This window comes from Cetorhinus maximus, chromosome 17, assembly GCF_964194155.1.
Source record: "Cetorhinus maximus chromosome 17, sCetMax3.hap1.1, whole genome shotgun sequence".
Classification (NCBI taxonomy): Eukaryota; Metazoa; Chordata; class Chondrichthyes; order Lamniformes; family Cetorhinidae; genus Cetorhinus; species Cetorhinus maximus.
Genome location: NC_135895.1, coordinates 68,690,453 through 69,840,293, shown reverse-complemented (window position 1 = coordinate 69,840,293; position 1,149,841 = coordinate 68,690,453). Strand labels below are relative to the sequence as shown.

The following is a 1,149,841-nucleotide window of genomic DNA, read 5'->3' as shown; positions in this document are numbered from 1 at the left end:
GCATGCAACAAGAGGGAGAGGTCGCAGACCGGTGGAGGAATGCCCCAAAGTCAAAGTCAGCAGAGCCATCCAGCTGGCCACTGAGGATTTGGACTGGTCCTGTACTGCCGGTGAGGTCAGCAGTGCTTTACCAAGAGATGGTCCAGCAGTGCAATATCCATCAGACAACCATGCTATGAGTTGTGTGTCCTGTTCCAAAGGCCACTGCCATGCACTAATTATCTCTCATTGCTTTCGCAGGCACATCTGCCAAACAGCCGACGGAGTTCATGACCCAGGGCCTCCAATCAAGCCCCGAAGAAACCTCTGAAGATGAATCTGGAGGCACCCTTCCTGAGGTCCCATCACAGTGCTCACCCACACCCTCCACAAGCGCAGAGAGACACACCTTGGTGGGACCTAGCTTTAGAATAGCCTGGGATCACAATCTGGTGAGCACATCGCACCATCCAATCCACAGCAGGTGGAGACAGGGACTTCCCAGGTTTCTGGCACTTGGAGAACTGCTGGATGCCAGAACGTTGCTGAGCCTGAGTCAGATGACGAACCTCTGGACTCGGTCATGTCACATTTGCTGGAGCTGCAAAGGTAGTTTCAGAAACATCAGGAAGGGATGTCCGCTATGCTCCTCAGATTGTAAGGCACAATAGGAGAGTCCATCCGCCTTCACCCTGAGTTGATAATGCCAGTATGCCAACGCACCGAGGTCAACACTGGTAGGATGGCGACTGCCATGTAGACCTTGGACCAGGACATTGGTCCTGCACTGCTGCATGGGCTCAACTACATCACTGATGCTATAGTCGGCCTCTAATAATGTGTTTGCAAGTGGGGTGCCGGGCAGCTCGATCTCATTCCAGCTATCTCTGCTCCTCAAGAATTCAGCCTCGGGCCCCTGGGCACCTATAGGGAGGAGGATCAGCAGGTGAACACTCCGGGCCCATTCATCCAGGTGACTCCGAGAGTGTCCAGCCCATCCAACTCCTCTCTTTCTGTGACCTCAGCAGCTCCAGCTCCACAGGTCGAGGAGGGTGCCACTGCCACACAGCACGACCGCGAAAGAAGGCCGGGCCCCACCAAGCCTCAACCCTCCAGAGGATGCCCGCCGAGGTCATCACAGACAGGGCGTCGCAGTCAGCAGGTTGCCTCCACCGCTGCCATGGATGTCCGGGGAGCACCAAGATGTAGCGGCAGGGTTAGGAAGTTTAGTTGCACAGCTTGGGCATGGGTGTTAATCACTTCTCCATAATGTTCACTATTGTCAATAAACTCCCATAAGACGTAGGAGCAGATGTAGGCCATTTGGCCCATTCAGTCTGCTCTGCCATTCAACGAGATCATGGCTGATCTGATAATCCTCAACTCCACTCTCCCATCTTTTCCCCATAACCCTTGATCCCCTTACTGATTAAAAATCTGTCTATTTCAGCTTTCAATATACCTAATAATCCAGCCTCTACAACCCTCTGCGATAAAGAATTCCACAGATTCACTATCCTCAGAGAAGAAATTCCTCCTCATCTCTGTCTTAAATGGGTAACCCTTTGTTCTGAGATTTTGCCCTCTGGTCCCAGACACTCCCACAAGGGGAAACAACCTCTCAGCATCTACCCTGTCAAGCCCCCTAAGAATCTTATATGTTTCAATAAGGTCACCTCTCATTCTTCTAAACCCCAATGAGTACAGGCTCAACCTACTCATAAGAAAATCCCTCCATAGCCAGGATGAACCTAGTGAACTTTCTCTGGATTGCGTCCAATGCCAGTATATCTTTCCTTAGATAAGGGGACCTAAACTGTTCATAGTATTCTTGGTATGGTCTAACTAGTGCCTTGTTGTTAGCAAAGGCCACATTCCATTTGCTTTCCCTACTACCTGCCGAACTTGAATGCTAGCTTTTTGGGATTCATGCACGAGGACCCCCAAATCCCTCTGCTGCAGCTGTCTTCAGTCTTTCTCTATTTAAGTAATATTCAGCTCCTCTATTCCTGCCAAAGTGCATAACTTCACATTTTCTCACATATTCCATCTGCCAAGCTTTTGCCCACTCACTTAACCCATCTATATCCCTCTGTAGACACTGTCATCCTCACTACTTGCCTTCCCATCTATTTTTATGTAATCCGCAAACTTGGCAATAGTACATTCATTTCCCCCATCCAAGTCATTAATATATATTAATATATATATTGTAAATAATTGTGGCCCCAGCACTGATCCCTGTGACACACCACTAGTTACAGGTTGCCATCCTGAAAATGCCCCCCTTATCCCAACTCTGTTTTCTATCAGTTAGCTAAACCTCTATTCATGCTAATATACTACCCCCAACATCATGGGCTGTTATTAAATAGCCTTATGTGTGGTACCTTATCGAGTGCCTTTTAGAAATCCAAATATATAACATCTTCTGATTCTCCTTTATCTATCCTGCTTGTTACCTCCTCCAAGAACTCTAATAAATTTGTCAGGCATGATTTCCCCTTCATGAAGCCATGCTGCTTCTGCTTGATTAGATTATGTATTTCTAAATGCTCTGCTATTACATCCTTCATAATAGACTCCAACATTTTCCCAATGACAGATGTTAAGCTAACTGGCCTATAGTTACCCATTTTTTGTCTCCCTCCCTTTTTTGAAAAAGGGTGTTACATTGGCATTTTTCCAGTCTTTGGGACTTTTCCAGAATCTAAGGATTCTTGGAAGACTACTACCAGTGCATCTGCTATCTCTGCAGCTACTTCCTTTAATATCCTAGGATGCAACCCATCAGGTCCAGGGGATTTATCAGCCTTTAGCCCCATCAGTTTCCCTAGTACATTTTCTCGGGTGATAGTTATTATATTTATTTCCTCCCCCCCCCCTCCCTTTTGCCTCTTGGTTATTTAGTATTTTTGGAGTGCTATTAGTGTCTTCTACCATGAAGACTGATGCAAAGTATTTATTCAACTCCCCTGCTATTTCCTGGTTCCCCATTATTATTTCCCCAGCCTCATTCTCTAACGGGCCTATATTAACTTTGGCCTCGCTCTTCTATCTATCTATGTATACAAGGAGCTCTTATATTACATGCTAGTTTACCCTCAAAGTTTATTTTCTCCCTTTTTATTATATTTTTGGTCATCTTTTGTTGGATTTTAAAACGTTCCCAATCCTCTGGATTACCACTAATATTTGCCACATTGTATGTTTTTTCTTTCAATTTGATACTATCCTTAACTTCCTTGGTTAATCATGGTTGGTTTATCCCCTTCCTGGAATCATTCTTCCTCACTGGGATATATCTTTGTTGTGAGTCATGAACTATTTTCTTAAATGTCTGCCATTGTTCATCAACTCTCTTTTCTGCTAAACTCCTTTTCCAGTCCATTCCAGCCAACTCTACCCTCATTCCTTTATAATTACCCTTATATAGGTTTAGCACAGTTGTTTCCAATCCAAGTTTCTCTCACTCAAACGGAATGCTAAATTCTATCATGTTATGGTCACTGTTTATTAGGGGATCTTTTACTCTTAGATCATTTATTAAACCTGTCTCACTACACATTACCAGATCCAAAATAGCCTGATCTCTGGTTGGATCCACAACATATTGTTCAGGGAAACTGTCCTGAGTACACTCTATGAATTTCTTGCTCGTTGCTACCTCTGCTAGTTTGATTTTTTTCAATCTACACGAAGATTAAAGTCACCCATGATTAATATACTACCGTTTTTTACATGCCCTCATTATCTCCTGATTTATTCTCTGTCCTACAGCATAGCTACTGTTAGGGGGCCTGTAGACTTCTCCCACCAGTGGTGTCTTCCCCTTGTTATTTCTCACCTCTACCCTTATGGATTCTACATCTTCTGATCCAAGGTCATTTCTTGCTATCGTACTTATTCCATCTTGTACTAACAAGGCTACCCCACCACCCTTTCCTTCCTGTCTGTCCTTTTTAAAAGTCACATATCCCTGACTGTTTAGTTCCCAGCTTTGATGATCTTGTAACCATGTCTCCGTAATGGCTATAAGATCATATCCATTAACCTCTATTTGTGCCGTTAATTCATTTATTTTGTTCTGAATTTAAGTAAAGAGCCATTAATTTTGCCTTTTTACCATTCTCCACCCCCACCCCCCACCACCTCTTGACCCTATTTGCTGATTTATTTTTATGTTTGTAGACTCTTGTCCCTTCCTTTCACACTCTGGGTATCATTGCCTAAATATCTGCCCTGCAATACTGCCATACTGCCATATCCTTTTGCTTTGTAAACCTACGTATCCCCTCTCCAGAACCCTCCCCTTGTCTATTTAGTTTAAAGCCCTCTCTAGAACCATAGAACACTACAGCACAGAAAACAGACCATTCGGCCCTTCTAGTCCTGTGCCAAAATATTATTCCGCTAGTCCCATTGACCTGCACCTAGTCCATAACCCTCCAGACCTCTCCCATCCATGTATCTATCTAATTTATTCTTAAAACTTAAGAGTGAGCCCGCATTTACCACGTCAGATGGTAGCTCGTTCCACACTCTCACCACTCTCTGAGTGAAGAAGTTCCCCCTAATGTTCCCCCTAAACCTTTCCCCTTTCACCCTAAAGCCATGTCCTCTCGTGTTTATTTCTCCTAATCTAAGTGGAAAGAGCCTACTCGCATTTACTCTGTCTATACCCCTCACAATTTTGTAAACTTCTATCAAATCTCCCCTCATTCTTCTACACTCCAAGGAATAAAGTCCTAACCTGTTTAATCTTTCCCTGTAACTCAACTCTTTAAGACCCGGCAACATCCTAGTAAATCTTCTCTGCACTCTCTCAATCTTACTGATATCCTTCCTGCAGTTAGGCGACCAGAACTGCACAGAATACTCTAAAGTTGGCCTCACCAATGTCTTATACAACCTCACCATAACATCCCAACTCCTATACTCAATACTTTGATTTATGAAGGCCAGTATGCCAAAAGCCTTCTTTACAACCTTGTCTACCTGTGACGCCACTTTCAGGGAATTATGTATCTGAACTCCCAGATCCCTTTGTTCCTCCGCACTCCTCAGTGCTCTTCCATTTACTGTGTATGTCCTACCTTGGTTTGACCTTCCAAAATGTAACACCTCACACTTTTCCACATTAAATTCCATCTGCCATTTTCTGGCCCATTTTTCCAATTGGTCCAGATCTCTCTGCTGAAAGCCTTCCTCGCTGTCCACAACGCCTCCAATCTTAGTGCCATCAGCAAACCTGCTGATCCAATTCACCACATTATCATCCAAATCATTGATATAGACAACAAACAACAATGGTCCCAGTACAGATCCCTGAGGCACACCTCCAGTCTGAGAAGCAATCATCCACTACCACTCTCTGTCTTCTCCTACACAGCCAATTTCGAATCCAGTTTACAACCTCTCCATGGATACCAAGTGTCTGAACCTTCTGAACTAACCTCCCATGTGGGACCTTGTCAAAGGCCTTACTAAAGTCCATGTAGACAACATCCACAGCCTTTCCTTCATCTACTTTCTTGGTAACCTCCTCGAAAAACTCTAGAAGGTTCGTTAAACACGACCTACCACGCACAAAGCCATGCTGACTATCCTTAATCAGCCCTTGGCTGTCCAAATAATTATATATCCGATCACTCAGAACACCTTCCAATAATTTACCTACTACTGACGTCAGGCTCACTGGCCTGTAATTACCTGGTTTACTTTTGGAGCCTTTTTTAAACAACGGAACAACATGAGCTACCCTCCAATCCTCTGGCACCTCATCCATGGCTAAGAACATTTTAAATATTTCTGCCAGGGCCCCTGCAATTTCTACACTAGTCTCCCTCAAGGTCCGAGGGAATATCATGTCAGGCCCGGGGGATTTATCTACCTTTATTCGCTGTAAGGCAGCAAGCACCTCCTCTTTAATCTCTATATGTTCCATGAAACTACTGCTTGTTTCCCTTCCTTCCTTATACACTATGCCAGTTTCCTGAGTAAATACTGATGCAAAAAAACTGTTTAAGATCTCCCCCATCTCGTGAGGCTCCACACATAGACGACCACTCTGATCTTCAAGGGGACCAATTGTGTCCCTTACTATCCTTTTACTCTTAATATACTTGTAGAAACCCTTCGGGTTTACCTTCACATTATCTGCCTCATGTCTTCTTTTTGCCTTCCTGATTTCCTTTTTTAGTATTTTCTTACATTTTCTATACTCTACAAGTACCTCATTTGCTTCTTGTTGCCTATACCTGCTATACACCTCTCTCTTAACCAGATCGCCAATATCCCTTGAAAACCAAGGTTCCCTAAGCCTGTTAACTTTGCCTTTAATCCTGACAGGAACATGCAAACTCTGCACTCTCAAAATTTCGCCTTAGAATGCCTTCCACTTACTGAACACATCCTTGCCAGAAAACAACTCATGCCAATCCACTCTTCCTAGATCCTTTCTCATTTCCACAAAGTTGGCCTTTTTCCAATTTAGAATCTCAACTCGAGGACCAGACCTATCGTTATCCATAATTAGCTTAAAACTAATGACATTGTGGTCACTGGACCCAAAATGTTTGCCTACACATACTTCTGTCACCTGACCTGTCTGGTTCCCTAATAGGAGATCGAGTATTGCATCCTCTCTCGTTGGTACCTCTATATATTGATTTAGAAAACTTTCCTGAACGCATTTGACAAACTCCAAGCCAGCCAGCCCTTTTACAGTATGGGAGTCCCAGTCAATATGTGGAAAGTTAAAATCTCCTATCACAACTTTCTGTTTCTTACATCGGTCTGCTATCTCTCTACAGATTTGCTCCTCCAATTCTCTCTGACTATTGGGCGGTCAATAATACAACCCTATTAGTGTGGTCACACCTTTCCCATTCCTCAGCTCCACCCATATGGCCTCTGTAGATGAGCCCTCCGGGCTGTCCTGCTTATGCACAGCTGTGATATTTTCCCTGACTAGTAATGCCACTCCTCCCCCTCTATCATGTCTGAAACAACGGAACCCCGGAATATTGAGCTGCCAGTCCTGCCCCACCTGCAACCAAGTCTCACTAATAGCAATAATGTCGTAATCCCACATGCCAATCCGCGCCCTAAGCTCATCTGCCTTTCCGACAATACTCCTTGCATTGAAATAGATGCACCTGAGAACATTTCTATCACGTACGGACCCTTGGTTTCTGTCTATACATCCATTCCTCGCTTGACCTTTATCCTCCTCCACCTCACTATCTGCTCTAACACTCTGGTTCCCCTCCCCCTGCAAATCTAGTTTAAACGCCCCGGAGCAGCACTAGCAAACCTACCCGCAAGGATGTTAGTCCCCCTCCAGTTCAGGTGCAAACCGTCCTGTCGAAACAGGTCCCACCTTCCCTGGAACAGAGCCCAATTGTCAAGAAATATGAAGCCCTCCCTCCTGCACCATCTCCTTAGCCACGTTTTTAGCTGCATTATCCTCCTATTTCTAGCCTCACTAGCACGTGGCACGGGTAGCACTCCTGAGATCGTAACCCTGGAGGTCCTGTCGTTCAACTTTGCACCTAACTCCCTAAACTCTCTTTGCAGGACCTCCTCCTTCCTATCCACATCATTGGTCCCTACATGGACCACGGCATCTGGCTGCTCACCCTCCATCCTGAGAATACTGAGAACTCAATCCGAGATATCGCTGACCCTGGCACCAGGGAGGCAACAGACCATCCGGGATTCTTGATCTCTCCCACAGAACCTCCTATCTGTCCCCCTAACTATCGAATCCCCTATCACTACTCTCCTCTTTTCCCTCCCTCCTTTCTGAGCTGAGGGTCCAGCCTCGGTGCCAGAGACGCGACCACTACAACTTGTCCCTGGTAGGTCATCCCCACCAACAGTATCCAAAACGGTATACCTATTGTTGATGGGAACGGCCACAGGTGTGCTCTGCTCTTTCTGTCTATTCCCCTTCCCTCTCCTGACATTCACCCAGCTGCCAGCCTCCTGACTTTTAGGGGTGACTGTCTCCCTGAAACTCCTGTCTATTACTGCCTCTGCCTCCCGTATGATCCGAAGTTCATCCAGCTCCAGCTCCAGTTCCCTAACTCGGCTTCTCAGGAGCTGCAGCTGGATGCACATTTTGCAGCTGTAGTCATCAGGGACAATTGTGCTGTCCATGACTTCCCACATGCTGCAGCCCTAGTTATTCGATTCACCAGGACACTGCTCCCAGAACAGTTCAAGTGAAGCCTGTCCCACCGGAACAGCTCCCTTCTACCCCAGTACTGGTGCCAGTGCCCATGAACTGAAAGCCATTCTTCCCACACCAATCTTTGAGCCATGAATTTAACTCCTTGACTTTGTTTACCCTATGCCAGTTTGCCTGTGGCTCAGGTAGCAATCCTGGGGTTATTACCTTGGAGGTTCTGCTTTTTAATTTAGCCCCTGACTGTTCAAAATCTTACAGCAGAACCTCCTTTCTAGTCCTATCAATGTCGTTGGTACTAATGTGGATGACAACAACTGGAGCTCTCCCCTCCCACTCCAAGTTCCTCTCCAGCCCTGATTAGATGTCCTTAACCCTGGGCACCGGGCAGGCAACACAGCCTTTGGGACTCATGCTGTTGGCTGCAGAGAACAGTATCTATCCCTCTAATTATACTGTCCCCTACCAATACTACGTTCCTATTTCCTCCCCCAACTTGAATGGCTCCCGGCACCATGGTGCCATGGTCGGTTTGCTCATCCTCCCTGCAGTCCCTGCTCTCATCCACACAGCTTGCAAAAACCTCATAACTGTTAGAAAATTGCAGGGGCTGAGGCTCCTCGAACGCTACCCTCATGGGTCCCCATACCTTCTTCACCTGCAGTCACACCCTCCTGTCCCTGATCACAGACCAAATTTGAATTACCTAATCTGAGGGGTGTGACCACCTCCTGGAGCAAAGTGTCCAGGTAACTATCCCCCCCCTCCCTGATGTGGTGCAATGTCTGCAGCTCAGACTCCAGCTGCTCAACTCGATCCAAAGTTCCTCAAGATGTGAACACTTACTGCAGATCTGTTTTTCAAGCTTTTCAAGTCGTAGTTCACATTCCAGTGTCATTCCATCATACAAAGTAATGGTGATAAGATCAACACGTCATTTGTGCAAGGAATAACACACAGGCTCACGGTGATAGTAAATAGTATCTGGAAGACTCCTTATAGTCAGATGTTTACAATATTCAAACTCTGACCGCCTTGGTGTCCAGCAGCCCCCACATGCTGCAGCAATAACACATCACCCGTCCTGCCATCACTATTGTATTTTATTTAATTTATTAATTAATTACTCTAGTATCCCTGCTCTTTACACTTTATTGTAATTTTTCTTACATCAGTATTGATCATATACTTAAACTATTTTTAAGAAAGAGAAAATTAAGACTAGAGACCTAAACACAAACTATAGACCTTAATTTTAAGATTAGAAATACTCACCAATCCAGCTCACTAATCAGCTGCTCTCCCTGCCTTTTTTAAATGAATTTTCCCCGCTCTTTGTTCAAAATGAAGCCTGCACACTCACTCTGCTCATTTTTAAGTAAAGTCTGCACACACATCTCATTTTTAAGTGAAGTCTGCACACACTCCCCACTCTTTGTTTTAAAATTCTCTCAAGGGAGACATTCTCCTAAGAATATCTCCCTGCCTATGGCTCCTTATTCTGATGAGCAGTGTCCTTGTCACTCAGATGTGAAACCTTTCTGCATAACATAAAGGCAAGTGAAACAAAAACAAAAAATGCTGGAAAAGCTCAGCAGGTCTGATAGCATCTGTGGAGAGAAAGACAGAGTTAATGTTTCGAGTCCGTATGACTCTTCTTCGGAGCTGAAGGGAAGTAGAAATGTGGTGAAATAAATACTGTTTAAGGAGGGTGGGACAGGTGAAGCTGGATAGAGAGCCAGTGATAGGTGGAGGCAAAGGAGAGATTGCAAAAGATGTCATTAACACCCCTCTGACCTTTTGTTTATGGTGGTGGTGCTGGCTAAAGGAGGTGCTAATGGTGATATTAAGAGTAGAAAGCAGAATGTCTCAGTCCAGGGCCTCTTTCCTCTGCTCTGTGGAGCCTTCAGACCAAAGTGATGGTCCGGCCTCTCACTCCTTGGGAACATTACTGATGCCTGCACCTCGACATTGCTCATCATTGCTGCCAGAACATAGTGGGCAGGCATGATGGAGTTCCGTCATTCTCCCGGTGTTCTCTGAGCACCTTTTAAGGAGAGGCTGGTCCCCATCTCTTCAGCATCTGTGACCATTGATGCTGTGCTCCTGAAGGGCTCAGGTGCTGAAGGTGGACAAAGGATCAGATGCTTCTAAAGTTTCATGGCTGTGTCTCTATGATATGACCCTGATCACAGAGTGCAAGCGATCTGCCTTCGGAGTCAGACATTCTCAGAGGCTATGTAAAGATTTATGGAGGGTTCTCACTGCATGTTTTCATCATCGTCCTGCAATTGAGCGACTATTAGGGCCTCCATTGCATCTCCATGACAGGAGCATTCTCACGGGGTATTCGTGCTGACTTAAGCCAGACTGGAGTCAAACGTTCACAGATGCAATGTGAGGATCCATGGGGTCACCTCACTGCATATCGTCATCATCCTGCACAAATCTAGCAGCTATGTGGGCCTCCTGAGCGCACCTGCCTCGTCTAACCAGTGCGAGGATCTCCTCACCCTCATCTCTGTTGGCGCCCTCATCAGAGGCCCATCTCCTCAGCCAGCTCACCTCTCCGTTGGAGTGCCAGGTTGTAAAGGGCTCAGCAGACAACGATGATGCGTGACACCCTTTGCTGACTGTATTGCAGGGCTCCACTAGACCGGTCCAAGTACTAGAGCTTCATCTTCAGCATCCCGATGGTCTGCTTCATCAAGTTGTGAGCTGCAGCAGGAGCCTCATTCTCCTGTTGCTCTGCTACAGTCTTGAGGCCGCTGCGCGGGCGTCATCAGCCACAGCCTCTGCGGGTAGCCCTTGACCCCGAGAAGCCATCCCTGCAGCCTCTGTGGACCCTGGAAGACTCCAGGGTCTGTGACCGCCTGAGGATGTCGGTGTCATGCACACTTCCTGGAAACTGGCGCACGCCTGCAGGATGTGTTTCTGGTGGTTGCACATTCAGCAAATAGAAGCCCTTGTGGTTGATGTAGTCACCGTATGTTGCGACAGAGATCTGAGCACCTCATGAGTGCAGTCGATTGCACCCTCCACCTGTGGGAAACCTGAGAGCATGTAGTAGGACTGATGGAAGAATAACCCAGGTGTCTGATGGAACTGTCCCTTCTGAAAGTTGAGAGAGATGGGGAAATGAGTTTGGTAGCGGAATCATATTGAAAGTGGCGGAAGGTTATGTAGTGAATGTAAAGTCTGATGAGGTGGAAGATGTGGGCAAAGAAGACATTTTGTTCTTGATAAACCTGTCTCAGTGGCATTACTTGTTTTGAAAAATACAGTTTTCTGAAAAGATTATCTTATGAATGTGACATGGCTATTCTGTTCAGCCTTCATTCCACCCCAAGTTGAAATGGTTCTCATTTTTTGTTTTAATGTTTCTTGGTTGAAAGAACATAAGAACAAGCAGTATGAACAAGGATTATTTGTGTTTAAAAATAGGGAAGTCTTGCTAAAACTTTACAAGGCACTAGTTAGACCACACCGAGAATACTGTGAACAGTTATAAGTTATAACAGTGATAAGTCCCCTTATCTAAGGAAAGATATACTGGCATTGGATGCAGTCCAGAGAAGGTTCACTAGGTTGATCCCGGGTATGGAGGGATTTTCTTATAAGGAGAGGTTGAGCAGGTTGGGCCTGTACTCATTGGAGTTTAGAAGAATGAGAGGCGAGCTTATTGAAACATGTAAGATTCTTAGGGGGCTTGACAGGGTAGATGCTGAGAGGTTGTTTCCCCTTGTGGGAGAGTCTAGGACCAGAGGGCATAATCTCAGAGTAAGGTGTCGCCCATTTAAGACAGAGGTGAGGAGGAATTTCTTAGAGGGTAGTGAATCTGTGGAATTCTTTACTGCAGAGAGCTGTAGAAGCTGGGTCGTTAAGTATATTCAAGGCTGAGATAGACAGATTTTTAATCAGTAAGGGAATTGAGGGTTATGGGGAAAAGGCAGGAAAGTGAAGTTGAGGATTATCAGATCAGCCATGATCTCATTGATTGGCGGAGCACTCTCTATGGGCCGAATGGCTTATGTCTGCTTCTACGTCTTATTTTCTCATTGCAGAAGTAGGCCATTCGCCCCTCGAACCTGCTCTGCCATTTAATAAGATCATGGCTGATCTGATAATAACCTCAAATCTGCATCCCACCTAACCCCGATAAGTTATCAGCCCCTTGCTTACCAAGAATCTATCTACCTCTGTCTTAAAAGTATTCAAAGACCCTGCTTCCACCACCTTTTCAGGAAGAGTCCCAAAGACGCATGACCCTCTGAGAGAAAAAAAATTGTTTTATCTCCGTTTTAAATGGGCAGCCCCTTATTATTTTTAAACAGTGACCCCTAGTTCTAGATTCTCCCATGAGAGGAAACATCCTCTCCACATCCACCCTGTCAAGACCCCTCAGAGGATCTTATTTGCTTCAATCAAATCACCTCTTACCCTTCTGAACTCCAGCGGATACAAGTCTAGGCTGTCCAACCTTTCCTCATAAGACAAACCCACCCATTCCCATGCCAGGTATTAGTCTGGTAACCCTTCTCTGAACTGCTTCCAATGCATTTTCATCCTTCCTTAAATAAGGTGACCAATACTGTACAAAGTACTCCAGATATGGTCTGACTAGTGCTCTGTATAACTGAAGCATAACTTCCCTACTTTTGTATTCAAATCCCTTTGCAATAGATGATAACACTCTCTATTAGCTTTCCTAATTATTTACTGTACCTGTACCTTTTCAATTTATGCACTAAAACACCCAAGTCCCTCTGCAACCTCTCACCATTTAGATAACATGCTTCTCTTTTATTCTTCCTGCCAAAATGCACAATTTCACATTTTCCCACATTATACTCCATTTGCCAAATCTTTGCCCACTCACTTAACATATCTATATCTTTTTGTATCCTCCTCATGTTCTCTTCACAACTTACTTTCCTGCCTATCTTTGTGTCACCAGCAAATCTGGCAACCATCCCTTCATTCAAGTCAATTTACTCAGTAACACTTACTTTTCTGCTGATTGTAATTTTCCTGAGTTCCTCCCTCCCTTCCATTTCCTGATTTATAGCTGCTTCTGGGATGTTTGTATCCTCTATAGTGAAGACTAATGCAAAATACTGTTCAATTAATCTGCCATTTCCTTGTTTTCCATGATCAATTCTCAAGACTCGCTTTCTATAGGACCAACGGTCACTTTAACTCTTTTAAAAAAATATTTATAGAAACTCTTACTATCTGTTTTTATATTTCTGGCTAGCTTTCTCTCGTACTCTAATTTTTCCCTCCTTATTAAGCTTTTAGTCATCCTTTGCTGTTCCTTATATTCTGTCCAATCTTCTGGCCTTCCACCTGCCTTTGCACAATTATATACTTTTTCTTTAAGTTTGATACTATCTTTTACCTTTCTAGTTAACCACAGATGGTGTGTCTGTCCCTTGGACTTTTTCTTTCTTGTTGGAATGTATCTATTCTGTGTATTCTGAAATATCCCCTTAAATGTTTGCCACTGCATCTCTACTGACCTATCCTTTTACCTGATTTGCCAATTCACTTTAGCCAGCTCTGCTTTCGTGCCCTCATAATTGCCCTTATTTAAGTTTAAAATCATAGTATCAGACCTACTCCTCTCTCCCTTAAACTGAATGTAAAATTCAATCATATTATGATTACTGCTACCTAGGAGTGCCTTCACTATGAAGTAATTAATTAATCCCATCTCAAACTGAAGGATTAATTCAGACCTGGACTTTATAGAGAAGGGACAATGGGTGGAATTTTCTGTCCCCGCTGGTGTCAGGCATCATGGCGGGGTGAGCGGACAACATGGTGGGACGGCCAAAAAACTGCTTCCTGACGCCATGAAACCAGTTTGTGATCGTCTGCTCCACCTGTCAATGATGGGCTACCTTTCCCTCCGCCACACGTCGGGAATGTCACCTTAATACATCTGGATCTAATTATAAGCCCTGTTTGCTGGAATCATCCCCCCACGTCAAAATTACTGTCCATATCAGCGGGAAAACATGCCGGCCCAGAACACATCTTGACAAGTGCGACTTGCAGAATTTGGGACTTACCTTTAGGGCCTTGCTCACATCACGGACATCTAAGGAACAGAAGGTGCTGCAGCCCTATGGCTACCATACCCTGGAGGAATATGTGCATCACATGCTGGGTGGATTCTGATGGACATAGCTCCGCCACGAAGCAGCTCACAGAAGGTGGAAGGTCACTGTTGATGTCTGGTGTCATGCGTCGAGACATCAGTCTCTTGGCCATGGGCTGCTATGAATGATTGTCAAGGGGTGGAGAGGAAGGTGTACTGGAGGGGGGTGGGAGAGGAAGGTGTACCAGAAGGTGGGAGAGGAAGGTGTACTGAGGAGGGGGGGTGGGAGAGGAAGATCTAGGTTTGACTGGGAGAGGAAGGTGTATCGGGGTGGGGGGTGAAGTTGGGAGGGGGGAGCAATGGTGTCGGGGGATGTGAGGTTGGGAGAAAGGTGTTGGGGGAGGTGAGGTTCGGATGGCGGGAATGAAGGTGTCAGGGGTGAGGTTGGGAGGGGATAAGGAGTAGGGGGAGGAGGGTCAGGGGGAGATTGTGGCAACTGAGGAAGTAGGTGTAAGGAAGAGGAAGGTGTGAGGGAAGGAGTTTGGAGGGGGAAAGAAATTTGAGGGGAGGATGGAGTTCAGGGGGGAAGGAGTAAGGGGATGCCCAAGTGAGCATGCAAAGGAGGGGTCTGTGGAGCGAAATGAGAGTGGGGGTGTAGGAGGGAACAGTGAGAATGAGAGAGGCAGAATGAGCCAGTAGGGTAGGAGGGTGATAGTGCAACGGTAGCGGTAGAAGAGATGGTGGGGGTGGTTTGTGAGGACGTGGAGGCAGACATGAACCCTTGGGGTGGGAAGGAGGTGGTTGTGGAGGTCAATATGGATGGGGGTGGGATTCTCAGGACGATAGGGATTATGCATGTCTACCTGGTCATCCCAGAAAGAAGACGGTTCTGGCTGGTAGGTGATGGTGGGAAGGTGGAAGGTGTTGCTGGGTGGGGGGTCAACAGTGTTGGGGGAAAGGACGTGGGTGACTTGGGGAGGGGAAAGCACGGGGGAGCTGAAGAGAGCGTGAGAGGAGGACCCCAGGACAGGCAGTCAGCAACACCTAGAGGATCTAGTCTATCCAGAGGATCTAGCATCCAGTCTATAATCAAGTAGGAGTAAGGGTAAAATAAAAGCAAGGGTCCTTAGTCTATTTAGTTAAGATATGTCTTGGGAGCTCAGTCCCATGATTTGCACATCCTGCGCTATGTGGGAAATCCTAGACGATCCTGGCAGTCTGGATGACCATGTGTGCAAGAGGTGCCTCCAACTGGAGCAACTCGAGCTCCGGGTTTTGGAGCTTGAGCGGCAGCTGGTTGCACTACGGTGCAGTCACAAGGCTGAGAGGGTCATGGATTGCACGTTTCAGGACGTGGTCACAACGCAGCTTAAGGAATTGCAAGCAGAGAGTGAATGGGTGACCACCAGACAGAAGAAGGGGACAAGGCAGGTAGTGAGGGAATCCCCTGAGTGCATCTTGCTTGCAAACTGTTTTTCAGCCTTGGAAAACGGTGAGAGTGACAGTTCCTCTGTGGAGGCCAACCAGAGCCAAGGCCATGGCACTGTGGGTGGTCCAGACGCTTGGGGGTGGGGGTGGGGGTGGAGGAAGAAGTGTGGAAGGGCAATAGTGGTAGGGGATTCATTAGTGAGGGGAGCAGACAGGCGCTTCTGCAGCTGTAGACATGACTCCAGGATGGTATGTTGCCTCCCGGGTGCCAGGGTCAAGGATGTCACAGAACGGCTGCAGGGTATTCTGAAGGGAGAGAATGAGCAGCCTGAGGTCATGGTCTATGTTGGGACCAATGACATAGGAAGAAAGAGAAATGAGGTCCTGCAAGCAGTCTTTAGGGAGTTAGGCAGGAAATTGAAAAGCAGGACTTCAAAGGTAGTAATCTCCGGATTACTGCCGGTGTCACACAATAGTGAGTATAGGAACAGAGGGATAGAGCAGATGAATGCATGGCTGAAGAGATGGTACAGGAGGGAGGGCTTTAGATTCCTAGGGCATTAGAACGGTTTCTGGGGGACGTGGGGCCTGTACAAGTTGGATGGGTTACATCTGAACAGGAACAGGACCAATATCCTCATGGGTAGGTTTGCTAATGCTGTTGGGGCAGATTTAAACTAAATTGGCAGGGGGATGGGATCCTGAAAAGTAGTTCAAAGGGGAGAGAAGCTGAGATGGAATTAGAAGTTAAAATGCTAGTAAGTGAGTCTGGAAGGCAGAGGAAACATAGGCTAGATAAGAAAGAAGTGAGTTTAGCAAGGCTAAATGGAATATATTTTAATGCAAGGAGCCTGAGGAATAAGATAGGTGAGCTGAGGGCACAGATAGGCATGTGGGAGTATGATATCATAGCTATGACTGAGACTTGGCTAAAAGGGCAGGATTGGCAGCTCAACATTCCTGGTTATAGGGTATTCAGACGAGATGGAGAGGGGGATAGAAGAGGACAGGGGAGGGGTCACAATATTGATCAAGGAATCAGTTATAGCAGTGAGGAGGAATGATATCTTGGAAGGATCATCAAATGAGGCCATATGGTAGAAGTAAAAAACACAAAAGGGCAAACAAGCTGTTGGGTGTGTACTATAGGCCCCCAAACAGTCAGGGAGAGATTAGAGGATGAAATATGTAATCAAGTTTCAGAGAAGTGTAATAATAATAAGGCCGTAATAGTCGGGGATTTTAACTACCTAAATATTAACTGGGATAGTTTTAGTGTGCAAGGTAGGGAGGGAGCAAAATTCTTAAGTTGCATCCAGGAGAACTTTTTTAGCCTGTACGTAGAAAGCCCAACAAGGGAGAGGCAGTTAATGTTTCAAGCTCGTATGTTCCTTTCTGCAGATGCTGCCAGACCTGCTGAGTTTTTCCAGGTATTTTTGTTCTTGTTTTGGATTTCCAGCATCTGCAGTTTTTTGCTTTTATATAAGGGAGGGGCAGTTCTGGATCTAATATTTGGAAATGAGCCTGGGCAGGTGGAAGGCGTATCAGTAGGGAAGCATTTTGGAGATAGTGACCATAACTCAGTTAGATTTAGGATAGTTATGGAAAAGGATAAGGTTGGGCTGGGAATACAAGTTCTAAACTAGGGAAAGGCTAATTTTACTAAGATGAGATACGATTTGGGCCAAGTGGACTGGGAGCAGCTATTTGCAGATAAAACTGTGTCAGAGCAGTGGGAGGCATTCAAGGAGGAAATAGTGGGAGTACAGGGCAAATATGTTCCCGTAAAGACAAAGTGGGGGACCAAGTCCAGAGAACCCTGGATGTCAAGGGACATAAATGTTAGGATTAAGAATAAAAAAGAAGCTTATGGCAGATACCGAGGGCTCAATACAGCAGAGTCCTAGAGGAGCATAAAAAGTGCAGGGGGAACTTAAAAAGGAAATTAGGAAAGCTAAGAGAGTGTATGAGAAAGCATTGGTGGGTAGAATAAAGGAAAACCCAAAGGGTTTTTAAAAATATATAAAGAGCAAAAGACTAACTAGGGAAAAGAATAGGGCCAATTAGGGACCATAGAGGTATTTGTATGTGGACCCGGAAGACGTTGGTACAGTCCTCAATGAATACTTTGCGTCGGTCTTCACTATGGAAAAGGACGAAGCAGGTGTAGACATCAGGGTGGAGGACTGTGAAATATTAGAGGAAATGAACGTAGAGAGGAGGTACTAGCTGGTTTAGCAGCTTTAAAAGTAGATAAATCCGTAGGCTTGGATGAGATGTATCCCAGGCTGTGAGGGAGCCAAGGGAAGAGATATCAGGGGCCGTGACAGTAATTTTCAAATCCTCTCTGGCCACAGGTGAGGTGCCAGAGGACTGGAGGACTGCTAACGTTGTCCCATTGTTAAAAAAAGGGAGGAAGGGATCGACCAGGAAACTACAGGCCAGTCAGTCTAACCTCAGTGGTGGGGAAGTTACTAGAAAGAATTCTGAGGGACAGAATATATCTGCACTTGGAGGGACAGGGATTAATCAGGGATAGTCAGCATGGATTTGTTAAGGGAAGGTCGTGTTTGACAAATTTGATCGAATTTTTTGAGAAGGTAACCAGGAGTGTTGATGAGGTTAATGCATTTGATGTGGTCTATATGGACTTTAGCAAGGCTTTTCATAAGGCCCCTAATGGCAGACTGGTCAAGAAAGTAAGAGCCCATGGGATCCAAGGCAAAGTGGCATGTTGGATCCAAAATTGGCTGAGATTGAAGCAGAGGGTGATGGTAGAGGGATGTTTCTGTGACTGGAAAGTCTGTTTCCAGTGGAGTTCCTCAGGGTTTGGTGCTGGGGCCCTTGCGGTTTATGGTGTACATAAATGATTTGGACTTAAGTGTAAGGCGTATGATCAAGAAGTTCATGGATGACACGAAAATTGGTAGGGTGGTAAATAATGAGGAGGATAGCCGTAAACTGCAGGAGGATATCAATGGACTGGCCAGGTGGGCAGAGTAGTGGCAAATGGAATTCAACCCAGAAAAATGTGAGGTAATGCATTTGGGGAGGACTGACAAGGCAAGGGATTACATTATGAATGGTAGGACCCTGGAAAGTACTGAAGATCAGAGGGACCTTAGTGTGCATATCCATAGATCCCTCAAGGTAGCAGGGCAGGTAGATAAGCAGGGAGGTTATGCTGGTTAGGCCACAACTGAGTACTGCGTGCAGTTCTGGTCACCACATTATAGGAAGGATGTGATTGCACTGGAGAGGGTGCAGAGGAGATTTACCAGGATGCTGCCTGGGCTGGAGGGTCTGAGCTATGAGGAAAGATTGAGCTGGGATTGTCTTCCTTGGAGCAGTGAAGGCAGAGAGGGGACCCTGATAGAGGTGTGTAAGATTATGAGGGACATAGATAGGGTGGATAGGAAGACACTTTTTCCATTAGTAGAGGGGTCAATAACCAGATTTAAGGTAAGAGGTACAAGGCTAGAAGGGGGGTTGAGAATTTTTTCACCCAGAGGGTGGTGGGAATCGAGAACTCACTGCCTGAAAGTGTGGTTGAATCAGAAACTCTGGTAACATTTAAGAAGTATTTAGATATTCACGCATTGCCATAGTCTCCAGTGCTGGAAAATGGGATTAGTGTAGTCAGATCTTTGTTGACCGGTGTGGACATGATGTGCCGAATGGCCTCCTGTGTAATAAACATTTGAGTCTACATACTTTACAACAACCAACTTGTAAAATCGAAAGTGAAAGCAGCCTTGTGTTGGGTGGGCACAGGTGCTGCATGGAAGTGTGATGAATGGGTGAGTGGAGATGCAGGTCAGCTCAGATGGGCAACTGAAAGAGAAGCATAGCAGGCAGCATTGAAAATGCTCGGGGCATTGTGATGAGTGATGGGGGAAGGCTCCGCATACGTGGGAGAGTGTACAAGGCTCCAACAGGCCCTGCCCCGCACCCCGCCCACCCCCCCCACAGACGCACACACACATACACACACCTTCAGAATCACACGTGGGCCAGCTGCATGCAGCTGAACTGCCAGTGTTGGTGGCAGGGTGGATGCAGGAGGACTCACGAAGCCTGTCAATGAAGCTGAAACACACCTTTACACATTCAGTGAAAGTGAATATATTGTCAGATTATAAAGTGACAAAATATATACACCCGTGCAATCAATTGTGATCAGAAATTCTTAACTTTTCTGGGCCTATCACTTCTAGGTGCTGCCCTGACATCTGCAGCAGGGGTGGAGACAGCCAGTGCAATGGTTGGCCCTCTTGCCTCTGATGACTTCAGCATGCATCCTCTGGAGTGCCGAGGCCTTGGGGGGCCTGGCTTGCTTTAGCTGTCCTCCTGTGGGCCAGTTGCTCCCTCTGCAGTGACAGAGGACGAGGTTGAGGGTTCACAGACAAAGGGGACTCAGAGGAAGAGGACAGCCTCTGAGATTCCTGAGTTGATGATCCAGGAGTGTCCTGCTGCCATTCCTCCTCCCTTTGGGTGCCCAAGAGCCCCAACCTGACTCCTTGAGGGAAAGGAGCAAATGGAGGGACGTCAAGGTGCCCCGTTTCCCCTTCATGTTGCCACTGCAGGAACTCATCCATGGCGTGTAGGAGTGTAGGTTTGCATGCATCTCCACATTCTGCTGGACTAGGATTTCCATGGCGTCAGCTATCCTTCCCATAGAGACCTCCTTGCATGCACATGTGGGAACACTTCATTAGAGAGCAGGCAGACGCACTCCTTCAACTTGCATGCCACTCTGGAGAACTTCCAACAGCTCTGCGTGATGTTCCCCCGCCTTCTACTGACTGTCCATGATGAGTCCAGAGGCTTGTCATCTGACTCGGACCTCACAGATGCCTTGTCCCCAGCAGTCCTCCAAGTGCCAGGGAGCTCGGTTGAACCTGCCTCATCCTGCTGCTCATCCTGCATGTCCGTGTGGTGACCACCAGATTGTGAACCCAAGCCTGCTCTAGATCGAGGATCCACCAAGGTGTTTGTCTCTGAGCTGCTGGAGGGTGTGGGTAAGCGCTGTGATGGTTCTTCCAGGCTGCTTGGTTCCAGCTCTTCAATGGAGGAGGTGTCCTCTCCACTGGAGGTGAGGACCTGGATGGAGCTGAGGGACAGGCTGGCTGAGGGTGTCAGTCGCTTGGCAGAGCTCCCTGTGAACCAAAGTGGAGAGAATTAGTGCATGGCAGCAGAGTTAAAAGCAGGAGAGAGAGATTATGTGGTGTAGGATCCTCACATGAGTGTTCACTGCCGACTTCACCATCACCACAGGCATGGCCCACGACCTCACCAGTCACCTCAAAGTGAGTGAGGGGCCTAATGTGGGCCACTCCACCCCTAGCCTGGGACCTCTCCCTGCTGTTGTGAGCAAACTTCTCCTGCATGAAAACAGATGGAGAGAGTGTGAGCAGGACACATGGCAGTGTGTGGAATATTTGTGTGGTGAGTGGAGCCGTGGATGGGATGAGGACGCAAGCTCGAGAGGATATGAGCCTGATGGAGATGTGAGGGTGTGTGAGAGTTAATGGTGTTGTCCCTTGAGGTGTGAGATCCTTATGGATGTGTGATGGGTTTGTGAGTGAAAGTTGAGAGTGATAAGAAGAGTGACTTCCCCTGGCGGAGTGGATGAGACCATTTATCCTGTTCCTGCAGCACTGGATGGCTGTTGTGTTTTGCAGGACTTTGGCACTGACCACTGCTGCACCGCCTCCCATGCTGGATTGGTGACCTTGCTTGCTGGCCTTCGCCAAGAGTGGGGGTAGAGGACATCGCGGTGGGCCTCTGCTGCGTCCAATAGGCACATCAAGAGAGGTGTCGATAAATTTGGGGGCAGCGTGTTTCCTCCCTTTGGCAACCATCAGTTCCCAGCAGCTTCCTATCCCTTGAAGAGTGCTAGCTCTTTTCATGGGCTGCCTTTAAATATGGCACCCGGTTTACTGAAGGACTGAGGTGACAACGGGACGGGTGAATCAGAGGATGCCCCGCTAGTGACTTGCCGTGTTTCCTGGGAATGCATAATTAATATGGCACGAAAACCTACCATTGCGGCCAGTGGGTGAAACGTCCTTTTTCCTGCCCATTTAGTGCAAATCTGGGGCGATTCCACCCAATGTTTCAAACAACATGGTCTTGTTTGATGTGGAGGATGGTCTTTAAACAGTAATGAAGAACCTACTTATGTCTGGTCCATCTAAGTGCAGTTAAGCAGAAATATTAATAAAAATGTCAAATGAAGCATTACATTTACTTATTTAAACCATGTAATCTTAAACAGCATTTGCTATTAATAAAATTAAAGCGCACTAAGAAAAATGAACTTTTGATCTTAGACTATTTGTAATTAATTTTAATATTTTGCTAAGTGCTAATTCTACAGAATGGAGCCCTTTTCCAATTTGCTTAGGCAGTCCATTGCTTCTTAAAACACTTCTGGATTTGGTATGGGCCAGGTGCAGGAAGAAAGCCCTTCTATGTTTTATCCCCAGCCCCAATAGGCCTCTCCTCGATTCACCAATGTGACCCTTTCTACTTCCCATGCATGTGAACTGTGAATTTGAGTTTGTTTTACTCTGTGGACTTCTTACCACTAGCATGTTAGAGTCAATGTTTTCAATATGTTTGTTAAGGTGAATTTAAATAGCTTCCAAGAAGTGAAAGAATGATGTGCCAACTCACAATGATGGCTGCCTCATCAACTTAATCCAGTGTGGGTCACATGGTGGTTTAGAGTTAGGATGTTAACTCTACATGTTGACTCTTCAGTAGATTAATCATTTTAAATCATTAAATCATTTTAAAGAAAGTCTCTCCAAATAAGGACTCAGTCTGCATTTTGATGTTTATAATTGTCTCCAATTTTTCTATTTGTTTCTAAGAACTGAAGCTTGCCACAAGCAATCAAACTAACTGCACTTTTAAGTCAAGAAGTACACCACACTCCATGTTTAAAAGATAATTAAGTATTGTTGAAAAATTAGACATGCTGTCGAAGCTTTTCATCTTGCAAGAATACCAATAGTAAAGTGGACAACAATTTATACTGCATGAGAAGAGAGTGCTGATCAGTTGGCAAGTGTACTGATTGGTAGAGGCATTGTGATGGAGAATGCACCAGGCAACAGTTAACTGCCAAGCTTTAGTTCAAATTCAAACCAGGCAGGGCCACTCTGATTAGAAAAGGCATTGCAATGGGGATTGAACCAGGGAATGGCTATCCCCCAAACTTGTTTAGTTGAAAAAGGCGCAGTGTAAAAATGAAACAGAACAGTTTAAAACAATGGCTTATAGTTTTGAATTGCTTTCCCCTATAATTGCCTAGTGGCATATTTTCATTGTAATGTTAAAGACACTGTGCCACTTAACTATCCAGCAAGACTTGTATAATGGGAACACTATTTTAAAATACAGTCTACAACAATGTGTAAGTTCTTCAGATAAGCACATATCCATCAAGCAGGTAAAGTGCACATTCTACTAAAATAAAGATAAGACCAGGAAAACTTCTTCTCATTAACTGATGGTACAAGGACTTGGGGACACATTTAAGATTTTGGACAAGAGATGCAGGGGGAATGTGAGGAAGAACATTTTTACACAGCGTTTGGTAATGACCTGGAACCCGCTGCCCACGAGGGTGGTGGAAGTGGAAACAATCAATGACTTCAAAAGGAAAGTGAATGGACACGAAGGGGATAAATGGCCTTCTTCTGTGCAGTAAATGACTGAAATTTCCCACAAAAGAAATCCAGATTGATACCCTGGAGCATTGAAGCAAATCAAAAAACACTTTTCCTCTTATTTCACTGATTCTTGAGCATATTTCTCACATTTCTTTCCAAGTCCACAACCTTGAGAAATGGTGAGTCACTCGGTCAATTTAAAAAAAACTAAAACTGGTGCACATAAACCACCTCACAGGTGTGTACAGCAGATGTTGCATTAAGTAACTGGCTTAAAAACCAGAGTTTGAAGCAGGTCGCTCCATGCACCGGCCAACCTCCCCCACCCTGCCACTCCCCAAAGAAAATCTCTTTGATAGGGCAACATTGCCTCTTAAATAGTTATAGGTACTGGTTTTGCTTATAGATAATTTTATTAAGATATTCATTTGTATACAACATGTCTTTTAAATTTCTGCCACAAATATTAGTTTGATCTTACGTAATAGCTTTATTTTGTCATTTAAAAAAGTTCTAATCCTTCATGTGGATTTCCCAGCACTGAATGTGGATTACAGTTGACATGGGTGAGATCATGCTGATTTATCAGGGGATTAGGTTCCTGTGTGACAGCCTTAGAGATTATTTAAAAGGGTAAACAAGGTATGATTGACTTTGTAACTCATGAGCAATGAAGGGTGCAGGAACGAGAGTAATTGAAGACCAGATCTAAAATAATTTTGGGACAAGGAATCATGTTACAGGTAGCCAAAGCTGCAAAGTCACTGCAGTGTGAGGGGCCAAAACATTATTGCACTTATGTATGATCTGTAGTAAAATGCAAATACTTTTATGCCACTTCAAATGGGTGAATTTAGTCTTAAGTGGGTAGAAAGATTAGTTTTCACTTTGTTTTCCTTCTATTACCATCAAGACTGTGGACCAATACATTTGTATAAAATTACCAAAGTGACCTCAGCTTTTCATAATTTCAGTCTTTATGCAGTTAGTTTATGTAATACAAGATAAAGTCCATACGAACAACAGAACATGACCTTGTTGGATTGTGTACATAATAGGCAGGGAGGCTTCATTAAGGTGGTAAGGTTTCACTACCCATGAGCTAAGGATCTGAAAAGTTTCTGTTGAACACCTATGAAGACAAGGTGATTCAGTTCCAGTCATTCAAAGCAGTTAACAAGAGTTCAGGATCCCATTCTTCCTTAGTATTTCCTCTCAAATTTAGATTCTAAGCACAATTTTCAATTTACAAAAATGAAACTAGGATCAGGTTCATCTCAAATTCCAACTATTTGATATAATGAAACAGAAATGAGACACGCATAAACAGTTTATGTAAGCTTGCAACAGACCAAGTGAATTTCTGGATGGTTCCACCGACCTCCACCTTCACCTCCACCACCACAGGTTTATTTACTTAGCAGTCAAGATCCCAAAGGCCTAGCAACCTACCCACTAGTCTCTCAATTTCAAGAAGTGACCAGGATCAATTGCTTATCTCTGCTGAACTGACCGATTGTGGGTGAAGATGAGAAGATCTTAAAATTTGTGACAAGGGATCATTTGTGGGCATTTTTGGGTCTAACTTGCTAATTGTGTCCATGGAGGAACCCCAGGCCATGATCTAACATGCTGAATTTGATTTGTATTGTAGTTCGGGTTAAACAATTGAACATATGCTAGTTCCAAAGACGGATGTTGTAAATCACAAACTTTAATGAGGTTTTACATCAATTGTAATATTATAAACACATCAGTTACTACATGTATATTGACACCACCACCCCTTTGTAAATCACACTGTGCCAGTTACAGAAAGTGTGTTCACTTCCAATTGATAAATATTTATGTAGATAAATAGTTAATTTCCAAATACTTCTAAAGGGGGAAAGGGCAGGATCCTTTATATATATCTTATACTGTTGAAAAAGATATGTCAAAGCTTTTCATCTTGCACTTAGTTTAATTGTTGTCTTCCCACTATATTGGTATTCTTGAGAAGTGTCCTGAAGAGTGCAAGATGAAAAGCTTCATGTCTTTTTTCAGCAACACTCAGTTCTGTACTACCAAACGACTATACATTTTATAAATGTGACTTTGTTTTTTTTTTCCATAATACCCTATCAAGATACTGTAGAGTTGAGGAATGATGCTCAATTTTAAGAGCAACATACAAAACTTTAACGTGAAGTGAGTATGTGTCTGTCTAGACACTTCAATAATTTACATTTTTATAAAACTTTGTCTTTCAGCATGAATGGTTTTGGGGTTACAAACTACTTTTATACTCAGCTAATACATAGATATGCTTTAATAGTGCTCAATTGTTCATTTGGTGGAATTTTTTCTAAGGAATCAGAAAAGGCCATTTGGACCAAACCAGCATACCTTTCATTCTTGGATCAATCCCACCTATCTGCCTGTTCATTGTCACTCAATTATTCTTTCCCCAAGAAGGCATCCAATTGTCTCAAAACCATTTATACAATCCAGTTCAATGCCTTTTTCCAATAACTTGTGTAACAATAACTTACTAAGCCCTTATAACATCTTTCACATAGTGGTAGGTTCAGAGGTATTTGACAGGGGCAAATATGAACCTGACAAATCGTGAAAAAATTAGGGCTTAATAAATGTGGATGGCAGAGTTTTGAATGAGTTGTAGTTTATGTAGGATGGAGCTGCAAGGGCTGGCAAAAAAAAGTTTGGGGATAATTGCATGGCTAAGGGATTCAGTAGTGGAATACTTGGGAGTGCTGAATGGTCGTGCTATTAACCTTCTGATACATTAAACCTAGGTGCTAAAATTGCTCTGAATTGGCAGATAAATTATTTTTTATTCCTACCAGAGCAATCACATCATTTCCTCAAGTGGGATCCCATCCAGCACCTGTATTTTTGTTTTCCTTTTGTTCATATGTACAGCGCTATGCTTGGCAACAAAATACACAAGCAGTGTCAGTTTTCATATTTAGGCCAATGACCACACCTGCCACTATCTCCCCCCACCCCCCCGCAGGATCCCCCAAACCCTACTTTTCAGCTATCGTGACTGACTTAAGTATTGATTGTATCTCTAGTGCTTGAATTTGAGATTGCAGCTTGATCCCTGCCTCTGCTCCCCACCATTGGAAACCAAATCTTAGCCTACATTGATCCTTGGCTATGGATATACTCACTAAATTCCTGTAGATACAAATCTGCAGTATCTCACATAGTTGACAATACGGAGGCTAGAAATGCACAGGTGGTAGGTATTTGGAACAGAGTATGGGTGGTGAAACAAGAAACCTTAATACGTTTTACTCACTAAACAGGTTCTTGTTGGCAAGTGAGATTAAAAGCTCATACAAGTTAGTAGAGTTTGTCTCAATGGACTGAACATCTGCCTGAAACTCTATTACAATATTACTAACTTGATGTTTTAAAACCATTGAATATTGTGGATAGTTGACAGTAAGAACTATTTTCTAGACCAAAAAAGTCAGAACTCAACTCTCATGTATTGCTAGAGATTTCCCCTTGCAGTCAGATTTAAAATCATTAAATAGCATACTTCGAATGACTGTCATGCAATACAAACTACACAAATGTATTTAAATGGCCGAGTTTCAAAAATAGAATAGAAATATTAGGTAGGGTTCACAAAAAGAACATCCAGCCAATTATTGCCCGATTAGACTACTCTCACTCAAGGTGAGCAATGGTGGTGTTGACAAGTGTTAAAACACGGCAGTCACTCAACATTTTGGAGGTGATGGCGTAGCGGTATTGTCGCTGAGCTAGTAATACAGAGATAAAAGCAAAATACTGCGGCTGCTGAAAATCTGAAACAAAAATAAAAATTGCTGGAAAAATTCAGCAGGTTTGACAGCATCTGTGGACAGGAAGACAGAGTTAACATTTCGAGTCTGTATGACTCTTCATCAGAACTAAAGAGAAATAGAAATGTGGTGAAATATAAACTGTTTAAAGGGGATGGGACAGGTGGAGCTGGATAGAGGGCCAGTGATTGGTGGAGGCAAAGGTGAGATTGCCAAAGATGTCATAAACAAAAGGTGAAAGGGGTGTTGACAGTGGTGATATTAGTTAAAGGATGTGCTAATGGTGACATTAAGGGTAGAAAGGAGGATGAGCAAGTGACAGATGGGCCCTGGTGGGGATGGGGTGGGGTGAAGGGATCGAAATAGGCTAAAAGGTGGAGATAAAACAATGGATGGAAATATATTTTAAAAATAATAATGGAAATGTCAGAAAAGTATATATAATTATTAGAAAAAAGGTGATCAAAAATGGGGTGAGGATGGGAGGACAGAGTTCATGATCTGAAGTTGTTGAACTCAATGTTAAGTCCAGAAGGCTGTAAAGTGCCTACTTGGAAGATGAGATGCTGTTCCTCCAGTTTGCGTTGAGCTTCACTGGAACATTACAGTAGGCCAAGGACGTTTTAATTTGCATTTCACGTGTCACACTTAAATAATTTTCCTCCCTCTTCCATCTGCTTCTGGAACATGGTGCCTGGCTGACCACAAATTGTTTTCCAAGGCCAGGTAAAGGGCATTATGAGCTGAAGTAGCATATTTAGCCAAGGAAGCAGATCTCCCATTTCATAGAAGTTCCAGAGTTGATGTAAACATTTCATATTCTTATCTTGTCTATTGTCAAAAGCAGAGAGTTCTCTTGGTATCCCGGTCAACATTCTTTCCTTGGTGAAGATTAATTGCTGCTTTTGCTGTGTAGGAAACACATGCACCAACAGCAAATTGTTTCAACTGAACCATTTTTGGACACTTGGAAGTTGTCCAGAGCACCACATAAATGCAAGCTTTGAGACTAAATTTTGTGGTATGACTTTTGGTTTAAATATTTTAGTGGAATTTTTCCTGCATGATTCTATTTCAGTCTGACCATCCATTCCCTATCCACCCCCTTTTCTTTAAGCGTTCCAATCTTTCAAGATTGCATAAAAAAGGAAGGGTTGGGGGACAGGACATTTCTTGGGACCTCCATACAGTTGATCATAGACTTACCCAAAAATGCTAACCCACTTATTTCAGCTGCTAACAATGTGAAATTGCAGGGAATACACAGTTTCCTACCCTGGACACTTTGCTCATCTAATCATCCTGTAGTTTTTCATAGGAACATAGGACTTAGGAGCAGACCATTCAGCCCTCTGCTCTGCCTTTCAATGAGATCATGGCTGATACAGTTGTGGTCTCAACTCCACTTTGCCATCTGCCTCCTTAAATCTTGATTCCCTTGTCTATCAATTAAGTTTAATCTTCCATTAAGTCATATTTCCAACTTAACTACATTATGGAATGTCATCCTTTTATCACAACTGGCATTATTAAGCAGTCTAAAACTGTATTGTAAACCCTGAGTGAGCTAAACAAGTTTTAAAGCATAGCCCAAAAATGAGTGGTTATGGGAAAGCTCATTTAGCTTGAAGATTGACAGTGAACCTTTTCTTACCAACTCCCAGCTTGTTCCTGCCAAATGTGTAGTATGAAATACAGTATTGTACAACCAGCACAAGATCATTGCTAAATATCTGAAATGATGCCAGGTTAATATGTTAGTAAATCCAGAGACTAAATTAAACTTAACATTTACTTCATAATTGAATGTTTTGCACTGTACTATTCAAGTGCATAAGACCAATAGATTTTAGATTAATATAGAATTCTGCTAGATTTGTTCTGCAAACAACTGGTTGTTTTTGTTGCCAGATTGAAATGATGTGATTAAATTTTGAGAAAACTGTAGGTTTTCTCCTTATTCTATTGTGCACATTTTCTGACAAAAATATAAAAGCCAACATTATGAAGTTTATAGTGCTGCAAAATGCTAATCTCTTTCAATGTTAATATATCTTACCATAATACTGGCTAAATGGTTGACAGTGCAAGGATAGGGCAGATAAATTCAGAGTTTAAAAATCAGCTACTTACTATCTCCATTTATTGAATTTACTGATGGTGTGTTGAGGAAAAACAAATGGCAGTCATGAAATATTTAGGTTCCCTATTTCAACCTTTTTATCCAAGCATCAACCTTACCTTTCCCTAATTTAAACAATGGCAGATGATCTGTACCTGATCCACAAGTGGAAGTTGAGGATTGTTCTGCTTCAGCTACTGCATGGAAACTCCATAGTTGTTCAGGGAAACTCAACCACTATTCACACCCACCATATTTGAAAAAAAACCTAAACTCACAGGTACAAACCTGCTCCTTGACTTAATTTAGTGCAGAAATAAAACATGCAATTATGAAATTCCAGTCCACCTTTGGTTCCAATTGTTTTCGTAAACATAATGGATAGGAAATTGGTATGCATTTCACCAATTCTTCAAGTATAAAACAAGTGCAACATACATCAAAATACCATGCCTGATCTGTGGCAGCAGCATTGCTAATTCATTTCTTGTCGGCTAATTTGTACTGGATTCATGTGACCACAGATGCTTTGCACCTGAGAATTTAGATGCAGTTATGAATTCCACCCTAGGAACAAGGGCAATTGAAAGAAACTCACATTTCAGTTCTGGGTATTTAGGTGTGTGAGGACAGGTCAACTGAAGAAATCAATGGACAGGCTTAAAAGATCACAGGTACAGATGTATTGGTTATATTAACTCATTTATGCCCAAATTGCTGCAATTTATCTGTTTGACTCCATATTAAGTCATTATCTGGGTATAATCAAGAAGAAAGTCCAGGAATTGTAATTGGATAAAGACACATCCAAATCAGCATTAGAAAATGTGTTTGGCATGACCACCTTAACAGAGATCATGCTAAGGTACCATGCTATTGCAAAAGAAAAAACACCTGGGGTCTTATTTTCCAAATAACCTTTAGTCAGGGGCAGGCACAGGGAGGGAGTCTTAGTAAGTTTTATCCTCTTTTGATCCAAAGGTTAGTCCTTAAAAATACTTGTAATCCACAATAACGCTAGAGCCAATCTGGCTAAGGTCTGATAAGAACATTCACAATCTTAATTAAAATCCTATTTTTCTGGCTTTGTCTAACATCTAAATAATACACAAAGGACACAAAGCCCATGAGGTCAAGAGTTCAAATATTTATTTTTCTAGGTCATCTATTGTTTTAGGAATGTTAGCTACATAGCTTGTAACAAAATTGATTCTCACTCGGGTGCTCTTCAGTCCTTCACTTTCATCCTAATACAATTTTACATTCAAAAAACCCTCAAGTTCAACAAGCATTTACAGAGTAGTACAATAAGTTATAGCAGAGGCAAACATTAAAAGCTCTTTCAAGGAAAATTCTATGCATGTCCCACTCTGGTGCCTCAAGTCTAGTTATAAGCTTTTAGTTTAATGCTTCCAAACAATATCTGATTTTGTTTTTCTTATATAGTATATTCATCCAAGTATAAAAATTGTTATAAAAAGGTGATCATAAAACATTTAATCCAAAACAAAAATGCATTAATTGGCAGGCTGGTCAGCATATCCATGACTTGTTTAAACACTTGCCACTTCTTTAAAGAACAGGAAAGGGAAGAAAGATAATCCTGCCTCTTTGCTTCCCAGGCCCCTTTCCTCCATCTCAAATTTACCATGTTATTTCATAACTATGTTGCACTTCTTCAAACCAGATAACTCATGATGAAACAATGTGCAAAGGCTGCAAAACAAAACTCTGGGGAAGCTCTGAAAATACATATTTCCTATTATCCAAATTTTGAAATCAAAACTTTCTGCACACCAGGTTTGCACGTAACCAAAAAAACCCACTAGGAATACACAAACACCTACATCCTGGGACAATAGTATTTACAGCTGAAGGTAATTATCATAAGCAAACCCAAAGGTTTCTTGTTACCATTAAAACCCAGACTTCATGCGTTAAATTGTTCTCGATAGCTACAGCCCAACCATAAACATCCAAAGTTATCATTCTCTCCCCACCCACCCGCTCCCCCCAAACAGATACAACACAAATTACAGCACTAAACTTGTTAAGCTGCAAAGAAAAAGCTAAAGTTTATAAACTGGACATATTTGTTTTGGTGTATGGGCTCCATTCATTGGTTTCTGGGTTGTACACTTCCACATTGTTCAGAAACTCATTGCCATCGAAGCCTCCCACAGCATAAAGCAGCCCATTCACTGCAGCAACCCCTGCATTACTCCTTGCTGATGTCATGCTGCCCATCATCTTCCACTCATTTTTGGCCGGATCAAACATCTCAACGCAGCCGAGTGCACGGGTTCCATCAAAACCTCCCACAGCAAAAATTTTTCCTGCAAAATTAATTGCATTAATACAATACTAGCAAAGTAGATAATAGTAAGATTGAGAGAGTGCAGAGAAGATTTACTAGGATGTTGCCGGGTCTTAGGGAGTTGAGTTACAGGGAAAGATTAAACAGGTTAGGTCTTTATTCCTTGGAGCGTAGAAGAATGAGGGGAGATTTGATACAAGTTTACAAAATTATGAAGGGTATAGATAGAGTAAATGCGAGTAGGCTCTTTCCACTTAGATTAGGAGAGATAAACACGAGAGGACATGGCTTTAGGGTGAAAGGGGAAAGGTTTAGGGGGAACATTAGGGGGAAACTTCTTCACTCAGAGAATGGTGAGAGTGTGGAACGAGCTACCATCTGACGTGGTAAATGCGGGCTCACTCTTAAGTTTTAAGAATAAATTGGATAGATACATGGATGGGAGAGGTCTGGAGGGTTATGGACTAGGTGCAGGTCAATGGGACTAGCGGAATAATATTTCGGCACAGACTAGAAGGGCTGAATGGCCTGTTTTCTGTGCTGTAGTGTTCTATGGTTCTATGTAGAATTGGTTAAGCCACAGTTAGAATGTTAATTCTAGTTTTGGGCACCCTTTATTATAACAGTAAGATTGAGAGGTTTAAATTGTAGCTTAGATAGGAGAAATTAGAAAGATGGCTTTTTACCTGCAAAAAACCTCGAGATGAGATCCAAGCTCTTCAAAGTTACCAGGGGTTTTGATGCTTTGGTAGGTTAATTTTAAAAATTGAGTTTAAAAAGTTTCTGTTAACCAAAAGGTATTAAAGAACATGGGTATATGGAGTTAGGTCACAGATCAGCCATCATCTCACTGAATAGTGGAAAGAGCCAAAGAATTAAATGGTCTATCCCTGTTCTCATGTTCCATTAAAAGTAAATTGGGAAAAGCTTTTTACACTGGTGAACTGTGAAACCAAAGGATCCTACTACCGAAAGAAAGAGAGAAGCTAGCAGTCTTTGTGCAGGGTGTTGCTAGGATACTGAATGGCCTATCCAAACATAATAGTGGCTGAGTCAAAGTAGCTTTTAAAAAGGAAAATTGATTAAGAAGAAACTTTATTTTGGAGTCTCTATAGGGAAAAGGCCAAAGGAAATAGGTCAACAGATAGCTTTGAAAGCTGGTGCTGACATAGACCAAATTGGCAACTTATTTTATGCTACGAGATGTTAAGTCTTTACTTCATTATTGCAGTTCAAAACTCAATTTTGATATAGTAATGCCACCAATAAAGCACCCTACCTAATTGTCAAGTTACTTGATTTTTCTTCAATACTACCCCCATCTCTTTTCCTCCCTCTCCATTCCCATTAAAATATCAATCTTTATGTTGACATGCTGATAAATATCAATTTCCAGATGCCAAAATGTATCTGCTCTTACCATCATAGACAGCTACCCCTGCTCCACGGCGAGCCATATTCATGGGTGAAACCAGAGTCCAGGTGTTGCTTTCAGGATGATAGCGCTCCACAGTGTTCAGACAGTTCCAGGACTCTGCACCTCCAGCCACATACAGGTAACCATCTAGTCCACATACAGCAGCTTGATGTCTGCCTAATATTCAAACAACATTTGTAATTAATATCTTTTTTGCACAGCAAAGATTTGCAAGGTAAAGATATCCATATTTTGTAATGGGATTGAGTGCTAAAATATTCTAATGTTAACATTGTTCATTTACTGAAACTCTTGTATATAAAATACACAATTCAAAAGATCTCGTAATGTTTTGCAGGTAAATTCCAGACCAAAATGCTCTCTTATATAATGTTCAAGGCACAGCCATGCACTTGTTACAGAATTGACATACGTGTAATTAGAGGAGCACAATTTGTCCAGGTTTTTGAAACTGGGTCAAAGGCATCACAGTTTTTCAACCCTTTTTGTCCATATGGATCTGATCCACCAACAATATACAGCTTTCCATTCAGGGAACAGACACCTGCCAACCAATCAGAATTCAGTTACTCGCCACTTTTATCAGTAAGTCGGCCATTATATTAATTAAGGTTACTAAACACTTGCCTGCATTACAACGATTGGTTCGGAGTTCTGGCACAGAAGTCCAATCATCGGTACTTGGATTATAAGTCTCACCACAGCAAAGTTCATCCGAGTGGCCATTGGACCCACCAGTTACATATAGCTGACCCTGCAAGATAATGACAAAACACATTAATCTAAGCAAAAAAAAAAAATCTGGTAAATTTCAAGCATTTGGAAAGATGGATCTAAAAAAAAATAATCAGGAGTAATGTCTGAGAATTGCTTAGATGTGTACAGCTATTAAACTAGACAGATTAAAACTAATGCTAGAAAGCATAACATAAGATAACTCTTCCACGATAAATTTTTTTAATGTAGTTTTATATTACTTAAAACTAGATATTCTATCAATTATCATAAAAAGGCTGTAATCTCTTAGGAGGGTTTTTAAAGAAATTTCCAAGAATGATTTTGTTCTGTTCATTTACCATCAACACAGCCATCTGAAACCGTGCACGTGGTGTTCTCATTGGAGCAATGAAAATCCATCCATCAGTATCAGGATCATAACACTCTACAGTTCTTAAGCATTCTTCACGATTGTAGCCACCTAAATCAACCAAAATGAATCTTGATAAATTTCAGATATAAAAAGGTCACAGGAAATAATGCCAAAGTACAAACAAGATTATAATGGTTGAACGATTAGAAGTCAGCCACCAGTTGAGCAGCATAGGAGAATGAAAAACAAAAATAGAACATGGAAAATATTAGAGCTATTTCATTAACTTTTCTTCAAAATGATGGGAAATGTTCTGGTAACATTAAGAGTGGTCACTGTTGGCAATGCAACTTTAGTTTAATCCTACCCAATATCTAAAAACAGCCCTTTTGTCAGAGCGGGAGAGAAACGGCTTCCCAAAAGTGGCTAGAGCACCACTGAGATATAACTACAAAATGTGTATTAGCAAGCCAAACTCCTAACAAAAGAGAAAAGTAGCACAAAACCATTCTCAGTTATGATTTATTTCACATCATCCTCCCCTCAATTGTGGGATTACAAGAGAACCAGTTATCACAACAAGATGGGACAGGTATACACAGATCTAAATTTATGCAAAGAAAGTAAAACTCAGATTGGGCAGCAGTAGTTGGTCTTAATGTACCTAGGTAGATAAACAGCTTAAAACAGGAATTCTTGTTGCTACTGTATTTCACCCAACAAGTGTACTGAAGACTAGATTCAAATTGGATGCAACAGCCCCTGCAAGTCAAACAGCTCATTTTTTAAAATATATTTGTTCCTGGGATGTGAGCATCACTGGCAATGCCAGCATTTGTTGCCCATTCATAATTGCCCTTGAGAAGGTGGCATGAACCACCTTCTTGAAGCGCCCCACTTTATGTGATGTAGGTACACCTAAAGGTGCTGTTAGGAAGGGAGTTTCAGGTTTTTAACCCAGCAGCAATGAAGGAACAGCAATATAATTCCAAGTCAGGATGGTGTGCAGCTTGGAGGGGAACTTGCAGGTGGAGTTCACACGTCTGCTGCTCTTGCCCTTCAAGGTGGTAGAGACTGAAAGTTTGGACAGTGCTGTGGAGGAAGCATTGGCAAGTTGCTGCTGTGCATCTTTTATAATCTTTAGAATGATCGGCCCAAACAGAGTTGGTGTGTTTAGTGGACCGCTTTGGTGCCTTCGGAGACGGCGTGTTTGGCCAGTCCCCCTGGCAGCATGAGGCAAACTTGTGCAGCTTTTAAACAGTATACACTGCCACCACTGTGCATCAGTGGTGGTGGGAGTGAATGGTTAAGGTAGTGGATGAAGTGCCAATTAAGCAGGTGCTTTGTCCTGGATGGTGTCGAGATTGCTGTTGCAGGTGCACTCAGAGGCAAGTGGAAATTAAACACAAGAAAAGGAGGCGGCTATTTGGTCCACTGAGCTGCTGCACTATTCAATAGGATCATGGCTGATCTATTGTGGCCTTAACTCAAAACTTTCCTGCCTGGCCTCCAAAGCCCTCAGCTTTTTTGTAGATCAGGCATTTGTCTAATTCAGCCTTGAACAGATTCAATGACCCAGTCTCCATTGCCCTCCATGGAAGAGAATTCCAAGGACTAATGACCTTCAGAAGAAATTACTCCTAATCATGGAAGTCCCCTAATTTTTAAACATTTCCTCCCAATTCTAGATTCCCACAAGAGAAACATCCTCTAAGAATCTACCCTGTAAAGCTCCCTCAGCATCTTACATGTTTCAATAAGATCACCTCATTTCTTCTAAACTCCAATCAGTATAGGCCCAACCTGCTCAACCTTTCCTTAAGGTAATCCCTTCATCCCAGGAATCAGTCTAATGAACCTTCTCTGAACTGCTTCCAATGCAAATATATCCCTCCTCAAGAAAGGAGACCAAAACTATACACAATATTCTAGGTGTGGTTGCAGTTGTAGGAAGACTTCCTGATTTTATATTCCATCCCCTTTGCAATAAAAGCCAATAATTCATTTGCCTTACTAATCACTTGCTGTACTTGCATGCTAACTTTGTGATTCATGGACAAGAACATCCAAATCCCTTTGTACTGCAGCATTCTGCAGTCTCTCTTCATTTAAATATGCTGCTTTTCTGTTCTTCTCACCAAAGTGGACGACTTCACATTTTCTCAGGTTATACTCCATTTGGCAATTTTTTTGCCTACTCACTTAACCCTCTACAGGCTTAATCCCTTTACAGGCTCATTTTATCCTCCTCACAACTTGCTGTCCTACCTTTATATCAGCAGCAAATTTGGCTACAATACAATCGGTCCCTTCATCCAAGTCCGTTAATACTTGTAATTGGCTGAGGCCCCAGCACTGATCCTTGTGACACTCCATTAGTTACCGTTTCCAAGTTGAAAATAACCCATTTATCCTGTTTCCTGTTAGTTAGCCAATCCTCTATTCAGGCTAATAAATCACTCCAAATATCATCATAAGCTCTTATCTTGCGTAGCAAATTTTTGCGGTACCTTACAGAATATCTTGTGGAAATCCAAATATGCTACATCTACTAGTTCCCCTTTATCCAACCCATTTGCTACAGTTTGTTAAACACTATTTCCCTTTCACAAATCCATGTTGACTCTGCCTGATTATATCATGATTTTTCTAAATATCCTGCTACTTCCTCCTTAATAATGGATTCTAGCATTTTCCCAATGATAGATGTTAGGTTGACTGGCCTATAGTTTCCTGCTTTGTCCCCCTCTTTTCTTGAATAGGGATGTTACATTCACAATTTTCCAATCTGCTGGGACCTTACCAGAGTTTTGGAAAATGACAACCAATTCATCCACTATCTCTACAGCTACTTCCTTTAAGATCCTAGAATGCAGGCCATCAGGTCTAGGGGACTGGTCAGTCTTTGATCCCATTAGCTTTCCCAGTACTTTTTCCTCTAGTGATAGTGATCAAGCTTCCCCCCCACCATCCTATTGCCTCTTGAATTCCTACTATTCTTGGGATTTTTTTTATTTGTGTCTTTTACTGTGAAGACATATGCAGAATACTTGTTTAAAGTCTCTGCCATCTCCGGGTTTCCCATTAATTCCTCAGTCTCATTTTCCAAGGGGCCGAATGTTTACTTTAGCTACTCTTTTCCTTTTTATATACTTGAAGAAGCATTTATTGTTTTTATATTTTTTGCTAGTTTTCTTTCATATTCCTCTTATTCTCCCTCTTAAGTCATTTTTTTTTGGTTTCTAAATATTTCCCAATCCCTGGCTTACCATTAATCTTCACAGCATTGTACTTTTTTCCCCCCCCTCCCCAAAATTAATACCATTCTTAACTTAAATAAAGGCAATTACAAGGGTTAAACACTTTCAGACGAATCCCACTCCTGACTTGTGTCTGTCTTATAGATGGTGGACAGGCTTTGGGAAGTCAAGAGGCAAGTTACTTGCTGCAGAATTCCCGGCCTCTGGCCCGCTCTTGTAGCCACAGTATTTATGTGGATGATCCAGTTCGTCCAGTTCATTTTCTGGTCAATGGTAATCCCCAGAATGTTGATGGTGGGGATTCAGTGATGTGATAGCATTGATGGTTAGGCAGGGAGATTTAGATTTTCCTTTGTTGGGAGAGAGTGTCATTGGCTGATAAGGGCTGGTAATATTTACGCCGCACAAGGGCCAGGCAAAGTCTGAACGTTATCCAGGTCTTGCTGCATATGGGTACAGATCGTTTCAGTATCTGCATAGTTGCGAACAATACATAACACTATATCATCTTTCATCCCTACTTCTTACCTTAGGATGGAGGAAAGATCATTGATAAAGCAACTGAACTAGTTGGACCTTGCTCACTATCCAGAGGAATTTCTGCAGTGTTCTGGACTGAGATGTTTGGTCTCCAACAACCACAACTATCTTCCTTTGTGCTAGATATGACTGATTTAAGTTCAAATACAAAGAATGACCAACTACTTGGGTAAGAGGCACTAAAAGATCACTGACAATCTAGCATAACTGCCACTTTTAGATGAATACATGTACAAAAAAGAAATGGGGAAACCACCCCAAGACAAAATGTCAATTAACTATAAAAGGAGCAATTCTTTTTTGGAATACTTTAATTTGGACTCACCAGCAACAATGAGTTTGCCATTCAGCTCTGCTGTTCCTAGACCAGAGCGTGCATACTGCATTGGGGGCAAGAGTTTGTCATCTTCATCTTCAGCCTGAACCTCAAAACTTATACTCTTGATCAGACATGGAGTGCCGACGGGTGAACTGTGGGGGCTATTGCGACCATGAAGAAAGATGACACACAGCACACCATTTAAAACAGCCAAACACAGATATGTAGTGCCTGAAGAGCAAAGCAGTGATTCATTAGCAAGTGAGCATCTATTTGTACATAAATATATGCTACCCCAGTCTTGCCTCCAATATGGTGGTTCAAACCTTGCTGATAAAAAGGAAAGCTTGGATAGGGAGGACAAGTTCCCATTATTTGCTCCCCCCTCAGCTAGATGTACAACACTTTAAGAAATTAAGAGCAGAACTGCTTACTTTCAGAGCAAAAACTTCATTTAATTTCTTCTCCCTTAAAACTGGTTAACAGTTTTCAATGTAAGATTGCTGTAGTTATATAACTTACATGACGTTTTCTCTGAAGCAATGATTTTCCACTCATCTTTGTTTGTTTGCACTTGAGTACACAGATTTCCAGAAGAGCTGCTATGTATCTGCCGGTGGCTGTTCTCCCGCGGAGATTTCTTCTGCAAAATCAAATGGGCAGCTAGAAAACCTAGCTAGGCTGCAGCTGCATTCACCTTCTATCTTCACCATATTCCTACTTGATGCCCAAGTTACTACATCATCTACAAGAAATCTGACTGCTATCAACTCCCAACTTCCAAAACAGCCTCCTATTCACTTTCCTCAAACCTACTTTTATTGAATTGGTCACTAATTAATAAACACCTTTGCCAATATATAATTAAGCAGACAGATGTGAATGGTGCTCAATCAACAGAAGTACCACAACTAAGCACCCCAAATCTCAATACAAGCAGACAAACACTGGCCAGTCGATGCAAGCATGTAGGCAAATAGCACTAAATGCAATTTATACACAAAATCTCCACCGAATCACTACACACAAAACTATTAATGTCCTAGTTGGACCCTACAAATCATACTGTCCAGGATGGTGCCAACTGAAGGTTTAGCATCTCCCCAAAAGCAGAAGGAAATTTCCCAACATACATCTCAGACAATTCTAGAAGCAACTTTAAGAATAGCTCTAGCCAAAGTTCGACAGGTTATTTGTCCCACCTTCCTTGCTATGGAAGGATGTACAGCCAGGGTGAGAAAACCAATACAGGGATTCTACAAAACATTTGATGCACATCTTTGTAGTGTCTCAACCCAACCACTAAATCCCAAGTTCTTTGGCTTAACATACACTATGCAAGACAAACAGCTCAAAAACTGTGCGTTGCACTGGCTATGCAAGCAAAATGAGAATTCTGTGCTAGTCTAATTAGTGGGAATTGAATGTACCATCCCAACTAATTTTTATATGTGCACCCTTTAATATTCAGTACCTGTACAAACTGAATGTGGTCATCATCAATGCCAAACACTTCAGCCTGTCCATCTAGTACGTTCCCATCAAGCAGTTTGTGATCAGCAGAGTAGTACAAGGTTTGAACCTGCAAAACAGTAACAAACACCCATGTGGCTACTGTTTCCATAGCAACAAGTTAGTTCACACAAGCTCTTGGTTATTTTTAGTCCCTTAGTGCTGGAAGGTCTCTGCTTTCTTGAAGAGGACTGAAGTTGGCTGACAGAAAATTAAGTCATTTGCACGATGGTAGAAAGTCATTCTAAGTAAATGGGTGATCGGATCTTTGCACACTCAGCTGCTCTGGATACCTGAGGCAGAGGAAATCCACCAACAAAATGAGGCAGGAACATTCTTTCACACTGCAGAGATTTCACTGATGCTGCTAGAGAGAAATGTGCAAGAAATACAGGAATTGTGTAACACAAATCATGATCTGAAGACAACCATTTCCTTGTATAATATACACAAGTGATTACAAATATTTGGCCTTTGAAGGTGAACAAATATTCACTGGGTAATTTTTGGTTTGTTTCTCTTCTTCCAGGTCTTGGAAACTAGATTTGGAATGGGGAGAAAAAGAGAAGGGGAAAGTGTAAAGAGCTAGTGTGCTACAGCATATTATGCAAGAGGCAGCATAAGTATACAAGGGAGAAAAGTACAGAAGGATACTATTGATAGCGTGAGATGAAACAAGGTGGGATGAAGCAAGGTGGAAGGAGGCTCATGTGGAGCAGACATGTGGGCCAAAGGACCTGTTTTGGTGCTGTAAAATTCCATGTAACTGGCTGCCAACCAGATATAAATATTTCCCACATCATAGTGCTACTGGCCCAAGTAATCACATGGAAATTTAACATGACCTGTCTAAATAACCGTTTAAGAAATCATCTAGTGAATACACTTCACAGCCTTTGCAATAAAGGATTGCAATTAGAAAACAGAGACTTACCTGAGGAAAGATTCCCAGTCACCTTATCTGCTATTTTATTTAAGCCTGCTTTCTGCCCTTTAGAAAATGGCAACATTTTCTACAATAAATCAAAAGTTTTACCACAAACTACCCCAACAGCAATAAGCAATTTTAGTCAGATTCTGCCACAATGTCATAACATATTAATATAAGTAACCTTAATAATCCTGCAAAGGAGCAAACACCATTAAATCAACTCTTGCCCAAAGCAAAATTCTGCAGACTTTAGGGAAAGGCCGCTGCTTCCTTATGAGTCACTACCCTCGCAGCATCTTCCATTTTCTTCAGGCTTGAAGTATCCTACTTTTGTTAGATTAAACCTAAGGAAATAAAAATCAATTGGGAGGGAGAGAAATTAGAATATTGTACTTACTCATATGGATTAGCTGTGGAAGGAAGCAATTAAACATAAAGTACCTTTTCTCCCTTTCTCTAAAGCTTTTTTTTCCTACACTGCAAAACAAATGCTTCAAAACAAAGAGATTTTCACAAATAAGGCAACAGAGCAGAAAAAAAAGACTAGACAATTTATACTGCTCACCTTCACACCCCCACTTTCTCAGCTTAGGGGCACCTACAGTAAAATTTAAATTCTTTAGGATCATAGTTTATCAATCACACTGTAATAGGTGCAAACCTCCGCATAATCACAAACATCACTTGTTTTTTGTTGTACTAACCTCTTCCATCAGTTCTTCCAGGTTTTTTCCATTCTCCCAGACACTACGTTGCACCCAGTTGATTACCTTTGTGTAAACTTTACCATTGCTTGGCAAGGAGATATTTTCCTCCAATATCACCTCTAACTGAAATGAAATAGATTCAATGAAAGTGGTGTCTAAGTTTTAATTACACACATGCAGTTAGCACAAAGTTAAAATTGAACAAAATTCCAAATATTATTGCTAAAAAGAATATTCTTACCTACCATCAAGGTGATTTAATAGGAAGCATAACAAACACCAATCAAACTGTGCTTGGAAAATAGCAAGTTCAACCTAACCCAAATCTAAAAGGACTGTTAGCATATTAGACCAATCAATAAAAGTGCTCAATTTCTACTTTGTTTACCTTTAGCCGTGGAAGTTTTAGAAATTCATCTTGTTCTGAAATCTCTAGCAGGTTTTCCTGAATGCAACTGTCAATCTGACCCAACAGCCGAGTGTCTCCCATCTGGCTGGCAAAATTTCGATAAGAAATACAATTTTGGACATCCATCCTGGATAGTATATAATCACCGCAAACCTAACAAGGTTACATTAGAACAAGTTAGCACTTTAACTATTGTAACAATTCAATGAGGTGAGGGGGCAGTGGCACAGTAAAAGCAAGGAGGCACCAAACATAAAATACTGCCACATATGAAAGAAAACCAAGGACATAAAAAAAACGCAACACAGAACGGGTACAAATACACTGCCATTCAGAGCTACACAAAAGCACCAAGTGCACATATACAATTACTTTCTCAATGTAAAGTTGTTTCTGGTATATATTAAAATTGTCAGTATAGTTGAAAAGCTATGTAATTAATCTAACTGCTAAGCACACTGAAGCCAGGAACAATGAAAACACTGATCTGGTTAAATTAACTTGCGTTAGTTTAACTTCTCAGCAGTTGCAGTGAAATTTCACTTGAGTATAATGAGGTAATATTTAATACAAAAAAGGTTGAGGGAAAATGAACACTTTTCATCCACCTACCAATATCGAAGTATGAGCTCTACAGAGCTCTTATGTTTCCATCAAAGCAATACTCTCTGGTTTAGTGTAAACACAATACAATTTTAATAGACTGTTAAGTCTGTCTCACTACAGATACCAGTGTGACTCCAAACACCGGTTACACATAGGTTGATCTATTGACAAAATCAAGATATTTGCACCCAACCAGAGATGAGGGAGGAAGATGGATTGAATCCAATTTCAAAAATGTCAAATTATAATGTAATTCTGTTAAGCCACTTTCAGGGGAAAAATAATTGACTAAAGCAAAAAAGTTTGTAACTCGTCAACAATTTCATTTTGACAAAGCCACAACCATCCTTCCCCAACACAAAAAAAAAGTATCTGGCGAATTACCATTTATGCACAGACACACACCTGTCGCACTCGATCCATCTTCAGTTTTTTGGCAGCTGAATACACATCTTTTACCAGTTCTTTATCTGCTTTAAGCCTGCAAAGTAAACAAATTAATTTTTAAAATAACTCAAGTTATTAATAAGTCCACTGAAGTCCCTAAACAAAAGTTCATTCTGAATATAATAAAGAGATATTCTCATCTAACTTGACAAAGAAAAGAGGGAAGAAATAAAAAGGAGTAAAAATGTAGAAACATTAGAGAAGTGTCAATTCAATGACTAATAGTGAAATAAGCATGTGGGGGTGGGGCAGGGGGTGCAGTGGAGTAGATGAGGTTTTAAAAGAAAAGGATTGCATACAAAGATATATTACTTTATTGGAAATGGAAGATAAATTCTATATCAAAACAACAATTTAAACTTCAAAACCATGAAAAATATTTTGCCAAATTAAAGCAGGCAAAAAGATGAACTCAGTCTAGCTATACAAAGAGGCCTGTAAATCAAATGATACAAGTTAAGTGGATCACTATATACTAATAACCTTTCACTAGTGCACTGTGGATTAACAAGCAAAACAAAAGACTCAACCAAAAATGGCTACTTGTGAAATTTCATTATCGTGAAGAGCAAAAAATCCTTTACTAGGGCAATTTCTAACCAGATAACTGATCTAGATAAAGGGCCCCAAACAGCAGCAATTTCTAATTTCAAACGGTGGCTAGTTACGCTGCTGAACACAGTGCAGTCTCGCAAGAATCTACCCTGCAAACAGGGTTTCCAAAGAGTGCAAAAAATAATTCAAATCACTTTTTCCACATTGCAGAAATAACCCACTTGCATACCTTTTCATTTTATTCTTGGAGCCAGGTTTGCATTAAAAACTGGAATTACAAAGAGTTTTCCAAGTGTCATATTTTTGAAGATGATCTTAAGTGTTTATGACGACAGCCCTATTATGAACAATAACTAAAATGTAATTTCACATAGACACCACTTACTGTGCAGTGTAGGCATAGTTCATCAAGATTTCAACTGCAGCTGGGTTCAAGTCATCAAATTTCACATGAGAAAACCCATGGGGATCACTATCATTGTTGAAAATTTCAAATAGGTAAGGACTGCAGCAAGCAAGAACAGCTCTATGAGCCAGCATCTCATGTCCACAGACCTTAAATTAAATGAGAAAAAAGTTCCAAAGCACTTGAGTTAATGATTTCAAAGACATCCCATTCAATAGTGCACATTTTTTCAGAATGTAAATGACTAACTTGGTTACAAGAATGGTTGCAATGATCATTTGATATTTAGAACTACAGATTTATGAGCTATTACAAACCAACTCCCTAAACTGTAATCCCATCAGCAAACAGCACAGAATGATCAATTTAGACTCCAAAAATGTAAACCGTCTTCTTCCCACCCCTCCACCCCCAATCATATAGATCAGGAAGAGTTCAGATTCAATCCCTAACATGGTCTATCATAACAGTATGCACACAATTGTTCTCAAGTTGGGTTGGGGCAAATTTAGAAAATTTTAGCTTACTATCCAATGCATGTACGGACATAGGGGCATGTGTGGGCATTGGTAAGACAGGATCAGGCCATCTTGCTAAATTCAACTGTCTAGATTCCAGACAAGAAGTCACTTGAAGTACCAAAACAAGGAGCCAATCCCTTGATTGGAAAAGTTAAATGAAAAATGATAATGGGAGAGAAAAGCCAGTACTAAATTTATACTACTAGAAGGGAACTCTAATTTTGTTAAATAGATTATATTTGAACCATTCATTTGCAAAATATTTTATAAATGGACTCAACTATAGTTATTCAAAGTTCAAAATTCAACAATTTAGGAATACCTGGAGTTTGACATCACAGAACTGCCCACTTTTTCGCAGAGCATTGAGTTTGGCCACAGATGACTCAATGAAATTCTCATCTTCAAAAACTAAATAGCCGTTAGGAATCATTTTCTTCCTCTGTGGGCAAAGGAACCTGTTAAAATAAATGCAAAATCAAATTGTTTTAACATCTTATTTTTACAGTTTAAGACAAAAAACAGAAGCAGGTGCATGGAGAGAACAGAGCACAAAACAGAAATACTTAAGCATTCATGGTTAAATAGGGGTGTTCTGGAACCTTAAGTTATGTATGAGCTGATTATTTGAGTGTTGTGGGGAAAATCATGGAGTACAATGTTATCTGCATAATCTGCAGAACATCTGCATAATTTCACAAAATTGTTCGATAGGCTCCACAGATTTGACTGTTCATTTCTAAATGTGTACCTCTTACTCAGTACTGAGAACCCAAGGGGATAGATACTGCAAGAAATAAATCCTGCATCACCAGAATACTGAATAGTCAAATCGATGAAAAAGCTACTTTATACAACTAAGGAACAGGGGAAGGCTATTTAGCTCCTTGAGCCTGTTCCGCCACCATTCAACCAGATCATGGTTGATCTGAAATCCATCTCCATGTAGCTGCATTTGCCCCACATTCTTTAACACCTTTGGTTAACAAAAATTTCAGAATTAAAATTTATCAATAGACCTAGTATCAATTGCAATTTGCAGATGAACATTCCAAACCTCTGCCATTCTGTGTGTAGAAGTGTTTCTAATTTCAACCAGAGGACCAGCACTATTTTTTTTTTGAGCTATGCCAAGTCCTCAGCTTCCCAACCAGAGAGAAATTATTTCCCCTGTCTAATCTTTTCCAAAAGCAATTTAAATTTAGATCAAATCCCAGCCCGACCACCAATCCCTTCCTCTAGCCCCCAGCAAAGTCTCTTTCAATCTTCATCTCCGACACTTCCCTTCCTTGACCCCTCTGTCTCCATTTCTGGTGATAGACGGTCTAACAATATTCATTACAAGCCCACTGACTCCAACAGCTACCTTGACCACAGCTCCTCACACCCTACTTCCTGTGAGGAATCCATCCCATTCTCCCAGTTCCTCTACCTCCATTGCAGTTGTTCCAATGACTGCTTTGTGGAACACCTTCGCTCAGTCCGCAAGCATGGCCCAGACCTTCCGGATGCTTGCCATTTCAACACACCATCTTGCTCTCATGCCCAACACAAACTGGAAGAACAGCACCTCATCTTCTGATTAGGCATGTTACAGCCTTCTAGAGTTAACATTTGAGTTCAACAACTTCAGACCATGAACTCTCGCCTCCATATTTATGCCTTTTTAAAATCCAATTTTTTTTTTTAAAAATTCCGCCGCCCCCACCCCCATAAACACAACAGGGCCTTCTGCCACTGGTCTTCATGTTTTGCTTTTAGAGCACTGACCCTTGTTTTGCTATTAATACATTCTATCTTACCTTTATGCCACTATCAGCACTTTCTTCAGTCTTTAACACTACCATTAACACTCCCTTTGTCCATGATATCTTTGTCAAATTTCTCCTTAGCTCCCACCTATTCCTACCTATTTTGCCCCTCTTAAACAGTATAAAATCCATCACATTTCTATTTCTCTTTAGCTCTGAAGAGTCAAATAGGCTTGGAACAGCAGAACGGTTTCTCTCTCCACAGATGCTACCAGACCTGCTGAGCTTCTCCCAGCATTTTCTGTTTTTATTTCAGATTTCCAACATCCGCAGTATTTTGCTTCTAGCTTTCAACCTCCACTACTTACAACTTTTTAACCATTTAGAAAGCAACCTGGTTCTATTCATTTTAAGTCCAAAGTGGATGACCTCATATTTGCCTACACTGTAATCCATTTGCCACAGTTTCACCTATTCATTTAATGTATCAATATCCCTTTGCAGTTTTATGCTTCTATCAGCACTGCTTGCAATGCTGCCCATCTTTGTGTCATCAGCAAATTTGTGGTTTTCTATCCCATTGCTTAAGTCATTAATAAATATGATGAATAGTTGAGGCTGCAACACAGACCCTTGCAAGACACTTATTATGCCCATTATCTCTACTCTCATTCTCCTGCCATTCAGCCAATTTCCTAACCAGGTCAACAATTTGCCTCCCATTTCACGAGCTTCACCTTGAGCTAACAGTCTTATGATGGACTTTATCAAATGCCTTCTGGAAGTCCGTATAAATAACACCCACAGAAATTCCCTTCTTCACTATAGTTACTGAACTAAAAAGAATTGTTAGAAAAGAAAGTACCAATTTTGCACTAAAGTACTTTTTTCACTCTAGAAAAAGCTCTAGGAAACTGAAGGACTAAAGTCAAAAAACACACATATAATTAACATAAATTCAGTAAATTGGTATTAACTGTACAATGATCACACCAATTACAAATGTAAAAGAATGAAAGGCATTTCAATTGCATTCACTATCAACTTTGCTTTCACAAGCACATTTTGTGCATACAGGAACATGACATATTGTATACAATGGTTTTAAAACTTACTTAATACTGCTGTACTTCAGAAAAATATTGAAATGAAATTTCAAAAGGTGAAGGCACTTGATGAGTTTTTGGGCACTCTGGATCCAGTTTTTAAGCAAATTCTGAAAAAGACAACTGGCGATGTAGGCAGGTAATGACGAGTCCAGTAACAATAAGCCTCAAATGGTGCTGACAAAAAAGTCAGGCTCGTAGCCAATGAAAAGGAGTCCCAAAATACACCAAGGCTATAGACATGTATTTCGATTGTGATGTTCTTGCATATTATCCTAGAGGAAAAATACAGAATGGAGGTTACACAAAACACCGGCAAGTAGGTAACATCCACTATATATGCTGTTTTTTCCCTCTCCCCCTCCCCCTACTCAGCCCCCATCTCCAATTCTTCTCTCCAGTTCTGCACTAAATTTGATGCTTGTAAGTATTTGTACCTAGCTAGCTGAGTGGCTCTGGATATATTCCCAATATCATACCATCTTCCCTCCTACACTCCCAACCCAACACACAAATAATGAACACTGTATAAATGATGTTAAACACAGCATTAAGATTAGGAAGTTAAAAAGTAAGGCCGCTGCTGGAAAATATACTACGGCTCCATTCTGGTATAAGGTTTTGCCTGAGTCACTGAACCTTACTTAACAAACAAGTTCAAAAATAAATTAGTCCCATCTGCGCAATAACAGAGCATTTCAATATAGTTGAATTTCAAAATTTTCCTGACCACAGGTTTTACAGTAGGATGTTCAATTACATAGACAGGTATAACATTACAGAAACATAAAGTAAGAAATAGGAGGGGCCAGCCTGCTCTACCATTCAGTAAGCTCATGGCTGATCAGATTGTGGCCTCAACTCCACTTTCCAGCCTGCCCCCATAACCCTCATCTCTCTTGTAGATCAAAAATCTGTCTAACTCAGCCTTGAATATATTCAATGACCAAGGCTCCACGGAAAAGGATTCCAAAGACTAACAACCCTCTAAGAAATTCCTCATCATCTCCGCCTAAAATGGAAGACCCTTTACTTGAAACGTTGCCCCCTAGCTCTAGATTTCCCAACGAAGGAAAACATTCTCAAGTTTACCCCATTAAGCCCAATCACTCAGAATCTTGTGTTTAGCACGATCACCTCTCATTCTTCTAAACTCTAATGAGTATGGACCCAACCTGCTCAATTCCAAAAACTTTGAGAATAAACTACTTAGGGGAGGTGCTAGAAGCGGGCAAGTACATTGCTAAAACATGCAGAGCAGATTAAAGCCACAGTTCTGGTCTACAGACTTAACTCATAGTTGTTTTGGCAACATTAAAGATACAACTGTATACAAATTCAAGATTTAGAAGTAGAACAAAAAGAGCCAGGGTTTCTCCACGCTACTGCTATCCAGCACCTACCTCAAAAATACTGAGATCAGGCAAGCTAAGGACTGAGTGAATTTATCATAACTGAAATTGCATCTATAAGCTCTCAAAGTGCAAGTCTACCTAGATAAGTAAAGTATATCCAAATTGGTGCTCCACTCTAATTTTAAGCTCCGAGGCCCAAGGTAGGCCCTGTACTTGAGGTTGTGGGGGGAAGGCGACAAGAACCTATATTTACCAATTTAAGTAAGAAACAGCAACATTTAACTTGGTAACTTCAAGCAGAAGTTCAACACCAAAGGACAGTTTAGTTTCAACAGCAGTCTTGCTGCATCCTACTGCAAATACAACAGGTTTGCGCCACATCCACTAATCTCTTACAAGACTAGCCATTTTTCAATTTAAAACACCAGTCTGGTCAGTGAATCTATTTCTATGTAAAAATGTGATACCAGAGTTTGCACAATTCCCAAATGAACTTAACGGGTTAGTGGCATAAAATAATATTGTCTACAAGTCTGATTGGTTCCTGGAATGGGGTTTAAAAAACCAATACTGGAGACCCTCGAATCTCAAAATAGTAAATCAGAAGTATACCAGCAAGGCAACTGCGACATTCACATGTTCTGATGAGTGGTCATAGTCTTGATGTCATTAACTCTTTCAATCTCAACAAATGCTGCCTGGCCTGAGTTTCCAGTATTTTGGTTTTATTTGATTAAATGCATCTGCAGTATTTTGTTTGCTCTTATATGCAAAATGGCCCAGTTACAGTTTCAAGTTTAAATTTTCAATAACAAAAGGAATGGATTCTGCACAAATACAGAATTAAATTCAGGTGATTCTAAAATTTAATTTGCAGTTCTCACAAGAAACCTTAAATCTTGCTTGCACGTTCTAGACACCTTGTGCTTTGGTGCTTTATCCTGGCTGACTCAACCACTTAATGCATTGCCTGTCCATAAGAAATCAGCAACAGTTCAATGAGCAGAAACATTGCATCAAGGCTTCTATACACCAATGGATATAAACACAAGCCAAAATTTCTACCTAATTTTACAAACTAGCCTAATGAATTAAGCAAATACATCTAACAGTTTAAGTAAACCACATTCGAAAAACCTACCCTTTAGGGCAGAAAGCTGTGTTCATCACCAGAGGAAACATTGGTCAAACAAATCTTCAAAAAAAAAAAATTACTGCATATCTCAATGGACGTTCATTTACTTTCAAGGATGCCACAAATGCAAATGACAAAATAAACAGATGTCCTATGGCATCACTACAACATGGCCTGACCGACAGATAAATTCATATAAATGTCAACTTGTTTTGTTTTTAAAATGATTATACATCCCCATTTTCAATAGATTCAGCAGCCCTTTCTTTCCTCAGGTCAATATGAAGATTCCCAGTTTCTTAAGTTCCAAGGTGTAGAGTTACTGTTAAAATCAGAAGGACTCAAGTTAACAGAAAAGTCAACATGGTTTCATACCTAGCTTGTAATTTCAGTCAGGTCAGGTCAGGTTTTTCTCCTGCCAAAAACAGGGACTGCTTTGGTAAGAGTGTGCCTCCAGATAATTATGAACTAAATAGCTAATGCAAATCACTTGTCATACTTTAGCACCAGAGAGACTGTCAGGGGCAATACTTAAATTAAAAATTCAGACCATTTAGCATTTATTGGTATAAAAGATATATACTATCTGTGCTCAAGTTAAACTTGGGCAAATTTTAGCTCTATTGTGAAACTGACATTATGGTCTTTGCTGCCACTGGAAAATTTAAAAATGTAAACTTAGAAAAAGCAAATATAAGCTGCCAGTCCTATAATCTTGGAATCTAATATTTCATTAATAGAATACATGATGTGAGCATGTTATTTCGTATAACCCTAACCTTGCAACAGGTTGCTACTCCCACTTAAGCAGTAATATTCAAACGGCCAAGTTTTAATCTCTACTAATTTCCGGCAACTGGATGAAAGTAACTCACTGGCTAAAGTTGTAATCTAATGCTATGGAGGCAGCAGATCATGGCAATCCAACCAATAGATTAAGTAACACGCAAAAATAATTTTTTTTTCTCTCATTTGGGGAAAATAACATCCTGTAACCTTATGAAGTCAAAGCTTAATGATGTGGCCTTATCTTGATGCACAAATAAAAGCAACGAGGAGGATTAATGTGCTGACTAAGGCAAATAGCTGAAACAATGGTACAATAAACAGAAGGCGTGTAATTCCACTGGATCTCTCTGAATACTCCCTCCTCTAGCCCTACAACTCTCATTTCTGTGTTCCTTTCATTCTGGCCTATCGAGCTTTCCTGATTTTAATCACTGTACCGATAGTAGCTTTGTCTCCAGCCATCAAGGACTTAAAGCTCAAAATTCCCCCTAAACCTTCCTGCCTTTACTTCTTTCCTCCTTTAACATGCTCCTTGAAACCCACTTCTGTCCAAGCTTTTGATAATTTGCCATATATTATGTAGTTTGGTGTCAATTTTTGTGTTCGCCAATGCTCCTGTGAAATGCCACGGGACCATTACTTTATTAAAGGTGCTGTGTAAATGCAGTTCCTGTTGAAGTGGCAAGAATCCTATTTAAAAATACTAATTGAAAGAGCTATAAATGCCTCTTATTGGGATGTGAAGGTTAAGATCAATCAATACAAATTTCGATCATGTTTATTAAAAAAAAAATCACCCCTAATATCTTGTGAGAGATATTAAGTTCAGGAGGTAAAAGCACGGCTAAAGTTGACAAATGAGAATTTGGATGGTGTGTCTCTAGCTTGAGAGTTTTAGTCATCATTTCTTGAAGAAATTGAATCAAACTTACACTGAGTACCTGATGCAATTTAGTGCATCATGAAAAGGGGTCCATGCAGAAAGAACATTTCAGAATAAGTGTTCACATTCCACATAATATATGCCCAAAAATAAAGTTATTGGACAGGGAGGCAATGAAAAGTCAGAACAGAAGCCAGTCATACTTCCAAGAGCAGCACTTAAATCAAGTGCCATCTTAGTCATTACTTGAAGCCATCATAATCAGAACACAGAAAGGAATGGGTTAATCAAGGAGGAGCCAGAATTGTAAGGGTTTCATTGAACAAACAGATAAACAATGTAGTGGATGTGGCATATTTGAATTTTTAGAAACATTATCCAGAAGAGCTATGCCCATACAAAAGGTAAAGCACCCAGAAACCAGGCTGGCTAAAAGAACAAGGGCAGAATACAAGTGAACAGGTAGTTGGCAAATTTAGATACTAAGCTAATAGTAAGATACTAAGCTTTGCCCAGGTGAGCAAAACTTCTTGATCTCCTTTTACATGTAAGTGATTTGCATATGGTCATAGAGGAAACCTGCATACTCATGATGTGGTGTGCCTACATTACATGGAAAGCAGCTCACCACCATCTTCTCAAAGGCAGTTATGGATAAACTATAAATGCTGGCATAAACTGCGACACCCACATCCGTGAAAGAATAAATAAAAATATCAAAATTTGATCAGGGTAAAATAGGAGACAAGAAAAATTACAAGGAAGAGTACAGGTTAGGGGAGTAAGATGCAGCAAAGACAATTCAAAAAGATATAAAATGAAGAGGGGAAGAAAGCAAAAACTTAAAGCAGAGAAGGGAATTCTGGGATGGAAGTGTAAAAGAACCATAAAAGGCAATAAGATTGTACAAATGCAGGCATTTTTATTAAAAATTTCTCAGTAAGCGAATTGGTGAATGCCATTCCTCTCCATCTTTCAGGAAAAACATTTGAAATAATTTATATATCTACACGAATTAGACCCAGAACTCCACACACATCACATCTACATGCACACAGCCATGCTGATTTCACAGGCACGATTCACATGCATCTCCAGACCTTATTTCAGGAAAAAAGACAACTGGACAATTTTTAAAAGTTTCTAAAACAGGATGGGGGCGATGGGCAAAGAGGGGAAATGAGGTGTAGCTCATCTTTGATTAATGCTGTAAAGGCTATGATCTTTATATTGAAGCAGACTAAATTCTTCCATTCCCACTCAGGTATGGATTAAGGATAGCAGCATATTGATAGTGAGTCTTCAGGACAGTATCTATGATATCCAAGGTCAAAGAATGATTCTGGTCACATACCAATGCCTGGTTTGTTAAAAACAACTGTTAACTTGTCCATAATCTCCAATTTTGGTAGGTAACTGACTACCAGTGAATTTTTTAAATACATGGGGTTGGGTCCAATGACAAGTCCCATAGCTATGTTCATTAACGGTATAAATTGTTGTTTGTGATTTAGCTCAGCTATCTCTTTTTAATGCCTTTTATGTTTTACACATTAGCCATGGATCATGGTAGCACTGCTACTTAAGTCTGAAAGTAGGTATAAATTATGCTCCAAAGGCTTCAGCACATAATCCAGGCTGATACATTCAATGTAGTGCTACAATGTAGTGTAGGGAATGTTGCACTCTCTTTTGGAGACCCAGTCTGCCCATACAGGTGGAGATACTTCAAAAATACTTTATTGGCTGTAAAGAACTTTGGAATGTTCAAATATATATAAAATCAAGTCTTTTGTTCTTGAATTTTAATCAATTCTCAAAATAAAAACATCTTAAATTGATTTTCTCTGAATTTATCCAAGCTTTTTGCATTCAATTTCTTCCCAATGTATTGTTAAAAAAAACTGGAAATAAGCCCAGGTCTTCAAATTTGAAATAAACTGAAATAATATTTATACAGAAGACAGACACAGGTAATCGGTACAAAGCGTTGGTTGGGCCACTATTGTAATACTGTGCACAGCTCTGGTTATTCTAACGTGGAGAAGATGCTGCAACTATAGTGAAGCTGCAATAAAATATATCATAATAGGAATACTCAAAACTAGGATCGTATCCACTGGAAAAGACAAGGTTACAGCTGGAGAAGGCAGAGTTCAAAGAGCGAGGTCAACAATGAGAGATTTAAACCAGAATAAATTATTTGGGGAAATCAGATAGTTCTCACGTAGCTCCAAAACAAGCATGATGGGACAAGTGATCTGACTGTTATCCGCGCTAAAATTTCTACAATTCTATCATGTTATGCTACTTCTATAACTTAAGTGATTGTTTGCAGTGGGAGAGCCAAAGAAGGAGAAAATTAAAACATAAAGAAGTTTGACACCTGCAAATACTAGCTAAAGTGTACTGTGCTGTCATACTTCCTTGTGCCACTTAGACCATAAAACCATTTAGATATGAAGAGGAGCTTCTACACAAATTAGGAGCTGTAAAATTAAAAAACCAATATCTAACAATCATTTTCAATTTCAGAAGACACAAGAATGCAGACAGCATTAAAAAAAACCATAAAAAACATACCTTGGAAAGCACATTATACGTGTTCACTAGCCACTAAATGATGCTCACTATTTTGAGAAATGTACTCGATCTCAAGCAGGTTCTAGAATTCACTAGAAACTTAACTGCTGCTAGAGTAATTTACAAGTCTGCCAGCAATCCTCCAACTGCAATTCAGCAAGGATGATTTTCTGAACAAATTTGTTAGCTAAATATTTTCTGTTTCACTGAAAATTTATTAGTCACTTTACTGATTAAACAGAAATTGAAAAGATAGATCACATGGAACACCTGGATATTCCAGCTGTTACTCATTAAAAAATCTTACCACTAATTTTAACACTGCCTGCAAATTATTTCAAGAATGTACAGGTTATAAATTGATTAAAATTGTTCGAGACAAAATACATTGTATAACAAAATATTTCGAGCAAACGGGATGTGGCACGATGAAAACAAGCTACATTTTTCTTATTCCTCCTCAAAGGTGCCCGAATGCCAACTTCCATGACCGGCTGAACAGTAATTTATGCAGTCGCGCCACACTCCAACCACACACCCCCCCACCCGCCAACCAAAACCCAAAAAAAATCTCAGTGAGTGTGCAAGTTCCTATCCAAAAGCTGACGACAAGGTCCTAATGTTTTCGTCTGTCTCAACTCTGACCACAGGATTTCGAGAGTCCATATCCTCCTCCGTACCGGACCTAATCTAAACTAACCACAGTTCTGATGAAAGGGCAGCGACCTGCAATGTTAACTTCCACAAGCTGCTGCCATACATGCCGAGTATTTCCAGCATCCACATTTATTTCGCTTTTGTAAATGCAGTTCACTGTTTCGCCTTCCTGATTCTGATCTTCATATTGGCTCATTCTCTTTTTCTTACCACCAACCCCCGCTCTGCCACCCCAACCGGGTAAACCATCGCTGCTCCTCGGTCCCTAAGCTAACTCAGGGTTTGCAGCCTCAGCTTCTCACTTCCACCAAAATCATCGGATTCAAGTCTCGACTTTTCCCACCTCCCGCTAAACCTGTAATCACGCATGCCGCCACCATCCTGCAAGGGCCCAGCAGCCTTCCCTTCGCTTTTACTTCACCTCCGACCTCCCCAGAGCCCCTCCGATCCTCAATAAAATAAAATCTCCCTCACCGCAAGGTTTGTAACCGCCCTCGTTATGGAAATGGACCGTGAGACCAGCCGGACCCAGCGGCGGCAACCCCACTCACGATTCCATTAGACATGCGATGCCATGTGCGACATCAGCTCCCATTAAGGCTGTACTAGCCAAAACGGAATCAAGTCAGCGAGGGACGAGAAAAGGAGGATGGGTGGATGAACAGAGGGGGGAAAGCGGTCAGATTCCCCGGTTGAACCCGCCGTCGGGATCATTTCCCCGGGGATGGGGGAAAAGAAAGAGAGAATTAAAAAAGAGAAAGCGCGCTACGTGGCCGTACCGCAACCTGGCCAGGGTTCGGGCTCATTTCCTTCTGCTAGCCGTTCTTTGGTGACGGGCGGCCCTCCGTTAACACCCGCCTGCCGCCGACACCGTCCCGGGGTACCCGCACCGCGACCGTTAACGTCTAAAAATATTAGAAGAGAATCAATTCGTCCTGTTATTGGTCCGCGGTTCAACCAAACTTTAACTGGCTCAGAACACGAGCCCGTCCCCACCACCTCTCTTTCCCCCCACCCCTTCCGATTGGCTGTACTGCTCGCTCACAATAACCCTCATTGATCAGTCGCCTTGTCAATCACTGTCGCCACGCGGCAGCGCAACTGCAAGGTTAGGTTGTCACTGGCCCCAGCGTCTTCGCGCCTCAACAAAGAAAAGCCAAAATTAAATACCGTAAGCAGTGAGATAAATTCTCCGGTTTGTATTTTTAACTACCTTTCTAGGAAGAAAACGGACGATATAAATCATATTTGATAAAGTCAATGTTCCGTTTGCACTGCTGAACGTCCTCGCCGCGGTAAATAACCGAAATGATTGCGAACATCAACCCAACCGCACAGCTTCCAAGCCACCTCTGTAAGTGCTGACTCCACGCGTCCAGATAAAATACTGACGTGATACTGGGTTGTTGCGTACACTGCGCATGTGCCTGAACTGAGTCGGCTTTCAGAGAACCGGACTTGCGCGTTAGGGACGACGGGGGTGGCCGCGAAACGGGTTCCAGCACCGCAGTAAACAGTGGGAACCCTGGTAACAGTGCAGTGATTGGAACGCTATGCTCAACCTTTCTTCACACGCGGCTACTCCTCACACTGGTTATCAAAATCTTCAGGGGCTCAAGGAAGTGATCTTCCTGCACACAGTCCTGTTTCCGGTAATCGTCGCGAGTACACACAACCTGCCCCGGTGATGACCTTCGAGTATGAGAATACCGGCTTCACTTGGATGCTTTGTTCGCCAGTGGGTACTACAGTTGTGAGGTGAAAGCAGAAAATGCTGTAAACAGTTAGCAGGTTAGGCAGCCTCTGGCGAAAGAACCAAGAGTTTACATGACCTTCCTTCAGAACTGGAGATGGATGGATATATCTTGTAGCAAAATATTGAAGCTCTGGAGTGGATTTTTTTCAAAGATTTTAGACCTGTATTGCTCAAGGTTTACACACAATGCCAAGCCTGACAGTTAATCGAAAGCAAGTTAATTCACTAGTTCGCAAACATTTTTTTAATAACCAGCTCGAAGAAAAACTCTCATGCATGCCCCCTGAGGATACTGATACTAATAATCCAGTAAAGTATTGTTTCTCTTCATTTGTTATAACCTTGCTTTGTAGCATCACTCTCTTTTCCTCTCTCAACTCCGTTTCCATTATGTCTTCAACACCTTTCCCTACCACATGTGTTCTCACTGATCTTTCATGTCAGTTACCCTCCTGCTTGGGTTGTAGACATAAATGATTAAATATTACATGGAATGCACATCACAGAAACAGGCTACTGGGATCAACCAGTGATTATGCTCCACGTGTGCCTCCTTCCACCCCTCTTCATCTAAATTCATTAGCATAACTTTCCAATCGTTTCTAGCTCAAGTGTTTACCTAGCTTTCCCTTATATGTGTCTATGCTATTCACTTCAATGACAGAATATTGCAGTGAGTTACACATTCTAACTACTTTCTGGATAAGGAAGTTTCTTCTGATCAAATACATTTCTCCTGAATTCTCTATTGGACTCATAGATGGCTGTCTTACATTTATGGCCGCTAGTTTGCTCACAAGTGAAAACATTTTCTCAAAGTCTAGACTATCAAATGCTTTCATAATCTAAAAGACCTCTCATCAGGTCACCCGGAGCCTTTTCTAGAGAAAAGAGCCCCAGTCTGTTAGTCTGACAGGGACAGGTGCACTAACTTTGATAGTCCCTGAAATGGTTGCATTGTAGGCAGAATTCTAACTTGGTAAAGCTTGCTTATTTTAATGATTTCAGCATCTAGCCGGTGCTAAGTGTGTTGTTAATTGGCTGGACAGATCAGCACAGTCATTATCATGAGTGGTGAGCATCACTCTTAAAGGAGAGTTGCATTGTGGCTGGAACAAGTCCTGGCATCATAAGTGACTGTCCTGCAAAACTTTGAAGAATGGCACAGCATGAGTGAGTGGGCTCTAATGTCTTCAGATGCTGCACTGGAGGCCTTGGTAGAGAAGGTGGAAAGGAGGAGAGTGTTCTGTATCCACACAGATCAGGAGGCTCTCAGAAGTCAGTGGGATCAAATGCCATGGAAGTCAATGCCAGGACCTGGATGCAGTGTTGCAAGAAGTTCAATAACCTCACACAAGTGATCAAGATCAGTGATGCATCTTCAGATGCCATATCCTACCAACTCCACTACTAGCCTCAAATGCTGCTCAATTCACCACAGCTCCATACTTACCTACCAAAAATTAGGACTCAAACTTGATATTCATATGCTCCACCTCACACAGTTAGCACTACTGCAAACTTCACATCTATATCTCTCAGTTTGCACACCGACAGCCATGATCAACCATGACAGTCACATCAGCCAAACAGATTACACAACACTCATTTACACACTTTCCTCTCTCTTGCACGACAAGCTGGCACACAACTGGAAGCAGCAGGAATTAATTGGAGTGGAACTGGTGCACCTGCATTTCTTAACTCCATGGAGGAGACAGTGCTGGACATTATTGAGATGACCATTGCTGAGGCCATGGGCAAAGATGAAAGTAACCACATACCTAATCCTCCCTCTCACAGCCTACATCTCACCCTCATCCCACACTCTCTTCTGAGTTACAAGCTACAGATGGTGTAAGCATGAACCTCTTATTTTCCCCTGCCTCCCCACTTTACCCTGGTGTTTTTTCCCCATTCTCATACCCAAGAAGTTCAACATGGCCAGGCAGTGGAGGAACAGCAAGAAGACAGAGACAATAAAGAGACATCACTCAATTTCACACTTGCAGACCCCAGCACAAATATACTGTGCACAGCTTGGAGGATAGCATAAAGGTGGGATCTGCAAGAGATGAGACTGGGCAGGGGACATGGATAGCACAGATGCCAGCTTGCTGGAGGATGAGGTCGCACACAAGTTCTGTTGCAGAGGACTCAGATAGGCACTTTGATGAACAGGCTTCGGAAAACAAAATGCTTGGTACATTGGGAAGCCTGTGGTCAATATCAAGGAGCATGGAGGAGTTCAGCACCAGTTTGGCACAGGGCTTTGCATGGAGCTTGGAGCCTGTTCTTTCCAGCATGGAAGTGGTGGCCAACTCCAATTCCACATTTGTTGTCCCAACCATGATGTAGCGTCTGATGGCCGTGTCTCAGCTTCTATTGCAGCACATGTAGAAGCCACTGAATGAGTGATGCTGTGGAAGCTTAGAGTGCTGTTGTGCCAGATCTGCTTCTTGCCATGCAAACTCAGATAACTGTCATCATGATTGTGGATTACCATGTGCAAAGGAGCTTGCAGGGTGTCATCTGTCCTCAAAAGAGATCACTAGGATCGTTGAGGTTCTGCCTTGAAGGAGTGGCAGTGACTCCATGGAACACGAACATTCTGTCTTCTTTCAGGATGGCAGCATTCATGCTCCCACCATGGCCACTCCATCAGTGCCTTTGCTGGTACCTGTCAGTCAGCCAGCCCAGGCTGCTGCCACCCAGCCCAGGCTGCTGCCACCCATGGTTCAGTGGACAGCCAGGCCTTCTCGGCCCAGAGCTACTCAAGGTCATCCTTCAAGGTCATCTGCAGTCTCCTCATTTAAAAGTCAGCAGCTTTTAACCAGCTGTGTTGCAGCCACTGTGGTAGCACTGCATGGGAACATTAGGACAGGCTAAGGTACAAGGAAGACAGGTACAAAGGAAATATACAAGGGTGATTAGTTGATTTTTGTATGCAATATGGCATAATTTCATTTCTAAATTTGGTTTAGAATGATTATTCTGAGGCAGCTTTTATTTTTGCATTGTGGCCAACACTGTGATGATCAGTGACGGAGGAAAGGTAAACTGTGGAATTGTTGGTGAATAGGGAATTAGGAACATAGGAGCAGGAGGAGGCCATTCAGCTCATCAAGCCTGCTCCGCCATTCAATACAATCATTACTGATCATCCACTTCAATGCCTTTTTCTCACACCATCCCCATATCCCTTTACGTCATTGGCATTTACAAACCTGTCAATTTCTACTTTAGACATACTCAATGACTGAGCTTCCGCAGCCCACTGGCATAGATAATTCCAAAGATTCACAACCCTCTGTGTAAAAAATAATTCTCCTCATCTCAGTCATAAGTGGCTTCCCCCTTATTTTGGATTTGTGCCCCCTGGTTCTAGACTCCCCAACCAGGGGAAACACCTTACCTGCATCTACCCTGTTTATCCCTTTAAGTATTCTGTAGGTATCAATTATTCTCATTCTTCGAAACTCTAGAGAATAGAGGCCCAGTTTCCCCAATCTCTCTTCATAGGACAGTGCTGCCATCCCAGGAACAAGCCTGGTGAACCTTTGTTGCACTCCCTCTATGGCAATAATATCCTTCCTAAGGGAACCAAACTGCACAGAGTACTCTGGGTGTGGTCTAACCAAAGTTCTATACAATTGAAGCAAGACTTTGTTACTCCTGTACTCAAATCCTCTTGCGATAAAAGCCAACGTAGCTTTCCTAATTGCCTGCTGCACCTGCATGTTAGCCTTCAGCGACTTTTGTGGTTACTTGGATGAGTTCTTCACGTTGAGCTCCAAAATGGTCTCTTCTACATTGGAGAGACCAAACGCAGACTGGGTGACCGCTTTGCGGAACACCTTCGGTCTGTCCGCAAGCATGACCCAGACCTCCCTGTCGCTTGCCATTTCAACACACCACGCTGTTCTCATGCCCACATGTCCGTCCTTGGCCTGCTGCAATGTTCCAGTGAAGCTCAACGCAAACTGGAGGAACAGCACATCTTCCGATTAGGCACTTTACAGCCTTCCAGACTTAACATTGAGTTTAACAACTTCAGATCATGAACTCTCTCCTCCATCCCCACCCACTTTCCGATCCCCTTTTTTCTAATAATTATTTTTTTTAATAAATTTTTCTTTTCCCACCTATTTCTATTATTATTTTTAAATTTATTTCCATCCATTGTTTTATCTCCACCTTTTAGCCTATTTCGATCCCTTCCCCCCACCCCACCCCCACTAGGGCCATCGTCAGCTGCTCATCCTGCTTTCTATCCTTAATGTCACCATTAGCACATCCTTTAGCTAATATCACCACCGTCAACAGCCCTTTGTCCTTTTGTCTATGACATCTTTGGCAATCTCTCCTTTGCCTCCACCTATCACTGGTCCTCTATCCAGCTCCACCTGTCCCACCCCCTTTAAACAGCTTATATTTCACCTCATTTCTATTTCTCTTTAGTTCTGATGAAGAGTCATACAGACTCGAAACGTTAACTCTGTCTTCCTCTCCACAAATGCTGTCAGACCTGCTGAGTTTTTCCAGCTATTTTTGTTTTTGTTCCAAAATGGCATCGTTGGCTTGAAATCAGCATTGCAGTCTGATTAACGTCATGATCTGTCTATTCTGCATACTTCCTGTAGATGTTCACTCCCTACACCCTCCCCAATATGTCATTCAGTGCTCTACACCCCACAAGCCGAGAACACCATTTTGGAGCCCCAGGGCTCTTGTAATGCTAAAAAAAAAATCAGAGGCAAAGATTCCCAACTTCTCATCCATAACCCCTTAGCTCTGGTATCACTATTTTAAATCTTTTTTGCGCTTTCTTCTGTGCCTCTATAACCTATTTGTAAAATGGAAATCAGAACTGTGCACAGCATTCTCAAGTGGTGTACTGAACACACTGATTCCTCTGCTGCTGAGTCATCTAGAAGGTAACTGATAACAATTGACCAGTGTGCAATGAGATTGAATAAATATCTTGCACTTTTGATTGATTAGCTTTAACAGCTGGGGACAAGTTTGAGCCAGCTTTACTTGCTCAGTGATTTCTATTGTTGGTTGCCTCCCTCAGAAAATTGTCTAAGATTGGTGGAATCTGTAGCATAATGAAGTGTACATGGCCTGAGAAGCTAATGCAGCTAATGCGACACATGGCCCTTTCTTTTTCTGTACTTTATTATGTTGCCAGTTTCAGGTGTGCCTTAGATATTCCCTCGGTATAGCAGTGCTGCTTATTTCTGTAAGTGTTGTGACTCATACTGCTGAATAAATAATTACATGACGGCATAATGCTAGGTTTAACTATAGGACACCTTCCCCCACACCCATTTCCCCTTTACAATCTGTAGAGGACTCTGTCTTTTGCCTGTGCACTTCTTCGATCTTTCAATAAGGTACACTGAGAAACACTAATGAGACAAACACAGAAATGAATCATCAAGCAGCTTTAATTGTTGGACAGCAAACGAACATACAGAGTAACAACTGTAAACAAACCTTGCTCACTTCACTCAATTTTAACTTCTCTCCTTGAGGAATGAGAAAACAAAATATACAGTTTGTGAGCCTGGAAACTTATTTTTGCTATTGCATACTTTTCTATATTGCTTCTAACTGTAATAATTTGCTTCCTACATCTTCACTCCCAGCTGCAAACCCAAGTCTGCACCTCACTGTCTCTTGTTTAAAATCTGATTATCCATGTGTTGCTTTATCCTTTTTCTCCCTGTCCTTCCCCATGTGGGAAACTGTCCCTCTGACATCTTTCCAGTTCACTGATTCACCACTCAGCTTGTCAATTAAGCCAGCTGCCACTAATCCTACTGCCACCCCCCCCCTCCCCCCTGCCACCCCCACCCCGCCCCCCCGCCACTTGTCACCTGTCAGTCTCAAAATGTATAGAGACTTTACTGGTTTAATGAGTTTGGTATGATTTAGTTATCATTGCCTCAGTTTGAAGTAGACTGTGAGCCATAACATTTGACAAATGGGCTTGCTTAACTTTTAGTAGATATCTTCACTGCTGAGCACACTCACAAATAAAACTATTCTAAACCATAACAATAGATAATCTCAAGATGTTAAAGATAGTATTAGATTAAAAGAAGGGGATTACAATGTTGCAAAAAATAGTCGCAAGTCTGAGAATTAGTAGTGTTTTAGAAACCAGCTAAGGGCCACCAAAAAGCTGATAAAAAGTGAAAAAATAAAGTATGCGTAAACTAGCCAGAAATCTAAAAACAGATTGTAGGAGCTTTTAAAAGTATATAAAAAGGAAGACAGTAGCTAAAGTTGGTCCCTTAAAAGAAGAGACAGGAGAAATTATCATGGGGAATGAGGAAATAGCAGAGGCATTGGACAAATATTTTGCATCTGTGAACTGGAAATATGTCAGAGGGATAGAGGATTGGTTAATGGATAGAAAGCAGAGAGAGGGCATAAACAGGGTTTTTTCAAGTTGGCAGGCAGTGAGTAGTGGAGTGCCATAAGGATTGGTGCTGGGGCCTCAGCTATTTACAATCTATGTTAATGACTTAGATGAAGAGACAGAGGGTAGTTTATCGAAGTTTGCTGACGATACCAAGCTAGATGGGATGGTAAGCTGCGGGGAGGACACAGAGAGGCTGCAAAGAGACATGGACAGGTTGAGTGAATGGGCAACAAGATGGCAGATGGAATAAGTGTACGGAAGTACGAAGTTATTCACTTTGGTTGTAAGAATAGAAAAGCAGAATTTTTTTAAAAGGTGTGAAACATATATGTGGATGTTCAGAGGGACTTGGGTATGCTTGTACAAGGAATGCAGAAAGTTAGCATGAAGGTGCAGCAAGCAATTAGGAAGGCAAGTAGCATGTTGGCCTTTATTGCAAGAGGATTAGAGTACAGAAATAGAGAAGTCTTGCTACAATTGTACAAGGTTTTAGTGAGACCACATCTGGAATAGTGTGTGCAGCTTTGGTCTCCACATTTAAGAAAGGATATACTTGTATTGGAGGTGGTACAACGAAGGTTCATTAAATTGGTCTCTGGAATGAAGGGGTTGCCCTATGATGAGAGGCTGAGTAAATTGGGCTTATATTCTCAGGACTCAGGAGTTTAGAAGAATGAGAGGCGATGTCATTGAAACCTACAAAACTTTGAAGGAACTTGGTTGGGTAGACACTGAAAGATTGTTTCTGCTGGTCAGGGAGCCTAAAACGCGTGGGGCGGGGGCACAGCCTCAGGATAATGGACCAATCATTTAGGACTGAGATGAGGAGAAATTACTTCACTCAAAGGGCTGCGAATCTTTGGAATTCTCTACTGCAGAGGATTGTGGATGCTCTATTGTTGAATACATTTAAGGCTGGGATAGACAGATTTTTGGTCTCTCAGAATTATGGGATATGGGGAGTGGTAGGAAAATGGAGTTGAAGCCCTAGATCAGCCATGATTTTATTAAATGGAGGAGCAGGCTTGATGGGCCATATGGTCTACTCTTGCTTCTGTTTCTTGTGTTCTCAGGAGAGGTCACTTCTCTGACTTCTTTGGTGGGGGAATGGTGCATGTTATTGAGAGGAGGGAATAGAATCTTAAGATACAAAAGGAAGCCATTCGGTTTGTAATGCCTGTACCAACTCTTTGAAAGAGCTATCTGATTTGGATCCACACCCCAGCTTTTTCCCCATCAGTATTTAGCACATTGCCGAATTTTTTTTATTACCCAGGAACTTCAAAATTCTACTCCCTATCCCTATGTATCATTTATATAGAACCAGAAAAGCATTTGTCTTAATACCACTCCTGGGGACCCCACTGCATACAGCTCTCCATTCAGAAAAACATCCATTCTCCACTGCTCTCTGCCTTCTGTCCCTTAGCTATTATGTACCCAAGTTTACCACTGTCCCTATTTTCTGAATATGTCTGTTATGTAGTACTTTATCAAATTCCTTTTCAAAGTCCATGCATAACATCTACTGTTCTACTTTCATCAACCTTCTCTATTACTTCATCAAGGAACTTACTAAGATTAGTCAGACACAATTTGTCTTTAACAAATCCATGCTGGCTGTCTTTACTAACTCAGGCTTCTTAAAGTGAAACTTAATTTTGTTTTTCACAATGGTCTTTGGTCTCTAGTTTGATCCCCAAGTTTATCCCTCTCCTATCTTTTGAACAGGTCCTTAACATTCACAATCCTCCAGTCCTCTGGCACCACTCCCATATCCACAGAGTTTTGAAAGATTGTATTCAGATCTTCTGCTATCTCCACCCTTGCTTCTCTCAGCAAACTAGGATGCATCCCAACTGAATTAGAGGACTTGTTAACTTTGAGTGATGCCGACCTATTTAGCACCTCCTTTCTATGCAATTTTATTCTATCCAATATCTCTTTTCCCTCTCTTCCACTGCAGCATTAACTTTATCCTCTTCTTTTGTGAAGACAGTTGTATGTACTTTTTGAAACTTAGTTATGCCCTCATTTCCACAAGACAATTTCTTGTTTTGTCCTAAATATGCCCCTCCATTCTGTTAACTATTCTTTTATTTTGTATATATTTATAAAGGATTTTACGTTGCCTTTAAATCTTTTCTCATACTTTCTCTTTGCCTTCTTACATACTTTTTCAATTTTCCCTTTACTTTCTTGATCCTGCCTGTTTTCTACTGTACTCTGTACCTGACATTTGTCAAAGATATCCTTTTTCTGTTTTATTTTAATCTCCAGGGAGCTCAAGCTTTGATGCTCCATCTTTCCCCCTTATGGGAATATGCTTGGTTTGTACCAGACTATCCCCACCTTGAGGACCTGTTATCGCTTATTTGCTGTTTAGCTGTCCAATCTTTGTTTCTAGTCCACCTGTGTTAGATCCCTTCTCTAATCATAGAAAGTGGCTATGTTCCAATTGGGCATTTTCATATTTAATCTTTACCTTCTCCCTTTCCCTAACTACTTTAACCTAATTATATTATGATCACTATTACCTAGATGTTCTACTGAAACACACTTCACCTGCCCTACATAGATCCCTAGGACTAGATTATGGAATAGCTGCCATAAAAATCTACAAAAAGATCGAGGGCGGGTAATGCATTTAAAAAATAATGTTAAGGATATTTGGACATTCTTGACGTTTCATTGAATTCTCACATATATGAGAGTATAATTTGCCCCGTGTAATGATTTAACAGACTTCCTGTACAGGCTTTAATGAAGCTTGCTGTTATAGTCACACAGCAATTTTCATGTCACCTACAGGCCTTATTAACTTACTTCAAGGAAGCTTTCAGCTTTCTTAAGTCACAAAGGAAAAGTCACCTTGTTATAATTTAAATCGTTTATATTTATTTGGAAAAAGATGGATTTTTTTCAGGGTTCCATCAAATTTTGTGGGAATGTTTTTCAATTGGAATTATGAAATCTTGACTGACATCTGTACGGCAATATTTACATCTCAGGTATTCTTTATCAATTAACAGAATTTGGAAGCAACAGCAGTTCACATTGTTAGTAAGAGATATCACAGGTTAACTACTAAAATAGTCTCACTGTTAATGTATTTTCTATGAAATCTTAAAGTGGTAGTAGATAGATAACTAACTATTTGAACTGCTCTAGATCATCTCAGTACAACTTATAATTAGGCTGGACTTACCCACCAGGACCGCTAGCCCATTCTAGCCCCTAAAGGTGCCCTCCCACTGGACAAACGCCACTCACCCATTGGCCTTATCCACTGTAATTGATCTTCCTCTGGATTCACCCAGTGTGCCGACTCTCCACCATCTGTGGTCACAGTCTCTATGGCTGTTTTTTCTGGCTCCTTCCCATTCATTAATTGAAAATTCATAAACTAGATCCCATGGAATTGGTTTCTTCTTGTCCATCAGTTTGATCTGTTTGGCTTTGTGATTGGTGGATTTGCAGTTTATCAACCAGTAGTAGTGCAGAGAACAATTCCCAAGCCTTTAAACATGAAAATCAGTACAGGAAAAACAAGCAACTTTGGGATAGAAGCAAAATTAAACTTTTCAAATTTGCTAATAAAATGTAAGTTTTCAATAGGTTTCCCACACAGGTGCATGGATCACTTATTTAGCTAGATTTTACTTTTGTAATTCAAGTTGTTGTTACGATCTCAAGCTTTGAATTTAAACAAATTACCCCTTTTCTTAATTTTGTGGTGCCATTTTTCCATAAAGGGAAGCAGTAATTACCAATATTCTATTCAAGACAGGTGTCCTCAGATGACCTCGGAGTACTAATTAATATGTGGTCTCTCCAGATGACTGAAAATTTTTGTGACCAGTGAACACCACAAGACATATATGATTGTCACATCTGGCTTTGGGATATTATTATAATGCTTTTATTCGTATCAGTTTCAGCTGTTCAATCCTCCCACTATCCATAGCATTTTCTAGATGGAGAAGCACTGTTTACTGCCCTGATTTTGCCCAATCCCGTCCGTCATTGGTTGGTTTAAATAGACTACTTCTTACAGTCCTCCTTTCTCTTTCATTTTCTTTACAGTTGCTCAGCACTGCATAATAGTTGGAAGCGGGATGCTCACAGGTCACAGATGAATAGCAGATTGACAAAGAAGCAGTAGGAGAAATAATGAGGGGGACAGACAGGAATGAGTGCAGAGATGAGAAACACCATGGAATATAGATGGCTGTAAGTCAACATTTCATGAATACCGAGATTTTATTTACTTAATATGGAAAAAGAATGAATGTTGCAATGAAGTACTATCAATATACTTTTTTTATTATTAAGAAACCAAGCTGAAGATTTAACTCCACAATGCAAGATACCACCTAGTATGAAAAGACCAAGAGAGAAAATGTTGTAAATCTGGCATCTGTGGTTAGAGCACACCAAGTTTGGGTTTTGAAAGCCTGAAGGTTGCATAAGGAAATACAGAGGGCCTTAACAAATCTCAGGGTTCTGAAATCCTGGGAAAGGATGAGTTGGATTACAAATCTGCAGTTAATTTTAATTTCAACATAGTGGTAATATAGGGAACAGGAAGGTTGTGTGGGGTAGTTTCTTTGCAGCTTGAAGATACGAGAAAAAAGGTTCAGAAGAATAATGACTGATAATGCATAATATTACCGTATATATACAATAGGCAAAGGTTACAAAGGTTGTGATCAAGAAAAAGAGAGGTTGATGGTTTATTTTGAATAAAGAGAAAATTCAGAATTAATAAAATTACCAAACACATATTTTACATATATGAATTGATACATGCATATTAAATTAATATCATCAGCTGTAAATAGATGTCTCAAACATGTTAGATAACATACCTTAACTATGTAAAGAAAGCAACAATATTATTAACACATCATGAAATGTTTTTGACATCTGAAAGTAACATTTAGTATATTGAAAGAAAAATAATAGCGCAGGAGCAGTATTAAAATCATACCAAAACTGATCTAATTGAAATTAAATTATAAGATAAAAGCAAAATACTGCGGATGCTGGAAATCTGAAACAAGAACAGAAAATGCTGTAAAACCTCAGCAGATCTAACAGCATCTGCTGAGAGAGAAAAAACAGTTAACGGGGAGAATTTTTTCCCTGTCAGGGGGGCGGAGCGGGTGCGGGTGGGCGGGCAGCTGATCGCTGCCTGCTATCAGCTGCGTGCCACCATTTTACGTGGGCAGGCCAATTAAAGTCCACCCAGTGTGATGCGCACCCGAAAGCGCTGAGTGCTCCCTGTGCGGGCAGGGGGAGGAGGGAGAGTTGGGGCCTGAGCTCTTTCGCACATGCGCGTGAAAGAGCGCAGAAACGTCCCTGAGGCACGGAGCTGCCTCAGGAAGATTACTTTGATTATGAAAAATTTAAATGAAGAAAAAAAAATTTCAGACATGTCCCCTCATGTGACAGTGTCACATGATCTGGGACATGTCAAAGAATTTTAATTAAAAATTTTATTTTTACCGTGGATGAGGTTTCATGATGCAAAGGCTGCCTGGGCTCTTCGCCTGCTCACCAACCTTAAGGTTGGGCGGGCAGTCTAGACAATTAGTTTAACGAGCTGTTAAATGGCCTTAATAGGCCTTTGACAGTTCGGCAGGCGCGCAGCTGAACTGAAGATTGGAACGGTGCTTGGTGACGCTGGGACGTATGACCAACGTCACCACACGTCATTTTATGTGTCGGCGAGTAGGGCCCGCCCCCGCACGCCGACCAGAAGATTCAGGCCAACGTTTCGAGCTCCGAAGAAGAGTTATAAGGACTCTCCACAGACGCTGTTAGACCTGCTGGCCAGAATTTTTCCGTCGGTGAGTTGGGGGCAGGGCCCGCTCGCTGACGCGAAAACGACACGGGATGACGTCGGGAGGAACCCCCAATGTCATCCCGGTCCATTTAAATATTGAGGAAGGCGGGCGGACAGTGAAATCAGCTGTCTGCCCGCTGGCCTGTTGAGGCCATTGACAGGATAATTAAGCTCATTAAATGCCCTGCCACGGGCGGGATGAGGTTTCATGTCCGTTTTTAAAATGTTTAATAAACTTTATGCCCTTTTTGTTAACATATCCCATCTCGTGTGACATCGTCACATGAGGGGGACATGTTAATAAATTTTTTATTTGTCTATTCCTGATGTTTAAAAAACTTTCAGTGATATCCCTGAGACAGCACTTAGTCTCAGGGAGATGTGCGCTCTTTCGCGCGCATGCGCGAAAAAGCGCACTTTGACAGTTGGGGAATCCCTCCCTCCCACACAGGAAGCGCGTAGCGCTTCCCGCTGGGTGGGCCTTAATTGGCCCGCCCACTTAAAATGGCGGCGTGGCCCACTTCGGCGGTGGGGGTCGGCTGCCCGCCCGCCGCCGAGCCAGTAGGACCTGCCTGCCCACCAAGGGCAAAATTCTGCCCGCTGAGTTTTTCCAGCATTTTCTGTTTTTGTTTGAAATTAAATTATACAACAGTTAGAAAGATAATTATTTTATAAAAATGAGAGGAATGTTTGCATTATATATACACTAAAACACCATTATGCATAAAATCATAGAACACAATTTATAAAATAATTAAAATTATAAAAAATACAAATTTTGTGCTCTTTACATTTATAAATTTTTCCCGTACTTCCTTCTCTCATACTGAACATGCTACACTTGCTATCGTTTAAAGGACACAGGCATCATTCCCAAGCAGCCATAATTCACCTGTGCACCTAGGTAGATCAGACTTCTTCAATGGTGTCAAGAGCATATTCCAGAAGAATCTAAAGAAGTGAATAAGTTATTTAACTGAGGGGCCTGTGCAGGTCCTTCTCCACTCGCTGAACTCACTCAGTGACACGTGGTGCTAATCATCAACAAGGACAACAACAGCCTGCGCCGTATAAAGAGATCATGAAGTACTTACAGGTTTGTTAGTGCTTTGTCACCTCAGGCTGCTGGTTGACTTCTGGTTGTTTATGCGTTTTATCACTGTGGAAAGTCAATTTGTCTGCACATGACAAGGTTTTGCTGGTGTTGCATTGTTTTCAGTTGCCTCATAAATAGTTTGACTGCAGTCATAGGTAATCTCATAGGCGACTGTCTGGGCTGGGGGTAAAGGGGAAGCAGGAAGGAATGCATCAGAGAAGAGAATCCGTTGCGACAAGACAGAGGGGAAGAAGGGCATTGCACAGGTGACCATGCCCACAATGTGTATTTGTTAGCTTAATTTAGAAGTAATGGGCTGGATTTTGCAGTACAGTAGCGATGTTGGAGAGGCCCCGTAACCTCTAGGGTGGGACACTTTTGTGTGCTAATCTGAAAATTGCAGTGGGATACTTCAAGCGCCAATTGAGAACCAGTGCAAATTTGGGCTAATTGTCCACTAATTATGAATTAATTACACTTTTATATTTTACACTTGTATTTTCAAGCATAAGGGGCCTCCTCTCAATTCATGAATACTTAATGAAGAGGCTCACACCAATTTAAAAGTTAAAATGGATTGATTTTCTGATTAATCTTGTTTAAAAAGCAAAATCTATGACTTTTTAAGCATGACTTATCAGAGATTTTAAATATCACTTTTAAAAATTATTTATACAATAGTATTGCATTTTAAAAAACTAATTTTGAAAAAATGTTGAAATTTTTAAATTTGTAAAGATATGTTTAAAATTTTAACTTTGTAAAATTAATTATTTCCACTAAAATTGTGATTTTCCAAAGCCTATTTGTGATGCACTGACTGTAAGCCACGCCATTTTTGCCCAGGCTAGCCTATCCTGCTGAACCTCGCTGCTGTCTACGCCAGGAGGGAATCCTCCCTCAAGGCAGCCAAAATTCTCACCACGGGGATTATGGTAGGCTTGTGCAGAGATTTATTCGATGTCAGTGGCGAGTGCCACCACTGCGCTGCTGACCAAAAAATCCAGGCCATTGTCTCAATTGCCTTTGCTTCACCAAGGAGTCTGTCACTGAGCTAGGTCACCTGTTGCCACCACAACTTGAACTTCGCATCAGGGCATGGACAACATTACATGTGGCTGCCAAAATCACTGGGGCCCTTAACCTTTATGCCATATGGTCCTTTCAAGCTGAAGAAGATGACATCGGCGACATGTCCCTGTTCTGGTTACATTGTGTTCATATTGCATTCTCCCCATAACCAGCCTGGCAATTCTATAAATTACAAGGAATTCCACTCCCTCAATGTACAACAGGTAGTGCATCATGCAGGTCTGTGCATCCTATCCTGGTAGCACTCATAATTGTTTTCATCCTGTACCAGTTCTCAATGCAGCCTTTATTCCAACCAAACTGGAGGGGGTCAATTTGGAGACCCCCTGCTTGGCAACAAAGATATTCCCTCCAGACATGCCTTATCATCCCTGTCAGGAATCAGGGCAGAGCTACAGAACAGGCTTACAACAAGGCCGTCTCACTACCTAAAATATCAAGAAAACAATCATTATGCTCAAACAACACCCTACTCCTCAACCCCCACCTACGGCACCTCCCCATGCAAACGCAAAAGATGCAACACCTGCCCCTTCACTTCCTCTCTCCTCACCGTCCAAGGGCCCAAATACTCCTTTCAAGTGAAGCAGCCTTTCACTTGCATTTCCCCCAACTTAGTCTACTGCATTCGTTGCTCCCAATGCGGTATCCTCTACATTGGAGAGACCAAACGCAAACTGGGCGACCGCTTTGCAGGACACCTGCGTGCGGTCTGTCCGCAAGAAAGACCCGAACCTCCCTGTCGTTTGCCATTTTAACACTCCACCCTGCTCTCTTGCCCACATGTCTGTCCTTGGCTTGCTGCATTGTTCCAGTGAAGCCCAATGCAAACTGGAGGAACAGCACCTCATCTTCCGACTAGGCACTTTACAGCCTTGCGGATTGAATATTGAATTCAACAACTTTAGATCTTGAACTCCCTCCTCCATCCCCACCCCCTTTCCGTTTCTTCCCCCTCCCTTTTGTTTTTTCCAATAATTTATATAGATTTTTCTTTTCCCACCTATTTCCATTATTTTTAAGTCCATACCTTTTATGCCCTGTTAGTCTTTCCACCCCACCCCCACTAGAGCTGTACCTTGTGTGTCCTGCCATCCATTTTTAATTAGCACATTCGTTTAGATAATATCACCACCTTCAACAACTCTTCGATCTTTTGTCTGTGACATCTTTTGATTATCTGCTCCTATCACTGCTTGCTTGTCCCTACAACCACCCCACCCACTTCTCTCCCCCCCACCTTAAACCAGCTTATATTTCACCCCTCTCCTAATATTACTCAGTTCTGTTGAAGGGTCATGAGGACTCGAAATGTCAACTTTTTTCTTCTCTGCCGACGCTGCCAGACCTGCTGAGTTTTTCCAGGTAATTCTGTTTTTGTTTCTACTGCCTGGTCTGTTCTGGAGGAGCTGAGCATTACACCTCTATAGAGGTATCCAGATTTATGGTTGTCTGCTGTATGCTACACAACATTTCCATCATGAAAGGCCACCCTGGGGAACAAGAGCTGCAGTAGGAGCTGTAGATGAAGCAAAAAGAGCAGGAGAAGCACAGACTGCTAGGGCCCCAGCTATCAGAACTCCTAGAGACTAGCTCATCAAAGAGTGCTTCACTCAAGCCATCCCTCCAATTCTCAATACATCAATTGTCCCACAATCCTGAACACCATTCTTACTACTGCTATTCATTGCTTTCCTTCAGTTTAGCTTTATGTGTCTTGCCCTCACTTCACCACAAATATGAACAGTATCATCAAATTCTGAACAAAAAAAATTCTGTCAAGCAACTTAATTACATCTCTAGCTAACAGTTAACACAAATAATTAAGAATCACTCTTGCCAGCTCTTAGTGTCTGCTGTGTTGTCCTTTCCCTGTTCTACGCCCCTGCAAAGTGCTTTCTCCAATGGCTGCAGCTTGGGAGATGGAAGGCTGCTGAGTTTCAATTGAGGATACTTCAGATAGCCATGGAGGAGACCTCTGGCAGCTCTGGACCAAGAGAGCCTAGCTGCAGACTGCATCACTTGGGCATGGGTCGAGGCAGTCTGGCCCAGCACGCTCTGTGATACTGACAAGGGGACTAACAGAGTGGCTGATGGGGGAGCAGGCTGCTGTCATTGAGAGGACAGAAGTGTCTCCCACGGAGCCAAGGCCGCTCTCCTGGGATGACACTTGCTCACCCCAATGGCTCTGCACAAGAACAGGGCTGCTGTGACACATGAAAGCCCAGGTCAAAATTGGCCTCGCAGAGCCAAAGTAGAGGTCGACTGAACTACAGCTGTTGAAGCTATCAGAGCTGTCAGCAGAGCTCCATCGTGACGGGCAGCACTGTCGTGTTTTTGAGCTGAAAGCTTGGCTCATTTTCGTCAGAATGGTCTCCATGCCCAGCACCAAACCCTCACAAGTCGGAGCTGAACTTTTCCATGTCCTGAACAATTGCACGCAAGCTTGCTGCCAGCCTTCCCAGTGCAGTTAGTATTTCCTGGCATATGATCATCAACTTTCTTTGGTAGGCTAGGTCCTGTGAAGTGTGCACCTGAGTTTTCTGCAGCAGAGCTACTATGTAATCTTACCCTCCAACAAGCTGGTACCTGTGGTATTCCATTGCTCTAGCACTTGCACACCTACGCTTGATGATTCACCACATGAAGACTCCTCTTCTAGCCTAGCCTCTTAAGTTATACCTGGTGACAATATCTGAGCTGATGCTTGTGAAAGTGAGACTTAGTGACGCTGCATCATTGGGAAGGCTGTCCTCATCTCCACATCTGTAACACCTAAAATGAAAGAGGGAGCCTGGGTTATCTTAAAGTAAGACAAAGCCCTGCATGATGTCTCCTCCAGGGTTCCCATTTGCCACAGCCATGGCCCTACCCCTGACTATGATGGCCATCATGTTTTATTTGTGGGGAGAAGGTGTAGAGATGGGCTGGACCTTCTCTGAAGGCGGCCTCCTCTCTCAAGTTCCATGTGACTAATTCCTGCAAGAAAGGAGAGAGTGTGTCAGTGAGCCTTGAGAATTTGTCTGTCATTGTAGATGGCTGCTGTGCTGTGTGTAAAATGTGGGTTATGGGAAAGTGAGATTTGAAATAGTAGTGAGTGTGAAAGTGTGAGGAGAAGGAAGGATAGTAGAGTGATTGTAGGATAGTGAAGGCTGGATGGCAGTATTGAGAGTAGTGAGACTAGGTAATGGAGGTATGAACGGAGTAAGCAAAACAACAACAACTTATATTTTTATAACCCTTTAATGTAATGAAACAGGACATTTCACAGGAGCATTAACAAGCAAAATTTGACACTGAGACACATAAGGAGCTATTTGGATAGATGACTTAAAGCTTGATTAAAGAGGTAAAGGAGCATCTTAAAGGACGAGAGGAGAATGGTTTTCCAGAGCTTAGGACCTTGGCAGTTGATGGCATGGCCACAAATGGTGAAGTGATTAAAATAGGGGATGTTCAAAAGGGACAGAATTAGAGGAATTATTAGGAATGCATATATTTCAGAAGGTTGTGGGGCTGGGGGCGATTGCAAAGAAAGAGAGGAGTGAGGGCCCAGTGGGGTTTGAAAACAAGGATAAGGATTTTAAAATTGCGTATTGCTTAATCAAAACCCAATTTAGGTCAGCGAGGGTGAGGGTAAATGGAACTTGCTGCAAGTTAAGATGAGGGCTACTGAGCTTTGCAGGAGTAGCTTAAGGAGGGTGGAATATGGGAGGCTGGTCAGGTGTGCATTGCAATAGTCAAGTCTAAAGGTAACAAACGCATGGTTAAGGGTTTCAGCAGCAGATGAACTGAGGCAGGGCAGAGTCAGGCACAGTTACAGAGGTGGAAGATGGCAGTCTTAGTGATGGAGCGAATATGTGATCAGAAGGCCACCTCAAATATGACACCAAGATTGTGAACCATCTAGTCAGCCTCAGCAGTTCCCAGGGACAGGTGCCATGGCAACTGAATTTGTAGTGGAAGCGAAGACAATGGCCTTGGTCTTCCCCAGTTTTTAATTGGAGGAAATTTCTGCTGATCCCGTACTGGATGTTGAACACCGGTCTGACAATTTAGAGACAATGGAGGGGTCACGAGAGTTGGTGGTGAGGTTGAGCTGGGTGTCATCAGCATAGATATGAAAACTAACGCCATGGCCTGAATTTCACTCTTGGCGTGTGTGCCAATTCAGTGGGAGCGGAAACGGATGTGGAATCCGTTCCTGGTCGCGGTTGCGTTGCAAATGCGATTTCAAGCTGGATGGCCAGTTAAGGTCTGCCCAGTGTGAAACGTGCCCTCTCAATGGTCGGGAGGGGTCGGGCTGGGGCGGGAGCCTGTCGGGTGCCGGGTCCAATGGTGACCCGTAGAGTGCTTTAAAACCAGCAGAGGCAGCTCCCTGAAGGCTGCCAGGGGAGAATCTCTGGAGTCTGTCCAGGAGATTGGAACAGTGGCCTCACTTGCAGGGGTTAGGGTGAAGAGAGAGCTTTAGAGGACATTTGGTCAGTGGGCTAGGGGGAAAGGAGAGAAGCAGCAGAGACAGCTGATCGGATGGCCTCAAACTAAATGTTAAAGAAATTCATGAGCTCCTTGCACTTGCTGTTGGAAGTGAGGGTGGAAGAGACAGGGGTCAGGGGAGTGGAATGGTTTACAAAAATAGTTTGCAGAAGGAAAAAGAAGCCATGAACTATATTTGCATTCTAGAATGATCCCGGAGTAGTGAGCAGTTTTGGCAAAAAAGAGCTGGATTGGCCTGCTGGTGAATGTCTAAAACTTTGGACGACTACTTCTTTTGTATGGCTTTAGGAGCAAAAGCTGTCATCACAGTTTTAATGTCAAGTTCCCTAACCAACCCAATATCCTGCTGGAGAGCAAGTGTACCTCCAGGAGAAGAAGAAGACCTTGGATTTAAGGGAGTGATGATGAGGCTCTTACTGGGAGAATGGCCAGATGAGAGAGAGCAATGGTTTTAATGGGACAAGAGTATCAAAGGTGGAGGTAAGGGTGTGGTTGAGTGAATCAGTAGCTGCAGAAATAGAATATGGGTTGATTAGGAAGAGCCAACATGGATTTCTAAAGAGGAAATCGTGTTTAACTAACTTGCTGGAGCTTTTTGAAGAGGTAACAGAGAGGGTAATGCTGTTGATGTGGTGTACCTGGACTTTCAAAAGGCACTCGATACAGTGCCACACAACGGACTTGTGAGAAAAGTTATAGCTCATGGAATAGGGACAGTAGCAATGTGGATACAGAATTGGCTGAGTAATAGGAAACAGAGAGTAATGGTCAATGGATATTTTTCTGGCTGGAGGAAGGTTTGTAGTGGAGTTCCCCAGGGGTTGCTCCCTCTCCACCCTATCCCCAAACTCACATTGTTGTCTCTTATCTCCCATTGAGACCCTTGTTTTTCCTGATATATATTAGTGATCTAGGTTTTGGTGTGCTGGGTACAATTTCAAAGTTTGTGGATGATACAAAACTTGGAAGCACTGTAAACTGTGAGAAAGGCAGTGTACAACTTCAAAAGGACATAGGCAAGTTGGTAGAGTGAGCAGATACGTGGCAGATGAAGTTCAATGCGGAGAAGTATGAGGTGATGCATTCTGGTAGGAAGAATGTGGAGAGACAATATAAATAAGGGGTACATTTCTTAAGGGTGTGCAGGAGCAGAGGGACCTGCGTACATATGTGCATTGATCATTGAAGGTGGCAAGACAGGTGGAGAGAGCAGTTAATAAAGCATATTGTATCCTGGGCTTTATTAATAGGGGCATAGAGTACAAGAGCAAGGAGGTTATGCTGAGCTTATATACGACACTAGTTAGACCTCAGCTAGAGTATTGTGTACAGTACTGGGCATCACACTATAGGAAGGATGTGAACGCATTGGAGAGAGTGCAGAAGAGGTTTACAAGAATGGCCCCAGGGATGAGAAACTTGAGTTATGAAGATAGATTGGAGAGGTTGGGACTGTTCTCCTTGGAGAGGAGAAGGCTAAGAAGAGATTTGATAGAGGAGCTGGATAGAATAGATAGGGAGAAACTGTTCCCACTTGTAAAAAGATCAAGAACGAGAGGGCATAGATTTAAACTGATTTGCAAAAGAAACAAATGTGATGTGAGGAAAACCTTTTTCACACCGGGTGGTTTGAGTCTGGAATGCAACACCTGGAAGTGTGGTGGAGGCAGGTTCAATCAAGGCATTCAAGAGGGCATTAGATGATTATTTGGATAGAAACAATGTGCAAGGGTATGAGGAAAAGGCAGGAGAATAGCACTAAGCCATAAAGCTCATTTTGAGAGCTGGTGCAGACATGATGGGCTGAATGGCCTCCTTCTGCACAGTAACACTTTTGTGATTCTGTGAATGGAGGGCCAAAAGTTAACTGTTGAGAATTTGAAAATATGGTTGTAAGTCAGTTGGGAGACAGCTTTTTCCGGGGCGGACACAGTCAGTAGAGTTGGAAAGGGGAAGGGAATGTGGGCAGAGATAGCCTTAACTGTGATTGACATGTTGAGAATAATGAGGTTATAGAAGATAGCAAAGTTAAGAGTGTGGCTGTGATAAAGGGTTATGAATTCATATGGAGTGTGAAATTAAAGGAGGCTAAGAGGGCAGTGAGCTCATAGGAGAGAGAACAGGATGAATTGGAGTATTTTTATTTTACCATTCTTGGAGAGCCACCGAACTTTTCACAGTATTACAGCCATGTTTTTGGAGCGAAGATCCTGGAATCAACCTGTCCACTGCTTCAGCCAATGTCTTCCAAACACAAACTGTAGATGTTTCAACCATTTGTCTCTTTAGAAGATTTCCTTGTTGTTTGTAACCAAGTGCACCTTCCCTTTAAGAGGTGCTGACTGCCTTTTTAGTGGTGTCAGAAAGGCCCAATATATGGCCCCCAAGCAGATGTGCAGCCAGTGAATAGTGGTTAAGGTAATGCTGACTCATAATCAATAGGCAGCATTTCTACACATGATCGAATTTTGACGGCCAATGTCCAGCAGGTAATCTAATCATGGAGGACATTACCTTCCTGCATTCATGTTAGCTCATCTATGGGAGAGCTGTGCCTAACTGATACATGTGTGACACTTCCCATATTTACAGTCATTTTATGCCAATCGCTGTGTAGGCCTGTTGTAAGCTCATTATGAAATTGGAGGTGCACTGGTAATGCATGGGCAGCATGTCCATAATCACAGGGTCTCAATATGCCAACATTGTGATGAATTGCTATGATGATACTGAATTTATTTTGCCAATTTATTTTAATTTATTGCTAAATTTATTTTGGTGGCCAAAGATCAGGAGCACGGGACTGAAATGCAACCAGAAATTGAGGAACAGCATCTGCAAATAGTGGAAGGAAGGCTGCAACCTCTCCAAGTGCACATGAAATACGGACTCCTCCAGGCCACAACCACATTTCTAAGCTAAAAGCAAAATCTGCAGATGCTGGAAATGTGAAATAAAGACAGAAAGTGCTGGAAAAGCTCAGCAGATCTGGCAGCATCTGTGGAGAGAGAAACAGAGTTAATGTTCCGAGTCCGTATGACCACAGACTCAAAACGTTAACTCTGTCTCTCTCGTCACAGATGCTGCCAGACCTGCTGAGCTTTTCCAGCATTTTCTGCTTTTATTTCACATTTCTAAGCTTGTGTTTACATTTTAAGTCTCAACAACGCACTCAAATGGGAAATCATAGTAGAATCACATCAACGTTGAAATTTTTAGGAAGGGAGGAAAATTTTTATCTAATAAATATGCAACCCCAAAATGATGTATCTGTGACAAAATTTCAAAAGTGCCTCAGTTTCAGACAGGGCAGCACTAGATCAGATTTTGGTATGTGCACAAAAGGTCCAGCAAGTATTTGATATTCAGTAGCCATGTAACTGGAAAATTTCTCTCCCATTCACCTGATGAATACTTTCCCTTAAAGAGAAAAAAAATGCTAATGACATCTTGAAAGAGCTAGTAATGTCTAATTGTCAGTGTATTTTAAATCCTAAATCGGACAATAAGGATAAAATACTTTTTCCCCTGTGACTATTTTCTCCTTGAGCAACTGACATTAATCTGAAAGATTGTTTGGACACGATAGGCAAGGTTTCGGAATCTGTGGGATTATTAGTGACATTGATGGGAACAGCAAACACTCCCTGAGAAATGGTACTTTGCCAACAACTTTCAGAAAGTTCTGTGGAATGAATCTCCCAAACTTTAAAAGTTTGGTAGCTTTAAAAAATAATTTAATCTGATCACAATTCATTTGTCACTCTGGCAATTTATGTCTATGGGAGATTTGCTTATGGATAGCCTTTAACAGCAGACGGATTAATCACAATGGTGTCTAAGCTATCAGGTAAATAAAATATATGTAATTAACTAGGTGATACAGTTGGTTGGACATTGATCTTCCAGCTATGGATGTAGGTTTCAATCAGGCCAGCTGATTAAATGAAAGTTCCCTTTGTTATTAATAAGGATCCCATGTGGCGGGGGTTGGGGTGGTCTCAATACATTGCCCTGTGTGCCCACAACACAAACTTGCCTATAATTCAATGCTAATTGTCACTAAATATTGGCAATCTCACCTATTGGTTTGTACAGAAAATAGAAAAATGACGCATTTGTGCAGGAGATTAGATATAAATATAGAATTAAGCAGGGTGTTAGAGCCACAAACTCCTAAGTGTAGATCTCACTAGTTAGCTAGTGGCAACAACAAAATAAACCTACTGGATTCACTAAGGTCAGCAACACAAGAACCATCTGTGAGGAGCCAGGAAGATTAGCATCCCACTAAACCCAACAAATACAATGACAGCTTGAGTTTGGGGAAAGAGGATGGGAGGCTTTTCTCTGCATCTATGTTCACCATACCTGATCCTGGAGCCATTGATGCAGAAAGTGGATGAGCCAATCCCTGATTGTTAAGCAAAAACCTTCACACAAAAATGTTTAAACAAAAGACTACATTATTTCTATGGATTTATAATGACAGCTGACATAGGGCAGAATCGTTGGTGTCGGGTGTCATGGCAGGCCAAGGGGAACAATATGGCAAGAAGGCCAAAAATCGGTTTCATGATGTTGTGAAACCAGTTTTCAATCATCCGCTCTACCTGTCAATGGTGGGCCACATCTGTCGCCGCCGCACGTCGTTAATTTCAATATTTAGCATTTCATTATAAGCCTCGTTCGCCGGAATGATCCCTCCATGTCAGATGTACCGCCCTTGTTGGCGTGACTTTAGAATGGCGTGCTTCATGACTACCCTCAAAAGGCATCCACCTGGCGACCTGAACTTTATAGGGAACTCAGAGGTTAGTGCACACAGCCTTGTGTAGTGCTCAGAAGCATCGCCCATAGGATATCAAGGAAGAGGCGTTGCTCATTCGTGGGGACACAGGCAAGTCGGCTTTTTCCAGGCTGGCTTTCAGTGCAGTGCTGGGGTATGGGCTCCAGAACAGTTCAGGCTGGTTGGGGGCAATCCAGCACAGACTGAAGGAAGTACTCAAGCACATGCCGGGGGTGTGGCAGGGAGTGGTGAGGGAAGCGGCCACGCACTTGGATAAGCTTGTCAAAAGTGAGCATTCTTTTGCAGCTGAGACGTTCAGCTGCAGCTCCATTAACATGCTTGGAGTTGGGTCTCTGAAGCTTTTCTGCCCACTCAAGCAGTGCAAAAGCATGAAAGTGCCAACAAATGCTCCAGAACTTTCCACTCCTATGGCACAGACTGCAAATTAATGGGCGTTTTAGGGGGCAGCAGAGCAATTGGCTGACTGGGCAAGTTGTAGAATCTCCTTGCTAAAGGTAGCCATGGTGTAGTCAATGGCTCACAGCCCCTTGCAATGTCTTTATTAAGGTTTGGACCAATATCCATCATGGTTCAAGCTAACAGTGCAGCCTTGTAGTACAGGTTAGGTGAATGCCTGCACCTGAGCTGAGAGCAAGCATGCAGTCCAGTGGCCGAAGCTACTGCTAATCGGTCAAGTGGAGTGAGGCGGAGGGGGTGGGGTTTCGGACCGCCAATGAGCGCACTACACACTGGCCATCCAGGAGGTGGCCAGCACTCTCCTGCATGCGTGAAGGGGCCTTCAGACTTAACCAAGAGAGATTCTTAGGACACCTATGCTAAGCCCCATGTCTCTCTCTTTGATCCTGCAGGATCATGGAGCCTGGTGATTTGGTGGTATGTCTCATTGCTTACAGGGAGCAGAGAAGAAGAAGAAGAGAACGGCTGAGGCGCCTGGCTCGGCAAAGGGAGGAGCATCTCCCTCAAGATGAAGGGGCGGCAGGGCCTGCTGTACATGCAGCTGAAGATCCACAGCGAGCTGTCGCTCTTTGGTGCTTTGCTAGATCCAGGGTCTATAGACGGCAGTTGTCATCCTTGCAGATGACTGAGAAGAAGTGTTGCAGAAGACTGCGCATGTCTAGGGAACTATGCCACCTGCTGCAGGATTTAGTGCCTCAGGATATGAGGGGCATCCACTGCCAGTGGCCGTGAAAATGACCGCGGCGCTCAATTTTTACACAAGTGGCTCCTTCCAGGGCTCCACAGGTAAGTTGTGTGGGATCTTGCAAGCCTCCACGCACAAATGTATTCAGGAGGTTATGGACGCCATCTTCACGAAGACACAGAACTTTGTGCATTTCGCCCAGGGATCAGGAAAGCCAGAAGCAAGAGTGCTGGGAATTATGCAGATCTCTGGATTTCCACAGGCGCAGGGTGCTATTGACTGTACTCATGTGGCGCTTAAATCTCTGTGGCAACAAGCAGTCAACTATGTCAAACGCAATGGCTTCCACTTGCTGAATGTTCAGCTGATGTGTGACCAAACACATTCTACAGATCTCCGCACGATTCCCAGGGAGCATCCATGACTCCTACATCCTTAGCAGGTCTCAAATCCTTGACATCTTCCAGGATCCAGAGAGGCTGCAAGGTTCGCTCCTTGGGGACAAGGACTACTCACAGAGCTCGTGGCTGATGACACCCATGCGGCAACCTCAGACTGCAGCAGAGCGATGGTATAATGAGGCCCATGCCGCGACCCGGACTTTTGGTGGAGCAAACTATAGGCATTTTGAAAATGAGGTTCTGGTGCCTGAACATACCGGTAGAGCACTGCAGTACAACCCACTGAGGGTGTCGCTCATCATCGCTGCTTGCTGTGCGCTCCACAACCTGGCGTTGCAATAGGGAGAGGACCTAGCTGAGGAGGAGTTAGAAGAGCTACACACCTCCTCTAATGACGAGAATGCTGACGGGGATGATGATGATGATGAGGTCCTCGAAGGCGAGGTTACCGGTGAATTGGCCATTGCACTGGCCAAGCGAGGCAGGCGCGCTCGGGAGGCCCTCACAGCTGCAAGATTCATGGAGGATGATGACAAGATGCAGTGAGGACAATCCTGACCCCCTCGTCTTGCATCTGAGAACATTTTATTCCTGTGTGGCTGATGGCAGCGCACATACCCTCAGTGCTCAGGCTCATGTCATGGAGATGCAGTGGAGGCCCTGATAGTCACTAGATTCCAGGAGGATGATGACGACATGCAGTGAGGACACGCCATAGATCTTCACATAACCTCTGTGAATGTTTGACTCCTGTCTGGCTGTGGGCAGCTTGCTTGCGTTCTGTGATCAGGGTCATATCATGGAGGCGCAGCTGTGAAACTTTAAATGCACCTGATCCTTTGTCAGCCTTCAGCACCTGACCCCTTCAGGAGCAGAGAGTCACTGGTCACAGATGGGCGTGCCAGTCCCACCTCAAAGTGCAGAGAGCACACCGGGAGAATGACAGAACTCGGATGCCTGCCCATGACATTCTGGCAGCAGTGACAAACACCATTGAGGTGCAGGCATCACTAATGTGTCTAGTGAGTGTGAAGCTGGACCATCGTTTTGGTCAGAAAGTTATACACTGCACAGGAAGAGGCCCTGGACTGAGAAACCTGCCTTTACCTTGTGCAGGAACCAAAGTTTTACATCTGAGTGACAGGAACACTGCTTATCATAACAAGGAGCCGTAGGCAAGGAAACATTCATGGGAGTTTATTTACAATAGTGAACATTAAATACAAGTGATTAACACCCATGCCCAAGCTGTGCAATACATCTTCTTAACTTTCCTAACCCTGCTGCTACATCTTGGTGCTCCCCCAACATCCACAGCAGAGCTGGAGAAAGCCTGCTGACTGCTACTCTCTGTATGTGATGACCTCGGTGGGTGTCTTCTGGAGGGCCGAGACCTGGAGGGCACTGGCCTGCTTTGGGTGTCCTGCGGTGGGCCAGCTGCATTCTCCTTGGCCTGTTGAGCTGGAGCTGTGAGGTTCACAGGAAGGAAGAGGGGATTTGGATTGGCTGGACATTCCCGGAGTCACCTGGGTAGATGGCCCTGGGGTGTCAATCTGCTGGTCCTCCTCGCTATGGGTGCCCAACAGCCCCTGGCTGACTCCTTGAGGAGAATGGGTGGCTGGAGTGAGATTGAGCTGCCCCGCACTCTTCTCGCGTTGACACTGTTGGAGGCTAACTACGGTGTCAGCGATGGAGTTCAGCCCATGCAGCAGTGCAGGACCGATGTCCTGGACCAAGGTCTCCATGGTGGCCTCCATCCTACCAGTGTTGACCTCGGTGCGTTGGCATTCCAGCGCTATAAGCTCAGACTGAAGGCGGACGGACTCCTGCATTGTGCCTTGCAATCTGAAGAGTGCAGCGGACATCCCTTCCTGATGTTCCCGAGCTTACCTTTGCAGCTCCAGCAACTGAGGTATGACCAAGTCCACAGGCTCCTCCTCTGATTCGGACTCAGCAGATTTCTGGCCTCCAGTGGTCTTCTGAGTGCCGGAAACCTGGGAAGTCCTTGCCTCCACCTGCTGTGGATCAGACCAGTGCGATGTGCTCACCAGCTCGTGACTCTGAGGCGACTTTAGAACTAGGCGCACTGCAGAAACTCACCAAGGCTCCTTAGATAATATCTTCTAAACCCATGGCTATTACCATCTAGAAGGACAAGGGCAGCAGGTACATGGGAACACCACCACCTGGAAGTTCCCCTCTAACCCTTCAGTGTTGCTGGATCAAATCCTGGAACTCCCTCCCTAACAGCACAGTGGGTGTACCTACACCACATGGACTCCAACAGTTCAAGAAGTCAGTTCACCACCACCTTCTCAAGGGCAATTTGGGATGGGCAATAAATGCTGGCCTAGCCAGCGGAGCCCACATCCCCTGAATAAATAAAAAAAAGGTGTGTGTCTCTGTGCTGGCGGAAGGTGTGGGTGAGTGCTGTGATGCATCTTCAAATAAGGTGTCATCAGATTCTTCTTCCGAGGTGTCTTTGGTGCTTGAGTCAAGGTCCTGGCTCATGGGCCCCCTCGGCTGCTTCCCAGGGGACTGCGGAACAGAGGAACTCACTCATAGCATGGTTGTCTGATGGATGTTGCACTGCTGGATCCTCACGTGGTTGAGCACCACCAACCTTACCAGTGGCGGTCCAGATCGTCGCTGGCCAGCTGGTTGACCCTACTTTCAGAGTCTGTGAGGACCTGATGTCGGGCATTCCTCCACCAGTCTGCGATCTCTCCCTTTTGTTGTGTGCCAGCTTGCCCTACATGAAGACAGATTAAGAGAGTATAACCAGGAAGCTGGCCAGGCCAGATGAGAAGAATGCCTGGCATGTGTGGGTGGTGAGTGGTGCCATGGATAGGATGTGGACATGATCTGTAAGGCAGATGAAGGTGTGTGTGAGAGAGTGAATGGTGTTGTCCCGTGAGTTCCCCTGGCGCAACGGAGGAGATCATCATCCTGTTTTGGCACTGGGTGCTGTCCTCTTTTTGCAGGGCATTGGCTGACCACTGCTGCCACCAATCTCATGTTGGATTGGTGACCTTGCTTGCTGGTCTTCGCCAAAGTGGGGGTAGAGTACTTCACGGCATTCCTCCACTGCACCCAGTAGATGCCCGAGGAAAGCATTGCTAAATTTGGGGACAGCAAGTTTTCTCCCTTTGGCAGCCATGACTTTACAGCAGCTTTCGATCCCTTAGAGAGTGTTAGCTCTATGCAAGGATACCCTTTAAATATGGTGTATGGATTATAGAAGGCCTGAGGTGACAGCGAAGCGGGCGATCCGGAGTGTTTCCCATGCATGCATTAATAATTACTCGGGATGCACCGGGAATGGGACAATATGGCACGAAAACCCGCCATTGCGGCCGGCAGGTAAAATGATTATTTTCATGCGCACCACCGCACTTAGTGCAAGTCTGCAACAATTCCACCCATAAGGTGCATTGATTAAAGCATCCAACTATATTGATTAAAGCAAAATAGATATTGGTGGCACCAGCTGCCCCAAGTGGTGGGATATCGGTTTAAGCCAAAAACTAGTCTTAGCTCTGCTGTCAGGGAAATATATGGAGCTGCATAGGAAATGAAGGGGGAAAAACAGTACGGCAAGATAGCCAGCCAGACACTGCTAGCCACAATCGTCTCAAGTTGTCGATATGCAGTGATATTCCGACTTTTGCTTTAACGATTCGCCGGTGTAGAAGAAGCAAGTGAGATATTTTTTATTTCTCCATTCTGGCCTTTTGAAACATAGATATTAATACAATAATGTAAAATCTCTAAATGCTGAACAAAATTGTTAGTCAGCTATACATGGAATCTAAAAAGGTTCAATAAGGGAAAATAGAGGAAGTAAACCTGTTGAAGTATCTATTTTCATTTGTTTCTATTCCGTTAGCTTCTATGATATTCTATGACGTTGCCATATTTACTTGTCGCTACTTCGAGACCTGAAGGAGCACCACAATATCTTTATTCATTTGTTGATCATTGTTGTTGTGTTCATTCCAGTATTTTCTCAACCACTGTAACCTTGACTACTGTTGTCCTTGATTTATTAAATCTCCAGAGGATTCTTTGTATGCATTTAATGACTCTCCGCAGACTTGCCCTAGCAGTGTTTTTAAATTCCCTTAATCCTCTTTAGTGTGTTCTCATTATCCTTCCGTAAATGCTACCTGTATATTAGCTGTGCAGACAAATGACATATGTATGACTGCATCTGTTTGTTTCACACAGCACCCACGCTGCCTTGAGTGACTCAGTGCATTGATTTCAATAGAAATTGACCTTGCTTCAGAGGACAAAACAGAACAGCACAATGACTAGCCTTTTGCATCATTATTTTCCCTATCAAGCCATCAAGCTGACCAAAACAGTTGACCCTATTCTAAGAGGTGTGACCCTCTTCTTGAACAAAGTGTCCACGTATTTCTCCTCCTCCCTTATGTCGCGCAGTGTCTGCAGTTCTGCTTCCAGGTCAATAATCCTGATCCGGAATTCCTCTAGCTGCTTACACTTTCTGCAAATGTGTTTGCCCTGGGTCGCTGTCATGTCCAAAAGCCCCCATATTCCACAGCTGTATCATAACATCTGTTCTTCCATTGTTGCCTATGTAATTTAGTTGATTTAATTTAATTACTACTTAATTAACTTAGAATAATTCCTATCTATTCTAGAATTCACTGTGCTTATCAAATGGCAGCACCACCTATAACTAAAAGATATACTTTTCTTAATTAAGGTTTGTGTTTTTTAAATTCATTCATAGGATGTGAGCGTCGCTGGCTAGGCCAGCATTTATTGCCCATCCCTAATTGCCCTTGAGAAGGTGGTGGTGAGCTGCTTTTGTGAACTGCTGCAGTCTGTGTGGTGTAGGTACAGCCACAGTGCTGTTTGGAAGGGAGTTCCAGGATTTTGACCCAGCGACAATGAAGGAACAGCAATATATTTCCAAGTCAGGATGGTGTGTGGCTTGGAGGGGAACTTCCAGGTGCTCCCACCTGTCTGTTGCCCTTGTCTTTTTAGATTTAAGTGGTTGTGGGTTTGGAAGGTGCTGTCTAAGGAGGCTTGGTGAGTTCCTAGAGTGCATTTTATAAATGGAACACACTACTGCCATTGTGCGTCAGTGGTGGAAGCAGTGAGTATTTATGGATGGGGTGCCAGTCAAGCGGGCTGCTTTGTCCTGAATGGTGTCAAGCTTCTTAAGTGTTGTTGGAGCTGCACTCTTCCAGGCAAGTGGGGAGTATTCCATCACACTCCTGACTTGTGCCTTGTAGATGATGGACAGGCTTTGGGGAGTCAGGAGCTGAGTTACTCACCGCAGTTATGTTTCTGGTCAATGGTAACCCCCAGGATGTTGATAGTGGGGGTTTTAGTCATGGTAATGCCATTGAATGTCAAGAGGCGATGGTTAGATTTTCTCTTGTTGAAGATGGTCATTGCCTTGCAGTTGTGTAGGATCAACAGGGCTGAGTTTGCCATTGTCGTTTCTGGTGCCTAATTAAATGCCGGGTGGTCCGTCTGGTTTCGTTCCTTTCAGACTTCATATTAGTTTGATTCAACAGAGTGGCTTCCTAGGCCATTTCAGAGGGCATTTAAGAGTCAACCATGTTGTTGTGGGTCTGGAGTCACATGTAGGCCAGACCAGGTAAGGATGGCAGATTTCCTTCCCTAAAAGAAAATTGAACCAGTTGGGTTTTTACAACAATCAACAATGGTTTCATGGCCATCATCAGACTTCTAGTTCTTGATTTTTTTTTTTATTGAACCCAGGTTCCCAGAGCATTACCCTGGGCCTCTGAATTATTAGCCCAGTGACAATACCATTACGCCACCACCTCCCTCAGCAGTGAGGGACAGGAGGATGTGATCATGAGTGAGGCAGGTAAAGGGATCGAGCAGATATTAGTGGAGGAGCTCAGGCTTTGCAATCGTCAAACAGGGTTGAGGTGCTCGCAACCTGTGTGGACAAAAGTGAGGTCTGCAAGGTGGATGAGAAGACTGGCCATGGCACCATGGTACAGGAAACTGCTCAGGCAGGGGGAGCAAAAAGGAATGTATGGGTAGTAGGGGACACTTATAGTGAGGGGGATTGACACTGTTCTCTGCAACAAAGGGTGAGAATCCAGAGGACTGTATTGCCTGCCCAGTGCCAGGGTTCGGGACGTTTGCTCAGGGCTGGAGAGGAACTTACAGTGGGATTGGGAGGATTCAGTTGTTGTGGTACATGTGGTACCAATGTTATACCAACGACATAGGCAGGACAAGGAAAGAGATTCTGCATAGTCAGTATGAAGACCTAGGCACCAAATTAAGAAGCAGAACCTCAAAGGTAATAACAGAAAATGCTGGAAAAACTCAGCAAGTCTGGCAGCATCTGTGGAAAGAGAAACAGAGATAACGGTTCGAGTCCATATGACCCTTCTTCAGAGCTGAAGAGAACTGGAAATGTGATGAAATTTATACTGTTTAAGGTGGGGTGGAGCAGGTGGAGCTGGATAGAAGGCCAGCGATAGGTGGGGACAAAGGAGGGATTGACAAAGATGTCATGAACTAAAGGACAAAGGGAGTATTAATGGTAGTGGTTAGTCCTAAAAAAGGTGCTGATAGTGGCATAAAGGTAAGGAAGCAGAATGTGATAATAGCAGAACAAGGTTAGCATTGTGTTAAAGAACAATATGGAACAAGTAACAGATGGCACTGTAGGGAATGGGGTGGCGGAGGGGGCGGTGGTGGGGGAAAAAAGGATAGAAAATGGGATAGAAGGCAGGATAAAAAGGGGGATAAAACCATAGATAAATGAATAAAAATAAAAATAAATTCCTCGTCTGGACCCGGAAAAATTTATCAATTCTACTTCCAATTTCTGTCCCTCTATCACCCTTACATGGTCCATCTCCTACACTTCCCTTCCTTTCCTTGATCTTTCTGTCTCCATTTGTGGTGATAGACTGTCCACCAATATTCATTACAAGCTGATTCAAATTTCACCATCTGCCAAGGTGGGATTCAAACCCAGGTCTCCAGAGCATGGCCCTGGGTCTCTGGATTACTAGTTCAGCAACAATACCATTAAGCCATTGCCTCCGAAATGTTGAGTGAATGCCACTTTTTAACACTTGTCATCAACGCCATCACTCACCTTGAGTGAGAGTAGACTAATCGGGCAATAATTGGCTGGATGTTCTGCTTTTTGTGAACGCCACCTAATGGGCAGAATTTTGCCCTTGGTGGGCATGTGGGCCCCACTGGCTTGGCGGCAGGCGGACAGCTGACCCTAGCCATCGAAACGGGATCCGCCGCCATTTTGAGTGGGTGGGCCAATTAAGGCCCGCCCAGTGGCCTGCCCGATAGCGCTTCCTGTACCGGGGGCGTCAAGGGAATCCTCAGCTGTCAAAGTGCGCTCGAAAGAGCACACTGCTCCCTGAGACAAAGTGCTGTCTCAGGGAGATTACTGACAGTCCAAAAAACTTTAAAAATAGAAAAATTAAAAAATGATTAACATGTCCCCCTCATGTGACAATGTCACACGAGATGGGACATGTTAATAAATATCACATAAAATGTATTAAAGTTTTTAAAAACGGACATGAAACCTCATCCCGCCAGTGGATGAGGTTTCATGTATTATCAGAAGCCCGCTGGGGCTCCTGGCCTGCCCGCCAGCCTTAAGGTTGGACAGGCAGGTCTTTAATTATCTTAATTCCTCTGTCAATGGCCTCAATTGGCCATTGACAGGTCAGCGGGCGGACAGCTGATTTCGCTGTCCGCCCGCCTTCCTAAAAATTTACAAGGACCGGGATGACGTCGGGGGTTCCTCCTGACGTCATCCCGTATCATTTTCCCGTCGGCGAGCGGGCCCCACCCCCAAATCGCCGATGGGAAAATTCAGGCCAATGTTTCTATTTTTGAAACTCGGCCATTTATGTACATTAAAGAAGGGAGGGAGGCAGAAAAAAGGAAACTATATGCCAGTTAGCTTGACATCTGTCCTTGGGAAGGTGTTAAAGTCGATCGTTAAGGAGTTTATAGCTGGGCACTTAGAGAAACTCAAGGTAATTGGGAAATGTCAGCATGGTTTTGTGAAAGGGGAATCATGTTTAACCAATTTATTTGCGTTGTTTGAAGGAGTTGTGGATAAAGAGGAGCTTGTAGATGTACTGTACTTGGATTTCCAGGGGGCATTTGATAAGGTGCCACATCAAAAGTTATTGCGGAAAATAAAAAGTCACAGTGCAGTGGGTAACATATTAGTATGGATAGAAAATTGGCTGGCTGGCAGAAAACAGAGAATGCATGAATGGGTCTTTTTTGATTGGCAGAATGTGACAAGTGGAGTCTTGCATGAGTATGTGCTGGGGCCTCAGCTTTTTACAATTTAAATCAATGACTTGGATGAGGGGAGTGAAATCATGGTAGCTAAATTTGCAGATGGCACAAAGATAGGTAGGAAAGTATATTGTGAAGAGGACATAAGGAGGTTGCAGACAGATATAGATAAATTGAGTGAGTGGGCAAAAATCTGGCAGATGGAATATAATAGTGGAAAATGTGAAGTTGTTCACTTTAGCAGGAAGATTAAAAAGCAGAGTATTACTTAAATAAAAAATGGCTGCAGAATTCTGAGGTGCTGAGGGATCTAGGTGTTCTGGTGCATGAGTCACAGCAAGTTAGTATGTAGGTATAGCAAGTAATTATGGAGGCTAATGGAATGCTATCCTTTATTACGAGAGGAATTGAACATAAAAGTAAGGATGTTACGCTTCAGTTGTACAGGGCATTGGTGGGATCACATCTGAAATACTGTGTGCAGTTTTGGTCTCCTTATTTAAGGAAGGATGTAAATGCTTTGGAGGTGGTTCAGGGGAGGTTTACCAGATTGGTGCCTGGAATGAACGGGCTGTCTTATGAGGAAAGGTTAGATAGACTGGGCTTGTTTCCACTGGAGTTTAGAAGAGTGAGGGGCGACTTGATTGCAGTATATAAGATCCTGAACGGTCTCGACAAAGTGGGCATGGAAGAGGATGTTTCATCTTGTGGGTGAGTCTAGAGCTAGGGGACGCTGTTATAAAATTAGGGGTCACCCTTTTAGAATGGAAGTGAGGCGAAATATTTTCTCTCAGAGGGTTGTGCAACTTTGGAACCCTGTGCCTCAGAAGACAGTGGAGGTGGGGGCCACTGAATATTTTTAAGGCGGCGGTAGGTAGATTCTTGTTAGGTAAGGTTATCAGCGGGAGATAGGAATGTGGAATTTGAAACACAAACAGATCAGCCATGATCTTATTGAATGGTGGAGCGGGTTTGAAGGGCTGAATGGCCTACCTCCGCTCCTATTTCATATGTTTGTATAGGTTATGGAGAGAAAAGCCAGACAGGGTTCCTGTTCATTGAGCTTTGATGAAAAATGTATATGTGTGAACATTCGTTGAAGACAGGAGCAACTATCCGACCACTTGTAGTGAAATAGCCTGCTAATAGCCACTTTCAATGCTGAGCATGGAGAATGGCCACATGGCCAGAATCTGGAGGCACCCATGGCATAACACCCTGGTATGAATTCTTCCTAGAAAAGAAAGATCAAAAAATGGCAAGTAAAAAGAATTGTGATGGCAACTTTTGTTTTCTGGTTGTAGCCTCCTTTCGCTGAAGATCGGTTCAGACTAATGATGCAAAAGCAGCTGCAAGTATCAGCAAACCAAGCGGTCAACTAGGCCACAACAGCAAAGAACTGGGTAGTAGGGCTGGCAACAGGCATTTACATTTGCAAATAGTGGTATTACACTACCAGTCATTCAGTGGGAAAGAAGACTGCCTGATGTGGTAGTCGATGCCGCAGGAGACACTCGTGGCACTTCAGTTACCTTGCTGCTGAAGTTGAAGACAGCACTGGTGGAAGTGAGTCAATGACTGAGGAACCAGCTATCATATGGAAATTTACTTATCCACTATGGTTTTATTTTCATTGTTGCCCATAATTTTAAAGCTTGAAACAACTTTTTTGAAAAAATTCTATGAGGAGAGGTTGTGCTTGAAGTTCCTTTTGCTGATGCACAATTATGTACAAAAATCACATGAAAGAATTTTAGAAGTTCATCTGTGAAATAATTTTTAGGTTTAATATCCTCCGTGCTTTTTTAAAAATATAATTCTTAACATCTTTCTGCTTGCATAATTTCAGCAGAGTCAGCTGCCAATTTACTCTGATAGGTATCCATTAATCAGTGTGATAAGCTCCCTTGGATGTAAAAGATACAGTAGGTAAATGTACTGTTTGGTGTGTTACTGAGTCTACAGACCAGGAGTCTCAGGTTTTTCCCTGGTCTTGTGAGTTAGCTGATTTCAGCTGATGTGGTGGTAGAAACCTTAGCATCTTGGAGCTAAAATGGAAATAATATGAACCATTCTTAATCACGGTCAGGCGATTCCTGTTGAGAAGTGTGTGTGTGTAGATCAACTTTGTGATGCCTCTGTTGGTGCAATAGCTATTGATACTGCCTGGGATTAGATTTCAAAATGGTCCCTTGAGAGGATATTGAGAACCTTTTGTGTGGAACTGTACCTGCGTGTGACCCATTCCTTCAGGAGAGGGGAGAACCCTGGAAGAAGAATATTAAGGGATGAATTTTTAATGTGAAATAAAGTTTATAGGACACTCTGACTGAGAATATGGGATAACAGCTGTTGGCAGACCTTTGCCAGTCCTGATGGATAAGCAAACAAGATACTTGAAAAAATAGCCTAAGTGAGTCACCCGCCTACTTGCCCTTCCCTCCATGTGAAACCCCTGTTCACTGAGAATCTGTGATTCATCTTACTTGAACTTGTTGGCACAAGTAATCATGTCAAGGTACACAAGGGGCTAAATTGGATAGCCCTGAAAACTGGTATGGGGATCACAATGCGTGATAAACCAACACAAATTCAGTGAATTCCTGGCAGCATGCCAACTTGCCTTATTTCTATGATTTCTGCATACAATGTTCATTGCCTATACAAACCAACAGAAGGCTGAGAATCATAATTTCCTAGCACCACTTAAAGCCAGTGCTTCGACCTGGCATACACCTCTTAAAGGGGAGGTGCAATGTGGCAGGAGTAGATTCTGGTGGTCATAGAGGAAGTGAATCAGATCTGGAAAACTGAAAAGAATGACACAACAAAGGAAAGAGCAGGTTTCAAGATTTTCAGGCCCTGGAGCCTTGGTGAAGGAGGTGGAAAATAGGAGAGGTATCATAAACCCTCAGGAATCCAGGAGCGTGAGCAGATAGCCTTGGAGCTCAATGCCAGGGGTCAAGCTCCAAGGACCTGGATACAGTATCACAAGAAGTTAATTGTCCTCACATGAATGGTCAAGGTCAGTGATTGCAACTTCAAATACCATATCACTGTCTGCATTACTAGCCTCAGACATTGTTCAAATCTCCACCACTCACCTGCCAACAATCCCTATCAATCCGGACATGAATTTAACAGTCATATGCTTCACCTCACCCTCACACACTTAAGGACGGTATTTTGCGGAGGCGACAGGAGTCACGCCTGCCACTGGACAGCTGGCGAGAGCCCGGGTCGGCTCCTTTCAAGAAGGCCTGCCAAATAAAATGTCAATCAAGCACTTAACTGGGCAGCAATGGGCCTTCCCCAGGATCAAGGACCCCCCAGTAGCTGCCGACAAATCAGGGCAGCTACGCATTGCTTGGTAGTGCTAGTGGGAGCGGTGGCTGCTACTGGCAATGCATCCATCCAAGGCCTAGGATTGCTGAGGGACCCAGGTCACAGGTTAGGCGATGGCTGGATGGGGGTCATGGAGGAGGTGCGGGGTTGGCTCTCAGTTGGCCCCCCTTCCCGGTGCCGGATACCTTGGTCAGGCACTGAGTGCCCAAGAACGCAGTATTCCTCTAGAAACTTGCTTTTTGGGCTTCCGTATGGAAAGTCCAGCCCTTGCTGGGGGAATACCAGCAGTGGCGAGTTGATGCCATTAATTGCCCACTTTAAGGCTTCATTTGGTGGTGGGGGAAGGCTGTCTACAAGCCTTCTTGCCTCACACTTAATCAGGGCTGAGGTGGAAAACAGGCAGAGTCCCCACTTGTCACCCTGCTGCCCAATTCAATGCCCCTGCCCCTAACTCCTTGGGGGAGGGCATTAAATCCTGCCCTTAGTTTCACACTCACATCTCACAGTTCACACACACTGTCAGCTATTCAACAATGACAGCCACATCAACCATACAGATTGTATGACACCCACTGATACACTCCCCTGACTCTTGCAAAATCACAATTTGAGGAAACAGGAGCTAACTGGAGGGAATCAGGGCTGATTGCATGTCCTAGCCCCCATGGAGGAAATGGTGCTGATCATTGTTGGAGCAGCCATGACTGACGCCATGGTCAGCAGCGGAGCTGAAACCATCAAAGTTGACAGTATCCTCAGACCTAATCCTCCTTCTCACATCCCACTTTCATCTCATCCCACACTCTCCTCTGATTTACAAGCTGCAAATGGTGTAACTATGCATCTCTTGCTTGCCCCACCCCATCATGACAGCAGAACCTTACCCTTTGCCTTTCTCCTTTAAGACATCCAAGAAGTATAATGTGCCCAGGAAGTGAGGGAACACCCAGAAGATTGTCACTGACTATATGACTCCACTGTCACTTGATTTCACACACATAGCTACCAGCTCAGATACCGACAATGTGTGTATCTTAGAGGATAGATTAGAGGTGGGATTTGAAAGTGATGAGAGGTCAAGCATGAGTGAGCTGCAGTCAGGGCAGGGGATAATGCACGTGCCAGCTTACCAGAGGGCAAATTTGCACATGGGTTCTGCTGGAGAGGACTTAGATGAGCACTTCAGTAGGACAGCCGACAGAAGAACACTGATGAATATGTGTAACAAAATGCTTGGTGCATTGGGAATCTTACCAGGAAATCTGTTGTCAGTATCAAGGAACATGGAGAAGTGCAACGCCAATTTTACACAGCTGCTGAATTCATGTTGGGTGGCTGCTATTTACACTGCAATGGAAGCTTAGACTGCTGTCACACAAGGTCAACTTGCCATCATGCAAGCTCACACTGCCATCATCATAGCTGTGAATTTTAGTGTGCAAACAGATTTGCAGGATGTCATAGCAGTACAACAATTAGTCCTCAGCAGATTACTAGGATTGCTGAGGTGTGCCCCAAGAGAATGGCAGTGGTTCCATGGAGCACAAAGCTGCTATCCTCTTACAAGAATATGGGTCCTTCCATCCCTGCCAGTCCACCAATACCCTTGCTGTTGCTTGTCAGACAGCCAGTTCAGACTGTTGCTGCCCATGCCCAAATAATCTGGTACGCAGCTGGCTTTTGGGCCCAGAGTTGCTCAAGATCAACCTTCAGGGCCATCTGCAATCTCCTCCATTGAAAGGCTGATGGATGTCTTGATCTACCTGCTCTACTTAACTTTCGGCAGGCGTTCACTGCGCACAGCATAGATGTCATTTTAAACCTCTAAAGTGCATTGGAGTGTCAAGAAAACAGGTGCTATTAAGCCCAATTTCTTGCCCATTATATTTTCAAAGGACTTCAATGAAGTGTTGAGGGAGTACTACATTGTGTGGAAACACCATTTTTTAGATGAAACTTTAATTCAAGGCCCCGTTTGCCTTCTCGTTTGGGCATGTAAGATCCTACAGCACTATTTGAAGAAGAGCAGGGGAGTTCTTTTTGTGTCCTGGCCATCATTTTCTCTGCAACCCACCCCTAAAACTGATGTCTACTCATTTATTTAATTGATGTTTGTGGGGCCGTGCTGTGCACAAATCCCAGCTCTTGCGTTTCCTACTGTACAGAAATGACGATGCTTCAAAAAATACTCCATTGCCTAGAAAGTGCTTCAGGATGTAGATTGTATATTAATATAGAATTATAATTCATATATTAAAACAATAAATTGCAGTAAAACTTACAGCTTTGGAATGCAGAAGTACAATAAATGCACGTTTAACAGATTGTAATTTTTCCTATACTTTCAACTTAATTTAGTTTTATTTGCATCTCTCAGAAATAATGTTAAAGGAGACCAAGGGATAGTGAAAGTAATCCTATCATTTCATTCAAAAGAAAATAAGCTGCACACACATCAATAAACAACAAAGAGACATCGTAATAAAGATTTGGGGAGGAAGGGAAGAGAGGCACATGAAGGGCTCAACTTCAACAGATGGATGAAAATAAATTATTTGTTCTGGTTTAAGAGTGCCAGGGTCCTAAGGGCAGACATTGACTGAAAGGAAAGAAGTTTGCACTAAATGCATGTTAAAAGGTCACTGTCTTAAATGGTTGCTTCCTGTCTGGCTTTTGGGTTGTAAAATTTGAGTAAGCTGCCCAGAGATTTCAGAAATATAAATTATACACTAAAATGTTTCACAATTTGAAACAAAAGTTTGTGCTGTGTTCACTTGTGAGGTACCTTCATAAGGTGGGGGACATTCTAACTTAAATTTTCTGAGTCCAGCCCAGCAGATTACCTCACCTTAAAATCAAACTCATAGGGCAGAATTTTATGGCTGACGCGCGGGTGGCGGAGCCCACATGTCAACGCTTAAAATGTCGCGCTCTGACGTCGTGCGAGCGTCCCGACGTCAGTACGCGGCATCGCGATATTTAGGTGGGCAGGCGCTATGAAGTGTGACGCACGCCTGCCATTAATTAAAGGCCTTGTTAAGGCCCTTAACTCGGCAATTGAAGCCGATTTTGAGGAGCCCGTGCTATCTTCACCTCAGCGCACGGGCCCAACAGGCAGGCGGGTAACTGATTTTTTAACAAACCTCATCCACGGGCGGGATATGTGGGCTCAGAGGGGTTGTTCATGTTTTTTCTGAAGTACTTAATGCAGAAAGTGTTTTAAACTTGCCTGTGTGATTGTTAGCATTTTCAGATCGATTTCCAATCGCTTTATCTCTACTTTGAAGCTTCAGCTCAGCAGTCTGCAGACAGTAATCTTTATCGGGCCTGCAGCTTTCCAGAGGCCTCCATTTAGCCTGGGTATGGGTTCTGACATCTCCACTGGAGGCAGCTCCTCTGAGGAGGAAGGGAGGGATAGAATAAGGAGGAGGCCAGGAGTGGACAATCAGCCTCCAGGGGAGCCACTTTTGGGAGGCCAGGCGCAGGCACAAGGGGTGCAGGGCCAAGAGGTTGTCCAAGGTGGAAGGGGCCGCAGAAGATGCCACTATCCTACTGCCAGGGTATACAGATGGCGAAGCAGCTACCTCAATATGACTGAGGTGCAGTGCCGAAGGAGGTTCCGTCTGTCAAGGGAGACAGTCAACTATAGCTGTCAGATGATTGGCCCTGAGATCTCCCCTATCTGTGTGGGCGGACACCTCATGCCAGCGGCTCTGAAGGTCACAGTTACCCTCCACTTCTGTGCATCTGGCTCCTTCCAGGGCTTAGTGGGTGATCTTTGTGGTGTCTCCCAATCAGCTGTCCACACTTGTGTCAAACAGGTTACAGACGCTCTGTTCAGGTGTGCATTGACCTTCATCCACTTCCGCTGCGACCAGGCAAGTCAGACACAGCGAGCCAGAGGCTTCGTGGCCATTGCTGGCTTCTCCCACGTCCAGGGTGCAATAGACTGCACACATGTGGCCATCAAGGCGCCAGCAGGTGAGCCCGGTGCCTTTGTCAACAGGAAGGGCTTCCACTCCATGAACGTGCAGATAGTGTGTGATCACAGGATGCTGATTCTACAAGTCTGTGCAAGGTACCCAGCTCCCACGACGCCTACATCCTCAGACACTCCCAGGTGCCAGCGCTCTTCAGTGCTCTGGCTCGGCTGGCTGGTTGGCTGGTGGGTGACCAGGGCTATTCCCTCAGAAGGTGGCTCATGACGCCTCTCCGCCATCCAAGAACGGAAGCTGAGGAGTGCTACAATAGGAGCCACGGCACCACAAGGGCTGTGGTGGAGAGAGCCATCGGTCTTCTCAAGATGCGTTTCCGTTGCCTGGACCACTCGGGGCGCACTCCAGTACCCCCCAGATCGCGTCTCTGTGATAGTGGTAGCATGCTGCGCTCTTTTGCGCTGCACAATCTTGCACTGGAAAGGGGGTATGCAGTTGATGATGAAGACCTTGACGCAGTGGATGAGGCTGCACATGATGAATCCAGCAGTGGCTCAGAGGATGAGGAAGCACAGGGCAATGATGAGGGGCAGCACGCCGACCCACTACTACACCAAGGAGGCAGGGACACCCGGGACACTTTAATCCAATGAACCTTCAGCTAGCTCCTTACACATGGATCAGCAGAACCAGCATTGCCTGGCGCTTCCACACATGGCACTTAGGTTTACATCTTCCACCTCATCAGCTACAGCTAAGGGCTTAGTACAAAAACATCAATGTCCACTCAAACACTCATGAGATGTCTGTGAAACATACAAATGCAGCACAAGGGAAACACCCTCAACCATGGTCACAAATGTGGACTTTATTCCCACCAAAATAAAACACAAACGTCACTCAGAAATGATATCTTCCCTAATCTAGGGCCAACACAAAATCACCAGTGACAAACCCGTGGAGTGCCTAATGTGCCTTATGCTTATGTTTGCGGGTGCTACGTCTAAGTGCCACCCCATCGCTTGTGAGACAGCCTGCTGACTCTGCTGTCCTGTTGGCATCTATGACCTTGGCGGGCGTCCTCTGGCCCGTGGAGCCTGTGATGGCCCCAGCAGGGAGGGAGTGGCCAGTTCCAGAACTGGCACCTCCCCAGTTGTCGCAGCTTCAACGGATGCAACGGTCACTGGCAGAGCGGCGGAGGAGCTGCTGCCCTCATCCAGTGCACCCTGAGAGGAGCTCACAGCGACGACAGGCAGCTGCTGCACTGACGTGAGGTCACATTGGACCTCCCTGCTCACCGCAGATGGATGGGCACCGAGCAGTGAAACTTGGTGCCTAGAACATCTCCCACATTGTTAGGCCATGGGGATAGTGGTCACAAATGGGATAAGGCGACTTTGGAACGTGTTAGAGACGCGCATCCTCAAGGGGCCGAGGGACCTTTGTGTATGACCCACACGTCTGACTGTATTAGTCTGTGAATGAGTAGTGTTGCTGCATTAACGATTGCAGCAATCATCAGTGCTTTAGATGGTGGGGAGACAGAGTGGATAGGACTGTGGCCCTCAAATACCTGGCCGCTGCACCCAGCCTCGCTGACACCTGCCAACCTGGCCGCCTGCCTCCTCCCCAGCTCCATGGCCTGCTCCTCATACGCGGTGAGGTGCTGCAGCACGCCATGCCCACCACCAGTCCGCTGCCGCTCCCGCATATTGCTCTCAGTTTTTGCTTGCAGAACAGAGCAGAGCATTTATTGGGGCTGATCGCTCATGTACTCTCCATGTGCACGCCGCACCCCAACCACAGTGGCCCATCTGAGGCCTCCAGTGGCTCCTGTCCACACTACTGGTGATCAGTCCCCAGAAGATAGTATGGCTGCTCCCAACCCCCTCCCCCAACGGACACCTTGGACACATTCGGCGTCTATCACGGGTCTTAGTGCCCATGGCAAGGAGGCGCAACTAGGTGCGGCGCCAAGGCCAGCAGATGGCTCTTGGCCACAACACCTTGAGGCTCCCCTTCCACCATCTCATCACCATCAATATGACATGTGTTGGAGTTCTGAGTATCTGTCTAGCTGCCTCCCCTGCAGGTTGCCTCCAGACTACTCAAATGTGACAAACACCAACATATTCTGCGGGGAGAACCCATCTTCTCCTCAAACACTAAAGCTGATGTAAGCATGGTCACTATCTGTTTGTCCACCCAGCGTGTGCCAAATGCCCAATGCAGTAATGACACTAAGATGCGGGGTGTGGGGGGTGGAGGGGGTGGGGGGTGGGAGGGGGGGGCCTCAAAGGCTAAGGCTACCTGCTGGCTAAAATGGCCAAGGCTCTGACATGGTACTCACCCTTCCAGAGCGCAGCAAATCATTGAAGTGCTTGCGGCACTGCTTTCCGGTGCGCCGCACAGCATCTTGAGAGCTTACAGCCTCCGCCACCTCCTGCCATGCCTGCCTGGTGACGTGGGGGGCCCTCCTCCTCCAATTCTCCGGAAACAAGACATCCTGATGGTTGGACACCTCTTTGAGGAGGACAGCAAGGCAGGCACAATGGCCCCCCCACTGGCCTACCCTGCAACCTGCCCCCCTCCTCCTCCTCTGCCCTCACTTCTTGTGCTGCCCGGTGACTGGCCATGGTGAACAGCCTAAAGGAGGCTGCCTGGCCGCTCTTTATACAGACTGCCGGTTTCCCATTGGAACCGACAGTCTGAACACGCCCGCCGCCGATTCAATTTTCCCGATGAACACTGGAGTCGCAACCCTGTAAAATGGCGGCGCGACCTGTTTCGGCGGCGGTGATTGGCTGCCCGCCCGCCGCCGAGTCGGTTGGGCCCGCCCGCCCATCAAGGGCAAAATTCAGCCCATTATTAAATTTTTTAATTAATTACTTTCTAAAATTCATTTGCGGCAATACCAAAGAGAATATCATTATGCAAACCAAGAACCCATTTCCTGTTTTCTTTAGCTCTGAAGAAGGGTCATTCAGACTCAAAACGTTAACTGTTTCTCCTTCCACAGATGCTGTCAGACCTGCTGAGTTTTTCCAGCATTTTCTGCTTTCATTCCTGTTCTCCCTGTTTGATTTTCAACTTGTCAAACATTCGCAATCTAATTATACATATTCACAAGAAGTGTTTGACAACTCTTTTTTTATTTATGGTGTGGTGGGATGGATGGGGGGAATGGGAGAGAAGAAAGTTTGAAGTGCCATATACTATTTTCATATCAGTGATACCTGTTTTCACTGCATCCACAGAATCATAGATGATTGTGTGTTAGCAAACAAAACAAGATTCACCAAATGTTTCTGTACAAAGAAGGTGCCCCTTTAAAGAATAGTTTATGATTCAGTTCTCAAGTTGTGAACTTTGGGAATAAATTGAGTGCAGTGAATCTGGAGTCAGAGCATTCAAAGGCAAATTTCTAATTCAACTAATAAATGCTGAAACTTTGTATTGAAGCAGAAAAGAGGTAATCAGCAGTCTACTCAGAACCAGAAAATTGATCTAGATATGATGAGGAAATTGATGGGCTGAGTGGCCTATTCTCATTCTTACAGATCTCTTGTACAAGAAGAGAAAATGAGAAAGAATGGAAGGGGAGGGGAATTTTAACTGCTGGGGCCTATTTCTCACCTGAAAAATGGATTAAGAGCAGAGGAAAACCTGAACATCCATTTGTGGGCCTGATTCAATTTTTGGGCGGGTCTTATGGATGAAGGGTCATCACAACCTGAAACGTTAACTCTGTTTCTCCACAGATGCTGTCTGACCTGTTGAGCATTTCCAGCATTTTCTGTTTTTATTTGCTTCAGACATCCCACCCAAAACAGATGAGAGGCGGTTTAAACATCCAGATCAGTGTCGTACATTGTAGGATCCTGATTGCAACTTGCATGGAAAATTGGCAAAGTCTATGAAGCGCTTGCTTATCCCAGTTTTCCCAGGTTTCAAGCTCTCTAACCTGGGGTCCTTACAGAGACTTCTGGGGCCACTCTGTAAAGGTATGCTTTTGCCTTTATCTTAAAGATTTTTGTGGGGCCAGAAGACTCACTTAGGTTTTGTCCGGCCCCACAAATACTTTCAGCCTGCTGTTGGCCTAACTTTGTCTCCCCTACCCAAGGATCTGTGACCTGTCCCCACACCCTACTCCCTCATCAAACTACCCCACAGCTTCCCCCCCCCAGCCCTAACAAGCTTTACCTGCCAGCCTGCTCAATGCAGAATCTGCTCAGATTTCCATTGCACCAGACAGGTGAGTTTCAGCAGAGTGCCTGTTTGGGGTCTGCAGCTTGTCAGTAAAATTTAAACAGGGCCCAAACCTGAAATTGGTTCCAACCTCCTGACCGTAGCCTTATGTAATTGCCTCGGGCGCACTGCCGATGTGTCTGTTTTAGGTCTGACTTGAGAATTTCCCCATATACCTTTACGCATATCTTAATTACTAAACATCTCCAAACATTGTATCCACATCAAATTGTGAGATTTTAGAGTATGCCAGGAATTCCTGTTATGTGGTTAAAATTGGTAACAGGTGCTAGGGTAAATTTGAACTTAGACTGCTTGGCATAAGCAGGGCAGTGGTGACCTGCAAATGGCTTAATTGGTCCATTTATGCAGGCACTCTGGTAGTCACCCTCTTGAAAACGAACCTCTGTTGGATCTGCCTGTTTCAGGTGGTATGCCCTTTCAACATGAAGATTGAGAATGTATGCTGTAAGTAGGAGCCCCATTACAGTGTTGATGGAGAACTGGGCAGAGCATGCGTTATGCAGCTCTGGCCAGCTCTACCAGTTGGCATTGCAGAAGAATGTGGGTCCATGAGAATACTGTGGGTCAATGCTGCCTCAGGTTCCTACCATTCTAGGATCAATCCCACCGAAACCATCTCCAAACTGACCTTTCTGCCAGTTATTCCACTGAATTGAGTTGGCGAGTTACAGTGGGATTCCTGTTTCGGGGTTGTGGCCATTCATCAGAACACAAGTAGTTGATGGATGGAAGTAATTGCCTGATCACCAGTAATGAAGCCCAGCCCCCAAAACAGACCAGGCCTCTCATCAGCAGGGTTCAGTGACTGGTCAACACACTCTGCCAGTCGGTCACCCAATAGTTAAAATCAAACCCCCATCCCCAAGGCTAGGGCATTAAATTATACCCTGAACCAAGCACGTAACAAATAATGACATTTGTTGAAATAATGCAAGCCCTTTATACAATCTTTACCAATTAAACAACTGAATATTACATTTCACAATTGGACAGCAGTTTTAGTTACCACTCAATCTAGCATTATGCAGTCACCAGAGTAACCAGATTTTATTGAAACACCAGATTATTCAGTTTCCTTTGTAGTTGCCAAAATAAGACAATTCCAATTATTTTTCTATAATTCATCATCCTGAGAAATTAGATTACAAAAATGAATCTGGTTATTATATAGGATGACGGTCTACTTGAAAGTTAGGAATCAAGTAACTTAAAATTTTTTTTAAAAATGCAATGTATACCAAATGTAAAGAGCAATTGGGGTAATTTTAACTTTGACACTGGTGTAAAACAAGCAATACCAAATTAGTTGCCCTTTACACACTGCCCAATTTTCGCTCTCGTTGACTTAAATGAAAAGGAAAATCAACAATGGTGCATGAAAAATAACTATTTCTATCTCATTGGTTTTACTCCATCACCCCAAAGTTAAAATTAACCGGGTTGTCTTTGTTTTTATTCTTTCACGGGATGTGGCATCGCTGGCCAGCCCAGCATTTATAGTCCATCCTTAATTGCCCTTGAGAAGGTGGTGGTGAGTCATCTTCTTGAACTGCTGCAGTCCATGTAGTACAGATACACCCACAGTGCTGTTAGGGAGGGAATTGGAGTATTCTCTGAAGGTGTTGCACAATTCCTCCAGCATTGACATGAATTGTCTAGGTGAATGTAGTTTGCACTAATACCACTGCCATCATTGGTTAAACCTCGTAGATTTCCGAACTTGGAAATCTAAACCCGGAATTTCTTGTGGAGCATAATTGGCAAGTTATGCTGAAATTTACACCTGAAGTTGTGTCCATTTTGCCATCAGCAATTTATACCTGAATTACCTGAGCTCTTAATTTGACTACATGGAATGTAAAAATCAGTGTAAGTAAACAGAATAATTGAAACTTAACCAGCGAGAGCCCAAGAAAACTTGAATGAAGCTCAATAAAATGATGAACATTCTTTAAATAGAGGCTGGGGAGTGTAAGGTAAGTGGCAGACGAATTTCTCTCTTTAAATTTTCCTTAAATTTAATAGCCCAGATTTTGTGATCAGTGGCAAGGCAAAGGTGCTCATTGCTGACCTTGAAGAAAGCAGTCCACCAAGATCAAGCAATCTTTGTGGCCCTTCCCTTTCCCAATGGCAATTTAAATCTGGCGTCAAGTCAGGGGGATTTTCTGCATGCAGCAGTGGTGATGCCAGCAAGCAGGGTAAACTGCCAATCACATTGAAGTATTCTCACAGATATTAAACCAGGAAGTTAAAGGCACTTCAAATTTTCAGATAGCAAAATGATTTCTGGTTGGATTAAGATAGAAGTTAAAATATATAAACAAATGTTTTAAAATATATTATTTTAAAGCTATATGGAATTTCTTACTTTAATAGAGATACACTGTAACCTCTCCAGTTCGGAAATACCAGCTGGACAGAAATGTTTTGAGGAGACTCAAGCATCATTTTAGTCCAGTATTTTGGGAGCGAAAACAGGGGAGATACAGTATTTGGATAAGTAAGCCAATTTTTTATTAAGCTTTATAATGTTTTGTCATTGTTTTATGTTTCAGGTAAATATCTACAGTGTTTTCCGGTTCACACGCTTGTTGTTAGGCATTCTAATGTTCTCTATAATCCAGAAAATTTTCCAAGCATTTTGTTCTGGAGGTTACAGTGTATCTGAGATTCAACAAATATAAAATTAGCTTTTAGGGCCAAAGAAAGCGGTTAGGAGTAATTGTGAAGTTAGTACTCCGCTAAAAACCCAGTTACACCTCATTCAACAGCTTTTAACTTTTGAAAGGGTTCCTACAGTGGTGCTAGCAGTATAAGAGTGCAAGTTCTGATCAATTTACTGATTGCTTAGGGATTGCACTCTTGGGGAGGGGAACCTCAAAGAAGAATATAATCACGGACAGCAACTTCTGGATCTCCATATTACTCTGTGCATGTGTGGACACCCAAAGTTGCTATCAGTTTCAGTGGCAATGACAGTGAATGCTCAAGAGTTTTGCCATCATTACCACCACAAAATCTGGGCCATTAATTCCTCAGTCCATAGAGACTCCATAATCTCATTTTTTTCCTCCCCACAAATGAATGGCACAAGCAGTTTTGTGAAATGTCCTGCATGCCCTTCTCAGTGGGATAGAGGGAAGTGCACCCGTCTCTTGAGCTTCACTACATTGCAATCGGTAACAGACTTACACAGAGTGAGATAGCACTTGGACCATGGCTTTAAACGCAAATGAAGTCTGAAAGGCTCTACAGTACTGTTGATAACTCACTGGGATCCCACCTCTGATGATGAGAGTCACGACTGCACTCTGGATCATTGAGCATGTGTGTACCTCAAAGAGAAATCTACTTACTAGCCTCAGAAGGGCAACTCCAAAGTTTGTCAGTGGTTCCTGATACTGTTCACCAAGATCATTTCTATTCTTCTTTCTCTTGCTTGAAATGGGTTTTAGGAAACTGATGTGAGTACTATCTACACTGAGCGCACCACCATTATCTAGGTGGCACGGTTCAGAGTTTATTCCTGTCTTCCCAAATTAAACTAATTCTTTAAAACCTTTAATCTAAACTTCATGGCTTACCAACCTCAAAGCAGATAGGTACTTACCATGACCTTGGGTCAGACACTTGCTCAGTATAATCTTTTCTGCACACTTTGAACATATCCTCCTTAGGCATTAGCACTAGACCACAAAAATCTTTTGATCATGTTTGCATTCAGACCTTACACGAGAAGAATGATTTAGGATCTTTTTTTTGCAATTGTGCAAACTTGTGGATAAACTCAACTCCCTGACTCGTATTCATTTCACTGATGACCCTCTTAGTGTCATACTGCAACATATCCACTTTTGCGACAGCTCTTGGCTAGTCCAGAGAGCCTTCAGCTGCTATCTTAAAGGCCCTCTGTTATCCCTTTACAGTTCCCTTGATAGGACTCTGACACCACCAATCCTCATTGCTGTGCCTGCTGTTCAGCCCAAAGGCCTATTACAACCATGACATTGGACCAGGTTTGCAATTTCCAAGGATCAGCCTTCCCTAATGCCACTGAGGGCATAGCAATGCCGCAGGATGGCACTGTACTGACTCTTCAGAAATACAATTTTAAGACTCATTTGCTTTCTTAAGTGGTACCTAAATGTGGCACTGGCAAATATTAATACCAACATTTAAAAAAATTAATTCACAAGATGTGGGCATCACTGGCAAGCCCAATATGTATTGCCAATCCTTAATTACGCTTGATAAGGTGGTGGTGAACTGCCTTCTTGACAGCTGAGTGGCTTGCCAGGCCATTTCAGAGAGCAGTTAAGAATCCACTTCTGTGGATCTGGGGTCAGATATAGACCGGACAAGATAAGGACAGCAAATTTCCTACCATATGGGACATTAGTGAATCAGATGGATTTGTATAACAATCCAGTAGTTCTATGGTGACCATTAATGATAGCAGGTTTTTAATTCCAGATTAATTTAATAACTGAATTTAACTTCCCAGCTGCCGTGATGGCATTTAAACTCATGTCATTTTAACTCATGATAAAGGCTGTACTGCCCAAATCAGTAAACAGAGGGACACGCTGGTTTATCTGGCTGTCAGTGCTTTTGTCTTTTTTGAAGGGGTAAATTGTAATTGAAATAATTAGAAAAAACCACCAAGGTCAATAAAATATCAGCATTTTTCATTTTTAAAGTCAATTTTACCCACTGTCTCTATTATTGACAAAAACACAGAAAGGAAGGGAATGATGCAAATATTTCGATAAGTTGCTGTTTTTGACCAAATAAAGAAATATATTGGATGAAAAGACTGATTTTCCTCAGAAGGACCTGTCATTGAGCATTAGTCTCTGTTCTTAGTGGTATTAATATCAAAAAGAACCACACGTCATTGGAGCAGTCTAGCAAGTTAGCCTAATCTAGTCTATTCCCAGCAGCAGTGACATGCCTCTGCTGTCATGGCACAAACGTCATTTGAGGATTCAACCCGTGAACCACAAAACCGAGCTCCTTAAATAATTGACAGGAAGCTGCATCTGCAGATATTATAACACATTCAAAATTTTCCATAAAAATATGAAAATATAATCACTTCCCTTCTTCTATATTTTCTTTATAATGACATCACAGTGAAGCAAGTAATACTCATTATTATTAGAACAGTGCATTAAATTCCTATCACTAAGCAAAAATGTGCTGGCTGCATATTCATGTCATGCATCATGAAAAATGTAATATCCTCCATCACCCTTCCCTGAGCTTCCTTGAGACAGAAGATTGATTGCCTTAATCACTTTATGAACCAAAGACTTCCTTTTTCAAAATGAATGAAGATCATAATTTGTACTATTCCAACTGCTAGCATGTAGGCCAACACTTTACTGTTCTAGTGCTTAGAAGATGTTGCCCTAGAGATCAGAAACAAAACTGGTGACAAAACATCCAATATGGCAGATATTGTGTGGTGTCCACATCCTGAGCCGCAAGTGCGCTGTCTGCCACATAAGTATAATTTTCAAACGTACCCAGGACCCATGTCTGACACATGCTTTAGGCAATATGCAAATAAAGGGCTAATACCCATTTGATGCCATCTACAATGAATTGGTTTGCCAATAGCAGGGCTAGCTGCAGGCCGCCAACAAAAAGGTAGATTTCTAAAAAGTGCTTGATAAATTTTTCTTCTCTATTTATTCATTCATGGGATGTGGGCATTACTGACAAGGCCAGCATTTATTGCCTATCTTGAGAGGGTAGTAGTGAGCCGCCTTCATGAATTGCTGCAGTTCATCTGATGAAGATACTCTCACAGTGCTTTTAGATTGGGAGTTTCAGGATTTTGACTCAGTGACAGTGACTTTCCAAGTCAGGATGATGTGCAACATGGAGGGGAATTGGAGGTAATGATGTTCCCAGGCACCTGCTACCCTTGTCCTTCTAGGTGGTAGAGGTCACAGGTTTGTGGGGGGGTGCTGTTGAAGAAATCTTGGCGAGTTGCTGCAGTGCATCTTGTACATGGTACTCATTGCTGCTACTGTGTGTCAGTGGTGGAGGGAGTGAATGTTTAAGGTAGTGGACGGTGTCAAGCTTCCTGAGTGTTGTTGGAGCTGCATTCACCCAGAAAAATGGAGAGTTTTTCATCTGACTCCTTACTTATACCTTGCAGAACTGCAGAACTTAACTTTGTGTATAGTGTGCTGTTTTCACTGTTGAATGTGCATGCAATCCTGTAATATAAGAAAAAAAGACTTGCATTTATATCGTACCTTTCACAACTGCTTGACATTTCAAAGTGCTTTGCAGCTGATGAAGACCTTCTGCAGTTTAGTCACTGTTATAATGTAGAAAATGCGGCTGCCATTTCACGCAAAAAAAGCTCCAACAAACAGCAATATGTTAATGGCCAAATAATCTGTTTTGTGATGTTGATTGAGGGATAAATATTGGCCAGGTTACCGGAGATAACTTAAAACAAAAACAGAAATACCTGGAAAAACTCAGCAGGTCTGGCAGCATCGGCGGAGAAGAACAAAGTTGATTTTTCAAGTCCTCATGACCCTTCAACAGAACTAAGTAAAAGTAGGAGAGGGGTGAAATATAAGCTGGTTTAAGGTGGGGGGAGAAGTGGGGGTGGGGGGAGGGGGGTGGGGGGTTGTCGGGACAAGCAAGCAGTGATAGGAGCAGATAACCAAAAGATGTCACAGACAAAAGAACAAAGAGGAGTTGAAGGTGATGATATTATCTAAAAGAATGTGCTAATTAAGAATGGATAGCAGGATGCGCAAGGTACAGATAGCTCTAGGGGTGGGGTGAAATAAGACTAAAAGGGCATAAAAGGTATAGATTTAAAAATAATGGAAATAGGTGGGAAAAGAAAAATCTATATAAATTATTGGAAAAAACAAAAGGGAGGGGGAAGAAACGGAAAGGGGGTGGGGATGGAGGAGTGAGTTCAAGAACTTTCTTCCCCCTCCCTTTTGTTTTTTCCAATAATTTATATAGATTTTTCTTTTCCCACCTATTTTCATTATTTTTAAATCTATACCTTTTATGCCCTTTTAGTCTTATTTCACCCCACCCCCACTAGAGCTATATGTACCTTGCGTGTCCTGCTATCCATTCTTAATTAGCACATTCTTTTAGATAATATCACCACCTCCAACACCTCTTTGTTCTTTTGTCTGTGACATCTTTTGGTTATCTGCTCCTATCACTGCTTGCTTGTCCCTACAACCACCACCCCCTCTGCCCCACTTCTCCCCTCTCCTATTTTTACTTAGTTCTGTTGAAGGGTCATGAGGACTCGAAACGTCAACTTTGTTCTTCTCCGCCGATGCTGCCAGACCTGCTGAGTTTTTCCAGGTATTTCTGTTTTTGTTTTGGATTTCCAGCATCCACAGTTTTTTGTTTTTATACCGTTGATAACTTCCCTGCTCTTCTTCAGAATAGTGTCTTGGGATTTTTTTTACCTATATCTGAGAAAGCAGATGGAGCCTCATTTTGATGTCTCATTTGAAAGATGGTGGAGCATTCCCTCAGTACAGCACTGGAATGTCAGCCTTGATTTTTGTGCTGAAGCCCTGGAGTGGGACTTGAACCTGGAACCTTGTGACTCAGAGGAAAGAATGCTACCAACTGACCCATAGGGCAGGATTTCCCATGGGCTTTGTGGGACCAAATTGGAGTCCTGAGCCCACACTTGCTGGGAACCAGACCGTGGACAGCTGTTTTCCTGGAGACGCTGTCCTAATTGGCCACCTTTGCACTCGGCTTTTTGTTAAGAATGGCAGGTGGGGCTCCCAATACTGCTAGCCCAATCACAAGGCTGGCAGCTGCAGAGCCTCGGCAAGCTCAGTGGGAGAGGTGAATGCTGCTGAGGCAGGTAGGGAACCTCGAGGATGTCTCAGAATGGAGGTGCCCTCAAAGCATAGAATTAAATTATAAATTTAGAGGACCCAAGAAGCAGGCCCCTTGGAGTGGAGGGGAAACACCTCCAGAGCAGTGTTTTGGCTGGCCTTTGCTGCCAGTGGCCTCCTCTTTGAGGGATGGAGCCTGTGGTTCTGATGGTCCCCCGATGGCCTTCCACACAGTATGAGCTATATTGCTCCTAATTGGGCCAATAATTATTTAAATTGGCTGCACGCCTCTGTTAAGTGGGCAGCTAATCCACACCCTGGCTGACCACTGGGAGACATTCCCAGTGGCGAAATTGTGGGCTGAATTTTATGCTGATCGGTGGATGTGCGCCCAAACCAATCGGGCGTGAAATCACGTGGGATGGCGTCAGGCGAGCATCCCTACATCATCCTGCGCTCGTGCGATACTTCGGTCGGCGGGCGCGCGCAAAAGTCGGAAGCGCTCCCGCCAACAATTAAGAGGGTAATTAAGCCCAGTTGGCGCAATTGTCTATCATTTTACGTTGCCCGTCCAACCTTACAGTTGGCAGACTGGCGAATCAGCCAGGCAGCCTTTGCATTTTTCAACAAACCTCATCCGCAGGCGGGATGAGATTTCCGTGATGAAATGAAATATAAATAAATTTCTGCGGACAGAATTTTCATTAACTAAATTTTCAGGTGACTGATTATGATGCATGGACACTTTTTTCAGCATTTGAAACCTTTATTTTTGCTGTTTCAAGTCTTCAGCTCCCTGAGGCAGCTCTTTGCCTTCAGGGAGCTTTCTGTCAGCACTGGCCCTTGCCCGCATTGACGTCATCGCCCATGCTCTTTCCGCCCCCACTCCGGCAGCGCTGAGCTTCTCAGCACGCGTTTCCTGCTGGCTGACTGTTAATTGGCCAGCCAGCGTAAAATCACGGTCGGGGGCCGATCGTAGTCAGCGGTTCATTTCCCGGCTGACCCCGAGCTCGCCAATCGTGCCCGCCCACTGAGCTGAATATTCAGGCTTGTATCATGGAGCCGTCTCAGTGCCCGCCTCCAAACCAGCCACCCCAGGGCCAGAAAAATTCTGCCCACTGTGTCAGTAGCTTCACCAAAATGCCACTGCATTTTCAAGTATACCTGGAACTGCACTCAGCATGCTCTTTTATTCTCTTTATTGAACCAGGATTGGTTGCCTGGCTTGATGATAATGGGAGAGTGAGGGATATGACAGGTGTTGGGGTAACCGATTGTGGTGGAATACAATTCTGCTGCTGCTGATGGATCAAGCCGCCTCATTGATGCCTTGCTAAATCTGACCTGAATCTATCCCAGTTAGCATGGTGTTGTACCATATAATACAATGGAGGGTGTCTACAAGGATTGTGTGGTGGTTATTCCCGCCAGTACTCTCATGGACAGATGCATCTGTCACAAGGAGATAGGTGAAGGTGAGGTCAAGTAGGATTTTCCCTCTTGTTGGCTCTTTCACCACCTAACGCAAGCCCCGTCTGGCAGCTGTGAGGGGGCAAGGGGGTATGTGGGGTATGAGCAGGCATGGAGAGGGTGTGCGGTAATGAGGGGGCATGGGGAGGACATGAGGAATATGGGGGTATGAGGTGGCATGATAGTGGGGACATGGGTTATGAGGAGGCATGAAGAGGGCCTGGGGAGTGGTTGGGTGATGAGGGTTTGGGGGCCTGACAATAAACCTAAACATAGGCTGATGTCCCAGTAAACAGAGGTGGGTGTTCTAGCCTCCCGGCATGGCCATTTTCCCACCATCTTTGCCACTTCAGACCTGCCTCCGGAGGTGACGGGCACAACTCGATCTCACCCTGCCTTGCCAGAAAGAAAATATTGTGAGTGGGGGCTCTTTTGAAGAACATGGCTCTGCTGCTTTGGGAAGTTTCCCAACTCAAACTTCTTGCCTTGTCCATGAAATTCCAGTCTCACCAATGGCCTTATTGCAGCTTGGAAACCATTAGAAGCAAGCAGTTTAAGCAAAGTACCTTGAAAAGTAGTGCCAAGTGTTGTAGTCATTAATCAAATGAATACACAAGTGATCAGTTAAAATAAATGAAAGAGAAAAGCTTTGATAAGTTATTTTTAGCCTTATTGAATTAATCATTCAAAATGGTTAGTGGCTATATAAAGGACTGACGAACTATTGTCTAAAGAAGAAGTTGTATTTATATACTGCCTATCATGATCTCAGGATGCCCTAAAGTCAATCAGGTATAAAGGCTTGGTATGCATTGCACTCATTTTAAAGAGGTAAAATAGGCACACAATGATTAGCAGTGGGATGGCTCACACCTGATCTATATGGGTTTTCAGGCCACTGCTAAATTCGCTTGGTCCATTTGTAAGCCATGTCCATTGACAACCTAAAACAGGCATTAGGCTTCTTGCATATGTTAATGAGAGGCCCAGTGCTCATTTAAAGATTGGGCTGGGAAATTATTTTTTATTCTTCAGTAGTTGCAACAAGTTAAATTTTATTAACAATTTAGAAAAAAAATGTAGAGGGCAGGATTGCTCCCCTTGACTCCAAAGTATTCTGATCGTTCCCCTCTTTGCAAATATATGAAATATGCCTTTAATCTCTGCAATAATGCTGGAGCCATTTGAGACTGCCTCCTCTAGATTAAACCTGAGCATCATTAAAATATCATCATAAAATATTTATAACACAGGGAAATTGCTCATTTAGAAGATTTAGTACTGGTAATCGACGTTGTATACAAATTCTATATCACTTATTCCTACAATTGTACAAAGTAAAAAACTGCATGAAGATAGATCAAAATTAAATTTTGATTTAGACTGCATTTGTCCATAGGTTAGTCATTTCCTTTTCAAATAGTTTCATAAGATGATGGAACATAACAAATAAGAAACCTCTGGATGTACACACAAGTCAAATGTACCTTCAGACAATTAAAAATAAAGCTCCTGCTGCTTTATAATGAATTTTGCTAGTGCACCAGTGATTTTGGAAATGTGTTAGCATTAATTGCAAAGAAAATGCGTGAGTAATTCAGACTAAATGTACGGTCCTTGTCTACACCAGGTCTGCTTTTGTGCATAACTTATCCTTGAATTGTATTTCATTTAGCTCTATGTGGGACAATAAATGCTACAGCCAGAGCCATGACTCACCCTGTGTTAATGAGACATTAATGACATGGCATAGGTACATTTTAAAATGATTTATGCTATCTGAAATTTGGAAAGATTATACTGCAATTAGCAAAAGTGATCAAATCTGAACAGAGCTTGAAGTTTTGTATTGCTTAGAATGATTTTGCTTTTTTAAAGGCTGAGGATTGAATCTGAATAAATTTGCTTATTTTTATACTTGTTCTCTCGATGCTAGTGACACTGGCAAGGTCACATTTATTGACCATCTCTACCTGTTGTTAGAATAGAACCTCAGTTGAACCATTTACTAGTAGCACTTTTTAGCTAGGCAGAATAGAACATAGTGGAGTGCATTCTTGCATTCCCAATAATGTCACTGAACCAATAGAATGATCTGGAAGAATGATTGAAAAACTATTAAAGAGAAGTTGGTCTATGTTAATCCTAGCCAATCTGCAATAGGACTGTTCATAGGTGTAGATGAGAGAGAGATCACAGCACTCATGACTTGTTTGGACTTCTCCACTGTCCAAGCCAGGGCATGGATACCCTCTGGAATCTCCACCAGATCTTCAGGCACTTCATGCTGTATGTCCAACATCTGCCACCTCTCGAATGACTCTAAAGACATGTCATCAGCCTGGGACTCAGCATGGGCTTGGCTTCTCACACTCCTCTGAGTGCCAGTGCTCCTCACCTGTCACAGCCTCCAAAAGCTGGTCAAGCGCATATGTGGTGCTCATACCAGGCTGCGAATCCAGGTCTAATTGCGAGTGCACACAACCGAGGTGAAAGAATATACACTGTTGCAGTGGGGATGATGATGTATCTCTCCTCCTCTTCAGAGGTGGATCAGTGTCTCCCAGAGACACTGGCAGTACTTTGCACCTGTGATTGACCTGCAAGAGAGAACAGAATGTTCAGCACTTCTCATCCCACCAGGCAGGAGCCCACAGAGTCACCTGTATCTCACATTGATGTCTACACGTTGGAGGACATATCAACACCAACACTCTTTCTTGCCTGAGGCCTCCTTCGTATCCGGTGAGAAGGCTACTCACCCTCCTGCGACTGCACTCTAGCCGCACCAGCTGCAATAGAGCCATGATACCCTGCCAACTCTAGAGCCTCCTCCTCCATGAGTGTCAGGATGGCAATGATTGGGACCCCACTCTGGCATTCTGGGCCCTTTTCTCCTGCAGGAACAGGGAATAATAATGTTAGTGTCTGCACTACAGCAAACACAATGCCTAATCACCTTTCACACTTGCTGCTGCGTCTGTGGTCAACAGCATGCATGTGGCATTGGGCCATTCTGGAGTGACCTTATGAGGGTTGGCAGTGAAGCTCCTGTCCCCTGATAGAGCTTCAGCCATTCCTTTCCATGAGATGCTGCAGGCTCCACCCATTTCCACAGATATAGTGGACCCTTCCTCCCCAACATCCCCACTCTTACACATCCATTTGCACCTCCCCAAAAGGAACCGAGGTGTGGTAATCACCCTGGTGGATTAGTGAAGGTCGTTGACGCGGCTGTGACACTGCAGCCAGTTCTCCAGATGACCCTGTGCTGTTGACCACCCCTGCCACCTCCGTCCAGGCTTGCTTGATTACAGGGGGCGATCTTCTCCTTCTGCCCCTCTCAAAGAGGACCTCCTAGCTTTCCCAAGCGGCCTGGCGGAGAACATGCAGGGGGTCATCACTGAACTGTGGGGTCACCCGGGATCTTCCTTCTGCCATTCAACAAACGCTTTTCCACTCCGGTGTCCTTGCAAGGATGCGGGAGGGGACAATAGTTCCTGGATGCTGGGATAGGGTGGTCTGGAATCTTTTGGGGGATTCAATGTTTGCTGGGTGCTATGAGAGAAGGGGTGGTGGGGGGGTGGTGGGGTGGGGGTGGTGGTGGTGGCCAGCAGTTGCTGGATGCTGGGGATGAAGTGGTTGTTGGTTCCCGGATCTTTTTGGAGTTGGATGGTTGCTGTATGCTGGGGCTGTCCATGGTTCCTGGATGCTGGTGGGCTTGAGGGGATGCTGGTGGGAGGCCAGTGGTTGCTAGATGCTGGGGGTGGTCAATGGTTCCTGGATTTTGTAGGAGTACGATGGTTCCTGAATGCTGTGGGGATTGGGGGGGGGGCGTGGTGGAGCTTGATGGTTCCTGAACACTGGAATTGGGGGGTGTTGCAGTTTGTCAGGGTTAATGATTGTTGGATGCTGGGGGCTCGATTGTCGCTGGATGCTGGGTTCCTGGATCTTGTGGGAATTTGATGGTTGCTACATGCTGGTGAGTGTGTGGGGAGATGGGGGTTGATGATTGCTGGATGCATGTGGGTGGTAGATGGGTGCTGGAGGCTGCCGACGGTTCCTGGATGCTGAGGGGTGTGAGGCTGATGGTTGCATGGTTTCTGGATGCTGGGGGACAGGGTGGTCGGTGGTTCATGGTGCTGTTAGGGTCAATGGTTGCTGGATGCTGTGGGGTGTTTGATTGTTGCTGCATGCAGGGGCTGGTTGATGGTTGCTGAATGCTTATGGGGGGTGCAGTTGATAACTCCTGGAATCTTGCAAGCCTTGGTCTTCGCAGGCTGGTTGCAGGTCAGATCGCTAAGACAAAGATGGTTTGCGTCAGGACTCAGGTGCTGGGGGCTCTTTAAACATGGCGCCAGCACTTCTTTCCATGCCAGGTGATGACATGACCACTGCCTCAAAGCTCACCTCTAGCCACTGAGATCACAATGCGAATGGGGGTCAGAGCGGGAGAGCCTTCATCACCTGCTTCCAGTTCCACCTTTACTTTCCTGCTGTGTCCTGAAAAATCCTGGCCATAAATGCACTCTCTGTCACTCACAGATATGTTTACATTTTTCTCTCCACAATGTTGATTCTGGACTCACTTCATTCATAGTCTGACAGTGCTAGCTAGATAAATGGTACATTATTGGTTTTCCAGGATCTAAGTGGGAGGAATTCACTATTTTACCTCAAATTACGTAACCATGAAGACAAATGCCAAACATAATTTTTACACAAAAGACTCATAGCTCTCAGATATTCTTATTCAATGCTATGATTGCAGCCACAAATATTTCTCATTGAGGAGTAGCCACAGACATGTCCCTGGAATTGATTGCAGTGGGTAGCTAGTTATTTTTAAGTGCAACATAATAATTGATATCAGCACAACTTCTTGTTTCACACAGTAAGTGATGCATAAGGACCACTTGGGCAGGCTTCTGGAGTTATAGTGTGCACTGCTTTTTAAAATCATCAGGTTTCTTATATGATACAAATAAAAACATAATTACAATGTAGTATAAAATGGCCATTTTCATTTACAGTTATCAATGACTTAGATGAGGAAACCGACACAAAGCTGATAGGAAAACAAGGTCTGAGGCAGATGCAATGAAGCTGCAAAGGGATGTACAATGGTTAAATTATTGAGTGTTATGACCGATGCAGTTGGTAAAGCGGAGTTATTTAAAAATCCCAGAGGGAAACTTTAAACAACTGTCATAACCTATAATTTTCAGTGTTATGTTTGAGATGCGACTCTAAATTCAGGAATCAGACCATCAGTTCTTGAGGTTTTACATTAAACTAATTGAAACATTTTATGAATTTACACAGGTTAAAAATATATATACACATGGCTACAAATTACTACTGTCATAACTTTTAACAAATTCCCAAACTAATCTCCATTAAGGCAACAGCAACCCATAGACTTAACCAAACACCAGGCAAAGCATTTTCATCTTACAAATTCAAAATGAAGTTCTTTTCACTGTGGAGCGAGTTGGAGGCTTACAGCTGCCTTTTGATCTTACATTGCCTCTACTCTGCACACCTGAAAACTACTGAAGTTATACCTACCACCACTGATTGAATTCAAATTCTCATTGTTTCACCAGCCTCTTTGAACTTTACCTTTTAACAATGAAACTCCATTCATTGTACCAAATTTTATTAGTAATATAAACATATTGCTTGGTAGCTGTTAGAAAGGCATCAAGTTTTCACCCCACTTCTAGAATGATCTATTCAAAAAATGCAAATACACTCTACCTCTCTGTTTACATCTCAAACTAGTACATATCAAAGTACCCAGACTAGCTGATTTTAATCTAATTAAGACACACCCACAGACTAAATCTCTATTTTAAAAGAAAAATATTTTCCAAAATATTATATACATTAATAGCTTCATGACATTGGGCAAGAAGGTGACAAAACGCAGTATAATGTGGGGAAGCATGAAGTTATGCACTCTAGTAGGAAGAATGGAAAAGCAGAATATTTTTTAGAAGGCGAGAGGCTAGTAAATGTTTGTATTCAGCAGATTTTGGGTGTCCTTTTACACAAATAACAGTAAGTTAACATTTAGGTGTAGCAAACAGTTAGGGAGCCAAATGGTTAGCCTTTATTACAAGGGAGTTGGCATATAATAGTAAGGAACTCCTGCTGCAATTAAATAGGACCAGGTGTGAGACTACACCTGGGCCTGAATTTTATCTTTGGCAGGCGCGTGCCAGTCAATGTGAAATGCGTGCTGAAAACCTCAGCACTGCTGGGGTGGGGGCGGGATGAGGGCGGGTGATGACGTCACTGCTGGCGCGGATGAGCGCTGCACGAGAGCTCCCTGAAGATAGACAGCTGCCTCAGGGAGCTGCAGACATTCAAACGTTGAAATAAAGATTTAAAAAGCTGCAAAAAAAATGTCCATGCATTACAATCAAACACCTGAAAATACACCTCATAAAAATGCTGTCCACAGATATTTTTTTTTTATTTTACACGGAGATTTCAACCCGCCCTTGGATGAGATTTGATGAAAAATGTAAAGGCTGCCTGGCCGGTTTGCCTGTCCACCAACCCTAATGTTGGACGGACCATGACAAGCCAGAGACAATTGCTTAATGGGCTTAATTGCCCTCTTAATTGTCCGACTTTTGCACGCACACTACAAGCAAAATATCACGCGAGTGCACAATGACGTTGGGCACGCGCCCGCCCGTGGGATTTAAATTCTGTCCCTGGAGTATTGAACACAGTTTTAGTCTATTTACATAAGGAAGGATATTCTTGCCTTGGAGGAGGTGCAACAAAACCTAATTAGATTCCTGGGATGAGAGAACTGAATTATGATGAGAGATTAAAAGAATGGGCCTATACACTCTAGAGTTTAGAAGAATGAGAGATGATCTGTTGAAATGTGTAAAATTATTAGAGGACTTGACAGAGTAGATGCTTAGAGGTCATGCAGTCATATATGGCACAGAAGGAGGCCATTCAGCCCAGTGAGTCCATGCCGGCTTCCCACAGAACAATCCGGTCAGTCCCACTCCCATGCTTGGCCCCCATAGTCCTGCAAGTTTATTTCCATATTTCCTTCAAGTGTGCTGTACAATGTGCCTGCATGCCATTGTAATGTAAAAGTGCTCAGCAGAGCAAGGGTTAATGTGGAACTGGAGACTAGCCCCGCCCATGGTATGATGTATAGAGTCACAGGGTAATAGACTCAGAGAGAACAGTCTAGAGAGAACACACTGGAACCAGCCTGCATAGAGATAATACCACCATGCATGACAGTAACCTTGGATCTGTAAATAGTTAAATATTAACAATAAATGGTTCATGTTTAAATATAAGTCTCAGGTTCTCATCATTGAGACACCTAAAGAACCTATATTACAATAAAGTGCTCATCCAATTTCCTTTTGAAATTATTGATTTCACCACCCTCGTGGGCAGCAAGTTCCAAGCCATTATTACTTGCTGGTTAAAAAAGTTCTTCCTCCAATTCCCCTGCACCTCTTGCCCAAAATCTTAACGCTGTGTCCCCAGGTCCTTGTAACATCAGCTAATGGGAAGAGTTTTTCCTTGTCTACATTATCTAAGCCTGTCATAATCTTGTACACCTCTAGAAATACCTCCCTTCAATCTTCTTTGTTCCAAGGAGAACAACCTCAGCTTTTCCAACCTAACCTTGTAACTGAACCCCCCCCACCCCCTGTTGTTTCCCTTGGCTGGAGAATCTAAAACCAGGGATCATAATCTAAAGATAAGGGGTTAGTTATTTAGCACTGAGATGAAGAAGAATTTCTTCACTCAGAGGGTTGTGAACCTTTAGAATCCTCCACACCAGAGGCCTGTGGATACTCAGTCATTGAATTTTATCTATAGAATTTTTGGACAGTAAGGGAATCAAGGGACATTGAGATAAGTGGAAAAGTGAAGTTGACTTAGAAGTTCAGCCAGTATGTTATTGAATGGCGGAACAGGTTCGAGGAGCCATATGACCTACTCTTGCTCCTATTTCTTATATTCTTATGTTAAAGAAAAAATAAGTAATGATTCACACCTCAATGCATATGATGAATTACTTATGGAAATTGGTGGCTGTTGTTATGCAAAGGTGAAAACCATTTTGCACACAGTAAAATGGCTGAAACAGCAATAAAATGATGATGAGTTCATGTGGTTTTGGTGATAGTGTTAAATATTGGAATTTTGATCTTCTTTCAATAGTGTCATGGGATTTTAAGATCCACACAAACCAATAGAACAGATATATGGGGCCTCAGTTGAACACCTCACTTCTGGCAATTTTTTAATTCACTGATAGGATGTGGGTGTCACTGGCTAGGCCAGCATTTATTGCCCATCTCTAATTGCCCTTGAGAAGGTGGTGGTGAGCTGCCTTCTTGATCTGCTGCAATCCATGTGATGTAGGTACCCCCACAGTGCTGTTAGGGGGGGAGTTGCAGGATTTTGACCCAGTGACAGTGAAGGAATGGCAATATGTTTCCAAGTCAGGTTGGTGTGTGGCTTGGAGAGGAACTTACAGGTGGTGGTATTCCCATGCTTCTGCTGCCCTTGTCTTTCTAGATAGTAGTGGTTGTAGGTTTGGAAGGTGCTGTCTAAGGAGCCTTGGTGAGTTCCTGCTGTGCACCTTGGAGATGGTACATACTGCTGCCACTGTTTGTTGATGGTGGAGGGAGCAAATGTTTGTGAATGAGGTGCCAATCAAATGGGCTGCTTTGTCCTGGATGGTGTTGAGCTTCTTGAGTGTTGTTGAAGCTGCACTCATCCAGACAAGTGGAGAGTATTCCATCACACTCCTGACTTGTGCCTTGCAGATGGTGGACAGGTTTTGGGGAGTCTCGAGGTGATTTACTTGCCACAGGATTCCTAACCCCTGACTTGCTCTTGTAGCCACAGTATTTATATGGCTAGTCCAGTTCAGTTTCTGGTCAATGGTAACCCCCAGGGGTTGATAATGGGGGATTCAGCTATGATAATGCCACTGATGGGATGGTAATTGGTTGGGATGGATTTGCTCTGCTTTTTGTGTACAGGACATACCTGGGCAATTTCCATACTACCAGGTAGATGCCAGTTTTATAGCTGGACTGAAACAGCTTGGCCGGGGGCGCAGCAAGTTCTGGAGCACCAGTCTTCAGTACTATTGCCGGAATATTGTCAGCCTTTGCAGTATCCAGTGTCTTCATCCGTTTCTTGATATCATGCGGAGTGAATCGAATTGGCAGATGACTGGCATCTGTGATGCCCTCCAGAGGAGGCCAAGATCCACTCAGCACTTCTGACTGAAGATTGTAGCAAATGCTGCAGCCTTACGTTTTGCAATGATGTGCAGACCACATCATTGAGGAAGGGGATATTTGTGGAGCCTCCTCCTCCAGTGATTTGTATAATTGTCCACCACCATTCACGACTGGAGGTGGCAGGACTGCAGAGCTTAGATCTGATCTGTTGGTTGTGGGATTGCATTCCCTCAGTATTGCACTGGTGTGGCAACCTAGATTATATAGACACAGTGCTGGAATAGAACTTGAACCTATAACGTTCCTGCTCAGAGGCTAGCAGAAAAGCTCAGCTTTGTAAAACTTTGATAAGAACTACTTTGTTGATCCCTTTGATTTCATAATGACAATAAAAATGACTGCAATTAGAACTGCAGAGATTATGTCACTATGGGGAGGATTTTTCCCTTGTAGGGCAGGACGGGTGGGGGTGGTCAGGAAGCCGACAGCCACTTGTGATTTCACGCTGTCGGGCCAATTAAGGCCCACTGAGCGTGAAACGCGAGCAGTAGCGTTCAGTGCTGCCTGTGTTGTGGGGTGTTGGGAAAGGAGGGAGAGCGCAAACTTCGCGCATGAGCATGGGTGCACGCTTGAAAATCTCCCTGAGGCACAGAGCTGCCTCAGGGAGATGGACGTTTTTCAAAATAATAAGTAAAGATTTTTAAAATGTTATAAAACATGCCCCCTCATGTGACTCTGTCACATGAGCAGGGACATGTTATTAATTAAATTTTAAAATTTTGATTTTATTTTTATTTGCTGTTGGAAACCTCACCCTGCCCGTGGATGAGGTTTTCTAATAGATGCAAAGGCTGCTTGGCCTTTTCACCTGCCCGCCAAGTGTAAGGTTGGACAGGCAGTGAGAAATTTCTCTCAATTAACTTTTTAATGGCCTGAATAGGCCTTTAAATTGTCAGCTGCTGACTCTGGGGTGTGCCTGCTGACCGAAATATTGCACGAGTGCGCAATGACGTCGGGGCGCTCTGCAGATAAAATGTGCAGATAAAATGAAAAATTCCAAAAGCTGAAATCTGTAATCAAAATAGAAAAGGGGCCATTTTCTGACTTTGCACCCATGGCAGAAATTCCATCTCAGTGTCCAGTGTGTGCTCCTGATGGGTGACCTCCCTGCCAGTAGCAAAAAAAAAATCAGAAAATTACCCCTAACATTATGAAAATTATGAAAAATAAAGAAAGATTAGAAAGAAAGAAAAAGAAAGACTTGTATTTTCATTTTCACCGTTCACAACCTCAGGATGTTCCAAAGTGCTTTATACCCAATGAAGCACTTTTGAACTACAGTGACTTTTGTAATGTAGGAAACACTACAACCAATTTGCGCACAGCACGATTGTGGGTGGAATTTTCCCAGATTTGCACTAATTGCGGTTGCAAGCGGGTAAAACAAAGATTTACCCGCCAGCTGTGTTGGTGGGTTTTCACGCCATATCATCCCACACCCGCCTCATTATTTATGCATTCCCGGAAACACGTTGTTTCCATGGCGGCTAGGCTCTCATTTGCCCTCACCCCGCGTTGCATCACACCAGCTGCCATGTTTAAAAGGCAGCTGCCAGCACACCGCTCATCGCTACCAGCTCACCATTGCTGCCCGGGAGATATGGCCAGCAAAGGAAAAAAGACTGCAGCTTCCACGTTTAATGAGGGTCCCAAGAGCTGGATGCTGTGGAGGCCCGCCGGGATCTCCTGTACACCAGCTCTGGCTGCAGGATGGGCAGCAATGTGACCAATCTGGCTTGGGAGGTCAGTGCCAATGCCTTTCAGAAGAGAACAGCAAGAGGATGAATGATCTCCACAGTTCCGCCAGGGTAAGTCGCTCTTTTCATCACTCTCAACTCACACACTCACGAACCCATCACACATCTACAGGGCTCTCAGCTACTGCCAGTTCAAGGGACCATTCACTCTCTCACATACACCTTCATTGTCCTCAGCCCGTCCATGGGACCACTCCACGTGATATCAAGAAATGGCTGAAGGCACTGGGTACTGCAAAGGCTATGGGCCCTGACAATATTCCGGCAATAGTACTGAAGACTTGTGCTCCAGAACTTGTCGTGCCCAACTCACTCACCACCTTGATTTGGAAATATATCGCCGTTCCTTCACTGTTAATGGGTCAAAATCCTGCAACTCCCTCCCTAACAGCACTGTGGGTGTACCTACACTACATGAACTGCAGCAGTTCAAGAAGGCAGCTCACCACCACCTTCTCAAGGCAACTAGAGATGGACAATAAATGCTGGCCCAGCCAGCAAAGCCCATGTCCCACGAATGAATAAAAAAAAACTCACCACCCACACATGCCAGGCACATGTATCACCTGGCCTGGCAGGTGTCCTGCTTACACTTTCTCCATCTCTATCCATGCAGGACAAGCTGGCACACAACAAGAGAGAGAGGTCACAGACCGATGGCGGAATGCCCGAAATCAGGGTCCTCATGGACTTTGAAAACAGAGCCATCCAGCTGGCCAGCCACGATCTGAACTGATCCTGTGCTGACGGTGAGGTTGCGCTGCTCTACCAAGTGAGGATTCAGCAGTGCAACGTCCAGCAGACAACCATGCTGTAAGTAATGTGTCCTCTTCCACAGGTCACTGCCATGCACTAATTATCTCCTCTTGCTTTCGCTAGCACATCTTGCCAAACAACTGAGAGAGTCCATGACCCAGGGCCTCCAATCAAGCCCCAAAGAAACCTCCGAAGGGGAATCTGAAGGAACTCTCCCTGAAGACCCATCACAGCGCTCACTCACACCCTCCACCAGCGCAGAGACACACGCCTCGGTGGGACCGAGCTCTAGAATAGGCATGGGATCACATACTGGTGAGCACATCGCACTTTCTGATCCACAGCAGGCGGCAGCAGGGATTTCCCAGGTCCCCAGCATTTGAAGGGCTGGAGCTGCAAAGGCAAGCTAGGGAACATCAGGAAGAGATGTCCGCTGCACTCAGATTGCAAGGCACGATGGAAGAGTCCGACCGTTTTCAGGCTGAGGAGATAGCGCGGGCATTGCAAAGCATCGAAATCAACACTAGCAGGATGGCGGCCGCGATGGAAACTTTGGTCCAGGACGTCACTTCTGCACTGCTGCACGGGCTTAACTCCATTGCTGATGCCATAGTTGGCCTCTAACAGTGTGTATGCGAGAGGAGTGCCAGGCAGCTCGATCTCACTCCAGCTACCCCTTCACCTCATAGGGTCAGCCAGCAGCCCTCGGGCACCCATAGGGAGGCGGATCAACATGTGCACACTGCAGGGTCATCCACCCAGGTGACTCCAGGAGTGACCGGCCCATCCAAATCCCCTCTTTGTGACCTCCATAGCCCCAGCTTCACAGGCTGAGAAGGATGCCACTGCCACACAGCAGGACTCTGAAAGCAGGCCGGGGCCTACCACGTCTCAGCCTTCCAGAGGACGCCCGCCAAAGTCATCAGAGACAGGGCGTTGCAGTCAGCAGGCTACCTCCACCTCCGCTGTGGATGTCCAGGGAGCACCAAGATGTAGCGGCAGGGTTAAAGCAGTTAAGGAGAATTAGTTGCACAGCCTGGGCACGGGATTTGGTCACTTGTACGTACTGTTCACCATTGTCAATAAACTCCTAAGAATATCTCCCTGCCTGTGACTCCTCGTTATGATGAGCAGTGTTCTTGTCACTCGGATGTGAAACCTTTCAGCACAAGATAAAAGGCAGCTGTCTCAGTCCAGGGCCACTTCCATGTGTTCTGTGCAGCCTTCAAACCATAATGATGGTCCGGCCTCACACTCCCTGGAAACATTACTGATGCCTCGGCGGTGTTTGTGATTGCTGCTAGAATATAGTGGGCAGGCGCCACGTAGTTCTTGCATTCTCTCTGTGTGCTCTCAGGACATTTAAGGTGGGGCTGGCCCCCATGACACCAGCGTCTGCGACCATTGATGCTGTGCACCAACTCCTAAAGGGCTCAGGTGGTGAAGGTGGACACAGCATCGGATGCGTCTAAAGTTTCATGGCTGTGTCTGTATGAGATGGCCCTGTTCATGGAGCACGTAAGTGAGCTGCCCTCGGCTAGACAGGAGTAAGACATTCTCAGAGGCTATGTGAAGATTCATGGAGTGTCCTCACTTCACGTCATCATCATCCTCCTGCGATCAAGTGACTATTAGGGCCTCCACTGTGTCTCCATGACAGGAGCATTCTCACAGAGGTTTTTGGCACTGCAATAAGCCAGACTGGAGTCAAACGTTCACAACTGCAATGTGAGGATCTATGGGGACACCTCGCTGAATGTCGTCATCATCCTCCACAAACTTGGCAGCTATGAGGGCCTCCCGAGCATGCTTGCCTTGTCTAGCCAGTGCGATAGCCTCATCCCTATCATCGTCACCACCGAGGACCTCCTCACCCTCATCCCCGCTGCCGTCCTCCTCATCAGAGGAGACCTCCAGCTCCTCCATCTCCTCCTCAACTAGCTCGTCTCCCCGTTGGAGCGCCAGGTTGTAAAGGGCGAGCAGACGACGATGATGTGTGACACCCTCTATGGACTAAATTGCAGGGCACCGCCAGACCAGTCCAGGAACTGGAACCACATCTTCAGCATCCCGATGGTCTGCTCCACCAAATTGCAAGCTGCAGCATGAGCTTCATTATACCGTCGCTCTGCTGCAGTCTGAGGCCGCATCATGGGTGTCATTAGCCACGGCCTTGGCGTGTAGCCCTTGTCCCTGAGGAGCTACCCCTGCAGCCTGTATGGACCTTGGAAGCCTGCAGGGATCTGCGAGCGACTGAGGTTGTAGGCGTCATGCACACTCCCTGGAAACCGTACGCATACCTGCAGGATGTGCTTCTGGTGGTCGCATACCAGCTACACGTTCAGTGAGTGGAACCCCTTGCGTAGTCCACCGTGTGTAGTGACAGAGACCTGAACGCCACATGGGTGCAGTCGATTGCACCCTGCACCTGTGGAAATCCCGAGATCTGGGCGAATCCAAGGATGCAAGGGCCATTGGATTCGCCCAGATCCCGGGATTCCCACAAGTGCAGGGTGCGAAGATAATGAGAAAGTCTTCACACACAAAGCCATAAATGAAATTGGGGAATTTCAACAAAAAGAGGAACAAATATGTTTTCTGGGTGAGGTTAAAGACCCCAAATATACAGTCTGGAATGCAGATGTTTGTGTCAATAGACATATCACTAATTTCAAACTGGATACAGGAGCAAGCGTAACGGTCTTATCAGACAAAGAACTGTGGCTACTAACACAATGCTTGAAGCCAAATGAAATCCAGTTATATGGCTCAGGAGGGATCACACTACAGGTCAAGGGTACATTGCAGGCAGCGCTCCAGTACAAGCGAAAACATACTGGAAACATTATATGTTCTTCGCCATCAAGAATTCCCTCTTGTAAGCTGAAACGCTTGTGTAGACCTCAACCTCATCAAGACAGCTGGAATGTCAATCAACAGACCTCCAAGGGTGACATTAAAACTGAGCCCCTCAAACTATCCAACTGCACTGAAGATCTGGATTGGAACTTGAACATATCCAATGACCCAGCCTTCGCTTCTCTCAGGGGAAGGGAATTCCACAGAATGGATATGCAGAGTAATGGTTTGCGGCAGGTATTTGGGAAGGCTAAGTACTCAACAGAAGCAAAATTAAAGGTGACATGTTGGGTGACAGGAGGGGAGGAGACAAGAGAGAAGGGCCTGAGAGGGGTAAGAGAAAAAAAGGAGATAGAAATAATTAGCTCAGGTCTGAGCAGCAGCCAAATGAGCATGCAAATAGACACAATTTAGGTTCTGGTTAGGAACAGAGTACTGGTACACTCAGTACCCAAACATTCAACGAAATGTTACAAAATCTGACAAACTGTCAGCCCACAGGTGCAAAACTTCACTAAACAGTAACATACACCACAAAACAAGGTGCATAACCGAAGTTGTCCTTTTTGTGTGTCTCCCTGTACAGGTAAAAGTGCCAATTTCTCCTCTGTCTGATTTCCCTGATGATCTATTATGTAAAGGCATTAACATCTCATTTCTACTGAGTCTCCAATGGTTTAGTGACTAAACATATGATCATGTCTAATCCTTTGCTGATGAATATTTCATTTGCTATATGAGCATTCTTAAAAGATGGTCATCCCATGCAATTATTTTTGCAGTAGTCAGCAAGAACCCAAGATACTCAAAAGGAAAATAATAAACACCTTCAGAACAGATAATTTTGAAAAACAGCAGAACCCCTGTTCCTATGAAGAACTGATGGTGTATCAATAAAGAGTGGTGGTGCCTTATCTTAGGTGAGAGCTATTTTCATAAATTACATCATTGTATAAATAACTTGCCCTTTCACCTTTAACTTTATGGTTCTGTAAATTCAGGGATAGCTGGTAAAATGCTAACTCTTGGGAATTGACTGATTGAAACATCATTTGTGCCCTGTGTTAAGCTTGCGTTGAAATTCCAATGTGCCCTATTTTTAGCACTTGATTAACATATCCAGGTCAAATTCCTTATGAACTGTTTTAATTAACTAAACCATTAATCTGGTTATCAAAAATTGTATTAAATTCCCAAGTACCCTATCTTAACAAAGTTGTTGATAAAATAATGCAAACATAATGTTGATGCTGGTGTGTTATTCAGTGCCCTGAATAATACCTTAATGAAAAATTCCAACCTTGAGTGTCATCTTGGCCCATTGATAGCATCTCTTCCTCTTAGTCATAAATGTGCCATGTTCAAGTAGGATTCAGACTGGAGCACATGATCTCAGCTGATATGTTGATGCAGTACTGAGGGAGCAGATGCTGCATTGCTAGAGGTGCTGTCCTTTGCATGAGATATTAAGCCGAGTCTCGATCTTCCCACTCAGGTGGACTTAAAAGGTCCCACTGCATTATTTGAAGAAGAGTAGGAAGTTCTCCCATGGAGTAAATTTTACGTGGATGGGATTACCCACTGTAAAGACCGTTGGCACCGCGCCAATCAGAAAGCTGCTGCTGACAGCATAATATGCTAGGGGTGGCGTTAATTACTTAATAGTAGGACCTCCAACCCCCAGGGACAGGAAGCCCTACCCATGCCAGAACACAGTGGCGATCACTGTTGGGACTACATGGAGTCCCGAGCAGATGTCTTCCGGACTTAAGCTAAGTTCGGGAATTTTGGGTGGGCATATTTTCATGACCCCAGCAAGAGGGGGAAGGGGTATGGGGCTGGTTGTGTTAGAGAGGCCAGGAAGGAGGCACAAAGTAGAGCTTCCACCTTGAGGGGTTGCCCCTAAAGGAGGTATCCCCTTTGCACCTGCCTTTAGCCCAAGCTGTCAAAGCTGCTTGGCTGGCCCCTTCCTTCTGCGTTCCCCAGTCAAAGTAATTTAGTGGTGAAGGCAGATTGAGGCCCTTAAGTAGCTGCTTATTGCCTACCAGGGGCCTCAGTAGGCCTGAGGCAGGAGGGTTGCCTGATGCTTCATCCACCCCCCCTGTGATAATAACCCTGACTGGTCGGGGGTGGGCAGGAAAGCAGTAGGCTGGCCACCCACTTTATTTTCCATGCCTCCCTGCGTTCAGAGACACTGCCAAGGGTGTGGTGGGGGCAGGGCATAAAATTCACTCCTGTATTCTGTCCAACATATGAAAGGGGACAATAGGGAGAGAGGGCAGTGGCTGGGATCAGGAAAGTGGTAGCGGCAATCAGGTGGCCAGTCAAGGTCATGATCGGGGTAGGGATACTCCTGCTCCATATTTAGGTAAATATATCTTGAGCAGTAGGAAACCGAACTAAAGTATATGGTTGGCGCAGAAGGACCCTTGAGATAATGACTCTCACTTTGCTGATCATGGCTGTTAAGTCTCATGATTTTACAGTGATATACAAAAATGTGAGGCATACAACTTGATAAACCTCATTTTACTGTTAAATTCAGAATAAAAAAATACTTTTTAAAAATGTTAATTAAAATATAACTAAATTAGATTTAGCTACTCTGTCCAGGTTTGAACTGTGTGGAGGTAGGTGATCAAAACCAGGCTTGTGATAACAATACTACAATTGGTTATAATGCCCTGGGTTAGGGAAATGAAAATAAAGGCCAGAGCCCCTGCTCCTAATCATGATACAGCATACTGCTATAAGTGGGGGACAGCTGAGGACGTTGTAATATCCTGCACAGTCAGAAAGGCAGCTGGCATTCACTGCTAAGGGTCATTCAGGGAGGAGGTATCAGAGGCCAAATAGTTCCGCTAGAACCGTGGACCTGCAGTGAGAGAGGCAATGGCTTCAAGGTAGGGAGCAGGGAGATAACAGAAGAAAGCTACAGAGAAAAACCGATTTAAAAGAAAATAAATTCCACAAATGGCAGATAAGGGAATTCAAATCTAAGCAGTCCCAAGCACTCTGGAGGCAGTATGGCTAGGGAATGATTCATCACACCAATAAACACAATGTGAAGAAAATTGCTGCCTCTGCATATCCAATCTATTCTATTTAGAGAACTCATCATCTGACATAATACTGAACCATTCTGGCAAAATCCATTTCCTGGTCTGGATAATGGATACAATGGCTTAAAATAAAACAAACAAGGCAACAGGTATCCTGTTAATGTTTATTTACACAGAGAGAGCGGTATTTACTTGAGGCCACAAAGGGAGCAGGGTTCATGGGGAGGATTTCTGGACTGGGAATACTGCATTAAGGGTTTCCCGGACATCCTGCAAGATTAAATTACGGGATGTTGTTTGCATATTTTCATTAGCTTTCCCACCTGACAGCTAGTCTGAATGACAGAATGGCTACCTCGTGTGGACAAGCAGCCGAACGTAGGTGACAGGTAAGTCGTTGGGGGGTGATTGGAGATTGTAGGGAATTTGGAGAATGGGGCAGGGGTGGGCTAAAGAGATCATGAGAGGCAATTGCAGGTCACAGATCAGAGGGAGGGGTGACAGAGGGAAGCCTGTCAGGCCTGGAGGAAACACTTACTCCTCCTGGCCCACAAGTAATGGTGTAAATGCAATTAACTTATAGATTGGACTCTTCTTGCCTCCTTTTACCTGTTGTCATTGCTGAACCCTGGGGAAACCCAGCTGACATTAGTTAAAATGCAGGAATGCCTCCTTAAAATATTTCAGTGATGGACCCTACTGCTGAGATTGGCCTGCCCCGACACCCCTCTGTTAAAACTGGAGGAGGGTGGGTTGGAATTGGGGTGAGGTTTGGTTTGAAATTTAACTAAGTTTTACTTCCCATCTGACCTAAACTCACCTATTCCTAGGGTTAAAACTACTGTCAGCAGACAGTGTGCTAATAAATTCAAGCAAGCACACTGGGGGAATTCTGAAGCAAGTGGGTGTGCTGTTATGGGAAACTGGAAAAAGGAAGTCTTACTCAGAGCAAGCAAATTCAAATTTATTTGTTAATGTTTCCAAACCAATCTCGGATGAGCTTCTAGTGAAAATTTCACTTCAGTAATCAATTTATTCAGAAGCCTTGAAATCAGCCAAACCCCTTTACAACACTCCTTTTAGACTTTTGCAAACTGAAACAAGTATAGACATTACCAAACACGAGCATAATCAAAGCAACAGCAAAAAGAAATCAACCAGTAACAAACCTGCTGCTGTTCAGTTGTGCAAGATTAAGAAAGGGTATTCGCTGGAGCATTGAGCTCCAAAATGGCATAGCTGGCACCAAGCCACAGTTGCACACTGATTGATGTCATGATGTGCTTGTTTCTAAGAGCTCAACCTCTAAAAATGACTAATAAAAATAATTCCATAAAGCAAGCCACATGGGAATCTAGGTGACTTCCTTGAACTTTTGTGCTCTACTTTTTGCCTTGAATTTAATCCTAGAACCAGAAAATTCTGCCCCCAAGTTGAAAGTATGTCTGCTAAGGAGTAACTGTCTGAGTGATCAATATGGCTGCTATTGCGATTCATCCCAAATGTGTGTGCGTGTGTCACTGAAGGCATTTTGGAGCTCTTGTTGCACTCATAACACCCAAAGACATGGTTCAATTTTTCTTCCAGGGATCCTGACTTTTACAAGGGATAAAAAGCAGGTCCCAAACCCAGAATTACTGGCAGTGAGACATGCTCAGCAACTTTACCACAAGCGGTCTCCTAATTGGTTGCCTATGGGTTCGCTGTCCAATTAAGGAAGGCAGGCATGCTTCTGATGCCGCTGGCCAAATCAGAGGGCTGACAGCTCTGAAGCCTCAGCAATGCCAAGTGGTCACCGCTGAGGAATGCAGGAGACCTTGGGAGGTAGGCCAGGTAAGCAAAAAAGAAAATTTTAAAATCACCATGCGGAGTAACAGAGGGCAAGCTCCTCCGTGGAGGTTATTGGGCCTGTGGGTTCTGCCTTCCCTTCCCGCGGACCCTTCTTTAGCCCAGGAGACCTTCCTTCCTGGGCTGCTGCTGAGAGGCTGTCTCCATTTAGATGGTGGCATTCCCACAGACTGGGGGTTCTCGCCACTATCGGCAAAATGCCAATAGCAACATAAGTTGGCCCTTTACAAAAATAAATCGGCTGCCTGATTCCTTAGGGCAAGCCTCTCTGCATCCAGTCCTGCCTTGATAAAATGCACCGCCAGCAGGATTTTTTTTATTTGTTCATGGGATGTGGGTGTCACTGGCTAAGCCAACAGTTATTATCCCTAATTGCCCTTGAGAAGGTGGAGGTGAGCTGCCTTCTTGAACTGCTACAGTCCATGTGGTGTAGGTACACGCACAGTGCTATTAGGGAGGGAGTTCCAGGATTGCGACCCAGCGACAGTGAAGGAATGGTGATATATTTCCAAGTCAGGATGGTGAGTGGCTTGGAGGGAAACTTCCAGGTGGTGGTGTTCCCATATGTCTGCTGTCCTTGTCCTTCTAGATGGTGGTGGTTGTGGGTTTGGAAGGTGCTGTCTAAGGAGCCTTGTTGAGTTCCTGCAGTGCATCTTATCCATGGTGCACACTGGGTGGATGTTTTCCGTGCCCATTGGCGGCGGTGTGAGCGGACAATATGGCAAGAAGCCAGCCAAAAATCAGTTTCACAATATCGTGAAACCAGTTTGCAATTGTCTGCTCTGCCCATCAGTGGCGGGCCGCGTTTTACGCCATTGGATGTCGGAAACTTAATTATAATACGTCTGCATAACATTATAAACCCAGCTCGCCAGAATCACCCCACCACGTCAAATTTACCACCCACGGCAGCGGGAAAACACTCTGACGCACAACATGTCTTGACAAGTGTGACCTGCAGAAGTTGGGACTTACGTCAGGGCCTTGCTCACATCATGGGCATCTGAGGAGCAGAAGATGCTGAAGCCTGACAGCAACAGGACCCTGGAGGAATGTCCATCACATGCTGGGTGGATTCTAATGGACATGGCTCTGCCGCGAAGCAGCTCACAGAAGGTGGAAAGTCACCGTTGAGGTTCTGCTCAGTGTCTTGGCCATGGTCTGCAACCATGAGGGGGTGGAGAAGAAGGTCCAGCTGTATTTGGGAGAGGAAGATGTACCAAGGGGTGGGAGAGGAAGGTCTAGGTTCGACTGGGAGAGGAAGATGTGTCAGGGGAGGGGGGAAAACAAAGGTATCGGGAGATGAGGTTGGGAGGGAGGGTGTAACGGGGGAGCATACGGCAACTGGGGATGTAGGTGTAAGGGGGCGGGATGGTGTAAGGGAAGGAGTTTGGAGGGGGAAGGAGTCCGGAGAGGGGAAGGAGTTCGGGGGAAGAAGGAGTCCGGAGAGGGGAAGGAGTTCCTGGGGGGAAGGAGTCCGGAGGGGGGGATGTATAGGTGAACATGCAAGGGAGGGGTCTGTGGAGTCGATGAATGCATCCTGAGGAGCGAGCTGAAGGTGGGCGTGGTCGGAGGGAATGGTGAGAATGACCAAGGGCAGAGTGAGGCAGTAGGATGGGAGGGTGAGGGTGTGACAGTATCAATAGAGGGGATGGCGATTGATGCTGGTGACTCGGAAGTAGACACGGACCCTGGGCGTGAGAAGGAGGAGGTCGGGGAGGTTATTGTGGATGGGGGTGGGATTTTCGGGAAGGTAGGAAGTGCACGTTCATCTGGACATCCCTGAAAAAAAGGGTTGTGACTGGTAGGTGATGGTGGGGAGGTGGCCAGGGTGTCAACTGTGATGGGGGAAAGGAAATGGGTGACTGGGGGAGGGGAAAGGACGGGGGCCTGAAGTAAAACTATACCACTACCATGCTTGTTAAGTCAAAAGTGAAATGAGACTCGTTGTGGGCGAGAACAGGTGCTGCATGGGAGTGTGATCAGTGTGAGGCGAAGATACAGGTCAGCTCAGATGGACAACTGAAAGTGAACCCCAGCAGGCAGCATTGAAAATGCTCAGGACAGTGAGATGAGTGTGATGTGGGAAGGATCCGCATGCATAAGAGAGTGCTTGCACAAAGCTCTGCCACATACACACTTCTCCCTCCAGAATCACTCATGGTCCGACTGTGTGGGGGGAGGGATGGGCTACAGGCGGCTGACTCATGATGGCTGTAAATGAAGCTGAAGCACACCACTACACATTATTCAATGAAAGTGAACATATTTTCAGATTGTAAAGTGACAAAATGTGTTCAGCCATGCAACGAACTGTGATCAGAATTTCTTAACTTTTCAACGTCTTAGACTTTTCAGTTATGCCCTGACATCCGCAGCAGGGGTGGAGACAGCCTGTGCAATGGTTGGCCCTGTGGCCTCTGATGACTTTGGCATGGGTCCTCTGGAGAGCCAAAGCCATAGGGGTCCCAGCTTGCTTTGGTTGTCCTCCTGTGAGCCAATTGCTCCCTCTGTGGTGACAGAGGATGAGGTTGAGGGGGTTACAGGCAAAGGAGACTCAGAGGGAGAGGACAGCCTCTGAGATTCCTGAGTGGTGTCCAGCTGTCGCTCCTCTTCCCATCGGGTGCCTGAGGGCCTCAGCCTGACTCCTTGAGAGGAAGGAGCACCTCGAGGGATGTCAAGGTGCCCCTTTTCCCTCTTGCATTGCCACTGCAGGAACTCACCCATGGCTACCACGATGGAGTGCAGGTCTGCATTCATCTCTGCCTTCTGCTGGACCAGGGTCTCCATGGCGTCCGCCATCCTTCTAATGGAGACCTTCATATGCGCACATGTGGGCACCACTTCATCAGAGAGCAGGCGGACGCACTCCTCTGACTTGGGGTGCCACTCTGTTGTGGGCTTCTAGTAGCTCTGCGTGATGTTCCCCCGCCTTCTGCTGACTCTTCACGATGAGTTCGAAGTTTGAATCCAGAGGCCCGTCACCTGATTCAGATCTCGCAGATGCCTCTTTTCCAGCAGTCCTCAGAGTGCCAGGGAGCTCAGCTGAACTTGCCTCCTCCTGCTGTGAACATAGGTCCATGTGGTGACCACGCGATTACGAACCCGAGCCTGCTCTAGATCTAGGTTCCATCGAGGTGTGTGTTTCTGCGCTGGTGACGGGTGTGCATAAGCACTGTGACAGCTCTTCTCCTCACAACATTAAGAATTATTTAGATGAGCACTTGAAACGCCATGGCATTCAGGGCTACGGACCTAGTACTGGAAAATGGGATTAGAATAGATAGGTGCTTGATGGCTGGCACAGACATGATGGACCGAAGGGCCTGTTTCTGTGCTGTATAACTCTATGACTATAACTCTATGACTCTTCCAGGCTGCTTATTTCCAGCTCTTCAATGGGGGAGGCGGCCTCTTGGTTGGAGATAAGGACGTGGATGGAGCTGAGAGAACTGGCCGGCTAGGCAGAGCTCCCCGTGAACCAAAGTAGAGACAATTAGTGCATGGCAGCAGAGTGAGCACTTGTTTGCATTGAGAGAGGGATGATGTGGTGCAGGATCCTCACGTGGGTGTGTGCTGCTGACCTCACCATTGCTGCAGGCACGGTCTACATCCTCACCAGTCAGCGCGATGGCATGCTTCTCAAAGCGAGTGAGGGGCCTAATGTGGGCCATTCCACCCCCGGTCTGGGACCTCTCCCTGCTGCTTTGAGCCAGCTTCTCCTGCAAAAAAAGGTATGGAGAGAGTGTGAGCCGGACACAAGGCACTGTATGGAATGTTTATGTGGTGAGCAGAGCCATGGATGGGATGAGGATGCGAGCTCCAGAGGGTATGAGCCTGATGGAGATGGAGGGTGTTTGAGAGTGATGCTGCCGCTTGAGATGTGAGATGCTTGTGGGTGTGCGATGGGTTTGTGAGTGTGTGAGTTGAGAGTGACGAGAAGAGTGACTTACCTTGGCGGAACGGATGAGATCATTCATCCTCTTGCGGCACTGGATGGCTGTCTTCTTTTGCAGGGCATTGGTGCTGACCACCGTTGCCATCGCCTCCCATGCCAGATTGGTGACCTTCCTTGCTGGTCTTCGCCCAGAGTGGGGGTAGAAGATATCACGGCAAGTCTCCACAGTGTCCAAAAGGCACTCGAGGGTTGCATCTTAAACCAGAAGCTGCAGCCTCCTTACCTTTTGGGGCCATGTCTCCTTTGCAGCAGTCCTGGGCCGGAAGCACTGAGAGGTGTGTGCATGGCTGCACTTCAAATATGGTGCCCGGCGTGATGAAGTGGCGAGGTGATGGCGTGGTGGGCAAATGAGAGCCTGTCCGCCATTGAAACGGCGTGTTTCCTGGGAATGCATGATTAATGAGGCAGCTAGCAAAGCAGCCATTGCGGCCAGCAGTTAAAACTGGGACGATTCCGCCCACTGCTGCCACTGTGCACCGGTGGTGGATGGAGTGAATGTTTGTGGATGGGATGCCAATCAAGTGGGCTGCTTTGTCCTGGATGGTGTCAAGCTTCTTGAGTGTTGTTGGAGCTGCACTAATCTAGGCCAGTGGAGAGTATTCCATCACACTCCTGACTTGTGCCTTGTAGATGGTGGACAATCTTTGGGGAGTCAGGAGGTGAGTTACTCGCCGCAGGGTTCCTAGCTTCTGACCTGCTCTTGTAGCCACAGTATTTATATGGCTAGTCCAGTTCAGTTTCTGGTCAATGGTAACCCCCAGGATGTTAATAATGGGGGATTCAGTGATGGTAATGTCATTGAATGTCAAAGGGCTCTGGTTAGATTCTCCCTTGTTGGAGATGGTCATTGCCTGGCAATTGTGTGGCATGAATGTTACTTGCAAATTGTCAGCCCGAGCTTGAATATTGTCCAGGCCTTGCTGCATTTGAACATGGGTGCTTCAGTATCTGCTATTCTGTGTGGCCTCAGTTATTAGATATATTACTCGGTAAGTCAGGACACTATGGGCTGGATGTTCACACCATATTGGCAGAAATTGATCAGAAATGGGGTAGTGAGGCCTACCACTATGTCCTTGCCTCTGTTGTTACTGCCAGGAGTCTTGCTACTCCTCTCCCCTGCCTCCAGCAGGAACGTTTGCCGACTGCCCCTTGACTACCTTCTTACTTAAATAATGACAGGGCTGTGGGATCCTGGGACCAGGCCCAAATCCCTGCTTCACATTTTTACTACCCCAACTCCAGGAATCTCCATGAGAGGGATGGCAGTAGACACTCTGATCATCCAACTCTTTGAAGTTTTGGAGGGAGAGGACCTGGCAATAGCTACCTCTTACACTCTTCAGCCTCTCTATCTTGTCTGATAGGCCAATAGCTCATTTGGTCTCTTCCCATAATTCTGCAAGGCTCTTTTCTTCTCTTTACATCTTCCTGTTCCTCTTAAAGGTGCTGCAATGCTACCTGATTTCCCTCAACATGGTGATGGGCTCCCTCTGTGTTGTCTGGGATCCATTGGGTGCCCGCCTTACATAGTTAGTGAACTCCCCAATCCAGAAAAAGGGATCAAGATCACTGCAGTGTTTACCTCTGTTAGCAACCCTGGCCTGGCAGCAAGTTTAGCCTTACAGATATATAAACAACAGAGACACATTCCATTGTTTAGGGTAGTTAATAGGTGTAGAAAATATAAACAAGGTGTACATTCTTAAGAAATTATTAGAACTCTAATGAAGGGTCATATCCAAAACATTAACCAACTTTTCCTTTCAAACGCTGATTGACCAGTTCTGTACTTCCAGCATTTTTCACTTTTATTTAAGATTTCCAGCATTTTTGGCTTTTCTCGTTCTCTGTACGTTATTGATGCAACACAAGAAAACTGTTCTCCTGTAGTGCTCTTCAGGGTTCTACTAATTTATCCATGTAATCGTAAATGTTTGCAGCTAATTGCAATATAGATGGCCTTTCTGTCCTTTACTCTGGAAAACTGAGAGAGAATCAAGTTGAGTGAAAGAAGATGAGGTCTTTTCCGATTGAAACAGACTTCCATTACTGCCTGGTCATCTCAAATTCCATATTTTCAACTCTGAGAAGTCTGTGCGTAATAATATCACAATAAGGAAACCTCATGGCACACTCTTGCCTTCCTCTAAACAAACCTTTGTCACAAGGTTACATGTCTCTTGACTCTACCCGCCGTGATTACCAGAAGATTTAATCAATCCCTAGCTGGGCTACTTGACAGAGCATTTCATTGAGGCATTTGTAGAGGAGAAACATAAGATACAAAAATAGCTAAAAGAGCATTAAGTGCTGCAATAATACTGCAGGAGTCCTGACTAACCTGGTTAAATTCATAGTGGAATAAATCTGATAAAGACTTGTCCAACCTGCAGAGATCTTAAGAGAATTAAACCCCCAACCCTATTATTATATTAATATGAAAATTCAGTTCTCTGGCTATGGGATTCATATGGGATTCATTAGACCATAATCAATGCAGTCTGTAAGAATGTTATTGTGATCTGGCATCAGCACCTGAACAACTTTCTGAATGAATCAATTCTTCCTGCAGCATATATGCATGAATGACCGAAACAAATATAGCAGGTCAATGACAAAAAGGCAGCGACATTTGGATTGATTTTAATTTCTGTCCAGAAATGCAGCAAAGCGAGCAGCATTAGGCAGGCTCAACCAATGTTAAGGGCTGGGCCTTATTAACATACTATTTGCAACCAGGATGTCGGCAGGAAGATCAGCCTGGTCGCTAAAATCAGGTGGCAAGAGACTGCCACTGGGATTCAGAGGAGCAGTCCTTCACACAAGATAAGTGGACCGGGGCTTGACAAGAGATGGAATTTGGGGGTGTTGAAACCTGGGAGAGAAAAGGCTAAAGATTTCCTTGTGGGGCCACAAATACAATTTTTAAAAATCTTACCTTGCTGGATCTTTTCTAGCCCTGGCTGCTGTTCCCGCAGGGAATCCATTCCTGCTTCCTTGCTCTGGCCTCAGGTTAAAGTAGCAGTTTGGGACCTGCTATATTATTGGAGCTTGATTTGCATAATAAAGGAGGACCTCGACACTGCAATCAGCCAGACCAGGGTGAGAAAGGAGTCGTCAAGTCCCTGCAATATTTTAATTGCCCCCTCACCTGGACCAGGATGGAGGGCGGTGCAGGGGTGGGGAAAGTTAAAATCAAGATTATTGTTTCAGTTCTTTTTCAGCTTGTTCCATTTCCATAAACGATTTAGGCTTGAATGTAGGAGGGTTGATCAGTAAGTTCGCAGATGACACGAAAATTGGTGGGTTGATAAATAGTGAGGAGGATAGCCTTAGATTACAGGGGGATATGGACGGGCTGATCAGTGGCAAATGGAATTTAATCCAGATAAGTGTGAAATGATGCATTTGGACAGGACAAACAAGGCACGGGAATACACGGTGAATGGTAGGACCCTGGAAGTACCGAGGATCAGAGGGACCTTGGTATGCATGTCCACTGGTCCCGTAAGGTAGCGGGACATGTAGATAAAGTGGTTAAGAAGGCATATGGGATACTTGCCTTTATTAGCCGAGGCATAGGATATAAGGGCAGGGAGGTTATGGCGGAACTGTATAAAACGCTAGTTAGGCCACAGCTAGAGTATTGCGTGCAGTTCTGGAATCTGCATTCTAGGAAGGGTGTGATTTCACTAGAGAGAGTGCAGTGGAGATTTACCAGGATGTTGCCTGGGCTGGAGAGTTTAGCTATGAGGAGAGATTGGATAGACTGGGGTTAAATTCCCTGGAGCAGAGGAGATTGAGGGGGGACATGATTGAGGTATATAAAATTATGAGGGGCATAAATAGGGTAGACAGGAAGGAACTTTTCCCCTTGGTGGAGGGATCAATAACCAGGGGGCATAGATTTAAGGTAAGGGACAGAAGGTTTATAGGGGATATGAGGAAGAATTTTTTCACCCACAGGGTGGTGGGAATCTGGAACTCACTGCCTGAAAGGGTGGTAGAGGCAGAAACCCTCATAACATTGAAGAAGTATTTGGATGTGCACTTTCGATGCTATGGCATACAAGGCTATGAGCCTAGTGCTGGAAAATGGGATTAGAATAGTTAGGTACTTGTTTGACCGGCGCAGAAGCGATGGGCCTTTTTCTGTGCTGCAGACCTCTATGACTCTATGACTTGTACTAATTATTGCTATTAGTATTTACATTAAACAGTGACTACATTTTGGAAGAACTGTGAAGTGCTTTGGGAAATCCTGAGGCTGTGAAATATGCTACATAAATGCAAATTCTTTCTTCTATGCAATGATAAAATATTTTACAGTGATAACTTGCATTTAGTGACTTGCATTATTGGCTGGAGCAGAAGCTCATCTCACTGCAATTTATTCCTTCCTTCACCTTGTGATTAAATGTTGCACTACATGACTTCAGAAAGATCAGAAGCAATGTTGGATACTTTAAATTTAGGAATCTATGATAAAGATGTGCCTTCAAGGACATTTACAGTCTTGTGTCTTGCTAAATGTCCTTATGTTAGAGCTAAGCAAAGAGACTCATGGGCAGCATTCTAGCATTTTCGCAATAATGTGGTTTATGTGGTGCTTAAAGAATGTTGTCACTATTCCAAAATTCCTGTATCCTGTTACAGGCAGCACAGAATTTTACTATGTACCTGAAGAACAGAGCAAGAACAATCAAAGTAAAATGAATCTATACCAATGAATGGTGTTAATAGCTTTTGGCTTCACCCTAGCTTTAGCCTGGCAATGCACATAAGGCTACCCTACTGTCACAAATATGATGCAGTGGCACCGGTTCCTCTTGCAGCTGTCAAAAAAGTGATCAGCAGCATGCTTATACTGGAATGAGTGAGTCTGAGCATGAGTAAGATCAGGGACAAGCCTTACCTTAGATGGGCCTTATGACCAAATGAGCATTTCAATTTGTTCATAGCTGTGAAGGAAGCCTGAACATGCAGATTCATCATGGTGCTATAAATCCCAAAGACATGATCAAGATTTTACTGATAAGTACTTTTGTTGCATTATCAGGAGTTTATATTTACATGTATGTTCTATGCATTTTGATTACACAGTGCTTGTGGAAGAGCCAATTCATTAAGATGTCTTGAGTATGCATAGAAACCATGCAAGTTTAAGGGCTGAAGCAATTTGTTTTAAGTATGTAACAGTGTTTGGATAAGGAGAACTTGTTTGTTTGCAGTCTTCTTAGTTGGGGTTGTTATACTTGCCTGCCTACCGGTTGGTCCCTATTGATTGGTTGATTTCTTCTTTTGGGAGGTGATTTAGGTGTTTAGGATAGGGGGAAGAGCAGGGAAGGTTTTTTTTAGAAAGAGTAAATCTCCAAAAATAGGCCTCTGATCTTTGAGATTTCTCCAGCTCCAGGTAGGGGCTGAATATCGCATGGATTAAACTGACTCAGTGTGCTCTAGTGACATCTGCTATATGAAGAACTGCACTTTACCAGAATGGGGAGGATTAAAATCTACATTAATGCAGAGAGAGCTATGTCAGCTAAATATTGGCGGAGGGGGGGTTGCGGGGTGAGGACCTTGGTCTTCAGTGAGTAGGGCCAGAAAATATTGAGATGGGTTCTCCAGAATTGCGAGGGTGAGTATGTTCCTTGTGGGTATCACAGCCTGATTACAGCGTGCTGTGGTCAGTTCTGTTAGCTACAGTACCAAATGGACCCCTGCTATCAAAAAAGTAGCAACTCTGTTGTGCATTTCCTGCCATGTTACCAGGCATTAAACGGTTCCTTAGTAAAATTAAGCCCTTCTCATGATCTTGTGAGAGGACTCTGATGCTTAAGGATTTTTCGCAGGTGGCTACGTCCTCGGAGAAACCACTTTTTACTCGCACAAATATAAATAATTGCTTTCGGTGTTAGAGACTTATTTAACTTCTGGAGGCATCACTTTAAATTTAAAAATTCAGGAAAATTTGTTACCAATTGTTAAATCCTTCGTTTGGTTGGCTGACACCAACCCAATTCCTGCATCCTTACATCGAGTTAGAATTAAAATGAAACCAGTTACTACTCTGCACCTTCCAGCATTTTCTTTCAATTGCAACTCAGGGAGCCGGGTCAGGATCGGGTTGCTGACTCTGACTGCTGATCAAGAATTGACTAGAGAGAACAGCTTCACTGCTGCTTTTTTCAAATTGAGTTCAGCCCCTGACCACTTCCCATAAAACAGTACTCATCACTTTTAAATATGTAAGTATGCTAGTATTGTTAAAGGCACAGCACACATTAAACAACTAACTGGAGGAGGAAGCTGCACAAGTATCCATATCCTCAATGATGGGGGAGCCCAGCACATCAGTGCAAAAGACATGGCTGAAGCATCTGCAGCCATCATCAGCCAGAAATGCTGAGTGGATGATCCATCTCTGCTCCCTCCTGAGGTCCCCAGCATTACAGATGCCAGTCTTCAGCCAATTTGATTCACTCCACATGATATCAAGAATGGCTGAAGGCACTGGATACTGCAAAGACAAAGGGTCCTGACAACATTCCAGTAATAGCACTGAAGACTTGTGCTCCAGAACTAACTGCGCCCCTGCTGTTTCAGTACAGCAACAACGTTGGCATCTACTCGGTAATGGAGAAAATTGCCTAGGTATGTCCTGTCAACAAAAGCAGGACAAATCCAATCCAGCCATTCCCATCCTATCAGACTACTCTCTATCATTAGCAAAGTGATGGGAAGTGTCTTTGACAGTGCTATCAAGCAGCACTTACTCAGCAGTAACCTGTTCACTGACACTCAGTTTGGGTTTCACCAGGGCCACTCAATTCCTGACTTCATTAAAGCCTTGGCCCAAACATGGACAAAAGAACTGAGCTCCAGATGTGAGGTGAACAGAGGTGAGGTGAGATTGACTGTCCTTGACACGAAGGCAGCATGGCATCAAGGAGCCCTAGCAAAACTGAAGTCAATGGGAATCAGGGGGAAAACTTTCTGCTGTTTGGAATCCTACTTAGCACAAAGGAAGATGGTTAGAGATTAAATAAACCGCAAATGAGGTTTATAAACCAGCTGTGAACCTATATTGGGTTTCTGTTTGAAAAATATAGCTACACAGGATTTTTATACCAAATATCTTGAGTTTTAAGCATTTGTCTCCTGATTTATGAGACAATCGGGTTAGCCTTTCTGCATTTCAATAACCAATATGTTTTTAATTCTGAAGTTGTTAACTGAAAGTTGGATCATGCTGCTCCAGTGGATAAACATAACTTTGGCTGGAATAAAACAGTAGTTAGGCCCAGATTTAAGAACAATCCTAGTAACAAATCCACTCCATGTGTTGATTTCCCAGCATTTATTTAAATTGGACAAAATCCCTGGTATAGATAAAGAGCAATTTGTTTATTCAAAGCACATTGGCAAAGACCTGAAAGGAAGGATCTCCCAATAAATCGATGATTATTGGACTTTCTAGGTTTTTCCATTGAAAAGCATGTGAGTTAGAAGCATCATATTTCAATTATCTCTGAAATTAAAATGTGACAACGAAAAGTTAATTGAAACATAGAAACTAGGAGCAGGAGTAGGCCATTTGGTCCTTCGAGCCTGCTTCACCGTTCAATATGATCATGGCTGATCCTCTATCTCAATGCCATATTCCCGCTTTCTCTCCATACTCCTTGATGCCCCTAATATCCAAAAATTTACCAATTTCTTTCTTGAAAATAGTCAGTGACCCGGCCTCCACAGCCTTCTGTGGTAGAGAATTCCACAGGTTGACCACCCTCTGAATGGAGAAATCTTTCTTCATCTCAATCCTAAATGGCTTGCCTTGTATCTTGAGACAGTGGCCCCTGGTTGTAGACTCCCCAACAAGGGGAAACATCCTCCCTGCATCTAGCCTGTCTAGCCCTGTTAGAATGTTATACGTTTCAAACAGATCCCCTCCCATTCTTCTAAACCCTAGTGAGTACAGGCCCAGTCGAACCAATCTTTCCTCATAAGACAGTCCTGCCAGTCCCAGTATCAGCCTAGTGAACCTTCGCTGCACTCCCTCTATGGCAAGTATACCCTTTCTTAGGAAGGGGGACCAAAACTGCATGCAATACTCCAGTTGTGGTCTCACCAAGGCTCTGTATAACTGCAGTAAGGCATCTGTACTTCTGAACTCAAATCCTCTTGCAATCAAGGCCAACATATCATTTGCCTTCCTAATTGCTTGCTGCACCTGCCTGTTTACTTTCATTGACTGGTGTACAAGGACATCCAGATCCCTTTGTACATCCACATTTCCCAATAACATTCTGCCTTTCTATTTTTCACACCGAAGCAAATAACTTCATATTTATGCATGTTACACTGCATCTGCTATGTGTTTGCCCACACACACAACTTGAGGCCTCCTTGCATCCTCCACACAACTCACAACCCCGCCCAGTTTTGTGTCATCAGCAAACTTGGAAATATTGCATTTGGTTCCCTCATCCAAGTCATTTATATATATTGTGAATAGCTGGGGCCCAAGCACTGGTCCCTGTGGTACACCACTAGTCACCGCCTGCCACCCGGAAAAGACCCATTTATTCCCACTCTCTGTTTCCGGTCTGTCAACCAATTCTCAATCCATGCCAGTATATTACCCCCAGTCCCATGTGCTTTAGTTTTGCCCACTAGCCTCTTACATGGGACCTTATCAAAAATTATAAATGAGAGCAGTTTTTCACAAAAACATAGTCCTCAAAATTGTTCTTATTAGGAACCATATAAGACCATAAGACATAGGAGTGGATGGAATTTACTTTAGTTTTCTCTGAATTGATTTTACTTTTATGTTGTAGGGGAGAGGAAGAGTATGGATTTCAATTAGTTATTTCATTTGAAGACAACTTATAGTCATCCATCAAATTCTAATTTCATCCTATTTACCTTTCCTTGAATTCCCAACTACCTGAGTGAGTTTAGAGTATACCTGCATTTTTGAGATTCCAGCAAATTTCAGTAAATATTAAACACAGCTTTTTAGAATGCTCAGAACACTGTGTCCCAGAACATTTTTATTGCTTTCTGATGTGATCTTTGCCTAAGCATGTGCATGTGATGGAGTTGTGAATGATTGTGACCAGCCTGTGTTATTATTAAATGTTTGAAGCAGGAAACAACTCTTGAGGCCCCAGGAACTAATGATTTCAAATTCACTTCCTTGTGCAAGCAAAACATAGAAAATCAAATGATTACAAAGTATGCCTCATGTTGATATAAAATATTTTTTCTAAAAATGGACTTCAGTTTTGCAGAAAGTAAACTTATCAATTTTTTGAAAAGTTAATAAGGATAATCTGCAGTAAAGCTTGTTTAAAATTTGAAATTTCTTCTCAAATAAGCATTGTAATGTTTGTAAATGAGTACTCTAATGTATTCATGTATATTCTTCCACCTACTATTTTAATGACAAGAGTAACTAAATTAAAGTAACCAGGATAGGCTAAAGATGACCTGGACTTTTTGGGTAGTAAAGGTGAATTTTCATTGTAGGGGGTCAGAATTTGCAGTGCAAATCAGATACTTTAGTTACACATCTAAAATATGGAACTGCAGTGAATTCAAAGTAAAAAGGATGCAAGCAATAGGGCAATGAGGAAAAAATCTGATTATCCAAATACTGCTATTTAAAACAAAAACAGAATTACCTGGAAAAACTCAGCAGGGCTGGCAGCATCGGTGGAGAAGAAAAAAGTTGACGTTTCGAGTCCTCATGACCCTTCAACAGAACTGAGTAATATTAGGAAAGGGGTGAAATATAAGCTGGTTTAAGGTGGGGGGGGGGGAGGGAGAGAGAGAGAAGTTGGGGGGGGGTGTGGTTGTAGGGATAAGCAAGCAGTGATAGGAGCAGATAATCAAAAGATGTCACAGACAAAAGAACAAAGAGGTGTTGAAGGTGGTGATATTATCTAAACGAATTTGCTAATTAAGAATGGATGGCAGGACACACAAGGTACAGCTCTAGTGGGGGTGGGGTGGAAAGACTAACAGGGCATAAAAGGTATAGATTTAAAAATAATGGAAATAGGTGGGAAAAGAAAAATCTATATAAATTATTGGAAAAAACAAAAGGAAGGGGGAAGAAACGGAAAGGGGGTGGGGATGGAGGAGGGAGTTCAAAATCTAAAGTTGTTGAATTCAATATTCAGTCCGGAAGGCTATAAAGTGCCTAGTTGGAAGATGAGGTGCTGTTCCTCCAGTTTGCGTTGGACTTCACTGGAACAATGCAGCAAGCCAAGGACAGACATATGGGCAAGAGAGCAAGGTGGAGTGTTAAAATGGCAAGCGACAGAGAGGTTTGGGTCTTTCTTGCGGACAGACCGCAGGTGTTCTGCAAAGCGGTCGCCCAGTTTGCGTTTGGTCTCTCCAATGTAGAGGAGACCGCATTGGGAGCAACGAATGCAGTAGACTAAGTTGGGGGAAATGCAAGTGAAATGCTGCTTCACTTGAAAGGAGTATTTGGGCCCTTGGACGGTGAGGAGAGAGGAAGTGAAGGGGCAGGTGTTGCATCTTTTGCGTTTGCATGGGGAGGTGCCATAGGTGGGGGTTGAGGAGTAGGGGGTGATAGAGGAGTGGACCAGGGTGTCCCGGAAGGAACGATCCCTACGGAATGCCGCCGGGGGGGTGAAGGGAAGATGTGTTTGGTGGTGGCATCATGCTGGAGTTGGCGGAAATGGCGGAGGATGATCCTTTGAATGCGGAGGCTGGTGGGGTGATAAGTGAGGACAAGGGGGACCCTATCATGTTTCTGGGAGGGAGGAGAAGGTGTGAGAGTGGATGCGTGGGAGATGGGCCGGACACGGTTGAGGGCCCTGTCAACGACCGTGGGTGGAAAACCTCGGTTAAGGAAGAAGGAGGAAATGTCAGAGGAACTGTTTTTGAAGGTAGCATCATCAGAACAGATGCGACGGAGGCGAAGGAACTGAGAGAATGGGATGGAGTCCTTACAGGAAGCGGGGTGTGAGGAGCTGTAGTCGAGGTAGCTGTGGGAGTCGGTAGGCTTGTAATGGATATTGGTGGACAGTCTATGACCAGAAATTGAGACAGAGAGGTCAAGGAAGGGAAGGGAAGTGTCAGAGATGGACCATGTGAAAATGATGGAGGGGTGGAGATTGGAAGCAAAATTAATAAATTTTTCCAGGTCCCGACGAGAGCATGAAGCAGCACGGAAGTAATATGAACTGCTGCCATATGAACACACTGGACCTCTCCCTCCAGCAGCACCGCCGCACCCTTTTTCTCTCCTACTGCTATTTAAGCCTGAATTGTAACTATTTAACTAAAAGTTGCAGAAGAATGTAAGTTACTCATATGACTTCCCAAACCAGGTTCATAGCCTTTATATTTCCATTAAATTTCTTTGTGACATCAGCTCTGTTTAAAGTGATCAGAAAAAAATTTCACCAGCTGCTACGAAAGGTTTCTGTGCACTTGGCTTTCAGCAATTTCAGATGACAAATTCACAGATACCTTAACATGGGGTTCACTGTGCGCATCCCCATCTATGTCATTATGATGAAGGCAGCATTAGGAGGAAGAGGAAATGAGAGAGACATCGTGGATTAGACTGCATTAAAGGGGAAGAGCAACTAGGAGGTAACTTTTCTTTAAAGCCTACAAATCACACCATTCCATTAATGATGTCTTACAAGAGGTCTGACTCCATTGTCACTGCTGCCTCTTATAGCAACAGCAGGATTTGGTTCCTGCTCTCCGATACTCCAACAGCTACCCCCCACTCCCAAGCCATGTGTTCCAATTTTTCAGATGGCTTTGGAAATATCTTTTTAGACCCCTCAACCCATTATAACTTTGGCATGGTAATTAGACTTGCACAGTCTACAGCATCTTATTTAAATTGATTGTGTATGTATGGCTGGGTACCTTAGATTCTGTCTCAAGTAGCTACTTTCCACATTTGTTGTCTGTTGGACTGACTGAGTATGCATAATATTCTAAATTTTGTACTCCTCCAGAAAATGTATTGTTGTAAGGGTTTGTTCAGTAGGTCTCGCAAAGAGGTTCAGAGGCTTGTAAGGTTGAACAATAGTGTTTATTGGTAACACAACTATATACATATGTACAGAATATAGCCCAGACTAGAAACTAACTTCATGCAACTTCTACTCGAGTCTTTCCATACAACTCTGTCTCCTGTCTACTGTCAAGTGGCTCTCTGGATCATACTGTGGGCGGCACTGTTCTCCAATCCCACATTAACCCTTGCTATGCTTATACTTATACTACATCCCCCCAAAGTCTTTACCCAACACATTTACAGTACAGCCTTTCTTTACGAGCTACCCTTTCTCCACCCTCTCCGCACCCCCCCCACTCCCCCCAAGCCTCTGACTTTATAAATTCAAATGGTCTGGAGGCTTGACCGTTCTTCCAGATCTTGTTCTGGTCACATTTAGAGGAATGGTAGGCTCTGTTGCTTTGGGCAAGCTTTGTTGGCTTGGAGTTGAAATCGAAGTATTCTGTGTTTCTGGCACTTGGTTGTCTCTATCTCATTTGCGTTTTGCGCTACTTGGAGTTGAACTTCTCTCATCAACAACCCATCTGCTTTGTTTGGGCACCATAGGCTTGTCCTATTGCTTCTGGAGGGAGTGTTCACTCCATTCCTTCATGGTATGAACACGAGTTTTCTTTCCACGGAGTCTGCCGTGATCTTTCTGGGAGATGACAATGTAACCCCATTCAGTTTGAATGTTCCTCATCCATGAGCTCAACCTGCAGTTTGGCTTTCACCGCCACACTATGTTCTGTCCTGTGCCCTTGTGCCTCACTTAAGTGTGCTCTACTCTCGTGATGGCCGCTGCTGTCCTGCTCCAGGATCACCTTGCTGTGGTGACCTTTTGCTGGGAATTGGAGTTTTGTTGCCATGGTGTTCCCAGGTTGTGTAACAGCAACTGTTGGAACCTGAGGTTGGGGCTCATCATTCTGTTGCTGGTCATTTTAAAACCATAAGACATAGGAGCAGAAGTCGGCTTTCGGCCCACTGAGTCTGCTCTGCTATTCAATGAGATCATGGCTGATCTGATAATCCTCAATTCCACTTTCCTGTCTTTTCCCCTTGATTCCTTTACTGATTAAAATTCTGTCTATCTCAGCCTTGAATATACTTAACGACCCAGCCTCTACAGTCCTCTGTGGTAAAGAATTTCACAAAATGACTACCCTCTGAGAGAAGAAATTCCTCCTCATCTCTGTCTTAAATGGGTGACCACTTACTCTGAGATTATGCCCTCTGGTCCTAGACTCTCCCACAAGGGGTAACAACCTTTCAGCATCTACCCTGTCAAGCCCCCTAAGAATCTTATATGGTTCAATAAGGTCGCTTCTCATTCTTCTGAGTACAGGCCCAACCTACTCAACCTCTCCTCATAAGAAAACCCCTCCATACCCAGGATCAAACTAGTGAACCTTCTCTGGACTGCCTCCGATGCCAGCATATCTTTCCTTAGATAAGGGGACCAATACTGTTCACAGTATTCGCAGTGTGGTCTAACTAGTGCCTTGTATAGTTTTAGCCAGACTTTCCTATTTTTATACCCCATTTCCTTTGAAATAAAGGCCAACATTCCATTTGCCTTCCCTATTACCTGCTGAACTTGTGCATGAATCCCAAAAAGCTAACATACGAGAACCCCCAAATCCCTCTGTGGTGCAGCTTTCTGCAGTCTTTCTCCATTTAAATAATATTCAGCTCCTCTATTCTTCCTGGCAAAATGCATAACTTCACATTTTCGCACATTATATTCCATCTGCCAAGTTTATGCCCACTCACTTAACCTGTCTATATTCCTCTGTAGACCGTTCGTGTCATCCTCACCACTCGCCTTCCCACAGATTTTTGTCTCATCCGCAAACTTGGCATTCATTCATTTCCCTCATCCAAGTCATTATTATATATTCTAAATAATTGTGGGCCCCAGCACTGATCCCTGTGGCACTCCACAGGTTACAAGTTGCTATCCTGAAAATGCCCCCCTTATCCCAACTCTCTGCCTTCTATTAGTTAGCCAATCCTCTATCCATGCTAATATACTACCCCCAACACCAAGTAACCTTATGTGGGGTACCTTATCAAACGCCTTTTGGAAATCCAAATATATTACATCTACTGATTTGCTTTTATCTATCCTGCTTGGTACCTCCTCAAAGAATTCTAATAAATTTGTCAGACATGATTTCCCCTTCATGAAGCCATGCTGATTCTGATTGATTAGATTATGTATTTCTAAATGCTCTGCTATTACATCCTTTATAATACACTCTAACATTTTCCCAATATCAGATGTTAGGCCCATAGTTACCCGGTTTTTGTCTCCCTCCCTTTTTGAATAAGGGTGTTACATTGGCAATTTTCCAATCCTCTGGGACTTCTCCAGAATCTAAGGATTCTTGGAAGATTACTACCAGTACATCCACTATCTCTGTAGCTACTTCCTTTGATACCCTAGGATGCAACCCATCAGGTCCAGGGGACTTATTGGCCTTTAGCCCCATTAGTTTCCCTAGTACATTTTCTCTAGTGATAGTTATTGTATTTATTTCCTCCCCCTACTTTTGACCTGTGATTATTTAGTATTTTTGGAATCTGTTAGTGTCTTCTATCGTGAAGACTGCTGCAAAGTATTCATTCAACTCTTCTGCCATTTCCTGGTTCCCCATTATTATTTCCCCAGCCACATTCCCTAAGGGGCCAATGTTCACTTTGGCCTCTCTCTTCCTTATATATTTAAAGAAGGTCTTGCTGTCCATTTTTATATTATTTGCTAGTTTACCCTCAAATTTTATTTTCTCCCTCTTTATTTTTTTTTAGTCACCTTTTGTTGGTTCTTAAAACTTTCCCAATCCTCTGGCTTGCCACTAATCTTTGCCACATTGTATGTTTTTTTTTTCAATTTGATATTATCCATTGTATGTTTTTTCTTTCAATTTGATACTATCCTTAACTTCCTTGGTTAACCATTATTGGTTTATCCCCTTCCTAGAATCCTTCTTCCTCACTGGGATATATCTTTGCTGTGAGTCATGAACTATTTTCTTTCATTGTTCATCAACCTTCTTGACTACTAAACTCCTCTCCCAGTCCACTCCAGCCAACTCTGCCCTCATTCCTTTGTAACTACCCTTATTTAAGTATAGCACAGTTGTTTCCGACCCAAGTTTCTCACTCTCACATTGAATGCTAAATTCTACAATGTTATGGTCACTGTTTCCTATGTGATCTTTTACTCCGAGATCGTTTATTAAATCTACCTCATTACACATTACTAAATCCAAATTAGCCTGATCCCTGGTTGGATCCACAATATATTGTTCTAGGAAACTGTCCCGAATACACCCTATGAATTCTTGCTCATGGCTACCTCTGCTAGTTTGATTTTCCCAATCGTCATGAAGATTAAAGTCACCCATGATTCAGGTACGGCCATTTTTACATGCCCCCATTATCTCCTGATTTATTCTCTGACCTACAGTATAGCTACTGTCAGGGGGCCTATGAACTACTCCCACCAATGTCTTTATCCCCTTGTTATTTCTTACCTCCACCCATATGGATTCTACATCTTCCGATTCAAGATCATTTCTTGCTATCGTACTTATTTCATCTCTTACTAACCACCCTTTCCTTCCTGCCTGACCTCTGGAAAAGTCACATGCCCCTGAATATTTAGTTCCCAGCTTTAATCTCCTTGTAACGATGGGCAGAATCTTCTGTTCAGCGTGGGGGGGCAGGCCCCACACATCGACGTGTAAAATGACATGCGGTGATGTCGGGTGTGCGTCCCGACGTCATCCCACATCATTCTGATCTTTCGTTCAGCGGGCACACACTGGAGTTGGCTGCGCGTCCGCTGAACTGTCAAAGGTTAGTAAAGTAATTAACCAATCTGACAGGGCTGCCCGTCCAACCTTAAGGTTGGCGGGCAGGCGAAGAGCCCAGGCGACCTTTGCATTCTTCATGAAACCTCATCCACGGGCAGGATGAGGTTTCATGAAGGGTTTATTACATTAATAAATTTTTTTTAAACATTTCATAAATGCTGTCACATGAGGGGACATGTGTAAATGATTTTCAACTTTCTTTATTTAAAACTTTAAAGCTGAAGTTTATCTTCCTGAGGCAGCTCCGTGCCTCAGGGAGATTTCTGCGCTCTTTCGAGCGCACCCACAGAAGAGCACAGGCCCTGACTTTCCCTCTTCCCCCCACCCGCACAGGTAGCATTTGAGCGCATAAAAAGGTGGTGCACAACCAATTGTGGGTGGTGATCAGCTTCGTGCCCGCCTGCGCCGGCTCCCAACTGGCCCGCCCGACGGGGAGAAAATTCTCTCCCATGTCTCCGTAATGGCTGTAAGATCATACACATTAACTTCTATTTGTGCCGTTAATTCATTTATTTTGTTCCAAACGCTACGTGCATTTAAATAAAGAACCATTAACTTTGCTTTTTTTATCATTTTTTCCGTCTTTGACCCACATGCTGCAGCAGAAACACACCTGTCCTGCCATCACTATCATATTTTATTTAATTTATTAATTAATTACTCTAGTATCCTTGCTCGTTACACTTGAAGAACCCCCTGCTCTTTACACTTTATTGTAATTAATTTTTTTACACCAGCATTGCCCCTGTGTTGTTTTATCCGCTCCACCGCTGTCACGCTGTTTTATCTGCTCCCTCCTCTCGCGCTGTTTTATCTGCTCCCAACTCTCGCACTGTTTTATCTGCTCTGCCGGTCTTGCGCTGTTTTATCTGCTCTGCCGGTCTTGCGCTGTTTTATCTGCTCCGCTGGTCTCACGCTGTTTCAATGTGTATCTTACACTGAAACTGTGGTGGTATTTATCTGAAGGTTTGGCTGGTCTGACCAAAGAGGAGCTTCTGCCATCAGCAAGGGACATGGACAAACCGGCTCTGCAAAGAGTGTAGACAATTCAGAGCTGAAGTCCCAGTTTAGACTCACAGAATCGCAGTGCAGAAGAGGCCCTCCGGCCCATCGAGTTTGCACCTCTCTTCACTCTCTTCACTGGTGGACCTCTTGGGAACTTGTAGCTCCATGTAGTTAACGACAGAGGTTGTTTTGACATCTTCTGCCATTTTGAGGAGGTTAAGGGCAGCACATGCATCCCTGCTTAAGAGAGAAAAGGCTTGGTTTTCGATGATGTACAAAATGTTGAATACTTGCTTGTCGCCATACCGGAGTGGTTCTAGGATCATAACTATGACTGGAAGTCGGATCCTCCAGGGCAATAGAATGGTGTGTCTGTTGTTCATAGCTAAAGGTCTTTCAGCTTGTCTGAGAAGACCGTCACACAGGCTCCCATGTCTAATTTGAAATTGGTGAGGTGACCATTTACGAAGATGTCAGCATTCCGAAAGGAGAATCTGAGATTCTTGATATCAGCCAAGAAACATGGTTGGGCCATTTCCTGGTGTGGTATCTCAATCTCGACACAGGCTGGACTAACAAATGGACTGCTCTGACTGATTCATGGTCTGAAGACTTTTAAAGGCTAGTTCATCCTTAGAACTGAATTTTTGCTCACCCTTGCTAGGTCCTTTGACTCTGTAATCAATGGGAATTCACAATGGACCTCCAAATGCTCTGGTGGTGTCCTTTAGCTGTTCAGTGGATTTTTGTTCCACACTTCAGTCTCCACATCTGCAATGTAGCTTCTTTTTAGGCAATCTTCTGCTGTGTATTCAGTTCAGGTGCATTTCAGTCAGGTCAGGATGCCGTTCCTTTAGTTTTTCAGATTCTGGGGTCCTTCACCAGCTTCTTCAGTTCTGGGTTCGTTCATTAGCTGCCACCATGTTGTAAGGGCTTGTTCAAAAAGGTCTCACGAAGAGGTTCAGAGGTTTGAAAGGTTGAACAGTAGTGTTTATTGGTAACAGATAATTATACACAAATGTACAAAGCATATAGCCCAGACTAGGAGCTAACTTCATGCTGACTTCTACTCAAGTCACTCCATTCAGCTGTGTCTCCTGTCTACTGTCATGTGTTTTTCTACATCATACTGTGGGTGGTACTGTTCTGCAGTTCCACGTTAACCCTTGCTGTACTGAACACCCTTATACTACATAACAAAAACAAAAATATCTGGAAAAATTCAGCAGGCCTGGCAGCATCTGCGGAGAGGAGCACAGTTAACGTTTCGAGTCCGAATGACCCTTCAACAGAACTAAGTAAAAATAGAAGAGAGGTGAAATATAAGCTGGTTTAAGGCGGTGGGGGGGGGGGTGACAAGTAGAGCTGGATAGAGGGCCAGTGATAGGTGGAGATAACCAAAAGATGTCGCAGACAAAAGGGCAAAGAGGTGTTGAAGGTGGTGATATTATCTAAGGAATGTGCTAATTAAGGGTAGAAGCAGGACAAGCAAGGTACAGATAGCCCTAGTGGGGGTGGGTTGGGGTGAAGGAATCATAAAAGACTAAAAGGTAGAGATAAAACAATGGATGGAAATACATTTAAAAATAATGGAAGTAGGTGGGAACATTCCTTAGATAATTGTAGTAATTTCTATAATTTTAAAAAAGAATCCCCTCTTTGCCTTCTCTGTTCCAGTGGAGGTATGTAGTAACAGTAACTCATAACCATAGTTCTTATCCCTGGCATTATCCTTGTGAATCAGCCCTACGCTATCTATGGCTTTAATGCCCTTTTTCTATAAAGAGGCACCAATGTACCGATTGTACCACATAATATTTAGAATTTTTGGAGCAGTTCAGTAGGTTCTTGCACTTTCCCTTTAAATCTCCTTTTGAAGAATCTGCTGAAATTGATTAGCAATGGAAAACAATACTTGCACAGGCTGTAACTGCAAATTAATTTAAACCGCCCTTTCAGGTCAGTTGTAAAGATGTATTAATTTTTGTAATTTGCATCAAGAATAAAAATAAGAAACAAAACACCTCTCTGGTATTGCCATGGTGGACTGAAGTACTATATTTAAGTATTAGTGATTGTCAAGGTCATTGCTGGTATGAAGTATCATGGCAACAGAAAAATGTTTGATTATATTAAAGAGTCAGTTGTAACTGTGAAAGTGATGGATTTTAATAGCAGTCACAATATTTTTCCACAGCAATTAATTCCTCTTGATTTGATGTGTAAGCTGTTACAGAGAGGTCACTTCAAGGACTACTTATCACATGTGTGTTGGGTGGTGACCTTTGTGTTTTTCCAGTAGTTTATCACAAGCTTGAAACAGGTTTAGGAATTTCACACGTAAACTGTTTTAGATAGATTACGAAGTAGGTCAGTTTGGCAGTACAGCAGATTTACAACTAACAGTGATCCAATGAGTGTCATTGGAATTCATTGGGTCAATGCAATTTGACTTGGGTTCAAGCTCTTAATTGAGTACTAAGCTTTAACAAATCCATCTTCTGTTCTACCATTTGTTAAATTGCCTTGCGTCATATACAAAATGCAGAAATTCAGGCACCTAATCTACATTTCAGGCCCTCATGCTAAACCTTCCCAGAAGCAACGGGACTCCTGCACCTGCATTCAGATCCAAGATCCAGTTCCTAACAACACTGTTTATTAACCCTTGAGAACTGCTTTGCCTGGTAACCATTTTGGCTTCGGAATACATTACTTTTCTATGCTTAAGCTGAGAGCACTATCTCTATCTTTCGGGAAGGATATATATGTTTATAAATCGAATATTACTAAACCTTCAGTTCTTTAAATAAGCTAAAAGTGAAAAATTTGTTATTAATTTTCTGTGCAGGATAAATGGGAGATGTTAAACCAGCTTTCACGATAAATTACGTTTTTAATGTCAGAAATTTTGTTCTATGCATATGAAAACTTGCAATAAAGTATACAACATAATTTTGTATTCTGTTTGGAATTCTTTGGTTTTTAAAAAATGACTGTCTTGCCTTCAGGTTTAATCATTGATTTGTTACATGGATTCACTAAATTATAGCCACTGATTTAGAGTACCAGTATAAACAGGATTAATGTACCAAATCTGAGGAAGCAAACCACTGTTGGGGATTTTTTTTTATTATTTGCTCAGTATTAAAATTGGAAGAATAAATTTTATTAATATAAAATGTCATTCCCTCAGATTTTTATGGAATGCGCCATTATTTATTCTGTTCAATATTTTTGAAAATGTTATTACAATACATTAATTTGTGGTTTTCTGCCATTTTTAAGTGGAACTTTTGAATGGATTTCTTATTAAATGTGATTCTATGACTAAGCCAAATATTCTGTTTTTTCTTAATCCTATTATATATGAAGTGAGTTTGGTTTTTGTCACTCTGATTCCTTTGGGCAGGATTTTCCCTTCGTCAGACGGGTGCGGCTAGGAAAAACTCCGCCACCTGTGATCGGCCCCTGACTGTGAATTCACGCTGCCCAGCCAATGAACAACCAGCCAGCGTGAAGTGCGCGCTGCAATGTTCAGCGCTGCTGGGGTGGGGGCGGGAGGACGGCGAGCGCGCAAGTCTACGCGTACACACGGGAGCGCCGCTGAAAGCTCCCTGAGGGCACAGAGCTGCCTCAGGGAGCTGAAGAATTGGAGGAACAAAAATAAAGATTTAAAAGATGATATAAGCATGTCCCCACATGTGACTCAGCCACATGAAGAGGGACATGTTTGAAATAAAGTTGAAAATTTTTTTCTGCTTTTTTATTTGCTGTTGGAAATCTCATCCCACCTGTGGATGAGGTTTCGTAAAAAATGCGAAGGCCACCTGGCCTATTCACCCACCCACCAACCGAATGGTTGAGTGGGCAGCAGAAAATGGCAGTTAATTGAAACTTTAATGGGCTTACTAGCCCTCTTAATTGTTGGAGGGCGCGCTGCCGACTCTTGTACCGCCCTTCGACCGAAAGATTGAGAGAGTGTACGATGATGTCGGGCTGCTCGCCTGACACCATCGCGCGTGGTTTTATGCCCGATCGGGTCAGGCATGCACCCGTTTGTGGGATGTATAATCCTGCCCTTTGCTTCTAAAGGGCCATCTAATGTTGTGCCTTTGCAACATCTCCTGAAGGTACCATGACCTTCTTGATCTGTAAGGCTATGTTCTATACAGGGCAGCACATTTAAATAATTGGGGTGCTTATCAAGTAAGATTTTTAAATTGTTCCATAGAAGCACAGAATTGTTTGTCAACTTATATAGATATATTTTCACTTTGGCACATTCAGCACGGTGTTCATCTGGTGGAACTGCATGAGCTGAGTGCATGTGGTAGTGGTGTGTTACAGTTCCCTCAGGGAGTCCGAGTTGCTGTGACAACATATACTTTTATATGCATGTTGTAGTCTGGGACTATGAATAGTGATGGTAGAGGCTCCAACATTCTTTCCATTGCATGGTGGATCAGGAATCTTTGCTGCTCTTACCGCCTCCCATTGGGGTTTGTTGGAAGGATTTGCAGGTTGATACTCAGCCTGTTAGGCCATGTTATGAACACATCTTCCTTGGCCATCAAGTCCTGGGGTGGAACTCAAACCCAGAGCTTCTGGCTCAGAAGCAGGGATACCACTAACGCCTCAAGACCTCTTGGTTCTGCATATCAAGCAATTAATTTTAATGGATGGAAAATTGTGGGGTGCGGAGCTTTGTGCTAAAGATAGAAATGCAAGGTCCAACTAAACATATTTTACATTTGTATGGCAATGCTAATGTTATGTCGTTATTGGCACATATAGCAGTTTCACTAAGGTGCATGGGGAAGAACTGCTTCCATTTTAGGGTGTGTTCTACAGATACAAAAAGGAAAGTTTAGGATAATTGTACATAATGCAATTATAACCTTATAGTTTTCTTCACAAAAACATAGGAGTCCATTTTAGCCAACTCTTACTGTTGGAGGCAGGGTACAGGGACTTTGGAATTGATTGATTCAACTTACTATCCTGTTCCACAAGTAATAAAACCATAAAGTAGAATTCTACACTCCCTTAGGATGGGTTGGCATTCCCCCAATCGAATTGGCTGGCAAGCAGGGTCATAAAATTGGGTGTATTGCGATGGGCACTTTCCTGCCTGCCCCCAACTCCACTGCAATTTTATGCACAGTGACAAGGCATAGGGTGGCCCACCAGCCTTGAGCCAATTGAGGCCCTTAAATGGTCGACTAATGGCCACATAAGGACCTTTTCTCAATTCTGCAATTTTTCCCATGGTGGACAGAGGCTGGCGCCAAGTCTGAAGCCCGCTAGATCTCACACCATGGTCTATTGGCAGGCTGTGAACCCATCAAAGGCCCCCTGGCCTGTGCAACCTAGCCCTCACCCACCTCAGTCCCCTTGCTGGGGCCTCCTAGCCAGGCCAGTGCTGCTGTGACTAGAGACCATCGGCCATTTGATTGGCTGACAGTGCTTGAAGATGAGACTTCCTCCCCAGATGGGGGCAGAAGCCTCACCCTGAGCCAATTAGTGCACGGACGAGGGTTAAATGGCTGTGGGGCAACCAGCCAAACCATGGTCGTTTTTGCTGGGGGTGGTGGCAGGAATCCTGGTGTAACGTAAAATCCTACCTATTGTATAGTACAGCATAGAAGGAGACCATTCGGTCTATCAGGGCTGTACTTCTGCAGATCACCATTTTTATTGTTGGTTTCATTTGTGATTGAGGTGCCTGGAGCAAGCAGGTAGAAGCTTCATGAATACATGCAAATCAGGGTCTTATGATGTAATTAGAACTTCAGTGCTATTTTAACTGAGCTGGACTGAAGACCATTCCTGTCCCACCCTGTCTTGCCCTGCTGAGTAAAATCTTACAGGATTGTCTTCAGGGACTGACTGATTAGAAGCACTATTTAAGGGGGTCCTCAGCTGCAGATATTCAGATGATAAAGATCTAGGTGTTATCATGTGGAATGAATTCCCATTGATCATTGAGTTTGGGAATTACTTGCTTCTGTTAATTTTTTTTTGCCTTATTCACCCTGATTTCATTCACACCTGATCATGGATGCAATTTTTGAGTGGGTTTTTGACTGCTTGGGACAGGAGCCCATGGCTGGGGTTCGGTTGCCTTTTTGACAGCATTAGTTTGCAGGCCTTCAAGTTAAAAGCTTTGCTTTAACAGGAGCGCCATGTGAAGTTTCCTATCTCCCCCCACTACTGGGACACACTCAGCACCGTACAAACTGATGACAGTCTCACCTCTTGATGATGCACCTTCTGGTTGACTACAAGCATCACCAACTGCTACTTGGTAACTAATCAAGTGGTGAAGTTTCAGGTTTCAACCTTCCACTGAAAATCTGGACAACCCTCAACTGCTTGAAGATAGGCCAGTGAAGATGTGGCTATTTGCTCCACAAGTGGAACATGAAGAACAGCTCAAATTGTGACTGTGGCTATCCAAGTCAGACCATTGCTCATATGCTGAACACCTGAGAGATCCATTCCTGGTGGCATCACAACCATTCACACTGTATCAGAAGACAGCAGATGAGAACTGTGGGCAGTGGTGGGGTGGAGGAGTGGGGTGGTTGGGGGCTGCTTGTAAAAGGCTATACTCAGCCCAGAGGGTCTATAGGCAAAGAGTCACTTTACTAGATGTGACTCTGGAGCAGTGCATCACAGAATCACAGAATTTTAACAGCACAAAAGGATGCCATTCGGCCTATCATGTCTGCATTGGCTCTCCAAATGATCATTATGACCCAGTGCCATTGCCCTGCCTTTTCCCTGTACCCCTGCACCATGGGCAGAATTTTACGGCCCCGTTTCGGCGGGGACGGGGCCGGGGCCGTAAAATGCGGCGAGCCGTTATAAATCCCACTGACGACAGCAGGAACGTAAAATCCTGTTGTTGTAAAATTCTGCTCCTTGTTTCTATTCAAATAATTATTTAATTCTCTCTTGAATGCCTCGAATGAACCTGCCTCCACCACACTTCCAGGCAATGCATTCCAGACCCAAACCACTCGTTGTGTGATAAAGTTTTTTCTCACATCACATTTGCTTCTTTTGCAAACCACTTTAAATCTGTGCCCTCTCGTTCTTGATCCTTTTACGAGCAGGAACTGCTTCTCCCTATCTACCCTGTCCAGCCCCCTCATGATTTTGAACGTCTCTATCAAATCTCCTCTTAGCCTTCTTCTCTCCAATGTTATGTCACAGCCAATGGTAAAGGCTGAGTCATTCAAATCCCAGAGGGAAACTTGAAGCAACTGTCATAACCCATTTTTGCAGTTTGTATGTTTCAAGATGCAGGCTTTGAATTCAGTAGTAATAAGATGACTGAGTCGTAAGAGGGTTTTTATAAAACTAAATTAAACATTTATTAATACAAGAAAGATTGTAAGCACATACATAAGTTTACAAAATTACTACTATAATAACTACAAAAATCCCCTAATTAATCTGACTGTCAGCTGGATCCCTGATAAGGCAACAGTAAAACACATAGGGCAGAATTTTTGGGCCCGACCCAATCTCAGGCGGGCGCGGAGCCGATCCCTGCCAGCGACGTCCGGTGGGAAGCGCTATGCGCTCCCTGTGCGGGCGGGGGGGTGATTCCCCCGCGCACATGCATAAAAGAGCGCACATCTCCCTGAGGCTAAGTGCAGCCTCAGGGAGATCGCCTGGACTTTGAGGAATATTAAAAATAGAAAAAAATCCCTTACATGTTCCCCTCATGTGACACTGTCACATGAGTTGGGACATGTTCAGAATTTACAGAATAACTTTATTAAAATTTTTAAATCCCTGCACGAAACCTCATCCCACTGGTGGATGAGGTTTCATGTTTTCTCTATTTGCCACCAGGGCTCCTGGACGATCCGTCAACCTTAAGGTTGGACGGGCAGGTCCCTTAATTGGTTAAATGATCCTGTCAATAGCCTCAATTGGCCATTGACAGTTCGATGGGCCAGCAGCTGATTTTGCTGCGTCCCCGCCTTCCTGAAAATTTAAATGGGGCGGGATGATGTCGGGGGTTCCACCCGACGTCATCCCGCGTCATTTTACACGTCGGCAAGCGGGCCCCGCCCCCTGCTCGCCGACGGCAAAATTCTGCCCATAGATTTAAATGGACCCCTGGCAAAGCACACCCTGGACAGTCGCATTCAAAATGAGTCTCTTTCAGCTTTGGGTTCTTGCAGACAGATTTGAGGCTTACAAGCTGGAGGCTTTAGATCTTAGAATCCCTCCTTTTACCAACAGTTTTCTCTTCCTTCGTACACATTTTGCTCTTTGAATGCAAATTCTCATTGTCACTAGGTTTTTTTTAACTTTAAAACCTTCTAACAATAAAACCCTTCCATAATACCCACTTTACTAGTAAGCTTCAAACAAAAAAACGCATTGGGCGGCGTTTTCACAGAACTGCACTAAGTGCGATAGCGGGTGGGTAAAATGGAGTCCTACCTGCCGATAAAAATGGTGGGATTTCACGCTATATCGTCCCAAGCCCGCCTCATTATTTATCCATTCCCGTGAAACATGCCATTTCCATGGCGAGTGGGCTCTCATTCACCCACCTGCCATCACCCCGCTGTTGCATCACGCCAGACGCCATATTTAAAAGGCAGCCGCCAGCAAAGTGCTCATCACCACCAGCTCAACACTGCTGCCTGGGAGACATGACTAGCAAAGGAAATAAGACTGCAGCACCCCACTTCAATGGGTCCCTCAAGCGACTGCTGGATGCCATGGAGGCCCTCTGGGATGCAGGATGCTCCCCGCTCCGGTCGCAGGCTGGGCAGCAAAGTCACCAACCTGGCTTGGGAGGCGGTGGCAGCAGTGGTCAGGGCAAATGCCCTGCAGAGGAGGACAGCTACCCAGTGCCACAAAAGCATGAATGATCTCCTCTGTTCCACCAGGGTAAGTCACTCTTTTCATCACTCCCAACTCACATACTCACAAACCCAGCACACATCCAACAGGACCCTCACTCACTGCCAGTGCAAGGGACATTACCATTCACTCTTTCACACACACCGTCATTGTCCTCATCCTGAACATGGAACCACTCACCACCCATACAGGCCAGGCATACTTATCATCTGGCCTGGCAGGCATACTTATCATCCGGCCCGGCAGGCATCCTGATACTCTCTCCCCGTCTATATCCATGCAGGACAAACTGGCACACAACAGCCTCCCTCGAAAGGCCGCAGACTGGTGGAGGGATGCTGGAGATCAAGGTTCTGACAGAATTCAAAAACAGAGCCATCCAGATGGCCGGCGATGACTGGGACTGGTCCTGTGTTGACGGTGAGGCCGACGCTGCTCTATCAAGTAAGGATCAAGCAGTGCAACATCCATCAGACAACCATGCCATGAGTAATGTGTCCTCTTTCACAGGCCACTGCCATGTATTGATTATTTCCCCTTGCTTTCGCGGGCACATCTGCCAAACAGCCGAGTCCATTACCAGGGGCCTCCAATCAAGCCCTGAAGAAACCTTTGAGGAGGAATCTGAAGGCATCCTCCCTGAAGTCCCATCACAGCACTCACCCACACTCTCCACCAGCGCAGATACATTTACCTTCGTGGGAACTAGCTTTAGAGTAGCCTTGGGATCACAATCTGGTGAGCACATCACACTTTCTGATCCACAGCAGGCAGAGGCAGGGACTTCCCAGGTCCTCAGCCCTCTGACGACTGCTGGAGGCCAGACGTTGCTGAGTCTGAGTCAGATGACAAGCATCTGGATTCAGTCATGTCACAGTTGCTGGAGCTGCAAAGACAAGCTCGGGAACATTAGGAAGGGATGTCTGCTGCACTCCTCAGATTGCAAGGCACGATGGAGGAGTCCGTCCGTCTTCAGGCTGAGGTGATAGCGCCGACATTGCAACACAATGAGGTCGACACTAGCAGGATGGCGGCTACCATGGAGATCTTGGTCCAGGATGTCACTCCTGCATTGCTGTGCGGGCTTAACTCCATCGCTAGTGCCATAGTTGGCCTCCAATAGTGTGTAATCAAGAGGGGTGCTGGGCAGCTTGATCTCACTCCAGCTACCCCTTCTGCTCATGGAGCCAACCAGGGGCCCTCGGGCAACCATAGGAATAGGGAGGAGCATCAACAGGTGCACACTCCGGGGCCATCCACCCAGGTGACTCTGGGGGTGACCGGCCCATCTGAATCCCCTCTTCCTGGGACCTTCGCAGCTCCAGTTTCACAGGCCGAGGAGGGTGCCACTGCCACACAGCAGGACCCTGAAAGCAGGCCGGGGCCCACCAAGTCTTAGCCCTCTAGAGCCCGCCAAAGTCATCACTGGCATCACAGCCAGCAGGCTGCCGACACCGCTGCTGTGGATGTCCGGGTAGCGGCAGGGTTAGGAAAGTTAGGTAATAGTAGTTGCACAGTCTGGGCATGGGTGCTGATCACCTTATACATACTGTTCACTAGTGTCAGTAAGCTCTGAAGAATGTCTCCCTGCCTATGGCTCCTTGTTCTGATGAGCAGTGTTCTTGTTAATCAGATGTGAAACCTTTCTGCACAAGATAAAAGGCAGTTGTCTCAGTCCAGGGCCTCTTCCCTGTCCTTGTGCAGCCTTCAGACCACAGTAATGGTCCATCCTCACACTCACTGGAAACTTTACTGATACCCGCACCTTAGCGGTGCTGGTCATTGCTGCCAGAATGTGGTGGACAGGTGCCACAGAGTGTTCTCATTCTCTCTGTGTGTCTCAGCATCTTTAAAGTGGGGCTGGCCTCCCTCACACCAGCGTCTGCGACCAGTGATGTTGTGCACCAACTCCTGAAGAGCTGAGGTGCTGAAGGCGGACACAGCATCAGATGCGTCTAAAGTTTCACAGCTGCGTCTCTGAGATGGCCCTGATCATGGAGTGCAGGCGAGCTGCCCTCGGCCAGACAGGAGTCAGACATTCTCAGAGGCTATGTGAAGATCTATGGAGTGTCCTCACTGCATGTCTCCATCATCCTCCTGCAATCGAGCCATTGGCCCTTGTATCCTGGCTGTCCCGGTCCCGGGCGAAATGCACAAAGTTGTGTGCCATGGAGAAGATGGCATCCATGACCTCATGGATGCATTTGTGGGTGGCTTATTGGGAAATCCCACAGAGGCCACCTGTGAAGCCCTGAGAGGAGCCACTGGCATAGAAATTGAACACCACAGTCACTTTGACAGCCACTGGCAGTGGATGCCCCTTGGTGCCAAGTCCTGCAGTAAGTAGCAGATGTGAACCACCAGGCCCCTAGACGTGTGCAGTCATTAGCGACACTGGTTCTCAGGCATCTGCAGGAATGGCAGGTGGTGCCTATCGACCCTGGGTGTCGCTAGGTGCCGACCAGCCACGGCTCACTGTCGCTCCTGGGCAGCGTGTGCGGGAGCAGCTGCTGCCCCTTCTTCATGAGGTTGCTGTTCCTACCTTTGCACAGCCAGGAGCCTCAGTCACTCTCTCCTCCATCTCCTATGGTCTCTGTAGGCCATCAGGCATACAGCTAGGTCACCAGGATCCATGATCCTGACGTGGTCCTCCTGCGGTATGAAAGAGAAAGAGAGACGTGGTTATCATGGCTGCACTTAGCACATTTCCTGGCCCTGTGTGACCGCCCCTTAATGCTTCCCGGAGAGTGCTGGTCACCCCTTGGATGGCCAGAGATGAGTGCACTGCATGGCTGCCCTGTCCACCAGCGACATGGGGGACACTGGTCCAAACCAGGATACTGAGATTGCAAGGGGCTGTGAGCACCTCCAGCAGTGACTGCTATATGGCCAGTGTAGGAGGAGATTGTACAATGCGTGCAGTCCAATTGCTCCTTGGTCAATAAAGTGATGGTGGACTCGAAGCCTGTACCGTGGGGTGGGGGGTGAGGTATGGAGCACTTGGCGGCCCTTTGGTGCCTCTGCATTGCTTGCATGAGCGGGCAGGCTAGGAGCCCGACCCCAATCATATCACTGTATCTGTGCCTGATCTGTCTCATTTGCAGAGGCATGGTCAGTTTATACAGTGTGGCTACTTCCCTTGCTTACCCTGCCCTCTGCCTCAATTGCCTGTGCACGAGATACGGCGCCAGGGCAGCACTTGACCGTCCCCGCCCCCAACCAGCAGCAGTTGCCTCCGAGGCTGGTGAGCACTTGCCCCCAGACAACCCCACCTCCTCAGCAATCATCTCTGAGGTTGGCAAGCACTTGCCCCTGGACACCCCCCACCCCTCAGCAGTCGCCGAGGCTGGCCAGCACTTGCCCCTGGACACTCCCCACCCCTCAGCAGTCGCCTGTGAGGCTGGCTAGCACTTGCCTCTGGACCCACCCCCCCTCAAAAGTCGCCTCCCAGGCCAGACGTCACTTTCCCCCACCCCTTGGCGACCCTGAGGCCTGTAAACAATAGGCGAGCTGTGGAGAACGCTGCTGTTCACTCACCTCAGTTCCCCCAAAGCTAAGACTGCCAAGTGCATGTCGCCTGCGTGCTGTTGTGAAACACATCAGCATGCTTTCCCGCCAATGTGGACGGATGATACAGCGGGGTTCCAAAAGCCTGGTGGGATGGCCTTTTAATTATATGCTGATGTATTACAATTGGGTCCCCACTGACCAATGGTGGGAAATGTGGCCTGCCATTGGCGGGCTGAGCGAAAGATCACGACCTGCCTTCATGCCCTTGTGAAGCAGGTTGCACCATATTTTTCACGCACACCACCTATCATACCCGCTGCCAGTGGGCTTGGAAAATTCCACCTATTTTTACTGAGCTTCACCTGGTTAGGTGTAATATTTCACTCACTTTTTTGAATGGCCTATTTAAAAACGCAGGTTGCCCTTTTTACACCTCACCTTCTATTTCCCTATGTTTATCTAATTACCATTTCAAACCTACTTCTCCTCTATACATCAAAGCCTCCAGACCAGCTGGCTTTAATTCAATTAAGACACACACACACACACACAGACACCAGTAAACTCTATTTTAAAATAATTTCCAATGACATTATAGACATTATTGTATTTTCTTAACACCAAGGAGAACAGTCCCAACCTCTGCAATCTATCATCATAACTGAAGTTTCTCATCCCTGGAACTATTTTGAAAGCCACTCCTGCATTCTCTCCAAATGTGTTCATATCCTTCCTATAATGTGGTGCCAAGAACTGTACACAATATCCAGCTGAGGTCTAACGAGTGCCTTATATAAATTCAGCATAACCTCCTTGCTCTTGTACTCTATGCCCCTCTTAATAAAGCTTAGGATACTATGTGCTTTATTAATGGCTCTCTCCACCCGTCCTGCCACCTTCAGTGATCAATGCAAATATATGCTCAGGTCTTTCTGCTCCTGCACCCCCTTCAAAATTTCACCCCTTATTTTATATTGTCTGTCCATGTTTTTCCTACCAAAATGCATTACCTCACATTTATCCACATTGAACTTCATCTGCCGCTTATCTGCCCACCCCACCAACTTGTATATGTCCTTTTGAAGTTCTACATTGTCTTTCTCACAGTTTACAATGCTTCCAAGTTTCATATCATCCGCATACTTTGAAATTGTCCCCTACACACCGAGATCTTGATCATTAATATATATCAGGAAAAGCAAGGATCCCAGTACTGACCCCTGGGGAACTCCACTTCCTTCAGCCCGAAAAATATCCATTGACCATTACTGCTTCCTATTTTTCAGCCAATTTTGTATCCACATTGCTACTGTCCCTTTTATTCCATGAGCAATAACTTTTCTCACAAGTCTGTTGTGTGGCACTGTATCAAATGCCTTTTGAAAGTCCATGTACGCCACATGAACAGCAATACCCCCATTTCTGCTACCTATTCAAAAAACTCCAGCAAGTTAGTTAAACAAGATTTCCCCTTTAGAAACCCATGCTGACTCTTCCTTATCAACCCATATTTTTCCATGTGACTACTAATTCTATCCCGAATAATTGTTTCTAGAATCTTGCCCACCACTGAAGTTATTGCGGGGCTTAACCTTGCAACCTTTTTGAACAAGGGCATAATGTGTAAAATTCTCCAGTCCTCTGGCACCTCCCCTGAGCCTAGGGAAGACTGAAAAATTATGGCTAAGGGCTGAGTTTGACCAGATAAGCTTTCGCTGACTGCTGCAGTTTCCAGCAAAAGGACCTGGTCCCTGCTAACCCAGGTGAAACATGCTTGCCCATGACTGTTAATCACCAATGCCCTTAACGTTTTGTTCCCTCAGGCTTCATCCAGGCAGTTACAGGGGGCATCACCTGCATCTTCCTGTGACCAGGACCTCAATGCAAGTTTCAGAACACTGTGTACTCTCTTACATCTCTTTTGTGCAGAAACTCCTCTCACAGAGCATTGTACCAGAAAGGAGTGCAACCTGCCTTTATGAGATATATTACCACATTAAGCAGGCTTCTGGAGGCCTTCATTTACTCCCAATGTGATCTGGTGGGAAACCTGCCAATGAAATGAGCCACAGAAGTTAAAACAGTCTGGGCCAGAAATATAGCCCCATCTGGAAAATACTCTATATTAAAATTGATTCCATAGTCTACTTTTAGTTTTAAAAAAATGCCCCTCCCTCGGACCCTGATCACAACTGTCATATCCCCTTTCAAGTCACAATGATTGAATTGAGTTACATTTTAATGGTTAGATCTGTAGTTTCTTAGCACCCCTCCCCAAATTGATTTGGTGTACTGTGCACGATTATCAGTGACTTGTTTTCCTGACATTGACACGGACTGGATGAATAATTCTGAGTCCATTTTCTTATATTTAAAACATGATTTAGAGCTTGCCCGACATCATAGTGCATCATTTTACACTTGAGCAGATTGGGTGCGCGTCTGACCGCTCAGCGCAAATTTCTGCCCAGTGTGTTACTGGTGGAGGGATTGAATGTTGAAGGTGATGGGTGGGGTGTCAATCAAGCAGGCTGCTTTGTCCTGGATGGTGTCAAGCTTCTTGAGTGTTGTTAGAGCTGCACTCATCCAGGCCAGTGGAGAGTATTCCATCAAATTCTTGACTTGTGCCCTGTAGATGGTGGACAGACTTTGGGGAGTCAGAAGCTGAGTTACTTGCCAAAGAATCCCCAGCCTTTAATCTGTTATTGTAGCCACAGTACTTATGTCGCTGGTCTAGTTCAGGTTCTGGCCAATTTTAACCCCAAGGATGTTAATTAGGGGGATCCAGCAATGGTAATGTCATTGAATGTCAAGGGGGATGTTGGTTGGACTCTCTCATGTTGGAGATGGTCATTGCCTGGCACCTGTGTGACGTGAATGTTACTTGCCCCTTATCAACCCAAGCCTGAATATTGTTCAGATCATGCTGCATATAGACATGAACTGCTTCAGTATCTGAGGAATTGCAAACGGTGCTAATCATTGTGCAATCATCAGCAAACATTACCACTTCTAACTTTATGGTGAGGCAGGTGGTTGATGAAGCGCTGAAGATGGTTGGGCCTAGGATGCTACCCTGAGGAACTCCTGCAGTAATGCCCTGGGACTGAGATGATTGACCTCGAACAACTACAACCATCTTCCTTTGCGCTAGGTATGACTCCAACCAATGGACAGTTTACCCCTGATTCCCATTGACTCCAGTTTTGCTAGGGGTCCTTGATGCCACACTCAGTCGAATACTGCCTTGATGTCAGGCGCAGTGACTCTTACCTCACCTCTTGGGTTCAGCTGTTCTTTCCATGTTTGGGCCAAGGTCACAATGAGGTCAGGAGCTGAGTGGCCCTAGTGGAACCCAAACTGAGCATCAGTGAGCAGGCTATTGCTGAGTGAATGCCACTTGATAGCACTGTTGTCGACACCTTCCATCACTTTGCTGGTGATTGAGGGTAGAATTGGCTGAGGTGTTGCCATGGAGAAAGTGAGAAGCCAAACAAGTACCTAACTATTCTAACCTCATCTTCCAGCACTAGGTCCATAGCCATGTATGCCATGGCATCGCAAGTGCACATCCAAATACTTCTTCAATGTTATGAGGGTTTCTGCCTCTACCACCCTTTCAGGCAATGAGTTCCAGATTCCCACCACCCTCTGGGTTAAAAAATTCTTCCTCACATCCCCTCTAAACCTCCTGCCCCTTACCTTAAATCTATGCCCCCTGGTTATTGATCCCTCCACCAAGGGGAAAAGTTCCTTCCTGTCTACCCTATCTATGCCCCTCATAATTTCATACACCTCAAGCATGTCCCCCCCTCATCCTCCTCTGCTCCAGGGAATATAACCTCAGTCTATCCAATCTCTCCTCATAACTAAAACTCTCCAGCCCAGGCAACATCCTGGTAAATCTCCACTGCACCCTCTCTAGTGCAATCACATCCTTCCTATAATGCGGATTCCAGAACTGCGCGCAATACTCTAGCTGTGGCCTAACCAGCATTTTATACAGCTCCAGCATAACCTCCCTGCTCTTATATTCTATGCCTCAGCTAATAAAGGCAAGTATCCCACTAGTTGGAGTCATACCTAGTACAAAGGGAGATGGCTGTGGTTGTTGGATATCAATTATCTCAGCTCCAAGACATCACTGCAGGCGTTCCTCAGGGTTGTGTCCTAGGCCCAACCATCTTCTGCTGCTCCATCAATGCCCTTCCTCCATCATAAGGTCAGAAGTGGGGTTGTTCGCTGATTATTGCACAATGTTCAGCACCATTCTCAGCTCTGCAGATACTGAAGAAGTCCGTGTTCATATGCAGCAAGACCTGAACAATATTAAGGTTTGGGCTGATAATTGGTAAGTAACATTCGTACCACACAAATGTCAGACAATGACTATCTCCAGCAAGAGAGAATCTAACTATTTCTCCTTGACATTCAATGGCACTACCATCGCTGAATCCTCCACAATCAACATCCAGGGGCTTATCTTTGACCAGAAACTGAATTGGACCAACCATATAAATACTATGACTACAAGAGCAGATCAGAGGCTGGGAATTCTGTGGAGAGTAAATCACCTCCTGACTCTCCAATGTTTGTCCATCAACTACAAGGCACAATTCGGGAGTGCGATGGAACACTCTCCACTTGCCTGAATGAGTGCAGCTCCAACAACACTCAAGAAGCCCGACACCATCCAGGACAAAGCAGTCCACTTGATTGGCACCCGATCCACCATCTTAGACATCCTCTCCCTCCACCACAGACCCACCTTGGCAGTAGTGTATTCCATCCAAAAGATGCACTGCAGCAAATCACCAGGGTTCCTTTGACAGCACTTTCCAAGTGTGTGGCATCGACCACCTAGAAGGACTAGGTCAGCAGATGCATGGGAACACCACCACTTGTAAGTTCCCCTCCAAGCCACATACCAGCCGGAATTTTACGACCCTGTTGTGGCGGGGACGAGATTGTAAAATATTGCAAGCCATTCTAAACTCCACTGACTTCGGCGGGAAAGCAAAATCTCGCTGCCATATAAGTCCGCCCATTATCCTTACTTGGAACTACATCGCCGTTCCTTCACTGTCACAGGGTCAAAATTCTGGAACTCCCTGCCTAACAGCACTGTGGTTGTACCTATGCCATATAGCCTGCAGCAGGTGGCTCAAAACCATCTTCTCAAGGGTAATTAGGGATGGGTGATAAATGCTAGCCTAGCCAGCAAAACCCAGATCCCGTGAATGAATAACTTTTAAAAAAGTTGATTTTCATACTTTGATTAGGCCCCAGCTGTCATGTTCCAAATGGATGAACTGAGATAAAATGATCTCCTGCTGGGTCATGGTTCATTTGACTGCAGTAGCCTTCACTCAAACAATTATTTGTCATGTTTAAGCCTGAATTCTTGACGTGTAATCTAAGCTGACACTTTTGTTCTAAGCGAATGCTGCATATTTTATGAGCAGAATTTTGCCCTCGGTTGGCGGGCGGGCCCCACCGGTTCGGCGGTGGGCGGGCAGCCGAACTCCGCCGCCGAAACGGGGCCCGCCGCCATTTTGAGTGGGCAGGCCAATTAAGGCCCGCCCAGTGGTCTGCCTAACAGGAAGCGCTATGCACTTCCTGTGCGGGGGGTGGAGGGGATTCCCCATCTGTCAAAGTGCACTCTTTCACGCACACGCGCGAAAGAGCACACATCTCCCTGAGACTAAGTGCTGTCTCAGGGAGATTACTGCCAGTGTCAAAAATATTGAAAATATAAAAATATAAAAATTATTAACATGTCCCCCTCATGTGACAATGTCACACGAGATGGGAAATGTTAATAAAAAGGGCATAAACTTTATTCAAGTTTTTAAAAACGGACATGACACCTCATCCCGCCAGTGGATGAGGTTTCATGTATTTTCAGAAGTCTGCTGGAGCTCCTGGCCTGCCCGCCAGCCTTAAGGTTGGACGGGCAGGGTCTTTAATTATCTTAATGTCCCTGTCAATGGCCTCAACTGGCCATTGACAGGTCGGTGCGTGGACAGTTTATTTGGCTGTCCACCCGCCTTGCTAAAAATTTAAAGGGACTGGGATGGCGTCGGGGGTTTCTCCCGACGTCATCCCGCGTCATTTTCCCGTTGGCGAGTGGGCCCTGCCCCCAAATCGCCAATGGGAAAATTCTGGCCAAATGTCTCTATAGTAAATAGTGAGTGCCATTGAAAATTACTCCTTTTACTATGAAACAGATTGGAATGTCCTGAGGTTGTCAAAGGCACTATATAAATTTAGTCTTCTTTGCATTGAATGTCAGGAACCTATTTGACTGTGAAGAGCATTGTTATGGCACAGCGGATAGTAAGTGCTGAGCTGTTCAAATCCCAGAGGGAAACTTGAAACAACTGTCACAACTATTTTACAATTTGTGTTTAATTAGAGATGCATGCCTTGAATTCAATAGTAATAAGACCACCGAGTCTATAGGTTTCTTAAAAAACTAAATTAAGCCTTTATTAATAAAAAAAGATTTTAAGCACATACATAAGTTTACAAATTACTACTATGATAACTCCTAGCTCCCCTAGTTAATCTCACCCCCAGTTACACCTCCGTTAAGGCAACAGTAAAACACATAGATTTAAACAGAGCCAGGCAAAGCACACATCCTGAACAGTCGAATTCGAAGTGAGTTTTTCCCAGCTTCAGTTCCTTGTAGACAGCAGCTTGAGGCTTAGATGCTGGAGGTTTTTCACACTTGTGTTAGATCTTAAAATGACTGCCCTTACACACAGCCTTCTCTCCTTTATACATATTTTCCCCTTTGAATGCAAATCCCTATTGTTTCACTATGGGCAGGATTTCTCCCTAAGTGGGCAGGCACGTGCCCAACCCAGTCGAGCGCAAAATGATGCATGGGCAGGATGAGGTTTCATGTAGGTTTTAAAAAATGTAATTAAAGTTTTTGTAAAAATTATGGACATGTCCCAACTCATGTGACAGTGTCACATGAGGGGACATGTCAGGGAATTTTTTGTTTTATATTTTTAATATTTTTGACAGTAGAGGCGATCTCCCTGAGGCAGCACCTAGCCTCAGGGAGATCAGTGTGCTCTTTCTTGCGCATGTGCAAGAGAGCACACTCTCAGGTTTAGGGATTCCACCCCCCCCGCCCCCCCCCCCCCCGCTCGCACAGGGAGCACATAGCTCTTCCGTGTGGACGTCACACTGGGCGGGCTTTAATTGGCCCGTCCACGTAAATGGCGCCACGCCCCAATTGGGGGCGCCAATCGGAGGCGCGCCTGTGCGTGCCCGCACTTCAACTTTGCCCCGGATGGGGGGAAAATCCTGCCCACTGTTTTCTAATTTCTTCTGGCTAGGTGTAACTTTTCACCCCCTCTTTTGAATTCAAGCTACTCTGGTTTATTTAAAAATGCAAATGTTTTGTTTACATCTCACATTCTAAAACTTCACCCATGTTTACTTATTTAGCATTTCAGACCTAGCTTCTCTTCTTACATCAAAGCAATCAGTTCAGCTGCCTTTAATTCAATTAAGTCCCACACTCACATAGACACACCCATAGACACAGACCCCACTATTACTCTACTTTACAATAAATTCCAATAACATTATAAAAATTATATCTTCCTGACAGAAATCAAAGCTCAGACAATTCTGTTTTCACCCAATTCCTACACATTCATGGGGAGGTGATAGCGTAGTGGTATTGTCGCTGGGCTAGTGCTCTGGAGTCTCAGGTTCGAACCTTGCAATGGCAGATGGTAGAATTTGAATTCAATAAAAATCTAGAATTAAAAGTCTAATGCTGACCATGGAACCATTGTTGATTGTTGTTAAAAACCCACCTGGTTCACTAATGCCCTTTAGGGAAGGAAATCTGTCATTTCTCTCCTGGTCTACATGTGACTCCAGACCCACAGCAATGTGGTTGAGTCGGAAATGGCCTAGCAAGCCACTCAGTTGCAACAAACTGCTCCAAAGGCACAAAAAAGGAATGAAACCGAACAGACCACCCGGTATCGACCTAGGCATCAGATCAAACATAGGCAAGGAAACCTCCTGCTGATTACCACGTACTGCCCTCCCTCAGCTGATGAGTCAGCGCTCCTCCATGTTGAACGCCACTTGGAGGAAGCACTGAGGGTGGGTACAGAACGTACTCTGGGTGGAAGACTTTAACATCCATCACCAAGAGTGGCTCGGTAGCACCATTACTAACCGAGCTGGCAGAATCCTAAAGGACATAGCTACTAGACTGTGTCTGCAGCAGGTGGTGAGGGACCAATAAGAGGGAAAAAAGATGCTTGACTTCATCCTCACCATCCTGCCTGCTGCAGATGCATCTGTCCATGACAGTATTGGTAAGAGTGACCACCCCACAGCTATTGTGGAGATGAAGTCCTGCCTTCACATTGAGAATACCCTCCATTGCCATGCTAAATTTGAACAGATCTAGTAACTCAAGACTGGGCATCCATGAGGCACTGTGGATCAACAAAAGCAGAATTGTACTCGAACACAATCTGTAACCTCATGGCTCAGCATATTCCCCACTCCACCATTACCATCAAGCCAGGGGATCAATCCTGGTTCAATGAAGAGTTCAGGAGGGCATGTCAGGAGCAGCACCAGGCATGCCTAAAAATGAGGTGTCAACCTGGTGAAGCTATAACACAGGGCTACAGCAAGTGATAGACAGGGCTAAGAGATCTCACAGCCAACGTATCAGATCTAAGCGCTGCAGTCCTGCCACATCCAGTCATGAATGGTGGTGGATAATTAAACAACTCACTGGAGGAGAGGCTCCACAAATATCCCCCATCCTCAATGATGGAGGAGCCCAGCACATCAGTGCAAAAGATAAGGCTGAAGCATTTGCTACAATCTTCAGTCAGAAGTGCCGAGTAGATGATCCATCTCGGCCTCCTCCGGCGGCTCCCAGCATCACAGATGCCAGTCATCTGCCAATTCGATTCACTCCGCATGATATCAAGAAACGGATGAAGACACTGGATACTGCAAAGGCTGACAATATTCCGGCAATAGTACTGAAGACTGGTGCTCCAGAACTTGCTGCGCCCCCGGCCAAGCTGTTTCAGTCCAGCTATAAAACTGGCATCTACCTGGCAGTATGGAAAATTGCCCAGGTATGTCCTGTACACAAAAAGCAGAGCAAATCCATCCCAGCCAATTACCATCCCATCAGTGGCATTACCATAGCTGAATCCCCCATTATCAACATCCTGCGGTTACCATTGACCAGAAACTGAACTGGGCTAGCCATATAAATACTGTGGTTACAAGAGCAGGTCAGAGGCTAGGAATCGTGCGACAAGTAACTCACCTCCTGACTCCCCAAAGCCTGTCCACCATCTACAAGGCACAAGTCAGGAGTGCGATAGAATACTCTCCATTTGCCTGGATGAGTGCAGCTCCCACAACTCTCAAGAAGCTCAACACCGTCCAGGACAAAGCAGCCCGCTTGATTGACGCCACATCCACAAACATTCACTCTCTCCACCACCGACGCACAGTAGCAGCAGTGTGTACCATCTACAAGATGCACTGCAGGAATTCACCAAGGCTCCTTCGACAGCATCATCCAGGCTCATGACCACTACCATCTAAAAGGACAAGAGCTGCAGATAGATGGGAATACGACCAACTGGAAGTTCCCCATCAAGTCACTCACCATCCTGACTTGGAAATATATCGTCATTCCTTCACTGTCGCGGGGTCAAAATCCTGGAACTCCCTTCCTAACAGCACTTGGATGTACTTACACCACATGGACTGTAGCGGTTCAAGAAGGCAGTTCACTACCATGTCCTTAAGGGCAACTAGGGATGGGCAATAAATGCTGGTCCAGCCAGTGAAGCCCACATCCTATGAATAAATAATAAAAAAAAATTCTCCAGCAATTTTATTGGGAATCAATCAGGAATAGAAACCCACACATTTTTCACCACAAGTGTCCAACTGTTGCCTTGACAGAGATCAACTAATTCAACGCAGACTCGTAATCATGAAGCCTTGAACAGTCTAGTCTCTATGACTTAGAGATACATGTTATAGTCCCTTGCCCTCTGGGCCATGGACAAAATGATATTCTTTAATATGAATGATCTGTACTAGAACTTATATTATGTTCTCCTACTAATATTGACTTGTGCCATGTGTTCAATTATATTATTTAACTTTTGCTCTGTATGTAGATTGGTACATACTTTATGTTCTGATTAATTAGTGCTGCATATTTAGATTGCCTTTTTGTTTGTTTAATTGATTTGCTCTGTGTCTACAACTGATTTGATCTCTTTGCTTAGATCAGCTTGTACTTTGCACTGAACTGATAAACTCGCACAGTGAGATTGTAGGATAGAGTACACAAATTGCAATCTACATTGGTGTGGTAGAAATGCTTCTTTGAGGCTGAATTTCTATTTGTTTTGCAATTCACTTACCACACCCACGCTCAGCACCATCACTGGGTAAAACATGAAAGATAACCCAGCCTAGCTTGATCAGCTTGGACTTCAATGAGCATTGTGTACGTGTATCCTATTGTAAATCTCCTAACATTCTGCTAGTAAACTGAAGAGGAGGATGTGTCTGACGGGTTCGGTTGGGGGAGGGGGAGGCAAGTCTACATAGAGAGTAGAAACTAATAGAGAAACTAGTTGAGAGCTGGGTTGGATGCTAGATTGAAGTTTGGATAGGTAAATAGCAAGGCTGAGTGTTGGAATGGCCAGATGATTTACAAAAGATAAAAAAATTAAGTTAGAAGAAAGTTAAGTCTGGTAGTAGACTGCAGTGGATTGCTGGTTCCTTGAGAAGAGTCCAACACTTGAAGGCTCTGACACCTGTACATTAGTGTCATGTAAATGAAATTGCTGGCTTGTGCAGGTTATTATTTTGCCATATTATTCCATACTATTCCAAAAAACAAATGATAATCTACAATGAGAATTCACAATATAAACAAAATCTCTCTGTGAGCCATGGAGAGTGTCATGGTGGCAATATTTCTGAAAGTCCCTTTTTTCTGCAATGTAATTGAGATTTTTTGGTGGATTGTAATTGGAAGAAAATTAGAACAGGTATGAACAGGTATGATGAGGGGGCTGGACAGAGTAGATAGGGAGAAACTGTTCCTGCTCGTAAAAGGATCTAGAACAAGAGCACACAGATTTAAAGTGTTTTGCAAAAGAAGCAAATGCAATGTGAGAAAAAACTTTTTCACACAGTGAGTGATTCAGGTCTGGAATGCACTGCCCGGAAGTGTGGTGGAGCCAGGTTCAATTGAGGCATTCAAGAGGGCAATAGATGATTATTTAAATAGAAACAATGTGCAGGGCTATGGGAAAAAGGCAGGAGGATGGCATTGAGTCATAATGTTCATTCGGAGAGCTGGTGCAGACACGATGGGCCGAATGACCTCCTTCTGCACTGTAACAATTCTGTGATTCTATGAAGGTTTTATGAAATATGGTTGACCAATAACAGAAGTAGAAAATAATTAAAATAAATTACTGAAAGGAAACCACAATACTGTAGAAAATATGTCCATAGAAGTTTACAGCACAGAAGAAGACCACTTAGATCATTGTGACTGTCAGCTTTTTGCTGGAACAATCCTAAATAAATTCCAATGCTCTGTTATCTTGCAATATCTATGCATGTTTATCTATGTCAAATACTTATCCATTTAACCCTTAAAAGATGAATTGGTCTCCACCTCAACCATTCCATGTGCTATAACTAGCTGCATAAAGAAATTTCTCCTAACTCATTTCATGACAATTTGAAATGAATGACCTCTGTCTTTCTAAATAGAGGAAGCATTTTTTTTCTATTCACCATATCAAAACCTTTCATAATTTTAAAAATCTCAATGGAATATTCCTTTAGCCTTTCTGCACCAGTTAATCTCAGTATCTCAAGTTTCTCCTTGTAACTAAAGTTTCCCATCCCGCGTATCCTGGTGAATCTATGCTCTATGCTCTCTATGGCTATAATGTTCCTGTATAGAGTCTTTGTTCATCAACAATCTTCAGTCCTTTTCCATTGTGTAGACCCTCATTTGTTATTTTCCCTCCAAATTATATTACTTCATATTTATCGATGTTAAATTGTATTTATCACCAATCTGCCAATTCCACTAATTGTTTGCCAAACTTCGTGCTATCATGTTTTCCCAAGCCCAAAGTATTTTTTTATCATGGGAATAAAAGTTGTCCCTTGGGACATAACACTTCCAGCACAATCCAGACAGCACCCATTAACCTTCACCATTTCTTCCTGTCCAGCAACCAATTTTTTATCCATTCTATTACATTCCCTTTTGTATTGCAAACCTGAATATTTGTAACAAGCCTTGTGTGAGACATCTTACTGAATATCTTCTGAAAATCCATATGCAATGTCTACTGCATTCCCTGTCTCAACTCAAACAGCCACTTTTTCAAAAGCCTCTTTTCAATTCGACACAATTTGCCATTAATAGCAAGTTTTGGTTAGCCTGGGTTAACCCATGAATCTCTAAATGCTTACTAGTTTTATCTTGAATAATTGGCAGAATTTTACGTCTCACGGGCGGGCACGTGCCTGACCCAATCGGGCGTAAAATCACGCGAGATGATGTTGGGTGAATGTCCCGATGTCGTTGCGCACTTGTGCAATATTTTGCTTGGTGGGCGCACGCAAAAGTCGAAAGCGCACCACCTGACAGTTAAATGGGCAATTAAGCCCTTAACGACGTAATTGCGATTTTTCGTGGCCCATACAACCTTATGGTTGGCGGACGGGCGAATCAGCTAGGCAGCCTTTACATTTTTCATGAAATCTCATCCAAGGTGGGATGAAATCTCTGATAGGAAATAAAATAAAATGAAATATCTGGGGACAGCATTTTTATGAGGTATGCTTTCAGGTGCTTGATTGTGAGGCATGGAAATTTAGTGCTTCATTTTATTATTTGCAGGTCTGCAGCTCCCTGAGGCAGAGAGCTCTCTCGAAGCACTCACCGGTGCCCTTGGTGACGTCGTCGCCCACCCTCTTCCCGCCCCGACCCCGGCAGCGCTGAGCTTTTCACCGCATGTTTCACGCTGGCTGGCCGTTAATTGGTTGGGGGACCCGTTTCCCAGCTGATTCCAGGCCCACAGAGTGCATGTGCCCGACAAGGGGAAAATTCAGGCCTATGCGTTTGAAGCGACAATCCACAACTGACATTATAGTTTTACATGGAACTGTAGGTGGGCTATTTTTCCCTGGATATTTTAGGTGTTACAGAGCCTACAAGGTGGCTAAAATGTGATTTTAAGCTGCAACGCTTGGTTAGCCTGCCTTTAGCGCAACAAGTGTAAGTGTTCGCTAGAAACATCCACCCTGAGGATGATTAAGGTTCTGATGACCAATTAAATTGGCTCCTAACACTCATTAAAGAGGCTGCACAACATATTTCAGGGTAGTGTTGCAATTACCGACCTCTCCCAACAGTGATCAGCTGAACAGGAGTACAGAAATCATTGGTGACGATTGTGAGCGCTACCTAAGTGTACGCTCAGCTTTCACTGTTCACTTGTTGCTGGAGGTGACTGACTCCATTGTGTTTGAAGGAGACTTTTGATACACATCAGACTTTTTGGGACACTTTATCAAGACTTCACCAACACTCTATCAACATTTATTCTGAAAATTCTCTGACCTAAAAAAAAATGACTGTGGTGCTATAATACCTTTTGGAGACTTTATAGGAGTCACCAAGAGAATGAGAGTAAAAACAAAAAACTACTGCGGATGCTGGAAATCCAAAACAAAAACAGAATTACCTGGAAAAACTCAGCAGGTCTGGCAGCATCGGCGGAGAAGAAAAGAGTTGACGTTTCGAGTCCTCATGACCCTTCAGCAGAATGAGAGTGTTTGGTTATGGCACTTTGCTAGGCACATCCCCCACCCTTAGCCTGCAGGAGGAATAGTAGAAGAACATGAGACCAAGCAGGGCAGCACATGGCGCAATAGTGTAAAATGCATGGCTCTAATGGCAACAAAAATCAGGAGAGGTGTTTAAAGAGTGACCAAACCAATATCAGTTCTTTTACACTACCATCCAAAGTCAAAATTACTTCCTTGGTATTTGATTATAAAAATTATAAATGTAACCAGGTTCATATAAGTTGAAATCCTGCAGCTACTTGTGAGCTTGACAGTTTGACCAGAATTTAAATGTCAAGCAGACTTGTCCACATCCATCCCTAAATACTCAGAACAAATGTGACTGTACATGTTGAGCAGATTGGAACCTTTGTCAATATAACTGAGTTTCTTACCATAGTAAGGCAGGATCTTTGGATCATTTGTTCCTAAATGATGAAGTCACTGTCGAGAAATGTATGTTACTTTTTTTTGCATTAACCACTATTGGATTTCAAAACATTGATTATTCTTCTCTTGGACCAGGATGGAATATGACCCTTCTGACATATAGACAAATATGAATAATCGCTATACTTGCAATTTGATGAAATGGAAAAAAATGTGTAGATTTGAGCAGGGAAATTGGACTGACTGAACTGCTCTGCGGGGAGCTGGCATGGGTTCAATGGGTAGAATGGCCACCTTCTGTTCTGTAAATAGCTACGACTCTATAAAATTGCTGCTTTTATTTTTCATTTTGAGTTTCCACAATAAAATATTTTAATTCCACCCAGCTTTGAAGGGCCTTAAAGAAAATGTTTCACAGGAGAGTAAGGTGATAGAGTTCAAACTTGTTATTCACTGCTTTTGTTACTTGACCCTCACGCCTGTCCTTGGAGTTAATAAGTAAATGGTTATTGTATAATCCTGATAGTGCTGGTCTGGATCTGTACTGTTAAATGGTTCTGGATGTGGCAGTCTGCATGTTTCCCACACTGACCCTGGAAAGGAGCTCCAACCATCAGCACACTGTGTGGGAAATCGACTCCTGATTTTAAAAAAAGCTACTTTTTTTATCACTAAACCAGAAACACCCTGAGTTTGTTTTTTCTGGTTTAACAGTGGAGAATTGCTTAAAGTTTTTGAATAGAGCTGAGTTGCTGAATACAAGTGTTACTGCAATTCACTGAAGGTTCAAATTACTTCACAGGAAGGTAGCAATTGGCTTTTAATACGGCTGGCTCGCTGCTATTTAATAAAATGTGGCATTTGTTGTACAATTCCCTGTTGTGCAACCTTGGTCAGGATTTTCTGTTCGCCGGGTGGGCGCGGCGGGCGGGCCCAGGAGCGACCCGGAAAGGGTCCACCACCCGTGATCAGCCCCCGACTGCAAATTCATGCTGGCTGGCCAATCAACGGCCAACCAGTATGAAGCATGCGCTACAACGTTCCGCGCTGCCGGGGTGGGGGTGGGAGGAGGGCGAGCGCAGGAGTCTGCGCATGTGCGCAGGAGAACACCCTGAAAGCTCCCTGAGGGCACAGAGCTGCCTCAGGGAGCTGAAGAATTGGAGGAATAAAAGAAAATATTTAAAAGATGATATAAACATATCCCCACATGTGACTCAGCCACATGAAGAGGGACATGTTTGAAATAAAGTTGAAAATTTTTTCCTGCTTTCTTTCATTTGCCATTGGAAACCTTGTCCCGCTCGTGGATGAGGTTTCGTAAAAAATTCAAAGGCTGCCTGGCCTATTCGCCCACCCGCCAACCAAACAGTTGAGCGGGCAGCGATAAATGCAAATTAACTACTTGCTTAAGGGCCTTAGTAGGCCTCTTGATTGTTGGAGGGTGCGCTGCCGACTCTCGCGCCTGCCCGCTGACTGAAAGATCGCGAGAGTGCGCGATGACACTGGGACGCTCGCCCAACGTCATTGGGCACTATTTTACTCCAATCAGGTCGGCTGCCCGTCTGCCCGCTGCACGTAAAATTCTGCCCCTTGATATCCTACCCTTTGTTTCACTTTTTCTGGCTTATTGAGTAGCACTCCCCCTCTGATTCAGAAGGTTCTGGGTGTAAGACCCTCTCCAGGATTTGAGAACAAACATCAATGCTGACACTCCAGTGCAGTGAGGGAACACTGCACTGTTGGAAGTGTCATCTTTCGAAGGTGATGTTAAAACCAAGGCTCTGTCCACCCCCTTAGGAGAATGTAAAATCTCCCAGGCAATAATTTGAAAAAGATCAGCTGAGTTATTCCGTGTGTCCTGGCTAATAGTTATCCCTCAATCAACTTCTCAAAAATCAGATTATCTGGTCATTATCACATTGCTGTTAGTGGGAGCCTGCTGTGTGCAAATTGACTGTCATGTTTCCTACATTGCAACAGTGACTACGCTTCAAAAGTACTCCATTGGCTGTAAAGTGCTCTAGGACATCCTGCAGTTATGAAAGGCACACTTTTTTCATGGTTTAATTTAAATTCTGTTGCAGTTTCTCATGGTTAATAGTTTTCTTCTATGGGCTGAATCTTACCTGTGTCGGGCGGGCTGGGTGGGAGTGGGCGTGGATGGGCACGGAGCTGATCGCCGCCCGCGATTAGCTCCGTGCCGCCATTTTACGCGGGTGGGCCAATTAAGGCCTGCCCAGCGTGAATCGCGACTCCCGAGAACAGCGGGAAGGGGTGGGTGGCGGAGGGAGTCCAATGACTGCTGGGTCTAATGGCGACCCGACGGCCTGTTTAAAAACGGCAGAGGCAGCCTTCCAAAGGCTGCCAATGATGGCGCACAGAAGGATGTCCGAGAGTGCTCTCAGAGAGCAGGCTAGGCAGGAGGGCAGGTTGGCGGCGCTGTGTGCCCGGAGATTTTTAGATGAGTGCCTCGCTGCCCTCCTCGAGGAGATGGCAGCACAGCATGACATCATAGTGCCAAGGAGGTGGCAGAAGGGGTCAGCTCCCATGCTGTGGTGTGACACACCTGGGTACTGTGCCGCAAGCGATCGGGAAGGGTGAGTACCGTGTTGGCATGGCTCACTTAGCACAGCAGTTAGGTTGGCCCCCGCCCCGGCCTTCCCACAACTTGGAATTTTGTTATTGCATTCATTCATTCATTCACGGCATGTGGCCTTCGCTGGATGGGCCAGTATTTATTGCCCATGCCTAGTTGCCCCTGAGTGGATGGTGCTGAGCTGCCTTGTCTGTCTGCTGCATTTGGTACATGTACACCCACAGTACTGTTTTGGAGGCGAGCTCCAGGATCTGGTCCTAGGCGCAGTGCTGGAACGCCAAAACATTTCAAAGTGAGAATGCTGACTGACTTGGAGGGGAACTTCCAGGTGGCGGGGTAGCCATCCATCTGCTGCCCTTGTCCTTCTAGGTGATAGTGCTCCTTGGTTTGGAAGGTCTTACAGTGTGAGTGGCAATTATGATGGAGGCAGCATCTGGGCAAGGGGGTCAGCCCTGTCTGCTTGGAGTGAGTATATGGCGGCTCCAGGGTCACGAATCGGATGAGCCCTGCAATGTTTCACTCAGGTGGGGGTAGCAAGGCTGCAATGGCAATGCAGGTACAGGGTGGACTAATCAATGCTCCTCTCTCCTTTTCAGGAGAAGACCGCGCACAATAATGCTGAACGGATGTGGACTGGCGGAGGGCAAGCCCACCTACTCACTCACCAGGTACGAGCAGGAGGCTCTCGAGCTGGAGAGGTGTCATGTGCCCAGGCCTACCGGCAGCGGTGAGGTTGGGGTGTCAGTGGGAGGTAAGAATGCCCTGCACTTAGGTCACAATGTCTGTCAGTGTAAACATTTCACTGTTGAATGTATATTGAATTCAGCATCCGGCATGGGATCCCCATTGATAATGGAAGGAGGAGCGCATCCTGATCCGGGGGGCCAGGCAAGCAGATCAACAGTGTAATGACTTCTACTAATCAAATGTCCTTGTTCTTCCTTTCAGCCTCACTGGAGCACGCCCAGACTCAGGAGGCAGAGGGACCGCCACTGACCCCTGAGGGCCCTGAAGATATAAACGTACCAGTGTCACACCCTCTCAGCCAGGCAGGCACCAGCGCAGATACCAGCACCTCGGTGGGGATAAGATCGTTGGCTAGTGTCCCGGGGCCCAGTGGTGAGGGCACCTCACAGTCACCTGAGGCACAGGCGGAGACAGAGAGTGCCCTTGGTGCCGGCAGTCGGAGGACTGCTGGGCTCCTCTCAGGGCACTCCAGATGAGGGCAGCAGCTACTCCGTCCCTCTGCCAGTGACCGTGGCATCTGATGAGGCTGGAGCGACTGGAGATGCCAGCCGTACCACTGGCCGCCCCCTCCCAGGTGGGGCCAGTACAGGTTCCACAGGCCAGACAATGCCTGCCAATGGCGTCAAGGGCAACAGTACAGCAGAGTGAGCAGGCTGTCTCCAATGCCAGTGCCAGCGAGGGGGGAGCACCTAGACGTAGCACCCACAAACGTAAGCGTAAATCACCTTAGTCACAACATGGGTGTATCACTCGTGGTTTTCTTTTGTCCTTGTTTTAGCTGCTTCTCATTCAGTGTGCAGCTTAGCACCTTTAAATGCACTTTCATTTCTGTTTTGTCGCATGCAATCATTAATTGTTTTAGTTCACAACAAGCCTCTGGGTGCTTCTTTACTTCTGCAGGTGGACGGGAACCCATGATGTTATGAGTGACTTGTTTGTCATTGAGCTTTATTGACAAGGCGCATAGTTAATGTTACTAACCAGGCAAATGTTGCCCTCAGGTATCGAGTATGGAGTCTGCAGCCCTGGCATATATTGGAGGTTCATCTGTGGTGGGCTAGCTGAAGGATCATTGGATCAAAGCCTCCCGGGTGTCCCTGCCTCCCTGGAGGTTGCCTGGGTCAGCGTCTATCCCCTCAGCGTTCTCCTGAGCGTGCTCATCCTCGGATTCATTACTGGACTCAACGTCTGCAGCCAGAGCAGCTGCGTCTACATCTTCTTCCTCCACTGTGTCCCCTCTTTCCAGTGCCAGATTGTGGAGAGCGCAGCATGCAACCACTATCAGTGACACACAATCTGGGGGGCATTGCAGTGCACCCCCCGAATGGTCCAGACATCGGAAGCGCACCTTGAGAAGGCCGATGGTCCCCTCTACCATGGCCTTTGTGGAGGCGTGGCTACTATTGCACTGCTACTCGGCCTCTGTTCTTGGATGGTGGAGGGCCATCATGAGTCACCTTTTGAGGGGCGAGCCCTTGTCACCCAGCAGCCATCCAGCCAGCTGTGCTGGAGCACTGATGAGCCTCGGCACCTAGGAGTGTCTCAAGATGTAGGATTCATGGGAGCTGCCTGGGTACCTTGCACAGACTTGCAGAATCTGCATCCTATGACACATTATCTGCACATTCATGGAGTGGAAGCCCTTCCTATTGATGAAGACACCCGGCTGACCCGCTGGGACCTCGATGGCCACATGTGTGCAGTCAATTGCACCCGTCCAGGGAGGTGTCCCAGCAATGGCTGCGAAACCTCTGGCTCGCTCCGCCTGGCTAGCCTCGTCCGTGCGGTAGTGAATGAAAGTCAATACACGTCTGAACAGAGCATCTGTCACCAGTTTGACACAACTGTGGACCGCTGATTGGGAGATTCTGTAAAGATCACCCACTGAACCCTGGAAAGAACCGGAGGCGTAGAAGTTGAGGGCAGCTGTGACCTTCAATGCCACTGGCATGGGGTGTCCACCCACACAGTTGGAGCGGACCTCAGGGCCTATCAACTGACAGATGGAGGTCACTGTCTCCCTTGAGAGATGGACCCTCCTTCGGCACTGCACCTCAGACATATTGAGATAGCTGCTTCGCCACCTGTACACCCTGGCAGCGGGATAGTGGCATCTTCTGTGGCCCCTTCCGCCTTGCACTTCCTGTTGGCCCTCCACCCCTTGTGCCTGTGCCTGTCCTCCAAAGGTAGCCCCTGGAGGCTGAATATGGACTCCTGGCCTCCTCCCCCTTCTGGCCCTCTCTTCCTCCTCAGAGGTGGTGCCTCAGTGGAGAGCACAGCCCCCATTCCCAGGATAAGGGAAGGCTGCCTGAAACCTGCAAGGCCCCAAGAATTATGTTTCCTCCAGAGTCCTGGCCTGTTATTCCTGTAAAAGCAGCTCTGAAGAGATTTGAAGTTCCCCTGTTCACACAAGCAAGTAGCAGTAAGTTTCTAAAGTAAATGACTAACAACTCGCATTCGTCAGCCCACTCACCCCTCTTATCCCATCCATGGAGGAGGTTTTTAAAAATGTGGCCTACCTGCCTGCCCGTTACGCCCGTGTGACGCTCTGAAAGTTGCACGGGCTGTGAAAAATCGCTGCGTATTACTGCCTCAAGGGCCTTAAGTGGCCTGTTAATTAATGGCGGCCGCACCTCGGAACTCATAGCTCGCCGCCCACCAAAATATCGTGATGGCGCGAGGTGACGTCGGGATGCACACCTGATGTCACCGCACGTTGTTTTATGTGTCGGCGTGTCGGGCCCGCCCCCGCAAGCCAATGTCAAAATTCTGCCCTATAGTTTATTTATTTCAATTGACTGCATTTTCATTGCTCTTCAACACAATTCTCCTTTGAAGGTATTTGCTACTCAATCATTTTATGATCTGACTATTTGGTGCACCTCTGTGGTCAAAGATTGCTGGTGGGAAAACAGGAGTGAACCCCAAGGGATGGATCAAAGCTTAAGTTTTAATGACCTTTTGATGAATTTTGTGCTTATCCAGGTGTAGGATCTCAGTGTTGGCGAATAGAATACTTTCCATTTTAGGTACCAGAGTCAGCATCAAGCATTTGCAAACGAGTTACTGCACAGGCACACTGAGCAAATCTCTTTGCACTTTTCAGAAGAGCACCCTCTGCAACTGCCCATTGCTCGGCTGCATCCACACATGGGGATGGATTTTCGGGTCATCAGGCAGGTGTGGCGGGCGGGCCTGGGAGCGGCTGGGAAATGGTCCGCCTCCCGCAATCGGACCTCGATTGAGATTTCATGCTGGCTGGCCAATTAACAGTCAGCCAATGTGAAATGCACGCTGAAAGGCTCAGCGCTGCCGGGGTGGTGGCGGGAGGAAGGCGAGCACTGAAGCCTGCGCAGGCGAAGGGGGGAGCGCAGAGAGCTGCTTCAGGGAGATGAAGAATTTTAAAATCAGAAGTAAAGATTTGGAAAGTCCAAAAAACAATATCCCCACATAGGACTCACTCACATGAACATATACATAGGGCAGAATTTTGCCCTTGGTGGGCGGAGGCGGTTGAGAAGCCAACTGCTGCCCACGATCCACAGCGACCACGATTTCACGCTGTGCGGGCCAATTAAGGCCCACACAGCATGATAAACGAGCGGCAGCGCTGAGCACTGCCCATGCGGGTGGTGGGAGGGGGGCAAGCAGGCCTAGCATGCACTTCGCGTTTGTGCATGAAAGAGCGCTGAATAATCTCCCTGAGGCACAGAGCTGCCTCAGGGAGATGAAGAATATATTGAAAAAGTTATTAAAGAACAGAAAAATTTAATGAAACATGTTCCCTCATGTGACTCTTTAATAATTTTTTCAATATATTCTTCATACTCTGTCACATGAGCAGGGAGATGTTTTTAAGTAAAAATTAAAGTTTTTATTTCATTTGTATTTGGTTTTGGAAACCTCATCCCGCCCATGGATGAGGTTTCCAAAAAAATGCAAAGCCACTTGGCCTTTTATCTGCCCGCCAACCATTAGGTTGAACAGGCAGTGAAAAATTAAACACAATTGATAACTTAATGGCCTTAACAGGCTTTTTAATTGTCAGCTGGCGCGCTGCTGGCTCCGGCGCGTACCTGCCGACTGAACTATCGCGCAACTGCACGTTGACGTCAGCACACTAAGCTAACGTCATCGCACGTTATTTCACGCTCAGTCAGGTGGGGCGTGTGCCCACCCGCCAAGCTAAAAATCCTGCCCATAATAAAAATTATGTCAAAACATTTTTTTTAACTAATGTCGGAAACCTCATTCCGCCCTTGGATGAGGTTTCCTCAATAATGCAAAGGCCACCTGGCCGACTTGCCCACCCTTCAACTGTAAGGTTGGACGGGTAGTGAAAAATCTCTCTCAATTAATACTTTAATGGCCTTAAAAGGCCTCTTAATTGTCTGCGGGCATGCTGCCGACTCTCGCACCCACATGCCGACCGAAATATTGCGCGCTGTTTTAAGCCCGATCAGGTCGGGCGCACGCTCGCCTGCAGGACATAAAATTCTGATCATGGAAAACCTGCATCCTACACGTGGTCCACTCAGCAGCCCAATTTTTCAAAGAGCTTCTGAATGGCTATTAGTTATGCTAACGAGGAGCCTAGCACCTATTTTGGTGGCTGCCCTAAACACCTGAAGATTGTCCAGGGCCATTATGGCATCATCCTTAGGGCTGTTAGACATAGGCCTGCAAAATTGATGTTTTTTGTCCTCACCTTCCATCCAGAAAATGGGCAAAAGAATTCCCAATTTGTACCACTCTGCGTTAGATTTGAATCCTGAGGCAAAAGGTCCATATCTAAAGCTTGAGTTCTTAAATGAGTTTTTTTTTGCTGGTGAGAGTAATTGAAAATCAATAGCATTTATAATGAACATTGTAAGACATTGTAGCAAAGTGAGGTCCAGGCGATAGTGCTGCCAACTCTGGTAGGACATATTCCTGGGGATATCATCACATGCCCCTCCCACCGCCCTGCTCCCATGCTGCTATCACTGTTGCCCCAGACTCCCATCCACAAGGAACATTGCCTTCCAACGTCAATTGTTTACCCGGTTGCATGATTCTTGACTGTTAAAATCTCCTTTCCCCCCGATTCCAAGATTTTTATACTAATTAAAGTGTTAAAGTAAATGGGAAAAAACACTTATTTTAATGCCCTCATGATTTTTCTCTGAAGTTGCTGGATGCACAGTCCAGAAGATTAATGTTTAATCCCTGGAGACTCCAGGAGAGTCCTGGAGGGTTGACAACCTTAGCAGGTATGGTGGGATTGGGTGAAGGCTGGGTGGAAAATGAGAAACTAGTATTTTTGACTTTGAATGGTAAGTTTACACATTTGAAATTTCCAGACAGTGACTCAAAAATTTATGTTGATTGCAAACATGCATTAATTTCTCCAAGAATGTCATTAGTGCTTTTGCCTTCAGTCGGCAATGGATTCATGACTGATTCAGGACCTGCAAGGTTTTATTTTTCCCCTCACTTCTGAAAAGTAATTCCTTGTTAACAGTGCAGATTGCCAATGAGAAGCTTGACCAAGAATTGACAAAGCAATTCAAGGCAATCAAATTTATGTGATGGGCAACTCCAACATGTAACATGTTGTTTGGAAGTATAGAGCATAAGCATATGGTAATGATAACCATAGATCTGAAAGAATGCAGTGTAACACGTAGCTTACCAATGGGACTACCCCTTTCAGCAGCAGAAGCTTGAACTCAATTTGGATAATTTAAAACAAGCCTGGAAAGACAGAAGAAGTTGGTTAACAAAACCATGTTGACATGGCTCTGAATTTTCTTGTGTTTGGGACAAATTCTGCCTCGGGTTTATTTTCATTTCTGCTCCACCCTTCCATCAGCCCACCTTTGGTTCTGCTGGTGGTCAACTTGAAATGCTACCATTCAAAGCAAGCAATCAACTTTTGGTTTTAAGCTCCCTTCTATATGTCAAAGGGAGCTGACAAGAAAGTAGAGTTAAGGCCGCAACAAATCAGCCATGATCTTATTGAATGACGGAGCAAGCTTGAAGGTTGGATGGCCTATTTCTTATAACCTTTAGGTGAATGGCCTGGTCCTAGACATCTACTTACACTACCCTTGATTCAGCTTTCAGCAAACCAGTCACAGGGATGATTCCAGGGTTGCTACCCATATGGACCTCTGACTTTTTGAGTGAGCTGTCCAGCAATCTCTAAAATGCAGGCAACAGGCATCTGGACTGAATTTTCGGACGTTGCTGAGGTCCAGAAAAAAGATGGACAGGCTCAAAAATACTGGTGCCAGCCAGCATCCTTGTTTTGTGATGGCCTTCCTGGCACCAGCCATGTTCACAAAGGTAAGGGGATGGCTGGACAGCGATCTCGCCCAATCTCCAATTAAAGGCAATTAAGTTGCTTGAAGAGCTCCTTTGGTGCCCTTGTTGCTGAACAGGTGGCTGGAAGAATGGGCATCTAGGGCTTGGACAGTGCAGGGGCCAGGACCGTCCAGGCATCACGGGGACAGGAGCAGAGAACAAGGCTACCAAGAACAACTGGGCAACCAGCTGAGCACAAGGAAGGCAGCAGCTGGCAGTGGGGAAATTACTTAGGGATTTTGGGCCTAGTGGCAACATCCTCTGCAGGAATGGCACAGTCCCAGGCATCAGGAGGGCAGAAGAGGGCGATGAAGGACAGAATATCATGGAGGCCATACCCTCCGTGTAGAATCTAGTATTGAAGAAAGAGCTACCAAGACCAAGTGCCACAGGTGATTATGACTCTCCAGGCAGATGGTCACAGACATTTGTGCCCTCACTACTCACCTTGCCCTGCTTGTTGCCATCAAAGTCACCTGTGGCCTTGAACAACTTCACCTCTGGTTCCTTCCACGGATCAACTGTGGACATTGGTGGCATACTACAAATGGCAGCACACTACTGTATCTCATAGGTCACTGATTCTGCCTTTGCCAGAGCTAGACAGTACATTCATTTCACGATAGACGAGGGTTATGCAAGACCAGAGGGCAGTGTGTTTTGCTCCATCGCTGGATTTCCCCAGATGCAGGACATTGTCAATTGCACCCATTAAGGTACCCAGTGACAGCACTCATCAATGTATTCAGCAACAGCCCTCGCAGATTCATCAAGAGAAAGGGCTTCCATACCCTTAGTGTTCAGCTGGTCTGCGATAACAAGGGGCAGAATTTTCTCATTGGCGTGCGGGGACGGGCCCTGCACACCGACGTGTAAAATGATGCGCAGCGACGTCGGGCGTGCATTCCAACGTCACCGCGTGTCATTCCGATCTTTCATTCGGCGGGCGCGCACCAGAGTCAGCTGTGCATCTGTCGAACTGTCAAAGGCCTGTTAAGGCCATTAATAAACCAATTAACCAAATTGACAGTGCTGCCCGTCCAACCTTAAGGTTGGTGGGCAGGCAAAGAGCCCAGGTGGCCTTTGCATTTTTCATGAAACTTCATCCACAGGCGGGATGAGGTTTCATGAAGGGTTTATTAAATTAATAAATATTTTAAAAACATTTGATAAACATATCCCAGGTCAGAGGGGACATGTGTAAATGATTTTTAACTTTCTTTATTTTGAAGTTTCAAATTCAACTTAATCTCCCTGAGGCACGGAGCTGTCTCTTCCTCTTCCTCCTCCCCCCACCTGCACAGATAGCGCTGAGCGCTACCAGGCGCGCGTCACGCTGGGCGGGCCTTAATTGGCCCACCCACTTAAAATGGTGGCACGCAGCCGATTGCGGCAGATGATCGGCTCCGCCCGCGCCTGCTCCCAACCAGCTCACCCGACAGGCAGGAGATTCTGCCCGACGGCTTCCTTCGTGTGTGCTCATTTTCATTGGCTGCTGTCATGACTCCCACTGGATTGCTGCAATTTTCACTAAACTACATGGATGGACCTTAGAGGGCAAGAGATATCCATGAAGAGATGGCTACTCGTACCTTTATGAGAGCCTGAGACAGAGACACAGAGGCGATATAATGAAAGTCTTCTGCTCATTAGCACAACAGTTGAGCAGGCCATAAGACTTCTCAAGATGTGATTCCAATGCCTGCACTGGTCTAGTATCATCCTCTAATACCTTCCTGCAAGCATCTCAATCTATCTGGTGGCCTACTGCACTATCCACAACACAGATCTCCAGAGAGGAGTGGGCCTTGAGGACAATGGAACCCTGAAATGAATTAGCTCCTTGAAGGAAGAGGTGGAGCAGAAATGGCAGAACAGGAAAGTGGCTGGGCACAGTATGAAGCATGAAGGTCTCATCAGGATGCCATGAATATCAGGGACCATTTATTTAGGAACACATCAACTGAGTCCCTCTAACCCAGGATGAAGGATATGTGATGCAAGTCACTCTGAGTTGCCTGTGCTAACACTTGTATTGAAGACACAGCCTGGAACAAAACTCTTATTAGCACTGAAGGATGCACATCTTCCCAGAGCTTTTGCCCTCAAAGTGTATGAAACCTTGATCTTCCTCACTACCTCATACTACTTATTTTGTTATGCCAGCAGTAGTGGAATCTCAGACGTGTGCCTTGAAGTGTCGTTATTTATAAAATGATTTAAAAAGGGAAACGATGCACAGAGACAGTAAGAAGACACCAGAGTGACCCGCTCAGTGCTCCACACGACGCAGTGTCGTCCGTACTCAGCTGCTCCTACATGGTGCTCCCGCTGTGTCCTTGGAGGAAGTGGAGGCAGCCTGCTCAATTGTCTCTGTCTGCAGCTGAGATACATGTGGCAGTCATCCTCGATGTGGAGGTGCCCATGGGGGAATCTCCAGAGACTGCTGAACCTGCATTATTGTAGCAGTGGCCTCTGTTACTTGGCCCTGCTGCACAGAGGCTCCCACAGTCAGAGGAGCCAAGGAGGCTGAGAATAAAAAGTGCCCCATGGGAGGTGGCACCCTCAACTGCCTCTGTCACATCCTGAGCCCTTGGCAGACACTGGATAGCTGGAGGAGAACACAAGCTGGGACGCAACAGGCACCCACTCGAAATATTTTTGGATAGGGTGACATCCACTGCATTCTCCTATTGAGCACTCCACCCTCTGTAATCGCCAGGGCCGATTTCTTCTTCACCAGCATCCTGGTGATCTCCATCGTTCAGTCTTCCACTGATGTTATCCTCTGGAAGTATGGTATCCAGTGACTATTTCCGCCCTATCCCAGGCAGTTTATTTTCATTCATTCATGGGATGATGGCGTTGTCATGATGATAGCTGATTGTGGTTGTGGACTCTAGTATTAGATACTATATTGTACTCTGTACTATATAAGTGATCACCTGACCTGGGGGCTGAAGGTCAGATACCACATGTTGGAGCCTGCCTTGATAGAGTTCAGATACTGCAGATGTGTTCATGTTAGGAAAATGTGTTATCAATAAAGTTAGCTCAATTACAATGTCGAAGGCCTGTGTGCATCATTAGAAAAAGAAACAAGAAACAAGACATGGTGTCAGAAGTAAAATAAATGCAACAATGGAATTTCTGAAACTACTGACAGAGCTCAGTTTGGAGGGCAATCTTGCCGAAAACTGGAGGAGGTTCCGGCAGTGATTCGAGCTGTACCTTACAGCGACGGGCAGTGATAAAAAAGACCCTTAGGTACAGTCTTCCATCTTTCTTCACGTAGCAGGGAAAGAAGCCCTATAAATCTATAACACATTCATGTTTGAAAGTGAAGAGAAATGAAATGACTTGAAAGAAATAACGGAAAAATTCAAAGCCTACTGCAGCCCTAAGAAAAACATTACATATGAAAGATACTGATTTTTTACATGCACGCAAGGCAGTGACAACATTAGTCAGGACGTAACTGAGCTGAGAAAATGAGCTAAATGGTGTGAATTGGAGAGCTTGAAGAATCACACATCCGAGATAGAATAATTTGCGGGATTGCAAATGACTCCCTGAGATAACGGCTTTTGAGAGAAGCTTATCTTACGCTGGAGAAAGCAATAAATACCTGCAGAGTGGCAGAGACAACAAAATGCCAGATTAAACAGATGACTGAAAATGATAAGCTGCACACAGTCAAACTGTTAGATGCAGTTAAACAGAAACAGCCCCAGAAAAGAACAAATAGATAGCCTGAATGTAAAAAGAACAAAATTGCTATTAAAACATTTAAATGCAGCCGATGAAGAACCATTTACCATGTAGTTGTCCAGCCTATGGAAAGCAGTGTAAGAACTGTGATAAACTAAATCACTTCACTAAGATGTGTAAATTGAAGAAAGCGCTATACAATTGCAGATGATAACACAGACACTGAAACTGAACTTTTCGTTGGTGCAACAACAACAAATTCCAAAGAAGACAGATGGAAGGTTGATTTAAAAATTGCCAACATGATGGTGAATTTCAAGCTTGATGCAGGTGCACAAGCAAATGTCATTCCCATAAGCCTGTATGATAAGATACGCTAACAAAAACAGCTAACTAAAACAAAAGTGAAGCTGTCTACTCATACAGGTGAAAAAATTGCTGTAGAAGGCAAGTGTGCACTTAAAGTGAACTACAAAAAATGGTCTCAAGCACTTCCATTCCTGGTGGTGAAAACTGATGCAGAACCCACTTTTGGAATCAAAGTTTGTGAAAATCAGAAGCTAATCAAGAGACTAATGACTGTCACCACTGATGACATCCCGAGCGAGTATAAAGATGTGTTCCAGGGATTGGCTGCCTAAAAGGAGAACACACCATCAAGACTGATGAAACTGTGACACCCAAAATACACCCGCCCAGGAACATATCAGTAATGCTGAGAGACCGACTGAAGACAGAGTTGGGCAGAATGGAGAAACTTCACATCATCAAGAACCGACAAAGTGGGTTAATCCAATTGTAATTGTAGAAAAATCAAATGGGAATCTGCAAGTCTGTCTGGATCCCAGAGACCTAAGCCAGGCAGTACAAAGAAAGCATTTCCAGCTGTCCACAGTAGAAGAGTTCACATGTAACCTCGCTGATGCAGTCGCTGATTCAGTCTTGGATGCGAGTTCAGGCTTCTGGCAGGTCAAGCTGGATGAATGCAGTTCCTATCGCTGTACCTTCAACAAACCATATGAGTGATGCAAATTTTTACGCTTACCTTTTGGTATTAATTCAGCTGCGGAGGTGTTCCATAGAACAGTGGAGCAGCTGTTTGAAGGGTTAGAGGGTGTGCAAACCTATATCGACGATGTGCTGGCCTGGGGAGCCTCACAAGAAGAACACAGCCACAGACTGAGGCAGGTGCTGGCCAGCGCTAGAGAAAGGAACCTCAAATTGAAGAAGGAAAAGTGCAAAATAGGTCTTCATGAAACCAAGTACTTGGGACGTGCTAACAAGTGAGGGACTGAAGTTGGACTAGAGTAAGGTTGAAGCAGTTGTGAACATGCTACCCCCAGAATGTAAGAAAGACTTTTTGGAATGGTGACCTATCTTGGAAAATTCATTCCAAGTGTGTCAGATCTGACAGCACCTCTCAGAGAACTTCTACAAAATGATGTGGAATGGCACTGGGAACAAAGTCACTAGGAAACTTTGACCAGCCTGAAGAGAACACTGACCCAGGCACCAGTGTTAAAGTATTATGATGTCAGTCAGCCGGTCAAGATCTCAGTGGACAGTTCAAAGATTGGCCTGGGAGATGACCTCTTGCGAATTGAGGCACCAGTGGCATACACTTCAAAGGCAGTGACTGAAACACAGCAGCGGTATGCCCAAATAGAGAAAGAAATGCTTGCAATTGTGTTTGGCCTAGAACACTTCCACCAGTTTGTCTATGGCAAAGACATGGAGGTAGAGGCTGATCATAAGCCTTTGGAAGATATACTTAAAAAGCCCCTGAACTGTGCACAACCAAGAATCCAAAGATTAGTAATGCATCTGCAGAAATACCAGGTCAGAGTTAAAAACAAACTGGGCAAGGAAATGTACATCGCAGACACTCTGTCATGTGCATATCTACCCATCATGGAGGAAGAGGATAAAGTAATGGAAGAATAGGTTCACATGCTGACAAAGAACTTACCTATGGCTGCAATCAAACTGGATGAGATCGGGGAAGCGACCAAGAACAACACCACTCTGAGAAAACTGCAGCAGATTGTGCGAACTGAGTGGCTCACACATCGGAGTGGAGCCCCTTCTGTTGTACAAGAGTACTGGAACTTTTGTGAGGAACTTCATGGAGCAGGAGGAATACTTTTCAAAGGAGAGAAGATCATAATTCCTACAACACTGAGGAAAGAAATACTGCAGCACATACATGTACTTCACCTCGGCTTAGAACCATGCAGGAGAAGAGCTCGAGATGTAATATATTGGCCTGTAACGGGAGCACAAATCAGGGAAATGGTGAATGTGTGTGCAGTGTGCCAAAAGTCCAGTAAATCACAACAAAAAGAACCACTTCAGCCACACAGTGTTCATGAGAGGCCCTGGCAGAAAATTGGAGTGGACGTGTTCACATTTGACAACAGTGAGTACCTACTAGCAGTAGATTATTACTCAAAGTGTTTTGAGTCTGTGCTGCTGAGAAATGATAGTAAGAACATCACTGTAATAATTCATTTAAAATCACTTTTTGCTCGCCCCAGCATACCTGAAGTGCTCATCTCAGATAATGGTCCACAATTCTCAGGCACTGAGTTTCGCAAATTTGCACAGGACTGGGAGTTTTGCCACACTACGTCAAGTCCCAAATATCCACAATCCAATGGAATGGTGGAACGTACCATGCAGACCTTAAAACACCTGCTGAAGAAGGCAAAGGCGGACGGAAGTTACCCCTACCTGGCTCTGCTGGATTCCAGGAATATTCCATTAGAGGGCATTGGATCATCTCCAGCACAGCTCCTGAAGGGGAGAAGACTAAGAACTAAGCTTCTAACTGCGCCCCAACTGTTATTTCCACTGCCAGTGGACCTGCTCAAACTGAGAGAGCAGAAGCATAAACAGGGGAGGTGGTGCCACAGTGGTATTGTCACTGGACTAGTATTCCAGAGACCCAGGGTAATGTCCTGGGGACCTGGGTTCAAATCCCACCATGGCAGATGGTGAAATTTGAATTCAATAAAAAAATCTGGAATTATAACAATGAGCATAAAACCATCAACTACAATGTCGATGGCCTGTGTGTGTCATTAAAAAAGAAACATGAAACAAGACAGGCATCACTGGCGAGGCCAGCATTGATTGACAATCCCTAATTGCCCTTGGGAAGTTGGTGGTGAGCTGCCTTCCTGAACCACTGCAGTCCATGTGGTGTAGGTACACCCACAGTGCAATTAGGGAGGGAGTTCCAGGATTTTGACCCAGCGACAGTGAAGGAACGGTGATATATTTCCGAATCAGGATGGTATGTGGCTCGGAGAAGAACTTCCAGGTGGTGGTGTTCCCATGTGTCTGCTGCCCTTGTACTTCGAGATGATAGTGACCATGGGTTTGGAATGTGCTGTCTAAAGAGCCTTGGAGAGTTCCTGCACTGCATCTTGTATATGGTACACACTGCTGCCACTGTGCGTCAGTGAATGTTTGTGGATAGGGTGCCAATCAAGTAGGCTTTATCCTGAATGGTGTCAAGCTTCTCGAATGTTGTTGGAGCTACACTCATCCAGGCAAATAGAGAGTATTCCATCAAACTCCTGACCTGTGCCTTGTAGATTGTGGACGAGCTTTGAGGAGTCAGGAGGTGAGTTACTCCCTGCAGGATTCCTAGCCTCTGACCTGCTCTTGTAGCCACAGTATTTATATGGCTAATCCCGTTCAGTTTCTGGTCAATGGTAACCCCCAGGATGTGGATAGTGGGGGATTCAGTGATTGCCATTGAATGTCAAGGGCGATGGTTGGACTTTCTCTTTTTGGAGATGGTCATTACCTGACACTTGTGTAGCGTGAATGTTACTTGCCACTTGTCAGCCCAAGCATGTATACTGTCCAGGTCTTGCTGCATTTGGACATGTATCTGAGGAGTTGCGAACATCCCCGCTTCTGACCATATGATGGAAGGAAGGAAGGTCATTGATGAAACAGTTAAAGATGGTTGGACCTAGGACACTACCCTCAGGAACTCCTGCAGTAATGCCCTGGAACTGAGATGATTGACCTCCAACAATCACAACCTCCTTCCTTTGTGCTCAGTATGACTCTAACCAGCAGAGAGTTTTCCCCCTGATTCCCATGTTGCTAGGGCCCCTTGATGCCACGCTCTGTCAAATGCTACCTTGATGTCAAGGGTAGCCACTCTCATCTCAGGAGTTCAGCTCTTTTGTCCATGTTTGAAACAAGGATTTAATGAGGTCAGGAGCTGAGTGATCCTGGTGGAACCCAAACTTAGGGTCAGTGAGCAGGTTATTGCTAAGCAAGTGGCACTTGATGACCCCCTTCCAAGACTTCACTGATGATGATCCCTTCCATATGGGAAGGTAATTGACCAGGTTGGATTTGTCCTGCTTTTTATGTACAGGACATACTTGGGCAATTTTCCACATAGGCTGGCAGTTGCCAGTGTTGCAGCTGTACCAGAACAGCTTGGCTAGGGACACAGCATGTTCTGGACCAGTCTTCAGCTGGAATACTGCCTTCTGCTGTTTCTTGATATCACATGGGGTGAATCTAATTTGCTAAACACTCTGTGATGCTGGGGACCTTCAGAGGAGGCTGAGATGGATCATCCACTGATATGCTTGGCTTCCCCCATCATTGAGGATGGGGATCCTCCTGTAGTTGCTTAATTGCCCACCACCATTCATGGCTGGATGGGGCAGGACTACAGAGGCTAGACCTGATCTGTTGGTTGTGGAATTGCTTAGCTTCTGAATTGCTTGCCTCTTATGCTGTTTGGCACACAAGTAGTCCCATGTTGTAGCTTCAACAGGTTGACACCTTATTTTTAGGTATGCCCATGTTGGACTTCCAGGGCAACTCCCTCCCAACTGTATATCACTGTGCTGCCACTTCTGCAGGACAGGACATTCCATTTGAGTCAAGAAACTGTGTCAGGCTGTTGTTTCACTAGCCTGTGAGGCAGCTCTCCCAATCTTGGCACATGCAGAGGGCATTGCTATGGTATGGTAGTTACATAAACCAGGTAAGGATGGCAGATTTCCTTAGTGAGCCAAATACTTTTTAACTTATATTTATTGAATTTTGCTGTGGTGGGATTTGAACTCAGGTCCCCAGAGCATTACCCTGGGTCTTACTAGTCCAGTGATAATACCACTACGCCACCACCTTCCCCAAGAACGAAAGGGAGTGAGATACAGTAAGTCTCTGTTTTACGTTGTTTCACTTTAACGTTGGTCATTTAATAGGGCCTGTTCTTGTTTAGTGTTGGGAGTTTTGTTTTAAAGTCGTTTTGCACCGATCTGACGCAGGGCCATGTGACTTGATCGGTGTTATTTTGGAGCTGCCTCTGCTGCTCCCCAACCCACCCTCTTGCTGCTGACCCTCCAGACTTGCAGCCTCTCCTGCTCCCCAACCCACCCTCTCACTGTTGACCCCCTGAGCTCGCAGCCTCTGTCACTCCCTAACACACCCTCTCTTGCTGCTGATCTTCCAGGCTCTTAAACTTCCTGTAAGTCGAAGCTGTTCCTCCAGCCTCTCACCACTCATCTCCAGAGCCCTCGCCAACGCGAATATTTAGGAGAGGGAAGCGAGGACCAGAGAGAGCCGGAGATTCGATGAGAGGAAGGATTGGTCAGGGAGAGAGTCAAGTCATGGCAGAAGCCGTGAGCTTGGAGGGTTGGCAGTTAGAGGGAGGGCTAGGGAGTGGGATGTGTGGCAAGTGGGAGTTCGGGAAGCCTGATTGGCAGCAACCAGGATCAGCAGCAAATGGTAAATAAGAAGTTACCATATTTCTTTTATATTTTTACATGTATTTTATTTTAAAAGTTATTTCATTTACAAATGTAAGAATTTAGCAATGCAAAATATTTCAACTTACAGGCTAGAATGTTTTAATGTTTATTTTCTGATGAGAAAGGTCCTACAGATCCTAACTACAGCTTTTTCATTGGCTTTAATGGGAAAATCGGATACACTTAAAGTCCTTTAATTTCAAATTGCACTTCTCAGAAACGCAGCTACAACTTTAAGTGAGGATTTACTGTAAGGCACTGCTGTCCTCTAGGGCGAATGGCATCTGCCCCTTTCTGTTAGAAGCTGTATGTTTCAGTGCTAGCAGGTCCTCAGCAGCACTATGACATTCTGAGGGGCGAGTAAATGGCCTGGGCACAAACCCCTCCCATGTTCAGGAACAGCATGCACCATGAGGCTCCTCAGCCGCTGTGTCTGCTGGAGGGTGAATAACTAGATGCCTGTCCTGAGGGTTGGCGTTGCACTCACCTTGCCAGAACTTATAAGGTCATTGAACCTTTTGTGGCATTGAATCCAGGTTTCTCTTAAAGCACTTCTGCCACAGATGATGGCAGCTGTCTCATCCTAGGCCTGTTTAGTTTGGGTGATTGACCTCCTTCTTCTCCCTCATGGCATCAAGCATCACTTCAAAGTTGAGTTCCAAGAACCAAGGGGATGCCCTGCCACAGGATCCAAGCCTCTGGCTTTCCATCAACATCGCTGGATACTGCAGGCCAGTCCAAGGCTCACAGGAATGCCTCTGCTTGTTTCCTTAAGATTCACACAACAGCCACAGTACTGGCTGCCATGGGGATTTTAAATCGAGCCCGCATTTCCTCTGGCCCATTTCCATTCCCACCCCATGGCCTCTAATTGGCCATTGAATCCAAATCCAGTCAAATTAAGGGGTTGCCCCTGTAAAAATAGTGAGTTTCATTTCTCCCCCACTGGGACAGGTTCAAGACCCAGAATGTGTCCCAACATTTATTTCCTGCCCCCAGTGCGAAAATTTAGCCCTAGTTACTTCGACATTTCTTGATGTGAAAGGGAATACCTGTTCTCTGAGCTGAAATTATGATCATGACTGGAACTTGTATATATTCCATGTGGTATTAGATCATAGAATCTAGAATGGAGAATGAAGGCCATTTGGCCTGTTGAGTCCATGCTGACTCTTAGCAAAAGAAACTCAGATGACGCTAATCAGAATTAACAAATGTTTGAGTTTGCACCTCTGGCTGGTTTCCCACAGTTGCAGGATGTCATTGATCGCACATTTGTGGCAATCTGCCTGTCCCCAGATCAAAGGAGTAGGACCGATTAGGGACCTAAAAGGGAATTTACACATGGATGAAGGGGCCACGGCTGAGGTATTAAATGAATACTTTGCATCCGTCTTTACCAAGGAGGTAGATTCTACCCAGGCCATGGTGATAGACGGGGAAATTCTGTCATTAGAGGGTTCAAAATTGATAAGGAGGAAGTGTTGAATAGACTGCCTGTACTTAAAGTTGACAAGGCACCAGGAATGGCTGAGATGCATCCAAGGATATTGAAGGAAGTGAGAGTAGAAGTTATAGTGGGGCACTAGCCATAATCTTTCATTCTTCCCTACACTCGGGGGTGGTGCCAGAGGATTGGAGAATTGCGAACATTATGCCCTTGTTCAAAAAAGGTTGAAAGATAAACCCAGCAATTACAGACCAGTCAATTTAACTCCAGAAGTGGGCAAGATTCCAGAAACATAATTCGGAATAGAATTAGTAGTCACATGGAAAAATATGGGTTGATAAGGAAGAGCCAGCGTGGATTTCTAAAGGGGAAATCATGTTTAACTAACTTGCTGGAGTTTTTTGAAGAGGTCAATGAGGGTAATGCTGTTGATGTGGTGTACATGGACTTTGAAAAGGCATTTAACAGTGCCACACAACCGACTTGTGAGAAAAGTTATTGCCCATGGAATAAAAGAGACAGTAGCAATGTGGATACAAAATTGGCAGAAAAATGGGAAGCAGAGGGTAATGGTCAATGGATGTTTTTTGGACTGGAGGAAGGATTGTAATGGAGTTCCCCAGGAGTCGTAATTGGGATCCTTGCTTTTCCTGATATATATTAATGATCTAGATCTTGGTGTGCAGGGAACAATTTCAAAGTTTGCAGATGATACGAAGCTTGGGAGTGTTGTGAACTGTGAGGAGGATGGTGTGGAACTTCAAGAGGACATAGATAAGTTGGTGGAGCCGGCAGATAGGTGGCAGACGAAGTTCAATGCAGAGAAGTGTGGGGTGATGTATTTTGGTAGGAAGAACATTGACAGACAATATAAAATAAGGGGTGGAATTTTGAAGGGGGTGCAGGAGCAGAAAGACTTGGGTGTACATGTGCATAAATCATTGAAGGTGGCAAGACAGCTGGAGAGAGCAGTTAATAAAGCAAAAGTATCCTGGGCTTTATTAATAGGGGCATAAAGTACAAGAGCAGGGAGGTTTTGTTGAATTTATATAAGACCCTCATTAGACCTCAGCTGGAATATAGCGTACAGTTCTGGGCGTCACACGATAGGAAGGATGTGAAGATATTGGAGAGAGTACAGAAGAGCTTTACAAGAATGGCCACAGGGATGAGAAACGTCAGCTATGAGGATAGATTGGAGAAGTTGGGACTGCTTTCCTTGGAGAGGAGAAGGCTGAGAGGAGACTTGATAGAAGTTTTCAAAATCATGAGGGTGCTGGACAGAGTAGATAAGGAGAAGCTGTTCCCAATCGTAAAAGGATCAAGAACGAGAGGGCACAGATTTAAAGTGATTTGCAAAAGAAGCAAATGTGATGTGAGAAAAAACTTTTTCACACAATGAGTGGTTTGGGTCTGGAATGCACTGCCTGGAAGTGTGGTGGAGGCAGGTTCAATGGAGGCATTCAAGAGGGCATTAGATGATTATTTGAATAGAAACAAGGTGCAAGGGTATGGGGAAAAGGTAGGGCAATGGCTCTAGGTCATAATGTTCATTTGGAGAGCCGGTGCAGACATGATGGGGTGAATGGCCTCCTTCTGTGCCATTAAGATTCTGTGATTTTGAATCAGGAATTTTTGGAAACAAAACCAATGTGGAGCAACCAGAAGAAAATGTTTATACTGGTGTGTGCCACATTCCCAGACGCTGCGCTGATGCTTTCAATCTGCAGCAGTCAAAGCTTCCTGACTTCTTTGGACCTGCAAACAGACTTAAGGAGTGGATGCTAGGGATAGAGAATGCCTCCTTCAAACTTGGTGATGACACTCATGAGAAACCCAACCAATGAAAGTCCAGAGTGGTAAAATGAAAGCCATATGACAACCAGATGTGAGATTGAGCAAGTGATCAGCATGCTCAAGGCGCCTGGACAGATCTGGACTTGCCCCCCTGTACTCACCAGCCAAATTCTCCAGGATGACCATGGTGTGCTGCATTCTTCCACAGCATTGTGTAGCAATGGGGATTGGAGTTGCAGGAGGAACAAAGCACTGAGCACCCATCTGTAGAAGAATCCAAAGACGAGGAGGACGGTGAGGAAGAGAAAGATTGTGACTCCAATGAAGCAATAGCTACTTACTTTGTTGCCTGGATGGCAGCGATTCCCTTATAGCTGTCAGGCTGAGTTCATTAGCACCACTGGACTCATGTAATAATCACATCCAACAGCCATTCTCTCTCCGCTTCAATCCACTGGCCCAAAGCAGACCTGTAACCAACCATCTACACATTGCATCTTTTCCCATTGGTCCTCATCAATTTGTTCCTTCCCATTCATCAACAAGCAACTGAAAAGGCGACTTTCCATCCAGCAACCAAGAATGGTCAGGATAGGAAATTGATGAAAAGTATTGAATTTATTAAATTTTATACGATTCTGCTAAACCATGGAACTTAACAATGCCAGACACCCATGTGCATATTCTTGTACAGCTACAAAGCTTTCCTCTTTTTTTTACATGGTGTAACCCCCTGTGACTTGAAATGAGGAAGAGGCAGGCTGTTCAGATTCCTGCATTGACTGCTGAGATGCCCTTGGCTGAATACCTCTTAATCTTGGAGCCCCTGAGGTGCCTGAAAAAGACTGCTCCAATTGACCTGTGTAGGGGCAGATTCAGCCATCAGGAAATGATGTAGGACATTGGGTACTAACTGACTTGGGGAACAATGTGCGGGGGAAAAAAGAAAATCTTGTATTTATATTGTGCTTCTCATGACCACAGGATGTCTCAAAGCACTTTACAGCCAACAAAGTACTTTGGAAATGTAGCCACTATTGTAATGTAAGAAATGCGACAGCCAATTTGCAGACAGCACGTTCCCACAAACAGCAATGTGACAATAACCAGATAATCTGTTTTCCGTAATGTTGGTTGAGAGATAAATATTGGACAGGGCACAGGGGATAACTCCCCTTCTCTTTTTTGAAATAGTGCCATTGGATCTTTTACATCCATCACTCATTACTGCACAGGAGCCTTGATTTTTGTGCTCAAGCCCTGGAGTGGGAACCCAGAACTTTGTGACTCGGAGCTGAGAATGCTACCAACTGAGCCATTGCTAACACAGAGAAGAGGAATGCTCTAAGTGTTTAAGTGGAGTTCTCATGTATTTATTCATTGTCATCCTTCTTCTGGGCGTGCAATAAGATTTTTCTCTCCCTACATCCTGCAGGTACGTAGGGAACAATTATGGTGTTCGCAACTCCATCCCAGCTGGGATCAGATAACTTAGCATGGATTGGAAATCAGACCTTCCTGGTCTGCGTAGCTCTGTGCAATGTTGGTCAGTACTTTACCTCATAGTCACTGGGGGTGCCCAAATATCCCCACTTAAGCAAAGCCCATGACTCACTTTTGAATTATCCTCCAGATTACTTCAGGAAAATTAGTCATACCACAAACCAAGTTGAAAAGCTTGCTTGTGTCTCAACTGTTTACACTGCATAGCATTAAAAAAAAAACCCAGATTATGGGCAGAATTTTGCCCTCGGATGGCGGGCGGGCCCCACCAGCTCGGCGGTGGGCGGACAGCCGACCCCCACCACCGAAATGGGGCCCGCCGCCATTTTGAGTGGGTGGGCCAATTAAGGCCCGCTCCACGGCCTGCCCGACAGGAAGCGCTATGCGCTCCCTGTGCGGGGGGTGGAGGGATTCCCCAACTGTCAAAGTGTGCTCTTTCGCGCATGCGCGCAAAAGAGCACACTGCTCCCTGAGACTAAGTGCTGTCTCAGGAAGATTACTGACAGGTAAGAAAAGTCAAAAAATAGAAAAATTTAAAAATTATTAACATGTCCTCCTCATGTGACAATGTCACACGAGATGGGACACGTTAATAAAAAGGACATAAACTTTATTAGACTTTTTAAAAACAGACATGAAACCTCAACCCGCCAGTGGATGAGGTTTCATGTTTTTTCTATTCCCCGCTGGGTCTCCTGGCCTGCCCGCCAGCCTTAAGTTTGGACGGGCAGGTCTTTAATTATCTTAATTAGCCTGTCAATGGCCTCAATTGGCCATTGACAGGTCGGCAGGTGGACAGCTGATTTCGCTGTCCGCCCGCCTTCCTAAAAATTTAAAGGGACTGGGATGACGTCAGGGGTTCCTCCTGACGTCATCCTGCATCATTTTCCCGTTGGCGAATGGGCCCCGCCCCCAAATTGCCAACGGGAAAATTCAGGCCCATGTCTCCTCTCAAAACTTTTCTTATTTTTCAGTTAAAGTAAATTTAACTCTGTGAGAATGTGTTCATTATTTAGAACCTTAAGTCGCAGTTGCTTTCCCTTAACTCCCCCCAGCTCATTCATAGCCTTTTATCAGTGAAGAGGAAGTAACTAGGAAGCATGTAAGCAAAACCTTAATCAAATTCAAAGATGTAAATAAAGTGTAAATTTATCTCTTAAAAGTTGGCAGATACCATACAAAAAATTTTAAGACATATTTCCTGTACTACGTCACAGTTAAGCTCTTACACATTTTCTTACTGACTCTAAAATGGCACCATAGAAAAAATGGTTGTTCATTTTAAAAATCCGAGTGTCAGGCACAAGGTAACATTGTGTCAGTAGCATTTTTGCACTCAATATTTTGGTGAAAAAGATCAGGATTTTATTTCTGGAATTCTGAGTACTGTGGGCTGAGAACATTCCCACAGCAAAACAATTTCCTGTTTAAGGTCTAAACACAAGCTTAAGACATAATAATATTGGTAAACAGGTACATGCATTAATCATCGCCAAGGCCTGCTTTCAAAAAACTTTTATAAACCAACGGGAGAGTTCTTGAATCCTTCTTCAGAATGTTACCGGAAAATATTTTCATCAAATTTTGTTTCCCTTCACCCCTGACGTTTCCTGTGTCACACATCTTTTGTGGACACACTGGAGAGTGAGGGTAGACACAACTATATGAAAAGGACCGACAGGAAAGGAAAATACTGGTCCAACCAGCCTATGCTCACACGCCTTTGGTGGGCAAACTGGAAATCTGGGGGTAGATTTTCAACAAGTTCGGGCATATAAGTGATATTGTGGAATGGCTGACTGTTATGCATATCACCCAATTTTCATGTCCAATAATTTTTATAAGGGACAGTCAATCCCTGGCATCAGTTTTTGCCCAGTGGGCAAGTTGAAAATTTAGTCATAGTCATAGAGTCATAGAGGTCTACAGCACAGAAAAAGGCCCCTCTTCGGCCCATCGAGTCTGCACCGGTCAAACAAGTACCTAACTATTCTAATCCCATTTTCCAGAGCTAGGCCCATAGCCTTGTATGCCATGGCATGTGCAAGTGCACATCCAAATACTTCTTCAATATTATGAGGGTTTCTGCCCTCTACCACCCTTTCAGGCAGTGAGTTCCAGATTCCCACCACCCTCTGGGTGAAAAAATTCTTCCTCACATCCCCTTAAACCTCCTGCCCCTTACCTTAAATCTATGCCCTCTGGTTATTGATCCCTCTGCCAAGGGGAAAAGTTCCTTCCTGTCTACCCTATCTATGCCCCTCGTAATTTTGTACACCTCAATAATGTCCTCTTCTCCAGGGAAATTAACCCCAGTCTATCCAATGTCTCCTCATAACTAAAACTCTCCAGCCCAGGCAACATCCTGGTACATCTCCTCTGTACTCTCTCTAGTGCAATCATATCCTTCCTATAATGCGGATTCTAGAACTGCACACAATATCCTAGCTGTGGCCTAACCAGCATTTTATAGTTCCAGCGTAACCTCCTTGCTTTTATATTCTATGCCTCAGCTAATAAAGGCAAGTATCCCATATGCCTTCTCAACCACTTTATCCACTTGTCCCGCTACCTTAAGGGACCGGTGGACATGCACACCAAGGTCCCTCTGATCCTCGGTACTTCCCAGGGTCCTACCATTCACCGTGTATTCCCGTGCCTTGTTTGTCCTGCACAGGTGCATCACCTCATGCTTATCTGGATTAAATTCCATTTGCCACTGATCAGCCCATCTGACCAGCCCGTCTACATTCTCCTGTAATCCTCCTCACTATTTACCACCCCACCAATTTTCGTGTCATCCGCGAACTTACTGATCAACCCTCCTACATTCAAGTCTAAATCATTTATATATACCACAAACAGCAAAGGACCCAACACCGATCCCTGTGGAACCCCAAAGGACACAGGCATCCAGTCACAAAAACACCCCTCGACCATCACCCCCTGCTTCCTGCCACTCAGCCAATTCTGGATCCAATTTGCCAAATTGCCTTGGATCCCACAGGCTCTTACCTTCATTATCAATCTCCCATGCAGGATCTTATCTAAAGCCTTGCTGAAGTTCAAGTAGACTACTTCAAATGCATTGCCATCATCTACACACCTGGTCACCTCTTCGAAAAATTCAATCAAATTGGTCAGACATGACCTCCCCTTAACAAAACCATGCTGACTGTCCTTGATTAATCCCTGCCTCTCCAAGTGTAGATTAATTCTGTCCCTCAGAATTGCTTCCAATAGTTTCCCCACCCACTGAGGTTAGACTGACTGGTCTGTAGTTGCCTGGTTTATCCCTTCCTCCCTTCTTGAATAACGGTACCACGTTGGCTGTCCTGCAGTCCTCTGGCACCTCTCCTGTGGCCAGAGATATTGAAAATTATTGCCAGCGCCCCTGCTATCTCCTCCCTTGCCTCACTCAACAGCCTGGGATACATTTCATCCAGGCCTAGAGATTTATCTACTTTTAAGCCTGCCAGACCACTTAGAACCTCCTCCCTTTCTATGTTAATTTCTTTAATTATATCACAGTCCTTCTGCCTGATTTCCATATCCACGTCGTCCCTCTCACTTGTGAACACAGACACAAAGTATTCATTTAGAACCCTACCTACGCCTTCCGGCTCCACATACAAATTACCACTGTGGTCCTTAATGGGTCCTACTCTTTCCCTCGTTATCTTTTTACTCTTAGGCCAGGATCTTTAGGGCGGGGGGCTGGGCCCGCTGCGGAATGATGTCGGGCGGAACTCCTGACGTCACCATGCGTCATTTCAATTTTCAGGTTGGCGGGGGCGCAGCCGAATCAGGTGTGCGCCCACCGACCTGTCAACGGCCTATTAAGGCCATTTAAAAACTAATTGAAATAATTAATGGACCTGCCCGCCCAAACTTAAGGTTGGCAGGCAGACTGGGAGCCCTGGCGGGCTTCAGATAAAGCATGAAACCTCACCACAGGCGGGATGAGGTTTCATGAAGGTTTTTAAAAATTTAATAAATATTTGATTAAAAGTGATGGACATGTCCCAATTCATGTGACAGTGTCACATGAGGGGACATGTCAGGGAAATTTTATTTTTGCCCCTCACCATTTTTAAATTTGGCGCTGATCTCCCTGAGGCAGCACTTAGCCTTAGGGAGATGAGTGTGCTCTTCCACACGCATGCGCGAAAGAGCGCACTCTCTGCTGAGGGATTTCCCCCCCTCCCCCTGCCCGCACAGGGAGCGCACAGCACTTCCTGGTGGATGTCACGCTGGGCGGGCCTTAATTGGCCCACCCACGTAAAATGGCAGTGCGCCCCCAATTGGGGGTGCCGATCGGAGGCGTGCCCACATGTGCCCACTCCTGAACTTCCCCCTCAACAGGGGGAAAATTCTTTCCTTAGTGTACTTGTAAAATAACTTTGGATTTTCCTATATTTTACCTGCCAATGTTTTTTCATGCCCCCTTTTTGCTCTCCTAATTTCCTTTTTAAGTTGCCCCCTACACATTCTATACACCTCTAAGGTTTCCACTGTTTTGAGCCCAAAGTATCTGCCATAAAGCCTCTCTTTTTCTTATTATCCAATCCTGTATATTCTTCGACATCCAGGGTTCCCTGGATTTGTTGGTCCCACCCTTTGTCTCTACTGGAATATGTTGGCCCTGTACTCTCCCTATTTCCTTCTTGAATAAGACCTACTGCTCTGATGCAGATTTACCTAAAAGTAGCTGCTCCCATACCACTCTGGCCAAATCATATCCGATCTTATTAAAATCGGCCTTCCTCCAATTTAGAACTCTGATTTCTGGCCCATCCTTGTCCTTTTCCATAGCAATCTTGAATCTAATGGAGTTATGACCAATATCTGCAAAATGCTCCCCCACTGATACCTCTACCACTTGCCCGGCTTCATTCCCTAAAATTAAGTCCAGGACCACCCCCTCTCTTGTAGGATTTCTACATACTGGCTTAAAAAGCTCTCCTGGATGCATTTTAAGAATTCCGCTCCCTCTAAACCTATCACATTATGACTAACCCAGTTAATGTTGGGGAAGTTGAAATCCCCCACTATTACTACCCTATTATTTTTATTCTTTTCTGAAATTTTCCTACATATCTGCTCTTCTATTTCTCTGTGACTGTTTGGGGGCCTCTTGTACACGCCCAGCAATGTGATTGATCCTTTTTTGTTTTTCAGTTCTACTTCATTCTATGGCTTCATTTGAGGAGCCTTCTAAGATGTCATCCTCCTTACTGCTGTAATCAATTCCTTGATCAATATTGCAACACCCCCTCCTCTTTTACCTCCTTCCCTGTGTCACCTGAAGACCCTATATCCTGGAATACTAAGCTGCCAATCCTGCCCATCTCGCAACCATGTCTCTGTGACAGCAATGACATCATACTTCCATGTGTTAATTTGTGCACTCAACTCATCTGCCTTATTTGTCAGACTCCTTGCATTAAAATAAATACCATCCAACCTTGCCAAATTCCCTTGTGCCTTAACTGGCCTATAATTTCTATGTCTTCCAGACTCATTTGCTGTCTCTTCTAATTTTGGCTGTGCATCTCCCCCTGCTGGACCTCCTCTCAGGATTCTACCTCCCTGCCAAGTTAGTTTAAACCCTCCTCAACAGCACTAGCAAACCTCCCTGCAAGGATGTTGGTTCCATTCCGGTTCAGGTGCAACCTGTCCGCCTTGTGCAGGTCTCACCGCCCCCAGAAACGGTCCCAATGTCCCAGAAATCTAAAGCCCTCCCTCCTGCACCATCTCCCCAGCCACGCATTCATCTGGACTAACCTCCTATTCCTATACTCATTAGCACGTGGCACTGGAAATAATCCAGAGATTACTACCTTTGAGGTCCTGTTTCTTAATCTGTTTCCAAGCTTCCTAAATTCTGCTTGCAGAACCTCATCCCTCTTTCTACCTATGCTGTTGCTACCAATGTGTACCATGATCTCTGTCTGTTTGCCCTCTCCCTTTAGAATGCCCTGCAGCCGTTCAGTGACATCCTTGACCCTGGCACCAGGGAGGCCACATACCATCCTGGAGTCACATCTACGGCCGCAGAAACGCCTGTCTGTTCCCCTTACTATTGAGTCTCCTACCACTATTGCTCTTCCCCTCTTTTTTCTCCCTACCCCTGTACAGCTGAGCCACTCACAGTGCCATGAGCGTGGCTGCACTCCCCAGAGGAACCTTCACTTCACCGTTTTCCAACACAGACAAATGGTTCTCAAGCGAGATGCACCCTGGGGATTTCCTGACTACCTGCCTGACACCTTTCTTCTGACTGATGGCCACCCATTCCCTCCCTGTCTGCACTTCCGTAAGCTGTGGGGTGACCACGTCTAAAAACGTGCTATCCACGAAACTCTCAGCCTCGCGGATGCACCTCAGTGCCTCCAGCTGCCGCTCAAGCTCCGAAACTCGGAGCTCTTGATTGCTAACATCTGCTCAAGAAGCTCTTACACTGATAACAAGACTGAACAGTATGGGTGAGACATTCCAACACTACGTTGAGCCCCAGTGGGCCACAGTACCATTCCAACACTCCTGTTCATATCCTTATCATCCGTTCCCTTTCACATTAACTCACTGTGATGCTGCACAGCTGTAATAATGGCAGGAAAGGGTAAATAATTTGTTGTAGCAAGTTATAGGCCTTATAAATATCCATTGAGGAAATTGAAGAATCAGACAATATTCCAGGTTCTGATATCCACCCAATGCAGGTAAGGATTAGTTTATATGGGATGTTGTATCCCTTTCCCCAAGACAGTGTGGGATCATACAGGAAGAATGACTACTTGGGTGAGGTACTGGAAGTCTGCTACTGCTTCTGGAAAGATACCCCAGCAAGGTGTCAAGTCAGGAGACAGAATAAAAGTGGGACAAAAAGAATGAAGATTTCTAATTATCTCTGAAAAATAGTATTAGTTATACAGCAGCTGCTGTCACATATGCAATCATAATATCACAACGAATAGACATCAACATTCAATAAATAATCTTATTATGAACGCAAGACAACTTCACCAGTTCCCTTTGTGCAGGCAATCAGTTTTGAAAGTGAAAGACTGAACTAATTAAACACTTCTGAAATATTGCTGTGTTGTCATGACATTGCTGTGCAGTACAGAGTGGTGTCCCTGATACCAATTGTAATGGAAATAATGCCTTTGAAAATCTTACTGTCCTTTTATAGGAGCCAGTTCTTGAGTCAACACTTCTGTACAGCCAAGAAATAACACTACTCAGTAAATTGATATGATAGCATGATAAAGTGTCAGCACTCTTGCCTCTGAACTGGAAGATGGTGGATTCAAGCCTCAGACCTGAGTTTGAGCACACAATCCAAGCTGATACTTCAGTGCAGTACCGAGGAAGTGTAGCATTTTTTAAATGAGACATTAAGTTAAGGCCTGGTCTACCCTTTTAGTTGGGTATAAAAGATCCCATGGCACTGTTTCTAAGAAGAGCAGGAAAGTATTCCACATCATCTTGACCAATATTTATCACTCAACCATCACTAAGAGGGCCAAATTACACAGACACTATCGCATTGTTGCTTGTGGGACCTTACTGGGTGCAACTTGGCTGCTGCAATTCCTACATTGAAGTGATTGCACTTCAAAAATATTTCATTGACTGTGAAACACTTTGGAACATCCCGTGGATATTACAGATAGTATAAAAATGCAAGTCTTGTTTGAATACAGCAGAGACACATACATTAGGAAAGAACTATCTGAGCTTTCTAAGGACCGATGTGTCAAGTAAATAATTTACCGAGTAGAAATATGGGGAAGGTGACTTTTTTTTGGTTACTATGTATTAACAACATTGTGACAATATTAGAAATATTTCTTCAGATTATTGTCTCTAAGATACAACTTTGTTAGAATTAGTGATCAAATAAAATCAGTTGCAATGTTTACAGTGTCGTTGATACAAACGACTTACATAGAAACATACATAGAAAATAGGAGCAGTAGGCCATTTGGCCCTTCGAGCCTGCTCCGCCATTTATTATGATCATGGCTGATCATCCAACTCAATAGCCTGCTCCCGCTTTCTCCCCATATCCTTGGATCCCTTTCACCCCAAGAGCTATATCTAACTCCTTCTTGAAAACATGCAATGTTTTGGCCTCAACTACTTTCTGTGGTAGCAAATTTCACAAGCTCACCACTCTCTGGGTGAAGAAATTTCTCCTCATCTCAGTCCTAAATGGTCTATCCCGTATCCTCAGACTGTGACCCCTGGTTCTGGAGCCCCCACCATCGGGAATGTCCTTCCTGCATCTACTCTGTCTAGTCCTGTTAGAATTTTGTAGGTTTCTATGAGATCCCCCTCATTCTTCTGAACTCCAGCAAATATAATCCTAACTGACTCAATCTCTCCTCATATGTCAGTCCCGCCATCCCAGGAATCAGTCTGGTAAACCTTCGCTGCACTCCCTCTATAGCAAGAACATCCTTCCCCAGATGAGGAGATCAAAACTGCGCACAATATTCCAGGTGTGGTCTCACCAAGGCCCTGTATAATTTCAGCAAGACATCCCTGCTCCTGTACTCGAAACCTCTGGCTATGAAGGCCAACATAACGTTTGTCTTCTTTACCGCCTGCTGCACCTGCAAGCTTACCTTCAGTGACTGGTGTACGAGGACACCCAGGTATCGTTGCACATTCCCCTCTCTCAATTTATAGCCATTCAGATAATAATCTGCCTTCCTGTTTTTGCTACCAAAGTGGATAACCTCACATTTATCCACATGATACTGCATCTGCCATGCATTTGCCCACTCACTCAGCTTGTTCAAATCCTCTGCATCCTCCTCACAGCTCACCCTCCCACTCAGCTTTGTGTCATCTGCAAATTTGGAGATATTACATTTAGTTCCCTCATCTAAATCATTAATATATATTGTGAATAGCTGGGGTCCCAGCACTGATCCCTGCGGTACCCCCTAGTCACTGCCTGCCATTCGGAAAAAGACCCATTTATTCCTACTCTTTGTTTCCTGCCTGCCAACCAGTTTTCTATCCATCTCAATACATTACCCCTAATCCCATGCGCTTTAATTTTACACACCAATCTCTTGTGTGGGACTTTGTCGAAAGCCTTCCGAAAGTCCAAATAAACCACATCTACTGGCTCCCCCTCATCAACTCTACTAGTTACATCCTCAAAAAATTACAGTAGATTTGTCAAGCATGATTTCCCTTTCATAAATCCATGCTGACTCTGTCCGATTCTACCACTGTTTTCCAAGTGCTCAGCTATTAAATCTTTTATAATGGACTCTAGAATTTTCCCCACTACTGATGTCAGGCTGACTGGTCTATAATTCCCTGTTTTCTCCCTACCTCCCTTTTTAAATAGTGGGGTTACATTAGCTACCCTCCAATCTGTAGGAAGTGCTCCAGAGTCTATAGAATCTCGGAAGATGACCACCAATGCATCCACTATTTCTAGGGCCACTTCCTTAAGTACTTTGGGATGTAGATTATCAGGCCCTGGGGATTTATCGGCCTTCAATCCCATCAATTTCCCCAACACCATTTCCCTACTAATACTAATTTCTTTCAGTTCCTCCATCTCACTAAACCCTGTGTTCCCCAACATTTCTGGTATGTCATTTGTGTCCTCCTTTGTGAAGACAGAACCAAAGTATGTATTTAGTTGGGCAGCCACTTCTTTGTTCCCCATTATAAGTTCCCCTGTTTCTGACTGTAAGGGACCTACATTTGTCTTCACCACTCTTTTTTTCATCACATACCTATAGAAACTTTTACAGTCAGTTTTTATGTTCCCCGCAAGCTTACTCTCGTACTCTATTTTCCCCTTCTTAATCAATCCCTTGGTCTTCCTTTGCTGAATTCTAAACTGCTCCCAATCCTCAGGTCTGTTGTTTTTTCTGGCCAATTTGTATGCCTCTTCCTTGGATCTAATACTATCTCTAATTTCCCTTGTAAGCCATGGTTTGACCACTTTTCCTGTTTTACTTTTGCGCCAGACAGGAATAAACAATTGTTGCAGTTCACCCATGTGCTCTTTGAATGTTTGCCATTGCCTATCTACATCATCCCTTTAAGTAACGTTTCCCAATCCATCATAGCCAACTTGTGCCCCATAGCATCGTAGTTTCCTTTATTAAGATTCAGGACCCTAGTCTCAGAATCAACTACGTCACTCTCCATCTTGATGAAGAATTCTATCTTTTGGTCGCTCATCCCCAAGGGGCCTCGCACAACTAGATTGCCAATTATTCCTTTCTCATTAGACAATACCCAGTCTAGGATGACCTGTTCTCTAGCTGGTTCCTCAACGTATTGGTCCAGAAAAGCATCCTGTATACACTGCAGGAATTCCTCCTCTACGGTATTGTTACATTTGATTACACAATGCTGCAGTACTGAAAGGGCTCTTGTCAAAGTCACAAATTACCATCCTACATGACTGTGACCATGGTAAACTATCCACCTTTATCCTTATTGGCCAGTTTGCAGCCTTTGACCAGAATTGACCACACCATTTTCCTCCAATGTCTCCCCACTAACAACCAGCTGAGTGGAACTGCACTCACCTGGTTCCATTTTTATCTAGCCAGTCAAAGCCAGAGAATCACCTGCAATGGCTTCCATTCCCTCTCCTGCACCATTATCTCTGGAGTCACCTAATTTTTCCTATTTCTTATCTACCCGCTGCACCTTAGTGTCATCATCTGAAAACACATGTATGCTGAATTGTCAGATTGCTTGACTGACATTCAGTGCTAGATAAGCAGAAATTTCCTCCAGTTAAATATTGGGAAGACTGAAACCATTGTCTTCTGTTCCTGATCCAAACTCTGTTCCTTAAACACCTACTCCTCTCCCTGGCAACTGTCTGGGACTGAACCAGTCTTGGTGTCATATTTGACCCTGAGATAAACTTCTGACCTCATTTCCATGGCATCACCAAAATCATCTATCTCCACTTTTGTAATATTCCCTGAACTCACCTCAGCTCATCTGTTGCTGAAACCCTCATTCATACCTTGAGACTGGATTGTTCCGATGCGCACCTGACCAGCCTCCCATTTTTCACCTTCCGTAAACTTAAGTTCATCCAGAAATTTGTTGTCTGTACCCTAACTCGCACCAAGTTCCATTCACCCATCATCTTTGTGTTCCCCGATCTACATTGGTTTCTGGTTGAACAATGACTTAGGGTGATATCGTCCCAGATTTTCACTCAATGCGGTCTCGGTGGGTAACACAATGTTTTACACACCGGCCGCAATGGCGGCTTTTCACGCTGTATCGCCCCAAACCCGGCACGTTAATTGTGCATCCCCGGGAAACATGCTGTTTCCATATTGGGTGGGGTCTCTTTTGCTACCCTGCACCCCCCCCCACGCCATCACCTTGCCACTTCATCATGCTGGGTGCCATTTTTAAAGTGCAGCTGTGCTCGCACCTCTCAATGCTTCCAGTCCACGATTGCTGCATGGAAGACATGGCCCCGAAAGGCGAGAAGACTGCAGGCCCCAGGTTCAGTGATGCGTCCCTCAAGTGCTTTTTGGAAGCAGTGGAGGCCCGCCGTGATGCCCTCTTCCCCCACTCTGGCCGCAGGATGGGCAGCAGCATCGCTAATCTGGCTTGGGAGGCAGTGGCAGTGGTGGTCAGCACCAATTCCCTGCAAAAGAGGACAGCCACCCAGTGCTGAAAGAGGATGAATGATCTCCTCCGTTCCGCCAGGGTAACTCACTCCTCTCATCATTCTCAACTCAAACACTCACAAACCCATCACACATCCTCAGGGCCCTCACACTGTCAGTTAAAGGGAGATCACCATTCACTCTCTCACACTCACCTTCAATCTCCTCATCCCATCCATGGGACCACTCACCACTTAAACATGCCAGGCATACTTATCATCTGGCCTGACAGGAATCCTGTTTACACTCTCTCCATCTCTATTCAGGCAGGACAAGCTGGAACACAACTAGAGGAAGAGGTCACAGACTATTGGAGGAATGCCTGAAATCAAGGTCCTCATGGACTTTGAAAACAGAGCCATCCAGCTGGCCAGCGAGGATCAGGACCGGTCCTGTTTTGACAGTGAGGTCTGCGGTGCTGTACCAGGTGAGGATCCAGTGGTGCAACATCCATCAGACAACCATGCTGTGCGTGATGTGTCCTGTTTCACAGGCCACTGCCATGCTCTAATTATCTCTCATTGCTTTCGGAGGCACATCTGGAAAACTGCCAAGAAAGCCCTCAACCCAGGGCCTCCAATCAAGTCCCAAGGGAAACTCAGAAGATGAATCCGCTGAAACTATATCTGGAGACTAGTCACAATGCTCATCCACACCTTCGGGCGTACCTCAGTTGCTGTAGCTGCAAAGGCAAGCTCGGAAACATCAGGATGGATGTTCGCTGCACTCCTCAGATTGCAAGGCAAGATGGAGGAATCCATACACCTTCAGGCTGAGGTGATAGCGCCGGCATGCCAATGCACCAAGGTCAACACTGGTAGGATGGCGGCCACCATGGAGACCTTGGTCCAGGATGTCGCTCCTGCACTGCCAAACGGTCTGAACTCCATTGCTGATGTCATAGTTGGCTTCCAACAGTATGTACGCTAGAGGGATGCAGGGCAGCTCGATCCCACTTGAGCTACCTCTCCTCCTTAAGGAGTCAGCCAAGGGCCGTAGAGAGGAGGATCAGTAGGTATACCCACTGGGGCTATCCGTCCTGGTGACTCCGTGAGTGTCCGACCCATCCAAATTCCCCCCTTCCTCTGACCTCAGCAGCTCCAACTCTACAGCTCAAGGAGGGTGCTACTGCCATACAGCAGGACCCCGAAAGCAGGCCGGGGCCTTCCAGGTCTCAGCCCTGCAGAGGACGCCCACCAAGGTCATCACAGACAGGGTGTAGCAGCCAGTAGGCTGCCTTCTCCTCTGCTGTGGATGGCTGGAGAGCACCAAGACAGGTAAGCAGGGTTAGGAAGGTTAAGAAGATGTAACTCTTTTGAGTCAACCAAATAAACAAAATTAACAAAATCAGGGACAAAGTAAAGTACTACTCCCCAGCAGGGAATTGAACCCCAGTCTCTCACATGACAGGTGGGAATGCTAACCACTATACCAACAAAGATGGCATTGTGCATCCTGGGCATGGGTATTAATCACTTGTACATAATGTTCACTATTGTAAATAAACTCCCAAGCATGTCTCCCTGCCTATGGCTCCTTGTTCTAATGAGCATTGTTCGTGTCACTCAGATTTGAAACCTTTCTGCACAAGATAAAGTCAGGTGCCTCAGTGCAGGGCCTCTTCCATGTGCTTTGTGCAGCCTTCAAACCAAAGTGATGGCCTGGCCTCAACATCCCTGGAAACATTAATGATGCCTGCACTTCAATGGAGCTTGTCATTGCTGCCAGAATGTCATGGGCAGGCATCACAGAGTTCCATCATTCTCTCTGAGTGCTCTCAGCACCTTTAAGGTGGGGCTGGCCCCCATTTCTTCAGCATATGTGACCAGTGATGCTGTGCTCCTGGAGGGTTCGGGTGCTCAAGGCGGACAAAGGATCAGATGCTTTTAAAGTTTCGTGGCTCCGTCTCTATGATATGATCCTGATAACAGAGCACAAGCGAGCTGCTCTCGGCCAGACAGGAGTCAGACATTCTCAGAGGCTATGTGAAGATTTATGGAGTGTCCTCACTACATGTTGTTGTCATCATCCTCCTGCAATTGAGCGACTGTTAGGGCCTCTGCTGCATCTACATGACAGGAGCATTTTTACAGAGGGTATGTGTGCTGCCATAAACCAGACTGGAGTCAAACGTTCACAGATGCAATGTGAGGATCTATGGTGTCTCCTCACTACATGTCATCATCATCCTCCACAAATCTTGCAGCTGTGATGGCCTCCCAAGTGTGCCTGCCTTGTCTAGTCAGTGCGAGGGCCTCATTGCTGTCATTATTACCATCAGGGACCTCCTCAGCCTCATCGCTGTCGACGTCTTCCTCATCAGAGGGGACCACCATCTCATGCAGCTCCTCTTCAACCAGCTCATCTCCCTGTTGCAGCGCCAGGTTGTAAAGGGCGCAGTAGGCGACAACGATGTGTGACACCCTCTGCGGACTATATTGCATGGCTCCACCAGACCAGTCCAGGCATCGGAACCTCATTCTCAGCTTCCTGATGGTTTGCTGCACCAAGTTGCGAGTTGCAGCATGAGCTTCGTTATACCTTTACTCTGCTGCAGTCTGAGGCCACTGCATGGGTGTCATCAGCCACATCCTCTGAGGGAAGCCCTTGTGTCCTAGGAGCCAACCCTGCAGCTCCTGCGGACCCTGAAAGATATCAGGGATCTGTGACCGATTGAGAATGTACGAGTCATGCACACTCCCTAGAAACCGTGTGCAGACCTGCAGGATGCGTTTCTGGTGCTTGACCCCAGCTGCACTTTCAGCGAATAGAAGCCTTTGTAGTTGACATAGTTGACCCCTTGTTGCAACAGAGATCTGAGTGTCACGTTAGTGCAGTCGATGGCACCCTGCTCCTGTGGGAATCCCGAGATCTGGGCAAATTGAATTGCTCTTGCATCATGTTTCTCTTGTACCGGGCGAAATACACAAAGTTGTGTGCCCTCACAAAGATGGCATCCGTGACCTCATAGATGCATTTGTGGGTGGTGGCTTGCAATGTCCCACAGAGAACACCTATGGAGCCCTGAAAGAAGCCACTGGTGTAGAAATTGAGCGCCGTGGTCACTTTGACGGCCACTGGCAGTGGATGCAGTCCATGTCCCCGTGGTGCCAAATCATGCAGTAACTGGCAGATGTGACTGAACAGTTCCCTAGACGTGCGCAGTCTTCAGCGACACTGGTTCTCGGTCACCTGCAGGAATGAAAGGCAGCATCTATAAACTCTGGGTCTAGCTAGGTGCCATCCAACGACGGCTCGCCATGGCCCTTCAGCAGCGTGTATGAGAGCCCGAGCCACCCCTTCCTGAAGGTGCTATTCCTCCCTCTGTGCAGCCAGGCACCTCCGTCGCTCTCTTCTCCATCATCTCCCCTCTCTGTATGCCATGAGGCACGCAGCTAGTTCACCAGGCTCCATGTTCCTGATGTACTCCTCCTGCAGGATGAAAGAGAGAAACGTGGGTTAGCTTGGGTATACAAAGAACCTCTCTTGGTTAAGTCTGAAGGCCCCTTAATGCATCCTGGCGAGCCCCCACCCCCAAGTCACCTCGAACGCATGGCAGCCCCCATGCCTCCAACACGCCTCAACCTTGAAGTCCATGAGGCAACTTGGGCGAGCGCTGTGCAATGTTATTGTGTACTCATCTCTGAGTTCCCCTCAAAGTGCAGCCCGCTAAATGCACGCCTTATATATGCTGTTGTGAAACACACGCCGACGTGGGCAGACGATCCAGCAGGGAGGGATGATTCTGGTGGGCTGGCCTTATAATGATATGCAGATGTATTACAATGAGGTTCCCAACATCCCATTGCGGGAAACACGTCCCGCCATCAACAGGCTGAGCGGACGATTGAAAACTGGTTTAACGACGTTGTGAAGCCGATTTTTGGCCTTCTCACCACATTACCCGCTCATGCCGCCGAGCACACCTGACGTCAGTGGGCACTGATGATTCTGCCCTAGATATTGATATTTTCATCTTTGTTTTCAAATCTTCCCTTGGCCTAGCCCCTCCCTATCTCTGTAAACTCCTTTGGCCCTGCAACACTCCAAGATATCTCTGCTCCTCCAATTCTGACCTCTTGCGCTTTCTCAATTTTAATCGCTCTGACAATTGTGGCTGTGCCTCTAGCTGCTGAGGCCCATAAGTTGTGAAATTCCCTCCATAAACCTCTCCACCTCTCTACCTCACTTTTGTCCTTTAAGAGGCTCCTTAAAACCCACTTCTTTGACCAAGCATTTGGTCATCTTCCCTAATATCTCCTATGCGTTTTTTGTGTACAATTTTATTCGATAACATTAATGTGAAACACCTTGGGACATTTTACTACGTTAATGATGCTACAAAAATGCTGTAATTATTGTTATTTTGTTATTATTGTTATTATTGTTGTTGCAAAGAATGACATTGCAGCCCTAATTCCCCAAGCTGTGTTCCTCCTGACTGCAGCTTCCTACTCCCCACCCCTCTGAAAAGGCAGGATTACTGAATTTACCCTATCAGGCCCAGCCAATGACTTTATTGTGATGTCTGTTTGTTCTCATTTATTTTAGACTATCAGAAGTGGGAATTCAGGCATTCCAAATGCCTTTGAATATCCGTACCAAGGTTTGTGACTGTCCTCCAGTTTTAACACTTTGGGTACCTGTCCTCTTCTGCAGATATATCGATAACCACATAGAAGTTAGATCCTGTGCTTCTTTGCTGTAGGCTAGTACACAGAATCACAGAGCCAACCTCAGGAATGTTTCTTCAAACAATAAGATATGAGTACATTTCTCTCAAGTGTCTTTTGAAGGTTTACAGCCAAGCAGAACTTTGTCACTTGCTAACACCCATGTTGTCCTGCTGGCTTGATGATCTGTCACAATTCTTGTGGAATTCCAGAATTTAGTTCTATCCTTCCATCTAGTGTCAGGGCTGCCAGAATTTATTTTTTTTAAAAAGGGGGGAAAATCATTTTTAAGTAAAACAGCGATGTTGATGAAGTTCATTTAAACCACATGTTGAAAGAACATTCGGGCCTTTGAATGTTTATCAATTTTGATTATCAACTGGGGGAGGTGCTGTCTAAGGAGCCTTGGTGAGTTCCTGCAGTGCATCTTGTACATGGTACACACTGCTGCTACTGTGCATCGGTGGTGGAGGGAGTGAATGTTTGTGAAAGGGGTGCCAATCAAGCGGGCTACTTTGCCCTGGATGGTGTCAAACATCTTGACTGTTGTTGGAACTGCACTCATCCAGGCAAATGGAGAGTATTCCATCACACTCCTGACTTGTGCCTTGTAGATGGTGGACAGGCTTTGAGGAGTCAGAAGGTGGGTTACTCTTCGCAGAATTCCTAGCCTCTGACCTGCTCTTGTAGCCACAGTATTTATATAGCTAGTCCTGTTCAGTTTCTGGTCAATGGTAACCCCCAGTATGCTGATAGTGGGGATTCAGTGATGGTAATGTCATTGACCGTCAAGGGGCGATGGCGAGATTCTCTCTTGTTGGAGATGATCATTGTCTGGCACTAGTGTGGTGCGAATGTTACTTGCCACTTGTTAGCCCAAGTCTGGATATTGTCCAGGTCTTGCTGCATTTGGACATGGACTGCTCAGTATCTGAGGAGTCGTGAATGCTGCTGAACATTGTGCAACATTCAGCGAACATTCCCACTTCTGACCTTATGAGGGAAGGAAGGTCATTGATGAAGCAGCTGAAGGTGGTTGGGCTGAGGACACTACCCTGAGGAACTCCTGCAGTAGTGTCTTGGAACTGAGATGATTGACTTCCAACAACTATAAACATCTTCCTTTGTGCTGGGTATGACTCCAACCAATGAAGAGTTTTCCCCCTGATTCCCACTGACTCCAGTTTTGCTAGGGCTCCTTATTGCCACACTCGGTCAAATGCGGCCTTGATGTCAAGGACAGTCACTCTCACCTCACCTCGGAGGTTCAGCTCTTTTGTCCATGTTTGAACCAAGGCTATAATAAGCTGAGTGGCCCTGACGGAACCAAAACTGGGCATCAGTGAGTAGGTATTACTAAGCAAGTGCCGCTTGACAGCATTGTTGTTGACCCCTTCCGTTACTTTACTGATAATGGAGAGTAGACTGATGGGGCAGTAATTGGCCAGGTTGCATTTGTCCTGCTTTTTGTGTACAGGACAAACCTGGGCAATTTTCCACATAGCTGGGTAGATGCCAGTGTTGTAGCTGTACTGGAACAGCTTGGCCAGGGGCGTGGCAAGTTCTGGAGCACAAGTCTTCAGTACTATTGCCGGAATATTGTCAGACCCATAGCCTTTGCAGTACCTAGTGCCTTCAGCTGTTTCTTGATATCATGTGGAGTGAATTGAATTGGCTGAAGATTGGCATCTGTGATGCTGGGGACCTCCAGAGGAGGCCAAGATGGATCATCCACTTGGCACCTATATGGCTGAAGATTGTTGCAAATGATTCAGCCTTATCTTTTGTACTGATGTGCTGGGTTCCCCCATCTTTGAGGATAGGGGATATTTGTGGAGCCTCCTCCTCCAGTGAGTTTAATTGTCCACCACCTTTCATGACTGGATATGGCAGGACTGCAGTGCTTAGATCTGATTCGTTGATTGTGCGATTGCTTAGCTCTGTCTATCGCTTGCTGCTTATGCTGTTTGGCACACAAGTAGTCCTATGTTATAGCTTCACTAGGTTGACACCTCATTTTTAGACATGCCTGGTGCTGCTCCTGACATGCCCTCCTGAACTCTTCATTGAACCAGGGTTGATCCCCTGGCTTGATGGTAATGGTAGAGTGGGGGATATGCCAGGTCATGAGGTTACAGATTGTGTTCGAGTACAATTCTGCTGCTGCTGACCCACAGTGCCTCATGGATGTCAAGTCCTGAGTTGCTAGATCTGTTCAAAGTCTATCCCATTTAGCACAGTGGTAATGCCACACAACACGATGGAGGGTATTCTCAATATGAAGGCGGGATTTCAACTTCACAATGACTGTGCGGTGGTTACTCCTACCGATACTGTCATGGACAGGTGCATCTGCAGCAGACAGTTTGGTGAGGGTGTTGTCAAGTATGTTTTTCCCTCTTGTTGGTTCCCTCACCACCTGCTCTGTCCTTTAGGACTCAGCTAGCTCGGTCAGTAGTGGTGCTACCGAGCCACTCTTGGTGATGGACATTGAAGTCCCCCACCCAGAGTACATTCTGCGCCCTTGCCACCCTCAGTGCTTCCTCCAAGTTGTGTTTAACATGGAAGATACTGATTCATCAGCTGAGGGAGGGCGGTATGTGATAATTAGAAGGAAGTTTCCTTGCCTATGTTTGACCTGACTCCATGGAGTCTGGAGTCGACGTTGAGGACTCCCAGGGCAACTCCCTCCCGACTGTATACCACTGTGCCACCACCTCTGCTGGGTCTGTCCTGGTGGTGAGACAGGACATACCCTGGGATGGTGATTATGGTGTCTGGGACTTTATCTGTAAGATATGATTCAGTGAGTATGATTATGTCAGGCTGTTGCTTGACTAGTCTGTGAGACAGCTCTCCCAATTTTGGCAATAGGTGTTAGTAAGGAAGACTTTGCAGGGATCGACAGGGCTGAGTTTGTCATTGTTGTTTCCGATTGTCAATTCCTTTTTTGCGGCTTTGTAGCGGTTTGATACAACTGAGTTGCTTGCTAGGCTACTCCAGAGGGCAGTTAAGAGTCAACCACATTGCTGTGGGTCTGGAGTCACATGTAGGCCAGACCAGGATTTCCTTCCCATGTGTATTTCTTTTATTCAGTTACATGTTGTTGTGGTCACTTTGACAAATGGACCACAGGAGTCTCAGGTACAGGTCACGATCGTTTATTCGAGCAATTGCAAGGGGAGCACCATCTCAATACAGCTTGAGACAGTACTCTGATAAACTACAAGTATTCAACATATTTATTCATTATTGGTCACGTACAAGAACAGTTTCCAGAAATTCGATCTCGTCAACATATAGGTTTACATTACAAGACATCTCTGGTAACAAGTACATCCCTATTTGTTTTCATCCAGGCAGAGACCTTACCATTTATTCTTCCCCTATCTGTTGAAGAGCACACTTAATCTTAGTTGTTATTGCCATCCTCTGACTACAGTCTGGCTCCAAGGACTTTCTGTTGTTTGCAGGCCCTTAAGGCTGTGCAAGGTTCATCTGGTAACCTTTAACTGCCAATGTGCTTAGAGATTTTAAGTATTTCATTCCCTTTCAATAAGTTGTTTCTGTACCCCTATATCCCCTATATTCCCCCTAATAATTACTGTATCCCTTTATTTCCCCCTAACAGTCCCCTCTTTTGGCCCTTGGCTTAGCCCAAGGTAGCCAACTACAGTAGTGTTGTCCATTCCCCCCCCCACCCCCCTTTTACATACCGCCACCCATTGATACTGGCCAGGATTCCAGTTTTGGCATGTAAAGGGTACAGGTACTGGTCAAACCATCTGTATCATCTGGTCCTTTAATCCGAACCTCTGGCTTACCAGATTCCTGCTCCACCTACTAAAACTCCCCCAACGTCACCTTTTTTGTGACCTCTGGGTGCGGTATATCAATATTAACTATAGTATGACTAGGGCATGAGAGATAATCCGAATCCAGGGGTGTATCTGTACGTTCGAGCCCCAATTCCACAGATCCTCCCACCAGGTGGAAGCATCTATTTGTTCAAAATCTGTCTTTAAGGCTCTAACCTGTTGCTGCAGTGTATAGTAAGTTTTGTATATCTGCTGAGCCTGTCCCCGAATCGTGGTGAGATGTTCTGGTAATAGGGGAACTTCATAGGAGAACTGGTTCAAATACTGTGTCAGGTTATCCTTAAGGCTTTCCTTGACCTGAATAGTGGTCGTTCCTCTCTTGTATATTTTGACCAGTTCCACTTTCCCTACCCTTGCTGGCGCCTATGGGTGTAGGCACACTGAATGATTATGGATGGGGCATATCCGGTTGTTCCCGTATTGGATCTTCTGCTGCCACGTGGTAATACAATATCTCCCATTCCCTGTATATACAACATGGGTCGGTTCTTTTGCAGCCCATATAGTTTCCATTGTACAGTTTGCTGCTGCTTTAAATCCACACTTCGCTTCTTCCGTCTCATATATTGGATGTGCACATACTACTGCGGTAGTCTCTACACTACACCCCTCTAATGTGGTGCTAACTATATTTCCTTCTATGTCTACTGCATATGGTGGAATGTCATGATACCTAATATAGTAATTCTCCCGTATAACCCCAATATTTTCTACTCTATATAATGTCCTGCCGGGTGTTGACATAGGTATAACAGGTATTACTAATACAATGCCTTTTAGCATATTACTATTCACTATACATTCAACATTCATTCTATATATGCGTGTTAAACCTCTGAGCTGGCAACCGGTCAAGTCATGATCCTCGTGTCGTGAAAGATTAAATAAATGTTCATTAGTTACCCATAAAGGAACTACCCCTTCATTAATCTGTCTTAAATTCTCTTGGGCTTGTTCCAATGCCCAAGATCCATAGGTGCTGCAAACATCATTTCTGCTTGCTTCGTCTGAAATATTTTTCCCTATTTCAATTAGTTTATTGATAGTGCCCGCATGACTTTCGAGCACATTCGCCAGGCTTTGAATTAACTGTGTCACGTCCTGGTCTGTATCTAATTGTGTATCCTGGATCCCCTGTCCCCGCCCTAAAATCTCCTTAAGCTTAAAGCTCAGGGTACGGACCTTCTGATCTACAGTTGCTAAGTCGATGGAATTAACTATTGATGTCCCTGTATTGAATAATGTGCAGCGTCATTTATCAGCCTGCACTTAACTTGGTTCCTTCCCAAGCCTGATCGCATCCCACCATTGAACTGAGATGCTTCAGTCATTAGCTGGCCCATTAGAGCCGTATATAGTGCTCGAATACGGGTTGAGCACCACCGGGGCGGGGCAATTCCGGATATGTTCAAGACTACGAGTACCAGCTCGTGGTGTACATTATAATACAAAACTTCTGATTAACCAGTACCAAACCATTCGTCGATCCTGGGCGCATAGTCAGACAAGGTGGGTCAGTCGGTGTGGTTTGAGGGTCTTCAATTATCTCTACTCAGACTGTGGAAGTAGATGTGGAAGGTGGCTGGATAGTGGCGGACCTCCCACGCCCGATCTGAAGCAAACCCTTACTACAATTTGAAAGCACTTGTTCTCCTACTGTTACATTTATCATTCCCTGTTACGTTCACATTCGGCACTGTCCGTGCTGTACCAAAGTTCCTCCTGCGATGCGGGATGAGTAGTGATGATCCCCGACCTTGTTGCCGGTACTGATACGCCCACGACCAGGATCGTAGATCTGTGGAGACATTAACATTGGCTCTCGTTCTCCGGGTTACCACTTGGTCAATTGTCACGTATCTTTAACTGTGTGTAATGCCTCCATATACTTCCCATTCTCATATCTACATGTGCGCATGTATCACCTGTCATAATTACCTCTTATGATCCATGCCTGTTCGCTCCGAGCTCACCTTGACCATCACCTTATTCCCCACTTGGTCCATTATTGATCCATCTTTGGATTTGTCTGTTTCCATATCCTTAATCACCTGTCGGTCTCTGACTTCCTTCCTTAACTCATGCAATTGCTTACTTATTTCCCTCACATAGTCTCACGTCCTTCGTTTTAGTGGCCCTACATCTCCCACTCCTACTATGATTCCCTCGGGTAACTGTATTGCTCTCCTTGTCATTATTTCCAATGGGGTGAACCCGGCGGTCCTGCCTGGGGTAGCCCCTAAGGTGCATTAGAGTATTGGGCTGTTTCCTGTCTCTTGAATTGCTTTTGTGATTGGTGTATTTTTTAAGTTCTGTTCATACTTTCCACCATCCCCGAGCTCTGTGGCTGGTAGGGAATGTGGAATTCCTGTTTATATTTAAATTTATACATTTCTTTAATGACTCTTCCTGTGAAATGAGTTCCCTGATCTGAATCCATCTGGATAGGCCCCCTCCACTCCTTCCAGTCTACTGTCTCCTGCTGCTGTCCCACAACAGACCTCAATTCCTTTAAACTGCCGACACAATTCTACAATACACCTTCTTATCCTACCTTTCAATGGCTCAGTATCTTTACTTCCAGTGACGGTTCTCTCTGGGAGCCACTTAACTCTGTCTGTCATCATAGTGTTAATCCTGTGGCCTTACTTTTTGTACCTCGCAGGCAAATTAATACAATCAGTAATACATCTATTTAGCCTTTTTCCAGCTTTCCCTTTACCTGTATCCATCTTGTGGTAAATTGTTGTTAAGTATTATTTCTCCTTACATTTCAATTTCTGAACTACAGATTCCGCATAGTTTTAGCTCTAAGTTTTTTTCCCCTGACCATGATCATCCTAAGATTCTCTTGATTTCAGTTTCTCTATTGTCTTGATCGTTTATAATGTTTCCTTGCTCTTTAGGCCGTACTAACTATTCCATGTCAATGAGGATCTCTGTCTCTAGATCCTTGCTATCCCCCCCTGTGTATTTCCAATGTCTCAGCTGATGGCCAGATTATCAAATTCACTTCCCATAAAAAAGTTTGTATATTGTGTCCTCTTTCCCTAACTCTTTCTCTTACTTGCCTCATAACATTTTACACATGCAACAGCTTTTGCCTGGAGAGACTTTAAAATAAATAAAATATTCTCATAACAGTTTTAAAAACAGAAATCAGGCATTGACATGTTTTGCTTCATTATCTTCTTCTCAAACAACATTTTATTGTCTCAAAAGTAACCCACTAAATTGTGTCTGACCAGCTTCTTTTAAAATTATCCCAGATTCATTAACTCGGCCAAAAATTGGATTTCTGCCAAACTTTGTCAAGGTCTTGAGCTTAGCTTCATACTTTGGGAACAGACTTTACAAATACAAAAGCTTGCAGCATTTGAATTAGTGCCAATTGTTGTCAAGCCTTTTAAAATGAAAATTCCTTTTGAGAAATTATCAGGAACCAAACCTCAATTTTAAACTTTGTAAGAAATGTAATTTATACTATCAAAATTAAAACAACCTCTTTCTTATGTGTATTGATTTCTATCCAAGTTATAATTCCCGTATGTTTATCGACACATTCTTTACCTTAGATAGCATCCTAGTGATTCAAAAGTAACCTAAACTACACTGCACTTTACACCTCATGCCTTGTCCCAACTTCAAATAACAGTGCTGTTGGGATGCAGATTTCCTTTCATATTTAATTCATCTCTTCAAAAGAAACCCCTTTTTATCCATTGGAACCACTTAGACTGTGTGTTTATACCTTTTGGTTTTCCTAGAATCCCTTGAACTTCAGGTAATTTTTCCCCTCAGAATTTTAGAATACTAACTGGTATGAGTTAATGTAACTCGTATGTATCAATCCCAATCAGCTTGGAAGCTGGTGATACTAGTCTGCAAGGGGGTGGTACAAAAGTTGGTTCATCTAACCCTGTTTAACGACTTAAAACGCTCATATTCTAAATGAAACTTCAAATAGCAGTGGGGGAAATAAAGGGATATTGAAGGCTCCACCAATCGGGACAATCAAACTGACGAGAGCTCACATTTCCCCTCCTACTGCCTGTCAGTGCTTATTAACGCCCCTAAGGGTACGCCCCTTTTCTTTCTTTCTATCTCTCTCTCTCTCTCTCTCTCTTCAACACAAGCAGCTCGTGTAGCGGACCTTTCGGGTCCCAATCATCCTTCCACATTTTCAGGAAAATCTCATCATCCCGCACGGGATACGGTTGTCCTGAAAACTGTACATACGTCTCCCACTTCCGCTCTGCATAGTCCATTACGGACTCACCCTTCTTCTGTACTACGGACGTTATACACCACCAATTCGTCTCTCCCTCCCCCAAGGCTTCCTTAACTACCTCCTCAAAGTCCCTGTGCAAGGCTGTCTCATTCTCCCGATCTGGGACGTCCCCAGGTTTCGCCCAGTCTTCACTCCTAAACTGTAGGGGTAATCTTCCCCAAATATCCCCTGGGCACTTTGCTTTCACCAGTACGTGGGTATCAAGAGGGTGCATTGCATGGAAATCTTGCATTTCCTGCAATTTGGTCCAAAAATCTGGGTTGTTATGCCGAGTTTTAAGTCTCGGCAATTCTTTAAGCAAAACCTGCTTTTCCCCCGGGCTGAATGATACGTGCTTAACCTTCTCTATAACCCTCTCAAATTCCTCATCCTCTTCCCATTCCTCAACCCCCTTTCTCCCTTCAGGTTTTATTTCGCCTTTCCTGACTTTACTTTTCCTAACTGTTATTGCCATAGGGGCCATGGGATTCAATGGGCACAGTGGGGCGGTTGGTTCATATGAGGGCGGACCTGCCTCAGCTCCTTCATAGGTTTCTCCTTCGGAGCTTTCCCCCTCCTAATTAGTGTCACTGCAGGCTGCTGCCGCCACTGTTCTGATCTGTCCCGGATGTGACTTTGTTTCTCTCTCTCTAATCGACCGGAATTTAGTATTAATCCGTCTGCACAACTGTAGGTACAGTGTGATAATAACCATCATCTCTTTCTTTTCCTTACCCTTTTTTTTGCTCTAACCACCACTGTTTTTGTTCTCCGGGGGTTCCCTGTGGGTTCCACCCCTCCTTCTGCATTTTAGTGATTATTTTTGACTGTTGTTCCGCGATGAACCTCGTAATGAAGTCCGTGGTCTCCCAGTCGAGTTCCATAGCGCTATTTTGTTTCCCTGACGGCATTCTGTTCCTGTTTTCCGTCTATCTCTGTGCGGTACGTTCGCACGGTCCTAACAACTTAATTATCTGAGGTACGTACGGTTTCACTGGGACCTGGCCTCCCTGCGCAGCTTTGGCTAAGGTTATATCTCAAACCGTAACCGGCCAGCACAGCTCCGCCCTCCTCTTACTGGGTCCTGTCCTCCCTGCGCGGCTTCGGCTAAGGTTATATTTCAAACCGTAACCTGCCTGTACGGCTCCGCCCTCCTCTTAACTGGGGTCTGGCCTTCCTGCGCAGGTTTGGTTATGGTTATATTTCAAACCGTAACCTGCCAGCACAGCTCTGCCTTCTATCTCTGGTAATGGTCCAGCCCTCCCTGCACGGCTTTGGCACCGCTAGCCCGCCTGCACGGCTCCGCCTCTTACCCCTGGCGCTCCTATCTCCTGTCCTGAGTCCTCCTCCTGATTCTTTGATACTTGACTGGACCGTTCTCGGGCAGACTTACTGCACTAACTACGGGTGGTAAATGAATATGCTCACCAACTTTGCAGAGCCGTCCCGAGGATCCGATCCAAGTATCCTGCCGACTATGGCAAATTGTTGTGGTCACTTTGACAAACGGACCACAGGAGTCTCAGGTACAGGTCACGATCGTTTATTCGAGCAATTGCAAAGGGAGCACCATCTCAATACAGCTTGAGACAACACTCTGCTAAACTATAAGTATTCAACATATTTATACATTATTGGTCACGTACAAGAACAGTTTCCAGATTCCGATCTCGTCAACATATAGGTTTACATTACAAGACATCTCTGGTAACAAGTACATCCCTATTTGTTTTCACCCAGGCTGAGACCTTACCATCTGTTCTTCCCCTATCTGCTGAAGAGCACACTTAATCTTAGTTATTGCCATCCTCTGACTACAGTCCAACTTCAAGGTCTTTCTGTTGTTTGCAAGTCCAAGGCTGTGCAAGGTTCATCTGGTAACCTTTAACTGCCAATGTGCTTGGAGATTTTAAGTAATTCATTCCCTTTCAATAAGTTCTTACTGTACCCCTATATTCCCTCTAATAATTACTGTTTCCTTTTATTTCCCCCTAACACGTGTACAATGATAATATTAACTTAAGGCTGCATTTGTAGCCAATGCCGTGCTTGTGCAGTTCTAATGTTTTACTCTGTTACGCCATTGCGAGTGACAGAGTAGGCAGCGCCCTAACCTGTACAGGTTTAGAAGTATTTTTGTAACAGTGGAAGAAAATTCTCTTAAAGGGGAGCCCTATTTACTGCCATCTTTTCCTTGGAGACAGTAAAAAATTATTTTGAAAAAATTTAATTTTAGGAAGACTGAAACATTTGTGAGGGTGTTGAATTACATTAGCCAGATATTTACAACTTGTGTGAAGCAACATAAATGGCTATAGCTTTAACTGGTGCTGCACCTTGATTCATGGAACTGTACGTAGAAAACAATCTAGTACACTTGCAGATTAACATAATGAATAAGGTGATAGAATGAATTTCGACCATGGGAAATAATGTCTGAGGAACATATCAGGGCGCAGCTGAATGACATCATTGCATATGTGCGCATGCGTGGACCAGTGCACATGCATAGATGGATGTCGGTGACCATCTTGCATGGCCATCTTGCGGTGGCAGGAGACACAGTGTTGGCTTAATTGTCTAGATTTGTAGCCCACACACAGTGTAGGAGGAAGGTAGTCCCAATACAAACATTGTATTGGAGAGATCAGTTCTCTAATGATTCAGCCAATGTGCTGAGAGCAGTGGTTACTTTGTGCTGTTTTTTGTGAATGATTAAGATCCCCATGCAGCTGGTTATTAGCCAATCAAATGGCAGTTATTTAAAACATTAGTCCCACCACCAAAATGTGTGCTAAGGGCCTGAAGACAGAAAAACGGAGTAACAAATAAAAAGGATAAAAAGACAAAATATAGATGCTGGAAATCTGAAATAAAAATAAATCAATACAGATTTGTAATGTGCAACATTAAAGTTAGAAATAGAGATTGAAGAGCGAAGGAGAAAATAACAGTGGAATAAAGGGCAGAATTCTCCCATCCAGCCTGCATTGGGTTTCGTGGCAGGCGGGAGCGGAGAATTTAGCAGGAGGCCAAAAACCGGAAACCAGCCAGCGTAAAAATAGTTTACGATTCTCCCATTGGCAGGTTAATGGTGGGTCGGATATCCTGCTGAGCAGTGGCTTAAAAGCCATTTGCCATTTCATGAATGGAATCACATGCCACCTTCCAATCTTGCGCAATGCCAGCAGGAAATCATGTTGATCTGAATCTTGTTTGAAAAAGGGTAGCATGCACAGGTGGGACCTCAAGTCGCTTGGGATTTCAAGGCGAATGCAACACAAATAACCTACCTTCCAAAGTGCTGCGATAAAAGCAAAATACTGCGTATGATGGAAATCTGAAAGAAAAACAGAAAGTGCTGGAAAAACTCAGCAGGCCTGACAGCAACTGTGGAGAGAAAAACAGAGTTGACATTTCAAGTCCTTACGACCTAAGGGTCATACGGACTCAAGACGTCAACTCTGTTTTTCTCTCCACAGATGCTGTCGGACCTGCTGAGTTTTTCCATCACTTTCTGTTTTTCTTCCATAGTGCTCTGATTCCAGCGGAATGCCACACTGCTGGGGCTGTAGGGTTGGTCTGCTCCCAGTGTTTGCCTCCGTAGTCGCAAGGACACCATTGTGCAGCAGTACTGAGGCAGGGCTCAACTTTCAGACACTGACCAGTATTGCGACCGGGGGTGGGGTGCAGGGGTGGTCTGCTCCCAGTGGGTGCCACTGTTGTCCAGGAGGACAGCACTGTGTAGCATTATCCATACAGGGCTAAGCATTCAAAAACCAGCATTTCAACTGGGACAGGGGTGGGGGTGTGTGGTGGGGCTCGGGGGTGGTGAAGTAGGGTCACATGGGGCGCAATGGGAAAGGAAGGCTTTGCAAGGGGTTTGGGGGGATGGGGAAGGGTGAACACACGGGGGTGATGGGGAAGGAAGACTTTGCAAGAGGTTGGTGGGGAAGGGGACATGATGGAAGACAGAGGGGCAGGAAGGCTTTGCAAGGAGATGGAGGAGGAGGGTGAATGATGGGAGGCAAAGCGTAGACCGAGGGGTGGGAAGTAGGAGCCCAACAAGGGTACATAAAGTGCTGACAAACAAGGGAGTGAAAGGGATACCACATGTATGAATGGGAGGGGATGCATGTAAACTCTCAAATAAAAAGGGGGGTTTGTTTGTTAGTGTGCCATAAGAGGGATGGGTCGCATGCAGACTTATAAGGTGGGGGAGGTTGGAAGGGAGACAGTGTAGTCTTCAGTCATGAGGGCAAGGGGGAACTCTGTGAAAGTCAAAGTCCTTGGTCTGGGGCTTGCAGTCAGGAATCAGAGAGCAGGGACCCTCCTGGGGCTCTGTGGAAGGCAGTCAGAGAGTAGAGACACTGCTGGGCTCTGTGGAAACCAGTCAAAGAGTAGAGATGCTCCTGGGGCTCTGTGGACCTCACAGTCAACAGTCAGAGAGTTGAGACAGTAATGGGGTGAAGCGGGCCATGCTGTAAGAGTGTTCATTGGAAGCACGATGTACTCCTGTTCCAGGGAGGAGCAAGTGTGCTCAATAGGAATAAAGCCCAGCTTGGTGTGCAGGGCTGTCTCACAGTCACTGTCCATAGGGTTGTCTGTTGCTGCACTGGTCTGCATATAATATGGTGATGGTAATGGGAGGCATCTGCAGTCTTAGGGGAACACATAATAAAGAGTTGGGGGGTGGGGTATGTGAAGCTTTCCTGGGAGGGTTTACCTTGGTAGGTGACCGTGCACACAGCCTCTAGATGGGGAGGATAGAGGTCCATATGGGGCATGGGTGCTTCAGTAGTTATGGGCTCTGGGGAGGAAGGTAGGAATGTCCACCATAACAACTATGGGATCCAGTAATATTCACAGAATCACACGGTGCAGAAGAGGCCCTTCGGCCCATCGAGTCTGCACCGACATGTGAGAAATATTGGGGGAGGCTGGAGAATTGCAGGAGGGAACTCAACCTTCATATCATGAGGTTTCAGGTAGATTTCTGGGACACGGACAGTGAGAGGGGGAGCATCGAAGCTCATTTCAAAGTAGTAGTGCAGAATCACCATCTTGCTCTACTGGAGTTATAAGTTGATAGTAGAAGCAAATCAGATCGGGAGGGGTCAGAAGCTGTGTGGGAGGTGTGCACTGCTGGAGTCAGGGGCCCTTTCTGGGGGTGCTTTCTAACTTGTTGGTGCTGCAAGAGTGAACTGGAGTCTTATTAGTAAGAAAGGATGAAGACCCCCTTGTGAAGAAAGCCATTGGAAGCCAATGCCTTTATCAGCGCAGCAACAGTGATATGCAGAAGTCAGTGCGTTAACATCACGTTCGCTGCATATCAGCATTAACACATTGGAATGTAAAATTTGGGAATGCAGGTAATCAGAAAGGAGGTACAGGCGCAGCATATATGGCATTCCATTAGTGGAGGCCATTCACGTGCTCTCCAGAATTGGCATTCCTAACGGGCCAGAGGGTAAGCAGTCATTAATCATAAGCAACTTTTTGTTAATTAGGATGCCATTTCAGAGATTGGAGCACTAAGCCAAGTTAGGTAGTGCTTGTCATTCAAACCTTCTCATAGCAATGAGTGATTCAGATGTTATGTTTCTGCAATGGCATCTTGATCACCTCAGTGTAGGTGGTACCAGCTCAAAGACAAGGCAGCAACAGCAACAATGCAAGTAGGGCAGAAACCACTATAGACCAATACAGTTGCTACAGGTAACATTGTGAGCTTCAATATCTTGACCCGTTACTCATTAATGCCTTCAATGTTTCATTTCAGAGAGAAGGTAAAAGCAAAAATTGATCTAGGGCTCAATGCTGCCTTTTTGAGGGTCCTAATGTAATGGAGAAGGCAAAGGAGAGAGAGGCAACGCAAAGCGCAGCTCCGCCAGAAGGCCCTGCCTGATGTCCAGGGTCACGGGGAACCAGAGCAAGAACAAGGGGGTCAGGAGGAGAGACCCAGACAATGGAGGTGAATCACCAGACCAAGGGTATACCGAAGAAGACTTTCCTATTTACAAATGACTTAGAGACAATGCTGGGCACATACGTGCTTGTCACAAACTACAGTAATTCACATCTGCCACATTCTTTGTGAAGACCTGACACCCCGTGGATTTGGAGGCTATCCCCTGCCAGTGGCTTTAAAGGTGACCGCCGTGCTTAATTTCTTTGTCTGTGGGGCGTTCCAGATTGCCACAGGGGACCTGTGCGGTATCTCGCAGTCCGCAACACAAGATGTATAAAGGAGGTTGCAGATGCTATTACAGCAAGGCACATCACTATGTCAGGTTTGTTCTGGAAGAAGATAGCCAAGCTGCAAGATTCGACAGCTTCGCAGCTATCTCAGGCTTCCCAAGAGTGCAGGGTGCAATAGACTGCATCCATGTGGCTTTAACGGCTCCATGGCAGCAACCCCTAATGTTTATAAACTGCAAAGGCTACCATTCCATGAAAGTACAACTGGTGTGTGATCATCGGAGGCACATAATGCACGTTTGTACCAGGTACGCTGGGAGGTTGTCATGACTTATACATTCTGAGTCACTCCCAGGTGCCTGAGATTTTTGAAGGGCCTGAACATCTGCAGGGATGGCTGCTTGGGGATAAAGGGTACCCACTGAAATGCTGGCTGATGACATGAGTGTGTCGCCCTCGGAGTCGTTCCGAGGAGAGGTACAATGCTGCTCACAGCTCCAAATGCTCCCTTATAGAGCAGACCATTGGGATTCTGAAGATGCACTTCAGATGTTTGAACCGCTCAGGTGGCGCACTACAGTACACTCCCATAGAGTTTCCTGCATCATTGCTGTGTGTTGTGTCCTTCACTACCTCGCACTGCAAAGAGGTGATCCCCTGCCAGAGGGTGAAATGGAGGAGGATGAGAGCTCTTCGGAGGGCGAAGAACAGGAGGCCCAGAAACCTCAAGAGAGTGGTAAGGGTCAGTTTGAAGGCGACAACAGCTCTGAAATCTGGGTGCCCTAGTGCATGAATCATAAAAGGTTAATAAGCACGTACAGCAGGTAATTAGGAAAGCTAATAGAATGTTATCATTTATTGTGAAGGCAATTGATTCCAAAAGTAGGGAGGTTATGTTTCAGTTGTACAGGACATCGGTGAGACCACATCTGGAGTATTGTGTGTAGTACTGGTCTCCTTATTTAAAGAAAGATGTAAATGCATTAGAAGCAGCTCAGAGAAGGTTTACTAGACCAATACCAAGAATGGGCGGGTTGTCTTATGAGGAAAGGCTGGACAGGTTAGGCTTGTATCCATTGAAATTTAGAAGAGTAAGAGGCGACTTAATTGAAACTTTTAAGATCTGAGGGGTCTTTACAGAGTGGATGTACTCAGAGTGTTTCCTCTTGTAGGAGAATCTAGAACTAGGGGTCACTGTTTAAAAATAAGGGGTTGCTCATTTAAGACAGAGATGAGGAGAATTTTTTTCTCTCAGAGGGTAATGAGCCTTTGGAACTCTCTTCCTCAAAAGGCAGTGGGAGCAGAGTCTTTGAATATTTTTAAGGCAGAGCTAGATAGATCCTTGATTAACAAGGGGGTGAAAGGTTATTGAGGATAGGCAGGAATGTGGGGTTGAGGTTACATTCAGATCAGGCATGATCTTATTGAATGGTGCATTAGGCTTGAGGGGCTGAGTGGCCTACTCCTGCTCCTAGTGCGTATGTTCGCATGCGCCTGTGACACTTTAATCACTACCAGATTCCAGGAGGAGTAAAATGAAGGCAAGGGGAGATGGCCACAATCCCTTTGGCCCTCAATGCCATTCCCTTTCATCTCAAGGGATTTCGAACCAATTGAATTGAGAACGAGTCCAGCATTGACATTTACACCTCCTGGCTTCATGATTCACCAGGCCATGACCTCTACCAAGGTCCGCGGTGCCCTCGCTCTGGGAAGTGAGAGTCTACTCAACAATGAGAGAGATGCGAGAAATGACTTGAAGCAGTCCTCACCACATAATTAAAAATCTACAGTGGACAATGAGATAAGGATATGGCTAGAGATCTCATCCTCCAGTCCATGTCTTCTCCTTTGCCACTTAGGAGACACAACTGCCGCTAGTCAATCAAGGCTAATGAGCTACCCTCACACAATGGTCTTCCATGAGGAAGAAAGGTTAGAAGTGCATAAATCACACACTTCTACTAAAAATTTTAAATACATCTCGCTGACATTACACAAGGGTGCAGAGACTACCTGCAGTGAGATTGACATCACATGAATGTGAATCTCACAGAGAGAAACTATCACTGAGTGGGAGGATGGATAAACCTCAAATGTACATAATCACAACGCCTTAAGTTGACCAAGCCATTCACATAAACGTCAAATGTTTTTATGAAAGTGCAATATTTTTACAGTGGTAATACACAGGGGCATGCATCTTTCCTAACCTCAGGTCCATGCTTTCTTATCACATGTCTTTCTTTCATCTTCACTCAGGGCAAACTTTCCCACAACAGAAAGGAAAGAGCACAGACCGGAGGGAGGGGGTGCGGGGGGCACGGCCGATTGCCCTCAGTGAGTTCAAGGAGTCTGCAGCCGAAAAGTGATTTTAAAATTTCTTAATTTTCCTAACCATAACATCACACCTGGGTGCAGCCTCGACCTCAGCAGCAGAGGTGGAGGCAGCCTGCTGACTGCTACATCCCGATGTCTGCAATGACCTTGGAGGATGTACTCAGGTGGACCAAGGCCTGGAGGGCTCCGGCCTTATAAGGGTCTCGTGCTTAGGGCCAGGTGCACCCTCCTCAGCCTGAGCAGTTGGAGTGTATGGGATCACAGACAGAGGGGACTCTGAGTGGCTGGACGCTTATTCTCCCTGTGGATGCTCAAGGGCCCCAACCTGACTCCTTGAGGAGAAGGTGCACCTGGGGGAAGGTCATGGTGCCTCATTCCCTTGTGGCCCACATCTTGATGTTGTCACCAGGGTATATGGCCAGGGAGTCCGGGGCCAAGTGCAAATCTGGCAAAACCTTCTGGACAAAGGTTTCCATGGTGACCTCGAGGCGCTCGCATGTCGGAGTCATGACATCAGGCAGAACACGGATTGATTCCTCCAACCTTCACTCTAGTTTACTGAGTGACTGCCGAAACTCTGCCTGATGTCCCGCGGGGCTGTCCCTGCCTGCGATTGTTGTGGGGCATGTCAGTAGTGAGCCCGAGCCTAATCTGGAGCCATGCCCCACCAAGGTGTGTGCCTCTGTGCTGGTGGAAGATGTGGGTGAGGGCTGTGATGGTTCTTCCTTAGCTTCCTCTTCGGACGTGGTCTGGGGGCTGGGACTTATGGTGGTCAGCCCCTCGATCTGCTGGTGCTGTTAAGATAGAGAATAGAGTTTTACTTGATGAGCATGAGGAATATAAGACTGCATGTCATTCACTGTGATTGTCACAATATGATGAATTGATGGAGGTGTGATCTGTATTAGGTTGCTTGGACCTCCCAATCTCCCCTTCCCCACAGAAGCGATCCCTGTCTTCCCCAGCGATCTCGGCTGCAGTCTCCTTGAACTCACTGAGGGCAATCAGCTGTGCCCCCCGCACCCCCTCCCCTGGTCTGTGCTCTTTGTGGGAAAGTTTGCCCTGAATGAAGATGAAAGAAAGACATGTGGTAAGAAAGCATGGGCCTGAGGTTGGGAAAGATGCATGCCCCTGTGCGTGGTGAGCCCTCCCCAGCAGGTCTGAGGATAATAGATGGGATGGTGGTGATGTGAAAGTTTCCATGAGATCCCTGAAGAGAGTAGCCCTTTGAGTACATGATGCCATGATGAGAGTTTGATATTGAAGGGAGCTGAAGGATGACTTACCCTGGCGGAGTGGATGAGATCATTCATCTTCTTCCTGCACTGGATCCCATTTTGGACGTGGGTGCCAGCCGTGCTGACCTCCTTTGCGATGGCCTTTCAGGCTGGAGAGGTGAGGCTGGTGTGCCTCCTGGAACCGTCGCTGGGATGCAAGTCATCCCTATGCACCCGCACTCCTCTGAACAAGGCCTCGAGGAGCTGGTGGGTGCTGCCTTCTTCTTTTGGCTTGCAGCCTTCTTCTTCTGGGTGGAAAACATCTATGTGCGTGTCCTGGAGACAAATGGGCTGGAGAGAGTGAGATGTGTGTGCTCTGGTGGTGTTTAAATATGACGCCCGCACATTTGACCCCACCAGGTAACGGCGAAGTGAAAGAATCAGCTCCTGACCCACCACATGATTAGGAAGGGATATTCGCCTGTGCATAATTAATGAACTTCCAAGTGTGGAATCTGGCGCTATTTCCTGCCATTCTGAGCTTGGTGATACACGCTGTGAAATCTGCCCACCACCACACTTAGTTTCAAAAACGGAAAATTCAGCCCAAAGTGTCAGCAAGGTACACAGAGGTAAAAATGTTACGTTTATGCAAAATTGTATTTTAAATCTTTAGATCTGTCATTGAAAATTAATTTTACAGTAATAAAACCATTCCTGATATTTCAATGGCTCCCAAAATTGTAACATCTTTGGGTATTTGTGTAGCGCCATAATGTGTACTTTCTAACTGCTAGTTCATCAACATCAGCATAAACATATGAGTTGAGGTTAGAGAATCGGAATGGGAAGTGTTTTTGCAGGATTCCTTCCTGATTCGTGCAGCACATAATGATTTCCCATCTGTTTAGGATGTGCAGTGGGCAGAAAAGGGAAGCTCCATGTTTGGGTGCAGCTTTTAAAGGGCCAGTTCCTTTTTTCCCTAATATTAAAAATGTTCTTTCCTCCAACAGTGACAAACCCAACGAGAGGAGATGCAATTCTAGACCTAGTCTTGGGGAACGAAGAAGGGCAAGTGGGTGAAGTGACTGTTGGCGACCATATCGGGGACAGTGATCACAATTCAGTTAGATTTAGCATTACCATGCAAAAGGACAGAGATAAGGCAGGAGTAAAAGTCTTGAACTGGGGGAAGGCAAATTTTGCAGAAATGAGAAGGGACTTGGCTGAGGTGGACTGGACAGCACTGCTGGAGGATAAAACAGTGGAAAACCAGTGGGAAGCACTAAAAAGCGAGATCCTAATTGTACAAAGTAGACATGTCCCCTACAAAAATAAGAGTGGTACTGCCAAATCTAGACCTCCCTGGTTGTCTTGAGGAATACAGGGGAAGATCAAACAGCAAAAGAAAGTGTACGATAGGCACAAAGAACTAAGCAATGCAGATAGCCTAGACGATAGGAAGTGCATGGACGAAGTAAAAAAGGAAATAAGGAAGTCAAAGAGAGGGCATGAAAAAAGATTAGCGAGTAAAGTTAAAGATAACCCAAAGATGTTTTACCAATACATTAATGCTAAAAGGTTAGTTAAGGAAAAAGTGGGACCTATCAGAGATGAAGATGGAAACTTGTGTGTAGATGCAGAGGCTGTGGAAAGGGTTTTGAATGAATATTTTGTCTCCGTGTTTACAAAGGAAAGGGAGGATGTAGAGATAGTAGCCTAGGAGGAACACTGTGAGATATTGGACGGGATAGTCTTAAAGAGAGAGGAAGTACTCAAAAGGTTGAAATCCTTGAAAGTTGATAAGTCACCAGGGCCAGATGGATTGTTTCTGAGGCTGCTGAAGGAAGTCAGGGAGGAGATAGCAGATGCTCTGAGGATGATTTTCCAACCTTCACTAGATACAGGGGAAATACCGGAGGACTGGAGAAATGCAAACGTAGTTCCATTGTTTAAAAAGGGATCAAAGGAAATGCCAAACAGTTATAGGCCAGTTAGTCTTACATCGGTGGTGAGCAAATTAGTAGAATCGACCCTGAGAGATAGGATTAACTGTCATGTGGAAAGGCATGGACTAGTCAGGGATGGTCAGCATGGATTTGTTAAAGGAAGGTCTTGCCTCACAAATTTGATTGAATTGTTTGAGGAAGTGACAAGAAGGGTTGATGAAGGTAGTGCAGTGGATGTTGTGTACATGGATTTTAGCAAGGCATTTGACAAGGTCCCACATGGCAGATTGGTCAGGAAAGTAAAAGCCCATGGGATTCAGGGTAATGTGGCAAACTGGATAAAAGGTTGGCTTTGTATCAGGAAACAAAGGGTAATGGTCGATGGATGCCCTTGCAAATGGAAAGTTGTCTCAAGCGGTGTTCCACAGGGCTCGGTGTTGGGACCCTTGTTGTTTGTGTTATATATTAACGATTTGTACGTGTACGTGGGGGGCACGATTGGGAAATTTGCAGATGACACAAAGATTGGCCGAGTAGTGGATAGTGTAGAGGATAGCCATAATCTCCAAAACGATATAGATGGGTTGGTGGAGTGGGCGGTTAAGTGGCAGATGAGTTTTAACATAGAGAAGTGTGAGGCCATACATTTAGGGAGGTCAAACAGTTACAGGGATTACAAAATAAATGGGAATATACTAAGAGGGGTAGATGAAGTGAGAGATCTTGGCGTACAAGTACACAGGTCCCTGAAGGCAGCAGTTCAAGCAGACAAGGTTGTAAAGAAGGCATATGGAATGCTCTCCTTCATTGGCAGAGGTATAGAATATAAAAGTAAGGATATAATGTTGGAATTGTATAAAACACTGGTGAGGCCACAACTGGAGTATTGTGTGCAGTTCTGGTCACCACATTACAGGAAGGACGTAATAGCTCTGGAGAGAGTGCAGAGGAGGTTTACAAGAATGTTGGCAGGGTTAGAAAAGTGTAGCTACGAGGAGAGATTGGATAGGTTGGGGTTATTTTCCTTAGAACAAAGAAAGCTGAGAGGTGACTTGATTGAGGTGTACAAAATTATGAGGGGAATAGATAGAGTGGACAGGATAAAATTGTTTCCCTTGATGGAGAATTCTAGAACCAGGGGACATAGATTCAAGATAAGTGGCAGAAGGTGTAGGGGGGACATGAAGAAGAACTTTTTTACGCAGAGGGTAGTGGGTGTCTGGAATTCGCTGCCCAAGTTGGTGGTAGAGGCAGAAACTTTAAACTCTTTTAAAAAGTACCTGGATCTGCACCTAAAATGCTGTAAGCTGCAGGGCTATGGGCCGGGTGCAGGAAGGTGGGATTAGAAAGGGCACCTAGGTGTCCTCGGGCTGGCATGGACAAGATGGGCCAAATGGCCTCCTTCTGTGCTGTAACTTTTCTATGGTTCTAATACTTTTTTGTTTCTGTTTGTTATTTCTTTTTTTGCACTTAAATTATTTTTGTATTCATTTATTTTTTGCATTTTTTTCTAAATGAAGTCAGGAATGTAGATGTTGAAGCGTTAAGGCTACACCTATAAACTGGACAGCAGCACTATGAAAATCTCAGAAAAAAATAAATTTCCGCCTTGTAGTGGAGGGTCCATCTATTTCAAATTTTTGAAGGACCTTGATTTAGACAGCCAATAATCTTGCTGGAAACAGGTATGGGACTAATCTATATATTTATATAAGAGTTATAAGACACGTTTGAGACACAGATGTCAGTTCATGTTTATCAGTGCTGTCATCTTTAATTCCTCAACCCACTCATAAATAATGGGTGGTACAGGTTAGAAGGCAACCATTTCCAGCATGACTTAAAGGGAGTGTCACCTTGCTGTAATTTAAATCACTGCAAAGGCTTGAGAATTTGTTTGGGTTTTTAGCAAGCTACTTAATTTTAAAATGCAACCTTCTGAAATATTAAGAGGATGGTAGTGACATACTCAAAATGGGATTCCTTCCAGCAATTGCATTCTAGCTAGAGGAAGGGGAGCAGCAACAACAGGCAGAAAAAGCACATGGAGCTCCAGCCGTAAGAAGGCCAATTAAAAGGTGAGCTTACATGTATACTTACCCTCCCAACTGGATACAGGTCCAAGAAAACATACCTTCAGTGCCCTGAGGCGCAGTACAGAAGGTGACTGCATTTCTGGGCCACTGTAAAACAGCTGAGTCACCTCCAGCAACAAGACCTGTAGTACTACATTGCCTGTTGCAGTCAAAACAACGAAAGCCCTGAACATCTTTGACTCTGCCTCATACCAGGCTGCATTATGGGATATTGGCAACATCAGCCTACAGTTCATGCTGACATTAAACAGGTGTCTGATGTGCTGCATATTTCCAGCATTTTCTGTTCATTTTTCAACGCATAACCACTGCTGCCATTTTTTGAACAGCTGCTGGTAATGATTCTGATATTTTCATTTACACCTCCTCTAGACCCATCTTTTGTTTTCCTTACTTGTCCATTACCAATGCCTTGCACTATTACCCCTTTTGTCATTTAATCTCTCCTGCTTTCCACCTTAGATTTTGCCTTTTTCTCCTTGGGGGGGCACCCCCCTTTTCCCTGTTTTTGTGATTGCTTAAAACCTGCAGATCTGTAACATTTTCTGGTCCTGATGAAGGGTCACCAAGCATAATGGTTAACTCTGTTTCTTTCTCTACAGATGCCTGACCTGCTGAATATTTCCAGTATTTCTGTTTGTATTATTAATATCGTGCATGAAACAGCAAACACTTTCATAATGTTCCCATGGACAATTGAGAATAATAAAGGCTCTTAGTGATTGTGCAAGCTTTCTCCCATCCAGAGTGCCAATGACTAAATCCACGATAGCCCAACAGCTCCTGCAGATATGCCTGCTACTTTCATGTATCGTAAGGGCTCCTACTCCAAGACTGGTGTGTAGCATCACTAGAGCATCATGCTCATATGCAGCTTATTTCCTGACAGCTTTCATGATGCTTTTATATTGTGGCAGTCCTCCATTTCCCTCTCAACTCTTTGCCCCTGCACAATGAGCGAGAGGCTACCTGCTTGGGGACATGGGCCATCCCATGAGTCCTTGCAGGAACCTGCACTCAGCAGCTGAACTACACCAATATCAGGTCCACTGGTGAACTAGAGCCCTCACCAAGCAGATTATTGGAGTCCCTAAGCAGGTCTGGTGGCTTCCTGCAATGCAGCCCAGAAAGAGTATCCTATTATGATTGTGTTTTTCTACATTTAGTTCATAGCTTTGCTCTGCAGCAGGGACAACAAGTAGAGCCAGCAATGGAGGAGGCGCATCAGCAAGATGAATAAGATGAACCTGGTGACACTGAGGATGGCAAAGAAATAGGAATGTACTGATACCAACCTGAACCCAGAGCTCTTTGGTAACAGCTCATTGAAGAATTCTTCAGCTGAACAACCTTTCCTCCTGCATTACCTGTCATGTCCAATTACAGTGCTCTGATTGTCATCAATCTTCTGCTGCCTCAGTAAGCATTATTCACTCACAATCACTGAAAATTCTATCTCCCCTTTCAGAGCTGCAGGCTGACTTTAAGAAGTGGGAGTCCTTTGAATTTGCCACCCTTCTAAATGCAGATCTGCCTACAGTTGGTGCTGGAGCTTGCTGGAGGGCAAACTCAGGACCTAGCTCTGCTGAAGATGTGTGACTGCTAAAATTGATAAAGCCTCCAACCACATCATCAGGTGGGTGGAACCTGCTCGATCTCCTTTCCACACCAAAATGCAACTTTGGTGCATGTGCAGAATGGGCAGTAGTTGATTTTCCTTTGCATTGAAGAATAACCACCAACCATATTTGGCACAACTTCCTGGCACTGACTGAAGACAATTGATTCTGTGTCCTCTGGTCAAAAGAGATTCAGTTGCACGCTCTATGCTCTTTGCAACAAGGAGACCTGTGGTAAATTTTTGCTGTAAAGATTACACTGCCAAGGATAGTCAAGTTCACTAGCCTTTGCTTCCTTCAAGATTGACGTAAAGCACCATCTGCAGTATTAGATAACTTTCTACCCACATGTGTGTAGTACAGGTTAATAAGAATAAGAAGGAGAACGAGGCATAATATTTGACCCTGGGCGGTGCAGAGGAAGTGCAAAGCCATGCTTCCTTCAAAGAATTCAAGGTCCTGTAAACTTTGAGTCCTCACTTAGTTTGTATCTGTTTCCTTCTATTAAATGGGAGAGTCTTGTTATGTTATGACAGCAAGACTATATAAACTGTCTCTTTTAATTTAAGGTAAAACAGAATGCCTTGGAATAAGGGGATGCTGTGAAGTACTGAATTCTGCCCAGCAGTTTGGCAACGGGAGAGGGGTTTCTGACATTAGGAGGACTGCTGAAGCCCAGAAATCTGTTGAATCTGAGACAGATGAGGAGGCTATGTACTTGGTAATACCTCAGTTGCTGAAGCTGCAAAGGTAAGCTCGAGAACATCAGGAAAGGATGTCTGCTGCACTCCTCAGATTGCAAGGCACGATGGAGGAGTCCATCAGCCTTCAGTCTGAGATGATAGCACCAGCATGCCAATGCACTGAGGTCAACGCTGGTATGATGGCGGCCGCCATGGAGATCTTAGTTCAGGAGATCGGTCGTCCACTGCTGTGTGGGCTGAACTCCATCACTGACATCATAGTTGGCTTCTAACAGTGTCAACCTGAGAGGGGTGAGGGGCAGCCCAATCTCACTCCAGTTTCCCCTTCTCCTCAAGGAGTCAGCCAGGGGCCGATGGGCACCCATAGGGACGAGGACCAACAGCTCTCCACCCCGGAGCCATCCACCCAGGTGACTCTGGGAATGTCTGGCCGATCAAAATCCCCCCTTCCTGCGGGTCGCAGGGATCCTGCAGCTCCAGCTCAATAGGCCGAGGGGGTGCAGTTGGTCCACAGTTACCCAAAGCAAGCTGGACTCCTCCAGGTCTCGGCCCTCCAGAGGACGCCCGCCAAGGCAGGTGTCTCAGCCCAGGGCCTCATCGCTGTGCAGTGTGTAACCATCAGACCAAAGTGATGGTCCGTCTTCACACTCACTGGACACATTAGTTATGCCTGCAGCTCGATGGTGCTTGTCATCGCCGACAGAACGTCGTGGGCAGGCATCACAGAGTTCCATCATTCTCTCTGCGTGCTCTCAGTAACTTTAAGGTGGGGCTAGCCCCCCATCTCTTCTGCATCTGTGGCCGGTGACGATGTGATCCTGAAGTGGTCAGGTGCTGAAGGTTGACAAAGGATCAGATGCATTTAAAGTTTCACGGCTCCATCTCCATAATTTGACCCTGATCGCAAAGCACAAGCGAGTTGCCTCAGCCAGTTAGGAGGCTATATGAAGATCTATGGAGTGTCCTCACTGCATGTCATCATCATCCTCCTGGAATCTAGCGACTATTAGGGCCTCCACTGTGCCTCTGTGACATGAGCCTGAACATTGAGGGTATGTGCGCTGCCATCAGCCACACAAGAGTCAAACGTTCACTGTCCTCACTGCATCTCCTCAGCATCCTCCATGAATCTTCCAGCTATGAGGGCCTCCTGAACGCTCCTACCTTGACTGGCCAGTGGGATGGCCTCATTGCTGGCAATCTCGCCTTCGGCTGAGGAGTGTGCAGCAAGCCACGATGATGTGCGACATCCTTGTTGGACTGTATTGCATCACTCTACTGGACCTGTCGAGATACCGGAACCTCATTTTCCAAATGCCTATTGTTTGCCCCACCAAAGTCTGGTCGCAGCACGAGCATCGTTATACTGTCGCTCTGCTGCAGTCTGAGGCCACCACATGGGCGTCATTAGCCATGTTCTCTGTGGGTAGCCCTTGTCCCCAAGGAGTGAACCTTACAGCCTCTCTGGACCCTGGAAGGTGTCAGGGATCTGAGACCTGCTAACGATATAGGAGTCGCAGATACTTCCTGGGAATCGTGCGCAGGCCTGTAGGATGCATTTGTGGTGGTCGCACACCAGCTGAGCATTCAGCAAATGAAAACCATTGTGGTTAACGTAGTTGACTGCTTGTTGCCACAGAGATCTAAGCGCCACATGAGTGCAGTCGATGGTACCCTACACCTGTGGGAAATCAGAGATCTGCACAAATCCCAGCTCTCTTGCTTCCTGGTTTTCCTAATCCTGGGCGAAATGCATAAAGTTCTGTGCTTTCACGAAGATGGCATACGTGACCTCCTGGATACACTTGTGTGAGAAGGCTTGCAAGATTCTGCACAGGTCACCTGTGGGACCCTGGAAGGAGCCACTGGTGTAAAAATTGAGCCCCGCGGCCGCTTTCATGGCCACTGACATTGGATGCTCTCCATGTTCGTGCGGCGCCAACCTGCAGCAGGTGGCATATGTGATTGACCAGTTCTCTGGGCATGCACAGTCTTCGGCAACGCTGGTTCTCAGTCATCTACAGGAGTGACAAGCACTGTCTATAGACCGTGGATCTAGTGAGGCACCTATGACTGATGGTTCGCTGTGGATCTTCAGCTGTGTCCACAGCAGGCCCTGCTACCCCTTCATCTTGAGGTAGGTGCTCCCCCGTTTGCCGAGCCAGGTGACTCCGCTACTCTCTTCTTCTCTGGCCTCTGTAAGTCTTGAGGCATACGACTAAATCACCAGGGTCCATGATCCTGATGTTCTCCTCCTGCATGATCAAAGAGAGAGCTGCATGGGTTAGCATAAGTGACCTAAAAAGTTCTCTTAGTTAAGTCTGAAGGCCTCTTCACACATGCAGGAAAGTGCTGGCCACCACTTGGATGTCCATTGTGTAGTGCACTCATTGGCTGTCCAAAACCCCACCCACCTCTGCCCCACTCCATTGGACCACTTGGCCATTGCACTGCATGCTGTGCTCTCAGATCAGGCACAGGCATTCTCCTAAACCGCACTGCAAGACAAAGTTAGCTTGAAACATGATGGATATACTGGCCCAAATCTTAATAAAGACATTGCAAAGGGCTATGAACGCATCCACCACTGACAGTGCCATGGCCACCTTTTACAAGGGGATTCTACAACTTGCCCAGTCGGCCAATTGCTCTGCTGCCCCGTGAAAAGCACATTAATTTGCAGTCTACGCCCGAGGGGGTGAAAGGTTCTGGAGCATTTGGTGGGACTTTCATTCTTTTGCGTTGCTTGAATGGGGCAGAAAAGCTTCAGAGGCCCAACTCTTTTAAGCATGTCAATGGAGCTGCAGCTGAACAGTCTCAGCTGTGGAAGAATGCTCACTTTTGACAAGCTTTTCCAAGTGTGTGGCCTCTTCCCTCACCCACTCGCCCACCCCACCCGGCATGTGCTTGAGTACTTCCTTTATCTGCTGCATTGCCCTTCACAACCCCCCTGTCCAGCCTGATCCACACAGGAGTCCTTGCCCTGGCACCGCACTGAAAGCCAGCTGGGAAAAAGTGACTTGCCGGTGCCCCCCGCGAATGCGCAGCGCCTGTTCCTTGATGTCCTACGGGCGATGCTCGTGAGTGCTGCGCAAGGTTGTGTGCACTTACCTCCGAGTTGTCCTTGAAGTTCACCTCTCCAGGTGCATGCCTTTTAAAGACAGTCGTGAAACTCACCGTTCTGAAGTCACCTCAATGTGAGCAGTAAATTTGACGTGGGGGTTGATTCCGGTGAGCAGGGCTTATAATGAGATGCTAAAGCATTGAAATTAGGTTACCAATGTGCAGAGGCGAGAAACGTGGCCTGCCATTGACAGGTGGAGCAGACGATCGCAAACTGGTTTCACGACAGCGTGAAATCGATTTTTGGCCTTCTTGCCATATTGTCGTCCCCCCATGCTTGCCATGACGTCGACGCCAACGGGGTCAGAAAATTCCGGCCTTTGTGTAAAATTACACTGGAAGATTCACCTTGGCAAAGCAGGGCAAAGGTATTTTTTTTATTCATGGGATGTGGGCATCATTGGCTAGGCTAGCATTTATTGCCCATCCCTAATTGCTCTTGAGAAGGTGGTGGTGAGCTACCTTCTTAAACTGCTGCAGTCCATGTGGTGTAGGTACACTCACAGCTGTGTTAGAGAGGGGGCTCTAGGATTTTGACTCAGCGACAGTGAAGGAACGGTGACATATTTCCAAGTCAGGATGGTGAGTGGCTTGGAAGGGAACTTCCAGGTGGCGGTGTTCTCATGAGTCTGCTGCCCTTGTCCTTCTAGATGGTAGTAGTCGTGGGTTTGGAAGATGCTGTCTAAGGACCCTTGGTCAGTTCCTGTAGTGCATCTTGTGCATGGTATACACTGCTGCCACTGTGCGTCGGTAACGAGGGAGTAAATGTTTGTGGGTGGCATGCCAATTAAGCAGGCTACTTTGTCCTGGATAGTGTCAAGCTTCTTGAGTGCTATTGGAGTTGCACTCATCCAGGCAAGTGGAGAGTATTACATCACACTCCTGACTTGTGCCTTGTAGCTGGTGGACAGGTTTTGGGGAGTCAGGAGATGAGTACTTGCCACAGGATTCCTAGCCTCTGACCTGCTCTTATAGCCACAGTATTTATGTGACTAGCCCAGTTCAGTTTCTGGTCAATGGTAACCCAGGATGTTGATAGTTGGGGTTCAGCAATGGTAACGCCCTTGAATAGAAACATAGAAACTAGGAGCAGGAGTAGGCCATTCGGCCCTTCGAGCCTGCTCCGCCATTCATTATGATCATGGCTGATCATCCAACTCAATAGCCTGCTCCCGCTTTCTCCCCATACCCTTTGATCTCTTTCGCTCCAAGAGCTATGTCTAACTCCTTCTTGAAAGCATACAATGTTTTGGTCTCAACTACTTTCTGTCAATGAAATGAATGTCAAGGGGCGATGGTTAGATTCTCTCTTGGTTGGAGATGGTCATTGCCTGGCACTTGTGTGGCAAGCATATTACTTGCCGCTTGTCAGCCCAAGCCTGGATATTGTCCAGGTCTTGCTGCATTTGGACTTGGACTGCTTCAGTTTCTGAGGAGTTGCAAATGGTGCTGAACATTGTGCAATCATCAGCAAACATCCCCACTTCTGACCTTAAGATGGAATGAAGGTCATTGATGAAGCAGCTGAAGATGGGCCGAGGACACTACCCTGATGAAATCCTGCAGTGATGTCCTGGGACGACTGAGATGATTGACCTCCAACAACCACAACCATCTCCCTTTGTGCTCGGTATGACTCCAACCAGTGTAGAGTTTTCCCCCTGATTCCCATTGACTCCTGTTTTGCTAGGGGTCCTTGATGCCACACTTGGTTAAACGCTACCTTAATGTCAAGGGCAATCACTCTCACCTCACCTCTTGGGTTCAGCTTTTTAGTCCATGTTTGAACCAAGCTGTAATGAGGTTAGGAGCTGAGTGGCCCTGGCAGAACCCAAACTTAGCGTCAGTAAGTAAGTTATTGCTAAGCAAGCCCCGCTTGTTAGCACTGTTGATGACACCTTCCATCACTTTACTGATGACCTAGAGTGGACTGATGGGTGGTAATTGGCCTGGTTGAATTTGTCCTCCTTTTTGTGTGCAGGACATACCTGGGCAATTTTGCACATTGCTGGGTAGATGCCAGTGTTGTCGCAATACTGGAACAGCCTGGCTCAGGGCATGGCAAGTTCTGGAGCACAAGTCTTCAGTACTTTTGCTGGAATATTGTTAGGGCCCATAGCCTTTGCAGTATCCAGTGCCTTCAGCCTGTTAACACCAGGAGAAGTTGGACTTTGAACTTAAGACTGAGAGTGCAGTATAATGTATTAAAATGGCATGGGGTTTTCCATTGTGTTAAGAAGTTAAACGGGCGATACCTTTTCTCTAATTTAGTGTGCTAGTTGCATACTAAGTAGTGTTTAGTTGATGTTGATTTTTTTTGGTTTGTCACGGTAAAAGCCTTAAAACTTGAAATCTTGTGTGATCTTTTGAGTCGGTCACTAGAAACTTATATCTCTTTTGAAAAGTTAGGGGTCTCTACAAGGATCATAACAGTACATATACAGTGACGGACCTGTGCCTAACCTGTGTCCATCCTATGTATCAGTAAATAACCAGTGTCATGAAGCCAGGTTTCATTACAAGTAATTTAAGTGTGAAACTTAGAATCACAGAATTGTTGCAGTGCAGAAGGAGGCCATTTGGCCCATTGTGTCTGCACTCTTTAAAGATGTCAGCAAAGATGTTTAATTATAAGTTTTAGCCTGCATTCCATGTGCTGCTGGAAATTGCATAGTGAGCAATGGAAGAGCAGTAGGGTTTTATGAGGGCTAGGCATGGACTGGCAATAATTCTGGAACAGATTGACAGGTATCTCAACCTTTGTGTTTGCTTTGTGATATACATGCCTGGGCTATCTATTTGGAAATGGTTTCATTTGGCAGTCTTACCTTGGCTGATTTCCTTAAGATGTACCAGGCCTCCTTCTACATCTATTGTCAGGTTACACAGGTAGTGTACGCCGCACACCTGGCCTGGCAGGATGCTGTTCTATGCCCTGCAAGGTGGTATGTTAGTGCTCTGTAGTTACAAATGGGGCTGTTTTCTTTGCAATTACCTCATCTCACAGCAAGACCCCTTTGCTAGCTATCCAGCAGGGAGTTTCAGTACTCCACTGCTTTATCACTTGCCCACACTTGCAGGTTCTTCCTTGACCCTTGTTTTAATTGTTAACCACTTTTTTTTCCCCCAGCTACTTCTTTACTCTGTAAAAAGACTGAAAATTAACTTTCAAAATTTGTACATCTTTTGGAAAAGCTAAAATCAAACTGATACCCAGATGTGCCCAATTACTTTCAATTGGCCATCTCACTTCAATACTGGTATGCAGCTTTTTAAGGCCTGAATGGTTTGTCAGATTTCCTGCTCCACTCCCTCTTTGGGGAGCCTTCTAATTCAATTAGCTTGGGAGCTTGCTTTGAATATAAAATGAGGGCCAACCCTGAAAGATCCAGCAGCCTGTAACCTCAACATCGGGATCAGAAAATATACTGGAGGTGCATGAGCTGAAACTTGCAGGATCAGTCATCTTCGGGAGGCAAAAATTTGGTCCAAGGAGCAAACAGAATCACTGGCCTGTTCCAAGTTAGCTGGTCTCACCTGGGCTAGCAGTAGAAGAATTACTATTGGATTTACTGCCTGCGTTAGGGAAAATGGAAAACATTCAAATCAGGTTCACATTCCAGATCACTATCCAGTTACTATTCCTGGAATGTGCATATCCCTGCACATATTAAGGATAACATGATTTAGGGTTGGCACCACCTGTGACCAGATTATCCATCTGCACTCACAATTCAGATTGATACATGGAGAATAGTTAGTGCTAGTGGAACTATATACTATTATGAGCTAGTGTCTTCAGGAGAGGAGTAGATGTAATTGGAGAAGGAAAGGGGAGACAAACACATTTGTTTTTCTCCAACTTCTCCAGTTCATGAACCCTAGCACAATCAGTAGACTCACTCAACTGAAGCAATGAAGTGTTCACCCTGGTTTGGCATTTATATATAGTGTGTTCTGCAAAAGTTACATCGCACAATTTTTATGGCTTCTTTATTATGACTTATTCATGCCTCAGTGATAAGCATCCAGTTGATCCCTGGTATATTTTCATGTAGTTTGACAAATTAAATGCTTTTCAGAGCGTAAGAAGAATAAAAACACGTAGTCATCAATGCCTCCATGCCATTGCTGCCCTAGTTTTGGCTGAAAAGTGTTTATTATTCAACCTACAACAATATGCACTCAAATCCTGGCACGCTGCTCATCCAACTGATGTAGGTTTTGTTAAACTCTTTGATGCTGTGTGTTTCTAACACAATCATGCGTCGTACTCATTGTATTCAGTGAATGGAACTGTCACATCCTGTAATAAACGCTTGTATGGATCAGTTCTACTGAATTAAATGAAACAAGGCACTTGGGATTATGGCAAATTACAGTTGGCAGACTGACAATCACAGAAAACCAACAACAAATTCTGGACAAAATTGCCAGTTTCAACTGGTTTAGAATTGCAGCATAAAAGGTATTTGATGTATTTCTACAGGATGGGGTTGAGGGAAGGATTAGCCAAACCAATTGCACTAATATATTGCTGGACCGCAATGAAAGGACTTTGTAAATTCAAAGATCGGTCATTGGTAAACACATTATGGATCATGTGGGGCTTTGTTTAAAATGAGTCATTCCCTTTCCAGGATGATCTGGGTATTGTTTCTCAACATTCTCAACAGCATCATTAAATGTTTTAGACTGCAGTTGCAGTGCAGTCAATCACTGCACAATTGACAAACTAGAATTATAATGCAGACTGTATTAATGAATTTTGAATTGGCACCAAGGTGCAGCAAAAATAAGCTCCTGAGCAGCTGAGTTTTAATGGCAGGAGAGCGCAGACTGAACATAAATGGTTCACTCAATGTTTTAAAGTTCCCTGGAGGTTCAGCAGACAGTCTGGGAAATTTTGAAGCAGGCTTTACACCACACTGGAGTTTACAGCAGTGTGAACTCAATGCTCAAAACATTTGGCTCCATTGTGCGGTTGGTGCCAAAACTACAGAAGCCTGCAACTTTAAGGATGTTGGCTGCGCTGCTTCGAGCCCATTCTGACACAACTCTCACTGTGTGCCCTGAGTGTAAAGGTGCAAATGTGAGCATGCCATGTGTGCATCAGTAGCTCTTAGAGTGGGCAGATTGTGACATCAAACAGTGTCTAATCCTGATTTGCCACCTGATCTTTTATTTTGGACCTTGCAGATCCTGTTAAAGCTCTCGATTAATCAATCCTAGCTGAACATCGATTCAGCTGCACAAGGGACACGGAAATCCCCCTGAGATTCCTTTAAATATTGTTAGCCGGTGTCCCTTGGGCAGGTGCTTTTGACTTTCTATTGCAGCTGCAGAGTGAGTGGAAATACTGTGTTGACTGTTATTGGGGAGTTTGGAAAAGGTTTTGGCTTTACAAGGGAGTTTTGCTGGAATTTGACAAGAAGGTCAGAGGAGTCATGAGGCCTGTTAGGAAAAAGTCTGCTTGCTGAAATGGGAGCTATAGTTCTTCTTTGTAGTGTAATGAGTTAAGAAAATAATTACAGTAATGAGTGTTACAGACCATGATGTAACAGTGACATCAGCAGTCATGTACTAAAGACTCTGTACAGCAAATGAATGAAATAGTCAGCACTCAGAAGAGATGTGCCTACTTAGTAGCCTGTCATGTATATAATGTACATGGTGTTAATAAAATAACTACCTGAGTCAGACTATGGTCTCTCTAGATACAAATGAGAAGCATGACCACAGGATTTGGGAGGTCCTCAAAGCCCTACAAGAGGCAGGTCTCACCTTAAATGAGAAAGGTGAATTTGCAAAAACCACTATCTAATTTCTGGGGCACATCATTCAAAAACAGGGTATCATGGTAGACCCTCAAAAAACGAAAACCATCAGTGACTTTCCACAAACAAAATGTACCACTGATGTCCAGAGGTTCCTTGGAATGGTCAATCAGGTGGGCAAATTTATTCTGAACTAGTTACTATTATGGAACCTTTAAGAGATCTTCTACAAAAGGGCCAACCGTGGTTCTGGGGCCTAGAACAAACCAATGCATTTCAATCTATCAAGGAAAGGCTGGTATCTTTAGATGTGATGGCACATTACAATCCAACAAAAGTAGTGGCTGCTGATGCATCCTTGGAGCTGTACTAATTCAAGTCCAGAAGAATGGCAACAAAAATCCTGTGAACTTTGCCTCCAGAGCGTTGACAGAAACTGTGCAATGCTATACAATCATAGAAAAGGAAACATTGGCAGTGACGTGGGCTGTAGAGAGACTCTCCAGCTACCTGATGGGCTTACCTTTCCAAATTGAGACTGACCATAAACCACTAATTACTCTCTAGAATTCCACAGAGATTGTCAAAATGCCCCTACGCATTCAAAGGTTCAGGCTTCAGTTGATGCGTTACCAGTACACAGCTGTGTATCTCCCAGGAAAGTCACAGACCATAGCCGATGCACTATCCAGAGCTATGGTGGACCATGCTGTTACCCAGCACTTCATGATTGTTTGAGGTGGAAGCATTCTCATCAACCATAATGAACTTATTGCCAGTCTCAACCAGAAAGCTGCAAGACATCTGAGGAGCACAGAAGGAAGTCATGGAATGTGCCCAAGCCTGACAACCCTGCCAAGAAGGTTGGTCCAAACACAGTCCTGCTGATCAGTTCCTCCGCAAATATCATGAACCCAGGCATCTAAAAACAGTAAATGATCTCCTGGTTTAACAACGACTGCATCAATTCCCAAGTTGATGCAGGAACAGATCCTTCATCAGCCCCAAGGAGGCTATCTGAGGATTGCAAAGTGCAGAGCGCATGCACTGCAATCTGTCTGTGGCCGGGCGTTACACAGGCTATCCAAAATTTTGTTTTCTCCTGCCACACTTGCAAAATTAATAGACAGCCACCCGTAGAACCTCTAGTACCATCCTGCTTCCCAGACAGACCTTGGCAGACACGGGGCCTCGACTTCTTCATTTTTCAGGGCAAACCATACATCATTGCTGTTGACTATTACTCCAGGTGGTTGAAAGCGGCTAGACTCCATACCACTACAGCTGAGTCTGTGATCAGGGCGCTGCAGACCGTGTTCTACAGATATGGGTTTCCAGACGAAATTGTCTCAGATAACAGGCCACAATATGTTAATGACCACTTTAGAAAATTTACCGATGGCAATGTGGTGATTCATGCCATCAGTTCTCTCCACCTACAAGCCAATGGAAAGGCTGAAAGAGCAGCAAGAACCATCTAGACCTTAATGACCAAGAATTCTAACTGGAATTCAGCCACACCTTTAGCTAATGGTTTCCCATCAGTGGATCTGCTCATGGGCTGACGGCTGAAGACAAAAGTCCCTCTGCTGCCAAGGAGCCTCCAACCTAATGTTATGCCAGCTGACCACAAGAGGGTAAAGAACATAGAAACTAGCATCCGTGAGAACTGGTACTTTCAGATGCAACAGAAGAACTCTGATTTCATTGGTGCCCAAGAGAACACAGGCCTTCGATTACCACATGGTGTGGGATGGAGGCCCTGAGGATACTTTGAGCAGCTTGTGAGATGCTGAACCACCAAATAACCCAGCTCAAGGCCACCTATCCCACTCAGTAGTCACAACAACGTGGTCAGGGACAGTTGTGAAGGCACCACAAAGACTTAACCTCTGACTGATGGACTTTTGTGGGAGAAGGTGGTAGAACAAATGCAATGTAAATAATTTAAAGCAAATGTGATGTAAAATAGTTTTAAAAATAGTTAACATCGTTATTAAAGAAGTTACATAGAAACATAGAAACTAGGAGCAGGAGTAGGCCATTCAGCCCTTCGAGCCTGCTCCGCCATTCATTATGATCATGGCTGATCATCCAACTCAATCGCCTGTTCCCGCTTTCTCCCCATACCCTTTGATCCCTTTCGCCCGAAGAGCTATATCTAACTCTTTCTTGAAAGCATACAATGTTTTGGTCTCAACTACTTTCTGTGGTAACAAATTCCACAGGCTCACCACTCTCTGGGTGAAGAAATGTCTCCTCATCTCAGTGAATAGTATACTTGGGGGGAGATGTCATGTAATGGGTTAATAGAATAGTTATAGTAATGAGTGATGTAGACCATGATGTAACAGTGACATCAGCAGTCATGTGCTAGAGACTATACAGCAGATAGAATAGTCAGCACACAGGAGAGATGTGCCTACTTAGTAGCCCACCATGTATATAGTGTACATAATGTAAATAAACCAGTTTGAAGTAACTGCCTGAGTCAGACTACAGTCTTCCTAGGCAAGATAGGCCACACAACCAGTATATGAAATACTTTTGGGCTACAACATAACTTGGAGATGAAGCAGAGGCAACAGAGAGGGAAAGCTTTGCACAAAGGGAGGATGAAGAAGAGGAGGAGGATGAGGAGGAGGAAGAAGAGGTGGAAGACATGGGGAGGGATCTGGAACCTTTTTGTCCATGGCTGGCTACTCAGACACCAATTCCCCTGAAATTATCCCCACAATCACTATTGCTTCACAATTTCCATCCTTCCATTCTTCGGCTATGGATCATCACGGTATCCATTTGGACAAAACCCTCACATAAAAGATGACATTAAAAAAAATCCATAACATACTAAACTGAGCTATTCACCCTTGTGAATTTCCTTAGTGCATTCCCTTTCTCCTCCTCATCCTCCTCTTATTCTTCATCCTCCCTTCGTGCATAGCTTTCCCTTTCTATTGCCTCTCCATCTCCAAGTTATGTTGCAGCCCAAGAGTATTTAATATACAGGTGCCATTGCCTGGCCTACTTCTCCTAAGTAGTTCTACCACAATGGCTGCAACATAGCAGGTGGAAGGATGCTGACTTTGCTTGGGGAAGATGGCAGAGGGTCTTCTCACAGTTATGGGTTTTGGGGTCCCGGCTATAGACTGCACTGCCTTGGCATGGGCAACAGCAGTCTGGGCTGATTGGCTGATAGGCAACGACAAGAACACTGGCAGAGCAGTAGTAATGGAAGAATGAATGCTGTCATCCTGAGAGAGGACAGCAGATTTGTGCTCCACAGAGCTGCTTCCATTCCCCCAGGGCAGTGCCTCAGCAATTTTCATAATCAATTGGAGAGCAGATTGCTGGGCTGCCTGCAAGAACCTGTAAGCACTTACATATGCAGATTCTGACTCCATATTATCCTTTAAGGTATGGAAAGCGCCAGTATCTGAGTGTCAGATCAATTAACAGTGCTTCTTCATCACAGGTCGGAGTTGTTCTCGCCCTTCACAGTGAGGCTGTACTATGGGCAGGTAAAAAATCTTGGTTTTCCGAAAGCAAAAATGCAGAGTGGTTGGAGTAAGGGAAATGGGGGTAGAGGTCCATGGTCACACCTTCTTCAGCTTGAACTTCATGCTAGATAAAGAGATAAGGGTAAAGTGGGATTTGAGAAAAGGCATAGGCAGGAACATACCTTGATGCAAAGGCCTTAGTTAAAACCGGCCTCATGAAGTGGAGAGACGTCTTCTGCAAAGGCAGGTATGCCTGTCCTCTGCCAGTTCTCTGCTGTTCCCTTCAGTGATTTGTGACATTCCCTTGCAAGAGAGGGGGAAGAATGTCGCAATGTGTTTGGGGTGATTTGCACGCCATAGATGAATAGTTAGGAAGTGTGGAAACTATGAGAGGTGGGTATGAGGCTGGTGGTATTGGTAATTGTGTAAGAGGTTGAATGTAAGTCCTGAGTGCTGATGGGTGAGTAATGGGGCTGTGTGTATTGAGCAGTGTGAGAGTTTGGTAGTGTGTTGGGTAGGAAAATGGCATTTGAATATGCATTCACAGATCGTGACCACCTGTATGTGGTTATTTCTGAGGCACTGCAGCTAGACCATTGGATTAGACTCTGGCAATTGACCTCCCTGTTCACGTGCTCCCATTCCCTTCACATTTCGTACTGGGCTGTATGTTACAATCATCTTGATGATCAGACAGCACAGAGTTTTTGTGCTGCCTGTCTCAATGGGACCAGGGAAAAGATTATCATGCGTCATGCACCTTGCTCCCAATCTTGGGCCTAATCAGACTTTTTCCCCGAAATGGTATAAGTAGACCCCTTGGAGCAGACTTTATTGTGGTCAGGCAATCGGGACCAATACCTGACTCCAAAGTTATACTCTCACTTTGTACAGTGATGTATACCCAATGTATGCACTAGAGTTCAAGACAAGCACGCACACATCAGTATAGAGTTGGAGGCATGATCCATTTGAGTGCAAAGCTAGGAAGTAAGGACTTCAAAAGTTTTTTTTGTATATGAATTTCTCTTTCTGGCACAGTAAATGTAAGGTTCTGATTAGTTTTAGCTGGAAATTTCCAAATACCTGCAGACTTCAGACAATAGACGAACCTGGAGACAAACGTAGTCCCACAACACTCTACTTACTCCCACAGCCCAGTGCTCAATATATTTTATTTAATTTAAAACTGTGCATTGGACTTATCCCTACAGCTTAGAGATAACTGTGTGAGATGGTGGCAGATGAACAGACTCAGATGGCATTCCTTTATCCACTATTTTAATGGGGATCATTACCCATTATGTTTACCCATTTTATGTTAATAGCTCCATTAAAGTAAGGGCAAAGGCATGCAAAGTGGAAAGAAACTGGAGGGAAAATATATATAAAAATAAAGTTAGACTGGTATTTGGGTGCAAAACAATACACAAGCAGGGCTGAAATTCATCAGGCTGCAGCAAAATTTCAAAATAGCCTGAATGAGCAACATTTCTAGAATTTGTGGGGGTTGTGCATCCAACCACATGCTAAAAATAACAGAATAATAACAGCAAAATAGCTTTCCCGAGTGAATCCTGTTGTGGCAATTACTGCCTCAGCGGTTGTGGAACCTGGTACAGGAAATTTTTTAATCAAGTTTTGTTCGGCCCACTCCCAACCCAAAAACCTCCTCACATTCCTCAAGAAAATTTCCATATCTTTCTGCCAACTGCATTTCCAGAACTTGCATTGCCTGGCCAACAGAAAAATAAGCTCCTTCCTTTGAAATCCAGACAAGTTAGAAAAAACAAGCTTCCGAGACAGAACTCTGGTCTGCCAATGCAGACGGTCAGGCTTGATTACCATGTGAGTTTACACCACCTGAAAGAGTTCCGCTAGATGGATCCCCAAGCAGAACTACTCTGTGTTAGCAAAAGGAAAACAATCAAAATGGAGTCTTCATGATTAGAATCATAGGCTGTGAAATTCATCCCTGTAATGCTACCTTTGCTGACACTGAAGAAGCCCAAAACTGAAAAAATGTCCACTAGAATGCCTCTCGCATGTCCCACATTGTGCATCCTGATTGTAAGGGAAATACCACACGTGTGTGCTGGAAGCTTGCAGAGTGGGACGATTGTGATGTCAAATAGCTTTGATGGTGATTTGATGAACAATTTGCTATTTTGGACTGCACTGGTCCTGTTAACACTCTTGCTTAATCATTCCCAACATGCATTCAGCTGAACTTAAGGGACCACCCACTATCTATTTAAAGGGCTAACCATGCAACCTTTAATGAGTTACTTTTGATTTTCTTTTGCTGGTTCATAGTTAGTGAAAGTACTGCATTGAGTTTTTTATTCATTCGTGGGATGTGTGCGTCACTGGCTAGGCAAGCATTTATTGTCCATCCTAATTGCCCTGTTCAGGGGGCATTTAAAAGTAAACCACATTGCTGTGGGCCTGGAGTCACATGTAGGCTAGACCAGGTAAGGACAGTGGATTTCTTTTCCTAAAGGACATTAGTGAACCAGATGGGTTTTTACAACAATCGGCAATGGTTTCATGGGACTTTTGATTCCACATTTTTTTTTACTGAATTCAAATTTCACCATCTGCCATGGCAAGATTCAAACCTGGGTCCCCAGAGCATTACCCCAGGTCTATGGATTACTAGTGTGGTGACAATACCACTATGCCACTGCTGGAGGAGCTTTGGAAACTTTTTGGATTTACAAGGAAGTGATGCTGAATTTTGATGAGGAGGTCAGAGGCCTGGAAGGCCTGTCAGGAGAAAGCTTACTTCAAGTAATGAGAGATGGAGTTGCAGTCCCTCTTGGACTTGCAAATGGAGCACATGTAACTGGAAACATGAAAATGGAAGCAGTATGCAGAGGGAGGAGGAGAGGGAATCTTACTAAAACGCCCTACCCTACGCCCTAGAGTGAAGCAGGAGGAGCCACCACATGAATTTGCCAGGATTCCCAATGCTGTAGGATGCTGTCAACTGCATGCATTTGGCTCTGCGGGCCTCACATATTAACAGGAAATGGACTGTAACTGCAAGGGTTGTCACTCCATGAATGAGCACTTGGAGTGCACCATGCCCAGTTGGTTCTGTTGGTGAATGTCTGCTACCCTGGCAGCAGTTATGATGCATTCATCCTGCGTCAGTCAGCCATACTCGCCATCTTTGAGCCACCATGAAAAACCAAAGGCTAGCTGCTGGGTGAAAAGGGATATTCACTATATATCTGTCTCTTGACTCCTCCCCAACACCTAAACAACCAGGGACAGTGTGTTCAATGAGAGCCATCCATCCACCAGTAATGTCATGGAGCAAACCATTGGTGTCCTGACATAGTGGTTCCATTGTCTGGACCACTCAAGGAGGGCCCTCCAGTACTTGCTGGAGTTTGTCTCCAAGTTCTAGGTGAGCTGTTGCGTGCTCTATAACCTGACTCTCGAGGGTGCAGCCCTTGCCATCATAACTTCGGCTGTCATCTTGGGAAGAGGAGGAGGGGGAGGAAGTGTGGAAGGATCCAGGACACTTGCATTGCGGACATGCTGCCTGCGAAGGGCAGGAATTTTGTCTTCCAGGCGGATATCAGGAGTCAAGAATTTTCCAGACCTCGTGATCGCGTCTTGGTTGTGGAGGTGCCCGCACCCCCGTTTTCATGCTGGGTAGGCAGGTTCACGATGGAGACAGACCCTCCAACTCTGAAGGTTCTTAGGAATTGGAAATAGGCTCAGCTGCAGAGGAGGGCAAATTGTGTTGCAGCCCCGATATAAAGGCCTGTCTCTGACGCCATTACCACCCCATCAGTCTACACTTGATCATCAGTAAAGTAATGAAAGGGGTCATCAACAGTGCTATCAAGCGGGACTTGCTGAACAATAAACTGCTCACTGTTGCCCAGTTTGGGTTCTGCCAGGGTCACTCAGCTCCTGACCTCATTATAGCCTTGGTTCAAACATGGACTAAAAAGCTGAAATTCTGAGGTGAGGTGAGAGTGATTGCCCTTGACATCAAGGCTGCATTTGACTGAGTGTGGAATCAAGGAGCCCTAGCACAACTAGAGCCAGTGGGAATTGGGGGAAAACTCTCCACTGGTTGGAATCATACCTGCACAAAGGAAGATGGTTGTGGTTGCTGGAGGTCAGTCATCTCAGCTCCAGGACATCGCTGCAGGAGTTCCTCAGGGTAGTGTCCTTGGCCCAACCATCATCAGCTACTTCATCAATGACCTTCCATCATAAGGTCAGAAGTGGGACTATTCGCTGATGATGCACAATGTTCAGCACCATTCGCAACCCCTCAGATACTGAGCAGTCCATGTCCAAATGCAGCAAGACCTAGGTAATATCCAGGTTTGGGCTGACAAGTGGCAAGTAACATTTGCACCACACAAGTATCAGGCAATGAGCATCTCCAACAAGTCTGCCCTCCAACAACATTCAAAACTTCCTGCTGAGGACATGCTTTTGAAGTCCTTCACTCCAGCAACAGCTAGGAACAATGAAAATGGGGTCTGAAAACTTTTTCCACTATCTTTTCTCCAAACTCGTATGTGAGACACACCCTGCCCCTTTCTTGTGCAGACGGAAAGACGCAAAGCCAGAAATGGTGACAGGACGTCTGCATCCGGCTCTCATTCTGCCCAGAGGCATGAGAATCTTGTCCTCAGACTCTGTTTCCTCTAAGATCTTATCCTCTTATCACTGTTACTCCATAATGCCCTACCTTTCAATCCATCTGCTACATAACACCATAGCGCCCTTTAGACCAAAATCTGAAATAAAAGCCTCCGCCAAAATAAAATTCCATAGCAACATGTCGAGTAATATGTATAAAGCTGAACTATTCATCCCTGTGAATTCTCTTAGTGCCTGTCTTGCAGATGCTCTTCTCTTTCCTATGCAGTGCTACCCCAGTGGCTGGTGCCAGGTTGCTGACTTTCAGTGGGGAAGCTCTGGGCTTAAAAGGCTCCCATTCCCTCTGTTTTATGTACTTCTGGCTGTTATGGAAATTCTCTCTCCCTCTTTCAAACTACATCACGGAGGTCCCCAGTACCGCATCAGTAAACCTGGGAGCCCTCTTTCTGTTCCCTTGCGCCATTTCTTGCCCTCTACTCCCCAGCAAAGCCTTCCTCAGACTGTTCAAGCAGGCCAGAAAGGGAATGGGAGCAGGTGGTCAGTGAGGTCAATTCCTGGAGTCTGACCCCAAGGACCCAGCACCAGCTGTGAAGAAGAAGTTCAATGAGTATGAGTGGCTTTCCCCTAGAGAGAGGCATGCTGGCTTTAAGAAGTGTAAGCTGGCTGTGCATTGAGCTAGGCATGCACGCATCAGGACCCTCTGCTGAGTATGCAATCTGCCAGCAGCACGTTTTGCACTGAGCTGCATGCTGCAATCATGTTAGTGAGCAAGTTGCAGCAAGTTCGCGTGTTACTTGCCTCAACGGGAACAGAGGCAGGAATATCATGTATTGAAATCCCCACATCCAATTTTGAGCCTAATCCAATATGTTTTCCCCATATTTTCTGCTGGTTGATTAGGAGGTACTGACAGTTTTAGTGAGGAAACCTATGATCAGACCCATAGCTGCTGCCCATTAACCATGATCTGTTGTGCTTCAGTGGTTAAACACAAGGGCCTTTGTATTTTGGAAAGCCTTTAGTGGACCAAACACGATAAATGTCAGTCATTTTAGAATGCCCAATTTCTTATAGTGAGAGTATAAACTGTAACCCCAACAGTCCAGAAATCTATTGTTTGGAAACGCCTGTTGTCTGGAAATTTTTTGAGCAGCCCCTCAATGTCAGTATAGTATTTTGAAGCAGAAACATGGAAAACATAGTATTTAGATAAGTAAAACAATTTTTATTAATGCTTTAAATGTTTTATAAGTTTTATGTTTCAAGTAAATATTTATATATACAGCATTTTCCGGTTCACACTCTTGTGGTTAGGTAGTCTAACGTGATTTAATAATCCAGAAAATTCCGAAATCCAGAAATGACTTGGTGCCAAGCATTCCAGGACTGGAGAGGTTACAGTCTGCTTTGTTTTTCCCTCATAATTAAAATTGGTTTCACCCTGAAGGCAATTTGCAAGTTTGGAAGCCCAGCAGCGAGTAATAGACTTAAATCCCATACATGTAATAAGATGACTGTTTCCCATTGTACCTCTTCCCTCTCACTCTCTCCCATAGGGCAGAATTTTATGTATGACGTACAGGTGGCAGAACCCGCATGTCAGCGCTTAAAATGTCGCGCGCTGACATCGGGCGAGCGTCCCAACGTCACCGTGTGCCATCGCGATCTTTAGCTGGGCGGGTGCGCGATGAAGCGCAACACGCACCCACCATTAGTTAAAAGCCTTGTTAAGGCCCTTAACTCGGCAATCAACGGCGATTTTGAGGTGCCCGTGCGATCTTTGGCTCGGCAAACGGGCGCAACAGGCAGGCGGGTAAGTGACTTTTTAATAAAACTCATCCACAGGCGTGATATGTGGGCTCAGAGGGGTTGTTAATGTTTTATGTGAAGTATTTATTGCAGAAAGTGTTTTAAACTTGCCTGTGTGATTGGTAGCAGTTCAGATCGATTTCCAACAGCTTTCTCTGTACTTTGAAGCTTCAGCTCAGCAGTCTGCAGACAGTAATCTTTATCGGGCCTGCAGCTTTCCAGAGGCCTCCATTTAGCCTGGGGGTATGGGTTCTGACATCTCCACTGGAGGCAGCTCCTCTGAGGTGGAAGGGAGGACTAGAATAAGGAGGAGGCCAGGAGTGGACAATCAACCTCCAGGGGAGCCACCTTTGGGAGGCCAGGCGCAGGCACAAGGGCGCAGGGTCAAGAGGTTGTTCAAGGTGGAAGGGGCCACAGAAGACGCCACTATCCTGCTGACAGGGTATACAGGCAGCGAAGCAGCTACCTCAATATGACTGAGGTGCAGTGCCGAAGGAGGCTCCGACTGTCAAGGGAAACAGTCAACTACATCTGTCAGATGATTGGCCCTGAGATATCTCCTAACTGTGTGGGCGGACACCCCATGCCAGCGGCTCTGAAGGTCACAGTTGCCCTCCACTTCTATGCCTCTGGCTCCTTCCAGGGCTCAGTGAGTGATCTTTTTGGCGTCTCCCAATCAGCTGTCCACACTTGTGTCAAGCAGGTTACATACCCTCTGTTCAGATGTGCATTGACCTTCATCCACTTCCGCTGCGACCAGGCAAGCCAGACACAGCGAGCCAGAGGCTTCGCGGCCATTGCTGGCTTCCCTTGTGTCCAGGGTGCAATAGACTGCACACATGTGGCCATCAAGGTGCCAGCAGGTGAGCCCGGTGCATTCGTCAATAGGAAGGGCTTCCGCTCCATGAACGTGCAGATAGTGTGTGATCACAGGATGCAGATTCTGCAAGTCTGTGCAAGGTACCCAGGCAGCTCCCACGACGCCTACATCCTCAGACACTCCCAAGTGCCGGCGATCTTCAGTGCTCCAGCTTGGCTCGATGGTTGGCTGCTGGGTGACAAGGGCCATCCCCTCAGAAGGTGGCTCATGACGCCATCCACTATCCAAGAACAGAAGCTGAGGAGCGCTACAATAGGAGCCACAGCACCACAAGGGCTGTGGTGGAGAGAGCCATCGGTCTTCTCAAGATGCACTTCCGATGCCTGGAACGCTCAGGGGGCGCACTCCAGTGGCCCCCAGATCGCGTCTCTGTGATATTGGTAGCATGCTGCGCTCTGCACAATCTTGCGCAGGAAAGGGGGATGCAGTTGACGATGAAGACCTTGACGCAGTGGATGCTGCTGCACATGATGAATCCAGCAGTGGCTCAGAGGATGAGGAAGCACAGGGCAATGATGAGGGGCAGCACGCCGACCCGCAACTACACCAAGGAGGCAGGGACACCCGGGACACTTTAATCCAACGAACCTTCAGCTAGCTCCACACACATGGATCTGCAGGACCAGCATTGCCTGGCGCTTCCACACATGGCACTTAGGTTTACATCTTCCACCTCATCAGCTGCAACTAAGGGCTTAGTACATAAACATCAATGTCCACTCAAACACTCATGATATGTCTGTGAAATGGACAAATGTAGCACAAAGGAAACACCCTCAGCCATGGTCACAAATGTGGATTTTATTGTCACCAAAAACATGAACGTACGTTGCTCTGACATTGAGAATCAAAAATTCCCTAATCTAGGGCCAACACAAAATCACCAGTGACAAACCCGCAGTGTGCCTAAGGTGCCTTATGCTTATGTTTGCGGGTGCTATGTCTAGGTGCTGCCCCGTCGCTCGGAGTGGCTTGTGAGATAGCCTGCTGACTCTGCTGTCCTGTTGGCCTCGATGACCTTGGTGGACGTCCTCTGGCCCGTGGAGCCTGTGCTGGCCCCACTTGGGAGATGGTGGCCAGTTCCAGAACTGGCACCTTCCTAGTTGTCACAGCCTCAACTGATGCAACGGTCACTGGCAGAGGGGCGGAGGAGCTGCTGCCCCCATCTGGAGCGTCCTGAGAGGAGTTCGCAGCGACGACAGGCAGCTGCTGCGCCGATGTGAGGTCACATTGGACCTCCCTACTCACTGCAGATGGACGGGCACCGAGCTGGGACACTTGGTGCCTAGAACATTTCCCACATTGCCAATGACCACCTGTGGCCATTAGTGCTGTGAGGGCTTGCAGGTCAGAGCGTAACCCAATCAGATGATTCTCAATCTGTTGGAAGCCCCTCTCCATGAGAGTCGCCAATCTCTCAATGGAGGAAGCCTGAAGCTCTGTCCTGAGGTTCATGCCATCACTGACACTCTACCTGGATTCCTCCACCACAGAGACCAAGTGAAGCACACCCACATGCAACCCTGCCAGATGCTCCCCCGCACCCGGCCGCTTGTCCTGCAGCTGCTGCATGACGGACATCTCCAGAGGCACATCATCACTGCCGGACTCAACATGTGCCTGGTCCCCTGCAGTCCTCCGGCTGCTGGCGCCATCTGCACTCTCTGTCTGTGCCATCTCCTCCAGCGATTGTGAAGTGCCCTCTCCACTGTGCCCCGGGACACTAGCCAGTGTTATAATCCCCACCGATGTGGTAGTCACTGCGCTGGTGCCTGGCTCGCTGAAATGATGTGATGCAAGTTGCAAGTTTCGCCCCTCAGGCGTGGAGAGGGGGGCTCTGGACTTCGTGCTGGTGGCCATGTGGTGGTGATGCTGAAATTAACAACAAGGACAGTGCATCAGTAAGCGTTCAGTCAGTAACACCATTCATCCCTTTCCCCCCGCCCCAGGCTCATAATTCGCTCAACCTTCAAGAACCTAAGGAGACCAACATTGGTGGGTGGTAAATAGTCAAGAGGAGGCCCAAACATTACACGCGCATACAGATGTGGTCAGATGGCCTAAGGAATGCCACATGGAATGTTATGTGGATAAGTGTGCGGTTATGCACTTGGGCAAGACAAACAAGGTACGGGAATACACGAGAAATGGTAGGACTGTGGAAAGTAAGGACGATTACAGGGACCTTGCTGGGCAGAGCTGTTAAGGTAGCAGATCAGGAACATAAGGCGTTTAACAAGGTAAAAACCAAACTTGCCTTTATTAGCCGAGGAATAGAATGTAGGAAAAGGGAGGTCATGTTGCAAGTGCAGAAAATGCTGTCGAGGCCACCGCTACACTTCTGCGTTCAGTTGTGACCTGTGCTTCATGGGAGGGATGGCATTGGAGTGGGGAGAGTGCAGAGGTTCCTGACCAGGATGCATGCTGGCCTGGAGACATTGGAGTGATAAGGAAATATTGCATACACTTGCGACATTTGCCGTGGAGCACAGGAGATTGACAGGTCACATGATTGACCTTCATACCATTATGAGGGGCGCAGACCGGGTGGACAGGAGGCAACATTTCCCCTTGGCGCAGGGATGACTAACGTGGTGGCATTTATTTAAGTTGAGTGTCATGAGGCTGACAGGTGAGGTGCTGAGGACCTTTTGGACAGAGTAATGTGGGACGCACTGGCTGAAAGGGTGGTGGAGGTACAAACCCTCCTAAGATGCTATAAGTGTTTGGATGTGCAGCAGCGCTGCCATGGCATGTTAGGCCATGAGGATAGTGGTCAGAAATGGGATAAGGCAACTTTGGAAGGTGCTAGAGACGCACATCCTCAAGGGGCCGAGGGACCTTCGTGTATGACCCTGTGAATGAGCAGTGTTGCTGCATTAACAATTGCAGCAATCATCAGTGCTTTGGATGGTGGGGAGACAGAGTGGTTGGGACTGTGGGCCTCAAATACCTGGCCGCTGTACCCCAGCCTCACCAACACCTGCCGGCCTGGCCGCTTGCCTCCTCCCCAGCTTCAAGGCCTGCTCCTCATAAGTGGTGAGGTGCTGCAGCACACCGTGCCTACCACCAGTCCGCAGACGCTCCCGGCTATTGTTCTCTGTTTTTGCCTGCAGAACAGAGAAGAGCATTTATTGGGGCTGATCGCTCATGTACTCTGCACGCGCACACCGCACCCCAACCACAGTGGCCCATCTGAGGCCTCCAGCGGCTCCTGTCCACACTACTGGTGATCAGTCACCAGAAGACAGTACGGCTGCACCCAATCTCCTCCACAAATGGCCACCTTGGACACATTCGGCGTCCATCACTTTGAATAACACACGGGCCTTAGTGTCCATGGCAAGGAGGCGTAACTAGGTGTGGCACTGAAGCTAGCAGATGGCTCTCTGCCATGACACCTTGAGGCTCCCCTTCCACCATCTCATCACCATCAATAAGACATGTGTTGGAGTTCTGAGTATGTGTCTAGCTGCCTCCCCTGCAGGTTGCCCCAAGACTACTCAAATGCGACAAACACCAACATATGCTGCGGGGAGAACCCATCTTCTCCTCAACCACTAAGTCTGATGTAAGCATGGTCACTATCTGTTTGCCCATCCAGCGTGTGCCAAATGCCCAATGCAATAACGACACTAAGATGCGGCGGGGGTGGGGGGAGTGCCTCAAAGGCTAAGGCTCCCTGCTGGGTTAAATGGCCAAGGCTCTGACATGGTACTCACCCTTCCAGAGCGCAGCAAATCATTGAAGCGCTTGCGGCACTGGGTCCCTGTGCGCCACACAGCATCTTGAGAGCTGACAACTTCCACCACCTCCTGCCAGGCCTGCATGGTTACGTGGGGGACTTCCTCCTCCCATCCTCGGGAAACAAGACCTCCCAACATTCTGCAACCTCTTCGAGGAGGGCAGCAAGGCAGGCATCAGAGAACCGAAAGGCACACTGGCCCCCCCCGCTGGCCTACCCTGCAGCCTGCCCCCCCTCCTCCTCTGCCCTGCCCTCCTCTGGAGCCTGTTGTGAAGACCCCCTGCACCGGTCGCTGGCCATGGTGAACAGCCTAAAGGAGGCTGCCTGGCCTTTCTTTATCGAGACTGCCGGTTCCCCATTGGAACTGGCGGTCTGTACATGCCCGCCGCACATTTGAAATTCCCGCTGTACATGGGAGTCTGCAACGCACTGGGCAGGCCTTAATTGGCCCGCCCGCGCAAAATGGCAGCGTAGCCCATTTCACCAGCAGAGATCGGCAATATGTCCGCCGCCGATTGGGTTGGGCCCGCCTGCCCGACAAACATAAAATTCTGCCTATAACTTGCTGACACTTACCTCAATATTTTATACTCTGTTACCTTTTCTGGTGCATGGGGAATGAAGGATAAACCTTGGCTAAAAGCCTTAAAATCACCATGGAAATGCAAGCTCTATGCTACATTTTCACATGCACCCATATTTTTCCCCTCCTCTAATCTTCCTTTTCTACTGCTTGCCTTGCCCTCATCTCCTGAAGGCACTAAATTATGCAGCGAAATTTTACTGCGGTATTAATGGACAACTTTGGTAGTTTATACAAGCTCCGTTCTTCATGTGTTCAACAACTTCAGTTCAAAGTATTTGTGGATATTGTGGTTTGGCTGTTGTAGCACTTGAAGCCAATTTGGGTGTCAGCTGTGACTCACTTGGCAGCACTCTCATCTTTGAATGTCCTGGGTTTGAGTCCCACTCCAGGGCCAGGATTTTATGGCCCTTCCTGCCCTGCGGGATATTACAGTCCTGCCAAACTGAATGGAGATTTAAATGGCTCGCCACATCCGCTGGGGCGGTGGGCGGTGGGGGGGGGGGGGGTGGTGGTGGTGGCGGGGGGCCGGAGAGAGACACGCTGTGGTGGAGCCATAAAATCCTGACCCAGGGCTTGAGCACAAATATCTAGGCTGCCACTCCAGCTCTGTCCTGAGGGATTTCTGCTGCATTGTTGGAGTTGTGTCTTTCGGATGAGACATTAAACTGAAGCTGACTGCTCAGGTGGATGTAAAAGATCTCATGGCACTTTTTCAAAGAAGGGAAGGGGAGTTATCTCCAGTACCCTGGCCAATATTTATCCCTCAATCAACATCACACGAACAAATTATCTGGCCATTATCACTTTGCTGTTTGTGGAAATTTGCCGTGTGCTACATTACAACAGTGACTACGCTTCAAAAGCACTTCATTGCCTGTAAAACACTTTGAGACATGCAGTGGACATGAAAAATCTTATATAAATGGAAGTCTTTTTTTCTTTTAAATTAGGCCTCTAAAGACTCAGAGGGAGTAATTTCAAGGTAATCCACATGGGGTGATGGAATTGGGGTCAACCTGTTTTACACCTTTCCCAATTTCCCTTTCTGTTGAAGTCAGTAGTGAGGAACAATGAGTGGGTTGTAAAACCAGCAGCCAACCAGATCTTTCTGGTCTGTCTGGATAAGATGATTGTGCGCCCAAAAAGGGATAGGCATTGGGCAGAATTTTCCTGTTGGCGTGTGGGGTTGGCCCCGCACGTCATTGTGTAAAATGATGAGTGGTGACATCGGGTGAGCGTCCCAACGTCACCCTGCGCCGTCGCAATATTTCGTTGGGCGGGTACGCGATGATCTCCGATGCGTTCCCGCCATTAATTAACAGGCCACTTAAGGCCCTTGACTCACCAACCAATGGCAAGTTTTCGGCGACCGTGCGATCTTCGGGTTGGCTCACAGGCGCAACAGACAGGCCAGTAGGACACGTTTGTATAAACCTCATCCACGGGCGGGATAAGAGGGCTCAGTGGGATCGCGAGTGTGCTCTGTCAAATATTGATTTTTCAAAGTTACTGATACTTACCTGTGTGATCTGCAATACTTCAAAACGCATACCAGCTGCTTGGACTGGACTCACAACCTTTAGGTCAGCGCTCTGTAGTGAGGAATCGTTTCTGGGCCTGCAGGTTTCAGGAAGCCTTCCCTTAGCCTAGGAATGGAAGCTGAACTCTCCACTAGAGGCACCTTCTCTGTGGAGGAAGGGAGGGCGAGAAGGGGGAGGAGGCCAGGAGTGCACATTCAGCCTCCAAGATGCCACCTTTGGGAGGACAGGCGCAGGCACAAGGGGTGCAGGGCCAAGAGGTAGTCCAACGCGGAAGGGGCAGCAGAAGACGCCACTATCTTGCTGCCATGATATAGAGGCGGCGAAGCAGCTACCTCAATATGTCTGAGGTGCAGTGCCGAAGGAGGCTCCATCTCTCAAGGGAGACAATCAACTATATCAGTCAGATGATTGGGCCTGAGATCTCCCCTAACTGTGTGGGTGGACACCCCATGCCAGTGGCTCTAAAGGTCACAGCTGCCCTCAACTTCTATGCCTCTGGCTCCTTCCAGGTGTCGGTGGGTGATCTTTGCGATGTTTCCCAATCAGCTGTCCACACTTGTGTCAAACAGGTCACAGATGCTTTGTTCAGGTGTGCACTGATCTTCATCCACTACCATTGGGACCAGGCAAGCCAGACACAGCGAGCCAGAGGCTTCGCGGCCATTGCTGGCTTCCCCCGCATCCAGGGTGCAATAGACTGCACACATGTGGCCATCAAGGCGCCAGCAGGTGAGCCCGGTGCCTTCGTCAACAGGAAGGGCTTCCACTCCATGAATGTGCAGATAGTGTGTGATCACAGGATGCTGATTCTACAAGTCTGTGCAAGGTACCCAGGCAGCTCCCACGACGCCTACATCCACAGACACTCCCAGGTGCCGAGGCTCCTCAGTGCTCCAGCCCGGCATGATGATTGGTTCCTGGGTGACAAGGGCTATCCCCTCAGAAGGGGGCTCATGGCGCCTCTCCACCATCCAAGAACAGAAGCCGAGCAGCGGTATAACAAGAGCCATGGCTCCACAAGGGCTGTGGTGGGGAGAACCATCGGTCTTCTCAAGATGTGCTTCCGATGCCTGGACCGCTCAGGGGGTGCACTCCAGTACCCCCCAGATCGTGTGCCGCTGATAGTGGTTGCATGCTGCACTCTCCACAATCTTGCCCTGAAAAGGGGGGACGCTGTGGACGACGAAGATGTAGATGCAGTGGCTGTGGCCGCACACGATGAGTCCAGCAGTGAGTCCGAGGGTGAGTACGCAAGAGAAATGCTGAGGGGGTAGACACTGACCCGGGCAAACTCCAGGGAGGCAGGGTCACCCGGGAGGCTTTAATCCAATGAATCTTCAGCTAGCGCACCACATATGGACCTCCCGGACAAGCCTGGGCTGCAGTCTCCATACTCGATACCTAAGTGCAAAATCTGCCTGGATAGGAACATTAACTAAGGGCCTTGTTAATAAAGCCGAATGTCCCACAAATCACTCATAACATTATTGGTAACCATCCACCTGCAGAAGAAAAGAGGCACCCTCAGCCATGGAGACATGTCTGAATTTAATATTACAACCAAATGAACTTATGAAAACAAAATGACAAAGGTGTTAAAAATCACACCAACTCATAAAGACCTCATTGTGGGCCAACACAAAAGCACCAATGATAAACCCGTGGTGTGCCTAAGGTGCCTTATGTTTATATTTTCGGGTGCTACGTCTTGGTGCTGCCCCCTCGCTGGGAGTGGCATCTGAAACAGCCTGTTGACTCTGCTGTCCTGTTGGCATCGATGACCTTGGCAGCCGTCCTCTGGCCCGTGGAGCCTGTGCTGGCCCCGCCTGGGAGGCAGCTGCCAGTTCCACAGCTGGCATCTCCCCAGTCGTCGTAGCCTCACCGGATGAAACGGTCACTGGCAGAGAGGCGGAAGAGCTGCCGGCCTCATCCGGAGCGCCCTGAGAGGAGCCCGCAGAGACAACAGGCAGTTGCTGCGCCGACGTGAGGTCGCTTTGGACCTCCCTGCTCACCATAGATGGATGGGCACCGAGCTGGGAAACTTGGTGCCCAGACCATCTCCCACACTGGTACTGACCAGCTGAGATCAATGCCGATGTGAGGGCTTGCTGGTCCGAGCGCATCCCCAGGAAACCCTGATTGGTCTCCTGGAGGAGCCTCTCCATGACAGTCGCCATTCTCTCCATGGAGGACGCATGGTGCTTGGCCATGAGGCTCATTGCATCGGCGACAGTCTGCATAGACTCCACCACGGACACCAAGCCAAGCATTGCCTCATGTATCTCCACCAGATGCTCCCGCACACCCAGCCGCATTTCCTGCGTTTGCTGCATCTCAGACGACTCCAGAGGCAGATCATCAGCCACCGACTGAGCATGTGCCTGGTTCCCTGCAGACCTCTGACTGCTGGCGCCCTGGACACTCTCTGTCTCTGCCAGCTGCTCCAGCAGCTGTGAAGTGCCCTCACGGCTGTGCCCTGTGACACTAGCTGATATTCTAATTCCTACTGAGGTGCTAGTATCTGCACTGGTGTCTGCCTGGCAGAGATGGTGTGACGCTGGTGAGTCCGTGACTTCAGGGCCTTCAGGTATGAGGGGAGGCCTCTGCTGCTCCTCCTCCTGGCTCTGCTCCGCCGATGCTGAAAGGAAGAACAAGGACATTGGATCAGTTAATGTGGAGACAATGACAATGTGCATCTCTGTCCCCCGGATCATTATGCACTCATCCTTCCATAAGCAATGGTCAACCCATGTTGCAAACTTCAATCACTGAACATTCAGCACTGCCATAGTTGTTGGGAGAACAATAGTGATCTCACTGCTGCTGGGCAAACATACCTGCCCGTGGCATCCCAGCCTCACCGACACCGGTGGACCTGGGTGCATCATGCCTCTCCAAATCTAGGGCCTCCTGCTCAAAGCGACTGAGAATCGCCTACTGGGCTGGCCCTCTGCCAGTCTTCACCTGCTTGGTGGCATTATGTGCATTCTTCTTCTGAAAAGAAGAGAAGAGCATTGATTAGCGCTAATTATACCTGGATTCTCTTCGTGGACGACCCATCCCAACCAGAGTGCGACATTGCAGGGCTCCAGTGCCTCCTCACCCTGCTGCTGCCGAACACTCACACAAAGATGCTCGGCCTGTCCCACCCCCCCCACCCAACCCCCTTGGCCAAATGTTGCCTACACCACATTAGACACCACATGGTCTAACCTTCCATAGCAAGGAGGCGCAAGCACGTGGAGCGCAGAGGACAGCAGATCGATCGGTGCCACGTCACCTTGAAGCTCCCCTCCCAGCATGGCATCACCCTGACTTTGACATCTCCTGGAGTTCCAGCACTGCGCCTCGGTGCAGCTCCTCCAGGTTGCCCCCAAAACAGTAATGTGAATCTCAGTGTACCACTTGCTGCGGGTGCAGATCACCACCCTCTCACGGTGACCTCGGCATGGGCAGTATCTGCTGGCCCACCCAACGAAGGACACATGCCGTCAATGATTCAATGCAGTCACTACACTCAGACTTGCTGGGTGGGGTGGGGGGGGGGGGGGGGGGGGGCGGGCGGTATAGCCTACCTACTGGGTTAAGTGACCAATGCCAACCTGGTATTCACCCTTCCTGAGCACAACAGGTCATTGAAGCGCTTCAACACTGAATCCAAGTGCGCCGCACCACGTTGTGGGAGCTCACCAACTCCGCCACCTCCTCCCAGGCACGTTTGGTCATGTGGGGGAGCCTCCTCCTCCCGTCCTGGGGTGCGAGAACCTCCCGTCATGCTGCCACCTCCTTGAGACGGGCAGCAAGACAATTGTCAGAAAAACTGAGGGGCACAGTGCCTCCCTGCCCTACCCTCCTGCCTGGCCTGCTCACCAGCAGCAACTGGGCAGCCCTTCCACTGGCCATGATTCACAGCCCTTGAAAGGCTGCAGCAGCTTTTCAAAACTGGCGGCTGGGTCGCCATTGGACCCAGCGGTCATTGCAGTCCCGCCGCTGCCCACTCACTCCCGCTGTCCTCGGGAGCTGCGCTTCACACTGGGCCTTAATTGGCCCACCCGCGTAAAATGGCGGCACGGACCCGATTGCGGGCGGTGATTATGTCTGTGCCCCCCCCCGCGCCCGCTCCTGCACTGCCTGCCGGACAGGCAGAAAATTCTGTCCATTATTATTTAATTTAGTCAAAAAAATTTCAACCAGTACAGAATTAATATTTTATATTATTAATTTGTGGGAATGTTAACATTTTACTCCTTGTGTTAGGGTTTCTCTAACGACAGTTTAGTACCACACTGACCTCTACTGGATGTATATACTGTGTATTTGTGAAAATACCACAAGCAACCTCTCTAACTGTGCTACTGACATTCAGCTGGCACTTTGAGCAATGACTCCCTCTTCTTGGCCAATGCAGATTGGGGGAGGTGATGGCATAGTGGTATTGTCACTAGACTAGTAATTCAGAGACCCAGGGTAATGCTCTGGGAACCAGGTTTCAAATCCCATCACGGCAGATGGTGAAATTTGATTTCAATAAAAATTTGGTGATGACCATGGAACCATTGTCAATTGTTGTAAAAACCCATCTGGTTCACTAATGCCCTTTAGGGAAGGAAATCAGTCATCCATACCTAGTCTAGCCTACATGTGACTCCAGACCCACAGCAATGTGATTGACTCTTAAATGACCTCTGAAATGGCTGAGCAAGCCACCTAGTTGTAACAAACCGCTACAAAGTCATAAAAAAGAATGAAACCAGACAGACCACCCAGCATTGACCTAGGCACTGGAAATGATAATGGCAATCTCAGCCCTGTTACTAACATCTGGGGGCTAGTGCCAAAATTGGGAGAGCTGTCTCATAGATTAGCCAAGCAACAGCCTGACATTATCATCCTCACGGAATCATACCTTATAGATAATGTCCCAGACACCACCATCTACCATCACTAGGTATGTCCTGTCCCACCTGCAGGACAGACCCAGCAGAGGTGGCGGCACAGTGGTATACAGGGAGGGAGTTGCCCTGGGAGTCCTCAACATTGACTCTGGACCCCATGAAGTCTCATGGCATCAGGTCAAACATGGGCAGGGAAACCTCCTGCTGATTACCACATACCCACCCTCCCTCAGCTGATGAATCAGTACTCCTCTGTGTTGAGCACCACTTGGAGGAAGCACTGAGGGTATCCAAGGTGCAAAATGTATTCTGGGTGGGGGACTTCAATGTCCATCACCAAGAGTGGCTCGGTAGCATCACTACTGACTGAGCTAGCCAGGTCCTAAAGGACATAGCTGCTAGACTGGGTCTGTGGCAAGTGGTGAGGGAACCAACAAGGGGGAAAAACTTACTTGACCTCATCCTCACCAAGCTGTCACAGGTGCATCTGTCCATGTATCGGTAGGAGTGACCACCGCAGTCATTGTGGAGATGAAGTCCTGCCTTCACATTGAGGATACCCTCCACTGTGTTGTGTGGCACTACCACCATGCTAACTGGGATAGATTTTGAACAGATCTAGCAACTCAAGACTGGGCATCCATGAGGCACTGTGGGTCACCAGCAGCAGCAGAATTGTACTCGAGCATAATCTGTAACGTCATGGCCTAGCATATCCCCCACTCTGCCATTACCATCAAGCCAGGGGATCAACTGAGGAGAGCAGGAGGGCATGACAGGAGCAGCACCAGGCATACCTAAAAATGAGGTGTCAACCTGATGAAACTATAACACAGGACTACTTGCATGCCAAACAGCATAAGCAACAAGTGATAGACAGAGCTAAGCGATTCCACAACCAACGGATCAGATCTAAGCTCTGCAGTCCTGCCACATCAAGTCATGAATGGTGGCGGACAATTAAACAACTCACTGCAGGAGGAGGCTCCACAAGTATCCCCATCCTCGATGATGGAGGAGCCCAGCACATCAGTGCAATAAATAAAGCTGAAGCATTTGTTACAATCTTCAGCCGGAAATGCCGAGTAGATGATCCATCTCAGCCTCCTCTGGAGGTCCCCAGCGTCACAGATACCAGTCTTCAGCCAATTCAATTCACTCCATGTGATATCAAGAAATGGCTGAAGGCATTGGATGCTGCAAAGGCTATGGACCCTGACAGTATTCCAGCACAATGTACTGAAGACCTGTATTCCAGAACTTGCCGCACCCCTAGCCAAGCTGTTCCAGTACAGCTTCAATGCTGGCATCTACCCGGCTATGTGGAAAATTATCCAGGTATGTCCTGTACACAAAAAGCAGGACAAATCCATCCTGGTCAATTACCGCCCCATCAGTCTATTCTCGATCATCAATAAAGGAAGGGGTCATCAACAGTGTTATCAAGCGGCACTTGCTTAGCAATAACCTACGCACTAATGCCCAGTTTGGGTTCTGCCAGGGCCACTCAGCTCCTGATCTCATCACAGCCATGGTTCAAACATGGACAAAACAGCTGAACTGCCGAGGTGAGGTGAGAGTGACTGCCCTTGACATCAAGGCAGCACTTGACAGAGTGTGGCATCAAGAAGCCCCAGCAAAACTGGAGTCAATGGGAATAGTGTGTTTGACACTATCTTCCCTTGTGAAATGAGGCCTAATGGCAGTGGCAAGTTCTTCAAATTTTTATGCTCTTTTACAATGATTAAAATAGATTATCACAAAATGAGGCAGTGCATAGTGGTATTGTCACTGGACTAGTTATTCTAGAGACCCAGGGTAATGCTCTGTGGACCCATATTCAAATCCCACCAAGGCAGATGGTGAAATTTGAATCCAATAAAAATCTAGAATTAAAAGTCCAATGATGACCATTGTCAATTGTTGTAGAAAACCCATCTAGTTCACTAATGTCCTTTAGGGAAGGAATTCTGCTGTCCTTTCTTGGTCTGGTCTACATGTGACTCCAAACCCACAGCAATGTGATTGACTCTTAAATGTCCCCTGAACAAGGGCAATTAAGGATAGGCAATAAATGCTGGTTTAGCCAGCGACACTCACATCCCATGAACAAATAAATTTAAAAAAATAAACATTCGGATGTTGTTAGCACTGAATTACGAAAATCCCCATCCACATTTATGGATCTGTGTCTCGTAAGAGAAAGCCAATATGCCCCTGTTTAAGCGCTAAGATAAAAGCAAAAACTGCGGATGCTGGAAATCCAAAACAAAAACAAAAATAAAAATACCTGGAAAAACTCAGGAGGTCTGACATCATCTGCAGAGAGGAACACAGTTAATGTTTTGAGTCCGTATGACTCTTCAACAGAATTAAGGAAAAATAGAAGAGAGGTGAAATATAAGCTGGTTTAGGGGGTGGGGGGGGAGAACAGGTAGAGCTGGATAGAGGGCCAGTGATAGGTGGAGATTGCCAAAAGATGTCATAGACAAAAGGACGAAGAGGTGTTGACGGTGGTGATATTAGCTAAGAAATGTGCTAATAGGTGACATTAAGGGTAGAAAGCAGGACGAGCAAGGTACAGCCTGAGTGGGGGTGGGGTGGGAGGAAGGGATCGAAATAGGATAAAAGGTAGAGATAGAACAATGGATGGAAATACATTAAAAAATAATGGAAGTAGGTGGGAAAAGAAAAATATGTATAAATTATTGGAAAAAAGGGGGATCGGAAAGAGGGTAGGGATGGAGGAGAGAATTCATGATCTAAGGTTGTTGAACTCAATATTTAGTTCGGAAGGCTGTAAAGTGCCTAGTCAGAAGATGAGCTACTCTTCCTCCAGTTTGCGTTGAGCTTCACTGGAACAATGCAGCAGGCCAAGGACGGACAAGTGGGCATGAGAGCAGGGTGGTGTGTTGAAATGGCAAGCGACAGGGAGGTCTGGGTCATGCTTACGGACAGACCGAAGGTGTTTCGCAAAGCGGTCACCCAGTCTGCATTTGGTCTCTCCAATGTAGAGGAAACCGCATTGGAAGCAGCGAATGCAGTAGACTAAATTGAGGGAAGTGCAAGTGAAATGTTGCTTCACTTGAAAGGAGTGTTTGGGCCCTTGGACGGTGAGGAGGGGGGAAGTAAAGAGGCAGGTGTTGCACCTTCTGCGGTTGCATGGGAAGATGCCATGGGAGGGGGTTGAGGTGTAGGGGGTGATGGAGGAGTGGACCAGGGCGTTCCAGAGGGAACGATCCCTGCGGAATGCCACCGGGAGGGTGAAGGGAAGATGTGTTTGGTGGTGGCATCATGCTGGAAATGGCGGAGGATGATCCTTTGAATGCGGAGGCTGGTGGGGTGATAAGTGAGGACATGGGGGACCCTATCATGGTTCTAGGAGGGAGAGGAAGGTGTGAGGGCGGATGCGCGGGAGATGGGCTGGACACGGTTGAGGGCCCTGTCAACCACCGTGGGTGGAAAACCTCGGTTAAGGAAGAAGGAAGACATGTCAGACGAACTGTTTTTGAAAGTGGCATCATCAGAATAGATGCAACGGAGGCAAAGGAACTTAGAGAATGGGATGGAGTCCTTACAGGAAGCGGGGTGTGAGGAGCTGTAGTCAAGGTAGCTATGGGAGTCGGTAGACTTATAATGAATATTGGTGGACAGTCTATCACCAGAAATTGAGACAGAGAGGTCAAGGAAGGGAAGGGAAGTGTCAGAGATGAACCATGTGAAAATGATGGAGTGGTGGGAATTGGAAGCACCCTCCCAACAATGGCAAAATTCAGCCCCTAATTTCTGTCCTCTGCTGGCATCTATGTGTATTACATCACTCTGTGGGACATCAATTTGATGACTTAAATAAGAATGCACTGTTCAGAGAAATGCCACCCAGGTCTAATATTTCTTTGGACCTGTACCAGAGAGCTATTTTTGAAATTAGGCATTAAACCTGAATGCTCTTGCTTGATAGAATAATGTGTAAGAGGTAGATCTATGCAAGGTTGAAAACTTGCTTATATTTTTTTTTACAGCTCTTTAAATTTAACTTTAGCGCTCAGATCAGTTGTGGTCATAACTTTAAAATTTCAGAGTCTGCACATTACAGCACTGCCGCTACTGTCAACCCTGACTGGCAGAAGGACTGGAGGTGATTTATTAATTTCTGCTGGAGACATACACAAAAATAGAACCATAGGATCAAAGCAGAACCACAAAGGAGACCATTTGGTCCATCATGTCTGTGGTATCTCTTTTCTTAGGATTACAAAACTAATCTCACTGCCCTGCTCCTTCTCCATAATCTCCTATTTATCTCTACTTCTAATATTTATCCAATATTTACCTAAAAGTTGCAATGATCTCTACTTCAATATTCCCTGTGGCAGAACATTCCATGTTCTAACAAACCTCTGTGTAAAGAAATTTCCCTTAATCTCTCTCCCTACTGTCCGATAGACAATTTTAAAGCGATTACCCCCCGACTCTCCAATTAAAGGAATTAGTCTTTCCCTTTTTAATATATCAACCCCCTTCATAGTTTTTAAAAGCTTTATTAAATCTCCCCAACCTTCTCTACTCCTGTGAATATAGTCCCAGTATTTCAATACTCACCACACAACTACTTTTTCCATTTTAGCGAGGGAGTGCTGTACTGTCAGAGATACTGAGACATTAAACCAAGGCCCCATCTGCCTGCTCAAGTGGACGTTAAAGATTCCATGGCACTACTTCAAAGTAGAGCAGGGGAATTATCCCCAAGGACCTAACCGATACTTATCCCTCAATCAACATCACAAAAACAGATTATATGGTCATTATCATATTGGTGTTTGTGGGTGTTTGCTGTGTGCTAATTGTCTGTTGTGTTTTCTACATTACAACAGTGACTAGTGTCATGGCTAATTTCTAAAATTTTAAGAACTGGACAAAAACCTTTGTTAAATGGCTGAAGCTATGTCTGCCTGTGACCCTCGAACAATGCCAGTAAATATGGTAGTTTTGCAGAAGCTGACACCTAAAGTGACCCTAATGACCCCTGTGGACTGCAGAGACCATATTTAAAGGAAATTATACAAAATCCATCTACATTTCATAAGCCAGGCCTGGTCAATCAGAGCCAATTCATCTGCTAGGACAAAGAGCCTCCTTTAAGACTTAATATTTGGAACATTAACAATCTCAGGGACCCAGACAAAAAGATACACACCCTTTGTCAAAGCCAGAGTATCGAGGTGGGAGTTTGTGACATGAACCCCTAGCTGGGGAAACCAGTAGTATTGCCTTGCAGAGCTACAAAACTCAGTCTGTCATTTTTCCATCTACCAAGCAGCAGCAGTACAAAAAAGGGGGTCTGTCCAGGTTTAAATGCCTGGCCCCATCTACACTGTTTTAATTGGAACTTCTGTACCATCGCCTACAAAACTGATTCATCTCTGCGTGCCTATCTCATTGTGGAAGTCAACTTTACTGGAAAAATCAATTATCCAACATCAGTTCAGCCTGCGGACATCTGTGAAGGAATACACCATTGTGCTTTGATTCTGCACTCTGGGTACACGTGAAACAATAATTCTTTTCGCCGTGGTCTTTGCCCTGTAAATCTTTCTTTCTTTATCCCTCTTTATTGTATGAGTGCACAGGGGGCTACATAATGTACCCTTCCCACATTTTGAGTGTGTGCAAATTAACTAACCCTCTAAGTTCATCCTATCTTGAGTTTGCTGTAGGGTAATTTATAGAAAATTGGATCACACCAAGGCTGAGGTGTTGGGAAACACACCACTGCTTATAAAGGGGGAAGCAAATCAAAACACCTTTCCGTTTATGGATGGGTGATGAGAGAAGAAATCAGGGCTGTTTAAATTAACCCCTCTCCTGTCCATAACACTAGACTTTAATGGTGCTTCATTAGTCGTAAAGTACTTTGAGACATCTGATGGTCATGAAAATCTATAAATGCAAGTCTTCTTTTTCTTTTCATTCCTGGTGTCATTCTGGTGAATCTGTGCAGGATATCTGTGGCTTCAATGTCCTTCCAATAATGGGATTCCCATTAATGAATGTGTTATATAACTTTATCAATACTTTTTCACTCTTGTACTCTGTGTTCCTATTTATAAAGCCCAAAATTCCAATGGCATATTTTGTGGCTTTAGTAACATACACACATACACTAAGTCCAGAAAATTAAATATTAGAGCAACTTGGTCACTCTCCATTGCTTGTTTTTTCTTCCTAAAATATATCACTTCACACATCCACATTAAATTGCATCTGCTATCTGGCTGCTCCTTCTGCTAGCATACAGTATTTCTGCCTCCCACAGTCTTTTATCGTTTTCCTCACTGTTTGTCAAGATTGGTACTTTTGTGTTATTGGCAAATTTCAAGCCTGTGCTTCCTATATCCAAGACCAATTCATTTACATTTACAGAATGGATCCAAGACTGACCCTGGGGCATACCATTCCATCCTTTTCCAGTCACTGCGACACTCATTAACCCTAACTTGCTTTTCTGCCCATCAACTTTTGATCCATACTGCTGTATTTCCAATTATACCATTTTCCTGATTTTTTCTAGTAAGCCCCTGGTGTGACAGCTTACTAAGTGGCTTATGGAAAAGCTATTGCTACTGCATTCCTTTTAAGCAATTGGGCACTTCTTCACAAAAATTCCAGGAAATACATCAAACAGGGCTTTTTTTTAACAAGTCTGTGCTGCCTGTCCTTGATTAAGGCATGCATTTCTAAAAGCTGAATAATTCTTTACTGAATTGAGGAAGTTAGTTGTAGGAAAAGAAGTTAGCAACTTTCCACTTAAGGGTAATGAAGTTGTAAAATAATGGGCAGAATTTTGCCATCGGCAAGCAGGGGGCAGGGCCCGTTCGCCGATGTGTAAAATGACGCGGGATGACGTTGGGCAGAACTCCCCATTTAACTGCCCCATTTAAATTTTCAGGAAGGCGGGGGTGTAGCAAAATCAGCGGTGGGTCCGCCGACTTGTCAATGGCCAAAAACTGAAGGACCTGCCCATCCAACCTTAAGGTTGGTGGGGAGGCCAGGAGCCCCGGCAGCAAATAGAGAAAACATGAAACCTCATCCACAGGCGGGATGAGGTTTCATGCAGGGTTTTAAAATTTTTAATAAAGTTATTCTGTAAATTATGAACATGTCCCAACTCATGTGACATTGTCACATGAGGGGGACATGTAAGGGATTTTTTTTCTCTATTTTTAATATTGTTCAAAGTTCAGGCAATCTCCCTGAGGCTAAGTGCAGCCTCAGGGAGATGTGCGCTCTTTCGTGCTCATGTGTGGAAGAGCGCACTCTCGCTTTTAGGGAATCCCCCCGCCCGCACAGGGAGCGCATAGCGCTTCCTGCCGGATGTCACGCTGGTCGGGCCTTAATTGGCCCACCCACGTAAAATGGCGGTGCGGCCCGCTTCGCTGGCAGGGATCGGCTCCCCACCCGCTGGAGATTGGGTCGGGCCCACCCGTCTGACAGGCAGAAAATTCTGCCCAATGTATCAGCTAAGACTACCGAGATACTAGATAGATAGATTCAAGAGGCAATTCGATGCACAGGTTGAGGGATGTGGTGAGAAGTGCACAAGTGGAGTTGCAGTTAATCAAAATGAGACAGGCTTATTGGGCCATTGGACTTTTCCTTTTACAAATAATTTATATACTCTAATGTAGCAATTAAATTGAAAATGATACTAATATGCCTTTATTTTACTTCAACCCATTTTATTATATTGGGGATAATATTCAACTGTGGTGGGGACAGAAAACTGTTGCCTGATTTTTCTTTCACTTTCAGTTTTGACCCTTGCACCATCAGGGTATTGGATAAAGAAGTGCCACGCATCATGAAAGACTACAAGGAAATATCATGGCAGCAGATAGGCTGGTTACCTTGACTGCAAAGGAGCCCTATGGTTTAAGAAGATGGGATTCAACATTGCAGCCATCTCTCAACACAGATTGTGCACTATGTTCTCGTCAAGGTTTCATTCCTTGGCCCCAAACAGATGATCTTTCCAAGCTCCCTTAAATTTGCTGCTCATTTATTCAATCTGCCTGCCATCTTTGTTGCCCAGGATGCTTGCATTCTTTTGCTGCTGCAGTTGTCCCTTTATTCAACAGTAGGTTTCATATTCTGTTGCTACATCAAGTTCTCTTCATCTCCTTCAGATATTTTCAGTCTGGCCCTTCTCCCTGATAGCTAACCAACCACTGCCTTGTTTAAATTAACAAACTCGCTATCATGGTGGCCACAACTAAAGGAGGATGGAAGTCCTGCTCTTCCCATTTCCAACAGCAGTATTGGAGTTTTGGGTGTACAGTGTTTAAAGAAATGAGGCCCTGTTATTAATGTGATTGGAGCTTCTAAGCAGGGTCATGGAATTGCCTGAGAGAAAACCTGGAAGTCAAGTCAGCGTATCCGAATCTCCAATTTCAACTTGATTGAAGCAATACATTTTGACTTATGGTTTCGTTCTTCAAGCTCTACAGCTGACATGGTATGTACCCAAATAATGCAATCACAGACCTATTTAAAGGGCCAGTATAGAAATGGAGTTTAGAGGAGTTGTTTAGGATGGATACACAGAGCGCAAGACAGCATCCAAATTTTGTGATGCAACCCTGGAATTACTGTAGGGTGCAGTCAGGAGAGGAGGGACATAATTTTCCCCAGCAATGGGAGGAAAGAAGCACGTGCCTCTCATCAGGAAGCTGTGGTTGGAGATAACTGAAGAGGTGAGCAGCAGGAATATTATACTCTGGTCTTGGATGCAGTGTAGAAAGTGTTTTTTTAATGACTTAATCAGGCCAGGAAAAGTGAGCACGTTGCTATTTAAACTATATCCTATCATTGAGGCACCCTCCCTTCAGCCAAGCATACTCCATTACATCATTCTTCACACCCACTTAACTTTCAGCAGCACCCAATCTTCTCTTTCTATAGACCTTATCAGAGAACGTGCTCCAAACTTCTCTGATGCAGCACTGAAGGAGCTTGACAGCAGAAGAGAAGCCCTCTATCCACAGGAACCACCAAGAGGCCCTCCAGACAGAGACACTGGGAGTAGATAGCCATCGCTATCAATGCCAGCAATCTAGCCATGAGGCTCTGGATGTAGAGCAGGAAGGTTAATGAACTCACACCAGGTCAAGGTTAGTAAATGCATCTTCAAATCCCTGCAAATTAGCCACCGGCCTCAGGCACTGTCCTATCCACCACACTCCACATGATATACTGGCAAGCCTACTGGAAGTGATGGCCAATTCTGCAAGGAAATTTCCAGATCCAACCATGATGCAGCATCTGATTGTTGATATCTTAGCTTCCATTGCAGCACAAGCAGAATTAATTCAATGCCTGAGTGCTGCAGTGGAATCTCAGACTGAGGTCATGTAAGCATAGCTGTTTGCATGTGCGCAAAGACTGCTTCCATCATAACCACAGATACCAGTGCTCACAGGGGCTTTCAGGGTGTCACAGGGTCCAGCAATCTGTCCTCCAACTCACTGCCAGGATAGCTGAGGTGCTATCCAAGGGAGTGGCAGTAGCTCCATGGAGCACAAATCTGCTGTCCTCTCTTGGGCTGACAACATTTGTACTCACACCACTATCACTCTGCTAGTACTCTTGCTGTTACCTGTCAGCCGCCATTCCAGACTGCTTCCAACCAGATGGTGCAGTTAGAAGCCGAGCCTTCTAGAACCAGAGCCGCTTGACTATCCCAGTGTCATAGCCACTGTGGTAACACTTTGTAGGAGCATTAGGACAGGCAAAGGCACTGGCAAGACACATGATAAGGAAATGTACAAGGATGAATAATTAAATTTTGTTTGGAATATTAGATGGTTTGGATAGTAAAGTTGGTTTCAAATGGTTATTTTGTGGTGGCTGTTAGTTCAGGATTGTGGCCAAGAGGATGTTGAGATAGCTGTGGAAGAGGAAAGGTTAGGCATGTAACTGCTGTAGAATGGAGAATTAGGGTTGTGTTCACCGCTGTCTCTCCCAATCTTCTCCACCCTCGGCTCCGACAACAGGTGTGAGAAGGTCATGGACTTCTTTATCACTAAAATTGAGAGTTTCTGCCATTCCCTCTTTTCCCATTTTAGCCCATTTTGCAAAACGTGTTCTAACTTCATCCAAGGTTCCTCCTGCCCTAGCCCTGTTCTTGCATGGTTCTCTGCTTTCTCTCCTATCTTCCATCATTCCCTCTCCAAGGACATCTGTGCTCCACCTTCCCCGTCAACCATTTTGTCTCCTTTCCTTTGCATGTGTTGGTCTTAAACTTGTTTTTCTCGTTTTTTGCTTTTAGATGGTAGCTGCTCATTATTCTGCCATTCAGACCTCCTCTGGACCCATGTTTTGTTTCTTTACTTGTTGCATTACTACTCCCTTTGGCTCTGCCCATCAACTATTTTATCATTTAATATCTCCCATCTTCAGCCCTATCACAGATCTTCCCTTTTGTTTTTTTTCACCTTCCCTTCAAAGCTATTATATTTCTAACTATTCCCAGTTCTGATAAAAGGTCATGATCTGAAATGTTAACTCTGTTACTCTCTTTGCAGCTGCTGCCAGACCTGCTGAGTATTTCCAACATTTTCTGTTTTTATTTGACCAGGAGGGAAATGCATTGGTTGCCTCCTCCCTTCCTGCTGTTCCTCCTATTCCTCATCCTCCACTTCAGCTGCTTGTTGTATCCCTGGTGGCAAGGGCTGTGCCTTCATAATGCCAAGGTTGTGCAGGATATAGCACAATGAATCCTGACACATGCTCCAGAGAGTACTCCAGAGCTGTTTAGGCAGCAGAAGCATTCCTTGAACACCCAATGGTCTATTCGTTGATGTTTCATGCAGCAGCATGGTTCCCATTATATGCATTCTGCCCACGTGTGGTTAGGTTGTGCACTGGAGTTATGAGCCAGGTGGTCAGCAGATATCCCATACTGCCCAGCAGCTACCCTCTGGTTTGAGAGTGGCTCAAGTACTGATAGAACTGCAAAGGATCGCCAAATAAAAGCATCATGATTGCTGCAGGGATGCCAGGCATTTACCTCCATAATGTGCTGAGCATGGCTTCACTGCAACTGCACCTTCAGGAAGTGGATTTTTGTGGTTATGGTACATCTCTGTATTTAGATGTGCCCCCACCCCCCAATGCAGTCAAGGATACCCTTGCATCATGGAAAAGCTTGTTAACCTGGCAAAACCATGTGCACACTTATCCTGCATCTCTCTGGCCAGAGAAAACACAATGAACTCCACCCTCCTGGCCTAAAGAGCGTCTGTCACCTCACTGATGCAACAGTGGAAGGAAAATTGGGAGATGTTACAAATGTTGCTTGCTCCAGCCTGGAAATATCCCAATGTGAAGAAATTTATAATCATGGAGCCATGGTCACCTTAAGTGCCATTGGCAGTATCATCCTTGCTCTGCTCTGAAACAGATCTGCCTGCAGTTGGTGGCAGATTTCACTGAATACTTCTTTCATAAAATGGAGATGTCACACACACTGTTCCTCACTGAAGTTGAGGTAAGTAAAATGCTCCCTGAAGACCCTGGCTGGATATGGCCTCCTGCTGAGAGCCTTCTTCCCCTCCATCTGTCAGCAGCTTGGCCTCCTCTGTGTTGCCTCTGCTCAATCACCTTTCCATGCTGTCGGCCAAGGGGGATGGTCAGTACAACACTGATGACTGGGAGCAAGTGCTCGGACCAGAACCCTTAAAGTGAGAACCATATACAACACCATTCCCTTTAAACAGCACTAAAAATTTTATGAACTTAGACAAAGCCAGTAGAAACCAATCAGCAACTAACCTGAAAGTACTGTCTTCTCGTACAGTATAAAGTTGTTGCTTCCCCTGATATTGGTATTCTTGCGATGGTCCTGATGAGTGCAAGACGAAAATCTTCAACAAAATGTCTTTTTTCAGCAATACTCAAAATCTGAAAGTAGTTGTTGACCCCTTTAAATTAGTGGGTGGGATTCTTCCTGCTTGATCACATGTTCAACTGTGCATGTTTAAAATGGGGCATTAGCTGGAGTGGCAAGGTCAAAAATGGCAGCGTCAAATTAGTGTTGCATGCTTACTGATATCACAATCTGCTTACCCTGCATACTTTCGGTGCATGCTCCTAACGCCCTCATCAAAATGACATCTGGCGCGGGAAGCACTGAAAGTGTGCATGCGCAGTTCAAATGCTATTTTGTTACCAAAATGGCACCCATAGTGCCAAAATAAAGGTCTCTCTGGAGACAAATTTTGCATCCCTGGAATCGATGTCTTAGCCTGAAAGCATCATGACAGCTCCTGGGTATCTGTCATTCCTCTACATGAACCTCTTCTTGTGGTTGCAAATCAGCTGCACATTGATGGACTAACATCCCATGCAGTTGTTGAAAACTCCTGAGTGCTGTGGTGGTGCTCAGATGGATGGATAGATGTGCAATTGATGGCACCCTGTACTGGTATGATGTCAGCCAGAGAAGTGAATCTGAGTGCTCGCTCATTCTAGCCATTGTAATCACAAGTGAAATTTACATACCTCCCAGCCTTGGCAAGCAGTCCATATGTCATCATGTATAGTTGAAATGAGATCCTCGATACGTCTTCAGTATTGCCCTAGAAGGGACCAGTGGCAAAGGAATTGAAGGCAGTAAGAGATTTTCACAGTCATTGGATATGTGTGCCCACCAGGTCCAACAGGTAGCATTCTTCTTCAGAAACATGCAGATGCCTGAGATCACCTGACTGACAACCTCAGCCTATTGAAGCACTGGTTTTCCAAGAAGTAAAGGAAGCCGAGCCAATGTCTGTGGATAGTGTCTCATGTGTCCTCAGCTTCTCTCCTGTGCACCACCCTCCTATGTACCTCCCTCCTTTGCACATCTGTTCTGTGCAGCTGCTGCTCCCACCACAGCATGACATTGTTATCATGTCTTCCTTTTTTGATGAACTGTCAAAACATCTAAGGTGTCAACCATCTGGCTGGTGCCTGTTTGAAGGCCTCCAGCTCTCCAATATCTGTTTGTGACAAAAACTCATTGCTAAATGTTCATCAGATGGAATTGACAATGCAGCTCTAAGAACCGAGCATTTATTACGTTCGGTCTATCTGAAGTTGATAGATTCCCATGAATTGCTCCTATAGCTTGCCTCCTTTTTACTGGTCAGTTTCTTGAGCCCAAGGGAACTCATGCTGAAGGTATTAAATCTGAGGGAAAATCACACACCTGTGAAAAGGCCATCATCCAGTCATCAGCTTAAATGGTGCCTTCGTTGCACACCCTCCTGCACTAATGATTGTGTTGACTCCAGTGAGCAGGTTGCTTGCACGCAGCCAAAGGTGTCTCAGTGAAATCCAGAAGTCAGGGCATTGGAGCCAGTGGCAGTTGTGATTTTAATTCTGCCAAATTTAACCACCCACCAGCTTGCAACTCAGCCATTCTTTCCTGTTAAAATTATCCCCATTCAGTGATTGTTCTGTAATCCTATTAAATTCACCACTGGGCCTCTATAAATGATTTACAGGAACTCTCCACTCTAGTGTTTCCCTGCCATTAAATTGATGGGCGGGTTTCTTGTACTTTAAAGAAAAAAGGGTAAGAAAGAACTGCTAAGGTTGAAATTCAGATATAAAAACAGAAAATACTGGATTTACACAGCACCTAATAGGAGAAAAACCATGCTGACATGGTGTACATAGATCCTTTGTCTGAATTTGGTCAGCTGAAAGAACTCTGTCTGAAACTTTAGTCTATCATTTGCGTTACAGATGCTGTTCTGTATTTTCAGCATTTTCCACAGTTATTGCTTTGCACTTAACCTTATCTTAAAAGACAGTGGGCTTTTCTTGCTTTAATACTCATCCAATTTCTAGTCCCAGGAAGTAATTTCTGCAAGTAAACAGTTTGCTCTTGGAATTGAAATTGCTCGGAATTAGGAATTTACTCTTGAATTAATTTCACATTGGATACTGAATAGTTGTTTATACCAAATCTAATCATTTTTCAGCAGAAAAACAAGTAGACAACACTGTACATTTTATATGCTAAATCAAACAACACTCAAATAGATTTTATAAAATTAGACTCTTCATTGAAAACCCTCATCTACCCCAAGTACATGATTGTAGGCTAAAGTTTAATCTTTCATTGCACGAGTGGGTTAAACCTCCTCTGAGGAACATAAACTAAAAATATAACTAGACAGCAATATTTCTTTTTCAAATATTTTGAGCACTAACAGTAGCTTGTCCTTTATATTTCTCCATTTCTATTTTCTAACACTGGTTGATTTTCCCAAGGTGTCACTCATGGGTGGTTTTGGGCAGGATTATGATGTTCAGCTGCTAAACTGGCACATCCCTATAATGCCGATTGTTCAGTCATCCTCTGTGGGAAAAATTATTAAAATAGGTGCATGCTGAAGTCAATTGAACATTGTAGCCTTTGGAAGATTATCTAGGTTACCAAATGCTTGGGTTCAGCATTATTATAATGGAGCAGGTCAGGTGGCCAAGTGTTCTCCCTTTTCCTGTCAGCTTACCTTTCCCATTATAGGATGTGCTGGAATGGTGGCCAAAGAGTGCTGTAGGCTTAGAAAACAAAAAGGAAAAGTGGAACTTCACTCTGTGCCTTATCAAGTGCAAAGGGAATGATGAAAGATCAAAAATAATCTACCTCATCAGACAGAGTAAGAATTAGGGGTGGCAAAACATGTTGATGTATACTCTGGTATTGTTTGGAATTTACTGTTTTTTCTATTAACTTGTGTTGATTCAACCTAATAACTAATGCAAAATCCATATTGTGTCATTGCTACCATACATTTATTCTATTACTGCTTAATGAATGAGCTTGTTAGTTAAAGCCCAAGCCAAAGTCTAAGGTAATTTTACTCAACTCTCTTTTGAAGATAGGAAAGATCCTACGAGGGCAGGTGATTAAAATCAATAATTCAGAATGAAGTCAACATAGTCAAATACTTCTCGGTTTGAGTTCTGGACACATTACAAATCTACTTACCTAGGTGGGTAGGTGAAAGCACTCTATGGGAGGACTCAGGGAGTAATGACTAACCTATGAAAAATGATCATAATGAACCCGAGCCCTGTGGTTTTGGTTGTTCAGTGTTACGAATATACATCAAATCAAGCAAGATTTCCTTTTTTTAGAATACTAGATGCAACATTAAGCAGAGATTTAAAAAAAGAACTGAACATGCTCCTGAGTGAAGAGGTTACTTTCAGTTATGAAAGTAAATTGAGATTGTGATGAGTTATGGATAATCTCTGTCGCCTGGAGTTTACTTGATTGTTACAGAATGTCAGATACTAATTTCCTTGCTTTTCCTGTATAGGCCAGCACTTTTCCCTCTTTTTGTTACCTCTCACAGAAGACAACTTTGCTAATGGGTTGGTGGACAGCGTGCAAAGTTGTATCGTTAGATAGATGGGATGAGGTTCAGGATTCTGATGGTCTTTACTTGACCTTCTTGTATGTTCATAAAACATGAAACTTAAGGTTAGGTATTGTATACAGAAAGTGTTTTTTGCTGGCTCCTTGAAGCTCCATGAAGTTGTGGGAGATGAAGGGAGAAGGGGAGGGATCGGTGCTACATAGACTATAGAACACTTCTACAAATGCATTATATCACCCTCCTCCCTTGTTGGATCCTTGGTCACTAATTTAGTTGGACTAATGGATCCAGGTTGCACTCTTGTTTTGAGGTGACCAAGTTGGCACCATAGACATAGCAGATCAGTAGACGGTTCTTAAGTAGAACACATTCTATTTATTTACAAAGGAACTCAGCAACTACACTTGTGTACTTACAACTAAAACCCTGTCTCTACATTGCATACTCTTACTCTAGACTACTCACTGCTGACTACTGACTACAGACTACTAAGGTAGCCTGTGCTACTCTGTATTGGATAATAAGATCATGTGATCTTCTATTATAACATTCTTCTTAAAGGTATATTACACATCAGATTACCACATTCCTCCCCCTTTACTCAGAAATATATTTTACAGTTACAATTACAATTTTTCTCAAAATATTGAATTATTTACACAGATAAGTAATTTACAAATTCAGGCTTTCTGGGGGTTTCCTTATGCGTGTAGAATATCTCAGCTCTACAGCTTCAGGTGTTTTGTCAGGAACCTACTTTCCTGGTGTTGTCTGAACACCAGGTTCTTCGGTGGGTATCGGCAAATCTGTTTCCTCAACTCTTGCAGGTACAGCCGATCCTTCAAACGCATCTGTACTCAGTTGAGTTCTCTCAACAGGAGATGTTGACTCAGTCGTGAACACGGGAGGAATCATTTCCCGACACTTTGTTTCTCTTGTCCTTATATGATCTATATATCTCCGTATAATTCGGTCTTCTACTTTCACGTGGTAAGAAAGAGGTCCAGTGACTGCACTTATTTCACCTGATAACCACTTAGGTCTTTCACCAAAATATTTCACATATACCCTCCCTCCTACAGTAAACTTTCTGTCACGACTATGCCAACTATGTACAATTTTCTGACTTCCCTGACTCGTTTCCATCTTCCTCCTTAAATTTGGTGTTAATAAGCTCAGTCTCATTTTGAGATGGTGATTCATCAACAATTCTGCAGGTGTGACACCTGTTGTCGTGTGAGGGTGGTTCTATAATGGAAAAGAAAACGTGCTAACTTGGTCACTATGGAGTCTTCCGTTAATTTCTTCCTACCATTTTTGAATGTTTGAACTGCCCGCTCGGCCAATCCATTCGAAGTAGTGTAGTATGGTGAAGTTTTTACATGAGTAATACCACTGAGGCTGATAAACCGTTGAAACTCAGCACTCGTAAATGCTGTGCCGTTGTCTGATGCGACCACTTCTGGCAGTCCGTTGATGGCAAAACTTTGACGTAGCTTGTCAGTTGTAGCAGAAGATGTTGGTAACTTTACCTCATATATGTCCATCCATTTTGAGTGAGCATCAACAATAAGGAAAAACATTGTTCCCATAAAAGGTCCCACATAGTCAATATGCAATCACACTCATGGCCTCCCTGGCCATGCACAGGGGTGTAACAGAGCTGCTGGAGGTAACTTGCCCTTGCTAATGCTGCATACAACTTTTCACTAAGCTCTCTATTTCTCCATCCATTCCAGGCCACCACAGATAGCTGCGTGCTATGGTTTTCATTCGGGCAATACCTGGATGTGCACTCAGTTAACAAAGGCTTTCGTCCTTTTGGAGGAACAATCATTCTAGTTTCTCACAATAAGATACCATCCTGGCTGGTTATCTCATATCTTCTGTGAAAATACGGTTTCATTTGTCAGATTCCTGATCTTGTGACCAATTGTGAAGAACTTGTTCTCGTACTTTGGATAAGACTGGGTCTTGACTTGTCCAGTCTCTAATCTGTCTAGCACATACTAAATGAATCTGATGATTCTAAAAAGTTCAATAATAAAACGAGTTCTTGAGGAACTGGAATATCCTCATTGTTTTTTTTCAAAGGCATCAGCATGTGCAATCTGATTTCCAGGCCTGAGGATGAAAGGAGACTCATATGCTGCCAGAATCAACACCCATCTCTGCATTCTTGCTGAGGCTATGAGTGATATAGTCTTGTTCTCACTGAACAATCCTAGCAAAGGCTTGTGGTCCGATACAATAGTAAAATGACAACCGTGTATGTACTGGTGAAATTTCATGACACCAAAGATGATTGACAAGCCTTCTTTTTCTATCTGTGAGTATCCCTTTTCCACTATATTGAGCGTTCTTGACACATACCCAATAGGTCGTTCTGAGTCATCGTCCATTCGATGGGAGATCACTGTTCCCACTCCATAAGGAGATGCGTCACATGTCAGAACTAACTCTTTTCTTTGGTCAAAATGTACTAATAGGGTGGATGAATGCAACAGCTGTTTCACTTTTGTGAAAGCTTCTTTCTGTGGTGTTTGCCAAGACCAACGTTGGTCTTTCTTGAGTAGGTAATACAGGGGTACCAGTTATGTCGACAAATTAGGCAAGAAGCACCCATAGTAATTAATCATCCCCAAGAATGATTTTAGCTTGGAGGTGTTCCTTGGTGCTGGTGCCTCTCTAATGGCTCTCACTTTTTCTTCAACCGGTTGGAGGCCCTGTGCACCTATCCTGTGACCTAAATAGACTATCTCTTTCGCTTGGATTGTGCACTTTTCTCTTTTTAAACGCACTCCCACCCGTGAAAGCGCTTCAAAACTTCCTCCAAGTTTGCCAAATGCTCATTTTCCATGAGTCCTGTCACTAGAATGTCATCTAAATAAACTACAACATGAGGCAATCCCTGTAGTAAATTTTCCATTGTCTCTGGAATATGGCGCATGCAGAGGATACACCAAAAGGCAAGTAAGTATATTGGTATAACCCTTTGTGTCTATTAATTGTGACAAATTTCTGTGAGGCCTTCTTTAACTCCAATTGTTGATAAGCATGGCTCAAATCAAACTTCGTGTAGGTGGTTCCACCTGCCAACTTAGCATAGAAGTTTTCAGTTTTTAGTATAAAGTGTTCAACTTAGCCACTTTATTGACAGTCAGTTTGTAGTCTCCACAAATTCGAACACTTTGGTCAGGCTTAAATACAGGGACTATTGTTGCTGCCCATTCTGAGAACTGCACAGGTCGTATCACTCCCGGTTTCTCTAATCTATCCAATTTGGCGTCTACCTTTTCCCATATTACGTAAGGTACTGTTCCTGCCTTCATAAATTGGGGGTAGAGTCTGGATCAACATGAATTTTTGCTTGTAGCCTTTGGATCTTCCCAGGTTCACCTTGGAAAACAAGTGTATTTTTGTAGTAGCTCAGGTAACTCAGTGGCTCTCAGCTAGAAGACCTCAGTCCAATCCAATTTAATTTCTTTCAGCCAGTTTCATCCAAGGAGACTTGGCCCCTCACCTGCTACCACCATCAAGGGTAATTTCACTGATTGACTTCCGTACTGTACAGTAACCCTGCTTATGTCTTTGATTTTGATGTCTTCTCCCTTGTAAGTTTTCAATTTAGCATCTGTTTGTTCCAAATTTAATTTACATTCCCCATGATTCAGATATTTAAAAGTATGCCCACCTATGGCCGTAGAGGAAGTTCCTGCATCCACCTCCATTCGGATACATCTATTATTCACCCTCACGGTTACATAGATTGGTCCTGTTTTTACTACCTTTTAAATTATACAAGGAATAAATATCAGAATCCGTTACTTCAGGCTCTTCTATGTTATGAATCTCATGGGGCTTTTTCTTTTGAAAATCTGCCTGATTCTATCCTTGCATTGTCAGTAAAAACATTTTATTTTTTTAAAACTTCAATTCATTACAAGGTTGTCTGCTTCCACCTCTGTTACCATTATTCCATGTTTTCGCTGCAAAGTCATTTCTTTTTAATTTGTCTTTTTATTTGTAAGCTGTGGCTGCTTCCTGCTTCTCATCAGAGCTGTACATTTTCACACCCTTTTTGGTTGGGGCTCCCCGCCTAACGTGGAGGACGGTGCCATTTTGCGCTTCCTGTATGGCTTTCGAGTCCCTCACTGCATCTTGCATAACCTCCTGCGCCTTCTGAAAATCCAAATTTATTTCATACAGTAATCGCTTCTGAATCGAATCTTCATTTATACTGCAGACCAAACGATCTCTAAGCATTTCATTTATAGATGTACCAAACTCGTAATATCCTGTTAACTGTTTTAGACTTGTTATACAACAAGCAACTGTTTCCCCTGGGGCTCTATTTCTTGAGTTAAATTTGAACCATTGCGTCGTTACCGAGGACTTGGGCTGGTAATGATTCTTCACAAGGTTCACTAAATCATCAAAACTTTTTGAATCCGGGGCACTGGGTGCCATTAAACTTTGGATCAATCCATGTCTTACTCCCACACGTGGATAAGAGGATCACGTGTCTCTTCTCCTCCCCCGCAATGTCATTAGCTTGGAAAAAGAACATGATGAGACCAATTGTCCACTGTTGGGTCGAAAGGATCAACTCTTCCAAACTGTGGCATGCTTCAAGGGGACTGCTTCAATGATTAGGACGGAAATTCTACTTACAATTACGGTGCGAGGTGCGGTCCGATTTCGGTTCACTTGATTTCCTTCCTTGCTTTTTTTGTTTGTTTTTCTCGTCCTTCCTTGCATTTTCTTGCTTTTTTCAACTCATTACCAGTTTGTTAAATCCTTGGTCACTAGTTTATTTGGACTAATGGATCCAGGTTGCATGCTTGTTTCGAGTTGACCAGGTTGGTACCATAGACATAGCAGATCAGTAGACGGTTCTTATGTAGAACACATTCTATTTATTTACAAAGGAACTCAGCAGCTACACTTGTGTACTTACAACTAAAATCCTGTTTCTACATTACAGTCTCTTACTCTATACTACTCACAACTGACTACTGATTACGGACAACGAAGGTAGCCCGCGCCACTCTGTCATTGGATAATAAGATTATGTGATCTTCTATTATAACATTCTTCTTAAAGGTATATTACACATAAGATTACCATACCCCTGCACCTCAATACCTCCCGTGATCCCATTTTAAGGAGTTCCAGGAAGTCCAGTGAAAACATATGGTCTTAACAATTTAATGAGAACCAGCTGAGTGATACTGGTTAATGTGCAGGTCTCTCCATAACTAGTAAGATTGTGAGGCAATGTTTTTTTTAAATAGTGTGGTCCATTGAGAGTCCAATCATTGCAAAATTTTTGGGATAGTGGTGGTATTTTCCTATGTATTTAATATCTTGCATTCAGAGTTGCCTTAACAGAAAATACTTTGCACATGGGGACAAACATACCTCAAATACAAACTTGCGTGAAATGTTCTGGCTAGCATGGAGTGAAATGGTGGCTCTGTTAAGGCTGGATTCTAAAACCTGGGCTCTTTGAGCCTGTAATATTTCACCTGAATTTGTTTTTTATTCAGCTTCAGTTGAATCTGGAGTTCAACACAAATTCCCATTGCTCTAATGGCTATAAACTTCAAAGCCCTTTGACTTCTTCAAATTAAAGGACTTGCAGACTTTGTAGAATCTGCTGAGTTTGCTTTTACTGCCCTCCTTTATTCTCATTTGAGGACCAGAAATTGGAGTTTGTTCTGTGGTATGTTTCCAACAAAACACAAGTTCAGAGCACTATGTGGGAACCAAAGCAGTCTTCTCTTCTTCTTGCTCGTAAATTTAATTCTGTTGACTTGTTTGGGAGATTTTTCAATGTAGATTTTAGCAGCTGTTCCACACCCTCAGGAGCATCACACAGATCCCACTGTGGAACTTCTCGAAAGAACTTCACAATTTGCGAAATAGCTTTAACAGCAATGGAATTTTCTTTAATGCCCTTCCTTCTGCACTGTTCCCTCTCCCCCTCCCCACATATTACACATTAAATCATTTCAAATGTTAACTCTAATGCTAACTGAGATGGCAGATGGAAGATGTTTGGATCATGTAAGAAATCAATTCATAAACTGTTTCTCAATTTTTCTTTTTAAATTATTACTTTTTAATTTTGCAATGTCAGATTCAAACTGGGAGCAGATCCAGATGTTTGGGAATAGAGAGAATATGTTAGAAAACCTTTATGGTCTAATAAAACTAAAAAGCTAGGGGGAAGGATTCATCTCAACAAGGTAGCCATTAATTGCCCACTCTTTTGCTCTACCCATTTTCAGTTCCAGTTCCACCAGGGTGCAGCCACCCTAATTATAGTTTTGGTGCAGTGATTGGCCTTCATATGTTTTTCTATAGAAGTTGCAATGTCCCAGAAATATGTATTTTCACCAAAAGTTTGAATTTAAATATGATCCAGTTATTTTTAACATCTTGTCAGGAAACATGAAGTGGCGTTCCACAGGGATCGGTGTTGGGTCCCTTGCTGTTTGTGATATACATAAATGATTTAGACTTGAATGTACGAGGGTTGATCAGTAAGTTCACGGATGACACGAAAATTGGAGGAGCATTAAATAGTGAGGAGGATATAGATAGGCTGGTCAGATGGGCTGACCAGTGGCAAATGGAATTTAATCCAGATAAGTGTGAGGTGATGCACTTGGGCAAGACAAACAAGGCACGGGAATACATGATGAATGGTAGGACCCTGGGAAGTACCAAGGATCAGAGGGACCTTGGTGTGCATGTCCACTGGTCCCTTAAGGTAGCGGTAAGGTGGCTAAGAAGGCATATGTGGTACTTGCCTTTATTAGCCGAGGCATAGAATATAAGAGGAGGGAGGTTATGCTCGAACTGTATAAAACGCTGGTTAGGTCACAGCTAGAGTATTACGTGCAGTTCTGGAACCCGCATTATAGAAAGGATGTGATTGCACAAGAGAGAGTGCAGAGGAGATTTACCAGGATGTTGCCAGGGCTGGAGAGTTTTAGTTGTGAGGAGAGATTGGATAGACTGGGGTTATCTTCCTTGGAGCAGAGGAGATTGAGGGGGGACATGATTGAGGTGTATAAGATTATAAGGGGCATAGATAGGGTAGACAGGAAGGAACTTTTCACCTTGGTGGAGGGATCAATAACCAGGGGGCATAGATTTAAGGTAAGGGGCAGGAGGTTTAGAGGGGATATGAGGAAGAATTTTTTTCACCCAGAGGGTGGTGGGAATCTGGAACTCACTGCCTGAAAGGGTGGTAGAGGCAGAAACCCTCATAACATTGAAGAAGTATTTGGATGTGCACTTGCAATGCCATGGCATACAATGCTATGGGCCTAGTGCTAAAAAATGGGATTCGAATAGTTAAGTAGTTGTTTGACCGGCGCAGACTCGATGGACCAAAGGGCCTTTATCTGTGCTATAGACTTCAATGATTCTATGAAAGTCCTAAATCATTTGATTTGTTTATACATGCCACTGATCTCTGTTAGTTTTGCAGGGATGAAAGTAATGAAAGCAGGGGCACAACTGTTCATTACAGAATCAGAATCATAAGATCACAACGAATAGGATCAGGAGTAGGCCATTTGACCCCTCTAGCCTGCTCCTTCATTCAAGTAGATCATGGCTACTCTGATTATGGCCTTAACTCCATTTTCCTGTTTGTCTCCATAATCCTTGACTCCCTGGTAGATCAAATATCTCCCCAGCTCAACTATCACTATTCCCTGTCCCATTTGTTCCCCAGTAAAGTCCTCAACTTTCATCCTTCAAGACCAAGGGGTACATACTTGTTTATACATGGCACACAACTGGTTTAGACATCCATCACCAGATCGATTTGAGCACATCAAGCTCTGCTGCATCACTTTATCCTCTTTCAAAATGATCCATTACACTATGATCATCATGAAGGCAAAGGTTCTGGGAGAATGCAGAATAAGTGGGGTTAAAGAAGAGTAACAGAATGTAGTTGGTGAAAATTGGCTTGGCATTTCCCTACATTACAATGCTGGCTATAATTGGCTGGGAAGCACTTTGGGCTGCCCCGAGGCAGTGCAAGGTGTTAATTAAATGCAAGTTCTCCATTTCTTCTTCCAGTGCAAAAAAAATGTTAAACTAATGTGATTCTTTAATGTAACATAAGGAAGAATCATGGACTTGGTAAATTCCATTGAAGATAAATTAACTTTAAAGATATCCATTTCAGAGGTTTTCTCATTGTTATGTCAAATATATGAAAAGTTGGGAAGTCTTGCTACAACTGTCCAGTGCATTGGTAAAACCACAACTAGAGTACTGTGTACAATTTAGATCCCCTTACTTAAGGAGGAATATACTTGCATTGGAAGCAGTTCAGAAAAGGATAACAAAAGGCTGATTCCTGGGAATGAAGGTGTTGTCTTATAAGGAAGAGTTGAGCAGATTGGGCTTATGCTCACTGGAGTTAGAAGAATGAGAAGTGGTCTTATTGAAACATATATGACTCTGAGGGGGCTTGACAGGGTAGATGCTGAGAAGATGTTTCCCCCCTTGGGGGAATCTAGAATTAGGGTGCACAGTTTAAAAATAAGAGGTTTCCCATTTCAGACAAAGATGAGGAGAAGTTTCTTCTCTGATAGGGTCATTGGTCTTTGGAATTCTCTTCCACAGATAGCAGAGGAGGTTGGGTCATTGAACATATTCAAGACTGAGTTAGACTGAGGCCGGAATTTTCTGCCCCCGATGGCGTTGGGCATCATGATGGCTGTTAGCAGACAATATGGCGAGAAGGCCAAAAATTGGTTTAATGGCATCGCGAAACCAGTTTGTGATTGTCCACTCCACCCATCAATGGCAGGCTACATTTCCTGTCTTCCAAAGTCGGGAATCTAATTTCAGTGCAGTTGCATCTCATCATCTTGCCTGCTCGCTGGAATCATCCCTCCACATCAAATCTACCACCCACATTGGCAGGAAAACAGGCTGGGCCAAAACACGTCTTGACAAGTGTGCGTGTAGAAGTCAAGACTTGATGTTAGTGCCTTACTCATGTGGTGGACATCTGAGGAGCAGAAGATGCTGCAGCCCTACAAATACCGGACCCTGGAGGAACACATGCATCACATGCTGGGCGGATTCTCATGGACATGACTACGCCGCAAAGCAGCCCACAGAAGGTGTGAGGTCTCCGTTGATATCTGGGGTCTGCTTTGGGACATCGGGGTTTTAGGCTATGGGCTGCTACGGATAATTGTCAGGGATGGGGGGTGGGTAGAGGAAGATCCAGCTGTGAGTGGGAGAGGAAGATGTACCGGGAGTGAGGGGAGAGGGGAGGTTTAGGTTTGACTGGGAGAGGACGGTGTACAGGGGTGGGGGTTGGGGGGGAGGGTGTGAGTTTGGGGCAGGGGAATGAAGGTGTCGGGAGGGTTGAGTTTGGAAGGGGAGGAAGGAGTATGGTGGGCAGGAGGGTGTAAAGGGGAGAATGTGACAACTGGGTCGATAGATTTAAGTGGGTAGAAAGGTGTAAGGGAAGGGGTCCATGAGGGATGGTGTTCGGAGAGGGGAAGGAGTTCGGAGGGGGGAAGAACTTTGGGAGAGGAAGGAGTTTGGAGGGGGGAAGGAGTCCAGGGGAGGAAGGAGTTTGAGGGGGAGAAAGAAGTCTGGGTGGAGGAGGGAATAAGGGTGGAGGAAGGAGCAAGAGGGGGGTGATGTCTAGGTGAACATGCAAGGGAGGGGTCTGTAGAGGCAATGACTGTCTCATGGGGAGTGAACTGAAGGTGAGGGTGGTAGGAGGGAATGGTGAGTATGAGAGGGGACAGAGGGAGCCAGAGGGATGGGAGGGTGAGTCAGTAGCGGTTGAAGGGATGGCGAGGGTGGTTGGTGGGGGCTCGGAAGCAGACATGGACCCTGGATGTGGGAAGGAGGAGGTCAGGGAGGTCAATGTGGATGAGGGTGAACTTCTCGGGAAGGTAGGGAACGTACACATTCACCTGGACATCATGGAGAGAAAAGGGTTCTGGTTGGTAGGTGACAGTGGGGTAGTGGAAGGTGATGCCAGGGGGTTCAACAGCGATGGGGGAAACATCATGGGTGACTGGCGGAGGGGAAAAGGACAGGGGAGCTGATCAAAAACTTGACTATGACCATGGTTTTCAAATCTAAAGTGAGCGGAGCCTTGTGTTGGAAGGACACAGGTGCTGCATGAAAGTGCGATCAGTGGGTGGGCGGAGATGCAGGTCAGCTCAGATGGACAACTGACAGAAAAACCCATCAGGCAGCAGGACATTAAGATGAATGTGATGGAGGAAGACTCCGCGTGCATGGGAGAATGCTTGTACGAGGCTCTGAAAGACCCTGCCGCACACACACACTTCTCCCTTCAGAATCACTCATGGTCTGGCTGCATGCTAGTAGGGGGAAATGCAGGGGAGGACTCGCGAAGCCTGTAAATGAAGCTAAAAGACACCATTACACATTACTCAGTGAAAGTGAAATATATTTTCAGATTATAAGGTGACAAAATGTGTTCACCTGTGCAACCACATGCGCTCAGAAATTCTTAGCTTTTCTAGGCCTACCACTTCTTCTAGATGCTGCCCTGACATCCGCAGTAAGGGTGGAGACACCCTGTGCAATGGTTGGCCCTGATGCCTCTGATGACTTTGGCATGGGTCCTCTGGAGAGCCGAGGCCTTGAGGGCCCCAACTTGCCTTGGCTGGCCTCCTGAGCGCCAGTTGCTCCCTCTCTGGTGACAGAGGATGAGGTTGAGGGGGTCACAGGCAAAGGAGACTCAGAGGGAGAGGACAGCCTCTGAGATTCCTGAGTGGATGACCCAGGAGTGTCCAGCTGCCGCTCCCCTGCCGCCGAGCCCTCGAGGACCCAAGCCTGACTCCTTGAGGGGAAGGGGCACCTGGAGGGACGTTGAGGTGCTTTGTTTCCCTCTTGTGTTGCCACTGCAGGAACTCACCCATGGTTACTGCTATGGAGTGCAGGTCTGTGTGCACCTCCCTGTTCTGCTGGACCAAGGTCTCCATGGCGTCCGCCATCCTCCCTATGGAAACCTCAATGCGCGTACATGTGGGCATGACTTCATCAGAGAGCAGACAGTCTCATTCCTCTGTCTCACGTGCCACTTTGTTGAGGGCTTCCAACAGCTCTGCATGATTTTCCCCCACCTTCTGCTGACTCTCCAGGATGAGTTGGAAGGCCGAATCCAGAGGCTCGTCATCTGACTCGGACCTCACAGATGCCTCTTCCCCAGCTGTCCTCCGAGTACCGGGGAGTTCGGCTGAACCTGACTCCTCCTGCTGTGGACACGTGTCCGTGTGGTGACCACTAGATTGTGAACTTCAGCCTGCTCTAGATTGAAGTCCAACCGAGATGTGTGTCTCTGTGCTGGTGAAGGGTGTGGGTAAGCGCTGTGATAGTTTTTCCAGGCTGCTTATTTCTAGCTCTTCAATGGAGGAGGTGTCCTCTTGGCTGGAGGTGAGGACCTGGATGGAGCTGAGGGACTGGCTGTCTGAGGGTGTCAGTCGTTTGGCAGAGCTCCCTGTGAACCAAAATAGAGATAATTAGTGCATGGCAGCAGAGTGAGAACACTCACAGTTGCATTGAGGGAGGGATGATGTGTTGCAGGATTCTCATGTGGGTGTTCACCGCCGAAATCACCGTTGCTACAGGCACGGTCCACGTCCTCACCAGTCAGTACGATGGCACGCTCCTCAAAGTGAGTGAGGGGTTTAATGTGGGCCACTCCACCCCCAGGCTGGAACCTCTCCCTGCTGTTGTGAGCCAGCTTCTCCTGCATGAAAACAGATGGAAAGAGTCTGAGCAGGACACAAGGTACTGTGTGGAATGTTTGTGTGGTAAGTAGAGTCATGGGTGGGATGTGAACACAAGTTCCAGAGGTTATGAACATGATGGAGATGTGAGAATGTGTGTGAGAGTTAGTGGTGTTGTCCCTTCAGTGTGAGATTCCTGTGGATGTGTGACGGGTTTGGGAATTTGTGAGTTGAGAGTGATGAGAAGAGTGACTTATCTTGGGGGAACGGATGAGACCATTCATCCTCTTCCTGCACTGGATGGCTGTCTTCTTTTCCAGGACGTTGTCACTGACCACGGCTGCCATCGCCATCCATGCTGGATTGGTGACCTTGCTTGTTGGTCTTTGCCCAGAGCCGAGGTAGAGGACTTCGCGGTGAGCCTCCACAGTGTCCAGTAGGTGCTTGAGGGAGGTGTCGCTGAATTTGGTGCAGCATGTTTCCTCCCTTTGGTAGCCCATCAATTCCCAACAGCTTCCTATCCCTTGAAGGGTGCTAACTCTGTTCCGGGGCGGCCTTGAAATCTGGCGCCTGGTTTATTGAAGGCCTGAGGTGAAGGTGGGGTGGGCGAATCAGAGGCCACCTCACCCGCATTTCCCGGGAATGCATTATTAATGAGGCAGGATGCACCTGGACGGGGACCATACAATGCAAAAAGCCACCATTGAGGCTCGCGGATAAAATATCCTTTTTCCCTCTCGCTACTTCACTTTGTGCAAATCTGAGATGTTTTCCCCCTCAGTGTTCCCCTCCTGACTCTCACTTTAGCCAATACTGTAAATGTTTCCTACTTCTCAGACACTGTACCCCTGTTCTACCAACCTGACATCATTACTCCTCGCCTCAAAACCAAACTCCTCTGACCTCACTACTATCTGATCTCTGAACTCCCTTTCTAAGGTTCCATATCTGCACCTAGCTCTCCTGCAATGCCTTTTGTATCCATCTTATTAGGTTTCCACCCCTCCCAGAACACTGAAGCAATCTAATCAAAGTTGTGAATGGCATTCTATATGATTATTTCTATAGTGCATTTTTCCTCTTCAACCTCTCTGCAGCCTTTGACACAGTTGATCACTCCATTATCTCTGCTCCATTGTCCAGCTAGGTGGGAACACAGAGATAAAAACAAAAAACTACTGTGGATGCTGGAAATCCAAAACAAAAGGTGGGAACACTCTTATCAGTTCCACTCTGACCTACCCAGTTATAGTCACAGCAGCTCTAACAATAGCTTCTTTTCCCATCCCACACTATTTCCAAAAATCTATCTTTGAGACCATCTACATCCTTATCTATATCATGTTAATCCCTTATTGATACAAGCAGCTCATAAAACATACCATGATGTTTTACTGCCAACGTGGTATAACACTTGCAAAGAATAGTCAACATATGGCAGAATATCCCATTGCATTTGTTTAGCACTCATGTCTCTGAGGGCACAGTGCATTCAAATTATGCTTAATTTGTTATAAATTCAATTTGTGCAAAGTCAGATTATTTTAGAATTTAAGATCCATTCAAGCTTTAGCACTAGTGCCAGTTAAGTTTATGCCCAAGTTAACCCAGATAATGACCATCATTTTCCTACATACCACATAAACTTCCCTCTGTTTGGCCTATATTTTCTGTTACTTTTCCATCGTATTTCCCTGTATAGAAGAAAGAAATGCACATTTACATTGTGCCTTTCTTAACCTCAGGCTGTCCCAAAGTGCTTTGTAGCCATTTAAGAACTTTTGAAGTATAGTCACTGCAGTAACATAGGAAGCATGACAACGGTTGGGATTTTATGCTCCTGTTTGTGGCAGGCATCACGGCAGGCAGGAACGGAAAATATTGCAAGAAGGCCAAAAATCAGTTATACGACATTGTACAACCAGGTCGCGATTATGAGCTCCAGCTGTCAATGGTGGGCCGCATTTCCCACTGCGGAACTTCGGGAAGGTCGCTTCAATATTTTTGCATGTCATTATAAGGTCTCCTCACTGGAATCATCTTCTCGAGCTGCATCATCGGGGCACGTCGGCATGCAATTAGAATGACGTGTTTCACAACAGGATATAAGTGATGTGCATCTGGCGAGCTGAACTTCATTCCTCACTTTGAGATTAGTTCGCCTACCTTGCATCACTCACAGCAATCAGCGCCAGCCTTCGCACTTCGCTTTCAGGGGGTTGTCACGGGCCTACCGGACCAGTGGTAAGGTGGGGGTGGCTTTTCATGGGCTGCAAGGCCAGGCCTACACTGGGAAAGGGGGGAAAGTGGCCTCACACAGGAGAAGGGGCTGCAGGGCTAGGGCTGTACTGGGGGTTACGAGTGGGGAAGGCTGCACTCAGCCACAAGACTGGGGGAGGGTGCGGGTGGATGGAGAAAGCTGAACAGTGTAAGTGGCCTCAAGATGGGGAGGGGTGAGGCCCACATGGGCCATAGGCACATCTACTTCAAAATGTTCAAGGACTAACAAATGGACATGTACCAGAAGCACAAAGGAATCAGAGAATACAGGGGGTGGATGGGGAGATGTGTGAGGGAGGGAAACCTGAACACGCTTCTCTGAGACGATGGGAGGCATTTCCATACTCACACAGGGAGGCTACAAGCTGGTCTTGCAGTAAGAGTTCTGCACCACCATCTTCCAACCTGCAGCGATGGTGCAGCGCTAAATTAAAATGAGAAGCTCTGTTGCTGAGGGCTCTGCAGGAGGATTGGAGGGAAGCTGCATGTACTGGGGGTACGCTGATTACATTGGCATGCAATTGAACTGTGCATTCCCAAATTAGGAGAGAGGTACAGCTAAGACATGTTAGGAACCTTTCAGTGACAATGCAGGGAATCAGGAAAGTGAAGCAATGATGTCCATTCATGCGAGACTAATACCACAAAGCGGCATTGATTGATCTTCTTGTTTTAACCCCTTGTTTGTGGCGTGGAAATTGCCCAGAGCGATAACGAACTCCAGAGCAATTGAGCGGATGGACAAGCTCCAGAAGCCTGTTAGAAAGTTGGTGCTGGATCTTTCACTGAAGAGAAGCCTCTGGTCCCCCTCCAATAATCTCATTTCCTGAATAAACATTTACCCTCATGTTTATTCCCAAGAGTGTAGTATTAGAGTGCAGTGAATGAGGCTCCCAGCGCCTGAGCTGAAAGCAGCACTTCCAAGCATCTGGCCGCAGCAATATCAAAATGGATGGCCATGTTTTGGGGGGTGGGGGAGAACCTTGACATGCATACTGCACTGGCCATCATTTCAGGGGTGAGTATTCTCCCACATGGGAATAAAGCCCTTGAACCCACAATCACAGACGAGTCATTGACAGAAAGAGGACCTTTGGAGACTAATGTTGACACTTGTCTGTTTCTCATTGATACTGCAGAGAGGAGACGATCAAGAGGATGGAGGCTGGATTTATCGCTGCCTGCATTACCGCTTATAGACAGGAGAGAAGAAGGAGAAGATTGCAACGGAGGCACCTGTATCGTCAAAGGGAGGAGCAATACCCTCATGATCAAGGTCAAGCAGGGCCTCTGGACACAGGGGATGAGGCTCACAGACACATCATTCATAGGTGGCTCACAAGACCCAGCGTCTACAGAACTCACATGTCTTATCTGCTGATAAGCGAGAATGAGTGTCGCCAACGGCTCTGCATGTCCGGGGATCTGATAACTCACATTGCCACATTCTTCAGGAATTGGCACCATGGGGACTGGGAGGGCATCCTTTGCCGATGGCACTGAAATTAATGGCTGTTCTACACCAATGGCTCCTTCCAGGGCTCCACTGGGGACCTCTGTGTGATTTCTCAAATGTCTACGCACAAATGCATTCATGAGGTCACAGACGCCCTTTTTGCCAAGCCCCCCACAATTACATCAACTTCAATGGAGATCAAGCAAGCCAGAGCACTGAGCTTTGCTGAGATTGCCGGATTCCCACAGGTGCAGGGTACCATCGACTGCACTCATGTGGCTATAAAAGCTCTCTGGCAACAGGCACTGCAATGCATAAATCAGAAAGGCTACCACTCGCTCAATGTACAGCTGGCCTGTGACCACAAGAAACTGATCGTGCAGGTTTGCGCCAGATACCCAGGAAGTGTCCATGACTTACAAATGTTGAGTACATCACAGATTCCAGACATCTTTGAGGGACCATACAGGTACCAGGGCTGGATCCTCGGTGACAAAGGGTACCCGCAAAGGAAGTGCTGATGACGTTTGTTTGGCAGCCTCAGATTCCTGCAGAGAGAAGGTACAATGAGACTCATGCCGCTAGCTGAACATTGGTGGAGCATACCATTGGGATCCTAAAGATGTGATTCCAATGCCTGGACAGATCTGGCGGAGTACTCCAGTACAATCCACAGAGGGTTTTGCATAAAAACAGACAGAGGGAGTGTGAGCAAAACGCATGCCAGGGCAGACGATAAGAATGTCTGGCATGAGTGGATGGTGAGGGGAACCATGGGTGGAATGAAGACGCGAACTCCAGAGCAGATGAGCCCAGGTGATGTGAGGGTATGTGAGTGGTGATGTCCCTTGAGCTGGCAGTGAGTGAGGTGCCAGTTAATGTGTGATGGGTTTGTAAGTGTTGTCAGGAAAATATAATAATTTTCACAATGTTGTAAGGTAGGAATAGTGTGTGTGTGACCTAACTGAATGAAAGACAGCTAGTCTGAAGGCTTTGATGTGTCAGAAGCGAAGCTAGGTTTGAAATGCTAAATAGGTAAACATGGGTGAAGTTGTAGAATGTGAGGTGTAAAGGGAAAATTTGCATTTTTAGATAAACCAGAGTAATTTGAATTTCAAAAGAGGTGGTGAAATATTACACTTAGCCAGAAGAAGCCAAAAATTGTGGTTATTTTTCCCAAAGCTTAATGATAAAATTGGTACTATGAAAGATTTTTATTATTAGAAAAGTAAAGTGGAAAAGACATATTTACACCAAAAAGGGAAAAACCTGTATAAAGGTTGTGTGTAAAAGAAGGAATTCTAAGATCTAACAAATGTGAAAAACCTCCAGCCTCTAAGCTGTTTACATGAACTGAAGTGAAGAAAACTCACTTTGAATTCAACTGTTCTGGGTATCGTGTTACTCTGCCTGGGTCTTTTAAAATCTATATGTTTTGCTGTTGCCTTAATGGAGGTGTAACTGGGAGTTGGATTAATTAGGAGTTATCATAGTAGCAATTTGTAAACCTATGTATGTGCTTAAAATCATTTTTTAATTAATAAAGTTTTAATTTAGTTTTGTAACTAAATTTGTAACTTGGTCTTTTACTACTGAATTCAAGGCATGCATCTTGAAATAAATACAAATTGTAAAATAGTTGCGGCAATTGTTTCAAGTTTCCATCTGGGATTTGAACAGCTCAGCATTTATCAGCCGCTATGCCATTACAGTGTTTGAGTTCAGAGCGATGAGATGGTTGACTTACCCTGGTGGAACGGATGAGATTATCTATCCACTTCTTGCACTGGGTGGCCAATCTCTTCTGGACTGTGTTGTCAGTAACTACTGCTGCTAGCGTTTCCCAAGCTGGATTGGTCACCTTGCTGGACCTTCTGTGGCCAGAGCAGGGGTAGAGGACATTGTGGCGGGCCTCGACTGCATCCAGCATGCACTCCAGTGAGGCGTCACTGAAATTGGGGGCTGATGTTTCCTTGGGTTTAGGAGCCATGTCATCAGTGGAGCAGTCGTCCACCAGTCTCCAACTTCTTCCTCTTGTTTGTATGCCAGCTTGTCCTGCATGAATACAGATGGGGAGACTATAAGTGGGATGCCTGCTAGGCCAGGCGATAAGTATGCCTGGCATGTGTGGGTGGTGAGTGGTCCCATGGATGGGCTGAGGACAATGAAAGTGTGAATGAGAGAGTGAATGTTGATGTCCCTTGAACTGGCAATGAGTGAGACCCCTGTGGATGTGTGATGGGTTTGTGAGTGTGTGAGCTGAGAGTGATGGGAAGAGTGACTTACCCTGGCAGAACGGAGAAGATCATTCAACCTCTTTTGGCACTGGGTGGCTGTCCTCTTTTGCAGGGCATTGGCATTGACCACCGCTGCCACCACCTCCCAAGCTGGATTGGTGATGTTGCTGCCCCTTCTGCAGCCAGAACCGGGGCAGAGGGCATTATGATGGCCCTCCACTGCGTCCAAAAGGTACTTGAGTGACACATCATTAAACCAGGGAGGGGGTGGGGGGTGCGGCTGCAGTGTTCTTGCCTTTTGGGGCCATGTCTTCTTTGCACGAGTCCTTGTCTGGAAGCACTGAGAGGTGTTCATGTGGCTACACTTTAAATATGGTGCCCGGTTTGATGAAACAGAGAGGTGATGGCATGGCAGGCAAATAAGAGCCCGCCGCCATCAAAATGGTGTTTTTCCCGGGAATGCATTATTAATATAAAAACAAAAAACTGCGGATGCTGGAAATCCAAAACAAAAACAGAAACAGAAATACCTGGAAAAACTCAGCAGATCTGGCAGCATCGGCGGAGAAGAGCACAGTTGACGTTTCGAGTCCTCATGACCCTTTAACAGAACTGTTGAAGGGTCATGAGGACTCAAAACGTCAACTGTGCTCTTCTCTGCCGATGCTGCCAGACCTGCTGAGTTTTTCAATGCATTATTAATGCTGTGGGATTGGGACGATACGACATGAAAAGCTGCCATTGTGGCCGGCAGGTAATATGTCCTTTTTCCCACTCGCTCCCGCACTTAGAGCAAATGTGGGACGATTCTGCCCGATATCTTCAATAGTACAGCTGCCCCCAGTATAAAGTCTCTGGAGTGAAACTTGAATCCACAACCTTCTGACTCAGAGGTGGGGATGCTATTATATGGATACAAGTGTGAATAAAAGAAGCAATTTTGAAACAATTATTTGTTTTGATATCAGGTTTGTATATTTTTGATTGATCTGTGGGAATTGTTTTACCCTTAGCCTGCAGTTTTATATTTATACCTTGCGTTCTCTTACATTTTGCTTCTCTTCTCAGGCTATTCACTGGACAGTATCTGTTTGGGTAGCTGTTGTTTTCCTTCATCCTTTTGTCTGCTTCCCCACCACCCACCACCCCACCCCCCAACTTTTTATTCCTAGTTCTTTGTCTTTTTAAGTATCTTTGTGACCCTTTGCTTACTTTTACTCTCCACTACTCTGTTCTTCTTCATTCTTTACTTTCACTTTTCTCTTACTCAGTCCAGGGCTCTATTGCTCAGGCTCCAAACAATAGATGAGCACCAGCAAAATGACTGACATCTGCTGAGATCCTCAGAGCTTCTCCATGATTCTTTGCACTTTCTCCAGCCATTCTTGTGGGTATTTTGTTTAGTTCTCTAACGTATGGGAAAATGCATGGAAGAGTGTTTACAGAAAATCTATCCAACAGCTGTTTTATACTGAAGTATCCCATTGAGTGCAGGAATCCCTGCAGAGAGAAGAGCACTGGAATGCATGTGCTGAGAGACAATTACAATGCTTCATAAAATGTCCCCTTTCCATCACAGCGTGTAATAATGCCTGTAACTGGATCAACAATGGCAACGTCAGGCAGGATTTTCCCCTCGTCGGACGGGCGCAGCGGGCAAGCCCTAGAGCAGCCGCGAAATGGTCCACTGCCCAATTAATGGCCAGCCAGCATGAAACATGCGCTGAGAGCCTCAGCGTTGCCAGGTTAGGGGTGGGAGGAGGGTGAGTGCTAAAGTCTGTGCGTGCGTGGGGGTACGCTCACTGAAAGCTCCCTGAAGGCACAGAGCTGCCTCAGGGAGCTGAAGATTTTTTAAATGAGAAAAGAAGAATCTACAATTAATATAAACTTGTCCCCCCACATATGACTCAGTCACATGAAGAGCGACATGTTAAAACTGAGTTTAAAAAAATTAATTTTTTTTGTTCATTGTTGGAAACCTCATCCTGCCCGTGGATGAGGTTTCACTAAAAATGCAAAGGCCGCCTGGTCTATTCGCCCGCCCGCCAACCGTAAGGTTAAACAGGCAGCGAAAAATTCTGCTTAATTAGCTGCTTAAGGGCCTTAGTAGGCCTCATAATTGTCGGCAGGCATGCTGCTGATTCTCGTGCATGCCCGCCGACTGAAATATTGTGTGAGTCCATGACGACGCCAGGTCGCTCGCCCAATGTCATCCTGCGCTATTTCATGCCCGGGCGTGTTGGGCACACAACCACACGCCGAGCTGAGAATCCTGGCCATCAAGAACGATGCAGTGTCGGGAATATAAACCAAGTCGAAAGATAGAGAAAAATTTGCCTTGAGGCAAAATGAAGTAACAGTCATCCCTTTAAATTTATGCAGAAAAGTAACATTTCAGCTTTCAGATGGAAATAATGACCAGCTCATTTAAACACCTGGATTAATGGCTGATCTAAATTTACTTCACTGTCAAGATGGATCACAAAATTGTTCCCCAGACAGTTCTCTTGATAATGGCATCCATATTCAACCATTAAAGAAAAAAGTCACCTATCTGTTAAAATTGAACTGTGAAAAAAAATGTTGAAAAAGGATTTAGAAGATAAGACAGTCTGGAGGGAGGAGAGGCTATTGTCCAGTCACCTTTGATCCCTTCAGAGTATGTATATTCTATTATGAGCTTCCCTTTCAGATCACCAGTTGATTCTCAACTTCTAAGAACACACAAACATACAAATTAGGAACAGGTGTAGGCCCTTAAGCCATTCGGCCTATTGAGCCTGCTTCGCCATTTGATAAGACCATGGCTGATCTCATTGTGGCCTCCACTTTCCTGTCTACTCCCTTCACCCTTTGACTCCCTTGTAAGTCAAGAATCTAGATAACTCAGCCTTAAACATATTCAATAACCCTGCCTCTACTGCTCTCTAGGGAAGAGAATTCCATAGACGAACGACCCTCTGAAAGAAAAAAAAATTCTCCTCATCTCCATCTTAAATTGGAGACCCTTTATTTTCAAAGCGTGTCCCCTAGTTCTAGTCTCTTTTATAAGGGGAAACATATTCTCAGCATCCACCCTGTCATGTCCCCTTAGGATCTTATATGTTTCAATAAGATCACCTCTCATTCTTTTAAACTCCAATGGATACAGGCCCAACCGGTCTAACCTTTCCTCATAAGACAACCCCTTCATCCCAGGAATCAGTCAAGAGAACCTTCCCTGCATTACTTCTAATATAATTATATCTTTCATTAAATGAGGAGACAAAAACAATACACAGTACTTCAGATACAGTCTCACCAATGCCCCATACAACTGTAGCAAAATTTCCTTACTTTTATATTCAATTCCCCTTGCAATAAATAACAACATCCCATTTACCTTCCTAATCACTTGCTGTACCTGCATTTTTGCGATTCTAGCTTTTTGTGATTCATTTACCAGAATATCCAGATCTCTTTGTAATGCAGAGCTCTGCAGTCCCTCTCCATTTAAATAATATGCTGATTTCCCATTCTACCTGCTAAGGTGGACAAATTCACATTTTCCCACATTCTACTCCATCTGCCAAATTTTTGCCTATTCACTTCACCTATCTATATCCCTTAATGTCCTCATCACAACTTACTCTCCTGCCTATCTTTGTGTCATAGCAAATTTAGCAACCATATATTTTGTCCATTCATCCAAGTCATTGAAATAGATTGTAAATAGTTGAGGCTCCAGCACTGATCCTGTGGCACTACACCTGCCTTCTTTATTGTATTTTAGTTAACAAATTAATTTGAGTATTGCTGAAAAAGGAACATGTACAAGCTTTTCGCCTTGCACTCATAGAAAATAAGAGCCATTCATTATGATCATGGATAATCATCCAACTCAATAGCCTGCTCCCGCTTTCTCCCCATATCCTTTGACCCATTTCGCCCCAAGAGCTATATCTAACTCCTTCTTGAAAACATACAATGTTTTGGCCTCAACTACTTTCTGTGGTAGCAAATTCTACAGGCTCACCACTCTCTGGGTGAAGGAATTTCTCCTCATCTCAGTCCTAAATGGTCTACCCCGTATCCTCAGACTGTGACCCCTGGTTCTGGACTCCCCCACCATCAGAACATCCTTCCTGCATCTACCCTGTCTAGTCCTGTTAGAATATTGTAGGTTTCTATGAGCTCCCCCCTCATTCTTCTGAACTCCAGCGAATATAATCCTAACCGACTCAACCTCTCCTCATATGTCAATCCTGCCACCCCAGGAATCAGTCTGGTAAACCTTCGCTGCACTCCCTCTATAGCAAGAACATCCTTCCTCAGATAAGGAGACCAAAACTGCACACAATATTCCAGGTGTGGTCTCACCAAGGCCCTGTATAATTGCAGCAAGACATCCCTGCTCCTGTACTCGAATCCTCTCGCTATGAAGGCCAACATACCATTGCTGCTACACCTGCATGCTTACCTTCAGTGACTGGTGTACGAGGACACCCAGGTCTCATTGTACATTCCCCTCTCTCAATTTATAGCCATTCAGATAATAATCTGCCTTCCTGTTTTTGCTACCAAAGTGGATAACCTCACATTTATCCACATGATACTGCATCTGCCATGCATTTGCCCACTCACTCAGCTTGTCCAAATCACACCGAAGCATCCTCTGCATCCTCCTCACAGCTCACCCTCCCACCCAGCTTTGTGTCATCTGCAAATTTGGAGATATTACATTTAGTTCCCTCATCTAAATCATTAATATATATTGTGAATAGCTGGGGTCCCAGCACCGATCCCTGCGGTACCCCACTAGTCACTGCCTGCCATTCCGATAAAGATCTGTTTATTCCTACTCTTCGTTTCCCATCTGCCAACCAGTTTTCTATCCATCTCAATACACTACCCCCAATCCCATGCGCTTTCATGCGCTTTAATTTTACACACTAATTTCTTGTGTGGGACTTTGTCGAAAACCTTCTGAAAGTCCAAATAAACCACATCCACTGGCTCCCCATCATCAATTCCACTAGTCACATCCTCGAAAAATTCCAGTAGATTTGTCAAGCATGATTTCCTTTTTGTAAATCCATGCTGACTCTGTCCGATTCTGCCACTGTTTTCCAAGTGCTCAGCTATTAAATCTTTTATAATGGACTCTAGGGGCAGAATTTTGCCCTTGGTGGGCGACCCCCGCCCGAAACCGGGCCCGCTGCCATTTTGAGTGGGTGGACCAATTAAGGCCTGCCCAGCGGCCTGCCCGACAGGAAGTGCTATGCGCTTCCTGTGCGGGGGGGAGGGAATCCCCAGCTGTAAAAGTGCGCTCTTTCACGCATGCGCATGAAAGAGCACACTGCTCCCTGAGACTAAGTGCTGTCTCAGGGAGATTACTGACAGTCCGAAAAACTTTAAATATAGACAAATTTAAAAAATTATTAACACGTTCCCCTCATGTGACAATGTCACACGAGATGGGACATGTTAATAAATATCACATAAAATGTATTAAAGTTTTTCAAAACGGACATGAAACCTCATCCCGCCAGTGGATGAGGTTCCATGTATTATCAGAAGCCCGCTGTGTCTCCTGGCCTGCCCGCCAGCCTTAAGATTTGACGGGCAGGATCTTTAATTATCTTAATTACACTGTCAATGGCCTCAATTGGCCATTGACAGGTCGGTGGGCGGACAGCTGATTTCGCTGTCCGCCCACTTTCCTAAAAATTTAAAGGGACAGGAATGACGTCGGGGGTTCCTCCCGATGTCATCCCACGTCATTTTCCCATCGGCGAGCGGGCCCCGCCCCCAAATCGCCGACGGGAAAATTCAGGCCTAGAATTCACTCATCAGGACACTCTACAAGAATACCAATATAAGGGGAAAACAACAATTTATACTCTGTGTGAAGAGAGTGCTGATTGGTTGGCAAGTGGTGTTACCATGGAGAATGCACCAGTGATGGTAACTGCCAAGCATTGTTTGAAATTTAAACCAGGCAGCTTGACCCTGATTGGTCAAGGAATTACCCTGCGGAATGAGTCAGCAAATGGCTGTCACTTATTTTGTTTAGCTGAAACAGGCGCAATGTGTAAACATGCAGCTGCTGATCTATGTGATAAGCACTGCCTCTGTGAATCACAGATGTGCAAGCTAGAACCCATCCCCATTATCCCCCCATGCCCCCCCAATGCCAGAGGCCAGGTTTGGGGATGGGATGTCTAGATTCAGGCCTCTATGGCATTTAGAAGAAGTGGTAGGCCTAAAAAAGTTAAGAAATTCTAATCACAAGTGGTTGCATGGGTGAACACATTTTGTCACTTTATAATCTGAAAATACATTCACTTTCACTGAATAATGTGTAATGTTGTAATTCAGCTTCATTGACAGGCTTCACGAGTCCTCTCCCTTCATTCCCCCAACACCAGCAGTTCAGCTGTCCGCAGCTGGACCACGAGTGACACTGGAGGGAGAAGTATATATGTGGCAGGACCTTTTGGAGTCTCATGCAAGCACCCTCCCAAGCATGAGGAGCCTTCATCCATCACACCCATCAGTGTCCTGAGAATTTTCAATGCTGCCTGCTGGTGTCCTCTTTCAGTTGTCCATCTGAGCTGACCTGCATCTCTGTCCTCCCACTGATTGCACTCCCATGCAGCATCTGTGCCTGTCCAACAAGAGGCTCTGCTCGATTTTGATTTGAAAACCATCGTCACAGCCAAGTTTTTGATCAGTTGCCCTGTCCTTTCCCCTCCCCCAGTCAACCATGTCCTCTGCTCCATCACTGTAGACCCCCCTGGCATCACCTTCCACCTCCCCACCATCACCAATCAGCCCAAACCCTTGTCATTCCAGGATGTCCAGGTAATATTCGCATTCCCTACCTTCCTGAAAGTCCCATCCCCATCCACATTGACCTCCTCGAGCTCCTTCCCACAACCAGGGGCAGTGCCTGCCTCTGAGCATCCACCAATCACCACCCCTACTACTGTTACTGATACATCCTCACCCTCCCACCCTACTGGCTCCCTCTGCCCCCTCTCACTTTCACAATTTTTTCCTACCATGCCTACCCTCAGTTTATTCCCCTGGAGGCAGTCATTGACTGCACAGACCCCTCCCTTGCACATTCATCTGGACATCCCCCCCTTACTCCCTTCTCCACCCTTACTCCTTCCTCCCCCCCGGACTCCTTCCCCTCTCCGAACTCCCTCCTCCCACTGGACACCTTCCCCCATCCGAACTCCCTCTCTTACACCTTCCCCCATCTTACACCTACCTCCCCACTTGCAGCATTGTCCCCGTTACACCCTCCTCCCCCGTACTCCCTCCTCGCCCTAACACCTTCGACCCCTCTCCCAACCTAATTCCCCGACAACTTTGTTTCCCCCCACCCAGTTCACCTTCCTCTCCCACTCACAGTTAGCCCTTCCTCTTCTCGCCACTTGCTGATCATCCTTAGCAGTCCTTGGGTAAGACCGTGATGTTCCAAAGCAGGCCCTAAGCATCAATGGAGACCTCCAACCTTTCAAGAGCTGCTTTGCAGCGGAGCCATGTGCATGAGGATCCACCCAACATATGATCCATGTGTTTTTTCAAGGTCCAGTAGCTGTAGAGTTCTAGCATCTTCTCGGATGTCCATGATCTGAGCAAGGCCCTAAAAGTAAGTCCCAACTTCTGCACGTCACACTTGTCAAGACGTGTTCTGGGCCAGCGGGTTTTCCTGCCAGCGCAATGGTAAATCGGGCGTGGGGGAACGATTCCAGTCAGGCCTTACTCTGCATCCCATTAGTGGGATGCAAATTGTGTTCACGCCGGCCTCCAGCGGGATTCGCGTTCTGCCATGGTGGACACCATCGGATGATTTCACGCTAGTGTGAAACCAATTTCTCTCCTTACGCAGAATTCAACCCCCGGCTACCATGACACGCACTACCAACAGGACAGGACGATATCATCCCTGGTGTTTATACACTTACAAGTTTTTATTTAAAGAGACAAACATTACAGATCATGCATCTCTAATCCAATAACCACAGTTTCAACCCATTAAAGATTTGAGCACAGACGAATCCCCAGTTAATGCCCATCACCTGAATACAATTAAACATCCAATTAATATGCAATTAACAAACGATTCTATGGCACTGTTGAAAGAAGAGCAGCGAGTGTTTTGGTAAATATTAATCCCTGAATCAATATCACTAAAACAAGTGATCTAGTCACTACCAAACACATCTATTCCCTCTCAGCATTTTGAAGAGACTGTTCCCTCCCCGACACTCTGACCCAATCACCCCCAACACCCCTTCCCCTTCCCAATCCCCTATTCAGTCTGCAAACATGACATTGAGCTTCCAGTCCCTTGCTGTTTTAATTCTCTGCTGCACTCCCATTCTGACCTCTATGTCCTTGGTCTCCTGCACTGTGACAGTTACAACACTTCAAGAATTTTCCGGCCCTGTTGGTGGCAGGCGTCATGGTGAGCGTGAGCGGACAATATGGCGAGAAGGCCAAAAATTGGTTTTACGCTGTCCAACATTAGGAACTTAATTTTAATGCACTTGCATCTCATCATTGTGCCCACACGCTGAAATCATATCCCCACATCAAATTTACTTCTCACGTTGGCGTGACTTCAGAACGGCATGATTTACAACTGCTTTTAAAAGGCGTGCACCTGGCGAGCTGAACTTTGAGGGGAGCTTGGAGGTGAGTGCACACAACCTTGTGCAGCACTTGCGAGGATCGGTTGTAGGACATCAAGGAAGCGGCGCCATGCATTTGGGGGGTCACAGACAAGTCGCTTTTTCCTGGCTGGCTTTCAGTGCAGTGCTTGGGCAAAAGCTCCAGAGCGGGCAGGGCCAGGTGGCTAGAGGTGTGCAATGCAGCACAGAGTGAAGGAAGTACACGAGCAGATGGAGGGGCTGAGTGCAGGGGGAGGAGGGAGGTTGGAGGGGGAGGGAAGCTTCGAAAGACTTGTCAAAAGTGAACATTCTTCTGCAGCTGAGACCATTCAGCTGTAGCTCCATTGACATGCTTGGAGTCGCCCTCTGAAGCTTTTCTGCCCACTCAAGCAATACAAAAGCATGAATGTGCCACCAAATGCTCCAGAACTTTTCACCCTTTGGGCGCAGGCTGCAAATTAATATGTGTTTTAGGGGGCAGCAGAACAATGGGACGATGGGGCAAGTTGTAGAATTCCCTTGCAAAAGGTGGCCATGTCACTGATGGAGGCGCTCACAGCCCCTTGCAATGTTCTTATTAAGGTTTGGACTGGTATCCATCATGGCTCAAGCTAACAATGCAGCCTTGCAGTGTGGGTTAGGGGAATGCCTGTGCCTGAGCTGAGAGCATAGCATGCAGCCTAGTGGCCGAAACTGCCACTAATCGGTCAAGTGGAGTGAGGCAGAGGTGCATGGGGTTTTGGACAGCCAATGGGCATACTACATAATGGCCATCCAAGTGAAGGCCAGACTCTCTGGCAAACATGAAGGGGCCTTGAGACTTAACCAAGAGAGGTCCTCAGGACACATATGCTCACCCACACGTCTCTCTCTTTGATCCTACAGGAGGAGAACATCAGGATAATGGAGCCTGGTGATTTAGTGGTATGCCTCATGGCTCACAGTGAGCAGAGAAGAAGAAGAAGAGTGCGACAGAGGTGCCTAGCTCACCAATGGGAGGAGCACCACCCTCAAGATGAAGGTGCAGCAGAGCTTCTTGTGCGCCTAGCTGAAGATTCACAACAAGCCGTCGCTCTTAGGCACCTCACTAGACCCAGGGACTATAGACTGCGCTTGTCATTCCTGCAGATGACAGAACCAGTGTCGCCGATGACTGCGCATGTCTAGGGAACTGGTCAGTCACATATGCCACCTGCTGCAGGATTTGGTGCCACGGGGACATGGAGGACATCCACTGCCAGTGGCTGTGAAAGTGACTGCGGTGCTCAATGTTTACACCAGTGGCTACTTCCAGGGCTCCACAGATGACCTGTGCGGGATCACGCAAGCCTCCTTGCACAAGTGCATCCAGGAGGTTACGGGTGCCATATTAACGAAGGCACACAACTTTGTGCATTTCGCCTGGGATCAGGAAAGCCAGGAAGCAAGAGCGCTGGGATTTGCGGTGATCTCTGGATTTCCACAGGTGCAGGGTGCCATTGACTGCACTCATGTGACGCTTAGATCTCCATGGCAAAAAGCAGTCAACTACGTCAACTGCAAGGGCTTCCACTCACTGAATGTTCAGCTGGTCTGCAACCACTACAAACACGTCCTACAGGTCTGCGTACGATTCCCAGGGAGCGTCCATGATTCCTACATCCTTAGCAGGCATCAGATCCCTGACATCTTCCAGGGCCCACAGAGCTGCAGGGTTGGCTCCTCGGGGATAAGGGCTACCCACAGAGGACGTGGCTGATGATGTCCGTGCGGTGGCCTCAGACTGCAGCAGAGAGATGGTACAACGAGGCTCATGCTTCAAGCCGGTCTTTGGTGGAGCAAAGGATAGGCATATTAGAAATGAAGTCCCAGTGCAATACAGCCCCCAGAGGGTGTTGCGCATCATCATAGCTTGCTGTGTGCTACACTACCTGGTGCTGGAATGACGGGGGAGGACCTAGCTTAGGAGGAGGTGGAAGATCTACATGTGTCCTCCAATGGGGAAGACATCAAAAGGATGAGGGTGATGAGGTCCTCAAAGGCGAGGATGCTGACGATGAGGCCATCGCACTGGCCAGATGAGGCAGGCATGCCCGTTTGTCCCTAAAACAAGATTTGTGGAGGATGATGAGATGCGGTGAGGACAGTCCTGACGGCCTCTGACTTGTATCTGTGAACGTTTGACTCCTGTGCGGCTGATGGCAGCGCACATACCCACAGTGCTCAGGCTCATGTCATGAAGATGCAGCAGAGGCCCTGCTAGTTGCTAGATTCCAGGAGGATGATGACGACATGCAATGAGGACACTCCATAGATCATCACATTGCCTTTGTGAACGTCTGATTCTTGTCCGACTGAGGGCAGCTCGCTTGCGCTCTGCGATGAGGGTCATATCATAGAAACACAGCTGTGAAACTTTCAGTGCACCTGATTCTTTGTCAGCCTTCAGCATCTAATCCCTTCAGGACCATAATGTCACCGGTCAAAGAGACTGAAGACATGGAGTGGGGGCAGCCCCAACTCAAAGATGCTGAGAACGCACAGAGAGAATGATGGACTTCTGTAACACCTGCCCACGACATTCTAGCAGCAATGACAAGCCATCAAGATGTAGGAATCACTGCTGTGTTCGGAGAACATGAAGCCAGACCATCACTTTGATCTGAAGGTTACACACTGCACATGGAATAGGCTCTGCACTGAGACACCTGCCTTTATCTCGTGCAGAAACCAAGGTTTCACATCAGAGTGACACGAACACTGCTCATCATAACAAAGAGCCATAGACAAAGAGACATTTGTGGGAGTTTATTTACAACAGTGAACATTGAGTACGTGATTAACACCTGTGCCCATGTGGTGCAACTACATCTTCTCAACCTTTCTAACCCTGCCGCTACATCTTGGTGCCCCCCCATCATCCACAGCAGAGGCGGAGCCAGCCTGCTGACTGCTATGCCCTGTCTGTGATGACTTTGGCGGCATCCTCTGGAGGGCCGAAACCTGGAGGACCCCGGCCTGCTTTGGCTATCCTGCTGTGGGTCAGGTGCACTCTCCTCTGCCTGTGGAGCTGGAGATGATGGGGCCACAGGAAAAGGGGATTTAGATCTGCCAAACATCCCCAGAGTCACCTGGGTGAATGGTCGGTGGTGTCCAGCTGCTGGCCCTCCTCCCTCTGGGTGCCCAACGGCCCCTGCCTGATTCCTTGAAGAGAAGGGAAAGTTGGAGTGCGACTGAGCTGCTCTGCACCCCTCTTTTGTTGACACTGTTTGAGGCCAACTATGGCTTCAGCGATGGAGTTCAGCCCATGCAGCAGTGCAGGACTGATGTCCTGGACCAAGGTCTCCATGGCGGCCACCATCCTGCTAGCATTGACCTCGATGTGTTGGCATGCTGGCATTATTACCTCAGGCTGAGTACGACTCCTCCATCATCCCTTGAAATCTGAGGAATGCAGTGGATATCCTTTCCTGATGTTTCCGTGATTGTCTTTGCAGCTCCAACAACTGATTGAGGACAGAGTCGAGAGGCTCTTTATCTGACTTGGACTCAACAGAATCCTGGCCTCCAGCAGTCCTCTGAGTACCAGTGACCTTGGATGTCCCTGTCTCTGCCTGCTGTGGAGCAGATAATGTGCTATGCTCACCAGATTGTTATCCTAAGGCTGCTGTACTTCTAGGTCCCACCGAAACGTGTGTCGCTGCACTGGTGGAGGGTGTGGGTGAGCACCGTAATGGGTCTTCAATGGTGCTGCCCCCAGAGTCTTCGTCCAAGGTGCTTTGGTCACTGAGGTTGGGGCCAAGGTTGCCTGAGAGCGACATGGCAGTGTGTCTAGGAGAGAAAGTGGAGATTATTAGTGCTTGGCAGCCACATTACACACAGAACAGTGGACTCAGAGTCACGTTGCGAGAGGGGTGATATGGTGCGGAATCCACACGTGGACGCTTGCCACTGACCTCACCGTCGCTGCAGGAATGGTCCACGTCCTCTCCATATCCCCAGACAACTCCAATGCATGACTCCCAAATGGAGTGTGGACCTTGATGTCCGGAACCTCTCCTGTTGATTGTGCATGATCTTGTCCTGCATAAAGGCAAATGGAGAGATTGTGAGCAAGGCGAATGCCAGGCTAAATGAGAATGATACCAGGCATTTGTGTGTGCTGAGTGGAGTCATGGACGGGAGGAGGAGGGGACCTCCAGAGGAGATGAGGCCATTTGGAGATGTGAGGGCGCGTGTGAGAGTGAGTGGCGATGTCCCTTGATCTGGCAGTGAGTGAATGCCAGTGAATGTGTGATGGGCTTGTGAGCGTGTGAGTTGAGAGTGATGAGATGGTTGACTTACCCTGGCGGCATGGATGAGATTGTTCATCATTTTTCTGCACTGGATGGCTGACCTCTTGTGTGCAGCATTGGCACTAACCACCTCTGCCACCAGCTCCCAAGCTGGAGTGGTGAGACTGATGGGCCTCCTGCAGCCAGAGGAGGGTACAGGACATGGCGGCAGGCCTCCATGGCGTTCAAAAGGTGTCCCAGGGATGTATCACTGAATCAGGGGGATGCACTCTTTTTGGCTTTTGGGCTCATGTCTTCACCGGAGCAGCCCTGGACTGCAAGCATTGAGAACTGTGTAGTTTAATTATGGCGTCTGAAGTGAGGAAGCGGCGAGGCAATAGCATGGCAGGAAAATTGGAGGCCGGCTTCCATCGATCTGATGTGTTTCCCTTGACTGCATAATTTATGAGGCAAGTAGGGGATGATACGACGCGAAAATCCACCATTGCAGCCGGTGGGTAAAACGTCTTTTTTTCGCGTCCTCTATCTCAATTAGTGCAAATCTGGAATGATTTTGCTCTTCAAAAGTACCTCATCAATTGAAAAGCCCTTTGGGATATCCCGAGGTAATAAAAGATGCTATGTAAATTCAAGTTCTATCTTCCTTCATTAAAGGAGTTGAGCATCATTTCAGTTGTTGATCTGTGATAGGATTGGATGTGGAAGTATGTATCCAAGTGGAGCTTTGCATTTTGAAGTGTTGCTGATATTTAGGGCTAGAAATTTTGCGGTTTTTGGGCGAGGCGATCATGATTTGCAACCTGCCTGTACCTGTTGCTGTGGAGGTAGACAGTCCACAAATTTTGTGCTCATTTACCTGATTCTCACATTGGCCTGAACGTAGCTTGCATGCTGGCCACCTGAGCACTTAACAGAGGGCTAAGCACTGTGTGCTGATAGCACATGGTGTAGCCAGCCTCCTCTTCTTAAACAAAAACAAAATTACCTGGAAAAACTCAGCAGGTCTGGCAGCATCAGCGGAGAAGAAAAGAGTTGATGTTTCGAGTCCTCACGGCCCTTCAACAGAACTGAGTATAGTTAGGAGAGGGGTGAAATATAAGCTGGTTTAAGGTGGGGAGGGAGAGAGAAGTTGAGTGGGGTGGGTGGTTGTAGGGACAAGCAAGCAGTGATAGGAGCAGATAATCAAAAGTTGTCACAGACAAAAGGATCAAAGAGGTGTTGAAGGTGGTGATATTATCTAAGAAAATGTGCTAATTAAGAATGGATGGCAGGACACTCAAGGTACAGCTCTAGTGGGGGTGGGGTGGAAAGACTGACAAGGTATTAGTTGTAGATTTAAAAATAATGGAAATAGGTGGGAAAAGAAAAATCTATATAAATTATTGAAAAAAACAAAAGGGAGGGGGAAGAAACAGGGTGGGGATGGGGGTTGGGAGTTTAAGATCTAAAGTTGTTGAATTCAATATTCAGCCCGGAAGACTGTAAAGTGCCTAGTCGGAAGATGAGGTGCTGTTCCTCCAGTTTGCGTTGGGCTTCACTGGAACAATGCAGCAAGCCAAGGACAGACACATGGGCAAGAGAGCAAGGTGGAGTGTTAAAATGGCAAGCGACAGGGAGGTTTGGGTCTTTCTTGCGGACAGACCGCAGGTGTTCTGCAAAGCGGTAGCCCAGTTTGCGTTTGGTCTCTCCAATGTAGAGGAGACCCCATTGGGAACAACGAATGCAGTAGACTAAGTTAGGGGAAATGCAAGTGAAATGCTGCTTCACTTGAAAGGAATGTTTGGGCCCTTGGACGGTGAGGAGAGAGGAAGTGAAGGGGCAGGTGTTGCATTTTCTGCGTGGGCATGGGGAGGTGCCATAGGTGGGGGTTGAGGAGTAGGGGGTGATGGAGGAGTGGACCAGGGTGTCCCAGAGGGAACGATCCCTACGGAATGCCGCCAGGGGAGGTGAAGGGAAGATGTGTTTGGTGGTGGCATCATGCTGGAGTTGGCGGAAATGGCGGAGAATGATCCATTGAATGCGGAGGCTGGTGGGGTGACAAGTGAGGACAAGGGGGACCCTATCATGTTTCTGGGAGGGAGGAGAAGGCGTGAGGGCAGATGCGCGGGAGATGGGCCGGACACGGTTGAGGGCCCTGTCAACGACCGTGGGTGGAAAACCTCGGTTAAGGAAGAAGGAGGACATGTCAGAAGAGGAACTGTTTTTGAAGGTAGCATCATCAGAACAGATGCGACGGAGGCAAAGGAACTGAGAGAATGGGATGGAGTCCTTACAGGAAGCGGGGTGTGAGGAGCTGTAGTCGAGGTAGCTGTGGGAGTCGGTAGGCTTGTAATGGATATTGGTAAACAGTCTATGACCAGAAATTGAGACAGAGAGGTCAAGGAAGGGAAGGGAAGTGTCAGAGATGGACCATGTGAAAATGATGGAGGGGTGGAGATTGGAAGCAAAATTAATAAATTTAATAATATTCTCCCTCCACCTGGACCCCTCCCTCTGGATTCTTACCTTCTCTTGATCTTTTCGTTGAGAACTGTCGGCGTGACATTAGCTGTCTCAATTTCTCTGCTCCTCTCACCCATTCTAATCTGTCTCTCTCTGAACTTACTGCACTCCGTTCTCTCAGGTCCAACCCCAACATTGTCATCAAACCCGCTGACAAGGGTGGTGCTGTTGTTGTCTGGCGCACTGACCTCTACCTCGCGGAGGCTGAGCGTCAACTCGCAGACACTTCCTCCTACCTCTCCCTGGACCATGACCCCACCACTGAACATCAAGCCATTGTTTCCAGGACTGTCACTGACCTCATCTCCTCTGGAGATCTTCCTCCCACAGCTTCCAACCTGATAGTCGCCCAACCTCGGACGGCCCGCTTCTCCCTCCTACCCAAAATCGACAAACAGAACTGTCCCGGCAGACCGATCGTGTCAGCCTGTTCCTGCCCCACGGAACTCATTTCTCGTTATCTTGACTCCCTTCTCTGTCCCCTTGTCCAGTCCCTTCCCACCTACATCCGTGATTCCTCTGACACCTTACGTCACATCAACAATTTCCAGTTCCCTGGCCCCAACCGCTTCCTCTTCACCATGGACGTCCAATCCCTCTACACCTCCATCCCCCACCAGAATGGTCTGAGGGCCCTTAGCTTCTTCCTTGAACAGAGGCCCGAACAATCCCCATCCACCACTACTCTCCTCCGTCTGGCTGAACTTGTTCTCACGCTGAACAATTTCTCCTTTAACTCCTCTCACTTCCTCCAAATAAAAGGTGTGGCTATGGGTACCCGCATGGGCCCCAGCTATGCCTGTCTCTTTATGGGGTGTGTGGAACATTCCTTGTTCCAGTCCTACTCCGGCCCCCTCCCACAACTCTTTCTCCGGTACGTCGATGATTACTTCGGTGCGGCTTCATGCTCTCGTCGGGACCTGGAAAAATTTATTAATTTTGCTTCCAATCTCCACCCCTCCATCATTTTCACATGGTCCATCTCTGACACTTCCCTTCCCTTCCTTGACCTCTCTGTCTCAATTTCTGGTCATAGACTGTTTACCAATATCCATTACAAGCCTACCGACTCCCACAGCTACCTCGACTACAGCTCCTCACACCCCGCTTCCTGTAAGGACTCCATCCCATTCTCTCAGTTCCTTCGCCTCTGTCGCATCTGTTCTGATGACGCTACCTTCAAAAACAGTTCCTCTGACATGTCCTCCTTCTTCCTTAACCGAGGTTTTCCACCCACGGTCGTTGACAGGGCCCTCAACCTTGTCTGGCCCATCTCCCGCGCATCTGCCCTCACGCCTTCTCCTCCCTCCCAGAACCATGATAGGGTTCCCCTTGTCCTCACTTATCACCCCACCAGCCTCCGCATTCAAAGGATCATCCTCCGCCATTTCCGCCAACTCCAGCATGATGCCACCACCAAACACATCTTCCCTTCACCCCCCCGGCGGCATTCCGTAGGGATCGTTCCTTCCGGGACACCCTGGTCCACTCCTCCATCACCCCCTACTCCTCAACCCCCACCTATGGCACCTCCCCATGCCCACGCAGAAGATGCAACTTCACTTCACTTCACTTTCTCTCTCCTCACCGTCCAAGGGCCCAAATACTCCTTTCAAGTGAAGCAGCATTTCACTTCCATTCCCCTAACTTAGTCTACTGCATTCGTTGCTCCCAATGCGGTCTCCTCTACATTGGAGAGACCAAACGCAAACTGGGCCACCGCTTTGCAGAACACCTGCGGTCTGTCCGCAAGAAAGACCCAAACCTCCCTGTCGCTTGCCATTTTAACACTCCACCCTGCTTTCTTGCCCACATGTGTGTCCTTGGCTTGCTGCATTGTTCCAGTGAAGCCCAACGCAAACTGGAGGAACAGCACCTCATCTTCCTAGACTAGGCACTTTACAGCCTTCCAGGCTGAATATTGAATTCAACAACTTTAGATCTTAAACTCCCAACCCCCATCCCCACCCTGTTTCTTCCCCCTCCCTTTTGTTTTTTTCAATAATTTATATAGATTTTTCTTTTCCCACCTATTTCCATTATTTTTAAATCTACAACTAATACCTTGTCAGTCTTTCCACCCCACCCCCACTAGAGCTGTACCTTGAGTGTCCTGCCATCCATTCTTAATTAGCACATTTTCTTAGATAATATCACCACCTTCAACACCTCTTTGATCCTTTTGTCTGTGACATCTTTTGATTATCTGCTCCTATCACTGCTTGCTTGTCCCTACAACCACCCACCCCCCTCAACTTCTCTCTCCCCCCCCACCTTAAACCAGCTTATATTTCACCCCTCTCCTAATTATACTCAGTTCTGTTGAAGGGTCATGAGGACTCAAAACGTCAACTCTTTTCTTCTCCGCTGATGCTGCCAGACCTGCTGAGTTTTTCCAGGTAATTTTGTTTTTGTTTTGGATTTCCAGCATCCGCAGTAGTTTTTTGTTTTTATCTCCTCTTCTTAAATACTGTCTGTCCCTTTTCAAGGGGTACCACACTGAATGATTGAAGACGGTTGCTGAATGCTAATATATTCAGAATGGATTCGAAGTAAGTGACAAGGGAGGTCAATTCCTGATTCTGGACCCGAGGACCTGGTAGCAGCACTATAAGAAATCTAATGACCTCACGTGGGTGTTCAAGGTCAGTGGATGCATCTTCACATGACTTCTCCTACCCACCACATCACCAGCATCTTATGCTGCTCATTGCACCACACCTCCATCACTCACCCAGCAACAAGCCCTGGCATTCAGAACTCATACTTGACATCCAGATACTCCACTTCCTCTCACACACATTCCAATGATGCCAACCTCACTCCTGGCTCCCGCTGCTTCTGCATACTGCAGCTGGTTAGCTGTGGCAGGCTCATAGTCCAAACACGGTGTAAAACAATCCATCAACATTCTTCCCTCTCCTTTACAGGACAAGGTGGCACACAATGGAAGGAAGCAGAGCAGAACTGGGGCGGGAGGGTCAAGGACTACTACACTGCCTGAGGAAATTATCTTCCCCATCATGCTGCCAGTTGTAACAGAGACTGTGCCGTCCACTGAGAACATTGAGGATGGTGGTATGTTTGTGTCTTAAGCCCCTTCTCAATGTTAGCTCAACCTTATCCTGAATCTGGTACGTTAAGCAAGCTGCTGGTGCTGTCACCATGGACCTCTTATTTTCAACCCACCCCCTTCCCTCATCCCAACCTTCCCCTTCTGATTTCCTGCTTTCAGACACCCAAGATCTTTTGCTGCCCAGCTACAGCACATCCAAAAGGAGGAGAGAGAGCAATAGTATAGCACTGATGAAGAGGTCCCATCACTTGATCTGACACTTGCAGCCATTGTGCATGTGAATCACTGGGCACAAGTGGGCTGCAGCCAAGCCAGGGAAAAAGGATAGTTTGTGTACCAGCGAGGTCACAAACATGTTCTCCTGCAGGCGACTCAGATGGGCTTCAATGGAGTGGACTAAGATAAACTAATGATGATGCACACCAAGATGCTGGGTGCAATGGCTGCTTGAGAGGAGTTGTCCCTGCAAGGATGCAGCAACATTCCCTACCAATTCCAGGAACTCACCACAACACTTCCAAAAACACTACAGCGTGCTTTCACACACTTCATAATACCAGCAGTTATTCTAGACCTGAAATTTAGATGCCAGGCCCTTTAAAGAATGATGGTGCTGGGCTCATGGCGAGTGACAAGTTTGCAAATAGAGCATTCAATCAGTCAGTTGGTGTCATGGCAGCACCAGTTCTGTGGCTTCAGGGTTGCTCTTTGCAATATATGGCACCGTGTGGGCCCCACTGGAAGTGGAGGTGCACAATGCCTCACTTGGAGAACCTTCCGTTTCTATAGTGCTGGCTCCAATGCTATGGATCCAATAATGTTTAAATCTGCCTTTCTGCAAGAAAGCTCAAATGCAATCAGTCCTTTGTAATGTTTTATTGAGGATGCCTGTTGTTGTTCAAAAATAAAGAGTTCATATAAGCTTGAAATATAGTGGTTGATTCTTTCCACTGATCATTGAGACAGCATTGTGAGGACACAAATTTAAACTAAACACAAAAATAATCAAATTTGTGGCCAAACGAATTTCTTTATAAAGAGGGACTTAGCTGGATGAGTGCAGCTCCCACACACTGGAGAAGCTTGACACCGTCCAGGACAAAGCAGCCCACTTGATTGGCACCACATCCACACTCACTCCCTTCACCACTGACGCACAGTAGCAGCAGTGTATATGATCTACAAGATGCACTGCAGGAATTCACCAAGGCTCATTAGGCAGCACCTACCAAACCCATGACCACTACCACCTAGAAGGACAAGGGCAGCAGATAGATGGGAATACCGCCACTTGGAAGCTCCCCTCCAGGTCACTCACCATCCTGACTTGGAAATATATCGCCATTCTTTCACTGTCACTGAGTCAAAATCCTAGAACTTTCTTCCTGGCAGCATTGTGGGTCTACTTACATCACATGGACTGCAGCGGTTCAAGAAGGCAGCTCACCACCACCTTCTCAAGGGCAACAGGGATGGGCAATAAATGCTGGCACAGCCAGCGAAGCCCACATCACATGAATGAATAAAAGAAATTAAAGGAGAGTCCATAGATTGCTTTGGAAAAGAAAAATTGTTACATGAAAAAAAGAGTAAGACCTGCATTTAAAGGTGTAAGGTGCAGATAATAGAATGCAGTAAGTCTAAATGGTTTGTGTGGAGAAAAGCACCAGCACAGATTTGATGGTCTGGATGGTCTCTTGCTGTGCTGTAACATTCTATAATTCTGTGAACTATTGATGTGAGACAGGTGCCTGCCATAGACAATGCATAGTTAGCAGAATGTTTCTAAGCTGCAGACCAAACCTGTTCTGATTGGCACCAATTTGCAGCAATACCAATACTATTTTTAATGCATTTTTTCATGTATGTACAAAGATCTTCTTTTATGGAAACTCATTTTTAAGGTTTGGGAGAGCAGCAGCAAAGACACTATAACTAATTTTAGAAGTTTCCATGTGGCTCAACAGGCTGAGTAAGCACTGAATTGGAGACGGGTTCTTGGAGGGGTCTCGCATCAGATGACCCTTGCCCTCACTGCATGCGCTTCCCGCAACTTTGTGGGCATAAAGTGTAAAAACTTAAACATGCATGAAAAAGACTAACTAACAGAGCATACTATGAAACACCTCACTCCAGCAAAATCTGACCCTTTATTTTATTATACAATAATAGTGTGAATATAACAGTACCCAACTTGGCATATGTTACCACTAGGGGGAGTCATATTTCTTCAAATATTCTTCATGGCAACATATACTTGAATCCAATATGCTAGGTAATTTGAAATGAACATTAACAGTCAGTACTTTACAGGGAGGACTAAAGACCCAAATCTTTATCAAAAAAAATCAAACTATTCCCATTTTTTCACGATAAACAACTATTATTTTCAGGACATTCCAGCAGGATATGCCATGGGCGAGGACTTACTCTGAAAGTGACCATCAAAATTCATTTTGCTGTGGCGTAGAGGGAAACCTACAATAGTCTGAATTCTACTTTTCTCCTGCCAACCCTAACACACCCAAGTTTAAATTTAAACATTGTAGAGACAGGGTTATGCCAACCTTTGGGTTCCTCCTATATTATCATTTAATTTATAAATGGAGGTGTGCACAATGAAGTGTTTTTGGAAAACACTCTAAAAATATACAACAGTATTTCTTAAAGTTAGATTCAATAAAAACAATTAGGCCTGGATTTTGCAGTGGTGATGATAGCGACAAAACTGACAGCATTTGCTGATTACTCCATTGAAATTGATGGCAGCATCTGGAGTCTGCACATACACACATTAATGCAGAAATCCAGAAATTGCTATCAGTAATTCTACGCTAACCCAGCGGGCGCATTGTTGAGATCCCCGTAGAAATCTATGAACTGACTTTTATACTATTAGTCTTGCTGTAAAAATCCTTGACAAAGTTACACCTTGTTGAATAAAGTGTAATTGGGTTTTAATAGCATATTAACTTCTCAATTACAGCTAACCGTCCTCACTGGTCCTGAAAGGCTTATTTTATATTTGTGGGATGTCAAATTTATTGTGATAAAAAATTCAAACATTTTTAATTTTTTATAATTTATTTATTCTGACTTTATCCTCTATCTTAATCCAATCATAAATAATTTATTTTGCTATCTGAAATTAAAACTAAAGGGATTTAACTTCCTGCTTTCCCATCTATGTGAATACTTCAATGTGATTGGCTGCTTACCCTGCTTGCTGACATAATTGTTGCTGCATGCCTGCAGATTGCCTTCACATGGTGCCAGATTTAAACTGCCATCAGCAAAGAAGAACTTCCCACCACAGAGATCACTAGGTCTTCGTGGGCAGCTTTCTTTGTGGTCAGTGAGCAGCGCTGTTGCAAAATCCAGGTCTTAGCTTATTTACATAATAACACAATTTCTAAAACCCATTCTTCTCAACTGACCTAGTTTAACTGGGATGTTAACATGAAATAGTATTTGGTGAGAAAATATGCAGTGAAACAAGAAAAAAATCCTTGTAAATATAAATATCACACTTTTCACACAGAAAGTGCTTAACAGCCAGTGAGTTACTTTGAAGTCCAATATTATAGGCAAACCCAGCAGCTAAGTTGTCCACTACAAGGTCAGTAGACAGCAGTGAGATGAATGACCATTTACACTACAATCAAGATTGTAGTGTAAATGCATTTGAAGTTTCCCAGGCTGGGAAAATTCACTGATCCATTGGTTTAATAGAAAACTGTACTCTCGACCTAGGTGTCAACCCAAAATTCCATCTTTTCAGCAAATTGCAGGTTGAGATGGATCCTGGAACACCTTGTGATACGATGTTTACACTGGCAAAATTTTGATGGAGAATTGAACAATTACCATTTTGAATGGTACCTGCGTGTATGTTTCATACTCTGAACAGGCACCTCATTGGGGATGTTTGAGTGGGATGAATTCCAGAAAAACCTTTGCCTGAATAGTCCATTCAGTTCGAAGTAATTTGGTGCTTTGGTAGAGTTTAGAATTAACATATGGCATTAAATTAATTATTCTCTTTTTATCATAGACTAATACAACAAGCTTCCTTGAAAGTTAACAGGGAATATTTGAACATATCAATTAACTATACATTTAAGTAGTTTATGCGTAAATAACTGTTCATGCAGTAAAATGTGACTTAGTTCCTTATCTGAATGTTCAGTTACTCTAAAACCACAGAAATAACTTTTAATGGAAGAAAAAAGGAAACAAAGAATGTTGCTTTCCACCTCAAATCTGGAATTTGAATTTTCCGTTTATCTTTTCTTCAAAGGTGACTGCACACTTTAATAACAACCCTGCTGTGAAACGATAGCTTTCGGTCTCTACAAAAGTGTCACCGATCTTCAAAATGCCCTTGAAAATGTTATTCTATGAGAAAGGCAACCGAGATAATTGAATAACCGACTAATTTCAGATAATTCAACAGGTCTAGGGAAAGCGGTTGCACAGTGGAGTTGGAGCAAGTTTAACCCGGTTACTCCTATTTTTTCTTGTGTTTCTGTTAAGTAGAAGCTCATTTTTCTGCCTCATCAATTACCGAGTGCTAATCTGTTTTCTTGTAATTACTTTGGTTCTGTAACTAGTGATGTAATTAAATGTCGGTTCCCAGCACAATTCCATCAACTTTAATCACAAACATACTTGTAATTACCAAGCTCGCTTTAGAAAAAAATAAACTTAAAAAAGTGCTGAGCTCGCGGTGCATTTTCCATTGATCCCTAGAGTCAAAAGTACTAAGGGCTGACCTTTAAACTTAACACTCACCCCAAAGGGGGCCCCTAAAATCCTAATGACTCCATAGCAATGTGCTCCAATCGGCACACAGCACTCTCCAGGGTATCATCTTGCCTGCTTGAGGAGAGGAAAGAGGCTGACCGGAGCCGTGAAGTTGCAGTCTGAGCCAAATTCTCCAACAGCCAGGCTGCTTCAGAGAGTTGGGGAAATTAAGCAGCCCAACTTTATGACAGAGGAAAACGAAATCGAGAGAGGAGGAGATCTGGCTATCTGCAGCTTTGACTAACCTCTGTCTGTCTGGCTGCCTGCCTTTGGAGACCAGAACCAGACGAGATACAAGTTTTGATTCTCAGATCAAAGTTATTTTGAAACTGCTTTTTCCTTTTTTTAAATGCATCGTTTAGCTTTAGACGTCTTTTGATTTTTGAAGGTGTCTTTTTTTAAGTTGTGCCGTTCTTATTTAAAATGACTGTGCTAATGAACTTTAAATGGTTATTTAAAATCTGCACAGCGTGCCTGGTCCTGCTCTCGCAGTCGACAGCTCAAGATGCTGCTGAGACCGAGGAGAAGGCGGAGGACATCCCGGAGGGAGCCTCTACCCTGGCCTTTGTGTTTGATGTGACTGGGTCCATGTATGATGATTTAGTTCAAGTTATTGAAGGAGCTTCAAAGATTTTAGAAACATCCCTAAGTCGACCCAAGAAGCCTCTATATAACTTTGCTCTTGTGCCCTTTCACGACCCAGGTAAGACCATGAACCGATTTCATTGTAGTAATGTTTTGGGCACACTTTTTGTTTCGGTTATTCACGCGGCCCTTGTCTGAAACACGTCCACGTTGTTATTAACTTCTTTTGCATTGTCAGCTGTTTTCAATATTGCATGAATTGGGAGCTGTTTTCCCGATATTTCCCGATACATCTGTCATTTTATTTGCAAAATTTAAATGAACAAGGATGAGCACAGAACCAGTTCCACTAATTGTTTGCTTGCACTCTTCCTGGGATTAAATCTGAACTATCCTGCTGTTTTGAGAGTATCTCTATTGGTCTAACGGTGGCTTTTCTGAATGTCAGACTGTTAGGACAGAAAACAGACACTGGGACAAATTAAATACTACATCTCTACAGGGTGAAATCAGCAGTATGTGGTGAGCACTAAATAGAACCAGCCAACTGCAGAGGAAATCGGATCCATGTAATTCCCTGTACACTAGGAAATATAGAAGGGTAAATTATACTTAGCAGAGAATAATACCGAGGTGGTCTGGCTCCTGACTGAATGAAAGTTACGGGACGAGACTAGATTCCACTTTGAACAAAAAGCCGGAGGATGTCTGTTTGTAAAATTAATAGCCTGCTGAGAAGTCACATCCTCAAGTCGCACATTTGGAAGCCATCGCGTCCCTATGATACAGGTAGTCTGTCGTTAATGGGAGGAAAAGGGCCATCCTCCCATCTTTTGCTGTAAAGAGGAATTTTAACCCATTGATGAACATGATCATGTGTATTCGAATAGCAATACATACTGGCAGATCACCATGAATTGGAGAGCTTGATCTATGGCCGTAGAGGTGACAAACACCATAGCATGACAGGAAAACTATTAAGGAAGTAAGTATGACATAGGAAGTGTATGCTATACTTTTAATAAATCAAATATAGATGAGATTATTGATAAAGTTACAAGACAGAAGCACAGTCAACAACAATAACTAACTTACATTTATCAAACTGGCTAACTAAGTTTTTTTTAAAAGTTTTTCAAGAGCAAATCACGATCCATTTATCTGCATCACGTGAAGCTAGTGATTGTTACTGTCTAAAGCTCCTTTCATACAATTGTTTACTAAACATGTTAGGCAGCAATCACTGGCTTTACTTGAGGATACCAGTAACACAATATACTGACTTGGATGCAACTTCTATCGATGAAGTGGAAAAGTAGTTTTGGTTGGTAAATTAAGTCACATTGTTGCTTTTGAATTCCTCTTGAATATATTTACAATGTCATTAGACACAGCCACCAGAGCAAACCTTCTGCCAAAGTAGACAAATTGCCAAATTAATTTACTAGGATAGGAAAGCTCTCAGTTTAAAAATGTAGTGATGCAGTAAAGCATCTAAATCCTCCGCTGGTATATTTTACCCCAGTAGAAGATACTACTTTTTGACACTGAAACAACTGTTTTGTGCAAGTTTGATACAAATTCTGGAATTCATTCCTATTGTTATGCATAATGCCCTGGGCCATTGTGTTCAGCAGAATTACAGCCTTGTAACTCCTTCCAGGAAACTGTTCCAATGCAGATTGTAAACATTGCAACTCTAACTTTTTTTATTCACATTTGGAATGCAAGCATCGCTAGTAAGGTCAGCATTTGTTGCCCATCCAGAATTGCCCTTGAGAAAGTAGTGGTGAGCTGCCTTCTTGAACCATATTGTATCAGAGGACTACCAGATAACTAATGTAATTCCTATACAGAGGTGGTGTCACTGGCTAGGCCAGCATTTGTTGTCAATCCCTAACTGCCCTTGAGAAGGTGGTGGTGAGCTGTCTTCTTATGAACACACGAACAAGGAGCAGAAATAGGCCATTCAGCCCCTTGAGCCTGCTCCACCATTCAATAAGATCATGGCTGACCTGTTTGTGTTTCAAATTCCACTTTCCCACCTACTCCCAATAACCTTAGATTCTTGTTAGGTAAGGGAATTTATCAACCTCTGCCTTAAAAATATTCAATGATCCTGCCTTCACCGCCTTCTGAGGCAGCGAATTCCAAAGTTGCACAACCCTCTGACAGAAAAAAAATCTCATCTCTTGAACCACTGAAGTCCCTGTGGCGTAGGTACACCCACAGTGCTGCTAGGGAGGGAATTCCAAGATTTTGACTCAGCAACAGTGAATGAACGGTAATGGTGCGTAGCTTGGAGGCGAACTTGCAGATGGTGGTGTTACAATGCATCTGCTGCCATTTTCCTTCCAGGTGAATCATGGATTCTGGTCACCAGGTTATAAAAAGGGTATAGGTGTACTAGAAAGGGTGCAGAGAAGATTTATAAGGATGATACAAGAAAAAAGACTGAGGGGTCTTCGAAATTGAAAGATGTTGATAGAGTGGATACAGAGAGAACTTATGGGGTGGGAAGAGCATAACTAGATGCCATCAATATAAGATAGTCAGCAAGAAATCCAATAGAGAATTCAGAAGAAGCTTTTTACCCAAGTGGTGAGAATGTGGAACTCCCACAGAGAACGGTTGAAGCGAATAGAGGCATTTTGGGGCAAGCACATGTGGAAAAGGGAATAGAGGATTACGATGATAGATTTAGATGAGGGAAGATAGGAGGAGGCTCAACTGGAACATAAATGTTGCATGGACTGGTTGCACCGAGTGGCCTGTTTCTGTGCTGTATATCCTATGTAACAGCTGTAGTCTATGTGGTATGCATACATCCACAGTGCTGTTAGGGAGTTCTAGGATTTTGACTTAACATCAGTGAAGGAATGGCAATATAATGCAAAGTCTGGATGGCATGTAGCTTGGTGGGGAAGTTGCAGGTCATGGTGTTCGCTAGCATCTGCTGCCCTTGTCCTTTTAAGTGGTAGAGGTCATGGGTTTGGAAGGTGCTTTCAAAGGAGGCTTGACAAGTTGCTGCAGTGCATCTTGTATTTTGTAAATTTTTTTCATATTCATTCATGGGATGTGGGTGTCACTGGCTAGGCCAGTACTTATTGCCCATCCTAATGGCCCTTGAGAAGGTAGTGGTGAGCTGCCTTCTTGAACCACTGCAGTCCATGTGGTCTAGGTACACCTACAGTGCTGTTAGGGAGGGAGTTCCAGGATTTTGACCCAGCAACAGTGAAGGAACGGTGATATATTTCCAAGTCAGGATGGTGAATGACTTGGAGGGGAACTTCCAGGTGATGGCGTTTCCATTTATCTGCTGCCCTCGTCCTTCTAGATGGTAGTGGTCATGGGTTTGGAAGGTGCTGTCGAAGGAGTCTTGGTGAATTCCTGCAGTGCATCATGTAGATGGTACACATTGCTGCTACTGTGCATTGGTGGTGGAGGGAGTGAATGTTTGTGCATGTCGTACCAATCAGCTGGACTCTTTCATGTTCCTTGGCAGTGACAGGAAGCTGCCTGTGCACCAAGTATCTCAGTGTTCATGTTCATCAGTATTCTGTTGTATGTCACTCTGTTGAAGCTGTCATCTGAGTCCTCTGTTGCAGAACTCATCTATAACCTCGCCCTCCACAGAACTGGCACATGTGCCATTCTTTCCCTTGGCTGCAAGCAATGCCATCACTGTGGACTCTGGGTTGTAATTGGTGGGGGCACTTGTGGGGAGTTGAAACCCAGTGGATCTGGTTCTTACCCCAATTGTGGCTCCTCCATCAGAGTCACACTGAAGAGTAGCCCACAAAGTATTAAATATCATGTTGAGGAAAACTCTTATACTGAATGATTACTTCCTTCCAGTATTGCAAAGGAAGATCTCAGCAAATGCAACTTGCAAACAGAAATAACCCAAGTAAAAACAATAACTTAGACATAAATGAGATGAAAATCCTGGGGATGGAAAATTTGCCCTAGCCCAGAATCAGTACTGCACAACCAGCACAAACCCAATCACATTGATGCAACTAGAAATCAAGATAATCATAAAATAGGCATGATGGCAGCACTTTTGACAGCTGTCTTACTAGTTGGGAGTGGGTGGGAGGAGGTGGGAGGGGGTGGTGTGGGTGGGGTTGGTGGTGTGGGTGGGGTTGGTGGTGTGGGTGGGGTTGGTGGTGTGGGTGGGGTTGGTGGTGTGGGTGGGGTTGGTGGTGTGGGTGGGGGGGGTGGGGGTGGGGGGGTGGGGGTGGGGGCGGTGGTGTTGGGGCTGTTCTGGTGGTGAAAGTACAGGGATTATATTAAATATAGGCATTAATCTGTTGGCATATCCATCTTTTCAAACAGGGCCCTTACTCTCCTCCCTAAATGATAGATTTAAAATGAAGCCCAGTGTTGGGTAAGGGACATTTGCTTCTTTCACTGGTAGCCCAGATTCTCCGTTATGAGGTCACCGCTCCTCTGACTTCATTCTGGTCATGTACCCAAATCATGTCAACTATTGCCTTCATGAAGTTCTGCTCATCAGTTTCTGGTTCAAAAGGACTCTAACCTTTTTTGTAGCACCACTATCCGATACCTGGGGAGATTTAATCATTATTGCTCTCATTATTAACTCATTGTAGAGCATTGAATGAAGAAAGTTGTTTTATAGTAATGTAGTGCTTTATTGTCTAATAAAGGTAACACATCTATTGGTGGTACAGTAGTCTGAAGTTCCTATACTTTTATTTGTTAGGGAGGGAGTGTAGTGTGCAGGGGTCACACTGCTCAGGATGCTGGCAATATTCTATTGATCTCAGCTTTCCTCTGAAGTAATGACATGATTTCTTTTGAATATTTTAATTAACCATAGCCCACAAAGGACCATAGGCATCTTTGTAGCTGGAAGGACACCACTCTACATCAAGCATGGGGCAAGGCAAGGAAGTAGGCCTCCATGAATTACCACAACCGGTATGGGGAGCTGGAATGAATTTGTGCTGTTGACATCATTCTGCATCTCACCAACCCCCTCTCAGAATTAAGCTCATAAGATGTACTAGAAAGCAAGATTTTTGGTAAATGTGCCACCTAGAACGTGACTGAGTTATGTAGGAAGCCCCGGGCTCAATTTTTATTCTTGTGTGAAGATAGATGGTCTCAGTCAGGGTAGTAATTAGCACAATTGGCCTCAGCACATCTAGACTATGGAGAGGGGCAAATAAACCAGGGTTTCATTTCTTAATTAAAAAAACAGAAAATACTGGAAATAATCAGGAGGTCAGACAGCATCTGTCATGGAGAGAAACAGAGTTAATGTTCTGGGTTGATGACCCTTCAGCATCTGCTATATTTTGCTTTTGAATTTTAAAGTGCCACTGCTGAATTTAGTAGAATATTTTCTTGCATATTAACAGAGTAAGAGTAAAGCACTTCCATTTCCTAGCAGATGAGTTTAAAGCACGAGCTCAATCACTCAGGTTCTGCTGATGCTTTTAAGATTCATTTTCCAGTATTCCTTCCCTGCCTGATGGGTTGCCTGCTGATTCCTAAAAGCATGACACCATCCAGCTGTCCATACTTTGTGAGGCAAGGCAATGGATCTCAACAGGTTAATCCCGGTTTACCAGAAGTAAACTTAATCCTGCCCTCGCCAACGTTCGCATGTGCAAATTTAAGGTTTCTAGCAGGAGTTACTGGGCAGTGATATGGCAAAAATAGATACCAATATTAGGTTTAAAAGTCAGTAAATTGTAGGTGCCAGCCTTGGCTCAGTAGCAGTACTCTGGTCTGATTTCAGGTCCCACCTTGAGATTTGAGTTTTAGGATGACACTTCTGTGCAACACCAATGGAGTGCAGCTCTGTCTTTCAGATGAAATGTTTTTTGGATAGTGCCATGGGATCCTTTTATGCCAACTTAAGAGGGGGGCTCGGTTTAACAACCAACATTAAATGTCAGGAAGTGTTTTTTCCTTCCAGAGAGTAATGGTTCTCTGGAACAGCTGCTGTCTTTTATGGTCAACACTGATTCACTGAATTCCTTTAAACGAGAGCTGGACTCATTTCTGGCTTGGGTGACCATCATCTCTCCTAAAAAGGTAAGTCTGCAGCAATTCAGGGCCAGGGTGATCTCATGGCCCAGTTTTGATCACCATAGTTGGGTTTGAGAGGAACCACCCAGATTTTATTCCCCCAAATTGGCCTAGGATTTTTAATCTGGGTTTTTGCCTCTCCCAGGAGATCACATGGTTTAAGATAGGATGGAGAGTTGTATATATTATGAAACAATATTGTGATACACAAACTACTATAAGCTATGGATATATGAACAATGATGGACAGATAATGGCCCTCTGGTCCATCCATCCACATAATCATGATACCTTCGGTGGAATTTTCCAGTCCTGCCAGCGGCGGGCATCGGGGCAGGTGGAACTGGAAAATTTGGAGTTGAACCAAAAGTCAGCTTCCAGCTGGCGTAAAAATGGGTTGGAATTGTCTGCTTCTGACTTCCATGGTGGGTTGGGTAGCCTGCCTTACCATGTCGGAAGCGGTAGTTGCTTGCTTTTGCATGTCATGAATGCTCATTAAAAACCCAGCTCACTAGAATCATGACCCCCCCACCACCCACAAAACCGTTGGCGGCTAATTAGACTGGAGTGAATCACGACCAGACTTCACTGACTGAGGTTGATAGTGCCTGGCTGTACTCATCCAGATCCAACCCCACTTTGTGAAAGCACTGTCACACCTGGGGCGTTTGTGGGGTAGTGGTGTTGGGGTGGATGGCATTCAGCTTCCAGTGTTCTTAAGGCTTTGCGACAGCTTCAAGGGAGGATCTGGGGATGAAATGTCTGGAGTGAGGGCACCCCAAAGACTTCACAATAACTCCCTAGCTTGATGATGGAAGGTGATCATTGCAGGGTTACGTCCAATCATGTCTTTGTTCAATTTCCCCGTAGAGATGAGGAGGTGTGCAGAATGGAGGTAGCAGGCAACACTGCCTTTTTCATGGCTCTCATGCAACAGAGGAGGAGAAGAAGGGCCTGTCAGTGTCAGGCAGGGCAAAGGGAAGAGCCTTGCCCTGATAAACAGGTCACTGGGGCTCCATGAAGACCCAGAAGCTGAGGCAGAGACAAATTCCATGGAGGTGCTTGGCATGACAGTGTACCAAAGACACCTCTCATACATGCAGTTGAATGGGAGACAGTACTGTAGAGCCTTCACTTGTCAAGAGATGTGGTTGCTCACATCTGCCACATTCTTCTGGAGGATCTGACATTGCACAGCCTGGGAGGCTATGCATTGCCAGTGGTTCTAAAGGTGACCATCGCACTCAACCTTTTTGAGAGTGGTTCATTCCAGGGCCCGGCTGGGCAACTCTGGAATATCACAATCCTCCTCTCAAATGCATCCGGGAGGTTCCTGATGCCCTATTTAGTAAGACACATGATTATGTCTCGTTCTCCCTGGATGAAGCCAACCAGGCTGCCAGACCAGTGGGATTTGCAGCAATATCCAGCTTCCCAAGGCGGAGAATGCAATAGACTGCACACATGTGGCTTTAAGAGCTTGCTGGCAGCAGACACTACAATTTATCAATAAAACAAGTTTCCACTCTCTCAATGTGCAGCTGATCCAGTTGATCTGTAACCACCAAAAGCAGATTATGCAGGTCTGTGCGAGATACCCTGGGAGCTCGCATGACTCTTGCATCTTGACTCACTCACAGGTACCACAGATCTTTGAGGGCCCTCAGAGCATTCAGGGTGGGCTTATCAGTGACAGAAGCTCCCCCAAAAGTCATGGCTAATGACGCATGTTTGGTGGCCACAAAATGCTTCAGAGGAGTGGTACAATGCAGCTCATTCTGCCTTGATTGAGCAAACCATTGGCATAGTTAAGGTGTGCTTCCGATATCTGGACTGGTTGGGTGGTGCTCTCCAGTATTGTCCTCAGAGGGTGTCCTGCATCGTCATGGTTTGCTGCGCTCTACACAACTTGGTGCTCCAAAGTGGGGATGAGTTACCAGATGGAGATGGAGCAGCTGCGGTTCTCCTCCGATGAGGATGTCGCGAGGGATAAGTTCAATGAGGGTGAAGATATTGAGGCCCCAGAGGAAGAGGTATAGCATAGGCCAGACGTGCCCACAAGATCCTTATAGCCACAAGGTCCCAGGACAATGAAAACAACTAGCCCATACGAGCTTCTTTCACCTGTGCCCTCCGTGCAGGCTCGACATTAACACCTTTGTTATCCCCAGCATCTCAATGAAGGACATTAATCTCAGAATGAATAGTCACAATCTTGTGATGATGATGGCCTCATCCTTGGAAGGTCAGACAGCCTCTGGAGCATGTGACTGTTCTGTTATGGGATAAGAACTCCACTAGTGCGCACTGTGAAGAAATTAGACATGGTGCAGTCTTTTCAAACGTTGTGTCAACATTTCACTGCCTATAGCAGCCTTCAAGAGGTGGTCTTCCAATGTACCTGCTGCCCTTGTCCTTCTAGATGGTAGTGATCGTGGGTTTGGAAGGTGCTGCCTAAGGAGCCTTGGTGAATTTCTGCAGTGCACCTTGTAGATGGCACACACTGCAGCACTGTAAACCTCAGTGCACTCATGGCAGTATCCCTGAAGTGTTACAAGGTTACAAGAGGATATTCATCAATCCCTGGTTCTCGCATGAATGTTTGAGGACCGATCTGGATCCGGACTGCAGCATTTCTCCACAGGCCATCCCTCATGCAAGAATAATGTTCTGGCCTCATCCTCATCCTGAGTCCCCAGCATGAGATTGTTCTTTAGGATGCAGTGCTCTGTCACACTCCGTTATGGATGCAAGACTGCAAGTCAGGTCAAGTTTCTGTGCACAGAGAGCTTCAGCAGCACCATGTCCTAGGCCCAACCATCTTCAGCTGCTTCATCAATGACCTCCCATCATAAGGTCAGAAGTGGGGATGTTTGCTGATGATTGCACAATGTTCAGCACCATCCACGCCTCCTCAGATACTGAAGCAGTCCATGTGCAAATGCATCAAGACCTGGACAATATCCAGGCTTGGGCTGACAAGTGGCAAGTAACAGTTATGCCACACAAGTGCCAGGCAATGACCATCTCCAACAAGAGGGAAACTAACCATTGCCTCTTGACATTCAATGGCATTACCATTGCTAAATTCCCCCCACTATCAACATCCTGGGGGGTTACCATTGACCAGAAATTGAACTGGACCAGCCAGATAAATACTGTGGCTACAAGAGCAGGTCAGAGGCTAGGAATCCTGCAGCGATTAACTCACTTCCTGACTCCCCAAAGCCTGACCACTATCTACAAGGCACAAGTCAGGAGTGTGATGGAATACTCCCCACTTGCCTGAATGAGTTCAGCTCCAACAACACTCAAGAGGCTTGACATCATCCAAGACAAAGCAGCCTACTTGATTGACACCCCTTCCACAAACATTCGCTCCCTCGACCACCGACGAACAGTGGCAGCAGTGTGTGCCATCTACAAGGTGCACTGCAGAAACTCACCAAGGCTCCTTAGGCATCACCTTCCAAACCCACGGTCACTACCATCTAGAAGGACAAGGGCAGCAGATACATGGGAAGACCACCACCTGGAAGTTCTGCTCCCAGCCATTCACCATTCTGCCTTGGAAACATATTGCCATTTCTTCACTGTCGCTGGATCAAAATCCTGGGTCTCCCTCCCTAACAGCACTGTGGGTGTGCCTCCACCACTCGGACTGCAGTGATTGAAGAAGGAAGCTCACCACCACCTTCTTAAGGGAAATTAGGGACAGGCAATAAATGCTGGCCTCTCCAGCAAAGCTCACATCCCGTAAATGAATAAAAATAAACTGTCTGATCATTGACAAGCACTCATGACCCAGCCTTCATACGGAGCTTTCCAAGTTCACCTCCAGAATTGTCTTGGTTTCTGTAGCCCAGAAAATGTTGACGCTGCATTTAAGCATTACTTGGTAACTTAGTTGATAATAAAGAGCACACATCAGATGTTGTGGAGCTTCACTCTGATCCCATTTGAGGCCTCCACATTTTCATTCCAGCAGTTTCAGATATACACAAGGAAACCTGAGACACTGATGGCACTGTCACAATCAGAAAACCATGTCAATTGCCCTTTGGAGAGCTAGCTCAAGGGATTATGTTAAGGCATGCTAGCCGGACCTTCAGGTCCAAAGCAGCATCCTTCCATTTAATAGTATGGCATCTGGGGCCTAGACACACACCTCTGATCTTTCATTGTTGTGGCCGTCCAGCAGACATTTAAGGTCTCGCCATGTTCTAGCTAGGTCCATAGATCTGCAACATGCCGGTGGAAAGTGGTAACTGCTATAAGGGTAATGTTTAGTTGTCCATGCAGTCGCGATGTCATGCTACAGGCTGCCATGAGTGCCTAAGATCCCCAACTGTTACTTGAAATGTAACCCACACTTAAGCCTGACGGACATTACATGGAAGCCATTGAAAGATGCATCGACTTAGATTGACTCCAATGCGGGTCGCCGTTGAAACCTATAAAATCCACTGGTTCAGTCTTCAGTGCAGCAGCATCGGGAGGAGATGCCAAACTGCAAAATCTATATTCATGAGGCCATATGATACGATCCTCTGACGCAAGTCTAAGATATGCATTGCCCAAGCACCATGTTGTTAGAGCAACAGGCTTTGCTATTGTCACTGGTGTGGACATAAGGGCGACTCACTGTACTGAGGTTGTGCGAGACACCATAGACCTGAGACACACGAGGGGAGATAAGTGAGGAGTGGGGGGTGGGGGGGTGGGGAGGTGAAGGGGCTCCTGGAGAGGAGATTGAGGTGCCCCGTCCCCTCCCGCATAGCCACTGATGCATCCCACTCATAGTTATAGTGATGGTATGCAGGTCCTCGCACATATCCAGCACAAATTGCTGGACCAAGGTCTCCATGGCGATTGCCACTCATTGCGCTGGCATGTCGGTGCCATGACGTCAGACAGAATGTAGACGGACTCCTGCATCCTTTCTTCTAATCTGGTAATGCCCTTTGAGAATCCTGCCTGCTGTTTGCCTGCCTGTCTTTGGAGTTCCAAAATCTCTCTAAGGGCCGATTCCAGAGGCCCGTCATTGGAATTGGACTCAGCAGGAGCTCCGAATGTTGGTGACCTTGGCTATCACTGCCTCTGCCTGCTGTGGACCCGAATCTGTGCTGTGCTCACTAGATGGTGACCCCAAGCCTGCTCTAAAACTAGGTCACACCGAGGTGTGTGTCTGGCTGTGGAGAGTGCAGTTGAACACAGTGACAGCTCCACATTCAATGGGTCCTCAGGATCCTCATCTGAGGTGGCCTGGGGGCTGGGGCTGATGGGTTGACTGGCAGTGTGTCTCCTCCTTTTCTTGCTGGTGGCTGTAATTGGAAGAAGGGATAGTTAGTGATTGGCTAGATAGTCACTCAGTTTTGGCGGGTGAGCAAAGACTTGTGGATGGGGCCTCACTAGCTTGTTGGGAGATGCCAATCTCACCTTCAGCGCAGGAATGGTCTCTGACCTCACCAGCTAGCTCTGCCGTTTGCTCTTCAAAGAGGATGAATTGCCTAAGCTCCAAAATCCCCCTCTGGTCTGGGATCTCTCTCTCCTGTTGTGGGTGATCTTTTCCTACATAAAGACAGATGGACAGACTGTGAGCAGGACGGATGCCAAAATATATGATAAGCAAGCCTCCCTGCTGTGTGTGCTGAATGGACCTATGTAAGGGCCGAAGGTGCAACTTGTGCAGGATGTGACAAGAGATGAAGAGGCAAAAATGTGTGAGAGAATCAATGATGATGTCCCTTGCGCTGGTAGTGTATGAGATCCTTGTGAATTGTAATCCTATGAATACCTGATGGCCTTGAGAGTGAGAGTTGAGATTGAGGAGAATGTTGACTTATCCTGGTGGAGCGGATGAGGTCATTCATCCTCTTCCCACACTGGATAGCTGGACCGCACTGGCCCTCTTCTGAGGATCGCAGTCGCTGACCATGCTGGCGACCCTCTGCCAAACCTTGGTAGTGAGGTTGGTGGACCTCTGGCTCCCACCACTGGGTTGTAGTATCTTCCTCCAATCTTTGACTGCCTGGAGGAGTGTCGCCAGTGCCTTGTTACTGAACTTAGCGGCACAGCGCTTGTCTCTTCTCTGGGCCATTCTGGTGCTTGCCACGACAAGTCCCGGGCTGCAGAGAGTGAATGTGTGCGTGGATTCTGTTTAAATATGGTGTCCAGAAATACCAGCCAATGAGGTAATGGCAGGACGAATCCCAGCCCATCCCCTACGAGAGATGATGTGCTGTTCATTCATGTATACACAGGTGAAAAGCGGATGGTTAGGCGCTGAAACCCACGCTGCCTTTCCTGCCTGCCAACGCACTTAGTCTCCAGAGAGGAAAATTCTACTCCTTGCTCCAGCGCAAAAGTTCAGTTCTAGATTTGCCAATATTTAAAATCTGCTTGAGGTCAATATTTAAAAAAATAAACATTATATCTATGGGCAGCAGTCCCTCTTGCCTTTTGATGCACTCTGTGCAAGTTAAAATTAAATACATTTTTTGGGCGGACGAGGGAGTAAGATAATCTTCAGAGTGCTGTATTTTTCCAAATTTTATATAAAATACTGTCATTGAAGTTTCCTGAGTGGGAAAACAACATTTGTTAGATAAGGGTTAAAATTTTGTTTCCACTGTTCCAACAAATACTCCTAGATTCAGGTCCAATACATTAGAAACAGGGTAACTCTCCCTCCACTCTGTCAGCAATAATGAACAGAGTTAAAGTAGAATCAGAGCTGTGGAACAGCCTGTAGTCCAACTTTTCCCTCTACCCTCCCCCATAATTGAAAAGGTTCACATTAGAAATGTTGAAAGGTCCTGAAATGGGAAGTAGACAAAAGCAGACATATTAGTAATCCCTGTGTGTATATATATAAAAAAAATCATTACACCCTGCAGAATCTCTTAGATCATGAGCAACAGCTGTATTATTTTATTCTTTAGTGTGTTCCTTTAATTTAGTCCATGGAACAATAATAGACCTATCTTAGAAATATAGCACACAGTGGCAAAGAACTAACAAGAAGAAACATCTGTCTCGAGTTCTACTATCAATTTTAGAATGTAGATCTTAACAAATAACAGTGTCTGCAATGTGTAACATTTAAACCTGTGGTTTCAAAAAAAATCAGGATGAAAGGCTGTTGTACATTTTTAGGAATTACGAAGCACTCCAGAAATGGATATTTTGTGTGGGTAAAATACTGTTCCAGTATACACAGTCCTGATCATACTATGAATAGTGTAACTGATGGAAGAGTTTTAAATAACTGGACCAAGTATATACATTTTGGCATGGGACCAAGTCACATGCAGCTTGTCACCAAGTCAATGACAATGCAACTATATATCCTACTAAAGGTAATCCATGTGCAACTTCTGAGAGTTGGATTGTGTGTAAATTGCATTTAACACTGAATAGCCACACACCCCTACATTGAAACGCTTATTCTGTTCACACCTAAATGTCAGCATTTTTAGCCAGTAGAACTTTAGGCAATGATTTGTATATGTACTTGTTTGTATCTACAGTGATACCTAATTATATTGATAAATGTAGTCAAAGCTGTTGTGTAAATATTGAATTATTTTACATCTCCCTGGGTCTCGTTGCTTTAATATTGGGCCAGTTTTCATTGTAACATTGGTGAGGAGGTTGGGTAGAAAAATAGGTTTGAAATTTGTCCATTTACTTTGCAAACTTTAATTTGAATTTAGTGAAGAAAAATTGGAGAGTTGCATTCAACCATTTGCAGCTCTTAATGTTGCATGAATTCACAGGAACGGGAGAAGGCCATTCAGCACCTCCTTTTTGTTCCACCATTCAATTAGTTGATTTTGTTCCTCAACTCTTTGCCTTGATGCTCTTAGCTGACAATAATTATAAATTTGAGTTTTAAAAATTTGAACTGACCCAACATCCACAATCTCTTGGGAACAGGTTCCAGATGTCCAGTACCCTTTGTACTTCATGATTTAATTGAGATTATGTCCCTTTATTCAGGGCTTCCCCCACCAGAAGAAATAATTTCTCTGTATCTACTTTTTCAAAAATTTTACCATTTTAAATTCCATGGTTAGAACTTAACTTAAGATAATATAAGGCAAGTTTATGCAATCTGTCCTCATAATTTAACCTTTTAAGACCTGGCATCATTCTAATAAATCTGTGCTGCACCTTTCCCAGGTCAATATATCTTTTCTGATATTAATTGATATGCATTGACTGATATGCATTGATATCAACGCCCATCCAGGACCCTCCACCCTTTTCTGCCCCTCTGACTCTATCCCTTCTTCTAACCCCAGTCCTTGCTGTGTATTCACCATTCTGTCTGACTTTCCCCTGTCTGATGCTGGTTGTTTTGTACTCAGCAAAGGACTCGGTTTCATACCCTTATGGCCTCGCCTCAATGAATTTCAGACTTGGCACGATGTTGAACTCTTCTTCCGTCACTTTTGTCTCCTGGCTCAATTCTTTGGGCAGGAGTTTCCCCCCCCCTCCGTTAAACAGATTCTTTCACCTGCCTCCAATATTGTCCCTCCACCTGGACCCCTCCCTCTGGCCTCTTACCTGCTCTTGATCTTTTCATTGAGAACTGTTGGCGTGACATTGGCTGCCTCAATTTCTCTGCTCTTCTCAGCTACTCTAACCTGTCTCCTTCTGAACTTGCTGCATTCTGTTCTCTTAGGTCCAATCCTGACTTTGTTATCAAACCTGCCGAAAACAGTGGTGCTGTTGTTGTCTGGCATACTGACCTCTACCTCACAGAGGCTGAGTGCCAACTCTCAGGCACTTCCTCCTACCTCTCTCTGGACCATGACCCCACCACTGAACTTCAAGCCATTGTTTTCAGGACTGTCACTGACCTCATCTCCTCTGGAGATCTTCCTTCCACAGCTTCCAACCTTAGCCTCCTAATCCCACACAGCCGGCTTCCACCTCCTTCTTAAAATTCATAAATAGGACTGTTCCAGTAGACCCATCATGTCAGCCTGTTCCTACTCCACGGAACTCATTTCGTCCTATCTTGACTCCATTCTCTCACGCCCTGTCCAGTGTCTTCCCACCAACATTCGCGATTCCCCTGATGCCCTATGTCATATCAGCAATTTCCAGTCTCCTGGCGCTAGTCGCCTCCATTTCACCATGGACATACAATCCTTCTATACCTCCATCCCCCACCAGGATGGTCTGAGGGCTCTCTGCTTCTTCCTTGAACAGAGGCCTGAACAATCCCCATCCACCACCATTCTCCTCCATTTGGCTGGACTTGTTCTCCCACTGAACAATTTCTTCTTAAATTTGTGTCACTTCCTCCAAATAAAAGGCTATGGGCACCCGCATGGGTCCCATTTATGCCTGTCTCTTTATGGGGTATATAGAACATTCCTTGTTCCAGTCCTACTCGGGCCCCCTCCCACAACTCTTTCTCTGGTACATCGATGATTGTTTCGGTACCGCTTCATGCTCTCGTCTGGACCTGGAAAAATTTATCAATTTTGCTTCCAATTTTCACCCCTCTATTACCTTCACATGGTCCATCTCTGACACTTCCCTTCCCCCCCCCCCTTGACCTCTCTGTCTCTATTTCTGGTGATAGACTGTCCACCAATATAGATTACAAGCTCACTGACTCCCACAGCCACCACAACTACAGCTCTTCACACCCTGCTCCTCAAAGGATTCCATCTAATTCTCTCAGTTCCTTTGCCTCCGTCACATCTGTTCTGACGATGCCACTTTCCAAAATTGTGCTTCTGAGATGTCTTCCTTCTTCCTTAACCGAGGTTTCCTATCCACGGTGGTTGACAGGGCCCTCAACCGTGTCTGACCCATCTCACTAGCCTCTGCCCTCACACCTTCCCCTCCTTCCCAGAACCATGATAGGGTCCCCCTTGTCCTCACTTTTCACCCCACCAATCTCCACATTCAAAGGATCCTCTGCCATTTCCGTCAACTCCAGCATGATGTCACCACCAAACACATCTTCCTCTTACCACCCCCATCAGAATTCTGTAGGGACTGTTTCCTCCATGACACCCTGGTCTACTCCTCCATCACTCCCAACACCTCATCCCCTTCCCATGGCACCTTCCCGTGCAATCGCAGAAGGTGCAACACCTGCCCCTTCACTTCCTCCCTCCTCACTGTCCAAGGGCCCAAACACTCCTTTCAGGTGAAGAGTGCTTCACTTGCACTTCCTTCAATTTGGTCTATTGTATTTGCTGCTCTCAATGTGGTCACCTCTACACTGGGGAGACCAAACGCAGACTGGGTGACCGCTTTGCGGAATACCTTCGGTCTGTCCGCAAGCATGACCAGGTGTTCCTGTCACTTGCCATTTCAATACACCATCCTGTTCTCATGCCCACATGTCCATCCTTGGCCTGCTGCAATGTTCCAGTGAAGCCCAACGCAAACTGGAGGAACAGCACCTCATCTTCCAATTAGGGACTTTATAGCCTTCCAGACTTAACATTGAGTTCAACAACTTCAGACTATGAACTCTTTCCTCTCACCCCTTTTTAATTCCCCTTTTAAAAAAATGTATTTTTTATTTTTTATCCATTTATTTTCATTTTTAGTCATTTTATTCATTGTTTTATCCCCTTTTTAATCCACTTTTTACCCCTTTCCCCCAGCCATTGCCCCCTCCCCCCCCCACCCACCCCCAAAAGGGCCATCTGTTACTTGTTCCATGTTCTTTCACAGAGTGCTTCTCCTTGTTCTGCTATTAACACATTCTGCTTTCTTACCTTTATATCACTATCAGCATCTCCTTCAGCCCTTACCACTACTATTAACACTTCCTTTGTTTTTTTGTCCATGACATCTTTGTCAATCTCTCCTTAGCCCTCACCTATTGCTGGCCTTCTATCCAGCTTCACCTGCTCCACCCCCCCAAACTGTATAAATTTCATCACGTTTCTACTTCTCTTTAGCTCTCAAGGAGGGTCTTACAGGTTTGAAATTTTACTCTGTTTCTCTCTCCACAGATGCTATCAGACCTGCTGAATTTTTCCAGCATTTTCTGTTTTTATTTCAGATTTCCAACATTTGCAGTATTTTGCTTTTTTCTTTTCTGAAGTTCAGTGTCCAAAATTGAACATGATACTCCAGATAGAAGCTGACCAGGGCTTTGTACAACTGAAGCATAACTTCCTCACCTTTTGAATTCTAGCCCCTTTTGAGGTGAAGGCTAATGTTCCATTAGACTTTTTGATTACTTTTGTACCTGTGCACTAGCTTTTAGTGATATTTGTACATGGACACCGAAATCACTTTGCTCGTGCACAGCTTCTAGTTGCCTTTCTTGCATCCAAAGTGGATGGCTTCACACTTGCCCAAACTGAACTCCCTCTGCCATAGTTTTTCCTACTCACTTAGTCTGTCCATGTCACTTTGCAACTTATTGTACCTACTTTTCCTCACATTCCAATTCAGGCTTGTCATCACAACATTTTGTCAACTCTTTTGGTTGAGGATGGTGCCTATACACACCATCCTTCCACATTTCACACAGGTCGTCAGTGTTTTTGAATCAATGTCTGCTTGTCTGCATGCAAAGAAAAGAATCAGCAGTGTCCCGTCCAGCTCCCACCCCTTAATTTTTTAAGGGATTGAATCTTGCTTTGTTTGGGAATCTTTGCGATAGTATTGTAAGATTAGTAATTTCCATTCATAAGAGTTCCCTCCCCAGACCACCAGAAGTAGCTAGTAGAAGCTGGCAGCTTTGGTGCAGCATTGGGGTGAAAGATACTATAGTGAATAGGGGAGGGAGACAAATACCAGCACCATGGTGGACAGGAGGAGGAGAGTAACTGATTTGAGGAAGAAGGGAACTGAGTGTGGCTCTTCAGGGGACTGTTGGAGGTTACTCAAAGCCAAGTGTCCAAAACATTTTCAGTTGTTATTATTCTGAGTTTGGGTGAAGCAGGAATGGAGTATTTGACTCCTGATTGCCCTCAGAAATGGTCAAACTGCTACAGGAGAAAAAAGCACTGTGGGTGTATCACTATCTTCTGAAGGACAAACTAGAGGAAATCTTCAGATATTTTGCCACAATCCTCTGCTATGCAAGTTGTTGAATACAACTTTTGACAAACCTGTGTCACACTGCACTTTCTTCTGTAATCATATTTTCATTGATGACTTTGAGTCACCTACTTTTTCAAAGTTATTGGTCAATTTTTTACCAGTTCTGTAGGTTGGCACCTGTAGGTTCATGGAGTGGGGAGACAGAGAAATAGAGAAAACAAAATGTCTTAAATGCATAGTAGCATTTGAATTTTTGCTCCTATTATTCTTACCCTTTTTTGCACTTTGTCCAGACGTTAAATTATACAGAATTATAGGCAGTCCAACAGGAAAGAGCCCTTACTAGTCCTACTAATCCTACTATTAAACATTTTAAGATGGAGTGTGTTTCACACACATTTGTAATGGAGCCAAAGTAGACTCCCAACGAGGGGTATGAGCCTGGTACTTCCTTAAACAACATACAGTGTATAGCTAAGTGGGACTGACTCTAATTGTACAATACAGAGCTAATGTCTGATAATATTCCAAGATCATAGGCCTGTCCAATTGGATAAGTTAAAATAGCAGCTTAGGAATGTCTGGCAAATCAGTACAGCTTCTTAAAGGCTGAAATGTAAAATGTGTTTTATATATCCAGTTTTGTGTGTGATAAAAATAACTAAAGCTCTCCAGACCTAGACAGATAGCCTGTTCATTTGCAGTGACAGAAGCAGATGGGCACTTTGTTGGCCCAAACTATCGCACTCTGGAATAATACCATTTTAAATTAGTAGTGTGTGAGCAGGAAGACATTCCAATATTCATGCCTAGATTTCTGCATACTTGAGTGCTTTAACTGAGCTCGGCTCAAGTATTTCAAGAGACCCCAAGAGTTGCTGAATCATTTCCTGAGCATTTCAATATGGTGAGCTAGCAACCAAGTCTACAACAAGTTGTTTACAATAAGTAAAGATGTATGTATAAAACTGTAAGCTGTTTTCTATTGTGCATGGCAATGATTAATTGAGTGACTCAAGGAAACAGGGTTTATCTCATTAAATCAATAAGGGCAGAATTTTACGTCTCACGGGTGGGTGCACAGCCGACCCGATCAGGTGTAAAATAGCGCAAGAAGACGTTGGGCGAGCATCCTGATGCCATCCCGCATGCGTGTAATCTTCAGGTCGGCGGGTGCACGCACGCGGGATTCAGAGCCCGTCTGCCATCAATTAAGAGGCCATTTAAGGGCATTAAAGACCCAATTTAATCTGATTTTATGTTGTCCGTGCAATTTTGTGCTCGTCGCACGGGCAAAAAGGGCAGCCCACATTTTGCAAAACCTTATCCAAGAATGGGATAAAAAGGTTCAGCAGCATTGCCAGTGTGTGTAGTGAGGAGTTTAGGAGATAGTTTGCTGCCGGTTGCTTATTTGAACTTGACAGCTTCATCTCTGTTCTGAACTTCATTCTTAGCATTTCTAGGCTTCACTTCAGGACTCGTTGGTGTCTCCATGGCCCCTGGAGGACTTTCATCATGTGGACCCTTCCAGGTATCAGGCAGCCTTCTGTAAACCTGGTAATGAACATTGTGGTCTCCACTGATGGCACCTCCTCTCAAGAGGAAGTGGACAGGAGGTCTTGTGTCCCAATGCATCTCCCAGAGGAGCGACCTGTGGGAGGCGCAGGCACAAGGGGCGCAGGGCCAGCAGGTAGTCCAAGGTGGAAGGGACCACAGAAGATGCCACCATCCTGCTGCCAGGGTTTACAGGCGGCAATGCAGCTACTTCAATATATCTGGGATGCAATACCGAAGGAGCCTCTGCCTCTCCAGGAAGACTGTGACCTCCATTTGTCAGATGATTGGGCCTGAAATCACCTCCAACTGTGGGTGGAAACCCAATGCTAGTGGCTCTGAAGGTCGCAGTGGCCCTCAACTTCTATGTCCCTGGATCTTTCCAGGGATCAGTGTGGGAACTTTGTGGAGTGGCCCAATCAGCTGCCCACAGTTGCGTCAAGCTGGTGACAAAAGGTCTGTTCAGACCGGTTCCCCCACATCCAGGGTGCAATCAATTGCACACATGTGGCCATCAAGGTGCCAGAGGGTCAACAGGAAGGGGTTCCACTCCATGAATGTCCAGATAGTTTGTGACCACAATTCAGATTCTGCCAGTCTGTGCAAGGTACCCTGGCAGCTCCTATGACACTTATATTCTCAGACCACCGAGGTGCTGAGGCTATTCAGTGCTCCAGCCTGACTGGATGGATGATTGCTGGGAGACAAGGGCTATCCGTTGAAAAGGTGGCTTATGACGTCTCTCTGCCAGCCAAGAATAGAGGCAGAGCAGCGTTATAATAGGAGTTATGCCTCCACAAGGGCGGTGATACAGAGGACCATTCTTCTTCTGAAGATGCACTTTCTATGCCTGGACCATTCGGTGGGGGGGTGGGGGTGGTGGCGGCGGCGGCGCAGAAAGCAATGCGCTCCCCCCCTCCCCCCCCCCCCCGCCCCAGAGCGGGTGTCACTGATAGTGGTTGCATGCTGCAACCACAATCTGGCACAGGCAAGGGGGGACCCACTGGAGGAAAAGAATCTTGGTGCAATTCCACAGGCCAAAGGCTGAATCTAATAGTGACTGAGAAGATGAGCATGGTGAGGAGAACACTGAGGGCGTGGAGGCAGACTTCTGGATCCTTCAGGGAAGCAGGGACACAAGGGACGCCTTGATCCAACGCTCCTTCAGCTAGGTTGCCAAAGATCTGCTTCGACCTCATGCCAGGGCTGCAGCCTCCATCCCGGATGTCTGAAATGATCCTTTAATTTGAACCCAAAGTCCACTCAGTGCCTGTGCAATAAAGTATAGAGCTACTCTCGTCCAGCATTACATACTGGCATACCCCGCACCAAAAAAATCAAAAGGTGAAGCATATCAGGCCATTATGACAAAAACAAAATTTATCTCATTTTGATAATCCAAAAGAATTAACTTAACCTTCTCTGGTCTTCATTTCCAGACCACAAAACATAAACAAAACATTATACAACAGAAGATCACTTGTGAGCTGTCCCTTTTGTGCTCATAGTGCCTTAAACTTATGTTTGCGAGTGCTACGTGCTTCGTCTTGGTGACCGCCCTCCCCCCCCCCCCACCATTGCTGGCAGCAGCATTGGAGGCACCCTGCTGATTCTGGTGTCCTGTTGGCCTTGATGACCTTGGTGGTTGTCCTCTAGCCAGTGGAGCCTGTGCTGTACCGGCCTGGGAGGGAGCAGCCAGTGCCACGGCTGGCATCTCCCCAGTCATTGCAGCCTCATCAGATGCCACCGTCACTAGCGGAGGGGTGGAGGAGCTACTGCCATCATACAGAGCGTCCTAAGAGGAGCCTGCAGAGACAACAAGCAGCTCGTGTGCCAACATGAGGTCACTGGACCTACATGCTCACCATTGATGGATGGGCACCTAGCTGGGATACTGGGTGTCCAGGTCTGACTATGTCATTGCCTATTTGAGGGCTCACATGTCCGAGTGCAACCCCAGGAATCCATGATTCTGTTCTGAAGCTGCCTCTCCATGAGGGTCGCCACTCTGTCAATGGAGGAGGCAGTGCGCTTGGCCATGAGGGTCAATGCAGTGTCCATGCTCTGCATGGACTCCTCCACCAACAGAGACCATGGCACGCATATCCTCGTGGATCTCTGCCTGATCCTCCCACATAACATGCTGGACATCTAGCATCTGCGTGGTGCCCCTCCAGCTCCAAGGCACCCTGTTCAAATCAGGATAGGATTAGGAAGTTAGGGGGGCCTCCGCCTATCCGTGACCTATCAATGTTGTTATGGGTTGTCTTCTGTTGAAAGGACGGAGGAGCATGGATTAGTCTACTGTCTACCTGCAGCGCCATTGCAGCCTGGCCAGCCCCACCTGAGGAGCACCTTGCAGGGCACATCCGAGTCATGGCCCTTGAGCCGCAAGGCACTCAGTCCAACCAGCCAGGGCTCACCCCCTTGGCCAGCTCTGGCGTCATTGACAGTTGGCACTCAGGCTCTTACGCTCCTGAGCACCATGAGGTGGACAGCTAGACCTTAACATTTCAATACACTGATCCATGCCAACATGGTAATCACCCTTGCTGAGCACAGCAGGTCATTAAACCTTTTGCAGCACTGCACCTATGTGTGCCATGCAACATCGTGGCTGCTGACCTGCGCTGCCAACTCCTCCCAAGCTTTTTTTGTTAAGTGCAGTGGCCTCCACTTTCCATCTCTGGGGACAAGGATGTCCCACCTGGCAGCCACCTCCTCCAGGGGGTCTGCAAGACACTCATCCGAATACCAGGGGGCGCCGAGTGCCCACCCGACCTGCCCTCCCGCCTGGTGTCTCCAGCTGCACATGATGCCATAACTTTAGTGTTTGCAACACAGTAGATACGTTCTTCCCTGACAGCCTTCAAGGTGCAGTCTGTGCCGTTTTTAAACTGGCCACTGGGTCGCCATTGGAACTGGTGGCCGACAGACCCCCACCTCCGCCCCCGTCCAGCCCTCCCTGACCATTGGGAGGACTTAATTGGCCAGCCAGCGTGAAATTGCAGTTGGCAGGCCTATTTCCCGACCGGTCGCAGGCCCGTCGATCGTGCCCGCCCACCAAGGGTAAAATTCAGGCCTAAGTGGTGATGCAATGTGTCTTTTAAGGTACAATAGTATGATAGTGATTATAAATATATAGCTCAAAGTGAGTACTTAATACCCTGGAAAAGCATCTACTGTCAACCAATGATAAAATAAAAAGTAACCTACTTGTTTTAAGGGGAAACATGAATTCCCAATGGCAGAAATGTAATATGTGCAAATAAAGATGTAATGGATGAGAACTTGGCAATGGTTGCACCCATTTTTGGCCATTGCGAGTGCCCTTAGAGCTCCAGAATGCTATCCACGGTATGTGCACACCCTTTTGAGGTGAATCATGCTGGATGTCATATTAGTGAGGGGGTTATTGGTGCATGTGAACTGCATGTAGATGTATACAGAGTAGACAGATCAACTTGCAATGCTGATTTAGCACCAGTGATATACTATATTGGAGTTCAATGCTCCAACTGACCTCCTCTCCTAACTTCGCACAGCTGAACACACATTCAGTAGCAGGGAGGATCTCCCCACTTGAGCTATTTAAAGGAAGCATCAACCACTTTCAGGTTAGTTGTTGGTGGATTTTTTTCTGGCTGTTGCTTCAATTCTACAGTGTTTGATGCTTTCTATAATTGTTTCAATTTGCAAAATCCACCAGCCAATGGTGTAGCAGTTGCTGGAGTAGTTTTTTTTTACTTCAGGGCATGCCAGTTGCTCCCAGACATGGATGAGCTAGTAGGCATTCTCCTTGGAATTCAGCATGACCTACAGAATGAACAAACGACATGTAGAGCAGACAAGCTGCTGGAAGAGAGGGAGAAGGAGGAGGAAGGGAAAGGAGGGCTATCAGTAGGAGACCATATTCTCCCAGGGTATTCAGGGAGAAATTCTACTACTTGAACCTAAGTGAAGAACAATGTGTGAGACGTCTGTGCTGAAATCTGCCACCTGCTTCAGCCATAACTTCAGCCTCCAAGCAGGGCATTGCTAGTGGCTGAGAAGATGACTTTGGTGATGAACTTCCATATATCTGGCTCCTTCCAAGCTGGAATTGAATTTGTAATATCTCAGTTTGTTGTCCACCGTTGCATATTTAAGATCTTGGAGGCCCTCTACGTAATGAAAGTTAACTGTATTTCATTCTCTTTTGCCAGACAGCAGCAGGTGGAGCAAGCACACATGGCTTTACTAGGATTGTAGGCTTCCTCATGGTGGAGAGTGCCATGGATTGCACCCTCATTGCTTTGAGCACACTGCATGTCAACTCGGCCCAATGTGTGAACTGAAAGGAATTCACTCTGTCACTGTTCAGCTGGTTTATGATCATAAGCAGTGAAGCATGCAGGATCACGCAGGTCAATGTCTGGTATCCTGGCAGCAGAAATGATGCCTTTATTCTGTTGCAGTCCGTTGTACTAACTGTATTTGAACCATCATGGCAAACCAATAGGTGGCTTCTGGGTGACGAGGGCTATCCTCTGACCACATGGCTGATGACTCTGGTGCTGGACCCATGCACATGTATGCAGATGCATACAATGAAAGCCATGCTATCACAAAAATGTGATTGAGCAGACTGTTGCCACACTGAAAGAGTACTGGACCATTCTGGAGAAGAAGGATGTGAAGATTGATGGTGGTCTGCTGCAAATCATACAATCTCACCATCATAAGGGGATAGCTGTTCAGTGAGCATTTGGGATGGAGCAACATGAGGAGGAGGAAAGAAGGAGGCAACCTTTCTAGCTGGGTTGTCTGAAGAACTCATCTGATTGTGATACCAGTAACCTCAACCCCAATTCCCCATTCACCAATAGTTCTCCAGCTTTTCTCTTTGACAGTGACCATTACAGTGTCCACTTGGGAACAATGTAAAAATAAAAGTCACCACAAAATTCTAAACCAAATTTATCAGTAAAATTATGCCATATTGCATACAAAAGTGAATCACTCTTGTCCATTCCCTTAGTGGCTGTCTTCCTGCTTTAGTCTGCCCTAGTGCTTCTATGCAGTGCTACCCCAGTGGCTTCTGCAGGCCTGCTGGGGCTTTCAATGGAGGAGACTGCATTATGAATCTGCTTCCAGAGCTCCGCCTGCCTTGTATGTTGTACAGCCTTTTCTAAAGCTAAATCATCATTAGTTTGTAAGAAGTCTGATAGCTCCTCATCAAGCATGCCGACAACTATATGGTCATGGATTAACTCTTGTTTTAAGCCTCTGTAGCCACAACAACCGGCTTGTCCTAAAGGTCAGTGATAAATGAATCGATGGATTCACCCGGCCTCTGGCTTATATGGTTGAATCTCACTCGCTTGATTACCAGGTTTTTCTTATGGCTGAAATAGGTATCAAACACCCTCAGAACCTCCTGTAGGATGCCGAGGTCTCCTTGACTCCTTGCTTCACCAGGACATTGTCTGCTATAGGTCCGATAGCATACAGAAGACTACTGACCTGGTGTTTTTATGCCTTCTCCTGTAAGCCCGAAGCTGTTTGGTACCTTTCAAACTGGCGCCTCCAAAGCTCCTATCATTGTCCTTGCTGCAGGTCCTCGATGTTTTTGAAGTGCTGTGGAATGTGTAGTAACTTGATCAATTGATGCAGACATCTTCACCAGTTCACTTTCTGCCTCCTAGTCTTGTTTTCTCTTTCTTCTTCTTTGTGAAGTCAAGCTTCCACATCTAAAGCGATGTTCCTAGGTTTTCTCCTATGGGTTTGAAATCCATGGCTCATTTATTTTAACCTGTTGCCTCCACCGCTGCCACCATGGTTTTGATTGATGTCCTATGCTTCACATTGGTTTTGGGTTCAACGAGGTTCCTCTTGCACTTTGAGTGACTTGGATATGTGCTGTATTCAGTTTTTCCTAAAATTATTTATTTATAACTAAGACCGCATGGTAAGAAACATTACTCTCTACATGGACTGTTCTGTGACCTCTTTTGAAGTCCCTTGGTCATCTGCTCTGATGTCATGCTTACATCATCACTAACATCATTGCCTAATTAACATAAACATTAACCCTTTACTCTACATCTCCCAGTGCCATTCAACCTTCCCTATCCACTCTTTCCCCTCTTCTCCACTTTCTGCCCTTCCTATCCTTTTCCTTTTCACATCTCTCTTCTCTTTCACCTTCTGATTGTTAGGGAAGGAAAGAGTTAAAGAAGTTCAATTGCTAATTATTAGGTAGTTAAACGAAATATCCATTTGGCTGTATAAAAGGAATAATAGCTGAGACTAGTGCTGTCTGTGGAGAGTTTTATGACAAGAAATAAAACTCTGAAGTAGTCTGTCTTGGTTTTGGTCTTCATTTCTAAACAACTATTGCAACTTAACAGTGGTAGCAGAGAATGGTTGCTGCTTGTAAGTAATAGATTGGAAATTAAGCTTTCTTCTGACAACAGACTGTATTTGGAGTTAACTTTAAGAGCAGTGTGATTTGGGGGAAAAAAGGAGAATGGTTGAATCAAAATGTTGAGTTTTGGGGTATGATTACCCACTTTTGTTTTCTGAGAGTGAACCCCATGTGCAATGGAAGAATGAAGTAACTATATGGGCATGGGTTATGTCCTTGCTGAAGAGAAAACAAGGGATGGCCTTGGTGCTTTCATTACCATACAAAAGCAAAATAAGATGCAAAGTATTTTTGGAGTTGGAGCCTGAGCATTTGAACACTGATGAAGGTTTGGAAATGTTATTAGATATTATGGATAAGATCTATCAGAAGGATGATTTATTAAGTGCTTACGAAGCATGGTCCGATTTTGACAAATTTAGAAAATTGGAAGAAAGTTCCATAGAAGAATAAATATTAGAATTAGTAGACTATATGCAAGAGTGCAAAAGTTCTGTCTAGAAATTCCCCAAGCGGTGCTGGCGTCCAAGATACCAGACTGTGTCAAAGTATTGAATATGGACAGGCTTCTAGTTCTAATGGGAGTTAAGTTTGCGGAAAGACACACACAGCTAGAACAGATGTCAGAAGCTCTTTTTAAAAAAAAAAAAATTCCTCGGAAAACATTCCTTTCCGGCAGTGTTCGTGGCGCAAATGAGCCAATTGGCGGTAAGACAGAAAATGGAGGGCACAATGTCAATGGGATGGCGAGATTTTTTAGAAAAAGGATGCAGGTGTCCGTACAAAAGGAGATTTGTAACTAGAAACAATGAGGACAGAAACACCTTGGACAATTATGGGGGGAGAAAAGAATTAGGGATTTACGACAAAAGAATGAACACCAGAAATGCCCAGGGTGTGACCAATTGGTGTTTCAGATGCATTCAAAATACCATTATGCAATGAACTGTCCTAAACAATATAAGGTGTTTGAAATTAAACATGAGACAGGAGACTCAGAAGATGGAGATATTGACCAAAGAGAGGGCATTGTATTAATTACAAGAAGTTTCAGCCTGGTGATGAAATGTGTTGGTGGCAGAATCCTTCAACTATGTGGCGCTAGATAGCAGATGCACATCTACAGTCCGTGGAATAGACTGGTTAAAAAGCTACCTGGACTCCTTAAATGACAAGGACCTGAATATGGTTAAAGAATTTGAGTTCCACCAGTTTTAGATTTGGAGATGATAATACCCTGAAATCTTTAAAAAGGGTAGTGATTCCCTGTAAGATAGCTGGAGTCAATCATTTCAGCAGCACAGATGTAATGTCTAGTGAAATACCATTACTGTTGAGCAGACCATCGATGAAGAAAGTGCAGATGAAGCTGGAAATGGAAAATGACAAGGCCATTGTATTTGGAAAACCTGTGGATTTACAATTTGTGCAATCTGGATACTACTGTATTCCTTTAATGAAACCTAACTTTTCTACTAAGGAGATTAAAGAAGTGTTATTAGTGTATTAGGAATTTGGAAGACAAAAAGCAAATTGTGTTAAAATTGCATCGGAAGTTTGCCCACCCTTCTTAGTAAAGATTAAAAATTTTGCTAAGGGATGGAGAGGACGCTAAACTTAGAGGAGATAAGTGACAGATGTGATATATGTAAGAAATACAGAAGGACACTGTCATCGCCGATAGTGCATCTACCTTTAGTGAGGAATTTCAATGAAGTTGTGGTGATGGATTTAAAGGTGTGGGATAAAGAAAATAATTTTTTTGTTCTACATTTCGTAGATTTGGCAACAAGGTTAACCAGTTAAAAATCATATACAATAAAGGAAAGAAAATAATTGTGGATCAGGTAATGGAATAGTGAATAGGGACTGGATTGGGATCACCAACTAAATTTCTCACTGATAATGGCGGGGGGAATTTGCTAACGACGAGTTTCAGGATATGTGCAAAAACATGAATATAATAGTTATGCATACAGCAGCAGAAAACCATTTTAATAAGGAAGGAATCACGTGGTGATAGATGAGATGCTTCATAAAATATTGGCAGATAGACTAAGCTGTAAATTAACATCATCTCTAGCATGGGCTGTCATTGCCAAGAATTTACTGCAGATGGTTGGGGGCTATAGTCCATATCAGTTGGTTTTTGGTAGAAACCCAAAAATTCCTTCAGTCCTGAGTGATCATCCCCCAGCTTGGGAGGGAACTACAATTAGCTCTACCTTTTCTGAGCATTTAAATGCACTACACGTGGGTAGAAGAGCGTTCCTTAAAGCCGAAGTTTCAGAAAGAATCCGGCGAGCTCTAAGACACAATGTATGACCATCTGAAACTATTTTCAATCAGGGAGGCATGGTATACTATAAAATAGAAGGACTTACCAAGTGGAAAGGCCTGGGAAAGATTATACATAAAGATGGTAAAACAGTCATTTTACAACATGGGAATCAGACTATTTGGGTACGCTCACCAAGGTTAGCTGGCACGGATTACAAATTTGCAGGTTTGGAAAGTGTTGTAGGAAGTGATGAGGAACCATGTACTTCTCATACCCATATGTTGCATGATTGTGAGGACCAGGTAGCTGAAGTTGACAGGGTAACTGAAGATGGAGACAGTAATTTGGATGAAGAAAATGAGGTAATTTGTCCCAGAGGACAACTGCCGAAAGCTGGCACTAAATTACGTACTTGCCAGAAGGGACCAGTCAATGGCAGGAAGCGACAATTCTAGGTAGAGCAGGGAAAGTCACTAGAAAATGTAAAAACTGGTTAAATGTACGAGTTAAATGTACGAGATAAAGGACAAGAGGTTAGGCCTATGGATTGGGAACATGAAACACAAAAATGAAAGGCTTAGGAAAGCAGTAGGAGTTCAGATAGTGGGTCTGGGAATGAACATCTCTCTAGGAAGAGATCGTGAACTGTTGAAAGAACATCTATAAGTGGAAGAGGGAGATCAAACAGTAACGGTCTGGAGCATGATCGAGGGCGTAGCTTATCAAGGTCAAGGAATATGGCACAGACTGGTAATGCTACAAGGAGCAGAAGCCCATGTGATCGAGAAGTGTTAGTAGCTTTAAACAAATTAAACGATAAATTAATAAAGGATGCCAAATAGCAAGAACTACATAGTTGGAAAAAATTTGGGGTATATACAGAGGTGCCAGATAGGTTAAAACCAGCTCTGTCTCATAGATGGATAAGCTCAGAAAAGGTGCTTCCTGATGGGACTTTTAAAACTAAAGCCAGGCTAATGGCATAAGGGTTTGAAGAAAGGTTGGGTTACTGGGATATAAGTAGATTCACCTATGGCAGGGCAAGTTAGGCTGGAGATCTTTTGAGCTCTATTAGCTACAAATGCTTGGGAATGTAAGACCCATTGATATTAAAGCTGCTTTTTTGCAGGGACACCAACTTTAAAGGGAAATTTCTCTCTGCCCACCAAAAGGAGCGCCAAATGCAGAAGGGACTCTCTGGAAGCTAAATAAATGTGTATAAGGTTTAAATGGTGCCTCTAGAGTTTGGTATTTCTCAGTGAGGTCAGTTTTGTTAAAGCTGGGCTGCCTTCAGTTGGAAGCAGACCTGGCAATCATTTATTGGCACCGTGGAAGGAAACTTGCAGGTATATTTATGTTGCATGTAGATAATTTTTTGTGGGGTGGTAGTAGCAAATTTGAAACTGTTGCCATTAATGGGCTCAGAATGGAGTTTAAAATTGGAAGTCAGGATTCTGGTGCGTTTAAGTATAATGGATTGGAAAGCAGACAGAGCAGATCACACGTCCTTTTACATCAGCAATCCTATTTAGAGAATGTCAATCCCGCTGCAATTTAGTTGTGGTAGGGTGGTAGGTACAGTGGCTTCTGAAACAGAAAAAGAGGAACTAGGAAGCTTGGGCAACTCAGTTGGCTAGGCAAACAAACAAAGCCAGACATCAGTTTTGACATTTTGGAATTGAGCACTAAAACGAACGGTCCTAAAGCTGAAGAAATCATTTGGGCAAACAAAACATTGACAAAATTAAAAATGGAGCAGTGTGTTTTGAAATTCACATCTTTGGGTGATGTTAGAAAAATGAAACTGATTGTGTTCAGTGGTGCATCTTATGCAAATCTATGTGATGGGTTTTTGAGTGCAGGAGGATTTATAATATTTCTCGTGGGTGGGAAAGCAAACGCTGCCCTTTTGGCACAGGAATATAAAGATACGAAGAGTTGTGAAAATTACGTTAGCAGCAAAGACTCTTGCCTTTGTTGAGGTGGTAGGTATGGCATTCTTTATATCAAAGAAACTGACAGAAATTTTAAATGGAAAAGGGTATTCAGGAATGGTACCTATCGAATGTCTTATAGATAACAAGTCACTTTGGGGAAAATGTTCACTCTACAAAGTGCGTTAATGAATTGACATTGCGAGAATAAGGAGATTGCCAAGATCAAATGGACTGATAGCAGCTACCAATTATCTGACTGTTTCACCAAAAGAGGAGCGAGCTCCAAGAAGTTACTAGAGATCCTCCAAAGAGGGACGTCTTTTTCTTTTAAGAAAAAATACTTTTATGTGGACATATGTGTATACATGTTCTTATTTAAGGAGGGGGATAAAGTCAATTTATTGAATGAAAAATATATATTGACGTTTGTTATTACCATTTTTTGTGTGATTATATACATTTCAGGGTTACTTTTTAAGAAAAGGAACCTATTAGGGAAGGAAACAGTTAAAGTTCAATTGCTAATTAAGTTGTTTAACTAAGTATCCATTTGGTTGAATAAAAGGGATAACAGCTGAGACTAGTGCTGTCTGTGGAGAGTTTTATGATAAGCAATGAAACCCTGTCTTGGTTTCGTCTTCATTTCTAAACAATTATTGAAACTTAACACTGATGTCCTCTCCCTCCACCTCTTATCTCCCCACAGTGTGAAGAAATCCATTTTGGCCCAGTGCCACCCACCCCTTCATTGTCCATAAGTGTTCCAGCTGCTTCTCAGACTGGTCTTCCTTGCACTTTCCTCATCCTGTCCCCTCCTCATTCCTGCAACCTGCCTCTCCCCTTCACTTCCTACCTGCCCTTGACTCCTGCTTTTTCTGCCTAGATTCACTTCCAAATGCCTTTTAATATGCTTATCCTAAATTCTGGACCCAATCTTGATTACCTATGTGCTTATATTAATTATAGTACCGTGGGGTATGTGCTACGTTAAAACATCTACAGTTCTTGTTGCTCCTGTAGATGGCGCAGTGATAAGCATTTCCAATGATAAAGGCAAAATAGCTACTATTTTTTTGTGAGAAGTACATCACTCCATGATTGTACAATGAGTCCCACAAAACACCTGAAATGTCTTTCGATTGCTATTTTTTTTTCAGTAACCAGAATTTCTAACATCCAAAGTAAGGCCTTAACAAGACAATTGCATATGTTATTTTACGATAACATAATTAAACTGGTCCACTAGATTGTCTTTTGTCTGTTTCAATGCTTTCATTAACTTGAAGGCCTTCAGGTTTTTTTTCGCAAAAGCTCAGTCATGGAATAAATAATTTGGTCTTGGTGTAATATTATGAGCTGAATTTTTGTTGCTCAGTTTGAGATTTGCTGTACATATTTCCCAGGATTTATCAGTGCCGTTCTGTCAGCTATACTGAGGAATGTTTCTCTTTCTAAACCTGCATTCTGCTCAAGTTTATCAAAATTATTTGAAGAAAAGTTAAGCGGCAAATTTCTAAAGCTTTACCGAGGTAAACTACATATTGAACATTTTTAAAAACGTGTCCAATAGAGAAATAATGCTCTGTACATTTAATGTGGCCTTCGTATGTTTTATAAATCTCAGGATGTAAAAAAGGAGACTGGTGACAAGGAAAGAGAAGGGATGAGTGAAATAGGTGTGAGGGGAGAAAAAATTTGATTTCTTTTGTGTAATGTTCCTTCAATTTAAGAAAAAATCCCCAGTTAAATATTGAAGCCTGCTAATGAACTCACCTGTGTTGTATTGGTGATTAGCAAAGGTAATACCTTCTACCTGTTGCTGGAAACTCTTTGTTCCAGAATCTGTGTGGTAGCAAGGGGAGGGAAAGAGAAAGAAAGTTGAACTCTGAAAACAAATGGAGCCTTTTTGAGGGGAAAAGGGGGAGGAGAAAAATAAGTTGAGAGTGAAGGGTCCTGTGGCCTCTTCACTTGCCCTTTGGCAAGTGAATGGGGTCATATATAGGGAAGGATAAAGAGGTTGAGTAGTAAGTTCAAAGGGAAAGGAGTGGGGTTATTGATGCAAGTGAAGGTGCGATAGATAGAAGTGTAGGGGTAGTATTGGGAGTGAAGATGTGGTAGGAAGAGGTGGAGGGGTACTGTTGGGAGTGATGGTGTGGTAGGGAGAGATAGGGAGATGTTGAGTGCATTAAGGTCTGGGAAAGCCTGACTAATCGGTAGAGGGAGAGATACACATTTTCCCTACAAGCCCCCACCCCAAGTGTAGCCTGCAGTTATTAGTGGCTCCTTTCCCTGGTTCACAATCAACCTTTCGTTCATAAATGGAAAAGACGGAGAGAAACAAAAGAAGAGTTAATGGGCAAAACATAGAATAGAGAGAAACAGAATCGGAGCAAGAGAGGCAGTAACATGCAGAGATGGGTAAGAGACCATATTCTCTGTCATACTGTGCGGAGTGCCATAGCAGACTGAATGGCCTACATAAAAAGTCTACATCAAAATGCTAGAAAATGAATTAAAAATGTCAATCAACATTTTATGGGGACAATGTTTTCAGATCCCTTAGAAAATAGAAAAATCCTGCATTCATTTTACATAAACCTCAGTTTGCTGTGGAATCTGTTCAGAAGTAAAAAAGCAATTCTATCATCTTCTGACCCTCAGACAGTGGGCGGAACCTTGTGGAGGCAACGGGGTCTTGGCTGCCGGCTGGAGAGCCAGGAAGACCCCTGCTTGATCTCTTTTTGGGAAGGTTGTTACATCTTGTGCCATGTGGGCACTTAACAGGCCAGTGGTGGACATTCCTCCAGGATCAAGGATCCCAAGGACAGAAACTCTTCTGTACTCTGCAGTGCCACCGGGGAGATGGTGGCAGTCGTTGGCTACATGCCTTGGATTGAGGAGGGCACAGGGAGCGGGATCTTATTGGGCTGCGATGTCACATGGGAGAGAGGTTTGATGGGGGGTCACCAGCAAGGGCAGGGGGTTGACTCTCAGCAGGCACCCCTCTTTTCCATTTCCAGGTCCCTCAATCAGGCACTGTGCCTTTGAATGAGGGGCCTTCCTCCCCCTAGGAGCCTGCAAACAAACATGCCAGGGTTTGCTTGTTGTGCTCTCCAGATGAGAACCCCTTGTTATTACCAGCAGTGGTGGAATGAGGCACTCAAGTGGGCATTAATTGCCCACTTAAGAGCCTCAATTGGCAGCGGGGCAGGAAGGCCATCCACAGGCCTTCTTGCCCTGGACTTAATCAGAGTGGAGGTGGGAAGGCAGTAGAATTCCCACCCACCACCTTCCCACCCGATTTAAATGCATCCCTGTCACCAAACTCACCATGGCTGAGGGCACAAGATTCTGCCTAATATTTCAGGACAACGATTAAGAACAATTCAGCAATATAAATGCTGCATTAATGAGACCATGTTATTTCTATATAACTTGTTGCATTACTGGAGCACAGTCAACCACAGATACAGAGTAATTACTCTGTCAACTGAACTCCTTAGTGTAAAGCAGCTGAGCAGCACTAAAATCAGGACATTATTAATGAAAAAAGATGTGGGTATTTTGAGTTCAGTCTGGGTACAGCTACTGCTTTTATTGAAATAAATTGGGGGGAACTGGTGTCATATTTGCAATCTGACTCTGCAGGGTTCAGCAGTGCAATGGGAATAGAGATCTCCAACAGCAAAAAGCTGAGAGTAATGCCTAGAGTTCACTTTCCCAGAACAGGATGAAAAATACTATAAAGTAAGCGCCTTAATGCATGAACTTACTGAGCAGCAGTGGCCTGTCACTGCAGGATCTGTAATTCAGAAATGCCTGAGTGTTGTGTGTGCCTCACACATCCATACCTTGCCCCACTGCCTGCTGATGTATGTAAACCCTAAAATAATCACAATGCTTATTTCACTCTCCCTCTTCAGCACCAGTAGGTTTTTTTAAAAATTCTTTCATGGGATCTGGGCCTCGCTAGTCAGGTCAGCATTTGTTGTCCATCTCTAATTGCCCTTGAACTGAGTAGCTTGCTAGGCCATTTCATAGGGCAGTTAAGAGTCACCAGGTAAGAATGTTGGATTTCCTCCCCTGAAGGACATTATTGAACTAGATAGGTTTTTATAACAGTCAATAATTTCATGGTCACCATTACTGAGACTAGCTTTTAATTCCAGATTTCTTAATAATCAATTTAATTTATTAGTTTAATTGTTAGGATTTAAATCCATGTCCCAAGGGTTTTAGCCTGTGCCTTTGGATCACTAACTAGCAACATCACCACTACGCCACTGTCTCCCCACATTGTGCAAGGATAGTTTTGATAATTTCAGGTATGTTGAATATCTAACATTTCTCACCTATGTGAAAAATGAGCATGGCCATTGTGAAAATATCTTTTGGGCAAGATAGATTTTTTTTTACCTTCGCTGGTTATTTGTTTGTATCAACGGAAACCAAGGGGTTCCAAAATTGATAATACATCAAAGTTTTCAGGGCAAGTTTTCCTCAAACATGGCAAAGCATTCATATTCAGAGAAGATACTAGATGGGATTTGTTGTTTTTCACTTGTTCATGGGATGTATCCCTGGGAAGGCCAATATTCATCGTCCATCCCAAATTGTCCTTGAGAAGGGGTAGTGAATTGCTGCAGTCTAGGTTTTACCGATACACTCACAGTGCATTTAGAGAGGGAGTTCCAGGATTTTGACCCAGTGACAATGAAGGAATGGTAATATAGTTCCAAGTTAGGATGGTGTGTGACTTGGAGGGGAACTTACAGGTATTGGTGTTCTTGTGGATCTGTTGCCCTTGCCCTTCCAGGTGATAGAGGTCGCAGGTTTTGAAGCTGCTGTCAAAGGAGCCTTGGTGAGTTCCTGCAGGGCATCTTGTAGATATACACTGTGGCCACTGTTTGTCAGTGGAGGAAGGATTGAATATTTAAGGTGACTGATGAGGTGCTGGTTAAATGGCTGCTTTGTCTTGGATGGTGTTGAGCTTCATCAGCTGTTAGAGCTGCATTCATCCAGGCAATTGGAGACTATTTCATTGCACTCCTGACTTGCACCTCATTGATGGTGGATAGACTTTGGGGAGTCAGTAGGTGACCTACTTACCACAGAATTCCCAGCCTCTGAACTGCTCTTGTAGCCACAGTATTTATATGCTTGGTCCAGTTTAGCTTCTAGTAACCCACAGGATGTTGATGGTGGGGGGGATTCCACAATGGTAATGTGGAAACACGTTCTTGGAGACTTATTAGTCAAACAAAACAAACTTTGTTTACACAAGAGCTTCTGTGGCTGCTTGTATCTTGCCAGCCCCTCATACAACCATTTCCTAGAAGACTCCTCCCCTAGAATTTAATCCCCCACACTAGCTGCACATTGGTTGAACAAATTACCTGACTCCTGCTAAGTCGAACTGATCTTAAAGCGACAGTCATCACATCCCTCCCCCCTTAACTCTTCTGTACATCTTTTCAGTTAACAATTACTTTATACAATTAACCCAAGAATTTCTTGAGTTCCAGACATAATTACATATTTCATTAGACTGGACTTCAATTACACAACACATACAATAGACCCCATAGTTATAAATTAAGCCTTTGAGGTGATTTTCAAATTTGCGTCGAGTGGCGTAGTTTGACGGATTATGAGGCTTCTACTGGATTGATATTTTCCAGGACTGTACTAACGGGTACCTCCTTTGGTACAGACAATTCATAATCATTAGCTTCCACAGGGATGACCTTGACATTTATTAGAGGCCGACCAGAATCTTTGGTGCACACAGGTTAACCAACACTCGCTGGTAACATTGACTGTGGGAGTGTTTCTCTACCCCTCAAGTGGTCAATGTGCTTCCGAACAATCCGTCCCTCTATCCCTTCTTGATAGGAAAGAGGTTCCATCTCAGACTACCCTTCTGGGAATCCACCTAGGACCACCAACGAAGTTTTTCACATACACATTTTCATTACTTGAACTTCCTAGCTCTACTGTGAGAATCATGACTTGTCTCCTGGTTGTACTGACTTGACTCTACCCTCCCCTGCAAATTTGGAAACACAAGACCTAACCTCGTCCTGAGACGACATTTCACTAACAGTTCAGCAGGAAGACCACCTGTTATTGCGTTGGGGTGGTACGGTAACTCAGCAGGAAATGTGAGACTCTTGTTGCTAAAGATCTACCTGATAGTCTTTTCATGCCAGATTTAAAAGTTTGGACGGTTCTCTCTGCTAAGCCGTTCGGTAGGTAGGTAAGCTGGGCGGTAGGGCGCTGTCTTTGTGTTTTATATCATTTGAGAATGGTGATGTTTTGAAACTCCTTGCTCATGAACACTGCCCCAAAGCCATATGGAGAGGCATCACATGTCAGTATTAGTTCCTTCGATGGGTCGAAGTGTACAAGTTGGCTTGAAGACTGCAGCAATTGCTTCAACTTGTTGAAAGCTGTTTCCTGAGGAATTCCCCAAGACCAGCAGTGGTACGTTAGTGGGGTGTGTAAGGGGGTCAGCACAGTGGATAGATTTGGGAAAAACCGGCCATAATAATTGACAATTCCTAGAAATGATTCAAGTTCAGACACGTTCATGGGGGAAGGTGCTTCTTTTATGGCCCTGACTTTCTCCTTGACAGGGTGTAACCCTTGAACATTGATCCTGTGTCCCAGGTAAGTCACCTCCTTGGGTTGAAAAGTGCACTTTTCTTTCTTGAGGCAAACTCCAGCCTCCTGAAATCTTTTTAACACCCCTTCTAAATTTGCCAGATGTTCAGCCTTAGTGGTCCCAGTGATGAGTACATCATTGAGGTATATCACAACCTATGGCAACCCCTGTAGTAGGCTCTCCATTGTGTGTTGGAATATTGCACATGCTGACAAGACACCAAAAGGCAGGTGCCTGTACTGAAAAAGCCCTTTGTGGGTGTTTTATTGTGACATATCCTCGGGAATCATCACCAACTCGAGTTGTTGGTAGGTGTGACTCGTGTCCAGCTTGGTATATTACTGGTTCCCAGCCAGTCTTGCATAAAGATCTTTTATTCGTGGAAGAGGATACTTGTCCAGCTTTACGGCCTGATTGATGGTTTGTTTGTATTCATCGCAAATGCGGATAGTCTTGTCGGGCTTCAAGACGGGGGCAATGGGTGCAGCCCACTCCGAAAACTGAACCAGCTGGATAATACCTAGTTCTTCTAACCTCTAGAGAAAGCCTCCACTTTCTCGCTCATGGTACCAGTTTAGCTCTGAAAAATCAGTGTGATTTCCAGATCCATGTAAATTTTGACTTCTAAGCCTTTAATTTTGTTTAACTTGTCCCGGAAGACACTATCATATTTTCTTAACAATTCTGCAACCCCCCTGTCTTCACCTGGAAAATGTCAGCCCAATTTAACTTTATTTTCTTGAGCCAGTCATGGCCCAGAAAGCTTGGCCCTTCAACCATTACTACTATGATAGGTAGCTGGGCAGCCTGCTGTCCATAGATTACAGGCACAATGGTGGCACTCCTCACCTTTCCTTCTTCTCCGGCGTATGTTTTCAGCTTGGCTGAAGTGCTCGCTAAATTTAAAGGCTGGGGACCCCCACTCAAATACTGGAATGTGTGCTCACCCATCACAGTGACTGATGCACCTGTATCTGCTTCCATCTTTAAAGGCTTCCCATTGACAGTGTTACGTTGATTGGGTCTGGCTTAACAACCTTGAGGCTGAAAAGAGAGAAAATGTCAGACTTACTGGTACTGGGGTCTTCTACACTGTCTACTTGTAACATCTTGTTGGTTTGGCTATTCAGCTGCCTGGACCAAGCCCTGCATTGTCTCCTCGGGTATCCTTTTTTTCCCAAAATAATGGCACTCAGCCTCCTTAAATCAACAAGATTCAGGAGTGTGGTTACTCCCACATAGATAATATTGGACCTTAGGAATCACTGCTTCCGCTGTATCTTTTCGATCTGTAGCTTACTGGAACTGCTCTTCCTTTTTCCAGTGGTTTTGGCCGATTTGGCACCACAGCTGGCTGCCGGCTCCCGCTCTAATTAGTGCCACTTTGCACACCCTGCAGTTCCAATGCATCTGCCTCAGCGCTTTCCATAGCGAGTGCAATCTCCATCGCGCATTTGAAATCTTTATCAACTTCTGCTAACAACCGACATTGAATGGCATCATTACACACACCACAAACTAATTGTTCCTGCAGCATATCACTTAGGATTGTTCCAAAATTGCAATGCTTTGATAATTGTTTGAGTTTTGCAATGTACGTCACATTCAATTTCCTCGGGGCTCACTCGTGAATTAAACCTAAAACGTTGCATTATGACTGAAGGTTTCGGTTGGAAATGACCCTTAAGTAGATCCACTAACTCACTGAATGATTTGAAGTCCAATGCGCTTGGAGCAGTAAGGCTGCCGATCAGACTATAAGTCTGGCTTCTACAAACGCTTAGGAGGAGCGCCTTACGCTTCCCCTTGTCCCTTATTTCATTCATCTGAATGTAGAATCCAAGGCACTCGAAGTATTGACCCTATTCCTCTGCAGAGGAGTCGAATGGGTCTATCCAGCCGAAAAGAGGCATCTCAGTGAGTAATATAATTTCCTATTCACAGTCGTCGATTAAACACGATACACTCAGATGCAGGCAGGAGATGCAGGCCACGGTAGTTTTTCTTTGTCGCCGAATAGGGAAACAGGCTCTGGGAGGCTTCTTAGTCAAACAAAATGAACTTTATTTACACGAGAGCTTCTGTGGTTGCTTGTGACTAGTCAGCCCCTCATACAACCATTTCCTAGGAAACTCCTCTTTTAGAATTTAGTCCCCCATGCTAGCTACACTTTGGTTGAATAAATCACGTGATCCCCTGCTAAGTCAAACTAATCTTAGTGAATCATCACAGGTAATGTTAATGAATATCAAGGGGAGATGGTTAGATTCTCCCTTGTTGGAGATGGCCATTGCTTGGCACTTGTCATTCGCGCCACACATCAACCCCATGCTGAATGTTGCTGTGGCTTGTCACATGCTGGCGTGAACTGCTTCAGTATCTAAGGAGCTATGAATGATACTGAACATTGTGCAATCATCAGCAAACATCCCCACTTCTGATCTTAAGATGGAGATAAGATTATTGATGAAGCAGCTGAAGATGGTTGGGCCGAGAACACTACCATGAGGAGCTCCTGCCGCGATGTCCTGGGGCTGAGGTAATTGACCTCCAACAACTACAACCATCTTCCTTTGTGCTAGGTATAACTCTGGCCAGTGGAGCATTTTCACCCTGATTCCCCTTTAATTCAATTTTACCAGGGTTCACACTCGTTCAAATGCTGCCTTGACGAGGACAGTCACTTTCACCTCGCTACTGGAATTCAGCTGTTTTATTCATGTTAGCACCAGGGTTGTCATGAGATCTGGAGCCAAACGGTTGATTGGAATAGAAACTCTTTTTCTCTCAAAGCGCAAAACCCTGCAAGAATACCAATGGCTCAAAATATCACTCCCACCTTTTTAATTCAGTTCTATGAACTGATATATTGGTGGTCAGTTTGTTTTTTGTTTTCAATATTTTACATAGTTTTGTGGTAGTAGTTTCAAAGCTCCTTTTAATGTATATCATATATTCTGGTCACTATAGCTGTTGTTTGGGGATTAGTGCTGCAGCTGCTGGAATGTTTTATGTGTAACAACAGAAAATGTTTATTAAAGGCATCTGAAGAGAATTAATCAAATTCTGGAAGACTGGTTCTTCAAATGTTGACTGGACATTACTGGACTAGGCTTTACCCACATTTTACTTAAGCTATATAAAAAATACACATACTATGAAACTTCAAAGAATTTATATAGCTTATTTTGACTAACAAAATGTAAAATATTCACATGATATTATGAGGATTTTAAACATTAAGGTATTGAGAAAAAATAATAAAAGATTAAACACTTCCAAACTCTCCTTTTCTTAGCATGTGTCACTTTTTTAAGAAATGTAGCACCCAGGAAACACCTCAGCATCAGCAACAACTTCCATCAGTCTAGTGCTCCTCAAATCTGAAAAGATATCTAAGTGTTTTTAGGATGGTAAGAAACAATGGATATCAACTGAAGAATTTTAAAATTAAATTGAAGGAAGTCAGAGTAGGAAAGAAAAGTCCAATTCAAGAGAAGAATTTATAGATGGCTTTTTGCTGGTAAAGAAATAGAGGGACTGACAAAGGGGTTTAGGGAGGGAATTCAGGGTCATACAGTGGCTGAGGGGCAGTGATCAATGGTGGAGCAGAGGAAGGGGAATAAGGAGTAAACCAGTGTTGTGGGACAGAGGGTGTGCGTGGACGTATAATGAGTCATGGAGTAGCAAAGCTATTGGTGGACTAGAAAATGATTCTTAAGTCGATGTTTGCACTAGAGACAAGGGCCATATTTTCGTGTCAGAGGCAAGAATCTGAACTGGGTCTAATCACGCTGTAGCGATCCTGCCTCTGTCTCAAGACTGCGGGCAGGTAGGATTTTTTGGATTAGGCAGTTGGGTTGTCATCAAGAGCCCGTAAAACATCATGAGTAAACAAGCAGACTTCAGAACTGCTACCTCAAAAGATGTCTAGACTGAGTAATGGGAAAAGATGAAACACTTAAACTTGGTTATCATACTAGGCTACCTTTTGAACAGTATGTAATGTATGCTACTTTTTATCATTTAGCTGAACTTTAAAAAAAAATTCATCTGAAGACTTCATCACATTTCTAATATTGGTCATTTACTTGACAGCTTGCCAGTTGGCAGAAGTAACAACCTGGCGAATCCATTGTTTAAGGGCTGTTATGTCTTCCAATCATAGCACTGTCATAACTCGCCTTACAGAACACAGATACAACTCATGCTACATCATTTAATGATGAATTGTAAAGGAGGAAAAACCATTTTACTTAGCTTTTCCTACGCCCACTCCATAGTTCACACCACCATGCAAAATGCAACAGCTGCTAAAATCCAGCTGCTTCTGTGAATATTAAAAAATTTAGCTAGGGTGGGCTTTCAATGAGCCCGCAACACTGTCAGTTGCCTCCTTCATAAAAGCCATGGGTTCCAGGATCTCATGAAAATGGCTGAAGGTGGGAAGGGTGATGGGAATACCAGGTGTGCTGCTTAGCAGCAGTTTTGTTCAGTCTCATCTTGGTTTGGTCCTAATCAGGATCATAAATGGAGACGTTGCGCTGGATTTTCATCTCCTTTGCTCTCTATGTGCCTGACTGCAAAATCTGTTATCTCATTAAAGTCAGATTGAGAAAGAACAAAATCAGAAAATGCTGGAAATGACAACTGGCTTGGCAGCATCTGTGGAGAGAAGAGCAGAGTAAACATTTTAGGTTAATGATCTCTCATTGGAATTAGGAGAACTTTTCTCAGCATTCCTTCTCAACTTAATGCAGAGGGAGCAGCAGCTTTGGGAATTGTAAGCAGCTGGAAATTCCCTAGACTTTTTGATGAGTAAGTGGAGCTGACAGATCTGAGGCATGGGAGGAATTGTTTTAAAGGCAATCGGAGCATGAAAACCCAGAGAAGAATGGTGCAGGCTGTCAGATGGGAGCTGGAAAAAGTAGTCAGTACAACCTCCATCATCCCAAGAACTGCCATAGAATGCAGGAGAAGGTTGATGATCTTGCAAATATATTCAAAGTAAGTCTAGGCTATGGTGCAATACACGTTCTCTACCACTCATACAACTTCACCCATCACATTACCTATCATGACACTGACCAGTAGTACCTGAGGCTGTAACCAGCATACTTGGACCTCAAAGTGGGTGCAGATCTCACTGCCTGTGGATAATGTTAATGAGCTCATTTCCTCAAAATCCCCTCAATGCTTTGACGGGAAGGAACTAAGTTGTCGAACTTGGTTCAGTAGTAGCACTTTTGTCTTTAAGTTAGGAGGGTGTGGCTTCAAAACCTGCTTTAGATTGTGAGCACAAAACATAGGCTAACACTTCAGTGCAACATTGAGGGAGTTCTGCACTGTTGCAGGTGCCATGTTTTGGATTAGTTGGTGAACTAATATTCTATCTGAGCTTGAAAGTGGATGTAAAGAACAGGTAATGTGGTGTTCTAGCCAATAATTATTCTTCCATCAACATCAGTTTAAAAACAGATTATCTGGTTATTATTTTATTGCTTTTAGTGGGAACTTGCTGGGCTAAAAATTGGCTTAATCCATTTCTTTAGATGCAGGGTTTGCAATTTATGACTTGTCTGGGTTGGTTCCATGCAGGTGTACAGCATGTAGATTGATACTGCCACCTCATTACCATAATTATAACCCAGGGCTTTTGCCGTGCTGATGGCTGCCTCTGTGTCCTGCAGCCTAATGCTGTTTGCACGTCATCTAGCCAGCCTTCTGCTCTTTAAGGTGGTCTGTCCCTCCTTAAGGAAAGCTGCACTGAATGATATTGCTGAAATTTAAAATATGGCAATGGAACACCAGGGCAGAGATAGAGTTCCAGCATGATGAATGTAGTGCTGGAGTCATAAGTGGTTGAGGTGGGAAGGAGAAGGAACACCGTGGTTCTGTGGGAGGCTGGGAGACCCTCGAGGACCACCTTCACAAGGGAATGGGAGAGGTAGATAGAGAGGTGAGTTCCTGGTAACTGGCCCTAAGGAATTGGCAGCAATGCCACAAGATATCTCACGTTCTTGCGCAGGTGGTGAAAGTCAGTGAAAGCTTCTTCACAGGACATCTACCCACCACACCGTAATCTCTCATGCTGCTCAATGCACCTCATCCCCATTACTCATCCATTGGCTCCTCTGACGCTCAGGACTTAAATGTACCATCCAGATACCCAACCTTACCCTCCCATACTCACTAATGTTGCCAGCCTCATACTCTCATCTCTCTACATACAATGGCAGACACATCATACAAACTCAGTGCAACACAATTTGACATTCTGCTCTTTCTCTTGCAATATATGGTGGCATGCAATAGGAGGGAGTCATTAAAAACCCAATTGAACACGATTTTACATTTTTGTAAAATGGGCAAGCAGGCAGCCCACATTTTGCAAAACCTCATCCAAGGGCGGGATAAAAAGGGTCAGCAACATTGCCAGTGTGAGTAGTGAAGAGTTTAGGAGTTAGTTTGCTGCTGGTTGCTTATTTGAACTTGGAAGCTTCATCTGTGTTCTGAGCTTCATTCTTAGCATTTCTAGGCTTCATTCCAGGGCTCAATGGTGTCTCCAAGGCCCCCGGAGGATTTTGACCATGTGGACCCTTCCAGGTATCCGACAGCCTTCTGTTACCTTGGTAATGGGGATTGTGGTCTCTGCTGTTGGCACCTCCTCTGAGGAGGAAGAGGGGGACAGAAGGGAGAGGAGGCCAAGTGTCCCAATACAGCTTCCAGGGGAGGGACCTGTGGGAGGAGAGGCGCAGGCATAAGGGGCATAGGGCCAGCAGGTAGTCCAAGGCAGAAGGTGCTGCAGAAAATGCCACTATCCTGCTGCCAGGGTTTACAGGCAGTGATACAACTACTTCAATATGTCCAAGGCGCCATGCCCACGGAGGTTCCGCCTCTCCAGGGAGACCATGACCTCCATTTGTCAGATAATCAGGCCTGAGATCAGCTCCGACTGTAGGTGGACATCCCATGCCAGTGGCTCTGAAGGTCACGGTGGTCCTCAACTTCTATGCCTTCGGATCTTTCTAGGGGTCAGTGAGGGATCTTTGTGGAGTGTCCCAATCAGCTGTTCACAGTTGTGTCAAGCTGGTGGCAGAAGCTCTCTTCAGGTAGATAGTGACATTTATTCATTTCTGTACGAATGAGGCCAGCCAGTCTGAGTGAGCCAAAGGCTTTGCAGTGCTTGCTGGGTTCCCCTACATCCAGGGTGCAATCGGCTGCACACATGTGGCCATCAAGATGCCAGCGGGTCAGCCAGGTGCTTTCATCAACAGGAAGTGATTCCACTCAATTAACGTCCAGATAGTGCGTGACCACAGGATGCAGATTCTGCAACTGTGTGCAAGGTACCCTGGCAGCACCTATGACACGTACACCCTGAGACACTCCCAGGTGCCGAGGCTCTTCAATGCTCCAACCCGGCCGGATGGATGGCTGCTGGGTGTCAAGGGCTATCCGTTAAAAAGGTGGCTTATGACGCCTCTCCACCACCCAAGAACAGAGGCAGAGCAGCGTTACATTACGAGTCATGGCTCCACAAGGACGGTGATAGAGGGCACCGTAGGTCTTCTGAAGATGCGCTTCTGATGCCTGGACATTTCAGGGGGAGCACTACAATAGCCCTAGAGTGGGTGCCGCTGAAAGTGGTTGCTTGCTGCACTCTCCATAATCTGGCACTAGCAATGGTGACCCACTGGGGGAAGAGGATCTTGACGCAGCTGCACAGAGCAGAGGATGAACCCAGTGGTGAGTCAGAAGAGAAGCACGGTGAGGGCATGGAGGCAGACCTCTCTATCCTTCAGGGAGGCAGGGACACCAGGGATGCTTTGACCCAACGCTCCTTCAGCTAGGCTGCCAAAGACCTGCTTCGACCTCATGCGAGGGCAGCAGCCTCCAACCCCATTGTTTGAAATGACCCTTTCAATTGAACCCAAAGTCCACTCAGTGCCTGTGTAATAAAGTTTAGAGCCACTCACATCCAGCATTAGATACTGGCCTATCCTGCACCAAAAAAATAAAAAGGTGAAGCATATTCAGGCCATTACGACAAAACAAAATTTATCTCACTTTGACAATCCAAACAAATTAACATAACCTTCTCTGGTCTTCATTCCCATATCAGTAAACATAAACAAAACATTACAGAACAGAAGATCACCCGTGATCAGTCCCTCTAGTGCTCATGGTGCCTTAAACTTAGTTTGCGAGTGCCATGTCTTGGTGCCTCCCTCTCTGGCAGCAGCATTGGAGGCAGCCTGCTGATTCTGGTGTCTTGTTGGCCTTGATGACCTTGGCGGTCATCCTCTAGCCAGTGGAGCCTGTGCCGGCCCCGCCTGGGAGGGAGCAGCCAGTGCCACGGGTGGCTTCTCCCCTGTCATTGCGGCCTCATCAGATGCCACGGTCACAGGCAAAGGGGTGGTGGAGCTGCTGCCATCATCCAGAGCGCCCTCAGAGGAGCTTGCAGAGACAACAGGCAGCTCATGCGCCAACTTGAGGTTGCTCTGGACCTCCCTGCTCACCATTGATGGACAGGCACCTAGCTGGGACACTGAGTGCCTCATCCAGCTCCCACACTGGCTGAGGTCAGTGCCTGTGTGAGGGCTTGCAGCAACCCCAGGAACCTCTGATTCTGTCCCTGGAGCTGCCTCTCCATAAGAGTCGCCACTCTCTCAATGTAGGAGGCAGTGCACTCCACCATGAGGGTCAACATAGTGCTTATGTTCCGCATGGACTCCTCCACAACTGAGACTATTGCACGTATACCCTCATGGATCTTCACCAGATCCTCCTGCACATCACGCTGGACATCCAGCATCTGCTGCCTAATGGACGATTCCAGAGGTTCATCATCTGCCTTTGACTCAGCATCGTCCTGGTCTCCAGTAGTCCTCTGGCTGTTGGCGCCCTGGGCATTCTCTGCCTCCTCCCGCTCCTCAAGCGAGTGTGAAGTGCCCTCACCGCTGTGCTCCTACATTCTAGCTGAAGATCTAATGCCCACCAAGGTGCTGGTATCTGTGCAGGTGCATGGTTTAGAAAGCGGGTGTGACACAGGTACATGTGAAGCCAAGTGGTCCTCTGGCATCAAGGGTGACTCTTCAGGGTGCGATTGAGTGCATGCTGTTGAATCTAAGGAAGAACAACGATATATCATTAGTTTAAGTCTACACGCTGTCACTGTGCATGCCAGGCACCCTGGTGAGACAATGGAGATCTGCATTATGGTGCCCTCATCTTTCAATGATCAATGGGGAATCCAGTTTTGAGGCTCTCATCAGTGATGAGACTGCACAAGAATGTTTGCACCATCTGAAACATTTACCTCTGTGCACTGCACTCTTACCTTCGTCTGACATCCTAGCCTCTCTGCGGCCGGCTGACCGAGGTGCGTGGCGCCTCTCCAGCTCCAAGGGGTCCTGCTCAAATCTGGTTAGTATTAGGAGGTTTGGGGGGCATCCGCCTGACTGCAACCTCTCAATGTTGTCATGGGTCATCTTCTCCTAAAAGGACAGAGGATCATGGATTAGTCCACTCTCTACCTGTAGCACCATTTCAGCCTAGCCAACCCCACCTGAGGAACACCTTGCAGGACACATCCGAGTCATGGCCCTTGAGCTAAAAGACACTCGATGCAGGCAACCAGGGCTCACCCCTTTGGCCAGCTCCAGGGTCATTGACAGTTGGTACCCACACCCCCCTTGTCACGGGAGGATGGCCGGACCTTAGCATTTCACCACACTGATCCATGTCAACATGGTACTCACCCTTGCTGAGCGCAGCAGGTCGTTAAACCTTTCGTGCCACTGCACCCATGTATGCCACATGACATCATGGCTGCTGACCTGGGCTGCCACCTCCTCCTGAACTCTTTTTTTTGTCAGGTGTGGTGGCCTCCTCCTTACATCTCTGGGGATGAGGGTGTCCCTCCTGACAGCCATCTCCTCCAGGCACTTTGCCCCACCCCCCCAGACAAGTGCCTGCCAGACCTGCCCTCCTGCCTGGCATCTCCAGCCGCATTTGAGGCCATGGCTTCGGCCTTCAGAACACAGAAGATATGTTCTTCCCTGGCAGCCTTCAAGGAGGTGCCTGTGCCATTTTGTTATTGGACCTAGCGGCCGACAGGTCACTACCGTCGCCCGACCCTTCCTGACCACTGAGAAGGCACGTTTCACACTGGGCAGGCCTTAATTGGCCATCCAGCATGAAATCACGGTCGGGGGCCCACTGCAGGCTGTGGTCCGTTTCTCGAGCGGTCCTGGATCGCATGCACCCGCCAAGGGTAAAATTCAGGCCGTAGTTATGAATTCATTTCTGTGTCTCCTTTCAACTTTTGGGAATTGATTGATGGTGGAAAAGTAAAGTTCTGTCTAATGAAGACTTGGCAGAAGCTTTAGAAAATAAAGGATTTTATGAAAGTATAAGTGCGGTGGTGGGGCGGGCGGGGGTGGAGAGAGGGTTTGTGGTGGGGGTGGCTGGACAGCAAGGGAGTTGGGTGTGCAGAGTGACCGGATGAAGTGATAATTATTAATGAGTCATCTTTTATTTATTGCAAGTTCTAAAGCTTGTGCTTTCCTTGTTCTGGCAGTTGGCCATTTGCTGTCCTGTTCCACTTCCACTCCTTTTGCACCCTCCATGCACTGTGGGAATGTATAATTAAAGCTATCTTGGTCTGTAGATCCTGTTGAGTGAAGTGCATGTTAGGAAAGATTGTTGATGTCTGACCTTAAGAACCTCCAATCTAGATTTTACCATGTGTTTATTCTCTTCTTCATAACTGTAAAGCAAAGGTATTTCAATTGAGAGACCCATGTTTAGAAAGTGCCAAGTGTTACTCTGCTTAGAGTAAAAGTTGCATCAGAAATCCTGACTCAAGCCCCAAAGCAATGAAAAAAGTGGCTTTGGAGGCAAAGAAACACCACCCTGCAGTAGCAGTGCACAATGGCCTGCTCATTGCAGTATTTCTTCTAACTAAACCATCCTAATTTGACATAATTCTTCTCTGTTTAGGATTACCTCTGTTGTAAGGGTGTCTGAGTTGCTACTATTAATGATAGAGTTGATCTGCAGACACTTCTTGAGTGGAAACATTAAGCTGATTTACAATACACTCAACAGCAACTACACCTGAGCTTTCAACTCCAACTCTCTACACTGACTGCTGAGGTAGCCTGTGCTACTGTCCTATTAGTTACTGCAGATCATGTGATCTTTCTTAAGTGTTACTCTTAAAGGTACATTACACTAAATAAGACCATAATTACTACATTCCTCCCCCTTTAACTCGGCTATATATATTATATTTACCAGTACATATTTTTAAGACAACATAATATTTACACTGGGTAAGGAATTTGCAAGTTCAGTCTTTCAGGTAGTTTTCTGGTATGTGTGGAACGTCGCAGCTCCACAACTTCAGATTATTTGTCAGGATCCTCCTTTTTCAGAGTTGCCTGAACATCAGGTGCTTTGGTGGGCACTTGCAGTTCTGTATCCTCAACTCTTACAGGAACATCAGACATGTCTGTTCTGGGTTGAGTATTCTCAACAGGAAACGCAGACCCGGTCATGATCACTGGTGGAACCAAATCTTGGTGATTTGTCTTTCTCTTCCTTAAATGGTCCACATGTTTACGGAAGATCTGGCCTTCCACCTCCGTGTGGTAAGATAGAGGTCCAGCCACTGCACTTATTTCACCCGGTAACCATTTTGGTCCTTCCTCAAAGTTTTTCACGGATACCTGCACTCTAATGGTAAATTTCCTCTCACGACTATGCCTAACATGTACTAGTTTTCTGGCTTCCCTGACCCCTTTCCACCTTCCCCTCTAAATATTAAGCTCAATCTCGTCCTGAGATGGAGTTTCAACAATAACTCCACAGGTGTGACACCTGTTGTTGTGTGAGGGGTAGCCCTGCATTGAAAAAGAAAGCATGCTAGCTTGGTTGCTATGGAATCGCCAGTTAGCTTTTTCATGCCTGCCTTGAACATTTGAACTATTCTTTCAGCCAGTCCATTTGAGGAAGGGCAGTATGGTGCAGTTTTAACATGAGTAACACGGTTGAGGCTGATAAACCATTCGAAACTCAGCACTTGTATATGCCATGCCATTATCGGAAATGACTACTTCTGAATGGCAAAATTCTGACGTAGTTTCTAAATTGTCACGGCTGATGTTGGTGACTTCACCTTATATATGTCCAACCATTTTGAACAGATATTGACAGTGAGCAGAAACATTGACTACGTTGGACCTTTCCTAGGAACAATGTGTACTCAGGGCCTACCTGGTCATTCCCATGGACGTAATGGAGCTGTTGCTGGCAACTTCTGCAGTTGCTGACATTGCACACAGCGCTTTACTAAACTCTCCATTTCTCCATCCAAACCCAGGCCACCATAGATAACTGTGTGCTATGGTCTTCATTTGGGAAATTCTTGGATGGGCACTGTGTAGTTCAATTAAAAGTGGCTCCCTTCTCTTTGGAGGAACTATCACTCATGCCCCCCCACAATAAGATGCCACCCTAGCTGGTTATTTCATGTCCTCTGTTGAAGTATGTTTTCATTTCATCAGGTACGGGCTTCTGTGACCAACCATGCAGCATTTGTTCTCATATTTGAGATAGGATTGGGTCCCAACTTGTCCAGTCTCTGATCTGTCGAACACATACCAGCGAGGAATCTAAGAAATTTAACAGTAAAACAAGTTCCTGTGGAACTGGGACGCGCTCATCATTTTCTTGTAAAGGCAAATGACTAAGGGTGCTGATGTTTGCGATTTGATTGCCAGACCTATGCACGAAAGTGTATTCGTATGCTGCCAGAATTAAAGCCCATCGTTGTATCCTTGCTGAGGCTATGGGTGGTATAAACTTGTCCTCACTAAACAATCCTAGCAATGGTTTGTGGTATGAAACAATTGTAAAATGGCGGCTGTGTATGTATTGATGAAATGCCTTGATACCAAAGATGATGGATAGGCCGCCTTGTTCTATCTGTGAGTACCCATTTTCTGCTGTGGTGAGCTTACTTGATAGGTAACCTATTGGCTGTTCCGTGCCATCATCCATCCTATGAGAGAGCACTGCTCCCAATCCTTAGAGAGATGCGTCACATGTCAGCAACAATTCTTTCGTCTGGTTGTAATGCAATAATAGGTTGGACGCCTTTATGAAAGCTTCTTTCTGGGGTGCCTCCCAAGGCCAGCATTGGTTCTTTTTGGGTACAGAATGCAGGGGGGCCAACACTGTAGACAAATAGGGTAAGAACTGCCCATAATAGTTGATGATTCCTAGGAATGATTTCAGCTCTGAGGCGTTCTTTGGCGCAGGTGCCTCTCTTATGATTCTCACTTTCCCCTCAACCAGATGGAGGCCCTGTAAATCTACCCGGTTCCCCAAATAAATTACCTCCCTCACTTGGAATGTGCATTTTTCTTTTTTTAAACGCACTCCAACTTGTAAGAAACATTTTAAGACTTCTTCTAAATTTGCCAAATGCTCTTTTTCAGTGAACCGTGTCATCAATACATCGTCTAAATAGACTACAACCAGGGGCAGCCCCTGCAGCAAGCTTTCCATTGTTCTCTGAAAGATGGCACAAGCTGAGGAGATACTGAAAGGCAAACATATATATTGGTACATCCCTTTGTGGGTATTAATTGTGACAAATTACCAGGAGGCTTTATCTAACTCAAGCTGTTGATAAGTATGACTTATGTCAGGCTTTGTGTATGTTGTCCCTCCTGCCAGCTTGGCATACAGGTCTTCGATTTTTGGATTGGGGTGCCTTCTAGCTTAGCTACTTTATTAACCATTAGTTTGTAGTCTCCACAAATTTGAACGCTTTGGTCAGGTTTAAGGACGGGGTCTATGGGTGCTGCCCATTCTGAGAACTGCACAAGTTGTATAACGCCCAGTTTCTCTAGCCTGCTCAGTTCAGTGTCGACTTTTTTTTCGCAGCTCGTATGGCAGCGGTCTCGCCTTCATGATGCGAGGGCTTGCATCTGGATCCACATGAATCTTTGCCTGCAGGCCCTGCATTTTCCCAAGTTCTTCCTTGAAGATGGTGAAGTACTTTTGAAGTAGCTCTGGTAGTTTATTTGCTCTCAGCCCATTCTAACTTAATCTCCTTTAACCAATTTTGCCTCAGGAGGCTTGGCCCTTCACCTGCTACCACCATCAAGGGCAGCTTCGCCGATTGGCTTTCGTAATGCTTATGCCTTTTAATTGAATGTCTTCACCTGTATATGTTTTGAGTTTGGAAGTTGTTTCTCCTAAACATAATTGATCGTCATTATGCAGATATCTGAAGGTGCGTTCCCCAATTACTGTAGTAGAAGTCGCCCACTTCCATTCTTACAGGATTGCCATTTATTTTCACTAACAAAATGTTGGTTCTGTCTTTCCAACTTTCAGATTAAACAATGAGTAAATGTCTGAATTTGTTTTGTTTCAGGCTTTTCTACATTGTAGATTTCATTGGGCGACTTCTTTTGTTTACAAGTCTGCTTGAATCTTTCCTTGCACTGCCTCATTATATGTCCATTTCTGTGACAATAATAGCAATTGATTTTTTAAACTGCCAATCACTAAAAGACTGCTTGTTTCCACCTCTTAAAATTATTCTTCGATTTCTCTGCTAAGTTATCTTCCTTTATTCTTCAGCTAGTGGGGGCTGTTTCCCACTTCTCTGCAGAGTCTTGTATTTTTGTGCCCTTTTCAGCTGGGGTTTCCCGTCTGATGTCGAGGACACTGACATTTTGCGCACCTTGTGTTGCTTTTGAATCTCTTACTGTGCTTTCCATGGCCAGTGCTATCTCTAGCACCTTCTTGAAATCCAGATTTACTTCAGACAATAATCTTTTCTGAATAGTGTCCTCATTTCACACCACACACTAAACGATCTCTGAGCACGTTGTTTGGAGTCGTACCGAACTGACAGGGCAGGATTTTTCCCTTGGTAGGGGTGGGTGGGGCCAGTTGGGAAGCCAACCACTGCCCACGATCGGCTCCACATCACGATTTTACGCGGGCGGGCCAATTAAGGCCCACCAAGCGTGGAACGCGAGCGGCAGCGCCGAGCGCTGCCTGTGTGGGCAAGGGGAGGAGGGCGAGCAGGCCTGTGTGCAATTCACGCATGCACGAGAAAGAGTGCTTTAATCTCCCTGAGGCACGGAGCTGTTTCAGGGAGATGAAGCATTGTTGAAAAAAAAATAAAGGAAATAAAAATGTCATAAAACATGTCCCCTCATGTTGCTCTCACATGAGCAGGGACATGTTTTTAATTCAAGTGTTAAATTTAAATTTTATTTGTATTTGATTTTGGAAACCTCATCCTGCCTGTTGATGAGGATTCCTAAAAAATGTAAAGGCCGCTTGCCGTTTTCACCTGCCCGTCAACCATTAGATTGAATGGGCAGTGAAAAATTGAGTACAATTGTTAACTTAATGGCCTTAATAGGCCTTTTAATTGTTGGCGGGTATACTTTAGGCTCTGGCGCATGCCCGCCGACCTAACTATCACGAGAGTGCGTGTTGACGTTGGCACACTTGGCTGATGTCAACACGCTTTATTTCACACTCCGACGTGTCGGGCGTGCTCCCGCACACCAAGCGTAATTTTTTGCCCACAGTGTTCTGTTAGCTGCTTCAAATTTGCCACATAGCAGGAAATTGTCTCGCTTGGGGCTCTATTTCGCGAATTAAACCTGAATCTCTGCATCGTTGCTGAGGGCTTTGGTTGAAAATGACCCTTCACGAGTTCCACCAATTCATTGAAGTTTTTCAAGTCTGAGGCACTGGGTGTCATCAAACTTTGAATCAGACTGTAGGTTTTGCTCCCACAAGAACTCAAGAGGATCGCTCGCCTCTTCTATTACCCTGTAATCTCGCTGGCTTGAAAAAAGAATGTGAGGTATTCTGTGCAATGAGACCAATCGTCTAGCTGGTTCAAAAGGATCAATTCTCCCAAATTGTGGCATTTTTAGAGGGGATTACTTCTTCAATTCTAATGGAGCTTGCTACTTTCAATCACTGGGCGAGGTATAGTGCCGTTTTCTTTTTAACTTGATTTCTTCTGTTCAGTTCTGTTTTACCCTCATCCCCAGTTTGTTGTAAGGGTGGCCGAGTTGTTACTATTGATGATAGAGTTGATCTGCAGACACTTCTGGGGGAAAACATTGAGGGCAGGTTTTTCCGGTCGGCAAGCGGGGGCAGGGCCCACTCGCCGACGTGTAAAATGATGCGGGGATATGTCAGGCGTGCGTCCTGACTTCACCCCATGTCATTTAGATTTCCAGTTTGGCGGGTGTGCAGCCGATTCGGGACGAAGTTTCATGAGGGTATTTAAATTTTTAAGAAAGGTTTCAATAAAACTTAAGGACATGTCCCAACTCATGTGACAGAATCACATGAGGGGACATGGCAGGGAAAAATTTTAAACATGTTTATTAAATGTTTTAAATCAGAGCCGATCTCCCTGAGGCAGCAATTTGCCTCAGGGAGATCTGTGCGCTCCTTCGTGCGCATGTGCAAAAGAGCACACTCCCAGCCTAGGGAATCCTTAATTGGCCCGCCCACTTAAAATAGCTGAGCCCCCCCAACCGGAGGTAGTGATTGGAAGGCCGTCCACTGGTGCCCGCTCCCGCACTTTCCCCCCTCCGACCAGGGGAAAATGTTGCCCTAAGTTTATTTACAATATGCTCAGCAGCAACTACACATGTGCTTTCAACTCCAAGGTCGGCGAGTGGCGGCTGGGCCCGCTTGGTGACGTGTAAAATGACACGGGGTGACGTCGGGCGTGCGTCCCAACGTCACCCTGCGTCATTTAGATTTTCAGTTCGGCCTATTAAGGCCATTAAAAAACTAATTGACCTAATTGATGGACCTGCCCGTCCAACCTTAAGGTTGGCGGGCAGGTGACAAGCCCAGGTGGCCTTCAGAAAAACCATGAAACCTCATCCACGGTGGGATGAGGTTTCATGAGGGTATTAAAATTTTTATAATGTTTAAATAAAAGAAATTGACATGTCCCAGCTCATGTCCCCTCACGTGACACTGTCACATGTCAGGAATATCTTTTACTGCCTTTGATGAACTTTTGAACCTTGAGCTGATCTCCCTGAGGCAGCACTTTGCCTCAGGGAGATGAGTGCACTCTTTCATTCGCATGCGCAAAAGAGCGCACTCCCGGCTCAGGAAATCCCCCCTCCTGCACAGGGACCACACAGCGCTTTCCGGCGGGCGTCATGCTGGGCGGGCCTCAATTGGCCCGCCCATGTAAAATGGCGCCGTGCCCCCGACTGGGGGCAGCGATCGGGAACCTGCCTGCTTGCGCCCGCTCCCCACAACCTCCCCGACGGGGAAAAATGCTGCCCCAACTCTCTCTACACTGACTGCTGAGGTAGCTTGCACTACTCTCCTATTGGTTACTACAGATCATGTGATCTCCCTTAACAAGTATTATTCTTAAAGGTACATTACACACTAAAGCCATAATTACTACAACCTTTAATTTAATGAAGTGGGCGAAGGGAAGCAATCCAGTCTCGGGGTTTAGATTATGCTGATAAACAAGTGGAACTTCACTCTTGTGGTTTATGATATTATTGTAAAGTTATGTGCTCTGCACATAGTTTTAGATTAACAAATAAATTATTGAGTGCCTGCCTTTCTGTTACAACAGTTTACATTTTTATCCTGTTCTTAATCCATTAAATATTGCAAGGCATTTTGCATGGAAGAACTCTAAGCAATTGTAAGAGAGTTGGGAAAATGACTGAGGGCTCATATTAGTTTTTGAGCAGAATGTTAAATGCAGGAAGATAAGAAGCAAGGTGGAAATATCTATGAAAGCAGTTCCAGAAAGAAAGTCTGAGATGTTTGAAAGCTCTGCCATTGGTTAGAGTACAATTGGCAATATCTCCATCATGTCTGAACAATGGAGAGTTAAAGGTTACCTTGAAATAAAGTTGGCATTAGTGTGCACTCCTGTGTATGTGAATCAGCAAGTATTACAATTATCTTGATTACGCCTTAATACTGTAAATAATACAATGTGACGGTTCCATAAATCTTGAGGATCTTCAGATGACGCAAGCCTTGAACGACACTTCTGAAATTTTATATAAAACCCTTGATAAGATTATTTTCTTCCAATCAATCAACACTGCCCCCACCCCACCCCCCATCCCAGAGTTATCCTTGATGTAATTTGCTGAGCAATATCCATAATCCTGTACATGATTCTTGCATGTTACAAAATAACTTTTCTTTGGAGGAAAAAAAGTAGTTTGCAGTAAAAATATCATACTTCCCTTCATTGTCCAATCAAATTTGTTTTGATCCAATATGAAAGAGGCTGACTTGTGGAGTAAGGCCTCACTAGATTGGAGTCCAAGTCGGGGATACACTTGTGCTGAGCAAAGCTCCCTAGAAGTAAAACTTTATTGAATTTGCAAGTGTCAGAAACAGAGATTGTTCCACTCCCTGGTGCAAGCAACCCTCCCCTTCGATATGAAAATTACCAAAATGAAGTAAAAAGAAAAAATAATGAACACATCAAATTACTATAAGACGTGAAAATTTATCTTTGGCTTTGGGTTTGTATGGAACTGCTGCTTACACAAACTTCATACATAGATCAAAGTGCTATCTGATTAAAGAATAATCATAATTTTGGCTTTTGTGAGTTTGATAGAATCCTATAATTATCATTCTCTGCAATCATTCATCCATTCATTTTTTAAAAAATTACAAGCCATCAATTTAAAGGCAAGTCTAATCACTAACACAATGTAGGACATCTTTTAATGTAAACAATGCAGCTTAAAATGTTTAATTTATATTTTATAAGGTGTTTAGAATCATAGAATTGGTACACCACAGAAGGAGCCATTTGGCCTGTTGAGTCTGTGTCTGCTCTCAACAGAACAATTTTGCTTGTCTCACTCCTCAGCCCTTTCCCTGTAGCCCTGCAAATTTATTTTTCCATCTTATTTTTCTTATCCAATTACCTATTGAAAGCCACAATTAAATCTGCCTCCACAACTCTTTCAGTGTTTTCCAGATCGTAATCATTTGCTGTGCAAAACAGTTTTCCTCATGTTGCCTTTGGCTCTTTTGTTAACACCTTAAATCTGTGTCCTCTGGTTCTCCTCCCTTTCTGCCAATGGGAACAGTTTCCCTCTATCTACTCTGTCTAGACTGCTCCTGATTTTGTACATCTCTGTAAAATCTCCTCTGAACCTTCTCTAGGAAGAACAATCCCATCTTCTCCAATCTATCTACTTAACCGGAGTCCCTCATCCTTCGACCCATTCTCGTAAATCATTTACAATTTACAAGCATTTACAAGCTTCACATTCTTCCTGAAGTGTGGTGCCCAGAACTGGACACGATGGCCTGGATTTTCATCCTCGACGACACAGGTAGGGGGAGTTGGGAAAATTCCCAGTTTGGCCCGCCGGCCTCTGGAGAAAGAGCCTGCAAAGGCAGGATTTTCATTCCCGGAGGGTGCAGGCTGGAGTCTGGCCAGCCAGCCCAGGAAGAAGTGCACAGGCAGCCACAGGGCCTGCTGGGTACAGAGACTAGCTATTTAAAAGGCCTGTCTCAGTGCTGTGGGATTTGTCCTCATTTAAATAAAACCACAAAGGCCCACCATCCCCCACCTCTTATACCACCTTCACCTTCCAAACACTCCCCATGCCCCATCCATGCCACCTCATGCCCCCAACCCATCTCCATGACCCCCCATGTCCCCTATGCCTCTCTACCCATGCCTTATGTCCCCTTTAGCCCCCATGCTAAGTTCTGCCCTTCCCCCCACCCCTATGGCCCCTCATGCCCCTTATGCCAAGCTATGCCACTTGCATGCCCATTGACCTCACTGCCCCCGACACTGTACATTTTCCAGAACCAAGGGACCCTATAGTGTATAGTGGTTCATGTAATAAAAAACCTTTGAGAAAAAGCGATTTATTGATAAATATCTCCTATGTTTGGAATAAAAAGTCTGCACAACAAGCTAATAAGTGTCAATCATCCAGGCCCTTTGAAGTCTCCAAAACCACAAATCACAAACTCTTGAAACCACCTAACTTGTGCAAACAAACATTGTCAAATTGACTACAGAGATTAGAAAGCCTGAGCTATCAATCAATGTTTTCTGTGGGGAGCAGCTGTTCTCGTGTTCTAGTAGCTGTCTGGGCTCTCAGCCAAGCTTTGAGCTTAGCTTTTAAAAGGTCCCCTCATGCAGATTAGAGTTCACAACTCCTCTGAGGGGCTGTGAACCATGACTCTTGACTCCATGAAAATTGCGGAGGAGTAGGACAAGCCTATCTCCACAACTGAGCCAGGTCGGGAGTGCGGGATGTGGGAACCTGCCTGCACCCTATAAAGACACTCCAGAAAATCGCACAGTCTCGGAATGGGGTTGGTTATCCTGGAACTGGGACCCACTCGACATTTTTAAACGGCTCCCAAGTCAACCTGACTCGGTGAAAATCCAGGCCAATATGTAGTTGAAGGTGAATCAGTGTTTATAAAGGTTCATCATAAGTTACTTGCTTTTGTACTCTATTCCTCTATTTATAAAGCTCAGGATCCCATGTACCTCTGTAACCACTTTCTCAACCTGCCCTGCCACCTTCAACAATTTGTACACTTATATCCCAGGTCTCTCTGTTCCTGCATCCTCTTTAGAATTGTGCCCTTTAGTTTATAGTATCTCTTTATATACTTCCCACCAAAATGTATGATTTCACACTTCTGTGCATTAAATTGCATCGGTCATGTGTCCGTCCATTCCACCAGCCTGCCTATGTCCTCTTGAGGACTATCACTATCCTCCTCACAGTTCACAATATTTCCAAGTTTTGTGTTATCTGTAAGTGTTGAAATTGTGCTCAGTACACCCAAGTCTTAAGTCATATCAAGAAGAGCAATGGCCCTGGAATGGACCCCTCGTGAACCACACTATATTCCTTCCTCTAGTCCAAAAAACATTAATTTGCTATGACTCCGTTTCCTGTCACTCAGCCAACTTTGTATCCATGCTGCTAATGTCATTTTTATTCCATAGGCTTCAACTTTCCAGACAGACCTATTATATGGCCCTTCACCAAATGCTTTTTAGAAGTCCATACACATCACATCAACCACATTAACCTCATCAACCACTTCTATAACTTCAGCAAAAAAAATCAAGTTAGTAAAGTACAATTAGCCTTGGCTTTCCTTAATTAATCCACACGTGTCCTGTTAATTTTGTGATGTAACATTTGCAATTCTCCAGTCTTCTGGAATCGAACATTTATTGATTGGAAAACGTGGCTGGTACCTCAATATCCACCTTTTACTTCCCTCAGCATCCTCATATGCATTCCATTAACCCTGGTGACTTATCAACTTTAAGTAATACCAACCCTTCTCCATTTTATCAATATTTAGTTGATCTAGTACATGAACTCCTCCTGTTTCACTATGTCTTTGGTAGCATCCTCTACCTTGGTTAAAAGGGATGCAAAGTGCTCTCATTTAGACATGTGAAGAGTGGCCACAATTGGCACTTTAATTGGCTACCCATCGCTGTCGGGTGGATGGCTATCACCCCCACCAAAGCCAACTTCTTGATAATAGGGCGGAGGCAGGAACATGTCAATGTATCAAGCTTGCTGGCTGGTAGTGCAAAATTGCCAGCATGCCCACCTTCAAATACATCTCCACTGTGGAATGAAAATCCAGCCCCATGTAACCAGGGGCAGAATTTTTTGCTCGGTGGGTGGGCACACGCCCGAGCCACTCAAGTGTGAAATGACATGCACTGACGTCGGCCGAGCGTCCTGATGCCAACGTGCACTCTTGCGATATTTCACTGGAAGGACACACGCCCGCCATTAATTAAGACACCAGTTAAGGCCCTTGACACACCAATTGTCTCCGGGTTCATATAGCTCATGTGAATTTTCAGCTGCCACATGGGCAAAACGGGCAGGGGGCAGGCTACAATTAGCAAAAGCTCATCCACGGGCGGGATAAGAAGGGTCAGCAGAATTGTCAATATGACTAATGAGGAGTTTTGGAGATCGTGTGCTGTTGGTTGGTTTTGTGAACTGGACAGCTGCATCTTGGTTCAGTGCTGCATCTTGGTTCAGTGCTGCATTCTGAGCATTTCTAGGCTTCATTTCAGGACTCATTGATGTCTTCCAGGCCCCCGGAGGATTCTGACACTGTGAGTCCTTTCAGGCATCAGACACCCTTCCATGACCCTGGTAAAGGGAATTGTGGTCTCTGCTGGTAGCACCTCCTCTGAGGAGGAAGAGAGGGGCAGAAGGGAAAGGAGGCCAGGTGTCCCTATTCAGCTTCCAGGAGAGTGACCAGCGGGAGGAGATGAGCAGGTACAAGGGGGTCAGGGCTAGCAGGAAGTACAAGGCAGAAGAGGCCACAGAAGACTGCACTATCCCGCTGCCAGGGTTTACAGGTAGTGATGCAGCTACCTCAATATGTCCGAGGTGCAGTGCCGAAGGAGGATCCATCTCTCAAGGGAGACAGTGACCTCCATTTGTCAGAGAATTGGGCCAGAGATCAGCTCCAACTGTATGGGTGGACACCCCATGCCATGGCTCTGAAGGTCATAGTGGCCCTCAACTTCTATGCCCCTGAATCTTTCCAGGGGTCAGTGGGGGGATCTTTGTGGAGTCTCCCAATCAGATGTCCATAGTTGTGTCAAACTGGTGACAGATGCTCTGTTCAGGTGTGCATTGACTTTCATTCATTACCATACGGATGAGGTCAGCCAGGCTGAGCGAGCCAGAGGCTTCGCCAATTGCTGGGTTCCCCCCGTGTCCAGGGTGCAATCGATTGCACACGTGGCTATCAAGGCACCAGCGGGTGAGCCGAGAGCCTTCATCAACAGGAAGGGATTCCACTCCATGAACGTGCAGATAGTGTGTGATCACTAGATGCAGATTCAGCAAGTCTATACAAGGTATCCTGGCAGCTCCCATGACTCTTACATCCTGAGACACTCCCAAGTGCTGAGGCTCTTCAGTGCTCCAGCCCGACTGGATGGATGGCTGCTGGGTGACAAGGGCTATCTCCTGAGGCTCCTGACGCCTCTCTGCCACCCAAGAACAGAGGCCGAGCAGTGGTACAACAGGAGCCAAGCCTCCACAAGGGCGGTGGTAGAGAGAAACATAGGCCATTTCAAGATGCACTTCCGATACCTGGACTGTTCGGGGGCGCACTGCAATACCCCCAGATCGTGTGTCATTGATGGTGGTTGCATGCTACACTCTGCACAATCTGGCACTGGCAAGGAGGGACCCACTGGAGGAAGAGGATGTTGATGCAGCTGTGCAGGCAACAGATGATGAGTCCATTAGTGAGGACAAGCACGGTGAGGAGAATGCTGAGGGCATAGACGCTGATCTGGGCAACCTCCAGGGAGATTGGGGACACCCAAGTCGCTTTGATCCAATGCTCATTCTGCTAGCCCACCAAATAAGAACCACCACCACGTGCCAGGGCTGCAGACTCCATACTCGGTCCCAGAGAGGACCATTTCCAGTTTCAGGAGACACACATCCATCATTACGTAATGGCTTACCCTGCGCCTACAGAACAAATGAAACGTACGGAGGCCAATAGCACAAATAAAGTTTCATTTAATTGTGCATATGAAACGTAGCTGAAATAAACATTAACAGATGTTGTTTAACACACCATTAAAAAAAGTTAAAGCAAAATAAGGGAACAAAATATCACCCGTGATAAGGCCGTCTTGTGCTTAAGGTGCTTTACGTTTACGTTTCCGGGTGCTACATCTAGGTGCTCCCCCCTCGCTGGCACAGGCATTGGAGACAGCCTGCTGACTCTGTTGTCTTGTTGGCCTTGATGACCTTGGCGGGCGTCCTCTGGCCCGTGGAGCCTGTGAAGGCTCCGCCTGGGAGAGAGAGGCCAGCTGGCATCTCCCCAGTTGCCGCAGCCTCATCAGATGCCACGGTCACTGGCAGAGGGGTGGAAGAGCTGCTGTCATCATCCAGAGCGGCCTGAGAAGAGCCTGCAGAGATGACGGGCAGCTCGTGCACCAACGTGAGGTTGCTTTGGACCTCCCTGCTCACCATTGATGGACAGGCACCTAGCTGGGATAGTGGGTGCCCAATCCATCTCCCACATGGATACTGACCAGCTGAGGTCATTGCCGGTATGTAGGTTTGCGGTCCAAGTGCATCCCCAGAGACCCCTGATTGTGTCCCTGGAGTAGCCTCTCCATGAGAGTCACCACTCTCTCCATGGAGAAGGCATTGTGCTCAGCCATGAGGGTCAACGCAGTGGTCATGCTTCGCAGGGACTCCTTCCAAATGGACACCATGGCACGCATTGCCTCATGTATCTCTGCCAGATCCTCCCGGACCCCACTGGCCGTCCAGCATCTGTTGCCTAATGGACGCCTCCAGAGGCCCATCATCAGCCATCGACTGAGCATTGTCCTGGCCCCCAGAAGTCCTCTGACTGCCGGCGCCCTGGGCACTCTCTGCCTCCGCCTGCATCTCAAGTGTGTGTGAAGTGCCCTCACCAATGTGCACCGAGATACTAGACGGCGATCTTATGCCCACCAAGGTGCTGGTATCTGCGCTGGTGCCTGCTTGACAGAGTGGGTGTGACGCAGATGCGTGATGAGCATGGTGGTCCTCCGGGGTCAGGGGTGGTCCTTCAGTCTCCTCATTGCGACCACCTGCCTGGTGAGCCTAAAAAGGAGAAGAAGGACATGTCATTAGTTTAAGTCATCACACTGTCACTGTGCATGCCTGGCACCCTGGTGAGACAACAGATATCTGCATCATGGTGCCCTCGTCTTTCGATTATCAATGGGGACTCCAGTTTCGAGGCTCACATCAAATAACCGACATTCTCACCTCAGTACACTGCCCTCTTACCTTCCTCTGGAACCTCAACCTCACCGCGGCCGGTTGACCGAGGTACATGCCACCTCTCGAGCTCCAGGGCTTCCTGCTCATAGCATGTTAGGATTAGGAGGTGTGGGGGTCCCCCACCAGTCCGCAACCTCTCAACATTGTTATGGGATGTCTTCTCCTGAAAGAATAGAGGAGCATTGATTAGTCCACTCTCTACCTGCATCCCCATTGCAGCCTGGCCAACCCCACCTGAGGAACACCCCGCAGGGCTCAGCTGATTCGTGGCCCTTGAGCCGCAAGGCACTCAATCCAAGCAGCCAGGGCTCACCCCCTTGGCCAGCTCCAGCATCATTAATGGTTGCCCCTCACACTCCAACAACCCTCAGGTCCACGAGGGTATGGCCAGCCCTTAACTGTTCTGCACACTGACCCATGCCAACATGGTACTCGTCCTTTCCAGTTGCAGCAGATCATTGAAGCACTTCTGGCACTGCACCCATGTGTGCCTCACCACTTTGAGTCTGCTCATCCTGGATGCTACCTCCTCCCAGGCCTTTTTGGTGAGGTGCGGGAGCCTCCTCCTTCTGTCTCTGGGTACAAGGGTTTCTCTCCTGGCTGCCACTTCCTCCAGGAGGGCAGCGAGGCTCTCATCGGAGAAACGCAGGGCCAATGGCCCCGCCAACCTGCCCTCCCGCCTGCCATGTCCAACCGCACTGGAACCCATCGAGACTTCAGCGTCCTTCCATGGCAGCCTTCCAGGGGCTGTCTGGGCCGCTTTTGAATCAGCCACCGGATCGCCATTGGACCCGGCGGACATCATGCCCCCTCCCTGGCCCGCCCCTTCTTGGTGCTTCCCCAGCCGCCTTTCACGTTGGGCAGGCCTTAATTGGCCCGCTAGCGTGAAATCGCAGTGCAGTGCCAATTGTGGGTGGCGGTCGGCTTTCCGACCACCCCCGCCCGCTACCGCTGAGCCCGCCCGCCAAGGGAAAATTCTGCCTCAGGAAATATTAATATCCAGTCCTGCCCTTTTTTTTTTGAGCCAGATCTCTCATTGCTGCAACATCATATTCCCATGTGGCTATCTGTACCTACAACCAAGATTTGGGCCGCTGTCATTTGGCTTTGATTTATATGTGCATGTCTCTATTAACAATTGGAATTGAACTTCCCTTACAAACTGATTAATCTCGTGTTAACTGGTCTTATTTGTGTTGCTGTTGCAGGCCGCATATCAATCACTAAAAGGTGCCCCACGGGTGTAAGGCCATAGAAAAGCAAACCAAGCACTAGGATAGAATTGAAAAGCAGCAAAATTATGCTAAACCTAAATCATTAGACCACACTTGGAGTACTATGTGCAGTTCTGGTCACCAAATTATTAAAAGTTTATGGAGGCACTGGAGAGGATGCAGAGAAGATTTACAATGATAATACCAGAAATGTGTGGGTTTACATATCAGGAAGAGATTGACAGGCTGGGACTCTTCTCTCTTGAAAAAAGAAGACTGAGGGGTGATCTAATAGAGATCTTTAAAGTTAGAAACAAAATTGATTGATAAGAGGAAACATTTGCTGTTTTATTTATGTAGAAGACATAACTAGAAGACATCAATATCAGAGAGTCACCAAGATATTCAATAGGGAATTCAAAAGAAACTTTGTTTACCCAAAGGGTGGTGAGAATGTGGAACTTGCTACCACAGCGATTGGTTGAAGCGAACAGTATAGATGCATTTAAGGGGGAAAGGTTACAATGGTAGATTTAGTTGAGAATAGAGGTAAGGAGGCTCAAGAGAAGCAGAGACATCTGCACTCTATGGGTTGAATAGCCTGTTTCTGTACCACATATACTATGTAATCCGAAGTAATTCATTCTCTTATTCTGTGAGAGAAGGATAGCAGGGTCTCCAAGCCTTTAATTCAGTATGTTCAGGGAATTGGCCTTAGCTGTCAGTCATAATGTTCACCATTTGACAGGAAGCAAATCTGATCATTAATCAATCTCATAAGTTTAAAAAGCCTTTTATTGGCCATATAGGTGAAACTGAAAGTGTTACAGAAAATAGTGCAGCAAGTGTGTTTTTTTCTCCCACTTCCCACATCAGCCATGATGACGTGGACTCGCTAAACAAAAAAAAATTGCTCAAATGTGCCAGATTACTTGGAGCAATCGTGCTCAGTGGGTTGACACTGTTCAAACTCATTTAACTTGGGACACATAATCATGACCCCACTCAGTTTGGTTACCATGTAACAGTAGCAAAGCTTCAAAGTCAGAAATAAAATCATTGAACACCAGCCAAAGAAAGCATTAGAGTACAGTAGGCAAGAAATATCTAATTTATTATGAAGAATAATGCATTCAGTGAGGTTAAAGTAGTCTAAATTGTGGAGTTTTGCTGATACTCCTAAAGTGACCAGAAATGAATTGCTGAATTTCTGTCATGTATCTCTCTGACAACTTTATGTTTTCCTTTAAGTATTATGTGTGCATCTATCTGTTCTCTTAGTTATTAAACATATATTTCAACACATCATGACAACTAAAAATGTGTGGGCCTGAATTTTACGTCGCCTGTGCGGGCACCCGGCACTCCTGACGTCACATGAAATAGGGTGTGATGATATCAGGATGGGGGTTCCCGCGTCATCACTCGCATTGCGATATTACGTTGGGTGTACGTGCCAAATAATGGCAGCCTGCCCGACTTCAATCAAAGGCCAAATTGAATCAATTAAAGGGGCAATGCACTGCAATTTTGAGAGCCCTGAGCATTTTTGCGGTTGGTGCATGGGAAAAACAGGCAGGTGGGGATCGCACATTTTATACTTTCTACATTCAGGACGGGATATGAGGCTCAGGAGGAATGAAGGAGTGCGGAGGGAGGAGTGCACATGTTATTTGAAAGTCTGAGCAGTCTGTTTCATCAGTGAATCATCCTGCTCATTTCTTATGTAAGTTAGGAGGCTTAAATCCTTATACAGGCTTTTACAGCCACATCATCAAAAAGGTAGAACCTCTGCAAAGCAGAAGGTGAAAAATGGGCATTGTCACTTTAGTGGAGGCACTTCCTCGGATGAGGGGGAGAGGGCAAGAAGGGAGAGGAGGCCAGTTGGAGACGTCATCACAGAATCTGCCAGTAAGACCAATCAGCTCAACCTGAAGAGGTCAAAAGCCAGCAAGACTTGCAAGGGGCTGGATGAGGCGCCAATACCCTGCTGAAAGAGTCTACAGAGTTAGATCCAACTACCTTGAGATGTAGTGCAGAAGAAGGATCCGCCTCTCAAGGGAGACAGTAACCTCAATCTGAGAGATGATAGGGCTTGAGATCACATCCAACTGTGTAAGTGGGCACCCAATGCCAGTGGCACTGAAAGTGAATGTTGCCCTTAATTTTTATGCTTCAGGTTCCTTCCAGGGTCCTGTTGGTGATCTGTGTGGTGTGTCACAATCCACAGCTTCGTAAAGCTTGTGATGGATGTGCTCTTCAGAGGGGTCAACACCTTCATATATTTCAAAACAGACGAGGGTAACCAGGCAGAGCTGAAAGAGGATTTGCAGCTATTGCAGGCTTCCCGAAGATTCAGGATTGATTGCACCCATGTGGTGATCAAGGCACCTGCTTGAAAGCCGGGGGCCTTTGAATTGTAAGAGATTCCATTCACTCAGCATCCAGCTAGTGTGCGATCACCAGCAGCAGATCCTCCAGATTTGTGCAAGTTATCCTCAGAGTTGCCATGATTTGTATATTCTCTGTCACTCCCATGCTTTTCATAGCCCTTGCACACTTGGTTTGTTGGTTGGTGGTGGATAAAGGATATCTTCTGAAAAGGTGGCTGATGACATCAGTCAGACAGCCAAGAATGCTCATGGAGGAGAGGTACAACAGAGACCATGCTTCCATGGCGGCCATAATTGAGAGGGCAATAGGCCTATTGGAAATGAGGTTCTGTTGCCTGGAACAGTCTGGAGGATATCTTCAATGTCCTCTGGAATGCATGTCACTCATTGCGCAGGGCACAGCACACAACCACAATCTGGCTCTCTGTCAGGAAGATCAGGTGGATGGTGAATACTGTGATGTGCTTCCACAATCCGTTGAGGAAGATTCCAGCACATACTCTGAGGAAGAACCTGCTCAGCTACAGGATCATGATGATGACCCAGCAATGAGGCAGTTTTGGGAGCCAAGGAGATCAGGGACGCTTTGATTCAAAGGAGCTTCCAGTAGGCTCCAAAGACAATGCTGCAATCATTGGAAAGATACAGTTAGATTATTGCTCAGAGCTCATAAAGCTCTCCTGATAGCCTCTTTCTCTTGTGCCTCCTCCTGAAATAAACGATCATGCCTAGTCGCTGTTTAGCTTTGAGTTAAAGACTTCCTATCTTACTGACATAGAAAGCCAGTAGACATAGAAGGACATGTGACATGAGGTTACATTGATGTGTGACAACAAAATAAAACATGAAACAAGTAACAATGATAAATATCTCATCTGTGTGATAGCGGTTGTGTGTTTATAGTGATTTCATGAACTGCTATGAGTTCTAAATGTTGGTGTTTCCCCCGTTGCCGGCAGCTATATCGGAGACAGGCTGCTGCCTCAGATGTCCCTTTGGTCTGGATGACTTTGGCGGCCAACCTCTGGGCGCTGGTGTTTGTGAGGGCCCTGACTGGGCAGGAGAATCCTGCACAATGCTAAGGACACTCCTCAGTTGTCACGGTTTCCTCAGGCACAACAATCACTGGCAGAGGGGCGGAAGAGCTGCTGTCATTATTGGGAGTGCTCTGAAAGGAGCCCTCGATACATGGAGCTGCAGGTCATCCACCAGCTTGTACCTCTGTGCTCACCATAGATGGAGGAGCAGCTAGCAGAGTCACTAGGTGAGTCATCCATCTTTCACATTGGCAATGCCCTGCTGAGGTCACTGCCAGTGCGTGGGATCGCAGGTCTGAACGCAACCCCAGAAACCCTTGAATGTCCACTTCACTCTTACCCTCCTCCGAAAACCCAGCCTCTCCATGACCAGTGGATCTTGCTTCACACTCACATGCAAGGTCCTCCTCCATCAGAGTCAGCACTGCAAGATTTGGCACTGCCCCACCAAAACGCTTCACTCTAGAGCAGTGTGTTTCCTCTCTCCCATGAGGACAAGAGCGCATTCATGAGTCCCTCCTCGATATGTCAAAAGATTACATCCTCCTCCCCAGTATTGCTGGTTTAAATGCCCAGCACATTGCACGACCTCCCCCTTCCAGACATGTCTGCCATCCTGTCTAGTCCCAGGCAGCCTTTTAGGACACAGAAAGATGTGCCAGTTTCGGCTCGCGGCTTTACACCCTTAAGCCCCACCAAATGCAAACCCACACTCAAACATTCCTTTGAGGTGAAAAGGAGCTTTCTTACTCACTCTTGAATAGTAGAGAAGGTCAGTCACCCTCTTGTAGCACTATACCCAGGGCCTTCGTATGACCCCCTGGCTGCTGACTTGAGCTGCCGCCTCGGTCTAAACTTTCTTGGTCAGATGTGGAGACCTCGTCTTGCTGTCGCGTAGCATCAGTATCTCCCGGTGATCACTCACTGCCTGGATGAGTGCCTGCAGGCAGTCATCAGACAAGCGAGAGGTTGCTTGGTTGCGGGCATTTCCAAGCCTTCTTCCATGGCTTGCAGCTCTAGATGACATTGCCCTATTCCTTGGTCACATTCTCCTGTCTTTCAATCTTGAAGAAAAATTTAAATTTCAAGTTCAAGATCCGCAGCACCCTCTCGCAGAATTTCACAGGACTAACTTCACTTCTTTCTTGTGCTTTTAAACTGCAGCTGGCGCAATTGAGGTGCCCGCTGGTTCCCCCATCCCCTTACTCCCCTTACAGCAGCACTGGACCTCTCAGAAAGTGGGTTTTGTGCTGGCCATCTGTTAATTGGCCAGCTAGCATGTGATTGCTATTGACTGCTGGTCTCGGGTGGGAGCGGAGTTCACATCCGCTTCCAGGCCCGCTGATTGTGTGCACACGCCGAAAGAAGAGTTCACGCCATGAATTTGTTATGATGTGATTCGCTGTTAATGCACTTTCAGGTCCCCAGGGGGACTGATGAAGCACAGTACTATAAAAAGACTGACCACAACAATCTTGTGGTAAATAATTTTGATTTCCATTGTGACTGTATAATTTCTGTAAGCATTAACGGACAGCAAGGCATAAATTACAGAACTGATAACTGGAATTGAATTTGTCAGCTAGCAAAAATTTGGAGAGAAGGGGGGAAAAAGAGAGACTATAATGATTTGCAAGATGAATCCCATCTAAATTAACATTGATGGAGACAAGGTAATGCTGTAAAGCCCTGAAATTGAGTTTTTGTTGGGTTTTCTTACTCTTGAAAGAAAACAATTAGTTTCACTGCCAGGATCTATATCTGAATCATGTGTGTCGAAGAAAATTGAAGCACAATGGAACCTCAGTTATCCCTCCAAGTGAAGGAGGCCCCCTCGTCTACCAGTGGACAATGGAACTTGGTGGGCAATCTAATCAATCCAAATCTCCATTCAACAAGTGTTTCTAATGAACTTTAAAAACTGCTTGGTTTTATTCTATTTCATCTTTTATTGAAATGAATTTTGACGAGCCCAACGTTTAGCTAAAATTCTGCTAAATAGCGCAGAGTTCAGATAATTCAGGCTCGTTCCATGGTACAATAATTCTGAGCTCAGGTAGATTTTGGGAAAGTTCAAGATCAACTTGATTGTGATGCCCCTTAGTGAATATCAAACAGGCTATTCGGCATCAAGGCTCACACTTATAACGTAGCTAACTGGGCAGAGGACAGAGGTGCCAACCCCTGGGTAACTATACCTGAGCAAGAAGTCTTCTTTATAAGACAATAATAAAGGCGATTGGAGGCAAAAAATAATGAAATGTAATTTCCCAATTGAAACTATTAAAACTGATGAAGAAACTTTGCAAGAAAATCATTTCAATGAACAATATGAAGGAAGCCAAAAGAAGTTTCCTTTATGTTTCATATGATGACCTCCCTTCACTTTTTGTAAAGAACAGTAAAATAAATTTACTCATGTTCCTAGTCTACCTCCATTCTAATGTGTTCTTAGGCCAATGCTTACTCAAATGAGCTCGTTGAGTTACTTGTACATATTCTGATAAGATAAACATTGTGTTCTGAGTTTGCAGATCTTGGTTAGGGCAGTAGAAGGCATGCAAGCATTTTTTGTTAACTTATTGGGATAGAGAAGGGAGAAGTTGTTCTTGATTACTCTTGAGGAGACAGGGTGATGACAGAATTGATTCAGTTGTGATATCTTGCACAGTCTTAAGAGCCTACTGCCACTCACTATTCTGGTCCACAAGGTGCTGGGCAGGGGTTGAGTGCAGTTTGTGGAACTGTGCTTTAATGAGAAGGTTAATATCCTCAGAAGTAGACTGAGTATATGTTTGCAGGTGATATCGAGCTAGCAGGGAAAGTAAGCTGTGAGGAGGTTGCAAAGGAATATAGACAGGTTAAGGGAATGAGCAAGAAAGTGGCAGATGGAATATAAAATGGAGAAATGTGAAGTTATCCAATTTGGTCAGAAACAAAGAAATGTAGACTATTTCTTAAAATCTGCGAGACTGGGAAATTTTGGTATTCAGAGGGACCTGGATGCACCTGTGCATGAATCACAAAGTTAACATGCAGGTACAGCAAGGGATTGGAGTATAAGAATAAAATCTTACTGCAATTCTGTAAAACCTCGGTTAGGCAATACCTGAAGTACTGTGTAGAATTTAGTTTCCTTACCTAACAAAGGATGTACTTGCCTTAAAGGGAATGCAATAAAGGTTCACTGGATTGATTCTGGGGTTGAGGGGATCCCCTTATGAGGAGAGATTAAGTAGAATAGGCTTATATTCCCTAGCGTTTAGAAAGAATGAGGAGTAATCTCATTGAAACATATAAAATTCTTAATGGACTTGAGAGGTTACATGCTGGGAGGATGTTCCCTTGGCTGGGGAGTCCAGCACTAAAGGTCATAGCCTCAGAATAAGGGGCTGGCTATTTAGGACTGAAACTTGAAGAAATTATTTTCACTCAAAGGGTTGTGCATCTTGGGCATTCTCTACCCCAGAGATGTGAATGCTCAGTTGTTAAATATATACAAAATGGAGATAGATAGATAGATGTTTGGATTCTGCCAAAATCAAAGGTTATGGGGATTGGGCAGGAAAGGTGAAGCTGAAGTTGGTGAAACAGGCTGAAATGGCTGAATAGCCTACTCATACTCCTATTTCTTATATTTATATGTAACAAAGGGAACAACACCCAACTACTGAGGGATTTGAAGCTACCATTTTGTGATAACATTCTTCTGCCAAACAGCTGTTTTCTATACAAATTTCTGTGAGCGTGATTTACACTGAGAAATGCAGCAATTTCCTCTGGATATCTTGTACAAACATATTACTAATGTCTCGAGTGTTTTTTTTCTGTAAATGAGAATACTTTGCTGACGAACTCATTATTGACACTGTGCAAAACATATTTATTGCAACAGACTGTCTGTCTGCCTACCACTCTCTTTGCAACAAGGACCTCTAGCCTTGAATCTTTGTCAACATTTTGTCAGATTTCTATCTTATGAGCCAGAATTTCCTGGTTACATAGTGACCTTTGGATATGAAATTCATTGAAAGGGACAGCACAGAATTTGAGAAATTTTGCAATAGTTTGCCATGGCCTGTCTACTACAAAACTCTGCCATCTTGATTGCTGGGGGATAAGTCTCTCTACTATCGATTCAATGCTTTTCCACAGTTTATCAAAATGTTATTTAATACAAGTCTCTATTTACCCCCATCTCTCCCAAAAGTACTATTTGGTGCTAGGGTATAGTTCCACAGATGCTAGCAGCTCTAGTGTACCATGTCCAAGTGTCTAGTTTTCATGGGTGAGTCTGAATAGGCTATTTGATCTTGAGTAGCCATACACGCACATGCGCGCGCACACACAAATATCTTACAGATAGTGAGCAGACTCTCTGGAGAGTGAAACAATGGATGGAAATAAATTTTTAAAATAATAATAGAAATAGGTGGGAAAAGAAAAAAAATATATTAAAAAAATATAATAATTATTAGAAAAAAGGGGATCAAAAAGGGGGTGAGGATGGAGGAGGGAGTTCATGATCTGAAGTTGTTGAACTCAATGTTGAGTCTGGAAGGCTGTAAAGTGCCTAATCGGAAGATGAGGTGCTGATCCTCCAGTTTGCGTTGAGCTTCACTGGAACATTGCAACAGGCCAAGGACGGACATGTGGGCATGAAAGCAGGGTGGTGTGTTGAAATGGCAAGCGACAAGAAGGCCTGGGTCATGCTTGCAGACATAACCGAAGGTGTTCTGCAAAGCGGTCACCCAGTCTGCGTTTGGTCACTCCAACGCATCCCAATGCGGTCTCCTCTACACTGGAGAGACCAAACGCAGACTGGGTGACCGCCTTGCGGAACACCTTCGGTCTGTCCGCAGGCATGACCCAGACCTTCCTGTCGCTTGCCATTTCAACACACCACCCTGCTCTCATGCCCACATGTCCGTCCTTGGCCTGCTGCAATGTTCCAGTGAAGCTCAACGCAACTGGAGGAACAGCACCTCACCTTCCGATTAGGCACTTTACAACCTTCCGGACTTAACATTGAGTTCAACAACTTCAGATCATGAGCTCCCTTATTCATCCTCATCCCCTTTTTGATTCCCTTTTTTCTAATAATTATTTTTTTATATATGTATATTTTTCTTTTCCCACCTATTTCTATTATTATTTTTAAAAATTATTTCCATCCATTGTTTCATCTCCACCTTTTTAGTCTATTTCAATCCCTTCCCCCCCCCACCCCATCCCCACTAGGGCTATCTGTCACTTGCTCATCCTGCTTTCTACCCTTAATGTCACCATTAGCACATCCTTTAGCTAACATCACCACCGTCAACACCCCTTTGTCTTTTGTTTATGACATCTTTGGCAATCTCTCCTCTGCCTCCACCTATCACTGGCTCTCTATCCAGCTCCACCTGTCCCACCCCCCTTAAATAGCTTATATTTCACCACATTTCTATTCCTCTTCAGTTCTGATGAAGAGTCATACGGACTCAGAATGTTAACTCTGTCTTCCTCTCCACAGATGCTGTCAGACCTGCTGAGTTTTTCCAGCAATTTTTGTTTTTGTTTCAGATTCCCAGCATCCGTAGTATTTTGCTTTTATCAGAGTAGGAATTAAGCCTGGGATAGGGTGGGGAAGGAGAGCAGGGAGGGACAAGCTTGCACAGTGGTGCTGGCATGTCACCCAGGCCATTTTAAGTTGTCTCCTGACCAAACCCGACAAGAATCACTCCCTGGTTAGCGGGCAGGAGTGCACTTCCTAGTGGTAGGAGGCCTGAACCAAGCGCCTCTGGAAATGGTCCCTAGCTCTTGGGCAAGAGTGTGGGGGGAATGATGGGATGATGTTGGGAGGTGATCGTGGTCATGTGAGGGCAGAGAAGTCTGGGGAAGTGGAGGCCAAATGTTTCCTTGTAGGGCCTTGGAAGAACATGCCTGTTCCTCCTTGACTACAAGGAAACACTTGGTTGTGCACGACTTGCTTGGCTGTGGAGAATGCTTCACAAACGTTCCAAAACCTGAGACTTATAAAGTTTTAACCCTCTGAGCACCCTCTTCTCATTGGGGGTTGGGGGCTAAAATTGGGGCTTAAGTCACCTGAGAGGCTTTGGGTCAGTGTTTTAAAAGCTCTCCTAAGTGCTGTAAATTAAATGAAATCTACAGCCATTTTTTACACACTTTTTTATCATGCAAGATGATAAGCTCTCTAATGCAACCAGGTTTCAGTATGCACAGATATATATCACTGCTGGGCCCTGGGTTTACTACTAGGCATCTTTTTGAAGATTGAGGGACTGAAAATACACCATTTGATATTGATGTGCAAATATTCAGAGGGCAGAATTTTGCCCTTGATGGGCGGGCGGGCAGTCGATCATCGCTGCCGAAACGGGCCCCGCCGCCATTTTGAGTGGGCGGGCCAATTAAGGCCCGCCCAGCTGGCTGCCCAACAGGAAGCACTATGCGCTTCCTGTGCAGGGGGTGGGGAGGGATTCCCCAATTGTCACAGTGTGCTCTTTCACGCATGCACACGAAAGAGCGCACTGCTCCCTGAGACTAAGTGCTGTCTCAGGGAGATCACTGACAGCGTTTTAAATATCAAAAATAGAAAAATAAAAAAATTATTAACATGTCCCCCTCATGTGACAATATCACATGAGATGGGACATGTTAATAAATATCACTAAAACTAAACTTTTTAAAAACAGACATGAAACCTCATCCCGCTGGTGGATGAGGTTTCATGTTTTTTCAGAAGCCCGCTGGGGCTCCTAGCCTGCCCGCCAGCCTAAAGGTTGGACAGGCAGGGCCTTTAATTGTTTTAATTACCCTGTCAATGGCCTCAATTGGCTGATTTCACTGTCTGCCCGCCTTCCTGAATATTTAAATGGACTGGGATGATGTCCGTGGTTCCCCCCACGTCATCCCGCATCATTTTCGTGTTGGCGAGCGGGCCCCGCACTCAACTTGCCGACAGAAAAATTCAGGCCAGAATGTTTATCTGAAATTGCACTCTCTACTCTTTTAAGGAAGGCATTAATCAATTGGTTTTAAACTGGTTAATGCCTCTGCTAGAAAAGCAAACAGAAGAATTTCAGAAAAATTATTTAATTATTTGTATGTTAATATTTTATGCCTTAATTTTAGGGCCTTGTCAATTACTGCATTGCCGATTTGCAGTTGCTCTTTGACTTGGTAGTGGTTCTTATTTAGTTAATGAATGGCTGCACCTTCACACTTGGTTAATGGCTAGAAGCCATCATTGTCACGTAGGGAGAAAATACACATAACACAAAGAGGAAATATCCAAGTTCAGCTATTTTATACTATTTATTTCTTTTTACACCTTGAGGAGGTCCATTTAATTACAAAAGTCAAGATTAACCCCCTTATGTTTCACCATGGCTAATGAGCCACTTGAGTTTCCAAGCCCTAGAGGCCTGGCTGGCTGCTACAAATGCATTTACTTTCCCTTGGTTTTTCCTCTTTGTATTTTGATTTGGAAAGAGCTGTTCTTAGTGCCGTTGCCTCTTAATAGATAAATTCTAAATCAACATTAAGAGCTGCCCATGTTAGCGACTTGCAATGTTATATGAAAATAAATGCGAAGATGAAATTCAACATTTCATGTTTTCCTTGAGGTCCCATGATGTGTACCAATGTGTTTCACAAAAACCAAAAAAGTTAGATACCTCTGCTGTATACTACAAACCTGATATTCTCTACTCTTTCATCATAGCTCATCTCCCTTATATTTAGCACCGGTCTTACTGATCTTCTTGTAAAATGGTTGCAGATATCAAAAACAGAGGAATTCTTCATTTTAGAAGAAAAGCAGTGAAGTTCTGTCTGTAACTATTGTCATGCATTCTATATATTTTAAGGATCTGAAATCTCTCCTCTTCATGATGCAGAGGATTTTTAAAAAATAGGCAATTACTGATCAAAATTCTACACAGCATCTTCATACATTCCAATTGTTCCTTAGAAAGCCACTTCAAGTAGATTTACTTGTAACACATTACCAATTTGGTGTAAGAATAAACCTGAACTTAACCTGGAAATGAAACCATGGTACATTATTATACAAGAGTTTAATTGTAATATATTATTTAACGTAATAATTTATTTTGGCTGCTGTTTTAATACCAGCAGTTTAAAATAGTGGACAGGGAGGTGAGACAGAAACATGGGAAAGAATTTTCCCCCCATTAGGGTTGGGGGGAAATGCAGGAGCAGGCGTGGGCAGGTGTGCCTCCGATTGGCACCCCCGATTGGGGGCGCACCGCCATTTTATGTGGACGGGCCAAGACCCACCCAGCGTGACGTCCACCAGGAAGTGTGTGCGGGCGGGGGTGGGGGGGGGAATTCCCTCAGCCGAGAGTGCGCTCTCTCGCACATGCGCATGAAAGAGCGCACACATCTCCCTGAGGCTAAGTGCTGCCTCAGGGAGATCGGTTCCAAATGTCAAAATGGTAAAGGTACAGAAACAAAATTTCCCTGACATGTCCCTTCATGTGACACTGTCACATGAGTTGGGACATGTCCATCACTTTAAATCAAACATTTATTAGAATTTTAAAAACCCTCATGAAACTTCATCCCACCCGTGGATGAGGTTTCAAGCTTTTTCTGAAGCCCGCCAGGGCTCCCGGCCTGCTCGCCAACCCTAAGGCTGGACGGGCAGGTCCATTAATGAGGTTAATGACTTTGTCAATGGCTTCAATAGGCCGTTGACAGGATGGCGGGCGCACAGCAGATTTGGCTGAGCCCCCGCCAACCTGAAAATTGAAATGACGCAGGGTGATGTCGGGAGTTCTGCCCAACATCATCCCACGTCATTTTACGTGTCGGCGAGCGGGCCCCACCCACCGGCTCCCTGACCTAAAGATCCTGTCCATGGAATTATAGAATGGTTATAGCACAGAAGGAGGCTATTTGTGTCATATCTGTGCTAAGTGTAGCTCACCTAGTCCCAGTCCCCTGCCTTTTTCACCATGGAGTTTCAATTATTTTCTCTTCCGATAGTTTTCCAATTCTGTGTGAATCTGCCTCCATTACGCTCTCAGGCAGTGAATTCCCGATCCTAACCATTCAGTACCTGAAAGTGCTTTTCTTCATAGTATTGTTGCTTCCTTTGCCAATCCCTTAAATTGGCATCCTCTGGATCATGTTAAGAATTTGTATAAAATATCACACAGCAAAAATTTCAGCCTGTGAATATTTTTTTTGATAAAAGCCAATACTTTTATCATTCAGCACTAAATTATTGTCACCTTCAATTTATGTATGTCAATAAAGTATAATTTAAAGAAATGCTTGAAATTAATTTTTTGCTTGGAATAACAATGGCAGAAGTTTAAAAAAATTACGCTTTTAAATTTTTATGGAAGATTCTGTAAAGCCTTTAAAGTATATACTTAAATCCAGTTTGTCAAGGCAGGACAAAAATACAGAATAAGGTTTGTATTTTATATTTGTATTTTCAGTAATTGGTCTGAAGCAGGTGTGTGAGCTGCTGATCCCACCTTCACCCACTATTTTTCCAGGGGCTGAATTTTCCTCCCGTCGGCGGGGGCGGGCGGGAGCGAGCATGAACCCAATCGGCGTCCCCGATCGGCTGCGCGCCGCCATTTCACGTGGGTGGGCCAGTTAAGGCCCACCCAGCGTGACACTCGCCCGGGAGCGCTGAGTGGTCCTTGTGCGGGCAGGGGGGATTCCCTGAGTCCGGGCCTGTGCTCTTTTGCGCGCATGCGCGTGAAAGAGAGCAGAAATCTCCCTTGAAGCACAGAGGTGCCTCAGGGAATTTTGTTTAAGGCTCAAACGTTTAAATAAAGAGTTGAACATATTTTAAGACATGTCCCCTCATGTGACAATGTACTATGAGCTGGGACATGTCAAGGAACATTAATTTAAAAATTTATTTAATTTATAAACACTTCATGAAACCTCATCCCGCCTGTGGATAAGGTTCCATGAAAAATGCAAAGGCCGCTTGGGCTGTGCGCCCGCCGAACTGAAAATCTAAATGATGCGCGGTGAGGTCGGGTCCCCTGTCCGATGTCACCCCGTGTCATTTTATGTGTCAGCGAGCAGGCCCCGCCCCCACTCACCGATGGGAAAATTCTCCCCCAGGTCAATCCATTAAGCAGCTGCATTTTAGAAAATTCTGCTGAAGATTAATGGAACCCACAGAAACTTAGATAGCATCTGCTGCTCCTTTGTGGCTTTACCATCTGAGCTCTTGACCCACCCTCTGTAGAGTGCACTCGTTGAGACTTTGTAGCTATTGCTACCAAACAGCCCTTGCCTTGAAGTTTCCAAATAGCCTATTTTAACTGTGATCAAAGCCACATTGACTCAGGGATCCCACACACTGCAATGTCACAGTCTGCTTCTCATTGGAGAAGTGAGAGCACTGTAGATAAATTGTATCTTAATCTTGATTCTATTCTGAGAAAACAAAACTGAGTATGCTAGTCATCTGCTGTTAATTAGTATTTTGTGAAGAAAAGGAATTGTACTGCAGTGAATAAACATGCTGATTACCTCTAGAACTATGAAAACTTTCAACTCTTTTTAGCACATGCCCAACAGTACAAGCTTAGTACCAGTATGGACAGATCAGAGATGCTAGGAATATTCTGAAATCAGTATTTGTCTGGGCAAATCAGGCAGGAGTAGAATGAACGATCTCTTTATCTTTTTGACCAATAGAACAGATACAAAATGAAATTGTTTTTCAGACCTAGGGCGGAATCGTTCCAGATTTGCACATTTTATCTGCTGGCCGCAATGGCGGCTTTTCACGCCGTGTTGTCCCAATCCTGCCTCATTAATCATGCATTCCTGGGAAACACGCTGTTACGCTGGCGGGCGGCCACCGATCTGCCTGCCACGCCGTCACCTCTCTGCTTCCTCACACCGGGCGCCAGATTTAAAGTGCAGCCGCTCACACACCTTTCAGTGCTTCCAGCCCAGGACTGCTGCACAGAAGGCATGGCCCCAAAAGCATGAAGACTGCAGCCCCCGATTCAGTGATGCATCCCTGGGATGCCTTCTGGACATTGTTGGAACCCGCCGCGATGTCCTCTACCCCTGCTCTGGCTGCAGGAGACCCATCAGTGTCACCACTACGGCTTGGGAGGCGGTGGAAGATGTGGTCAGTGTCAACGCTGCACAGAAGAGTTGTGCCATCCAGTGCAGAAAGAGGATGAATGATCTCATCCGTGCTGCCAGGGTAAGGTGACCATCTCATCACTCTAAACTCTCACACTCACAAGGCCATTACACATTCACTGGCATCTCACTCACTGCCAGCTCAAGGGACATCACCACTCACTCTCTCACACATATCCTCACATCTCCATCTGGCCTGGAGAATGCCTTCTAAGCCCTCACCCTCTTGAGGCTACTTGCACAGATCAACATGTGTCCCCACACATACCCTGGGATATACCCTTCCCCAGTAATGCTCTAGCCCTGCGGCCTCCCCTTGCCTTATGCTACTTATCCCCCTTCTCCAAGCAAACCATAGCCCTGCAGCCATTGAAAAGCCACCCCCGCCTCACGGCTAGCCTTGTAAGTAGAGACTTGTCCATGAGCCCCCATAAAGGTGATGTGGTGCTGCCTGCGAAGCCTAGTGCTGTTGACCATGAGTGTTGCCCGAAGCAAGGTGGGCAAACAAACCTCCAAGTCCCGAGTGAAATGCAGCTCACCAAGTGCACGTTGCTTATGTTCAGTTGTGAAATACATTGAAGTGCAATCATGCCGACGTGCTTGGATGATCCAGAGTGGGGATAGATGATTCTGGTGAGCAGGGCTTATAATGATATGCAGATGTATTAAAATGAAGTTCCCGATGTGCAGCGGCGGGAAATGCAGCCTGCCATTGACGAGCACAGTGGATGATTGCAAAATAGTTTCACAACATTGTGAAACCAAGTTTTGGCCTCCCTGCCATATTGTCTGCTTGTGTCTGCCATGAAGTCGGATGCCTACGGGCATGGAAAATTCCGCCCCTTGTGTTGGATCCGAACTGCTGCTGATTAGAAAATGCTCTTAAAGATGGTTTAGATATTAAGGTAGCATGACCAGCTATTTCGTACAGAGATTGCTATTTTGCTGGATATGAGGTTCACTATAATGAGTATTACAATAGTTGTTTAACCCACACATTCTTGGAATTTCCCTTGGAATATAAATACTTTTAACTGTGATCACTAGCCACTAGCCAATTAAAATAAGTGTTAAAACACAATCTCAATAAAAATTATTGGGCCAGATTTTACTCAAAATAATGGTGAGTTTAATGGTGTCACTATTATATTTGCGCAAATGGTACAGCAACTTCTGGTGAGAGGAGATGCACGGTTATATGTATTTATCCAAAAGTTAACATCTGAGTTGTGCCATTGCAGCATTACTTTGCAAAAATGACCTCTTGTTGTTTACCTCACCATTGAAATTAATTGAATGGTGTGAAGTTTTGTATTTGCATGGTCAATATGAACTAAACTAGCCACAGAAAGTTAAGTCTTGTTATTTTCAAGTCTAAGTTGTTTTCTTGCGCTATGCCTTGGGGTTGAGGATGATTTGCTTTCACTTCAGTTTGATGAGATCTGAGATGGCTGAAAAGTCCAATGCGCGATCTGCAGACTCTGCCACATGCGGTGCTTGAAGGGTCAGATAGATGAGTTGTTTGAAGGTTTGTGCGCTCTCTCCACTTCTGCATGTTCCCAATGAAGACTCTCAATGTGTTTGGTGCCTCCCCAAATGAGCATTTTGGTTGGCCACAGGCCAGGAACTCCCATGAGTTGGTGGGGTTGTTTGACCTCTTCAGGAATGCTTTAACAACATCCCAAAAGTGTTTCCTCTGTCCTCCTGGGAGTCTCCTGCCGCGACCAAGTTCTGAGTAGAGCAGTTGCTTCTGGAATCTGGTGTCAGGCATATGAACGACTATGCCCTGTCCAGAGATGGTTTTGAGTGATCAATGCCCAGTGTTGGTTTAGGAGAGGATGCTGCTGTTGGACCCCTTTCTTGCCACCAGATTTGGAGGACCTTACAAAGACACCGCTGGTGGCACTTCTGCAGTGCTTTGAGTTGCCTACTGTAGGTTGCCCAGTTTTCCGAAGCGTAAAGGAGCACAAAGATCACTGCTGTTCAGTAAACCATGACCTTAGCCTCGAGTTTGAGATCTTGGTCCTCAAATACTCTTTCCCTCAGTTGGCCAAAGGCTGAGCTGGCAATTTGGAGGCAATGATGAATTTAGTTTTCTTCCTGTATCCAGTTTGACACTGAATTTGCACGTCCTAATTTACGCTTCCTTCTCCGTCTTTGTGCTGTTAATTTCACAATCCTTCAATCAGATTGGTTAAGGATAAACACAGTTGCTTGCCTGATTCACTCAGGTCCCAGTTGCCATGTTCCCCTCACTGAGGTGTTATCAGCTCACATTTTCAGCAACTTGCCACACAAAACATTTAAAAACCCAAGGGCAAGTCTAAGTGCTGCCAGATACTGTTGGATGCCCCACTACAGCAAAATCCAGGCCACTGTGGTAGAGTTTACAACTTGTTGCCTGAGTGTTAAAATGACATTGTGAAAAGAGCCGGGGCAGATTCAATGCGCCACCAAATGGCTGCTTCCTATGCTGTACTATTCTATAATTATGTGGGTTGTCCACCGCAGAAACATCTGATTTTCATTTTCGTTGATTTTAATAGAAATTATATAATGGGGCAGCAAATCCACTATCAGGTTTATGGCCCAGCAGCAAGTTCTAAATCTACCCCACTCTTGCCTTGGCTGAACTACACTGGGTCCTCATGGGTCAATAATTCCATTGCTGTTAATTGGTTAAAATGAATAATGTACTCTCCCTTTAAACTAAACCAGTGTCTGTGGGAGTCTTAACTGTTTCTCTGTGGACCGCTTTGAGGGATCATGGCCAAATTCATACTTACTCCTGTATAAATCTTAGAGTGTAAAAAGCTATTAGATTGAGTGCTGCATTATACCCTTAAAATCTTCTTAGATTAATAGTTCAAATGTTATTTACCATATCACAGTTTCTAACTTCAAAGATACAAGTTTATCAATGTGCATAATCTGTTGAAGGACTGAGCTTGATAGGCCACATGCTTTTCTTTTTCTAGATTTGCTTGTGTAAAATTATGTTCAGTTTTCTCATACACAATAATGATCTTTGTCCTGCGTTGGGTCAGAGGTCAGCAAACTTATGCTTCTCCATATGCTATCAAATTTTCCACTAAAATGACTGTTAGATTGAATTCTAATTTCATTGCGGGGCAAATCACTGCCGATTTGAGGAAAGAAAATTGTTCGGAGGAATTGCAATCTGATTTTCCACATTGATATTAAATGCAAATGACTTAATGCTTTCATGGTGCATTGATGTTAATAATGCCATCAAGTTGCATGGTATATAGGGTTACCAACTCTGGTTAAAGGTAACCAATAGCTGCTGTGCAAGAAATTCAGAGAATGGTGAGGCCAACCACAAGCAGGTGAGGAAAGGAAACGGAGGGCAGAATTTTGCCAGTGGCGCACTGTTTCCGATGGTGAAACCGGATGTGTGCGCCACTTCCTCTCTCATGCTTTTTCCCGTGCAATTAAATTAAAATTTAAAGTGCTGGCAGCGCGCACAGGAAACACGTATGATACCGTGGCAGGATTGTTTTTCAGTGGTGAAACCTGCTGTCAGCTGACAATGCTGCAATTACAAGTGGCCTATAAAAGAATTGGTTTGGGCATAGTGGTATTGTCACTGGACCCATACTCCAGAGACCCAATGTAATTCTCTGGAGACTTGGTTTCAATTCCCACCATGACAGATGGGGAAATTTGAATTCAATAAAAAATCTGGAATTAAAAGTCTAATGATGACCATGAAATAGTTGTTGATTGTCATAATCTGGGTCCTTTCCTTTCCTTTAGGGAAGGAAATCTGCTGTCCTTACCTGGTTTGGCCTACATGTGACTTCAGACCCACAGCAATGTGGTTGACTCTTAAATGCCCTCTGAGATGGCTATCAAGCCACTCAGTTCTCGAGGGCAATTAGGGATGGGCAATAAATGCTGGCTCAGCCAATGATGTCCACATCCTGTGAACAAATGATAAAAAAACTTGCAATTTCAGGTTTGCTCTGCATCACGGCCAAAACCTGCCTGCCCAGCTCCATTAACTGGGCATCAATATAAGTCTTACTGAGAGCACAAAGGTGGCATAAATGTTTTTTCAAATTTAAATTTCACTTATAAATATTTCACATTACATTGGTTTCACTTTATTATGTCTGCATCATCGTCATTTGCTGAGACTAGGTTAGTCAGACAGCTAAATATACTGGTATGCCTCATGGTTGGCTTGCATTAATGGTTACAGAGGAATTAGGGACATTTCTTTATTATGGAAGAAACAATGAATTTTTTTGTTCATTTTTTATTGAATGTTCATGTTAGTGCCCATTGTTGTACTCACCACTCTGTGGGACATAGCTGGACTTGCAGGCTCTGCTGGCTGCTCCTTCTGTGCATTGTAAAATACATTTTCTGAGATCACTCCCTCTGGGGATAATTGAAATGTTGTGGGTAAACTCAAAGCCTTTTAAGGACTCTGATGGCCAACAGCCTGAAATGGACCCACATTTGGACAGCACTGACACCGCCCCTTATGCCCCTTATTTTCTTACCTTGACTGGCTGTGCCCACCACACCTAGACACTAGGCACTTCCCACTTCACTCCTTCATGTCCCTGACCACATCCTCTGCTGTCTTTTGGATTCCTCTTCCACTCCTCCATGCCCTGAACCCCGCCCCTGTCCTCTTTTGGATCCCTCTTCCACTCCTCCATGCCCCCGACCTCATTCCACACTCCCCTGACCTCACTCCACACACCCTCACCCACTGATTCACCCCAGCCGGTCCTGAGCCTCTATGCAAGTTGCCGTTCTCCTGTAGCCCTCCCTTGTGTGGTAGAGCTCAACAAGGAAAACCACTGATCGCAGACACAACTGCACAAAGCTGCCTGGTTCTCACCACCATTTAACAAACATGAACCAGATACGATGAGATTCTTATGTGCTATTGACTTTATCTTGAGGGTAGGACTTCATTAAAAAAAATGTTTTACACAAACAAGTATTCATGGCATGCAAATGCATTACAAGTATGAACCTGCCACAGGATGGCATGAGGCACGACACATCACAAACCTGCCACTGACTTAATCTCTTCATCTCAAACTGCCATCAGGAAATTGAAAATTTGCATCCCACTTAATTCAGTCACGCCGCATGCCACATTTCCCCCTCTGTGGGCTCCAGAAAATTCTCCCCAGAGGGTGGGGAAGAGGAGAAACAGAAGGTGAGAGAGGGAATCGTATGGGAAGACCAGAAGTGGAATCATGTTTCTAAATGACTGCCTGGGTTCAGACTCAATAAAGGAAAGTTTTCATAGAATTATAGTACAGGAAGAGGCCATTCAGTTCCCAGTCCTCATGCCAGTGCTGGCAGTCTTAGCTACTTCTGATGAAACAGTGCAAAGCTTTTCCTTTATTCTTCGCCTTTGGTGATACATATTGCAAGGAAAACTGGGTGGAGGGGGCACACTTAATATATGATATTAAACTAGCTAACAGGGTTTCAACTCTGGTTGAATGTATTCCTGGAGGTTTCATCACAAGACCTCTTTACCTTCTACCCAATCAAATAGCCTTTTCTCCCATCTCCAATATTTTATAACAAATAAAGATACTCAAAGAAAATTAAAAGGGACACATTTTTTAAGGTTCTACATTAAATTTTCTCCTGGCTGCTTGTAGCGATTAATCTATAATTCCTGAAGATTCAAGGGTAATCCTGTTACCCTTGTTTGGCAATCCTACCAGAGAAGAGGTTGAAAGACATTTGATGGTGAAACTCATCAATCATAAATATGCTTTGTTGATTGGGGCCCTGAGTAATGTTTAAGTTGTTTGGCCAAGTACACCATCTTGAAGAGGGTAAAGGCTGTTACCAAGTGAAACAGCTCCACAATGTACGGAAAAAAACGCCTTCCCCTTTTTTCTCTAAGAGTCAAAGCATAAACAGACAGATCAACAACTTAGCTATCAATGGACAGATGAACAATTCTTGTTGACAAATGTATCTATAAAACAGGAAACATCTTATGGGTCCTTTCCTGTCCAGTATGTTGAATATTGATAAGCCATTGAGCATCCAAAGTAAAGGAGGATCAAAACAGCCTTGTGAAAATGCAATCAAAAATGAGTACAGAATAAATGTTGAAATTCCATTGTATATTTGCAGCATATTGAAGAACAAAAGCAGTTGAAGATAGTCTCAAAATCAAAGTATACAAAATAACATGATTCAATCATCTAGATTGATTGTCAGTATATTTTAGTTCTTTCAGTTCACTCCATATAATTATGGACGTAGGGACAGAATAAAAGAAAATAACATTAATGAAATGTGCAGTACGTGGAAGAGAAAATTAGGCAATGCTTCAGATGAGTACATTAACCAAGACATTAATTGCTTTTCTCTTTTTAGATGTTAATGGGCCACTGTGCCTTTCCTGCATTTTTGTTTTATTATTTCTATTCATAATCAAAGTAAATATTGTTAAATTTTCCAGGAATAAAAATGAAAATGTTGGAAATGGACAGTTGGTTGAAAGAGGAACTATAAGTTAATATTTTGCATGCAGCCCTTTACTTGCAATTGATCTGATTACGAACAGCTGAATCATTTTTTCTGCCTCTCTCTGATGCTATTTGACCTGTGTTGAATTTCCAGTATTTTCTGCTTTTAGCCCCTGGATTTATTTATTTAAATCTCTGATACATTTTCTTGGTTTTTTATGCTTTTTGACAATACTGGCTCTGTGACCTCATACAAAAAACAACCTAAAGCAATCTGGATTTATCACCCAAATTAGACTGACTGCTTCCTGTGAGATAACTAATAATCCACTGGAGACACTATTAAGTAGTTCACGTCACGTCTATTATTGAGGTTCTGGTAGTGTGCCTTCAGCTAAATCCATGGATTTCCTGTATGCTAGCTCTATTAGCATCAGATTTTTAAAGGAAATTGTGTTTTTATGACTGTGTAGAGTCAGTTCTTGAATCTCATCTTACAACCAAAATTATTTGCAGCATGAGTGAATGAGGTTCTATAAAATTTCTGCTGAAGATGTGAGATAACCCCTGGGGACTCCAAAAATGCTGCAATTTCCATATTTGTAACTTGGAGAAAACTGTCAATAGTTTGTTAATAATTGGAGAATGATGGGATATTACATAAAATGTGCAGCTCAGGAGCAGACTATTCACCCCAACACAGTCACCCTCTCAGCTGACTTTTTCTAACCTTATCAGCAAAACCTTGGATTACTTTCTCCCTTGTGTTTATCTAGCTCCCCCTTGAAAATATTTATGCTATTTGCCTTAACAACTACTTGTAGCAATTTCACTTTCTAACCGTTCTCTCTCTTTGGGCAAAGAAGTTTCTCTTGAATTTCCTATTGAATTTATTAGTGGTGTCATTTTTTTGTGGATGATTTCTGGTTTCTGTATGTATCATAGTTCTAGATTGTGGTGTAGGACTTCAAACCTGTTATTCATTATTTATGTGAGTCGAGTGTTTGATCTTCACTTGAATTCTAGCTTCAAATGATCCATTTGATCTACCTAGGGATGTTTCTCTACATAGTAGAGAAGAGAGATGGCTGAAAAACTGAGACAAACAGTGTTACCAAAACTGTTGAACCTTTAGTTTTAATTGAGTGTTTTTTATTTTATGTATGAGTGAGAACCCTGTCCCCTAAAAGTATTTCCTTGCATTATCAAAACTGGATACTAAGAGGAAAGTGAACAACACTGAATCCCCAAACAAAAAACACTGGAAATACTCAATCAGGTCAGACAGCATCTGCCTAAAGAAGCCAAATTAATGTTTCAGTTAATGAACCATTCCTCATAAATGCAAGCTATTACAAATGAACAGCATTTCTCTTTCTCACAAAAACAGGAAATGCTGGAAAAACTCAGCAGGTCTAACAGCATCTGTGGAGAAAACAGAGTTAACATTTTGAGTCCATATGACTCTTCTTCAGAGCTCTGAAGAAGATTCATACGGACTTGAAACGTTGGCTGTGTTTTTCTCTCCACAGATGCTGTTTGACCTGCTGAGTTTTTCCAGCATTTTCTGTTTTTGTTTCAGATTTCCAGCATTCGTAGTTTTTTGCTTTTAGCTTTTCTCTCTCTTTCTCTGGAATGAATTCCTTTGCTAGTTATATATATCAGAGACTGCCCTGTTGGTACCTTCAATTCCATTGTGGCATCCTATACCCTGGGGAATCTCTGGAGTTCCTGGCTCTGTTCCTGTGCTGCGTGGGGGCGATACCAGGATGAATTTAGCTGCTCCATGAAATGGGGCATTTATCACCTGGTGACTTGATGCCCCAACAGCTTTCTGGTTAATGTTAAACAGGTGTCCTACATCAACCTGAAAGTTCCAGGGTCATAAAATTTGAATACTGTGAATGCTTTGTCATAGACAGGGCAGTGAAGCGGGTCTGCAAATCTTCATGATGACATTAGTAGAAGTTCCCAGTGGTATCCTTCAGGAGGTGCAACCATTGGACGCACGGTTATTCAGAGAGGTCTTTGTAGGACTAGTGTGGCTTATACTCACATTGGGGAGGGTAATACCTGGTGGGCTGCTCTTCTCTGCCAAGCCCCCTGTGATTCCTGGCCTGGATACGCTGCTACTGTGACTCCTCCTCCATTATGCTGGCTTAGAGTGGTGTTTCCAATGGGAAACCACCCTCTCTCTGAAGTTGACCTTAAGGTTGGTCTGGTTGTGGTAGTTATCAGAGGCCAGTGAGGGGGTGGGTGTGGCTGGAGGAGATTGTTCCCAAAAAATTGTTGCTGGGAAAAGAGGAAAGTTTTGCAGAAAAATGAAGGCCAGGGGTGGAATTTAATGCTCGCAGTGGTCGGCCCATCCTCCTACTGGTGGAAACCCCACAGTGGCTATTCTGGACTCCTGACACAGTTTGACGCCAATCCGGCATCAGGGTCCTTGTCGTGGTCAAGGGGATTTTCCCACCTCTGAGAGCTGTCAGCCAGTCGGAAACCGGCAGCTCTCCAGTACCAACAGCCACACCGGGAGCAGTGGCCACAGCTAGCACTACAGCAGGTCGCTGGAGCCTGGAGTGAAGGTAAGTAGGGCAGCCTCACCAAGGCCAGTCAGGGAGGCCCCAGCAAGGGGCTTAGTTCTAAGGACAGGAGCGGGTCTGCACCCATGGGCGACCTTCCCTTTAGCAGGTATCTCTGTTGGACATGGGCTGCCCAATTAGGAGGGACTCCCTCACCAGGCTACAGCCACACTCGCCAGGGTTTACCTGATGTGTCGCCATGTGGCATGGCACCTGTCCAGTGCTGGTTGAATACTTAATTGGCTTCTGGGTGGGAAGGCCATCCTCGACCCTTCCAGCCCTGGACTTAATTGGTGGGTGAGTTGGGAAGGCAGCAGGGTCTTCACCCAGCACATTCCCACCTAATTATTTTAGATCCTCCTGCCTTCGGGGGGAGAGCATTAAGTTCTGTGCCAGGTGTCAGTGATTTAAAAAATGTGACGGAAGAGGGTTAACAAGTTTTCTCAAAAGCCTGAAATCAGTAAGTGACGTTGGAGCTTTCACCAACTTTTCACCTGTACTTTCCTGAAGTGCTAAATACTGGTAGACCATTTTCTTTTTGGTTGTAAGGTTAAATTGGTTGCAGGGGTGGTGTAAACCTAAGGAAGCTCCTGTATTTAAACAGTGAAGTAATTAGCCATAGACCACAAGCATCTCTGTCTGTCACAGAGAGACAAATGGTAAATATAGCTTGAGGGGCACCACTCCACATCAAGCATGGGGTAAGGCAAGGAGAAAGCTCTCCATGAACTATCACAGCCAGTACAAGGATTGAACCCATGCAATTGACATCATTCTGCACCACAGTCTGGCCAAATGAGCTAACACATTTAAACAGGAGAGCTATGCAAGTGACCTTTGATAGATGCAAGATGTGCATTATCAAAAAGATTAAAGAAATTTGTGCTTAGTAAAATTATAGTGCTTAAGAGGCTTAATGTACTCAAATGGGAATTTATTTGATCTCTTCAATGCAATAATGGTGTGACAACATCATAATCACCGAAGACAGTGAGGAAATTCGGGGACTATATTTTTGTTGAATACTAATGGCTGAAATTTTTCTTTAACTCGTTGCTATTATTATTCCATCAGTTTTGAACTCCTTTTCCTCTATATATCATTCCCCAAAACTCTGACCTCACTGAATTCTAAAGTTCTAATAATGCTGACTGCATGTATAGACAGTCCCTAAAAGGCGCACAAAATCCTTCCTCTTGTGGAGAAGTGACGCTACACTCAAATAGTCCAAAAGTCTGACCGAATTGGATGTGGGGATGTGAGGGTTGTGGGGTGTGCGCTTTTGAGATGAATATCACTGCTCCACATGTTTTCATCATAAGTGTATGTTAAATATAATTTAAAGATTATCATTATAACTATTCCAATATTAATAAACACTGGCCATTTTTAACAACATGAAAACTTTAAAGTAAGTGCTATAATTTCAACAGACTAGAATGTCAGACAGAACCTTTTGCAGAGACCTTTTTGAAAAATATTTTAGACATATGTTGATTTTCAAAATTAAAGGACTTGTGGGTTGGAGTCTGTTTGAAATAGCATAGAGAATTATGAACATATGCTTGACGTGTAGAACATTGAACGGAGATGAAAATTGTACATGAAAAATCTGCAAACTGTAATGGAAGTGCGAACTGTTATTACAGTGAGTTAAAAATAAAACATTTTAATCCAGTGCAGCTGCCATCACAATAGCGACCAAAACAGGACTCTTCTGAGATCTCCTTTTGGGAAGAATTAGCAATCAATGAGGGAGAGGGTTGTATATAACATACAATGCTCCAATCAAGGGATTCCATCTGTAACACAACCTGAAAACATGCTGTAAAATAACTTTACTTATTCAATGTAAACAATACTATTAGAAAGCTTTTTCATGAATTGTAAATTCCCAAAATAAATTTTCTTTAAACAGCAAGTGAATTTCGAAACAGTAAGCACACATTGTACTAAATTCAAGCATGTAAGAGCCTTCTCATTTCAGTAAATGTGACCAACTGCAGTTGAGTGATTTAGGACTAACAGTTCGTCTGGGCCTTCATTCCAACCTAGAGGTACGAGGCCAGCCCATTCCAATAATCTAGGCAAGCTGCTGGTGCTTGTTAGGCCTCCACAGTCAGCTCGTGGATCAAAGACAAGTCCTGTAGGTCAGGGTTGTAGTTGCAGTAGGTGGGGAGGTCGGTTGTGATCACCCTTGCCCCTCCCTGTTCCACAGCAATGTTTACCGATAGAGTTTTCAAACTAACTTGCATTTCTTTGGAACTGGGGCTACTGAAGATTTCCATGCAGAGTTGTCCTGGCACCTGCTCATCTGATTGGCAAGGAATTTCAGTGGTGGGACCTAAAATACATGCAAGAGGCCCAACGCTTTGTTTAGGTGGCTGCCAGGAATATCAAAGCTGCCATTTCAATACGGCATGTCCACAATGTAGGTGTAGGTCAGCTGTAAGACATTGTGGCCTTAGATTGGTTCTTTTTGCCCCAGATTTCTGTCTGGAAAACAAATGTGACCAACACCAATTTCTATTCCATGCAAAGCTTGCTAATTGGAGCACCCAATAGTGCACTCGGGTAATAAATGACCACTTCTTCTCTGAACCTGATTGCAATTTGTGTTGAACATTGAGCTCAAATTGCCTCATTCAGACACCAAAGTTAGGCACAAATGGATCTGGACAAAATCACCAATTTATTAATTTTGCCAATCACCACTGAACAGAAGTTTAATAATGGTTAAGTTACACATTCCTGGGGCAGAATTTTTCGCTCGCCGGGTGGGTGTGCAGATGTCCCGACCTGAATGAGCATAAAATGATGCGCGATGGCGACGGGCGAGTGTCCAGATGTCATTGTGCATTCGCGCGATATTTCGGTCGGTGGGCACGCGCAGGAGTTGGCAGCGGCCTGAAGACAATTAAAAGGCCTATTAAGGCTATTAACAATCCAGTTGATTTAAATTTTTCACTGCCCATCCAACCTAACGGTTGGCGGGAAGGCGATAAGGCCAGGCGGCCTTTGCATTTTTTGCCAAACCTCATCCACGGGCAGGATGAAGTTTCGATCCGTCATTAAAAATAAAGTAAAATTTTCATACTTTTTTCTAACATGTCCCTGCTCATGTGACAGAGTGAGGGGACATGTTTTTAACATCTTACAATGCTTTATTTCTCATTTTCAAAACTGTACACCTCCCTGAAACAGCTCTGTGCATCAGGGAGCTTTTCCAGCGCACACCCGCACACATGCGCAAAGTTTACGTTCGCTATGCTCCCCCTCTCCCCCTCCACACAGGCAGTGCTGAGTGCTGCAGCAGCTGGGTGGGCCTTAATTAGCATGCCAGCGTGAAATTGCGGTCTGGCCCCGATCGCGGTCGGCGGTTAGCTTCCCGACCGCTTCCCCCACCAAGCCTGCCCGACAAGGGCAAAAATCTGCCCCTGGCCATGCAAAATTTTGGTTGACTAGTTATGTGATGACATAGGATGATTTGATTCTCCAACTGAACCAAATTTCTGATCTCAGCCATGCCCCCATGCAGATACTGTCATGGGTCTACATTTTAGACATATTAACCACATAAATAAGGCATAATAGCAATGACTAGTGATTCATTTCTGACTTCACTAAAAAATGATGAAGGTTGATTATATTGTACATGGCAGAAGGCTGGATTACCTTTTCTGTAAAACACATGGTGAAGTGAGAACCTCAATTTAGTAATAGGCAGCTCAGAATATTTTTTTTTGAAAAATACATTTTATTCATAAAATATCTGGAAGAATATTACAAAACATTTCTGAATCGCCATCACAAAAAGTGCAATCAGATTCAACTTTTACACATGGATCATGAGGTGCTTCAATACAATCAATGAATATTACAGTCATTTCAATATGGTCATTACAGACAGTCAGACAGTGCAAAGGTATTGGAGTTATTGACATTCATCATGTTGTACTCTGAGGTGCTTCAATACAATTATAATACATTTAGTATTCAGTACATACATTCATTGTGAGCCATACAGCCCGAGGGGTCTATACCTTTTCCAGCCCCTCGGTGCACTATGGCAGAAAGGTCTTAGACAGTGACCTTTCCCCATTGCGCCTTTGCGGCAGCTGCCCCAAGCTTTAGTGCGCCCCTCAGCGCGTAGTCCTGAACCTTGGAATGTGCCAGTCTGCAACACTCGGTTGGGGACAACGCTTTGCGCTGGAAGACCAACAAGTTTCGGGCAGACCAAAGAGCGTCTTTCACCGAGTTGATGATCCTCCAGCTGCAGTTGATGTTTGTCTCGGTGTGTGTCCCTGGGAACAGCCTGTAGAGCACAGAGTCCTGTGTCACAGAACTGCTCGGGATGAACCTCAACAGAAACCACTGCATCTCTCTCCAGACCTTCTTTGCAAAGGCACAATTCACAAGGAGGTGAACAACGGTCTCATCCCCACCACAGCCACCTCGAGGGCAATGTGCAGAGGGGGTGAGACTCCTGGCGTGTTGGAAGGATCTGAAGGGGAGGGCCTTTCTCACCACCAGCCAAGCTACATCGTGGTGCTTGTTGGAAAGTTCTGGTGATGAGGCATTCTGCCAAATGACTTTGACAGTCTGCCTGGGGAACCATCCCACAGGATCCACCCTCTCCTTTTCCCACAGGGTCTCTAAGATAGGCAGCTCAGAATATTGTTCATTCCGAGTGTAGTCTTCAATTAAAATATTAGTTTGGAATTCTGCCTGAATCTTCAATCTGTAGCCAAGTGCATCAAACTTCTACGTCAAAGTGTCAGACATAATTTTGGCTGATGACTTACTTAGAAAATTCCAGTAGTACACAATCTAAAGAAAGTGTTTATGAAGAAACATGGTGTCCTGTTTTGTGCAACTATTTAAAAACTAGAGAAACAATTAAGCTGAACCCTACATTAACATGCTAGGTTGAGAATGGCCAAAACTCCAATGAAGATTGCTTGGATTTTTTTTTAATATAATGGAATGATTTGAGGCAACTGCAGACAGGAAAGATGAAAATTATATTTTTTTCCATTTTTCTTCCACCGCTGTTTCGTCTAAGATCACTGTAGGCCAAGATTCAAATCTAGAGTTTACCTCATCTGTATGTTTTGGTGCTATATCATCATTAACTATCTCCTGTACCTCTATAGAGTTATACAGAGATCTGGAGATATCATATTGACAATTATAGTATATTACTCAATATTAGTGGCTTAACACCATATCCCATCTCTGGTGAAGGGGCATGTCTCTCAGTGCAGGGCACTATCAGGGTGAAAAGAGTTGTGCAGGAGGCGAAATAAATATGGAAACAGTGGTTAATTGATGCTAAGCTTCGGTTTAATTACACAAAGGAAAAGAGGTAATATTTTTTGAAAAAATACATTTATTGTAGTTTAATGAGTCTCAAATTCACAACATAGTTATGGATGAAAAGTCCTTGCAGTACATCATCCTTCACCCACCCAGAAAGATTCTATAATCCTTCTATTTGGGCATCTAATTGTTTCTTGAGATTTCAAGGTTTTCACCTCAGCTATGCTACCTTGAAGTCTATTGCATTGATCACTCTTTGTATGAAGAATTTCCCTTGCCTTACTCTTGCTATTTAATTTGAAATACTATTCTAGGTTTGCTTTTTTTCTCTCCCTTAACTGTGTTATGTACCTCTCAAATGCCTCCTCCCCTCTCCTAGAGAACAAGCCTCAACTTTTCCTCAGAATTCAGACCTTAGACACTAGACCATGCTGTCCAACATTTGAATGTTTTTCACATATGATGGCTACTGGTAGTTACTTCAAACTGGTTTATTAACACTGGGCTGAATTTTCCCCCCGTTGGGGAGGGTTCTGCGAGGGCGGGCACGAACCTGATCTGCGCCCCCGGACGGGGATGCGCTGCGATTTTACGTCGGCGGGCCAATTAAGGCCCGCCCAGCATGACGCTCGCCTGGAAGGGTTGAGCGCTCCCTGTGCGGGCGGAGGGGGCCTCACTGAGTCGTTCCCTGCGCTCTCTCCCGCATGTGCGCAAAAGACCGCAGAGATCTCCTTGAGGCACGAAGGTGCCTCAGGGAGGTCAGTTTGACATGTGTAAATTTAAATAAAGGGAAATAAAAACTTTTAAAACATGTCCACTCATGTGACACTGTCACATGAGCTGGGACATGTGAAAGAATTATTTTTAAAATTTTTATTGACTTTTAAAACACTTCATGAAACCTCATCCCGCCCGTGGATGAGGTTTCATGAAAAATGCGAAGGCTGCCTGGCCTCTTCGCCTGCCCGCCAACCTTAAGGTTGGACGGACAGCTCAGCTAACTGAATTAATTACTATTTAAATGGCCTTAATAGGCCTTTGACAGTTTGGCGGGCATGCAGCCGACTCGGCTGAACTGAACTGAAAATCCAAATGACGCGTGATGATGTCGGGACGCCCGCCTCACGTCACCGCGCATCATTTTACACGCCGGCGAGTGGGCCCTGCCTCCACCCCCGCTCACCAACTAGAGAAATCAGCCCTATATATGATAGATGTACCATGTCTCTCATGAATACAGACTGTTCCTTCCTCCCGAGTGTCTAGCACATGAATGCTGATGTCACTGTTGCATCATGGTCTATATCAAACATTACCATAACTATTCTGTTAACCCATTACATTACAAGAATGTTCCAGACTCCTCAGCAGCCTTTCCATTTTCTTTATAAACTCTTAAACTTGGGGTGCTTTCCGGGCTTTCAAAGCACCACACCACCAGACAAAAAAGGGGTGTGGTAGGAAATCTGATTTTTGTTTCCCATTTAATATGGAGAACCCAGTCTCGGGGCGGGGGGGTGGTGGGTGTACGTTTTGTACATTAGGCATTCCTGACCCGTAGAAAGGCCAGAGGAAAATGGCATGGAGTCAGGAATGTGGAGGAAAATCGATTTCCTTCAAAAATAAATAAGTTTGGGCATTTATGCTCTGAAATGCACCTTTGAACCCTGAGAAAAATTCAGCCCATTGGGTTGAACTTTCACTGGTGAGTCCCAATCCAGCTTTCAGAGGGGAATACTGGTCAGGAATCGATACATGCTGGCATTGGGACCCAGAGGGTGAATTTTTGAGGAGACAGCCAATTAAGTGTCTGTCTAATTGAGGATGGAAGACTGGCTCCTGAGGCTGGAAGGTCAATAGAAAAATTTCAGTCAGCCACAGAATATTGGCACAATAGGGTCATTAATTGCCTGAATGGGCTGCCTGCCATTTGTGCGCAGGTAGTCATCACCCACCATCCCCCAGCTTCAAACTTTCCCCAACCAAATGGGCTGGAGGTGAGAACATGTTGCCAACTGGCAAATCGCTCTCCAATGCCAATTTCCTGACCATCCCCCCTCCTTCTGACATAATTCAAAAATTCTGCCCATTGTTTTTGTTTAGGTTATCTCTATGGAGGAAAGAGGGAATTAAAATTAATAAAGTTGATTTATGATGTTTGCCTTGGTATTGTTTATGACCAAGTGCAGTGAGTAGAGAGAACTAGTTGTTTATTCAGGATGAGTGCTTGGACTGATGCTGATTTTTGACTCGGGTCAAAAGGCTCAAATGACAAAGTGGCACATGAGCTCAATGAGAATAGCTTCTCAAACAGGGTTGAGTGCTATAGACCCAAACATAGACCACCAGGATAATGGATGCTTTGAATGTGCCACAGCTGAAGTGGGTTTTTAGGATGTGGACAATTACTAGAATACTACAGCAACTGGAGAAATTAGACAGAGCAACCCCAAATGAAGGGAACATAAAAAAACAAATAAAAAGAATGAGCTTCCTGATGGTTTCCTCTTAGAACACTGAGAATGTGCATACATTTGCTTGTAGTATTTCCAAAATGGCTTCACACATGTGAAGAGCAGACAAAATCTGACAAATTGACAAATTATATAATGTCGTTTTTTTAGTCCTGCATCAGTAGTTAAGTCAAAACACAGATATGGTTCCATTCAGCATAATTTTGTTTTGTTTAACACTTGTCTTGGTATTATTTATAACCGAGTACACTGGTCATAAGTAGTCATGAGGCTGAAGACTGACTCATGAAATTTTCTAAAACTTGAACTGAACATCCTTTCAATTTGATTAATGATCTAATAATTATAATCATCCGTACTGGTCCAAAAAAGCACCAGTCCTGATGTTTGAAAGTGATTTTCTGAAAGCAGCAGGTGTTCTGCCTCCAGTGCCAGAAGCTGTGGGGCAAACCCTCATTCAGAGGGCAGCGGGAGCCAGGCTGCATTTTATGGAAGGCAACCAATTAAATGTCTGTTCTTTCAAAGATAGCTGCCCGCCCAATCAGAAGGAACAGTGGCCACTGCTGGCACTGTACCTGAGGAAGGTGGGCATGTGCCCTCACAACCAAGTAAATGGGGTGTGGGGATGCCTGGACAAGTCAGGCAGGCCTGGATAAAGGGGGCGACAATTCACTGATAGCAGGTGGCTCCGTTGTCTCCAGGCAGTAGGCTGTTTGCCATCCTTTCTGCTGCTGGCAAAATGGCATGATGGCAGGAAGGTATCAGGCAACCCTCCTGTCTCCGAACCCATCCCCAAAGGGCCCATGAAATTTAGCCTGAAATGTTGCAGATGTTAAATGGCATCTACTGACACAATGTGAAAGATCTTAACTGGGAGTAGGTTTTGAGCAGGCAGGAGGGGAATGGTGGGGAAGAGAGAGGGTAAGTGTCAGACCAGCCTGAAACCATTAGTTTAAGGCCCAAGTTATTTTGCATTGTATCCCACTGACCAGTTGCTCATCTGAAATGGGTAGGAAGAGGCGAGCTCTGGATAGATCACTGGCACTTAGGTAAGTTGTGAGGGATTGGAGGGAGAAATTGAGGCCAGTTTATAGGTGGACAGGGGGAAACTCAGGGAAACAGACTTCCCTTGAGGGGCCAGTGGCACTCTTACTTATTGTCTGGCCACATTACCTATTTTACTTACCTTGGGCTTTCTTTCCTTCCCCCTTCAAGTTTTACTGCACACGGAACCTGCAGGGCTGGGTGTCCCATTCAGTAGCCCAGATGAGTTGATGGTGGGCAGGAATTGAGCAGGTAGTAAGTCTTTGCACAGTTATTGAAACTATGTGCCCAGTCAGCTTACATTTAAGGCTCCCCCCCAGTGCATCACTCCCAACCCAGCTGGCGTGATGAACAGCAAAGTTTTATTAGTGAGTCCTTTCAGACAGTAAAATTACTACTTTGGAAAGAATTTTGCAGTCAATTGTAAGAAGCTTAGTAGTGATTTACACTGTTATCCTTTGCTGAAATCCGGACTGGAGTGGAGATCACATCGGATATGCAAGGTATAAAGTTGCCTTTTCTTTTACAGACTGACCCATGTGTGTGGAATTTTACACAAGGCTGAAGAATGCAGGCCGTGTGTTCTCTACTGAGTACTGTAATTCAATCACTCTGACAAATTATCTCTTCCAAAACCCAGGGTGTCTTTGTTCAATGAAACTAGCTAATAAAATTGCAAACACGAACACTTCAATTTCCTGTCAAGTCCATTGCCTGCTTAGTGTGAAACATGATGCACTCGCTCTCTGCTGGACAGGAGTGAGCCAAGGGGTCAGACAGCTTGTTGATGTAGATGGATGTGGCTGTGGAAAAACGATAATGTTTGTTACTCCCTGACCCATACACTGTGCTATGAAACAGCCAACATCAGTTGGGTTTGGTGAAGTGTGCTGTTCTAGAGTTGAGGAATGGAGGCCTTGGAGAGTTTGAGAACATCAGAAAACTCATTTTCCGGGGCCGTTCCAGATTTTGTACATGGAAAACTTATCTGTAAAGTCATTTTGTGGCTTTGTGTAGGAGATATTAATGCTCAGTGTTCAGTACTGACATTATAGGATTGAATTACCCGTTGGCCACAATGGTGGCTTTTCACGCCGGATCGTCCCAAACCCGCTGCATTAATTATGCATTCCGGGAAACACGCCATTTCCATGGCGGGCTGGTTCTTATTTGCTCGCCATTCCATCATCTTGCTGCTTCATCATGCTGGGCGCCACATTTAAAGTGTAGCCGCGCGCACACCTCTCAGTGCTTCCAGCCCATGACTGCTGCAAAGAAGACATGGCCCTGAAAGGCAAAAAGATTGCAGCCCCCAGGTTCAGTGACAAGTCCCTCAACCGCAGTGGAGGCTCGCCATGATGTCCTCCACCCCCGCTCTGGCCGCAGGATGGGCAGCAACCTCACTAATCCAGCATGGGAGGCATTGGCAGTGGTGGTCAGCGTCAACGCCCTTCAAAAGAGGACAGCCACCTAGTGCCTGAGGATGAATGATCTCCTTCGTTCTGCCAGGGTAATTCTCTCTTCTCATCACCCTCAACTCTCTCACTCACAAACCCATCACACATCCACAGGGATCTCACTCACTGCCAGTTCAAGGGACATACCATTCACCCTCTCACACACACCTTCATTGCCCTCATTCTATCCATAGGACCACCCACCACCCACACATGCCAGGTGTACTTATCACCTGGCCTGGCAGGTGTCCTGCTTACACTCTCTCCATCTCTATTCATGTAGTACAAGCTGGCAGACAACAAGAGGGAGAGGTCGCTTACCGGTGGAGGAATGCCTGAAATCAAGGACCCCATGGACTTTGAAAACAGAGCCATCCAGCTGGCTGGCGATGCTCTGGACCGGTCCTGTGCTGACGGTGAGGTCAGCAGTGCTCTACCAAGTGAGGATCCAGCAGTGCAACATCCATCAGACAACCATGCTGTGAGTGATGTGTCCTGTTTCACAGGCCCAACTGCCGAACAGCCAATGGAGTCCATGACCCAGGGCTTTCAATCAAGCCCCGAAGAAACCTCTGAAGAGGAATCTGAAGGCACCCTCCTGGAAGTCCCATCACAGCACTCACCCACACCCTCCACCAGCGCAGAGACACACACTTCGGTGGGACTTAACTTTAGAATTTGGGACCACAATCTGATGAGCACATTGCACTTCCTGATCCACAGCAGGCGAGGCAGGGACTTCCCAGGTCCCTGGCACTCGGAGGACTGTTGGAGACCAGAAATTTGCTGAGTCTGAGTCAGATGACGAGCCTCTGGACTCAGTCATGTCACAGTTGCTGGAGCTGCAAAGACAAGCTCGGGAACATCAGGAAGGGATGCCCACTGCACTCATCAGCTTGCAAGGCATAATGGAGGAGTCCGTCTGCCTTCAGGCTGAGGTTATAGCGCTGACATGCCAATGCACTGAGGTCAACACTGGTAGGATGGCGGCCTTGGTCCAGGTCTGCTGCGTGGTTGAACTCCATCGCTGGTGCTATAGTTGTCCTCCAACAGTGTGTACATGAGAGGGATGCGGGGCACCTCGATCTCACTCCAGCTACCCCTTCTCCTCAAGGAGTCATCTAGGGGCCCTTGGGCACCCAGAGGGAGGAGGATCAGCAGCTGCACACCCTGGGGCCATCCACCCAAGTGACTCTTCGAGTGTCCAGTCCATCTGAATCCCCTCTTCCTGTGACCCCAGCAGCTCCAGCTCCACAGGTTGAGGAGGGTGCCACTGCCACACAGCAGGACCCCAAAAGCAGGCCGGGGTCCTCCAGAGGATGCCCATCAAGGTCAGCAGGCTGCCTCCACCTCCACTGTGCGTGTCCAGGGAGAACCAAGATGTAGTGGCAGGGTTAGGAAGGTTAAAGAAGATGTAGTTACAGCCTGGGCATGGGTGTTAATCGCTTGTTCATAATATTATCTATTGTCAATAAACGCCCAAAAATGTCTCCCTGCCTATGGTTCCTTGTTCTGATGAGCAGTGTTCATGTCACTCAGATGTGAAACTTTTCTGCACTAGATAAAGGCAGGTGTCTCAGTCCAGCACCTCTTCCCTGTGCAGCCTTCAGACCAAAGTGATGGTCCAGCCTCACACTCCCTGGACGCATTACTAGTGCCTGCACCTCGGTGGTGCTTGTCGTTGCTGCTAGAATGTCGTGGGCAGGTATCACAGGGTTCTCTCATTCTCTCTGTATGCTCTCAGCACCTTTGAGGTGGGGCTGACCCCCATCTCTTCAGCATCTGTGACCTGTGACGCTGTGCTCCTGAAGGGGTCAGGTACTGAAGTTGAACAAAGGATCAGATGCTTCTAAAGTCCCATGTCTGCATCTCTCTGATATGACCCTGAGCACAAGTGAGCTGCCCCTGGCCAAACAGGAGTCAGACATTCACAGAGGCTATGTGCAGATGTATGGAATGTCCTCACTCCATGTCATCACCATACTCCTGCAATCGAGCGACCATTAGGGCCTCCACTGCGTCTCCATTACAGGAGCATTATCATGAAGGGTATGTGCGCTGCCATAAGCCAGACTGGAGTCAAATGTTGATAGATGCAATGTGAGGATCTTATGATGTCTCCTCATGGCATATCATCATCATCCTCCACAAACCTAGCAGCTATGAGGGCCTCCTGAGCGCTCCTGCTTCGTCTGGCCGGTATGAAGGCCTTATCACCATCATCCATCATCGTTGCCTTTGAGGACCTCCTCACCTTCATCACCATCGACATTCTCCTCATCCGAGGAGACCTCCAGCTCCTGCATCTCCTCCTCAGCCAGCTCCTCTCCCCGTTGCAGCACCAGGTTGTAAAGGGAGCAGCAGGCGACGACGATGCATGACACCCTCTGTGGACTTCATTGCAGGGCTCCACTAGACTGGTCCAGCCACTGAAACCTCATTTTCAGCATCCCAATGGTTTGCTGCACTAAGTTGCGAGTTGCAGCATGAGCCTCATTATAGTGTCGCTCTGCTGCAGTCTGAGGCCGCCGCACGGTGTCATCAGCCATGGCCTCTGCGGGAAGCACTTGCCCCGAGGAGCCAACCCTGCAGTTTCTGTGGACCCTGGAAGACTCTAGGGATCTGTGACCAACTGGAAATCGTGCGCACACCTGCAGGATGTGTTTCTGGTGGTTGCACACCAGCTGCACATTCAGCGAATGGAAGCTCTTGGGGTTGACGTAGTTGACCGCGTGTTGCAATAGAGACTGAGCACCATGTGAGTGCAGTCGATGGCACCCTGCGCCTGTGGGAAACCCGAGATCTGGGCAAATCCAATCGATCTTGCATTCTGGCTATCCTGGTCCTGGGCGAAATGCACAAAGTTGTGTGCCCTCGTGAAATGGCATCTGTGACCTCACGGATGTATTTGTGGGTGGAGGCTTGTGATATCCCACAGAGGTCACCTATGGAGCTCTGAAAGCAGCCACTGGCATAGAAATTGAGCATCGCTGTCACTTTCATGGTCACTGGCAGTGGATGCCCTTCATGTCCCCGTGGCGCCAAATCCTGCAGTAGCTGGCAGATGTGACTGACCAGTTCCCTAGACACACGCAGTCTTCAGTGACACTGGTTCTTGGTCATCTGCAGGAATGAAAGGCAGTATCATCTATAGACCCTGAGTCTAGCTAGGTGGCGACCAGTGCCGGCTCACTGTGGATCTTCGGTGGCAGGTGCGGAGCCCCAGCCATCCCCTTCTTCCAGAGGGTGCTGCTCCTCCCTCTGCGCAGCCAGGGGCCTCAGCCGTTCTCTTCTCCATTGTCTTCACTCTCTGTAGGCCATGAGGCTTACAGCTACTTCACCAGGCTCCATGATCCTGATGTTGCACTCCTGCAAGATGAAAGAGCTAGACATCTGGGTTAGCATGGGTGTACTAAAAACCTTTCTTGGTTAAGTCTGAAGGCCCCTTAATGCATCTCGGAGAGTGCTGGCCACCACTTGGATGGTCAGAGAAATGTGCGCTGCATGGTTGCCTGAAACCCCACCTTCTTCCACCCCACCTCGCCTGACCGATTGGCGGCAGCTTTGCCCATTGGACTGCATGCTGTGCCCTCAGCTCAGGTGCAGTCATTCTCCTAACCCGCACTGCAAGGCTGCACTGTTAGCTTGAACCATTGGGGTGACAGGTCCAAACCGGAATGCTGACATTGCAAGGGGCTGTGAGCACCTCCACCAGTGACTGCTCCACGGCCAGCTTTAGCAAGGAGATTGTACAATGTGCCCAGTCGTCCAACTGTTCTGCAGCCACTAAAACGCTCATTAGTTTGCAGTCTGTGCCCCAGGGGTGAAAAGCTCTGGAGCACTTGGTGGCACTTTGATGAGTCTGCATTGCTCGAGTGGGCAGATAAGCTAGCGGCCCAATTCCAATCATATCAATGTGGCTGTGCCTGAACTGTCTCATCTGTAGAGGAACAGTCATTTTATACAAGGTTTCCCTAATGCTTCCCTCGTCCACCACTTCCGCACACCTCGCGTATGCTTGTGTGCTATCTTCAACTGCAGGGCAACTTTTGATCCCTCCCCCCCCGCCCCAGTCACCTCAACCGTAGTGCAGCCTTCCCCCCACCAACCCCAAAGTCACCTCAACCACAGGCCAGCCTTTGCCCCCGTCAACGCGCCTCAACCTTGAAGTCCAACAGGCGTCTCTCGCGAGTGCTCCACAACGTTACTGTGCACTCACCTCAAAGTGAGCCCGCCAAGCACATGCCTTTTATATGCTGTTGTGAAACACGTCAGCATGCAATCACGCTGACGTGGGTGGACTATCCATCGGGCGCTGGGGGAGGAGGGATGGATGAGTCTGGCAGGCTAGCCTTAAAATGATATGCTGATGTATTACAATGAGGTTCCTGATGTCCGATAGTAGGAAACGTGGCCTGCCTTCGACGGGCTGAGCAGATGATTGCAAACTGGTTTCAGTGACGTTGTGAAACTGAGTTTTGGCCATATTGTCCACTCATGCTGCCGAACACGCCCGACACCAGTGGACACAGACAATTCCGCTCATAATGTTTGTTATCTGGAATTATGGTCAAATATTGAGAGTATATTTGAAGTTGATCTCATTCCTTTTTTATTTCCATATCATCATACAGCTAATTAGTTATATAACATACAGGAATTCATGTTGTATGAAAGTACTGCATATGTTGATTTATTTGTCATTGGTATTAATCCATTCATTTTTAATCTTTACAGCCTTTCTAGGAGGCAAAAGAAAACTAGTAACAGCCTTCAAACAGCCTAAATTCATGCTGAAATGTAGATAAATTGGGGTTTCATTCAAGGATGGAATGAATAATCTTTGCTCACACGGATCAAAATGGTTATCTCTGATTTTATGTAAATTTTAAACTGTTATATATATTTTTTTCTTACAGAGGTTGGCCCAGTCACCATTACGACAGATCCAAAGAAATTTCAATATGAACTCAGGGAACTATATGTACAGGTAAGATAAAAATTACTAAACCTTGACAACAATCAACATTTGAATTTAATTTGAACTGCATCCCTGGGTGTGGCAAGTAGTGTTAAATTTTTTTAAGTCATAATTTTTTATAGAGATTGGTACCATAGCATAAAAAGAAAATCACATGAAGGAGATACAGACTGGGTGACTGCTTTGTGGAACACCTCTGCTCAGTCCGCAAGCATGACGCCGACCTTCCAGTTGCTTGCCATTTTAATTCACTACCTTCCTCCCATGTTCACATCTCTATCCTAAGACTGATGCAATGTTCCAGTGAAGCCCAGTGCAAGCTGGACAAACAGCACCTCATCTTCTGATTAGGCACTTTGTAGACTTCTGGACTCAACATTGAGTTCAACAACTTCAGAACATGAGCTCTGTCCTCCATTTCATCTTGCTAAGTGTCAGACTGTATTGTCATGGACAGAATTTATGTGTTCCTTTTTATTGCCCATGATCAATATGTTTGTATATAAAAGGTGTGTTTTTTTACCCTCAGAGTAATTGTCCCAATTTAAATAATCCCAGCAGCAAGCCTTTGAGACTCTTTTAAAGAAAGGTTATTTATTATCACACGCTTGCCTTACATGTTTAAAATGTGAAATCTCACTCACTCAACTCATATGCACGCACTCACACACAAACAAAGCTTAAGTACAGATGAAGTAAAACAATAAAATTACAATTTATGCTTGTCTCAGTCTTTTTCGTGGCAGACCTATAATTTCTTAGACGAGTTGATGCTTTAGTTGAAGCAAACGTTTTGTAAAGCAGATGATTCTCAGTAAGCTGCGAGGCTTTTTATAATCAAATTTACAGGAGGTTGGCTCTCAACTGAACTCGAAGTTGGAACAGGTTGGGGAGTCCTTCTCCCACTTTCAAGGCACTGCTGTTTATTATCTTGGCCACTTAAATGACTCACAGCTGATTCTATGGCTTTATTGACTGAAAGTTCAGAATATACTGGAACATGACAGTGTCTTGCTTTCATGTTTTGCTTTCAGATACAGCTGTCCATTTATTCTGCCATTCACACTTACTCTGGACCAATGTTTTGTTTCTTTACTGCAACCATTACCACTCCCTTTGTCTTCTGTTCCATGAAATCTTTGTTATTCAATCTCTCTGCCCACTAACCTATCCCTGACCTTCCCTTTTGTTCTACTTCACCCTAACCCCTTTCTCAACAGCATAAAACTCATCACATTTTTATCTTTCCTCATTCCAAAGAAGAGTCATATTGGACTTCAAACACTGGGCTCAATTTTGCCGTCGGTGAGCAGGGAGCTCACCGACATGCAAAATGACGCGGGATGATGTCGGGGGAAACCCCTGATGTCATCCCGCCCCATTTAAATTTTCAGTAAGGCGGGCCCGCAGAAAAATCAGCTTCGGGCCCGCTGATCTGTCAATGGCCAATTGAGGCCATTGACAGGATCATTAAAACAATTAAAGGACCTGCCCGTCCAACCTTAAGGTTGGCGGGCAGGCCAGGAGCTCCAGCGGGGAATAGAAAAAACATGAAACCTCATCCACCGGCGGGATGAGGTTTCATGTAGGGATTTAAAAAGTTGAATAAAGTTTTAATGAAATTTATTAACATGTCCCATCTCGTGTGACATTGTCACATGAGGGGGACATGTTAAGGATTTTTTTTTCTATTTTTAATGTGTACAGCTGTCAGTGATCTCCGTGAGGCAGCACATAGCCTCAGGGAGATGTGCGCTCTTTCGTGCGCATGCGTGGGGGAATTCCCCCTCCCTGCTCGCACAGGAAGCACATAGCACTTCCCGCCGGGCGTCATGCTGGTCGGGCCTTAATTGGCCTGCCCACTTAAAATGGCGGTGGGGCCCGCTTCTCTGGCGGGGATCGGCTCCCCGCCTGCCTGGGAATGGGTCGGGCCCGCCCGCCCGGTAGGCAGAAAATTCTGTCCATTAACTCTGTTTTTCTCTCTACAGATGCTGTCAGACCCACTGAGTTCTTTCCTGTGCTTCTATTGCTATTATGAAGGAGACAGATGTTCTGTTTGGTAAATGTGTGCTCTGTTTGGTACATTATGAAATAGGATTCCATAAGGCTGAATTTTACATCCTGTGGGTGGGCGCACGCCCGACCTGATCAGGCATAAAATTGGGGGAGAAGATGTCAGGCGAGCGTCCCGACGTCATTGCACACTCACATGATATTTCACTTGACGGGCGCGTGCAAAAGTTGGAAGCACGCCCACTGACAATTGAGGAGGCAATTAAGCCCATTAACAGCGCAATTGTCTCCAATTTTTCATGGCCCGTCCAACCTTACGATTGTGGATGGGTGTATCAGCCAGGCGGACTTTGCATTTTTCATCAAACCTCAGAGATGGATGAGATTTCCATTATCAAATAAAGCAAAATAAAAACAAATTATCTGTGGTCAGCTTTTCATCAGTTATATTTTCAGGTGATTGATTGTGATGCATGGATATTTTTCTCCGGCTTTTGCAATCTTCATTTGATGATTTTCAGGCCTGCAGCTCCCTGAGGCAGCTATCTGCCTTCAGGGAGCTTTCTCTCAGCGCTCACCCGTACCCATGATGACGTCTTTGCCCGCCCTCTTCCCGCCCCCACCCCGGCAGCACTGAGCATTTCGTTAATTGGCCAGCCAGCATGAAATCGCGGTTGGGGGCTGATCACTGTTGGCGGTCCGTTTCCCGACTGCTCTCAGGCCTGCCGATCAGACGTGCCCGCCAAAGGTAAAATTCAGGCCCTGATACACTTTAACTGGGTTAATTGGAACTGGGGAAGAGCATAAAAAATAATCTATCATTTCTACTCCTATTCTCTGACTTACCGCCTCTGAAGTATGTCAATATCGGGCGAGGGCTGGACTAGGTTCAACTGTGATGGTCCTTGTGAAATAGGAATACTGACTATCCAGGTTCACAGGTGAAGTCCGGGATCTTCCGGCCGTGTTGCGGGCGGGACCCACCGCAGGTGAGGCGGCACTCCAGCCAGAAGTCCATTGGCTTGCGGTGGGAGCGGAAGGTCCTGGCAGTGGGCAGATGCCGAAAATCCCACCCGAAGAGTGGCCTAGTACTTTACAGTTGCCTTCTGCAGAACCGTAGCTCAGCTTAGAGCAGGACGAGAACAGAAAATCAAGGGGAAGATTTGCAGCTGACAAAATGACCACCATGTTTGTTGTTTTCCATCGGACTGTTTCATAGGACAGAGAAAGAGATTTTCTAGTTTCAGGACGCACACATCACTGGGGTACAAGAAACCTTTGCTCATAATTACTCAATTTTAAATCTTTGTGTGATTAGACCAATTAGACCAGCTTTACTTATCGTTCCTTATCTCTTGCTGTCAAAATAATGCTGGCATATTAAAGTGAAAATTGAAGCCCTTAGCTCTGAAATTCCCTCCTTAAACCTCTGCCTCTCTGTATTCCTTACTTCTTTTAAGACCCTCTTAAAACCTGACTCTTTGAACAAATTTTTATTCACTATCTCTAACATCTCATCTTTTGGCTTGGTGTCAATTTTAGTCTCATTGTGCCTCCATGAAGTGGCAATGGGCATTTTTCTTCACCAAAGGTGCTATATAAATGCAGTTGTTGTAGGGTTTGTTGCTGCCAGGAGGTGGGCAGCTGGAAGCAGGCATGTTTAAGGAATGAACTAGGGTTTTTTGGAGGGAACGATTCCTCCAATAAGAGGGAAGGGGAACATCAGAACAGAAGTGTTCACAATTTAACCCTTTTTAGCCCTGGTAATGTTTTGGTAAATCTAAGGCCAATATAACCTTCCTGGTGAGTAGTGTGCAGAACTAAACACAATATTCTGGATGGAGTCTGATTGATTTGAGAGGAAGATTTATTTGGCAGTGTGAACATGTTGTAGGTAGTGGAAATGCCTGAAGATGGTGCAGAGACTGGTGGGATGTAAGGGGGTGAGAGAGGGGTGAGGACATATGGACTCAAAATGGAATAGATCTGATCATGGCTTTTGTTGACCACTGCAGAGGGGAATTCTGAGGAAAAAGGAGCACATTTCAGAAGCTCTGGCATGGAAGGTAGAATCATCAAAGTAAATGTATGTTTTGTTCTCTTACAAGTATACAATAATTGTTGTACATACCATTCACTTAATTTACAAATCCAAATGTTGTGTAGCTACATGTTTTTACATGTCTTGGTTGTTCTTGAGTCCTTAGTTTTTTTTTGAACTATTTGGGCAGCTTTTGCTAATTTTCTAGGTCAGTATATATATATAGACGCTACCAGATGGGCCATTTTGGCCTGGAGTTGTAGTGGTTAAGACACTTGTTTCACACACCATAATTATGATTTTGAGTTCTAACAAAAATAGACTTCAAGCCTTCTAACACTGCATGTGATCTGTTATATGGGCTAGTCCACTACTAAGACAAGAGCGTAGGTATGGATTGCTACTTCCTGTGGTGATCACAGAAGCCTATTCATTCGTGAAACAGCACTGTTAGCAGTAAAGAAGATCTCAGCCTGGTTTCCCGATGAGAGGAAGATTGATGGCAGTATGGAGCTAAAAGTGGGAAGAAAAAATAAAAGATGCCATTATTTAAAAAAAATGCAGTTTTCATTTCTTTCTAACTTAACAAGAGCTTGAATAGATAGTTTTGTGCTAAAACAGCAGGAAGAAATTAACCAGTAAATGTAGGACTGATCTATAAGCACACATATACTAGTCAGCTTTCCCCTCCTCCATACGGTACACTTCTCTGCCAAGGATGAATGAGGACACAAGTGAATACATTCTTTCCATGTAATTGGAGTTACCTTCATAATTTTCTGTCTGTCTGCAGTCTTCCCTATAAACTCTTCCTGTGAAAGTCAAATACTGCATTTTTGTGTAGGCCTCTGTGATTAAGGAGGGCAATCCAGCAAGCCTCTCACTGTCACATTCCTAATGATGTTAGAACTGCAGGAAATGTTACTTCTTAAAGGGGGAGTAGATGTTGGAATGATTTTCAGCTAGTGCTTGAGGGCTTGTTTCTTATTTTGTTCTTGCCAAATACTGTTACTAATGGGGAAGAGGACAATTTGCAGCCAGCATTCCATTCATTTTGATATAGTTATCTTGATTCCAGATGTGCCCTTCTGTTGAGCCTAAAAGCCATGTTGTATATCAATTTATACGTTATTAGTAAAAATATATTATATATACAGTCTTATACTGGCTCTGAAACACTATTCAAAGAGGAAATACCCATTACCAAATAACTAACTAGATTTTCTTAAATATGTTCTACATTTTATTTAAACTGTTATGTATTGTTGTATTAGAACGCAAATGAAAGTTATAATGTATACATCAGAATTAATGTTTTTTTAAATAAATAACAAAAACACTTCCTCCCCCAAAGAGTGATTAATACCTCTGGGTAGAGTCTTAGAAACAAAAAACTTTGAGATATTTTAAATGGGGTGTCTTATTTGGCTTTTCTCTCATATAGGATTGTAATCTGGAATAACATTAGTTAATATTACTTAAGGCAAACTTCATCATGTACAAACCACTTCAAAGATGCAGTCAATGAAGAAACATTTAAAACATTTGTTTTAAGAAAATAAAATGTTCACATGGTTTATCTTATCAGGGATGCAAATTCTGTCTGAAATGTCTGCTCCTCCAGCATACAGTATTCAAGTTTAAAATACGAAGCCAAGCAATAACCCTCATATAGCAGATCCTCAAAAATTAAATGAAGCAAGTGATTGAAAGTAGCAAGATTTGTAGATGTTTACAATATAGATAAGATCAGGACATGCACGACTGTAAAAACAGCTTGGGACCAAAAATTCATTTTCGTTCCAGCAGAACCCTGAGAACTTTGAGAATCTGCCAGTGTAGCCACAAACTTGTGAGAACGTCTTCAAAATCTGCTTCTCCAGTAATATTGTCAATTAAGGTTGGTGGCCACAGCCTTTTTTTCATTATTATATTGAATTCTACACAAAATGACTGATTGGTAAGCTGCCCTCAACTAGTTGTTTTAAAACAAGAGTAATAGAAACAAATGCTGTCTGAGACAGACCAATAATTGTACCCTTACTAACTCAAACTCTTAGGGCAGGATTTCCCCCCACCGTTGGGGGCGAATTTGAAGGGCGGGCACGCACAGGCACGTTTCCGATCGGCACCCCTGATTGGGGGCGTGGTGCCATTTTACATGGGCGGGCCAATTAACGCCTGCTCAGTGCGATGTCCGCACGGAAGCTCTATGCGCTCCCTGTGTGGGCGGGGGGAACCCCAAAATCGAGAGTGCGCTCTTTCGTGCATGCGCATGAAAGAGTGCACTCATCTCCCTGAGGCTAAGTGCTGCCTCAGGGAGATCAGATGTTCTGTGACAAATATTAGAAAAAAAAAAATTCCTGACATGTCCCCTCATGTGACACTGTCACATGAGTTGGGACATGTCCATAATTTTTACAAAAACTTTATTAAAATTTTTAAAAACCTACATGAAACCTCATCCCGCCCATGGATGAGGTTTCAAGCTTTTTCTAATTTCTGCCGGGGCTCCTGGCCTGCCCGCCAACCTTAAGGTTGGATGGGCAGGTCCATTAATTAGTTTAATTACTCTGTCAATGGCCTCAATTGGCCATTGACAGGTCGGCGGGCGCGTAACTGACTTTGCTGCACCCCCGCCTACCGGAAAATTTAAATGGAGCGCAGTGACATCGGGAGTTCTGCCCGACGTCACCACGCGTCATTTTACACGTCAGTGAGAGGGCCCCGCCCCCCACTCACCGACGGGAAAATCATGCTCTTAAGACTATTTTTCCAATGCAGAAGTATATACTTACTATTTAATTGAAACTGTTTTAGTTATGGGTTGTCTGAATCTGGGATCTTCAAGAACAAGGAGCCAAAAGGAGGACAAAAATGATCAGTAACTATCTCAGTTATGAAGGGTGATGGCTTGTGGAACTTGAGTTCTCAGCTGGGGAAAAAGTCCTGATATGATTATTAAATATGATAAGAGCATTTCATTTTATATAAAATGTAGTATTGAGGAATTTCATGAATTCTATAATCTTTAAGGACACTTACTTATTGTCAAGCTTTGAAAATAGTACATATGGTGGGGGTGCCGAGAGATACAGCAATTTGTATTTATGTAGTGTCTTTAATGTAATAAAACATCCCCAAGGCATTTCACAGGAGCATGATAAAGCAAATATGGCAACAAACCATTAAGGGGATGTTAGAGAGATAAACAAAAACTTGACCAAAATGTTAGGTTTTAGAAGTGTCGTAGTGGAAAGGAAGGTAAAGAGATGGAAAGGCTGGAGTTCCAGAGCTTAGAGTCTTGAGTGTTGAAGGCACAGCCACCAATGATGGAGCAATTAAAATTGGACATGTTCAAGAGGCCAGAATTAGAATGCACAGACATCCCAGAGAGTGTGGAGAAGGAGGGGATTACAAAGTCGGAACGAGGGAGGCCAGATGGATCAACATAATTCTCATAAATTTCATTACAGGTTAGGGGGATTTGGATCCCCATCTAATTGAAGAGGTTAGTGACTGAGACGGATGTTGGTTAGAAATATTATAATTCTGCTAGAAGAGGAAGTAGCGATTGTTGTGATAGTTTTTCCTTTGAACCACCCAGCAGTCAGAGAATAGAGATTCTCTAATTCTTTAATCGCCTTTTCCATTGTTATTTGAAGCAAAGGTATATGGAACAGGATGCCTAAAAAAAAACCCAACAAAACAAGCACCTTTGCTATGAAATATGCAATAAAGGACACACATTTTTGGAAGGCATAATTTCTTGATGGCACAAGAGCTTTAACGAAGTCTAGCCTTTGGCTTTGATTTTGTGTTGATGGCATTCCAAATGACAAAAGTAAAGGAACCAGAAGAGTCAAAAATCTGACAAGAAGTATATTTTTAAACTTAGTGATATCTATCTATCCCATTCGAATGTGACATTACTACATGATCTTTCATCAAAAATCGTTGGGTGGAATCATGCCAGGTTCGCACTAAGTGTGGTAGCGGGTGTGAAAGAAGATGTTTTAACCACCAGTCGCAAAGGCAGATTTTAGCACTGTGTCATCCACTTTCCATTTCATAAATTATGCAGTCATGGGGAAACACGTTGGATCGCTGGCAGCCGGCCTCCGATTTGCCTGTCACGCCATTACATCAGGGTCCTCATCAAAGGTGCTCTTGGCACTGGAGTCGGGGTCAAGGTTGCCTAAGGGCAACGTGTCAGATATGCCTAGAAGAAGTGATGGAGATTATTAGTGCTTGGCAGCCACGTTACATACAGGGCAGAATTATCCCCTCGGCGGGAGGGGATGTTCAGGAGCAGGCATGTGCAGGCGTGCCTCTGATTGGCGCCCCCGATCGGGGGCATGCCGCCATTTTACATCATCACTTCCTCACTCTTTGCTATGTGCACACTTCTCAATGTCCTGCAGCCCAGGACTGCTCCGGTGAAGACATGGCCACAAGAACCAAGAAGAGTGCAGCCCCCCAATTCAGTGACACATCCCTGGGATGCCTTTTGGACACCGTGGAGGCCTGCCACAATGTCCCCTACCACTGTTCTGGCCTCAGGAGGCCTATTAGTCTCAGTACTCCAGCTTGGGAGATGGTGGCAAAGGTGGTCAGGGCCAAAGTAAAAGGCAGCCCCTTAAAGGAAACTGCGAAAACAAAGACAAAATTTAAAGGAAACTTGCAAACATTAAACCAAAATGTTATTGACAGGGTCAGTAAAATACCCCAGTCCCCGCATTGCCCATCGAGCACAGAAGGCCTTGACAAAGCCAGCAGACACCGTGTGTTCCCTCTCCAGCGACACCCGGCTGTGAACATAGCTGTGGAATAGGGCAGACAGTTGGGTGGGATGACCCCCTTGATCACCCGCTGCCTGGACCTGTTAATGGCCAGCTTGACCAGGTCTAGGAGCAGGTTCACGAGGGGGTCCTCCTCCTTCCCAATCCCCCTCTGCACCAGGTGCTCATAGATCAGAAACGTGGGACTGAAGTACAAACAAAACAACAGTAAAAGGTTTTTTAAATAACTGAAAAGGGAGTGCAGCCTATAACACCCTATATAGACATAGTCCATGGACTCCACAAGGCCACAAAAGATGGAAGTATCTTGGGAGTGCGTGAACCAACATAACCTATGGTTGTATGGGGCTGCTGCATGCAACACCCTCCACCCCAGGTTCCTGATGGAAAGTGGGAGGAGATCCCCATAGAGGGCTCCCATCAAGGAGGTGTAACTCTTGTAGAGTTAAAACAATTAACTAAATTAACAAAAACAAGGGATAAATCAAGCACAGCCCCTAAGTCAGGTCAGCTGTAAAATCAAGGAAAAACTTTAAAGAAAACTTACAAATATCAAACCAAAATGCGATTAAAGGGGTCAACAAAACACCACAGTCCCCGCGGTGCCCACCGGGCACGGAAGTCCTCGATGGTGCTGGCAGACACCGCGTGCTCCCTCTCCAGGCACACCCAGCCGCGAACGTAGCCGCGGAAGAGGGACAAACAATCGGGCGGGATTCCCCCCTCGATCGCCCGCTGCCTGGACCTGTTAATGGCCAACCTGGCCAGGCCCAGGAGCAGGTTCACGAGGAGGTCCTCCTCCTTCCCGACCCCCTTCCGCACCGGGTGTCCATAGATCAGGAGCGTGGGACTGAAGTGCAAACAAAACAGTAACAAAAGGTTTTTTAAATAACTAAAAAGGGAGTGCAGCCTACCACACCCTATATAATCAAGGAGGTGTATCTCTTTCAGAGTTAAAACAATAAACTAAATTAACAATAACAAGGGAGAAATCAAGCACAGCCCCTAAGTCAGGTCAGCTGTAAAACCAAGGAAAAACTTTAAAGGAACCTTACAAACATCAAACTAAGATGTGATTAAAGGGGCCAACAAAACACCCCAGTCCCCGCGGTGCCCACCGGGCGCAGAAGGCCTCGATGGTGCCGACAGACACCGCGTGCTCCCTTTCCAGGGACACCCGGCTGCGAACGTAGCCGCGGAAGAGGGACAAACAATCGGGCGGGACTCCCCCCTCGATCGCCCGCTGCCTGGACCTGTTAATGGCCAACCTGGCCAGGCCCAGGAGCAGGTTCACAAGGAGGTCCTCCTCCTTCCCGACCCCCTTCTGCACTGGGTGTCCGTAGATCAGGAGCGTGGGACTGAAGTGCAAACAAAACAATAACAAAAGGTTTTTTAAATAACTAAAAAGGGAGTGCAGCCTAAGACACGCTATATATGCATGGTCCATGGAATCCACAAGACCGCAAAAAGGGCAAGTGCCCTGGGAGTCCGTGAACCTAAACATCCTTCTATTATAGGGGACTGCTGCATGCAACACCCTCCAACCCAGGTCCCTGATAGAAAGCGGGAGGACACCTCTGTAGAGGGCCTCCCATTGGGGGCCTCCGCCGCCGGACGGCAACAAGGCACGCCAGGGCGTGTCCGGGCGGCGGACGAGGGCGAGAAAATGGAAGGTGTGCAGCAGCAGTCCGTATAGAAAACCCCTCCGCGCCGTGCCAAATGACACGGAGGGCATGTCCTCGAGGCGGCTCACATTATTGCGGGGCACCGGCACCCAAGGGAGGGTTCGGGGCTTGGGGCCAATGTGAAATTCCGTCCGAACAGGGGAACGTTCAGACAGAAGACCACCGTGCACCTGGGCCACCTCGAGACCTAAAATGACATCGGGTCCGAACACGACCGTCCTTAGGTCTTGGATGGCATCAGCTGCGACCTGGACACTCACTGACGCGCGATCAAGGAGGTGTAACTCTTTTCGAGTCAAAACTAAATTAACAATAACAAGGGATAAATCAAGCACAGCCCCTAATTCAGGTCAGCTGTAAAACCAAGGACAAAGTTTAAAGGAAACTTACAAACATTAAACCAAAATGTGATTAAAGGGGTCAACAAAACACCCCAGTCCCCGCGGCGCCCACCGGGCATGGAAGTCCTCGATGGTGCCGGCAAACACTGCGTGCTCCCTCTCCAGGGACACCCGGCCGCTAACGTAGCCGCGGAAGAGGGACAAACAATCGGGCGGGACTCCCCCCTCGATCGCCTGCTGCCTGGACCTGTTAATGGCCAACCTGGCCAGGCCCAGGAGCAGGTTCACGAGGAGGTCCTCCTCCTTCCCGACCCCCTTCCGCACCGGGTGTCCGTAGATCAGGAGTGTGGGACTGAAGTGCAAACAAAACAGCAACAGAAGGTTTTTTAAATAACTAAAAAGGGAGTGCAGCCTATAACACCCTATATAAACGTGGTCCACGGACTCCACAAGACCACAAAAAGAGCAGGTGTCTTGGGAGTCCGTGAACCTAAACATCCTCCTATTGTAGGGGACTGCTGCATGCAACACCCTCCAACCCAGGCCCCCGATAGAAAGCGGGAGAACACCTCCGTAGAGGGCCTCCCATCGGGGGCCTCCACCGCCGGACAGCAACAAGGCACGCCAGGGCGTGTCCGGGCGGCGGACGAGGGCGAGAAAATGGAAGGTGTGCAGCAGCAGTCCGTACAGAAAACCCCTCCGCGCCGTGCCAAATGGCACGGAGGTCATGTCCTCGAGGCGGCTCATATTATTGCGGGGCACCGGCACCCGAGGGAGGGTTCGGGGCTTGGGGCCAATGTGGAATTCCGTCCGAACAGGGGAACGTTCAGCTGGAAGATCACCGCGCACCTGGGCCACCTCGAGACCTAAAATGACATCGGGTCCGAGCACGACCGTCCTTAGGTCTTGGATGGAATCGGCTGCGACCTGGACACTCACTGACGCGCGATCAAGGAGGTGCAGCTCTTGTAGAGTCAAAACAATTAACTAAATTAACAATAACAAGGGAGAAATCAAGCACAGCCCCTAAGTCAGGTCAGCTGTAAAATCAAGGAAAAAACTTTAAAGGAACCTTACAAACATCAAATCAAGATGTGATTAAAGGGGTCAACAAATCACCCCAGTCCCCGCGGTGCCCACCGGGCACGGAAGGCCTCAATGGTGCCAGCAGACACCGCGTGCTCCCTCTCCAGGGACACCCGGCCGCGAACGTAGCCGCGGAAGAGGGACAAACAATCGGGCGAGACTCCCCCCTCGATCGCCCGCTGCCTGGACTTGTTAATGGCCAACCTGGCCAAGCCCAGGAGCAGGTTCACGAGGAGGTCCTCCTCCTTCCCGACACCCTTCCGCACCGGGTGTCCGTAGATCAGGAGCGTGGGACTGAAGTGCAACCAAAACAGTAACAAAAGGTTTTTTAAATAACTAAAAAGAGAGTGCAACCTACAACACCCTATATACACGTGGCCCACGGACTCCACAAGACCGCAAAAGAGCAGGGGTCTTGGGAGTCCATGAACCTACACATTTTACGATTATAGGGGACTGCTGCATGCAACACCCTCCAACCCAGGTCCCCGATAGAAAGAGGGAGAACACCTCCGTAGAGGGCCTCCCATCGGGGGCCTCCGCCGCCGGACGGCAACAAGGCACGCCAGGGCGTGTCCGGGCGACGGACCAGGGCGAGTAAATGGAAGGTGTGCAGCAGCAGTCCGTACAGAAAACTCCTCCGCACCGTGCCAAATGGCACGGAGGGCATGTCCCCGAGGCGGCTCATATTATTGCGGGGCACCGGCACCTGAGGGAGGGTTCAGGGCTTGGGGCCAATGTGGAATTCTGTCCGAACAGGGGAACGTTCAGCCGGAAGATCACCGCGTACCTGGGCCACCTCGAGACCTAAAATGACATCGGGTCCGAGCACGACCGTCCTTAGGTCTTGGATGGCATCGGCTGTGACCTGGACACTCACTGACGCGCGATCAAGGAGGTGTAACTCTTTTGAGTCAAAACAATAAACTAAATGAGCAAAAAGAACAAGGGAGAAAACAAGCACAGCCCCTAAGTCAGGTCAGCTGTAAAATCAAGGAAAAACTGTAAAGGAACCTTACAAACATCAAACTAAGATGTGATTAAAGGGGTCAACAAAACACCCCAGACCCCGCGGTGCCCACCGAGCACGGAAGGCCTCGATGGTGCCGGCAGACACCGCGTGCTCCCTTTCCAGGGACATCCGGCCGCGAACGTAGCCGCGGAAGAGGGACAAACAATCGGGCGGGACTCCCCCGTCGATCGCCCGCTGCCTGGACCTGTTGATGGCCAACTTGGCCAGGCCCAGGAGCAGGTTCACGAGGAGGTCCTCCTCCTTCCCGACCCCCTTCCGCACCGGGTGTCCGTAGATCAGGAGCGTGGGACTGAAGTGCAACCAAAACAGTAACAAAAGATTTTTTAAATAACTAAAAAGGGAGTGCAGCCTAAGACACCCTATATACACGTGGTCCACGGACTCCACAAGACCGCAAAAAGGGCAGGTGTCTCGGGAGTCCGTGAACCTACACATTTTACGATTATAGGGGACTGCTGCATGCAACACCCTCCAACCCAGGTCCCCGATAGAAAGAGGGAGAACACCTCCGTAGAGGGCCTCCCATCGGGGGCCTCCGCCGCCGGACGGCAACAAGGCACGCCAGGGCGTGTCCGGGCGACGGACCAGGGCGAGTAAATGGAAGGTGTGCAGCAGCAGTCCGTACAGAAAACTCCTCTGCACCGTGCCAAATGGCACGGAGGGCATGTCCCCGAGGCGGCTCATATTATTGCGGGGCACCGGCACCTGAGGGAGGGTTCAGGGCTTGGGGCCAATGTGGAATTCTGTCCGAACAGGGGAACGTTCAGCCGGAAGATCACCGCGTACCTGGGCCACCTCGAGACCTAAAATGACATCGGGTCCGAGCACGACCGTCCTTAGGTCTTGGATGGCATCGGCTGTGACCTGGACACTCACTGACGCGCGATCAAGGAGGTGTAGTTGCACAGCATGGGCATGGGTATAAATCACTTGTACATAATGTTTACTAGTGTAAATAAACTCCCAAGAATGTCTCCTTGTCTCGGGCTCATTGTTATTCATGTCACTCAGATGCGAAACCTTGGTCCCTGCACAAAATAAAGGCAGGCACCTCAGTGCAGGGCCTCTTCTGTGTACAGAGTGTAACCTTTAGAGCAAAGTGATGGTCTGGCTTCACGCTCACTGGACACATCAGTGATGCCTGCACCTCGATGGTGCTTGTCATTGCTGCCAGAATTTTGTGGGCAGGCATCACATAGAAATGTAAACACAAATTGGACAGGAATGGGTCATTCGGCCCTTCGAGCCTGTTCCACCATTCAATATGATCATGGCTGATCCTTTATCTCAAGGCTCTCTCATACCCATTGATGCTTTTAGAGTCTAGAAATCTGTCTATTTTCTTCTTAAATATACCCAGTGACTGAGCCTCCCGGGCCTTCTGTAGTACAGAATTCCAGAGGTTCACCACCCTCTGAGTGAAGGGCCTGAATTTTTTGGTCGTTGGGCGTGTGCGATCGGTGAACCCGGGAGCGTCTGGAAAACTGACCCCCAACTGCGATCGGCCCCCTAACCGCAACTTCACATGGAATGGCCAGCCAGCATGAAACACTCGCTGAAAAGCTCGGCGCTGCCGGGTTGGGGGTGGGGCTGGGAAGAGGGCAGGCGACAACGTCACAGTGGGCACGGGTGAATGGTGCGAGACAGCTGCCTCAGGGAGCTGCAGACATGCAAATAATGAAATGAAGCTGTAAAATATTACAAAAAAATGTCCATGCATCACAATCAAGCACCCGAAAGCACACCTCATAAAAATGCTATCCCCAGATATTTATTTTAATTTTATTTCCTAATGGAGATTTCTTCCCGCCCTTGGATAAGGTTTGATGAAAAATGTAAAGGCCATCTTGCCAATTCACCTATCTGCCAACCGCAAGGTTAGATTGGCCACGAAACATTGCAGACAATCGCGTCATTAATGGGCTTAATTGCCTGCTTAATTGTTGGCGGGTGCACTTCCAACATTTGCACGGACCCGCCGAGCAAAGTTTTGTACAAGTGCATTGGGATGCTCACCTGACATCATCTCGTGCAATATTATGTCCAATTGGATCGGGCACACGCCCGCCCGCGGGATGTAAAACTCTGCCCAAGAAGTTTCTCCTTGGCTTACCCTGTACCCTGAGACTGTGACTCCTCGTTCTAGAGCCCCCCAGGCATCATGGCCAGGATTTTTCCTATGGTGAACGGGCTGGGCGGGGGCAGGTGCGGAGCTGATTGCCGCCCCCGATCGGCTCCGCTCCGCCATTTTATAGCGTAATGCGTGGCCAGTAGTGCTTAGCGCTGTGCAGGCAGATGGAGGAGGGAGAGTTGGATCCAATGCTCTTTCGTGCATGCGCGCAAAGGAGCACAGCAATCTCCCTGAGGCATGGAGCTGCCTCAGGGAGGTTGAATGTATAATAAAACCATGACAGAAATGATTTTAAAATTTATTAAACTTGTCACCTCATGTGACTGTGTCACATGAGTGGGGACATGTTTGCAAATTTATGACGATTTATTTATTTAATCAAAGCTTAGGAAACCTCATCCCACCCCGGATAAGGTTTCCTGAAAAACGCAAAGGTTGCTTGGGCTCTTCGCCTGCCCACCAACCTGAAGGTTGGACGGGCAGCGTTCTTAACTGCTTTAATTAATTTCTTAATGGTCTTAATAGGCCGTTGGCAAGTCGGCTGCACACCTGCCAAATGAAATATCATGATGGTGCACAATGACATCAGGATGCACGCCCGACGTCATCGCACGTCATTTTACACGTCAGCGTGTCAGGCCTGCGCCCTCATGCCGGCCAGAAGATTCTGCCCCATCTCAAACTCCAGTCAGTCTAGCCCTGTCAGAATTTTATATGTTTCAATGAGATCCCCTCTCATTCTTCTAAACTCCAGTGAATACAGGCCTAATTGACCCAATCTCTCCTCATATGACAATCCTAAAATCCCAGGATTCAGTCTGGTGAACCTTGGCTACGCTTCCTCTATGGCAAGTGTATCCTTTCTTAGGTAGGGAGATGAAAACTGCACACAATACTCCAGGTGTGGTCTCGCCAAGGCCCTGTACAACTGCAGTAAGACACCCTTGCCCCTTTACTCAAGTCCTCTCGCAGTGAAAGTCAACATACCATTTGCCTTCTTAACTGCTTGCTGCACCTGCATGCTTGCTTTCAGTGATTGGTGTACAAGGACACCCAGGTCCCTTTGTACATCAACTTTTCCCAATCTATCACCATTTAAATAATACTCTGCCATTTTGTTTGTCCTACTGAAGTAGATAACTTCACATGTGTCCACGTTAACTGCCATGTATTTGCCCACTCACTCAACTTGCCTAAATTGCCTTGAAGCCTCTTAACATCCTCCTCACCATTCACATTCCCACCAAATTTCATGTTGTCAGCAAACTTGGAAATTACATTTGGTTCCCTCATCCAAATCATTTATATGTATTTTGAATAACTGGGGCCCAACCACTGATCCCTGCAGTACCCCTCCGGTCACTGTCGGCCACTCCAAAAAAGGCCCATTTATTCCTACTCTCTGGTTCCTCTCTGCTAACTAATTCTCAATCCATGCCAGCATATTACCCCCAATTCCACGTGCTTTAATTTTGCCCACTAGCCTCTTATGTGGGACCTTATCAAAAGCCTTCTTGAAATCCAAATACACCACATCCACTGGTTCTCCCTTATCTATTCTACTAGATACATACTCAAAAAACTCCAGTAGGTTTGTCAGACATGATTTCCCTTTCATAAATCCATGTTGACTTTGCATAATCCCCCACTGATATTTTCTAAGTGTCCTGTTATCGCATCCTTTATAATAGACCCTAGCATTTTCCCAACTACTGATGTTAGGCTAACTGGTCTGTAATTCCCTGTTTTTTCCCTCCCTCCTTTTTTAAATAGTGGGGTTACATTTGCCACCCTCCAACCTGCTGGGACTGTTCCAGAATCTACACAATTTTGGAAGATGATAACCAATGCGTTGACTATTTCCATGGCCTTCTCCTTTAGTACCATGGGATCTAGATTATCAAGCCATGGGGATTTATTAGCTTTCAGTCCCATTAACTTACCCAGCACTATTTTTTTAGTAATACTAATTTTCTTCAATTCCTCCTTCTCACTAGAAACTTGGTTCCCTAGCAATTCTGGGAAGTTATTTGTATCTTCCTCCGTGAAGACAGAATTAAAATAGTTGTTTAATTGCTCCGCCATTTCCTTGTTCTCTATTATAAGTTCTACTGTTTCAGACTGTAAGGGACCTACATTTGCCTTCACTAATCTTTTTCCTTTTACATACTTATAGAAGCTTTTATGTCTGCTTTTATATTCCTTGCAAGTTTACTCTCATACTCTATTTTTCCCCTCTTAATCAATCTCACACAGAGTTCTGTCATTCTCTCTGTGATCTGAGCACTGGCCCCCCCATCTCTTCAGCATCTCTATCTGGTGACGGTATGGTCTTGGAGGGGACAGGTGCTGAAAGCTGACAAAGGATCAGGTCCACTTAACGTTTCATGGCTCCATCTCCATGATATGACCCTGATCACAGAGAACAAGTGGGTTGCCTTCAGCCAGACAGGAGTCAGACAATCACAGAGGCTATGTGAAGATCTATGGTGTATCCTCACAGCATGTTGTCATCATCCTCCTGGAATCTTGTTACTCTTAGGGCCTCCACTGCATCTCCATGACATGAGCCTGAGCACTGAGGGTATGTGTGTTGCCATCAGCCACACAAGAGTCAAACGTTCGCAGGTGCAAGGTGAGGATGTCAGGACTGTCCTCACTGCATCTCGTCATCATCCTCCAGAAATCTCACGGCTATTAGGGCTTCAAGATCATGCCTGCCTTGTCTGGCCAGTGTGATGGCCTCATTGCTGGTGGCATTCTCGTTTTTGAGGACCTCATCACCGTCATCCCTTTGACATCCTCCTCATCGGAGGAGATGTGCAGATCTTCCATCTCCACTCACCGTTGCAGTGTCAGGTTGCATAGCACGCAGCAAGCTACGATGATGTGCAATGTCCTCTGTAATTGCAGTGCTCCACCAGACCTGTCGAGGCACCAGAACCTCATTTTCAACATGCCTGTTATTTGCTCCATCAAAGCCTGGGTTGCGGTATCAGCCTCATTATGCCGTCGCTCTGCTGCAGTCTGAGGCCACCGCACAGGCATCATCAGCCATGTCCTCTGTGAGTAGCCCTTATCCCCGAGGAGCCAACCCTGCTGCCTCTGTGTACCCTGGAAGATGTCTGGGATCTGTTACCTGCTGAGGATGTAGGAAGCATGGGCGCTCCCTGGGAATCGTGCACAGACTTGTAGGATGTGTTTGTGGTGGTTGCAGACAAGCTGAACATTCAGCGAGTGGAAGTCCTTGCAGTTGATGTAGTTGACTGCTTGTTGCCATGGAGATCTAAGCACCACGTGAGTGCAGTCGATGGCACCCTGCACCTGTGGAAATCCAGAGATCTGTACAAATCCCACTATCTTGCTTCCTGGCTTTCTTGATCCCAGGCGCCATGCACAAAGTTCTGTGTCTTTGGGAAGATGGCATCCATGACCTTGTAAGTGGAGGCTTGTGAGATCCCGCACAGATCACCTGTGGAGCCCTGGAGGAGCCATGGTCACTTTCATGACCACTGACAATGGATGCCTTCCGTGTTCCCGTCACACCAAATTATGCATCAAGTGGCATATGTGACTGACCAGTTCCCTAGACATGCGCAGTCATCGGTGACACTGGTTCTCAGTCATCTGCAAGAATGATAAGCACCATCTATAGACCCTGTGTCTAGCGAGGCACCTACGAGTGACAATTCACTGTGGATCTTCAGCTGCACCTTCATCTTGATGGTGGTGTTCCTCCCATTGGTGAGCCATGTGCCACCATCACACTCTTCTGCTTCTTCTCTGCTCCCTGTAAGCCATGAGGCATACTGCTAAATCACCAGACTCCATGATCCTGATGTTCTCCTCCAGCAGGATCAAAGAGAGACACGCATGGGTTAGCATATTTGTCCTAAGGACCTTTCTTGATTAAGTCTGAAGGCACATTCATGCATCCCAGAGAGTGTTGGCCACCACTTGGGTGGCCAGAGTTTAGTGCACTTCATGGCTGTCTGAAACCCTGCCCACCTCCACCCCACCCCACTTGACCAATTGGCGATAGCTTTGGCCACTGGACTGCATGCTGTGCTCTCAGCTCAGGCACAGGCATTCTCCTAACCCGCACTGCAAGGTTACATTGTTAGCTTGAACCATGATGGTTACTGGTCCAAACCTTAATAAAGACATTGCAAGGGGCTGGGAGCACCTCCACTGCTGACTGCTCCATGGCCACCTTTCACAAGGGAATTCCACAACTTGCCCAGTCATCCAATTGTTTTGCTGCGCCCCGAAAATAATTTGCAGTCTGCATCCAAGGGGTGAAAAGCTCTGGAGCATTTGGTGGCACATTCATGCTCTTGTGTTGCTTGGGTGGGCTGAAATGCTTCAGAGGCCCATCTCCTAGCAAGTCAATGAGAGCTGCTGCTGAACTGTCTCAGCTGTGGAAGATTGCTCACTTTTGACAAGCTTTTCCAAGTGTGTGGCCACTTCCCTCATCTTCCACCCCCCATCCTGCTCACCCCAACCCCACCCCTGTGGCATGTGCCTATGTACTTCCTTCAGTCTGTGTTGCCTTGCATCCCCCCACCACCCCAGCCCGCACTGGAACCCTTGCCCCGGCACTGCACTGAAAGCCAGCCAGCAGAAAGTGACTTGCCTGTGCCCCATCCAATGGGCAGAATTTTACGGTCCCGTTTAGGCGGAGGATGGGGCCGTAAAATGCGGCAGGACATTCTAAACTTCATTGGCTTTGGCGGGAACGTAAAATCCCGCTGCCGTAAAATTTCACCCAGTGCACGGTGCTTCTTCCTTGATGTCCGACGGGCGATCCCCATGAGTGCTGCGCAAGGTTGTGTGCACTCATCTCCGAGTTCCCCTCAAAATTCAGCTCACCAGGTGCATGCCTTTTAAAGGCAGTCATGAATGGCGTTATTCTGAAGTCATGCTGACGTGGGTGGTAAATTTAACATGGGGGGATTCTTCCTGCATGAGGGCACAATAATGAGATGCAAATGCATTAACATTATGTTCCCAACATTGGATGGCTGTAAATGCAGCCTGCCATTGACGGATGGAGTGAACGATTGCAAACTGGTTTCACGATGGCGTAAAACCAATTTTTGGCCTTCTCGCCATATCATCGACTCATGCCAGCTGCCACCAACGGGAGCAGAAAATTCTGGTCTACTCTGAATGGCATAGCTAACACCCAGAGTATGAAACTAAGCCTTACTGTTCCCATGTTCATTCCCTTGTTTGTGAGGAGTTGGCTGACCTGAGATAGGGTGGCTTTAGTGCCAGTTAGATTATGGAGGCAAAAATCAACCAGGATTCCTTCTCCTGATCAATGTCCAGTGATCCTTGTTAGAAATGCATGTGTTATAGACTTTGGGAGGTAATTGGATCCAGCTTAGTTCTATTGCCTCTCTATCCAGTTAAGTAGACAGTTGGCACACTGCAATGGCTCATGCATGAAGAATGACTGTTTGAGAAAGGGGTAAAGGTTGTCAGATGAGCTGGAGGTAGACCCAAGCAAGAGTTGACACCTTCATAGAAAGAAGGCAGAAATTAGGCATGGGATCTTTTTCCTAAATTAACAAGTCTAAAAATAAATTAAAAAAAACACTGGAAACATTGAACAGATCTGACAGCATCTGTGGAGAGACAAAGAGAGTTAATGTTTCAGGAAAATGATCTTTCGTTTAAACCCTGAAAGGTAATTGACCTGAAAGGTTAACCCTGTTTTTCTCTTCACCGGTGGATGCTGACCAGTTGCATATTTCCAGCATTTTTTGTTTTTATTTCAGATTTCCAGCAGCCACAGTATTTTTCTTTTCCAACAATAATTAAGTCAGCTTCGCTGATCCTTGTAGAAAGCTGGAGTTGGTAGTGTTGACATAAGATCTTTTTTTATTGATTCAAAACAGGGTGGTGGTGACTGCCCAGAAATGAGCATCGCTGCAATCAAAATTGCCTTGGAAATTTCTCTTCCTGGATCTTTCATCTACGTCTTCACAGATGCACGATCGAAGGACTACAGGCTCACTCATGATGTTTTGCAGCTTATCCAGCAGAAACAATCTCAGGTGAGTCATGAATAAAATACACACAGGTCTTGGGCATCATAGTAAATTTTAAGAAAGTTTAAGAGATAATAAAACATAAAAAATTTACTTCATATATTTTGCACATTCTTGCTTATCACTCTTTAAACATTAAATTCCGAATAACACAAACTAACTACTTAAATCTTCAGCATAACAAAGCTATATTCAGCTCTTGAGGTGAGTGCATTTTGACATTCTACTAATTGGTCAAGGTAATTTTATTTATCAACTGTATGCATCTAGAAGTTCTAATTTTGCTTCTCTGCTTCATAATATAAGAAATTCTAACACTGTTTGGAGTCTTTCCCAGAGCACAGCTAGCTAGACTCTCATGTATATAAACAGTGTAGCATAGTAACTTAGTAATGTTTTGGCCAGGAAAGGACTATTGGTCTATCTAGTCTATTTTTCCATTTCCTGACTCTAATTATGACTCTGAAACTAATATTCTGTTACCTAACAGGGAACCATACAGTCCTTTTTTGAAAGCTTTTCTTATTTTTTCATAGGACATGGGTGTCGCTAGCTAGGTCAGCATTTTTATTGCCCATGCTTAATTGCCCTTTAGAAGGTGGTGGTGAGCCGCCGCCTTGAATTGCTGCAGTCCATATGGTGTAGGTACACCCACAGATCTGTTAGGGAGGGAGTTCCAGGATTTTGACCCAGCAACAGTGATAACTGCTATAACTTTCTGTCCCATCACCTCCACAGGTATCCTGTTCTGCAATTTGATCATCCTCTTTAGAAACCTTAACTTAAAAATAAAGTGTCCCATACTCTTCAAATCCTGCAGAACTGCAGACAGAAGAACTTCTCTGGATAAAAAAAAATCAGATGGTGAAATTCTTTTCTTCACTAATATTGGTGAAATTTTTGAGACACCTTACCCTTCCAGGATAACCTAAGGTAGACTGGGCACTTTTCAGGACTGAAAATGGCAGTCTTATGCCCATTCATTAGTTTGCACAATATACAGTGAGCAATGATCTGACCAAGATAGCCATTATCACGCAGGATGGCTTTGATGCGCTCTATTTCCGCATCAAGCTTGCATGGTGAGCTGTATTGAACTTATGAACTCAGCAACTCATGCTGTTGAGTTCAGCTTTAATGGAACCATGCATGCCCAAATAGATGGTGTTACCATGGGATCACCTCTAGATCCAACTGTCACTAACATCTTTGTTGGTTTCCACGAGCATTTCATGCATCTTCATTGGAGTGACACCTAACCTCCTACCCCTTGCATATTTCCGATACATAGATGATAGGTTTGCTCTATTTGAATCCGCAGCTGCATGTAAGAACTTCCTTACACACCTTAATGAGTTCCATCCTGCGTTCGAATTCACCTTTGAAATGGAGCAGTCAAATAAGCTCTCTTTCCTTGACATAGTAGTTGAGAAATCTGCCAATAGGTTCTCTGTCTACCACAGGCCTACCTTCACTGGTCAATATATTGTTGGGATTCCGATAGTTCCACGGGCTGTAAGATTGACCTTATCAGTAACTATGTAAATTGGGCCCAAGCTATTTGCTTACCATGCAAGCTTGATGCTGAAATAGAGCGCATCAAAGCCATCCTGTGGGATAATGGCTACCCTGATCAGATCATTGCTCGCTGTATATCACACAAACTCATGAATGGGCCTAAGGCTGACATTTTTGGTTCTGAAAAGTGCCCGGTATACCTCAGATTATCCTGGAAGGGCAAGGTGCCTCAAAAATTTGAACAACAGGTGAAGCTAGCCATTTCACACTATTACTATGCAGTAGCAACATGAGTGGCATTCTCCACTAACCGGATGCTGCTGCCAAGTCAAAAAGAGATTCTGCCTATCACACAAATGAGTAATTGACTTTAGTGCCGGTGTGATGCCAGGTACTTAGACCTTATGTCCCAATGACTGAGGGATATCAGCCTCTGATATTTGTTTTTGATTACCTTACAATTATTCATCTTATAGGCTTATCTATCAAATTACTGTCTGGCTTAATAGCTGAGAAACAAGATAATTTGGCATTCTTTGCTTTTCCATTTGTCTGAGTGAACCAGTGGAGAGTTGAGTTTGTTTACTCAGAGAGATTTTAGTCGTTCTGAGGAAGCAGAAGTGGTTAATGCAAAGACTGGAAATCTGTACTATTGAGGTACATCAGTTAAAACATTCAGACAGTGTTGAAATACAGAATTGTACTGTAAATTCAAAGTCTGTCTGCCAAGAAATGTTATACTCGGACCTAAGGCAAGATTTCTGAAGATAATCATATATAAAAGTAATTGAGTTATCTCTGCCTATTCACTGGCTAAACCTTGAGCTCACTATGCTGGTGGAGGAGGTTATTAGCAAAGCCTGGGGTAATATGTTTTGTTGCCACCTCAGCTGAAGTTCAGACCCAAGAGGATGGGAAATATATTTATTTTAAAATTAGAACTGAAGGAACTGTAATGCTGTAGTGGGACTGATTTGGAAGTGATCTGCACAGGAGAATTCTGCTGAGCTAGTTTATATAATTATCTGGAACTCATTGAACAAATCAAATTCCCCTAGTAATTTAAAAAAAATGTTTTCAGAAGTTGTCAGCCAGATGATTTGGTTGGCCATCCCACCATGGAATAAATAATAACCTTGTCTGCTTTCTGTGTGCCTCTTATGCATTGGCAAACTAATCCAGAAAATGTCTAAGGACCCACACATTACTCACTGAATAGATTGCTATGTTCCTATATGTATATGGAGGCAACAGCAAAGGCCCTTGTCAGTTTGGTGCTCATGCAGCCTTGGCCTATCAAGCATCACCACTTATTCATGACTATGATATAATTGTATTAGCTGGTGGTTGTAAATAGTAGAATTCGCCTCAAGTTAAAATGAAATTCAAGCATTAGACATTGCCCAGAATCTTCGGGTCGGTGTGCGGGGGTGGGCCCCGCTCACCGATGTGTAAAATGATGCGCGGTGATGTCAGGCGTGTGTCCCAATGTCACCGCGCGTCATTCAGATCCAGTTCGGCAGGCGCGCACCGGAGTTGGCTGCGTGCCCGCCAAACTGTCAAAGGCCTAATAAGGCCATTTAAATATCAATTTAAATAATTAACAAAGCTGCCCATCCAAGCTTAAGGTTGTTGGGCAAGCGAAGAGCCCAGGCGGCCTTCGCATTTATCATGAAACCTCATCCACAGGCAGGATGAGGTTTCACGAAGGTTTTTAAACTTCAATAAACATTTTTAATAAAATTCATAGACATGTCCCAGCTCATGTGACACTGTTACATGAGGGGACATGTTTTAAAAATATTTTTCTTTCTTTATTTACATTTAAAAAAATCAAACTCATCTCCCTGAGACAGCTCTGTGCCTCAGGGAGATTTCTGTGCTCTTTCACGCGCATGCGCGAAAGAGAGCAGGCCCCGACTCAGCCTCCTCCTCCCCGCCCGCACAGGGAGTGCTCAGCACTTTCAGATGCGCTTCACGCTGGGCGGGCCGCGGGCCTTAATTGGCCCGCCCACGTAAAATGGCGGGCCGCGATTGGCTCCGCGCCCGCTCCTACCCAGCTTCCGTACGGGGAGAAAACTTTCCCCATGGAAACATAATTGAAAATGCATATATGGTTTTTTTTTAAAAAAAAAATCACCTTGACCCCCTCCCAGTTTCCATACAGGTTCTACACTATCGCATAATCTCAGCATGGAGAGTGGTTGTGTGTATTATTTGTCTCTACCCCTTGTGCAGGAGGAAGGTCAAGCAAGGTTCCCATTACTGGACGGAATTTTACAGCTCCATCGCAGTGGCGGCAGGGCCAGGGGCAGAAAATGCGGCAAGCTGTTCAAAAGTGCATTGACTTTGGCAGGACTAGAATATCCCATCAGCGGAAGGGGCCATGAATTCTGCCCTGAGTTTCTATCTGAGAACCTTGGTGGAGAATATTCAAGTTTGAATGCTGATTTTAATTTAACTGTGAAGGCACCCCATGATAGCATTGCTTGTTGGCACTCATTATCCACACTCAGATATAAAGGACTGATCAATGATCATGGTCCTAGAGGGTTACTGGTGCCTCTCAAACCATAATATTGGGATGAGTCACTGCCTGCTGGAAAGGAGGACTAAAGGAAGAAGATCAAGGAAAGTTTGGGAGATGGAGGTAATTCCTATCTTTCAGAGGCTTTGGGAAGAATCTTCTGGCCCAGCCCTGCATGCCGACGCGGAAAATGGCGCGCGGTGATGTTGGGCGTGCGTCCCGACGTCACCGCACGTCATTCCAATCTTTAGTTCGGCAGGCGCGCACCGGAGTCGGCTGCACGCCCGCTGAACTGTCAAAGGCCTGCTAAGGCCATTAATAAACTAATTAAAGTGATTGTCAGGGTTGCCTGTCCAACCTTAAGGCTGGAGGGCAGGCACAGAGCCCAGGCGGCCTTCACATTTTTCATCCACGGGCGGGATGAGGTCTCATGAAGTGTTTATTAATTAATTAAAATTTTTCATGAAAATTCATAAGCATGTACGAGCTCATGTGACACTGTCACATGAGGGGACATGTCTGAATAGTCTTTTTGTCATCTTTATAACTGAACTCAATCTCCCTGAGGCAGCTCCGTGACTCTCCGACTCTCCCTCTTCCCCCACCCACACATGTAACACAGCGCTTCCGGGCGTGCATCACACTGGGCAGCCTTAATTGGCCTGTCCATGCAAAATGGCAGCCCGTAGCCGATCACAGGTGGCCATCGGCTCCACGCCCACCCACTCCCAACCAGCCTACCCGACAGGAGAAAATTCACCCCTTTGATTCCTTTTTATAACTGTTTTATATTTTTATGTGTCAAAAGTATTATGAGAAATTTTAGAACCTAACATCAGGATTGTAGAAATAAATTTTGAAACATAAGGATATTCATAGTAAAAGCCAAAAACACTGACCTATTGAATCAGCCTTTTAACCTTTCATAGTAATAAATCACCTGACATGGCTGTTTTATCTCCAATAGCAGTGATGGAAATGTTTGGAGTTAATACAAAACAACTTACATGTATTCAGATTTGCATTTTTTCCCCTTTTCCATAGGTTGTATTTGTGCTAACTGGAGACTGTGGCGATCGGAGCCATGTTGGTTATAAAGTATATGAGGAAATTGCTTCCACAAGTTCTGGCCAGGTTTTCCACCTTGACAAGAAACAAGTGAATGAGGTAAAGTAGGAAGTAAACGTACTTAATGTCTGTTAGGGTTAAGTGCCACTTCAGTCAAGGAAGATAGCTTTTGAGAGAATATTTTCAAGATCAATAGATTAACTATAATCAACATTTATGACCATATATTTATATAAAACAGCCATTCTAACTGGTTTTCCTCTACCTTCCCATCCTTGCTATGTTGAAATCAAGCCTCTTCTATTCTAACTTATTTTTCTCTTATCCTCCTACCTACAGATTTTTAAAGCTCAAGTTTGTATCACGTAATCATTATTTGATTTGCCTTGCCTCTCTCTTAGTCTTTTCATGACTGGCAGCATTCAACAATACTGTCTATTCGCTTTCATAATAAAGAAATCTTTTAAGAAAGAATTGTGTGTTTAACAACACATTGGCCAGAAATTTCCCCCCATCGGGGGGGTTGTGCGGGGGCATGTGGGGGCAGGTGTGAAACCAATTGGCACCCCAAATTGGGTCCGTGCTGCCATTTTACATGGGCAGGCCAATTAAGGCCTGCCCATCGTGACATGTGCCTGGAAGTGCTGAGCGCTCCCTGTGTGGGTGGGGGGGGAGGATTTCCTGAGTCAGGGCCTGCGCTGTTGCGTGCATGTGCATGAAAGAGTGCAGAAATCTCCCTGAGGCATGGAGATGCCTCAGGGAGATTTATTTAAGTTATGGAAATTTGAGTAAAAGTGGGAAAAAAATTTAAGGACATGTCCCTTCATGTGAAACTGTCACATGAGCTGGGACATGTCCATTATTTATTTCAAAATTTTTTATTTAAATAATAAACTCTTCACGAAACCTCATCCCGCCCGTGGATGAGTTTTCATGATAAATACGAAGGCTGCCTGGGCTCTTCGCCTGCCCGCCAACCTTAAGGTTGGACGTGTAGCTCAGTTAATTACATTAGTTATTTTTTAACAGGCCTTAATAGGCCTTTGACAGTTCCGTGGTTGGGCAGAGATGCAGGTCAGCTTGGATGGGCAACTGAAAGCAATCCCCAACAGGCAGCATTGAAAATGCTCAGGACATTGAGATGAGTGTGACATGGGAAGGATCTGCATGTAGCACCTGATCTCACCCATTACAACCCTCATTTCAATTTTGATTTAGACACATAGAAACATAGAAAATAGGAGCAGGAGTAGGTCATTTGGCCCTTCGAGTCTGCTCTGTCATTCAATATGATCATGGCTGATCCTCTATCTCAACACCATACTCCTGCACTCTCCCCATACCCCTTGATGCCTTTAGAATACAGAAATCTATCTACTTCCTTCTTAAATAAATTCAGTGACTTGGCCTCCACAGCCTTCTATGGGTAAAGAATTCCATAGGTTCACCACCCTCTGGGTGAAGACGTTTCTCCTCATCTCAGTCCTAAATGGTCTACCTCATATCCGGAGACTGTGACCCCTTGTTCTAGACACCCCAGCCAGAGGAAACATCATCCCTGCATCCAGTCTGTCCAGCCCTGTCAGAATTTTATACGTTTCAATGAGATCCCCTCTTATTCTTCTGAACTCCAGTTTAGCCTAGTCGGCCCAACTTCTCCTTATATGACAATCCTGCCATCCCAGGAATCAGTCTGGTGAACCTTGGCTGCACTCCCTCTATAGCAAGTACATCCTTTCTTAGGTAGGGAGACCAAACCTGCACGCAATACTCCAGGTGTGGTCTCACCAAGGCCCTGTACAGCTGCAGTAAGACATCCTTGCTCCTGTATTCAAGCCCTCTTGCAATGAAGGCCAACTACCATTTGCCTTAACTGCTTGCTGCACCTGTATGCTTGCTTTCAATGATTGGTATGCAAGGACACCCAGGTCCCTTTGTAGATTAACTTTTCCGAATCTGTCACCATTTAAATAATACTCTGCCATTCTGTTTTTCCTACCGAAGTGGATAACTTCACACTTATCCATGTTATACTGCACCTGCCATGTATTTGCTCACTCACTCAAGCTCTCTAAATTGCCTTAAAGCCTCTTAACACCCTCCCCATCGCTCACATTCTCACCAACTTTTGTGTCATCAGCAAACTTGGAAATATTACATTTACTTCACTCATCCAAATCATTGATATACATTGTGAATACCTGGGGCCCAAGCACTGGTCCCTGCAGTACTCCACTAGTCACTGTCTGGCACTCCTAAAAAGAACCATTTATTCCTACTCTCTGTTTCCTGTTTGCTAACCAATTCTCAATCCATACCAATATATTAACCCCAATCCCATGTGCTTTAATTTTGCCTACTAACCTCTTGTGTGGGACTTTATCAAAAACTTTCTGAAAATCCAATACACCACATCCGCTGGTTCTCCCTTATCCATTCTGCTAGTTACTTCCCCAAAGAACTCCAGTACATTTGTAAAACATGATTTCCCTTTCATAAATCCATGTTGACTTTGTCTAATTCCATTGATATTTTCTAAGTGCCCTGTTATCACATCCTTTAAAATAGATTCTAGCATTTTCCCTACTACTGATTTTAGGCTAACCAGTTTGTAATTTGCTATTTTCTCCCTCCCTCCTTTTTGATTTATCAAGCATGGTCCTGCTATTTTTTTTTTTTGCTGCGCGCTGGCATCCTTTCTACCCACCCCCACCCCCAGTGACCCATTTCCTTTCCCCCATCACTGTCGACCCCCCCTGACATCACCTTCCACCTCCCCTCCGTGACCTACCAGCCACAACCCTTTTCTTTCAGGGATGCCCAGGTGAATGTTCATGTTCTCTTCCTTTCCAAAAATCCCACCCCCATCTACAGTAACCTCCCCGATCTCCTCCTTCCCACCCCCAGGGTCCGTTTCTGCCCCCGAGTCCCCACCAAACCACCCCCGCTGTCCCTTCTACCGATACCAATTCATCTTCACCCTCCCAGCCTACTGCCTCAATCTGCCCTTGGTCATTCTCACCATTCCCTCGTACCACACCCATCCTCCGTTCGCTCCTGAGGAGGCAGTCATGGAGTCATCTGAGGCCTCCCTTGCATGTGTACTTGGACATCCACCCCTCTGGACTCCTTCCCCAGTTGGAATTCCTTCCGTTCCTTGAGGATAATATATTAGAATGAATGGAGGATTGGTTAACGGACAGGAAGGAGAGAGTAGGGATAAATGTGGCATTTTCAAGTTGGCAGGGTATAACCAATGAGTGCTACATGATTAATGCTGCGGCCTCGGCTATTTACAATCTATTGTAATGACTTAGATGAAGAGACAGAGAAATGATGTTTCCAACTTAGCTGATGATACAAAGCCGGTGAGCATGTAAGCTGTGGGGAGGATGCAAATAGATTTAGACAGATTAAGTGAGCGGGCAACAAGTCTATTTAAGGCTGCGATAGATAGATTTTTGATCTCTCAGAATTAAGGGATATAGAGAGCAGGTGAGAAAGTGGTGTTAAGGCAGAGGATCAGCCATGATCGCATTGAATGGCTGAGCAGGCTCAAGGAGCCGTATTGTCTACTCCTGCTGCTATTTCTTATGTTTTCATACTTTAATTTGATTTGTTAAGGAGGCATACAGTTTGCTTGCCTTGTTCACACATGTGCTGTTTGGATCTCTAAATTCCAGCAACTTCTGGTACAAAAGGGCATAGAAATTTAATGGGCAGGGACAGTACTTTCTGGCCCAATCTTTATCCCCTCCATTCAAGTAACAGTGTTATAGATTGAACTGATAGAGCCTCTTTCCTATGGTTTTCCCGATATATTGAACTTGTTCATATATTAAACAGTTTTTCCTGTTGCTGCAGAAACTGGAGACTGTTCTGTTCTTTATGATTTTATTCTCTACAGTTCTGTATCAGTAGACATTAAAACGTTACACTCTAGGGGGTGTCTTGAATTATTGCACAGATGTGTATAATATGCTGCAGTGTATGTAAGTTCAATACTTATTGACACACACAGACTTGTTCTTAAGGTTCTGTAAAAGAATGGAAAGGTCACTGAACAAAACCTTTGGGAACAAATGTTGGTATGATTGATACAATCTTTAATTGAAGAAATGTGTTGAATAAATCCAGAAAAAACATTATTCTTTCAATATTAGTGGTTTACTTTTTGTGATAAAGAATGTCGCTTTGGTTAGTTTGGCAGAAGTATTGAGACTGAGGTATGACGTATACTTTATCAAAGTACCCTGAAGCACAAATGTACTGCTTATCACGTTAAGACACTTTATACATTTTCAATTACAGCCACATTTTCTCTTCTGGCAAAGTGAGTGGAAACAGAAGAATAAATGTAATCAAAAACTTGGAAGTAATTAACATGAGATCATATGAAAATATTCAGGTATTATTTACAAAACAATGGGCATTAGCAAGTGTCAAAAATGTAGCAGAGATATAATGGTTTAAGAATCTTGCCTGTCCCTCAAGAATAGGCTGCACCCCTGAAAGTTATATTCTGCCTTTTAAAAAATAATGTTTTTCTTTAGCATAGTCAAGTTCATAATTTTTTATACATTCTCTTTTTATCCTATTTGTTCCACTTCTGTGAGGTGCGCAGATTACTGAAAGTATAGTGGTCACAGTATGATATGGTCCTTTGTTTCATCTCTATTTCAGATTTACAGAGAAATAGTTCACAACTGATTGCAGGAAAAGTTTACGCCTACCATATTATACTCATTAATTCCACAATTGTTCCCTTTAACTATGAGCTTCAAAGTAGTTTCCAAATCCCAGCTAGGCCAAGTTGGAGCAATTTGGATTTAGTTGGACATTTCCCAAGTTTCCACAGTTCAGATCAATCTTGACTCTAGGCACCACCCCTCACCATTCAAGATAAATATATGATGGATTTTGTCAAAATTAACAAGCTTACATTCCTTACAAACCTGGTCACATCATTAAGAAATGCATATTCTGAAACTGAGATTTGGATTAGGTACAGATTTCCTCCAGTTCAGTGTCTATGACTGCAGGTCAGAAAGACCTTCTGGCTTTACCACGGTCTGTGCACATCACTTTCATACAGAGATGCAGCCATATATAAAGAGCAGACAACATCAGGAGAAATTCCAGGGTTTGGAACTGTGGGCAGGGAAGGGGGTCAAATGCATGCAAAAAAAAAGTTGCAGGATGGAGAACATGTTGCTGTGATTTGCCCTCCACAATTTTGGCATATACGCTTTAATACAATAGTGTGTAATTTGATACAAAGTCAGCAAGGAGTCTGAAACTTTAATATAAAAAATAGTTTTAAGTTGAAGGGTCAATTGCTTACAATATTAAGCAGGATATCAGGATCACACAATCCTGATACTGGTTTATCATATATATGAACAGGACTGGTTAATGATGGACAATGTCATTTGTTAAGTTGGTTGAGTTTGATATAATTAGCTATATAATTTGGCACAAATTTAGCATAGTGTTGTTCCCAAGGGGTCAGTGCTAGGACCATTGCATTTCTTGATATAAAATAATGGCTTATACTTGGGTGTAAAGGGAACAATTTCAAAATTTGCAGATGACAAACTTGAACTGTGAGGAGAATAGTTATAGACTTTAAGAGGACATAGGCAGACTGGTGGTATAGGTGGAGAATTGCAGGTGAAAATTAATGCAGAGAAATATGAAGTGATAAATTTTGGTAGGAAAAATAAAGAGAGGCAATATAAACTAAAGGGTACAATTGTGAAAAGGGTGCAGGAACAGAAAGACCTAGGGGTAGGTACGTGTGCACAAATCATTGAAGTTGGCAGGACAGGTTGAGAAAGTGGCCAAAAAGACATATGGGAACCTGGGCTTTGTAAATTGATGCATAGAGTACAAAAGCAAGGAAGTTATGATGAACCTTTACAAAACAATAGTTTTGCCTCATCTAGAATATTGTGTCCAATTCTGAGCATTGCACTTTAGGAATGGTGGGAAGGCTTAAGAGATGGTGCATAAAAGTATTAATAAATACTTAATTACGAGGATAAATTGGAGAAGCTGGGGCTGTGCTCCTTGGAGAAGAGATGGGTAAGGAAAGATTTGATTGAGGTGTTCTAAACCCTGAGGTGTCTAGATAGAGTAATTAGGAGTAACTGTTCCTGTTGGTAGGGGGGTATAAAGAACTGGAAGATACGGATTTAAGATGATTGGCTAAAGAATCATCGTTGACAAGAGAAAGCATATTTGTTATAGCGAATGGTTAGTATCTGGAATGCACTGCCTGAGAATGTGGTGGAAGCAAACACAATTGTGGCTTTCAAAAGGTTATTGAATAAGCACAAGAAGATAAATAATGTGCACAGGGTCACAGGGAAAGGGTGCAGGAGTGAAACTAGCTGAATTACTCCTACAGAGGGATGGCACGGACTAGATCGGCCAAACAGCCTCCTGCTATGTTGGAACCATTCTATGATTCTATATTAAGGCTGTAGAAAGTACATTCAAATTGAGTAAAAGTTGACTTTTTATAGTTCTGGACAAAGCTTGCTGTGTTGGTTACTGTATTGTATCAAACTGGAATTGCATGCATTTAACCACCATTTCTGTTTATACAATGTCACTTTAGTGAAACTTTTGACTAAATTTCCTTGATTAAGTTTGAAGAAATACGAAGGGTGTTAGAAAATAGTGAGAACTGAATGGAGTAGAAGATGGAAGCCCTTCTCATTCACTTTGCTTTGTTGAAGGAATGTGAAGGAAGGGTGGGTGAAAGAAATCTTGTATTGGCATTGCTTGGGGACACCAGACGGAATTTGATTGAACTTTCTGGAGCAGGCATGAGGGCTGGGGGTTCAGGAGAATTGGGCAGAAGTACCCACATCGGATTCCTGGAATCTGGAAAATTGTCCCTGATTAAGTTGGGGACATGAAGCCCGATGGGGGAACTCCGCTCACCCCAGCAGCGGGATGTTAATCAGGCTCATTAATGAGCTAGTTGGCACCAATTATCCCTTAGCCCACCTCAATTAAGTGGTGGCTCATGGATTAAATGGGAGTTATATGGCTCTCCTGCACTTCGTGGACCACCCAGCAATGCCTGTCAGGTTTTCCTATGACCTGTTAGAATTGATCATTAAGGAGGTTATAGCTGGGCACTTAGAAGAGCTCAAGGCAATAGGGAAGAGTCCGCATGGTTTTGTCAAAGGAAAATCATGTTTAACCAATTTATTGGAGTTTTTTGAAGGAGTAATATGCGCAGTGGATAAAGGGGAGCCTGTGGATGTACTGTACTTGGATTTCCAGAAGGCATTTGATAAGGTGCCACATCAAAGATTATTACGGAAAATAAAAGTACATGGTGTAGTGGGTAACATATTAGCATGAATAGAAGATTGTCTATCTGGCAGAAAGCAGAGAATATGCATAAATGGGTCTTTTTCTGATGGACAGGATGTGACGAGTGGAGTCCCACTGGGGTCTGTACTGAGGCCTCAACTTTTTATGATTTACAATTACTTAGATGAGCGGAGTGAAGACATGGTAGCTAAATTTGCAGATGACACAAAAATAGGTAGGGAAGTATGTTTTAAAGAGGATATGAGGTTGCAGATAGATATATACAATTTGAGTGAGTGGGTAAAGATCTGGCAAATGGAATTTAATGTGGGAAAATGTGAAGTTGTTCACTTTGGCAGGAAGAACAAAAAAGCAAAGTATTACTTAAATGGAGAACGGCAACATGATTCTGAGATGCATAGGGATCTAGGTGTTCTAGTACATGAGTCATAAAAAGTTAGTTTGCAGGTACAGCAAGTAATTAAGAAGGCTAATGGAATGCTATCCTTTATTACGAGAGGGATTGAACATAAAAGTAAGAATGTTATGCTTCAGTTATACAGGGCATTGGTGAGACCGTACCTCGAATACTGTATGCAGTTTTGGCCTCCTTATTTAAGGAAGGATATATATGCATTGGAGGTGGTTCAAAGGAGGTTTACTGGATTGATACCTGGAATGTCTTATGAGGAAAGGTTGGACACACCGGGCTTGTTTCCACTGGAGTTTAGAAAAGTGAGGGGTGATTTGATTGAAGTATACAAGATCCTGAAAGGCCTTGATAAGGTGGACATTGAAAGGATGTTTCCTCTTGTGGGTGAGCCCAGAACCAGGGGCACTGTTTTAAAATTAGGGCTCACCCTTTTAGGACAGAGATGAGGAGAAATTTTTTCAAAGTTGTGCAACTTTGGAATTCTCTGCCTCAGAAGGTGGTGGAGGCGGAGTCACAGAATCACAGAGTGCAGAAGAGGCACTTCGGCCCATCGAGTCTGCACCGACATGTGAGAAAAACCTGACTTACCTATCTAATCCCAATTACTAACACTTGGCCCATAGCCTTGAATGTTATGACATGCCAAGTGCTCATCCAGGTACTTTTTACAGGATGTGAGGCAACCCGCCTCCACCACCCTCCCAGGCAGCGCGTTCCAGACCGTCACCATCCTCTGGGTAAAAAAGTTTTTCCTCACATCTCCCCTAAACCTCCTGTCCCGCACCTTGAACTTGTGCCCCCTCGTGACTGACCCTTCAACTATGGGGAACAGCTGCTCCCTATCCACCCTGTCCATGCCCCTTATAATCTTGTACACCTCGATCAGGTTGCCTCTCAGTCTTCTCTGCTCCAACGAAAACAACCCAAGTCTATCCAACCCCTCTTCATAATTTATATGTTTCATCCCAGGCAACATCCTGGTGAATCTCCTCTGCACCCCCTCCAGTGCAATCACATCCTTTCTATAATGTGCCGACCAGAACTGCACACAGTACTCCAGCTGTGGCTTCACCAAGGTTCTATACAACTCCAACATGACCTCCCTACTTTTGTAATCTATGCCTCGATTGATAAAGCCAAGTGTCCCATATGCCTTTTTCACCACCCAACTAACAGGCCCCTCCATCTTCAGAAATCTATGGACACACACGCCAAGGTCCCTTTGTTCCCCAGAACTTCCTAGTGCCATGCCATCCATTGAATATTTCCTTGTCAAATTACTCCTTCCAAAGTGTATCACCTCACACTTTTCAGGGTTAAATTCCATCTGCCACTTATCTGCCCATTTGACCATCCCATCTATATCTTCCTGTAGCCCATGACACTCAACCTCACTGTTAACCACCCGGCTAATCTTCGTGTCATCCGCAAATTTACTAATCCTAACCCCCCATAGTCATCTATGTCGTTTATACAAACGACGAATAATAGGGGACCCAGCACAGATCCCTGTGGTATGCCACTGGACACTGGCTTCCAGTCACTAAAGCATCCTTCTGTCATCACCCTCTGTCTCCTTCAACTAAGCCAATTTTGAATCCACCTTATCAAATTATCCTGAATCCCATGTGCATTTGCCTTCTTTATAAGTCCCCCATGTGGAACCTTGTCAAAGGCTTTGCTGAAATCCATATAAACTACATCAACTGCACTATCCTCATCTACACACCTGGTCACCTCCTTAAAAAATTCAATCAAATTTGTTAGGGTCATTGAATATTTTTAAGGCAGAAGTAGATAGATTCTTGTTAGGCAAGTGAATCAAAGGTTATTGGGGTTAGATGGGAATGTGGAAATCGAAACACAAGATGATCAGCCATGACCTTATTGAATGGCGGAGCAGGCTTGAGGGGCTAAATGGTCTGCTCCTGTTCCTATTTCTTATGTTCTTAGGGGGGATGGAGGGCAGGTGCCTTGTCAGGCACTCAGTGCCGGATAGAGGGACCCACATCAGGAAGGGGGTGCTGCTGAAAGCCACTCCCCTACCCTTGCCTCCCACCTCCCTACCCCCCCCTCTTTTGCTAACCCCTCCCTGTGACCCCCATCCCGCACTAACTCACCTTTGGTTTGGTGTCCCTCGATGGGCCTTTGGTGGCTGCATTACCGGTAGTTGCTGCCACTTCAGGCCGCACAAACAGCAACAAGGAGCTGCCAGCTTCTTATTGGCCAGCAGTTCTCAGGTGTGATTTCCGCGCCTGGGTCCCTCAATCCCACGGAAGGCCCAACGGTGATGAGTTAAGTGCCTGATGGTCACTTAATTCTGTCAGGTCTTCCCCATGGAACTGACAGAGGTTCCCCAATAGTTTTCTAACTGATGGAGGGACCATTAAATCTTGCCCACTGTCTTGTGACATGCACACTAGTTATTAGTTGTGCTATAACCATCCAATCATACTCAATTTACAGACTAGAAATATACAATGATATTACTTCTTTGGTATGGCATCAGACAGGTATGAAACATGTTTATTGTATTATAAAGAAAGAAAGACTTGCATTTATATAGTGCCTTTCATGACCCCTGCATGCCCCCAAGTGCTTTACAGCCAATGTAGTGCTTTAAAAGTGTAGCCACTTCCACAATGTAGGAAACACGGCAGCCAATTTGCACACAGCAAATGGTTAAAAATGCTTTCCTAGCTGCCACAAACAGCAATGTGACCATAAACAGATAATATGTTTTTGTGATTTTTTTTTTGAGGGTTAAATAATGGCTGGGATACTGGGCATAACTCTCCTGCTCTTCTTTGCAGTAGTGTCATGGGATCTTTTCCATTCATCTGACAGGATAGAAAGGGGCTTAACATCTCAATCAAAAGATGACACCTCCAACAGTGTCAGCTTTGATTTATTGCGATCAAGTTCTGGAATGGAATTTGAACCCACCACCTTCTGGCTCAGGGGCAAGACTGCTGCCAACTGAGCCATGGCTGACATTAACTACATTACCATGAGTCAAATACCATACTATTATGGCTATTAAAAGATTTTAAAATTGTTTTCAAAATCTTACATCAGATATAGGAGTTCTGGGGGCACCTTATGGGAAACCTCCAGTGATTTTTCCATTAAGTCACATTCAGCTGCTTATAACGTCAAATACATTGCTGACCAGTGAGCACTTTGTTCGTTGTTTGCATTAGTTACACTGAGATGAGCACAGCAAGTGTTAGAAAATGTTTTTCAGCATGGGTTAATGAGCTCTTTATTACCTATTGATAAGTAGATCAGTTACACCAAATAGTAATTTGGTTCATTTGTTCAGAACTTTGAATGTAACTACTATATATAATTGACTGATATGCTTCAAGCAATGACTAGATAATTGGTTTAGATTCAAGATAAATATACCCTAAGTAGCTAAACTGTGGCCTGCTGCCCTAGGAAATATGGAATACAGCACTGCGCTTCTAGGCGTCTAATAAAGGTCAGCTGCTCAACCAGTTTGCCAAATCGAATGTGCGTGATTTGTATAATAATTTTGAATGTTAGCTGAACCTTAGGAATGTAAGTGTTCTCTTTACAAATACTTGCGGCTGTGTCATTTCTGTGAGGTTTTGCCAATTGTCTTTAATTTAGTTCTTAGTTCTTCCAGAACACAAATAAAGCAACAGCAAGAATATACTTTTAGAAGGATTAGTTTTAAGCTCTGAACAATTATAGTAACCATGCCGTAGCAACTGAAGTTCAAGGAGATGAAAAGCAACATTTTGCCATGTTTTGTTTCATGATTAGCATACTTGTCTTTAATTTCCTTTTACTGATGCTGAACTCCACTTGAAAAGCTCATTTAATGGAGTCAGGGATAATTGAGGATGTGAAGAGTTCCCATTGTTTGAAGTCCTGGGAAAGACTAAGTTGGAGTAGGTGCTGTAATGATAAAAACTCCTTGTTATGTGAACAGGATATTAATCTCCTATGCACTTTTTCAGGTGCATTTCTCCAACCTACTGAAAGGTAGATTGATAGATACTTTAGTGAGGCTGACACCAAATATAAATCTAGAAGCAGATTTCTTTCTCATATGAATGAACAAAATGATTATAATATATATCTTATTTTGTAACATAACTTGTAACATATAAAATTAATGAAGCACTCTACTGTGTCCTTGTTGGTGGGAAAAATATACCTTTTCTGATTGTCTCCAAATCTGGTCCCCATTCAGCTAAGGCAGAATACTCCCACCCCCTGTGTCTGTCGCTCTTATTAGGTCTTCTAGATCACAGGTTTTCAACTGGGGCTCTGTGGCCCACGAGAGATCCATCAGCAGGTTTCATGGGATTCACTTTGTTCCTGTGGCTTCTCCCAACACCGTCAATCTAGTCCTTGGATTAGCTCAGCCCTTATTGACTGTGAATTGTTAGTCAGCACCATACCACTCATGTGGCTTGCATGACCTCTCACCTATCTCATCTCGCTCATGAGCAGAAGTTGATTTACAAAGTTCAAAATGGAAGCTAAACTGTCGACAATATCTTAATACATTTGTCACTCTTGTACCCAATCATAAAATGTTATTTTATGAATGTGTGATATTTGATTTATACATTATTTCCCAAAGCTTCTCCCCTAACCCACCATATCTCTGGACGGCATGAGCCGACCATTTTATTTAAATTATCAGCACATGCTGGGAAGTTTCAATAAAGAGAGGGCTCCAGATATTGGACACATTGAGAGCTCCAGACATCAGAAATTGAGAGGACTCCAGGTGTGAATGCTCCAATGAATGCAGCACTGCTACTGCTGCTGCACTGAAAGTATTGGTCCCATCTAGTACAACCTACTTGTGTGAAGTTGAATTTTCAGCAATGGCATAGATTAAAATACAATACCGAGTTGTAATGAAAATTGAGCATGACCTGCGTTTGTGTTCATTGAAGATGCTTCCGCATTTCGCCAAAATTTTTGTTCATCATCAGCAATAAGTTTCAGATTAGGTAAGTCAAAAATAATAATAAATATATGTTCAATTGTACAAATAATTTTTATACAAAAGAACTTTGTTACAGAGGGATCTGTGGAATTTTTATAACACGGGAGGGGGCTACAGAAGCAAAAGGATTAAGAATGGTGGTGGCGAGGCAGCACAAACAGACTGAAGGAAATACTCAAGCAGAAGTGTGAAGTGATGAAATTTGGGAGGACTAATACAGCAAGGGAATACACAATGAATGGTAGGACCCTAGAAAGTACAGAGGATCAGAGGGACCTTGGTGTATATGTCCATAGGTCCCTGAAGGCAGCAGCACAGATGGATAAGGCATATGGGATACTTGCCTTTATTAGCCAAAGCATAGAATATAAGAGCAGGGAGGTTATGTTGGAGCTGTATAAAACACTAGTTAGGCCGCAACTGGATTACTTGTGTGCAGTTTTGGTCGCCAAACTATAGGAAGGATGTGATTGCACTGGAGAGGGTGCAGAGGAGATTCACCAGGATGTTGCCAGGGCTGGAGCGTTTCAGCTATGAAGAGAGACTGGATAGGCTGGGGTTGTTTTACTTAGAGCAGAGAAGGCTGAGGGGGGACTGTTGTATAGAGGTATACAAAATTATGAGGGGCATGGATAGGGTAGATAGGAAGAAACATTTCCCCTTAGCAGAGGTGTCGATAACCAGGGGGCATAGATTTAAGGTAAGGGGCAGGAGGTTTAGAGGGAATTTCAGGAAAAATCTTTTCACCCAGAGGGTGGTTGGAGCTGGAACACACTATCTGAGGGGGTGATAGAGGCAGGAACCCACATAACATTTAAGAAGTATACAGATGAGCACTTGAAACGTGATAGCATACAGGGCTATGGACCAAGTGTTGGAAAATGGGATTAGAATAGATAGGTGCTTGGTGGCCGGCATGGACACGATGGGCCGAAGGGCCTGTTTCTGTGCTGTATAACTCTGACTTTATGACACATGCCGGGGGCAGGATGGGGGAGTTGATGGGGGTGGAGGGGATGAGGGAAGCGGCCCAGCACTTGGAAAAGCTTGTCAAAAGTGAGCATTCTTCTGCAACTGAGACCATTCAGCTGCTAGGAGATGGGCCTCTGAAGCTTTTCTGCCCCACTCAAGCAACGCAAAAACATGAAAATGCCACCAAATGCTCAAGAACCTTTCACCCCTCAGGCGCAGACTGCAAATTCATGTACATTTTAGGGGGCAGCAAAGCAATTTGCTGACTGGGCAAGTTGTAGAATCCCCTTGCGAAAGGTGGCCATGACGCAGTGACTGGTGGAGGTGCTCACAGCCCCTTGTGATGTCTTTATTAAGGTGTGGACCAGTATCCATTATGGTTCAAGCTAGCAGGGTAGCCTTGCAGTGCAGGTTCGGAAAATGCCTGCGTCTGAGCTGAGACCACAGCATGCCGCCAATTGGTCAAGTGGAGTGGGACAGAAGTGGGTGGGGTTTTGGACAGCCAATGACCGCACTATATACTGACTATCCACGTGGTGGTCAACGCTTTCCTGCATGCATGAAGGGGCCTTCAGACTTAACCAAGAGAGGCTCTTAGTACACCCATACTAACCCACATGTCTCTCTTTGATCCTGCAGGAGGAGAACACCAGGATAATGGATCCTGGTAACCTAGTGGTAATCCTCATGGCTTACAGGGAGCAGAGAAGAAGAGGAGAGCGGTGGAGGCACCTGGCTTGGCAAAGGGAGGAGCACCTCCCGCAAGATGAAGGGGCGGGAGGGCCTGTTGCACACTCAGCTGAAGATCCACAGTGATCTGTCACTCCTAGGTGCCTCACTAGACCCAGGGTCAATATACGGCACTGTCATTCCTACAGATGACTGAGAACCAGTGTTACCAAAGACTGCGCATGTCTAGGGAGCTGCTTGGTCACACATGCCACCTGCCACAGGATTTAACGCCACGGGGACATGAAGGGCATCCACTGCCAGTGGACACGAAGGTAACTGTGGCACTCAATTTTTTCTCCAGTGGCTCCTTCCAGGGCTCCACAGGTGACCTATGTGGGATCTTGCAAGCCGCCATGCAGAAGTATATCCAGGAGGTCACGGACGCCACCGTCGCGAATGCATACAACTTTGTGCATTTCGCCCGGGAAAAGGAAAGCCAGGAAGCAAGAGCGCTGGGATTTGAGCAGTTCTCAGGTCTTACACAGGTGCAGGGTGCCATTGACTGCATTCACGTGGTGCTTAGGTCTCCATTGGCAACAAGCAGTCAACTTTGTCAACTGCAAGGACTTCTACTCGTTCAGTTGGTGTGCGACCACCACAAACACATCCTGCAGGTCTGCACACAATTCCCAGGGAGCATCCACAACTCCTACATCTTTAGCTGGTCTTAGATCCCTGACATCTTCCAGGGTCCAGAGAGGCTGAAGGGTTGGCTCCTTGGTGACAAGGGTTACCCACAGAGGATGTGGCTGATGATGCCCGTGCGGCAGTCACAGACTGCAGCAGTGCAACTGTACAACAAGGCTCATGCCTTGACCCAGACTTTGGTGGAGCAAATGATAGGCATTATGAAAATGAGGTTCCGGCGCCTCAACAGATCTGGTGGAGCACTGCAACACAATCCCACAAGGTGTCTTGCATCATTGTCTCTTGCTGCACACTCCACAAGCTGGCGCTGCAAAGGGGGGAGGACCCGGCTGAGGAGGAGATGGAGGAGTTATACGTATCCTCCGATGAGAAGGACATTGAAAGATATGACAATGATGAGGTCCTCGGAGGTGAGAATGCCAGTAATGAGGCCATCACACTGGCCAGGCATGCTTGGGAAGCTGTCAGCCACAAGATTCATGGAGGAAGATGACAAGATGTGGTGAGGACAGTCAAGACATCCTCACCGTGAACGTTTGACTCCTGTGTAGCTGATAGCAGCGCACATACCCTCAGTGCTCAAGCTCATGTCATGGAGATGTCACGGAGGCCTTAATAGTCACTAGATTCCAAGAGGATGATGACGACATGCAGTGAGGACACTCCATTGACCTTCACATTGCCTCTGTGAATGTCTGACTCCTGTCTGGCTGAGGGAAGCTCACTTACTCTCTGTGATCAGGATCATGTCATAGAGACGGAGCCGCAAAACTTTAAATGCAAGTAATCCTTTGTCAGCTTTCAGCACCTGACCCCTTCAGGAGCACAATGTCACCAGTCACGGATGCTGACGAGATGGGGAGCCAGCCCCACCTCAGAGGTGCTGATAGCACACAGAGAGAATGACAGAACTCTGTGATGCCTGCCCGTGACATTCTGGCAGCAATGACCAGAACCACTGAGGTACAAGCATCGGTAATGTGTCCAGTGAGTGTGAAGCCAGACCATCACTTTGGTCTGAAGGTTACACACCGCAGGGAAGAGGACCTGGACTGAGATACCTGTCTTTATCTTTTGCAGGAACCAAGCTTTCACATTTGAGTGACATGAACACTGCTCATCATAACCAGGAGCCATAGGCAAGGAGACATTCTTGGGAGTTTATTTACAATAGTGAACATTGTGTACAAGTGATTAACACTGTGCCCAGGTTCTGCAACTACATCATCTTAACCTTCCTAAACCTGCCACTACGTCTTGGTGCTCCCCTGACATCCACAGTGGGGGTGGAGGAAGCCTGCTAACTGCAACATCCTGTCTGTGATGACCTTGACGGCGTTCTCTGGAGGGCCGAAATCTGGAGGGCCCTGGTCTGCTTTCGGGCTCCTGCTGTGTGGCAGTGGCATCCCCCTCAGCCTGTGGATCTGGAGCTGCTGGTGCAACAGGAAAAGGAGATTCGGATGGGCTGGAGTCACCTGGATGGATGGTCCCGGGGTGTGTACCTGCTGATCCTCCTCCCTATGGGTGCCCGAGGACCCTTGCTGGCTCCTTGAGGAGATGGGGAAGCTGGAGTAAGATTGACCTGCCCCACACCCCTCTCATGTTGACACTGCTAGATGCCAACTATGCCGTCAGTGATGGAGTTTAGCTTGCGCAACAATGCAGGACCGATGTCCTGGACCAAGGTCTACATGGCGGCTGCCATCCAACCATCGTTGACTGTGGTGCGTTGGCATGTAGGCGCTATCACCTTGGACTGAAGGCGGATGGACCCCCTGCCTCCACTTGCTGTGGATCAGACAGTGCTATCAAGGCGCCAGCAGGTGAGCCCGATGCCTTCGTCAACAGGAAGGGCTTCCACTCCATGAACGTGCAGATAATGTGTGATCACAGGATGCAGATTCTACAAGTCTGTGCAAGGTACCCAGGCAGCTCCCACAACGCCTATATCCTCAGACACTCCCAGGTGCTGGGGCTCTTCAGTGCTCCAGCCTGGCTTGATGGCTGGCTGCTGGGTGACAAGGGCTATCCCTTCAGAAGGTGGCTCATGAGGCCTCTCCGCCATCCAGTCTCAGAAGCTGAGCAGCGGTATAATATAGGAGCCACACCTCCACAAGGGCTATGGTGGAGAGAACCATCGGTCTTCTCAAGATGCACTTCCGATGCCTGGACTGCTCAGGGGGCGCATAGATTGTGTAGCCCCTAGATCGTGTGTCGCTGATAGTGGTTGCATGCTGCGCTCTCCACAATCTTGTGCTGGAAAGGGGGGACACAGTGGACGATGAAGACGTCGATACAGTGTCTGCGGCTGCACACGATGAGTCCAGCAGTGATTCTGAGGATGAGGAAGCACAGGAGAATGCTGACGGGCTAGACGCTGACCCGGGACTACACCAAGGAGGCAGGGACACCTAACGAACCTTCAGATAGCTCCACACAAATGGATCAGCAGGACCAGCCTTGCCTGGCACATCCATACTCGGCACCTAAGTGCTAAATCTGCCAGGTCATCAGCTGCAACTAAGGGCTTTGGACATAAACTTGAATGTCCAAACAAACACTCATGACATTTCTCTTAAACATACACATGCAGCACAAACGAACCACCCTCAGCCATGGTTACACATCTGATTTTTATTTTAAACATCAGATGTTCTCACAAATCCAAAACAAAACAAGCAGAAAAAAATTATAAGGGCCTAATTTCGGGCCAACACAAAAGCACCAGTGAGAAATGCGTGGTGTGCCTAAGGTGCCTTATGCTTACAGGTGCTACGTCTTAGTACTGCCCCATCGCTCGGAGTGGCATCTGAGACAGCCTGCTGATTCTGCTGTCCTGTTGGCCCCGATGACTTTGGCGGTCGTCCTCTGGCCTGTGGAGCCTGTGCTGGCCCCGCCTGGGAGGGATCTGCCAGTTCCACAGCTGGCATCTCCCCAGTCATTGCAGCCTCACCAGATGAAGCGGTCACTGGGAGAGAGGTGGAGCAGCTGGTGCCCTCATCCGGAGCGCCATGAGAGGAGCCCGCAGATACGACAGGCAGCTGCTCCGCCGACATAAGGTCGCCCCGGACCTCCCTGCTCACTGTGGATGGATGGGCAACGAGCTGGGAAGCCCACACCATCTCCCACATTGGCAGTGAGAAGCTGTGGCCACTGGCGCTGTGAGAGCTTCCAGATCCAAGCGTAACCCCAGGAGAATCTGACTGTTCTCCTGGTGGAGCCTCTCGACGAGAGACGCCACTCTCTCCATGGAGGAAGCATGATGCTCTGCCATGAGGCTCATTGCATCAGTGATGCTCTGCGTGGACTCCTCCACCACGGACACCAAGCGAAGCACAGCCTCATGTATCACTCCCAGATGCTCCCGCACACCCGGCTGCATTTCCTGCAACTGCTGCTTCATGGACGACTCCAGAGGCACATCATCAGGCACCAACTGAGCATGTGCCTGGTCCCCTGCAATCCTCCGACTGCTGGCACCATTGGCACCCTCTGTCTCTGCCAGCTCCTCCAGCGAATGTGAAGTGCCCTCTCCACTGTGCCCCGGGACACTAGCCGATGTTCCAGTGCCCACTGAGGTGCTAGTATCTGCGCTGGTGCCTATTTGTAAGGATAAAACAAGTTACAAAAGCTATCTTATACTTTAATGTTCACAGTAAATACACAGTCCATGTAAAGATGATATATATATTATAATTATAATAATATAACATATATAATAAACATATAAAAAGCACTCTGTGGTCAGACACACCATACTTTGAAACCAAGTGGAAAGATACCACCTCAACTAGATGTTATGGATTTCTCCTAAATTTACCCCCCCACCCCCCCCCGCCTCCCCTCCCAGACGCTTGTCATACCATGAGCCAACCAGTCTCATTGCACTCCATCTTTCACAGGTGTTTCTAATCCCCACTCTCCAAGATCTCACTTTGGAGTCTTCTCCCAAACTGGCGCATTCTCCCAGATTCTCGTCAGCAAGGGTTCACGTCTAGGGTTTTGAGCTGTCCTTCCGATCTTCCACTCCCATGGGTCACTACATGCATTCAAGCTGTCTTCCATGTACTCTCTCTCACCAACTCAGCATTAACAGTACACCACTGCATCACATGCCCATAGCAAAAAGTTAGACCTTCAGCCGTCTCTTTGGACCTTCTTGCCTCTTGCTAGCTATTCTCGCTTTAAATCTGCTTTCTGCAGTTTTTGTCTCTTTAAATCTGAAGCTTGGAGCCTTTCTCTCTGCCCTTCACTCTTAACTTCACTTAACTGCACCTTTTCCAGGTTCCTGTCCTTCCTTTGACTAGAAAGTCTACTTGGGACTTTCCCCTTTTCCATTCTCTGGATTTTTGCGGTTTTCCCTTAAATTGGGACTGGATATCTGCCCCTCTTGTTCCAGTCTCTCTTTGGCAGCTACTTTCAAATGACTTTAGCTTGGACCTGGCTATCTGTCCCTTCTGTTTTGCAGCAGTTTTCAAGCTGAACTCAAAACTGCTGTTTCTTTAGTTTTTCTGTGTGTGTCTTTGGGAGGGACCTGCCTCTCTGGACCCTTTTTGCTAGGCAACTGCCCAATTCTTCCACCCTTTGTTTACCTTAGCTGCAACAGTCATAAAAACCTCAATAGAAATGCAAACACCTTTTAAAAGTGAAGCTAAAACTCAATTTGACCTTTTCCTAAGACACAGATATAGAGATATAAGTTAAACTTAAACATTAAAGCTCAATCTTAACACTCAAAAAAATACAAATATAGCTTATTTAAACTGTCTCTATTTCCTAACAAAGGAAGCAGGTATTTGGGTGCAAATGTCATTGGGTAGAATTTTTAGTTTGGTGTGCCTGACCCGCTTGAGCATAAAATAGCATGTGATAGCCCAACGTCATTCCACGCTCGTGCGATATTTCGGTCAGCGGGCGAGCGCATAAGTCAGAAGCGCGCCTGCCAACAATTAAGAGGGCAATTAAGCCCTTTAAAGTTCCAATTGTCCCCAATTTTTTGTACTCCAACCAACCTTATGACTGGCAAATGGGCGAATCTGCCAGGCAGACTTTGCATTTTTAATGAAACCTCATCCAAGGGCAGGATGAGGTTTCCATTTTTAAATTTAAAAAAATGTATGGGCAGAATTTTCAACATGTATCAGGTAACTGATTCTGATGTGTGGACATTTTTTTCCAGATTTTAAAATTTTTATTTATTAGTTTAAGGTTCTTCAGCTCCCTGAGGCAACTCCCTGCCTTCAGGGAGCTTTCATTCCACACTCCCCTGCAACTGCGTTTACGTCAATGCCTGCCCTCCTCCCACACCACACCTGGCAGCGCTGAGCATTTCAGCGCGCGTTTTACGCTAGCTGGCTGTTAATTGGCCAGCCAGTGTGAAATCACAGTCGGGGGCTGATCGTGGGTGGTGGTCCGTTCCCCGACCTCTCCTGGGCCCACACACTGACCTAAAAGTCCTCCCATTGCTTTCTTCCATGTTGTGGCCGTGAGGCATCTGGCCCTTCCAGTGCATCAAGATATTGAGAAGAGGGCTCCTCAAGCAAGGGAAGTGGAAAGCTGTGCAGGTGGCATACTTATGGTCCAAGTGTTTTTAAGCTGGGGGTCGGATCCTTGTTATTCAGGGATGGTGACGTGAAGCTGATGCCCTCTTCATGGAATTGAAAGAGGAGCATCATAACAACTGGGAGATGCTACTTAATTGCTTCACCAGATCGATGCAGGAACCGATCGTTTCAACGAACAGACCCATAACCTCATCCAGCATCTCAGTTGTCTCATTCCTCACCATGGTGTAGAACATAGCCCAGCTCCTGCCAAGAATATCTTCGTCATCACCTGATGCAGAGGGCAGCCGTACTTGTTGATTTTGTATGTTCCACCCATGTGCAGCAGTTTAGGAAAGGTCTCCAGGTGGGATTTCATTGTTGGTGTCATGAACATAATGAACTGAACGTCGTTTGCTTGCAGACCAGCATGCACCACGGCCCCATTCTGCTGAATCTTTTCCAGAGTATCACGGCGTGCATTCATGCAGTCATCACCTGCTTTGAACTTTGTCCTTACATTCCTGATGTCACTCAGAGGTACAGCTTTATTCAATGTAAGATGAATATAATCCTTTAGCTACCTGTTCCGGCCTGTTGCTTGACCAATTCTTCTACCGTCTGCATTTCACTCCGATTGAGCTGTTACCTCCTAGCATAAGAAGTGTAAGCATTCCTGATCCAGGCCATGACCGGAATGTGCAACATGGTACGAAGTGACACACAGCCTTGGTCATACTGAATTTCAAAGTCATGATGGTTTTGCAGCCCCTGGTGAGGTACCTGGCAAAAAAAAGAAATGGAAAATCAGTGACAATCCAGAGATTAAAATCAATGATGTTCTGCTTTCAAGTTTAGGCCCAAATTCCTTGAATCCTCAGTGGACCCTCATTCCTAGTTGTGCATATGTCAATGGTTCCATCATAGACATCAGCACCTCAGAAAGACTGCAAATAGATCAAAAGAGAAGCATCAAATGAATAAAAATGGTGCAGAATGGTCAATATATGCTCCAGAAGTGGAATAGAAATGGACTATAGTGGAGGAAAATTAACTCTTGACTGTGATACACAGTAAAGTTTGTAATCCAGAAGTACTTGTTCAGGGGATGGACAGTGGTGGAAGCATCATTTACAAATGGTCACCAGATGTAACATTAAAATAATAAATGTGACTGAACTATACCCATTATTAAAGACAAAGGAACTTGATGGCGAAGAGACGATCAGGGAGGGATGAAGCAGAGCGATGGATAGGCATGGATTCAGATCCACAGCAAAGGAGCCATACCAATCCCAGAGCCATGAAACCTCTTGCACATAACAAGTTCTGATTTTTAATTAAGCATAATAATCAGTAGATAAATAAATAGTAGATGTATGCGCAAATACTCATATCTGAAACAATTTCCCAGTTTAAAGACGAGTTTGAAATCTTCAATGACTCCCTGGTGGAACCTCCAGCTTGAAAGTTTCAAAAATTGTGCTGCTGAATATCTGGTGAGGCACCATGCAAATGCTACACATACCTCTTGTCTGCCATCTGTGTTCTGCACATATGCACACTGTTTCTGGCATCAGTGCAAAGCAGAAGGGTCCCTGCTGATGTTGTAATTGATCAGAAAAACTGCATGCATATACAGATGCAATATGTGGCATTTGTCCATGCACAAATGTGCACCTGTATAGAAGTGACTTCCAACCTGTTGTTAGGAATTACAGTGGTCGTTAAAAAGGTACTTAGACTTGAAATGTACAAAGAGCTTAATTTTCTGTTTATATGTATATGTATATCTATCATTCAAATACAGCAACTTCGTGCCACTCAATGCAATTCAATGGTGAGCCAGACACTGTGACCTGAATTTTGCAAAGCCGGAAAGGCTCCATGCCTTAGGAAAAATGACGCAGGAACCCTGATTCCGGGAATCTTGTCCCCAAACTTGGTACCCACTAGGGGGGAAATGGCGGCAGGTTGTAATTTGCACATCTGTGGTTCAAGGAGGCAGTTGCCTTCAAACAGATGCAATTTTTGTTGCTGGGATTTGCAAAGCATGACTTGTTGGCTTATACTTTTGAGGATAAGGTCTAAAGCTGCCAGAGTTACTTGGAGAGGTATGGTACCCTTTTGGAGAAGTCCAAGTACCCCTTTTGGAGGTCAGGTGCCTTTTGGGATTGTTAAAATTAGGCACAAAATTTTATTCAAAAGTTGATAAGGTCAGTGGAACTGTTAAGCTGTCAAGTCAATTAAATTCTCAAGCTGTTTAAATTTTTGAAAAAAAAGCCTGCTGTGACTGTATTTACAATTTCAAGACATGTTTGTTGGTATAAACCTGCGGGTTATCTCATTGATGGATTTGTGCTGTTTGCCTGCAACCTATCATTATCACAGTGGTGGTGAGGACGGGGGTAGGGGTGGCTGTAAATTCACAATTTGGTTGACAGCTACATGTGATTATAAAGGGATTAGCTGTCTTTGATGTTGGGCTATGAATACAAATGTTTGTTTTCTTTCGGGATTAAGTACTTGAAGGGAATGTTTATTTTTTATAAGGGATTAAGTACCTGAAGGGAATGTTTGTTTTTGTAAGGGATTAAGTGTTTAAGGAATTTAAATGTGTTGAATGGATTTTTATGAATGAATGTTTTTAAATAGTGAAGTCTGCAATAGACACTTAGAACTTTATTTTATTTGATCTCAGCATGGCTCTTGAGGTCTGCCCATGGTGGATACTGGGTAAGTTGGCATAGAGGGCATAAGGGAAAAGAGTGGTGGGTGGGGATCATGGGTTTTCATGAGTTGACACTATAGGGGTATAGGGGCTATGAAAGGTCATGAGGATGAGAGGGCCCCATGGGTTGGCATGAGTTGGCACTGTTGGCATAGGGACCATAAAGGGCTATGAGGATGAGTGGGGGATCATGGGTTGGCACGAATTGGCATTATTGCCATAAGGGTATAAAGGGCTGTGGGAGTGGGTAGAGGAGCATTGGTTGGCATGAGTTGGCACTATGTTGCCATAGGGACTATAAAGAGCCATGGGGATAAGTATCAGTTCATGGGTTGGCATGAGTCGGTACTAAGTTGGAATAGGAGCTATAAAGTGCCACGAGTGTGGGTAGAGGGGCATAGGTTGGCATGGAGGGTATGAGGGGCCTTGGGGATGGGTAGATGGGCATAGATTGGGATGGAGGACAAAAGAGGCTGGGTGGCATGAGGAGGCATGGTGAGTGTATTGAGGAGGTGTGAAGGGTGAGGGCTACAGGGATTATTTTTTGTTTTATTGTTTTTATTGTAACTGTGACAAAGTCCCAGAGCACTGAGGCGGGACTTTTAACCAGTCCGCCTTGGCACCCAGCCCTTCTGGCTGCCTCCATGCTGTTTTCGGGGGTGGTAGGCCTGAATGTAGTTAGCAACCACCCCCCCTCCGCTACAGAAAAGAAAATCCTAAGATTTAGGGCACTTTCTCCTGAGTTGGGTTTGCAGAGTTGGGAATTTTACCGACTCTGTGCTTCCGACTCAGGAACAAAAATTCGTCCTTAAGATGCTGTTTTTGCAAAACTAACCACAGAGTGGCACATCTCAGACAACAACATTTGGATTTCCACCTTTAACCCTGCACTTGCCCCTTGCCTAAGTTGCTGTAGAATTTGCGCATAAATAGCAGCGAGCGCCATTTGCCTCACCATTATTTTGAAAGCAAATTTTGGCCTACTATTATTTATTGTTTTACAAATGAGTTTGGCAGCTTTTTCATCTGAGGTAGAAGGTTGTGGTTTCAAGCTGCATGACAGCCAAACAAATAATCTTGAATGACTTCTGCGGTGTATTGAGGGGAGTACCATGTTTTTGGAAGTGCCATCTTTTGAATGGGATATTATACTGAGACACTGTCTCACTGTTCAGATAGCTGTAAACTATATCATGGCACTATTTGGAGAAGTTCAGGGAATTCTCTTGGTGTCATGGCCAATATTCATCTCTACACCAGTGCACCATCAAAAATTCATTCTCTGGTTATTCATTCATTGATTTGTTGTTTATGGGATCTTGCTGTATGCAATTTGTCTACTGTGTTTGCTTACATAACAATGGTGACTGTAATGGATTGTAAAGTGTTTCATGATGTTCTGAGGATGAGGCATTTTGCAAAGGCACGTTTTTCTCTTTTAATCAAACATGTAAGTTTCAGTCTTGCCAGCAATAATCAGTCATTTTTTACCCTCATTGTCCAACAAATGAACAGAACGTTTTGAGTGATGGTGAGTCAAGGTAAGTTGAGGTTTTAAACCTTTCAAAACTTAGGTTTCATCTTATAGTTAGGCACCTATGTGTTGCATAGCCAGTGGGTCGCCTCAAGTTGTACAAACTTTACATTTGGCCTAATTATTTATTCGAGCCTGCACTTTGCCACAGAAGCTAAATTCCTTTTAGATTTGACAACTGATTTAGTTTGCTGAAAATTATGGCCTAATTTAGTGTCTTATAAGATCATTCAAGACACTTTTCTGCAGGCTATGGGCATCTCATTGACACATTTGATGAATGTTTTCACAGTTTTGGTAATTATGGTAATTTGTGTTCTAGATTCCAAGTTAATTACTGCAAGACGTTTTGCAACCAGCAACGTATTACTAAACTAGGAATGCAACATTTGGGGGAAACATGAAGGATAAATTTGACTTGCCCATGCCAGATAATCAAAAGCAAACTAACAATTTAATTTGGTTAAAATGGGAAATTACTGTTTTGATTTTCTTAAGTATTTTAATAGTTAGTACATGACTCATATTATTACTTTCTCAGAAAGAAAACATGTCAGCAGAGCTCGACAAACATCACATTACATAAAAAATAACCAAAACCAGGTGATTCCAACAACCAAACTAAAAGAGGCTTAATAGACAATTCTGCCTTCATCAAGAAGGACATTTTCTTCTTAAACAAATTATTCATTTTAATGGTTGTTATATTAACCACTTATGTACCATTTACAAAAGTACACATTTAATGCATTGATTTATGGCATAAATATTCTGTGAGAATAACCCACATAGACAACGTTAATAATGGTCTGTTTGTTTTCATGGCTGTACTGAGAAGCTCAGTACAAAAATGTTTGAATTAGAGGAGGCTGCAGCAGTTGGGATATTGCAATGTTCCATTTGAAAATGCATTTATAAGCTTTTCTGTCAGGCTCTGTCTAAATCAAACTTAATTTTAAAAGTGTCCCCATTAAATTGTACTTGCTGTGCCAGTTGTGTTTGGAGGTAGTGCTGTGATCGATGACTTCAATGTTTAGCGGTGATATAACATTAGATGAAACAACAGGAGCTGCAATTGATGTGAGGCAGCGTACAGTATCTCAGAGCACACATCGAGTATCCTTCAAAAATGTGTTCGCCTGAGAGTATTTAATGCTGCATTAGAAGCCATTTTAGAGGTGCAACAATTGAATATATTCAGATGTTATAGCACAGCCAATGGTAAATGCTGAGCTGCTCAAATCCCAAATGGAGACTTGAAACAACTGCTTTGCAAGTTGTATATCTATTTCAAGATGTATGCCTTGAATTCAGTAGTAATAAGTTTACTGAGTCTTAGAGTGTTCTTACAAAACTAAATTAAACATTTACTAGTAAAAGAAATAATTTTGAGCACATACATAGGTCTACAAATTATTGTTATGATAATTCCTAAATCCCCTCGTTAATATGACTCCCAGTTACACCTCCGTTAAGGCAACAGTGAAACATAGGGCAGAATTTTACCTCCTTCGGTCAGCAGGCGCATGGGAGAGTCAGCAGTGTATATGCCGACAATTAAGAGGCCTATTAATGCCATTAAAATTTCAATTAACTGCCATTTTTCACTGCCCATCCAACCTTACAGTTGGCGGGCGGGTGAATCGGCCAGGTGGCCTTTGGATTTTTTAGGAAACCTCATCCACGGGAGGGATGAGGTTTCTGCATTTCAGCTCAATTTCCCCCTCGGCGATTTGGGGGCGGGGCCCACTCGCTGAGGGGAAAATGACGCGGGATGACATTGAGAGGAACCGCCGACGTCATCCCTGTTCATTTAAACCTTCAGGAAGGCAGGCGGACAGCGAAATCAGCTGTTTGCCCGCCGACCTGTCAATGGCCAATTAAGGCCATTGACAGGATAATTAACATTGTTAAAGACCGTGCCCGGCCAAGCTTAAGGCTGGCGGGCCGGCCAGGAGCCCCAGCGGGCTCCAAATTATTCATGAAACTTCATCCACTGGCAGGATGAAGTTTCATGTCCGTTTTTTAAAAATTTAATAAACTTTATTGTGTTTCTTATTAACATGTCGCATCTCGTGTGACATTGTCACATGAGGGGGACATGTTAATAATTTTAATATTTCTCTATTTTTTGACTTTTCTTACCTGTCAGTAAACTCCCTGAGACAGCACTTTACCTCAGGTAGCAGTGTGCTCTTTTGCGTGCATGCGTGAAAGAGCGCATTTTGACAGTTGGGGATTCCCTCCCCCCCGCACCGGAAGCACATAGTGCTTCCTGTTGGGCAGGCCGCTGGGCAGGCCTTAATTGGCCCGCCCACTCAAAATGGCTGCAGGCCCAGTTTTGGCGGCGGGGGTTGGCTGCCCGCCCGTCGCTGAGCCGGTGGGGCCTGCACGCCCACCAAGGGCAAAATTCTGCCCATTAATTTTTTTTTAATTAAAATGTTTTAACATTTTTATTATGTTTATTTTCATGTGAGTGAGTCCAATGTGGGGACATCTTTTTCTGACTTTCAAAAGCTTTATTTCTGATTTTAAAATTCGTCAGCTTCCTGCCTTCAGGGGGCTTTCAGTGCACGCTCCCCTGCGCATGCGCAGACTTTTGTGCCCATACTCCTCCCACCCCCCACCCCGGCAGCGCTGAGCTTCTCAGCACATCTTTCACGCTGGCTGCCCGTTAATTAGCCAGCCAGCATGAAATCGCGACTGGGGGCCAGTCGCAGGTGGCGGACTGTTTCACAGTCGGTCTCGGGCCCACCCACATCGCGCACCCAATGACCCAAAATCCTGTCCATAGATTTTAAAAGACCCAAGCAAAGTAACACAATACCCTGAAAAGTCAAATTCAAAGTGAGCTTTCTTAACTTCAGTTCCTGCAGACAGCAATTTGGGCACAGAGAGAGGCTGGAGGCTTTTCACACTTGTTAGATCTTAGAATTCCTTCTCTTACACACAACCTTCTCTCCTTTATACACATTTTCCCCTTTGAATGCAAAATCCCATTGTTTCACCATGTCTTTGGACTTCACTTCTCTAATAATAAAAATCTATCATAGTACTAATTTTACCAGTCATCTTTGGAAAGAATAAACACACTGTTTCTTAACTTCTTCTGGCTAGGTGTAACACTTCACCCTCTCTTTTGAATTCAAGCTACTCTGTTGTATTTAAAAATACAAATGTTGCCTTTACATCTCACATTCTAAAGCTTCACCCATGTTTACCTATTTAGCATTTCAAATGTAGCTTCTCTTCTTACATCAAAGCCTTCAAACTAGTTGTCTTTAATTCAATTAAGTCCCTCCCTCCCCCCCCCTCCACCCCCACACACACACACACCCAGACTCATAGACAGAAACCCCACTATTACTCTACTTTACAATAAATTCCAATAACATTATGAAAATTATATCTTCCTGACATCAGATAAGATGCCAGTTGTAGAGGAAGATTGATCAATCATCCAGTTTTACAGAATTGCTCTGCTTCCTGCAACAACTGCCTTGTTTGCTGCACTGAGAATTTATTGCTGTTGGCATCCCTAATGGAATTGTTTGGCTAAACCTTGCCAACTGTAATATAAAATGACAGGCCAAAGTGTAAGGGGATCTCCTCCAGTCTCAATTCTGTGCATCTCCTGCCTGGTAAATGCACTTCCTGCCTGGTAAATGCATCTCCTCCTGCCTGGTAGCCCTGCTGTTGAGGTTTGCTGGCCTTTTCCACCATTCCCACTCCCCCCATCACCTGTTTAACATTATTTTCATGGTCAAGCCTCACCTTGCACTGAGTGAATTTCTGTGGTTAGCTCCCACAGTCATATAGATTAAGACAGCTTGCATCCTGCACCTGAGCCAAATTCTCCCATTGGTCTCTTCTCCCGGCACCTCAATGGAATTCCTGTAATCTAGGGAGGCTTTCCACCACCTAGTCCAAAATTGGGATTTGCTTTGGGAAGGGAGCCCTAAAATACTTATTCTGATAATAGAATCAGAACTTGAGTAACAACAAATTCACCCCCACTGTCCCTGCTGCCATGCATAAAATTCACTTTTTCTGGTCAGAACTTTCTTGAACAAACTTTCTCTTAGTTAGTTTTGGCTTCACTCCTAGGCCTTCTTGCACTGATCCCAAGACCATGGTAAGGTCATAAGACCATAAGAAATAGTAGCTGGGTTTTTTGTGAGACAGGACATATACAGCAGAGCTTTGAACAGTGTGTAGTTTATGGAGGATGGGTGGCTAGTAAGCTGAGCATTACTCATGTCTGAAAGTGACAAAGACATTCATAAGGGTTGCAGCAGCAGAGGGATTGCAGTCAGTGCAGATGTAAGCAACCTTGCTGAGGTGGTAGTGAATAGGATGAACAGGATTCAAAGGTTACAAACAGTTGGCCAATGTACAGTTGAAGCAAGTTATGGCTTGTCCAAGATCTAATATCAGATAAAAGCAGTTTGACAACACAGAAGCATTTCAGGGGTTATGAGATGTGGTGGAGGGGTAAACCTGCTATTACAAATTCTGCTGTAGGTATTCTCTTGGTCTTAGCATCAGCACGTTCATTTCAGACAGGAGTTTACTACTACTAGCCAATATCAAGTCCTACAATAACCTGACCCAGGCATTGCAACAGTAAAAATTGTATATTACATGACCTGAAATCTATAATCTCACACATGGGAGTGGCAGACTGATTAACACTTCAGCAGAGCGAGGACAAATGTGATTTATTTTGTCTTACAGTTAGCAAAGGAACAGATTAAAAGTTATAGTAAACCTCCCTTTATTTTGACTTCAGTAAATCTCAGTAGTGTAGAAAACAACAAATTCACCCCCGCTGTCCTTGCTGACATGCATAAAATTCACTTTTTCTGGTCAGAACTTTCTTGAACAAACTTTCTCTTAGTTAGTTTTGGCTTCACTCCTAGGCCTTCTTGCACTGATTCCAAGACCATGGTAAGGTCATAAGATCATAAGAAATAGAAGCAGGAGTCAGCCATTTGGCCCATCAAGCCTGCTCTGTCATTCAATAATTTCTCAGCTGATCTGATTATGGCCTTAACTGCACTTTTCTGCTGCTCAACATAATCCTCAATTCCCTTGTAGATCAAAAATCTGTCTAATTTAGCCTTGAATGTATTCAGTGACCCAGCCTCCACTGCTCTCTGTGGAAAAGAATTCCTAAGACTAACGACCCTCTGGGAGAAGAAATTCCACCTCATCTCTGCCTTAAGTGGGAGACCCCTTATCTTTAAACTGCATCCCCAGTTCTAGATTCCCCCACGAGAGGAAACATCCTGTTAGCTTATGCTCTGTCAAGCCTGCTCAGATTCTTATATGTTTCAGTAAAATCACCTCTCATTCTTCTAAACCTCAATGAATAAAGGCCCAACCTGTTCAGTGTTCCTCATGAGGCAGCCCCTTCATCCAAGGAATCAGCTGAGTGAACCTTCTCTGCTTCCAATGCACATATATTCTTCCTTAAGTAAGGAGACTAAAACAGTACACAGACTCCAGGTGCAGTCTCACCAATGCCCTGTACAGTTATAGCAAAACTTCCTTACTTTTATACTCCATCCTCCCTGCAATAAATGCCAACATTGCATTTACCCTCCTAATTGCTTGCAGTACCCACATGCTAACTTTTTGTGATTAATGTACAAGGACACCGAGATTCCTTTGTACTACAGCATTCTGCAATATCTCTCCAGTTAAACAATATTCTGCTTTCCTATTCTTCCTGCCAAAGTTGACCAACCTTACATTTTCCCACCTTATACTCCATCTGCCAATTTTTTGCACACTCACTTCCCTATCTATATCCCTTAGCAGACTCTCTGTATCCTCCTCATAACTTGCTTTCCTACCTATCTTTGTATTATATGCAAATATGGCTACAATACTGTTGGTCCCTTCATCCAAGTCATTAAAATAGATCGTAAATAACTGAGGCCCCAGCACTCATACCTGTGACACTCCACTAGTTACAACCCAAAAATGGCCTATTTATCCTGACTCACACTAATATATCACCCTCAACACCATGAGCTCTTTTCTTCTGCAGTAACCTTTTATGTGGCACCTTACCAAATGCCTTTTGGAAATGTGAATACTACATCTATTGGTTCCCTTTGCTCACCCTGCTTGTTACATCCTCAAAAAACTTTAATACATTTGTCAACATAATTTCCCTTTCACAAAACCATATTTACTCTGCCTGTTTGTATTATGATTTTCTAAATGTCCTGCTACTACCTCTTTAACAATGGATTCTAGCATTTTCCCAATGACAGTTCCTTCCTTATATACTTGTGGAAGCTTTTACTGCCTGTTTTCATATTTCTTGGTAGTTTCTCTCATACTCTAATTTCCCCCTCTTTAGCTTCTTTTTGAGTCATCCTTTGCCAGTTTCTAAAATTTTCTCAAACTTCTGGCCTACCACAGATCTTTGCAGCATTTTTCATCTTTTCTTTCAATTTGTTGCCATCCTTAACTTCCTTAGTTAGCCACAATGCTGCATCCATCTCATAGTCTTTCTTCTCAATGGAATACATTTTTGTTGAGAGTTCTGAAATTTCTCCTTAAATGTCTGCTACTGCTTCTCTACCATCTTAACTATTAGCCTATTTTCTCAGTTCACTTTAGCCAACTTTGTCTTCCTATCCTTGTAATTGCCTTTATTTAAGTTTAAGACATTAGTTTCAGACTCAAATTTCTCACCTTCAAACTGAATATTAAATTCTATAGTGTTTTGATTACTCTTACCTAGAGGATCCTTTACTATGAGGTCATTTATTCATCCAATCTCATTGCCCCACATTACGAGAAATTATCTGAAATAGACTGCTCACTGGTTAGTTCCAGAATGTATTGTTTTAAGAAACTCTCCCAAATACACTCCATGAACTCCAGGCTACCTTTGTCAATTTGATTCATTAAATCTAAAAGGAATGAAACTGGATGGACCACTTGGCATCGACCTAGGCACTGGAAGCGACAATGGTAAACCTAGCCCTGTCGACCCTACAAAGTCCTCCTTACTAACATCTGGGGGCTAGTGCCAAAATTGAGAGAGCTGCCCCACAGATTAGTCAAGCAACAGAGTGACATAGTCATACTCATGGAATTATATCTTACAGCCAATATCTTGACCCACCAACAGGACAGACCCACTGGAGGTGGCGGCATTTGAGTACACAGTTGGGTGGGAGTTGCCCTGGGAGTTCTCAACGTTGACTCTGGACTCCATGAAGTCTCATGGCATCAGGGAAGGAAACCTGCTGGTTACCACCTACCATCTCCCCCCAGCTGATGAATCTCTACTTCTCCGTGTTGAACACCACTTGGAGGAAGTACTGAGGGTGGCAAGGGCACAGAATGTTCTCTGATATCAAGAAACGGCTGAAGGACTGAAGCTGAAAGACTGGATACTGCAAAGGGTATGGGCCCTGACAATATTCCGGCAATAGTACTGAAGACATTTGCTCCAGAACTTGCCGCGCTCCTAGCCAAGCTATTCCAGTGCAGCTACAACACTGGCATCTACCCGGCGATGTGGAATATTGGTCCTGTACACAAAAAGCAGGACAAATCCAACCCGGCCAATTACTGCCCCATCAGTCTACTCTCAATCATCAGTAAAGAATGGAAGGGGTCATCAACAGTGCCATCAAGCGGCACTTGCTTAGCAATAACCTGCTCACTGACGCTCAATTTGGGTTCCTCCAGAGCCACTCAGCTCCTGACCGCATTACAACCATGGTTCAAACGTGGACATTAGAGCTGAATTCCTGAGGTAAGGTGAGAGTGACTGCTCTTGACATCAAGGCAGCATTTGACCGAGTGTGGCATCAAGGAGCCCTAGCAAAACTGGAGTCAATGGGAATCAGGGAGAAAACTCTCCACTGGTTGGAGTCGTACCTAGCACAAAGGAAGATGGTTGTTGGAGATCAGTCATCTCACGACATCACTGCAGGAGTTCCTCAGGGTAGTGTCCTAGGCCCAACCATCCTCAGCTGCTTCATCAATGACCTTCCATCATAAAGTCAGAAGTGGGGATGTTCACTGATGATCACACAATGTTCAGCACCATTCACAACTCCTTAGACACTGAAACAGTCCATGTCCAAATGCTGCAAGCCCTGGACAATATCCAGGCTTGGGCTAATAAGTGGCAAATAACATTCAAGCCACACATGTGTCAGGTAATGACTATCTCCAACAAGAGAGAATCCAACCATCGCCCCTTGATGTTCAATAGCATTATCATCACTGAATCCCACACTATCAACATCCTGGGGGTTACCATTGACCAGAAACTGAACTGGACTAGCCATATAAATACTATAGCTACAAGAGCAGGTCAGAGGCTAGGAATCATGTGATGAGTAACTCCCCAAAGCCTGTCCACCATCTACAAGGCACAAGTCAGGAGTGTAATGGAATACTCCCCACTTGCCTGGATGAGTGCAGCTCCCACAATACTGAAGAAGCTGGATACTGCCCAGGACAAAGCAGTCCGCTTGATTGGCACCACATCGGCAAACATTCTCTCCCTCCACCACCGATGCACAGTAGCAGCAGTGTGTACCATCTACAAGATGTATTGCAGGAATTGACCAAGGCTCCTTAGACAGCACTTTCCAAACCCACGACTGCTACCACCTAGAAGGACAAGGGTAACAGATAGATGGGAACACCACCACCTGGAAGTTCCCCTGCAAGTCACTCACCATCCTGACTTGGAAAAATATCGCCATTCCTTCGCTGTCGCTGGGTCGAAATCCTAGAACTCCCTTCCTAACAGCACTGTGGATGTACCTACACCACATGGACTGTAGCGGTTCAAGAAGGCAGCTCACCACCTTCTCAAGGGCAGTTGGGAATGGGCAGTAAATGCTGGCCTACCCAGCGGCACCCATATCCCATGAACAAATAATAAAGGAGTGGATCAGATCAGGTAAGATCAGATCAGATCCAAAATTTGATTTTTTATTCTGAACTGTTTGGCTCTGATTTTAAATAGATCCGCTTGGTGGTAGTGCACCAAATACTGCAGAGCACAACTTATTGCTACATATCCTGAGGGTCTTCACTAGGACAGCCCAGGAGCCAATGTATAATATGAAAAATTAGGTTCTCTGGCAGTTATAGGACCCCATTGGTACCAGCCGCAGAGTGTGTACTGTGTGCGCTCTGCACATTGGTAATCAGCATTGATCAGCCAAACCAGCTGTCCTTAAAGGGACCACTGCAGGCTGCTCAGAAAGCAGGTCAAGAAAGGTGTTTTATTTGAAGACCTTTTTGAGGCCAAGAGCAATATGACCCCCCGTGCCCTAACAAAATTATTCCAAAGAGTTGCCAATCACTCTGTGGAATGTTTCCCTCCACCCCACCTGATTGACATCAGAGTCTGGCTTGACTCTGGAGAGGAACCCCTAGATTTCCCATCCCCCACCAGTTTAGTGCTCGCAGCTTGCCAGCATTAAACTGATATAGTAAATAAGGAGAAACTGTTTTCAGAGGCAAAAGGGGTAACCAGAGGACACATATTTAAGGTGATTCAAAGAAATGTTTTTTACACAAATTGTTTTGCTGTGGAATGCACTGACTGAAAGATTGGTGGAAGCAGATTCAATGTCACTTCCAAAAGAGAATTGGCTAAATACTTGAAAAAGAGTAATGGGGAAAGAGGAGGGCAGTGGGACTAATTTATAGCTCTTTCAAATAGCATGATGAGCTAAATAGTCGCCTTCTGTGCTGTATCATTCTATTATTCTATGATCAGACTTCGTGAATAGAAATGTGAGGAGCAGATTCAGTTTTTGAACTGTCTTTGCCAAAACTGACTTCATACCTGCCTGTATATAAGAAAATTTATTGCAGGATATTGCAAAATGTCAAAGGGAATCATAAAATGTGTGTAATCTCCACCCTCAGCATTTTCTGAACAATCTTTAAAAATCTAAAATGTTAAAATCTAAAATGTAAATGTTAAAATGCACATTTCTATTTTAGGAATATAAAGAGCTCAGACTAAATTAAAGAACAATAACTACCATATGCTGTACTGGAGTCAGACTTAAGACATGTCACCTGGAATCTCAGGCTTGACTGTCATGTAGTTTAGGCTATCACTGGGGAAAGAGCTTACTAGACTGACTAGATTGTCTGTGGAAAGAAGAAAAAGCTGGCTGGGTATCACCTCTCTTACCCATCAAATGTACTTCATGTCAAAACAACATGAAAATGTTGTGGGCAAATAGCTGGTAAACTGCTCTGATTGAGGATGACATGAATGCAGACAGGAGGAAAATGAGGGAAATGAAAGAGGAATTAGACAGTTTGGTAAAACCTCTGATTGACTCCTACTTAGGCCACTTTGCTAGCAGAACCATTTAATGGATAGAAAATGCTTAGCCCAGACAGTCTGACACAAAAAATCTGACTTGTTAAGTTGCTATTGATTTTAGATAAACTTCTAAATAAATCTACCTGAACATCCAGGTGGAAGACTATTAGCCTATTGCCCTTTTGTCACTTGAAGGTGAGTTCAAATCTGCTCTGAATAGCAAAATAAAATTCCCTCAGTGAGGATTATAAACAAAGTGAGTTTAAGAAACCTGAAATTAAGGCTCAATCCACACAGTTCCGTCAGCATAATGCTGTCCATAAATTGTGAATCACTCTGAGAGGACAGGCAGTTTGCATTAGTTTACAATGGCGCAATAAGAGGTGTTTTTTTCTGAGGCTGGGGGGAACAGAAAGAACTTTACTTTGCATGGATCTGTGCTATATCTGACCTGTGAGAGAAATGCACAAAGTGCACTATCATTCCTCATCTTGAGGAGGAACATGAAATATTATAGACAATACTCTGTGTGTGTGTTTTCATGAGTTGTGCTTACAGTTTGATACCTGAAGTAATATTCCTCAGCTTGTTCCCCATAATAGCATGTTAATCTATAAAATCCGTAGATTGTTGGTCTTGCTGATCTTTTAACTCTACATTGATTAGTGGCAGACCCAACACTAGTATTACCTTTAACACATCACTTCCATAATCAATTAATTAAATGATGGCATTCAAAAATTATAGTACTTAAAACTATGGTATCCATCACTAGAATGCAGAAATACTCTATGAATTATGTTTGAAAGACTATGAAAAAGCTGGCAAATACTCAAAGGGAGATTCATGCAGATTACATGTAGAAATGTTTGAATGTAACCTGTACTGTCCTAAGACAAGTGTTACTGCAGCTAGTAATAAAATCCATATGATATCAAAAGTCTTTTGAAGACTCTTATCCAAAATCTGATCCTGTCCATCTTGTGACTATGGGAAAATGAGTGAATTTCAGAAAGTGTTATAATACTCTATTCTTTAAGGAGTAGTAGTGAGGAATTCAGCTCACTAAGTCAGATGTATGTGTTAAATTCACCATGGTTAATTTACTGAGCTATGTTGCTCAAGGTAAAATTGAAAGAAGAATAACAGGTTTGACATGACTTCTTTTGCTTGAGAAGTGGTGTCCTGTATAAAGAAGGTCACAAGCAGTGCCATTAAACATCACATTAACTATGTCATTTTTTGAGTTTGATGACTACCAGGTAGAAAATTTCACAGGCTAAAGCGAAATTTATATGAACTATGTTACAGCCACAGCTGATGTTAATTGCTGTGAAAACCAAATCCCAGAGGGCAACTTGGCTTATGGGCCATAGCCATTTTTTTGTATTCTGAAAACGAGAATATGATGTACCGATCTCGGTAGTAAGAGACCCAGTAACACTTCTGGGATTTTAAAAAAATTAACAGTAAAAGTTTTGTTAACCAGAATAAAAGAAAACTTAAGCACACAAGATTACAGGTACACAATTGAGGTTAGCCTTCTAAAAAATTTCCCCAAAAACTCTCTACTAGGTCAAATCCACAAATAAACACCTTCCAGGCAACACCCCCTTATAGATGTCTACTATGAAATCCAATAATATTACATAAGGCAAACTGCTGTAGTTTCAGTAAAGGTGTGCCAAATGACCTTTACCTGCTTTCACTCTGCAGTGGAATCCACTTCAGAATAAAACTGCTTGTTGCAGCCCAGGACTTTTCTGGCTTGACTGGATGGTTGATTCAAACTGCATTCTCTCCTAACTCAGAGCTTCAGCTATAGCTCAAATAGCTCCAGCTATTCTTAGCCATCTCTCTATAGCTTCAGCTCAACAGCAACTCTAAAATACCTTTTTCCCCTTTCATCTCATTTCCATTGCTCTCACACCTCTTTGAAACTCAAGCCCTTCCAAATATATGCTTTTGGATCAATAAAATATAATACCCCACTACTGTTTACCTATGGAACCCCTGCAAGACGCAAACATGTTTCTCGTTACCTCTGACTTCCCTTTGATATTCAGACAGCCTCTCAACTTATCTAAAAATGCAAATGTTAGATCCAAACTATTTACTTGTACCTCAAAGTTAACGCCTCTATCCCTTTTCAAACCCCCCAGACAACCTGTCTCCTATCAAACTCTGTCCAGCTTAATTAAATTACACACAACACCCCCCCCACACACACACACACCCTTCTTTACAGAATAACACAATATTTCCCAAAATATTTTTTAAAACATCCATTCTCACAGCTGCCATCTTTCAGATTTTAAAAGCAGTGACTAGTTAATAATTCCTAGGTAATAGTACATTATGAAATTGTTACTTTGTATTGACATTCAGATTTCATAAGTGTTAAATGATCCCATTAATGGTTTTAGTGGAGAAAGCTGTCGTGAGTACAAAAGAGGCTAAAGTTTAAATTTTAATCCCCCTACTCATCAAGAAATGAAAAATTGCCCTGGTCGCTATGTGTAACCATGTCTTATGTGTTAATGTTTTGTTAATTGTATTGTTAAGATTGAGGATAAACAGGTGGAGGGTATTGATTGATTAAGTATCTTGAGCACATATAAAAAGGCCTTGATGAGTCCGTGTTCCTTGTTTACATAGCTTGTACATGGCTTCAGCTGCTTTTTGACTATTTTAGAGCGCTGCTCCTCAACTTTTGGTTGAACTTCAGCCCCATGCTCATGATCTTTGGACCTGGCCAAGGTGGCCATAAATATGTTCAGGCAGCGGGATGTTGAGGAGGTTGTTTGACTCGACTGTCTGCCTCTCTTCTGTGGTTACATCCTTGCCTAGGTGTCCTTGGAGAGGGAGCATACGGTGTCCACTGGTACGCTCGAGGCCTTCCGCGACCGGTGGGCGCCACAAGGACTGGAGTGCATCATCAGCACCCCCAAAATATTATTTTAATTTAATATTGATAAGTTTCCATTGAAGTTTTTGTTTTTGGTTACAGTGCCCCGTTAAATGGCTGTCAATTTGTAAATTTGTTAATTAGTTAACTTGTTCTATTTGTATATTCAAAAGAGTGCAAAAAGGGACTGTGCAGCCTTGAGGAGTTTGAGTTCCATGTTTATATAGGTTGTGTGATGTTGCAGCCCCTTTTCCACTATTTAAGCAGGCTGCTCCTCAAGTTTTGCTTGGACCTCAGCACCGCGCTCCTGATCTTTAGCTACCCGGTGCGGAAGGTGGTTAAAGGGGAAGGTGGGTGGATCAGAGGACTTACTAGTTAGCTTGCTCCTGGACTTGGCCGAGGTGGCCATAAACAGGTCCAGGCAGATTGAGAGTGTCATTGGACCTAATTGTCTGCCTCTCTTCTGTGGTTATATCCGTGCCCAGGTGTTCTTGGAGACGGAGCACCCAGTGTCCACCAGTATACTTGAGGCTTTCCATGGCTGGTGGTCCCTGCAGGGGCTGGAGTGCCCCATCAGCCCATGGAACGTTATTTTAATTTAATATGATAAGTTTCTTTTACTACAGTATCCCTTTAAGCGGTGGTTCATTAGTTAATTGTTTATTTGATACTCAAAAGAATATAAAAGGGGTCTGCTAGGACACTGTGTGGTTGGTAGGTAGGAGTGGGGAGGAATGGGGGTGGGTGGATTAAACGTGGCCAGGGAAAGTGCAGTAGATCAGGAATTTGAGGAGATTTGTTAGTGATGTTCAAAATCATGAGAGGCCAAGACAGAGTAGATGGAGAGAAACTGTTCCCATTGGCAGAAGAGTCAAAAACCAGAGGACACTGATTTGAGGTGATTGGAAAAAGAATCAAAGGGGACCTGGAATAATGTTTTTTATGCAGCGTGTGGCTAGGAACTAGAATACACCGCTTGAGAGTATGATGGAAGTATATTCAATCATGGCTTTAAAAATTGGTTAATTATCTGAAGAAAAATAATTGCAGGGCTATGAAGAATAAACTTTAACTGAGACTGTTTTCTTTACAAGGTAATAAAAATTATAAAATGGGAGAAAAATTTAGCATGAACTGCTCTTGTACTCCTAATTTTAGAGAATGATTGGTAGCAGTCTGGGGAAGAGGTCTTGCAAACAGATGGTATATTTGTGAATAGATCCAATCATCTTCAACAGACATGTCATCCATTAATGAGAGGTTGTCTAGGAACCCTTCCCAGCTTTCTGTCAGTTGTGTTCTAAAGACAATGGACCAAAAAATAACTTCAAAAGTCACCCGTACAATATTTAACAGGGATTTACTTTGGAGCAACGAATTTGACTTATTGTTTAATGAGGAATCTGCCTAGTGAGAAGGGGTATAGGAACTGTACATAATTGTCAGTTCCTCTGGGCTGGATGTATCAAGTGCCTGGCATTCCAACGCAAAGTGATAAGCATTACCAATTGGTTCTTCAGTACTAGTTAAATTCCAGTGGGGTTAATTGCCACTGTCTTTGCCAAGCGGGAAAGGAGTGGTCGGGCCCTGAAAATCATTGTGCTGTACTCACTACCCTATAATCCCACTCCCCCGATCTGCCTTGCGTCTTTTCCAGAAGGCCCTGTGGATAGAGCAGCCAGAGCAGCCACTTGTATAAGGCATTCATTTCATTTAGACATGTAAATCGGGATCCTATGACATACACAGGACCTAATGGCCTGAATTTTACCTTTGGCGGGTGGCCTGGGACTGGCCGGGAAACGGACCACTGACCGCGATCAAGTTCACGCTGGCCGACCAATTAGCGGCCAGCCGACGTGAATCACGCGCTAAAAAGCTCAGCGCCATAATGTTGGACAGGCCACAAAAAATCGGAGACAATTGTGCCGTTAGTGGGCTTAATTGCCCTCTTAATTGTCGGCGGGCACGCTTCTGAAATTTGCGTGCATCCGCCGAGCAAAATTTCACACGATGACGCCGGGATGCTCACCTGACATCATCTCGCGCGATTATACGCCCGATGTAATTTCTGCCCAATGCAATTTTCAGGTGCCAATGGGTGAAGTGTGCACCGTGTATGCTCTGCTATTGTTACTCAGCATCGAGCAGCCATTGATGCATCTATGCTTCTCCTGGCCTTACAACAATATTCTGACTTGATGCTTTTGTAAATGAAGTTTACTGTTTCTAACAAAAAACATGTCCAGTACACCAAGTTTATTACAGAGTTGAAATTTTAAAGGGATGGAGGCAATCTGTCAGGCACAATAGGAATACCTACCAGAAGTCATTGTTTTGGATAACGGTACTGCTTTCACCAGTGCTGCTTTCACTAGCTCGTTCTGCTAACCCATTGGATGAGGGATGATATAGTGCTGTTTTAATATGTTTAATCTCATTTAAGCTCATGAATCTCTGAAATTCCATGTTAGTGAAGGCAGCACCATTACTCAAAACAATGACTTCTGGTAGACCATGTAAACAATGTTTTAACATTGGCACAACTTTTCAATAGTTGCACACCTGTCGGTGAACTAACTTCATACACATTCATTCATTTAGAATGTGCGTTGATGATCAATAAAAACATGGTACCTAAAAATGGACCTACATAGTCTATATGTAGTCTAACCCAGAGTCGACCAGGCCATTCCCACGGATGCATTGAAGCTGAAGTAGGCAACTTATGCTGGAGACAGTGTTTCATCATTTTTTCTTTATCACTGTCTACACTTGGCCACCGGACAAGCTTCGCACAAGCACCTTCATCTTCAAAATACCTGGATGCGCATGGTGAAGCTCTGTCAAAAGTGGTTCTCTTCCTTGCAAAGGGACAATGACTCTTGCTCCCCACAACAAGATTCCATCCTGACAACTTAATTCAGTTTTACGGGCATATAATGGTTTTATTTCTTCAGAGACTGATGCATTTGACCATCCTTGCAATGCCTGTTCTTGGACTTCTGATAAAATTAGATCCCTGTTTGTACCCAATTCTTACCTGCTTCACACAGACCGGTGATGAATCCAGTAAATTCAACACAAATGAAACTTCTTGTGGCACTGGAACATGTATAATGCTATCTGGCAATGGAAGATGACTGAGGGCATCTGCATTTGCTATATGCATGCCCAGACAGTGCATAAAAGTGTACTCATATGCCGACAAAATCAAAGCCCATCGTTGAATTCTAACAGGGGCTATCGGCGGAATTGCTTTATCTTCATTAAATAAACCCATTAGTGGCTTGTGATCTGACAGTATGGTGAAATGTCGACTGTGCAGATACTGGTGGAATTTTTTTACTCCAAATATTCCGTATAAACCTTTTTCAAGTTGTGAGTAACCCATCTCGGCTGCAGAGAGGGTTCTGGAGACATAGCCTATTGGCCTTTTGGAACTATCTTCCATCCTGTGTGACAACACAGCTCCCACAACATATGGAGATGCATCACAGGTTAATATTAATTCTTTTGATGGGTCATAATCTACTAACAGACATGATGAGTGTAATAACTTCTTGACTTTTATGAAAGCTTTTTCTTGTTGCGCCTTCCATGACCATCTATGGTTCATCTTTAATAATAAATGTAAAGGGGCTAACACTGGAGACAAATTTGGCAAGAAGCGACCATAATAATTTATCATGCCCAAAAGAGACTTGAGTTCAGTGACGCTGGTAGGAGAGGGCACCTCCTTGATTGCCCTGACTCTCTCCTCTACTGGATGCAACTCTCGGGCATCCACTCGATAACCCAAATAAGTGACTTCAGTCGCTTGGAAAGTACTTGGGAAGAAGAACTTCTCTTTCTTCAATCGTACACCAGCTTCCAAAAACCTTCTTAAAACCTCTTCTATGTTGGCCAGATGTTCGGCTTCCATTGATTCTGTGATCAGGATGTCATCCGGGTACACTACAACTCAGGGAAGTTGTAACTTCCACACAATCTTGTAACATGTCATTGAGAGTATCTCCGAAGTCGCAGAGCTCAGTCAACTGTTTATCTTTGTGATGTACATTGTGATTGACTCACCCAGGGCTGTTACTCTCGAGTTGAACTTAAATCTTTGCATCATCACCGATGGCTTAGGCTGAAAATGTGTCTTCACGAGGTCCACTTGCTTGTTAAAAGATTTGGAATTGGGCACATTCAGGGCTGTCAGACTACGGATGAGGTTATATGTCTTGCTGCCCCAGACACTTAGAAGAATTGCCATCTGCTTCTCCTCTGCTGTTATTTCATTCGCCACAAAATAGAAACCTAGGCGCTCCATGTACTGGCTCCAGTCTTCCATGGACGAGTCATACGGATCAATTCTGCCAAAGAGTAGCATGACTGGTGAGTATACTTTTCTTGTTTTCCTTAAAAATTGATATACTCACATTCAGGAGGAGAGGTGCAGCACGGAGCCATTTATCCTTGTCACCAATTGTAATAAACTTGGTGCCGAACAGTTTTCTTGTTAGAAAAAGTAAACTTTATTTACAGAGCTCCTGAGGAAGCTACATGCTTGAGCCAGGTCCACGACTAGAAAGCTCCACCCCTAAGATTACCTGCGCTTAGAGCTGATTCATCAGTACAATCATGTGATCCCTAAAACAGTATGAAAGGTTTTACTCTGGAATCTGAAATTAAAAGCCTAATGATGACCTCAAAACCATTGTCAATTGTCGTAAAAACCCATCTGGTTCACTAGTGCCCTTTAGGGAAGGAAATCTGCCAACCTTATCTGGTATGGCCTACGTGTGACGCCAGACCCACAACAATGTGGTTGACTCTTAAACTGCCCTCTGAAATGGCCTAGCAACTCAGTTCCCAAGGGCAATTAGGGATGGGCAATAAATGCTGGCCTAGCCAGCAATGCCCCCATCCCATAAACGAATATATTAGAAAAACTACAAACTCCTTACTCAATTCCATAGTGAAGCTGTCAGATGTTGCCGACTCTAACTCCCACCATCAGCAGCAGCCTGTGATACCTGGTTCAGCATCACAGCTCACCAAGCAGTTACAAATAAGTCCTCGTCATCAAAGTTGCTCGGGTTTCTCGCTGAGGACATCGGATGAGCAGCATGATTGATCAATCCATTGTCGAGCAATAATGAAAATTGACTCCGATGTTTTTATAAATGAGATGCTGCATGACAGCCATCTGCAACTACACTCATTCTGTAGAGTACCTGGTAATAGAACTGCAGTTTCTTCCACTACCAATTCAGATGAAACCCTAGTAACTAGATCACTTACTGGAGTTAGCAGCTGCTGACCCATTGATGTTTATTATGCATGTTACTGACGTCCCTTATGTCTACGTGATGCTTGGTTTAAATGTTTTTATGACTGAATTTTTTTTAGTCATTCATGGAATGTGTGTGTCGGTGGCTAGACCAGCATTTATTGCCCATCCCTAATTGCTCTTGAGAAGGTGGTGTTGAGTGCTATATGCAATGTGGTTTTCTCACCTTCTCCAGAGTGAATCAATTTATGACACACAACTGAGATGGGAATAGATTAGTAGAAGAAGGTGAAAGGGTGACCATTTGGATCCATTTAAGTTGCCCTGGCTCTCCTGTACAAATTGAGCTAATTGTCCCACTGGGTTATGAATTTTCTTTTTAAAAAATCAGAGGTCACAGCCAGCCCTTAATTCTAATGTGTGTTCTGGTTGATCTGTAGTTTACCAGCACAAACAGTCCTGCACTCATATACCATGCCACAGATGTTGAATGGTTTGAAAGCAATTTCTAGTAGATGCAGAACTATTTCTTCTCATTTGAAACACACAAAAGAAATTATAAGAGAGTTTTAAAAAATGTAGCAAAATCCATTTGGTAATTTAAGAGTCTGAGTAAATGGTGGTGAGTTTTGAGGTTAGCGAAGTTTACATGATGATGGAGGGCATATGCTCAATTTTGGCAGTGATACTGGGTTACTGATGATGATTTTCAATTCATAACAGAGAGCGGAACAGATATTAAATTTCGTGTTATAATCATGTTGAGTTGAAATGTCACATAACATTGTTTAATGGGCTTTTCAAAATGCTCAGTTGGAATTGGCATGCCATTTGTAACCAAATCACCGTTACTACAGTGAACAGAGCTTTAAATGAAGGCTTGTTCAATTTTGTTGAATGTAATTCATAGCAGATATAATTCAAGCTGGGGTTTGAAGTATATTCATGGAACAGCAGACTAAAGTCAGACTAGTTAAAAGTATATGTCTGGGCTGAATTTAACAAAATTTAAGTCTGCTTATTGACACAGTAGCTGAAATTCCTTGAGACGTGATACTGACAGTTACATAAGGATGTAACTGCGCCCTTCAGTGGTGGGGTTTGCAGAATCAGTGGATGAGCTGTTAATTAGCAAGAGGGAGGCAGGTGCACTGTCACTAAGGGCACATCTCTATGTCCACTTGTCATGGGTTTGGAGTGCACAGACTCTCCAAATCCTAACCATGTCCTCCTTGGCCCCTGATCAAAAGGGTCAATCTTGAAAAATTTCAGAAAGTGTCCTTTGGCTTTATTGGGGGCTTTAATTTGAAAACAAAAAAATGGCTAATAAGAGTCATGGCTCAGAATTAGTGACAGCATTGCAAAGGAATATAATTGACTGTGAAGCACTTTTGGACATCCTGAGGTTATGAAAGGGACTATACAAATGCAAATTCTTTTTCTCTTAATATTTCTTATTGCAATATTAAGATCACACAATCATCAAATCATTTTGTTCCTTCACAGAACTGTTTGTCAAATGCTGTCAGCTATCTATAATTCCTACAAATCAATCCTTAACCTGGTGTTCAGCTGGTGAAGTGTAAATGGACATCCCAGCAGTCACTCCGTACTCATTTTTGCCTTGAATCTTTTCCAACTGATGCTTGTGTCACAGATATTTTTCAACAAGAAGCCAAACTAACTCAGCCCCTCCCTTCATCAGTGGGTCAATGTTATGACCAGGTGAGAAGGAGTAAACAAAATAAAAACAGAATTACCTGGAAAAACTCAGCAAGTCTGGCAGCATCGGCGGAGAAGAAATCAGTCAACGTTTCGAGCCCTCATGGCCCTTCAGCAGAACTGAAGCATAGTTTCAACAAGGGAGAAATATAAATTGGTTTAAGGTGGGTGGGGGGGAAGAGACACATTGAGGGTGTGGTGTGAGCAGATAATCAAAAGATGTCAGAGAGAAAAGGGTCAAAGAGGTGTTGAAGGTGGTGGTCTTTGTCTGAGAAAAGTGCTAATTAAGAATGCAAGACAGGCTTTTTAGCACTTTTCTCAGACAAAGACCACCACCTTCAACACCTCTTTGACCCTTTTGTCTCTGACATCTTTTGATTATCTGCTCACACCACACCCTCAATGTGTCTCTTCCCCCCCACCCACCTTAAACCAATTTATATTTCTCCCTTGTTGAAACTATGCTTCAGTTCTGCTGAAGGGCCATGAGGGCTCGAAACGTTGACTGATTTCTTCTCCGCCGATGCTGCCAGACTTGCTGAGTTTTTCCAGGTAATTCTGTTTTTATTTTGTTTTGGATTTCCAGCATCCGCAGTAGCTTTTAGCTTTTTGTTTTTATCTGAGAAGGAGTAAACTGGCTTCCCTTTTATTCAGCCTACTCGGTTGGTCACAACAAAGGTTTAAGTTTCTTTTTCACGAGGATATACAGTTTCCGAATCCAAATGTATTTAACTAATTATGCAGTGAGTAATAAGGCGCCATCAAACAAGGTTTTCTTGAGCTAAAGAATTAGCAAATTTATTCACCACTAAACCCGAGAAAAAAAAAATAAAGCACAATGCCACACGCACACAGGTATCAGAAATAAGGGAAGTTAGTGTCCAATAAAAATTGTTAAAAGGTTGAGTGTCCTTTGCTGGTCCTTGAGGCGTTGATTGTTAAACATTGCGGCCAATTTAGGTTAGCTGGTTTCATGGATGTGGTCAGATGTAGAAGATGTTGCAATTATTATGAGATCTCAGTTCGCTGGTGACACATACTTTTTCCAAAAGAGAGAGAGGGAGAGAGTGCAGCTTTTCAGCTTGTTTCCTCTACTGAAAACTTCCTTGACACTACCTGTATCACTTGCAATCTCTGCAGTGGCTGTAAGCTGACCTGTTTTACTTCACCCATTGCGTATTTCCGAGGGGCTTTGGGTGGGCCTGTCTGTGGCAGCCATTGTTTCAATATCCAGCACTTCATCTTTTAATTTCTCTTCCTAAGACAGTGACGAGTTTCAATGGATCTTTGAATTATGGGGAATGTCCCTCTCTTCACACTACCATGAGAGCATCTTGTTTGTTTTTTCACCTTCATCTTGGAAGGTAGCCTTGTATTTTTAAGTCGTATGTTCTGTCTCATTTCAAATTGAAAAAATTCCAGCTAGTTGAAAGTTTGAAAATCATATTTTCAAAATTAAAGGGGTATAGCCTCAGGACAGTCAATCTTTTGGACAAGACCTTAAACTGAGCTGCATCTGCCCTCTTTGCTTGAATTGGCTGCTACCTTTGCTACAAAACAACAGCAATTACATTTCAAAAGTAACTAATTGGGTGTAAAGTGCTCTGTGGAATCCTGAGATTATGAAATGTGCTTCTAAATGCAAGTTCATCTTTTTTTCACTAAAGCTGACTCCATGCATGCTCAGGTTGGATTCCCCTCAATCCGTCATCTGATGCATTGACTTATTTGTGGTTTCCCTCCCAGTCTCCTGGGTTGAACCTCATTTACACGGTAGTCTCCAGTAGGATCCCTGCCACCATGAGGGGACCCAGCACATTCAGGGGATAGAGATTCAAAGTGGTTATAAAGGTGTCATCATCACTGATACATGAAGTAGGGGAAACAGTTATTCCTTATTCATTCTGTCAAAACTCTTCAGTTTTAAAAATCTCTATTTAATTTCTTCAGCCTTCTCTGCTGTATCCTGGCATTAACCTGGTGTATCTGTAGTCTTTTTTTGGCTTTAATGTCCGTTCTCTAATGAGGTAACCAGAACTCCACATTCTTGTGGTGCAGCCCATATTTTGTATAAATTTATCTTTATTTTTATATTCTATGCTATTATTTATAAAAATACAATGTTCTATTGGCCTTTTAAAGTCATTATCTACCTGCATTTACACTGTTAGGGAATTAATGTTGGGAATTTTATTGGGGCTTTTCCTGCTCCATTTCTCTAGCTTCAACACAATTCAGTAGGAGCCCTAAACAAAAACAAAAATACCTGGAAAAACTCAGCAGGTCCAACAGATCTGCAGAGAGGAACACAGTTAACGTTTTGAGTCCGTATGACTCTTCAACAGAACGTTCTGTTGAAGAGTCATACAGACTCGAAACGTTAACTGTGTTCCTCTCCACAGATGCTGTTGGACCTGCTGAGTTTTTCCAGGTATTTTTGTTTTTGTTTTGGATTTCCAGCATCCGCAGTTTTTTGCTTTTATCAGTAGAAGCCTTGTTTACTTGTGTAAATGGGAATTCCCCTGACATTACGGAGGTGGAGCGGGACAAGTTCCAAGGAAATATTTGATGAATGTTTTTTTAACTCTTTGGTCTTTCTGTTCATCCACATCCTTCAATGTCTTTCTATTGAGTTTACACTCCCATTGCTCATAATTTAATCTAGGAAGGAATACCTCAAACTTACATTAAATTCCACCTGTCCTTTGCCTTACAATTTCAATATTACATTAGCATATTTGTTTTCCTATACCCAAGTCCAAATTATCTCTGTAACAAGAACACCAATAAGCCCAGCATTGATCATTGTCCAGTTCATGCAACACCGATTTACTGTAACTGTGGTTCCTGTCTATTTAGCAACTTATATAGCATATACCTGAATTTTTCTAGCAGACCTTCTGTGAGAAATCTTTAATGCCTTCTGATATTCCATATACTTTACACTTATTGCAATAGCATTACCCAATTAGTTGCTTGTTTAAAAATAAATTCAATTAAACTCGTCAAGCATGACTTACCTTTATCAAACATATGCTGTAGATTTGGTGTGAACCACATAATGTAAAATGTATGAAATTTTTCCCATTATAATTAAAACTTGAAATATAATTATATTGAAAATCTTTAAGATGCACCGCTGTGTCAATATTACAAATGTGTATTGATATACAAGGGCCAGAATTTTACGGAGCTTGAGTGGGCGCATGCCTGACCCGAACTCGCATGAAATCGCATGAGAAGGCATCAGGTGTGCATCCTGACATCATGGCGCCCTGGCGCGTCATTAATCGGTGGGTGTGCATGGGAGTCGGAAGTATGCCCACCAACAATTAAAAGGGCAACTAAGCCCAATAAACATGCAAAGGTCCCGAATTTTATGTGGCCCATGCACTTTTACACTTGGCACATGGACCAACCAGCCAGGCGGCGTTCATGTTTTTTCACTATTCTTGATCCAGGGCAGGATGAAAGGCCCGAATTTTTTTTTGTGGTTTGATGATTTATGAGTATTGCTGTCAGTTGTTCGTTGTATCATTAAAGATAATTTGGGATATTTTTTGTGTGCTGATATCCCTCCAACAACTCTGCAGCTTCCTGAGGCATCTTTACAGCAGTTGTCAGCCTTCAGGGAGCTCACCCGCAACCCCACATATCTCAGCGTCAGTACATAGAATTAGCCACAGCCCTACCAAGTACTGTATTTATTTTTATGTTGCCAGTTTTCTGATGTCATGAAGCTGAGAAAGACTAACACTTTTATGTGGTTAGTGACCATGTTAAATACAAAACCATCTTGGAATTCCACAATTATCTCCCAGTTCTGGGAGACTATGTTTTTTTTTTAACTATGACAAAATAACAGTGAAAATATTATTTTGGACACAGAGAAATTGCTGATCTAGTCTTTGAAATTCAGTCTGCCAGGCTGCACTGGAAATCATCAGGAATGGAAACAGGAATTTGATATCAGCAAGTAAGATGAGTTGCAGTGTGAAATCTCAACATACGTCCTGAGAATTTACAAATTTAACTGTATATGGTGTTGTGCAAATATGCTGCCAAAACAGTACAGTTATGTAAATGAAATAAGTTCTAGAAACAGAGAAGGTACTGGTTTCTGAGCACAACTGAATGATAAGAAATCACTTACATCTCTGTTCTACATATGGTTAAAATAATCACAACACAAAGTTCAATAATTTTTCTTTGTTTTTTTTTCAATACCTTTAGTGTATTGATTAATAACTAGGCCAAATTATCATGCTCTCATCTAGATCTGAAAAAATTCATCAATTTGCTTCCAATTTTCACACCTCCCTCACCTTAACATGGTCCATCTCCAACACTTCCCTTTCCTTCCTTGACTTTTCTGTCTCCATTTCAGGGAATAGACTGTCTGCTAATATTCATTACAAGCCCACCAACTCCCACAGCTACCTCAATTACACCTCCTTGCAACCTGCTTCCTGTAAGAACTCTGTCCCATTCTTCCAGTTTCTCCGCTTCCGTTGCATCTGTTCTGATTTTGCTACCTTCCAAAATGGTGCTTCTGACACGTCTTCCTTTTTCCTGAGCCGAGGCCTGCCCCCCACTGTGATTGACAAGGTCCCAAACCATGTCCGACCCAACTCCTGCACTTCTGCCCTTACCCCTTCCCCTCCTTCCCAGAACTATGATAGGGTTCCCCTTGTCCTCACTTATCACCCCACCAGCCTTCGCATTCGAAGAATTATGCTCCGCGTTTCTGCCAACTCCAGCATGCTCCTCTGAGCATGACTCAACATTGAGTTCAACAATTTCAGATCATGAACTCTGACCTCCATTTTGATATAATTTTTTCCCCAAACCCTTCCCCCCACCCCACAGGGCCAGCCTGCAACTCGTTCTTACGTTTTGCTTTCAGAGAGTGCTGACCCTTGTTCTAATATTAACACATTCTGCTATCTGACCTTTATGCCACTATAAGCACCTGCCTTATGGAGGAATCGTCCCAGATTTTCACCAAGTGTGGTAGCGGATGAGAAAAAGAACGTTTTAACCGCCGGCTACAGTGGCAGCTTTTCACACCATATCATCCCAATCCCGTCTCATTAATCATGCATTGCCAGAAAACATGCTGTTTCGCATGCGGGCAGCCTCTTATTTGCCTCCCACATCGTTTCCTCACGCCGGGCGCCATATTTAAAGTGCAGCCGCACACACACCTCTGTGCTTCCAGCCCAAGACTGCTGCACAGAAGACATGGCCCCGAAAGGCAAGAAGACTGCAGCCCCCTGATTCAGTGATGCGTCCCTTGAACGCCTTTGGACACTGTGGAGGTCCGCTGTTCTCGGGCAGCAGAAGTGGCAGCAATATCATCAATCCGGCTTGGGAGGCAGTGGCAGCGGTGGTCAGTGCCAACACCCTGCAAAAGAGGATAGCCACCCAGTGCAGCAAGAGGATGAATGATCTCCATTCTGCCAGGGTAAGTCACTCTTCTCATCACTCTCAACTCACACACTGACAAACCCATCACACACCCACAGGGATCTCACTCACTGTCAGTTCAAGAGACATCACCATTCACTCTCTCACACACACCTTCATTATCCTCATCCCATCCATGGCACCACTCACCACCCACACATGTCAGGTGTATTTATAATCTGGCCTGGCAGGCATTCTGCTTACACCGTCTCTATCGGTATTCACGCAGGACAAGCTGGCACACAACAAAAGGGAGCGGTCACAGACTGGTGGAGGAATGCCTGAAATCAAGGTCATACGGACCGTGGAAATAGAGTTATCCAGCTGGCTGGCAAAGATCAGGACCTTTCCTCAGCCAACTCCTCTCCCCATTGCAGTGCCAGGTTGTGAAGGGCGTAGCAGGTGACGGTGATGTGTGACACCCTCTGCAGACTGTATTGTAGGGCTCCACCAGACCGGTCCAGGCACTGGAACCTCATTTTCGACATTCCGATGGTTTGTTCTGTCAAGATGTGAGTTGCAGCATGAGCCTCGTTGTATCTTCACTCTGCTGTACTTTGAGGACGCCTCACAGGTTTCATCAGCCATGTTCTCTGCGAATAGCTCTTGTCCTCGATGAGCCAATCCTGCAGCCACTGTGGACTCTGGAAGACATCAGGGACCTGAGACCTACTGAGAACATAGGAGTCATGGACACTCCCTAGGAACCATGCGCAAATCTGCAGAATGCATTTCTGGTGGTTGCTCATCAGCTGAATATTCAGTGAGTGGAAGCCCTTGCGGTTGACATAGTTTACCGTTTGTTATAACAGAGATCAGAGGCTTTCGATATCCCACAGAGATCACCTGGGGAGCCCTGAAAGGACACACTGGCAGAGAAATTTTGCACCGTGGTCACTTCCACGGCCACTGGCAGTTGATGCCCCCCATGTCCCTGTGGTGCCAAACCCTGCAGCAGGTGGCAGATGTGACTGACCAGTTCCCTGGACATGCGCAGTCTTCTGCAGCACTGGTTCTTGGTCATTTGCAGGAATGACAAGTACCATCTATAGACCTTGGGTCTAGCTAGGCACCGACCAGCGATGGCTCACTGTGGCTCTTCAGCGGCATGCGCTGGAACCCCAGCTGCCCCTTCTTCCTGAGGCTGCTGTTCCTCCCTCTGCCTGGCCAGGTACCTCCGTCACTGTCTTCTCCCTCGTCTCTGCGCTCTGCAAGCCATAAGGCATACAGCTAGATCATCAGGCTCCATGCTCCTGATGAACTCCTCCTGCAGGATGAAAGACAGAGACACGTTGGCTAGCATGGTTGTACTAAGAACCTCTCTTTGTTAAGTCTGAAGGCCTCTTAACATGTCCCAGACAGTGCTGGCCACCACTTGGATGGCCAGAGTTTAGTGCGCTGCATGGCTGCCTGAGACCCCACCCACCTCCACCCCACTCCACCTGACCGATTGGTGGTAGCTTTGCCCATTGGACTGCATGCTATGCTCTGAACTCAGGTGTAGGCATTCTTCTAACCCACACTGTAAAGCTGCATTGTTAGCTTAAACCATGGGGGACACTCGTCCAAACCTGAATGATGACATTGCAAGGGGCTGTGAGCACCTCCACCAGTGACTGCTCCATGGCCAGCTTTTGCAAGGAGATTGTACAACGTGCCCAGTTGTCCAATGGTTCTGCAGTCCACTAAAATGCTCATTAGTGCCCGAGTGGTGAAAAGCTCTGGAGCATTTGATGGGACTTTCAGGCCTCTGCATTGCTTGAGTGGGCAGATAAGCTAGAGGTCCGACTCCAAGCATGTCAATGTGGCTGCGTCTGAACTGTGTCAGCTGCGGAGGAATGGTCACTTTATACAAGGATTCCCTAATGCATGGCCACTTCCTGCACCCCCACACCACGCACATGCCTGTGCACTACCATCAACCACAGTGCAGCACTTGCACCCCCAATATGCCTCAACCGCTGTGCAGCCCTTCCCCCAGCCCACACACACAGCAGATAAAATGCGACTTGTCCCATGCCCTCACCTGAATGCACGGTGCCTCAACTTTGAAGCCCAACAGGCGACCCTCGCGAGTACTGTGCAACGTTACTGTGTACTCACCTCCAAGTTCCCCTTGAAGTGCAGCTTGCCAAATGCACGCCTTATATAGACTGTTGTGAAACACGTTGACGTGCAATCACACCAACATGCTTGGATTATCCAACGTGGGGGGACAATTCCGGCGAGCTGGGCTTATAATGACATGCAGATTTATCACTATGAAGTTCCCGACATGTGGCGACGGGAAATGCGGCCAGCCATTGACGGGCGGAGTAGATGGCTGCAAACTGGTTTCACGACATCGTGAAACTGATTTTTGGCCTTCACACCATATTGTCTGCTCACGCCCGCCATGACGCCTGACGTCTGCAGGCACAGAAAATTCCGCAGTCTTTAACACAATCACAACCACTCCCTTTGTCTTGTATCAATGACATCTTTGCGAAATACCTCCTGAGCTTCCACCTATCCCTGACCTACTATTTTGCTCCACCTACTCCACCCCCTCTTTTTAACCGTATAAAACCCATTACATTTCTACCTCTCTTCAGCTCTGAAGAAGAGTCATACGTACTTGAAACATTAACTTTGTTTCCCTGCCAGACCTGGCGAATTTTTCCAGCATTTTCTGATTTTATTTCAGATTTCCAGCATCTGCATTATTTTGCTTCTATCCACATAATCTGTAGTTGCTCTGAAATGAACATTCTCACTGTCTCCTGGATTTTTCGTGCAGAATTTCAAAATTTTAACTGCTTAAGGACTAAATTGTGCTGCACCTGAGTGTATGATTTCACGGAATTTAATGTGGGATGTTGCAAATTGCTTAAATCACTTGTTCTATTAATAATAAAAAAGGACTCACACTTATATCCTGCTTTTCATGACCTCAGTATACTTTACAGCTGTGAAGTACTTTTGAAGTGTAGTCATTATAGTCAGAAAAATGCAGCAGCCAATTTGCATGCAGCAAACTCTCACAGACTGCAGTGTGATAATGACCAGATAACTTGTTTTAGTGATGATGGTTGAGGGATAACTGTTGATCAGAATACTGGGAAGAAATTGCTTGCTCTTCTTTAAATATGAATTCTTTTATGTCCAGATGAGAAAATAGATGAACTCTATACCTCTGACAGTGCAGCACTTCCTCTGTACTGCACTGAGGTGTGCCTTAGATTTAGTGCTCAAGGCTCTGAAATGGAGTTTGAGCTCACTATCTCCTGACCCAGAAATTAAAGTCATGGCTAACACTGATGGGTGTTGCAATCTACAATACTGTGGGCTGAGACTGACTGTTGTGAATCCCTTTGATGAAACAGTAATACAGAATGGAATCTTGTGGAGGCAATGGGGTTAGCAGCTGGCTGCAGAGCTGGTGAGAGACTGGCATTGCCTCCTTTGGGGAAAGTCCACCAAACCATATACCAATCAGGCATTTGCCAGACCAGCGGCGGGCCTTTTCCTGAGATTAGGACCCCAGGGGCAGGAGCCCCATCTGCTGGGAGGTGCCTGTCAATCAGAGGCCGGCTGCTCCTTTGCTCAGCAGTGTCACTAAGGAGACAGTGGCTGTTGCTGCAACAACAGCCATTGTAGGCTCAGGATTATGGAGCAACCCAGGCCAGAGGCAAGTAATAGCAGGAGGAGTTTTGCAGAGTGGGGGTTGCAGGGTAGGTGAGTGTAGAGGTTGGGGGTTGGGGGTGGGGGGGGGTGGGGTGCGGGCACGTAGGCAGCAAGGGCAAGACAATGTCTCTCAGCGGGCCCTCCACCCTTCCCAATGTTAAGTCCCTTGAGCAGTCACTTGAGTGCCTTTGAAGGAGTGACCCCCTACCCCACCCTAGGAGACAATGAGCACAGGTACACTTGTCATTAGGTTTGCCAACTCTGGCTGGTCATATTCCAGGAGATGTAGATGGAAGTGATGTCACGGAAAGACTTACTTTATGAAGCTGGAGCTATTTCTCAATGAAGACCCACATTCCTAAAAAAATGGAGCCATGGACAGAGAGATAAGTAACTTAGCTGCCCTGTGCAGTTTGCTTGATGTTCACTGAAGGATTTTTCAGTGAAATTAGGATTATTTTAAAGTAAGAATTCTTTTAAAAGATGAAAAGAATTTAGCAGATCATAGCTGGCACGTGATTTTGCCTTATTTTGTTTAGTTGCCTGGTGATTCAGTGTCACTCTCTGAGCTGGGACCAGTGGATTGCAGACAGAGGCTCCTGCCTGCCTTCCTCATTGGGAGCATCAGCTGCAACTCAGCAGCAGCGCCCAGCCGTGGAATTGCAGTGCAACTTACTCTTAGCCGCTGCCTAGCAAGGGATGAGCCAGCACTGCTCGGTATCATAGATCTGGTTTTCTCCCTACCACAACAATCTGTCAGTCGGTGCTGCTGGGATGGGGCAGAAGCTGCACTGATTCCTTCCCAGTGTCCACTCCCATATCTGGCAGGGAGGCAGCTGCCTGCGCGTGCTCCATTCCTGGGACAATGGCCTCTCGCCCAGCGCCTTCTTCCTGCGGATGTGCCAATTTCCCCCGCAAACTCTCATCGCACTCACCCCAGGGGCAGCTGCTGTGCCTCTGAGCCTCCTATTGAGCAAACCAGCAGCCAGAGAACTACGGTTGTCATTTTGTTACTCTGAGTCACTTCTGCAGCTACTCTTCTGCAGCTTGTTCACTGTGCCCGCCAAGGGATTCTGGGACGTGGTGGTTCACAGTTTGCACCAGAACATTTACTTGGTCCAATAAGGCAGCTAGGAGGAGTTCCTTCTGACTGAGAGGCAAACTGGGTAGGAAAAAATAGGCAATGACATTCATGAGTGCAATATGCTTGTGCAACCCAGGTCAGTGCTGGTTTACACCTTATGTCATCACCCTGCCATATATGCCATCAGATCACCATTCTACAGTGAACCATGAACTTCTGTGTACAAATTATTGTACATATTAATTTACTTGCTTAAAATAATGTTTTAAAGTTCCCCCCGGATTGCTTTCAATAACCATTTGGAGATTGATACCAATTCCAGGACACTCCTAGCCTTTCCGGGAAGGTTGGCAACCCTACTTATCATGTTCCCTGCATGGCAACAGGCCTGCCCCAGCTAGGTTAATACTAGCAGCACCAGGATAATGCTCTTAAGTAGTTATTAATTGTCCACTTAAGGACCTCAGTTGACAATGGGGTGGGAATTCTGACCATTGGCCTTCCCACCACGGACTTAATCGGGATGGAGGTGGAGGGTGGAGGGGTCCCCACCTGCCACCTCCCGCCCGATTAAATGCCCTCCCTGCCTCCAAACACAGCAGCAGAGAGAGCTGAAGATCCTGCCTACAATCTTTAACATTTTGGAAATAGTCATTATATATCCAGGAACAAATGATCAAATTTTGTCACATTCTGATTTGTTATTAAGCAAGGTACTTGATAAGGCAATTTATATCCATTTAAAAAAAAATTCTCTCAACTTTTTTTTCTCTTTGTAGCCTCTAATTGATCTTCCTTTAAAGAGAGAGCCACTAAAGAAGTTAGTGTTGGACAGCATTGTTTTATTTCTTCCCCAGTAAATCCCACTTTCTGTTGAAATGTTAATCTCAATTTCTCTTATCTTTTCATTGCAGGTCTTGAAATGGGTAAAAGAAGCAGTCCAGGCATCCAAAGTCCACCTGCTTTCCACAGATCATGTCACCCAAGCTGTAAACATCTGGCAAATCCCCTTTGATCCAAGTCTAAAAGAGGTCACAGTGTCTCTTAGTGGTCCTGCCCCCTTTATTGAAATTCGTGATCCTACAGGTATGGTTTTCAAGCGTTAAAGAGATTGTTGAAAAGGTAATGATATATAGTGACTGGTAAATCCTGGCAATTACTGATTGTATTTCTTTTGTCACAAGATATTGATATTCCTTTGTGAACATCATCGCCAATGAGAGAGACAGCACACTGAAGCTGAAATATGGACAACAAAGTTAAAGTGTTTGTCATTGTTTTTCTTGTTCTCTCTCTTTTCTTTCTCTATCTCTTTCTTACTCGTTTTGAAATTACCTATCAATCCACTCAGTTGTAAAAATCAATTCATGATGTCACCACAAGGATTAGGGTGTCTTGGGGCAGCTGTGATAGGCAGTGAATACATGCAGTCTTTTCACCTAAATCACAATAACAGTTTTAGAAATGCCCCTAATTCAGGCGTTCATGGATATTTTTGTTGTTCACACTTATATTACGTCAATCTCTCTGAAGGCTGATCAAGTAAACCTTTATTTAGACGATACATAATACTTATAAACAAATAAAATTGACAATCAAGAAATGTCATGCCCCACAGCATGATGGCTGAACCATCATAGCTAAACACTTCCTCTTTGCAGCCCACCCCACAAAAACAACTCCCCCACCTCATGCTTTCCCCCCCCACCACCACCACCCTGCCCTCACAGTCATCTAATCTTCTGGGAGAGGCAAATAAGCAGAAAGAGCCCAAAGTCAATAAGAGGGAAAGTACTCTGTATAATACCTCCACAACCCTCCCAGTCAATAAAAACAAGCCCAGGAAATCACATGAAACACTTTAGTTTAAAGATATTTGCTTTCTTTATGATCTCTGCAGGCAGGAACTAATCCAGCTCCCTCTTGAGGTATGCAGTGAGTCAGTACCCATCACACAAGACAGCAATATTCATAGGCTCATGACTCCAGTCTATTCGTACTCTTTCAGCTTAATCCATAGGAACACCATCGGTAACGTATCTCTAAACTGAACCACACCCATTTACTACAATGTTTTGCTGCTGGATTGGAACAAATTTCTAATCCAGCATTTCAAATTTCTACTGATACCACAAGTTTCCACCTCATGAAGTATCCTAATATGAGATGCCTCATCAAAGGCTTTTTGGTAGTCCAGGAAGACTATCTTAAGCTCATGTCCCCATGTCCTCTTCAATCTGTTAAATTGGAATAATATGTCAATAGGGATGCTATTCCCCCAAACTTTTAATTACTTTATAGACATCTATCAGGTCATCTCTAAAACTACGCTGCTCTCAAATAAATAGACCAAGGTCCTTGAGCCTATTTGAGTAGCTGAAATTTGTTAAACTAGGAATCATCCTTGTAAACTACTCTGGATTTTATCCCAGGCAACTGGGGGGGAACCAAAACCAGGCACAGTACTCAAGAGCAGTCCTGCTTGCTGCCAAAATGGTCTTGTTTGATTTTCACTGAGTGGTTCTTTTAATACAATTGAACATCTTGTTATCTTTCGCTAAAGCTCTGCATTGGATATGAATCTTCAGTGACCTATGCGCAATAACACCATGATCTTTTTCTTTCTCAATTTCTATCAGCATTCTTCCCTGCAAATGATATGTGTATTCCCACCAACATGCACGCCATTGCATTTATCCAAATGGTAAACATCATTTAGCAGTGTGTGACCCACTCCCCTAGAACTTCTAAACATTTTTGGATTTGATTAAAATAAAAACAGAAAGTGCTGGAAAAATTCAGCAGTCTGGCAGCATTTGTGAGGAGAGAAACAGAATTAACTTTTTGAGTCCAATATCACTCTTCTTCAAAACTGGATTTGATTGCACTCCTCTACTGTCTTAACCAATGTACAGGTTTTGGTGACATCTCTAAACTACTTACCATACTTCCAGTACTGGCTGTCATGGTTTCTAATAAAAACAGTGAAGAGTAGTGGGCTTAGTATCAATCCCTGGGGGACACCATCAGTAACGTATCTCCAAGCTGAACCACACCTATTAAATACAATGTTTTGCTGCTGGATTGGAACAAAGCCCTAATCCAGCATTTCAAATTTCTCCTGATTTCTACTAAGTTTCTAAAAATTCCAATTAAGTTTCCTTCTTGTCAAGTATCCTAATATGAGCTACCTTATCAAAGGTTTTCTGGTAGTCCAGGTAGACAACATTAACCAAATTTCCTTCAAGCACTAACTCTTGGCTCCCTCTAAGAACTCTATCAAATCTGTTGGCATGACCTATTTCTTTGGAAGCCATGTTGTGAATTTCAAATGGACCCATCTCTTTCCCAGTGATCATAAGTGATATCTTTTATAATTCTTTCTAGCATCTTCCTAATGACGGATGTCAGGCTGATAGACTTGTAGCTCTCTAGATCTGAATGTTTTGCCCGTTGTTTTGAAAATAGGAACTACATGAGCTATCTTCCGATCAAAGAGAACTAATCCTGACACTATTGAAAGACTGAAGATAATAGGCAAGGGCTCAACTGAGCAAATTATTAACTGCTTTATTTCACAATTAGCGAATATTACTAAATTTACTGAATTTAATCAATACAAATAATATAAAATAATGAAAATGCTATGCTTCCCCATGTCAGCATTCGCCAGTCTCTTCTAACCTACAACCTTGATTTGTCCAGCACCCTCTGTCATTTTAACACTTTCCACTTTTCTGGACCTGACCATCTGCTTTCACCCCCAATATCCAGTCCCTCTATTCCCCACTAGGACAACCTGGGGGCCTTCTGCTTCTTCCTTGAATGGAGTCCCACCCGGTCCTCATCCACCACCTCCCTCAATGCCTGGCTGAACTCATTCTTACATTTAACTCCACTCACTTCTTCCAAATAAAAAGGGTTGCTTTGGGAGCCCAAATGGGTTCTAGGTATGCCTGCCTTTTCATGGGATATTTGAAACATTCTTTACTCCAGTTCTAAACAGGTCCCCTCCCTCCCCTATTTTTTCTAAAATATTGGTGACGGTAATGATGCCACTTCCTGCTCTTGCCCCAAACTGGAAAATTTAATCAGCCTTGCTTCCAATTTTCACCCCTCTTTTGACTTTACATGGCCCATCCTTTGACTCTTCCATCCCTTCCTTAGCTTTATCTCCATTCTGGGGATAGACTGTCAACCAATGTCTGTCATACGCTCACGGAATCCCACAACTATCTTGATTACAGTTCCTCGAAGGATTTTAGCCTCTTCTCTAGGTCATTCTGTCCCAGTCAGATTGTTTCTGACAAAGCCACTTTCCAAACCAGTGCTTCTGCTATGTCTTCCTTTTTTCTCAAATGAGGATTCCCCTCCACTGTAGTTGGCAGGGCTCTCAACCATATCCACCCCATTTCCCATATTTCTGCCCTTATCTCTTCCCCTCCCTCCTTCCCAGAATCATGATAAGGTTCCCCTTGTCTTCACCTTCCACCCACCAGCCTCCACAATCAACAGATCATCTTCTGCCGTTTCTTCCAAACCCTGCGAAAAACCTCCACCAATCACATCTTCCCTTTCCTCTCTCTTTCAGCATTCTGAAGGGACTGTTCCCTCTGTGACAGCCTGGTCCACTCTTCAATCACCTCAAACACCTCATCCCCTTCCCACGCATATGCGCAAGATGCAATCCCTGTCCTTTCACCTCCTCCCTTCCCAACTTCCAGGGCTCCAAACAGTACTTCCAGATGAAACAGGATATACTTGTACTTTCAATTTAGTGTACTGTATTTGCTGCTCATGAAGTGGCTTCCTCAACACTGGGGAGACAAAATACAGATTGGATGATCACTTTGTTGAAAACCTCTGTTCAGTCTGTGAGTGTGACCCTGACCTTCTAGTCTCTTGTGTGTTTAATTCTCCATCCTCCTCCCACTCTGACCTCTCTGCCCCCTGCCTCCTACACTGTTCCAATGAAGTTCAATGTAAACTCGAGGAATAGCACCTCATCTTTTGATTAGGCATTTACAACCTGCTGGTCTCAACATCAAGTTCAACAATTTCAGATCAACTTTTTCAGACAGCAGATGTTGGTAACGATTCAGCTGTTTACAGCTCCTCTGGACCTATTTTTTTTCTCTACTTATTTCATTACTGTAGAGACCTCTGTAGAGACCGATGATTTTGAAAAAGAAATTTGAACTTCCAGTTAATAACTGAAAGGATAACACAACAAGAAATTTATATTTAAGACTTTTACTGTTGCAAAAGACCAACAGATCTATTGACTAAACATTATCTTTGTAGGCAACTTATATTTTAAACCATAAAATAGAACTTTCACCTTTTTGCTTACAGCACAACCAAAGAAACACACTTCACAGATGTATTTTACACTGTCCTTTAAGTAGACATTCAATTCACCTGGAACCAATCCAAAATGATTCTTAGTTCCTGTGGGCTTACTTCTCTTCATTTCCTTGCCTAGTAACTTTTAATCTCAGAACTGTCCTTCATAGCAAAGTTTTTCCCTGGGGATTCTTCTTCTAGTGCAGGCTAGATGAACCTTCCAGCTTCATTCTAACTCCTCACAAATTTGGTCTTTCTAATTCAAATGTGAGCTGCTGTCTGCATTCCTGAATGGTAAACCACAGTGTCTCACTGCCTATGGCTGTTCTCCCTCTCCTGGATCCTGGCAGACTACCCAACTTGCCTGTGATATTTTAGGAAAGCCTGCAACCCAATATCCCAATGGCTTCCTCTGCACCCTTACCCTCTCAAAGCCCATCACCATGGAAATGTGAATTACATGGGCCTTGTAACCAGTTAGAAATGCTGATTAACTATTCTTTAGACCCCCAACTATTATGAAATAAAATGGACAGTTTAAAGCACAACTCACAGCCTTTAATGGGCTTGATTGTTTTGCACTTTTCTTCTCGTGTCACCATCACATTTTTATCTCTCATTATTCACGAACAAAAGGAATAGAGATTTCAATAGATGTGAGGTGTTTATTGATTGCTAGGATAGCCAAACAGCAGCAAAGCTAGCAAGCTATGTTAACCATCTTTCATCTTGGTAGCAAGGGTCGGATCAAGTGACAATGTTTCTTCATCAGTGCTGTGGTGTTGCTCTCGCCCTTCCTCCTGGGACTGCTGTGGCTGAGAAGCTGGCAGTCCTTGGGTGTCTGAACGCATAAAATCAGAAGTGAAGGATTGGGCGAGAGAAGAGGTGTAGGGGAGTGGTGTGCGGGGAAAAGCAAGAGATCCATCATGACACCAGCAGCAGCTTTCACTTCATTCCAGATAGTAGGTGGAATTTGAGAAAGGCTAAAAGGCAGGAACATACCATCATCCTCAATGTTTTCCGAGACACTGGATGTAATGGGCTCTGTCGCAGCTGGCCTGATGATGTGGAGCACCATCTCCTCTGTAGGGCTTAGCTGATGTAGGCCTGCCCCTCCTTCACCTGTTCTCCTCTGCTCCCTTCTATTGTGTGCGAGCCTGTCCTATAAGAGAGTGGATAGAATATCACTGTTTGTGTAGCACTATGTTTAGGTGCTGTGCCTGCCATAGCTAAATAGCTGGAGGCTTAAGGAGGCAGTGAGAGGTGGGTGTGAGGTTGGCAGCATTGGAAGGTGTGTGAAGGTGCAGTGGTATATCAGGATGTTAGACCTTAGTCTGGACTCTAGGGACTTTTGCTGGGTGAGTGATTGGGGATATGGTGCATTCAAACACTGTGAGAGAGGGTGGTGTGGTGAGTAAGAGATATCATGTGAAGATGCGTTCACTAACCTTGACTGCACACGTGAGGCCATTGCACATTTTTCAACAATGCATTCTCTGGGCTCTGGCTGCTTTATCCTCAGAGGTGGAGTCTTGTGGCTCCTCCCTTGCCTGCAGCCTTAACCTTGGATGGTGATGACCTGTAGAGGAGAACAAAAAAAAATCAGATTAAGAATCATCACAATTTGAATCCTCACATTTTACCTCATCCATCTTAAGTGCCATATGCCACTAGCAGAATGGTTGCCTCTTCCTCCTTACTCCTGGCCAATCCAGCCTCGCCCTGTGCCTCTGATCATGCTATCTCCTTGCTAGAGATCTTCATTGCCACCTCTTCAACTGCTGTGAGGAGCCTCAGGTCAGGTACTCGTCCTCCTGTGCATCTTTTCTCATGGCATTTGTGGGTCGTCTTGTCCTGCATGATGAAGTGCAGAGTTAGTGACATGTCAAGTGACACCTAACCCCCTTGTCTGCACACATTCCCAACACACGTACTGACCTCTCATTTACATATTGCATCCAAGCGCACACAAAAAGCAAACTTTGAGACGTTTTGGCCTCAATAGCCATGTGAGTCGGAGGCTGATCAGTCATTCTGGCATAGCTGCCCACATGCATATATTGATGACTACACAAGTTGAAGATGTAACACTGGCACTTACCCTCGGGGACCAGAGCCGGTCATTGAGTCACTTCTTGCACTGCAGCCAGATTTGGTGGGTGACCCTGCTTTTACTCACCTCCTCTGCTACCTCCGCCCAGGCCGCCTTGGCCTGGCAGAGGGCCTTCTTATGCCATCTTCAGGAAAGAGCACCTCCCAACTTTCCCTGATGGCCTGGAGGAAAACTTTCCCTGATGCATTGATGCACAGCCTCCCTGTCTGAACAGGAGGCTCCTTAATGGGCTGCAATTTGATGTAGCGTTGTCAGCTGATGGCAAGTTTCACCAATGAAAAGCTACCCCCACCGCTAAATTGCATGCACGTTGCCTGCACTTGGAATTTTCGCTATAATCGCTTAGGAAAAGGCAAAAAAGAGAAAAAGCGGAAGTGCCGCTCATTTCTGGCTACACTGTCGGGAATTACACGCTGTTGACAAAATCCTGGTCACTGCAACCACTCTAGTACAACAATAAACAAAGAAGATAAGTTCCTTAAATTCCTTTAACTTCAGTCGGATTATGGTTGGTTGACAGGTGAAGCATATTCAGTGCTCATGAAGTTGCTGTTGGCATGAGGCCTGAAGCATTCTGGGGTCCAGGATTCACTCAGATGCCATCAGCAAGATTTCAAGCTGAGCTAGTCAGCAAATGTTGGATGGGGGGAGGAAGATGATCCCAGGGCAGGGGCCTGAGGCAAGACTGCAGTGTGCACTAGCATTTTCTGGGCCCAGGAGGGAATACTTCTGCTCCTCATGGTCACACAAGAAAAAAACTACAGCCATATCCTGGGCCATTTTCTTAGGACCCTCCTGCATTCCTTCTAAGTAAATTTTTGTTTCCCTCAACAGTGGCCTTCGGCAGCTCAAAATCTGCTCTTCCCCCACTGGTCAGCTATCACTCCATGCTGGTTTCAGGTGGGAGACTGATAGCACCGACACAGATGATGCCTGGGGGTTAAAATCTCACAGTGCTCATGTTACAGAGGTCTGGACATTTCGCTTTCTGCCTGCTGCCTGTTGCACAACTCCCACCAGGAGTTCCAATTTGTGCTTATGAGTTCAGAACAGATTTTGTGAAGTTGTCATATTTTGCCCTTTGCTTGGACTGTGGTTATGTTATGTGTCCTGTACTGCCACAGCAGTTTTTTCATATACAGTGTTAATGATAATTAAATGTATATTATTAACTACCTCTTCTTGCTAGTCTTAAACATGTAGACCTAGAAGCTGGATGTGTAAAATGGGCATCTAACGGCCCAATATTCTGTGCCTGTTGTCTTATTGGCAAAGGCTTCACCTTAAATGCATGGGCCACTGTAGTCCACCGTTCACCTCCCTCCCAGTTGCCTCACCCTGCTTCCCAGACTCTCCTTATAATCTCAGTCAGTGCCTGAGCTCCTGGGACTAGTGTCTGCAACTTGCTAATAATAAGGCAGAGAGACTGGCTCATTAGGTACATGCAGCATGCACTCCTTTGAAGTCGTGCCCAAATTCAAGTGCAATTCAATTGCTAGGCCATAGCACCTAGATACTGTTTTAACTTTTTGCAACTAACACTTGAAACTTAGGTCTATTTTAAATTAAGGAAATTAATTACTCAACCACTTAATTTCAGATTTAAGATGAAACCTAGTTCTCTACCTCTGTTTTCCTTAGTGACTGCTATACATTTGGCTGGTGAAATTTGTACTTCTCCTAAATGGAGTAGGTATTACATCTTGAAAATGGTATCTGTGGGAACTGTCTGACAGTCCTGATAGTTTTGTGATGGACTTCTCATCGAAGAAGTGACAAGATAAAATACCAGCCTTGGCTAACCTTCAAATTCAAGAGCCCATGGTGACCTAACTGATCCTGGGCCTTTGTTTGAATTTTGAGAGCCAGAATAATGCTGGCCTCACTTAGCTGGCCCCAGTTTTAACTCTGTGCAAGTGGATGGGTTTTTAGATGAGTTAAAATCTCACCCATTGAATGTACTAACCAAGCAGAACTTCTCGAGATTGGTAGTAAACATGGTGAATTTTAAAAATATAACTATTCTTAACTTTATTTTTACTAAAAGCTTGGCATTTTCTTGGAAATTTTCAGGAGAATTTTGTTCATAGTTTCAATGCAATTTAACAGCAGTGGCAGGTTATCATTGATTAAATATTTTTCTTTTCTTTTGGCTTGTAGGAAAGTTGATTAAGAAAGGATCTGGTCTTAATGAGCTTTTACACATTGCAAACTCTGCCAGGGTGGTTAATGTAAAAGATCCAGAACCAGGACTGTGGACCATTAAGGTAAATATTTATGAAAATAAAATGTATAAAGTTCTCTGAAGGCACACAAAATTCTACAGGATCCTACAAATCGCCTTCCCACCCTAACTTCAACAAGGGACCAGCAGAATCTCCCAAGGAAATAAGGGAGCACAAAGATATGCCAGGGCTCTGTTGCTTCTGTGAGTTTCTGTGTGGCCTTATAATGAGTGGAACTTCCATCAGCCCCTTACTAGGCAAATAACGGGCTAGGTGTGGGCACTGTCTAAGATAGGAATTTCTTGGTCTGACCCTGGATGGGGACTTGACATATAAGTGATGGCCAGTATGCCTCTTCTTTCTTTTATAATGACAAGTGGGGTCCTGGATTGTCCCCACTTTGCCCAGGGATTGGTATTGGAGGACACTGGCAGCTGTATCCAAGTGCAGTATAGCTGTGTTCTCTGCTGTGAAGCAGTTTCATTGTTATGGGAAAATATGGGATTTGCATTTAAAGGTGTAACATCATCAAAGTTAACTTTATGTGCCAAACAGAATATGATGTTGATAAGAAGTCTGGATTTATGGGAGGGTTTAATGTTAATTACTGGTGAATCAGGTATATATAATCTGAAGCAGACTGCATTAATTTTGCCCACATAAAGTTTGAATACACAAACTTGTGCATGCATGGTCACAGTGTTTCTCTTATAAGCATTTTATGTCATCTGTTTCCTTCTGTAGTCTGGTGTAGTTTGTTCCTGGGATCAAGTGTGGGGACACTCTGGGGCTAATTTTCCTGGAGAGATTTTCTGGCTCACCAGTTTATCTCCTATGGGGTGGAATGGAAAATTGTGTGGTCAGACTTTCTACTGCCTGCTCACCCTATCCTCCCCGAAGTGACACAGGGTCTCAAGCCTCCAAAATGCCATAGCAACCCTGGAGCCTACAATTCAATTTGCCATAAAACTCCTAGACCCCAGGAATTCCATGTGCTGCAGCAGTGCTAGACCCCAGGAATTTCATGTATCATAACACTGTTGGGCCTTGGAAGTGCTGTATGGTATAGTAATGTTGGATCCCTGCAGCCCATCTGCAGTATCTGTGCTGGATCTAAGAAACACTGTGCAATAGTTATGCAGGGCTCTAGGACTGTCACAAGTTCATGGCATACTATGGCAGGCAGGAAGGAACCGTGGAGTTAAAATCTACCCCATAAAGCCACATCTGTCCCAACCTGTCAGCAGCTCTGCATGAGCAAGATGGTGCATGAGGAACAGCTTTAAATTTGCATTTGTGTGCATAGTTAGAATATGTTGTCATTCCGGTATAGCTGCCAGTCACCCTGCTGTACAACCAGGCACATGGCTGAACACTCAATATTGTAGTGCTTGGAAAAGGTTCTATAATGTAAGTGGGTTATTATTTTTGAAAATAAAGTATTTCTTGTTTAAAAGCTTATTGACCCATTGTTCTTTATCCCGATTTAGTAGTGAGCAGATAATTATGATTACAAAATATTCACTCAGCAGAGTTGAGTTGAAGTTATGCTGTTATGAAAAATAGAGCACATGATTTCCTGAAACAAAGTAACAGATAGCATGGTGCTAATTCATTGTTGAAACCAGAATGTTAAGCTCTCCTTGTATTGCTCTGGCGCCTTTGGCTTCCAATGCGAGTGCCAAGCAGCCAACAGAAAATCCAAAGTAAGCTTGCTAGCTAAGCTAAAGCTAGTCGTTAAGAAGACCCATCTTTGTCTAGGTCATTCCAGACCTCAGACTTTGTCAATTTGGCTAGTTTACTTTCGTTTTGCTATCTCTGTGAGCAAGAACTGCATCATGGGAAATTATAATGCATTAAAAGAAAAACAGCTTTTTCTTTGTAAAAGAGCAGATTTCAATCTGAGAGGCCTGCGGATACTATTGCTACACATTTTTTTGCTGCAATGTTTGGCTTTCCACAACTGGATTACTCATGGAAGTTAGCTGTCAAAACTTGACGCTCTCATTCCCATTTTATAGCTTTGTGGTGATGATTTGTCCAAGGGCAAGTCCTCTGCTCATTTCCCCACACATCACAGTCCTGTGCTTTCCCCTTCACTTGTTCGTTAGAGTCTCCCATTTTCAAATTTAGTGAGCAATGAACAATAAGACTGGGGAAATGAATACATGAGGTGCTTAAAGGAAAGCCAGGTCCTGCTCCCGGAGGGTTTTCTGCCTTTAAGAAGCCGTTGTCCCTCAATGTTCTAGCTCTTCCACCATCATCGCCGAAAATTCGCTGTTTCCACCGTTGGCCATGGCTTGTAATCCTGAGCATGGGACCCTTACTTGGGCCTAGGGTGACTACAAGAGCAAGGGCAATCACCCCTTGAGATCTCAAATGACCCTGCTACCTTAAATTTTATAGCCACAGGAAATTAAAAACTGCTCTAACGTCCCAGTACTATAGTTGAAAATGTTGACCTCTGTATTTAATTGGAGGTCACTATATTGAACATGTAATTCAGATTTAAATTCTCCAGCGCCTGGTGAAAATCTACAGCTTTTGACATTTTCCATTAGTATAATTAGAAAATATAAAGCAAACACCATTAACTTACCTCCATTTTAATTTAAATGGAATATGATCTATGGTACATGTGATAATGCAGCATCATTTACTTCAAATTCATGTACTTGAGAAATCACTTCTGCACTTCTTACGTATAGGTGAGATTTAAAAAAGCCCTTTCTCCCAGTGAGTTGCACTTCAATGACCTAACACAGTCTCTAAAAGGTGTTACCTAGGAAATGTACAAGGGTAGATAGTTTTGCTATACCCTATATCTTTTTGCTCTTTTGCTGCTTTATTGTTACTTTTTTCTTCACCCCCTCCCCCATAACCATAGTTACCTCCTTGAAGTTTGTAATTAATTACTCTTTGAGGCCAGTCAAATAACAAGACACAGGCAATTAGGCACATTATGAGTGTGGAGAGATAATAAGGCCCTCCTGTAAAGGCAGAGGAAGACAGTCATAATGATAAGATGTGCTAGTATGCTCTGCTGAGAAGCATGTGGTTATTGTAGTTTTGCTCAACTGTGCTGCAAGGCATTTGCCATTTGGCGATGAAAGGGTTGCGACTGCACATTTTCAGTGGAGGATGTAGTTGGTGCCACTCTGCCTGGAAAGATTAAGTGTGGGCCAGCATGTAATTACATACAGTATTGAGGTGACCCACTGTGGTGTAAGGACGTCTTATAAAAACCATTGTAACTTTTCAGTACACAAAAATGGCACTCGTGAATGGTCAGGAAAACCAACCATATAAGTAGGTTTATGACAGAAAGTAGTTAAAAATGCTGAAGTGAATGTTCTGAATCGAATGGCCTCCAGGTGAGCAGGGCATTGAAAAACATGTCGCTTCCATTGCAAAAATAAATGGGGTGAAATTGATCGCGCCAACAATGCAAAATGGCTTTGTAGCAAATTGGCAGCCAAGTTTTCACCAGGTCATGTTTATTTTCAGTTGACTTGAAAAATATTGCCAAGATTTTTAATTTCAAACCAAAGAAAAGTGACAGAGACTAGGAAACAAGTCTATCGTTCTGTAAACCTTCGTGGAAAGAAGATCGGGCGTGGTGAAATATCGGTTGTCAATTCACTGTGAGCCTGTTTTGCACCACTGGCATAGACCAGTTTCACCCCTAATGGCATTATAATGTCTAAAACAACTCCACATACAAGAAATTCTGTTTTACTCAGGCTGCAATGTTTTGAATCACTGAATAATTGTGGGGCAGGTGCAGTATATGGATAAGACGTCTCTACAGCACAGAATCATTGGCCAGATTTTTCCCGTCGGCGATTTGGGGGCGGGGCCCGCTCGCCAACGGGAAAATGATGCGGAATGACATCGGGAAGAACCCCCCGACATCATCCCGGTCCCTTTAAATTTTTAGGAAGACGGGTGGACAGCGAAATCAGCTGTCCGCCCGTCAACCTGTCAATGGCCAATTAAGGCCATTGACAGGCTAATTAAGATCATTAAAGACCTGCCAGTCCAACCTTAAGGTTGGTGGGCAGGCCAGGAGCTCCAGCGGGCTCCTGAGAATAGATGAAACCTCATCCACTGGCGGGATGAGGTTTCATGTCCGTTTTTAAAAAGTGTATTAAAGTTTATGTTGTTTTTATTAACATGTCCCATCTCGTGTGACATTCTCACATGAGGGGGACATGTTAATAATATTTTTATTTTTCTATTTTTTTAACTTTTGTGCACTGTCACTAATCTCCCTGAGACAGCATTTGGGCTCAGGGAGCAGTGAGCTGGGGGATTCCCTTCCCCCTAACTGGAAAAGAAGCGCATAGCGCTTCCTGTCGGGAAGGCTGCTGGGCGGGCCTTAATTAGCTCACCCACTTAAAATGCCAGCGGGTCCTGTTTCAGCGGCGGGGGTCGGCTGTCCACCCGCCGCCGAGCCAGTGGGGCCCGCACGCTGACCAAGGGCAAAATTCTGCCAATTGTGTGCTCACTGATACATAGGGTGGAATCATCTTCCCCCGCCAGAAGCGAGTAAGGAAATGGGAGGGCCTGAAGATTTGGTGGATTGGTGTTGGGACTGATATACAATGCCTTCCTATCTCCACAGGAAGTAGGTTCTGGATGGGAAGGCCCATGGTCGACCTTCCTGCCCGGCCTCCGCTTGAGACCCTTAAGTGGCCAATTAATGACCAAGTAAGGCACTCTTCCCAGTTCCAGTGCAACTTTCTCAGCTCCAGGTGGCCTGCTGATATGTGGCCTGCACAACTGGTTAAACTGACTGTGCAGGCTGCGTGTCAGCTGGAGTGGGTGGTAGGGGGGTGGGGAGGAGAATGAGGATGTGGGGATGGCCTGATCCACACTAATCGTACTGTACATGATCAAGGGTGTGGATATGTGGCAAGGGTGTGGCCACTGACAGCTACCCACCTGCCCCACATCCCCTGTGACTGCTGCTCTGAGGACCCTCTCCTCCCTTCCCCACCACTTATCTTTCTCCTGGGATTCTGGGGGGGTGCTGTTCTGGCAGCAGCCAAACCCTCCTCCATGACGCTGTCAATCACAACAGCTCCTGAACCCTGATTATCCAACTGTACTTGGCGGGCGGAACGTCCGCCTCCAAGGACTTGTTTCTGGAGGAAGGCCCACTGATGTCCCTGAATCTGCATGATTGGCATAAGATCTGTCAGGCCTAAGAAGAGGCAGCACTGGTCTCTTGTCACTCATGTTATTGTGATGAAAATGGTGGATTGGTCTTCTGAATGTCCTCAACTCCCCCCAAGATTAAGAATCTCCTTTGAAATGCTATATATTTGCAAATAATAGCAACACACTTTGTAAATGAGACATGCACATGGGAATAAGTGACACACAATAAAGTTCACTGGGAAGATTTTAACATAACTTGCGAGGCAGTTACAGATGAGATACAATCTGCCTTCTACATTGAGATTTACTTCTCTCTTTTAAGACCAAGTTAAGCTATTGAAGTTTATTAGTTTATCTGTTTTTTGTTCCCTTCCCAGATTATTTTTTTTAATGAGGATGTGAAATTCCTCCCCGTTCTCTTCCACTATAGACCTTTTCAAATCATAGTCAAAGGGTGACTATGGAATCAACAGCCAGATATTCATCAATGCCCTATTTTCTGCCAGCCACTAGGGGGCACATGACAATACCTGTGATGCCCTTCTATTAAAACGCCTGTTAAAATGTTAACTTATGACAGATGTCATTAATCTAGATTTCTTGCTTTAAAATTTTATAAGTCCAAGCATTTAATTAAAAATAGGATATATTGTATTTTGACCTGCCATTTAGCTACTTAATTTATGCTTAGAATATAGCTACGCAATACTTCTTTCAACAATAATGCAGACTCAAAATCCCACCAATTGATTCCCCAAAAACTATATCAAAGAGCTGTAAAAGCAAAATACTGTGGATGCTGGAAATCTGAAATTAAAACACAAAATGCTGGAAAAACCCAGCAGGTCTGGCAGCATCTGTGGAGAGAGAAACAGAGTTAATGGACAGAACTTTATGGTCCTGCTGTGGCGGGGGCGGGGCTGTAAAATGCGACGAACCGTTCAAAACTCCATTGATTTCAGCGGGACCATAAAATCCTGCCTAATGTTTCGAGTCCGGATGACACTTCATCACAGCCCCTCTTCAAACAGTGTACCTTGGGTGTACCATTCATTCCCACCTATTCCTTCACAATACATTAAAAATTGAAAGTACTAAATACCATATATACCTTTGACAGCAATCATAATGATGCCAACTTCTGTCTTGCCAGGCACAGGAGTTATAGTGGAAATTAAATTGGTGGAGTTTCAAAAAAAAATCAAATGAGTTAATTTGTAAGCGTAGTGACATCCTACCTTATTTATGGTGAATGGAAATACAAAATAGATTGGTGAACAATGGTTGAGAAAATGGTGGAATATGTTGTAAAGCCAAAGATCAATTGATGTAGCACATACTTCAGGACGTGCCAAGCCACAGCAGGGGGTCAAGCCAGTATGGACTCATTTTTCACAGCTGCACTGAAAGTCCTCATTACTGAAAATCCTTTTCACTTACAAACTGTACCTTACATGCTGTGAGAAATTGTCTCTATGTAGTAACCATTGACAGTCCAGCCAATTAGACAGAATAAAATAAATGAACTGTATGATTTACAGTGCTGCCAAACTGTCCATTACAACATTGTAGAAACATTAACAGATTGTTTACAGATGTAGGAAGGCTAGTTAGTGTTTTGCAAGCCACAGATTCTAGTGAGAACAAATCAACATTGCACGAAGATCAGCTCCAATGGTTTCCAATTAAAACTTATTTAGAAAAATCAGGGGACTGTAGTATATAATTACAATACTTTGAAACCTGAGTTTGATAGACTCGAACAGATAGATAGTTATAGCAAACTGGCCCCTAAGTGTACCGGATGCATAGTTTGCCCCAAGTCTTTCAGAGGAGTGTGTCTAAAATCTCCCAGATTATAGGTTATATATTGAAAGCTTACACATGTGACATTACCACAGATGATTACAGTCCCTTTTTTCTGATCTTAAATAGATAGAATTGGGAATTACTAAATTATTAAAATTGCTGATAAAGAGATAGGCTGTCAAAGCTTTTCACCTTGCCCTCATCAGAACAGATGCAAAAATGCCAAATTTCAAAGGATGCAACAATTTATACTGCATGGGAAAAGGGTGCTAATTGGTTGGCAAGTCGACTCTGGTCAAGGCATTGCCATGGAGAATGCACCAGGGAACTATTGTCCCCTATGCTTTTGCTTAATTCAAAAAAGGTGCAATGCTTGGATAAGTTCCTTTTGCCTACAGAGGACAGGTCCCTGCATATGAATAAATGTAGTTTCTAGCAAGCGTAAATGAGCCATGTTGTGAGCTTGAATGATTTAAGCTCCCTTTGAAATTTGGCATTCTTGTGTGTGTCCTGATGAGTGCAAGCCCCTTTTTTTCAGCAATGCTTCAGTTCTGTACTACCAAGCGACAGTCTTTAAAATCTTGTCCTTTTTATATATTTTTCCATGATGTATGCTCCACAGAAAGAAGTTGGCTCTTTTTAGTAATGTGAAGCCATCATCATGTTTGACAGCCACCATCACATTTACCAACAGAACAGGAAAAATGAGCATGTGAAAATATATACAAAAACATTTCTTTATTATCAAACACTAAATACAAGTATTACATAGAAATTATAGCACGTAAATAAGACACTCAGCCCAACTGACCTGTGCTGGTGTTCATGCTACACATGAACCTCATCTCACCCAAAAACATACCCCTCTATTTCTTTTTCCCCTCATGTAATTATCTATCTAGCCCTTAAATGCACTTATGCTATTTGCCTCAACTTCTCCATGTGGTAGCAATTTCCATATTCTAATCACTGTCTGGGTAAAGAAGCTTCTTCTGAATTCCTTGCTAGATTTATTAGTGACTTTCTTATATTTATGACCCCCAGTTTTGGATGCCCCAACAACACTAGCATTTTCTCCATCTCTATCCTATCAATTCCCTTCACAATTTTAAAGACTTCTATCAGGCCACCCTCAACCTTCTCTTTTTTAGGGAAAAGAGTCCCAACCTGTTCAGTCTTTCCAGGTGGCTATAACCTCTCAATTCTGGTATCATCCTGTAGATCATTTTGTACTGTCTCCAATGCCTCTATATCATTTTTGTAATATGGAGACCAGAACTGTGCACAGTACTCCAAATGTGGTCTAACCAAGGTTTTATAAAAATTTAACAAAACTTTTCCGATTTTCAATTTTATTGTTCTAGAAATGAGCCCCAGTGCTTTGTTTGCATTTTTATGGCCTTGTTAACCTGAGCATGTTCATCAGTTCTTTAGTATTGAACAATAAGTATTAAGAATGAGAAGTTACTTCTCAGAATTTAATTGAGGCTTGAGAATTCTGGAGCAGTGGGGTGAGTCTTTTTAATTTATATTTTCTGCCCACATGCCCTAAACAGATCCAGAATTAAAATCAGGGCTTCAGAGTGAAACTTGAGAACTGTGAGAGAACATTTACATCAGTAGCTTGTTTAGGGAATATATATGGCAGTACTTTTTCCCAAACTATTTCCCAATGTGACCCCGTAACACTTGAAAATTAGCGTGACCCCAGACGACAACAAAAACAGCAAATAAAGCAAGATAGTAACATTCAGTATATAATTATTAAAGTTTGTGAATTATAGATCAACAAATAATACATCATTATAAATATGAAAATCTGTATTTTTAAAGTACTTTGTAAATATTGTGCTTTGTTAATATTGTATGTACTCGTGTAGGTTTCAGCCAAGTTCTCCATATTCCCCAGTGAAAGAAGGCTCAGTGGAGCCCCTCTCACCGCCATCCCCCACACTATAATCAGCCCCTCTCCCCATCACACACAGTAATCATCCCTCTTCCCCCGAGGTGCTCAGTGTAATCAGCTTGTCTCCTCCTTTACCCACACACACAAATAATCAGCCCCTCTTCCACCCACCCTTTGCCCCATCTCTGCTGCCCCAGTGGAGAGTTCAGCTCCCATTCCCAGGCTAAGGGAAGGCTTCCTGAAACCTGCAGGCTCAAAAAAGATTCCTCATTGCAGAGTGCTGACCTGAAGGTTGAGAGTCCAGACCAGGCAGCTGGTATGCATTTTGAAGTATTGCAGATCGTACAGGCAAGTATCAGCAACTTTGAAAAATCAATATTTGACAGAGTACACTTGCGACCCCACTGAACCCTCTTATCCTGCCCGCGGATGAGGTTAATACAAATGTGTCCTACCTGCCTGCCCGTTGTGCCCGTGCGCCAACCCAAAGATCGCACGGGCGCCGAAAATTCACCGTCGATTGACGCTTCAAGGGCCTTAAGTGGCTGGTTAATTAATGGCGGACGCGCATCAGAGGTCAATGCGCGCCGGCCCAACGAAATATTGCGATGGTGCGTGGTGACATTGGAAACTGGCCCTACATCACCGTATGTCATTTTATGCGCGGACATGCGGGGCCCGCCCCGCACGCCAACAGGAAAATTCTGCCCATAGTAAAGTTTGAAGCCGCCACTCACCTTCCTGGCTCAGCTGCACAACTTCCCTGTTTCTCCTGCACCTGTACCAAGTCACTGCACAATCATCCCAGGCCCACTTGGCACTTGCCACCAAAAGCCCGCCCCTTTGCTGTTTGCAGCATCAATCCAGTGTGTCTAGGACTGTTCCACCAGAGTCTCCTTTCCACAGTCGCCATTGCTGCCTCAGAGGAGGGAGAGGTCACAACCACAAATATTACCTCTGCAACCACATCGGAGTTCACAATCCACAGCTTGGGAACCCTGGCACAGAGACTAGAATGGAATAGACTGACATATTACCACTTTATCAAATCGCTTAAATATGTCCCAAAACACTTCATGGGGGAGGCGGTGGCGTAGTGGTATTGTCATTGGACTAGTAATCCAGAGACACAGGATAACGCTCTGGGGACCTGGGTTTGAATCCAGCCGTAGCAGATGGTGAAATTTGAATTCAAGTCTAATGACGACCATTTTTGATTGTCATAAAATCCCATCTGGTTCACTAATGTCCTTTAGGGAAGGAAATCTGCTGCCTTTACCTGGTCTGGCCTACATGTGACTCCAGACCCACAGCAATGTGGTTGACTCTTAACTGCCCTCTGAAATGGCCTAGTGAGCCACTAAAGAGACTAAAAGGAATGGAACCAGACAGACCATCTAGGCACTGGAAACGACAACAGCAAATTCAGCCCTGTTGACTTTGCAAAGTCCTCCTTACTAACATCTGGGGTCTAGTGCCTGACATAGTCATACTCATGGAAACATATCTTACAGACAATGTCCTAGACACCACCATCACCATCCCTGGATATGTCCTGACAGACCCAGCAGAGGTGGCGGTACATTTGGGAGGGAGTTGCCCTGAGAGTCCTCAACATCCACTCCAGACCCCATGAAGTCTCTTGGCATCAGGTCAAACAAGGAAACCTCCTACTGATTACCACGTACCACTTCCCCTCAGCTGATGAATCAGTGCTCCTCAATGTTAAACACCACTTGGAAGAAGCACTGAGGGTGGCAAGGACACAGAATGTACTCTGGATGGAGGACTTCAATGTCCAGCACCAAGAGCAGCTCAGTAGCACCACTACTGACTGAGCTGATCATGTCCTAAAGGACATAGCTGCTAGACTGGGTCTGCGGGCAGGTGGTGATGGAACCAACGAGAGGGAAAAACATACTTGACCTCATCCTCACCATACTGCCTGCCTCAGATGCAGTTGTCCATGACAGTTTAGGTAAGAGTGACCACCGCACAGTCCTTGTGGAGACTAAGTCCTGTCTTCACATTGAGGTTACCCTCCATCCTTTGTGGCATCTTCTGTGACATTGCCTGTCTCCTACCCTATTTCACTCGTCTACTGCTGAAACTCTTGTCCATGTCCTTGTTCCCTCTCGAGTCAAGTACTCCAATGCTCACATAGCTGACCGACTCCCTTGCCACCTCCATAAATTTGAGATCATCCAAAACTCTAATATCCATACCCTAGCTGGCACTAAGTCCCATTCACCGATAACCTGTGCTTGATCGCCTATGTTTGCACCCTGTCTGCAATTCTTCAATCTTAAAATTCTCATCCTTTTAAATTCCCCCATGATCTCACCTCTCCCTACCTCTGTGACCTTGTTCAGCCCTAGAAACTCCCAAGATCTCTACAGACTCCTGCAGTTCTCATCTCTGGTGCATCCTATTTTCAAGTCTTCACCATTGGAAGTGATGCTATAAGTTGCCTAAACTCTAACCTCTGGAATTTTCTCCCTAAATCATTCTCTCCCCCTTTAAGGCACACTCTGCCCATTAATACCTGAAAATTGTGTTGGTATTTTCCACTCCCACCAGCAGCGCTAATCGTGGCAGGCGGGGAAGCAGGATTTGGCAGAAGGCCAAAAACCAGTTTCCCGATGTCAGGAAATCAGTTTGGAATTCTGTTCTCCCAACTTTCATGGCAGCTCAAAGGCAGGTTGAGTGTCCCATGGAGCGATGTTGGGAATCCTATTTGCATCTCATGAATGCTCATTAAAAGCCCAGCGCACAGGAATCTTGTTCCCACCCCCAAATTTAGTGCCCCACTGGTGGGAATTTAGAACGTTCTGTTTCACAACTGTACGTAAGTGGTGTATACCTGGTGAAGTAGACTTCTTTCTGGACTTTCAGGTCAGTAGATGTTGCTTTCGTCTTCCTTTCACACCATCACTGAGAGATATCAGCTGCCTGTCACAGACACTGCTGGGAACAGTGGAGGGTGAGACTAGCCAGGACTGTGGTGAGGGGGGGGCAGTCAGGAAGCAGAGTGGAAGAATAAACGGCTATCTAGGTGCCATTCAAATATGGTGTCCAGACCTTGGACCCTATGAGATGACGGCAGGATGGGTCACTTCCTGCCCACCAATCCACGAGCTTCGACATGCTCCTCGTGGCTGCATAATTAATAAGCTGAACAGCGCAAGACCTCACGTGTTCAGTCGTCCTGGAATTCAGCAGTAGTCACTCTAACTTTCGATTCCACCACCAGACTTAGGGCAGAATTTTGCCTTTGGCATGCGGGCTTAGCGGGGGTGGTCGGGAAGTCGACCACCGCCCGCGATCGGCACCGCACTATGATTTCACGCTGGTAGGCCAATTAAGGCCTGCCCAGCATGGAACGCAAGCGGTAGCGCTCAGCGCCACCTGTGTGAGGGGGGTAGGCGGGCGAGCGGGCCGAGCGTGAACTTCGTGCATGTGTGCGAGTGAGCGCTTCATAATCTCCCAGAGGCACGGAGCTGCCTCAGGGAGATGAAGCGCTGTTTAAAAAAAAAATAAAGTATATAAAAATGTCATAAAACATGTCCCCTCATGTGACTCTGTCACACGAGCAGGGACATGTTTTTAATTCAAGTGTAAATTTTTTATTTGATTTTTATTTGCTTTAGGAAACCTCATCCTGTCCGTGGATGAAATTTCCTAAAAAGTGCAAAGGCCGCTTGGCCTTTTCACCTGCCCGCCAACTGTTAGGTTGGATGGGCAGCGTAAATTTGATTTCAATTACCTTTTTAATGGCCTTAACAAGCCTTTTAATTGTCGGCACACGCCTGCTGAACGAAATATCGCGGGATTGCGCAATGAGATCGGGACACATCATTTTACACCTGGCCGGGTCGGGCATGCACCCACCTGCTGAGCTTAGTATTCTGCCCTTAGTCTCCAGAACAGAAAATTCCGCCCTTGGTATGGATTCAATCAGCATACGGCCCCAATTTAAATATTAAAATTGGGCTTTCTCTATTTTGCGCATTGCACTGGTTGCCCATTTCAAGATCTGCTCAAAAATTGAGACAGGCGGGCCTCAGAGATAATGGGAAGAATTTTACGAGTCAGCGAGCGGGGGCGGGACCCGCTCGCCGACACGTAAAATGACGCACGGTGACATCGGGGGGGAACTCCCAACGGCACCGCGCCCCATTTAAATTTTCAGGAAGGCAGGAGCACAGCAAAATCAGCTGCGCGCCGGCTGACTTGTCAACGGCCAATTGAGGCCATTGACAGGGTCACTTAAGTAATTAAAGGACCTACCCGTCCAACATTAGGTTGACGGGCAGGCCAGGAGCCCCGGCAGGAACTAGAAAAAACATGAAACCTCATCCACGGGCGGGATGAGGTTTCATGTAGGCTTTAAAAAAATTTAAATAAAGGTTTTGTGAAAATTATGGACATGTTCCAACTCACATGAGGGGACATGTAAGGGAAATTTTATTTTTCTATTTTTGTCTTTTTCACATTTAGAGCTGATCTCCCTGAGGCAGCGCTTAGCCTCAAGGAGATGAGTGCACTCTTTCGTGCGCATGCGCGAAAGAGCGCACTCTTGATTTTGGGATTCCTTCTCCCGCCTGCACAGGGAGCGCATAGCGCTTCTGTGCGGACGTGATGCTGGGCGGGTGTTAATTGGCCCGCCCACGTAAAATGGCGGCACGCCTCCGATCGGGGCGCCGATCAGAAGCCCGCCCGTATGCGCCCGCCCATCAACCTCCCCCCTGAAGGGGGGAAAATTCAGCCCAATGGATGGGTGAATTTTTTTTTTTTGCAATTTTATGTCTGCATACTGGTGCATTTTTCTATGTAACTAGGACGTTATGCTGATGGAAACTGCCTCTACCAATTTATATTCAAAATTTTTAAAAGGTTGCTATGAAACCATCAGGCTCAGTCATTCACAAATTCATTGATTTTCTCTCAGTGGGGATGAAATTCCACTGCTAGTAATTTTAGAGAACAGGTTAACACACTTGCATCAACTATCCTAATTTTCTTAGGATTTAATGACTCACTAATTAAATAGTCTTCTCAAAAATAACATATTTCAAACTGCACGTTGTTACAATTTTGATCATGGCTTACTAATTACAGAGAAGACTAGGCATTTTCATATTTTCTGCTCGAAGAATTTTACTCTACCTCCATCTTAAAAACATGTGTATCTTCATACTATAACTTGGAACTATTAAACTACTTTGGAAAAATTATTTCCTATTGGAGCAATTCCAATTCTAAACGTTTCCTGTGGGAAAATATTTACCTGCTCTTTCTCTGCATCAGGAGTCAGATGTAACAAATGAATTTCTTATGAATTTTCTCAGCAATGAACAAGGAGCAGCCAAAAAAAACCTTGTTCCTCTGACATGTTTTTATTTGAAAGTTTTACTGAGGGATTTTGAACATTTTGGTAGGCATAGTGATCCTCATAACTAGTTTCTTGTCCCTGGAATCATCATGGCATATGGCTTTAATAAAATTTCTATAATTGTATGACATAAACTGCACATGATGCTCTAACTGTGGTCTAATCATTGAAATGTACCAGTTTTTTATAACTTCTTTGCTCATATATTATTTGTCTCCATTTCTGAAATCTAAAATGCTTTCAGACTTTTTATGGCTTTATCTATCCGCACTTAAAGTGAATTATGTATTTGAATTATGATCTTGGTGAAAGTGATTTCCACAATGATATTGGTGCTCATATTGGTTCAGGTCCTAAACATTGCCATACTAGAGGCTAATATTGGTAAAGATGCAACTTTGGTATTTACAGTACTAGTACTATAGAACCATAGAACAGTTAAGCTGCAGAAAGAGGCCATTCAGCCCATTGTGTCTGCACCAGTCAAAAAAGAGGAAAAAAAAGAAACTAGCCCCTCACTTTAATCCCACTTTTCAGCATCTGATCCATAGCCTTGCAAGTTATAGCACTTCAGGTGCAGATCCAAGTACCTATTAAATGAGTTGAGTGTTTCAGCCTCAACCACCAATTTAGACTGAACTCCAGAAGCCCACCTCCCTCTGGGTGAAAAGGTTTTTCTTCACGTCCCCTCCAATCGTTCTACCTATCACCTTAAATCTATGCCCCCTAGTAATGACCCCTCAGCTAAGGGAAACAGGTCTTTCCTGTCTAGCCTGACTAGGCCCCTCAGGGTTTTGTACACCTCAATTATATCACCCCTCAGCCTCTTCTGTTCTAAGAAAACAACCCTAGCTTATCCAATCTTTCCTCAGAGCTGCAATTTTCAAGCCCTGGAAACATTCTTGTAAATCTCCTCTGTACTCTCTCCAGAGCAATTATGCCCTTCCTATAATGTGATGATCAGAACTGTACACAAAATTCCAGCTGTGGCCTAACCAGCATTTTATACAGTTCCAACATTATATCCCTGCTTTTATTTTCAACACCTTGTCCAATAAAGAAAGCATTTCATATGCTTTCTTTATCACCTCACCCACCTGCCCTCTCATCTTCAGGGACCTGTGGACATGCGCTCCAAGGTCTCTCACTTCCTCAACCCCTCGCAATATCCTCCTATTTATTGAGTATTCCTTGCTTTGTTTGCCCTCCCCAAATGCATTACCTTACACTTTTCTGGATTGAATTCTATTTGCCACTTTTCTGCCCACTCATCCAAACCATTGACATAATTCTGGAGACAACAGCTATCCTCTTCACTATCAACTACATGGCCAATTTTTGTATCATCTACAAATTTCCCAATCATGCGTCCCACATTCAAGTCCGAATCATTAATATATATGACAAACAGCAAGGACCCCAATACTGAGCCCTGTGGAAAGTAACTGGAAACCGCTTTCCATTCGCAAAACCATCCATCAACCTTTGTTTCCTGTCACTGAGCCAATTTTGGATCCAACTCACCACCTTCCCCTGTATCCCACAAGATCACACTTTTCTGACCAGCCTGTCATGTGGGACCTTGTCAAATGCCTTACTAAAATCCATGTATATAACATCCAATGCACTACCCTCATCAATCCTCCTTGTTACTTCCTCAAAAAATTTGATTAAGTTAGTAAGACACGATCTTCCCTTAACAAAACCATGCTGACTACCTCCGATCAATTTGTTCCTTCCTAAGTGACAGTTTATCCTGTCTCTCAGAATTGATTCCAATAATTTGCCTACCACTGAAGTCAGACTGACTGGTCTATAATTTTCTGGCCTATCCCTCTCATCCCTTTAAAATAATGGTACAGTGTTTGCAAACCTCCAGTCCTGTGGTACCTCGCCTGAATCTAGTGAGGATACAATCTATCCGGCCCTAGTGATTTATCCACTTTCGAGGATGTCAGTTCCTCCAGCACTTCCTCTCTCATTATGCTTATTGTATCCTTCTCTTTAATTAGAACGTCTGCATTATCCCACTCCTTAGTGAAGACAGAGATAAAATACTCATTGAGAATGCTGCCCACATCTTCAGCATCAATGTATAAGTTACCATGTACATCTCTGACAGACCCTACCCTTTCCTTAGATATTCCAATGCTCTTAATGTACTGGTAAAATATCTTTGGGTTTTCTTTGATCTTACCTGCCAATATTTTTTGTATCCTCTCTTTGTTTTCCTAATTTCCTTTTTTACTTCATCCCTGTACTTTCTATACTCCTCTAGGCTTTCTACCATGTTAAGCTTCTTGTGACTGCCTTAAGCTTTCTTTTCCTGCTTTATCTTACCCTGTATGCTTCTGGATAACCAGGGAGCTCTAGATTTAGCAACACCACCCTTTTTCTTTGTGGGGACATGTCTACACCGTGCCCGGAGAATCTCGCTTTTGAATGTCTCACACTGATTTGAAACAGTTTTCTCTTCTAGTAGTTGTATCCAGTCCACTTTTGCCAGTTCATCTCTCAGCTTTGTAAAATTTGTCTTGCCCCCCATTTATAACTCTTACTCCTGTTCTATCTTTGTCCTTTTCCACAATGATTCTTAATCTAACTGTATTATGGTCGGTCACTATCTCCAAAATGGTCCCCCACTGCTACTTTGTCCGCTTGTCCAGCATCATTTCCTGAGACTAAATCTAGAATGGCGCCCCCTCTCATTGGGCTTGTTACGTGCTGGCTGAAAAAGTTCCCTTGAATGCAATTCAAGAATTTTGTGCCCTCTGTGCCCTTTACACTGTTCATATCCCAGTTGATATTAGGGTAGTTGAAGTCCCCAGCTATTACTGCCCTATTGATTTGCACTCAGAAATTTACCTACATATTTGCTCTTCTAACTCCCTTCTACTATTTGGGGATCTATAGTACACTCTTAGCAGTGTGGCTGCCCCTTTTTTTATTTCTGAGCTTAACCCAGATGGCCTCATTTGATACTTCATTTAGTGTATCATTCCTCCTCACAGCTGCAATTGATTCTTCAACCACATTATGCTACACCCCCACCTTTTTTTATCCCCCTCTCTATCCTGCCTGAAAATTCTATATCCAAGGATATTGAGCTGCCATTTTTGCCCCTTTTTCAGCCAAGTTTACGTTATAGTGATGATATCATGTTACCATGTGTCTATCTGTTCCCTCAGCTCATTGGCTTTATTTACTATGTTCCTTGCATTTACATACATACCTTTTAACACTGCCAAATTCCTGTGTTGTACACTTTCTAAGCAAAGCTTCTTCTGTCTTTCAGACTCACTCACTAATTCTCCATCCATTGTTCCCTGCTCTGAATTTGCCTTCAGATTCCCAACCCCCTGCCAATCTAGTTTAAATCCCCCCACCCCACTGTCCACCACACCCCCAACAGCATTAGCAAATCTCCCTGCAAGGATGCTCTATCCAGTCCTGTTCAGGTGTAGACCACCCAGCTTGTACAGATCCCACCTTCCCCAAAACCGGCCCCAATGCCTCAGAAATCTGATGCCCTCCCTCCTTCACCAGCTTTCCAGTCACGTGTTTAATTGCTCAATTCTCCTATTTCTATAGTCACTAGCACAAAGGACCAGGAGTAATCCTGAGATTACTGCTTTAGAGGTCTTGCTTTTCCATCTCCTTCCTCGGTCCCTGAAATCTGCTTTCAGGACCTCAGCCCCTTTCCTACCTACATCATTGGTACCAACAACTAGGTACCTAAATGGGCCATGACCTCTGGCTAATCACCCTCCCCCAGAAGACTAGTTTAATATAGGTAACAGGCTGATTTTTCAATTAGAAGAAGATGATTTAGTGCTATTCACAATCTCAGGATGCCCCAAACCACTTCAAAGCTAAAATGAATTACCTTGTTGAAATATGGTCATTGTTCTTTTGTATGCCTAAATAGCATCCAACTTGCCCAAATCATGTCCCACAACAGCAAATTAATTAAATGATTAGTTAATATCTTTCTGGTGGTGTTGGTTGAGAGACTCACGTTAGTTAGGGTGCCCTTCATACAGTGTCGTTAGATCCTTTAAGTTCACCTAGACAGGTCACAGTTTAATGCCTTGCTTGAGAAACAGCACCTTCAACAGTGCAGCAGAGGTGTCAGCTGTGGCTCAGTTCATAGCACCCTCGCCTTTGAATCAGAGGGTTGTGGGTTCATGTCCCACTCCCGGAAACCAAGAACTGTGATTGTACTCGAAAGAGTTGCAATCTGTGACTGTTGATAACTCGAAAGAGTTTCAACAGTGCAGCGGAGGTGTCAGCTGTGGCTCAGTTCATAGCACCCTCGCCTTTGAATCAGAGGGTTGTGGGTTCATGTCCCACTCCCGGAAACCAAGAACTGTGATTGTACTCGAAAGAGTTGCAATCTGTGACTGTTGATAACTCGAAAAAGTTTCAACAGTGCAGCACTTCCTCAATACTTCACTGAACAGTCAATCTAGATACGGAGGGGAAGATTGGGCCCTATGGCACTTGAGGGCAAAAAGTAGGAGTATGGTGTGCAGATTTAAGGGTATCTTCCATGCTCCTTCCCCACCCCTACCACTCCATTCCATGAGTGTCGTAGCTGCCTAAATGGCAGCCAGCAACTTTCAAGTGCCTAAAACATCTATTAGGCCCCTTGATTATGCCACTGCTGGCTCCACAGCAATATTCCAAAAAGTCAGTGTTCACAATCCCCCCTGCCTGCACCACCCCACCGCTCCACTACTACTAATATAGGAACTAATATAAAATATAGGAACTACCTGTGGCAGGCTGTGTTCAACGCAGCTGTCCTTCAGTAGATCCTGACTAATTACCCTCTACAGTTTGCTGTTATACAGATCAGGCCTGAGGCCCAATTTCCAATGAGCTGCAGGCCTTCATTTTCAGGCATTTATTGCAGGCATGATGGCCACTTTGCACTGGTTTCTAGTGCAAGACCAATTTCTCAACTTTTATGCTTAAATCTGTGTTGGTGGCTTCAACTTACAACCCTATTCATGATAGAATGCAGTATAATGGCACTAAAACTCCTCAAGCTACAGTCAGGATATAGATAAGTGTTGTCTCGGTGTTGCACCAGTTTATGACCATTTGAACTGAACCAGCATTTGTACTTTGACCTAACTGGATCAGGTTCTCGTAGGTAGGGACAACTGAGCAGAAACCGCTTCAAATATTAAATCAAAGGAAACCCTGCTTAGTTGGGCAGACAGAATCTGAGTGGCTGGAGCTAATCAAGTACAGCTCAATCCTGATAAGTGCAAAACTAGTTTACCAAGATATGTTGTGCTTGGGCCACAATTGCTGTAGATAAAAATAATTTTTCAAGTTTTGACCATAGCCCATTCAATCATTCTTTCAACAACTCAATCTAATTAAACACAGAAGGTGCAAATGTCATCGCCAAAGGCCTAGCACGTTTGTCCCAAATTGAATTTGGGATGTCACTAACATTCAAGAACTCTAATTTGCATAAATTCATGAAGCTCCTGACTGCTTTAGGTTGTCATCGCATCAGCCTGCAAAACCCTTCAGATTCAAATCAGAAATGGCTGAGGTTCTGAGTGGGTCCAAACGCCAGGCAGTATCTGCCAGGCAGGTAGCATTTGAAACAACCCGAGAATCATTTGTGATTAGTAATAACTATTTTTATTTTAATATTTTCAGAAGTATAGAACTAGTCTCTAATAAAGTGCTATGAATGCCTGCACCTTTAACCCAGTAGCCTTTGCAGTTTGTACAGTTGTGTTCTAGTAGGATATTTCTGTGGAGGGGCAGGGGAAACAACATCACAGTCCAGTCTTATTTGACGCCCATAAGTATGTGCTTCCCAGCAAGAGGAAACTGGCTGATTGTGTTCTCCCCACCTAACTTGGGATACTGACATCAATTCTAACACTTCACTTCCACCCTGACTCAGACCAGCTAATTCAGTATAGAGTGAGGATTGAAATTAGGACTTTTATGGTCTCTATGGCTTAGTTCCAAGCTGTTCAACACATTTACTGGACACAAGCATGAAGAAGCAATATAACTGCAGTTGATGTAACTCTCAGAAATGCTGCATTTGCAACGGTGTAACCAAGGGCATTGTATAACACTGCAACTTTGTTGCTGTTAGCGCTCTGGAACATACAGCAGCAGTGGTGAGATAATAATTTGCTGAACAAAAAGCCCTTCAATTTAGGATCTTTCACATTGCAAATTGATGTGTAACAGCTAGAAATCTTTGGTCCTATATAGTTGTCAACAGCAGTAATTACATAAAATAATTAAATATAATGATTCCTTTAAGATTACAGACAACCATTGCATGTAGGATCACTTTTAACTAGATGCTTGGCATGTTTTGATTGAACCGATTTGTGAGGATATGTGAGTAGGCACCTCTTTTAATAAACCAGTAGGAGGATAGTGGCACAAATTGGGCGAGACAGATCATTTCATTTAATTCCCTTTACCAATATGGAGCTTTTACAACATTGTATACTCTGAATAATACAACTTTTTAGCTGTCAACATATAAAATGATGAAACTACTTCATAGCAAACTATTGGGGCAATGGCATATGGATAAAATGAATATTTTCCGCTTGACTCTTCTTCAGACTCTTTTCCAATCTGTTTTACTTGCCACAAATTGTTACGCCAGATTCAACCTGGTACAATTAAGTGGCACTTCACAAAGATAAGTACAACAGGTTTTAAAAGATACCCAATGGAAATGACAATTACTAGCTGGAACAGGCCCAGGTATTGGAAGGAAAGGAGGAAATGGGTGTAAGAACAGAATGAACTTGCAACAAATTATTTGCCAAGCGCTGCAGACACATACAAGATAGGAGCAGGAGTAGACCGCTCAACCCCTCAAACCTGCTCTGCCATTCAATAAGATCAGGGCTGATCTGATTGTAACCTCAACTCCACATTTCCGCCTACCACTGGTAACATTTCACCCCCTTGCTTATCAAGAATCTATTTAGCTCTGCCTTAAAAGTATTCAAAGACTCTGTTTCCACCGCCTTTTGAGGAATAGTGCTCCAAACATTCACAAACCTCTGAGGGAAAAAAATTCTCCTCATCTCTGACTTAAATGTGTGACCTCTTATTTTTAAACAGTGATGCCTAGTTCTAGATTCTCCCACAAGAGGAAACATCTCTCCACATGCACCCTGTCAAGATCCCTTAGAATCTTATATGTTTCAATCAAGTCACCTCTTACTCTTCTAAACTCCAGCGGGTACAAGCCTAGGCTGTCCAACCTTTTCTCATAAGCCAACCCACCCATTCCAAGTATTAGTCTAGTTAACCTTCTCTGAATGTTTCCAATGCATTTACATTCTTCCTTAAATAAGGAGACCAATACTGTACACAGTACTCCAGATGTGGTCTCACCAATACCCTGTATAACTGAAGCATAACCTCCCTAATTTTGTATTCAGCTCTCCTCACAATAAACAATAACATTCTATTAGCTTTCCTAATTACTTGCTGTATCTGCACACTAGCCTTTTGCGATTCATGCACTAGGAGACCCAGGTCTCTGCATCTCAGAGCTCTGCAGTCTCTCACCATTTAGATAATATGCTTTTTAAAAATTTTTCCTGCCAAGATGGACAATTTCACATTTTCCCACAATTTACTCCATTTGCAAGATCTTTGCCCGCTCACTTAACCTAGCTATATCCCTTTGTATCCTCCTTATGCCCTCATCCCCATTTACTTTCCTACCTATCTTTGTGTCATCAGCAAATTTAGCAACCATATCTTTGGCCCCTTCATGCAAGTTATTTATATAAATTGCGGAAGTTGAGGCCCCAGCACTGATCCCTGTGGCACACAACTCGTTACATCTTGCCAATCAGAAAATTACCTATTTATGCCTTCTCTATTTCCGGGGTGAAAAACCCAGTATATAGGATGCTTCTATTCTTGCAGCAATGAAATACCCTGCAATTTTATACTCTTTAAACTTTGGGAACCAAAATCCTTGAAAGTTGCTGTTTTGTAGCATTTCTGAAGATGCCCAACTTTGTAATGGCATTGGGCCAAATATTAAATTTGTGTTGTGATTTAATTTTGCAACAAATTACATTCATGCAATTAGCTGTTCATTTCATAAATACAGTGAAATCTGATTAACAATAAAAGAGAGTGTAGGGAAATATCCGTTCTGGACCCTCTATTAGATTTGCCCTTCAGCCCAATAGGAGGAGCTTATTTACCCAACCTGTCTCTACTTGGCATCTTCACCTGTGTTGGTTGTTCATAACCAAATTCAAATAAAACTAAAGAGCAGTCTCTTCTTTCACAGGGTAACTGTGTCAGCCTTTTGGAGTAATTTTAAACTAATCCACCCAGCAGGGAACTGACTCGGTCTGATTGGCCACCTGTTTTATACTATAAATGGGATTCTGCTTGGCTGATGCCTGAATTTGTAGCTACCGGGTATCTGAAACTAATGGGTACAGTATCAATGTGTACTGATATAATAAGCCCCAATCTCCAACAATTGGGACTTTTGTTTAGGAAGACATTTTGGTATAAGCTAGTGTCTTACCAGACATGCAGTACAGTATTGTTGGAATGTGCTGCCCTGGTTTTAATATATGACCTAGATCTTTGTGTGCTTTATTTCCTCTAGACAGCAAGTGCTGGAAGACATTCAGTTCGAATCACAGGACTCAGTACCATTGACTTTCGAGCTGGATTTTCCCGAAAACCAACAATGAATTTTAGAAAGATTAATAACAGGCCTGTACAAGGTCAGTTTGTAACAAATCTGTTTTAATCTTACTGCAGTGAGGGTGAGTTTTCATAATTATACACAATAAGGCTACAGGCACTGCAGATGGCAAATATTGTTTGATGTTGGATTTATGATGTGACTAAGCAAATATTCAGACTTATAAGTGTCAATTTGTTAATAATGTTTTTAGTCAAAGTCCATTGTTTAAAGTTGGGATCCACCTCCCAAATGGATGAAAAAATTAGAGGCATAAGTGATTGCATTTTTTTGTTTTATTTAATATTTATTTATTTACCATATTTCAGTACTGTAGGTTTTTATAAAAAAGATGCACCTGACTGCGGAGGTAATTTATTATTGCAATATTAGTGTTTGTTTTGACATCAGAGTGAATTGAAGACTTACAAATATAACCTGCACAGGAAACCTAGAATTTTCCTTGACTCGTACCAGACAAAAGGCTAAATCATTTGTACTATAATTTCATTTAATTTCAAATGGTGACATTTTCCTACTGTGTTTTAACTTTGACACGTTTTATTTTATTTTTGTTAACCTTATGTGCTCCATATTGTTTGCATTTACAGGTATACCAACATATTTACTATTGAATACAACTGGACTCATCCCACCTGCTAGAGTGGATCGAGTGGAACTCCTTGGCATCTCGGGTGTTGCACTGAAAACTATTCCTGTGAAGTATTACCCTGACCGCAAGCCTTACAGCATCCTCAATGTAACTGAGTTTATTCCACCTGATGAAGCATTTTTTTTGAAGGTAACTGGCTATGACACAGAAGATTACCTCTTCCAGCGAGTATCTGGTGTGTCCTACTCCAACATTGTCCCAGGTAAGATATGGCGAATACCTGCTGTAAAGCAGCGTAAAATGCATTAATGCCATAAACAGTTTTTACCATTTTTCTGCTTCACTTTGGTGAGTTTACACTGTATGATATTAGTAATGGGCTTATTACTGCATCCATGAATACCCTCGCTACTATTTTAACGAATGGGTTAATATCTTAGATAAAGAATTTCATTCAAATGAGTGGATGTTTGTTATGAGTACCACAGAAAGCAATTTCAATCCTCATTCATTATTTAGGAGTTTTGGTATGGTGGGGGTGGGGTGATGGGAAGGGCAGGGGTGAGTATCTCCTCTACTAAAGACATCATTTTCCAAACACTGCATCCGAATGGAAATTGTTCACTTAATCTTCCATTTAATAAGCATCAGCAGTGATGCTGACCATGGCCCAATCTATTGCTTCATGTCCATGTACACAAACAGTGATAGTAATTAGGAGCAGGGATATAGGCAGACTTTCCCCTTCCCCAGTCTGGTACCACTGAGGTCACTTATAGTGCCTCTCTATTGATGATATAATGTCTTCAAACAGAACAGAATCAGAAGTAGGTCTCTCTTATCCTTTCTGGCTCAATTCACCAATGATTTTATCAACTGAGCCTTCAGGGGGTCTACATTTCACATTTTTAAAAAATATGTTTTGCATCAGTTAAATCAGTTGCAGTATTCTAATCCTTTGAAGTTTGTTGGAAGTAATCTTTGCTGAAAGCATTAAATGCTAGATTGATTAAATGCTTCATGTCCTAACAAATATTTCCAATTTACATTCAAAGAACAGTTTGCACTCCCATATGCACTTATTTAGTAAAAGGAAAAAAAATCCCACTTGAAGAACATGTCAGTGGCACAGGAAATTCCACGTGACTAATGTAGTGTGGCAACATCATTACAGCTAGTGATGGATCAGTGCAAATAATCTTCTTGTAGCAGAACTGGCATTCCAGTATTCAACTGTGAGCACAACGCTACTTCACAGCTCCAGCTGCATCAATGGAAAACAGTCAAATCCACAAATGGTGTTTTTCAGTCAAGAAGACTGCTGGGTGGCATTTCTTTTGTGTACTCAGATTACCTGTGCTTCACTAGGGGCAATTTTAATTCCCTCTGCCTGAGGGAAACAAGGTGGTTCTGGAGTTAATGTTCAAGTGGTCAATTATCATTACACCCCCAATTATGTCAGACCTTTTGCTAGACGTGAGCCTAAGTCATTCGTAACTCCTGCTGCTAAGGTGAGGTTTGGTGTTTCCACTGCTCCCTACCTTGCCAGATTACTGCCTATAGTTAAAATTGAGGCTTACATTTCACAACAGACCTCCTCTTGTTTTCACTAGAAAGGCGGTTTGTTCTATTGTCTGTTCTAACAATATTTAGATTGATAGTAGCACAGGCCCACAGAAGTCTCAGTCCATGCAAAACACAAGCACAGTTGTCAAACAAAAAGAAAATTTACAGCAGGCCCATCAATGTTTGAAAGTAAAAAGAAAAGTTGATATTTCACGTAGACACTTTCCATTGGGAATATACCTTTTCTGGATTGGCCAGATAGACTTTCTCACCTAGCTCAGAGCTATTCTGATAAAAAGTCTCTGCTTGACAAGCCAATCTGTCATTTATGTATTTACAGATTTTAATTTCAGATGTAGAATTTTTCAAAATCTTTCTTATGTGTGCACGATTCATTATTGTTCAATTTTTAGCACATCTTCCTGCCCGACAAACAGGGAAAACTCGGAGCAGGATAATTTTATTACCAATAATTGCAACTGGGCCTATGTACAGGCCCATGCATATTTTCATTGGTGTAAAATGGGGGGATACAGCTTTTGGATCAAGCTGATCATAAGAGAATAATCAGGGCAGAACTACAGCAACAAACTCTCAGTGAAGTTTGTTGTCCATGCCTTGAAAATTATTTTTCTTGTGCATCAGCCTAAATTAAATGCAATTGTTAGCAGAAAATTCCTTCTGTTTTCTACAAATAGCATCTACTTATATCATGCATTTCAATGATTATTCCGTTTAATCCTCCCATGTGTTACCCTCCATTTTTAATATTTCGCACATTAATGTTGTGTAACTACTTATAATTGCAGCATGTGTTGTGTCCCAGTGTTTTGAACTTGCCCCTTGTGGACCAGGATCCAGAACATTATTTGCAACTGAAAACCAACTGAATGTGTGCTTCATTGTCCAAATGCACATGCTTCCGGATCACATTTGTTACTTTCATTTGCAGGTTGTGGACCAGCCCAAAGAGTAAGGTCTGTGCTGGCCAGCATTCAAAAAATTAATTACTAGCCCTTGCCTGAAAAATAGCGGTTATTTATGCCTGCCTGTGGTGCCATTTTTCCCCTGGAGTGAATGATTTGAGATTGGTTTTGTCTGCCTCCAATGATTAGTATACCAAATGGGTGTTTGAAATAGTTTTGTAACATTAAAAAAGTGTGTAAACATTTGGGTGATGTTGTAATGTACACAATTATCACTTTACAAGATTCTCCAGGAGCCTGTAGCCAAGAAGCAGTGGCCGGAGATTTGCAATTTACTTCGGTAGATCTAGTACAGCCAATAAAGTCACTAAGAAAATCCATTGACCACTCTTAAACGAGTTAATTTAAAAAAGGCACAATGCTTAAATTTTTTCATTAGGTGCTCCGAAGGTCACAATGCCGGCACAGACACCAGGATACTACCTGCAGATGGGCTACATCATGTGTACAGTGGACAGCCTCATCCCCTTCACATTGCGTTTCAGCAGAGCTGGCACAAAACTTGGAACAGATCAGTTTTTCAAGTATGTATATTTTATTCATTATCTCTCTTGTTACATACCATGGTAAGGATTCTGTCTTTTAACCATTAAAGCTTGCAGCAACACTACAGATTATAACATGCATTCTTTGGAGTACATTCAGGGAGTGGAAAACTTTTTACTAACTGAAGTTCACATGGGAAAGTCAATGTTCAGATTTCCCCCTTCCCCACTATTAGTGTTGCTTTTTAATCTTGCTACAAATATAGCCATTAGGTCCTCAAAATATTTGAATCAAGGGCCTTTGACTTGAATAGGACCAGTAGCATTTTGGGTTGAACTGGATGGCATGTGAGATCAGATGATTACACACATACTGAATGCCACATTAGTTAGATTCATAGGCTCGGTAGTATCTCCCTACATGATTGGCTGGAAAGGGCGAGTCAGGGTCAAAGAGTTAAAGATGGGGAATGCCCCCACAATGTCACGCATGGGCCAACTGCCTTTGTTATAGTTGTAGATATGAGTCTTTCCCAGCATTCCTTGTGAGCCAAGAGGCACTGGTGTCCAGTTTTGTATTTTGAACCCATAAAAAACAGATTGAGGCTGCATAAATCCATTACACTCGTACCTTCACATCTAGTGGAGATAGACTCAACCTCTTTAATGTGGATTGCGTTCAAGAGAGAAATGAAAGAATTGGGTGCTATCTCACTGAGCCATCCCATTTCCCAAACGATTTTAAATGCAATACTTCAATAAATATGTATAGATTTAAGCACATTTAGATAATCTTTGCTAAGTACTATCCGTCATGAAAACATAATACCTTTAATGTCCTTAATCTTTCCATCCATATAAATTAGAATCCACTACCCATATTCATGGCCATCCATTTGACCATGCCGACTCCTGTGGCCTTGCCACTCCCATCAGATCACTGACAGATAAGGCCATTTCTAATCACTTCCCTGTATCATTTTCCACACATCACCACCCCCACCCCCCGTTTCCACATCCTAACCCTATCACATTCTGTACCTGTCCTGTGAAAGCTGTCCCCTGATTCTCAACTTTGGTCCTCCGCTCGCTACAACATTTCTGCAGTTACTGATTTGCTTAATTGCACCCTCACTTCCACCTTTGATGCCCTTGTCCTCAATAAAACAGTTACTTGCTCCCATCCTAACCATTCCTCTGCTACACCCCTCATTTCTGTGCCCTTAAGTCCAAGGGATGCAGACTTGAATGGTTATGGCAAACAACTGGTTTGACTATTCACCGCCAGAGCTGGCTGAACCACATAAAGCAATACCAGATCCTGGTTCCGTTTGCTAAAACTACCCATTATTCCAGGATCAACCTGGAGTGCAAAGATAACCCCTAGCTTCTTTTCATTACTACAAACTGACTTTTTAAATCTCTTCCACCTCACCTCCAATAATAAGTGCAGGAAACTCATGGGGCTGCATCTTCCGTACGGCGAGTGGGGAGGGGCCCGCTCGCTGACACGTAAAATGACACGGGGTGACGTCAGGTGGGCCCGCCGACCTGCCAACAGCCTATTAAGGCCATTAAAAAAGTAATTGAAATCATTAATGGATCGGCCCATCCAACCTTAAGGTTGGCGGGCAGGCCGGGAACCCTGGCGGGCTTCTGAAAAAATAGGAAACCTCATCCTCGGGCAGGATGAGGTTTCATGAGAGATTTAAAAATTTCAGAATATTTTAAAATAAAAGTTATGGACATGTCCCAACTCACGTGACAGTGTCACATGAGGGGACATGGCAGCAAAATTTTTTTCTCATCTTTATTTAATGTTTCAAACCTGAGCCGATCTCCCTGAGGCAGCACTTTGCCTCAGGGAGATCTGTGCACTCCTTCACGCGCATGTGCGAAAGAGTGCACTCCCGGCATAGGGAATTCCCCCCGCCTGCACAGGGAGCGCATAGCACTTCCTGGTGGATGTCACACTGGGTGGGCCTTAATTGGCCCGCCCATGTAAAATGGCGCTGCTCCCCTGACCGGGGGCACCGATCGGGAACCTGCCTGCCCGCGCCCGCTCCCGCACATCCCCCAACCCCGACAGAGAGAAAATGTTGCCCATGGAGTTGTTTGTCAATAAAATCGAGATCATCCACTTAGTTGCCCCCACCCTTTCCCTCCCTTCCATTAGCCTGTCTGGCCAAACTTCCTCTAAATCTCTTCCTTGCCTTAGCCCTGAGCTCACATCTTTTTCTAGTTTCTGTCTATCTCCCCACATGCCCCTCATCTTGCCCATGAAATCCACCACCTGCTCCATTGATCTATTCTCACTGAACTGCTGACCACTTAACTTCCTTTTCTGGACCCTCTGTTAGCTGGCAATTTTAACAGTTCTCTCTCTTCAGGTACTGTCCTTCTCTTGTTTAAGTCTGTTTTTATCACCCTTCTCCCCAAAAAACCAACTCCTGATCCCACTATCCTTGCAAACTACAGCCCCATCGCCAACCTTCCTTTCCCCTCCAAAGCCCTTGAAATTCTTTTTGCCTCCAAAATCTGTGCCCATCTTTCCTGGAACTTCATGTTTGAGTCCCTCCAATCCTGTCCTTGCCACATCACCAAAACAACTCTTAACAAAGTCACAAATTACATTATATGTAACTGTGATAAAGCTGATCCATCCCTCCTCATCTGTTTTGAACTGTCTGCACCCTTTGACAAGGTTGACGACATCATCCTCTTCCAAAACCTTTCCACTCTAGTTCAGCTGGGTGGAACTGCACTCACCTGACTCCATTCTTATTTATCTAATTGTAGCCAGAGCATCACTTTCAATAGTTTCTCTTCCCACTCTTGCACTGTTACCTCTGGTGTCCCCCATGGATCTGTCCTTGGCCACCTCCTATTTCTCACCTACTTGCAGTCCCTCAGCGACATCGCCTGAAAACAGAGCATCAGTTTTCACATGAGTACTGACAACTCATTTCAAACTCACCAACCACTCTCTTGACTCCTCCATAGTTTGACATCCTGCACTGCAAGTGCCAAAATTTCTTCCAATTAAAAATTGGGAAGACCAAAGCCAAAGTCTTCAGTCCTGGTGCAAACTCCATTCCCTAGTTACTCACTCCATCCGTCCCCAGGGAACTGCCTGAAGCAGAACCAAAAGTTTTCAACCTTGGTGCCATATTTGTCCCCAAATTGAGTTTTCCATTGCATATCCATGGCGTCACTAAGGCTGTCTATTTCCATCTCTGTGCACCGCCTGGCTTCACCTGTGCCTCAGCTGATCTGTTGCCGAAACCCTCATTCATGTCTTTGTTACCTCTAGACTTGTCTATTCCAATGCACACCTGACTGGCTTTCCTCATTCTACCCTCTGTACACTTGAGGTCATCCAAAACTCTTCTGCCTATGTCCTCACTCATACTGTCCCATTCACCTATCTATCACCGCTGTGCTCACTGACCTATATTGGCTCCTGGTAAAGCAACACCTCAAATTTAAAATTTTCAACCTTATTTTCAAATCTCTCTATATCCTCAATCTTCCCTATCTCCAGTCCCACAACTCTCTGAGATATCTGTGCTCATTTAACTCTGGCCTGTTGAGCATCCCTGATTTTAACTGTTCCATGGTGCCTGTGCCAAGCTTCAACTGCATATGCCTTAAACTCTGGAAGTTTTTCCTTAAATCTCTCTGTCTCGCTACCTCTCTTATCTCCTTTAAGACCATCCTTAAAACCTAATTTTTTGACCAATCTTTTGACCATCTGCCCTAATATTGACTTTTGTGGCTTGGTGTCAAATTTTGCTTTATAATGAGCCTGTGAAGCACCTTGGGATGTTTTATTAGATTAAAGGCACCAAATAAAAATGAATTGTTGTGGTTAATTATTGCAGTTCTATTAGGTTAAAACGTTTTTTCTTCTCTTTCAAACAGATTCTCGTTGGTGAAATTGTGTATTTTGTTATAATCCATCTGAGTTTACCTCTGTTTTTCTCTTGAAGGGAATCTGCCACTGCAAGTTTGGAGATCCCTCGTGTTTCTGCAGTACATGAAGGGCTTTATGAATGCATAGCAATTAGTAGTGCCGGCACTGGGCGTGCCCAAACCTTCTTGGATGTGTCAGGTCAGAACCCTTTCATACATGTCTCAGTTGTTCATTTTGTTAAGGTTCTGCTTTATTTGAACAAAATAAAATGCAATGTTGTACATGGTTTCAGTACCTGGAAATGAATACAAAATAGCTTATTGTCTATTTTGATATTTTTGGGACCAACGTCAGAGTGGCCTTCATCACTTTCACCAAGTGACACCTAGTAATGGACAACTTCCATTTGCATAGTGCATTTAACATAGTAAAACACAAGGTGCTAAACAAGAATGATACTTTTTGATACTTTTTGACATTTTTGATACTTTTGACACCATGCATTAGAAGAAACAATCAGGAAAGATGACCAAAAGCTTGATCAAAGAGAGAGGTTTTTATGAACATCTTAAAGGAGGAGAGAGACATCGAGAGGTTTAGGGAGGGAATTCCAGATCTTAGAAACATAGAAAATAGCAGCAGGAGAAGGCCATTTGAGACTGCTCCGCCATTCAATATGATCATGGCTGACCCTTTATCTCAACGCCGTACTCCTGCACTCTCCCCATGTCCTTGAGGCCTTTAGAGTCCAGAAATCTATCTATTTCCTTCTTAAATATATTCAGTGAATTGGCCTCCACAGCCTTCTGTAGTAGAGAATTCCATAGGTTCACGATCCTCTGAGTGAAGAAGTTTCCCCTCATCTCAGTCCTAAATGGCCTACCCCGTATCCTGAGACTGTGACCCCTTGTTCTAGACCCCTCAGCCAGAGAAAACATCATCTCTGCATTCAGTCTGTCCAGCCCTGTCAGGATTTTATACATTTCAATGAGATCCCCTCACATTCTTCTAAACTCCAGTAAATACAGGCCTAGTTGACCCTATCTCTTCTCATGTGACAATCCTGTCATCCCAGGAATCAGTCTGGTGATCCTTCACTGCAGTCCCTCTGTGGCAAGTATGTCCTTTCTTAGGTAGGGAGATCGAAACTGCACGTAATACTCCAGGTGTGGTCTCACCAAGGCCATGGTATATATAATAAGACATCCTTGCACCTGTACTCAAGTCCTCTTGCAATGAAGGCCAACATACCATTTGCCTTCTTAACTGCTTGCTACACCTGCATGCTTGCTTTCAGTGGTGTACAAGGACTCCCAGGTCCCTTTGTACATCAACATTTCTCAATCCATCACATTTATATGATACTCTGCCATTCTGTTTTTCCTACTCAAGTGGATAATTTCACACTTATCCACGTTATATTGCATCTGCCATGTATTTGCCCACTCATTCAACCTGCCTAAATCGCCTTGAAACCTTATAACACCCTTCTCATTGCACACATTCCCACCAAGTTTCATGTCATCAGCAAACTTGGAAATATTACATTTGGTTCCCTCATCCAAATCATTGATATATATTGTGAATAGCTGGGGCCCAAGCACTGATCCCTGTGGTACTCCATGACTCACTGTCTGCAACTCTGAAAAAGACCCATTTATCCCTACTCCCTGTTTCCTGTTTGCTAACCAATTCTCAATCCATGCCAATATATTACCCCCAATCCCATGTGCTTTAATTTTACACACTAACCTCTTATGTGGGACTTTATCAAAAGATTTCTGAAAATCCAAAAACACCACATCCACTGGTTCTCCCTTATCTATTCTACTAATTATGTCCTCAAAAATATCCAGTAGGTTTGTCAAACATGATTTCCCTTTCATAAATCCATGTTGACTTTGTCTAATCCTGTTGATATTTTCTAAAGTACCCTGTTATCACATCCTTTATAATAGACTCTAGCATTTTCCCTACTTCTGAGGTTAGGCTAACTGCTCTTTAATTCGTTGTTATCTCTCTCCCTCAATTTTTAAATAGTGGGGTTACATTTGCCACCCTCCACTCTGCAGGGACTGTTCTTAGGGCCAAAACAGGGATGCGCAAGTGGATGGAAGGGGTCATCGCAGTGCTATTAAGCAACACTTGCTCAGCAATGACCTGATCACTGACGCTCAGTTTGGGTTTCGTCAGGGTCACTCAGCTCCTACCTCATTACAGCCATGGTTAAAACATGGACAAAAGAGCTGAACCCCGCAGGTGAGGTGAGAGTGATTGCCCTTGACATCAAGGCAGCATATGACCGAGTATGGCATCAAGCAGCTGGACTAAAACTGGAGCCTATGGGAATCAGGGGTAAACTCTCTGCTGGATGGAGTCATACCTAGCACAAAGGAAGATGGTTGTGGTTGTTGGAGGTCAATCATCTCAGACCCAGCACATCACTGCAGGAGTTCCTCAGTGTAGAGTCCGAGGCCCAACCATCTTCAGCTGCTTCATCAATGACCTTCCTTCCATCATAAGGTCAGAAGTGGGGATGTTCACTGATGATTGCACAATGCTCAGCACCATTCACGACTCGTCAGATACTGAAGCAGTCCATGTCCAATGCAGCAGGACCTGGACAATATCCATGCATGTCTGACAAGTGGCAAGTAACAATTGCGCAACATGAGTGCCAGGCAATGACTACCTCCAACAAGAGAGAATCTAACTATTGCTCCTTGACATTCAATGGCATTACCATCACTGAATCCCACACTATCAACAACCTGGGCGTTACCATTAACCAGAAACTGAACTGGGCTAGCATTTAAATACTGTGGCTACAAGAGCAGGTCAGAGGCTACGAACCCTGTGTTGAGTAACTCACCTCCTGACTCCCCAAAGCCTGTCCACCATCTACAAGGCACAAGTCAAGAGTGTGATAGAATATTCTCCACTTGCTTGGATGTGTGCAGCTCCAACAGCACTTAAGCTTGACAACATCCAGGGCAAAGTAGCCTGCTTGATTGGCACCCCATCCACAAACATCCACCACCGATGCACAGTGCCAGCAGTGTGTACCATCTACAAGATGCACTGCAGGTACTCACCAAGCCTCCTTGGACAGCATCTTTCAAACCCATGACCACTACCATCTAGAAGGACAAGGGCAGCAGACACATGGGAACACCATTACCTGGAAGTTCCCCTTCAAGCCACTCACCATCCTGATTTGGAAATATATTGCCGTTCCTTCACTGTTGCTGGGTCCTGGAACACCCTCCCTACCAGCTGTGCGGGTGTGGGTTCAGGAAGGCAGCTTATCACCACCTTCTCAAGGGCAACTATGGTTGGGCAATAAATGCTGGCCTAGCCAGTGCCGCCCACATCCCATGAACAAATTTTTAAAAAGGCCAGGACTGGAGGACCGCAAAGATCTCGGGAGGATTGTAGGGCTGGAGGAGGCTACAAAGATAGGGAGTGGAAAGGCCATGAAGGGATTTGAAAACAAGGATGGGAATTTTAAAATTGTGATATTGTCAGATGGGGAGCCAGTAAAGGAGGCAAGGACAGGGAATGATAGGTGAATGGGATTTAGAGCAAAATAGGATATAGGCAGTGGAGTTTTGGATGAATACCAGTTTACGTAGGGTGGGAGACAGGAGGCTGGCCAAGAAAGTAGTTGAATAGTCAAGTCTAGGTTTCAGCACAGATGAGTTGAAGGAAAGTTAGAGTTGAGCAATGTTATGGAGATGGAATAGGCAGTCGTAGTGATGTACGGATATGTAATTGAAAACTCAACTCAGAGTCAAACACAATACCAAGGTTGTAAATGGTCTTATTCAGCTTAAGCCAGTTACCAGAGATGGGAGTCATAGAGTCATAGTCATAGAGTTCTACAGCACGTAAAAAGGCCCTTCAGCCCATCGAGTCTGTGCTGGTCAAACAACTACCTAACTATTCTAATCCCATTTTCCAGCACTAGGCCCATAGCCTCATATGCCATGGTATCGCAAGTGCACATCCAAATACTTCTTCAATGTTATGAGGGTTTCTGCCTCTACCACCCTTTCAGGCAGTGAGTTCTAGATTCCCACCACCCTCTAGATGAAAAAATTCTTCCTCACATCCCTCTAAACCTCCTGCCCCTTACCTTAAAGCTATCCCCCTGGTTACTGATCCCTCCACCAAGGGGAAAAGTTCCTTCCTATCCACCCTATCTATGCCCCTCATAATTTTATACACCTCAATCATGTCCCCCCTCAATCTCCTCTGCTCCAGGGAAAATAACCCCAGTCTATCCAATCTCTCCTCATAACTAAAACTCCCCAACCCAGGCAACATCCTGGTATATCTCCTCTGTCCTCTCTCTAGTGCAATCACATCCTTCCTATAATGCGGATCCCAGAACTGCACACAATACTCTAGCTGTGGCTTAACCAGCGTTTTATACAGTTCCAGCATAACCTCCCTGTTCTTATATTCTATGCTTCAGCTAATAAAGGCAAGTATCCCATATGTCTTCCTAACCACCTTATCTACCTGTCCCGCCACCTTAAGGGATCGGTGGACATGCACACCAAGGTCCCCCTAATCCTCGGTACTTCCCAGGGTCCGACCTTTCATCGTGTATTCCCGTGCCTTGTTTGTCCTCCCCAAGTGCATCACCTCACACTTATCCTGATTAAATTCCATTTGCCACTGATCAGCCCATCTGACCAGCCTGTCTATATACTCTTGTAATCTAAGACTATCCTCCTCTCTATTTACCACTCCACCAGTGGCAGGCAGAAGACAGAGTTTGTGGCGGGATCAAAGACAATGGCTTCAGCCTTTCCAGTATTGAATTGGAAGAAATCTCTGTCTAATATTAGATGTCAGACAAGCAGTGTGACAATTCAGAGACAGTTGAGGAGTTCAAGCAGGTGCTGGTGAAATAGAGCTGACTGCCATCATAACGTGCAGAATCTGATTTTATGTTTTCAGATGACATCACTGAAGGGTAACATGTTGATGATAAAATAGAAGGGAGCCAAGAATAGATCCTTGGGTAACTTTAAAATGGGAATAGAAGCCATAGCAGCTTATTCTCTGGCTATGGTTTGAAGGTAAAAATGGAACCAAACTAGTTCCACCTAGCTGGATGATGTAGAAGAGGCTTTGGGGTGATGGCGTGGTTAACTATGTTAAAAGCTGCAGACAGGTCAAGCAGGATGAAGACTGATGTTTGTAACTGTGACTGTGATAAACTAAGGTCATTTTTGACTTTAACAAGGGTTGATTCAGTATCACAGTCAGAAACATGATTGGAGAGATTCAAACATTTTGTGAGAACGATGGGCACGGATTTTGGAAACAACAAGTTCAAGGATATTTGAAAGAAAAGGGAGGTTGGAAATGGGGTGGTAGTTTGCAGGTACAGAGGAGTAAATAATAGGTATTTTGAGGAGGGGTGAATGACAGCAGATTTGAAGGGAGGGGGTCACAGTATTTGAGGAAATTGGGCACCATTAACCATATCAGTTAACATGAGGCCCAATACAGAAGTTGAGTCATAAGCAATTCGGTTAGGATTGAGGAAGCAGGTGCTGGGTCTCATGAACAATGTAAGTTCAAAGAGACCATTGCAGGCGATGGGATGGAATCTGAAGAAAGCCATGGGGTGGGTCTTCCGGTTGGCGAGCGGGGGTGGGGCCCGCTCACCAACGCGTAAAATGACGTGGGATGATGTCAGGCGGAACTCCCGACGTCACCCCACATCATTTCCATTTTCAGGTCGGCAGGGGCACAGCCGAATCAACTGTGAGCCCGTTGACCTGTCAACAGATTATTGAGGCCATTTAAAAAGTACTTAACATAATTAATGGACCTGCCCGCCATCCCTAAGGTTGGACGGGCAGGCCAGGAGCCCTGGTGGGCTTAAGAAAAAGCATGAAACCTCATCCACAGGCGGGATGAGGTTTCACGAGGGATTTTAAATATTTAATAAGGGTTTCACTAAAAGTGATGGACATGTCCCAACTCATGTGACAGTGTCACATGAGGGGACATGTCAGGGAAATTTTGATATCATCTCTTTAACATTTTTAAATTTGGAGCCGATCTCCCTGAGGCAGCACTTAGCCTCAGGGAGATCAGTGTGCTCTTTCACGCACATGCGCAAATAAGCGCACTCTCGGCTGAGGGAATCCCCTCCCACCTACATAGGGAGCGCATAGCACGCCTGCTTGCGCCCACTCCTGCACTTCCCCCACCGAGTTCTGAACAGGGAAGCTGCCATGGTTTTCCTGCCAAGTGAAGTCAGTTTAACGGGTGTCAGGAGGTCAGAGGTTTAATAAATCCCAAATTACCACTGGGGGAACTTGTAAAGCTTGCCTTCTTCCTGGACTGCAGTTAAATGGAAGCTAAAAGATCAGCTCCATTGGTCAAGCAAGTTTATGCAAGTTTAAAATTATGTTCACAGCTTAAAATCAGCAGTAGCTGACTGAAAGAAGTCTGGAGGGAGAATTAACTGTTCATATACATTTATAAATGTAGAAGTGATTGGAGGGAGAATTAACTGTTCATATACATTTATAAATGTAGAAGTGATTGGAGGGAGAATTAACTGTTCATATACATTTATAAATGTAGAAGTGATTGGAGGATTAGATTGCATTTCTACCAATTGTTGCTTCCAACTGTGGCTCTACTCCAATCCACTTAACCGGTACTGTTGATATGACAGCTCACCAGCCTAAATTGTCTTTGGTCCCTAATGATTTTGAGCATTAGCATTCAAGAAGGCTTTTGATAAGGTCCCAGACAAGAGGCTAGTGGGCAAAATTAAAGCACATGGGATTGGAGGTAATATGCTCGCACAGATTGAGAATTGTTTGACAGACCGGAAACAAAGAATGGGAATAAATAGGCCTTTTTCTGGGTGGCAGTCAGTGATTAGCGGTGTACTGCAGGGGTCAGTGCTTGGGCCCCAACTATTCACGATATATATAAATGACTTGGATGAGGGAACCAAATGCAATATTTTCAAGTTTGCTGGCAACACAAAACTGTTGCGAGCTTGTGAGTTGTGAGTTGTGAGGAGGATGCAAGGAGGCTTCAGGGCGATTTAGACAAGTTGTGTGTGTGAGCAGACACATGGCAGATGCAGTATAGAGTGGATGAATGTGAATTATATGCTTCAGTGTGAAAAACAGAAAGGCAGAGTATTATTTAAATGGTGATATATTGGGAAATGTGGATGTACAAAATGATCTGGGTGTCCTTGTACACCAGTCAATGAAAGTAAATAGGCAGGTGCAGCAAGCAATTAGGAAGGCAAATGGTATGTTGGCCTTCATTGCAAGAGTTCAGAAGGAGGGGTGTCTTACTCCAGTCATACAGGGCCTTGGCGAAACCACACCTGGAGTATTTTGTGCAGTTTTGGTCTCCCTACCTAAGAAAGGATATATTTTCCATAGAGGGAGTGCAGCGAAGGTTCACTAGGCTGATACCGGGGATGGCAGGACTGTCGTATGAGGAGGGAATGGTTCGACTGGACCTGTATTCACTAGCGTTTAGAAGAATGAGAGGGGATCTGATTGAAACATATAAAATTTTAACAGGGCTATACAGACTGGATGCAGGGAGGATGTTTCCCCTGGTTGGGGAGTCTAGAACCAGGGCCACAGTCTCAGGATATGGGACAGGCCATTTAGGACTGAGATGAGGAAAAATTTCTTCATCAGATCGGGAATCTTGATATCTCAGGCGTGACTTCCTCAGCTGGCATTTACATAGCAGAGGTGCCTATATGGGATGGCTTTTTGCTATGCTTTATTTGTATGCCAAAACTTAGGAATGTTACTCAAATATCTTCACTAAAGAATAAAATAATACACACGAAGGAATAGTGTTTTTTGTTTCCATCTTGAAACAGCGACACCTGTTTTTAAGATCCAGATTGGTGCTGCTATGCCAGTTTGATGTGAGCTTTGGATGAAAAAACTGGACTGGTGCACCGTGATCAAGTCAAATATTCCAAATCATGTAATCAGGTATTCATGTCTGTTGATTAGGAATAGCCATCGCATCAGATCATTAAAACACACATGTGTGGTTGTAATACCTAGAAATGTCAAACATTTCATCTTCATTTTTGCATTTCTATTTTTGGAGAGGCTTAAAAATCTGAGGGAAACCTATTTAAAAAAAGCTGTTTGGAATCAAGCCGGAACTTAGGCAAACTGACCCATAACCAGCTTTATTTAATTTATCAAAACCTTGATGCTCTGCTCAATTGATGCATTTTACATACTCATGTAAACCTCATCCCACAAAATGTCAGACTGAGCCGAATACAGAAGTTTCCAGATGTGCTGGGTGTGGTTGTCCCTGGGCTGTGGTGTACTGGAGTGCTGTTTTGGGCTGCATTAGAGTGTTTAAGTTGGAACTTGGTGAGAGAGGGAGTTCTGTGAAGAGGGAAAGAAGGATCCTTTCATTTTCTACCTTTCCTCAGTAAGAAGAGCAGCGACCTTGGTAAGTAGGACCTGGTGAGTATTTCTTCTGTTCTTAATATTCTCTAAACTAAAGGAAGGAAAATTAAAAGGAGTAATTTAAGGGTAAGTCATGGCAAGGCAGCTCGGTCAAGTGGAATGCTCCTCCTGTGCGATGTGGGAAATCAGGGACACTTTGAGTATCCAGGATTACCATGTGTGCAGGGCATGTCTCCAGCTGCAGCTACTCGAAATCCATGTTTCGGAGCCAGAGCTGCAGCTGGAGTCACTGTGGAGCATCCCCAAGGATGAGATCTTTGTGGAAAGCATGTACAGTGAGTTGGTCATACTGCAGGTAAAGATAGCACAGGCAGAAAGGGAATGGGTGACTGCCAGACAGAGGAAAAGCACTAGGCAGGTGCAGGAGATCCTCGGGTCCATCTCCCTCTCTAGCAGATTTTCCATTTTGGATACAGCTGAGGGAGATGGTTGCTCAGGGGAATGCAGCAAGAATCACAGAATCTTAGAATCTCTCAGTGCAGAAGAGACCCTTTGGCCCATCGAATCTGCACCGACACATGAGGAGCACCTGACCTACCTACCTAATCCTATTTACCAGCACTTGGCCCATAGCCTTGAATGTTATGACGTGCCAAGTGCTCATCCAGGTACTTTTTAAAGGATGTGAAGCAAGCCGCCTCCACCACCCTCCCAGGCAGCACATTCCAGACTGTCACCACCCTCTGGGTAAAAGTTTTTCCTCACATCGCCCCTAAACCTCCTGCCCCTCACCTTGAACTTATGTCCCTTTGTGACTGATCCTTCAACTAGGGGGAACAGCTGCATCCACCCTATCCACCCTGTCAATGCCCCTCATAATCTTGTACACCTCGATCAGGTCGTCCCTCAGTCTTCTCTGCTCCAATGAAAACAACCCAAGTCTATCCAACCTCTCTTCATAACTTAAATGTTTCATCCCAGGCAACATCCTGGTGAATCTCCTCTGCACCCCCTCCAGTGCAATCACATCCTTCCTATAATGTGGCGACCAGAACTGCACACAGTACTCCAGCTGTGGACTCACCAAGATTCTATACAACTTCAACATGACCTCCCTACTTTTGTAATCTATGCCTCAATTGATAAAGGCAAGTGTCCCATATGCCTTTTTCACCACCCCACTAACATGCCCCTTTGCCTTCAGAGATCTATGGACACACACGCCAAGGTCCCTTTGTTCCTCAGAACTTCCTAGTGTCATGCCATTCATTGAACACTCCCTTGTCAAAATACTCCTTCCAAAGTGTATCACCTCACACTTTTCAGGGTTAAATTCCACTTATCTGCCCATTTGACCATCCCATCTATATCTTCCTGTAGCCCAAGACACTCAACCTCACTGTTAACCATCCGGCCAATCTTTGTGTCATCCGCAAACTTACTAATCCTACCCCCCACATAGTCATCTATGCCGTTTATATAAATGACAAATAATAGGGGACTGAGCACAGATCCCTGTGGTACACCACTGGACACTGGCTTCCGGTCACTAAAGCATCCTTCTGTCATCACCCTCTGTCTCCTACACCTAAGCCAATTTTGAATCCACCTTATCAAATTACCTTGTATCCCATGTGCATTTGCCTTCCTTATAAGTCTCCCATGTGGGACCTTGGCAAAGGCTTTGCTGAAATCCATATAAACTACATCAACTGCATTACCCTCATCTACACACCTGGTCACCTCCTCAAAAAATTCAATCAAATTTGTTAGGCATGACCTCCCTCCGACAAAACCATGCTGACTATCCCTGATCAAACCTTGCCTCTCCAAGTGGAGATAGATTCTCTCCTTCAGAATTTTCTCCAATAGTTTCCCTACCACTGATGTGAGACTCACTGGCCTGTAGTTCCCTGGCCTATCTCTACAACCCTTCTTAAATAACGGAACCACATTAGCTGTTCACCAGTCCTCTGGCACCTCACCCATGGCCAGAGAGGAATTAAAAATTTGGGTCAGAGCCCCTGTGATCTTCTCCCTTGCCTCCCTCAGCAGTCTGGGACACAAATCATCTGTCCACTTTTAAGCCTGCCAACACCTCCAATACCTTGTCACTCCCTATATCAATTTGCTTAAGAACCTCGCAGTCTCTCTCCCCGAGTTCCATACCTACATCCTCATTCTCTTTGGTGAAGACAGATGTGAAGTACTCATTCAATACTCTAGCGATATCCTCTGGCTCCACCCATAGATTGCCCCCTTGATCCCTTATGGGCCCTACTCTTTCCCTGGTTATCCTCTTCCCATTGATATACTTATAGAATATCTTGGGATTTTCCCTACTTTTACCAGCCAGAGCTTTCTCATATCCCCTCTTTGCTCTCCTAATTGCTTTCTTAAGCTCCACCCTGCACTTTCTGTACTCCACTAATGCCTCTGCTGATTTGCTTCCCTTGTATCTGCTAAAAGCCTCTTTTCCTTCTCATCATAACCTAAATATCTCTGGTCATCTATGGTTCTCTGGGCTTGTTACTCCTTCCTATCACCCTAGAGGAAACATGTTGAGCCTGTACCCTCTCCATTTCCTTTTTGAACGCCCTCCCACTGCTCCTCTGTAGATTTCCCCACTAGTAACTGTTCCGAGTCTACCTTGGCCATATCCTGCCTTATTTTACTAAAATCCACTATTCCCCAATCCACACGTGACACGGATCAAGGATGTTACTGAATGGTTGCAAGACATTCTGACGGGGGAGGGTGAACAGCCAGAAGTCATGATCCATATTGGTACCAACGACATAGGTAAAAAGAGGGATGAGGTCCTGAAAGCAGAGTATACAGAAGTGGAAATAAATTAAAACACAGGACCTCAAAGGTAGTAATCTCAGGATTACGCCCAGTGCCATGTGCTAGCGAGATCAGGAATAGGAGAATTGACTAGATGAATGCGTAGCTGGAGAGATGGTGTAGGAGGGAGGGACTTAGATTCCTGAGGCATTGGGACCGTTATTGGGGAAGATGGCACCTGTACAAGCTGGACAGGTTATACCCCAGCAGGATCAGGACCAATATCCTCGCAAGGGTATTTGCTAGTACTGTGGGGGAGGGTTTAAACTAGACTGACATGGGGATCGGAACCTGAGGGGGGAGACACGAGAGGAATGAAAGATAGAAAATTAGAAAGCAAAAGTGGAAGGCAGAGGAAAGAAGAGCTAGCAGCAAATAGGACCAAAGTACAAGAAAAGATGTGCAAAAATATTAAAAAGACAAGTCTAAAGGCACTGTATCTGAATGCACGGAGCATTTGCAGTAAGGTAGATGAATTAACAGCGCAAATATATGTAAACGGGTACGCTTTGATTACGATTACAGAGACATGGCTGCAGGGTAACCAAGGTTGAGAACTGAATATCCAAGGGTGCTCGATATTTAGGAAGGACAGGCAAGAAAGGAAAAGAAGGTGGCATAGCGTTGTTAGTTAAAGATGAAATCAGTGCAACAGTTAGAGTGGCTATTGGGTCAGAAAACCTAGATGTAGAATCAGTCTGGGTGGAGCTAAGAAGCAACAAAGCACGGAAAACATTAGTGGGAGTTGTCTATAGGCCTCTAAACAGTAGTGATAAGGTAAGGGATGGCATTAAACAGGAAATTAGAGATGTGTGTAATAAGGGTGCAACAGTAATCAAGGGTGACTTAAATCTACAGATAGACTCGACAACCAAATTAGCAATAATACTGTGGCAAATGAATTCCTGGAGTGTGTACTGGAATGGTTTTTTTTAGACCAGTGTGTCGAGGAACTGACAAGAGAATAGGCTATCCTAGATTTGGTATTGTGCAATGAAAAGGGATTAATTAATAATCTTGTTGTGTGGGGTCCTTTAGGGAACAGTGACCATAACATGATAGAATTCTTCATTAGGATGGAAAGTAAAGTAGTTTGATCTTAAACTAGGGTCCTAAATCTAAACAAAGGAAACTACGAAGGTATGAGGCGTGAGTTGGCTAAGATATATTGGGGAACTTCATTAAAGGGCATGATGGTGGATAGACAATGGCTAATATTTAAGGAACGAATGTATGCATTGCTACAGTTATACTTTCCTTTTTGGCACAAAAACACAACAGGAAAAGTGGCCCAACCTTGGTTAACAAAAAAAATTTAGGATAGTATTAGATCCAAAGAGGAGTCATGTAAAGTTGCTAGAAAAAATAGCAAGCCTGAGGATTGGGAGAAGTTTAGAGATCAGCAAAGGAGGACTAAGAGATTGATTAAGAAGGGATAAATAGAGCACGAGAGTAGATTTGCAAGGAACATAAAAGAGGACTGTAAAAGCTTCTATAAGAATGTAAAAAGAAAAAGATTAGTGAGGACAAGTGAAGGTCCCTTACAGTCCAGAACGGGGGAATTTATAATAGAGAACAGGGAAATGGCAGTGCAATTAAACAAGTACTTTAATTTGGCCTTCACAGAGAAGGACAAAAATAACTTCCCAGAAATGCTAGGGAACCAAGAGTCTAGTGAGAAGGAGGAATTGAAGGAAATTAGTATTACTAAAATAATAGTGCTGGAGAAATTAATGGAACTGAAAGCTGATAAATCCCCAGGGCCTGATAATCTACATCCCAGGGTACTAAAGGAAGTGGCCATGGAAATAGTGGATGCATTGGTTGTCATCTTCCAAAATTCTGTAAATTCTGGAACAGTCCCGCAGATTGGAGGGTGGCAAATGTAACCCCACTATTTGAAAGAGGACGGAGGGAGAAAACAGGGAATTACAAACCGGAGAGCCTAACATCGGTAGTCGGGAGAGTGCAAGAGTCTGTTATAAAGGATGCGATAACAGGACACTGTTAAAAGGACACTGTTACAAAGGAACCTGGGTGTCCTTGTACACCAATCACTGAAAGCAAGCATGCAGGTGCAGCAAGCAGTTAATGCAGGTATGTTGGCCTTCGTGGCGAGAGGACTTGAGTACAGGAACAAGGATGTCTTACTGTAGCTGTGCAGGGCCTTGGTGAGACCACATCTGGAGTATTGTGTGCAGTTTTCATCTCCTTACCTAGGAAAGGATATACTTGCCATAGAGGGAGTGCAGCGAAGGTTCACCAGACTGATTCCTGGAGTGGCAGGATGGTCGTATGAGGAGAGGTTGGGCTGACTAGACCTGTATTCACTGGAGTTTAGAAGAATGACAGGGAATCTCATTGAAACGTATAACATTCTGACAGGGATGGACAGGCTGGATGCAGGGATGACTTTTCCTCTGGCTGGAGGGGGTCTAGAATAAGGGGTCACAGTCTCAGGATAAGGGATAGGCCATTTAGGGCTGAGTTAAGGAGAAACTTCTTCACTCAAAAGGTGGTGAACCTGTGAAATCCTCTACCACAGAATGCTGTAGAAGCCAAGTCATTGAATATATTTATGAAGGAAATATATAGATTTCTGGGGTCTGAAAGCATCAAGAGGTATGGGGAGAGAGCAGGAATATGATATTGAGATAGAGGATCAGCCATGATCATATTGAATGACGGAGCAGGCTTGAAGGGCCGAATGATCTTCTTCTGCTCCTGCTTTCTATGTTTCTAAGTTTCTATGAACTCAAAGTTGTCCCGAAGTAGTAAATCTATTTTGAATAATGCTGAATGAAAGTATAAAATTTTACTGTAAATGAAACAACAGCATAATGCTAACACTACTGTCTTCCCTAATATTCAGACCCACTCAGTGTAGACATTCATAAAAATGTTGTTTGACAATTCATTTTGCATTGACTGCATTACGATCTAACTTCAGAGTTAAGAATGACTTGTTATAACTAACTTTCAATTAGAAAAGAGCCTGTTGTGTATCTGTATGGGGTTCTGGATAAGGGCCATCCATCTGCCTGGTGGTTGATTCATACGCTCGTCTAATCTGCTCATAAATCAAAAATGCCTAAACTTAATTTACTAAATTACCTCAGTTAACTTCATGTAAGCCACATATGGATTATGTTTTGTGGTGATTTCATCGCAATCTTCAGGCATTCCCAAACACTGTTGGAGATTCCTTGAGGAGGAGAAGGTCATGATAATTGACATAAAAGATGCAATTAAAATGTTGCAGTTGATTCAGTTAAAATTAAATCATCTTTGGTAAGGGAACCAGTTCAATTTTTCAAATGAGTATTTAGAGATAGTTTTGTTCCCACTTCCCTGAGGTTGTCTCTCCTGAAGTTGTCACTCAAACGTATTTTATTCAGTGTAAATTCTATATTTTAAATGTTAGTTATACATAAGTTTGGATTCTTTCCCATTTTACATTTGCTGATCCTCACTATCATGCTTCTTCCTTAAGCTGAAATATTGGGATGGGCTGCTAAGTATATGTACGTTTCAAAGTCTCGAGCAACTTGTTCTAATTGGAGGACAGAAAGCATGTGTTTTTGCAGCATTGGGAAATTCTACCAGTTTCTCTTCTCTCTAAAGAAACTCTTCACTGCCTCATATAATGTACATCACAGTGGGCTGGTGCTTGGATTTTTATGAGCAAATTTACACACATGGGGGTTTTTGGGGTTAGGAGATGCAGCTTCAATCGTAGCTGAATCACAAAACATTAGTATGCAGGTACAGCAAGTGATTAGGAAGGCAAATAGAACGTGTCGTTTATTGCAAGGAAAATGGAATATAAAAGTAAGCAAGTTTTACTGCAGCTGTAAAGGGCCTTGCTGAGACCATATCTGGAGTACTGTGCATGGTTTTGGTCTCCTTATTTGAAAAAGGATATAACTGCGTTAGAAGCAGTTCAGAGAAGGTCCATTCGACTCATTCTTGGGATGACGGGCTTATCTTATGATGAAAGATTGAACAGCTTGGGCCTATACCCATTGGAGTTTAGAAGAGTGAGAGGTGATCCTATTGAAACATCTAAGATCTTGAGGAGACTCGATACTGGGAGAATGTTTCCTCTTGTGGGGAAGGTTAGAGCTAGGGGACACAGTTTAAGAATAAGAGTTCCCTTTTTTAAAATGGAGAAATTTTTTCCCTCACAAGGTCATTAGTCTGGAATTCTCTTCCCCAGAAAGCAGTGAAGGCTGAGTCATTGAATTTATCTAAGGCTGAGTTAAATACATTTTGATAGACAATGGAGTCAAGGGTTATAGAGGGGTAAACAGGAAAGTGGAGTTGAGCCCACAACCACATCAGCTATGTTCTTATTGAATGGCGGAGCAGGCTCAACGTGTTGAATGGCCTGCTCCTCCTAAGTCCTTTGTTCCTATGAATGATAGGTGGGCGGTTACAATTGGCCAGGTTACTACTTTGCCTCAAGCCACCCGAATCCCATCATCAACAAATTTTTCCCAGGCTTCTGGACAGTCGGCTAAACCGTGTATTCAAAACTGACAGGATTTTACATTAGGTCTGTTAATGAAAGTCTGAAGTCATCAATCAGATTCCCAATGGATTTTTTTCCTGCTAGGCAAAACCAAGTCAGGGCTTGCCGACTAGCAGAAAAGGCCACAAAAGATAAATTTTTTGGGGTAGGAAGAGCAGGAGTACTTCGCTGGGCCCAACAAGGAAGGCCGAGGTTTCTCCAGTCCTCCCCATCACCACCCCACACCATTCTCTACCATGAGCCATGGACGTTTAAGATGGAGATGAGGAGAAATGTTTTCTCTCAGAGGGTTGCTAGTCTGTGGAATTCTCTTCCCCAGAAAGCAGTGGAGGGTGGGCCATTGAAGTTATTCATGGCTGAGTTAGATAGATTTTTGATGGACAAGAGAGTCAAAGGTTATGGGGGGGGGCAGACAGGAAAGTGGAGTTGAGACCACAGCCAGATCAGCCATGATCTTATTGAATAGCGGAGCAGGCTGGAAGGGCCGAATGGCCTGCTCCTGCTCCAAAGTTGCAGTTACCTCAGTACCAGCAGGTGACTAATTTTCCATTTTCTGAAAGCTAACAGTCGCTTCCTGCCTGTAACTGGGTTGGAAACGTACTGACGGCATGATGGTAAAGCCTGACAGTTATAATCGCTGTGACCTCATATTGCTGTGAGTGAATGGGAATCTAATTGAAACCAGTGACGCTGAATCAGTTACTATTTTAGATAGCCTAATAACATCAGTAAAAACATACCAACTTTAAAATTTACTTGCTAAGAGTATGTAGGTTTTCATGGGATTTCTGGTTGAAACTTCAGTCTTCCCACACTGAAACTCAGGCCTTGTTAATGGCTTTTAACATGAGTATATTTAATTCCCCTCAACACTTTTGTTTACTGATAAATTAATGCATCAGGATTCAGTATGAAATAAAAGACCTTTTGAGAGAAGATTATACATATTTGTAAAGTTATTTCTTCCTTTTCGGTCAGATACAATTGGCTTGATCTTAGTCACTGGGATGAACCGGCTCCTAGGTAAACACCAGTTGGATAGACAGAAATAAAGCTCTTTCTAAGTATGCAAGAACACTTTTTAAACTTGATTCAGTATGAACTATGGTTGAGACATCGCAACAGTTTGTAAATGTATTTTCAGACTTGCACAGTAAGTAAAGGTAGTTAAGTCCAGTGCCATCTTTGTTTTGTCATTCTGCTTTGATTCATAATTAAGTGATAGTCAACTCTTCAATCATTCTTTTAGGTAAGAAAAATAAAACTCTTTCGACTATAAATCTTTCTGATTTGCTGATTCTGTCAAACTATGTAAATTATCCATGGGCGCCAGAATGTTTAAGAGAAGTATATCCACTGCTGGGATTTAGCACTCGATTAATAAGGAAAATTGGTCTTTCATTACAGTGCCAGGAACATTCCTGCTGGTCCAATAAATTTATGAAACGAAAGCTAAAATATTTAAAACTTAAGCCGTTGGTTTTCTGTTTACACACGAGAAGTTGGAATAGACTACTGAAAAATATCTGATTCATAGGAATAAATCATAGTTCTACCATAGATATGTTGCTCGATCATTTGAAGAATTAAAAATCTACACCTTAAGAGGCAAAAGATTTCATAAACAGTACAAAAAAAACATAAAGTAAACAAAAAAACATATGTTTTATGAATGTATATGTCCTCCAGGGTACTAGTGTAATAATACATTTAAACATGTAGATGATTGGCACTAACCTATGGCAATTGTTCAACATTTAGCTTGATTGCTATGTTGCAGAATACCTATTCTTTGGGGTGTTTAAATTTTACTCATGTTGGCCAGGATTTTCATCCTTGAAGCATGTAGGGGAAATCGGGAAAATTGCCAGCTCAGCCCACCCATCCACCCCTGGAGAAAGTGCCTGCAAACGCATGATTTTCTTTGCTGGGGGCCAACTGTGGGCTGGAGCCAGGTCAGACAGCAGCCACAGGGGCTGCCAAATGTGAAGATGTTTAAAAGGCCTGCATTGGCGCCGTGGAACTTTGTCCCAGTGCAAAAAAAAAACAAAGGCCCTCCAGCCCTCACCCCTCATACCCTCTTCATCCTCCAACACTCCCCATGCCCCAACCATGCTGCCTCATGCCCTCCATCCATCCCCTGTGTCCCCTCATGCCCCCTATGCCAAGCTCTGCCCTTCCACCCACCCCCTCAGGTCCCTCATGCCTCCTCTGCCAAGCTCTGCTCTTCCACTAACCCCGTATGTCTCCTTATGCCTCCTATGGCAAGCCCTGGCACTTTATGCCCATTGGCCCACTGTACACTTTCAAGTACCAATGAATAATATAGCATATAGTGATATATGTAAAAAAAAGCTTTGAAAAAATGTAATCCATTGATAACTTTCTCCTATGCTTGAAAATTAAAGTCTGGACCAAGTTAATAAAGGTGTCAATAATCCAGCCCCTTTGAAGTTTCAAAAACCACAAACCCTTGAAACCACTTAACTTTTGTCAACAAACATGCACACGAAGGTTCACAGCTCCTGTAAGGGGCCATGAACCAAGACTCTTTAAAAATCTGGCCCGGCTCCACAAAAATTGCACCAGAGTAGGACATACCTATCCGTGCAATGGGGCCGGCCAGGTTGGAGTGCTGGATGTGGGCTTCTGACAGCAACAAGCCTGCACTGTTTAAAGGCACTCCTGAAAATTAGGCAGCTCGGAAATGGGGTTGAGAATCCTGGAATTGGGACCTGCCTGCCATTTTTAAAGGGCTTCCGAGTCAACCTGACTCGGTGAAAATTCAGGCTGTTATGTCAGGCAAGCCTTAATTCAATTCACCAGATGATTCATGTGGTTAAATAAAGGTTTGGAACAGTAGAGGTTCTCTGTATGTGGCAATTTTTTTGCTCTGCTCAGAATACTTCCATATGCAATGAATTTGGACTACTAGTGGAATGAAAGTACCAATGTAAGAGTTTCAACTCTTTAAATTATATTCGAGTAAAAGTATCACGTATTGTGCACATATTCCAACTGTCAGATTTTCAGCCATTTTGCCAGTATTTCATAAGAAAATAAATCAGCTTGTTTTCACTATCTTTAGTGATTGTTCATATTAACCAATCAGATAATATGGAAGTTGGACATGAGTCTGTTCAAAACAGATAATAAGGTAGGAATGGAGCCAATAGACATTACTTTCTCCAGTTATTTAAGAGCACAAAATTGAGACAGAATGTTTTAAAATTAACTGTTGGTTCCTGAGAGCCCTCTCAGGAGTGTGGCCATTTAGGTTTTTCTTTCCTCAAAGGAATTCTATACTGCAAATAAGCTACCAAAATGAAACTTTAAAAAACATAATTATGATATTTACTGCCCACTGTCTCGAAGTTCTTATGAGGAAATAGTAATGTTCAGTTAGAAACATTCAGAATCAGAATTGCACGTTCGGTTAAACGTGGATCCCTTTAATCTCTTTTCCAGACTCTATCTAGTGGTATATGTGTGTATGTTGTGTCTTAAGTGAACAATGCAGTTTTCAGTACACTATATCCCTCCCCTTCTTAGTAAATGAGAGGCATGATATGTGTCAATGGTTTGTTTCAAAAGTGTAAACATAAATTTAAGCATAGCTTGAACATTCAGCTTTACCAGCAACACTATTTTGTAACATAATCACTTAAATATGGTTGACGTTTTCTCTCACGAATAGGTTATTGTCTGACATCAGGTATGGTTTCATTTAACTTATGTTCTTTACCTGAGATATCAACGTTGGAATCTGATTCAATGCTTATAAGTGGTGTTTTCAGTGCTTTGAGGAATTACACAATCTGTGTGATGATTTGCGCACCATGCTTAGCAATGATCGTTGATCATTTTGGTTGGTCACAACAAATGGATGGATGCCAGAGGGCATTGTTTGCATTCCAATGTGACCATCACATTTCACAAGTATTTTATTGCCTGGCTTTAGAGATGTAGCTTTGAAATTCATGTTTCACTCTGCATTTACTTTCATTCTATCCTTCTGTTCTCGATCGTGTTCACGTACATGTTGATCATTAGCTCAGTGGGGTAACTCAGGAAGATAAGATGTGCAATGACAATTGTAGATGGAGGCTTTCCAGCAATTGAGTGAGAAGTCGCTCTATAATTGCAAAGAAAACAATACAACTCTTTCGGACTCCAATGGCTCTGGCAGCTTTCTGTCTTTCTTGAGTGCTTTTCAGCTATAGAGACAATCTTCGATTATTTGTGTTTTGATTTCCTTTTCGACATGATCAACATCACCAAAATCACATTTCGCTGCTAGTTGCCTCCATTGCGTGCAATATTGGTCAATTGTCTTATTTGCTTCTTGCTTAGAGCATTGAAAGACAGTTGTTTCTTATATTGTATTTTTCTTGGACATGAATTAGGCGGTTAGTGCATTTTTGCTGAGTCATAGTCATTTTGTTCAGGCGCAAATGTCTCAAAAATATCTTGCAATTCTTCACCCCCAATATTGAAGAAGTAAGGCCTTTTGTCTTTTACCATTGCACCTTTGAAACGTCGCAGTCACTTTTGCCAATGTGAGAATAGAAATGATGGCTCCAAATGCACATCAAAAGGTGGTAGATTGGGTATAGACATATTGACCAGCGTGTGATCAAGGATCCAGCATCAAGTTCCTTTCTCTGTAATGATCTGAGGTGTTTTTTATTGATTGGGTGGTTACTTTTTGCGAGATCAGTGTGTGTATACACTGTGCAGGCTTCCCTGTTGCTTATCCCAACCCGGAGTGCCTCCTGTGTGTGTCAAACACAGCCTCAAAACATGCCTAAATCTCCAACTTAAAATGCTGTGCTGTCTGCAGAAAGTAGACAAACGCCTTGCAAATGTTTCATACCTGTAAGCAATGTTTCTTATTTTTCACCATCACTGCTGCCAAAGTTAAGTTCTTAGGAAGAAACAGTAATATTCAGTAAGAAGTATTCAGAATCAGAACTGCACGTGCTGGGAAACATGGATTCCTTTAATCCCTTTCCAGACTCCATCTAGTGGTACAGGTGTGCATGTAGCCTTAAGTGGACAAAATGCACAATGTAATTTTCAATACACTACACCTACCTGCCCAATTTCTGCCAGATAGGTAGAGTTAAAATTACCCCCTGGTACAGCTCAGTACTTTCTGCTAGAAAGCTCATATACATGCGGGTCAGGTGAGAATAGGATTAGGCTCAGTTGTGATGTCCCCCATAGTGATCTGCTTACTGACTCTTGCTGCCTGATCTGAATCATTAGGAAGGGTAACTGGTAAGATGATTGGAGACCTGGCAATACCATGGAAATAACTTGTCTCTATTGGGGAGATAAATAGAAAGAGAGCAGTAAAATCCAATGTTGACAGGGACCAAAATTGTTGGGAGTGGATTGAGTGCCAGTTATACTCCCCATCTGATTTTGTTTTCCACTCTATGGCCAATCTGCTACTGTCCGTTTTGTAATCCCTGTCAGTAGTGAATTTCAAAACCAGTACCTTAATATAAAAATTATAACAAGCTTTAAAAATGTTATCACATGTTTTAATTCAGAAAATCTGATTGCATCCTTCAATTGTGGAACATGTAAAAAGATATAATAAGGGTAGCATATTCATAACATGTTCTTTGTATATTTTGAGGCAGGTTATTTCGGAGAAAACATTTACACCATTGCTTCAAATGGTAGCCTTGCCAGCCATTTGAATTGAGAGCAAAGGGACAGAATATCAGTTATTCTTTCACATCTCATAGTTTACCTTTTTTCTCTCTTTAAATTCACAGAACCTCCCCCAACGATTCAAGTGCCCAACAACATCACTGTTATTCCTGGTGAGAGAGCCATATTGACCTGCTTGACACTGAGCACAGTACGCTACAACCTCACTTGGCAGAAAAATGGTGCTGATCGAAGATTGGCAGAAAGGCACAGGGTTCAAGTAATGAGAAACTTATCTCTGGAGATCAAGAATGTACGACTGACTGATGCTGGGCAATATAATTGCATTGCTACAAATGAAGGGGGTGCCACGCTTGCTTCAGTGTTCCTGATAGTGCAAGGTAAGCTGTACAGTTGCATGGCTGCAAAATATAGATCATTAACCAAAGTTTGCATTGTGGGACAATTGTATTGCCTTCTTTGAAAAATAATCAGCCATTGAGTTTCGCCCTCAGCATTTTAGCGTAAAAGTGATTAATAAATTTTACCAAAAAAATTCTCAAATTTCAATTCACCACTATTTGAATGAATCACAAATTATTGAGCATGCCAAAAGATACATTTAGGTGTGTAAAGCTATGCAAACCTCTTTCACTAGGAATGTGACAATATACTGTTAAATCAAAGAAAGAAAGATTCAGCACAAAAGGAGGCCATTCAGCCCACTGTGACTGTGCCAATTCTTTGGTAGAAATATTCAACTAGTTCCACTCCATGCGAATTCAGGAAAAGGCCATTTAGCTTATTTTTTTGGCACATTAAGGCTTTGCTACATTTGTTTTCAACACCATGTTTCATTTTAATTTAACCAAAATATTTTTCCGTTAACTACCATTTCAGGTAGATTATTCCTGGTATGTATCACTTTTTGAGTAAGTTACAAGTATTTTACAAGAGAGCACATGTTTCAGAAGAGTCTTTTAACTCCAGGTAGAACACATTTAAAAGATGGTGTTGTACATTATCTTCATCTTCATAGTAATCCTTAAAAAGACAGTTATTCCCTTTTTATTTTTATACTGAAATTCTGAAGAAAAACATCCAAAGGCTAAATGAAGGAACACTGAACCATGATGGATAACTTTTGATTATGTTTCTCGACACATTCTTGGGCAAACTGAAAAATGTAAATGTTTTTACAGGACTGACAGATGGTTTCAGAGTGGAGGGCACACCTTGCTCTTTTTCAGCTTGGATTGATCATAAAGATTAGGGAACGCTTCTTTTGCCACATGTGATAGTGAGACCCCTTTATATAGTAAACCTTTGTTGTGTGTTGCTTATCTCTTGGATACCAGAATACCCTATTTTTGCAAACAGCTGTCAGGATGGCCTAAAGACAGTTAATTGCCACTCACTGAAGGTTCAATCATAGTCATTAAATCTCCTTTGATGTGAGATCACTAACAGGAAACAGAAAGATGTTTAATGTTGGGAGGTCATCTTAGAGGTAGGGTTAAATAAATATAATTTAATATTTTAACAAGGCTACAAAAGAAAGAGAGGATTTTCATTATTATAAAGAATGAGGCAATACCTATATATTTAAAATAAGACAAAATGCATCTATAAATTTTCCTGAATGTTTATTTTTAACATAGAATCAGATATGACACCAATATATAAATTTCATAGATAAGCACTTTTTAATTACTCTCATTTCACCAGCTATGAACATAGGGGTGTACAGGAATTTTAAAAATTCTGTAGTCCAGCTGGCTAGTTCCAAATTTTCATTCCCCCTCTCCATAACCATTTAAACGTAGATTGATTTTCCTAACCATTTATCTGTTTTTCCCATTTCTCTACCTTTGAGTTTGAGGGTCTCTTAGATCTGTACTAAATACATCCATCCACAAATGGAGGATAGAATGATGAGTTTGCAGATTCCTTTATGACATGATGTGATCTCAGCTGACAGAAAACTCACTCAAATCTTTTGTTGAGGAGAAGCAGGGAGGCTGGAAAGGAGCAGTATTGCGGAAAGATAAAGTCTTAGGCTATGCATTTCTGCCATCCCCTGCAAAGCTCCTGATAAAGTAAATAACATAGCTCGAGCAAAAAAGGGGACATTTTTATTTAATCCCTAATATTGTGGGTTTGTACTCCTTGCTGTCTCTGCCCTTGTGGGCATAAGAAATAGAAGCAGGCCATTCAGCCCTTTAAGCCTGCTCAACCATTCAATACATTCATTGGCAGATCATTGTTACAACCAGCATTATATATACATCCTTTCAAAGTCCCATGCAACTGGCCCATGCCAAACCCTATTAGCTGCCTGCATGTCAGTGAGTGCGTTTAAAAATCTTTGTCCTTGTCGTCACTACAAACTGGCACTGCCTTACCCGAGCTACCTTGTTTAGCCATCAGTCTCTACACCCAACCTTCATTCTGCTGATACTGGGGTATTGCATGTTCCTTGTTCCAATTACTCCATGACTATTTGTTTCATCACTGAGTCTCTCTCTTTCTCATCGAATGCCTTTTGACTTGCAAACTCCTTCCCCACTTTCAAATGCCTTCTGAAAAGCCCTTCTTTATGAGTATGTCTTCAATTCACTCAATACAAAATCTTTCTGTTTTTCTTTGTGGGTGCTTACCTTTTCCATCTTGTTGAGTGTTCTGAGATGCTTCATTACATGAGGAGTTCTACATAGGAGCAGGTTGTTGTTGTTGTTGTAAAGCCCTTTAATTGTTTGTCCAACTTTTGTCATTCAACATTCCCTTTAACTTCTTCTGCTACATTTTCCCAGACTCTCTCCATTTCATCCTCAGTCCTGGTATTCAATGGAAATAATATTTAAGAGAGATATCTCACTGTTAATTTAATTAACAGTACACATTTTCCACCATCACCCGAAGCTAAATTGTCCCTCCTTTGCATTAAATTCATTGGAGAATGGCTGCCAATATGGAACCTTTTAGGTTAATGCTTTTGAGCAAACCTAGAATAAGGTCATATCACTTTTCATTTTTACCTTCCCAACACATTTAAGTAATAGAAATGGTCTTCAATTAACTAACTGCTCAATGTGTAAGTAAATTGAGCAAAATCCCAGTCTCTTAAGTTCAAATCAGGTAATTTTAGACCTGTTCTCCCAAAGAAGTATATTTGTTATGTTTCTGGCTGTGTTATAGATGTTTTACAAAAACAGAATTACCTGGAAAAACTCAGCAGGTCTGGCAGCATCGACGGAGAAGAAAAGAGTTGACGTTTCGAGTCCTCACGACCCTTCAGTCAGTTCTGCTGAAGGGTCATGAGGACTCGAAACGTCAACTCTTTTCTTCTCCGTCGATGCTGCCAGACCTGCTGAGTTTTTCCAGGTAATTCTGTTTCTGTTTTGGATTTCCAGCATCCGCAGTAGTTTTTTGTTTTTATAGATGTTTTAATTGGGTATTCATATCCCCAAATTAATTATTCAACAGTTTGGTCTGAATAGGTGTTTCATTGCCAGATAGGGAAGAGGGAGTAATTTTGAAATAGCAGCTAATGAACTGGAACAGCAAAGAATTTTGAGGAGGCAAGCACTGAAAGAATAGGCAGAAGATTGTACAAAGTATGAATGTGACCAGGCCAAGCACATACAGTAGCATGAGAGAAGGTAATCGAAAAGATTATTAAACTACAATGGATTTTTGGTCCTTTTAGCAAGAGTTATTCCAGAGTAGAAATACCTACTAGTATGTACTGTTGTTAGTAGTTACAAAATAAATTCAAGTTTTTAAAGAATATCTACGAGCACATGGTTGTAAAAAGACAGACCTGCTCTTAAAATTGTACAGTGTCCAATTTACGTTAGCTTTTCATCCACTTCTAAGTTCTCATGAGCCTTAGTGCTGTTTTTTCAAAATTTCCTCCAACAACTACAGTCCTTTAGGGAAGGAAATCTGTCGTCCTTATCTGGTCTGACCTACATGTGACTCTAGACCCACAGCAATGTGATTGACTCTTAAATGCCCTCTGAAATGGCCTAGCAAGCCATCAGCTCTATCAAACTGCTACAAAGTCACAATAAAGGAATGAAATTGGATGGACTACCCGGCATCGTCCTAGGCACCAGAAACGACAATGGCAAACTCAGCTCTGTCAACCCTGCAAAATCCTCCTTACTAACATCTGTGGGCTAGTGCCAAAATTGGGAGAGCTGTCTCACAGACTAGTCAAGCAACAGCCTGACAGAATTATATTTTATAGATAATGTCCCAGATACCACCATCACCATCCCTGGGTATGTCCTGTCCCACTGGCAGGATAGACCCAGCAGAGGTGGCAGCACAGTGGTATACAGTTGGAAGGGAGTTGCCCTGGGAGTCCTCCACATTGACTCTGGACCCCATGAAGTTTCTTGGCATCAGCTCAAACATGGGCAAGGAAACCTCCTGCTGATTACCACGTAATGCCTTTCCTCAGCTGATGAATCAGTGCTCCTCCATTTGAACACCATTTGGAGGAAGCACTGAGGGTGGCAAGGGCGCAGAATGTACTCTGGGCGGGGGACTTCAATGTCCATTACCAAGAGTGGCTTGGTAGCGCCACTACTGGCCGAGCCCTACAGGACATAGCTGCTAGACTGGGTCTGTGGCAGGTGGTGAGGGAACCAACAAGAGGGAAAAACATATTTGACCTCATCCTCACCAATCCGCCTGCCGCAGATGCATCTACCCATGACAGCATCGGTAGGAGTGACCACCGCACAGTCGTTCTGGAAGCGAAGTCCTGCCTTCACACTGAGAATAACCTCCATCATGTTTTGTGACACTACCACTGTGCTAAATGGGATAGATTTCGAACAGATCTAGCAACTCTAGACTGGGCATCCATGAGGCGTTGTGAGCCATCAGCAGTAGCAGAAGTGTACTCAAACACAATCTGTAACCTCATATCCCCCACTCTACCATTGCCACCAAGCCAGGGGATCAACCCTGGTTCAATGAAGAGTACAGGAGGGCATGCCAGGAGCAGCACCAGGCATACCTAAAAATGAGGTGTCAGCCTGGTGAAGCTATAACACAGGACTACTTGCATGCTAAACAACATAAGCAGCAAGTGATAGACAGAGCTAAGTGATTCAACAGATCAGATCTAAGCTCTGCAGTCCTGCCACATCCAGTTGTGAATGGTGGTGGACAATTAAAAAACTTACTGGAGGTGGAGGCTCCACAAATATCCCCATCCTCATTGATAGGTGAGCCCAGCACATCAGTGCCAAAGATAAGGCTGAAGCATTCACAACAATCTTCAGCCAGAAGTGCCAAGTGCATGATCCATCTTGGCCTTCTCCGGAGGTCCCCAGCATCACAGATGCCAGTCTTCAGCCAATTCGATTTACTCCATGTGATGTCAAGAAACGACTGAAGGCACTGGATACTGCAAAGGCTATAGGGCCTGACAATATTCCAGCAATAGGATTGAAGACTTGTGCTCCAGAACTTGTCGCGCCCCTAGCTAAGCTGTTCCAGTACAGCTACAACACTGGTATCTACCCGGCTATGTGGAAAATTGTCCAGGTGTGTCCTGTACACAAAAAGCAGGACAAATCCAACCCAGCCAGTTACCGCCCCATCAGTCTACTGTCGATCATCAGTAAAATAATGGAAGGGGTCATCAACAGTGCTATCAAGTGGCACTTGCTTAGCAATAATCTGCTCACTGGCACCCAGCTTAGGTTCTGCCAGGGCCATTAAGCTCCTGACCTCATTACAGCCATGGTTCAAGCATAGACAAAAGAGCTGAACTCCTGAGGTGAGGTGAGAGTGACTGCCCTTGACATCAAGGCAACATTTGACCAAATGTGGCATCAAGGACCCCAGCAAAACTAGAATCAATGGGAATCAGGGGGAAAGCTCTCTGCTGCTTGGAGTCATATCTAGCACAAAGGAAGATGGTTGTGGTTATTGGAGGTCAGTCATCTCAGCTCCAGGACATCACTGCAGAAGTTCCTTAGGGTAGTGTCTTTGGCCCAACCATCTTCAGCTGCTTCATCAATGACCTTCTTTCCATCATAAGGTCAGAAGTGGGGATGTTCGCTGATGATTGTACTATTTGCGACTCCTCAGATATTGAAGCAGTCCATGTCCAAATGCAGCAAGACCTGGACAATATCCAGGCTTGGGCTGACAAACGGCAAATAACATTTGCGTCATACAAGTGCCAGGTAATGACCATCTCTAATAAGGGAGAATTCAATCATCGCCCCTTGATGTTCAATGGCATTACCATCACTGAATCCTCCACTATCAAAATCCTGGGGGTTACCAGTGACCAGAAATTGAACTGAACTAGCCATATAAATACTGTGGCTACAAGAGCAGGTCAAAGGCTAGGAATCGTGCGACGAGTAACTCACCTCCTGACTCCCCAAAGCCTGTCTACCATGTACAAGGCACAAGTCAGGAGTGTGATGGAATGCTCCCCACTTGCCTGGATGTTCACTCACCACTACCCGGCACTCACATCTGCAGACACAGCTGCACATATATTGTTGTGTTAGATGATCAGTACATTGGGAAACTCCTATTCCTAAAACAAGTTGATGACACCGCTAAACTATGTAAATACTTGATTGGCTATAATGTTGAATACTTTGTTGGAAGCATTGCCATCATAGCATGTCATGAGATTATAAGAAATGGGAGCAGGAATAGGCCATACAGCCCATTGAACCTGCTCCACCATTCAATAAGTTCATGGCTGATCTGATTTTAACCTCAACTTCATTTTCCTGCCTGCTCCCCATAACCTTTGACTCCTTTGTAGATCAAAAACCTATCTAACTCAAACTTGAATATATTCAATGACTCAGCCTCCACTGCTCACTGGGGGAGAGAATTCCAAACACTAAGGACCCTTTGAGAGAAGAAATTCCTCCTCATCCCTGTCTTAAATGAGAGGCCCCTTATTTTTAAACTCTGTCCCCTAGTTTTAGCTTTCCCCATTCTCTCAGCATCTATCATGGTAAGCCTCCTCAGTATCTTATATGCATCAATAACATCTTCTTTCTTCTAAACTCCAATGAGTATAGGCCCAACCTGCCTAACCATTCCTCAAGACAACCCCTTCATTCCAGGAATCAGCCTAGTGAACCTTCTCTGAACTACTTCCAATGCAAGTATATGTCTCCTTAACTAAGGAAACCAAAACAGTACACAATACTCTAAATGCAACCTCACCAATGCCCTGTACAGTTGTTGCAAGACTTCCCTACATTTATACAGCATCCTCCTTGCAATAAAGGCCAACATTCCATTTGCCTTTTTAGTTGCTTGCTGTACCTGAATGTTGACTTTTTTTTATCACATAGAAGAACATCTAGATCCCTCTGTACTGCAGCGGTCTGCAGTCTCTCTCCATTTAAATAATATTCTGCTTTTCTATTCTTCCCGTCAAAGTAGACAACCCCACACTTTCCCACATAATACTCCACCTGCCAAATGTTTGCCCACTCACTTCGCTTATCTATATCTCTTTGCAGACTCTTTGGGCGGAATCTTCCCCTCTGGAGTCTTAGTTACAGAAGCGGAAGTCTGAGTGATTTTTGCTAGGGAGCGGGATGGCTGACCGTGCATGATCTTGTGCTGGTCAGCTCACTACCTATGTATCCGTGTGGAGAATCTCGTGGCAGGGGTGGGCAGGAAGTCACTGTCCCTGCCGTTACCTCACGGGTCGAAGACCTGGGTGCTATATTTAAAGGGCACCCGGACAGCCTGCACTATCCCTTTCACCTTTGCCGGGCCACTGTTCCACCCATTCCTGCTAACCCTTCATCCCTTCCTCGGTCATCCTCCACGCAACTTGCACTGCCACCATCTGATCTCAAGCATAGGCTGGCATTTACAGACCCTCCCTAAAGAGGATAATGCAGCGACAATTCACTGTTAATCATGGAGAAGTCTACCTCGCTAGGTGCAGTCGTAAAAGTGAACATTCTAATTTCTCATTGGTGGGTAACTCAATTTGGTGGGAGAAGTTAATTCCAATGAGGTAGCCTTTTAATGAGCATGCATGACATGCTAATACATGCTAAAGGTCTTCTTGTTCATCGAGTAGCTCAACCCGCCTTTAACCACCTGTAAAGTTCCGAGAACAGAATTCCTAAAGTTCATCCCACCATCGGGAAACTGATTTTTGGCCTCAAGCTAAATTAAGGCTCGCCAAGCTTCTGCTGCTGGCGGGACCGGAAGATTTTGCCCTTTGTATCCTCCTCACAACTTGCTTTCCTACCTATCTTTATATCACCAGCGAATTTGGCTGTGATACAGTCGATCCCTTAATCCAAGTCATGAATATAGATTGTAAATAGTTGAGGCCCCAGCACTCCACTAGTTACCATTTGCCAACCCTAAAATGATCCATTTATCCTGCCTCTCTTTCCTGTTAGTTAGCCAATCCTCAATCCATGCTAATATATCATCCTCAATGCCATGAGCTCTTTTCTTGTCCAGAAAATAAAAACTCATGGTGTAGGGGTGTAACATGGGGGTAACATGCATGGATAGAAGATTGGCTAGCTAACAGGAAACAAGGGTAGGCATAAATCGGTCTTTATCTGGTTGGCAGGATATAACAAATAGTGTGCCACAGGGATAAGTGCTGGGGCCTCAACTTTTTACAATTTATATAAATGACTTGGATGAAGGGACTGAAGGAATGGTAGCTAAATTTGCTGATGAATCAAAGATAGGTAGGAAAGTAAGCTGTGAAGAGGACATAAGGAGGCTACAAAGGGACAAAGATATGTTAAGTGAGTGAGCAAAGATCTGGCAAATGGAGTATAATGTGGGCAAATGTAAAATTGTCCATTTTGACAGGTAGAATAAAAAAGAAGCAAATTATCTTAATGGTGAGAGATTGCGGAGTTCTGAGATTCAGGGGAATCTAGGTGTCCTAGTGCATGAATCGCAAAAGGCTAATATGCAGGTACGGCAAGTAATGAGGAAAGTTAATAGGATGTTAATGTTTGTTGCAAGGGGAATTGAATATAAAAGTAGAGAGATTATGCTTCAGTTGTACAGGACACTAGTGAGACCACATCTGGCGTACTGTGTACAGTATTGGGCTCCTTGTTTAAGGAAAAATGTAAATGTGTTAGAAGCAGTTCAGAGAAGGATTAGACTAATACCAGGAATGGGCGGGTTGTCATATGAGGAAAAGTTAGACAGGCTAGGCTTGTATCCACTGGAGTTTAGAAGAGGTGACTTGATTGAAACCTTTAAGACCCTGAAGGGTCTTGACAGGGCGGATGTAGAGACAATGTTTCGGGTAGTGAGTCTTTGGAGCTCTCTTCCTCAAAAGGCGGTGGAAGCAGAGTCTTTGAATATTTTTAAGGCAACGTTAGATAGATCCTTGACAAGGGAGTGAAAGGTTATCAGGGGTAGGCGGGAGATTACAATCAGATCAGCCATGATCTTATTGAATGGTGGAGCAGGCTCGAGGGGTCAAGTGGCCTACTCCTGTTCCTAGTTCGTATGTTCGTATGTAACTTTTTATGTGGCCCCTTATGGAATGCCTTTTGGAAATCCAAAAACATTACATCTACTGATACCCCTTTATCTTCACTGCTTGTTACATCCTCAACGAACTTTAATAAATTTGTCAAACACAATTTTCCTTTCACAAAACCACATTGACTCTGATTGTATTATGATTTTCTAAATATCCTGCTACTTCCTCCTTAGTAATGAATTCTAGCATTTTCCAGATGTCAGATGTTAGGCCAACTGGCCTATAGTTTCCTATTTTCTGTCTTCCTCTTTTCTTAAATAGTGGTGTTACATTTGTGGTTCTCCAATTCGCTGAGACCTTTCCAGATTCTAGGGAATTTTAGGGAACATTCTCTGCAAGAAGAAGGCATTGCGGAATGATCAGCCTCCAGCATATTGTGATTGGTTATGCCCACCAAAATGCCAACATGTTTGCATTATTTGAGATTGTTCCTATTATAGACTAAGGACAATCTACTACATCCAACATTACATATCCTGAGCAATTACTGCAGGCCCAGTTCCATGCACCTAGCTGGGTAGGGACTATTATGTTCCACAGCATTCTCTTCCATCTGTAATCATCTTATCAGGAATTTTGTAAGCTTTTCAAACATTTACTTTGCTTAGTACTCTGTGTTTTTCAGCAGTTTTAATGTAAGCCAAAACAAAAACAATATTGGGGTGGTATGCCAATGTAATGAATAGTTGTTTTCTGTATTTATTAAAGAATATTACTCTAAGGTTTCTTTGCTAATCATATGGCTAGTGTTAGCATGATGAATCATGCATTAGTACAAACATGTTTTATTGTGTAACAAATATGTGGAATGAGGACATATAAATGAACATTCCATTGTTCTGCATTCCATTCCCTGACATTAAGGTGATATTATCAGACACTTGACTAATCTTTTGACATCTCCAAAATAAGGTTTTCCATGGGGAGAATTTTTTCCCCATCAGACGGGCCAGGCGTGAGCGGGCGTGCAGCCGATCGCCGCCCGTGATTGGATGCGTACTGCCATTTTATGTGGGCGGGCCTTAATTGGCCCGCCCAGCATGATGCGCACCCGGAAGCGCTCAGCACTACCTGTGCGGGCAGGGGGAGGAGGGAGAGTCGGGGCCTGTGCTCTTTCGCGCATGCGTGCAAAAGAGCGTGGAAATGTCCCTGAGGCTGCCTCAGGGAGATTAATTTCATTCTCTAAAATTGGAAGAAAGAAAAATAAAATTACTCAGATATGTCCCCTCGTGACATTGTCGCATGAGCTGGGACATGTTTATGTATTTTATGTATTTAAAATTTTTAAATTTAATTTATAAACCCTTCATGAAACCTCATCCCGCCCGTGGGTGAGGTTTCATGCGAAATGCAAAGGTTGCCTGGGCTCTTTGTCTGCCCCCCCAACCTTAATTAGATTATTAACGGCCTTAACAGGCCTTTGACAGTTCAGCGGGTGTGCAGCTGACTCCTGTGCACTCCTGTGAACTGAAGATCGGAATGACATCCAGTGATGGGACACACGCTGCCACACGCCGAATGGAAGATTCTGGCCTATGTGTATGCACCTCCAAATTTTTGATGGGTTGTCCAATAATAACTTAAGCATTTGGGAAACTCTTGTAATTGAAGGCAAGCTGAAAATATAAATTTACATATTCTGAGATTTGTTGATTAATTTTATGTGTACACAAGATAATTTCTAATTATAAATATTGGCCATGAAGGATTCCAATTACATATCATGTTTCTGTAATTCTTCTGATGTCATAATGTTCTGACTAGAATTTTAGCTTATCATTAATTAAGTGAAAGCAACGGTGAAAGCTACAAAAGGTATGGAGAGCAGATTATGTGACTGAAAATTATAATTTGACATATACTAGTTGAGATTAATGTTATTGCTTGCTATTATTATCCAAATCTGAATAACTAACAAACACTTGTAATTTTCCAAAGCAGGAACCAGACAAGCTCATTGCAAAATAGTTGAGTAACTTTATGATGCTCTGGAAAGTTCCAAGTGGTAGTTGTGAAAATGTCACTTATGCCAGGGGTATAGTGCCAAATTTTAAGGTGCAGGAGCTCTAAGAAAATGTGTTGGCCATATCATTTCTAAATCTACTGTTACATTGTTTTCCTATCTGTTAATTATTTGAGTCTCCTAACATCAGTAAAACTGTGCTTTTTAAGTAAAAAATATTAATGCCGGTAGGCCTTTTATTTCGAGTCATGCGTTATCTTGAATCATTAGTCTTTAGCATAGCTAGAATTTCATTATGCAACAGTTTAATTATTTAATTCAAACCTATTAAAAACATGAATTACAGAAAGCTTTACTTACTTCTGATTGGGGGATGGTATATAGAGGGACCACTGCTTTTCTTGATTTATATTCATAACCGCAACCTGGGTGTACAGGGCACCATTTCAAAATTTGAAGATGGTGCAAGACTTGGAAGTATTGTGAACTGTTAGGAGGATAGCGATAGACTTCAAGAGGATATAGATAGGCTGGTGGAATGGGCAGACATGTGGCAGATGAAATTTAATGTAGAGAAGTGTGAAGTGATACATTTTGGTCAGAAGAATGAGGAGAGGTGACATAAAATAAAGAGTACAATTCTAAAGGAAATGCAGGAGGCAGAGGGACCTGGGTCTATATGTGCATAAACATTGACGGTGGCAGGGTAGGTTGAGAAAACAGTTAATAAATTATACTGAATCTGAGGTTTTATAAGTAGGGGCACAAAGTACAAATGGAAGTAAGTTATGAACCTTCATAAAACACTGGTTTGGTCTCAGTGGGACGGACATAGAGGTTTTAGAAAAGGTGCAGAAAATACTTATGAGAATGGTTCCGAAGATGAGAGATTTCAGTTGTGTGGAGAGATTGGTGAAGCTGGAGCTGTTCTCGTTGGAGAAGAGAAGGTTGAGAGATTTGTTAGATGTGCTCAAAATCATGAGGGATCTGGATAGAGTAAATGGGGAGAAACAGTTCCCATCAGCAGAAGGTCAAGAACCCTAAGGTGATTAACGAAAGAACCAGAGGCAACATGAGGAAAAACTTCTTTATCCAACAAATGGTTTGGATTGGAATGCACCGCCTGTGCATGTGGTGGAGACAGATTCAACTGCGGTTTTCAAAAGGCAATTGGATAATTATCTGAAGAGAAAAAGTTTTACAGGGCTACAGGGAAAAAGTGGAGTGGGACTAGCTGAGTCGCTGTAGCAGAGAACTGACACAACAACAATGTGCTGATTGCCTCCTTCTGTGCTGTAATCATTCTATGATTCTAGTATAGATACATTCAAGGAAGTTGATAAACACATGAGCCAGGATTTTCTTGTCGGCGAGCGGGAGGCGGGGCCCGCTCGCTGACGCGTAAAATGACATGCAGTGATGTCGGGCGGAACTCCCTACGTCACCACGCCGCATTTAAATTTTCAGGTGGGCGGGAGCTCAGCAAAATCAGCTGTGCGCCCGCCGACCTGTCAATGGCCAATTGAAGCCATTGACAGAGTCATTTAAGTAATTAATGGACCTGCCTGTCCAACCTTAAGGTTTTTTTTTTAAGGAATTTTTTTTTTTCTATTTCTAATATTTTTTACAGTAGAGTCGATCTCCCTGAGGCAGCACTTTGCCGAAATGCGCGAAAGAGCGCACTCTTGGGTTTAGGGATTCCCGCCGCCCGCACGGAGCGCACAGTGCTTCCGTGCGGACGTCACGCTGGGCGGGCCTTAATTGGCCCGTCCACATAAAATGGTGGCGCGCCCCTGATTGGGAGCGCCAATCGGAACACAAATCTGCGTGCCCGCTCTTCAACTTCCTCCCCCCGATGGGGTGTATATCCTGGCCATGAGGAAGAAAGAAGCTGGAGGTTACCCCGATAGTGTGATCAAGAAATGTGGGAGGAGGTGGAACATAAACATCAACAAACAGGCCAAATGGCCTGTTTCTGTGCTGTAAATTCCATGTAAAGCTGCCAGCAAGGAACCTCTTAATCTCCCAGGCTCCGGATTCACAGCCACACCGTGAGCTCCGGATATTCTGGTCAATCCGGACAATCCGGCCTAAACTCAAACTCCAGGAACACGTGGCCAAATTTGCCTTTGTGCCAATGTAAATACACAGGTAGAATTCGCTCAACGTGGTCCCCGCACCAGCCGCCTCTGCGTCACGCATCACGCAACCGCACGTGGTTGCGAGAGGATTTCCCTCCAGTTCTGATTGTTGGCATAAATAAGCCAAGTCCCCCTGCATGTGTTACTCCTGGAAACAAGTAGCTTCAATTTGGAGGCAGTGAGGATTAAAATCAACACCAATCTTACAGTTTGAAAATCCAGTCAGACAATTAATGGAATGGATTCCAATGGGATCTGTGGAAAGAAAATCAAATGGGGCATATAACGGATGGTAAATCAGCAAAGGAGAGTTTAACCATCTAGTGGTGAATACTGAAACCTTTAAATAGGAGGTGCTGGAGCAGTGCACCGGTGCGCTCTGGCAGCACTACACCCTGGGGGAGGATGAGGGATGGGATTTGATAGGGGAGGGGGAGAATGGGGCATGGAAGGTGGAAGAGAAAGAATGTGGGATAGGAGAGGAATAAGGCAGGAGGAGGAATGGAGTAGGGGAAGGATTTGGAGGGAGGTGAAGAAGTATGGAGGATTTTAAGGGAGGAAAGGAGAGTGGGGAAGAGTGGGAGTGGAGGGGAGAAATGGCCAGGGGTGAGGAAGGAAGCGGGTGAATTCTGAAACATTGCCCCAGGTTACTGGGTTGAGGAGCTTGGAGCAGCCTCTGGGAGGGTGCATTTAAATACAGGCCACGAATCCTGCAGTGAGGAGCTAGGGCTGAGGAACCAAGCAAGAGCCCCTGGTGAATCCTCAGATAATAGGCTTCACCAGTTACTGAATAAACAAAGTACAAGCAGACTGGTGCAAAGTAATGTTCCCCTTAGAGCTAACTTCCCCCTTTAATAACACCAGAGCCAGCACCTAAAAAAACGCAAGCACAAAATAGATGCTGCAATTCTGAATATTTTTAGAAAACAGAAAATGATGCAAACACTCAGCAGGTCTCCAATGATCTGTGCACAGAGAAACAGAGAGCTTCAGGTTCATGACCTTTCCTAAGTACAGTACTGGAAAATGTTTAAGAGATGCAACAGTTAACAGCATGTCAATGCCAGGCTAAGTTGAGCTTTTAAAAACGTGCTGAATGGAAATATCTCAGTATTAAATTGACCGAAAAAAGTTTCAGGAATGGACTTAGGCGCCTGAACAAATCTCCAGAACTGCCTGATCTTGGCCATGTAGTCAGTCAGTCATGGATCACTCACTCAGCGATCAGACAAATGTAGAACATGGAACTCAAAGATAGCTTTAAATTAAAGAGAGCTATAATAATGAGAGGTGATTCCCACTCCCCCCGTACACAGGTGAATGCAGTTTATCCACCTTAATAACGGACTCAGAACCCAGGGGCAGGATTTTACATCCCGCGGGCGCGCGCCCGACCTGATCGAGCATAAAATGGTGCAGAATGACATTGGGACATGGGGCATTTTTTTCAGATTTTATAAAACTTTATTTTTGAATTTAAAATTGTTCAGCCCCCTGAAGCAGTTCTCTGCCTTCAGGGAGCTTTCAGTGCACACTCCCTCGGGCATGCACAGGCTTTTGCGCTTGTGCTCCTCCCACCCCCACCCTGGCAGTGCTGAGCCTTTCAGCGCGCCTTTCATGCTGGCTGGCCGTTAATTGACCAGCATGAAAGGCGCTGGCTGGCCGCTAATTGACCAGCCAGCGTGAAATCATGGTCAGGGTCCGATCGTGGGCAGTGGACCAGCTGCTCCCGAAACCCACCCACTGCGCCGGCCCGCCACCCTGAAAATCCTGCCTCATGAAATAAAGTGGTAAATCCTTGTTGTTGCAAAGCCTTACCCGAGCAAGCTTTTCCTGTTAATCACACATTGCTTTGATGGTGGTGTTAGGAGGGAAAATGAAACAGTTCCATTGAACTGTTGTTATTCTTTCTGTCATTAAATGGACTAGTAAGTTACATTTTAAATAAGAAAACCAAAATGCTTCCAATTAAAGTTGTCCATGAACTTCCTGAATTTGAAACACTGAAAAGTGAGGAGTAAGGTTCATTTTCTTTGCCCTGCTCGACTGACACAGCCCCTGTGAAACTTTTTCGCCAATCAGGACGCTCACAAAAACTTTTTCTAGCCAATCCCAGAGCACATGTAACTTTCGTACCAGAGTATAAAATTGGCAGGGGAAAGAATGTGCAAAAAATATAAGGACACTGGTTTAGACATTAGTTTAAGTAGCTGAATCCTCCTCCCACCACCTTCAAGACATATACAAATTGTTTTATACTTGGCACCATAGTCTATATGTTTTCTTTGGTAATTAAGGTTTCCATAATTGCTTTAAAAATGTAAATTGCATTCAGGTCCCTGATCAGTGACATTTGTACTCCTAATGCTCGTTTTGGATGGTTATACATTCTAATTGTTGTAGCTTTTACACCCGTTTGGATATTGCTCAATTAACACATTACTGCTGCGCTGAAACCGCCCCCCCAAACCTCTCCCCACCCACCAACCTCACCAGCAGCAGTGCAGCAATGAGTGAAATTGACCTGACAGACCAGCTTCAAAAAATCTGAACTCTTTAAGTTCCAATTATTTTTAAGCCGGTCTGTCAGGTCCTAAGCTCTGGCTGCTCAACATGGATGACGAGAACTCTGTTTAAAACACCGTGTCTGGGCCCCTGTAGCCCCTGGGCCCCAGTGTTTGGAACTGTCTGTACCTGTCTCTCTGGGCCTTGGTCAGAGGCGCCAGAGAAGTGCTCCAGTGTGCTTCGACAGCACTACACCCCTGACCTGTGTTACCCTGAAGGTGGTAAGTTTGGCTCTGGTTGTTGCCCATGATATCTGGGTAATATATGTGCTAATACCTCACCGGTGGCCTTTGTGATGTTTTATGTAAAATTATGATATTTGGGTACTAAAACCTGCTACATATCTCGCTTTAAAAATTCACAGATTGCCTGCTGCGTCAATGCGGTTATCCTCATTATGTGTTGTCTGAAGGACATTTGCGGTTGCTTTGTTTTATTTATTAATTTGCAATTACAATTGGGTGCTCCTGTGGACCCATTGTTTTTTGAGGAGACTTTTGAGGTGAGAGTGTATAATGGAAGTGGTAAGGTGGAATATACTTCCATTCTGAACTAGTGGCCTTGGGCAGGCTTTTACCTTTAGGGGGTGGGAAACAAGATTGTTTCTGGGGGAAACTGTCATTCATTGTGATTTTCATTGGGATGTCTCTTTAATTGGCATGGAGTCAGGCTCACCATTTAGTTGAGGAAGGTGTGGACACTCAAAGCTGAAGAGTCAATCAAAGGCCTTCCAGCTTGAAGGAGCTGTAAGCTCCATTGGACGGTAAATAAGGGAGTGGGTCCTTCAAGATGGAAGCGCTCTCTCTCCAGCTTCTTTAAATTTAAACTAAAAAATGGATTGTGCAGCCTGGCCAGAGCTGAGTGGGATGGAGGCGAATAACCTCTCTACAGGGTGACATTTGGCTGCTCCTGCACCCAAGCAGAGAGGGCTTCTGGGCCTGCCTGGCATTCTAACCTGCTGCCAGGCATCTGAACTGGCCTTTGCTTCCTGCAGAAACCTTGTATTCAAATGCAAAAGCCAGTTCACCTCCTTTTATCGGCCTTTAAACGCCTTTTAACGAGCTGCGCTGGCTACCTGCCACATGCAGGCGGGCAGTCCTGCAGCCTCTCCATCCCGCCTTCACGAAAATGGCCCAGAGGAAGTTTGGAGCCGGGGGAACTGGCACACCAACTGGCGGGGCTATTTTTAACTTTGCAGTTGTGGCAGGTGCGGGGCTGAAAACCCAGCCCCTTGTTTCAGGCAACAATGTCCTGGGCAAGATTTTCCTGTGGGCTTCAAGACCCAGCCATCAGGGATCAGAAGCCTGCGCTGCGTGGGAAACAGGCACCCACCTGTGATCATAAGACCATAAGAAATAGGAGCAGAAGTACATCATTCAGCCCTGAGAGCCTGCTCTGCCATTTAATAAGATCATGACTGATCTGATTGTGGCTTTAATTCCACTTTGCTGTCTGCACTCCATACCCTTGACTCCCTTGATTTTGCTGAATTGAGCAATTAGTGGCCAGAGAGTGGGTTCACCATCCAATTAAGGATGGTAACTCTTTCGAGTTATCAACAGTCACAGATTGTAAAAACTGGGCAGTTAACCAGAGGCCCTCTATCCTGAAAGCAGCAATACGATGCTATGGTGGAAGGTGCCTTGCCTCCACCTTCTTCTAAATTTTCAAAGCTAAAATTTTAAAAAAGCTTTTGCAGTCAAGAAACCACTTGGGGGAGGGGGTTGGGGAGAGAGGGGGACCCTTCCACAGAGCAACCTGCAGCTGCTGCTATACCCAGGTAGGCGGGGAAGGCCTTTAGGACTGCCTGGAATGCTGCTGCTGGGAGACCACCTCCAGGTAGCTGTACTTTCCCCCGTGGCCTGTGGGGATTTGGAAAATAATTGGAAAATACCAGTTGGCCTCCAAAAAAAGACTTAGTAGGCCATTAATTAGTCCAATTGGCAACCCACTGTTTTGGGCTGGTAGCCCTGCTGTTCCCCTGCCTCACCCCCATCCCGCCTACAGGAAAATGGCCCAGGGGCCGGATGGAGCCTTAACTGGCACAATGGCTGGTGACTATTTTTAGAACCTGCCCACTTTTGTGCCTGCTCCCGGCAAGAGCTAAAAATCCTGCCCTGGAGCTGTGTTAGCCAGGAGTGAAACTCTTACCTGGGGAGTTGGAGCCATTTTGGATGTATTCTTAGTATACTCCTAATTAAAGAAATATGCTTATGAAGGTCCAGAATTGCTGGACCAGGTTTAAATATTTTTGTAACTGAATTTGTAACCTAATACTTGTATAGTGGGATATGAGAGTATGGTGGTTATGTTCTGGACTAGTAATCTAGAGAATGTAAATTCAATTTAACAAAACCACTGGCTTTTTTAGACAACCTGAAGCTCAGGTTTATAATATTTGCGTGCTTTTCTGTGAATTGATCTATCTTATTTGAACCTTCTATTTCTGCATGATTTTCTAAATTATTTTATTCTATGTAACTGGTATTGTTGTGCTTTAAATCAGAACCTCCGAGAGTTACCGTGTACCCCAAGAACCAGACGTTCACTGAAAGGAAAGAAGTGCGAATCAGCTGCTCTGTCACAGGCTACCCCCAACCACAGGTAGTCTGGACTCACAATGATATGTTCCTAATGGGAGCAAGCAGGTACAGACTGTTGCAATATTTCATTTTACAATTATTCAAGATTTTATTATGACTCACATCAGTTCTTTAAATAATCCATAAAGCAACGTGGGTGATCATCAGCTGGTAAATGTGCTGCTTGCTGTAGAGTTCAACCAAATGCAATCTCTGTTGAAGTGCCAATTGAGGTGTTAGAGGGAGAATGTTTAGCTAGGGTTTTTATTTCTTGTGATCCATGCTGAGAAGTGAAGGTGCAGTTGTCAGGGGATAATATGTTCAGGACTGGATGTCATATATCTCCTCACCAAATAGATTGTTGGGATCATGCCTAAACTGATACAGCAGAGATGGTCATTTGATGAGTCAGCTGGGAGCTGAGCCAGTGAAAAGTGGGGAAACATTGGAGAAACAATGAGCAACGTGGTGGGTATAGGTTTTATTTGTTTCTGGACATGTGTATACCTGAAAGGGAACTTTGCTGTAAGTGAGAGTAAAATACTACGGATGCTGGAAATCTGAAATAAAAACAAAAAATGCTGGAAAAGCTCAGCAGGTCTGGCAGCACCTGTGGAGATAGAAACAGAGTTAACGTTTCGAGTCCGTATGACTTCTTCAGAGATGAAGAAGAGTCATCTGGACTTGAGACGTTAACTCTGTTTCTCTCTCCACAGATGCTGCCAGACCTGCTGAGTTTTTCCAGCATTTTTTGTTTTGGTTTGCTATAAGTGAGCCTCACTTATTAACTAGGATTGTTAACTAAGATAAATCTATGGTTTGGATTTTATTGGTACCCCAATAGAAATTCTCAGGTGGTCCACCAGGATCAGTTTCGTAACATGATCCTGTTGTCTCCCGCTTCACACATGTCACTTGTTAACAAAATGTTAAGTACTTATTCTGAAATGAATCCCAGATTTTAACTAATTAGCTTTTGTATATTCACATATGCATGCCTCTTGATTCATTCATTTCAGCTGCTAAACAACTTTAGAGTGGGTAGTCTGTGTTGACATCTCTACCTAGGTTCTTTACCACATTGATACCACTGACAAGAAGCAGACATCCTCTGAGAAGAGCTCTACATCTAATGCTACATCAGTGCATCTGCTCCACTATTTAGCAGCTCAAGAATGAAGACAGGCTCAACAGATGGGTGTATTTGTAGGCAAATTATTTTCATTGAAAGTTTAGTTTGTGACACATTAGAAGGTAAATACATATCTTTCTTAATGTTCTGAACTGAAGTCACACTTTCATAAACAACTGTTACATCTTTCCATGGCTAAGTTAGATGCCTTGAATGGAAATAAGCCATAAAGACTTACAGTCTCCCAAGTTCAATCCATGCAAATTCAACTTTAGCGTGTTACAACTGGTGGTTACTGGACTTGAGAGGAAGGAAATAATAATTCATCAACATTCATGCACCTGATTGAATCCAGCAACCACTGCTAGAAAATCCATATGGATGTTGGGAAGAAAACAGCATTAGGCTCAGCTCCAAAATTCAAAAGGCAGCCAACACTCTGTATCTAGGATTAACTTGAAGAATAGACCCTTGGGAGAGCTTAAGAGGTCAACTGGCATCTGTGGAACTGTATTGCTGTAGCTGGAGACAAGGAGGACAAAAAATAGAAACAGAAACAGTTGTTAGTGAATGTATTCTGGCATGATGAGAGGAAACTGTAGTTTAACACTCCTGGAACCCTAATGTCTCCTACTAGGGACGGCTGTTGTGCTAGTTCTGTGCTCTAGCAGCCTCTAGTGGTAGAGGTCAGGGATTGAAATACTTCTTAGTTTGTAAGATGGATGCACACACTAATTTTCAACCTTAAAAGTAGTTTGCTTTCTGTTCTTGGCTATTCAGGAGACCAATACAGTGTGCAGAATTATATTCAACCACACACTGAACTCTATTGACATTGATAATATTTGAAAAAAGCAAGTTCAAAAATGAAATACTCCGAGCTTCATGTCTCATACAAGCACCTCCATGGCTGGAGCCTGCATATCGAACAAATTGCACGTGAAGCTAAGAAGGGAATTTTATGGAGCCCACAAGAGCAGGAAACATGGTGTGTGGGGTGACTTAATTATGCAGGATGGGAAATTTCGATTTCCTGAAGGCAGGTTGAGGTGCAGCGATAAATAAGTCAGCGGTGTGTCTTTGCTATGTCAAAAGTTACACCAGCCTGTGGTGGGTCGGTACTTGTAATACATTTGCATTCCATGAATGCTCATTAACTTGAAACAGTTTTCAGTAAAGTCCTACCCTCAGGATAAGGTCAGTGGTGTACAAGAATCTCGTGGCACCTGGTTCATAATTGTTTAAAGGTGGCGTGCACCTGTTGGCTTTGTGCAGTTGTGTGTAAGGTTTTCCTTGTTTAATTCTATGGCACAAGGAAGGGGAGCAGGAGATTAAACTCTTGCATGGAGGCTTGGGACTGGCAAGGTTGAGTCTCTGGCAAGGGAGTTGGTGTGGTGTGGGGTTGGGGAGTGGAGGAGTGGAGAAGGGGTCCGGGGCGGTTGGGGTCAGGGATTGGTAAGAAAATGAAGGGCCTAGAGGGCGGTGTCAATTGTGCGTTCATCTCAGGGTACATACAGGAATTTGAGTTCATTTACAACATTTCAATTATCCCCGCTGGAGTGATCTCGGACAATGTCCTTTACAATACATAGAAGGGAGGGCCAACTGAGCCTGCAAGTTCAGCCAAGCCCCACAGTGTGGTGAGTACAACACTGAACATTAATATGAACATTCACTAAATAATGAACAAAAAACACAATATTGTTTCTTCCATAATGAAGGAAATGCTCCTAATTCCCCTGCAACCAAAAATGTGTGCTAATTATGAGGCATGCCAGTACATTTAGGTCTCTGACTAAGCTGCTGTCAAGTAATAACGATGATGCACACATGAATAAGTAAAACTAATGTAATGTGAATTATTTACAAGCAAAAGTTAATTCTGAAAAACACCCGTGTCCCCTTTGTGTTCTCAAATCTTCTGTTAATGACAATGTAGTTGAGCAAGAAAGTTATGGCCGTGATGTAGAACCTCCCTGTTTGACCAGGAGTCTCTTTAATAGGCCACCCATAGATACAACACTGGCCGGGATTTTCCGGTCCCGCCCATGGTGGGAATGGAAAATTTGGAGACCCAGCCAAAAGTCCAATGACTTTCAGGGGGACTGGAAAATCCCGGTCGTGGTGGGACCGGAAAATCCCACCCATTGTCGTCTGATGGTGGGTTTCACCGATGAAAAGCTTCCCCAGCTGCTAAATCGAATGTGTTTTGCATGCACACCACTGGCACTTAGAATTTTAATTATGATCTCGTGGGAAAAGGCAAAAAGGAGAAAACAGGCGTAGAGGGGATGTGAGGAAAAACTTTTTTACCCTGAGGTGGTGACGGTCTGGAATGCACTGCCTGGGAGGGTGGTGGAGGCGGGTTGCCTCACATCCTTTAAAAAGTACCTGGCTGAGCACTTGGCACATCATGACATTCAAGGCTATGGGCCAAGTGCTGGTAAATGGGATTAGGTAGGTAGGTCAGATGTTTCTCACATGTCGGTGCAGACTCGCTGGGCCGAAGGACCTCTTCTGCACTGTGATTCTGTGGTGCACAGTTCCGGTCATGATGTAGGGAATGACATTCTGCTGAGAAAATCCAGGCCAACATTTCACAATGTGTTCCATGTGATTTAGCGAATAACATCATTTATAGGAGCAGACATTTTCTTTTGCACATCCTGTCCAATTTGAAGCAATTGCCAGTCCAAATTTTTGGTTCTGCTTTAGTTCTCTAGCAGTCATTTTTTGTCTTCTTAGCTTTGCATAGTGTATTTTCTCCCAGGTTTTCATTCTTCCCCTCACCCCTACCCCAAAAAATGAAAATTCTCTTATGTTGGCTTCTTGTCACGAGCTAAACTTCATTTGCACAGTAAGTCTCTTCGAAATCAGACATGTTGACATAATCCAGGTATGAGATTCTTGCTGCATTATCTGTCTTTTAGAAATCATAATTGTGTAAATTTTATTTGTGTAAGTATTTGAGCTTATTTTCTTGGATGAATGGTGTTCTTTCTTTAAATGTGCTGTATTTGTGCTGGAAGCATTTTTATGATTGCTAATTACTGCAATATTTTCTAGATTATGGTTAAATACTCTGCACATAACCCATCAGTTGAACATTTTGGTTCTCTCTGATGCTGGATTAATGGATTTTACCCAGTGCAGTATGAAGAGAGCTGAACAAAATCAGAAAAAGAACCACCTAGGAGCTTGTTCAAAAGCAGTGTGGACAGACTGGCAGCAATTAGCCAGAGCCTTTTGGTTTGTGGTTGAGGAAGACAAGGAAAGGGGAGGAAGAAAATATACTTAAAAATAAGGGGCACCCGGTAATGGACCACATATAGGGCATGAATTCAGCTGTGGGTCAAACAGGATGATTCAGCCTGAGACAGTGGCTAAGGAGGGAGGAGGAATTGATGACAAAAACATTAAACACTTATAGAATTATTGCAGTGGTAAAGGAAATGGTAAATATTGTAAATCAAGGAAATCTGATTAACCTTTATTTCCATTTATTTGTGTATGCTTAAAAACAAATTGTAATTAGAACTGCTCATGTGGAAATTGAATTTGTGCTGTGAGGATATCCATTGACTAATTGTGAAATCCACAAAATAGAATAACAATACTGTGTTGTTATCAGAGGCAATAATATAAGAACCTAATAAAAGGAGCAGGAGTAGACCTCTTGAGCTGGCTCCATCATTGACTAAGATAACTGCTGATCCTTGACCTCAACTCCACTTTCCCAACTGACCCCCATATTCCTTGATTTCCTTGGAGTCCAAATGATGTGAGGTGGCCGGATGACTTGGAAATCCAAACTACAGCACGTGAACCTGTAATCTGATCCTCAACACCTAGGCAACTCCATTCTATTCTATTCTGTTCCATTTCTTATTTGCTAGCTTTCCCTGTATGAATTTTGTGGACCCAGAGGCTGTTCTTAACCTCATTAATTATAAACCCTAAATCAGAAACCTGGGCCTGAATTTTCAGGTTGGCGGGGGGTGGGGCGCGGGCGGGCGCAGACCCGATTGCCGCCCGCGATCGGGTCCGGACTGCCATTTTACGCGGGCGGGCCAATTAAGGCCCACCCAGCGTATTTCTCAACTCCCAAGGATAGCGGGCGGGCAGCGGCAGGCGTGGACAGGCCGCCGGGTCCAATGGCAACCCGGCAACCTGTTTAAATGAAGGTCTGGCAGCCTCCTGTAGGCTGCTCACAATGGCAAATGCAAGGCCACAGCAGAGGGCCTCTGGTGAGCAGGCCAGTCCGGAGGGTAGACCAGCGGGACAGGCCAGGCCGGAGGGTAGGGTGAGGGGGCAGGCCAGGCCGGTGGGTAGGGCGGGGGGCCAGTGTGCCCCTCGTTTTTCGGATGACTGCCTTGCGGAGGTAGCAGCACGGCAGGAGGTGCTGGTCTGCTAGGATGGGAGGAGGAGGCTAGGTTGGACGGGCAGGCCGGGAGCCCTGGTGGGCTTAAGAAAAAGCATGAAAACTCATCCACGGGCGAGATGAGGTTTCATGAGGGTTTTTAAATTTTTAATGAAGATTTCACTAAAAGTGATGGACATGTCCCAACTCATGTGACAGTGTCATATGAGGGGACGTGTCAGGGAAATTTTGTTTTTGTCTCTAACATTTTTAAATTTGGAGCCGATCTCCCTGAGGCAGCACTTAGCCTCAGGGAGACGAGTGCGCTCTTTCACGCACATGCGCGAAAAAGCGCATTCTCGGCTGAGGGAATTCCCCCCCCCCCACCGCACAAGGAGCGCATAGCGCTTCCTGGCAGACATCACGCTGGGCGGGCCTTAATTGGCCTGCCCACGTAAAATGGCTTCGCGCCCCCGATTGGGGTCGCCGATCAGAGGCGTGGCCGCTCCTGATCTTCCCCCCTCACGGGGGTGGTGGGGGTGGGGGGGGGATTTTTCCCTTGAAATATAAACAAGTTAATAAGAACATAGATTTCAACAGTTGAGTAGCCTCCTAGTTTCTGCAGTTTCATCCTATGCAAACCATGAAGATGAGATTCTTTGCATCACAGTTAGTAAAGGCCCCGCCCATTTTGGTGCTAAACCATGCAGACCAGAGAAGCACCAAGTTTAACATTTAGCTTGCGCTGAGGTAACTAATTCTAGCTGGGGCAGAAACACGGGTTGAACAATTAAACACTACCTCCTTAGGGCTTTGGAGGGGGAAATGAGCCAATGGTGCTAGTCATGATTCATCACCATGTGGTAAAGCATATATATGAATGAGAATATCAGGTAATAACAGAATCAAAGTCAGCCATAATGATACACACCAACCCCACCCTTACCTCCACTCCCAAGGTGAATTAGCCTCTGATGTTCAATATCCAGGATAACAGATGAATAATGGCCACTTGAACCAGATGGTATTGAACACCACCAATGGAACCATGCCACAGTTTGCATTAGTACCTTCAGAAGATGAAAATAGAGAATTAAAAATGTTTATAATGGTCTGTTCACTGGTTTATGGAAAAATATTTGGTTATTTATAGTTGGTCTATATTTTAAGTTTACAACTTTCAATAGTAAAACATGTCACATTCTAACAAATATATGTCTAAGGTGTCTTACTGTGCTTTGTGTTTTAAAGGCATATGCTAAGTAAAGGTGGCAGTCTAATTATTAGACATGCTTCCCAGAAGGATTCTGGAGTTTATTCCTGCCTGGCCAGTAACCCTGCAGGGACAGACAGAGAAGCATCCATTCTCACCTACATAGGTTAGTGTAAAACTCCTTTTGTTTCTCTGTGTAACAGTCTAAAGAACTAAAGGGTAACTCTGAACCTACACTCCCCGCGTGTAGCCATGTTTGAATGGATAATGGATCAAAAAATTGGTTCTCGTGTGCTGTAGATCCAACTTGGATGCAGGTTCCTGCTGAGGGCGACACTCCATTGGGAATGCAGAATTTACTATTATCTGTAAGATTACAGATGGACTAGCATGTGTTGCAGGCTTCCATGCAAATTAAAGGTTCTAATTGTTCCATATAATGAAATACAAGAGACTTAGGTCATCATTAGCAAAATTACCAAACTTCATTAAAACCCAGCACTGACTCTGGGCTTGAGAAATAATATGGGAGTTCCTACTAAAAGTTTTGCATGCCTGGAAAAACCAATAAGACAGAAGCTATTGGCTTGAATTTGATGGAAACTTGCACCATAGTAATGATACATTAACCATGTGCACCAGGCACATGGTTAATGTATCATTAATTGTAAAAGTTCCAGGAAATAATGAAGTAAGTGTCATTAGTGGCATTGTCCCATAATTTACCAGGACATTAGCACCATTGAGGCAATACCCTTGCCTAAGTTGAGAGAAGTTTATTTTCAGCACTCGCCTCCATTAATTGCAGTCAATCACAATCACCAATTTATTGGATTAATGCCATAGGTACTTAGACTAAAAATAATGGTTGCATTACCTGGTATTGATGTGATTTATGACTCTCACCTGTGCGAGGCCAACAAAGAGCCCATTAAAGTTGCAGAGCTTCACTCCAGAAGACTGGAAGTTGTTTTGTGTTTTATATTATCATGTTCTTTGTTGAGGTGGGTGGGTGGGTGGGGGGAGCCTAGGTCTCACCCATTCCACTGTAAAATTGTGGTGAGGTTGGGCCGGTCAATGGTAAGGCCATTCGAAGAATTTTACAGCCATGCCCCCTGGCTCACCTCGAGAGGAGCACTCACCCTTGGAGTCCCCTGCAACTGGCAGCAGCCTTGCTGATGTGAACCTCATCCAATAATGCATGCAGGCCTTGGTCCCCAAAATTCTGCATTCATTTCTTCATATCCTTTTATGTGAGATCTCTGTAGAAACAATGTTATGCAGACACTGGAAAATACTGTTTGCTGCATTTTAAACTTTTATAGTTAATTTATGTTAATTCAAGATGTTGCAGTTCATTTATCTGCGTGCCAAGCCTCAATCTGACTTTATGGCATCTGTTCTCAGCTGCCGTGTGCTGATCTGCTGGGTAAGCCATTAGCTGCACCATGAACAAGATCCTCACTTCATCATTGAACTATTAAACTCATTGTGCCAGAGCCAGATTGGTAAATTTCAACATAAATGTAATGCCAGATGAACAGAGTGTGTTCAATTAACGGTGCAAGTTACACCTCATGCTGTTCCAGGAAATTCCAGCCCAATATTGTTGCAAATGTCATACTGGAAAATTATACTTGTCTCTGCAGACATCTGAACCATTTCCTCTTCCGAGAGAAGTCACTCAGTCTGCCCAAACACAATAGGTGAAATTTGGTAATTCTCTCCTCTAGCATCATTCATTACAGTGCAAATTCTGATGCATGTATGCTGAAAACTGGTTAGCTTTATGCAGAGGTTGAGAAAATAGATTCATAAGGGATTCAGGTGTGTCCCATAAACCAGGAATGTGTCATACACAATCAGAATGATACTTGAACAATTTAATCATTTACCATGAGATATTTACTGCCTGGCATAGCTGGAATTTTTTTTCTTTATAATGTAAAAGTATGCACTATTTCACAAACGTTGGTAGCACTTTCCTGATGTTGATTATGTGATTGTGAAAATCAAGTTATAGATGTACCAGGTATATTATTTTTATTTTATTTAGCAAATGCAAATCTCCAAAGCCAAGCGATGCCTGCTCATTTGCTGAGTTTAATGTTCTTAGTCTGCCACTTAGTCTGTAGCGCGTTCAGTCCTTGGTAAAGTGCAGCAGCATCTCTCCACAAATGCATTGGGATTTCTCCTGAGGCTCCAGCAGTGGAGATTGGCTGCACAGGAGCTTTGGCCTGTCATGAACCTGTTTAGCAAGGACCACTCTCACTGTGGTAGTTCAAAGCCTGCCGTCCGCCAGATGAGGTTTGTCACAAGGAATTTGTTCGTGACTTCTCGTGTTTCCCATTCCTTGACCCAAGGATAGCTGTTGGTAGATCTTGCTTAGGGAGGCTGCTAGATATGGGGTGCCGAGATGACATATTATAGCAAAGCATGATTGAATCACATGACTCACTATGCAGATTCAAGCTTTTATTTTACTGAATAAGTAACTAGAATATCCTGTGTAAGAAAGAGCTAGATTTCTGGTAACAGCAGACTTTGAGCGCATGGTCGGCAGAGCATTCAGGAGGCCCTCTCAATGACACCAGTAAATGCCCAACCAGGTTTCATTATCATTCTGTCAACAAGATATTCATGCAGTTTGAGCGTCTTGGTGGTTGGATGAGGCTCTGAAAGGAGTATGGCTGCACCTTTCTAACCAGACAAAAGTCATATTCACACCTTAATTTTTTGAACTGTCCATGAACAGCCTGCAGTGGTCTTTCTAAGGAATGCTGGTTGGACTAGTCAACACCAAAGTTCCAATATTTGGATTGTGTGTTGACCTGTTCCATCATTGGTACCTCAAAATTGCGATTAGTGTCCTATTGATTTACATGGGCTAAAGATGTGGAGAAAAACAAAGGGAAAAAAGCACAAAAAATGGTGGGAATGCAGAAAGGAGCAATCAAGATCTGAAAAAATTAAGATAGGACAACATTTGAATTTGAATAAAGAATCCCCACTTAATTTTTATGAGCTGGGTTTTACAGGGCACTCCCACCCCACCCAGACCGTTGACAACTGCTGGAATGCAGGCCGTCCCCACCTGCAATGGAGCCCAGGTAAGTCTAGAGTCGGGGTTTTGATGAGGTAGGGTGAGAGGGGAGGGAGGATAGGGGAAGAGGGGAGGCTGGGTTTACAAGGCTAGTAGGGAGGATTAAAGGGGAGGATGACCTCGGTCGGGGGGAAATGCTTCCAATGGGCCCAGAGGACCTGCAAAGGAAGTTGATGCCCTCCCCCTCCCCCCACCCCTACTACCTTGTCTGGCACTAGCCCGCACAGCTAAAGCTGCTGGCTTCCTGCCTGGCATGGGTCTTCCCCCACACCCACCTCCCCCACCCCCTCCCCCATCGCCGGGGGGTAAAATACCAGAGTCAGCGGGATGTGGCCTATAAGTGGCCATTAATTTCCCACTTAAGGACCTCAATAGGCCCAAAGGCAGCAGGTCACCCAACACCTTCCCGCCCCCTCCATTAAATTCCAGGCAGATTGGAGGCAGGCAGGAAACAGTGGCAAAGCCACCTGCTGGATCTTACATGCCCCCTCACCTTCAAATCCCTGGCAGGGGTGCGTAAAATCTAACCCTATTTTTGCCTTTCAGATGCTAGTAGGCTTGTCGCGTATTTCTGGTTTTTACTTCAGGCTTCCAGTATTCATAACTTTTTTAGACAAACAAAATTTTCAACAATTCTTTGTTTTATATCATGTTTTTCGTTTTATTTTCAAGATGTCAAAAACTGTCGCCAAAAGTATTAAGCCCTGTAATGGGGAAAATTCAATTCTGGGTTTTTGTTTCTCATTTCAGATTTAAAGTTAGTTTGTGTATTTTTAATTTAAAAATAACTAAATCAGTGCAAATACTTATTCATGCTGAGATTCAATTAAATTAGCTTATGGAATGCCAGCAGACAGGAATGGCAATGAAATTATGCAATGGTCTTGTCCTTGTACTGTTTTGTTCAAGTCAAGAATGAGTACAGATTTATGCCGCATAAACAATTTAACACTGGGGGAAAAAGGCATGATTTTCATTTTATATTCTGAAAGATGTTCATGTAGGCGTTGTAATTTGTCATTTTTCTTCTCCTCAGAGGCTCCAAAGGTCACTGTTGTCCGAAAGGAAATCCTTATTGGCCTCGGTGACACTTCAGTTCTGGAATGCAAAACCACTGGTGTTCCAGAGCCAGAGGTCAAATGGTTCAAAGGTGAGAGAAACAGCTGGATTAGCTGGATTGAATTTCCTATGGAATTCTGCACTTCAGAGAAACTAGATAGAAGTGCGTATTTGAGAGCTTCTTGCACTGCTGGTACAAATGTCATTATAAGTCAGGAAATAGCATGTGGTAATTGTTTATCCATCTGTAAATGAGAGCTTTGGGAATTTAGAAGATTTTCAAGTACTTTCAGTGATGTGTACTTTACTCCAGACTTGTTGTTCATGCTTTTGATTTAATTTGATAGACACTTATGGCATTAAATCAAAGGCCCTGTGCAATATCAGCCTGTTGGATCAGTCGTTGTTATAAAGAACAGTCCTTGCATGCACAGATGCACATGGTTAGCAGAGTATATTTTAAAGCTTGCAATTTAGTTGATTTTACTCAGTAAAATAATCTTCCTTTTCCCATTTCTACTCACTCATCCTGGAGCCCTGGCAGGGCGTTGTTTCATCAACTCATCCACCTATACTGCCACAAGTCTGTCATCAACTATTTTAGCAGTATACCAACAGGATTCCTACCTTAAAGTGTGCTGAACCTGGTACAAATTGCACAATGTTCTTTTCTTCCACTCTTCATTTCCATGTGCTGATTTTCTGCTGGCCCAGCTGCGACCTCCCAAAAGTATTCACTAAACTGAAAGCGATTAACTGCGATCGGCTCCCCTTTGCTTCGTCTAATACCATTCAGTCTGCTCAGCTATTACTTTAACTGAATAAATACTGAACTTACTTTGCATTTTTAAATTTTGCTTGCAACACCAGTACAGGCCAGTGTGACTATCAGTGAGTTACAAGGACAAGTCATGTGCGCAACGTAAAAAAATGTATTCCATTGTTCCTACAATTACTCCATCACAATATGGGAATTATATCATTTGGCTTTTGACGACAAGGTTAACTGTTATATTCCTGCGCGATTTCAAACAGATTTGTAATAAGAAATTGATCAGGGGGCTATTTCACTAGCACCCTTTTGATTGCTGTCACTTCTTGGATTCTCAACTCAGATATGAATCAACATATTCAAATTGCAATCAAACATTGGCCTAAATCTTCGCAGAGTTGTGCAGACTCTGCCATGTATCCAAAATGGCGCTAGGAATCCAGTTCTGGAAGTCGCACCCCCATTTCTGACAGATCCTCTTTTTTATAGGTTGGGGAATGGGGGTGGGAAACCATGGGGGAAACCTGAACTCAGCAGAACCATAGACCCCATTTTCGCTGGAGCAAGAGCCTTATCCTGCAGTGTGTGAATTACAAATTTTTAGAGTAGATATAAATCTTGTGAAGGGCAAATAAGGGCTGAGATTTTCCGTGCCCGCTGGTGTTGGGCGTGTTCGGTGGCAGGAGTGGACAATACGGCAAGAAGGCCAAAAATCGGTTTCACGACATTGTGAAACCAGTTTGTGATTGTCTACTCCGCCTGCTGATGGCAGGTCAGATTTCCCGCCATCGGACGTCAGGAACCCCCTTGTAATACATCCGCATATCATTATAAAGCTAGCCCGCCAGACTTATCCCCCCTCCTGCTGGATCACCTGTCCACAATCACGCCGATGTGTTTCACAACACCATATAAAAGATGTGCACTTTGCGGGCTGCACTTTGAGGGGAACTCGGAGGTGAGTATGCAGTAATGTTGTGGAGCGCTCACCCGGGTCACCTGTTGAACTTCAAGGTTGAGGCGCATTGGTGGGGGCAAAGGGGCAAGGGCTGCCTTGTCATTGAGGGACATTGGGGGAGGAGGGTTGCCTGCTGGTTGAGGTGCCTTGGGGGGGTGGGAGGTGTGGTGGTGGGGGGCGGCCCTGCGGTTGTAGGTAGTGCACAAAAACATGCAGGGTTGGGCGGTGAACGAGGGAAGTAGCCACACATCAGGGAAACCTTGTATAAAGTGACCATTCCTCTGCAGCTGAGACAGTTCAGGTGCAGCCACATTGATGTGATTGGAGCCTAGCTTCTCTGCCCACTCAAGCAACGCAGAGGCATCAAAGTGCCACCAAGTGCTTGAGAGCTTTTCACTCCTCGGGCACAGGCTGCAAACTAATGAGCATTTTAGTGGACTGCAGAACAATTGGATGACTGGACACATTGTACAGTCTCCTCGCTAAAGCTGGCCATGGAGCAGTCACTGGTGGAGGTGTTCATAGCTCCTTGCAATGTGAGCATTCCAGTTCGGACCAGTCTTCCCCATGGTTCAAGCTAACAGTGCAGCCTTGCAGTGCATGTTAGGAGAATACCTGTGCCTGAGCTGAGAGCACAGCATGCAGTGCAGTGGGCAAAGCTGTAGCCAATCGGTCAGGTGGAGTGGGGCAGAGGTAGGTGGGTCTTCGGACTGCCATGCAGGATACTGATCTCTGGCCATCCAAGTGGTGCCAACACTTTCCGGGATGCGTTAAGGGGCCTTCAGACTACCTGCTGATCCTCCTCCCTGAGAGTGCCTGATGGCCCCTGGCTGATTCTTTGAGGAAAAGGGGTAGCTGGAGTGAGATCGAACTTTCCTGCACCCCTCTCGCATGCACAGTGTTGGAGGCCAACTATGGAGTCAGCGATGGAGTTCAGTCCACGCAGTAGTGCAGGAGCAACATCCTGGACCAAGGTCTCCATGGAGGCCGCCATTCTACCAGTGTTGATCTCGGTACGATGACATACCAGTGCTATCACTTCAGCCTGAAGGCAGACGGACTATTCCATCATGCCTTGTAACCTGAGGAGTGCAGCAGACATCCTTTCCCGATGTTCCCGATCTTGCCTTTGCAGCTCCAGTAACTGTGACATGATCGAGTCCAGAGGCTCATTATCTGACTCAGACTCTGCAAATTTCTAGCCTCCAGCAGTCCTCTGAGCGCTGGACACCTGGGAAGTCCCTGCCTCCGCCTGCTGCGGATCAAACGTTGCAATGTGCTCACCAGATTGTGATCCCGAGGCTACTGTAAAAGCAGGTCCCAGTGAGGTGTGTGTCTCTGCGCAGGTGGAAGGTGTGGGTGAGTGCTGTGATGGCACTTCGAGGAGGGGGCCTCCAGATTCCTTTTCAGAGGCTCCTTCGGGGCTTGATTGGAGGCCCTGGGTCGCGAACTCCATCAGCTGTTTCCCAGATGTGCCTGTGGAAGAAGGGGAGATAATTAATGCATGGCAATGGCCTGTGAAACAGGACACCACTCACAGCATGGTTGTCTGATGGATGTTGCACTGCTGGATCCTCACTTGGTAGAGCGCCGCCGACCTCACCGTCAGCACAGGAACAGTCCAGATCCTTGCCAGCCAGCTGGATGGCTCTATTTCCAAAGTCCGTGAGGACCTTGATTTCAGGCATTCCGCCACCGGTCTGCGACCTCTCCCTCTTGTCTGCCAGCTTGTCCTGCATGAATAGAGATGGAGAGAGTGTAAGCAGGACGCCTGCCAGGTCAGTTAATAAGTATGCCTGGCATGTGTGGGTGGTGAGTGGCCCCATGGACGGGATGAGGACAATGAAGGCCTGTGTGAGAGAGTGAATGGTGATGTCCCTTGAACCAGCAGGGAATATGGGCCATGGGCGATGCGTGGTGGGTTTCTGAATGTGAGAGTTGAGAGTCATGAGAAGAGTGACTTACCCTGGCGGAATGGAGGAGATCATTCATCCTCTTGCAGCACTGGGTGGCTGTCCTCTTTTGCAGGGCGTTGGCGCTGACCACTGCTGCCACCGCCTCCCAAACCAGATTAGTGAGGTTGCTGCCAATCTTGCAGCCAGAGCAGGGGTAGAGGATATCACAGTGAGCCTCCATTGCTTGCGGGATGTGCTATTGAACCTGAGGTCTGCAGTCTTTTTGCCTTTCAGAGCCAAGTCTTTACAGCAGTCGTGGGCTGAAAGCGCTGAGAGGTGTGTGCGCGGCTAATCTTTAAATATGGCATCTGGCGTGCTGAAGCAGTGAGGCAGTAGCATGGCGGCCAAATGAGAGCCTGCCAACCATGGAAGCAGCATGTTTCCCAGGAATGCATAACTAATGTGGCGAGTTTGGGACGATATAGCATGAAAAGCCGCCATTGCGGCTGGTGGGTGAAATGTTGTTTTACCTGCCCACTACCTCACTTAGTGCAAACCTGGGATGATTCCACCCAAGATCTGTGGAACTGTCAAGCAGTTAAGTTATTTAAATAGCTTATCCTTTAGAAATTGGAACAAAACATCCTGCTTGGGCCTGTGTGTTTGAAAAAAATGGGTGATTGTGTTTCAATAACTGTTTGTTGACATAAACCTTAGTGCTATCCTTGTAACATTATTACTGCTTGACTGCTTCCACAGCCTATCATCACAGTAAGGGGATGTAAGTTCACAGTTTGAATGACAGCTCTAAGAGGTTATCAAAAAATTAGCAGTCTTTGATGTGGGGTTATGAATACAAATGTTTGTTTCTATAAAGGATTAGGTCGTTTAAATGTATTGAATGGGCTTTCATTAATGAGAGTTTTTTATATAGTCAAGTCTGTAATAGATATTTAAAACTTTATTTCTTTTCAGCATGAGGTCTGATGATGGTGGATGCTGGGTTAGTTGGCATGAAGGGTGTAAGGGCAAAGGGTAGTGGGTGAGGGAAATAGGTTGGTATGAGTTACACCGTGAGCATATGGGCTATAAGGGACCATGGGTATGTGTGGTGGAGCATGGGTTGGCATGAGTTGGCACTAAGTTGGCATAGGGGCCATGGAGGTTGTTGGGGGTTTATATGTTGGCATGAGTTAGCATTAAGTTGGTATAGGAGCTATAAAGGGCCATGAGGATGGGCTGGGGGTCATGATTTGACATGAGTGGCACGTATAGGCATGTAGATTGGGTGAAGGGGTGAGGGGTGAGACCTAGAGGACCTAATCTTTAACAATTGGAATAAAGTCCCTAAAACTGAGGTAGGCCTTTTGAACAGCGTGCACAACACACCCTGTGGCTGCCTACGATCTGCGTCTGGGGATGGTGGTCCCAACTCTATCCCGCACCCAGCCCCCAGAACAAGGATCCCGCCATTTAGGGCACTTTTCGCCAAGGTGGGTGCGGCAATCGAGGTGATTTACCAACTGTGCCCTACTCAGGAGCAAAAATCCAGGCCATTGTATTTTCAGCCCACCAACATAGCAATGCTGCACACCAGAACATTCACGTGATCCTGCCTAATGTAGCTATCACGGTAGGATTGGATGTCAAGTTTAAAAAGGCTCTTTAGACATGTGCAAGCACCACAGGATGCCTGATTAAATTCCTGAAGTTGGTGACTTTTTCCCCCTAAACTTGCTTTCCTCATCAGCAGCTTTACTTGGTTGCTGGGTGCAGTGTTAAAATGGCAAGCGACAGGGAGGTTTGGGTCTTTCTTGCGGACAGACCGCAGGTGTTCTGCAAAGCGGTTGCCCAGTTTGGAGAGACCAAACGTAAACTGGGCGACTGCTTTGCAGAACACCTGCGGTCTGTCCGCAAGAAAGACCCAAACCTCCCTGTCGCTTGCCACTTTAACACTCCACCCTGCTCTCTTGCCCACATGTTTGTCTTTGGCTTGCTGCATTGTTCCAGTGAAGCCCAACGCAAACTGGAGGAACAGCACCTCGTCTTCCGACTAGACACTTAACAGCCTTCCGGACTGAATATTGAATTCAACAACTTTAGATCTTGAACTCCCTCCTCCATCCCCACCCCCTTTCCGTTTCTTCCCCCTCCCATTTGTTTTTTCCAATAATTTATATAGATTTTTCTTTTCCCACCTATTTCCATTATTTTTAAATCTATACCTTTAATGCCCTGTTAGTCTTTCCACCCCACCCCCACTAGAGCTGTACCTTGAGTGTCCTGCCATCCATTCTTAATTAGCACATTCGTTTAGATAATATCACACCTTCAACACCTCTTTGTTCCTTTGTCTGTGACATCTTTTGATTATCTGCTCCTATCACTGCTTGCTTGTCCCTACAACCACCACCCCCCCAACTTCTCTCCCCCCACCCCCCCACCTTAAACCAGCTTATATTTCAAACCTCTCCTAATATTACTCAGTTCTGTTGAAGGGTCATGAGGACTCGAAACGTCAACTCTTTTCTTCTCTGCCGATGCTGCCAGACCTGCTGAGTTTTTCCAGGTAATTCTGTTTTTGTTTTGGATTTCCAGCATCCGCAGTTTTTTGTTTTTATCTTTGTATGAGAAGCTAATGGTTTCCAATTTTGCACTGTATGTATGTTTGCTACCTGCCCACAGTCCCCTTGGTGGGAAGGGTCACATGCCTTGGGTGATAGATGCAACAGCTGTTGTTGATGGAATTAATGCAGATGATATAACCTGGGGAGTATGAGTTGTGTTTGTCCAGTTAAATTGAAAACTACACTTATGATAGACTAGAGAAGGAGGGATTGTTCTGCTTAGAGCAGAGAAGGTTAAGAGGAGATTTGGTAGAAGTGTTTAAAATCATGAAGTGTTTAGTAGTGTAATTAAAGGTAAATTGTTTCCAATGGTTGAATGGTTGATAATCAGAGAGCACATATTTAAGGCAATCGGCAAAAGAACTAGAAGCAACAAGATGAAAAGCTGCTTTATGCAACGAGTGATGAGGATTTGGAATGCATTGCCTGACAGGCTGTTTGGTACAGATTCAATATTAGTTTTCAAACAGGAATTGGATAAATACTTAAAGGAAGAAAACACTGCAGGGATATGGAGAAAGAGAGGGGAATGGATAATTGGATTGGTCTTTGAAAGAGCTTGTGCAGACTTAATGGGCTGATTGGCCTCCTTCTATGCTGTACTATTCTGTGATTTCCCCACAAGACTCAAAATGCATCGACACCTACATAGATATTTATAGCATTTTGACGAGAATTGAATAAATTTGACTCCTCGTACTGAAATGAAAGGGAATTGCAAGACATCATATTCTGTCTTTAGGGTGGTAGTCAACTACTTGAACCATTCATTAGCTTCATAAACAGCTTAGTTAAACAAAATTGGAAGAAAATGTACTGGTATTTCCAGAGACTGTTTTTCACTGATATAAATTTATTATTCAGTATAATATGAAAATATAATTATTTGTTCAAATAATTGAGCAAACCATGGGCTAGATTTTCAATTGCTGGTGCAGGCAGGATTTGAAAATCACGTTCTCGGAGGGTGGCACTGGATCACCACCTCCAGGATAGTTTGCAATTTTCAAAAGATCTGCAGATAGGTGAGAACGGGAAACCAGAAGTGTCACCAATCAACGGCCCCTTAAACTGCTTAACAAGCTTGTTAAGGGGACTGTCTGAAACAGAATGGAATCTTCAATCATTTTTCTGGACAAAGCCAAGCAGTCTGGTACATGTTAATGCACAGCTGTCGGCATTGCTGGGGGAGGGTGCTGCGGGGAAAGGGGGGAAGAAGTTCATTTCTATCTTTGTTTTTCTTTTGTGAAATTTGCGCTATCCCTCAACTTGGCACCCATGGCCACCTTGCATCGACTTTATCCTCCTGGCTTTCATGAGCTCCCTCCTTGGCAAGGCTGCAGCACCCCACAACATGGCTGCCTTTGCCATTGCCGCTGGAGCTAGACAGGCAGCTCCTGCCTTCTGGAGGTGCTTGGTGCCACTAATTAGGCACTGAGCTCAACTCTTGCCCAATTAGGGCATTTATATTTTAAAACGTCACGGAAGTGTCAGGACCTGGAATTTATCTGGTTGTCAGGTTCCTCACCCTGCTTTGAAAATCCAACCACAACTACTCTGCAGGCCAGGCAGCATCTGTGGCGAGAAACAGAGTTAAGGTTTTAGGTTGATCTTCCTTTTCCAGATGTAATAAGACCTGTTACACTTGTATGAGAATGAGCTATTTTTTAAAAGGGAAAATGTTGATGGTTAAATTTTCATTGAGTGACCATTCAACAAATTTGGAACTGGTTGCACAAAATTTGTGTTATTGACACACGGGTTCTTGACTAATCACAAAGTGGACTGTACAATCAACATACTTACAGTCTTGCTGGCATTTCTATCTGAAAGTTTCCACCAGTCTGAATTTGAGAAAATAAATCTTTTCTCAGCTGGATTTATGAGTACAAAGCGGGTAAAGTGTCTGTGTTATGCCAAGATGGGAGGTTAGTGGGAAAATCTACAGAAAACAGATGCTTAGGGTATACTTAAAAACTAATGGTGGAAACTCTTGTGTTTTTTGAAACATGACCTGGTTGTATATCAACTTTAAAGCTTGAATGGAGTAAAAGAGAAAACAGTATGTTTATGGTAACAGGTTTGAATCTTCTGAGTTGTAGAGATGCAATGCTGATGAAAGGCCCAAACTATGTTTTATTTCATCATTGGAGTTTGGATTTTATGTGCTACTTTGGGAGTTGTTACATAGGAACTTAGGAATGTACAGGACTGGAGCAGATCATTCTGGTCTATCTGATTGCTGCCAGAGTTTAAAATCAAAATATGTCATTCACCAGCAATGTCCCTTGATTGATTTTTTCATCAAATACCTATTCAACTCAACTTTAACATTATATCTGCTCCATCGACTCGCCTTCCTTCTTCTGAGCTTTCAGTCTATGCCCCTCCCTCCCTTGTTCGTGTTCTGCCAACCATGGTAATAAGTTTCCTCAGTGATTGTCCTTAAGGATGTTGAATATGTCAGTACAAACTTTAGTCTTTAGTGTTAACAGACTTGGCTTTTGTGGTCTCCTCTTGCAGCTCAGCTTTCTCATGCCTGATATCAGATGCACTGATTCCGGTGCCATGGTGACCAGACTGCACACTATATTGCAAATGGGGATGGACCAATGTCCTCTGTGGAACCAGGATCATAATTTCTAATTTGTATTCTGTTTCATGTGCTGTGCAACCTACTCCCTTTTTGCTGCGCTATACTGCTGCTGCACATTGCATGATTAACGTCAATGATTTATACACTGATATCCTTAAATCAATTCCATTTGCTGTTTTTCAGTACATGATGAGCTTTCTCTTCATTGTTTACAAATCCTCCATACCTTGGTATCATCAACAAAATTCTGTTCCCAAAGCAAAATAAAACATACACAAGATGCCATACAACCAAAGTTCCAGGAATGATCCCTGGAGGACTCTGCAAGCAGCTTACTGCCACAGTGACATAGCTCCTTTAATGTAGTCAATTGCCAATAACACTTAAATAACTGCCAACCTGTTCTATGTTTTTCTACCTTTTGGACCAACCTCCTGTGTGATACTATATCATAAGACTTGTCACTGCCATTAGCTGAATGAACAAAGACACAAGAATAGTCAGAAATATTACAAATGCAGCCAAACTATTCCAGTGCGGAAATTGTTACCAAATTCGTCAGTCCTAACAAAAATGGCGGATGGAATGCGCAAGGACATCTCCTTTTGTTACATCAAAGATATTATGGGCAGAATTTTATGAGTTGGCGAGCGGGGGCGGGGCCCGCTCGCCGATGTGTAAAATGACCCCCGACGTCACCGCACCCAATTTAAATTTTCAGGTGGGCGGGAGCGCAGCAAAATCAGCTGCACGCCCACCGACCTGTCAATGGCCAATTGAGGCCATTGACAGGATCAATTAAGTAATTAAAAGGACCTGCCTATCCAAACGTAAGGTTGGCGGGCAGGCCAGGAGCCCCGGCGGGAACTAGAAAAAGCATGAAACCTCATCCACGGGCGGGATGAGGTTTCATGTAGGCTTTTAAAAATTTTAATAAAGATTTTGTAAAAATTATGGACATGTCCCAACTCATGTGATATTGTCACATGAGGGGACATGTAAGGGAAATTTTATTTTTCTATTTTTTATCTTTTTTACATGTACAGCCGATCACCCTGAGGCTGTACTTAGCCTCAGGGAGATGAGTGCGCTCTTTCATGCGCATGTGCGAATGAGTGCACTTTCGATTTTGGGAATTCCCCCCTGCCCGCACAGGGAGTGCACAGCACTTCTGTGTGGACGGCACACTGGGCGGGCCTTAATTAGCCCGCCCACGTAAAATGGCGCTGCGCCTCGACTGGGGGCGCCGATCGGAAGCGCGCCCGTACGCGCCTGCCCTTCAGCTTCCCCCACGACGGGGGGAATATTCAGCCCTATGGGTGGGAGCAATTTCAGAACAATATCTTTATTTAAACCTTTTAACTTGTACCTCTCCCCCTACCCCACTTTTAAGCACTGCCCCTTTTTATGTCCTACTGACCTCCAGAATTATTTCCAGATGAGTGGGCAGACAGGTGAAGTTCTGCTATAATTTTAACAACCAGCCATTAGGAACGGCCAGGGGTTAATGATTGATCTACTAACTATCCCTCAGTCACTGTTGCTCCCTTGACTTTGAAGACATTGATTCCCATTGTGTTGAAAACTGTGGGTCTGAACTTGCCTCCAACCCATCATGATGCATTAGGTTAATGCTTTTGTGCACTGTTGCACTGCACCATGTGGTTGCCTCTGTATAAGCATCTTTTATGTCCAATAAAACTACCCAGGAACAGCTTGATTGGAAAACACACTCAGCAGCCTCGTATCGGCCCCTCTCTGCAACATTACATTACTGGCTCCTGTCAGTAGCCCATCAAAAGTACATAACCATTTCATTAGCATAACATCACATTCCCTGTGATTAAGATTTTTTGGTTTGCAAAGCAGCAATTTGCTGCAATTATCTACTACTATTTTTCATAAATTTGGGGATTTTCATTATGATTTGTAAGCATTTTTGAAAATTATTTTATGAATGTTCTTGTGAAAAATATGACAATTATGTATCTGCTCTAAACAGTGGCAGTCTTTTCAGATCTGGTTGCCAGCTAGAAGAAAGCAGGCAAATGTTGGCCTAACTTTTATTGCCCAAATGTTGCATTCATCTGTCCACGGAGATCCAACAAATGCTAGTGCTGGATTCCTGCAGCTTGAGCTTACTGCAAGGATGGACCAGCATGCTGCTAACTCTCCATTAACTCCCAGTGTTGTTTAACTAGTGGGTAACTATACAACAAATTGATTTTAATTGTTCCTTGAGATAAGAAGCTCCTCACTGTTGTCCAGGTAAGGACATGCAAAATGCTAATGATACAATTGTGTAAAAGGTTGAAAATAGTGGGTGATATTTCTCTGCCTGTTACATATTTACTTGTTTCTGTTTTTTTGACATGCATTTTCTATGACTTTAGGTGACCTTGAGCTGAGTCCTTCCAATTTTCTGAGCATTGATACTCATCAAGGTATTCTGAAGATTCAGGGAACCCAGGATCTGGATGCAGGAGACTATACCTGTGTGGCCATAAATGATGCAGGAAGAGCATCTGGTCAGGTCACATTGGATGTTGGTTGTAGGTTCCTATAACAAATTCATTATTTACTTTAATTGAGGTTTTGGTGCTGCCATACAGCTTGTAACTTTGTTTTCTTCCTCATTCTACTTTCACCTGTACTGATTAAATTTTCAAAGGTTATTTCCTGACAGCTATTGTTTCCACCCATTACCCAAGAATCAGTTTCCCATAGCTGCTTGCAAAGGACTCCTATGATATTCAAAGCAGTATACGCGATTTTTGTGTAAGCAATGAAGGAATAAATCCTGAAATTTTGCAAAAAGTCCACATTCCCAAAGAATATTTCTCCACGATATTTCTGCACAGAACTTTTACAGTTTTTGAAAATATTGCCTAATGTAAAAAAAATCACAACTTAACTTCTGGAAGAAAGCAACTCTGAGAGTAAATTAGATTTTACAACTACCACAGTTTTACAAGTTAAATTGCATGTTGGGATTAAGGATATCTAGAGCATTTACATGAAAAAATGTGCTGTAAATGTTGCTGTTAACAAATTAACATTTGATTGAATGAAGAAAAATGAGCATGTTTACATTCACCATTTTCAAAATTGAGGCTTTAAAATTTCTAGAGAGGGCAGAACGGCTGATTTCCAAATTGGAGTGGACCCTAGTTATGCTGGAATTGGCTATGCTGAATTGGGGTAGTCCCTGGTTATGCCAGAACTTGAGTAGTTAACATTATAGCAGCAGGCCAGGTTAGCAGCTAAAAGTCACAACTGGACTCCAGATCTCTTAACCTGCTAATGAACAAAGCCACAGTGGAGTTACCAGGTGCAAAAGGAGATACAAGAATGAGAAAAGATCACATGGCTCGCCAAAGCTTATCCTTCCCAATACACCATTCGTCTTCATTAGCACATCCTGAGTATTTATATTAAACTGTGAACATTTGTCACGCCTCTGTCTCATCATGAACAATACCAAGTGAGATTCACCAGTATTTCCCTACAAGCACAAGATGAAACAATGTCAATTTTATTGAAAAACATTCTTGCATTGCTTACATGTGATATCATCATAACAAAAGTTACATTTATCTCTTCTGACTAGTCCACATATGCGGAGAAAGAATGTGCATGAAATTATTATGACACAACGATGGTAAGGGCTGAGTTGTTCAAATCCCAGAGAGAAACTCAAAACAACTGTCATAATCCATTTTTGCAATTTGTATGTTTCGAGATGCAGGCTTAGAATTCAATCGTAATAAGACTACCAAGTCTCAAGAGGTTTTTTATAAAACTAAATTAAACATTTACTAATACAAGAAAAACTGCAAGCACATACATATGTCTACAAAATTGCTACTATAATAACTACAAAAATCCCCTAATTAATCCAACTCTCAGCTACATCCCCACTAAGGCAACAGTAAAACTCATTGATTTTAAAATTACCCCAGGCAGAGCACATTTGACCGTACGAATTCAAAATGAAGTTCCTTGCAGACACAGTTCAAGGCATGCAAGCTGGTCAGATCTTAAGTGCCTCTGCCCTACACACACAAACTCTTTTCTGTTTATATCTAGCTTTTCCTTTGAAGGTAATTTTTCCATTATATTACTAGGTTTTTAATTTACTTCCCCTAACAATAATATTCTTTCATCCCACTAATTTTATTAGTAATATAAACACATTGCTTGGCGTCTCCCAGCTAGGTGCAAGATTTTACTCCCACTCTTGAATGCTTTATTCAACAAATGCAAATGTACATTTAACCTTTTTAACTTCCCTACTGTTTACCTAATTGCCATTTCAAACCTACTTCTTTCTATACATCAAAGCACCCAGACTAGTTGGCTTTAATCCAATTAAGACACACACACATACACACAAGCATAGACAGACACCGTTAAACTCTATTTTTAAAAAAAATTTCAATATAGCATTATAAACATTAATCTCTTAATGACAAAATACTTTTATCAGGACAACAATGCCCCTCCAATTATACTATTAATTCTTTCATTATGTATGTAAACAGACCCGCACTAACAAAGCTTAACTAGTTTACTTGTTTCATCTTTTTCCACAGCATCTCCTGTTTTCTCACAATCCCCGCTGGATATTTCAGTGGATATTGGTTCAAACCTGACTCTACCTTGCCAGGCTCAGGGCTACCCCAAACCACGAATCAGATGGCGGCGGTTGGATGGGGAGTCCATCTTCTCAAGACACACAGGAGTCAGTTCGGTGACTCAGTTGAGAACAGGAAGTCTTTTCTTTCATAGTAAGTCACTTGAAGCTGTTGCATGTTATCTCCAAATATTCCCTACACGATTAAATCTGTCCTTATAAACTGAAGAACCATACATAAGTGAAATGCTGAATGGATATGCAACTTACTCTAACAAGCTTTAAGGGCTGGATTTTACCGTCAGCGAGCGGGGGCGGGGCTGCATCACTGTGCCCGATTTAAATTTTCTGGTAGGTGCGGGGGGGCGCAGCAAAATCAGCTGCGTGCCCGCCGACCTGTCAATGGCGAATTGAGGCCATTGATAAAGCAATTAAAGTAATTAGTGGACCTGCCCGTCCAACCTTAAGGTTGGCGGGCAAGCTAGGAGCCCCGGCAGGAACTAGAAAAAACATGAAACCTCATCCATGGGCAGGATGAGGTTTCATGTAGGGTTTTAAAAATTTTAACAAAGTTTTTTTGGAAATTATGAACATGTCCCAACTCATGTAACATTGTCACATGAGGGGACATGTTAGGGAAATTTTATTTTTCTATTTTGAGCTTTTACACATTTAGAGCCAATCTCCTTGAGGCAACACTTAGCCTCAGGGAGATGAGTGCGCTCTTTCGTGCGCATGCGCGAAGGAGCGCACTCTTGATTTTAGGAATCCCACCCCGCTCGCACAAGGAGTGCATAGCGCTTCCCTGTGGACGTCATGCTGGGCGGGCCTTAATTGGCCCACCCATGTAAAATGGCATCGCGCCTCTGATTGGGGGTGCCGATCAGAAGCGCGCCTGCATGCGCCCGCCCATTAACTTCCTCCACCAACAGGGGGGAAAATTCAACCCTAAGGGTGAAATTCTTCTCAATTTTAGGGGAAAGGCAACATACATACAAATAGGATTATCTATTTTCTACATGCACTGATGATTTTGCTAGAATTATCAGCTGTAAGAAAACCCCACTTACTGTTACAAGCATCCTTTTATACCATACTTATCTTGAGTCTTGGTTGAAGTTCCATAAGAATCAATGGAGGTCCAAGCCTAAATATAATGAACCCTCAAGACTTACTAGGTCAGAATTAAATGCAGTGACCTGAGTAGGTCCTAGGTTTCTTCTGTGTTCTTCCCTTTTTATATTCTCAAATTATATTCAGGCCCCAAGAATTAGTAATAATGTTGCTTAATTGTACTTTCTTTCATTTCATACTTTCCTGCACTTATTTGATTACTTCTAAACTAGTAATATTTTTAATTGTGAAAGCAAAATTATTATCCAAATATTGTATTAAACTGAAGAGTTTGTCAATTTGAACAACAAACCTATTGTACTATCATTCTATTCTTTGTTTTATGGCTGCTAATTTTAACAGCCATAAACTATTCAATGTGACTCTACCCAGCAGCTGGAATCCTAACTGATAATGTAATTTCAGGAAGTCACAGCGTCAATGAATTTAGTACTGGCTGTGACTTCCAGCAGATCGTGCAATGTTGTGCAAGTCAAGCTCTTAAGATAGCCCATCTTGTTTATATGCCTAAAAAATTCTGTCATAGAATTATATTCTAATATTTCATAATAAAGAGAGGGCACTAGTAAAATTATGGTTTGAATTTTCTTGGCCATGTGGTGGCAGGCTTGAAGACATAGGAACATAAGAGCAGGAGTAGGCAATTCACCCCCTCGGAATGGCCTGTTCTGCCATTCAACTAGATCATGGTCGATCATCTACCTCAGCATCTAGAAAATTTAGAAATCTATTGATCCCTGCAATCAATGGCTGAGCTTCCATATTCTTCTAGGGTAGAGGATTCCAAAGATTCACTAACCTCTGAGAGAAGAAATTCCTCCTCATCTCAGTCCTAAATGGCTTGCCCCTTATTCTGAGACTGTGTCCCCTGGTTCTAGAATCCCCAGCCAAGAGGAACATTCTCTCGGCATCTACCCTGTCTAGCCCCTTAAGAATTTTGTAAGTTTCAAAATGAAATCACCTCTCATTCTTCTAAACTTGAGGGCCAGAATTTTTAGCTCGGTGTGCGGGCACGTGCCCGACACGCCCGAGTGTGAAATTAAGCATATTGACATTGGCCGAGCGTGCCGATGTCGATGCGCACTCTGGCGATATTTCGGTAGGCAGATGAAGATGGAGGCCCTCCCGCCATTAATTGAGTGGCCAGTTAAGGCCCTTGGGACACCAACTGTCTCAAACTTTACGTAACCTGTGCGATTTTCAGCCGTCGCATGGGCTAAGTGGGCAGGCGGGCAGGCCACAATTTCAAAAACCTCATCCATGGGTAGGTTAGGTGGGGTCAGTGAGCTTGCAAATGCAAGTAGTTTGTAGTTTAGAATATAACTTGCTGCTGGTTGCTTGTGTGAACAGGACATCTTCATTTCGCTTCAGAGCTGCATTGATAGAAATACGAGACTTCAGTTCAGGACTCAGTGTTGTTTTCCAGGCCCCCGGAGGATTCACGCCGCATGGGGTCTTCCATGTATCAGGCACTGGCATTGGAGACAGCCTACTCATTCTGCTGTCCTGTTGGACTTGATGACTTTGGCAGGCTTCCTCTGGCCCATGGAGCCTGTGCTGGCCCCACCTGGGAGGGAGCAGCCAGTGCCACAGCTGGCATCACCCCAGTTGCCGCAGTCTCATCGGATGCCATGGTCTCTGGGAGAGGGGCGGAGGAGCTGCTGCCATCACCGGAGCGCCCTGAGAGGAGCCCGCAGAGACGACAGGCAGTACGTGCGCCAACGTGGTGCCGCTCTGGACCCCCCTGTTCACCATTGATTCATGGGCACCTAGCTGGGATACTGGGTGCCCAATCTATCTCCCACACTGACACTGACCACCTGAGGTCATTGCTGGTGTGAGGGCTTGCAGGCCTGAGCACTTCCCAGCAACCCCTGATTCAGCTCCAGGAGGAGCCTCTCCATGAGAGTTGCCACTCTCCATGGAGGAGGCATTGCGCTCGGCCATGAGGGTCAACGCATTGCTCACACTCCACAAGGACTCCTCCACTACGGAGACCATGGCATGCATTCCTCATGTATCTCCGTTAGATCCTCCTGCACACCCTGCTGGATGTCCAGCATCTGCTGCCTCATGGATGATTCCAGAGGCCCATCATCAACCATCGACTGAGCATTGTCCAGGTCCCCAGCTGTCCTCCGACTGCCGCCACCCTGGGCACACTCTGCCTCCGCCTGCACCTCAAGCGAGTGTGAAGTGCTCTCACCAATGTGCACCGAGATAATAGCCGGCGATCTAATGCCCACCGAGGTGCTGGTGCCTACTTGAGAGAGCGGGTGTGACGCAGGTGCATGTTGAGCATGGTGGTCCTCGGGTCAGGGGTGGGCCTTCAGACTCCTCATCCCGAAGGGCTGGTGGTGAGCCTAAAAGGAAGAACAAGGACATGTCATTAGTTTAAGTCGTCACACTGTTACTGTCATGAGGCAGAGATATGCATCAGGGTGCCCTCGTCTTTCCATTATCAATGGGGATTCCAGGTTCGAGGCTCACATCAATATAGAGACAACAGTGGAATGGTTGCAATAACTGACATTTTCACCTCAGTACACTGCACCCTTACCTCCCTGTGGCACCCCAACCTCACCGCAACTGCTTGACCTAGGCGCATGGCACCTCTCCAGCTCCAGGGCCTCCTGCTCTTAAAGAGTGAGGATTAGTAAGTGGGGTAGTCCCCTGCCAGCACATGACCTCTCTGCACTGTTATGGGATGTTTTTTCCTGAAAGGATAGAGGAGCATTGATTAGTCCACTCTCTACCTACATCGCCATTGCAGCCTGGCCAACCCCACCTGAGGAATACCTCGCAGGGCTCAGCCAATTCGTGATGCTGGAGCCGCAAGACACTCATTCCAAGCAGCTAGGGCTCACCCCCTTGGCCAGATGCTGCCTCATTGACATTTGCCACTCACACTCGCCTCAGGTCCATGGGGGGATGGGCAGCTCTTATCTGCTCTGCAAAGCGATCCATGCCAACACGGTACTCACCCTTCCCGATCGCAGGAGATCGTTGAAGCACTTCTGGCACTGAACCCATTTGCACCTCACCACATCAAGGCCGCTGACCCTGGATGCCACCTCCTCCAAGGCCTTTTTGGTGAGGTGGGGGGGCTTCCTCCTCCCGTCCCTGGGGACAAGGGTTTCTTTCCGCGCTGCCACCTCCTCCAGGAGGGCAGCAAGGCACTCATTGGAGAAACGCAGGGCTGAATGCCCCACTGGCCTGCCCTCCTGCCTGCCTTGTCCACCCGCAATGCTCTCCGTCACGACTTCCACATCCTTCAGTGGCAACATTCCAAGTGCTGCCGAGGCCGCATTTGAATTGGCCGTCGGGTCGCCATTGGACCCAGTGGACATTGAGCACCTGTCCCTTCGCACTCATTCTGCAGCTGCGTCTTACACTGGATAGGCGTTATTTGGCCCGCCCGCATAAAGCCATGGTGCGCAGCCGATCACAGGCGGCAGTTGGCTTCCTGACCGCCCGCGTCCACCCCCACTGATCCCGCACGCCAAGGGCAAAACTCTGCCCTAGAAAATACAGGCCCAGTCTCTTCAATCTCTCCTGATAGGACTGTCCCGCCATCCCAAGAATTAGTCTGGTGAACCTCGGCTCTTATGGCAAGTATATCCTTCTTAGGTAAGGGGAGCAAAACTGTACACAGGGCATGGGAGTTCTGCATTGGGATGGCTCCCCGATGCATTCCTGTTACAGGACAGCAGACGTGGAGGCGGCCAATTGGGAGGTCACCTTTGGGGAGATTACACTGCTGGTCTTGCTCCTGGACCGTGATCTCCCATTCAGTCATGTCCTCGGGATCCTGAAGCTTATAGCAAAATCCAGCTCAGAGTGTCAGAACGATAAACGTTAGGAGTAAATTTTGTTCTTGCCTCCATTTATATAAATTAGTGGAATTGAGTTCATTAGTAACATGCGAACCTTATTGTTTCAGATCTTTGGGTGGATGATGAAGGCACATACGTGTGTGAGGCTGAAAACCAGTTTGGAAAGGTTCAGGCTCAAGCCACAGTGACAGTCACAGGACTAGGTAAGTGTTCAAATAGCGGTAAAAACTAATTGCTGGCTAGGTCAGAGGTTACATCTTATAAAAGGTAGGTCAAACATTAGACAAAATAAAAATGGTCAATGTGGTCCCCATCTGATTTTCAGTCACCTAAGGATGTTGAAGAGGAACGTTTTGGATATTTTTACCTAATGGCCTTCAGTTTTTATGTCCAGAATTTTCATGTCGGTATGCAGGGGTGGGCCCCTCAATCCAACGCCATAAATGACATGCAATGACGACGGGCGTGCCTCCCAATGTCACCACGGGCGTGCCTCCCGACGTCATCGCGCGTCATTCAGATCTTTTGTTCTGTGGGTGCGTGCCGGAGGCGGCTCTGCTGAACTGTCAAAGGCCTGTTAAGGCCAATAAAAAACCAATTAACGTAATTATCAATTCTGCCCATCCAACCTTAAGGTTGGCGGGCAGGTGAAGAGCCCACGCAGCCTTTGCATTTTTCAGGAAACCTCATCCATGGGCAGGAAGAGGTTTCCTGAAGGTTTTATTAAATAAATAAATAATTTATTCACATTTCATAAACATGTCCCAGCTAATGTGACACTGTCACATGAGAGGACATGTCTAAATAATTTTTACCTTTATTTAAATATTTCAATATGAACTTAATCTCCCTGACGCAACTCTGTACCTCAAAGAGATTTCTGCACTCTTTTGCGCACATAAGCGAACGAGCGCAGGTTCCGACTCTCCCTCTCCTTCCGCCACCCCCCCCCCCCCCCCCACCCGCACAGGTAGCGCTGAGCGCTACTGGCTGTGCGTCACTCTGGGCGGGCCTTAATAGGCCCGCCCACATAAAATGGCGGCACAGAGCCAATTGACCCGCCCACCAGGGAGAAAATTCTCTCCTATGTTTTTTTTTGCTTTTCTTGAAAGATTACGTGATTATTGTTGGGTAGGCATGTCTATTTATGATGCTTCACACATGATGACGGTGTGGACAGGCTTGATGAACCAGATGGTCTTTTCTGTATGTTCATATGTTTGTAAATAAAAATCAGCTAAAAACTGTACATTAAATGGTGTCTCTCTCTGCTATCAGATCTTAATAAGCAAGAATACAAATTTCCAGTGAGGTACAGAGATTTGCTATGCAAGCACAAGAAGATATTCAAGGTTGCCTGATAATGATACATATGTAATTACCTTTTTTTAAGAAAAGGTTGAGTGATCCCAAGGGTGGGATTTTCCAGCCCCGTCCACTGCAGGGATCATTAGGTCCCACCGAAAGTCAATGGACCTTTGGCTGGGCCACCAAATCTCCTGCGGCAGGTCCCGCCACGACGGTCCTGGAAAATCCCAACCTTAGTAATTGTAGGAAAAAGGAAATACTGAAGGAGGTAAGGATTTTCCCTCCTCCAGCAATTTTGTCCCTTCATTGCCTTCATTCACACTTGGAATTCCCTCTCTAAACCCCTTTGCCTATCCAACCTCCTTCCTACTTTAAGACCCTCCTTAAAACTCAGCTCTGACCAAGCTTTTGGTCTCCTAAGTCCTTTAGCTTAGCACCCATTCTTTGCTCATGCCTCATTAAAACGCCTTGGGACATTTTTCTATGCTAAAGATGCTGTTTAATTGTATGTTGTACCATTCTTTTCAAATTTGATAATGCTGTTTATATGGGCTTTACTATCCAGTTTGTCTCAATTACAAAAAAAGGTGTTCCTGTGTTAGTGCAAAATTTAAAAAAACTCCTTTTGTATTTAAATTGCATTGATAGAGTTATAAACATGATAAAATTCAAAAATATACATATATGTATATGTAACTGATTAAAAACAACTCCCGTGTATCCCATGTGCACCAATGTCAATATTCACACTGCTGCCACTCCAAATTTAATTTGCTTGGCCCACTTTCGTACATAACACGCCTGATTGTTCTAATATAGATATACACAAATATCTTGAGTTCATCTTTTAAACATATTTAGACTGCCAACTGTGATACTGTTGAATTCACAACAGAAGATCAGTGAATCACTCTAAGTGAAGCTCTGCATTTCCTATTGGCATCACAATGATTCTGAATCAATCCAAACACATCGTTAGTCTACTATTGTTAAGCAAACACATGTTATGTCAGACTTCATGATTCGAAGTTTTTCCAACTTCGCTTTTTTACATGTCAAATACAAGACTGACATTTAGTTTACATATACACATTATACAGGTTGGGTGCATCTGTGTTTACTGTTTTTTCTTAACTTTGCAAAAATTTAACAGATCCTTATGAGAGTATAAAGACCTGTTAAATGCATTTGAATCCAACCAAATAAGAACTTGCATTCAGTCCCTTACATGCTTTTCTTTAGCTGGTTAGAGTTAAGATAAGAATTGGAAAGGTCTAAACAAGAGACTTTTCACATCCTTGTAGGATTGGGTGATTAAGCGTAAAGATAAGATGACACATTCTTTCTCCATGAGAGTCACCACATGGGTTAAACAAGTGCCTATACATCTGATTAGAGGTGTGGACTGTGCTTTCTGTTTTTACACTGTAACTGCCCTCAAATTGATACATTCTGGTTATCTTGTCGAAAAGTGTAATGCAACTCTTCAAAAGCAAAATTCCTGCAACACCAGGAATTTTTAGTTTGGAAGCCTCTTTCAAGTAAACAAATTGGATGGTTAGTCTGATCCAATATGGGAATAGACTGTAACATTGTCAAAACCAGCTCAGTGACATTAATTTTTACATGAGCCATTTCATTTTTTTAATGTAGTGAAGTCCACCACGGTGCTGAATACTCCTGCCCTAAGTCACTTCTATGATATATCACTTTGTTTAAATCCTTAACTGTGATCCATTAAACACAAAACTAACTCTGCATTACAAGTCTTTTTTTCCAGCAGAACATAGTGCAGTGACTCATCTGGATCACATTATGAGATTGTGTTTTTAGCCAAGACAAATCCAAAAGGTTCTTGATTGGTAAGGGGATCAAAGGTTACGGGGAGAAGGCAGGAGAATGGGGTTGAGAAACTTATCAGCCATGATTGAATGGCGGAGCAGACTCAATGGGCCGAATGGCCTAATTTCTGCTCCTATGTCTTATGGTCTTATAGGTGGGAAGGTACAAATACTGGAATTATAACTTGTCTTAACTAACTAGATAATCCATTTATTGTTCAAATTAGTGACTAATAAAAGGTTTTTAAAAAGAAGTTTCACAAACAAACTAAGCACAGAATCTGATATGTTATCTCTCTGGATTATCTTTGATACATGACAGTAATAAACATATCAGGAGCGGAAGTGGGTGAATGGGAAAATCCGTGCAATATTTCAGTAACATGGGGCAGAATTTTGCCCTTGATGGGCGGGCGGGCAGCCGATCACAGCTGCCGAAATGGGTCCTGCCACCATTTTAAGTGGGTGAGCCAATTAAGGCCTGCCCAGCGGGCCGCCCAACGGGAAGTGCTATGTGCTTCCTGTGCAAGGGGGGAGGGATTCCCCAACTGTCAGAGTGCGCTGTTTTGCGCATGCGCACAAAAGAGCGCACATCTCCCTGAGACTAAGTGCTGTCTCAGGGAGATCGGTGAAAGGTTTGTAAACTTCAAAAATAGAAAAATAAAAAAATTATTAACATGTCCCCCTCATGTGACAATGTTACACAAGATGGGACATATTAATAAAAAACACAGAAGCTTTATTAAACTTTTTAAAAACAGACATGAAACCTCATCCCGCCGGCGGATGAGGTTTCATGTTTTTTCAGAAGCCTGCTAGGGCTCCTGGCCCATCCACCAACCTTTAGGTTGGACGGGCAGGGCCTTTAATTGGTTTAATTATCCTGCCAATGGCCTCAATTGGCCATTGACTGTTCAGCGGATGGACAGCTGAGTTCGCTGTCCGCCCGCCTTCCTGAATAGTTAAATGAGGCAGGATGATGTCGGGGGTTCCTCCCGATGTCATCCCGTGTCAGTGATCGGGCCCCGCCCCCAGCTCACCGATGGAAAAATTCTGCCCATGGAGACTGATCCACAGCTGGGATCCCCAGTGACAGACTAAATCAAGTCAGGCAGAAAAAACCCAACAAATTCACATGTGATTACTGCTGATGTGAACGGGTTCTTATTCTTTTAATTGGATCTGGCAAATGTTAGTGAGACAAAGACCAGGGCCTGAAGGAAAAGCTAGATTACAGACCTGGAACCAAAAATCAACACTACATGATACAGGGCTTTTTAATATGATGTGTGCATATAGAATAGAACTGGATGGATTTAAAATGGAACAAACTCCATTTTTATTGTTCCATCAATTGTTTCTCAAATAAGGAGACAAAGGTTTAATATCATAAGAAATAGGAGCAGGAGTAGGCCATTCAGCCCCTTGAGCTTGCTCTGTCATTAAATAAGGTCATGGCTAACCTGATTGTGGCCTGAACTCCACTTTCCAACCTGCACACCCCCCCACACACCACCACCACCCCCCCATAACCCGTGAATCACTTGTAGATAAAGCATCTGTCTAACCAAGCTTCGAATATATTCAATGACCCAGCCTCCACTGCTCTCTGTGGAAGAAAATTCTAAAGATTAATGACCCTTTGAAAGAAGAAATTCCTCTTCATCTCCATCTTAAATGGGAGGCCCCTTAACTTTAAACTGTACTGCCTAGTTCTAGACTCCCCAAGAGGAAAGATCCCCTCAGCATCTACCCTGTCAAGCCCTTTAGAATATTATATGTTACAGTAAGATCTAAACTCCAATGATTATAATAGGCCCAACCTGCTTAACCTTTCTTCATAAGACAACCCTTTCATCCCAGGAATCAGCCAATGAACCTTCTCTGAACTGCTTCCAACGCAAGTATATCCTTCTTTAATTAAGGAGACCAAAACTGTACACAGTACTACAGGTGCAGTCTCACCAATGACTTGTATAGTTGTAGCTGGACTTTCCTGAGCATAGGATATTTCAAATTAACTATTTCAAGTTGATAATTTAATTAAAAGTTATAACCAAAAATAAGTGGTTTTCCTAGAATGGACAGAGTGAAGTATAATACAGTCAACAGAAGCTCTGCTGCAGAGGCTAAATTTTTACTGTAGACTTTTTTTTGCAATAATGTGGCTGGACCATATCAAGGTCCCAAAAAGTCTCATAACTGCTCACTATTCCAGGATAATCCCAGAAAGAAAATATAACTCCTGGCTTCTTTTATTCACTATCAATGTACTCCATAAAATTCTCCACATTCACCCCTAACAACAAGTGCAAATGATTCATAAACTCCTTTGTTCCCAAGATAGAGAACATCTGTTCTAATACTTCCTTGATTTGTTTTGCCTATCAAGCCACACATTTTTTACGCCCCATTTCCTAGTCCTAAAGTCCATTTCCCTCTAGTGTTTTTCCCATCTCACGCACATCCTCTTTGACTTCATCTCATGCGTTTTCAACGCTATTCCCACTGTTGACCACCCACCTTCTCTAACTTAGCTGATATTATAAATATGATATTATAAATGATTCCTCCCTGACAAGCACTGTCCCTTTTTATAGTTATCTTCATGCTCTTCTTCAAAAAAAACACCCTCACCCCTCCATTCTTACAAACTAGCACACTCTCCCAATCTTCCTTGCATCTTCAAGATCCTTGAACATACAAACATACAAAATTAACAGCGGGAAAAGACCATCTTCCATCATGGCCCTAAGCCACGATTACCTGACCACCATGGCTAAACAATCCCGTCCTTCCCTGACCTCCTCCTTTCTGCCCCAGCCACCCAACCTCACACCCACCCCTGCAACCATGTAATCTCCTGGAAGAGGCAAAAAATGCAGAGAAAATACTCAAGGTCAGCAAGGGAAAAAATACTCTGTAAAATTCCTCTCTGATCCCCTCAGGTGATTAATACCAGTCCAGGAGATCACATGGACCAAGTGTTACCTATAAAGGCACTTACCTTCCCTATAAAACAGTCTCTATCCCAGTCAGGAACCAGTTCAGCTCCCTCTTGAAGGCAGAGTCAGCACTCACAATACCAGCTGCCTATGTATTCCAGGAGCTCATAATTCTCTGGAGAAAAAATAGCTGCCTAACATCCTGGTCATTCCTACTCTTTCATAGTTTAGACTCATACCACTTGGTCCTCCTCAATCTGTCAAACTGGAATAATTTATTAAAGGGACACAATCCATCCCTTTAATTATTTCTAGATATCTATCAGGTCACCTTTAAATCTTCACTGCTCTAAATTAAATAGTCCAAAGTTCTTGAGACTGTCTGAATAGTGAGATTCTTTAAGCTAGGCATCATTCTTGCAGCTCTCCTCTGAACCTTTTCCATGGCCCCAAATCATCCTCAATGGGGGCGGGGGGGACCAAAACTGGGTGTAGTAATCTAGATGCAATCTAATCAGTGACCTGTATAGTGTCAAAATGGTTTCTTTTGATTTATACTTAATGGTTCCATTAATTCAACCCAACATCTTGTTATCTTGAGCTACAGTTTCTCTACATTGTTCATGAAAATTCAGTGGCCCCCTCCTTTTTCCCAGTCATCAAAAACAGCATTTTCATAATCACTCTAGCATCTTCCCAGTATTGTATGTCCTGCTGATAGGTCTGTAATTCCCTGACCCTAATTTTCTCCTTTTTTGAAAATAGGAACTGCATGAGTTAGCTTCCAGTCTAAAGGAATTATCCCTGACTCTATTAAGCTATTTAATATGCAGGAAAGAGCACTATCCAACTCTTTAATCATCCTTGGATGGGTATTATCTAAGCCTGGAGCCCTCCCAAATTTGAGCTTTCCCAATTTATCCAAGATAACATTGCTGTCTATTTAATATTCATAATCCTATTCAATCCTTAATATCTGGAACATAAATGTTATCTACAAGATGTCCCCTTACAGATCCATGCCTATTTCTTCTGCAACAACCTATTTGAATTGGTCCAATTCGGTTTCTCCCTTTCCCAGTGCAGCAAAGTAATCCTAACCAAAGTAATAAATGACCTCACTGTGACTGTGATTACATCACTACATCCTTCTTTGCCCTCCTTTGATATGATTGATTATACTATTTTCTAATACCTCTTCTCCACTGTCCAGCTTAATTGGACTGTTTTCACTCTTGCCATCTAAATGTTGCCAAAGTTTCTCTAACTTGCCCTTCTTGTCCTCCACCATAATTTTGCAAACACCCAAGGTTCTATTCTTGGCTCCCTCATTCTCATTTTTGTTTCTTCTTAGTGACATCATCCACAGACACCTTGTTTGTGTATACCAATGGTGTGCATTTTCACCATCTCTGTGCTATCATATTGCTTGTTCAATATACAGTCTTGAAAGAGCTATAATTTCCTCGTTCTAAACTTTGGAAACCAAAGCCATCATCTTTGGCCTTTGCCACAACTTCGTATGCTCAGTACTGACTCCTCTCCCTCCATGACCATTTTTTCATTCTGAACCAGACTGTTTACAGAGTCAGCACACTAGTCAAACCCAAAATGAGCTTCAAAACCCATATCACAAAGACCTTTCACCTGCATAACATTGTCTGGTTCCACTTCTACTTCAACTGAAACTTTCATCCATACACTTCCTACCTTCAGACTTGACCTATGTCTTAGGTAGCCTCTTAATCTTCACCCTACGCAACTCATCCAAAGCTCTGCTGCTAGTATTCTATCCTGTTTGCCCATTATCCCTAACACCTGGTCTCCAAATATCCTGCATCTCTCCCCCAAAAAGCTGTTGAGACTAGATCAATAGAAAACTTAGTGAGGTAGATAGGTTTTTGTTAGGTAAGGCTATTAAGGCATATGGAGCAAAGGCAGGTAAATACAGTTGAGCTACAGATCAGCCATAACGTAACTGACTTGCAGAACAGGCCTGAAGGGTTGAATGGCTTACTCCTGTTCTTATGTTCCCTCAGTGGCTTCATTATTTCCTTTCTATGTAACCTCCTCCAGCATTATAACTATCACGGCTAAACCCTGAACTCTACATTCCTTTAATTCTGGCCTCTTGTACAACTCCTCCTTTTATCTCACAATTGGCTTTCAGTCGCCTAGCCCCATGGTCTGTAATTTGTTCTCTAAACCTTTCTGTCTTTCCATCTCCTTCCCTCCTTTTAAGACCTTCTTTAAAATGCATCTCTTTGACCAATCCTTTGTTTACCCTCGTCACAAGATAAGATCACACGGAGTTAGGGGTAATATATTAGCTTGGATAGAGGATTGGCTAACCAACAGAAAGCAGAGAGTCGGGATAAATGTGTCTTTTTCTGGATGGCAAGCTTTAACTTGTGGGGTGCCACAGGGTTCGGTCCTTGGGCCTCAACTATTTACAATCTATATTAATGACTTGGATTCAGGGATAGAAGGTACTATAGCTAAATTTGCAGATGACACCAAAATAGGTGGGAAAGTAAGTTGAAATGAAGAAATAAGAAATTTACAAATGGATATGGACAGGCTAGGTGAATGGGCCAAAATTTGGCGGAAGGAGTTTAACGTGGATAAGTGTGAGGTTATCCATTTTGGTCGGAAGAATAAAAAGGCGACTTATTATTTAAATGGAGAGAAACTTCAGAATGCTTCAGTGCAGAGGGATCTGGGTGTCCTCGTGCATGAATTACTGAAAGCTAGTAGGCAGGTACAGCAGGCAATAAGGAAGGCAAATGGAATTTTGGCATTTATTGCTAAAGGAATAGAGTATAAAAATAGGGAAGTGTTGTTGCAACTGTACAAGGCATTGGTGAGACCGCACCTGTGCACAGTTTTGGTCCCCTTACTTGAGGAAGGATGTAGTTGCACTGGAGGTGGTTCAGAGGAGGTTCACTAGATTGATTCCAGAGATGCAGGGCTTGTTTTATGAGGAGAGATTGAGCAGTTTAGGCCTTTATTCGCTAGTTTAGAAGGATGAGAGGAGATCTAATTGAGGTATATAAGATGCTAAAGGGGATAGACAAAGTAGATGTGGAGTGGATGTTTCCCCTTCTGGGGCATTCTAGAATGAAAGGACGTAGTTTTAGGCTAAGGAGTGGTAGATTTAAACCAGAGATGAGGAGGAATTACTTTTCTCAAAGGGTCGTGAATCTGTGGAATTCACTACCGCAGAGTGCAGTCGATGCTGGGACGCTGAATAAATTTAAGGAGGAGATAGACAGATTTTTAATTAGTAATGGGTTGAAAGGAGAGGGCGGGAAATTGGAGTTGAGGCCAAAATGAGATCAACTATGATCGTAATGAATGGCGGGGCAGGCTCGAGGGGCTGAATTGCCTACTCCTGCTCCTAGTTCTTATGTTCTTATATTACCTCTTTCCGGCTCAGCGCCTCATTTTCCTTATGGCTCGGAGCATTTATTGCATTAAAACTGCTAAATAAATGTGAGCCCATTGTTGCTGACACAGTAAATCAAATACAGCAGATTTAATTTGCTTCATCTCCTTAATTCACACATACCTGCATATAGCCTCCAGACGTCTAATACCAGTTTACTCCTCACTCGCCACACCTCCACACCACCACTACCAGATGCTTATCCTTCACTTCGTCTTGTTCTCTAGAATGCTTTCCCCAAACACCTTAAATACACCACCTCACTCCCTGCTTTTAAATACCTTCTCAAAATCTTTTGAACATGTTTTCAGTCTCTCCTAAACTTTCTGCCCAATTGATTTCCATATGTTTTCCACCACCCTGGAATATAAGATCTTGATTTTTTTTTTAACCTGAGGACACATGAGAAATGTAAATTATTGCAGCTGGCAGCTGTATTACATCTTAGGACACCAAATCATTATTTAACTTCAATGTCCTTTCACCTTCATAAATTTTAACATGTTCTATCAAAGCAAAGCCTTTGAGATTTTCTGATGCAACATGAAACTACTGCTTGGCTGGAATTATCCTCTGCAATTCTGCTTGAAATCAGATTATGGCAGAGAATGCTGCCAAATCTGGACGTTGAGGCCAAATTGCCCCAACTGGGATTTCCCTCCTTCCACCTTCACTGGGACCACCACTAGTTGCCGCATTCCTGCAAATAACAAGGAAACAATGACAATGGACTGAATTTTCACGGGAATAGAAAGGCTTAGCCAAAATGGTGCTGAGGCCCTGATTCCGAAAGTCCCGCCCCCGAACCCAACACCTACCATTTTCACCAGAGGCGGAACACAGGTGGCCTGTAGTTTGCACATCCATGGTTCACGTAAGCAGCTGCACATTGTAAACTGCAGCTGCCTTCAAACAGTTATAATTTTTGTTAGTGGGATGTCCAAAACATGACTTGTGCATTTTAGACCTTTGAGGAAAAGGTCTAAATCTGCCGGATTTATTTGGAGAGGTAGGGTACCCCTTTGGAAAAGGTAAGGTTCCCTTTGGGATTGTTAAGAGTAGACATGAATGTGCATACAAAGTGAATAGCTCTGTGGAACTGTCAAGCTTTCTAGGCATTTAAACTTAAATCTCCTGCCCTTAAAAAAGTATGCAGCTTAAAAAAAAATCTGCCCTTCCAATTTCATTCTATGGTCGGAATTTTTTGACTCTGTTGGCATCGGGCATCATGATGGGCAGGAGAGGAACATTATGGCGAGAAGGCCAAAAATGGCTTTCACCCCGTTGTGAAACCAGTTTGCGAGTGTCTGCTCCACTTGTAAATGGCGGGGCACATTTTCTGCAGCCGCGCTTGGGAACTGAACTTCATTGCTTTAACATCTCATTATAAGCTCTGCTTGCCAGAATCATTTCCCCCCCATGTCAAATTTACTACCCACTTCAGAGCGGCTTGCTTCAAGACTGCCTTTAAAAGGCATGCACCAGTCGACCTGAACTTCAAGGGACTCGGAGGTGAGTGCATACAACCTTGCGCAGCACTCGCAACATCATCCATAGGACATCAAAGAAGAGGTACAGGCAAGTCGCTTTTTCCCCGCTGGTTTTCAGTGCAGTGCCAGGGCAAGGGCTCTAGTGTGGGTCAGGCCAGAGAGGTGGGGGAGGGAGGGGGCAAGATAGCACAGACTGAAGGAAGTGCTCAAGCACATGCCAGGAGTGGTGGGGCGAGGTGGGTTGGGGTGGGTGGAGGGGGTTGAGGGAAGTGGCTACGCACTTGGAAAAACTTGTCAAAAGTGAGCATTCATCCGCAGCTGAGACCTTTCAGCCAGCACTCTTCTGCATGTGTGAAGGTGCCTTCTGACTTAACCAAGAGAGGTCCATAGAACACCTATGCTAATCACACGTCTCTCTCTTTGATCCTGCAGGAGGAGAACATCAGGATCATGGAGCCTGGTGATCTCATAGTATGCCTGATGACTTACAGGGAGCAGAGAGGAAGAAGAGAACGGCGGAGATGCCTGGCTCGGCAAAGGGAGGAACACCTCCCTCAAGATGAAGGACTGGCAGGGCCTGTTGCACACACAGCTGAAGATCCACAGTGAGCTGTCGCTCATAGGCATCTCGCTAGACCCAGGGTCTATAGACAGCACCTGTCATTCCTGTAGATGACTGAGAACCAGTGTCACCGAAGACTGCGCATGTTTAGGGAACTGGTCGCTTACATATGCCACCTGCTGCAGGATTTGGTGCCACGTGAGCATGGAGGGCATCCACTGCCAGTGGCCGTGACAGTGACAGTGGTGCTCAGTTTTTACGCCAGCGGCTTCTTCCAGGGCTCTGCAGGTGACCTGTGCCGGATCTCACAAGCCTCCACACAAGTGTATCCAGGAAGCCACGGGCGCATCTTTGCAAAGGCACAGAACTTTGTGCTTTTCGCCCGCGATCAGGAAAGCCAGGAAGCAAGAGTGCTGGGATTTGCGCAGATCTCAGGTTGTCCACAGGTGCGGGGTGCCATTGAATGCACTCACGTGCTGCTTAGATCTCCATGGCAACAAGCAGTCAACTATGTCAACCACAAGGGCTTCCACATGCTGAATGTTCAACTGGGTGTGCGACCATCACAAATGCATCTTGCAGGTCTGTGCATGATTCCCAAAGAGCGTCTGTGACTCCTACATCCTTAGTAGGTCTCAGATTCCTGACATCTTCCAGGGTCCACAGAGGCTGCAGGATTGGCTCCTCGGGGACAAGGGCTACCCACAGAGGACGTGGCTGATGATGTCTGTGCCGTGGCCTCAGACTGCAGCAGAGCGACGGTATAACGAGGCTCATGCCGCGACCTGGACTTTGGTGGAGCAAGCGATAAGCATTTTGAAAATGAGGTTCCGGTGCCTCGACATGTCCGGTGGAGCACTGCAATACAGTCCACTGAGGATGCCGTGCATCATCGTTGCTTGCTGCATGCTCCACAAGCTGACGTGGCAACAGGGGAAGAATCTGCCTGAGGAGGAGATGGAGGAGCTGCATGTCTCCTCTGATGAGGAGGACATCAAAGGGGATGATAGTGATGAGGCCCTGGAAGGTGAGGGTGCTGGTGATGAGGCCATCACAGTGGCCAGACGAGGCTAGCGCACTCCAGAGACCCTCATAGCTGCAACATTTGTGGAGAATGATGAGATGCAGTGAGGACAGCCCTGACATCCTCACCTTGCATCTGTGAATGTTTGACTCCTGTGCGGCTGATGGCAGCGCACAAACCCTCAGTGCTCAGACTCATGTCATGGAGACGCAGTGGAGGCCCTAATAGTCACTAGATTCCAGGAGGATGATGACGACATGCAGTGAGGACACTCCATAGATCTTCATATTGCCTCTGTGAATGTCTGACTCCTGTCTGGTTGAGGGCAGTTCGCTTGTGCTCTGTGATCAGGGTCATATCATGGAGACACAGCCATGAAACTTTAGATGCGCCCGATCCTTTGTCAGCATTTAGCACCTGACCCTTTGAGGAGCATCGCATCACTGGTCACAGATGTTGAAGAGACCTGGGGAGGTTGGGGGGTGGGGGGGTTCAGCCCCACCTCAAAGATGCTGAGAGCACACAGAGTTCTGTCTGCCCACGACATTCTGGCAGCAATGACAAGCACCATTGAGGTGCAGGCATCAGTAATGTGTCCAGTGAGTGTGAAGCTGGACCGTCACTTTGGCCTGAAGGCTACACACTGCACAGGGAAGAGGCCCTGAACTGAGACACCTGTCATTATCTTGTGCAGGAATCAAGGTTTCACATTTTCGTGACATGAACACTGCTCATCAGAACAGGGAGCCATAGGCAGGGAGACATTCTTGGGAGTTTATTTACAATAGTGAACATTATGTACAAGTGATTAACATCCGTGTCCAGGCGGTCCAACTATACCTTCTTAACTTTCTTAATCCTGCTGCTGCATCTTGGTTTTCCCCTGACATCCACAGCAGAGGTGAAGCAGCCTGCTGACTGCTACGCCCTGTCTGTGATGACCGTGGCAGGCATCCTCTGGAGGGCTGAGACCTGGAGGGCCCCAGCCTGCTTTCGGGGTGCTTCTGTGTCCCAGTGGCACCTTCGTCGGCCTATGGAGTTGAAGCTGCTTGGATTACAGGAAGGAGAGATTTGGATGGGCCAGACACTCCTGGAGTCACCTGGGTGGATGGGCCTGGAGCACACACCTGCGGATCCTCCTCTCTATCGGTCCCCGAAGGTCCCTGGCTGGCTTCTTGAGGAGAAGATGGAGCTGGAGTGAAATCGAGCTGCCATCCACCCCTCTTGTGTTGACACTGCTGGTGGCCAACTATGGCGTCAGCGATGGAGTTCAGCCTGCGCAGCAGTGCAGTACCGATATCTTGGACCAAGGTCTCCATGGAGGCCTCCATCCTGCCAGTGTTGACCTTGGTGCATTGGCATGCCGATGCTATCATCACAGACTGAAGACAGACGGTCTCCTCCATTGTGCCTTGCAATCTGAGGACTGTAGCAGACATCCCTTCCTGATGTTCCTGAGCTTGCCTTTGCAGCTCCAGCAACTGAAGTATGAGTGAGTCCAGAGATGACTCATCTGACTTAGACTCAGCAGATTTCTGGCCTCCATCAGTCCTCTGAGCTAGAATTCTGATAAGTTCCTGTCTCTGCCTGCAGTGGATCAGACAGGGCGATGTGCTCACCAGATTGTGACCCCGAGGCTACTCTAGAACTAGGTCCCACCGAGGGTGAGTGCTGTGATGGGACATCAGTTTGGATGTCATCAGATTCTTCTTCCGAGGTGTCTTCGGGGCTTGAGTGGATGACCTGGGTCATGACATCCTCAACTGCTCCGCAGATGTGTTTGTGAAAGCAAGGAGATAAAATTACTGCATGCCAGGGGACTGCAGAACAGGGAACTCACTCACAACATGGTTGTCTGATTGATGTTGCACTGCTGGATCCTCACTTGGTTGAGCACCGCCGACCTCACTGTCAACACAGGAACAGTCCAGATCATCATGGGCCAGTTGGATGACTCTATTCTCAAAGTCTGTGAAGACCATGATGTCGGGCATTCCTCCACCAGTCTGTGGCCTCTTCCTTTTGTTGTGTGCCAGCTTGTCCTACATGAATACAGATGGAGAGGGTGTAAGCAGGATACCTGCCAGGCCAGATGAGAAGATGCCTGGCATGTGTAGGTGGTGAGTGGTGTTATGGACGGGATGAGGACATGATCTGCAGTGCAGATGAAGGCGTGTGTGTGAGAGTGAATGGTGATGTCCCTTGAACTGGCAGTGAGTGAGATCCCTGTGGATGTGTGATGGGTTTGTGAGTGTGTGAGTTGAGAGTGATGAGAAGAGTGACTTACCCTTGTGGAATGGAGAAGATCATTCATCCTCTTTCGGCACTCGGTGGCTGTTCTCTTTTCCAGGGCGTTGGCGCTGACCACTGCTACCTCTGCCTCCCACGCTGGATTGGTGACCTTGCTTGCTGGTCTTCACCCAGAACTGGGGTAGAGGGTTTCATGATTAGCCTCCACTGGGTCCAGTAGGCACCCGAGGGAGACATCAGTAAATTTGGGGGCAATATCCTTCCTCCCTGTGGCAGCCATGACTTTGCAGCAGCTTCCGATGCCTTAGAGAGTGCTAGCTCTGTGCAGGGCGCCTTTCAAATATGGCGCTTGGATTACTGAAGGTCTGAGGTGACAGTGCAGTGGGATGGGCAACTCAGAGGCCGCCCTACTAGCGATCCAGCACGTTTCCCAGAATGCATTATTAATGAGGGCAATGAACCTTTGCTGGAATTGCGCATATGTAAACATCAGGTGAGCATTATGTTCGACATGACATCCTCCACAGTCAACTAGTGTCCTCTGCCTACACTGTCTAGATTCACACATAAAGAATGACTACTTAGTTCCTGTAGAACTGTAACCCAGAAGGAATATAGATAAAAAAGATAGAACACTTTTAAAAAAAATTATAGATAGTTTTGGATTATAATTCAGTGATGTGGTCAGATGAGCTGATTTTAAAATCATCAAACTTTTAAGCTCTTAAAAACAGATTTCTCAAAACAATGTTTAGGTTATTTTGGTAAACCTCTATGAGACAAACATAGAACAGCTAAAAGAAGTGACACAATTCACTCAGTTACATAAATATAAATATGCCATGATCCATGAGTCAGAATAATCTGTGTAATATTGACTACAGATACCGAGCACAAACATCTCACACTTAAAATTAAAGCTTTGCAATTTCAATTTCTTATTTCAAATTTAGTCTAACTGAGTAAGTGCAAAGAATTAGAGGACGCTGCAGCTTCCAAGCTAAGGATTCCTGTCAAGCGATGATGTGTTTAATAAGCCATTTTTGGATTGTTTCAAAAGTTTTTTGCATGTAATGTTTGCAACTTTTGGAACTGTTGCTAAAGCATCTTGATAATAAAAACTATGTTCACTGACATATTTGCTATTAAGGCCCTACCATTGTTTAAGGACAATATGACTTCTCCCTTAGGTGCAGTTAAATAGCAGCATGGTAGTCACAGATTGAAACGTCAGTCCTGGGACTTAGTGAAAGGACTTGCTCATTGGAATGTTTCCCTTGAGTGCCATACTTATGGAAGTAGGACTAGTGGAAAATCTCCGTTAAATGTTCTCAGTTAAAGCACCCCTAGGAGGGGATTCCTAAAGGATGGCGTGTGCAGACATCCAGGGGAAAGAGCTTCTGGCTATATTTCAAGTGCAGGTTTGAAACAACAACAAAAAAAGAATTATTGTGACTTGGCCAGTTTTAAATGAGAGTAAGGATAAAACTTTAGTGGCCATCACCATTTAAAGTACCTAACATATCAGATAGGGTTGAAGGTTTTTGTTACCTGACCATGATAAACCATTGTCATAACTTTTCATGTTTTTTTCCATGACATTTTTTATATTTTACATGACATGTTCCTTGTTAATAATGATAGCTGGGATGAATAGACCCAAATATCTCTATAGCACAAGATACCATTTGGGATGGAGTACAATTCCCAGCCTCAACTGATATTCAAACTTGGCTATCTTCCTGATTACCAGTTCTTAGTCCAGGAAACTCAGTGAAGCTTTCTGCAGGAAGCAGAGATCTGCCCCTTGTCCAAAAGAAAAGACCACCCACGTTGTCACAGAGAGCACCATTGTATTTGAGGGACGAACAGATAGCATAAATAATGAAAAATAGATAGGATGGTGTGTTTCTGTCATTTGCATATTTGCTCATTTCCATATCGTATGTCTGACCTTACATGCCTGTTTTTTCTGTTAGAAAATCCCAGAAATTGGGGCAGCAAGCAGAGAGCAGGAAGATCAGTTTTCAATGTATGTTCTTCTACATTTTCCTGGGGTTAGCATAACTCCAATGGAAACCATAGCCTAATCTGATTTGTCAAGTATGATATGACTTATTGTAGTAGTTAAATGTTGCATGCACAGTTGTCATCAGTAGTTTGGTAAAGTGCAATAGTGTACATCAGGTGGCATTGTGCGTCATTGCCTGGTATGGCATGAGGAAATATAAAAGAGAGAATGACATTTGTATCTACTAAACAGAATTAAAAGTGCTTCCTGTACTGCAGACAAAGCTTTGTGCACATGCAGAATGTGTATGTGTATATGGCACTTTAACTTGCCACTATAAATCTGGTTGGTTTTAATAGATACTCTGCATTCAAAACCTCTCCTTCTTTCATAATCTCTATTTCTTGAAAAGACTCGATAGTAATTGCAAATAAAATTAAAGGAAAAATTAGAAAATATGATTTTAAGTAGAATGTGGAATTCTGTGCCACAAACTATCGTTGAAGCAGAATTGACAAATTATTTTGAAATTGAATGTGATAATTGCATGAAAAAGTGGAATATTAAAGGAAAAAGGAGAGTGTGCAAGAGAGTGGGATTACGTTAGGTGGATCAAAGGGAGAAACACACTGGCATAGACTTGAAGGGCTGAATAGTTTGTTTCTGTGCTGTAATGATCTGCAATTCTACAGCACTAAACACAAGAGGGGAAGTTGGGGAAACCAACAAAAGCACTCTCAAATCAAGAGTACAAAGCAGTATTTTCATAAAAGTAAACATTAGTCTATAAAATGAAATGGAAACAGTGTACTTGCATAGTATTTCAACTTTCACATGGCAACGCTGTCTAAAGATTCTGGAAGTGAACCAATTTAATGCATATTCTCTCTCTCTATTCTCTCCCTAGAGGCGGTTGAGGCAGACAAAGCACATGCTTCCGTCTCTTTCTGTAGCTTATTTTTTCCTGGAACAGGTCGCTAGCCTGTAACCAGAGGCTAGAGCTTGAAGGGCGCTATTCTGCATCAAGCATAGCTGACCAGGAGTCTCTCTCACTCTTACCGCCTACCATAAGCGTATTGGAAGGATTTGCAGGTTGATAATCAACCTGTTCAACCAAGCTATGAACTTTTATTATAGTAGGGCTCTTTACTGTAACCACTATTAAACAATTGTTTGAGCTTTCCAGAGCCTTTTGCTCTGCTGATGTGAATATACAAGTTATCATTACATAGTTTAGTCAGTTAGGTTTTTTTCCCCCCACAGTTACGCCACTGATTGGAATCAGACCAGCAGTTGTCAACATCATTGAGGGACAACCACTCACTTTACCATGCGTATTATTGGCTGGAAATCCACTCCCAGAAAGGCGTTGGATAAAAAATAATTTCAAGGTGAGTAAAGGAGAAAAATACAGTTGTTAAATGGGGAAATGGTCATTACCCTGTTGTCTTTAAGATGAGCTTGGGGCTTGAATGTAATTCATTAGTGGAAATGTATTGAAAAAAACAGTGAAGGTTGTCCCACTAGCTGCGACAGTAGACTATTGAACTCCCAACTAGGGGACTCGAGACTAGGAAATTTGGAGACTAGGGGAGTCTTTTCGCTCTTGGCGGGATATCTAACAGGAAATGGAGAGTTTCCTGTTGGCTCAGCTGAAAACTGGCATGATGGCATTCTTGAAGATTTAAAATTGAAATATCCTACGTTCCTAATTGAAGAGGGTTGTGTGGAGGCACAGAGTCATCACGTAGCATCATGACCATGGACCCACTGGTCTTGCATAAAACTTGACCTTTCTGACACAAAACTCAGGAACTGTACATATATAAGACTGATAGGAATTGAACCATATCAAGATCCTATCAATGTGAAGCATGGCTTTAGAAATTATTTTAACATAATTATTTTAATGTCAAGCAGAGCAATTTAGGTTCAAGTACTTAACTTTTTAAAATAGGAGGAGAAGTTGGATAGGCTACGTAAGCATATTTTATAAATGAAAGCAGAGCACAAAAGCAAAGAAGTAATGCCATATTTAAAAAAATCTTTGTTAGGCTGCTATTAAAATTGTGTGTCCAGTTTTTAGAAGCCTTTTTTACGAAAAAGTCTTGGAGAAAGTACAAAATAAGTTCACTGGATGATACTAGGGTTGAGAATGTTAGTTATGGTGAGAAAGTGGGATTATTTTTATTACAGCAGAGAAGGCCAAAAAGAAACTTGATAGAGGTGATGGGTATTGATAAGGTAACTGAGGTAAAACTATTTCCATTGGTCAGTGATTTGGTATATAGCAAGCATAAATGTAAGATCATCAATATAAGTATGATGGAAGAGAGAGGTTAGATCATTTGTTTTCATGCAGAGTTTTTAGGATATGCAGTGCTATAAAAGAAACATTTGTGGAAGCAGGATTCAAAATCTCTTTGAAAAGGGAAGTGGATAAATATTTGAAAAATATAAGATTAAAAAGGTATGGGATAAGTACAGGGGGTGGGACTAAGTGGATACCTCTTTCATAGGTGTAAGCCGCTTAATGATCATTTTTGCTGTAAAATCCCATAATTCTGTGGTGGGTTTTGCTGAAACAAGTGGCCAGTAATTTTTACTGGGCCACATCAAAAGCAGTATAGGTTTTGAACAAAGGAAAATGGCACACTTACCTTTTGGCAACATACTGTTGTATTTGATACATTGATAAGCCTGTGTGTTCTTTAATTTCAAACATCTTTGCTACAATGTTTGTTCTCTAATGCGTTTAGTGAGGAATCCTGTCATCTGGTGGTACCTTGATGCACTAAAGATTTCAAGCCTGAACAGGGGTGACAGAAGCAAATATATTCCTTCCCTCAATACTGCTATCCATAAACCAATGAGCAAACATTCATACTCTGGAAAATGGAAGAGAAACAAAGAACTGTGATAAAGTCAGCAAGGAAAATAAAACTTATTGTTTCCACACTTATACGATTCTAGATGTCCAGTGTTGGCACTAGATCAGGCACTGATAACATGTGATACCAAGCAAGATTATTAGTATTTTATTCAAATTATATATGCTATTGTTTGTTTTAAAATAATACCACACTTTGAGAGCATCATCATATTTTGGGGGTTAAAGGCAGCTTAATTGGTACATATCCATCTCCAGGCTTCAGGCAATTTAGTGGGTAGAAACTACTGTAACATAGGGCAGAATTTTCTGGCTTGCGGGGGGCAGAGCGGGTGTGGGCTGGCGCAGACCCCCAATCGCTGCTCGTGATTGGGTCCGCGCTGCCCAGCATACTTCACAACTCCCATGCATAACGGGAGTGGGCGGGCGGCGGCGGGTGAGATCAGCCCACTGGGTCCAATGGTGACCCAGCAGGCGGTATAAAGGAAAGCCTGGCAGCCCTGGAAAGGCTGCTCGCAATGGCTGGACGAAGGGCTCTGCAGAGAGACAAGGTGACGCAAGTCCAGAGGGAAGGCCATCGGGGGGCCAGTGTGTCCCTCGTTTTGCGGATGACTGCCTTGCTGCCCTCCTCGAGGAGGTGGCAGCACGGCAGGAGGTGCTGGTTCCCCAGGACAGGAGCAGGAGGCTCCCTGACATGACGAAACGTGCCTGGGAGGAGGTGGCGGAGGTGGTGAGCTCCTATGACGTGGTGCGGTGCACCTGGATCCAGTGTCGCAAGTGCTTCAATGACTTGTTGCGCTCTGGAAGGGTGAGGACAATGTTGGTATTGGTCACCTAACCCAGCAGGTTGGCTTTCCCCCCTGCTGCCCCCCACCCCTCAAGTCTGAGTGTAGTAACTGTATTGAATCATTGACGGCATATGTCCTTTGCTGGGTGGGCCAGCAGATATTGCCCATGCCGAGGTCAGCCCGAGAGGGTGGTGAAGAGATATGTTCTGCGCCCGAAGCATGTGGTACACTGAGACCCATGGGCAACCTGGAGGAGCTGCATCTAGGCGCTGTGCTTGAACTGTAGGACATGTCCAAGTCAGGCTGATGAGATGCTGGGAAGGGGGCTTCAAGGTGGCGTGGCAATGAACCATCTGCTACCCTCTGCGCTCCATGTGCTTGTGCCTCCTTGCTATAGAAGGATATACCATGCGGTGCCAATTGTGATCTAGGCAGCATGTGGCTGGTCGGGGTGGGGGGGCAGGGTGGAGGGGTGGGGGGATGGCGGGGGGTGTTGGGGAACAGACCTAGCACCTTTGTGTGAGTGTTCAGCAGCAGTGGGGTGAGGAGCCCTGATACGCCTCATTCTGGTTGGGGTGGGCCGTGCGCAAAGAGAGTCCATGTACAATTTGCACAGCCCTTGTGGTGCCATGGCTCCTATTGTACCGCTGCTCAGCTTCTGTTCTTGGATGGCGGAGAGGCGTCATGAGCCACCTTCTGAGGGGATAGCCCTTGTCACCCACCAGTTATCCATCCAGCCAGGCTGGAGCACTGAAGAGCCCTGGCACTTGGGAGTGTCTGAGGATGTAGGCGTTGTGGGAGCTGCCTGTATCTTGCACAGACTTGTAGAATCTGCATCCTGTGATCACACACTATCTGCACGTTCATGGAGTGGAAGCTCTTCCTGTTGACGAAGGCACCAGGCTCACCTGCTGGCGCCTTGATGGCCACATGTGTGCAACCTATTGCACCCTGGACGCGGGGGAAGCCAGCAATGACCGCAAAGCCTCTGGCTCGCTGTGTCTGGCTTGCCTGGTCCCAACGGAAGTGGATGAAAGTCAATGCACGCCTGAACAGAGCGTCAGAGTGTGGACAGCTGATTGGAAGACACCGCAAAGATCACCCACTGACCCCTGGAAGGAGCCAGAGGCATAGAAGTTGAGGGCAGCTGTGACCTTCAGAGCCACTGGCATGGGGTGTCCGCCCACACAGTTAGCGGAGATCTCAGGCCCAATCATCTGACAGATATAGTTGACTGTCTCCCTTGAGAGACAGAGCCTCCTTCGGCACTGCACCTCAGTCATATTGAGGTAGCTGCTTCGCCACCTGCATACCCTGACAGCAGGATAGTGGTGTTTTCTGCAGCCCCTTCCGCCTTGGACTCCCTCTTGACCCTGCGCCCCTTGTGCCTACGCCTGACCTCCCAAAGGTGGCTCCCCTGGAGGCTGATTGTGCACTCCTGGCCTCCTCCCCCTTCTAGCCCTCCCTCCCTCCTCAGAGGAGTTGCCTCTAGTGGACAGTTCAACTCCCATTCCCAGGCTAAGGGAAGGCTTCCTGAAACCTGCAGGCCCAAAAAAGATTCCTGACTGCAGAGTGCTGACCTGAAGGTTAAGAGTCCAGACAAAGCAGCTGGTATGTGTTCTGAAGTACTGCAGATCACACAGGCAAGTTTCAAAAACTTAGAAAAATCAATACTTGACAGAGCACACTCGGGACCCCACTGACCCCTCTTATCCCACCCATGGATGAGGTTTATACAAATGTGTCCTACCCGCCTGCCTCTTGTGCCCGTGCGCTGACCCAAAGATTGCACGGGCACCGAAAAATCGGCACCGATTGGTGGGTCAAGGGCCTGAAGTGACCCATCAATTAATGGCAGGCGTGCGCCGGACATCATGGCACACCCGCCCAACGAAATATTGCGATGGCGCACGGTGACATCGGGACACTCGCCCGATGTCACCGCGTGTCATTTTACGCAAGGATATGCGGGGCCCGCCCCCACACGCCAACGGGAAAATTCTGCCCATAGTGTGTACTAATTTAGCTACACTTTTAATTTCATTGAAATACACTGAAGTAAAATGACATACGCTATAAAATGTAATAATCCCAAAATATTTGGAAAGCCTCTCCCTTCTAAGGCTACCTTATTCCACAAAGTTGTGAGGATGTAGTCCATGAAGTCTCTACCATAGCTAGACATGCTAGTCAGGGTTCAGTGAACAGGAGATAAGCACCTTAATGGGGGGACTGTACTTGCCAGATGTTCCACCTCCCAGACTAAGCACTCTGCTACTCACGAGAATAATTAAAGGGTATGTGTCACTGTACAAAGACATTATGAGAAAAGCTTAACTTCTGGAGCACCCCACTCCAAAAATTCCACTGCAGAGCAGCAATGTATCCAATATAGCAGTCAGTGATTGCAGCAAACACTGTAGATTGATATTCCTCCCTTTTCTAACCTTTCCCTTTCCCACCCACAATACATCTTTGAAACATACCAGACTTGAACATACCTAAAACCAGCCGAATTTTTGGGATCAGATATTTTGATTGGCCTATTCTTGACCCAAGCAGCAACCTTTTAACATCCTTTTTTTTATTGGCAATCCTCTTCTTAGATGTCTGCCACTAAAAAACCAGGAAAATTCATATGCTTCCACCTGTATAAGGCAGGAAATTCCTCCGCACACCTGGGATGACTCTAGAAATACACTTCAAATGCAGAGCAGATGGAAACCTGGCTAAGTGGGTCTCTACTTCAATTTCCTTTGGCAATATTCCAGAAACAGACAAAATATGGCACAATAGTCAATGGCTAATTAGGCAGCATGGTGGGTTACTGCCCTGTCTTTTCACTTTGGGAATGTGGATTTAAATCTAAGCACACCAACAGGATAAAACTGCTCCACTCCTGAGGATCCTGTCGGAAGCTAGTTTGGATAGTCTCAAGCCATGATGATCAGACAGCACAAAAGTTTCCTTGTTTTTCCTTCGAGGTGAAGACTACCATGTTAATCAGCTGTTGTTTTCGGTAGGGTTCCTGTGGGTATGATTGGCATCCCATCCACAAACATTCACTCCCTCCACTACCGACGCACTGTAGCAGCAGTGTATACCATCCACAAGATGCACTACAGGAACTCGCCAAGGATCCTAAGACAGTACCTTCCAAACCCACGATCATTACCATCTAGAAGGACAAGGGTAGCAAATGTATGAGAATACCACCAACTGGAAGTTCCGCTCCAAGCCATTCACCATCCTGACTTGGAAATATATCGCCCGCTGTTCCTTCACTGTCGCTGGGTCCAAATCCTGGAACACCCTAACAGCACTGTGGGTGTACCTACACCAAATGGATTGCAGCGGTTCAAGAAGGCAGCTCACCACCACCTTCTCATGGGCAATTAGGGATGGACAATAAATGCTGGCCTACACAGCGATGCCCACATCCCATGAATGAATTTTAAAAATGTAAACAGAAAGATGATGATCATGATTTGTGTGTGAATTAGATTATAGTGAGGGAGAGTTGTGTGTTGTCAGCCTTCCTCTTTTGTCTTAACCTATCTTGGTCCAGTGGCAAGATGAGTCTAGACAACTGGAGATAGATCCCGATGCAGTGGGTGACCAGAACACTCTAGGCATTCTACAACATGGTGCTGACCCACCTTCAAGATTGTTGGACCTTAGATTGGTCTCATCTGCCAGTCCGCTGGAATCAGTCTTCGAGTGCCAGGGTAGAAAAATCCCTGCGTCGTTGAGGGTAGGAGATCCCATGGCTATCCTCACTTGGTTCGGCCCACCTGTAGAAGCGGGTACCAGGGTGTGGCTGCTGTCGCATGCTAGCAACTACTTGGAGCCAAGGCTGAGAACTGGGTGAAGGTGAAGACCCAGGGTGAATCACTCCAAAGAATGCAGTGTGCCCGACTGTGGGAGTTGCTACCTCTGCCTTACATCCCTTACACCCCAAACACTAAAATAGCTACTATTTGGCACACACCAGCAGCACTCAGCGGTCATAATAATGTATTGGGAATTGTCTAGCTCATGTTGGTGGAACATGGTTGAGAATGGAAATAGTATATTTCTGGGATGGAGTAGATGGGGATCTTACACTGTGTCAGGTTGGGCAAAGTCTGACTCCAGAGTACATAATGTTGTTATGAAATGAATGAAGTAGGAAAAAAAGGTTTGATTTTATAACATTGACATTCTGTTAAAATATACATTTAATGGAAAAGGAAAATTGCTACTTTCGTGGCTCCAGATGGAATCAGCCATTACACCATTTGTTTGTGTATAGATACAGTTGAATCTTTTAAAGATGATGCAATGATTACCACCCACTTCCCCTCCCCACCTTAAAAGTTGCTTAATGAGGGAAGGCGTGTGTAAATATGACTGGAGACAGGATTTAAATTTCCAAAGAAAAAGACAAGAAGGGAAAGATTAGAAATCTGAAATCGAAAGCCGAAAAAACTGGCAATTCACAGCTGTTGGTCAGCATCTAAAGGTAAAAGCGGGCTGGCGATTAACATCCCTGAGACATCATGATTATCAGGGGTTCCAAAAGAGGAAGCTTGACATTTCAGAAAGGGCAGAAAATTGAACCAGAGGCAGATGCTGAAGAAAGAGAAATTTGTATGGGAATGATGTTTGGCAAATTCATACTTAAATACAAGAAGGGAGAAGAACATTGATGAAAATGCTTCCAATGAAAAAGTTATTCCCAAAACTCTAACCTTTCTCCTTAGTTTCTGTGCACGATCAATATTTTATGGTAGATTTAAACTTCTGTACCTATTTCCCTCTTCTGAATTAAAAGTCTGCTGTCTTACCATTAAAACTACCAGCCTCTGAAAGCATGAGCTGGTTAAATATCATTGCTAAAAAGTTCACCACCTCTCCCCTAGGTGATATCAGATGGGTATGTGACCATACGTAGAGATGGAAGTCTTCATATTGAAAGGATTCGCCTACGCGATGGTGGGAAGTACACATGTGTGGCCAGTAATGTGGCTGGAACGAAGAACAGAACGACTACTGTGAATATATTTGGTGAGTGCTATTCAACTGCTTCTCTCAGGAGATTACATGATGACAGTGGGAAGGAACATTGAAGTCTCAATGCTTTGTTTCATGTCGTGACTGTTTAGCACTGGCTCAATAGACCAGTCAGTTTTTTCCTGTCTGTCTGTATGTATGCTTTAAAACTACTGATTGACTTTGTACTGTACTGCATAGTTGTTACCTGTTAAAGAAAATGATGCAAAATTATTTGCATTATTTATAAATACTTGTGCAATGTATTAAGTTTACCAGATGTGTCATCAAGGGCAACAATAGAAAATTATGTTGTGTGTTTCAGGAACATTTTTTTGGCTTTATTCTTTTATAACTTTCCTTTTGCTAATTATATATCGATAATACAGTAAACCTTTTTTATGCCTTTACTTTCCGCTATCATATTTGCACAAAGAATGGAAAATAGGAAAAGCAGTAAGCTATTTAGCCCTTCAGTCCTGTTCTGCCATTCAGTTAGATTGAGGATGATCTGTACCTCAATTCCATTTACCCACCCCAGCTCCATATCCCTTGATACCTTTACCTAACAAAACTCTATTTCAGTTGTGAAGTTTTCAATTGACCCAGCACCTAAATCCTTTTGGAGAAGTGAGTTTTAGATTTTCACTGTCCTTTTTTGTGAAAAATGCACATTGAGTTCACTCGTAAATGACTTAGTTTCAATTATAAGATTATATCCTCTTGTTCTGTGTTGTAAGGCCATTTATAGCATTATACTCTCTCTGTCTGGGCGTAAACATTTAATATGCTGACTTCATCCTTATATAAAGGAAAACTATGGCTTATAGCTTTGACACGACACAGATGTAAGTTTGTAATTCTTTGCAAGTGTCGTTTTCCTTGAAGTTAATGCATTTTGTTGATGTAGGTCCACCATTTACTCCCTATTCCAGGACCCTTCATAAGGCCTTTTGACATTGACAATACAATTAGCATCAGAGAACAAGTTGGTCTCTTTTACATTATCTTTATGCTTATATTTCATTCATGACAATTTGTGCGAGAGCTAGCTGAAACAACTATGCTCTCATCTGCCAAACCATAATCTCCACTGCTTGAACCCATGAGGTTAATGATATTTAAGAAAGAAAGAATTCGCATTTATATAGCACCCCTTACATCCTTAAGATGTTGCAAAGCATTTGCTAGTCAATGAAGTACCTTTGAAGTGTAGCCGCTGCTGCAATGTAGGGAGAAGTGCCAGTTATTTTGCTCAGAAACAGAAAGGTGACAAATGACCAGGTTAGTTTTGGTGGTGTTGGGCATGACACCATGAAAACTCCCCAGCTTTGCTTTAAACAATGCTGTGAAATCTTTTGTGTCCACCTGAACAGGCAATTGACCCTTGGTTTAATGCCTCATCTGAAAGATGGCACCTCTGACATTGTAGCACTCTATAAGGCTCTTGAATGGGCTTGAATTATTAATCAACTGATTCAGAGGTAGGATGCAACCACTGAGTCAAGGTTATTTACTTACATTTCCACTGCTGGCACCCTCTGGTACCTGATATTTAGATGAAATGTTGTATGGAAACTAATAACCGCCCCTGGCCAATATTTATTCCCAAAACAACTCTACCAAATCAAATAATTTAGTCCTTCAATTCAGTATCCTTTCTAGTTAGTGCACTTGCAGTGCATTAATTAGCTCCACAAATTCTCTCTGATGACTTGACTTCAAATACACTTTATTGGCTGTCAAAAGCTTGGGGCTATTTTTTAAAAATTCATATGTGGGATGATCTCATCACCAGCAAGGCTGATATTTTCCCAATGCCAGTTGCCCTTAAGAAGGTGGTGCTTATCTGTCTTCTTGAACCGCTACTGTCTGTGTGGTGGAGGTACTGTTGTGTAGGGAGTTCCAGGATTCTGACCCAGCATCAATAAAGAAACAACTGTGTCCAAGCCAGGATATGAAGGGCAGCCTGTGGGTGATGATGTTTCCACACACCTGCTGTTGGTGATGCAGGTTGTGGATTTGGGAGGTACCTTTGAAGGCAATAGAACATTGTAGTGATTGGAAAGACATGTAGAGTAGGAGAGAGATCTAATGGCAATAGTACATCAGCAAATTTTGTCCATACAAATAACAATAGTAAAAAAATAAAATTAAAGGCTCTTTATCTAAAAATGAGAAACATTCGCAATAAGATAGATGAGCTAGTGCCATGAATAGAGATAAATGGGGAAGAATTTTTAGGTCGGACCTAATCGGATGCGAAATCGTTAGGCAACTGTCCTGAAGTCATTCTGCGTTCGCGTGATATTTCGGTCGGCGGTGACCGCACAAAAGTTGGAAGCGAACCTGCCAACAATTAAGGTCATTAAAGTTATAATTGTCTCCGATTTTTCGTGGTCTGTCCAACCTTACGGTTGGCTGATGGGCGAATCGGCCAGGCGGACTTTGCATTTTCTACGAAACAAAGGCGGGATGCGGTTTCCATTATTAAATTAAAAAAATAAAAATATAAGGGCAGCATTTTTATCACATATATGTTCAGGTGACTGATTGTGATGCTTGGACATTTTTTTCCCTTATTTTACAAACATTATTTAACTGTTTTCAAGTCTTCAGCTCCCTGAGGCAGCTCTCTGCCTTCAGGGAGCCTTCATTCAGTGCTCGCTCGCACGCGCACTAATGTCAGCACCCGCCCCCTTCTCACCCTCACCCCGGCAGCGCTGAGCATTTCAGCGCACGCTTCACACTGGCTGGCTGTTAATTGTCCAGCTAGCAAGCGATCGCAGTTATCAGTCCATTCCCTGGCCAATCACGGACCTGCCGATCGTGCCCGATTGTTCTTCCCATGATGTAGATCTAATTGTCATTACAGATAGATGGGGCCGGATTTTCACTGGCGAGGTGAGAATGTTGAGTCAGGAAATTTCCCAACTTGGCAGACCCATCTTCATATAAAGGGTCCCTGCACATAGGGCAGAATTTTCCCGTCGGCGATTTGGTGGCGGGGCCCGCTCGCCAACGGGAAAATGATGCCCCCGACGTCATCCCGGTCCATTTAAATATTGAGGAAGGCGGGTGGACAGCGAAATCAGCTGTCCACCCGCCGACCTGTCAATGGCCAATTAAGGCCATTTACAGGATAATTAAGATAATTAAAGACCCTGCCCGTCCAACCTTAAGGTTGACGGGCAGGCCAGGAGCCCCAGTGGGCTTCTGATAATACATGAAACCTCATCCACTGGCGGAATGAGGTTTCATGTCCGTTTTTAAAAACTTCAATAAAGCTTATGTGCTTCTTATTAACATGTCCCATCTCATGTGATATTGTCACATGAGGGGGACATTTAATAATTTTTCTATTTTTCAAGTTTTTGACACTGTCAATAATCTCCCTGAGACAGCACTTAGTCTCAGGGAGCAGTGTGCTCTTTCGCATGCATGCACGAAAGAGCGCACTTTGACAGATGGGGAATCCCCCCACCCACCAGCACAGGAAGCGCATAGCATTTCCTGTCGGGCAGGCCGCTGGGCGGGCCTTAATTGGCCCGCCCACTCAAAATGGCGGCGGGCCCCACTTCGGCAGCGGAGTTTGGCTGCCCACCCACCGCCGAGCCGGTTGGGCCCAACCGCCCATCAAGAGAAAAATTTTGGCCATAGTATTTTTACTCTGGGGTGGGGGGTGCAGGGGTGGGAGTGAGATGAAGGCAGGCCCACCGTCTCCTGAGGCAGGCCAGAGACTGCAGTGGATCTTGGGGGTTGGCCAGGCTCGACTTCCCACTTCTGTTTACTGGGACCTCGGTGCAGTTTTAATAATGAATTTTAGACCTTCAAACCCTCACCCTCTCACCCCCTAATTCACTCTCCATATCCGCTTCATGCCCCCTCAGATCTCCATGCCACCTCCCTGCCCACCTCAGGTCCTCATGCCACCCAATATCCCTTCAGATTCCCCATGCCATCCCATGACTCCACCATGCCCCCTCAATTCATCCTACATAGCCACTCACCCAGTGTCCAATATGGGCAGACCTCAGGATGTTTTTGAAATGAAGTTTAAAAAAAAATAAACTTCTAACAATCTAATCTCATTCAAACACATCATACTGAAAAAAACTCCTTCTAAAACGCTATTCCAAAAAATTTAAATCCTCTCAAGTGCTCAATCTGTTGTTAAAAACAAACATCTATTTCACTCACCACATCAAAGACAGCTAACCCCTTAATAACCTCTTAAAACTATCAATTAAAATATCAAAACACCCCCCTTCTGAGGTAAGTGGTTGTGGACCTTTTGAAACTCAACCAAATAGTGGGAAAAGGGCTCTATTGTTATATCAAGACTTATACAATGTTGGTGAATGCAGTGGTCAACTTATCTTGGCAGGACAGAGCCCTTCATCACTGCAGTGAATATATCTAACCCATCTATTTACAGAATCTAGCTATCGAAACAGCTTTTTTTGTATTTTAAAGTCTGTCAGTGGAGGAATTCCAGGGCAAGGTGACTTTATTTTCTCATTCCCCTCTTGGGAATGGGATTCCTCCATGGTTCACATCCCCTCTGAAAGTCGATGAACCATGTATACTTGCCGAAGGGGTCGACTCCACAAAAATTGTGTGTGGGAGCTTGGACTACCCACCTCCTGCACCACCCCCCACCCCCCCGCATTGCAGCCAGCAAGCGCAGGAGTGCTGCATGTGGGAAAGCAAAAATAGCTGGAAACAGCAATGGTACAGGAATTCTGGAATCTGGGGGCCCACCTGCCATTTTAAAGGGCTCCCAAGCTGGCCTGACACAGTGAAAATCCAGGCCATGGTTACAAGTTGACTAAGGTTGAGAAACAGATATTGCAGGGTACATAACATTTTGAAAATAAAGACTGAGTAGGAAATGAGGAGGACTAGCCCTGATCATAAAGGATGACATTAGGACAGTAGCGTGAAAGAATCTTGACGCAGAAGATCAGCAAGTAGAATCAGTACGGATAGAGATCAGGGATAATAAGGTCAGAAAATGCTGCGAGGGGCAGTTTGTAAGCCACCTAAAAGTAGTTATGCCATTGGAGAGAGCTTTAAGCACAAAATAATTGGAGCTTGTAACAAATGCAATGTAATAAATGTGGGTGGGCTTTAATCTACATATAGGTTGGAGCCATCAGACTGTCAAAGGTCGTCTGAAAGATGAGACCATAGAATGTTTTAGTGACAGTTCTCCAGAACAATAAATTGTGGAACCAACTACGGATAAAACTCTTAGATATAGTATTAAGCGCCGCCCGCAATTGGGCTCTGACCATGATTTCACTTTGGCTGGCCAATTAACAGCCAGATAGCATGAAATGTGCACTGAAAGGTTCAGCGCTGCTGGGGTGGGGGGGCGAGCAGCACGAGCACTGAAGTCTGCGCATGCGTGGGGCAGCACGCACTGAAAGCTCCCTGAAGGCACAGAGCTGCCTCAGGGAGCTGAATAATTTTAAAATGAAAAATAAAGATTTCACAAATTATATAAACATGTCCCCACATGTGACTCAGTCACATGAAGAGGGGCATGTTAAAAATTAAGTTAAAAATGTTTTATTGTTTTTTTAATTTACTGTTGGAAACCTCATCCCACCTGTAAAAAATGCAAAGGCCACCTGGCCTATTTGTCCACCCGCCAACCATAAGGTTGGACGGGCAGTGAAAAATAGCTTTCAATTACTTGCTTAAGGGCCTTAATAGGCCTCTTAATTGTCAGTGGGTGCACAGCCGACTCTCGCGCACACCCGCCAACTGAAATATCGCGCTGGTGCACGATGACATCGGGACGCTTGCCTGACGTCATCACGCACTATTTTACTCCCGATTGGGTCTGGCGCGCAGCCGCCCATGGGACGAAAAATTCTACCCCAGGAGTCGGGGTTAATCCCAACAGGCAATCCTGCCTCTGAGCTGACTTCATGCCTTGGAAAACAGGATAGCCTCTAGTCAGGCCAACCACCTTTGCTGGACATGGAAGCAAAAGTGAAGGAGAATCAATGCCATAGTGACTAGTTTAAAAGGCCCATCTCCGTTCCTAGAAACATTGGCCAGGTTCTTCAACGATATCAGCTTATCCACATAAAGTTAAAGCACCCCCACCCCCCCCCCCAGCCCTCACCAGTATCCATTTTATAACCAGAACCTACAAGCCCTATAATAATATTTGAAAGTTGTTGAAAAGCTCATAAATCTGTCAAAATAAACAAGCATCCCTTGAATAGGCACTTGAAAACTATTACCCTCTTCAAAATCTCATAACTCTTGTCAAAATAAATAAACATCACTTGAATAGACATTTAAAACAATTAGTCTCTTCAGAATCTCATAAATATGTCAAAATAAACAAACATCCCTTGAACAGATGCATAAAAACTATTAGCACCTTCAGAATCTCATAAATCTGCCAAGATAAACATCACATGAAGAAGCACCAAAACTGTCAAGGCAATCAAACTCACATTCCCCAAGGCAGCTGAATAAATATACCCTGCACTTCAGAACCTATTAATACTTTTGAAGGAAGCAAAAGCTCAAAGACCTGTCAAGGTTTACAAATAACCAGACAGATGGCTGGGCTGAACTGCACTCAATGAATGAATGGAATTGGAAAAATTTAAACAATTAGCTATTAAACTCATACTGGGCTACACTTTCAATATTGTACAATGCGCTACAGTAAAGTCCTGCTATTCACGGGGCTTATGTTCCCTTGAAAACTTGCAAACAGCGAAATCGTGACTGATGAACATGCTTTTCAATGAGAGTCAATTAGATAGGTTCCAGCAATGCAAGGGCAGCTTTGGTTTGTGCAGTTACTGTGCAGCAAATTATGGTACAGTACCTGTATACAACAGACAAATGGAGCCTCTGAGACATGTATTAAAAGTTTTCAATTAAATCCTCATTTAAGAAAAAAAGGAATCACCTCAAAACTGGCGGACAAAATTGGTGAATATTTCAAAATTGAACAGAGCAGTTATTGCAGCTCAGGACCAAGAGATTCAAACATTTCCAGGTTATTCTCTCAATTCGGCTGCACTTCAGCTGCAACCATTCCAGTCACTGCTTCACGCCCCTGTCAGAAAGGTGCTGAAAAAAAGAGAATTAAACATCCACAGCCAGGACTAATGGAAGGAATCCACTTCCAGAGACTTTGACACCATCTCCCCGTTAAAACATACCGAGGTCTCTGCTCCGTCATGCTGCCATCTCTTTGGGGAAAGAGGAGAGAGGGGAAAGAAAACGCTCATGCGATGGGTGATGTGGTGTACAAAGGTTTAAGCACAGGTAAGCGAATACCTGAACAAGGAAGCCGCAAAAGGCAGGACTTTACTGAATAGCATTTTATCCAGTAGATGATTTATTCTCATGCATCATTAGATTTTTCCACATTTACAATGACCTTTCACAGCCTGACAGTTGTAAGAAGTAACAACCTGGCAACCACATTATTTAATGGCCAGGTACATTTTCTAATCACAGCACTGTCACCACTCACCTTACTGAACACAGATACAACTCTGGCTACAGCATTTAATAATGAATCATAAAGGAGGCAATACCATTTTTACTCACCTTTTATATTTTTTTCACCTCCAATCCATAGTTTATACCGCTGCTCTGCATAAGTTATTTCAGTAGGCTCCCAGATCATGGTTGTCTCCATGAAAATTCCGGAAGTTCTAAAATGCCCACTTCTACAAATGCCGTTATAAATAGGAACGTAATAAGTTCATTACCAGCCCACTTTCCCATGCTGCTGAATGGCCAGAGGCGGGGTTTCCACATTTGCTGCTTGATGGCCATTGTTTTCCTGACCCCGACTCCATTGTGGAAACACAAAATCCCGGTCATTGTGTCTGCCTTCACAGTAGAAGAGACAAATTGCATACCAATAATAGAGAGTAACCAAGGGGCTAATAAGAGTGAGGAACTTGAGGTAATTAATATCAGCAGAGAAAAAGTGTTGGAGAAACAAGGGACAAATCCCCACAACCTAATGGCCTAAATCCAAGGGCCATAAATGAGCTAGCTGCACAGATAGTGAATGTGCTGGTGATTATTTTCCAAAATTCTCTAGAATCTGGAACAGTCCCAGCAGAATGGAAGTTAACAAATGTAACACTGCTATTCAAGAAAGGAGGGAGAGAAAACACAGAACTACAAGACATTTAGCCTGAAATTATTGTCAGGTAATTGTTGGAATCCATTATTAAAGAACTCTTAACAATGTGTTTAGAAAATCATAGCATGGTCAGACAAAATCAACATGGTTTTAGAACAAAGAACAAAGAAAAGTACAGCACAGGAACAGGCCCTTCGGCCCTCCAAGCCTGCGCCGATCATATTGCCCGTCAACTAAAACATTTTGCACTTCCGGGGTCCGTATCCCTCTATTCCCATCCTATTCATGTACTTGTCAAGCTGCCTCTTAAACACCACTATCGTACCTGCTTCCACCACCTCCTCTGGCAGCAAATTCCAGACACTCACTACCCTCTGCATAAAAAACTTGCCCCGCACATCTCCTCTAAAGTTTTCTCCTCTCACCTTAAATCTATGTCCCCTAGTAATTGACTCTTCCACCCTGGGAAAAAGCTTCTGACTATCTACTCTGTCCATGCCACTCATAATTTTGTAAACTTTATCAAGTCACCCCTCAATTTCCGTTGCTCTAGTGAGAACAATCCGAGTTTCTCCAACCTCTCCTCATAGCTAATAACCTCCAGACCAGGCAGCATCCTGGTAAACCTCCTCTGCACCCTCTCCAACGCCTCCATATCCTTCTGGTAATGTGGCGACCAGAATTGCACACAATATTCCAAGTGTGGCCTAACCAAGGTTCTATACAGCTGCAGCATGACTTCCTAGCTTTTATACTCAATACCCCTACCAATGAAGGCAAGCATGCCTTTTTTACAAAAGGGAAATCATGTTTAACAATTGTATTGGGAGTTTTTTGAGGATGTAACTAGTAAGGTAGATAAAGGGGAACTGGTAGATGTAATATCCTTGGCTTTCTAAAAGGCCACACAAAAGGCCATAAGGTGCCACACAAAAGTTTCATACAAAAGATGGAATTGGGGGTAATATATTAGCATGGGTAGATGATTGGTTAGTGGCCGGAAGCAACAGGGGAATAAATGGGGCATTTTGAAGTTGGCAGGCTGTGAGTGCTGCACGAGTCAATGCTGGGACCTCAGCTATTTAAATGGCTTTGACGAAGAAACCTAGAGTAACTTATCTAAGTTTGCTGATGATAACAAAGCTAAGTGGGAATGTAAGCTGTAAGGAGAATACAACAAAGCTGCAAAGAGATATAGGGAAGAATTTTCCCCCCATCAGGGGGGATATTAAGGAGTGGGTACGTACGGGCACACCTCCAATCGACATCCTAGATCAGGGGCGCGCCACCATTTTACATGGGCGGGCTAATTAAAGTTATGCAGGAAGTGCAAAAGAGCTCACTCATCTCCCTGAGGCTAAGTGCTGCCTCAGGGAGATCAGTGCCAAATTTAAAAATGGTACATGTAGAGAAATTAAATTTCCCTGACATGTCCCCTCATGTGACACTGTCACATGAGTTGGGACATGTCCATCACTTTTAAGTAAACTTTTATTAAATTTTAAAAAAACCGACGTGAAACCTCATCCCACCCGTGGAAGAGGTTTCATGCTTTTTCTGAAGCCCGCCAGGGATCCCGGCCTGCCCGCCAACCAAGTCCATTAACTAGTCTAATTACTTCTTAAATGACCTCAATTGGCCGTTGACAGGTCGGCGGGCGCACAGCTGATTTGGCTGCGCCTCCGCTGACCTGAAAATTGAAATGACGTGGAGTGATGTCGGGAGTTCCGCCCAATGTCATCCCGTGTCATTTTACGCATCGGCGAGTGGGCCCTGCCCCTCCGCTCACCGACCACCGACCTCAATATCCTGCCCATAGCCAAGCTGAAGACAAGTGGCAGATGGAGTCAAATATGGGGAAGTATGAGGTTATTCACTTTAGTAGTAGGAACAGAAAAGCAGAATATTTTTTAAAAGGTGTAAAAACATGTAACTGTTTATGTTCTGAGAGACTTGGGTAGACTTGTACAAGGAACACAAAGTTCACATGCAGGTACAGCAAGCAATTCAGAAGGTAAATGGCATAAATGCTTTTATTGCAAGGGGATTTGATAACAAGAATAAAGACGCCTTGCTACAATTGTACAATTAAAGAAGGACATACTTGGAGATGGTACTGTGGTTGTTCACTAGATTGGCTGCAGGGATGAGAAGATGAGTAAATTAAGCCTATACTCTCTGGAGTTTAGAAGAATGAGAGGTGATCATTTTGAAACATACAAGACTCTGAAGGGGTTTGACAGGGTAGATACTAAGAGGTTGTTTTCTCTGTCTGGGGAATCTAGAAAAGGGGAGCAAAGTCTCAGGATAAGGGGCCAAACATTTAGGACTGAGATGAGTAGAAATTACTTCACTCAAAGAGTTGTGAATCTTTGGAATTCTCTATCCCAGAAGGTTGTTAATGCACCATTGAATATATTTAAGTATGAGATAGACAGATCTTTGGTCTCTCTTAGGGAATCAAGGGATGTAGGGAATGGGTAGGAAAGTGAAGTTCCTGCTGAAGATTAGCCACGATTGTATTGAATGGCGGAGCAGGCTAGATGGGCCATATGGTCTACTGCTGTTCTTATTTCTTATGTTCTTAAGCTTTGGTGAGTTACTGCAGTGAATCTTGTAGATACTACAATGTTTGCAGCCATGGTACACATGATGAAGAGAATGGATGTTCAAATCAATGGATGGGATGTTAATCAATTGAACTGCTTTGTCCCGGATAGTTTCAAAGGTTATTGGAGCTGCATCTACCCAGACAAGTGGAAAGTGTTTTATCATACTCATGATGTACATTATAGATGGTGGCCCACTTACTGCAGAATATCCGACCACTTGGCCTGTTCCTGCAGCCACAGCATTTATGCAACTGATCTAGTTCAGTTTCTGGTCAATGGTGGCCATCTAGATTGAATGTCAAGCAAAGATGATTATGCTCTCTTTTTAAAGATGGTCATTCCCTGATACTTGTGTGGCATGAAAGTTATTTGTCACCTAACAGCCCAAGCCTGGATGTTTTCCACGTTTTGCTTCATGCAGGGATGCACAGATTCATATCTGTGGAATTGTGCATGGTTTTGATTACTGTGCAAGTCATACCTTATAATGGAGGTCATTGCCAAAGAAGATGAAAATGGGTAGGTAAAGGTCACTGCCCTGAGGAACTCCTGTGGCATTGTTCTGGACCCTCCAACGATCACCCACAACCCTATTTCTTTGTGCTGGGTATGGCTGCAGCCACAGATCCCCATTATCTTTAGTTTTACTAGGGCTCCTTGGTGTCATGCTCTTGTTTTGTCCCTATTAACAATTCAAGGGAGAATGTACTATTAACAAACACCCTTCTTATTTCAGCTCATCTGCTATTGAAACTCTCATGTATTCATTTGTTACCTCTAGATTGGACTATTCCATTGCTCTCGTGGCTGGCCTCCCATCTTCCACCTTCATAGACTCGAAGTCATCCAAAACTCTGCTGCCTATATCCTAACTTGCACCAAGCCCTCATCCATCACCCCTGTGGTTTCTGACCTACAATGGCTCCCAGTCCAGCAGTGCCTCGATTTTAAAATTCTCACCCTTGTTTTCAAATCCCTCCATGGCATCACCTTTCCCTATCATGGTAACATCCTCCAGCCCTACAAACTTTGTGCTCCTCCAATTCTGGCCTCTTGTGCATCCCAGATTTTAATTGTTCCATCATTAGTGGTTGTGCCTTCAGGCAATTAGGCCCATAGTTCTCTATAAGCCTCTCTGCCTTTCTACTTCCCTGCCTTTCTTTCTTTCAAGATGCTCTTTAAAACCTATCTTTTTGACCAATCACTCCTAATGTCTCCTTATGTAGCTTGGTGTCAAATTTTGTTTGATAAGTCTCCTGCAAGGTGTCTTGGGATGTTTGACTATGTTAAAGATCCAATATAAATGCAAGTCATGGTTATTGGTCAGTACTTAAGTAAATCTATATGGAATAATATGGATGAGAAAATTTAATAACCTGGTTCCATTATTTATATCATGTGTTGTGGTGTTCAAAATGCCAGCATAATTATTGTTTAGTGGTTATTTTATTATCAACATAAAATTTAAAAACAGGTTATTAGGAATGAATAGCAGATATATCCATACTCCAGTCCTGCAAAAATCACATATCCAAATATTAATGATGCACTTTGTCTCTTTCAGTTCTCCCCACCATCCAACATGGACCTCAAGTATTCAGTACCATTGAGGGAGTCCCAGTAAAGCTACCTTGCAAAGCACATGGTGTTCCCAAACCTTCTATAGTCTGGTCTAAGGTACTCAGCTATTTTATAAACAGATAATCTGCTTCCAAAAATTCCAGGAAAATAATTTCAACCCTTTTGGCCTAAAGTGGCCTCTTAAAGTGGCTTGAAGTGCCATCAACTGGAAGTTGGAGAAGGATAATGACAGTCTATTGTTATCCTGTTTGTGTTTAGCCACATATATCATAGCCAATTGGTGTATCAATATTGTAATTAGTCATTCCCTATTGATATGCTAATTATGTCATTATTTATTCCCTACAATTAAATTTAAGCTGAACCATCATGTCCACCAAATTTGTCACACATTGTCACTAATGTCATGTTGGAATACAGTAGATTCATTACAATGTATTTGATAAACTCAAATTTCCAGCATTTTTATTCCCATTTCTTATCTACATGTGGTAGTGTCCTTATTAAAATATTCCCAAATGAAACACAAACTATCTGGTATAAAACTTTAGCAAGAGGTTTGGGAAATATAATTGTGTTGCAGATTTCCACATGGTCCCAAGAGATACAGCAGAATTCAGACTTAACATTGATAAGTGTAAATCACATTTTGGCTGACCTCAGTAACATGTAAGATGAACCATTTTAACATAGTGTGTGTCATATCAATGCATTGCAATGTAACATTACCTCAAGATGTAAATAATGTTAAAATGCCTTTAATGTTGTGTATACATGTACCAAATGAAAATTTTAATTGTCACTCCTACTTTGCAAGGCTAAAAAGTGACATTATGACATTAATGTAGTGATTATTTTCCTCACAGAACAAAAATTACTTATCAGTAATATTTCTACAAGTTGTTTACCTTTTGTGGTGTTATGGAGATTTTGATTTGATAGCTGATCTGTAGAGTTGGAAGCTCATATATTTTTATATATATATATATATATATATATATATAGGTAGATATATACAATATAGATATCATAGGGATAGAACAATAATTGATAGCAAATAGGAAAACAAACTTCAAACTTTCTAAAACTCTGCATCTGTGAGGATGAACTTAAGCAAAGAGCAGAATGTTACAATAGAGTCTTATTGATAATCAGTGAAATACACTGCAAATTAAAATACAACACAATAAATGCTCTGTAAGTCATTCCTTTGTATTTAAAGGGTATAAAATATATATTGGACAAGGTATTGGAAGTTGCCAGTGTTCATGGAACCAAAACGCAGTAGGTGTTAATGTTTTCAAAAATAAATTTAATTGGCCCACCCAGTGTCTTCAGGGAGCTATTGTCTTATCTTAAACTCGTTTAGGAACAGTGCATAAAATGTTTGCGCTTCACCAAGGGAAATTTGCCATCTGTGTGCATTGCAGCCTCAGCCCAGGGCAAGGATGGCTTTGCCAGCGGCTTGAAGGTGTCCTTGGCCATAAACCTTTGCACGTCAGGCACATTCCAGGCTGGAGCAGGTGATATTTGGAACATTTTCTGGTTCGCCATTCATTGCTACATCAGAGAAGTAAGTTATTAGGCTCTTTAAACGAAGTAAGTTGAATACATTTCATTCTCACTTGCTAGAGAGAATTATGTGAAGTGAGCACGCAGCTTTACCAGGATTGCAGGCTTCCAGTGGTGCATGCTGCTATTGGCTGTACACACATCACTTTGCAGGTGCCCCATGTAAATTATAAGATATACCCCAACTGGAAGAGATTTCATTTCCTCAATATGCAACTGGTGTGTGACCAAACTCAGCACATCATGCAGGACAATGCAGGTATCTTGGCAGCAGTCAAGATGCCTTGATTATGTGACAGTCCACTTGTATCATCTGCTGACGACTGATTCATGACTCAGGTGCACAACCAATGTACATGTGGACAGCATGCATATAATGAAAGGCATGCTGCTGCACAAAGTACCAGCAAGCAATCCAATGCTTAAGCATTGCTTTTGCTACCTGGGCTGTTCTAGAGGAGCCTAGCAATACTCAGCAGAGCACCTGTCAAAGCTACTGATTTCAATAGGGGAGAGCACAGACAACCTTGGAGGATGACCTCCAGCAGCTCTGACCTGGAAAGCCTGGCTTTGGCCTGCACTACCTTGAAATGGGTAGCAGAAATCAGGGCTGGCTGGCTGACAGGCAATTGGTAGAGTGGAAGTGGTAGGCAGATGAATGCCTTAATCCTGAGAGACTACAGCAGGTTTGTGCTCTACGAAGCCACTGCAACTTTCATGGGCAAGACGGCAGAAATTTTAGCTAGGTGTTGGGTGATCAATTTCTGTACTGCTGTGACACCCTGCAAGTCCCTTTCACATTGGTATCCACAGCTATGATGGCATCAGTATGGACTTGTGTGACAGCAGGTTGAGCTTTCATGACTTTGGTCTGAGCTTTCACTGCAGCAGCTGAACATTGGGTGATTTCCACTTGTGTTTCAATGGAAGATGAGACACGGCCATCTGATGTTGCCGCATCACGGTTCATTCCAAATATGTGCTAATGGAGTTGTCCAGCACTTGCACTCTGGAAAGGATGGATTCCAACCTCTGCACAAAGTCCTGTGTCAAGTTGGTGATGGACATCATAATGCTCCCTGACGGTGACCACAGAGGTCCTGCCGGTCTTCCTAATGCACCAAGCATTTCCTTGTGCATATCCATCAGCCTTTTTCTGTAGGCTAACCCTTGGAAGTTCTTATCTAATTCCTCTGCAACAGAATTGTGAGTGACTTTGCCCTCTGGGGAACTGGCACTTGAGCTGTCTTTGTCCTTTGCCCTGCCTGGAGGCCACCTGTGTCTTGTGTCTCACCATGTGCAGATCCTGCCTTTAAGCTACCCTCTAAAGTACATGTAGTATCTGAGCTATAGCTGAGTGACTGAGATTGACTCTGTTTCTTCATTATCAGTGTCTTCCTGCTCTACACTGGCTGCATGCTTCACATAAATGAGTAGGCAGTGTTTGCATGATGCCTCTATGAGAAGCAATGGGTGCAGTTTAAATGGGCATCATGATCTCCGCAATTGTTTTCGGGCCTTATCGAATTTCATGTCCTTTATGCATACCCCAACTTTTTAACTCCTTGGCGACCAAATAAAATATAACAATTGGAAATGGTTGCAGGTCCTTAGTAAAGTGTAGATGCAGTGCCACTTCTGTTGCTCATTATATTAGATTACTTGGGTTTTACAGAGCAATGACAAAGTTAACAACAAATACAGTCTGTCTGAATGTGCTAAAACTGTGGGTCATTGGGATTTGAAGAACACAGAAAGTTGTCCATTTCACTGTTTCGAGTGTGTTCAGTTTAATGTTTAATATTTAATAACACAGAGACTTTGTTGATAGTTTACATTGTTCACAAAATATAAAGGAATGAACTTACTAGGAAGCTATTGCATCAATGTGTCTCCAAATAGCTCGTTGGAGTTTACATTATTAAAACTAAAATGCACCATTTTCAACTTTGTTCATACCAACGGGAAGAATACAAAATCAGGGGATGTAGTATGTGTTGGATTTTCAAAAAATATTCAATAAGGTGCCACACAAGAGGTTATTACACAAAATTAGGAGGGATGGGATGGGCTCTTCGCCTCAGCTATTTTTAATCTACGTTAATGACTTAAATGAGAGAACTGAGAAAACTACCCAAGTTTGCTGATAATAAAAAGTCAGTTGGGAATGTAAGCTGTGAAGAGGACACAAAGAGGCTGGAGAGAGATATAGACAAGTTGTGAGTGGGCAAGAACTTGGCAGATGGGATACAATGCAGCAAAGTGTGAAGTCATCTACTTGGTAGGAAAATAAAAAAGCAGAATACTTTTTGAATGGTGAGAGTCAAGAAATGTTTGCATCCAGAGGGCCCTGCGTGTCCTTTGTACAATCATAGAAAGTTAACATGCATGTACAGCAAGCTCTTGGGAAGGCAAATGATATATTAGCTTTTGTTACAAAGGGATTGGAATATAAAAGTAAAGAAGTCTTACTACAGTCATACAGTGCATTGGTGAGGTCCTACTGAGAGAACTGTGTGAAGTTTTGGTCTCCTTATCTAAGAAAGGTCATACTTAACCTAGAGAGAGTGCACCAAAATTCACAAGACTAGTTCCTGGGATGAGGGGATTGTCCTATAAGGAGAGATTGAGTGGAATCTACAAGAAGGAGAGGTGAGCTAATTGAAACACACAAAATTTTAAAGAGTCAGTCTCAAAATAAGAGGTTGGCCATTTCGGACTGGGATGAGAAATTTCTTCACTCCAAGGGTTCTGGGTTAGAAGCCTCTACCTTGAGAGCTGTGAATGCTAATATATTCAAGACAGAGGTCAATAGAATCTTCAGCACCAAGGGAATTAAAGGATAAGGAAATAGTGTGGGAAGGTGGAGTTGAGGTAAAAGATCAGCCATGATCATTTTCAATGGTGGAGCAGACTCAAAGGGCCTAATAGCCTACTCCTGCTTCTATTTCTTACATCCTTGCTAACCAAACAGTCATCTCTGTGCAATTAGGCTAATTTGGAGGTGGAACTCCGAGTGCTACCAGTTCAAAAGTCAAGGTTTGTGTTGTTTAAGCAGCAAAACAGTTGGTTCTTGATGGAGGAAATCACAGGTTTCAGAATTGAATTCATTTGTCAATTGAACTTGCTTTCAACAAGTTGCAGTGGAAACAAATATCTCTCCTCATGTGCATTGTGTCGTTTCTCTGAAGCTGCAAAGAAATCCTTAGGCCCTGTCTTGCTCACCCACTTGGACCATAGTGTTAACTAAATATATTAAAAAAAATAAGATCTTTATATCAGAATAAAATTAACAAAATTTAAACAGAAGAGTATATTTCAACTGAATCATGTTAAATACAGTGAATGACATATATAAGACATTGACCTCAATAATAGCGACCAAAATACAAACTGAATGATGAGTCTTGATAAGGTTCATAAGTTCCAAAACTGACATCTTGCAATTTCTGCCATGCTTAATAACAACTTGACTTAAATTCTTGTCACAAAGATTTTATGAATCTGCTAAAAGATATTCTGTAAATTGTAGAATTTTCTACAGATCATTTTAAAGTGAAGTTGGTCAACAAGTTTAATTTCACTCATGACTAATGACTACACTATAGAGTTTTTAGTAACATAAGATGCTGCCTAGTAATGATTATGAATTGTCCATATTTTTGAAAGTTGTTGAGAAGAAGCAAGTTAATCCTCTTTGTAAATAATTTCTATTTTCTTTTACAGAATGGTGAACTCATTAGTCAACATAAGGGGAAAATCAACACAGATTCAAATGGTAGTTTATTAATATCTTCACCAACTGGTGAAGAAACTGGGGAATTTGTGTGTACAGCAACAAATGCAGCAGGCTACGCCTCACGCAAAGTTCAACTGACAGTTTATGGTATGAGTTCATATTCAATCTTAATTTAGTACAAGAAGAAAATATAATATTGTTTATAGATCACACTCTGGCTTGAAGAAGGTGTGTTCAAGTCTTAATAATAAGATGCGTTCAGGGTCGATATTTTGATTCATGGCAAACAATGTAATTTTTCTCCATATGCTTAAAGGATATGAAAGCTGTTTTTTTATTTATATTTAACAGACGAGGCCATATAGTGCTGTTACGCATTCTCAATTTTTACATATATTTTCTTGCAAATTGTGCTGATGAGTGCAAGACAAAAAGCTTTGACAAAATATGTCCCCTTTTTCAGCAATACATATATTTTTGTTATTCTGGCACATCCCTGCACATCAGTTGGCTCTGCACTCATCCAGAGCTCGGCAACAACTGACATGATAGTGAGACAATTACTTTCTGTCACTGTCCAACCTACAGGCTTTGAATAGGGCTGGCCACAACACAGTTGTACTTTTCCCATATTGTTCATGTTGACAATGGTAATGCTAACGCCACAACATTTTAAATTAGCAGTATCGGTGGTAAAATGTAAATATTGGTGATTCTTATACCAATAAAATCAAGACAGAAGTGCAGTTCTGTTAAAGAATATTGAATTTTTCTACTATTTCATACCAAACAGATTACCGTTGCTGAAAAGTTGAGGCCCTCTTGACCTGTGATATGCAGTCATGTCACCTTTCTTCTTCGTGATTTCAGAATAGTAATCAATAGGAATTCCTGCTCAATGGTTTGCACTTTAAGTTATTGGAGACATGACAAATCAACCAGAGTAGAATCCTCACAAACACGTTAATTATTTAACGCAGAATACTGGATTTGATCAAACAGTAATTGGTTCAGGGCAGTATATCCCAAGATTCAAAATCATTTCTGATGCTAAAAAATGTTTGAATTTTACCAATAATTTGAAAGAAGCCAGATAAATAACACAGAAATTTGAAATTTAGGGCTAGATTTTCATCTCAGAGGCAGGAATCAGGAGGCAGGATTAATCCCGCATTATGATCTTGCCTCTGTCGTCAGGCTGCCAGGAAAGAAGATTTTCCAGCAGCCATGGCTCTAATCGGCCTGGAGACAAACCGCATGAGGTGGGTACAGAAGCAGGATGATTCTCGAGCGGGCAGGTTAAAAGACTGCCCCCATTCCCAAAAACAATCAGCCCAATTCTTCCAAGGGAAGAAGTGCCAAAGGTTGAGCTGCAGCGGGGAGGCCTCACAATTTATAGAATTTTAAACCTTGTGATCAATGTAGACTTCCCCTCACCACCTAACTCCATCACCCTCCTCACTCCCTCACCCCCTCATGCCCTCACTTCACCTCCCTGAACCTTACCCCCTCACACTTTATCCCCTTTATGAACAGAACACTCAAGTCCTATTATAACAGTTGGAAGCCATTGATTAGCCCATAAAACTACCCATATATATATATATATATATATATATATCTATATACATAGGCTCTTCAAACCAGCTATGTATCCAGGGTCAAACATTTGGAAAATGATTAAGCAACTGGATTACAGCCAGGAACCCATAAAACTCCCCAAGTAAACAAACAGTCTCAGCAGATGTCTGAGGTGAAGACATAAAAATAATGGGAGAAGATTAAACATTTACGATTGTTATCATTCTACGCTACCCTTTCAATAGTGTGAAATATACTTTACCTTTTTATCTATTAGATGAACATTTTTTACTCATCTGAAGCCTTTTTCACATTTACAATGTTGAACTTTTACTTGACAGCTTGCCAGATGGCAGAAGGTTACTGGCAAACACATTGTTTAATGTTAGTTGCATCTTCCAAAACAGCACTGCCATGAGTCACCTTAATGAACACATACAACTCATTTAATGATGAACTGTAAAGGAGGCAAAATCTTTTTATTTAACTTCTAAACTCTTCCCACCCCCAATCCATGGTTCATGCCTCCATGTAGCTGGAATAAAACCTGACAGCTGCTAAAGTCTTGTCACTCCCCTGAAAATTAAAAATCTTACCTAGGGTGGGCTCTTAATGAGCTCACAATGAGGTTAAGTGGGTTAGTAATAGGCATAGGTCTGGTTTCTGCTTGCACCCTTTCCTGCACTGCACAAAATGATGCAAGGCAGAAACGGAGGCGTGATTTCCAGCCACGCAGCTTGGCAGCCATTCTTTTTGCCATCCGTCTCTGTTTAGTCCCATTTCATGGCAGCAATATCTGGCCGTTAGCATTTTTAAAAAACACCTATTCTCAGTAGTGCGTCTTTTTAAATTACTCATCCACTTCATTTAATCTAAACAGAAAAGGGAATTATTAACAAATAAATAAGTGATTAGATTTCTAAAGTGTACTGCTTTCTCTTTGTCCAGTTTGCTGTTAAATGCCTCCTTAATACACGTTAAGCATAAAATGGAAGCAAGTAATCAGGAAACTCTCTGTGTTCTGATTAAAAGCTTACATTTTGCTTAAAGTCAATGATTAATTTTCCATGCAATTATCTGAAGTCAGGTCCAGATGATTTGTGTCCCAGACTGCTGAGGGAGGCAAAGGAGGAGATCGCAGGGGCTCTGACCCAAATTTTTAATTTCTCTCTGGCCACGGGGAAGTGCCAGAGGACTGCAGAACAGCTAATGTAGTTCCGTTATTTAAGAAGGGTTGTAGAGATAAGCCAGGGAACTACAGACCAGTGAGTCACACGTCAGTGGTAGGGAAACTATTGGTGAAAATTCTGAAGGAGAGAATCTATCTCCACTTGGAGAGGCAAGGTTTGATCAGGGATAGTCAGCATAGCTTTGTCAGAGGGAAGTCATGCCTAACAAATTTGATTGAATTTTTTGAGGAGGTGACCAGGTGTGTAGATGAGGGTAGCGCAGTCGATGTAGTTTATATGGATTTCAGCAAAGCCTTTGACAAGGTCCCACATGGGAGACTTATAAAGAAGGCAAATGCACATGGGATACAGGGTAATTTGATAAGGTGGATTCAAAATTGGCTTAGTTGTAGGAGACAGAGGGTGATGACAGATGGATGCTTTAGTGACTGGAAGCCAGTGTCCAGTGGTGTACCACAGGGATCTATTATTCGTCATTTATATAAACGGCATAGATGACTATGTGGGGGGTAGGATTAGTAAGTTTGAGGATGACACAAAGATTGGCCGGGTGGTTAACAGTGAAGTTGAGTGTCTTGGGCTATAGGAAGATATAGATGGGATGGTCAAATGGGCAGATAAGTGGCAGATGGAATTTAACCCTGAAAAGTGTGAGGTGATACACTTTGGAAGGAGTAATTTGACAAGGAAGTATTCAATGAACGGCATGACACTAGGAAGTTCTGAGGAACAAAGGGACCTTAGCGTGTGTGTCCATAGATCACTGAAGGTGGAGGGGCCAGTTAGTGGATTGGTGAAAAAGGCATATGGGACACTTGCCTTTATCAATTGAGGCATAGATTACAGAAGTAGGGAGATCATGTTGGAGTTGTATAGAACCTTGGTGAAGCAACAGCTAGAGTACTGTGTGCAGTTCTGGTCACTACATTATAGAAAGGATGTGATTGCACTGGAGGTAGTGCAGAGGAGACTCACCAGGATGTTGCCTGGGAAGAAACATTTAAGTCATGAAGAGAGGTTGGATAGACTTGGGTTGTTTTCGTTGGAGCAGAGAAGACTGAGGGGTGACCTGATCGAAGTGTACAAGATTATGAGGGGCATGGACAGGGTGGATAGGGAGCAGCTGTTCCCCTTAGTTGAAGGGTCATTCACGAGGGGACATAAGTTCAAGGTGAGGGGCAGGAGGTTTAGGGGCGATGTGAGGAAAAACTTTTTTACCCAGAGGGTGGTGACGGTCTGGAATGCGCTGCCTGGCAGGGTGGTGGAGGCGGGTTGCCTCACATCCTTTAAAAAGTACCTGGATGGGCACTTGGCACATCATAACATTCAAGGCTATGGGCCAAGTGCTGGTAAATGGGATTAAGTAGGTAGGTCAGGTGTCTCTCATGTGCCGGTGCAGACTTGATGGGCTGAAGGGCCTCTTCTGTACTGTGTTAATCTGTGATTCTGGATGCATACTGTATATTTGTTTCTTAAAGGAATTGTTTCTGGAGCTCTTAACTTACTTTGAATAGAAATGTCAAAAATGGGCTTAGCCCATGTTTTCAGGTGGCTCTATTTTATTAGTTCAGGGGTATCACTGGCAAGGTCACTGTTTATTGCCCATCCCTGATTGCTCTTGAGAAAGTGGCGATGAGAGATCTTCTTGAACAGTTGTGGTCCATGTGGTGTAGATACACCCACAGTGCTGTTAGAGAGGGAGTTCCAGAATTCTGACCCAGCGACAGTGAAGGAACAGTGGTAGAGTTCCAAGTCAGGATGCTGTGTGATTGGAGGGGAATCTGCAGGTGGTGGTGTCCCCAAGTGCTTGCTTCCCTTGTCCTTCTAGGCTGTAGAGGTCATGGGTTTGGAAGGTGCTATTCCAGAAGCCTTGGCAGGTTGCTGCAGTCCATCTTTTAGGTGGTACACACTGCTGTCACTGTCCATTGATGGTAGTAGGAGTGAATGATTGGAGTGCCGATCAAGTGGGATGTTTTGACTAGGCTGATGATGAGCTTCTTGAATGATTTTGAAATTGTGAAAGGAGGCAGCCTCCCGAAGGAAGATCTGGGCAGCCCAGCACACTATTTCACTGTTTAAATATTCCCCCCACCCTTCCTGCAGCCCTATTACAAATGGTTGTCAGCTGCCATGTAAAGGTGGGGCGGGGGGGAGGGGGTGGTGTGATTCCACATCCATGAGGACGGTCTGGAAACTGTGACCACTGTTAAGTAGCAAGATTTTAAAAGTGCTGAGAGAGTGACTCCATCTTGAGGCACCATCTCACTCACTTGCCTGCACCTTACTCACAAAACCATAGCTAACATCCTTCTCTAATGCTGTCTTGAAACTTCATCCAAGTACACAGCCCTTGCCAGTACGTGTAAATTATCTTACGAGAGTGAGAGGAGTGGCAGGAGATGAAGCCAGGCCCAGGAGTGGACCTGTGGGAGAGTGAGAGGGGCGGTGGGAGATGAAATCAGGCCCAGGGGTGGACCTGTGGGAGTGCGAGAGAGGCAGTGGGAGATGAAATCAGGCCCGGGGAAGAGCGAGAGGAGCGGTGGGAGGAGTCAGGAACTAGAGCTTCAAATTCAACAAAAAACTATGTAAGGAGTGACATCACAAGACAGCAGGTGAGTATAGCAGTTTTATTTTTGCTCATAAAACTAGAGAGGTGTGCCAAACTCAAAGCTAACAATCTGTAACTTACTATTGTTTATTACATCAATAAACTCATTAAACATTTTTATTTAAGTCTTTAATAATACATAAGTTTATTTCTGTTAAGTTTAGATAGTGGTCTAATCAATAAGGGCAGGCAGGGCATCTCAGTTCTATAGAAAGCTCATCCCGTTCCATGTGAGAACTCCAAGACCCTTCTCATGTCCAGGACAATCACACATGTAAGAAGTGTTCTTAGTTGGGGGAGCTCGGATTCCAGGCTTCAGAGCTTGAGCCGCAGCTAGAGTTGCTGCATTGCATCCATAAGGCTAAGAGCTACATGGGTAATATGTATCAGGATGTGGCCACTCTGCAAGCTTTGGGAGTTCTGGAGGAGGGTAATCGATGACCGCCAGTCAAGGAGGACCGGACAGGTAGTGCCGGGGTCCCCTGAGTGCATACTGTTCTCAACAGGTATTCAGTTCTGAATACTGGTGATGCTGCCTCTGGGGAGTACAGCCAGAACAATCCATGGCACCACAGTTGCCTCAGCTGTACAGGGGGCAGGGGGAAGATTGGGAAAACAAAGGTGAGCAGAAATTCTATAGTTAAGGGAGCAGGTATGTGTTTTTGTGGCCAAAGACGTAATTCCAGGATGGCATGTTGCCTCCTAGGTGCCACAGTCAAGAATGTCATCGAGTGGCTGCAGAGAATTCTGAATGGGAAGGATGAACAACTGGAAGTCCCATATCGGTAGCAAATTGTAGAGAGAGGGATAAGATGCTGCAAGCAGATTTTAGGGAGCTCGGAAACAGACCAGCAAGCAGGACCTTGCTCTCCCACAGGTCCCAAAAATTGTAATCTCTTGGTTACTCCCGGTGCCACATACCAGTGCCTATAGAATTAGGACGATGGAGCAGTTGAATGCGCAATTGAAGAGATGATGCATGAGGACAGGCTTTAGATTCCTGGGACATTGGGACAGTCTGGGGGAGCTGGGCTCTGTACAGGCTAGATGGGTCGTACCTAAATAGAACCAGAGCTGATCTCCTTGCAGCATGGTTGCTCATGCTGTAGGGGAGGGTTTAAGCTAACTTTGCAGGGGGTTGGGAACCAGGGTGTAGCATTAGGGATAATAAACAAGGTTGACAAAGTTTAGGGAGAGACTGATAGTACTAGAGTAAGAAAGAGTAATTTATTAAGTGGGGACAGACCAAGAGGTAATGCAATAAGATCTAAATTAACTTTACAGCATATGTATTAAAGGGTGGTAAATATGGCTGGTGAGCTTAAGGTGCAAATAGAAACATGAGAATATGATGTTGTGGCGATAACAGTGACCATGTTCAAAAAGTGCAGTACCGGCTACTAATTATTCCTGGATACAAGGTGTTCAGGAAAGATAGGGAAGGAAAGAAAGGAGGATGGATGGCTATAATGGTTAAAGAAAATATTATTGTTCTAGAGATAGAGGTTGTCTTGGAGGAGTCAAGGACTGAACCTATTTCGTTGGACTTAAGAGTCAATAGAGGCACCATAACACTACTGGACGTTTCTATAGGTCATCAACTAGTGGAAAAGATACAGCTGAGCAAATTTGCAGGGAAATTACAGAGTGGTGCAAAAGCTATACAGTACTGATAATGGGGAACTTTATCTTAAGAGACTGGGATAGTAATAGTGTAAAGGGCATAGTGGGAGAAGAGTCTCTGAAGTGTGTTCAAGAGAATTTTCTTGATCAATATGTTCCCATCACAACAAAGAAGGGTGAATTACTGGAACTAATTCTTAGGAATGAGGTTGGTCAAATGGATCAGTCAAGAAACTTTTAGGAAAAAAATGTATCATAAAGTTTAGGTTCATCATGGGAAATAACAAGCAGTGATCTAATGTGATAGTGCTAGATTGAAGGAGAACCAGTTTGAGTGGCGTGAGAGCAGATCTGTCCTAGCTAAATTGGAGTCCAAGATTGGCAAAACTGTAACCAAACAATGGACTGTCTTTAAAGAGGAGATACTTTGGGTGTACATTCTCACAAGGGGAAAGGTAGGGCAAGCAAAGCCTGAGCTCTCTGGATGATGAAAGAGATGGAGAGTAAGATGAAGCAGGAAAAGGGGGTTTGTGACAGATGTCAGGTTGATAATACAAGGGAGAACCAGGCTGAATATAGGAAGTTCCAAGGGGAAGTGAAAAAGGAAATCAGAGATGCAATGAAAGTATGAGAAGAGACTGGCAGCTAGCAAAAATGGGAATCCAAGTCTTTAAGCACATGAAGAATAACAGGATAGTAAGAGAAGGGGTAAGGCCAAAGGAACCAAAAAGGGGACCTATGCATGGAGACAAGAGGGCATGGCTGAGGTACTAAATTAATACTTTGTGTCTGTATTTACCAAGGAAGAAGATGCTGCTGGAGTCATAGTGAATGAGGAGGTGGTTGTGATATTGCATGAGCTAAAAATTGATAAAGAGGAAGTATCAGAAAGGTTGGCTGCAGTTAAAATTGATGTCACTAGGACCAGATGGGATGTATCCAAGAATGCTAAGGGAAGTAGGGGAAGAAATTGTAGAGGTACTGGCCATACTCTTTCAATCCTCCTTAGATACAGGGGTGGTGTCAGGGGAGTGGAGAATTGTCAATGCTAGACCCTTATTCAAAAAAGAGTGTAAAGATAATGCCGGCAACTATGTACCAATCAGTTTAACTTCAGCGATGGGAAAGATTTTAGAAATTACAAAATTAACAGTCACTTGGACAAATGTGGATTAATTAAGGAAAACCAGCACAGATTTGTTAAGGGAAAATTGTGTATAACTAACTTGGTTGAGTTTTTTCATAAGGTAACAGAGATGGTTGATGAGAGTAACGTGGTTGATGTCATGTATACGGATAATGACTTTTGATAAAGTGCCGCTGAATAGACTTACTTGTCAGCAAAGTTAAAACCTATCGAATAAAAGAAACAGTGACAGCATAGATACAAAGTTGGCTAGGTGACAGAAAACATTGTAGTGATGAATGGTTGTTTTTGGGCTGGAGGAAGGTATGCAGTGGGTTTCCCAGGGCTCGGTACTAGGATGACTGCTTTTTTTGGACTACGTTAATGGCCTAGACTTGGGTGTACAGAGCACAATTTCAGGGTTTGCAGATGATACAAAACTTGGGAATTATTGTGAACTGCAAGAAGGATAACGATAGGCTCGAAGAAGACAAACAGGCTGGTGAAATGGGAAGACACACAGATGAAACTTAATGCAGAGAAGTGTGAAGTGATACATTTTGATTAGAAGAATGCAGAGAGGCAATATGAAATAAAGGTTACAATTCTAAAAGGGGTGCAGCTCCAGAGACCTGGGGGTATATGTGTTCACAAATCATTAATGGTAGCAGGGCCAGTTGAGAAATGGCTGAGAGGAGATTTGATAGAAGTGTTAAAAATCATGAAGGATCTGGACAGAGTAGGTAGAGAGAAACTGCTCCCATTGGTGAAGAGATCAAGTACCAGAGGACACCGATTTAAACTGATTGGTTAAAAAAAGACAACAACATGAGGAAAACCTTTTTTTATGGAGCGAGTGATTAGGATCTGGAATGCGGTATCTGAGAGTGTAGTCAAGGCAGCTGCACATGGGGCTCTCAAAATGGAATTGGATAAGCATACTTATCAAATTTTCTGGGCTATGGTGGGGAAAGGGTTGGGAGTAAGACTAGCTGAGTTGTCCTGGCAAGAGCCAGAGCGGACACAACAGTTCGAATCGCCTCTTTCTGCATTGTAACCATTCAAAAAAAATCAAAACTGCAGCAACACTAAAGATTAAGAAAGATAACTAAACGTGAGTTTCATTGTTTTTAAAAGAATCATCTCACAACTCTCCAAACTGCAATTAAGACCTCAAGAGGCATCAGATTTCCTTAAATGTTATTCTGCCAAAAACATGCAACTTTCATTCACATGTTTATTGAATGACCATATCGAGTGGAATATACAAAATATCTTTAGTAATGTAAAGAAAGAAAATAATAGGTTAATTTCATGTTTTGTGATGAAATGGCTTTTTTCTTTGTGTTAAATTTTACTGTTGAACTTTTGTAAATAATGATATATTCCATTTTAATCCATACCAAATTTCTCTTATATTTGGATCCAGCTTAGTCTTGAATTGCAATTTACAATTAATGGAACTGGTAAAGGGAGTTCTGCTTTTCAATCAGTATAATGCTTGAAAAAGTAATGTATTGATGTAAATTACGTTTTATCTGCATCTCAATTCAAGTGGTTTGTAGAAGTTATTCAAACTGATTTTAAATTCTAGTTAAACCAAGAGTCATTACTGAGTCTAGAGGAGGATCTGAGGGAGGAAGCTCGAAGGAAATATCAGTGATAGAAGGAGAGGACGTCACGTTGCCTTGTGAAGTACGAAGCTTTCCACCTCCCATTATCAACTGGGCCAAAAATATGCAACTAATCTCTCCTTTTTCACCAAGGTAACTCAAGTTTGAACACTGATTCCTCATATTTTAGTATTGTGCACATCGCATGCTACTGTAGGATAATACCAGCGCAGAAATCGTGAACAGATCTATTGCACCAATAAAGGCAGTTTTCACACTCTTTCTTGAGCATAAAAGCCTTATTGCTGAGCTGATTTTAAATCTTTGTCTTGTTGGTAGATTCACATAAGTTCCATTTTCCATTGCCCAGCCATATTTTCACATCATGGCTCACACTCCATAGGATTGGAACCATACTTTATATCTCTCAAATGAAAAGAATCATTATTTTTATTGTGACAACTTACAAAAAAACCCTACAAAGCAGGGAAATGTAGTTCTGTGACAAATCGTTAGCAGTGAGCTTTTGTGGTAATATTTACGTAATTATGCTTGCTTTGCTTTGCACAGCTTGAAGATTGTTATAGGAAGCATGTTGGTTAGACAAGAAAAATTGTTCTTCACACAAATCATTAAAAGTGCACTTAAATATTAATGTGAAGCACATCTTCAACAGTTTGCAAGGTAACAGCAGGAGTCTAAAAATAATAAGCACTGAAAACAAGCGACAATTAGGTTTTTTTATTAATATATTCTATTTCCTTGGCTTTTTCTTTGGGTAAACCACTTGCTGTCTCATCAATTTGAACATTCTCTTGCTTCTAAAATTCTGCCTGACTAAAATAATCTTTTATAGAATCTAACAGTTTTGTACTTTTAAAGGGGTGCAGGGGAGGGGTTTGGGACGACAGTCCACCCATTAACTTACCATAATTGGCATATCTTTGGGATTTCTTTCTCCCTCCCTTTTTTTGATTTATTGTGCTCAATTATCTTTTATTTTTCAATTGTTAGGCAGTGCCATGACCAGAATGTTGACCTATTTTTTTTCTGTAGATACTGAACAATATGGTATTTGTTTCCAACATTTTCTTATTGTGCTTTTGCAATTAATTTGTGGCTTTAAAATAACCCATCACTTTACATTCAAATTGTAAACTATTCACTTAATTATATGCATTTGTTTCCAAAATGATGTAAGTTTATTTTTCTATTTCAAACAAAGGTATTTAGAATGTGGTTAATTGATCTCCACACATAAATGCAATAAAGTGAAAATAAAGTTAAAGGAAACAGAATAAAGATATCCTAGAGAGAGTTCTATCTTTACCAGGAGGAGATGACCTCAGAACTTTGATTGCCTTCTTCATTCCTCTGATTGGGACTGTGAACTTATCCGTAGCTACCTTCAGTGATATTCTCTGTTGGCTTGAGGATCAGGACTGCCATGGGCTTTCCTGCTCCTCAAGATGGAGCACAGTCATGGAGCTAACAGCCCAATTAGCTGCTGAAACTTGCCCAAACAGGCCAGGTGACTTTGAATGCAGGAGTGACTGCCACATTTGCCTCTTGTAATTAGATGATTGGTTTATTGAAAAATCATCATGGCAGTAGGTGCCAAATTGTGATGGCAAGACAAATAAAACAAGTAATCATAATTCATAACATAGCTATAGACAATCATTAAAATTAAAATAAAGATAATTTCAGGATTGCACATTATGAACATTTCAGTGGCCTTGACATCAAGACAGCATTTAATCAAGTGTGGCATCAGGGCTCCCTGGCAAAACTGGAGTCAATGGGAATCGGGGGTAAAACTCTCCACTGGTTAGAGTCATACCTATAACAAAGGAAGATGGTTGTGGATGTTGGAGGTCAATCATCTCAGTTCCAGGACATCACTGCAGGAGTCCCTCAGGGTAGTGTCCTAGGCCCAGCCATCTTCAGTTGCTTTGTCAATGACCTTCCTCCCATCATAAGAAGTGGGGATGTTCGCTGATGATTGCACAATGCTCAGCACCAGTCGGAACTCCTCAGATACTGAAGCAGTCCATGTCCAAATGCAGCAAAACCTGGACAATATCCAGGCTTGGGCTGATAAGTAGCAAATAACATTTGCGCCACACAAGTGCTAGGTAATGACCATTTCCAACAAGAAAGAATCTAACCATTGCCCCTTGATGTTCAATGGTATTACCATCGCTGAATCCCCCACTATCAACATCCTGGGGTTACCATTGACCAGAAACTGAACTGGACTAGCCATATAAATACTGTGGCTACAAGAGCAGGTCAGAGGCTAGGAATCCTGTGCCGAGTAACTCACCTCCTGACTCCCCAAAGCCTGTCCACTGTCTTCAAGGCACAGGTCAGGAGTGTGATGGAATACTCTCCACAGGCCTGGATGAGTGCAGCTCCAACAACACTCAAGAAGCTTGACCGTCCAGGACAAAGCAGCCCATTTGATTGGCACCCTATCTACAAACATGCACTCCCCCCAACACCACGCACCGTAGCAGCAGTGTGTACCATTTACAAGATGCACTGCAGGAACTCACCAAGGCTCCTTAGACAGCACCTTCCAAACACATGACGTCTACCATCGAGAAGGGCAAGGGCAGGAAACAGATGGGAATACCACCACCTGCAAGTTCCCCTCCAAGCCACTCACCATCCTGACTTGGAACTATATTGCCATTCCTTCACTGTTGCTAGGTCAAAATCCTGGAACTCCCTCACCAAAAGAATTGTGGGTATACCTACACCACATAGACTGCAGCAATTCAAGAAGGCAGCTCACTACCGCCTTCTCAAGGGCAATTAGGGATGGGCAATAAATGGTGGCCGAGCCAGCGATGCTCAGATCCTATGAATGAATGTTTTTAAAATTACATATGTTGCAAAATGCAGGATTCTTTAATTTACAGAATAAAAATGAAAGGTCATTAATTGTCATTAATTTATCCTGCTTGGTATCTTGAAACAGTTAGAATTTTATTCCAGTCATCTACTTTATCAACAGCCTTTATAGATGAATCATGGAATTTTTTTACACAGGAAGAACACTAATCTAAGCAAAACTGCAATCACTACGCTTCAACTATTCATTCATTGTTATATATTCTGATGAGTTACACCAAAGGCTCACCAACCTGAAACCTCAACTCTGTTTTTTCTCTTCATAAATGCCTCCAGACCTGCTGAGAATTTCCAGCATTTTCATTTTTTATTTCAGATTTCCAGCATACATAGAACTTTGCTCTTGTGTTATATATTGCTTTGTGTGAATCTACATTTCAAACATTTTTCTCTTGATTTGAGAATTATGTGCTATACCACTAGAGCTACTAGACTCACAGTAGACTTCACAGTAAACTAATTTCAATTATTGTTTACCAGGACAAAGTACTGTGGATGCTGCAAATTAGGGGGAAAAAACAGTGGCAGGGAGAGGTAGTGTGGGTGGGGGACAGGGGGAGGGGAAAACAAGAGGAAAGGTCTGGGATAATGTGTAAAGCAGGTGAGATTACATGACAAATGGGATTATGGTGCAAAGCAAAAGGGGATAATAAGGCGGACAGGTAAATAAACAAATGATGGGGCTAGAGGAGGTGCAAATTGACAGCAGAATCATTACAAGCATCTGCTGTTTGAAAAAGTAGGAACAGTGGTTATGATCTGAAATTGTTGGACTCAATGAAGTGTCATTATTGCTTATATTGTTATCTTAAATCTGAAAGCACGATAAAGTTTTACTGTACGCTTTAAAATGTTAGTGCTTGTTACTTGTTGGTGATTTTTAATTCAAAATGTATTTTATATTTCAGACACACTCAACTTTCCTCTGGCTCAATGAAAATAATTGAAACCAGACTGTCCGATAGTGGACTCTACCTATGTGTTGCCACAAATATTGCTGGGAATGTTACTCTGTATACTAAACTGAGTGTGCACGGTATGTTTCCATTTGGGTGCAGATCAATGACAGTGTCAGTTCTTCCTTTGGTGTCAAAGGTCAGAGACTCTTGGGGTGAATTTCCTGTGGACCAAGAATCACTGTTTAAACACCACGAGCTCAATAAGCCTGAATGTTTTTGTGAATTTGAGCAATGTAGTTGCTCACAGTGGAGTTCCATAAGCTTACACTCTCTCCAGAAAAAGAAACACATTCAATCAGCCCTTGATAAATAGCTTACAAATATCACACACAGCAATTCTAGGCATGGGCAGGGCCAGGCTTCTCTTGGTCTAATTTAAGAATGCAGATTGTTTCAAAGTTGTAACATCTATTTGTTTGTGCCTTGTTCTAGGTTGTATTGAGGTGTGCACTCCAGTCTCATTTCTGTCATTAATTAATCCAGTTGAATATCTTGAAACAGGGGAGGCGATAGTGTAGTGATATTGTTTCTAGACCAGTAATCCAGAGACCCAGGGTAATGCTCTGGGGACCCAGGTTCGAATCCACCACGGCAGATGGTTGACTCTTAGGGCAGAATTTTCTGCCTGTTGACCGGGTGGGCCGGACCCAATCTCCAGCGGACGGGGAGCTGATCCCCGCTGGAGAAGCGGGCCCCGCCGCCATTTTACAGCGTGACATCTGGCAGGAAGCGCTATGCGCTTCCTGTGCGGGCGGGGGTGGGATTCCCCAAAAGCAAGAGTGTGCTCTTTCGCACATGTGCACGAAAGAGCGCACATCTCCCTGAGGCAAAGTGCTGCCTCAAGGAGATCGCTTACGCTTTTAAAAATATGAAAATTAGAAAAACAAATTCCCTAATATGACAATCTCACATGAGATGGGACATGTTCATAATTTACATAATAAGTTTATTAAGCTTTTTAAAACCCTACATGAAACCTTATCCCACCAGTGGATGAGGTTTCATGTTTTTTCTATTGCCCGCCGGGGCTCCTAGCCTGCCCGCCAACTGTAAGATTGGACGGGCAGGTCCTTTAATTGTATAATTGATCCTGTCAATGGCCTCAATTGGCCATTGACAGGTTGGCGGGCCTGCAGCTGATGTTGCTGTGCCCCGCCTTCCTGAAAATTTAAATGGGCCAGGATGACATCGGGGGTTCTGCCCGACGTCATCTCGCATCATTTTATGCGTTGGCAAGTGGGCCCTGCCCCCTGCTCGCCAACGGCAAAATTCTGCCCTTAAAAATGCCCTCTGAAATGGCCTAGCAAGCCACTCAGTTGTAACAAACCGCTACAAAGTGACAAGAAAGGAATGAAACCAGACAGACCACCTGGCGTCGACCTAGGCACTGGAAACGACAATGGCAATCTCAGCCCTGTCAACCCTGCAAAGTCCTCCTTACTAACATCTGGGGGTAAGTGCCAAAATTGGGAGAGCTGTCCCACAGACTAGTAAAGCAACAGCCTGACATAGTCATCCTCACAGAACCATATCTTACACATAATGTTCCAGACACCACCATCACCATCCTGTCTCACTGGCACAGTGGTATACAGTTGGGAGGGAGTCCTCAACATTGACTCCGAATCCCATGAGGTCTCATGGCATCAGATCAAACATGGGCAAGGAAACAACCTGCTGATTACCACATATCGCCCTCCCTCAGCTGATGAATCAGTGCTCCTCCATGTTGAACACCACTTGGAGGAAGCATTGAGGGTGGCAAGGACACAGAATATACTCTGGGTGGGGGACTTCAATGTCCACTGCTGAGTGACTCGGTAGCACCACTACTGACCGAGCTGGCCAAGTCCTAAATGATATAGCTGCTATGAGTCTGCGGCAGGTGGTGAGGGAACCAACAAGAGGGAAAAACACACTTGACCTCATCCTCGCCAACCTGCCTGCCGCAGATGCATCTGTCCATGACAGTATTGGTAGGAATGACCACCGCACAATTGTTGTGGAGACGAAGTTCTGCCTTCACACTGAGGATACCCTCCTTGCTAAATGGGATAGATTGCGAACAGACCTGGTAACTCAAGACTTGGCATCCATGAGGCACTGTGGGCCACCAGCAGCAGCAGAATTGTACTTGAACACAATCTGTAACCTCATGGCCCAGCACGTCCCCCACCCTACCATTACCATCAAGCCAGGGGATCAACCCTGGTTCAATGAAGAGTGCAGGAGGGCATGACAGGAGCAGCACCAGGTATACCTAAAAATGAGGTGTCAACCTGGTGAAGCTACAACACAGGACTACTTGCGTGCCAAACAGCATAAGCAGCAAGTGATAGACAGAGCTAAGCGCTCCCACAACCAAGGGATCAGATCTAAGCTCTGCAGTCCTGCCATATCCAGTCGTGAATGGTGGTGGACAATTAAACAACACACTGGAGGAGGAGGCTCAACAAATATCCCCATCCTCAATGATGCACATCAGTGCAAAAGATAAGATTCAATTTTCCCTTGACATTCAATGGCATCAACATCACTGAATCCCCCACTATCAACATCCTGGGGTTACCATTGACCAGAAACAGAACTGAAATAGCCGTATAAATTTGTGGCTACAAGAGCAGGTCAGAGGCTAGGAATCCTGTGCAACATTCTTCAGCCAGAAGTGCTGAGTGGATGATCCATCTTGGCCTTCTCCAGAGGTCCCCAGCATCACAGATGCCAGTCTTCAGGCAATTCGATTCACTCCACGTGATATTAAGAAACAGCTGAAGGCACTGGATACTGCAAAGGCTATGGGCTCTGACAATATTCTGGCAATAGTACTGAAGACTTGTGCTCCGGAACTTGTCACGCCCCTAGCCAAGCTGTTCCAGTACAACTACAACACTGGCATCTACCTGGCTATGTGGAAAATTTCCCAGGTATGTCCTGTACACAAAAAGGACAAATCCAACCCAGCCAATTACCGCTGCATCAGTCTACCCTTGATCATCAGTACAGTAAGGGAAGGGGTCATCAACAGTGCTATCAAGCAGCAGCTGCTTAGCAATAACCTGCTCACTGATGCTCAGTTTGGGTTTCACCAGGGCTACTCAGCTCCTGACCTCATTACAGCCTTGGTTCAAATGTGGACAAAAGAGCTAAACTCCTGAGGTGAGGTGTGAGTGACTGCCCTTGACATCAAGGCTGCATTTGACCGAATGTGGCATCAAGGAGCCCTAGCAAAACTGGAGTCAATGGGAATCAGGGGAAAACTCTCCGCTGGTTGTAGTCATACCTAGCACAAAGGAAGATGTTGCAGTTGTTGGAGGTCAGTCATCTCATCTCCAGGACATCACTGCAGGAGTTCCTCAGAGTAGTGTCCTGGGCCCAACCATCTTCAGCTGCTTCATCAATGACCTTCATCATAAGGTCAGAAGTGAGGATGTTCGCTGATGATTGCACAATGTTCAGCACCATTCGCGACTCCTCAGATACTGGAGCAGTCCATGTCCAATTGCAGCAAGACCTGGCCACTATCCAGGCTTGGGCTGACAAGTGGCAAGTAACATTCGCACCACCCCAGTGTCAGGCAATGACCATCTCCAACAAGAGAGAACCTAATCATTGCCCCCTGATGTTCAATGGCAGTAGCACCACTGAATCCCCCACTATCAACATCCTGGGGTTACCATTGACCAGAAACTGAACTGGACTAGCCATATAAATACTGTGGTTACAAAAGCAGGTCAGAGGCTGGGAATCCTGCGACGAGTGACTCACCTCCTGAATTCCCAAAGCCTGTCCACTATCTACAAGGCACAAGTCAGAAGTGTGATGGAATACTCCCCACTTGCCTGGATGAGTGCAGCTCCCACAACACTCAAGAAGCTTGATACCATCCAGGACAAAGCATTCCACTTGATTGGCACCACATCCACAAATGTTCACTCCCTCCACCACCGACACACAGTAGCAGCAGTGCGTACCATGCAAGATGCACTGCAGGAATTCACCAAGGCTCCTTAGACAGCACCTTCCAAACCCATGACCGCTACCATCTAGAAGGACAAGGACAGCAGATAGATGGGAACACCACCAACTGTAAATTATCCTCAAAGTCACTCACCATCCTGGCTTGGAAATATATCACTGTTCCTTCACTGTCGCTGGGTCAAAATCCTGGAACTCCCTTCCTGACAACACTGTGGGTGCACCTACACCGTATGGACTGCAGCGGTTCAAGAAGACAGCTCACCACTACCTTCTCAAGGGCAACTAGGTATGGGCAATAAATGTTGGCCCAGCCAGCGAAGCCCACATCCCATGAATGAATAAAAAAAAATCTAATAATTTGATTACAATCATCTGTAGCCTTTACAGATGGATTAAGGGGTCAAATAATTTACAAAGTAGGAACACTAACACTTATTAAACAAAAATGCAAGAACATTTTAGGATAGGATGATGCAGATTTAGGATGTTTAAATTAGCATCCACATTGTTGAAAGGCTTTTGGTAACACTATTTTCAATATTTTCAGTACTGCAATGCTCTTAACTCAGACCTTCATAGAGCATAACGGGAGGCCTTCATTGTGCCTGTGCTGGCTCTTTGAAAGGGTTAACCAATTATTCCTATTCCCCTACTCTCCACTCATACCCATGTTTTTTTTTTCCTTTCCAATTATACACCCAATTCACTTTTGAAAATTTCTATTGAATCTGCTTCTGGACAGTGCCCTATCAGCCATACCGACTGACCTTCTACCCCAGCTTGTAAGAAGGAGCCTTTTTAAATGAGAAATTGCTACTTGAGGCATAACAGTTAGAATTAGAATTTTTAAAGGCACTAAGAACAGCAAAATCTGCATGGTGTAGCTGAATTTTTTACACACACAGTCAAAATGGATGTCCTGCTGAACCCACTGGCAATGATTTAGCTTCCTGACATTGTTGAGCTCCATATGCCTCTAAGATTGTTCACCTAATGATATGAACACATGTGGGGGGAAGGCCTGATGGAAAATCATCCCTGGCTGGTGTCACAGACCTAATATCAGGTAGCTCAGTGGTGGCAGAGGCCTGGAAACAAGATGGCTGGCTGCTGTTTTGGCTATAGGATATGCAATACTGGGGCACTGAGCAGGAAAATAATTACAGAAAGAGGCAAAAGATTGTTAAACATCTCTTTCTCACTGATTTATTTTTTGGATTCTGAAGGTGTGCTAAAATGTCCTGGAAATGTGCTGAAGTTCATAAGATCATGCATTCGACCAGAAAGCCTTACTTGGGCCACCCCTACCAGAAGAAGCCACATAGTATGACATAAATGGTCAACCATTGGCCAGGGGGTAGGGGTGGTGGGTGTGGGGGGTGAGCAGGGTGGCCCACATGCCAAGCTCCTGTTTCTTGGAAACAATATTCACCAACCTATTTTCTTTAAAACTATCCCTTATCTTTATTGGTTCAGGTACCATTCCCAACTAAGCATGTTTGCAGCTTTTCTCTTGACCTGCTGCAGAGCAGCTGCCCAATTTCAACCACGGTGTGTTCTAGTGTGTCAACACTTCATAAAGAGCCTGTAACTAATAGTTATGTGAATATACATCCAGGATGCCATGTTTCACTACTGCACTGCAGTTATGTGCCGAGTAACAACATGTCAGTTTATCAGTCCACCAGTTGCATGGAGAGCAGCAGGAAATACACTCGATAAACCTTCAACATTTTGAGTATAAAGTGCTCAATTTTAGATTCTAATCTAATCCTATTTCTAATTTATGGGATTGGGCATGAAATTGCACGAGATGACATCAGGCAAGTGTCCTGACTTCATCCCACGCTCACGCGATATTTCGGTTGGCGGGCACGCACAAAATTTGGAAGCACGCCCACCAACAATTAAGAGGGCAATTAAACCCATTAATGGCGCAATTGTCTGTCATTTTATGTATCCCGTCCAATGTTATGGTTGGCGGACGGGCGAATTGGCCAGGGGCCTTTACATTTTTCATCAAACCTCATCCAAGGGTGGGATGAGGTTTCTGTTATTAAACAAAATAAAAATAGAAATCTATGGACAGCATTTTTATAATCATTATGTTCAGGTGCCTGATTGTGATGCTTGGACATTTTTTTCCTGGTTTTAAAACTTTATTTCCTGGGTTTCGGGTCTTCGGCTCCCTGAGACAGCTCTCCGCCTTCAGGGACCTTTCTGTCAGCGCTTGCCTGTGCCCGTGTTAACTTCATCGCCTGCCCTCCTCTCACCCCCACCCTGGCAGCACTGAGCTTTTCAGTGTGCGCTTCACGCTGGCTGGCCATTAATTGGCCAGCCAGCGCGAAATCGCGGTTGGGGGCCAATCACAGTCGGCGGTTGCCCGCCGAGCTGAAAATTCAGACCCTATTCTCTGGGTTCTAAACCTCTGGGTTACAGGCTATCATTATAACCCCTATTGTACTGTACTCCTGTAAAAAGGACATTTTAGTACGCCACAAAGTATTACAATTTTCACAGCATGCATTGCAATTTTAAAAATGTTGATAACTCAACATTCCTATATTTTTTAAAAATCTTTTTAAATTACTCATTTCCTCCTTAATGCCTGAATATAATGCTGCCAGGCTAATGTGAAAAACCACCTAACACTAATGGAGGAAAGTGAGCCCATGAATATTTATTACATGAAGCACTGAATAAAACTGCTTTTACAGCCCACGAGACCCAGCTAGTACTGCTGAAAATACTGTTGTTGCACAACCAGATGCAACCTCAATACAAAGTTGTTAGGATAAAAGCAAAATATTGTAGATGCTGGAAGTCTGAAACAAAAACAAAAATAGCTGGAAAAACTCAGCAGGTCTGACAGCATCTGTGGAGAGGAATACAGAGTTAACTTTTCGAGTCTGTATGACTTCTCATCAGAACTAAAGAGGAATAAAAATTAGGTGAAATATAAGCTATTTAAGGGGTGTGGGACTGGTGGAGCCTGATAGAGGGCCAGTGATAGGTGGAGGCAAAGGAGAGATTGCCAAAGATGTCATAAACAAAAGGTCAAAGGGGTGTTGACGGTGGTGATATTAGCTAAAGGATGTGCTAATAGTGACATTAAGGGTAGAAAGCAGGATGAGCAAGTGACAGATGGCCCTAGTGGGGGTGGGGTGGGGGGAAGGGATCGAAATAGGTTAAAAGGTGGAGATAAAACAATGGATGGAAATAAATTTTAAAATAATAATAGAAATAGGTGGGAAAAGAAAAATATATTTTAAAAAATAATAATTATTAGAAAAAAGGGGATCGAAAAGTGGGTGAGGATGGAGGAGAGAGTTCATGATCTGAAGTTGGGACTGTTCCCTCCGGGACACCCTGGTCCACTCCTCCATCACTCCCTATACCTCAACCCCCTCCCACGACGCCTTCCCATGGAACCACAGAAGGTGCAACACCTGCCCCTTTACTTCCCCCCTCTGTCCAAGGGTTCAAGCATTCCTTTCAAGTGAAGCAGCACTTCACTCAATTTCTTCCAAACCCACGCCCACTACCTTCTAGAAGGACAAGGGCAGCAGATGCATGGGAACACCACCACCTGGAAGTTCCACTCCAAGCCATGCATCATCCTGACTTGGAAATGTATCGTTGTTCCTTCACTGTCACTGGGTCAAAACCCTGAAAATCCCTCCCTAACAGCACTGTGGCTGTACCTACACTACATGGACTGCAGCGGTTCAAGAAGGCAGCTGACCACCACCTTCTCAAGGGCATTTAGGGATGGGCAATAAATGCTGGCCTAGCCAGCGATGCCCACAACCCATTAATGAATATAAAAAAAAGTCTGGTATATTTTACATTCCACTTCCAGCCAGCTGCCATGTTCTTAATTCCTGGAAGTAATACATTTGATTTACAGAGAACTAAAAACTGAAGGCGGAGTTTTATGGCCCAGTCGAGGTGGGGGCGGGAACAGAAAATGCAGTGAACTGTTCAAAAGTCCATTGACTTCGGCAGGACCAGAAGATCCTGCCGGCGGGAGGGGCTGTAAAATTCTGCCCTGAGGAACCAATGGCACAAGCATTTCTGTCGTACAATGCACTAGCAGTTTAAAGCAGCTCCAGGTATTGCAATGTTTGATGGTTCAGACTGACATAGGCAGAACAAGTTGCTGTGGATGCATGCAGGATTACTCCTGTAAATTTAATATATAAACTGAGAACTCTCTGCTCAGTAAAGACATGGTTATGACATTATCACTTGGTTGATACAGAATATATTCTTCAAGAATGCCAGGTTTTTTTTATTAACAGAACGATGCCATACAGCCCCAACAATCCTGTAACTTTTAAAGAAATCACCACCACCCTATATATCTCAATATATCCTCCAATCCCTTCTCTTTTCAGAAGCACCATAAACTTCGAATCTACTAATACTGACCACATCAGAACCTTCCCTGGTTACATATTACACACGTCTTTAGGTGAAAAAGTTGCACCTAACATCCTTTCTTCCACCTTAATTTTTAACCCTGTTATTTTTTTCTTTCAAAGGCCCTCTGCTAAAATGCAATTGAGCTAAAATTGTAAGGTACAAAATGAAATCCAAATCAGTGCAGCTCTGCTCCCTGACTAGTAGCTCTTGAAAATTATGTTTTTTTAGATTTTCACCTTTTGACCTATAGTACCCTAAATTAGTCTCAGTGAGATTACAAAGGTTATCCCCACAGGAAAAAACAACCCAGGCAACGGGAAGGGCCAAGAGGGTCAGGCTTTTGACAGTAAATGTCTGACAGGAACACCATGTGTGCCATCTAAATATGTAACATGCCACAGATGTGATTCACATGAGTTTTACTAGGGGGAATCATAAAAATGAAAAAATAAATTCCATTTGCCATTACATACCAATATCATGATATAGCCAGCCCCATTTTATTTTCCTGGAAAACAAATCTTGTAAAATTCTGCTATAAATAAATTCATGATACTTGCTAATGAATATCCATTGGATTTTCATGGTAAGATTGTGGCTGGAGTTGTTCACAGAAAAAACAATTGTAGCCTCCTGAGATGTATATTTTCAGCAATTCTTCAATTGATTTAAAATAGATTTATATAAAATTGTACAAAGAACATTTTCAATGCTGAAACATTACAGAGATTATTGAAAACAGTTTACTTTCAAGGAGAATAATGTACAGGAATTATATTCATTTTGTAGACTGTTTGTTCCATACCATCCTATTTTTGGTGTTGCCTGTATATTGTAGTTTAGCATTCTTGACTAAATTTTAAAGATTATAGACTGGATTTTGCAGTTAATTACAAAGGAACAAAACTCTATTGGTGGGGACTTGTGGAGGGGCTGAGTATCACTGGCAGCAACTTCCAGATTCGCACATTTAATCATGAATCTGCGCATGCTGGACATTGCAGAATTTACTCTGTAATAACAGCCTTACTTTTATTCCTTTTGCAAAATCCGGGCTACATATATTTTCACTCATTCACTAATAGCTGCTCCATGTAAACCAAGACCCTCATTATAACAAACTCGGATAGAACAGACTTTCCATCATTGTATATTGTTTATACTGCCGGGAGGTAGTACAAACCTTAAGGAAGAGGCAAGAGGTGCTTGAAGGAGAAGCTGCCAGAGAAATAGAGAAAGATACCAAGGTGTGATTTAGTGTTAAGGGCCACAGCATCTCTTGTGTTGGTTTAAGCAGAGCAGGTGGTGGAACGTATAGCCAGATGCAATGGCATGGGAGGGAGAATGGTTGGTGGGGGCAAGGGGCTCCTGGTAAAAGGCAAGATGTCATCACCTGTGAGCAAAATTTGAGCCAAAGTCAGGATGTCAATACAATCTTTTACAATAAGGTTATCAATGGCTGTTAATACAATGGCCCAGATCTTCCGGCCTTTGGATCATTGGAGACCGGATGTACCCCCCCCACCCCCCATGATGCGCTATGAAACCCCTTGGAAGTCCCAATGCACTGACTCCATGGAAATTGCCTGGCAATTTTGAACTTTCAATGGGTAATTCTCCTGTTCCCCGGGGCCCTCCAAAAAGTCTCCAGCTCTGAGTTAGAGTCGGAAACTTCGGACAGTTCCGACTTACTAACCTGGATAACCAGGAACTGTTAGACAGAAAATCCTAGTCTGACTCCTGTGTAACTATACAACTGATTCCCCCCCTCAAGTCACTCACACTGCCCCTCTTGATGTCCCCCCTCAACCTCTGACCCCCCGACTCCCCCCACAGCCCCCCAACTACCCTCCTGACTCAACCTGACTAGCTCCCACCGCCCAACTACCTCTGAACCCCCAACTCCCCCCTGATCTCCCTGACTAGCTCCCATCACTCAACTGCCCCCACTGAGCTCCCTACTACCCCTGACCTGACCCGACCTGACTAGCCCCCACCACCTGAGTCCCCCTCCGGACCGCCTGAATTCCACCCCCCCGATCCCCTAACTCCTCTCCGACCCAACCTCAGCACCCTACCCAGCTATCACCTTTACTCTGCTGTCACCCCACTCACTTACCGTCCTACCCCTTTACCCACCCTACCCACTTACTGCACCCACCCTACCCCCTTGCCCACTTACTTTCTCTCCATAGCTTTCCAAAGTGGCATTTGGACATTTAACCTCTTTACTTACCAGAATACATCAGCTAATGCCTTAAAAAGGGGGCGTGGCTTCTGTGCGGTTTCCATTTGCTGATGTCTTCGAGGTTTCCTGTATTTTTTTGGAAGATTTGGGCCAGTGTCATTGCAAGAGTACAGTCCTGGCACAACTATAACCAGTCCTTCTCTGCCTATCTGATGGGGTGAGCATTATTTTGTATTGAAATTGAAATTGTGTTTGCCATGAGTAAAACTAAACTTAGGTAAAGCTTTGCAGCAGTGTAAAATAAGCATCGAGTGAATTCATTTATTAATGGCTATGAACTTTAAATTATATATTACCGATGTGGGTAACTAACTAACAAATCAGATAGCACAAGATAGCAAGCAATCTCAGCTTTAGGTCTAATGTGCTTAGTATTTGGAGTTGACGTTAATGTGTTGCACTGAAAGAAATTCTACCATAAATCTCATATTGATTACTATTCTTTAGTTCCTCCACAAATTCAGCCTGGACCCCGTATTATGAAAGTCCAAGCAGGTCACAGGATTGACATCCCCTGCAATGCACGGGGAGTGCCGACTCCCACTATAACCTGGTATAAAGGAAGTAACAACATTCTGCCTGATGAAAAACAGTACAGTGTGGGTGCTGAAGGAACGCTGACTATTAAGAGGGCCCAACCCACCAATGATGGAGTTTATAAGTGTGTTGCCAAAAATGTGGCCGGCCAGCATGAAGTAAATACAACTGTACAGGTTCACGGTAGGTGTTGATAGAGACATAAATAAAAATCTATTTTTGACAATGTGTTGAAGGAATGAATGACCGGTCTCTAATGTGTAGTGTGTGTTTGTGAAACATTGATATTCACTGACATGCTAAAGTCACATTTTAATGGTTTGACGCCTCTGCATCCTTAACCAGCATTCTCAAATATAATAATATTTATAAGTGTAAGTAAAGATGGTAATCAGGAGTCTTCTTGACTAAACCAGGCAATGTCAACAAAACTATACTATAAATGGATCATAAGTATATGTAATGATCACATTTTGTAATTTTAAACATAGAATTTTTACAACTCAGAAGGAGGCCATCTATTTAGGCGCTCTAGTCCTACCAGCTTCCTGTGTGGTGAAAAAAGACAATTCCGTTTACAGGTCCCTTCATTTTTGGTATTGATCTTCAATTTATGCCCTCTCAATAACAACACACCAACCACCTGAAATAGTCTTCTGTGATATAATATTCAGGAATTGTGCTTAATGGGGTTTCAAATCAAATCCAAATAATTACGATCAAGATTATTGTCTTCAGTTCAACAAGTTACATTTAAATTGTACCTCTTAATATAAAGAAAAACATTTCAAAGTACTTCATGCAGGCATAATCAGATAAGAATGGATGCAGAGCATGAGTGAGAATATTAGGACCGGCTATCAAAAGCTGAGTCAAAGCAATGGGCTTTAAGGATAATCTTCAAAGAAAAAACAGGAGGTGTCAGGGTGGAGTGTTTTAAGAAAGGAATTTCAGAGCATGGGGCCTTGACGGTGCCAATAGATGCAGAAAAGGTCACACTTGGAGGAATGGAAGGTTGAGGAGGAGGTTGTAAAATTGGAGGAGTGCAGAAAAAGGCAAAAACAATAAAGGGTTTAAGTATGAGGTTGAGAATTCTAAATTGAGATATTGGGAGAACATGTAACCAGTGTAGCTCAGCAAGGAGAGAAGTGATGAGTGAGTGGTATCTGACATGATATAGGATACAGGCAGCAGAATTTTGGATGAGCTGCAGTTTATGGAGAGTGGAAAATGGAGGGCCAGGAGCGGAGTGGAATAAATAGCTCTGGAGGTGCCAAAGGCATGGATAAGAGCTTCAGAAGCAATGGGATGATGCAAGAACAGAGGCAGAGATTGTTCTTAAGCTGGACGTGAGCAGTCTTTGTGATGGAAGCTCAGTTTGGGGTCAGATAGATTGCCGAGGTTGCAAACCATCTGGTTCAACCCAACAATAATGGAATGGATGAAATCAATGACAAGGAAACAGAATTTGCGGTGAGGTCCAAGATAAATGCTTTGGTCTTCCCAATGTTTAACTGGGGAAAGTAGCATCTCTTTCACAATTGGATGCCTGACAAGTTGTCTAACAGCCCAGAGGTAGTAAAAGAGTTAATAGAGATAGAGGAGAGTTAGAACTAGGTGGTGTCTTTGACAATGTGGAAGTTGACCCCATATCTCCAGCTGATGCTACAAGAAAGTAGGTGGAAAGGGGACAGCTAAAGATAGATTCACTAGGGATTCATGAAGTAACATTGTGGGTGGTGGGGTAGATTGGGGATAGAAAGCTGGAGTTGCTCTGGATACAATTGAATAAATAAGAGTGGAACAAATCAAGGACAGTTCGATTTAGATGGACAGTGGAGGAGGGGGATTAAAGGATGATGGTGTGGTCAGGAAAAATGGACATGGGTTTGGGAGGTGACAATATATTCAAGAGCTCTGGAAAGAAAAAGGTGTTTGGAGATAAGGTTGCAGTGTTCAAAAACACAGGCAAAGGATGGGCTTTTTTTGAGGGGCGGGAAGGAATATCTGAAGAGATGGAACCATTTACAATGTCAACTATGTTATGGACAAGAAGGGGGTTAATTTAAACAGCACTGATTTCTCCTTTCACCACCCTATGTAAACAGAAAGGTGTTTTGATTTGTTTCCCTCTTTATAAGTGGTGGTGTATTTCCCGACCCCTTGACTTTTGGTGTGATCCAGTTTTCTATTAATAATCCCACAGCAAACTTGAGATAGGATTTGTGCAAAGGATTAGTTTATTTGTACGCACACAAAATGTGAAAAAAGGGTTTGCAATCAGATAGCAATGACAGGGACATAGAAAAGAAAAATTTACAATATAGAGACCACAGAGAAAAGAAATATGGTTTCAAGTGGGTTTCAGAGTCCAAAATCAAAGTTCAGTTAGGTATTCCTTCATGGAAGTTGGTGGGTTAAAAACTGAATGCTGGATAATTCACTTTCCTGGTGGTGTTGACTTCATATGATGAGGTAGGCATGCAGAGATCAGTCTTGTAGGTGATGGTACAGAATTTCCAGTAGAAGCAGTGTCGATGGGGGTCAGGTATTCCATCTGGGCAGAGCTCCATGTCTTTGAAGCTACTAATTGGATGGTAAACTGCAGACTGACCTATGCAGTTCAGCAAGGCAATATTACTTGTTCCACAAGCCAAAGGCCCATGTCACATGACTCCCACCTCTCCACCAAGTCTTTGACAAAAGATGGGTATCCATCATCTGGATTCCAAAGACTGTTAAATGTCTTAGCCATTAGGAATTGAAAAGAAGGTTGCGGAGTCTATGTCTTAGCAGACGATAGACGATCCATTTCCTCCTGGCCAGCTTGCGTTATTAAATGCAGAAGGCCTTTGAATAGCTCTTTGAAGTTGGGCTGTACAGTCCATGGGTGGTTGTTAGTGGCTGTTCAGAGATAACGTGGTGCGAGTTTTCCCAAAAGTGCTAAGTAGATCCTTTCAGTTCGGGGGTTACAGGCAGACATAGGTTCGGCCATTTTAAAGATCTTTGTTCAGTTGTAACATTTAGAAATAGCAATGAACATATTCATATATATTTTATAAAAATATACAGTGTGAAGTCTAGGAAGGGAAGTTGGGTGCTCAACAGTGGGAATATGATTAAGAGAGCAGAAGATGGACCTCATGGACAAGATGAACTCAGAGTTTATGAGAAGTGAAAAGAAAGAAATTACAGGAAGACCAAGTTCTGGGTTCCAGCAGGGTGGAGCAATGGGGGAAAGATTTGATTATGTGCAAAAGTAAGTGTGGGGGAAGTAGCAGCATAAGTTGCCTGTGGTCTTAGTGATAAAGAAGTCCATGAGTTCCTTACACTTATTGTTGGAGACGAGGGAGCAAGGGAGAGGATACATTTGGTAGAGGGAAAAAAGGGCGGGGTTATTTTTGCATTCCAGATTGTTCTAAAAGTAGTGGGTGATTTTACAAGAGGGTCAGGCTCAATAATGTTTGATGTGGTGATGGATGGATAAACCAGTTGTGGGTCAGACAAGCTCAAGTCCATGCCTATTTCACTTAATGGCTTTAGTGGATTATTGATATTCTATTATATTTACAGAACCTCCTACTGTTGAAGACCCAGGACCTCCATACAATAATCCTTTCCAAGAGAGAGTGGCAAACCAGCGTATAGCATTCCCCTGTCCAGCTAAAGGTAAGTCTGGAAAGTACATGTATATTGCACTTGATAATCCTTTGGGCCATACTATGTATTGTATTTTGGTTATACACTGGTAGATAGTTTGTGCTAAATTTCACATTTCCCAATACCCAGAGTGTTAGAGAGTATACCTCATGGATAATGGAAGTTCGATGATAATTACCCAAGCTTTGACTTTACACATATAGTTCAGTGGTCCTAGCAATAGGCATGAAGACAGTACTGCAAAAATAACCAAAGAAATATTGGGCGGTATTTAATGGAGATGACAGGGGTCTCGCCCGCCGCTGGAGAGCTGGCGAGAGCCCCACCTTACTTCCTGTGGGAAAGGCCCTCATAAATTGTCAACCAGGCACTTAACAGGACAGTCCTGGGCCTTTCCAGCGATCAAGCACCCTGAGGGCGGAAATCCTGCCCCCATCCCCAAGAGCTGCCGGCCAATCAAAGGCCAGCTGCTGTGCATTGCTGGGCAGTGCTGCCAGGATGGCAGTGGCTGCTGCTGGATTACATGAGTAATGGCGGGGTGGAGATCGCGAGGGAGGAGTGGGGGGGGGGTCCCTCCCTGCCAGATGCTGGGTCCCGCAATCAGGCTCTGAGTGCCTTTGAACAAGGAGACCCCCCTCACCCCTCCTCCTGGGAGCATGCAAGCAACCCTGACAGGATTTGATTTTTGGGCTTCCCGCATAGCGAGTCCACCACCCACTGCTGGGTGAATATCAGCGGCAGTAGGATGTGGCCTTTATGTGGGCATTAATTGCCCACTTAAGAGCTTCAGTTGGTGGTGGCGTGGAAAGGCTGTCCACGGGCCTTACCGACACAAACTTAATCAGGGCAGAGATGGGAAGGCGGCGGGCCAATTAAATGCCCTCCGCCCCTACAAAATTAGCTTCGGGGGAGGGCATTAAATTCCACCCGTGGTTTTCTTTTATTCACTAAAAATAAGTGATTAAATATAACTATTACAAAGGTATATAAAAGAAACATTAGTGGGCTGTGCAATAAGTTGACAGCTTGCACAAGTTTACTCAAAAAAAGTTGAGTGAACATTTGAAATTGTAAATAATTATATTGTGTATAATTCAAGTTTCACCGTATATCTGGGGTGATGGCATGTGCAGTTTTTATATTGTTTCAAGTTATACCCTGGGATATGTTTTGTACTGTGTCTTGTATTGCACTCTGAGAAATGACATGAATAATGTTTCATATTATGACCTTGGATATACTATATACTACATTTCATATTCTATCATGGTATCTGTCATGTACACTATTTCATATAATACCTTGAGACATGTTAAAACTCATTATTTGGTTGAAATCATGGAGAATAGTATGTAATATAATTCTTGAGTAACATGATTGGTTAATTGCCCTGGAAGAATATTGGGAATTTTTCTTAGGGGTACAGGTTGTTAGCTCAGTTTCAAGTATTTTTTTTCTAAAGGAAGCATGGTTCATAAATGTCCTAACAACATCATACTTCACCAGCTACTGGACCAGTGGAGATCAGTAATTCAGGCAAAACTATAGCTTTTAATGGGCTGCAATCTGTGGTCCCTGAACATACACTGACCATTTAACTATCAGCTCAAAAATATTTCAAAGAATTGACAGCAATAACTGCAGCTGATCTTTAACAGATGTGTTTCACATCTGCTGTGGGACCATCCTTACCAGCATGGGGGACACCACACAAATCAGCTTGTGAATGAACTTTATATGTAAACAAAATCAAACATTTTTAAAAAATTGACTCATGGTTCAGTTACGCTAAGCAGTGATATCAGCTTTTACCAAATGAATAATTGATTAATAGAACTAAGATCTAGCCATTCCTATAAACAAACAGTATTGAGAAAAACTCTTTGTCAGGCACGATTTCAAACCTAGTTTAGTCTCAGCTTGATTATTGCTTCCAGTTCTGAGCGCCACACTTTAGGAAAGATGTGAAGGCATTGGAGAGAGTACAGAAAAGATTCACGAGAATGGGATGAAGAGCTTAAGTTATGAAGATAGATTGGAGAAGTTAGGATTGTTTTCCTTGGAGAAAAGAATGCTGAGAGGAGATTCGATGGAGGTATTCAGAATCTTGAGGAGTCTGGACTGAGTAGATGGGGAGAAACTGTTCCCACTTATGAAAGGATCAAGAACGAGAGGGCTTAGATTTAAAGTAATTTGTAAAAGAAGCAAAAGCAACATGAGAAAAAATGTTTTCCTGCAGTGAGTGGTTAAGGTCTGCAATGCACTGCCTGAGGGTGTGGTAGAGGTAGGTTCAATCAAGGCATTCAAAAGGAAATTAGACTGTTATTTGAAAAGGAAAAATGTTCAGAGTTATGGAGTTGGAAGAATGGCACTAAGTTACACATTCGGAGGACTGATGCAGAGACGATGGGCTGAATGGCCTCCTTCAGAGCTGTAACAATTCTGTGATTCTGTGAAATCTCCTGTCATTTGTAAGACAGTGGTAGTTACAAGATTGTAACACCTAGCTGTGATAGGGTGCTGCCTTTTCAAAGGAATCAAAGAGGTACTCCACTGATCATAATCTACCTATGAAAATTCCAGCATCCATAATGCCCTGCCCTCCTAACTGAAGGAGAACACATAGAGCAATAAGGTTACCGTGACTCAACATTCTTTGCCTATTTATTTCCTGAGTATTGGTGTTTTGCTTACTGTGTTGGATGCAATGTCAATTGTGGTCAGCATCAATCCTGCAGTGGATTCAGAGCCAATGATGGTGCTAGGCAAATTGTGTGTGAATCCATTTGCTCATTTTGACACTGGCCAATCCCAGTCACCATGTTACCTCATCACCTGGAGGAATCCTGGAGTATGCAACCAGGAATTCGCAGGAGCCAGAAGGTACCCAATGAATTGAAGCTTTTACAAAGGCAAGGTTGGAAGGATATAACAAGGTAAAAATTGATTAAAAATTCTGTAAATGAATGTTTGATCTAAACAATAATTTTAAATATATTAGGTGTTCAAAAAAATTAATCTTTGAGCATATTAACCAGTTGAAATATAGCGAGGAATGCAATATAGTGCTGATACCAGAGTGCAAAAGTAAACTTACCAAGAAAATTCAGGAAATAGGGACAATATCTATATAACTATAAGCCCACTTTGTTAAATGTCTTCCCTGCTAAACTCACACTGGGGCCAAAATCGTCCCAGATTTGCACAAAGTGCAGTAGCGGGCAGGAAAAAAGTTGTTTTGCCCACCAGCCGCAAAGGCGGATTTTACACCGTATCGTCCCATTGCCGGTGTGTCCCGCCTCATTAATAGGGCATTCATGGGAAACACTCCAGATCACTGGCAGTCAGGATAGGATTTGCCTGCCCCGCCATGACCTCAGTGCTTCCTCACTCTGCTGCCATATTTGAAGTGCACCAGATCCCATGCCTACTTCCTGGCTACAGACCAGAACTGCTCCAGGTGACAGATGGCCCTGAAAGCAAAGAAGACAGCAGCCTCCAAATTTAGTGATGCCTCTCAAGGGCATCTGCTGGATGCAGTGGAAGGCCGCAGCGATGTCCTCTACCCCTGCTCTGGCCGCAGGAGGTCCACCAGAGTCACCAATCTAGCATGGGAGGCGGTGGCAGCAGCAGTCAACACCACCGGAGCATAAAGGAGGTCAGCCGCCCACTGCAGGAAGAGGATGAATGCTCTCATTCGTTCAGCCAGGGTAAGTCAACCATATCATCACTCTCAACTCACACGCTCACAAACCCATCACGCATCCACAGAGATCTCACACCTCAACGGACAACACCACTAACTCTCACATACACCCTCACATCTCCATCGGGCTCATATCCTCTGGTGCTCACATCCTTATCCCATCCATGGCTCCATTCGCTTTGAGGAGTGTGCCAACGCGCTGACTGGTGAGGACGTGGACCCTGCCTGTGGCGACGGTGAGGTCAGTGGCGAACATCTAGGTAAGGATCCTGCATCACATCATCCCTCTCTCAACACAACTGTGAGTGCTCTCTCTCCTGTTTTTGACACTGCTGCCAGGCACTAATTAGCTCTACTTTGGTTCACAGGGAGGTCTGCCAAGTAACCAATGCCCTCTGCCAGCTAGTCCCTCAGCTCCACCCAGGTCCTTATCTCCAGCCAAGCGGACACCTCCTCCATTGAAGAAATGGAAATAAGCAGCCTGGATGACTCGTCACAGTGCCTACACACACCCTCCACTAGAGACACATACCTCGGTGGGACCTGGATCTAGAGCAGGCTCGGGTTCACAATCTGGTGGTCTCCGCACAGAAACCTATCCACAGCATGAGGAGGCAGGTACAGTCAAGCTCCCTGGCACTCAGGGGACTTCTGGGGAAGAGATATCTGTGAGGTCCAAGTCAGAAGACAAGCCTCTGGAATCGGCCTTCCAACTCATCATGGAGAGTCAGCAGAAAGCGGGGGAACATCACACAGACCTGTTGGAAGCCTTCAACCGAGTGGCATGCGAGTCAGATGAGTGCATCCTTCTGCCCTCTGTTGACCTGGTGCCCACATGTGCACACATGGAGGTCTCCATGGGAAAGATGGTGGATGCCAGGGAGATGCACACAGACCTGCACTCCATCGCGGTAGCCGTGGGTGAGTTTCTGCAGTGACAACACGAGAGGGAAATGGGGCACCTCGACATCCCTCTAGTGCCCCTTTCCCTCACGGAGTCAGGCTGGGGCCCTGGGACACCCAAAGGGAGGAGGAACGGCAGCTTGACACCCCTGAGTCATCCACTCAGAAATCTAAGAGGCTGTCTGCTTCCTCTGTGTCCCCTTTGCCTGTGACACCCTCAATCTCGTCCTCTGTCACCGCAGAGGGAGCAGTTGGCCCAGAGGAGGACAGCCAAAGCAAGTCGGGACCTCAGGCCTCAGCTCTCCAGACATCGAAGACATTCAGCACATCTAAGTCATCAGAGGCAACAGGGCCAACCATTGCACTGGGTGTCTCCACCCCTGCTGCAGATGTCAGGGCAGCACCTAGAAGAAGTGGTAGGCCTAGAAAAGTTAGGAAATTCTGATCACAACTTGTTGTACTGGTGAACACATTTTGTCATTTTATAATCTGAAAATATATTCACTTTCACCGAATAATGTGTAATGTTGTCTTTCAGCTGAATTGACAGGCCTCCTGAGTTGCTCCCACTGTATCCCCCCCTCCTCACTAGCAGTTTAGCTGCAGGCACTTGACCATGAGTGATTCTGGAGGGAGAAGTGTGTGTGCGGCAGGGCCTTTCAGAGCCTTGTGGAAGCACACTCCCATGCACATGTAACCTTCCTCCATCACACTCATCTCAATGTCCTGAACATTTTCAATGCTGCTTGCTGGGGTTCTCTTTCAGTTGTCCATTTGAGCTGACCTGAATCTCCACCTACCCACTGATCGTACTCCCATGCAGCTCCGCTTACTTTCGATTTCAACAACGATGTTCGAAGTCAAGTTTTTGATCAGCTCCTCCATCCTTTCCCCTTCCCCAGTCACTCATGTCCTTTCCCCTCATTACTGTTGACCCCCCCGGCATCACCTTCCACCTCTCCACTGTCACCTACCAACCCAAACTTTTGTCTTTCCAGGATGTCCAGGTGAACATGTATGGTCCCTAACTTCCTGAGATTCCAACTCCGATCCACATTGACCTCCCCGACTTCCTCTTTCCCACTCCCAGGGTCCATGTATGCCTCCTAGTCCCCACCAAGCACCCTCACCATCCCTTCCACCGCTACCAACTTACCCTCCCATCCTGCTGGCTCCCTTTGCCCCCTCTCACACTCGCCATTCCTTCCTACCACACCCACCCTTGGTTCGCACCCCAGGAGGCAGTCATTGACTCCACAAACCCCTCCCTTGCATGTTCACCTGGACATCCCCCCCCCCCTTATCCCTCTTCCCCCCTTACCTCCTCCTCCCTCTCAGACATCTTCCTCCCCCTTGACACTTACCTCCGCACCTGACACATCTTGCCCCTCCCCTTCCCAGACACCAACCCCCTCTGAATTCCTTCCCCCCTCCGAACTCCTTTCTCCCTCCGAACTCCTTTCTCCCTCCGAACTCCTTTCTCCCTCCGAACTCCTTCCCCCGTGAACTCCTTCCCCCCTTGGAATTCCTCTACCCCTCTGAACTCCTTCCCCCTTCTGAACCCCTCCCTTATGCCCACCTTCCACTTTACACCTACCTCCCCCCTTATACCTACCTCCCCCCTTATACCTACCTCCCCCATGCCACATTCTCCCCATTACACCCTCCTTCTCCTGTATTCCCTCATCCCCCAACACCTTAATTCCCCCCACAACAACCTCACCTCACTGGTACACTTTCGTCCCGCAGTCACATCTAGACCTTCCTCTCCCGCTCGCAGACCCCCTCCTCCCACCATCCCAGTACACCTTCCTGTCCCACTCACAGCTGGACCTTCCTCTCCCCACCCCTCCTCACCTATCCCTCCAACCGCGCCCCCCCCCCCCCCCCCCCCCCCCCCCCCAGCCGATCATCTGTAGCAGCCCATGGCCAAGACTGTGAGGTTCGAAGGACACCGAGCTATCAACGGAGACCTCTCACCTTCCATGAGCTGCTTCGTGTCGGAGCCATGTCCATGAGAATCCACCCAGCATGCGATGCACTTGTTCCTCCAGGGTCCGGTAGCTGTAGGGCTCCAGGATCTTCTGCTTTTCGGGTGGTCCGCAATCTGAGCAAAGCCCTAACAGCAAGTCCCAACTCCTTCCACATCACACTTGTTCTGACGGGTTATGGGAAGACGTGTTTTTCCACCGGCATAGCAGTAAATCTGGCATGGGGGACCGATTCCAGTCAGGCCTTACATTGCTTCCCATTAGCAGGATACAAATCAGGTTCACGCCGGCCTCCAGCAGGGTTGGTGTTCTGCCCTGGTGGACTCCATTGGATGATCCCGCTGTGCGAAAAACCCTATTTTTGGCTTTCTCACCATATTGTGACCCCCCCCGGCCTGACGCCACCAGGGCCTGGGACTGCCCATCACCCAATTTCCACTTTCAATAAGCCTCCAGTTCCAATCTCATTGCTCTTACATCCCTCTGCCAAGAAATCACCTCAACCCCATCAGTGACTAATATCACAAATGTGTACTGAACTGCGTCACACCCTGAATGCATATGTTTAGTAGTGGCCTGTAATTTGTAATGTACCTTGACGCTAGAAATGCTGATCTTGTACAGTCCTATTAAAAGCCTAATGTGGTTAGATAACAATTTTTAGAATTTGGAGATAATCAAAGTATAACAATTGAAATATTTGAAGTTGAAATCCTGCTCTCTTTTGGCCATCACAATACACTTTAAAATCTTGCTATAATTATCATGAAAGATGTTTGACCACCTTACCAATAGCCTGTAAAAAAAAAAATTGTAAAATTCCCTCCATGAAAAACCTTTGTGGGACAGGGAGTCGCTGCATCACATTGGCATTAATGTTTCCTTCTCTCCAGTACCAGCTTGATGTAACATCAGATGCAATTGCACAGTGCAGGCATCATCAATTTGCCCATAATGATTATTCCAGGATAACTACCAAGCTTTCTTTAAATTTGTGCTCTTGGCAATTTAATTCACAAGAATTTTTAAAGAAAGTTTTTTTAATCAAGCAAGTTATAATTTTCTATTATTAGGTATCCCAAAACCTGTAATTAAGTGGCTACGTAATGGAAGAGAGTTGACTGGGAGCGAGCCAGATGTTTCCATTTTGGATGATGGGACCCTGCTTATTGATACTGTTTCACCACATGACAATGGAGAGTATGTCTGTGTGGCAGTCAATGAGGCTGGAACAACAGAAAGAAAATATCAGCTCAAGGTCCATGGTAGGTATCTGTAAGATTACAAACCATTATAAACAAAATGTTAACCTTATCCAACCCAAAGAGTCTAAAACCTTACTTGTAAAGAACACAGATTTCTTTTAAAAATTCATAATTGTTATGGGTGTTTAACTGAAACCCATTTAGTTTTACTTTACTTTCCATCCAACTCATCCTTTCTAGTCTTTAACACAACTTTAAAATCTTATGGCATGAAATTCAATCTCATAGCGTCGAATCTAACGGTGCTATAAAGGCCTACCCCTGGGTTTTGTAAGAGCAGGCTACACCAGTGGCCACAATCTTCATGGCCCACGTGGTATTCTTCAGGGATATGGGTGCATGCAGCTGTATCCTCTGTGTGTGCCCAAACATGTTGAATTAGTCCTATGTTGACATCACACAGCTCAACTGGCTGATGTGCTACCAGGATTCAAAATTTGGACGCAGGTTCTGACACTCAGTAATGGTGGCCATGAAACCATTGTTGATTGTCGTAAAAACCCATCTGGTTCAGTAATGCCCTTTAAGGAAGGATTTCCTTCAGGAAAGGAAATTTGCTGTCCTTACTTGGGCTGGCTTACATGTGACTCCAGGCCCGCAACAATGTGGTTGACTCTTAATGCCTTGCAAGCCACTCAGTTGTATCAAACTGCTACAGAAATGTTGTAAAGGAATGAAACCAGCCATGCCACCTGGCATTGACCTAGTCACCAGAAACGACAATGGCACACCCAGTCCTGTCGACCCTGTGAAGTCCTCTTTGTTAACATCTTGGGGCTTGTGTTAAAAATGGGAGAGCTGTCCCACAGACTAGTCTTGCAATAGCCTGACATAGTCATACACTCGAATCATACCTTACAGACAATGTCCCAGACACACCATCATCGTCCCTGGGTATGTCCTGTTCTGCTGGCAGGATAGACCCATTAGAGGTGGCAGCACAGTGGTATACAATCAGGAGGGCGTTGCCCTGGGAGTTCTCAACATTGACTCTGGACACCATGAAATTTCATGGCCTCAGGTCAAACATGGGCAAAGAAACCTCCTGCTGATTACCACCAATGTCTCTCTCAGCTGATAAATCAGTACTCCTCCATGTTGAACACCAATTAGAACTAGCACTGAGGGTGGCAAGGGCATAGAAGGTACTCTGGGTGGGGGACTTCAATATCCATCACCAACAGTGGATCAGTAGTACTACTACTGACTCAGCTGGCTGAGTCCTAAAGGACATAGCTGGTAGACTGGGTCTATGGCAATTGATGAAAAACCTACTTGACCTCATACTCACCATCTACCTGTCACAGATGCATCTGTCCATGACAGTATTGGTAGGACTGACCACCATACAGTCCCTGTGAAAAAGAAATCCCGCCTTCTCATTGAGGATACCCTTCATCGTATTGTATGTCACTACCACTGTGCTAAATGGGATAAATATCAAACAGATCTAGCAACTCAAAACTGGGATTCCATGAAGTGCTGTGGGCCATCAGCAGCAGAGAATTGTATTCAACCACAATATGTATCCACATGGCCCAGCATATCCCCACTCGACCACTAACATCAAGCCAGAGGATCAACCCTAGTTCAAAGAAGAGTGCAGGAGGGCATGCCAGGAGCAGCGCCAGGAGCAGCACCAGGAATACCTAAAAATGAGGTGTCGACCTGGTGAAGTTACAACACAGGACTACTTGCATGTCAAATGGTGGAAGGAACATAGGAACACAGGAGTAGGCCTTTCAGCCCATTGAGCCTGCTCTACCATTCAATATGACCATGGCTGATCATCCACTTCAATGCCTTTTTCCCCACACTATCCCCATATCCCTTTATGTCATTGGCATTTAGAAATCTGTCAATCTCTACTTTAAGCAAAACCAATGACTGACCTCCCACAGACCTCTGGGGTAGAAAATTCCAAAGATTCACAACCCTCTGAGTAAAAAAAAAATTCCTCATCTCATTCCTAAGTGGCTTCCCTCTTATTTTGAAATTATGTCCCCTAGTTCTAGACTCCCCAACCAGGGGAAACATCTTACCTGCATCTACCCTGTCTATCCCTTTTAAGTATTTTGTAGGTTTCAGTGAGATCACCTCTCATTCTTTGAAATTCTAGAGAATGCAGGCCCAGTTTCCCCAATCTCTCTTGATAGGACAGTTCCACCATCCCAGGAACAACTCTGGTGAACCTTTACAAAAACAGAATTACCTGGAAAAACTCAGCAGGTCTGGCAGCATCGGTGGAGAAGAAATCAGTTGACGTTTCGAGTCCTCACGACCCTTCGGCAGAACTGAGTATAGTTAAGAGAGAGGTGAAATATAAGCTGCTTGGAAGGCTGTAAAGTGCCTAGTCGGAAGATGAGGTGCTGTTCCTCCAGTTTGCGTTGGGCTTCACTGGAACAATGCAGCAAGCCAAGGACAGACATGTGGGCAAGAGAACAGGGTGGAGTGTTAAAATGGCAAGCGACAGGGAGGTTTGGGTCTTTCTTGCGGACAGACCGCAGGTGTTCTGCAAAGCGGTGGCCCAGTTTGCATTTGGTCTCTCCAATGTAGAGGAGACCGCATTGGGAGCAACGAATGCAGTAGACTAAGTTAGGGGAAATGCAAGTGAAATGCTGCTTCACTTGAAAGGAGTGTTTGGGCCCTTGGACGGTGAGGAGAGAGGAAGTGAAGGGGCAGGTGTTGCATCTTCTGCGTGGGCATGGGGAGGTGCCATAGGTGGGGGTTGAGGAGTAGGGGGTGATGGAGGAGTGGACCAGGGTGTCCCGGAGGGAACGATCCCTACGGAATGCCGCCGGGGGGGTGAAGGGAAGATGTGTTTGGTGGTGGCATCATGCTGGAGTTGACGGAAATGGTGGAGGATGATCCTTTGAATGCGGAGGCTGGTGGGGTGATAAGTGAGGACAAGGGGGACCCTATCATGTTTCTGGGAAGGAGGAGAAGGCGTGAGGGCGGATGCGCGGGATATGGGCCGGACACGGTTGAGGGCCCTGTCAACGACCGTGGGTGGAAAACCTCGGTTAAGGAAGAAGGAGGACATGTCAGAGGAGCTGTTTTTGAAGGTAGCGTCATCAGAACAGATGCGACGGAGGCGAAGGAACTGAGAGAATGGGATGGAGTCCTTACAGGAAGCGGGGTGTGAGGAGCTGTAGTCGAGGTAGCTGTGGGAGTCGGTAGGCTTGTAATGGATATTGGTGGACAGTCTATCATCAGAAATTGAGCCTGAGAGGTCAAGGAAGGGAAGAGAAGTGTCAGAGACGGACCATGTGAAAATGATGGAGGGGTGGAGATTGGAAGCAAAATTAATAAATTTTTCCAGGTCCCGATGAGAGCATGAAGCAGCACCGAAGTAATCATCGATGTACCGGAGAAAGAGTTGTGGGAGGGGGCCGGAGTAGGACTGGAACAAGGAATGTTCCACATACCCCATAAAGAGACAGGCATAGCTGGGGCCCATGCGGGTACCCGTAGCCACACCTTTTATTTGGAGGAAGTGAGAGGAGTTAAAGGAGAAATTGTTCAGTGTGAGAACAAGTTCAGCCAGACGGAGGAGAGTAGTGGTGGATGGGGATTGTTCGGGCCTCTGTTCAAGGAAGAAGCTAAGGGCCCTCAGACCATCCTGGTGGGGGATGGAGGTGTAGAGGGATTGGACATCCATGGTGAAGAGGAAGCGGTTGGGGCCAGGGAACTGGAAATTGTTGATGTGACGTAAGGTGTCAGAGGAATCACGGATGTAGGTGGGAAGGGACTGGACAAGGGGAGAGAGAAGGGAGTCAAGATAACGAGAAATGAGTTCCGTGGGGCAGGAACAGGCTGACACGATCAGTCTGCCAGGACAGTTCTGTTTGTGGATTTTGGGTAGGAGGTAGAAGCGGGCCGTCCGAGGTTGGGCGACTGTCAAGTTGGAAGCTGTGGGAGGAAGATCTCCAGAGGAGATGAGGTCAGTGACAGTCCTGGAAACAATGGCTTAATGTTCTGTGGTGGGGTCATGGTCCAGGGAGAGGTAGGAGGAAGTGTCTGCGAGTTGACGCTCAGCCTCCGCGAGGTAGAGGTCAGTGCGCCAGACAACAACAGTACCACCCTTGTCAGTGGGTTTGATGACAATGTTGGGGTTGGACCTGAGAGAACGGAGTGCAGTAAGTTCAGAGAGAGACAGATTAGAATGGGTGAGAGGAGCAGAGAAATTGAGACGGCTAATGTCACACCGACAGTTCTCAATGAAAAGATCAAGAGAAGGTAAGAATCCAGAGGGAGGGGTCCAGGTGGAGGGAGAATATTGGAGGTGGGTAAAAGGATCCGTTGAACGGGGAGAGGACTCCTGCCCAAAGAAGTGAGCACGGAGACGAAGACGGCGGAAGAAGAGTTCAGCATCATGCCGAGCCCGAAGTTCATTGAGATGAGGGCGTAAGGGTATGAAGCTAAATCCTTTGCTGAGCACTGAACGTTCAGCATCGGAGAGGGGAAGGTCAGGGGGTATAGTGAATACGCGGCTGGGGCTGGGATTGGAAGATGGGGTGGGGACGGAGGGACAAGCAGGGGTGGAGGGTCCCAGATGGGTGTTGGTGTCGATGAGTTGTTGGAGCTTGCGTTCCTTAGCACTTGAGAGAAAGAGAAAAAGTTTCTTGTTGAGGCGACAGACTTGTTGAGCTTATATTTCACCTCTCTCCTAACTATACTCAGTTCTGCCGAAGGGTCGTGAGGACTCGAAACGTCAACTGATTTCTTCTCCACCGATGCTGCCAGACCTGCTGAGTTTTTCCAGGTAATTCTGTTTTTGTTTTGGATTTCCAGCATCCGCAGTAGCTTTTAGCTTTTTGTTTTTATCTCTGGTGAACCTTTGTTGCACGCCCTCTATGGCAATAATATCCTCTAAGGGAAGGGGATCAAAGCTGCACACAATACTCTAGGCGCAGTCTAACCAAGGCTCTATACAATTGAAGTAAGACTTTGCTACTCCTGTACTCAAACCTCTTGCGATAAAGGCCAACACACCATTAGTTTTCCTAATTTCCCTGCTGCACCTGCATGTTATCCTTCAGGGACATATTGACGAGGATACCCAGGTTCTTTTGTACATCTACACCTTCTAATCTCTTACCATTTAAGAAATACTCTGCGCATCTGTTCCTCCTCCAAAGTGGATAAGCTCACATATTTCCACATTATATTCCATCTGCCATGTTCTTGCCCACTCACTAAGTCTGTCCAAACCTTGTTGAAGCCAATTTCATCTTCCTCACAACACACATGCCCACCCAGCTTTGTGTCATCCGCGAACTGGGAAATGTTACATTTGGTCCCCACATCCAAATCATTGATATATATTGTGAACAGCTGGGGCCTGAGTACTGATCCCTGTGGTACCCCACTAGCACAGGAAGCAGTATGCAATAGACAGAGCTAAGCAATCCCATAACCAATTGACCTGATCTGCACTCTGTAGTCCAGTCGTGAATGGTGATGGACAATCAAACAACTAACAGGAGGAGGAGGTTCCACAAATATCCCCATCCTCAAAGAAGGAGGATCTCAGCACATCAGTGCAAAAGACAAGGCTGAAGCATTTGCGACCATCTGCAGCCAGAGGCACCGAGTGGATGATCCATCGGCCTCCACCTAAGGTCTCCAACATCACAGATGCCAATCTTTAGCCAATTTGATTCACTCCACATGATATCAAGAAGCAGCTGAAGGCACTGAATACTGCAAAGGCTACGGGGCCTGACAACATTCCGGCAAAAGTACTGAAGACTTGTGCTCTAGAACTAGCTGTACCCCAGTATGGTACAACACTGGTATCTACCAGTGTGGAAAATTGCCCAGGTATGTCCTGTACACAAAGAGCAGGACAAATCTAACCCGGCCAATTACCGTCCCATCAGTTTACTCTCAATCATCAGCAAAGTGATGGAAGACAGTGCTATCAAATGGCACTTACTTAGCAATAACCAGCTCACCGTTGCTCAGCTTGAGTTCCACCAGGGGTACTCAGCTCCTGACCTCATTACAACCTTGGTGCAAAAATAGAGAAAAGAGTTGAACTCCAGGGGTGAGGTGAGAGCGACTGCCCTTGACATCAAGGCAACATTTGACCAAGTGTGGCATCAGGGAGCCCTAGCAAAACTGAACTCAATGGCAATCAGGGGAAAACTCTCCATTGATTGGAGTCATACCGAGCACAAAGGAAGATGGTTGTGGTTGTCAAAGGTCAATCATCTCAATCCAAGGATATCACTGCAGGAGCTCCTCAGGATAGTGTCCTAGGCCCAACCATCTTCAGTTGCATCATCAATGATTTTTTTCTCCATCATAAGGTCAGAAGTGGAGATGTTCGCTGATGATTGCACAATGTTCAGCACCATTCGCAATTCCTCAGGTACTGAAGCAGTCCATGTCCAAATGCAGCAAGACCTGGACAATATCGAGGCTTGGGCTGATAAAACGGCAAGTAACATTCGTGCCACACAAGTGTCAGGTAATGACCATCCCCAACAAGAGAAAATCTAACCATCTCTCCTTGACATTCAGCCGCATTACCATAGCTGAATCCCAAACTATCAACATCCTGGGGGTTACCATTGACCAGAACCTGAACTGGACCAGCCATATAAGCACTATGACTACAAGAGCAGGTCAGGGGCTGGGAATTCTGTTGGGAATTCCTAACTACAGGAAGGATATCAGTAAGATTGAAAGAGTGCAGAGAAGATTTACTAGGATGTTGCCGGGTCTTAAGGAGTTGAGTTACAGGGAAAGATTAAACAGGTTAGGACTTTATTCCTTGGAGCGTAGAAGGATGAGGGGAGATTTGATAGAGGTTTACAAAATTATGAGGGGTATAGACAGAGTAAGTGCGAGTAGGCTCTTTCCACAGATTAGGAGAGATAAACACGAGAGGACATGGCTTTAGGGTGAAAGGGGAAAGGTTTAGGGGGAACATTATGGGGAACTTCTTCACTCAGAGAGTGGTGAGAGTGTGGAACGAGCTGCCATCTGACGTAAATGCGGGCTCTTAAGTTTTAAGAATAAATTGGATAGATACATGGATGGGAGAGGTCTGGAGGGTTATGGACTGGGTGCAGGTCAATAGGATTAGCGGAATAATATTTCGGCACAGACTAGAAGGGCTGAATGGCCTGTTTTCTGTGCTGTAGTGTTCTATGGTTCTATGGGAGTAATTCACCTCTTGACTCCCCGAAGCCTGCCCACCATCTACAAGGCTCAAGGAGTGTGATGGAAACTCTCCACTTGCCTGGATTATTGCAGCACAACACTCAAGAAGCTCAACATGATCCAGGACAAAGCAGCCAACTTGATTGGCACCCCATCCAGCACCTTAAACTTTTACTCCCTCCACCACCACTCAAAGTGGCAGCAGTGTGTATCATCTACAAGGTGCACTGCAGGAACTCACCTAAGCTCCTTCGACAGCTCCTTGCTAACCCACATCCTCTATCACCTAGAAGGATAAGGGCAACAAATGCATGGGAACACCACCATATGTAAGTTCCCCTCCAAGCCATACACCACCCTGACTTGAAACTTCACTGTTGCTGGGTCAAAATCCTGGAACTCCCTTCCTAACAACACTGTGGCTGTTCCAACAACACATGGATTGCAGCAATTCAAATAGGCCGCTCACCACCACCTTCTCAAGAGTAATTCAGGATGGGCAATAAATGCTGGCCTAGCTGGCACCCACACCCCGTGAAAGAATGAAAGAAAAGTTGGAGCCAGGTTCCTCCATACTCCTTGACACTGACAGGAGGCAGTCTGGCAGGTCAACCAATGCACCCTGCATCTTGGTGTGTATGTCCATTGAAAGCTTCCCTGTATGCTTCCCCATTGAAGTCCTCCTCTGGGTTTTCTGCAGCAGTATTCGTCTGCCATGTTGCCCTCTTTTAAGCTGGCAAGCGAATCACTCTTTACCTTTAACCTGGTTGCAGCCCATTCATGCCTGGTGACTCACCCTGAGCTGATCCCAACTCTATTCTAGTCTTCAAGGTAGGTGCAATTCCAGTGTCTGAGCTGGTGGCTATGTCATATCAAGTGATGGGGCCTCTTTGTCACTTCTGTCCTGTTGCTCTATTTTCTCCTCCCTGGGAATCCCACAGCTGGGGAGGTGGCAGTTATTGGGTGTCTAAAAGCAGGAACTCAAAAGGGGAAGGTTAGTGTTTTGTTAGTGTAAAATGGGTGGTGGTGTGGGAAGCACGAAGTCCATGTTCACACCATCAGCAGCTTGCTTATCATGCCAGATAGCTAGATGAGGATGAGCTAAGGTTTGAGAAGGGGCATAACGAAGGAAGATGCCATCATCTTCACTGTTCTCAATGATATCGGATGCTGCAGTCCCTGTGGCAGCTGACATCATGATGCTGATAGAGAGCCATCTGAAATACGGAACACCTGTGTGGTTGAGTGGATTCACAAAGAAGCAATATAAAGCCTTTGAAAGTGTTCAGAAAAGGGCTTGCAAAGCATTCTTGGCCCTAATTACCATAGTTACTCAGATGCTTTACACGATCTGGAGACACTCGAGAAGAGGCATGATCAACTCTGCCGTTCTTTTGCGAGATTCGCTGCTGAACTCCAAACTTCACTAATTGTTACCCGCAGAGAAATATCACAGTGGTTACCAGTTATGGAACTCAAAACTAACTGAACTAAGATATAAAACAACAAGATTTAAGAACAGTCCAATTCCCTATCTCATACACACGATAAACAAATTCTAATGTCTGTTAATCTTTGAACCCTGATAACGTAAAGATCCTAATTAATGATCAGTATGTTATTTTACTCTTCTTTCTATCATTTTTGTATTTTTATATTTTACTTGGAATGATTGATTGTAAAACTTATCTCAATTTGGCCCTTGGACGTGACAGGAGTTCATTTTTAATTAAATAAACCAAGGAAATATTAGGTCAGGTGACCAAAAACTTAGTCAAAGAGATTTTTTAAAATTCATTCACGGGATGTGGGCTTCGCTGGCAGGGACAGCATATATTGCCCATTCCTAGTTGCCCTTAAGAAGGTAGCGGTGAGCTGCCTTCTTGAACCGCTGCAGTCCATGTGGTGTAGGTACACCCACAATGCTGTTAGAAAGGGAGTTCCAGGATTTTGACCCAGCAACAGTGAAGGAATGGTGATATATTTCCAAGTCAGGATGGTGAGTTACTTGGAGGGGAACCTCCAGGTGGTGGTGTTCCCGCCTATCTGCTGCCCTTGACTTCTAGGTGGTAGTGGTCAAGGGTTTGGAAGGTGCTGTCTAAGGAGCCTTGGTGAATTCCTGCAATGCATCTTGTAGATAGTTCACACTGCTTGCCTCTGTGCGTCGGTGGTGGAGGGAGTAAATGTTTCTGGATGTGGTGCCAATCAAGTGAGCTGTTTTGTCCAGGATGGTGTCCACCTTCTTGAGTGTTGTGGGAGTTTCACTCATCCAGGCAAGTGGGGAGTATTCCATCACACCCCTGACTTGTGCCTTGTAGATGGTAGACAGGCTTTGGGGAGTCAGGAGGTGAGTTACTCGTCGCATGATTCCTAGCCTCTGACCTGCTCTTGTAACCACAGTATTTATATGGCTAGCCCAGTTCAGTTTCTGGTCAATGGTAACCCCCAGGATGTTGATAATGGGGGATTCAGTGATGGTAATACCATTGAACATCAAAGGGCGATTGTTGGATTCTCTCCTGTTCAAGATGGCCATTGCCTGACACTTGTGTGGCACGAATGTTACTTGTCACTTGTCAGCCCAAGCCTGGATATTGACCAGTTTTTGCTGCATTTGGACATGGACTACTTCAGTATCTGAGGAGTCGTGAATGGTGCTAAACATTGTGCAATCATCAGTGAACATCCCCACTTCTGAGCTTATGATGGAAGGAGGGTTATTGATGAAGCAGCTGAAGATGGTTGGGCCTAGGGCACTACCCTGAGGAACTCCTGCAGTGATGTCCTGGAGCTGAGATGACTGACCTCCAACAACCACAACCACCTTCCTTTGTGCTAGGTTTTAAGAAGTGAATTAAAGGAGGAAAGTGAGGTGGGGAGGCAGAAATGTGTAGGGAGGGAATCCAGAGCTTGAGGCCGAGGCAACTGAAGACATGGCCACCAATGCTGGAACAATTATAATTGGGAATGCGCAAGGATTGTGAGTTTGGAAAAGGCTACAGAGATAGGGAGGGGCAAGACCATGGAGGGATTTGAAAACAAGGATGAGAATTTTAAAATCAAGATGTTGCTTGACTGGGATCCAATGAAGATCAGCAAGTACAGGGATGATAGGGGAAATTAATTACTACAAGTTAAGACATGGACAGCAGCATTTTTGATGACCTCAAGTTTATGGAGGGTAGGACATGGAAGACCAGTCATGAATGCATTGGGATAGTCAAGTCAGTAAGTAACGAAGGCTTGGATGAGGGTTTCAGCAACAGATCAGCTGAGACAGGGGTGAAGTTAAATGATGTCACAGAGATGGATAAAGGTGGTCTTAGAGATGGCACAAATATGAGGTCAGAGGCTCCACAGGACCAAATATGACAACAAGACTGTGAACAGACTGGCTTAATTTCAGGCTGTAGCCAGGGAGAGCGATGGAGTCAGTAAATATAAAGTCTCCTGAGTAGACCTCAGGAAATGCAGGCATACTTGTTCCATGCCAGCTCTGCTCTCCTTTGCTCCTTCTATTTTGAGTTATCTTGTTCTGCAAGAGAGAGGTCATGTAGCACTTGTGAAACAAGAACAGAAATACCTGGAAAAACTCAGCAGGTCTGGCAGCATCGGCGGAGAAGAACAAAGTTGACATTTCGAGTCCTCATGACCCTTCAACAGCACTTGTGTTTGGGTGATGTGCCTGCCATTGTTGAATGGAGGCAACGAGAGGTGGGTATGTGGATGGCAGCATTGGCAGGTGTATAGGGGTGAGGTGAAGTATCTGGGTATTAGGTGTCAGCCCTGAATGCCTGGGACTGTGCTGAGTGAGTATGGAAATGTGGTTCATTGAGCAGCATGAGAGGCTTGTGTCATGAGAAGATTCATTCACTGATGTTGACTATCTGCGTGAGACTTCTTGTGGCACTGTTGCTAGGCATTCAGATCCAGACTGCAGGAGTTGACCTTCTCCACCCCTTAGTGAGGGCGATCATTTAGGGTCTCCTGGCCCCCAGCAGGACTATGATAGCTCTCCTCCTGCTCACCTGCTGCACCACTGTCCCCACTACTGCATCCAGCAGCCTGGATCTCTCTGACTGTCCTGGTGTTCAGTTTGCAAGAATTCCCATTGCAGGAATCTTATTGTACAACTTCCCTTTAAGAGACTGCCTGCACCACGTGGTCTGCAGCCCAGACCTTCTGTCGCTGCCAGTTCTATGTGCAGAGCTCACTGGCAGCTTTGAGGAGGAGAGATCAGTGTTGGATGCCTACCATAGAGCCAAAATCATTCACATTAGCTGGGTAGATGAATTTTGTGTCTTATCCTCCTGTATGCTGGCCCCTGTGTGCAAATATTGGGGCAGATAAATTGGCTCAGTGGTAGTTCTCTTGCTTCTAAGTCAGAGTTATGGGTTCAAATGCTAAACATCTTGGACACAGAATTTAAGGAATACGACACTGTCAGAGGTGTTATCTTTCAGACAAAGCGTTAAACCAAAGCCCAATCTGCCTGTTTAGATGGATCTAAAAGATCCCATGACACTGTTTGAGGAAGAGCAAGGGAGTTCTCCCAGTATCTTGACCATATTTATCCTTCAACCAATATTAGTAAAGCAAATCATAAGTTCATTTATCTCACTGCTATTTTTGGGATGTGTGCGTGAAAACTTGCTGCCAAGTTTACAAAAGACATTTAATTGGCCATGAAGCACTTTGAAATATCCTGAGGGTATGAAGAGCAAATTTGCTCTTTCCTTACTTGTTTAATTTGCTTCTTCTCCCTCTTGGTTCCCACTGTACATCCTGGAAGCAGAAGCAACTTCCCAAAAAAGAATTTTAATTGACTGAAAAAGGCTAATTTTCCAGCCAAACAAATGCTTTAAAAATTACAACTGTGAGTGCCAAACTATGACATATATGAATAAATCAGAGCAGGAAGAAGCTTTGCAAGCATTGAAAGGCTTTGTTTGCTTATTACAGTTTAACTGTAATATAACTTGGTACAGTACCATTATAATATATTCTAAATAATAAATATTAATTCAATGTAACAAATTTGCTTCAGCTTTAGCAAGCACTGTTACTGAGAAATTTTGCACAACTTGCTGATAAGCGATATTTAGTTACATAATTATGTATAAGATGTTTTGAAATTTGTTCACATTTTACCAAGAAGAGTGTTCTTAATTTGTGCAATTTGTTTCTTTTTCCAGTTCCTCCTGAAATCAGGGATAATGAAAAGCCAGCCAACATATCAGTGGTCTTGAACCAACTCATCAGCCTCTTCTGTGATGTGTCTGGTCACCCTGTTCCCATCATCTCTTGGTACAAAGATGGAATACTTGTATGTGCTGTCAATCCTTATTGTTGTGGGAAGATTAGAGGATTGTCAAAATATTTAAAACATAAAGGCAATTCTAAGCATTCTAAGCATGTCGAGCACTCTAAGGAAATTAGGATTCCTGTATTAAAATTAGAATTATAGTGCAATAGATAATATTGCCCACTGTTATGATCCAAGCTGATTTTACTACTGGATAAGTCAAATCCCAGAGTGAAACCTGGCTTGATAGATCCTAACTTTTTATTTGAAACCATAGAGGAAAGTTACTGAACAAATTTACAGGAGTCTGCTAGTGAACTTTTAACAAAAGGAATAAAATATTTATTAAACAAGAAAAAATTAACTACATTACACCAGATAAAAAGATTGGAAAGATCTCAGTACAAACACAAGAATATGATTTAAATATTTACTATTCCTTCACCCCATCTTTACAGACACATCAAAATTCAGAAAAATAAAACAATTTACCATATCTATTTTATACACTAATTTTCAGGTTAAGTATGCAGTGCATGTGGATTAACAGGCAAACTGTGGTCAGATGCAACACACTCCAAAGTAAATGACAGATGCAACCCAAGTAATTTCTATGGATTTCTCAACAACCCACCCAGACGCTTGCTACACTGTGAGTCAATTGGTCTCACTGAAACTCTGTCTTTTTCACAAGGATTTCCAATCTCCTTGTTTGGAGAACATGCCTTGGAATTTTCTCCAAATGTCGCTCCTACTTGGACGGCTTCAACCAGGATCCATCTCCAGGGTTTCAGTCTCGCCTTCCGACGAGATTCCTTTCGCCTGGATCTCTGAGTACACTCGAGCTTCATCTTCTGAGCACACTGTCAGATCTTTGGCCATGCCAAGCAGAACATCACTGCTCCAAAAGGCCTGCAGTAAGGAGTCACTAACCTTCAGCCACCTCCACGGATCTACAGGCTTCTCTTGAGCCCACTTTGCTTCAAGTCTGTTCCCCACAGCTCTCTCTCTTTAATTCAGAGCCTATTTTTCTGCTCCTTTCTCTCAACTTTTCTTAACAGGATCTGTTTCTGATCTCTATCCTTGTCCCTTACATGCGACTGTCTTCTGAGACCTCTTTCTTGAACCTTCTTCTGAGACCTCTTTCTTGAACCTTCTTCTGGGACCTCTTTCTGTTCGTTCTCTGGTTTGGGATCTTTTTCTTGGTTTGGGACCTTCTCCCTGTCCCCCTCCCGAGTCCTGCTCCTGGGACACCTTCCCTCGAATGATGCTCCAGCTCCAGGTCACATGACCTGCAGTTTTGCACCGTTTCATTCCTTTGCCTCATTTTCTTCTGTGCATTTGTGCAGGGCTGGTTCCTGATCTAAAGATGTACAGAAACGAACTGCGTGTGTGCACAGGGCCGGTTCCCGGCCCAAAAGCATAAAAGGCACAAATTACGCATGTGCGGTCGTCCTCCAGCCGACGCATGTGCAGAAGGCCCAAGCTCCAACCTCTGAATCACAAACTCAATTTAAGGTAACCCTTTTTTTGAGTGTCATCACATCACCACCACCTTCTCAAAGGAAACTGGGGATTGGCAATAATTGCTGGCAATAATTTCATGCACCCCTGCTCAGGTGTGTTTTTGGCAGGTTGCACGTAAAATAGGACGGTTGTCCAGCCCACCACTTTCCTGCTTACCCCCATAATACGTAGGGTGAGCGGCCGGGCAGCGAAATGTACAATGTATACAGGTTGGTACTGAGACATCTACAATTCCTATAACCTCAAACAATATTTAGAGCTAGATATGAGTGAATTGTTCACCTTGCATAGACTAGCTTAAGGTTAGAAGTACCATGTGCCAGAAACTGTGCAGAATAGATATATATGCGGCTTAAAAATTATTTCAAGGTAATGTCGCCTGAAAAAATATCTAAATATCAAACTCTTCATGGTAAAATACCTTTACAAAATAATGTGTCCACCAGGTTGGGGGCAGCAGCGTTGTACAGATATTGAATGCAGGAAAAACACTAAAAGTGTACAAGGCTGCGACTGGTGACACAGGGAAATACACTTGTCGGACAATCAACATTGCTGGAACTGCAGAGAAGAACTTCAATGTGGAAGTGCTAGGTGAGCTGATTTAAAACAAAATAAAATAATAGTTATTGAACCTCTCTCTGTCTACAACCAGCATTATATATTATATAATTCAGATGCTTTTTCAATACACATACTCCATCTGAACTGATGATGAGCGATTTTATTTTTCAAATTGTGCTGCGCAAAACTTTACATATTTTCATTCATGGAACAATTTAAAAACTGTATAGGGTATGTTATTGATCACATGACACTTGTAAATGCATGCTTTGAGGGCTTTATACAGTTGCACAGTTCTACACATTTACAGTCTCAGCTCATTTTTTAATGAGGTGCTTAAATTATGCCAAGGATATCTTATTGGAGAACTAGGTTGAAGCAACTGAGGGAGGTTACAAGTGGTCAATGCTCTTTTGGTCTATAAAAGCACAATTTTACACTATCTCTATTTTTTAATTCCTCCATCAATTTTAATATTCTGTATTGTAACCCTCGACTCCTTGGTCACTCCTCAACATTTGCCCCTCTGTTTCAATAAAGCCATTGATAATGGTAAATACATTGCACTTCCTCCCTACTCTAATTCTTCCTTTCGGAGGACTCAAAAACTGTTGAACCTCCCTCAGATGTCCCATCCTCCTACAATCTGTCAAATGTTAAGACCCTTAACTTCATCATACTTAATCACATGCTTGATTTTTTTTTCATCTTTTGCTCTACCTTTTTCAACTTCAGCAATGTCCTGTTGTGCCCCTTCACTTAGGTTTCTCTAATTACATTTTAAAAACTAACCATCTCTCAGGCGCTTTGTTCAAACCATTTAAATGCATTCTGCTTTGTTGTTTCTTCATTTTTCCTTCCTTCCCAAGTCCCTCCCAGTATAATGGGTGCTGGCAGTGCAAGTGAAGTCTCGGTGATTCTGAATCGGGAAACAACGCTGGAGTGCAAGGTCAAAGGCATTCCCTTTCCTAACATTCAGTGGTACAAAGACAACAGGTAAGCATCTTTTCTTGCCATGGCCACAAGCAGCACCCAGAGGGTCTTTAATCCCAGTTGTCTTACTGCTGGTCCAAAACCATACACATATCAAATCCTAAGACTTACTTCATCAGTCTCGCCTGGTAAGAAAAATTGAACTTCCTTTCTCCTGTTGGCTGAAAATTTTCAGAAATAAATGATCACGTTTGTGAGGGCAAGAATAATAAAATAAAACTGAATAACATTTACCAGGTATTGGCTTTGGCTTTAGAATTGGCAGCAAAGCTTTTCTAGAGTTAATTTTGCATAGTAGTCCATCTGTTCACAACAGTGTTTGAAAGAAGGGAGTTGTTATCAAAGCAATATGTATAATTGGGCACCGTATAAAATGTACCACTACTCGTTGCACTTCCATTGAAAGAAAGTGTTAATTGACACTTCATAAGTATTTTTCAGTAGCTGAATTCTAGAGATGTTACAGGTCAAATTTTGTGATTCCCTTTGGTAAATAGAACCAATAGTCTGGATTTTACAATTTTCAGCAGGGTGGGGGAGGCGGAATGGAAAGTGAGTGGTCCGCTCACTACCACCCCTGCAGCCTCAGCATGGTGAATTAAGTGTCGTATGAGAAATTAGTGGCCACCCAATGAGAAGATAGCCAATTAGCAATGTGAAGTTGGGCTCCGTGTCCAATCGGTCTTCTAAGCCGAGAAATCAGGCAGGAGAGGGGTTATGCCATGAACAGTATGTTGGTCACAGCCACCAATTTAATGGCTCCCTTCCCTCTCAATCTCTCGTTTTTTCCTATGGTAGGCTCAAAACAGTGAATAAATGTAGTAATAAAATGTACAAACCCTGCTACCTTCACCAGCAGACTCTGCTGCTACATGCAGACATAATCCCATTGGCAGGTTTTCTGCTCTTGTACGTGCCTCCTCATACCTGCTGTAAAGCACTTCCAAACTTTTTCCCATACGATGCCCAAAACATGCAGTGGGCAATGAAAAGTTGCATACAATTGCTCCTTTAACAAGTTCAATAGTTTATTAATTGGTTATTTCAAAATGGTGAGTGGGCTTCTGATTTCTATGCCCACTCGCCTTTCATAATTTCAGGAATGGAGTGACAATGTCGGATTTCCAACCTGACATCATCATGCCATATTTTACATACCTGGGGGTGGTGGAGTGGGGGGATGGTGTGGGAGGGGTGGTGTGGGAGGGGTGAGGGGTGGTGAGGGGAAGGGGTGCAGCCCACCCAATTTGCGACCATAAAATCCAGCCCAGTAAGATTAACTAATGAACCCAAATCTTTCCCTATCCCAGTCAGGAAAACAATTACTTAAAATTTCAAATCTTTATGTAGGTTCAGATATTGAATCAAACAGCTGTCAGAACAAAATGCAATTTTCCTTAATTATATACATAAAAGTTGTATGAAGATTTATGGATTTCAAAGCAAACAATCTGAGCAAGGAAGAGCAAATTTAGTTGAGAGAACTACTTTAAAAATACAACCATCAAAACAGTTACTTGGTAAGCTCGGTCATGACTTTAACTGTTAATCGGAGGTGATCTACATGGATTAGTGAGTGACAACTGTATCACTGTGCTGAGTCAAAAAAATCCAGTGTTAGAACTTCACATTCGCTGCCTTTGAAGGACCAGCCAAACAACTTTTGAGGTGTTTATGTGCTCCTTCGGCACTTCCTCATATTTGCTGCAGGGCTGCCATAAAAGCTAGGGCTGTAATTTGTAGCAGTGCTGCAGTTTAAATGGAGTACAATGTTAGCAGATATGTCACATGGTGGACATCAGTTTTATCTTTGGTAGGTCCCTTTGTCCTCCATCTGGTAGAGGCCATATATATTATCAAATTAAGATTTGTCTTCAGTTTGCACTAAATGCAATAATAATGAAAAAAATGCGTCATTTGCACAACAGGCTTCTGTTCCCAGATGGTACTAACATGGAGGTAAAAAACAGAGGGCAGTTATTATGCATAAAGAGTGCACGTCTAGCTGACCAGGGTCACTACCAGTGCAGTGTGGTGAATGCTGCAGGAAAACGATTCAAAGAATTCAAGCTCAATGTCTATGGTAAGTACAGCTTTTCTCAGATGGAGAACAGGTGGTTGCTCCTGATTCAAGTTACAGCATCTTGTGTTTTACTTAAAATCTGGGGATTTTCTGTCATTTATTTACATTTTTTTGTTGACTGATCTGCAAAGTTGACATTATCAAATTTCTGTGCAACTGTTACACTCTCAGAAGTAGGTCACAAGAGTGTGGGAACTGAAATCCAGCTATCTAGCTGGATATTTCAAATCTAAAGTGCCAAATTAAGTCGGCAAAATGTTGTCTTTATGTTATCATTTCATAACCTGCTCTGCTCTATGAGCTTTGAAGGAAACCTGGCACAACTATTTGCACCAGCTATCTCCTTGTAATATTTCTCGTAATTAATCAGATGATGCGCTGTTTCAGAAAGAAAAAAAGCACTGTGACATACAGCCCACTGTGTATATTTTGCTGCCAAGATTGTTCTATGTTTAATTAACCGTCTCGTCTGAGGCCGCAAAGACTCAAGCCAGGACGGGGCAGTAAATGGTGCACTGACATTTTCAACATGCTACTGCCTCACTTTTGCCTAAAGGAGAGGGGGATGGCAGATGAAAATTGGTCGCATTAGGAGGTAAAGTACAAACCCTGCAGGGTGAAAGGGTAGGGATTCACTGGCATGAATATAAAAACATTGAGAACCACATTAAAGGGGTGGTCAGAGCAGCAAAGAGAGATCTTGGAAAATGCATAGCAGTTGAGGCTAAACATAAGGGTAAAAAATTTCTTTCAGTAACACATCAGTAAGAATGCAGCTAGAGGAATAGTGGCAATCATAAAAGATGCTAACAGGCTTAAAGCTGGCATTGAACACAACACACAAAATGTAAATTATTGTAAATTATTACCATTTCTGATTTTTTTGCAAAGGAGGATGTAAGCAACATACAATCTTCCCAAACAGGGGTACCTCAGTAAAATCAATTACTTTGATGTAAATCAGATAGTAACCTTAGAAAGACTAAAATGACTCGTACAAATAAATTTACAGAGCGAGATGGTATTTAGTACCAAATGCTAAGGCAGACTAGTGAGATTTGTGAAACACCGATGATCATTATGAGGAGTCAATGGACACTGCGAAGATTGACACAGGTACAAATATTCAAAAATGAGGAAAGAAAAGACATAGGCAACTGCAGTTGGTTGTATATACATTCCACGTAAAATAATAGAATTGATTACTAGGAGTACATTTGAACGTTACCTGTTCTATAGTCAGCAGAAGATCCTGCCTGACTAGCTCCTTGACTGCTTTGAGGAAATGTCAACACAAGGGGATTGCAGAAAACTCCATGGAGTGCTGTACCTTTAATTAAAAAAGCTATTAGTTAAACTAAAAGCTGTGCAATTTCAATGTGAATGTTGGGAACAGATGCAAAATTGGCAAAAGATAGAACTCATTAGAGAAGTTGGGTTAGAGTGGGGAAGGTATGAGAGAATTAAGATTCAGACTAGTAAATAATAGGCCAGGATTTTTTGGTTGGTGAGGTTTCCCAGCCCACCACCCAAAGAGTCAGTAAAGAACTCATATCCACCAATACTGGCTGCCCTGCAGCCATTTAATGCTTCAAGGATTGGCTGGAGTGGAGCTTCTGCCCCTCATTGGAGAGGAAGTCCCACCTCAGAGAGCTGTCAGCCAATCAGATTGGCCAGGAGCTGTCTGGTCCCAGCAGCGGCAGAAGCTGCAGTGGCCAGGACTGGGACTACCAACTGCCCCAGAGTCTAAATTGCTGAGTTACAATATAAAACATGCTGACTGACAAAAACAAAATTCATTAGATCATTGTGCTCCTCGGATATCCGAGCTACCCTATCGAAGCTTGAAACTTAATGTTTTAACTAGAATACTGTGCCCAGCTATTGTCTAACCATGTTTTAATAGTGTTTTCCTTTCTCACTGAGGTTTGGATACTCTAAATTGGACAATCAAGCAAATTTGTTGTTGTACGTAAATTGAATGAACAAAGGATGTGATCTCTGTCTGCCAGGGTGGAAATGACAATGGGATGCATTCCTCTGCATCCCCAAACACATTCCTGTTTATTTGATTTCCTACCAGAGCAGAAGACTGCTGTTCAATACATCTGCCTAAACATAGGAAAGTGTGGTGAAATAATATGCAAGCAATAGAAATATGTCATCTAATGTATCTTCCATCGTTTCTCTAAAGCAGCACTGGATACCAGGGACTCATTATAATCCGTGGCATCTAACTCTTCACAGACAGGGAGAAGAGAGTTTAAGGACAGAATTTTCTGCCGGGCGGGCGGGCTCGACCCAATCTCCGGCGGGCGGGAAGCTGATCCCTGACGGAGAAGCGGGCCGTGCTGCCATTTTACGTGGACGGGCCAATTAAGGCCCGCCCAGCGTGACATCCGCCGGGAAGCGCTATGCGCTTCCTGTGCGGGAGGGGATTTCCCTAAAAGCGAGAGTGTGCTCTTTTGCACATGTACACGAAAGAGCACACATCTCCCTGAGGCTAAGTGTAGCCTCAGGGAGATTGCTTCCACATTGAAAAATATTAAAAATACAAAAAAAAAATCTCTAACATGCCCCCCTCATGTGACAATGTCACATGAGAGGGACATGTTCATAATTTACATAATAACTTTATTAAGATTTTTAAAACCTTACATGAAACTTCATCCCGCCGCTGGATGAGGATTCATGTTTTCTCTATTTGCTGCCGGGGCTCCTGGCGTGCCTGCCAACCTTAAGGTTGGACGGGCAGGTCCTTTGATTGTTTAAATGAACCTGTCAATGGCCTCAATTGGCCATTGACAGGTTGGTGGGCCCGCAGCTGATTTTGCTGCGTCCCTACCTTCCTAAAAATTTAAATGGGGCGGGATTATGTCGGGGGTTCCGCCTGACATCATCCTGCGTCATTTTACGCGTCGGCGAGTGGGCCCCGCCCCCTGCTCGCCGACGGCAAAATTCAGCCTTAAATGTCAGGAAGCCTACAATTGATTGCAAGGGCTGCAGCATGAAAATATATATTTAAAATGAAAATACGATGCCAAGGGGGTGGGTGGGGGGGGTGGTTGAGAATCTTTTTTTACATAGCAAGTTATTATGATCTGGAATGCACTGCCTGAAAAGAGTGGTGAAGCAAATTCAGTAGCAACTTTCAGAAGAGATTTGGATATATACTTAAAAATGAAACATTTACATGGCTATGAAAAAGAGCAAGGAATTAGGACTAATTGCTGTTTCCACAACTGACACAACATGATGGGCAGAATGGTCTCCTTCTATGCTGCAAGATTCTATGGCCAGGATTTTCCGCTCCCATTGGCAGCAGGTGTCATGGTGGGTGGGATGGCAAATATCGCGAGAAGGCCAAAAATTAGTTTTACAGCATCGTAAAACCAGTTTGCGATTGTGCGCTGCAGCCTTCAATAGCGGGCCATGTTTCCTGCCACAATACATTGGGAACGTCATTTCAATATACTTGCGTCTCATTTTAAGGACTCCTTGCCAGAATCATGCCCCCAACTCTGGATCATCAGGGCACATCAGCGTGCAATTAGAACGACATGTTTCACAACGGGATATAAGCGACATGCACCTGGTGACCTGCACTTTGCTCATGACTTCAAGGTTCTTCCGCCTGTCTTGTATCATGCAGCACTCATGGTAATCAGTGCCAGGCTTCGCAGGCAGCACCACATCACTTTCAGGGGGGTGTCAGAGGCAAGTCTTTACCTACCAGACCAGCGGTAAGGCAGGGATGGCTTTTAATGGGCTGCAGGGTTAGGGCTGTACTGGGGAATGGGGGGAACTGACCTCAGGCATCCGAAGGGGCTGCAGGGTTAGGGCTGTACTGGGGAAGGGGCTGCAGGGTTAGGGCTGTACTGGGGAAGGGGCTGCAAGGCTAGGGCTCTTCTGGGGGGTACGAGTGGGGAAAGTTTCACTCAGACACGTGACTGGGGGGATGGTGCGGGGATGTTAATGTTATCAGAGCCAGGATGGGGGAGGGTATGTTACAGAATGACATAAGCCACTTGGGTCCAGAATGGGAGGAACGCCGATTGAGGAAGCGCTTCAGTTTATATTGTTGAGCTTGCAAAGACTGTCCTTGTTCCAGTCCAGGGAGGGGGAGGGCATGTCAGTCCAATCTCAGTCATGCCCAGCATGTTGTGCGCAGGGTGTTGTCATAACATCACACACCTCAATCAATGGGGTTTCTGGCATCATACTGGGTCGCAGGTGGTACATTCAGTCAGGGGAGGCATCTTCAGCTGACGGATGGGGAAAAGGCATTGTGGGGGTATCCAAGGGTGTGTGTGGGTGTGGGCATGTATATGCTTAACTGTGCAAGTGGCTTCAAGATGGGGAGGGGTGAAGTCCACAAGGGGCATAGGCACATCCACCTCAAAATGTTCCGGGGCTAACAAACGGATATTCATCACAAACACGATGGGATCAAGAAATACAGGGAGAGAATTGAGAGGTCTCGGAGGAAGGGAGGAAGGGAGGAAGGGAAACCTGAGCATGAAGCTCCTGCAGGACAATGGGAGGGGTTTCCATACTCACACAGGGAGGGTCCAAGCTGGTCTGGCAGTGAGAACTCAGCACCACCATCTGAGTGATAGTGCAGTACAAAATTAAGATGAGGAGAAGTTCTGCTGGTTTTGGCTCTGCAGGCAGATTGGAGGACAGGTGCATGCACTGGGAGGGGGCAATTAAAGGGACATCCATTGAACTGTACATTCACAAATGAGAGAGGCACAGCTGAGACATATTAGGAACCTTTTGATGACAATGCAGGGAATCAGGAAAGTGAAGCAATGATGCACATTCATGCAAGACTAATCCCACAAAGTGGCACTAATCAATCCCTTGTTTGCAGCGTGGAAATTCCCCAGAACGATAATGAAATCCAGAACAATTGGGTGACTGGACAAACTTCAGATACGTGTTACAATCATGGCATTGGATGGTTCACAGAAGAGAAGCCTCAGGCCCCCTTCAAATAATCTCATTTCCGGATTAAATATTTACCTTTTATGTTTATTCCAAAGAGTGTAGCATTAGAGTACAATGAATGAGCTTCCCAGCACCTGGGCTGAAACCAGCACATCCATGTGCCTGGCCAAAGCAATGTCATCGCAATCAGTCATGTTAAGGGTGGGGGTGTGATGAAGAACCATGATACACACCCAGCACTGACCATCATTTCAGGCGCAAGTAGCTGCCAACATGAGAACAAAGCCCTTGAACCCAGATTCACTGATGAGTCATTGAAAGGAAATGGACCATTGGAGACTAATGCTGATTCTTGTCTGTTTCTCGTTGATACTGCAGAGAGGAGACCATCAGGAAGATGGAGCCTGGATTTACTGCTCCCTGCATTACCACTTATAGGCAGGATAGAAAAAGGAGAAGGTTGTGACGGAAGCGCCTGGCTTGCCAATGTGACAAGCAAAACCCCCAAGATCAAGAGCCAGCAGGGCCACCTCCAGTTGCAGAGGATGAGGCTCACAGAAATGTCATGCGTAGGTGGTTTGCAATACCGAGTGTGTACAGAACTCACATATCTTAACTGCAGATGAGCGAGAACCAGTGTCCCTGTTGCCTCCGCATGTCCAGGGACCTGGTGACTCACATTCGCCACATTCTCCAGGAGACTGGAAAGGCATCCATTGCCAGTGGCTCTGAAAGTAATGGCCACACTGAATTTCTACACCAGTGGCTCCTTTCAGGGCTTTACTGGGGACCTCTGCGGGATCTCTCAGACACCCACGCACAAATGCACCCATGAGGTCACAGACGTCTTTTTTGCCAAGGCCCACATTATGTCATTTTCGACAGAGCAAGCTGGGGTGACAGACCAGTGGGCTTTGCAGTGACTTTCGGATTCCCACAGATGCAAGGTGCCATCGACTGCATTCATGTGGCTATAAAAGCACTTTAGCACAGGCATTCCAATCCATAAACAGGAAGGGCTACCACTCACTCAGTCTGCAGGTTTGCTTGCACCAGATACCCAGGAAGTGCCCACGACTCATACCTCTTCAGGAAGGGCTACCACTCACTCAGTCTGCAGGTTTGCTTGCACCAGATACCCAGGAAGTGCCCACGACTCATACCTCTTCCTCGGACACCTTCGAGAGACCACACAGGATCCATGGCTGGCTCCTCGGTGACAAGGGGTACCCGCAACAGACATGGCTAATGACACCCTTGCAGTGGCCTCAGACTCCTGCAGAGAGAAAGTACAACGAGGCTCATGCTGCTAGCTGAACATTAGTGGAGCACATCATACAGATCTTAAAGATGTGATTCCGATGCCTGGACTGATCTGACAGAGCATTCCAGTGCGCTCCCCAGAGGGTTTCACCCAGAGGATCATTGTGGCTTGCTGTGCACTGCACAACCTGGTGCTGCAAAGTGGGGAGGACTTGCCAGATGCTGACACACGGAGGAGCTGTGCATTTCCTCTGATGAGAAGGACATCGAAGGGGATGAGGGGGTTGAGTTGGAGGAAGCTGAGGTTGCAGTGGAAGAGGCCATAGCACAGCACAGGCCAGACAAGACAGGATTATATATGTGAGGCCCTCATAGCCACCATATTTCACGAGGAGGATGATAAGTTGCAGTGAATCCCCTCTTGGACAAGTGCCCTCCATCATGGGCCAGCATGATCACCAGCGTTAGTATTCCTCTCATTTCAACCATGCACTTCAATATGAGAGTGAATAGTTACACATGAAGCTCACATTGCCCTGATCCTTTGAAGGATGATGAAGCCTCAGGAGCATGTGCACTTGCTAGAATGAGGTGCTAACTGGAGAAGGAGTCCCGGCATCAGATGTCAGAAGGACATCTTCAAGTGTCTCTCCAGCATCCCAGTTGCAACAGCAGCCTACAAGAACCAGGAGCTGTTCCACTATACTCAGTGGGCTCGTAGCTGTCTGCCTTCAATCTGACAAAGCTCCTCAAAGAGGTCCATCTCCAGCAATGGGACAATGCATTCTGTGTAACCTCAGTGGTGAAACTGATAGGTGACATTTGGGCCAAGGCAGCCGAGGAAGTTCTGCAGGTGTGCATCTGTTCTGAGATGACTCAATCCTCTGTGTCACCTTCTTCTCTATCACATTAACATCGGACACTGTCAGTTAGGGATGCTGCTCTGCTTTTACCCTCACCTTACCATGTATGTGGACCACCTGAGGATGATGACATTCAACTACTTGCGTGCCAGGCATTAAAATGCTTCTTATAGACACACATTGTGATCACATGGCCAGCCTTAGCCTTTGTGAACTCCAAAATTCTCAGACACCATGAAGCTCTCAAGGTGTCAAGTCATTGCGAATAAAGAACCATACACCCTCACTGCTATCCCATTACTCCCCTCAACATTGTCTAAAGCTGCTATATGCGCTTCCAGACCATGCTCAAAGGCTCTATTGACCACCACATATCACCACTTTCAATTAGCATCCCCCGGTGAGTGTTTAGGTGAGGTGACACACAGTGCTGCATCCCAGCATTGTAACGAAAGTCTTATGGCCACAATCCAGACAATTACAAGTTGAGAAACACTCAAGGCTGTAGGTTCGAGCACCAGGGCCATAATGTGGCTGAGTGGGGTAGAGCTTTGGCACCTTGAGATGGCAGCGTTCTCCCACTAATTGGTGAGGTTAACTAGTAAGTCAGAAATGCAGTTGGCAGACAGCAGCGCACACAAGCTCTGAGTATGAGCTCATAGCATGAAAACCCTGGCAGAAGACAGAGAGCACATGGAGTTGCATGATATATGATCCTTCTCCATGCATTAACACATCTCTCCTTTTACATTACACCTTCAACTTTCAAGAATGCAGACAAGAGAGGAGAATACCTCTGCCTCAGTCTTACACAGTCAAGAATAAACATGACATGATCCTTCCACAAGCACACTTAACATTAAGGTTGAGGCATCACTGATGTTGAGAATGATCTGGAAAAGGGCCACACACTGTGGTGATATGGAAGCACACTACATAGATGAGAGGCCCATGTTAGCGACATGTGCAGGAGGAGGGGCCATGGTATCTCATCTGATTGACAGCAACACAACTCATCAATAGAAGGAGGCATATGCAAGAGGAGATGTGAAATGGGTGCCATTTTAATTACATTTGTGAACATTACATACATGTTTTGAACACCCATGCCACCTTTGTGCTCCTAAATCTCTTTAACTTGCCGAATCCTACTGCTACATCTTTGTGCTTCCCCAACATCCACAGCAGAGGTGGAGGCAGCTTGGTGACTGCTACGCCCCTTTGTCTGTGATGACTTTGGTGGGTGTCCTCTGGAGGGCCGAGACCTGGAGGACTCTGGCCTGCTTTGGGTGTCCTGCTGTGGTATAGGTGGACTTTCCTCAGCCTGTGGAGCTGGAGGTGATGGGGTCACAGGAAGAGGGAATTGGATTTGGCCGGATAGTTCTGGAGTCACCTGGTTGGATGGCCCTGGGGTGTCCAGCTGCTGGACCTCCTCATTTGACTCAAATTCAGCAGAATCTTGGCCTCCAGCAGTCCTCCGAGTGCCGGTGACTTCAGATGTCCCAGCCTCCACCTGCTGTGGACCAGATTGTGTGCTGTCCTCACCAGACTGTGACCTCGAGGCTGCTCTAGAACTAGGTCCCACCAAGATGTGTATCTCTGTGCTGATGGAGGATTTGGGTGAGTGCTGTGATGGGTCTCCCATGGTGCTCTCCTCTGGTTGCTCATCCAAGGTGTCCTCGGGACTGAAGTTGAGGGCCAGGCTTGTGGATGCTCTTGGGCACTCTCCAGAGGTTCCATTGAAAGAATGGAGAGATAATTACTGCATGGCAGCTGACTCTGAAACAGGGACAATGCACTCACAGTATGGTTGTCTGAGGGATGAGCTGGTGCAGGATCCTCACTTATGTGTGCGCAGCTCACCTTACCATCAGTGCAGGCATGGCCCAAACCCTCTTCAGCCAGCTCGATGGCTCAATTCTCGTAGGCAGTGAGGACTTTGATTTTGGCCATTCAACACCCGGTCTGAGAACTCTCCCTTCAATTATGTGTGAGCTTGTTCTGCATAAAGACAGATGAAGAGTGTGAGCAGGGTGCATGCCAGGTTAGATGATAAGGAAGCCTGCCATGTATGGGTGGTGAGTGCAGCCATGGATGAGATGAGGTCATAAGATGCAGAGGAAATTAGGCCAGATGGATATGTAAAGGCGTGTGTGAGAGAGTGAGTGGTGAAATCCCTTGAGCTGCCAGTGTGTGAAATGCCAGTGAATGTGTAATGGCTGATGAGTGTGTGAGTTCAGGGTGATGAGAGGGTTGATTTACCCTAGCGGCATGGATCAGATCATTCATCCTCTTTCTGCACTGAGTGGTTGACCTCTTTTGTGCTGCATTGGCACTGACCATGCTGCCACCACCTGCCAAGCTGGCATAGTGAGGTTGTGGACCTCCTCCGACCATCACGGGGGTAGAGGATATCACAGCTGGCCATGGTTGTGTCCAGCAGGCGTTCCAGTGAGGCATCACTGAATTTTGGAGCAGCATGCTTCTTCCCTTTGGGAGCCATGTTTTCCGTGGAGCAGTCCTGGCCTGCAGACAGTAAAAAATCTGTGCATGGGTGCATTTAAATATGGAACCCAGAGTGAGGACACTCCGGGCTCCATATTTAAATGCACCCATGCACAGAGTTCGTGGCGGGCTGGGTGAATCAGAGGCCGCTCGCCCGCAATCCAGCATGTTTCCCATGTGTGTATAATTAATGCGGCAGGAAGCAGACAACACAGCGCGAAAACCCTCATTGCGGCCGGCAGGTAGAACACAGTTTTTCGTGCCCGCTGCCGCACTTAATACAATGAGGAGAAAATCCCTGCCTATGATTCTATAATGCAGTTTTACCAGCAGCTCAGAGGCTGTCCGCAATATTGTACTGCAGCATGCGTCTGAAACCTGCCACAAATGTCCACTCATTAGTATTGCTGGCCTCCTTTCTGGAGACTAGGGAGCCTTTCATAAGTAGGCACATGGCTCTGAAACTAGAGGTCCCAACATGCAACAAAAAAAATTCCACTGCAAAAATGATATATCTTTGCTTATACAGTTAACACTTTCATTCGTACAGATTATTTACAGATAATGCTTTGTTGACTAAGAGTGTTTAAATATCAGATTGAAATAAAATGCTAGCAATCTGAAATAAAGATTGAAAATGTTGGAAATAACTAGTGAGTAATTGGTATCTGAGAAAGAAAGATTAGTTAATATTTCAAATGCGATCCTTCATCAGAACTTAGTTCTGTGCATTTCCAATATTTTCTGTTTTATTCCCCATAAAAATTCAAATCAGTTAAGAATGAATTGAATGTGTGAAAGATATGTATAGAAATAACTTATCTAAGATATACTTTAGGGCTGATTTAACTAACGCATTCCACTTTAAGGGAGTTTTACCCATCATTCACTTATTGGAAGGTCATTGTTGTGTTATCTACAACTTCCCAACAATGAATTTTTAATAGTTAAAAAATTGTGTGCAATGTGCCCCTAATATCCCAATATACACTGCCAATGGGTGCTATTTCCCACTGATAATGTGCATTTGCAAAATTAGCCCTGATGGTTTCTGTCCTATATAGGTTATGGAAATGACATTTGTTGAACAAATCTGGTCCAAATTGAACAATGTAGGTTTTTGTGACAGATTAAATAATGTAGATTATTTTGTTAGATTCAAAATGTAAATTATCTTGTTATATTGGTTGTAAATTAATTATTAGATTAATATCCATGAATACATACTCAGCTGCATTTCAAAATCAAGGAAAAATCACTTCTCTGAACACTTGTAATTAATTCAACTCCCTTGAGAAGTTGCATAGATTTCATGATAATAAAGATTATTAATGTCCTGTTGGAAGTATTGAGATATGTAGGTAGGCCAAATGTTGATGTATTACCTGAGTATCTTTTGGTCTTTGGACACAGATATTCTGTGTCCTGCAGCCATGTTAGGTGAATCGATTTTTGTTGTAGTATGTGACATCACAATAGGAATCACTGGATTATAACCTACTCTTTCATTTCCAGGCCTGGGTTCCAGTTAGGCCTGAAGTGGATTGAAAATATCTTCTCTATGACAGCTGCTAAAGGCCTAGCTATATTAAGTTTGAGCATTCCCTCCCAGCTCCGAGTTAGTCCCAAGCTATGGTTTAAAATTCAGTACCACATTAAATACAATTGGACATAAACGAGCACCACATTCATCGTCTCAGGCACCAATGCTTGTTGATCTAGCAAATTGAAATTTCACACTGATGCAGTATATTCTGAAGTTAAGATTAAGTACATTGTTGGCACAGTGTAGAAAGATCTTTACCCAGCATTTAAGAAAAAAGACTTGTATTTAGACTTGTCTTATCACATCTTTCAGAAGCATCCCTAAAGGCTTCATGGAGAATAAGTTGCTTTAAAATATAGCAAATATTGGGTAGGTGCAAATGCCAGTTGTTTTGCACATACTAGAAGTGACAACGAGATAAACAGCTAATTAGTCTGTTCTTGGCGTTGGCTGAGAGAGGAACTTTGGCTAGAATATTAGGACAACTACCTACTGTTCTTAAATAATGCCATACAATTTTTAGTATCAATCTGATCCTCTGAAACAGGCAGATATGGCCTTGGTTTAATTTCTAATCCACCCAATACATAATCTTGAGAGTATTGATGCAGGATGCAAAAATGTTAAAAGCTTTCTATTTCCCCAATGCTCATGCACTGCCTTTTAAATACAAAGGAATTGATTTATTATTTTAAGAAAGAAACTAAAGTAACAGCAATAACAGTGTAGACCAATGCTAACAATGAACCATCAAGCAGCTGGCAGTGATGTAACTTGATCAGTCAGAACTGTAACCACCTAGTCATTCAGCATGGGACAGTTCATAATGAACTGATCCGCAGGGATCACTGGCATTAACAGTTGTTAACAATAGCTTAATGCACTGCTGTTGGAGCTTAGCTAACAACGCATGGGATTTCGCCCATTCAAACAGTCAGTTTCTGATTTCTCTTACCGAACCCAGGGGGCACTGAGGCCAAATAGTTCTGTCTCGCCTGAGATCAGCCAACTCAGCAGAAACAAAGAACACGACCTGAGGCTTCCCTGATCTTCATGAATCAGTACCATATCATGCAGTACAATTACTTGCTGAGTCATTAGGCCACATTAATTGTGCCAGGATTTCCCTCTATAGACTGAATCTTCGGTTCCAATGTTGTGCAGCTGATCAAGATCTGGTAAAAATTCACCAGTAAACCCTGATGATTCTAAATATGAGTAAAAGCTGAAGTATGACACTGCCTGCTTTAAGACTAGAAGTCTAGTGTTCTATTGCTGGAGTTGCTAGGTATTTCGAAATTGTAAAAGATATTTCTTTCCATTTGCCTATTATTACATTTACACTGTTTTCTTATCATTAATCCAAAAGTCCCACCAAGTATTAAAGGCGGTAACATCACAACTGACCTGACAGTTCTGCTGAATCACCCTGTGACCTTGGAATGTGAGGCTCGTGGTGTTCCCCTGCCTGCTATAACATGGTACAAAGCTGATCGACCAATCATCTCCAGTCCACAAGCTACATATATTAACAGAGGTCACCTCCTTCAGATCCCTCGAGCCCATGTATCGGATGCAGGCCAATATACTTGTCGTGTCACCAGCATCGCTGGAATTGCTGAAAAATTCTATGTGTTGGATGTGTATGGTAATAATTCTACTCTTATTTACATTTATATTTCTGTTTCTTTTATCTCTCCTTGTCATTTTTCAAGCTTTTGTTTCCAGCTAGGTGAGCCAATTCGGTTCAATCCTGTTGCATTTTTTAAGGCAACTTTAGGCTTAGACCAAGTTGTATGTTTGCGGATTTGGGCTCCTTCCCCTCCACACACATACAGCTGAATCCTAAATTTCAACTATATGAATTGATGTTGTTTAGCCAGTCTCTCAATTGGGTATCTGCACCCCCATTTCCAACTCTGTTGAGGCGTATTTCTCTCTACAAGAGTAGGGGGGAAGAGTTAAACATCACTAATAGTTGAACCACTGAGTGGAGAGTTGGACCAGCCTGATTTATTATGGGCATTTTACATCACTTTACCCTTTATTCTACAAGTCCCTGTGTACTACCAACCAAATGAAATTCTAATTTCTTCAATAGTCTAACTAATCTCAAAGCGAAAATTACAAAGTGTAACATTCTTGGTGCAACAAAGAATTGAGGTTTAGACCATGACAAGTACATCAGTTTACTTATAAATTTATTGTTCAAGATAATTAAAATGCTCAATTGCAATAAATTAGAAGTATGAATAAATTTAAAGGACATTTGTCACATTTAAGTGAATTTCATAGTTTTGAATATTATTGCTCAATGCTTTTTTTCTATTCCCCCATTTTTCTTCCTTTCTTTCCTAAAGATGGTGACTCATAGTGGAATATGGTTCCATATGTGCTGCCTACCATATAATATCTCAACCAAGTAACTATTCTTTATGTTTGAACCTATGAGCAGCAGCAGGTTATTCACTCCCGAAATCCACCAGAGCCTAGGATTGTCATGTTCATGTAGGACAGACAGAATTTTCAACTATATAGCACCTTTCTCATCCTCAGCAAAATCAGAAAGAGATTAAATGGCCATTCATCTCATTGCTATTTTTGAGATCTCATATTCAAATTGGCTGCTGTATTTGCCTACAGAACAACAATAACTGCAATTAAAAAGTACTTTGTTGGCTGTAAAGCATTGAAATCAATGACAGCATGAAAGGTGCCATACAAAAGCAAGTTCACTCTTTCAGGATGTTCCAGAGTACCTCATACTCAATTAAATATTTTGAAATGCAGTTGGTATTTGGCAATTTTCATTAAGTGAATCAGATGAATGACCAATTAATCTTTTTATTGATAATAAGGAATGAATATTTGCAAAGGCATAAAGAGAACCCTCAATTCTTCTTAAGATTGTTTCTGGAAAGTGAACTATCAGAAAAAGGAATTATGGCTGATCTTTACCCCTCTCCATAATCTAGAAGCACTAAGGCTAGTTGTAACATTCCAGCTAATATCAGCTTTTTCAACCACTTGGGTATGAGTTAGAGTTCAAAACCATGATTTTGATCTAAGCCATTAGGGAACTAACACAATGGGCTGAATTTTTGCTACCAAGATGGGTAGCTTGAATTGGAAAGTTTCCCAACTCAACAGATCTGCTGCAGTTTAAAGGGCCTTGTTAGACCCAATTTTCACTCTGGGGAGGCGGAAGTGGGATCAAGTCCAGCCTGCCAACCCCAGAAGCAGGTCCTCGGCAGCCACTGGGCAGGCGAGCGCTGAGGCAGGCTGGTTCGTAGGCCCAACTTGGTTCCGTGGGACTTTGTCCCAATTGTTTTGGAAGCTATTAGGCTCTCTAGCACTCACCCCTCTCAGCCCCTCACCCCCACCCATGGCCCCTCATATCCCCATGCCAACCCATGCACCAACCCACCCCCAATGCGCCCTCATATCTCCAATGCCACCTCTACAGCCACTCACCCAGTATCCAACATGGGCAGACCTCAGGACTCATGTGGAAATGAAAAAATACTAACAATCTACTATAACTCTCGCTCCTACATGCTTTATAGTGAAAAAAACACTCATTCATGAAAGCCATTCAAAGCTTTTAAATCTCCTCAAATGGTTAGTCCCTTATGAAAAACAGACTTCTATTCAGACCCTGCATCAAATCCTTTAATAGTCTCTTTAAACTGTCAATCAACTCTGAACTCAGAACACCCTGCTGAGGTAATAGTAGCTTTTGAAACTCAGTCAAGCATTCATAATAACATAATAATAGCCCTTGGGGAAATGTTAACAAAATACTCCACTGAAACTGTACAATCAGATGGTAATGTTTTTTTCTAACCTACACCAGATGGCCTGTCAATCAAAGCAGTCCAGCAGGGAGCTTTTTCTAACTCTCATTGACAGCTTCAGCCTGTTTTTTCATGTTTAAAGAGCAGGGGATTTAAACAAAATTCAGATCATGAAACTTAGATAGACCTTATCTGCCCTTCAAGATCATTTACATCTACTGCATAAATTTGTGACACCCACAATGCGGGTTAAGGCCTTTGGACTAGCCAAAATGGGGCCTGTTTAGCACTAAGTTCAAATGGCACTGCTGAGTTTGGATTTCCCACCTTTGAGTCAAGCCCCACCCTGCTCCCCCTGCTGGAAAAAACTGGATGTATTGGAAATGGGATGGGACTTCTGCATCCGGGGCCTGCCTGCTATTTTTAAGGGTCCGCAGAGTCTTCCCGACTCTGTGAAAATCCAGCCCAATATCTCTAATAAGAGTGTAATCTTTTAAATATACTAGTGGCATGTTTATTCTGATTTTTTTTTATTTTCTAGTTCCTCCTAACATTGAAGAAGGAAGTCCCGATAGTCCTCAGCATAAGAAGGTCACTGCCAGTAGCTCGGTGGTTCTGGAATGTGAAGCTTCTGGCTATCCCCCTCCTGTTCTCACCTGGTTGAAGGATGGGGTACCTGTGAAAGCTAGTGATAATACCCGTATCCTTCAGGGAGGCAGAAAGTTAGAGATCCTCAATGCAGCTGTATCTAATGCAGGCGGATACATGTGCGTGGCTAGCAGTATTGCCGGAGAAAGCAAAATAAAGTATACCGTTGATGTTTTGGGTAAGGAATTTAAAACATTTATGGTTTAACTGTGCAGCACCACACTTCCAATAGAAATGCCACACTCAGAAGAAGTCAAAGATAGGGATCAAACACTACTGTGAGCATGAAAGTAACCTTGCCACTTACTGTAAATATCTGACTCATCACTGCTGGAAACTTTGACCTCTTGAAAATGAATAATTTTATTGGAATGTTATAATTACACTCAGTCAGTCTGGTACATAAGATGTTTTGATATGTTCTTTACCCAGTTAAAATGCTTCAAAAGTGCTGTAGTAGTTATAGTTTTGATAAACATAGGACTGTAGCTTTAAGAACAATCCTGTGTTGTAAGATCACATGATTTGTGTAAACCAATCAGTTTGTAGCACAGGGAACCTCTAGGAGAGAGTTCTTCTTTAGCTATAGAGTTAGATGCACATATGTAGTTACTGCTGCTTCTTGTAAATGAAGTTCAATGTTTCCATCATGAAAAGTTGCCTGGAAAATCAACTCTATAACAAACTGGCGATGAGGATAAATCAGGTTCGGTTTTGTCTCTCGCCCAGTGATTGTGAGTATCTAGATAATTAAAAAGAAAGGAAGATATACTCATCCGAGATGCCACAGTTTGGCAGAATCGATCCCTTTGAGCCAGCCACAGATGACTGGTCTCAATATATAGAACGTCTTGCATTCTACTTCCAAGCCAACAAAATCACGAGGGAGGAAAAGAGGAGAGCGATCCTCCTGAGTATTCATGGGAGCAAAACCTGCAGTTTCATTCAAAGCTTGATGGCACCCAGCGCCCTATATTCAAGACTTTCAGTGAATTAGTAGACCTCATTAAGGGACATTTCCAACCCAAGCCTTCGGTCACAATGCAGAGGTTCAGGTTCAATTCACAGAATAGAGCCCCAGGAGAGACCATTGCTACCTACGTGGTGAAATTAAAACAACTAACGGAATATTGTGATTTCAGTGAAACCCTGAATGATATGCTCAAGAATCATTTGGTATGTGGCTTTCAGGCGGATGCTATTCAGCGAAGATTGCTGGTTGAAGTGGATCTTTATTTTAAAAAAGCATTAGAAATAGCGCTTGCAATGGAAAGTGCTTTAAGGGATTCACAAATGATTCAAGGGCACAAAATGGCAGCGTTTCCTAGTTGGGCAGGAACAGTCAGCTGGAAGTGACGCGAAAAGCTGGGACTCCACCGTGAAGCAGGAAACAGCCCCCACTAACTGAAAGTTGAGAAGAAACAGCTTAGCAGCAAAATCGAAAACTAATTTTTATCAATGTGGAAAGAATCATACTCCTAATGATTGGAAATTTAAAAAGATAGTGTATTATTTTTGTCACAGAAGTGGACACATATTGAAATGTTGCAAAGTGAGATTAGAACAGGATTCCAGGCAACAAAGTCCAATGAAGTATATAGTGTAAAAGAGCCAGAAACAACCAATTCTGACATTTATTCCTCATTCAACATGAAAGTTGGGAAGACAGAGCCAATTATTGTCACAGTGGAAATGAATGGTAAACCCTTAAAAATGGAAATAGACACGAGTGCTTCTACCACTGTAATAGGAGAATGCACTTTCACCTACCTAAATAAAGGTGCTCAACAATTAAATTTGGAATAAACACCTGCCAAGTCGAAAATGTAAACAGGTGAAGAAATTCAGGTAAAAAGTATTACCAGTGTACCTGTTTATTATAAACACCAAACAGCACAGCTACCAGTGATGGTATTAGAAGGCAGAGGACCAAGCTCTCTAGGTCGAAATTGATTGAGGGAAATTAACCTTGATTGGTCAGTGAGATTTCAAAAGGAAGCAGGAAGAGTTCCTGTTTTGGAAAAGGAACAAGGCAAGGTGCTTCAGAAAGAGCCTGGAGAGTCCAAGGACTGCAACAGGATGAAAAAGGAATTTGTAGCCATTCAGCAACCTGACGAAATGAAGACTGTCTTAAACAACGACATGGAAGAACAGCAGAAGAAACTCAAGGAGATTCTACTGAATGACAGAGTTCAAGATGAAACCAGTGAGCTTCACAAAGAAAAGGAAAACTTGTTGAAAGACCTTCACACATTACAAGGATCCCTCAGGTCAAAGTTTGTACCTCTGTAAAATTACGAAGAGAAACAGGAAGAATATAACATCACTCTGAACAAGCTGAAGAACCAGTTGGCAAAGAAGTTGCTGCAATGTTTAAGATTCGAGGAGGAAGTCAACAGATACAAGAAGGAGACAGGAGAGCTGAAGAACCAGCTGAATGAAGCTAAAGAGGCTTTGAAATGAAAAGTCATAGAACTTTCCAAGATGCGAGTAGATAATGAAGTCACGGGTAGCTCAACTACCGAACTAAGACAAGTTGAGATTTCACCTGAGAGAAGATTGGCTGACAGTGAAGTCAAAATGAATGACGAGACTAAACTCTGTGGTAGAAAGCAGAAGATAAAAAGGAAGAAGGTTCCGAAAAGAAAATAAAAGGTGGGAATGAAAAAGTTAAGAGGTGAATCATTGGAAACTAAACTAAAATTACTAGTTGCAACACCTGCCGAATTACTGACGCTTTGTCTTTGAACAAGGCTAAGCCTGATACTTCCCAGTTTGGAGGAGGTAGTGGAGAAAAGTCAAGGCAACCAAAAAGCGACTCATGATTTGCATAGTCGTGAGAAACAATTTACTGTTGGGGGAGCAGTATATGTGAGGAACTTCGATGGAGGACCGAGGTGGTTACCTGGTAAAGTAAGCTCTGTGACTGGGCCATTGTCATACCAGGTGGAAGTGGAGGGCCGGATCACCCGTAAGCATGTGGATTATTTAAGAAGAAGGGAGATACCTCAAAAAAATGATGATCCGCCTGTAACCATTGCTGAACTTGTAGTTCCTGTTGAAGCTTCTCAACCAAGGACAGACATGCCTGATGCTTCTGTCAGAGTGGAAGACACTGAACTGCCTGTGCCTAATGAGGTACCTGATGTTAGTGCAGCCCCAGAGAATGTAGTTCCTGCAAAAGAATTGGAAATCATGGAGCTACGAAGTTCCACACAGATCAGGAAACCGCCTGAAAGCCTGAATTTGTAATTTCATGACCTGTGTAAATATTGTAATGTCATGAGATAAATATCCTTCTAAATACAAAATGTACAGAAAAGTTAAAGGGGGAGAAATGAGTTTTGATAAATGTAGGACTGTAGCTTTAAGAACAATCCTATGTTGTTAGATCACATGACATGTGTAAATCAATCAGTTTGTAGTGCTGGGAACCTCTAGGAGAGAGTTCTTCTTTAGTTATAGAGTTAGATGCGCAAATGTAGTTGCTGCTGCTGTCTTGTAAATAAAGTTCAATGTTTCCACCAAGAAAAGTTGCCTGGAAAATCAACTCTATAACATGGTTGATAATATTATGATATGAATCAAAAGAAAAAGTTGTCATCTCAATCTTTGCCACACTTATTTTTCCTTGTTTCTCTTATTGTTACAAGTATTTACGACATTCCATGATTTAAATGAATGTTGAGTTGAACTCCATGCACACGTCCCAAGTAGGACATGAGTGTACAATAGGATTCCTTTCAGTTCTTGGAACAACACTAAAGCCTTTGTTACTGTCATTTCTGTTTTGTGAAAAGTTTTTCTTTTTCTCACCCTTTGAGGACTACTGTAGCAAATTGGTGCAAACATTTGACCAAATCAGATTCTTTCTTATTATTCAAGGCATATTTTGAAAAGAGAAATGTGTTCTGTTTTTAAACTGCTTTCCAATTCTCCTTTATAATCTGGTTTAGATAACAATAACAGAGACCATTCTTTGTATTCAAATATCAACATTTTAAAAAGGATAATAAATACATAATTTTAGCAGAGGTTAAATGGATGGTGATGTTTGTTTGCTTCTAGAGTTTACAGATCGAATTTCAGCTTGAACAAAGAACTATGTGCAGTATTCTGCTGCACTCAATTGAATGAAGATAGTACTCCAAAAATGTGTGGGAGATAGCTGACTGTTTATTTTGCACTGCACTGTGCATGTAACTTGGATGCACCAAAACTCTCAGATTATTTTTTTCTGTATTTGTACAGTGCCACCAATCATAGAGGGGAGTGGTGAAGCCACAGACACCACAGTACTTCTCCATAATCCACTGGAACTCAAGTGTGATGCAGCAGGAACTCCCCCTCCAAACATCATGTGAGACTTTATTGCAAATGTTTGTATCGCAGAATAAACCAATACCAGTGGTGATGCTAAAAACCATAAAGATGGAGTCTCGTCATTAGAAAATCAAGCAGCAATAATGTTGTGTTACCTCCATTTCTACTGGGTACAATTGACATCAATAGGGATAGTGGTTGAAGGACTTACTGAAACTGATGATCCTCCGGGTAGTAACTTACTTGCATTAGCTCCCAGGAAAATAGGAAAGGGAGAAGTTGTAAAGACCTGTAAGGCTGGGTCTCCTCCTCATCTACACAGTACACTAAAACACTGAAACAGGCAGGGACATTTATATGCTGCGTAAATTATACAGAAGTGACATTCTGCTAATTTTCCAAGGATTCACCAAATAAATGCTTAGCACGTGGAAGCTGAGTGTTTGGGCTTGCAGGGCTGCCCCATTAGACAGAACGGTTCTAAAGGAATACCAGAAACTTTTACTTAGTTCAGGAAAATAAATGTTTTGAGCCTTCAGGGCAGTCGGGCCCCATTACAGGAGTGGAGACCATGTGACTGTGAATAACTGCCACCTGAGGCCTAGGATCATGGGAGGTGCTTGACCTCAGTAGGCTCATGAGATTGAGGTTGGCATATTCTTGGCAGGCTGCACTTATAGAGTGTAATCCTAGTCTCTTACCTGTGTCTAAATCCCTCTGTATGCCTCTGGAGGTATAACTTTTTTTTAAAGGGACAACATTTTGAGGATATTTTAGACTAAAAAAATTTCCTGGTTCCATTTTATAACAGGCTGTGCATTGAAAATAAGCCGCCCAGTTTATACTTTGGAATCCTCTAACCCAGAGGGCTGTAGATGCTCAGTTAATGAGTATGTTCAAACCCGAGATTGATTGATTTTTAATCACTAAGGAAATCATGGAATATGGGATAGGGTGGATAAGTGGAGTTAATGTAGAAGTTTGACCATGCTCTTATTGAATGGCTGAGCAGGCCATAAAAGGCCATATGGCTTACTCCTGCTCCTATTTCTTATGTCCTTATATTTGCAGAAATTAAATGCTGATGAAAATCTGTACTCAAAATTCAAATGCAGGTAACAATTTTTTTAAAAATGAGTTACACATTTTCCTAGATTAAGGTTTTAAAGGTGATTCATCATTATTAAATGCACTGACAATAAACAGCTGGAATTATATTGTTACTTAAATCTTTTAAAATTATATTATTTTATTTTAGATGGATGAAGGACGGCCAACCTATTAAAAGCATGGCCGGCGTTCAAATTTCAGCCAATGGCCATAAGTTAATCATCTCCCAAGCTCAAGTCTCTGACGCAGGCAGATATCAATGTGTAGCTACAAATGAAGCAGGCAATCAGCAGCGAGAATTCAACGTCATAGTACAGGGTAACTCTTGCATATCTAGAACAGATTGTTGCAATGCTTTTATTCATTTCTTAAGTTTTATTTTAATGTACTTTATGCTGATATCATTAGAGGCAATGCATAATTGACTCTCCTTGACCTCTGCAGTGTTGCACTTTTCAATTGATAATGTGAAGGAATGAAGCTAAGATGCAACTTGAGATAGAAACCCTTCTGATCCTTTCCTCCTTTTCAAGGATTAACTACCCAACCTCTGCTGGGTGCTGTAACAGGTGACTCAGCCACAGTGCGCAATCTGCTGTCTGGATGAGCCTGAGTCTGCATTTTATGAACTACATCCTCCTTAATAAACTAAGATCAAAAGCCATGTTGCTTTCATGATTTCTTAATGCTTATTAGTTGGTTTTCTCTCATTAAAGAAATAATCTACAAGGTAATTCCTTTCATTACAATGCCCCAGTTTTTTTTCCCTTTATTTCTTGTGACTATTTATCTGTCATGATCAGGTCTTCTGTGAGAATAATTTGTACTGTGTGTCAGTTTTCTGCCAGGAATTAGTAGACAAAAGTTAATTAATATTTCGATATAAATTTAATATTTTTTTCACATCAACGCAGTCTCACCAACAATTAGATCAACAGGACCTTCTGAAAGATCAGTGGTGGTTCGTAAAACAGTAACCCTACAGTGTGTAGCCAACGGTATTCCAAACCCTGCCATTACCTGGCTCAAAGATGGACGGCCAGTAAACACAGAAAGAGGAAACATTAAGGTATGTTCACTGCAATATGCTGCACACTTAGTTCAGGAAAATAAATGTTTTGAACCTTCAGGGCAGTCGGGCCACATTACAGGAGTGGAGACCATGTGACTGTGAATAACTGCCACCTGAGGCCTAGGATCATGGGAGGTGCTTGACCTCAGTAGGCTCATGGGATTGAGGTTGGCATATTCTTGGCAGGCTGCATTTATAGAGTGTATTCCTAGTCTCTTACCTGTGTCTAAATCCCTTTGTATGCCTCTGGAGGTGTAACTTTAAATATGTTAAAGTATTTTAACTGATGTCTAGAATCATGTGTTAAGAATGTTTCATTGGCAACTGTACCTCAGCAGAGGGAGAACAAAGCATAGTTCCAAATCATTCATAACGTTTCAGTATATCACTGTTTGTCTTTGTAGTTGGAGTCTGCAGGTCGCATGCTGCAGATTGTGAGTGCCTTGCTGGAGGATTCAGGCAGGTATTCCTGCGTAGCAACAAACGCAGCTGGAGAAGCACAGCAGCACATTAGACTCAATGTACATGGTAAGGATTATGCGATGACAATAAACACCAACACTATTTATTTTGCTTCTCTACAATTTAAAAATAATTCTATTTGCGAAAATACGATTTTAATCACTGTATGCATAACATTTTTAATTTGCTACATATTTCCACCCCCCCCTTTTAAAATCTCACCACCCCCTTCCCTCCCCATCCCACCAATGTTAAAACTCCTCTCCAACTGAGAGCAGTCAAGTGATTTTACCCGGTTGTCCGCCTTCCCATGCTGTTGGCTTGGTTGCCATGAAGTGAAGGACACCTGGGCCAGGATTTTTACCTTGTCAGGCGGGCGCACCCGGGAGCAGTCGCGAAGCCGACCGCCACCTGCAATCAAGCCCCGGCATCAATTTCATGCTGGCTGACCGATTAACAGCCAGCTAGTGTGAAACGCGTGCTGCAGCACTGATCACTGTTGGGGTGGGAGCGGGAGGAGGGCAAGTGCGGACGTGCGCGCAATGAAATCTCCACGAGGCACACTGCTGGCTCAGGGGGCTGAAGATTTAAAAGCACAAAAATAAAAACATTACCGCTGTTGAAAACATGTCCTCTCATGTGACTCTGTCACATGAGCAGGGACATGTAATGAATGAAATTTTAAAAGTTTTACTTAATTTTTATTTGCTGTTGGAAACCTCATCCCACCCATGAATCCGAGGGGCCTTGACAGGGTGGATGTGGAGAGAATGTTTCCTCTTGTGGGAAAATCTAGAACCAGGGATCACTTAAGGTGTCGCTCATTTAAGGCAGAGATGAGGAGAAATTTTTTCTCTCAGAGGGTCATGAGTCTTTGGAACTCTCTTCCTCAAAAGGCAGTGGAAGCAGACTCTTTGAATATTTTTAATACAGAGCTAAATTGATTCTTGATTAACAATGGGGCAAAAGGTTATCGGGGGTAGGCAGGAATGTGGGGCTGAGGTTACAATCAGGTCAGCCATGATCTTATTGAATGGCAGAGCAGGCTCGAGGGGCCAAGTGGCCTACTCCTGCTCCTAATTCGTATGTATGTATGTTCGTAATCCTGGCTTCTTGCGTATTCTCAATTTTAATCACTCCACTGTTGACAGCTATGCTTTCTGCTGCCTGGGCCTCTGCCTCTCTCCTTTAAGGAACTCCTTAAAACCTACCTTTTTATCAAGCTTTTGGTCACCTGTCCTATTATGTGGTTCAGTGTTTAATAATATTCCTATGAAGCGCCTTGAAACATGTTATTGCATTGAAAACACTCTATAAATGTAAGGTGTTGTTGTTTAATGGAAGTTGATGTATAATCAAATGTAAGTAAAATTTAGTTAGAAATACGTTACAATACATTAGGTAGAGGAATAAAGAATTGTGTAACAGAAATAACAGAATGAACAATATATTGTGCAGTTGCCAAGAAGTAAATAAAATACAAATCACAGAAAAATTTGTGCAATAAGTTGACATCTGGTGCAAGGTTTTGTCTCAAGAAACTTTGGCAGGTAATGGGATGAGGGATAGTAGAAGTAGTAGATAGTAGATTAAATTGTATTTGTTAAGTGTGACAATTTATTTACTGACAAATGGCCTCAAGCAACATATGTTATGATATACATATAATCCTCATCATATTTTGGGATTTTTGATAATTTCCCATGGGAAGGATCTTCGTTCACTTCATGTTAAAAATGTTAATCAAAGTTAAGTCCAGCTGTTAAAGGACTAAAATTAAGTCAGGAGCCAGCAAATGGGTATATGTGTTAAAGCTTAACAGAGCAGTTTGTGAAAAGTTGCTAGTCCATTTCAAACTGAAACAATTAACTAGACTTTAACTGAAGAGGGAATCGGTCATATGGGGGTTGAGCAAGTGGCAAACTCCACCAGCAGTGTGAGGCCTAGGCAATTTTAACTCCTGGGATTCACCTGCATACTGTCAGTCAGCTACCTGCACAAAACTGACAGGGAAGAAGAGGGAAGCAGCAGCTGGCTGGTGTTCAGGAGTGTAATTTTGAAAGGTACCTGGGTAAGTTGTGGGAAGGGGATTTTGGAAAGGTCTAGGATCTTGAGGGCCCTGGAGGGACACTTAAACATGTATCAGATTGGCCATCCTATTGGCCCAGTTCCACTTCCCTTTGTTTTCACATGAAAGCAAAGCCACAATGGCTTAATTAAAATAACTGTCATTGCTCGGTGAGATCATCAGACCCCAATCTGCATGTCTGAAGAAGAACTCTACCAGCTTCAGATGTGCAGACGTTCTGTCTGCTTTGAAGAGCACGTTAAATTAGAACAGTGGGCTGTCTACCAGACAGTTTTAACTGGCCATGCGCCTGGCTTCTACCAGGCAGGGTTAAAGCTGCTTTAATGAGTTTTCTACTCATCTTGGGCTCAATAAGTCAAGATGGTCCTACTAATTTCAAAAAGAGCAGAAGACCTCTAGGGACTTTCCACTGTGGGGTACAGGTCAGCAGTTGGTTTAAGTGGCAGCCCTACTGACCACTCCATGTTCACGGGGAGAGGGTCAGAGGCCAACTGCTAATTGCCTGTCTAGAAGCTGGGGAGAAGAAAGATGCAGATATGGGAGTATTTGCAATGGTTTGCTGAAAGGAAGGCAAGAAAGACTTAGGCAGTTTATTATGATTAGTACCTACTCTGTAAGCTTTGCTTTGTTCCAATGCTAAAATGAACTAAAATAAAATATAGTTCGTTCTCTATCTAAGACATGAATGCATGGTTTAGTTTTATATTCATGGGGGAGGGGTGGGAAGGGTGGGTTTAAAACTAAATGAAGTAATTTGAGTTTTGGCTATAAAAATATTTTGCACATTCACTTGTAATCTGTAAAGTGAAGCAGCTTAACAATTTGTAACTGGCCTTGTCTTTAATTCACCTGCAGACACTTTGGAGAAACATGCTTGAGGCCCAGAATTTGCTGGATTGGGGCATCTCACACCTTGTATTGGATTTTTTCCTCACTCTTCAGCCCAAACTGTTGGTGCCGCAAAGTACTGGAAATGCACCATACTGACAGTGCCTTGCTTGCTACAAATCACTTATTTTGCATTCCAATAGTAGCATGCACATTAAACTCGTTGCAAATTCACCAGCAAATTTGGCCTGATATCTAGTTCAGATCACAAGGGGTACTCTCATATTAACGATATTATATGTCAAATTAGGCAATATGGACACATGCCTGAACACAGGATGCAGAGATCACTTATAGGAGTGCCCAGCACCACTGAACCCCAGAAAATATCTAAGCAGACTTGAAATTTTTAGTAATTCCATTAAAAAGAAAATTGACTGTGAAGAACATTACCTTTGTGTATTCTTTTCAAGGAAAATTTACCAGGAAATTTAATATCTTTATACAGAACAACATAGGAATTATGACCTAGAATCAGGCCATTCAGCCCAACTGGTCTAGGTTGGTGTTAAAATCCACAACAGTTTCATCTCACTCTAATTATTTCTTTGCATACCATTGTAACTAGATGTATTGTCCCTTCCTCCTGTCAATCACTCATCATGTGATGCGATTACGAGGGCTTCGACCAATAAGCTTATTGCGCAGGCAATCCTGTGGGTGGGGCTTCTGATTGAGAGATCCCGTCTAGTGTGCAAGCAGCTCTACATGCCTCCGAAATAAAGTTTAGCCTTTTCTTCACCTAACCTGCTGCTCCATCAAGTTATTACATTTAGTGACAAGGATAAAACCAACTTCTGCTGCGCAGTTCGCCTTGGTTGGTGTGAGTAAAATGAAGTTGAACAATATTTATCAGCCATGCCACTGTTTAGAAGAATCAATTCATACGATGCTAACATTGAAGATTGGAGTCAGTATGTCGAGCGGCTCAGTTTATATTTTGTTCCAAATGAGATTACTGCTGAAGAAAAACGTAAAGCTATCCTGCTGAGTGCACGTGGCAGCAAAACGTATAACCTGATTCGAACCCTGATTTCCCTGAACGCGCCCAGTTCTAAGTCCTACAGTGAGTTAGTGGAACTCGTGAAATTGCACTTTCAGCCCCAACTGTCTGTGATCATGCAGTGTTTCAAGTTTAATTTGAGAGTTCATGCCCTGGTAGATCCATTGTTACCTTTGACCGAATACCATGAGTTTGGGATGCCTTGAATGATATACTGTGGGACAGACTTGTATGCGGAGTCAAGGACAATGCCATACAGTGCTGCTTGCTAGTCGAATCTGACATCGATTTCAAGTGTGCCCTGGAACTTTCTCTCACTATGGAAAGTGCCGCGAAAGACTCGCAGGCTTTGCAGCGTGTGGATAATGGCGCCATACTCCATGTTGGGCAGGAACCTGCCACTGAGTGTGGCATGAAAAACAAAACAGCAGATTTTATACGCGATTCTATGCCCATTACACAAAGACTTAGGAAGCCTAATGGTCACATGTCAGCTAATAAGGTACACATTTGCTACAGATTTGGAGGAAATCATGGAGCAGATTGTAGATTCAAAAAGGCAAAATGTAATTATTGCCACAGGAAAGGACACCTGGTTAGGCAGTGCTGAACAAAGGATAGGCAAACAGCAAAACAACAAACAAATCTGATTCAGCTGACTGACACAGCAAAGGCTGAGGCTGCTACTATTGATGTATACTCTCTATCATGTGACTGCTGTTAAATTTGAGCCCATTACAGTGAAAGTGCAAGTGAATGGCAAGCAACTGCAGATAGAGGTGGACACTGGTGCTTCAACTACTGGTGTTGGGGAGCACACTTTCAAGTACCTCGATGAAGGGAGTCAGCCACTGGCATCGGAGCGGACATCCGCCAAGCTGAGAACTTACACTGGAGAATCTATTCATCAAAGGCATTGCTGCTGTCCCAGTCTGCTACAAACAACAGACAACCCAACTGCCTGAGATAATCATAAAGGGGCAGAGGCCCAGTCCTTTGGGTGAAGATTAGCTGCAGAAAATAAAACTTGACTGGTCAGAAACATTCCATTTGAAGTCCGATGGAATTCCAGAGCTCTTCAAGAAACATGACACTGTTTTTCAAGACAAATTGGGAAAATTGAAGGGCATGCAAGCTAAAATACACGTCAATCCCCAGGCAATGCCACATTTCTTCAAGGCCAGACCAGTGCCTTATTCACTAAAATAAAAAGTGGATGCAGAGTTATGCAGATTGGAAAACCTGGGAATAATTCAGCCTGTCCAGTTTTCTCAGTGGGCCATACCCATAGCCCCAGTTGTCAAGCCAGACCAGACTATGCGCCTATGCGGTGACTACAAATTGACAGTCAACAAAGCAGCAAGGTTAGATAAATACCCCATTCCTAGAATCAATGACTTGTACATCAAGTTAACAGGAGGCAAGTCAAACACAACTAGACAAGTCATGCCTATCAACAATTGGAATTGGATAGCACGTCAAGAGAATACATGACAATTAATACCCATAAAGACCTCTATCAGTACACCGGATTTCCTTTCGGAGTTTCATCAGCATGCGTTATTTTTCAGTGAACCATGGAGAGTCTCCTGCAGGGACTCCCACTTGTGGTCGTGCACTTAGATGACATTCTCATCACTGGACTGACCAAAGCTGAACACTTAGCCAACCTTGAGGAAGCGCTGAGAAGATTTATGGAAGCAGGGGTGTGGTTGAAGTGAGAAAATGCGCAGTTCAAGCATCGGAGGTAACCTACCTGGGTCACAGAGTGGACACTATGGAGTTGTGTCCTGTTTAAGATAAGATCCAAGCAAAAATGAATATTTTGTCTCCGTGTTTACAAAGGAAAGGGAGGATATAGATATAGTAGTCCAGGAGGAACACTGCGAGATATTGGACGGGATAGTCATAAAGAGAGAGGAAGTACCCAAAGGGTTGAGATCCTTGAAAGTTGTTAAGTCACCAGGGCCAGATGGATTGTTTCCAAGGCTGCTGAAGGAAGTCAGGGAGGAGATAGCAGATGCTCTGAGGATGATTTTCCAATCTTCACTAGATACAGGGGAGGTACCAGAGGACTGGAGAAATGCAAACGTAGTTCCATTGTTTAAAAAGGGATCAAAGGAATTGCCAAACAATTATAGGCCAGTTAGTCTTACATTGGTGGTGAGCAAATTAATAGAATCAATCCTGAGAGATAGGATTAACTGTCATGTGGAAAGGCATGGACTAGTCAGGGATGGTCAGCATGGATTTGTTAAAGGAAGGTCTTACCTCACAAATTTGATTGAATTGTTTGATGAAGTGACAAGAAGGGTTGATGAAGGTAGTGCAGTGGATTTTGTGTACATGGATTTTAGCAAGGCATTTGACAAGGCCTCACATGGCAGATTGGTCAGGAAAGTAAAAGCCCATGGGATTCAGGGTAATGTGGCAAACTGGATAAAAGGTCGGCTTTGTAACAGGAAACAAAGGGTAATGGTTGATGGATGCCCTTGCAAATGGAAAGTTGTCTCAAGTGGTGTTCCACAGGACTCGGTGTTGGGACCCTTGCTGTTTGTGTTATATATTAACAATTTGGACGTGAACGTGGGGGACACGATTGGGAAATTTGCAGATGACACAAAGATTGGCCGAGTAGTGTAGAGGATAGCCATAATCTCCAAAATGATATAGTTGGGTTGGTGGATTAGGTGGTAAAGTGGCAGATGGATTTTAACATGGAGAAGTATGTGGTCATACATTTAGGGATGACACAATAAATGGGAATATACCAAGAGGGGTAGATGAAGTGAGAGATCTTGGCGTACAAGTACATAGGTCCCTGAAGGCAGCAGTACAAGTAGACAAGTTTGTAAAGAAGGCATATGGAATGCCCTCCTTCATTGGCAGAGGTAAAGAATATAAATGTAAGGATATAATGTTGGAATTGAATAAAATACTGGTGAGGCCACAACTGAAGTATTGTGTGCAGTTCTGGTCACCACATTAAAGGAAGGACGTAATAGCTCTGGAGAGAGTGCAAAGGAGGTTTACAAGAATGTTGCCAGAGTTAGAAAAATGTAGCTATGAGGAGAGATTGGATAGGTTGGGGTTATTTTCCTTAGAACAAAGAAGGCTGAGAGGTGACTTGATTGAGGTGTACAAAATTATGAGGGGAATAGATAGAGTGGACAGGATAAAATTGTTTCCCTTGATGGAAAATTCTAGAACTAGGGGACATAGATTTAAGATAAGTGGCAGAAGGTGTAAGGGAAACATGAGGAAGAACTTTTTTACGCAGAGGGTAGTGGGTATCTGGAATTCGCTGCCCAAGTTGGTGGTAGAGGCAGAAACTCTAAACTCTTTTAAAATGTACCTGGATCTGCACCTAAAGTGCTGTAAGCTGCAGGGCTATGGGCCAGGTGCAGGGAGGTGGGATTAGAAAGGGCACCTGGGTGTCCTCCGGCTGGCATGGACAAGATGGGCCGAATGGTTTCCTGTGCTGTAACTTTTCTATAGTTCTAATTAAAGATGCACCATCACCCTCTAATGTGACAGATCTTAAATCCTTCTTAGGTATGATTAATTACTATAGCTGTTTTTTTACCTAATCTATCCACTGTACTGGCACCACTACGTTTGTTGCTGAGGAAGAACCACCGCTGGTCATAGGTTCACAGCAATAAGAAGCCTTTGTAACAGTGAAGAGACTGCTTCAATCATCATGCTTGTTGGTACATTATGACCCATCTAAAGAGCTAGTGTTGATGTGTGATGCTTCTTATGGTGTAGGAGCCATTCTATCACATCAAATGGAGGACAGATCAGAAAGATCCATTGGCTACATTTCAAGAACACTTTCCCAAGTTGAAAAAGGCTACTCTCAGCTGGAAAAAGGATTATCGGTTGTATTTTGTGTCAAGAAGTTTCACCAATACCTACATGGGCGACATTTTACAATTGTGTCTGACCATAAGCCGCTGACAGGTTTGTTCAGCGAAGGCAAAGCTATTCCGCCTATAGCTCCAGCAAGAATCCAATGTTGGGCTTTGACACTATCAGCTTATGTACACACATGTACTCACATTCACGTACTACCCTGGCTTGCATATAGCCAATGCAAATGCATTTCGTTGTCTTCCGTTACTGGGTAGTCTTGTCAATACACCCGTTCCACAAGAGTTAGTGTTATTGTTAAATTTCTTGGATCCATCACCTGTATGTACCAAACAGATCTATAATTGGATGAACAGAGACCCAGTACTGTCAAAAGTCAAAGACTTCGTTTTACAAGAATGGCCAAGAACACTTGTGTCTGATGACTTAAGAGCATTTTATTCCAGAAGCACTGAACTGAGTTGTCAAGGTGGAATTTTGCTGTGGGGTTCAAGAGTCATGGTTCCATCACAAGGTAGAGAGCCACTCTTGGCAGAGCTCCACAGTGCACACCCAGGCATATCGAAGATGAAGATGCTTGCAAGTAGCTATATCTGGTGGCCAGGAATAGACAGTGACATCAAAAAGATGATTAAACACTGTTCCCTTGACTATGTGGGGCTGTTTCTAGGCACCATGTTCCTATTAATCATTGATGCACATTCAAAATGGCTTGTTGTCTATGAAGTAAAAATACCAACTTCAGCCACAACTATTGAAAAGCTGTGTTATTCCTTCAGTATACATGATTGTACTTGAGATTATTGTTTCTGATAATGGAACAGCTTTCACCAGTGTGCCATTTCAGAGAGTCACGGACCTGAATGGTATCCAGCACATAAAGACTGCTCCCTGGCATCCTTCAGCCAATGGTCTCACAGAAAGAGCTGTCCAGACTTTTAAAGCTGGTATGAAGAAGTTATCTGGAGGTGCTCTGGAGCTTTCCAGACTTTTCCCAAATTACCGTACAACACCACATACTACTACGGGCTCGACACCGACAGAGCTACTGATGAAACGCCGTTTGTGTACGTGTTTACACTTGGTGTTTCCAAATCTAGAGGGGAAGGTGACACAGAGCCAGAATAATCAAAAATTGAACCACGATCTACACAACAAGGCTCGTACATTCCATGTAGGTGCCCTGTGTACATACGTAATTTTGGAAGTGGACCCTTTTGGGCCAGAGACTGGTCCATTATCTTTTCAAGTGCAAGTTGAAGATAGAATTGTGCATAAACATGTAGATCATATTTGAGCTAGAGCAACATCCCAATGCAAGATCAACCTGTGATTGATATTTCGCTGCCAACTTCTGAGGTGTGTGATCGCCCTAGAGCTGATATTCCAGACATATCTAACGAGTTGTCAAATACAGAACTACTCTGTTCCAACGATGTATCTCCATATCCTGTTAATCCTGTTTAAGAATCTCCTTAGGTAGAGCTACGCTGCTCTAACCGTCTCTGCCGAGCTCCTCAGAGACTTGATTTGTAATCACCAGAGACTGTACAAATGTTTGCTGGTTTTTCTGACATTTTTTTTATTGTAAATGTAAGAAACTTAAAGGGGGAGGAAGTGTAGTAACTAGATGTATTGTCCCTCCCTCCTGTCAATCACTCATCATGTGATGCGGTTATGGAGGTTTCTACCAATATTGCGCAGGCAATCCTGTGGGCAGGGCTTCCAATGGAGAGATCGTGTCTAGCATGCAAGCACCTCTACCTGTCTCCTAAATAAAGTTTAGCCTTTTCTTCACCAAACCTGCTGCTCCATCAAGTCACTACACATACTGAACCCTCCTACCTCCCCACCTCTAAAACTCTCTATTCACTTCTCCCTCAGTTGTGCATCAAGCCTCCCCTTCAATGCATAAATGCTTCAACCACCTCATATGGCAGCGGGTTTTTCTGAACCATTACCCATGAGTATCTATTTTATTTGACTTTGTAGAACCTCCGAGCATTGAAGATGGAGGCCAAACTCTAAATGAGACAGTGATTGTGAGAAATCCAATAGAACTGAAATGCAAAACGTCAGGAAATCCAATACCAGGTAGGCCTGAGGAGCTCTTACACATGCTCCAGTAGTATATAACTCTGCAGCTGTTAGCTGATTACTTCCTTGTCAATGGTATGAATTGTATATAATTCGATCATGCATTTACATTTTACTTCATGCCTTTTTTTAAATATTTGTTTTTCGGGGAAAATGTATTGTAGTTTCAAGGATGGGCTTTCAGAATTTAGTTTTGGACCTTCTCTGGCCAAAAATTCATAGCCAATAAATGTGAACTTTACAGCAGCACCATGCAGTGTGGCATCGTTCATTGTATAACAGGGATGATTCCAAGCTGGGTATGTGTAGACATCAAAGATGATGATTTGTGTGGGATACTATGTATGCCAGCACTGTAAACGCAGCCAAAATGAACAGTTGCTTTTGTCCCAGGTGATGGTTGGGTCAGGGTCAGGCTCAGTCACTGTAGATTCTTAGTTAAAGGGTCCCATCAATACTGATCGTTCTGGCTTACATACGAGTTGCCACTGAGGACGTCGTTGTTCATAGAAATGTACCCCATCATGAACCATAACCTTCAGAAGAGGAGGGGTAAGGGGGAAAGATTGAAGATTGGAAGGAAAAATAGATAATCAGAGACCAGGAAGATTAGCTGATATTGTAGACCATTGATGAACTTGAACATCACAAATAGATTGCCCCAATCACCAGGAATCTTGGCTATTACGGACCTTCGATGTAAAATTTGTAAAATATACATCTAGTAGGAAGTTACCAGAGATAACTACACTGGAACAAGGAGTTTTATATCTTGCTGGAATTTTACAGGTGGACAACGGGTGGAAACCTGACAGTGGATGAAAAGTCAAGGGCAACCCTGTCTCCACCGATTCGGGAAGCCCTGCATTTTATATGCAGCAGGCAATTAACTGTCTGCAGTTGGGACTCCCATTGTTTTAAGGGATGGGGTCCTGCCTCCAAGAACAGCTGGCCAATCAGAGGGCCGGTAGCTCTTCAATCCCAGTAATGCCACCGGGGGTGGTGGCCACTTTTTGGACTGTAACCAGGCAGCAGTAATCACAGTAGAGGCGGCCCCAGAAAGGAGCCAAGTCAATCGGGCTCACTGGAGCCATTCAGACAGTGAGGTGAGGGGGTGCTATTGATCATGAGGGCAGGAGTTTTCTTTCTGATGGGGTGGCCCTTGCTGTCAGGAGTTGCCCTCGATGGCCGCAGAGTGCCCGATCCAAAGGATCCCCACCGATTACACAAGGGGGCTGCCAGGGTATACCTGGCAATCTCTCCACATGGTGACGTGCCCATCCACCACTGGTTAGATACCAACAGTGATGGGAAGAATCCCTAAGTGGCACTGAATTGGACAGCATTGGTCAATTGGTCTAGACCTGGAGGGCCATCCACCACCTTCTCCTCCACTGGTAGAATGCCAGCAGCAGTAGGAAGGTGATGGGCATGCCACCCTACTGCCTTCCCACCGGATTTATCATCCTCTACCTTCCAACATGCTCCCTGGAGCCTCGCCCTGCTCCTGAATGGAAAATTTGTCCTATACTTTGATTCAATATCTCAACTGCAGTGATTTTGGGTTGTAAAATAACTGCTCATTCTAAGCATTTCTTTATTTTTCTGAACACCAGCTATAACATGGTACAAAGACAACCAGCCTCTCAGCACAAGCTTTGGAGCTTCCATACTGAATCGGGGTCAGCTTCTACAGATTGCCAATGCTCAGGTAGCAGACAGAGGCATGTATAAGTGTGCAGCTGTCAATGTGGCAGGTTCTGCTGAGTTATTCTACAGTGTGAAAGTTTATGGTAAGTAAGGCAACATTGTGCATTCATAAAGTTAGTGCAAGTGCTAATATAATTAATGGAAATACACCATCAGGTACTATGATGTATAAGATGTATTAAACTTATTGAAAGAATTAAAACTTTTACAACTTGCGTATATATCATAAGTAATATGGTGAGCATATTTTAATAGCTCTTCAGTGAAGCAAGAGGCAAATTGTATTTCAATAGTAAACATTTAAATCCCAACTTTAAATTATTAGCCTGCAAAACTGCTCACTGAATATATCCTTTGCACATAGGCAGAGTTTTAAAATGCTGTAAGTTGGACATTTTACATTGAATTCAACATACAAATGGGATATCAGAAATGGGATGATTAAGGAGAGGGCTAGTTAACCATCATGATAATGTCATTAACATTCAGGGCTGAATAGCATCCCTCTGTGAAGTCAGTTTTACTGCACATCAAGAATGCAATTTTTCTGTCTTAAAATATGTACCTGAAATGTCTGTGTGACAGAGTACCTTATTTTGAAATATTTCAATGCATTTTATACACAATGAGGATAATTTTGACTTTGTGTGATTATGATGGGAAATAAAATCAGAAGGGATGAGCACCAAGCTGCACTATTCACTAAGTAAAAATTATTTCCAATGAAATTTTGAAGTGTTATAAAGGCAAACAGAAACCATTCAGCAGAAAAGTCCCACAAACCCCAACAAGAAGATATACTTTGGGAATACTATTGGAAGATCAATGCTTGACAATACAGATAAACTAAACAATATAAAGTGCTCTAAAATAGGTTGCAGTGCATCAGTAGGCAGATTTAGCCAGTTTGATGGCAGACTTAAATGGATAATGAATCACTCTATAACAAAGATAGACACTAAAAATAGGATGAATCAACCAATGTGCAGCAAAGACAACTAATACACAATATTTTAATAATATGAAACAAATTACCTTTCAAAATTTTGTATAAATTTTGTTTTTATGTTGATCATTTCACCTTGTAGTTCCTCCAACAATCCTTGGCAGCAGTGACCTGGTGACAGTGGTGGTAAATAACCCTGTTAGGCTGGAATGTGAGGCCAGGGGCATCCCAGTACCAAACTTGACATGGCTGAAAGATGGAAGCCCCGTCTCCAGCTTTTCAGATGGTGTTCAGGTACTGCTAATTCAGTTTAATACTAGTCATTACATTAAAACTTTTATGATTGTGTCAACCATGGCATCCAACTCTGTAAAGAAGGATAAATCTTTTCTTCTTATAGCACCTTTCATGATCTTAAGCTGTCTCAAAGTGCTAGTCAGCCAATAAATTATTTTTGAATGTAATTACTCTAGCAGGCAGATGTGGCAACCAATTTGCAAAATGCAAGATCACTTAAAGAGCAAAGAATATGCATGATCAACTAATTTGTGTTTTTTGGAATTGGTCGAGGCATGCCAGAACACTGAAGAACTCTCTGATTTTCTTTGAAAATGCTTCATGGAATTTTTTATAAATAAGCAGGCATAGCTCTGTTTTAATGTCTCATCAAAAACGGCTCCTCCAAAAATGTAGCACTTTCTTGGTGCTACATCATAAGGCTGGATTTTCCATGGGGCTCCAAAGTCAGGATTGAAAATGGGTCCTGAAACTCCTCATGGCCTCAGTGTGTCCATCGGGGCAACTTTATGTGAGGTGGCCTCCTAATTAACTGCCTCCGCATTCACCATCCAATTAAGGATGGCAGGTGGACCAATAAAGCAGGAGGCTCATTAGAAAGGCCAGCAGCAGTGTTTGGACAGCAGCCCCACCTAGAGAGATGAGTGCTCCTGGAGAAGAGGGAGATGTAGGGGATGCCTCAAAATGAAGGCACTCACAAATGCCTCCCTCTTCAATGGTGAGAAAAATGACAAAGTGCCACGAGGGGCCTCAGGTGGAGGGTTGATCCTCCAGTCAAGAGCCTGTGGCCACTCCTACACCTACGAGAGCATTACAGTCACCTGATACTGTAGAACTTCCTGATTCCTGTGTCAGCCCACCTGGAAAGTTCTGTCCATAGTGTGAGCATAGATTGATGTGTTCTGGGGCATGATATGACTGGGGCATAATTTTTCAGATGACATCCCTGCCGATACTAGCTGCCCCCCAGCCGTTAATTAGCTAAGGGTGAGACTTCCACTCCCCAACTGAGGAGAAAATCCCACATTAGAGAGCTGCTGGCTAATCAGATGGCTGGTAAAAACAGACAGAATGTTTCGCTCCCGTTGGCAGCAGGTGTATTTGGCGGTGTGGGTGGACAATATGGTGAGTTGATCAAAAATTGGTTTTACACCATTGTGAAACCAGTTTGCGATCATCTGCTCCACTCGTCAATGGCGGGCAGTGTTTCCCGCCGCTGCACATCGGGAACCTCATTTCAATACTTTTAACACCTCATTATAAGCCCTGCTTGTCGGAATCACCCCCCCCCCAGGCTGGATCATCCAAGCACATCAGCGTGATTGCACGCTGACATGCTTCACAACTGTACATAAGAGACGTGCACCTGATGAGCTGTACTTCGCTCAGGACTTTGAGGTTTGTTTGCCTACCTTGCTTTAGGCATCACTCGCGGTCATCAGTGCCGGGCTTCGCAGACAGCACCACGTCACATTTAGGGGGACTCACGGGCAGGTCTCTAACTACCAGACGAGCCTTGCTTGGGGAAGGGGGAGAAGTGGCCCTAAGGCAAGGGAAGAGGCTGCAGGGTGAGGGCTGCACTGGGGATGAGGGGTATCCCAGGGTTTGTGTGGGGCACATGTTGATCTGTGCAAGTGGTCTCAAGATGCTGAGGGCTGAGGAGGCAGTCTCCAGAGGAGATGAGGCCAGATGGAGATGTGAGGGTGTGTGTGAGAGAGTGAGTGTTGATGTCCTTTGAGCTGGCAGTGAGTGAGATGTCAGTGAATATGCGATGGGCTTGAGAGTGTGAGTTTAGAGTGATGAGATGGTTGCTTTACCCTGGCTGCACGGATGAGATCATTCATCCTCTTCCTGCACTGGATGTCCAACCTCTTCTGTGAAGCATTGGCACTGACCACCACTGCCACTGCCTCCCAAGCTGGAGTGATGAGATTGCTTAACCTCCTGCAGTCAGAGCAGGGGTGGAGGACATCACGGTGGGCCTCCAAATGGTATTCTATTGCCAGGTCACTGAACTCTTCTTGGCTTTCAGGACCATGTCTTCACTGGAGCAGTCCTGGGCTGCAAGCATTGAGAACTGTGTGTATGGCTACAGTTTTGAAATGGCACCTGGAGTGAGGAAATAGTGAGGTAAAAGCGTGGCTAGCAATTCAGAGGCCACCCACCAGCGAGATGGCATGTTTCTTGTGGCTGCATAATTAATGAGGCAGGAAGCGGATGATACGGCGCCAAAACCCACCATTGCGGCCGCCGTGTAAAACATATTTTTTCATTCCCGCTACCATACTTACTGCAGTTCTGGGATGATTCCATCCAGTGAGTCCCAGCAGCGCCAGGTTCAAGTGGTGGTCACTGCTGACTACAGCAGATTCTCGAAAAAGAGGAGCTAATGGAGGCCGATCTAAAGGTAATTGATATTGGCGGTGCCTGCCTGGGTGAGTGGGTTGGGGTGCTGGGTTTGAGAGGCCAGGAGAAGAAGGGTTAAAGGCGGGGTATGACCTTTGGGAGGGTGCTTTCAATGGACTTAGGGGACCCTGAGAGGAGATACCCTCCCCCTTGCCTGACACCAGTCTGCACAGCTAAAGCTGCTGAGCTAGCCGCTTGGCGTGGGCCTCCCTCTGCCGCCAGCAAAAAAAGCAGGGATGGGATGAGGCACTTAAGGACCAGCAAGTGGGCTACACGACGCCTCCACTACCCTCCGTAAAATGGGAGACGGGTCAGGGGCGGGCGAGTAGGCAGCAGGAAGGCCATAAGCTGCATTTTATGAGCACCCTGCCTTCAAACCCGTCAGTGCGGGACTGTAAAATTCTGCCCCTGAAGTGGATTGTTAACTTACAACCTTGCACCTCACAGACAAAAGGAACGACTACTGAGCCAAAGAGTATTACAATGCAGATATGGTATTATTTGTTTTAAAGAATTGTCTTCTCCCCAGTGTTCTTGCTGCTAGTGTTTTTCTCATGACCTTATAATACAAAGGAGTGACATTGTGTGATTATGTGATTATGATGTACCATTCCATGCAATCCTGAATTCCCAAAATCAAAGTGCTACAATTGGAAAGTAAATTGACAGAATCAATGAATACAATATTTTATAGCTAGGATTATGTATTTTGTTGAATATAATTATTTTTACTGTTCCTGTAAAATTTTACAATGGGAGATTTAGTTACATACTGATTAGACAACAGGTACAGGAGGTCCCAGGTTCACATCTAGTCTGTGCTGAATGAGCACCATTAAGGACACTACAATTGGCCTTACTATCTCTGGGCCTAGAAAGTATATAGATTTATCAGGGTTTCCATTCCAGATTTCTGAAAATTGTTTGTGTTGGAGCTTTAGTGAGAATAGGATAAGTTGAATTATGATACCCTTGTGATGTCCTCCACAGTCAAGGTCTTACAGAAGCTGATCTTTGGCTTCTGCCTTGAAGGGCATGAAGTTGGCATACTGGTCTATTGATACCAGCTTAAGACCTGAGTCATTTTGTTACCGAACCTCATTAACTTGCCCAGTAGGAAACCCACTGCAGATCACTAGTTGTGAGAAAGTGAGAAATCATCCGGCTTCCTGGATGTGAGCAAGGTCACAGTGAGGTCTCAGGAGGCCTTCAGAAGGCCAATAGTGGACTGGAGTATTTTGATTGGGAACTGAGTTGCAGAAATGGGGGGAGTACACCTGTTCCTCTTGGGCCCACTAACAGAAAAATTAAAAGAGTGCTGGGCTTTATCTTGCATAACCTCCAGTGATCCTTCTAAGGAATGCTGCTTAGGTTGCTCAAAGCCTGGTACAAATATCAGCACACGTGCAGTTAAGCCTCCACCCATTTAGATCTGAAGATTATAATTAAGGTTCCACCAAGTAGGACCCTAATTTGCATGGTTAAGCAGCCTCCCATCCTGTTTCATGTGGACAAGCTGTTCTCCCATTTACAGATGCCCCTTATGTTGGCATCAGATAGACCTTGGCTATCAATGGACAGGGTGAGGTACCCCTATGATTTTAAATTGCTGGCTGCCCATTTTGCCTCACAACTGTCTATTTGACTGCCTAATGATGGCTGGCAGTTCAAAATTACTTCCACTCTGTCATCCCACAAATGACAAAACGCCACTTGGACAGGTTACTGGAGGGCAACTTGGACCTGTGGACTGTTCACTAGTATTACTGGCATAGGATGGAATTTAGTGGAGCCTGCTGGTGCAGGCAGGATGGCACATAGTCCCAGAGAATTGTGTGGGAAGCTGCGGGAGGAGCCCGACTCCCTAGCTGACAGCAGGAAAATTGTCCCACATATATTGAATTACAGGAAGAAGCCAATAGGGGAAACCTGGCCACCAGCAGTGGGAAGGCACTTAGTCTCGTTAACGAGCCACTTAAAACCAACTATTTCTGAGCCCACCAGGATTTAATGGTGGCCTAGAGGCTTAATGGGACTCGCACAGGTCTTGTGCCTCCAGAAAGTCACCCTGTTGAGTTTGACAACAGCCTAACAGGGTTTCCTCATGATATCACATGCCTAATCGAAGGACTTGACATCGTGAAGGGGTGTCCCCTGAGAGCCGCCATCCTGCCCCGCTGATCCCTCAAGGCACCTGTCAGGAGTGTGATGGAATACTCCCCACTTGCCTGGATGAGTGCAGCTCCTAGAACGCTCAAGAAGTTGACACCATCCAGGACAAAGCAGCCCGCTTGATTGGCACCACATCCACAAACATCCACTCCCTCCACCACCGACACACAGTGGCAGCAGTGTGTACCATCTACAAGATTCACTGCAGGAATTCACCAAGGCTCCTTCAACAGCTCCTTCCAAACCCACGACCACTACCATCTAGAAGGACAAGGGCAGCAGACACATGGGAACACCGCCACCTGGAAGTTCCCCTCCAAGTCACTCACCATCCTGATTTGGAAATATATCGCCGTTCCTTCACTGTTGCTGGTCAAAATCCTGGAACTCCCTCCCTAACAGCACTGTGGGTGTACGTGCACCACCTGGACTGCAGCGGTTCAAGAAGGCAGCTCACCACCACCTTCTGAAGGACAACTAGGCATGGGCAATAAATGCTAGCCCAGCCAGGAAAGCCCATATCCCATGAATGAATAAAAAAAATGTGAAAAATAAAATCATCAGTTTTTTGACATGCCATCTCAATTGACAGCCAGACTGTGGCCACCCCTAGCCAACAGGCTACTCTCTTGGCTTATTATGGTCCTTTTTTCAGATGACTGGACAGATCAGCTGCTCTTCTGACCTTTAGTGGCCCCTGAAGGACAGGTGGACAATGCATACTCCACTCCACGAACATAATTAACTATGTTCACTGGAAGGAGGCAGACTGTCTACTTTTTTGATCTGTTGGGGTCCATAGCTGGCAGATTTGATACACTAATAATGAGCTGGCTACGATCCATGGTGATGGAGATGCTTATGTAATATTATATCTTTCCTAAAAGCTTCCTTTCACTTAAAGGAGAAGTGCGTTCTTCTGAATTGTCTGGTAATTGTAAATCTTATGGATAGTTTCTGTGTGCTCAACAACAGTTTTTCAATTGCCTATGTTTCCTGCTTTAGAACTAATGGGCGGAATCATCCCAGTTTTGCATTAAGTGCAGTAGCAGGAGGGAAAAACAATGTTTTACCCGCCTGCTGCAATGGCAGCTTCTCACGCTGTATCATCCCAATCCCGCTGCATTAATTATGCATTCCTAGGAAACACCCCATTTCGATGGTGGGCGCCATTCCTTCACCTCCGCTTCATCACACCGGGCACCATATTTAAAGTGCAGCTGTGTGCACATCTCTCAGTGTTTCCAGCGCATGACTGCTGCAGGGAAGACATGGCCCCAAAAGGCAAAAAGTTTCCAGGTTTAATGACACGTCTCTCGAGTGCCTTTTGGACACAGTGGAAGCCCACCGTGCTGTCCTCTACCTCCACTCTGGCCGCAAGACGGGCAGCAACATCACCAATTCAGCTTGGGAGGCAGTGGCAATGGTGGTCAGCGCCAACGCCCTGCAAAAGAGGACAGTCACCCAGTACCACAAGAGGATGAATGATCTTCTCCATTCCACAAGGGTAAGTCACTCCTCTCATCACTCTCAACTCACACACTCACAAACCCATCACACATCCACAGGGCCCTCATTCACTGTCAGTTCAAGGGACATCACCATTCACTCTCTCACACACACACCTTCATTGTCCTCACCCCATCCCTGGGATCACTCATACCTTACACATGCCAGGCATACTTATCATCTGGCCTGGCAGGTGTCCTGCTTATACTCTTTCCATCTCTATTCATGCAGGGCAAGCTGGCACACAACAAGAGGGAGAAGTCCCAAACTTGTGGCGGAATGCATGAGATCAAGGTCCTCATGGACTTTGAAAACAGAGCCATCCAGCCGGCCGGCAAGGATCTGGACCGGTCCTGTGCTGACGGTGAGATCAGCAGTGCTCTACCAAGTGAGGGTCCAGCAGTGTAACATCCATCAGACAACCATGCTGTGACTGATGTGTCCTGTTTCACAGGCCACTGCAATGAACTAATTATTTCTCCCTGCTTTCACGGGCAAATCTGGAAAACAGCCGACAGAGTCCACGACCCAGGGCCTTCAATCAAGCTTCGAAGAGGAACCTGGAGGCACCCTCCTTGAAGACCCATCACAGCGCTCACCCACACCCTCCACCATGCAGAGACACACACCTTGGTGGGACCTAGCTTTAGAGTAGCCTTGAGACCACAATCTGGTGAACACATCGCACTTTCTGATCCACAGCAGGCAGTGGCAGGGTCTTCCCAGGTGTCCGGCACTCAAAGGACTACTGGAGGCCAGATATTTGCTGAGTCCGAGTCAGATGAGCCTCTGGACTTGGTCATGTCTCAGTTGCTGGAGCTGCAAAGGCAAGCTTGGGAACCTCAGGAAGGGATGTCCGCTTCACCCCTCAGATTGCAAGGCACGATGGAGGAGTCTGTCCGTCTTTAGGATTGAGGAGATAGTGCTGGCATGCCAGTGCACCGAGGTCAACACTGGTAGGATGGTGGCCACCATGGAGACCTTGGTCCAGGATGTCGCTCCTGCATTGCTGCGATGGCTGAACTCCATCGCTGAAGGCATGGCTGGCCTCCAACAATGTGTGCGCGAGAGGGGTGCAGGACAGCTTGATCTCACTCCGGCTTCCCCTTCTCCTCAAGGAGTCAGCCAGGGGCCCTTAGGCACCCATAGGGAGGAGGATCAGCAGGTACACACCCCAGGGCCATCCACTCAGGTGACTCCGGGAGTGCCCAGCCCATCCAAAATCCCTTTTCCTGTGACCCCCAGCAGCTCAAGCTCCACAGGTCAAAGAGGGCGCCACTGCCACACAGCAGGACCCTGAAAGCAGGCCGGGGCCCACCAGGTCTTGGTCCTCCAGAGGATGCCTACCACGTTCATCACAGACAGGGCGTAGCAGTCAGCAGGCTGCCTCCACCTCTGCTATGGATGTCCGGGGAGCACCAATAGTGGCAGGGTTAGGAAGGTTAAGAAGATGTAGTTGCACAGCCTGGGCACGGTGTTAATCACTTGTACATAATGTTCACTATTGTAAATAAACTTTCACCAATGTCTCCCGGCCTATGGCTGCTTGTAATGATGAACAGTGTTCACGTCACTCAAGTGTGAAACCTTGGTTCCTGCACAAGATAAAGGCAGGTGTCTCAGTTCAGGGCCTCTTCCTTGTGCTTTGTGCAGCCTTCAGACCAAAGTGATGGTCCGGCCTCACACTCCCTGGACACATTAGTGATGCCCGCACCTCGATGGTGCTTGTCATTGCTGCCAGAATGTAGTGGGCAGACGTCACAGAGTTCCATCATTCTCTCTCTGTGCTCTCAGCACCTTTAAGGTGGGACTGGCCCCCATCTCGTCAGCATCTGTGACCAGTGATGCTGTGCTCCAGCTCCTGAAGGGATCAGGTGCTGAAGACTGACCAAGGATCAGGTGCTTTTAAAGTTTCATGGCTGCATCCCCATGATATTACTCTGATGATAGAGCACGAGTGAGCTGCCCTCAGCCAAACAGGAGCCAGACATTCTCAGAGGCTATGTGAAGATCTATGGAATGTCCTCACTGTATGTCATTATCATCCTCCTGCAGTCGATTGACTATTAGGGCTTCCACTGCGTCTCCATGATAGGATTATCACAGAGGGTATGTGTGCTGTCATAAGCCAAAATGGAGCCAAACATTCATAGATGCAATGTGAGGATCTATGGTGTCTCCTGACTGGATGTCGTCATCATCCTCCACAAATCTAGCAGCTATGAGGGACCCCCAAGCACGCCTGACTTGACTGGCCAGTGCGAGGGCCTCACCCCCGCCATTGTCACCTTCGAGGACCTCGTCACCCTCACCCCCATTAACATCCTCCTCATCGGGGGAGACCTCCAGCTCCTCCATCTCTCCTCAGCCAGCTTCTCTCACCATTGCAGCACTAGGTTGTAAAGGGTGCAGCAGGCGACGAGGATGCCTGTCACCCTCTGTGGACTGTATTGCAGGTTCCACAGACAGGTCCAAGCACCGGAACCTCATTTTCAGAATCCCGATGGTTTGCTCCACCAAGTTGTGAGTAGCAGCATGAGCCTCATTATACCTTCACTTAGCTGCAGTCTGAAGCCTCCGCACCGGTGTCATTAGCCACATCCTCTGCCAGTAGCTCTTATCCCCAAGGAGCCATCCCTGCAGCCTCTGTGGACCCTGGAAGACATCAGAGATCTGTGGCCGACTGAGAATGTAGGAGTCGTGGACACTCCCTGGAAACCGTGCGCAAACCTGCAGGATGCCTTTGTGGTGGTCGCACACCAGCTGCATATTCAGCAAATGGAAGCCCTTGCGGTTGACATAGTTGACCACTTGTTGCGACAGAGACCTGAGTGCCACATGAGTGCAGTCGATCGCACCCTGCACCTGTGGGGAAACCTGAGATCTGGGCAAATCCAAATGCTCTTGCATCCTAGCCTTCCTGATCCCAGGTGAAATGCACAAAGTTGTGTGCCCTCACAAAGATGGTATCTGTGACCTCATGGATGCATTTGTGGGTGGAGGCTTGTGATATCCCACAGAGGTCACCTATGGAGCCCTGAAAGGAGCCACTGGGGTAAAAATTGAACGCCGCTGTCACTTTCATGGCCATGGGCAGTGGATATCCCATGGCGCCAAATCCTGCAGTAGGTGGCAGATGTGACCGACCATTTCCCAAGACATGCGCAGTCTTCGGCGATACGTGTTCTCGGTCATCTGCAGGAATGAAAGGCGGCACCTACAGACCTTGGGTCTAGCTAGGCCCCGAACAATGATGGTTCACTGTGGCTCTTCGGCGGCATGTGTGGGAGCCCCAGCTGCACCTTCTTCCTGAGGGTGCTGCTCCTCCCTCTGCACAGCAAGGCACCTCCGTCGCTCTCTTCTCTTCCATCCTTGCTCTTTGTACGCCACAAGGCATACAGCTAGTTCACCAGGCTCCATGCTTCTGATGTATTCCTCCTGCAGGATGAAAGAGAGAGACTTGTGGGTTACCTTGGGTGTTCTAAGAACCTCTCTTGGTTAAGTCTGAAGGCTCCTTATGCATCCCGGAAAGTGCTGGCCACCACTTGGAGGGCCAGGGTTTGGTGCACTGCATGGCTGACTGAAACCCCAACCACCTCCGCCCCACTCCATCTGACCAATTGGCGGTAGCTTTGCACACTGGACTGCATGCTGTGCTCTCAGCTCAGGTGCAGGCATTCTCCTAACCCGCACTGCAAGGCAGCACTGTTAGCTTGAGCCATGTGATGACTGGTCCAAACCGGGATGATGACTTTGCACGGGTCACCAGTGATTGCTCCATGGCCAGCTTTAGCAAGGAGATTGTACAATGTGCCCAGTTGTCTAACTGTTCTGAAGTCCACTAAAACGCTCATTAGTTTGCAGTTGTGCCTGAGGGGTGAAAAGGTCTAGAGCACATGATGGCACTGCCATGCCTCTGTGTTGCTTGAGTGGGCAGATAAGCTAGAGGTCCAACTCCACGCATGTCAATGTGGCTGTGACTAAACTGTCTCAGCTGCAGGGAAATGTTCACTTTTTATACAAGGTTCTCTAATGCATGGCCGCTTCTCTCCTCAACAGCCCGCACGTGCTTGTGTGCTACCTTCAACCACAGGGCATTGCTTGTCCTCCCTCCCATCCCAAGTCGCCTCAACCGCAGGTCAGCCCTTGCCCCCCCACCCAAGTTACCTCAACCTTGAAATCCAACAGGTGACCCCGGGGGCCACTGCACAACGTTACTGTGCACTCCCCTCCGAGTTCTCCTCAAAGTGCAGCCCACCAAGTGCACGATTTTTATATGCTGTTGTGAAACCGTCGACGTGTGCGCACGATCCAGCGTGGGGGGGTTATTCCGACAGGCTGGCCTCATAATGATATGCAGATATATTACATTGAGATTCCTGATGTCCGACAGCAGGAAATGCGGCCCATTATCGACGGGCTGAATGGACGCTCGCAAACTGGTTTCATGACATTGTGAAACCGATTTTTGGCTTTCTCACCATATTGTTCGTTCACGCCGCCAAGCACGCCCAACACCAGCAGGCATGGAAAATTCTTCCCAGTGAACAAAGGCAGATTAGAGCTGTTATTTTGTACAGAACCTCCTCTAATGTGACCTGGTGCAATTCTGCTCCTGTGATGTCAAGAAACAGGGGAGGGGGATTCAAAATTGCAAGGAAACATTGGCTGCCCAGCCTCACACACTGCCCCCCACCTCCCGCCTCCAGTTCAATGAGCTGCCTGCTCACTGAACAGCTCACCACCTGGATTCTAATGAGGTCTGAAGCTGAAATGGTTTAGGTTTCCACTAAATCCATTAGGGTGAGTGTCGTGGACACACCACAAACCAGTCAAAAGTTCAAAATTGCCCCAAAGACGTCTTAACTGCAGCCCATTGCTCCTATTCATCTTGTAGAACTGCACGTGAAATGTCCTACACAAAATATTTGCCTGTCTCCTTTAGTTTTAAAACATGGAAACGAGGAACAACTTAAAGATACCAGCAAGTTTACATTTAGCATTTTGTGATAAATATGTACAAAGTCTTTTCTTTTTAACATTACATTTGCTTGTGAACTGAATCCTCTTATACATGTTCTATAATGTGCTTTGGATATCCTTCCTTGCAGGTTCTATCTGGAGGTCGAGTGCTTGCTATCACCAGCACTCAGATCAGTGACACTGGCAAATACACATGTGTAGCGGTAAACACTGCAGGAGAACAGCAACGGGATATTGACCTCAGAGTTCATGGTAACATTATTACAAATCTTTCCCCTGTTTCTTCAATTCTTTTTGCATGCATTCCCCGAGAGGATGCGTTTAAGCTAAACTGAGTCATCTGTACACAAGAAAACACCGATCCAACTGCCTGGAAATATTTCTTACTTGCCAGCAATAACACCATTACACAACCACAACTGATGAGCACCCACTTCCCATTTATTTGAGTAGTCCACATCAGTCATGTTCCATGTGCATCTTCAGTTAATTAAAGAAGCAGTTCTTGATCCTTTCCATTGTGTTTATTGTAGATGTGTTCTTTTGACTACTATAACAAAAATCTATATTTGCATAGTGCCTTTAATGTAACAGTAGCATTATAAAATAAAATATGACACCGAGCCACGTAAAAATTTTGGTGTTTCAGGCATATACGTTCATCAGAATGTAGCAAAATCATCAGTAACATTTCATAGCTGACCAGTTTGACAATTACAAGTTTGATATATCTTTTCTCAAAAACTAATGAAATACTTTTATTTGAAAATATTACATTTTACCATGTTAAGTCAAATAGTTATACAGTAAACTTTGTGTTATCTGACACTCTCCCAACCAAATTCTCTACTAATTGGAATTTCTGATGTTCCCCTAATTCAAATCATCACTTTACCAGAAGCGATTACGAAGTTATCTGGAACCTGTACTTGTGAACTGTATTAATTTATAACTTAATTTTTGTTTTAATATACTGTTGAAGATTAGAAGTAAAAAGAATACTGTTCTTTACTTCCTGAGCACTTGCATATTAGTTCATGCTACAAGTATTGCACTGTATTCCATTGGTAAATGGAACAATCTGTTAACCAGCATTTTTGATTAATCGGTACCACCTATTCCCCACACATGCCAGATAATAAACATTTTACTGTAATAGCATTGACAGGATCTTGTACAGATTAAATCACCTTCAACAAATGGCAACAAACTTATGCAGTAGAATATTTTACTTTGTCCATTTGTGCACAAACAGTGCATATATGATAAGTTTACCATGTTATCTTACCAAACTATGTGTGTGTGTGTGTGAGAGAGAGAAACTGTCTTCAAAGCGATCAACAATCTGGGTCTTGCGTCCTTCTTGGAAAGGTACGAACTAAACAGATTGGTGACACATGGGATTCAAATTAGACGTATAATGAACCAAATAAAATGCAGAACACAGCAGGTTCGAATTAGTTGCAAATCCGTCTATTTTTGCCATCATGTTTGGCAAATTACAATGATAATGAAGACTGGGATTTTTATTTTGGGTGGTTTGAGATGTATCTCATCATGAATGGCATGAAGGTATCTAGTGCAGATGATATTCTTTAGACTCAGGAGTTGTGCTCTGAGGACCGGACAATTGCACATGTTACACCCTTGTTCAAAAAAGGGTGCAACGAAAAGCCCAGCAACTAAGGCCAGTCAGTTTAACCTTGATGTGAAGAAACTTTTAGAAATGATAATTCAGGACAAAATTAATAGTCAAATGCGGGTTAATTAAGGAAAACCAGCATGGATTTGTTAAGGGAAAATGTTTGTTTAAGTTTTTCATGAAGTGGCAGAGAGAGTTGCTGAGAGTAATGCTGTTGATGCAGTGTAATTGGACTTCCAAAAGGCATCTGATAAAGTGCCGCACAATTAACTTATGAGCAAAGTTTGAGCTCATGGATAATAGGGAGAGTCGCAACATGGATACAAAATTCGTTGAGTGGCAGGAAACAAAGAGTGGTGATGAACATTTGTTTTTTGAACTGGAGGAAGATTAGTAGAGTTCCCCAGGGATCGGTGTTCGGACCCCTGCTTTTCCTGATATGCATTAATGATTTAGATCTTGGAGTACAGGGCACAATTTCAAAATTTGCAGATGATACCAACCTTGAAAGTATTGTGAACCATGAGGGGGATAGTGTAGAACTTCAAAAGGACATTGACAGGTTGGTGGAATGGGCAGACAAGTGGCAGATGAAATGCAATGCAAAGAAATGTGAAGAGATTCATTTTGGTAGGAAGAACACAAGGAGACAATATAAAATAAAGGGTACAATTCTAAAGGGAGCAGAGAGACCTAGATGTGTATGTGCATAAATCATTGAAGGTGGCGTGACAGGTTGAGAATGTGGTTAATAAAGCACATAGCATCCTGGGCTTTATCAGTAGGGGTATAAAGTACAAAAGAGGGAACTTGTGATAAAATTGCATGATACTCTGGTTTGGCCTCAACTGGAGAATTGCGTCCAGTCTGGACCCCACACTTTATTAAGGATGTGAAAGCTTTAGAGAGCGTGCAGAAAAGATTCATGAGAATGGTTCCAGGAATGAGGAACTTCAGTTAGGTAAAAAAGATTGGAGAAGTTGGGACTGTTCACCTTGAAGAAGAGAAGGTCGAGGGGAGATTTGATAGAGGTATTCAAAATTATGAGGGGTCTGCACAGAGTAGATAGGGATCAACTGTTCCCATTGGTGGAAGGATCGAGAACCAAAGGGCACAGATTCATGGTAATTGACAAAGAAGCAATGGTAACATGAGGAAAAACTTTTTTATGCAGCAAGTGGTTAGGATCTGGATGTACTGCCTGAGAGTGTGGTGGAGACAGGGTCAATTGAGGCTTTCAGAAGGGAATTGGCTCTTTATCTGAAAAGGAAAGATTTGCAAGGCAGGGGGGTGGCACTAGGTGAATTGCTCCTTCAGAGGGCCAGCACAGACATGAGAGGCCAAATGATTTCCTGTGCTGTAATCATTCTATAATTCTATATTGCATATAACACGCAGGTAGTGGCTGTTCTGCTGAATTCAATAGGAGTGCACTATTATGGAGTAACGTGAAACTTGGTTTCACCAGTGTTAATGATCCCTAGAGAGACTGATAACTTTTTAAAAGATATTTGAACTTCAGTTGAGTGACTGGGAGGATCACATGACAAGATTTCAAGTTTTAAGTCTTTTATTATAACAAATAAGCTAAAAGCAACATTGACTGAACACTATTTTTTAGACAATTTATACTCCAAACTACATAAGTTTGCCCATTTAACTTTTAAAACAACCAAAAATTCCATGCCACAGTTATACTTTACTCTGTCCCTTAAGTGGACACTTTATTCTTCCAGAACCAAAGCTATTCTACGTTCCTGACAGCCTGCTTCCTTTTTCCTTTCCCAGCTGAGTAACTTCAAATGCCAGGACTGACTTTCATGGTTAAGATTATCCTCTCTCTAGTAAATGAATCTTCTAGTCTTATTTAAATCCTGATGAACTTGGTCTCTTCAATCTGAGTGCAAACTCCCACCTGCCTGCTCCACCTGCAGGACTGGCTGCCTCTATTCCTCTGCTCTTTCTTTGATTCTTGCAGACTGACCTGTCTCTGATAGGCTCAGTGATACTTTAGAAAACCCTGTAAACCAATACTACAATGGCTTGCCATGAACTCTTCCCCTCTCAAAGCCCATCTCCATGAGCCTCGTTTTTGTTTTATTCGTTCATGGGATGTGGACATTGCTGGCTAGGTCAGAATTTATTGCCCATCCCATTCAGAGGGCATTTAAGAGTCAGCCACATTGCAGACCTGGTAAGGACAGCAGATTTCCTTCCCTAAAGGGCATTAGTGAACCAGATGGGTATTCACGACAATTGGCAATGGTTTTGTGGTCATCATCAGATTCAAATTTCACCGTCTGCCATGGTGCGATTCAAATCCGGATCCCCAGAGCATTACCCTGGGTCTCTGGAATACTACTCCAGTGACAATACCACTATGCCACTGTCTCCCCTATCCAGATAGGGATGCTAATTAGCTATCCTCTAGACTCCCAACTCTATTCTATCTTGGAATTAAATAGACAGTTTAAAGTATAACCATTTATAAAACCTGACATTCCTAACATCTCCCTGTGTGACTTGGAGACTAACAATCTACCCACAGTCATCACAGATGTTCTTGCCATTGTCTACAGGTATGGGCATCTTGCATGTTCTTCCCAGTAAAACAACCTTGTCTCCCCTTTAACCTTTAACAATCAAGCCACCCATTCTGTTAAACAGAATCCAGAGCAGATCAAATTACCCCCTTCATTCCACCATTTTACCTTAAATTAAAGAGACAGTGCCAAAACATAACAATCTTATAAACTTCAAATTTGTAACACCAAACAAATCCAGCACAAAACTGTATGAGGATTTAAAGGTGGTACTACAGAAACACCTGGAAAAACACTAGTGACGGTGGTTGGGAGACAGAAATTTATTAGTTGAGAACAAGGACAAACAGTCTACCAGTGATTATGTCATACAGTTAAAACACTTATCACTAAATTGCAACTATGGGGACAAATTGGATGAAAACCTGCGGGATAATTTCATTAGTGGTCTACAGAGTGAATCCACGGCACTCAAGTTTATGGAAATAGTGAGTGCGAATCTGAGGCTAACATTTTGAGCAGTAGTGGACCACATGCTTGCACATGAAGTAACAGCAGGGGAGACATGGGCGATGAGAACTGAACGGATGGGAGTTGCACTCATGCATGATGGATCAGATGCCATGATAACATTGTGTATAGAAAGCCAAGAAGGAATTCACAAGACAAGGAGGAGCAGTGACAGGCAAAAATCATGCTTTTGATATGGAAAGAATCATCACCCTAACAGGTGTTGGTTTAAATCAGCCATTTGCTCAAAAGCTGGATCCATTTAGAGAAAATGCCAAAGCCCAAAATAAGATTCACATGAACAACAGAACCATGTAAGTAACCGGAAGCAAAGGTTGAAGTTGTACAATGATGCATGTTTTAGCAAATGGACAATAGTAGCTCTAGCAGAGATACAGGATAAGGTTGTTAGCATGGATCTAGTGTAGCAATGGTACCTTTGGCCTTCTATGAAGCCATGTTAGAAGCAGGCAAGTCAGTTTTCAGTTTCACAGGGGCAAGTATCAAGCACACTGGAATGGTGATGGTGAAGGTTAGATAGGCTAACATCAAAGGTGAGCTGAGTTTGTATGTTGTAGAGTGTACAAAGTACATATTACTAGGTAGAGATTGTTAGAAGTAATTCCTTTGAAGTGGGAGTCTCTAGGCAAATCAGTAGATCAAGGTCAGTAATGAAATGGGAAGAACTTAAGCTTTGTGAGTATGTGTTCAAAGTTGTTCGATGGAAAGTTAGGTAAGCTCTTGCAAGTTATGGAAAAGATGACTGTGAAAGAGAGTGCTATTCCTGTCAGAACAAAGCCATACAAAGTCCTTTATGCAATGAAAAAGCAAATGGGACAGGAATTGGATCATCTTCAAAAATGCAGTCTGGTCCCACACAGTGAATGGAGTTCAGGCATCATTGTAGTCTCAGGATGGTATTGCTCAAAAATGCAGCAATTAGAAGAATAAAATTAACCCAATATTGAGCCCAAGGGTATCCCCAAAGGTAAATGTTGAAGACATACTGTCAAGTTTGAGTGGAGGAGTAGTATTTTCCAAGTTAGACCTAGCATATGCCTGCAATCAGTTAGAGTTAGATGAACAGTTAAAGAAGCACTGGTCCTTTCTACCCACAAAGGCTTGTTCCAATAAAATAGATCAGTATGTAGCATTATTACAGCACCAGCTACTTGGCAAATGCATGGGGGAAGGCGTTCAAGGGGTTCCTGGTGTGTAGGTATACCTGGATGATATTTTGGTCATGGGTCAGTCACAAGAGGACATGCCAAACCTAAGCAGAGTGCTGACCTGCTTAGAGGAATGAAGCCTGAAGGTCAGAGAGAAGTATAAATGTAAGTGTAACTTGGTTAAGTTCTTAGGACACAGGATAGATGTGCAAGTCAGAAGAGAAGCTACTGTAAATTGAAAACATATCTAGACCTACAGATGTGTCTCAGTTGAGGTCGTACCTGGGTATGCTTACATATTTCTGGAAACGTACTAAAAATAACACACAGAATTATGCCATTGACCACCCTGCTAGAAAACACTCGGGAATATTAATGGTAACAAAAAGCAGGGCATGAATTCATGCAATCAAAGCAATTATTTAGAGAGTCGGGATTTTTGACACATTTTGACCCAGGACTGTCAATAATGATTGCCACTAATTCAAGCCCTATTGAAGTAGGAGCAGTTCTTTCATGTCTTTCCCAATGGAGATGAAAGGCTGATACAATTTGTATCAAGAGCATTTCCGAAGACTGAGTGGAAAAATCTTCAGATAGAATGAGAAGCTTTGGCCATCATGTTTGCGCTGAAGAAGTTTTATATGAATGTATATAGACGCAAATTCATGCTCATTACAGGTAATAGACCGTTAACAGCTTTGTTCTGCCCACGCAAAGGGCTACCAATACTTGTATTAGGGACGAAATTCACAATCAAACACACAAGGACACTTTCAAGTTGGATTGATGACCAAACAAGCTCTCAGAAGAAAGTCAAGCAGGAGGTTTTCTTTTCCTATTAGATCTTCACGCCCTCCTAGCAGACTCAGTGATGGGTGAGCCCTGTCTCATCTCTGACCTGTCCTCTCCCTCCGAATTTCTTAATAAATTCACCTCACCCGGCCCTTGAGTTGAATCACTAGTATCAGCCTCTAGACCCTTATGAGGTATGGAAATGGGTGCAGGAATAACCAGGGTACCTCTCAGACTATCAAACATTTCATTATGAATGGGTGTTTTGTTAGAAATTGCATTGGCAAGCAAAAGTAGATCTCAGGAACCATAGTAGGGAGGGAAGGTTCACTCAATTATAAGGTTCAACTGCAAACAGAAATCTGGAAGTGCCATGTACAGTAATTCATGCCTAGGATATCTGGAATGTCAGAAGAATCAGAAATGTCAGAGGAGTCAGAGCTCACACCAACAAGTGAACCTGAAAGGCTAATGATACACCCACCAATATTTTGAGTACTCTCCCCATCCCCAGTTGACATGGCAGCTGGAAATTCATATGGCGTATTATGACATAGCCGATGGTAAAGGCTGAGTTGTTCAAACCCTAGGGGAAAACTGGAAACAACTGTCATAACACATTTTTGCAATTTGTATGTTTCGAGATACAGGCTTTGAATTCAGTAGTAATAAGACTACCGAGCCTCAAGAGGTTTTTTTATAAAACTAAATTAAACATTTATTAATATAAGATAGGTTGTAAACACATACAGATGTCTGCAAAATTACTACTATAATGACTAGAAAACCTCCCTAATTAATCTGATCTCAGTTTGACCCCTGATAAGGCAACAGTAAAACCATAGATTGAAACAGACCCCAGGCAAAGCACAACATGGATTCAAAATGAGTCACATTCAAAATGAGCTTCTTTCAGCTCTGGGTCCTTGAAGGCAGTCCTTGGGGCTTACAGGCTGGAGGCTTTAGATCTTAGAATCCCTCCTTTTACCGACAACCTTCTCTTCCTTTATACATATTTTCCTCTTTGATTGCAAATTCTCATTGTCACTGGGTTTTTTTTAACTTCAAATCTTCTAACAATAAAACCCTTTCATAATACCCACTTTAATAAGCTTTAAAAGAAATAAGCACATTGTTTCTGAGCTTCACCTGGTTAGGTGTAATATTTTACCCGCTCTTTTGAATGGTCTATTTACAAATGCAAATTGACCCCTTTTACACCTTACCTTCTATTTCCCTATGTTTATCTAATTACCATTTTAAACCTACTTCTCCTCTATACACCAAAGCCTCTAGTCCACCTGGCTTTAATCCAATCAAGACGCACACACATATACACGCATAGACACCGACACCACTGAACTCTATTTTAAAATAATTTCCAATAACATTATAGTCATTATTTTATCTTCTTGACATACCCCTCCTTATCGAAAAATGAACTGTCATAATTCTAAAAGACGGCTTCATTTTTACTAACCCATCTTACACTATTTCCTATACTTATCTATGTACTTACTCTGTTACATTACCAGATGCATGCATTAGTATAACAATATATATACAAATCCTTGGTATCAGCAGAAATCATTCCAGTTCAGTGTCCTGGTTTTAAAATGTTCAATTTTCCCTTTAAGCTTCAAACTTTTGATCACGCATCTGCAATCAGATTCTCTTGTCCAGTGACATGTATTACCTGTAGATTAAATGGTTGCATTAATAAACTCCACCTGAACAGCCTTGCACTTTTGTCTTGAAATTCGTCCAGAAACTTTAAGGGATTGTGGTCTATGTAAACAATTGTTCCTGACAAATTATTTGCCACATAGATTTCAAAATGCTGCAATGCTAACACCAAGCCCAATGTCTCCCCTTCAATTGTTGAATATATTCTCTGTTGTGCATTCAACTTCTGTGAAAAATACCCTTTCAGTTTTTCAATTCCAGTGTCATCTCCTTGTAACAGTATGGCTCCAATGCCTATATCGCTTGCATCAATGGTCAACTTAAATTGCTTGGTGTAATTGGGTACTGCCAAAACTGGTGCCATAGTTAATACAGTTTTCAAACTATCAAATGCCTTCTGACACTCCAGTGTCCATTGAAACTTCTAGTTCTTTTTTAATAGTTCAGTCAGTGGAGCAACCACTTGGCTAAAATTTGGTACAAATTTCCAATAAAACCCACTCATGCCCAGAAATCTCAAAATGTCTTGTTTTGTTGTAGGCACTGGGAAACCCATGATAGCTTTGACTTTCACATCTCTTGGAGCCACCTTACCCCCATGTCCAATGGTATGGCCTAGATACATAACTTGCGCTTTTGCAAATTCACTTTTAGCCAAGTTCATCACCAAATTAGTTTCTTGTAATCGAGTAAATAATTCTTCCAGATGTTGTAAATGTTCCTCCCACGCCTGGCTAAAATCTTTTAAGGCATCAATATAAACAGCACAATTGTTTAGACCTGCAATTACTTTGTTTGTCAGTCTTTAAAATGTCACAGGTGCATTCTTCATACCAAATGGCATGACTTTAAACTGATATAATCCATTTGGCATCACAAAAGCCGGTATCTCCTTTGGTCTCTCCAACAGTACTTGCCAATATCCCTTTAGCAAGTCAATTTTTGTGATAAATTTTGATTGTCCTACTTTCTCAATACAATCCTCCAATTGTGGTATAGGATATGAATCTGCTTTTATCACTGCATTCACCTTTCGATAGCCCACACACAGGCCAGAATTTTCCTGTTGGCGATCTGGGGGCGGGCCCCAGTCGCCGATGGGAAAATGACGCAGAATGACGTCGGGAGGAACTCTTTAAATCTTCAGGAAGGCGGGCGGACAGTGAAATCAGCTGTCTGCTCGCCGACCTGTCAATGGCCAATTGAGGCCATTGACAGGGTAATTAAAGTAATTAAAGGCCCTGCCCGTCCAACCTTAAGGCTAGCGGGCAGGCCAGGAGCCCCAGCGGGCTTCTGATAATACATGAAACCTCATCCACTGGCGGGATAAGGTTTTATGTTCCTTTTTAAAAACTTTAATAAATGTAATGTGATATTTATTAACATGTCCCATCTTGTGTGACATTGTCACATGAGGGGGACATGTTAATAATATTTTTATTTCTCTATTTTTTAACTTTTGTACACTGTCATTAATCTCCCTGAGACAGCACTTTGTCTCAGGGAGCAGTGCGCTTTTTCGCGCACATGCATGAAAAAGCACACTTTGACAGCTGGGGATTCCCTCTCCCCCCTGCACAGGAAGCGCATCACGCTTCCTGTCGGGCAGGCTGATGGGCGGGCCTTAATTGGCCCGCCCATTCAAAATGGCGGCGGGCCCTGTTTCAGTGGCGGGGGTCAGCTGTCCGCCCGCCGCCAAGCTGGTGGGGCCTGCACACTCACCAAGGGCAAAATTCTGCCCACAGTCTTTGTGTTCCATCCAGTTTCAGTACCAGTACAATAGGCGAACTCCAGTTACTGCAACTAGACTCAATGATATCATTTTGAAGTATGAAATCAATTTCTTTCTGTACTTATGATAACTTTGCCAGATTTAATCTATAAGGATGTTGTCTTATTGAAGATGAAACTTCTACAGAGGCTTCGTGTATAGCTAAATCTGTCCTCCCCAACTTATTTCCACAAATAGCTTTGTGACTGCAATAGCTTTTCCAAATCACTTTGACACTTGTCTGGAAGGTAACTCAATATTACATTTAAGTTTTCAAGTACCCCCTTGTTAGCCAATTTGATTAGAGGAAAATCAATTTCAGAGTCCTGCATTTCTACCTCTTTCTCATCATCCGCCATTAATACCTCTTTTTGTTCCTCTTCCCTGTCAAAGTACTTTTTAAGCATATTCATATGACACATCCTCTGCATCTTGCTTCTATCTGGAGTATTTATTAAATAATTTACTTCACTAAATTTCTTTTCAATTCTGTAAGGCCCACTAAACCTTGTCTTTAATGAATCACCTAGGACTGGTAAGAAAACTTGTACTTTCTCTCCAGAAATAAAACTGAATTTTAACATTCTTATCTGCTTTCACTTTCATCACTTTCACCACCAAATCTTGCCTTTAATGAGTTACTCAGTACTGGTAACAGAACTAGCATTTTCTCTCCAGCAATAAAATCCTGAGCTGTAGACACATCCATTATTTCAGTAAGTACTGATTTCCACTTTTAGTTTTAGCAAAGGGTCCTACACAATCAGTCATGACCCCCATAAATGGTTCTTCACATGCTGGTATTGGGATTAAAGGTGCCGGCTTAATCACTGCTTGTGGTTTCCCTATCACCTGACATGTGTAATATGTTCTACAGAATTTGACTACATCCCTATTCTCTCCTGGCCAATAAAATGTTTCTGTACTTTTGCCTGTGTCTTTCTAATTCCTAAATGTCCCCCCGGTGGAATTTCATGAGCAATCCCCAGAATCTCATGCCTATATGCTAATAGGATAACAATCTGATGTACCACCCTCCTTTGCTGAGACATGATCCAGCCTCCATTTTCTCAATAAAATATCACCTTTAAAGTAATAACATTCCGGAATAGATTTTGCCTCTGTTTCTGAGTGAGCTGCCTGAAATAACTGTTTTAATTGCAAATCCTTTTGCTGCAACTCGATTAACTACCTTGAGTTAAACTCTTCAGCTGAATTGTCCTCTCCTGTGACTTTCTGAACAATGTTATCAAACACAGTGCCTGCTAATTGGATTTCAATACCTTCTTCTTGCCTTTGAACTGTCTGTCCTCCTTGTTTTTCTTGCTTCAACCTGTGTGCCTGTGATTTCATTATCACACAATCTGGAAATAATCCAGAATGCTCCCTCTGTAACACCTCTGATGAAACCACTTCTACAGGCTGCTTAACTACCATAGGCATCACCCACATTGTGATCCAGCTATATCATTACCCAGAATAAATTGAACATCTGCGATGGGCAATGTTTCCAGCACCACAATAGTCACTTCACCAATTTTCCACTTACTTTTGAAATTTACCTTCCACAAGGGAATAGGTTTAGCATCTCCATGAATCCCACTTTCCCACATTAAGGATTGACTAGCCCCTGTGTCTCTTAAAGTTTTAACATCTTTACCTACTCCACCCTGTACACATGGAAAGACTTTTCCTTCACCCACAAAATCTTTAAATGTTTCTGCAACCTGCTCCCTAGAATTCACTTGGGTAAACTGTGAATATGTTCCCACTTCTTTACCCATCACTGGTTCTCCCTGTCTTACTTGTACACAAACCACTGACTTTTCCTGTACCTGAACCTCAGAACCCACAGTACTTTTAGTTCCAGAACTTCTCTGCACCCCAATAATTCCAACAGACTTTCCCTGCAATTTCCAACACATTGGGCAGAATTTTGCCATCTGTGAGCAGGGGGTGGGGCCCGCTCGCTGACGCGTAACATGACGTGGGATGACGTTGGGCGGAACCCCCGACGTCACCCCACCCCATTTTCAGGAAGGCGGGGCCGCATCAAAATCAGCTGCGGGCCCGCCGACCTGTCAATGGCAATTGAGGCCATTGACAGGATCATTTAATCAATTAAAGGACCTGCCTGTCCAACCTTAAGGTTGGTGGGCAGGCCAGGAGCCCCAGCGGCAAATAAAGAAAACATGAAACCTCATCCAGCGGCGGGATGAGATTTCACGCAGGGTTTTAAAAATTTTATTATTAACATGTCCCAACTCATGTCACATGAGGGGGACATGTAAGGGAATTTTTTTTCTCTATTTTTAATATTTTTCAAAGTCCAGGCGATCTTCCTGAGGCTGCATTTAGCCTCAGAGAGATACGCGCTCTTTCGTGTGCATGCGCGAAAGAGCGCACTCTCGATTTCAGGGATTTCCCCTCGCCCGCACAAGGAGCGCATAGCGCTTCCCGCCGGATGTCACGCTGGACGGGCCTTAACTGGCCCGCCCACATAAAATGGTGGTGCGGCCCGCTTCGCTGGCGGGGATCGGCTCCACGCCCGCCAGAGATTGGGTCGGGCCCGCCCACCTGACAGGCAGGAAATTCTGCCCATTGACTTTTTGTGCCCCACTTCATTACAATGAAAACACCTCAACTTTTGAATGTCACTTCTACCCTCAGCACCTTCCTTTTTATTCTGAGAAAAAACTTCCTGGGAATTTCCAGCTACTCCTCTTCCCTGACTACCCACCTACCTTTCATCTTCCCACTTTCTATCCTTTTCAGATGTAAAAGGGTGACAAAAAAAAAAGTTTAGCTCTCTGCATTGACTCATAATCATCAGCTATCTCTGCTGCTTGCCTTTACAGAATCAACCCTGTGTTCCTCCACATGAGTTCTCACTACCAAAGGAAATGAATCTTTAAATTCTTCAAAAAGAATTATTTCTCTAAGAGCTGCAAAAGCTGTCTCTGTTTTTAACGCCCATATCCACTGGTCAAAATTACTTTGGTTTACTCTCTCAAACTCAATATAAATTTGCCCAGGCTGTTTTCCCACATTCCTAAATTTCTGCCTGTATGCTTCAGGAACCAACTCATATGCACTCAAAATAGCCTTTTTTGCCACATCATAATTCATTGATACTTCTTCAGACAGTGAAGCATATACCTCATGCGCTCTACCCACCAACCTGGATTGTAACAATAATGTCCAGTTCTCCTGTGGCCATTTCATCTAATTAGCTATCTTCTCAAATGAAATAAAGAATGCTTCAACATCCCTTTTCTCAAACTTTGGAAGAGCTTGTACATTTAAATATCCCCCCATTGGGTTCCACTCTGGAGGTAATTCCGTCCTCACCTCCTGGCATCTCTTTTTTAACTGCCATTATTTTCAGTTGGAATTCTCTCTTTTTCTTTCCTCCTTCTCTATCTTCACAATGTCTAACTCCCTTTCCTGTTTTCTTTCTCTCTCCTGCATTTCTGTCGGTTCCCTTTGGAATGCCCTTTCTCTTTCCTTTTCTTCCAATTCAATCGTTTTCATTTGCAACTGAAGTTGAGCCCATTCCAATGACCACCCCTTGGAGAACTCTGTCTCAGGTATTCCTTCCAATTTCAAATGCTGTGCTGATACTTCAATTATGTCTGATTTCCTAGCCCCCGCAGGTAACCCCAATTGTAATTTATCCGTCAACTCTGTTAACTTACTGTTGGATACTTTTTGTAACCCAATCAGAGTTTTATCTTCTGCTCCCAGACAAGTCTTAGCAATTACCAAAGTCATCTTGCAGTCTCACCACTTAAAAAACCCCATCAACACCTGAATTCAAAGTGCTTCTCATATTCGTAACCTTAAGATTCACCAATCCAAAAAATCATGGAATTACAAATATATCCCGCAAAGAGCCCCCAATTATTGTGACACAGCCAATGGTAAAGGCTGAGTTGTTCAAATCCCAGTGGGAAACTTGAAACAATGTCATAACCCACTTTTGCAATTTGTATGTTTCGAGATGTAGGCTTTGAATTCAGTGGTAATAAGATGACTGAGTCGCAAGAGGATTTTTATAAAACTAAATTAAACATTTATTGATACAAGGAAGATTGTAAACACATACATATGTCTACAAAATTACTACTATAATAACTACAAAAACTCCCTAATTAGTCTGACTGTCAGTTAGATCCCCGGTAAGGCAACAGTAAAACACATAGATTTAAACAGACTTCTGGCAAAGCACACCCTAGACAGTCGCAATCAAAGTGAGGTTCTTTCAGCCCTGAGTCCTTGCAGACAGACTTGAGGCTTACAGGCTTCAGATTTAGGCTTTAGATCTTAGGATCCCTCTTCCTTTTACTGACAACCTTCTCTTCCTTATATACATATTTTCCTCTTTGAATGCCAATCCTCATTGTCACTAGGGGGAGAATTTTCTCCCTGTTGGGGGGGGTTGGGCGGGAGCGGGTGCAGGTGTGCAGGCAGCCGGTCACCGCCCGTGATTGGCTGGGTGCCGCCATTTTACTTAGGCAGGCCAATTAAGGCCCACCCAGCGTGACACGCGCCTGGAAGTGCTGAGCACTCCCTGTGCAGGTGGGGGGAGGGGCGGTTGCCTGAGTCGGGGCCTGTGCTCTTTTGCGCATGCGCGTGAAAGAGCTCAGAAATCTCCCTGAGGCACAGAGCTGCCTCAGGGAGATTAGTTTAAGTTCAAAAAAATTTAATACAGGGAAAAACAAAATTTTTAAGACATGTTCCCTCATGTGAAACTGTTACATGAGCTCGGACATGTCTATTAATTTTATTAAAAATTTTTACAAGACTTTAAAAACCTTCATGAAACCTCATCCCGCCCGTGGATGAGGTTTCATGACAAATGCAAAGGCCGCCTGGGCTCTTTGCCTGCCCACCAACCTTAAGGTTGGACGGGCAGCTCAGTTAATTGTTTCAATTGATAGTTAACTGGCCTTAATAGGCCTTTGACAGCTCGGCAGGCGAGCAGCTGACTCGGATGCGCGCCCGCCGAACTGAAAACCTGAATGATGCACTGTGACGTCAGGACGCACGCCCGACATCACCGCGCGACATTTTACGCCTCGGCAAGCAGGCCCCGCCCCTGCTCGCCGAGCCGAAGATTCTGCCCTAGGTTTTTTTAAACTTTAAATCTTCTAACAATAAAACCCTTTCATAATACCCACTTTACTAGTAAGCTTTAAAAAAAATAAACACACGGGGCAGAACCTTGCCCTTGTCGGGCGGTCTCGTGGGGGGCGGGCGGGGGCAGTCGGGAAGCCGATTGCCACCCGTGATCAAGGCTGGAAGGCAATTTCACGCTGGCGGCCCAATTAAGGCCTGCCCAGCATGAAACGTGAGTGACAGCACTCAGCGCTGTGCGGGCGGGGAGAGGAGGGCGAGCGGAGAGAGCACGACATGCGCTTGCATGTGCACTTCATAATCTCCCTGAGGCACAGAGCTGCCTCAGGGAGATGAAGCATTATCAAAAAAAATAAAGAAATAAATAATGTAATAAAACATATCCCCTCATGTGACTCTGTCACATGAGCAGGGACAGGTTAATAATTAAATTTAAAATTTTTGTCTTATTTTTACTTGCTTTAGGAAACCTCATCCTGCCCATGGATGAGGTTACCTAAAAGGTGCAAAGGCCACATGGCCTTTTCGTCTGCCCGCCAACCGTAAGGTTGGATGGGCAGTGAAAAATTTAATTTAATAACCTTGTTAAATACCTTAACAGGCCTTTAATTGTTGGCGGGCACGCTGCCGACTCCGGTGCATACCCGCCGAATGAAATATCGCTTGACTACATGTTGACCCTATGTCAACGCGCATCATTTTACGTTCGAGTGGGTGGTCAGCCAGAGGGGTGGGAGTAGTTGGGTGGTGGGGAGATCGGTGGTTGGCGGGGGGCTAGCCGGGGGCTGGTGGGGGATTCAGGTGGTCAGGGTGTATTCGAGGAGAAGCATTGGGTCGGGTGGGGTTGGGGGACTGATTGTTCGGTCAGGGGTGGGAGGGTCGGGTGGTTGGGGGAGCAGGACGGGTCGGGTTGTCAGAGGATGGAGTTGGGGGTGGGGGGGTCAGGTGCTCAGGGGGGTTGAGAGGTCAAGGGGTAGTTGGGAGGAGTAGTCAGGGGTTGAAGTGGTTAGGTGTTCAAGGGGTGTGGGAGAGTGGTTGGGAGGGGATAGCCAGGGGGGAGCTGGTTGGGGCAGTCAATACTATTGTTACCTAGGAGTTAGAAGTGGTTTTAATCCTTCTAACCTTTCCTGAGTAACCATTTTGCCAAGAGAGTCAGAACCAGCCAAAGTTTCTCATTTAAAATCAGAGTTTTGGAGGGTTCCAGGCACAGGGTAGATGCTTGTCGAAAGTTGTAACTTCCTGGGCAATTCCCGTGCAGTCCTTGCATGGGGACTTGTGGGAGATTTCCCTGCACATCTTCCGGGGTGCCTCCAGGGTACGACTCTCTCAGGGAGCGGAAGATTTGGGCTTTTATTATGCAGTTGCCTGTTGTAAACGTCAAGGGGAAATTGGGCTTCAGTAGCAAACAAAAAGCAAACCATCTGTTGAACCAGTAACTTAGCACTTCAAGCTACATACACAGAATCATTTGCATTTGAGATTTCCCTGATCTAAGTTGAATATGGGCTGGAGTGTGAACAAGTTTTATGTCAGCTGTTCCCAACATGAGCCAGCACTCCACAGAACTTGTTTGAACATGCTCAGATTCCGTTGGAAGCAATGGGAGGTAACATCATATAAACTGAGAATATGTTTCAGACGGAAAGCCTTTTATATAAAAAATATAGTTTCATACTCTATTCAAAAGAACAGAAAATATATAGTTCATTTTTTCATACATCAGCCATATGCAAACCATCACATTAACCCAACTAATGCCATGTTATATCAGCCTACTCGAATTCTACAAACTTCTGAAACAAGAAATGGCGTAGTAGAATGATGGGGTGGGTTAGAGCACTTCATCTGAATAAATGCCACCATCACCTGCAAGTTCCCCGCCAAGTCACTCACCATCCTGACTTGGAAATATATCGCCGTTCCTTCACTGTCGCTGGATCAAAATCCTGGAACTTCCTTCCTAACAGCGCTGTGGGTGTACCTACACCACATGCAGCAGTTCAAGAAGGCAGCTCCCCACCACTTCTCAAGGGCAACTAGGGATGGGCAATAAATGCTGGCCCAGCCAGAGAAGCCCACACCCCGTGAATGAATAAAAAAAACCCAACAGTTTGTCATTGGGAAAGCAGATATCTAGGGGAGAATTTTCTGTCCATCGGGGGTGCTGAGCAGGCACAGGTGGGCATGCAGCCGATCGCCGCCCGTGATCGGCTGCACGCTGTCATTTTATGTGGACGAGCCAATTAAGGCTGAGCGCTCCCTGTGCGGGCGAGGAGGAGGCTGAGTCGGGGCCTGCGCTCTTTCGCGTATGTGCGTGAAAGAGCACAGAAATCTCCCTGAGGCAAAGAGCTGCCTCAGGGAGATCAGTTTGATTTTTAATAATTTTAATAAAAACAAAAAAAAAAAATTTTAAGACATGTTCCCCTCATGTGACAGTGTCACATGAGCTGGGACATGTCAATGAATTTTATTTAAAAATTTTATTAAACTTTAAAAACCTTCATGAAACCTCATCCCACCCGTGGATGAGGTTTCATGATAAATGCGAAGGCCACCTGGACTCCTCGCCTGCCTGCCAACTTTAAGGTTTGACGGGCAGCTCAGTTAAGTATTTTAATTGAGATTTAAATGGCCTTCATAGGCCTTTGACAGTTCGGCGGGCGCGCAGCTGATTCCAGTGCGCGCCTGCCAAACTGAAGATCGGAATGACACGCGATGATGTCGGGGCGCATGCCCGACATCACCACGCTTCATTTTACGCGTCAGCGAACGGGGCCCGCCCCCACTCACCGACCCAAAGACTCTGGCCCTAGGATATAATGCACAAGCATGGAAGTGGTAAAGCTAACCAGTTTGCCAATCTAATGAACTACAGAGAGACAGCTTCCTACCCACGATTGAGTCCTTGACCTCAGCTGATTGAAACCAGTTCATACTATAAGAGTGTAGCATCTGAAATATCACAGTTAGTGACTAAATAAGAGAAGGGTGGGATGCAAGATACATTGAAGATTCATGATCCCTCATTGCTCCTGAATTCTCAGTTTGAAGCACATAAACAATCCACCTTCTATATTATGGTTGTGCACTGATATATACTACCTACTGCAATTTGTTAATTAAACAACTAAGATTACAATTTTTTTATTTGAAATGGGAACTAAACTGACGCATTTGTAACATTATTTCATTGTAAGGTTTCCACACAGTTCTTTGTTCACAAACACAGTATGATTTCCATGAACTATAAAAAGAAAATTATTAAGATGAAGACATTGCATTTGTTTTAATCTTTATATAATATAGCATACATTTTGTGAAAAGTATTTCACTACTTCGACTCACACTTGTAGCAACAGTGCAAAAGTTTGCTGATTTTTTTCTATTCTGATCCATTATTTCTGGTCCTCAAAGGGTTAAGGTGTTCAGGATTACTAATAAAACATGACTTGCTGTTGTAATTATGAATAGTTTTTGGAAAAAAAAAAATTAGGTTATTTTTCGAATAATTTCACACAGCTGTAGTTTAAAAGTCTGGCAAACACATTCAGTGGAATCAGATATTGCTTGTACTGTTCTGAATAATATTTAGAAGAGCACGCGCCAACTCAGCATTGATTCATGTGGCCAACATAATATACCTTGCCAGCTGTTAGAACTCCAAGCCAATAGTTCTCTTTTTTTGCTAACAAATCCAGAATGCTATAATCCTTTGAGCCTTCTAACGCTTTGTTATATTCCACTTTAGTTGCTAACGTTGTACAAAGAAGCATAAATTTACTTTTGGAAGTATTTTCTTACCAAAAACTGGAACATGTTTTGCAGGTTTATTTGCAGTTTTGTTACATGTCTTACTTGTATCTATTTATTGCAGACTTTAAGAATGTTTCTAAACTTCCCACAAAAAGATAAATATTATCTCTAATAAATATTTAATGAACATAAATATTATTGTCTACTCAAATATTAAGCTTAAGCTATATCAAATGACAGATAAAGCTAGTATTGCAATGGATGAGTTTTTGAAATTGAGATAAAACCCCACGAATGGCCATCACTGGAATCCACTTTCATTTTTTTGGTTGATTTGGTCAATCTTTAGCCAAACTATGAGATGGTGAAACATGCAGCACTGAAAGGTTCTGTTTCTGGCAAGAAGGAAATACTTACACTAGCAGATCCTACTCAGTTGGTACTTCCAGATGTTTGAGCATAGACCATCAATAGCATCAGTTGAGAAGAAATCTGCAGCCCAATCATTGTGCTTGGTAGACTGAAGTCTGGCCTTCTTCTGTGCCATAAATTTTCTGTTTCTGTCACGGTGATGATTAGCCTCAAAGATATGAAAATATAGGGACAAAAATTAGGAGAAACAAAAATACAGAAGTCTTGTTTGTGGTGTAGTCCAAGTTTACAGATTAAGAGAAAGGGTGTTGGTTTTGAAATAGTGTTGGTGAAGATTAGTTTAACAAGACTTTGGTGTGAAAGAGAGTGAAACATACAGAAAAGTAGCAAAGAGTAGTTTGAGTGAATCTTCTTGGGAGTACATGGGTGATTTATTTAAGTGCGTGGCTATTTAAATTTTTTGTGTGGCTGAACATACACAGTAATTTAAAGGGGCTGACTTGAGTGCGACCTCCTTTCAGATTGCTGTGCAGCTGCACAGCTTCTAGGGTATGTTGATCTGAATACAAGATGGGCTGAATCACCTTGTCTCGTAACCATTCTGAGATTGCTTGGATTTATATAGTGCCTTAAATGTAGTAAAACATCCTAAGGCACTTCACAGGAGTATTATCAAATAAGGTTTGACACCGAAGCACTTAAGGCGATATTGGGTCTGATGACCATTGTAATTGTTGCAACCTGCAGCTCAATAGCAAGCAAAATCACCCGATAAAAGCAAAATACAAAAAACAAAATCACCTGAGCCTTAAATTACCAGCCCTTTAAATACAGTCCACCCCATATGAGCATTACCATCACTGAATTCCCCACTATCAACATCCTGGGGGTTACCATTGATCAGAAGCTGAACTGAACTCGCCATATAAATATTGTGGCTACAAAAGCATCAGAGGCTAGGAATCCTGTGGCGTGTAACTCACCTCGTGACTCCCCAAAGCCTGCCCACCATTTACAAAGCACAAGTCAGAAGTGTGATGGAGTACTCTCCACTTTTCTGGATGAGTGCAGCTCCCACAACACTCAAGAAGCTTGAAACCATCCAGGACAAAGCAGCCCGCTTGATTGGCACCACATCTACATTCACTCCCTCCACCACCACAGTGGCAACAGTGTGTAATTTCTTTAAGATGCACTACAGGAACTCACGAAACCTCCTTAGACAGCACCTTCCAAACCCATGACCACTACCATCTAGAAAGACAAGGGCAGCAGACAGGTAGGAGCACCACCACCTGGAAGTTCTCCTCCAAGCCACTCACCATCCTGACTTGGAACTATATCGCCATCCCATCACTCATTGGGTCAAAATCCTGGAACTCAATCTTTCCCTAACACCACATGGACTGTAATGGTTCAAGAAGGCAGCTCACCATTACCTTCTCAAGGGAAATTAGGGATGGGCAATAAATGCTGGCCAACCAGCGATACCCACATCCCATGAACGAATAAAAAATATATAATTTTAAGTCATTTTTTGTGTTTTTATCCAATGATTCAAACTAAATAATTTTAAATTAAAAGGAGTAGATTGTTTCAATTTTTCCAAATTTTAGAATTTGTGTACAGATTTTCCTACTCAAATACAGCTCTCCAAGTCATGAACAGTGAAAAGCATACAACTCCAATTTTGCACTTCTTTGTCAATGAAGCAAATCAGACAGCAAGGTTAATGCTGCTTGCCAGATCTGTAATAATGCTAGCTTCCTCCAAGACTGGTATTAATGTTTGGTTACACTAAAACTGACTTTGCAATTTTTTTCTTTTGGTTATTTTTTTTTCCCTCAAATTTATGCGTCTCTTGTTATCTTCATTCCAATGAAAGAGAGGTGGAACAGGCCTTACACTTTTCTGAAACCTCTGCTGATCAATTATTGTCCATGTTTGACTAATAGAAAATAGAGGTGCTGCTGGATCCAGCAACATCAATCACTTTTTCTGCTCCCAACCAAACCAAAACACATGAGATGTTTAAAACTAGCATATTTCATAAGAGGGCTAGAATACCTGCCTATTGACTATGAATGAGCAGCCAATCTTCCACATTTCACAATCTATAGGGTAGCGTCTGAATAAATGAAGGACATTTCTTATTCATGTCCTACATGCAAACATACAAAACACTGATTATTATAAAAGTGCTAGTCAGGCCCCTATTGCATTGCCTTCTAGACCTGATTTGGTGCCTTTAGCTTTTGGAGTACAAAATAAACGTTTTGCATTTATCCCTGTAGATCAATGCGGCAGATTTATTTCTGAAGCATATAGCAAGAATATAAATGCAACCCAGAGACTAACCTAAAACTTTTTTTCAGTTCCACCAAATATCATGGGAGAAGAACAAAATGTCTCGGTCACTATCAACCAGGCTATTGTGCTGAAGTGTCAAAGTAATGCAATCCCGCCTCCGACTCTCAGCTGGTTGAAAGATGGAAAACCTCTGCTCAAGAAGCCAGGTCTTACTGTTTCTGATGATGGAAGTACTTTAAAGGTAAGTAATAACAACATCACCCACCTGCAGAGATCCTTTCTGCATGTTTTCCTTTTATGGGTGTGCAATAGATGTTTGTGAACAGCCTTGCATTGATTGTAGAATCCTAAATAAACAAAAGAACTAATGAAAAAGCTTCTTCATATAGTGTTGTCATTTTACCTTGATATTCCCACTATCTTTTGCTCCAATCATGTCCTCACTAGTTTGGGAGCATTCATCAAGTTCACGTGAATGCCATAAACCCAATGAAGGCATTGAATTAAGCACAAGTAAGAATGTTGTAGTAAACTTGGAAGCGTTGAATAAAGTACCACTGTGCCTGTGCAGTACCACTAATGACAGCTAAAAGCATCTTTTATTTCTTTATCATGCTTGACCCATGTTTGGGGAAGAAGTTATAAAGATAACCTTGCAAGAGTATCTAAAGTAAATTTATTGAACTATTTACATTAAGCTGTAGTTGCATTTCCACAGTAGCAGTTTTGTTTTCATTTATTGTAGACTGTTGTCCTGTGGCCTAGAAATCAGCAAAGTCTCCTGGAATGATGAGTAGGGAGATTTGGTCAAATTTATAATAATAAAATCCATGTATTTAATATCTTTGCATGAAAATCTGGCAATAATTTTAAATATTAGCTGCTACTATTTGCAAGCTACAGCGAATAAATCTTATGATTTGGTGTCCAAAAATTTATTTCAAAGTTATTGGTCATAATTTACTGTAGCAGAGTACCTAACAATGTCTGCTGTTAATTAGACTTGCCCTTGCACATATTAGGATTTTTGAAAGTGTGGGCTAATAACCTTGCGGTGAGGGAAATTTGGCATTTGAGACCTGAATGAACAGTGCAATCAACCGTGTTTCTCCTTAACTAATCAGATTGAAACATTGTGAAAATAGCAGTACAAGGACTGAGAGGGATATGTAAGTTAAGGTGGGTGAATTTGATTTTTTACGTCAACGATAATTGGAACCTAAAGGAATGAGACTCCACAGTTGTAATAGTTAATTTTCAGTTCCAAAGTGGTTGGCTGTCTCTACTTGACACATATCACGTCACTAAAAGGGTTCCTTCTGTGGTGACATCTTTCTGTGGAGAGTTTAGTTGTTAGCTATCCACAAATACAACAATATCACACCATTCAATGGAAGTCAATGGTGAACCAATCAGTGAGATGCTGTTTACACAGAGCTAACAGCAGGGCAGTGCAGTCTGGACAGCAACCTTTGGATTTCTGTATTTAACCATGCAATTATGCATATCTGAAATTGTTGCAGCATTTATGCATAAGTAACAGCACACACATTAGCCTCACCATTATTTTGACAGCAAGTTATGGGCCAATATTCCTAAGCAGTATTTCCTGATATCCATCTGCTCTAGTGTTTTGTTGTACTTAATTTGGTCAGCACCCCAAATCATCTCTGTCAGGTGCAGAGACGTAAGCTGAGAAATAACTTGGAAGCCCTACTTTAAGGGTTGGGTTTTCATGGAGTCAGCGATACGTCATGGAGGTGTAAAAATGGCACCTGGAACCCAATTCCACGATTCCCATCCCCATTCCTGATGTCTTCAATTTTCACCAGTGTGAGTTAAGGGTATGGTAGGAGTGGGTCATGAGCCCAAACCTTGCCCTCTTGATCTGGCCAGCTCCATTATGGGGATAGGCATGTCCTAGCCCTCTGTAATTTTCATGAGGTCGGGCCAGCTTTTCAAAGACTCATGGTTCACGGCAGCTCAGAGGTGTAGTGGACCACAGTCTGGATGAGGGAACGTTTTGAAAGGTCACTTCAAAAGATCTTAAACATGCCAAGCTATGCCACAGTACCCATCCCTCATAGCCTCTCGTACCCTCCATGCCAAGCCATACCCTCCACCCACCCTCCATGCAAAGCTGAGGCACTTCCATGCTCACTCATCCACTATACAGTCTGTACAGAACCAATGAACCCTATAGTACCAATAGGATGTGTGAAAAAAAACTTTTAAAAAGTCATTCATTCATAACTTTCTACTTTCTTAAAAAAAGCTCCTTTTACTACAGGCCTGTAAAAGTGTCAGACCATTTAAAGTATCAATAGCTGACACTAAAAACACTTGAAATCTCTTTATCCTGTGCGAATAAACATTGTGCAATTGACAGAATAGATCAGAGAGCAAGAGCTATTAATCAATCAATGTTTCCCCTAGGGAGCATCTGTTTCAACAGTCTAATGGATATATGGGCTCTCAGCCAAGAATGCATAATGAGGCTTGGCTTGCAATGTATGAGAGTCCCTGGGGGAGGTTGGGGGATACGAGGTGGCATGAGTTGGCATGGATGGGGCATGGGGAGTGTGTGGGGGGGTGAGGGTGTGTGAGGGGTGAGGGCTAGAGGACTGTCCTTTGTTTTACTGTCATTATTAAAGTTGGAACAAAGTCTGAGAGAGCCAGGGAGTACCTTTTAAACAGCCCATCTCCGCATTCAGCAGCTCCTGTAGCTGCCTCTGAAATCTTTCCAGGGGTGGCAAGCCCAACTCTAGTTAGCACCCACCCCTACCCTGGAATGAAAATCCTATCTTTACTGGCACTTTCTCCCGAGGCAGGTGGGCCATGCCGGGAAATTTATCGACTCACACTACCCTTCTCCTGGATGAAAATCCAGCCCTAAATATCTGCCATTTTTGAGTAGGAAAACACTATTCAGAAAGGCTGTGTGACTATTGTCATTGGCCCAGATTTTCCTGTCAAAATAGCAGGGGCTTAAATGGTGCTTGCCATTATTTGTGATCAAATGCTACAGCAACTTTGAGGAGCAGATGTGCAGTTATTCTCAAATGTCCAAAAATCTGCTCTCCTAGTTGTGCCTTCAGCTTCACAAAAACTACCCCTCTCTACCTGCTTTAGCATTGACATGCACTGATTGGCTAGCAGTTGCTGTATTTGTGCAGTAGATATGAGCTAATCATGCCAAAGAAAGTTAATTCTTGGTAATTTCAGTTTAAGTAGCTTTTAATAGCATGGATCTTGTAGTCCCGAAATCGACAAATGCTGAGAAGTTCGCCACTGAGGGCTGCAACTGTACCGCAAAAGTCAGATGGATAAAGGTAGTCCAGATCAGGAGTACATTGAATGTTTTTGGGATAGTTTTTTGGAAAAGCATGTTCTGGAGCCAACCACAGAGCAGGCTATACTAGACCTGGTATTGTGCAATGAGGTGGGAGTAATTAATGAACTCATAATGAAGGCAACCCTAGGTAGCAGCGACCATAATATGATTGAATTTTACATTCAATTTGAGGGAGAGAGAAGTGGATCTGAGACTAAGCTTTTAAACTTAAATAAGGGCAATTATGAGCGCATGAAAGCTGAGCTGGCAAAAGCGAATTGGCAAATTAGGTTAAGGGGTAGGTCAATAGAGATGCAGTGGCTAATATTTAAGCAGATATGTCAGAATGCACAGAGTAGATACATTCCAACCAGTAAGAAAAAGCCCAAGGGACAGACACATCATCCATGGTTAACTAGAAAGGTTAAAGATAGTATCAACTTAAAGAGAAAGCATATAATTGTGCAAAGATAGGTGGAAGGCCAGAAGATTGGATAGAGTATAAGGAACAGCAAAGAATGACTAAAAGACTGATAAGGAGGGAAAAATTAGAGTATGAGAGAAAGCTAGCCAGAAATATAAAAACAGAAATTAAGAGTTTTTAGAAATATTTTTAAAAAGAAAAGAGTTAACAAAGCAAGCGTTGGTGCTGTAGAAAGTGAGTCTGGAAAATTGATAATGGAAAACAAGGAGATGGCAGATGAATTGAACAGGTATTTTGCATCAGTTTTCACTATGGAGGATACAAGTAACATGCCAGAAGTAGCTATAAACCAGGAAATGAAAGTGGGGAAGGAAGTCAGGAAAATTACAGTCACCAGAGAAGTGGTACTGTGTAAATTGTTGGAGCTGCAGACTGACGGTCCTGATGAACTTCATCCTAGGGTCTTAAAAGAAGTGTCTAGTGAAATAATTGATGCACTGGTTTTAAATTTCCAAAACTCCCTAGATTCGGGGAAGGTCCCATTAGATTAGAAGATAACAAATGTAACTCCATTATTCAAAAAGCAAGGGAGACAGGAAGTGGGAAACCACAGGCCAGTTAGCTTAACATTTGTCATAGGGAAAATGTTAGAAACTGTTATTAAAGAAGTTATATCAGGGCACTTGGATAATGTCAAGTTCATCAGGCAGAGTCATAATGGTTTTGCGAAAGGGAAATCATGTTTAGCCAACTTATTGGAGTTCTTTGAGGAACTATGCTGTAGATAAAGGGGAACAGGTGGATGTACTGTACTTAGATTTCCAGAAGGTATTTGATAAAGTGCCAAATCAAAGTTTATTGCAGAAAATAAAAGCTCATAGTATAGGGGGTAACATATTGACATGGCTAGAAGATTGGCTGGCTAACAGGAAGCAGACAGTAGGCATAAATGGGTCTTTTTCGGGTTGACAAGATGTAATGAGTGGCGTACCACAGGGATCAGTGCTGGGATCTCAACTATTTACAATTTATATAAATGACTTGGATGAAGGGGTTGAAGGGATGACTGCCAAATTTGCTGATGGCACAAAGATAGGTAGGAAAATAAGTTGTGTAGAGGACATAAGGAGGCTACAAACAGAAATAGGTAGATTAAGTGAGTGGGAATTGATCTGGCAGATGGAGTTTAATGTGGGTAAATGTGAAATTTTCCATTTTGGCAGGAAGAATAAAAGAGAAGCATATTACCTAAATGGTGAGAGATTGCAGAGCTCTGAGGTGCAGAGGGATCTGGGTGCCCTAGTACATGAATCACGAAAGGCTAGTATGCAGGTACAGCATGTAATTAGGAAAGCTAATAAAATGTTATCATTTATTGTGAGGGGAATTGAATATAAAAGTAAGGAGGTTATCCTTAAGTTGTACAGAGCATTGGTGAGACCACAGTTAGAGTACTGTGTATAGTATTGGTCACCTAATTTAAGGAAGGATGTATATGCATTGGAAGCAGTTCAGAGAAGGTTTACCAGACTATACCTGGAATGGGTGGGTTGTCTTATGAGGAAAGGTTGGACAGACTGGTTAGTATCCACTGGAATTTAGAAGAGTGAGAGGCGACTTGATTGAAACATATAAGATCCTGAGGGGTCTTGACAGGGCGGATGTGGAGAGGATGTTTCCTCTTGTGGGAGAATCTAGAACTAGGGGTCACTGTTTAAAATAAGAGGTCATCCATCTAAAACAGAGATGAGGTGAATTTTTTTCACTCAGAGGGTCTTGTCTTTGGAACTCTTCCTGCAAAGGTAGTGGAAGTGGAGTCTTTGAACATTTTTAAGGCAGAGGTGGATAGATTCTTGATAAGCAAGGATGTGATAGGTTATTGGGGGTTGGGTGGGATGCAGATTTCAGGTTACTGTCAGATCAGTCATGATCTTATTAGATGGCAAGGCTCAAGGGGCTGAATGGCCTACTCCTGCTCCTTATTCGTATGTAAATTCTAGGGAGCCCACTTCCACTCAAATACAGAAGTTGCAGTGTGCCTGAATGGACTCTGAACGAGCCCATGCTGATGGTACCACCTGGATCTGTCAGTTCTTTTCTTTAAAGTTTCTTTAAAACATTTCTTTAAAGTTGATTTTTTTTAGGGCTGCTTTAGAAGATGCAGAGCCTACTCAGGAGCACATCCTTTCAACCAAGAGTATTAAAACTCTCCTGCTCCTCCAGTTCTTCTTTTCCCAACCAACAGGTCCACTCCCCAGCTCCCTATAACTCCCCTTGCTCCGCACCCCCTGCACCCTTGCTCCTCTTCCCCTAACTTCCCAAATCCAGGCTCTTCTCCCCCTATGCTCTCCTGTGCACCCACACCCCCTGCTTTCTCTCTCCCCACCACACCCCCAGCCAAAAAACCTCTCCATCATGGCTGTTCCTTATGTTGGTGACACTGGGGAGCGGAGGTGGAGAGGAGCCAGGGCAGGGCGGGGGGTGGGGGGGGGGGGGGGGGGTGTGTGGAAGCTGGAGGGGTGAGGGGAAAGCTTAATTAAAATTACACCAAATAAGAAATAGCAAAGAATCAAGATACACTTGTCTGTCACTGAGCTGAACACAGACCTCATGGGGCATGTCTTCAATTCATGACATTAAAAAGGGGCATAGCTTTGTCAGCAATGCGCCACACCACTAGGCCTCTCTGACCATTCCATTATAGGACCCATGCTGCAGCTGGAGATCAAGTTCCTGTTGCAGTCTATGACCAGGATAGGGCCATACTTCTTGACGCAATCAGCGGCGAATGCCTCTGCTTCGCTGCTGACCACAAGATCTAGACAATTAAGTATAAATATTATTTATTGCCGGGCAACCTGCCTGGCACCGAAATTTAATTATTATAAGTATGGGGTCTCATTCCTTCCAGATTTCATTGTTGTTGGAGATTATAAAACTTTCAATTTTTTTCTTTCTTTTTTTCTTCCTCTTTAATTCCAATTTTCCTTTCCCTTTCATAATTTTTCTTTCTGTACCAGATTTGACAATGAATTCACTCACTCTAGTTTATGCTTCCTTCTCAGTTTTTAAATTGTTAATTTCATAGTCCTTCAATCTGATTGCTTAAGAATATACACCATTGCTTGCCCTGTTCACTCAGGTCCCTAACATTATTCAAGCTCATACTTTCAGCAACTTACCACACAAAAACAATTTAAATCATAGGGCAGAATTCTTCCCCCCACCATTGGGGGGCATTGTGCAGGGGTGGGTGGGAGCGGGAGCAAACCCGACCAGGTCCGCGCTGCTATTTTATGTGGGCAGGCCAATTAAGGCTCGTCCAGCTTGACGCACACCCGGAAGTGCTGTGTGCTTCCTGTGCTGGCGGGGTGGGGAGGGGGGGTGGATTCCCTGAGTCGGGACCTGCGCGCGAAAGAGCCTCAGGGAGATTAGTTAAAGTTTTTAGAAGCTAAATACAGAAAAGATATTATAAGACGTGTCCCCTCATGTGACACTGTCACATGAGCTGGGACATGTCAAGGAACATTAATGGAAAACTTTATTTAATTTATAAAAACTCCATGAAACCTCATCCCGCCCGTGGATGAGGTTTCATGAAAATTGCAAACGCCGCCTGGGCTCTTTGCCTGCCCACCAACCTTAAGGTTGGTTGGGCAGTTCATTTAACTATTTTAATTAGTTTTTAACAGCCTTAATAGGCCTTTGACAGTTCGGCGGGCGCGCAGCCGACTCGGCCGCGCTCCCGCCGAACTGAAAATCTAAATGACGCGCGGTAACATCGGGACGCCTGCCCGACGTCACCACGCGTCATTTTACAAGTTGGCGAGCAGGCCCCGCCCCTGCTCGCCAACTGGAAAATTCTTCCCATAAATGTGCAATGCAAGTCCAAATAACCGAACGCATTGTTAGTTGCCATGATACCATGAAAAATTCTGGCTCAATATTGGAGATATGGCCTTTGCTTTGGTGCACCTTCAAAGATTTTGAATTGTTTCTTCAAATTTAACAGTGAAGAGGAAAGACTGAAACACTGATAGTGAACATAAGACATAAGGGATCATGTTTCAAGAGTCATTTACATTGAATGTTAGTGCAGAGGAGCCTTTGTTGTTTTTGATTTTCCAGTAAATCCAGTTTGTGTACATATATCTGTTCGCTATTCAACATATCTGATTAATAATTTATAGCCTAAGTTACAGTCTGATAGCATCTTTAGTCTTCCTCCTACCAGCAAAGTCAAGAAGTTCACGTGAGGACAGGTGTTACATTCAGTAAGTGAAATAACTCCTTGGCTCATTTATCTAGATATTGGTCCAAAGATGCACTTAAGGTCAAAGCAAGCACAGGCTCACTTACAAGAATAGCCTATAATGCTGAATGAGAGGATGATATCTAGTGTAAAAACTGAACACTAATAACACCTTTTTTTAATTGCTTTAAACTGAACATGCAACATCAGACCAGAGCAGGCTCCTGTGAATTTGAATTCTCAAAATGTTCCTCCAAAAATTTCCTTCATTTCAGCACCATCATCTGTAACAAGAGAGAGAACCAATCATAATAGAAGAGGAATCAAGAAACCTGTAATGCTTTACAACAAGATTCTGGAACATTAATTTGCTTAAATAAAAATGTCTTTTTTTTTTAAAAGTCTACATTGCACATAATCTTCATTTCCTAACTCATAGATTGAGGCTGCTCAAGTCCTGGATGCTGGTCGTTACACATGCGAAGCCACAAATGTGGCTGGTAAAACAGAGAAGAACTACAACTTAAACATTTGGGGTATGTTGGCATTGCTGTTGCATAAGAATGGATAAGAATATTTTTAAAACATCTTCTGAGAATCACTTTTGTATAAATTGCAAGTAAAATATTAATATGCAGATCACTATTAAATTGTAATTATTGTATTTTGCCCAACTTCGGTTAAATATTTTTGTAATATAGGAAATTTCCTTCCACTGTCTGGAGAGTAGTTTTTTTCCTCCCCATTCACAGGATGTAACTATTGGCTTAAAAGCACGATCTTGTGGTTTGGCTCCCAATAACCTTTGCCAACAAATGGGATGGCGTGAATTGTTAAAGATTGGGATCTATTTGAGAAGCTGTTTGCAAGAAGAGGCCCCCGCCCACAAAAACATGCGATTGTTGGAAGAGAGTTACTATATGTGAAAGTTGTTTGGAGCTAGGAGGGAGAGCTTGGACCAAGAGAAAGGTTAAAATGTAGATGCTGAAAGCTGTGGATAAAGCCTGATGCTCAGAAGGGAGACTCAATCTGGTGTCTGGGAGAAATAAAGTGCTGGGAGGACAGCCTACAGTCTATTACAGGGAACCGGCTATCTGGTACAGTTTACTCAAATAATTGTGACTTTAAATGGGCCTCCATTTATCTAGCAGTCAAAAATACTAATTTTCTTTTTCAAACTTACCTCAATGTGGAGCCATAAGTGCTCCTACTGGCTCCACATCAATACTGTGGACAGCTGCCAGCCCATGCTCATCCACCCTCCCCTGTTCTCCTCCATCCCTCTTCCAGGAATTATCTGTGACCAGGCTCAGCGTCAGAGTCAGCTGATCTGAGAAGGTCCAAATCGGCAAACTTCATTGGGATGCTTGATGGGTGTCTGCAGCTCACTGGCTTCATTGAAATGAAGCCCTCAGTCCAATTAAGTGTAAGCCTCAGGTTTCCATTTTGAGGCACGTCTTCTGGAAAAGCTTGCTGCAATCCCTGGCACAAAACCGATTTCTTGGCCATTGCACATATTTATAAGGTTCAATGTCAGACTCTGATAGCGACACATCAAGAATTCTACTGCTCATTGTACTTAATCTCATATTAATTAGATATTAAATTCAGTGTCTTGTTGGAGATGGCCATTGCCTGGCATGATGTAACACAAATGTTTTTTGCCGCTTATAAACCCAACCTGAATGTTGTCCAGGGGCAGAATTTTCTGCCTGTCGGGCAGGCCCGACCCAATCTCCGGCGGGGGGGGAGACGATCCCTGCTAGTGAAGCGGGCAGCACCGTCATTTTACGTGGGCGGGCCAATTAAGGCCCATCCAGCGTGACGTCCGGCGGGAAGCACAATGCGCATCCTGTGTGGGCGGGGGGGATTCCCTAAAAGCGAGAGTGCGCTCTTTCGCACATGCGCACAAAAGAACGCACATCTCCCTGAGGCTAAATGCTGCCTCAGGGAGATCGCTTCCACCTTGAAAAATATTAAAAATAGAAAAAAAAATTCCCTAACATGTCCCCCTCATGTGACAATGAGATGGGACATGTTCATAATTTACAGAATAACTTTATTAAAATGTTTAAAAGCCTGCATGAAACCTCATCCCACCACTGGATGAGGTTTCATGCTTTTTCTATTTGCCGCCGGGGCTCCTGGCCTGCCTGCCAACCTTAAGGTTGGACGGGCAGGTCCTTTAATTGTTTATATGATCCTGTCAATGGCCTCAATTGGCCATTGACAGATCAGCGGGTCTGCAGCTGATTTTTCTGCGCCCCTGCCTTCCTGAAAATTTAAATGGGGCGGGATGACGTCGGGAGTTCTGCCCGACATCATCCCGCGTCATTTTACGCGTCGGCGAATGGGTCCCGCCCCCTGCTCGCTGACGGCAAAATTCTGCCCAAGGTGTTTTATTTTTTCAGCATGTACTGCTTACAAATGGAGCTGACCACAGTGAAGTCATTAGCAAAGAGCTCCACTGCTAATGTTCTGATGGAAAGAAGTTTATTGATGATGCAGGTGAAGATGATTAGGCCTAGGACAATGTTTCAGAGCTGTGATGATTAGTTGACAGTTCTACTGCCATCTTCCATTGTTCTAGGTCTGACTCCAGAGCCATTAGGGAGCTTTGCCCCTGATCCCATTGACTTTGCCCTGATCCCATTTGCTCCTTGCTGCCCTGATGACAAGGGCAGTAACTTTTAGCTCAGCCATGCAATGATTTGCAGAGAAAATGTTTCTCATTTTATTGCATAAGAGATTGGTAGTTAAGAATGCCATAGTCAGTCAGGAGCTCACTGGTCCATATATTTCGATAATGAAATTTTATCTCCGACAAGGAAGTGAAACTCAAGTTGATGGAATAAAAGTCTAATTTAAGAATCCCAGCTGAAATTAGTTAGAGAGCTTGTAATCTAATTTCTAATGACTGTGGTTCCATAACACAAAATTGCTGACAGCTTGGAAATTATTACTCAAAGAGGCACAAGGATGATGTGTGGGAAATTAAAATTCAGTCTCTAGTGAAGTATAGGCTTACTTTTGAGGTTAGTTTTCAAGCACATTGTCAATGTGATGTAACAGGGAACTTTTACTCTTGCATCTGGCTGTATGATATTTTATTCAGGGATGCTTGATCCTGATATTGGTGCCAAAATCAGAGTATTCATTATCTTAGAGTCTAAATTTATTATCCTGCTTTAAGAATAAAAGCACATCCTGGTTGGATACAAAGAGATGTACCTTGACAACCTCTTCAAATGCATGTTTCTATCCTTTCCCATTTTTAATTTCCTGGTTTCTGTACAAGGTAATATTTATGGACCTGGGACATAGATGGCATCTTTTGGACAATCTGACTAGTGACTGGATTAAAATGCCAGACTTCATTTCATTTGCAAGTCATCAGTGCTGCTTTTTTCTAAGCTTAATGTGAACTTGATAAGGGATTGAAAAATGGGAACAAAGATTGGCCCTTTACTAATTTAGCCTCATAGCTCTTACTTTTGGAAATCTGTATCCGAAGTGATTGTTCCTAAACTTTGAGACACTGAAATCCTGAAAAATTGGCCACATTCCTCTTGAAAATTGTAATTCAATCAGTTTAGACTTGTACAATTGTTGAACATATTCCAACTACTCTGGACTGGGGGCAGTTGAAGTTACTTGTTATAAATGGACTGAACTTCATAATGGAATTTGAAATTAGATTTTTATTAAACTATTCAACTAAGCTGAAGCAGAATCAATTCAAAACCGTATTTGTTCTTGCCTAAATTTTCCAGAGAGTTCCATTTTTATCATTTTATATCCATATGAATGTGTTTCATTCATATATAGGACTAAAATTGTTCACAATTAATTATTTTTTTCTACTTGTATTTATTATACCACCTCAGAAAATGTGACTTAAAATTACAACCCAAGACATCTGTTAATGTGTAGCTGCCTGGTTCTGTAAACAAACTTGTATTTTATTGTTTAGTTCCACCCAGTATTCAAGGATCAAATGAATTATCCAAGCTGACAGTCATAGAAGGAAGCCTAATTAGCTTGGTTTGTGAATCCAGCGGTATCCCACCACCAAGTCTGGCGTGGAAGAAAAATGGTGAGTGATTAACATCCAGTATAAAAACATAATTGAAAGATGTACACTATTAATTATAACAGAGAGACACCAGATGTTGTAAAGCATCAATCATCATACCTATATGATCCTTGAAATGCAAAAATACAATAATCTATCTAGAATAGTAATATTAAAAAGTTACAACCACACTTGATTTCCTGTTGAAAACTTTTGCCATTATAAATCCTGTGTCACATAACATAGGTTTTGCTTATGTAAACTTATGCTACAATTATGCTAGTGGTGGTACTGTGGCATCTCCATCACCTGGGACCCAGGTCTATCATGAGTGATTGCATTGGAGTACTTTCCCTGAGAACATAAGAAATAGGAGCAGGAGTAGACCATTTAGCTCCGCCAGCCTGCTCTGCTATTCAGTAAGATCACGGGCAGAATTTTCTGATCCCCGCCGGAGAAGTGGGCCCCACCGCCATTTTAAGTGGGCAGGCCAATTAAGGCCCACCCAGCGTGACGCCCGGCGGGAAGCACTATGCGCTTCCTGTGCGGGCGGGGGGATTCCCCAAATGCGAGAGTGCGCTCTTTCGCGCATGTGCACGGAAGAGCGCACATCTCCCTGAGGCCATGTGCTGCCTCAGGGAGATCGCTGACAGCTGTATAAACATTAAAAATAGAAAAAAAAAATCCTTAACATGTCCCCCTCAATTGACAATGTCACACAAGATGGGACATGTTAATAAATTCACTAAAACTTTATTAAACTTTTTTAAACCCTACATGAAACCTCATCCCACCGGTTGATGAGGTTTCATGTTTTTTCTATTGCCCGCCGGGGCTCCTGGCCTGCTCACTGACCTTACGGTTGGATGGGCAGGTCCTTTAATTGTTTTAATGATCCTGTCAATGGCCTCAATTGGCCATTGTCAGGTTGGCAGACACACAGCTGATTTCACTGTGCCCCCGCCTTCCTGAAGATTTAAACAGGGCGGGATGACGTTGGGGTCATCCCATGTCATTTTGCATGTCGGCAAGCGGGCCCCGCCCCCTGTTCGCCAATGGCAAAATTCAGCCCCATAGCTGATCAGATTCTGCTCTTGACTCCACTTTCCTGTCTGCCTTCCATAACCTTTGATTCCCTTGTCAATCAAAAATCCATGTCTCTATTCAATGATCCAGTCTCCACTGCTCTCTGGATTGTGAATTCCAAAGATTAATAACCCTCTGAGAGAAGAAATTCTTCCTCATCTCCATCTTAAATGGGAGACCCCTTATTTTGAAACTTTTCCCCCTAGTTCTAGAGGGAAACATCCACTCAGCTATCTTGTCAAGTCCCCTCTGAATCTTAAATGTTTCTGTAAGATCACCCCTCTTCTAAATTCCATTGAATATCGACCAAGCCTGCTCAGCCTTTTCACATAGCACAACCCCTACATCCCAGGAATCAACGTGGTGAACCTTCTTTGAACTGCCTCCAATGCAAGTATATTCCGCTTTAAATAAGACCAGAACTGTACGCAGTACTTTAGGTGCAGTCTCACCAATGTCCTGCACAGCTGTAGCAAGACTTCTTTACTTTTATATTCCATCCCCTTGCAATAAAGGCTAACATTCAATTTGCATTCCTAAGTACTTTCTGTACCTGCATGAACAAGAACTAAAAGAACTCTAAGAGTGACACCCAGAAAAGAAACTGACAATATTTCAGTCATTTGATCAACTCACCAAGGGCCCTTCAACAGCACCTTCCAAACCTGTGATCTCTACCACCAAGAAGGACAAGGGCAGCAGATGCAAGCGAACACCACCACCTGCAAGTTCCCCTCCAAGCCACACATCGTCCTGACTTTGAAATATATTGCCATTCCTTCACTGTTGCTGGTCAAAATCCTAGAACTCCCTTCCTAACAGCACCACATGGACTGCAGCAGTTCAAGAAGGTGGCTCATCATCACTTTCTCAAGGGAAATAAGTGCTGGCCTAGCCACCAATGCCCACACCCCATGAAAGAATAAAAAAAGCTAAAAAGCCACAGAGGTCTCTTCTAGAGTGTGAAGTGGAGGGCAGCAGAAAGAGGGGCCGACCAAGTTGGATGCTGATGTCAGAGCGGTTGCAGACATACTACAATGGATGTGGGAGGATAGAGCAAAACAGATATATGTAATATGCCATAACAGCAGATCTCCTGGTAGGAGCAGCTACAAGCAGCAGTATTAGCAACCAGCATACTAACTTTAGGTCCAGTCTCACAAATGCCCTGCACAGTTGTAGCAAAACTTCCTTACTTTTATATTCCATCCCCTTGCAATAAACGCTAACATTCCATTTTCATTCCTAATTACTTGCTATGCCTGCATGAACAAGAGTGAAAAGAACTCTAAAAGTGACACCCAGAAAAAAAAAAGTGATTTGGGTATGGGGAAACCTCGATCCCTCTGCACCACAGCATTCTGCAGTCTTCATCCATTTAAATAATATTTTGCTTTTCTATTCTTCCTGCCAAAGTAGACGACCTCATATTTTCCCACATTATACTACATTTGCCAAATTTTTTGGCCACTCACTTGACCTATCTATATCCCTTTGCAGACCCTTCGTATCCTTCTCAAAACTTGCTTTCCTACCTATCTTTGTATGGTCAGCAAAGTTGGCTACAATACACTCAGTCCCTTCATCCAAGTCACTAATGTAGATCGTAAATAGTTGAGGCCCAGCACTGATCCTGTGGCACCCCACTAGTTAGTTTTCCAACCTGAAAATTACACATTTATCCTGACTGTTTCATGTTAGCCAATCCTCTATCTGTGCTAATATATTACCTCCTAAACCATGAGCTCTTGTGTAGATCTTATCTTATCGACTGCCTTTTGGAAATCCAAATACACTACATCTACTGGTTCCCCTTTATCCACACTGTTTATTACATCCTCAAAGAACTCTAATAAATTTGTCAAGCATGATTTCCCTTTCATAAAGCCATGGGTGGAATTTTCCATTCCCACTGGCGTCGGGCGTGCTTCGCGGCGTGAGCGACCAATATGGCGAGAAGGCCAGAAATCGGTTTCATGATGTCATGAAACAGTTTGCGATCATCTTCTCAGCCCATTGATGGCAGGCCACATTTCCTGCCATCAGATGTTGGGAACCTCATTGTAATACATATGCATATCATTATAAGGCCAGCCCGATGGAATCATCCCCCTCTGCTGGGTTGTTCACCCATGTCGGCGTGATTGCATGCCAATGTGTTTCACAGCAGTATATATAAGGCGTGCACTTGATGGAATGCACTTTGAGGGGAACTCGGAGGTGAGTGCTCAGTAACATTGCGCAGTGCTCATGAGGGTCGCTTGCTGGACTTCAAGGCTGAGGTGCGTTGTGGGGGGTGGCAAGGGCTGCCCTGTAGGTGAGGCGCGTTGGAGCGGTGGAGGGAGGCAAGTGCTGTCCCGCAGTTGAAGGTAGCACGCAAGCATGTGCAGGATAGAGGGGGGGAGGGAAGTGGCCATTCATTAGGGAAACCTTTTATAAATTGACCATTCCTTTGCAGCTGAGATAGTTCAGATACAGCCATGTTGACATGCGTGGAATCGGGTCTCTAACTTACCTGCCCACTCAAGCAATGCAGAGGCATGAAAGTGCCACCAAGTGCTTCAGAACTTTTCACCCCTGGGGCACAGAGTGCAAACTAATGAGTGTTTTAGTGGACTGCAGAACAGTTGGATGACTGGGCACATTGTACGATCTCCTTGCTAAAGCTGACCATGGAACAGTCACTGGTGGAGGTGCTCATAACCCCTTGCAATGTCATCATCCCGATTTGGACCAGCCTCCTCCATGGTTCACGTTAACAGTGCAGCTCCTTTCAGGGCTCCACAGGTGACCTCTGTTAGGTCACCCCTCAGTCATCTTCTTTCAACAGAAAAGAGGTCCAGCCTGTCAATCCTTTTCTGATTTGTATACCCACATACTTGTAAATCTTCTCTGCAGCTTCTCCAGTGCCTCTATATCCTTTTTATATTATGGCGACCAGAACTGCAGGTAATCGTCTAAGTGTGGCCTACCCAAGGTTCGACATAGGTTTACCATAAGTTCCATACTTTTCCGTTCTATACGCCTAGAATAGCAATATTCCTTGGGCCCCTTGCAATTGTCTTTCCCGTAGCCCACTTGCTAACCATCCCAATCACTGCCTCTCTCCTGCTCACCAATCCCCTGCTCGCCACCTCTCTCTCGCACTGCTCGCCCTGCTCACACTTCCCTCCCTGACCCTCCCACTCGTAGCACCTCTCGTTCCCCCGCTTGCTCCCTCCCTCACCAAGAAAACGGCGAGTGAGCAGGAGCGTCGGAAAGCAGCAGGGTCTTTTCTTTAGCTTGGGACTGGCTATCTGTCCCCTTTGCTCCATTCTCTCCTGGCAGCTACTTTTAAAACCAACTGAACTCAAACAGCTTCCAAAATATAATTACTGTTTCAACTTTTCTGTGCATGTCTGTGGGAGGGACCTGCCTCTCTAGGCCCCTGTTTCTAGGCAACAGCCCAATTCTTCTACTCTTGTTTATTTAGCTTAACGGCAACAGTCATAAAAAACCTCATTAGAAATGCAGGCACCTTTTTAAAGTGAAACTAAAACTCAATTTGACCTTAACACACGCGTACAGAAATACAAATCAAACTTAAACTTTAATTTACTAATTACTAACATTATTTACTAACATTATTCTTCCTACCAAACTGTACTACCTCACATTTATCTGTGTTGAATTTCATTTGCTAATTATTTGCCCATTCTGCAAGTTTACAAATGTTCTCCTGTAATTTATTGCAAGCCTCCTTAGTATTGACTATTCACCACAATTTGGCATCATCCGCAAATTTAGAAATTGTGTTTTTGATTCCAAAATCCAAATTGTTAACATAAATTGTGAACAGCAGTGGTTCCAGCACTGATCCTTGTGAAATACCACTTTTTACCTTTTGCTACTCAGAATAACCACTCTTTACTTCCTCACTGTCTTGAGGCCAGCTAGCAATCCATTCTGCCTCTTTTCCCCTAACTCCACATTCTCTGACCTTATTCATTAGTCTATAATGGGGCACCTTATCAAATGCCTTTTGAAAATCCAGATAATTTACTTATACTGCACTGCCATTGTCTACTTTCTCTGTTACCTCCTCAAAAAATTTAATATGGTTGGTCAAGCAGGATTTTTCCATTTGAAATCCATGCTGACTATTCATTATTATATTTCTCATTTCTAGATGTTCTTCTATTCTCTTCTTTAGTAGGGATTCCATTATTTTTCCCACTACTGATGTTAAGCTAAGTGGTCTATAATTCCCTGGACATTTTCTGTCCCCTTCTTAAATTTAGGAATTACATTAGCTACCAGGTTTTGGAGTGGGATTATAGATCAGGTGGCAGTTTTCAAGGACAGAGTGTTTGAGAAATGGCTTAGTAGGGCAGGAGGGCGATAATTACCGTTTTGAAACAAAGGAAACCATACCTGAGAAGAGGGAGCTCTTCTTTACAATGTTAGCAAACATGGGGGAGAAATTGAGTCGTCAGCAGCTTAGTGGGAATGGGGTCCAAAAAACAAATTGACTAAAGCAGTGATAAAGATTCACATATTGGTCTGGATTTTGCAGTGGTAGGGATGGCGAGGTTTGCTGTCATTAGCCCACTGAAACTGATTGCAACTTTGGAAGCTCGGACATGCGCAGAATTATGTGGAAATCCAGAAGCTGCTGTCAGTGAGTCTACTTTGGTTCATTGGGTGCACTGTAGAGGTTCCCACAGGCTGCAATCCTCCTTGCAATCAGGAGCTGACAAGAACTTCCACTCTAACACTGTTAGTAACGATATAAAAATGGTTGCACCTGTTGAATGAAGTTTAACTGGGTTTTTAATGATGTATTAACTTTATAATTACTTGTCGGCACCCTGCCTGGCACTGAAAAGCCAATTTTGTATTTGTGGAGGATCACACACCTTCACAATTACATGATCATGATTTTCTTTTTTGAAGACTGTTTATCTTTGGACTTAGAGACTTTTCTGTGTCTAATGACACATGAGGCAGACAAAGCACACATTCTTATATGTCTGTTTCCATAGTTAGTTTCTCCTGAAGCAGGTCGCTAGAGGTTATAACTTGAGGGACACAACTCCACATCAAGCATAGCTGACAAGGAAACTCATTCACTTTTACTGCCAGCTATAGAAATATTGGAAGGATCTACAGGTTGATAATCAACCTGTTTGGCCACATTATGAACGCACCTTCCATGGCCATCAAGTCCTGGAGTGGGACTCAAACCTGGATCTTCTGGCTCAGAGGCAGGGATGCTACCCATTGTATCACAAGATCTGCTCTGTATATCTTTACTTTAGCGTTTATCTTAATATAAGCATCCAGCTATTTAACTATCTGAAAATTTAAATTAAAAAAGTGATGAATCTTGATTGGCTTTAATTTCCTTGCTTGCTGTATATGAATACTTCAGTTTAATTGGTTGCTTATCTGGTTGCTGGCATCACTGTTGCTACATGTCAAGACATCCTCTTGACTTGGTGTCAGATTTAAACTAATGTCAACAAAAGGGAAATACCCACCACAGAGATTGCTAGATCTTTGCAGACAGCTCTCTTCAGGGTCAGCGGCAAACACCCTTGCTTCTTCACTGATCGCAAAGTCCTGCCCTTTGTGATCTTTATCAAAGTGCTCCTATTTGCTGAGATTGAATATTTGGACTCAGCAACATGATACCAATTTGATTACTGGTTTAAACCCAAGAGTAGGCCAACACCTTTATCAGTGTATTGAATTACTTCCTTCACATCTCAGCTCCATCCCCAAAGAGGGTTTCCCACCACTGCTACACCGAAAATTCTGAGAATAAAGTTTTGTTTATATGTTATTAAATATTTGTGACATGCTTTGTTGATATCTGGTAGTGAAATGCTGTTGCTGCACTGAGCTTTGCAGTTTCTAATATTGACAATTGGCATCTAATTTTGCATCTTCGATCCTTTCTATTCTGCCTAATTGGTATGTCAGAAATAGAATGGATATATTATTAGACGTTCATGGTTGTTTAAAAAAAATGTTTGCACTTGTCCTTTAGTTACATGATCCAAGTTGCTCAACTCTCTGAGTGACAACAGAATATTCAAGAGGTGATGTATTGCATCAAGAAGACATACTTCAGAGTGCAAGGGGTAGGAAAGAGACAAATGAGAAAAGAGACAATCTCCTCAAATTCTTCTCCTTTATGGCTTAGTAAACCTGTAACTTTCAGGGAAGTGCTTAATTGCTAATAGTAATGGAGCCATTGTATATTATGATTACATTTCTATAAAAACTTGCTATAATTTTTTCATGGAATATATTTTGCTACTTTTTACTTGGCAGGTTCTCCATTGCTAAATGATCCATCTGGACAAGTCCGTGTTGTCTCTGGTGGGCGACAGTTGCAGATCTCAGCTGCTAAAATATCTGACAGTGCATCCTACACTTGTGTGGCATCTAATGTTGCTGGGAATAGCATAAAAGAATACAAATTAGAGGTCTATGGTATGTAATAAAACTTTGCCTTAACTGAATTCTTTCTGAATAAGTTAGCTTTGCCTCATTATTAATAATGCACAAGTTTGTACATGAGGATATATAATCATTATATATGACCTTTGCTAAAGTTGTAAAACAGAAAATCAACAATAACAACTTATATTTATATAGCATCTTTAACATAATAAAATGTCTCAAGGTGCTTCACAGGAACAATATAAAACAAAATATGACACCGAGCAACATAAGATGACAATAAGTCAGATGAGCAAAAGCTTGGTCAAAGAGTCAGGTTATAAGGAGTGACTTAAAAGGAGGTGGTGAGATAAAAAGATGGAGAGGTATAGGAAAGGTATTCCAGAACTTAGTGCCTAGGTAAATGAAGGCGTGGCCATCAACGGTGGAGCGATTAAAATCCACGATGCTAAAAAAGCCAGAACCGGAAGAGCGCAGAAATTTCGGAGATTACAGTGATAGGGAGGGACGAAGTCAAGAGGGAATTTGAAAATGGGGATGAGAATTTAAAATCAAGCATTGCTTGACCAGGAGCCAGTGTACATCAACGAGCACAGGGGTGATAGGTGAACAGGACTTGGTGCAAGATTAGGATGAACTCAAGTTTACAGAGGGTAGAATGTGAGAAACCAACCAAGCAAACTAAAATATTTGAATAATATTGGGAAAGTGATGAGCAACACAGTCTATGGTATTGACATAATTGATGGGTCATCCATTCATTTTTACTTATCAGTAGATTATATGAGGCTTTTGTTATTAAATTATGATCTCTTACACAGAACAAAAATATAAGAGCCTGAAAAAAGTATATAACATGTACAAACGGATGGAACAAGAACCTAGTCATGTCCACAGATATGAATTCAGGCAATTCATTTATTATTCATTGCTGAGTCATTTGGTAGTAAACAAGCAAAGTTCAAGCATTTCATTCCTACCTTTCAGTTTCCTACGTTGGAAAAATTGACTTTTTGTGCTTCTTGGTAAACTTAACCTCTCACCAGCTGGACATCAAAATGGCTTTTAAAGCCTTGGGGCAGGATTTTCCTGTGGGTTTCTAAACCCCACCATCAGGCACAAATGGGGGTAAGAAGTCAGCACTGTGTTGGAAGCAGTCACTCACCTGTGATTTTCTGCAGTTCGGTCGACTAATGACCAGTGGGCGGGCTTGCTGTCTAATGAAGGACCACTGTGAGGATGGAAGGAGCCCCTCCACAGGGTGCTCTGCAGCTGTTAGTGAACCCAGTCGGGCAACCAAAGGATCAGATCTAAGCTCTGCAGTCCTGCCACATCCAGTTGTGAATGGTGATGGACAATTAAACAACTAACAGGAGGAGGAGGGTCCACAAATATCCCCATCCTCAATGATTTGGGAGCCCAGAACATCAGTGCAAAAGACAAGGCTGAAGTATTTGCAGCCATCTTCAACCAAAAGTGCCAAGTGGATGATTCATCTCGGCCTTCTCCTGAGGTCCCCAACATCACAGGTGCCAGTCTTCAGGCAATTCAATTCACTACATGTGATATCAAGAAACGGCTGAAGGCACTGGATACAGCAAAGGCTATGGGCTCTAACATCATTCCGGTAAAACTATTGAAGACTTGTGCTCTAGAACTAGCCATACCCCTAGCCAAACTGTTCCAGTTAAGCTACAACGCTGGCATCTACCCGACAATGTGAAGAATTGCATAGTATGTCTTGTCCACAAAAAACAGGTCAAATAAAACTTGAACAATTACCGCCCCATCAGTCTACTCCCCATCATCAGCAAAGTGAGGGAAGGTGTCTCGACTGTGCTGTCAAGTAGCACTTACTCAGCAATAACCTGCTCGCTGATGCTCAGTTTGGGTTCTGCCAGGCCCACTCAGTTTCTGACCTCATTACAGCCTTGGTCCAAATATGGACAAAAGAGCCGAACACAAGAGGTGAGGTGAAAGTGACTGCTCTTGACATCAAGGCAGCATTTGACTGAATGTGGCACCAAGGAGCCCTAGCAAAACTGGAGTCAACAGGAATCAAGGGGAAGACTCTCCTCTAGTCTGAGTCATACCTCGCACAATGGAAGATGGTTGTGGTTTTTAGAGGTCAGTCATCTCAGTCCCAGGACATCGCTGCAGGAGTTCCTCAGGGTAGTGTCGTAAGCCCAACCATCTGCAGCTGATTCATCAGTGATCTGCCCTTCAACATAGACTCGGGGTCACTCCTGGAGGTGACATTGTGAAGATGGGAGGCGGTGCGGCGGTTCGTGAAATTTGTGACCGGCGGCCCCAGTCTCGCCCTGGCTGCTGCTAATTACTCTTAGCCACGTCTGGCCACCTTCTGGAAATATGCTCGGGTGGAGCTGACTTCTCCAACTCCTGGAGAAATCCCAGTGGCTGTTGAAAGCTTCAAGGGTCTTGTGGCATCGTTTAAGGCTGGGAGTTACAAACAAATAACTGTAAAGGATGCCCTGAGGAACACACTTGTGGCCACGGAAATTGTGATGTGGTTTTACATTGGCGAGGTCATTGGCTGAAGAAGCCTGATTAGATATAATGTCTGAACTCTACCCTGTGTTGGAGCAGCATTCCATTGTAAATGAATGAATAATATTTCAAATTAAATAAAGCCATTATTAGGACTTAAAAAAAATAAGGTCTGAAGTGGGGATGTGCACTGATGATTGCACATTGTTCAGCACAATTCACAATTCCTCAGATACTGAAGCAGTCTGTATGCACCAAGACCTGGACAATATTCAGGCTTGGGCTGAAGAGTGGCAAGTAACATTTGTGCCACATAAATTCCAGGCAATGACCATCTCCAACAAGAGAGGATCTAACCATCTCCCCTTGACATTCAACGGATTTACCATTACTGAATCCCCCACTATCAACATCCTGCGGGTTACCATTGACAGAAACTGAACTGGACCAGCCATATAAATACTGTACCTACAAGAGCAATTCAGCAGAGAATAACTCAACTCCCTACTCCCCAAAGCCTGTCCACCATCCACAATCTCAAGCCAGGAGTGTGATGGAATACTATCCACTTGCCTGGATGAGGGCAGCTTCAACAACACGAGAAGCTTGACACCATCCAGGACAAAGCAGCCTGCTTGATTGGCACCCCATATACTACCTTAAACATTCACTCCCTCCACTACTGACACACAGTAGCAGCAATTGTAGCATCTACAAGATGCACTGCAGCAACTCACCAAGGCTCCTTCAACAGTGCCTGCCAAACCCGTGAAGGATAAGGACAGCAGTTGCACAGGGACACCTTCATGCCACGTGCCATCCTGACTTAGAACTATATTGCTGTTCCTTCACTGTCACTAGACCAAAATCCTGGAACTCCCTTCCTAACAGCATTTGCCTGCAGTGGTTCAGGAAGGCAGCTTATCACCACCACCTTCTATCTTTTTCTTGTACTCTTGGTATGTTTAGTGACTTGTGAAATGAGTTAGCATGATCAATATCCAGTTAGCATCAGATAGAAATACAAATACCTAAAATTTGGCATTAATTTGTGAACGATCCACAATAGCCAAATGGGTAATGACACCACCCAATGTTACACCAAGACATTTAGATCAGTGAGTCTCAGGTTCAAGCCCTGGTCTGTGTTGAGTTACCTGACTTCAGTGTAGTCAGTAGCCCAGGCATTAGAGTTGATGTCAGTGTACCTGGGGAGAAAAAAATCGATTGTATCCCCTATTAGTGATCATTGTACAATAGTCCCTATAGTGGGTAAAAAAAGAGGACATGACATATTTAACCCCCAAAAATTAAAACCTCTTCATGTTTAAAGAGCTTGACTCATAGCTGAAGAATGAGTATTAGTGGGTGAAGCAGAGAGAAAGTTAGAGATGTTCGTCATTTCTATGGGTGTTTGGAGGAGAAACATTCAGACTACCTCAATTATTAATTTGAACTTGGTAAGCATGCAAGCATCGGCAAAACATAACAAATAATGTTTGGAACTTTCCCAATAAAAGTAAGGGTAAGTGTGGTGCATGTCTATTCTGAAAAGGAAAACAATTGAAGCAATTTCTTCTAATTGCAGTCTGGTCGTTTGCTCCCTCTTTATTAATTCAAAGTTTGCCAAAAAAAAATGCTTGTGATTCACATCAAGAATTTATATTTTCAGTATGAATCAATAACATAACCACAAATCAGGGGATTTATGAGTGAATTGTAATTTGGATGCCATAGTTATTCCATTAGTAATCAGAGCAATGCTTCTTTAAGTAGACACTTGGGGTAAGGGAGTGAAGGAAGGATCAAAATCTCCTATTATAGGCTCATTTAAGATGCAGCTTTATAGCCTATCATAAAGCATTGGAAACATTTATCTTTGTAACTAGCTAGTACTTCAAAAATGTGTAAGTTTATCCAAAATCAGTTCCATATTTTAAAGTGAAACAGGACATTGAAAACCTTTGTGCCGATAGTAATTTTTACAATAATGGTAGCCTTGTACTGAACTATAAGATACAGAAGAAACTGATAGATCCCTGATACAGTAGGAGGAGTTAGAGCTTGGTGAGATCAAATTTATCAGTGCGAATTAACAAGTTAAACTAAATGGGGTTTTCTACTATCTTACTTGCCTTGTTCTATTTTGCAGTTAGCCTAACAAAGTCTAAATTGTACATATGTTCAGTGGGCTTTACACTCTTCCCCTTTGAAGGGCAATACTTTTGTGTTGTAGCTAATTAAAATATTCAGAATGAAAAATTAACTTAGATTATGTAGTTACAGCATTAATAAAATTTTCTTCTGAAGTGTAATTTTATTTAGTAGTTGGACTCTTTTTATGTTTGACAGTCCGGCCTACTATTAGTAACAGTGAAAGCCGTCTAACTGAAGTCACCGTTATTCGAGGGAATGACATTACCTTAGAGTGCAAGGCCCAGGGGATTCCTCGTCCTGCACTGACATGGTTGAAAGATGGTCGCCCTCTTGTGAATGGCAGAGGAGTGATCATCCTGAATGATGGACAGCTACTACAGGTTAAGAATGCACAGGTTTTTGACACTGGACGGTACACATGTGTGGCTGTGAATGTAGCAGGACAGGTTGATAAGAAATATGACCTCAACATACATGGTAAGTAGTAATGTAATTCATCTACCAGTTAAATTTAAATGAATCTGTGATCTATCAATTTAAAATAAGATATACCAAGGCTTGCTTACATTGGAGGACCCAGCAGCCTGGTTCCCTATTTGCCACTCCATTTTAATGTTTTCCTGCATGGTCCTATCACTGGTGATGAAATTTAGCAATATAAATCCTTTCTAATTATTTCACAAAATTCCCAGCAGCTTTTTTTTACAAGATCAAAAATTAGTATATACGTTTAGCCAGTTAGTTCTTAGCAACCTGAAAGGATCAATGGCAGCAATATTGGTTACTTTCTATTTATATATAATTGTTTCTGGAATTTAGACTAACAACTGTAAATTCTTCCCTATTTTGCCAATATTTGCAAACAAATTTCAGTGCAACCTGTATGACAAAGAGAAAAATCAGTTTTTTTTTCTATTTGGAAGAATTAAGGACCTATTTTGGCAAAGGGAAAGGTGAAAGTAACTTAACTTTTCTACAACAGAGGGTGAATTCAGAAAATAAAGGTCTGACTTGCTGCTGCTGGCACTTGAAGAGAGGAAATTGGAACCAGTGGAAAGTGTGCATCTGTTTGTGATTTGCCCAAGTGTAGATTAATAGGGACAAATATTTGGGTCGGAGGTCAGAGAATTTTGTTGACTGATAAGAGGAATCAAATGTAATACTTTTAACCACGGACCTTTGTTTACATGTCTACAAATCTAACAGCTGACCAAATTAAAAAACTTTCTCTAGGTAGAATGTGATCATTATATGGTGAATTCCAATCTTTCTCATGTTGTTAACAGAGAGAGAGACATTGATCAAACATTTACTGAAAAGCAAGGAGAGAAATTGGAGGGAGCCATCCTGGACAGCTCTTGGCTACATATAGTTATTGGCTTTAGAGCAACCTTCATCAAGTCTCTTTCACATGGAATATGTTTGTGATGCAAAGAAATCTGAAGAAAGGGAAAAGCAAAAATTAGGGTGTAAAAAAATGGAGAAAGCTTTATGATTCATTTGTACCTACCAACATCAGTTCAGCCCTGATCGTCTAGTTATTAATCCAGTATTAACAGAATATTAACATAGTAACCCAACTTGTTCCAATGCACTCAACTTTTAAAGCTGTTTGGAAAAGCATGGAAGCATCTATTGTTGATCAGTATTATTTACTTTGAAACATGTTTATATGAATAGGATTTTGTTTCATTATGCTTAATAGTCTCTTAATTGTAAAAATATAGCTGACTACCAATTTATTTTCATCAATTGATTTTCAAATCTTTTCTCTTAGTGCCACCAAGTATTAAAGGAGCCCTGGGAGTGCCAGAGAATATCAGTGTTGTGGTCAACAATCCTGTTGTATTGACCTGTGAAGCCTCAGGCATCCCTCTTCCATCGATCACCTGGCTGAAGGATGGACGTCCAATCAGCCTGAGCAATGCTTTGAGAATACTCTCAGGTAAGATAATACAAGTGACCGTTATTCACATTTGTCTACTTTTACAAAAGAATACTTACATAATTATGCAAGTTATTACTACAGCTGTGCATTGCACAATAACTGAAAAATCCAATACTTTACACATACCCCAAAGAGAGACCAGTGACCTGGGAACAGGAGCTGGTATAGGCTGTGGTCAGTAATGCTTATAATAGATTTGTGCTCTGTTTGGAGAACAAAACCGAGATCTCTGAATTTAACCCTTTTCTAATTATTTTCCCAATCAACCTGTCTATGTCGCTGCAGTTTAGTTTCTTACTTCCCCTGCTTGCATGTATTCTCCTCAGTGAAAAGCTACATTCTTCTTACATAATCATTCATTTTTTTAAAGTATTTAACATTAAAATTTTAAATTTAAACAAAAAAGGATGCATATAACAGATGCTGGGTTGATAATACAGATAAGGAACAGGCTCAATATAGAAAGTTGAGGAGAAATAAAAAAATGAGTAGTAAAGAGAGTATGGGAAGAGATTGGCTGTGAACAAAAAATGAAATCCAGAAGTCTCCCAAATACATAAAAATAGTAAAACGCTGGTGAATGGAAGGGTGGGGCTGATTGGCGACCAATACGAGGATTTATGCATGGAGACATAGGACATGGCTGAGTTGTTACAGTACTTTGCATCTATCTTTACCAAGTAAGAAAATGCTGCCAAAGTCATAGTGAAAGAGGAGGTAGTTGGCAAACTAGATAGGCTAAAAATTGATAAAGAGGATGTATTAGATAGGCTAGTGTACTTAAAAGTTAATAACTCACCAGGACTGGATGAAATGCTTCCGAAGGTACTGAGGGAAATAAGGATGGAAATTGTGGAGGCAATGTCCATGATCTTCTTATCCTCCTTAGGTACAGGCATGCTGCCAGAAGATTGGAGAATTGTAAATATTACACCCTTGTTCAAAAAAGCGTGTAAGGGTAAGCCCAGCAACTACATGCCAGTCAGTTTAACCTCGGTGGTGGTTAAGCTTTTAGAAATGATGATCTGAGACAAAATTAACCTTTACTTAGACAAATGTGGATTAATTAAGGAAAACCTGCATGGATATGTTAAGGGAAAATTGTGTTTAACTAACCTAATTGAGTTTTTTAGTGTGGTAACAGAATGGTTTGATAAGGGTAATGTGGTTGATGTGGTGTACATGGACCTTCAAAAGGCATTTGATACATCATAGGCTTGTCGGCAAAGTTGAAGCCAGTGGAATAAAAGGGACAGTAGCAACATGAATACAAAACTGACTGAGTGACAGGAAGAGTAGTGGTGAACGATTGCTTTTTGGACTGGAGGATGATGTATAGTGGTGTTCCCCAGGGGTCGGTATTAGGACCACTGCTTTGCTTTATCTATGTTAATGGATGTGCAGGGCACAATTTCAAAACTTGAAGCCATCATATCCAGTGTGGAGGATACTGATAAACTTCAAGAGGACATCAACAGGTTGGTGAAATGGGTGATAGATGAAGGGAAGTGTGTCAGGAAGGATGAGGAGAAGCAACATAAAATAAAGGATATATTTCTAAAGGAGCTGCAGGAGCAGAAGGACCTGGGGTTGTATGTGTACAAATCAGTGAAGGTAGCAGTGCAGATTGAGAAAGCAGGTACACAGGTTCTTGGACTTTCTAAATAGTAGCACAGGGCAGAATTTTACACTCGGCGTTTGGGCGCACGCCCGACATGCCGGAACGTAATATGACGTGCAATGACGTCGGGTGTGCATCCCGACGTCATCGCGCTGTCTCGCAAGAGTTGGCTGCGCACCCGCCAATGATTGAAAGGCCTATTAAGGCCATTGACAAACGAATTAACTTCAAATTTATGCTGCCCGTCCAACCTAACGGTTGGTGGGCAGGCGAAAAGGCCAAGCAGCCTTTACATTTTTTAGGAAACCTCATCCACAAACGGGATGAGATTTCCTAAAGCTATTACAAATTAAATAAAACTTTCTTTTGACAGTGAAAACATGTCAGCTGGAGCAGAAAAGAGCGCTGGACCTGACTCTCCCTCTTCCCCCCCCGCCCGTACAGGTAGCGCTCAGCACTACCGCTCGCGACCCACACAGGGTAGGCCTTAATTGGCCCGCCTGCATGAAATCGTGGTGCGGAGCCGATCACGGGCAGTGGGCGGCACCGCGACTGCCCCCACCCACTCCCGCCGAACCCACTCAACCAATGTAAAATCCTGGCCATAGAGTACAAAAGCAAGGAAGTTATGGTGAATCTTTATAAAACATTGGTTTGTCTCAACTGGAATATTGTGTCCAAATATGGTCACCACACTTTAGGAAGGGTGTTCAGGCTTTAGAGAGAATGTAGAATAGTTCTCAAGAATAGTTCTGGGGATGAGGAACTTCAGTTAGTGGATAGAATGGAGATTCTAGGGCTGTCCTCCTTAGATAAGGGAAGATTGGGAGGAAATTTGATTGAGGTGTTCAAAATCATGAGGGATCTGGTCAGAGTAGATTGGGAGAAACCGTTCCCAATTTTGGAAGGGTCGAGAACCAGAGGTCACCAATTAAAGGTAATTGGCAAAATAAATGAAAGCTCTATGAGGAAAAGCTTTTTCATGCAGCATGTGGTCAGGATCTGGAATGCTCTGCCTGAGAGTGTGGTGAAGGCAGATTCAATTATGCCTTTCAAAAGAGAATTTGGTAATTATCTGAAGAGAAAAAATTTACAGGACCACGAGGAAAAGGTAGGGGAGTGGTACTGGGTGAGTTTTTCTTGCAGAGAGCTGGCATATATGTGATGGAATGAATGGCCTCTTTCTGTGCTGTAACCATTCGATGATTCTATGATATGAAAATGTTATGATATGGCAGGTGGTATTTATCAGGCTGACCAAATCCAAAGGGAAACTTGGCCATGCTATCACAATGATTTTGCAATTTGCATTTAATTACGAGAAGGTTTGTGCACTGAAGTCAGAAGTAATGAGTCCACTACCACCTTTGGAGATTTTAAAGATTAAATTAAAACATTTATTAACAAAAGAAAATAAAGCTTAAATACACAAGACTACAGTTACACAGTTACATTTAGTTTTGTAACAGTTCTCACAAGATTTCTACTTAAGTAGACCCCCAACTACACATCCCTTTCAGGCAACAGTCCAAATAGATTCTTAATCTATAACACATCCAGCAATATTACCACAAGGACCCACTGTTGCTGTAAGGGAGGTATTTCACAGCTTCTTTCTCCCTCTCACTTAACAATGGAACGCCAAAGACTTTTAACAAAACTTTAGTTACTGGAACAACAACCTTCCCCAGGGTCGCTAGAGGTTTTTTCCCACAGGTCTATTTCACACAGTGCACCTTTCAGATCTCATACGGCCACCTCCCACACAGCTTTCCATCTTTCTTTAAATATATCTCCTCCCTTTTGACCTGTAAATTCCATTGTTTCAGCCTTTCTTTGGAAGTTACTTTTCCCAGAATATAAAAATCTTCCATGTTGTAATTATGGCCAGCACTTGCAGGAAAAATAAACTTAATAACTTTGCCTTGTTTATCTTGCCAGTTGCAAACACCTTATCATGCCCCTTTGAAAATCAAACAACCTCTCAACTTATCTGAAAATGCAAAATCCATCCATGTGTATGTGCTGAGATTTCATCCTAGTTTACCCATCTCCACTTCAAATGAATGTTTTACTCCTAATTCCTTTTGATGATTCAAACTTTGCAGTCTGACTGTCTGCAGTTTAATTAAACTACACACACACAGTCCTATTAGCCTGCTTCAGTATTCCAGAGTGATGAGGGAAAAAAATGACATTTCCTTTACAAAAGATAGATTAAGAAAAGGCCATTCAACCTATCAAGCCTGCCCCTTCACCAGGTCATGTTCGCTATATCCTGCCATTCATTTTATTCCACACATTTGATTACCTAAATGGAAAGATTGTGCATACACTCCCTGGTCCTCAAAGATAATCAAGCAAAATCATATATCACCATCATCATATCACCAGCATTCAACTCTGCCCTGCTGCTTCCTTCTTCATTCCCTAGGCCCATTATGAAGTCTTTGATCATCTTTAGTCTATACTTATCCCTTTACAACCACCTATTAGAACCAGATATTAATCCAACCTCTCATTGAGGAAGTTAATTTAACTCAGCCTAAACTGCTTTACTGGAAGTCTGTTGCACAAATCCACTATTTTTAGGGGAATATATCTTTTAATCTCTGATCTTAATACAGATTTAATTATTTTAATCCCTTTTCCTCTAGTTACATCTAGCCCATCAACATCTCCCTGCTTTTTAAGTCAATTTTTATTTTTCTACTGGGGAAAAAAGTAACCTGCATAAGTGCCTCCTCATAATTTGGAGTTTGAAATCTCAGAATGTTGTTGGTTGCTCTACTCTGAGCCTTCCCTAATGCATCAAAGGCCCAGAATTTTCCGCAGTAGCGTAAGCAAGCCATTTAATTTGCGTATAGTTGAATAATAACTCCGCTGAGCCCATCACTAGAGATCTGCCCCACTGGATCAGTCCCTGGAAAGCTGCTCCACTGGACCAGCCTATGGAGAGTTGCTCCACTGGGCTAGAATATCTTCCCTACTGGACTAGAACATCTCCCAAGTGCTCAGTCCATCACTACAATTTACTTCCAGACTTACTTGTAAATTTAGCCTTTTCTGGAGTAACTCTAGCACTAATTTAGTGTAAAATGAGCCCATTAGGTTTTATGAAATGTCCTCAAAGAAAATGTCAAGTACATAAAACGTTACAGCCAATTAATTGACATGGCCAAGCCCACTTGTTGATACAGACGACTATTTAAACAAGAGCAGACAGATATGGCTATGTTTAATGTGGTAACTTTGCGTCTGTGCTATATATAGTATAAATGATTAATTGTTTGTGCAAAGCAAATTATTTGTTTAGTATATTCTGTTGTGACTACGTGGCATACAATTTAACTGCATATTGGGATTAATTAAAATAATTGCATTCCTAAATAACAGTGTAATTGTTTGTTACTCTGATGCCAACTCAACTTTGTGAGAAGCTGTACAAACATTGCTGTATTTCAGTTACTTTTATGTCCTTTTTAAATTGTAACATTTGAACCCTTATTTTTCCACAGGTGGTCGCATACTGCGCTTGATGCACTCTGCAGTGGAGGATTCAGGGAGATACTCCTGTGTGGTCACAAATGCTGCAGGAGAAGAGAGCAAAAGCTTTGACCTTGATGTATTAGGTATGTAATGACAGCTGAAATATTTCTATGTCACTTTCCACAGTGATGGAACAAAGTCACAATCACATTGTTGCACTTTTCTGTGACTATATACACTAAACAAACCTTGTTGTTTTCTTGTAATTGTCTTCAGCTAAAGACTTGGTATCTTGGGGCAGGATTTTCCACACCCACCTGCTGCCGGGATCTTCCAGTCCCGCCACAAGTCAATGGATTTCTGGCTGGGGCATCGCCTCACCCACGGCGGGTCCCGCTCGCAACAGGGCCGGAAAATCCCAGCCTTAATTTTGAATATTTTTTTAAAAGACTCACATTTCATTATCACCTACGGATAGTTCCAAATAAGCTGAACAATTAGGACGAAAGTAATATGGTCAAACAGAGAGCACATTCACCAGGATTCCTTTCTAGAAATCAATAGACACAATGTGCTCAATTTTTCAGTCAGCAGCGAAGGAGTGGCACTCATTATGTTGAGAGCTGTCTGCAGAGTTTTTTGTGCTTTTGAGCTGAGACTTGCAGATATCAGGTGTTTCTGATCTAGCACAGTACCCTCTACAGGGATCCTGTGAAGGGTGATCAGGACAAGAATTAGGGAGGCCCTTCAACCAAGCAGATTGGACAATCATCTCTGAGACACGCAGATTCTGAACCAGAAATTATGGGCAGAATTTTTCGCTTGGCATGCGGGCATGCACCCGACACGCTTGAGCATAAAATAGGGCGCAATGATGTTGGGCGAGCATCCGGAAGTCATCACGCACTCGTGCGATATTTCGGTTGGCGGACGCGCTTCCAAGTTTAGCTTAAGAGGACTATTAAGCCCATTAACGGTGCAATTAAGTGGGATTTTTCGCTGCCCATCCAACCTTATGGTTGACTGGCAGACGAATCAGTCCGACAGCCTTTGCATTTTTCAGGAAACCTGATCAAGGGTGGGATGAGATTTCTATCATTAACTTAAAAAAATATATGTTTGGGCAGAATTTTCATGTTGCATTTGTTCAGGTGACTGTTTCTGATGTGTGGGCATTTTTTCCTGGTTTTTAAAAATCTTTATTTTTTGTATTTGAATTCTTCAGCTCCCTGAAGCAGCTGTATGCCTTCAGGGGGCTCTCATTCCGAGCTCCCCCATGTCCATGCTAACTGCAGTGCTTGCCCTCCTCCTGCCCCTACCCCGGCAGTGCTGATCGTATCAGCGGGCTCTTCATGCTGGCTGTTAATTGGCCAGCCAGCGTGAAATCGCGGTCGGGGACCCGTTTCCCAGGCCTGCCAATCACGCCTGCCCACCTAGCTGAAAATCCAGCCTTGTAAACTGGATTTTAATCATGTGCAGAAAGCAAATTAAGATTGGGAAAAACAAATGGGATTAAGAGAGAGAAATAAAAGAGAGATAGAAAAAGGAAAACAAAAGCTTTTTTAATGGTTAGCACTAATTAAATTCTGAAGGAATGCAATTTTATACTTGTAAAATTAAACATTCAAGGCCAGCCAGTTGTTTGGCAGTAATTTTGACTGATCACACTGTTAAAAAATTTGAATACTACTGAATGCACCAATCCTAATTTTTCTGCTATGTTTAATGGCTAAATACCATAACTTCAGGTCCTTCCTATATTTTCAATACTGAGTATATCAGTAAGATAATGGGCTGGATTTTATCGCTGGCGAGCAGGGGCAAGGCCCGCTCGCCGCCGCGTAAAATGACACGCGGTGACATCGGGCGGAACTCCTGATGTCACCGCTCCCCATTTAAATTTTCAGGAAGGCAGGGGATGCAGCAAAATCAGCTGCGTGCCCGCCGACCTGTCAATGGCTGTTTGAGGCCATTGACAGAGCAATTAAAGTAGTTAGTGGACCTGCCCGTCCAACCTTAAGGTTGGCGGGCAGGCCAGGAGCCCCGGCGGGAACTAGAAAAAGCATGAAACCTCATTCACGGGCGGGATGAGGTTTCATGTAGGGTTTTAAAATTTTTAATAAAGTTTTTTTGGAAATTATGAACATGTCCCAACTCATGTGGCATTGTCACATGTGGGGACATGTTAGGGAAATTTTATTTTTCTATTTTTATCTTTTTCACATTTAGAGCCGATCTCTCTGAGGCTACACTTAGCCTCAGGGAGATGAGTGAGCTCTTTCGTGCGCATGCGCGAAAGAGTGCACTCCCAATTTTAGGCTTCCCCCTGTCCGCACAGGGAGCACATAGCGCTTCCACATGGACGTCATGCTGGGCGGGCCTTAATTGGCCCACCCACGTAAAATGGTGCTGCGCCTCCGATCGGGGGTGTCAATCGGAAGCACGATTGCACATGCCTGCCCATCGTCTTCCCCCCACAACGGGAGGAAAATTCAGCCCAATCTGTGAAGGAGCAGGGTAACTCATATTTCAACTTCTGGATTTCCATGTTTGACTTTGTAAGTTTGTAATCCAGAAGTTGCTTGTCCAATTTATTCAATAATGCTGTGTGCTGTTGGCCTCACTGTTACTTTGTGTGCAAAATCCAGGATAAAAAATCAATAACTGTCATGCTATTCAGATCTCTATCCACCCCACCATTCTTCCTCTCTCCCATATCATCCCACCAATCTAACCCCACACATCACCCCACCACACTACTCCCTCACTCTATCCCACCTCTCTCCCACCCACCACTACCCCAACCATCTCGCCATTCCTCCTCACCCCATCCCAGCATTCTTACCCATCGCACCCCACACCAGCACTCTTCCCCTATCTCACCTCACCACTCCCACACTGCCCTGACCCTTCCCCACCACACCACTCCCCGCCACCACGCTACCTTCGCCCCTGCCCCAGCACTAATATGGCAGAAATAATTAAATTAATAAATTATGGGAAGAATTTTCTCCCCATCATGGAGGTTGGAATGGGAGTGGGCATGCAGCCGATCGCCGCCCACGATCAGCTGGGCTCCGCCATTTTACGTGGGCAGGCCAATTTGATGCACACCTGGAAATGCTGTGCGCTCCCTGTGCGGGCGGGGGGAGTAGGCTGAGTTGGGGCCTGCGCTCCTTCACATGAAAGAGCGCAGAAATCTCACTGAGGCATGGAGCTGCCTCAGGGAATTTAGTTCAATTTTTAAAAATTTGAATAAAGAAAAAAAATTTTGAAGACATGTCCCCTCATGTGACAGTGTCACATAAGCTGGGACATGTCAATGAACTTTAACAAAAACTTTCATTCAATTTATAACTACTTCATGAAACCTCATCCCGCCCGTGGATGAGGTTTCATGATAAATGCGAAGGCCGCCTGGGCTCTTCGCCTGCCCGCCAACCTTAAGGTTGGATGTGCAGCTCAGTTAATTCCTTTAATTGATATTTAAAAGGCCTTAATAGGCCTTTGATCTGAAAATCCAAATGACGCGTGATGACGTCGGGACGCCCGCCTCACGTCACCGCGCATCATTTTACACGCCGGCGAGTGGGCCCTGCCTCCACCCCCGCTCACCAACTAGAGAAATCAGCCCTATATATGATAGATGTACTATGTCTCTCATGAATACAGACTGTTCCTTCCTCTCTCCCGAGTGACTAGCACATGAATGCTGAAGATCTGAATGATGCGCGGTGATGTCGGGATGCACGCCCGATGTCACCGCGCGCCATTTTATGCATTGGTGAGCGGGCCCCGCCCCTGCTTGCCGACCCAAAAATTCTGGTCTATGATGTAAAAGAAGGTAATCTATTTGCTTGAAATGAAAATTAATCTACCACTTATGTTCATACTTTTTTGGTTTTTTTTATTGATTGATGGGACAGTGGTTGAAGCAATAGACCAATCGCTTCGCTGACACCGTCAGACTAGCAGCAACTCCAAGTTAGCTCTCTCTAAGGGATCACTGCATCATTGTCAGTGTGTCAGCTATGACTCAGTTGGCAGCACTCTTGCCTTTGAGTCACAAGTTTCCAAAAGGCCTACTTCAGGACTTGAGCACAAAAATCAAGGCTGACACCCCAGTGACGTATTGAAGAAGTGTTGCTCCATCAAAGGTGCTGTCTTTTGGATGAAATGTTAAACTGCCCACTTAGGTGGACAGAAGATATCACCATGGTACTATTTCGGAGAAGAGCAGGGGAGTTATCCCTGGTGTCTGGGCTGGAGTTCATCCCTCAATCAATGTCACAAAAACAAATTTTTATTATTACATTGCTGCATGTGGGAGCTTGCTGTGTGCAAATTGGCTGCTGTGTCTCCTACATTACAGCAGTGACTAAACTTCAAAAGTACCTCATTGAATGTAAAGCGCTTTGAGAAGTCTGGTGGTAATGAAAAGCGCCATTTAAATGCAAACCTTTTTTTTAAAAATAACCTCATGATTGTAATGTGCTTTGAAATGTCCCAACAATGTGGTAAGGCGCTCCTGAAAACTGAAAAAAATAGACAACTGAAAATAAAACCCAATTATCCTTGGGTAATGTCAAGAAAATCTTAATGCAGGTACAACATTTGTGGGGAAGGCTGAATTTTGTACATCGATAGCATTAGAATGTTGTTGGAAGTTGTAATTCACTCAGTCCCTCTAAAGTGGTCCAATTTGAATTTTCCTCATTTGATTTAAACTATCTATTTTTAGACCTTATCACTATTAAAGTGGTAAAGCATTTTGGTTGTGCGATTTTATTTAAATATATACTTTTTATATAAATAGTACCACCAAGCATCGTTAATGAAGATAAAATGGAGGATGTGAAAATCAAGGAGAATCACAGTATTACCCTCACCTGTGAGGTTTCAGGTAAGAGCACAGTAATAAAAATCATGTACTTGTGAAACTGTTCACACTTCTCTCTTACAATGTAGTGATGTTAGTTGAATGATGTAATATGTTGTCCAGAAGATGACTGACAGCATATTATAGAAACATAGACAACAGGAGCAGGAGTAGGTCATTCGGCCCTTCGAGCCTGCTTTTCCATTCAATATGATCATGGCTGATCCTCTACCTCAATGCCATATTCCTGCTCTGTCCCCATACCCCTTGAGGCCTTTGGAGTCTAGAGCCAGGATATTGAGGTCAGCGAGGGTGGGGGGTGGGGGCTGCTCGCCGATGCGTAAAATGACACGGGATGACGTCGGGTGGAACTCCTGACGTCACCCCGCATCATTTCAATTTTCAAGTCAGCGGGGGCACAGTCAAATCAGCTGTGCGCCCACCGACCTGCCAATGGCCAATTGAGGCCATTTAAAAACTAATTCAACTAGTTAATGGACCTGCCCGTCCAACCTTCAGGTTGGTGGGCAGGCTGGAAGCCCTAGTGGGCTTCAGAAAAAGTATGAAACCTCATCCACGGACGGGATGAGGTTTCATGTAGGTTTTTAAAAATTTAATAAAAGTTTAATTAAAAGTGATGGGCATGGCCCAGTGTCACATGAGGGGACATGTCAGGGAAATTTTATTTTTCTATTTTTAAACAGTTTTGAATTTGGCGCCGATCTCCCTGAGGCAGCACTTAGCCTCAGGGAGATGAGTGTGCTCTTTCACACGCATGTGCGAAAGAGCGCACTCCCGGCTGAGGGAATCCCCCCCCCGCCCACACAGGGAGCACATAGTGCTTCCTGGCAGACATCACACTGGGTGGGCCTTAACTGCTTGTTAGTGTGATACAGGAGCCCCTGCGGCTGCATAAATAATGGTACTGTTTATTGCAGGAGATACAAATCAGATTGGGAACAAATGGGCACTTTTTTCACTTTTCACCCCTGGTGCTGAACATAGTTGTGAGGGCATATTGAGAAATCATGTTCTCATATGCAGCCCACAATACTTCATCCATAACAGATGGAAAATCATGGGATGCATGTAATATCCCTATGTGTGCTCCTAGTGGATATCTGTGTCAGGAACAAGCAAATGGGAAATGTACTCTCTGGTAACAAAGTAATGTTTTAATGTCAGGAGTAGGCCTTTTTTATTTAGCCAACCCATCCAACTTCCCACAAGACCACCTTAATGCATTTCTAAATCAACATAATAGTAATTTTCAGGTCAGAGTAGATCATACATCAATCTGCTACAGTTAAGACAAAGAATTAAAGGTGTTAATTATATTTCATACTAAGAAAAGAAGTCACAGAATTTGTTTTCTTTCCTGTGAAAAGGCAATCCTGTTCCTCAAATAAGATGGGTGAAAGATGGTCAACCTCTGACTGAAGACCAGCAGCATCGAATTCTATCCAGTGGACGCTTTCTTCAGATTGTGAGTGCACATGTGTCTGATACAGGTCGATACATCTGCATTGCCTCCAACACAGCTGGAGACAAGAACAAAAACTTCAACCTAAATGTACTAGGTGGGTGTCCTAAGGAGTACTTCTAACAGTTTAAGCCCACTAGGCTGAATAGTACAGTTCTAGCATTAGAGTAATAGACTATTGTGAATTTTCACTTCCAAAAGTGGAAGGTTTTCCTCAAGAGTCTTCTTTTCACCAGACATTCAACACAGAGCCTTGGGTAATCCTGAAGCAACTGAGGCGAATTGGTTTTACATATGTGCCAGAAAATGTTGATAGTCAGGTGATATTAGAGCACAATGTCCTGAGGTCTGAGCTGTCCATTTCTCAAGCAAAATGCAGGGGACAGGCACCAGGCATGTGCAATATTCTGATGTGAATCATTTGGTTTTCGGAGCAAGGGACTACTGTGACCAAAGGATTAGGAAATTTTACTTTGAACCGAACATTGGCCTAAATAATCAATAACATGACTAATAATACTGGAAACCCTAGGGTGATGACACCTCGTAGTATTGTATGCAGTGTAGGGTTGCCAACTCTCTTGGAATATGTAATGGATCTTCTGGGCACTGCTGCTAGCAGCCTGGGAGATCTCATCATTTAAAATTTTTTTGCAGCAGTAGCACCACATCCCCCACACCCCCCACTTCATGATGTCACACTCTCCAGAAAACGCTCCAGTGCCTTAGCGCCCACTCAGAGATAAACAGTAGCAGAGCCAGCTGGTGATAGGGGAGACGACAGTTGACTGGGTATCTGAGGAAAGAGAGTGACAAGGTTCTGGGTGGGGGAATGGGGACTTCAGCAGAAAGGGAGATTGGTGAATGGGGGTTGGAGATGGGACTTTGGGAGAGAGCATAAGATAGGGTTTTGGGGAAGAGAGGGAATCTGCTAAATGGAGGTTGGGGATCCAGCGAGGGGAGAGACCAGGGGCAGGATCCTCTGGTCGGCGTGCGGTGGCGGGGCCTGCTTGCCAACACGTAAAATGACGCTGGACGACTTCACCCCGCATCATTTACGTTTTCAGGTCAGCGGGGGCGCAACCGAGTTAGGTGCACACCTGGCGACCTGTCAATGGCCTATTGAGGCCATTGAAAAACTAATTAAAGTCATTAATGGACCTGCCCGTCCAACCTTAAGGTTGGCGGGCAGGTTGGGAGCCCTGGCGGGCTTTGGAAAAAGCGTGAAACCTCATCCACGGGCGGGATGAGGTTTCATGAGGGTATTTAAATTTTTATTAAAGGTTTCAATAAAAATTATGGACATGTCCCAACTCATGTGACAGTGTCACATGAGGGGACATGTCAGGGAAATTTTTTATCATTTGTATGACAAATTAAAATTCCGAGCCGATCTCCCTGAGGAGATCCAGGGAAATCTGTGCGTTCTTTCGTATGCATGCGCAAAAGAGCACACTCCCAGCTGAGGGAATCCCCCTTGCCCGCACAGGGAGCGCATAGTGCTTCCGAGCAGATGTCATGCTGGGCAGGCCAATTAAGGCCCGCCCACGTAAAATGGCAGTGCGCCCCCAATTGGGGGTGCCGATCGGAGGCCTGCCCACCCACGCCTGCTCCCGCACTTCCCCCCCAACGGGGGGATAATTTTTCCCCAGGAGTGTAAGACAGATGATTGGGGCTCAGGCAGTGAGAGAAAGGGACACTGAGGCTTTTCCTTTTTCACCTGATCTTGGGTGGTCTCCTGGTTCCCAGAACTTCTTGCACAGTAGTTGCTGGCACGAAGTCACTCAACTACAGGACTGGATGTCATGTGAAGAAACCTCCGGGAATTTATCCAACCACAGTTTCCAACCCTAGTAAGCCTATGTGCTGAGGGCAAGGAGCCTGTATATTAACTGTGCACGAGCCTCATCAAGTCTTCATTGGAATGCAAATAAGGTCTGCTTCACATAATGAGCTGGTGAATAGAGAAGTACACTAGTCACCCTGCCAATGGAAAAGGTGGGCTATGGGGAATTTTTTTTCCCAGGGTTGTGCCGATCTTTCATTACGACCATCCAACTGAACTGCAGCGGCATGTTTGGGTCTCAAATGATCGTTCTCAAAAGTCTTGCTGCCCTGCATGTGCCTGCAGTTGTTTACTAGCTGCTGGCAATGGAAAACCCAAGCTCTTGACCTCACAGCCTTCCAATATGTCTTGAGCAATACACTGGGAATAATATTCGGATGAGCTGACCTCACATTATTTTACCAGATTTACACAACACCTGATGCGTAGCAGTTCAGGAATCATTGTTCTGGGACCATATTTTTTAGCCCCTTGCAATATTACTATTTGGCGCAAAAACATATTCCATGTTTATCGTACATTTATAGTTCTAATGTAATTAGAATTTGCATCAGCTTTATAACTCTCATGTTTTTTTTTTCTTTTTGCCATCCAGTGTCTCCAAAAATTCCTGGTACTGATAGTCAAGGCACTCCAGAAGATGTCACTGTTATTCTGAATAGCCCCACCTCTCTTGTGTGTGAGGCACAATCGTACCCCCCTGCAACCATCACTTGGCTCAAAGATGGGGCACCTTTCGACTCTGACAAAAATGTCCAGATTCTTCCAGGTAAATATCAGTTGTAACGTTATAACCAGGGGAACAATTTTTTTTTAAAGTATTGTGATTATGATATCAGATACCAGAAAAATTAGATGGATTAAAAATTAAGTGCTAAATATTATTTGCAGCTTTCTCAGCAGGCAAGGATAAGTATATATTTATAATTTTCTGGCTTTGAATAGTATAAAATAATGAGGAACAAGCTTTTAACCAGTGTTGGTTTGGCTCAGTTGGCAACACTCACCTTGTATGGGTGCAAGCTTGCCTTTATAACATGAACACTTAGGCCAGAAATTTCCCCCCTTGGGGGGGTTGTGTGGCGGCGGGCGGGGGCGGGCGCGGACCTGATCGGCGTCCCCAATCGGGGACGTGCTGCCATTTTACGTGGGCGGGCCAACTAAGGCCCACCCAGCGTGATGCTCGCCCGGAAACGCTGAGCACTCCCAGTGCGGGCTGGGTGGGGGGGATTCCCTGAGAGGTTCCCTGCACTCTTTCTTTTCGCGGAGGTGCCTCAGGGAGATTTGTTTCAGTGCTAAAGTTTTAAATAAAGGTTTTTAAAACATGTCCCCTCACGTGACACTATCACATGAGCTGGGACATGTCAAAGAATAAATGTATACATTTTTATTAGATTTTAAAACAGTTCATGAAACCTCATCCCGCCCATGGATGAGTTTTCATGAAAAACGCGAAGGCCGCCTGGGCTCATTACATTGAATTAATTAGGTTTTAAATGGCCTTAATAGGCCTTCCGCTGAACTGAAAATCTAAATGATGCGCAGTGACGTTGGGACGCCCACCCAACGTCACTGCACGTCATTTTATATGTCGGCGAGCAGGCCCCGCCCCCGCTCACCAACGGGAAAATTCTTCCCTTAATCTAGGCTGCCACTCTAGTGATGTACTAAAGAAGTGCTGTATTGTTAATGGTGGCCTCTTTCAAATGAGGAAAACCCCATTTAACTGCTCAAGTAGTTTAGATTGATATTACAGACTCCACATCACTTAGTGTTTCTATTTAAGGTCAATTAAGTGCCCAGGAATAAAAATCAGTTATCAACGAGTCCATTCTTCAATGGAGATTGGAAATGGTCCAGTTGAGCTCCCCGCACAACCCCACTGCCCCTGCCTCCCACCCCCCCCTTCCCCCAGTTGACTGGTTGAACTGGTGCCAGTTGACCAGTTCCCAGTTGGCCAGTTGAGCTGCTGACTGTAATTGTTTTACCTGGTCCCGTACATTCCTACTTTAAGGTCGTGTGGAAATGAAACCAAAATACAAGATACAAAATCTTTGTCAAAACAAATGAAACTGTCATCACACATTAGGCTTTAATTTTTCAATAAAGGCCAAAAGAGGATATATCTTGGTGAAAAAGAAAGGTTGACACATTTCATAGGAAAACAGTTGCTAGAACATAGCGAAGCACCAAGCAATGGGTTGATTTTCTGCAGAATAGGATTCAACTGAAATAACAGATAAGATATTTACTTGTACTGTAATACGGAAAGGGTTTGTGTGAAAAAAGTTGGCTTCTCCATCAAGATACCACAACACTAATACAGGATGTGAATTAATCATGGAAGCAAAATTTGATTCTTTTAAGTAGAAATATAATGAAGATCCAATGATGCAATGGCAATAAAAGACCATAATATTTAATTTGTGTGTAATTAACAATATTTTCATTCATAAAGCACTTTAATGTGGAAAAATATCCTAAAGGGGTTTACAGAGGCTTAATCAGACAGAAATGGATGCAGACTTGGACCTGATTCTTCTGAATAGCGGCAATGATGAACAGATTGTTGCTGCACTCAAAAATTCCCCCAACCCAATGCTTCTGCTCATTTCTTCCGGGACCTTCCGATCCCGGCTGTCACAGGAATGTGCAACGCAGCATCTCTTGGGGAGATCCATTGGAGCAAAGTCAGGGGGGGAGACAGGATACACCGCCTTTTTATGCAATAGCTGCAGTATGGTAAGGTTAAAGGTCCAATCTTTGATTGTGAGTGAATGCGTGAAGTGGATAAAGTGGTAGGTGGATGAGGTGGTGGGTGGGTAGATGATTGGGATCATTAGGTGGGTGATTAGGTGAGGGGGTAGCCAAGTCAAAAGGTAGTCAGGTTGGGTCGGGGGTTAGTCAGGTGGTCGGGTCAGGTCATGGGAAAGTCATGTCGGGTTGGAGGGGGTAGTCAGGTCGGGGGTAATTAGGTCTAGTTGGGGGCATAGTTGGGTGGTATGGGGTACCTGGGTTGGGTTGGAAGGTTAGTTGGGTCGGGGGATTAGTTGGGTACAGTCAGGGGGGGTAGTCCGCAGGTCAGGAGGTGGTCGGGTTGGCCATTAATGGGATCAGGTCAAGGAGATGTAGTCGGGTGGTTGAAGAGTAGTCGAGTCATGTCGGTGGTGGCAATCAGGTCGGGTCAGGGGGTAGAGTGTGCTTGGGTTGGGGGGTTAGTCTGGTGGCTGGGGGGCGGTTAGTCGGGGGTGGGGGGTGGTAAGGGGATCAGTTGTGGAGTTACCCGGTGTTAGTCTAGGGACGGAATTGTCCAGTCCCGTTGGCGGAGGAGGCGGGGGGCAGAATTCGGCGTGAGGGGCAGAAATCGATTTCAGGCTGGGGTGAAATCACAGCAGGATCATCCAATGGTGTCCGCCATGGCGGAATGCAAATCCAGCTGAAGGCCGGCGTGAACACGATTTGCATCACTCTAATGGGATACAAAGTAAGGCCCGACCGGAATCGTCTTCCCCCCCGCCCAATTTATCGTCATGCCGCCGGGAAAACACGCCAGCCCAGAACACGTCTGGACAAGCATGACATGCAGAAGTCAGGACTTACCTTTAGGGCCTTGCTCAGATCATAGACATCCAAGGAGATGAATCTGGATCCCTATAGCTACCGAACCCTGGAGGAACACATGCATCACATGCTGGGTGGATCCTCATGTACATGGGTCTGCTGTGAGGCAGTTTTCAGAAGGTGGGAGATCTCCATTGATGCTTCAGGCCTGGTTCATCATGGTCTTGGCCATGGACTGCTATAGATCATTGGTGAAGGTGGGGGGGGTGAAGAGGAAGCTGTAGGTGTGAGTGGGAGAGGAAGGTGTACCGGGGTGGGGTGAGGTTGTGGGGGGTGACCAAGTAGGGGGTGAGTTTGGGAGGGGGTTCAAAGGTGTCCAGGGGAGGGGGGAGTACGGGGGGGGAGGAGGATGTAATGGGAAGAATGCTGCAAGTGGGGAGGTAGGTTAAGGGGAGAGGAAGGCCTAAGGGAGGGAGTTCGGAGGGGTGAAGGTGTCCAAGGGGTAGGAAGGTGTTTGGAGGGAGTAAGGGTGGGGGTGATATCCAGGTGAACATGCAAGGGAGACGTCTATGGAGTCAGTGACTGCCTCCTGGGAGCAAATTGACATGGGCCTGGCAGGAGGGAATGGTCAGTCTGAGAAGAGACAGAGGGAGCCAAAAATTTGGGAGGGTGAGGGTGTGACAGTAGCAGTAGGAGAGATGGCAAGTGTGGGTGGTGAAGACATGGAGGCAGACACATGGGGGTGGGAAGGAGGAGGTTGTGTAGGTCAATGTGGATGGGGGTGGGGTTCTCCGGGAGCTAGGGAACATGCACGTTCACCTGGACATCCTCGAAAAACAAGGGTTCAGGTTGGGAAGGTGATGCCGGGGGGGGTCCACAGTAATGAGGGAAAGGACTTAGGTGACATGGGGAGGGGAACAGACTAGGGAGCTAATCAAAAATGGAGCCTCGTGTTGGACAGGCACAGGTGCTGCATGGGAGTGCAGTCATTGGGTGGGAGGAGATGCAGGTCAGCTCAGATGGACAGCTGAAAGAGAACGTCAGCAGGCAGCATTGAAAATGTTCGGGAGAGTGAGATAAGTGTGACAGAGGAAGGATCTGCATACGTGGGAGAGTGTTCAGAAAGGCCCATAAACACAATTCTCCCTCCAGAATCACTCGTAGGCCGGCTGCATGTAGCTGAACTGCTAATCAGGGCCAGGGGTGGAGGGATACAGAAGGAGGATTCATGAAGCCTGTCAATGAAGCTGAAAGACAACATTACACATTATCCAGTGAAAGTGAATATATTTTCAGAAAATGTGTTCACCCATGCAACCACTTTTGATCAGGAATTCTTAATATTTTTAGGCCTGCCATTTCTTCTAGGTGCTACCGTGACGTCTGCAGCAGGGGTGGAGACATCTTGTGCAATGGTTGGCCCTGTTGCTTCTGATGACTTTGGCATGTGTCCTCTGGAGAGCCAAGGCCTTGAGGGCTCTGGCTTGCCTTGGCTGTTCTCCTGTGGGCCAGCTGCTCCCTCTGCGGTGATAAGTGATGAGGTTGAAAGGATTACAGGCAAAGGGAACTCAGAAGGAGAGGACAACCTCTTAGACTCCTGAGTCAATGACCCGGGGTTGTCCAGTTGCCCATCTGCCTCCCTTTGGGTGCCCGAGAGTGCAGCCTGACTCCTTGAGGGAAAGGAGCACCAGGAGGGATGTTGAGGTGCCCCATTTCCCCCTTGCGCTGCCACTTAAGGAACTCGCCGATGGCCACGATGGAGAGCAGGTCTGCACACATCTCCCCGTCTTGCTGGACCAGGGTCTCCATGGCGTCTGCCATCCTTCCCATGGAAATCTTTGTACGTGCAAATGTGGGCACCACTTCATCAGAGAGCAGGCAGACATACTCCTCTAACTCTCCGCAACGAGTTGGAAAGCCAAATCCAGAGGCTCATCATCTGACTTGGACCTCACAGATGTCGCTTTCCTAGCAGTCGTCTGAGTGCTGGGGAGCTCAGCTGAATCTGCCTCCTCCTACTGCGGACACCTGTCCATGCAGTGACCACCACATTGTGAACCCAAGTCTGCCCTAGATCTAGATCCCACCGAGGTGTGTGTTGCTGCGCTGGTAGAGGGTGTGGGTGAGTGCCATGATGGGTCTTCAACGGTGCTGCCTCATCCGAGGTGCTCTTGGTGCTGTGGTCAGGGTTCAAGGTTGCCTGATGGCAATGTGTCAGATGTGCCTAGGACAGAAAGTGGAAATTATTAGTGCTTGGCAGCCGTGTTAAACACAGAACAGTGAACTCAGAGTAGCGTTGAGAGATGGATTATGTGGTGCAGGATCCTCATGTGGGTGTTCGCTGCTGACCTCACCATTGCCGCAGGAACGGTCCACATCCTCTCCAGCCAGCTCCAATGCGCGACTTTCGAACAGAGTGAGGACCTTGATATCCAGCACGTCACCCACAGTCTGGGACCTCTCCCGTTGATTGTGTGCGATCTTGACCTGCATAAAAACAGATGGAGAGAGTGTGAGCAAGGCACATGTCAGGCCAAATGAGAGGGATTCCAGGTGTGCATGTGTGCTGAGTGGAGCCATGGGTGGGATGAGGAGGCGATCTCCAGAGTAGATGAGGCCAGATGGAGATGTGAAGGTGTGTATGAGAGAGTGAGTGGTGATGTTCCTTGAGCTGGTAGTGAGTGAGATGCCAGTGAATGTGTGATGGACTTGTGAATGTGTGAGTTGAGAGTGATGAGATGGTTGGCTTACCCTGGCGGCAGGGATGAGATCATTCATCTGTTTTCCGCACTGGGTGGCCAACCTCTTGTGTGCAGTGTTGGCACTGACCACCTCTGCCACCACCTCCCAAGCTGAAGTAGTGAGGCTAATGGGCCTCCTGCGGCCAAAGTGGGAAGAAGACCGCAGCAGGCCTCCACGACATTCAGATGGCATCCCAGGGATGCGTCACTGAATCGGAGGGCTGCACTCTTCTTGGAATTGGGGGCTATGTCTTCACTGGAGCAGTCCAGGGCTGCAAGAATTGAGAACTATGCGTGCAGCTGCAGCTTAAATATGGCGCCCAGCATGAGGAAGCGGCAAGGTAACAGTGTGGAGGGCAAATCAGAGGCCACCTTCCAGTAATCCAACGTATTTGCTGTGAATACATTATCAATGAGGCACTGGGAAGTGGACAACACAGTGCGAAAACCCGCCATTGCGGTTGGTGGGTAAATAATTAACTGCAATAATTAAAATATGAAGGAATAAGATTCCAAGCTTGTAAAAGTTAATTTTCAGTGCCAGAGAGGCTGTTTGTCAGCAACTAAGACTTATCGCAAGATTACAAAATTTACTTACACTAGAATGAACAAGCACTAATCTTTTCTAGTGAGTTTGGTGGGTACATAGCACATAAATACTGCAATTTGATGCATGCCTTTTTTTTTTCAAAGCTAAGTTTCTCAATGGGATGCAGGTAAATAGAATAGCTTCTGGAGCAGCAGGGTAATCAGATAATAACTTCCTGATTTCTGCATTTAATTGTGCATGTGTGGCCATCAGAAATTGCTGTCAAGTTGACCCTTTAATAATGGTGAGCATTGAAAGCCTCACCATTATTTTTACGACACTAACCTGGCCATTATGTTGAAAAGTTAGTGGACTGGCCACCATGTGCCCATGTATTGCCCATTTATCTCCATGAGAGCTCTGCTTCTTGATAGGATACAGTCAATGGGTGCTGAAAGTCCTCTGGTATCTGACTCAAGCAACCGAGAGAGTGAGTGTCAGTAGGCTGGGCAACTGCGGGATCTTCAAAGTTGAATTCAATCTTGTTAGCCAAACATCCACGCATGCACACTTTCCCATGGGAACCACTGAGTTGTGGTCAGAAGTGGGAGTCCTAGTTGAGTTTTCCTGCCCTTAGTCCAGGGATACTGGGGAAATTTGTAATAATAATAAATTGCAATTCTGACTCGGATTAGTTAACTCAGCAGAGAGTGAGCATCAAAGCTGAGACCTCCTGGTCTTTATGAATGAAGTGGAGCACTGGATAATCTTTACCCATTAAGTCATTGATGGAGGTCTTACTTTCCAATGTTGTGGACAGGATGAGAGAGAAATCAGTAAGCTTTTGAGAGGAGGATGCGTGTATGTTTTTTTAACTCCTGAGTGTTTGGACAATATGAAAAACCAGCAGTAAGCTTTTGTGGATTTAAATAAAGAAAGAGTTAAGTTAAAGAGTTAAATAAAGAGATAAGTTTATTGATGCGCTTACTCCAAAATCTAATGCTAAGGCACTCACTCGTACAATCACACACACAAGCACACTCAAGGAAAGTACATTTGAAGAGAATAGTGCAGTTTTACAGGTTATTAGCAAAAAGAATAGTTCATAATTCACGTGAATGTCTTCGTCTGGAAAACACGGGTTGCAGGCCTTGACGAAGAAGATGTCTTCATTCCTAAAGGGTAGTTTAGGTAAATTCAACAGCTGATGTCAAGTGCTGAAGTTGTTTCAAGATTCTCTGGAAGGGATGGATTTTCTGCAGGTCACAAAGTTAGTTGCTTGTAGCCTTGTTACCAAGAGGTCAGTTTACTATATTGGTGGACCTGAAATGGAACAGGCTTGGAGACCTTGTTACAATCTTAAGGCATAGATGTTATTGCCCTTTCTGCACCATGTCTCTTTCTGCAGATAGCATTTAAAGATTGAAAAGAAACAAACATCGTGGCCCTGCTATGTGACTTCTCACAGTTCCTTTTCCAAATATGGTGGTGGTCTTAGGTTGATGTGCACATTCTGGTTTATTGTTTTAAGACATTCATCCTGAGGGGGTTAAACAGTTACCATCCTTGTTTCAAAAAGACACAGGAATGTCTTCTGATGGTCTCAGGATACATGTAATTCCTGTAAGACAATGAGTAATTTTTTTGAATACACAAGCCAGGTCAGCTGACCTTCGGCAGCCATCTTTGCAGCAACACATTGTTCATTTTAAAAAGACAAAGTTCATTTCAGGGTTCACATTTAATAAAGTTAAAAGTTAAAGTCTTAAAAGTTGTGAATATGATGTGCCCTCACTGGGCATGACACCAATTTTAACAATTATAACTTCAACCTTCTTGAAGATACTGAAATACAATTTATATTACACTTAATTTACCTTTAACATCAGTGTACGATTAGGGACATTAGCACATCTTGATTGCAAATAGTTTTAAATACAACACTCAATATACAGAACTCTAGCAGAATTTAATACTCTAGTATGAATTGCAACTTGTCTTAAGTAGAGAAAAGACAATTAAGAGGAAATGGGCCCTATGCTCTTAAATAATGAGAAGCAGACATAATGTAGATTCTGATTGCAAAGTGGATATAAATACAAAATAAATAAACCTCATACAAGGCTAGAAATTTTGGGGGGGATATTTTCCTAACAGAGTAGGAGATAAATGAAATAGACTCTTGGCGAAAGCCAAGTGTTTAAAAAAAACCTTGCCCATACTTAAAATTCTGGGCTACTATGGAGTAGATGTATTTGATGGATTAAATATTCTATTTTTTATCCATAATTTATTGCATTTTAGATATCACAATATATTGGTAACTTGTCCATTCCCACAAAATAAAACTCATATGCTGCAAATTCTAACATCTTCTGGTCAGTTTTTGCTCACCATCCAATTCTTTAACTAGATTAACTTACACTTTAAAAATCTTTTTTTTAAAAATCATATAAAAATGCAATCGAAATAAATCTTTTATGTTGAATGCATTAAAAAAACACTCTCTCATGATTCAACCTTTTATCTAAATCTCAGCACCAGGGTGTGATTATTAGACCAAGATTCTAAAGCTCAAGACTCCACTCAAACTTCCATGAAAAATTTTCCGAAGTACAATATTAAATTTAAGGCAGGTGGATATTTAGACATTTTGAAATTGTAACCCTGAGCTGCACAAATGTGCTTATAATCTTCCTACAGAGTCTTTAACTGCTTCTATCTTCTAACTTCTATCCTGGAAGTCTTTATTATGTTTTGGAAGTACTGATAGACCAATAGTGGACAGTGGTAGATTAGAAATATTATGAAACTTTTTTTTAGTAAACTGAAAAAACGTCTGATCTTTAGTGGGTTTTGTGATTTTCTAACCGGGGTGGCATCATTCATTGGAACTGATATAAGAACAGTCAGTAGAAGAAAGCTCATACCTAATTTGGACATAAGCTCATTCAAACATTATAGTTAAGTAATACACTCAATTGTAAGATCAATTTCAAAGGTATTGGCATGAATCAGAATTGTAAATACTAAGAAAGCTGGAAGATTGGCATGGGCAGAGTGTGTGTGCCTCTATCCTCAGATGGGATGGAAACAGACTATTTGTAGTGTCAGATTTGAGATGTTGAGGCAGTGCATGGGAAAGCTTAAATGAGAAAATGACAAAGCTGTGAGAGTTTACAGAAGGTAGAACATGTTGTATTTTATGGCACCAGTATGTTATCTCCTTAATTAAGAGTAACTGACTGGAGCTACCAATCAGTTGATATCATATCAAACCCTAATCATTTCACCTGATTATATTTTCATGAAAATGCATAATATTGTGATCAACATGCAGGACTGCTAACGAATTTGAGCCTCAGATATGTAAGACATGAGTTCAGGCCCCCCACTTTGGCTAATGTTGAAACTTTGAAGCTGTCACTTCACAAGAAGATGGTAGTGTAGTGGTACTGTCACTAGACTAGTAATCCTGTGACTCAGGCTAATACTTTGGGGACATGGGTTCAAAACCCACCATGGCAGCTGATGGAATTTGAATTCAGTTAATAAATCTGGAATATAAAGCTAGTCTCTATAATGGTGACCAAGAAACATCTATCAATTATTGTAAAAATCTATCTGGTCCACTAATGTCCTTTAGGGAAGGAAATCTACTTGTCCTTATGTACATGTGACAATAGACCACTTAACTACCCTCTGAAATGACCTAGCAAGGGATGGAACAAATGCTGGCCTTGCCAGTGATGCCTGCATCCCATGAAAAAATAAAACGAGTTTTGTTAACTGTATAAATTCAACTAATTCTCCCTCTTTTCCTTCCCATCCACAGGGGGTCGAACTCTTCAGATTCTGAATGCTCAGGAAAAGGATGCAGGAAGATATACCTGTATTGCTACTAATGAAGCTGGAGAAACACTAAAGAATTATGAAGTAAAAGTATTCAGTAAGTGCTTTCAGTGTACTTTTAGTTATTCTGAAAACCTGCGAAATGCCTAATAGATTAGCTCCATGAAAGTCTTTTAATGGAGAATATTGCTTATCAGAAAGCTTGGAGTGTAATGGTTTGCTATTATTTTTTATTTGCCTAGTCCCTCCTATTATCAATAAAGATGATGTCCCAGGTTTTGGTCTGTCACCTAAAGAAATTAAGATCAAAGTAAACAACAGCTTAACTCTTGAATGTGAATCTCACGCAATCCCAGCAGCTACCCTTCGCTGGTACAAAGATGGACAGGTATGTTTAGTCCTTCATCTACAATACTGAATGAACATTTGAAATTACACAGTTGTGTTGTAGAAAAGATAATTCTAATACAGTTTGCATTGTCAAAGTTTAACCGTTCACTTTTAACAGTGAAACTAACAGATAATGAAAGCTATACAAATTTAAAGAATTCCAACTGGAGAAGGCATTTGTGAAGGGCAAATGTACCTAAACTGTATATCTAAAAAGGAGTAGTTATGATTTTATATAATCTGAATGTCCAAATAAATGTATTCCTCTTACTTTCTGAATAGCTTTGAAAAGCTCTGAGAAATCTGACCAGCTGGCTGGGAACTGATCTCTGACATTGGAGACAGCATAGGATATTTCCCTGAATAGCAACTGAAGAATGGCATAGTGCCAATGAATGCTAACATTCTCTGATAATATCAAACTGGGTTTCTAGCCATCCTTCTAACACTGCTGGAAACCTGACCCAGTTTCTTCACTCAGGGGTCTTCACCACTGCATGATGAGTTCCTGGCAGAATTCCCACTGCCAAGATTCCCACTGCCCTTGCCCAGCAAGTAAATCTGGCAGTGCTGCAGAACAGGAATCCAGACAGTTAAAAGAGCTTACGACCACCTTCTCCATGATGTCCCAGGAAGTAAGTAGGGCAGACGGAAAGAATGTCCACTGGGAATCTGGTCTTGCACACCAGCACTGGAAAATGGAGAGATAGAGCCAGCAGTGGTCCCAGCAGAGATGCAAAATCTTGGTTGGTGGTTGACCTACTATCAAAATTGTTCATCGTTAACCACCACAATCCCAACAGACTTTGGGTAAGATTGCAGGGGGGAATCCAAGTCAGAATTAAACATGTAGATAAGTACAGGGGACATTAGATAAAAATTGGAAGCAGCAGAAGATACAAGGCTACGGGTTGAGTTTGAAGCAGTGAGGTTAGTTTTGGATTCAACTGGTAAAGTGTCAGCATGGGAGGGGGAATGGCCTCTTTCTGTGTTCTGTGTTATAAACATTTATGGTTCTGTCAATTACATTATAATCTTGAAGTCATCACCAGGGATCTATTATTCTTTACACTTAATAAATGAGAGATTACAAATTGTACATTAAGGTGCCAGCAAGATAGTCTAGTGTTCAGAAAGGAATCAGTTAGTAGTTGAATGGAATATTAACGTGATACATGAACACAGCAGCCAGTTACCATTCTCCTTCAAAGAAGTGAACACACTGATGTCAGGTAAGGACAGGTTCTGGCATGGCAATAATGCCCATCGCCATGACATGGCCTGGTCTCAGCTATCAAGAATGGTGAGGTACTGGAGGGCATTTGCAGCCCATAGAACCATATTAGCAAGGGTTAGCCTCTCCAGAGAATGGGGGAGAAAGAAAATGAAACCTTTTATTAAACTACAGTCAATGGCATCTGTTTCCTTCTGACCAATACATTTATCTGTTCAGATTTCAGCAAGAGGTTCAGATCAGTCTTCCCAGAGTGCACAATTCTATGATTATTACTGTAAAGTAAATGAAGATTTAAATCTTTGTATTTTCATGAGAAAAAAACAACTCTTTACATTTCTAGCCTCTCAAGAAAGATGATCGCATTACTATCACAGCAAATGGCCATATTATTCAAATCAAGAATACCCAGATTTCAGATACAGGACGATATACCTGTGTTGCCACCAATATTGCTGGAGCGGATGAAAAAGACTATGATGTGAATGTTCAAGGTTAGGTTGCATTATCTGCTTTTTCCTATAAATAGTTTATGATACAACCATCTTTTGAAGAATGCTTGACTCAAAAAACATCTCCCAGATATTAAAGCTGGGATGATCCATAGCTCTTGGCCCTGCTAACCACACAGCCGACAAAGTATTCAATCAAATCTTAACCAGTATGAGTCTTATCTGCAAATAATAGGTAAGAAGCCAACATTTAGGGCTGAATTTTTAACAAGGTGGGATTACTCAGGAGCCTTTTAAAAATGGTGGGTGGGTCCCGGTTCCAGGATTCCCAACCCTATTTCAGGGTTGTCTGATTTTTGGGAGTACCTTTAAAGGGTATGGGCTGATTCCTGGCAAAATTCTGGGCTTTTGACAGGAACCAGCCCAGACCTGGCACTCCCAACCTGGCCAGCTCCATTGCGGGGATAGGCATGTCCTACTCTTCCACAATTTTCATGGAATCAGGCCATGTTTTTAAAGAGTCCTGGTTCACAGCCCCTCAGAAGAGTTGTGAACTCTAGTCTGCATTAGGGGACGTTTTAAAAGGTGGGTTCAAAAGGTCCTCCTCATGCCCTCTATGCCAAGCTATGCCCTTCCACCCATCCCCTATGGCTCCTCATGCCCCCAATGCCAAAATATGCCACCCACACACTACCTATGACCCCTCATGCCCCCTGTGCCCAGCGATGCCCCTCCACCTACCCCCATGGCCCTTCATGCCCCCTATGCTAAGATATGGCACTTTCATACTCATTAACCTATGATACACTGTATAAAACCAATGAACCCTATAGTGATAGTCGGGGATGTGTAAAAAAAGAAAGCTTTAAAAAATAATTCATTCATAACTTTCCACCATGTTAAAAAAGCCTTTTAACTACAAGGCAATAAAAGTGTCGATCATCCAGACACTTTAAAGTATCAATAGCAAAAACCACAAGCTCTTGAAAACATTTAGTCTTGTGTAAATAAATATTTGAAATTGATCACAGAGATCAGAGAGCCAGAGTTGTCAATCAAGCAATGTTTTCTCTGGGGTGCAGCTGTTTCAACAAGAGTAATAGATGTCTGGGCTCTCAGTCAGCTTGGCATTGGAGGTATGGGGACCATAGGCGGGATGGGTGGAGGGCGTGAGGTGGCATGGACGGGGAATAGGGAGATTGTGGAGGGTGAGAAGTTATGAGGGGTGAGGGCTGGAGGGCCTTTGCGGTTTTATTTTAACTGGGCCGATGTCCCACATCTCTGAGGCATGCCTTTTAAACAGCCGGCCTTGGCACCCGGCAGCCTCTGCAGCTGCCTCTGACCTCTTTCCTAGATCAGGTGGCCTTAACCTGCACCCCCAGCAATAAAGATCCCACTTTTGTGGGCACTTTTCCTGAGGTGGGGCGACCTGGGAATTTTCCTAACCCCCACTACCCAACTCGAGGATGAAAATTCAGGCCTCAATTATCAAAATACTGTGCTCTGGTGTAGACTAACAAATATTTAGGCATAAAAGTCTGGCACCTTGCAGTTGGCTTGGGTGGATCTAGTTCCCTTTCACTTCACCTTGTTATACTATTTATTACACAAAGCATAAAAAGGCTAATTTAAATTAATTTTAACCCTATAGTTTCAGATTGTTTTATCTCTATGTAATTCTCTTCTATGTACTGTCAGACAGCCAGTATCAATGTTACCTTTTATATCTTTTAGATACTGAACTTGTTCTATAGTTGCCCTTATACTGTGCCTTTTATCATACAGCAATTGCATTCATATAATGTGAAAGAGATTTGTTAAAAAAATGTATTTTGTATCTTATGACTATTCTTTTAATCCTTTATTTAGTTCCACCAAGTTTTGTAAAGCCATTATATGTCCACAATACAAAGGATGGTGCACTTGAAAGAAGCAAGAGTGTTGATTTTAAGGACGTAGTCATGAATAACCCCATCTCCCTGTACTGCGAGACCAATGCTGTTCCACCACCATCCCTCACTTGGTATAAAGATGGCAAACTGTTGACGTCTAGTGACAAAGTTTTGATATTGCCAGGTATGAAGAAATTTTGCTGCCACAGATTGTAGAAAATTGCTTGTAATGTGAAGTCACTGATAGCTTCAATCATTCAAACTCTGCAGGTTAACTCTTGTACTATGGATTATTTGGTTACAGATTATTCACACTGAAAACTGATTTGCTGATATCCAGGGATGTAATCATTGTGTTACCCCATAGCTGCATGGGAAAGTGCAGGAAGATTAGCTAAAACTATGGGTGGTAAATTGAAAGAATAGGGAGAAGCTGTTGCAGAAAACGCAGAGGGGAGGGGGAGACCTGCTTGGTGGTGGGATCATTTATGTTCAACTGAGAGGACAGACGAAGCCTCAGTTTAATTCTCATTTGAAAGACAGCACCTCTGGCAGTTCAGTACCCCTGAATACTGGAGCATCACTGTTGATTTTTGTGCTCAAATCCTGGAGTAAGTCTTAAACACAGAGCCTTCTGACTCAGAGGAGAGAGTGCTACCAATCTAGCCACAACTGACATATAGAAGAAGCTAATGAAAGAAAGGAGAAAGAACTTGCATGTATATAGTACTTTTCATGATCTCAAGACATCCCAAAGCACTTCACAGTTAATGAGGTACCTTTGAAATGTAGTCACTGTTGTAATGTGGGCAAATACAGTAGCCAATTTGCTAACAGCACTGTCCTGGCCAATAACAGCAATAAATAACTTATGTAATTTTTTTTATTACAAGAAACACATTTGTTAGGATACTGAGTTGAAAGTCCTATAAAATGTATAATTTTTGGATGATAAAAAAGGTCAGCTTATCTTAAAGAACAAAGGAATGTGTAAATAACTAAAATGAAGAAAGGGAAAAGCCCACACAAAGAAAAGTTTAAAAACTGGGAAATTGAAAAGAAGTTGCAGATACAGAAAGTCTGAAGTGAAAACAGACAAATACTGAAATGAACAGTAGGTCTGTTGCTCTAAAAAGAGAATAAACAGACTAACTGGCAAACCACAGGGAGGCCCAGATCACACGTGTGGTCAAAACAGAGATCCACCAAGCACAAATTCCCTTTTTCTCTCCACTTTCTGAATGGGCTGCTCCCTATTTTTTCACCCTACCACCCCTACTTCCAGCTAACTTTCCTTCACCTTTCCAGTCAGCCACAACAAATGAACACCATTTGATTCATCTCCTCTCATGTTATTGTCAGGGTGACAAACACTCCTTACATCTGAAACAACAATTTATTTGCAATTACTCAAATCTGTTATAATTCTGCTTCTTCTTAGGCATTGTGGATGATTTGTTTCCGCTCTAGTCCGATGGGTTCTAAGATGGCTGCTAAGTCCAATGTGCGATCTGCAGACTCTGCCACATGTGGGGCAGGTGGTACTTGAAGGATTGGGTAGATGAGTTGTTTGGAGGTTTCTGTGATCCCTCCGACTTTTCCTGTACATGCTCCCGACGATGTCTCTCAATGTGTTCAGTGCCCTCCCAAATGAGTCTCCTCCACACTAGTCAGGCTCTCCCATGAGTTGGCGGGTACATTTGACCTCTTCAGGGATACTTTGAAGACATTCCTAAAGCATTTATGCTGTCCGCCTGGGAGTCTCCTGCCACAACCAAGCTCCAAGTAGAGTAGTTTCTTCAGGAGTCTGGTGTCAGGCATGAAATAAAAGCAAAATACTACATTTGCAGATGTTGGAGATCTGAAATAAAAACTGAAAATGCTGGAAAACCTCAGCAGGTCTGGCAGCAGAGAGAAACAGTTAATGTTTCCAATCGTCTTCTTCCGAAGAAGAGTCAAATTTGACTCAAAACATTAACTCTGTTTCTATCTGCATAGATGCTGCCAGATCTGTTGAGTTTTTCCAGCACTTTTGTTCATAATTCGAATGACATGTCCTGCCCAGTGGAGTTAGTTTTGTGTGATTAGAACCTCAATGCTGGGCATGTTGGCTTGGGAGAGGACACTGCTATTAAACTGCCTTCCTTGCCGCCAGATTTGGAGGATCTTGCGAATGCACCGCTAGTGGTACCTCCAGTGCTTGGAGATGCCTGCTGTAGGTAGTCCAATCGTCAAAGCATATAGGAGTACAGGCATCACTGCGGCCCAGTAAACCATGCCCTTAATCTCGGGTTTCAGATCCTGGTCCTGAAATATGAAATACTCTTTTCCTCAGTCAGCCAAAGGCTGAGCTGGGTGCATTGGTGGCGATGATGACCTTTTGTCATTCATGTCTGCCTTCGTCGAGAGGAGGCTCCCCAGATATGGAAAGTGGCCCATATTTCCAGGATCTCACCATTGATTTTAATCAATGGGGAGAGGTGTTTTACTGTGGGAACTGGTTGGAAGAGGACCTTAGGTTTCCAAGTGCTTCGAGAAAGGCCCATTTTGTCATATACTTCGGAGAAGGAGTTGACAATGACCTGGAGATCAGATTCTTAGTGAGCGCGCACACAAGCATCATTTGTATACTGAAGCTCTACCACTGAGGTTGACGTGGAGTTGGTTTTGGATTAAGGGCAGCGTACGTTGAACAGTTTCCCATCTGTTCTGTAGATTATCTCTGCACCAGTGGGTAGTTCACTGGAGGGGAGGTGCAATATAGCAGCAGGGAAAATGGAGAAGAGAGCTGGTGCACTGATACAACCTTATTTGGCCCCAAACAAGGCTGTGTCATGGCACCAACTCTCTTCTAATCTAGTCTCCTGTAATTACTTCCCTCAGGGTGGTTACCTCTAGATTGGAGAGATCAAAAGCAGATTTAGGTGAAGCGTTGCCAAACACCTATGTTTTGACCACACGTGTGATTTGGGCCTCCCTGTGGTTTGCCTGTTAATCTGTTTATTCTCTCTCCAGGCCGACAGACCGACTGTACATGTCAGCATTTGTCTTTTTCCATTTCAGCCCTTCTGCACCTTATTTTTTCTTTTTTTCAATTTCCCAATTTTTTGACCTCTTTGCGAAGGCTTCTCTTTTTTAATCAGAAGAACCTAAGAAATAGGAGCAGGAGTAGGTTATCCAGCCCCTCAAGCTGCCCCGCCATTCAATAAGATCATGGCTGATCTGCCCCAGGCCTCAATTCCTCTTTTGTGCCAGCTCCTCATAGCCCTCAACTCCCCGATATTTCAAAAATCTGTCTACCTCCTCTTTAAATACTTTCAGTGATCTAGCCACCACAACTCTCTGGGTTAGAGAATTCACTGCCCTCTGAGAGGAGAAATTCCTTTGTATCTCAGTTTTAAATGAGTGTCCCCTTATTCTGTAACTCTGTCCCCTAGCTCGAGATTCCCCCACTAGCGGAAACATCTTCTCAACATCTACCCTGTCAAGCCCCCTCAGAATCTTGTATGGTTCAATCAGATCACCCCTCATCTTCTAAACTCTAATGAATAAAGGCCTAACCTGTTTAGCCATTCTTGACAAGTCAACCCATTCATCCCAGGAATCAGCCTAGTGAATCTCTTTTCAACTGCCTCCAATGCCAGTATATCCTTTCTGAAATACGGGAACAAAACTGTACACAGTACTCCAGGTGTGGTCTCACCAACACCCTGTACAGTTGTAACAAGATTTCCCTATTTTTAAACTCCAACCCTCTAACAATACAGGTCAAAATTCCATTTGCCTTCTTAATTACTTGCTGTACCTGCATGCTAACCTTTTGTGTTTCATGCACAAGAACACCCAGATCCCTCTGTGCTGCACTTTTTTGCAGTCTCTTTCTATTTAAATAACAGTCTGCCTTTTGATTCTTCCTACCAAAGTGCATGACCTCACACTTTCCTACATTAAACTCCATTTGCCAAGCTTTTGCCCACTCACTCAGCCTATCAATATCCCCTTGCAGATTCCTTAAGTCCTCATCACAACATGCCTTCCCACCTATTTTTGTATCATCAGCAAATTTGGATACCTTACACTCTGCCCCCTCCTTCAAGTCATTAATATAGATAGTAAATAATTGAGGCTCTAGGACTGATCTTTGTGGCACTCCACTAGCTATGTCTTTCCAACCTGAAAAAGACCCATTAATCCCAATTCTCTGTCCTCTGTGTGTTAACCAATCCTCAGTCCATGCTAATACATTACCCCCAATACCGTGAGCTCCTATCTTGTGCAATAACCTTTTATGTGGCACCTTATTGAATGCCTTCTGGAAATCCAAATACACTATATCTACCGGTTCCCCTTTATCAACTCTGCTTGTTATATCCTCAAAGAACTCTAGCAAATTTGTCCAACATGATTTCCCTTTTACAAAACCACGTTGACTCTGTTTGATTGCGTTAAGCTTTTCTAAATGTCCTGCTATTTCTTCCTTAACAATGGACTCTAGCATTTTCCCAATGACAGACATTAGGCTGACTGGCCTATAGTTCCCTGCTTTTTGTCTCCCTCCCTTCTTGAACAAGTGCAGCACATTAACGGCTTTCCAATCCGCTGGAATCCTCCCAGAATCCAGTGAGTTCTGGAATATTTCAACCAATGCCTCCATTATCTCTGCAGTCACTGCCTTTAAAACCCTTGGATGCAGGCCATCAGGTCCTGGCGACTTGTCTGCCTTTAGTCCCAGTAGTTTGTCAAATACTTTGTCCCTCATGATAGAGACTGTTACAAGATCTTTCCTCCCATTAGCTCCTTGCTTATCTGATATCTTTGGGATGTTTATAGTGTCCTCCGCCATGAAGACCGATGCAAAATATTGGTTTAAGTTATCTGCCATTTCCCTGTTCACCGTCCAGTTGCATCCTCCAAGGGTCCCATGTTCACTTTAGCCACTCTCTTTCTTTTTATATACCCACAGAAGCTCTTGCTGTTTGTTTTTATATTTCTTGCCAATTTACTTTCATAGTCAATTTTCTCCCTCTTTATTAGCTTTTTAGTCGTCCGCTGCTGGTTCCTAAAAAATTCCCAACCCTCTGGCCTATCACTAGTTTTTGTTGCTTTGTATGCCATCATTTTTGATTGGATACTTTCCTTGACCCCCTTTGTTAACCATGCGTGGTTCATCCTTCTCATCAAGTCCTTCTTTTTGACCGGGATAAATTTTTACTGAGCTTTATGAAATAACTGCTTAAATGTCTGCCACTGCTCATCCACTGATTTTCCCCTTAGTCTATTTTCCCAGCCCACTTTAGATAACTCTTTCTTCATACCTCTGTAATTGCCCTTATTTAAGTTGAGGACACTGGTTTGAGACCCGAGTTGCTCGCCCTCAAACTAAATTTGAAATTCTACCATGTTGTGATTGCTACCCCCTAGAGGATCCTTAACTACGAGATCTCTTATCAATCCTACCTCATTACACATTATTAGATCTAAAATAGCCTGCTCCTGGGTAGGTTCTGCAATGTATTGCTCTAAGAAACAATCCCTGATGCACTCTACAAATTCTTCTTCCATGTTACCCCTGCCAATCTGATTTGTCCAGTCAATATGCAGATTAAAATCACCCATGACAGTTGCAGCACCCTTCTTACATGCCTCCATAATTTCCTGAGTTATACTTTCTCCTACAGTGAGGCATCTCTTTGGGGGCCTATAGACAACTCCCACCCGTGACTCCTTTCCCTTGCTATTCCTTACTTCCACCCAAACTGATTCCACATCACGACCTATTGCACCTTTATCATTACTCACCACCACACTGATACCTTCCTTTATTAACAAAGCTACCCCCACCTCCTTTTCCTTTTTGCCTATTTTTCCGGAATGTCAAATACCCTTGAATAATGAGTTCCCAGTCTTGGTCACCCTGCAACCACGTCTCTGTAATAGCTATCAACTCACATTCATTTATTTCTATTTGTGCCGTCAACTCATCTATCTTGTTACAAATGCTGCATGCATTCAGATAAACAGCCTTAGGCTTTGACTTTTTACCATTATTACTCATCCTGGTTCTAATTTCTGCGGCACTCTTCTGCTTATATTTTCTGCCCCTTCCTGTCACACTTTGATTATCGTTCACCTCTTCACTACACTACACCTCTGCTCTCTCGTTTCTTTTTGATTTTTTTTAAACTTCCCTTCAATTGAACCCTCCCCTCCCACTAATTAGTTTAAAGTCCTATCTACAACCTGAGTTAAATGATTTGCCAGGACACTGGCCCCAGCATGGTTCAAATGAAGCCCATCCCAACGGAACAGCTCTCTCCTTCCCCAGTACTGGTGCCAGTGCCCCATGAATCGGAACCCATTTCTCCCACACCAATCTTTGAGCCACACATTTACCTCTCTAATCTTATTTACCCTACATCAATTTGCACATGGCTCAGGTAGTAATCTGGAAATTATTACCTTTGTGGTTCCGCTTTTTAATTTAGCCCTTAGCTGCTCATAGTCCCTCAGCAGAACCTCTTTCCTAGTCCAACCTATGTCATTGGTACCACAGAAATATGATTGACTGTTAAAAATGCCCTCTGAACAAGGGCAATTAGGGATGGGCAATAAATGCTGGCCTAGCCAGCGACTCCCACATCCCACAAACGAATATAAAAAAGCTATGTTATCCCCTATTACTACTACATTTCTCTTTTCTCCCCCCACTTGAATGGTGCTCTGAACCATGGGGCTTATCCTCCTTGCAGCCCACTCTAGGAGCAAGAACCTCATACCTATTGGATAAGGGCACTGACTGAGGCTCCTCCAAAGCTAAGTTCTGGATCCCCATACCTGCCTCACTCACAGTCACACCCTCCTGTCCCTGACCATAGTCCAAATTTGATGTAATTAATCTAAGTGGTGTAACTGTCTCCTGACCCATTGTCCAGGTAACTCTCCCCCTCCCTGATGTGTCACAGTGTCCGCAGCTCGGACTCCAGCTCATCAACTCTGAGCTGAAGTTGCTTGAGCAGCCAACACTTGCTGCAGATGTGGTCACCATGGGTCGCACTGGCGTCCACCAGTTCCCACACACTACAGCGGCAACACATCGCCTGCCCAGCCATCTCTATTCTATTTATTTAATTAATTTTGAGTTAAATATTTTAAATATGAATTTCTTAACTGTACTCTTCAGCTGTAGTAATGTCTCCTGATTTAGACCACTTGGTCAATCAAATGAGACACGGAAGAGATTCCGACCAATCACCTACCTGTTTTCCTGTGATGTCACATTTTGGCTCTGACAGGTAGAAGCAGGTTGAAAGGGCTCTCTGCCGCTGGATTTTACCTCTGCCACCGCTGCCCTTCTCAAGCAGGTCTGCTCTCCTCACGCTCTTTTATCTTGTGTCTCCACCACTCCCTTTGCGCTTTTTTATCACGTATCTCCACTCTCCTCATGCTCTTTTAATCATTTTAGATATTTACACATTGGTCGGAAGTTTTCATATGGCGGGCGGGCTCGGCGGGAGCAGGTAGGGGAGGTCGCGGAGCCGATTGCCACCCGCGATTGTCTCCATGCCGCCATTTTACATGGGTGGGCCAATTAAGGCCCGCCCAGTGTAATACGCGAGCCATAGTGCTCAACGCTACCTGTGCGGATGGGGGGAGAAGGGAGAGTCGGGGCCAGCGCTCTTTCGCGCACGCGCACAAAAGAATGCTTCGATCTCTTTGAGGCACAGAGCTGCCTCAGGGAGATTGAATCGATATTAAAATAATTAAATAAATGATTTAAAAATGTATTTAAACATGTCCCCTCATGTGACTGTGTCACATGAGTTGGGACATGTTTTTATATTTCGAGAAATTTTTTTATTTATTTAATAAAAGCCTTAGGGAACCTCATCCCACTCAGCATTAACAATTCCATCAATTACTTCTTTAATGGCCTTAATAGGCCGTTTACATATCGGCAGGCACGCAGCCTATTCTGGTGCGTGCCCGCCGAATGAAATAACGAAGGACTGTGCGATGAAGTCGGGCCGCATGCCCGACGTCATCACGCATCATTTTATGCGCCGGCGTGTCGGGCCCGCCCCCACACGCCGACTGAAAAATCCTGCCCATTATTTTGCTCTTTGAGGTGAACTAATCTTTTATATCATCTAAAAATGTCCTATTATACATTTTATAGGACTTTCAACTGCATATCCTAGCCAATAATTAACCTGTAACCAAAATCGTTAAAACAGATGATAATTTCATTTATTTATTGCTGTTTTTGGGACTGCGCTGTTTGCAACTTGGTACTGTATTTACCTACATTACAACAGTGCCTAAATTTCAAAAGCACTTCATTAACTTTGAAGCACTTTGGATCATCTTGATTCTGTGAAAGGTGGTTTGTAAATCCAAGTCCTTTCTTCTTTCATTAGCTTATTTTTGTGTGCTGTGGCTCAGTTGGCAGCACTCTCTCCTCTGAGTTAGAAGATTCTGGATTCAAGTCCCACTCCAGGACGTTAGCACAAAATCAAGGCTGGCACTCCAGTATAGCACTGAGGGAGTACTGCACTGTCAGAGATGCTGCCTTTCAGATGAGATGTTAAACCAAGGTCCAGGTGAACTTAAAAAATCCCATGGTACTATTTTGAAGCAGAGCGGAGGAGTCATCCCCAGTGTCCAGGCCAATATTGATTTTCAATCAAAATCACAAAAAACATTATCTGGCCATTATCACATTGCTGCTGTAGGAGCTTGCTTTATGTGAATTGGTTGCCATGTTTCCTACATTGCAACAGCAGATACTCTTCAAAAAGCACCTCATTGACTGTAAAGCACTTTGAGATGTTCAGTGGTTGTGAAAGGCACTATATAAATGCATGTCTTTTCTCTTCTTTCTTGTGATTGGAGTATCTTTCATTGTCTTGCTTTGCCAACCCTACCAAAATGGCTGCTTGTCTTTTTGTTTTCAGCAGGACAATGTGTCTCCTTAGGATGGTCAATAATTTATTGTTCTTTTTGCACCGCTCTGCACCTTGGACTTCCCACTTCAAGTCTGCACTCATCTTCCTCCTCCTTCTCAATTTGAGCCTATCCTCTTCTTTCTTCTCCTACAGTTAAAGCTGGTGCACTTTGCTCCACTGGTCTCCCAGTTCAAATTAGCACTCTTACCCTTTCCGCTCTAATTATATGAAAGCACTCAGGTAACCCCTCCAATTGCTTAAATTATTATTTTAATTTCCTCTCCCCATTTTCTGTTATATTTCATCCCCTCAAACATACCAATTTCATCAAGGCACTGTTCCCCTTTCACCCAGTTTTACTCTGGCACTCTGTTGCCCATTGTATAGATGCTACAAGGTGCATTCCATGTATGTGGGGTTGATCCAGAACGCAGGCCATTGTATGGACATCCTGGCCTGGATTTTCCATACAAGTTATGCCAATCACCAGATACAACTTGAGCAGGAAGTTCTCGGAGACTGCTCCTCCGTCACTTCTCAGTTCACCCTGTGACAGTGCAATACGTTCCCCCATCACTTCAGTTGGCTGTATTGTGATGGTCTGAAGGTTACAGAAGTATGTGATGACATAATTTGCACATTTTATGCCATAGCCCCAGTGGACACAGGGGCTACAATTATGTGCCTGGTCCTCATGTTGCTTTCTTAAAGAACTGCTCCCTACTTGTTCATTCTACCACCCCTGCTTCCAGCTAGCCTTCCTCGTTAGTTCTGATTTACTTTGGAACGTATTCAAACTTTTTGCCCAAATGCAACACCTAATCAGTGACCTTAAAGGGATCAGAGGGGATGGTATTAACAGCTAAATATTACAAATGTGCTCCAGACTCAGGAAACCTATGAGCAGTGCAACAGGCGATCCATAAGTATTTATAAAATATGAGTTGATGTCCCAACATATAAAATCATATGAATTCCTATCAGTAAATTAGTATTAGATCAAAAACAATATGTTCTTAAAATTTAAGCATTCAAGTATATCAATTTGCCTTCATTATCTATTAGGAGGACGTGTGTTACAAATTCCCAGAGCACAAATAGAAGATGCTGGCAGGTATATGTGTGTGGCTATGAATGAAGCAGGCGAGGATTCAATTCAGTATGAACTGAGAGTTATGAGTGAGTATCATGGGCTCAACCAAACAATGAATTTTGTGGCACAATAATGCTCAAATTTATGAATATTTATCTTGAAAAAATTAGCTGAATCTCCTTTCTTTTAACCCTGATCCCTCTCCACCCTGAGTCACAATTATCAACCCCAATTAAGTAGCTGAACAAACTGTACTTTGCAATGAGCTAAACAAAACTAACTGCTGACAACCAAAACCCTGCTCTTTTACTCGTATTAGAAATTCCAATTGCATAACTAGAATTTGGTTAGCCGTGCTCAATCTCAGATTATGATATCAACTGAACTGCTATCTTAGGAACTGAGTCCAACTCATTTATTATGTATAGCAGGCCAAACTGATGATTTTTCATTGCTGTAGTTTGTTATTACTGACAAAAAGTTCAAAAAGATATTGTTAAGCAATTCCTAACACCACTGTGCTTTTCCATCTAGCTCCTCCTACCATTAAAGGGGCTGATACTGATTTACCAGAAGAAGTAATTGTGCTGATAAACAAGACTATCATGTTGGACTGTATGGTCAGCGGAACTCCCACTCCTAAAATCTCCTGGCTGAAGGACGGGCAGCCATTGAAAGCAGACAATACCCACAAACTCCTGTCCAATGGACGAACTCTTCAGGTGTGGACCCCTGCTATCAACGCTTATGTTTCATGGGACAATGTTAAGATCGTTCATTCATTATGAAGAACTCATCCAACCTTCTATCTAAATATTTTCACCGTGTTTTAAATACTTAGTTAAAACAGGCTGTTGAAGAGGTTGCAGAAAGCACCTGGGGTACTTTCAACATGTCCAGTAACTTGGTCTGTTGCTAGCAATTGGCAGATGGCTGTCTCACCAAATGAAAACAGTGCACATATAAAACCGCTCAATCTTTAAATTTACTGATGATCCTGAAATTATTTTTCTTCACTTGAAAGATATTAACTTCTGATTTCATGAAAGGATATTTAATTTTAAATCATCATTTTGCTAATTGTCTTACTGAAAGCCAACCCGATCAAGGCAGTAAACAGGAGACTTTTGACGACAAGTCAGTGAAATGGATAACAAGGTTTATTTGTAAAGGAGTACAACAACTGAGTTACTTTACAAATAAAGAGAACAATTAAAATTTCGTAAAATTGGACACAATCTTTCCCTAAAGGCTCGATGGATGAGTGCACTCTCTTGTGAGGAATGAATCGTACGGCATGGACCAAGCCTGCTGACTTGACCTCTTTGCAGCTGGAGCAGCAGTAGCATTCTATAATTGGTCTGCATCTCCCTGGGCTAGAGAGGAAAAATACGCCAAGGGGAGAATTTTCTCCCCATCGGGGGGTTGTGCAGGGGCGGGCTTGGGCAGGCGTGCAGCAGATTGGCGCTCCCGATCAGCTGGGCACCGCCATTTTACGTGTGCAGGCCAATTAAGGCCTGCCCAGTGTGACGCGCACCCAGAAGCACTCCCTGTGCGGGGAGGGGGGGTGGGTGTTGCCTGAGTCAAGAGTGCGTTCTTTTGCGCATGCCCACAAAAGTGCGCAGAAATCTCCCTGAGGCACCTCTGTGCCTCAGGGAGATTAATTTTAAGTCCCAACAGTTTAATAAAATGTTGAAAAATTTTTTATGACATGTCCCCTCATGTGAAACTGTCACATGAGCTGGGACATGTGCATTAATTTTAATAAAAATTTTCTGAAAATTTGAAATCATTCATGAAACCTCATCCCGCCCGTGGATGAGGTTCCATGAAAAATGTGAAGACTGCCTGGGCACTTCGCCTGCCCGCCAACCTTAGGGTTGGACAGGCAGCTTAGCTGATTGCCTTAATTGCTTTTTAACAAGCCTTAATAGGCCTTTGACAGTTCGGTGAGTGCGCAGCCCCACCACTGCTTGCCGAGCCGAAGATTCTGCCCCAATTTTGTAGTCAGTAATGCCTATTGGAAAGAGAGTTCATGCCATTGCAGCACCAGACTTGGCTACAATGCCCTTTAAATTCAATAAGTTCACTATTTATAGTGCATTGAAAACATACCTTAGCACATTCCCAATAGGAAGGGAAAAAGTGAAGGAGAAAAATGTTGGACAGGATATCAAATGTCAAATTGTAATGTTATAAATACAGTACTGAAACTTACTTTATATTGTGGGCATTAACAATAACTTGTAAAGCAAACAGTGTTTAAATTGTGTGACTGGGCATTCCTGAGTCATTGTAAAAGTTATTAAGATTCCATTTTTACTTTCACTAACAGGTCCTCAATGCTCACGTGTCAGATACAGGCAGATATGTTTGCGTTGCAGAAAATGTAGCTGGAAACACAGAAAAATATTTCAACTTGAATGTCCACGGTGAGTGGCATTGTTATTATAGCAGTTTCATATGAAGTGTTGGGAAAATATAAAAACCTCATGAAATCTACTCTGAAGAGTGGTGTAGTGGTATTGTTGCTAGACTAGTAAACCAGATACCCAGGGTAAGGCCCTGGGGACCCAGGGTCAAATCCTCCCATAGCAGATGGTGAAATTTGAATTCAATTTAAAAAATCAGGAATTAAGAATTATGATGACCATGAAACCATTGCCGATTGTTGTAAAAACCCATCTGGTTCACTAATGCCCTTTAGGGAAGGAAATGTCCTTTAGGGAAGGAAATCTGCTGTCCTTACCTGGTCTGGCCTACATGTGACTCCAGCAATGTGGGTGACTCTTAACTACTCTCTGAAATGGCCTAGCAAGCCATACAGTTCTCAAGGGCAGTTAGGGGTGGGCAATAAATGCTGGCTTAGACAGTGACACCCACATTCCATGAATGAAAAAAAATTACCACTAATGGCATGAAAACCATATAAACAACAAAATGAGAAAAGACTAAATTAGCCCCTAACTGTTACATTCTGGTCTGAGGTATATTATTTATTGCTGTCATAGAGAAACAACCTTTTCAAAAAAAAAGTTTTAAAAATTAAAATTAATTCTGTGTTTCACAGTGCCTCCCAGTATCATGGGCATCAACCCAGAGAACATGACTGTTGTTATAAATAACTTCATCTCTTTGACTTGTGAAGCCACAGCGTTTCCACCACCCAGCCTCAGCTGGCTTAAGGATGGGAAACCTCTACAGTCCAACACCAACATTCTTATTTTGCCAGGTGAGAAATCAGTTCATTTTCTGTAGTTTTTTTTTTGAACCTTCACTTGACAGACAACTTGATTGATCTTGATGGGTGAGGTATTAGCACAGTGCACTCACCACTGTTTGTAATGTCTACCACTCAACTCAACATAACTCTGCATTCTTGCAAATTAGGCTCACTCTTCCATTGTGCAGTACGCAGAGGCTGGATTTTCTATTGCCAGTGGGGGCGGGAATGAGTGCGGGTGTACTGTATCATGCTGCCTCTGGGACAATTTTCAATTTTCAAAGAGCTTGCAGGGGGGGGGGGAACAAAACCCACTCGTCGCCAGTTAGGAGCTTGTTATGGGGCCTGTCCAGAACAGAATGAGATTTTCAATCTTTTTTCCAGACAAAGCTGGATAGCCTGGTGCACGTTAGTGCACAGCCATTGGGGTTGCCTTGGGGCAAAAGGAAGTTTGTTTCCATTTGTGTTTTTTTGTGAAAGTTGAGGAGTCAACTTGTGCCAGTTTGAACACCATACCTAAAATTGGCATCCTTGGCCACTTTACACCTCTTTATCCTCCTGGCCCTTTCATGAGCAGCCTGCTCTCCTCAGCAGTGGCAAGCCCCAACATGGCTTCCCCCTGCCTTTGCCACTGGTGCCAGGCAGTTAGTTCCTGCCTCCTATGGAGGCTCACAACACCTCTAGCTGGGCACAGAGCTTGCCTCCTGCAAGAGTGACACAGTTCAGACGTGGAGCCAGGACCTAGAATGCATCCGAATGTCAGGTTCCTGACCCTGCTTCGAAAATCCAGCCCTTTGATGTTTGCATATAATCTCATTATTCAAAGGAACATCAACCCTACTTGAAAATGATAAACTGCAAACACTTATTTTCAGGGATCGAGCCAGTGTTTTCTGAACAGAAGCTGGGAGTTCACATATTTGGAAGGTTAATAAAGTTAGGGTGGAGTCTATAGGTATATCATTGCTCATATCTAAAATTTTTGATGGAAATCGCAATACTTGTGGGTTGATTACCACTCCAATCCCTGCTGTTTTTCCTTTCCGTTCCTAACCCTGCCCGAATTTAGTCATGAACACTGTTGATTGCCTAAGGTGTTATGTACTGTGTGTGGAGATATCCACCTCGTACATTTAACCACAATGGGAGGAGGGCTGCCATTGCATTTTGCTGCCCCATCTAATAAATTGCAAACTTCATTATGGACAGATCTCCCAGTAATAGTGGCCATTGATGGAACATAAGCAGCCTAACTGCAAGAAGATAAAATGTTGTTTGCCCCTTTCTGTTCAGAATCAAAATTCTGGGCAGTTAAAGGGAAACCACAGAAAAGCTAAATTGTGCTCCAAAATGAAGAATGTACAATGATAAATAACTGGAGGGGGATAGGGGGAATAAAGCAATAGTACAGAAAAGGGTGCAGAACAAAACTACAAACAAAAGGGAAAATTGCTGTGAAGGCTACAGGCAAATTGTGCTGCTTCTCAAACTGTGGGCGGGATCTTACGGGGCTTCACAGTCTCTGCTCCCCCCCCCTCACCCCAGGGGGAGACTGCCAACAGGAACAACAGCTGCTCCACTATCATTTAACAGCCAATGGATGACCAACAGCTCTGTAGTCCCTACAAAGCTAGGCAGGAATGGTGGCCACTGCTGGGATTACAGCAAGTTCCCAATGGAGATCATCACTGGAGCCAGACACCAAGATAAGCGATGGGGATTTTCCCAGAGTCAGGTAGGCAGGCCTGCCTAAGGGAGGGGGAGGTCAAAGGTGTGGGGGGCTGGGTTTGAGAGGCCAGGAGGGGAGGCTAAAGGGGAAAGTGTGATGTTGGGTGGTGGTGTCTCTGATGGGAACAGGGGATGGCAAAGGTGGTTCCCCCCACTTGCTTGACATCTGTCTGCACAGCTAAAGCTGCTGGACTACCCACTTGGTGAGGGCCTCCCCCACCATGGGTAAAATAGCAGTGGGGTGGGATGAGGCCCTTAAGTAGTCATTAACTGGCGATGAGGGCCTCAATAAGCCCAAGGGCAGGCGGGCTGCCCAATGCTTCCACCGCCACCTGTAAAATTTCATACAGGGGGCAGGAGGATAGGCAGCAGGAAGGCCACTCACTGGATTTTACGAACCCCCACCTCATATTCAAACCCGCCAATGGAGTGTAAAATCCAGCCCTGTACTACACTAGCTGAGGCTTTGGTAGGGAGCAGATTACTGCTAAAAGTTCATATAATTGATGAATGTACCTCGCGTGTCCTTGATATTAACCTATCCTTGTCACCGTGGCAGTTCAATTATAAAGTTGATGGCAGCTTTGTCTCATTCCTATAAATTTTTACAGGTGTTTTTCAGTATTCAGTAGCAGAATAATAAACCAGCAGTAAACAGAATACTGCACCATATAACTAATGACTGGACTGAAAGCAATAGCACGTTTGGAGTCTACACAGGTTCAAAGCCAAGTCACTACTTTTCAAATGTGACTAATTATTTGCATTTTTTTGGTTTTGAATGGTAGCTTTAAATCTAATGTTGCTGTGGTGTTTGGTATTTATCTGATGAGTTTGTGGTTGGGTTTGTCCTTCCAGTAGCAGGAATCCAGGGTACAAAGCAGAACTTTTACCCTCTCACCGCACCCCCACGACCCCTCACCACCAACGCCCCCCCCCCCCCCCCCCCCACCCCCGACCCAGTTTCCACCACTTATGTATGGTAGGTTCCCACAGAATTACAACCACCATTGCGTAGCCACATAATTCCAGAGGTGTTGTACATTGAAGCTTGTGTTGGCTGCTGGAAATTACACATATCTAGAATTGGGATTTCTTTGTCCTAGACAGGTTTACATTTATGGACAGAGTAATCTGTTGTTACATTAGATCCCTTGCTAGGCAGTGTATGAGTGACAGTAATTAGTTACAGGCCATGCCACTCACATATTTCATTGGACTGGGGATCAGAGAGGAGGGAGTGGGAATGCAGAGAACATAATATCAGTCTTAAAAGGCAGCAGCATTACATAAAAAATGATTGACATGCAGGCTTTTCCATCCATCACTTCACAGTAACAAATGGAATTCAATGGAATTCAAGCACACCATGAACATTTGTGAAGTAATTTCATATTTTCAAAGGCAGATCTATCTTGTTTACACTTTCAAATGGTTCACATTATAGGGTTTTCATTTGGATTCTATTTAAGTAACTTTTTGGTCTTAACCATTTTAATTTAAAGATGAGGTCAAATAGGGGTAGACATTTCAATGTATAATTCCGAAAATCGCACAGGTGCAGAGGCAGGGGATAAGTCTTAGAAAGAGGGAACATTACAAAAGTAAAGACAATGTAGCTCATATTTTCACTTATCTTTCAATCAAGATAAAAGTTAAGATCAGCAAGTGAGATTGAATCTTGTTTACTGATATCAAACATAGGAAAACAAGAAATGAGAAAAGACCATTCTGCTCATCCAGCCCATTTCTTCAACATCCCTTGCACAATACACTCCATCGTAGGCTTCATTCATCCCATTAAGCCTCCCCAAGAAAGAGTCTGCAAGTTTCTCACCACATGAAAATCAATAAAGCAAAACTCTGAGAAAATGGTCTAATTTAGTGTCCTAGATTATACATCCTAGCCTTTAGTATAATATTTCCATGATCATAGGAGCTCAAGAACCACGCATATGGTAAACTAAATAGACAATCTGCAAAACGAAATACTCAAAAAGAATGAAGAAATTGAGTGGGGCAGAGGCATTAGGTGACAGCAATGGCCCTTAAAAATGTTAAGATTCTGTCCAAACAAATGTACTTTAGTGCAGAATTAATACTATTCTTCACTTTTACTTTTCAGAATTTATAGATGGTGGCATTCTATAGAAAATATTTTTTCTTATTGCTGTGGGATTTCATAGATGCAAATATGTATAGCAGCTGCAGAATTTGTCCAGCAGTGTTCTTCAGTTTGATGACCAGTGGAATCTGGTCTGATTCTGAAATCTTTCTGTCTCACAGGAGGACGAACTGTCCAGCTGCCTCGGGCTAAGCAGTCAGATGGAGGAAAGTACGCGTGTTTAGCCATGAATCAAGCAGGAGAAGCTGAAAAACAGATTTACCTCACTGTTTATGGTTCGTACATATCAATACAGTCAGAATTAGGTGCATAGGGACCAAAGAGATGAAAGAAAACACAGCAATACTTTATAGATTTTTCATGAGAAACACGTGAGAGCTGTGCAGGAACGGCATAGTCCATATGAAATAATGGTTGAGGGTAAAATGGGATAAGCAAGGTATATATGATCTTGGTAAGGGAGAGTTAAACTTTGCGTTTGGGTTTATTGCTTCAGTAAAACATTTTCAGGACAGATTTAAGAACGGCTTAATTTTTCACAAGAAGTTATTTGGTTTTGTAATTTTCTGATCCAATTCAACAAGAAACTTGCAAAAATTAGTTTTGAAAGGAATCTCAAATAGCACAAATACTTGTGGCAGTGCTGTCATTGGCCTTACTTAATACATCGTTACCAGTAGACCTTGAGTATTGTGTGCATTTGTAGTGCCTTGGAGGAAGCACAGAAGTGAAACTAAGGCCATAAATGGGATTGGGCATCAGAACTATGAGGAAAGGAGTAATATTCACATTAGAAAAACGTGGTGTTTCCACCAAGAAGTGCCATTATTAGAACATAGAATGCAGTATTAGAAATAGCAGTGAATTAAGAGAGTAGCTAATTTTATAAACTGTTGAGAATCTGCAGGCTTAATTCCAACTCTCATCCAGGGGCCTCTACCAATTATGATTCTAACATTGCGCCAGGAGATCTTTGGCTTCCAATGGTCTTACAGATGAAAAGACTGTGCATAAATACACTTGGAGAAAGATACTTAAAGGCTGGGGTTATTCTCCTTGAAGCAAAGGAGATTGAGAGGAGATTTGATAGAGGTGTACAATATTATGACAGGTTTAGATAAGGGGACAAGGATAAACTCTTCCCATTAGCTGATGGTATAAGGAATAGGGAACACAGATTTTGGTCAAGAGATGCAAGGGAAATATGAGGAATAACTTTTTAATGCAGAGAATGGTAATGACTTGGAACTCATGCCCACAAGAGTAGTGGAAACAGAAACAATGATTTCAAATGGAATGGATGGGCACTGGAAGGAAATAAACTTGCAGAGCAATAGGGATTGAGCGGGGAAGTGGCACTGACCAGATTGTTCTGTGGAGAGCCAGCATTGACTCGATGGGCGAAATGGCCTCCTCTTGTGTTGTAAGTGACTCTGACTCTAAATAATAGTGAATGCTTTGTCAACAAATTTGAATTTTTTCAATTAAACTCGCAATTGCAAAACTCAGTAGTGAATTTATCATCTAATCTATCTGTTTGATTCGTTTTTTCTTCATTCTTGCCTCCTTTAATCTTGCTTTCCTCCTACTTACAGGCTTTTAAACCCAACTTTATCATCATCTAATCATCAATCTTAATTTACCTTATCTTTCTACCATTCTTTTCAACCTTGTATCCAGCACCAATGGCCTAAAATCTCAATTGAAATAATTATTGAACTAGAGATGTTTATCTGCAATGAAGTTCGGTTAATGAGCTTTGAATCAGTAACCGAAAATTCTCAGATATAAGCAGTTTCAAATGTCCAGTCATCTGCATTAGTTATGAAAACAGAAGCTTAAATATGAATGTTTATCACAAATAAAATCATCACTTTAGTTATCAGATAATTTCCATCATTTGTCATCATAAAAAAAAGTTGGCATTTTTGCCAGGATTTTTTATCATTCAGTTTGAGAAAAGTGATAAGCACCGAGGCTATCTAATTTGGATGAATGACTACACGTTTTTATAATAGATTAGTTTATTCATTTTGACTTCGTATTATGTGGGAATTTGGATGAGTTCAGATTTATATTTTTCTGCCCAATAGATGGATTAAGAAAATGAGTTTTTAAATTGTTAAGCGAGATCATTGAGCCATAGGATGCCAGCAACTTTTAAATTAGATGTTGATTCCCATACTTTAAGGCCCACACAAGCAGTGTAATGACAAATCTCCAACAAGCCAGGTTTGGATGGCAGAAAGAGCAGCTTATGGTTTTAATATCTGTCTTTAATGCAATATAGACCTTCTGGCAGTGGAAGCTAGGGTAATGAAGTGAAATTAGAGCTGCTTTTTTTACAAACTGTTGACAATCTGCATGCGACTGGCTCAAGTCCAACTCTCATCAGGAAGCCAATCCCAATTTAAATAAACACATACAGATTGTTGACTCATGATTTACTTGGAAATACATATTCCAAATAAGAAAAATTGAATATATACTGGAGGTGACTCAATAATCTGTACCTCCAGTTAGAAATGACAATCACAAGAACCACATTTCAGGACATTATGTATGTATGCTTTATGATTTTTAATTTTCATGTTTGTATCTGCACTATGAACATGAAAAATGGTTTGATGTAAAAAGTAGTACTGCAAGCAATCTGTTAATAACCAACATTATTCTCCCAAATCAGGAAAGGAAAGAACTACATTAATATAAATGTAGATTGCTTTGTGCTTTAAATAGTCCTTTGCCCTACCCTATTAGAGAAACATACTTACATATTGATTTAACATATGCCATTCATTCTATCAGCATTTTGATATAATTATACCTGAGTTATTTTCAAGATGTAAAATTGGCATGTTTAATCAGAATTCAGCAACAGTATTTGGCCCTCTGCAAAGCCATGCAGTTAGTCAAAATATAAATTATTTCTTAGATTAGTTAAAAGCATTCTGCTCTAGAATGAAAATTCTTAGTGTTATAGTCAACAATTTCCATATCTAACTGTCCAGCCAGTGTGTCCCCTTCCTCTCCCCTCCACCCCAACCCTGACTGTAGCAGCAAGCGGGCATATGGAGGGAAGATTACATTTTTTGAAACCCCTGTTTCATTATTTTGTATTTCACTCACAATCAATTAATCAAAATTCCCTACAAACTCATTCTTTCCCTTTAAACCAAAACTGAAATTCCTCACCTTCCTTTATATACTCCTATGATCTCTAACAGGACAATTTCCAATTACTTTCTTACATCCTTCACTTATACACATACCCAGAAGTGCCTCTTTCAATCCAATTCTTTCTGCACCTACTGCAAGTTAATTAGGACTGCATGCTGTATGCACCAACTGCCATGCTTTTGTTTCTCAATTTGAAATAATTGCTCTTCAACTGTCAAATTGTTCAACCAGTCCCTCACCCTTATGTTTGACATCCTTGCCCCCAGCAAAATCTTTCTAACTTCTAATATTGGTTATTTCTCTTGCATCATCTTCTCTACAAGTCTAAAAGTAGCAAACATCAATCCATCTTGTTGCACAAATAGCTAAGCCATCCATCGTCAAATCTGGCTTTACTATGTTAAGTTCTACTCAAGCTCACTCTTCTCTACCAAAACTTCCCACTACTCTAAGATTATGTTTGAGAGCAAAGATAACCCCAGACTACTTTTCCATAATACTAACCACCCTTTAAGCCACTCTCCTTTTCCCTCTCCACCTTTAGCTTGAACAGTAAGTGAAAAGAATGCATGGATTTCTTCATCGCTAAGATAAAGACTATCTGTTTCAGCTGTCTCTGCTGCTTTTCATCTTCCTTATTCACCAAGCTAAACCTCTCCCAATTCCCCTCCACTCCTAGCTCTGAATTTCTTTTAGTCTCTATCTTTTCTTCCATCTCCTCTACTCAGCCCATCTACATGAGAAGTAAGACAGAGAGAAGTGATTCTAGAAGGTGGAAGTGGTACCTACGTAGTCTTCATGATGAAGAGAATTCAGGATTAGAGAGAACATACACCCTTTGTAATCATCTGTAATCGTTGTAATATCCCTTGCTCTCCTGACCAGCATCCTATCCTCTACCCTCCATAAACTTCAGCTCATCCAAAACTTTTCTGCCTGTATCCTATCATAAACCAAGTTTGGCTCATTCTTAAGCTATCCTTATTAACCTACATTGCTTTCTAGAACCTCAGTGCCTCAAATTTAAAATTCTCTTCTTTAAAGTCTATTATGGCCTCATTCTTTCATATTTCTGCAATCTCAACCAATGCTACAGCCACCACTATCCAAACTTTATATTCCTCTGAATATGGCCTCTTGTCCATTGCCCTTCCGCTTGTCCCACTATTCATGATTATATTTTCAGCCACCTAGACCCAACATTTTGGAATTCCTTCTTTAAACCTTTTTGCCTTTCTATCATCCTCTTTTCCTTCAACATCCTCCTCCTTAAACCCAATCTCTCCTAATCTTTCATTCTTTGACTCAATACCTATCTTTCCTTACTCCTCTGTAAGGTTCCTTGGGGCTATTTTTCTGTTGATAGCTCCAATATTAAATGGTGGTTGCTGCTTTATTCCCTTCCAAAATACAGGCTTCTAAAGCCAAAGCTTGAATCATCTAATTACCACTTCTCAGTTTAGCTTTTCTTCTCTCCTACTGTTCCCAAAATATGTGGTGTCCTCCACTATGGTTCTGAATAGAAAAGTAAAGTATGTTGCTATTACCACGTCACTCTGGAAAGTCTGTTTAAATGGCTTACTTCCAACATGTGTGAAAGGTCACTTTCAAAATTTGCTACCAGCAGCGATATGATTGAATGCCAGCCTGGAAGTCCTTACATGTATTTTCTTCTTCATTTTGAGTTGGGGTGCAATTTGGTTAGCATCACATTTACAGTTTTCAATGCTCTGCTTTTCATACAGTTCCACCAACTATTAAGGACCGTGCAGGGGATTCCCCTCACGCAATCAGTATCCGCACTGGAAATACAGCCATGTTGGAATGTGAATCAAATGCAGTACCACCACCTGTCATCACCTGGTTTAAGAATGGGCGGCCAGTCACAGAATCCAACAATATTCGTACCCTGGCCAATGGGCAAATGCTAGAAATCACAGGTGCAGAGGTAAGACTTTCCAAAGCAGAGGGTGCAATAGCAGAACAGACTTACAGGATGTGCGGTCTAAATCCGTGACATAATATTTGAATCATACTATCTTACAGTCACAATGACCACAAAATCTGGATACATAGTACCCATTATTTCATCCCTACGGGTGCCCTTTTCCCTCAAAAATGTGTACAGGTTTGGTGCTGGCTGTGCTGGATGCCATTTTGTTGAGGGAATTAGTACACGCGCAGGGAGTGTCCCCCTAAAGTATGCAGAGTAGTTCAATCATGACGTCAATCGGTGTGTAAACCCATCCCCCACCAGCACTATTTAAAGGGATCATCAACTACTTTCAGGTTAGTTGCTGATTGATTTCTACTGACTGTTGCTGCAATTGTAGAAGTGTTTGATGGCTTCCAGGGTTGCTTAAAGTTACAGAGGCAGTGGTGTAGCAGGTGCTGAACAACTTATCTTGATTTCAAGGATTCTTCACACACCATTGATCCCAAACATGGGTGTAATAGCTTGCACCCACTTAATCCAAAAAATGGCAAGAAACAGAGCAAGACAAGCTACTGGAAGAGAGGAGCCCTCAGTGAACAATTCTCTCACCTGAACTCAGCAAGGCACAGTGTGTTAGACATCTCCACTTCACTCAGAGCAGGGTTAGGACAGCATTGTTAGTGGCTGTGAAGGTGACAATGGTGATAAACTTTTATGTATCTAGCTAATTCTAATCTAGAGTAGGCGATATTGCAACATCCCTTAATTCATTGTCAAGTGTTGCATGAAGGAGGTCATTGAGACTTGTTATTCTAAAAGAGTTGAATAGATTTCATTCTGTCAGGCCAGAGACATGTAGGTGAAAGAAGTATACAGCTTCGCTAGGATCGCAGGCTTCCCCATTGTACAGGGTGCCATTGACTGCACATGTATCACTTTCTGGGCACTGCAAGTCAACTCTGAAATGTACTACAACTGGAAGAAATTGCATTTCCTCAGTGTGCAGCTGGTATACAACCTTATGCAACGTATTGTATAGGTCAGTGCCAGGTATCCTGGCAGCAGTCATGATGCCTTCATTGTGCAGCAGTCCATGGTGCCATCTGCATTTGAGCACTATGACAAACCAGAGGATGACTACAAGGCTACAAGGGTTAACCTTATTTGATGACATGGCTAATGACTTGTGGGAGGGGCACAACCCACACACGAGCAACATGCATGTCATGAAAACCATGTTGCAATGCGAAATGTGTTCTTTGGGGTGCTTAAGCGGTTGGGACTGTCTGAAGGAGCCCTGCAGTACTTGGCAAGTGTGTATGTCAAGATTCAGCATGCTGTGCTGCGTGCTGCACAACCTTGCCACCGTGAGGGAACAGCCCTTGCCATCAGGGACCTGCTAAGGTGGACCAAGAGGATGGGAAGAGGCAACCAAAGCATCCACTTTCTGACCGGGTTCTCCATGATCAACTTATTTGACTGTGGCCTCAGTGAACACAATGTCAATTCCCCATTCATCAACAGTCACGCACTTGACTTTTCCTCTGTTAAAGACCATCAGAGCATTCGGTTGACCATTATACTGAAATTTTAAAAAATTTAAAAATTACAAACCTAATTTTTAAATCAAACATTGTCATTAACACACAAAAGTCAAATCACCCTTGTGCATTCCCTTTGTGCATGTCTTCTATGAACCTATCCCTGTCCCAGTGCTTCTATGCAGTGCTATGCCACTGGTTGAATACTGCTGGAGGAAGACTGCTAATTGTAGTGGAGGAAACTACAGTTGACCTTGCAGGATGACCTCAAGCAGCTCGATCCTAGGAATCCTTACTTCATAACTGCACCACCTTGGCATGGACAGTATTCTAGTCTGTCTATCTGACAGGCAACAGTAAGGACATTGGGTGAGTGGCAGTGATGGGAGAACGAGTGCTAGCATCCTGAAAGGGGACAGATGGTGTCTCAGCAATCCTAGCTTCTGACCTGCTCTTGTAGCCACAGTATTTATATGGCTGGATCAGTTCAGTTTCTGATCAATGATAACCCCCAGAATGTTGATAGCAGGGGTAATTCAGCAATGGTAATGCCATTGAATGTCATGGGGATATGGTTGGTTTCTCTCTTGTTGGAGATGGTCATTGCCTGGCACTTGTGTGGTGTGAATCTTACTTGCCACTTATCAGCCCAAGCCTGAATGTTGTCCAGTACTTGCTGCATTTGGACATGGACTGCTTCACTTTCTGAGGAGTTGTAAATGGTGCTGAACATTGTGCAGTCATCCGCAAACATCCTCACATCTGACCTTATGATGGAAGGAAGATCACTGATGAAGCCACTGAAGATAGTTGGGCCTAGGACACTACCCTGAGGAACTTCTGCCATGGTGTCCTGGGACTGAGATGATTGGCCTCCAACAACCATAACCACCTTCCTTTGTGCTAGGTCTGACTCCAATCAGTGGACAGTTTTCTCCCTTATTCTCATTGACTCCAGTTTTGCTAGGGCTCCTTGATGCCACACTTAGTCAAATGCTGCTTTCATGTCAAGGGCCTTAACTCTCTTATCTCACCTCTGGAGTTCAGCTCTTTTGTCCATGTTTGGACCAAGGCTGTAATGAGATCTGGAGCTGAGTGGCCCTGATGGAACCCAAAATGAGCAGTAGTGAGCAGGTTATTGCTGAGTAAATGCTGCTTGATAGCACTGTTGACGACACCTTCCATCACTTCGTTGATGACAGAGAGTAGACTGATGGAGTGATAATTGGCTGGGTTGAACTTATCCTGCTTTATGTGGACAGGACATACCTGGGCAATTTTCCACATTGCTGGGTAGATACCAGTGCTGTAGCTGTACTGGAACAACTTGGCTAGGGGTGCAGCAAGTTCTGGAACACGTCTTCAGTACAATTGCCGCAATATTATCAGGGCCCATAGCTTTTGCAGTATGCAGTGCCTTTAGCCGTTTCTTGAAAATATGTGGAGTGAATCGAATTGGTTGAAGACTGGAATCTGTGATGCTGGAGACCTCAGGAGGAGGCCGAGATGGATCATCCACACGGCATTTCTGGCTGTAGGTGGTTGCAAATGCTTCAGTCTTGTCTTTTGCACTGATGTACTGAGCTCCCTCATCATTGAGGATGGGGATATTTGTGGAGCCCCCTCCTCCTGTTAGTTATTTAATTGTCCATTACCATTCATGACTGGCTGTGGCAGGACTGCAGAGCTTAGATCTGATCCATTGGTTGTGGGATTGCTTAGCTCTATCACATGCTGCTTCCGCTGTTTGGCACACAAATAGTCCTGTGTTGTAGCTTCACCAGGTTGACACCACATTTTTAGGTATGCCTGGTGCTACTCCTGGCATGTCCTCCTGAACCCTTCATTGAACTAAGGTTGATCCCTCGGCTTGATGGTTATGGTAGATTGGGGGATATGCCAGCCCGTGAGGATACAGATTGTGGATGTATACAATTCTGTTGCTGCTGATGGCCCACAGCGCCTCAATCTTGTCCAATTTTGAGTTGCTCTATCTGTTCAAAATCTATCCCAATTAGCACAAGTGGTAGTGCCACACAACACAACACACAACTTGACAGTTTGAAGCAGCACTAGCCTCACATGAACCTGGGCCTCATGCATTTACCACTGGGCTCCATGCTATTATCATTTAAATTACCAGGCATCACAATGAATGGGTGCAGGTTAATCGAGCATTGTGATCCTCGTGCCCATTTTCAGGCCTTATTCAATTTTTCTGCCCATGGGTTTCCCTGCAGCTCTGACCCCTGTCCATCGCACTAAGTGTCTACCCGCCCCACTCACCCCCAAAGCACACCAGTCTTACAGTGTTGTGTTGCTATTTCTTCTTTCCAGCCTCTTGGTCCTTGCACAGTACCAGCCTGCTGAGTTTCTACAATATTGATGCTATTATTGTAAAACCACAGCATTTTTATCACTGTGAATCCCTTGCAGTCTCGACACAAAATGAGACTGTCTGGCCAGCACTGTGAGGGACTGGGAGAAGCAGCAGCAAAATAAACAGAACAAGATTTTCTAGGATATGTTACTTATGTTTCAGGATACAGAATTCACATTGGCGCTGGGAAATGGAACAGTTCACATTTCAAGCGCCCAGTGTTAGCATCTTGGACTTCCAGGTCAATCTTGGCGCAACTCCCTCAATTCCACTATGCCTCAATATCTATCTCAGAAGACCACCCCCTACTGCACCACCATCACTTTTTTAAAAATTTCTCACACTTGCATTCTGCCTCTCTGGGTGGTCCTGTCAGTTAATGCGGAAATAGGGGCAGGGAAGTTCTCCCCACTGGGAACTGGATTAAGACTGTTGAAACACATTTCAAATGGGACCCACACAGCCAGCAGATAGTCTCATCAGACAGACTGGAAGGCATTCACAATGATTAAAAATGCCTGGTGTTGCAAAAATAACATCAATACAGTAGAATTAAACTCAACAGGCTGATACTATCCCATCAGTCTGGGCTAGAGCTAATTCAGAGATTAAATTACTGTGGTTAAATTAAATAATCCACACTTCCGACGTTGCAGCACTCTCTCATCAACGCTCTAATGCGTTAGCCTAGAATACGCAGCCAGGTGCTGGATGCTGGACACTTGGTGGAATCTTCCCAGATTTGCACTAAGTGCGGTAGCGGGCAGGTAAATGACGTTTTACCTGCTGGCCGCGATGGGGGGCTTTCACGCCATATCATCCCAAACCCACCACATTATTTATACATTCCCGGGAAACACACCGTTTCCATGGTGGACGGGCTCCGATTCACCTGCCTCACCATCACCTTGCCGCTTCATCACGCCAGACACCATATAGGACTACAGCAAAGAAGACATGGGCCCGAAAGGCTAGAAGATTGCAGTCCTTGAGCGCTCTTTGGGCGCCGTGGAGGCCCGTTGTGATATATTCTATCCCTGCTCTGGCCACAGGAGGGCAGCAACATTACCACTCCAGCTTAGTAGGTGATGGCAGTGGTGATCAGTGCCAATGCTACACAGAAGAGGTTGGCCATCCAATGCAGATAGAGGATGAATGATCTCATCCATGCAGTCAGGGTATGGCAACCATCTCATCACTCTAAACTCACACATTCATGCTCACCACACATTCACTGGCATCTCACTCACTGAGCCAGCTCAAGGGACATCACCACCCATCCTCACACACACATAGCCTCACATGTCCATCTGGCCTCATCTCCTCTGGAGACTGCCTCCTCAGCCCTCACCATCTTGAGGCCACTTGCACAGATCAACATATGCCCCCACATACACATCCTGGGTTACCCCCTTCCCCAGAACAGCCTTCATCCTGCAACCTCTTCCCTTGACTGAGGCTACTTCTCCCCCTTTGCCAAGCAAGCCCTGCAGCCATTGAAAAGCCACCCAATATATCTGTTCTGGTAGGTAGAGACCTGCTGTGAGTCCCCCTAAAAGTGATGTGGTGCTGTCTGTGAAGCCTGGCGCTGATGTCTGCAACTGCTGACTGAAGCAAGGTAGTCAAACAAGCCTTGAAATCCCGTGCAGCCCATCAAGTGCCCGTCGCTTATGTGCTGTTGTGAAACACGTTGGCATGTTTTCTTGCCGATGTGGACGGATGATCCAGAGGGGGTGTACAATTCCGGCGGGCAGGCCTACTAATGATATGTTGATGTATTACAATGAGGTTCCCAACATCTGATGGTGAGGAACGCAGCCCACCATCGGCGGGCTGAGCGGACGATCGCGAACTGGTTTCACGCTGTCGTGAAACCAATCGTGCCATACTGTCCGACTACGCCACTGAACACGCCTGACACCAGCGGGCAAGGCAAATCCAGGCCACTGTCTTTACTAAAGTAACCAATGTAAGGCAGTTATTTTCTATTTAACCAGAAGGTGGAAACTTATATTCAGTTCTACGCTGTTTAGACAGTTCTGACCAGAAAATCAAAGGACTATCACACACCCCCAATGGCCCTCTATGCCAAGCTCTGCCCTTCCACCTGCCCTCTATGACCCTTGAACTGTCAATCAAGCAATATTTTCTCTGGGACGTAGCTGTTTCAACAATAGTAATGGTTGTCTGAGGTCCGATTGTCTAATCTTTGCAGTCAATTTCACAATGTTTATTTACACAAGGTTAAGTCATTTCCACAAGGTTAAGTCATTTCAAGGGCTTGCGGTTTCTGTTATTGATACTTTAAAGGGTCTGGACGATTGACACTTTTATTGCCTTCTAGTGGAGTGACTTTTTTAACATAGTAGAAAGTTATGAATGAATTTTTTTAAAGCTTTTCTTTTACATATCCTACTGTCACTGTAGAGTTCATTGGTTCTAAACAGTGTATAGTGGGTCGATGGGCATGGAAGTGCCATAACTTGGCATTGGGGGCATGAGAGGGTGAGTGGAAGGGCAGAGCTTGGCATTGGAGGCATGAAGGTCCATAGGAGGTGGGTGGAAGGGTAGAGCTTGATGTAGGGGACATGAGGGGTCATGGGTGGTGTGTGGGGAGCATGAGGTGACAGGGATGGGGTATGGGGAGTGTTTGGAGCATGAGGGATGTTTGGGATGAGGGCTGGAGGGCCTTTGTGTTTTTATTTTAACTAGGATGAAGTCCCACAACACGAAGGCGGACCTTTTAAACAGCCCGTCTCTGTACCCGGCAGCCCCTGTGGCTGTCTCCAAACTCTTTCCCAGGTCAGCTGGCCTGACCCTAGCCCACACCAGACCCCCGGAAATGAAGATCCCACCTTTGCAGGCACTTTCTCCCGAGGCGGGCGGGCCAAGCCAGGAATTTTCCCAACTCCCACTACCTGCTTCGAGGATGAAAATTCAGGCAATTAATTCTGTTTCTCCTGCCACAGATGTTGCCAGAGCGGCTGAGTATATCCAGCATTTTCTGCTTCGACTTCAGATTTCCAGCACCTGCTGTTCTTTGCTCTTGCCTCATAAATGGTTCTGCCAATTTCCACCCCAATCCTTTCCTGGAAATGAGTTTCATGTGTTAATGACGCTTTGTGTGAAGAAAAACTTCCTGACATTAGTTCTGAATTTGCTTTTCACTAGATTGAACCTGTTCCCAAAGTTCTGAATTTGCAAAGTTGCCTTCAATTTATGCTTTTGACTGTTTAATATCCTAATGTACCCCTAAAGGATCCTCTCTCAGTTCCTCCTTTTCAAAAATGAATGGTTCAATTTGTCTGTTCAGATAAACTAAATCCAAATAATATGGATAATTTTTTAAAATGTTACATTTATATTTCTGGAATGTCAGCACAATTGAAAAGCTCGGCAGTAAGGAATTAACTAGTGCTTGTTAATGTATAATTATCTTTATATTGTGTAGGATTAAATTGGTTACTGATGCAACCCTCATCAATAATAATTTATGAAGATTATTAAATCCTATAAAATTGCATTGTTTTCAACTGTACTTTTGAAGATTTCCATAATATTTTTTGTGTATTTTTTGCTGTAGGTTTCAGACACAGGCCAGTATGTCTGTAAAGCTACAAATATTGCTGGACAAGTAGATAGGAATTTCCACCTCAATGTACATGGTAAGCTGGGTTTTTTTTAGGAATATTAATTGTGGAGAGATGTTTGGGTATTGTAAGTTTGACTAACAAATTAAATATAATTTGTTTTCAGATGCAAATATGACAAAAAACTGGTGACAATGGGTGGATTTTAATGCCCTCCCCCGAGGTGGATTTGGAGACAGGGGGTGCATTTAATTGGGCTAGAGGTTGCGAGGTGAGGACCCTGCCATCTTTGTGCCTCTGCCTCGATTAAGTCCGGGGTGGGAAGCCTCAGGGGCATCCTTCCCCTCCTGCAACGCAAATTGAGGCCCTTAAGTGAGCAATTAATGCCCACTTAAGGGTCCTATCCTGCCGCCGCTAGTATTTAACCAGCAGTGGACAAGGCAATGGTGCAGGGAGTCCGAAAAGCAAAATCCCAAAATTGCAGGCTCCAGGCGGTGTCCCTCATTCAAAGGCACTAAGTGCCTGATCAAGGGACCCAGCCTTGGGGAGCAGGAAGGCCTGTTGAGAGCCACTCCTTGCCCTTTTTTCTGGCTCCCCTAATCCCCCCCTCCCAGTTAGCGACCCCCCCTCCCCACCACCCACATCCCACCCTCACTCAAGTGTGGCCTTGTCAACCAACATGGAGACTGATCCTTGGCCTATGATGGGTTAATTACCAGCAGTTACTACCAGTCCTGGCATTTAAAGTTTTTTTTGTCACTAGGTGTCAGTAGTTTGAAGCTTCAGTGTTTTACTTTCCAAATCTAACTTCATTTGTTGGCACCTACTCTGCTATTATGCCAATCACGCTGGAGGTGGCAGGAATGGTAGAGGATGATCATTGAATTTGGATGCTGGTATGCCCCTATCATGGTCCTGGGATAGAGAAAGGGGTGAGAACAGAAGTTCAGGAAATGGAACAGGCACGGCCAAGGGCCTTATCAACCAATGTAGATGGGAATCCTCGGTTGAGGAATAAGGAAGACATATTGGAAGCAGTGGTATGGAAGGTGGCAATGTCAGAACAGATGTGTTGAGACGGAGAAACTGAGGGGGGTGGATTAGAGTCCTCACAAGAAACAGGATGGGAGGAAGTGTAGTCAAAGCAGCTGTGAGTTGGAAGGCTTATAATAGATATTGGTGGACAGAAATTGGTGCTATTGAGGTAGGGAAGAGAAGAATTGGAGCTGGAGAATGTGAAGTTGAGGGAAGGGTGAAAATTGAAAGCTAAGATGATAAAATGTTCCAGTATGGGGCGAGAGCAGAAAAAGAACTGAGGAAAGGAACCTGAGTAGACTGGAGCAAAGAACATACCACTTATCCCATGGAACTGGTGCATTCAAGGAAGAAGCAAAGAGCCCTCAGACCTTCTTGGTGGGGATTGGAGGTGTAGACAGATTGGGCATCCATAGTGAAAGGACCAGGAAACTCAAAACTGTTGAAGGTAGTAGAAGGTGACAGAGAGTTGTGGATGTGAGTGGAAAGAAATTGGACAATGGGGAAAAACAGAGTCAAGATAGGAAGAAATCATTTCTGTGAGGCTAGAAAAGGCTGAAGCAATGGGTCTGACCAGGGCAGTCCTATTTGTGGATCTTGGGATGGAGGTAGACATGGGATTTGTGGGGTTTAGAGACTGAGATTCGAGGCTGTCGAAAGATGATCTGAGATTAATGACAGGGTGTGCATGTGGCAGCGCATGGCATTGAGTGTGAATCTCATGATGCCCGCCCCTGCATGCCAATGGCAATATTCAGGTCTGTATGTCTAGGAGAAAGCTGTAATCATGGGTGGTTCCAAAACATGAAGGATGGAATTTTATTTGAACTGCACATAGAATAAGTCAGAGACAAGAAGGAGAAGGCGATGTGGCTGTGAAAATAAATCAAACAGGAGAAGGGAATCAAAAGGTGAGCAAGGCAAAAGAGATCAATAGAAATTCTTAAAAGTGTGCATTCCTAGAAGGGAAGTGTTAGTGAATTAAACACTTTTGGAAACGGTTTGAAGCAAGGATAATGCGGAAACCAATTTGCACATAGCAAGGTCCCACAAGCAATCTGTTGTGATGTTGCCTGAAAGCGGTCTGGAGCACCAGGTGAACTCTCTTGCTCTTCAAATAGTACCATAGGATCTTTTACATCACCTGAAAGGGCAGGCATTAAACAGGGGCCATGTATCATGCAAAAGGCAGCGCCTCCCACCAGTGTCACACTCCTTCAGTAATATACCGAAATGTCAGCCTCGATTAGGTGCTCACATTTCTGAAGTGGGTCTTGAACCAAAAACCTTCTGATTCAGAAGTGGGAGAGCTACCACTGAACTTAAAGCTGACACGTAATCCTCCACTCCCTCTTGCTCAGTGCCTGCTCAGTATCCACAACTTATGATGCATTCTGAGATACCTCCCTGTATGTTAGCAGGAATGTAAGTTGTTGACAAGATGGTGGAATTTTTAAAGTTATGTCAGTATCTTGGATATAACAAATGTTTCCTGTAAATATTGTTACTCAACATATTTTAGTAGAATTATGAAACAAGCTGTAAAACAAAATGTGAAATTCCAGACCTAACTTCTGTAATTTGTTGCTTTTTTTTTTTGCTGGCGTCTCAAAGAGCAATAAAGCAAAACAGGCTCAGTGCCAGGACCAAAGGAGTGGGAATATTGTGCTGTTGCAAAAGCCTAGCAATTCATAGCCCTATTGTATCTTTATTAAAATAATCCATTAGCTTGCTCATTGAGCTTAAACCACTTTTATTTGGAATTAATAAAGTATGATTATGTGGTGTTTAAAGGGGCATCATTGTCAGTAGAACATCATTGGCGTTCTTTCCCTCTGTGTTTTGACAACACACAATGCAAGATCAGTCCTGCCAGAACACATCATCAGAGCATAAAATAACACTCTTCTAGGCTCCTTACGTCCCAAAAACATTTGATGGTATAATTTTGAAGAACCGTTGTTGAGGTGCCCTAATGCCTCAGTAAGTGCATTCACTGAGCCTTATAGACCAGATGGGTCCAGATTTAATCCCGGTTCTAGAGCAAGTTAGTTGATCACAGCCTCTCCAGGCTAGGCAGGGTAAAAAAAACCATCTTATGCCCTATTGGTAAGTGTGTGTGTGTGTGACAGGGGTGGGGAAGGTATTGTGCCAGGATAGAATTGAATTTGATTGTTATGGTCCCGCAGTTGAATATTATGCTGATACTCACCATATGGACTTGCAAAGAAAGCATGTGCACTTGGATGAGGTATTTCATGGAAATGTGTGGAAGAACCAGCAGCCTGAAGTGAGCAGGGGATAAAGTTGTACAGCAGATGATGAATAAGATACATTGGGTGGAATTTTATGGTCCCACCGAAGTCAATAGACTTTTGAATAGCTTGCTACATTTTATGGCCCTGCTGCTGCCAAAATGGGGCCATAAAATTCCTGCCCATTGTCTTTGTCGCTATGCACATTTCACCGTGATGTCACTCATGAGTGGATGGATAATGTTTCTACAATGCAGTGCGGTGTCTAAATACAACTATAGCACAGGAAATGCACTGTCAGTCACATGTTTTTTGAGTGCCTCTTTTAAATGTCTTTTTAAATGTTGAGAAGCGTAATACAGGAAGAGGCATTGCAAATCTTGGCTATTTTCCTGTGCAGCAAGATAAACTTAAAGCTCCAAATTACTCTAAGTATCTGCCAGGAAAAACATGAAGTTATAATTTTGCACCTCTCAAGTGTTCTATTTCTCATACAGTCCCACCCAGTATTGAAGGTCTGGCAGAAGAAAAAATCAATGAGGTCATTAGCAACCCTGTTACTTTTGCATGTGATGCTACTGGCATTCCTCCACCTACATTAACATGGCTGAAGAACGGGAGGACCATTGGTAAGCTACTGCTACTGTTGCATTTGATTAAATATATAAAAAGGATATTTTTGCTTCCATCAAGCTGGATAGGTAATGCCCCCTAATGGTACAACTGGAAATACCAGCACAAATGTCATTTTCTAGATAAAAAGAAAAATCATTTTTGGTTATCGTGCAGGGGCGGGGGGGTTCTCACTTAATGCCGGTTAGTCAAGTAAATATCATAGAACCTGCAGATTTTATTTCATTCACATTTTGTAGTTTTTTATCTTATCTGTAAACTAAATAGTAAAATATTTACAATTATTAATTCTACACCGCAAGTTATAGTTGTAACGCTGTACTAAGTATTATGGTTGCAGTTAGCTGTACAGTTGGTTGTTTGGTGCTCAAGTGACACAACTGAGGTCAAAGGCTTAATGGAAGATTCTCACCTTATGTGAGTCACACTGCACCAGTGAAAAAAATAGATTATTCTGCTTCTTTGCCCCAGCTCTGGGTATGGTCCACTACCTGGCATATGCCTACCAATTTTGCTTAGACATATTCCTGAAGGGTCAGTCGTGTGACATGATCATGTGACACTTACCTGCAGTTTGCAAATGTTATTCAAATTTACCTTATAAAAATTGAGCCCCTGTAAATAAGTATCTTTGCTTGAGGTTTTGTATAAGATGCTCCAAGAATCATGACGCTGCCTGTGTGCAGGTGAAGGGAATAATTTCGCACAAACCACAGGTACCAAGGTCTGCTTTGCTGTCAGGTTGTTAGCAACAGTGCTTGAGCAATTTGTCATTTTTGGAGACTCCCAGACAACCCAGGAGAGTACCCAATGCAGATGCTGCACTAGCTCTCAAAAGACATTTCAGGATAAATCTGCATTAATGTACAATTAGTTGGATAGCACCGTACCTATACATATTGTTTGGTTTTGTCTGTTATGTTATATATTATGAAATTAAATGTCCAGAATGACATGCTTTGTACACTTCATTTCAAACTAATTTACCTTTTTTAGCTCTTATTTGTTTCTTGGTCACTTTTGTACAGATTGTTAATCTTTTCGTTGTATGTTTAGATATTCTGCACACTGCATTTGCAGTAAATAAAATAAATATTTTGGATTTAAATGGAATATGAATAGCAAGTTAAAATACAAGTTAAATCATTAATAATGTCACTAGTTATATATGTTTGAGGGGATACAGATGTTGTTTCCTTTTCCTTCAATGATAATCGGTTTCACAAGAACAATCAATTCACAACATTAATATACTATAAATATGAATTGTTGAATATTCATTTTTCAAATAATCCATTTTCCTAAGGCAATGGAAATGGATAACAGACTTTAACAAAAGAACCTGATAAAGAATTTGCTATTGTATTATTTTCTACTTCAGCAAATGCCGAGTCCTTAGAGATGCACATCCTGTCAGGAGGAAGCAAACTGCAAATTGCTCGTTCCCAGCTGGCAGACAGTGGAACTTATACCTGTGTGGCATCAAATGTGGAGGGAATGGCACGGAAGAACTACATCCTGACTATTCAAAGTGTGTATGAGCTTCCATATTTAGAATACTATTACTGTTGCTTTAAGAATATTGGGAGGTCATTGCCAACATTCCTTCCAGGCTGTGTGTAATCCACAATGTAATGTGCAGTGAATCGAACAGGCCATGCACAACCAACTTCCATTACAACATGGGCGCAAGTGTGACCGCACAGAAATTTTAGAGTTCACGGAATGCAACAAACAGGCTGTGCACCACAAAGAGAAATTAGCGGAAATATTGGTCATTGCATGCGTCTGGTTGCTATATCGGTAATCTACTTGTCTTGCTTGAATAAATAACGGGAAAGAATAAGTCAAAGCCAGTCGGTACAGGAGTCCAAAAAAAAGGTGCAAGAAATCCAATCTTCATGACTTGTAGCTTCTAGACGTTTCATTTATAAACATTTATGAATGATACTCAGTGAGATTTCACAATAAATATTAACCATGGGCAGAATTTTACGTCCCATGGGCGGGCACATGCCCAACCCGATCGGGTGTAAAATTGAGCAAAAAGATGTCGGGCGAGCGTCCCGACATCATTGTGCACTCACGCGATATTTCACTCAGCGGGCGCACGCAAAAGTCAGAAGCGCACCCGCCAACAATTAAGAGGATGATTGAGCCCATTAACGGCGCAATTGACTTTGATTTTTCATTGTTTGTCCAACCTTACGATTAGTGGGCAGGCAAATCAGCCAGGCAGCCTTTGCATTTTTCATCAAACCTCATCCAAGGACGGGATGAAATTTCCGTGATGAAATAAAATAAAAATAAATATCTGTGGACAGCATTTTATCAGCTATATGTTCAGACAATTGATTATGATGCATGGACGCTTTTTTCAGCTTTTAAAACTCTTTATTTTAGCTTTTTCATGTCTCCAGCTCCCTGAGGCAGCTGCCTGCCTTCGGGGAGGTTTCTCACAGTGCTCACCCATGCCCGCGGAAACGTCATCGCCTGCCCTCTTCCCACCCCCACCCCAGCAGCGCTGAGCTTTTCAGCACGCTTTTCACACTGGCTGGTCGTTAATTGGCCAGCCAGTGTGAAATCATGGGCGGGTGCCCGCTTCCTGTCTGGGCCCGGGCCCACCGATCGGGCATGCCCGGCAAAGGTAAAATTCAGGCCTATGGCTTTCCCTATTGTAGTATTCACAAGACTGAAGCTGTCCTTTTTGGCACTGCACACCCTTGCCCCCAATTTCATCCTATTTCCTCTCCAGTCTGAACCAGGCAGTTCACAATCACTAACATCAGGCTGAATCTCAAATCCTATATCCTATTCACTCCCAAGATCTATTATTTCAGCCTCTGTAACATCGCCTGACTTCCCTTTACCTCACAACCACTGCTGAAACCCTCACCTATGTTTTTATTATTTCTAGGGCTAACTTCTCCAATGCTCTTCTTACTAACCTCCCAAGCTCCATCTTTATAAACTCTTAACCAATCCAGAATGATCCTGCCCACACCATTTCCTGCATTCTTCCACTCCTTTATCTCCACAGTCACTAACTTCCACTCATTCCCCAAGCAGTGTTCATTGCCGGGAGCGAGTGCGGGCTGGAGTTGGACTAGCCAACTCGGGAAAGAGGTCGGAGGAGGCCACAGGGGCTGCCGGATGCAGAGGCGGGCTGTTTAAAAGGACTGCGTTGATGCTGTGGAACTCCATCCCAGTTAAAATAAAAACATAAAGGCCATGACACCCCCTCACCCCCTACACACTCCCCATGCCCTATCCATGCCACCTCACGCACCCAACCACCCCCTATAGCCCCTCATGACTCCAAACCAAGATAAGGCACCCCAAACAACTTCTATTAGCCCCACATGCCCCCCATGCCAAGGTAAGGCCCCCTCACTCACTCCCTATGGCCCATCATGTCCCCCCACGCAAGCTGTGGCATTTTCATGTCCATTCACCCACTATACACTGTATTGAAGCAATGAACAAGAGAGAATCCAACCATCACCCCTTGATGTTCAATGACATTACCATCACTGAATCTCCCACTATCAACATCCTGGGGGGTTACCACTGACCAGAAACTGAACTGGACTAGCCATATAAATACTGTGGCTACAAGAGCAGGTCAGAAGCTAGGAATCCTATGGCGAGTAACTCACCTCCTGACTCCCCAAAGCCTGTCCACCATCTACAAGGCACAAGTCAGGAGTTTGATGGAATATTCTCCACTTGCCTGGATGAGTACAGCTCCAACAACACTCAAGAAGCTTGACACCATCCAGGACAAAACAGCCCGCTTGATCGGCGCCCCATCCACAAACATTCACCCCCTCCACCACCAACATATAGTGGCAGCAGTGTGTACCATCTACAAGATGCGCTGCAGGAACTCACCACGCCTCCTTAGACAGCACCTTCCAAACCCATGACCACTACCATCTGGAAGGACAAGGGCAGCAGATAGATGGGAACTCCACCACCTGGAAGTTCCCCTCCAAGTCACTCACCATCCTGACTTGACAATATATCACCGTTCCTTTACTATCATTGGGCCAAAATCCTGGAACTCCCTCCCTAACAACACTGTGGGTGTACCTACACCATATGGACTGCAGCTGTTCAAGAAGGCAGCTCACCACTACCTTCTCAAGGGCAATTAGGGATGGCCTCACCAGCAATACCCACATACCATGAATGAATTTTTTAAAATTGAAAGCTGTGTTAGACCAATTGTTTACTATCGTGAAAGGTTCAAGTAAGAGGTGACAACAGTTATAAATGGAGTCCAACAGATCTTTTGTACCAAAAAGTAATTGACCTAGGTAAATTTATCAAGGAAAGTTGCTGAAGAGTTAGAATCAATGAGGTCAAGAGGTAACTGGATGCATTACTGTAAAGAGAATAAATTTAGGGATATGGTAAGAAGCAAGTATGTGGCCAGAGAAGTTGAAATCTAGCAAAAAGCAACAGATTTCTGGGGCATTAAGACCTTTTCCTGTTTTAGAAACCATCTTATTTTTATACGAAAACAAAATACTTTGAATGCTAGAAATCTGGAATAAAAAGAGAAAACGCTGGAAATACTCAGCAGCTCTGATTGTATCTATGTAGAGAGCAACAAAGTTAACTTTTCAGGTCAATGACACATTGTCAAACAAAAGGTGATCAAGTTGTAACTTTATTGTCATACACTTTGCTTTAAAGAGTTATTAAGATAAATTTCTGGGCATCTAGTTCTTTATAGAGTGACTTGTTAAGAATGATGGATGTTTGCTGTTACAGTCCCTCCTAATATATTTGGTGCGGAGATGCCCAGCGAAGTCAGTGTTCTACTAGGTGAAAATGTGAAACTGGTTTGCGCAGCTGATGGTATTCCCAGACCTTCAATACAGTGGCTCAAAGATGGGAAACCCCTTAATGCTGCTGATGATAAACGATTGAGGTAAATTTGGATCAATAACTTTTGTTTTGTAAGTTTCAAAGTCATATGGAGGAAGTTGTCAAAATCTTTCACATGCAGTTTTTGTCTGAGCATGTAACATAACCTCTTAATTCCCATAGCAGATCATTCCCCCCTCACCAAGTAAAGGTTTTGTTTTGCAGCTCTCTTGTTTTCTTTGCTTTCCATTCATTTACTTCTGTCCCTCCTGTTCAAATGACAGCATTTAAAAATGGAGTGGAACTTTTCTCCATTTTGAGTTTTGGAGTAGCAGCATGCAATCCAAATTAAACATAGCACACTGAGGCACAAATATAGCTAAAGCTTCCTTTTAGCCTATACTGATGAATAACCTCAATGTCAACCTCAGAACAGACCATGGAAACATGGAAAATTTACGATGCAGAAAGACACCATTTGGTCCATTGTGTCTGTGCCGATCAAAAAAGAGCTGTCCAGCCTAATCCCACTTTCCACTTCTTGATCTGTAGCCCTGTAGGTAAGCACTTCAAGTGCATATCCACACATTTTTTAAGTGTGATGTCTCTACCATCCTTTGGGTGAATAGTTTTCATCTCAGCTCCCCTCCCTGGTAAGTACTTTAATTCTATGGCCCTTGGTTATTAACTTCTCTGCTAAGGAAATAATCCTTCCTATCCCCTCTATTTAGGCCCCCCATAATTTTATACACCTTAATAACTTCATCATCCTCCAAAGAAAACAACCTATCTAGTCTGTCCTCATAGCTAAAATTCTCTATTCCTGGAAACATCCTCGTGAATCTCCTCTGTACCCCATCAAGTGGGATCACATCCTTCCTGTAATGTGGTGACCAAAATTGTACTCAGTACTCAAGCTGTGGCATCGCATAACCTCCTCATTCTTGTATTCTATGCCACAACTACTAAAGGAAAGTCTCTTGTATGCCTTCTTGACTGTCTTATTTACCTGTCCTGCTATTTTCAGGGATCTGTGGACACATACTCCAAGGTCCCTCTGTTCCTCTACACTTCGCAGAATCCTACCATTTGTTATGTATTCCTTTGCCTTTATTCCCCTCCCTAAATGCAATACCTCACACTTCTCTGGATTGAATTCCAAGTGGTACTTTTCTGACCACTAATATCTTCCTGCAGTCTATAGCTTTCTTCCTCATTGTCAAACACATGACCAATTTTGTATCATCCGGAAACTTCTTACGCATGCCCCTTACATTTAATTATAAATCATTGATAAATACGACAAAAAGCAAGGGGCTAAGTTCTGAGCTCTGCGGCACCCCACTGGAAACTATTTTCCAGTCACAAAAACATGTGTCATCCATTCCTCTTTGCTCCTGCTACTGAGCCAATTTTGTATCCAACTTGCCACTTTCCCTTGGATCCTGTAGGTTGTTACTTTTCTGACCAGTCTTTATGTGGGACCATGTCAAAAGCCTTACTAAAATCCATGCAAACATGCTTGCCTCCTTGGTCTTCCTTGTTACCTCCTCAAAAAATTCAGTTTATTTACTCAGACAAGACATTCCCCTCATAAATCTATGCTGACTGTCCTTGATTAATCCAAGCCTTTCTAAATGACAATTCATACTGTCCCTCGAATGTTTTGCAATAATTTGCCCACTACTGAGGCTAGGCTGACTAGCCTGTACTTATTCAACCTATCCATTCCTCCCTTTTCAAACAATGGTACAACATTAAACAGTTCTCCAGTCCACATCCCTAGGCAGAGAGGATTAGAAAATGATGGTCAGAGCCTCTGCCATTTCCTTCTTTCTTGGAAGCCTGGGAGATGTTTAATCCAAGCCTGGCAATTTATCCACTTTCAAAGATGCTAATCCCCTTCAGATTTCCCCTCTCATTACGTTTGTCATCCAACATTTCACACTTTCCATTAACTACAATGTTTCCAGTGTCTCCCTCTTTTGTAAAGGCACATACAAACTATTGATTAAAAACTACGCCCGTACCTTCCACCTCCACACGCAAGTTATCTAATCTGGCCTAATCTTTCCATAGCTATAACACAGTAATGGTGTAAAGTTTCATCGCACATGGCAGCTGCGATGTCTCAGTATGTCTGTCAATTTGCTGTCAACTGTTGCTTAAGTAGTACTGTGAATTGATGGCAACTAGGAACTAAGTAATACTATAGCCAAACTCATTTTACATGGGGTGACTTTCACCTCATCATTGGAAAATATTTTGTACATTTCTATTAATGCATGTTGTATGTAGTAAAATAAATGTAACAATTACTCCTGATTAATACCTAAAATGGTGCAGTGGACCTATTCATGTAATCCTTATGAACCTGAGATACATTTCAATTTTGCTTTTCACTAGATTTTGACCAGGACAGTTTTCTGTAAAATATTGTGGGCTAGATTTTCTGCCGCTATGTGTTCTCCCAATATCCTGCCATAAGTCTAGCAGAAACCCAAGGAAAAGATGTAAACAGCTGCTGATGCTATTCCACCACTGTTATGCAGAAATCTTTTGCTGTATCTCTTGTTTGTTTCATTGAAGAAAAACATGTTATGTTTTATATATTTGTTGTGGCTCTTAGAGTAAGTCCAGATGGTAGCACTCTCCAAATTAATGGCACAGTGACTACAGACGTTGGTAAATATACTTGTGTAGCCACCAATTCTGCTGGTGAGGAAGATCGGATTTTCAACCTCAATGTTTATGGTGAGTACAACCAAATAGCTTTGTCAACTCAGAACTTTTCTCCAGCTCTATTGGTCCTGACTTTAACTACAGAACAAAAATGACAGTAACAGAGGAGGCAAGGTTCCAGATACCTAAGTGGTTAAATACATTATGTGTTGAGGCAAGCAAGCCATTCAAAAGAACCCAAGCTCAATACCTGGTCTGAGTTGAATGACGTGAACTCAGTCAGGATGATAGTTGAGATCCTGCAATTAGCCTCAGTTTCCCCAGACCACAGAGGGTGAAAATCCAAAGAAAATATTTCTATTTATATAGTATCTTATCACATCACTCCTAACATCACCAAATACCTACAAATGCAACAACTGTTACTGTAGGCTAAAACAGCTGCTATTTTATATGCAGTATGATCTTTCAAACAACTTGCAATTTTGATTGAGGAAAAAACCTTTGCCAGGGCATTGAAAAAGAAACTAATCTATTCCTTGACTAATGCAAAGGGATACCATCCATCATAACCAATTGAACAAGCAGACAAGACTTGTTTAAAGAACCATCTGAAAAACAACATCTTGGAATACTATTCCAGTACTACACTCAACTACAAGCCCAGTTTATCTGCTAAAGTCCTGAAGTGGCGTTTGAATATCACTGTTACGGGATAAAACTCCCAACTGAGCAGTGTTGACATTTGAGCCAAGATCCTTAAAAAAATTCTGATTACCATCCAGTGACCTCTGCTGGAAAATGTGTAGGTGGACAGGGTGAAAGCAAAATACTGCGGATGCTGGAAACCTGAAATAAAAACAGAAAATGCTGAAAAAACTCAGCAGGCATGGCAGCATCTGTGGAGAGAAAAACAGAGTTAACATTTCAAGTCCATATGACCCTTCTTCAGAAGTCATATGGATTCGAAACGTTAACTCTGTTAATCGCTTCACAGATGCTACCAGACCTGTTGAGTTTTTCCAGCATTTTCTGTTTTTATTTTATATTATATATTGTATCTTATACATGTAGACAGGATTGGTTTTGGCCTTGGCCACATTGCCCCCCTCCCCCAACTCCACCCTGCTCCGTGCTGCCTGCCTCCCACACCACCACCCCCCCACCCCAACTCCCCCCATCAACTCCCAAATAGTCAAATGACCTGCAACAATTTGCTGACAAAGTTCACCTGCATAATTCTCACTTGCATAATGCACCAGGATGCCACCAACATGCACAGGACCAAAGGTAAGCATGCATTGATACCTAAAGGAGAGGAGGAAAGACAACTGGAACATATAAATATAAGATTTAAAATTAATCCTGTAGCTAGGAAGAAATTAAAAAGCAAGATTTCAAAGTCAGTAATCTCAGGATTACTCCCAGTGGCATGTGCTAGTGAGTACAGAATTGGGAGGATAGAGCAAATGAAGATGTGGCTGGAGGGATGGTGCAAGAGGGAGGCATTGGGACCAGTTCTGGGGCAGGTGAGACCTGTACAAGGAGAAAGGTTACACCTTAATAGGACTGGCACCAATATCCTCACAGGGAGATGCTGTTCGGGAGGATTTAAACTAGTTTGAAAGCGGGTTGGGAACCTGAAATGGAATTCAGATAAGAGAGCTGGTAATGGTAGGAAGAAAGGTAGTAAGTGAAATTGGAAGAGAGCCAGAAACAAAGGTCAACATCAAATAGGGTCAAAGTACAGAAAATGTTAAAAAGGCAGAATTAAAGGCATTCTATCTAATGCATGCAGCATTTGCAACAAGATAGATGAATTGACAGCGTAAATGGAAGTAAACGGGTAGGATCTAATTGCCACTATGGAGATGTGGTTGCAGGGTGGCCAAAGCTAGGAATTGAATATTCAAGGGCATTTACGAAGGATAGGCATAAAGAGAAAGGATGTCGGATAGCGTTGTTAATTGAGGATGAGATCAGTACATTGATGCTAGATGATCTTAGCTCAGAAGATCAAGATGTAAAATGAGTTTGCGTGATGCTAAGAAACTGCAAGGGGCTGCAAACATTGGTGGGAGTTGTTTATAAGCTACCAAACAGTGGTGGTGATGTAGGGCACAATATAAGTCAGGAAATTAGAGGTGCATGTAAAAAGGACAATACAATAATCATGGGGGACTTCAACCTACAATTAGACTGGGTAAACCTAATTAGCACTAATGCTGTGGAGGGCAAATTCCAGGAATGTATACTAGATGGAGTGGGCTACAAGGGAGTGGGCTATTTTAGATCTAGTATCGTGCAGTGAGAAAGGGCTGATTAATAATCTCACTCTAAAGGAGTCTTTAGGGAAGAATGACCATAATATGATTGAATTTTATATTAAGTTTGAGAGTGATATATTTCAATCTGAAACTAGGGTCTTGAATCTAAACGAAGGAAACTATGAAGATATGAGGGGCAAGTTGGCTGTGGTAGATTGGGAAACTACATTTAAAGGTATGACGGTAGATAGGCAATGGCTAGCATTTAAGAATTAATTACATGGTTTACAACAAATATGCATTCCTTTAAGGCACAAAAACCCAACAGGAAAAGTTATCCAACCGTGGCTAACAAGAAGTTAAAGATCATATTAAATCAAACGAAGAGGCTTAAAAGGTTGCCCAAAAAAAGTAGCAAGCCTGAGGAAGTATTATAGAATTCAGCAAAGGAGGACCAAGAAACTGATAAAGAAAGGGAATATAGAAAATGAAAGTAAACTAGCAAGAAACATAAAAATAGACTGTAAAAGCTTCTATAGGTATGTAAAAAGGAAAATATTAGCAAGGACAAATGTGGGCCCATTACAGGCAGAGACAGGAGAATTTATAATGCAGAATAAGGAAATGACAGATAAACTAAATAAATACTTTGTGTCGGTCTTCACCGAGGAAGATACAGAAAATTTTCCAAAAATACTAGAGAATCAAGGAACTGGCAAGAATGAGGAACTGAAAGAAATTAGTGTTAGTATAAAAATAGTACTGGAGAAATGAATGGGACTGAAAGTTGATAAGTCCCCTGGACGTGATGATCTACATCACAGAATGTTGGAAGAGGTGGCTATAGTGATAGTGGATACATTGATGGTCATCTTTCAAAATTCTATAGATTCTGGAACAGTTCCCACAGATTGGAATGTGGCAAATATAACTACAGACCTGTTATCTTGGCATCAATAGTAGGGCAAATACTAGAATCTATTATAAAGGATGTGATAACAGGGTAATTAGAGAATAATAATAGGATTGGGCAAAGTCAACATGGATTTATGAAAGGGAAATTGTGTTTGACAAACCTGTTGGAGTTCTTTGAGGATATAACTAGCAGAATAGATAAGGGGGAACTAGTGGATGTGGTGTATTTGGATTTTCAGAAAGCTTTCAATAAGGTCCCACACAAGAGGGTAGTAAACAAAATTAAAGCAAATGGATTGGAGGTAATATACTGACATGGATTGAGAATTGGCTAATGAACAGAAAACAGCGAGTAGGAATAAACAGGTCATTCTCCGGTTGGCGGGCTGTGACTAGTGGGGTGCCACAAGGATCAGTGCTTGGGCCCCAGCTATTTACAATCTATATCAATGATTTGGATGTGGGGGCTAAATGTAATATTTCCTAGTTTGCTGATGACACAAAACTAGGTGGGAATGTGAGTTGTGAGGAGGATGCAACAAGGCTTCAAGGGGATATAAACAGGCTAGGTGAGTGGGCAAGAGCATGGCAGATGGAATATAACGTGGAAAAATGTGAAGTTATCCACTTAGGTAGGAAAATCAGAAATTCGGAGCATTTCTTAAATGGTGAAAGTTTAGGAAGTGTTGATATCCAAAGGGACCTGGGTGGCCTTGTTCGTAAGTCACTGAAAGCTAACATGCAGATTCAGCAGCAATTAGGGAGGCAAATGGTATGTTGGCGTTTATTGCAAGAGGATTTGAGTACAGGAATAAAGATATTTTGCTGCAATTATATAGAGCCTTGGTGAGACGGCACCTGGAGTATTGTGTACAGTTTTGGTCTCCTTACCTAAGAAAGGATATATTTGTCATAGAGGGAGTGCAACAAAGGTTCATCGGACTGATGCTTGGGATCACGGGATTGTCCTATGAGGAGGGATTGAGGAGACTGGACCTGTATTCTCTAGAATTTAGGAGGATGAGAGGTGACCTCTTTGAGACGTGCAAAATTCTTACAGGGCTCGACGGGGTAGATGCAGGAAGGATGTTCCCCCTGGCTATTGGGCCTAGAACCAGGGGACACAGTGTCAGAATAAGGGGTAGGCCATTTAGGACAGAGATGACGAGGAATTTCTTCACTCAGAGGGTGGTGAATCTTTGGAATTCTCTACCCCAAAGGGTTGTGGACACTCAGTCATTGAGTATATTCAAGACAGAGATCAATAGATTTCTAGATATTAAAGACATCAGGGGATATGGGGATAGTCAGGAAAATGGTGTTAAGGTAGAAGGTCAGCCATGATCTAGTTGAATGGCAGAGCAGGCTTAAGAGGCCAGACGGCCTACTCCCACTTCTATTTTCTGTGTCTATGTTCCTATGTTTCTCATTTTAAATTTGATGGTCCATAAAAATGTTGATGTATCCTTAGAATACATCATAATAAACTATTGCATTTGGTTCTTATTTTAGTTTGTTTAATAACATTTTGGATGGTTTTGTAACATTTATTGGATTAAATATTAAGGTTTCCAAAGTTCTGGAAAAGAGACATTCAGATTGCCACAATCTTATTTGTGCCGTTATAGTTTCTAATTCATCTGGTGCACATAAAATGGTAAGTTACAAATGTTACAAATATTCTAACATCTATTATTTGTGTTTTAGTTCCACCAACCATTCACAGTAATCAGAAGGGAAATCAGGACCTCACAACCATATTGGACAACTCAATTAACATTGAGTGTATGGCTACAGGCTCCCCTCCTCCACAGATGAACTGGCTAAAGAATGGACTACCTCTGCCCATTTCCTCTCAGATCAGACTTCTCTCTGCTGGGAAGGTTTTGAGGTTAGTTTTCCAGCACCTGTTTAAATTCAGAAACCTGACTGAAGGGCCAAGGCCCAGAAGGTGTGGGACATCAAAACAGTTGGAGAGAAGGTGAAATAAAATAAGAGGTAGTGGTTTGGTTATACTGAGTTTGTGTTAAATTTTAAAACACCGTAGGCGGATGGAAAGATTGAGGAAGGTAATCCTTGGAAATAATGAGTTGTAGTTGGAGATGGTGCAATGAGTCCTTTATTAATACAGTGAGGATACAGGGAGGAGCAAGTTTTATGGTAAGTGAAAATTACCCAGTTGGAGTTACCTCATGAGGCATTAGTAATGGCAAGACCATTTCATGCGATTGAAATGTCAGCTAGCAGTTGCAAGTATTTTTGTTCTCCACCATAACTTAAAAGAATAGATATAGGGCAGAATTTTATGGCCCCATTTTGACAGGGACAGGGCCGTAAAATGCAGCGGACCGTTATAAATCCCATTGACGACAGCGGGAAAGTAAAATCCCGCTGTCGCAAAATTCTGCCCATAGAATGTAAAATAAAAATGGAAAATGCTGAAAAGTCATGGGAAGGCGAAACACTGAGATACTGAAAGAGAAAATACAGGTTAACATTAAAGAGCGTCTGCCTAAATATTAATGGATCCTTCCTCTCTTCAAACGTTGATAGACTTGAGTTTCCATTTTGATTTTATTTTACATTTTCAGTATTTATTTATTTTTAAATAGCAACTTTAAATGACAAGTATTCCAAACTAGGGCAGATCCGGACAACTTGATTATTGTTTGCTCAAAAAAAATGTCTAACTGGAGGTTTGAGAACGACCTCTATATTGACTGAGGAATCCGTGAACATTTGTCTCATAGCAGTCAACATATGCTCGAGTTCAGTGTTGTGTTTGAAGGGGAGAAACATGAAACAGCTACTAAGGGTCTAGACTTAGGTAAGGCTGATTTCCATGCAATGATGACAGAGGCTGTTTACAGTAAACTGGACAAATCTGTCAATGCATAAAAAAGATCAGTGGGAGATGTTCAAAAAAGAAATTAATGTGAAACAGAATTAGTTTATGTCCCTAATGGGCAAGTGTGCTTGCCAAAAATAGCAGCAAAAGATGACCAAAGAGCTAAGGGACAACATATAATTAAAAGAGAAATCATACAATGATGCATATAATATAGGACAGATACAGGGGAATAGGAAAGATAGATACAAAGAACAGCAATGGGTGACAAATGGATAGTAAAAGCTACAAAATGTATGAAAATAAACTTGCAAGGTTTATCAAAATCAACACAAAGGCCAGGAGTTTGCCCTCATTGGGCAGGTTCGGCAGGGGCGAGCAGGAGCGGTTGGGAAGTCAACTGTTGCCCACGACTGGGGCCTGACCACGATTTCACGCTGGAGAGCCAGTTAAGACCCACCCAGCGTGAATCGCGTGCTGCAGCGCTCAGCACTGTCTGTATGGAGGGAGAGGAGGGCGAACGGGAAGCTTCGTGCATGCTCGCAAGTGTGCACAGGAAAAGCTCCCTGAGGTACAGAGCTGCCTCAGGGAGATGAAGATTTTAAGAATTAAAAGTAAAGAATTTTAAATTGTTAAAAAAACATGTCCCCTCGTGTGACTCTGTCACATGAGCAGGAATATCTTATTAATGAAATGTTAAAATTTTTATTTTATTTTTAATTGCTGTTGGAAACCTCATCCTGCCCGTGGATGAGGTTTCCTAAAAAATCCAAAGGCCGCTTGGCCTTTTCACCTGCCCACCAACCGTAAGGTTGGACAGGCAGCAAAAAATTTAATTTAACTGGGACTTTAATGGCCTTAATAGGCTATTAATTGTCGGCAGGCGTGCTACCATCTCCCACGCGTGCCCGCGTACCGAATTATCACGTGAGTGCGCGATGACATCAGGACGCTTGCCTGATGTCATCGCGCATCATTTTACGCTCGTTCAAGCTGGGTGCGTGCCCGCCCAATGAGCTAAAAGTTCTGGCCAAAAATATTTATTATTCTACTAGGAAAAAGAGGATGGTCAGGAGCAATATGAGACTCTTGAAAACTGATAATCGGTAATATTTTCAATGAAAATAAGAAAGTGGCAGGCAAATTAAATAATTACTTTGCATCAGTATTTATAACTGAGGAAGAAGTCAGCATGCTGGACATCCCAAAGAAACCTGTATTGAATCAGGGACAGTGGCCAGGATTTTGCCCTCGTCGGTCAGACTCGGTGGGGCAAAATCCTGGCCACTGTCCCTGATTCAATACAGGTCGGGAAACCGACCGCCGCCTGCAATCAGGGCCCGACTGCCATTTCACGCTGGAGGGCCAATTAAGGTCCACCCAGTATGAAAGGCGTGCTGCAGTGCTCAGCGCTGTCTGTATGGAGGGAGAGAAGGGCAAACGGGGACCTTTGCAAAAGCTCCCTGAGGTACAGAGCTGCCTCGGGGAGATGAAGATTTAAAAAATTAAAAATAAGGAATCATAAAATGTTGAAAAATATGTCCCCTCATGTGATGAGCAGGGACATGTTATTAATGAAATGTTAAAATTTTTATTTTATTTTTAATTGCTGTTGGAAATCTCATCCCACCCATGGATGAGGTTTCCTAAAAAATCCAAAGGCCGCTTGGCCTTTTCGCTGCCCGCCAACTGTAAGGCTGGATGGGCAGCAAAATGTTTAATTCATTTGGGACTTTAATGGCCTTAATAGGCCTGTTAATTGTCAGCGGGCGTGCTGCCAGCTCCCACACACGCCCGCTGACCAAAATATCGCACAAGTGCGCGATGACATCGGGACGCTCATCCGACATCATCGCGTGTCATTTTACGCTCGTTCAGGTCGGGCGCATGTCCGCCTGATGAGCGTAATATTCTGGCCAGTGACTTACCAACATTAATGTAAGCAAAATAATAGTAATCAAGAAACTAGTGGCATTAAAGGTTTCTGTCCAAAGGTTCTAAAAGAAGTGTGTGGGAAAATTGCAGATGCCCTAACTATAGTCTTCCAAAGTTCTCTCGATTCGGGAACTGTTCCTTTAGAAAGAAAAATTGTGCATGTCACTCCTCTGTTTAAGAGATGGAAAACAGTTAGTCTAGCATCTTTGTCAAGAAACTACTGGAGTCTATAATCAAGAATTGGGTGACTGAACACTTGAAAATTTCCAGTTGATCAGAAAAAAACTAGCATGGATTTGTAAAGCAGAATAGTGCAGATGCTGGAAATTGACCTGAGTATTTCCAGCATCTTCTGCTTTCATTTTGGATTTGTAATTTGTTATGCCTGACAGACCTGATTTAGTTTTTTAAAGAGGTGACTAAAGTAGTGTACAGAGGAATGCTTATACATTTAATTATATGGGTTTCCAGATGGCATTTGATAAATTACTCATTAGGTGCCATTAGCAAATATTAAGCTCACAGAATTAGAGGCAAATTATTGGCCTGGTTAGGAAATTGGCTGAACAGCAGGAAACAGAAAGTAGGGATAATGGGCAGAATGGCAGAATGTGACTAATAATGTCTTGTAACGAGCTGTGTTGGGGTCTCAACTGTTCACAGTATTTTTTAATGACTTAAGTGATGGAATAGAAAACCCCGTATTCAGATTTCACAATGACACAAAGATAGGCAATGTTGCCAATGGAAGCATAAAATTATAAAGGGTATTAATGGATTAAGTGAAAAACTGTGCCAAGTACATTTCAATGTAGGCAAATGTGAGGTCATCCACTTTGGACCTGGGAAGCTAGAAACTATATAGTAAATAATCAAAAAGGTTAATAGAATCCTTGCCTATATATCTGGAGGACTAGAGTACAAGGGGGTAGAAATCATGCTTCAGATATTCAAAGCACTGCTTAGACCATACCTGCAGTACTGTGAGCAGTTCTAGGCATCAAACCTTAGGAAATATATCTTGGCCTTGGAGGGAGTTCAGCATAGATACCTGGACTCCAAAGGTTAAATTTCAAGGAGAAATTGCACGAATTAGCATTGTATTCCCTGGAATTTACAAAATTAAAGGGCGATTGATCAAATTATTCAACCTATTAAAGCCAACAGATAAAGTAGAAAGAGAAGAACTTGTCATGCTAGTTTGGGATTCTAGGACTAGAGAGCATAGTCTAAGAGATAGAGCCAGGCCTTTCAGGACTGAGATTAGGAAACACTTCTACACACAAAGGGCAGTAGAAGTTTGGAACTCTCTTCCACAAATGGCAATTGATGCTAGACCATTGGTTAATTTTTAATCTGAGATTGATAAATTTTTGCTCACCGAAGGAATTAGGGGATATGGGGCTAAAGTGGATATATAGAGTTAGGTCACAGATCAGGCATGATCTCATAGAATGACAGAACAGACAGGAGGATTTAAATGCCTCCCCCTGTTGCAATGTTCCTTTACACCCTTGTTATTTCCTAATTCCAACTAGGAGACTGCTAAATGGATGAACTTAAGGAAGGGATAAGCATTTCCAGTGAGCTGCTTCCATGCAGTACCATACGGATGAGCTATATTTACCTACTTCGTCATTGAGAAAGCCACATCCCCTCTATCCCTCCTGCCTGAATTGTCAGTATCAATATTGTACTTGAAGAGTAGCAAAAATTGTAACCACATCAATTAAGGTTAATCAATAACACCTCACCTACACCACCACCCTGCCCCCTCCAATAAGTCTGGGTTGAAACTTGATACTTCTGTACTTATTTGTTACTTTCTTACAGAATTGTACGAACACAGGTGTCAGATGCTGGTACATACACTTGTGTGGCTTCTAATCGAGCTGGTGTGGATAACAAGCATTATAACCTAATAGTGTATGGTGAGTGTGCAAGCTGGGAAATATGCATTACTTTACAACATTCCCACAGTGGCCTATGGTATGTATGGAACAGTATACAATTAAAATTATGGCCCAGATCAGGATCGGAAACCTTATTTCCAACCCTGATCAGGCAAAAAAAAATGCACATTTACCTTCCTCCAATTTTTCGGAGCGATCTTCTGATAGAGAATCCTTCACAACCGACTCAGTACACAAACCTTGGAGGTAGCAGCGAACAGAATCTGTACAGAAACCACACCCCCTTTTTAAAGCACCATCTGCTGTATTCCAGTAAATAGAGAGTTTAAATGTCCCAAGGCATCTTTGAAAACAGCTACGAAGAAAAGGTAAGTGTGTAGGGTGGGTGAGAGAGTACGATGAGTAAGGGTTGAGTTGGTAAGGGGTAGGGTGGCAGGTGGATGAGGTGGATAGGTGAATGAAGTGGGTAGAGTGTCAGTTAAGTGAGTGGGTAGGGGGATAGTCGGGTCAGATTGGGAGGGGTTGTCAGGTCAGACGCTGGTCATATCAGGTCGGGGGTGTCGGGTTGGGGGCTAGTCAGTTCAGGTTGGGGGCTAGTTGGGGGTCAGGGGGGGAATTGAGGGTTCGAGGATAGTCAGCAGGTCGAGGGGTGAGTCGGGGAGGGTCAGTTTGAGTGACTGGGGGGTTCTCTTGTATAGTTACGCAAGAGTTAGCCTAGGTTTTTTCCTGTGTAACATTTTCTGAGTAACTATCCAGGTAAGTCAGAACCGCCTGAAGTCTCTGACTCTAACTCAGAGTTGGAGACCTTTCTGGAGGATCCCGGGGAGCAGGGGATTTGCCCATTGGAAGTTCAATCTTCTGGGGCAATTTCCACTGAGTCCTTGCATTGGGACTTCTGAGGGGTCCCATAGCACATTTTCCAGTGTATGTCCAGTCTCCAATCATCTGGAGACCAGAAGATCTGGGACTATATAACTTTAGAAATTGGTAACTTTGTGCGTGTTTACACTGCAACTTCAGCTTTACTGGACAGAAATTTCTCCTTCAATGAAAGTGGTCGCAAAACAACACTGCTCTTAGGATGAGCATGAGGCTCCCCCCTGTGGAGGCAGTCTTTCACTATTAGTTTATTTATGTGCCAGTCCCTAACTCAATGGCCACGTGTTGAAACATCCAATGATGTAACAGTCCTCAGTTCAAGAACCTTCCTTCCCCCTTGAGTCTTCCAATGACAATCCTCAATTTATGTCCCCTTGCTCCCCATTCACCAGACTTCCAAACACCTCCCACTCTGCCACAAACTCCTGTCTCTCAAGCCTACCCACCACCCCTGCCCCCTCACCCTCTCCCCACCACTATTTCTGAAGCTTCCACTGTAATTCTCAGTAACTTCTACATAAGACCTTGATACTGAGTAATGATTCTTCTTTGGGTTTTATGGACTGGTTGCCATGTGTATTTGGCCTTTGTTTATTGGCAGGGGGGCGGTGAGCATTGTTGGGGATAGATATGTAAAGATTGAATATGCCACAAGGGGGAAAGTCCCCCCTGGTCTGTGGTGAAATTGTGAGTGTACATCTACAATTTTGTTACTAACAGCAAGCAGGAGTAATCCTGCAATTAGAGCATATGTTCAATATGAGCTGAATTTGATCAAATGACACTTTACAGTGCCTTAACTGAGCTTTCTATGTCCTCCATAGTTCCTCCAAGGCTGGATGATGCTGGTGCCACTGAAGACCTTACTGTAGTAAAGGGAAATCCAGCTTCCCTAACCTGCATCACTGATGGAACTCCAACCCCAACACTAGCTTGGCTTAAAGAAACACAGCCCCTCAAACTAGGCCCTCACATGACTGTTAGAAACCAGGGAATGTCGCTGCAGATTTCCATGGCTGAGGTGAAAGACACTGGAAAATATACCTGCGTGGCAGCTAATGAAGCTGGCGAGGTGAACAAGCACTTCAGTTTGAAGGTGCTGGGTAAGTTGAAAAGATCCCATCATCAATAATGGAAAATAACTAATTAATTCATCTTGGCATTGTCAATGGTCAGGTGATGTATATACATTTTTTCAAATATATCCAACATGGCATGTGGGAGAGAGAAACTTCAGAAACTTGTTCCAAAGAGCAATCCCAATATCCAGACCTTGCAGGTACATCATAACAGCTGAAATAGAAATATAGAATGGAAACTAGTGATGTTGAAATGTAGAATTGTAAATTTTGCACTAAAGCATGACCAAAATGTTGACAGCTGCAAATAAACTTGTAAGAAGTAAGTAAGTGTGCACCCTGCACAATAGAATTAGTATATTTTCCAGTCCAAAACCTTTAACTCTTTTTCTTCATCTATTTTCAATTTGAACCTAATTAGGTTTGGTCATTTATTTCCCAGGTATTTTCCTTTCTCCTGTTCACTTACTTCAGGTCACTGCATAAAGAGTTAAACACTCTAACCTAGGATTTTTTTTGTCTTCTCATTGCAGATCCACCTCATATCAATGGCTCCAATTTCACAGAGGAAGCCTCTGTAGTTGTGAACAATCCCCTAGAACTTCACTGTGTCGCCACTGGCATCCCAACTCCCAAACTGACCTGGATTAAGGATGGACGGCCTTTGCCACAAACAGATGCCATTCGTGTTCTTCACAATGGTGAAGTGTTGAAAATAGTGAACGCTCAGGTGCACTAAAACACCCATTTGTATAGAAAGAAACTATATTAACTCAAACTATACCTGCTTTTAGTTCTACCAATAATTGGAAATCAATATTATGTAAATCCTCACCATAAGGACTCATGATACTTTTATATTGTTGGTATTAATTCTACACTAGAACCTGCTTATGAGTGGAGCGAGTCAATAAATTAGGGTCAAACTGTCATTTCCACAACATTCTGTAATTAAGAAGGGTGTCATCAGGTGTTTTTATTTTAAAAAAAGAACTAACCACCCTGTCTGCTCTTCAATGATATTAAAAGATTAAAGACAGAGTAAGGGAACTCCTGGGATTGTTAAACTTTAAAAAATAAAGTTAGCATAGTTTGCACTTATTCTAGTACTAGTGTTTCCTCAAACTGATCTCACACTGCTTATCACAATTCAATCTGCCCTGATTTCAAACCACTCTTGTATTGCACTTTGTGTTACTGCAGTGTGATTAAAATGCTTGACAATGCAATTCATTCCATCAACATTACAATACACTCTCACTATTACTATATATTACACTGCCCAATATAGCAAATGTGATGCTGGCACAGAATTTTATGCGACAGCAGTGCATATCAGGAATTCAAATGCAGCGGTCAGTGTGTCCACATTATTGTCCAACTATTGACATTAATAAATCGAAAATTTTGCACATTGTGAAGAGTGCACAGTGACCTTTGGTGCTCAAATTTCCAGTAGTAAAGCTTGGCTTTGAGAATGCTGACTCATAGAATTCACTCTATATATGTGACCTTACCAAATCTGATCCAAGAGTTTAAATTTGATTAGACAGCAATAAAAAGTTCAATTCAGACATATCAGAACTGCTATATTACAAGCATTAGTTTGAGACCATTACTGTTTTGCAGCGTAACCTATACAGCATAACTGGTGGTATAATTCAATACTGAGAGTTTAGCATCATTCTCTGGTCAGGCACACAGAGGTTCCCTAATGGTGCCTAAATGAGCAGTTGGCTCCTAGGTGAGAGTTGTACTGAACTAATGTGAGACTATGTCCTCCAGGTGTTTTCACATCACTTGGTAAAATTCAATACACTGTCATTTCAGCAACCTCCCTCTCCAGTTAGTATGAATTTTGATGCAATATTTAAAAAAAAACTATAAAGCATCATGACAAAGAAATAACACTATATAAAAGAAAGTGCAGTTTAATTTAAGGTGTTTGTATTCTTTCCTTGGCAGGTACAAGATACAGGCAGATATACTTGTCTGGCTTCCAGTACAGCAGGAGATGATGATAGAGAGTATTTGGTGAGGGTACATGGTAAGTCAACAAAACACATAGACTAGTCATAAAGTTTAGGTATAATTGACATTTTGGTTTCAGTTGCAAATTCTAAAAGCCCAAAGCAGCTTAATTGTTTGTCCTTATAGCTTAGGCTTTTGATTTGATTTTAGTGTGTGTCTGACCAGAATCATTCCAGTATCATTTTGGTATTGACACAGGCTGCAAGTTTAATAAATACAGGATGTTTTACAGTCTCCTTTATATGACAGAACCGCTTCAAATAGATGCAATTCTGTCATACGCTGGAGTACCTGGGGCAGAATTGTCCGCTCTGAACCTAAGTTTCTTGGCAGGGGTGGGAAGCGAGAGTGTTTGCCACTGCGGAGCCCAGCGGGAAATCGCACTGAATCGCACAAGCTGGGCTCATTAATTACACAGCCAGGGATTTCCCGATGTTTCTCACGGTGGGATGGGCAGGATGTCTTCCGCCCCACCATTATATCCAGGTGCCATATTTAAAAGGCCCCCAGACAGCTACTTTTATCTCACTCTTTACAACGGACCAGGACATGGCATGCAGAAGCCAAGGAGCACCAGCCCCCAGATTCAGCAATGCATCACTGGAAGTGCTGCTGAATGCAGTGAAAGAAAGGAGAGATGTCCTCTACCCAAGGGATGGGAGGAGGAGGCCCACCTGTCTCACCACCCCTGCATGGGAGACAATCATCAGAGTGGTGAGTGCAAACTCCATTCACAGGAGGACCGCCCTGCAGTGCAGGAAAAGGATGAATGAGCTTGTCCGCGCCGCCAGGGTAAGTGAACCCTCTACTGCCCATACTCACCTCACTGAATGAAAACTGACATGGTTCTCAGTAGCAAGGCCACCATCTGCTGCTCATGCATAAAAGCGAGTCTCAGTGTGCTGTAAATATGCCTCATAGCCCCACTGAAGTCTGTGTAGTCTTCAGATAGGGAAGCGATTGCAGGTCTCTGACCCTGCCACACTGAGAGCTCACATTTGTGAGGGGAGACGGGGTTGGCGTAGAGGGCAACAGCATTCACTAATGATGCTGTGCCTCTGTTGGCCTTGTTCTTCTAGCTGCAGGAGCTCACTGCACTGGAGGGTGCTGCTGATGAACTCTTGTGAATTAGCTGCAGTGTATCTTCATATGGCACACAATTTCCAGCAGGTTGGTGATGAAGATTGGCAGCATACAAATGCCACCTGCATTCCAATTGCTCTCAAAGCGTCTTTTTACCTTGTGCAAGATAAGTTAACACACAAGAGGCAAGAGAGAGAAAAGACAGGAGGAGGCATGCCCAATCTCCACCCCCTCACACCATTCGAAGAGCGGGCTTCTGAGCTGGCAGAGGAGATTTGAGACCGTGGATGTGGACACGATGAGGTCGGCATCCATCTGCCATCCAGTGAGGAACCATGCTTAATGTCTTTAAATTGAAATTTACATTGAAACCTAAGGGTCAACTCAGTGCAATGTTGGAGGCAGCCAGTACAGTCACTCATTTTCCCCTCTTTCCATTACAGGCACCAGCAAGAAGAGGTTTAGGCCGGACACTAAAGCCCAGTCTAGGTCCAGTTCCAGCCCACAGAGGAGCAAGGATGATGAGGACAACGATGATATTACACCTGTTGAGCCATCACAACAGTCCCATGCACCCTCCACCAGCCCAGAGAGACACACCTCAGTGGATCATTCATCTAATTTAAGCTCGGGCTCACACTCTGGTGGTCACTGCATGGACATGTGTCCGCAGCAAGAGGCAGGAACAGCCAAGGAACACTGGCACTCGGGATACTAGTGGGGAAGAGGACTCTGTTAAATCCGAACCTGATGACGAGCCTCTAGGAGCGGTCCTAGAATAGATGCAGCGAGAGGAGATGGAGCATTAGGCAGAGGTGTCAGAGGCCCTCAACAGAGTGGCTCATGAGGCAGAGGAGTCTGTCCACCTGCTGGCTGATGAAGTGACACTGACATGTACACGCACCGAGGTCTCCATGGGGAGGGTGGCGGACATCTTGGGGAACCTGGTCCAACAGAATGCCCAGTTTCTGCCAGAGACGCGTACAGACTGTACTTCATCGCTTTAGCCATGGGTGAACTTTTGCAGTGGCTAAGCAAAAGAGGGACAGGGCACCTCGACTTCCCTCCAGGTGCCCCTTCCCCACAAGGCATTTAGCAGGGGCCCTCGGGCACCCAAAGGTAGGAGGAGCATTAGGTGGACACCCCTGGGACTTCCACTCAGGACTCTCTGAGGGTGTCCAGCCCTACTGAAGCCCCTTTGTGACCCCATCAGCTCCGGCCTCTGGGACCGCAGAGGGTGCACCTGCCAGAGAGCAAGAGACCCAAAGTAACCCAGGCAGGCCTCAAAGGTCCAGAGGATGCCTGCCAAACTCATCAAAGACAACAGGGCATAGTGATCAGCAAGCTGCCTCCACTCCTGCTTCGGATGTCAGGGAAGCACCTAAACACAGTGGCAGGCAACGTAAAATTAAGAAGTTCTGATTTCACTATGGTAGCACGGGTGCACTATCATCATTCATTGTTGATATGTAGTTGTTAATATATGCACACTTGCACTTTAAGGAGGTCTGATCTGTTTTTAATGTGTCTGTTAGGTTTAAAGCCCATCTGCACCTCCTATATTAAAGGAGACAACCCTGCCTGGGTCTATGTCCCTCTGGAATTATGTGTGCTCAGGGAGGCATTGATCTTTGCCAGGGCCCTTGTGAGCCATGTGCGAGAAGCCCCCCCATGCACACTGGTCCTTTGCCCTTCACACTCTCTTCAATCCAAACACCATTGCATATTCAGAACTACATGCTGGGATTCCCCCTCAGTCGTCCAGTTGAGCTGACCTGCAGCTCCCCCACCTGTTCACCCAACTCCCATCCAGCATTTAGATATCTGGACTTCAAGGTGCTGGGTAGGTTTGCTGCAGCCATGGTGCACGTCCTTTGAAGCTTGTTCCAATACCTTCTACCCTCTCCCCATTACCCACACCCTCCCCCCCATCACCATTGACCCCCTCCGGGTCACACTGAACCTCCCCACGGTCACCCTTGAACCCTCCACTCCCCATTGCCCTTCAGCAAATCACATTCAACACCCATGTCCCCTCCCTCCCCGAAGAACCCACCCCAGTTACCATGGAAATGCCCACACTCATCCTTCCCGCCCCAAAGATCCGCATTTCATTTCGTGTCCCATCCAACAACTCTAACCTCCCCTTCACCTGCCATCATAGGACCCTCACCCTCCCACCCTACCGCATACATTGCCCCCTTCGACAGTCACAATTCCATCCTGCAACCAATTTCCTCACTTTTCCCCCCCAGGATTCATCAATCGATTCCACAGACCCCTTTCCTCTGAACCCTACACTCCACTCACAGTCCCCTTCTAGACCTGCACCCCCACCCCCTCACCTACTCACAGACCCCTTCTTCCTCCATAACCCTTCCCACGCTCCCACTCCATTCCCTCACTGCACCCATTCAAGACCCCCACAAGATTTCAATCTCTCCTCACACCCACACTCTTTTGGCCACCACAACCACCTCTTCTCCCTGTATTCTTCTCTCCACCCCCCCCAACCATAAAGACCATCGATGCATTCCATTACCTGCTGCGGCTGTACATCTGTTGCTCAGTGCTCCAACTGCTTGGTTCTCCATCTGCTCGCTGGTCTACATGCTGCTCCAGGGTCCACCATTGTGAGACTTTACCATCTGCTCCAAGGTCCATCATTGCAATACTTCACCATCTGCTGGAGGGTCCATAAGCTGCTCCATGCCTCCATCCAGGTAAATCTCGACAGGTGCATGTCACGTTAGTCTGGATGTATTCTGGACTGGCGTGAAATCCCGCTGGTGGGGTGGGTGATTGGACAGGGAAGGGGGACAATTCCAGTCAGTGTTCATTTGAATCCCAACAATGAGATGCAAAACAACTTCCCGAAGGCCTCTATCGGGAATGGCGACCCGCCATGATTTTCCCACTGTCATTTACTGCTGCCAGGAAACCGATTTTTCAACTCCCGCCATATTTTCTGCCCCAGCCTGCCACAAACCCCCACCGCTGGAGGGAGGGGACGATTCCACCCTTGGTGTTGTGGAATGTGCCAAACTTGCATTGTGGAACTGATTTTTCAGGCAGAATTTAGTGGAGCCCGCTGGATTGGGCAAAATGACACATGGGCCCGGAGAATTCAATGGGAGGTCGCGCGTCCAACTCCCAGTGGTGGGAAAACTGTCCCACTTTTAGTGTGCAGAGGAAAGGGGTTGATGTGGGAAAGTTGCCCTCTAGTGGCGGGAAGTCAATTAGACTTAGTAAGAAGTGACCTAAATCCAATTATCCCTGAGTCCACCAGGATTTAACGGTGGATCAAGAATTAGATGATAATCACAATGGTCTTCCGTGCCTCCAGAAACTCATGCAGCAAACTTCCTCGGGCCTACCAGGGAAGTCCCTCATTACCAGGCATTCACTGCCCAATCGAGGAACCTAGAGTCGTAAAGGGGTTTAGCGGGGGTGGGTCTGCTGAATGTCAGCCCCCTGCTCTTGCTTCCAATCCCCCTCCCCCCCATTCCGCACTTCACAGGCAACCTCTTGCCTGTAACCCCCAGTCTGCCCCACTTACCCCTCTCCAGGGATCCTGTGTTGATCCGTTGTGAAGGATCTGGTGTATTACTGGCAGCAGTCACCGCTCCTGTTGGCACTGCCAGTACTGGAAAGCCCCTAGCTTCTGATTGACCAACAGCTCTCAGGGGCGGGGTTTCCACCTTACTGGGGGCAGAATTTCATGGGAGGCCGGACGCTGTCCAGATAAGTGCCTGATTGCCTGATTAATGCATCAGGCCTCCCAACGAAAAGAGACACGGGGTTCCCACGAGTTGTCCAACCGATGTTGGGACCCCTGTCGCCAACAGTAAATTCCACCCCACAGTACCAGTACAAAGAAACAAAATGAGGCTGAGATTAAAATTGTGTTCATACACAATTGCTTGAGTGTCATAAGTCAGAATTTTCATTTCCTGGTTTCCAGAGCTTCCGCAATAGTTGAAGTAGGTCTATTCAAGACCGACGAAGAGAAAACTGCTTTGTTTGCCTGCACAGGTGGACTAATTGCTTAGCCTACGCATGGTTAGCACCAGTGCCTCTGGAGAAACCTAGGAACTAGTTCCCAAGCCTCTTCAGTTTGAACTGGCATTGATGTCAGTGCTATAATATAAAGGGGGTGTCAAACACATAGGCCTGAATTTTCGCTCCCAGGTTGGGAGTGTCGGGACAATTCCTGGCAAAATTGGGGTAGTGGCTGCTGCCCCTGGAAAGAGTTCAGAGGCTGCTGAGTGCAGAAATGGGCTGGGCGAAAGGCCTGCATCAGTGCTGCAGCGCTTTGTTGAAGCTATAAAAAAAAGGAATAAAACAAAAAACAGCCCTCACCCCTCACAGCCCCATATGCCCCCACGCTCCCCGGCTCCATCCATGCCAACCCATGTCACCTCATACCCTCTATGCCAACCCATGACCCCCAATCACCCCCATAGCACTTTGTATGCCAACTTAGTGCCAACCCATGCCCCCAAACCATTTGCTCTTACACTCTCCATGCCTACTCATCCAGTATCCACCATGAGCAGACATCAGAGCCCATGCTGCGATTAAATAAAGCTCTTAAGTGTCTATTTATGAATTCACTATTTCGAAAAAAACCTCTCATCCATAAAATCCCATTCACTATATTTAACTTCCTTTAATCCCTTGTAAAAACAAGCATTTGTATTATTGGTTCCACTTCAAAGACTTAATAAGCACTTGAAGCTGTCAATCAAACTGTGAACAGACAGGCACCCTACTGCGATAATGACAGGTTGTGAAATCAGTCATGTAACACAAATGCTATAATGGAAGACCTCAGGCTTATGTCAGTGGACAGAGTGAAATAATAAGCACTGATTTTTTATTAAACACAGTGGACAATTTTTAAAAATATTTAAAGAGCAAGCGATTTAAATCCCTTGAGATTGACAGCTCCCTTGACAGCTCTCTTGACAGTTTAAATGAGCTTATGCACTGCCTATTACACATTCATGTCTAATTTTAACAATCTCAAAGGGTACCTTACCTCTCCAAAGGCCACCTTACCCCTCCCAAAGGTTACCTGACTTCTCCCAAAGATGTCCCGGGACCATATCCAAAAGGGTACCTTATCTCACCAGAAGGGTACTCTACCTCTCCAAAGAGCTCCGCTAAGTTTAGACCTTGTCCTACAAGGTCTAAAATGCACAAGTTGCATTTTGGACATCCCACTTGTGAAAATCAGATCTGACTGAGGCATCTGCACATTAACATGTGCAGTTGCCTTCGTGAACCACAGATGTACTGTTTAGAGTACGCCTTCATTCCCCCTCTGTGAAAATGACAGGGTTTGGGGACAGGACTTCCAGAATCGTCCCTCCCCAGCCATTTTTTCTAAGATGGAGAACCTCTGTCTGCAAGAAAATTCAGGCCATAACCATTCCGATGCACGTTAATATGTATATGGTTGAAATTGAAAATAGCGTATTCATTTTCATGTTTATGACTTCTGATTTCTGAAGCTGACTATGGCATTGCAGGTAAAAACAGGCATATGTTTTAATTTGTATACCTTCCATAGATATAGATTCTCTATCTAATTGCTTGTTCTAATGCAAAAAAGGCGTTTCATAAAAATACATGTATGTACTGTTATTGCAGATTCAGTTTCTTTTCCTTTTTACACATGTACATTTTACTGTATAGTTTTGCTGCAGTTACTTAAAGTAAAATATATTGACACATTGGGCTGGATTTATCATCCCAAATCAAGAAGGAATGGCAAAACAATTAGCGCCAACAGCTTGAGTGCTGGTCTGGTGCCTCTGTTCCTGACTCTGCTGACTTCCCCAAGAATGGGGGAGAGGGGTCAGTGGGAAAGTGAAGTCTCCCACCTCATTAATTGGACATGTTGAGGTCATTCGGGAGTTCATTAAGAGCTTGCATTCTGACTTCTTGAGATTTTCACAAGGGATTAAGAACTCTGTGACGCTGACCAGCTCCAGCCTGGTGGGAACAGGAGTGGCAGCACTGAAAGTTTTATTTGATGGAAAAATGTGCAAGCCCAGACAAAAACTTATTGAGGAGCAATGAAATGTTACCATCCAAATGCTCTCCATTTGCCCTGATCACTTTCAAGATGAAGATCCTCTCATTTTATTTCTGAGACCATGCACAGATGATTCAGTCCAGAATGTAGCCTGCTTCCCTAGGGTCCCATCTCCATTCCCAACGCTCCCCAGCCACTAATTGCATGGCAGACCAGTCTCTAGGGCCATTAAGACCCTGACCCGGTGAAAACCCTGCCTCCTGGCAGGCAGCCAATGGAGCAGGATCGCAAGCCGGAATTGGTCCTGTCTCCCGATCCCCACACCGAACAGGAAACTCCAGCCCATTGATACAATGAAGCAGACACTGAGGATCAAGTGCTTTGGGAGTCAGGTCTATTTGTTGGCGTGTCTCAGATAGGAAGGGAGATTTCTAGGGTCTTGCCTGTGCAGGAGATCTCACAAGCTTGGAGCATTGCCCTATGTGTGATTAAGTTCTACGTTGAGCTATTCTTACCTATCCGTGGAACTGTGAGTGGTTTGCAAGCTCAGATGTCCACAAAGTAGAGGTTGGAGAAGCCAATCACAAATGTCACAAATATGTCAGTGACATCCTAGTTTGTGGAATAACCCCAATACTTCTCTCCCTAATTTTTTCCAAAAATCAGGTACATTAATGATGTAGGGGGAACTTATTTAAATGTTGTTGCCCAGTTTTACCTTGGTTGCTGTTGTGTTTTTGTTCCAGTCCCACCAAACATTGCTGGTCAAAGTGGGCCTCAGGACTTGGCTGTGCTACAGAATGGACAGGTAATCCTGGAGTGCAAGTCTGATGCTGTACCACCTCCAACATTGGCCTGGCTAAAGGATGGCAAGCCACTACAGGTAAAAAGCTATCTTCTTGTTAATGTAAAGTAACTGTATTCAGGGAGTGTTACAAAATTTTTTAACGTCAAGTGCTATATTGTATGGGTCAAATAGATTGAGGGTCATCCTAATACTCAAGTGATTGTACAAATTGCTGCTGGCATTACAAACAAAAAGTTGGGTAATTGGTTTAGTAAAAGAGGGAAAAAAACATTTTTGTTGGACTTTATCATATTGTTGAAAAATCTCTCACATACAGTGAATGCTTTTGGATGCAGTGATTGGTGTAATAAAGCCACATTTACATGGCAAATTTGTATCAGCAAAATCCCACAATTTGATGAGTGATTGTCTTGTCTGTTTTTAATATTGATAAAAGAATTCATGAAAACCAATTTTAAACGGAAGCAACCTTGACAGTGGGTTTCCAAATACCTGCAGCCGAATGATCAATTCCAACTCTACAACAACAACCTGTATTTATTTAGCACCCTTAAATGCCCCAAGGTACGCGATGAAACAAAGTTTGACACCTACCACATAAGAAGACATTAGGGTTTGGTCAAAAAGTTAGGTTTTAAGGACCTAAATGAGGAGGGAGAGGTAGAGAGATTTAGAGAAAGAGTTCCAGAAATTAGGGTCTTTGGCAGCTGAAGGAATGGCCACCAATGGTGGAATAATTAAAATCAGAGAAATTCAAGAGGCCAGAATTGGAGGAGGGCAGATATCTCGTAGGGTTCTGGGACTAGAGTAGATTGAAGAGATAGGTAGGGGCAATGCCTTGGAGGAATTTGAAAACAAGGGGCTGAAGTTTACGGGAGGGCATACTGCTTGACCACAGGAAGAAAAATCAGTCAGAAACCAATGCACCAACTTTAAAAAAGGCCACCCCACAGCAATAACACACTGCCCGCAGCCTAAACAAGCTGAGGGTCGGACTTCTGGCCCTCAATGGAAGGAAGTCCCACCCTCGAGAGCTCTTGCAGTCCCAGCAGCACCAGAACTTAGTAGTGGGCACTGCAAGGAGGCCCATGATGATTGAGAATGGACACCAGAGTCAGATAAGTCCCAGGTTTCAAGGGCAGAGAGGGATTGAGCACTCCAGGGAAGTGGGGAATGATAAGGGTGGGATGCTGGTTTTGGGGGCCAGGCAGGGAGGCACAAAGGAAAGAGGTAACATCTGGGGTCCGGGGGGGAGTGGAGGGGAGGGGGGTGCGTGCCTCCAATGCGCACTGGGCACCCTCCAAAGGGCATACCACCCTTCCCACCTTTTCACCAAATTTGTTAAAAAACGACCTTTCCACTCTTGCCCGCCTTCCACTGTCCAGTATATTAAAGCAGTGGAGGCGGATTAAGGGCCTTAAGTCGGCAATAATTGACCTAAGGGTGTGCAAGCTAGGGGGCACCTTACTCACCCACTGTATCATGGGGACTGGGTCGGGGGTGGGCGGGAAAGTAGTGGCCAAGTCACACACGATATTTTGTGTGGTCTGCCCCCACCCCACCGCCACCGAAAACATGCCCAATGGGGTGGCAATAAATTCTAGCCCAAAGATAATTTTAAAATCAAGGCGTTGCTTAATCAGAAACTAGTGTAGATTAACCAACGCACATGTAATGAGTGAACAGGACTTGGTATGAGTTGGGACACCAGCAGCAGAGTTTACTACACATTTTGATAGCAATTAGAATTCAGAGCAACCAAAGTACTTGGTTGCACCTGCTCACCTCAAGCCTTCGTGCTCCTACTCGTGTCAAGTATCAGTTGTGACTTCATGCTTTTTTAATTAAATTTGCAGGCCACCCCTCGTTTACGCATCCTCTCCAGCGGACGATACCTTCAGATTAATAATGCTGAGCTAGCAGATACAGCCCAATACACTTGTGTTGCAAGCAATGTTGCAGGAAAAACGACAAGAGAATTTACCGTAGCAGTAAACAGTAAGTATACATTCATAGCCTTCTCATCTCCGGCTAAGGGAAATGGTTATTAACACAGTCACTAGTTTTCTGTTATCATGGAAAAAATGGATGGGCATTGTGAAATGCAAATGGCTATTTGGATTTTAAAATCGATGGCATAATCACAGAAGAATTGTTGAAGTCAAAGGAAGAGTAAGAGCATAAGACTCAAGGTTTATCTAATCAATAGACAGCATCTGCAAAATCATAGGGACCCAAGAGTCATTGGGCAGAATCTGATATTTGTGATGGGGTCTTGCTCACCAAATAAAGAACTGGCCTCCTTTGAGAAAGGCCCAGTGGAATTAAGTGTCCACCAGGCACTTAAGTGGCTAGTGTCAAGCCTTCCTTGGGATTGAGGACCCCAGGGGCAGAGACCCTGCCCCTCCCCAACCCCCAAGAACCTCTGGCCAATCAGGGGCCAGTAGCTAATCATTGCCGTCAGTGCCACCAGGAGCAGTGGCAGTTACCGATAATGCACCCACCAGAGGCCCAGGATCAACAAGGACACCCAGGCCTAGGTGAGTAAGAGTGGGATGGGGTTGCCAGAGGGGTAGAAGGGCATCAGCAGAAAGGACAATAGGGTGGCTCTCAGTGGGCAACCCCCCTTCCCGATGCCGGATCCTTCAATCAGGCACTGAGTGCCCTTGAAGAGGGAACCCCCACCAAAAACCTGCAAGCAAACCTGACAATGTTTTGCTTTTCAGGCTCCTTGTATGGCAACTCCCCATCCCAAATAGTGGCGGTGGCGGGTTGGATTGAGGCCTTTTACTGGGCATTAATTGCCCACTTAAGGGTCTCAATTAGAGTCTGGGTGGAAGGCTGTTCACGAATCTTTCTGCCACAGACTTAATCAGGCATAAACCAGAAGGTGGCAGGGTCCCCACCCCATACCCTCCTGCCCAATTCAATGCTCCCCCCCGCCTCCAAACTCACTGCTGCGGTGTGGGAGAGCATTAAGTTCCACAATTACTTCAAGCTTGCATTGTCAATTGGGAGCCTCACAAACCAGGAGAACATGTTGGAAAATTGCAGATGTCCTGTACACAATTTTCCATTTGAGATTTCCCAACACAGTATGTGCATCATGCAGACAAGACTCCTACCAGAATACAATCACAAAGCTAGGATCAAGTTAATGTTACTTCTGAACAGTGAAATTAAATAACTTTCGTGCATAAGGAGTTAAAATGAATTTGAAAATGCAAGGACACTATCGGTCACCCTTACTGCTAATTATACAATATGGCTTTAAATGTTTTTTTTGCTAACAATTCAAGATCCTTGGGCGGAATTGTATGGCCCCGCTGAAGTGAATGGACTTTTGAATGACTCATCGCATTTTCCGGCCCCACTCCTGCCATGACGGGACCATAAAATTCCGCCCCTTGTTTTTTTCAATAAGATCATTTATTTTTGACAAACATTGCTGATATAACCATACTAAATTAGTACTAATCCTCTGTTGTTTTGAACATACAGTTGCTCCAACAATAAAAGAAGGTTCACAGACAGTGACCGTCCACATGAACCAGCCAGCGGTGCTCAGTTGTGTAGTAGGTGGGGTACCAGCTCCCCAAGTCACCTGGAGAAAGGATGGTGCCATTATTTCAACAAGTAACCTGCGGTCAGAAGTTATTTCACACACCATTTGATTTGCTTTTCTGGGGTGGGAGTATGGAAAGGAAATCTAGAGAAATGCTAATAATAAATGTTTTTCTTAATTTAAAAAAGTAACAGGATTTGAAATGTTTTTCAGTGGCCCTAATAGATCATAGTGCAGCCCAGGGATCATTCACAGCATGTCCCTATCACTATGATAGATCATAATGCAGTCCAAGGAATATTTGCACCCTGTCCCCATGACCTGGCTTTGGTAAACTTGTTGCCCTTGTGTCTCATGGCTTCTATTCATGACTTACCTGGGAGAAATTGACCAACCAGAACACAGTTAAATGGGAGGATGAAGCAGATGAATGTGTAGCTAGAGAGATGGAGTAGGAGAGAGGGCTTTGGATTCTTGCGACATTGGGATCGGCTCTGGAGGAGATGGGACCTGAACAGGCCAAATGGGTTGTACTTAAATAGGCCCAAGACTGAGTTCCTTGTGGAGCGATTTGTTAGTGCTATTGGGGAGGGTTTAAACTAACTTGGCAGGGGTGTGGGAACTAGGAGGAATTATCAGAGAGGATACCAAGGTGCACAAAATACTGGGAAAGATAGATAGCACTAGAGTAGAATAGTAGGTTATTAGGTAGGGTCAGAGTAATTGATACTGCATCCAAAAGTAATTAATTGTAATTAAATGTGAAGCACTTTGAGACATTTTTGAAAGAAATGCTATATAAAGGTAATACTTTCTCCTCACTAGGTATTCACTCTTAGATGATGGTTCTCTGCATATTGACTCAGCTCAAGTCACAGATACAGGTCGTTATCTGTGCATGGCAACCAACACAGCTGGAACAGCTCGTAAGCGAATTGATGTACAAGTCTACGGTAAATACTCTTAAGGTCATAGTCATAAGTTTTTACTGACACATTTTGGTAACAGGATCATTTGAGATTTCAGGGGGTGGCCATCTCTTGTCCTTTGTGGAAAAGGGCCCAGGTAAGGGTCCCATGCTCAGTGTTATGAGCCATGGCCAATGGCGGAACCAGTGAATTTTCTGTGGTGATGGCAGAAGAGCTAGAGCCTCGAGGGACAATGCCACTTACAGGCAGCAGATCCATTGAGGAGGGGACTTGTGTTTCCTTTAAGCACACATGAGGAAGACAATGGAAAACACCTCATGTATTCTTTCTCTAGTCATATTACTTCTGGCTCATTGAAGTTGAAAATAGGAAGCTCCTATGAGCAACTGAAGAGGAAAGTGCAAGACTGCAAGGTGTGGAGAAATAAGCAGAGGATCAGCCCATAGGCAAATCATCATTACTTATACATCCAGGAATCTTTCTCTAAGGGGTTAACACCTAATTGCTTTTTCAATGAGCAGTTTGAAAATTTCTAAACCTAAACAAAGGAAGTTCTGATTTTCAAACAGAAGACCATTTGTCTCTGTTACTTCTGATGTGGAGACATCAGTTAAAGTTTCCACTTAATTTTCATCATCAGCAAAGCAAACTTTGGAACTCAAGCTAGAATCCCTCCAACACATTTTTTATTTTGACTTCATCTGGTTTTGGACCTAACAAAATGTGGCAAACCTCCTAATAAGTTTTGTGCTATTCTTGCCATTTTCCAGCTAACTGTAGCTACTAAAAACATGCATAAGATTAGTTCTTATGAGGAAATATACCGGCTTGAATGGTGTGGGCTTTACAAGCACTGCTTCCAATGATGCAACTCTTGCCTTTTTCATATTTGTGTTAAGTTTGACCTTTGTGTGCTCTGTGCTTTTTATCTGTTTTTGAAGCATACTCCATTTTCCTGGTACACATTATATAATGTATCTTTGTTAATTACCTTTTTTGTATTATAGTTATATAGAAATCTACTCTAATATAAACAAGGTAAGTGATCAAGCTGCTCATAAACAACAGAAAAATCGAGCATTTGATAAAATGTCCAATTCATGTCCGATCTATGGATAAACAAGGAAGTACAATTCATGTCCGACTATTATACCATTATACATGTAGTGCATAATGATCATTACCAGGAGAGAATGCTATTGCCCCACACATCTGTTGTTACCTATTTATGTAGAAACTCAAACTGCAACAGGGCTACCTATCTCTATAAGCAGATGTTACTTATTTCTACTTTTAGACTTCTCCAATCTTTTTGTCCAATGCACAACAAAGTTTTCTCTGATCTTGCCTAGTTCCTCCATCCATTGCTGCTGACCTCAACAATATCACCGTTCTTGTCAATGTGCAGACCACTTTGGCATGTGAAGCTACTGGCATCCCAAAGCCTACAGTCAGCTGGAGGAAGAATGGGCGCCTACTCAACATTGATCAAAATCAGAATATGTACAGGTGATTAAATCTTTTTATCTGAAAAAATAATGATTCTTAACATTATCCAACCAAATATTCGAATATATTTGTCCCTACGGTACTCAATATGGGCTATTTCATTATCAAAGAGTTTAAATACAACATGATATCAAGTTTTACTGATCTGTTATGAGGTATCTAAAACAACTATAGAGCACATCACAGGCAGCCACTAATGCCTTGAATGATCCACCAGAAGCAAAATTACAGTGACCTGAACTGAGCTGGCTCTATTTTGTGCTCTGTTTGACCTTTTAAGGTCAACTAGGTCATTGCACTAATACTGCAGGATTACAATTTTTTGGTTGAATAAGTGGTTAGAACCATAGAACAACCCAGAAGGAGCCCATTTGGTCCATCTTGTCCATGCCAGCCCGAGGACACCCAGGTACCCTTTCCAATCCCACCTTCCTGCATCTGGCCCATAGCCCTGCAGCTTACAGCACTTAAGGTGCTGATCCAGGTACTTTTTAAAAGAGTTTAGAGTTTCTGCCTCTACCACCAACTCAGGCAGTGAATTCCAGACACCCACTACCCTCTGCGTAAAAAAATTCTTCCTCATGTCCCCTATACCTTCTGCCACTTATCTTGAATCTATGTCCCCTGGTTCTAGAATTCTCCACCAAGGGAAACAATTTTATTCTGTCCACTCTATCTATTCCCCTCATAATTTTGTACACCTCAATCAAGTCACCTCTCAGCCTTCTTTGTTCTAAGGAAAATATCCCCAACCTATCCAATCTCTCCTCATAGCTACACTTTTCTAACCCTGGCAACATTCTTGTAAACCTCCTCTGCACTCTGTCCAAGGCTATTACATCCTTCCTGTAATGTGGTGACCAGAACTGCACACAATACTCCAGTTGTGGCTTCACCAGTGTTTTATACAATTCCAACATTATACCCTTACTTTTATATTCTATACCTCTGCCAATGAAGGACAGCATTTCATATGCCTTCTTTACAACCTTGTCTACTTGAACTGCTGCCTTCAGGGGCCTGTGTATTTGTACGCCAAGATCGCTCACTTCATCTACCCCTCCTGGTATATTCCTATTTATTGTGTAATCCCTGACCTCCCTAAATGTATGACCTCACATTTCTCTATGTTAAAATCCATCTGCCACTTTACTGCCCACCCTAGCAACCCATCTATATCGTTTTGGAGATTATGGCTATCATTATCCACTACTCGGCCAAACTTTGTGTCATCTGCAAATTTCCCAATCGTGCCCCCAACGTTCACGTCCAAATCGTTAATATATAACACAAACAGCAAGGGTCCCAACACCGAGCCCTGTGGAACACCACTTGAGACAACTTTCCATTCGCAAGGGCATCCATCGACCATTACCTTTTGTTTCCTGTTACAAAGCCAACCTTTTATCCAGTTTGCCACATTGCCCTGAATCCCATGGGCTTTTACTTTCCTGATCAATCTTCCCTGTGGGACCTTGTCAAAAGCCTTGCTAAAATCCATGTACACAACATCCACTGCACTATCTTCATCCACCCTTCTTGTCACTTCCTCAAAGAATTCAATCAAATTTGTGAGGCAAGGCCTTCCTTTAACAAATCCATGCTGATCATCCCTGACTAGTCCATGCCTTTCCACATGACAGTTAATCCTATCTCTCAGGATTGATTCTACTAATTTGCTCACCATGATGTAAGACTAACTGGCCTATAATTGTTTGACATTTCCTTTGATCCCTTTTTAAACAATGGAACTACATTTGCATTTCTCCAGTCCTACAGTACCTCCCCTGTATCTAGTGAAGATTGGAAAATCATCCTCAGAGCATCTGCTATCTCCTCCCTGACTTCCTTCAGCAGCCTCGGAAACAATCCATCTGGCCCTGGTGACTTATCAACTTTCAAGGATTTCATCCCTTCAAGTACTTCCTCTCTCTTTATGACTATCCCGTCCAATATCTCGCAGTGTTTCTCCTGGGCTACTATATCTACATCCTCCCTTTCCTTTGTAAACATGGAGACAAAATATTTATTCAAAACCCTTCCCACAGCCTCTGTAGCTACACACAAGTTTCCATCTTCATCTCTGATAGGTCCCACTTTTTCCTTAACTAACCTTTTAGCATCAATGTATTGGTAAAATCTTTGGGTTATCTTTAACTTTACTTGCCAATCTTTTTTCATGCCCTCTCTTTGATTTCCATATTTCCTTTTTTACTTCGTCCCTGCACTTCCTATATTTGTCTAGGCTATCTGCAGCGCTTAGTTCTATGTGCCTATCGTACGCTTTCTTTTTCTGTTTGATCTTCCCCTGTATTCCTCTAGACAACCAGGTTAAATCCATCACTATGCTTAAGGATCTCCAGACCAATCTAGTGAGCAAGCCACACAACCAGAGTGTCTTTCTACTCAATATGGAGTACATATTCTTCCTTTCAAAGGACATGCTCTGTTTACTATATCTAGAGAGATTACTCATAAGTTGGCAAAAGTCCAAGCTGAAATATTCACATGTGCACTTTATACAGCTAAAGTCATCCAGTTTAGCAGCATACTACACTGGTAAATATCTTGATTTGTGTCCAGCCAGGACCACCGGATTAGCACATAAAGATTCTTGTATCCAATGTTGTTTTTAATATGGCCTCCCTTTATTTGTATATAAAACACAATGGAATTCCACATCACTAGTGATGTCAATTGATAAAATTCCTTAAGAAGAATCCAATCATTTTGGTATACTAATAATAACAAGAATGTTACACTAGGGCTCCACAATAAACTCAATGAATTATTGAAAAATATCTCCTGGTACTGCCACATTTCTAGGTTGAATCCTTGGCCTGTGCTTCATTCACTGAACAATGCCAGGCAGTGGTAAGGCTCGACACTTGGCTGTTATGCCACTTTCCTCACCCTTCTTTTCCAGATGAAATAGTCTGCAATTATTCACTGACCAAGTTCACATGAATGTAGTCAGGGTATGAGAAGGTGTCTGGTGCCTGTGAATCCTTATTCCTGTATGAGTCACTGCCTTCAGAAGCAGAGAAAATGGCAAAAAAAATGGTGAGATCATGGCCCTAACTAACACAGAGACTGTCTCTTTGGTATGTTATTTTGAGATACTAAAGTGAATTCAAGAGAATCATTTGATGAAATTTTATGCCTACCTACTTCTGTGCAGTGACTGTTTTAAACTGTTTATTGGGATTTTAAGTTGGGTCTAGATAAAATGCAAAGAAATTACATTTTCCAATGTTTTTGCAGATGTCCCAAGTGGAAGAAAAACATTGACTCCTTATAAAATGTTGGATAGATTTAACTATCACACTAACTCCCCTGCTGTACTAGCACCTTTCTCTTTCAATTTTTTGTCAGACTGCCCATTAGGTGGGAAATCCGACATTATCTGATCATTCAGAGTTAGTTACATTTTCTGGCAACTAATTGCTGGGCACCATTGATGGTGGTTATGGAGAAGTCTGGAATGATTGTACTCATAATGTGACCCATCTCCCATTCATTTGTTGCCCTCAGAAAAAATGGTACTCCATGTACAAACATACGAATTAAGAGCCCCTTGAGCCTGCTCCGCCATTCAATAAGATCATGGTTGATCTGATTGTGGCCTCAACTTCACATTCCACCTACCCCCGATAATTTTAGAACAACCTATCTACCTCAGCCTTGAAGATATTGATTGACCTTCCCTCCACTGCCACTCATACAGAGTTCCAAAGATTCATGACCCTCCAAGAGAAAGAATTTCTTCTCATCTCCATCTTTAATGGGAGACCCCTTACTTTTTAAACTGTGTCCCCTCATTCTAGTGTCTCCCACAAGGGGAAATATCCTTGTGCCTCTCAGCCTCCATTCACATTCCACAAGCAGTCAAAGAGTATGCAAAGATGGGATAGAGTGCTCCCGACTTTTTTGTGTATAGTTACCTAGACTGCCAAGGTTGTGAACAACTTATGGCCTATGGGCTGTAGCTTGGATACCCTTGCCAAGCAGCAAGTGAAAGAGCTCACCATGTCATCAGTTATTAAAGTTCAGACGCATATCTCATCAACTTGTTTTACGGTGTGCTGGGGTAGTACTGAGTGGGCCTTGAGCAAGGTTGTGAGCCCCAGCAATGTGGTAAGTAACAATGCCCTATGCAAACCACCTTTCTGTTTGAAAGAGCATGCAATTTATTAAGTGACCTGTGTGAGGGGAAATAAGTTTTAAAAAAAACTTAGGACTTTGTTTTAATCATTAGCAAATTGCAACAGAACTCTAGTAAGGAGAACAAAAACAATTAGAACAATTAGCTAAATTTCTGATTTTTTTTTTCTCTGCAGACTGCTTTCCTCTGGTTCTCTTGTAATCATCTCGCCCGCTGTAGAAGACACCGGACACTATGAGTGTAAAGTCTCAAATTATGCTGGGGAAGACCAAAGAGCTATCAGACTTACTGTACAAGGTAGGTACTGACAGATTAAGCTGGGCCTGATCCTTCATAGTGTAAGGCACAATAGTTTAATTTCCTCCAGCAGACGTTAATTGAGAATGTAAATGCTGGTGGGCATTAACTGGGAATTTACTTATGTTCTTACATATAGGAGAAGACTGAAACTGTGATTGTTGGGTTTGGAGGTGCATGTTTGTAACATGTGTCTCTGTAAATAAAAGCTTTCATGTAAAGATTAGAATCCAGTTCTATCTTTCACACCTGGCTATCTATATTCTACCTGCAGAGACCTATTTAGTGTGTAATTTGGTGCAATATTTTAACACAGCTCAGTTTTAACCCATTTATTTTAGAAGGGTTTAATGGCTGTGTCACAATAGCACACAAAGTAATTTAGTGCACTTACAGAAGAAATTAAACCGTCATGTGTTTTGGTGCAAATCACAGATCATTGCTTTCACAAGTGTAAAAATAATCTGTGGACAGGTTATTAAAGGAAATCAGTGGATTCCAATCTGTGAAATGCTGATGAAAATGATTTGTATCTCCCTGTATCAGTACATGATACTCTTGTGTGGAATGTCATTACTCTATAGATTTGAGAAATATTGCTCCCAAGACCAACGCAGGACTGACAGACTTGAATTATACCACTGGTTCTATATTGCTTGCTGCTCAAGGGAGACAGAGTTCTGCATGTTCTCAGTGTTATCCAAATGCTGGTTAAATTTTAATACTGATGTCAATAAGAAAACTAAGAATGAATTTTATGTTTCTAGTGATTTTAAGTTTTAAAGCCTCAGTTCAGTTTCACTGCACTTGTGCTGGGTGAGGCATGAGAGTCATCGCAATGTCAATGCCTGAAGGAAAATGGAAGAGTTGGTGAAGGGAGTTACACCTGGGGGTTACATTCACTAAATTTTACTTACTTATTAATTAGATCAATACAATGATAAGATTCAAGATATCAATGGAGTGGTCAGGTAGACAGATAAGTGACAAATGGAATTCAGTCTGGAGAACTGTAAGATAATGCATTTGTGCAGGGCAATGAAGCAAGGGAAAACACAGTAAATGGTAGAATACTGGGAAGTGTAGAGGAGCAGAGGGACCTTGGAGTGCACGTTCACAGATCTGTAATGATAGCAGGACCTTGGTACCATTCTGGTCACTTACAGGAAGGATGTCATCACAAAGTTAATTCGGGATGGACCACAAGAGCTGGCCTTGCTGGTGACGTTCACATCCCAGGAAAGAATATGAAAACACTAGAGAGTGTTTAGAGAAGATTAGGAGGAAGTAGCCAAAACTTGAGAATTTTAGCTATGAGGAGAGATTGTTTTCCTTGGAACAGAGAAGGCTGAGGGGAAATTTAACTAAGGTGTATAAATTATAAGGGCCTAGATAGAATGTATAGGAAGGACTGATTTCCCTTAGCAGAGAGGTCAATAGCTAAGGGGCTTAAATTTAAAGTAATTAGTTGGGGTGTAGAACTCACTGCGCAGAAGGATGGTAAAGGCGAAACCTTCATTGCATTTAAAAAGTACATGGATATGCGTTATAAGCGCTACAGGGTTATGGACCGAGAACTGGAAAGCTGAAAGGTTGGATAACTTTTTCTTGGCCACACATATGCAATGGCCCAAGTGGCAACCTCCTGCACTGTGCATTCCTATAATTCTATGAGTAAATTGACTCTGCACAGCAGTGCCAGCAGTCCTGGTTTTGCTCTGTTTATTCTATTTTATTTAACTGAAACAAATAGAACTATTGGTCCATTTTAATTTTCTTCCTATTTAGTTCCCCCTTCAATTGCTGATGAAGCTACCGACCTGTTGGTAACAAAGTTGTCGCCAGCTGTTATTACATGCACTGCCTCTGGTGTCCCAGAACCAACAATTCATTGGATAAAGAATGGAGTCAAGCTGCCACCTCGAGGAGAAGGCTACCTCATTCTATCCACAGGTAATAGCAGCTGGGTAAACACATTCCTGGAAGAGGAATTTCTGGAGATGCACAGCAAGTCAAGCAGTATCTAAACAGAAAAATATTTTAACATTTATCAGAACTGATGAATGGCCAGGCCAAGAATATTAACCTTTCTTTCAGATGCTCATCAGCTTGTATTAACTTTTTTTCAAATTTCCAGTTTCTCATGTTACTTGCATTCCTTTATATTTAAAATGTGAGGCCTCTAATTTAAACGGATATACCTGCATGCTAAGTCACTATACAGTACCAGAGTTTACATATGCTGACCATAAGACCATATGACCATAAGACGTAGTAGCCGAAGTAGGCCATTCGGCCCATCAAGTCTGCTCCGCCATTCAATGAGATCATGGCTGATCTGCTAATCCTCAACTCCACTTTCTTGCCTTTTCCCCATAATCCTTGATTCCCTTACTGATTAAAAATCTGCCTGTCTCAGCCTTGAATATACTTAACGACTCAGCCTCTACAGCTTTCTGCAGTAAAGAATTCCACAGATTAACTACCCTCTGAGAGAAGAAATTCCTCCTCGTCTCTGTTTTAAATGGGCACCCCCTTACTTTGAGATTATGCCCTCTGGTCCTAGACTTCCCACAAGGGGAAACAACTTCTTAGCATCTACCCTGTCAAGCCCCATAAGAATCTTATATGTTTCAATAAGGTCGCCTCTCATTCTTCTAAACTCCAGTGAGTACAGGCACAACCTACTCAGCTTTCTCCTCATAAGAAAATCCCTCCATTCCAGGGATTAACCTAGTGAACCTTCTCTGGACTGCCTCCAATGCCAGTATATCTTTCCTTAGAGAGACATTTCTACACAGATCATATCTAATAGTGACTCTACCAATATCATAATTAGTGTTGTTTAGCCTTGCTAATCAGTAAGTTGAAGACATTGTGAGACAGAAACATGGAGGAAATTTTCAACTGCAGACCCAATAGTTCATGAACAGACACATAATCACATAGTAACAAGTGAGAGATCAAATCAGCCTGCTGGAAGACATTTTTCATATTTCAATTATTTACAAGAAATTTAGATATGTTTTAATTACCATGTTACTTTTCTAGTTACCTTTCACATCTGTTGGTGCTCTGTGTGCTGTAACACAGGGACATCATTAAGGTTTACTTCTTGAACAATAAATGAATATATAGAGAGACTAGTTATAGGTGTTGCCTATTCAGCATTTTTCTCCAACTTCTTGTTAATTCAGGAACTATTGACATCAGTACAGCCCAGCTCAGTCATACTGGAAGGTATACATGTGTTGCAAAGAATGCTGCTGGCACTGCACACAGGCAAGTCAGCCTCCGAGTACAAGGTAGGCATTCAGTAATTATATATACTGTTATTTCAGTTATTAGGAATAATTTGTCATTTGGTGCAAGAGATAAATAAAGTTTGCTCATTTTTCTTTCTTGTCCAGTATCACAATAATGCCATTTAATTGTTTAAGGATCAGGACGGAATGTGAGTGGTTCAGGGAACATCAAGTCAATAACATATAGCATACTGCATTAAGAACAAAAGGTTTTTCTCCACTGATATGAATACTTAGAGGTCATCAGACTTATTAACAGAGAGAATTACCCATCTATTCCTCTTGAATGTTCTACCCAAATGCATGATTACCAGTATGGTGTTCAGCCTAACTGATGATCTGCATGCACACCTCTGGAACTCTGCTAACATTTTGAGTCTGTATGACTCTTCTTCAGAGCTCAGAAGAAGAGTCATACAGACTCGAAGTGTTAATTCTGTTTCTCTTTCCATAGGTGCTGCCAGATCTGCTGAGTTTTTCCAGCATTTTCCATTTTTTATTTCAGATTTCCAGCACCCACAGTATTTTGCTTTTATCTGGAACTCTGTTTATTGAATCAGCTTACCTTGAACATTTTTGGTTGGGCCTGGCATGAAGTATCATTAGAAATGGTCCCAGGGTGTGTTACAGAGACAACTGGAAACAAGGCATCCAGGAACTTCCAAATGCTTATTAAATATAAGCAACTATGTATGGGGGCAAATAAGCACAAGGCTTCTTCTAGAGGCAGTTCTCTCTGAGTTCTAGAGACATGTGATCTGACATCACTGATGATGTATATTAGTTATTAGCATAATAGGTATTAACCCTTTATATTACATCTTCCCCCATCGCAAGTCTTTCATTCTACTCATTAAACTACTGATTAACTATTTACACATCCTACTTCGCAGTGGGGATGGGGTGGAAAGACTGACAAGGTATTAGTTGTAGATTTAAAAATAATGGAAATAGGTGGGAAAAGAAAAATCTATATAAATTATTGAAAAAAACAAAAGGGAGGGGGAAGAAACGGGGTGGGGATGGGGGGAGGGAGTTTAAGATCTAAAGTTGTTGAATTCATTATTCAGCCCGGAAGGCTGTAAAGTGCCTAGTCGGAAGATGAGGTGCTGTTCTTCCAGTTTGCGTTGGGCTTCACATGTCTGTCCTTGGCTTGCTGCATTGTCCCCCACTAGAGCTGTACCTTGAGTGTCCTGCCACCCATTCTTAATTAGCACTTTTCTTAGATAATATCACCACCTTCAACACCTCTTTGATCCTTTTGTCTGTGACATCTTTTGATTATCTGCTCCTATCACTGCTTGCTTGTCCCTACAACCACCCCACCTTCAACTTCTCTCTCCCCCCGCCCCCCACCTTAAACCAGCTTATATTTCACCCCTCTCCTAACTACACTCAGTTCTGTTGAAGGGTCATGTGGACTCGAAACGTCAACTCTTTTCTTCTCCACCGATGCTGCCAGACCTGCTGAGTTTTTCCAGGTAATTCTGTTTTTGTTTTGGATTTCCAGCATCCGCAGTAGTTTTTTGTTTTTATACTTGTTTTCTCATGTTCCACAACTTTTAATTCTCTATATAAACCAATGTTTAATCTAAACTTGAATGTTTTTGCCAAACCCAGGCGCTGCTGTTCTAACAGCTTGTTCATGTACCTGTAGAAGGAAAAGCTTTTCATCTGACAGTAAATCCTCTAACATTTCCCAACCCCAGCTTGTCATTGTCAAAACCTCTGGGTCAGAATTTTTCGCTCGGTGAGCAGGCGCAGCTGGCGTTCCTGGGAGTGACCGGGAATTGGCCTGCCACCCACAATGAGCCCCCAACCATGATTTTGTGCTGGCTGGCCAATTAACAGCCAGTCAGTGTGAAGCCTACGCTGATATGATCAGCACTGCCTGGGTTTGGTGGGTGGGGGGGCGAGCGCTGAAGTCAGCGCGGGCGTGGGGGAGCACTCACAGAAAGCTTCCTGAAGGCAGACAGCTGCCTCAGGGAGCTGAAGACTGCAAAAGCATCAAATAAAGATTTTTAAACCCGGTTAAAAAAAAATGTCCACGCAACCTGAGTCACCTGAGCATAGACATTATGAAAATTCTGTGATAAAAGCAAAAAAACTGCAGATGCTGGAAATCCAAAACAAAAACAAAAATAAAAATACCTGGAGAAACTCAGCAGGTCTGACAGCATCTGCGGAGAGGATCACAGTTAACGTTTCGAGTCCAAATGACTCTTCAACAGAACTAAGGAAAAATAGAAAAGAGGTGGAATATAAGCTGGTTTAAGGGGGGGGGTGGGACAGGTAGAGCTGGATAGAGGGCCAGTGATAGGTGGAGATAACCAAAAGATGTCATGGACAAAAGGACAAAGAGGTGTTGAAGGTGGTGATATTATCTAAGGAATGTGCTAATAGGTGACATTAAGGGTAGAAAGCAGGACGAGCAAGGTACAGATAGCCCTAGTGGGGGTGGGGTGGGGGGAAGGGATCGAAATAGGCTAAAAGGTAGAGATAAAACAATGGATGGAAATACATTTAAAAATAATAGAAATAAGTGGGAAAAGAAAAATCTATATAAATTATTGGAAAAAAGGGGGATCAGAAAGGGGGTGGGGATGGAGGAGAGAGTTCATGATCTGAAGTTGTTGATCTCAATATTCAGTCCGGAAGGCTGTAAAGTGCCTAGTCGGAAGATGAGGCGCTGTTCCTCCAGTTTGCGTTGAGCTTCACTGGAACATTGCAGCAGGCCAAGGACGGACATGTGGGCATGAGAGCAGGGTGGTGTGTAGAAATGGCAAGCGACAGGGAGGTCTGGGTCATGTTTGCGGACAGACCGAAGGTGTTCCGCAAAGCGGTCACCCAGTCTGCATTTGGTCTCTCCAATGCAGAGGAAACCGCATTGGGAGCAGCGAATGCAGTAGACTAAATTAAGGGAAGTGCAAGTGTAATGCTGCTTCACCTGAAAGCAGTGTTTGGGCCCTTGGACGGTGAGGAGGGGGGAAGTAAAGGGGCAGGTGTTGCACCTTCTGCGGTTGCATGGGAAGGTGCCGTGGGAGGGGGTTGAGGTGTAGGGGGTGATAGAGGAGTGGACCAGGGTGTCCCGAAGGGAACGATCCCTGCTGAATGCCGTCAGGGGGGTGTGAAGGGAAGATGTGTTTGGTGGTGGCATCATGCTGGAGTTGGCGGAAATGGCGGAGGATGATCCTTTGAATGCGGAGGCTGGTGGGGTGATAAGTGAGGACAAGGGGGACCCTATCATGGTTCTGGGAGGGAGAGGAAGCTGTGAGGGCGGATGCGCGGAAGATGGGCCGGACACGGTTGAGAGCCCTGTCAACCACCGTGGGTGGAAAACCTTGGTTAAGGAAGAAGGAGGACATGTCAGAGGAACTGTTTTTGGAAGTGGCATCATCAAAACAGATGTGACAGAGGCAAAGGAACTGAGAGAATGAGATGGAGTCCTTACAGGAAGCGGGGTGTGAGGAGCTGTAGTCAAGGTATCTGTGGGAGTCGGTAGGCTTGTAATGAATATTGGTGGACAGTCTATCACCAGAAATTGAGACAGAGAGGTCAAGGAAGGGAAGGGAAGTGTCAGTGATGGACCACGTGAAAATGATGGAGGGGTGGAAATTGGAAGCAAAATTAATAAATTTTTCCAGGTCCAGACAAGAGCATGAAGCAGCACTGAAGCACTCATCGATGTACCTGAGAAAGAGTTGTGGGAGGGGGCTGGAGTAGGACTGGAACAAGGAATGTTCCATATACCCCATAAAGAGACAGGCATAACTGGGGCCCATGCGGGTACCCATAGCCACACCTTTTATTTGGAGGAAGTGAGAGGAGTTAAAGGAGAAATTGTTCAGTGTGAGAACAAGTTCAGCCAGACGGAGGAGAGTAGTGGTGGATGGGGATTGTTCGGGCCTCTGTTCAAGAAAGAAGCGGAGAGCCCTCAGACCATCCCGGTGGGGGATGGAGGTGTAGAGGGATTGGACATCCATGGTGAAGAGGAGGCGGTTGGGGCCAGGGAACTGGAAATTGTTGATATGACGTAGGGTGTCAGAGGAATCGTGGATGTAGGTGGGAAGGGACTGGACAAGGGGAGAGAGAATGGAGTCAAGATAGCAAGAAATGAGTTCCTTGGGGCAGGAACAGGCTGACACGATTGGTATGCCGGGACAGTCCTGTTTGTGGATTTTGGGTAGGAGGTAGAAGCGGGCCGTCCGGGGTTGAGAGACTGTGAGGTTGGAAGCTGTGGAAGGAAGATCTCCAGAGGAGATGAGGTCAGTAACAGTCCTGGAAACAATGGCTTGATGTTCTGTGGTGGGGTCATGGTCCAGGGGGAGGTAGGAGGAAGTGTCTGCGAGTTGACGCTCAGCCTCTGCGAGGTAGAGGTCAGTGCGCCAGACAACAACAGCACCACCCTTGTCAGCACGTTTGATGACAATGTCAGGGTTGGACCTGAGAGAATGGAGTGCAGCATGTTCAGAGAGAGACAGGTTAGAGTGGGTGAGAGGAGCAGAGAAGTTGAGACAACTGATGTCACGCCGACAGTTCTCAATGAAAAGATCAAGAGAAGGTAAGAATCCAGAGGGAGGGGTCCAGGTGGAGGGAGAATATTGGAGGCGGGTAAAAGAATCCGTTGAACGGGAAGAGGACTCCTGCCCAAAGAAATGAGCTTGGAGCCCCCACTCAGGTTATCTGTACCTTGCTCATCCTGCTTTCTACCCTTAATATCACCTATTAGCACATTTCTTAGCTAATATTCTGTGCATAGACTTTTATTATTTTTAATTTAATGACTGAAATCTCATCCTGCCCTTGGATGAGGTTTCCTGAAAAATGCAAAGGCCGCCTGGCCAACTCGCCTGCCCGCCAACCGTTACATTGGATGGGCAGCAAGAAATCACAGTTAATTGTGGCGTTAATGGGCTTAATAGCCCTCTTAATTGTCGGCGTGCGTGTTTCTGAGTTTAGTGTGCGCCCGCCAACTGAAATATCACGTGTGCGTTATGACGTTGGGACGCTCACCTAACATCATTGCGCACTATTTTACCCTCAAGCGAGTCGGGTGCGCGCCTGCACACTGAGCGAAAAATTCTGCCCCTGCTGCCTTTATTTATCAATATCGCTAAGGTTATTACTACTCTAATCTTCCTTTCTGTTTCCTTTTAAGCTTTTACTCACTCATTCATCTTCCTACATCTTAACGCTAAAATCAAGACTTCTCACATAATATTTTAACCTCAAACTTTCCCATAACCTCGAAACTTACCTTTCACAGTCTTGATTCTTTCTTTTGGCATCCCATGATTCTTATTTCCTAATTGCTCTCTCTTACTTTGGTGCCTGCAGGAGGGGCTTTGGCCTCTTACTTTGTTTCTCAGAACAAAAATCAAAAAACTCACCTGAAAGCATTGAAAATCATATTTGCTTTTCTCTGCAAGCTCCATTTTCCCCTTCTGAATCCATTTTTTTTTTTGTTTTTTTTATTCACACAACTGAAACCGTCAGGTGGAATTCTACAGTCCTTTAAAGAATTTATTGTTCCACAAATGTTGGACGGATGGATGTGGGAAGGATCTTTTTGACTGTGGGCTGTTTAAACTCCTATTTTTAACTGGAACTAAGCACATAATCATGTAAGGTCTGAAAACCCGTGAACCTATGATTCCAATGTAAATGCCAAGAGCTGCTCACTAATGACTAACAGCAATGATCCCACCAAGGTATTTGGAGTCAAGTATGATCACTATTTTGCATAAATTGCGCAGACTCATGATTCACAGGGGACACATCTTAGCGGAAGTGAGAAGCCACAAAACGTAGCAGAAGGTGTTGGGTCTGGGAGTGTAGGAGTATCAAGGCCTTCCTCAGACTACTAACTGCACCTGTCAGCACTTCCTCCCAGGATGGAGTCATGTTACTTCCTTTTCCTAATTGGGTCCCTTCCCCTAGATTCACATCAGAAGTGTACCAGAAGGGGAAAATATTTTTTTATCTCCAAATTGGCTATCTTTCAAGCAATGTGGTTGACTCTTAAATGCCCTCTGAAATGGCCGAGCAAGCCACTCAGTTGTATCAAACCACTACAAAGTCTCAAAAATGGAATGAAACTGGATGGAGCACCTGGCATCAACCTAGGCACCGGAAATGACAACGGCAAACTCCTGTCGACCCTGCAAAATCCTCCTTACTAATATCTGGACTAGTAGCAAAATTAGAAGAGCTGTCTCACAGACTAGTCAAGCAGCAGCCTGACACAGTCATCCTCACGGAATCATGTCTTATAATGTCCCAGGTACCACCATCACATGTCCTGTCCCACCGGCAGGACAGACCGAGCAGAGGTGGTGGCACAGTGGTATACAGTAGGGAGGGAGTTGCCTTGGGAGTCCTCAACATCAACTCCAGACCTCATGAAGTCTTCTGGCATCAGGTCAAACATGGGCAAGGAAACCTCTTGCTGACTACCACGTACACCCCCCCACCCCACCCCCGCCAGCAGATGAATCAGTGCTCCTCCATGTTGAACTAAGAGCTTTTTTCTTCTCTCCGTCAAATCGTCCACATTCTCTAGTTGATCAACAATTGCAAGGAACGCAGTGTTGTTTAAGTTGTTAATATCTTCAGGACTAAATTCACCACTTGGAGGAAGCACTAAGGGTGGGGAACTTCAAAGTCCATCATCAAGAGTGGCTCGGTAGCACCAATACAGACCAAGCTGGCCAAATCCTAAATGACATAGCTGCTAGACTGGGTCTGCAGCAGGTGTTGAGAGAACCAACAAGAAAACAAGAAGGAAAAACATACTTGACCCCAACCTTACCAACCTGCCTACCTCAGATGCACCTGTCCACAACAGTAGGAGTGACCAACGCACAGTCACCGTGGAGACGAAGTCCTGCCTTCACATTGAGGATACCCTCCATCGTGTTTTGTGGCACTACCACCGTGGTAAATGGGATAGATTCCGAACAGATCTAGCAACTCAAGATTGAGCATCCATGAGGTGCTGTGGGCCATCAGCAGCAGCAGAATTGTACTCAAACACAATCTGTAACCTCATGTCGTGGCATATCAAGCCAGGAAATCAACCATAGTTCAATGAAGAGTGCAGAAGGGCATGCTAGGAGCAGCACTACGTATGCTGAAAAATCAGGTGTCGACCTGATGAAGCTACAACATGGGACTACTTGTGTGCCAAACAGAATAAGCAGCAAGTGATAGATAGATCTAAGCAATCCCACAACCAACGGATCAGATCTAAGCTCTGCAGTCCTGCCGCATCCAGTGGTGAATGGTGGTGGACAGCTAAACAACTCACTGGAGGAAGAGGCTCCACAAATATGCCCATCCTCATGATGGGGGAGCCCAGCACATCAGTGCAAAAGATAAGGCTGAAGCATTTGCTACAACCTTCAGCCAGAAGTGCCGAGCGGATGATACATCTCGACCTCCTATGGAGGTCCCCAGCATCACAGATGCCAATCTCCAGCCAATTCAATTCACTCCACATGATATCAAGAAACGGCTGAAGGCATTGGACACTGCAAAGGCTATGGGCCCTGACAATATTCGGCAATAGTACTGAAGACTTGTGCTTCAGAGCTTGCTGCGCCCTTAGACAAGCAGTTCCAGTACAGCTACAACGCTGGCATCTACCCGGCTATGTGGAAAATTGCCCAGCTATGTCCTGTACACAAAAAGCAGGACAACTGCAACCTGGCCAATTACTGCCCCATCAGTCTACTCTCATTCTACTCTCGATCATCAGTAAAGTAATGGAAGGGGTTATCAACAGTGCTATCAAGCGGCATTTGCTTAGCAATAACCTGCTCACTGACGCCCAGTTTGGGTTCCGCCACAGACACTCAGCTCCTGACCTCATTACAGCCTTGGTTCAAACATGGACAACAGAGCTGAACTCCATAGGTGAGGTGAGAGTGGCTGCATGTGACATCAGGCCTCATTTGACCACGTGTGGCATCAAGGGGCCCTAGCAAAACTGAAGTCAATGGGCATTAGGGGGAAAACTCTCCAATGGTTGGAGTCACACCTAGCACAAAGGAAGATGGTTGTGGTTGTTGGAGGTCAGGCATCTCAGCTCCAGGACATCACTGCAGGAGTTCCTCATGATAGTGAGCTTGGCCCAACCATCTTCAGCTGCTTCATCAATGACCTTCCTTCCATCATAAGGTCAGAAGTGGGGATGTTCGCTGATGATTGCACAATATTCAGCACCATTCGCGACTCCTCAGATACTGAAGGAGTCGATGTCCAAATGCAGCAAGACCTGGACAATATCCAGGCTTGGGCTGACAAGTGGCAAGTAATATTCTCACCACACAAGTGACAGGCAATGACCATCTCCAACAAGAGAGAAACCAACCATCGCCTCTTGATGTTCAATGGCATTACCATCACTGAATCCCCCACTATCAATATCCTGGGGGTTATCATTTACCAAAAACTGAACTGGACTAGCCATATAAATACTGTGGCTACAAGAGCAGGTCAGAGGCTAGGAATCCTGCGACCAGTAACTCACCTCCTGACTCCCCAAAGCCTGTCCACCATCTACAAGGCACAAGTCAGGAGTGTGATGGAATACTCCCCACTTGCCTGGATGAGTGTAGCTCCCACAACACTCAAGAAGCTTGAAACCATCCAGGACAAAGCAGCCCGCTTGATTGGCACCATATTCACAAACATTCACTCCCTCCACCACCGACACACAGTAGCAGCAGTGTGTACCATCTACAAGATGCACTGCAGGAATTCACCAAGGCCCCTTAGACAGCACCTTCCAAACCCACAACCACTACCATCTAGAAGGACAGGGCGGCAGATAGATGGGAACACCACCACCTGGAAGTTCTCCTCCAAGTCTCTCGCCATCCTGACTTGGAAACACATCGCCGTTCCTTCACTGTCGCTGGGTCAAAATCCTGGACTCCCTTTCTAACAGCACTATGGGTGTACCTACACCACAGGGACTGCAGTGGTTCAGGAAGGTAGCTCACCACCACCTTCTCAAGAGCAGCTCAGATTGGGCAATAAATGCTAGCCCAGCCAGCAAAGCCCACATCCCATGAATGAACAAAAAAACCTCACACTTTGCAACTTTCAAAACTCAGTTTTGGAAAACAGTTTTGGATAACTCTAGCTCCATGTTTTGCTTTGAAGCATTTTTGTATATAATCTGACAGAAATTTCCAAAAGTTTGTATCTGTATTTGTGAATCACGTACCTTGTAGCACAACAATCTTCCATTAGAACAAATCTGGTTTGGAGTATAGGATAACTTTGAACATTAGAATAAGAAGGTGCCTATATCTGGGCTTCGCCATTTTAAGAAAAATAGTACTGTTATTTTGATTGGATTGCAGTTTTGTGGGATTTTTAAAAATTGTGCTTTTATTTTCCATCCAGAGCCTCCTGTCATTCAAACTCAGCCTAGCAATCTGGATGTGATTCTGAATAATCCCATTATTCTTCCTTGTGAGGCCACTGGCACACCAAGCCCCACTATTACCTGGCAGAAGGAAGGCATCAGCATTAACGCAGCAGGTAAAACGGTCAGAACTTTTGTCATTCCAAAAATGCATTCAAGTTCGCTGAATTCTGGAAATGTTCAGGAGATTGGTCGCATTGGGTAAACACTACACTACATTTCTACTCCGGTTGGAACTTTTGCTTTCACCTCAAAGTCAATAAAATTAATTGTTTGGGGTGGAAACATCCCAGATTTGCACTAAGTTCGGTAGCCGGCAGGAAAAAGGATGTTTTACCCACTGGCCGCAATGGTGGGTTTTCGCACCTTATCGTCCTAATCCCACCTCATTAATCATGCATTCCCAGCAAACACGCCATTTCACTCGTGGGCGGCCTCTGATTCACCTGCCATGCCATCACCTCGCTGCTTCCTCATGCCAGGCGCCATGTTTAAAGTGCAGCTGTGTGCACACCTCTTGATGCTTCCAGCCCAGGACTGCTGCACACACATGGCCCCGAAAAGCAAGAAGTTTGCAGCCTCCCAATTCAGTGAAGTGACCCTGGAACGCCTTTTGGACGCCATGCAAGCCCGCCGCAATGTCCTCTACCCCTGCTAAGGGTGATGGCCAGCAAGCAAGGTCACTAATCCTACACTGAGAGGCAGTGGCAGCATTGGTCAGCGCCAATGCCCTGCAAAAGAGGACAGAAAGAGGATGAATGATCTCCTCCCTTCTGCCAGGGTAAGTCACTTTTCTCGTCACTCTCAACTCACACACTCTCAAACCCAGCACACATCCACAGGGATCTCACACTTCAAGGAACAACACCACTAACTCTCACACACACCCTCTCATCTCCATCAGGCTCATATCCTCTGGAGCTCGCGTCCTCATCCCATCCATGGCCCCACTCACCATACAAACATTCCACACAGTGCCATGTGTCCTGCTCACACTCTCTCCATCTGTTTTCATGCAGGAGAAGCTGGCTCACAGCAGCAGGAAGAGGTCCCAGACTGGGAGTGGAGTGGCCCACATTAGGCTCCTTACTCATTTTGAGGAGCATGCCATTGTGCTGACTGGTGAGGACATGGACTGTGCCTGAGGTCGGTGGCAAACACCCAAACGAGGATCGTACACCACATCATCCCTCTCTCAATGCAAATGAGTGCTCACTCTGTTGCCATACACTAATTATCTCTACTCTGGTTTACAAGGAGCTCTGCCAAACGACCGACACCCTCAGCCAGCCAGTCACTCAGCTCCAGCTAAGAGGACACCTCCTCCATTGAAGAGCTGGAAATAAGCAACCTGGAAGACCTGCCACAGCGCTTACCCACACACTCCACCAGCAATGGGACCTAGATCTAGAGCAGGCTCGGGTTCACAATCTGGTAGTAACCGCACAGACACCTGTCCACAGCAGGAGGAGGCAGTTTCAGCCAAGCTTCCCGGCACTCGGAGGACTGCTGGGGAAGAGGCATCTGTGAGGTCCGAGTCAGATGACGAGCCTCTGGATTCGTGGAGAGTCAGCAGAAGGCAGGGGAACATCATGCAGAACTGTTGGAAGCCCTCGACAGAGTGGCACATGAGTTGCAGGAGTGCGTCTGCCTGCTCTCTGATGAAGTGGTGTCCACATGTGTGCATATGGAGGTCTCCATGGGAAGGCCAGTGGACACCATGGAGATCCTGGTCTAGCAGAATGTGGAGATGCACACAGACCTGCACTCCATCGCGGTAGCAATGGGTGAGTTCCTGCAGTTGCATCGCAGTAGAGAAATGGGGGACCTCGACATCCGTCCAGGTGCCCCTTTACCTCAAGGAGTCAGGCCGGGGCCCTTGGGCACCTGAAGGGAGGAGGAGCAGCAGCTGGACACCCCTGGGTCATCCACTCAGGAATCTCAGAGGCTGTCCACTCCCTCCGAGTCCCCTTTGCCTGTGACCCCCCAACATTGTCCTCTGTCGCCTAAGAGGGACTGGCTGGCCCACAGGAGGACAGCCAAAGCAAGCTGGATCCCCAAGGCATCGGCACTCTAGAGGACCCATGCCAAAGTCATCAGAGGCAACAGGGCCAACATTGCAGAGGCTGTCTCCACCCCTGCTGCAGATGTTAGAAGAAGCGATAGACCTAGAAAATTTAAAAATTTCTAATCACGAGTGGTTGCACGGGTGAACACCTTTTGTCACTTTATAACCTGAAAATATATTCAGTTCTATGGAATAATGTGTAATGGTGTCTTTCAGCTTCATTTACAGGCTTCGCGAGTCCTCTCCCTGCATCTGCCTCCTCCACCCAGCGCCCCCCCACTAGCAGTTCAGCTGCACACAGACGCCCCATGAGTGATTCTGGAGGGAGAAGTGTGTGTGTTGGGCAGAGCCTTTCGAAGCCTCGTGCAAGCATCTCCCTCGCATGTAGATCCTTCCTCCAATACACTCATCTCGATGTTCCGAACATTTTCAGTGCTGCCTGCCGAGGTTCACTTTCAGTTGTCCATCTGAGCTGACCTTCATCTTCATCCACCCACTGGTCACACTCCAATGCAGCAACTGTTCCTACCCAACACGAGGCTTCTTTCACTCTCAATTTTGCAAGATGGTACTGGTGAAGTATGTCTTTAGCTCCCCCATCCTTTCCCCTCCCCCAGTCACCCATGTCCCTTCACCCATCACTGTATACCCTTCTGGCATCACATTCTACCTCCCCACCGTCACCTACCATCCGAACCATTTTCTTTCTGGGTTGTCCAGGTGAACATGCACGTTCCCAGCTTCCTGAGAATCCCACCCCATCCACATTGACTTCCCCGATCTCCTCCTTCCCACCCCCAGGGTCCGTGTCAGTTTCAAAGTCCCCACTAACCACCTTCACCGTCTCTTCTACGGCTACCATCGCACCTTCACCCTCCCACTGGCTCACTCTGCCCTCTCTCATTCTCACCATTCCCTCTTAAATCTCCCAGCCTCATTTCGCTCCCCAGGAGGCAGACATTGACTTCATAGACCCCTCCCTTGCGCATTCACCAAGACATCCCCTGCCCTTACTCCTTCCACCCTGACTCATTCCTCCACCCTTACTCGTTGCCCCCCCGGATTCCTTCCTTCCCCCGGACTCCTTCCTCCCCTGGAATCCTTTCTAACCCTGGACTCCTTCCTCCCCCCAGACCCCTTCCCCCACTCTGAACTCCTTCCCTTACACCTTCCTTCTCCCTTATACCTACCTCCCCAGTTGCCGCATTCTCCCTGTTATACCCTCCTCTCCCCATAGTCCCTCCCCAACTCCCAACCTCACCCTCTGGACACCATTATTCCTCCCCCCAACCTCATCCCTCCCTGATAACGTCATTCCACTCCTCATCCACCACACTGACACCATCGCGCTCCCCCCCCCCACACCCTCTCGGTACACCTTCCTTACCCACTCAGAGCTGGTCCTTCCTCTCCACCCCCTCGATGATCATCCGTTGCAGCCCATGGCCAAGACCGTGATGTCCTGAAGCAGACCCCAGACATCAACAAAGCCCTCCCAATTTCTGTGAACTGCTTCACAACAGAGCCATGTCCATTAGAATCCACCCAGCGTGCGATGTACGTGTTCCTCCAGGTCCGGTTGCTGTAGGGTTCCAGCATCTTCTGCTCCTCAGATGTCCATGATGTGAGCAAGGCCCTGACAGTAAGTCCCAACTTCTGCAAGTCACACTCGTCAAGACGTGTTCTGCACCAGCGTGCTTTCCCTCTGATGTGGGCGGTAAATTTGACATCGGAGGTATGATTCCAGTGAGCACGGCTTATAATGATTTGCAGATGTATTAAAATGAAGTTCCCAATGACCAGTGGGGGGAAAGGCGGCCTGCCATTGACGGAAGGAGCGGACAATCGCAAACTAGTTTCACAATGGCATGGAACCGATTTTTGGCCTTCCCACCATATTGCCCACTCATGACACTCGACGCCAATGGCCACAGAAAATTACACCCTTGGTAACATTTCTCCACAAACCTAATTTCAGCTTACTATTTGCTGTGTGATGGAACTCAATGTTTCCTGTGATAAAGCCTCAATGCTTTCTCTTGTACAGGAGGGGATTACACTGTTCTACCCAATGGAGGTCTTCAGATTACTCGAGCTGCAGTAAAAGATACTGGAACATTCATATGTGTTGCACAGAATCCAACTGGCACAGCCCTGGGAAAGATAAAGCTGAGGGTGCAGGGTAAGTTGCCAAAAATGTAATTATTAAGGTGGATTAATTTGGAAAGGGGCAAGTTACCTCAATAGAGGTCTGTAATTTTTTTTTTAACGGATTAGATCAAGAATAATGTTCTTGTTAATTTCCTTTGGCAATTATTTGTATTAATGTTTACTTCTGAAGCCCTCTCTTTATGTGGTGATACATAGCAGCTGTGGACAGAGTGTAGTATTCCATGAGCCTGCAAAGCTTGGGATTGAGATGAGGAGAAGCCAAACCGAGAGCCAGAGTTGATCACTGGCAGATGCTACATGGTTTACTCAGGCACAAAGTTGTGATATGCACATCTAGTTTCAGTTCCATGAGTAGATGGGAGAAACTGGGGTAACAACCTTATAGAAGTGGAGATTTGATAGGGGTATTCAAAATCATGAGGGGTCTAGACAGAGTAGATAAGGAGAACTGTTCCCATTTGCGGAAGGGTCAAGAACCAGAGAACACCAATTTAGAATGATTGACAAAAGAATTAAAGGTGACATTAGGAAAAACCATTTTATGCAGTGAGTAGTTACAATCTGGAATGTACTGTCTGAGACTGTGGTGGAGGCAGATTCATTCATGGCTTTCAAAAAGGAAATGGATAAGCACCTGAGGGGAAAAAATAGAGAACTAAGGGGAAAGAGCAGGGGAGTGGGACTAGCTAAATTCCTCTTACAGAGAGCCAGCACAGGCTCAACGGGCCCTTTTCAGTGCTGTAACCATTCCATGATTCTAACCAGAGAGATCTGATCAGTAGTATATTTCTAATGGTGCTTTTAACAACAATGACTGAATTTCAGAAGTAATTAAACACCTTTGAGATGCGTCTGAGAAATATGAAAAGGCCCTACATAAGTACAAGTCTTTCTCTTGTTAAAGATTGCTGTAGAAAAGTATGCAGCCTATATCATTTCTGCGTCACATTTTTCAAATGAATAATCGGTTGCAGGCTTACTGTACCAATAATCATTTGGTAGTACAGTCCGTGCTGCAAAACTCAAAACACAAATGTCCACATTAGATGTGATTCTGCAATCGGACATTTGCTAAATGATCCTCGGTGTGCCAAGAGTTACACTGACAGCTAATTCGGTTTCGGAGTGTGGCACATTTGCGTGTACTGAAAGCTAATTATATTACTACACAGGGCCCTGTTCTTTGCAGACAGAAAGAACATGTGCACACACTGCATCTGTTTCAGGTAAACAAAATAAGTGACAGCCATTCACTGGTTCATTCCTCAGGGCAAAGCCTTGACCCATCAGAGTCAAGTGCCTGGTTTAAATTTCAAACAGTGCTTGACAGTTAACTGTCAATCACTGTCAACTGGTGCATTCTCCATGGCAATGCCTCTACCAGTCGGAGTCCACTTGCCAACCAATCAGCACACTCTTCTCCTACAGTATAAATTGTTGTTCACTTTACATTTGGTATTCTTGTGAATTATCCTGATGAGTGCAAGATGAAAAGCTTCGACAAAAATGTCCCTTTTTTCAGAAATGCTTACTGTACCCTTGTGTTACATTTTCATTTTGGGGCAACCAGAGTGTCATTTCACAGTGACTATCCACTGGTACTGTCACTGGCTGTCTTAATTTACAATCAGAGAGCTTCCAACAGCAACAGGTATTTAGTGCAATAATTTCAATTGGTCATACTTGCTTTACCAGTGAACTAAAAAATGATCCTCATATTGGATATTCAGCTGCCCTGAGCTCTTAATGTAACCGCGGCCCAACATATGCAGATGTAAGTTAAAGATTGTGAATTGTGCCCGGTAGAGCTATATCATCTAGTTTCTCCTTTTTTAATTTGTATCGAGATCTAATTTAATAACGCTATGGTCTGGTCCTTATTCTTCTGAACTATCATCTCATATAATTCGTAAGCTATAAAAATGTAATATTTCATTATTCTTCCTCCTTGTTTCCTTTCTGAAATGAAAACAAGACCTTGTCTCCTCCACTAACCTACAGGGTATTAAACTATGGAACTCCTTACCTCCTTCATCCTACAATGTCCATTAAAAACATTTTGTGTACTATGTCTAAATATTTCTTAAATAGTTTTGTAATTTAATTGAAGTTAGCACTTTCTATTTTTCAAGTGCCTCCAGTTATAACAGCCCATCCAAAGAACTATGTTGTTGCTTTGGATAAATCAGTCACCATGGTCTGTGAGGCCAAGGGTTACCCAATTCCTGAAGTCACCTGGAACAAAGATGGACAACAAGTTACAGAGAGCATTCGCCAGAGGATCCTCAGTACTGGTGCCCTGCAGATTGCCTTTGTCCAACCCAGAGATACTGGACGATACACCTGTACAGCTTCCAATCCAGCAGGTTCCAGCAGCTCTGTCATGGTTCTGACTGTTCACAGTAAGTGTTATTTTATGTTCTACTATCCACAGTAATATATTTTGCTTTTGGAGCATTTGGAGTTATTTAACCTATTAATAAAATGCAGTTAAACAACAAGAAACACCTGGACCAATTTGCTGTGGCAGTTTTCAGGCATGAATGAAGCAGTGGCGCAAGGGAAATGGAAAAGCAGAATCTGACACCTTGTTCCACCCACACTTGAACCATTATCATCTTAGTGAAGCCCTTGAAATGTGAGGATCCAATGACATCAATAGGCCACTGCTGCAATTTTCATGTACTAAGGTGTAGATTGTGCTCCTTGCAATCTCCGTTCATTGTGAATAACTTAACCACTGGTCCTTAAAGGAATCACTGTAGGAAGGCCAACTAAAAACAAATAACTTTTGAAGCAGATTCAGTTGTATCAACAGGAGTATTAATCCTCCTCCTCACCCCACAAAAACTGACCCCAACCAATGTTGATCTCTCCAAGAGCTCTCTGAGGATTTCCTCATCTTCCACCTCCCCATCACCTTACCTGCATGGCTGGGCTCTGCACTGGAGCCGTTGGATCTTTGTCCCTCTCCATTGTTTGAAATGCACAAGTGGCTTGTGTGGAATTGAGACGTGATGGAGAGCCTTGGTTGAGATTCGGACTGACTCCCATCATGTGGTCTTGCAATTTTGCATCCCACCTGATGGAATGGGAACACCTGAAAATCTATTCCACCATTTCAGAATTACAAGCTCAGGTAGTTCCATGTCACAAGCTGATGGGGATATGGGCTTGCATTATAAGATGAGCTAGAGATCTCAACTGGGATGTCAAGGAGGTAGGTGCTAAGGAAAAGCAAAACATCTGCACAAAAGCAAGAACTGAAAGTAGAAAGCAAACTGCCTAGTTTTCAGTCACCAAAAAGCAGTCAGAGAATGATATTAGTACAGTAGCAGTCGCCTAACTGCACTTCCTTCAGAAATAAAAACAAAAAACTGCGGATGCTGGAAATCCAAAACAAAAATACCTGGAAAAACTCAGCAGGCCTGGCAGCATCGGCGGAGAAGAACAAAGTTGACATTTCGAATCATCATGACCCTTCAACAGAACTAAGTAAAAATAGGAGAGGGGTGAAATATAAGGTGGGTGGGGGGGTGGGGAGAGAAGTGGGGGGGTGGCGGGGGGGGTGGTTGTAGGGACAAGCAAGCAGTGATAGGAGCAGATAACCAAAAGATGTCACAGACAAAAGACCAAAGAGGTGTTGAAGGTGGTGATATTATCTAAAAGAATGTGCTAATTAAGAATGGATAGCAGGACACGTAAGGTACAGATAGCTCTAGTGGGGGTGGGGTGAAATAAGACTAAAAGGGCACAAAAGGTATAGATTTAAAAATAATGGAAATAGGCGGGAAAAGAAAAACCTATATAAATTATTGGAAAAAACAAAAGGGAGGGGGAAGAAACGGAAAGGGGGTGGGGATGGAGGAGGGAGTTCAAGATCTAAAGTTGTTGAACTCAATATTCAGTCCGGAAGGCTGTAAAGTGCCTAGTTGGAAGATGAGGTGCTGTTCCTCCAGTTTGCACTTCACTGGAACAATTGGACGTCCAATCCCTCTACACCTCCATCCCCCACCAGGATGGTCTGAAGGCTCTCAGCTTCTTCCTCGAACAGAGGCCCGAACAATCCCCATCCACCACTACTCTCCTCCGTCTGGCTGAACTTGTTCTCACACTGAACAATTTCTCCTTTAACTCCTCTCACTTCCTCCAAATAAAAGGTGTGGCTATGGGTACCCGCATGGGCCCCAGCTATGCCTGTCTCTTTATGGGGTATGTGGAACATTCCTTGTTCCAGTCCTACTCCGGCCCCCTCCCACAACTCTTTCTCCGGTACATCGATGTTTACTTCGGTGCTGCTTCATGCTCTCGTCGGGACCTGGAAAAATTTATTAATTTTGCTTCCAATCTCCACCCCTCCATCATTTTCACATGGTCCATCTCTGACACTTCCCTTCCCTTCCTTGACCTCTCTGTCTCAATTTCTGGTGATAGACTGTCCACCAATATCCATTACAAGCCTACCGACTCCCACAGCTACCTCGACTACAGCTCCTCACACCCCGCTTCCTGTAAGGACTCCATCCCATTCTGTCAGTTCCTTCGCCTCCGTCGCATCTGTTCTAATGATGCTACCTTCAAAAACAATTCCTCTGACATGTCCTCCTTCTTCCTTAACCGAGGTTTTCCACCCACGGTAGTTGACAGGGCCCTCAACCGTGTCCGGCCCATCTCCCGCGCATCCGCCCTCACGCCTTCTCCTCCCTCCCAGAAACATGATAGGGTCCTCACTTATCACCCCACCAGCCTCTACATTCAAAGGATCATCCTCCGCCATTTCTGCCAACTCCAGCATGATGCCACCACCAAACACATCTTCCCTTCACCCCCCTGGCAGCATTTCGTAGGGATCGTTCCCTCCGTGACTCCCTGGTCCACTCCTCCATCACCCCCTACTCCTCAACCCCCACCTACGGCACCTCCCTATGTATACGCAAAATATGCAACACCTGCCCCTTCAGTCCCTTTCTCCTCACCGTCCAAGGGCCCAAACATTCCTTGCAAGTGAAGCAGCATTTCACTTGCATTTCCCCCAACTTAGTCTACTGCATTCGTTGCTCCCAATGCAGTTTCCTCTACATTGGAGAGACCAAACGCAGACTGGGCGACCACTTTGCAGAACACCTTCGGTCTGTCCACAAGAATGACCCAGACCTCCCTGTCGCTTGCCATTTTAACACTCCATCCTGCTCTCTTGCCCACATGTCTGTCCTTGGCTTGCTGCATTGTTCCAGTGAAGCTCAACGCAAGCTGGAGGAACAGCACCTCATCTTCCGACTAGGCACTTTACAGCCTTCCGGACTGAATATTGAGTTCAACAACTTTAGATCTTGAACTCCCTCCTCCATCCCCACCCCCTTTCCGTTTCTTCCCCCTCCCTTTTGTTTTTTCCAATAATTTATATAGATTTTTCTTTTCCCACCTATTTCCGTTATTTTTAAATCTATACCTTTTATGCCCTTTTAGCCTTATTTCACCCCACCCCCACTAGAGCTATCTGTACCTTACGTGTCCTGCTATCCATTCTTAATTAGCACATTCTTTTAGATAATATCACCACCTTCAACACCTCTTTGGTCTTTTGTCTGTGACATCTTTTGGTTATCTGCTCCTATCACTGCTTGCTTGTCCCTACAACCACCCCCCCCACCCCAACTTCTCTCCCCCCGCACCCCCCCCGCACCCCACACCTTAAACCAGCTTATATTTCACCCCTCTCCTATTTTTACTTAGTTCTGTTGAAGGGTCATGAGGACTCGAAACGTCAACTTTGTTCTTCACCGCCGATGCTGCCAGACCTGCTGAGTTTTTCCAGGTACTTTTGTTTTTGTTTTGCACTTCCTTCAGGCTTGATGCATAGTGTAGGTGGGGGAACTTCTATCAAATAGAAGAAAAATAAACTATTTATGAGGAAGGCATCAAAATATTTGGAGCTTCAACATATACCACTATGATTTGCACCAAAGATACTCCATGCATTGAGTTAATGATTTGCACCATACTGCTGTGAGCAATAAGTTGTATTTCTTTACTCAACCTGCCTTTTACAGTCCCACCTACTATACGCACTGCCAACACCGAATACACTGTGATTGAGGAATCTCAGGGAACATTGCCATGCATTGCTGATGGTGTCCCTGAGCCAGTGCTTACCTGGCAGAAAGATGGCATAATCCTGAATGACACACCAGGAAAATACAGATTGATGCAGTCAGGAGAACTCATTGTGGAAAATACTACGGTAAGATCAGACATAAGCTTTCAAAATTGTTTCCTGCCTGTTGCAGGTTAAAATGTAAAGTCACACCAGTGCACTTCAGAGAGTGTTTTGATGAAATTGTTAGAAATCATTGATAATTTAACTAAAGCTAACTGGACTGTAATTGATTATGAAGCACAGGACTTGAACTCAGCTGTAGCTCAGTTGGTAGCACTTGCACCTCTGAGTCAGAAAGTTGTAGGTTCAAGTCCTAGACCAGGACATGAGCACAGTAATCAAGGCTGACACTCCAGTGCTGCATTGTTGGAGGTGCTGCCTTTCATGTTAAACCAAGCTCCCATCTGTCCTGTCAGATGGATGTAAAAGATCCCATATACTTTCAAAGAATACCAGGGCTGTTATCTCTGGACTCCTGACCAATATTTATCCTCAGTCAACATCATGTAAACAGATTATCTGGTCATTATGAACTTGCTGTATGCAAATTGGCTGCTGCGTTTCCTACTTACAACAGTAACTACATTTCAAGATTATTTCATTGGCTGTGAAGTGCTTTGGGATGTCCTGTGATCATGAAATGCACTATATAAATGCAAATATTTATATTTTTGTCTCTGGAACTGGTCATGTCTAGTTCAATTATTGATACAATCAAAAGAGTGTTTGCAAAATTTGCGATTTCTTAGGATGTTGTGTAATAGCTGTAACCTGGTAATTCTACCAGATAAAGTAAATTTTTTTAAAAACCATGCCATTTGCACAGGGCTTTAAAAATGGTGACATTTATTTGAAATTGTTATTAGGATCACAATCTCAGAATATCTAGTACCTATCTAGCTGTCTCTATCTTCCTTTCTCCTTCATACTCTCATTCTCACTTTCTCCACTAGGTATGTATATAAAATTTTAAACATGAATGATTCAATATTCAGTCAACCTTTGATTTATAACTTTAGAAAAAGTCACTTTTTAGAACTAAAGCCCATTGAAAGAAATTATGATTAGTCTTTGTATTGAACCAATACAAAGTTCAGCGTGTATTAATCAGATCTGTGTCAGTATGAATCGATGAATGTAGAATTCCACCTGGCTTTCTCATTGACCTGTGCTAATAATGTGGCACTATCCATGACATGTTTAGTATGAATCAATCAGATTCCATGACAATTAGACAGACTGACTTTGAAGTTAGCCTCACAACATGAGCCTCATCAAGATGGTCTGCAGCATGGAATTTTAAAAATGTTTCCATGGTCTAAACGATTAATTTTGCTAGCAGTGCATAATGATTGGAATAATAATCAGAAGAGATAACTGGAAGAAATCACTAAGCCAAGCACCAATAGCTATCTAAAGATATATAGATACAACAATTAAACCAGGGTGCTTTAATGCTCCAGCTGTGTTTGTTAATTCATTTACTTCACACTGTCAGCTCAGTATCTCCTCCCAGCCAGATCCCTCTTGTCCAGCAGTAAATGTTTGACTCCTTCAACAGTGACAGTACTTGGAATTCATTTTTCTATGATGAAAGATGTAATTTTGTAGTACTGAGTCTATGTTGCAAAATGTGTTAATACACTATCTAACATTCATCAGATTTCATCAGAGTTCCACCTGAAATAAACAGCAGGTCTCCAGTTATGCTGATCATCAACTAACATCAATAGTACCTGTGGAAACATCAGTAGCTAAGATCACCTCATTTCCTTGCCTGAAGGAGACAACAGAGGAGCAAGAATGAGGAGAAACCAGGATTTTCTGTTTGTGCCAACTTTACATTGCATCTGCCAAAAATGTGACTGTAATTTTCTCTTACTCCCATCAGCCTGATGATACTAGTAGTTACACTTGTATAGCTACCAATGTGGCTGGTCGAGACACCAAGACCTTCAGCCTGACTGTCTACATCCACCCAGCTTTTACAGAACTGCCTGGAGATATATCCTTAAACAAAGGGGAACGTCTCGCATTGAACTGTGCAGCAAGTGGTATTCCTACACCCAAAATCACCTGGGCATTCAACAACAACATTATACCTGGTAAGATTATGCTTCAGCAGTGGCACAAAGTGAGTGATAGAAAATAGGCAGCCCACTTTACACTTTGCCAGATTTTATTTTCCATTAATATTCATTTTGTGCTATAACTCAAGACCAGCTTCACCCCCCCGCCCCCATAATCTTAAAACAGCATTCTTCCCCAGCATACTATACTGAAAACATGATTAGATCTACGTGATCTTGTTGATAACATTGCTGCAGCTGCTTCCCACTGAGATAAGAACAGTTGGACAACCCCTAAACCACTCATTGAATGTAGGGACTGTGGAACCAGGAAAAAAGTGCCCAATCATAAAAAGAAATGAACTTACTGAGGCTAAATTGGAGAAATTGTTTGAACTATGGACCCATATGTCCACTAGTGCATTAAAACCATGAATTTATATTCATTCATGGGATGGAAGATTGAGCATTTATTGTTCATCTCTAATTGCCCTTGAGAAGGTGGTCTGATCATCATGTGGCAGGAATATATTTGGCCTGTGGTGAATTATCTGAACTCAGCCAGAGTAGGAGAGGAAGTGGGTGCTTTCATTCACCACAGCATTCCTGGAATTGGAAAGGGGAGGGGGAGGAAATTCCTGATTACTATCATGATATCAGAGCTAGAGATGAGGAAGGCCATTTGGCCCATCTTAACTAACCCATTCAGAAAAGCCTTGCACTTCCCCCATTTCAGCACTCAATTGTTTCTTAAATGATTCCTGGGGTTTTGCCTCCCTGGTTTTTTTCTGGCAGCTAATTCCAATTGTTGATCACTTTTTTAAATTTACCATTTAGTAGTTTGGGCATGTGCTTCCTTGCCCTGTCGAAAACAGCATTTAAAATTACTTTTTGTCCCCATTCTCTTCTGTGGAGAAATTGATTTTTTTTTTTACTGTTGAATTTTCTAGCCACCCACTCACATCGCCAGTTTTCTTGTCTGCTTCCCTTCTTTCTCAAACATTGGATGTATACCAGCAAGTATTTCTTTGCACCAAGAATTGCTACTGGCGTCTGCATAAAAATTTAAGATAAAGACAGGACAGGGCTCTGCTATGAAACCTCCATGTCAAATAGGTAGTGTATAGGCTTCATGTATAGACTGACACAAAAAACGGCCACCTAAGTGAGGAACCGGAGTTTTGCTGGCATCTGTAGAAGAATACAAGCATGAGTCACTACCTTCAACAGGAGAGGAGAGAAAATTGGGCGGAGTTACAAAATGGTTAGGCCTCAGCTGGACAATCCTGGGCACCACACTTCAGGAAAGATGTAAAAGCCTTAGAAAGGGCACAGAGGATTTTTCCCAGGAAGTTGCCAGGGATGAGGTACTTCAGTAATGAGGAGAGGTTGGAACAGAAATAGGTAAGAAGTTTTCAAGCTGATGGGTTTTAATAAAATAGATACAGAAAAATTATTCTCTCTGGTGAGTGGGTCAATAATCAGAGATCATGGATTTTAAATCACCAGCAAAAGCTCTAGACGGGAGGTGAGACTTTTTTTCACTAGAGTTGCCAGGATCTGGAATGCTCTAACTGAAAAGACGGTGGAAACTGATTCCATAGATAATTTTAAAAAGGAATTGGACAGGTATTTAAAAGATGAGGAATTTACAGGGTCAGAGACAAAAAGCTGGGGTGTGGGACGGCTGCCCATTCAATGAGCCAGTACCAGGACCAAACAACCTCCTTCTGCATTAAGCTGCTATGATTCTGTGAAGTTACAAAAGTTCAAAAAATCCATCAGCAAATTAAATTTGATTAACTGTCTTTTTACAGAATGAAAATAACAAATCTGAAACAATGTGTTGAGTATTATGCATAGAAATCATACATTCAGATGCAAGAAACAAATCAGATAATTTATTTCTCACAAATAAACACATCTTTTATTCCTACAGCTCAATATGACAATGTCAATGGACACAGCAAACTGGTCATTGAAAAGGTATCGAAGGATGACTCAGGCACATACGTTTGCACAGCAGGAAATAGAGTGGGATCCGTCAAGGCCATTGGATCTGTATATGTCAAAGGTGAATTAGGGAAGACCTCCAAACTCCTTTGTTTTGATTGCACAAGTCGGCCTTTTTAAGTACTGTTCATTACAACGGAACTTGTTTTGACTACATTGAGTGGCACAGGGTCATAATGCTCATACAGAGAGCCATGCAAACATGCTGGGCCAAATGGCCTCCTCCTGCATTATAACAGTCCTGTGATTTACAGAATAGGAAGATGAATTTCTGACCAAGTTGGCTTAAATATTGAAATGAATACAGAAAATGCTGAAGTTATGCAGCAGTAAGCTATGAGCATCTATAAAGAGAAGAGATGATTAAAGTTTCAGATGCACACCAGGTTCTCAAAAATGGTCCATCTGAGTGACCGGGTGCTTGCCAGGATGAAAACATAAGCAAGCTTGTGAATCCTCAAGTTGTGAATGTTTTATTCTTCTATTCACTCATTGGATGTGGATATCGCTGGCAAAACAATAGAATGGCTCATTTCATAATGAACGTACGAAAAAGACCAATTAGTTCATCTAGTCTGTCCTATAATGGCTGTGACAGAATTAAAAAGCAAATCTGAAACTGTGCATTGAGGAATACATTGATGTGCTGAAGTCATAAATTCATAATACCTGATACTATTATTTCACTTCTCAGTACAATTGATGCAAGATTACTCCATTGCAACAAAGTTAGAAGGGGGGTCACATAGTGGAATTGTCATTAGTTCTCATACAAATATGAGCATTTTTAATGGGTGCAGAAAGCCCAGTTGAGTTCACAGGGCAGCTTTACTGGTATTCTCAGCATTGGTTCTTCAATAATTTTATATAAGTAACATTGTAAGACCCTGTCTCTGGTCTAAAGTTCCTTGTCTTGGATATCAACATCACTCAACAACTTGGTGATACACCTTTACTAAACCACTAAGCAATAGTACATACTCATAATAATACTGGTTGCTTAGCTTCCCTGTGAGCCAGAGTCCGTCTCGGTGGTCAATCCGATGACGAATCCTCTGTGCATGTCTTCTGAGCAACTGATCAAATTACTCTAACCACTGCAGTAGAGATGGTTCTGTGGACTCTTTCTTTATACCTTTTCTTTGCTATGGCCCTGTGCCATATTAGGTAAAGCCTGCTTTTAGTCCATTTAATTGGTTTTCAATTACATCACTGTTCATCCCCATGCTTTCTCCAGATGTACTCTGGCTAGGCCCCCTTTGAAGGTCACACTTGAGGTACCAAAACCAGCTTGACTCCACTTTGTTAAATCCAACACTGTTATCAATCTCCAGAGCTGGGGGAAGGCGGCACATTTATTGCCGCTTAACAGAGCTCAGTCTGTTTATCTTCCGTGGTACAAGCCGCTTACAGTTTCAGTCATTTTGCAGAACTTGCTGATGCAAGCAAGGCTTTCACTTGACTAAATTAACCATCATGCTTTGTGTCTGAGTCCACAGAAAGGTTCAGTACAATTCTTTACATATCTTCAGTCTGGGGCCTTCTTATACTTTGATGTCCCATATTGCCACCATGAGACAGACCCTAGACACAGGGCTATACCATAACCGGTCTACATTCACTAATGTAAAAGAAATAAAGACCGAAATTTTACGGCCCCGTTGCGGTGAGAATGGAACTGTAAAATGCAGCGAGCTATTCTAAACTTCATTGACTTCGGCGGGGCCATAAAACCCCATTGTCGTAAAATTCAGCCCAAAGAAACAGTTACATAGTTGAAAAGTGATTGTGCATTAAAAAGGGTAATCAATACAGTGGTTTAAAGCATATACATTTTAGGGGTACATTTCCAACCCTACACTTTCTTGCCCATAACAAACACATATTGGAAATCTGTCCATTTAAATTATTGGTTAGGAAATTGTAAACAGTAGCCCCTGAATTTCTAGCAAACACCCTGTGCATGAAAGACCCACAAAGTTGGTGAAATTATAAATGTTATTTTTAAGGCGAAGTGTACAGAAAATTACCATGCCTCAGATAATTTGTTTTATCAAATCTCTATGTGATGCTTGAATCTCATGGTCTATAATTCAAGCATAAATTTCATCATTATATTTGTTGGAAATTAAGCACTGACTGCTATCTCCCCAGAGCCTCCAATCTTTGATGGTGACTTCAATCCAAGCCGCATTGAGCCTCTTGGAGGCAATGCTATCCTTAACTGTGAGGTCCGAGGTGATCCACCTCCCACTATCCAGTGGAGTAAAAAGGGAATCCATATTCAGATCACCAACAGGATCCGCCAGCTCCACAATGGCTCACTGGCCATCTACGGTACAGTGGTAAGTCAGGCAATAGATATTGGAAGACTGAAAACGTGGATTTATTCCATAGAACCAATTGTTTAGTCAGTATCAAATAGTTGATATCATAACAATCTTAAAACTAATAATCAAGATATTATGATACTGACTGTGAACAGGATGTTGCAAGCATTAATGTGATTTCGGAAAGCAACCCACCAGAATAAAACCCTTTTGCTTAAATTTGTAAGCACAACATCTTACTGCCAAATTCCATTATGATACTCTGACAATATAATTGTTATTTACATTATCATTCATGGTTACCATTTAATCAGAACATATTACCCCTAGGGTTTGTTTAGCCAGAAAATAACTTAATTGGCGTTAAATTATTCTTTATAAGGATAGCTAATCTATTGTGTCTGTTATCAGTGCTGTCAGATTCAGGTTATGATTTGGAAGGCAGTGTTTGTGTTAGAAAAGTTACAGGCCTGAATGTATATTCAAAATTCGTAAATTTGGACTCACTCTGCTTTGTAATTTTCTGTTCCATCGCTAGAATGAAGATGCAGGAGATTATAAGTGTATTGCTACGAATGATGCTGGTGTGGTTGAGCGCAGCGTGACCCTGACTCTGCAGAGTAAGTCTGTATTATTGCATTTACTTACAAGTAATTTGTACATTAAAATACTCATAATAACCATAAATGAAACAATGGTTTTCCCATCATGAAGGAATGTTGTTGTAAATGGAACTTGTAATATTTTAGTTAACAGCACTTCACAACTAGAGAGGGTTAATTGTAAATCAATAGGAGCTACAAGTGGATAAATCTCACTCAATTCCAGATTAGTTCCATTCGATTTGAGATATTCCTACCATTATTTAAAATATGACCAAATCCTTCATTTATTTCCGCTTCACTACAAGTCTTTGAATGTTGACATTTCCAAATGACTCTGAAGAGTATTTTCTCAATCCTGTTACAGAATACCCAAGTCATATCATGGATTGCCAACAAACCTCTAATGTCCCTGTGTATTGAACCAATGCTCAAGTCTCCTATCTATTCATCATTAATAACTCTGGATCGACCACTGTACTGAATATAACTCTCTGTAATCACAAACTGACAAGTCAATTTATATAGGCGTTTTCTATTACAAATGTGAACATAGGATTTTATAATCAGAAAATCGACACAGAAATGTGACCAAAAAAATGCACTAAGCTGTGCACATTGTAATAAAATTTGAATTGTGAGGTTTTTGGGTTTTAAATGAATGTATATTTGTTGCAAATTATGGGCAGAATTTCGCCCTTAGCAGGGGTGCTCGGCAGGGTTGGTCGAGAAGCCGACCACCACCCGCGATCAGCACCACACTGCGTATTCATGCTGGCGGGCCAATTAAGTTCTGCCCAGCGTGAAACGCGAGCAGCCACGCTGAGCGCTGCCTGTGCGGGAAGGGAGGGGGGAGGGCGAGCCAACCAAGCGCAAACTTCACACATGCACGCGAGTGAGTGCTGCATCATCTCCCTGAGGCACAGAGCTGCTCAGGGAGATGAAGAGATATAAAAATATAATTTTAAAAATTAATACGTAATAAAACATGTCCCATAATGTGACTCTGTCACATGAATGTTGTATTACATTGTTTGAAAATTTTTATGTGACTGTCACATGAATGTTTTATTACATTTTTTTTATTTTTACGTGACTCTGTCACATGAGCAGGGACATGTTATTAATGAAAAATTTAATTTTTTATTTTTTTTATTTGCTTTTGGAAACCCGTGGATGAGGTTTCCAAAAAAATGCAAAGGCCGCTTGGCCTTTTTGCCTGCCTGCCAACTGTTAGGTTGGCTCTGACAAGCATCTGCCGACCGAACTATCACGCGACTGCGCTTTGACGTCGGCACGCTCAGCCAATGTCAATGTTTATCATTTCACGCTCGAGCGGGTCAGGCGCATACCCACCCACCGAGCAAAAATTTCTGCCCTATGTATGAATTCTTTAATTGCTAGCCATTGCTTGTCTACCATCATTTCTTTTAGTTCCCCAATACACCTTATCCAACTATCCCGCATACCTGCATAGATTGCTTTGCTTCAATTTAAGATACGAGTTTTGGGATTAAATAATTTATTGGTAACTGTAAGTTTTTCTTCATAACAAGCTTTTTATAATAGTAGTAGCAAAATGTATTGCAAATAGTATGGCTTATTAATTTAAATAAATAAATAAAGATAAGGAAATATGTAAATATAAACAAATAACAATAACTAAAACAAAATAACAAATAAAGTGATTAAAATAAATACCTAAAACACATACCTGTGTAATTAAGTAACATATAATTTTTAGTTGTAGATGGTACTACCTCTAAATAAGCACAGTAAATTGTAATATACGTAGGAATTATTGTAAGTTTAATTAAGTCATTAAATTAAATTAACTAAATAACATAAAAATCAATGGAAGGACGGGTGTTATGTTGCAGCTGTGGAATGTGGAGCGTCTGGAAGCCAAGGCAATCCAGGGCAAACACATCTGCAGGAAATGTAAACAGCTAGAGAAGTTCTGGATCAGGATTATTGATCTGGAAGCCGAACTGCAGACACTGCTCAACATAAGGGAGGGGGAGAAATACCTGGACACTTTGTTCCAGATGATGGTCACACTTCTTAGAATAGGGTTGTCTATTTTGGACAGCAGTGAGGGACAGAAGGATGTGACCATGTTGAGGCAGGTAAAGGGACTGAGCAATCAGTTGTAGAGGAGCTTCAGACTTTGCAGTTGGCAAACAGGTACAAGGTGCTTGCTACCTGTGTGGACGAAAGTGAGGTCTGCAAGGTGGATGAGCAGACTGGCCATGGCACCATGATGCAGGAAGCTGTTCAAGCAGGGGGAGCAAAAAGGAATGTAGTGGTAGTAGGGGACAGTATAATGAGGGGGATTGACACTGTTCTCTGCAACAAAGGGTGAGAGAGGGCTGTGTTGCCTGCCCAGTGCCAGGGTTCAGGACATTTGCTCAGGGCTGGAGAGGAACTTAGAATAGGAGTGGGAATGATCCAGTTATCGTGGTATGTGTAGGTACCAATGACATAGGCAGGACAAGGAAAGGGGTTCTGAATAGACAGTGTCAAGATCCAGGCACCAAATTAAGAAGCAGAACCTCAAAGGCAATAATCTCTGAATTATTACATGAGCCACATACAAATTGGCATAAGGCAAATAAGATCAGGGAAACGAATGCATTGCTCAAAGTGTGGTGTGGGAGAAGTGGGATCCAGTTCATGGGGCACTGGCGGCATCAGTACTGGGAAAGTAGGGGCTGTACCATTGGGATAGTCTACACCTGAACTGTGCTGGGACCAGTGTTCTAGTGAGCCACATAACTAGGAAAGTAGATAGGGCTTTAAATTAAACAAGGGGGGTGAGGGATCAAGCTTGGGTAGATGTAGCAAATCAAGGGGGTAGAGTCAAGGCAGGAGAACAAAATAGTAATATGGGAAATGAGGGTCAGAGAATGACAGGAAGGCACAGAGAAAAAACCTAATAATGCACCAACAGTCAAGACTAGATATTACAAAGATAACAGAAAGACAAAACTAAAGGCTCTGTATCTGAATGTGCTTAGCATTCATAGCAAAGTAAATGAATTAATAGCATACATTGAAGTAAATAAATATGATCTGATAGCCATTACGGAGATGTGGCTGCTGGATGACAAGGATTGGGTCCAGAATATTGAGGGGTATATGACATTCAAGAAGAATAGGAAGCTCGATAAAGGTGGGGGGTGGGTAGCACTGTTAATCAAAAATAATTGGTGCAATAGTTAGAGATGACCTTGGTTCAGGAGATCAGAATGTAGAATCAGTTTGGGTAGAGATGAGAAATAATAGGGGAAAGTAGTCACTAGTTGAAGTGGTCTACAGGCCCCCTAACAGTAACCACAATGTAGGACAAAGTATACAAGAAGAAATATTGGTTGCTTGTGGTAAAGGACAGCAATAATCATGGGTGATTTTAATCTACAAATAAACTGGAACAATCAGATTGGCAGTAGTAGCCTGGATGAGCAGTTCATAGAATGCTTGTGAGGTAGTTTCTTAGAGCAGCACGTTCTGGAACCAACCAGAGAGCAGGTTATATTAGACTTGTGTAATGTGACAGGATTAATTAATGATCTCAGAGTAAAGGCACTCCTAGGCACAATGAACACAATATGATTGAATTTTATATCCAGTTTGAAAGGGAGAAGAGTGGGTCTAAGACTAGTATTTTAAACTTAAATAAGGGCAACTATGTGGGCATGAAAGCTGAACTAACTGAAGTGAACGGGATACCAGGCTAGGGGATAGATCAATGGAGAAGCAGCAGCAGACATTTAAGGGGATATTTTAGAATCCACGGAATAAGTATATTCCTACTTTAAAGGAAAATTCTAAAGGGAGGACCCACCATCCATGGTTAACTAAAGAAGTTGAGGAAAGCATCAAACTTAAGGAAAAAGCATATAACTGCGCAAAGACGAGTGGCAGGTCAGATGATTGGTCAGAATATAAAGAACAGCAATGAATGACTAAAAGGTTAATCAGGAGAATGAAATTAGAGTATGAAAGGAAGCTAGATAGAAATGTAAAAATGGATAGCAAAAGTTTCTACAGGTATTTAAAAAGGAAAAGAGGAAGTAAAGTGAGTGTTGGTCCTCTATAGAGTGACAATGGGGAGTTAATATTCGAAAATAAGGAAATAGTGGATGAAATGAACAAATACATTGCTTCTGTCTTTCACTATAGAAGATACAAAAAAACATTCCAGTAACAGCTGTAAATCAGGAGGTGGATGGGAGAGAGGAACTTGGTGAAATTACAATCACCAGGGAAGCAGCACTGAGCAAACTGATGGAGCTAGGGACTGACAAGTCTCATCATTCTTATGGACTTCATACTGGGGACTTAAAAGAGGTGGCTAATGAAGTAGTAGATGAGTTCGTGTTAATTTTCCAAAAGTTGTGAAGAGGACATAAAGAGTTTGTAGATGGATCTAGATAGGTTGAGTAACTGGGAAAAAATCTGACAGATGGAGTATAATGTAGGAAAATGTGATGTTGTTCACTTTGGCAGGAAGTATAAAAAAGCAGAGTATTACTTAAACTGAGAACAGCTGCAGAATTCCAAGGTGCAGAGGGATCTAGGTGTTCTAGTGCATGAGTCACAAAGTTAGTATGCAGGTACAGCAAGTAATTAAGAAGGCTAATGGAATGCTATGCTTTATTATGAGAGGAATTGGACATAAAAGTAAGGATGTTGTGCTTCAGTTATACAGAGCGTTGGTGAGACCACACCTCAAATACCGTGTGCAGTTTTGGTCTCCTTCTTTAAGGAAAGATGTAAATGCCTCGGACATAGTTCAGAGTTCAGAGGAGGTTTACTAGATTTATACCTGGAATGAGCGGGTTGTCTTATGAGAAAAGATTGGACAAACTGGGCTTGTTTCTACTGGAGTTTAGAAGAGTGAGGTGTGACTTGATTGAAGTATATAAAATCCTGAATGGTCTTGCCAAGATGGACATGGAAAGGATGTTTCCTCTTGTGGGTGAGTCCAGAACTAGGGGCCACTGTTGTAAAATTAGGGGTCGCCCTTTTAGGACCGAGATGAAGAGAAGAGGATGTCAAGACTACCGTTGTGTTAACCAGCCAGAACTCAAACACCAAAGAGTATTCAGACTCGGATTTCACCTTTGATCTCTCTTCTCCCTTTGCGGAGCAGATTTGCCCATTATCATTCCAGGTCCCGGAAAGTCCCCAATGGTTAGACCAATCTACTGCCCATGAGAATACCATGACACCTCCAGTGGAAACAATACCAGGGAATGATCAGCAGTCTGAGGAGCCTCTACCTCAACTACGACGGTGGTACAACTGGTCAACACAACAACCACTGTGCACACACAACAACTTCACTGGGAAAAGCATATTGCTTGTATGCCTGACACCAGTGTCCCAAAGTAGCTGCTCTACTCAGAACTCGGTCATGGCAGGAGACTCCCAGGAGAACAGCGGAAACGCTTTAGGGATGCCCTCAAAGCATCCCTGAAGAGGTCAACCATCCCCACTGACTCATGGGAGTCCCTGGCCTGTGATTGACCAAAATGGAGAAAGTTCATTTGGGAAGACACCAAACGCATCAAGGAACTTCATCAGGAACATGCAGACGTAAAGACAAGGAGTTAGAGAGAGCATACAAAGCTCCAAACAACTCATCTACCCGACCCTTCAAGCATCACCTGCCCTGCATGTGGCAGAGTCTGCAGATCGCGCATTGGACTTATCAGCCATCTCAGAACCTATCAAATTGAAATGGAAGCAAATCATTCTCCATCCCAAGGGACTGCCGAAGAAGACTTAGGGCAAAATTTTGCCCTTGGTGGGCGTGCGGGCCCCACCGGCTTGGTGGCGGGCGGGCAGCTGACCCCCGCCGCTGAAACGGGGCCCGCCGCTATTTTGAGTGGGCGGGCCAATTAAGGCCTGCCCAGCGGCCTGCCCGACAGGAAGTGCTATGCGCTTCCTGTGAGGGGGGGGACGGAATCCCCAGTTGTCAAAGTGCGCTCTTTCACGCATGCACACGAAAGAGTGCACTGCTCCCTGAGACTAAGTGCTGTCTCAGGGAGATTAGTGACAGTGCACAAAAGTTAAAAAATAGAAAAATTAAAATATTATTAACATGTCCCCTTCATGTGACAATGTCACACGAGATGGGACATGTTAATAAAAATGACATAAACTTTATTCAACTTTTTAAAAACGGACATGAAACCTCATCCCTCCAGTGGATGAGGTTTCATGTATTCTCAGGAGCCCGCTGGGGCTCCTGGCCTGCCCGCCAACCTTAAGGTTGGACGGGCAGATCTTTAATGATCTTAATTAGCCTGTCAATGGCCTTAATTGACCATTGACAGATTGGCGGGCGAACAGCTGATTTCACTGTCCACCAGCCTTCCTAAAAATTTAAAGGGGGGTTCCTCCCGCTGTCATTCCGCATCATTTTCCCATCAGCGAGCGGGCCCCGTCCCCAAATCACCGACGGGAAAATTCTGGCCTTAGAATTTATTTCTATATGTGGCATCTTTACATAGATTTTTGCTACGTTAACATCAGAGTGACTTATACACTGTTCTATAGGAATACAGGATGTATATCAAAGCAGAGTTCATCTGCACTGGCACCAGATTTCACAAACATAATACTGTTTGAACATATCCTGTTCATGAGTCATCTTGGTTTTGAAATTTTACAATGTAATCACCAGCAGACTGTCAAATACACCCCTCTGTGAAATGATATCTTTACTATTGTCTTCATATAGTCTTTGAACTTCCCTATATGCTGTCTCTTTAGTGTCTCCTCCACATCTTTCTTCTTGGGCAATTTACTTGGATTTACCATCAACTCTTCTTATTCTTCAACAGCTGCCTTCATATCTGTACTTGGAAGTTGTGTTAACTAATAACTTGGATATATTTTTCAACCTTGAAGGTACCCTGCAGTAAAAGCCTTGGCCCCTTCCTGTAGGTTTCCCAATTTTAAAAAATGCTAATTAGATCAGATATTTCTATCCTGTGTTTTATCTTATTGTTGGTCTTTTTTCCCCCTAGGTTCCCCAGTGTTCACTGTTGAACCCATGGATACTGTTGCTGATGCTGGCGCCACAGTAATGCTGAACTGTCAAGCAGGTGGAGAGCCACTTCCAACTGTTGAGTGGTCCCGTCAAGGTCGGCAACTATTAGGAAGCGATAGGATCACAATCCTATCTAACAACTCACTGCGGCTTGCTGCTGTGCAGAAGGAAGACACGTCAGAATATGAGTGTGTGGCCAGGAATCTCATGGGCTCTGTGCTTGTCAAAATCACTCTGACAATACAAGGTGCATGCAGATGACCTTCTATACTTTCACTAATATAAATAAGTGTTTTTTTTAATACATATATTGCACACACAAGAGAACTATCAGAATGACCCAGTGTACCAACACATTAGAAAACAGAAACTCACAGGTATCAAAAATGATTTATTTCTCCATCATTTGAGTCACAGCTCCAAGGAATGGGGTCAAATACAGCTTAATGTATTAAGTGTAAAGACAGAGATAAGAGATGAAAAGAATGAGAATGTAGTTCTCATCAGGTTGCTCTCACAAGCACTTCTTAGCTGCTGTTTGAAGAGCAATATTGCTAGACTTGTAGAATCCAATTGCAGCTCAAGGAAGGAATAATGAGGTGAAATATGTCAGGCCCCAACCTAGAGGCCTGAGGCCATTCTAACCTGAATACTGGGCTTTCTTTCATTGATTTGAGTAAGCTGCCAGTGCTTGTCAAGCCTCCACAAACTGTTAGTTCACCCATCTCCAAAAATGAATTTTAGGCATTTGCAACTAGTAGGGTGGATAAAGGGGAGCCAGAAAATGTAATATACTTGGATTTACAAAAGGCATTCAATAAGTGCTACACAAGAGGTTAATAGGCAAGATAAGGGCTCTTGAGTTGGGGTAATATATATATTGACATGGTAGTGTAATTGTTAACAAACAGGAAGCAGACGGAATAAATGAGGCATTTTCAAGTTGGCAGGTTGTATCTAGCACAATGCCTCAAGGATCAGCATTGGGACCTCAACTATTCACATGCTACATTAATGACTTAGATGAAGAGACCAAAAGTAATGTACCTAAGTTTGCTGCTGATACAGAGCTAGATGGGAATATAAACTGTGAGGAGGACACAAAGAGGCTGCAAAGAAATATAGACAGATTAAGTGAGTGGGCAGCATGTGGTAGATGGAGTCTAATGAGGGAAAGATGAGGTTATTCACTTCAGTGGCAAGAACAGAAAATCATAATATCTTTTAAAAGATGTGAAACTTTTAAATGTTTATATTCAAAGAGACTTGGGTGTATTTGTACAAGGAACACAGAAAGTTAGCATGCAGGTACAGCAAGCAATTAGGAAGGCAAATGGCATGTTGGCCTTTATTGCAAGGGAACTGGAGTCCAAGAACAAGGAAATATTTCTACAATTTTATAGGGCTTTGGTGAGACCGCACCTAAAGTACTGTACGCAATTTTGGTGTCTATACCTAAGGAAGGATATATTTCCCTTGGAGGTGGTACAGCAAAGATTCACTAGGTTGGTTCCAGGGATGAGATTGTTTCAATGATGGGTAGCTAAATAAATTGGGCCTATACTCTCTGGAGTTTAGAAGGTTGAGATATGATCTCATTGAAACTGTTACGGACACAGCGGAGGTTAATGCTGAACAAGCCAGATCTCAGATTAAAATCCGTCTCATCTGATAGTAATTTTTTTTCCTATATTGTAGAAATGAGGAGGGAAAGCTACTGAACATAAAAGCACAGGACTCCAGTGATAACTTTTAAAATTTGAAGAATTAAATGTGTTTTAAAAGAAAAGGAAAATAAACTTAAACGTACAAGTTAAAAACTACACAATTAGAAAAAAAATCTTACAAAATGACCCTCAAAATGCTTTATCAAAGGTATACAATACAACTATCTTTTTGGCAACAGTCCTTATAGATTCTTAACCATAAAATCCAAGAAATATTACCCAAACCAAGAAATTGCTTTCACTTTAAACAGAAGTACAAATCATGACTTCCCAGGACAAATTCACACTTATGTCGTTTTTCCAAAGGTGAATTTGAAACAAACTGTTTCTCAGGACAAATATTCTCCTGGCCCAAAACTGATTTGCTTTCTTCAATCTAATGACTTTCACAGCTTTTCAGCACACTCCAAAACACAGGAACTGGCCTTCATTGGGAGTTCCCCTACAGCAACTACTATAGCCAAAACCCTGCTTTCATAAATACCTTCTCATTCCTTTTATCTTAGTTCTCCATTGTCTTTAAATATCGCTTTGAAAACTCAGGCTCCCAAATATCATACGAACATACGAAATAGGAGCAGAGAAGGCCATTCGGCCCCTCGAGCCTACTCCGCCATTCAATAAGATCATGGCTGATCTGTTTGTGTTTCAAATTTCACATTCCCATCTACCCCCAATAACCTTTTATTCCTTTGTCTAACAAGAATCCATTTACCTCTGCCTTAAAGATATTCAGTGACCCTGCCTCCACTGCCAGGCAGAGAGTTCCAAAGTCGTACAATCCTCTGAGAGAAAAAAATTCTCCTCATCTCTGTCCTATAAAGGTGACCCCTAATTTTAAAACAGTGCCCCCTTGTTCTGGACTCACCCACAAGAGGAAACATCCTTTCCACTTCTACCTTGTCAAGACCATTCAGGATCTTATATACTCCAATCAAGTCACCCTTCACTCTTCTAAACCTATCCTCAAAAGGCAATCTGCTCATTCCAGGTATCAATCTGGGAAACCTCCTCTGAACCACCTCTGACACACTTACATCCTTCCTTAAATAAGGAGACCAAAACTGCACACAGTATTTGAAGTGTGGTCTCACCAATGCCCTGTATAACTGAAGCATAACGACCTTACTTTTATGTTCAATTCCTCTCGTAATAAAGCATAGCATTCCATTAGCCTTCTTAATTACTTGCTGTACCTGCATACTAACTTTTTGTGACTCACGTACAAGAACACCTAGATCCCTCTGCACTTTTGAATTCTGCAGTTGTTCTCCATTTAAGTAATATTCTGCTTTTTTATTCTTCCTGTCAATTTTACATGTTCCTATTTTACCTCTATTTCGTGTCCATAAAATGTAAAATGCCTGTCCCTGTTTACTCACAAATCTCCTGTAAAAATGGAAGTGTTTTTATTTTACCTTTGAGACTCCTTTGAAATGCAACAGCTACAAATCAATTTCAAAACTTATCCCCAAATGCTAATTTCAGACCTACTCTGTTTCCTTGTAAATTAACACCCACCATAAGGCCTCATTATAAAATGCAAGAAGATAACACCTTTAGTCTTTCATCCCTTAGATCCTGCAGACAATCTGACTCCAACAACCTCACCTTTGATTAACCCTGAACACAGACAGACACAGCTTACCCTTATTTACACGGAATATATACATAAACACAGGGACATAGCATCAGGATAAGGCACCAATCAGTTAGGACTTAGATGAAGAGAAACCCCTTTGTCACTCAGAGGGTTGTGAGTTTTTGGAATTCTCTATCCCAGAGGGTTTTGGATGCTGACTTGAGTATATTCAAGACTGGGATAGATTTTTGATCTCTTGGGGAATTGAGGGGCAGCTGTAAAAGTGGAGCTGAGACAGGAGATCCACCCTGATTGTATTGTATGGTGGAGCAGGCTCAAGGGGCCATATGGTCTACTCCTACTCCTATCTCTTATGTTCTTATGATCATAACCATGAATTGAACTCATCCATAGGTGATAGACAATTAATTCTTTCAGTTGAAACCGCTGTAACCATTTATGGTAACTTCTTCACTTTGTTGCACAATGTAATACTGAGGATTACAGATACTAAAAATGCTGAGGATTACAGATACAAACATTGACTATTTGAATTACTCCCTTAGTGCATGGCGGATTTTCTGAATGGTTGAAGTGGGATCCATGTAGCGTTACCTGTGGACACGGAGTGCAGAAACGATTGCGACTTTGTAACAACCCAGTTCCTGCAAATGGAGGACGGCATTGCGAGGGCACTGATTCAGACACACGCAGGTGCCAATCCAAGCCTTGCCCAGGTACATTACAATCTAACGCTGCTTAATGGTTCATAGTTTTAAGTAGTAGTTTATATTTAAGGTTACATATCTGCACATTGAAAAGGCAATTGAAATAAACTAATAAAACATTTTCCTGTTAATATTTACTAAAACACAATCACAAAATAAAATATTTGTATTTATAGCACACTTTATCACAGCAAATGTGTGAAAATCTCTTCATAAATTTGGAATGCAGTAACTGTTTGCAATATTTTTTTAAATCATTAAACATCTACAAATATTGACATAGTCCCAGGAAGCTTGCTTCTGTCTTAGCTTCCAAAAGACAGCATCATCCACCTAAAAGAAAAGATGGTATCATGGAAGACTATGCTTCCTATTGGTATATAGGTACAAAACAAATGTGTTAGTAAGCTAACAAATACAGAAAAAAACAGCAATCTGATGACTTTGTCATCTCCTTGTGACTGAGACATCATTTTGAAAATCTCAGATGGAAACCTGTATCTATCTAGTTGTAATGTAATGTCCGGCCAATGACTATTTTGAAACATTGCAGTAATGACAAGTTGGAAGCTTTACAGTATTGGCCTGAATAACATTATTTGGTCAAGTCAGGCTGTACTCCCATGCTCACAATACAAAGTGACATCTGGTGGTCACTGGCATTAAAGTGACAGCATTACTTGAAACTGTGATCATAAATTACATGATTGCTACTTGCAGAGTCAAGTAGCTAATGCATCTGATTCCAGAATGCACTCAAGTCTGATAATGTCTATTGTTTATTGACTAAATAAATGAGAGCCAAGGCAAGGCAGCTCAGACCAATAGAGTGCACATCCTGTTCCATGTGAGAACCCCAGGACACTTTTTGTACCCTGGATAACCATATGTGCAGGAAATGTTGTCAACTGTAGCAGCTTGAGTTCCAGGTTTTGGAACTTGAGAAGTAGCTGGTTGAGAGCTTTGTGGATAGCATGTTTGTAGATGTGGTTACCCTGCAGCTTAAGGATATGTTGGGAGAGAAGGAATGCATGACCACCAGGCAGTCAACTAGAACCAGGAAGGCAGTGCAGGAGACCCTGAGTGCATCCCACTCTCCAAATGGTAAATACTAGTGAGATTTATGTTCATCTGGGGAGTGCAGCCAGAGCCAAGTCCATGGCACCACGGTGGCTCAGTTACTGAGGGGGCATGATGAAGATGGGAAAAGCAATTGTGATAGGGAATTTGGTAGTTTCTGTATCTGCAGACGTGAATGCAGGTTGGTACGTTGTCTCCCTGGTGCCAGGCTCAATTATGTCACTGAGCGGCTGCAGAGCAATCTGAGAGGGGAAACTCTTTCGAGTTATCAACAGTCACAGATTGCAACTCTTTAGAGTACAATCACAGTTCTTGGTTTCCGGGAGTGGGACATGAACCCACAACCCTCTGATTCAAAGGCGAGGGTGCTATGAACTGAGCCACAGCTGACACCTCATCTGAGAGGGGAAACTCTTTCGAGTTACCAACAGTCACAGATTGCAACTTCTTTCGAGTACAATCACAGTTCTTGGTTTTCCAGGAGTGGGACATGAACCCACAACCCTCTGATTCAAAGGCGAGGGTGCTATGAACTGAGCCACAGCTGACACCTCATCTGAGAGGGGAAACTCTTTCGAGTTATCAACAGTCACAGATTGCAACTCTTTCGAGTACAATCACAGTTCTTGTTTTTTCCGGGAGTGGGACATGAACCCACAACCCTCTGATTCAAACGCGAGGGTGCTATGAACTGAGCCACAGCTGACACCTCATCTGAGAGGGGAAGGTGAACAGCCAGAGGTTATGGTCCACATTGGTACCAATGACATAGGTAGAAAGAGGGATGTTGTTCTGCAGTCAGCTAGATGTGATCCTGTGATTGGACAACAATTGCTAAACAATCCTGATTGTGCTAAGAACTACACTGAAAACCAATTTAAGATTATCAGGCAAGCTCACAGTGTATGCCTATGCACTTACGCATGCTAGAAGCCACATATATTCACACACAGGGCCCTGTCCTTTGCAGACAGAAGGAGCATGTCCACGCATTACACCTTTTCCAACTAAACAAAAGCTGTGGGGACAGCCATTCCCTGTTTCATTCCCCATGGCAACGCCTTAACCAATTAGAGTTGACCAGCCTGGTTTGAATTTGAACAGTTAACTGTTCTCATGGTAATGCCTCTACCAATCAGCATCCACTTGCCAACCAATCAGCACTTGCATCTCAAGCATTATAAATTGTTGTTCCCTTTACTGTTGGTTTATCTTGCATAGCTGTCCTGATGAGTGCAAGATGAAAAGCCTTTTTTCAGCAATACATAATTTAAATCCCTGATTATAACTACTATCATAATATAGACTGGTGTATAGTAATGTAAAGGGTAGAGAGGGGCAAGAATTCCTAGAGTGTGTCAGGAGAATTTTCTACATCAGTATGTTTCCAGTTCAACGAGAAAGGAGTCTTGGCTGGACCTGGTTCTTGGAATTGAAGTGGGCCAGTTGGATCAATTGTCTTTAGGGGAACATTTTGGGACAGTGATCATTGCATTATAAGGATTAGGTTGGCTATGGAAAAGGAGAAGGAGCAATCCAAAGTAAGAATAATTCTCACCCTCAAGGGGTGAGAACAAATCTGGCTGAGATAAATTAGAATCAATTAGCAGGTAAAACTGTAACTGAGCAATGGCTGCCTTTAAGGAAGAGATTGTTTGGGTACAGTCAAGGTACATTCCCGCAAGTGGAAAGGTAATCTGGGAAGCAAATCCAGAACTCCCTGGGTGACAAAAAAGATATAGAGATGTAGCAGAAAAAAGGTGCATATGACAGATGTCAGGTGGATAATACAATTGAGAAACAAGCTTAATATAGAAGGCTCAGAGGATAATTGAAAAAACAAATAAGATAAACAAATAATGAGCATGAGAAGAGACTGGCATCTAACGTAAAAGGCAATCCAAAAGGCATTTAAACAGTAAAAGAGTGTAAAAGGAGGAGTAGAGTCAATTATGGACCTAAAAGGGGATCTACACACAGAGGCAAGGGGGCAAGGCTGAGGTACTGAATGAGTGCTTTGCATTCATCTTTACAAGAAGGAAAATACTGCCCAAGTCATGGTGAAATTGTAAGTAGTTGAGACACTTGATGGGTTTAAAATTGATAAGGAGGAGGCATTAGGTAGGCTGGCTGTACTTAATGTTGATAAGTCACCAGGATCAGATGAAATGCATCCAAAGATATTGAGGGAAGTAAGGGTGGAAATTGCAGAGACACTGGCTGTAATTTTACAATCCTTCTTGGATACAGGAATGGTGCCAGAGGACTGGGGAATTACATATGTTACACCCTTGTTCAAAAATGGTGTAAAGATAGATCCAGGAACTGCAGCCCAGTCAATTTAACTTTGGTGGTGGGGAAGCATTTAGAAATGATAATTTGGGACAAAATTAACAGTCACTTCAGCATACGCAGGTTAATTAATGAAAGACAGAATGGGTTTGCTAAGGGAAAATTGTGTTTAACTTGCTTGAATTTTTTGATGAGGTAACAGAGAAGATAGATAAGGGTAATGCAGTTAATGTGGCATATGTGGACTTCCAAAAGGCACTTGATAAATTGCCCCACGACAGACTTATAAGCAACTTCATAGTTCATGAAATAAAATGGAAAGTAGCAACGTGGATACAAAATTAACTGGAGGGAGGTTTATGGTGTGATTTCCCAGGGGTCAGTGTTAGAGCCCCTGCTGTTCTTCACATATATTTATAACCTAGACTCTTGCATAAAGGGCATGATTTCAAACTTTGCAGACAACACAAAACTTGGAAGCATTGTGAACTCTGAGGTGGATAGTGTTAAACTTCAGAAGGACAATGATAGGTTGGTAGAATGGGTGGACAAATGGCAGATAAAATTTAATGCAGGGAAGTATGAAGTGTTTCACTTTGGTAGGAAGAATGAGGAGAGACAATATAAATTAAAGAGTAAAATTCTAAAGTGGGGATGGAGAAACAGAAGGGCCTGGGGTATATGTGCACAATTCATCAAATGTGACTGAGAGGGTACTTAAGAAGGCTTATGGGATCCAGTGCCTTATAATGAAGGACATAGAGTACAAAAGCAAGAAAGTTGTGATAAACCTGTTTAAAACAATGGTTTGGCTTTAACTGGAAAATTGCATCTAATTCTGGGCACCACATTTTAGGAAGGATGTGAATGCATTGGAGAGGGTGCAGTAAAGATTCATGAGAATGGATCCAAGAATGAGGGACTTCAGCTACATAGATAGTTTGGAGAAGCTGGAGCTGATCTCCTTGGGGAAGAGAAGGTTGAGAGGAGATTTGATAGAGGTGTTCAAAATCATGAGAGGCCTGACAGAGTAGATAGGGAGAAACTGCTCCCATTGGTAGAAGGATCCAGTACCAGAGGACACTGATTTAAGATGATTGGCAAAAGAAGCAATGGTGACATGAGGAAAATCCTTTTTTACACAGTGGGTGATTAGGATCTGGCATGTACTTAGAGTGTGTAGGAGGCATATTCAATTGAGAACCAACAGACATGTCAGGCTGAATGGCCTCCTTCTCAGCTGTAACCATTCCATGATTTAATAAGTCAAGTTGTGCAAGACCCCTTCAGTCAGGCCTTCTCATACAACTCGGACTTGGCACTGCATGGAGTATGTATTTGCTGAGGTTATCACATAGCACTCCTGTTCTAAATGCAGTGGGCTGCATTTCCCGCCAACGGTCGTTAGAGAGCTCCTTTTACATACTTAACTGGAACTATTTTAATTTATTTTTGTCAGACTGACAGATACTATAATTGCTTCAGTATCCCCAGGCTAGGGAGGTGGAAAAGAACACTGGTGAGATTCTCACTTTTGAGCTCTATCCAGCCATTCCTGTTGGGAAACGTGTTTGTGGGCTTTGGGGAACAACAGGATTGAATTCAGCTAGAACAGCCCACAATTAATTCACTCAGAGGTTTGGCTTTTGGGTGGCCAATACTCAGCAAGTATTGACTAACACGCTGTCAGGGAACCCAGCAAATATTGACTAACACGCTGTCAGGGAACCCAGCAAATATTGACTAACACGCTGTCAGGGAACCCAGCAAATATTGACTAACACGCTGTCAGGGAACCCAGCAAATATTGACTAACACGCTGTCGGGGAACCCAGCAAATATTGACTAACACGCTGTCAGGGAACCCAGCAAATATTGGGTGGAATTTTCCATGCCTTTTGGCAGAAGGCATGATAGGTGACGTGCAGACATTATGGCGTGATTGGTTTCACAATGACGGGAAAGCAGGTCACGATTGTCCGCTCAGCCTGCCAACGGCGGGCTGCGTTTCCTGCTAATGGTCATCAGAGAGCTCATTGTAATACATCAGTGTATCACTAAAAAGCCATCCCGCCAGGCTCTTGCACCCCCGCCAGATTGTCCGTCCACGTCGGTGGGAAAGCACATCGATGTGTTTCACAATAGCACACAGGTGATGTGCATTTGGTGGCCTTCACTTTGGGTGAACTGGAGGTGAGTGAACAACATCGTTCTGCAGAGCTTGCCAGGGTCACCTGTTGTCTGGCAGGTTTCAGGGGCAGCGAGGGGCTGGGGTGAAGTGCCGCCCTGCCACGGAGGCAACTGTTTTTGAGGGGGTGTGTCCAGGGGAAATTGCTGCCCAGCCTCGAAGGCGACTGTTGTCGGTTGCGAGGTGGGAGAAACTGCTGCCCTGGCGTTGGATCCCATGCACAATAAATCAAGGTGGAAGGCAGGGTAGGCGAGGTAAGTGCCACGCAGTAGGGATACCCGTAAAAACTGACTATTCTTCTGCAACTGAGACAGTTCAGGTGCAACCACAGTGATATGATTAGGGTTGGGCTCCTAGACTGCCCACCCACGCAAGCAACGCAGAGGCACCAAAGGGCCACCAAGCGCTCCAGACCTTACACCCCCTCCCCTGTCCCCAGCACAGACTGCGAGTCCACGACCACTTTACTGGACCACGGAGCAGTTGAACTGCACACATTGTACAATCTCCTCGCCAACACTGACCATGTAGCAGTCACTGCTGGAGGCGCTCACAGCCTCTTGCAACCTCAGCATCCTGGATAGGACAGCCATGCAGTGCACCCATCTGTGGCCATCCAAGGGGTGGTCAGCATTCTCCGGGAAGTGCTATGGGGCCGCTAAACAGGGCCAGGAAAGGTACTAAGTACACCCATGTTAACCACGTCTCTCTCCCTTTCATGTTGCAGGAGGACCACATCAGGAGCATGGAGCCTGGTGACCTAGCTGTATGCCTGATGGCCTACAGAGAACGAAGAGGACGGAGGAGAGAGCGACTGAGGCTCCTGGCCGTGCAAAGGCAGGAGCAGCAACTTTAAGAAGAAGGGGCTGCTGGGGCTCCCGCATACACTGCCCAGGAGCAACAGCTGGCTGGACGGTGCCTAGCAACACCCAGTGTCTATAGATGCCGCCTGTCATTCCTACAGAAGACCGAGAACCAGTGTCGCCGATGACTGCCCATGTCTAGAGACCTAGTAGTTCAGATCTGCCACTTACTGCAGGCCTTGGCGCCAAGGGGACATGGAGGGCATCCACTGCCAGTGGCTATGAAAGTGACTGCGGTGCTCAATTTTTATGCCAGTGGCTCCTTTCAAGGCTCCACAGGTGACCTCTGTGGGATTTCACAAGCCTCCACTCACAAATGCATCCATGAGGTCACGGATGCCATCTTCTCCATGGCACACAACTTTGTGCATTTCGCCTGGGACTGTCACAGCCAGGAAGCAAGGGCCATTGGATTCGCCCAGATCTCAGGATTCCTGCAGGTGTGATTGACTGCATACATGTGGCGCTCAGGTCTCCATTGCTACACATGATGGACTACATCAACCGCAAGTGCTTCCACTCACTGAACGTGCAGCTGGTATGCGACCACCAGAAACGCATCTTGCAGGTGTGCGCACGGTTTCCAGGGAGTGTGCACAATGTCTACACCCTCAGTCGGCCACAGGTCCCTGGAGTCTTCCAGGGTCCACAGAAGCTGCAGGGATGGCTCCTCAGGGACAAAGGCTACCCGCAGAGGACATAGCTGATAACACCCATGTGGCGGCCTCAGACTGCAGCAGAGTGGCGCTATAATGAGGCTCATGCTGCAGCTCACAACTTGGTGGAGCAGACCACCGGGATGCTGAAGATGAGGTTCTGGTGCCTGGACCGGTCTGGTGGGGCCCTGCAAAACAGTCCACAGAGAGTGTCACGCATCATCATTGTCTGCTGCTCCCTTTGCAACTTGGCACTGCAACGGGGAGACGAGCTGGCTGAGGAGGAGATGGAGGAGCTGGAGGTCTCCTGGGATGTGGAGGACGCCAGCGAGGATGACGCTGAGGAGGTCCTCAGAGGCGACGATGATGGGGATGAGGCTCTCGCACTGGCTAGATGCACTCGGGAGGCCCTCAGAGTTGCTAGGTTTGTGGAGGATGATGACGACATGCAGTGAGGTGTCCCCATAGATCCTCACTCGCATTTGTGAACGTTTGCCTCCAATCTAGCTTATGGCAGTGCAAATACCTTCTGTTAGAATGCTCCTGTCATGGAGGTGCAGTGGAGGCCTTAATGGTAGCTCGATTGCAGGAGGATGATGATGACATGCAGTGAGGACACTCCATAAGTCTTCACATAGCCTCTGAGAATGTCTGACTCCTGTCTTGCGAAGGGCAGCTCGCTTGCGCTCCATGTCATATCATAGAGATGCAGCCATTAAACTTTAGAAGTTCTGATACCTTGTCCACCTTCAGCAACTGAGCCCTTCAGGAGCTGGAGCACAGCATCAGTGGTCACAGATGCTGAAGAGATGGGGGCCAGCCCCTCCTGCTGAGAGCACAACGAGAGAATGAGAGAACTCTGTGACGCCTGTCCATTACATTCTGGCAGCAATGACAAGTTCCACCGAGGTGCAGGCATCAGTAATGTTTCCAGGGAGTGTGAGGCTGGACCATCACTTTGGTCTGAAGGCTGCACAGAGCACAGGGAAGAGGCCCTGGACTGAGACACCTGCCTTTACCTTGTGCAGAAAGGTTTCACATCTGAGTGACAAGAACACTGCTCATCAGAACAAGGAGCCATAGGCAGGGAGACATTCTTGGGAGTTTATTTACAACATTGAACAGTATGCACAAGTGATTAACACCTGTGCCCAGGCTGTGCAAATAATTCTCATTAACTTTCCTAACCCTGCTGCTACGTCTTATTGCTCCCCGGACATCCACAGGAGAGGTGGAGGCAGCCAGCTGACTGCAACGCCCTGTGACGTGTGTGATGACTTGGAGGGCTGAGACTCGGAAACCCCCAGCCTGCTTTCGGGGTCATGCTGTATTGCAGTGGCACCCTCCTTGGCCTATGGAATGGAAGTTGCTGAGGTCACAGTAAGAGGGGAGTTGGATGGGCCGGGACACTCTCTGAGTCATCTGGATGGATGGGCCCGGAATGTGCACCTGCTGATCCCCCTCCCTATGAGTGCCCGGGGGCCCTGGGCTGACTCCTTGAGGAGCAGGGGTAGCTGGGTTGAGATCAAGCTGCCTGGTACTGCTCTTGTGTACACACTGCTGGAGGCCAACTGTGGCATCAGCAATTAAGTTGAGCCCACGCAGCAGTGCAGAAGCGAAGTCCTGGACCAAGGTCTCCATGGCAGCTACTAATGTTGACCTCGGTGCGTTGGCATGCCGGCGCTATCACCTCAGCCTGAAGGCAGATGGACTTCTCTATCATGCCTTGCAATCTGAGGAGTGCCGCGGACGTCCCTTCCTGATGTTCCCGAGCTTGCCTTTGCAGCTCCAGCAACTATGACGTGACCGAGTCCAGAGGCTCATCATCTGACTCGGACTTAGCAAAGTCCTAGCCTCCAGCAATCCTCTGAGTGCTAGAAACCTGGGAAGTCCCTGCCTCTGCCTGCTGTGGATCAGACGGTACAGACGGCATGCTCACCAGATTGTGATCTGGGGCTACTCTAAAGTTAGTTCCCACTGAGGCGTGTGTCTCTGGTGGAGGGTGTGGGTGAGCGCTCTGACAGGGCTTCAGGGAGGGCGCCTTCAGATTCCTCTTCAGAGGTTTCTTCAGAGCTTGATTGGAGACCCTGGGTCATGGACTCTGTTGGCTGTTTAGCAAATGTGCTTGCAAAGCAAGGAGAGATAATTAGAGCATGGCAGAGGCCTGTGAAACAGGACACATCACTCACGGCATGGTTGTCTGCTGGATGTTGCACTGCTGGATCATCACTTGGTAGAGCAGTGCTGACCTCAGCACAGGACCAGTCCAGATCGTGGCCGGCCAGCTGGATGGCTCTGTTTTCAAAGTCCGTGAAGACCTTGATTTCGGGCATTCCGCCACCGGTCTGCAATCTCTGTCTCTTGTTGTGTGCCAGCTTGTCCTGCATGGATAGAGATGGAGAAAGAGTAAGCAAGATGCCTGTCAGGCCAGGTGATAAGTATGCCTGGCTTGTGTGGATGGTGAGTGGTCCCATGGACGGGATGAGGACAATGACGGTTAGTGTGAGAGAGTCAGTGGAGATGTATCTTGAACTGGCAGTGAGTGAGGGCCCTGTGGGTGTGTGATGGGTTTATGAGTGCGTGAGTAGAGAGTGATGAGAAGAGTGACTACCCTGGCGGAACGGAGGAGATCATTCATCCTCTTGCGGCATATGGTGGCTGTCCGCTTCTGAAGGGTGTTGGTGCTGACCACTGCTGCCACCACCTCCCAAGCTGGATTGGTCATGTTGTTGCCCATTTGCGGCCAGGGCGGGGATACAGGACATCCCAGTGGGCCTTCACGGCATCCAGCAGTCACTCATTGAAGCGGGAGGCTGTGTTTTTTTTCCTTTGCTGGTCATGTCTTCTGTGCAACAGTGGTGAGCTGGAAGCAATGAGCGTTGCACTTGCGGCTGGACTTTAAACATGGCTCCTGGCTTGATGAAGCGGCAGGGTGTTGGCTGGCAGGCGAATAAGAGCCCGCCTGCCATGGAAACGGCGTGTTTCCCAGGAGTGCATAAATAATGAGGTGGATTTGGGACGATATGGCGTGAAAACTCGCAATTACGGCCAGCGGGTAAAACGTATTTTAACTGCCCGCTATTGCACTTAGTGCAAATCTGGGACAAGTCCGCCCATTGACTAACACGCTGTCAGGGAGCCCAACAAATACCGGGCGGAATTGTCCGTGCCCGTTGGCATCAGGCGTGTTTGGTGGTATGAGCAGACAATATGGCAAGAAGACCAAAGATTGGTTTCACGATGTCATGAAACCAGTTTGTGATCATCTGCTCATCCCGTCGATGGTGAGCCGCGTTTCCTGCCATCGGACGTCGGGAACCTCATTGTAATACGTCAGCGTGTCATTATAAGACTAGCTTGCCGGACTCATTCTCCACCCCCAACCTCTCCCCCCCCTCCTCCCCCCCACCCCCGGATCATCTGCCCATGTCGGCAGGAAAACATGCCGGTGAAGAACATGTCTTGACAAGTGTGATGTGCAGAAGTCGGGACTTACCGCCAGGGCCTTGGTCACATTGTGGACATCCGAGGAGCAGAAGATGATGGAGCTCAACAGCAATGGGACCCTGAGGAACATCCATGGCATGCTGGGTGGATTCTCATGGACATGGCTCTGCTGCGAAGCAGCTCACCGAAGTTGGAAAGTCACCGTTGATGCTCACAACGGATGACGGTTGAGGGGCCGGGAGAGAAAAGTCTAGGATCGACTGGGAGAGGAAGAGATGTCAGGAGGTGAGATTGAGAGGAGGGGAATGAAGGCGTCAGAGGGGGTGAGGTTGGGAGGGGGGAAATGGAGGTGTCGGGGGGTGAGGTTGGCAGGGGTGGAATGAAAGCTTCAGGGAGGAGGTTGGAAGGGGGGTGGGGAGTTCAGGGACGGAGGGGTTATTGGAGGAGAAGATGGCAACTGAGAAGGATGGTGTAAGGGGGTTGGAAAGTGTAAGGGAAAGAGTTCAGGGCTGGGATGGAGTGCAGAGAGGGGAAGGAACCCAGGGGGAGGAAGGAGTGCAGAGAGGGGAGGGAGTGAGGGTGGAGGAGGAATTAAGGGTGGAGAAAAGAGTCGGGAAGGGGGAAGGAGTAAAGCTGGAGGAAGAGGTAAGGCTGGAGGAAGGAGTCGGGAGGGGGGAAAGACGAAGGGCGGCGCAAGAATTAAAGGTGTTTGAGGGACTAAGGAAGGGGTAGGGACTTAGTGGGGAGGGGATTCCGGCGCAGAGTGGGGGTGGGTGGTTGGGAGGACTAAATGGGGGGATAGCGTTCTGGAAAGGAAGGGGTCCAGATGGGGGAAGGGGTTCCAGGGGAAAGGGTTCTGGAGAGGCGATAGGGGTTGGGGGTGGGGGGGTGGTCTGGACTGGGGTAGGGGATCCGGGGGAAAGGGGTCTGGATGGATAACAGGTTCCGGCGGGGGGGTGTGGGAATGGGTCCGGAGGGGGGCAGGGTTTCCAGGGGAGAAGGCATCTGGAGGTGGGGATGTGCAGGCGAACATGCAAGGGAGGGGTCTGATGGGTCCATGACTGCCTTCTGGGTAGTGAAATAAGGGTGGGCGTGGTATGAGGGAAAGGTGAGAATGATCAAGGGCAGATGAGGCGGTAGGGTGAGGGTTTGACGGTAATGGTAGACAGGGTGGAGAGGGTGGTTGGTGGGGACCTGGAGGCAGCCACGGACCCTGGGAGTGGGAAGGAGGAGGACAGGGAGGTTAATGTGGATGGGGGTGGGAAATTCGGGAAGGAAGGGAACGTACACATTGACCAGGACATCCCCGAAGGAGAAGGGTTGTGGCTGGTAGATCATGGAAGGGAGGTGAAAGGTGATGCCAGGGGTGTCAACTGTGATGGGGAAAGGAAATGGGTGACTGGGGGAGGGAAAGCTAAACTGAATTAGCACCATGCTGTCTAAATTGAAAGTGAAATGAGAGTTGTGGTGGGCAAGATCAGGTGCTGCATGGGAATGTGATCAGTGGGTGGGTGGAGATGCAGGTCAGCTCAGATGGACCACTGAAAGCGATCCTGAGCAGGCAGCATCGAAAATGCTCAGGACATTGAGATGAGTGTGATACGGGAAGAATCTGCGTGCTTGGGAGATGCTTGCACAAGGCTCCGAAAGGCCCTGCCACACACACACTTCTCCCTTCAGAATCACTCGTGGTCTGGCTGCTCCAGGTGCGGTGACAGAGGGCGGGGTTGAGGGGCCCACAGGGACTTGGAGGGAGTGGACAGCCTCTGAGATTCCTGAGTTAATGACCCAGAAGTTTCCAGCTGCTGCTGCTCCTCCCTTCGGGTGCCCGAGGGCCCCGGCATGACTCCTTGAGGGGAAGGAGCACCTGGGAGGATGTCAAGGTGCCTCATTTTCTGCTTGCGTTACCACTGCAGAAACTCACCCATGGCTCCCGCGATGGAGTGCATGCCTGCATGCATTTCCATGCTCTGCTGGACCAGGGTCTCCATGGCATCATCCATCCTCCCCATGAGACCTCCATATGTGCACATGTGGGCACCACTTCATCAAAGAGCAGGCAGACACACTCCTCCAATTTGCGAACCACTCTACTGAGGGCTTCCAACAGCTCTGCGTGATGTTCCCCAGCCTTCTGTTGACTCTCCAGAGGTTCATTATCTGACTCGGACCTCACAAATGCCTCTTCCCCAGCAGTCTTCAGAATGCTGAAGAGCTCAGCTGAACCTGCCTCCTCCTGCTGCCTCCTGCTGCAGATGCGTGTCCATGCGGTGACCACCAGATTGTGAACCCGAGCCTGCTCTAGATCTAGGACCCACCAAGGTGTGTGCCTCTGCGCTGATGGGGGCTGTGGGTAAGCGCTGTGATGGGTCTTCCAGGCTGCTTATTTCCAGCTCTTCAATGGAGGAGGTGTCCTCTTGGATGGAGCTGAGGGACTGGCTGGCTGAGGGTGTCAGTCATTTGGCAGAGCTCTCTGTGAACCAAAGTAGAGCTAATTAGTGCTTGGCAGCAGAGTCAAAAGCAGGAGAGAGAGAGCACTCACAGTTGTGTAGAGAGAGGGTTGATGTGCTGCCGGATTCTTAGGTGGGTTTTCGCTGCCAACCTCACTGTCACCACAGGCAGGGTCCACATCCTCACCAGTCAGCATGATGGCACACTCCTCTAAGTGAGTGAGGGGCCTAATGTGGGCTACACCACCCCGGTCTGGAATCTCTCCCTGCTGATGTGAGCAGGCTTCTCCTGCATGAAAACAGATGGAGGGAGCATGAGCAGGACACATGGCACTGCGTGGAATGTTTGTATGGTGAGTGGACCATGGATGGGGTGAGGATGCAAGCTCGAGAGGATATGAGCCTGATGTAGATGTGAGGGTGTGTGTGAGAGTTAGTGGTGTTGTCCCTTGAGGTGTGAGATCTCTTTGGATGTGTGATGGATTTGTGAGTGTGTGAGTTGGCAGTGATGAAAAGAGTGAGTTACCTTGGTGGAACACATGAGACTATTCATCCTGTAGCGGCACAGGGTGTCTGTCCTCTTTGGCAGGGCATTGGCGCCGACCACCTCTACCACCACCTGCCATGCCGGATTGGTGATGCCGCTATCCCTCCTGCGGCCAGAGCGGAGGTAGAGGACATTATGGAGGGCCTCCACAGTGGGCATTCGAGGGATGGGTCACTAAACCTGCGGGCTACAGCCATTTTGTCTTTCGGGGGCATCCTGTCTTCCGTGCTGCAGTTGTGGTCTGGAAGCACTGAGAGGTGTGCACGCAGCTAGACTTTAAATATGGTGCCCGGTGTGATGGAGCAGCAAGGTGATGGAGTGGCGGGCGACTGAGAGCCCATCTGCCATGGAAACGGCGTGTTTCCCGGGAACGCATAATGAATGCGGCGGGTTTGGAACGATACAGCATGAAAGACCACCATTGCGGCCGGCTCGCTACCGCAATCTGGGACAATTCCGTCCATTGACTAACACACTTTTGGGGAACCCCTGCAATAATTGACTAACGTACTCTTGGTGGAACCAGTTCCCCTAACTTCCAAAAGAGCATAACACTAAAGAGAAACATTGTTAATAGTGTTGAAATGTTTATTCATATACAGCAACAGGAAAATGTGTTGGTATGTCTATAAATATAGAAAAATAGGGTGATAAACAGATAAATATGACTTCATGGGCCTCCAGGATCATCTTGCAGTCCCTAGCGTTCAGAGGCCCAAGTTTGAAAATCACTGAAATTATCTTTCCAATATCACTGCAAGTAGCAGAGAGCAAAGAGGATTTGTACAATCATATTTCAGTATGAATCAATACCTTAAGGAAAGGAGCGCAATATAACAGAGGTGGGGAATTAATTTGTCTTTGACTTGCTCGCTTTTCAACCTATTTGCCTCTGAGTACCTCCTTGCCGTAGTAAGGTAGAGTTTTGATGGTGTTATTTCGATGAAATGTTGCTAAAAGAACAGATTAACGTTAAATATTGAAAAACACTGTATGATAAACATTTTATGCCTTCAGTGGATGGCAGCTGGTCAGAGTGGGGCCAATGGGAGGAATGTTCTCGTACCTGTGGCCAGGGCAACAGGACAAGGACCAGGACGTGCACTAATCCATCAATGCAATATGGGGGGAAACGGTGTGAAGGCAAAGCTGTGGAGGCTATCATGTGCAACATCCAGCCTTGTCCAGGTATCAGAGACAATTCTAACGGTTCAATGTGTACACCCACTCACTGTAACTTTCTCTCTTGCACAAAGGCTTCTAATACAACTCCCATTGCTTTAGGGCTCCCGATCAGAGAAACCATGAATAAGGCTTGTTACATGGCTCCTGGAACCATTTTAGAGGATGTACTGAATTTCAGTTTCTCTGCTCCTCCTTTGGACCCCTTACACAGGAGAACAATACCAACATATTTTAGAAAGAAATGTCCTCATATACACAGGACCAGGCCACTTCCCTGGCCAGGACAAGGATAACTTGGGCCTTCCTATTGGCTTCCAACCTCTGCCTCCCCACCTCCCAATCCGTGCTTGCTTTGGAGGGTACCCTTTTCATGCATAATCCTCTCCCATCACCCCAACAATTTTGGCCCTCGCCCGCTGGCAGTAACATCATTCCTGCCAATTTCCTGCCAAGTGAAAGTCAGGGACATGCAAATGATGCCAAAGAGTTAAAATCTCCTCATGCTATGATTGGGATGGGAGGTTGGTGGGCTGGGTAGTTTGCTGCCCCCAATTCTGCTCAGAGTTGAAATGAACATTTTAGTACCACTTTCACTGTGATTCTATAAGTTAAGTGAGCAGTGACAACAAGCTAGTATCAATAACCATCTTAAACAGACTAGTACAGCAACTTCCAATCAATTTGATTGGACACCCACTTATCCCATTCCCCAACCTAACCGCATCCCACGAAGCAAGAAAGGCAAATTGCTTCAACGTTTAAACTCCCTCTGCTGCTAACAAAAACACAAGCAGACAAAGAAACCTTAATGTATCATTGCATCCTGCCCATAGGTGCTGTGTTAGCAAACTGTGCTTCATAAAATTTGTGTATGTGTATGTACACTCATAAGAAATTACTGTAGCAGAAAGATTTGGGGTAATACTGTTTGCAGAGTGAGGAAGAAAGCCAGTTCTTGGCAGTGTGATGGGTGCTACGGGGGCAACATATTGTAACCATGCTTTTGAAATTTACGCCTGACTTCAATTGCTTAAAGATACACTTTTAGTAAAAATGTATTTTTAAGAGTAAGAGAGAAAAATAAGCAGAGTTTGCAGCACATCATTTTTCTCAGTGGTGCCATGCATAAATCACATAATGTTGTACATCAGTGCAGTTTGCATCATCACATCCTATGCTTGTAACCAATGAGAAAAAGGCTAGACAAATATATACATCTGAAAAGTATACCTCAAACAACCCGATCACTGAGTCTCCTGACTCCCCAAAGCCTGTCCACCATCTACAATACACTAGTCAGGAGTGTGATGGAATATTCTCCACTTGCCTGGATGAGTGCAACTCCAGCAATGCTCAAAAAGCTTGACACCATCCAGGACAAAGCAGCCCACTTGATTGACACCCCATCCACCACCTCCAACATCCATCCTTCCACCACCAACGCACAGTGACAGCAGTGTGTACAATCTACAACATGCACTGCAGCAACTCACCAAGGCTCCTTCAACATCACCTTCTAAACCCATGACCTCTATCACCTAGAAGGACAAGGGGGGCACCGCCTGCAAGTTCCCCTCCAAGTCACTCACCATCCTGACTTAGAAGTATATCACTGTTCCTTCACTGTCGCTCAGTCAAAATCCTGGAACTCCTTTCCTAACAGTATTCTGGGTGTACCTACACCACATGGCAACAGCGGTTCAAGAAGGCAGCTCACCAGCACCTTCTTAAGGGCAAATGGGGATGGGCTATAAAAATGCTGGCCTAGCCAGTGACACCCATGTCCCGTGAAAGAATAAAAAAACACTTTCTATTCAGAGATCCATTCCACCTTTTTATTACTTTCCTTATGACAGACCTAAATTTGCCTTTTGCTAATGTGAACCTGTGACTTTTTGTCTTACTTTCATTTAATGAAATAACGTTAGAGATTTACCACTTTCTATCCTGTTTACTATTTAATCTTCTTGATAAGGCCTCCTCCTATTTTTATGCTTTTATATACTGAAACCTCCTTGTACCTTTTTGTCAATCTCTCTTCAGTTGTTGGTGGCTGGAGCTCCTGGTTGCCATGGGGACCATGCAGTGAGACCTGTGGTAAAGGGACTCAAACTAGACTAAGACTTTGCAACAATCCTCCGCCATCATTTGATGGGGCCCACTGTGAGGGGCAGGATGCACAGACAAGGGTTTGTAAGAACAGGCTGTGTCCAGGTAAGCAATTAGAAACTATGGGCTGGATTTTCACCACAGAGGCAGGAAACAGGAAGTAGATCTGTTTTTGGGTCAGAAACCTGTCTCTGCTAGGAAACTGACTGAAGTTCAGATTTTTGCAAGGGTGAGCCCATAATTAATATGGAGACTGTCTAATTAAAGCTTGTTGAGGCAGGAATGGAGGTGGCTTTCAGACACTCTAGGCAGCCATTCCTGAGGCTGCTGGTTGTCCTGAGGGAGGGAGTTTGTGCCAAAGCCTTCCACTGCACCACAGAGAAGTGAGATATCACAGGGGAGCTGAATTCCTGGCACCCATGAAGGAGAGGATGGAGGTTTGCTTCCCAGAAAATTGCAGGAGGAGGTTACCTTATCATGCAGCGGGGGCATCTTTATGTTCAACGTCATCTACCCCTGCCTCCAATTCCTCCTCTCTCACTGCCTGCTCCTGCTCCTCCCTCAATGAGATGTCTCCTTCCAGGGTTTCAGTGTTCTCAATGTCCACACCTTTTTGGAAGGCCATGTTAATGAGAGTACAGCAGACTACCACAATAACCAAGACACTTGCCAAAGGGTATTGCATTGCACCATCTGACCAGTCCAGGCACTGGACCCATATCCCCTGAGTCTGCAATGCCCTAGAAGTTGTGAATTTGATGTATTGTCCAGCCTCAACGAAGAGGGCATCTGTCACCTGGGTGATGCACCTTTGTACAGCCACCTGTGTGATTCCGCAGAGGCCCACACTGATGAGGGCACAGAGAGCTGAGACTATCTGCTTCCAGTTGCAGTCTCCTTCAACATTGATTCTGCAGATGTGGGAGTGATTCCCGCAGAGGGGGCAGGGGGCGGAATGGTTGACCACACACCATCTTGTGCTGCTCAGCTCATTACTTATGCCATTACCTCATGGGTTCGAAGGTCTAGGCGCCATATTTAAAATGCACCCAGACAGCCTCCCTCCTTTCCGTCCCCCTTAACCTGCCTCCCAGGGCCAGCCTCCACTCCACCCTTCTACCCTACCCCCCTCCCCCCTTCCAGCCTCCGTGCAGCTTGCGTTTCCAGCTCCTAATATGAATGAAATTATGAGTGGTCCCCAAGAAGGTGAAAGAAGCATCTACTGACCTTAAAGTCATGGATTAAGTGAAGCTTGCCAGGTGCATGCCACTTATACACAATCGTAAAAGTGAACGTTTTAATTTTTCACTGGCGGGGAACTTAATTTGGCAGGTGAACTTAATTCTGGCGAGGGCCTTTTAATGGGCATGTACGACACACTAATATATGCAAAAGCCTTCCTGACATTGATGGTCTGGTAGCTCAACCCACCTTTAAAGTCCTGAGAACAGAATTCCGACAGTTCATCCCGCTCAGAAACTGATTTTTGGTGTCATGTCAAAGGAGATTGGAGGATTCCACCCATAGATCCTGTGCTGAAGGTAATGTCTGCCTCTCCTTCGTGCCCCTCGTCCCTCGCCTCTGGCCTCTGAGGCTAAGTGTTGCCTCAGGGAGATCGCTGACAGCTGAGGCAGGCAACTTTAAAAATAGAAAAATAAAAAATTCCTTAACATGTCCCCCTCTGATGCCAGCGCTCAGTCCTCCGTATGCAGGCTGCCTAATGGCGTTGATTTCTGAGGGTGCAACACCCATTTTCAGCTGTACCCTTCATGGTGCTCAGGTGAAGTCAAAATAGCCTTACCCTCTGCTCTAGTGGTCGTGCCAGAAGGGTGAAAGCCCCCTGAACTGGTAAAGTTCTTAATGCTGTCTCCTCCCTTGACCTACGTTGGGCTGTTGTAACTTTGGCTTCAAAGAGGTAAGCCCTTTAGTCTAAGGAAAGCATGAATATTTACATTTTAAACTTTTCTCACCTCAATGGCTCGAACTGACATGGTCCTTGACTCCTCAGCTGGTCTGAGGCAGGCAGCTGCTGAACAATGGCCACCCCCAGGAAAATTCAGAAAGTTTGCAGAGACAGGCTTTTAACAAGCCCTTAACTATTTTAACTGGCCTGTTTAAAAGTGCAGGTGAATTCAGAGGCCAGCACTCCTCCATGCCTGTGAGGAAATAGGAGACACTAGAAAAGGAGGCAGGACAGCCAGCTGTTCAATGTCGCCGCCATTTTTCAGCCACCTGCCTCCATTCTCAGCCATGAAAGCCCAGCCCTAAATTTTTAAAAGCACATTTTGTAATTCATGTTTAATGAAGATATGTAAAAATGCTTTAGTGGCTGCATTATATTGCAAAGAGTGATGTCCGTATTTAACTCATATGTCCAAACATATACCCCCCCCACCTGCTTGTAGCAAATACTTAACCTGAGTGTCAGTTTGGCTTAGGTTGGGAATAAAGTTGTGAGTATTCTCACCTCCTACTTAGCAGATTGTGAGATCAAGCTCCAGCCCAAACTTGAGTGCACAATCTGGACTAACACTTCAATGCAGTACAGAGGGAGTGCTGCATTGATGGAAATGTCAGGTGAGCATAAAAGACTTAGCTATTTGGAAAACTCCTGGGGCAGAATTTTCTGCCCCCCCGGGCGGGCAGGCCCGACCCAACCTCCGGCGGGTGGGGAGCTGATCCCCGCCGGAGAAGCGGGCCCCGCCGCCATTTTAAGTGGGCGGGCCAATTAATGCCCGCCCGGCGGGAAGCGCTATGCGCTTCCTGTGCGGGCGAGGGGGATTCCCCAAATGCAAGAGTGCGCTCTTTCACGCATGCATACGAAAGAGCGTACATCTCCCTGAGGCTAAGTGCTGCCTCAGGGAGATCGCTGACAGCTGAGGCAGGCAACTTTAAAAATAGAAAAATAAAAAATTCCTTAACATGTCCCCCTCATGTGACAATGTTATGGGACATGTTAATAAATTTCACTGAAACTTTACTAAATTTTTTAAAATCCTACATGAAACCTCATCCCAACGGTGGATGAGGTTTCATATTTTAACAGAAGCCCGCCGGGGCTCCTGGCCTGCCCACCAACCTTAAGGTTGGACGAGCAGGTCCTTTAATTGTTCTAATTATCCTGTCAATGGCCTCAATTGGCCATTGACAGGTCGGCGGGCACACAGCTGATTTTGCTGCGGGCCGGCCTTCCTGAAAATTTAAATGGGGCACGGTGACGTCGGTTCCACCCGACATCATCCCGCGTAATTTTGTGTGTCGGCGAGCAGGCCCCACCCCCTGCTCGCCAACAGCAAAATTCAGCCCTTGGTGTCCAGACAAAAGTTCCTCCCTGAACTATACCAATAACAGATCCATACGTCACTTAACTCATTTACTGTCGACAAGGCTTTGACTTGCGTAAATTGTCATGGCTGCATGGCAACAGTTAACACAACTCCAAAAGTGATTAATTGGCTTTGATGCGCTTTGGGGCATTATGAAGGCATGAAAGGTCTTATATAAATGTCAGTATTTGTTTCCTGAGTCCCAATCTTAAGCAAACTGAAATAGAAAACTATTTGAAATCAATCACAAAGGTAGTCGAGTGTGTTCAAAAACTACAAAGGTAGTGATTGTTCACTGCAGCCCAGGGCATTAAGTCAACCTGTTTGACAAGTATAAGAGGAATTTGGCTGTGTTCTTTGTCCTGTTGGATGAGTGAAGAGCCTCTGTTCATGAGTATTATGAGTATCATGAACCTATTGTAGGCTAACAAACTACATCTCTTCTAATTCGCTAATTAAATTTGGTATTTCACTGTTTAAGTGGATGGAAAATGGACATCTTGGATCAGCTGGACAGCATGTAGTGTGTCCTGTGGAGGAGGCACTCGACAAAGGGCCAGAACATGTTCAGATCCAACGCCACAGTATGGAGGGCGCTACTGTGAAGGCAATGATGTACAAATCGACTTCTGCAACAGTGATCCATGCCCAAGTGAGTATGGAAAGATAAATAAAAGTCTTCGAAAAATGCTAATTGGATGCTTGTTCAGTTACTGCCATCCATTAACTGATTAAACCATGGCAGTGTACACATCTTCAATCAAAAAATTTGGGATTTTTTTTAAAAGCCAGCGTACAATAGATTAACATTTGATACAATAGAAATAAAACCAGAATATCCTAGAAATACATGGCAGGTCCATTAGCATCCGAAAGGAAAAACTAACATCTTGAAGCCTTAAGTTAGAGGTTTAAACCACAGTCTCAACCTGAAATATGAATCTGCCTTTTGTCTTTTTGGATGCTGATTCTCATTTGTAGTTTTCCTTTTTGTCTATAAGGCAAAATTGACTTTTACGTAGTGTAACCCTCCTATCTATTGCCTAAATGAATAGCATTGTTCTGTGCTGAAACATTCCACATTTGTAACTAATTAAACTCCAGCAGTACCCGGATGCAAATTTGGGAATCTTGTGGTATTGTTAACTTGTGCTTAAACTTTCCGAATTTAAATAAGAGGATTATGTCCCTCTGGAGTTGGCAGCATTTTCACCATGTTGGGTGAATATGCAATGGTGGCTTAGTTTTACTGTTTTTCACCATCACCCTATACACTTTTTGAACAATGTACCCTTACTTTAGCTGCAGCAGCAAAGCTTAGTTCTCAGTTGTTTTTCTCTTCATTCACAAAATTACAAGATAAATACAGAAGAAGGAGCTAGTAAGCTCTTTTTCACCTTTTCATCCAGAAAAAAATTGTGTTTCCTCCTCATCACCCCATTTACTTGTCTCTTGAGCAAATCTAATAGTTTCACCATTATCCTACCTGAAAAATGAATTCCTATTGTTGAAACTCGTTGCACGAAGAAATTCATCCTGACATTTGTCTTCCTCTGGATTTTTTTGACTTTTTCACAGAAAGGATTTGAAACATAAGGTATATTAAAATGTGACTTAAAGTATACTATATTTACGGGAGGTTTTTTAATCACAATAAGTGGTTAATATGCTATTAAAAGAGGACCTGCCTGAAGGCTGTAAAGAAGAAGCAATTGGTTAGCTCATTTTGGTAATCAATAAACTCCTCAGACCTATTAGTCAGTGTTCTCAGGTGCACAGCAGGAGGTCTTGTTTGGTCTATTTGTATATCTATGTTACAATCCACAAGTTACAACATAGTGAATACAGCTAAAGTCTTTTTTTTGCATTTCCTTAAGCCCATGGTAACTGGGGTCCATGGAGCAGTTGGGGAACCTGCAGTCGAACGTGCAATGGAGGACAAATGCGACGATATCGTGCCTGTGACAATCCCCGGCCAGCGAATGGTGGAAGGGCTTGTGCTGGAGCTGATACTCAGGTTCAACGGTGCAGTATTGATGTTTGCCCAGGTGAGCAGGTAGATTTTATATCAGTATTTTGGAGTAGCCTGGAGGACCAGGGATTTCTGGTGTAACTGCATCTAAATAGCAGAGGTGAAAATAGTGATCGACATATGTGTTTGCCAGTTCCTTTGCATAGGCAGTCTCAGATAGATGCATTTTATAACCGTGAACAAATATAAAAGAACTAGCAAAAGAACACCACATTCTCAAAATCTGATGTGATGTTATTCCTGTTGAATTGAGAGGCATTGTGTCCTAAAATTATGCAGATATGAGACGAAACACATCTATCAGACAGAATGCCAGTAAAGATGCAAATATGGAATAAGATGTAGTATCAGAACCAATATTGCAGTAGATGTGAGAAGTGGCTTCATTTTTTTGTGTGGTTAAAGGAATATATGGTTTCTAGGAAAAGAGTTTTGTTTCTTCATGAAGTGGCAATGTTTGTATTGAAATTTATCTTCACCTGCAGATGAATATTTAAGGGCCATCTCATGATAACTGATTATACCGGATTCCATCCTTGGCTCACAAAACACCTTTTGTCTCAGAGAGAGGGGAGACAGTACCGGGAGGAGTTCTTGCCAGAAATGATTACTGATGCACATATTTTGATATTACACTTTCATTGCAACAATCTGGAAAGCCATTCACAGAATGACTTGCCTTGCAATCAGATACAAACTTTTGCTTGCTGAATATACTCACTATGAGGCAAAACCCACAGCAACACACTGACATGTGCAAATATCACCACTAAGTGCAAGCAGTGCATCCCCCACTATGGTGGAACCTTCCCCACAACAAGACCTAACTCTACACTTCGCCTCCAAACAGTGCACTGTTCCCAGCATATGCACAATATACCAATAATTTTGATACACTAACATATTCCTCTGAAAGCACCATGCTGAAAACTGTATAGAGATTTCACAAAATACACAACGGTACTTGTTTCATTTTTTTTAAAAGTGAAAATTAAAATAGCAAAAAGAAAGTTGTATCATCATGTCTCCTTTACTGAGTCACTGGCACAAAGGTGAGGCTTGCTGGTCTGGTTCTTATTTCTGCCTTCAAAAAAATTTGTGAAACACATTTCCATGAATATAATGTTCTTTGTACAATTGATTCCAAATGGCAATGTTTTAACATGAGTGCTTCAAGGGAATTAAATACAATGTAAACATTGCTGATCTTAAAATTGTTTTATTTTACAACTTTTTTTAATTTGAGAGATATTGATGTGCAGATGAAGAGGCTGAAATTAAGCAGCGGTTCTAAATAGTAAATCTATACTCTATCCAATTTCCTTTTCCACTGAAATCATTCAGTCTGAGTGTAAAATGGGCCATCCATTTGCTATGGCCAATTTGCGCTACCACAAGACAAATTTCACCCAAGAGAGAAGTCAGGATAAATCAAGTTGTGCTGATTAGTTGACACCAAGCTTGGCCTTTAAAAGTCTGTAGATTGTAGATGAAAGGAATGGCTGAAGGAGGTAAAGCAATCTACAGGTTTGAAGTACTAGGAAAGAGTGAGTTAAAATGGGCTATTACAACAAATGACTTTCAATAAGGTGCATACGAACATACGAATTAGGTGCAGGAGTAGGCCACTCGGCCCCTTGAGCCTGCACCGCCATTCAATAAGATCATGGCTGATCTGATTGTAACCTCAACTCCACATTCCCGCCTTACCCCTACAACCTTTCACCCCCTTGCTTCTCAAGAATCTATCTAGCTCTACCTTAAAAATAACCAAAGACTCTGCTTCCACTGCCTTTTGAGGAAGGGAGTTCCAAAGATTCACGACCTCTGAGAGAAAAAATTAGGGATGCGAAGAGACATGTAAGAAAGAATGTTTGGAGCTTACAAGGAACAAGAGAAGAATGTTTATAAAAGCATGATTTTATTAATTGGAAAGGCAATTAACTTAATGTAAAGCCTAATGAAATAGTCTAATATATGTTAAAGCTCTAATGTTTCCTCATACTCTTCCTCAGTGAAATAAATAATTACTAATTGTTCGTATTTATTCCTCCTGAATTTATGTCCAGTGGATGGAAACTGGGGACCTTGGCAAGCCTGGAATGATTGTTCAGCATCTTGTGGAGGTGGTGCACAGAGGCGACTTCGCCTGTGTAACAACCCAGTGCCTTCTAGTGGAGGCCGCTCATGCCCAGGCGATGGATCACAGGTGTCCAGATGTAAGGTCCAGCACTGTCCAGGTTTGTCAGCTGTTTCATTGAATGCTTGAAGAGACTTCAGCTTTGACTTTGATACAATCTTCATAATTCAACAAGGACAATTTTAAATATGCCCTATCATGAGGAAAAGAGTTTTGCAAGACAATAACACCGGTTCTTACCTTATCATTGTTGCTGATATTAACACATTCCTGCTTCTGTGCTGTAATTTCTATCTCAGAGATAATCACTGAAAAATAATACATTTGGTTTTACTCTGAATGCTATATTTATTGTATAAAAATTCCTTTAAAAAAGCACATCATCCAATGCTGAGCAAAATAAGTTATTTTCCCTGTTGTTTCTTCTCTTTTCTCCAACTGCTAACCTGAAGCCATTGATTCCCTTCTGCTGTATGGTTTGCATGGGTGCCCGGCAACTCCAGTACTTCACCCAACTTTAATCATTAGACATGGAAGTGGGAGTAGGCATTCCTGGTTATGTTTGGAAGCTCAGCTCAGTGGCAAATAGAATGCCACAATTCTGAACAGACAATATGGAGTGAAAATGAAGCCTAGCACTTCCCTGTCCTTCATGGCTCAGCTATATATTGGGTAAATTTGCTAAATCAATCAGGGGTAACCAAAATTCTATCTCTTGAATTCTATTTTAAATTATTCAAATAAATTTCCGAGAGGATACACTTTATATGATTAAAGACACATATAAATTTTGAAACTTTACTTTCAAAGATTATTTAGGCCAAGGAAAACTGTTATGCACTGTAACATTGAATATGTTTCAGCCAAGGAGGTGTTTTCTATGTTAAGCCTATGAAAACATTCATCTCGGGTGAAGACTGTTAGACTTCTTTCTTGTTCTAATTCATTTTGTCACAAAAAACTGGAGTACGTACATGTCAACTATAACAATAAACAGTTAGGTCTTCATTGAGACATCACAATATGATCCAGTGTGTGCTCTCAGGTACATCACTCTTCACAATTCTGATATGAATACACAGGTCTTTATTGAGCTCATATTACATGATCCAATATGAGTACTCAGGTCTCACACTTCACAATTCCATTATGAGCATCAGTACAACACACTCCACAACCCAGTACGCACACAGTGGTTCACTCACAACTCTTATATTAAATATACCTATGATCTCTGCATTTCATCACTAAATCATAGTACATTAAAGCTACATGAAAGTGACATCAGAAAAACACCATGGGCCCAGAAAAATGCACTTAACTCTTTTCAATATCTTCAAATCATTCCGTTACCATTCCAATATCACCCACTTAAGCTCAATTGATCAAGCTTTTCAGGATCATTTTATTAGTATAAACACAAGTGACATGGGGCAGAATTTTCCGCTTGGCAGGCAGACGCGCATCCGACCCACTCGAGCATGAAATGACACACGTTGACATCGGCCAAGCATTGTGCAATAGTTCAGTCCGTGGGTGCACGCCGGAGTCGGCAGTATGCCTGCCGACAATTAAAAGGCCTGTTAAGGCCATTAAATAATCAATTAACTTAAATTTTTTGCTGCCTGTACAACCTTACAGTTGGAGGGCAGGCAAAAAGGCCAAGTGGCCTTTGTATTTTTTTGGAAACCTCATCCACAGGCGGGATGAGGTTTCCAAAAGCAAATAAATTTTAAAACTTTTATTTTATTTCTAATTAATAACATGTCCCTGTTCATGTGACAAAGTCACATGAGGGGATATGTTTTATTACATTTTTATTTTCTTTATTTTCTTTTTTAAAAACGCTTCATCTCCCTGAACCAGCTCCGTGCCTCAGGGGAGTTTATGAAGTGCGCACTCACACGCATGCGTGAAGTTCACGCTTGGCCTCCTCCCCCCACCTGCACAGGTAGCGTTTAGCGCTAACGCTCGCATTTCACGCTGGGCAGGCCTTAATTGGCCTGCCAGCATGAAATCGCAGTCCAGTCCCGATCACGGGCGGCGGTCGGCTTCCCACCCACCAAATGCAAAATTCTGCCCATGATTAACATCTTCCAGACCAGCAGAGACATGATGAATGAATTTCATACATTCCATCAGTCTGTTAATCTTAAGAAGATACCTTTGCCTAAGGTTCACTTACACAAAGCATCTTATTCTCAGCAGAAAGCTGTTTTAATACATCGTGTGCTGATGCCACAAACAGCCCAGGATATTGAGGTACACAGGTAGCGTGAACTAACGGTCTCACAGAGAGGTGATTGGTTAATTATCATGGCTCTAATTAACAGGTTATAATATATGCTCTAAGTTTTCTTTTCAAAATAGCAGGAAATGTGCAGTATCTGTGTTTCTTTCCTTCAGGTGGTCCTCAGCGTGCCAGAGGAAGTGTTATAGGAAATATTAACAATGTGGAATTTGGTGTTGCTTTACTGAATGCTACAGTGCTTGACAGCCCAGAAACTGGTACTCAAATTATACAAGCACAAATCTCAAATGTACCCCGGAGCATTGGTAAGTGCTTCATGCCCGATCATTAATTCAACCTTTTCCAGAAATGTACTTAACTGAATGGTGTGGGCTACTCAGTGGGTTTCAACTTCAGACCCTGGGTTTGAATCCAAAACAGTTGACATTCATCTGAATAAAAGTGAAATGCTATTAAAAACTGGGAAAAAAGACACTTTGGAAATAGAAGAAATTAGGAAATAAAGAAATCAGAGGAACAGCAGAAATGTCTAATTCTCATCAGTAGTCATGGTGAGGGGATAGCATCTAAACTTGTAATTGAACAGTTTTCTTGCCCTACTTGGTGCAAGCAATCATATTAATATTTTAACAATGCCAGAGAACACCTTGATTATTTTATAATGTATTTGGACATGCAGCAAACAGCGTACCTCTTACTTTGTAATTCTCCCTTGTGAGTCACATGAGCTGTATCTTTCTTTTGTTTACAGCCCAAAGGCTTGCAGTATGTACTCACTGATACATCTCCATATTTAAATGCTCTGGATTCTTTCGTGAACCCACCTTCTGTGCGTCAGGAGTTACTCTATACATACTGAAAAACTATTAGCATGGTTGCTGCTTTATAACTTCCAAGTATATCCAGTTTTGTGTTAAGTATTCCATTGTTTTTCCTAGGCCCTGCCATGAGGAAGCTCATCTCAATATTAAATCCCATCTATTGGACAACAGCAAAGGAAATCAGGGAAGCAGTTAATGGATATTCTCTCACAGAAGGGGTATTCAGACGGGAGACGCAAGTTGAGTTTGCCACTGGTTAGTTGATGAATATATTATTTAAAATCTTTTCATAGTACATGAAAATTGGAAGAGGAGAATAATCATTGTTAGTTTGCAAATAATTTTTAGAAGTTTTTAAAAACAAGGTTTCGTTGTAACTGGAAAACATTTTCTGTGACGTACTTACACATCAGACAATTTTTCCATGGCAGGGAGCACTCCTCCCTGCTGTTTCCTCTCAAACATGCTGAATGGTCAGTGTAGAATATTTGTCTGCCCTTTTAAATGTTGCTATTTATGTTAGATGAACATACTTTCCAATTAAACACAAATATCTTGAAATCACAGATTTAAAATTGGTTAAGATAAAATGCCTTTGCTGTTATAATGAATGTGTTAACTTATTTAAAAATAATTGAAAAGAGTAAGAGTTAACACTTTAAGATATAGAACAAAGGAATCGCATTTAAACCTAATTTACTTGTTTCTTACTATTGCATGACATGATTTCAACCCAGAAAATTTCCTTACTAAGAAAGCTATCATATTCTGAGCAGCTTGACTTTGATATTAAAGCGAAAAATCCAGATTGGATCAAATGGCATCGAGCTTGCAATAACATATAGATAAATGATTTTGCTGGCTATCAAATATGCATGCTATGTGGTGTTTAAAATTATATATTTAAACCTTATCAATTTTTCAATAATTTTCCCTAGCTGTTTTCATGGGTAACTACAGAGACATTATCAGAAATTATGAATTATTACAACCAAAAGTTTTAAGGTCTTGTGCACTTTTTTGAGCTGGGGTTAAACACACTTGCATTAAATTCCTGCCTCTACCATCTTAACACAGCAGTTAATCCATTTATTTTAAAGAGGTCAATGGCTGAATTAAAAGTAACACTGCCAAAAATTTATGTGAACATATTACTTAGCACATTAAGAAATATTACAGCAGAATTTAAATTCCAACCATTTAATGGAGCATTTGAGGTGATGAAATAAAATCAATTTTAATTTAAGACTAATATGCATCATTATTCTCCCAAAATCACACATTGTCTCATGCAAATTTAATACTAAACCAGAATGTCTGCCGTTTAATTGACTTTCCCACAGCCAAAGCCAGGTTCTGATTTGCAACCTGTCAAAGGGGATGTTGCTTTATTTTAGTAGCAGTAGTTTACATGGGACCTGAAATTCCGCTGAGGGTCCCCTCCAGGACCAGTCAGGATACTGGCAAAACCCCAACAGAAATGGCTGAAAACAGCATGAGACTGGGAGAAACCCCAAAGAATTTCAGACCCATTGTATTTCAATATCCTTTACTCCTGACCTTTCAAAGCATTATATCCTGCGACTTGTGCAAACGTTTGTCTTATGACCCACATCCATGCATACCATGGAGCGCAGAGTGTCACAAATAACATCAAAATGCTGTTCCCATTAAATTTCATCTATCACAAGTTGCTGATACTAATAGATTTAAGATTCATCCACCAATGCAGCAATAATGCTGAAAAGCTATTACATAAGGTCTAGACTCAGAATTCAAACAGGATAAACCAGCTAACAAAATATAAGTGCAAATAGGAGCTGGCTAGGTGTCAAGGAATGTCCCAGTCTCAGGAGCTGCATGCAGCCTTAGGGCCTTAGGTTGGAGACCACTGTCCTAATAAAGAGCGGTCATTTGTAAGGTGAAAATGTGGACTTTTTAAAGTAAAAGCAGCCGGTTATCAAGATTTTGATAATAGCTAGTTACATTTAGGTTAATTTTAAAAAGTACCAGCAGCAGTGAATTGCTTATAAAGACAATAAAAATGCCAATACACACAATATTTTTTGAAAATCTGAATAAGATCCCCATGCCAGAGTGTTAATACCGAGCATTTTTGATGTATTTATGTCCTGTAATCTCTTAGCACTGAATTCAATGCCACACAGTGGAACATTGATAACAGCACGGGCTGCATGAGTGAGAATTCTTTTTGGTTTGGTCGCTGTGGTTTCTAGGAGAGATACTACGAATGACGCACATTGCTAGAGGCCTGGACTCAGATGGGGCACTATTACTGGACATTGTGGTGAATGGATATGTGCTGCAACTACCCTCATCTGTAAACCTTAATGTTAAGGTACTATAGGAAATATATTGTGATTCTCAATAATAAAACAAGAATGTCTCTTTTAAAAAAAAGTTTAGGTTTAACTGCATGCAAATTTCCACCCAAATTAAGATCTGAAGTCAATCATGCTTGAATACTTGATGCTGCACGTTCCAATATTTTAAAGCCAGAAGTCTTAATGGAACCAAAACTTAATTTTGCACTATACAGACAGTTAACAAATCAATGCTTTATTTGAGTTGCTATAGTCTCATGCTGTCTGTTAATAAATGATTCCGCTTGTACAGTTTCTATAAAGATCTGAATGCATGCATGCATTAAGCTCTGCTGCTTTATATACAGCCCTAATCTCTGGTGATCAAATATGTATTACCTAGGAACAAGCCAGTTACATGCCAGTCCTCTCCAAACCTCACATTATTATCATTACTCCAATATTTAAATATTCTCATTCTCATCTGGCCCAGGTTTTGCTGGAGTAGAGCATCTAGCAGGGTAAGACTAGGTTTTAAACATTTTTGCCCACACAATTACTGGAAGTGTGAGCTGACAATGACATGGCAGGGTCAACAGCACATCTGGGACCCCGATGAGCATCAGCACAAATGTGAATCTCCTTAACCAATTAAAGGATTGAGAAATAAATATAGCAAGTATTGGAGAATGAATTCAATGTCAAATCAGGCACAGAAGGAGAAATAGAAAGAAAGGCTTAGGCTAAGAGAGCGAGACTAAAAAAGCAGTGGAAATGAAAATAATGAATCATTTTTTAACTTAAAATTTGACATTTTTTCAACCTCCAACAATATTTCACAACCTGAAAGAATGAGACTCTAGTCTACACTTTTAATTGTTTACTTTTTGAGCGGTTGATTGTGCATCATTAACAATTATCATGTTATTAAAAGGGAGCTTACACTGTTAATTACTAGACTTAGCTTTCTGTGCCAAGTTTCATGGAGAATTAATGTGCAGCAGTTTCATGAAAATTAAAGGGAGGTTAAGGACGAGGTGCCATTTTCACTCAGTCAGTGGTGGAGTGGCACAAGTTGGCCAGCAAACTGTGGTGATTTGCAATTCACAGGGTATCTCTTCACACATTGCCAGCCAACTTGTACATTAATAATGGCGTGGATCATTCACATTCTGTTATTTTTTCCACAACTTCTGAGCCATTATGTAGCATAGCACTGACAGTAAGATCAATGCATCCTTGGTCACCCATCACCAATCCTTATGAATATCATTACAGAGGAAATATGCAAACAAAGTAATTCCATGCAATTCTATGATGTGTTCAGGATTACACAGAAGACTACATTCAGATCGGACCAGGTCAGATTTACGCCTACTCTACCAGGATGTTTACCGTAGATGATGCCAGTGTACCATACTCTTGGAATCACACCATTACATATGGTCCTAATCGAGGCCGAATGCCATACTTAGTAGAGACACTCCACGCTACATCCATTGCAGCAGAGTACAACCCATTGGATGAAATTCTAGAGTACAAGATTCATGCTATCATCACTAAAGGTAATGAAAATGAATCTAGTTCTTTCTCACTAAGAAAGAAATTATTTGCCATTGTAGGACTTAGGACTTGCAGTTAGTGCTATATATAAAACAGTACTAATAACTTAATAGTGATCAAAGCTTCAAAGGCTAGAGTAGATGTTCTAGTGCCATTATAAATGATTACAAAGTGTTTTATTTTGTAATGCAATCCTGTCCAAACTCAGGAGCAAGGCTCCTTTAACAGCACCTTCCAAACCTGCAACCTCTACCATATAGAAAAACAAGAGCAGCAAACAGATGGGAACATCATCACCTGCAAGTTGCCCTCCAACTCACACAATATCCTTCGAGGCGGTGGCTCACCACCACCTTCTCAAATATACTTAGGGATGGGCAATAAATGCTGGCCTCGTCAGCAATGCCCACCTCCCATAAATGAAGAAAAAAAGTAACATTTAATATATATGATATAGCAAAATATTGCGGATGCTGGAAATCTGAAATAAAAACACAAAATTTTGGAAATACTCAGCAGGTATGGCAGCATCTGTGGGGAGAGAAACAGAGTTAACATTTCAGGTCTGTATTTAACATGGTTTTCTGATTCTCCTCCAAAGCTATAATATCAGCTGTTTTCAAAGACAGGTGCTTGGGTTGTAACAGTAATTAGTTCATTGTTATGACAATCGCCATGATAATGGACCTCAGACCCCCAAATCTAATCTACAAATCTAAAAAGCAGATACCACAAGCAGTCAGAACAGGGAAAAGATACTGGGCCATTACCTCCGACTAGCGTTGGAAAGTGCTGGCCGCAGAAATTAGAAGAAATAAATACCTACTTACCTGGTCTTGAAAATTATGTTGACACTTCCGTTTGCTGGAGCTGCTTGGGGCCTGCATCGAAAGACTCATCCCAGGCCCCAGCGAAGTATAGCTCTAGCATATTCAAGGAGGCCACGCCCCCTTTTTACAGCACGTGCTGCCATAAAGTGGGTAAGATTAAAGGGCCAGGGAAAAGGTAAGTGTTTTAAGGTACGTGCATAAAACTTGAGGGTTGGGGGTATCTGAGGGCAGTCCGGGAGGTGGAGTGTCCAGGGGAGATCTGGGGTGGTAAGAGAGTTTGGTCGGAGGCCCGGGGTGGGTGGAAGTCCGGGGAGTGGGGTGGGGGTGTCGGGGTCAGAGGGTGGGGGGTGTTGGGATCAGGGGTGTGGGGGATGTCTGGGTTGGGAGGGGGAATGTTGGGTTTGGGGGGGTGTCAGAGTGGTTTGGGGGTGTTGGGGTAGGGTGGGTGGGGTTTGGGTTTGGGGGTTGGATGGGTGGGAGGTGCCGGGGAGCGTCGGAGGTCGGGGTGTTGGGGGTTGGAGGTCGAGAGGGGCCCAAGGTCAGGATGGGTCCAAGGTCAGAGGGGAGTTGGGGTTTGGGGAGGTCCAAGGTCAGGGTGAGGAAGGTCCAAGGTCCAGGGGTGTTGGGGGGGGTTGTGGGAGGTAAAAGTCGAGGGGGATTGGGGGTTCCGAGGATGGGGAGGGTTGGGGGGGGTCCGAGGTCAAAGGGAGGTCCAAAGTGCAGGGGGGTCAAGGGGTTGCGGGGTCCAAGATCTGGGGTGTGTCCAAGGTCTGGGTGGTTATGGGGGTTCTGAGGTGAGGGGGGTGGATCCAAGGTTGGGGGCGGAGGTCGGATGAAGGTCAGGAGGGGTTCATGGGGGATGGGGTGGGGTCTGAGGTCCAGGGAGTTCATGATTGGTGGTGGTGGCGGGGGGGGGTCAGAGGTCCGAAGGGATGAGTGGGAGTCGGAGTTCCAGGGTGCCCGAGGTCGGGGGCATGGGGGAGTGTCAAGGGTCTGTGGAGTTGGAGGTCTGGGGAGGGTGAGGGGCGTCAGGGTCGTGGGGTGGGGTGTCGGGGTCAGGGTTGTGGGGTGTGTCAGGGTCGGTGGGGTGGGGGATGTCAGGTTGGGGGGCTGTCAGGGAAAGTTGGGGGTGTCTTGGAGTGGAGTGGGCTGGGGTTGTTGGGGTTGGAGGGTGGGAGGTATCGTGGAGGGTCGGAATCGGGGGGGTGGGTGAGGGGTTGGAGGCTGATGGGGGTCTGAAGTCGGCGGGGGGTCCAAGGCGTGGGGGGATGCTGGGGGTTTGGGAGGTCCAAGGTTGTGGCTTGAGTTAGGGGATCCAAGGTCGAGGTCGAGGTGAGGGGGGTCTGAGGTCCATGGTGTTGGAGGGGATTAGGGGGGGTTCCAAGGACGGGGTGTTGGGGATAGCCCGAGGTTGATGGGGGGGGTGTCTGAGGTCTGGAGGGGTGTCTGAGGTCCAGGAGGTCATGAGAGGGGGGTCCATGGTCAGGGGGTGGATCCGAGGTTGGGAGCGGAGGCCGTTTGAAGGTCTGGGGGGTAATTGTCAGGGGGAAGGAGTCTGAGGTCCAGAGGGTTTGTGGGGAGGGGGGCATGGTCCAAGGTCCAGAGGGAGTGGGTGGGAGTTGGAGTGCCGAAGGTGTAAGAGGTCGGGGTATTGGGGGGTTGCTGGAGGTCAGGGGAGCTGGGTGGTGTTGAGTGTCAAGAGGGTTGGGGGGTGTTGCGGGTCCGTGGGGTGGTAGGGGAGTCCTGTGGCAGGGGGGCTCTGGGTCTTTACAATAGCTACTCAGAAGTTAGAAGAGGTTTTAATTCTTCTAACCTTTTCTGGGTACCTATTGGTATAACCCTGGCGGAACCATCCTAAGTTTATGATTTAAACTGCATTTTCAGATGGTTCCCAGTTCAGCACAATGGTCCAGAGGAAGTGTGCACTTCGGGGCAATGGCCGTGCAAACCCTTACCTGGGAACTTCCCAGAGGGATTCCCCAACGCATCTTTGGGGTACCCCCCAAATCCGACGCTGGGAGCACGGAAGTTACGAGCCACTGGCTTTGTATGATTGATTAACAGCGCAGTATTACAGTATAACTGTTTGCTCCCCTGCTCTGGATGAAATACTGTACATTGGAACCACTCCAGTCCAGAATGCTTGGGACCAAGTCGTTTTTGGACTTTGGGATTTTCTGGATAATAGATTTACATTAGAATGCCTAACCACAAGTGTGTGAACCGGAAAACACCATAAATATATTTACCTGAAGCATAAAACAGTGGTAATACATTATAAAACAGTAATAAAAATTGTTTTACTTAACCAGATATTGTACCTTCCATGTTTCCACTCCCAAACTGCGCTTGGTCATGAAATTCACTTGTTTGATCCTTGACTGAGCCAAGATGTGAGCCTGCATCAAGTCTGCCAGTTAATTGGAAAATATGTCCTTACGCTAGTTTGGCACCTGCATACCAGTTTATAATAATTTACACTAATTTTTTCAATGGGCGGAATTGTCCCAGATTTGCACGAAGTGTGGTAGTGGGCCAGCCACAATGTCGGCTTTTCATGCCATGCCATCCCAAACCCGTCGCATTAATTATGCATTCCTGGGAAACATGCCATTTCGATAGCGGATGGGCTCTCATTTGCCCACCACGCCATTACCTCGCTGCTTCATCACGCCAGGTGTCATATTTAAAGTTCAACCACGTGCACACCTCTCAGTGTGTCCACAGCAGAAGGAAGCATGTTCAGCCGAGCTCCCCAGCACTCTGAGGACTGCTGGGGAAGAGGCACATGTGAGATCCAAGTCAGATGGCAAACTTCTGGATTAGGACTTACAATTCATTCTGGAGAGTCAGCAGAAGGTGGGGGAACATCATGCAGAGCTGTTGGAAGCCCTCAACAGAGTAGCTCACGAGTCAGAGGATTGCGTCTACCTGCTCTCTGATGAAGTGGTGCCCACATGTGCGCATATAGAGGTCTAATGGATAGGATAGTGGGTGCCATGGAGCTCCTGGTCCAGCAGCACGTGGAGATGCGCCCAGACATGCACTCCATCGCAGTAGCCATGGGTGAGTTCCTGCAGTGGCAACGCAAGTGGGAAATAGGGGACCTCGACATCCCTCCAGGTGCTCCTTCCCCTCAAGGAGTCAGGCTGAGGCCCTCGGGCACCCGAAGGGAGGAGGAGCAGCAGCTGGACACCACTCAGGAATCTCAGGGGCTGACAATTTCTTCCGAGTCCCCTTTACCTGTGAGGACCTCAACCTCATCCTCTGTCACCGCAGAGGGAGCAGCCAATTCATGAGTGATTCTAGAGGGAGAAGTGTGTGTGTGGCAGGGCCTTTCGGAGCCTCATACAAGCACTCTCCCATGTATGCAGATCCTTCTCGTATCACATTCATCTCAATGTCCTGAGCGTTTTCAATGCTGCCTGCTCAGGTTCTCTTTCAGTTGCCCATCTGAGCTGACCTGCATTTCCGCCCACACACTGATCATACTCCCATGTAGCCCCTGATCTCTCCCACCACGGCTCTTGTTTCACTTTCGATTTAGACAGCATGGTGCTTTTTCGGTTTCACTTTCGCTCGCCCATCCTTTACCCCCGCCACCACCAGTCACCCATTTCCTTTCCCCCATCACAGTTGATCCCCCCGGCATCACTTTCCACCTCTCCTCTGTGACATACCAGCCACAACCCTTATCCTTCAGGGATATCTTGGTGAATGTACACATTCCCTTCCTTCCTGAAAATCCCACCCTCCTCCCCATTCACCTCCCCCGACCACCTCCTTCCCACCCCCAGAGTCCATGTCTGCCTCTAAGTCCCCACCCCAAACACCCTCGCCGTCCCTTCAACTGCTACTGTCTAACCCTCCCACCCTACCACCTCACTCTGCCCTCGATCATTCTCACCATTCCCTCATACCATGCCCACCGTCAGTTCGCTCCCCAGGAGGCAGTCATGGGCCCATCAGACCCCTCCCTTTCACGTTCACTTGGACATCCACCCCCTACACCCCCCCTCCAGACTCCTTCCTCCCCAGAACCCCTCCTCGCCCCGGACCCTTTCTCCCCACAGATTGCCTTCCCCCAGGAATTTCTTTCCCTGCCCCCTTAGTCCTCCCACTCCCCCTGGACTCCACCCTGCTTAGTCCCTCCCCCTTTCTGACTCCCTCGCCCTTTCTGAGTCCCTGAGACACCCTTACTTCTTCCGCCACCCTTAGTCCTTCCACCGTCCCAGCTCCTTCCGCCAGCCTTACCTCTTCCTCCAGCCTTACATCTTCCCCCTTCCTGACTCTCTCAGATACCCTTACTTTTTCCTCCAGCTTTACTCCTTCCCAATTCCTTCCTCCACCCTTCTTCTTCCATCCTTACTCCCTCCCCTCTCCACATTCCTTCTTCCCCCTGGGCTCCCTCCCGTCTCCACGCTCCGATCCCCCCTCCAAACTCCTTATCTTACACCTTCCACTCTCCTTACACCTACCTCCCCAGTTGCCATCTTCTCCCCTGTTACCCACTCCTCCCCCCAACTTCCCACCCGACACCTTCAATACGCCCCCCAATCTCAATACCTCGACACCCTTGTTTCCCCCCCTCTCAACCTTCCCCCATGACACCTTCATTCCTGCCCTCCCAATCTCACCTCCCCCGACACGCCTTCCTCTCCTTGTCAATCCTAGACTTTCCCCTCCCATCCCCTCAACCATCATCCATTGTGAGCATCAACAGTGACTTTCAACCTTCTGTGAGCTGCTTCGCAGCAGGGCCATGTCCTAGGATGCCATGGACATTCCTCCAGTGTGCTGTTTCTGTCAGGCTCCAGTATCTTCTGCTCCTCAGATGTCCTCAATGCGAGCAAGACCCTGGCGGTAAGTCCCGACTTCTGCTTGTCAAGACGTGTTCTGCACCGGCGTGTTTTCCCGCCGATGTGAGCGGACGATCCAGCGGGGGTGGATGATTCCAGCAGCTGGCCTTATAATGATAGGCTGATATATTACAATGAGGTTCCCGACATCCAATGGCGGGGAACGTGGCCCGCCATCGACGGGCTGAGCAGACGATCGTAAATTGGTCTCACAATGCTGTGAAACTGATTTTTGGCCTTCTCGCCATATTGTCTGCTCACGCCACCAAAAATGCCCGACACCAGCAGACATGGGCGATTCTGTCCAAGAAATTACCAAAATTGCACTGGTGCTGCTATTTTTTACGTCCCACAGGCGGATGTGCACCTGACCCAATCGGGCGTAAAATAGTGCGCAATGACATCAGGCGAGCATCCCAACGTCATCACGCACTCATACGGCCAGCACAAGCGAGTCGGCAGCACGCCCACCGACAATTAAGAGGCCTATTAAAGCTATTAACCAGTTATTTTTGACTGTCCGTCCAACCTTACGGTTGGCGGGTGGGCAAATCGACTAGGCGGCCTTTTGATTTTTTTAGCAAACCTCATCCACAGGCGGAATGAGGTTTCCACAGTTAAATAAAAAAATAAATATAAATTATTGGACAGGATTTTTATTCTGTTGTTATTATGAGTGAGTCCCATGTCAGGACATTTTTTTCAGATTTTAAAAATCTTTATTTTTGATTTTAAAATCGTTTAACTCCCTGAGGCAGCTCCCTGCCTTCAGGGAGCTTTCAGTTCACGCTCCCCGGCGCATGCTCAGACTTTTGCGCTCGCACTTCCCCTGCCCCCACCCCGGCAGTGTTGAGGTTCTCAGCGCGCCTTTCACACTGGCTGGCTGATAATTGGCCAGCCAGCGTGAAATCGTAGTCGGGGGCCAATCGCGGGTGGCAGACAGTTTCCTGGCCGCTCCCGGGCCTGCCCGCCACACCCGCCTGATGACCCAAAAATCCTGCCCTATGTGTGGTGATTTGAACATTGCCTAATGGTAAAGGTCAAGTAACAGATAGCACCAGAACTGGAGACCTGTAAACAATCTTCTGTAGGCAGCTGCATATTCCCAAAGCTGCTGCTGTCATCTTGCTAGATCGGTATTGTGGTGTCAAAATAATGTCTTTTCAGAGAGGACAATCAACACAGATTATGTTTGGCAGTAGTGTCACTCCAACAAAACTAGCCATTTTTTAAAAAATTGCTAGAAATAAAAAGAATATGCAAATACTGACAATCTGAAATAAAATAGAAAACAGAGAATAGCTCTGTCAGCATCTGTAAAGAGCAAAGGCAGATTAGTTTTTTGGATGTGTACCCTTCCTCAGAACTATACCGAGGAAGGGTCCACACCCAAAGCCCTAGCCTGTCATCACTTTACAAAGCTTACAGACCATCTGTTTGTTTCCTGCGTTTTCTGGTTTACTTTTATTCTTAAAAGACTAGTTATTTGTTTGGATTTTGTGTGTTTCAACAGAATTACGTAATAAAAATATCACCTATATCCCTGGGCCAATTAAGTGTGTTGTTAATTTGGTTGAAGTAACATATTAGCAAGAGAAAAAGCTGTGGCTACAAGCGATTAAATCCTGAGAATCTGCAGAGTAAAAGCTATTTGTTTAATACAGGTGACCGTAGTAACCAGTGTCCAAATGGTTTTGCTTTGGATTCAGTTGGGCCTTATTGTTCAGGTGAGCAGTTTCATTCAAAACTGAACTAATCTTTTTTTAACAAATACTCCTTAAGTAAATGATTGATGTAAAACCCCGTTTAAAACCTTTTATACTTCCATACAGATGAAGACGAGTGTGCTATCCGGAACCCCTGCTCTCATATATGTCACAATGCAATGGGAACATACTATTGTTCATGTCCAAAAGGTCTCACAATATCTGCTGATGGAAGGACCTGTCAAGGTGCGCTGGATCTCTACTGAATAACAATTTAAATTGACTTTCAGCACAAGAGTAATTCTTAAGCAAACCTTTCCAGAAATACCTGTGGCAAAATTCCTTGAACAAATTAAGAGTATAGCTTCTTTAAAGGGACAAAATAAGAAATAGGAAAAATAATAGTTTGATTCTCAAAGATGTTTTAACAATCCAAATAGATTAATTGGTTTTGGTTTCAATTAAAATTAAAGTTTAATGATAGATAAGATTGTAGCCCAAATTCTCTGATCTACATTGACCACAATTGAGGCACTGTACCAGTTAAATAACTCAGTATGTACAGGTGGTTGAATGACACAATAGGCTGGATCCTCCTCCGCACTCCCACCCTAAATTCATGGCAGAAAATGACAGAAAGTGTGGACAGTGAGGCCTATTGCCATAATACTACCTTAAACCGAATTTCCTTCCTCTGCGAAGAAGAACTCCATTGGCTGCTCTTTCTCCATTTGCTATGAAAATGCAGCTGGAGGACAGTTCCCAAGTCCAGAGGATATTCATTTGATCTGGCTCCTTCACCACCTGCAAAGGCAGTGATATGGCAGGAGGTGGTCTACCCAGGAAGTGATGGTAAAGGCCTCGAGGTCCACCAATGGAGGGTTAGGATTTTGTAGCAGTTTCCAGTCCCTTCAGTTCAAACCCAGAGCTCATACTTAAAATATCAGTCTTGTCTGGGGCTGTCAGTGGGAGCTTTATACAGTCTTCAGCAGACTTCCTTCCCTTTGAAAGTTCCCATGGCATCTCATTGCCGCTGCACCACCATTTGGATTGTCCTCTGTGTCTTGGTGGACCCCCTCCTGACAATGGGGATCATGCCAGGAACTAACCATGCATCACAAATTACTTCCAATTCAGGAATGTGGATCAAGGTTAGGGCAGATTTGGAGAGGTGGGTGGAAGTCAGCCTCCCTTCCGTGTTCTAACTCTGCCCCATAAATGAGCATCCCATCCCCATAAAGCAGTGTCCCGGCTTTAATAATTGTAATAGAATATGGTGGAAGGACTCAGCAGGTCAGGCAGCACCTGTGACAAGAGAAAGGTAGGGTTAACATTTCAGGTCAATGACCTTTCGCCAGAGCCCAAAATGTGTGAGCAGATATCTTATCATTTCTGGGATTTGAATTGCAATAAAGCCCAGGATGATAGGATGAAGTCTCAAATTTGCCTCTCTAAACTCAGTTCTCACTGGGCATGTAGACAATACATAATCACTTACCAGATTGCCAGTATCTGTCACTGGAATAATTCAGTGGGAAAATAGAAGATGATCTTCTAAGGCTCAGATTAGGTCCCATTTCTAAGTAGCTTAGAGAGAACATTGCCCTATTTTAAGTAGTAACCCATTGTCTGGAGTTCTGCTGGTACAGCTGGTATGTGAATATTCCATGCTGATTGGCAGGACGACAAGTGGGAAGGCATTCCATTCCCCAGCATTATATCAATATTATTTAATAGTAGCTTCTGGTCATGGTTTGAAATGTAAAGACCAATGATAAAAGTTTCAGAGCCACAGTTAAATAGAAATACTGATCTGGATACACGGAAGAAACAGTCATATGCCATCTCTGAAATTCTAAGTATTCTAAAATTTGACTAACCTAAACAGGCAACCTTTGCACATGATTTATAGAATGTAAAAGTGCTATCTCTGGTCATTGTTTCTTCAGACATCGATGAATGTGCTTTAGGTGGCCACACTTGTCATGCTGGACAAGACTGTGAAAATACCATTGGTTCATATCGCTGTGTGGTGAGGTGTGGCATTGGTTTTAGACGGACACTCGAGGGATTAAGTTGCCAAGGTATTGTTGCAGTTCCAAAAACTTAATGTTTATTCAGACTAATTGAGGAATATTGTTACCTTCTGCTATTTGTTCATAGCACATGCATGGGTGAAGGAAGATCAGTGGGGCATGAGGGTGGGTGTTGGAGGGGGAGGGGGAGGGGAGCCTGCATGGTCACAATAATCCTTCCATGCTAATTGTTAATTCAGGACTAGGTAAATCATTTAACTAGACAGCTTTCCAATTGAACAAATAAGGGGAAAAAAGGGAGGGTGCAGGTTCTGCCTGTAAACAGTTTGGACAAAGTGAAGCACCATTCCAACTCCAGGACAATGGCTAAGGGGCAGGACAGAGCCAGGGAAATGGCACACCAATTGGTGGTGCTATTTTAATGCCCACCCAATCCCTCTCCGCTCTGGCAGGGAGCTAAAAATCCATCATCTAAGTCGTTAATGGATACAGTGAATAGTTGAGGCCCCAGCACAGAACCTTGCCTGAGACCAATAGTCACAAACTGCCTATTACCCCTACTCTTTACCTCTTTTTGCTCAGCCAATTTCCTAACCAGGTCAATAATTTGTCTTCAATTCTATGACTCAAGACTTAACCATTTTTTCTGGTTATTCATTTGTGATGTGCTTCGGGCCCTTTATACATAAATGCAAGTTCAGTCCTTTTGGAATGGTAAAGCTTGCAAGCCTGATTATAGAAACATAGAAACTAGGAGCAAGAGTAGGCCATTCGGCCCTTCAAGCCTGCTCCACCATTTATTATGATCATGGCTGATCATCCAACTTAGCCTGCTCCCGCTTTCTTCCCATACCCTTTGATTCCTTTCGCCCCAAGAGCTATATCCAACTCCTTCTTGAAAACATACAATGTTTTGGTCTCTAATACTTTCTGTGGTAACAAATTCCACAGGCTCACCACTCTCTGGGTGAAGAAATTTCTCCTCATCTCAGTCCTAAATGGTCTACCCCATATCCTCAGACTGTGACCCCTGGTTCTGGACTCCCCCACCATCGGGAACATCCTTCCTGCATCTACCCTGCCTAGTCCTGTTAGAATTTTATAAGTTTCTGTGAGATCCCCCCTCATTCTTCTGAACTCCAGCAAATATAATCCTAATCGACTCAATGTCTCCTCATATGTCAGTCCCGCCATCCCAGGAATCAGTCAGGTAAACCTTCACTGCACTTCCTCTATAGCAAGAACATCCTTCCTCAGATAAGGAGACCAAAACTGCACACAATATTCCAGGTGTGGTCTCACCAAGGCCCTGTAAAATTGCAGCAAGACATCCCTGTTCCTGTACTCAAAGCCTCTCGCTATGAAGGTCAACATACCATCTGCCTTCTTTACCGCCTGCTGCACTTGCATGCTTACCTTCAGTGACTGGTGTACTAGGATACCCAGGTCTCATTGCACATTCCCCTCTCTCAATTTATAGCCATTCAGATAATCTGCCTTCTTGTTTTTGCTACCAAAATGGATAACCTCACATTTATCCACATTATACTGCATCTGCCATGCATTTGTCCACTCACACAGCTACAATTAGCATTTTCTTTTATGTCTGCTAGATATCAATGAATGCCAAGAATCTAACCCATGTCAACATCGTTGTCTGAACACCATTGGGAGCTACCGGTGTGTATGCAATCGAGGTTATCAGCTACGAGGTAGAAGATGTATGGGTAGGTACACTAAGGAAACCTGATGTTAACCATAATTTAAGCAATCCGCTTTACAACCAGGAACAATGTAATACTTCACTCTGTGTTTTAGTAAACATGACTTGAGTAACGATTTTTTCCAATTTGTCAACAAGTTGAGAAAGAAACATACACCATCAGTTTTATGTAAATAAGCCAGAAATATTTAAATTTAAAAATGTTGTGAACCATTTAATATAAATCCATTAATGTGGATTGCACAAAGAAGCTGTACTAAAGTTATCAAAGTTCATCAACTGTAACACTGCTGAGTGTGTTCTGCATTTTATTGTTTAGATATCAATGAGTGCAGACAGAATGTATGCCAACCTGATCAACAATGTAAGAACACGCGGGGGGGATTCAGATGCATTGATTTGTGTCCTAGTGGAATGACCAAAGCTGACAATGGGAGTTGTATTGGTAAGTTGAAAGCAATGCGGGTCATTCTTATTTCTGCATTAATGGATGTGGATATTGATTATTTGTCATGAGGTTATTGTTACTCAAGGAAGAGAGTTCAGATTAGTTAAGGACCATAGTAAACCTGTAATAAGTGCAGCTTTGTGTTAAAACAAAGCTATCAATATCTCAAAAATAAGTCACAATATTCAGTTATTATGGAGCTGGGGTACAATACCAAAAATCAAGTACTATACTTTTTAATATATTGCAACAACCCAGCAAGGAGAAATGTAAATGAATGCCCTCTTCCTAAATTTACTTGTGCTACTTGTATGATTGGTTCAAGTGATAAGATGGCACCCAAGAAAGTAATAATCCCCTGTAGTGATAACCAATGTTGTCGTAGAGTAGGAGTCGCAACTCTCTGATAACTGTAGGCCTTTCACATCACAACCCATTAAAAATATTGGAAGAGAGTTTCTTCTTGGACATCAAATGGGTGCAACCTGGTCCCACCCACAGTGACAGTAAGGTTTATCAGATTTTTCCAGCAGGCTTTAGCCACACTGCTGCTCACTGGTTTCTTGAGGCAGAGGATTGTCTAGGTTGGCAAGCAGGGGCAAAAAATGGGACAATGGCCAGCTAGAAGATTTTTGTGGGACCTTAAGGAGTGCTGCTGCTCATGCTGACCCACCAGACACCTTTAAACATTAAATTTAACTTTTTTTAAAAGGCCTCCATCAGCCTCTTTAAAGACCATTGGGTTATGCTTCTCAATGCCTGAAGAAAGTGGGAGGGGCCTAAGCCATGCATATTATGACTGTTTCTGTATGAAAATTGCAGTCAAAGCCATACACCAGATGTAAGAACACAATTTGGACATTTAGCTTCCTGTCTAATTTTTGTTTGGAGGGGAAAGGGTGTAGTGGATGTTCATTTAAAGATCTTCCTGAAATTTGATTCAGCTGGACGAATGGGAGCACATCAGATTTTCCTCTGCTGGTCACCCATTTTTTCAACAACAACAACAACTTGCATTTATGTAGTGCCTTCAATGTAGTAGAACATAGGCACGCTATCAAACAAAATGTGAAACAGAGCCACAAGGAGATATTAGAGCAGATAACCAAGCAGGGTCTTAAAGGAGGAAACTGGGGTAGAGAGATGGAGAGATGTAGGGAGGGAATTCCAGAGCTTAGGGCCTAGGCAACTGAAGGTGCAACCATGAATGGTGGAGTGATTAAAATCAGAAATGCTCACAAGATCAGAATTGAAGGAGCGCAAATGCCTCAGAATATTGTAGGGCTGAAGAAGGTAGGAAGGGGCAAGACCATAGAGAGATTTAAAAACAAAGATGAGACTTTTAAAATCGAGGAGTTGCTTCAACGAGAGCAATTATTGGTCAGCAAGCACAGGGTGATGGTTAACAGGATTTGGTGTGATCTAGGATACAGACTGTAGAGTTTTGAATGGCCTCAAGTTTACAGAGGTAGAACAAGAGAAACTGGCAATCATTGGAATAGTTAAGTCTAGGGGTAACAAAAGCATAGTTAAGTCAGGGACAGATCGAGCGATGGAGGTGGCAGAGGCGGTCTTGGTGATGGCATGAAATGGGTAGCTGACAGTTGAAAATCTCTGCTTTTAACAGTTATAGGGGATGACATATCTGACAGCATTTTAATTCTGTTGATCAGTATTCTATATAAAATTACCCAAATTAAGTTAGGTGCAAATCCATATGAAAAATTGTAATTGAGCAATTCATCCCACTTTGGTTCAGATGGGAGAAATTAATAATTGGGCCACATAGCTTATGACATATGATTACCATAATACAATTCCACAGCAATTAATATACCATTGTGAATGCGGTAAAGAATGTCTTTCTCTAAGTTAGCATAGAGAGGATGCTGGGAAGGGCAGGTATGGCAAATATATGGTATGTCATACTGAGTGCTCAAATGCTTTATTCTTTTAATTGTTTTTAATATGTGTTCACATCAGATCAAGTTAAATAATCCCAACCATAATGTCACATGATTGCCTTGTGTCCAATAGCAGTGCCATGTTTATCCTTTTTTAATAAACATGTTTATCAAAGAGGGTGATTTTAATTTTTTGTACAATTTCAATGATTGAGCTTGACTTGTTTCCCTGTTATAAAATTGAATATTTAGCACACTTTTCATTCCCAAGTGAAGTCAAACATAGTACCCTCCTCAATAAACAATGGAACCAAATCAATGGCAACTCGATAAAATATGTTTTGCATTAGTGCAGTTTTGATAAATGTTTCTCTACAGATATCAATGAGTGCAAAGATGGCACCCATCAGTGTCGTTACAACCAGATCTGTGAAAATACACAAAGGAGCTACCGCTGTGTTTGTCCACGGGGCTACAGATCTCAGGGAGTCGGAAGGCCTTGTGTTGGTAAGCAGCAGTCAGCTCCTATTTTGAGTCCTTTTCTACATGAAGTTCAAATGATAATTAAAACCTAACTTAGATCAAGGAAAAGCTAGATAAACACCTGAGGGAGAGATGAATAGAGATAATACGATCAGCTTTGATGACGGTGGGTAGGGTAGAATCTTGTGAAGTATGAACACCACCATGGACTGCTTGAGCCGCATGAACTGTTTCTGTTTTGTACTTTCTATGTAATTTATTTTAATAAAGTTTAAGCCTGTTCTTTAATGACGTAATGCCTGCTGAGAGTCTTAACTAAAAATATATCCTTTTTTTAAATGAGAACACCAGGGAACCATAGAAAAGTTACAGCCCAGGAAGAGGCCATTCAGCCCATCATGTCTTCCCCAGCTGAAAAAATCTAGCCACCCATTCTAATCCCACCTTCCAGCACCTGGTCCGAAGCCTTGCAGGTTACAGCACTTCAGGTGCAGATCCAGGTACCTCTTAAATGAGTTGAGGGTCAACCACCAAGCCGGGCAGCAAATTCCAGACACTTACCACCCTCCAGGTGAAAAGGTTTTTCCTAATATCCCTTCTACTCCTTCTCCCAATCACCTTAAATCTGTGCCTCCTGGTAATTGACCCCTTGATAAGCATGGGGCTCTAGATTTAGCAGCACTGACCTTTATCTTTGTGGGGACATGTCTACACAGTGCCTGTAGAACCTCAGTTTTGAATGCCTCCCACTGGTCTGTTACTGATTTCCCTTCAAGTAGCTGTAACCAGTGCACTTTCTCCGGAGAAGCGGGCCCCGGCGCCATTTTATGTGGGCAGGCCAATTAAGGCCCGCCCAGCGTGACATCCGATGGGAAGTACTATGCGCTTCCTGTGCAACGGCGGGGGGGGATTCCCCAAATGCAAGAGTGCGCTCTTTCGCACATGAGCATGAAAGAGCGCTCATCTCCCTGAGGCTAAGTGCTGCCTCAGGGAGATCTCTGACACTTTTAAAAAGATTAAAAATAGAAATTTTAAAAAATCCTTAACATGATCCTGTCAATGGCCTCAATTGGCCATTGACAGGTCGGCGGGCACACAGCTGATTTTGCTGTGTCCCGCCTTCCTGAAAATTTAAATGGGGCGGGATGACATCGGGCGTTCCCCCCGACATCATCCCGTGTCATTTTATGCGTCAGCGAGCAGGTCCCGCCCCCTACTCGCCGACGGCAAAATTCTGCCCTAAGTGTTTATTGATAACACGTAAGTATGTACTTATATACAGGGTATTGTGTAAGCTATGAACTAGCTCCATGCTTGCTTCTACACAGGTTTATTTCCAGCCACAACTGACCCTAGTCTCAGGTTATGTCTCTTTATATCACACTGTGGGTGGTACCATTTCCCAGTCCCGCATTAACTCTCGCTATGCCAGATACCCTTATAATACACCTTTCCCCAAGTCTTCACCCAACATATTTACATTACAATCGTGCTACCCCTTCTCCCTCATTCAAGTCTCTGACTTTATAAATTCAGGTGGTCTGAAGGCTTGATAAATCTTCTAGATCTCGTTCTGGTCACATTTGGAGGAGTGGTAGCCTCTCTTGATTTGAGCAACCATTGTTGATTCAGAGTTTGAGTTGTAGTCTGTGTTTCTGGCACTTGGTTGTCTTCTTCTGATACGCCTTTTCTGCTCCTTGGAGTTGAACCTCTCTGCTCTGCTTGGGGACCACCAACTTGTCCTGTTCTCACAGTATCACAGTATCGTTACAGTGCAGAAAGAGGCCATTCAGCCCGTTGAGTCTGCACTGGCTCTCTGAAAGAGCATTCTATCTAGCCCCAGTCCACTGCCTTTTCTCCGTAACCTTGCCCATTATTTCTTTTCAGGTAACAATCCAATTCCTTTTTGAATACCTCAATCAAACCTATCTCCACCACCCTTTCAGGAAGTTTGTTCTAGACTCCAACCACTCTCCAGGCAAAATTAATTTTTCCTCATATCATATTTACTCCTTTTGCCAATTATTTTGAATCTGTGCCTTCCAGTGCTTGATGTTCTCTTGAGAGGGAACAGTTTCTCACTATTTACCCTGTCCATACCCCTCAGGATCTTGAATACCTCTATCAAGTCTCCTCGCAGCCTTTTTTTCTAAGGAAAACAGTCCCAACCTTTCCAATCTATCCTCAAAGCTACGGTTCTTCACCCCGGGAATCATTCTTGTGAATCTCCTCAGTACGCTCTCCAAAGCCTTCACATCCTTCCTCAAGGACGCAGAACTGGACGCATTACTCCAGATGAGGCCTAACTAGTGTCTTATACAAGTTCAAATGAGCTCCTTGCTCTTGTACTCAATGCCCCATTAATAAAGCCTAAGATACTATATGCTTTATTAACTGCTCTCTCAACATGCCCGACCATCTTCAATGACCTATGGCTGTACGCACTGAGGTCCCTCTGTTCCTGTACTTCCTTTAGAGGCTCTCCCTTTATTTTATACTATCTCAGCACATTTTTCCAAAATGAATCACCTCGCATTTCTCTGCATTAAACTTCATCTTCCTCTTGTCTGCCCAATCCACCAACTTGTCTATGTCCTTTTGAAGTTCAAGACTATCCCCATCACAGTTGACAACATTTCCAATCTTCGTATCATCTGCAAATTTTGAAATCATGCCCTGCCACAATTTTGGTCATTAATATATATCAGGAAGAGCTAGGGTCCCAACACTGACCCCTGGCGAACTTCACTACAAACCTTCCTCCAATCCGAAAAGCAACCATTTATCACTACTCTTTCCAGAGAGAGTGTTCACTCCATTCATTCAAGGTACGAATCCAGCTTTTCTTTCTCCGTGTGGTCCACAGTGATCTTTGCAGTTTAGCTTTTATCGCCACAGTGTGTTCTTCCATGTGTTTCCGTGCCTCACTCAAGTACGCTCTGGCAAGTTGATGGTCGCTAGTTCTTTACTCCAGCATCATCTTGCAGCTTTATGTGTTGGCTGGCGGTTGCAGTATCTGTGCAGTGGTGTTTACAGGTAGTGTGACAGCAACCATTGGAGCCTGGGGTTGGGACTCATTCTTCCGTTGCAGGCCATTTTCCTCTGTGTCTTTCACTCAAGGTACAATGGTGATTATCTGAAGGTTTGACTGGCCTGACCAAGGAGCACCTTCTGCTGCCTGCAAAGAAATTGGACAACCGGCTCTGAATTAAAGTCCCAGTTGAGAGTCTCTTTACTGGTGAATCTCTCAGGAACTTGCAGTTCCGTGTAGTTGGGGACAAAGGTTGTCTTGATGTCTTCTGCCATTTTAAGTAAGGTTAAGGGCTACACAAACATCTCTGCTCAAGAGAGAAAAAGATTGGTTTCGGATGACGTACATAACTTTGAATATCTGCCTGTCGCCATACCTTAGTGGTTCGAGGATCATGCCTATGACTGGAAGTTGGATTCCTCCAGACCCATAGAGTGGTGTGTCTGTCCTTCGTAGCCAAAGGACCCTCAGCCACAGCTCCTTATCCAAGGAGACCGTAACACTCACTCCTGTGTCCAATTTGAAGTTGGTGAGGTGACTGTTTACAGAGATGTCCGCATTCCAAAAAGAGAATGCAGGATCCTTGACCTCATCCAAGAAGCACGATTGGGTCTCTTCTTGGTGTGCTACCTTAATCTCATGGATTGTCTTGGGATACTTAGCCAGCCTGGGTATCTTAGCTTTGCATAGTTTTCTGAAGTGTACCAGGCGATTGCAGTTAAAACACTGCACTAAGATTGCTGGGTATTGCTCTCGCCTGTGAGGTCATTTGGCTCCACAATACTGAAATGGTCTGCCACACCCTTGTGGTCTGTTTGGGTATTGCCTTCCTTGGCCTGGATACTCCCTGCCCCTTTGTTGCTTTACTAGCTGGACAGTTGGGGTTGCTCTGTAGCATGGCTTGCTTTCACCACATAAAATGGATCGGTGCTGTTGGCGAATTTCAGGCTGGCTGACTATTTGGATGACCTTTTGTAGAGTCAGATCTTCCTTGGCCTGTAGTATGTCTGAAAGGGCATCGAAACCACTCCGACAACAATTCTGTCCCTTATGAGTTCTGACTTAAGGTCACTGTAGTCACGGCCTTCAGACAATCTGTATAATTTGTTTATAAAAGAGTCAACTGGTTATCTAAGCTGTTGGACACATTTGTTGAATTTCTCTCTCTCTAAAATTTTGTTGCTTCTTAGATTAAAATATGTATCGAATAGTTTTAGAACTTCATCAAATTTACCTGAGGATGTGTTTATTACTTGCCTCGCAATAATATCATTGGCTATCGGACCTACTGAATAAAGTAGTACATTCACTTGTTAAGCTTCTGTCATTTTATCTAATCCTGAAGCTATCATGTATTTCAAGAATCTTTTCTGCCAAAGCCCTCAGTTTTGTGTTTGGTCTGGCTTTTGGATCAGTCCAAATTGTTCTGGTAATGTTGATTTGTTGTCCATGGTTGCTTTAAAGTTCAGGTAAGTATAGCTCTAAATGCTGTGCAGGTTTTAAAGATGACGCTGCAGTAACCGTTTTTTCAGAGTCTTCTCACACTTGTATTTTGGCGGGCTCCTGCCAATCAACTATTTTGGACCTTCAGCTTTTTTATCTTACAATGATCTCAGCCACCATGTGGTACGGTGCAGACTCTGAACCTGACCAGTCACGGTGCTTTCAGAAACGGGTTGCTCTGGAGTTACTGACCTTCAGCTGTCTCCTTGGATCTTCTAGCTTCTCACGAGCCTAAATTGCTTTAAATCTGAGTCCTGCAGCAACTCCATTTAAGCTTGGAGCCTTTCTCTGCTCCTCACTCTTAACTTCACTTAACAGGACCTTTTCCAGATTCCCTTTGACTATAAGGTTTTCTCGGGGCCCTCTTCTGTTCTTTGGGGAAACCTGCTTTCTGCAGTTCCCTCATGTCCAGCTTCTTCTAGCTGCTTTTTCCAACTTTAGTTTGGGACTTACTATCTGTCCCTCTCTTATAGTGCTTCTGCTGACAACTCCTTTCAACTTTAGAGCACACTGACTAACTGAACTCAAACTGCTTTTGCTTTCTCTGTCTCTTTGTGTGTGTGTGTGTGTGTGTGTGTGTGTATATATATGTGGACTCTCTTTCTGGACCCCTGTGGCTAGACAACAGCACAGTTCTTTCTACCTTGTTTGTTTTAACTCCCCTTCAAGAGTCATAAAATCTCATTAAAATGCAGGCATCTTTTAATGTGAAACTAAAACTCAGATTTCATCCTTTTAACCCACAAATACAGAAATAAAAATTAAATTTAAACTTAAAAATATACATTATTCCTAACACACCCAAATACACATATAGGGCAGAATTTTTAGGTCGGCGGGCTGGCGCAATCGGCGGGTCTGGGCTTGGCCGGGGAACAGACTGCCAACTGCAATCGGCCCCCGGCTGCAATTTCACGCTGGCTGGCCAATTAACGGGCAGCCAGCATGAAGCGCACGTGGAGAAGTTCAGCACTGTCGGGGTGGGGGGCGGGAAGAGGATGGGCACTGACCGAAAGCTCCCTGAAGGCAGAGAGCACCTTCAGGGAGCTGTAGACCTGAAAAGCATTAAATAAAGTTTTTAAAATCAGGAAAAAAAACTGCCCAAGCATCACAATCAGTCACCTGAACATATGATGAAAATGCTGTCCATAGAATTTTATTTTTCTTTCATTTAATAATGGAAACCTTATCCAGCCCTTGGATAAGGTTTCATGAAAAATGCAAAGCCCACCTGGCCGATTCACCCGTCCGCCAACCATAAGGTTGGACAGACCACAAAAAGTCAGAGACAGTTGCACCCTTAATAACCTTAACTGGCCTCTTAATTGTCGAAGGGCACACTCCCGACTTTTGCGCACACCCGCTGACCAAAATATCGCATGAGCGCGGGGGTGACATCGTGACGCTCACCCGACGCCATCTCACGCGATTTCGCATCCGATCTGATCAGGTGCGTGCCTGCCCACCAAGCTAAAAATTCTGCCCATAATTTACTTAAACTATCTCTATTTCCTAACATATACCAGACATGACAGAGGGTAGTCAGCGTATTATCCGTTAAGCTCCAGGCTTGGATTTGAAAATGGTCCAGGCTGATCAGATGAAAGACTCCACCCTTTGTAAGGGTCCTATGTAAGATTAATTTGGGACTTCTCTTTCCAGTTCCATAACACATGATTGCCTGCAACTTGGCAAAAAGTAACCCTCCTCATACCGGCTAGTGTTGGAAACACTTCATTTGTGTTTTAGGAGGTAGGGCGGGGGGTAGCAGAGTGATGGTTGTTGCTGTTCAAACAATGCTATTAGGGTACACTGTTGAAGTAGAATAAGAACACATGAGCAATGTCAGACAAGGAAAGATCCTTTGGTCCATCCGGCCTGACCCATACAATTGTGATGCCTTGTGTATCACAATATATACACTCTGCACCTCACCTGAAACCATGTGATCTCTGGGAGATGTGAAGAAGCAGATAAAAATCCAGGCCAATTTGTGGGGAAAAAAAAGTCTGGCAAATTTCTCTCCTGCCCTCCCAGACAATCCAAGCTAATGATTTGGCATCCACCACCTGAGCTGGTGTACTGTTCCAGGCGTCAACTATTGTATTAGTAAAAATTTAATCTAAATCTGGTCTAATATAACTTGAAATGGTGACTCTTGATCCTCCCTAATTTACTGCGGATCAGCTTTAGTCTAAACCTCACCTTGCTATGTACACCTGGATTGCAAATACTGTAACAAAAGAAATACTGCAGATTCCGAAATTCTGAAATAAAAACAGAAAATCCTGGAAATGCCCAGTAGGTCTGGCAGCATCTATGAAGAGAGTTATAGGGCAGGATTTTCTGTTGGGGTTCGGGACCCCAACGTCGGCATCCCGTGCAGGTCATGACCCCGCACTGTATCAGGAGCAGCACCCTGACAGCGATTTTTATAGATTAGCCAATTAGTGGCCAGAAGGTGTGCTCACTAGCCAATTAATGACGGAAAGCATGCTGTTCAAGTTGATGGTCCAAGAGGTGTCAGCTGTGGCTCAGTCAATAGCACCCTCGCCTTTGAATCAGAAGGTTGTGGGTTCATGTCCCACTCCCGAAAACCAAGAACTGTGATTGTACTCAAAAGAGTTGCAAACTGTGACTGCTGATAACTCGAAAGAATTTTTTGATGGTCCAATTGGAGGCCCTCCAGTATGGAAGGGGCTGCAGCCTACCATTGCCTGCCTCCGTTCCTGCCCCCATATCGAGGCCAAAATCCTGCCCAATGTTTCAGATGAAAGATCACAGACCTGAAATGTCCACTCTGTTTCTCTCTCTCCACAGCTACTGCCAGACCTGCTGAACATTTTCAGCATTTTCTGTATTTACTGCAAGTACTGGATGCTGACATAGAATGGGAAAGAGCTGAATATTACCAGGGGGTGGTGCGGATGGCTTGTCTGCCCTGGAAGCAAAGTCAACGTGGAGCCAATCCACTCCACGCCAGCCCGCCCCACAGCTATGATGCGCTGCAGGCAGGCTAAACAAGGGCCAAGTGGGGAAGGGGGAGGAAGACCCGCCCTCGGGAGCTGCCAGCCAATCAGATTGGCCAGCAGCTCCATCAGTCCCAAATGCACCAAGAGCACATTAGTGGGCACTGCCAGGGCTGCACGAGGAGGAGGTAGAAGGCCCATTGGATCCCCAGAAACAGATAAGTCCGGGGTCTCAGGCAGGGAGGGTATGGGCAGGCTGGGGGTGGGGTGGGGGATGGAAGGGGCAGGTGAGGGGTATGGGTTTAAGGCTATGGGCTGGTAGGAAGAAAAGGGGGTCCACCCCCTCCCCATCCCGATCAGCAAAAGGCAACCCTGAAGATAGAACTCCCCCTTCCTTCCCGCCCATTGAAGAGATTATTTTAAAATTCTGGCTGCCCACTCCCACCCAGCTGCCCAACACAAAACGTTTTATGACATAGGCAGCATATTATCAGGGTCAGCTGGCTTGGAAACAAGCCTAATTGACCCTTGATTATCTATTTAAATATGGCAGGCAGGCTGCCGATTTCACCGCCTGCCCACCCCCACCCCCATATGATGGGTGTGAGCTCGGAGATGGGTGGGAAGGTGATGGGGTGGGCACCTGCCCTATTTCACCTGGCCGAAAACACGCCCAGTTTGGCCACGTAAAATACAGCCCAAAATGTTTCATTCTAGCATCTTACCTTTGATAGAGTTCAGCAAAATATACAAGTTGAAATAAAGAATGGAAACCCACTGTTGCAATGAGTCAGTGCTTTAGCAATGCGATTAACACTTATGTTTCTATAGATGCATCCAACACATTGTATGGTTTTTGTTGAAAAGAACTATGCAGCCTGAAACTCTCAATGGCACGCTCGGCTGTTGGAGTACACAATGGCCTGAATATTGCAATCGGCGTGCGGGGGCGGGCCCAACACACTGACGCGCAAAATGACGCGAGATAATGTCAGGCATTCGTCCCGACATCATTGCGTGTCATTTAGATCTTTCGTTCGGCAGACGCGCTGTCAATGACCTATTAGAGCCATTAAGAAACCAATTAAAGTAGTTAGCAATGCTGCCCATCCAACCTTAAGGTTGGCAGGCAGGTGAAGAGCCTAAGTGGCCTTTGCATTTATCATGAAACCTCATCCACGGGCGGGATGGGGTTTCCTGAAGATTTTATAAAACTATTAATTAACTTTCGCACAGTCCATAAACATGTCCCAGCTCATGTGACACTGTCACATGAGGGGTCATGTCTAAATAATTTTTAACTTTATTATTTATAAACTTCTATTATGTAATTAATCTCACTGAGGCAGCTCTGTGCCTCAGGGAGATTTCTGCGCTCTTTCCTGCGCACACGCGAACGAGCACAGGCTCCAACTCTCCCTCCTCCCCCCAACCTCACAGGACACGCTGAGCGCTACTGGCCGTGTGTCACGCTGGGTGGGTCTTAATTGGCCCGCCCATGTAAAATGGCGGCGCGCAGCCAATCACAGGCAGCAATCGGCTTCGCTCCCACCCAGCCCGCCCAACATAGGTAAGTTTCTGGCCAATGTTTTTAGTTCTCCATTCTAGCTGCAAATTGTTTAAAGAAATGGAATGAGGAGTGAGGAATCTCTTGCCTAATATCTCAAGAAAGCTTGTAGAATGCTTTGAATTAATTGAAAATATCCAATTTGCATAATCAAACTAATTATATTAATTATTAAATCTTCATTAAGATGGACAGGACAAACTTATTTATTTCAAATTGTTCCTGGCACTCACTGCAAATATAATTAAAGAGTCTTAATTAAAAGCATTTGTACCTTAATAGGCTAATCTTAACTATGTTTTTTGTGCTTTTACTGGCAATTTTAAACATGAACAATCAGCCTTTATGCAGCTGAAAGCAATGAAGATGCATTTTTTGTAATGAGTTTGGAACAGAATGTCTTCCACACAGCCGCATAGCATGCCAATCCAAGCATACAGATCTAATGCAGTTTCAATACTCAGTCCTGCATGCATCATGATACAATATTCTGTGATGTTGTCAGGACACCATGCGTGTGTAGCTTGTGGCATGCAGGCCCTGCAAGAGAGCAAAAACAGAATTACCTGGAAAAACTCAGCAGGTCTGGCAGCATCGGTGGAGAAGAAAACAGTTGACATTTCGAGTCCTCACGACCCTTCGGCAGAACTGAAGTATAGTTAGGAGAGAGGTGAAATATAAGCTGGTCTAAGGTGGGGGGCGGGGGGAGAGAGAAGTTGAGGGTGGGGTGGTTGTAGGGATAAGCAAGCAGTGTTAGGAGCAGATAATCAAAAGATGTCACAGATAAAAGGATCAAAGAGGTGTTGAAGGTGGTGATATTATCTAAGAAAAGTGCTAATTAAGAATGGATGGCAGGACACTCAAGGTACAGCTCTAGTGGGGGTGGGGTGGACAGACTAACAAAGTATTAGTTGTAGATTTAAAAATAATGGAAAAAGGTGGGAAAAGAAGAATCTATATAAATTATTGAAAAAAAAAGGGGGGAGGGGGAAGAAACGGGGTGGGGATGGGGGGAGGGGGAGTTTAAGATCTAAAGTTGTTGAATTCAATATTCAGCCCGGAAGGCTGTAAAGTGCCTAGTCGGAAGATCAGGTGCTGTTCCTGCAAGAGAGCTGTTGGCAGATTTTAAAATTAAACTGGAGAAAACTCAGGGAGATTGTTTTGGTGTCTCACACCCAGGAACCAAACTGTAATATCAAAGGATTTTCAAACAGCAAGAAAAATTTGTATTTATAAAGTGCCTTTAACATAGGAAAGGAGGCAATAATTGAAGGAAGCAATACGAGCACACTGCTGTTCCATGCCTCCAAGCTAATGGTGATGGCAAGGCAAAGATCACCATCTCTATTTCCTTGGCAAAACAAAGATCGACTTGGTGGTGGGGTGGGGGAGGGAGGTTGGAAGGATGAAGAACTCATACTCATTGACAAAAAACTCACGAAAAATTTTTTTTTTTTTTAAAAATTGCTGGATAAATTAACTAGCATAGAATGGATCATTTAGATAGCTTTCTCTTTTTGAGGTATCCAAATGATAGAAGCATGGATAAATATTGCCTAATATATAAACCTTGTGTATAGTGTACACTTCCTGTAGGTGTGGCCTTATTTCCTGTATAATTTCCTATCACACTTTGTTGAAAAAGCTCCTATTATAATGAGTCCAGGAGCAGCAGCATGGAACTCCTGTAATCTAAAATGATAATCAAGAATATTCACACATAAATTGTCAGTTAAATTCAATGATTAGATTTTTTTATCCTCTCATGGGTTGTGGGTGTCACTGGCTAGGCCAGAATTTGTTGCCCACCCCTAATTGCCCTTGAGAGAGTGGCTGTGAGCTGCCTTCTTGAATCTCTGCAATCCATGTGGTGTAGATACACCCAAAGTGCTGTTAGGAAGGGAGTTCCAGGATTTTGACCCAGTGACAGTGAAGGAACGGCGATATATTTCCAAGTCAAGATGGTGTGTGACTTGGAGGGGAACTTGCAGGTGGTGGTGTTCCCATGCATCTGCTGCCCTTGTCTTTCTAGATGGTAGAGATTGTGGGTTTGGGAGGTGCTGTCTAAGGAGCCTTGGTGAGTTCCTGCTGTGCATCTTGGAGATGGTACACACTGTCACCACTGTGCATTGGTGGTGGAAGGAGTGAATGTTGAACGTGGTGGATGGGGCGCCAGTCAAGTGGGCTGCTTTGTCCTGGATGGTGTCAAGCTTCTTAAGTGTTTTTGGAGCTCCTCTTAACCAGGTAAGTGGAGAGTATTCCATCAAATTCCTGACTTGTACCTGTAGAAGGCGGACAGGCTTTGGGGAGTCAGATGAGTTACTTGCCACAGAATTTCCAGCCTCTGACTACTCCTATGGCCACAGTGTTTATATGACTGGCCCAGGTCAGTTCTGATCAATGATAACCCCCAGGATGTTGATAGTGGGGGATTCAGTGATGTTATTGCCATTGATTGGCAGGGAGAGATGGTTGGATTCTCCTTGTTGGAGATGGTCATTGCCTGGCACTTATGTGATGCGAATGTAATTTGCCACTTTTCAGCCCAAGCCTGGATATTGCCCAGGTCTTCCTGCATATGGGCATGGACTGCTTCAATCATTGTATGTAAAAACATGTATGTGAAAACATGTGATAAAATGTATAACCATTGCATCTTTAGTTCCTGAGGATATCTTCGGAATGGCATGTGCAATTAGTCGTTTCGTTTCGAGTAGGAAACTAGCAAATTTACAACAAAAAAGTAAAAATTGTAGACATTTCTATTTTGGTCTAACAATTACAATGCTAATTAATTATAAATCTTTTCAAAACCAGTGTGTGCAATTGGAATCAAACTACTTACTATTTATCTTTTGTCAATTACTTTGCTACTACAGAGTAGATAGGGAGCAATTGCTCTCACTCATGAAAGGATCGAGAACAAGAGGGCACATATTTAAAGTAATTTGCAAAAGAAGCAAAAATGATATGAGAGGATAAAAATCATTTTCAGGTAGCAAGTGATTAAGATCTGGAATGCACTGCCTGAGAGTGTGGTGGAGGCAGGTTCAATCAAGGCATTCAAAAGATTGTTAAAAAAGAACAATGTGAAGGTTTATGGGGTGGAGGAGTCGGGGAGAATAGCACTAAGTAAATTTCTCATTCCGGTGCAAACACAATGGCTGAATAGCCTCCTTCTGCACCATAAAGACTCTGTGATGCTTTTACTGATGACTGTTAGAGTAAATAAGTAATAAGTCTCAATAATAACAAATCCCAGAGTATTGAAACAAAATAGCCCAGATTTTACTGTGATGATAATGGTGGACTAACTGTTATTTATGCACAAATTGAACAGCACTTCCGACAAGCATCAATGTACTGTTAAATGCAAAAATCCAGAAGGTTCTGATCAAGATGTGCCACTGGTTCATAAGCTCCACGAAAATGACAATCTGTCTCCCATTTAAGCATATTAAATGGCGAGAAGCTCCTGTGTTGACATCACAGATACAGACTAATTTCACCACAATTAGGGCAGTCCTAAGTACCCTTTTAGCAGCGTGTTATGTCTTAATTACTGCCAAACAACCCCTCTGGTACTGACAATTAATGTCTTACAACTTGTAATTGTTGAAGATTTTAGGAAACAAATGCAATATTTTTACTATATCTTTCTGTTTCTTATCTCTCTCTCTCTGTCTCTCTTTTAAACTTACCTTCCCCCTCTTTATTTTGCTTTCTATACCTGATTGGACTTTGAATTAACTATTCTGACTTGCACTTCCTAGTTCAAACTCTGCGGGGAGAATTTTCTCCTCGTCCTTGGGGGTTTGGTCGGGAGCAGGTGCGAGCGGGTGCACAGCCGATGGGTGGGCCAATTAAGGCCCGCCCAATGTGACGCGCACCCGGAAGCGCTGACCGCTCCCTGTGCAGGTGGGGGGTGTAGGTCAAGTCGAGGCCTGCGCTCTTCTACGCATGTGTGCAAAAGAGCGCAGAAACCTCCCTGAGGCACAGAGCTGCCTCAGGGAGATGAGTTTGATATGTAAAAATTTAAATAAAGCAAGAAAATTTTTTTAAGACATGTCCCCTCATGTGACAGAGCTGGGACAAGTCTGAATTTCTTTGAAAAATTTTTTAAAGTTTAAAAACCCTCATGAAACCTCATCCCACCCGTGGATGAAGTTTCATGATAAATGCGAAGGCCGCCTGGGCTCTTCACCTGCCCGTCAACCTTAACGTTGGATGGGCAGCTATGTTAATTATTTGAATTGGTATTTAAATGGCCTTAATAGGCCTTTGACAGTTCGGCAGGTGCACAGCCGACTCCGGTGCACGCCCGCCAAACTCAAGATCTGAATGATGCGTGGTGATGTTGGGACGCATGCCCAACGTCACCGCGCATCATTTTATGCATCGGCGAGCGGGCCCCGCCCCCGCTCGCCAAACTGAAGATTCTGCCATATGGGTGGAATTTTACAGCAGTGGGATTTTACAGTTCAATCGAACTCAATGGGCAGAATTTTGCCCTTGATGGTCGAGCGGGCCCCACCAGCTCAGCGACGGGCGGGCAGCCAATCCCCGCCGCCAAAACGGGCCCGCTGCCATTTTGAGTGGGCGGGCCAATTAAGCGGCCTGCCCGACAGGAAGCACTATGTACGTCCTGTGCGGGGGGGTGGGGGGAGGTGGAGGGATTCCCCATCTGCGTGAAAGAGCACAGGTAAAAAAAACTCCAAAAATAGAAAAATATTAAAATTATTTACATGTCCCCCTCATGTGACAATGTCACACGAGATGGGACATGTTAATAAGAAACACAAGTTTATTAAATTTTTTAAAAGCGGATATGAAACTTCATCCCACCAGTGGATGAAGTTTCATGAATAATCTGGAGCCCGCTGGGGCTCCTGGCCTGCCCGCCAGCCTTAAGCTTGGACGGGCACGGTCTTTAACAAGGTTAATTAGCCTGCCAATGGCCTCAATTTAAATGGACTGGGATGACATCGGGGGTTCCTCGCGACGTCATCCCATGTCATTTTCCCCTCGGCGAGCGGGCCCCGCCCCCAAATCGCCGAGCGGAAAATCCTGGCCATTGGAGTTTACAATGGCTCGCCACATTTTACTGCCCCGTCCCCGCAGCAATCGGGCCATTAAATTCTGGCCTGTATTCCTCATTAACAGTGCTTCAACCTAATTGGTTAAGGCACCTGCCATTTCAAAGTCCTGCTGACAGCAACATGCTGTGAAAAACTCCATTGAAATCCTTTGGATAAGTACAAGGCCAACAAACAGCAGGTGCCGCTTGTTCGTTGCTCAAAACCAAAATCTGACCTTGTATTTCTTAAATAGGGGAGGTGATGGTGTAGTGGTATTGTCGCTGGACTAGTAATCCAGAGACCTAGGGTAATGCTCTGGGGACCGGGGTTCAAATTCCACCATGGCAGATGGTGAAATTTGAATTCATTAAAGATCTGGAATTAAGTCTAATGATGATCATGAAACCATTGTTGATTATTGTAAAAACCCATTTGGTTCACTAATGTCCTTAATCTACTGTCCTTACGTGGTCTGGCCTACATGTGACTCCAGCACACACAGCAATGTGGTTGACTCTTAAAAATAGCCTAGCAAGCCATTGGGAGGTGTTAAGCAAAGCTGGAGATTAAAATTCAGAAATATGAAAAGGTACCCAGTAATTCAAGTGACTTAACACTTGGGTCACAAACAGCAAGTTGGGACTTTATGCTTCTCTGTGGTGAGCTTGGCTCAGGTGCCAAATAAGCCACAATACAAAGATGGCCACCTCAGGAATGAAAAGGTGCAACATCACATACATTGTTTCTAATATTTTACCAAGAATAGAACAAGCAGGTAGATTCCTGTTATGTGCATGAGGTGGGTTGTTTGGAAAAGGAAGAACATTAAAAAAAACCATGGGGTAATAATTATCCTTGGGCAGTACTTCTAACATTATATCAATAACCAAACAAACCTTCTACATTCATTGTGATTCAGTGCAGTTTGGTCATATGCCACCCAGGCCAATGCTTTATTATCCATGTGATGACTTGTTCATTTTGATACCAAAATATTTAACTAAGCAAGATAATCTGAACTAATCAGCAATGTGAATATTCATATTTATACAAATGTTGAGTATTGTTGAAGAAAAAGTCATGTCGAAGTTTTTCATCTTGCTTTCATCAGGACATTCGCAAGAATACCAATATTAGGGGAAAACAACAATTTTTACTATATGTGAAGAGTGTGCTGATTGGTTGACAAGTGGACTCTGATTGGTAGAGGCGTTGCCATGGAGAATGCACCAGCGATGGTGACTGACAGTTAACTGCCAACCATTGTTTGAAATTTAAACCAGGCAGCTTGACCCTGATTGGTCAAGGCATTGCCCTGAGGAATGAGTCAGCGAATGGCTATCATTTATTTTGTTCAGCAATTCCTCTATCAGACACCACTTGCTGACCGATCAGCACTCTCTTCACATATAGTATAAATTGTTGTTTGCCCCTGATATTGGCATTCTTGCAAGACGAAAACCTTCGACATGCTGCTTTTTTCAGCAAAACTCAAGTTTTGTACTACTAAACGACGACTAATACAGATATCAGATAGTGGTTATACACAGGATCATTTAAAATGCTAAACTTGCAATACTAGTGCATCTGTTTAAACCTATTGCACACATTAGTTTGATTATCTACTTATATATTTAGTTGCTAAGTTTTTAACAGTACAATTAATGATTTGCTTTGTGACCATTGCTGGACTTGTCACCACATTTGCTATTAACTTAAAAAGCTGTTGTCAGATCTTTTCAAAATAACAGCACTCGGCCTGGATCACATTTAAACCAATTATATGAATATTTCCCCTGCTGCCCAATAGCCTTATGCTGCACCCCATAAATAGGCCACTGCATCTAAGTGGATTGACACTGCTTATTCCTACTCACTAGTCACAGGCCAGATTTCTCCATGTTTTAAGAATGCTATTCAGTGTTCAGTTTGACAGCTTGTTCCAGGGGCACCATTTGGAGTCAAGTTACAAAACTATGTTAAGTATGCTTTAAAAAATATATAATCTGCCATATTTTAACATTGGCTATATATAATTGAGCAACTATAACAGATTTATACTAGGATTATTTTAATATTGGTGTCAGAGCCAACAAACCCGCCATTTTTACTACATCAATAAAAGGAAATAGATCCGATTAAACTGTATTTCTATGTTTAAGTTCAATGCTAGCCAGCTAAAGCAAATAAAAATTCCTATCCAGCTCCAGCTTCCACTTGTATAAATCCTTTTTTTTTTAAATTTGGTACTAATTGGCAGTTCCTCACTCAGAGTGGCTGCTGTTGGAAGTAGAAAATAAATGGCACACTGGTGTGCTTCCAAAGTTCAGAGTGGAAGGAGATTATGGTGGCATTTAACAATGCTGTATCTGACCATGGAGTATTTGATACTGAATGTCAGAAATAGAAAGTCCTACATCCTTCACCTAAATGAACATATAATTGTACAAAGAAGTACTGAATGATTAAGCCAAAATGCTCCCAACATTGCTCTATCAAGGTAATATTCACAATTCCCCACTCAGGTACATATGTTAGGTAAGACAGAACTCTGATGATGTTGACAACTATCTCTGTTTCTCCATTTAAATCCCTCATAACATTAGTTACATCCAAAGTTAACTGTTCACGAATTAAATTTTCAGCAAAACATATGCCTCAAACAGGTGTCTGTATTGTAAAAGTTGCTGTCAAGAAGCTCAACAATAGCTGTCAAATGTGTTTAAATATCTTTATTCAAAATCCTGTCTGGAGTAGTCATCAAAATTAGGTTTCTCCATGCGTGACAGGTTTACTGTACGATGAGATCCTCATTGTATTATCCAAACTGATCCTCTTTTTTCTGTGTTCTCTTTTCTTTCCCTTTCATGTTATATTATGCTGCGACCCATGTCATATGAGCAGACATTGACGAATGTGAACGGGTGCCTAAACCTTGTGCTTACCAGTGCATCAACACCCCTGGCAGCTTCAAGTGTCTCTGTCCACCTGGACAACATTTGTTAGGTGATGGGAAATCTTGTGCTGGATTAGAGAGGTTGCCAAATTATGGGAGAAATTATAACTTTGCCCAGTTCCCCAGTGTGAGTTACTTCAACCAACAACAGCCGCAGCAGCAACAGCATTATTTTAGTCAGTCCTCTCAGTATAGATCGCACATGGGCTACGGAAGCATTTACCGTGCAGCTTTCTCCAGGACTGGCAGGAGCATTAGAAAAACATGCCCTCAAGGCTATGAGGCAAAGAATGACATTTGCATAGGTAAACATCAGCCTTTATAAATGGTATCTGTTCTTTTTATGTAATATACCTGAAAAAAAATATTGATTAAAATGTCTTCTAGGCTGTGAAGCTGAAGTACTATTGCACAGGAATTTGTTTCTGGATTATGTTCACTAGCTAACTCACTTCACACTTTCAACAGTTGCTAGCAATATTCCCTAGAGACTTTTGTGATTATTTACTCATGTCTTTGGTTTCTTAAAGCCACGGTTTCTCTTCCTTAGTTTTAACATTGATTTCAGTTCAATTTCGCCTCTACCACCAGTATTGATCAACTAACAGAACTTATCTCACTTCTGATCAGATTAAATTGTGTCCCCAGCCAACACAGAAACACTCAATCATAGATAGGCAAGGCTTCTCTCTGCCACTTGACTACACCCTCTTTTGGTAAATCACAAAGGTTCAAACTGATTGTTTTTAAATTTAAATGTATTAATGTAACAACTGGTAGAGCTAGTCACTTCTGGATTAGACACTATTTAACATGAGACAATTTAATATGTATCTGCAAACCAGAGGTACCAAAATAATGACTTTCGTTTCAATCTATTAACCTTTTATAACGAAAATAAATATAGGCTTGGCTCACACAATAGCGAGCTCTTGGAAAAGGTAGCAGACGACTGCTTGTAGCTATGGAGCCATACCCCAGCCTAACATCTTCAGGAGGGGTAGGCAAAGCAAACTGAGGGAAGGGGAAATGACAAAAATGCAGTGATGTAAATTTTCTGATTTCAGGTGGGAACTTAAGTGATTATTAAGCATATATAATCCCCTTTTTTGTGCTTGTTTTATTTTCATAAGCATTTTGAAACTTGTTTTTGAACAATATTGCAATGAAGTTCATCAGATTAAGTCTTTCTCACCTACTCTGTAGCCCTTTGATACAGCCCATCAATTTTAAAACTTTTACTCTTTTCTATAATGTAGATTTTCTGCAATAATCGTCATTTAACACCACCTTCATTTGTCAAAGAACAGATGAATCACTGCGAGTTATTGCTAGTAAATAAAATATTTTGTTGCTTTTCCTGATTGTCAAATTCTCTGTTGGCAGATATTAATGAATGCGAAAACAAGGAACCTTGTCAGCATGACTGCAAAAACACAGCAGGGAGCTACCAATGCCTCTGCCCCAGTGGATACCGACTCATGCCTAATGGGAAAGCATGCCATGGTAGGGTGGAGTTTTTTGAATTCTGAATATTTCTAGAGTTTTCATTTCCTTGGGTTAATCATTGATTGATGCATGTGCACCAAAATAATGCAGCCATTAACCTATTTATTTTAAAACACCGCAAAAGGAATTTTACACGGGTGCATTAACCAGCACTCTGCTAGAGCTTCCTGTTCAGATCCATTAATTCTGGAGGGTGCTGACAGCTGTTCAAAATAGGTTTTCTGTTAGAGCTGCATCTTTATAATGTAATAGAAAAACAAAACTAAAAATATAAATAAATATCAGTCAGCACGGATTCCAAAAGAAAAGGTCATACTTGTCCAACCTTACCAAATTATTCGAAGAAGTAACAGAAAGGGTAAATAAAGGTAATGTAATATATTTGAATTTCCAAAAATTCTTCAATAAGTAACTCATAACAACAAGCAACTTGCATAGTAACTCATGATTATGGTTAGAAAACATAGGGCCGAATTTAAGGCGGGCAATCATGAAAATTCAGGCTGCTGGCCGACACCATCCCACCACCCACCAGGCCAATTTCCTGGAAGTGGGATCAAGGACAGAAAAACTACCTGCCCAGAAGCCAATTCAGGCAATTTAATGGCCAATTAAAAGAGGAATTTTCAAGTTGGTCTGCTGGGCCCCGACAGCGTCGGTAACCAGGCCAGCCGTCTGGAAGCAACTTCCTGGCAGCAGACCAAGGGACCACATTCTAGGCAGGTTTTGAGGCCCTCCCTGGCCACAGATGCAGCCAGAGGTCACTCTGCTAAGGGTTTCCTCCACAACCATGGTGACCCGGCAGCTGCTCCCATTTTTTAATTTAAAAGTTTTAAAAGTTGTTGAGAGGGGTGCTCAAGATGGAGACGCCCTCTGTCTCTCTCACCTGAAAAGATAGGCCTTCTGAACTGAAAGGCCTCTTATTGGCCTTCCAGCTTCGAGAGCCTGCCAATTCTCCTGAATCGAATTGTAAGTGCATCCTGTTGGTATCAATTGGCCAATTCTGGAAAAATCACTGTTACCCATACAATGTGGGATTGAGTCTTTCATTTGACCCCGATGTTGGGGTCCCAACCCAGACCCCAAAATCCTGCTGATGGAGTCAGGAGACAAGCAATAGAATGGACAGCAATAAACTAGCTACAAATCAAGAAAGTGAGTAGGAGTTGAAGCTAATTACTCAGATTGGCAATGCTGGTAAGTAGTGTTATACAAGGTTCAGTTCCGGGACCGCTGTTTATCACCATTTACATAAACGATTTGGACTCAGGAGTTCAAAATTTGCAATGACAGCAAAGTGGGAGGGTTAGTTAATACAGAAGAGGACTACAACAAAATACAGGAAGATATTAATAAATGTCAGAATGGGCATGTAATTGGTAAATTAGCTTCAACATGTGCAGTAGTAAATTTGGTTGGAAGAATAAGGAAGCCACATACTCCTTGGAAAGTAAGGGTGAAATTGGTCTATGCCAGTAATGCAAAATGTGCTCATAGCAAATCAGCATCTGATTCTTTCATTGTACCTGATATTTTTCCCACTGAAGTTCACAGAACGGTAGTCCAAACTCTTTTTGGAGACTCATTTCCTAGTCTCTCTGTTTTGTTTGTGGTTTGATATTTAAAAATTTGCCAATATTTTATAAGTCAATAGGCAATAAAAACTGGCACAGCATATAACAGTCTGCTGATTCGCTAAGAGCCCGTTTCACACTGCTGCCATAGACTAATTTCACCCTTGTGTCTAAATGAGCTGGAGGAAAGAGGGATCTGGGAATACAATTATGCAGATCGCTATAAGTAACAACACAGATTGATAAAGGCTTTTAAAAATGCAAACATATCACTGTGGTTTATTTCTAGAATTAAAATGTCATATTAAACTTTTATAGAACCTTGTTTAGATCACATTTGGAATACTGTGAACAGTTCTGACCTCCAGCTTATAAAAAAGGATATAGAGGTACTGGAGAAGATGCAAAAAAGATTTTCTAGACCCATACCAGAACTGAGATTTTATACCTATAAGAAAAAATTGAACTTGCTGGAACTCTTTTCTCCAAAAAAGAGAAGACTGAGGAGTGATTATGAAAGGGTTTGATAGAGTAGACATAGAGAAGACTTTTCCACATGCAAGTGAGATCAGAACTAGGAGCCATAGATATAAGATAGTCACTAATAAATCCAAATAGGGAATTAGGAGAACCTTTACCTGGAGAGTAATTAGAATGTGAAACTCACTACAACAAGAAATATCTGAGGCAAGTAGCATTGATCCATTTAGGAGGAAGCTGGAGAATCACATACGGGGGAAAGGAATAGAAGAATATATTGATGGGGTTAGATGAAGAAGTGTGAGAAGAGGCTCAAATAGAGCATAAGCAGTAGCATGGACCTGTTGGGATGAATGGCCTATTCCTGTGCTGTAAACAAATACTTAACAGAAATTTAAACAAGCATTACTAGATGTTATAGATTATAATGTTTATAGGCAGGCTTGCATCTGACACACATACTTTTTTAGAATTGCCAAACACTCATTGACCTTGAGCTTGAAATTTACAAGTGGTTACAATCCTCTCTGGTGGACCTCAGGATTCTATAAGTAGCCACAGTTACAAGGATTTAACTACATAGTACATTTTAGAATACAGGCTCTCATTTTCCTGACTTTTAAAAAACCTTTTTGCTTTGATCCTTTGCTGTGCTGATTCCTGCAAGGGTAGTACAGGCCAGGGGAAATAGTCATCCCTCTGTATCACGGCCATGTGGACAGACTGCATGGCCAGGACTTTACAGCTCCATCAAACTGAATGGTGTTTTAAATGGCTTGCTGCATCCGCCAGGGGGAGACATGCCACAGCGGGGCCATAAAATCCTGGCCCATGTGTAAACCTAGACAGCAAGCACTGCCATTTAACTATGAGAGACATTTCAATTTAACTCACTCTTGCCCTTACCTATTGGCTACACACACGTCCTTTTCTGCTGGGATCACTGGATACCAACCTAGAGCTTATCTTTGGCCAGGTTTTGCCTCCATATACCAGGGCAACTGAGGCGAATTGAAGCATTCCAAATAAAACAGAAAATGCTGGAAATACTCAGCAGGCAGGCAGCAGTACATTGGGATGCGAGGTCATTGACATTGGGCTGGATTTAAATTTACATGCCCCCATCAGGTGTGTTCTTTATGAGAGGGCTTGTAAAATAGGGTGGGTTCCCAGCCCACCACCTTCCCACCCACCCCGAGCTCACCCCTGTAACACAGGTGGGCAGGCGCTGAAAGTGGCAGCCCGCCCACCATGTTTAAAAAAACAATTAAGGGTTAATTGAGTTTGTTAACAAGACAGTTGACCCCGGTAATACGCTGCCAATGGCATAATATGGTTGGTGTGGTCAGGCGGATGGTAATGGGCAAGCGGTTTTTTAACAAAGTAAAAGGGAAGGAAGGGGGTTACTATTTTCGGGGGCTGCCCTTTGTGCACTGGGGCACCCCCCCTGCAAAGATAGTAACCACCACTCCCTTCCTACCCGCCTGCTCTCCAAGACCCACCCTTTCCCCACACCCCTGCCCCTCTCCCAGAGCTGGCCCAATGCCCCAGACTTACCTCACCCTGGGATCCATTGGGCCTTCTTCTTGGGACTGGTTGTGTCCTGGCAGTGCCCGCTACTGAGCTCTTGGCACCACCGGGACTTGGCCGGCAGCTCCCGAGGGCAGGACTTGCACCCCAGTGAGGGGTGGAAGTCCCATTGTTAGCCAATTTAACCCACCTGCAGCGCGTCATGGTTGCGGAGTGCACTTGCACAGAGCAAGTCGGCTTCTAGCCGACTTTCCTTCCAGAGGCGCATGCAGTGCATTAGCTCTGTTTCTCTCCACAGATGTTGCCTGACCCTCTGAGCATTTCCAGTGTTTTCTCTTTATTCCAGGTTTCTAGTACCTGCAGTATTTTATTTTTTTGTATAATATACTCCAACTTATGTGCTGGAGGGACCAGTTAACCTATCACTGGCTAGAATCTTGGGGCAGAATTTTATGGCCTCGTTTCAGCGGGGACGGGGCCGTAAAATGCAGTGAGACATTGTAAACCTCATTTGCTTCGGCGGGAATGCAAAATCTCGCTGCCGTAAAATTTTGCCCTTGTGATCTGCACACTCTACTGCTTCACCAGGTGGTGCATATAGCCATCAAACAATCACCATTTGAAATAAGCAGAATAAAATGAATTCTTCTTTCAATATTAGGCAGCAGAACAATCTTGTAGGTGATGCGCTTCCTCTGAGTGCTGCATAGCAACAACCTGATTCTCGTGCCTTTCATTAATAAACTTTTATATGTCCATCCATCTCATTGCATCAGTGAAAATATATTACAAGTATTGCAAATGAATTATAAAACATCTTGGGTTATTAGCAAAAAACAGTTTGGTCATTCATTTTCTTTGAAGGCTTCCAAAAAAGGCATTCAAATTTTAAATGTTATGAGAGGTGCAAATACATGGTCACAGCAGTAATAATATTTCTTTTGTTTTTGAACTATCTAGATGTTGATGAGTGTTTGGAGCAAAACATTCACTGTGGAGCAAACCACATGTGCTTTAACATGAGAGGCAGCTACCAGTGCATAGACACTCCTTGCCCACCCAAATACCAGCGAGATCCAGTCACTGGGTAGGTTATTCTCCAGCTTATCTGTTTAATGCACATTTATCCGTGAAATGAAAAGAGACTCCAGCCTTCTCTCCTGATCCAAGCAGAGAATGCCAATTCATAAAATTATTTCCCATTGCATTCCTGATTTATTATGACAAAGTATAAAAGTTTATAAAGGCATTGCTCAGCACATTATGTACTAAAATTTCTTATACGAGATTATTTCTCATAATAGTATATTTCTAACTACATTTAATGTTTGCTAGTCTGATTAAATGTTATTCTATAAATAGAATATGGAAGTCCAGAACAAATCCAAACAGCTTGGATTCTTCTGTAGGATCCTGCTTTAAGCAGAAAATTATTGTCTTTCTCTTTTTATCTTTGCTTTGTGGATTGAAAGAATAATGAGTGAGGCTGTCTATCAACAGTAATATGCAATTTATAAAACAAGTAAGCAAGTCATTGATGAAGTGTTCAAAATATTTTTATTTAATTTGAATTACTATTTATTTAACTTGTTTATCCATCTCAGTATTGTTAATACAATATCATTGATGCTTACAAGGTGCGAGCTAAAAACTTACAAAATTAGTTGATCCAGGGACAAGGATTATTTTCTGGATCTATTGGCATTCTGATATTAATACTCCTTCTAACACGCTTTTCCTCCTTAAAAAAAAAACAAATGATATTTCCTGTTGGTGATTTAATCCCTCTCTTAAATTCAGAGACTGAGAATTAAGATTGACATAATTCACACTAAGTCCAACGCTTTTACTGAGAATTTTAAACAAAACAGCTGCAATTAAATCATACAATAACCTCCTCAGGTGGTAACATTGAGATGACTGTAGGTCGCTTGGGAGTGATCTTTAACCGTGATCATCTTGTTTGGTTCACCGGGACTTTTCCCATCAATACGTATCTTTTGTTTTCTCCCTGGAGCGCTGCCCACCTTCTGTCTTCCTTCTTGAGTGCTCCTGTTTGGGACTTTTTCAGGGGTTTACATACAGAATACAGTTTGTGAAAGAACTATGGACAATCCTCTTTTGGATGCAGTTTGGTTAGTTGGGTGCATAATCAACTGGTTGGTTAGCAAATTCCTAAATTATCTTCCAATGACTTAGCCATATAAGGTTGTCTTTCTGTCCCATGTGATACATATCTAGTTTCAATCAGTCTACGCTGATTTCAGCCAGTTTACTGAAATTAACAGTTCTGTTCTATTCAACTCAGCAGGATCACTGCAATTAACAAGAACAATAAAATTAGCAAGCATCGCACCCATCCAGTTTCCACCTAACAAACATTGCTATGAACTTGTAGGCAGTCCATTAACCCCTTCCTTACAGTCCCTCCTGAGGTGCCTTTAACACTCTGTAAGAGACACGTTTACGTTTTCAATGTGTGCGTAGACATCTTGATGATTCCAAGGCTCACGGTTTCAGTACACCTCAGTCATTAACTTCTTTGCTTTCCTTTTCTTCACCGGAAAACCAAGATGCACACTCAGTAAATCACTATTACCAACTTCACCACCACCAAGGCGTGATATATAATTCTTATCCAAGGATAAACCTCAGTATTCAGATCCCAATTCTAAATCGTAGACCAAATAGATGCAGTGCTTAATTCAGCCGTTCCCAAACCATGAGTCGCTGTTGGGGTCACGGGTCGATCGTTTGGCGTCACAGGCTCCAAGGCAACAATGGTGACTGTCGAGCGGAGACTCTGGCTGGGACGTGAATTTTTTTCACAAAAGGTTCAAGAATGGGACAGTTTTCCGCTGCCCTGATTGGTCAATCTTTGAGAGGCCTGATTGGTCGTTCAGTTCAGTGCTCCAGTTGGCTAAATGGGGACATCCTTGGATGCAATTGTAATGGATGAGGTACTTTGAATGCATGCTGTGGCAAATGGTGGGACCGTCCTGGGATTGGCGCTGAGGCTTCATAATATGTGTGTGCATGATTCCTAGCTCAGTGGTCCCATTAGGGTCTTCAAACCTATTGTGGACAAAACCATTTACCCACCCTCGTTCAACAACACCCCTCCCCTGCACAACAACTTACCCCCAGTCCAACAACCTATCCTCCATGCCAATCAGTCCCCTCTCGCTCAACAACTCTTTCCCCCGCCCCCCGCCAAATTCAACAACTCTTCCCTCCCCCACTCTGACTCTGGGGTTGCATCAATTTTCAAGTATTAAAATGGGTTCACAGTGGGATTAAGTTTGGGAAGCATTGGCTTAATTTATTAATTAGTTTTCTCATCTCCTTGGTATGCTTTTTGGATTTGGTAATGATGCTTATGAGACAGGTCAATCTCCTTCGACAACACAGTCAAATGCTCAGGGAGAGGCAGTATATCATACCCAAACTTAGTTATGTCATCTTTTAACTCCTTACTGACTTCATCCTTAACCTGAACATGTTTTACATTGAGTGTAAATGGTAACAATTTCCAGCTTTCCAATTCTAACAGGTCGAACTGGAGAAAAACAAAAGGTACTATTTACAATAAGGCAACTCTGATTACCATGCATACAATTCCTTCCAACAGTTGTTACCCAATACATACGTCCCTTTACTCTTATAGGCACTTTTGAGATAATTTGTGCTTGGACCCTGAACCGGTCATTAATTTTTACAGCAGAGCTCCATGAAGAGTAATTTCTTCTTTCAAAGGGTTGGTTGTATCTGCTGGTTTGTAACTACAGAGCCAGGATTCACTGGGACTGCAGTTGGCTTGTTTGAGCTGATTCCACTATCTGTATGTCCAATATCTAAAGCAGGCTTGTCCAACCTTTTTATGTGGGGGGCCCACATTTAAAAGTTCCTCAGACTCGTGGGGCCAGTAGGCCAATTTCAGAAAGATAAGGTTTGACACAACATTAAACATGAATTTAAAAAAACTGACGTATGAAAAGAAACAACTTGCTGGGCAAAAAAATGTCACAACAATAAATTGACAATTTTAAAAATGGTCAGGATTTTACCACCACGCCGCAGAGTGTCATCCCCCCAGCGGATGCAGCAAGCCAGTTAAATCTCCATTCAGTTCGGCGGGACCGTAATGTCTCACCAGGCAGGAGAGGCTGTAAAACCTTGGCCAATGAGTAATAAATAAAGACAACCTTTAGAGTGTGAAAGGTCCATCTTACTTCCAGTCTCATGGTGCTCACTCACCCACCCTCACCCACTGTGGGAATGGGTGACAGTTCATGTTGGTGTGTGGGGGTGAGGAAGAATGAGAACTCTGAGACTGGGAATGAACCAGACGCACACTCACCTCCCCCCTCTCACTCACACGCACTCAACCCCCTCCCCCCCCCCCCACCCCCGCAGGCCTGATGCCTAATGCCGGCCAAATGCAGGTGCCTGCCGAGAGGAGCACCGAAAACTTGGGGAACACTTGGAGTCAGGCCAGAGCAGCCGGGAGCCATGGGAAAGTATGGCAAGTGGAAGCCCCGCACAGTTTCCAGATCGCTCTCCCTATCTTCACATACTCACCGTTGCTGGTGTTCGCTGCTCCTCCAATCACAGTCTGGTTTTCTCCCATGTTTGCTGCTGATAGGGCAATTGTGAGCCTATCAGCAGCAAATGCAGGAGAGAAGCAGACTGTGACTGGAGGAACAGTCCCCTGCTGAAACCTTCAAACGCAGTGTCCGTCTTACCAGCATTTTCGGCAATCGCTCCGCAGGCCGCATAGAGTGGCCTCACGGGCTGCAGGTTGGACAAGCCTGATCTAAAGTGTTCCATTTACATGACTTAATGTAAACAAAAGTAGGACAATTGGATTCTAATCCACACTAGTGAATGTAAATCAGATGTGAGGAAGTTCTTTTCACAAAGCGAGATGAACATGCTTAATGGGTAGGGCAATGCAAAAATCTTGGAATAATTTAAGAAACAGTAGGGTCTTTCTGGTTTGATGTGGTAGAATGGGTCAAAGGACTTTACCCATGCTGTTTCTCCTTTGTGAATTTGTGAATTAAAATTAATTTTTGCTTTGTAGATTTTGCCTGAAAAACTGCCCACCCAATGATCTCGAGTGTGCTCTCAGTCCATATGCCTTGGAGTATAAGCTTGTTGCCCTTCCATTTGGTATTGCTGCAAACCAGGATCTTATCCGTCTCGTGGCTTACACACACGATGGAGTGATGCATCCCAGAACAATCTTCTACATGGTTGATGAGGACCCAATGATACCTTTTGCAATTCGAGATGAGAACTTGAAAGGAGTTGTATTTACAATTAGACCACTACAAGAGCCTCAGACATATAGGATGAAAGTGCGAGCGTCATCATACAGTGTGGATGGAAATATTGAATACCAGACTACTTTCATAGTTTATATAGCAGTGTCTGCATACCCATACTAAAAGCACTTCAACAAGTATACTTTTTATTCACCCAAATAAGTTGCAGTCAGGACCACCGGAATCAAGTATTTGAAATCTGCATTGTCTAATACAGTTTTGTGAAAATGGTGCTATGTTCTAGCATTATGCATATCTGAAGCTTGTGGAAAGCAGGCACTATTCTGGCATGCTATTTGAACAAGGCAGATGAATCATCATTCTCAGCAATGCTTAACTAAAGACCAAATAGTCACCAGCCATTTAAAGTCAATACACTGTATAAGAAGATGACAAGTTCTCGGAGTCAGATATCAAGATGTATTCTATTTTTATGAAATGTATATATGAGTAATTCTCGTGTATTTTCTATGCAGTTACCTATGGTTCATTTATTTTTTTCAAAAGGCTGAAGTGTGACATAAGATAACAAAATAAAGATCACACCCTTCTAACTTTCTTATAAGTGAGCACTTCATTTCTTTGCCATCTTAAGATAACATTTCTCAAACTTAATGCGCCACCCTGAGGCTAAGATATTAATTGGATTGTTATATTTTGAGCATTAGAAGCCTGATTTTGATTTTAAAATGGACTCTTTGTGCTCCACATTTTTCTTTTTTCAAAAATGATCAAATATTTATCAAAAAGGTGAAATGTTTCCTTTTCCTCCCACTTTCAGGCATTTTAATCCTGACATTGCTATCACCTAATAATTTATTTCATCTCTTTTACTCTCAACAACCATGGTGATGTTCTTCCTCGTGGTTGTCAGACCTTCACCTAAGTTTTTTTTTATTTAAAAGATCACGTTGAAATATGTCTTGCTTGAACTAAATGGATGCAGGATTGATTTTCTAGACAATTAGACAAGCCCTAAAACAAAGATATCCTCAAACTAAATGGGATTTATCCCAGAGTGTCACGAGGGACGAGTGAGGAACTGGCATTCATTATGAGAGAGGTGAAGGACACTGGAAAAGTAACAGTAGATTGGAAATGTCTCCATTTTTAAAGGTTGCGACAAAGTACACACAGGAAATTCTCATTGGCCAGGAATTAATGTACATGGGGGCGGACTTGCCGTCCTCCAGCTTGAAAACCAGTGGGAACCCCGTGTCAATCATTTTCAAGAGGCCTGACAGAATTTTATAACAATCAGATATTTACCTGGGTAGCCTCGTGCCTCCCGTTTGAATTAAGTTCAGTGCAGGGTGGAAATCCCTCAAGAGCTGCCAGACAATCAAAGGCCGGGAGATCTTCTGTACCGGCAGCACCACCGGGAGTAGTGGCCACTGCCAGGCCTTCATCAGAGATTGACAATGGAACGATGAGACAGGTAAATGTTGGCTGGGTGGGGATAATAGGGAGGGGCCACCAGCAGGGGAGTAGCCATGGGGGGGAATACAATGGGAAGAGGGCAGCTTCCTGTGGAGCCCCCTATTCCCAATGCCAGCTCCCTCAATCAGGCACAGAGTATGAGGGAGCTCCCCTAGTAGGTTGCTATAGGAATTGCTTTACAGTTGTCCTGCATGGCAAGTTCCCCGCCAGCTGCTGGTTAAATTCCAGTGGTGGAAGGATGAGCCCCTTAAGTGGCTGCTTAAGGGCCTCAATTGCCCTCCGACTAGGAAGGCCACCTTCCACCATTCCTGCCTGGAGCTTAAACGGGGCAGGGAGAGTCAGGAGGGGTGGTGGAGTCTCTACCCCCACACACCCCCACCCGGTCAAATGGGCCCCCCACCTTTGAACTCTCCTTCAGGGAGAGCATTAAATGTCATTGGGCTTCCTTTAATTCCATGTAAAATAATGGAATCAACTACCAGGAGTAAGTTTAAGGATTATTTACACAATAACAACCTAATAAAAATCAGCTACTATGGCTTTAAATGGAGCATGTCCACTCTCCTTGATTTCTTTGAGGACCTAACAACACAAGTTAATTGTGGGGTAAATCCCATGATATTGTATATTTAGACTCTTAGTCAAAAAGCATTCAATAACATTTCACAGGAAAGAACACTAATTAAGCTTACTGCACTGGATTCAGTGAAAAACTACAATACAGATAATAATCCAACTGAAGAATTGAAAACTACTAATTAGAGGGGTAATGGCGGAGTGGGGCACATGACACTTGGTGAATGGACCACAATTTACATCAGTGACTTAGATTTGAAAACACAAAGCAAATTGCTTCAATTTGGAGACAATAACCAAAGTAGGAAAAGCAACAGAATCAAAATGTAAGCAATCCAGAAATTACCAAATGAGCTGAACAAAATATGAAAATACCAAAGAATGGCAAATGCCATTTAATGAAACATCATGGAAAGTATTTCACACAGGAAGGAAAAGTGGATAATATCATGCCTATTTCATGAACTGTGTTGAAATAACCACAGATGAAATTGAAAAAGATCTGGGATATTTATTGCTCAACATGCCCAGCAAATGCAAAACAGTCAACAAAGCAAAAAGGATGTTGAACTATCACAGCTAAAACAATAGAATAATACAAGTTAGTGATGATCAAACTGTACAATGCTCTGGTCAGATCACACTTTGAGCATTGTGATCAGTTTTGGTCACTGAGAAACCAGGAAGATATTTAAAGCACTATAAGAATGCAGAGAAGTGTTATAGGCTGATTCCTAGTGTCATGCAACTAAAACGAGGAGACTCTGATCCTTCAACCTCGAAAGGCAGTATCCGGGAGATGATGCTGTAGTTTAATATGAGAGTAAATGGTATAGAAATCCATGATACTGCTTCAGTTTAAGCAGTGAGAGTAGTACAAGGGGGCACGGGTTAAAAAGTAGTAAGAGGCAACATTAACACTGATATCAAGGAGATGATTCTTCACAAAGAGAGTGATCAACACTTGGACTGTACTTCCAAGCAAAGTGATGAATTTGAAAATGCTGGAATCATTTAAAAACAATCAGACTCAGAAAGAGGGGAGTGTATGTTAAGAATGTATGCATTAGAATGAGTCCGTCTATAAATATGTTCCAATTGTGTGACTGCACAAGGCTTTGGAAAGATAATTTATTCTACAACTGAGTAGCCCTAATATCCAAGGATAAGCCATACCCATAATGCACAATAGATATATGTGGGTAAGGCACAAATCCTGCCAATGAGCAAGTCCTCAATTTTATGCAATAGAACTTCAATTAGTCATTTGCTAGTACAGACCTTGAGTATTGCTGAAAAAAGAGACGTTGAAGCTTTTCAACTTGCACTCATCAGGACACTTTGTAAGAATACCAATGTAAGGGGAAAACAACAATTTATACTGTGTGAAGAAAATGCCAATTGGTTGGCAAGTGGACTCTGATTGGTTGCCATGCAGAATGCACCAGTGATGGTGACTGACAGTTAATTGCCAAGCATTGTTTTGTGCCTGTTTTATCTAAATAAAGTAAGTGACAGCCATTCGCCTACGCATTCCTCAGGGCAATGCCTTGACCAATCAGGGTCAAGCTGCCTGGTTTAAATTCAAACAATGGTTGGCAGTTAACTGTCAGTCACCATCACTGGTGCATTCTCCATGGTCAAGCCTCTACCAATCAGAGTCCACTTGCCAACCTATCAGCACTCTCTTCACATACAGTATAAATTGTTGTTTTCCCCTTATATTGGTATTTTTGTGGTGTCCTGATGAGTGCAAGATGAAAAGCTTCGACATGTCTCTTTTTTCAGAATTTCTATTACTGTTTAAATTTATTAAATTCTTTCATCAGAATAAAGGCCACACTTCAGTTTCTCCAAATTATTTCCAGCACACTGAAGAATGAGGGGTGACCTCACTGAAACTTACAAAATTCTTACGGGGTATATGTAGGTAAGTTGTCTCCCTTTACTGGTGAGTCTAAAACCAGGGAACATAATCTCAGGATGTGGTGTAGGCCATTTAAGACTGAGATGAGGGTAGTATGTTATTTCAAAAGACAATATAAACAGCCTTACACTCAGTGGGCCAGATGTTACCAGTCTTCCAGGGATGGGCTGGAAGGCGGAGCAGGGTACCTGTAAAATGATGAGCAAAGGCAAAGAGGGGGAGTGGCTGTTGTTATCCCGCTGCCATGGCATTTTACCAGCGGCAGCAAAGGTGGAGGACAGCCTTCCTGCCCAGAGGGCAACTGAGCTGCTTAGTGGCCAATTAAGGCCCTCTCCCTTCTGCAGCTAGAATTTTATCTGTGGTGAGTGGGCCCTCCACCGTGTGGGGAGACCACCTGGTGAATCTTGGTAGCATTCCTCAGTCTCGGGGGTGGGTGGGGGTTGGGGGGTGGCCTATGGCTGCAATCTTGCATCCATATGCAAAGAATGAGTTTGACATGCAGTCAAACAAGGGAAGATTATAACAGACATACTCACTTTCAGTGTTGAGATTACATAAGATTCAATCACAGAAGAACATGGTACAGCCAAATGAGCTCAACTGTCTCCCACTCTCTCTCTCTCTCTTGCCAACTTCATCCCACCTAAGGTTATGATCTCATCCCATTATGCTATTTCTAAGATGCACAAATCTGTAGACCTTTGCATCCACAGCCCGCTACCTATATTTCCAGTCTATAAAGATGAACCAAACCAGGTAAATATTATGGCCATAAGGTTGCCCAGAAATCATTGATGTTTGGGTTATTAAGTTAGAAAAAGAGAACTATGGGCATGAAACTTGGCTGCGTAGCACTTCTAGCAGCACTATGAAGATCTACCTCATCGGCAGGACTTTCTCTTCGTCAGGCAGGCGCCAGCATGAAAGGTGCGCTGAAAGGCTCAGCGCTGCCGGGGTGGGGGCGGGAGGCGGGCAAGCGCGGAAGTCTGCACATGCATGGGGGAGGCCGTGCTGACAGCTCCCTGAGGGCAGCGAGCTGCCTCAGGGAGCTGAAGATTTGGACAAAGGCAAATAAAGCTTTAAAATTATATAAATATGTCTCCACATGTGACTCAGTCCTGATTCTGCCCCATGTTTTTGCATATACTCGGTATATAAGTTGACTCCCCTTTTCAGCCATGACATGCTATACTTGCATTAATAGTCAGCCTCAATATTTCACTCTACAAATGCAATTTTGACTTACAAATGCATGTTTACTTACCTTATAACTGGGCGCAAGGGATCAAGCAGCCCATATAAACTGTGTTGTGAAATGCGAAGGAGTTTAAGACATGGCCATTCTTCACACTGAATGCTGATGACATTTAAAAATGGTGACTTCCTACATCCACGCACGCAGTTCACTTTTATACTTGATATATTTGTCGCCGCCCCTCCCCCCAAACCCTGTTTTTGGAGGGATTTTTCAAGGCTTGAAAAGTCCACTTAAATGTCAACATCTATGGTAGTTGATTTTCTGTGCTAGAGAGGTGGATCAGCAATAATTAACACTTATCACATTGTTAAAATGGCAGAGACTGAAATAGATAAGCCTAATTTTTTTAATCTATCACATTAAATATGACAACTTCATGTCATTCGATCTATATCAATGGTGAGCACTTTTGGAAAGCTAATCTCGGTGCAGCGCATTTCAGACAGCAACCTTTAGATTCATGTGTAACTGCCCTTGCCTGAAGCTGTCATAGCATTTGCCCATTTCCTTTGAGCTATACAATATTGCGTGATCCCGTATGAAGGCTCAGCATGCCTTGCATGGTTTATTGGGACAAATTGTAGCTTTTCTTTTTAAAAATGCACTGCTGGCATCTAACAGGCTGATATATACTGACATAAGCAAAAGGTTCACTTTCACAACAATTGAGTTCAGCAAGATGCTTCAAAATTTCTGCTGAAACCCTCTTCTTATGGACAGAAACCATGATACTCCAGAATAATGAGTACAGAATTTCATTGTCCAGACTTTGCAGTTCTCTAATATGCTCAGTGGTAGCATCATTCTTATTTGAGTCAGAAAGTCGTGTGTTAATGGCCCACTCCAAAATCTTCAGCACATAAACCAGGCTGACACTTCAATGGCATACTGAATGAGTGCTTTGCTGTCAAAGGGGTCACTTTTCACTTGAGACAAATTAAACTGAGGTCCCATCTGCCCTCTCAGATGGACATTAAAAAAGAGCATGGAATATCTTCTGGTGTCTTGGTTAACATCTATCCCTCAACCAACATCACTGATCAGTATAGTTGGTTATTTATTTGTGAAACCTTACTGTGTACAAATTGGCTGCTGTGTTTCCTTAGATTACAACAATAAATGAATCTCAAAAATACGCAAGTGGTTGTAAACATTTTGGGACATCCTAAGGTCAATAAAAGGTACCATATAAATTCAAGTTTCTTGTTTCTTAGCACTGTATTAGCTAGGAAATGCAAAGTCCATTCTTTGCCAATCAGATTATTTGGACTTATTTGTATTGGGGTTATTATATTTTGGGATTTTTCTCTACACTTTTCTCCAATATTCTCCTGGCTGTCCTCCCATCTTCCAGCTTCCATAAATTTGATCTCATATATCATCGCTGGCAGTCCCTTGATTCGAGAATGATGTCTACTCAGTGTCATGAGTATCTGCCATGGGTCTTCATGTGACTAAACGGGCCGATCCTTGACCCACAGACCTTTGGACACACATGGGGCAGGACATCCCACGAGGTAGTGGGATCTAGCATGTAGGATTTGCTTTCTTTTCTTTCCCTCTCTGCCGCCTGCTCTGCCTCATCATTAAGGTGTCGAGATTTAAAGCATGATGCAGCTCAATGGACAAGTGGTTGCCAGTTTGAATAATCTATACTTTGCTGTTTGTATTCTAACCCACATCTAGCCCCAGTCAGTCATTACCCTTGTTCTCACTGATCAGCATTAGATCCCGGTTCACTAATGCCTCAGTTTTAAAATTCTGACTTAAGTGTTCAAATTCCTCCATGGCTTCGCCTCTCTCTATCTTTAACTTGTTCCAGTCCGACAACCCTCCAAGAACTGGGCATTGCTCACATTCTGGCTTATTGGCCATCCACTGCCATCGTCAACCATTGGTGCCCCTGTTTTCAGGTGTCTAGGTCCAAATCTCTGGAATTCCCTTCCTAGATATACTTGGCCAGATTTATTTACAGATAAAATATATTGCAGAGAAAGAACATAACAACATACAAAACAACGACAACTTGTATTTATCTAGCACCTTTAACGTAATAAAATGCCCCAAGTCAAGTCACAGACATATTGGGCAGAATTTTCTGCCTGTCGGGCATGACGTCCGTTGGGAAGCGCTATGCACTCCCTGTGTGGGTGGGGGGGATTCCTCAAAAGCAAGAGTGCGCTCTTTCGTGCATGCGCACGAAAGATCACACATCTCCCTGAGGCTAAGTGCAGCCTCAGGGAGATTGCTTACACTTTGAAAAATATGAAAAATAGAAAAAAAAATTCCTTAACATGTCCCCCTCAAGTGACAATGTCACATGAGATGGGACATATTAATAATTTACATAATAACTTTATTAAACTTTTTAAAACCCTACATGAAACCTCATCCCGCCGGTGGATGAGGTTTCATGTTTTATCTATTTGCCGCCGGGGATCCTGGCCTTTAATTGTATAATTGATCCTGTCAATGTCCTCAATTGGCCATTGATAGGTCGGCGGGTGCACAGCTGATTTTGCTGTGGCCCCGCCTTCCTGAAAATTTAAATGGGGCGGGATGACGTTGGGGGTTCCGCCCGACATCACCGCACGTCATTTTACGCGTTGGCGAGAGGGCCCCGCCCCCTGCTCACCAATGGCAAAATTCTGCCCACTATAAAACAAAATATAACACCAAGTCACATGAGGAGATATTAGGCTTGGTTAAAGAGGTAGGTTTCAAGGGCTGTCTTTAAGGAGGAAAGTGAGGTAGAAAGCAGAGTGGTATAGGGAGGGAATTCTAGAGCACAGGTCCTAGGCAGTTGAAGGCATGGCCACCAATGTTGGAACAATTAAAATCAGGAATGTTCAAGAGGCTGGAATTATAGGACTGTAGATATCCTGCAGAGTTGTAGGACTGGGGGAAATTATAGGTATAGAGAGGAGCAGGCCATGGAGGGATTTGAATCAAGGATGAGAATTAAATCAATGCACTGTTTAACCGGGAGCCAGTGTAGGTCAGCAAGCAGAGGGGTGATAGGTGAGTGTGAATTAATACAAGTTAGGACACAGACAGCAGAGTTTTGGATGACCTCAAATTCACAGAGGGTAGTATGTGGGTGACTGGCCAGATGTATATTAGAGTAGTCAAGTCTGAAGGTAATAAAGGCATGGATAAAGATTTCAGCAGCAGAAGAGCTAAGGCAGGTGCAGATGGGCAATGCTACGGAAGTGGATATATGATTGAAAGATCGTCTCGGGATCAAAAGTGACACCAAGGTTGGTTCAACCTCAGACGGTTGCACGGTACGGGGTGTGGATGGAATCAGTGGAGAGAAAGTGGAGTTTTTGGCAGGGACCAAAGGCAATGATTTCAGTTTTCCCAATAATTAATTGAACTAATGTTTACGTAAACCAGAAAGCTATTATACAATAGAATTAGCAACAGTCTACAACAGGTAAGGACAAGTGGGGGTGGACAATAAATGCTGGCCTAGCCAGCGACACCCATATCCCATGAATGAACTTTTTAAAAAACCCTTCCATGAAAATACTTTATTCTCTTCTTAGCAAGCACTTGTAGATTGTTATAAAGGGAGTTAGCACAAGATGGTCTGTACAAAATAATGGCGAAATAGAAAACTGAAGACCTCCAATAGGATCCCTGAATTACAAACCTATCCTTCCTTTGATGTTAAATCAGATTTTCATAAACATCAAAGGAGAATGAAGGGAACACATGACAGCAAATAATGTGTCAATAGTTCAAGAAGAAAATCTGTTTTAAGTGGTGTTCATACCTTCCCAGTTCGTCTGGTTGTCTCTACATAATAATAGAGGAAACTACTTCTTGAGACATTCATAAATAAGGTGAACTTATAGAGTACCAACATGGGGAAGTCCCTTTGACACAAGCATACTATGTTGTGTGTAGCCAGGCATGGATTGAAACAAGAGAAGAAACCCCTTTGAAAGAAAAGCTTGTTATTATATATGTTGACTCGGTCTGATAGCAATCAGCCACCTATTTGGTAATTGGCAAACTAGTATTGTCACAGAGTAAGGGAGCATCATCCATCCTCTCCAGGGAACATAGTTGACTGATGTTACAGACAGGAAAGAGAGGGGCAAACTGAACTTCTTTATCCTCTCACCATCTGTCTGTAAGCAGAGGTATTTTTGAATTATTTTTAAGGTAGATTGTGGCATCTTTTCCCAAACCCTCAGTTTGTGTGGTCCAATTTCATAAGTAACATGCAGCAAACTCTTTATGATTAACACAGAAGGTTAGTTTATTTCACATTCAAATCCAGGGGTGGTGGGGGGAGGTAGTGGGGGGGTGGGGGGCAGGGGATGATGTCCGCAACCTCACATGCACATATACAGTAAAGGGGATGGAAAAGTGGGAGTTTTTACAACGATGGATAACAACAGTAAAATAACCACAGAAATGGATTTTAGTTCATGTGATTTCCAGAGTCCAGGAAGCTAACATCCAGAGGAAGTTTCATTCATGGTGGAGCTCAGTTCAGATGAGTCCCTGGTTGGAGACAGCAGCACAAAAATCCTTGAAAGTGAATGAGGATACTTCTAAAATAAAACAGGTTTCAAGGAGTTGAGAGATAGTGGCCAGCTGCTTGATCAACCGGGAGCCCTGTTTTGTTCCTTTCAGGTTGGAAGTAATCAGCGGACTGATTTGTGAGGCTAGAAATATAATATCAAAACTGGCCAAGAGCTCGAAGCATGGGGTCATGTGAAGCGGCCCATCAATGAGTTAATCGCAGCTTCACAAGCAGTTTCAGTGCCTCTGGCCAAAATCCATTGTTTCCCTTAGGAGTGAAATGGTGGCTGTTAACAACTCTTCAGATATAATGAGTTTCGATGTCTCTGTTTTTGTTATCACCTCCCCCACTGGGAAGCCAATTTATCTGTTAACCTTCTAGTTTCATGCTTATAATGTGGCCTTACAATGGGGTTTGAGATTCCACAAGGTTGAGAATGGCACTCTTTCATTCTCGTAATCTGTTGGAAGCTTCCAGGAGAAATGGCCAATCCTGAGTCATGTGACCAGTAACAGCCAACTTTAGTTTCAGCAAAAGCCCATTTTAAAATAGCAAAAAAATAAAGTTTTGATGTACACAGTTTTGATTTCTTTTAAAAATCAGATTTATCTTTCTTAACCAAAATAAATGCAGGATTTTTTGTGTCACATTTCTAACTGGTTGAATGACAAATTGTGGTTTGACCAGTTGGAACTGTGACAATTGGGTAATGTTTCCATGCTGTACTCAGAAAAAGGATGAGTGATGATGTTCACTGCCTCTTTATGAAGGGAGTGCCTGATGATTGCTATCTACCTAATGAGAGTGGCAACTTGACTGAATATCAATTACTGACCAATTTACATAGGAAAAGGGTAAGCAGGTCGTTTTTGTAGTTGAATAGATTCCAAAATGACACTCATACAAAAACAAAAGTCTCTGGGTGCTGGAAATCTAAAATAAAAACCAAAAATGCTAGGTCTGCAGGTCTGGCAGCTCTGTGAAGAGTGAAACAGGGTTAATGTTTCAGGTCTGTGACCTTTCATCAGAACTAGGAAAAGTTAGAAATGAGAGCAAGAATTGAGCAAGTGAAAGGAGGAGGGTGCAGAACAACAAGACAGAGTCTTTATTAGTGGAGGGCAGGAGAGATCAAATGAAAAAACGTTTCATGCTGCAAGGCCAAAGGGAGGGTTGGGTTGGGTAGCCACAATAAATGGTGGCTTTCCCAGCCCTGGTGGTTGTATGTGGTACAAAACAAGGGAGCCATTGACAATAACACATGATTCTTTATATAAAGAAAAACCTCCTGCCCTCCAGGCAAGGCAGAGGGAGAATGTGGGTGGCAATGAAAACTGAAAAGGGATAGGGTAAAAGTAGTTGAAGTGAAGGAATTTCAAAATAATTTTTTGAAAGTCAAAGCTCAGTGTGCCTCACTGTCCCCTCTCACTGTTTGTGTGTGTGCTTCTCTGTGTCCGTCTCTCTCTCTCTCTTTCTGTCTGTGTGTCTCTCTCAGTCTCTGTCTCTTTCTGTGTTTCTGTCTGTGCGCCTCTCTGTCTCCTTCGTGTGTGTTTCTCAGTCTCAGTCTTTTATTGTGCCTGTGTGTTTCTCTCAATCTTCTATTCTCTCCATGCGCATCTTTCAGCCTCTGTCTCTTTTTGGGTCTCTGTGCATCTTTCTCTTTCTGATTCCGCCTCACTCTTTTCAGCTCTGCCTCTTTCTCTCTCTCTCTCTCTCATTGTATGTCTCTAATTCACTTTGTCTCTGAGTCTCTCTGCTTTAATCACTGATATTACTATGGTTGGTGGGGTTTTGCTTTGGTCTCTTGCTCCACATCCTCAGTCATCCTCACTGTTGAAACGAACAGAGCAAATTCAGTGACCCTGGATTGTACAAGAAGACTGAGAGAATAAAAAAGAGACAGGCCCCCTGTTTTGTACAAATTAACAATAGTTAATCACACTCAGTTTTAGGAAGGTTTTGGTTATGGAACTATCAATCAAAATAGAATATCCAACAGAAACTTGTCTCATTCACCAACTCCTCAAACTGGAGATACTACGATAAAAGCAAAATACTGCGGATGCTGGAAGTCTGAAACAAAAACAAAAATGCTAGAAAAACTCAGCAGGACTAACAGCATCTGTGGAGAGGAAGACAGAGTTAATGTTTCGAGTCCGTATGATCCTTCATCAGAACTAGAGATACTAGGCTGGTAAATATGACCCTCGGTTTTTGAGACAGAATGCGTAACTGGTAACAGTAAATAGTTTTGTCCAACATTTTCTAATGCTAATTCTATATTTTTTGTAAAGAGAGCTGTTAGAGATTAAATATACCACTAATGGGGTTTCTAAACCAACTATCAATCTATAATTAACATTTATTATTGCTAAAAAAAAGACATTTAACAGATTGACGGTAATTGGCAAAAGAACCAAAAGGGAAATGAAGCTTTTTTATCCAGCAAGTTGTGATCTGGAATGTGACGTGAGAAGTAGATTAATAGTAACTTTCAAAACTTGAGAAAAAAAATAAAATGCAGGGACATGGGGAAAGAGGAGCAGAACTAATTTAGTAGCTCTTTCAAAAGACCCAACACAGGCAGGATGGGCCGAATGGTCTGAACTGTATCATTCCAGGAGAAGGTGCATGCGGTGACGTGCGGAAGTGCATCCAACCAACCGATACTTTCACAGGTAAAGCTCGTTTATGAAACCCGCGGTTAAAGCTTGTTCCATATGCTCAAGCTCGGGCATTTTCCTGACCTCTGAATATTGCTTGTGAAACAGATGGAGGAGTCCTGCTTTCGCGAAATGTGTGACTTTTACAAGCCAGACAAGGCGCTTTCTCCCGATTTCACCAAGTATTCTGCATCTTACGAAAGATCATCGCCTAATTCCTGGACTTGGTTCAGGAAGCAGGAAGTTGCAGGGTATGTGTGTGTGGAGCAAACATAGCGCCCGCTGCAGGATCATTTCTACAGGGATCTATGTGCTTTATTTACCTCTTTTCCAGGTTAAATATAAAGCGGCGAGAAGGCTATTCCTGAAATGAAACAAGCTTTAATGACCAAGAAAAGATCACAATGGGATCAGTTTGAAAATAGCTCCGCATCTGCCGATAAATGGCAGCAGATTGTCACGTGTTGAAATACAGAAAGGACGGGTATGGGAATGGAAAAGTTACAGCAATTCAAGAAAATTGTGTTCCAGTTTTGAAGGACTCGACTTGAAGTGGAAGCTCAGAAAGGCCTCTATCCAGCTCTACTTGACCCAACCCCCCCTTAAACCAGCTTATATTTCACCTCTTCTATTTTTCCTTAGTTCTGTTGAAGAGTCATACTGAATCGAAATGTTAACTGTGCTCCTCTCCGCAGATGCTGTCAGACCTGCTGAGTTTTTCCAGGTATTTTTGTTTTTGCTCAGAAAGGTAATGTTCATATAAGTAATTTTTAGAAATGTTACGCTACAGCACAGCTCCCAACCAGCAGCAAACATTCCCCTTTTTCTTAGACATAGATTTTGTAATTCTGCAGCTAGATGTAACCTAATCGCATGGAAAGTATTTCCACATCGCGGTAAGGGAAAGGGAACGCTTGTGGCTAGAATAAGATGAGTTGAGGTTTTAGGCGGATGCACCATTAAAAGAACTGGAAGAAGTCAGATGAAGATCATTTAAAAAGGCTCAGAAGAGATGGAGGAGGGCAAACGCAAGCGATGAAAAAGCAATGAAGTAGATTCAAGAGCGACTTCCAAATGGGAGTTGAATATATACTTGAGAAGGAGAAATCTGCAGGGCAGGGTGCAAGAGCAGGGGAGTGGGACGAATTGGATAGCTCCTTTCACAGAGCTGGCACAAATACGATGGGCCGAACGGGCCTCCCTCTGTGCTTTAGGATTCCGAGTGCCCATGAGACAATGGGAGACAAGATGATAGAAACTAAAGATATTTGTGAGGTACCCAGAGTATGTGGATAGCAAAGAGAGAGTAGATCGATTAGAAATACTGTCCACAAAACGCTGAGTGGGACCATAAAAAGAAAACCAAGTCAACATTAAAGTTACAAACCCACCCTACACTGGCAGTACTTCGCTAAATAGAAAGCGGGAGTTATAGTTAAATCCTTAAAGTCAGTAGTTCAGAATTTCCTGCAAACTTGCACCATTTGATTTGTATGTCTACAACACTGGGTTCTTTTTCTAGTGCAGAGGACATGAAATTATGGCATAAGTCTCACTACACTTTGAATTCCTAGGGCTTTTGTGCCGCCCACCGAAATTGTAAAAATTTAATAGCAGCTCTGTCCACATTCAAGGCAATGATGATTACAAGTTTAAAAGCAAAATACTGTGGATGCTGGAAATCTGAAACAAAAACAAAAATACCTGGAAAAACTCAGCAGGACTGAGGAGAGGAATACAGAGTTAACGTTTTGAGTCCGTATGACTCTTCATCAGAACTAAAGAGAAGTAGAAATGTGGTGAAATAGAAGCTGTTTAAGGGGGGTGGGGCAGGTGGAGCTGGATAGAGGGCCAGTGATAGGTGGAGACAAAGGAGAGATTGCCAAAGATGTAATAGACAAAAGGACAAAGGGGTGTTGACAGTGGTGATGTTAGCTAAAGGATGTGCTAATGGTGACATTAAGGATAGAAAGCAGGATGAGCAAGTGACAGATGGCCCTAGTGGGGATGGGGTCGGGGGAAGGGATCGAAATAGGCTAAAAGATAGGAGATAAAACAATGGACAGAAATAAATTTTTAAAATAATAATAGAAATAGGTGGGAAAAGAAAACTATATATATAAAAAATATATAATAATTATTAGAAAAAAGGGATCAAAAAGGGGGTGAGGATGGAGGAGAGAGTTCATGATCTAAAGTTGTTGAACTCAATATTCAGTCCGGAAGGCTATAAAGTGACTAATCGGAAGATGAGGTGCTGTTCCTCCAGTTTGCGTTGAGCTTCACTGGAACATTACAGCAGGCCAAGGACGGACATGTGGGCATGAGAGCCGGGTGGTGTGTTGAAATGGCAAGCGACAGGGAGGTCTGGGTCATACTTGCAGACAGACCGAAGGTGTTCTGCAAAGCGGTTACCCAGTCTGCGTTTGGTCTCTCCAATGTAGAAGAGACTGTACAAGCTTCTTGGATTTACACTAGTTTTGTCGCCAAAGCGACTTATACTGAAAAATAATTGCACAGATGGCCTTTGTATAACTTGTTATCAATCAGACTCATGGCACTTAACTACTCCTCAGCCTGGTAAGACCATAAAATTTGTGGGCCCTCATCTTTGCAGTCAGACATCATGTGAGTTGACTATTTTATATATATAATAGGCTTTGAAGTTTCACCATTAAAAATAAGTTGCTGTTCATTCTGAAGTACAGTTCTCAAGGCAAGTACAAAATCATGAAATCAATTTATTTGATCTGTACATATGCATTTGGCTTGTTCAAAATAATTTAAATAAAGTTAAATAAAAACTCTGTTCTATGATATGTTTGTGAGGCAAAAAAAGGAAGCTTATGTCAGCTCCTGAGAGAAAGCAGAAAGCCGAGATGAGTCAGACTGGGTAACCGCTTTGCGGAACGCCTTCGCTCTGTCCGCAAGTATGACCCAGACCTCCCTGCCGCTTGCCGTTTCAACACACCACCCTGCTCTCATGCCAACATGTCCGTCCTTGGCCTGCTGTAATGTTCCAGTGAAGCTCAACACAAACTGGAGGAACAGCACCTCATCCTCCGATTAGGCACTTTATAGCCTTCCGGACTGAATTTAAAATTTATTTCCACATGGGTGGAATTGAGAAAACAAAGAGAGGGTATGAAAAAATATAGGCAAGTAAAATCAAGGATACTGTATAAATACATAAAGAGCAAAAGGATAACTACAAAAAGCATAGAGCCTTTTAGAGAACAAGAAGGGAACCTCCATATGGAGACAGAAGCATGTTTCTTAATGAATACTTTATAGAGCCTGCAAGAGCAGGAAATGTGGTGTGTTGGATGACCTAAATAGCTAGGAGCTGAAATTTCCAACAGTGGGTTGAGATGCAAAGGTTAAGTCCGTGACATGTTTGCAGCATGTCCAACCTCATGATGTCCTGTGGCGAGTTCATACCTGTAATACATTTGCATGCCTTGAATGCTCATAAGCGTGAAATCTTTTGTAATTACATCCCACCAAGATAAAGTCAGCAGTGCATGAGAACCCCTCTCACGTTAATTTAAAGGTGGTGTGCACCAGTCAGCTTTGTGCTGTTATGTCTGAGGTCGGTGATTTTCCTTGCTGAGCTCTGCGGCACAAGGGAGCAGAGCAGGAGGATGGCAGTTTACATGTAGGCTTGGGACCAGCAAGGGTGATTCAGTGGTGAGGGTGGGGTGTGTGGAGTGTGGTAAGGGGCATGGAAGAGTGGAGGAGGGATCCAAGGGAGGACAGAGCATGGTTGGTGGCATCAAGGAGTGGAAAAGGGAAGGGCCTAGCATCCTGGGTGTGGTGAGGTGGGTGGGGTGGCGGGGACAAGCATGAAGGTGATAGGAGGAGGGGGGAGGGTAACGGGTTCTATCACAAATCTTACATTAACCATCTTCACTATGTCTCCAGAAGAACGTACTGTGCCAAGTTTAGAGATAAAAGTGGGAGGAGCCCTGTGTGTGGTGGGTGGAGTTTTGGTGTGGACAATGGAAGACGTTGAGAATCTCACTGATCGTACATTCCATGAATAAAATTCACAGACACACATGTTCTCAGAGCAATGTCTGCCTGCTTAACACAGTTCAATTGCCAGAATACCTATGGGCCTCATACACCCAATATTCCTACAACCTTGGACAAGGTGCAACAAAAGATGGCTCTTGCCAGTCAGTGACAAAGGCTGCAACACCAGCGGAGCAGGCTGGTCAGGTTGCAGCCATCCAGGGAAGGCACCATAGAAGACGGGCACTGGTATTTGGCAGCAAAGTTGTGGCTGTGATTCAGAGTGCCTCTTTTTGTCCAGGAAGCTCTTTTATAGCCCGATGAAGAGTCATACAGACTCGAAACGTTAACTGTATTCCTCTCTGCAGATGCTGTCAGACCTGCTGAGTTTTTCCAGCTATTTTTGTTGTTGTTGTTATGTCTAACTAACCTGATTGAATTTTTGGAGGAAGTAACAAGAGGGTTGATGTAGGTGAAATGTTTGATGTAGTCTACATGCATATTAGCAAGGGTAAGAAGGTTGACCTTTTGACAAGGACTCACACGGCAAACTGGCCAACAAAGTAAAAGTCCATGAGGTCCAGGGAAAAGTGGAAAGTTGGGTCTAAAATTGCCTCTGTGGCAGGAAACAAAGGGTAATGGTTGACAGGTGTATCTGTGAACGGAAGGCTGTTCCCAGTCTGAAGGGCTTAGTACTAGGTCCCTAGATTTTGGAAGTATATATTTAGATTAAATGTAGGGGTCATGTTTAAGAAGTTTGCTGATGACATAAAAAAATGGCACTGTGGTTGATGGCAAGGATGAAAGATATAGACTGCAGGAGGATATAAATGGGCTGGTCTGGTGAGTAAAAAAGTGGCAAATGACATGGTAATTTTGGGAGGAAAGAGAAGACAAGGGAATACACAATAAATGGTAGGATGCTGAGAAGTGTAGTTGGAGCCGAGGGACCTTGAACCTCAAATCCTCCCTGAATGTAACAGGCCAGATAGATATGGTGGTTAAAAAGGCAATGGGATACTTCCCTTTATTAGCCGAGGCACAGAATGTAAGAACAGTGAGGTTACGGGAACTGTATAAAACACTAATTAGGCCACAGCTAGAGTACTGAGTGCAGTTCTGGTCATCATATTACAGGAAGGATGTGATCAGGTGAGAGAAAGAGAGATGGTAGATAGGAGATTTAGAAGAATGTTGCCTGGCCTGGAGAGTTTTAGCTACGAGGACAGATTAGATAGGCTGGATTCTTTTCTTTGGAACAGAGTAGGCCTCAGTGGTCTAGATAGAGTGCTAAATTCCCTTAGCAGCGAGGTTATGAATCAGGGGGTATAGCTTTAAAGTAATTGGCAAAAGGGTTAGCGAGGAGTTGAGGAGGAACTTTTTCACCCAGCAGGTCATCAGGGTCTAAAATTCAATGACTGAAAAGGTGGTAGATGCAGAAACCCTATTGCATTTAAAAGAACATGAATATGTAATTGAAGCGCTTTAACCTAAATGGCTACGGATCACGAGGTGGAATGTGGGACGAAGCTAAAAGCTCTTTTTTGGTCACAGGTATGATGGACCAAATAGCCTCCTTCTGTGCTGTAAATTTTCAATGTTTCTATGTTTTCTATGTTTCTTCTATGATACCTGGAATAAACGGGTTGTCTTATGAGGAAAGGTTGGACAGGCTGGGCTTGTTTCCACTGGAGTTTAGAAGAGTGAGGTGTGACTTGATTGAAGTATATAAGATCCTGAATGGTCTTGACAAGGTGGACATGGAAAGGATGTTTCCTCTTGTGGGTGAGTCCAGAACTAGGGGGCACTGTTTTGAAATTCGGGGTCGCCCTTAAAGGACAGAGATGAAGAGAATTTTTTTCTCTCAACGAGTTGTGGGACTTTGGAACTCTTTGGCCTCAGAATGCGATGGAGGCGGGTCACTGAATGTTTTTAAGGAGGAGGTAGATAGATTCTTGTTAGGCAAGGGAATGAAAGGTTATCGGGGATAGATGGGTATGTGGAACTTGAGAAACAAACAGGTCAGCCATGATCTTATTGAATGACGGAGCAGGCTCGAGGGGCCGATGGCCTACTTCTGTTCCTATTTCATATGTTCACATGTTTGTAATTCTTGGCTAAAACCACCCAAAATACTTTATTGTCGTTAATAGCCTCTCGTCTGCTTCTGATTATTATGATGCCTGATGCACAGCCACCTAGCACCTAAAACTCTGAAACCAAGAGATTTATTTATAGTGAGGTAACGTGTAGTAATTTGTGTGACATGTGTCTGGATATTTTTTTAAGTGGAATCAGGATTGCACTGAATATTGTGCTGCTGATATCTTCTTTGAGATCAAGGCCAGATTTTCATTATTCATATTTGTCTTTTAACAGGGTGTGCTTGAAGATGGTCAATGTGTGAATGGAGGAGCTGTTACTTGGAAGCAGAATTTACTTTACAGACATCAAAGCCAAGATGACACTCCTAGGGGCAGTTGCTATTGTTGACAAGTGCTCGATTTATGGCTGGCTGTTGTGCAACACCAAAGAGGATAGATACTTCTTTTGTAAATTGTTCAAGATTTGGCTATCCATTTTCTCCTTGCATCCTGGGGCCAGATGTAGAGATGTTGGACTTGTCTTATAACAACATTACAATAATTCAACAGCGGAGTTTCCAGAACCTTACCAAGCTGAAAAATCTTTTTCTTCAGTTCAATCACATTACTGTGATAGAACCTGGGTCATTTGCAAAAAATTCAGAACTAAGGTATCTTGATCTTTCAAATAATTTTTTGCATGATATTTCAGCCTTGCCATTTAACCATCTCCAGTCACTAACACACCTTGATATCACCAACAACCTGTTTGATACAGCTGACTTTGGAGCAGAGATCAACAAACTACAGAAACTGCATTCTCTACATTTTGGGAACACTCAACTTTCTTCCTTGAAGTCCAGCTCCTTATCTGCACTTCGTGGAATCCCACTTAAGGAGGTTTATTTAATTACCGGAGACCTGCAGGCATATGAATCCGGAACACTTAATGTCTTGCAGAATGTAGAAAAGCTTTCTTTAGATTTACAGTTTGGGCAGAAAGCACAATTATTGATCAATATTTTCAAGGATATTCCAAAAACGACCACTACACTGGAAATTCTAAATTCTGATTTAGTCAAAAATGCAAGATATGTAAATTTCTTTTTTCCTTTGAAGAAATCGAATATCTTGACACTAGTTGTGCAGAATATTACTATCGATGATTCTTTGGCCACTTATTTTTTTAACAGCGTTCTTCACTCAACCATAAAAGAATTATTTTTAAATACAATTAGAATGGATGGCATTGGCAAATGGGGAATAAAGGTTGTCCCAGCTTACCAGGTTAATTTGCGCAAACTTCACATAATTAATGTAGATAATCCAAACTTCTACCATTTTTACTCACTTGAATATCTTCTTGATATATTTGCAAAACTAACAGTTAATAATACAAGAGGGAAGTTTGTTTTATGTTCCATGTAAGGTATCAGAAATTATGATATATTTAAGATATTTGGACATAACTTCTAACTTGCTTCAAGAACTCAGCTTTATTCCTGAAAAATGCTCTGCTCCTTTTCCCAATCTTAAAACTCTCATAGTAAACAAGAACAAATTTTCAAATCTACAAACATTTAGTACATTATTATTTAAAATGAAGAACTTGACTCATATAAGTGCGAGCCATAATGTTCTTGTACTATGGAAGGCACCCACCTGCACATGGCCTCAGATTGTGACACATATAAATTTTTCACACAATAACCTGGAAGGTAATGTGTTTGGCTGCTTCCCAGCATCACTGGAATCACTAGACTTGAGTTACAATTCAATCACCACAGTCCCAAATCTCAAAGGACTGAGAAATCTTCGCGAGGTTTTTTTGACAGGAAACAACATAGTATCTTTTCCTGAGATTCCAGTGGGTCAATCGCTTAAAATCTTGACCACAATAAAATTAATAACTTAAACATACACTCATTACAGTCCTTAGATCTAGCTGAGCTCAAATTCAGCAATAACCCTTTGGAATGCTTCTGTGTAATTCAGTCAGTCTCTAATTATGTTCAACAGACACACACACTGATTCTTGATTGGCCAGACCAGTATAAATGTGACAGTCCACAAAAATTCAAGGGTCAAGTTATCCAATTCCTGAAATTTTCTCCCATTGAGTGCAAAATTCCCTTATTTGTTGGGGTCTTTTTGGCATGTGTAGCACTTTTGGTAGCTGTGTGTGTTGTGCTGCATATAAAGTATAATGTTACCTGGTACATCCGCACACTCTGGCTCTGGCTTAAAGCTAAAAGAAGTGCAGACATCAATTTGGTTGAAAATAAAATTGAATACAATGCTTTCATTTCATACAGTGAACATGATTCGCCATGGGTGAAGAACAAATTGCTGGTACAGTTAGAAAATAATGACCCACCATACCGCATCTGTATCCATGAAAGAGATTTCAAACCTGGAATGTCAATAATTAACAATATAATTGACTGCGTTTCAAAAAGCTACAAAACTGTATTTATCCTTTCAAAACATTTTGTGCAAAGTGAATGGTGCCACTATGAATTCTTCTTTGCACACCAACAGGCATTTGATGACAAAAAGGATAGTCTTATCTTGCTCCTGTTAGAACCTATTCCAAAGAATTCTATCCCAGATCGATTCTGCAAACTAAGGAAACTGATGAACAGAAACACTTACTTGGAATGGCCTCAGAATGAATCTCAACAGAGCTTCTTTTGGAAAAGGTTGAAAGCTGTCCTGAGTTTGGATTTCCATTCATGCAGTTCACAAGTAACTCGACAAGAGATTGATTATCCAAGGACCTGATTAGATCCTTGAACCTCATATACAGAGAAACATGCACAAAACTGGGCATTGAGGCTACAACACTATGTTTCAGTAAAACATGTTAATAACTTTATAAAATGTTATTGGTGTTCAATTTGTTTCCATTTAGATTTTCACCCAACAATGAATTAAGAAGTTACAGTTATGTTTAGAATAAGTGAAGTAACAATTAAGTATCTGAAGTGAGGGAATTTTACATAAAATATTGCTCTGCTCTCCTTATCTAGATGTAATTGCTTTTAATAGGACCCTCCTGGAAAAACAAAGCATATTTTACAGTAGATTGTGTATTTCAATGTTCAACAGCTGACAGCTTGAAGCTCCGTCCACCTTTCAACCAAATTTCAGGCCTGCATTAGGCATTCTCTCAGTGCAGGAATGTGTTCATGATGACAAGTAACAGTTGGCATAAATTCTTCACACAATAGCATAACCTCATTCAGCTACCCCCTCAACAAAATTAAATAAGAAACCAACTTGTTCCAGTCAACAGACTAGATCAGTTATTTCTGTGGCCACATGTGTTAACATTAGTGCACCTGTAACATTAGCACCATATATTATCACTTCTAATGTTACCTGAAAGCTGTTAATGCTACGCATGTCCAAGCCTAGGAATGCTGGCATCATTCACCTTCTGAATTGTGAAGACTGTTGACACAATGCATTTTGTGAACTATGGGAGGGTTAGCACTGTGCTAATTATGGGGGTTTGTGCCTGCAGTGCCACTATATGTTGATAACCACCTCTGCAGAGCTTGATTGTTGCTCTGCCTGCCCCCAGCCTACTGCTACTGGCTGAACCAAATTGCACATCCCAGGCAGCATTTTGGTGACTGGAGTCCAGTTAAACCTGTCACTTCCCTACCTTGTCCGTACCCCCATACACTGGAGCACATGTTTTATATTTCAATTCTTTGGTCTTATTCATTGCCCTTTTTTGGGACATAGGGAAGATACAAGATTATGTATGACACTTGCAACACCACTATTATGTCTTTAGATACACCCAATTGCAATTTAATGCTGAATAATCAGCTAGCTTTGTACAAAATAAATCAAATGGAATGTTTAAATGACACCCAATCAACTTTTTGTCTTTTCTCCCTCTCTCATACTTAGGCAGAGTAAAAATGAGTTCAAATTTAGAAATTCCACCTTATGGAGTTTTTTCAGGACCTGTGTGGAGGGCTTGCTCTGGTCTCAATAGATGAAATATCCTGTGATGAAGATGATTGGTGAATAGTGAAAATTGCCCTCCTATTAGAACCAATATCTCACTTTCAAGGGTTTACTTAGCATACAGAAAAATAATAACTATATACAGAAGAAATAAAAGTATTTAAACTAAGATACTAGAAAAAAGTTAGGGATGGGCAATAAATTGTCATTGGACTAGTAATCCAGAGACCCAGAGTAATGCTGTGGGCACCAGGGTTCGAATCCAACCACCGCAGATGGTGAAATTTGAATTCAATAAAAAACTGGAATTAAAAGTCTGATAATGACCATGAAACCATTGCCAATTGTTGTAAAAACCCATCTGGTTCACTATTGTCCTTCGGAGAAGGAAATCTGCTGTCTTTACCTGGTCTGGCCTACATGTGACTCTAGACCCACAGCAATGTGGTTAACTCCTAAATGCCCTCTGAACAAGGGATTAGGGATGGGCAATAAACGCTTGCCTAGTCAGCAACGCTCACATTCCATGAATGAATTTTTTTTAAATGTTGGCCTTGCCAGTGATGCCCAAACCTCATGAATGATTTAAAACATGTATAAATTGTTGGTAAATGAGCTTTGTGGAATTAATTTCCCACTTTACAGCTATGGTTTACATTTCTCAGTTTATTTTCTGATAAATTTCTGACATTATCTTCATAATCATTTGGATTTAATTGTATTGTCTTTGATTTTAGTTCACAGTAAACACACAGATGGTAGTGGCTGATCTTGGAACATTTCTGAGCAGATTACTGTCATTTACAGAGTTTCTCCAGATCATTTAAAAAACCAACTAGACCTTTATCAACTGTATAACTGATCCACTCGCTTCTGCTCTAACCCTTTCTATTCTATGTCATTAATTCATTCCTCCCTCCTCCAGCCTAACCTTAACAACTCACCTGCACTTCCATGCTCCCACAAGTGCAAAATTCTAAAAAAGGTATTAGTTCTCACAAAAAACACTTGAACAAGAGTTGACAGAGAGGCTGATGTCAGATCGATACCTATGGTGTTCAGTCCTAAGCTTACTATGCCTTGCACTCAGCTTAGCAACAGAAACGGGGTTTTCTCATTCTTAATATAATTAAAAATACGTCTAAGGTTCACATGGGTCTAATTCAAATTTCAGGCTCCAGTTTGGTACAGCAAATGACAGATTTATAGTTTTAACAAAAATCAATAAATGTGCATAGACTCGAGTTATTAAAAATAAACTTCTGTATCGTATACATCTGTATCTGTCATACCTCAATGTATTTTGCTTCAAATGATCACTCGAGTTAGGTTTGAAAAGGGTGGGCAGACCTGTCATATTGCCAAAAGAATTCAGGAGGTGATTAGGAAAAATATTTTATGCAGACAGTTTGGATATGGTATACCCTGTCAGAAACAGTAGCAGAAACTGAATATACAATAAAACTTTACAAAAAACAGTGGATAAATATAAATATTTGCAGGGGTAGGTGGAAGTTAAAGGGCGTAGGGATAGACTTAATATTGATGATTTTATGGGAACTTTAGTAAAGAGTTTTCCAGTGTAAACATGACAGGCCAAATGGTAACTCTGTGATGTGTAGTCTCTTTGATAGGCAGCTGTATAGCCAGGAGTTATCTAATTGTTAACAAAAACAGAATTACCTGGAAAAACTCAGCAGGTCTGGCAGCATCGGTGGAGAAGAAAAGAGTCGACGTTTCGAGTCCACATGACCCTTCAACAGAACTGAAGTATAATTAGGAGAGGGGTGAAATATAAGCTGGTTTAAGGTGGGGGGCGGGGGGAGAGAAGTTGAAGGTGGGGTGGTTGTAGGGACAAGCAAGCAGTGATAGGAGCAGATAATCAAAAGATGTCACAGACAAAAGGATCAAAGAGGTGTTGAAGGTGGTGATATTATCTAAGAAAAGTGCTAATTAAGAATGGATGGCAGGACACTCAAGGTACAGCTCTAGTGGGGATGGGGTGGAAAGACTGACAAGGTATTCGTAGATTTAAAAATAATGGAAATAGGTGGGAAAAGAAAAATCTATATAAATTATTGAAAAAAAAACAAAAGGGAGGGGGAAGAAACGGGGTGAGGATGGGGGGAGGGGGAGTTTATCTAATTGTTGTCTTATTAGGCCACTTGCACTCAATGTGAAGCCAACAGGCATGAGACTAGTTGCAAATGTCCAGACCAGAGAATACACAAGAACTGAACAACTAAAATTCTAGAGTGTTTTACATTGAGCTTTAATGCAGGGGATTCATCTTTGTTGTTGTAATTACTGTAAATAAATGCTTAAGCTGAGTCTTGTTCTTTTATTTTGTGCATGCTCAATAAATTTATCTAATTGTAATATAATCAGTGTATATTCTTCTGCCTACTAACTTCAAGATGATCACATGCCAGCACGATATATTCAAGAATCCAAAATACAGAGATAAAAGTTCCTTCTTCAACCCACATGTCTTATGATTTTCACATATATATTGATTGGGCTGGTAAAGTCACACTGGTTGGTATAAGAGCTTACTTACAGGAATGTCAAACAAAATAGGGTAAAACCCCAAAATATTACATTTACCTAGACAGTATAATTTAGTTTTTTTAAAATGTGTACAGCAGATTTAGAAGTCTAGGGTTTGAGTTCATATTTTCTACAGGACTATTTGTATTGAGTGTAGAGGTTTCAGTTGTTATGATCTGGAATGCATTGTCCGAAAGGGTGGCGGAAGCACATTCAATAGTAACTTTCAAAAATAAATTGGATAAATACTTGAAAGAAAAACATTTACAGAGTTATGGGGAAAGAGCAGGGTGTGGGGCTAATTGGATAGCTCTTTCAAAGAGCCAGCACAGGCATGATAAGCTAAATGACCTTCTATTCTGTATCATTATATGATATATTACTGATACAACAATACTCAGCAAGCCAGAGTCTGATATAAAAGTCCTGGCCCAATTCAATTTTATCTTAAGAAAACCTGCCAAGGAAATGAAACAAAGCTGCAAGTAGTAATTGAGTTTCTTTTTTTTTCAAATTGAAAAATATGTTAAGGTTGAACTTTGGAACTATCCTTGAGCTACAAGTCAACGTGAAAACCATTTACTTGGACTGCACATTTTAAAACATAGCCAGGAAAATTTAGAGGCAAACATCCATTTAAGCGGGAGAGAGAGAGAGATGTGTCAAAAGAGGGAGATGAGCCAGAAATAGGGAGCCCAGAGAGATTGAGAAACAGAAACAGAGAAAACTAGAAGGAAGGGTACAGGAACAGTAGGCCACTTGGACTAGCATTTTGTTAGCCAAGACAGCAAAATAGTCTTAACCCAATTTCACACATTTTTCAATACCATAAGACACAGCCTGTTCCATTTTTGCGGGGGACGGGGGCGGCAGGGTGGGGTTAGGCCAAGGTTTGCTCGTGCGGAGTTTACAGAAGCCACTGGTCATTTAGATCACCAGCGACCTTCCCTGAAGTGGGATTTTGGTAGGCCAGGAGTGTGAAACCCAGATTAGACCATATAAGAGGAGATCTGAACTTGGTGCATTCATTTGGATCGCCAAGGTACCCCTTTGGGGGAGGTAAGGCACCTTTTGGGATTGTTAAAAATAAACATGATTGCGCATAAACTCATTGGAACTGTCAAGTGGTCAAAGAACTTTCAAGCTGTCAAAGAACTGTCATGCTTTTAAGGAACTGTCAAAGCTGTTAAGGAACTGCCAAAGGATACTAAGTAAGTTGGCATAGAGGGGTTAAGGGCAAAGGTTGCTGGGTAAGAGATGAGTTGTCACTAAGTTGGCACAGGGACTATAAAGGATATGGGGACATAGGAAATACGAGGGGCCATGGGGAGGGTAAGGGGCATGGGTTGGCATAGAGGGTATGAGGAACCATGGGGGGTGGGTGGAAGGACATGGGTTAGCATAGGGGGTATGAGGGGCCAATAAAGTGAATAGAGATGCATGGGTTGGCATAGGGGCTATGAGGGACCATGGGGGTGGGTAGAAGGGAATGGTTTGGCATGGGGGTATGAGGGGCATTGGGGAGCAGGTGGGGGGGCATGACGTGGCATGGAAAGGCATGAGGAGTGTGTGAGTTGGTGACAGTTGGAGGGATGGTTTTTGGTTGTTTTTATTTATTTGAACACAGTGCTGGAGCACAGAGGCAGGCCTTCCACCCAGCCCGCCTCTGCACCCAGCAGCCTTTGCATTCATTCCAGGTGCAGGGGAGGGCATGCTGGCAGTGGGCCTGACTTCCAATCCAGCCCACTCTCTCCCCAACTACCCCCCAAGACTGAGAATCTGACTTGTGAGCATCCATTTTTAAAGGTCGGGTACACAGAGCCGGGAATTCTTCCGTCTCTGCGCACCTGATCCGAGAGCGAAAATCTTGGCCTAAGATTAACTTTTAACTGTTTATATCAACTTAAGAAAGGTATAATTTTTTTAAAAAATAAGCTAGTTCTTTTATGTATAAAGGCCTGTCATGACCGATGCAGTTGGTAAAGCAGAGTTATAAAAGAAATCTCAGAGGGAAACTTTAAACAACTGTCATAACCAAAATTTTAAGTGTTATGTTTGAGATGTGACCCTAAATTCAGGAATCAGGCCACTAGTTCTTGAGGTTTTACATTAAACTAAATTAAACATTTTATTAATTTATACAGGTTAAAATATATACACATGGCTACAAATTACTATTATCATAGCTTTTAACAAATTCCCAAACTAATCTCCATTAAGGCAACAGCAACCCGTAGACTTAACCAAACACCAGACAAAGTATTTTCACTTTACGAATTCAATATGAGGTTCTTTTCACTGTGGAGCCAGTTGGAGGCTTGCAGCTGTCTTTTGATTTTACATTGCCTCTGCCTGCACACCCGAAAACTACTGAAGTTATACCTACCAGCCTATTTGAATGTTAATTCTCATTGTATCAACAAGCTCTTTGAACTTTACCTTTTAACAATGAAACCCCATTAATTGTACCAATTTTATTAATAATATAAACATATTGCTTGGTAGCTGCTAGAAAGGCGTCAAGTTTTCACCCCACTTCTTAAATGCCCTATTCAAATAATGCAAATGCACTCTACCTCTCTGTTTACATCTCAAACTTGTACACCAAAGCACCCAGACTAGCTGGCTTTAATCCAATTAAAACATACCCGCAAACTAAACCTCTATTTAAAAGAAAAAATATTTTCCAAAATATTATATACATTAATAGCTTCATGGCATCTCCCTCCTTATCAAAAAATGAACTGTCATAATTCTAAAAGACGGCTTCATTTTAATAACCCATCTCACACCATCTCCTATACTTATTACACTGTTAAATTACCAGATGCATGCATTAAAATAACTATACAAATACAAGTTCTTGGTATCAACAGAAATCACTCCAGTTCAGTGTCCATGTTTTTTTTAAATGTCCCTATTTCCTTTAAGCTTCAAACTCTTGATAATGCATCTGTGAATAGATTTACCTCTTCCAGAAATATGTATAATACATAGATTAAATGGTTGTAACAATAGACTCCATCTGAAAAGCCTTGCACTTTTGTCACAAAATTTGTCCAAAAACTTCAAAGGATTATGGTCTGTATAAACAATTGTTCCTGATGAATTGTTTGCAACATAAATTTCAAAATTCTGCAATGCTAACACCAAACTCAAAGTCTCTTTTTTGATCGTTGAATATTGTCTTTGTCGTACAATCATTTTCCGTGAAAAATACCCTATCTGTTTTTCAGTTTCAGTGTCATCTTTTTGTAACAGCACAGCCCCAATGCCTATATCACTTGCATCAACAGCCAAATTGAATTGCTTGCCATAATTGGGTACTGCCAACACTGGTGTCTTGGTTAATACAGTTTTCAAACTATCAAAAGCCTTCTGACACTCCAGTGTCCATTGAAACTTCTTGTTCTTTTTTAATAGTTCAGTCAGTGGAGCAACCACTTGGCTAAAATTTGCTACAGATTTCCAGTAAAACCCACTCATGCCCAGAAATTTCAAAACTTCTCGTTTTGTTGTAGGCACTGGGAAATCCATGATAGCCTTGACTTTCGCATCTCTCGGAGCCACCAATGGTATGGCCTAGATACGTAACTTGCGCTTTTGCAAATTCACTTTTAACCAAGTTCATCGCCAAATTAGCTTCTTGTAGCCGAGTAAATAATTCTTCCAGGTGCTGTAAATGCTCCTCCCTCGTCTGACTGAAAACAATTAGATCAATATAAACCACGCAATTGCTTAGACTCACAATTACTTTATTGTCAGTCTTTGAAATGTCGCAGGTGCATTCTTCATACCAAATGGCATGACGTTAAACTGATATAATCCACTTGGCATTACGAGAGCTGATATTTCCTTTGCCCTTTCCGACAATGGTACCTGCCAATATCTTTTTAGCAAGTCAAGTAAATTTCCATTGTCCAACTTTCTCAATGCAATCCTCCAACTGTGGTATGGGATATGAATCCGCTTTTGTCACTGCATTCACTTTTCGATAGTCCACACACAGACTTTGTGTTCCATCTGATTTCGGTACCAGTACAACAGGTGAACTCCAGTTACTGCAACTAGACTCAATGATATCATTTTGAAGCATGAAATCAATTTCTTTTTGTACTTGTGATAACTTTGCCGGATTTAATCTATAAGGTTGTTGCCTTATCGAAGATGATGTTTCTATACATACATCATGTAAAGCTAAATGTGTCTTTCCCAACTTATTTGCACACATAGATTTGTGTGACTGCAATAGCTTTTCCAAATCACTTTGACACTTGCTTGGAAGGTAACTCAATATTGCATTTACATTTCAAGCATCCCCTCGTTATCCAATTTGATTAGAGGAAAATCAATTTCAGACTCCTGCACTTCTACATCTTTCTCATCATCCGCCATCACTAATACCTCTTTTTGTTCCTCTTCCCTGTCAAAGTACTTTTTAAACATATTTACATGACACACCCTCTGCTTCTTTCTTCTATCTGGAGTATTTATTAAATAATTTACTTCACTCAATTTCTTTTCAATCCTGTAAGGCCCACTAAATCTTGCATTTAATGAATCCCCTAGTATTGTTAACAAAACTGATACTTTCTCTCCTGAAACAAAACTGAATTTTAACCTTCATATCTGATTTCACTTTCATCACTTGCTGTGAGATCTTTAAATGTTCCCTAGCCAATTCACATGCTCTGTTCGATCGTTCCCTGAAATTTGATATGTAATCCAGCAGAGTAGTTTCTGAATTTTGACCCACCAATTTCTCATGAATCAATTTCAGTGGTCCCTTTACCTCATGGCCATAATCTAGTTCAAAAGGGCGAAAACCAGTCAATACATTAGGAACGTCTTTAATAGCAAATAACAAAAATGGAATTCCTGTATCCCAATCCTGTGCATAATCAAGACAGTATGGTCTTATCATAGTTTTTATAGTTTGATGCCATCTTTCCAAAGCTCCTTGTGACTCCGGATAATGAGCCGTTGACTTAAACTGTTTTATCCCCAAACTGTTTATTACTTCCTTAAACAGCTGTGACATGAAATTTTACCCCTGACCTGATTGTATAACTTTAGGTAAACCATATCTTGTAAAAAATGTAATTAACTCCTCCATAATCTTCTTAGTTGTAATATTTCTTAAAGGTATCACTTCAGGAAACCTAGTAAACACGTACCTTATTGTCAATAAATACTGATTTCCACTTTTAGTCTTAGGGAGGGATCCTACGCAATCAATAATGACCCTGGTAAAAGGTTCTTCAAACGCTGGTATTGGGATTAATGGCGCTGGCTTAAACACTGCTCGTGCTTTTCCTGTTACTTGACATATATGACAGGCTCTACAGAATTTGACTACATCCCTATGCAATCCTGGTCAAAAAAATACCTCTGTATCTTTTCCTAATTCCTAAATGTCCCCCCATTGGAATTTCATGAGCAATCCTCAGAATCTCATTTCTATAACCTAATAGGATAACAATCTGGTGCACCTCCCTCCAGCTTTCATGATCCGACTGCTATTTTCTCATTAATATATTCCCTCGAAGATAATAACATGCTGGAATACATTTTGCTTCTGTTTCTGAATAAGCTTTCTGATATAACTGTTTTAATTGCAAATCATTTTTCTGTAACTCCACTAACCTCTTTGAGTTAAACGCTTCAACTGAACTGTTCTGCGTTCCTTCCTCCTGAACAATGTTAACAAATATAGTGCCAGATAGTTGAATTTTGACACCTTCTTCTTGCCTTTGAACTGCCTGCTTAACTTGTTTATTTTGTTCTTCCCAATGCGCCTTTGATCTCGTTATAACGCAAACAGGAAACAATCCAGGATGTTCCTTCTGTAGCACTTCTGTTGAAAACACTTCTCAACAGGCTGCTCAACTACCATAAACTTCACCCACATTTGTGATCCAGCTATATCATTACCCAGGATAAATTGAACCTCTGCAATGGGCAATTTTTCCACCACTCCAACTATAACTTCACCTGTCTTCCATCTGCTCTTTAAATTTACCTTCCACAATGGCTTTAGCTTCTCCATGAACCCCACTTATTATTACCTTCTCCTGCAGCACTCCCTCTGAACAACAAATATCACTATCCCACAACATTAAGGATTGACTGGCCCTTGTGACTCTTAATATTTTAACATCTTTACCTACTCCACCCTGTACACATGGAAAGACTTTCCCTGCACACACAAAATCTTTAAACATTTCTACAACCTGCTCCTCTTGAATTCTCTTGAGTAAATTGTGAATGCATTCCTCCTTCTTTACCTTTCACTGATTCTCCCTGCTTCACCTGTACACAAACCATTTATTTCTCCTGTGCCTGAACCTCAGAACCCACACTACTGTTACTTTCAGAGCTTCTCTGTACCCCAATAATTCCTACAGATTTTTCCTGCAACCTCCAACACACTGACTTCGTGTACCCCACTTTATTACAATGAAAAAGCCACAATTTTCGAATGTCATTTCTACCTTCAGCACCTTCCTTTTTATTCTGAGAAAAAAACTTCCTTGGGAACTTTCAGCTAATCCTTCTCTTCCCTGACTACCTGCCTTACTTTCACCTTCCCATTTTTTATAATTTTCCAATTTGAAATGGTGACGGACAAAAGGTTTAGCTCTATGAACTACCTCATAATCATCAGCTATCTCTGCTGCTTGTCTTGCAAAATCAACCCTCTGTTCCTCTACATGAGTTCTCACCACTGAAGGGATTGAATCTTTAAATTCTTCCAAAGGAATGACTTCCCTAAGAGCTGCATATGTTGTCCCATATCCACTGGTCAAAATTACTTTGTTTTACTCTTTCAAACTCAGTGTAAGTTTGCCCAGGCTATTTTCTCATATTCCTAAATTTCTGCCTATATGCTTCAGGAACCAATTCATATGCACTCAAAATAGCTTTTTTCACTACATCATAATTCACTGACATTTCTTCTGAAAGTAAAGCATATACCTCAAGCCCCCAACCTAATAACTTAGATTGTAGTAATAATGTCCAGTTTTCCTGTGGCCATTTCATCTGTTTAGCTAGCTTCTCAAATGAAATAAAGAATGCTTCAATATTTTTTTCCTCAAACTTTGGAAGAGCTTGTACAAATTTAAACATATCCCCACTGGGTTCGACTCTAGATCTAATTCAAGCTTTTCCATTTGCAACCGAAGCCTTACTACCTCCAGCTGTGACTCACTAGTGTCAGGTTTCACTTCCAACTGTAGATGCTGTGCTATACTTTTTACTATATCAGACTTCCTATCTCCTGCAGGTAACCCCAACTGTAACTTATCTGCCAACTCTGTGAACTTACTTTTGGTTATTTTCTCCAACCCAAATAGAGTTATCTCTTTTACTCCCAGACAAGTCTTAGCAATTGAAAAAGCCATCTTGCGGTCTCACCACTTTTAAAAGACCTCTCCACCTCCTGAATTCAAAGTGCCACTCGTACGCGCAAGCTTAAGATCCATCAATTCCTAACCAATCAAGGAATTAGAAATATAATTTATCCCAGGCGAGCCCCCAATTGTTATGAGCAATACAGTTGGTAAAGCATAGTTATTTTTTTAAATCCCAGAGGGAAACTTTAAACAACTGTCATAACCAATAATTTTAAGTGTTATGTTTGAGGTGCGACTCTTAAACTCAGGAATCAGGCCATTAGTTCTTGAGGTTTTACATTAAACTAAATGAAACATTTTATTAATTTACACAGGTTAAAATATATACACATGGCTACAAATTACTGCTATCATAGCTTTTAACAAATTTCCAAACTAATCTCCATTAAGGCAACAGCAGCCCATAGGGCAGAATTTTCCCGTTCTGCACGCCGACATGAAAAATGATGCGCGGTGACGTCAGGCGATGATCTCAGATGCACACCCGTCATTAATTAACGGGCCACTTAAGGCCTTTGAGGCGCCAATTGACGGCAATTTTTTGGCGCCCATGTGATCTTCGGGTCATTGCATGGGTGCAACGGGCAGGCGGGTAGGATACATTTGTATAAACCTCACCCACGGATGGGATAAGAGGGCTCAGTGGGATCGCGAGTGTGCTCTGTCAAATATTGATTTTTCAAAGTTACGGATACTTGCCTGTGTGATCTGCAATACTTCAAACCACATTCCAGCTGCTTGGACTGGACTCACAACCTTCAGGTCAGCACTCTGCAGTGAAGAATCTTTTTTGGGCCTGCAGGTTTCAGGAAGCCTCCCCTTGGCCTGGGAATGGGAGTTGAACTCTCCACTGGAGGCACCTCCTCTGAGGAGGAAGGAAGGGCGAGAAGGGGGAGGAGGCCAGGAGTGCATATTCAGCCTCCAGGGGAGCCACCTTTGGGAGGACAGGCACAGGCACAAGGGGTGCAGGGCCAAGAGGTAGTCCAAGGCAGAAGATGCCACTATCCTGCTGCCAGGGTTTACAGGTGGTGAAGCAGCTACCTCAATATAACTGAGGTGCAGTGCCGAAGGAGGATCCATCTCTCAAGGGAGACAGTCAACTATATCTGTCAGATGATTGGACCTTAGATCTCCACGAACTGTGTGGGTGGACACCCCACGCCAGTGGCTCTAAAGGTTACAGCTGCCCTCAACTTCTATGCATCTGGCTCCTTCCAGGGCTCAGTGGGTGATCTTTGCGGTGTTTCCCAATCAGCTGTCCACACTTGTGTCAAGCAGGTTACAGACGCTCTGTTCAGGTGTGCGTTGACAGCATCCACTGGGACCAGGCAAGCCAGACACAGCGAGCCAGAGGCTTCGTGCCAATTCCTGGCTTCCCTCATGTCCAGGGTGCAATAGACTGCACACATGTGGCCATCAAGGCGCCAGCAGATGAGCCCGGTGCCTTTGTCAACAGGAAGGGCTTCCACTCCATGAACGTGCAGATAGTGTGTAATCACAAGCTGCAGATTCTACAAGTCTGCGCAAGGTACCCAAGCAGCTCCCCCGTGCCTACATCCTCAGACACTCCCAGGTGCTGGTGCTCTTCGGTGCTCCAGCCCAGCTTGTTGGATGACTTCTGGGTGACAAGGGCTATCCCCTCAGAAGGTGGCTCATGACGCCTCTCCGCCATCCAAGAACAGAAGCTGAGCAGCGGTACAATAGGAGCCACGGCACCACAAGGGCTGTGATGGAGAGAATCATCGGTCTTCTCAAGATGCGCTTCCGATGCCTGGACCGCTCAGGGGACGCATTCCAGTGCCTCCTGGATTGTATCTTGGTGATAGTGGTTGCATGCTGCGCTCTCCACAATCTTGCGCTGGAAAGGGGGGACACAGTGGACGATGAAGACGTCGACACGGTGGCTGCAGCCGCACACGATGAGTCCGGCAGTGAGCCCGAGGATGAACACGCACAGGGAAATGCTGAGGGTAGACGCTGACCCAGGCATACTCCAGGGAGGCAGGGACACCTGGGAGGTTTTCATCCAACGAATCTTCAGCTAGCACACCACAGATGGACCTCCAGGATAAGTATGGGCTGCAGTCTCCATACTCGATACCTAAGTGCCAAATCTGCCTGGATAGGAACATTAACTAAGGGCCTTGTTAACAAAACTGAATGTCCCACAAATCACTCCTAACATTATTGGTAACCATCCACCTGCAGAAGAAATGAGGCACCCTCAGCCATGGTGACGTCTGAATTTAACATTATAACAAAAGGAACCTAAGAAAACAAAATGACAAAGGTGTTCAACATCACACCAACTCATAAAGACCTCATTGTGGGCCAACACAAAAGCACCAGTGGTAAACCTGTGGTGTGCCTAAGGTGCCTTATGTTTACATTTTCGGGTGCTACGTCTTGGTGCTGCCCCCTCGCTGGGAGTGGCATCTGAGACAGCTTGCTGACTCTGCTGTCCTGTTGGCCTCGATTACGTTGGCGGGCGTCCTCTGGCCCATGGAGCCTGTGCTGGCCCCACCTGGGAGGCAGCTGCCAGTTCCACAGCTGGCATCTCCCCAGTCATCGCAGCCTCATCGGATGCAATGGTCACTAGCAGAGGGGCGGAGGAGCTGTCGAACTCATCCGGAGCGCCCTGAGAGGAGCCCGCAGAGACACCAGGCAACTGCTGCGCCAACGCGAGGTTGCTTCGGACCTCCCTGCTCACCGTGGATGGATGGGCACCGAGCTGGGAAACTTGGTGCCTAGACAATCTCCCATTCTGGCACTGACCAGCTGAGGTCAGTGCCGATATGAAGGCTTGCTGGTCCGAGTATATCCCCAGGAAGCCTGATTGGTCTCCTGGAGGAGCTTCTCCATGAAAGTCACCACCCTCTCCATGGAGGATGCATGGAGCTCAGCCATGAGGCTCTTTGCATCGGCAATCATCCGCATAGACTCCTCCACCATGGACAGCAAGCCAAGCATAGTCTCATGTATCTCCACCAGATGCTCCCACACACCTGGACACCTGGCTGCATTTCCTGCGTTTGCTGTGTTGCGGACAACTCCAAAGGCATATCAGCCACCGACTGAGCATGTGCCTGGTCCCCTGCAGCCCTCTGACTGCTGATGCCATGGGTACTATCTGTCTCTGCCAGCTCCTCCAGCAACTGTGAAGTGCCCTCACTGCTGTGCCCCAGGACACTAGCTGATGTTCTAATTCCCACTGGGGTGCTAGTATCTACGCTGGTGCCTGCCTGGCAGAGATGATGTGATGCTGATGAGTCCAAGACTTCAGGGCCCTCAAATGTAAGATGGGGCCCCTGCTGCTCCTCATCCCGGCCCTACTCCAGTGATGCTGAAAGGAAGAACAAGGACATTTGATTTGTTAACGTGGAGACAATGTCAAAGTGCATCCCTGTCCCCCAGATCATTATGCGCTCATCCTTCCATAAGCAATGGTCAAGCCAAGTTGCAAACTTCAATCACCGAACATTCAGCACTGCCATGGCCATTGGGAAAACAATGGTGACCTCAGTGCTGGGCAAACATACCTGCCCTTGGCACCCCATCCTCACCAACACCGGTGGACCTGGGCGCATGGCGCCTCTCCAGATATAGCCAGCTCGAACTGGCTAAGCATTGCCACCTGGGCCAGCCCTCCTCCGCCAGTCCTCACCCGCTTGGTGGCATTATGTGCATTCTTCTCCTGAAAAGGAGAGAAGAGCATTGATTAGTGCTGCTTGTACCTGGATTTCCCACCCCAACCAGAGTGGGGCATTGCAGGGCTCCAGTGCCTCCTCACCCCGCTGCTGCCGCACACTCACACAAAGATGCTAGGCCTTTCCCCACCCCCACCCCCCAACCCTTGGCCAAATGCTGCCTACATCACATCAGGCACCACATGGTCTAATCTTCCATAGCAAGGAGGCACAAGCACGTGGAGCGCAGAGGACAGCAGATCGATTGGTGCCAATGCCACCTTGAAGCTCCCCTCCCAGCATGGCATCACCCTGACTTTGACATCTCCTGGAGTTCCAGCACTGCGCCTAGGTGCAGCTCCTCCAGGTTGCCCCCAAAACAGTAATGTGAATCTCAGTGTACCACATGCTGCGGGTGCAGAACCCATCTCTTCACCACCCTCTCAGGGTGACCTTGGCAGGGGCAATACCTGCTGGCCCACCCAGCGAAGGACACTTGCCATCAATGATTCAATGTAGTCACTACACTCATATTTCAGATCTGGGGTGGGGGGTATGGGGTTAAAGCCTACCTGCTGGGTTAAGTGACCAATGCCAACCTGGGATTCACCCTTCCCGAGCGCAAGGGGTTGTAGAAGGGCTTGCGACACTGGATCCAGGTGCGCCACATCACGTCGTGGGAGCTCACCAACTCCGCCACCTCCTCCCAGGCACGTTTGGTCATGTGGGGATGCCTCCTCCTCCCAGCCTGAGGTATGAGGACCTCTCGTCATGCTGCCACCTCCTTGAGACGGGCAGCAAGGCAATCATCAGAAAACTGAGGGGCACAGTGCCCCCCTGCCCTACCCTCCTGCCTGGCCTTCTGGGCAGCCCTTCCACTAGCCATGATTCACAGCCTTTGAAAGGCTGCAGCAGCTTTTTAAAACAGGCGGCGGGGTTGCCATTGGACCCAGTGGTCATTGCAGTCCCGCCACCGCTCGCCCACTCCCGCTGTCCTCGGGAGCCGTGCTTCACGCTGGGTGGGCCTTAATTGGCCCGCCCGTGTAAAACGGCAGTGATTGGGTCCATGCCTGCCTGTGCCCACTCCCGCTCTGCCCACCCGCCAGCCAGAAAATTCTGCCCGTGGACTTAATCAAACACCAGGCAAAGTATTTTCACCTTACGAATTCAAAATGAGGATCTTTTCACAGTGGAGCCAGTTGGAGGCTTGCAGCTGCCTTTTGATTTTACATCGCCTCTGCCTGCACACCCGAAAACTACTGAAGTTATACCTACCAGCCCCATTGAATGTTAATTCTCATTGTATCAACAAGCTCTTTGAACTTTACCTTTTAACAATGAAACCCCATTAACTGTACCAATTTTATTAATAATATAAACATATTGCTTGGTAGCTGCTAGAAAGGTGTCAAGTTTTCACCCCACTTCTTGAATGCTCTATTTAAAAAATGCGAATACACTCTACCTCTCTGTTTACATCTCAAACTAGTACATATCAAAGCACCCAGACTAACTGGCTTTAATCCAATTAAGACATACCCGCAAACTAAACCTCGATTTTAAAAGAAAAATATTTTCCAAAATATTATATATAATTAATAGCATCATGACAAGGCCTGTAAACATTTGTCTATCTGTGGATCCTGTAGTACCAAGTGCACATAGGGCAGCATCAGTCCCTTCCCTTCTAACCTGTGTTAAGTTAGCTCCTGCACCTGTTCACAGGAATATCAGCTTTCACTTGTTGAAACAGATTCTACAATTTCCTTTAAAATGTAATTATATGTTTGCTTCAAAGAGAGGGATATTAAAATAGTACAATTTTAAAAAACAAGAAAAAGTGGGATCAAGCTAAGTGGCTGTTGTGGAGGAAAGTATCAGTGCAGACCTGCCGAGCCAAATGGCCTATTTCTTCATTGCTATATTCTGCAATTTTCTCTTTCATGATTCTGTATTAATCTCTTCAAAAATTCAATAGGTTACTCTGTTCATGGGCCAAGATTTTACACTAGGCAGAGGGGTGACATCTGCAGACCCCACCCACACCCACCCAGTCCTGTGGTCCCACCGTGATTAAATGCCGGCCAGCCAGTTAGCAGCCGATCAGTGGGACTATCGGCAAATAGGAAGTCCAGTGCAGGTTGGCAGGTGACAACAGGGAGAGCGCTGAACAGCGGGCAGCTGCTGATGGGTGGATTGAAGGGTCACCAACAGTGTGCATCAGGCCCATGGAGGAACTGCAACAGGAGAGCAGCATGCAGTGCAGGGAAAGTAATTAAAAATCTGCTGCAGGTGGAGGGGCTACCACCATCTTTGCCAGTCCCAGTCCTCCTGAGGCACACACATCATGTGTTGACCATGTTTTCAGATCTTCACCCACTGGTGCTGATTGAGAATAGGCAATACGACCTCCTGCCTAGGGCAATGGCAGAGTAACGATCACAGGTGGCCTCACAGTTTGATGAGGACGCCTGTGCATCCCCGTTCAGGCTGTGACAGAACAGCAGGAGATTCTTCTCCCATGGGAAAAAGAGACCACGCTACTTGATCAAGCAAGCCTGGATGCAGGTAGCAGAGGAGGCCAATCGCTGTGGAGCCCACTGTAGAATCTGGCTGTAGTGCTGCACAAGGGTGAACAATCTTTTCCGTGCTGCCAGGGTGAGTGAGGATCCAAACTCTTGATGTGTGCGCACATCTATGGAAGGATATGCATGTGTTGTGCCATGCTTATGTAGGTGGGAAAAGTTAAATGACACAGGAGGAGTGCCACAACGCGGAGGGGTTGATCCCTCCAGATATGGAACTCATCACTGTCCCATTTTCTTTGCAGGATCAGAAGGCCCAAAGATCTGTAAAAGTGGTGCCAAAAAAGCAGAACTCGGTAAGACACAGTTGAAAAACTTCAAAGCCATTCCATTGACAGAGTGGAGGCAGGAAGAGTCATAAAATCAACTGTTCAAGTCACTTAGGGCTGCACCACAGCACATGGTGGTCCATGAACAAAATCCCAATCCAGCAATCGTAGTAGTCTTTGAGTCGGAGAACCAAATAAAGATTGTGGAACTGGTGAGCAACTCTTAAAAGAGGTAAAAATTCAATATTAATGGAGCACTGGGCAGACAGCACTGGAAAACCATTTCCCTATTGAGAGTAGGTTTCGATAAACTTTGCAGACTGGGTCTAAGGTTGACATCATTGCATGTGGTGACCACGAGGCAGCACAAATGAGAAAAACAGCAGCTGTATTTGATGCTCCAGGGGAAGGAAGTGAACAAAGTACTTCAATAACTTCAAGCAAAGCAGTTTTTAAAGGCTTAGCCACATTGAAAAAATAAATACCAAGTTTAGCTGAGGATCCCCCAGGGAGAGACAGTCACAACAGCAGGTCTTGGTGAGAGGCTGAACAGGGCAGGGAAGCTTCAAATGCTGGAAGGCAAATTTAAAACTTTGGGTAAACCACCTAAGAGCTTAGAGAAGCCATGGATCCTAAATTTATGCTACCCATGGACACATGGAGGGACCAAATCAAATTCAAAACTGCGCACGTTAGAGAAAAAGATTCTTGAGGTTTCAAATTACTTCAGGGTTGGACAATAAGTCTGAAGCTGAAAAGATCAACACGTTACTTTATTCCATAGGAACAGTAGCAAATTATGTTATTGCAAGACAGAGCATCAATAAGACCTCTGATAAATTTGAAGAAGTCTTAAAAGCCCTTGATGATTATTTCAACCTGGGGTACAAAAGATTCTGGAAAGGGCCAAATTCAACAAAAAAGCCCAGAAACCAAGTGAACCAGTAGATGCTTTTATTAATGATAATTACAGACTGGCTGAAGGATGCGAGTATGGAGACTTACAAGCAGAATTAATATAAGACCGCATTGTAGTCAGTGTTACCAATGAATCCCTACCAGATTTATTGTAATCTCAGGAAGACCTCACCTTCAAAAAAGGAATGCAGCTGGTAAGACAAATAGAGGTCCATGAACAGAACGGGGCAATACTGAGAGGTGAAGAAAAACCTTGGCTCAGGAAACCTCCAGAGACCATAAAGTTCCTTACATCTCCATACAGGAATATAAAAGAAGCATCAGAAAAAAAGGCACAATTGTAAGAAAAGTACAGGGCGCCGTAAAACCTTACCAGTGCTGCAGAGCCAAAAAGACCCATGGGCGCGATATCCTGCAAATACTGCAGAATGCTTTCTCTGCAGAAGAAACCCAGCTATACTGTCCAGGAGGGATCAAACTGAAAGTCAAGGAGAAGTTACAGGCAACATTCCAGTACAAGGGAAAGCAGATATTGGAGACATTGTATGTTCTACAAAATTAGGAATTCTCTCTCCTAAGTAGAAAAGCCTGTATACACCTCAATCTTATCAGAAAAGTAGAAGATGTCAGTCAGCTAGAATCCAGGTGTGACTTCAGAAAAGACTTCCCAAAATTATTTACTGGTCTGGGAAGATGTAATACCAAATAGAGCATTACTTTGCGAAGACATGCTAAATTTGTATGTCTTTTCACACCTAGGAAGATACCACATCCACTAATAAAACAGGTCCAACTACATTTGGAAGAGATAACCAGTGTTACCTTCCCCAGCTGAGGCTACCACTGGGCAAGCCTGATCCCAGCTTGATAGATCCTAACTTTTATTTGTTTGTTTAGATACATGGAGAGGGGCTACTGAACAGGGGCACAGGGGTCAGCTGATGAGCTTTTTAAACAAAAGAATAAAATATTTATTCAACAAGAAAAGATGAACTATATTACAATACTCCTTCACCCACAACTGTATCTTTACAGATGTATACAGATTTGCAAGGATAACACAAGTTACAAAAGCTATCTTATACTCTAATGTACACAGTAAGTACATAGTCCATGTAAACCAATAGGCATCCTGTGGTCAGATGCACCATACTCTGAAACCAAGTGACAGATGCCACCTCAACCAGATGCTGTGGATCTCTCCTCAACTCCCCCCAGGTGCTTGTCACACCGTGAGCAAACCAGTGTCACTGAATTCCATCTTTCACACAAGGGTTTCCAATCTCTACCCTCCAAGACCTCACCTTGGAAGCTTCTCCTAAACTGATGCTTTCTCTCAGACAGAGCCTCTTGACAGATTGAATCTGTGAAGTCAGAGACCTGGGGGGAGATGGAGTAGTATGTAAATATGGGTATAAAAAATATGGACGAAGACTTGGGGTGAAATGTAGCATGAGTTTGTAAGGGTTAATGTTTGAGATTGTGTATTTAACACCTCCCATAATGATGATGTAAGAGAACACATGACGAAGAGCCACGAGACAGAGTGTTCCTAGCTTCAGCAGTGTAACACTTAGTCATGTATACCTGCATATCGTTCAGTTGTATCTAATAAACCAGTTATTGTTTAGACATACCAATGTCTCAGTTATCATCTCTCAGCTAGATCAACCAACATACAATAATTCTGATGCACATTATAAAATGATTATCACTTATTATGATTGTGTCAACTTTGTGCGGGGTCTCACTGCTACTTGCTAATGATAAAGATGGCAATCCCACAGCTGCTTTCGATGGACCTCAGAGACTCCCTCAACGAGAGATGTGGTGCTGCAGGCCTTTGGGATGCTGTCAGTCACTTATCAATCAGGGTTGAGGGATGTAAGGTGGCATGTTCTTACTGATGGCGGGGATCGGCCGCCAAATCGTTTGGTGAATCACCTCATTTCGGGGACTTCTGGTGTTTCCCTGGCACCCACTCTCAGCTGACCATCATGTGGTGCGACATGCAGGTCTGGATCCTGATTTTCATCTTCTGAGTCATTATTCGATTCCTCACCTGAGGAGGCTTGATAGTGAATGATGTTCTCAACTGTCAATTCTTCCCCCTCTGCAGAGCCAGGTTATGAGGCGCACAGCAACTGACTACAGTTAGGGAGATCCAAGCCAGCACAGAGTGCAGGATGCCACGAGATCAGTGCAGGCATTGGAATCTCATTTTTAGAAGATCAATGACCCTCTCAGTAGTCACCCTGGTGGAAGCATGGCTCATGTTGTATCTGAGTGCAACCTCAGCAGAGTGCTGGAAGGCTGGTGAATTGGGAGAATCTTAAATCTCTTTTTAAATGCCTAATGTTGTTTGTATTTGGCATTTAACATTTAACTGCAAGTACTGTTTAAATCCTAAATCTCATCCAGGGGCCCAAGCAGGGAGATAGAAGCTATCCACTGGGGAGCAGCTGTTGATGGTTAATTAAGAAAACTAGCTTGAACAGGGTTTTTCTGTACCTGGACTCAGCTGATGCCTGTATTTTCAGAACATATAAATACAGGCCTCTCAGTGCAACTGAGCACTGGAGTGTGACCTCAAATGAGTGCTGGGAATTTGGTGAGTTGAGGGAGCTAGGAAAGGCAGGTGCTCCTTAGCCTTCTCTAACTTTTTCACCCTATAGGAATTGGTTCTTGCTGTACTATAGGGGAAGAAATTAGTTGTTTGGTGAGTATCTGGTGAGTGGTTAAGGTTTATTCTATTCCTAAGGTTTAAAATAGTACAGGAATTTGTAGTACGATTAATAGAAAACATAAACTACAATAAATAATTGAATAAAATAATTAAGTAGTTAATTAAAACACATAAGGATGGCAGAACAGGTGATGTGTCAGTGCTGCAGCATGTCAGAGCTTCTGGATACCAGTGTTATCCAGGGCAAACATGCCTACAATAAATGCCTGCGGCTTGAGTAGCTTTGACTCAAAGTCAATGAGCTAGAGGCTGAGCTGCAGACACTGTGACACATCAGGGAGGGGGAAAGTTACCTGGATGCTTTGTACCAAGAAGCAGTCACACCCCTTAGGATAGGGTCTTCTGATTTGGAAGGTGGTCAGGGACAGGACAGTGTGACTGCAGCAGAGGCGGGTAAAGGGGCCCAGAAGAGTGCAGGAGTGTCAGCCTCTGCAATTGTCCAACAGGTTTGAGGTTCTTCCAACTTGTTTGGATGGGGTTGGGGGCTGTAGGGTGAATGACCTGACTGACCATGGCACTGTGGTACAGGAAGCCATTCATGTGAGGGGGAGCAAAAAGGAATGTAGTGGTAGTAGGGGACAATATAGTGACGGGGATTGACGCTGTTCTCTGCAGCAAAGAGTGAGAGTCAGACAGATGTGTTGCCTGCCTGATGCCAGGGTTCAGGACATTTGCTCAGGGCGGGAGAGGAGCTTACAGTTGGGGGGTGGGGGGCGGGGGGAGGAAGATCCAGTTGTTGTGGCCGATGTAAGCACCAATAACATAGGCAGGATGAGGAAGGAAGCTCTGCATAGTCATTATGAGGAGCTAGGCACCAAATTCAGAAGCAGAACCTCAAAGGTAATAATCTCTGGATTATTACCTGAGCCACCTGCAAATTGGTATAGGGCAACTAAGATTAGAGTAATGAATGTGTGGCTCAAAGACTGGTGGGAGAAGTGGGCTCCAGTTTGTGGGGCACTGGCATCAGTACTGGGGAAAGTACCATTGGGACAGTCTACATCTGAACCATGCTGGAGCTGGTGTTATAGCAAGCTGCTCTACTAAGGAAGTAGAGACAGTTTGAAACTAAATAGTGGGGGCAAGGGATCAAATTTGGGAAGATGTGGTAAACCAAAGAGTAGAGGCAAGGTAAGAGAGAAAGGTACTAATATGGGAAATGATAAATAGACCGTGACAGGAAGGGCCAGAGAGTACAAATCTAAAGTAAATCAGCAGATAAGGCTAGATGCTACAAAAATAGTAAAGGACAAAACTAAAGGTTCTGTATCTGAATGCATGTAGTATTTGAAACAAAACAGATGAACTGATAGCGCAAATAGAAATAAATAAGTATGACAACAGCCATTACAGAGACATGGCTACAGGATGACATAAATTGAGAAGTGAATATTAATGTGTACGTGACATTTAGGAAGGACAGGAAGCTAGGAAAATGTGGAGGGTGACTCTGTTAATTAATGATGATATTAGCACATTAGAAAGGGATGAACTTAATTCAGGAAACCGGGATGTAGAAGCAATTTGGGTTGAAATGAGAAATGATAAAGGCAAGAAGTCACTTGTGAGAGTGGTGTACAGGCCCCCTAATTGTAACTACACAGTAGGACAGAGCATAAAAGATGAGATAATGGGAGCTCATCAGAAAGGTATGGCAATAATCATGGGAGATTTTAATTTACATATAGAGTGGAAAAATCAGGTGGGAAAAGGTAGTATAGATGAAGAGTTCATAGAATGTTTTAGGATAGTTCCTTAGAACGGCACATTCTGGAGCCAACCGAAAAGCAGGCTATACTATATCTGGTCTTGTGCAACAAGTTAGGATTAATTGAAGTGAAGGCACCCCGAGGGAACAGTGATCATAATATGATTGCATTTTACATTTATTTTGAGGGAGATAAGAATGGGTCCAAGACTAGTATTTTAAACTTAATTAAAGGCAATTATGAGGCATGAAAGCAGAGCTAGCTAAATTGAACTAGCAAATGAGATTGAGGGGTAGGCCAATAGAGGTGCAGTGGCAGACATTTAAAGGGATATTTGAGAATACACAGAATAGGTACATTCCAATGAGAAAAAAAAATTCCAAGGGGAGAACTCATCCTCCGCAGTTAACTAAAAAAGTAAAAGACAGTATCAAACTTAAAGAAAAAGCATATAATTACGCAAAGACAGGTGGTAGGTCAGGTGATTGGACAGAATGTGAAGAACAGCAAAGAATGATAATAAGATTAATGAGGGAAAACTTAGAGTACTAGGGAAAGCTAGCTAGAAATATAAAGACAGAAGGTAAGTGTTTCTGTTCATATTTAAATAAGAAAAGAGTTAATAAAGTGAGCATTGGTCCTATAGAATATGAGCCTGGGGAATTAATAATGCAAAATAAGGAGATCGCAGATGAATTGAACCAGTATTTTGCAGTCTTCACTATAGAGGACACAAATATGTCACAAAATTATATTTTTCATTATATTATTGTAGACTTGTGTGAGTGTGGATGGTTCTGTCTGTGTGACTGATTTAATTGAATTAGAGTCAGATAATTTCAACTTTGCAGTCTATCAGAAGAATAGGTATAAAGCAGACTTTTGAAGTGGAAATCACTGCTAATAGATGAGGGCTTAGCATGCAGGGTGTGAAGGAAATATGCATTTTAAGATAAGTGGAAAGGTGTTTGGGTTTCAAAGAAATGGTAGAATGTTTACAACCAACAAGATAAGCAAGGCCAAGTCATTTGTTTATTTTTCCCCAAAGGTACTGACTATATTGGCAACATGAAAGATTTTTATATTATGGGAAAAGTAAATTTCTGAAGACATGTAGAACAATGGGATTTTACACATTAAAGAGAGAGAAACATTTGTAAAGCAGAATGGAAGGTTATGTGGATGTGGCCATGTAACATCTTGAAAGGTACACCATGTAAAGCAGCCTTTGGAAAAGCCTCTAGCCACTTTTGCAGAGGTCTGCTGTGTCCATTATCTAAAGGAGTGTTGAAAAGCCTTTGGAATTCCACTGTTGAATGGGTGCCTGAGGTAACTTTACTGAATTGCTTATTTGAATTTCAAATCTATTTTGGACTGTTGCCTTAAAGGGGGTATGTAGTTGTGAGTCCGGTTAATTAGGAATTTGGGGATTTGTTATAATATCAAGTAACTGTAATCTCATGTATGTGTTTGAATTCTTTTCTTTTGTTAATAAATGTTTTAATATAATTTTGTTAATCACTAAAGGTGTTAGCGAACTCACCATTTCTGAATTCAGTGCACAAATCTTCTTGCAATAAATACAAATTGCAAATTGTGATAGCGTGGCCAAGTTTCCCTTGTGGATTTGGTCCACCTGGCACATAACACCTGCCACATCATAACAAATAACATTCCAGAAATAGCTGTAAATCAGGAAGGGAGGGAAGAACTCAGAAAAATTACAATCACCAGGAAAGCGGTATTGAGCAAATTGTTGGAGTTGTGAGCTGACAAATTCCCATGTCCTGATAGACTTCATCCTAAGGTTTTAAAAGAAGCGGCTAATGAGGTGGCTGACATGTTGGTTTTAATTTTCCAAAATTTCCCAGATTTGGGGAAAGTTCCATTATATTTGAAAATAGCAAATGTAACTCCATTATTCAAAAAGGGAGAGAGACAGAAAGTGGGAAACTACAGACCAGTTAGCTTAACATCTGTCATAGAGAAAATGTTGGAAGCTATTATTAAAGATGTTATAATGGGGAACTTAAATAAATTCAAGGTAATCTGGCAGAATCAACATGGTTTTTTGGAAGGAAAATCATTTTTAACCAATTTATTGGAGTTCTTTGAAGGAGTCACATGTGCTGTGGATAAAGGAGAACTGGTGGATTACTTAGATTGTCAGGAGACAATTGATAAGGTGCCACATCAAAGGTTATTGCTGAAAATGAAAGCTCATGGTGCAGGGGGTAACATATTGGCATGGATAGAAGATTGACTAGCTAACAGGAAACAGTAGCCATAAATGGGTCTTTTTCTGGCTAGCAGGATGTAAGGAGTGGTGTGCCACAGGTATCAGTGCTGAGACCTCAACATTTTAAAATTCGTATAAATAACTTGGCTAAAGGGACCAAAGGTATGGTTACTAAATTTGCTGATGACACAGAGATAGATGGGAAAGTAAGTTGTGAAGAAGACATAAGGAGGCTACAAAGGGACATAGGTTAAGCAAGTGGACAAATATCTGGCAAATGTAGTATAATGTGGGAAAATGTGAAATTGTCCATTTTGGCAGGAAGAATAAAAAAAAGCATATCATCTAAATGGTGAGAGATTGCAGAGCTCCAAGATTCAGAGGGATCTGGATGTCCTAATGCATGAAACACAAAAAGCTAGAATGCAGGTACAGCAAGTAATTAGGAAAGCTAATAGAATGTTATCATTTCTTGCAAGAGGAGCTGAATACAAAAATAAGGAGGTTATGTTCAGTTGTACAAGGCACTGGTAAGACCACACCTGGAGTACTCTGTACAGTATTAGTCTTCTTATTTAAGGAAGGATGTAAATGTGCTAGAAGCAGTTCAGAGGAGGTTTAATATGTTAATACCAGGAATGGGTGGGTTGTCTTATGAGGAAAGCTTGGACAAGTTAGGCTTGTATCCACTGGAGTTTAGAAGAGTAAAAGGCAATTTGATTGAAATCTTTGAGATCCTGAGGGGTCTTGACAGGGTGAAGATGATGCTTCCTCTTGTGGGAGAATCTAGAACTGGGGGTCACTTATTTAAACAGAAATGAAGATTTTTTTTTTCTCTGAGGGTCGTGAGCCTTTGGAAATCTCTTCCTCAAAAGGCAGTGGAAGCAGGCTCTGAATATTTTTTAAGGCAGAGCTAGATAGATTCTTAATAAGCAAGGGGTGAAATGTTATTGGGCATAGGTGGGAGGTTTTTTCATTCATTCACGGGATGTGGGCTTCACTGGCTGGGCCAGCATTTATTGCCCATCTGTAGTTGCCCTTGAGAAGGTGGCGGTGAGCTGCCTTCTTCAACCGCTGCAGTCCATGTGGTGTAGGTACACCCACAGTGCTCTTAGGAAGGAAGTTCCAGGATTTTGACAATCAGATCAGCCATGATATTATTGAATGGCAAAGCAGGCTCAATGAATTGAGTGGCCTACTCCTGTTGCTAATTCATATGTTTATATGTATGTATCATTCCTCTGTCTCTTAACACGGGTGCTTGATCGGCATCATAAGCCACCTCTTTAATGGATAGCCCTCATCTCCAAGTAGCCAGCTATTTAGTTGTGCTGGTGTTGCAAAGGACTTTGGCACCTGCGAGTGCCTGAAGATATAAGCATCATGGCTACTCCCAGAGTACCACACACACACATGCAGGATCCACAGGTGATGGTCCCAAACAATCTGTGCATTAGGGAGTGAAAACGCTTTTAGTTGACAAATGCTCCTGGCTGGCCCACAGGTGCATTGGTGGCCACATCCGTGCAATCAATTGTCCCTTGCACTTAATGGAAATTCCACAATGATCCCTTGATCTCTCGGCCTCACTATCCTCATCAGTGCTGAACTTGATGTCATTGTCCACCCTTCTGAACATTGCATCAGTGACCAGCCTGATGAAATGATAGGCTGCTGGTTGATATATGCCACAGAGATCTCCTGCTGAGCCTTGAAAAGATATAAAGGCATAAAAATTCCAGGCCACCATGACCTTCAGTGCCACAGGCATTAGTTAGTCACTCAGACAATTTGAGCTTATTTTCCCTGCAAGCATCTCTCAAATAGATGTGCCTTCCTCCCTGGAGAGATGCAACCAGCTAAGACACTGGTGCTCAAACATCTGGAGGTAATTTGAGCACTGCCTGTACACCCTATCTTCAGAGTAAGCTCTTCCCCTTGGGCAACCATGCCCATGGTCCTCACTACATCCTCCTGATCCTTCAGTATCAGCATACCTTGCATGTGGCTGACCAGTTGGTTGCTGCTGCCCCTGGGCAGCTGTCCTCATCTCTCTCCCCCTTTTCTCTTCCTCACTCGAGGAGCCTCCAAAGTGCACTATTCACATAGCCCTTACTCTCTGTGTTTCCTTGGTGTCAGTCTGCCCTGTCAGAGTCCCTCTGTGGATACAGCCACTCTTCCAAATCACTCACTTCTAGATGAAGCCTCCAGTGACTTCCCTTGAAACTTGTGCACAAAGTGACCTGAAAACAATTCCCTCACCTCTCATGCAGTCCCAACTGCAGCCTCCACCTCTTCACTGCCCTCTTCTTACCAGCCCTTATATCCTGCCTTTCTGCTGCTGAGTTGACCCTGCCTCAATTCCCTGCCCCCACCCATGGAACCTGTGTGACCAGTATTAAATCACACAAGCAGTGAAAGATCAAAGACAATTGGCAATTTGCTTGCCTCAAGCATCCCTTAAATGCCTTTTGTCGGGTAAGCTTCCACCTTTGTGTCCTGCTCACTATTGCAGTCAGGCGTTCTGATGTCGGGGACCAAACCCAACATCATGACATCCAATAAGGTGAAGGAGTGGGAGGGACAGTGTTCAAATGATAAGTGAAAGATTCTGCCTGTGGTGTCTTAATAAGCCAAACATAGCAGGAGGGTTCCTGATGTAAATTTCTGGCCCATGTTTATTGATCTCAGTGTGGGTAGTCACAAGAGAACTACAATTGACCTAGATTTAGCCCTGATTTAGCTTTAACCTGGAGATGCCAGAGCCAACATCTCCTGAGGCATTCCTGTTTTGAATGGCTTAGCAAGACACTATATGCATCTTCCAATCTGCAAGTTCCCACAATAAACTTGCTTGAACATAAATGTGCTGTAAGGAATAACATATGTCTGTGCAGATGCATGCACATGCTGTGTTTTCTACTGATATTGTGAATCTCCAGCATTTACCTTCAAGAGTTACCTTCACACTGCTAGATAATAGTTCTGATTTTGTCCATTCTGCAACAACAATTTACACTGATATAGCCCCTTTAAAGTAGTAAAATTTCCCTAAGGCACTTCACAGGACAAAAATTGACACTGAATCTAAGACGGATACATTAACAAATGACCAGAAGAGTGGTCAATGACATAAGCAGGAGAGCTAAGTTGGGAGACAGAGATTCAGGGAGGGACTTCCAGAGTTTAGACCCTAGACAGCTGAAGGTGCACAATCAATGGTAGGGTGGAGGAAGTGGCAGATGCACAAGAGCTTTGAAGGGTACAAAGTTCTTGGAGAGCTGTGTACTGGAGATGGTTGCAAAGTGAAGAAGGAAATTGAACTTAAGAATGAGAATTTTAAAATCAAGGCATTGGTGAACTGGGAGCTAAGTGAGCCCAGGGGTCATGGGTGAATGGGTTTTGGTGCAAGTTGACAGTGAGCAGTGGAGCTGGGATATTGGGTCATCCTAACTCGTACTGCAGATATGCTCAACATCCCATCGCTTAGCGAATTGTACCGAAGCAAGTTTTCAGCAAGGAAGATTTAAAAATTATTAAAGGGGGATGTGAAGGTTGCTTTGTTCTACGGGAGCAAACACCCTCTACACAATTGCAGTTGTTGAGAATTTACAGCTGACTTCCATTTATGATCAAGGATACAAGGTGGTTTCTTTTTAAAATAGGTCTGGAAGTAAGCACTTTTACCTGATAAACTTTCAGCTGATTGTGAGGCAGATGTGTTTTAAGAATATCACACTGATACAAAACTAAAGTAGGAAAACTTAGCATGCATTGATTATTATCCCAGTTCCATTCTATATGTTTTGCCAAGTTCAACAAATTTAGGTTTTATAATCAGCCTCTACTGCCATTTACAACTTTCCATGGTGAGTGGGAAATTACCTGTTCACTTTTACGCATTGAATTCAACTGTCTTGGCTCATCCACTCCTGGAATTTTGGGGTTTTTCTGTTGACGACAGAGAATGTGAGAACTAGTCAGCCTTGTTTCAATTTCCCAATTTAAGGGTAACAAGTACCAACCTCTTTCAAGTACCTTCTAAGAACATGACCAATTATGGGGTGTGCAATAATGGCCTTTAACATAGGTTTTCCAAATTGGAATAAATGAATGGATCCAAGTGTTGCGTAATGTTAATAAATTTCCGCCTGTCTGGGTGTACATGCTGTCAACATAATGTCTGAACAGTTCTGTTGTTTGTAAATGTCCTAAGGATACAAATGAAAAAAATTTCTCTACATTACTGTCTCTGAGTAATTGGTACTAATTTTTAGACAAAGTTCCAGGAGGTGTCTCAATGTTTTGTAGACTGTGCTGTAGGCTGAAAAATACTGAGAGCAAGGATGACTCGTCTATCATGCATTTCCTTTTTCCCACACAGTAGACTGCAAATGTTCAAGTTACAATTTAAAATTCCCTGGATGTCCGTGTGACTGCATTTCTCTGCCTACAGCTTTTAGTAAAATTGCCTGTCCTAGCTTTCTTCCATCCATTTCAAAACCATTTTCACTGAAACGTTTTAAAGATGTTTCACCGTTCTCTTCCTCTATGCTTTAGTTTTGCTATGTTATTCTCAATATAGATTTTTTTAATAACCAAGTTGGAGGCAAGAGGCCAAATGATGAAACCTGCAGGAACACAGTCATCAAGAGTTGACAATGCTACTAGCTTCATCGATATGTTTATAGAGGAGGCAAAATATGGGTCATATTTTGACTGCACGGGAAGGAGGCCAAGCAGCCTGAGACCTAAGAGCTAATTGCAGGAAGAGATTGAGCGGAAGAGAAGTGCCAGAACTTCTGCATGTTTCTTGAATATAGAGAGATTTCACTGGCAAGAGCACAGTGACTGAGCAAGTCAAGGTCTCGCCACACAGGAGAACATTTTTAAATGGCTAAGTTTGGTGACACCACAAATGCAGAGGGCACACTTCCCACATATGTAATTGTAGTGCCAGTAATGTCACTGCCAGAGATGTCCCAGGCAACTGCAGTTTGGCAGGTGAAACCCCACTTGGAAAAAAATGCACCTTAAACTGGAAACTGCGAACAAGATAACAATGCGCAAACCAGTAGGTGGCACCAGGTCACGGCTACACACCAATGATGCCAGTGATGGAGAAATCGTGTATGTTTTTTATTCATTTAGGGGATGTGGGTATCGCTGGCCAGGCCAGCATTAATTGCCCATCCCTAACTGCCCTTGAGAAGGTGGTGGTGATCTGCCTTCTTGAACCGCTGCAGTCCATGTGGTGTAGGTACACTCATGGTGCTGTTAGGGAGGGAGTTCCAGGATTTTGACCCAGTGACAGTAAAGGAACAGCGATATATTTCCAAGTCAGGATGGTGAGTGGCTTGGAGGGGAACTTCCAGGTGGTGGTGTTCCCAAGTATCTGCAGCCCTGTCCTTCTAGATGGTAGCGGTCATGGGTTTGGAAGGTGCTGCCTAAGAAGCGTTGGTGAGCTTCTGCAGTGCACCTTGTAGATGGTACACACTGCTGCCATTGCTTGTCGGTGGTAGAGGGGGTGCATGTTTGTGGAAGGGGTGCCAATCAAGAGGGCTGCTTTGTCCTGGATGGTGTCAAGCTTCTTGAATGTTATGGAAGCTGCCAGGCAAGTGGGGAGTATTCCATCACATTCCTGACTTGTGCCTTGTAGATGATGGACAGCCTTTGGGGAGTCAGGAGATGAGTTACTCGCCACACGATTCCTAGCCTCTGACCTGCTCCTGTAGCCACAGTATTTATATGGCTAGTCCAGTTCAGTTTCTGGTCAATAGTAACCTTCAGGATGTTTATGGTGGAGGATTCAGCAATGGTAATGTCATTGAATGTCAAGGGGTGATCTCTTGTTGGAGATGGTCATTGCCTGGCACCTATGTGGCGCAAATGTTACTTGCCATTTGTCAGCCCAAGCCTGGATATTGTCCAGGTTTTGCTGCATTTGGACACGGACTGCTTCAGTATCTGAGGAGTCACGAATGGTGCTGAACATTGTGCAATCATCAGCGAACATCCCCACTTCTGACCTTATGATGGAAGGAAGGTCATTAATGAAGCAGCTGATGGTTGGGCCTCGGACACTACCCTGAGGAACTCCTGCAGTGATGTCTTGGAGCTGAGATGATTGACCTCCAACAACCACAACCATCTTCCTTTGTGCTAGGTATGACTCCAACCAGTGGAGAGTTTTCCCCCAATTCCCATTGACTCCAGTTTTGCTAGGGCTCCCTAATGCCACACTGAGTCAAATGCTGCCTTGATGCAAGGGCCATGAGGTTACAGATGGTGTTTGAGTACAATTCTGCTGCTGGTGGTGGCCCACAGCACCTCATGGATGCCCAGTCTTGAGTTTCTAGATCTGTTTGAAATCTGTCCCATTTAGCACAGTGGTAATGCCACACAACATGATGGAGGGTATCCTCAGTGTGAAGGCAGGACTTCGTCTCCACAAGGGCTGTGCTTTGGTCACTCCTACCAATAATGTCATGGACAGATGCACCTGCAGTAGGCAGGTTGGTGAGGAGGAGGTCAAGTCTTGTTGGTTCCCTCACCACCTGCCACAGGCCCAGCCTAACAACTATGTCCTTTAGGACTCAGCCAGCTCAATCAGTAGTGGCGCTACTGAGTCAGTCTTGGTGATGGACATCAAAGTTCCCCAACCAGAGTAAATTCTGTGCCCTTGCCACCCTTAATGCTTCCTCCAAGTGGTGTTCTACATGGAGAGGTACTGATTCATCAGCTTGGGGGGGTGGGGGGGGGCATACTTGGTAATCAGCAGGTGGTTTCCTTGCCCATGTTTGACCTGATGCCATGAGACTTCATGGGCACCGGAGTCGATGTTGAGGACTCCCAGGGCAACTCCCTCCTGACTGCACACCACTGTGCCATCACCTCTGGTGGGTCTGTCTTGCTGGTGGGATAGCCAGGGATGATGAGTCTGGGACGTGATCTGTGAGGTATGATTCTGTGAGTATGATTACATCAGGCTGTTGCTTGACTCATCTGTGAGACAGCTCTCCCAATTTTGGCACAAGTCGCCAGACATTAGTAAGGAGGACTTTGCAGAGTCGAAAGGGCTGGGTTTGCCATTGTCATTTCCGGTACCTAGATCAATGCCGGGTGGTCTGCCCAATTTCATTCCTTCTTAGAGTTGGCAGAAGCTGTGCAAGCAGAGTGCACATACACAACCGTTCTTGGAGCCTGGCCAATTGGCCTCTGAAGTTTAAAAAGCAAAACACTAAAAATGTTTTAAAATAAAGAACAATAAGTGTGCTATGTAATTAAGAAATAGGGGGAAAGGGTACAAGCAACGTGAGATGCAAGAGTCAAAATTAAGTAGCTGCCTTACTTTATGATTGTTGGAATGTGATTGGTCTGTGGTGACTATATGGAAATGGTTAACATGAACTAATCTGCAACTTTCCAGAAACTTGTCATACATATTTTCATACTTCCAGTATACAACTGTACATTCTTACAGACAGAAAAGTAATTATATGTTCACACCCTTTTTTATACAAAAATATACTTAAATGTTTTACTGAGTTACTTTATTAATAATATGTCCCTACAACAAAGTTTAGATCCATTTTGGACAGGATGCATATTACCAAAGTTCCAGTTTGGGAGAAATGTATTGAGAAACTGCAGTGCTGATCTGTTACATCCAGTCATATTGTAACTTACTATCGTTGGAAGGTCAACTACTGTTTGAACAACATTTGGAAAATCTCTGTTTGCTACTAGGAACTTCCTACTCTACTAGAGTGGCAGTTACTACAATATTTAGAAGGTGGTCAGTGACTGCCTGAACCTAATCCAGCTCAACTTTGAAATGCTGTTAAGAACCATACTTCCATTTTAAAATGAACACCAACAAATAAGTAACACACAAATGCAATAAACAAAGAAAAAGTTTTTAATTTCATCCAATCATTCTGACTGAAGATTCAAAAATGGATGTCACAATTTTGTCCATAATAGACATTGGTTCTTTCTCTATCCATATTGAAAAATGAAAGTTTACATGCATGCCTATCTCTGTTTATTTAACATTACTGCCCAAGTAAAGATCTAAAGATATGCTGGATACATCTTATATAATTCTATAATTCATGGATACTATCAGGCACTATGTGAATTTCTTCCCCAATTGGAAGGATGTTATATTTAACCTATCTGAATTTTTATTTTGTGATGTTCTGAACGTGTGCACAGTGTTTCAGAATACCAGTAGTTGTCATGTTTGCAATGAAAATGAATTATTTTCTGCCCTTGTTGGTTGCAAAAATGTCGAGATTGAGCAAACATTCTCACAGCCATGAAATAGAGATTTATGCTTTAATCTAATTTTAATTCGTACTCGGCAGTGAACTAAAATATCAGAATAGTTAAAGGAAAAAAATTTCAAAATCTAATAATAATAATTATTATAAAACTATTTCCTGAATCACAGCTGCTTAAAGTATTAAATACCTTTCATTTGTTGCATCAAAAAAGGAGAAAGGGATGGACTGAGCAATTGCATGCCAGTCAGCCTAACCTCAGTGGTGGGAAAATTATTGGGAAAAAAATCCTTGGGAACAAAATTAATCAACATTTAGGAAGGTACAGATTAATCAAGAACAATCAGCATGGATTTATTAAAGAAAGCTCATGTCTGACTAACAATTGAATTTTGAGGAGGTAACAAGGACAGACAATAATGGTAGCACATTTAATGCCATCTACATAGATTTTAGCAAAACTGTTGACAAAATCCCACATATCAGACTGGTCAGCTAAAGTCTGAGATCAAAGAGAAAGAGTTGGATACAAAATTGGCTAAGTGGTGAGGAAGTAAAGGGTAATGGTTGACTGGATGGCTGTTTTTCTGACTAGAAGGCTGTTTCCAGTGGGTTTCCTCAAGGTTCAGTACTGGGTCCCTTGCTTTTCATGGTATATATCAATGATTTAGACTTAAATGTAGGGCATAATTAAGAAGTTTGCAGATGATACAAAAATTGTTGATAGGAAGAAAGCTGTAAACTGCAGGAAGATGTCAATGAATTAGTCGGGTGGGTGGAACAGTAGCAAATTGGAATTCAGTCTGAAGAATTGTTAGGTAATTTGGAGGGCAAACAAGGTAAGGGAATATATGTCCACAGATCCCTGAATGTAACAGGGCAAGTAGATAAATTGGTTAAGAAGGTATATGGGATACTTTCCTTTATTGGTTGAGGTATGGAATATAAGAACTGGGTGGTTATGCTAGAACAGCATAAACCTCTAGTTAGGCTAGAGCCAGGGTACTGCATACAGTTCTGGTCACCACATTACAGAAGGATATGACGATACTAGAGGGGATGCAGAGGAGATCTAAGAAGATTTGGCAGTACTTGGAAATTTTGGATTTGAGAAATTATTGGGCTGTCTGGAGTTGTTTTCTTTGGAACAGAGGAGATTGATGTAGATTTAAATCAGATGTGTAAAATTATGAAGAGCTGAATTTATGAAGGATGCAAAGGACCTATTTCCATTAGCAAAGGGATCAATAAGCAGGGGGTACAGATTTTAAGGACTCGATAGAAGGATTAAGGGGGAAGTTGAAAAATATTTTCACTCAGAGGGTGGTGGGGGTCTGGAGCTCACTGTCTAAAAGGGTGGTAGAGGCGAAACCCTTACCACATTTAAAAAACACTTGGATATGCACTGAAGCGTTGTAACCTACAGAGCCATAGACCAAGAGTTGGAAAGTGACATTAGGCTGAAAGGCTCTTTTTTGGCCAGCTAGGACACTAGATCAAATGCCCACCCTTCTGTGTCATAAATTTCTATGTTTACAATAACTGTCCTTCAAATGTATTTAATTGTATTAAACACTGAAATATTTCAACACAGTAATCTACAATATAAACAGAGGAACACAAGGACACAAGAAATAGTAGCAGAGTATGTCAAATGCTTAACAAAAACAGAATTACCTGGAAAAACTCAGCAGGTCTGGCAGCATCGGTGGAGAAGAAAAGAGTCGACGTTTCGGGTCCACACGACCCTTCAACAGAACTGAAGTATAGTTAGGAGAGGGGTGAAATATAAGCTGGTTTAAGGTGGGGGGCGGGGGGAGAGAAGTTGAGGGTGGGGTGGTTGTAGAGACAAGCAAGCAGTGATAGGAGCAGATAATCAAAAGATGTCACAGACAAAAGGATCAAAGAGGTGTTGAAGGTGGTGATATTATCTAAGAAAAGTGCTAATTAAGAATGGATGGCAGGACACTCAAGGTACAGCTCTAGTGGGGGTGGGGTGGACAGACTAACAAAGTATTAGTTGTAGATTTAAAAATAATGGAAATAGGTGGGAAAAGAAAAATCTATATAAATTATTGAAAACAAAAAAAAACAAAAGGGAGGGGGAGGAAACGGGGTGGGGATGGGGGGAGGGGGAGTTTAAGATCTAAAGTTGTTGAATTCAATATTCAGCCTGGAAGGCTGTAAAGTGCCTAGTCAGAAGATGAGGTGCTGTTCCTCCAGTTTGCGTTGGGCTTCACTGGAACAATGCAGCAAGCCAAGGACAGACATGTGGGCAAGAGAGCAGGGTGGAGTGTTAAAATAGCAAGCGACAGGGAGGTTTGGGTCATTCTTGTGGACAGACTGCAGGTGTTCTGCAAAGCGGTCGCCCAGTTCTCCACCCCTCCATCATTTTCACATGGTCCGTCTCTGACACTTTTCTTCCCTTCCTTGACCTCTCTGTCTCAATTTCTGATGATAGACTGTCCACCAATATCCATTACAAGCCTACCGACTCCCACAGCTACCTCGACTACAGCTCCTCACACCCCGCTTCCTGTAAGGACTCCATCCCATTCTCTCAGTTCCTTCGCCTCCGTCACATCTGTTCTGATGACGCTACCTTCAAAAACAGTTCCTCTGACATGTCCTCCTTCTTCCTTAACCGAGGTTTTCCACCCACGGTCATTGACAGGGCCCTCAACCGTGTCCGGCCCATCTCCCGCGCATCCACCCTCACGCCTTCTCCTCCCTCCCAGAAACATGATAGGGTCCCCCTTGTCCTCACTTATCACCCCACCAGCCTCCACATTCAAAGGATCATCCTCCGCCATTTCCGCCAACTCCAGCATGATGCCACCACCAAACACATCTTCCCTTCACCCCCCCCGGCGGCATTCCGTAGGGATCGTTCCCTCCGGGACACCCTGGTCCACTCTTCCATCACCCCCTACTCCTCAACCCCCCACCTATGGCACCTCCCCATGCCCACGCAGAAGATGCAACACCTGCCCCTTCACTTCCTCTCTCCTCACCGTCCAAGGGCCCAAACACTCCTTTCAAGTGAAGCAGCATTTCACTTGCATTTCCCCTAACTTAGTCTACTGCATTCGTTGCTCCCAATGCGGTCTCCTCTACATTGGAGGGACCAAACGCAAACTGGGCGACCGCTTTGCAAAACACTTGCAGTCTGTCCGCAAGAAAGACCCAAACCTCCCTGTCGCTTGCCATTTTAACACTCCACCCTGCTCTCTTGCCCACATGTCTGCCTTGGTTTGCTGCATTGTTCCACTGAAGCCCAACGCAAACTGGAGGAACAGCACCTCATCTTCCGACTAGGCACTTTACAGCCTTCCAGGCTGAATATTGAATTCAACAACTTTAGATCTTAAACTCCCCCTCCCCCCATCCCCACCCCATTTCCTCCCCCTCCCTTTTGTTTTTTTTTGTTTTCAATAATTTATATAGATTTTTTTTCCCACCTATTTCCATTATTTTTAAATCTACAACTAATACCTTGTCAATCTTTCCACCCCAACCCCACTAGAGCTGTACCTTGAGTGTCCTGCCATCCATTCTTAATTAGCACTTTTCTTAGATAATATCACCACCTTCAACACCTCTTTGATCCTTTTGTCTGTGACATCTTTTGATTATCTGCTCCTATCACTGCTTGCTTGTCCCTACAACCACCCCACCCTCAACTTCTCTCCCCCCGCCCCCCACCTTAAACCAGCTTATATTTCACCCCTCTCCTAACTATACTTCAGTTCTGTTGAAGGGTCGTGTGGACCCGAAACGTCGACTCTTTTCTTCTCCACCGATGCTGCCAGACCTGCTGAGTTTTTCCAGGTAATTCTGTTTTTGTTTTGGATTTCCAGCATCCGCAGTAGTTTTTTGTTTTTATCTCTATGTCAAATGCTTCTCAAGCCTGCTGTGTCATTCAGTTAGATTATGGCTGAACTTCTGCATTAACTCCACTTTCCCACCCTTTCTCCCTATCTCTGGATTTCTCTACTGTATAAAAATTTGTCAATCTCAGTCTTTTAATTTACTCATCAACTGAGCATCCACAGCCCTCCGAGATAGACACTTCCAAAGATTCACAACCCTCTCAGTGAAGGAATTTCTCTTCATCTAGGTCCTAAATGGCCGGGGTATCCTGAGACTGACTGTAGTTCTAGGCTCTCCAGCCAGGGAAAATAGCCTCTCAGTGTCTACCTTGTCAAGTCCTCCAAAATATTTATAGGTTTCAAATAGATCACCTCTCATTTTTCTGAAGTTCAGAGAATATAAGCCCATTCTACTCAATCTTTTTTTCATTGGACAGCCCTCAAATCCCATGAATCAATCCAGTGAACCATCACTGCACCACCTCTAAGACAAGTATATCTTTCTTTAGTTAAGGAGACCAAAACTCTACACAGTACTCCAGGTATAGTCTCAGTAATGCCATACATCATTGCAACAAGACTTATTTACTCTTATACTCCAAGTCACTTGCAATAATGACTAACATACCATTTACCTTCCAAAAAAACTGCCTAAATTACCTTGAATATCAACATTCATTGGTCTTTTCTGCTATTCTATTCTTCCTACCAAAGTGGATAATTTCTCACGTTATTCTCCATTTACCACCTTCTTGCCCAATTAACTGGTCTATATCCTTTTGCAACCTCTTTACATCCTTTTCACAGTGAAGTGGAGTGTGAAGTATAAGGGTCTGGTATGTACAGGGTTAATGTGGGACTGAGTAGAGTACCACCCACACAATGATGTAAGAAGGCACATGACCCAGAGCAAGGGTCAGTGTGGTTTTGGCCAGAGAGGTCTAGACATGGTGGTAGCTCTTTGTTTACTGTATATATGTATATAGTTACTAGTAGTTAATAAAGACTTGCTGTTAACATAGAAAAGACTATGAAGACTTCCTTAGCAGACATGTTCTGTAACCAACACCATTACAACATGGTGGCAGCTGGGGGCCAAAGAACCCTCAAGCTCACAAAGATGCTGAAAAACTAAGAAAAAGAAAATCTCCAGTGGATTGTCAACTGAAAGTAGCTCCCAACTGAAGCTATAGGTGCAGAGAAAATTCACCAGAAAAAGCTCCAGACAGAAAAACCTGGAAGCTAAAGGCAGAAGTCTTACTGTAGCAGAAGACTCCATTGAATCTCCCTTGGAATTTCAGCTTCCACATACAGAATCCATTGCCTGCAAGGGTGAGCTAAATCTTTTTAACTTGCAGGCTGCAGATAGTCCTGAGAAACCCGTTTTACTAATTTAGTCAGAAGCGCTGTTTGAATGAAGCCCATCAATCTCCGACTCCGAGCCTCAACACATGGCCTCTGAGCTGAAAACAAAAAAAAATTAATAATAAACTTACTCAATTCTCGGGAACATCACAACAGTCCAAATCCTTAAACAGTAAGCCTGTGGTTAATTTAAACACCTCGCTACTCTCAATGCTACATTGCTGAATAAATCAAGTCGGTAACTGTTGACCCATTCAGCCACTGGCAAACATTCTTCTTCCAGAAACGTGCCACTGCCATTTTGCGAAGTTCACCAAATCCGGAAAGCGTGGGAAATCTATTGTCCTGCAGTGAATGGCAATGCCATCTCAGAAGCCTGTAAGCCCTGAAAAACTGTACCCACGCTTTAAAAATCTTCAATGTGGATCAGAATTCCACACTTCCAGCTCCACTGGGACTCACCCCAAGGCCCAGACCAGTCATGAAATTGGAGTCTTTGGAGGGAAATATTTTTAAGATACAACATTGCTTCAGGTTTAAATTTTTTTTTAAATCGGAAGAGGAATAAGTAAACATACTTCTTTGCTCAATAAGTCCAACTGTAGATGACACCATTGTACAATAGGATATTGATGGGTCATCCACCAAATTTGAGGAGGTTTAAAATCCATTGAGCTTCATTTCAACTTAAGATCCAACAAAATATTGGAGAGAGTCAAATTCAATAAGAGATTCCAACTGCCTGGGGAACCTGTCGAGTCCATCATAAATGATGTCTACAGGGTGGCAGAGGGGTGTGACTATGGAGCTCATCCGAGGCAGAATCGCGGTGGATGTTACAGACAATTCTCTCTCTGACCTCCTACAAGCTAAAGATGATCTTCCCCTAGACAAGGCAATCCAGCTAGTTAGACTGTCTGAGCTATGTGAGCAACATAGGACCATCCTAACAAGAGAGAATACAACATAGGGCAGAAGCCAACCCTCAGTCCAGCTTATCAGTTCAAAAAGACGCAGGGAGAGCAATTCCTGAACTGCACAGCAGAGCAACCCTGCCAATGTCATGGTGCGAAGTATCCTCACAGGAGAGATTAATGTCCTGGGAGTATGAGCCAATGCTTCCACTGCAACTGACAGGGACATTTTGGTAAACTGTGCAAGTCAAAACCCCAGCACTGCACAGGCATCCCAAAGGTCATCCACAAGGTTGAGACCGAAAACCCAGAAGATACTTCTTGGGTGAGATCAAAGATCTTCATTTTGGAATGCTGACATCCTGGTGAATGGTCATCTAACAAAATTTAAATTAGATTCAGGTGCCAGCATGACAGTCCTGTCAGACAAGGAAACGTAGCTCAAAGACCTCTGGTTTCAAACAATGGACACTCCGCTTTACCGAGCAGGGGGAGTCCGACTCCTGGTCATCAGCGTGATCCTGGAGCCACTGAGGTATGGCAGCAATAAATCTTTGAGCTGATGTACGTCATCCGTAACCAGCCTTTCTCTCTCCTGAGCCAGGAAGCCTGCGTTGCCCTGGATATCCTCCAGATGGTGGTGGATGTCAAGACTACCAGTGTCACTAGCCAGCCAGAACAGCACAGTGCTGAGTCCTCAAACACTAAAAAGTATCCAAGTTCCAGAAAGTCCCCAGTGGTCAGACCAACCGAACGCTCATGAAATTACCATCGCACCTCTGGTGGAAGTGGTACCAGAGAATGATCAGCAGTCTGAAAAGCTGCTAACTCCAACTACGATGATGGTACAGCTGATCAACACAGCAACTACTGTGCACTCACTGCAGCTTCTAGCCCAATGTCACAACCACAAGCTATGCTGGAACCTGGTACCAGTCTCTCCATCGACAACAAAGCGTAGAGGTGATCATACCACTAACCCTTCTCCTCAGCATAGGAATGCACTTCTTCAGCCTCAGAGGATTTCAAGACAGCCCACATGAAGAAAGAAGTGGAAAAAGCAGAGCCAAGGAGGCGTCCACCCTGCAAAAAACCATCGAGAGCAACAGCAACTATGGATCGACACAACAGCCAAACTGACCAGGCATGGGTCAACATTAAGCAATGGAAAGAAAGAATGAAAGAATACCCAAATGCCAGTCCAACCTCCGAGACAACAGCAATAACCAGGACCAACAGAGTTTGCCACTCTTCTGACAGAATGGCAAAAGATATGCAGAAGAGTTATAAAGCCTCCAGAATGCCGGACCTCTCTAAGTTCAAGCTCTTAAACAGGGGGGATGGGGTAGTGACAATGCTGTTAATGCTAATACTGTAATAGCAATAATGTTGGAATAGCATTAAGGTTGTAATAATAAGGTATATGCATAAGACTTGTATCAATGTAAGACTTCAAGTAAACTAATGTAACTATATATCCATGGGATAAAGACTTGGGGGGGTGGGGAGGGGAGGTATGATATAAGGGTCTGTGGGACTGAGTACAGCATCACTCACACAGTGATGTAAGAAGGCACATGACCCAGAGCTAGGGTCAATGTGGTGTTGGCCAGAGACATGTTAAGATCTAGACATGGAGATAGCTCCTTGCCTGTACCCTTTACTGTGTATATGTATATAGTTACACATAGTTAATAAAAACTTGGTGTTAACATACAGAAGACAATGAAAACTTTCTTAACAGACATGTTCTGCACCCAACATCATTACAACAGAATGGTGACCGTTTTTTCCCAAGAACTTTCAACATAAAAACAACATAAAAACACTAAAGGCAGGATTTTGCAGGTGACCTCTCAAAGAGATAGCGAAGAACGCATCCCCACTGATACTGGCTGCACTGCAACCATTTAATGCTCCAAGGAACGTTAATTCACTGGAGATGGGACTTCTGTCCCTCACTTGGGAGAAAGTCCCACCTAAGAGACCTGCTGGCCAATCTGATTGGCTGGCAGCTCAATAGTCCCAACAACACCATTAGCGCAGTGGCCAGGACTGAGACTACAAGCAATAGTCCCCATGACTGCTACCATCTAGAAGGACAAAGGCAACAGATACATGGGAGCACCACCACCTGCAAGTTTCCTTCTAAGTCACTCACCATCCTGATTTGGAAATATATTGCTGTTCCTTCACTGTTGCTGGGTCAAAATCCTGGAACTCCCTCCCTAACAGCACTGTGGGTGTACCTACACCACAAGGACTTCAGCGGTTTAAGAAGGCAGCTCACCACCACCTTCTCAAGGACAGTCAGGGATAGGAAATAAATGCTGACCTAGCCAGCGACGCCAACATTCCATGAATGAATAAAAAAAAAGGTAAGTGCCAGTTGTCTTACAACAGAGAGGGGAGGTGAGGCCCGAGAGGGGTGGGTGGGTGGGTGGGTGGGGGGTTTGGGGGTGGGGGGGGGGGTGGGGGGGGGGCGGTGCTGCGGTGGGAGTCTTGATGGAGAGGCCAGATGGGGAGGGAGCACCTGTGGGGGACAAGCATTTTGGTGGGTGGTGCTCAATGTGGCCATTTGAAGGAAGAGTTCCACCCTCCACACCCACCACCACCTCCCTACCCAGCTTTCTGTCCCAAGGCCTTAGCAAGGTGACTTTGCAGGCTTCCTCCCTGCTCCTGAGTTCCTCCCATCAGCCTGGGGAGGTCAGGTGTGAAATGGCCCCTAAGTGGTCATAAGTTGCCCACTTAAAGCCTTTAAATGGGGCTGGCCTAAGACTCACCCGTTCCACTGTAAAATTGCAGACAAGTCAGGGTGGGTGGGAGAATGGTGGGAAGGCCATCCAGGGAATTTTATGGGATTTCCCCTGCCTGCTGCCCCGATGACAGGGGAGCATAAAATTCAGCCCTAAAGAAAATTATATACATGCAAGCTTCAGATCCACTACTGAAAGACTTCCAAAGTCTTCATAGAGTGAACTACAAGCATAGTGAAGACTTTAAAACAACTTTCCCACATAACTTTACATGGACAACAAACTCAGATATACTGCACTTTGTTCTTTCATCTAAGTCATTGTCATAGATTATGAACAGTTGAAGCCCAAGGACAGATTCTTCACAGCACTCTACTAGTTACATCCTGCCATCCCAAAAATAATCAATTTATCCCTACTCTGTTTTCTGTCCTATAACCCATTCTCAATTTTTACTAATACATTACCCTAAATCCACAAACTCTAACTGTGTAAAAACCTCTTGTGTGGCAAAATCAAAATACCTTCTAAAATCTAAATTTACTACATCCACTGACACCCCCACACCACAGCCCCCACTCCCACCCCCTTATCTACCTAGGTAGTTACATCCTCACAAAAATCCTAATAGATTTGCCTTTCATAAAACAGCGTTGATTCTGCCCAATTATATTGCGGTATTATTATTAGTATTACACTTTTTGTCTTTTTAATCTGGTGGGTTTGGGCAGACGAGTCAGGCAGGTGACTTTCCAGGGGAGGTGGTGGCATAGCGATATTGTCACTAGGCTAGTGTTCCAGAGACCCAGCATTACCGCTCATGGCAGATGGTGAAATTTAAATTCAATAAAATCTGGAATTAAAAGTCTGATGATGACCATGAAACCATTGCCAATTGTCATGAAAAAATATCCATCTGGTTCACTAATGTCCTTTAGGGAAGGAAATCTGCCGTCCTTACCTGGTCTGGCCTACACGTGACTCCAGCAATGCGGTCGACTCTTGAGTGCCCTCTGAGCATGTGCAATTAGGGATGGGCATAAATGCTGACCTAACCATGAACGAATAAAGAAAAATATTTTTTTTTAGTGGCCAAGGGACATTACGTTATTTGATTATCTTTTTCGTTAGGCAAGCTGGTTAACCACAGATGAATTATTTACTTGAATCAGCCTGGCACATTGGTGCCCCAGCAAAAAAACTTTGTTGGCATGGTTTCACCATGGAACATTTTAATAACAAGACTCAAATAAAACATTAACTATCTCTAAATGTTTCCTTCCTGCTACACACAATTCATAAGGTTTGGGCTGGGAAAGATCTGCAAAACAAACTTTTAAATTTATATTTTTTCTAATCAAAGACTAAATGCTTCCATAACTGTGTATGCCATTCAGGAATATTGCCCTGCCCTTTTTATGCTAGCTGATCATCCTCAAGATAGCAAAACTAGATGGCAGGGATATATAATAGTGACGTATAGAAATATGGTAAGTCTATGGAAACCTGTGCATATGCGTTGGAGCGGTGACTTCAACAGAGAACAACATAAAAACATTAAAGAACACTTGTATAAATACAAGTTTCAGACTACATCTGAAAGACTTCCACAAAGTGAAGACTTAAAACAGAAATTTGGTAAGAGTGGGAATCAGGTGCAGTGGGGGAAAGAGTTACCATCAAATTTAAACCAAGGAACAACAGCTAATGAGAAATAATGGGAGACAGTGAGATATTGTGGCAGAGGCCAGGTGAGTGAATATATAAAACATTAATACAAGAACTATGAACTTTAAGTGAACAGACAATTGGCACACAGTTGAAAAATATTGCCTGCACATCCTGTGCCATGTGGGAGATCCAGTACTTTTCATGTTCCATGGAAAACCATGGTCTGAATTTTTGCGGGGACAGAGAGGGTGTCTGGCTTAGCAAAAATGGCGCTGGAGACCCAATTCTGGATGTCCCACCTCCAAACCCAGTACCCACAATTTTCACCGGGGGAGATCGGTGGTGGGTTGTAGTTTGCACATCCGTGGCTCATGGAGGCAGCTGCACATGTAAAAGTGCAGCTGCCTTCAGTTAGATGCAATTTCATCACCTAGGTTTCTGAAATGTGACTCGTGGGATTTACACTTTTCAGGAGAAGGTCTAAACTTACCAGAGTTCTTTGGAGAGGCAAGAGGCCCTTTTGGAGAGGTAAGGGGCCCTTTTGGGTAGGACCAAGGACCCTTTTGGGAGAGGTCAAGTGTCCTTTGTGAAAGATCAACTGCCCTTTGGGATTCTTAAAAGTAGACATGAATGTGCATAAAAAGTGGATGAACGCATTGGAACTGTAAAGCAGTCAAGGCATTTGAATCCCATTAGAACTATCAAGCTGTCAAGGCATTTAAATCTTCTGCCCTTTAAATTAAAAAAAGAACAGTCTATGGCTTCAAAAAAAGCACTTGCTATTTCATTCTGTCTCTTGACCTAAGCCTCAGAGCTATCATTATAGGATTTGTGCTGCAGAACTGATTTGGCAACATATCACTATCATAGTGGGGTGCCTGTCAGTTCACATGTAAATTGATGGCTCCAAGTGTTCATAAAGTGTTTGATGTGGGACTATTAATTTAAATGTTTGTTTTCATATAGGATTAAGTACTTGAATGAAATGTTTGCTTTTATAAGGGATAAAGTAGTTGAAGGAATTTCAATGTAGTGGGTGGATTTTAATCAGTGGAAGTTTTTCTAAAATAGTGAAGTCATCAATACACACTTAGAACTTTATTTTATTTCATCTCAGCATGGCTCCTGAGGCCTGCTCATGGTGGATACTAGATGAGTTTGCATTGAGGGTATAAGGGCAAAGGGTGGCATTTGGGGGCATGGGTTGGCATGGAGGGCATGAAGGGCCATGGGGGCTGAGTGGAAAGGCAGTTGGCATAGGTGGTATGAGGGCCATGAGGGTTGGGTGGGGGCATGACATGGCATGGATGGGGCATGTGGAGTGCATGGGGGGTGTGAGAGCTAGAGGGCTATTTTTTGTTTAATTCCTTTTCTTTCAAGTCCCGGAGAACTCAAACCAGCCTTTCACACAGCCTGCCTCTACACCCTTTGGCTGCTCCCACACTGTTTCTGGGGTGGAGGCGTGCCTGACTCCCATTAACATCAGTTCCCTGGAAGGAAAATTGGAACATCCAGGGCACTTCTGTCCGAGCTGAGTTTGCGAAGTCAGGAATTATCCCAACTCTGCGCTCTTGACCAAAGAGCGAAAATTCAGCCCCAAGTGTGTAGAAAGTGATTTCAGTTGCAAACTTGAGCTCAGCATTTCTGAATTTGAGAAGTGGCTTTTGCCACTACAGAGAAAATAAGTGAGTTTCTTGGGTGGCACATTCCAGCAGATGATTATTTTAAAGTCTCAGATTTCTGGAGTGTAAATTTTTTTTTTATGTGGCCATCGCTGGCTAGACCAGCATTTATTGTTCATCCCTAATTACCCTTGAGAAGATGAGGGTGAGCCATTTGGTGCAGGCACACCCACAATGCTGTTAGCAAGGGAATTTCAGGATTTTGACCCAGTGACAACGAAGGAACAGTAACATACTTCCAGTCAGGATGGTGAGTGGCTCAAAGGGGAACTTCCAGGTGGTGGTGATCCCAGATGTCTGCTGCCCTTGTCCTTCTAGATGGTAAAAGTTTCGGGTATGAAAGGTGCTGTCGAAGCAGCCTTGGTGAGTTCCTACAGTGAATCTTGTAGATGGTACACGCTGCTGCCACTGAGTGTCAGTGGTGGAGGGAGTGAATGTTTATGGATGGGGTGCCAATCAAGCGGGCTGCTTTGTCCTGGATGATGTCAGGCTTCTTGAGTGTTGTGGGAGCTGCACTCATCCAGGCAAGTGGGGAGCATTCCATCACACTCCTGGCTTATGTCTTGTAGATGGTGGACAGGCTTTGGGAGTCAGCAAGTGAGTTACTCTGCACAGAATTCCCAGTCTCTGATCTATTCATGTAGCCAGAGTATTTATATGGCTGGTCCAGTTCAGTTTCTGGTCAATGGTAACCCCCAGGATGTTGATAACGGGGGATTCAGTGATGGTAATGCCACTGAAAGTCATGGGGAGATGGTTAGATTCTCTCTTCTTGGAGATGGTCATTGCCTTGCATTTCTGTGGTGCAAATATTACTTGTTACTTCTCAGTCCAAGCCTGAATGTTGTCAAATATTGCTGCATATGGACACGGACTGCTTCAGTATCTGATGAATTGCAAATGATGCTGAACATTGCACAATCATCAGAGAAGATCCCCACTTCTGACTTATGATGGAAAAGCAGTTGCCATTGTGGATTTTATTAGTTAGGAAATAGACAGGAAACTGCCGATGTGTGTCCTGCACAGTGCATTGCCTCATTGGTAAAGCATGTCGCGAAACAGGTGCAGAACATTCTGTGGGGGTTAGAGGAAGGCAACAAGCTGAAGTTGTGGTCCATGTTTGGAACTAATGACATTGGAAAGAAAAGTGTTGAGTTCTACAGAGTGGGTGGAATTTTCCGAGCCCGTTGGAGACTGGTGTGATAGGTGGCGTGCGTAGAAAATATGGCAGGACCTGGTTCACGACAGTGTGAATGCAGGTTGCGATCATCCCCTCAGCCTGCCGATGGCGGGCCGTGTTTCCCTCCATTGGTTGGCGGGGAGCTAATTGTAATACATCAGTATATAAATAAAAGGCCATCCCACCAGGGTCTTGGAATCCCGCCGTATCCTCCGTCCATGTTGGTGGGAAAGCACACCGACGTGTTTCACAACAGCACGCCGGCAAGGTGCACTTGGCAGTCTTCACCTTGGGGGAACTGAGGTGAGTGAGCAGCAGCGTTCTCCACAGCTCGCCCATTGTTTACAGGCCTCAGGGGTGCTGGGGCAACTGATGCCTGGCCCCGGAGGTGACTGCTGAGGGGGAGCCAGCCTCAGAAGCAACTGCTGAGGGTGGGGGGGGCGTTGTCCAGGGGCAACTGATGTCCAGCCTTGGAGGCAACTGCTGAGTGGGGTGGTGTCCATGGGCAAGTGCTGGCCAGCCTCAGAGGTGACCGTTATCGGTGGGGGTGCGGTGCTCCAGTGCTGCCCTGGCGTTGCATCCCACGCACAGGCAATCAAGTTGGGGGGCAGGGTAAGTGAGGGAAGTGGCCACGCATTAGGGACATCTGTATAAACTGATAAACTGACCATGCCTCTGCAACTGAGTCAGATCAGATGCAGTCACAGTGATATGACTGGGGTTGGGCTCCTAGCCTGTCCGCTCATGCAAGCAACACAGAGGCACCAAAGGACCACCAAGCGCTCCATACCTTACCCCCCAAGCCCCTACACTCTCCCGACACAGATTTTGAGTCCGCCACCACTTTATTGAACAACGGAGCAGTTGGTCTGCACACATTGTACCATCTCCTCACCAACACTGGCCATGTAGCAGTCACTGAGGAGGGAGCAACTGAGGCTCCTGGCTGCGCAAAGGCAGGAGCAGCAACCTCATGAAGAAGGGGCACAGGGGCTCCCGCATACCCTGCCCAGGAGCGACAGCGAGCGTGGCTGGTCGGCGCCTAGTGACACCCAGTGTCTAATGACGTTGCCTGCCTTCCTGCAGATGACCGAGAACCAGTGTCGCCAACGGCTGCGCAAGTAAAGGGACCTGGTGGCTCACATCTGCCACTTACTGCAGGACTTGGTGCCATGGAGATGTGGAGGGCGGCAACTGTCAGTGACTGTGAAAGTGCCCGTGTTGTTCAATTTCTATGCCAGTGGATTCTTTCAGGGCTCCACAGGTGACCTCTGTGGAATCTCATAATCTGCCACCCACAAATACATACATGAGGTCACAGATGCCATCTTCTCCATGGCACACAACTTTGTGCATTTTGCCCGGGACCGGGAAAGCCAGGATGCAAGAGCCATTGGATTTGCCCTGATCTCGGGATTCCCACAGGTGCAGGGTGTGATTGATTGCACTCATGTGGCGCTCAGGTCTCCGTCGCTACACCCAATGGACTTTATCAACCACAAGGGCTTCCAATCACTGAATGTGCAGCTGGTATGCAACCACCAGAAACGCATCCTGCAGGTGTGCGCACAGTTTACAGGGAATGTGCACGATGTCTACATTCTGAGTCGCTTGCAGATCCCTGCAGTCTTCCAGGGTTCACAGAAGCTGCAGGGATGGCACTTTGGGGCAAGGGCTACCTGCAGAGGCTGTGGCTGTTGACACCCATTCGGCGGCCTCAGACTGCAGCAGAATGACAGTATAATGAGGTTCATGCAGCAGCTCCCAGCTTGGTGGAGCAGACCATCGGGATGAGGTTCCGGTGCCTGGACTGGTCTGGTGGAGCCCTGCAATACAGTCCACAGAGGGTGTCACGCATCATCGTTGTCTGCTGCACCCTTTACAACCTAGTGCTGCAACAGGGAGAGGAGCCTACTGAGGAGGAGATGTATGTCTCCTCGGATGAGGAGCATGCCGACGGGGATGAGGGTGAGGGGGACCTCGGTAGTGACGATGACGGGGATGAGGCTCTCGCACTAGCCAGACGAGGCAGGCACGCTCTAGAGGCCCTCGTAGCTGCCATATTTGTGGAGGATGATGATGACATGCAGTGAGGTGTCCCCGTAGATCCTCACATCGCAGTTGTGATCTTTTGACTCCAGTCTGGCTTATGGCAGCGTGAATACCCTCTGTAAGAATGCCCTGTCATGGAGATGCAGTGGAGGCCCTAATTGTTGCTCGATCACAGGAGGATGATGACAACATGCAGTGAGGACATTCCATAGATCTTCACATAGCCTCTGAGAATGTCTGACTCCTGTCTGGCCAAGGGAAGCTTGCTTGTGCTCCATGATCAGGGCCATCTCAGAGACGCAGCCATGAAAGTTTAGATGCACCTGATGCTATGTCCACCTTCAGCACCTCAGCCTTACAGGAGCTGGTGCACAGTATCACTAGTTGCAGATGCTGGTGTGATGGGGGCTAACAGAACCTTAAAGGTGCTGAGAGCACACAGAGAGAATGAGAGAACTCTGTGGCGCCTGCCCACTACATTCTGGCAGCAATGACCAGCACCACCAAGTTCAGTAATGTTTCCAGGAAGTGTGAGGCTGGGCCATCACTTTGGTCTGAAGGCTGCACAGAGCACAGGGAAGAGGCTCTGGACTGAGATACCTGCCTTTACCTTGTAGAGAAAAGTTTCACATTGAGTGACAAGAACACTGCTTATCAGAACAAGGAGCCATAGGGTAAAGTTTCACAGCTGCATCTCTGAGATGGCCCTGATCATGGAGCGCAAGCGAGTTGCCCTCAGCCAGTCAGGAGTCAGACATTCTTAAGAGTTTATTGACAATAGTGAACAGTATGTACAAGTGATCAATACCCGTGGCCAGGCTGTGTAACTACTTTTACCTAACTTTCCTAACCCTGCCGCTACGTCTTGGTGCTCTCTGGACATCCACAGCGGAGGTGGAGGCAGCCTGTTGACTGTGACGGCCTGTCTGTGATGATTTTGGCGGGTGTTCCCTGGAGGGCCGAGACTTGGAGGGCACCGGCCTGCTTTCGGGGTCCTGCTGTGTGGCAATGGCACCCTCCTCAGCTTGTGAAGCTGGATCTGCGGAGGTCACAGGAAAAGGGGATTCAGGTGGGCCGGTCACTCCCAGAGTCATCTGGGTGGGTGGCCCCAGAGTGTGCATCTGCTGTTCCTCCTCCCTATGAGTGCCCAAGGGCCCCTGGCTGACTCCGTGAGCGGAAGGGGTAGCTGGAGTGAGATCGAGCTGCCCAGCACCCCTCTCGTGTACACATTGTTGGAGGCCAACTATAGCATTAGCGATGGAGTTAAGCCCACACAGCAGTGCAGGAGTAACGTCCTGGACCAAGGTCTCCATGGCGGCTGCCATCTTGCCAGCGTTGACCTTGGTGCGTTGCAATGTCAGCGCTATCACCTCAGCCTGAAGGCGGACGGACTCCTCCATCGTGCTTTCCAATCTGAGGAGTGCAGCAGACATCCCTTCCTGATGTTCCCGAGCTTGTCTTTGCCGCTCCAGCAACTGTGACATGACCAAGTGCAGAGGCTCATCATCTGACTCGGACTCAGCAACGTTCTGGCCTCCAGCAATCCTCCGAGTGCCGGGGACCTGGGAAGTCCCTGCCGCCGCCTGCAATGGATCAGAAAGTGCGATGTGTCACTGGATTGTGATCCTGCAGCTGCTCTAAAGCTGTGTCCCACCGAGTTGTGTCTCTGCTCTGGTGGAGGGTGTGGGTGAGCGCTATGACGGGTCTTCAGGGAGGGTGCCTTCAGATTCTTCTTCAGAGGTTTCTTTGGGACTTGATTGGAGACCCTGGGTCATGGACTCTGTCGGCTGTTTGGCAGATGTGCCTGCGGGAGCAAGGGGAGATAATTAGTGCATGGCAGTGCCTGTGAAAGAGGACACATCACTCACGGCATGGTTGTCTGATGGACGTTGCACTGCTGGATCCTCACTTGATACAGCAGCACCAGCCTCACCATCAGCACAGGATCGGTCCCGATCATCGCCGGCCAGCTGGATGGCTCTGTTTTTGAATTCTGTTAGAACCTTGATCTCCAGCATCCCTCCACCTGTCTAAGACTTTTCTTTCCTGCCGGGCCAGATGATAAGTATGCCTGGCCTGTGTGGGTGGTGAGTGGTCCCATGGACGGGATGAGGACAATGATGGTGTGTGTGAAAGATTGAATGGGGAGGTCCCTTGTACTCACAGTGAGTGAGGGCCCTGTGGATGTGTGATGGGTTTGTGAGTGCGTGAGTTGGGAGTGATGATAAAGGTGACTTACCCTGGGGGAACGAAGGAGATTATTCATTTTTTTGCGACACTGGGTGGCTGTCCTCCTCTGCAGGGTGTTTGCACTGACCATAGCTGCCACCACCTCCCAAACCGGGTTGGTGACTTTGCTGCCCATCCTGCGGCCAGAGCAGGGGTACAGCACACCCCAGCGGGCCTCCATGACATCCAGCAGTCGCTCGAGGGACCTGTCGTTGAAGCGGGGAGCTGCAGTCTTTTTTTCCTTTGCTTGCCATGTCTGCCGGGCAGCGGTGGTGAGCGTTGGCAATGAGCGCTTTGCTGGCAGCTGCCTTTTAAAGATGGCGGCCGACATGATGCAACAGCGGGGTGATGGCGGGCAGGCGAATGAGAACCTGCTCACCATGGAAATGGCGTGTTTCGCGGGAGTGAATAAATAATGAGGTGGGCTCTGGACGATATGGCGTGAAAACCCGCCATTTTCGTCGGCAGGTAGGACTCCATTTTACCCTCCTGCTACCGTACTTAGTGCAATTCTGGGAAAATTCCACCCAGTGTTTCAGGAGTTAAGGAAGAGAGTAAAAAGTCGGACCTCAAAGGTGATAATCTCTCAATTACCCAGAGTACCATGCAGGTGAGTATAGGGACAGCAAGATGAAGCTGGTTAACGTGTGACTGGAGGACTTTAGATTCCTCAGTCATTGTGACCAGCTCTGGGGCAGGAGGAATGCATAAAATGTGATCAGATTGCACCTCAACAGACCAGGGATCAATGTTCATGCGGGGAGGTTAACAAGTGCTGTGGGAAGGTTTAAACTAATTTGGCTAAGGAAGGGGGCCTCAATGAAGCATCAGAGAGAGAAAAGAAATGTGCATTGATGAGTAGGGGAGGCAGGCAGCATTAGAGTAAAAAGTAATCCAGAAAGGAGAGGGTTACACAGGAAAGAAATGCAGAACTTGGAGTATAGGCAGAGTTTTCCATTCCGTGACTAAATCCTGTGGCGGGGGTGGAAATTGGGAGTGTTTCCCGCCGCAGAGGCCAGTGGGAATTCGTGCTATATCGCTCGTTGCTGGCCTAATTAATTATGCAGTTGAGGGTTTCCCGATGTTTTACGCGGTGGTGCGGGTTGGATGGCTTGTGCCCAACCATCATATGAGGGCGCCTTTTAAAAAAGGCGTCCAGACATCAACTAGCCCACCATTGAAGAAGGGGACGGCCCACCAATCACAGGGACCTCCGGCCCCCAAACTCAATGACACGTCCCTGGAGGTCCTGCTCAATGCAGTTGAGGCCAGGAGGGTCGTCCTCTATCCAGTGGATGGAAGGAGGAGGCTGAGCAGTGAAACTAACCCTGCAAGGCAGGAGGCCTCCAAGGTACTCAGTGCCCAGGGCCTCCACCAGTGGACTGCCCTGCAATGTAGGAAAGGGACGAATGACCTCATCCACATCACTAGGGTAAGTGAACCCTCACCTGCTCAAACTCACCTCACTGAATGGTAAAGGGGACATGGGCCTCAGTGGCAAAGGTACCATACGTTCAGCCCATATGTAAGAGAGCTACTCAACATGATGAGGTGATGCCTCATAGCCCCACTGCAGTCCATCTAGTGTGCAGGTGGAGAGGCCACTGTGGGTCTCTGACACTCGCACACAGAGAGCGGAGATGCAGTCTGGGGGTGGGGCAGGTGGGGTGGCAGGGGCAGGGGGAAGGGGGTTAGGTATTGAAGGCATCAGCAGGCACTGCTAATGACATGCCTCTGTGAGCCTTATCCTTCTATCTGCATGGGCTCACTGGTCTGGAGGGTGCTGCCCCAGAACCCTTCTGGACAACTTGCAGTGCATCAATCAGATGGCACACAACCCTGTGGGTTATTCATAGGACTGGAAGCATTAGAAAAATATCTGAAATCCAATTGCTCTTAACACCATCTTCTCTCTTTGTGCAAGAAAAGCTGAGGCACAACAGGAGAGAGAGAAGATGGGAGTCTGAGGCCCTCAACAGAATGGCACCTGGTCTGCCTGCTCTCTGATCAAGTGGTGCAGACATGTGTACGCATCGAGGTCTCCGCAGGGAAGGTGTCGGATGCCATGGAGAACCTGGTCCAACAAAATGCCCAGTTTCTGCTGGAGATGCACAAAGACCTGCACTTAATCACTGTAGCCATGGGTGAGTTTTTGCAGTGGCTACGCAAGAGGAGGATGAGGCACCTCGACCTCCCTCCAGGTGCCCCTTTCCCTCAAGGAGTCAGGCAGGGCCCCTTGGGCACCCAAAGGGAGGAGGACCGGTTGTTGAACCCCCCCTGGGACCACCACTCAGGACTCTCTGCGGGTGTCCAGCCCTTCAGAATCCCCCTTGCCTGTGACCCCTTCAGCCTTGTCCTCTGTGAGGCAGAGGGAGCAGCTGCCCCACAGCAAGACAGCCAAAGTAAGCCTCCAGGCCTCAGGTCTCCAGAGGATGAGTGCCAAGGTCATCCAAGACAACAGGGCAAGCTGGTTAGCAGACTGCCTCCACCCCTGCTGCTTATGTCGGAGGAGCACCTAGAAAAGGTTATAGAAAAGATTAAGAAGTTTTGAATTCACTTGTAGTTGCATGGGTGCACTATGATTGTTAATGTTATGACACTTTTGTGAACAGAGTACATTTGCAGTTTAATGAGGTCTGATGTGGTTTATTTGCGAATCATAGCCCTTAAGCCTGTGTGCACCTCCCGCCCACCACTACCATCTTCAGAGGGACACCCAACGCTGGGTCTATGTTCCCCAGAATCAGGCATGTGCAGGGAAGTAAAGGTGTTTGCCAGGGCCCTTGCGAGCCATGTGCAAGAAGTCTCCCACGCATGCTAAGCCTTTGCCCTTCATGTTTTCATCTGTCCTAAGGCCCTAGCATTGTAAGTACTACATGCTGGGGTTCCCCTTCAGTTGTCAAGTTGCACTGACTTGCAACTCTGCCTACCCCTGATAACTCAACTCCCATCTCGAGATCTCCACTGCGAGGCTCTGCAAAGTTGCAAGCAGCCATGGTTGTTCTCTTCGACCTGCAGTCCAATACCTTTACCTATCCCTGTGAGCCACATACTCTCTCCCATAACTATTGACCCCCACATAGGTGTAACATTTGACCTTCCCATGGTTACCCTTCAACCCACCCCTCACCACCTTCCATTCTGTGCAAGCGAATGTTCACGTCCCCTACCTTCCCAATGAGCCCACCCTGTGACAGTAGATCTCCCCCACCCCCCTCATTCTGCCGAACCCCAGAATCCGCTTCTCTTTCCGTATCCCCTCCAACAGTCCTCAGCACCCCTTTACCTGCCATCGTAGAACCCTCAACCTCCCCCATCCAGTCCTGGCTCCCACTGCCCCCTCTAACCCTCACCATCTCTCCCTATCACCAATTCCCTCAGTGTGCCCCCCAGGACTCATCAGTTGACACCACAGATCCCTCCCTCTGAACTCCTTTCCCTTTTGCCCCCACACCTGCACAACGCCCCACCCCCCAGCCCACATTCCAGCAAGGCCCTTCTCACTCTCCCGCTCCATGCCACCTCACCCATTACATGACCCCCACAGCATCTGTCTCTTTCCTCTACCACCCTCAACTTCCCCCGTCCCTCTCTAGACGTCCACACCCACCCCACCATCTAACCCTACCCCCTCAAACAGACTCATCACTGCCAACAGTACCTCATGCAGCCATCCGCCTGCAGCTTGAAGATCCACCCCCTGGAAGTTGCTGTGTGTGAAGAAGATCCAAGTGGTTGATGCTCCACCCACCCATTGCTGCACCTGGTGTTCCAGGGTCCAGTCACTGGAGGCCTCCACCTTTTGATGTCCTAGGCCTCCTTGCAGCTAAGTCCAACATGTGTACACCACGTTGGTCCGGCGTGTTCCAGACTGGCATGATTCCCGCTGTTGTCACGGACAATCAGGCTGGGGACGATTCCGGTCGGGCCTTCATCTGCATCCCGTTAACAGGATGCAAAACAGTTTCACACCAGCCTCAGGCAGGAATGATAACCCACCATGACGAGTGGGAGCGCACATTCCTGCCATCATTTTACGCCGGCGGGAAACTGAGTTTTCAGCTCCCGCCTGCCATTAAACCCGCCGTGCAGAAGGCTGGAAAATTCTATTGAATGTATAAATGCACAGAGTGTGACAAATGAGGTTGGCTCAAACAAGGGCAGGAACTGGAACTAAACATTCCTGGCTACAATACTTTCAAGATAGAAAAGGATTTTAAAAAATATATATTTCATTCACATGAAGGGAGCAATTTTGCCATTGTTACCATTTATTATCCATCCCGAATTGCCCTTGAGAAAGTGTTGGTGAGCCACTTCCTCGAACCTCTGCAGTGCATGTGATTAAGGTACTCCACAGTGATGTCAGGGAGGGATTTTGACCCAACAACCATCATGGAACAGTGATATATTTCCAAGTCAGAATGTTATGTGACATCAAGGGGAATTTGGAGGTGGTGGTGTTCCCGTGCACTTCCTACCTTTGTCCTTCTAGGTGATAGAGATTGCAGGCTGGGAGGTACTGTTGATGAAGCCTTGGTGAATTGCTACAGTATGTCTTGTAGATGATACACACTGCACAGAGGGTGCACTTGTGGTGGAATGAGTGAATGGTTAAGGCGGGTGATGGGGTGCCAATCAAGTGAGCTGTTTTATCCTGGATGGTGTCAAGCTTTTTGGTGTTGTTGGCATTCCATTCATCCAAGCAAATTGAGAGTATTCTATCACACTCCTGACTCATGCCTTATGTGGTGAATAAGCCTTGGGGAGTTGGGCCATGAGTCACACACCACAGAATACCAGCCTTTGACCTTGCTTTTACAGCCACAGTATGTTTGTGGCTGGTGCAGTTAAGGTTCAGGTAAATGGTCATCCCAAAGATGTTAGGGGTGGGGTATTTGATGATGAATGCCATTGAATGTCAAGGGAAGGTGATTAGACTCTCCTGTTGAAGATGGTCATTGCCTGGCACTTGTGTGGCATTGTTACTTGCCATTTATCAGTCCAAGGTAAATTGAAGCTTAAAGATCAAAGCTCTAAAGTTCTGCCATATCCAATTGTGAATGGTACTGAACAATTAAACAACTAACAGAAGGAAGAAGCTCCATTAATATCCGTATTGTCAATGATGATGGAGTTCAGCACAAGTGCAAAAATACAAGGCTGAAATGTTTGGATCCATTTTCAGAAGTGCTGAATGTATCATTCATCATGACTCCTCCTGAAGTTTCCACCGCCACAGAAACCGGGCTTCAACCAGTGTGATTCACTCCGTGTGATAACAAGAAACAGTGAGGCACATTGGATACAGCAAAGGCTTTAGGCCCCAACAACATCATGATTTGTGCTTTTGGATGGTGGACAGGCTTTGGGAGTCAGGAGGTGAGTTACTTACTGAAGAATTCCCAACTTTTGATCTGCTCACGTAAGAATTTATAGTTGGTTCAGTTAATTTTGGGGGAAATGGCAACCCCAGGATGCAGGTAATGGGGAATTCAGTGATGATAATACCATTGAATGTCAAGGGGAGATCATTAGATTCTCTATTGTTGGAGATAATCATTACCTGGCACTTGTGTGGTGCAAATGTTACCTGCCACTTGTCTGCTCAAGCCTAAACATTGTCCAGGTCTTCCTGCATGTGGGCACAGACTGCTTCAGTGTGGAAGTCTTGAGTGGTACTGAACACTACGCAATCACCAGCAAACATCACCACCTTTGACCTTATAATGGAGAGAAGGTCATTGATGAAGCAGCTGAAGATGGTTGGGCCTAGGATACTGCCCTGAGGAACTCCTGCAGCAATGTTGTGGGGCTGACTGAGATAATTGGCCACCAAGAACCATGATCTCTTCTTTTGTGCTGGCTATGATTACAACCAGTATTTTCCCCCTGATTCCTATTGACTTCAATTCCTTCATGGTTGACCACAAAATCCAAGGTATTAGAGCAGCCACTATACTACAAACTTACTTAATTGTCTGTAAAGTACTTTGGGACATCCTGACTTCATGAAAGGTACTATATAAATGCAAGTCTTTGATTTTTACAGGAAACAACCAAACAAAACACAAAGTGCAGAGGAAAACTGAAAAAGAAAATAAGCGGGGTAAAGAAAGTCAACAAGCAAAGTTTAATGTGTAATAAAAGAAAAAACAAAGAGCAGGGTAAGCATGGACTTCATTCAAAACAGAGAGCGGGTAAGTATGGACTTAATTTAAAACAAAGAGTGGGGTGAACGTGGACTTCATTTAAAACAAAGAGCGGGTAAGTGTGTCGATTTTATTTAAAACAAAGAGTGGGGGACTTCATTTAAAAAGTGTGTGGAGAGCAGCTGATTGGTGAGTTGGATTGGTGAGTATTTCTAGTCTTTAGATTAAAATTAAGGTCTATAGTTAATGTTTAGATCTCTAGTCTTTATTTTCTCTTTATTAAAAACAGCTTGTTAAGTATAAAATCGATACTGATGTAAATAATTAATTTCAATACGGTGTAAAGAGCAGGAATGCTAGAGTAATTAATAAATAAATTAAATTAAATAAGATAGTGATGGCAGGGCGGGCGATGTATTGCTGCTGCGGCATGTGGCAACTGCTGGACACCAAGGTGATCTAGAGTGAACACATCTGGAGTAAGTGTTTGCTGCTCGAGGAACTTCGGATCCGAGTTAAGGAGCTGGAGCCTGAGCTGCAGACATTGCACCACATCAGGGAGGGGGAAAGTTACCTGGGCACTCTGCTCCAGGAGGCGGTCACACCCCACAGATTAGATCATTCGAATTTGGTCTGTGATCAGGGACAGGAGGGTGTGACTGCAGGTGAAGCAGGTATGGGCACCCAGGGGGTAGCGTTCAAGGAGCCTTGGCCCCTGAAATTGTCCAACAGTTATGAGGTTCTTGCAAGCTGGGTGGACAAGAGCAAGGACTGCAGGGAGGATGAGCAAACTGACCATGGCACTGTGGTACAGGGAGTCATTCAAGTGGGGGGAGGAAATAGGAACATAGTAGTGGTAGGGGACAGTATAATTAGGGGGATAGATACTGTTCTCTGCAGCCATGAGCATGAGTCACGAAGGCTGTGTTGCCTGCCCGGTGCCAGGGTTAAGGACATCTAATCAGGGCTGGAGAGGAACTTGGAGTGGGAGGGGAGGGATCCAGTTGTCGTCATCCATGTTGGTACCAACGACGTTGATAGGACTAGAAAGGAGGTTCTGCTGAAAGAATTTGAACAGTCAGGAGCTAGATTAAAGAGCAGAACCTACAAGGTAATAAACTCGGGAATCTCGGGCAAGCTAGTATAGGGTAAATAAACTCAAGGAGTTAAATGCATGGCTCAAAGATTGGTGTGGGAGGAATAGGTTTCAGTTCATGGGGCACTGACATCAGTACTGGGATAGAAAGGAGCTGTTCCGGTGGGATGGGCTTCACCTGAACCATGCTGGGACCAGTCCTGGTGAATCGAATAACTAAGGCTGTAGAGAGGGCTTTAAACAAAATAAAGTGGGGGAGGGTTCTGGAGAGGAGATGAGTAGGCCTACAAAGCAAAAGGATATGGCAGCATTGCAGGGCGGCTACTCAGATAATGATACCCAGAGTGTGACAGGAAGGGACAGAGTGTACAAACACAAAAAAACAGCAGGAAATAGGGTCAAAAGGGGAAAAAATGGTATAACGGCAAAAATTAATGGCTCTTTACTTAAATGCATGTAGTATTTGGAACAAAGTAAATGAATTAACGGCACAAATAGAAGTTAATGGGTATGATCTTATAGCCATTACGGAGACATGGTTACAAGGAGATCAAAGCTGGGAACTAAATATTCAGGGGTACGTGCCTTTTTGAAAGGACAGTCAGGAAGGAAAGGATGATGGGTTAGCTTTGTTAGTACAAGATGGAATAAGTACAATAGCAAGAAATGATCTTGGATTGGAAGATGTGGAATCCATATGGGTGGAGGTAAAAAATAACAAGGGGAAGAAGACAATGGTGGGAGTAGTCCATAGGCCCCCTAACAGTAGCTATGCTGTCAGACAGAGAATAAATCAGGAAATAATGAGGGTATGTAAAAAAAAGCAGTATATTAATCATGGGTGACTTTATTCTCCATGTAGATTGGGAAAACCAAATTAGCACAGAAGCAAGAGCAAGAATTCATAGAGTGTATTTGGGATAGTTTCCTAGAACAATATGTTGTGGATCCAGCGATCAGGCTATTTTGGATCTGGTAATGTGTAACGAGGCAAGTTTAATAAATGATCTCAGAGTAGATCCCTTAGTGGCAATAACATGGTGGAATTTAGCATTCAGTTTGAGAGTGAGAAATTTAGTTTGGAAACAACAGTGCCACACTTAAATAAGGAATGAGGGTAGAGTTGGCTGGAGTGGATGGGGAAAGGAGTTTAGCAGAAAAGACGGTTGATGAACAATGGCAGGTGTTTAAGAAAATACTTCATGACTCGCGGCAAAGACATATCCCAGTGAGGAAGAAGGATTCTAGGAAGGGGATAAACCAACCACGGTTGACCAAGGAAGTTAAGGATAGTATCAAAGTGAAAGAAAAAACATACAATGTGGCAAAGATTACTGGTAACTCAGAGGATTGGGAAAGTTTTAAAAACCAACAGAAGATGATCAAAAAAATAATAGAGGGAGAAAATAAACTTTGTGGGTAAACTAACAAATAATATAAAAACAGACAGTAAGAACTTCTTTAAATATATAAAAAGGAAGAGAGAGGCCAAAGTCAATATAGGCCCCTTAGAGAATGAGGCTGGGGAAATAATAATAGGGAACCAGGAAACGGCCAAGGAGTTGAATAAATACTTTGCATCAATCTTCACGGTATAAGACACTAATAGCGTACCAAAACTATTAAATAATCATGGGGAAAAAGTGGGGGAGGAAATAAATACAATAACTATCACTAGAGAAAAAGTACTAGGGAAACTAGGTATCCTTAGATACTGGAAAAGTCCCAGAGGATTGGAAAACTGCCAAAGTAACACCCTTATTCAAAAAGGGAGGGAGGGAGACAAAAAAGGGGAAACTATAGGCCAGTTAGCTTAACATCTATCATTGGGAAAATATTGGAACCTATTGTAAAGGATGTAATAGCAGAGCATTTAGAAATGCATAATATAATCAAGCAGAGTCAACATGGCTTCATGAAGGGGAAATCATGTCTGACAAGTTTATTAGAATTCTTTGAGGAGGTAACAAGCAGGATAGATAAAGGGAAACCAGGAGGTGTAATATATTTGGATTTCCAAAAGGCGTTCGATAAGGTACCACACATAAGGTTACTTAATAAGATGAGTCCATGATGTTTGGGGTAGTATATTAGCATGGATAGAGAACTGGCTGACTAATAGAAAACAGAGAGTTGGGATACGGGATGCATTTTCAGGATGGCAACCTGTAACTAGTGGAGTGCTACGAAGATCAGTACTGGGGCCACAATTATTTACAATATATATTAATGACTTAGATGAAGGAAATTAATGTACTATCACCAAGTTTGCAGATGACACAAAAATAGGTGGAAAGGCAAGTGGTGAGGATGACACAAAGAGTCTACATATAGGATATAGACAGGTTAAGTGAGTGGGCAAAAAACATGGCAGATAGAATATAATGTTGGAAAGTGTGAGGTTATGCACTTTGGCAGGAAGAATAGAGGAGCTGAATGTTATTTAAATGGAAAAAGACTGCAGAAAGCTGCAGCAGAGAGGGATTTGGGGGTCTTCGTTCATGAATCCCAAAATGCTAGCATACAAGTTCAGCAGGTAATAAGTAAGGCAAATGGAATGTTGGTATTTATTTCAAAGGGAATAAAGTATAAAAATAGGGAAGTCTTGCTAAAACTATAAAAGGCACCAGTTAGCCCACACATAGGGCAGAATTTAGCCCTTGGCTGGCGGTTAGGCCCCACCGGCTCAGTGGCAGGTGGGCAGCCGAATCCCGCCGCCAAAACGGGGCCTGCCGCCATTTTGAGTGGGCAGGCCTATTAAGGCTATGCGCTTCCTGTTCCAAGGTGGGAGGGAATCCCCAACTGTCAAAGTGCGCTTTTTCACGCATGTGCACAAAAGAGCGCACATCTCCCTGAGCCAAAGTCCTGTCTCAGGGAGTTTAGTGAAAGGTAAGTAAAGTCAAAAAATAGAGACATTTTAAAATTATTAGCATGTCCTCTCAAGTGACAATGCCACACGAGATGGGACATGTTGATAACAAACTCATAAAATTTATTAAATTTTTACAAAATGGTAATGAAACTTCATCCTGCCAGTGGATGAAGTTTCATGAATAATCTACAGGCTGCTGGGGCTCCTGGCCTGCCCGCCAGCCTTAAGATTGGCTGGGCAGGGCATTTAACTATCTTAATGAGCCTGTCAATGGCCTTAATTAGCCATTGACAGGTCGGCGGGCAGACAGCTGATTTCGCTGTCCGCTCGCCTTCCTTAAGATTTAAATGGCCTGGGATGACGTCAGGGATTCCTCCCAACATCAACCCACATCATTTTCCCCACGGCTAGCGGGCCCCGCCCACAAATCGCCAAGGGGAAAATCCTGGCCATAGAATACTGTGAACAGTTTTGGTCTCCTTATCTAAGGAAAGATATACTGGCATTGGAGGCAGCCCAGAGAAGGTTCACTAGGTTGATCCCAGGGATGGAGGGATTTTCTCTGGGCCTGTACTCATTGGAGTTTAGAAGAATGAGAGACAACCTTATTGAAACATATAAGATTCTTAGGGGGCTTAACAGGGTAGGTGCTGAGCGGTTGTTTCCCCTTGTGGGAGAGTCTAGGACCAGAGGACATAATATCAGAGTAAGGGGGTGCCCATATAAAACAGAGATGAGGAGGAATTTCTTCTCTCGGAGGGTAGTCAATCTGTGGAATTCTTAACCACAGAGGGCTATAGAGGCTGGGTCGTTAAGTATATTCAAGGCTGAGATAGACAGATTTTAATCCGTAAGGGAATCAAGGATTATGGGGAAGAGGCAGCAAAGTGGAGTTGAGGATTATCAGATCAGCCATGATCTCATTGAATGGTGGAGCAGACTCAATGGGCTGAATGGCCTACTTCTGCTCCTATGTCTTATGGTCTTATGGAACATTCTAATATTTTTAGTGTAGCAGGAAGATTTGAGATCTCAGGGGGTGGTCGTTCCTGCCCTTTTATGAGTCACCCCAGGCACAGGCAAGTGTCCCATGCTTCCTCTGCTTCTGCTTTGGTTGTGTCTGCATCACAGATATACCTATATTCTTCCAACATTTCAATGGTTAGCACTAGTTAAACCAGGCATGACCTGCTGATATGGTAGATCTAATAATGAAAAACTTATACATGGAAATAATCTAGAAGTGAGTCATGAAGATTTCAAGTGATGGGTCTGTGATTATTTCCCTTAGCAGCTTGCTCTACTGTGGGATTGTCCTTGGGAAGAATTATTGCTCAGGGTTATGAGCCACGGCCAACAGCAGAACCAATAATTTTCAGTGGTGATGTCAGATGAGCTAGAACATTGAGGGACAACGGCTATTTACAGATGGAGGATCCTTTGGCAGGAGGACTTGTGTTTCTTTTAAGCATTTACAAAGAAGGCAATGGGAAACCACCTTGTGCATCTTTTTCCTAGTCATATTGTTAATTGAAATTGAAAACAGGAGGTTCTTAAGAGCAACTGAAGAGGAAAGCACAGGGCTGCAAGGTGTAGAGAAATAAACAGAGGAGGTACCCTCGAGTAGATCACCACTACTACATTATAGTATTTTATAAAGAAATATAAAGTAAAAAGTTAGGGGGAAATTACGGACACAAAAGGAAGTCTTTTTGTAGAAGCAGAGGTCATCACTGAAATACTAAATGAGAGCTTTGCCTCTGTCTTCATGAAAAAGGATGCTACCAATGTTAGAGCCTAGAAGAAGAGGTGAGAGAAATTGTATGGGATTAAAAATCTTCCTATCCTACTTGGACATAGAAATGGTGTCAAAGACTGGAGGGGTCTAAATGTTACACTCATATTCAAAAAAAGGGAGATGGATAAAGCAAGCAACTACAGGTCACGGAGTCCAATTTTGGGGGAAATTAAGAGGCCATAATCCAGAACAAAATGAATGTAGCATGGAAAAGCATGGATCAATAAATGACAGCAAGCATGGATTTGTTAAAAGCAAATCATGTCTGACAAATTTGATTAAGTCTTTCAATGAAGTAATGAGATGGGTTGATCCAGTTACTGCACTAAATGTTCTGTCTATGAACTTCCAAAAGGTGTTTGATAAATTACTATGTGTCTTGAAGATTTTAGTGTATATAATGTTATTGGAAATTATTTTAAATTGGACTTGCAGTAGGGTTTGTGTCTGTGGGTGTGTGTGTGTGTGTGTGTGTGTGTGTGTGTCTTGATTGGATTAAAGCCAGCTAGTCTGGGTGCTTTGATGTACAGTAGTTTTGAGATGTTAAACACTAAGGAAGTCAAGGTAAAGAGTACATTCGCATTTTGTGGAATAAACCATTCAAAGACTGGGGGTGAAATCTTGCGCCTAGCTAGGAGATGCCAAGCAATACATTATATTACTAATAAATTTGGTACTATGAAAGGGGTTTTATTGTTAGAAGAGGTGGAGTTCAAAGGGCCTGATGATACAATGAGAATCTGCATTCAAAGGGAAGGCTAGGTATATACAGAAAAAGTTGAGTGTGTGGGTCAGAGACATGCTGCCTGTAAGCCCTACCACGGTGTCTGCGAAGAAACAAATTGAAAGGAGCCTCATTTTGAACTCGTAAGTTAAATGTGCTTTGCCTGGTGTCTGTTTAAGTCTATGGGTTATTGTTGCCTTGGTGATGATTTACCTAGGAGCAGTTAATTTGAGGATTTGTTTAAAAGTTATTATGGTAGTAATTTGTAGACATGTGTATGTGTTTACATGTGTTGTTAAATTAATAGATGTTTAGTTTAATTTATATAAAAAACCTCTCAAGGCCTGATGGTTTTTATTCTTGAATTCAGAGTCGCATCTCAAACATACCAATTGAAAATATAGGTAATGACATTTGTTTAAAGTTTTCCTCTGGGATTTTAAATAACTCAGCCTTTACCAACGAATGTGTCATAACACCATATAATAGATTTGTTAACAAAATTGAAGCCCATTGGATTAAGAGACAATGGCAACATGGATACAAGATTGACTAGGAGACTAAAATCAGAGAGTAGTGATGAATGGTTGTTTTTCAGAGTGGAGGGAAAGAAACCATGATGTTCCCCAGGGGTCAGTTTTGGAACCACTGCAATTTATTATATATGCAATGCCTGAAAGGTTGATAGAAACAGATTCAATAGTAACTTTCAAAAGGAACTTGGACATCTACTTGAAAAGGAAAGATTTTCAGTGCTTTGGGGAAAGAGCAGGGAAGTAGTTTAACTGTGTAGTTTGTTCAAAGAGCTGGCAATCGTATGATGTGTTGAATGGCCTCCCTTTGTGCTGTATGGTCCTAAGTGAGGAAAAAAAATGATTGAAACAAGAATGACATTATTCTCTTTCTGTTGGCTGTAAGGATCTACCACAAAAGGAGTTTGGACAGTTTCACTCATTTATGAACTTTCATAGCTACTCTTCAGTGCACGGTTTTCAGAAAATTTGCATTTTCTCTTCAAAATAGGATGAACATACCATACATTAAGTGAAATTCAGTCCTTAATCTACAATTAGATTCATATTCAATGAAGGGCTGAAGGAAAGGTTGAGGGTAAATATTATTGGTTTTCAAAAGCTTGGAAGAATCAAAGTATTGAAAGAATATCTTCATAATTGACAATCCAATTCAAGCCACTCAACAAACGCAGTTTGAGGACCTGTGATGTGAGATAGTGAAACATAAAATGGTATTTCATGGCTTATTGAAGTTGCAGTTAATAATTTGTAGGGCAGCTTACCTGGTTCAATATTCTGAATGCAGATTATTGGTCACATATTTAATTAGCTGAAGAGCAATATACCAGAAGCTGCTAAATTTTAAAGTTCAATACATAAACATTTTAAAGGAAATGAATAATGCTTTTGTCTGCTGCTGTGTAATGGTACCATCTGTCATTGAGATTTAAGCCCACTTACTTCATGCTTTGCCAATTTATATTTCAAATTAATTTGTATGATGTCTAGCTCACTTAGCAAATGGAACTTTGATTTAAATTTCTACATATTACTTGTATTGCCAAATTCATCTGACTGACTCCTACAGATGGTCACTTACTGAATGGAACTTTCTTTTAAACTTCAACGCCTAGTTTCACATGATTCATTCAGACCTTGAACTGAAGTCATGTCTGAACAGTGAATGGGGAAAAGTCCATTTTTCAATCTTATTTTATATTGATATTGAACAATTCAAGACCTAAAGTACAGACAGATAGATGGGTGATCGCTAGAAGGGGCAGGCAGTCAGTGCAGAAATCCCCTGTGGCTGTCCCTCTCTCTAACAGGTATACCATTTTGGATACTGTTGGGGGGGTTGGCCTATCAGGGGAAAACAACAGCAGTAGTCAGAGTAGCGGCACCATGGCTGTCTCTATTGTTCAGCAAGGGGGGTCAAAGCACAGAAGAGCAATTGTCATGGGAACTCTATAGTTAGGGGCTCAGATAGGCGCTTCTGTGGTCGTGAAAGAGACTCCAGGATGGTATGTTGCCTCCCTGGTGCCAGGGTCCAGGATGTCTCTGATCGGGTACGGGACATTCTGAAGGGGGAGGGAGAACAGCCAGAGGTCGTGGTACACATTGGTACTAACGGCATAGGCAGGAAGAGTGATGAGGTCCTGCAGTGGGAGTTCAGGGAGTTAGGCAGAAAGCTAAAAAACAGGACCTCTAGGGTTGTAATCTCAGGATTACTCCCTGTGCCACGTGCCAGTGAGGCTTGAAATAGGAAGATAGTGCAGCTGAACACGTGGCTGAACAGATGGTGTAGGAGGGAGGGTTTCTGATATCTGGATCAGTGGGATTTCTTCTGGGGCAGGTGGGACCTGTATAAGAAGGACGGGTTGCATCTAAACTGGAGGGGCACCAATATCCTGGCTGCGAGGTTTGCTAGTGTCACTCGGGAGGGTTTAAACTAATATGGCAGGGGGGTGGGAACCAGAGCAATAGGTCAGCAGGTGAAATAAATGACTGGGAACCAGTGAATATGGCCAGTAGGACTAAGGGGAAGGGCAGGCAGTGAGAAATTACTGAACACAGTGGGACTGGGGGTCTGAAATGCATTTGTTTCAATGTGAGAAGTATAACAGGCAAGGCAGATGAGCTTAGAGCTTGGATTAGTACTTGGGACTATGATGTTATTGCTATTACAGAGACTTGGTTCAAGGATGGACAGGATTGGCAGATAAATGTTCCAGGATTTAGATGTTTCAGGCAGGATAGAGAGGGATGTAGAAGAGGTGGGGGAGTTGCACTGCTGGTTAAGAGGAATATCACAGCTGTACGACAGGAGGACACCTCAGTGGGCTCATGCAGCGAGGCAATATGGGTAGAGCTCCGGAATAGGAAGGGTGCAGTCACAATGTTGGGGGTTTACTATAGGCCTCCCAATTGCCGGCGGGAGATTGAGGAACAGTTATGTAGGCAGATTTTGGAAAGATGTAAAAGCAATAGGGTTGTTGTGGTGAGTGATTTTAACTTTCCCCATATTGACTGGGAATCACTTAGTGCTAGGGGTTTGGATGGTGCAGAATTTGTAAGGTGCATCCAGGAGGGCTTCCTGAGACAATATGTAGATAGTCCAACTGGGGAAGGGGGAATACTGGACCTGGTATTAGGGAATGAACCCGGCCAGGTGGTCGAAGTTTCAGTAGGGGAGCATTTCGGGAAAAGTGACCATAATTCAGTAAGTTTCAAGGTACTGGTGGATAAGGATAACAGGAGTCCTCGGGTTAAGGTGTTAATTGGGGGAAGGCTAATTATAACAATATTAGGCAGGAACTGAGGAATCTAGACTGGAGGCGGATGTTTGAGGGCAAATCAACAACTGACATGTGGGGGGCTTTCAAACGTCAGTTGATAAGAATTCAGGACCAGCATGTTCCTGCTAGGATGAAGGATAAGCATGGCAAGTTTCAGGAACTTTGGATAACGAAGGATATTGTGAGATTAGTCAAAAAGAAAAGGGAAGCATTCGTAAGGGCTAGAAGGCTGGGAACAGATGAAGCCTGTGGAGAATATAAAGAAAGTAGGAAGAAACTTAAGCAAGGAGTCAGGAGGGCTAAAAGGGGTCATGAAAAGTCACTGGCAACCAGGGTTAAGGAAAATCCCAAGGCCTTTTATACATATGTAAAAAGCAAGAGGGTAGCCAGAGAAAGGGTAGGCCCACTCAGGGACAGATGTGGGAATCTGTGTGTGGAGCCAGAGGAAATGGGAGAGATACTAAATGAATACTTCTCATCAGTATTCACCAAAGAGAAGGACTTAGCGGTCGATTTGTCTAGGGAAGAGTGTGTAGATAGCCTGGATCATGTTGAGATCAAAAAAGAGGTGTTAGGCGTCTTGAAGAATATTAAGGTGGATAAGTCCCCAGGGCCAGATGGGATCTACCCCAGAGTACTGAGGGAGGCAAGGGAGGAGATTGCTGGGGCCTTGACAGAAATCTTTGTATCCTCGCTGGCTACGGGTGAGGTCCCAGAGGGCTGGAGAATGGCCAATGTTGTTCCATTGTTTAAGAAGGGTAGCAGGGATAATCCAGGAAATTACAGGCCGGTGAGCCTTACGTCAGTGGTAGGGAAATTATTGGAGAAGATTCTTCATGACAGGATTTACTACCATTTGGAAGCAAATGGGCGTATTAGTGAGAGGCAGCATGGTTTTGTGAAGGGGAGGTCGTGTCTCACTAACTTGATCGAGTTTTTTGAGGAAGTGACAAAGATGATCGGTGATGGAAGGGCAGTGGATGTTATATACAGGGATTTCAGTAAGGCCTTTGACAAGGTCCCTCATGGCAGACTGGTGCAGAAGGTAAAGTCGCACGGGATCAGAGGTGAGCTGGCAAGATGGATTCAGAATTGGCTTGGTCATAGAAGACAGAGGGTAGCAGTGGAAGGGTGCTTTTCGAATGGAGAGCTGTGACTAGTGGAGTTCCGCAGGGATCAGTGCTGGGATCTTTGCTGTTTGTAGTATACATAAATGATTTGGAGGAAAATATAACTGGGCTTAGTAAGTTTGCAAATGACACTAAGGTTGGAGGAGTTGCAGATAGTGAAGAGGATTGTCAAAGGATACAACGGGATATAGATCAGTTGGAGACTTGGGCGGAGAAATGGCAGATGGAGTTTAATCCGGACAAATGCGAGGTAATGCATTTTGGAAGGTCTAATACAGGCAGGAATTATACAGTAAATGGCAGAACCCTTAAGTGCATCGACGGGCAGAGGGATCAGGGTGTACAGATCCACAGGTCATTGAAAGTGGCAACACAGGTGGATAAGGTAGTAAGGAAGGCATATGGCATGCTTGCCTTCATTGGCAGGGGTATTGAGTATAAAAGCTGGGAAGTCATGCTGCAGTTGTATAGAACCTTGGTTAGGCCACACTTGGAATATTGTGTGCAATTCTGGTTGCCACATTACCAGAAGGATATGGAGGCGTTGGAGAGGGTGCAGAGGAGGTTTACCAAGATGCTGCCTGGTCTGGAGGTTATTAGCTATGAGGAGAGGTTGGAGAAACTCGGATTGTTCTCACTAGAGCGACGGAGATTGAGGGGCGACTTGATAGAAGTTTACAAAATTATGAGTGGCATGGACAGAGTAGATAGTCAGAAGCTTTCTCCCAGGGTGGAAGAGTCAATTACTAGGGGACATAGATTTAAGGTGAGAGGAGAAAACTATAGAGGAGATGTGCGGGGCAAGTTTTTTACGCAGAGGGTAGTGAGTGTCTGGAATTCGCTGCCAGAGGAGGTGGTGGAAGCAGGTACGATAGTGGTGTTTAAGAGGCAGCTTGACAAATACATGAATAGGATGGGAATAGAGGGATACGGACCCTGGAAGTGCAAAATGTTTTAGTTGACGGGCAATATGATCGACGCAGGCTTGGAGGGCCGAAGGGCCTGTTCCTGTGCTGTACTTTTCTTTGTTCTATGTTCTTTATTCTAAAGAACTTGAAGAGGATTTAGTATTTTGAAAGTTGACAAAATTAAAATTGAATACACAAGTCTTGAAGATTCAATGACATTACCATCGCTGAATCCCCCACTATCAACATCCTGGGGTTACCATTGACCAAAAACTGAACTGAGCCAGTCATATAAATACAGTGGCTACAGGACCAATGTAGCATAAAGGATTAACAGATGGGCTAAGCTTATGACATCAATGATGATGTACCACTGACACCAGTCAGTCATGTGTTAGACACGAGAGAGAGGTTGGAATCATAACTAAGAGCCACGTACCTACTCTGTAACCTGTTTAGATGTAGTACTAATAAACAAGTGTTAAGCAGATACCAGAGCATGTCTACAGTCTAAGAACTAAGTCCTGTGCCTAAAGTCTAAGACAGAAGGCCTCAATCTCAGAACAAGCAGGTCAGAGGCTGGGAAATCTGCAGCGAATAACTCACCTTCTGATTCCCCAAAGCGTGTCCACCATCTACAAGGCATAAGAAAGAATACTTTCCACTTGCCTCGATGAATACAACTCCAACAACACTCAACAAACTTGGCACCAACCAGGACAAAGCAACCCGCTTGATTGGTACCCCATCTTCCAACTTAAACTTTCATTTTTTCCACCACCGATGCAGTAGCAGCAGTGTATACAATCTACAAGATGCATTGCAGCAACTCACTCCTTCAACAACACCTTCCAAACTTGCAACCTCTACTACCTACAAAGACAAGGGCAGTAGGCACATGGGAATACCATCACCTGCAAATCCTCCTACAAGTCACACACCATCCTGACTTGAACCATATCACTGTTCCTTCACTATTGTTGAATCAAAATCCTGAAACCCCCTTATCAATAGCACTGTGGGTGTACCTACATCACATGGGCTGCAGCAGTTCAAGAAGGTGGCTCTCCACCATCTTCTCAAGGGCCATTAGCAATGGGCAATAAATGCCCACATCTCATGAAAGAATTTTTAATATCTTCCATCACTTTGTTAATGATTAAGAGTAGACTGATGGGACAGTGATTGGCTAGATTGGATGTGTCTTGCCTTTTGTGGACAGGACGCACCTGGGCAATTTTCCTCTTTTTGGGCAGATGCCAGTGTTGTAGCTGTACTGATACAGTTTGTCTGGAGGCATGGCTAGTTCTGGAGCACAAGTCATCAGCATTATAGCCAGGACATTACTCGAGCCCATACCCTTTGCTATCTAGTCCACTCAGTTGTTTTGCAATATCACATGAGTGAATTGAATTGAAGAGTGGCATCTGTGATGGTTGGATCATTCACTCAGAACTTTAGGATTAAGATGGTTGCAAATGCTTTGGTCTTGTCTTTTGCACTCACATGCTCTACTATCATTGAGGATGGGAATGTTCATTGAGGGTCATCATCCCATTAGTTGTTTAATAGTCCACCACTGTTCATGACTGGACATGGCAAGACTGCAGAGCTTTGATCTGGCGAATTGACTGTGGGATTGCTTGGTTCTGTTGTTTCTGCTGTTCAGCACGCATGTAGTTCTCTGTTTTAGCTTCACTAGATTGACACCTCATTTTTAGGTTTACCTAGTGCTTAGCCTGACACATTCCAACACCCCTCAATAAATCAGATTGTTCCCCTGATTTGATGGTAATGGTAGAGCAAGGGGCATGCTTGACTGTGAGGTTACTTGTACTTTATTTAGTATAGCTACAATATTTAACATGCTGGTATAAAATTTGTTTGTTTGCAATATTGAGAGGTTTTAATCACTTATTTTAAAGAACTTTGTCGATCAAGATATTCAAAATGAATTGTTTTTTTCAGAACCAAATTTTTATCTGGTTGTAGCAGTAGCCTCTTGCCACTGGGTATTGTTTTTATGAACAACCAAATGAAATGATTTTTGCCAGCTTTGCCAGCTGTTTTTCAAAGTGGTGCCATTTAACTTTAGGACATTTGAATTCAAATGGGACAATTAAGTGATATGGTCACAGTTAAATGCCATTTAACCCAGTTATTTCCTCTAAATGAACTATTATTGAGGTGCCTGAATGACTCAGGTTATTAGAACATTGTAGAACTTCTTAGTTTGACTTAGTTCAAGATCCAATGCTTAAACCATTAGCAGTTATATTAAAGCAAAAGTTATATTATAATAAAAGAGTTGAAGTCTGTGCTAGAAACAGTTTCCCCAAGGCTGTTAAACAGCTAACTGCCACTTATGGGCCAGGATTTTCCTGTCCTACCTGCAGCAGAATCACCATGGACGGGACAGAAAATTTGATGCACCAGCCAAAGGTCCAGTGACTTCTGGCAGGAACTTCCAGTCCCACGGTGGGTGGGACCGGAAAATCCCAGTCAAATGACCAATAACACTCATTAAAAAGGCAGTGCTTGACCTGGCACCCTCTAACAGTAGCCAACTAATTTGGAGTAAACTAATTGTTCCAGAGGATTTCAAGTGCTACTTAAAACCTTTTACTGTTCATTCGCTGCTGGAAGTTGATGGGAACTTTAGAAATGTACCTGGATACTTTCTGGGACATTTTGTCAAGACTTACCAACACAATCATTATTTATTCCAGAAATTCTCTGCGGACTTTACCTAAAAAATGTAAGTGCTGTGCTACCCCATCTTATAGGAGTCACCAGGAGAAAGGGAGTGCTTGGTTATCAGCATCTTGCTATGTGTTTCTCTTTGGTCTGCAGGACGAATAAGAGGACAAAATGCCAGAGAGAGCAATACCAACTGGTGCAAGAGAAAAGGTCATGAGTGAGAGGTGGACTCCTTCCCCTGCAGGCAGAAGACATCCCTCATCCTCTGGATTTCCTCCAGTGCCAGAGCTGAGATACTTTGTAGCCTCTCCCTCGGTTCCTGAGTCATCCTGAAATGTGCCACTGTGTGTCAGCCAGCCCACTTTGTATGATCAGTGGAAGTGGGTGACAGGAACCTACATAAACTGCCCCTTGAAAATTGCATCTAATCACCTGTGTGCTAAACCTGAGTTGTCTGTTTCAGCACTTCAGGGCAAGCTCAAGCAATATTAATCAGCAAGTAGGACGAAAATTTTGTGCTTACATAAGAGACTTTCAAACAGGCATGTCTTATTAGCACAGCATCCATTTAGCCCCTTGTTCACCCTTTCACCAAAATAACTCCCTCATTCTCTATACGCTAGAATATAAATTCAGGGCCTTTGGGCCAGATTTTCAATTGCCATCAAAGTCAAGACCCTGTGCGGGCACAATTTTTTAAAAGTCTGCAATTTTCAAAGTGAAGGTGGGTGAGTGAATGGGAAACCCACTTGCCTCCAATTAATGACCTATTAAGCATTTTTTTATGAGCACGTTAATGGACCAGGGAGGTCAACACTGCAATTTTCAATGACAATTTCAGCAAGCCCAAACAGACTGGTGCACGTTAGTGCAAAGCTGTGGGGTTTGCTGTGGGGTGATGGGAATGTTTTTCTGAAGTTTAGTATCATTAGGCCCTCGGGTATTCTCAGCTGGATCATGCTCATTACCTGAGTTTTGCCACTTTGCACTTCGTCTTATGCTTCTATGCTGCTGCTCTCTGAGCAACTCCCTGCTTTCTTCAGCAACACAGAGAAGGCCCAGCATGGCTGATGCCTGCCTTTGCCACTGGTGCCAGGCAGGCATCTCCCACCTGTTGTAGATGCTCGGCACCACTAATTGGGCACCAAGCTCATCCCCAGCCCAATTAAGGCATTTACATTTAAAAATAGCCTCACATCAACAATGCAATGAAGGGGTGGTGTCAGGGCTCAGAATTCATCTGGATGTCAGGTTGCCATCTCTCCTTTGAAACCGTGGTCCTTTGTTTTTTTTTAACCCTCACTCATCGTGACATACCCTTAGGTTCTCAGACAGGTTGTTGACTCAAAGTCAAGTGACACCCTTAAAAAAGGAATTGGTTGAATATTGGTTGAGAAGAGGGATTGAAAGTTATACAGTCTTGAATAATGTTACTTGATTTGTTTTCCAGGAGGTCAAGGAATCCATCCAATGTTCTTTCAAATAAACAGGGGAATAACATATGCTATAGTAGTGAGAGTAGGGAAATTCACAATAGATTCATTTTAAATGGCGCAGGTTTGTTCAGCTAAAAGGTTTGTTCTCATTCCAGGCCATACATTCTTACTAGTGGGACTGAGGTGGCCCTAAAATGGTATACCAGCAATGGAAGTTCAGAATCAAGGTGACCCTCTATGGCTGGATCAAGAACCAATAAATCTGAACTAGGAAGGTCCACAGTGCATGAAGGCACTTTTAATTGATCAGCCAGCTTAGCTCACTAATAAAAACTAATGATGCAACATTCCATGATAAATCTTGCTAATTTCTATGCTTATCACAAAAGTGATTTGTTGTTCAATTATCACAATTTTTAAAAAGCCCCAGCACCAATAAAGTGAGCAAATCTAAATGTAAATGGCCACATTGTAACAGCAATGCAGAATGCATTGGAGCACTCTAATCTATATGATCCTCAAAAATCTACAAAATAGAAATGGTCTAACTCAGAGTCACTTTGCCTTCTATTATGCGTCCTCCGATTTTTCTCCCCATCTCATCAAAAGTGATGATTTCTGATGAGATATGGTTTCATGAATACCATGTACTATGTGGTATCTTGCCCAAGTGGCTACTGTGCACATCTGATTGCAACAGGTTATTCCATTGTGTGAGGAACCCTACTGATTAGTTTGGCCCTCACTCAACAGCAACACATGTGCACTTTCAAGTGAGATACACCTGCTTCTCTTATTTCTTATCCCAGGAACACCAAGGCTAATTATCACACCTTTGCTGCTACTCCAGCTGAGATTGGCTAATTCAGCACGATTAGAATCATAAAGCCTTGTAGCACAGGAGGCCATTCAACACATCTTGCCTCTGCTGGCTCTTTGAAAAAGCTATCCAATTTAATCCACACCCCAGCTTTCTCCCCATTACCCGGTAAATTAGTCCTCTTCAAGTACATGTCCAATTGTCTTTGGGAAGTTCCTGTAGGATCTGCTTCTACTTCTCTTTCAACTAGTGCAGAGGCCATAACAACACTTGATGTGAAAAAATTCTCCCAAGTATCCCTGGAGCTGTTTTGCCAATTATTTTAAATCCATGACCTTTGGTCACCAATCCACTTGACAAATGAAACAGTTTCTCCCTAATGACTCTATTATAACTCATCAATGTTGAATACCTTGATTAGTTGTTCCTTTAACCATCACTGCTCTAGGGAGAAGAATTCCAGCTTCCCCTGTCTCTCCAGAAAACTGAAGTCTCTCATCAACCTGGTAAACATCCTGCACAGCCTTTCCAAGCCCTTGACATGCTTCCTAAAATGTGATGTGCAGAATTGAACACAATTCCAGCTGAGTACTAACCAGTGATTTGTAAAGGTTTGGTATGACTTCCATGTGTTCATTGCCTCCATATACAAAGCTAATTATTCAAAATGCATTCTTTACTATCTTATGAACTTGCCATGATACTCTCAAACATTTGTGAAAATGCATTGCAAGTTCCCTTTTATCCTTTGTACCTCCTCAAAATAATACCATTTTGATTAAACTGCATCTCCATGGGCAGGATGTTCCCGTCGGTGAGCGGGGGGCAGGGCCCGTTTGCCGACGCGTAAATGACACGCAGTGATGTCGGGCGGAACTCCCGATGTCACTGCACCCCATTTAAATCTTCAGGTAGGCAGGGGCTCAGCAAAATCAGCTGTGCGCCCGCCGACCTGTCAATGGTCATTGACAGAGTCATTAAACTAATTAATGGACCTGCCCGTCCAACCTTAATGTTGGCAGGCAGGCCAGGAGCCCTGGCGGGCATTAGAAAAAGCATGAAACCTCATCCACAGGCGGGATGAGGTTTCATGTAGGTTTTTAAAAATTTAATTAAAGTTTTTTGAAAATTATGGACATGTCCCAACAGTGTCACATGAGGGGACATGTCAGGGAATTTTTGTTTTCTATTTTTAATACTTTTGACAGTAGAGCCAAGGCAGCACTTAGCCTCAGGGAGATGAGTGCGCTCTTTTGTGCAGATTTAATACTGGGGGTGCCGATCGGAGGCACGTCTCTGCACGCCCGCACTTCAACATCCCCCCCACCGATGGAGGGAAAATCCTGCCCCATGTTGTTCCTCCCAAAGGGCATCATTTCATACTTGTCTGCATTAAATTACATCTGCCATGTATCTTCCCATTTCACCCATCTGTCTATGACCTTCTGAAGTCTGCTACTATCCTCCCCACTTTGCACAGTGTATCATCTGCAAAATTCAATATTGTACTCAACATACCAAAGTCCAGTTCACTTTACATGTCAAGAAAAGCCATGGTCCTAATACTGGTCCCTTGGGGATCTCACTGCATACCTATCTCGAGTCATAAAAACTCTCTATCCCTTCACCAGTTATATAACTAAGTTCATACTGTCCCTTTAATCCCATGTGTTTCTATTTTCCGAATAAGTATGTTGTGAGGTAGTTCATCAAATGCTTTTTGAAAGTCAATTTATACAACATCCACCACATTACCTTCATCAACTCTGTGTTACTTCAAAGAACTCAATAAGGTTAGTCAGACATGACTTGTCTTTAACAAAATCCTGCTGACCATTCCTTATTAGTCCATGATTTTCCAAGTGAGAATTATTTTTTGTCTCTAGTAGTTTTCCCACCAGTGACATGAAACTGATTGGCTACAATTGCCAGTTTTTTCCCCTCTCCTCCACCTTTTGGATGGGTGTTAAATTATTGTTATAATCTTCCAGTCCCATATCCACAGAGGTTTGAAAGATTGTACTCAGAGTTTCTGCTATCTCCACCCTTGCTTCTCTCAGCAAACTAGAATGCATCCCTTCTGGACCAGATTACTTGCTAACTTTGAGTGATGACAACCAATTGAGCACCTCCTTTCTACCTATTTCAAGTGAAGAACCTGAGATCCCCAACCCATCACACCCCAGACACACACATCTCCTGGATCTATATGGCTCAATTTCACATTGGACATCAAAATTTCCAACTGCAGTCATTAAAGAATATTTTAGCACATCATCTACCTTAGTTGAGTTTTAGTTTCCTACTTGTAGCAATAAAGCAAATTGTTTATCGCTTTACTATAACTTTGCTGTAGACATTTCCCTTTTGAGTAGGTATTATTCTGTAATCAGGAAATGAATTGGAATATTTTCAGCACTTACGTGGGATTTGGGGTGTAATTTTCAAGTCAAATCCATTTCCAACAATAGTCAATATCAGCCTCACTGGAAACCACAATTTTTTTTAGAAAGAATACCAATTTCCCAATGTTTATGGAGACAATTTGCTTTCTTTGGCAGGATATTGCATTTAGACTGCTCAGACTGGGTTTGGTGTGAAATTTCAACAAATCAGTTCTTGCTGGGTCACTCCCATTAATTTCACAAACACTATAAAAGAGCTGAGGACTTGAAATTCACAATTATAAAATTGCTGAGATTGAACTTCACATATGGTGAGTACTTAATGAACTGCAACAGAAAAATATGCATATAATTTTATTGATTCAAACATTTTAGCTTATTTAACATAACATTTAGTTGGTTAAGGAATTATTTTTTAAAAGATACAATGTTAACTTTTTATTTTATCACAAGATCACCTTAGTGAAAAGTTAGAGGTTAATCCAAATATGATTCCACAGGTCAGTTGTGTAACATCATAAATACATTTGTAAATATACCCTCTGTTGGTAATTTTTAGCACACTTTATGATTGCATTGCAAAAAATAAACTGGGGTAATTGTAATAAATATACCCATATGTACAATACTGCTGTATAACAGAGCAATTCATATCTCAGAAATATCAAGACTAAAGTGATGGAAAATATGTTTTTCATTTTAAAATACAATGACCAATTCAACTACAGTTAAGTTTAAACAAATATTGATGGAATTAATTATATGATATTCATTGCTGCTTTTTTTTACCTCAACTGAACAGTTGTTTTCAATTGAGCATTTTCTTATCATTGTTCCTATTAACACAAATTGCTGGACATCTAATGCTGAATCTATAAAACAGTTATACGTTCATGTTTTGGTACACAGAATTCAATTGATTCTGTCATCATTAGATTACAATTAAAGATTAATATACATGTGTTTTCATAGATTAGGGGTTGATATTAATATATATTATTTATAAGATAATATATATTGTTGATAAGATTATATATATTAGGGGCTGGATAGCTGTCCACCTTAATGCTAAGAGTGAGAGTTTATTAGCACAATGAATGACATTCATTACAATCCTTTTGAAATATACAGAGAAATGTTTTGAGTAGAGAAGCAGGTTGCATGTTTCAACTAAAGATTATCCCTAGTGCAAAAGACTAAGGTTTTGAAAGTGTATTGATGGGAAATAGATTAAACTTCTCTGAAATGTGTTTCAAATCCATATCAATTAATATGTGAGACTACAAATCTCCTCTCTTCAAATACTGGTTAAGGTTCCCAAATTAAATAAAATCAGGAATTTCCAAACTAATACCTAGAAGACATGACCTCAAACTTAAAATGGCCACTGATTTCTTTGGTAATATATTTTTAAATTAACAAACCTCAATGAATAGCCAACACCATAATGCAGAATACTATTAATGTTGCAAAGAGGAGGGAAGATGTGAGAAATGAACTAGTGATCATTAGCTGACACTTGGGTTGCAAAAGTTTGTAGAGTGTGGGAGGAAGACGACTGAAGGGATAAAAAAATTTCAAAGTTTTGATGGCATGGCAAAAAATGTGTTAGACTAGGAAACCCTGCAATTGGTCTTGTTTACAATAGAAAGGAAGCAAGAACAGAAAATAACGCAGATGGTTACTTTAAGAAGTGGGACTGTAATGCTGAAGTTTTAGGCAACTCTCATCTTGTGTCAGCTGTGACACAGTCAGGAGCATTTATAACCTGAGCCAAAAGTTGTGCCTTCAAGTTCCACTCCAGCAACTTGAGCATAAAATCTCAGCTAACATACCACTGTGGTACTGAAGGAGTACTGCACTGTCGAAGGTGTCATCTTCTGGATGAGACATTAAAATGAAGCCCTGCAAGCTCTGGCGGATGTACAAGTCCCTATGGCACTATTGAATAAAACAAGGCCCTCCCTGTTGTCCTAGCCAATATTTATCCTTCACCAACATCATTAAAACAGACTATTTTGTCATTACCTCATTGCTGTTTGTGGGAGTTTGCATAAATTGACTGCCATGTTTCTAACAGTGGCTAGACTTTTTAAAAAAGTTAAAAACAAAAAGCTAAAAGCTACTGCGGATGCTGGAAATCCAAAACAAAAACAGAATTACCTGGAAAAACTCAGCAGGTTTAGCAGCATCAGCGGAGAAGAAATCAGTTAACGTTTCGAGCCTTCGTGGCCCTTCGGCAGAACTGAAGCATAGTTAGAAGAAGGGAGAAATATAAATTGGTTTAAGGTGGGTGGGGGGGGTGGTGGGGGGAGAGAGAGACACATTGAGGGTGTGGTGATTGTGGAGATGAGCAGCTAATCAAAAGATGTCACAGACAAAAGGGTCAAAGAGGTGTTTTGTCTGAAAAAAGTGCTAATTAAGAATGGAGGACAGGATATTCAAAGTACAGCTCTAGTGGGGGTGGGGTGGAAAGGCTAACAAGGTTTTAGTTTTAGATTTAAAAATAATGGAAATAGGTGGGGAAAGAAGAATCTATATGAATTATTGAAAAAAAAGCGGGAGGTGGGGGGAAGAAACGGGGTGGGGATGGGCGGAGGGGGAGTTTAAGATCTAAAGTTGTTGAATTCAATATTCAGCCCGGAAGGCTGTAAAGTGCCTAGTCGGAAGATGAGGTGCTGTTCCTCCAGTTTGCGTTGGGCTTCACTGGAACAATGCAGCAAGCCAAGGACAGACATGTGGGCAAGAGAACAGGGTGGAGTGTTAAAATGGCAAGCGACAGGGAGGTTCGGGTCTTTCTTGCGGACAGACCGCAGGTGTTCCGCAAAACGGTCACCCAGTTTGCGTTTGGTCTCTCCAATGTAGAGGAGACCGCATTGGGAGCAACGTTGCTCCCAATGCGGTCTCCTCTACATTGGAGAGACCAAACGCAAACTGGGCGACCGTTTTGCGGAACACCTGCGGTCTGTCCGCAAGAAAGACCCAAACCTCCCTGTCGCTTGCCATTTTAACACTCCACCCTGTTCTCTTGCCCACATGTCTGTCCTTGGCTTGCTGCATTGTTCCAGTGAAGCCCAACGCAAACTGGAGGAACAGCACCTCATCTTCCGACTAGGCACTTTACAGCCTTCCGGGCTGAATATTGAATTCAACAACTTTAGATCTTAAACTCCCCCTCCGCCCATCCCCACCCCGTTTCTTCCCCCCACCCCCTGCTTTTTTTTCAATAATTTATATAGATTCTTCTTTCCCCACCTATTTCCATTATTTTTAAATCTAAAACTAAAACCTTGTTAGCCTTTCCACCCCACCCCCACTAGAGCTGTACTTTGAATATCCTGTCCTCCATTCTTAATTAGCACTTTTCTCAGACAAAACACCTCTTTGACCCTTTTGTCTGTGACATTTTTTGATTATCTGCTCATCTCCACAATCACCACACCCTCAATGTGTCTCTCTCTCCCCCCACCACCCCACCCCGCCCCCACTACCTTAAACCAATTTATATTTCTCCCTTCTTCTAACTATGCTTCAGTTCTGCCGAAGGGCCATGAAGGCTCGAAACGTTAACTGATTTCTTCTCCGCCGATGCTGCCAGACCTGCTGAGTTTTTCCAGATAATTCTGTTTTTGTTTTTAAAAAAGTATTTGGTTGGCTATGAAGGACTATGAGACATCTTGGGGTCCTCAAAGACATGATGTAAATACAATTCTTTTCTTTCTTCCCTCTGATATGGAATCATTTCAAGTGCAGTATAGCAGAGCCCTGCATATATCCAGCTTCATCTGCTCCACCCTCCTTAAACAGTAAATATTTCACCACATTTCTACTACCCTTTAGCTTTGAAGAAGAGTCATATGGACTCGAAACGCTAACTCTGTCTTTCTCTCCACAGATGCTGTCAGACCAGCTGAGTTTTTCCAGCATTTTTTGTTTTTGTTTCAGATTTCCAACATCCGCAGTATTTTGCTTTTATCATTGAATCTGTACACTACTTGAATAGGGAGGTCTTAATGGTGTTACAGCGTACAAAACGAAAATATTTTCATTTACCCCAGCATTGTTATCCTCACCTTAAGTTTTAAACAGCCAAGTGCTTTCATTAAAAGATAAGAAAATTATGCTTTGATTAATCTTTCCAAATTATTTACACACTTATGACAAAATGCTAGATTGTACAGTATTTAATTACTGCACTAAACAAGAGGACTGTAACTAATTAATGAACAAAAATAATTTTAATCTGTTTTATTTTCATTGATTTTATTAAAACTTCAGCATTAAAAACTGCTGTACCTTATATTTATTAAAAAATTAGTTTAAGCACACAAAATCCCAATCAAACAGCCAATCTTAAAAAGAGTGTTTTGTGCTGTCAGGTATTTCAGTCGACACAGAACTAAAATTATTTTAAATGCAACTTAGCTGGAACAGTCAGGATCACTGAACCTATGCTGTCCCTGAATAGGGAGGACTTAAGGCTGTACTGGATACGATAAAGAAATCTTTCCATTTTCCCCAGCAATATTACCCTCATCTTAAATATGAAATAGGCACTAGTGAGGTCACTGCAATTACCTGGATAAGCAAATGAATAATCAATTAGGGTTCCTACACATCATTACTACCTAATGACTTCTCCCTGGAAAGTGTAGATCTTCAGATATTGGGTTGGACTGAGATACCCTCTAAATAGCCCATCAAAACTCAGTCAGATTTTCGCTTCAGAGGCAGATAGCTCCCAACCCAGAAGATCCACCTCAGTAGAGAGACCTCCAAGTTTTGCGATCTTCACTCTGGGGTGGTGGGGGTCTGGGTGGTAGTGTGGGATGGAGTTGGATCCACCAACCCTGGAAGCAGAGCATGTGTAGCCATGGGGCAGCCCCGGTTCTCTAGGACTTTGTTCCAATTGTATTAAAGGCCATTACGCCCTCTATCCCTCATCCTTCATGCCCCTCACCTACTCCTCATGCCAACACATGCCTCCCCTCACCCATGCCCCTCATAGCTCCCATGCTAACTCCCTACCTTTTGATGCCCATTCACCCATAAACACCACGTATAGAACCAATGAGCCCTAAAGTAACAATGGTAACTGTGGAACTGTTCAGAAAAAAAACACCCATTCACAAATCTTTTGAAAAAAAACTGTTGTTACTACAAGTATCAAGCAGATCATTAAAGTATCAATAGAGACTTCAGACACTTCACACCTTTTAATCTTGTGCAAATAAACATGCATAATGAGGCCATCCAGTTCTGCTGAAAGAGTTCTTACACCTGTCCTCTATGCATTGCTTGCCTGAAAGCCCGGACTTATGAAAGGATTATCAGAGTAGAGGTTGTTTTGAAAACTGAAAAAAATGCTGGTTTTGCTCAGTTGACATTAAGTGGTTATAATAGTTGTTCTTTTCATGATCTCTTTTGTCAATGTCTCTGAAAATTTGGGGCATTGGGAATGGAGAGCGGGAATCACAGAATCGTGTCCCATCCACTATTTTTAAATGGTTCCAGAATCATTCCAACTCTGTGAAAATCCAGGCTTCATTGCCCAGAATGATAACCAGAGTGCAAAGACTGTACTGCCTTTGAACTTGACATGCAAAAATTTGTCTTCCGTGATGGCTGATTGGGCAAGGGTCACCGTTATATTACGTTATACAGGTCCTGAGGATCACTGTCTAGTGTTGTATTGAGTCACACAGATTCCCAAGTTCATTCCTGGCCTGTGTTGAGTTAGTTAGTTAATCTTAACTAGGGCAATTTCAGCAACCTTACTGTTGCCTAGTGTAAGCAGGTTAATATTCAACCAGAGTTTCTGCACATTATCACTATCTAATGACCAGCTCCCCCACCATGCCTCCAGAAAGTTCAAATACCAACAGTCCAATAAGGCTTATTGCTCAGACTTGGCATATGGACATGGGGCTTTAGGACTGCTGGGGCCTATGGAATTATTCCTTTAGGAGAGGAGGAGAAAAATTAGGAAGAAAAAGGTTAAGATTATTTCTGGGTGTTAACATTAGCTGTGGTCATAACAAGTTATCTCTTGAGCAAGCCAAACCCCAGGGGGAAGCTTGTCTTACTGGTCATGAGTTTTTTTTTGTATTTTGAAAATGAGGGAAAAAAACTACTGATCCCAGAAGCATAGGATCTCAGTAAAACCTTTAGGATTTTAAAATTGAAAGATTTATTAACAGGAAAAGAAACTTAAGGACGCAAGATTAAAGTTACACAATTAAAACAGTCTTACAAAACATCCCCCAGAAAAACCCACTTGGTCAGAGCTCACAAGTAAACTACTTCGCAACAGCTCCCTTACAGATTTTTAGCCATAAAAATATAGTAATATCGTTTAAGGCAAAAACTGCTGTCACTTTAGTAAAGGCATACCACACAAATTCTCACTTTCTTCCACTCTGCTTGAAAATCCACGAACTTGGCTCTTGCTATAGTCCTCCGAGGAGCCATCTTGCTCACCACCAAACAAAATGGAAATGCTGCTGAGAGCAAGCTAGCCTCAGGGGATTCCTGCACCACCTGCCCGTTCCTCTTAGATACTCTGGCAGTCACCCATTACCTCTCTGCCCGTTTATTACTTAGCTGCAGTGCGACCACCTCTCTAAACGTAATATCCATGTAATCTTCAGCCTTGCAGATGCACCACAATGACTCCAGCTGCCACTCAAGCTCTGCAACCAGGAGCTCAAGTTTCTGCAGCTGGTGACACCTCCTGCAGATGTCATCATTGAGGGCACTTTGTGCCTGTACAACTTCTCTCATCCTGCAGGACGCACATTCCACATGGCTGAGCTGCACTGACATACCTTAAACTTTATATGAAGGGTTTACTCACTGTCACTCACCAATAATCTCCTCCTCTCCCTCTCACACTTCTTTATGAAGTCTCACCGCTCGCTCCCTCTCTGACTCCTATCTCCTAAGCTCCTCTCTAGTTCCCTATGACATCACTCTTGGTTTACTCCAAATCTGGTCAGTCCTCTGAGACCCACCACCAGCACCACAGCTGCCCTGGTGATCTCCTGGCTCCTCTCGCACCCCTGGTGAGCTCCCGGCTCCTCTCGCGCCCCTTCTGAGCTCCCAGCTTCTCTCGCGCCCCTTCTGAGCTCCCAGCTCCTCTCACGCTCTTTTAATTATAATAATTATAATTAATTATTTTTCTTAATTTATTTATAATTAACAAATCCTACTACTCAGGATAAGCTTACTACTATTTATAAACCTTACTGATACTGATAAAACCTTACAATTACAAATAAATGACCAATTTAAAAGGCAAACAAGCAAAGCCAATGGATACTCACCAGCCAATCAACTACCTGCTCCCCTATGATGTCAAGCCTTGATTTTTGTTTTAGAATGTGGAAATTGGTTAGAAGTCAGCCCCCGCTGTTCTCGTCGACTCTCAGAGTGAACTCTCGCTCTCTCTCTCTGCATTTTCAGCCCCCGCTGTTCTTGCTGACTTGAGAATAAAATCTAGGCTGATACTGCAATTCACTACTGAGGGAAAGCTTCTTTGTCTGAGATCCGATCTTTTGGATGAGGCATTAAACCAAAGTCCCATCTGTCCTCTTAGGCGGATATAAAAGATCCAATGGCACAATCCTGAAGAGCAGCAGTCTTTTGGTCAATATTTATCCCTCAATCAACATGAAAACAGATTATCTGGTCTTTTATCTCATTGGCTGCCACGTTTACTAAATCATAATAGTAGCTACACTTCAAAGGTACTTGATTGACTGTAAAGCACCTTAGGATGCCCTGAGGACATGAAAGGTGCTATGTAAATGCAAATCTTTCTTACTTTAGCTCCTATCTATACATGGTGGGGGAGTGGTGGTGTGGGTAGCTGATATAATCCACTTTTACATGTATTATATATTACTACCCTGCTTCATACATAGGAATAGTAGACAATATTTAACCCTTTGAGCCTGTCCTGCTCTTCAATGAGATCATGGTTGATGCGCTGCCTAACTCCACGAATCCTCCTTTTTCCCCATTGGCCTTAATATCTTTGGTTAACAAAGGTCCATCAATTTCAGATTTAAAAACAACAATTAATCTAGCATCATTTGTTATTTGTGGATCAGAGTTCCAACCACCTTTTACCATCTGTGTATTGAAATGTTTCCTAATTTCACTCCAGAAAAGTCTGGTTCCAACTTTTACCCTGTGCCCCCGAGTCTGAGACTCCCCAATCAGCATAAACAGTTTTTTTTCTATCTACCCTATCTGTTCCCCTAAATATCTTGAAAACTTTGATCAAACCACCTCATAACATTCTAAATTCCAAGGAGTACAACCCTAGCTTGTGTAATCTTTCCTTATACTTCAACCTCGGAGTCCAGATATGACCTGGTAAGCCCTCCTGACAAATTTGGCTGCAGTCCCTCCAAGACCAATATACCCTTCCTAAGGTGTGTGTGCAGAATTGCTCACAATACTCTAGATGTGGTCTAACAAGAGCTTTGCATAACTGAAGCATAACTTTTATGAATAGCACTAGAACAAGAAATAGTAAAGTATTAGGTAAGGTCAGTCTAAGAGGGAATACAGCAAGATCTAAATTAGGTTTACGGTGCATGGTAAATAAGGTTGGTGAGCTGTAGACTCAAAGACCACAAAATATGACGGTTTACCTTGTGTGTGTGTAAATGCACAAAGCCTGGTAAGTAAGGCTGGTAAGCTGCATACTCTAAGAGCTACATGAAATAAGATGTCATGACAATGACAAAAACCTGGCTTAAAAAAGGGCAGCACTGGATACTAAATATTCCTGTATACAAAGTGTTCATGAAAGATAGGAAAGAAAGGAGGAAGGGTAGTTGTATTGATTAAGGACAATGTTATAAAGCTGGAGGGAAAGGATATCCTGGAGGGGCCAAGGACAGAATCTATTTGGCTAGGGTTAAGAAGACCAATGCATGGATGGAAAAGGCATGACTGAAGTGTTAATGAGCCCTTTACATTTACCCTTACCAAGGAAGATGCTGCCAAAAGTCATAGTCAAAGAGGAGTTAGTTGAGATATGGGATGGGCTAAAAATTGATAGGGAGATACTAGAAAGGCTGGCTTTACTTAAAGTTGATCAGGACTAGAGGAGGTGCATCCAAGGAATCATGTGGTAAGAAAGGGTGGAAATTGAGATGGTGCTGGCCATAATCTTCCAATCCTTCCAATGTGGTACTGGAGGACCTTCACATCATTTATCTTGAGCTGAGATCTCTTTGACAAGTTAAGGGAGAATATAATTTTTTAAAACTGAGCTCCATGGATTGAAAGGGGCAGCATGGATATAAAGTTGGCTGAGTGAGAAGAAATAGAGTAGTGGTTAGTGGTTGCTTCTCAGTCTGGAGGAAGGTATACAGTTGTGTTCACTAGGGATCAGTACTAGGACCACTGCTTTTCTTGATAATTATTTAGACTTGGCTGTACAGAGCACAGTATCAAAATTTGCAGATGACCCAAAAATTGGATATATACTGAGGGGGTAACTGCAAGAGGACAGGCAGGCTAGTGAAATGGGCGGGCGAGTGACAAATGAAATTTATTGCAGAGATATGCAAAATTGTACATTTTGGTAGGAACTACAAGGGTACAAACATAAAGGGGGTGCAGGAAGAGAGACCTGGCAGTAAATATACGGAAATCATTTAAAGTGGTGGAGCAGGTTGTCAAAATGGTTAAAAAGGCACAGAATCCTGGGTTTTATTAACAGACTAAAAAAACAAGTAAGTTATGATGAACCTTTGTAAATATTGATTTGGCCTCAATTGGAGTATTGTGTCCAATTCTGGGCACCAAACTTTAGGATGTGAAGGCATTAGAGAGAGTGCAGAAAGGATTTACGATAATTGTTCCATAGGGATGAGGGATTTCAGTTATGTGAATAGATTGGAGAAGCTAGGACTGTTAGGACTGTTCTATTCATGAGAAGAGAGATGAGAGGAGATTTGATAGAAAATCATGAGAGGTCTAGACAGTGTAGATGAAGAAAAACGTTCCCATTGGCAGACATTTCCTGTGACACACATTTAAAGTGATTGGCAAAAGAACCAAAGGCGACATGAGGAAACTTTTTTTACACAGCGAGTGGCTATGATCTGGAATGCACTGCCTGAAAGTCGTGGTGGTGGCAGATTCAATCATGATTTTCAAAATAGGATGATGAGCACCTAAAGGGAAAAGATTTGCAGGGCTACTGGAAAAGGGCAGGCAAGTGGGACTAGCTAAATTGTTCTTGCAGAGACAGATCAGACTCAGTGGGCCAAATGGCCTCCATCTACGTTGTAACCATTCTATGCTTTTAACCCTTTGTATTCTAGTTCTCTGGATATAAATGTCAGCATTCCATTAGCTTTTATGATTATGTTCTGTGCTTGCTCATGACACTTTAATGATTTGTGCACCTGGACCACTGCTGCCCACCTCCCCCCCACCACCCCCCCAACCACAAAGTCTCTTTGGATCTCCACTGTTTCTAGATTTTCACCATGTAACTAAATTATTAAGTAATAATCATGTTAATAAATTATGTTTGTTTCAGGTAATTTTAAACAGAAGAAAATGACCACCCCTCGATCTCTCATGGCATGGAGCTCAATTCTTTTAATTATATCCTTCTTTAACTCGCCAAAAGAGATCTTAGCTCAAGGTAAGTGATGTCAATGAAATAAAATTAATCATAAACCAAAATTATTTTATTAACTTTCATGATTACACAAGGGGTACAATGTTGCTTCAATTAGATTGAATAAGTAGGTTAATAATCAGTTACAATTTCTACTCCCAATAATTATTTAGTGACTAGAAAATTGGCATCTTCAGATATTGAGTCTGATTATGATGGCCCCAGTATTCTAATAGGCAGCCAACACAGTGTCATGAATGGACATTTAGAAAAGGCATTATTAGATTGCTGAGGCCTATGAAACTATGATAAAGTTCAAAGCTGTGCAGTCCCTGCACGCACACACCCATTAATTACCTATGAGCATATAGTCATTTGCCGGTCAAGCCTTCCCTTCCCAGAGACCAGGTACAGTCTATCTTAGCTGGTAATTTTACCCAGCTCATTAAATCACCAGAGGGAGAGCTGAACAAAGATATTCCCTGATCCATAAAGTTTATCACACTGAATCCAGAATATTCATCTATCCTTATGTCCCCTCTAGTTAATTTTGTCCTTCAGGTTAGGCCTTTATTCATTAGAGTTTAGAAGAATGAAGGGTGATCTTATTGAAATGTACAAAATTCTGAGGGGGCTTGACTGGGTAAATATGTTTCCACTGGTGGGGGAATCCCGAATCTCAGACGTAGTTACGGAATAAGTCGACACTCATTTAAAACTGAGATGTGAATGAAATTCTTCTCTCAGAGGGTAGTGAATATCTGGAATTCTTTAACCCAGAGAGTTGTGGAGGCTAGATCACAAAGTATTTAAAGAGGAGATTTTTGAAGTATCAGGGAGTTGAGGGCTAAGAGGAGCTGGCACGAAAGAGGAGTTGAGGCCTGGGGCAGATCAGCCATGATCTTATTGAATGGCAGGGCAAGCTTGAGGGGCTGAATGGCCTATTCCTGCTTCTATTTCTTGTGTTCTTATGTTCAGATAAACATCCTACCCTTGGCTGCTATAGCATTAAAGTCATAGTGAATGGTACAGTAGCTGATCATTTCAGTAAACAATTACCAATGCATTTGTACAAACAAGCTTTATGCAAGCTTTGAAGTAGGTTAGTACGTAAGCTTGGCTCAGTTTGTAGTGTCACATATCAAAGCAAAATGCCTGTGGATTCCAGCACTTCATCCAGGAATTGCACATTTGTTGCTAATACTCCAGTAGAGTTTGAGGAATTGCTGCATTGTCAGAGGTGTCATTCTGAGGTAAAGACATCAAACTGAGGCTGTATCAACACGTTCTAATGGCTCAAGTGAATGTTAAAGGTCCAGTAACATAATGGGTGCGTTTTCCGGGCATCCATTTCCGATGTGCTGGTCATTCATCTACAGGATGTAGGCATGTGAAAAATTATTGTCATGTTCTCATTTGTCACTGTATTCACGATGTTATGTCCATAAAGGCAACAACTTCTCCAATCCATAAAAGTCCTGCAACCGGCATACACCTGTCACATTATATCTTTCATAAATCTCAACTTAGACTAAGAAACATCACACCTCAAAATTTCACATTTCAGGGCATCATATCACAGTGTATCAGATATCTGTGGGACAAAATTTAATGATTGGAATATTAGATTGCATCAAATATGCAATTTCTGGAGGAGGAGCTTGAGCCCACAAGCATTTTGGTTTGATGTGAGAACACTACAAACTGAGCCAAGTTCACATACTAACCTTATTGCTTGGAATGAGAACTTCTGTTCTTCCCAGTGAATGTCTGGCGGTGTTAAATATGATAGGTCCAGCAGACTGAATTTTCATATACAGAGGTAGGACCAGAGGCGGATGGTCCCGCAATCTTCCACTACCAGTCCATCGCCGCCATGTTCCAGCCTCCAGGTCATTTTCATTGTGGCAGGATTTGATAGGGATTGGCTGGGGTGGGGCGGGGTGGGGTTGGGGCAAGGTGGAGGTGTCGATAACACATTCAGCTAATTAAAAGGGCCTATTGAGACCACTCTCCACACAACAAATCACAGTTAGAGGATGGAAGCAGCCTCCCAGCAGCAAACCCAGGGCTGTGCAGTAGGCCGCTTAGTTTACCCACCCCCACACCTGCCACAGCCATCAGGCCACAGCTATTTTTAATGTTCAAAATTTTAAAAATCCCTTCAGAGGGAGCCTCCATCCTGAGATACCCTCTTGTTTTCATCCCTACATTAGCTACTACCTCTGATAGTGGCACTGCCAATGTGTCACTCCTAGAGGTTCTTCTATTGGTTTTCCAGGATCAGGCACTGGCTACTGTCCATCATCGGATGAGCGCACACCCTGGCCACTAATTGACTTGTTCATTAAAAATCAAACAGGGGGAGGTTTTGTGGTGCATTGGGTGACATCCCTGCCTCAGAGCCAGAAACTCAGGGTTCAAGTCCTAGTTGAGGGCCAAATAAGTTTTGTCTATAACGTGGCCAAACAGGTTGAGTATCAACCTACAAATTCTTCCAATGCATGCCAATGACAAGTGTTAAGGACAGGAGAGATTCCTAGCCAGCCATATGATGGAAAGAAAGTTGAAGCCTCTACAATCACTATCCATAGTTGCAGACTACAACATGCATGTAAAAAGTACCTGTTACCACAGCAACTCTGAATTCCTGAGTGAACTGTAATACACCACTATCCATGCAACCTGGTCTGATAATTTAACCCTTTAAAAAAATGCACGTGTTAGGTGTCGACACAATGCGGGGTGTGTAGTGTTCAATGGTTTGTTTCACCTGTGTTTGATTATGCTAGTATGATAACTGATCCTAGTACACTTGCTTGATTGCTTAAGCCTGTGGGTAAAGCTTGAGAGTTAAGTACTGACACTACACGGGGAATGTTCTTGAAAGGATTGGATAGCAAAGATCATGTATATTAGAAATCCTCTAAATTCTGAGATGCTCTAAAGCTCTGTCGATAAACTGTTTGGATTTAGAACCAGACTCACCTTTGCATTGCTCAGAGATAAATAAGATATGCAGCAAACTGGTGACCACAAAAAAAATTGGCCATGAGGATGGTTGAGAAAAGTTTAATTTTACCGGCTCCAGGGCCATTTCTTTTATTGTCTGGAGGCCCTCCCATGTGTGGGAGTGATGGATTTCGGGGTTCAAGACCAACTTGCTTGCTTCAGGGATGGACAGTATGGATGTAGCAGTAATCCATTTAAAGTGATACTTCTACATTGTTTTGGAGAAGGCAGCCAGCAAATATTCAAACACTCAGGGGATATATCTACATTTTCTTTGGCCCGAAGTATTTTTCACAAGTACCTACTGCCATATCAAAATGTGATGATTGAACAATATAGATTTCATCAGAGATCCCTGGGAAACAGTGAGTCCATCAAACAATATGTGATAGCCTTGCGGTCATTGGCTTCCGCATATAAATTTGGTACACTAACCAATGAACTAATTCATGACCAATTAATTGAAGACTTCAATTCCATGAATTAGGGAATGTGTTCTCATAGAGGATTTTGATCAAACCTTGGAAAAAGCCACAACCTTGGCTGTCTGAATCGATTCAAATCTGCCATGCTAGATTCAAAGAGGTTACACAGGAATGCACCCTTAGACTCAAGGTTGCAGACACAGCTTGCCCAATCAGCTCAAGTACAAGGGTTACTATCAAGGAGACCTCAGCAATCTCATCAATGCATGCCCTATCACCTTCAAAGCGGTGCCCAAAGTATGGAAATACCCATCAAGTCACAACACCATGTCCAGCCTGAAGGAAAATGTGCAACTCATGCTCTAAGTGGAATAATTTTGCAAAGATGTATAGGTCATTGAAGAAGACGACTTCATCGGTTTGACAAATGGAGGAGTCTTTTCCAGAGAGTGAGAAACCGCATGTATATGCCATCACAAAGGGTAAAGCACCAGATCATTTTAAGGAATGCAAACTTCACAGAAAAGGACTTGCTCACAGAAATGTATAAGAACCAGAAAAAGACACAGTCAAAGGGACCATTCCAGCGAGCAGTGCAAGGCTTTGTTTTGGACTCCTTTCCCTCTGCAGAGTCATCTGCTGATACACAACAATGAAAGAACTTTCAAATGTGATCTATGTGATAAAGACTTTGTGACTCCCTCTGTACTTAAGAGTCATAAAAAGACACTTACTGGAGAGGAGGAGAAGATTTGACCATACTGTGGCCAGGAATCTGGCAGCAATGGAAAGATGTGTGTGCACATTTTTTGAAGCCACACAGGTGAGTGTCCCTACCAGTGTCCCTACCGTGACAAAACTTTCAGCAAGAATGACGGATTAAAGATGCATATTCAAGCGCACACACACGTGAAAAATCTTAGCGCTCAGAATGTAACAAAGCTTTATCCAGAAGACAGGGCTAGATAAATATGTGAAGACACCAGCCAAAGTTATGATAGGTTTTAACTTTCACATGCCACTGGCCATTCTTTAGCTGTCAACACCAGTTAATGAGAGTGTCAGCGCAAAGACAGACAATATCGTAAAGTGACAAGGTAAAACAAAAGCACACTTTAACAAATATACAAGCACAAAGGAACAAAGGAGTTGGAGATTAGGTTTGCATCAAATTGCAGAATTGCGAATACAAATTTGCATCATCTCTATCAAGTCCAAAGCAGATCCTTAAGTGGTTTCTCGGTGCTAACACTTATCTGTTGGATAACAACACCGAGTGGAATGTGAGATGCTTAATAGCGAGCAAACCAGGATATTTGAGGATCGTGACATTGAGGACACATTTCCTTTTCCTACAAGTGATGTTGATCATCCGCCTCAGGTTGATCACACACAACCGCAACCTCAGATTCGTAGACAGATCAAAGAGACTTCCACATTTCAAAGACTATTTTTGTAGTTAGAGAAAACAGACAAGTTGAAGTCCAAGAAATTATTTAATTCAAAGCAAGATCTTAATTTTAAGGGTGGGGAAAGATGTAGTGTTCATGGTTTGTTTCATTTGTGTTTAATTATACCAGTTTGGCAACTGATGCTTGTACATGTGCTTGCTTGCTTAAACCTATGGGTGATGCTGGTGAGTTAAGTACTGACACCACACAGGAAATATACCAGAAAGGATATGGGATCTAGCAAAGACCGTGTGTATTAGAAATCCTATAAGTTCTGAGATGATTTAAAGTCCTGCAAATAAACTAGATTTAGAACTAGAGTCATCTCTGCATTACTCTGGGATAAATAAGATAGACAGCAAATCGGCAAATACATAGGGGGACCCAGAAATACCCCGGACACTGGGGTCCCAATCCCAGAATGAAAATTCAGCCCATGTTCTCTTTCTTACCTGTCTCTGCTGTCCTCATGTTGCTGTTTATCTCTCTTGCACCGTTCATTCAATTTTGTATGTCTTTCTTTCTTTTCTTAACTTAATTCATCTTTGTGTTCTTTCCTTTAGATGGGGGATGCTATGGCAAAGAAAGGAGCCACCAATAGCTGCAACCTAATTTTGTGAGGGTTGCAGGAAAATTTGCCCTTGAATCCTCTAGCCCAATCGTTGGTCCTTCCCACTGCCCTCTTCAAGCTCATGTCAAACAGCATTCCTCTTTTCTTTTGAATTACCTGCTTAACTGCTTTATCCTCACTCCTTGCTCTGCTGTCACTCACCCTTAACCCTCCTATGATCTAGATGAAGGAACTGAGGGCATTCTGGCTAAGTTTGCAGATGATACAAAGATAGGTGGAGGGACAGGTAGTATTGAGGAGGTGGGGAGGCTGAAGAAGGATCTGGACAGGTTAGGAGAATGGGCAAAGAAGTGGCAGATGGAATACAACAGGGGGAAGTGTGAGGTCATGCACTTTGGTAGGAAGAATAGAGGCATAGACTATTTTCTAAATGGGGAGAGAATTCAGAAATCTGGAGTGCAAAGGGACTTGGGAGTCCTAGTCCAGGATTCTCTTAAGGTTAACTTGCAGGTTGAGTCAGTAGTTAGGAAGGCAAATGCAATGTTGGCATTTATTTCGCGAGGACTAGAATATAAAAGCAGGGATGTGCTGCTGAGGCTTTATAAGGCTCTGGTCAGACCACATTTAGAGTATTGTGAGCAATTTTGGGCCCCGTATCTCAGGAAGGATGTTCTGGCCCTGGAGAGGGTCCAGAGGAGGTTCACGAGAACGATTCCAGGAATGAAAGGCTTAACATATGAGGAACGTTTGAGGACTCTTGGTCTATACTCGATGGAGTTTAGAAGGATGAGGGGGGATCTGATTGAAACTTACAGAATACTGAAAGGCCTGGATAGAGTGGTTGTGGGGAAGATGTTTCCACTAGTAGGAGAGACTAGGACCCGAGGGCACAGCCTCAGAGTAAAGGGAAGACCTTTTAGAACAGAGATGAGGAGAAATTTCTTTAGCCAGAGAGTGGTGAATCTATGGAATTCAATGCCACAGAAGGCTGTGGAGGCCAGGTCATTGAGTGTATTTAAGACCGAGATAGATAGGTTCTTGATTGGTATGGGGATCAAAGGTTACAGGGAGAAGGCGGGAGAATGGGGTTGAGAAACTTATAAGCCATGATTGAATGGCAGAGCAGACTCGATAGGCCGAATGGCCTAATTTCTGCTCCTATGTCTTATGGTCTTATGGTCCTCCATTCCTCTCACCACCTCCAAGGCAGGTTTCTCTTTCCCCTCATCTAGTGTCTCTACCCTCCCCTTTCCTTATGCTTCCCTCAAAGGCTTTGCTTGCTTTCAAAATGAAACTTGTTTTCATTAAATTAAAATAAGGGAAGAGTCTGCCCTCACCATTCCTTTTGTTTTGCTTTTCCCTCATCTCTGCTATGGCATTGACGAAGATGGAACTAAATCCATGAGTTTTTAAAAATACGTATTTAAGCAACAAAGTAACACATCAAACCTCAAATGCAATCTCATTTGTTAGAACAGAGCCTCTGGCTCACAGCTGGAAAGTGTTATCGTTAGCCTTTGCTAATCACCAATAAAACAACAGAGGTGAGGTAATTATCAGGCTTCAAAATTTAACTGGAGAGTTTTTAAATTGAAGTAACATTACACGAAAGAAATCAAGCCTATTCACCTCTCACACCTTGCTCTCTCCCCCTGTTGCCAGTCTCTTTCTGTTTTTTTTGGTCGGACAACTGAGATTATACTGGCTGAGTGCCAACTCTTGACACTTCCTCCTACTTCCCACACATGGTCCACATGACCCCACCACCGAACATCAAGCCATTGTTTCCAGGACTGTCATCGACCTCATCTCCTCTGGAGATCTTCCCTCCACAGCTTCCAATCCCGCATAGCCCGCTTCTACCTCCTTCCTAAAATCCACAAACAGGACTGTCCCAGTAGACCAATCGTGTCAGCCTGCTCCTGCCCCACAGAACTCATTTCTTCCCATCTTGACTCCATTGTCCCTCCCCTTGACCAGTCTCTTTCCACCTACATCCACAATTCCTCTGATGCCCTACGTTATATCAACAATTTCCAGTTCCCTGGCCCTAACCGCCTTCTCTTCACCATGGACGTCCAATCCCTCTACACCTCCATCCCCCACCAGGATGGTCTGAGGGCTCTCCGCTTCTTCCTTGAACAGAGGCCTAAACAATTCCCACACAACACCACTCTCCTCTGCCTGGCTGAACTTGTTCTCTCACTGAACAATTTCTGAACAATTTCTCCTTAAACTTGTCTCACTTCCTCCAAATAAAAGGTGTGGCTAGAGGTACCAGCATGGGTCCCAGTTATGCCTGACTCTTTGTATGTGGAACATTCCTTGTTCCAGTCCTACTCAGGCCCACAACTCTTTTTTTCGGTACATCGATGACTGTTTCGGTGCTGCTTCATGCTCTTGTCTGGACCTGAAAAAATTTATCAATTTTGCTTCTAATTTCCACCCCTCCATCACCTTCACATGGTCCATCTCCAACACTTTCCTTCCTTGACCTCTCTGTCCCCATCTCTGGCAATAGGCTGTCCACCAATACTCATTACAAGCCCACTGACTCCCACAGCTACCTCAGCTACAGCTGCTCACACCCTGACTCCTGTAAGGATTCAATCCCATTTTCTCAGTTCCTTCGCCTCCATCGCATCTGTTCCAATGATGCCACTTTCCAAAACTGTGCTTCTGACATGTCTTCCTTCTTCCTTAACTAAGGTTTCCCACCCGCTGTGGTTGACAGGGTCCTCAACCACATCTGACCCATGTCCCGCACCTCTGCCCTCACACTTTCCTCTCCCTCCCAGGACCATGATAGGGTCCCCCTTGTCCTCACTTATCACCCCATCTGCCTCCGCATTCAGCAGATCATCCTCTGCCATTTCTGCCAACTCCAGCAAGATGCCACCACCAAACACATCTTCCTTTCACCGCACCCCCCATCAGCATTCTGTAGGGACCGTTCCCTCTGGGACACCCTGGCCCACTCCTCCATCACCCCCAACACCTCATCCCCCTCCCACGCACCTTCCCATGCAATCACAGAAGGTGCAACACCTGCCCCTTTACCACCTCCCTCCTCACCGTCCAAGGGCCCAAACACTCTTTTCAAGTGAAGCAGCAATTCACTTGCACCTCCTTCAATTTGGTCTTCTGCATTCACTGCTCCCTATGCGGTCTCCTCTACATTGGAGACACCAAATGCAGACTGGGTGACTGCTTTGTGGAACACCTTCGGTCTGTCCACAAGCATGACCCAGACCTTCCTGTCGCTTGCCATTTCAACACACCACCCTGCTCTCATGCCCACATGTCCATCCTTGGCCTGCTGCAATGTTCCAGTGAAGCTCAACGCAAACTGGAGGAACAGCACCTCATCTTCTGATTAGGCACTTTACAGCCTTCCAAACTTAACATTGAGTTCAACAACTTCAGACCAAGAACTCTCTCCTCCATCCTCACCCCTTTTTTATCCCCTTTTTTCAATATTAATTTTTATTTTTTATCCACTTATTTTTTTTTTATTAATTGTTTTATCCTATTTTCAATGTTTTTTCCCCACCACTGTCCCCTCCCCCCACCCCCACAAGGGCCATCTGTCACTTGTTCATGTTGTTCTTCCCAGAGTGGTTACTCTTGTCCTGCTATTATCACATTCTGCTTTCTTGACTTAATGCCACCATCAGCACCTCCTTTAGCCAGTACCACTACCATTAACACCCCTTTGCCTTTTGTTCATGACATCTTTGTCAATCTCTCCTTTGCCCCCCAGCTATCACATGCCTTCTATCCAGCTTCACCTGCTCCATCCCCCTTAAACAGTATAAATTAAATCACATTTTTACTTCTCTTTAGCTCTGAAGAGTCATACAGACTCGAAATGTTAACCTGCTGTTAGACCTGCTGAGTTTTTCCAGCTTTTCCTGTTTTGTTTGAGATTATACTGGGTTGACCCAGTGGCAAATTTTTAAAAAGCATACAATCATAGAAACTTAACAAGGCCATTTGGCCCGACATGCCTGTGTTAGTCCCACACCCCAAATTTTATCTGTAATACTGCAAGTTCCCCATCTTCAAGTACCTGTCTAAATCCCTTTTGAAATTATTTATGGAACCAGCTTCTCCCATATTTTCAGGGCGTGTTCAAGACCCTGACAACTCTCAGTGGAAAAAATTCTCTTCATCTCATCTCAAAATCATTTTCCAATTATTTTGAATCTCCAACCTTTAGTTATTGGCCAACTCACCAGAAGTAACATATTTTCTCTATTTTTAATCTATCAAAAACTTTCATCACCTTGAAAGTACAGCAAGCAATTAGGAAGACAAATGGTATATTAGCTATGTTACAAAAGGATTAGTGTTTAAGAGTAAAGAAGCCTTACTGCATCATATGGGGAATTGGTGAGGGGACTTGTGTGCAATTTTAGTCTTCCTACCAGAAAAAAGACACACTGGGCCTAGATGGAGTACAACAAAACTTCACTAGACAGGTTCACTAGACTAGGAGAGTGGGATTATTTTATGAGG

At 44.0% G+C, this 1,149,841-nt stretch overlaps 4 protein-coding genes, 1 long non-coding RNA gene and 1 pseudogene across 17 annotated transcripts; 5 read left to right on the top strand and 1 right to left on the bottom strand.

Moving 5' to 3' along the window:
• Nucleotides 1-30,470: 30,470 nt before the first annotated feature.
• On the bottom strand, nt 30,471-56,379 carry ivns1abpa (influenza virus NS1A binding protein a). Of its 6 annotated transcripts, XM_078561415.1 has the most exons (17): nt 55,869-56,008; nt 53,802-53,904; nt 49,750-50,065; nt 47,263-47,528; nt 44,719-44,854; nt 43,855-44,024; nt 42,873-42,948; nt 41,841-42,014; nt 41,450-41,575; nt 39,777-39,884; nt 38,825-38,945; nt 38,309-38,533; nt 34,170-34,291; nt 33,721-33,847; nt 33,506-33,637; nt 33,076-33,249; nt 30,471-31,674 (listed from the first exon to the last, which is right to left on the bottom strand). In XM_078561415.1, the coding sequence occupies exons 5-17, from the start codon at nt 44,827-44,829 to the stop codon at nt 31,415-31,417; spliced, it is 1,926 nt and encodes a 641-aa protein (XP_078417541.1). In that variant the 5' UTR covers nt 44,830-44,854; nt 47,263-47,528; nt 49,750-50,065; nt 53,802-53,904; nt 55,869-56,008; the 3' UTR covers nt 30,471-31,414. The 6 variants fall into 6 exon arrangements, with proteins under 6 accessions (XP_078417541.1, XP_078417543.1, XP_078417540.1 ...); XM_078561417.1 differs by lacking the exon at nt 49,750-50,065; XM_078561414.1 differs by lacking the exons at nt 49,750-50,065; nt 53,802-53,904 and having other exon boundaries at nt 55,869-56,379.
• Nucleotides 56,073-126,556, top strand: LOC144692491 (uncharacterized). 2 transcript variants are annotated; one of them, XR_013579328.1, is made up of 3 exons: nt 56,073-56,446; nt 66,934-67,080; nt 126,419-126,556. It is a non-coding gene; the product is annotated as an uncharacterized LOC144692491 (long non-coding RNA). The 2 variants fall into 2 exon arrangements; XR_013579329.1 differs by lacking the exon at nt 56,073-56,446 and adding an exon at nt 58,048-58,268.
• A 203,357-nt stretch (nt 126,557-329,913) lies between these two features.
• On the top strand, nt 329,914-1,031,787 carry hmcn1 (hemicentin 1). Of its 6 annotated transcripts, XM_078561401.1 has the most exons (107): nt 329,914-330,494; nt 432,367-432,437; nt 453,467-453,625; nt 458,709-458,831; nt 515,049-515,220; nt 523,754-523,860; nt 546,757-546,877; nt 547,449-547,712; nt 550,382-550,526; nt 554,480-554,601; nt 576,036-576,311; nt 594,648-594,789; nt 601,467-601,594; nt 605,568-605,681; nt 616,832-616,990; nt 619,034-619,228; nt 624,152-624,247; nt 642,187-642,314; nt 649,506-649,650; nt 661,961-662,073; nt 667,276-667,435; nt 677,011-677,182; nt 680,860-680,987; nt 692,012-692,284; nt 695,675-695,770; nt 703,435-703,626; nt 715,998-716,128; nt 718,081-718,228; nt 719,068-719,194; nt 721,120-721,274; nt 733,774-734,052; nt 736,743-737,027; nt 741,101-741,209; nt 742,431-742,600; nt 743,197-743,351; nt 743,759-743,882; nt 753,665-753,766; nt 755,386-755,562; nt 756,568-756,719; nt 767,921-768,044; nt 789,548-789,723; nt 797,932-798,028; nt 801,466-801,588; nt 808,975-809,136; nt 813,967-814,248; nt 815,549-815,716; nt 820,859-820,972; nt 825,646-825,732; nt 827,097-827,288; nt 829,633-829,806; nt 839,704-839,817; nt 839,963-840,108; nt 841,688-841,838; nt 843,666-843,872; nt 853,699-853,812; nt 854,261-854,448; nt 856,062-856,158; nt 856,797-856,958; nt 860,964-861,077; nt 865,728-865,930; nt 873,423-873,504; nt 877,217-877,348; nt 878,734-878,883; nt 882,135-882,294; nt 884,860-884,984; nt 889,802-889,985; nt 894,711-894,808; nt 896,494-896,772; nt 897,282-897,478; nt 898,714-898,795; nt 906,655-906,791; nt 908,573-908,714; nt 910,218-910,362; nt 911,107-911,234; nt 912,563-912,719; nt 917,060-917,181; nt 918,970-919,134; nt 920,379-920,486; nt 929,904-930,041; nt 934,041-934,175; nt 936,298-936,567; nt 940,216-940,406; nt 942,214-942,427; nt 944,331-944,465; nt 946,559-946,749; nt 947,273-947,354; nt 954,380-954,649; nt 958,278-958,448; nt 972,980-973,150; nt 975,191-975,361; nt 979,064-979,234; nt 980,460-980,630; nt 982,684-982,854; nt 985,161-985,310; nt 985,944-986,081; nt 988,064-988,185; nt 989,478-989,715; nt 997,067-997,129; nt 997,235-997,354; nt 999,058-999,192; nt 1,000,758-1,000,871; nt 1,001,187-1,001,312; nt 1,003,598-1,003,726; nt 1,020,755-1,021,111; nt 1,022,193-1,022,312; nt 1,026,860-1,026,986; nt 1,030,986-1,031,787. In XM_078561401.1, exons 1-107 carry the CDS (start codon nt 330,215-330,217, stop codon nt 1,031,350-1,031,352), a joined length of 16,941 nt encoding a protein of 5,646 aa, XP_078417527.1. In that variant the 5' UTR covers nt 329,914-330,214; the 3' UTR covers nt 1,031,353-1,031,787. The 6 variants fall into 6 exon arrangements, 4 of the variants coding, with proteins under 4 accessions (XP_078417527.1, XP_078417528.1, XP_078417530.1 ...); XR_013579326.1 differs by lacking the exon at nt 1,020,755-1,021,111 and having other exon boundaries at nt 987,973-988,185; XR_013579325.1 differs by lacking the exons at nt 1,026,860-1,026,986; nt 1,030,986-1,031,787 and adding an exon at nt 1,021,714-1,021,873 and having other exon boundaries at nt 1,022,193-1,022,295.
• On the top strand, nt 809,963-811,691 carry LOC144692801 (ATP synthase F(0) complex subunit g, mitochondrial pseudogene; annotated as a pseudogene).
• Nucleotides 1,031,788-1,050,033: 18,246 nt separating the features above from the next.
• Nucleotides 1,050,034-1,054,079, top strand: LOC144692483 (toll-like receptor 2 type-2). Of its 2 annotated transcripts, XM_078561400.1 has the most exons (3): nt 1,050,034-1,050,405; nt 1,052,050-1,052,559; nt 1,053,658-1,054,079. In XM_078561400.1, the coding sequence occupies exons 1-2, from the start codon at nt 1,050,158-1,050,160 to the stop codon at nt 1,052,516-1,052,518; spliced, it is 717 nt and encodes a 238-aa protein (XP_078417526.1). In that variant the 5' UTR covers nt 1,050,034-1,050,157; the 3' UTR covers nt 1,052,519-1,052,559; nt 1,053,658-1,054,079. The 2 variants fall into 2 exon arrangements, with proteins under 2 accessions (XP_078417526.1, XP_078417525.1); XM_078561399.1 differs by lacking the exon at nt 1,053,658-1,054,079 and having other exon boundaries at nt 1,052,050-1,052,617.
• Nucleotides 1,050,410-1,051,304, top strand: LOC144692800 (toll-like receptor 2 type-2; the record flags this gene model as incomplete). The annotated part of the gene is made up of 1 exon (XM_078561878.1): nt 1,050,410-1,051,304. A coding segment is annotated over one exon (753 nt), but the record flags the coding sequence as incomplete, so codon positions are not given.
• Nucleotides 1,054,080-1,149,841: the final 95,762 nt, after the last annotated feature.

Coding starts and splice junctions, on each gene's coding strand:
- ivns1abpa (XM_078561414.1), bottom strand. CDS start 44,829: ATGATTCCTAACGGCTATTTAGTTTTTGAAGATGAGAATTTCATTGAG. Junction 34,292..38,308: donor TGGCAAACTCATTGTTGCTG/GTGAGTCCAAAT, acceptor TGGTTGATTTAG/GTGGCTACAATCGTGAAGAA. Junction 33,638..33,720: donor AACCAATCGTTGTAATGCAG/GCAAGTGTTTAG, acceptor ATTGGTTGGCAG/GTGTCTGTTCCCTGAATGGA.
- hmcn1 (XM_078561401.1), top strand. CDS start 330,215: ATGACTGTGCTAATGAACTTTAAATGGTTATTTAAAATCTGCACAGCG. Junction 825,733..827,096: donor CCTCACCTGTGAGGTTTCAG/GTAAGAGCACAG, acceptor TCCTGTGAAAAG/GCAATCCTGTTCCTCAAATA. Junction 1,022,313..1,026,859: donor TAATGGGAAAGCATGCCATG/GTAGGGTGGAGT, acceptor TGAACTATCTAG/ATGTTGATGAGTGTTTGGAG.
- LOC144692483 (XM_078561400.1), top strand. CDS start 1,050,158: ATGGCTGGCTGTTGTGCAACACCAAAGAGGATAGATACTTCTTTTGTA. Junction 1,050,406..1,052,049: donor GCAAAAAATTCAGAACTAAG/GTATCTTGATCT, acceptor CATTTCATACAG/TGAACATGATTCGCCATGGG.